The sequence below is a fragment of the Tenebrio molitor genome, chromosome 1 (genome assembly GCF_963966145.1).
Source record: "Tenebrio molitor chromosome 1, icTenMoli1.1, whole genome shotgun sequence".
Lineage (NCBI taxonomy): Eukaryota > Metazoa > Arthropoda > Insecta > Coleoptera > Tenebrionidae > Tenebrio > Tenebrio molitor.
In genome coordinates this window covers 20815986-21850469 of record NC_091046.1, presented here as the reverse complement: position 1 = coordinate 21850469, position 1034484 = coordinate 20815986, and the positions used below count along the sequence as shown (strand labels likewise).

At 35.4% G+C, this 1034484-nt stretch overlaps 15 protein-coding genes and 23 long non-coding RNA genes across 83 annotated transcripts; 21 read left to right on the top strand and 17 right to left on the bottom strand.

Annotated features, from left to right (window-relative positions):
• Positions 1-2003: 2003 nt before the first annotated feature.
• fidipidine (coiled-coil domain-containing protein 93) lies at positions 2004-42566 on the bottom strand. 9 transcript variants are annotated; one of them, XM_069062037.1, is made up of 12 exons: positions 42298-42562; positions 42052-42229; positions 41797-42005; positions 41624-41735; positions 36946-37221; positions 33139-33222; positions 32868-33085; positions 23562-23675; positions 13263-13433; positions 3131-3339; positions 2612-2732; positions 2004-2563 (listed from the first exon to the last, which is right to left on the bottom strand). In XM_069062037.1, exons 2-12 carry the CDS (start codon positions 42118-42120, stop codon positions 2320-2322), a joined length of 1827 nt encoding a protein of 608 aa, XP_068918138.1. In that variant the 5' UTR covers positions 42121-42229; positions 42298-42562; the 3' UTR covers positions 2004-2319. The 9 variants fall into 9 exon arrangements, with proteins under 9 accessions (XP_068918138.1, XP_068918137.1, XP_068918140.1 ...); XM_069062036.1 differs by having other exon boundaries at positions 42052-42562; XM_069062042.1 differs by having other exon boundaries at positions 2543-2563; positions 3297-3339; positions 42052-42566.
• Positions 42567-53400: 10834 nt separating this feature from the next.
• On the top strand, positions 53401-59160 carry LOC138141329 (uncharacterized). 2 transcript variants are annotated; one of them, XR_011163090.1, is made up of 5 exons: positions 53401-56117; positions 58362-58502; positions 58566-58706; positions 58767-58914; positions 58975-59160. It is a non-coding gene; the product is annotated as an uncharacterized lncRNA (long non-coding RNA). The 2 variants fall into 2 exon arrangements; XR_011163089.1 differs by lacking the exon at positions 53401-56117 and having other exon boundaries at positions 58339-58502; positions 58975-59115.
• Positions 59161-61564: 2404 nt separating this feature from the next.
• Positions 61565-62978, top strand: LOC138141317 (alpha-ketoglutarate-dependent dioxygenase alkB homolog 4). Its single transcript, XM_069062049.1, has one exon. The coding sequence runs from the start codon at positions 61982-61984 to the stop codon at positions 62921-62923; it is 942 nt and encodes a 313-aa protein (XP_068918150.1). The 5' UTR covers positions 61565-61981; the 3' UTR covers positions 62924-62978.
• A 4675-nt stretch (positions 62979-67653) lies between these two features.
• LOC138141314 (uncharacterized) lies at positions 67654-69204 on the bottom strand. Its single transcript, XM_069062047.1, has 3 exons — positions 69051-69204; positions 68138-68999; positions 67654-67982 (listed from the first exon to the last, which is right to left on the bottom strand). The coding sequence occupies exons 1-3, from the start codon at positions 69171-69173 to the stop codon at positions 67735-67737; spliced, it is 1233 nt and encodes a 410-aa protein (XP_068918148.1). The 5' UTR covers positions 69174-69204; the 3' UTR covers positions 67654-67734.
• A 38315-nt stretch (positions 69205-107519) lies between these two features.
• On the bottom strand, positions 107520-108430 carry LOC138139184 (uncharacterized). Its single transcript, XR_011162229.1, has 2 exons — positions 107746-108430; positions 107520-107686 (listed from the first exon to the last, which is right to left on the bottom strand). It is a non-coding gene; the product is annotated as an uncharacterized lncRNA (long non-coding RNA).
• A 690-nt stretch (positions 108431-109120) lies between these two features.
• On the top strand, positions 109121-110068 carry LOC138141256 (uncharacterized). The gene is made up of 2 exons (XR_011163054.1): positions 109121-109440; positions 109508-110068. It is a non-coding gene; the product is annotated as an uncharacterized lncRNA (long non-coding RNA).
• Positions 110069-135410: 25342 nt separating this feature from the next.
• On the top strand, positions 135411-138642 carry LOC138122154 (reticulocyte-binding protein homolog 1-like). The gene has a single exon (XM_069036305.1). The coding sequence runs from the start codon at positions 135487-135489 to the stop codon at positions 138640-138642; it is 3156 nt and encodes a 1051-aa protein (XP_068892406.1). The 5' UTR covers positions 135411-135486.
• Positions 138643-150078: 11436 nt separating this feature from the next.
• LOC138140654 (uncharacterized) lies at positions 150079-151615 on the bottom strand. Its single transcript, XR_011162693.1, has 3 exons — positions 151426-151615; positions 151272-151369; positions 150079-151221 (listed from the first exon to the last, which is right to left on the bottom strand). It is a non-coding gene; the product is annotated as an uncharacterized lncRNA (long non-coding RNA).
• Positions 151616-155263: 3648 nt separating this feature from the next.
• Positions 155264-156725, top strand: LOC138141326 (uncharacterized). 2 transcript variants are annotated; one of them, XR_011163084.1, is made up of 2 exons: positions 155264-155867; positions 155978-156725. It is a non-coding gene; the product is annotated as an uncharacterized lncRNA (long non-coding RNA). The 2 variants fall into 2 exon arrangements; XR_011163085.1 differs by having other exon boundaries at positions 155264-155872.
• LOC138141338 (uncharacterized) lies at positions 156011-267025 on the bottom strand. The gene is made up of 2 exons (XR_011163099.1): positions 266704-267025; positions 156011-157192 (listed from the first exon to the last, which is right to left on the bottom strand). It is a non-coding gene; the product is annotated as an uncharacterized lncRNA (long non-coding RNA).
• Positions 179798-217527, top strand: sxc (O-linked N-acetylglucosamine (GlcNAc) transferase sxc). Of its 2 annotated transcripts, XM_069062031.1 has the most exons (8): positions 179798-179964; positions 180511-180634; positions 180782-180992; positions 181055-181238; positions 184596-184664; positions 197953-198149; positions 212067-214280; positions 217104-217527. In XM_069062031.1, exons 2-8 carry the CDS (start codon positions 180601-180603, stop codon positions 217267-217269), a joined length of 3075 nt encoding a protein of 1024 aa, XP_068918132.1. In that variant the 5' UTR covers positions 179798-179964; positions 180511-180600; the 3' UTR covers positions 217270-217527. The 2 variants fall into 2 exon arrangements, with proteins under 2 accessions (XP_068918132.1, XP_068918131.1); XM_069062030.1 differs by lacking the exon at positions 179798-179964 and having other exon boundaries at positions 180246-180634.
• Positions 226497-227116, bottom strand: awd (nucleoside diphosphate kinase). The gene is made up of 2 exons (XM_069062050.1): positions 226943-227116; positions 226497-226876 (listed from the first exon to the last, which is right to left on the bottom strand). The coding sequence occupies exons 1-2, from the start codon at positions 227114-227116 to the stop codon at positions 226541-226543; spliced, it is 510 nt and encodes a 169-aa protein (XP_068918151.1). The 3' UTR covers positions 226497-226540.
• Positions 232918-233375, bottom strand: LOC138141335 (uncharacterized). Its single transcript, XR_011163095.1, has 3 exons — positions 233150-233375; positions 232996-233093; positions 232918-232949 (listed from the first exon to the last, which is right to left on the bottom strand). It is a non-coding gene; the product is annotated as an uncharacterized lncRNA (long non-coding RNA).
• Positions 234589-235374, bottom strand: LOC138141331 (uncharacterized). Its single transcript, XR_011163092.1, has 3 exons — positions 235315-235374; positions 235143-235257; positions 234589-235087 (listed from the first exon to the last, which is right to left on the bottom strand). It is a non-coding gene; the product is annotated as an uncharacterized lncRNA (long non-coding RNA).
• A 9360-nt stretch (positions 267026-276385) lies between the features above and the next one.
• On the bottom strand, positions 276386-278651 carry LOC138141247 (uncharacterized). The gene is made up of 3 exons (XR_011163047.1): positions 276882-278651; positions 276659-276829; positions 276386-276600 (listed from the first exon to the last, which is right to left on the bottom strand). It is a non-coding gene; the product is annotated as an uncharacterized lncRNA (long non-coding RNA).
• A 25843-nt stretch (positions 278652-304494) lies between these two features.
• Positions 304495-736038, bottom strand: Dscam2 (Down syndrome cell adhesion molecule 2). Of its 22 annotated transcripts, none has more exons than XM_069036617.1 (28): positions 735830-736038; positions 707388-707714; positions 680003-680164; positions 641102-641248; positions 629988-630105; positions 595288-595391; positions 567780-568121; positions 557143-557287; positions 539257-539408; positions 514935-515207; positions 509446-509730; positions 509087-509371; positions 508507-508626; positions 491817-491990; positions 491331-491762; positions 484865-485332; positions 462782-462937; positions 462560-462715; positions 373816-374112; positions 350856-351307; positions 350550-350799; positions 350344-350487; positions 350144-350284; positions 340551-340667; positions 334820-334992; positions 310188-310347; positions 305060-305150; positions 304495-305008 (listed from the first exon to the last, which is right to left on the bottom strand). In XM_069036617.1, the coding sequence occupies exons 1-28, from the start codon at positions 735861-735863 to the stop codon at positions 304768-304770; spliced, it is 5946 nt and encodes a 1981-aa protein (XP_068892718.1). In that variant the 5' UTR covers positions 735864-736038; the 3' UTR covers positions 304495-304767. The 22 variants fall into 22 exon arrangements, 15 of the variants coding, with proteins under 15 accessions (XP_068892718.1, XP_068892720.1, XP_068892719.1 ...); XM_069036619.1 differs by having other exon boundaries at positions 304495-305000; XM_069036618.1 differs by having other exon boundaries at positions 735834-736038.
• On the top strand, positions 345329-346205 carry LOC138122384 (uncharacterized). Its single transcript, XR_011156473.1, has 2 exons — positions 345329-345482; positions 345607-346205. It is a non-coding gene; the product is annotated as an uncharacterized lncRNA (long non-coding RNA).
• Positions 348484-349743, top strand: LOC138122381 (uncharacterized). 3 transcript variants are annotated; one of them, XR_011156469.1, is made up of 4 exons: positions 348484-348934; positions 348996-349136; positions 349200-349340; positions 349400-349743. It is a non-coding gene; the product is annotated as an uncharacterized lncRNA (long non-coding RNA). The 3 variants fall into 3 exon arrangements; XR_011156470.1 differs by lacking the exon at positions 348484-348934 and having other exon boundaries at positions 348953-349136; positions 349400-349547; positions 349608-349743; XR_011156468.1 differs by lacking the exon at positions 348484-348934 and having other exon boundaries at positions 348953-349136.
• LOC138122383 (uncharacterized) lies at positions 359405-361315 on the top strand. Its single transcript, XR_011156472.1, has 3 exons — positions 359405-360334; positions 360387-360528; positions 360588-361315. It is a non-coding gene; the product is annotated as an uncharacterized lncRNA (long non-coding RNA).
• On the bottom strand, positions 362046-363113 carry LOC138122389 (uncharacterized). The gene is made up of 2 exons (XR_011156479.1): positions 362656-363113; positions 362046-362572 (listed from the first exon to the last, which is right to left on the bottom strand). It is a non-coding gene; the product is annotated as an uncharacterized lncRNA (long non-coding RNA).
• Positions 460503-461155, top strand: LOC138122377 (uncharacterized). The gene is made up of 2 exons (XR_011156463.1): positions 460503-460729; positions 460781-461155. It is a non-coding gene; the product is annotated as an uncharacterized lncRNA (long non-coding RNA).
• LOC138122379 (uncharacterized) lies at positions 545716-546815 on the top strand. The gene is made up of 2 exons (XR_011156466.1): positions 545716-546152; positions 546206-546815. It is a non-coding gene; the product is annotated as an uncharacterized lncRNA (long non-coding RNA).
• On the top strand, positions 600217-601352 carry LOC138122387 (uncharacterized). Its single transcript, XR_011156477.1, has 3 exons — positions 600217-600554; positions 600681-601017; positions 601073-601352. It is a non-coding gene; the product is annotated as an uncharacterized lncRNA (long non-coding RNA).
• On the top strand, positions 605262-607445 carry LOC138122390 (uncharacterized). The gene is made up of 2 exons (XR_011156480.1): positions 605262-605629; positions 605685-607445. It is a non-coding gene; the product is annotated as an uncharacterized lncRNA (long non-coding RNA).
• On the top strand, positions 659372-662248 carry LOC138122388 (uncharacterized). Its single transcript, XR_011156478.1, has 3 exons — positions 659372-659687; positions 660173-660340; positions 660642-662248. It is a non-coding gene; the product is annotated as an uncharacterized lncRNA (long non-coding RNA).
• On the bottom strand, positions 665561-668476 carry LOC138122385 (uncharacterized). Of its 2 annotated transcripts, none has more exons than XR_011156475.1 (4): positions 666383-668476; positions 666182-666322; positions 665978-666118; positions 665561-665917 (listed from the first exon to the last, which is right to left on the bottom strand). It is a non-coding gene; the product is annotated as an uncharacterized lncRNA (long non-coding RNA). The 2 variants fall into 2 exon arrangements; XR_011156474.1 differs by having other exon boundaries at positions 665563-665914; positions 666383-667223.
• LOC138122386 (uncharacterized) lies at positions 672388-673754 on the bottom strand. The gene is made up of 2 exons (XR_011156476.1): positions 672779-673754; positions 672388-672728 (listed from the first exon to the last, which is right to left on the bottom strand). It is a non-coding gene; the product is annotated as an uncharacterized lncRNA (long non-coding RNA).
• Positions 712979-718019, top strand: LOC138137547 (uncharacterized). The gene is made up of 3 exons (XM_069057009.1): positions 712979-713572; positions 716324-717251; positions 717304-718019. The coding sequence occupies exons 1-2, from the start codon at positions 712979-712981 to the stop codon at positions 717200-717202; spliced, it is 1473 nt and encodes a 490-aa protein (XP_068913110.1). The 3' UTR covers positions 717203-717251; positions 717304-718019.
• A 23045-nt stretch (positions 736039-759083) lies between the features above and the next one.
• On the bottom strand, positions 759084-925504 carry Spn (Spinophilin). 8 transcript variants are annotated; one of them, XM_069036634.1, is made up of 15 exons: positions 925356-925504; positions 925114-925303; positions 895558-896829; positions 855657-856194; positions 829048-829068; positions 828618-828991; positions 828151-828561; positions 827792-828100; positions 815108-815223; positions 795536-796597; positions 772101-772242; positions 771807-772048; positions 761535-764463; positions 761352-761494; positions 759084-760264 (listed from the first exon to the last, which is right to left on the bottom strand). In XM_069036634.1, exons 3-13 carry the CDS (start codon positions 896816-896818, stop codon positions 764200-764202), a joined length of 4740 nt encoding a protein of 1579 aa, XP_068892735.1. In that variant the 5' UTR covers positions 896819-896829; positions 925114-925303; positions 925356-925504; the 3' UTR covers positions 759084-760264; positions 761352-761494; positions 761535-764199. The 8 variants fall into 8 exon arrangements, with proteins under 8 accessions (XP_068892735.1, XP_068892736.1, XP_068892739.1 ...); XM_069036635.1 differs by having other exon boundaries at positions 761541-764463; XM_069036638.1 differs by having other exon boundaries at positions 771807-772012.
• On the top strand, positions 818657-821304 carry LOC138122378 (uncharacterized). Of its 2 annotated transcripts, none has more exons than XR_011156465.1 (5): positions 818657-819667; positions 819728-820241; positions 820305-820445; positions 820506-820653; positions 820714-821304. It is a non-coding gene; the product is annotated as an uncharacterized lncRNA (long non-coding RNA). The 2 variants fall into 2 exon arrangements; XR_011156464.1 differs by having other exon boundaries at positions 818658-819667; positions 820509-820653; positions 820714-821303.
• Positions 834671-842629, bottom strand: LOC138122382 (uncharacterized). The gene is made up of 2 exons (XR_011156471.1): positions 835298-842629; positions 834671-835242 (listed from the first exon to the last, which is right to left on the bottom strand). It is a non-coding gene; the product is annotated as an uncharacterized lncRNA (long non-coding RNA).
• Positions 873031-874068, top strand: LOC138122380 (uncharacterized). Its single transcript, XR_011156467.1, has 3 exons — positions 873031-873159; positions 873215-873578; positions 873636-874068. It is a non-coding gene; the product is annotated as an uncharacterized lncRNA (long non-coding RNA).
• Positions 925505-928328: 2824 nt separating the features above from the next.
• Positions 928329-930406, bottom strand: Ythdc1 (YTH domain containing 1). 2 transcript variants are annotated; one of them, XM_069040362.1, is made up of 2 exons: positions 929927-930406; positions 928329-929710 (listed from the first exon to the last, which is right to left on the bottom strand). In XM_069040362.1, exons 1-2 carry the CDS (start codon positions 930201-930203, stop codon positions 928890-928892), a joined length of 1098 nt encoding a protein of 365 aa, XP_068896463.1. In that variant the 5' UTR covers positions 930204-930406; the 3' UTR covers positions 928329-928889. The 2 variants fall into 2 exon arrangements, with proteins under 2 accessions (XP_068896463.1, XP_068896455.1); XM_069040354.1 differs by having other exon boundaries at positions 928329-930186; positions 930243-930405.
• A 3558-nt stretch (positions 930407-933964) lies between these two features.
• Uba2 (Ubiquitin-like activating enzyme 2) lies at positions 933965-938660 on the top strand. The gene is made up of 8 exons (XM_069040342.1): positions 933965-934402; positions 934454-934608; positions 934656-934943; positions 936262-936470; positions 937382-937684; positions 937735-938099; positions 938157-938343; positions 938395-938660. The coding sequence occupies exons 1-8, from the start codon at positions 934253-934255 to the stop codon at positions 938589-938591; spliced, it is 1854 nt and encodes a 617-aa protein (XP_068896443.1). The 5' UTR covers positions 933965-934252; the 3' UTR covers positions 938592-938660.
• A 5342-nt stretch (positions 938661-944002) lies between these two features.
• Nhe1 (Na[+]/H[+] hydrogen exchanger 1) lies at positions 944003-952420 on the top strand. Of its 2 annotated transcripts, XM_069040453.1 has the most exons (4): positions 944003-944349; positions 944410-946311; positions 946575-946654; positions 951894-952420. In XM_069040453.1, the coding sequence occupies exons 2-4, from the start codon at positions 944485-944487 to the stop codon at positions 951898-951900; spliced, it is 1914 nt and encodes a 637-aa protein (XP_068896554.1). In that variant the 5' UTR covers positions 944003-944349; positions 944410-944484; the 3' UTR covers positions 951901-952420. The 2 variants fall into 2 exon arrangements, with proteins under 2 accessions (XP_068896554.1, XP_068896546.1); XM_069040445.1 differs by lacking the exon at positions 946575-946654 and having other exon boundaries at positions 944009-944349.
• Positions 952421-955294: 2874 nt separating this feature from the next.
• LOC138130787 (uncharacterized) lies at positions 955295-963674 on the top strand. The gene is made up of 2 exons (XM_069047436.1): positions 955295-955719; positions 962344-963674. Exon 2 carries the CDS (start codon positions 962550-962552, stop codon positions 963672-963674), a length of 1125 nt encoding a protein of 374 aa, XP_068903537.1. The 5' UTR covers positions 955295-955719; positions 962344-962549.
• A 40801-nt stretch (positions 963675-1004475) lies between these two features.
• On the top strand, positions 1004476-1007853 carry LOC138133702 (uncharacterized). The gene is made up of 3 exons (XM_069051649.1): positions 1004476-1004634; positions 1004710-1004745; positions 1006715-1007853. The coding sequence occupies exon 3, from the start codon at positions 1006837-1006839 to the stop codon at positions 1007758-1007760; it is 924 nt and encodes a 307-aa protein (XP_068907750.1). The 5' UTR covers positions 1004476-1004634; positions 1004710-1004745; positions 1006715-1006836; the 3' UTR covers positions 1007761-1007853.
• Positions 1007854-1017506: 9653 nt separating this feature from the next.
• On the bottom strand, positions 1017507-1018517 carry LOC138122135 (activity-regulated cytoskeleton associated protein 1-like). Its single transcript, XM_069036284.1, has one exon. It carries the CDS (start codon positions 1018515-1018517, stop codon positions 1017507-1017509), a length of 1011 nt encoding a protein of 336 aa, XP_068892385.1.
• Positions 1018518-1034484: the final 15967 nt, after the last annotated feature.

The window sequence follows — 1034484 nt, the reverse complement described above, 5'->3', positions numbered from 1 at the left end:
CGATCATCCCCGATCTACTCCCCGTTTGTATCAGGAAGGTGACCTCGTGCTTATTCGCATAAGCAGTACCCCGACGACCGGCTCCAGCCAAAAGTTACTGCCAAAATGGCGAGGACCGTTCCGAGTGGCCAAAGTTTTGGGGAACGATCGGTACGAGGTAAAGGACATCCCAGGGACTGGTAGGTCAAGGCTACGTTACAGTGGAGTAGCTGCAGTTGATAATATGAGGCCTTGGGTAAGATACGAGTGAGCTAGACCGTGGTTCAAGTCGAGAGGAGAGCGATGGACTTTGTTGCCTGGGACTCGCTCGCACTTGACCATAGGTTGATGTGAGTTGCCTGCCTTGGGTACACTGGATAGTGTTGGTTGATGGTAGTCACTGGGATGCTCAAATGTTCATGTTTCATTATCCATATAGGTTAAGTTCATTTAGTTTAGTATTCTTTAAGTTGTAGTTAAGTCTTTTATTTCCCCTCAATTATGTATTTTGTTTTGTCTCTTTATTAACGTACGACTTGGCCAAGCTCGTCTATCAATGTTCTCTTAGGTTAGGTCTACAATGAGCATGACAATTTGGTCCATCAACCGTCCGAGATAATTATTCTCCGAAGTGTCAAGGTGCTATTCTAATCTAAAGTTCTCTTGCAAGTTCCAGATAAAGGCGTTTTGTCGTCTGTCGAGTGAGGACACTCTTCGTGTCAGGAAGGGCCGTGTTAACATTCTGGGGTTCCCACGATCCGAGCCCCGCCGAGACCGCACGAAACAACAGACGCCACTGGGACGAAAGGCCGGAGTCAGCATCCGAGATACCGAGTGGAAATATTTGAACATTGCGTTGCTGAGATACGCCAGAATAACAATCTATCAATTTTTCAATCACAAATTGTAATAAAAGACAAGACTAATATATTTGTTGTATCATTTGTTGTGACTGGCGAGTTTCAATTTTAACAGTACACACTTCAAATTTGCTCGAATTGACAAGTCTGTCGAACAAGTTCGACGGACATAATCAGTAGTAATATGTATAACGAGTGACATGGACATTGCCGATTATATTTCGACTGAATTTTACGAGTTGCTATATTATTTTGGAAATATAACGAGTGCGAAGCGAAGCGTAGCACGAGTTGTACATATTTCCAAATATAGCAACGAGTTAAAATTCAGGAGAAATATAATCCGCACATGTCCATGTCAAGAGTTGTATTTTACATGAGAATTTAGCAAACCAGAACCACAGACATTTACGAAACGGTATTTATTAACATTAACATAGGTATTTATAACATTACTGATTAGCAGTACCATCTATTTGCTTCCATTTTTGCAATTTTTATAATGACAAATTTAAACTGTCAAAAGCGAATTTGTTGATTTGGTGACAACTGAAGAGTTAGATGCAGAATAATCACCTATTTATTTTGTACATACAGAATAATCAAAAAAGCTCGCTCGTAATTGGCTGTTATTCAGTCCAATTCTTAACGTTCATTGGTTCTTTGACATGTGCGTTGAATTCTCAGGGTTTATAAACCTGATAATTTTCCTCATTTTTGTTCGCGAGCAAAACCGACGGTTTTCCAGGCACACACTTCAGATTTGCATCGTTTTTGTTCGAACAGACTTGTTCATCGAACAAAAATGCAGAATGTGGGGCCCTTAATACATTGCACGTTGATTGATGCAAGGTCGTTGATAAAGAGCATTTATTTTGTTTCCTACGCCAACCTGTACATTTAATAAACCACAACTAGCCTCGCACAAGGAACCTTTTTTGTGAAATTTTAATAGTTTCCCATTTGAAAACAATTACAAATCTCGACATAGTTGTGCAGAGCAGAGCCGAGACGAAGAGGTCTTGAGAATGACACCAGTTGCACAATAAGTAAGTTAAAGTGAACCCCAATTACGGTGCAAAAACTTCCGAGCGCATTCCACGTTTTATTTGTTTTAGACAAATTGGGTAATTAGGCATAGAGTGACAAAAGCAACCACGCATAAGTACAAGGATGTAAAATCTATTTAAAAATCCAACTCCACATACCTAATGCACAGGACACAAATCTTTACTAAAATAAAAATTGTAATCACTCTCTATATACGATCTTATTTTGGTATTTACATTAACACTTTTGTTGCTTTAACTACACATTTGCAATAACAATTTTACATACCTATTAAACTTTAGTTGTCATGAGTAGTTTTAAAAAATTATCTTAACAAATAGTAATTCTAAGATATTTACGATATAAAAAATATTTCTAGTATAATCTAATCAAACATGTTGCCAAAACATAGGTATTTCATTATTTCACATTAAACTGTATGTCGATTTAACAAAATTTCATGTTTTTTACATTCAATACTTAGTTGGCGAACGGCAGTAACATATTTTCTCTGTTGTTCTATTAAAATTTGAAGTGAAGAACTTAATTGGTCACGTTTCCTTTTTTCGTCCAATAACTGTTTTTGTACTTTTTCCTTTGACTGCGTAACTCCTTCAATAATATTCTGAAACTGTTTCAAAAATTCTTCTTTCCCGTAACTTGATATTATTGCCCTGAAATTAAAAATTAACCTATTTTCTTTAAAATATATTCATTCTCACTCTGGGTAACTATCAGATATTGAGTTTAATAAAGATAATTCTTTCTTCATATACACTTTTGTGTCTTCCATTGTATTATAAAGTGTATAATACTGTTTCGTCTCTCTGTGTTTTGCAGACACTAAAATTTAAATCAATTATTAACATTACAAATTAACGTAGGTTAGTTAAATAATAAGTTTTCTTACATACATATAATATGTACACTATGTTTTACTATGTGTTATAATAGCCCAGTGAATTTCCAGTTAGAAAAAATTGAGAGTAAGATTGACCTTTTCGGTCAAAAAATTAATCGAATCAGGTTGCTGCCAAATTTGAATATTTAACCAATCACGATATATGAGTATAATAATTATACAGACTGATTTACATAACTTTCCGACCCTAACGAACTTTAAATGCAGCCATTCATGTTGCCAAAAACATTACATATTTTTTTCTCTAGGGTCACCGCCCAACGTGAAATGAACGGAAAATCAAGCAAAACAGCTTTTACTTGCAATATTTGAGATTAACCTTGACTATAGAGTTCTAAAAATCGTCGTTGATATTGTGCCAATTCTGGTCTGTTGGGAACATCATCTATTTGTCTATGTACAGCTGCTACTGTTCTATTTCTTTTTGCGACTTGCAACCGAAGCAACTTTACATCTGCTGACAATTCCTTAGACAGTTTACTTACTTCCTTGTTACTTTTAATAACTGGCTTCTTGTGTTTCGTTTCCCTGAAAAACAAAACAAAAGTAAGGTTTAAATGCCTTCCTAAATATTGATCCAAAGTTTCAAAACTTTTGCGGCGGTTTGCTAGATAAAATGCGTTTTGGTTTAGATTATACTGATATCATCAATACGGGGTATTTCACGAGTGATAATGAGCCCGACGGAATTGAAAATGCAAGCCACAATACATTTACAAAACTAACGTTTTTGTTTTTTCATTTAAAAAACGTTAAACATTGTTAATTGTGCAGTTTCGTAAATTTTGACATAATTGTCATATTCGTTTGGTTAAATGAAAAACCTGGAGATTATCCCAAACGAATTATCATATATATACAACTAGCGGATTGAAAACTCTCGATTATACGAGACGTGTTGCCCGGAAACATCACGAGATCGTAGATCGAGTGGTGTTTCCGGCAACACGTCGAGTAATCGAGAATTTTCCATCCTCGAGTTGTATACGGGTAGACTATATCATGAATAAAATAAATAAATAAATAAACAGGTTCCCGAAACCGACTGGGCGCATTCAGTAGCAGAGCGATTTAATGTGACGACTAGCGCAAACATTTTTGTAAGTTAAGGCGGCGAGCGAAAATACAAAGGTTGGTATATTCGAATATACAAAGGTTCGTATATTCGAAATCGCCCTGGTTACTACAATAACCGCTGTAATACATGGTAACTAAAGAAAATCAAAGATTCTTATTGGTTTATAAAGTAATGAATGATATAGTCACCATAACTGAATTTTGTCAATCCATTTCACCTGAGTGCTTGATAAATGTTTTTGAAAATATGAAGAGATGACTTCAACTCTGTCTGGACCACAATGAAGAACATTCTGAGCAGTTTTTGTGAAAACTTATTTTTGTCTTTAAATTTTTTAACGACTGCTATAGTTCATTTTTAATGTTGTAGAAAAAGTCAGGCAGCCCAATATACACTTTCAATAGTTCACTGGATTCCTATTTCAATTTTGTAAATTACTTCAATCCATGATGCCATATGCCACAATAATATCTAGTGACATTACATAACACGCTAGGGTCACAAACGCTAATTATGCCCGTGGTTCATACAAAATTTTATGTCCGGTCGAAGTTTTGAATTTTATAATAATTTAGGTAGATTCAATTTTAAAATAACGACACAAAAATCAGGAAGGTGGAATAAGCCAGTTATTGTTATTACTGTAGTAACGGCATAAACAAGGGCGGCAAAAACTTTTACAGCCCCGGGCTATAATACTGAATTATGCCCTAAAAACTAGTCCATAAGTAGGCAAAAATCGCCCGATCGGATATAAATGCATTAATATCAATTCGTGTCACTGTCAATTAGGTATTAATTTAAATACTAGTTTGGTCAAGAGTTTTTATACTTGATTATCGATGTGATGCACAGAACAAATTATGTTCAACGAAAAATAAATCGCCCTTATCCGTATTCGAAAACAACATGATTTTGAACATTTACAAACATGTCTGTGATGAACATGCGGTTAAACTAAAGAACAGCAGATGTGGGATTTGGATGTGTGAAGTGACTGTGGAACCACCGATTAATGATTATACACCTTGGAGAGTCTGAGGACGATTCGGAAGAATTCGAAAATAAGAGTTGATTTTTTTAAATCCATAATATGTCTGAGTTATCGTTAATTATTGTTTCTGTTTACTAACTTACTGTTTTTTTATTCATTAATTCTACCGGGTGATCAAGAAGGACTGTTTAAGTTGGCAGTACAATTAAGAAAAATTTTTCATTCGATTATTTATAACACTGCAACTGGATATGTTTTGTTGGTTTATTTTACAAATATCTGATATATGTATAGCATTAACAACGATAAGCCACCAACAACCGAAAGTTACTCCTGTTATACGATTTAAAATACGATCCAGTGTTACCAACTTAAACAGTCCTTCTTGATCACCCCGTACATGAAACACATAATTAAACACGTTTTCTCATTTCCATTAAAATTTATTATCAAATGTCCAAAACCTTGTCAGACTGAGAGAGATTTTGACAATAGTTATTTAAGTAACAAGAAATGTAAAGACTTGATAACATTTGAGGTAGCCATGTACTATGGCGGACAAAAAATTTTGAACGATCAAATTTTGGCATATCAAGAAATGTCAATGTAAGCTGCCCTTTACTGTTATTATGACGTTTATAAATTAAATCGAAAAATTGACGGTTTGAAGTAAACGTCTATCAAGTTTATAATAATAATTTGGTGATACAATGCCAGCCGTATCTGAATTTACTAAAGCCAAAATAGTAACCCTTCACCAGAGGGGTATGTCGTATGGGCAAATTTCGACGAATTTAGGGCTATCGAAGGGCACTATCCATGCCATTATGCGGAAGTGGGAAGACACTGGGACGGTGGTTCGGCGTCCAGGTTCTGGAAGAAGGCGGGTGTCTTCCGTGGAACAGAACGAGGCACCCCCGAACTATCACCGAAATCTGTGCCTGTCCATGAGGAATAGATTGCTCTTGGTTGTACAACAAAATGGAGCAATGATCAAATTAATATTGACTTCTTCAGTTTTAATTGTAAAGTTTTTTTTATTTTAAACTTTTAATTTTAAGTTTAATAAATAAATGTTATAATTTGTTAGTATTGTGGATTGATCTGTACTTTGAATTTTTTGATATTTGCGTACCAAAATACAACCTGTTGGGTCGTTCTGTCTTGACGTACTTAAATAGAACTAAATTTGGTTTCATCTATGATGAAGACATTCCTGATTTTGTGTTGATGCTAAACCTCTAAGAACTAGATAGGTACGTATCTACATTCTACACCACTCGATAGCCTAAGGGCTGCAGCGACTTTCGCAATTTCAACGGCAAAGACGAAACGATTAAGATTTATTCACGTTCACCATTCGTCAGCCGACATAGGCACACCAAAATTTTTGTGTTAATCTATGATTGACTGATCTGTCACTGGTGACATGACAAGAAAGGCAAACATAAAAAATGAGGTTAGTTGACCATAAAGCCAGTTTTACATTTACATGTCAAAGGAATAACAAGTCGTTCAAAATTTTTTGTCCGCCATAGTACAAGCCAAGGCGTAGCCGCGGCTTGTTGCCTACCGAGAAATATTATAGTCGATACATTCCGTGTTACAGTAGAGTCGCGATAAGGTGAACTAATTCAGGCAGACCCTTTTCACCTTATCGAGTTTGTTCACCTTATCAAGGTCAAAAAAATAAGGCAAAATATGATCGTGTAACTCTTTATTTAACACTTTAGATTTATTGGCCTTCAAAGTAATGCGATAATTTAGTTTTAGTTCGAGTAGACTGCAAATTTTTGCTACCAAGGGTATAGAATTTTTTTTTTGAAATTGTGAAGCCATCCTTGGCTGTTATTAAAATTTCTGTTTTCCTTTAAAATACCATTGAAATATTTTGGCTTTTTTTATCATTGCACCGGAACTGGCAAATGCCTACGTCGCATTTTCAAAAACCATGCCTATAATGCTGCCTCCATTTTCGAAAGTTGTTTTTTTACTCGTTTTTCATTATTTATACCCGAGAATTAATTTTTGAGAGCCACAAACTGTAGAATTAGTAACACCTTAATAGCGAAAAAGTGCAGTCACGCTAGACCCTTTATTAAATTTTAAAAACACTATAAGACTACGACTAATACGACAAAAATCTGAATTGAAATGAACATATGCAGACTTGCAGAAACGTAAAATCTAAGGAGGTGAGGGGCAGTAACTTAAAATTACAAAAAACGGTACAAGAAGCTTTTGGAAAATATAAAAATACAATTGCATTATGTGTAATAAAAAAGTGTTTGTTTTGTTCACCTTATCGAGGTTTCAGTTGTTCACCTTATAGAATTCTCTGTAGAAAATTTTGAGTGTTCATCTTACCGAGGTGTTCACCTTATAGGGTGTTCACCTTATCGCGACTCTACTGTATCTTATTATATTTTTTCCGCTGCCACCTCGAAATTTGCCCAAGTTTATTAAGAATGTGATTCAACTAGTGTAATATACTATTTTATCTACTTTGCACTAATTCCTGAAATTTGGTTGGGTTGGTAACAGATATTTTTCACAAAGATGTAAGGTTATTTTACTAAATTTACTTCATAGTTTCACTGGTTACCTTGACGCCTGACGTCAAACGGCTGATTTTGCCAATATAACAAAAGCTAAAAGTTACCAAAAGCAGTTTAAACACTAGTTAACATTTTGGGTCGTTTATGATGGTCTCATTACTAGGGGATTATTTACCTACCCTGTAACAAAAACTCTCGATGGTACCTGCGGATTAGTGAGGATCGGTTACACCACTTTTACGACGATCTTTGTTAGCGGGCAATAAACCACTGAAGGAAGCAAAAGGTCGTTCTAAAATATCGATAGACGCACTTTAAGAAGCATTTTATCGCACGCACGGTTTTAGAGCACGACGAGCGTAGCGAGGAGTGTCCTAAAGGAGTAAGTGCGATAAAATGCCTTATAATCGAGATGTCATACAGTATTTTTTCTACTTTGCCACTTTTTCAATGAAAAAAAAATAATTTAAAATTTAAAACCGTTAAAGTTGAAGGATTCCACCCAAGGTCACGTCTGCGGTCTGCCGCGACACCACAGTATCCGTAAAAATTAAAAAATTAAATTTCACTATTTTTAGTATTATTATTATATCACGCCTTTTCCTATTACGATACGCAAAACAGTATCGTAATAGCATCAGTACGAACGCAAAGTAGAAAAACAAAATTATTGAATGACATGAAAAGTGTTTGACATCGTGAAATTAAGAAATATAAGGGTAAACGAAATTAAAGAAGTCGCAAATATTGCCTCCACAAGTGCACTGCCGGAAAAATCGCGAAATCGATATGAGTGTACGTACGAATCATTTAAAGACTGGTGCGGCAGGAAAAATGTGTCCACTGTTATGCATAAGGTAATGCTTGCCTACATCCTGGGACGATCACAACTAAAATCACCGGCAAGCCTGTGGTGCGACTGGGGCGAGTATTCAAGGTACAGAATCCTTCGTTTTCTATTTCAAATAAACTTTTGAACTTTCATCTTCGTTGTCAAAATTATTATTTCCCTAGAACTTTCATGAAAATATTAAGTTCCGGCGTCCAGGGTAAATAAACAAATATAATCGTCAACTTACACGCCATGTTGCTATGACTATAAAACTGATTTACATGACAGGCAGCGGGAACTAGTATATTACATTACGAAGCATGAAAGTGAAACTTTGCAGACGAGGAGGCGTGTTGAAGAATACGAGGACGCAAAGCGTCCGGGTCCTTCTTTAAACCTCCGAGTCAAGCATAGACACTTTCATGCTGCGTAATGTATTACATTTTTTCTGAAATCGCTCGTTATAGTATATAACGGTATTAGGTTGATATGGGTTATGTAACAGACAAGGTTGAGATATTGTAAAATCGAGGCGGAGCCGAGATTTTATAATCAACCGAGTCTGTTATATCCATATCGGCCGTATGTTGTTTTATAGTTTTCTACCAATAATACTTAACATTTAACGATGATTTATTTGTAAGCCTGACATTTCTCTTTACTTCAAAAATTAAATTTAGTTGTCATTTGTGCCGTAACCGTAGCAACGGCAGCAAAAATAACGGCCTCGGTCTGATAATTTTGAATAACGACCTATAATTTTGAATAAAGGCCTAGACTGTTATATGTGTTATATCAATCAAGCATTGAGTACTGATAAATCCTAATAACAGTATGGTATAAAGAAAAACATTTAAAAATAAAATTCTATCGCATCAAGTCGGACGGTGAAGGTGACCAGTCACCTAGGTAACAATAACCATTATATTAAAATGACTATCTACTTGCAAAGTAAAAATGCCTCGGCAGGCAAAAATCTCAAAACTGACTAGGCTTGAAAAGTGACACTTTCAGGAAAACAGTATTTTTAGCGGCATCGTGGATCCATATCAATTATAAATTAATCTAAGGGATCTAGGCAACATTGATAACTGTATATTGGGCTGCCTGACTTTTTCTACAGCATTAAAAAATGAACTATAGAAAAGCTACGAGTAAGTTCTCAATGTTCTCAATCAACCAAAAACTAGACGAATAATAATTTTTGTATTTTTCTTACAGAAAACTACAAAACAAATATTTGTTAAAAATTATGTAGTGACCACAGACAATTAAACTATAGTAGGTACAAGACACTTCAATCCAATATAATAATGTTGGAATAGCTTCGACAGTGCTGCTCCGCACGTATTTGGCCAAAACACTCCGTCGTATTTATTCGTTAAATTTCGAGTTGTACCGTTGAATTTAAAACAGTCAAAAAATATTTGTCAAATGTGGCACTTTTTTCAAAAAAATAAAAATATAATAGAGATATGTCTTTCTAGGAATAAAAAGGTAGTGGCATTTATTAAATTATTAAGTAGTTATAATATCCAACGTTTTCAGTATTGAGAAGTTGTCAATAAGAAAACAATAACGAAAGGGAATAAATAAAAATTTTCAACTCTGGGCAATTTGTGAATCTGCTACGTAATTTAGAAAGGTAAAAACTTAAGTGGCGAAACTGACTTCTTAATAAAGTTATACTTTTAGTTTCAAGACAAAAAGAAACCAAACAATAGTGTGTGCCCCCGGTAACAAAAAGAGTACAAATATTTGCATACTATGGAGAAAGTTGTGAAGACGATGCAACTCATTATTTGGACCAATTGAGGCATTTTTTATCTGTCGGTAAATTAAAAGTGAAATCTAAAGTACAAGAAAATGAAAACGAATTATTATCTTGCAATATTTCTGTGGTGGAAAACAATATCACCTTCAACGATAAATTTGACTTGCAGCCAGTGTCATATGTAGGGGATATCTTAATTTCTAAATTTAAAAACAATTGTGGTGAATGCCAAAAATGCTTATTTGCAAAAAATACGGATATGGATATTCAACATATTTTTACTCTTTATAAAAAAAATTGAAACTCAAATATAGATATAACAGAAGAGTTGTGTGTTTCTGTTGCCAAAATTTGCGACCTAAGTGTATATCATTTGAATAAATTTGGAAAAGTAAATTATATTGGAAAAAATTACGTATCGCCTTAGAACAAAAAATTGTTGAATGCAGCAATCAATTTGATCATCAAAAACTGCAGGACGTAAAAGAGAATTTGAAAAAAAATCGTCAGACATGTTACGAAGAAAATGGAAATTTTTCAAAATATTTAATTTTAGTTGGTTTCAGATTTTAATTTAATTCATTTATTGTTTTTTTTTTTATTACACATAATTAATAAAACGTGTATTTTAATGACATTTTGCAGAATATAGCCTAAGGGAGTCCGTTTCGGCTCAGGGACGCGAGGGTCGCGGGTTCGATTCCGACCCAGGGCGAAATTTAAAATTAAAAAAAAAGGCTATATTCTGTCTCGTGATTTGGAAGTCACGTTAAGCCATTGGTCCCGGTCTATTGAGTTGGTCATCATGCCCCTCATAGAATTGTAAAACCAGTCCTAGACTGTGTAACAAATTTATTTTAAATGAGGAAAAATTATTAAGTTAAACAACTCCATCAAGCATGCCTATAAAATTAGTTCGGCCAAATGCTCGAGCCGCGCTGGAAACACGTTTTCAAAAATTCATATCATATTATAACCGGCCTGTTCAAAAGTGTACTTTGAGTGATCCCCGCAAAGCGCTAGTATACGGGCGCTTTTTGGGTTGTAAATCCATGGTTGTCACCGAGAATTTTTATCATTCAAATCACATTCGAATTTAAAATCAAAAATATAAAAATACCGTTGTATTCAGTATTGTATCAGAAAGAAAATATGAACTTAATGTACTTGATCTTAGCTCTAAAATCATGTCTAAACCTATTTTTCCGCATTTTTATTCTTTAGAAGCGCCCGGTGTGGCGTCCTCATCGGCGGAAATTGGCTCCTTCTCAGAAACATTTTCATAATGCATTTTTAATGAAATGAACAGGCCGGTTATAATACAGCAGATCGTGAATTGCTCCATTCAAAATCCGAGCTTTGTTACGACCGTAATAAGCGCAGCGCAGTTCAGATTTAGTAGGCCATGCTAGTACTTTCGTTTTGGCGCGCTCTCGTGGCGATACCGGGAATTAAAATTTTAAATTTTAAACTGGGTCACTACCACAGACAATTAAACTATAGTAAGACGTGTGGACGTTTCATTGCTACCATGGATTTATTAGTATAGTCCAATTTTTACCCTTTTGAGGTGACGTCACGATTTCCTTCGTCGCTTGCTCTTTATTGAAACGACAGAAACAGAAAAAAAAACAAAAAAAAGGCACGTTTATTTATTGATGGTCACTTTAAGGTTATTTTATGCTCGTGTCAATTTGACAATTTTTAATTTCTTTCACTTATTACATTGATTACAAACATAACCTTTCGAAGCAATTGTCAACAAATTTGACACATTTATAGTTATTTATGATCAATTCAAATTTGTTTCTGATTCTAGCTCAAACATACGTAAAGTTACTAGATAATGACGTCATCGCAAAAGGGTAAAAATTGGACTATACTGTATACGGTAATACTCTATAAACGTATGTCGACTTTGAAAAAACATCACAGACTTCGGTACCTTCCCCCATTTCATTCTAACCTGTATTAAAATATGTTTCTCTGTGTTATTACAATACGTATGTCGTTTTGATGTTTCGCAAATGTCAATTTTGAAATTAATTCAAGTCTGAAGTGTCATAAAACTTGATGTTTTCATTTCCAACATTATTCCTGCATTCGTAAAATAGAACAATTGCAATAATGAGAACGTGCAGAATTTGTTCTACTCCTTGTAGTTCTTCAAGGCAAGACTTATCTTTTCACCGGTATGTAAAATAAGCGATTCTTTACAAATACCTAAGACCTGCGTGAAAAAATGATTTCAGTTTTCCAAGAGAAACCTTCTTAAGAAACAAATGGATATCAACATGTTATGTACTCATAGTGTGGAAGAGACAATCAAAGTTTCAACATTTTCGGAATTCTGATTAGGATGAATGTAAAAAAACATGCAAAATTTTAAAGAAATTCCAGATCTTCACAATACCTGAATTTTCCTACCTCACCTAATGAGCCCTTTAATCTCAATTTCGCAGAAGAACATTGTAGTTGGTTCAACAAAGGTTTAGGGTATAAAACTTAAATATTTAATTTCTCTTCTACAGGGTTATTCTAAATGATTGTAGTCGAAGTAGGCCATGCCAATGTTATTACATTTTTGCCGCTTTCATGTGAACTGTCAGTTTTGTTGCTGTCACTGTCATTTTTTAGGTGATGAGATTTTTATTTATTTTTGTTAAATTAACGATTGAATTCAAAAATATTGAGTTGTTTTGCACCCAATTTAACTCCCGTGTGTTCTCACTTATTCACATCATTTTGATGTTTTTTTTATGTGGAGCGGCAACCATAAATTTTACATTCAGTTTTCACGCCTACTTCGACTACAATCACTTAGAATAACCCTGTATAACTTACGTATTTTTAAAAATTCTTCGAAAATTAAACGACGGTTACTCAATCAGCAGATGCTAAAATACATTGCAGATCTAACTGTAGATCATTTTAGTAGCCCTTGAAGAGCAAAACGACACGTAAATATGATCCAATATAGTTATGTAGGAGAGCAAAGGGAAATGTAAAAAAACTGCAAAAGCTGCGTCTTTTACACCAAAATTTAACCTTCACGAACTTCAAAAAAACAACACTAGTTCGGTCAATTTGTTATTATAGTACCTAAGAAGCGTTACCCGTTACCTATTAGTAGTTTGTCGACATTTTACGGTTTTATTGTGAGTACCCACTGGTAAATTGTGAGACGGAATGGCTGTGAGTTTCAATTGTCTCACTTGACACCTTTTGCTGTTGTGTAAAAAGCTATAATCATCAAAGCTTCACAAACTTGCCCAAAGGTATAAAATCGGTTGGTAGAAAGTGCTTTGTAACCTTCAATAAAAATATCTCCGAATTTAGCCCGAGTCCCTGGGTCTGCTTGCAAAAAATCGCAACATCTTGACCTGCTGCAAAGGGTTTTTAAACAGTTTATTATTAGGGATTGATACCCAACTCTTAAGGGCCAATAAAGCAATTGACTCTTTTCTCACTTATTTCTAGAAGCTCTTTAATAGGTTTTCCGATTTTTAAAACTTCCTGCTTGGTATTTTTTAGAGTTTTTATTGGGAAATACCATCATGGAAATAGTGCGGAAAAATGTCTTTGCTCACTAAATATCACACTGCGGCACGGAACAATAACACTTTGAGGTATAGTGTTCCCATTTATAATTTGGTTTTACTACCAACCCTGTTGTCAGGGAGTTAAATACCCCGACAATGGGCTACTACCGCCATAAATCATAGGACTGTAAAAGAAGGGTCGCAAACGAGTTCCTCCACGCGGTCAAATTTTTGAAGGGCTCTACCTTTTTGATCCTTATCGGCAAACGAATTCCTCCAAGTACCTGTAATCGGATTAGAGACCGGCGGCGGCGGTCCATCTGGACTGCCCATTAGCCACCAGTTAAGATTTAGTAAAATGTTTAATTTTTTCCAATATTTTCAATAAGGTAGGTACCCCTACCCACCCCACTTAAAATTAAGGGTAAGTATACAGGGTGTTAGGGAATGGTCTCCCAAGAATTTCAGGGTGAGTTTGTGAGGGATAGAATATTCTGGCGTTGTAAACTACCCTTGAAACTACGTATTGTTATCATTGCAGGCGACGGATAAAAGATAGATCAAGTCAAAGTGGAGACTTTGACAGTAGTAAATTTCAAATCGTTACCAAGCAATCATTTTTAAATCGAAACATGCAAGATTTTTTCGTGCACAAAGCAATATTTCAGCAGTCCCAAAACAACAGGGAACAATTTTATTTTCAGAAAACGGTTCAATTTATCTAAAAGCGGTAAAAAGGTTTTCGACCACATTTTCCCTGATAAACTCACCCTGAAATTCTTGGGAGACCATTCCCTAACACCCTGTATAACACTTAGTATCAATTTTTCTTGTGACAAGTTAACATTCTGTCTCTGCGAACAATGAATGTTCAAAAAGGTATATTATTATACTCATGTCACATCGTGAGGAAATTCCATTGACATTGACATTGACACAGAACATAAAACACAAAAAAGTCAAAATGTGGAGGCGAGACGCCGGTAATTATGTTGATAAGCACTGCACTATTACTTGATAGTATTATCCGTAATAGTGTATGTACTCCGGCAAAATTGCCGTGCCGCCGGGTGGAGGTGGGATACGAATTTTTACACTGAAAAAGGAAACCCTTTATTGGTTATTAATCACAGACAATTAAACATAGTACTGTAGTTTCAATTTGGTTGTAGGTCGTAAAATTTTATGGTACTTTAAGTTAAAGATCTTGCGGGGCTTATAAATCCTAGTTTACCACTAGCAGGTAATATTTTAAGCAGGGTTGTATTGTACATTTGGTATATTTGCATTGTACGGCAAACGGCACGCGCTGCTTCCCAACCTTTTCAAACCCAACCATTGTGCCCGTTAATCGCTCATAATATCCAATAAAATTTTACGACCTACAACCAAATTGAAACTACAATAAGACTGTCTAATCTATTCAAATTTCAGCGACGCGCGATACTAGCGACGCGCTAACGTAGGGCCGAACTAGATGTATAATAAGTTGCATATTCCTCAATTATTGCAATCGAATGTATAATTAGTTGCATACGGACATATTGTTTTGTTTTTATTTACCTATTTTCATATTATGGTTTTATTTAAAAAAAAAACAAAGACAAACAATTATCCAAACATTTTATTTCATTATTTTTAGAGTTTTCTTATAAAGTTTTTAATTTTGAAATTGTTTTTCGCTTATAACGATCCATGTAATAGATTATCTTTTCTCTGAGATTGAGTTCACAAATTTTGGTACGTTGAAATGTGCACGTTCTGGGACAACTTCAGGATCAGGAATCACAACTTCTGTAATTTACATTGTCATTAAAATCTTCGAATTGTCTGGAAAAACTGTTATTTTGTGACACTGTGAATTTGGAACGAAAAACTGATGGGAATGGCACGGCACACCTATAAAATCTAGTTTTTTGAGAACTTGTAAAATAATTTTCTGAAAAGTGGTCTTGCCAAATGAGTGAATTTTGTAATTTTGAAGTATTCCAGAAGTATCTAAAATTTTTATCCACCTTTTTTCAATTCTGAAAATAACATTTTTTGTAATAACTTTTTTTTCGAAAGTATTACTTACCGAATAAGAACTTTTTGGTCAAAAACTATTCAAACAAGTTAGTCAGGCTTCGACATCGCAGGTAGAAGAGGCTCGGGACAAGTACCAAAGTCGTTTTGGATTATTTTATAATTTTTATCATAACGAAATTGATTAGCAAATTTTTGACAATGATTAATAACGATTTTTGAAAAGAACAAATTTGATTTTTTGAATAAATCAAATTTCTCGCTGCCAACGTAAATAGCCGATTTATCATCGACTAAATACGGTTATTTAGTTCGGCCCTACGCTAGGGTTGCGCTAGCATCGTCCACGTCTCCTAGGTTTTATATGGACTTTAACAGTCTTAATTCGTTATTGGTCTGTGTTATTAATGGTGCAAAATTTTTTAAAGCTAGTGTGATGAACAGTGTCCGGACGAAATAGTACCGGACAAGTCGACCAGTACAACTTTGCGTAATCCCTCGCTCGCACATAAACACGATTCAGCTGGTTCCCTGTTATTGAAAACGAACCAACTGAATCGTGTTTATATGTGAGTGGGGTATTACGCAAAGTTGTACTGGTCGACTTGTCTGGTACTATTTCGTCCGGACACTGGTGATGAAAGATGGAAAAACACGCTGGAGGTGCACAGAAAAGTTTTGAGAAAGAATAAATACTTTGAAGTGTACCTGCTTTGCCATGTCATTTTCGTGAAATTAACCCGTCCCTGATAATCCTCTACATTTCGCTACCTGACCTTACATCCACCTTGGTACCTGCATTTGGAGGAACTCGTTTGCGCCGAAAAGAAGGTCCCTTCTCTGTTGTCTGACCAGGCTACAATATCTTCACGTCTATTGCCAAAACCACAACCCCAGCCCCTAATAATTACAATTGCACTGCGATAAAACCAAATTATAAATGGGAAAACTATACTCGTCATCACTTCATGCACAATTTATTATGAAAAACAAACGAATTTGGCTATTTTTAGGCGATTGAAATGTATTACGGCCAATACGTAAACATTTGTTTTCCCTATTTCGTTAGTTCAAAAATTACCACCAGACGTCAGCCACTTCGCTGATTTTCACCAATAACAAGTCGTGCCAATCGATCAAAACTCTGCGACTGGAAAAAAGGCAAAACATCGGTAGATGTCATAACCTCGCGCGTTATGCAAGGCCATCTGAATAAAAAAGCTACGCTTATAAGGCTGTTTCAATTGTCGATTTTTCCATATAAACTTTGTTTTTGTAACATTTCGGGCGGCAGAACTAAGGTACCTTAGGCAGAACCAAGGTTGGTACAACTGACTAATTTGTATAATAGGTTGCCTCGTTTCCATTTAAAGCAATAATCTGAATTTTTTCCCCCCGCAAAAGTTACTCGTGACGTCACAGTGTACTAAACTTTTACTACAGAGTCTGTCGATCATGCATTAGGTGTTCCTTCGCTAGAATAAATCCCAAAAAGCCACCCAATAAACTCCACGGAGCTTATAAACCTTAGGTTCTATTCGAACACCCAAAATTTCTGGGTTGATTTTACGTCACGAGTTACTTTCCCCCCCGCCCCGCAATTTTCAACGAGGCAACCTATTATACAAATTAGTCAGTTCTACCAACCTTGGGCAGAACCTTTTTGCGCTCCATCTACCGATTTCGAACGCAGTCGATTGAGACTTTTTCCACTTTTTACTTTGAGGTTAATGCTTAAAACATCAAGTAAAACATGAGTGCTATAAAATATCCAAGATCCCAGCTTATTTTGGATACATTCTGGACTAGCAAAATACTAATAAATCAGAATTGCAAAAAAACATGAAATCATAACACAAGGTAGGTTAGAACAATTTATAACTTTAATATTTTTCTGCAAAGTGGTTTGTTCTGTATTGCACATTTCTTCTTTAATAAAGCTGTTTTTTCTTGACAAATATGTATTATCTAAAACAGGTTTCAGCGTTGCAGTTATTATCAGCTCGCAGATCTGATTTTTATGTACCAGACAAGATGAAAGTATTGGATTTTCTAGCAAATGAGGGCCCATTATCTCAACCATTTGGTGGCGAATACTCCGTTGAAATACTATTTACTTGAATTGATTTGGATGTGATTGGAACGGTTGGAATTACGAAAGACAGGACTTTGGGATACAGGAATTTCAACCGAAGTTTCAGTGGCAAAGTCTAAAAAACAAAAACATTAATAAGATGACAGTAATTAATAACTGGAGGTCCCTGATTATGACTGTGAAAACTAATAAGCAATTGATCGAAAAATGAGAAGAGGAAGCTCAGTTTGTTTTTTCATATTTCGTGGTTGACTTCGCTTCGATGTATATTTCATGTATCAATAAACACCATAAGTCTGTTTTAATTATAGATACTTACAAAAATAGAAAGACAAGGAACAGCATCTTTACATAAGCCTCGTCTTTTGGGGGTTGTAATTACCTACATACAGTGTGGAAACTGCTTATGGAATAAATTCAGTAATTTCAAAACTAATGAAATGACATTTGTCGAAAACGCTGAAACAGGTCAATTTTTATTTCTCATAGTGCTTATTTTAAGTTGGTTCACTTGTTCATGACGTCATCCATTTTTGAGTTATTATGTCAACAGCAATTTTTTTAAATGACAATCCCCACTTTTTTCTTCTGTTTTTGATAGACCTTCCTATTACCTAAACGATAAATGAAAAAAATTATTGGCTTAAATAACAATTTTTTTGAGAAAACGACAAATTTTAATTCAAAAATTTAATTTAATTTTTGATGTAAAAATTTTAATTGACCTCAAATAAAAACAACAAAATATCTAGTTAACAATAAAATGTAACGCGAATGTTGAAATTGTCCCCCGCCAACCATTTGGCACTCATCGACACTTTGTACACTTCGCTCAATAATGCCACGGCTGATTTGTTCCATTTCAGCGCAAATTCTCTGCCTAAATCTTTTAAATTATTTGGTCTATTAAAATAAATCTTTTATTTTAAATAGACCCATTCAAAAGAATTTTTACATTAAAAATTATACATTAAATTTTTGAAGTAAAATTTGTTATTTAAAAAAAAAGATCTATCAGAAAGAGAAGAAAAAGTGGGAGTTGTCATTTAAAAACATTGGTGATGACGTCATACCTGAAAAATGGATGACGTCATGAACAAGTGAAGCAACTGAAAATAAGCACTATGAGAAATTAAAATTGACCTGTTTCAGTGTTTTTTACAAATGTCATTATTTTTGAAATTACTGAATTTATTCCATAAGTAGTTTCCACACTGTATAAAGTCTTGTTGAAAATGCTGTTCACAAATTTCTGAGTAATTTTTGTAGTCTTTTATATTACTAAAAGGTTGTCCTTATCATTGTCTGCATAAATTTGCTTACCGCAAAACGTTTCAACAGCTTCGAACCATTTTTATCTTTGTTTCATATTGCTCGGAATTTCAAATAAGCGAACATCTTTTGCCCCACAAATGAAATACGCTTTTACCATTTTATGTAAAATAGAAGGGCAATATTTTAAATTGCCGCTTTGATTCGTTAATCGGCCACCGAGGGCGCGCAATAAGGTTCTGTCATTTCTGTCATGGTTCTTCTTTTGTTTTCATGGCCACTCTGCAGAAACAATTATCATTTATTCGAATTGTCGAAATTTAAATGTCTAGCTGTTTCTAGCGAATACAAATTGATATCACAAAATGATTTGCATTATTATGATTGAAGTGCTTATTGTATTTATCACGACCTGCTCTATTATAACCGGCCTGTTCAAAAGTGTAATTTAAGTGATCCCCGCAGAGCGCTAGTGTACGGGCGCTTTTTGGGGATATTATTTATTTTAAGTTTTTGTCACCGAGAGTTTTTCTCGTTCAAATGACATTCGAATTTAAAATCAAAAATACAAAAATAAAATTGTATTCAGTATTGTTTTAAAAAGAAAATATGAACTTACTGTACTCAATCTTAACTCTAAAATCATGTCTAAACATATTTTTTTTATTCTTTAGAAGTGCCCGTACTGTGGCGGCAAAAATTGGCTCTTTCTCGGAAACATTTTCGCAATGCTTTTTTAATGAAATGAACAGGCCGGTTATTATATAGCAGGTCGTGGTATTTATATCATTTTGACCATCAATGACGAATTAACGGTTGATATTTATTCGAGTTTCAAACCCTTCCTATGTCTAGCTGTTTCTCGCGAACACAAATTAATATTACAAAATGATTTGCACCGATTATGATTGAAGTTCTTATTGTATTCATGTTATTTTGATAATAATCAATGACGAATTAACGGTTGCAATTTATTCTAGTTGTAAACCTTCGGTAGTTAATACATAGTTACATACTACGGTGTGGCCGGATTGCGGCCGCGGTCATACTTACCCTGTACATGGATGGCTGTTTTGCGGCGGATTTGAAATTGTACCTGAAAAGGTAGGGGCCGGATTGCGGCTGGTCGGCGAAAATACATTAAATACATCTCTTTATTTAATCCTAAAACGTCTATTACTTATCATAAAAGCCAGCTTTTCAAAACTATGGTTAGTCTTATTTATATCTGGTGTTTTTTTTAAATTTCACCTCACAGTAGGCGTTGAAGAGTCGATTGACGACGCACCACTCGTGTAAAACGTAAGATTTAAACAGTTAATCCGTGATCCGTAACCTGTAGAGTGCGTTCACAATCGACTCTTCAACGCCTACTATTAGGTGAAAAAAAAACGATATTAGTAAGTTAACCACACAAGTGGGGAAGTGAAGATGGAAGTGATATTTAGTAAACGTGGTGAAGAGTTCATTCTTTTAGTCTTTTAAATACATACTCTGAAAAAAGTACTACCAAACAAGGTGTGAACTGGTGTTGCATATTGAAGAGCTGCAATGTCAAAATCTATGTAAACGCAAGTCCAAAAGTTTTATCACTTTTTCAGGTGCATTTTAAACGGAAGATTTATAAGTCCATCGCCGCAATCCGGCCCTGCCCCTTTTTATCCGAATGCTATCACTGCCGCAATCCGGCCATCACCTTTACAGGTACATTTTAAACGGGAGATTTAAAAGTTGACCATCGCCGCAATCCGGCCCTGCCCACATACTACGTACACATGCAGCCATTAGTTCGGACTATGCTAACGTAGTTCACCGTATATACAGGTGTTTTCGAAATTGAGGCGTTCCTTTTAACATGTGATAGTATGCGTTGTTCTAAAGAATTTTAGCCAAAATCACCTTAGTAAAATGTGTACGGCAATGAAGATACAATAAGTTAATTTTTTTGAAATTTTTTAAACCGGTTCTGCTCAAATTTGCGCTGATTTGTTAGAAATTGAAATTGACAAAAAAAAATCAAATGAGCATGGACGTTAATCACAACTACTGTCAGAGTTGTCATCTAATTAGTCGAAATGGCTTTATTATTAGGAAAATAATGAGCTCACAGATATGTTGCAAATGCATGGGCAATGTTATCACGTTATCAGAATGCATCTGCAGCGTCCAGAGAGTATTGCAAAGCGATTTCCGGAAAGACACCATTCTGGGCCAGGTTGGTTATTAATCTAGTACAGCGGAGAAATGGACAGGACCGGACTTAAAATTTTAGAAAACAATAAAAATATACAATCAATTATCTCCGTTAATACAAACATTTTACTAAGAAGATTTACGCTAAAATTCTTAACAATAATGTGTAGTACCTCGTGTTACAAGGAACGCGTCAACTTCGAGAACACCCTGTATATGCACTCTTTAGTTCGGTTATAATGTTCTGGTAAAATTATGTTGCCAACTTACCACCACCAGTTTTTCTTCTGTGCTTTTTGTCAATAAGCTCAACAAAACAACAATAATAATACAGCACACGTGACGCTATTAATGCTAACCTCAAATTTCACAAGAGTAATTTTATCTTGCGTTAAAGTCGGCTTACCTGTCGCCATGTTGCTATAGAAACGACATAAATAAAACAACTCGTTTTGAAAAAAATTGTAGAAATGGAAGAAAATTACGATGTTTCATTTCCGTGTACTCATCCAAAGTTAAGAAATATTATAAATTGTGTAGTGGCTAATTTGATACCTGGAAATCTAAACGGCAGTATGAAAAATGTTACAGTGACTTTGAGACTGGTGTAACAAGAAGAATGTGAAAACCGTGTCTGATAATGTTGTATTCGCTTACCTACCGTGTGATTGGAAAAGGATGAGGACAAGTTGAATTTGGCGCCATAAATTATAGTGTATTTCATGTTTTGTGTGTGGCAGTTTTGCTTCAGAAGAGCATCGCTGTCAAGATTTATCCATAGGTTTCCGTCAAACCAGGGTCAAACCCATTGTTTTGATTTCGCTTGTCAATTGTCACCAATTTTGAATTCCCCAGTAGATATGCCCATGATCATAATTATCAAGCTTTATTTTTGCTGTCAATACTTGTTACCAACATGACAAATTATTCACTAGGCGCCAAATTCAAATTGTCCTCATTCTTTTTCAATCACACTGTATTTACTGGAATTTATTTATTGTGGAAGGTAAATGTTAAGTTTTGTTATGATAAGTTGTATCATCTGCTCCTTTTTAGGTTATTTTAATCGTGGGAATATCAGGAGCCGTTCGAAGAGACAAATTAACCAAAATGTCAGTTGATGAGATTTAGGATTCGGGATATGTTACTAGATAGACTACTTCTCTTTTTGATTGGTGAAAAATTAACCTAGTTTACACCTGTCGGTTGTAGGGTTGTAGATAGATCGATAATGGGGATATGGGGATCTCTTTGTGGCGGCCCCATTTGAAATTGGCGGGAATTTCAAACCGGATGAAAATTCTGTACATACTGGCCGTTCCTGGCACAAAAACTGGCATAAATCAAACTTTAACTGTAATAAATCCAGAATTTGTAAGATTACACCGCAAATATGCAGAGAGATTTGTTGTATGGTGATAATAAATTATAAATATTAAAATGACTTTTATTTTTACGGCCGTCGTCAAGGCAACGGCTGCGAAATTCAATTTCGCGGCATGTTATACGCACGCGAAGTGCTCATTTCGCGTACGGTTGCACACAAAATATTATTTTAACCTCCTTGGTTGTGGACGAAATTTTTTGTCCGCCAAAGTAGAGTAAGGCCGGCCTGAGATATGACATTTGGTGGCGGTGAGCGTAGACGGAAAACAGTCGGACGAGTCCATGGGTCATATGCATAAACCATTAGCAAATGCTTTTACTTATATTAGTAAGAGATAGAAATATATGGACTCTATTAGATAGAAAAAGACAAATATATAGTATAAGCAAATGCTTATTCTTATTCATACTACCGCATCTTTCGTAAAATAGGGGTGTTCAACAGATTAAAAGTCAGCTGATGGTTACTGTGACCGCTATTCTCTCCTGTGATCGGTTTTGCCACGCGACAGGGATATTTTGTCCGCGCAGATTTCCCCCACCAAATGTCATATCTCAGGCCGGCCTTACTCTACCAGTTTTCTTTAACCGTGATAGTACGAATGCTCTAATTTTGTTAATTCATGTCGGATTTTTGGAATATCTGAGCTTTAAAAAGTTTAAATTGATTGTCAGAATAACAATATGCATGTCCAAATGACAAGAATTGAAAGTGGGGTTACGGTTCCTAAAGATTTATTTACACTTTATGTAAATCTCAAGATAGTGACCGCTAAAAATTTTTGGCCGCTATAGTACCATCGCTGGCCAAAAAAAAAACTCGTACAGCCAAAATTTTAGCATTGTAAATCAAAGTCTACAACGTCAAAAGTTAGTGTCAGTGTTAAAGTCAATCATTTTTATGCTAAATAATGTTCAAAATGGCGGCACAGAAGTGTACATTAATCGGTAAAAATTATTGAAAATAAAGTGACCACAAAATACATAAAAAAAAAACTTACTCAATCAAATTCTGAAGTTTGACCAATTCCTTTTTGCAGTATTCTCTAAATTGGATTTCTTGTGTTCTTAAATTTTCGTTTAATTCGACTAACTCTTCTATTTCCTCCACATCCCTAAAATATGTAAAAATTTCTGATATTTTACCACCATTAAAACTGCAGCGTGATCAACAATGACCGAGTCTGTTGGCAATGAAAAAAAAAAAAAAATTAGGTTATGTCCGGTATATTTATGCTATTACAAAAATGACCCTTTGATGGTAAACGTAAAATTCGCCTGTCAACTCTGTCAAAGCTGACAACGGGAAATGCGTTTAGATTACAGTGATACCAAAATCATTCAAATTTTCATTGTTACCAACAGATTCAGTCATTCTTGATCACGTTGTACTACTTAAAATTTTCATAATTGTCTAATTTTATTTGAAGAATACAGTGTATTTCACAAATGATAGTGAGCCCGGCGGAATTGAAAATGTAACCCACAATACATTTCCAAAGTTAACGTCGATATTTTAATTATCATATTGTTTTAAAATGAAATTATGAATCCACGATGACTTTGCTTCCAATAATTTTATGTGTCACACACAATTGACATTTACGAAAAAATTAAAATACGACGATAAATGTATTCGAACGATGAAAAAACAGACATGATCCTGATTTATGGCGAATGTAATAAAAGGTGTTTATGCCGTTGTGTTTATGCAAACAATATATCGGGTGATCAAGAAGGACTGTTTAAGTTGGCAGTACAATTAAGAAAAAATTTTAATTGGGTTATTTATAACACTGCAACTGGATATGTTTTGTTGATTTATTTGACAAATATCTGATATAGGTATAGCATTAACAACGACAAGCCACCAACAACCGGAATTTACTCCTGTTATACGATTTAAAATACGATCCAGTGTTACCAACAGTCCTTCTTGATCACCCCGTAGTTATAATCCGTTCACGATTGTTTTAAACACGCATCAGGCCAAGATATTTTTTTGTTAGATTGGCGTCAGGTCCTGTCATATGACGTTTCGTTTTTAAACATTCGCATTGTTGTCAATTCCGTCATTAATTTAGTTAATAAGGATTTACCCAGAACTGCCCTATAAATATGTATGTTTCATTTCAATTAACCCTCCACCACCCGGCGGCACGGCAATTTTGCCGGAGTACATACACTATTATGGATATTACTATCAAGTAATAGTGCAGTGCTTATCAACATAATTACCAGCGTCTCGCCTCCGCATTTTGACTTTGTTGTGTATTATGTTCTCTGTGTCAATGTTAAGGAATTTCCTCACGATATGACATGAGTATAATAATATACCTTTTTGAATTTCAACTACCAATTTGTTCCCTAAATCCAGAATTTTTAAATTTTTAAAAAGAGATTGCGGTACTATTCCCGTTGCTGAAATTATAAGTGGTAAAATAGAAATTTTTTGTAAACTCAATTACAATTTTACGATTATTATAGTTCCCAATGCGTTCAATTACTTAAAAAATGTAACAACCTCGGAGCAGTGTTCGGTTGAATTATAACCTAAAATAGATTTATTATGACAAATCACAATACTGCCAACTAAAATGTCAGATTTTCATAGATAGTCCGAATTTGAAACAATCGGAATGGTATATATATGCCGTTCACGATTATTTTAAACACGCAGGAGGCCGCGATATTTTTTTGTTAGATTGGCGTCAGGTCCCGTCATATGACGTTTCGTTTTTAAATATTCGCATTGTTGTCAATTCCGTCATTAATTTAGTTAATAAGAATTTACCCAGAACTGCCCTACAAATATGTATGTTTCATTTCAATTACAATTTTACGATTATTGTTCCTAATGCGTTCAATTATTTAAAAAATGTAGCAACTTGGGAGCAGTGTTCGATTGAATTATAACCTAAAATAGATTTATTACGACAAATCACAGTACTGCCAACTAAAATGTCAGATTTTCATAGATAGTCCGAATTTGAAATAATCGTGAATGGTTTATATTTATGTATCAAGGGCATTATAATGTTTCAAAATCAAAAATCCACCACCTGTTGAATTATGTTGGCAGAAAAAAAGAAATCACTAGAATAAGATTCATTTTTTTGGGTTGGCCCAACCTCCCGCCAAAATTTGACGTTGAGTTTATTTACGTAACACAAAATAATTATTATGTACAAAAAGGTGGTAGCTACCATATCATACCTTTTGAGTAAAATAATAAATTGAGAATTAAAAAACACTTGCAGACACACTAAAAACAAAAGTTGGCGACGTTGTCGGTTGTATTTTCGAGGTGGAATGCAGATGTTTATGTTCGAGGGCAACCAATTTAAAAGGACGAGGCCCGCCAGGCCCGAAAGTTTTCAAGTTGCCCGAGAGCATAAACATCGAGTAATGCCCGTGGTGCATACAACTTTTTATATTTCACTGCATTTGAATTTGTGAACATTTAAAAAATTTATAAATATTGAACTTGATTTTGCTAAATTTCCTAGTTTGCGGTGGCTTGTATCTATGACGATTTGTTAGAGAGGGCATAAGAACCGGGCATTATGATTTATACGCCCTAGGGAATTATAGCCTACTTAATATACAGGGTGGTCCAACACTTACCATTTTTGCGATTACACGTTTAATAATTGTCCAAAAATTCTGAAACTCGGTAGGCAGAATCTACAATTAATATTCTATGATTGAGCATGATCAATTTTTTTCAATTAAATTTTTGTGATGGAGCTAACTTTATAGCGATTTAATATCAAATTGGTCCAAATATTGAAACCTTTTTTTTTGCTCTACTATTTACAGAACTCCTCACCTTTTTGATTGATCCACTTCCGCCTTTGAATTATAATTAGGTAATAGTGAAAATTGCGATCAAATATCAAGGTAAAGAAAGCTGGAATCCAAGACCGTTTATGGTAGAGCTGAATAGGACAGCTCGTAATGTGATGGCCCCCCAATAAATCTTTTTGACGCAGGGCTGTCGGCTCCCCCGAAACCATTTTTCAGGTCAGTACTGGTGAAATTCCAGTTTATGATAGAAACGATTCGCAGCAAGTAAAGGATTTTTCTTTAAATGAAAAATAGATATTTTAGAAAACTGAATATTGAATAATTTCAACTTCATTACGTAATTTATTTGAAAATTTCTTCAGAATGTTTGCCGAAATTGCTAGGCGTAAAATAGTCGAGTTCGGCCCTGACAGGCTAAGTACCTGCAGTTTGGCGATGGGGTATTGTAAATCTTACTTCTGGTTTGGTTTGTGATTAGGCACTTAGTGTAACTGCGTCATAAATTCCTGTCAGTTGTGCGACACCTTCTTTAATTTAATTGCAAATAAATCGGCAATGTGATGCGTTTTAATTTTTTTTATTTTCAGATTTCTGTTTTCTGTATTAGTTTGAACCTATTTAGATTAAAAATTTTTTTTTGAATTTTGATTAATTTCACTTTATCGCCTCTTGACGCGAAACCCAATTGATAATAAATAAAATAATGGGACAGGCTTATAGCTCCATAATGTGTGTCTCTTCCTAGCCAAGCGAAAAATTTTTTCGATAGTTAGAAACTGCGTAATCGCAAAAATGGTAAGTGTTGGACCACCCTGTATCTCATTGTCAAGGTATAAAAAACAAATAATGACTCAGTGAAATATAAAAGATTTTCCCAAAAACTCTTCGTTTTTTCACAATTTCATTTAACCAAGCGAATGACGTTTATGTTAAAATTTACGAAACTGCAGAGCGAACTATGTTTTATATTCTTTAAATCAAGAAACAAATATCCACGTTAACTTTGGAAATGTATTGTATCAAATTGTATCGGGTGTTTTTTTTAAATTTCACCTCGTAGTAGGCGTTGAAGAGTCGATTGTGAACGCACCACTCGTGTAAAACGTACGCTTTAAACAGCTGATTTGTGATCTGTACCTGTATAGTGCATTCACAATCGACTTTTCAACGCCTACTATGAGGTGAAATTTAAAAAACACCCGATATAACCTCCATCCATTTTCAATATACCGGGTGATCAAGAAGGACTGTTTAAGTTGGCAGTACAATTAAGAAAATTTTTTAATTCGGTTATTTATAACACTGCAACTGGATATGTTTTGTTGGTTTATTTTACAAATATCTGATATAGGTATAGCATTAACAACGACAAGCCACCAACAACCGGAAGTTACTCCTGTTATACGATTTAAAATAGGATCCAGTGTTACCAACTTAAACAGTCCTTCTTGATCACCCCGTACATTACTGTTAGGGAATTTTCTTTTTTTATATTGCAATGAAAGTGTTTTATTTTTTCTAATATTGAACATTCAAAGCGGGTGTTTTGAATTTGTCAAAAAATTTGACACTGTCAGATTATAGTTATTGAAAAAAATACGATTAAGTAGCGATATCATGGAGGCCACAGGCAGTGTTATAAAGAGAAAATACCTCACTTTAGACATAAAACAGTGTTCACCGGTGTTTTAAAAACATTTGGGAAGTAAATGGTCCAAATTTGGGGAGAATGCCAGTTTACCGAATGGTTGGGGAAATTTTTGCCGTAAGTTGATAAATCCACATTTAATTTAAATTGATCTATTTAAAATGTTCAGCTTCAATCTCTTACAGATATTTGAAGGAAAAGTACGGAGTAATTTCTGGATCGGGGGCACAGACACAGAACGGAAACGACGCACGATAGAACAAGGAAGAAATATTTGCGCCGTTGTGCGCTTTTTTTAATTACAAGACCGCCGGCCTTCAGGCTTGACCTGAGATGGTTTGCTCCTGAGCACTATTCATTTTGAATGTATCATGCTTCCACTCTGTGTCCTGCCCTGAAATCTTTTCATATATAATATATTAAAAGCCGTTTTGATTTCCGGAAATTATTTCGACCTGTCGAGTTCTTTTTGCGTATTAATCACCACGAACGCCAGTGAGTGGTGATTACGGTAAAAGAACGATACAGGGAGAAATAATAATTTCTGGAAATCAAAACGGCTCGAAATAGATTCAGCTAGAAAATCGCATAAATAAAATTATTTATAAGTGTGTATTGATGAATGAATGGCCGCGTGATATGATTTCCGAAAATCTCTCTAGAGTGATTTCCGGAAATCAGTGTGTTGTGTGATGTCCATGGTGATTTCCACTAAATCATCGTCTTATTGGTTGCTAAAGTAAAAATTACAAAATTTGATTGGTTATAATTTTATGAATGCGATTTTCGTTAAAATCTGTTTATGTTTATTAAGGTACACCTAGTTGCTGGTTTCAATACCGGTATTTAATATTAACTTGTAGATAGGTACCATATTTTAAGTAAACTATTCAAAACTAGTTTACTTTGCTTGATTGCGGGACTCGATTAGAGATTTGTCAAAAATGACAATAATCCTACTATGGCGGCCAAAAATTTTGGCCGTCACTTTCTGTCATTTCAAAAAAAAAGAAATGTAATCCATACTTTATTGTCATTATGATTACCGTCTTGATTATGATTGGATTTTTTGGGTGGTAAATTTCAAAATTCGAAATTATTTTGTCATTTTCTACTACACAGAAGGTTTACCTCAGATTATCTATGTACGACTGCTCTAATTTTGTTCATTCATGTCGGATTTTTGGAATATCTGAGCTTTAAACAGTTTAAATTGATTGGCCCAAATATAAAAAGTATGGATACAGCTAAATATTAGGATGTCCAGAAAGTTTTGAGCGTTTTTGTGGTATTCTGTTTCACGATATAAAATAAATGTAAAATCAATTGGTAATTTTTGTTAGTTTTTTAAAATATGAAGTACACTTGTCCATAAACAATTTGACGTTTCTGTTAAATAATTTTCAATAGGTTACATTCTGGTAATTGATTGTTTATCATGGAAAAAGAACGAAATCGTAATTTAATGTTATATGAGTTTAAATGTGGACATTCAGCGGCAGAAGCCACAAGAAATATATGCAGAATTGAAGGTGCGGGGACGGTAAAAGAGTCTACTTATCGGCGATGGTTTGCGAAATTTCTGAATGGGGAAGAAGGTCTTAAAGATAAGAATCGTGCGGGACGAAAGAGTCCATCTTCTATCGTCGTGGAATTGAGCTTTTGGGACAAAGATGGTTGGAAGTCATTGACAATAACGGCGAATATTTAGTTTAATTGTTGTTTAATTTTTTAAGTAATATATATTTATTTATTTTTATCTATTTTTCTAAAAAACGCTCAGAACTTTCTGGACATCCTAATATTTTGGTTTAGCAGAGCTCGTTGAAATTTGGCACAGAGTTAGAAATATTTAAATTCTATCATCTGAGATATTTTAATTTACTCACATCATTTATTTTAAGATAAAGCGGTTTTAATGAGTGAGGGGGTCATTCACGAAACTCGGTAAGGCCATGGCCAACTGTATCGATATGCACTAGACGTGTATACATGGCCGTTTCATTTTGCAATTTCTCCATAAGAGAAAAATTCCGATGAAACAATTGAAATTTCCCGTAAAGTAGCGACGCCATACGACTATAATTTTAACCAATCTTCAATCTACGAGTACGTCAACTTGTCAAATTTATATTCTTGGTTAGGTAACGGTTAGTTGTCGTATATTATTTGTCTATTAATTTGCTTGTCACTCGAAATTAATAAATTAAAATGAACACAACGAAACTAAACATGACAATCATCAACTGAACAATAAACGTTATAATTGACAATGAGCACAGAAAGGTAAGAAAATACTTCCAAAATCTGACGTTTGTGACGTTCAATTTGACAATTTCAAATTAAAAAAATTATTATGAAAGGATCCAACAGATGTCGCTACTTTACGGTAGTTCACATAGACAAAATAAGAACATATAGAACGCAAACTCCCTATACATTTTTTGGGCACAAAGCGTTTACCGCCATCTCTTATCCTGGTGAGGGTGCAAAATCACAGCCTACTGGATGAGTTTACTTTTCCTTTGATTTTTTTTATCATCGCAAATTTTCACAACAAATTAAAACGCCAGCAATACTTTCGATATTTTATTTTCAACCGTTTTTGATACAGTTCTGCTTCATTTTTATAAATATTATTCCTAAATGTTACCATTCTCGTATCCTACCACTTAAAATTAAATTTTACCCCTTAATGTAAATGTGGTTAAATGAATTATTTTACCAATAATTTCATCTTCAATTTTATTTTTAAGTGAACGAAAAATTAACATTAGGTACTGTTACGTTTTAAAAAATTCCTGATCACACCAAATTGAATAGTCCGCGCAAACCCAAGCATTAAAGAGGTACGCGAGTTTCGTCTAGCAAGCCGTGAATAAAGAGGGTGAAGGTTGGTGCGGTCAAATACGGGTGTCGTTTCCGGTGAAGTTCCAGTTAGGTAGGAACCACCCCGCTCGTCACGGACGGATTTAAGAGACCGCGCCGCCAGGAGGTTCCCTTGTGGGACAAATCGCTCGCTGCGGATAAAAATCACTCTCCCCTTTCTGCCTGGTAAGAAATTTGGCTCAACATTCTCTCCCCTTTCGGGTGCAAGCGGTACCTCAGATTAAAACACACGCGTACGAGTACAGGTCGACGGAAAACGATCGGTGGCAGCTCCACCCCCACAACGAATCTCCACCAGGTCGTCAGAAGCCTTCCGATTAAACAACTACGTGGTCCTCTGGCCGTTTCAAGTCCTCCCTCATCATTAGCAGCAGAACCCGTACGAGGGAGGTTTCTCAGTCGAAAGGACGTACTCGAGAGCAACCCCGTCCTGTCGTCTTCGCCGCCTCCAGAGGGACAGCATCCGCCAATAGAGAACCAACCATTTTTTTTCGATCTTATCTCGGCGAGGTCTCGGCCCGCGATAAGACCGTTCAGTCGGGTTTCTTTTACCATCTTTCGACATTTTTTTTATTGTTTGTTCAAGATTTGATTACATTTTAGTTTGAAAACTTTGCCATTACTATCAAGTAATATTTTCAATTGTAATTGTATTTTCATTTTTGTAAGTCAATATTTTTTTATTGTTAATAATTTTTATTTTTGTAAACTTTGAAAGATTTTTAATTTCATTATAGCGAGGTCTGGGGTAAGATTGGTATCATTCACCCTCTCCTTTTGTTTGTGTTCCAGCGGTGCCGTCTTCGGTCAAATTCCTGGTCACGACGCCAACACCTAAAGCGTTATTTTATTCGGCCATTGGACAAGATGAAAATATATAACGTAACAGTACTTATGTTTGAATTACCGTTAAAATTTTGCTTTTAATATTATCGGCCGAAATTATGTTACTGAATATAATTTTGAAAATACACTGCTCAAAAAAATTAGGGGAACACTTTTTTCAAAACCTGTAACTTTTTAAATATATGCCCTTAAAGCATACCAAATTTGATTTGCCTAGAACTATTATTTAAAAAGTTACATGTTTTGAAAAAAGTGTTCCCCTAATTTTTTTGAGCAGTGTATTATGAATCTTATTAACATTTTTTACAAACTCTAAAAAACTCACACTTGCCACTTTCTGCTAAATTTTAGTATACATCCAAAAATCCTTCCAATGTTTTCATTCATTTTTTTTATGGAAGGAAGTGCTGTTTTTTTAATCCAAAAAGTTTCGTGAATCTCCCCCTGAGTAAATATGAAGTCGTTACTTGAACTTCACGCTCCAATAAACACAGGTTAGATCTCGACATATCAATCGCAAAAGACATACGGATTCAAATCCATGGATGACTCGATTACAAATTAACTCGATCACTTGATACAAATTGCCAAAACCTGGTTTTATTATTTGGTACTACACCACTGGAAAAACCGACGTTTTTTAAAACTGTTTACCGCACACACTTCAGATTTGCTCGAATTGACAAGAATGTTGAACAAGTTCGATGGACACAATCTGGGTAAACCTGATGATTTTCATCATTTTTGTTCGCGAGCAAAAACGACCGTTTTTCAGACACACACTTCAGATTTGCATTGTTTTTGCTCGAACAGACTTGTTCGTTGAACAAAACCGTCAAACAAAAATGCAGTCTGTGGGGCCCTTTAAACCTTTGCCGCCTGTAATTTGACCAAAAAAATAAGTAAAAGGCTCTGCTAAACCGTTCTGAAAATATTTAGCTGTACCCATACTTTTTAGCGACCTTTATAGCAATATTGGTAAATTTTAAAACAGAATCGCACTGTCATCGCTGGATTTAGAATCTACTATTGGTAGATAGATCCATGGTAATTACCGTTCAAATAAAGTTACTTGAAGGTGAATAAACCGGGCCTTAGTCTAAAAAAAACTCACTCAATTTTGTCGGCTTTCCTTGACTTAAATTCGTTTAACTTTATTTGATTTTCGTGTTGTTTCTCTTTGATTTCTTGGAATTGTACACAACTATTCTTTAAGGACTCTTCTAATAAACATTTTTTCGAGTTAAGTTTTGAACAAAGTTCATCCAAATAATCCATCTGCTTCAGAAGTGCTAATATTTGTTTATCCTCCAAAATTTTAACGCTACCAATCTACATACATAAATTTCTTACTGGATCTTCAACAATATTTTGTTAATTCTTACTTTAAATTCCAATTGTAGCGATACGTAATGTTCCGTTAAATTTTGCAGATCTTCTCTGTTTAAATTTTCATGATCCATTGCTTCCTAAAATAAAATTCTTCACATAAATTTTGTATGATAGGTAGGTACTACCGAGTGACTATAAATGATTGAAGGAAAATAGTGGATTGGCAACACTGATGCAGTTGGTAGTGCAAGTCTTCTCGTGCATCATCTGTCAATCATTTCTATTTAGGTTAAGTTAAGTCACCAAGTACATTGTCGATTTAGATTTTTTTGACGTTTGTTTCAATTTTAAAAATTGCGTGTGTCATGCCAACGATGTTGCCAACTAAAGATTTCAAATGTGCCACCAACATAACAAAATAATTTTCAATCATTTATAGTCACTCGGTATTCCGGACATGGAATCTTGGCCACAACTGACATTTAACTGACAAATATGTGTGAACTGGTCTTTATTGAATATAACCCAACTTTTGACTCGATAATGCCATTTCCCTGCTTTTTTGATGTCACAAGAAAAACTTCGAAGTGATTTTTTAAATTGTCATTTATTAATGACATTAATGATTGGTTTACATCATTTCTTTTTAGAAATGTCAAAAAAATGTTAGCCCAGATTCCGTGTCCGGAATAGTACCGTGTGAACAACAATTACTGATTGAGTTGGCAATAAATTCTGGTGACTTTTGGTGACTTTTATGTCATGTTCCAACGAGAAATAGTAGTTTATTTGACGAGTTTGTATGTAAATTGGGCCTTTTTTGGCACGCGTGCGCCATTTTAAACCACGAGTGAAACGAGCGTTTTAAAGGCCCACGAGTGCCAAAAAAGGCCCAATTTACACACGAACGAGTTGAATACAACGTTTTTTTGTTCGACGAGCCCCTTAAAGGCTCCAAATCGCTTAAAACCTAAAAAATTAGCTTGACGTTTCGTTTTGACAAGTTGTGACATTTATCAAAATCCGTTCACATAGGAGAAAATTCTCAAATTCTGATAGTGTCGAACAAAAAACCATTTTATTAATAAAAGAATACAAAAACCAAGACGTTTAAATATGAAATGTATACCAGCTATCAATAGTGTCAATAAAACAAACCGAAATAGGTACAATTCAGTCTTGAAAATTTCATGTAAAATTTTTTATTGCCAACTGAAACAGTTATTGTGGCTCACCCTGTACATCTTTAAAAGAACGGTTTATTTTCAATTTCAACCCAGAAAAAATTAATTTAACCAAATGAAACTGGATTATGGCTGAAATCGTTGATGTTCACTGGACTGAATTCCTTATGTCCTTGTACTATGGCGGCCAAAAAATTTTAGCCGTCAATTTCTCACTTCAAAAAAAAAAAATTGTAAGCCGTACTTTATTCCTTCGTATCCCACCTCCACCCGGCGGCACGGCAATTTTGCCGGAGTACATACACTATTACGGATAATACTATCAAGTAATAGTGCAGTGCTTATCAACATAATTACCGGCGTCTCGCCTCCACATTTTGACTTTTTTGTGTTTTATGTTCTGTGTCAATGTTAAGGAATTTCCTCACGATGTGACATGAGTATAATAATATACCTTTTTGAATTTCAACCACCAATGTGTTCTCTAAGTCCAAAATTTTTAAATTTTTAAAAAGAGATTGCGGTACTATTCCTGTTGCTGAAATTATAAATGGTAAAATCGAAATTTTTTCTAAACACCAAAGATTTCTCATAGCAACGGATAGTTCTAAATATTTATTAATTTTTGTATTATATGTCTGTGTTATATTGTGTGAATTTGGAACAGCTATATCTAAAAGATATGCTTGCTTTTGTTGTTTATTTAAAATAATAATGTCTGGTCTGTTATGCTGAATGTGAATGTCAGTTAAAACTGTGCGATCAAAATATAATTTGTAATTGTCATTTTCTAAACAACTTTCTGGTTTATAAATGTAATGTGGTTGTGTATCCTTTAATAAATTGAATTTAACTGCTAAATTCATGTGTATAATTTTTGCGAATATATCATGACGTTTTTTATATTCGCTTTGAGCCAAAACGGTGCAAGAAGAAATGATGTGTTCAATGGTTTCCCCTTCAGTTCCGCAAATCCTACATTTATCGATGATCGATTGTAAACCGCATATGTGTTTTTTATAATTTCTTGTATTTATAACACGATCTTGTATTGCAAATATAAAACCCTCAGTCTCAGGATGAATATTTGATTTTTTAAGCCATTATGATTTAAGTCATAAGATTACCGTTCTGATTATGATTGGTATTTTTTGGGTGGTAAATTTCAAAATTCGAAATTATTTTATCATTTTCTATTACACACTACACAGACGTTTACCTCAGGTTATCTATGTACGACTGCTCTAATTTTGTTCATTCATGTCGGATTTTTGGAATATCTGAGCTTTAAACAGTTTAAATTGATTGGCTCAAATATAAAAAGTATGGATACAGCTAAATATTAGGATGTCCAGAAAGTTTTGAGCGTTTTTGTGGTATTCTGTTTCACGATATAAAATAAATGTAAAATCAATTGGTAATTTTTGTTAGTTTTTAAAATATGAAGTACACTTGTCCATAAACAATTTGACGTTTCTGTTAAATAATTTTCAATAGGTTACATTCTGGTAATTGATTGTTTACATGGAAAAAGAACGAAATCGTAATTTAATGTTATATGAGTTTAAATGTGGACATTCAGCGGCAGCAGCCACAAGAAATATATGCAGAATTGAAGGTGCGGGGACGGTAAAAGAGTCTACTTGTCGGCGATGGTTTGCGAAATTTCTGAATGGGGAAGAAGGTCTTAAAGATAAGAATCGTGCGGGACGAAAGAGTCCATCTTCTATCGTCGTGGAATTGAGCTTTTGGGACAAAGATGGTTGGAAGTCATTGACAATAATGGCGAATATTTAGTTTAATTGTTGTTTAATTTTTTAAGTAATATATATTTATTTATTTTTATCTATTTTTCTAAAAAACGCTCAGAACTTTCTGGACATCCTAATATTTTGGTTTAGCAGAGCTCGTTGAAATTTGGCACAGAGTTAGAAATATTTAAATTCTATCATCTGAGATATTTTAATTTTCTCACATCATTTATTTTAAGATAAAGCGGTTTTAATGAGTGAGGGGGTCATTCACGAAACTCGGTAAGGCCATGGCCAACTGTATCGATATGCACTAGACGTGTATACATGGCCATTTCATTTTGCAATTGTCAGAATAACAAGATGCATGTCAAAATGACAAGAATCGAAAGTGGGGTTACGGTTCCTAAGGGTTTATTTACACTTTACATGAATGTCAAGATAGTGACGGCTAAAAATTTTTGGCCGCCATAGTACAACCTGTAAAATACGAAAATAGGGAAAAACATTACTGTTCCCCAAAATTCTTTTTTAAGTCAACATAATGTAATAATAAGAATCAAACACAACACAGTTACAATTCATTATTCAATATAAAATTTAATGAAAAAGGACGCACTACACTAATGCACAATGATTTTTTTCTTTTTTGTTCGACACTGTCAGAATTTGAGAATTTTCTCCTGTGTGAATGGATTTTGATAAATGTCACACCTTGTCAAAACGAAACGTCAAGCTACTCGTAATTTTAAAGATTTTAAGAGATTTGGAGCCTTTAAGGAGCTCTTCGAACAAAAAAATGTTGTATTCAACTCGTTCGTGTGTAAATTGGGATAGTTTTGGCACTCGTGGGAGCCCAATTTACACACAAACTCGTTAAATAAACTACTATTTTTTAAATATACATATGTTCTACCATACTTACATTGGTCACTGTTTCAATGGTATGAGGAACACTTCCATACTCCATAAGAGTAACTTGAACTTGTGCATGTATGTCTGGTGGTGGTGCATTTTTTCTTTTATAATACCTACGTGGATCATAAATTTCAGAAACGGTAGCTATACTTTTTACCATATTAGGTTCTGAATTTGATAATATTGTGTTAATACCATAACATTTATTAAACTGATTTACAGCATAACATCTGACAAACTCAGACATTTCTTGCCTATATTCCATTGACCTCTTAACAAGCCACTAAAAATATTAAAAAGTACACTTCACTAGGTATTGGTGGATTTATTTTAACCAGCAACAAAACTCATCAAACTAAATATTACCTACAGAATTTCTTAGCCAGTTCAGTTTTGGCTTTCATTTGACCGTGCAGGTTGGATTGAGCATTGCTAAATCGCCTTATGTTGGTTAGCTGCATGTCACTATTTACAAAACCGTAGAGGGATATGGAGGGAGCACTGTTTAAAAAAGTGGTTACGACCGCGCTTTTCTGTAGACCTAATAAAAGGTCTTTAGATGAGCCGAGCGAATATTTCATCTTTCCAGTGGCGTCCCTTTTTTTCTGGGGACAATTTTTGTAGGAATTCTGGAATTGTAGGAAGACGACCGTAAATATTTAGTTCAAAATAAAAACAGATCAGAGTTATACAACTGAAAAAATACAAAGACAATTCACCAACCGGTTCACGTGTAAAAAACCAAATCCCAGTAAAATGACGGAACACCGACGCCTATGAAGCATCTGATGCCCAACGACCCTCGTCACGAAATTTACTACTGGCGGTCATTTTAAAAGGCGTCATAAAAGGTCTCCGCTCAGGTCTCGCGACGTGCCGCTTTCTTTACATTGGCAGCATAGGCAGTGCTCCCTCCACATCCCTCTACGTACAAAACATAATTAGAGCCAAAAAATTAAATTATTTGACCTTGAGAGGAAAATCCAACGTGAATGGACTTTAGGTTAGAATTATGGTAAATATTCAATGACATTTTTTTTTTAATTATTTGACAGGTATTGTCAAACAGACAATTAATTGACAAATAGATAAAACCAAATTTACATTAGCAAATTTTTCGTTTCCCGTTTTTTTTTGCAACCATTTGTAAAGTCCATTCATTTGTATTGAACTTTTCAAGGTCAAATAATTTTATTTTTTGGCTCTGTAATTATGTTTTGTAAATAATGACATGCAGGTAAACACCGTAAACGTTGAATTGAGCATTGCTAAATCACATTATGTTGGTTAGATGCATGTCACTATTTACAAAACATAATTAGAGCCAAAATTTAAATTTTTTGACCTTGAAAAGTTCAATACAAAATGAATGGACTTTACATATTGGATGATTCAAAATGATTGTGGCCAAGTATGGCAGCTATGTACGAAAATTTATGTGGCAACTGTGTGGGTAGGGTAGAGTTGATATTTCTTTGACAGTTCATAGTCGCGCAATTTTGAAAACTGTCAAATCAATGTGTAATGATATCAAAAAAATCAAATGCACGCTTATGAAATGTCATACAAATGACAACTCTACCTCATCCACACAATTGCCGAATAAATTTTCGTACATAGTTGCCATACTTGGCCACCATCATTTTGAATCACCCAATACTTGAGTGACATGAGTTGGCACAATTTGTATACAGTATGTTATCAAAACAAATTACTTTTCTATTTACCATTTTTTCGAAAAATCTTTCTAAACCCAGATAAAATTTTAATTAGTTTCATCGTAAATTCTAGTACCCGCCAATGTCTCCGTGCCTACATTAAAAGCGAAAGAAGATAAAAACTTAGATAGTCAAGCAAAAACCAATTCTTTATTCGTAGTAAGTGAGAGTGACATTGAAGTTACGCACCACACTTGATCAAGGGCACTAACCATTAAATTAAATGTTCGAAATGACGCCCTCCGTAATCGATGTACGTTCTTGTGTGCCCTTCGAGCCACAGAAGCTTGAGTTCTCATCAACATATCAGAAGTTTATCGAATTGTCTCGGTGTCAACTGGAGTCTCGTACACAATCTGTTTTAAATGGCCGCATAAAAAAAGTCACAAGGGTCCGGTGAACGAGCTGGCGATAAAACTGGTCAATTACGACCTATTGAAGAAGCCATTGACAAAATGCAATTCGACGTGGTGGATCTTCTGATTTTAAGTGTTGAACGTGTTGAAGATGATACGCATGTAATCCCTGTTCGGGCAGCGTTCTCCAAATTGTAAAACTGGAAATGTCAATTCCTAATGCAAGTCGTCGGCAACTAACCTTCCGTTCTTCGTCAACAGGACAGGACAGGATCCCTTAAATGCTGGACAGCATTCACAAAGGTACGTGGACAGGGAACTTGGCGACCGGGAAATCTCTTCATGTATAGTTCTCCCAGAGCTGCAGCGGTTTTATGGCAGGGTACCATTGTATAAACGTTAACAACACCGACAATAGGTTTAAACCGCAAGTACAACCCCTAATCGTAAATTCGTCCAAGTACTACCCTGTAAACTGACAGGTATAGAACGAAAATGATGATTGACAGGGGTCTGTTTATGTCGCGTATCGGCATCTCAACAGGCGTAACAATTACTATTGCCCTGCCATAAAACCGCTGCAGCTCTGGGAGAACTATACCTAAAGTTGACTCAAGTTGCAAAAAACCAATTTGGATTTGCAACAGCAATTTTATGGCATTAGTCGTTTGAAATTACTTTAAAACTGTACTTATATGGAAAATATTCAATCCAAACTATGATTTTCTGGTACCTTTGTGCCTTTATTTGGTTCAGAAATATTGAAAAAATGCCGTTGCAAATGACAAGTGGTTTTTTGCAACTTGAGTCGACTTTACATACAAACGCCTGGTTGCATCAGCATTTGATAAAGCTTCCCAGTAGATGAGCACCATGTCTATTAACTCCGGATTAGTGTACTTCACCATTTTTAACGATAATTACGGGAAATTCACTTTCTAATAAATTGTAAACACGGCCGCATGCAGGTGAAGGACATGACTAAATTGTGTCAGTAAGTTTTTGCAAGACCTATCCGCCTGGGTTTTTGCCGTATTTACTTTTTTTGCGTTAACGTTTTTCGTAGGAAGCCGTTGTTCTTTCACCGTCCCATCCATAAACGACTCGATGACACGGAATACGGTGAAAATAAATTCGAACATAAATTTGAGTTTTCGAAAAAATGGTAAATAGAAAAGTAATTTGCTTTGATGAGTTCTATCACCGTTTAAATTTTCTTAACGCATTTCAATAACACGCTGTATGTAGTTCACTCATTTTGAATATACACTACTATACTAAGAACAATAATTTCCACGGTTCTCTATTTGCTACTTTAATCCAAAAATAGTAGTCACAAGTCTGCCAGTTGTGGTAATGTAAGAGTGGAACTTGTCCTTTGTATTCACAAAATTTGAATTGATGGACTGAATGACTGTTTGGGAGATTATCAAAATGACAATAAGGATAAAAAAGCGAGGTGCTTAATGGTAGTTTACACTTTATGTCAGTGCCTTGAAAGTGACGGACGAATTTTTTGCCCGCCATTGTACGAGTTTTCCTACAAACAATTTCTGGATTGGCAAAACAAAAGAGGAATAAAATCGTCTTTTTCTGAAAATGTACTGATAGCTTACATTGGAGAGTTATCTGAAACTGTCAAATTACTAATATTTTTGCAATAAATAACTTTTTTTCAATGTCGTAGGAAGAATTGTGGAATAAACTCGCTGGAAAGTGTCTATCATTTGCTCATGAGATTCCGCACTTTCTCACTTGCATGATACGAGTATCACTCACTTTCTATTCTCGTTATGTAATTTACTATAATTCCACTTGTGCAAAACATATTACTACTTTCACTGTACTTTTTCCACTACCTCTACTTGTTTCATTTACTCAGTTTTATTACTCGTTAAAAATAAATTTCATATTTTTACAATGGCATGTACAGGGTTATTCTAAATGATTGTAGTCGAAGTAGACGTGAAAACTGAATGTAAAATTTATAGTTGCCGCTCCACATAAAAAACCATCAAAATGATGTGAATAAGTGAGTACACACACACGGGAGTTAAATTGGATGTAAAACAACTCAATATTTTTAAAATTGATTGCAAAACAACTCAATATTTCTGGATTTAATCGTTAATTTAACAAAAATAAATAAAAATCTCATCACCGCACATCACACCTAAAAAATGACAGTAATTGTTCACTTTAACTACTTCTGGAATTTTCGCGTTTTTTCTGGTTAGACACCCTCAGGGCGTCCTCCTACATCGTTTCCCACCATTCAAACCTTGTGCAAATGCCTTTTTTTTCCTCTCTTCTTGTCTTTCAAGGTCGCGCCAATGCCTTAGTATAACTAAATGGTAAGGAAAATTCATTTGCACAAGGTTTGAATGGTGGGAAACGATCTAGGACGCCCTGAAGCTGTCTAGCCAGAAAAAACGCGAAAATTCCAGAAGTAGTTAAAGTGAACAATTACCAAAATGACAGTGACAGCGACAAAACTGACAGTTCACATGAAAGCGGCAAAAATGCAATAACATGGGCGTGGCCTACTTCGACTACAATCATTTAGAATAACCCGGTATGTATAACAGAGTTTCTGTTATGGTTAACTTACTTGTATCACAGGAAATATATGAATAAAGTCCAACCCCTGTATTTGATGTGGTTCAATATTATGAGGACATTTCATCTTTGGCAATACCATCACAATTATTTCCGTTAAAGCTCTGTAACATACATATATATTTAAAAACCCTTGAAATCAATTAACGAAATATATATACCAACATTTTCTGACCAATTGTAGAATTTTCTTGAAATAGAAGATCAACATCCACATCTACATTACAAGATTCTATGCACCATGTCATTCCACCTACAACTTTATCAAAAGGTAAAAGTCCTTTAATCCGTGCTCTAAAATATCCAGCAGCAACCAGCAAATCAATGATTTCCTGAAGTTTCTTATGTTGTTCCTCATCTTCCCGAACCTCAACCTATAGTTTTTATGTTATTTCATTCAAAAATGTGTAATAGCCCAACCTCTAACATATGTTCATCTACTTGTGTGTGCAGCTTTTTTGTCAACTTATGAAAAACATTTGAATCCATGATTACTTAGGTTTGACTTTTTAAAATTACAAATTCTCAAAACCTAAGTTGTATTCGACCAAAACGACGATATGTAACTATGTTGATCTTGGACAATAAATCTTGTGGACTTCATAGATACATACAAAATTTCAACTAAGAAATGGATTTTTTTTACCAAAAAGACAAATTCACTACTTCGTATTTCGGAATCACTTCCAACAGCACAACCAGCACAACTCCAACTGTCAAAACCACAGTTAGTGAAACTGAAAAGTGTCAACAAAAGACACAGGCAGGAATGCAGGACCCGTGTGCAGGATACGGGAACGAGTGGAGCCTGAGTTAGCCTGAGTCGCGGATAATGCCTGAGCAGCACCGAGTGGCACCAGAGGTTCTGTCTTCTGCAGTCTTCTGTGAGCGTGACGTTTCTGTCAAAATGGCGCCTCCGAGAGTTGCCAACTGCGACTGGATTTAGTGTTATCTAAAATTCCCTATCAATAACCTAGCAACTGAAAAGTTACTGGGGAGTGGTCACAACAAAATGAATAGATTATACGGAGTCATTATAAATGGGTAATCCTGCAGATACGGGATCTCAGACGTTCTTTATCTAGGATCTCAGATGTAAACAGCGAGAATGCATTTAGCACATAGCCTAAGCACGCTCCGCCCCTAACTGTTTAAGAGCGGATTTTAAATATTAAAATTAAAACGCCGACTACACCTGACCTGACCTGACCTGAAAAATGATGTGACAGCGTCCTTATATCGAAAAGAACTATTATTTTGCGCGTTTGAACCTGATATCTGGGGCCGCCGCAATTTCTGATCACGCGCCGGCGCAGCTGTGCCAATGCTTTGGCTATGTGCTAAATGCAGAGATCCCGTATCTGCAGGATTACCTTATAAATGTTTGTCACAACTACAACGTGATCAAGAATGACTGAATCTGTTGGTAACAATGAAAATTTGAATGGTTTTGGTACCACTGTAATCTAAACGCATTTCCGGTTGTCAGCTTTGACAGAGTTGACAGGAAAACTTGACGTTTACTATCAAAGGGTCATTTTTGTAATAGCATAAACATACCCGACATAACCTAATTTTTTTTAAATGTCGTGTCAAGTTAAAACATCCGGGCAGTGCCAATTACGAAACAGAAAAACACCAATATTTTTCAATTGTTTCATTGCCAACAGACTCAGTCATTGTTGATCACGCTGTACTTAGTGGGCGTAGCGGCGCACCTAAAGCATAGCGCACAGCCACCTACGATGGGACAATCATTTATAATGACCCTGTACAAATAGTAATTGCAAGTCTTCAATTATGTCTAAAGGGCCCCACAGACTGCGTTTTTGTTCGACGGTTTTGTTCGACGAACAAGTCTGTTCGAACAAAAACGATGCAAATCTGAAGTGTATGTCTGGAAAACCGTCGTTTTTGCTCGCCAACAAAAATGAGGAAAATTATCAGGTTTACCCTGATTATGTCCGTCGAACTTGTTCGACAGACTTGTTAATTCGAGCAAATCTGAAGTGTGTGCGGTGAACAGTTTTAAAAAAAGTTGGTTTTTGCAGTGGTGTAGTACCCAATAATAAAACCAGATTTTGGCGATTTGTACTATCGCGGCCAAAATACTTTGGTCGTCACTTTTTGACACTTCAAATGTAAATCAAGTATTAATGTCAATATACATGGCAATTTCAAATTATTCTTGTCAAAAAAATGGCACCTTTAGTTTTTGATAAATATAGAATCGTCTTAATTGCTTCTGAAGGTTGTCTAAACCGCGATCATGTTGATCTTTTGCTTTTGAACCCTGTCTCCGCAGCTGGGATTTACCCCATCTGTATGACACTGATAGATTAAAATAATTTTGACAACAGTGAAAAATAAGGTTAAACACCCTAAAGCTTGCTTTACAATTGAATATCATTTATGTCACATTGACGACCAAAGTATTTTGGCCGCGATAGTATTTCGCGACAAATTATTGTTTGAAAATGACGGATTTTCGCCAGATTAACAGAAAGTTCTTACTGGAATTTATAGAACTCTTCGCAGTCTTCCGTATTTATGGAAAATATATGCTTTTATAGCTAATGCGGCCGCCACTGCATACAAATACAGGGCAAGTCACATAAGGGTTATTTCCGAATTTATTTTGTACGCAACCAAAAATACTAATGACGCTGACTACTTGATCCCATTTATAATGTGATTTAATTTAGTAATCAACGTATAATCTATTCATTTTGATTGTGACCACTCCGTAGTAACTTTTCAGTTGCTAGGTTATTGATAGGGAATTTTAGATAACACTAAATCCAGTCGCATTTGGCAACTCTCGGAGGCGCCATTTTGACAGAAACGTCACGCTCACAGAAGACAGAACGGAGAACGACTTGCGCAAACGTTTTTCAACGTACACTGTGCGCATATCTATAAAATTGAGTTTTGGTACAAAATTTTACAATTCAAAAAGAAAATGCCACGTCGTCTTCTCAAAGTTGGGACCAAACGGTTAATATTTACTTGTTTCGAGACATTTATTGAAGCCAACGGGAAAACAACTCACAAACAAACATCACCAATAAAGTTAACTCTATTTGTGCTTTTACTGCTTTTTTGTTGTACATTTTGGCTAGTAAGTGTTGTAGTTTGATATCTTCTGCCTTTTCATCCCCTGTAAATCATTTTTTTGAACTTTCTGTCTGATTAGTTTTTATCTGAAAATATTTGTATTAATCAATGCTAATTGAAAGTTCTGATTACCTTTATACCAGGCATTTTTCGCGTTTGTCTTACTGCCAAATTACCATTTCCTTCGTTCTTCATTAATATCGAGAGTTGCATGAGGTGATTTCGAAGTTTTTACGTTAAATAATCTGTACCTGGATATAACTCCACTTTTCAACAGACGTGATAACAGAATCAGACAGACGTTTTTAGTTTCTCCTACTTCAAATATTGATTTCCGTTATTAATATTGATAAATACATAAAAATCATTGCTTTACTACCATGGTCAAGTTTTGACAATTCTGACATTTTCCATCATGTTCACACCACACAAATATTTAGTGTAAAACGTATGCAGCACACAGCTAAACAGCACCTACTATGTTTTTCGTTGTGGTCACAATCAAAGTGAATAGATATACCGAGTGACTATAAATGATTGAAAGAAAATAGTGGATTGGCAACACTGATGCAGTTGGTAGTGCAAGTCTTCTCGTGCATCATCTGTCAGTAATTTCTATTTAGGTTAGGTTAAGTCACGAAGTACATTGTCGATTTAGACTTTTTTGACGTTTGTTTGAATTTTAAAAATTACGTGTGTCATGCCAATGATGTTGCCAACTAAAGATTTCAAATGTGTTACCAACATAACAAAATAATATTCAATCATTTATAGTCACTCGGTATTATCTATTCATTTTGATTGTGACCAGTCCCTAGTAACTTTTCAGTTGCTAGGTTATTGATAGGGAATTTTAGATAACACTAAGTCCAGCCGCAGTTGGCAACTCTCGGCGGCGCCATTTTGGCAGAAACGTCTCGCTGACATAACGACTTGTGCATAACTGCATACGTTTTTCGACGTACACTGTGCGCATAACTATAAAAATGAGTTTGGGTACGAAATTTCAGAATTCAAAAAGAAAATGCCACGTCCGTCGTCTTGTCAAAGTTGAGAACAAACGGTTAATATTGACTTGGTTCGAGATATTATTGAAGCCAACGGAAAACAACTCACAAACACGAACATCGCCAATAAAGTTAGCTCTATTTGTGATATTTTGTTGTCCAATTTGGCCAGCGTTGTAAGTAGTTTGATGCTTTTTGCCTTTTCATCCCCTATAAAACATTTTTATGAACTTTATGTTCCTTGCTGTATGATTAGTTTTTATCTAAAAATTAGTAATCCCCAAGTATTTTTCGCGTTTTTCTTACTGCCAAATGACCATTTCCTTGATTCTTCATTTACAGCGATAAATACATTGAGATCATTGCTTTACCACCATTGTTAAGTTTTGACAATTTTGACATTTTCACATCACGTTCACACCACACAAAAATTTAGTGGAAAACGTATTATCTATTCATTTTGATTGTGACCACAACGAAAAAACTAGTAGGCGCTGTTTAGCTGTGTGCTGCATACGTGGCCGTCGTGATTTTATCGTGCCAATTTTTCTCGTCTAATTGCTAAACAATATGTTTTCGTTGCAAAAAATATTTTTTTGTTCGACGCTGTCAAAATTTGAGAATTTTCTCCCATAGTTTGTCTCAATTCTAAATTTCCACCACCTGTTGAATTATGTTGGCAAAATAAAAATATTACTAAATTGGGGATTCTTATAACCAAAGTTGGCAATGTAATTATTTTATAAACATGATTCGACTCCTTGATTCGAAAACATTAAAATTAGTTTATAACTTTATTTTGCTTTTAGAATTTGATTTTCTACCTACTCGCTTGCTGCATTTTAAAAAAGGTTTTCGTTCTTTTCTTTATTCTAAAATTTTGAGTTGTAAAAACGGAAATTGACAGATTACACTGGTCTACAGTGAAAAAATATTCTGAATAATTTTAACTAATTTTTGCTTGTCTACCCATGCTGAATACGAGTTGATAAGTAAAAGTCATTTATTAGTTTAAGTTTTCACGATACCTGATATCAATGATATCTTCCAAATTTAACGATCCAAACCTCCTTGAGCTTGATAACACTGATATTTACGAGTTAGTTGGCATCAAATTTTGAAAATATTGTGTTTTAGTGCTCTGTTCTGTATTACTAAGTGATAAAAGTGTTAAAAGTTAAAAAAATAATTATATTTTATAGCAAAATGTCTCTTTTAACGCTCTTATCACTTAGTAATACAGAACAGAACAGTAAAACACAATATTTTCAACATTTGATGCCAACTAACTAAGTAAATATCAATATTATCAAGTTCAAGAAGGTTAGGATCCTTAAATTTGGAAGATATCAGGTATCGTGAAAACTTAAACTAATAAATGACTTTTACTTATCAACTCGTATTCAGCATGGGTAGACAAGCAAAAATTAGTTAAAATTATTCAGAATATTTTTCCACTGTAGACGAGTATTATTGCTGGACTGTTTGTCGAGATGTTACAGAAGTAGAATACAATATATACAGAATAATGTATAGAAGAACAGTATGATTTGTATTAATTTTTGCAAAAATCTTATAATTTTTTTTTTCTAGAAAACGGAAACTAATTTTAAGTATATATTATAAATTTTGTATTCAGCATATGAAGATTAATAAAAAAAAGTACTTTACGCGAAGAATACTTTTTTAAAGTCAAAATTTGTAGACTAGTGTTACCTAACAAAGACAATCTGACGCATTTTTCACCTAACAGTGTTGCCGGTTGTATTTCCAACGTAGAATACAGTGTTGGTGGAAATTTAGAATTGAGACAGATTATTTTTATGTGAACGGATTTTGATAAATGTCACAACTTGTCAAAACGAAACGTCACGCTAATTTTAAAGATTTTAAGCGATTTGGAGCCTTTAAGGGGCTCGTTGAACAAAAATTTTTTTTTTTAATTTCATAAATCAAGACCTATTTTAACTGTAATTTGTGCTTCCATTTTGGTCAAGTGCGGTGGCCGGTTGTGGTAACTAAGGAAACATTATATGTTTATTGTTTTAAAATTAATTTGTCAGTCTCAATAAGTACATTTACACGGCCCGCTAACGCCGGTGTTATTTAGAACCGGTGTTGTTAAAACTGGTTTAAAACGGGCGTTTACACAAGACGTGTTGTACAGGCGTTAAAATCTACATGGGTGTTTGCGTGGTGTGAGCTAAAACCACTTCGCAGTGTGACCAACCGAAATGCTTCGAGATTGGCGTTGGCGGTCGGCGCTTGTTGTTGAGCGGTTGCCAACGACAACTGTGCTTGTGTTGGCAGGCCTGCTTCAAAACCGGTGTTAACGTGGAGGGAGAAAAGATTGGAGATGGCACTAATTCAAATAAGTGTACCGGCCCGCGAAAACTACAGAGTCATAAAAGGTTTCTGAATATAGACGCTAGGCCAATGGCTTCCTTCGCCTTCCTTCCAGGCGCATTGTGCTTCTTATCTAGCCAATTGTGGACTGGGTAATAAAAGGTTGTTGCACGTGCTTTAGAGGGTTCGGATTTTTAACATGGGAAGCATAGGAAATGCCATCTCCAGTCTTTTCTCCCTCCACGGGTGTTGAGCAAAGGTGGCCATTTACACGTACATTTTACACCCGCTTAGTAACGTCACGCCTGTTGGTAAAGTGGTGTAGCGTTAGTAAACCGGTTTTAGTAAAACCGGCGTTGAATCCCATTTACACGTCAATTAACACCGGTGTTAAAGTGCGTCTATCGATATTCTGAAACGACTTTTTAAACACTAGTTAACATTTTGGGTCGTTTATGATGGTCTCATTACTAGGGCATTATTTACCTACCCTGTAACAAAAACTCTCGATGGTACCTGCGGATTATTGAGGATCGGTTTACTCACTACTTTTACGACAATCTTTGTTAGCCGGCAATAAACCACTGAACGAAGCAAAAGGTCGTTTGAAAATATCGATAGACGCACTTTAACACCGGTTTAAATAAAACCGGCGTTAGCGGTCCGTGTAAACGTACTCAATAAAGGTCAAAATGAGTGATTCAGATGAAGATCCTGAAATTACTAGTGGACTAAAGAAAGGTGGGTTTAATGTTACTAATTGTTCTAATCGTTATTTCAATTTTCATTTTGATAAATCACTTTTCTGTAGAATACGTAAAATAGGTATAGTCCATTCATTTTAAATCTTGGGTTTAGTAATAAAACTTGCCTGCTTTGACACTTGTCCGAAACTCAGTGAATCTAAAACTGTGTTCAATACCGAGTGTTAACTACCAAACCTGACCATAGGAATTTAACATGAAAAATAGTTTTTGCGTGATTTCAGGTACCTACTTCATTAAGAAATTGATTAAATTTAACATTTGTTAAATGGTCAAGTTATTAGAAACATTTTTATTCACATTTATCAAAATGTCGAAATATGTTTGTGTTTAAATTTACTACTAAAATCGCCCAATAATTTGATTATTAAAAATACCATCCCAAACATTAAATTTCTGAGGGCATTGCGTTCTTATAGTTAAATTTATCCGCGGATTTTCTTGAGACAAATATCGAGTGTTCTGGGTGGCTCATTATTTAACATACATTTGCATTCGTCAGTAAAACATCTGTTTTTAAGTACTATAAATATGTTCTGCTTACCTTATCTATACGACGGGTGCAGGTAATAATAAGACATCCCAAGCGTAGACAGAAAGTACATAATAATGGGGTTTTCCAGAATTTTAAAAATACAGGACCGGCCGGCCGTAAGCCACTAAACAATTATAGTCTTAGTTGTACCGTTCAAGAAATAACTTATGTTGTGTAAAGTGAATTCAGTGCGTTAATTTTACTCAATATGTCAATGGTTTGGGTCATTTGACTTATCAGTCTGAACAAATTATTCTTAATGTGCTGGAATATTTGTTGCCAATACTGGTGAATCATCTAGTGAATTTGATTCAGATGACGATTAATTTTCTATTTGTTTATGTAAGTATTTTATTGTGGTTCAGCTGTTACAAACTTGTATATTATTTTTATATGATATGTAAACTAAATTTTAAACAAATAAAAAACTTCTTCAAGTCCTGAGGTTTTGGCCACAGTTCCCAGAACACTAGCAGCATTTCCTCTTTGGATAGCAATACTTATTCTTTGCTGGAAATAGCTAGGGGACTCGGAAACACCAGATTTTTCAAGCAGCAACTTGCTTATATCTTTAAAAAGCTCTTTAGCATCTGGGCTCCATGGGCCAAAGGTTTCTAACGAAAATGCGACAAAATTATGATTTTCTTTAATTGTACAATATTTGCCGTGTTTTAATTTTTCGGCTGAAAGAGCAGCGGAACCTGATTTTCTTGAACAACCATCTAAATGTGTTGCAGCCAAGGTATCAACACATGTTACATCCCAAACAAGTGTTCTACCACGTTTCCAAGGAATTAAAGTAACCCCATCTGGTCTTTTACCATCTTCACGAAGCAATCCGTAAGGTTCAATAATACAAGGAATGTTGACTGAAGAGAAGGTACGCTTTAAAATATCATTTAAGGCACTGTGGCGTGGAATTCTACCAGCACTTTTTAAACACGAAAGACCATGATGACCCCATTTATCCACCTGAGAGCCACAAATGCAAATGTGTGGATGACAGATTTCAGATCCAATTCTAAGAGCAACAGCTATTTGAAGTGTTTGACGGTCCAATAAAGTACCAAGGTTAGAAGATGGTAGAGCTTTTAACCAGGCTCCAGATTCCAATTCAGAAACAGCTAGCAGTCTTGCTTTATTGCAATGATCAGAAGAATCCAAAATTTCATTAAACTTTTTGTTGATAATTGGAGCATCCCATAGTCTTTGCAAATTAGGTGAATCAGGTATCTCAATGCCGGGACAGAGGAGCTTCCAACAATCCAGAGCTTCTGACAAATATTTGATCTCAAATGTATTGTTTAAAGGAGAGAGTATACATCCGATGAGAGCAATTGAAGAATGTATTGAAGCAAGGAATGCAACTGAAGATAAATCAGTCACTGAACGGATACCTAGTCCACCAAAATCCAATGGAAGTGATGCTTGATTCCATGAGTTTGAAGATAATTTAATATTCAAAATTTTTTCCAAGGTTGATTGAATTTTTTCATCAAAAGCTTTACAATAATTTTTGAATTTCCAAAAAGGACAGCAACGAAGAAAATAATTAAGTTTCGGAATCCAAAGACAATGACGTAGCAGAAATAAAGCCATATGAGGTTTTATGTTTTCGATATTTTTCACTAACAAGTCGAATTTTTCCAAAATTGTTGAGAAAAAATTAGGCATTGCATCTTCAAATAACGGCGAACCAAGTAAAGATAAATCTTCTGCAGAGGTCTTTCTAATATCTGGAGAAAGAGATTCAAATTTCTTCAAAATGTCGATTTTGCGTTCTTCAGAAACATCAGGAGAGAGGAATAATTCACATTTAGAGTAATTCAATGATAACCCAATTTTTTCAAATTCAACTATAATGGTTTCCAGATCTTTTAAAACAGTTTCAGCTGAACCTCCTAAAGCGCCATCATCCAGATACCAAACATTAAGGTGCGACGAAAGTCTTTCAATGGTCGGGTGAATTGATAAGCTGAATATAGCAGGACCAAGGGGGTCGCCTTGTTGACAACCAACTTGGGAATAAATTAAATTTCCATTGTAAATCAGATATGAAGGAGAAGAGTAACATTGCCATAAATAAGGATAAATCAGGGGAATCTTGTTGTTAACCATTAACAGCAGTGAGTCACGTTCAACAGAATTAAAAGCATTTTTAACGTCAATCTTCAAAAAAACTTCGGCTGAATAGTTTGTTAAATATGATCTTACGGAATGCACAGCTGCTTCGCAACCACTTCTCGTACCGAAACCAAGTTGTTTTGGTTTAAGATAATTTGAAATCTCTCCAGAAAGATAATAACATCCTAATTTCGATGCAAGGCGTCTAAAAGTTGATCCAATAGCGATTGGGCGTATTCCACCATCTTTCTTAGACAGGGCGCATAAAGAAGCTCCATAGATAAAAGGTGTAAAATTCGAAATTATTTTCCCAGAGAACATAAAATTGCATAAACGTGTTATTTCAGACAGCAAACGTTGGCCAGCATCACATGAACTTTTACCAATTAAATCTTTTAGATGTTGTGGTCTTATGCCATCTAAACCAGCTGAAGAACCATTCGGAAAAGACATTATGGCTTTAAAAACTTTATCTTCAGAAACTGATAAATAATCAACATTTTCATTTGGTGCTTCAGGTAGATTAAGTGGTCTAGAAGGAGGAGGATGTTTTTCTTCTAATTGAGCAAAAGTATCTGAGTTGTTTGCTGCAAAAACATCTGACGAAGAAAGTAAACGAATAGCTCCACGGATGTCACCATCGCTAATTTTATTCTCTGCTGTTTTGTAAACGGAAAATTTTGAATTCTTTTTTTTAATAAATGTATTAGGAACTTCATAATGAGAGATGTTTTCCTTTACTTTTGAAGTCAAAGATTTATCCTTTAAATTTTTAGTTGAAATATTCAAAATCCTATAAGAAAATAGAAAAAGTTCTTCCCAAGCATTCATCGTATTAAGGTTAACACAAGCATTTATCACGGAAGATAGTTTGTTTGCAACTGAAATTCGTGCACCTTTAGGAATTCTTTTGAGTACGGGAACATTAGATTTAAAGTTAGCAATTCTTTCTTGAAAACTCTTACATTCTTCAACCGGTGATATATTAACAAAAGATTCTTTATGGCATCGGGAATTGTGAATTTTTAAACCATGAGCGTTAACAAAGGTTCTTGAATTTGGACAAATCTCACATTTATTATTAGAAGAACAAGTTGTTGTAACAATAGAGCTATTCGAGTGGCTTTTTCCAAGATGTATGTTTAATCCACGTTTTGATAAAAATTCTTTATGGCAAATGTCACATTTTAAACAAATTTTCTCACTTTTGTTAAAACTTTTGTCAAAAATCCAGGAAGATTGTGAAGATTGTTGTAAATCAAAAGAACTCGACGGACCTGCATCAATGATGTCTTGTGTAGACACTTTGAAATTACGTAAAGCATCCGAAGTTCCACTTCTCAAACGACTACTTCCAAGATATGTTTTTTTAACTGGAGAAAAATTTTCACAACTTGACACTGACATTAATTATTAATTACTTTAAAGTATACATGTAATGGATACTTTATTAATTACTCTTATTTCTTGATTTAGTAATCTTATTTCTCAAATACAAAATTTCCCAATACAAAATCAACAATCTCTTAACATTTTTTTGGTCACTGATCGCAAAATGTGTTTTAATTTTTTTTTATTTGCGGATACTTTAAGGTCTCTTTCTTTTGCTCGTCGATAAGATGGTGAAAGTACGACGTGGTACCAATTTTATGTGAACAGAGGGATTACTACTTTACAGTACCCACACAATGAAAACTTGCCGCTTTCGTAATTTACGGCGTTTTGAGTTTACAACTTTACCCAAGATTTAAAATGAATGGACTATAACGGGTGACTATTAAAATTTTCACTTAGGGTTGGCTATGGCTATTCTTTGTTTTCCGTTGCACCTTAGACACTGACAAGTTTGACATTTCAATAAATGTTTTTTCTTTTAACATTTGTCGTTCGTTCTTGCGTGTGTCTAAAGTAACAGAAAAAATAAAAACTCGTTCAAAGCCAACTCCAAGTGAAAATTTTAATAGTCACCCGTTATATCGTTCATTCATGGATTAAAACCAAGCAGTTAAAAAAGTTGCTGACATCATAACTTTTTTTCACTAAGTGATACTTCTAACACTAAAATCAATGAAAAATAGTCAACTTTTTTAAATGAAATTAAAAAAATTAAATTATTTTACCTTGAAAAGGAAAATCCAACGTGAATGGACTTTAACTACATGGTTATTATAAATGTTTGTAGTCGAAGTAGGCGTAAAAACTGAATGTAAAATTTATGGTTGCCGCTCCACATAGAAAACATCAAAATGATGTGAATAAGTGAGTACGGTGTGTACACATTTAACGATGTGTTCACACACAGGGATTAAATTGGGTGCAAAACAACTCAATATTTTTAGGATGGGTTGCAAAACAACTTAATTTTTTTGGATTCAATCGTTAATTAAAAAACCGCACCGCACTTTTCACCTAAAAAATGACAGACAGCGACAAAAATTGACAGTTCACATGAAAGCGGCAAAAATGTAATAACATGGGCATGGCCTGCTTCGGCTACAATCATTTATAATAACCCTGTACTATCTATATCCGACTAAATGAAACCTCTTGTGTAATTACAGTCCAATATTATTCGTCGCTAAAAAATGACTAAAGTATCGAAAGTGACAACGTTTGAAACGAGCGTCTAGCTGCAGGGATAAACCCTCCAATAGAAACGTGGGATGGTTGGAGCATTTAAAATTTGCCGCCAATTGACTGTGATAGGGTGTGTTTGCAGTAGTGTGGTACAGATACAGAGTGCATGAAGAATTGAAAAGTGGTATAGGGTGCAGGCTGCATGCATTTCGGTAGCTGGTGGTAGGCCGCTTTCCCTCTTCCGTTGAGTTTGTGATATTTATTGCGTCTGTGAATATAGTGCGGTACTGTTTAATGATTCTTAGCTATGCTGGCTAAACGTAACAATACCAGCAGGGCAATACGTACAGGGTACAGGGTTATTATTATTATAAACGATTGTAGTCCAAGTAGGCTTAAAAACTGGATAAAATCTATGGTTGCCGCTCCATATGTATAAAAAACATCAAAATGATGTAAATATTTAAGTGAGTACACACCGTTCATACCCAGGAATTAAATTAGGTGAAAAACAACTCAATATTTTTGGATTCAATCGGCAATTTAAAAAAATAAATAAAATCTCATCACCGTACTTTTCACCTAAAAATGAACTGACAGCGACAAAAATTGACAGTTCACATGAAAGCGGCAAAAAGTTCATAACATGGGCATGGCCTGCTTCGAATACAATCATTTATAATAATTACTCACCCTGTAGAAATGTTACTAAAACTTTGTTCATTGAAATTATCGGGTAAAATTTGTACTCGCGCATGCGCATTTTGTTCTAGATTTTCATTGGAGGGTTTATCCCTGCAGCTAGACGCTCGTAGGCTCGTACATTTGAAGAACATATGTTACGCATGATACGTTTTACTCTGGAGTGCGTTCATAAAAGAAAAAGCGGTGTGGAGTGCGCCCAGAGTGAACCCAAAGGTGCGCTTGGGCGTGACACATTTATGAACGGTTTTGCGGCGTTACTGAGTGCGTTTAGCTAATAGTATATATGCCGTTCACGATTATTTTAAACACGCAGTAGGCCGCGATATTTTTTTGTTAGATTGGCGTCAGGTCCTGTCATATGACGTTTCGTTTTTAAATATTCGCATTGTTGTCAATTCCGTCATTAATTTAGTTAATAAGAATTTACCCAGAACTGCCCTACAAATATGTATGTTTCATTTCAATTTCGTATCCCACCTCCACCCGGCGGCACGGCAATTTTGCCGGAGTACATACACTATTACGGATAATACTATCAAGTAATAGTGCAGTGCTTATCAACATAATTACCGGCGTCTCGCCTCCACATTTTGACTTTTTTGTGTTTTATGTTCTGTGTCAATGTTAAGGAATTTCCTCACGATGTGACACGAGTATAATAATATACCTTTTTGAATTTCAACCACCAATGTGTTCTCTAATGCGTTCAATTATTTAAAAAATGTAACAACTTGGGAGCAGTGTTCGGTTGATTTATAACCTAAAATAGATTTATTAAGACAAATCACAATACTGCCAACTAAAATGTCAGATTTTCATAGATAGTCCGAATTTGAAATAATCGTGAATGGTTTATATTAAGTATAAAGAACGGTAATGACAATGTACGGATCGAAGACAATTGTTTGGAGGAGGAGCTTGCGACGACTCCAATATTGTCTGAGATCCGTACATTGTCATTAACGTTCGTCATGCTTATGAGATTTTTTGCGCGATTGAATATTTATTACAAAACATTCCTAACTACATAGAATGCAATGCAATACGACGCCCTTCACATCGTGTTGCCACAATGTCGATTTTTGTATCGCGTTTCTAAGGCAATCTGCAAACAACTACCGCCATTGCAGTTTTTGTGCGCAAATATCGCCAGTTGTGTTGAAAAACAAGCAGTAAAATGAGTGATATTAGTGATTCCGAAAACGAAGTGGATATTGTAGAAGAAACTTTGAATGTGGGGTGCGTCACAAATAAAGAATTTTTGAAACTAACGACCTCAACGTGTAATTAAGAAGACAAGGAAAATGTGTGGTATGAAAATTTTGATAATAAAAAAAAAAAAAAAATGTTGTTACACAGTCTATGACTGGTGTACAAATCTATGAGGGGCGTGATGAGCAACTCAATAGACCGGGACCAATGGCTTAAGCCTGGATTATAGTGAACATAACAGAACCGTAGCCGGATCCGCTTTCCGTACCGTAAAGTTAAACTCTGTGCCAGGCAATGAAAGCTATTATAGTGACCGCAGACCGTGCCGCATCGTATTGTTACCGTCCGAAATTTCGCCAACTTTTTGAACGCAACAGAACCGTAGCCGCATCCGCTTTCCGTACCGTAAAGTTAAACTCTGTGCCAGGCAATGAAAGCTATTATAGTGGCCGCAGACCGTGCCGCATCGTATTGTTACCGTATGAAAGTTCGCCAACATTTATCTTATATGGGACGGGTACCTACGAAAATGGCCTTGAGCTGTAACAAATAGCCAATCAGAATGCAGAATGTGAGAGTGGAGTGGCAGTGCCTATGGCATATAATGAGTAATCTGTCCTATGGTGCCGACAGCACAGCCCACAGCCCGACAGTTGTTAAAGAAACAAAGGGTAAACTGTTTGACATCGGAAATTCCCGTCAAAATTTCTAACCTAGTAACCAGTAACCTATACCTATTAGTTATTTATTTAACGAGTTCGTGTGTAATTTTGGCTTTTTTTGGCATGAGTGGACCAGTTTAAAACTCGAGTGAAACGAGAGTTTTAAAGGTCCACGAGTGCCATAAAAAGCCAAAATTACACAAGAACGAGTTTAATACAACGTTTTTTTGTTCGACGAGCCCCTTAAAGGTTCCATATCGCTAAAAATCTTTAAAATTAGCTTGACGTTTCGTTTTGACAAGTTGTCAAATTTATCAAAATCCGTTCACACAGGAGAAAATTCTCAAATTCTGACAGTGTCGAACAAAAATAGTAGTTTATTTAATGAGTTCGCGCGTAAATTGGGCCTTTTTTGGCACGAGTGGGCCATTTTAAACCACGAGTGAAACGAGCGTTTTAAAGGCCCACGAGTGCCAAAAATGGCCCAATTTACACACGAACGAGTTGAATACAAGGTTTTTTGGTTCGACGAGCCTCTTAAAAGCTCCAAATCGCTTAAAATCTTTAAAATTAGCTTGACGTTTCGTTTTGACAAGTTGTGACATTTATCAAAATCCATTCACAAAGGAGAAAATTCTCAAATTCTGACAGTGTTGAACCAAAAAATTATTTTATTGCCACGAGGTATATTTGTGGCTATAACAAATAACTAAAAAAGCAGGTTACTTTAATTTAACATGAGTCGTGGTAAAATTGTGGCAATATTGTTAGAATCTATTATCTTATATTATTTACGTTTTTTTTTAACTTTTATAGAACAACCAAACCTGGGCACATTGATTAATCTAGTTGCGCTCGTTCCGAAATCTTGCCTTCTCTCAAAATAAAATCTTACTTTTAACACTTATATCACTAAACTAAACAATATTTTGTACCTAATTTAGAATTTATCATACTCTCGTCTCAAAAATGGATTACTCCCTAGGATTTAGGGATCCAATCAGCTTTAGTTAGGTTTTCATTTCCACCGGGCAATATGAAAATAACTAGTGATTTAACCAACCTAACAACTGCAATTTTGATTTTGACAGTCCAAATGTTTTTTGAATGGACTTTATGCGAGAACAGGCATGGGACGAAATAGGAAGGACCTTATCTACTGAATATAACATTTTAGTGGGAACGCCTCATCAGCAACAATGACATACGGCAATTCTATATCTGTTCCTGGAAGTTTTTCACTTCCCAACATTTTTATTTGCTTTGCTAAATCTGTCAAATATTTACTGGTATTAAATAGGTATTACATAAATTATTATTAATATTACTTTATGTCTTCTGGGATCTCTCTGGCTTCTCAACAAAATACCAGTTGGAATAGCATAACCTACAATATTTAACATGAAATCTGTCAATACCTTAGGTAGGGGTACGGCAACGTTACGGGTCACTATAACTAGCAACGCATTTTTGCGGGGACGTTGCGATTGCGGGGAAGGGCACGGTTCGGGATACGGAAGCGTTCCAGTCACTATAATCTAAGCTTTAACGTGACTTCCGAATCACGAGATAGAATATAGCCTTTTTTTTTCGCCCTGGGTCGGAATCGAACCCACGACCCTCGCGTCCCTGAGCCGAAACGGACTCCTTAGGCAAGTTCACTAATATTATTTCATTGCAGCGGCAAGGAATGCCGACCACAAGAGCCGTGTGAGTTTCCAGAAAGTGCTAACATCTTGTCTTCAACTTCTGTCTACATAAATCAAGAATTTTCGAAACCAGCGAACTCAATATGAAATCAAGAAGACAAGGAAAATTCGGGGTGTGAACATTTTGACAATTCTAATGTCGCGGCAAGTCTGTTACTAAAATTGTTTCATTGCAGCGGCAAGGTAGGCCGACTACAAGAGCCGTGTGAGTTTCCAAAAAGTGCTGACATCTTGTCTTCAACTTCCGTCTACATAAATGAAGAATTTTCGAAACCAACGATCTCAGTGTGTAATCAAGAAGACAAGGAAAATGCGGGGTATGAAAATTTTGACAATGCCAATGTGGCGGCAAGTTTGCTAATGCTATTTCATTGCAGCAACAAGGAAAGCCGACTACAAGAGCCGTGTGAGTTTCCAGAAAGTGCTAACATCTTGTCTTCAACTTCTGTCTACATAAATGAAGAATTATTTTCGAAACCAACAACCTCAATGTGTACCTAATCAAGAAGACAAGGAAAATGCGGGGTATGAAAATTTTGACAATGCCAATGTCGCGGCAAGTTTGCTAATGCTATTTCATTGCAGCGCCAAGGAAAGCCGACTACAAGAGCTTTATGAGTTTCCAGAAAGTGCCCCCACATCTTGTCTTCAACTTCCGTCTACATAAAAATTATTATAATAATCGATTAATTTTGAATAAACTTTACTTAACGTTCTAGAACACCAAAAATTACTTACCATCGAGTTTATCGTTAGCAACGAGTAAACAGAGCTTACCATCTTGTAAACAGACGTGGTAAACAACCAAATAGAGTACAATCGCGCAAAAAGTAACCTAACTTCGTAATTTTACCAGTAAAGTCCATTCACGTTGGATTTTCTCTGCCAAATTGTTGTCACGTTGCAAGCCTGCGCCTCCTTTCCTAGTAATTTTTACATTATCGTGTTTTATTCGTGATAGAGCGATTTGACGTCTTTAATTTTGAATGTTAGTTTGACGTGTGAAATAAAGTCACAGATTTTTTAATAAAATTCTATTCCTGGGTGATTTTACCATGGCGAAAAGAAAAAAGGTTAATTTTAAAATTGGGTTAACCTTCCACAACTGACGTAATGTGACGAAACCCGCAAGCTAATACGGACTCAAGAAAAAATAGCTTCAGTTCGAAAATTAATTAGTTAGAATCCTTTAATATTTAATGTATGTATTAACATGATTATAATCTATTTACGACCTGTATTGAGCAGTTTTAACAATACAACATTATTTTAAAGGTAATGTGTACATCGAAAAAACTTAAATTAGAAAAAAATCATTAAAAATCAAAACACACCTTTCTTTTGTGGTATGCAATTGTAACAATACATTCTTGAAACGTCACAACCACAATCAAAACGTATAAGTGTCTCTGAATAACTGAAATTTTATGGCCAAATTTGTTCCATCATTTAGATGCATTCCTTACTTCCATCGCTTCCAATGAAAGAAACTTCACACAATTTCCTATTGGGTTCATTTTCTATAACTTATTCGGGTTCCTCATCAGTCATCACTGTAGTCATTAAGGGTTTTTTCACTTAATCAACAACGCAAGCAGATACCGATTAACAACTGACACTATTTTTAGTGCAAATGATAACAAAATGGATGTATTATTACCTATTGTTAATATTGTTATTCTCTAAAAACAATATTTGAAAAATGACTGTTTCTTTGCTGACAGCGAATAACATAACCTCTACACTCTACGAATGACTTGGTTACTTTATCAGCCCGTATTGGTGACATACACAGCTAAAGCATTTTTGAAGTAAAAATCACACCGCCACAATATTGAATTATTTGACCTTGACTAGGAAAATCCAACGTGAATGGACTTTATATACTTGTCCGTTTTCAGTGAGATTATATTTTTGAATTGAATCATCAATTTTTAAAAAAATAATAGGCAGAACATAGCCTAAGGGAGTCCGTTTCGGCTCAGGGACGCGAGGGTCGCGGGTTCAATTCCGACCCAGGGCGAAAAAAAAAAGGCTATATTCTGTCTCGTGATTCGGAAGTCACGTTAAGCCATTGGTCCCGGTCTATTGAGTTGGTCATCATGCCCCTCATAGATTTGTAAACCAGTCCTAGACTGTGTAACACATTTTATTTTATTTTATTTTATTATTTATTGTATAAGTGTTTTAGATAGCATTTTATCCACGCAAGAATTTTTAATCGCGAGTGCGAACGCACGAGCGTTTAATATTCTTAAGTGGATAAAATGCGATTAAAACACGAATGCAATACAACGTTTTATCCACAATTACAGCGATTTAAAATCAGAATCGCCAAAATTTCATCTCATGTCATCAAAAAATGATTTGACATTACACTCTGACAGCGGATGTCACCTCAAAAATCATTGAAATTAACTAAAAAACATGGGAGGTGTTGAATAGTCGCTATTTATTTTTGATTGTTTATCGACTCCATTTGTACAAAACGCTGTGCCAGTTGGTGAAAATGGAAGAAAGTGATCCTGTTCGATTGATTTAAGATTGTATTTTTTCATTATTCCACTAGTGGAATAAAGTGATTTCATTATTCCACTAGTGGTTAAAGTGTTACTTTATACGGTTCATAAGTGTGGATAAAACTTCAATTATAAGGTAATTGTGGATAAATAAAATTTTCATCATCGCTCTTTTCACCTAAAAAATGACAGTGACACCGACAAAAATTAACAGTTCACATGAAAGGGGCAAAAATTTTATAACATGGACACGGCCTGCTTCGACTACAAATTACAATCATTTATAATAACTAGGGTTAGGCGGAAAATAGTTGGCGCTCCCCACCAGTCGGCTACAGCGTCGCACCGCTATCTTCAAGAGTTATCTATGGCTATCTTTTCGCTGCGAGCCTGAACCGTGGATCGTTTTATAATATTGATGGTGGGAGGTATTCTTGACGCGCTCACTATTTTTCGCCTAAGTCTAATAATAACCCTGTATTTGTAATTTGCAAATGCATGGATCAGTAGTGTTGCGTCATAAACTGCCACCACAGACTGCCACTGCGCATGTCGGGTAATCTTTACCCGGCTAAAGAGATGGTTGCAGCTATTTTATGAACGCTTTCAGTGACGTCGTCGGGCGGCACACGTCCAATTATGAACGCTCGTCAACTAACCTGAAAATATTTTCAAACTCGACTATAATTGTTGAACTATTATTTAATTAACATGTCTGAACAATACAAGTGTTGTTACAATTGTTGATTTCCACAAAAATTAATTACATTTAATTCTCTCGCCTACCCCAGCGTCATTTATGAACGCGCTCCTGGTTTTACGTTGACGTATTATGAATGACATAAGTGACCTTGTCGCCTTATATTATGATTATGTTTATGTATTCTGCAATTAGTAGGTACTCGTACAACATGTAGTTTTCGCTTTGATCATCAAAATTCAGCTGTCGTAATTCTACTCGTTGTATTTGATTGTTGACCGAACCTAAAAAATTCCATACGTGTAATGTGGTGTTGATTTGTTTTGTATGTACTTGCAGTGTAGATAAACCAGTGAAATTTTAAATTAAAGAGATGGATAAACCTCGCCCTTGTGGTTGTAAAGGATGTCGAACTTGTTTACTTTGTGAAAAAACATTTGGATTAATCCCAAAGAAATTTGAATTTTCTAAAGAAAATAGTTATGTTTATTGCCCATATTGCAACAAAGCATGGCCAGGATGGAATATGGATGATTATAAAAGTCATCCAAAACATGATGGTGAACCAATAGAATATCCTGGTGTTTACATTCATCTTAATTTCTTGACTATTAATGAAGAGCTTAAGTTGATCAATGGAATAGATGATATGCCATGGACCTTGTCACAAAGTGGCCGAAGAAAACAAAATTTAGGACCGAAATGTAATTTTAAAAGAAATAAGTTGAACTGTGGAAATTTTAATGGCTTCCCACAATTTTCGAAATTTGTACAAGAGAAGTTTTGTAATATACCAATTTTAAAAACTTTTCATTGTGTTGAACAATGTTCATTAGAGTATGATCCAAGTAGAGGGGCTTCAATCGATCCTCATATAGATGACTGTTGGATTTGGGGTGAACGCATTGTAACAGTTAATATGTTATCTGATTCTATGTTGACAATGACATACAATACAAAAGTTGATCATTATAATTTACAGCATGTTAAAAATTACAGAGCAGTTTTAAATGAAAAAGGACATGAAAATGTTACTGAAGAGTGTTATCAAATTAAACAACATGAAATCAATAAAGTATATCCAATTATAAGAATTCCCATGCCAAATAGATCACTCTTGGTATTATTTAATTCAGCTAGATATGATTGGGAACATCGGATATTAAGAGAAGATGTAACTACACGAAGGGTTTGTCTTGCTTATAGAGAATTTACACCATTTTATTTGCCAGAAGGGGAAAAATGGGAAGAAGGATCGGAAATATTATTAAGAGCTCAAAAATTTTGGGACTATTCTGTTGGTAATATAATGTAGAAGTTTTTTTTCTGTAATTAATAAATGTTAAATACATATGTAAATTATTATCAAAGATTGTTTCATTCAAGGACGTTAATACTGTCAAAATACTGATAACATATAAATAGTTCATTCACTAACTTTATAACACATGCTCTTGTGTTTTCGTCATTTTGCACAGAAAGTTATGCTTATTATGGTGAAGGCAAAGTGATTAAATATACTAAAATGTACCAGTTTGTCAAAGATGATTTGTGAAAAGTAGTGATAAATAAGAAGGTTAGTTATCATTTATCATCAAAAGAGATGGAGCGGAGGTGGTGCGCCTGTTATGCCAACGCTCAAAAAATAAGGGTTCATCTAAAATATTGAATTTACAATTGTGTGCAAATAACGTACTTAATTTTAAAACTCCAGCTAGGTGTGCTGTGTATAATTTCTTCGGATGGTGAATTCCATAAATCAGGGACACCGTTAATGCAAAAAAAACTACCTAATCCTGCTGTGACAATGTGGAATGTTGAAAATGTAAAGCTTCAAACGTGACAATAGCATCACCTTTTCTACATCCATCTGCCATTTCGGCATTTTCAGCCACTGTTGACAAACCAAACTATTGACGAATTTCAAAAAAGCTTCATAAGGCCTAACCACAGGCACACCAGTATTGTAAAATTCAGCTAATTTAGTTTAGTGTACAGTGTTGACACTTCCGTTGGGACCAATAAAATTTTATTGCGCTTAAAAGTTAAAAATGTTTGGGTAAACCAGTACCTAAGTAGGTACGGTAATTGTTTGCTTTAGTTAGGTACTTGAGGAATTTCGCGTTTTTTCTGGCCAGACACCCTTAGGGCGTCCTCCTACTTCGTTTCCCACCACTCAAACCTTGTGCAAATGCCCTTGTTTTTCTCTCTTGTTGTGTTTCAAGGTCGCATCAATGTCTAGTGTAACTAAAGGGCAAGGAAAATTCATTTGCATTTTGCACAAGCCATACTTAAATCATCAGATCAGTTTAACACAGGTCCGAACTCATCCGGACTTTCGGAACAGCTCTTACATTTATGTCGTTGTGTTGTGGAAGAAACAATTAATTTAAGCTGTTCCACGAATCCATTATTAGTTCAGAATTTAAAGAGGGATGTAAAATATACCGGGTGTATTATGAAAAATCTTTGGTGCTATAACTTCCTTATTTTTTATCCGATTTTAATAAATGATACGTCAAACGAAATCGTTTTGGAAACACTTTAACCCGACATGCTATGATTTTTTTTTGACATTATATTTTTTGACAAACCGCAGCTAACTTTGTTTTTTTAAGTTGCACTGTATATTTTTTTATCTTTATTCTGATAGATGTTTATCTTCTGAATACATAAACATAAAAATAAAAAAAAAAAAAAAATTAATAAAAAAATAGAATTTCCAAAAATCAAGTATTATCTGTTTCAAAATCAAAAATCCACCAACACTGCATTCTACCTCGAAAATACAACCGACAACGTCGCCAACTTTTGTTTTTAGTGTATCTGCAAGTATCAGAAAAAAGTGTGGTTATGAAAAAAAAACTGTTGATGTCGTTTTGATTGTAATTCATCGTGTTTTTATTCTCATTTTATTATTTCACTCAAAAGGTATGATATTGTAGTTACGACCTTTTTGTACATAAAGTCGACTCAAGTTGCAAAAAACCACTTGTCATTTGCAACGGCATTTTTTCAATATTTTTAAACCAAGTAAAGGCACAAAAAGGCCAGAAAATCATAGTTTGGATTGAATATTTTCCATATAAGTACAGTTTTAAAGTAATTTCAAACGACTAATGCCATAAAATTGCTGTTGCAAATCCAAATTGGTTTTTTGCAACTTGAGTCAACTTTATGTAATAATTATTTTGTGTTACGTAAATAAACTTAACAATTCAAATTTTAGCAGGAGTTTGGGCCAACCCAAAAAAAAATGAAGCTTATTCTAGGCATTTTTTTTCTGCCAACATAATTCAACAGGTGGTGGATTTTTGATTTTGAAACAGATTATAACCATAACTTTATACTATAAGTTGCAAATGTTTGAAATTACCTCCATTCTCTCTAAGGCACATTCGACACCTTCCACTTACGCCCTTTGCGGCGTTTAATAAAAATTCTGGTGGTATTTGTTCACATACTGCTACAATAATTCTTCTTATCTCTGTTATCGGCCGGAGTCAAATAGACATTGTCTTGAATGTCCATAGCTCTCTTAGTCAGTTTGCAAAATTAGAATCCACTTTTATACATTTATACATTATTTTTTAATTTCTTCTTTTTATTATTATGCATGAGCATGGTTGTTTACATTTTCATATTCAAAATAAAAGTCTATAAAACTGAGCAAAAAAAGTTAATAGTGCGATTTAAAAAAAAAAGTTGACTAGGTATCATCTGTCAAAAACAGAACTCAAGAACAAATATTGGATCAATTCAAATTGTAGCCCATTTAAAACGATTTTGTTTGACACATCATTTATTAAAATCGTATGAAAAATAAGGAAGTTACAGCACCAAAGATTTTTCATAATACACCCGGCATAATAGAAGTAATTGTTTAGTGAAGGTTTAGGCAGATAGGTAGTCCGAAAGGGATAATTAATGAGTTGTTCGTCAGAAATACAATTTTCGGGGATGGAAATGCTTGGCTTCTTCAGTTTGTTCTTAGCGTTCTCTAGCGAGTGTAGTGTGCTCTGTGTAGAATTTAGCTTGGTTTAATTAGTATTTTGTTTGAAATGGCTGTGTGGGGCCCGGAAAATTTTGACAGTAGGTATCTTAACGCAACAAGATAATTCTCAAGATAGGGACGAGGTATTGGTTATTTCGTCGGATTCTGAAAGAAAAGAAAATAATGTTCGCAGAAAAGAAAAAAAATTAAAACTTGGTAAGTACTACGCCGGCCAAAAAATTTTGGCCGTCATTGTGTCAATTCAAAAAAAAAATGTGTAATCCGTACTTTATTGTCATCATGATTATCGTCTTGATTATGAACGTTATTGTTTGGGTGGTAAATTTCATAACTCAAAATTATTTTGTCATTTCTACTACACAGAACGTTTACCTCAGGTTATCTATGTACGATTGCTCTAATTTTGTTTATGCACGATTATATTATAATTTGACAATTATGCACAAATTTTCTTGACATAAACGTCTCTTTATGGCCCACGGATCACTTTATGCCCGTGGGCCATAAAGATATGTCAAATAAAAGTCAAAAACATTTTTGGTGAAATTAGGAAAAAAATTGCCACTTAACTTAAATTATCTAATCCCGAATGGGGATTACTCGATACTGGACACTCATTTCTGTCGCTTTCTCATCCTCGTTTATCATTTCGTTAATGAATTTATAACCGAAAATTGAAATTGGGATAATGGCTACGGGTGTTTTCAAGCCTATTTTGCGAACAGCAGAATTGCTGCAACTGACTCTAGGGAAACCGTGAAGAAAGTTTTTTAGCGAGGCTTTGTCGAAAAAAATCCCTACAGTAAGGGAAAGGCACATTTGAAATGTGCTATTGTGTCAAAAATCTATAGATCCTACTCTAGAAGTTTTGTTCCTACAGTGTTGTCGATAATCAAAGAACTTGCAGAAGATGAAATTCAACTTCCATATAAGACAACTCACATAAGGTACCTACATTTGTGACTTAAACTGTTAGTGAATGTTATTAATTTTTTTTTTATTATAATAATTTCAGAACATTACTTCGCGATATGGGTTTTACCTTTAAAAAACTTCTTGGTGGGTGGTGATCTTTTATAGGGGTCGGTTGACGTCCCCTCGATGGTCTGGCGTCGGACAGGGGCGTTTTGGCCAATGGGGGTTGTGAGGGAGGGTAGTACCGCAAGGTATACATACTACGAGGGACACCATGAGGGTGGTAGCGGAGCGCATTTGTACTATACTTGGGCCAACCAACAGATATAGTAATAAAAAAAAGGGGATGTGGCCTAGTTGCGTAGAACGATATACGCCGAAGCCTGTTTCACAATGAAGCAGATTCTTTACCATTTGTCATTCTTATAAGTCTTGGAAAAAAACTATTTTGTAATACAAATCGAAAAATGCCAAGGAAAACAAACAAACATAAACACGTGGTCAAACTCCCGAAGCGAGGTTAAAACGAATGAGATGCCGGATGCCGTCAAGTAATTTTTGTGGATGTACACTGACGGCCATTAATTTGGAAACACCCACCTAATCTAGTTTACTGGATATTTCTAATATTTGATAGTGTAAGCGTTATGTCATGAACTCATGTCACTCATGTCATCGTTGAGCGCATTCAACAGACTGTCGCAGCCGAAATTGATATGTCAATAACATTGTCAAAGTGACAAACAATTTACAATAGAAAAATCTTGGTGTTTCCAAATTAATGGCCGCCACTGTACATCAGGCTTTCGAAAATCTGCGCACGTTTTGAATAAGCCAATTGGAAGCTGCTATTTAAAATACGCGGGCACTAGGGGGCGGTTTTATTACTATATCTGTTGGTTGGCCCAAGTATAGGTACCAATTCTGGGTAAGTAACGGGTTGGATTTGAATAGCCCTACAAAGTTAAATATCTGAATATAAAAAACTAGAATTTAAGGTGCTAGTGGTAGACTATTATACCCTGAGTGCCAAGACCCGAAGACTATAAACATAGTCTTCTCATTCTCTATCTTTCATATTAAAACAAACTTCAGATGATGTGTATTTCCTCCAATTAATTATTAGAAAATGTTACCTTTTTTATTGAAAGTTTTATTGTACAAGTAATAAGTGTAATCAACTTTATTATCTAGTTTTAATAACCGTCTCTCGGTGAGTTGTAAATTCTCTGAATCCCAACGTCTTCTGTAGTTAGAATTGGACTAGTAGGTAAATTCTCAAAACTTTCACTTGCTCCTCCAGATTCTTCTGTTTTGCCGGTTAACCAAATATCAGAGTTTGCTGCTTTTGAAGCGAATACGGTATGAGAATTTTCTACAGCTGCCATCGAAAACGTTTTTGTGTCAGTATTAGGTGAACCTATGCGACGGTCATCATTAGGACCTATATTAAAAATATGATTAGATCTAATATGTCATGTAATGCATTTGTATTAAAACACTTTTTCAAATTTTGGAGGATATGTTATTATTTTAATCAGCAAAATTTTTTAAGAATAACGTCATTCTAAGCGTGAGAGCTATTGCTAATTAAATTACCTAAAACGATGCTTTGGTCTGCCCCCTGAGTAAGAACTTGATCACTGTTAAGTGGATTTGCGGGTATTTCGGTTTTATCAGTTGCAACGCCAGTTTTTACATGCAAAACTGCATCTTGAGCTTCCTTCTGTGTTTTATATTTAATAAAGTAAACTTCGGGTTTTGACGGTGGTGTCGGTACAGGAGTTGGAATAATAATTTGTTGTCTTTCAGGTTTTTTCACTAAAACGTAAACAATTGTTTTTTCTTCATTTTGTGGTTGAACAGGAATTTGAACACGAGTAGAATCTTCAAACGAAGGTGCTTTAATGAATACAATATTCACATTCTTTTTTCGAGGTGTGGGAGGAAGGCTAATTCGGGAAGTTGGTTCATCTGGTTCCTCCGGAGCAGCAAAAAAGTAAAAATGTTTTTGCACTTCACTTCTTTGTGAATCCTGTGTTGGCAAATTTAATTTTGAATTTAGGAAAACATTCTCTACAGTTGGGTTACTACTTAGAGAATTAACTGAGTGACTAATTGTAGGAACTTCAGGAACGAATGCTGTCGGAGATGGTGTTTTAGTTGGTGAATAGGAATTTAAGGTTGTAGTTAATGTAGGTAATATTTTGTTGCCTAATATATCTTGATCGTCGGTAAAGGAAGTGTATTGATGTACAGGAGTTTTAAGTATAGGGGAAGGTATTGGTACACCAACATTTCCGTTTGAAAAATCATGGTCTTTAACATGATAATAGTGTCTGTCGTTGTTCAATATACCAACTGAACCAATTGGTACTTCATAACTTGAGACGGGCACCTTATGTTGATAACCAAGATGGACATCACAATTAATAAAATTAACAGCCACGAAAATTAGCAGCTAAAAAGTTTAATAGCTCTATAAAACATCGTTAAACCTAATGTTACTTACCACAAGAGTCTTCATCTTACGCAACACGTCTGATCCATAATAAATACATTTAAATATATTTATAATTGATTCTCCCCACTTTATGTCTGAAAACATCCTTATAACAAGGACACATATACTCATCAGAATGATAGGTTAACATCATTTAAATAAATAAATAAGAAACACACTAAAATTCTTAACCTTGTGTTTAGATATTAAATAAGCTAGCTATCACAAACGATTACCTCACAGTCGCAGATATTCTCTTAATTCACTAAATTCTACGTAGAGCAAGTAGTACCTAGCGCACGTAAAATTTGAAATACATCCTTCAAGCAGTAACATTTTTGCCCTGAAATTATGATCTAATTAATGTACCTATTCTAGTGCATTTTGCAGTGATCGGTTACAAGCCTATAATTTAAAATCTCCCAATCTCTCGCTGGACGAAGTTTAGTGCGTTTTTAAGTAGTCGTAAAATATTAGTTAAAAATGTTTAATAGAATCTATGTTCTTTTTTGTATTGTGCGTTCATGTAAATTTATCCTCAAAGTTGGCGTTGAAGAGTCGATTGTAAACGCACCACTCCTGTAAAACTAAAAACGTAATATTTAAACAGCTAATGCGTAATCCGTATAGTGCGTTCACAATCGACTCTTCAACGCTAACTTTGAGGATAAATTTAAATGAACACACGATATAAGATATAGACTTTCTTGTTACACGAACTGCGGCAATATTTAAAAACATTCTATTTATCTCAAAAATCTGCCAATATTTCTTTTTTTATCATTGGAAACAAGAAAGGACAATCAAGGCCATGCAGCCATATGTTAAATGAGGTAAAACCATCATAAAATCACTTCTTGGAAATGCTGGAAATAATGAAGTAAATAATTGCAAACCTGATCACAATCATTCAAAATCATTATACCACTGGCTAGTAAAAAACATAGTTAAAATCTTTTTTAATATTTAAAATAAATGAGATCAAAGCTGCACCCTTTAAGCTCCCATATCTTTAAATCTAAAGTACATATATATTATTTATTTATTATTTTATTTATTAACTTGAGTCAACGACATTGCTCCATTGAGTTGTTTCGTGAATTTTGGGGCACCCGGTATATACAGAGTGTATCTGAAATACGTGAGTTAATTTTAACCAGTGGAAGAAATCGCCAATTTAGGAAATATTTTTCTATAACATTTTGCACAGTTTGCAAACGTTTTCCAAGATTTTTAACTCCCAGTTTTTACCAAACGAGTAGTTTTATGTGATTCATTAGTTTCAATTTTTTTGTAACCATGAGATTTTTTTTTTGTTTAACAATGTAACTTTTTTGACAACGCTCCGTTTCAATCATGACAGAAAATTTTAACCCTTACTCAGAGGCGGTTATTCATTTTGTTGGCTAATTTATTCCAAATTTTAAATCCATTTGTAACGCCCTTTCGTAAAAAATTCAAATAGAAAAAACGTTTCGTTTAAGAAACTCTGTTTTAAAATTAACACGCTCATTTGAGATACAGCCTGTATACAAGTGTCCCCAAAAAAGAAGACGAGTCCTTATAACTCCCTTATTTATTGAAGTATTTAAATTAAATCGTCGTGAATAGGCTGCAAAAGGGCCTAATAAATTCACATATAGCCCCAAGAGCTTCAAGGCTAAACTGTCAAAATATAGTTAAAAAAACGCTACTATCGTCTACGCTCCAACTGCGCTCCATTTTGCGTTACATTTCTGCACAATCCCATATGCTATTATTTGTCATTTGTTTTTCCAGCTAACTTAATTTGGTTTTTACATTGTGCATTTTGATTTTTGATAAGTTCTCGCTTAGCGCTCGTCATTTGTTTCAAAAGGTAGTGTTACTTTTTTAAATTTTTTCTTATTTTAGTTTATACCGGGATATCAAAAATTATCTTGGTCAAAGGTGGTTGTGGATTTTCAAATAATTGTTGAAGCGCATTTGTGTTTGTATCAATCATTTTTTGAATGTCAAAATCTGTCAAATAGTTTTATTTTTTATTTTTTCCCACACTGCAGTAATGCCGAAGGATTTTTAAGCATGCCTTACAAATTGTGTTGGTGTGTTTCGTTCGTATAGAAATCGCCTCACGAAATAAATTCAGACGGACGTTTTCCAATCCATGAGCACCTTTGACCAGATAATTTTTGATATCCCAGTACTTGTGATACTTTGTTGTTTTCAGAATGAAAATCTCTTTCAAAATTACTAAAAAAAGTATGTGTCCGCATTTGAAAATAGTAATTTATAATACGAGTTTTATAAGACCCCATTTTGTCGCACGGCGAGCGCAGCGAGAGTGCTATACTTAAAGGAAACAAGTGTGACAAAATGGCTTATAAAACGACTGTAATACAATATTTTTTCTATTTTGCCCCTATTTTAAATTTTAAATTTAAAAAAAAGTTCAAAACAATGCTAGGAAAATTAATTTGGCGGATATAAAGGATTCGTAACACTGGTAACTAGACGAACAATTGCAAGTTTTGAATTTTAAGTGTCGTAAAGTGCAATGATCAGTTGATCACGTAGCAACTATTCACTGTGAGCCGCTACCATTACATTAAAAATGTAAGTAAATGTCTCTGAAACCGGTATCGAAAAGAACTCTTTTTCGAAACAAGTTTGAGTGTTATAATGACTGTGTTAAAGGTGCAAAATAAAATAAAAACATTGAAATTTAGTAGACCATTTAATGGCCGAATCACAACCATTTAATTTGGCGTATAGAGAATTAAAATCCTTCGATAAATAAGGGAGTTATGGACTCGTCTTTTTTTTGGGGCACCTGAAATTCAAAATATTCAGTGATCTTAAATTGTTGTTAAATGAAGTGCGATTTTGAAAGTTTTTATGTCATTCGAGGTTTTGTTTCATTTTTATCGTGTACATTTTTTGAGTTTCTCATTAATTGAGTTTCTCATTAATTTCAGCGAGATACACACAAATTATTCAGTTATATGACGTCACAGACGAATTCTCTTGAATATTTGTGTTGACAATTTAATTCATGTATAAAAAATCTCATAAGGCGCTGTGATTTTGTCACTTTGACAGCGGCTAAAAGTTTGCCCTAACTTTTACCCGGCAAAAACACTCGATTTATAGATTGACGTCCCTACGTACGACGCAACCGCTTACGCTGCCGCCGGGAACCATCGTAAACGAATTACACCGTTTATAAATTCACGTATGCGTTTTCCGTAAACGTTGTCCCGCAAGCGTACGCGAGAAAGTTGGTCATGTTTCAACTTTGGCGTCAACGTCTAACGTCAGCACTTCAATTTGACCAATTACAAGCCAGAAAATGCACACAGTTGGACTTGCGTAATCACAAACAGAAGTTGACAGATGACATAAGTGTTTTTTTTGCTCGTTGATCGTGTTTTGGGCGTTTTCCACCGCCTTATCCTACTTACGTTTGTTCCAGCACAATGAGCTGCATCTAATACCGTGACAATTATTTAGATCAAAGAAGGAGTTGGCCGTGTGTCGACAGGGATGGAAGTATTTCTGGTTGCGTGTACCCGTTACGATTTAAATTTCGACATTTTTTCCGAAACTCGGCCAAACAGGCAATAACGCTGTATGTTCATTCTTCGTTATTGAAAACACCATTACGAAAGTACGATTAATCTTTTATGTCCTGAAGTACAAATACAAAATTTGTGTCTTGGTCGACCATCACTGATTTTTTGACTTTTTCTTTTGCGCTTGCGTACCGAATGCGACAGGCCAATTTATAAAATGGTCTGTTGTCGACTATGACACGTCAACGTCAGCGGTACTGTCAACGTTTGCGTCATACGTACGGACGTCAATCTATAAATCGAGCTTAGGTAACTTATACCTACCTTTAGTTGCTATGCATCTAATACCTTTAATACCAAATAAAAAAATTAAATTTGTATTGCTCGTTCATTAAATTGTCTCGCCGAATTACACTCGAGGTTTCATTTAGTCAGGAAATAGTTATTTATGCAACAAGTGAGTAAAGTAATACTTACTTTTTTTTACGAGAAGGAAAAGTTGCCGCTCGAGCGAAGCGAGTGCGCAAATCCGCAGAATAAAAAAAAGATACTTTACTAACGAGTTGCATACAAAAATTTTTTGTCGCCTGTAAGTTTAGATAACAACTTTTTCGACACTCAAAATTTGAAAATTTTCTCCTGTGTGAACCCGTGGACCTTTAAAACGCTCGTTTTACTGGCGTTTTAAATTGGCCCAATCATGCCAAAAAACTCCCAATTTATATACAAACTCGTTAAAAAAACTACTAATTATGAATCAAGAATTTTATAATTGCGTTAAAAAATGATACGCTACGACACTTTTTTTAACGCAAAATGCGTGCAAAAATTAACCGCTATGGCACTTTTTTTAACGCTTCTTGACCGATTCAAAAATCACATATTTTATGAACACAAACGAATGGAAAAACTTGCACTTTTATATCAACGTTACAATTCATAAGTAAACAATGACTGCCGAAACACTTTCATCGTTAAACATAAAGCGAGGAGCTATAAAGCGCAAATTAACATTGGCTCAAAATGCTTTGCCAGATTTATCATGTTTAATGGAAATTCAAGAACGGTTAACAAAATTAAGACCGATTTATGATGAGTTTTTTGAAATTCAAATGCAGATTGAAGATATAGAAATCTCTCTTAATCAAACTTCTACTGCAGATCAAGGTACGACTTTTGATAAGGACTACCACAGTGTTTTGTCAAAATTACGCACTTTGGAAGCCCAACATAAACCACAAAGTCAACAAACAACAGTTGCAAATTCAAATTCAAATGAAGTAAATCAAAAATCAGTTCCAGTCAAATTACCAGAATTAACATTACCGTCCTTTGATGGTTCATATTCTGACTGGACCTCTTTTTACGACACTTTTTCAGCTCTAGTCGATCAAAACACGCAACTTTCAGAAATTCACAAATTTCACTATTTAAAGTCGTGCTTAAAGGGTAACGCAATTAAAACAATTGAATCGCTAAAGGTAACGGCTGAAAATTATTACATTGCCTGGAGTCTTCTACAAAATCGGTACAGCAATCAAAGATTAATTGTTCAAGAGCATATTTTTGGCATTTTAAATCACAACAATTTAAACAAACCATCGTATCAAGAATTGCGAAAGTTATTAGATACTGTATCAAGTCATTTAGAAGCTCTCAATGTACATGATATCACCCCACAAAAGTTCCGCGACGTTACTTTAGTTGCAATAATTTCGGAAAAATTAGATTTCGTGTCTAAAAGAGAATGGCAGTCTAAATTAACGGCTAATCTACCGACATGGGATCAACTAAAGGAATTTTTAGAAAAGCGATGCGAAACATTAGAAACATTACATCTAATGTCTAACAAATCCGTTAGTCATGACAATAATTCAAAAAAGGTGAACCCTAAAGTAGTCGCGAATGTGTCGACTAACAAAGGCAAAAAATTAAATTCCGACAACAACAAAATCCTCACTTGTCCGTGTTGTTCACAAAATCACAACTTATTTCATTGCGCACAATTTATCAATTTAACGGTAAAAGACAGGATCAATCTCGTTCATTCAAAAACCTTATGTAACAATTGTTTTCGCAATAATCATGTAGCATCCACTTGTAAATCGGAATATCGGTGTAAAATTTGCAAGGAATCGCACAACACTTTATTGCATGAAACTCTTTCACAGACAAATAATAATCAACAACCACCAACTGTTTTGAAAATAAATTCACATCAAGTGTATTTTAGCAACGTAATACTTCCCACGGCACAAGTCCAAGTTTTTGATTATTTTGGTAAAAAACACGTATTTAGGGCTCTTTTAGACAGCGGCTCTCAATTAAATTTTGTATCAGAACGAGTAGCAAAGTTATTAAAACTAAAATTACAACCCGTAGTTCTGTCAGTCGCTGGCATCAATCAGTCCCTAACAAATGCGTCAAACGTAACAGATACAGCCTCAATATTATGATTATCAAAGATTTGTCTGGCGCTTTGACGAAATTTCAGAAATTCAGACGTACAGACTTAAAACTGTAACTTTCGGTGTATCGTCAGCTCCCTATTTAGCGATACGCACATTGCATCAATTAGCAAGCGACGAAAGACATAATTTCCCAAATGCATACGATCACATCATGAAAAACATGTATGTCGACGATTTACTAAGCGGTAGCGACAGCACGGAAAATGCGTTAAAGCTCAAAACAGAAATCTCCGAATGTTTGGCACGAGGTACCTTTTCTTTACGCAAATGGGCATCAAATGACAAATCATTGTTACCAAATTCAGTTGTACATACCTCTGAAATTAATTTAGATAAGGAAGGAATCTCAAAAACATTAGGTATCATTTGGAACTGTAATTCGGATCACATTCAGTATCGTATCAAGTTAAGGGATGTTAATGTAGTCAAAACAAAAAGAGTCGTATTATCGTTAACAGCCCAATTATTCGACCCGTTGGGATTAATTGCACCAGTTGTTGTAACCGCGAAAATATTTCTTCAAAAGTTGTGGACAGCCAAATTAGAATGGGATGAAAAACTACCAAACTATTTAGAAAATCAGTGGGATAATTTTGTGAAAACGTTGTCAGATCTCAACGATGTAATAATCCGCGTTGTGTAATAGGTGTTCAAACCCCAGCTCAAGTAGAATTACACGGATTTTGCGATTCTTCACAGCTAGCATATGGAGCTTGTATATTTGTCAAGTCATGTGACAAAAACGGGGATATTCAAGTTCGGTTACTCACTGCTAAATCCAGAGTTGCTCCAATTAAAACTCAAACTCTACCTAGATTAGAGCTATGTGGTGCAGTCTTAGTATCAGAACTAATGACTGAGGTTAAGAAAAGTTTGAATTGCGAAATTGACAATGAATTTTACTACACCGATTCCACAATTGTTTTAAGCTGGTTAGCAGCGTCTCCAAACACTTGGACCACATTTGTCGCTAATCGAGTGTCAAAAATTCAAACACTCACCAACATTGAAAATTGGACACATGTGCCATCAAATTCAAATCCCGCTGACATTATTTCTCGTGGTTGTACTCCTAAACAATTGATTGACAATAAATTATGGTTAAATGGACCAAAATTTTTGTGGAAAAACGAAACCGATCATTCGGACAATATCAAAAATATCATTAATCCTTCCGAAACAGAAGAACGACGTCGAATTGTATGCACAAAAGCAGTAATTAACAACGAATCATCCGAATTGTTATTAAAATATTCATCTTTCAAAAAATTAATTAACGTCATTGCCCTCTGCTTTCGATTTTACAACAAAATTAAAGGTGAAAAAATAACCGGACCGTTGTCTGTTAAGGAAATAAGGTTTAGTCATAATGTTATTGTAAAATTAGTACAACAAGAAGCATTCCCCGATGAATACAACTGCCTCGTAAAAAATAAACCACTGCCCAAATCTAGTCCACTAATAACATTAAACCCATTTTTGGATGCAGAGTCAATTATCCGAGTAGGCGGCAGATTGGTAAATGCAAACATTTTTTACTACAAAAAATTTCCAATTGTCATACCAAAAAGGCATCACATAACAAATTTAATTGTAGAACGAGAACACCTGCGTCAATTACACGCGGGACCTCAAGCCACCTTAGCGGCAATTAGAGAATCTTATTGGCTCTTAGGCGGTCGCAATACCATCCGAAGAATACTACATAATTGTGTACTTTGTAGACGCGCATCCCCAATCACTTATGAGGAAATTATGGGAAATTTACCTGACGCCAGAGTAAATCTTATCAGACCGTTTCGCGATTGCGGTGTCGACTACGCCGGACCTATTTCTATAAGAGAAGGAAAAGGTCGTGGAAAGAGGTCTATAAAGGCATATGTTTGCTTATTCATATGTTTGGCTACCAAGGCAATTCATTTAGAGTTGGTTACCGACTGTACGTCATCATCATTTATCGGAGCATTTAAAAGGTTCATGTCCCGCAGAGGTAAACCGTCAAGAATGTACTCTGATAACGCAACCACCTTCAAAGGAAGCGATCGCGAATTAAGATTCATTCATCAGGAAATCATAAAATCAGAACTTTTCAAAAATTTTATTTCGAATTGTGCTGAGAACAATGTTGAGTGGCATTTTATACCTCCTCGTTCTCCGCATGTGGGCGGTATTTGGGAAGCAGGATTAAGTCCATGAAATTTCATTTCAAGAGAATTATAGGTCAGTCATTGTTTACATATGAAGAGATGTACACATGTCTCACATTAATTGAGGCATGCCTCAACTCGCGGCCTATAGTTATAACTCCCCTATCCTCAAATCCCGATGATTTATCCCCACTCACACCTGGCCACTTCCTAATTGGAACTGCACTCACCGCCCCGGCCGAACCTGACGTGACCGAGATCAACATCCATCGACTGGACCAATGGCAGAAAATCCAACAAGTACGCCAACATTTTTGGAAAAGGTGGTCTCGTGAATACATTGTCGAACTGCAACAACGCTCAAAATGGGCCACATCAACGCGCCCTGCAGCTGTAGGTGACATCGTCATCGTCCACGAGGACAACATACCCCCCTTGTGCTGGAGTCTCGGTCGCATCGAAGCAGTGCATCCTGGACGCGATGGAAAAGTGCGTACTGTGTCGGTCCGAACAAAAAGTGGTGTGGTGAAACGATCAGTGCACAAACTGAGCCCTTTACCGGTCTAGTGTTGTTGTCATCTGTGATTCAATGATTCAAAGATTTATGTATATATGTAAAGGGTGTTTTTTTAAATTTGGCGTCGAAGTAGGCGTTGGAGAGTCGATTGAGATCGCACCACTCGTGTAAAAGCGTAAGATTGAAACAGCTGATCCGTGATCCGTAACCTGTATAGTGCGTTCACAATTGACACTTCAACGCCTACTTCGACGCCAAATTTAAAAAAACACCCGTTATTGTAGGTTAATTAATTAAGGATTTCTTTATGTTTATAGTTTTAATCATTTTTGTACATATCAATTTAATTTAGGTCAATTAATCACATTGTTTTGAAATCAGAGCATTTCAACGGCGGGACCATGTTCAGTTTACCTGAACTTGGCTTGAGGCGTCGGCCATCTGCCACCCTACCCCCCGCGCTCGTGGTTATATAATAGTGGTAGTTTTAGAATAAGTTTTCACTTGCATTTCAGAGCTTGACATTGTGATGAACCAAGTGGGTAATTCAAATTTCCCACCAAGCGTCCATCTCATTTTTTTTTTTCTACCAACATACACAATGAAAAATAAAACCCGCGAAATTCAAAAAAAAACTGGCCAAGAGCGCGTGATCGTACTTAGTTAATTTCCCTACGTTGTGGTTTTTTTTTAAATACAAATTAAACATTACCAGATTCGTTCCAACAGGGTTTGTGAACCACACAGAAGAGTGCAAATAAAACAACACAATAATTAAAACCAGCTATTTATTCAAAGTTATCATTTTCGTTAACGCCTGGATTCATGAATAATAAAACGTCTCGGGAGAGGGCACCCAAGTCTCCTCAAATGTGAGAAGACTACTCATTTAGAACTCTAGGAAAATGGTGAGCTCTGGCCATCCTCCTAGAACCCCGAATGAGGCTCCGCTAAAAACCTCTCCTAAAAATACGAACAAGTCCGAAGTGACAACGTAGACGGGACAGTTAGTGAAAATTGAGCAAAACTGATTTCATAAACAACGCAATTCAAATTCAAAAGAAAACAGGAGGGTCATGTACATTACAAACAAAACAGTTACTTCGGACCGTTCGAGCGGGAGCGAGCACTAGACGAGAACCTTAGCATGTTTTCTCCTTTTCAAGTTAATTTACAATGTGCGGCAGATACGCTATAGAAGGAGCGAGCGGCCTTGGGTGGTCCGGTGGGTTGTGGCACCTATCCTTACGACTTTAACATTTCCCGCGTACCCGTGATTTAGTACTAAGGGAAAGGTCCTACCTGCTTTACGTAAGTCAACAAATTGAGGTACTCTAAGTTCATCGGTTGAAGTGAACATTACTTTTCCACAGCAAAAGAAAACACAACGCGCTTGTCAGGCTACACAGACTCAGGGAAAATAGACCTGATCACATTTCCGGAAGTGTGCCATGGAGCTCGAGTAAAACCCAGCATTCAACAAGTCCTGCCAAGCGTTAGGTTTTTGGGTCTCCCTTGGGGTGCAAATTTTATGAGGGCCGCGAGGTCGTGTTCAACGTTGGGAGGTTAGAGGAAAAACAAAACCCCTCAAACAGAGAGAGACCCTCGCGGTAAGGTCTAGAATTTACAGCTACAGCAAACTGGAAAAAAGCAAACAAAAGAAGAAACGCGACAAATATTTGTTGACAGAACTATCTAGAAACACTTTCAATTTGGGATGGAAAGGTGGTAACAACCATGAACACATACATAACAATAACAAAAAACACAGTCCAGTCGACCCTAGCCTATTAGAGCCGGATCATCGACAAGGGGGGGCGCCCTGAATAATATGGAGGGCGCCCCGGGACTAAATGTAGTAGATCCCTAACTAAGGAACAACCCACGGAGACACCTGAAATATAAACATTTGGTTGCTACCGGGATGGAAAGTGGAAACTTTGCAATTTTGATTAAAGTGTTGAACAATAACTAGATGCTTGCCACACCAAAAGCGTCACTCGGAATAATTAGAAGGGGATCAAAAATGAGGGAGTGCGCTTATAAAAAGTAAAAGCCACAGACCCACGCTACAACTTGGCGCCCTTTTCTTTTAGGAAAGTTAGTGAATTGTAAACCCAGATTTGACAACAAAAAAACGTGATCCGTGCAATTTTATAAAATTTACAAACCTAGAACCAGGCGGCCTTACTCTCCTTCACAAGCTTACAAATGTTAAAAGCGTGATACATGGGGATGGTCGAGATAATTGCGGATTTTATACAATATGGTGGGAACATCAACAACCCACGTGCGATCATCATGATAGTTAAAATACATTTCGCGCGAAACAGACATAATTTTAGTACCGCAAACATACCTAGTTCAAAACAGAAGCTGGACAACAACATTTAGCACAGTTCAATAAAAACAACTAAAATCGCACAATTAGCACACAGAAAAAATACACGGTACTTCTGTACTACTCTGCGGTCAAGAAAAAAGTGCCCTCCAAAAAAAAACATGGCCGTTCATCCCCTGTCGACTTTCACCCACGCCCCCAAGCGGTCGCCGACGGTACCGAACGCCGGTAATTCTATAGCTTCATTGGCGGTTAGTTTTGAATTCAAAAGCGGTTATCTCAACATTAGAGCAAGCGTAAGTCAATTTTGTATACATACTTGCAATTTAGAGCTTGACATCAGAGCAAGCGTAAGTCATTTTTGTACACTTATAATTCAAAGCTTGACAGTAGATCAAGTGTAAAGTGTAAGTCATTCATGTATGCGAGAGATCGGCAAACATCTAGTGTGTGTCTCAATAAATCATAGAATAATTATTCGCCTTTGATTCACGCGCAACAGGGTGTTTTTTTAAATTTCACTTCGTAGAAGGCGTTGAAGAGTCGATTGTGAACGCCCTACTCGTGTAAAACGTAAGATTTAAACAGCTGATCAATGATCCGTAACCAAACTAGTGCATTCACAATCGATACTTCAACGCCTACTATGATTTGAAATTTAAAAAAACACCCGATATAATTTATGCATTGGCATGGGGTCGAAATAATAATATAATATGACAGTTTCTCTCATAATCACAGCGTCTTTCGTATGTTCAACAGCTTACTGGAGATAATTATATTCTTGTTAAATATAAGATTTAGTTTCCAGTGGTGGTTATATTTTACCATTGATTTTCAGTGCATTAAAATTGTTATTTTCAGAATGTCTAAAGTAAAAGTGTACAAGTCAATAAATCCGTGAATGGATTTTACTGCTGACGGGAAAGTTATTGTTTGTCAAATATGTTCCAAACACAAAAAATATTTTATCTGACAGAAGACAAAATTTTACTCCAGAAAATTTAGAAAGGTATCTTGTTTGCCATTTTAATGGTAATTAAATCAACATTGTATTGTAATTGTATTATTTTTTAATTCATATAAGTTTTAAATTAAAAAAGCGTGCCTTTTTTGATTTTTTAAAGCATATTTAGCTCCATATTTTGCATACTAAAGTGCATATTTTGTAATCTCGGAAGCATATCTTGCATGCATATTTCGACGTTTTTAGTGCATATAAATCCGGCCCTTACTCATGACTCACACAATCATTTATAATAAGTAATAACTAATAACTCTGTATACAGGTTCGCGCATCGTATACACGCACGCGAGAAATCGCGACTTCTAATTAAATAAAATTGTCGAAATTTTGTATACCTATAATAACTAATATTCCTATACCGGGTATCAACCACCAAACCTGGCCATAGGCACATTACACATATATTAAAATAATATATGAGTTGCTATGAAACTAATCATTGTTTCGTCAAATTTGCCCAATAATTGAGCCTAATACTGCCCTGTGATCGTTCTTCCCTATTCCAAATTTCAAAAGTATTTCTACTTTTTACGTTACCTACATCAAAAATTTCCTGATGGCATTGTTTGTACGGATGATAATTATATCGGGCGTTCAAATGAAATCCTGGGCTGGGGAGGCGTTGGAAACCGTCAATTGTTGTGCTTTTTTAAAGCGTAGATTAATTGGAGCATGTTGACAGCTAACCTAAAATTTAGAGCCAAAAAAGAGTTTCTTTTTTTCTTTCTTTGCAATGTTTTACATTAAAAATAGAGTAACTTAACGATTCCTACTCTCGAAGCAAATATCTAAGGGCACCCTTTGCTGAAAACAGATATGTTCAATTATGTCCCGATTAAACATAATCAGATGTCATTCGTGTCAAACGGCGGGAAATTCAAACTTTACACTGTTCAGAACGGTTTAATTTTTCCAACGCCTACTCAGCCCAGGATTTCATTTGAACGCGCGATAGTTGTCAATATGACATTACACAATAATATATTTCATAGCAATTCATATATTGTTTTAATATGTGTAATGTGCCTATGGCCAGGTTTGGTGGTTGATACCCGGTATATATATATATTCGTATGAAGAAAAATACAATTAAAATTCGAAATTCACAAAATAATTATGGTAAATTATGGTAAATAATAATAACTAATACTTGATAAGGTATATTTGAGAATTAAAAAAAAATGTGTTAATAAATAAGGCCGCAACAGTTTTGTTAGTTTTCTAATATTAACTGTTAATTTACCTATAAAGTTTTTACAGTAAATGAATCTGTACCTGCTAGCGCATCAATCCCTGGTGGCACAATTACGAATTTTGACTTGGTTGGCTAAATAATTCGCTTTTTTATTTAAAGGCAAACCAGATCCGTGACTTATGGCCAAATTGTATAATTTGCCAACAAAAGGATCTTTCACTAGTAGCCGGCTGTTTTGAGCCTCTTACTTACAGCTTTGCCATAAAAATGACAGTTTCCATTGTCACCTAAATTTACGACAGCACATGTAGCAGGTCATAAATAAAAATTATTTTGAAAGTTGAAATCTAAAACTGCGTTTAATTCAAAATCTAACTGGTGTTTTTTCCGCTGATTTCGTAAATAATTATAGGAAGTGAATCTAGGTAGGTCAGTATAAAAATCAGAATTTGACTTTTTGGTTGAAATTTACATTTTTTTTCGGTTGTGTTTGTAAGTGAAAAATTATGAAATGTACAGTCGATGGACAAATAAAACTGGGACAAAAATGACAATCACATAAGTCAAAATTTACAAATTTGCATCGGTTAATTACGGCTTTATCACAAATAGGTTAACTTTGGTATGACATATTACGAGTATATAGACACTGACAAATATATTGACAATTCAATGGTCTGATTTACATAGATTAAATTTTAAGTGTCCCAGTTTTATTTGTCCACCGACCGTAGCTTACCAAGGCTAGGTAAGTGTAAAAAATTTCGGAAATTACTCGATGTACAAAGCTCAATTAGGCCTCAAATTGTAGTGAATTTAATCTAGTTTAAAAAAGGTAAGTTCAACTTTTTCTATGAGACTCATACCTTAGCAAAAACTGAAACTAGTGCGAACATTTTGCTGTTTTTTGGCTACCACTCAGCGCGCACAAACATAGATAAATGCTGTTCACATATTAAAGTTAATGCCAAATGTGTGCGATTTGCACCACTAATGTTCAATCCAACGTGAACAGGTATTAGCTTTTAACGTCAGCCCAACGAATTTCAAGTTCTGACAGAAAAATACCTGTTTCAACAAAATAGGAGTATGATTTAATAACAATAATAAGCAATTAAAAACTAGTTGTTATAATAGGAGATGGAAGACTTCGGCAGTGCGCCCCATCCACAAAAAGAATGACACATCGGAGATTACCAACTATAGGCCTATTGCCTTGATCAGTAACTTTCAGTGGCGGCTTGTCAGGTGAGGCAACTGAGGCCGGGCCTCATCCTCATTTAAGCATGAATTTAAATAAAAATTTATTTTTAAGAATTAGTATTTTGCAGATTTGTTTTTATATTATAACTAGCTGACCCGGCGAACTTCGTACCGCCTCAGAATCAATAAATGTTGTGTTAACTTATTAGGTGAATTAAATTAAGTTTTTTTATTAAGATAAAATGAATAATTAAAATGAATTTAAATTTAATGATTTAATGCATACACAAATTTAATACAGTTGGTTGCAAAAAAAAACGGGAAACGAACATTTTTCTAATGTAAATTTGGTTTTGTCAATTAATTGTCTACTCGACAATACCTATCAAATAATTTCTAAAATGTCTGAATTTTGACTCTAATTCTAACCTATCTCTCGTAAGAAGGTTTCACACTATGAAAAAATTGTAAAAATGTGTAAATTTTATTCTGACAGTTCCCGTTTTTTTTTGCAACCAACTGTACCTTAATTTAATGCTAAGCACTACGCCCTCCGACGGAGATTATTCATTCGTATTCACGTCACGTGATGTGCAATTTCTGCACGGATGTTGGCCTTCAGGTCTTGTAGGGTCCTTTGATGGTTGATATAAACGCGAGATTTCAAAAAAACCCATAAACAAAATCGCAAGGGGCCAAATCTGGCGAGCGATTCTCTACTACAAATTGCCCCTTATTGAAGTGAAACTCCAGTTCTTCGTCTTGTCGCACTCCCGTTTTTTCTGAACGTAGTGACCCATGTAACAATTGATTTCTGGTTTGGGACACGACCCAACATTGAAGCGATTTCGGAAGGGTTGCGATCACAGAATACCTATCATTTTGAAAAGTAGACCTCGACGGCAAACGCAGGGTCTCCATCTCCACTCTTCCAACCATGGAGGTAGTATTAACATGAGGGAGCATTCCCTATAGCCCTATACCGTCAATGCTTTAGATGCGGTATCAGTCGGCCACTCTCTGGTAGCACTTTATGACTCTTCTCAAACTACGCGCAAGCGTTAGTGACACTGCTGGCCCTCTGCTGGGATCTTTCCACATGGTGCGCTCTGCATTTAGTAATTTAGGACCACTTTATGGCAGTGCGCATTTACGCGGCATTTCCGCTTTTTTCAAATAGTCCTCCCTCCTGTTAATACTACCTCCATGCTTCCAACGCATGATGGCAGCTGACAGAGATAGGGAACAAATCTTTAAAACAACGGGACCACGGCTTCCGAATGAGACCACTCCCGCCCCATTACAGTCTGAATGTCGCGCATTTCAAAAAAGGAAGTTATGTTGTCGCACCCTGTACAATGCAAAAGTATGTAAGAGTAATACGTGTTGATCACCATTGATCACACTTGGTGTCAAAACTCAGCTGACGTTAAATCTCAATTAAGTTCAAATTGTCAATGACAGATGACATAACCTTTCAAAATGAATTTTCTTCATACATTTTTTTTTCGTTAGTTATTCGATGTTTTAACAATGTGTAACACAATAAAAATCATTGGTGTGAGCTCGTGACACATGTCGAGTACTTTTGAGGTTATATGAAATCACTGAATTAACTGAACGATCAAGTTATCCACCGGGGTTTAAATTATTGAATTACTAATATCGCTATTAAAAAATAGGGGTTGATGGTAGAAGGGTGAAAATTTAGGGTTGTATGTATTTTTTAATGCCACATCATAAAAAAATAAAAATAAACAATTTTGTCCAAATTTGGGGTGGACCACCCTTATCACTTAGGGGTATAAAAAATAGATAACAACCTATTCTCAGACCTACTGAATATACATATAAAATTTCATCAAAATCGGGCAAGCCGTTTCGGAGGAGTATGATAACTAAAACTGTGACACGAGAATTTTATATATTAGATTATTTTATAATTTAATATATTTTCAAAGTAGTAAATCCTAGCAAGAATATCAGGAGCAGTATCCAAAGCATTTATTTTGTTTTCTGTGTTCTACTGGAGAGCGATAAATTTTAAGTCCAGGGCTCCCAGTGCAACGGGAAATATTCAAATATTTATCGTCGCGCCGCATCCACTAGTGGCCGCGTCAATTACTACGAATCGAGGCCGATCTTACGTCACCATCACATACGTCACTTTGCGCATGCGTATTAGGGTCTAATTCCAGAGAAAAGGGACTCTCATTGAATGGTTTATCTGCTAGGTGGTATGAAATTTTCCGGGCCTCTCGGTGAGCATCGTGGACTCTCGTACTACAATTTTGGCTGCATGCATTGAGCTACACCATATTTTTTAACGCGCGCCTTTTAACCAATAGGAAATCATCCCCCAAAAATGACGTAAAGATCACGCCAGTTTATTACTCCAGCGGGTCGTCGCGACGCGGCGCCTTCGCGCCAACGAATACAATTCAGTAACAGTTTGAATAATAATTTGTTCTGTGCTGGTCACATTTGTGTCATTTTGCGTGGTTATTTTGATTTGGTTAAGTGCACATTTTTGTTTTTTGGTAAGGTAACATAGGTAGATCAACCATCAAACATGAATCCCCAATTTGATTTAGTTATGTCGTTAAATGTTCCAAAATATGCGCCTCACGCTTGGCCTCACCTCACCCAGAGTTCACGAGCCGCCACTGGTAACTTTGCGAAGGTCTTTGAGTATGTCCTATATAATTCTTCACTCCATTTTGTATCTCACAAGCTATCATCCAATCAGCATGGCTTTACAAAATCTCGGTCAACCGTGACGAACCTGGTGTCGATCGGTCAGTATTAATCTAATGTACTAGATAATCATTCCCAAGTTGATGTAGTTTACACGGATTTTTCTAAAGCCTTTGACAGGATTGATCATGGTCTTTTGTTGATTAAATTGGAGTCATTCGGTTTTTCGGATGATCTTGTGGAGTTAATAAGGTCTTATTTAAACGATCGATTTATGTACAATGAGGGACATGGAATCCTGGGCAGTCTGTTATTGTCATTTCAAAAAGTGTCATTGTAAATGCACCTTTACCGTCATTATGATTAATATTTTCAAAAAAACTGCCAAATTAACTTAAGCTTTCTTATGAGTAGCTAAGGTATGGTTTAGAAATTTTGACAACGGAATGACACATCTGCCCAGTTTTCCGTGTCCCCAATAGTACGTGAGAGTGAATGGGTATGAATCTAAATCTTTTAAGCAGGAGTGAGGTGTTCCGCAGGCTTCGGTTTTAGGTCCGCTGTTTTTTAATATCTTTATAAACGATCTTGTGGATGATCTGGACGTACCGCACCTCTTGTTTGCTGATGACATGAACATTTACCTTACGATAGACACGGTTGATGATGCTCTTCGACTTCAAGGCTGTATTAAGAAGATTTCTAGAAGGTGTAGGTTGAATAACCTTGTTCTCAACCATCATAAGTGTAGTATAGTCACATTCACAAGGAAGACCAAGCCTCTCCTATTTGACTATAAAGTCAACGGCTCCATTCTATCAAGACGAGAGTCAATTAAAGATCTGGGTGTCTTCTTCGACTCTAAACTATCTTTCGTCGAGCACATTCGGACCATTGCGGGGACTCCCTTTAGGGCCCTGGGTTTTGTTTTGCGCATTGGCAAGGAAATTCTCTGATGTCGAGACCTTGAAGCTTCTGTATGTCACCTATGTGAGATCCCGGCTCGAGTATGCTTCCCTTGTATGGTCGCCGATATACGATGTTCATTCTCCTCTGGAGCGAGTGCAACGCAGTTTCCTGAAGAATGCAGTTTTTACGTTGAATGGTGCATATCCCCCTCGTGGGTATCCGCAAGGTCTTCTGCTCGGTGAAGTTGGTCTGCAGTCTCTGCTCGAGAGACGCATGGAACACTCGGTGATCTTTTTGTTCAAAGTATTCAGAAGGCTGCAGGAATGTACTCTCGTTCTGGAGCGGATCAGTTTTAGGGTTAGCCGCACGGGTTCTCGAGTAAGGCCCAGTATTTCAGTGCAGGGTTAACTTTTAGGTTTACAAACCGCGGTTAAATTTTAACCCAATTTTTAAACTTGTATGCGTATTTCAGTGCTTAGTTACGGGTTAAAGTATCTAACCAACTTTTTCTTAATGTTGGTAGTGCTTTCGGCAGACATATTCGAAAAACTCGTAGCCAGTCGTAGCCTCGTAGCGGACAGGTGTAGAATGCCGCCGGTTTGCTATCAGCTGTGACAGTATTTAACCCACGTGTAGAGTTGTTTGGGTTAAAGAATAAAGAGTGAGGTGTTTTTATTTAAAAATACATACCTATTTTTTTATAATGGAATTTTACAACAGATACCGACTTTTGGATCAGATATGTATATTAAAAAACGAATAATATATAATTACAAGAAAATAATTTAAATACACTAGTCTACAAATTTTGACTTTAAAAAAGTATTCTTCGCGTAAAGTACTTTTTTTATTAATCTTCATATGCTGAATACAAAATTTATAATATATACTTAAAATTAGTTTCCATTTCTAAAAAAAAAAATACAAGATTTTTGCAAAAATTAACAGAAATCATACTGTTCTTCTATACATTATTCTGTATTTATTGTATTCTGCTTCTGTAACATCTCGACAAACAGTCCAGCAATAATACTCGTCTACAGTGGAAAAATATTCGGAATAATTTTAACTAATTTTTGCTTGTCTACCCACGCTGAATACGAGTTGATAAGTAAAAGTCATTTATTAGTTTAAGTTCTCACGATACCTGATATCTTCCAAATTTAACGATTCTAACCTTCTTGAACTTGATAATTTTGATATTTACTTAGTTAGTTGACATCAAATGTCGAAAATATTGTGTTTTAGTGCCCTGTTCTGTATTACTAAGTGATAAGAGTAAGAGAGATATTTTGCTATAAAATATAATTCTTTTTTTTACTTTTAACACTTTTATCACTTAGTAATACAGAACAGAGCACTAAAACACAATATTTTCAAAATTTAATGCCAACTAACTAGTAAATATCAGTATTATCAAGCTCAAGGAAGTTAGAATCGTTAAATTTGGAAGATATCATTGATATTAGGTATCGTGAAAACTTAAACTAATAAATGACTTTTACTTATCAACTCTTATTCAGCATGGGTAGACAAGCAAAAATTAGTTAAGACTAGTCAGAATATTTTTTCACTGTAGACCAGTGATATTAATGTAACAATAATAGTAGTTTATTTAACGAGTTTGTGTGTCAAAAAAGGCTCAGTTTACACAAGAACGAGTTGAATACAACGTTTTTTTGTTCGACGAGCCCCTTACAGGCTCCAAATCGCTTAAAATCTTTAAAATTAGCTTGACATTGTGTTTTGACAAGTTGTGACATTTATGAAAATCCGCTCACACAGGAGAAATTACTCAAATTCTGAGTGTTGAACAAAAAAAAAAAATCTTGTAGCTCTTTTTAATTCGGGAAAAATCAGAATTTATATAAAATTAATAAACCCTGAAACACAAGGTACTATGGCGGACAATAAATTTAGGTCGGCCTGTCATTGGCTTGACATCAAAATGTGAAGCTAGCATTATGTTCAAATAACCCCATTTTCGATTTTTGTCATTCTTTTCATCGTGACAGCGATAATCAAAATTAAAATTGGGAAAAGAAGCGTGCACCAGAGAGAAGTGCTTCTACAAATCAGTTATGCTAGTGCGTCATGATCTGTAAGTTACGAAAAGGGCGAAGGAAACGCCAAACAACTTGACAACCTTCAGTTTGTCAAACTGATACATCAGTCATAATGACAATAAATGGTCGCTTGCATTGACTTTTTTGAAATGTCAGAAATTTGCCGGCCTAAATTTATTGTCCGCCATAGTACGTACCCATCGGTGGACATTAAAAGCTGGGACATCCAAAAATTTTCAAACTTTCGCTTTGTCGCAAATTGTTAGATTAACTATTGTCACATTGACATCATCTAATTTGTCCGACGTTCAAAAACAAACTATTGCGCAACGTCTCCGTAGTTATGCGGGCTATTGCTCATGAATTGGGTATTAGCAAGAATACTGTCTTGCTAGCGAAAAGGCGAATTGAAGAATATGGAAGCATTCTAAGAAAACCAGGTTCAGGTCGTCCAAAAGTGGCAACTAACGTCCTTTCCAGACCGCAGTTACGGCTCGACTAGAAACCAATTTTTCTGGATTTTTCGACAAAGAATTCGAAATTCTGAGGTGCGAAATCGATCTGCGGCTAACAAAATTTCTTTAACCGCAGAGAATAAAGTACGGAGGGTCACCTTTGCGCAGCAATATGTTAATCGGGACAATGATACGTGGAATAATGTGATATTCTCAGATGAGAAAACTTTTCAGTCTTCGCATATGTCTCCGCGTATATAGACCGTCAGGAGCACGATATAATGACCGATATTGCAAGAAAAATGAAAGAAGTGGTCGCTTTTTTTCAAATGTATGGGGCTGGATCAGCAGCAGAGGCCCTAGAGTATGTGTTACCGTGGAAGAAAGATTAAATGCTGCTGTTTATCGAAGACTGTTGGAAGAAGTTATGCTTCCGTCAGTCTTACCTGTGTGTGGGCAAAACTTTATATTTCAAGATGTAATTTATTTATCATTTATTTTAATAGCTCAAAATTTTAGAATAACTGCCCTGTTCATCGAGCGAGGGTAGTTAGAAAATATTTAGAAGATCAGAGAATAGACGTTTTACCTTGGCCTTCCAAAAGCCCCGACTTAAATCCAAAGGAAAACGTTTGGGGATACATGTCAAAATTTATGTATAAACATGATTTCCGTCCCCAAAATGTGGAGCAACTACAACAAAAGATTGTTGAAGCCTGGCACGAAATAACGCCGGAAAATACCAGAAATTTAGTTTCTTCTATGCCTCGTCGATTACAAAGGCTAATCGACAGTAATGGGGTGATGCTGATGACCAGAGACCGGCGAAAAATGGTCAAACGTTAGCGAATAACTCCCACCACAATACCTTCAGTGTCGGCGCGCTCTGTTAGTGGAGTAAAATCGGACTGCAATTATGAATTAGTGATTCAAAGGATCAAAGGTATAACTAAATGAGACAATGAGACATATCCTATCTTGTAGAGGACATTTTGGGGCATAAGGAATGGTCATCTACAACTTTTTTTAATAGGACCGAACTTTGAAAACGGCTTTTATAACTACGTAGTTGAGGTGTAGTCCGAAAAACTACGTTTTTCGTAACATTTAACGCTGTGTTAATTCAACTACTTAAGCTATAATTTTGATTTTCTGTATATTTATACTAAAAAGTAGAGCGCTTCCAACAGTGAATTGAAAATTTCGCAAATGTCGATAGTTTTGAAAAAAATAATTAATGAATTTCGATTAATCAAAAATGCGCATCGTAAACTTTACTTTGCTGGGACCTATGTGAAATATTGAAAATTTCCATACACATGCAGCGAGTCAAATGTAACTACGATATTGGAAAAGTTTAAAAAAAAAGAATTAAGTCGATAGCCCGTGTACTTTTTGAGAAAATAATTTTTTTATTCGACGAGCAGAAATAACCCGGAACTTTGTATTTTTGCTAAAATTTACCTATTTTAAATGGTTTCTTCGTCATCCTCATTCTTATATAAACAAGAAACATTGTTCAATTCTGTGTTGACAAAATCAAAAATTGGTTTTACTCGTCCGAGATATAATTTTCGAATTCGCAATTGACACGCAAACAATTCATTTGGCGAACTCAAAGCTACCAAGCCACTGCACTAGAGTGGTGGGAGGCGAAAACCTTTTTCCGCCGGTCTCTGCTGATGACCAAAGATTAGTCATTTCTTTTTTTCGTTAATAGTTATTCCAATAAAGTTGAAATATTTCTTCACATCCATATCGTTATTATCTTTTTATAGTGTTAATGCGTGAAAACATCTTTGCAATCAATTCTTATCCCATCGAGTTACAATGTTTTTCTGTTTTTAACACCAAAAAATCGATTCTGTGAATAATTATCGACTATTTAATTGGGAAAACAAACAATATCATTCAATATGAAACAAATTGAACTTTAACTTGATGGTTTTGACAAATAAACGTCATTCACCCGTCATCATTTTTATAACCTTTTCGTAAAATGCCAAATTTAACCGATACAAATTTTGTAATTTTTGACGTTATATAATTGTCATCTTGTCCCAGCTTTTAATGTCCACCGATGGTACAATGGCCGGCAATAAAAACTAGCCATCACTTTTCTGTTACGTCAAAATCCAAATGTGTAATTAATGCTTTAATGACACTGACATTTAAATGATGGCTAATTTTTTTTGCCGGCCACTGTACTATTGCGGGCAAAAAAAGTGGGATATCAAATTTCTGTCAGTTTTGAAAAATTCGATGTAGTTTAAGCTTTATTGTCATTTTTTTTGGACACTATTCTAGCTGACAGTTTAAAAATTTATTTTATACTCCTATTTTCCTTTTCCAAATTCCCTCTTCTTTTGATAAAGGTAGATTTTGATTGGGACTTTGCATTAAATAAATATTCACTACGTGCTTACTTACAATCATTCCCTACAACCTACAATACTTAATGACAACGTCAATCAATTCGATGAAGGGTTAGAATCAGATAAGGGTTATTTCACATTAAAAATCAAGACAATGACGTTGATGTCCCACTTTTTTTGCCCGCACTGTTTTGTTGGTTGATTCATCTTTATGGAGTGACCATATTGTGTGATTATCTTTTGTTAGGCCTACTAGATTTTTGTATTGTCTTTTTAACGGAAAAATTGCACCAAATTTAGCGACTTTAGGATAGCACCCTAGATTTTCAGATTCGACTATACAAACCTTATATTGTTCAAAAGCTTGTCAAAAAAGCTTTCCACCAGTGCAATAATAAATACGGGGTGCCATTTGAAAAAAATGAGTTTTTGACATTTTTAGTTCGTTATGTTTAAAAAATCGCAGTAGGCATATGCGACTAAGCAGGTTATTGAGTAAACACTCAATAATTTTAATTTGTGTGCAACGATTTGGAAGGTACGAATTTTCGAAGGGACCCCTGCAATTCGAAATTCTGGTAAAAAAAGCACCACTGATCAAAAACGATGGCAGGTAAGTAAAAACCTGTATAAATTTGATTCATAATTTAGCATAGAGTTCAAAAATAAAATCAAACTGGGTAGTTTCCATTTAAAAAAACATAACTTTAGTGTTTTTATAATATTGGGACACTCTGTATATATACCGCAATAGTTTCCGAATATGCAGTAGAAGCGTAGCTATCATCTAGAATAAAGAAAAAGTTGATATCTTTAATAACAAACAAGTTATGGAGCTTTTTCGCAACTCTGGGACACCTGTATATAAATGAATCGCCGTTCGTTAGTCTCGCTAAAACTCAAAAACGGCTTGACCGATTTGAATATTTATTTTTTTACTTTGTTCGCTTTAATTCAGGGGTGGTTTAAAAAGAAAAAAAAATCGGAAAAGTTGCCCGGAAAATTGGAAAATTCGGGAAAAACTGAAAGTGCTTTTCTCTGTGGGAACGGCTGGAATGATTTGGCTAATTTTTCTTTTAAATATTCGTAATAATCCCTATGAGGTTTTTATGTAAAGAAAAACTGGAAAAGTTACCCGGAAAATTGGAAAATTGGGGAAAACTGAAAGTGCTTTTTTGTGATGGATATGCATTATTATTATTATTTTTTTGTTCGTTATAGTCGTGAAAAAGTTTTCAGAAAAAAAAATCGGGACAATTACAAAGGAAAGTCGAAAAATTCGGGCAAACTGCAAAAATTATAATTTTTGTATGCATTCTCGATCATAACTGACGATAGGAACGACATATTTGATTAATTCTTTTTTTTTTTTGTTCGATATGCCCCGGGATGGAAATAACTCAATTGAAAGTTTTTAATAGGGTTTTGGATAAGTTTTCGCAAAAAAAATTCGGGACAATTACAAAGGAAAGTCGGAAAATTCGGACAAATTAAAAAAAAAATTATAATTATTGTATGCACTCTCGATCATAACTGACAATAGGAGCTACATATTGGCTTGATGCTTTTTTTTTGTTTTCAATTGAAAAAAAACCTGGAAGATTTGAAGAAAAATTTGGAAAAACGCAATCCAGTAAATTAAAATAAAATTACATTTGCTTTGTGTTGTTACGCGATCTGTCCGACAAATGTAGTAGTTGTTTTATTTCTATTCCAATTTATTTGCCTACATGCACAAATGTCATGTGACAGCTGATTGTGAAATTGGGAATCAAACCAATCGGATTGTTTGCTTGAACATCGATCTTGCAATCGAAATCGAAATGTAAATATTGGGTGATTCAAAATAATTGTGGATAAATCTGGCAACTATGTACAAAAATTTATGTGGCACTGTGTGAGTGGGATAGAGTTGACATTTTTTTGACAGTTCATAGTCGCACAATTTTGAAAGTTGTCAAATCAATGTGTAATGAAATTTTAAAAATCAAATGCACGCTTATGAAATGTCATACAAATGTCAACTCTATCCCATTCACACAGTTGCCACATAAATTTTCGTACATAGTTACAATACTTATTCATAATCATTTTGAATCACCCAAGAAAACTGCTTGAGATTCATTGTGATTTCAAATTTAATGTAAGAAAATAAATAATTAGTTTGGACATGAAATTCTGACTTAATTAAATTCTGGAACAATTCCGCATGGTTCCAACTCGATCACATTCCAGGCATATCACACATTTCCAGTATTTCAGCAGTGTAGAATACTGCCGATATAATTCATCTCACATTTTTACTTTGTTTACACATTTCCAATAGCTTTTCACAAATTCACAAAACGATCACAAACAAATTTAGGTATTGAAATTTGGACAAGACAACGTCTGTCGGGTCAGCTAGTTTACTAATAAATGGATTTGGTCGATCCACAGAACGATCGAACGAAAGAGCGTTGCTGCGCATCTCCACCTAATGTCCCTTGCATCTCCACCTAATGTCCCTTCACTAATCGACTGGATTCTAAATGCTAGTGTTTTCCTCCAGAGCGTTAGGCCCTACCGCTTCGTGAAAGTATGCCACCGTATTATCGGAAGCGGCCGCTCTCTACGATGGGATATTGCTATAGATAGAGCATTCATTTTAAATGTTGGGTTTTGTAATAAAACTTGCCTGTTTTGACACTTGTCCGAAACTCATTGAATCTAAAACTGTGTTCAACATATTCGGGTCCAAAATTAAAGAATGGTGGGATCGAGATCAACTTTTAGAAGACCAAGTGGAACCATTAATACCTATTTGTTGGCAATACTAATGAATCATCTAGGGAATTTGATTGAGATGACGATTAATTTTTTATTTTTTTATTTATTTCTTACTTACTTTAAAATATACATGTAATGGATACTTTACTAATTACTCTTATTTCTTTATTTAGTAATATTATTTGTCAAATACATTATTTAAAATCAGCAATCTCTACATTTTTTTGGTCACTGATCACAAAATGTGTTTTAATTTTTTTTTACTTGTGGATATTTTAATGTCTCTTTCTTTTGCTCGTCGATAAGATGGTGAAAGTACGACGTGGTACCAGTTTTATATGAACAGATTCCTAGTTTACGGTACCGATACAATGAAAATTTGCCGCTTTCGAAATTTATGGTGTTTTGAGTTTACAACTTTACCCAACATTTAAAATGAATGCCCTATAGCACGTTTTTGTGCGGTGGTCCATTGCAGAAATTCTACTGTTTAGTACTGTTTTGCGTTGATAGAGGCATAAGATCATCCAAAGCAGCTTGATATGGAGCCAGCACTTTGGCTTCACGTAAAATATTGTGCAAAATACAAGCACATGTAATTAACTTATCAATTGTTTCGGGAGCAACAACAATAGGTAGGTTGAAAGAAAATGCGAAAATATGCACATAAGATGCCGAAGCTGTTTTCAGTTGTACGCCTTCCACGAGATAGACGATAATTTAATTATACACAGCTTTAGACTCATTATTCATAGATTGTAACTGGACAGCGGCCGTATTTTAATGCACCGTTCTCGTCGTTACTTTACAATAAAGTTCACCGTCAAAGCGGCCGTACTTTACTCCACCGATGACGACCGTCAAATTACGGCTGCTATTTTACGGTACCGCTTTGTAGGAAACCGAAGCTTATTATAAGGAATGTTTTCTACATCGGTCAATGCCACACGGCTCAGGTCACCTGTTACTCGAATGTTGCGTAATTATCAGAGCGTCGAAACCCAGATTGATATACCTATTTTGTTGCAGCATATTGCAGATCAAAAAATGCTTTTCGAGCTTATGAACCAGGGTGATCCTACTCAAACGAGTGCTCGGTAGTTGTAGCCTGGGTGTTAGGATGCTCTGTGTGTAATGGTTCTTGCGTTGTGATTGTGTTTTGGGCATCGTTCTCTTTTTGGCAGGGCTTGTAATTGGGCGTCTAGCCTGTTAGCCTTCAATATTAATAATAACTAGAGGTCGCCCAGTGGTCGAAATTCGACCGTTTTCATTAAATTTTTAAGTTTGAATGTTACTGAGGTTTTTTTTTTATCAAAGAGTATAATTATCGCATGTAAGTTTTTTGAATTTTGTTCTATTACGTCAGCTGCGAGCGTTTTTTTTTTCAAATGATCTAAATTTTTCAAATTATATAAAATTGAAATATAAAAAATTAATACCAAAAATGAAAAATGAAATAAAGAACACGTGTTTCGTAATTTTTATACCTATATTTTTTACTGAAACAAGAAAACCGGGCGGTTAAAAAAATAAAATTTTGTCCATTGAACTTAAAATAAAATTTCTTCGTTTGCTAAATGCCCTTGACCGTTATATTCGGAAATATAAAATCTCAAACCATTGAATGATCGAAATCCACTTGCTGCGACGTACAATTTAAAACTGGCTGCCTCAATAAAATTGTAATTTTTTCGAATGTTTGTTTTTGAGACTTATTTATTGTCAAATCATCCACTCCGCATTCGCTCCAAATTCACTCCGCATTTACTCCGCTAATTTTTTACAGTGTATGAACGTAAACAATGAATGTTTTGATATTTGTAACACACAGGTGTCCACAAAAAGAAGATATATGAGTCCATAACTCCTTTATTTATCGGGAGGATTTTAATTATTTATACACCAAATTAAATGGCTCTAAATAGGTTACAAAAAGCCTTAATAAATTCACATATAGGTCCAAGCACTTCAGGGCTAAACTGTAAAAAAAAAATCAAATACGAACACATTATTTATTTAACACTTCTGATAGAGATTTTTATTCTAAAAAGAACAGTGTATCACAAGTGTACACTTACCTACCCAAAATACAAAAAAAAGTTAAAAAATGTTACTATCGTCGATGTTTAAACTGCGCTCTGTACGTACAATCCCAAATGTTATTACATATTTGTCATTTGTTTTTCCAACTAACTTAATTTGGTTAATTTATTACTTTGTATCGCAATGAATTTTGATAGCTTCGCGCTTGGTGCTCGTCATTTGTTTCAAAATGTAGTGTTATTTTTTTAAATTTTTTTCTTATATGAGGTTACACATGTCATACTGTTATTTTCAGAATAAAAATCTCTATCAGAATTACTAAAAAAAAGTATGTGTCCGTGTTTGAAAAACATATTTTGACAGTTTAACCTTGAAACACTTTGGGTTTTACGTGAGTTTAGTACGCCATTTTGTAGCTTATTCACAACCATTTAATTTGGTGTATAGATAATTAAAATCCTTCGATAAATGAGGGAGCTATGAATTTGTCTCTTTTTTTGGAGACGCCCTGTATATTATACATAAATTTTATCTTTCTGCACTTCTTCTTCACATAAACTTTAACTATGCCAAATCTCACACTTCTCCGTGCGCGCAATTTGCTTAAAAAGGGGTACAAAAGTTTTCCTTCACGTATTAATACGGTGCGATCAATTAAAAAATAAATCGAGTCGGCGTGTTACCTATGGCAACCCATGCTATAGCGATAGCATAGGCCCCAAAGCAAACTCGATTTATTTTTTAAATGATCGCTCGGTATATAGATAATAATTAAAATCACAAAAATAATGGATCATCGTTCTAAAACATTTTCAAATACTAAATTTGAACGAAAAATGCAATGACAGATATACTGTTACAAACCCTCTTATTAAGAAGCCCGGGGTTTGTACGTGACGCTGTGTAATTCCGCAGGGGAGAAATGGTATTACACATATGCTTGATTTTAACTTGTATATTGGTCAACTGATTGGTATAGATAGTTCATACTGGGATCGCTGGGCTTCCGGTGCTGGGTCGCAGGTGGACAGCTCCGTGTTCGCCCGCTGCAGTCTCCGGCTAGGGTCGACGTCGGTGGCCTTGATCGTTGGTGGATGAGGGTATAGGTGGACCTGGGGAAGGAAACGGCGTCTCTCGTCCCCGGTGGTGGTACTGCCGTTACTTTCGGGGAGATAAGGAGTTTCAACTTACTGTTTCGGTCTGGTGACCCCTCTTGATCCGCTCAACGGTGATATACACTATGAGTGTCCCAGGATTGATCCGCACGACGGCGGTGACGCAAACCTTTTCCCCGGATTTGTTACGGGGGACACTAGTTCGCGGCGGGTCTACCGTTGGTGTTGCTTGTGCCGACAGTGTTCGAGTGACAAAAATCTCTCTCCCCCAAGCTGACTAGTCATTTGCCCTCTCCAATCGTCGTGCGGTCGTACATTAGACCTCGTAACAATACCTACCTTTCAAACTAATAGAATACTTACTTGGATTCCTGATTTAATTTTTAAATACCAAAACACAATGAATGCTTTGTAAAATGTATTGTGGGTTGCATTTTTACCTGGTCAGCTCGTCATCTTACGTGAATAACCCTGTATACCGGGTGGGGCATCGTATACGCGCACGCGAGAAATCGCGACTTCTAATTAAATAAAATTGTCGAAATTTTTCACACTTACCTGGCTAATGGTAAGGTACATTTCATAATTTTTTGATAATTTTTCACTTACAAACAAAGCCAAAAAAAATTAAAATGTAAATTTCAACCAAAAAGTCAAATTCTGATTTTTATACTAACCTACCCAGATTCACTTCCTATAATTATTTACGAAATCTACGGAAAAAAATACCAATTATATTTTGAATTAAAGGCAGTTTTACATTTCAACTTTCAAAATCATTTTTATTTATGACCTGCTACTTGTGCTGTCGTAAATTTAGGTGACAATGGAAACTGTCAATTTTATGGCAAAAAGGTTTAAAACGGTCGGCTATACCTTTGTTGGGAAATTATACCATTGTGCCGTAAATCACCCGTCTGGTTTACGTTTAAATAAAAAAGGGAATTATTTAGCTAACCAACTCAAAATTTGTAATTGTGCCACCAGGGTTTGATGGGCTAGCAAATACAGATTCATTTAGTGTAAAAACTTTATAGGTAAATTAACAGTTAATTTCAGAAAACTAATAAAACTGTTACGGCCTTATTTATTAACAAAAAAAAAATTTAAAAAATCTCAAATATACCTTATCAATAATTAGTCAGGTATATAAAATTTCGCCAATTTTATTTTAATTAGAAGTCGCGATTACTCGCGTGCGCGTATACGATGCCCCACCCGGTATGTTAACTTTCACGTCATTACATACACCCCATTCATCGATGCTATTTAAATCACTATTTTATTTATTATTATATTATTACAGCGTGATCAACAATGACTGAGTATTACTAAAAAATCCGATCGGTTACTAAACAACAACAAAAAATCTCTGATATCGCACAAATCAATAAAATGTTTGGGCAACTGGAATTTTGACGTTTTCCGATATAAAAATTCGTTGACGTTTATCTGTCATCAACATCAAGACTTGACAATTGTAAAAGATAATAACTTCGAAATAAAACAATAAAAATGGCGATTCTAAAAAGAACCATTTATTGAAACAGGTAATAATGTTAGAGCAGAAATTACCACCATTCATTTGTATGCGCAATTGTGCTCTACGTAACAAACTTCTTGTAGTAGCGTTAGTTATCATTTCTTCAGTAACTGAAACAAAAGCCTCCTGAATTCGAACTCTCAACGAACGTTTCTGCTAAAATAAGCAAGAGGTACAATTTTAAATAAATCAGGTAGCTCTGTGTCAATGAACTGAGCATATCTTGCCCCCGTTAATCTTGCGGGGAATTCAAACGGTCCAATCTAGAGCAGGAGATTCGGAATTTTAACAAATGGAAGGATCCACCACAGGTATACTTGTCAAACGATCGCCCAATAGCCCAGTCCACAAATTAACAGAAAACCTATGTTGAAAACCTCTGGGAAATAATTCTCTTGGATTTTCCTCTGCCCAGATATGAAGGTTGTGATAACTGGAACAACCTTCCCGGCAAAATAGCAACTCATCAGAAAACAGTATCCGTGACAAGAAGTGTGGGTCAGCATCGCTTTGGTTTATTAACCATAGACAAAATTCTCGCCTAATTGGATAATCCTCTGGCAGAAGATGTTGTACTCGTGTATAGTGGTACGGATACCTCCTGTTATCAGCTAGAACTCTCTGCACCGAACTCTTGGATAAACCCATTTCATGAGAAACTGTTCGAATACTCCGGGTGCCGTCTTCCTCAAAGACATTCAATACGGCTTCCTCGTGTTCGACAGTCCTTACATTTCTTGGAGCACCCCCAACTTCTCTTCAAACTGGCTGCATCTGACCCGTTTCTCGACTCCGAGCGATTAATTTCAGGATTGTTTTATGATCCGGATGATTTTGTCTTTGCGGAAATTGTTCACGGTACAACCTTACTGCTTCACGTGCATTGTTCCCACATCGTGCAAAAGTAAAAATCATATCTACGTACTCAGAGGAAGAATACATGTTAAATGATACACTTGAACTAAATATCGCAGCGAAATTGTATAACAAATGTCAAACTGACGTAAACAATCATTCTAATAAATGTAGTGGACCAAATCTAATGGACAGAATTATCGAGGTTTACGGATAAAAAGGAAACCTAGGCAACGCAAAATTGCGATTATTCCACCTTAATGGTGCTCAACTCGGATTGGTCAACTTCAGAATGTCTTTTCTCGGTTATCATTTGAGATAGGACTTTTTTTCTTCAAAATACACGTTAATATATCCGCCCTAAAGCTCCCTTTTTTCTCTGGGGAGCCAGTTCTGGGACACCTGTATATTATAATTCAGAATAAGTGGCATCGCGGTAGGCGTTGGAAATTCAAATTTACGTTGGCAGCAAGACCTTTGCTAATAATACCCTAGTTTCGATGCTGTTGGTAATCTTCGCTTTTAATTTGGCCTTGATATTATCATTAGGATCGTTTTGTGTTTATTTTCTTGTTATAAGTATTTGGAATTTCCTTGTTTCATTTATGAAAAGTGTATTATTTGTCTGGGTGTTATCTCTGCTGTGGGTGAAAACCATGTCAAAATTATGTAACGCATCACCTCAGAATAAAGTAATGACGGTTTCACATGTTTACTAAATTTTTTGACATAACATAAAGCTCACTTTAGAGAATCAACGCCTACCGCGATGCCACTTATTCTGAATTATACTATAGTTGCCATACTTATCCACAATCATTTTGAATCACCCAATATAATTACCTAACTATTAAGTGAAATACGTGTAATAAAACTGTAATCTTTGTCAACAAGGTTGTGCAAAACTTTACTGTGGAGGTCGTGCCATGAATGGAAATTAATATCATGAAATATTAATAGTAATATCTGTTCACGTTGGAATCAGTGGTACAAATGACCTGACCTGTTACTATGACAACTCATATGAAAGTTAATACCAAATCTGTGCGATTTGCACCACTGATGTTCAATCTAACGTGAACAGGATATAGTTTATTTAACGAGTTCGTGTGCAAATTGGCCTTTTTTTGGCATGTGTGGGCCAGTTTAAAACACGAGTGAAACGAGCGTTTTAAAGGCCCACGAGTGCCAAAAAAGGCCAGTTTACACAAGAACGAGTTGAATACAACGTTTTTTTGTTCGACGAGCCCATTAAAGGCTCCAAATCGCTTAAAATCTTTAAAATTAGCTTGACGTTTTGTTTTAACAAGTTGTGACATTTATCAAAATCCGTTTATACAGGAGAAAATTCTCAAATTCTAATATTGCCGAACAAAAATAGTATTATTATGATATAGTTTGTGCAACATAGACATCACTAAATTCTACGCAGAGAAAGTACTTAGTACTGTTACGTTATAAATTACGCTCCCGAAACTGGGCAACCCTGTTACCGGTTACAAATCCGGAATGTTCAGGGGTATAACGAACAAGTCGTGGCTTCGACTCGGTTTACAATGCGGAGAACGAGAAACGCCGACTGAAGCTGAAAATTTTGGTGAGAACAGCCCGGAGTACGGGAAATGATACACAATCTTCCAACTAATCGTTTATTCAGATGTCAACAATGAAAATAATGATATAAATGAAAAGAAAACAACGAAGCCTGACTAGCCTAATGGCGTGTACAAATTTAAATAACCCTAACTCTTCGGAGGTCCTCCGGGTCCCAGACGTTCAACAAACGAGTACCGGCGAAACAATAAAAAAAGTCCTTTCTTTAGCGAAGGAGGAAGGCCGACTGATCCTACGTAACGTCGCTATTCGGCTACGCCGCCCGCATAAGCGGAGAGGTCCTCCAAGTCTTTCTTCGCTCCAAAAAAAAAATTTGAAGTTCAGATGTTTTTCTTCGTGAAGAACCACGCGCAAAAAAATGTTCGGTGAGCGCGATACACAATTCCTGGCGAGGTCGCTCACGGATTGATAATCGTTCGTGAATATAAAAACCCGACGGACTTGATAAGGAAATTTTTTCTTAAGTTAGTAAAATTATTGAAATCACGCGCCTTATGACAAAACTGCAACTTTAACAGTCGAACAAATTATGAATCCTAAACGCGATATACAAGTTAAATGAGTTTGATGGAAACTATTCACCCGTCGAAATAATGAGTCGTGAGAATGGAAATTTTGACAATAGTTAATTACAAACGCTCAATTAGTTCGACGGAGTGACAAAATACAACCGAAAACTTTGAAAAGCCACGGCCTGCAGAAAATGGGGTGTCACCACTGCTCCGGACTTGCTGGTGGGTAGATCCGGCACCTTCCGGTGAGTCCGGGGACGACCTGGACTGACAGGACCCGACGAGATCCTGATCCGCAAAAGCGTTCGGTCTGGAACCTTCCGTAGTGAAGTCCGTGATCCGCTTGGCGATGTGGGCGGTGGTACTTAGACGAATCGTCTCCAACGGCCCTCGTGAACTCCACTACCTCGTCGCGTCGGCCCTGCAAATTCACTCGATCACTGTCCCTTGACTCTCCCCAGGCACTGACAACACCACCGGCAAAAGGTCGTGAAAAATCCCTCGTCCGTCTCTGGTTCCCCCGATTTATAGCTTCCACCCCCTCTATGCGCAGATTTTTCGGCGGAAGTCCGAGTACGTTTCCGTCGCGATGGATTCTAGAACATTCTAGAAAAATCGCGAAGATTTACAATCGCGCGGAGATTTAAATCGTAACAGTACCTAGCGTAAATTATTTCTTTATTTACCTTCAAGCTGTAATATTTTTTGCCCTGAAATTATGCTCTAATTAATGTATTCTAGTGCATTTTGTAGTGTTGGGTTACAAGTCTACAATTTAAAATCTCCCAATCTCTCGCTGGAAGGAGTAGGTATTGAAACATTTCCGTTTTCCTTGTCTTCTCCTCGATGAAACTTTCCTCTCTTATCTGGTGTATTGTTGGTTGCAGCATTCCCTCGGAGGGTATTTTTTGTGGAAAAATAGGAAATAAAAATAACGAGAAAAGAAATATTTATGGATCTTACGTTGTGTTTTATTTTTCATTTTGTTTAATTAGGTTCTAACGAGAGGCCGTGCCTTCGGAAGGTTTCTCAAAAAATTAAATTAAAACGATTGAGTCCACTTCACTTAAATTTTATATAACAAATAATCGAGCGTGGTGGCGTTTGGTCCCAACAAATGGTAGAAATAAATAAATGACTTTAATAACAGAAGTTGGTGAAAATTTGACCCAATGAGATTTAACTCGCGGTCCACGAATTGAGATCTGATTCATGAATAAATGACTAAGCTGGGCAAATACAGAAGTTTCTGGCGCGAACAGCATTATACGAGTTTGAGATGCGAACTATGTGATCCGATTTATATTTGACTTGTTTCCCCAATTAAATTGAACCCGACGCGATGCCTTGGAAACCTTCAGTCAAAGCCTGGTCTACTCCGGTGATTGAAAATAAAAGAGAAAAAGGTTCTAACAGACTTGTAGGGTACCTCTCTTCACGTGTCAGCTGGCCTAGTTTGGTCACTGTCCCGTTTACAGGTAACCCGGCTGTTTGTGCACTTACGCCGGACCACAGCTAATTGAGTGCGACGGACACTGGCGGTAGCTTCCCCGACGACGAAGTAATGAATAATTAATGAAGCTATTTTATAATAAGTTTGTAATAGATCGCCTTGGCGAGAACACGTTTCCCCAATCGGTAAATGCAAGAAGATCACATACTTCGCGATAAAGAATTTAATTCAAGATTCTAAAGAGTCACGTGATCGTCAAATGCTCAAAGAAAATAATATAATCTTTACTTTAGAACGATAAAGAACTAAATGCTGTTTGACTAATTAAATCGCGACTACAAATAATGTACAGTCGCGAGCAATACATTTTGGTCGTCAAGGTCATTCTTTGACGCAATAAAAAATGCTCCATTGTAAAACAGTCGTAAATATCATAACCTATCATCATGTTGTATGACATTAATTGTCATTTTTTTCTCAATTTTTTGACACATTGTTGACGTGGGGATAATCAGGGAGGGAATTTTTTTAAATTTGTCACATTCTAACCAAATTTTGAAATGACATTGACGACCAAAATGTATTGCTCGCGATAGTACACGAATTAGAGAAATAATTTACCTTGTAAATGTAAAGCACGTGGTCACAAAAATGGCTGCTGGAGGTACCGAACGTACGGTCGGTGGACAAATAAAACTGGGACACTTAAAATTTAATCTATGTAAATCAGACCATTGAATTGTCAATATATTTGTCAGTGTCTATATGATATGTCATACCAAAGTTAACCTATTTGTGATAAAGCCGTGATTAAACGATGCAAATTTGTAAATTTTGATTTATGTGATTGTCATTTTTGTCCCAGTTTTATTTGTCCATTGACTGTATCTATCAAAAAAGCCTCGTTTTTCGTTCCGCGTTCGGTTTTAGCATTTCTCGAGCACCCCACTTTCGCAACCCCTACTTGACCAAAGTGACCAATCAGCTCGGTACGACTCGGTACTTGTTCCCCCCGCCGCGCAGATCGCGACATCTTTTCAATATCTCTAGAACTTTTGAAAGTACAGTTTCCGTTTTCCACCATAATTTTAAATGTTTAAATTTAGACTTTTGTTAGGACCAGACCGAATGTACATAATTTGTTGTTGAATTAGAACTCTGAAAAAGGATACTAAATTACTGACTCTATGCAATAATAAACCTCAACATCCAGAAACAAACAGAATTAAAAATGGAACAAACAGAATTAAACAGGAACACTGAATTACTGACTCTATACAATAATAAAAATCAGCATCAAGAATTAAACAGAATTAAAATGAAAGAAACAGAATTAAAATGAAACAAATTAACATTATTTTGAAACTTAAATTGGGCTTGAAACGCTGTTACGTAAGTGTCATGTCATGCAACTAAATTCCGTTGATCTGTGTTCTAATTAATTAGTAATTTTCATTCTTATCTCTCACTCACACTTCTGATTTCTACGACTACCTGGCTTTACCATTACCCTGTTGTCCGTGTTTTCTACCGACTCCCTTTCTACTTTGCTTTGTTCTTTTTCTAACTAAAAATGCAAACGATTCTAGTTATTTTCTACGATAAAGCGCTCTGTTTCTAATTTGCATTCTCGCCCTTAATTACAAATATGCCACAAATTTGAGAATGCCAAAAAAGTAAATTAACCTAATGAACATTGATTTGGTGGTTCTCTCAATTTGAAACTTGCTAACATCAAATTCCTTAATTTAATTATCCCCTGATTTTTTAACTGGACTCCCCAAATTGTCGAACGAGTAAATTTTGCAATATTTCTTTTCCCATGAAAACTGTCACCTTTGTGTTGTGTTCGGACCGGACGCGTACCTGCATTTTCAAAGAAAGATTGGCAGATTTCACTTGAGGAATGTGGTACTATGTCAGCGAATAAATTTCGGACATCAACTTCATGTCATTGTCATTAGTTGAAAAACACCCTTTACATATTAATAACCCTATTTTTCACAGTTGTCACTTTGACGCAATTCAGATACTGATGGGATGTTCAGATTCAGTTAATCTGACGTTACTTTGATGTATTGAGAAAATAATTTTTCTCCCTACCGGTTAGAAATGTAGGCTGTGGATACCTCATTTGAGGTGAGAAAATTCAACTTTCTCGCTAAGGTAAGAAAGTTAATCATGAAATGTTTATGGTAAAACTGTACCAAAATACAAATGTCAAAAGTGAAATAAGTTATTGATAAATGAAAGCCAATTCAATGAAGTAAGTTGGTAGGTCAATCATATAATCTGGAAAATAAACAGATAAGCTAGGTAGGTAGATTACTTTACCCTGTTTATATCAAATTTTCGAACAAACCTCAAATCTTCAAATGCGATGACAAGTTAATTAAACAAATAACACAGCCTACTATTCAATTCTCAAAATTTTCGTTTTAATCACGAATATAACCATGTTTTTTGACTTTTTTCAACAAAGTTGTGCCGGTAGGGAAAAAAATTGTATTCAAACCTTGTTAAGAAAGTGTCCTTGCAGACCTTAGGCACTTACAAACCTCGTCTACGACTCGGTTTATAATCTTTGCCTGCGGTCTGCAAGAAACCACTTTCTTACCTTGGTTTGAAATATACTATTAATATGTCAGAAATTATGACAATAAAACCTAGACTACATTTCATTTTTCAAAATGACCACTCTTGCCGATAAAGGCATCAATAAAATTTACAACTGACCAGCATTTCCGTCGCAAATGAACGGTATTGAAAACATTTCGTTGAAATTATTTTAAAAATTAAAATTCTTGACTTATCGAACCTAAATCGAACCTATTCGGATCGTTACAGTATTAGTAAATTCGTTTTAATAAACAATTGTCAAAATGTTATCAAGTTGGTAGACTTGTCAAAAGGTCAAATCTAGTTATTTCATAAATCAATTTCTGAGTGTCAGCCATATTTCGTCCATTTGACATGCGCAGGACTTGTTTAAATTAAAAGATAAAGAATGGAGTATATTTCCTAGTTTTTCATTTTTCTAATATTAAACTACATAGTTTTTGCCTTTTATCTTTCAATCCACATTTTATTTAACCGTTCACATTTCCCGATTCATTGGATTTCAAGTAAATATTCCGCACAATTTCATTTCTTCTTGCTAAGTTTGAAGACGCAACTCACTTTTCAGATTCATTAAACATCATGACATTGCTTTTGATGTGCAAGGTCTTAACAGATAAACAATATGTATCATTTTTCTGTAGGTACTTTCGTACCGGTCGCTAGATATGACGATTTGTATAATTGTAAGGATAATTGCGATAGAAAAACGTCGAAGTGCAACATACAGGGTGCGACCTAAAAAACGCCGCAAGCCATATCTCCGTTATTTATGGCTTGATTTAATTAAAATAAAAACTGGAATAAAATCACTTTTTTCTAACACAAAATATCTTAAACTGTTTTTATAGTGCATTTGAGCTCACACGTTATGTTACCTATAAAATACGTTTTCTTTATAAAACACGTCGTCAGTAGTAACGTTTTTTATGAAATTATAAAACACGCCGTCAATAGCAACTTATTTTATAATTATAAGATTGTAAAATAGGCAGATGCACATTATTCAAGTAACATTTTATTCATCATTTTTACAGTAATTATTTCAAAATGAAAAGCACACTTATTGGATTGAAAACTCAGGCCTCTACTTCTTTAACTTCTGCTGTTTCATCCAATGCAAGCGTCCCACCACCGAAGACTTTTCTGGCAATCTTTACTTTCTCTTCAAAGGATTCTTGTCGTAATGTGAATTAACTTTTCAATAAAGTTCTGCACACTTACCTTCATATCAAGAAAAACCAAAATGACATCTTCGGTTACCTCCTTGATGCCTTTTTTATTCTTCCAGCCTTTCGTACGAAATTCTTTTCCCTTATTCTTATTTCTTCTGGAACGTTTTGGCACATTTTGTGTATTGTGACGCGCCTGGAATAATTTATGACATTTTAGAATAATTTCTGAATTTATTAAAATTTGTGATAAGATGTTAGCGTTAGAAAAAATGTTGAAGATAACACGTGTTTTATAGTTTAAAAATCTCGGTCTATTAAATCCTCACTCCCTGGGGTCGCTCTGATTTAAACTACGACCTCGATTTTTAAATCGTCTATAAAACACTAGTCATCTTAATAACTATAAAAGCACTATAAGCACAACATAGACTTTTTTTTTCAAAAAGTAATTCAAGGTCAGATGATAATCAACTTTGTTTTTTCAAATAGCTTGGTGTATTTTTTTATTCCGATTTTGAAAGAGATAATTTTTCTGAATCCAACGATATGCCGCATGTTAGAATGCGCTTATTAGTAACCGAGAAAATAAATAAAATAGCATTATTAAAAATGTTTTCCTCGAAAAAAGTCATCTTCCTATGGAAAAGAATCCTAAACGCAATATTTATTACACGTTCTGTCATATTATTTTGTGTTTCTGTTCTTCAGAAAGTATTATTATTGCGTTTAGGATTGTTTTCCATAGTATACCTTTATTTATTTATTTTCGCGGTAACTGTTAAGTGCATTTTAACATGCGGCATATCGTTGGATTCAGAAAAATAATCTCTTTCAAAATGGGCATAAAAAAATATACCAAGCTTTTTAAAAAAACAAAGTTGATTATCATCTGACCTTGAATTACTTTTTGAAAAAAAAAAAGTCTAAGTTGTGCTTATAGTGCTTTTAAAGTGATTTATTCCAGTTTTTGTTTTATTTAAATTAAGCCATAAATAACGGAGATATGGCGTGCGGCGTTTTTTAGGACGCACCTTGTATATAGGTGGTCCCGATATAACCTGCCAAAAAAATTCTGGGTCTTTAGAAGGATCTAACAAGTCCAAAAAACCCCTTTTCATTAGGTCCAAAATAATGGGGATAAATTAACCCCTATCCACACCCATTCGACGCTGCTGACCACAAAAATACGTACCTACTCAGGAATTAATTGTTGGTGTTTGTAAGGATGACAGTATCCAAGCAACATAGGTACCTGAATCGTTTATGACAAATCTCAAATGTGACAAACTCACGGCCTCCTTGATTTATAAGAGACTCGTCTCTTATCCGGCCTGTCGCATTCCATAAATGTCTGTTTTTGAAAATTCCCCATAGACAACACAGTAAACCTATAGAACGCAAACTCCCATAGTTTTTTGCATGGATTTATTAGTACTGGATACGGCAATACCCTATAAACGTATGTCGACTTTGAAAAAACATATCACAGACTTCGGTACCTTCCCCCATTTCATTCTAACCTATATTAAAATATGTTTCTCTCTGTTATTATAATACGTATGTCGTTTTGATGTTTCGCAAATGTCAATTTTGAAGTTTGAAATTAATTCAAAAGTCTGAACCTGTGGTCTGAACTGTCATAAAACTTCCTGCATTCGTAAAATAGAATAATTGCAATAATGAAAACCTGCAGAATTTGTTCTACTCCTTATAGTTCTTCAAGACAAGACTTATCTTTTCACTGGTATGTACCTACCTAAAATAGACAATTCTTTACAAATACCAAGACCTGGGTGAAAAAATGATTTCAGTTTTCCAAAAGAAACCTTCTTAAGAAACAAATGGATATCAGTGTGGAAGAGACAATCAAAGTAGCAAACGGTGCGGTTATTAGTTCAAAAAATTTTCGGAATTCTGATTAGGATGAATGTAAAAAACCATGCAAATTTTTAAAAAGGGTTTGTATAGGTATCTTCACAATACCTGAATTTTCCTACCACACCTAATGCCCCCTTTAATCTCAATTTCGCAGAAGAACATTGTAGTGGCAACAAAGGTAGAGCATATAAAACTTAAATATTTAATTTCTCTTTCATAACTTACTTACCTATTTTTAAATTGTTAGAAAATAAAACTACTCAATCAGTAGATTCGAGATATAATGCAGATGTAACAGTAGAGCATTTTAGCAGCTCTCGAAAAGCAAAACGACATGTAAATATGATCCAATATGTTGACGAGCAAAGGGAAATACACTACGAATGTAAGAAAACTGCGAAAGCTCTAAACAAAAACAAGATAAGAAGTAAACTTAACAAAGTTGTATTATTTAATAATGAATAAATATAAAAATCTGTTACGATTAATATTTATTTTGGTGTTTTTTTGTAAGTTTCATGGATACTTGTGAGTTTGAATTTACGCACAAATTAAAGTTAAGTGGTTCACAAAAGAATAGTTGTTGAAGGCAGACAATTCTTTTCACCTTTGTAGTCCAAACCTGGATTTCCTTTTGTGAAATCTTTACCAACAGCATTGTCAGTGTTTCACATTAGAGTGAATTAGTCATTTTTAATATGTTCAAGTTCTAAAACAATAATACTTGATAGAGTTAACGGTTCAAATACTCTCGAACTATACAAACTTCAGAGAAACAGATTAGAAAAAAGATGACACGAATGACAGGAGAGTAATAAATAATTGATAGATTGAGAATTTAAACCAATCAGAGTCGGGGGACTCGCTAAAGGATAGTGCTAATACCCAGATAATGCGTTGAGAGCGACAGAAATAGATGGTACGTCTTGTTCAACTATGATGGCTGTACACCGTATCCAGTACTAATAAATCCATGGTTTTTTCAAGGTTGGTAGAACTGACTAATTTGTATAATAGGTTGCCTCGTTGAAAATTGGGGGGAGGGAGGGAAAGTAACTCGTGACGTAAAATCCACCCAGAAATTTTGAGTGCTCGAATAGAACCCAAGGTTTATAAGCTCCGTAGAGTGTATTGGATGGCTTTTTGGGCTTTATTTTAACGAGGGAACACCTAAAGTATGATCTACAGACTCTGTTGTAAAATGTTAGTACATTGTGACGTCACGAGTAACTTTTGCGGGGGGAAAAAATTCAAACTATTGCTTTAAATAGCAACGAGGCAACCTACTATACAAATTAGTCAGTTCTACCAACCTTGGGTTTTTTGTGTCCCGACGCCATCTACTGGCTTGTGGTAGGTGCAAAATAAGACACAGCCAGCTGGATATCCTGGCTTTTTTATTTATTTTAATTTAAAGTAATTTATTTATGAAACTAAAAGACAACATTTATTTTGAAGTTTTTTTTTCAATCCTTTTCGATACATTTCCATTGCATTTTTGTAAATTTTGATTTGGTATTTCTTTTCCGCAATAGCGGCAAACAGAAATTTATCGCATCCTTGCCTTGCATTGCATTGCTCTTTATTTTGAGATCGAATTTTGCATGAAGTTTTATACGTTTTCGGTACATTGCAACCCGAATTTTGGATCGACATTCTGCCTTTTTATAATTTTGAATATGATGCTCAGCTTTTCTTATTTTCTTTTTGAAACTTTCACAAGAATTTATGGTAATTGTTCACTTTAACTACTTCTGGAATTTTCGCGTTTTTTCTGGCTAGACACCCTCAGGGCGTCCTCCTAGATCGTTTCCCACCATTCAAACCTTGTGCAAACGCCATTTTTTCTCTCTTGTTGTGTTTCAAGGTCGCGTCAAGGTCGCGCCAATGTCGTAGATCCGTAGATCGGATGAAAATTCTATAAAAAGTAGTTTTCAGTTAAAATATAATTATCAATATTTTTTTACTATTACTGGAAGTAAGTCTGGACTGGAAAAGGAGGGAAGTTGTTTCGAGGGTACGGCCATACTCGTTCGTGCCGAAGTCTTTGCTGGTAAAATGAAGTCCACACACAGTGCAGCTGTTATCAACGCTGTTATACCTACACTTTCATAGGCTCCAAAGTTGATAACTGCTTGTTACCCGTATTTTTAATCCATTCCATAAAACACCCAGGATATTTAATTGGATTTGGAAATCTATGGCGAGTTCCACATGGTTTATAATATCTTTGCAGGGGGCAAAGTCGCACAATAGTAAATTTATTACTTATGACTTGATATGTCAAAATATAATTTTTTAAATTTTGGCATAAGTTTCCGCGATTTTTATTTTTATCATAGACAACACAGTAAACCTATAGAACGCAAACTCCTATGCATTTTCCTCATTTTTTTTTGGAAACGCACCCACCACAAGCCGTCAGGGGACGCTGCCGTTTTATAAAAATAAAAATCGCGGAAACTTATGCCAAAATTTAAAAAAATATATTTTGACATATCAAGTCATAATTATTTTATTGATTTTTAGTGTTTTTAAGATAGCACCCTAGATTTTCACATTCGGCTATACAAACCCTATACAGTTGGAAAGCTTGTCAAAAAAGCTTTCGACCAGTGCAATAATAAATGCAGGGTGCCATTTGAAAAAAATGAGTTTTTGACTGTTTAAGTTGGCAGTACAATTAAGAAAATTTTTTAATTCGGTTATTTATAACACTGCAACTGGATATGTTTTGTTGGTTTATTTGACAAATATCTGATATAGGTATATTATTAACAATGACAAGCCACCAACAACCGGAAGTTACTCCTGTTATACGATTTAAAATACGATCCAGTGTTACCAACTTAAAGAGTCCTTCTTGATCACCTCGTATTTAAAAATCGCGGTAGGCATATGCGACTAAGCACGTTATTGAGTAAATACTTAACAGATGAGGCAATTATTCAGGAATCAAACAGCGTCAATTATTTTAATTTATGTGCAACGATTTGGATGGTACGAATTTTCGAAAGGACCCCTGCACTATCTAGGGTGCTATCTTAAAATCACTAAAGTAATGAAATGTTTAATTGTTAAACACTGTTTTGTTGGTTGATTCATCTTTATGGAGTGACCATATTGTGTGATTATCTTTTGTTAGGCCTACTAGATTTTTGTATTGTCTTTTTAACGGAAAAATTGCACCAAATTTAGCGATTTTAGGATAGCACCCTAGATTTTCAGATTCGACTATACAAACAAACCTTATATTGTTCAAACGCTTGTCAAAAAAGCTTTCGACCAGTGCAATAATAAATACGGGGTGCCATTTGAAAAAAATGAGTTTTTGACATTTTTAATTCGTTATGTTTAAAAAATCGCAGTAGGCATATGCGACTAAGCAGGTTGTTGAGTAAACACTCAGCAGATGCAGCAAACATTCAGAAATCAAACAGCGTCAATCATTTTAATTTATGTGCAACGATTTGGAAGGTACGAATTTTCGAAGGGACCCCTGAAATTCGAAATTCTGGTAAAAAAAGCACCACTGATTAAAAACGATGGCAGATAAGTAAAAACGACCTGTATAAATTTGATTCATAATTTCCATTTAAAAAAACATAACTTTAGTGTTTTTATAATATTGGGACACTCTGTATATATACCGCAATATTTTCCGAATATGCAGTAGAAGCGTAGCTATCATCTAGAAAAAAGAAAAAGTTGATATCTTTAATAACAAACAAGTTATGGAGCTTTTTCGCAACTCTGGGACACCCTGTAAATGCAGATGTAGCTCCACCATAGATAAAATACAATACTATAGAATGCAAAGTCCATGCGACATTTTATAGCCGAGGCCATCTATCGGCTTGTGGTAGGTGCAAAATTTCAGAGCCTGCTGTGATTTTTACCTCCTTCCCTAAATTCCATTCTATTTTATTATTCGTTTTAATTACAACACAAATAAAATACTCCCATTATTTTAGGTGTTTCTTTTATTTGTTTTATTTTCAACTTTTTTTACACATTGCTAAAGCTTGATTATAAACTTCATTTTTATATGAAACCACCCTTCTTGTACAATTCAACAATGACAAACAGGTGATTCCCCGTGCTTCTCTATCGTCGCCCCGGGGCCAACTGTGTGTGTGTCCACACGTGCGCATAGGAGGTGTGTACGTGAACCGCCTCCTAGGGCTCAGTGCTGGCAACTGCGCTTCGTAACAAGGCGCCAATTTCGAATTTGCCAAAGAAAGTCTAACAATAATAACCTTAGATGTCTTAAAATGGTCTTTATCTCTTTCGGAAACCTAAATATGGAGATATTAATTATTTTATTGATGATACTTACGTGTTCGGCAATTTTTAATTCTGGACTATCCATCTCGAAACCATGAAATTCGTTGATGTCGTAACCAACGTGCAGCATTATCGAGATTTCATCAAAAATTAAAGTAGGTACACAATTTGTCCCAATTCCTTAGTTTTGAAACAGAATTTTTAAAATTTTGTATACTATGAGGAATTTGTAAACTGGGTATGGCTTCCTTCGGAAACTTATTAGTTGCTAAAAACTTCTTATGTACTTTTAAAGTACAAACAACAAACCGTGCGAGGATCCAACATGAGTATTGCCCGTCTGCTTCAACATCTCATTGAAACGTTGAGCGTATTTAGAAGGATTTGGAAATCTCTGCCGCGTTGGATCTAAACGATAACAGATCTTAACACTGCAGACTCGCATCTTTATTTGTGAATTCAAAACTTTTTAACATAAAATGTCAAAAGTGACAAAATTGAAAACATTTGTTTTATTTAAATTCCGACTATATGCCCTCTGGTGGCTTGTGGTAGGTGCGCAAAAACATTTGCACAAAATTTGTAATGTGCTTTGCATTCTATAGTATTTTTATTTTATCTATGAGCTCCACAAAAGTACAACGGGACGGAAGGACTCCTTCAGGAAAACGCTCGCCGTATGGTGGCCTTGCCGGTCTTGGATGCACTATACGCGTTACGGATCACCGATCAGCTGTTTAAATCTGACGTTTTACACGAGTAGTGCGTCCACAGCGACTCTTCAACGCCTACTACGAGGTGAAATTTAAAAAACACCCGATACAAGTTTGTAAGGAAGCCTTTAAGCACGCGCGATGAGTAGAGCACGACGCGTAGCGCTACGCGTCGTGCTCTTTTAGGAATACAACAACCTGCGACAAGTCTAAAGGCTGGTTTATCAAACACGTTGTCGCTATCGCAGTCGCTATCAAACGCTGTAAAATTGTACATTGTACTAGGTTTATAAAGACACGCTTTGTGAAGAAGAAGTGAGAACAACGAACCTCACTTTTCGTGCAACAGTACTGCTATTATTAGTGAAAGGAAGCATTAATGAAAAGAAAACAAAACTGAGAAGGCGAAATGAGCGACGATTCAAAGTACGATTACGACTTCTAAATCGAGATCGGGCTAAAGCTGACTTTTATATCACTTATTTCTTAAAAATGAAGAGCATTGATCAGCCAATTTTTTAAATAGAGGCTGGTCCCGATATAACCTGCCAGAAGAAATCCAGTAATAGGTGACGATGAGTAGAACTCATACACAAAAAATGTTTCTAATAAAAGTCTTTTCGTTTTCGAGATAAAAATAATTGAAAATTTGGTCCAAATTTGCTGTACGCTAATGAGTTATGTATCTGTCACAATAGTCACAATGGTAATATTAGTGTTAGCCAGAATGTTAATCTTCAGAACATTGGTGAAACGTTCAACCGTTCACAATAATGGTGATGCTGATGTTAATGTTAGAAACGATGTTAAGAAATCCAGAAAATGTCTGGTTCTTTAACATCTACCAATCACGATCGAGAATTTCACGCACGCGCAGGCGCAGTGACAGTTCACACCACGTTGACAGCTGTAAGACTAACATTCAGTTAACATTATTGTGAACACTAGACTATAGTCCATTCATTTTAAATCTTGGGTAAAGTTGTAAACTCAAAACGCCGTAAATTACGAAAGCGGCAAGTTTTCATTGTGTGGGTACTGTAAAGTAGTAATCCCTCTGTTCACATAAAATTGGTACCACGTCGTACTTTCACCATCTTATCGACGAGCAAAAGAAAGAGACCTTAAAGTATCCGCAAATAAAAAAAAAATTAAACACATTTTGCGATCAGTGACCAAAAAAATGTTAAGAGATTGTTGATTTTGTATTGGGAAATTTTGTATTTGAGAAATAAGATTACTAAATAAAGAAATAAGAGTAATTAATAAAGTATCCATTACATGTATACTTTAAAGTAAATTAATAAATAAAATAATAAAATACTTACATAAACAAATAGAAAATTAATCGTCATCTGAATCAAATTCATTAGATGATTCACCAGTATTGGCAACAAATATTACATATTGAGTAAAATTAACGCACTGAATTCACTTTACACAACACAAGTTATTTCTTGAACGGTACAACTAAGACTGTAATTGTTTAGTGGCTTAGGGCCGGCCGGTCCTGTATTTTTAAAATTCGGGAAAACCCCATTATTATGTACTTTCTGTCTACGCTTGGGATGTCTTATTATTACCTGCACCAGTCGTATAGATAAGGTAAGCAGAACATATTTACAGTACCTAAAAACAGATGTTTTACCGACGAATGCATATGTATGTTAAATAATGAGCCACCCAGAACACTCGATATTTGTCTCAAGAAAATCCGCGGATACATTTAACTACAAGAACGCAATGCCCTCAGAAATTTAATGTTTGGGATGGTATTTTTAATAATCAAATTATTGGGCGATTTTAGTAGTAAATTTAAACACAAACATATTTCGACATTTTGATAAATGTGAATAAAAATGTTTCTAATAACTTGACCATTTAACAAATGTTAAATTTAATCAATTTCTTAATGAAGTAGGTACCTGAAATCACGCAAAAACTATTTTTCATGTTAAATTCCTATGGTCAGGTTTGGTAGTTGACACTCGGTATTGAACACAGTTTTAGATTCACTGAGTTTCGGACAAGTGTCAAAGCAGGCAAGTTTTATTACTAAACCCAAGATTTAAAATGAATGGACTATACTAACATCACCATTGCCATCTCCACTAACATTATAACATTACCACTAACATTAACACTATTGTGACAGACCCATTAATCGGGTTAAAAAAGGTAATTCTGGTTGCTTGGGTGCAATTTCTATAGCAACGGTACCTGTAACACCTGTGACATTTGTCAAATTTAATTTTAAATTTGCGAATCCTTCAAAAAGTTACGAAATTCACAAAACAAGAATACGCCGATTTGCATTTACTCTGTGGCGAAGCACGTGGTATAGAGCATTCATTTTAAATGTTGGGTTTTGTAACTTGCCTGCTTTAACACTTGTCGGAAACTCAGTGAATCTAAAACTGTGTTGAACATATTCGGGTCCAAAATTAAAGAATGGTGGGATCGAGATCAACTTTTAGGAGACCAAGTGGAACCATTAATATTTGTTGGCAATACTAGTGAATTATCTAATGAATTTGATTCAGATGACGATTAATTTTTTATTTGTTTACGTATTTTATTATTTATTTCTTACTTACTTTAAAATATGCATGTAATGGATACTTTACTAATTACTCTTATTTCTTTATTTAGTAATACTAGAGGTCGCCCAGCGGTCGAAATTCGACCGTTTTCATTAAATTTTTAAGTTTGAACGTTACTGAGGTTTTTTTTATCAAAGAGTATACCTGTATAATTATGGCATATAATTTTTTTGAATTTTGTTGTATTACGTCAGCTGCGAGCGTTTGCAAATACGTCATTATGCACTAATTTTAGAGTTATTTGAAAAATACGAACGATAGGAAAAATGAGGTAGAGTTTGGCTATGCCATATTTAAAAAACAATAACACGGTTTTGACATTTCCTTAGGTTTTTTATTGCTATACTGGACAGGTTTCGCCAAGGCTACACAGTTAATTTGCCTATCTTTTTCAAATTATGTATATAAAATTGAAATAAAAAATTAATACAAAAAACGAAAAATAAAATAAAGAACAGGTGTTTCGTATTTTTTATACCTATATTTTTTATTGAAACAAAAAAACCTGGCGGTTAAAAAATAAAATGTTGTCCATTTAAAATAAAATTTCATCGTTGTCTAAATGCCCTTGGCCGTTATATTCGGAAATATAAAATCTCAAACCATTGAATGATCGAACTCTACTTGCTGCGACGTACAATTGAAAACTGGCTGCCTCGATAAAATTGCAATTTTTTCGAATGTTTGTTGTTGAGACTTATTTATTGTCATCGCAAATGCAGCTATAATTGGAAATTGACTTCTTCGAAAATTAAATAGTAAAATAGTACCTGAATATGTTAAATTTATACGTGGAATCAAAATTCTCTTATTGCGTTCGGCTCCAGTTAAAACTTCGCAATCAATAGCATTGCGATGCATAAACTTGATGCATATTCTTGTTCCATAGACTTCCTTTGTATTTAAGTTTCTGATCAGTAAAACGTCGAATTAACTTTCAATACTAACTTATGTGGTGGCAAACCACTAATAGTCAAAGAATTTTGTATTTTACTCCGAAGAGTATTTTTTTATTAATAATCAAAATAAACTCCTTCTTGGAATGGATTTCACTGCGGGGGGGATTAAATCAGTTACAAATCATCCACTCCGCATTCGCTCCAAATTCACTCCGCATTTACTCCGCTAATTTTTTACAGTGTGTGAACGTAAACAATGAACGTTTTGATATAGGTATTTTGTAACACACAGGTGTCCCCGAAAAAGAAGATGAGTCCATAACTCCTTTATTTATCGGAGGATTTTAATTGTTTATACTTTATACACCAAATTAAATCGCTCTAAATAGGCTACAAAAAGCCCTAATAAATTCACATATTGGTCCAAGGGCTTCAGCGCTAAACTGTCAAAATATTTTTTTTCAAATGCAAAGACGTAATTTTTTTAACACTGCCGATAGAGATTTTTATTCTAAAAAGAACAGTGTATCACAAGTGTACACTTATCTACCCAAAATACAAAAAAAAAGTCAAAAATGCTACTATCGTCGATGCTTAAACTGCGCTCTGTACTATTCCGGACACGGAATCTTGGCCACGACTGATATTTAACTGACAAATATGTGTGAACTGGCCTTAGTGGCCTTTATTGAATATAACCCAACTTTTGACTCGATAATGCCATTTCCCTGCTTTTTTGATGTCACAAGAAAAACTTCGAAGTTATTTTTAATAATTGTCATTTATTAATGACACTAATGACTGGTTTACATAATTTTTTTAGAAATGTCTAAAAAAATGTTGGCCAAGATTCCGTGTCCGGAATAGTACCTGCAATCCCAAATGTTATTACATATTTGTCATTTGTTTTTCCAACTAACTTAATTTGGTTTGATTCATTACATTGTAAAGCAATGAATTTTGATAGCTTCTTGATGCTCGTCATTTGTTTCAAAATGTATTGTTTTTTTTTTCTTATATGAGGTTACACATGTCATACATTTTTGTTTTCAGAATAAAAATCTCTATGAGAATTACTAAAAAAAAGTATATGTCCGTATTTGAAAAAAATATTTTGACAGTTTAACCTTGAAGCACTTTGGGTTTTACGTGAATTTAGTACGCCATTTTGTAGCTTATTCACAACCATTTAATTTGGTGTATAAATAATTAAATCCTCCCATAAATAAGGGAGCCATGGATTTGTCTCTTTTTTTGGGGACGCCCTGTATATTATACATAAATTTTATCTTTCTGCACTCCTTCTCCACATAAACTTTAACTATGCCAAATCTCACACTCCTCCGTGCGCCCAATTTGTTTAAAAAGGGGTACAAAGGTTTTCCTTCACGTATTAATATACAGGCTGATTCACGTAGCCCGTTCATTAGAAACTTTCTGATTTCCCCAAATCATATTAATATGAAAATTGGTAGTTGACTATAATCGATTACTCCAAGTTCAAATGAAATATTTTCAAAATGGTGGCACTTCCGGAAATACCGGAAATCGACGCCATCTTTATTTTTTTTAATGTAAAGGCCTCATTTTGACTTCACATTTCGATTCTACGTTAAATTTTGAGTTTAGAGCGTCTTTTTGTCAACACTTATCTGTCATCGTTTTTGACCTATGTCATCTTTTTTGCAAAAAAGCGAGGTTGCAGGGCTTCATTAACAAATTTATAACTCTTGAACCATCTGAAATAAATAATAGATTTTTTTTAGTTGAATTCCTAAAGACCTGGACGATCTTTTCCGCCATTAGTGAAATTTTTTTAATGTTTCATACGCCTATTGAAATTTTTCAAAATTGCTAACCAAAAAATGTCAAAAACTTCATTTTTTTAATTGGCAACCACCATTTGTGACACTAGATATAAATGTAAAATTTAATTCTAAGCCTACTTTTATTAACATGGTGTATGCCTATTCCCAGCCGTTTTGGCGTAATTTCGATTTTTTGAGTAAAATATTGTTTTTTTTTTATTAAACAATTGTTTTATTTGAATTTTTATTCAAAAATCACATGCAATAAACAGTAAATAACAACGAAATAATAAAAAATAAGCAAATTAACAAAAAAATATTTTCAATGAATTCATTTTCATTAAAATATTTTTTTGTTAATTTGCTTATTTTTTATTGTTTTGTTGTTATCTAATATTTATTGCAATGCTATTTTTGTATAAAAATTCAAATAAAACAATTGATTATAAAAAATAATATTTTATTCAAAAAATTGAAATTACGCCTAAACGGCTGCAAATAGGCATACATAATGTTAATAAAAATGGCCTTAAAATTTAATTTTACATTTATATCTAGTATCAGAAATGGTAGTTGCCATTTAAAAAAATTAAGTTTTTAACATTTTTTGGTTAGCAATTTTGAAAAATTTCAGTAGGCGTATGAAACATTAAAAAAATTTCACTAATGGCGGAAAAGATCGGCCAGGTCTTTAGGAATTCAACTAAAAAAATCTATTATTTATTTCAGATGGTTCAAGAGTTATAAATTTGTTAATGAAGCCCTGCAACCTCGCTTTTTTTTATAATAATCAATATTTGTCAATTAATTCTCTACTTGACAGTCGGACCTATCAAATAATTTTTTTAAATGTCATTTTTTTGAGTTCAGCTGTATAGTATTTTTATCTTCCTAAGGAATTTTGGCTTAAGTCATAAATAAACCGAACAAAGACCCTACTTAAAGAAATTTATTGTGATATTGTACCTGTCAATCACTAGCCGGCCTCGGAGAAAAAAATTACCTGGGGTAGTACTCAAAATATTTGTCGGAGGCCGTCTAGTAATTGACAGGCACAATATGACAATAAATTTCTTTAAGTAGGGTCTTTGTTGGGTTTATTTAGGGTTTAAGTCAGAATTCCTTAGGAAGTTACAAGCACTATACAAGAATGGATATTGTAATCCTCTACGGTCCAACTGAATTAAGCACCGGCAGTTCAAATTCTCGTAACAGACATCCCATTAGTTCGAAAATTTTATAGTCAATGGGACAGGCACCGTCGCCGTCGTTGAGCGTTGTCGCTGAAGCTCAATTTCACTCATCTTTGGTCTACTGCAGCGACTGCGCCGACTTGCTAAGCTGAACGGACAGACACATTGAAATAGTAGGAATGAAACTTTGCGACAGCGCCGACTACAGCGTTTTTACTGCGACAACATGTTTGATAAACCAACCTTTAAATCTTTAATGAATACCCACCTTAAAACCTAACCGACATGACATGATGTGTTTGCTATTGGAAATTTAATAAGTTTTAACGAATTTATAAAATCACAGAGAGTGAATTTCTTATGAGCACATTTCAAAAATACGCTTCGAGCAATATTTGACCCCGAACGAACTGACTTGTGATGCGAAATTTAGTTGTTTAGAAATCATAAACCACTCTCCAGTCAAGGTTTTTCTAAAGACGCAGTTAATTTTTTGGGCCAGTAGTCAGTGGGGGCTTGGGTTAAAGGACACGGGAGCACGTGCCGCTACATCCCAAATTGTTGTATTAAAATTGGCGCATAATATTTACATTACATGATTCTGTTGAAATACATAGGTACAAGCAAAAATCTCTGGTAGAATTCTATTAATTTACTGTTAACCCTCTAGGTACTTACGGAGTTATTAACAGGCAACAAGTAAAATAAACATTCCAGTACTAATTTTATCCTTTTGATTATTGTGAAATTTAAACTGCAGATTTTAGACGGTGAAGAATAAAATCCCATTAATGGAATAACCCAAGTAATTTTTACATGCCTTTTTAAAATGTTGAATGCTCTAAGGAGAAACTCGTCCTTGAAAGACGTCTGTTTTGCAAGAAAAAAGAAAAAAACTGTGTTAAGCGTGGCTGCAGATGCAAAAACGTAGACGCGTACGAAACAAACGCGCATTGTCGCCGAATTTTGGTCACACCTCTTCGCACAAATGCAGGTGACATATTTAACGTTTATCTTTCTAACCTTACAAACACTTATAAAGTTAAAGACAACATTTGGACGTAATTTATTATACTGGATGCTTTAATTCTTCCATAAAGCACTAAAACAGGATTGGGATATTTTAGCAAGGTAATTTAGTTCACGTACACTTCCTGTGTCTTCAAATAAATTGACGGCTCGCTAACCTTAAATTTTGTAAAGCCTACATTTGGATAATGTTCCACGAGAAAACGAACTGTGTCACTGAAGTTCTTACGACACTCTCGATAGGCAAAAATTGTTTCCTTTTTCAACAATACAGCGTGTCCCAGAATTGGCGCCATATCCTTATATGGCAGATACAGAATCGTTAAAGAAACTCATATTTGTAAAAAAAAATGTCCAGGCTTCAAAGGTTTAAGAGTTAGAGACTATTAAAATTGACCAATGAGGAGACAATTTTTCAAATTGAACTTATTAAAGTCGTTGAAAGTGAGCCATGTAAAAAATCTAAATCCAAGTGTTAACGAAGTTTGAATGATTTTTTTTGACATTACTGACGTTTCTAAATGTCATAGATATTATCCGTTCACGATTGTTTCAAATTCGGACTGCCTATGAAAATCTGACATTTTAGTTGGCAATATTGTGATTTGGCATAATAAATCTATTTTAGGTTATAATTGAGTTACACTGAATCAATTAGGGAATTGACAACAAGACGAATATTTAATAACGAAACGTCTATGACGGGACCTGACGCCAATCTAACAAAAAAATATCGTGGCCTGCGTATTTAAAACAATCGTGAACGGCATATATAATCAATTCACTTTTGTAATGACGAACTAGAGTTACTAAATTTAGTAACTTTTGTCTTGTGAACACATCTTTTTACCGCGAATTTGGGCTTTTAAAAAGTTAGGTTATGGGTCACGTCATTTGTTCTGTTAAAACTGGTCCCAATCAAAGTATAGTGAAATTAAATTTGTTTAATTATTTTGAAAAAAAAGCAACGTTGCACTAAACAAATACGAAAAGGCAGTTGAACGTAACAATGAAATAATTTTGCATTTTGCTACTCATCCTCGTCATCGTCGATGTTTTCTAAGTCCAAATCGGAATCTTCAACCAAATTAACAATAATTGGGGATATGTCATGGATGCTAAAGTTTCCCATAAGCCTTGTTCTTGTTCTTCATTTAAAATTTTGTACATACTTCTGGGACTGAAGCCTGTACAGCACTTGGGAAGAGTTTTATTTTAGATTAGGATTTACCGAAAAAACATTCGCCACTGCTTCTACAATTTTGCACTTTACATATTTACGTTTCTCCATGAGGAATTTATTTTATTTTGTTGAAAGCCTTTAAAATGTGCTGCTTCGTCTGCTTGCTTATTGATGCTTTACTCCGTTTTGAAAATTCATTCATTTTGGCAGTGACAATAATATGACAATTTAAATCATTGCCAACTGTCGAATTTTCATTTATTTTGTAAAAAAATCCAACAAAAAAAAAGTTCCAGTTAGTTCGTCATTACAAAAATGAATGCATTATAGAGGTATTTTCATATTTGGTGGCGGAAACAAAAGACTGAGAAATGTCACAAAAATGTATTGTCAGTGTCAAATTTGTCATAAACGCCGTAAAAAGGAATGTCTAGGTAAATTTAAACTTTCGCTAAATTGATTGAAAAAATAAATTCTAAGGAAACCAATTTTTGTCAGTGGTTCAAAAGGAAAAGTTATTCTCATATAATCAAACGGATTACAAATTTTGTCTCTAATTCGATGACGAATAACTTTCTTATGGCCAATTTGCTGCATTTCTGTCGAAATCACGAACGTCTTTGAGAAATTTGACACTGACAATACAAATTTGTGACATTTCTCAGTCTTTTGTTTCCGCCATCAAATATGAAAATATCTCTAGATGGTTATTTTAAAGAAATTCCATGATCACAAAAAAAAACTATAAAAACCCTTATTAGAAACCATCGTATTTAATAACAATTAATTTCACATAAGATGTTCAAACTGCTTTCCACCCACTTCAATACACAGAGTTGCTCGTCGCAGCAAGTTATTTTGAACATTTCGTAACATCTCAGACGTCAAAGTCGCAATAGACTCCTGCAGTCTGTTTTTCAATTCTTCCAAAGTGTCCACTGACTCACGGTATATGTAGTCTTTATAAATTGATTCCACAGAAAAAAATCCACTCCTCGACTGATTCACCAATGCGGATACCATGTATTCAGTACTTGCTGGGTTAACCTTGAATTTTGGGGAGGGACACCGTCATGTTAAAACAATATTTGTCTCCTCAAGTTTAAATCGATGTCTTCTAATAATTCCGGAAGATTGTTTTCAAGAAAATCTGAATAATCTTCACCATTCAGACGTCGAGGAAGACGAAAAGGTCCTATCTAAAAATACAAACATTACAAATCTTAGATTAAAAGTGAAATCACTAAAGTTATTAGTATTATCAAGCAATCATCAATTATTCCAGCCCACACATTAGTACTAAATTTTTCTGGAAAACCTCTAACTCCAATAATATTTGGATTTTCATCCGCCCAGAAGTGCCAGTTGTGAGTGTTATACATCCCTTCTCTTGAAAATGAGCATTCCTCGGTAAAAAGAATATTCCGAGCGAAGTTTGGATTCAGCTCATTTTGCTACAACAGTCATCGGCAAAATCCTATTCCTCTAGGATAGTCTGCTTTTTGAAGCTGCTGAACTCTCGTATAATAATATTGAGAAGGATGTAACTGCTGCTCTTGAATAATGCTATGTGTAGTGGATTTCGAAGAACCAACCATACGCGCAATTACACGAACACTTCTTCTTGGGTCATCAAAGTCATCATCCACAGCAGTTCAAGAACTGTTTCTTCCACTTCTACTTCACGTGCCTGACGTGGAGCTCCAGCTACATCTTTTTTTACTGGCATTACACTACCCGTTTCTCTAATTCGACTGAGTAGTTTTAATATGAAATGATTGTCGGGATGACGCCGATCGGGAAAACGAATGGCATACTCACGAGCAGCTGCTGCTGCATTACGGTCACATTGGCCATAGAGGATGGCCATTTCTAAATATCCTTCATTAGAAAATGACACGACTGACAAAATTATGAAAAAACGTCAGTGTCAAAATAATTCATTCAAAATCATAATTTTTTTACATGGCACGCTTTGGAAATTGTTGTAGTCTTTTAGGAAAAATGCTTCCTCATTGGTCAACTTAAAAACTTAAACAATTCCTAGCTCTTTAATCCTTGAAGCCTGAACAATTTTTTTGCAAATTTGGATTTCTTTAGTGATCACGATTCTGCTATTCATCGGTATGGCGCCAATTCCGGGACACGCTGTATTGAAATTTCTGCCATTGTAGTCTATTTTAAGAGTATTTTCCATAAATTTACACAATTTGACTTTTCTAATAAAACGCGTCCACTTTTGACAGATGTTAAGGGGTGTACAAAATGTTGCTTGGCAACTTTTCATCAATTGTTTCAAAAGGTAACTGCTCAAATACCTTCAAAATTTAGATTAAATTTTTAACAACAAAATCTAATCTTTTCGTTGAATTAGACGAGTGATTTAGTTAATTGTTTGTGTAGATACCTATTTTTAATGTTTAACAATCTAATAATAATTGCGCTTAATTTTCAATAAAGGAAACACGTGTTAAAATTACATTTTTTAACTTGAGGTGATGTTATTATTACTAATTGAAGCATCCTGTATACATATTTAAACGCAATTTAAATAAATTTTAACTGTCGACATTAATAATTTACTGACATGCAGTACTGTAAATAAAGAAATATAAAAACACTGCAAGCAGGATATAACATTATATGGGGAAATAGATAATTAGGTGTACGCTATTTTTTTGAAATTAAGTGTACTATCGCTGGCCAAAAAAACTCGTAAACTCGGTACAGGTTGCAAAGACACACTTGTCATTTGCAACAGCACTTTTATGGCATTAGTCATTTGAAATTACTTTAAAACTGTACTTATATGGAAAATATTCAACCCAAACTATGATTTTCTGGTCCCTTTGTGCTTTTATTTGGTTCAGAAATATGAAAAAAATGCTGTTGCAAATGACAAGTGTGTCTTTGCAACCTGTACCGAGTTTACATAAAGTTGACTCAAGTTGCAAAAAAACACTTTGCCTTTGCAACAGCATTTTTATGGCATTAGTCGTTTGAAATTACTTTAAAACTGTACTTATATGGAAAATATTCAATCCAAATTATGATTTTCTGGTCTCTTTGTGCCTTTATTTGGTTCAAAAACATTGAAAAAATGCTGTTGCAAATGACAAATAGTTTTTTGCAACTTGAGTCAACTATAGATGACAGAACAACAGATCCAAAAATTGAAAATTTGAGTTGTGTAAACATCGTAAGTAAGTAAAGTTTATGTAAAGTCCATTCACGTTGGATTTTCCTAGTCAAGGTCAAATAATTCAATATTGTGGCGGTGTGATTTTTAGTTCAAAAATGCTTTAGCTGTGTATGTCACCAATACGGGCTGATAAAGTAACCAAGTCATTCGTAGACTGTAGAGGTTATGTTATTCCCTGTCAGCAAAGAAACAGTCATTTTTCAAATATTGTTATTAAACTTTTTAGAGGATAACAATAGGTAATAATACATCCATTTTGTTATCATTTGCACTAAAAATAGTGTCAGTTGTTAATCGGTATGATAGGATTAGGAACATACAATAGATACCTAACTCCTACCTACTGCTTGCGTTTTGATTAAGTGAAAAAACCCTTAATGACTACATTTACCTACTTAACCTTCTGCGACTAACATGATGAGTGATGAGGAACCAGAATAAGTTATAGAAATTGAACCCAATAGGAAATTGTGTGAAGTTTCTTTCATTGGAAGCGATGGAAGTACCTAAGGAATGCATCTAAATGATGGAACAAAGGAGGCAATAAAATTTCAGTTATTCAGAGACACTTATACGTTTTGATTGTGGTTGTGAGTGTTGCGACGTTTCAAGAATGTATTGTTACAATTGCATACCACAAAAGAAAGGTGTATTTTGATTTTTAATGGTATTTTTCTAATTTTCGATGTACATAATTATTACCTTTGAAATAATGTTGTATTGTTAAAACTGCTCAATACAGGTCGTAAATAGATTATAATCATGTTAATACATACATTAAATATTAAAGGATTCTAACTAATTAATTTTCGAACTGAAGCTATTTTTTCTTGAGTCCGTATTAGCTTGCGGGTTTCGTCACATTACGTCAGTTGTGGAAGGTTAACCCAATTTTAAAATTAACCTTTTTTCTTTTCCCCATGGTAAAATCACCCAGGAATAGAACTTTATTAAAAAATCTGTAACTTTATTTAACATTCAAACTTAAAGACGTCAAATCGCTCTCAATCGCTCTATCACGAATAAAACACGATAATGTAAAAATTACTAGGGAAGGAGTCGCAGGCTTGCAACGTGACAACAATTTGGCAGGGAAAATCCAACGTGAATGGACTTTATGCATAGGTTTGATTTTTTGTTTGGCCAATAAAACGGTACGTTCATTAACAATAACCTCAGCAGCCGAATCGAAATCTCTTAAACTTTGCGCTGTACTTAGTCTGTTTTTGAATTTCAGTTAAACCCATTTATTCGAATTGATTTTGACACTGACAATAACGTTTAACGTTGTAGACTTTGATTTACAATACTAAAATTTTGGCTGTACGAGATTTTTTTGGCTAGCGATAGTACAGTCCATTCACTTTTGTTTTAGACCAGAGTAGGCTATGCTATAGAAATTTGGCGAGTTGTATGGTAAGACTGTGGCTGAATGACAATATACATCATGTATAATATTTGAGGTTACACTTTCTTGTCAAAATTCATGACCATGTAGCCTAGCATTATCATTTTCCAATTAACTACATACTCTCGTGTCAAAAATAGATTACTTCCTAGAATTCGAACTTTTAGGGAAATAACCTTTTTCATGTTGTGTGTAACTAGAATTTTCAAAAGTTATTTTGAATGCTTAAGGTTGGTTACTTTGAATTGAGAGATTAAATCCAAATAAATATGCCGCCAGTAACCAAAATTGATTGTGAAACGAAAAATCATCTATCACTTAGCGAGAAATTAGTCATTTGCAACTGTTACAATTAATTTGCTGTCTTACATTTTTGGGATATCTTTTGTTTGTCACCAGAAATCACCTAACCAAATTTATGGCAACCTAGTAACGAATATCCCTAAATCCTAGGGAGTAATCCATTTTTGACACGAGAGTAGTTTCGAGGACTCAATAATGTGTGTATTTAGTGATAAATGTAAATATTGCACAAATTTAAAACTAATTTACCTTAATACTTAATAATAATGTCAAATTTGACACTGGCAGTTCGAACAATTTTGATTTTGTTATTTTGACATAGCCCCGATACCAATATTTAAAAAAATTAAAATAGCCTACTCTGGTCTAAAACAAAAATGAATGTATTATACTATGGCGGCCAAAAAATTTTAGCCGTCAATTTCTGTCACTTCAAAAAAAAATTGTAAGCCATACTTTATTGTCATTATGATTATCGTTTTGATTATGATATATTTTTTGGGTGATAAATTTCAAAACTCGAAATTATTTTATCCTTTTCTACTACACAGACGTTTACCTCAGGTTATCTATGTACGACTGCTCTAATTTTGTTCATTCATGTCGGATTTTTGGAATATCTGAGCTTTAAACAGTTCAAATTGATTGTCAGAATAACAATATGCATGTCAAAATGACAAGAATCGAAAGTGGGGTTACGGTTCCTAAAGGTTTATTTACACTTTAGATGAATGTCAAGATAGTGACGGCTAAAATTTTTTGGCCACCATAGTACTATTGGGAGCATGGAATTTCGGGCAGCAATTATTTTGTCATTTAAAAAAACCCTTTAAGCATACCTAAATGTCATAATAATTAATTTTGACTGAACTTCAAAATAAACTGTCACAATTATTTTACATTTTAGTTATTGATTTCGAGAGTTTAATCGAAGACTGTTTAGTTTTCGGAAAATCACATCAAAGCACTTGCAACTTTTCAGGATTGATGAATACAATTTGTCAAAATGATATGTGACAATAGTAGATAATAAAATGAGTTTATTAATACGTCTAGAACCTAAAGCCTATTTCACATCTTATATCAGCCAAATTTGAAGTCTCCCCGAAATTCCGTGCTCCCAGTAGTACAGCTACGGCCACAGAATTTCGTCAGTTATTTTACTTTCAATTCGAAAAAATTTGTGTAGCCTAAACTTTGTTGTCATTATGACTGACATTCAAAATTTTTGTGACAGAAATTCTGTCACGCACAATAAAAATGATTGACCAATTGACATCCATGTCAAAAATTCCAATGTGGGGTTAGAAATATATAAAACCTCTTTTGCACCTAATGTCAGTTGAATGACAACAACTGACGAAATTCCGTGACCGTAAATGTATGTAGTTTTTTTTTTTAGGAGCTGCAATCCTGATCACGGCACCAATGAAATGTTGCGACTTTCCGGGATCATCCGGGTCTGTGATCCGGGTCAAGGCACCAAGACGTTATGGGTTTATCCTGGTCATCGACTTTCACCTTGGATGATATTTTGGCGGAGAAATACGAAACAGAAAATTATGAGAAACGAAATACCTACTGATTGATCCTACGTTATTTTGTGTTACAACTATCCCACCTCCACCCGGCGGCACGGCAATTTTGCCGGAGTACATACACTATTACGGATATTACTATCAAGTAATAGTGCAGTGCTTATCAACATAATTACCGGCGTCTCGCCTCCGCATTATGACTTTGTTGTGTATTATGTTCTGTGTCAATGTTAAGGAACTTCCTCACGATGTGACATGAGTATAATAATATACCTTTTTGAATTTCAACTACCAATGTGTTATCTAAATCCAGAATTTTTAAATTTTTAAAAAGAGATTGCGGTACTATTCCCGTTGCTGAAATTACAAGTGGTAAAATCGAAATTTTTTCTAAACCAAAGATTTCTCATAGCAACGGACAGCTCTAAATATTTATTAATTTTTGTGTTATATGTCTGTGTTATATTATGTGAATTTGGAACAGCTATATCTAAAAGATATGCTTGCTTTTGTTGTTTATTTAAAATTATAATGTCTGGTCTGTTATGCTTAATATGAATGTCAGTTAAAATTGTTCTATCAAAATATAACTTGTAACTGTCATTTTCCAAACAACTTTCTGGTGTATAACTATAATGTGGTTGTGTATTCTTTAATAAATTGAATTTAACAGCTAAATTCATGTGTATAATTTTAGCGAATATATCGTGTCGTTTTTTATATTCGCTTTGAGCCAAAACGGTGCAAGAAGAAATAATGTGTTCAATTGTTTCCCCTTCAGTTCCGCAAATCCTACATTTATCAATTATCGATTGTAAACCGCATATGTGTTTTTTATAATTTCTTGTATTTATAACACAAAAATTTGTTACACAGTCTAGGACTGGTTTTACAAATCTATGAGGGGCATGATGACCAACTCAATAGACCGGGACCAATGGCTTAACGTGACTTCCGAATCACGTATTATTATTATTATTATTATTTTATTTAGGGTGATCAAGAAGGACTGGCAGCACAATTAAGAAATTTTTTTAACTCGGTTGATGTAGGTATAGTATTAACAACGACAAGCCATCAACAACCGAAAGTTACTCCTGTTATACGATTTAAAATACAATTCAGTGTTACCAACTTAAACAGTCCTTCTTGATCATCCCGTATTTAATTTACGTTCTACGGAGACCGTTTCCGTTGGAAGAGTTTAACATGAATTGAGCACACTCCACTTAAATTTTATTTAACAAAAACAAATCATCGTGTCTGGTGGTGTTTGGTCCCAACAAAATGTATAAATAAATCAGTGAATTTAATATCTAAATGACTTTCGGTGGACGTTTGTTTAAAGTTTGGGTGAATGAAATTTGACCCAAGTGACGTGGGAAATATATGTTATATCCCAGTGCAGTGCTAAGCTAGTTTCCCACAGTGCACCATCCCGGACGAAGTGATAACTAACCCTGACCCTAATAATTTAAGCTGATTTATTTCTTTGCTTTTAACGCAGATGTAACTTTTTACTGTAAAACTTTAGTTTTCCCACCAGTTATCTAAAAATTCAATATTTCGTTTGTATCATATTACTCATTTTCTACTCAGATTTGGTTCACACGCCCAATATTTCGTTTGTATCATATTACTACTTTGCCTACTCAGATTTGGTTCACATGTACTTTACTTTCTGTAAACGTGTGGATGTCACTTAGTCGTTAATCTTCTTTTTTTTTATCACTCCCTATATAAGACAAACGTAACGTCCACACGGGGGCATTTTTCTTACCATCTTTGTGCACGACACTGTCACTGTCGTATTCGTATCTAATTTTGTAACTTGTGTTTAATAAAGTTATTATTTAAAAAAAAAAAGTGTTTTCGGTCGAAACATAAAATTGGCGCAGTCGGTAGGATTCGCACGGATTAAATAAAAATTTAGTCTTGTGTTCTAATACTTTAGTGCGAATTAACGAATCTTTGCGAAACTAATTCCTGGGAAGAAGCGAGAAAACCTCTTGTACACTACTTGAAGAAGAATCGTCAAAGAAAATTTGAAGAAATCAAGAACAGCTAGTACCTGGGCTTTGGAAAGAAGAAACCACCCGGACAGCATCGATGAAAACGATTTCTCTTGTACTGTAAGTAGTACTTGTGTTACAATCTAACACTCAATTTGTCAGGATTCAAAAACAAAACTCAGACCTCTTAATAATTTACTATATTAAGGACTCTTGCAAATCAGTACAAGTTACCAGATCTTAGGTCAAAACAAGAGTGTCTAAAAACTAACTAAAATCGCATTTATACATCCCCTTTCTTACATCTGGCATCCATCTATCACCTCACTCACCCAACGCCCACACCAAATGCACAAACCACATGCACTCGCAAAAGACCACAACGGTCATATCAGTCCCAGCAAATTTACACACTAACCATAAAAAAACACATGTCAACTGTTTCTAACACCCATGGGAAACGCAGAGGGCTGTCTTTGATCTGTCGACAAGTGTGACTAATGGACATTTGCCCTCGTTTCGCATAAGTGAAAACTACCACGGTCCTAACAAAACAAAAAAAGGAACTTATGTCTAATTAATCCATTTTTCAACATCTATAACATTCGGCCTTTCCTGACCAGTTCTCGTCCTCGAGAACAAAGGGATACACCACATCATCCACACTACACAACACACACGCAATTGACAAAGTACATTCAATATTCTACACTAAATACAAGTTATTCTCTAAATCTAACACCCAATATCAACGACTCTATGAATTAATTATCCTAGGTCGGTAACACAACAACTTAAAACATGACTAAAAAAAGAACTCTCATATAACAAACCTACCCTAAACAATTATACTCTACAAACAGTTTACAATCTCAAACACGATCCACAACACAGATTGTTTTATGAGACCGAACACTTTGTTGCGCCACTGGCCCTCCCCTAGAGAGCGCACCATCCTGTCCTCGACCTGGTCTACCTCGTTGCCGTCTAGGACGACGGGGACGTCGCCGATTCCGTCTTTGATGCTGCCCAATCGAAGTCTTCACTTGTCGTAGTTGACCAGGAGCTTGAGGCGGTACCGCCCGTCGAATGAGAACCTCTTCCTCTTCGCGATGAACCCGACAACCATTGTCCACTTCACTAACGATGACCGGAACCGTATTCACTTTTCTGCATAAAGTACCCTCGACACAAGTCTCGCCACGTGCCATTTTACTATCTTCTTTCACAGTTACGTCTTTTCCACTTATATTTAACTCCGGAAGTACGGCTTCACCAATTTCATCGGTCTTCACAACACACCTCGAAACCAGACCACAGTCCAGACTAACAATTTGACGCACCCCGCCTTCTCCACATAGGTCGGTGTTGATCTTATTTGATCTTACGACCACATGGCCTAGAAAATTCTCAGGGATTACCGAAGCGTCCTTGGCCCATAAAACTACCTTCTCTGGAGTAGAATTCACGGTCTCTGTTGTGTCCTTTTCTACTCTGATTTCATCTTTCGTTTTGATTATCCTTATGTGCGGCTGTTCGGTGAACGGATGACCAACAAGTAAAGGGATCTTTTGCGTCTCCCTAGGTACCACATAAAAATTAACGTCAGCACCAACTCCATCTACCTCGAGGTGCACATTAGTTGTACCCAGGGTCATAGTGACCGCACCACTGTACCCGACTATTTTGCGCTTATCGGACCAATCGCACATCAAATTAAGTTTTGGCACCAGGTCGTCCCTCATGACACACACCGTACTGCCAAGATCAAGGTAACTCTTCACGACTTCACCATTGACAACAGCATCTTTGTAATATTTCAAGTTGGTGTCATTGGTGCTATACACATGCTGTATCACAAGTGGTTGCCTTCCTTGGGGACACTCTGGTGATTTATGCCCCGGCTGGTTACACGTAAAACACGTTGTCTGCGGTCTTGACGGACACGAATTTGCAAAGTGGCCCACTTCTTTGCAACGAAAACATGTCTTTGTCGACTGGAGTTGAGACGACGGCGATGGCGACGGCTTCGTCTCATGCTTCGGGTTCCCGGGATTTTCGGATCGATTTTGCACACCACGTTCACGCTCGCGATCACGTCTGTCCCGGTTACCGGCACTACATAGTCTTTCAAAATCCATAATGTCATGCAACAAATCATCACTGTCCACATGAAACTTCGCAAAAAGTCCTTGCACAATATTTCTATTAGCCAGTCCCGTAATAATTTGCTCTTTCGTTTCAGAAAAGGACAAATTTAACTTTTTGCACAACTTGTACTTTTCATGGAAGTACGCACTCACTGACTCGCCATTTTCCTGTTGTCGCTTCTCCATTGCCCGCCAACAGTCAGTCAAACTCGCACTTACACCGAAAGTCTTACTAAACTTGGTCACAAAGTCGGCTCAAGTCTTAATGTCTCCGCGATGAGCAATATACCAATTTTTAGCTGCACCCACCAGGTGACTCCTTGCTGTTTCAAGCCTAAACTCCTCTGGCCACAAATGTAACTCCGCCATGGAGATAATTGTATCTAGCCATCCCGTACCGTCTTTGATCTCGGCTTCTCCTTTATAGTACCCAATAGACTTTGTCAAATCCGGCATGATTTGATATTGAGTATGCCGTACCCTCATTTCTTCACTGCTGTCTCTTCTGGAATTACTTTCACTTCTGTTCGTTATCATTTGCAACATTTGAGCATTTTGTTGCATCAGCTGATTCATCGTGTTCAGCATTGCTCGAATCTCTGTTCCTGCAACACCTTGTCCTCCGGCACGATGTTCAGGTTCTACACTCGGAGAATCTAGTCGTCGTTCCAACCGCTGAATAAGGGGCTGATCATCATCACTATCGGACTCGTAATTTCTTCTCGACATGACGATTCAAAAAATTCGTACGCACAACTCGCACTCGACTTACCCGACTCAGTAACAACTACTTCGCTCACAACTCGGGACGCGAAATCACTTCACGCGACCCCACACAAGAAAATATGGTTGTGAAATCACTTCACACAACCACCACAATTAAACTGTGCCGATTACCCCACTGTAATCGTATACGCACCACTCAGATCGCGAAATCACTTCACACGACCCTACAGACTTCACTATACCTCAGAGTTCACTCAGGCAGAATCACACATACCTGAGTATCCCACTTCTGATAATAAAATTAATTGTTACAATCTAACACTCAATTTGTCAGGATTCAAAAACAAAACTCAGACCTCTTAATAATTTACTATATTAAGGACTCTTGCAAATCAGTACAAGTTACCAGATCTTAGGTCAAAACAAGAGTGTCTAAAAACTAACTAAAATCGCATTTATACATCCCCTTTCTTACATCTGGCATCCATCTATCACCTCACTCACCCAACGCCCACACCAAATGCACAAACCACATGCACTCGCAAAAGACCACAACGGTCATATCAGTCCCAGCAAATTTACACACTAACCATAAAAAAACACATGTCAACTGTTTCTAACACCCATGGGAAACGCAGAGGGCTGTCTTTGATCTGTCGACAAGTGTGACTAATGGACATTTGCCCTCGTTTCGCATAAGTGAAAACTACCACGGTCCTAACAAAACAAAAAAAGGAACTTATGTCTAATTAATCCATTTTTCAACATCTATAACACTTGTTTATTATTTTTGCTATATTGCAACATATTTTGACGTTTGTCTAATTGTAAGAAAATTGTATTTCCTAATTATAAACAATGGCCGGATTCAACTTAAAGGATTTAAGAGATATGATTCCCGAATACGACGGAGATCAGAGTACCTTATTCGATTTTATCGAAGCGGTTAATTTTGCAATTGAAAATGTTCCCGAAAATCAACAAAATGCAATCATTTTTATTATTAAAAGTAAGCTTGTCGGTAAAGCAAGAAAGTTTATTTCATCGAGACAACTTCGAGAATGGAACGACATCAAAGATTTACTAATTAGTCATTACGGTGATTGTCGTGACACGGAAGGGTTACTTTACGATTTGACCTCAACTTTTCAAAAATCTAACGAAACTCCTAGAGCATTTGCACAACGCATTGAGAACTTGTTGACAAAAATTAGAAGCAGCGTAGCTCTGAACAACGAATTAAATCAAGCAGCTCGAAACGCATTAAATTCGTCGCATGAAAAAATAGCGTTGAAAGCATTTTTAGCGGGTCTCAGCGATCCACTAGGTTCAATAATTCGTTGTCAAAAACCAAATACACTAGAACAAGCGGAACAATTTTTAATTGAGGAAGAAAACATTACTTATTTAAAGAATTTCAAAAGTTCAAAACCATCTCTTCATGATCAGGTCAATAATAAAATTGTCCCTAAGGAAAATTATCCATGTCATTCATACCACAAAATTTTAAACTTTGAAAATTCTCTTGAAAATTCTAAACTAGTTTACATTATAAGTAAAGATAACAACAAATTTTTAATCGATTCTGGTGCTGCAATTTCAATAATGAAACCATGTATAGTACCACAAAATATTAAAAAGCATAAAGAAGATTTTAAAATTCAAGGAATCTTAAACAAACATATAAAGATTAACGAAAGTTTCTACAAAAAATTCAATGATAGTGATACTTTGTTCAAAATTTATATTGCAGATCTTGATATTGAATTTGATGCAATTTTAGGATTAGATTTTCTTACTACCTTTGATTGTATAATAGATCTTAAACAAAACTTATTAAAAACAAATTTTAAAGATATCCCTTTACATTATCAATATAAAGGAGAAGATGAAGTTGAATTACCACCTTGTACCGTACAAACAATCAACATAAAAACAAATTCCCATTTAAATGAAAATTTTTGTCCTGAATTAAACCGTGATTCTCAAGAAAAAAATCCAAATTCTATCGTAACAAATAATAATGAAAAATTGGACACTACTATTGCAAATATTTCCACGGTAGAAAAGGAATTAATTATTCCTGTTGTAAACTTTGACCCGGTTGAAATCACAAGTAAAACTGCAGAGAATGTTTGCAACAACTTAGATATTTTTCTTAGACATGATACGACACCTAAACAAATTCATTCAGATTCAGGATTAGAATTTAATAACCAACATTATCAAAAATCACCTAATGATGATGGTTACAAATTCACTTACGAGTTTAGCTCAACAGCACAACCTCAATCGAATGGATCAATCGAAAGATTTTACTCTACGTTATCAGAATCCTTAAGATCTTATCATGATGATCACTCAAAGGAAAATGTTTTGAAAGGTTTAAATGTCGGTATTACATCCAATAATAATAATAGAAGTCAATCAACAAAATTCACTCCACAAGAATTAATTTTCGGACACATACGATCCGAAAACGAAATTATAACATCACAAGAAACACAAAATCAATTTGTACGCGATAAAAATAATTTAATCTCATATCGATATCCGGAAGTCGTTGCAAATCAACAAAGGAACAAAGAAAAATCAAGAACAAGATTTGACGCACACGTTAAAGCAAATAAGCCAAATTATTCTCTTAATCAACAAGATTATGTTAGAGAATCAGAAAAAGGAAATAAGATATTAGAAAAGGACGATAGGGAAATTCAAAATTTAATTAAGGAACAAATCCAAGTAACCACTTCAACTATTAAAAATTTTAATTATACCATACAAAAGTTGCAGATCGATGAACAAATTTTTAACGATGAATTTAAAATCATCGAAGATGAAATAAATAAAATCGAAGAGAATAATCATTATTTTAATAATCAGTTGAAATTAATTAATACTTGTGAACAGTTGTTAGAATCTCTAGTTCTTATCGAATCTCAGGTAAACAATATTATTGAGAGCATTACATTTGCAAAATTAAAGGTTTTGCATCCATCAATTATTATTAAACCGGAATATCTCTTGAACCAATTAAGAAGTCAAACATCACAAAATTTAGATCACAACAATTTTCCTTTGCATCCAAGTGTTTATGCACTTCCAGTTTTAACAAATTTAATAACTTTACAAGCATATCAAACAAACAAAAGAATTGTTTTTATTTTGAGAATTCCACTCATAGAAAAGGAAAAATATCCACTCTATCATTTGTATTCAATTCTAACAAAAGACTCTAAAACAAACTTGTTTCATACAATAATTCCTGAATCGAAATATGTTGCTCTATCTGACAATAATAGACAATACTTAAAAATTAACAGTATAGAGAAATGTAAAGATCTTCAAGAAGAAACTTTGTTATGTTCGGATTTAATTCCATTCCTTTATGAAAATCCACCCTGCGAAATCGAAGTCTTGACAAGATTGACAGCTAACAAAAAATGCTACCCAGTACTACTAGATATTCAAGATTACAACGTCCAGAAAGTCAAGACCAACAAATGGATTATCATCACTATCAAAAACCTGCCAATTACTTGTTCATCTGGAGGTCCAAAGGCTGAATTTATTAATCAAAACAGCATTCTAACTATGGCACCTAGATGCACCGCTTTCATTGGCTCAATCCAAGTTCACGCCCAAGAAGAAAAATTTTCAAATTATTCGGAAGCTGATGTTATTCCTTCAATATACTACGATTGTTGCGAAAATTTCACACCTCCACTTAATCAACGTCATCAACTGAAACCTTTGAAAATCAACACGTTAAACCTAGATGATTTGAAAACTGCCGAGTTCAAGTTAAATCAGTATAAGGATCAACTGGACAACCTTGGGAAAGAATCCTTTGCGCATCGACATCTCAGCACATTTGCTATCATCACTATTATCGTCGTAGTCGCAATTATTGGGTCACATTCTGACGATGGTCCCCCTCGTCCTGGCTCCTGTTGCCCGCAGATCTTCAATTATTGCAACATAAGGTCCAACACCGGACGAAGTGATAACTAACCCTGACCCTAATAATTTAAGCTGATTTATTTCTTTGCTTTTAACGCAGATGTAACTTTTTACTGTAAAACTTTAGTTTTCCCACCAGTTATCTAAAAATTCAATATTTCGTTTGTATCATATTACTCATTTTCTACTCAGATTTGGTTCACACGCCCAATATTTCGTTTGTATCATATTACTACTTTGCCTACTCAGATTTGGTTCACATGTCATTTCTTTTTTACTTTCTGTAAACGTGTGGATGTCACTTAGTCGTTAATCTTCTTTTTTTTTATCACTCCCTATATAAGACAAACGTAACGTCCACACGGGGGCATTTTTCTTACCATCTTTGTGCACGACACTGTCACTGTCGTATTCGTATCTAATTTTGTAACTTAATAATGTTTGATAAAGTTATTATTTAAAAAAAAAAAGTGTTTTCGGTCGAAACATAAAATATATACATAGAATAGACGGAGCATCACCATGTAAAGCGTTGATTCCTATAAAGGGTGTTTTTTAAAATTTGGCGTCGAAGTAGGCATTGGAGAGTCGATTGAGATCGCACCACTCGTGTGAAAGCGTAAGATTTAAACAGCTGATCCGTGATCCGTAACCTGTATAGTCCGTTCACAATCGACAGTTCAACGCCTACTTCGACTCCAAATTTTAAAAAACACCCGTTATGTAACATTATGAGTAAGGGCAAGTTATGCAGCAGTAATAGCAAATCTGTTCTGTATTTGCCTAACATTTATGTGGCAGTTGCGCGGGTTGCAGAGGTATCGTATCTGTTGTTTTTATATTAAGAAAACGGACCCATTTGTTTGCTTTCATATAATTATAAAACTCATACTTTTTGAAGATGACTAGCACGTGTTATGTTAAAAATTGCAAAAAAGAACGATAATCCTTCTATACATAATGGGCCGTATCACGACACCGTTATTAAAGTTGCCGTTAAATAAAATCGTGATTAAAGTAAACATAAAACGATATGGATTTATGTCATTATAACCTGTGAGAAAGAGATGAATTCGTCACCAAGGTAATTAGAGACATGATTAATTTAATAAGGGTGTCGTGATACGGCCCATTGTCATTACAAGGATCTGTAATGCTGTTTTTGCTACTTTACCCTCTAACTTATTTTCTCCTATAGATAGCCATATTTTAGATTTTGAAATTTTTTCGAAAAATCACAATTTTATATTAGTCAAACAAATAATTTTTAGTTATACCAAAATTAGACTTCATTACTTTAACAAACAATTCAACAAAAATTTAAAAGGTAAGTCTGTAAGACAGCTTTTAACAAAGGTTCTACTTTTTAAACATCAATAAATTGATTTGGCTTTTGTCTGTTTTTATTTAATGTATCTTGTGATGAACCGAGTGGGCAATTAAAAAATCCCACCAAGCGGCCATCTTTTTTTTCCTACAAACATACGCAATGAAAATAAAACCCGCAAAATTCAAAAATGGCCAAGAGCGCGTGATCGTACCTCGTTAATTTCCCTAAGTTGTTTTTTTTTTTTTTTTTAATACAAATGGAACTACCAGATTCGTTCCAACAGGGTTTGTGAACCACACAGAAAAGTGCAAATAAAACTACACAATAATTATAACCAGCTATTTATTCAATGTTATGATTTTTGTAACGCTGGGATTAATGAATAATAAACGTCTCTGATTTCATAAACAACACAATTCAAAATTCAGGAAAAACAGAAGGGTCATGTACATTACAAACAAAGCAGTTACTTCGGACTGTTCGAGCGAGAGCGAGCACTAGACGAGAACTTTAGCATCTCTTTTTTTTCTCAAGTTAATTTACAATGAGCGGCAGATTCGCTATAGAAGGAGTGAGTGGCTTTGTGTGGTCCGGTGGTCTGTGGCACCCTATCCTTACGACTTTAACATTTCCCGTCTACCGGTGATTGAGTGCTAAAGGAAAAGTCCTAGCTGCTTTACGTTAAGTTAACAAATTTAGCTACTCTAAGTTCAGCGGTTTAGTTGAATATGACAATTTCAAAGCAAAACAAACGACGCTTGTCAAGTACCACAAACTCAGAGAAAAGATTACAATTCCGGGAGTTTGTGCCAAGAAACTCGGATTCAACTTACACCATGAGCGACGTTCAGCAAGCCCCGCCAAACGTTAAGGTTTTCGGGTCTCTCTTGGGGCGCAAGTTGTTTACAACGAGGAGCCGCGAGGTCGTGTTCAACGTTTAGATGTTAGAGGAAACAAAAACCCCTCAAACAGAGAGAGACCCTCGATAAAGGAAGAATTGACATTTACAGCAACTGGAAAATGCAACAAAGCTTTGTTGACGGAGTTACCTAAGAACATTTTCAATTTGGGATGGAAAAGTGGTATACTCCGTACGGTGATAGATTGTACGTTTTTAAATTTTAGTTCCAAAACATAAAGCAGTGAAAAATACTAAACTCTCCAGTTCAATTGTTTCACGTTATGTAGAAAACCGTTGTATCCCTGCAGATTAATTCCCGCCACACTAGTCTCTGGGTCTGTCTTCTGTCAAAAAACGTACAATCTATCAGAGTACGGAGTATAACAACCAATAACACATACATAATACCGAGTGACTATAAATGATGAAATGATGAAAGAAAATAGTGGATTGGCAACACTGATGCAGTTGGTAATGCAAGTCTTCTCGTGCATCATCTGTCAATCATTTCTATTTAGGTTAGGTTGAGTCACGAAGTACAATCGCGGCCATCCAAAAGTGAACGATAGCTTGCGAAAATTTTCGTATTTTTCGTTAGATTAAATCAGGCTGTATTCATTGGCGTTCGTGCAGCAGGGGTTACTATTTTAATAATAAAAAGTTGTAATACATATTTTTTAATAAAAACGAGGTTGAGAAGTAATTAATACATTATTAATGTGAAAGTAAACTTTAGTAAAGGAATCTTTCCAACGCCTATTCGTATTGGCCTTGCAAGCCTGTTTTTTTGCCAACGCCTCTTTATATTGAAGATGCAAGTCTTATTGCAATGTAATTCTCTCGCCACAGAAGCCAACGACCAATTTTCTTCTAGCTTTGCAATAGCCCTAGCTGTCTGAATCGGAGTGAGATGTGCCATTTAAAAAAAAATAGTTTCAATAATTTTTTTAACGCTAGTGTCAAACTTTGACATTTTAGGTCGCCTATGATTTAAAGTAAAAATGAAACTATTAAAAAAACCGTTCACTTTTGGATGGCCGCGATAGTACATTGTCGATTTAGATTTTTTTGACGTTTGTTTCAATTTTAAAAATTACGTGTGTCATGCCAACGATGTTGCCAACTAAAGATTTCAAATGTGTTACCAACATAACAAAATAATTTTCAATCATTTATATAGTGAAATTTTTTTAATAAACAATTGTCAGTGTCAAAATGAAGTAAAAAACCATACTGTACCACCCTAAAATTTGGACATATGGACCAGCTGTATAACAATTTGACACCAAATCATGGTTAAGGTTATGTTCACTTCACTTCCCGTACCTTTCTTCCGTGAATTCATTTTCAAAACAAATTTAATGAGAAATCAGGAGAAACCTTTTCGAATTTGAAATAAACTCTCACTCGTTAGGGCGCAGGCTCAGTTACATAAAAAAATGTTGACACTCAATGTGATCAATCGTATTATCATGAAAATCACAGTTTGGCTCATACCAACAAGACAACGTTTTGACAATTGTTTATTAAAAAAATTCAACTATAGTCACTCGGTAGTTATTTATTTAACGAGTTCGTCGGTAATTTTGGCTTTTTTTGGCATGAGTGGACCAGTTTAAAACTCGAGTGAAACGAGAGTTTTAAAGGTCCACGAGTACCAAAAAAAGCCCAAATTACACAAGAACGAGTTGAATACAACGTTTTTTTGTTCGACGAGCCCCTTAAAGGCTCCAAATCGGTAAAAATCTTTAAAATTAGCTTGACGTTTCGTTTTGACAAGTTGACAAATTTATCAAAATCCGTTCACACAGGAGAAAATTCTCAAATTCTGACAGTGTCGAACAAAAAAATTTTTAAACCACAGTCCGGTCGACCCTAGCTCTTTGTTGAGCCGGTTCATGTATCTGTCACAATAGTGTTAATGGTAAGTTAATGTTAGTGTTAGCCAGAATGTTAATCTTCAGAACATTGGTGAAACGTTCAACCGTTCACAATAATGGTGATGGTGATGTTAATGTTAGAAACGATGTTAAGAGATCCAGAAAATGTCTGGTTCTTTAACATCTACCAATCACCATCGAGAATTTCACGCACGCGCAGGCGCAGTGACAGTTCACACCACGTTGACAGCTGTAAGACTAACATTCAGTTAACATTATTGTGAACACTGGACTACTAACATCACCATTGCCATCTCCACTAACATTATAACATTACCACTAACATTAACACTATTGTGACAGACCGTAGCCAACGTTAAATAACTAGCCGTGCTGAGAAAAAGGCAACGTCGCAATCGTTCAGACTGGCGGACCGGGTGAACCGCCGAACATCGAACACCTAACAAACATAAAGGCGCGTTTTTACACGTTCTCAATAAATTGACATTGTTTATTAGATGATTATTACAATTCCCATCTTACCCTCATGGAGTGAAGAGTTGATGAATGATGATATCTAATTTTACACTGTCCAGCAGTAGCGGCTCGTAACAAAATCAGAACGGGTAAACTCTGTCCACTCATAGATTGCTTGACATAAATGTTACTAAAAATGTTCACTTACGCTATAACAAATAGATCCGGCGCGAAATTTTAAAAAACGGAAAGAGCAGGTTTACACGTGATGTTTTATTATTATTCTGCATGTTTGCACTTCGGAAAGACGAAAGAAAACTTCAGTACAGTAGGAGTAATATATGTATTAGGTTTTATTAATACAGGTCATTTCACGAGTGATAATGTGGCCGACGGAATAAAAAATGCAACCCATAATACATTTTCGAATTTCCGAAAAAGCTGGCTATTGAAATTAAAATATCCAGCTTTTTTCGGAAATGGCTAAACACAAGCAAGAGATTATTTAATATGTACTCCTATTTAATGCATGAACAAAAATTACCTCTGTATCATTTTCGATGTTTGTAATGTCACTTAAAGTGTTCATAATGCTAGATTCTTGAGGCATGCACTCACTTCAAAAATTTAAAAAAATCCAAAAAAAATCGCAATGGAACAGATCAAAACGAATAACTTTTAAAACCAGAGAATCGCAAAACAAAGCTCTAAAGATGAAAAATCGCAAATCTAAATGCTTAAACCACTTGACAGAACTGACAATTTCAAATTTGAAATGTCATATAATTTATTTTTCGCGTGGGTTTCATAACAACCAATGAGAATCAGTGGCGCGAATGCTTCAAGATATTACCAACACAATCTATGATAATTTCTTAACATTTTTACTGTGGTTTACCCAGTAGGCCGAATCCACAATAAGAAAAATTCATCGTAAAAAGTAACTAAATAACTTGTGGAGTTAATTCTTCTCCTTTTATAAAAACTTATATACCAAATTCAACAATTCTATGTTCCCAGCCAATCAAATTAAGTTCGATTGCAAATGTTGTTATTAAATCATTAAAATTGTTTATTATATCTGCTTTCATAAAATTCTCTACTTCATCGTTTTGCCTTTTAGAAATTGTTTCACGCCTAAACTCTGGATCTGTTCTCTCTTTAATTGCTGGCTTTGATAGATAAGACGCTAAATTTGGAAACACGCTAGGAACAGCAGCATCTTTTAGTCTGGGGCTTTTTAAAAGCAATTGTTTACAGATTCCATCAGGTTGCAAATGTTTATCATATAAAATGATATCATCAGAACTAAAATGTAATTGACAGACCACACTTGAAGCTGAAGTTTTTTCGAGGGATTGCTTTTAACCATGCTTATTTGCGCTCTACATTTTTGGGAAATTTGAAAACACTTACCCCGCGATTGTTTTGTGCATTTCTTAAAGACGAGTAATTACTTTTACAGCCAGTTACACAACACCTACTAGGCATGTTTGAATAATATTTAAATTTTAAATACCTGTTTTAGAAGTTAGAACCAACGATATTTCGTTTAACACACAAAAGTTAGGTTAGGTTTGTCTCGGTTTAACTTCCATCAAGTTGTCGGCTTTAATTCCAGAAGAAAATGCCACAATTTCTTTCGCAAACTCTATACTAAATTCCCTTCAACTTTTAAACAACTTGGTAGCTTAAAATTTTGGAAATAAACACACTTTTCTGAAGTTAAAACGTTAAGATCACTGTCTACACACATGCAAATCTGCACAAACTGACTCGGTCCTAGGTCTGCGGGCATTGTTGCCAAATTTACTTGAGCACGGCTAGTTCATTTAACGTTGGCTACGGACAGACCCATCATTGACGTAAGGTGGCGCCCTGAATAATACCGGGCGATCAAGAAGGACTGTTTAAGTTGGCAATACAGTTAAGAACATTTTTTTATTCGGCTATTTACAACACTGCAACCGGATATGTTTTGTGGGTTTATTTGAGAAATATTTGACGTAGCATTAATAACGACAAAATGGTAGGTTATGAGAGTAAAAATTAACGGCAAAAAGAAATCAAAGTTGGAATTGGGAATAATAATCTAAAAATTAATTAAAGGAAATTCTCGAAGTGCTCCCCATTTTGCTTTAAACATAAATTAACTCTTCTCTCGAACGATTCACCAGCATGTTTAATTTAATTTGAAATGTCAAATTTGACTTGTCACTGATGCGGCTGTCAGTGTGAAGCCGTCAACAACCGGAAGTTACTCCAGTTGTACCATTTAAAAATAAAATTCAGCATTACCTACTTAAACAGTCCTTCTTGATCACCCTGTATGTAGGGCGCCCGGACCTAAACGGTGGAAATAACTAAATGTAGAAGATCCCTGGATAAGGAAAAAAACCCACGCAGATGCCTGAAATATAAACACAATTGGTTGCTACCGGGATGGAAAGTGGAACCTTTAACATTTTGATTAAACTGTTGAGCAATAAATAGGTACTTATTACACCAAAAGCGTCACTCGGAATAATTAAAAGGGGATCAAAAATGAAGGAGTGCGTTTATAAATCGTGAAAGCCACAGACCCACTCTAAAACTTGGTGCCCCCCCTTTTTTTTTAGGAACGTTAGTGGATTGTTACACCTGATTTTACAAAAAAAAACGTGATGCGTACGATTTTATAAATTTAGCCAAACTAGAATCAGGCTACCTTACTCTCCTTCGCAAGCTTACAAATGTTAAAAGCGTGATACATGGGGATGGTCGAGATAATTGCGGATTTTATACAATATGGTGGGAACATCACCAACTCACGTGCGACCTATTATGATAGTTAAAATACATTTCGCGCAAAACAGAAATAATTTTGGTACTGCAAACATACCTTGTTCAAACCAGAAGGGCTGGACAACAACAACGTCTAATGTAGTTCGGAAAGCACGAAAATCACACAGTTAGAGCACAAAAAAATCACACAGGCTGCCATCGTGATCATAAAAAACGACTACAGTTAACTTGGAACGCCACTGAGATTTTTTGAAAATTAGGCTGAGTGAACGTACTGAGATTTGTCAAAGTTTGTCAACCCCAATATTTCAAATTTTCAAATCCGTGAAAATAAACCCGCCCCCAACACAGTGCTAGTGCTAACACCCAGTTCGGCAGCAATGTTTCTAATGGTACCACCATCATGTATTCGGGTTTGCAGAATGGATTTTTTCAAAATCTGTTAATTACGGAATTTTTCAATTGTCATAATGACATTCATTCAAATTTACACAGCCAAATTTCTAGTGTAGTCGTTCTTTATGATCACGATGGTACCTCTGCACTCATCTACAGAGAAGGGAGAAGTGTCCCAAAAAAAAAACCATGGCCGTTCATCCCCTGTCGGCTTCCACCCCCGCCCTAGTGGTCGCTGGTGGTACCGACATCGGTACTATCCTGGCTTTTGTTGGCGGTTGGTTTGAATTCAAACTCGGCTATCTCAATCTTTTTATTGTATTAGGGTGTCCAGAAAGTTCTGAGCGTTTTTTAGAAAAATAGATAAAAATAAATAAATATCTATTACTTAAAAAATTAAACAACAATTAAACTAAATATTGGCCGTTATTGTCAATGACTTCCAACCATCTTAGTCCCAAAAACTCAATTCCAGAACGATAGAAGATGGGCTCTTTCGTCCCGAACGACTCTTATCTTTAAGACCTTCTTCCCCATTTAGAAATTTCGCAAACCATCACCGACAGATATACTCTTTTACCGTCCCCGCACCTTCAATTCTGCATATATTTCTTGTGGCTGCTGCCGCTGAATGTCCACATTTAAATTCATATAACATTAAATTACGATTTCGTTCTTTTTCGATGTAAACAATCAATTACCAGAATGTAATCAATTGAAAATTATTTAATTGAGACACGTCAAATTGTTTATGGACAAGTGTACAGTCGCGAGCAATAAATTTTGATCGTCAAGGTCATTCTTTGACGCAATCGAAAATGCTCCATTGTAAAACAGTCGTAAATATCATAACCTATCATCATGTTGTATGACATTAATTGTCATTTTTTTCTCAATTTTTTGACACTTTGTTGACGTGGGCATAATAAGGCAGGGAAATTTTTTAAATTTGTGACAATCTAATCAAATTTTGAAATGACATTGACGACCAAAATTTATTGCTCGCGACAGTAGGGGAACATGGGGGAATTCTGCGCACCTAAGGAAAAAATACTCAAAAAAATATTTATAGCTGAACACAAACTTTGATATTTGTACTGCTTAATCTCGAAGGTATCGGGCACTTATTTACCATAAAGAAATTGTCTAAAAAAGTACGATTTAAAATATACAGAGATATATTAAAATATTGTCTTTGCGCGGAATTTCCCCACGTATTGGGTAATACCGCGCGGACTATGGTGTAATTCTGCGCAGGGCTTAAAACAAACTCCAGAAGCTTGATATTTCTTATAAAGACTTTAATGCAGAAAAACATAATAATAACAAAAGATATCTTCCCCAAGATATTAAAAAAAAAAAACAGATTTTACATTCTGTTGGTTCATTTTTTTTGTATTTTGACACACATATCGCAGGTGTAACCAACTGGTGAATCCCAACCGCTACAATCTTCATGTGCCCATTTGGAACATATTACACAACGGTACCAAATTTCATTGTCCTGACCGAATTCCCCACACACCAAGCACAGCTCACTGTCTTCAGTTATATCTACATCATCCAATTCATCGTCATCACATAACTGACTCTCATCCCAACTTTCAGACTCAGAATCATCTAGATGCAAGTGTCTGATCTTTGACTTCTTACTTAAATAACGTTTTTTTGCTTTAGTAGATGCTTGCTCTACTTTTTGCGCCTTTCTCTTTCCGGGCTTGGCTCCAGATTTTTTCAAATTTTCATCTTGTTTTTTGCGGTTTCTTTTTTCTTCTCTTATTTCTAGTTCAGCTTTTAGTGGAGTGGATGTGTAAATTTCGGAGTGTTGTTTTGGACGTGATTTAGTAGCCTTGGTAACAGCTGGACCTGGCAGCGGAGCTAATTTTTCAATAGACACTTTGGATGAAAAGGAGGCCTGGTAAGGCACAGGTTCAGCACTTCTTGAAGTTCCAGGTTGTGGTTCAGCTCGCTGATTTGATTGTGATTCAGAATTTCTGGGAGGAGTTCTATGTCCGGCCTCAGTACATCTCGCAGATCCTGGTTCTTGTTCGGTCATTCCGTTTGATTTTTGCTTAGTATTGGTGGAATTAATTCATTGTTGCAGTCCTTAGATAAGCTTTATTAAAGAGCGAAGCAAGTTCATAATGGGTGATTTTTTCATGAGGATGACTTCTAAGATACAAATCGCATTCACGATTCAATGCATTTTTGAGAGGTCCAAAAAAAGTCAAATCGAGCGGCTGTAATTTATGTGAGGTATGCGGAGGAAGTGACACCATAACAATTCCGTGCCACCTGCAGTACATATAAATTTCCAAAGAAATGTGGCTCCCATGATTGTCTAATATCAGAAGAACTGGATCCTCCTCCGAAGATTTTACATGTTTTTGAAAATGTTTCAACCATTCAAAAAACAACACTTCGTTTATCCAGCCGTTCTTAGAACATCTGTATATCGCTCCAACTGGTCCGTCTCTCATTAATTGCGAATTCATACGTGCCCTTGGAAATATAAACATAGGGGAGATGAATTGTCCTACAGCACTAACTGCACATACTACAGTAACATTTTTTCCTCTTTCCCAAGATATTACTGATCCTACTTGTTTCTGCCCTTTTGGCGCTAAAATTTTTGCTGGTTTTTGAACCGTAGAGATGCCCGTTTCATCCACATTAAAGATTCGACTTTCAGGGAATTTGTTCTTTTCAATAACTGTGAGAAGATTGTTAAAAAATCTATCAACCTCTGTTTTATTGAATGCAGAAATACGGTTCTGGCTGGTACCTTCTGGCTTTCGGAGACTAATTCAGAAATTAGTCCCAGAGTGACGCTTTAAAAACAGTTCCAGCCAATCATGACCAGCCATGTTCAATTCTTTGTCGAAACGGTGTTTAATATTATTTGCTTCTGCAAACTGGTATGCCAAGCGTCGAAGTTCAATTGGTGTGATGCCGAAAAACATATTCACCAATTTAATAACATGACTTTTGATGACAGCCTCCTGCTCATTACTAAACACTGGCTTTCTTCCCAATTTTACTTTGGTATTAATATTGGTTTTTAGTTTATCACGTAAGGTGGCTTCTGGAATGTTGTAAGATCGACCTACTTCTCGAATTTTTCTCCCAGATTGTATGGCAGCGATTGCAGTTTTTAGGTCCTCTTCTGTCCATTTAGACTTTTCGGTCTTCCGAATATAAGTACGGGGCATTTTGAATTCTGAAAGGAACGGCAAATAAATTAGTAGCAAAGATTTTCTCACGGGGAAATACCGCGCAGCGCGAAATTACCCCGTCAAAACTGCGCGCTATTCCCCCAAATTCAATCAGCTGACATAAGTATTTCTTGGCTATGAACGACGTAGAATAATTAAATAACTATCTAAGGTAAATGACGTGCATATATGACGCAAAACGCTCATGCATTAGTTTTGCTGCAAGTTAGTAAATAGATGTACTTACCACCTTTTCAAGATTGCACAAAAACTACATGAACATGTGGAAAAACAAACAATGGCCTATCACGTCTAACTCAATGCTACCACTGTGCCACAGACAATTAAACTATAGTAAGACGTCGCATTGCTACCCAATTTTTGGAAACACGATTCCAGCGCGGCGCGAGCAGTTGGCCGAACTAATTTTATAAAGCATGCTTGATGGAGTTGTTTAACTTAATAATTTTGTCTTCATTTAATATTAATTTCAAATGTAAAATGTTTTTAAAATGCACAACGTTTTATTAATTATAAGAAAAATTAACAATAAATGAATTAAATTAAAAACTAGAACCAAAACTAAAATTAAATATTCTGAAAATCCCCATTTTCTTTGTAAGTAACATGTCTTTGACGATTTTTTTAAATTCTCTTCTTACGTCCTGCAGTTTTTTTTTATAAATGATCAAATTGATTGATGCATCCAACAATTTTGTTTTAATTTCCAGAAAATGGCTTTTACATATAAACCATGAAAATCAATTTTTCGTTCTAAGGCGATACGTAATTTCTTTCCAATACTTCTTTTATTCAAAAATGCACTTCGTAAATTTTGGCAACATAACACACAACTCTTCTGTTATACATATATACATAGTGGGCCGATATAAACAGTACCAATTTTGTACGCTCATATTTTTCTGAGTTATTATCTGTTTTTAAGGAGTAATATACCAGTGAAAAGCTCAATATTTATAGAAAAGATGAAGTCCTGTTGTTGTCCAGAACTCAAAAATTGTGCGTCACAACATGAAGACATGCAAAAATTCTCTCAATTATAAGTTTTACAGATATGGTTCAATATGCTCCCCATTTTTATTAGCTACCATTTGCAATCGTCTTCACTAGTGATAGACGGAGCAACATCAACATCGCACCGAGTGGCACAAACAATCATATACCTTGAGCTGAAGGCTCCTGAACTAATAACGGAATGCTGGAAACAGCTACCTCAGAGACAAATATGTAGCTTCTGCAATTGGGGACGGGCAAAGACGATTACAAATGATAGCTAATAAAAATGGAGGGCATATTGAACCATATCTGGAAACTAATAATTGAGATAGGTAATCTTCAAAACCAGAATTTTTGCATGTCTTTATATTATGACGCACAACTTTTGAGTTAGGACTATCTCTGCACTGCAAGAGGCCTTCATCTTTGCTATAAATATAGGGTTTTTCACTGGAATATTAATCATTTAAAAAACTTAATAACTCAGGAAGATATGAGCGAACAAAATTTGTACCGTTTTTTTCGGCCCACTGTGTATTTTAGTTTCAATTTTAACTTGTCATGCTCCTTAAAAGAATAGATACCGGGGGCACACACTATTGTTTGGTTTCTTTTTGTCTTGAATTGAAACTGAAAGTATAACTTTATTAAGAAGTCAGTTTCACCACTTAAGTTTTTACCTTTCTAAATTACGTAGCAGATTCACAAATTGCCCAAAAAGTAGAAAATGTTACTTTTTTCCTTTATTTATTGTTTTCTTATTGACAATTTCTCAATACTGAAAACGTTGGCTATTGTAATTACTTTCATTTAATAAATGACACTAATTCCTACCTTTTTATCTTTAATAAGTACATTTTTATTTTTTTCAGAAAAGTGTCACATTTGACAAATATTTTTTGACTGTTTTAAATACATACAACGGTAATAATCGAAATTTTACGAATAAATACGACGGAGTGTTTTGGCCAAATGCGTGCGGAGCAGCACCGTCGAAGCTATTCCAACATTATTATATGGGATTGAAGTGTCTTACTATATTTAATTGTCTGGGGGTCTATTCTTCAATTTCGATTAGTTTATGTCGCACACGACATATCTCGAACGGTTGTTGTCGCACACTACAAATATTTTCTATTCTTGAATACCAAGCGAAAAACATTTCTCGCATACGGAATATTGACGAGTAGTCTATGTGACAACATGGCAATTTATGAATTATTTTGACAAAATATTTCACAGAAACCTGTAATTTTATACTTTCATGCTCGCCCAACAAATGGAGCTTTTAAAAATTGAAGGCATATTGAAGGTCAATTGAAGATATGTATCTATTGAAGGCCATTTGAAGGCATGTTGAAAACGTGAATTTTGTTCCCACGTTGTCCTACAGAAACTCTAGTGGAATTCGACTTTGGTTGTAAATTTATGTTTGTCACTGGAAAAATAGAATTTTATGCTGCAGCAATAATCTTACTGATAAATGCTAACGGGGGTCGTCGGTTTGGGGTTCGCAATATTAGCTTCAAGGTTCCAGGTAGTGGTTGTGGTATTTATGACAAAGGTTATTACTTGATGATAAAATCTTATTCTTCGGTTGTTGTTGTTAAATTTACAACCAAAGTCTAATTCTACTAGAGTTTCTGCAGGAGTATACACGCGTTGTTAATTTTCTGTCTTCGATTTGTCTGTTTGCGATAGCAAAATAAAAAAAGAAGTCACAATATTTTAGCAATGCTCAAGAAAGTAAATTGGTAGAATTACTACAAAATGAACCTGATCTTTTATCAGGGAAATTCTCACCCAGGGCAAAAAAAAATGTCCATAGGCGAAGAGCGGGTTTGCGGTTTGTGGATACTTTGGTTAAACGAAAATGTTTTTGGAAACAATTTTCAGTTATACATATTTGTAAAAGGACTTTGCCCGTGATAAAACTGTCGCCGCTCTCTTTCAAAATCTTCAAAAAGTAGAAACATTTCTTCATCGTTTGCCATCAGCCAAAATTTGATTGTACAATACCTTGTCAGAAATATCAACAGAATCGTCATGTTGATTGGCAACGGGCAACATTGCGCATACGACTTGCAAAGTCGCACGCCGTTTATGCGCCCGACATGAACACGCATGGTTTTTGAGAGAGAATTGTCGCATACGAAATTCAAGAATACGAAAACCAAAATTTATACGAGAATTGACAAATGTCGCATGCGACATTTATCATTCGAAATTGAAGAATAGACCCCCTGTGCACTGTGCTCAAATTCAGAGCGGATGTTACCAAGACTACTACGAGAGGGCGCCTTATACTTATATCTTCATGGCCTACTAAATCTGAACTGCGCTGCGCTTATTACGGCCGTAACAAACTAGCTGAATGATTGATTCGGCTAACCTCAAAAAATCTACCCTTAACTAGCGCCACCTCTTTAAAGATATTAAACTACAAATCAACTAAATTGCCACAATAATTTAAATTTCCTTGAATTTCATCACGGTTGAAATACTAACAAGGGAAAATAGTGCGTTGCATACGGAGAAAATAACAACAGTTATTTTCAAATTCCCAGAACCTCCAAACCAAATCCGAAATTAATAAAATTATTAAAAAAATAAATGAAACATTTCACTGTGATACATGTCTCTTTATGATCTACAGCAACTCCAGGACCCTTGTTACGATTAGTTTGGCTTCAAGACCCTGGGGTCTGTAAATTTGTGGGGCTTTTAAAAAAAAAACTTTGTTAATATTACCACACAAATTTTATCATATTTAATTCCAAAAAATCCTTGTCAGCCACTGGTTACTACTTTGCATCCACATTTAATACAGAATTCCATATTTACCTGTGATAAACACAAAGATAAAATTTGTAAAGTAGTAATTATTTATTAAAATTTAACATAAAATAACATTTTTAATTTACAATGCGAAAATTTCCGATAATAATGCGGAATCTGGAAAAGTGCCCCGAATGATTGCAGCGTTTCCACGTTGAATGGCAAGGGAAATCCTCTCAAAAAGGAATTTCTTAGATTTTGAATCCCCTGATTCCGCGATAAGTCGGTCTCCGATGACATTAATGAAATCTATTGTTTCTTTGCAAAGTTATTATCCAATTATTAATGAAACCAATTTTAAACATTTGTTTATAAAAAAAAAAACAGATGACATAAAAACGAAATCCATTCAGAATAAAATCACAAGTAGGAAGGTTTTAAAATTATAAACTTACAAGAAAGGTATTGTCTTCCTGCAGATAGATAGTTTTACTTTTAATTTTTCTACTGTGCTCTATCCATTTTTAGATTTTGCAATTCCATTTTATATATAAATATTACGTTTCATAATTTGATTATTGTAATTATTAGGTATTCTTACGTTCATGAAACGTATTCGTGAAAATTTATTTTGCGTCAGAATGACAAAATAGAAAGTGTTAACCTAACAAAATAAACACGTTATGTGATTGTGATTGGATAATTTCAATTCAAATTACATTTTTCTTTTCCATTTGGCTAACAGATGGAGTTGGTTAAGGGTACATTTTTTGAGGTTAGCGGAATCAATTGCTCCATTGAAAATCCGAGCTTTGTTACGGCCGTAATAAGCGCAGCGCAGTTCAGATTTAGTAGGCCATGATATCTTGTGATAATTTACAGTGACTTTACAACAACAATGCGCAATATTACCCCGTGCGCGGAATTCCCCCGTCCTCCCCTTCTTCATATTTCAAAAAACTAACAAAAATTACCAATTGATTTTACTGGACACCCTAATATTTTGTTATCCCCATCATTATAAAACCTTATAATAATACATACAGAGTGATCAACAAGGACTGAAGCTGTTGGCAACAATGACAACATGATGAAAATTTCAGTGAAATTGGTAGCATTACATTTTCAGTTGTCAATTTTGACGGGCAAATTTAAACTTCAAAATCAAGTGTCATTTTTGTATCAATTTATTAATGAAAATGGTTTTTACACTACAGCAAGACATTTTTATTGGTATGGCGTACTTTCGGACTGGAAATTTTGATGCTGCTAACGGTTGGCAGTATTCCACGGAGCACGGACGATACATTGCACCAATTTCAACAAATGTTCCCCGAGCCAGTTGGTACTTTGGGCGGCGCGGTAGCTTAGTCGCGTTTAGGCAGCATTGCACGAGATTGGTGCAATGTTACCTACAAACAGGTGATGTGAAAAAAGCAAAACCTACTGGCAGAAGATGTAGTTGAGAATGTTCGAGGTAGAATGGAACAAAACCCTCGAAAGTCAGTGCGAAAGCTTTCACTCCAAACAGGCGTGATTCTTATGTAAAACACACGCATCCCAAGTTCTTTGTTGGGCACGTTTAATCCAGGGCCTAATAATCCTTACCATTAAAAATCCCGTCATTCCTTTTCCTTACTTTACAGGCTTGTCATATGGAACTTGCCTAACCATTTTAAAGAAGAAATTAAAGTTCCAACCTTATAAATTTTCCCGGATCTAATCCCTGCATCCCGCAGACTTTCAGCTCGAAAATAATAACGCATAAAACATGTTTCTGTTTCTCAGGAGGGGCATGCGGGCACGGCCTGTCGCTTTTATGAATATCGAAACAGTGGGCCATTATTAAGTACCGCTAATTACATTTTATACTGTTTTTGGTCGTTTTGTACAGTGGCGAGCACGGAATTTCGCACACATTGAACATTTCACTGACATAATTTTATTAAAATGAGATACTGGCGGCAGTTTCGTGACAGTTTAGGTGAAACATCAGTCATGATCACATATATCATGATTGATTATATTGACAATAAAGCTTAAACTAGATAGTTTTTTTTAATGACATACAAATTGGTGTGCGAAATTCCGTGCTCCCCACTGTACGTATCGTGTTTTAAAACTACCAACTCGTAATATAACCTAAATTTTTTGACATTCACAACTTGCAGCGGGTGCCAACACTGACGCACAAAAAATTTTCATACTTTGGGAATATTTTGCTGTCATTTGCTGCCAACAGCTTCAGTCCTTGTTGATCACGCTGTATATTATGTACAGGATTATTATAAATGTTTGTAGTCCAAGTAGGCCATGAATTTGTGCCGTCTTGTTTCTATTGTGCACTGTATCTAGTGGAATATTGGCATGAGTGAGCTCCTGACTGTCAGTCAAATCACTGATTACCGCATTTTTTTCCTTTGAATCAAAATAAGTCTTTAGTAAAAGTTAAGTGTGTTAAGACCACAGACGACGATGTGTATACAACAGTGATCAAGGTAAGGTTAGTAAAATTCTGTAAGTTTCAAGTAAATTTATTTTCAGGTTAACTGTTCTCTTCCAAATTCTCTCTTCTAATTATCAGTTTCTCCTAAACACATTTTTTTAGGATTGCAATGGGGTACACCGTGGAACAGACTACTTTCATTATTATTTCATTTTATTAAAATGGTGTACGAGATGAAAACAGAATGCAATCATGTAATCTCGCAAAGTTTCCTAATTTAAAGATAGAGGAACAATCTTTAATGACCCACATTCGATGGATTGTAAATAGACAAAACTAGAGATGTTTCAAAGGAAAAGTCATCGAGAAGACTTCAAGTTGGTGAAGTTTTGAGAGAGAGAATGGAACAAAATCCCAGAACATAATTGCACAGTCAAGTGTACCACTGAGCACATGTCAGAAAATTGTGAAGAAAAGATTAAATTTGCACCCTTATAAAATGTCATTGTTTCATGAACTGAAACCAGCAGATTATCCACGTCGTGTTGCATATTGCAGCTGGTTTTTAAACAACATGAATGATAACAGAACTTTGGATTTGTCATTCTTTTCAGACAAGGCATGGTCCTGCTGTAAGTTCATAACCTGATTGTAGTCAGGGAGATGTTAGAACTAATAAGTATACCTCCTCTTCCATATTTGTTGCTGATTTCGTTAATGACTATTCCAGATTGGATCAACGCATGCACGGAACCTGTCTGACGTCGCCCATCTTGTGTATCCTGCCCCTCCACATTATAACATTGGAAATCATTTAATGCACATCAACAACAATAAAACCTTGCTGGACAGTTAAAGAGCTTTAATTTGTTGCCATATAACACATAAATAAAATGTCTATTTACAATGATTTCATTGTCTCATTTTCCATCAACAGTTTTGGAATCTTGTGGTACCTAACATTGTTTCCCATTGAATAATTTAGCAGCAACAATTCAGTTCTACACACCTGTGGTTGAACACCAGTGGATAAGTTTACAAAATTGAAATAGAGAAAATTAAATTTTATTGTCTGTATGAGATGGATTGAACCATATGAACTTGAAAGTTCACTTTGATAACAAATCCCGTCTTGATGGATTTTAGTCACTGTTACTCACGGTATAAAACGTTGGAACAATCTCTTTAAACGAATCTTCACTGTTGTGGTTAATAATTCAAACAATTTTTTGAAGGTAAACATAACCTCCTAATGTCAAGAATAATAATCTACTTCGTATCATTTTCGTATTGAACTATGGAACGGCAAAAGAAAAAAATTCATTTGTTTTCATGGGCTCGTTGACTACAAACATTTATAATAACCCTGTATAATACCTATAATTATTTTGTACGCAACAGCAACCAGCAATACAATCTTGGTAAGGGCAAAAATGAAGAGGTGGGAATCAAAACAGTCTATCTTACTCTCCGCCTATTCTATTTCCCACGTCACTGCTGTTAGCCCAGCTCTAGTGAGGAAATGCGCTCAGTTATTCATGTCAGGTATACACAGTGACGTGGGAAATAGAATAGACGGAGAGTAAGATAGACTGTTTTGATTCTCACCTCTTCATTTTTGCCCTTACCAAGATGGCCGCCGATTGTATTGCTGGTTGCTGTTGCGAACAAAATAATTGTAGGTATTATACAGGGTGTTAGGGAATGGTCTCCCAAGAATTTCAGGGTGAGTTTGTGAGGGAAAATGTGGTCGAAAACCTTAATACCATTTTTTCCTAACATAAATGATTTTCTCAAAAATGAAAATTTTAAATGGTGCCCCAATATTTGGGAGCTTTTGCACCATTTTATTGTTGTGATAGAGATATTTTCATATTTGATGGCGGAAACAAAAGACTGAGAAATGTCACAAATTTGTATTGTCAATGTCAAATTTCTCAAAGACGTTCGTGATTTTGACAGAAATGCAGCAAATTGGCAATAAGAAAGTTATTCATCGTCGAACTAGAGAAATAATTTGCAATACGTTTGATTATATGAGAATAACTTTTCCTTTTGAAGCACTGACAAAAACTGGTTTCCTTAGAATTTGTTTTTTCAATCTATTTAGCGAAAATTTATTTACCTAGACATTCCTTTTTACGGCGTTCATGAGAAATTTGACACTGACAATACATTTCTGTGACATTTCTCAGTCTTTTGTTTCCGCCACCAAATCTGAAAATACCTCTAATTAAATAAATAGTTAACGTTTTGTAATGAAAGTCAATTGCTTAGCAACCAAAAACAACAATGCCCTATGTCAGATTTTATCGAGTACCTACTGTCACAATGACGTTTCGGTTTTAAATATGTCCCTTGGATAATATCATTAAAAACTACCAGGACTGCATTTTTTATTGACAAAATCAATAATTACATTCGAAATATTTATCTAGATTCACCACAACCTTAAGGTAAGTCCCCTTTTATTGCTGCAATGAACTGAAATTATTTCTGCAGCTTTATTTGTGATATAAAAAGATAGATCAAGTCAAAGTGTAGACTTTGACAGTAGTAAATTTCGAATCGTTACCAAGCAATCATTTTTAAATCGAAACATATAGTAAATTCGTTTTAATAAACAGTTGTCAAAATGTTGTCAAGTTGGTAGACTTGCCAAAATGTCAAACCTAGTTATTTCATAAATCAATCTTGGTATCTCTGAGTGTCAGCCAAATTTCATCTATTTGACATGCGCAGGTCTTGCTTAAATATAAAAGCATACAATTCAAAATTGACGAAGAATTTAAAGTTGAAGAATGGATTCATGTAAAAGGGGTACAGGTCAGTCGCTTCTTCAACGTAAAAAGATGGCAGTAGTTCGATACTGCAAAGAATTGGAGACGAAAAAACCATGAATATCGATGAAAGAAATTTGCGAGAAAGCTGCTCATATTTTTGATGTAACCTATTTCCTAGTTTTTTCATTTTTCTAATATTAAACTAGTTTTTGTCTTTTATCTTTCAATCCACATTTAATTTAACCGTTCACATTTCCCGATTTATTGGATTTCAAGTAAATATTTCGTAGAAACCTTCATTTTTTCTTGCTAAGTTTGAACCACGACCTGCTGTATTATAACCGGCCTGTTCAAAAGTATAATTTGAGTGATCCCCGCAGAGCGCTAGTGTACGAGCGCTTTTTGGGGATATTATTCATCTTAAGTTTTTGTCACCGAGAGTTTTTCTCGTTCAAATGACATTCGAATTTAAAATCAAAAACACAAAAATACAATTGTATTCAGTATTGTTTTAGAAAGAAAAGATGAACTTACTGTGCTCAGTCTTAACTCTAAAATCATGTCTAAACCTATTTTTCCGCATTTTTATTCTTCAGAAGCGCCCGTACTGTGGCGGCCTCATCGGCGAAAATTGGCTCTTTCTCGGAAACATTTTCGCAATGCTTTTTTAATGAAATGAACAGGCCGGTTATTATACAGCAGGTCGTGGTTTGAACACACAACTCACTTTTCAGAATCATTAAACATCATTACATTGCTTTTGATGTGCAAGGTCTTAACAGATATCATTTTTCTGTAGGTACTTTCGTACCGGTCGCTGGATATGACATTATTATTGTGATTTGTGTAATTGCGATAGAAAAACGTCAAAGTGCAACATATACAGTTGCGGCCGTTGAAATCTCAGACAGGGAAGATTTAAACACTCTGTATAAATTCCGAAATTTGATTAGCGTAAACAGGATTTTCATGAAGGATTATAAAGTCAGTGTCAGTATTTGATATATTAGGTCAGAATCGTGCTTACCTTTGGAAATGCCGCAATTATCTGAATTGCAAAAATGTGTTTGACTGAGGGACGGTGTGACTATAAGAGCCATTGCGAGAGAAATTAATGTGGATAATGTTTGAGTGACATTTTGAGAAACGTCACTTTCAATACCATTTACAAAGCTAAAAGTTTGGCGTTGTCAAAGTGTCTGTGTTTTCAACGGCCTAGTGTAAAAACCATTATACATCTGGTCTATTAATACGATATTCTGGGGAATCTGGGTTGGTACAGTCCAGTCTTTTAAGAAATTTTGACATTGACAATTGTTTATTAAAACGAATGGACTTTATAAGATTTTTTTGTGGAGAAAGCAATATTTCAGTAGTCCCAAAACAGCAGGGAACAGTTTTATTTTCAGAAAACGGTTCAATTTATCCAAAAACGGTATAAAAGTTTTCGGACACATTTTTCCTGATAAACTCACCCTGAAATTCTTGGGAGACCATTCCCTAACACCCTGTATATTATTATAAAGTTTTATAATGATGGGGATAACAAAATAAAATAAAAAGATACATTAAATAAAAACGGACAAAAGCCAAATCAATTTATTGATGTTTAAAAAGTAGAACCTTTGTTAAAAGCTGTCTTACCGACTTACCTTTTAAATTTTTGTTGAAGTCTAATTTTGGTATAACTAAAAATTATTTGTTTGATTAATATAAAATTATGATTTTTCGAAAAAAATTCAAAATCTAAAATATGGCTATCTATAGGAGAAAATAAGTTAGAGGGTAAAGTAGCAAAAACAACATTACAGATCCTTGTAATGACATTATCTATAGAAGAATTATAGTTCTTTTTTGCAATTTTTAACATAACACGTTGTAATGATCTGAATACATTACTTCTTTCCGCCAAATGTTCGAACCTGCGCAAAACGATAACAAATGTGGTCGTGATCGTCATCGAAGCGGAGGAGCCCTACGTTGTGTTTTTTCTTTTGGCGGAAAAAGGTTCGGAATGCAAACGATGAGGGTTCCGGTTGGAAGAGTACCGCAAATAAAACACACATGTGAGGGACGCAAAATACCTTTTATTAAAAATGCCTGTAATAACTTCGATAAAAAAAAGAAACGAATACAAAAGGACAGAAATTAAGTTTAACGGAGTACAAGAAATTAACTAGTTGAGTACAGTACAAAGATAAACGACAAGATGAATGCAGCAACATTCAAAACAACAGAAAACGGGTACATGACAGACAAAATGACAGGTTAAAGCTTGCAAAACAAGTAAACAACTTATAATGCAGTTATTACAGACAGGGACGGATGAAAAACTCTCTTCAAAAACCGTATCCCAGGTATTACTCATATTTTCAACTCGATTAATGACAAAAACAATGTTTAATTCGGAACTACGCGGTCAAGGTACGCCAACCGGAGCTTAGAGCTGGAGGTAACAAACTCTCGGCCGCGAATCTGAATCATCTTGAGATCAAGCGACGTTTATAGATATTCAGGTTACTAATGATTTAATGAACGTCAGACTATTTCACCGACCAAGCAAAAGTGACAGAGCGTCTCGGGGTCGTACGATTAGCATCCCTAAACCGCGTAAGCAAAGATCTAGGTCCGCCGTCCCCAACCAACCGTTTACCGACAAACCCCGAAGTCTCTATAACCTCGACGGGGGCTTCACGTCAACATCCCAAAGCCGCGTACTGCAGGACTTAGGTTCGCCTCCGCTAACGGCTCTACATAACCGTCGCCCCCACAGAAATTTGACTAAACAACCCCCCGACCTCCTGAATGTCACCCAGCCCCCATAGGATCGTACTTACAACATTTTAACTTTAACTCATCCGAAATCTAACGGTGCTTAGCAACAACGCAAAGAAAAACCCGAGTTTAATTCAATAGAACAAAGCGTAACATTAGACAATGATAAATTCAACAAAACAAAACGCAACATTAAACCATGATAAAATAAAAGAGAACAAAGCGCAACATTAAACACTGATCAAATAAAACAGAACAAAGAGCAAAGTTAAACAACGATAAAATTAAAACACTTGAAATGGCACAAATATCAGTAAGCAACATAAATAACGAATACGATAATCGCTGGCAATACTAAACGAAAAAAATGACGGGTCGAGTGCAGTTAGAAAATGTTAGCGAAAGAAAAACAAAATGAACGCACGTGATTCGGACGACGCGACGGCTACTAATTTTTGAAAGTACAGTCGCGAGCAATAAATTTTGATCGTCAAGGTCATTCTTTGACGCAATCGAAAATGTTCCATTGTAAAATAGTCGTAAATATCATAACCTATCATCACGTTGTATGACATTAATTGTCATTTTTTTCTAATTTTTTTGACACTGTTGACATGGACATAATCAGATAGGGAAATTTTTTAATTTTGTACAATCTAACCAAATTTTGAAATGACATTGACGACCAAAATTTATTGCTCGCGACAGTACCAATTGCCTGAAAAATGACCCTCCCGGGAGAAACTTAGGGATAACGCTTAAAATTAACAAATGGGCGCTTCTCGAAAGAAACAGCATGCAACAAAATGATAGCTACAACATACCACGTGGTCCTGGTCAAAAAAAAAGCAACGAACGTGGGATAAATTACCCGGGTGGATTAAAACACCGGATTCCTCACGGGGACACAAAATATCTACTCGGGACGGTAGTGTAATTGATTCAGATTTAACTTACAAATTTTGGAATATGGATCGCTCTTCGCACGGTGTGTTCGTTACGAAAAATCAAACAGAAGTGAACTACCCCCTTCAACCACACGCGCGAGAGATTGCCAACCCCATCCCTTAGTTCCTAGCCTAGCCGCTAGTACACTGGCGGCCATTAATTTGGAAACACCGGCCTAATCTAGTTTACAGGATATTTCTAATATTCGATAGTGTAAGCGTTATGTCATGTCAACAAAAGACTGAGAAATGTCACAAATTTGTATTGTCAGTGTTAAATTTCTCAAAGACGTTCGTGATTTCGACAGAAATGCAGCAAATTGGCCATAAGAAAGTTATTCATCGTCGAATTAGAGACAAAATTTGTAATCCGTTTGATTATATGAGAATAACTTTTCCTTTTGAACCACTGACAAAAATTGGTTTCCTTAGAATTAATTTTTTCAATCAATTTAGCGAAAGTTTAAATTTACCTAGACATTCCTTTTTACGGCGTTTATGACAAATTTGACACTGACAATACATTTTTGTGACATTTCTCAGTCTTTTGTTTCCGCCACCAAATATGAAAATACCTCTATTTTTCTATTGTACAAAAACTTTACACTTTTTTTTCTGGCTCTACAAAGCATTTGAAAGTACTAACAGGAGTTTATTTAACGAGTTCGTGTGTAAATTGGGCTTTTTTTGGCATGAGTGAGCCAGGCCCACGAATGCCAAAAAAAGGCCCAATTTACACACCAACGAGTTGAATACAACGTTTTTTTTGTTCGACGAGTCCCTTAAAGGCCGAAATCTTTAAAATTCGCTTGACGTTTCGTTTTGACAAGTTGTGACATTTATCAAAATCCGTTCACACATATTCTCAAATTCTGATAGTGTCGAACAAAAAATAGTGTTCTTACATTACTTATGTATATTTTTTTTTAATCACAATCGAAGGTTATTTTAAAGAAAAAACATTTAAGGGGCGGATTTCGAAGACTTGCATCATACTGGGAAAATCCACCACACGGCCCTGACGTTCTAGACCGGCCACACACTTTCCGGTCAAATTAGGTCCGGTTTATAGTTTGAGAATCCGGTAAATTTTTCAAACCCAAACTTCTTTGCAATATTACCCGACACGGGCATAATTTCCAGTCGGATTGACCGACGACGGACGCCCATGATTTTCAGACCGGGAACGGTTAAATTTAAGAATCGATGTGTACGGCTTATAATATGCTTATACAGTTCACGCGTTTTAGGATGGCGAGAGCCGGCGCACCACGATTGATGCTTCGGAACGGTTCGGTAAATAAGAGTCATTGCAGTGGCGTAACAACAAAGAAATAGATCGAATATCTAAGTTTCTTTTAAGCTGTTTGCATTTCCAGTTAACTGTCTACCTGTGTGTAAATGATAGGCCTTGCTTTTATGATTATCCGGCGTTAAATAATTCCTGGACATTTCTTGAAAGTGAGTCATAAACCGATAAGACTCCGCCACTGGGACTTTTCAAACCGCAGGCTGGCGCGCTTTCATTGCGCAACCCAGTCGCTCGCCATCTTAAAACGCGTGACCTGTGTCTATATTTACATTTCGCCACATAAGATGGCGAGATTTGGACATGAATGCTTGACGAAGATTCTGAATCTGAATGACAGCGATGACAGTTAATATTTTATTTACACCATTACACCATACAAAAATTCGGTGGAAAAAAGTTAAACTTACAAAGCTATACTCCGTACTCTGGTAGATTGCACGTTTTTTGACAGAAGACAGACACAGAAACCGGTTTGGCGGGAATTAATCTGCAGGGATACAATGGTTTTCTACATAACGTGAAACAATTGAGATGGAGAGTTTAGTATTTTTCACTGCTTTATGTTTTGGAACTAGAATTTAAAAACGTGCAATCTATCACCGTACGGAGTATACCCATGGCTTGCTTGATCGCATCGACCACTCACCAAGATAAAGAATGGAGTATGTAAAGTCTGTTTCAATTCTAAATTTCCACCAACACTGCACTCTACCCGTGGAGAGAGAATAGACTGGAGATGGCATTTCCTATGCTATCCATGTTAAAAATTCGAACCCTCTAAAAGCACGTGCAACAACCTTTTATGACTCAGTCCACAATGCGCTAGATAAAGAAGCACAATGCTCGTGGAAGGAAGGCAAAGGAAGCCATTGGCGTAGCGTCTATATTCAGAAACCTTTTATGGCTCTGTAGTTTTCGCGGGCAGGTACACGTATTTGAATTAGTGCCATCTCCAGTCTATTCTCCCTCCACGATTCTACCTTAGAAATACAACCGGCAACACTGTTTGGTGAAAAATGTGTCAGGTTGTATTTGTGAGGTTATCATTCTCTATGTCGTTTTTACAACTCAAGATTTTAGAATAAAGGAAAAGAACGGTGGCACCGTTTTTATCTCTTCGAAACATTTTAATAGAGCATTTTTCATTTTAGCGTTAAGTAAATTACATGGTTTTCGAATCATGTTTATAAAATCATTATAGGTTGTGATGAACCAAGTGGGCAATTCAAAAATCCCACCAAGCGGCCATCTTTTTTTTTTACCAACATACGCAGTGAAAATAAAACCCGCGAAATTCAAAAACGGCCAAGAGCGGGTGATCGTACCTCGTTAATTTCCATACGTTGGGTTTTTTTTTATAGAAATTAAACATTACCAGATTCGTTCCAACAGGGTTTGTGAACCACACAGAAGAGTGCAATAAAACAACACAATAATTAAAATCAGCTATTTATTCAATGTTATGATTTTTGTTAACACCGGGATTGATGAATAATAAACGTCTAGGGAGAGGGCACCCAAGTCTCCCCAAATGTGAAAAGACTACTCATTTAGAACTCTAGAAAAATGGTGAGCTCTGGCCATTCCCCTAGACCCCCGAATGAGGCTCCGCTAAAAACCTCTCCTGAAAATACGAACAAATCCGAAGTGACCACGTGAACGGGACAGTTATTGTAAGTTGAGCAAACCTAATTTCATAAAGAACACAATTCAAAATTCAGGAAAAACAGAAGGGTCATGTACATTACAAACAAAGCAGTTACTTCGGACCGTTAGAGCGAGAGCGGGCACTAGACGAGACCTTTAGCATCCTTTTTTTTCAAGTTAATTTACAATGTACTTACAACAGGTACGGTGTTTAACGATTGGATGTTAGGAGAAACTAAACCCCTCAAACAGAGGATAAGGAAGAATTGACATTTACAGCAACTGGAAAATGCAAACGAAACCGCGACAAAGCTTTGTTGACGGAGTAACCTAAGAACACTTTTCTTTTAGGAACGTTAGTGAATTGTTACACCCGAGTTTACAAAAAACGTGATCCGTACGATTTTATAAAATTTACAAAGCTAGAACCAAGCTGCCTTACGCTCCTTCGCAAGCTTATAAATGTTAAAAAACGTAATACATGGGGATGGTCGAGATAATTGTGGATTTTGTAAAACATGGTGGAAACATCGCAAACCCACGTGCGACCCATTTGTGTCTTATTATTCTTAAACTACATTTTGCGCGAAACAGAAATTATTTTAGTACCCAAAACACATACCTAGTGCAAAAACAGAAGCTGGACAGCAACATTTAGCACAGTTAAAAAAAAACAACTAAAATCGCACAATTAGAACACAGAAAAATACACAGTACTTCTGCACTACTCTGCAGTTAGGGACTTTACTGCAGTCAAGACCAAAGTGTCCCCTAGTGGTCGCTGATGGTACCGACATCGGTACTATCACGGCTGCTGTTGGCGGTTGGTTTGAATTCAAAAGCGGGCATCTCAAGGTATTGCCAACTTTGGTTATAATAACAATCCCCAATGGACCTTTACATTTATAAGTGCTTGTTCACAATGTACATAAGACATAAGAAATACATAAGAGATACCTAAGAATAATTTATAAATTTGGACAATTGGAAAATAATTTTTGTGTTCATATAACTCGAATATGATTCTCCATGCCTTTTTGTACACAACAATAATGTTCACTGAGGTCACTTCTCATAAGTTACGTAAAAATTAATAGTATTTTATTTACTCGTCGAAGTTATTTTAAAATTACAAGCAATTATGTGGATGAAAAGTTTGGAAAGTTTCCACAATGTTTCACTGCAAACATTACTATCCATTTACTAAACTCCCGCACTGTCAAAGTGTTTTGAAGTTGCCACACTGCCGTTCTGACACTAGTAATTTTTACTTTAACGTTGCCACAAAAATTTTAAATTTCAAATTTGAAGTTAAGTTTAATAAATTCGCTTTCTTTCATTCAAAGTATTACTTACACGAAATGACTGAACAAGAAAAAGATATGAAACGTAAAAAAATGCTGTTAACGGCCAGAGAAAAGTAGGGTATTGTTAATTATTGTTCAGAAAGGAGTTAATTCTCCTCCATTAACATAACCAAACTTTTCTTGTTGACGTTTTTATAACTAGATTTTGTGTACAGGCAACTGAAAAGGTATAATATGTCACCATAGGTACACTCAAAAAAAAAATCAAAAATTTTACGCTGACAGTGCGGGAGTTTAATAAACGGATAGTAGTTTCGTTTTATTACCTATATTCGTCTTACTATTCAAATTAATAAAATCATGATTTGTCATTTATATTTTGTTCACTCTTTTCCGTATCTAGTCGCTATCACCATCTTTGTTGTCTCATAGTCATAGGAGGCGCGCAGTGAAGTCACTGTGCGACAAAGAACATCCTTATTTGTAAAGGTCCATTTAGAAATAATTTTATTTTGCCAACATAATTCAACAGGTGGTGGAAATTTAGAATTGAGATACCCTATATATTATACTGTTTTATTTCTGTGTTGTATTACAAAACGTATATTGTTTATAATTTTTTTTTGTTCGACACTGTCAGAATTTGAGAATTTTGTCCTATGTGAACGGATTTTGATAAATGTCACCACTTGTCAAAACGAAACCTCAAGTTAATTTTAAAGATTTTAAGCGATTTGGAGCCTTTAAGGGGCTCGTCGAACAAACAAACGTTGTATTCAACTCGTTCGTATGTCGAGTGGACCTTTAAAACGCTCGTTTCACTCGCGTTTTAAACTGGCCCACTCGTGCCAAAAAAACCCAATTTACACAAGAACTCATCAAATAAACTATGTACTATTTTTTACTTTCACTACACATACTCTCGTGTCAAAAATGGATTACTCCCTAGAATGCGAACTTTTAGGGAAATAACGTTTTTCATGTTGTGTGTAACTAGAATTTTCGAAAGTTATTTTGAATGCCTAAGGTTGGTTACTTTGAATTGAGAGATTAAATCCAAATAAATATGCCGCCAGTAACCAAAATTGATTGTGAAACGAAAAATCATCTATCACTTGTGATGAACCAAGTGGGTAATTCAAAATTCCCACCAAGCGGCCATCTCATTTTTTTTCTACCAACATACGCAATGAAAATAAAACCCGCGAAATTCAAAAATGGCCAAGAGCGCGTGATCGTACCTAGTTAATTTCCCTACGTTGTGGTTTTTTTTTTACAAATTAAACATTACCAGATTCGTTCCAACAGGGTTTGTGAACCACACAGAAGAGTGCAAATAAAACGACACAATAATTAAAACCAGCTATTTATTCAAAGTTAATGATTTTCGTTAACGCCGGGATTAATGAATAATAAAACGTCTCGGGAGAGGGCACCCCAAGTCTCCCCAATTGTGGGAAGACTACTCTAGGAAAATGGTGAGCTCTGGCCATTCTCCTAGACCCCCGAATGAGCCTCCGCTAAAACCTCTACTGAAAATACGAACAAGCCCGAAGTGACAACGTAGACGGGGCAGTTAGTGAAAATTGAGAAAACTGATTTCATAAACAACACAATTCAAATTCAGAAAAAAACAGGAGGGTCACGTACATTACAAACAACACAGTTACTTCGGACCGTTCGAACGAGAGCGGGCACTAGGCGAGAACTTCAGCATGTCCTTTTTTCTCTTTTCCAAGTTAATTTACAAAATGCGGCAGATACGCTATAGAAGGAGTGAGTGGCCTTGGATGGTCCGGTGGTCTGTGGTACCTATCCTTACGACTTTAACATTTCCCGCCTACCCGTGATTTAGCGCTAAGGGAGAAGTCCTAACCGTTTTGCGTTAAGTCAACAAATTGAAGAACACATCGGTTGAGTTGAATGTGACTATTTCAAACAAAAACAAACGACGCTTGTCAAGTACCACAAACTTCGAGAACAGATTACCATTCCGGAAGTTCTGTGCCAAGGAACTCGGATTCAACTTACACCATGAGCGACGTTGCGGACCAGCATTCAGCAAGCCCCGCCAAGCGTTATGTTTTCCGGGCCTCTCTCGGGGCACAACATGTTAAACGAGGGGCCGCGGGGTCGTGTTCAACGATTGGATGTTACGAGAAACTAAACCCCTCGAACAGAGAGAGACCCCCGCGATAAGGAAGAATTGACATTTACAGCAACTGTAAAATGCAAACGAAACCGCGACAAAGCTTTGTTGACAGAGTAATCTAAGAACCCTTTCAGTTTGGGATGGAAAAGTGGTAACAACCAACAACACATACATAACCATAACAAAAAAAACACAGTCCAGTCGACCCTAGCTTAATTGAGCCGGTTTATCGACAAGGGGGCCCCCTGAAATAATACGGAGGGCGCCCCGGGACTAAACGATGAAAATATCTAAATGTAGAAGATCCCTGGATCAGGAAAAAGCCCGCGCAGATACCTGAAATATAAACCCAATTGGTTGCTACCGGGTGGAAAGTGGAATCTTTGAAATTTTGATTAACGTGTTGCGTCACCCGTAATAATTAAAAGGGATCAAAAATGAGGGAGTGCGCTTATAAAGTGAAAGCCACAGACCCACGCTAAAACTTGGCGCCCTTTTCTTTTTTTTTAGGAACGTTAGTGAATTGTTACACCCGATTTTATAAAAAAACGTGATCCGCACGATTTTATAAATTTTACAAACCTAGAACCAAGCGGCCTTACTCTCCTTCACAAGCTTACAAATGTTAAAAGCGTGATACATGGGGATGGTCGAGATAATTGCGGATTTTATACAATATGGTGGGAACATCAACAACCCACGTGCGACTCATCATGATAATAAAAATACATTTCGCGCGCAACAGACATCATTTTAGCACCGCAAACATACCTTGTTCAAACCAGAAGGGCTGGACAACAACAACAACGTCTAATATAGTTCGGAAAGCACCGAAAATCACACAGTTAGAGCACAAAAGGAAAATCACACAGGGTACCTCTGCACTCATCTACAGATCAGCGAGAAATGACGCAAAAAAAAAACATGGCCGTTCCTCCCCTGTCGGCTTCCACCCACGCCCCCAGTGGTGCCCACTCCGGTAATTTCCTGGCTTTTGTTGACGGTTGGTTTAAATTCAAACTCGGCTATCTCACACTTAGCCAGAAATTAGTCATTTGCAACTGTTACAATTAATTTACTGTCTTACATTTTTGGGATATCTTTTGTTTGTCACCAGAAACCACATAGCCTCCAATCTAACCAAATTTATGGCAACCTAATGACGAATATCCCTAAATCCTAGGGAGTAATCCATTTTTGACACGAGAGCACAGAGACAGAATAGATACCTACAATCAGAAGACAAACTCTCTTGGGCGGGAAAAGTCCGCGCATCTAAGCGGCGCAGATGAAGCGGCCATACGGTCAGAGTAGAAGTCAGTAGCGTATCATAACAGCGGTTGACGCAATTGGTTATCTACCAGTGGTGGCGATACATGAATAATATTAAGATGAGTTATAGGGAATTAATTATATTTTAAACGAAAGAAAACGTTAAACATCAAAATCAGCTCTTTATTATTTGGCGGTGTGTTACAGAATGCTTCCAAAAACTAAAACTAAACAGTTTTAAATGCAGAAGTGTGATAATTATGACATTTACGACCCAGCTGGGGCTCGATAGTTAATCACCCCAGCTGCATGCTCTTGACTTCGTCGGGGTTAAAATAAAATCCCACGCATTAACTCAAGTTCATAAAAATGTTGACGATATAAAAATTTAAATTCTAAACATTAACTTAAGCACATAAAATATTGTCGATAAATTATACAAAATTTAACAATTAATCCGAATACATGAAATTTTGACGACAGAGTAAGCGCAAAGGTGGCATGGTTTGTACGGCAAAAAAATGTGAAAACAAAGCCTACAACTGTAATTTGGCTTTCTTCACTTTTCCAAAAGAACACAATCGAGCAAGGTAAGAAAGTACTATTAGGTACTTTCATAAACTTTTGGACGTAATTTTTCTGTCACATAAAAAAAATACTCTAAATTATGCTTTACTGAAATTGTCACATATGGATGACAAAATTGTTGTCAAATTTATCTACAACTAGCTGACCCGGCGAACTTCGTACCGCCTCAGAATCAATAAATGTTGTGTTAACTTATTAGCTGAATTGAATTAAGTTTTTTTATTAAGATAAAATGAATAATCAAAATGAAGGAGATTATTGGTATTCACGTCACGTGATGTGCAAATGTGATTAACTCCGATGAATTTACGACAATTCATTGATAAGAGTACTGAAAAATTAAGTTTTTTCGGTAAATTCATTTGCAAGAAGTGAGAGTATAATGAGCAGTAGAGCAAATTGCTGTGTCCCGAGTTGTAACTAACTATACAGTGAATTTTTTATCAATGAACCATAGGAATTGACATGGTGTAAACTTTATTTCATGTCCGAAAAATAATTTTGAAATTAGCAATTGACGCGAAATAAAGTTTATACTTTATACCATGTAAATCTCTATGGTTCATTGATAAAAAAAATCACTGTATAAAAATAATCCAGAATTAACAATCACCATAAACGGATTGAATATTTTAATGAGTTTGGTTGGGATGCACAGTCAACATCTGACGGGAAGAAAATATGGAAAATTATATTAAAAATTGGAAAGAGAATTACTAAGCATATGCGTGTTTGTTGGAAACATTTTGTAGATGAAGATTTTGTTCCACTGGTTTGTTGGTTTGATGGTTTGGACGCACTGTTCACTTGTTTGATAGTTTCAAGGTTAGGTATGTCGCACAGCAATAAATGTTCAACCCTAAAACAGCTTCCCCCGTGACGTAGCATTACTTGGAGTAGCATTTAAATAATTACAGACAGTTGACGTACTTAAATGCATAATTAGTTATATACAGGTGCGATACACTGAATATGTGAATAAGCCCATTTCTAGCGTTAGCCATGACATAGCAGCGGGTATGTTCGCAATTTCTGCAGGGATGTTGGCCTTGTAAAAACACAAACAAAATTGCAAGGGGACAAATCGGGCGAGCGGGCTCTCTACTACAAATTGCCCCTTATTGAGGTGAGACTCCAGTTCTTCGTCTTGTCACACTCCCGGTTTGTCTGAAATCATGGTCTAAACGTAGTGACCCATGTAACAATTGATTTCTGGTTCGCGACACGACCCAACATTGAAGCGATTTCGGAACGGTTGCGATCACAGAAAATCAGTTTGAAAAGTAGACCTCAACGGCAAACGCAGGCTTTCCACTCTTCTAACGCATGATGGCAGCTGACAGGGGGATAGGGAACAAATCTTTAAAACCATGGCTTTCGAATGAGACCACCCTCGCCCCATTACGACCCCTACAGTCTGAATAGCGCGCATTTCAAAAAAAGAAGTTATGTTGTCGCACCCTGTACAATGCAAAAGTACGTGTTGTTGATCACCATTGATCACACTTGGTGTTAAAACTCAGCGGACGTTAAATCTCAATTAAGTTCAAATTGTCGATGCGCGCACAATGACAGATTGTGACAGATGACATAACCTTTCAAAATAAGTTTTCTTCATAATTTTTTTTTCGTTAGTTATTCCATGTTTTGATAGTTATTCTGCTAATCGGGGCGGAGACAAATCCAACAATATAAAGATCATAAAAATCTGTCCAGCCGTTCTTGAGTTATAAATAGCGTAACTAACCCGACTTTGTTTTATATATATAGAAGATATGTCAGTATGAACGATGACAAAATATTATGTTGTTAAGTATTATTTATTTATTTTCTATTTTTTTATTAATAATTAAAACCTCGTTCTATTCCATTTGCGTGATTCTTGATATTTCTTGAATTGAATTAATTACATATATTCATTTTCGACTCCGTACTTAGTAACATTTCTGGAAAAAGTTTTTTTTATAATTTGCCTCCATTTTGATTCTCTAATAGACATATTAACGAACGCGACGTCATCATCTGGGATGTCCTTATAGCCATTATTTCACGGAACATTTTACGAAAATTTTTAGGTTGGCAAAGCTTGATCCGTCATGCATGTCAGTTTAAATTACAAAATGTGCAAAGAATTATTTATCAGGATTTATCAGGCAACAAATTCGCGACCGTACTTTTGGCAATGTCACGTATTTCAGCGGGCGTACATGAAAGATTATCTTCCATATTCGTGTTTTGTGACAGAATTTGGATAAAACAAAAGGCGACTTTGAAGACTTGATCAAATTTTCACTTTTAAAATTAAGACATTACCAACCGCCACAAAAATCCCTAAATCGAGGAAAGTAAACATTTTTGTTTAAAAACGGCTTAAAAGGGGCAAATTACAAAAAATAGTATAAAAAACTCGTTTCATAAGACCTTAAAGCACTCATTTTTTAAAATAACTCGTGGCTACGCCACTCGTTTTTTAATCTTGAATTCGTGCTTCAAGACTAGTTTTATAAAACTTGTCTTTTAATATACATACTATTATAAGCGCCTATCACTATAGTCCAATTTTTACCCTTTTGTGATGACGTCATTATCTAGTAACTTTACGTACCTATGTTTGAGCTAGGATCAGAAACAATTTTGAATTGATCATAAATAACTATAAATGTGTCAAATTTGTTGACAATTGCTTCGAAAGGTTATGTTTGTAATCAATGTAATAAGTGAAAGAAATTAAAAATTGTTAAATTGACAGAAGCATAAAATAACCTCAAAGTGACCATCAATAAATAAACGTGCCTTTTTTTTGTTTTTTTCTGTTTCTGTCGTTTCAATAAAGAGAAAGCGAGGAAGGAAATCGTGACGTCACCTCAAAAGGGTAAAAATTGGACTGTATCACTAATAATATCCAGTGCATATCAAATTATGAGGCAATTTTACATGCACGGGAGGAATTTTGGCAGACTATTTCCTGAGAAAAATTTACATGGTAAGTACAAATAAACGTAATTTTGTGTGTCGTTGACAGTCATGAGCATGACATTTGCACTGAAAGGTAATTTCTTGACGACCGTTTTGCTCTAGTGCAAATTATCGCTGTAATTCGATGTACTTTTCGCACAAATAACTCAAAACAATTTATGCGAGTCCGGACCTGAACCTCGGGCTCACATGTTGTAAATGCGGACCTGATATTCTACGCTAAAGGCTTGCCCGATATCGATTGACGCGCCGCCAAGCGGCGGAGCGCGGCATTTTTCGGTTTGTAAACAAACAGTTTCGTATTTGACGATGTGTAAAATCGGCTTTTTGAAAGTAAGAAATTCAAATTATTTAGAAGAAAAAAAACAGAGTGATCAATCGGGGAGGTGTTTGCTGTGTTCCGGGTTTCAAAAATACCGAAAAAAAGAATCGGTAACTGAAATTTTTAGTGTTGTGAGGTCCGGTAATTGACTTAGTCAATGACCCATTTGACCGGTCAATAATTGTCAATGACTTGACGTATTTGACCAGTCATTTTTAAAATTTAAATTTCCCGCTTATAATATTGAAGATTATATGATATGATGACTGTTTGACTGATGAGATGAGGTTATGTTGGGTTGTCTGATTTCGTTCCCAGATAAAGAAGAGAATAGATTGGCCACTCTCTCAGGTTCAACTGGTAACCAAGGTTGGTAGAACTGACTAATTTGTATAATAGGTTGCCTCGTTTCCATTTAAAGCAATAGTCTGAATTTTTTCCCCCCGCAAAAGTTACTCGTGACGTCACAGTGTACTAAACTTTTACTACAGAGTCTGTCGATCATGCATTAGGTGTTCCTTCGCTAGAATAAATCCCAAAAAGCCACCCAATAAACTCCACGGAGCTTATAAACCTTAGGTTCTATTCGAACACCCAAAATTTCTGGGTTGATTTTACGTCACGAGTTACTTTCCACCCCGCCCCGCAATTTTCAACGAGGCAACCTATTATACAAATTAGTCAGTTCTACCAACCTTGTTGTGCCCAAAAAATGTATAGGGAGTTTGCGTTCTATATGTTCTTATTTTGTCTATGATGATAGAGATGAAGTGGCGATATCTAGTGAAATTTAGAATAACCACACATTTAAAAAGTTAAATATCAGGTTATGTTATATGGCATTTCATTGTCAAAAACTGTCAGTTTATACGTTTTCGTAGTGGAACTTGATCATTTCGGAGTAAAACGATGCAAGAATTACAGAATTCGAGGTTCTAAGACGATAACTTTCCTCTAAATACGTTTTTACACAGGCAAACATGAAGGATCACAGCAAACCCGCGCCGAATCGGCATTTCGTCGTGGAACTTGAACATTTCGGAGTAAAACGATGCAAGAATTACAGAAATCGAGGTTTTAAGACGCTAACTTTCCTCTAAATACGTTTTTACACACGCAAGTATGAAAGATCACAGCAAAACCGCTCCGAATGGGAATTTCGTCGTGGAACTTGATCATTTCGGAGTAAAACGATGCAAGAATTACAGAATTCGAGGTTCTAAGACGCTAACAAATTTTTCATGTTCCTGCCATAGTGTCATAAAAGCATAAACTGACAGTTTTTGACAATGAAATGGCATATAACATAACCTGATATTTAACTTTTTAAATGTGTGGTTATTCTAAATTTCACTAGGTATCGCCAATTCATCTCCATCACATGACCAACTTCATTAAACTATGTTAACGAATTTCTTTTCTAGTACCACAAATTTCCTGAAGAACCTCAAACGATTTAGCTCTAACTCCACTGTCGCTGGGAAATTGAAATAAAGGTTTTTCAGAATTGCCACAAATAATGCATTTAATGAGCATTTTCAGAGTTTTTTGATTGACAAAATTTCAAATTTGACGGCAATTTTACCTTAATGTCTAACAAACAGATGGCACCACTTCATCACTATCCCAAGGTTGGTAGAACTGACTAATTTGTATAATAGGTTGCCTCGTTTCCATTTAAAGCAATAGTCTGAATTTTTTCCCCCCGCAAAAGTTACTCGTGACGTCACAGTGTACTAAACTTTTACTACAGAGTCTGTCGATCATGCATTAGGTGTTCCTTCGCTAGAATAAATCCCAAAAAGCCACCCAATAAACTCCACGGAGCTTATAAACCTTAGGTTCTATTCGAACACCCAAAATTTCTGGGTTGATTTTACGTCACGAGTTACTTTCCCCCCCGCCCCGCAATTTTCAACGAGGCAACCTATTATACAAATTAGTCAGTTCTACCAACCTTGCACTATCCATGACATACTTCATACGAAGCCCATTTTAATGGAATTGGAATGGCCATAACATAGTTTAATGAAGTTGGTCATGACTATCCAATTTTCTCTATGACTATCCATAACATACTTCATACGAAGCCCATTTTAATGGAATTGGAATGGCCATAACATAGTTTAATGAAGTTGGTCATGCTAATAGAGTGCCCTACCCCTGATTTCGTTTACGTAGCTGCTCACAGACCATCAACAGAATTAAGACTTTCAAAACCCGTATAAAACATAGGAGACACTGACAACACTAGCGCTGCTCTAGCGTTAGGCCTAGGGATGTGTTGTTATTTAGCAACCTGTTATTTTACAACAGTTATTTAGTTGTAGCAGTTGCCACCTGTTATTCGTTTTTAGAAGTAACAGGTTAGAAAATAACAGTTTGATAAAAACATCCGCATCACACAGCAGAGAACAGAACACTACAATCACATCGGCACCAGTCGACACAAGTCGAGTCGCAGTTGAAATGTCGTAAACAGGTACTGAAGCAGAAAACCAGAGTATAAAAATAACAGGCAACGCAACAAAAGCAGAGAGCAGAGCTGCAGAGCAGACAACGTCTAGCCCAATAATCGACAATCGATTTGAATATTCGAAGCTGTGATTGGTTGAAAAACAATAGTTGTGGAAAATGACATAAGTGGTACCTATAATAATATGTATCTCATTTCTCATTGAATAGTGAATACTGGACTGTTACTGCGTGTTTGAGTGTGGCATTGCGGAATATTATAATCGCTCTGAAAATAAATTAAGCATTTCCAAATAAAAACGAAAAATAATATTTTATTAAGAAATATAAATGTAAATAAAAACAGAGCAGAGCGTTAGTAAACCAACTGTTATTTTGAACCTGTTAAAAATAACTGTTATTTTAAAATAACAGAAACAGATTGTACCTGTTACCAGAAAATAACAGTTTGGCCCATCCCTAGTTAGGCCAAACTAAATTACCGAATTTACTCGTTAATCCGATCGGGAATTTCCGTTTAAAAAGAAGGTTGATTTGAATATTAATTAATAATGTCATCAGTAATTTTGAATTTTCTAATTTCTGTCAAGGTTTAGTCAATAAATTTTATAAATTGTTCTACAAAATAAATTACTCCAAACCAGTATCTTCACATTATTTTTCGTTATGTTTTTATTTGGTAAGTTATCTTTTTCTTTTTGAAAAAGTACGAAATATGATTTTTCAGATCACAATTTTTATTTTATTTATTTGGATATGGGAAAAATTAAACTTAAATTATGCTTTGTAAACAACAAGATCGGCGATTTTAAATTTCCAAAATTAGAAGAACAAAGGAAACGAAGGTAAATGTTGCACCACCCTTCAAAACAGATAATGCCTTTATTTGCCAGAAACATTTTACCAACAATTTCTTTACTCAAAAAACAAAACACCATAAATACGCCCGGCCGTCAATTTTTCTTCGTGAAGACAAACAAACTTCAACAAACAATGTTAGACCAGCTGAACAAATTGAAAATTCTACGATTATTGAAATTCCCACTGTAGAGAATCTAATCCTTCCTGTTATGCCCAAGGCCCAAAATAGACACCCAACAAAATCTTCTAGTGTGTTGCAAGTACTTGAATGCAAGAAAGTTAGTAGTCTTACTTCAAAAGGTAGAAACATTTATTATATGGACCGATATCGGCGAAAAACAATTTCAAAATTAAAAAATCTTTTGCACGATTCTAAAATTATCTCCAGAAATTTTAAAAGTTAACGCAAAATCAAATTATTGAACTCGATCTACCCTTCAGTTCAGTTTCACTCGCCTTTTAAACTAGCCCACTCATGCCCAAAAAATCCCAATTTACACACAAACTCGTTTAATGAACTACTAATTTGTTGTATATGTTAGAATTTGTATTAAAATGTTTAATACTTAATTTGTCGTTTTTATTTTTTAAAAATAAGTATCAATTTAAATCAAATTGAAAAAAAAAAAATAGGCAACTAGGTATACAGAAACTAGTCAGATTTCAGATATGCAACTTGTTATAATACATTAGTTTGGCCTAACGCTCGGGCAGCGCCACTTGAGCGCGTCTCCGAAAATGTAATCCCACTTGACAGTCTTACTATAGTTTAATTGTCTGTGTAGCTGCTGACAATGAAGAAATCGATTATGACAGTAAATAACTAAATTATGACAATGAAACATCTAATACATTAATAAAGATCATTATCGATTAGGAAGAAGTGGTTTTTGTTTTTCAATCGTGTTCGTGTCTTCTTAGCGTGATATACTTACAATATATTTTTATTTTCATAAAATACCTACTTACCTACATTTTTAACTTCTAAACGAATGTTTAAGTATTTTAAAAGAAAGTAAAAAACTGAAAATACACACACACAATTGTGTTGAAAGTTTTAAAGCGTTTTAAATTAACAAAAAGTTCAAATTCAAGCAAATATGTTAAAGAAAAAACAAAGTATAACTTCAAACAATTCAAACTTAACCTCATTACACAATTTTAGAACAATAATTTATCGATCAATAAATCTTATAAAAAATGGAAATAAGAACCATTATTTGGTATTAAAATAATCCTTGACATTGAAAGAATCATTTTGTGATGTTTAACTAGTTCCTACTTTTTGACCAATAATGACTGGTAATTGACCGATCAAGGACCTGTCAACTTTGACCAAAAATAAATGACCGGTCATTTATCCATCACAAGAAATTTTAATAATGTATTTGGCATGCGTACTTGCCAACAACAAAGAACCTCTTATTCGTGAGAATTAAAAAACAACAATTAATTGTTACTTTTTATACAATAAATAAACAATAGACGCATAACGCAGTTAATTTCAATTGGATTAATCATTTACTTGATTAATGTAGTACTTACGTTAAATTTACTGGACAAAGTACATAAAGTAAAACCATTGAATGTTAGGAATTATTGTCATCAAAACATTTTTATTTCGTTGCACCTTAATATACACTTGATCTTTAGGAGAATAGACAAAAAGTCACAATTTTGTGCATGAAATTACTCTTTGGCGATGAGAATGTTCCAGATACTATTAAAATCTTTAAATATGTCTTTATATCGCTAAATCTCAAAAATCACACTAAAAACGTTTCGAATCGAAATTCTGTCGTTGAACTTGCTCATTTGTACATATTTAAAATATAGCAACAATTTCCGAATCGAAAATTTTACCTTTAGACAATTTTTTTCCCGTAAACAGGTCGTATCAATCGACTGAAAGCCGCAAGTTATTATTATTTGCATGATTTATTGTACACTTGAATGCGAAAATTTCAAAAATTCCTGTGTTTTTATGAGTGATATTCGTAGAGGCTGACTGAGATCAAAGGCGATTTTGCCGACTTTGCCTTCTGATTGTTTCTATTCTGTGACGAGAGTACTTACTACCTAAACGCTGTTCAAAAATCAAAAAACCATTGTGGTACAAATAACACACATTTTTCATGACATTTCTTTATCACTTATCACAGTGATAGATGTCATTTGCACCACAATGGTTTTTTGATTTTTGAATAGCGTTTACCTTGTCTAACGTGACTTGGTTATGCTCATTCATCATAATTTTTAATTGTAAGAATAAAATGTTAAGTAAATGGGAGTCTTGGTTCAGATTTTAGCCTTTGGGACTTTGACAGACCAAAGATTGACGTGTTGGTGTTGTTGTTGGATCCAGTAGCGGTAGCCTACAGTAGCCAGCAGAATAACTTAGCAGTAGCAATTAAAATTCCTAGTTAATGAAACAAAGATATCCAACAGTAAAACACCACTTTCATACATTTTGGATACTTAAATCGAAAAAAATCTATGAATTTTGTCTAATTTTATTGTCCTCTGCAGTTATTAAAATTTAAAATTCGCGCTGGTTTCAGATGATTTAAGATGGCGTTGGTTTGGTTCTGTTTAATCGTTCGTTGGATAGAGGTCATTAATTAGAAAATGTAAGGTTGATAATTATATCGTGAGCACACACATACTGCGAATACAATTACCTTCAGAAAAGCAAGATATGAAAAGGACAATTGTACATACAAAATAATAGGGTAAGAAATATCGAAACGAAAATTGACAAAAAGAGTAGTAATTTTAAATGCTGTGTTGTACGGGGCAAGTTTTTTTAAATAAATCATAGTAAGAGGATAACATAATGTTTCATCAACACGGTTAGACGCAAATAAGTATTACTTCATTACTTCAAGAAGTTTGTTACGGAATTTTTCCAATGTTTTAACCAATTGCAAGACGGTGTCAATAAAGTTCACCAATCACAAGGCATGTAACGCTGACATGACGCTTATAAAACTACTTGTCTCTCTTTACGTACTGAATTTTATTGTTCAATTGTGGTGTGGACTTGTGCAGTCCGTAGTCGTTTACACATTGACGCTGAGTTTTATTTTAGTGGTCGTGGGTACTCGCTTTATTGGTTTTTGCAACCCAATTAATTTTAACTTTGGTGATCAGTGTAATATTAAGTCGTGACTTGTGATTGATGGATAATTATCGTAATATAAAATACCGCTGCACATTGATCGTCCATATTCTGTGATTGTCATTACATATTTTGTTCTATTTTTCTGGCAATGCAGGATCAACAAATTTCAGTTAACAGCCAAAATCATATAAACTCGACAACTAATCACGGATTGCCGACAGCTGGTAATACAATTGTTTTAAAAATGAATGAAATTCCACAGTTGTCATCTTCAGTAGGTAAGTAATAATGATTATAACGGTTCTTGAAATATATGATTAATATTGCATAGATATGTATTTGTGTGAACACATAATATGAAGTTATTTAAAGACATTCTGAAAATTGATGTGTAGACATTCTGAAAATTGATGTGTTTTGTTCAGGTCTTCTTGAACTTGCTCATCGAGAGTATCAGGCAGGAGATTATGAAAATGCTGAAAGACATTGCATGCAACTATGGAGGCAGGATCAAACTAATACTGGAGTGTTATTACTATTATCTAGCATACATTTTCAATGTAGGCGTCTTGACAAATCAGCACATTTTAGCACATTGGCAATTAAACAGAATCCACTGTTGGCTGAAGCATATAGGTAATGAATTAACCTTGAGAAAAGTTTTATACTTCAAGATCACATAATAAATCTTTTTTTAGTAATTTGGGAAATGTGTATAAGGAAAGAGGGCAGCTGCAAGAAGCTTTAGATAACTACAGACATGCAGTTCGTCTTAAACCTGATTTTATTGATGGATACATCAACCTTGCTGCTGCTCTTGTGGCTGCAGGTGACATGGAACAGGCAGTTCAAGCTTATATAACAGCATTACAATATAACCCAGTAAGTATAAAATGCATGATTCTCTGTTGTAAATATGTTGCTTGCTATTATGTCACTTAGAAGTAATGCAGCATTTTCATATTAAATAGTTAGAATTAATGTCCTATCATAGTGTTGTGGAAAATAAGTAGGAGGTAAATATATAGCCCAGAAGTGCAGTTTTCTCAATATACTTGAATAAAATTTTACCACTATAGATGTCAATTTAGAGAAATTGTTAACTCTCATTATGGAAGTGTTAAAATTTCACATAAGGCATGTTTTAGTTTGGGAGGTTCTTGATGCCGGCTGGCAAATTTCTGACATTTCAAAAAAGTCAATGCAAGCGAACATTTATTGTCATTATGACTGGGGTGCATTCAGAAATCATACCCAGGTGCACCTACGTCGCCATGCGCCGTTCGTAAATTGCCGGTAAGGTACCTTACCGACGTAGGTGCACCTGGGTATGATTTTAGAAGGTAGCGCCATTCCGCTCCACAATTTTTCGCCTCGAAATTAAAAGAGATGGCATTATCGATAAATCCCGTGAGTGTGACAATCTAGCTAAAATTGTGCTCACTACTTCTACGCTTTTTTTTTAAATAGAAGTGTACACTGTGCGCATATCTATAAAATTGAGTTTTGGTACAAAATTTTAGAATTCAAAAAGAAAGTACCACTTCGTCTTCTCAAAGTTGGGACTAAACGGTTAATATTGATTTGTTTCGAGACATTTATTGAAGCCAACGGGAAAACAACTCACAAAGACAAACATCACCAATAAAGTTAACTCTATTTATGCTTTTTTGGTACATTTTGGCTAGTAAGTGTTGTAGTTTGATACCTTCTGCCTTTTCATCCCCTGTAAATCTTTTTTTTTTTAACTTTCTATCTGATTAGTTTTTATCTGAAAGTATTTGTATGTATTAATCAATGCTAATTGTCTGATTACCTTTAGTAATCCCCAGGCATTTTTCGCGTTTGTCTTACTGCCAAATGACCATTTCCTTCGTTCTTCATTAATATCGAGAATTGCATGAGGTGATTTCGAAGTTTTTACGTTAAATAATCTGTACCTGGATATAACCCCACTTTTCAACAGACGTGGTCACAGAATCAGACAGGCGTTTTTAGTTTCTCCTACTTCAAATATTGATTTCTGTTATTAATATTGATAAATACATTAAAATCATTGCTTTACTACCTACTATCATGGTCAAGTTTTTACAATTCTGACATTTTCACATCATGTTCACACCACACAAATATTTAGTGTAAAACGTATGCAGCACACAGCTAAACAGCGCTTACTATGTTTTTCGTTGTGGTCACAATCAAAGTGAATAGATATTATACGGTGCGATCAATTAAAAAATAAATCGAGTCGGCGTGTTACCTATGGCAACCCATGCTATAGCATAGGCTCCAAAGCAAACCCCGATTTATTTTTTAAATGATCGCTCGGTATTATCTGTTTAATTCTTTAACGTGATTTGTACAGGGTCATTATAAATGATTGTCCCATCGCAGTTGGCGTTGAAAACCCACACAAATTTGAGATGTGCCGCTAGCTTCGTAACGTTGGACAAACTAGTAGACAAATTTACACTACCGCCAGCAGCGCTACCTATCGGCGATGCTAGTCTCACTCATGTTTTAAAGCTTGCGGCACATTCAGCTACATCACCAACGCCTACTGCGATGAGAATCATTTATAATGACCCCGTATTAAAGATTAAAATTACACTTTAGTTATTTTCTTGCACTAAAGTACGGGGTGATCAAGAATCACTGAATCTATTGGTAACAATGAAATTTGGCAAATTTGAAATTTACCATGAAGGGTCCATTTTTGTAATAACATAAACATAACTGACATAACCAAAAATGTTTTTAATGTCATCTCAAGTTAAATCAAATCAACTATAGTTTATTTCTAAAATATATGCAGTAACGTCACGCCTGAATCAAGAAGACGACATGCCGTTCGTCCGTATTTGACATTTGACAGCAAAGCATAATTAGTTGATTATGTTACCGCCATTGTCAAGAAATTATAGTATTTTGTAGTGTTGGGCATAATCGATATATTTTGATAATCGAATAAATCGAAATAATCGCTTTGAATAATCCAAATATCCATTCGACTTTCCAATTATGGATGATGCGCATGCGCAGTTGTGTATTTATTTCGAATTTCGTTCCGATTGCAATAATAATAATAGTTTTGTTTTTGGGACACTTTTGTCATGATTTCCAAAGCTTTGGATAAATCGAATTACATTTTCGCCGTTTCTTCACATTTTGACGTTTGGTGGACATCTTACGCCGGGCCGAAGCCGACGCACGTCAATAGTTCTATGTTACTCTAATCGTAGGGTTTAGAATGAGATGCTAGAGCGACAATCTTAATAGCGAACGTAGCAGAAGCAACGAACTTGTTTGACATGTGTTGAAAGGAGATAGCTACATACACGTAGTTCGTGTTATAAACTGATACAATTGCATATAGTTTGGAAACAAACTATATATCACATTCTTGTAACAATGACAAAAGGCAAAGAACCTGCTTCATTGTGAAACAGGCTTGGGCGTATATCGTTCTGCGCAACTAGGCCACATCCCTTCTTTTTTTATTACCATATCTGTTCGTTGGCTGGACTTTAGTCTAGTGATAACTTAGCTTGTGTATACTTTATTAGTTACTTTTTATCTATGTATACAAGTTTGCATAATTTAACATTCTGTAACATGACAAACAGAAGCTTATTAACCATTTACCTGAAGTTCTGTTGAGCAAATACTTGTATGACAATAACGTCATGATTCCGTGTGGTTATGCTTTATAGGATTTTTCCTTATTGGCATATGCAATCTGAATTTAATTATTAACCATGTTTTTCTAGCCATTTCCATAATTTATTTTCCACGAACCGAAGGTCCTAATAATATAAAATTTATTTTTATGTTGACATAGATATTTTTTAAATTTCATCTGAACATTTGTTTATTGAAAATAAATATAGCAAATTTTTTATGAATTAATAAAAAGAGAAACTCTGCCATATCATTTACTTCACATATACACATTGAGGGCTGTATAAAATTTGCATATACATATTTAGTAAGTTAATAATCCCTAACAGTTATTGCAATAACATTTTTTTAGTGTAGATGGTGAGGCAGATTTTATATTTACATTTTTTTTTGTATTATTAGTGGCTCAATGACATCAAAAAGTAAAAAGTTACGGTCATTTCATTACAACAAAAATGTGTCAGTAGTAAATTAATAGTTAAAAAATAATTGGAAAATTGAAATTTAAGTTTACCCCGTCCGCGATGTTGATTTTTAATTATTTATTTTTATTTCCAGGATCTCTACTGTGTTCGTAGTGATTTGGGTAATCTTCTAAAAGCCTTGGGTCGTTTAGATGAGGCTAAGGTATGTTTAGTAATGTTAATAATTGTTAACATGAATCAATTTTATATAATATAGTTAAATAACACATCTTTCAAATGTCGTAGCAAGAAACATATTTTACAAAACAGCATAAATCTTTAGTTTATGCGGAATGACTGATATTTCTTTATTAATGCGCTTTGCGTAGGATATTTATTTGATGCGTATTAAAGATATGTTAAAATTTTACCGTCATAAGTAAAAAATTAACATATGAAGCAGTTGCGTAAATTGAACACACATTTGTTAATTATTCTTTAAGCTATTTGCGTTTTTTTTTAATTGTTCAGTTACCTATTTTTCTAAATTATGATTAACAGTTGTTAGTTTTAACGACATTTACAAAGCAAATCTTAATGCTAAAATTAATGACTGTTGACGTTTCGTATGCAATGCGTACTCATTTTGATTTTCTTACCATTTTCTTTCGATCATTGCAACAAGAAATACCAGTCAATGTTGTAAAAATATTAATATCTTGCAACAAACAAAATGCCAGTGTTACTAAAAATAAAATGTTGAACTATTTCATTAATATCAAAATTAAGTAAATGTGTTTTTCTGTTTACAGAAATCATCTTCCATTATAAAAAGTTAATACTGCTTTAATGTATCGTGCGTTCATTTAAATTTATCATCAAAGTAGGCGATTGTGAACGCACTGTACGGATAAATGATTACAGATCAGCTGTTTGACTACGCTTTTACACGAGTGGTGCGTTCTCAATCGACTCTCCAATTTTGAGGATAAATTTAAATGAACGCAGGATATAAGGTATACGATAAAAAACGAGCATTAGTCTTAGATAAATAATGAAATTGAAATTTTAGTAAACAAAGTTATTTAAATCAAGGAACAATTTTTAACAAGCATTCTTATTATTTTTTCGATCTAGTACCTCAATGAAAAGTAGATATTTTCTTCTTAGATTTAGGGTTTAAGTAAATTTTCCTGCACCGCTCTACTCTTTTTGAAGTAGCCATGTAGTTCTGTCAATAAATGTCATCAATCAAATTGACAATTATTACGATTTATTGGCTGATACTAATAAAGAGGTAGCATTTGCTTTTGCTAGCAATTTTTCTAGCCTTTTCTTGGACTACAATAATTTATAATAACCATGTATTATACAGGGTTATTATAAATGTTTCTAATATCGTAGGTTAAGGGGACCATTTTTTTCTTGGGCTTTCCGGGGACGCTGGACATCAGATTTTGATATACATTCAATGGCGGACAAAAAATTTCGTCCACAACTGTCGTTCCACCCAGGTATGCTGTAAAGCAGCCTCTAGGAACGAATAACCTCACTTCACATTTTGACATGTGTCAATCAAATTGTGTCTAATTTAAAATTTTTATATGCAAACGTCAATCATAATGACAATAAAGGTTAAACCGTCGTCTGCGCTGATCGTAATAACAAGTCGTGCGAATCGCTCAAAACTCTGCGTCCAGATTGGTCCAGAAAAAAGTCAAAATATCGGTAGATGTCACCACCTCGCGCGTTATGGGAAACTGTAATAGTATTACAGAAATTACAGAAGGAAATTTTTTTTCAAATTGTCAAAATTTAAATGTCTAGCTGTTTCTAGCGAATACAAATTGATATCACAAAATGATTTGTATTATTGTCATTGAAGTTCTTATTGTATTTGTTATTTTGACAATCAATGACAATTGCACGACCTGCTGTATTATAACCGGCCTGTTCAAAAGTGTAGTTTGAGTGATCCCCGCAAAGCGCTAGTATACGGGCGCTTTTTGGGGATATTATTCGTCTTAAGTTTTTGTGACCGAGAATTTTTATCATTCAAATGACATTCGAATTTAAAATCAAAAATATAAAAATACGATTGTATTCAGTATTGTATCAGAAAGAAAATATGAACTTAACGTACTCGATCTTAACGCTAAAATCATGTCTAAACCTATTTTTCCACATTTTTATTCTTTAGAAGCGCCCGATGTGTGGCGCCCTCATCGGCGGAAATTGGCTCTTTCTCAGAAACATTTTCATAATGCATTTTTAATGAAATGAACAGGCCGGTTATAATACAGCAGGTCGTGGACAATTGATACTTATTCGAGTTTCAAACCTTTCCTATGTCTAGCTGTTTCTCGCGAACACATTAATATTACAAAATGATTTGCACCGATTATGATTGAAGTTCTTATTGTATTTATTGTTATTTTGATAATCAATGACGAATTAACGGTTGATATTTATTCTAGTTGTAAACCTTCTGCACAGCTTCTGTAGTTATTACAGTTTCCATTCATTCGCGATCCAACTGATCCAAGTGCCTCTGGTGGCCATTTCACATCGAATGGCACGACTTGTTATTATTATCGGCGCGGACGACGGATTAAACTATTAGCCGTTCACGATTGTTTTAAACACGCAGCCAAGATATTTTTTTGTCAGATTGGCGTCAGGTCCTGTCGCATGACGTTTCGTTTTTCGCATTGTTGTCAATTTCGTCATTAATTTAGGGTTTTCGCTAGTAGAAACTTCAGTTTTAGTAAATAAATCGTTGCACCACTTTGCAAGGGGGCTGAGTGGTAACGAAAAAGCTGAAGCAAGTCGAAGAATTTCTGTAAGAAACCGTTAATTAGAACGATGTGTTATTGTGAGAGAGAGTTGTGAGAGAGTTATTAGTTATTACAATTAGATTTATATGCTTTACTTAATCCGGTATAATTGCATTTAAACGTTTATTTAACACATTTTGCCAGCGTTCTAATCCAAATTTAGATTTTCTACCCCAAACACAACGTACATCACAATTTAGATAGTTTGTTTTTCATTACCAATTTATTTGTTTTTTCTGTGGCCAAACATTGAAATAATATATTGGTTTTGACTTGCCGGAAAACTAATTTTGTCATGCATGGACAGTTTTACGTGGGCTGTATTACAGTAAATTTAAAGTATTTTAATTTGAACTGAAAATGAGGTTTACAAAGAAGCCTTTACATGAAAGTGGTAGTAAATCCAGTGGGCCGTATCACGACACCGTTATTAAAGTTGCCGATAACTAAAGTCGTGATTAAAATAAACATAAAACGATATAGATTTATGCAATTATAACGTAAAGTCCATTTTTTACCCTTTTGCGAAGACGTCATTATCTAGTAACTTTACGTATGTTTGAGCTAGGATCAGAAACAAATTTGAATTGATCATAAATAACTATAAATGTGTCAAATTTGTTGACAATTGCTTCGAAAGGTTATGTTTGTAATCAATGTAATAAGTGAAAGAAATTAAAAATTGTCAAATTGACAGGAGCATAAAATAACCTCAAAGTAACCATCAATAAATAAACGTGCCTTTTTTTTTGTTTTTTTCTGTTTCTGTCGTTTCGATAAAGAGAAAGCGAGGAAGGAAATCGTGACGTCACCTCAAAAGGGTAAAAATTGGACTATATCAGAAAGAGATGAATTCGTCACCATCGTAATTGGAGTCATGATTAAATTTAATAAGGGTGTCGTGATACGGCCCAGTGTTTTTAATCTTTGTAATTAATTATAAATGATTGTCCCATCGTAGGTGGCTGTGCGCTATGCTTTAGGTGCGCCGCTACGCCCACTAGTTACAAACATTTATAATGACCCCGTACAAGTGATAAACATTACTGCGCCCAGGCAAATTTCTATTTGTCCTGAATATCTATAAAGAGTACTGGACGGTAAAGAAAAATTCACCCGCGAGAAATCGGCTCAACAGCTAGTCATGAATAAAAGTCTAATGTATCGGAATATAACATTTTCGGTTGTAATATTTACCAGTTAGGTGTATCCAAAAGTTTTCAATTTGTAGAACCGACCCTTATACCCCTAAATACTATTGGTGATCCTGTGGTATTTATTGAAAGTGAAAACTGTTAAATCGTTTTTTATCGTATACCTATGAATAAATATTTATCTTAACATGATCACATAATGTGAATGTTTCCTACAAGTATTTCACCAATTCCATTCCCTTAAAAACACAGTATCTAAAGTTTGTTTTTTTTATAATCAATTGTCAGTGTTGTCAGGTTGGAATGAGCCACTGGTTATTTGATAGTAATTAGGTTGGCAACGTAAAATGTCAACTGTATGTCAGTTGTCAGTTATTGATGTGAATTGTGAAGGCGCTTGCGCTAGTGAAGCTGCAATTACATTTAAATAAAAATAAAAAGTTAAATGAGTTTCCGAAAGCAAGGATCTAACACAACGAGAAAAATTGGCTATGATTAGATTACGTGAAGAAATGCAGAGAGAAAAACCGACCATGCTAAATTGCAGTAAAGATGCACACATATTCGAGGTATTTTCTTTTATAATTTTAATATATGGGCCAATGGTGTTCGTCACTGCGAGGAACTGATTAGAGAGGACTGGAAATAATTGATGGGAAATCTACCAATTGAGGACATTCCAATAATAATTCAACTTTCCGCAGAATCATATTCGGAAGACGATTGGGGGTTAGATTCTAAAGATGAATCCTGTATATGTTCAGTTGCACTTTTCAGTGTCATTATGGTCTTTATTTCTTGTCTTTTGTGTAAAATTTGGTTGCACCTGAAACTTTTCTGAGGTGTTCCGAAATGAAAGGTTTTAGGGTGATACAGCCTGTTCTTTGAGGGAATTTTGACACTGACAATTGATTAAAAAAAAAGGACTTTATTTACTTTTCTTATTAAAAAAAAATTTTTTTTAATAAATAAATTATTAATAAAATTCATTATTTTAACACATTTTGAATTTCCACCAAAGATTTCAAATGCCAAAGTTGAAGTAACTGATGTATGCGTGATAAATTTTCAAAAACCATCAGATAACATTAGAAAAGTACAAAATTTAACATCGTTGGATTACGTTGTTTTAAAAAGTGGCGTACTTTAAAATTAATGGGTAACTTGAAACACAATTGTTAACGCAAAAAAAATTTGGAAATCGCGCTGTAATTATTTGAATTATTTAATCTCATGTTACAGAACTGCTGTGTTTTATACTAATTATTCTAGCCTTTTGTAATCTATAAAAGTAAGTTCATGTAAGTAATATGTCAAGTGTAGTAATATCAATTCATGAGTGTTACAAATTATCACACGTTGATAATACCTTCAATGAATATAAATCAAATGATCTGGATAAAAAAAAGGAAAAGTGGTTTGTCGTTGCTTTACGCCAGCAAAACATAAACTATCAAGTATGTTACGATGAGTGACTGTCTTCAAATTGTTGGATATATTTTTTGACTATTTGGAACTGGAAGTAATATTTGTTTGCATTATTTGCAAAAGTTATGAAATTTTGAAAAATACAATTGAAATAAGGTTAGTTTTTACATGCGGTGTCCATATTATATTCTTAGTACTCTGGTGTTCTTTAATTAGCGTTAAGGCAAGGTTAATTATCTATATCGTGCATCATTTCTATACATGAAAAAATTATCAACCTTAATAATCTGTGAGAACATACTGTATTAATCCCTCGTTGTCTGCAATAGTGAGGCTTTTTGAGGTAAACACCTTTAAAGTTTCCATTTTTATTAAAGCATAGCATTGAATTGCAATTTCCTTTTGCTATTTAGCGATCTAATCTTAACACATACGTGTGTCAGTCTTACTGCTGGAGAGAAGACTAGTGTGTCATTCCGATGCCATTATTGCAGCCTTTGAGCGATATATTCGGGAGATAGTGCAGATATTCTTCGGTAAACATTTACAAAGCTTCTCAATAAAGGATATTATAGAATTTCGGTGCGAAGAAAGAACGATAGAAAAATGAGGAGAAATTTGAAATTTGCCTTGGCACATTTAGGTAGTTATTTTAAGTTTCAATATATGTAGTTGTTAGTTGAAGAACCTGAGGTCAATACCTAATATTTTTACATCATTTAGGGCCGATTTCACCAACGTGAGTTAAATTTAACTACAGATTAAAATATACGAAAACATTGTTACAACAATACGTAACTAAGGTAACGAAGCATTTTAACCTACAGTTAAATTTAACTGTCGTTGGTGAAACCGGTCTTTAGACATTTAATAAAGGAAAAATAGGTACATGTTAATTCAGTGTATCTTTAAAGTAGAAAAGGTTTCAACTGATGATTAAGTTTATATTGGCCCATATTCACCAACGCCAGTTAACGTTAACTGTAGGTTAACATGCTTCGTTACTTAGATACCTATTGTTGTGACAATGCTTTCGTATAATTTAACCTACAGTTAACTTTAACTGGCGTTGGTGAATACGGCCGATTGCGAAGCAAATTTAATTTTACAACTTTTCTCCCGTATTTTTCTTATTGGAAAATTTTATCAGTATAGGGGTTGTAAATTAAATGTACAGAGAAGATGATACATTTCGTTTGTTTTTTGTTCCTGCGTAGTTAAACGAGAGTGTTCCTTTCCCTCTCCTTTGGTTTCAAAGTGAAGTAAAATGCCACACCTTGATTTTCGTAATTTAGTCATTAATCACTTTATTTTCTCCCTACTTTATAATATCTTTTATGCTTTTAATTTAATCAGCACAAAAATGAGTTTCACCAAATTAAAACGGAATAAATTAAACACTAACCAAAAGCTTATTTGCATAAAAAAAACTTTAACAAGTTGGAACTCGGTAAATATTTAGAATATATATGTTTAATATGGGTACCTAAAAGGAATTTTACATTAATTTTGTGAATATTCTTGGATGCCGTTTTTACTTTAGATTTTGAATTTTCATTGTATAGCTGAAACGGGCACGATTCATTTAAGTTCATGGAGTTATAATTAAAACCACCAAGTTTAACTACAGATTAAAATATACCAGAACATTGTTATAACAATAGGTAACTAAAGTAACGAAGCATTTTAACCCACAGTTAACTTTAACTGGCGTTGGTGCAACCGCCCCTAAATGTTGGACCAAATAAATTATCAGTTATTATGTAATATGTAACAAGAAAATAGATCATATAATTGGTTTAGGCCCGTATTCACCAAGGCCAGTTAAAGTTAACTGTAGGTTAAAATATACGAAAACATTGTTATAACAATAGGTAACTAAAGTAACGAAGTATTTTAACCTACAGTTAACGTTAACTGCCGTTGGTGAATACGGCCGTTAGGCTCGTATTCACCAACGCCAGTTAAAGTTAACTGTAGGTTAAAATGCTTCGTTACTTTAGTTACCCATTGTTGTAACAATGTTTTCGTATATTTTAACCTACAGTTAAATTTAACTGTCGTTGGTGAATACTGCCGTTAGGGCCGGTTTCACCAACCTGAGTTAAATTTAACTACAAATTAAAATATTCGAGTTAACTTCAATTGCCGTTGGTGAAACCGGCCCTTAGAGTCGTTCTGCTATGTGTATCTATGTAGGTAGGCTTCAAAAATCATCTACAGTACGATTTTGTTACATGTTTTATTCTGTATTTTTTTGTTTGTAACTGGTAATTGTCATTTTAAAGATTTTTCCGAAATTTTTGAAGAAATGTGGTTCAAAGGTTTATGAAGACAAAGTTTACGATTAAGCAATTAATTTTCTGATTAATTAAAAATTAAGACAAATATTTGGAAGATTAATAATACCAGGTGGTTATAAATGTTTGTGATTTTTTTTTAGGTTGGCAACATATTTAAATTTTTATGTTGGCATACTCTACTTTCAAATTCAAATGTTTCAAAGTCAAAAAGATTAAAGCTGTCATTACATTAACACAAACTTCAAAACGTAACCTAAAAACGAATCCAGGAATGACAATGACATCATGATGAGGGTTGCCAATTTTTCAGAGATGCCAACCCAGATATTTGCTTCAATCATTTATAGTCACCTTGTATATTTACCCAATAAATATATATGCCATTGACGATGTTTTGGCATAAGGGGAGGCCATGGAAAAAGTGCATTTAAGTTGGCAGTAAAGCTGTCTGTTGAATTTGGTGATGTTTTTCTAAGTTTGAGGTTATAAACTGCGTGATTGTCTAGTGCATTGTTGTCAGTTTTACTAGTTTGCAATATAAAATACTCACACATTTTTAATCCAATTTAACAAAACAGGAAACTGACTTGAACAGACACACCCATCATCTATGACAAAAAAGAACAAAACTATTCAACTTCCATAATTTCATTAGAAAATTCTGAATCATCATTACCTGCATCAAAATCCCAATCAAATTCCGAGTCAGATTCTCCTAATGAAATTATTAAAGGAAGAACGTTTTCAAATGAAAGATTTCACATTAATTTTGCCCAATCTTCCGAAATAAGTTCTTTACAATATCTACAAAAATATTGGCAAATTTCAGGAGTACATTTCAAAATAGACTCAAGCCATAAATTCACAACTCTATCGCGAAGTTGTAATAGGTCTTACAAAACCCCTGTGCCATTTCAATTGGGTCGTTGTTTCTTCCTTCACTATCCGTGCTACATATTTATCTTGTACTCACTTACGATTTAATTTATACACTAAAAAAAGTTGACTTCATTGTAACTTACTGAAAATATGTTCTGCAGTCTAATACAAACACTATCAAAACATTTTAAAGTCGCTTAATTATGATTACGGTAAATTCGGCAACATGTTACTTTCATTTTGATAGGTCCGCATGTCAGGCACTTTAGTGACAGTAGAGATGACAGAAATCAAACATGTATCCAACGTTAAAAAATGAAATCATAGCCTCCCCTTATGCCAAAACATCGTGAATGCAAGGTTGGTGGAACTGACTAATTTGTATAATAGGTTGCCTCGTTGAAAATTGGGGGGCGGGGGGGAAAGTAACTCGTGACGTAAAATCAACCCAGAAATTTTGGGTGTTCGAATAGAACCCAAGGTTTATAAGCTCCGTGGAGTTTATTGGGTGGCTTTTTGGGCTTTATTCTAGCGAGGGAACACCTAATACATGATCGACAGACTCTGTCGTAAAAGTTTAGTACACTGTGACGTCACGAGTAACTTTTGCGGGGGGAAAAAATTCAAACTATTGCTTTAAATGGCAACGAGGCAACCTATTATACAAATTAGTCAGTTCTACCAACCTTGCGTGAATGGTATATAAACTCCATCCATTTTCAATATACACAACTAAATCTAGTGATTTTAGTAACTTTTGTGGTGTAAAAGGATACAATTTTTTTCTATTGTAAATCCAATGTCACGGACAATAATTCAGGTTATGTGTATTTTGAAGAGGTTATAATGTACGATTATTGTCATTTTTGACAAATCTCTAATCGGGTCCCGCAATCAAGCAAAGTAAACTAGTTTTGAACATTTTACTTAAAATATGGTATCTACAGGTTACCTAATATTAAATACCGGCATTGAAACCAGCAAGTAGCTGTACCTTAATAAACATAAACAGATTTCAACGAAAAGAGTTCAGAGCAGGACACAGAGTGGAAGCATGATACATTCAAAATACTTAAATAGTGCTCAGGAACAAACCCTGTCAAGTCAAGCCTGGAGCCCGGTGGTCTTGTAATTTAAAAAAAAAAAAACGCACAACGGCGCAAATACTTCTTCACTGTCCCATCGTGCGTCGTTTCCATTCTGTGCCTGTGCCCCCGACCCAGAAATTACTCCATATTTTTCCTTCAGACATCTGTAGGAGATTGAAGCTAACATTTTAAATAGATCCATTTAAATTAAAAGTGGATTTATCAACTTACGGCAAAAATCTCCCCAACCATTCGGTAAATTAGCATCTTCCCCAAATTTGGACCATTTACTTCCCAATTGTTTTTAAACCCCGATGAACACTTTGTTTTGTCTCTAAAGTGAGGCATTTTGTCTTTATAACCCTGCCTGTGGCCTCCGTAATATCGCTACTTAATCGTATTTTTTTCAATAATTATAATCTGACTCAAATTATTTGACAAATTCAAAACGTCCGCTTTGAATGTTCAATATTAGAAAAAAAAAAAAACACTTTCATTGCAATACAAAAAAAGAAAATTCCCTAACAGTAATGTATATTGAAAATGGATGGAGTTTAAATTACGTTGTTAAGAGTGCATTTTGATTTTTCGACATTGCAGAAAATTGAAATAAGCGTAAAAAGTAACACAATGGTTTAACAGCATTATAAAGTCGGTTTTTGATATTGTTGCGAATAAGTCGTAAAACTGGGTTGTCATAAATCAATAATAATCACCGCTTAACACACGCATATGCAAATTTCTTTTGTCGGGAAGATACTGCGCTCGGCTTACGTTAACCAACTGGCCATCCTGGTTCTGAAAGCTGTGTGCGGGCGTGAGAGTGAGTAAACATGATGTTTGGAAGATGCTAGGGAAGGGATATTACTTTAGAGCAGGAAATCCAAAAAGTTCATCTTCTTAGAAATATTAATTCTTCTGCTAATAATTAATTATTCATGAAATGTTTTGGACGCACTGGAATCTGTCAGCGCTTCGGTCGTTTTATGGCTTAGCTGCATCGGCCTCACAAACAGAGTATACCTAATGTTCACATGACATCACAGTACATTATGAGTATGTCTTTCCAATTATGTACAAATATAACCCAGATCTTCATTTACAATGTTTAGTTCTTCAAACTTACAACTTCAGTAATAGGTTTGTGGCCATTTTTTGGATAAAAACATGGGATAATCATGCACTAAAGCGACGGCATATAGGTGTTAAGCCACATGCTATATTCACCGAATCCCGAGCAACCAATGTGTATCAATTTGTCACTCGGCAAATACGCAGTAGTGTGGACGATTCACTTATAGTGAATCTTTGATATTCACAAAATTCCGGATAATTATTAGTCAATGTTGGTAAATTGTCAGGAATTAAAGTAGATGAATGTTCACCTTATCCCAAACAGTCGCTTCGATTCACACAATCATATAGATTTGCGTAGTCGATTGTGGTTGGAACCGATTATGTTTCAATCATACAATGTGATTACTTAATGTGACCTGACATCCGTAACTCATGTTTCTCACTTACAAAATTGAATGAAAATCCATTAACAAAACATTTTTGACGAAACCTAAATTTACATAAATGCTTGTAGAATAACCATTTTCAAATAAATCAAAATTTCTGTTTTGTGCAATAATTGTACTATTGCGGGCATAAAAAGTGGGACATCAAATTTCTGTCAGTTCTGACATTCGATGTAGTTCAAGCTTTATTGTCATTTTGCCTTTGATTATTGCTATACACAGTATACACTATTTTAACTGACAGTTTAAAAAATTATTTTATACTCCTATTTTCCTTTTCCAAATGCCTTCTTCTTTTGATAAAGATATATTTTTATTGGGACTTTGCATTAAATAAATATTCACTACGTGCTTACTTACACTCATTCCCTACAACCTACAATACTTAATGACAACGTCAATCAATTCAAAGTAGGGTTAGAAACAGATAAGGGTCATTTCACATTAAATGTCAAGACAGTGATGTTGATGACCCACTTTTTTTTGCTTCCAATAGTACAATGGCCGGCAATAAAAACTAGCGTTCACTTTTGTGTTACATCAAAATCCAAATGTGTAATTAATGCTTTTTTGACACTGACATTCAAATGATGGCTAGTTTTTTTTCCCGGCCATTGTACAGTTGCGGCCAAATGAAAGCGACTACTAAATTAACATTTTATGTCATCTTTATAAATTTTGGTAATTCAGGCTTTTAAAATGAAAGTTTCTCTGGTAACCAGATACCCATACCTGTGGCACCACATAACAGTGACGGATGATGTCAATTTGAAAAATAGTTTTTTATGTTATCTCCTAGGTGATGATTTTTCAGGTGATTTATTATTTAATTCCGATTTACAATAGAAAAAACTGCTGCCCACTTTTATTTAGCCGCAACTGTACAACAAAAAAATATAAGGAAAAAAAAATTAACGATTCTGAGTTTTCTGTTAAATTCTTGACACAGAATTTTAACAAATAGACGCATGTGTGTAGCTATGTGCTTGCCATTCGATAAGCAGTTTGGCAAATAGTGCAGTTGTGGCACCGGCTTTACACTATTGTTTATGTAAAGCATGATCAAAAAGGACTGTTTAAATTGGTAATGCTAAGTTTTATTTTTAAATGGTACAATTGGAGTAACTTCCGGTTATTGACTGACAGCCGCATCCGTATCATGAACTTGTATACATTTGACATTTCAAATTAACGCGCTGGATATTTCAAATTAATTTATTTAAAATTGTTTTTAGGTTACAACACGCTATTTTCTTTGAAATGTCATATTTTCGATCTAATTATTGGTTGGAAGTACAGTATAGTTTTTTTTTTGCCGTTAATTTGTACTCTCGTAACCTACCATCTTTGTGCTGATAATGTTACACCAGATATTTGTTAAATAAACCAACAAAACATATACGATTGCAGTGTTGCAAATAACCGAATAAAAAATGGGTTATGGGAGTAAAAATGAACGGTAAAAAGAAATTAAGCTTGAAATACAGAATAATGTTAATTTGAAATATCAAGCGCTCTGTCAAATGTTACTTGTCAATGTCAAGCCGTCAACAACCGGCAATTGCTCTAGTTGTATAGTCCATGTAATACCCCAAGTCAGTAGAATTTTTATGTTAGACAAGGATATTTTACTGCCTTGGGGTGTTACATGGACTTGACCATTTAAAAATAAAATTCAGTATTACCAACTCAAAGAGTCATTTCAGTCAATAATGTAAATAAGCTATGGTTTGTTTGAGACTAGGGGTATGGTCAATTTGGCAGTTCCATATGTGGTTATCTGGAAAATATTCCAATTGCTTTGGTGATTTTCTGTTTGTGGCGTCGAACACTGAAAATGAGAATACTGACTAATGGTATTACCCTTGCTGTACAATAATACAGGTATGTGGCTGATGTCTCAAGTTCGTCCATGGACTCACAGTGGTAAACATTGGGCGTAGACTCAGGTAATGTACGCAAGCGAAGCACATGTTTCTTTGTTTTTAGGTATTGGAGTGAGGCCTCTCAGTGCGTCAGTTGCTGGCGTAATTTTTTTTATTATATATCCACATCGGTGGTTTATCATATCTGAACCTGAGCAGAGCTTAGCTTCGGCGTAGTTGTATTTTTAAAAAGCGTTGGCGTATATTTTTATCGTGTTTTTCATGTCGATTGAATAAAGGCGTTTGCGTTAATATGCGTTTGGCGATTTTATACTTCATTTATCCGAACCTGTTCGAGAGGCCTCGAGATTGTGGATGCTCGCGATTTGTTATTGTTCTTTGTTCATTCAACTAACTTTGTTTTTGTTGTTTAGGCATGTTATTTGAAAGCTATAGAAACAAGGCCCGATTTTGCGGTGGCCTGGAGCAATCTTGGATGTGTTTTTAACGCTCAGGGTGAAATTTGGCTCGCTATACACCATTTCGAAAAAGCTGTTGGATTGGATCCAAACTTTTTAGATGCTTACATCAATCTAGGAAATGTTTTGAAAGAAGCCAGAATATTTGATAGGTGAGTTATTTAATGAGTTCGTGTGTAAATTGGTTTTTTTGGCACGAGTGGGCCAATTTACACACGAACGAGTTGATACATTTTTTTGTTCGACGAGCCCCTTGAAGGCTCCAAATCACTTAAAATCTTTAAAATTAGCTTGACGTTTCGTTTTGACATGTTGTGACATTTATCAAAATCCGTTCACACAGGAGAAAATTCTCAAATTCTGATAGTGTTGAACGGAAAACAGTAATTTGTAACATGCCTAATGTTATAATAAGAAAGTGGTGTTAAACTCTGCATTTGCTATTTTAAAATTTGAAAACTGAAAATAGGCCGAAAAACGAAAAGACACAATACTCGTGTGCTTACCAAAATTTATAAATGACAATTTAATTCATATACTAAAAATCCCATAAGCAGCGGTGTTTTTGTCACTATGACAGCGAAAGCAAAAAACTGCCAGAAAAAATTACTCGTCCTACGGACTCGTAATTTTTTCAGAGGCAGTTTTTTTCGTTAAATTGCCAGGCAACAAAATTCTCATTGAAATGTCAAGTTTACTTCGACAAAAAAAAGCTCTCGTGTAATTATAAGTGACAATTTAATTCATACACTAAAAATCCCATAAGCAGCGGTGTTTTTGTCATTACAGTTGAAAACGGGAACTGAAATTTGACCTAATGTGAATTGGAAATTTAATTTGTCAATTTGTGGCTGTTTGACAGTAGTATTTCTGACACATAAGTGCAGTTTTTTAACCTAAATTATAAAAAGCCGTTTCAAACTATAAAAATTTAATAAAATCTGACAGAACTTTTTCTGACAGTTCCCGTTTTTTTTTTGAAGCCAACCGTATGACAGCGAAAAAAGTTTGCCCTAACTTCTCCAGCGACAAAACGGAACCTAACTTTTGAAAGCGTCTGATTCTAGTAAGTCTGCATTAGTGATTTACGTATTCATTAAATTGTCTTACCGAATTACGCTCAAGCTTTTTTTTGGGTCGAAGTAAACTTGACATTTATAATTAGAGTTTTTTTGTGTGGCAATTAAACTCAAAAAACTGCCAGAAAAAATTGCTCGTCCTACGGACTCGTAATTTTTTCAGAGGGAGTTTTTTTTCGTGAAATTGATTCTGTTAAGAGTGTTTTTTCTGATTGTGTGGCATAAAAAAAACTATTCCCTTTGATAACAAAATTTCCGAGAAAAAAAAGGAAAAAATGTTGCATTAAAATTAGATTTTGTTGCGAGTTTGTTGATTTGGTGACAATGGAACCTTAGATGCAGAATAATCGCCTATTTATTTTGTACCTACAGAATAATCAAAAAAGCTCGCTAGTAATTGACCGGTTGTTCAGTTCAGTTCTTATGTTCATTGGTTCTTTGACACGTGCGTTGAATTATCTTTAAATAACAGGCTCTAGGGCGTTACAAGTTCTTTGTTGCTTAGTTACGACCAGGTTTAATATATTTGCAAACGACTTTTGACTGATCGGTATAAATTAATCAATCCAAAAATACACAAAACTAGTCGGACATTAAACGTTGAAGGCACCTCGGGTGTTGATATTATAATATTGTGGAGTTGATGTAACAATGGTTGCTAATGAAGTGAACAAATTCGGACAAATTTTCCCTATTCATAGACGTTGGAAATACAAGGATATAGGGTAATTTCCATCCTTTTGATTTCGCCTCCAAAAGCCATTTACGCAGAATTCTTTTGTGTCAAGGATACTCCACATTTTTTTTCCAAACTTATTTCAGAATCACCCTGTATACCTTATCAAAAATTAGTTAGGTATATAAAATTTTGATAATTTTATTTAATTATTGTGATCCCGGGACCAGATTTTTTTTCCGAGGTCCCGGGACTGTCCTGGTACCGAATACCGGGACTGGAAACACTACCTGGATGTCAAAAAAATTATTAATAATTTTTAATTATTACATAAAAACCAAGCTATCATTAGAAAAAAAATATATACAGTACGTCCCCGGATTGAATTCACAAGAGGAAAAAAATATTTTTATTGTTTTCAACTGTCATAAATTCTTATTTTTCTCCTTTGTAAACTGCCTCTTAACTGCCCTAAAGCAAAATGAGCAGGTAACGAACCGTTGCCCTAGACAACACATTCAACGTCACATTTCTGACAGGTCTTGAAAAATTTGTCAAAACTGTCAAAAGCAAATGCGAAACCATTTTTAAAAGATTTGGAAGCTTCAGGGAGGTCGTTTCAAACAATAAAATTTTGCATGCAACTCGTTTCTGGGTAAATCGGGCTTTTCTGATTGCCGTTGAGGCCGTAAAACCCTCACTACGCTCGTGTTTTAATCTTGTCCCTCGGGCAATTAGAAGAGCCCAATTTACACAGAAACTCGTTGCATAAATAACTATTAATTTTACGCAAACACTTCAGAGGAATAACATTTTTTTGTGTTGGTTTCCCGAGATACATAACATACGCGTACATAACGTGAAAAGTAAATTTTATTACAAGGTAGTTTTCATGACAATTTATATTTGGAGGAACTCATAAAATACACCGATTGCTCCTCATGTTGGTTTATGGTTTGTCCGTAAAGATGTAAATAACACCGGATATCGGTCACATCGGCACGCCCCAACGTTTGCAGCTTGATGGTCCGTACTCGAAATCGAAACAATTTGTAAAGAGAGTTTAAATGTTTACATACAACGTTTTTCCACTAAAATCCCATTATGTTAAAAATTTACTGTTTTTTAATTTCAAATGTCACAAGCAAGTGACAGGTACTCTTTTTTTTAATCTGAAACTTCTATGATTCTTAATTTTTTTGTAATTTACGTTGTAAGCTCTTATTGGTCAACTTTAAATCTTACCAATTGCTGTAAGAGGAGGAGTAACAAATTATACAGAGTGTCTATAAAAGAACATATATCAAGAGTCCTGTGGAACTCGAATACATTTGATTTTTGCCGCTTTGTAGCATATTGTGGTACCAAATAGAAAAACGGAGGTTATGTAACTTCATTAATGACAGGTTCTTTGATTTTTACAATAAAAGCAATTAAACGCCTTCGTGAGGCAGCAATCCGTACTTCAACCTTTATAGGTTGCAATCAGGTTTCTACAAATGCATGTGGATTTTCTGACCTCCATATTCTATAGTTCAAAAACCAATTGCAGTATTCTAAGCGCCTCTCAGATTCACCTGGTCGAAGTTCTTGAAGTGTTGTGATTTTGTGCGAATAGAAGTTCAGGTTTTTTCTAACGGTACATCAGCCTGAAGTGATAACTTCCTGAGGAATTTTTTGAGCTTTGTTTCATTCGTTGGAGTAAATCTTCAACAATTTCTTCATTCACTGGCGCTCTTCCTACACTTTTACCTTTTTCAACAGTGGCCACAAATCTATCCACATTCCTTCTAATGTGTGGAATTAATTTACTTTCACGATGTTGTCATTTGGAAATTTTGCGAAAAATTCTTCCTTGCAAGCGTCTATAGAATAAACCCACTCTCCATTCTGCAGGGTACCGGGTACCATTTCGGTAATACGACATCACAATGAAGGTGTTTTGCTCTAGCGATAAAACCATTGCGGTTTACTAAAAAGATTGCTTATTACTTACTGTAAACATACGAAAATAAATGTCTTACCTTCGCTACTTCGTAACTTGTTTTTGGTATTCACAGTTCACACTTATGCAGAAAAACGTTTTACTCTTGATAAAGACTGTTGAAGAAAATCACAAGCAAAACAACTAAGACGCCGAACTCACAAACTGACGCTAAGATTTAATTATTAAATTTGACATTTGTCTCTTGACATCTAATTTGCCAGCTTCAACGACTCGACATAGTTCGGCCAAAAAAAATATAGAGCCGCACAATTCCACTCTTGATATATGTTCTTTTATAGACACTTTGTATAAGGCATTCACGATCTTTTTGGGACCGAGTTGGCTATGACCATCTAGTGATTTTGTTGGCAGTACATCGGTGATAACTAAATTCCCTATAGGAAATTGTCACTTTTTGTTAGGTTGCTTTCAGTTTAGGGTTATATTTTCTGAATAGGTACATTGTTGCCGGATCTCTTAAATCTGGTCTGTCCTTTTTAAATTAAATTAAATCGTTTAATAGAAATTGTTTGTCGTAATGAAATTATTTTGGCAATTTTGACTGTTCTTTTGACGGAGCTTTAAATTATTTTTACTTAATAAATCATTTGTACAGGGTGTCTCAGCTAACACTTTCGAGCCTAATATCTCGGTTATTTGCCAACGGATTTTTATGAAATTTAAAATACAGATATTTTAGACGGTGAAGGTTCAATTAGTAATAATAAAAAAACCTCAAGTTAAAAAATGTAATATTAACACATGTTTTCTTTATTGAAAATTAGGCGCGATTATTATTAGATTGTTAAACATTAAAAAATAGGGGTCTACACAAACGATTAAATAAATCACTCGTCTGATTCAACGAAAAGATTAGATTTTGTTGTTAAAAATTTAATGTAAAATTTGAAGGTATTTGAGCAGTTTAAATCTTAAGTGATTCAACATTTTAAAAAGGCATGTAAAAATTACGTTTTTAAGACTTGGGTAATTGCATTAATGGGATTTTATTCTTCACCGTATAAAATATCTGCATTTTAAATTTCACAAAAATCCTTTGGAAAATAACCGAGTTATTAGACTGGAAAATCTTAGCTGAGACACCCTGTATAGTTTCTTACGAATATTAAAATAATAAATCTGGCAATGCGGTGGCAAGAAAATGTCGAACAGACACTGACAGAAAAAAATTGCATCCATTGCATTACTGACTCAGTTAGTCCAACATGAAAAGAAAAAATCATAGCCAACTCGGTCCCAAAAAGATCGTGAATGCCTAATATGTATAGTATTAGTATTATCGTTGCAGAGGTACTATACATAACAGCCTGTATATGGACTACATATACAGGGTGTCTCGAAATCGCGAATTCCAAATTCAGAGCGTTGTAGGGGATCACTTCAGCAGTCCAAATATGGAAATAAAAAAAAATCGGGACTCCCCTCCACAAAGATACATTGGTCTAAAGGTGCACTCTTTGAAGTGCGTTTTCTTCAAATACAGGCTGAAAAGTTCAGTGTTTATTGTTATTTATGGTGTAGATGATTGTGGAAAATAATAACGTAAAACAATTTTTTCTATTTTGCACATATAAAACAGTCAAACACTCAAACGGGTTTCGAAAAGGAAGTCTTTTCGATACGCGTTTCAGGAACATTTACTTCAATTTTTAATGTTGGCAGTGACTGATAGTGAGTTGTTGCTACGTGATCGCTGCACTTCATGACACTTTCAATTCAAAACTTACAATCGTTCGTCTATTTACCAGCGTTACCAACCCTTACATTTGCCAAATATAATTTTCCTAACATTATGTTTTGAACTTTTTTTAAATTTAAGGGGCAAAATAGAAAAAATATTGTATTATACTCGTTTTATAAGCCATTTTGTCGCACTTGTTTGCTTTATAGCACTCAATAAGTCCAATAGAATTTTTTTTAACATTTTTCTGACGTTTACGGTAATCTCTTCTACACCGTAGTGCACCGTTAGTACGCCATTTTTGGGACACCTGTATACAGGGTGTTAGATAAACGTCCGGCCAAACTTTAACCGCGAGCTACTGGCCTCATGTAGAAAATATTTAAAAAATTCTGTCAAAAAATAAATTGACATTTAATTTTTGAGGAAAAATTTTTTTAAACTGCTTTTAGTCTTCTATGTTGTCCCATAACCTCGTAGGTAAAATTTAGGCATATTTTAAAAATACACCCGGTATATCATATTTTATAAAACGTACACCAATGCGGTTTCCTTGTTCTAAAGCATATTTCCTAGACGTTACTTCGCATTGGCGTACGTTTTATAAAATATGATATACAGTCAGGTCACAACACAACGTACAATGAAAATTAAAAATTGCTTGTGCTGCGAACGATTTTACCGTGTTGCATGAAACTAATTCACTGCCCGGGAATAAAATGTATGTGGTGCGCCTAAAGAAGTTTTCACTTCAAAAATCTAAAATGTTTGTCATTTTTCTTAAAAAAATGGAAAGGCAACGTAGCTAGAATAGTATTTTGTCACTGTGGATATGAACGCTGCTATGTATTGGACAAAATTAAAGTGCTTATATCTTCTTCAGGAAGAGCGAATTTTTTTTTCAAAGTATTTTTCGAGCTCCACTGGGTCCTTCCCTATCACGCTATGAATTCGAAATTCGCAAATTTTAAGACACCTGTATGTGAACATCATTTATAGTTTATAAATAACACAGTATCCGTATTAAATATCCACATGTAGGTCAAATTATATTAATCAGTTGAGTTATGGCAATAATCCAAATAAAGGGAAAGAGTCATCTAATAATAACATTTTAAATTATTCACTATTTGAAAACTATAAGTAAAATAGGATTTTAGTAAAACGCAAGTGGTCACAAATGTTTAATAAAATGAGGTCGCGGACGAACAGAATAGAATACATAATTATTACAAAATATTACCAGTAATTTCCAGCAATCTATAATATTCTGTCAATAGATTTTACATATACAGTGTGGAAATTACTTATAGAATAAATTCAGTAATTTCAAAACTAATCACATTTGTCGAAAACGCTGAAACAGGTCAATTTCTGTTTTTTATTATGCTTATTCTAAGTTGCTCCACTTGTTCATGACGTCATCCATTTTTGAGCTATGACGTTATCACCAATCTTTTTTAAATGACAACCCCCACTTTTTTTTGCTCTTTCTGATAGACCTTCCTACTGCCTAAACGATGAATGAAAAAAAATTGGTACCTTACATAGCATTTTTTTTTTTTTTTGAGAGAATGACAAATTTTACCTACTTCAAAAATTTAATTTAATTTTTAATGTAAAAATTGACCTCAAACAAAAACAAACATCTAAGGGTAACAATAAAATGTAACGCAAATGTTGAAATTGCATCCCCCATAAAATTTGGCACTCACACTGTACACCGCGCTCAATAATGTCAGGGCCGATTTGTTCCATTTCAGCGCGAATTCTCGGGGGTAAATCTTCTAAATTGTCTGGTCTATTAAAGTAAACCCTCGATTTTAAATAACCACATTGAAATTACTGAATTTATTCCATATTCCACACTGTAGTTCCCTTGTATAGTCATGAATGTTTTCAGAATTAGAGATAGAAACTCATATACGTTATGTATGCATAACCTGCTGCAATAATATAAAATCAATAATGTGTATTTTGAAGTTGACTCGTGAGGTAAGCCGTATTTTTACTTGGGTTTTTAAATAACTTAATATTTTGTTTTGATTCATGTTCCTCAACGTAGAAATACATGAGGTGAATATCTGCCCAGAAATGTCCATACCTTCAGAAATTTAATTGTAATATAAACTCCATCCGAATAGCGCAGCCTCCGAGTCGCGTAGCAACCGCCGTACTTGTCCCAGAGTTTTCCTGGGCCGAAAATCGGTTTCAGTTGCAAACACTCACTGCTTTAGTGCCTATAGAATAGCTTAGTGCCTCCCACTTTCTTCTCTTGTCTTTTATTGACAAATAAACTCAAATGAAATCATTAATTTTTAGTGAGTTAATGGGCATTGTGAAACTTTTTCCAGACTATGAATTCCCCAAAGTCTTGTTTACAATTCAAGTAACATTTCTTCATAGTGCATACTGTATTAAATTTATGGCTTTTCATCAGATGTATACGAAACGACAATAAAAATAGCCTAACTTTATAACTCGCACTTCTTTTATATTCATTCTGAAAATCTACTCGAATATATTTGCCAAATGAGTTGCATATTTTATGGCCAGAATTTTTAAGCTCATTTTTGCCGTCCATTAACTGATTTGGAAACTCATTGGAAATAAACTACAAAGCGGTGAAATCCGGTAAGTGCGACGTATTCGTCGCGGTCGGATCGCGAATGAAATAGTTACAGAACCAGCGGCAATGTGTGTGCTATGGAGCTTCAGTGCGTGGTCGTGTACACCGTCATCGATATTCCGGAATTCAAACCGCTACCGGAGACTTGTTCAGAATCGTCCAATGGTTGTCTTGCCTGGGTTAAAGGTCAAATCAAAAGGTGCCGTAATATTAACCTATCAGTTCCAATCTTGCAAACACGTATAACGTTAAATACTGTTTACCTGTTGCGTTTCGTCCATCAAGTATATATGGTTGATGTGACAATTTGATCTTTACTATTTCATAACTCAATCGCTAATCGTTAAATGTTTGAGTTATAAAAATTTAATTTGTTGAAGTTCTTTATTGTTTATACAAGTAGAAGCTTCTAAACGGGTATATATAATTTATTTCCTTTATATTTTTTATCGATATGATTTGAAGTTAATCAAAATTATAACAGCAACGCTTAATTCTGTTTGGATAGATTCCAAAAATCAAAGGTCAAAAATATTTGAAGGAAGCAGTTTCTTAAAATATTTACAATTTCACAAAGTAAAAGAATGAAGAATAGTTTTTTTTAATCCTTAATAAAAGATAATGAAGCTGAATGTTTCAATTATAAATAGTATTACGGACACTCTTGAAAAATCCTTAGATCTGTCTTGTCCTTTATATTCCTCTCTTTTTCATGTATAAAAAAATTGCATAAGTATTTTGATGTGTTTTTAGCTGACAATTGGAAAAATGAATAAAAGAGAAAATCAGCAAGCAGGTACTTTGTATAAAAAATGAAATTATTACAAAAAAACGTTTGTTTTCTTTAAAATTTCTTTAACTAATTTCGTACAGACATTAATTACTCTGTTAAATTAGAAAATATTCCTTCTCGTCGCTAGTAATATCCAACATGTACAGAGTGGCCACGAAAATTCGATTTACTTTTCCACAGTTGCCCAAAAGATGGAAGTACAAGAAAAAATTTAATGGAATTGCTGGCAACATGTTTTTTTTTATGTGACTATGCTTTAAAAAAATGTAACAAAATGTTGGTTGTAGCCGATTAGGATATGTTGTACGCCAATGATCCTGCACTTTTACAGCTGCTGTTCAACCAGAGTCACCTTCTTTATCATGATAATACCATGTTATATTTATTCTCTGACAATTGTTAAAAATAGTGACAATTGCACGAAATATTTAATTCGATGTTGCCATTTTTAATTTAATATATTTGTTTGATCCTTTCATTTTTTTGTAAAAACAGCGACATCTCTTGGCAATGTGAAGAAAAGTGACTCCAATTTTCGTAGCCACTTTAGATTTAGAATTTTTTCGGTCAAAGCAAAACAAAAACTATGTAATAAACACTATCGTCAGTATGGATTGCATTTTATTAACGTTTTTTCGATCGCTAAAGTGTAAATGATAACGTTAAGTCTTTTCATCTTTATTAACTATTTAGTTGGCCAACATTGAAAGTTTAACACTATACCGGGTATCCCATCACTTGTGTCAAGTACGAAAATGACTTTAAAACCAAATTATATTTATATGAAGGCATTATAGATGCATATACTATTCACCGCCACAAAAATTGGGTATTACTTTTTTGTTAAAATTAATTACATACCTAGATACAGCAGGCAAAAAACCATCACTTTAAAAATTAAATTTTGTTCGATACAGTTCAAATTTAGTATCTACGAAAAAATGATAGAGAAATAAAATCCGTGATTAGAATTTAATTAAAATGTTTTAATGCAAAGATATTTGGTTAAATTAATTTGGGCCGTTCTATTTTATGAAAATTTATGGCACTTTGTCTGATGCCGTAACACGGGCAGGTACCGCTGGAACCCTCTTGAATGGTCTTCGTACCATAAATTGCGGACAAGAGTAATAATCACAAACTTAACTTCGTCTGCTATAAATTTTCATAAAGTAGAAGGGCCCAAATTAAATTAACCAAATATCTTTACATCAAAACATTTTAATTAAATTCTAATCACGGATTTTATTTCTCTATCATTTTTTCATAACGTATATGTACTAAATTTGAACTGCATCGAACAAAATTTAATTTTTAAGGTGATGGTTTTTTGCCTGCTGTACTATGCCGGCCAAAAAATTTTGGCCGTCATTGTCTGTCAATTCAAAAAAAAAAACAAATTTGTAATCCGTACTTTATTGTCATCATGATTACCGTCTTGATTATGAACGTTATTTTTTTGGGTGGTAATTTTCAAAATTCAAAATTATTTTGTCATTTCTACTACACAGAACGTTTACCTCAGGTTATCTATGTACGATTGCTCTAATTTTGCTTATTCATGTCGGATTTTTGGAATATCTGAGCCTCAAACAGTTTAAATTGATTGTCAAAATGACAAGAATCGGAAGTGGGGTTACGATTCCTAAAGGTTTATTTACACTTTACTTGGGCCAACCAACAGATATAGTAATAAAACCGCCCCCTAGTGCCCGCGTATTTTAAATAGCAGCTTCCAATTGGCTTATTCAAAACGTGCGCAGATTTTCGAAAGCCTGATATACATCCACAAAAATAACTTGACGACATCCAGCATCTCATTCGTTTTAACCTCGCTTCGGGAGTTTGACCACGTGTTTATGTTTGTTTGTTTTCCTTGGCATTTTTCGATTTGTATTACAAAATAGTTTTTTTTCAAGACTTTTGGTTCTCTATTTGTTAAGGCTGTATGACACGATGCTAAATTTTGTAGAAAATTTGTTAGAAAATGAGAGAGGACCAATGAACGATCAGGATCTGACAAAGACAGACTATGATCCTGATCGTTCATTGGTCCTGATCGAGGGTCTCTCTCATTTGCTAACAAATTTTCTACAAAATTTAGCATCGTGTCAAACAAGCTTTAGAAAGAACCTGTATCATTGTGAAACAGGCTTCGGCGTATATCGTTCTACGCAACTAGGCCACATCCCCCTTTTTTTATTACTATATCTGTTGGTTGGCCCAAGTATAGGTATACGTATAGTTTGGGAACGAGAAATTTAGCTTCTTCACTTGCAATGGGTTTAGGGTAGGTTGTAAAGATTATAATATGGAAGATTTATGACAGTGGTCAGTTTTTGCCTGCCGACGTGCTAGTGTAGTATAACTAGGTAGTTATTAAAATGGGAAGCCGAATATCGGCAAAATGCAGATTGTTTGTGCCTCCTGGAATGAAGTGTTCATTGTCGTAAATCTCCATTATTATAATCTTTACAACCTACCCTAAACCTATTGGAAGTGAAGAAGCTAAAGTTCCAATTTCTCGTTCCCAAACTATAATTAGTTTTAACAAAAAAGTAATACCAAATTTTTGTGGTGGTGAACAGTATTTATGCATCTATAATACCTTCATATAAATATAATTTAGTTTTAAAGTCATTTTCCTACTTGACACAAGTGATGGAACACCCGGTACAGTGTGATTCATCTTTCACCGCCGGTGGCAAAATTGACCTTAAAAATTATGATTTCGTTTTCATATTTTGCAGACCTAATTTATTAATTTATTTGTTTCACAGTTTAAAACCAGTCCTAGACTGTTAAACAAATTTTTTCATAAGGCACATAATATCAAAAAATGAAATTTAAAAGTTAATTAGGTCAAATTTTGCCATTTTCTCAATTATTAGTTGTTTACTTTATTCAACCTTGTGGCATATACACATTCAGGTATTTTCACACAATTTTACCATGTTAAATTAATTTTAGCATATGGTATTATTGAAATAAACGCATTTTGATATTCAAATTTGTATTTGCTTCATGATTTACGACATAATGTCCCAATATTTTAACAATAAGATCTATTAGGGGATCTTTATTGCCACATTTATCAACTTTATTCATAAAGATTTACAAAACCACAAGCCAGTAATAGTTATTTATTTAGCGAGTTCGTGTGTAAATTGGGCTTTTTTTTTGCATGAGTGAGCAAGCTTAAAACGCGAGTGAAACGAGCGTTTTAAAGGCCCACGAGTGCAAAAAAAAAGTCCAATTTACACAAGAACAAGTTGAATACAAGGTTTTTTTGTTCGACGAGACACTTAAAGGCTCAAAATCGCTTAAAATCTTTAAAATTAGCTTAACGTTTTGTTTTGACAAGTTGTCACATTCATCAAAATCCGTTCACACAGGAGAAATTTCTCAAATTCTGACAGTGTCGAACAAAAAAAGCGATTTTTCCATTAAAATCGATTTGATCCAAAAACTATCATAGTTATTTTCATATGAGTAGCGCTATATCTTTTGAATGCTCATTGAAAGAGCTATCCAACGGTATATCGAAATGCAGGGTGTTCCATTTAAAAAAAAATGACTAAAGAGTTTGCGTTTGAAGCGCCCTCTACGTAATTAAGTAAAAAGCTTAATGTTTTTCAACAAGGCAATAAAATTGACGATATTTACAATGTTCTAAAAAACCTAATCTAAATAATTATCATTTGTTATATTTTTTACAAATTTTCAAAGTTTGGTTTGTCCGGACACAAAAGACTAAAAGAGCGAATAGTTTACTAACATTATTCAAATGTGGTATCTTCCTCTTTGTTTTGACGAGAGCTTTCCCAAAACGCAAAAAAATACTGGGTGTTCCATTTAAAAAAAATATAAGTTTGTGTTGCCACCGATACACCAAACACCCTGTATAATCTAAAATATTTTTAAACCGTGCTCATAACTTGTATAGTCCATGTAATACCCCAAGTCAGTAAAATGAAAGCTTATATTTTTAATTATAAAATTCATGTGCATGAAATTATGTTATGCATGATATTCTATAAAACAACAGGATTTAATTAATCAACAGAGATACGTTTTTTGCTGTAGCTGTCCGTTTTATCCAAAATTTTTATGTTAGAAAAGGATATTTTACTGACTTGGGGTATTACATGGACTTTATGTATAACATGAAATAATAACATTTTTCAAAGAACTTATATTAACTTAGTAAATCTACTTTGCCAAACCGTTGGAACACCCGGTATAACCGGGAAAGTTTATATATTTAGTTATATGTATACCACTTTCCCGGTTATGTATCTCAGGAAACAAACACGAAAAACATTTTTCGGATTGCAGATATTGATTTTATACGCCATTAGCCATATTCTGATGCAAAAATTTAAACATGAAATAAAAAAAAAAAAAACTGAATATCTGCTCATAAAGGTCATTTTGCCACCGGCGGTAAAAGATGAATCACCCTGTATTGTGGGTGGCGCTATAGCTATTTACGCAACGAGTTGCAAAATGAGCGTCTTTTTTGCACTAGACATGACAATTGGACCACGAGTGTCAACGAGTGGTCCAACATGTCGTGTGCGAAAAAATAGCCATTTTGCTACGAGTTTCATACAAGATTTTTTCTAATTTAGTTACGAAAAGCACACATTCTGATTAAAATCCTGTTTAAATAATTTTCCGGGATAATACTACTAATATCTCTAATGTCACTTTTTAACACTAGTGATAAAATAATGTCACTTTTTAACACTAGTGATAATATAATGTCACTTTTTAACACTAGTGATAATATAATGTCACCCGAACAAGGACCCTACTTAAAGAAATTTATTGTGATATTGTACCTGTCAATCACGGCGGTCTCGGAGAAAAAAATTACCTGGGGTAGTACTCAAAATATTTGTCGGATAAATTTATTTTCATTATTCATTGTAATACATACTACAAAATTTTAATTGTTCTATTGATAAAAGATTTTTATAATGAAAAACTTCTTGCATAAATTCATTCCGGCTAATGTAAATGTTCCAACACAACGAATCCGATCGGTTAATATGATAACCAAACATAATCTAGTTTGAACTGTTCCACTCTGAAAACTGATCAATTTATAGTATTCAAACTATAAATTATTTCATTAATTATTTAATTTTCAGCTTTATTATCTAATTTTTTTTTGCATTGTTTATTATTTTTTCAGGGCGGTAGCGGCATATTTAAGAGCATTAAATCTTTCCCCAAACAATGCCGTTGTACACGGCAATTTGGCTTGCGTATATTACGAACAGGGTCTTATCGATTTGGCAATCGATACGTATAGGAGGGCCATTGAGTTGCAGCCCAATTTTCCCGATGCCTATTGCAATTTGGCTAACGCTCTTAAGGAAAAAGGTCAAGTTGCGGAAGCAGAAGAATGTTATAATACGGCACTGCGACTGTGTCCATCACATGCAGATTCACTTAATAATTTGGCAAACATAAAAAGAGAACAAGGATACATCGAAGAAGCAACACGACTTTATCTCAAGGCACTAGAAGTTTTTCCCGAATTTGCTGCAGCACATAGTAATCTTGCTTCAGTGTTACAACAACAGGGTAAATTGAATGAAGCTCTCATGCATTATAAAGAAGCTATACGTATCCAACCGACATTTGCGGACGCTTACTCTAATATGGGTAATACTTTGAAAGAAATGCAAGATGTATCAGGAGCTTTACAATGTTATACAAGAGCTATACAGATCAATCCTGCCTTTGCTGATGCTCACAGCAATTTAGCCAGTATTCATAAAGACTCGGGAAACATTCCAGAAGCTATACAGTCTTACAGAACAGCTCTAAAATTAAAACCTGACTTTCCCGATGCATATTGCAATTTAGCACATTGTCTACAAATAGTATGTGATTGGACAGACTATGACACTCGTATGAAAAAGTTGGTTAATATTGTAGCAGATCAGTTGGAAAAAAACAGACTTCCATCTGTTCATCCTCATCATTCTATGCTATACCCATTATCACATGAATTTCGTAAAGCAATAGCAGCCCGTCATGCAAATTTGTGTTTAGAAAAAATTCATGTTCTTCATAAGCACCCCTATAAATTTAGCCAAGAACTAAAAGGTCGTTTGAGAATTGGTTACGTCAGCAGCGATTTTGGAAACCATCCGACATCTCATTTAATGCAGTCTGTACCAGGTCTGCACGATCGCAACCGCGTGGAAGTATTTTGTTACGCTTTAAGTCAAGATGATGGCACAACATTTAGAAGTAAAATTTCACGAGAAACCGAACATTTTATTGATCTTTCACAGATTCCGTGCAACGGTAAAGCTGCCGACAGAATTTATGCAGATGGCATACATATTTTAGTTAATATGAACGGTTATACCAAAGGTGCGAGAAATGAAATTTTCGCTTTAAAGCCAGCACCAATTCAAGTAATGTGGTTAGGTTATCCTGGGACAAGTGGGGCAAGTTTTATGGATTATTTAATAACAGATGCTGTTACATCACCCATAGAAGTAGCTAGTCAGTATAGTGAAAAACTAGCTTACATGCCTTGCACATATTTTGTTGGTGACCATAAGCAAATGTTTCCACATCTTAAAGAAAGATTAATCGTTAGTGACAGAAATAACAGCACCGGTGCGAATTTGGCAGATAATGTCGCGATTATTAATGCAACAGATTTATCACCTCTTGTTGAAAGTACTGAAGTGAAAGAAATTAAAGAAGTAGTGAAGGCTGCTAAGTTTGTTGAAATAAGTTTAAAGGTAGCTGAACTTCCTACTACAACTCCAATTGAAAACATGATTGCCTCAGGGCAAGTACAAACTTCTCTTAATGGTGTGGTGGTTCAAAACGGTTTAGCTACAACGCAAACTAATAATAAAGCTGCTACTGGCGAAGAAGTACCCCAAAATATTGTTATCACAACCAGACAGCAATATGGTCTTCCAGATGATGCTGTTGTGTATTGCAACTTTAATCAGTTATATAAAATTGACCCCATGACGTTGCATATGTGGGTGAACATATTGAAAGCTGTGCCTAACTCAGTTTTGTGGTTATTAAGATTTCCTGCGGTTGGAGAACCAAACTTACAAGCGACGGCTCAACAACTTGGTCTTCCACCGGGTAGAATATTATTTAGCAATGTTGCTGCTAAAGAAGAGCATGTCAGACGAGGACAGCTGGCCGATGTGTGCCTTGATACACCATTATGTAATGGTCATACAACCAGCATGGATGTTTTGTGGACAGGTACTCCTGTTGTAACACTTCCTGGTGAAACCTTGGCATCACGTGTAGCCGCCAGTCAATTGGCAACTCTTGGATGTCCTGAACTTATTGCACGTTCACGACAAGAATATCAAGAAATAGCCATTAAGTTAGGAACCGATAAAGAATAGTGAGTATCTCACATGCTTCTTTCACTGTATTTTACCTGTGCAAACAATTGAGTTGATAAAGTGATTATTTCGATATGTTGACAATTTGTTTCTAACATGATAATAACGTACAAATTGTCACTAGTAATATCCCGAGTGCATGCCAAATTGTCGATAATTTAATTTTCTCGAGTGAGCGAAGCGCACGAGAGGAAATTATGAGACAATTTGACATGCACGAGAGGATATTTTGCCAGACTATTTACTGAGAAAAATTTACATCGTAAATACAAATAAACGTAATTCTGTGTTTAAAAATTGGTTTTTCTGTCAATTTTTATGAGGTCATTGACGGTCATGATATTTGCACTGAGTTGGTAAAGTTTGTCCAGCGAGAGATTGGTTGACATAAAAATCACTAAATTCTACGTAGAGAAAATTATCTAGCGCAAGTAAAATTTGAAATACAGTCGCGGACAGAAAAAAGTAGGACAATGTTTTTTCGCTAAGGTAAGTCTTCTGTTTAAGCCCGGTTTACTCAACTCAATTTTAGCTAAATTTCTTAATAAGACTTGTCCTACTGTTTTTTGTCCGCGACTGTATATCCTTCAACCGGTAACATTTTTCCCCTGAAATTATTCTCTAATTAATGTATTCTAATGCATTTTGTAGTGTTGGGTTAATTTAATACAATTTAAAATCTCCCAATCTCTAGCTGGACGGAGTATATCTAAGGGATTTATTGACAACAGTTTTGCTCTAGTGCAAATTATCGGTTGTAATTCCACAAGAGCTCTGAAAAGATCGATTTTTAACACGAAAGCTCTCCTAGGTAACAACGAGTGTCACTTTGACAGTATTAATTATATCAAAGTGACACGAGTGGTTACCTTTTAGGAAGCTTGAATCACTCAATATGTTATGCTATAATAATTGTGGGGAGTGTATTACAGCTTTTTGATTGGCTTAAATTTTTCGAAGGAAATAGTCTATATTATTTCATATTTTTAAGACTCCTGTTTCACTTTTTTACAAAATTAATAAATGGACGAAAGTAAAAAAAAGACAAACTCATTTTGCAGTAGTTCTAAGGTCGTTGTACAAATTTATCTGTGTAGAATTCTAAGCAGTTTTTATCGAAGCATGATCAATTAATCAATTAATTCATTTGATATTATGTATTCATTTTCTAAATGCATGAGGGTTGGCCATAACTTTGTTAGAGTATTCACTCTGTATAAACAGTATAAAATGTCATTTGGGAGTAAAAATGTCAGTGTGAAAGCACAAACGACAAACAAAATAGATTCAAACTTGATGAAATAAAATGTTTTTATTTTCTGAAGAACCATGTATGTATTTAATTATATAAAAATTGTAAATTACAATCGTAAAGTCTTACTTCTCTTTGATTATTTTAAACTAAACTTAACTTTCGGCATTATCCTTTCTTGCAGGTTTCCTGGTTTTTCTGTTTTAACATCGTTAATTAGACGTCTAACCTACAGATCGAAATTACTAATTTATTTCTCAAGACTATTAAGGATTAGTTACGTTTACGTTCAAAATATCTGTTAGGTGTTAGCTTTGTTACCAGATGATCATAACTCAAATCAGGCCTATCTCGCTTCATGTTTTCATAGCATTTCAAGATACTGCACTTGGTATCTTGAGACACAACTTTCGACATCGTGTTGAAGAAAATTTTTACTTGATATCTGACAGTTGATGACAGTTTATATTGTCAAATTTACTATACTGTGTGAAATGTGTCAAAAAATCATGTCCAACCCTCATGAGTTTGGAAAATGAATACATTATAAAGTCTGTCTCAATTGTAAATTTCCACCAACACTCCATTCTACCTTAGAAGTACAACCGGCAACACTGTTTGGTAAAAAATGTCAAAATGTGTCTGATTGTATTTGTGAGGTTGTCATTCTCTCTGTCGTTTTTACAACTCAAGATTTTAAAATAAAAGAAAAGAACGGTGCCAACCTTTTTATCTCTTGGAAACATTTTACTAGAGCTTTTGTCATTTTAGCGTCAAGTAAATTACGTTGTTTTCGAATTATGTTTATAAAATAATTATATTGCCAACTCTGGTTATAACAATCTCCAATTTAGAAATATTTTTATTTTACCAACATAATTCAACAGGTGGTGGAAATTGAGACAGATTATATGTACAGGGTGTTTGGTGTTTAAGGTAACAAACTTTGAGATGCACAGCTAGGTTAAATGAAAAAAATTTCTTAGTGACATTTTTTTCAATTTGCTTTTTTTATTACGCTAAACTAAACTCTATTTCCACTGTTTGAGAGCCACTGTTCGTGTCTATAAACACGTAATTATTAATACCAACCTAATACAGGTTTGTAAAGGAAAGTGCCTTAGCTGCCGCCTTTATAATTTTAGAATTTCGGTGAACCTCAAACAGTGGTTCCTCAAATTGAAAAAATGATTACTAGAAAAGTATAACACGCTGGTCCATATGTGCACATTTTAGGGTGGTAGGGTGTTTTTTTTTTATTTAATTTTGACACTGAAAATTGTTTATTAAAAAAATTCGCTTTGGAGAGTACGTATAGGCCGTGCAAAACCCAAATAACCACCACCTGTTGAATTAAGTTGGTGAAAACAAAATTACACTAATATGTATAACGGCAATTTTGATATTACTAAAATGCTAGACCAATCAAATCAAAGTACACAACGTTGCCGGTTGATTTTCTTGGTAGAATGCAGTGTTGGTGGTTATTTGGTTTTGGCAAAGACTATAGTACCTATATTAGTGTACAAATTTTGAGGTACATACTATTATTTGGTGTTTTTTTTTACAGTTTGAAAGCAATGAGACACAAGGTGTGGGCAGCTCGCACTACATCTCCCCTATTTGACTGTAAGCACTATGCACAAGGTTTGGAATTGTTGTATTCAAAAATGTGGGAAAGATTTGTAGCTGGTTTAAAACCAGATCATATAACTGACACGACTGCAAAGAAGTAGATTTCGCCATGAATTGTGAAAGAATTACGGTCTTGTGGTTAATAGGTTAAAAAGTTATCCAAAGTATTTTTTAAATATATAGATTACACGGAGACAAACTTTTTTACTAGAAAAATCAGGACCGAGTTATTCAAAGCTTTTATTGATAATTTGTGTATACTTTAGTTTTTAATAATTATGTACATGTGCAAAATATGAAGTTATTGAAATGTGACATGATTGCTGTGCTGTATTATAATATATTTCAGTAAGTTAAAAGTGTTGTTTTATTCACGTCTAACAATGGTTATGTACTCTCGGTTGCTACAGAGTGACTGTAAAGTAAGGAAGTATATTATACTACGTGACAAAGAAAGGTAAACACCTCTTTATTGATCAAGATCAGAGAATCAAGTTCTGTTGTCACTCTACGACGTCCGGTGCCCCTAGTCCTTTGTTCACGGCCTTCTTGAGTCCATGCCTGATAACATCTTAAAATGGTGGGTACAAATCTGCCAATTCTTCTGGCAATTTCTCTAACTGACAAACCTGCTTCTCATAAGCCTACAATCCGCCCTCTTTCAAAGTCACTAAGCTGAGGAATGTGACCAAGTCTACGCACTCGCGGCATGTCTCGCCTTACAAAAACACTTTTCAACAAGTTTTCTAAAATTTGAAATTCAAATTTTTCAATGTAGACAAAATTTCCCTACAGTTGCAATACCCAGCAGGACAAAAGGCAAAATACTGCATACTGCTCGTCAAATGTTAGATGGCCGCTGAGATTCGGATGCGCAATGGTAATGGTAGGAGTGGGGACCTCACTTGTTCGAGCGTCACAGCAGTGGAAACACTGGTACACTCCAAACTATGGCTTTTAAAAGCACAGTGAAACATATTTATCGCGGAATCAGGCGATTCAAAATCAAAGAAATTCCTTTTCGAGAGGATTTCCCTTGCCATTCAACGTGGAAACGCTGCAACCATTCGAGGCACTTTTCCAGATTCCGCAATATTACCGGAAATTTTTGTATTAAATATAAAACAAAAATGTTATGTAATTATGTTTTTCTACTGGAGTTTGGAAAACTTTAACATTGTAATACTAATTTGAGTTAGGAAAAGTGAAAAATTTCCTACTAAGGGCGGAAATAATATTTCAACACTAAAAGTTCAATTTTGGTCGTTTCCTGGGATACGTAACGTAAAAAGTGGTATTTAATTGAGAGAAAAGCTTAAACGCCTTCACAATTTTTCATTACTAAATTGTTTCTCTATGGTAACGAAAGCAGAACAATTTTGATTTTTAATTTAGAAAGAATTAATAGAACATTAAAAATATCCAAATTTTATGTATTTTCCAAACTCCAGTAGAAAAAATCATGTGTGCAATACGTAGGAAATCCATTTTTTCCGTAGAGTCCGCACACTTTAAGGAGAACACGTTGAGTCATCCAAATCTGTCCGTGAAGTTTTGTCCAGTGGCGTATCACTTGCCTTCAGAAATGGGGGCATACGTTTTTATTTGAATGATTGTGATACCGCTTTAATGTCATGTTTCAACGAACAGTAAAAATTATTTAGTTCTGAAAAGAACTGATTTTAATGCAAAACAACCCTGAAATCACGAAACAACGAAACGAACACTGGCAAAGCAGATCACGAATGAACATGAACGTACGCCTCTGACGCCGCATGGCCGGTAAGCGGTTCTACCTTCCCCCCCTAGAAATTGAAAAATGGACTCGACCAACGTAGTTACGTCTGCCGCGCATCTTTATTGGTGTGTTCTCCTTAAAGTGTTGGCACTCTACACGGCATGTTTTTGATCTCGACTAACGTCTCGATCAAAAATCCCATGCCTAATACGGAAAAAAATTACATTTCCTAACTTATTGCACAAATAGCTATATTAATATTTTAAATTTAAACGATTAATATGACATTATGAATTAGGTATATGGAATAATGTCTTTGATTTCGTAATACATAACAGTTTATTAAGATAATGAATAATTCTTTGTGCCTCATCTTACCGTATTCGAATTCTGGGAAATTGCTTACGGCATTATGTAAAAGTGGCTGAAGCGCTGCGAATAACGAACATCCCTTTGTAATTGTAATTTAAGCGAACGGTTCAATCGACTCGTCCACCGACAAAATAGCAAGAACAAGTACTTCAATAAAAGTGCTTTATCATTTTGAAATTTAAGGAGACATAATTATCAAAATGTACAACGTGTGTTAACAATAAGAGCAACTTTATGGGTGTCATTTTCTAAAAAGGAGAAATGTAAAAATTACAATGCCGTCGGAAATTTAGTGGGAAAGGTACCTATTTATTATTATTTAGGTAATAAAAATTGCAGATCACAAATACGTTGAAGACTCGCAATACGTCAGTAGATTACAGCTACAGGATTAAAATCTCGTCGACAACGCGGAGTTAGAACAAGTCGATTTCTGTATCTGAGTGTACTTTTCAGAATTATACCCCACTTTACCGCTTCACCTTGTCGCATCTCGGTTTCACATCTTGCATCGCACTCTCTCTTCTGCGCATCTTTAGCGGCCATCTAAGATTTGACAAGCAGTAGATAGGGCTGCAAATTTAATCATTTCTTATCGGACCCAAAACACATTTGCCCGCAAAAATTTATTGAAATAAAACTATAAGTACTGGGTGTTTACCTCTCTTTGTCATGTAGTATATTACATGAGCAATTAAAGATTTTTATCTTACAGGTATAGTCCATTCATTTTAAATCTTGGGTTTAGTAATAAAACTTGCCTGCTTTGACACTTGTCCGAAACTCAGTGAATCTAAAACTGTGTTCAATACCGAGTGTCAACTACCAAACCTGACCATAGGAATTTAACATGAAAAATAGTTTTTGCGTGATTTCAGGTACCTACTTCATTATGAAATTGATTAAATTTAACATTTGTTAAATGGTCAAGTTATTAGAAACATTTTTATTCACATTTATCAAAATGTCGAAATATGTTTGTGTTTACTACTAAAATCGCCCAATAATTTGATTATTAAAAATACCATCCCAAACATTAAATTTCTGAGGGCATTGCGTTCTTGTAGTTAAATTTATCCGCGGATTTTCTTGAGACAAATATGTATCGAGTGTTCTGGGTGGCTCATTATTTAACATACATTTGCATTCGTCAGTAAAACATCTGTTTTTAGGTACTATAAATATGTTCTGCTTACCTTATCTATACGACGGGTGCAGGTAATAATAAGACATCCCAAGCGTAGACAGAAAGTACATAATAATGGGGTTTTCCAGAATTTTAAAAATACAGGACCGGCCGGCCGTAAGCCACTAAACAATTATAGTCTTAGTTGTACCGTTCAAGAAATAACTTGTGTTGTGTAAAGTGAATTCAGTACGTTAATTTTACTCAATATGTCAGGTGGTTTGGGTCATTTGACTTATGAGTCTGAACAAATTATTCTTAATGTGCTGGAATATTTGTTGCCAATACTGGTGAATCATCTAGTGAATTTGATTCAGATGACGATTAATTTTCTATTTGTTTATGTAAGGATTTTATTATTTTATTTATTAATTTACTTTAAAGTATACATGTAATGGATACTTTATTAATTACTCTTATTTCTTTATTTAGTAATCTTATTTCTCAAATACAAAATTTCCCAATACAAAATCAACAATCTCTTAACATTTTTTTGGTCACTGATCGCAAAATGTGTTTTAATTTTTTTTTTATTTGCGGATACTTTAAGGTCTCTTTCTTTTGCTCGTCGATAAGATGGTGAAAGTACGACGTGGTACCAATTTTATGTGAACAGAGGGATTACTACTTTACAGTACCCACACAATGAAAACTTGCCGCTTTCGTAATTTACGGCGTTTTGAGTTTACAATTTTACCCAAGATTTAAAATGAATGGACTATAGAGTTTTTGAGCTACCTTAGACCATTGTTTTCGGTGACAAAAGTCAAATTTTAATCACAAGTGAGATAAAGTACCTATTCACTAGTGAGTAAATTTGACAGCTGCCATTTAACTTGACATAAACTACTCACAAGCAAGGCACCTAAACTATATAGGTCTGCTTGACTTGTACAACGCAGCACATGGGGAAAGGGAGAGCGCGGTGGTTGCGGCGATTGCTTACGTCACTGGTGGAAGCTCAGAGCTCACTCAGTTAGGAAAGTATAGGTTGACCAGAACAGCTTGGCCAGTGACGCAGTGGACTGAAATCCCTCCCACTAGCGGAGCGCACTTGTCTGTTGGGTCTGGAAGTGTTTAGATCGTGAACAAACGGGCGAAAATAAGCGCTTCAAGCTTCAAGTGAACAGCATGTCCGGGCTGTTTTGAGCAGATTTGCTTCATTGAGTGTACCGTACCTACAACCATAGCCATATCCTTGTCTTACAGAGACTCGCTCGTTTCCTCTTGTGCGCATCTCAGACGCCAAGCTATTCTGGTCAAGCTGTATCACTTTATAACTGAGAGAGATGTTGTTTTTAGTACTTTGGTACTAAATCTAGTACTTTTCGGTGTCATTTAGTACCCTAGTACTTCCCAAACGATTTTAGTACCCAAAAAAAAAAAGTTATTTTTGTATTAAGTGCGCAAAATGATTGTTTTTTTGTTGGCGCATGAGAATGAGTTTTTGGTCGAGACCGGTCAGGTTGACACTTCAAACTCATTCGAATGCGCCGACAAAATAATCACCTTTCGCATGAAATACAAACACTGAAACACTATTTTTTCTACAACGTTAAAAAAAGAATTTGAATTTTGAAGGCAAATTAGATGAAGAAAATCAAAGTATCAAGTATTGTGACACGTCATTGTAATTTAGGAAACGGGCAAATGAAGACTACATTTTTTCACATGTGTTAAGTTAAAATCAACCCATCCAGAACTAGGTCACTATACGTATGTGGAGGAGAATAAGAATGGACATCCTTACTGTCGGAATCATTTTACAGGAATTTGACAAATAAACGTGAAATTATTGCAGAAACTTTCTAAAAAATGTACAGTTGATGACGTTAGACAACGTATTTTTATCAAAATATAGTACTGTAGTTTCAATTTGGTTGTAGGTCGTAAAATTTTATTGGATATTATGAGCGATTAACGGGCACAATGGTTGGGTTTGAAAAGGTTGGGAAGCGGCGCGTGGCGTTTGCCGTACAATGCAAATATACCAAATGTACAATACAACCCTGCTTAAAATATTACCTGCTAGTGGTAAACTAGGATTTATAAGCCCCGCAGATCTTTAACTTAAAGTACCATAAAATTTTACGACCTACAACCAAATTGAAACTACAGTAGTTTATTTGACGAGTTTGTGTGTAAATTGGGTTTCGATTAAGGTAGCCATATACGAGTGAGATTTCCTCAAGGTTCGACCTGAACGGTCCAAGCCTTGAGGAATTCCTCAACGTGTGTGGCGGCGTGCTTGAGGCCGCGTGGGTGGGAAAGACACAAAAATCCCAAACAAAATTTCCTCCCTGAGGCTGGATTTTCCCAGTCTCTTGCTGCTTATATGTGTTGTCATTATCGTATCTTCTTTAGCGACAAAAGGGGTGACCAATAAAAGAAGCTGATGTAAATATGTATCGTGGTGCACTGCAATCACACAACCGAAAGCCGCTGAAATTTATCATCCATTGATACCACGATGAAAACAATTTACAAAACCAACAACCACCACCAGTCAGCGCAGAACTAGTGTGTTGATCTGGGGCCTGTTTCATAAAAATTACAATTTACAATTTAACAAATGACAATTATAATTGCACAATTGACAAATTTGACAAATATACGTTTCATAAAAATATTTGTCAATTTTGTCAATTGTAGAATTTTTTACAAATGTCACAAATGTCAGTAAAACAAACTGTTTATGAATAACATTTATTTTTTGTCGCTTTCCATCATCATTCGCAAAATGGCATCTAAAATTGATGCAAGTGTCTTTATTGAGAGAAATTAATCTCAAAAAATATTCCATACATATTTCCTACTGCACGATATTGCCCTCCATTATCTAACCAATGTAGGGCTATCAGAAATTGCTGTTGTGGAACTAAAGCTTTATTCCTCTTTGTTGGGTGCTGTACACTTTCCCCAACTTCATTTAAAATCATTTCTATATTTTCAGCTCTTAAGCCATTCACGAGCGGGATTTCGCCAAGAAAAAGCCTCGTGGTTTTCCTTGAGGATTTCCTTTACCAAATCCTAGCCCACACACGGAGAGGATTTTCCTCAAGGAAAAAACTGCGGAGATTTTCTCCAGGTTCAACTCCAGATCAACTCACTAGTTCTGTGCTGACTGGTGGTGGTTGTTGGTTGTTCTCGTGGTTTTGTAAATTGTTTTCATCATAGTATCAATGGATGACAATATTTTAGCGGCTGTCGGTTGTGTGATTGCAGTGCACCACGATACATATTTACATCAGCTTCTTTTATTGGTCACCCCTTTTGTCGCTAAAGAAGATACGATAATGACAACACATATACGCAGCAAGAGACTGGGAAAATCCAGCCTCAGGGAGGAAATCAATGAAAATCCTGATCAGTGCGACCTGTTTTTATAATATCGCAAAAATTGCAGAGCACAAATGCGTTGAAGACCCCCTGTCATAAATGACGGCCCAAAGCAATGGACTGACCGAACCCTCGGTCATAAAAGTATTAGTGCGTTATAAGGACCTGCGTAAGTCGCTCTCACTAGCCATAAACTATGTTCGAGCGGCAAGGGCCGCGTCGTCTCAAGTACTTTTGGTTGCCTATTTTCGGATTTATTTTTTATAAATAACAAAAAAACTACGACAGTAAACGAAAAAAGAAAATGTCATCGACCTCCGTATTTTAATTATCTATCAAATGAGTGTTTACTTACCGCGAAAAAACGTTCCAGGACAAAAAAATCCGAAAAAAATGATTTCGCGTTTTTATTTAATTACAAATTAATTATTATACTTTTTTTTTTAAATAATATGTCATCGACCTCCGTTTAGGTGCCTACTAACCAACCAAAAGTCAAGCATTGCTTCAAAGTTGATTTTGTAGAAAAATTCCGAAAAAAATAACTCCATGTATTTAGTATAGGCGCTACGTGAGGGATCGTGGAGCCTTAAGTTGTACTTACCGTGAAATGTCTACCATTAGTCACATCTTCAAGATGACTTACTCAAACGCAGTCGATCTCGATGGTGTCATGAGAATAAATTAGATCTAAATCTGAACAAGTGTACCTACTGTAATGTCCATTACGCACAAAATCAACATCATTGAGTTTGAACATAGAATTAATAACGTGAAATTAGCAAGAGTTTAATCGGTTGTTGATTTAGGTAAGTATTACGTTTGATATAAACGTTGTCGTTACAAAAGCATTTCAGGCACTTGGCTTTATAAGGTGTTCTACGCACTTCAGAAATATCGACACCTTAAAACTCTTATATTGTGCGTAAGATCAAAACTTGAGTATGGCAGCATCATTTGGGATCCAAGTTATCAGAGATGTATGGATAAAATTGAAACTATTCAGCGTCGTTTTCTCAAATTTTTAGCATTCTGATGGTGTCTATCCTGAGAGAGGTTATTCTCAACAGAATTTAGGTAAGTACTCAAAAGGTTTGGTTTTCTAGACCTTCAGACCAGAAGAAATTTTTCAATGAATTTAAAAAAAAAATGATCAAATACAAAATTGACTGTCCTGACTTGCTAAGTCATATTTCTGTTCATGTGTCTAACAAAGGAACTCGCCAGTCGAGAACTTTTTACATATCTATACCCAGAACGAATGTTTTGAAGTTTTCACCTTTACACCAAATGTGCATTTATAATGAGTCGCAAGACAATGATATTTTCAGGTGAGTGCTGAACGCCGTAAAGTTTCCTGCCCCGTAATTGTATTCCTCTGTCGCGTAGTGTATAATAATAATCACTCAATACATTACCAGCATAGGGCGCCTTCCCTCCTCTTATTTTAACCTTGAAATCGAATAATATTAGCCTGATCTACGATGTGCAACACCAGAACAAACTGGTTTTACTGGTTGCCTATTGCCTAGCTTGACAAAATTAATACAAAAAAAAAAATAAATAAAATTAAATTAATGAAATGCATTATTGATAGGTCCCAACACTCAACAAATTACGTATTTATTAAACACTTAAGAAGAAGGTAAATAACATCAGTGAGTCAGTTAAAAAAGTAACAATGAAAATTTAAAAAATGGCTTAAAGTGTCCTCCATTTTGCTCTGAACATCTCACTTTCTTGTTTTCAAAAATATTTTCTAACATCTGTTGATTGATGTTACGACAACAGTTGGTAATCTCATCTAAATCATTTAAAATGAAGTGTATGAACGACAAATTAATATTTGTCGTTCATACACTTCATTTTTCAAGTAGCCGAATACAGAAAGGTGAACAGATTCAGAAACCAATTACAATAATTTATGTGGCTTTCAGGATCATTAGAGAGGAGCTATTGTACAGTTGTTACTTTGTATGGATATAAATGCTCTAACAATTTTATGACATGTACTGCAGTTTGAAGAGACACCGTTGCAGTAATAAGACATTACAAAGGAACTTATTTTGTTCAAGTGTGAAGACCATTCTAGCAATTACTTCTAAAATATTTGAGAGGTTATAAAATTAAAATTATTCTGATTTTCAATATAAAAACAGACAATACCTTTGTAACACCACTGGAAATTATCTAGCTTTGGAAGATGCTTTTCTTTTAACAATAAAATGGCCAGGAACGCAAGAAACAACTAAGCAGTACTTCGAAAGCGGAAATGAGGTTAAGTTGACTTTTTGTGAATATTTAACAATCTGCAAATGCAAATTCCAAAGCCCTCTGCCATCCCACATTCTTTTATAGACAGTGTAAAGTTGACTCAAGTTGCAAAAAACCACTTGGCATTTGCAACAGCACTTTTATGGCATTAGTCATTTGAAATTACTTTAAAACTGTACTTATATGGAAAATATCCAACCCAAACTATGATTTTCTGGTCCCATTATTTGGTTCAAAAATATGAAAAAAATGCTGTTGCAAATGATGTTTTTTTGCAACTTGAGTCAACTTTATGTACATTAAATGAGAAAAATATTGTACATAGTAAAAATCCCGTTTACTTCCACAATTAATGGATGATCTAGCTTTTCTTGATAAGAGGGGTTATTTATTTATAGACTGTACAAAAAGACAATGCACTAGTTGAATTTTTTAATTATTCAAAACAGATTTCTTATGAAATTCAATCTTCATATATCCAACCTTCATTAGCAGGTTTCCAATTAATCAATTCTTTTTCTCCAAACCAGAGAGCAATTTCTTTTTTTGCAGATTCAACAGCATCTGAACCATGAATAATGTTACGTCCAACTTGAATGCAAAGATCTCCACGAATTGTTCCTGGAGCACTATCTGCAGGATTTGTAGCACCTAACATTACACGTCCTGTTTTGACAACATTCAATCCTTCCCACACCATAGGAACAACTGGTCCACTGCTCATATATTTTACTAAGCCTGGGAAGAATGGTCTCGATGCCAGATCAGCATAATGTTGTTTGAGAAGCTCCTCACTGGGCTGTAAAATAAAGGTTAATGTTCATGCTTGACCAATGAAAACAAGAATACTGTAACAATTACTAACCCACACAAATTTTAAGGCAACTAATTTAAAGCCTTTTTCTTCAAATCTCTGAATAATTTTTCCTACAAGGCCTCTCTGAACACCATCTGGCTTAACCATGATAAAAGTTCTTTCACGTGCTTCTGCCATTGCTCTTGAAAATAAAGAAAATATTGACAGGAGCGTACAGATCATACAATTCTCAAAAAATTATTCAAGAAAATGAACTTCTCCTTTCACAATTGGAAAAATAACGAATTAAAATGACGGTGACTTTCCACACAAATTCCGTGTCGAACCGATTACAACACACGTCAAACGATAGACGAATGAGACGAATTCAGGGACGAATTCTTTATACCGTACGACTGCGCAAGGCACAAGCGCATCCCGGCCATAGATATGGGATGGAAGTGATGTTGGCGCGTGGTGGCCCCACAGAGATATATAAAGTAAATAGGGCCATCTATAAAAAGTATGATTAACTAAATATGTGTTTCTCGCTGTTTCATATGAAGTGCCAACCCCCTGAAATAGAGGATCAAAGCAATGCTTGAAATTTGTGATTAATAGCAACTGCGCAGGAGGGAACAAAGTTTGCGCAATGAGTCAAAGCAGGACCGAATTCTTCAAATTTTATACTTTGAACAGGTCCGAACCCTACAATTTTTGGCCCTTCCAATATTATTTTTTTGCAATTTGAGTAATTATTACTTCGTGTCAATAAACAGAAATGTCCAAGCGGCCGATTTTTTTGACATCTTCTCAAATTGTCACCACTTTGAGTTTTTCTAATTTTTTCTTCCCACCATATTAGGTGCAAAAATCATCTGGAGAACCAATTTTTACAGTTTAAACGTGATCTAGAGCGTTTTTCTCAAATTCCTATCTTAATCGTGGGAAACCACATTTTGGTCATCTCATTAATTTAGACCTACCGCTAAATGTTAATTACTCCTAATTAATGTTTTAAAAAATTATCAATTTATTATTTAGTTACATAATAATTATTATAAAACTAATTGTTAAACTAATACATTCATATCATAACTGATAAATTGTACTTACGTTGATTTTATTAAAACATTTAAATTCAATGGATTAACTTTATTTTAGTTTTCAAAAAAAAAAATCCGCAATAGTTATTGCTGCTCATTAGCTCATTTATTTCTTTTCCTTATTGTATCATATGTATATCGTTGTGGAACAAAAATGTTAAGTAGGTAATGTTAAAATAACAATGAAAAAAGTGGATGACTCATTTCACTAACTGAAAAATAGCAGTTTGGCCCACCACTAGTTTGTTGTTTGTGGTTATTTAGTTAGATCACTGACGTCTATGGTGTACCATAGAGATCAGTGGGTTGTGTTCTCTGGTAAGATGGTGGTGTTGTATATAAATAAAGCGCATGCGTCGTTCCATCCCATATACCTCCATGGACGCCTTAATTTTGTTCGCGCAGCTCCGTATGTATTGCCCATATATCTAAATTATCTAATACTCCTATATGGAGCATTTGCTTTCAATTCGTGGACAGAGGAAGGTAGACGAAGATATGTTCTATCCTTTCGTGCCGCTTCGTGAAAATGCGCATGCACCGAAGTGCCGCCAACCTAAAGCTAGGGAGTTTCCTGTCTCCATTGGCATTTTTTTGACTTTTGCATTCGCTCGGCAAATTTTGCTCATCAAAAAAATGCCACTTTTAATCCTAATAAAACAATAATACTCGTAATGTGCTAATTTACACATCGGAGATCGATTGCTGCAAATGTTCAGTTTCAAGACTCATTTTATCTGCGTATTGACAAGAATAACATCAAAAGTTTTTGATGATGATTTTGTCTGAACCGGTTCGGAGTTTTTTTATTCAAACATCCAATTTCAAGACTGAGGAATTATTACAACTATTACAATAGTAAGTTACCTAATACGTAATACATATATTGAACAAAATGAGACGTCATATAATTAAAAATTCCCCTTAAATAAATGTAAAAACGCTTAACTGGTAAAATTTTTCATTTAAAAATTAATTTTGTTGCAAACTTTTCCTTTTCGTATTTCAAAATTAATTACTTATTTGATTGTGTGAATTTTGGCACCGTAAAGTTGCGCTTGCGCATTTGATCCAAATAATCCGTAAGATGCAACTTATGCACACATCAATATGTCTGTTTCCCTTGCTCTGTCCACGAACCGTCCATGCAGTAAAATAGGGAATGCTCCATATAGGAGTATTAGATATATGATATTGCCCCTCTATTTACTTTATATATCTCTGTGGGTGGCGCATACTATATAGGCAGCGTTGCCAACAGTTGGAACTTGGAATAAGCCCTAGATAAAGAAGAGAATAGATTGGCCACTCTCTCATATTCAACGGATAACAAGTTTCAGCGCCATCTATAGTGGCCGCAAAAAAGTTTTACGAAGAGTCGGTAAAAAGTTGATTGGAGGCCTGTAATCGTGCTAAGGCGGCAAAATTGAATCCTGTATTATGCACTGCTTCCAAAAAATTTTTTAGGGTGATAATTCAACACAAGGTCAAATAAAATGTTACAATATTTATTATAAAACAAGTAAGAATACAAAAATTAATATACGAGCAAAGCGAATGCATAAAACAAGGCGTTTCTACATATACACATAAGTACGTACAAAGGCCGGCAAAAAAAAACTAGCCATCATTTAAATGTCAGTGTCAAAAAAGCATTAATTACACATTTGGATTTTGACGTAACACAAAAGTGATGTCTGGTTTTAATTGTATGTATTTCAATTTAAAAAAAAAAAAACGGGAAATGTCAAAAAAACCCGACACGTTTCTTTTCATGTTTGTCAGTTTGAAAATAGCTTTTTAGAAATAGATTACAATATTTTGACGGTATGTCAGTTTATAAATAAATAATTCAATGATATAAAGTGTTTAAAAATTATTTGATAGGTACTGTCGAGTAGACAATTAATTGACAAATATTTAAAACCCAAATTACATTACGAAATATGTCATTTCCCGTTTTTTCAAATTCACCTACATTTTGAATAATAATAATAATAAATACCTATTATACACATTTATACACAATTTTTAATAAATAAATATACGAACGAACAAAACAACAATTGACCATTTCTATCTCAACAATTAATGACACAGATTACTTCGGAAATTTTTGTATTATAAAACAAAAATGTTTATGTAATTATGTTATTAATATAAGCTCTTCGGAAAAGGTATTTGAATTTACTTTTTTTGTTATATTTTTCAGATTGTAGTGCAAGTATAATAAAAAATAGCGTATAATACACGTTTTAAGGGTCTTTAAAGCACTTGCGACGTTAAAAGCACTCCGCTACGCGTCGTGTTTTAAAGGCTTCTTTATAAACAATATTGTACAATGAGGGACATGGAATCCTGGCAGTCTGTTATTGTCATTTCAAAAAGTGTCAATGTAAATGCACCTTTACCGTCATTATGATTGATATTTTCAAAAAAACTGTCAAATTAAGGTAAAGCTTGGTTATGAGTAGCTAAGGTATGGTTTAGAAATGTTGACAATGAATGACACATCTGCCCAGTTTTCCGTGTCCCCAATAGTAAAACAATACTCGTAAAAAAATAAAATAAATACAAATTCCAATATTTTTTTAAAGATAATTGGATTCATCTCTTACTTTGAGTGGGAGTGGTAAACAAAGAAGTCCTCACCATCTTGGTCTGTGGTAAGTAAAGTGCGATCAAATTAATTTGTAATCGAGTCATCCATGGATTTGAATCCGTATGTCTTTTAGATTGATATGTCCAGATCTAACCTGTGTTTTTTGTTCAAGAAACGACATACGATTTCGGATTCAGGGATAACTCGATTACAAATTAATTTGATCGCTGGATATGTCTTTTCTGGCTCTTCCACAGACCAGGATTCAGGAGAATGCCCAATGATGGTAGGAGGTAAAGCTCGAAGCGCATCTAAATTAAAATAAGTATCAATTAGGTATTTGAACTATAACATAAAAACAGACCTACCTTTTATTTTTTCAGGAGTAACATACATATTTATATTCTTCCTGAAGGTGACTGAACCAGTCTTCTGTCTTGGAAGATTCCTTAACGCCTGAGAAACAAACATAATATAAATAATTAAATATAAATTTTGATTTTTCGTAAACATTGATTGATTATTATTATCAAAGTTTAAAAATTTAATTTTTACAGCCTACCTGCGATTTGGAATATTTTCACATCCGGGTACACAACACGGCTTCATTTTTTTTACGAATTGTCCAAAAGTACTTAAAAATTGAACACAAAAACACAAAATCTACATGTATTTTTCCACTTTCCACTAAATTGCGTCATGCCTCGCAACACTTTTCTGGGAATTACTAGGAAAGTGAATGCGATTGGGGATTTATCCAGGATGACCAACCATAGGAATTACTAAATTGTGTTGGTAGTAGCAAATTTTTTAATTTTTTTTGATCTGAGCGCCATCTGTAGTTGCCGCAAAATATTAAACTTGATTCAAGGTCGTCTATTAGAGTGCCCTACCCCTGGAATAAGCACACAGACAATTAAACTATAGTAAGACGTCGCATTGCTACCCAATTTTTGGAAACCAAAGCCAGTAGATACATATAAAGTACCGACACGGGTGACATTTAGTGACACTGACAGCACCAGTGGCGATGGGTCCGTCAACAGATGTCGCTACTTAAGCTATTTTTCAAGGTTGGTAGAACTGACTAATTTGTATAATAGGTTGCCTCGTTGCCATTTAAAGCAATAGTCTGAATTTTTTCCCCCCGCAAAAGTTACTCGTGACGTCACAGTGTACTAAACTTTTACAACAGAGGCTGTCGATCATGCATTAGGTGTTCCATCGCTAGAATAAAGCCCAAAAAGCCACCCAATAAACTCCACGGAGCTTATAAACCTTGGGTTCTATTCGAACACCCAAAATTTCTGGGTTGATTTTACGTCACGAGTTACTTTCCCCCCCGCCCCGCAATTTTCAACGAGGCAACCTATTATACAAATTAGTCAGTTCTACCAACCTTGCTATTTTTAAATTTTGCCTTTGATTTTCACGGAGTATTTTAATGTCTTTTTGTTGCAAAACGGAACGATGATTGAAAAAGACAGATTCACATATTAAAAAAATACATATGTTGGAATCGCATTGCATCTCAGCACCTTTTTGTCAGATCTCCCTTCAAACTGATCAGGTGTAAAATGTTTCTAAATAGACGAAATTTATTAAACTATGTATGTATGTACGAAATTTAAATATATGAATGCACTAACTTCGCAAAGTCGAACGTTTTCAGACAATTTTCTTCGTCCAGTATTTAGAATCCAAGCCTTATATCGGCTCTTATCCGATATAGGCAAACGGCAAAAGCTTACTCCAGAAAAGCTTCGGCAATTAAGGGCACAACAAGACGGCATTATTGCCGAATAATTTTCAAATGAACTTTTTAAGTTTCGAGCGTCAATGTGACAAATTCGCGATCGTAGCGCCTCGAGCGGAATTCTAATCGTTAGTGGTGCTGTCATCCGAAGCTGTCACCCGTGTCGGTACTTTATATGTATCTACTGGCTTTGTTGGAAACACGATTCCAGCGCGGCGCGAGCAGTTCGCCGAACTAATTTTATAAAGCATGCTTGATGGAGTTGTTTAAATTAATAATTTTGTCCTCATTTAATATTAATTTCAAATGTAAAATGTCTTTAAAATGCACAACGTTTTATTAATTAAAAGAAAAATTAACAATAAATGAATTAAATTAAAAACTAGAACCAAAACTAAAATTAAATATTCAGAAAATCCCCATTTTCTTCGTAAGTAACATGTCTTTGACGATTTTTTTTTAAATTCTCTTCTTACGTCCTGCAGTTTTTTTTTTTTATAAATGATCAAATTGATTGATGCATCCAACAATTTTGTTTTAATTTCCAGAAAATGGCTTTTACAAATAAACCATGAAAATTATTGTTTGGTTTCTTTTTGTCTTGAATTGAAACTGAAAGTATAACTTTATTAAGAAGTTTCATCACTTAAGTTTTTACCTTTATAAATTACGTAGCAGATTCACAAATTGCCCAAAAAGTAGAAAATGTTATTTTTTTCCTTTCTTTATTGTTTTCTTATTGACAATTTCTCAATACTGAAAACGTTGGCTATTATAATTACTTTCATTTAATAAATGGCACTAATTCCTACCTTTTTATTCACAGAAAGTCTTATATCTTTAAAAAGTACATTTTTATTTTTCTCAGAAAAGTGTCACATTTGACAAATATTTTTTGACTGTTTTAAATACAACGGTAATAGTCGAAATTTTACGAATAAATACGACGGAGTGTTTTGGCCAACTGCGTGCGGAGCAGCACCGTCGAAGCTATTCCAACATTATTATATGGGATTGAAGTGTCTTACTATAGTTTAATTGTCTGTGAATAAGCATTCCACTAGATTTAAAATGCACAATTGAGAATGACGAGCGTCTAGCTGCAGGGATAAACCCTCCAATGAAAATCTAGAACAAAATGCGCATGCGCTAGTACAAATTTTACGCGATAACTTCAATGATATGAACAAAGTTTTAGCAACGTTTCTACAGGGTGAGTAATTATTATAAATGATTGTAGTCGAAGCAGGCCATGCCCATGTTATGAAATTTTTGCCGCTTTCATGTGAACTGTCAATTTTTGTCGCTGTCAGTGTCATTTTTAGGTGAAAAGTACGGTGATGAGTATTTTATTATTATCTTTTTTTAATTATCGATTGAATCCAAAAATATTGAGTTGTTTTTCACCTAATTTAACTCCTGAGTGTGAACGGTGTGTACTCACTTGAATATTTACATTATTTTGATGTTTTTATACATATGGAGCGGCAACCATAAACGGAAGAGGGAAAGCGGCCTACCACCAGCTACCGAAATGCATGCAGCCTGCACCCTACACTACTCTTCAATCTTCATGCACTCTGTATCTGTACCACAGTACCGCACTACTGCAAACGCACCCTATCACAGTCAATTGGCGGCAAATTTTAAATGCTCCAACCAACCCACGTTTCTATTGGAGGGTTTATCCCTGCAGCTAGACGCTCGTATTGAGAATATTTGGTATGCAACCAATTTAGACATTTGCAACAGCATTTTTTCAATGTTTTTCAGCCAAACAAAGGCACAAAGAGACCAGAAAATCATAATTTGGATTGAATATTTTCCATATATTTCATTTTGTATTGAACTTTTCAAGGTCAAATAATTTTATTTTTTGGCTCTGTAATTATGTTTTGTAAATAGTGACATGCAGCTAACCAACATAATGCGATTTAGCAATGCTCAATCCAACGTGAACGGTGTTTACCTGCATGTCACTATTTACAAAACATAATTAAGTATAGAGCCAAAAAATAAAATTATTTGACCTTGAAAAGTTCAATACAAAATGAATAGACTTATACTACATTTGTTTAGCAGGAAGAAACCAGGTTTACACAGCAAAAATTATAAATCGGGTAGCAGGATTGCAGGAGAAAAATGGCGCGAATATTTGAAAATGCCGAATATAAATCTCAATTAAATTATAATCGCAGAATGTTATTCAATTAAAAAAATTGCATTATGTAGTAATTTAAAAGAGGTAAAGCCTGTTTATATAAAAATTTTATTATAAATTCATATTCAAAATGTTGAGAGGTCTAGAAAAAATAACAAATACAAACAAAATATGTATAATAATAAAAATGCGGAGGCGAGACGCCGGTAATTATGTTGATAAGCACTGCACTATTACTTGATAGTAATATCCGTAAGAGTGTATGTACTCCGGCAAAATTGCCATGCCGCCGGGTCAGTATAATAAGAATATAATTGTCTTTGAAAAAATTGTAATTCTTTCAGCACTTTATGCAATTTTGATCGGCCCATCTTAGGAATTTCAGGATTAAGTTTAGTCTCCTCAAGTACAGCATTAATTGTTGGCGGAATTTGTTTAAAAAAAAAATCATGCACAGTTTTCCTAATTAGATAGTTTGCATGATCATCTAATATTATTCTTTCTTCATGCTTCGCTTTATTTGCTGGGCTGACATGTCCAGTTGAGTGTACTTCACCCAGAAGAGTATAAATTGTAGACAAAGAGAAACCTGTGAATAATTATATGTTAAAGAATTTTTGTTTTTAGCAAAATCACAGTAATACCAGTATATGAAGCTGTCTTCTTTTTCTGTTCAGTTGCTCCAATATCTGAGAAGTCCTTTACAATGTTTTGGTGAACATTATGTATGACAGTTTTTTTCTCGAAGAGTCAAATGACCTATATGGAACAAAATTAATCATAACATGCAATTTTCATCACTATAATTAATTATACCTGTTGGTAATTTTCGTCTTCTGGCATTTACTGTAGCAGAATTTGCAGCTGGTGTCTCCAGATACGAGGAAATAGGTCCACAAGACTGGTTCTTCGAAATCTTGAAATATATATCATTTTGTTTTCTCATTGATACAACTTACCACGAAAACTGTAAACACAGCAAGGATTAGTTCTGACAAGAACTGGTTTTTAATAGACAAATAAAACGAACACAGGAACGCATGAACGCATGAAGAGTTTTATCCATTTCGATGTGAACAATTATATAATTTTTCCTATAGGCTTTGCCATTTCTATTGAAACACCACCTGTTGATTGACAGTTTGGCAACGCTGCAAATATGTTTAGTAATTTTTTGACTATTATTGCCAATCTTGATTTTTGTTGAATGTCATGTCATATTTGACTCAACGCGTCTTTCATTCAATTATAACCCAATGATTATCAAGAATTTATTGTTTTTTCGCGAAAATAGAGCAAAATAGAAAAAAAAAACACTCCTTATGGGTGCTGACATAAAGAGAACTCTTATTAAATTATATGATAAACTGCATTTAAGTTAGCCAATGTGGTCAATCGAAAAAATGTGTTGAAATTTCAGAAATCTTTTCCGTAAGTTAAAAAAGGTGTTTTTCTATCATTCTAAAAAGCGTCAGCGTCTTCAGCTTAGAACGTATTTACATTTGCTAACAATGCTAACATTTAGGTATAACATCAAAATTAAATCCCGCACTTTTTATCACACGCCACTTGGCACATGCGCCTTGAGGGGACACCTTAAATTATTGTTCTAAATTGGAATTAATTGTAACTTTGATTTTCATCTCTTCAGCTAAACTTTAAGTGCAGTTTTATTTATTATTAATTATTATAACTCATTTAACTTTAACAGCAGAAAAGTGAGGTTACGTGTTAGTTTCGTCGATCCTCTGTGGTTTCAGTATAAGAAATATTCAATAAAAAAAAGCATTTCAGCAAGTGTAGTTTATTAAAATACTTAATACATATAAGTACATTGAAATAAACCAAAATTAATTATTTTTTTACTTAAACTTTTCCCCAATTCATTCAATTATGAGTTCCTCAAACTCCAGATTTTTTTTTAATCCTTACAATCTTATCCCACATTGCCTATATACCCCCATTATACCAATTTCTTTTTCCAGATAGGTATCTGATATTACCGTCTACAGAATTATCCAATCACACCTGAGAGGCGAAATTCTTCAAAATTCCAAACCTGGCGCCAATCCTTTGATTTTGTAATTTCCTTGTTCATTGATTAAAATTCTTTGAGTTTCCCTTGGGTTTTACCTTCCATGTTCCAGCAGGAACACTAACCACGACAGATAACCACGCTAAAAACCACTCACTCACATTTGTAGTGGTAGGGCTCGCAGGCGTAAAATTTTTAGATTTCCATTGACATTTATATTAAATTAATTAAGAATGCACGATGCGTCGACGAGATAAATAATTGCTAAATGTGTAGTTAGATCATTGATTTATCAATTTATCATACTTATTTTGACAGTGATTTGCTTTGACGTTTTAGGAACTAGAAAATGTCAAAATTTCAAATTTCTCACTAAAAGCCGTTTTACAACCAACCAAACCTGTTACACATTGCTAAATTTAAAAAAAATCCAACAGGTGGTGTTTCAATAGAAATGGCAGAGCCTTTACTTTACACGAACACAATCTGGCAACAACGCTTAAAATCTCATTTTATGCGATTTTATTAAAAATATCTCAAAATTTTTGAAACTGTAGATACCTACCAATTCCATTAAGCTTTAAGAACATTACATTATAGTTTCTTTTTTTTTCAGTCATAATTTAGAAGTTTTTATTTTAGATCATGAACCCTAAACTTTGCTCGTGTAAACGCGCCTCGCTGTTAGCTAATCAAATTTAAATACTCCCTACCACGATTTCCATCTAACAAGAGGATATAAGTACTATAGTCGTTTTTTAGCGACGAATATGTTTGAAACATATTATCACCAGTCTTCCGTCAAAATTCAAACATTTAAAATTTCAAACTAAACCCGCAAACTTGAACAACTTGATACTGTGGCCATGTCGTGATCGTCATCGAAGCGGTAAAACCTCTACGTTGTGTGTTTTGTACAAAATGGCGGCAGACTAGCTCGGGATGCAAATGGCGGACCTGGAGGGAGGACAAACTTCGAAATAAAAATCCATAAATCGCTGGGAGGACGCCTGCATTTATTTTATGCATTCATCAATGAATACATTCTCGTTTTCATTTACAGTGTTATTGAATCTGGGACAAGATCACTTAATAAATTGAACAATTTCGCGGTGCGAATTTACATGACACAACGAGAAATACATAACAACACAATAAATTTGTCTAACCGCCTTTTGAGGAGGGTAAAAAAAGCAGTTCTCCCTTGGGTCCGAACCAAAATATACAGCGTGTCCCAGAACTCGTGGATCAAATTTAGAGTGCGTTTTCCTTGATGGTAATGAAGGTAAAAAATGTTTATAAAAATGTTCAGGCTGCAACAGCTTTTTAGTTATGAATTAATCAAATTGACCAATAGAAATAGAATTCGATCTAATTTTCCCTTTACGAGAAAATTGAGTACCTTCCCTCAATTGCCAAGCAACGTGTAATTCGTATGAATAATAAAATTATTTTCAATATATATCTGGTCGACTTGTCGAAACAGACGTCAAAAGTGACAGCTACTTTTGAAATAACCAAAAATGGGATAATTTCGCCAAAGGCAGGCGAACAAATGTATAGAATCTTCATCAGGGAATGCAAGAAGTTTCTTCTTCCGGCAAACCGGCAATGAATGAAATATTGTTTGTTATGAGTGAAAATTTCCAGAGCAATTGTAACCTTGTGGGGTATGGGAAATTGACGGGAGGGATATGATGGTAAAATGGCGACGTAGCGTCAAGTGAGTAATATTACTACCTTAAAAATCTAAGTAAAAAGTGAAATATGCAGGGCCTGTGAAGTAAATCGGAATCGCAAGAAATGTATCCTGACTCCTGTGCATACACCCTGCATCTGCAATGTATTAGCGCAGCTACACGAGCGGGACCCGTCGTCGTCGAAATGAAAGAAAAGACTTTTAGGAACATTCTTGACATTGCAAAAAGCTGAAGTTACACGTAGGTTTTGAACAACAGATCAAGCACAGTGGCAGTTCTGAAAGAAAGAAGACAAAACTGAGTTGAACTAACCTATTTATTTTAGCATCATTATTAGTTAAAATTTAAGCCTAAATTTTATAACTTAAACGATTGTAGAATGCAACAAATGAAATAAAAAGAATAATTTATAACAAGTGTTCAAAATGACCACCCTTCATCTGAAGGAATAGGCGAGCTCGTCTTATTGAATTTTCCCTTGCCAGTCTAAGCATATTAGGAATAACAGTAGCCAGTGCTTCGTGAATTTGGTTATTAAGTTCTTCTAAAGTATTGATAGGTTCGCGGTAAATACAGTTCTTCAAATAAACTTCTATCGTCGTCATCAAAGGACTGAAGAACAGCATCTTCAGTCTCTGGCGTTCTAACGTCTCGCGGGGGACCACCCATTTCTAGTCATGTAGGCACCAAGGACCCAGTGTCTCCAGCACGATCCACCAACCGTAGAAATACGTTATGGCAAACGTCGTGGAAAACGTATTGCATATTCTCTTGCATCCTCACGTGCATTGTGCCCGCACAATCCATAAAGTATGAGCATTTCGGCTTACTCTGCAGCTGTATACATGATTTCAATACAAAGTTTGACAATTTCGAATTAAATTATAACTTGACGTTGTCAAAATCTTTACAGTTGCCCAAACATTTACTAGAAATTCCATTTAATTTCGTATCCCACCTCCACCCGGCGGCACGGCAATTTTGCCGGAGTACATACACTATTACGGATATTACTATCAAGTAATAGTGCAGTGCTTATCAACATAATTACCGGCGTCTTGCCTCCGCATTTTGACTTTGTTGTGTATTATGTTCTGTGTCAATGTTAAGGAACTTCCTCACGATGTGACATGAGTATAATAATATACCTTTTTGAATTTCAACTACCAATGTGTTATCTAAATCCAGAATTTTTAAGTTTTTAAAAAGAGATTGCGGTACTATTACCCGTTGCTGAAATTACAAGTGGTAAAATTGAAATTTTTTCTAAACACCAAAGATTTCTCATAGCAACGGACAGCTCTAAATATTTATTAATTTTTGTGTTATATGTCTGTGTTATATTATGTGAATTTGGAACAGCTATATCTAAAAGATATGCTTGCTTTTGTTTTTTATTTAAAATTATAATGTCTGGTCTGTTATGCTTAATATGAATGTCAGTTAAAATTGTTCTATCAAAATATAACTTGTAACTGTCATTTTCCAAACAACTTTCTGGTGTATAACTATAATGTGGTTGTGTATTCTTTAATAAATTGAATTTAACACCTAAATTCATGTGTATAATTTTAGCGAATATATCGTGACGTTTTTTATATTCGCTTTGAGCCAAAACGGTGCAAGAAGAAATGATGTGTTCAATTGTTTCCCCTTCAGTTCCGCAAATCCTACATTTATCAATTATCGATTGTAAACCGCATATGTGTTTTTTATAATTTCTTGTATTTATAACACGATCTTGTATTAAAACCCTCCGTCTCGGGGTGAATATTTGATTTCTTAAGCCATGCATGAGAGGCCTGAATATTAACTTCTGGTTGTTCCAGTTCTTTAAAGTATCTCCCATGTAAAGACTTCTGTTTTATATTTGCAATTGTGTCAGGTATATTTGGCTTAATAATGTCTGAAATTATATTATCACTTAAATTTAAAGGTGTGTAGCCTTTATCGGCTGAAACCAAAACATTGAAAAAGGTGTTATCACGAGCTCTATTGAGGAAATAATTTTATAGTGAAGCAATTTGATTTTTTAGCAGTATTTCTAGATTTGAAAAACCCCTACCACCGTTTTCGCGTGGTAAATTAAATCTTTCAATAGCAGATTTAGGATGGTGTTTACTAAATTTGGTAAAAAGAACTCTAGTTTTAATGTTTATGTTCTGTAAATTAGTTTTGGACCATTTTATAACACCGAAAGAATAGGTCAGTAATGGAACAGCATATGTATTAACTGCTTTAATTAAATTATTACCGTTTAATTTTGATTTTAAAATAGATTTAATTCTTAAATAAAATTGCTTTTCTAAATTTTCTTTTATAATTGAGTGTTGAATATGATTTGATTGATTAATACCTAAATATTTATAAAATTCTCCTTTATTTAAATTTTTAATGATTTCTCCTTCTTGAGTTATATATTCTAAATGTTCGTAATGACCGCGACATATTGATTGCATTTTACACTTATCAATACCAAAACTCATCCCACTATCATTCTTACTAGAATTATGTTGCTAGGCAATTCAAACTGTTGGTTAAATTTACCTGAAATTCAAATTAACAGCGTCCTTCTGATTGGTCAACTTTAATTATTCATTACAAATAATCCATTATACCCTGTACTTTTTTTTAAACGCTATTGCTTTCAGTTATCACCAAGGAAAACGCACTCTAAGTTTGATCCGCGAGTTCTGGGACATTCTGTATAACTAATAAATAACAACAACGGCCGCCCAAAATCTAACCTGAAATACAAGATCAAAGCGGCACCGTGAAACAAATGATAATTATGCTATTAGGAATAGACACTGTAAATGGGATGAGTAAAACCCCCAAAAATCATCCACAAATTATGGCGCACCATAATCTCTTCAATCTCTAAAGTTACACCACATGTTACCTCAGATTGCGCAACAAGGCTCAAGACTACAATGACAGACAATCTAATTCCCTAAATGCATATTGCGCACCTCGGGCTCTTAGCTCTTCGTGCTAGCACGTGGTTTCCGATCGCGGAATAGACCTAGTTCTCGCCCCCCAGTCTCTTAATTTCTACCCTAGCGACGTCGGGTAGTCCAAGTCCCTGCGACACCTAACTTGTTATGGGTGCAGTGCCCTCCTCTTGACCGCTTGTGTCCTCCGAAACACTCATGCAGGTCCTCACATCAGATGAACCGGAGGCCTTCCACCGAGGGCGGTCGAGAAGCTACACGGCCAAGGTCACACGTCATGAAAAAGCCTCGCAGATCCTCACGCCGGCAATCTCACGTCGGCCCTTTTGATGTGTTCTCGTTTTTCATTGCAACGTGGAAAATCTGCTCCACGCGTCGACACCTAACTTCGGCCAAACACTTACTCACGTTTTTCCTTGTGGCAAATGGATGGCCGTTCCCTAAATGGACTCCCGTTTTCCCTATTTAAATCGCTGACACAATATCATCGGTTAACTGTTCCTCCCTTCCTAACCCAAACTTTAAAAATGGACTCGTCCAACGGATTTTGACTACCGGATAACTTTATTGCAACGTTCCCCCAAGGATTTCCCCACACTCTCAATTCTTACTTCTCCCGAGCTTATCGGAATAACAAAACGAAATATCATACATGCTAGACACCTCTTGTTGTCGGTAAGATCATACTACCTGAATTACAACGCGCAAACTGTCGGCGACACATGAGGTTCGCACCTGTCCACCTGTAATCAACCAACACGTGTCTCCTCCGCGATTAGTGAATGTTTACGGAGCACGGCCCTGATTACATTGACAATACACAAGAAAAATGCACGACTCGGGATTCGTAACAGCGAAAATTACATTTTCAACTCAAACAATGAAAGCGACCGGTTGACCAAACACCACCGTTCACTTCGAGGGCTGATAGTAGTAGTAGTAGAGTGCCCTCGCCCTGCGTTTCTGATACCAACAGTACACCATCCAAGGTACCCAACAGTACCTACACAATAAAAGATCCAAATAGTTCCTCTTGCGTTTGTTTCGGCGGCGGCAATTTGAATTCAAACTGGAGTATTACATGACTAATGCCATAAAAATGCTGTTGCAAACGCAGTGTTTTTTTGCAACTTGAGTCAACTATCCTGTCGGAACCAAGGAGGTTAAAATAAGAGTTTCCCACCACTCAAACCTTGTGCAAATGAGTTTTACTTGCCCTTTAGTTATACTAGACCAGGGGTTCCCAAACTGTGCGCCGCGGCGCCCTGGGGCGCCGTGGAGAGTAATCAGGGGCGCCGCGAGGCGCTCCTATTTTCTCTTCTCCGGAAACTCAACTTACTTGTATCCGCAATAAACAATTCAAATCATGAAAATTCCAGATACTTTGCCGAAGCAGACTTTTTGCTGAAACTAGCCATTTGTGCGATATATTTGACTGACTGAATGCCTTGAAATGGTCTATGCAAGGCAATACCATGCACATCTTGAATGGTTTGCAAAATACTTTGCGAAAGGCAATGTCGAAAAATTTCCGTGGATCCAAGATCCTTTCCATTCTCAAGCTCCACCAGAATTCACTTCGCAAGAAGAAGAGAGTCTCATTGAACTCTCTTGTGACAACAACCTTCAAACAAAATTCGCTTGTTCCGATTTAGTGGAGTTTTGGATAACGATCAGAAATGAATATCCAACTCTTAGTTTAAAAGCTATGAGGATTTTCATTCCCTTTGCAACATCCTATTTATGCGAAGCCGGATTTTCAGCTATAGCTGTACTAAAGAGCAAATATCTCTCAAAAATCAATGTAGAACAAGAAATGAGAGTGGCAGTGTCAAGCCTTATTCCGCAATTGGTTTTTATTTTTTAACACGTAAGCTTCGAAAATATTCAGGAAACAAATAGTGCGTTATTTTCTTTGCGAAGTGGCATACCCTTCTATTTGAAAAAAAAAAGTTAGGGGTGGTTGCGAACTTCCGGGAGCAGAAATGCAAAAACCATATGCGCCAAAATATGGGCAAGGAAAAACAAAAATCGATTTGTTTCGGGATTTTTTGCAAAAATCATCTATGTCCAAGTTATGAATTTTATTCCGGTTAAAGTTTCCACCCTACGTGAGTCCCAGATTGTGGTTGTTTTCATTTCTGTGCCTAGTGTCACCAAAATTAAAATTGTCATTGTACTGTATTGTATTGTATTTCGACTGGGGCGCCGTGAGAAAATACTAAACCTGTAAGTGCGCCGCGAACTGAAAAAGTTTGGGAACCCCTGTACTAGACATTGATGCAACCTTGACGCGACCTTGAAACACAACAAGAGGGAAAAACAAGGGCATTTGCACAAGGTTTGAGTGGTGGGAAACGATGTAGGAGGACGCCCTATGGGTAGAAAAAACGCGAAAATTCCACAAGTAGGTTAAGTCAACAATTACCAATAAGAGGAGGGAAGGTCAGTTTGAAAACGTGATGCCACCCACCAAATCGTGGAAAGCCATAAAAGGTTGCTAAACAAGGGTGGTTGGTGGGGATGTTACCAGTGGTGTATCGTCCACTGTAAAAGACTGAGACATTTATTGTAATTGGTAACATAAAGTACAGGGTTATTCTAAATGATTGCAGTCGAAGTAGGCCATGCCCATGTTATTACATTTTTGCCGCTTTCATGTGAACTGTCAGTTTTGTCGCTGTCACTATCATTTTTTAGGTGATGAGATTTTTATTTATTTTCGTTAAATTAACGATTAAATCCAGAAATATTGAGTTGTTTTGTACCCAATTCGACTCCTGTGTGTGAACGGTGTGTACTCACTTATTCACATCATTTTGATGTTTTTTTTTTTAATGTGGAGGGTGTTTTCTTGATCTTCTCCACCTACTAGCAACTTGCAGATCTTATTTTTATTCTCTAAAGAATCAGCTACATTTGAGGATTTCCAGGCTCCATGTCTTTTTATAACCGACATATCAGCTACTGCATTAGCTATACTAAGGACAACGTAACATTTTATCTGCCCCGCCCATTTCATTTTCTTAGTTACCAATCAAATAGGTTGTTAAGACGATCTGATTTACACAGTAAAAATTTCTGACATTCGAATTGTCTTAATGACATTTTATTTTTTAGAACCTAAAACAATAATTGTGGACTTGACAGCAAAATTCTAACCTTAACTTTTTTACGTGGCAAATGTGATGAAAAGTTATACAGATTGAATCTGGCTTTGATTCTGATTGGTCAATTTTAGTGGGCGGAGCAGATAAAAAGTTATAACGGCAATACTATAATAAAGACGCTGAAGTTCTTCTAAAGCAATGTCCAGTATATTCTTTTGCTCTTGGGAGTTCCAAAAAATTTGCAATTTTACTTGGGAGACCACCGAAGGTATTGATGCCCACTGCTTGCACGGTACATCTTCCTTTTTTATAATTTATAAAAAATCTAGCATGAGGAGTATGAGATGGGCGCAGTGTTGCATATTTGCGAACCATATCCACCAAGTTTAGGTCTTTCAAATGTCCTTTTGTTACTGTGAACTCACGAGGCACTTTTGTTTTAGTGATCGGCAACATAATATTTCATAAATTCTCCTAAATCTTCTATATCATTTACTTTTAAATTGAGTAATTCTTGCCTCCGACAAGCTCCCGTAATTCCTATTATTAAAACCACCTGAAAACAAAACATAAATAGTAACCAAACTTATACGACAAAAAAAACTCTTACTTTTTGCATTAAGTAATCTTCGTCATTTGCTGTTGTAAGAAATTTTTCAATATTTTCCTTACTGAAGCTTTTGGATTTCTTGGCGCGATATCCTTCACTTTGTCGTTTCAAAAATGCGATCAAATTTTGTGTATTTACTCAAATCAAGGTTTTTGTTGATTGAAATCATGGTTCTTAACATGGAATATACACTCCACAACGTTGAGGGCTTCACAATTTTTGATTTTTCAAGGAAGTACGCCAACGTCACTTTCTCATTAATGCAATTTACTTTTTGTTTAGACCTCCATTCTTCGAAACGGCTGTATGTTGTCTCGTAAGCGACGCGGGATTTCTGGGGGATTAAATTTGAGACGGCCTCTTGTGCAGCAGCTTCAATACGCTCTAGAACGTTGTCTTCTTCTGAATCACTCATTTTTTTTCCAAAAACAGTTAAATAATCGCAAACTTTTAAAAATGCGACAATCTTCAGATCGTTTTCGTTGTTTATTATAAAAATGACAGTAACCAACCAAATATTTTCAGCTTCTTTTAAATTCAATTTATTCGCGGTAAAAATTAATTAATATTTTACTTAAATTTTGGCAAAATTGTAAAAAGCCTTGTAGACAACTCGTTGCAATACTTCGCTTTTTTCGCACACGACGTGTTCTCACACGTCTAGTGCGAAAAAAGCCTTCGTATTGCAACTAGTTGTATAAAAAGCTATTATAACGCTGCTGCCGTTGGAAAATTAAAGTTTTAAAACATATCCAATATTTTTATTTTATTCTATGTTCATCATAAGAGGGTTGCCTTTATCTCAAAAACTAGAGTCAATTCGGCAGATATGGTAGACTTTTCGTATTCACAAGATTAAAATTACCCAATATCGACTTTCAAACTCCACGCCGCAGAATCAGTGTTCTCCTGTGTTATCAATCGAAAAACGTCCCTAGGAACCAGGATGGAGCCAACTCTATTTAATATACTAACTTTAATAAAAGGTTGCTGGAGAAGGAACGATTGGCATCACTTTCAATGCATTACCAGCATAGGGCGCCTTCCCTCCTCTTATTTCAACCTTCTTGGTCGGAACGTTACAGATGTGAATTGGGGACTTGTCGTTAGGTTGGCACTACCAGCAAAAGTAACTAGGCGCGCCAATATGGTACTTGGAATTTATGACAGATCTCACTAACGTACGGGCAAAAAAAGTGGGACATCAACGTCATTGTCTTGACTTTTAATGTGAAATAACCTTTATCTGATTCTTACCCTACTTTGAATTGATTGACGTTGTCATTAAGTATTGTAGGTTGTAAGGGAATGATTGTAAGTAAGCACGTAGTGAATATTTATTTAATGCAAAGTTCCAATCAAAATAAGAGTATAAAATACATTTTTAAACTGTCAGCTGGAATAGTGTCACAAAAAAATGACAATAAAGCTTGAACTACATCGAATTTTTCAAAACTGACAGAAATTTGATGTCCCACTTTTTTTGCCCGCAATAGTACTATTGAGGACACGGAAAACTGGGCAGATGTGTCATTCAGTTGTCAACATTTCTAAACCATACCTTAGCTACTCATAACTAAGTTGACAGTTTTTTTGAAAATATCAATTATAATGACGGTAAAGGTGCATTTACAGTGACACTTTTTGAAATGACAATAACAGATTGCCCAGGATTCCATGTCCCTGATTGTACAATCATAAGTTTTAAGCGACCTTGACTCCTTGAGTTTGACAATTCACATCCAAAACGTTTTTACTTTACTCGACGCATCCGTGGTTGTTAAATTTTGAAATAATGTTTTTGTATACTTCGTCCAGCGAGAGATTGGGAGATTTTAAACTGTAGACTTGTAACCCAACATTACAAAATGCACTAGAGCATAATTTCAGGGCACAAAATGTTACTGCTTGAAGGTAAATAAATAAATAATTTACGCTAGGTACCTATTGGGGATTGTGGATAGGTATGGCAACTATGTACAATCACGGCCACGAAATTTCGTCAGTAGTTGTCATTCAACTGACATTAGTTTGGAATTTTTGACATGGATGTCAATTTGTCAATCAAAAACGTTACTGGTGGCATTTTGATTTTTATTGTGCATGTCAGTCATAATGTGAGTGTCAGTCATAATGACAATAAAGTTTATAGGCCACACAAGTTTTTTTGAATTGACAGTAAAATAACTAACGAAATTCCGTGGCCGTAACTGTACTAAAATTTATGTGGCAACTGTGTGGGTAGGACAGAGTTGACATTTCTTTGACAGTTCATAGTCATGCAATTTTTAAAATGGTCAAGTCAACGTGCAATGATATAAAAAAATCAAATGCACGCTTATGAAATGTCATACAAATGTGAAATGTCAGCTCTACCCCACCCACACAGTTGCCACATACATTTTCGTACATATACTCAATTTCATATAAATGTGCATCTAAGGAAGCCATGAAAATCTGATTTTCTGTTGGTATTAAAGCTAAAGCTAGTGACTTTGACTTTCAAAGTTGCTTGCTCTGCGCGAACCCGATTTGACTAATTTTTCAGTTTTTGTCCATTTTTAACATTGCTGATGTCAAAAGTAATGTTACGTCTTTTTACTGATTAAATTAAAGTAATTATTATTTGTTTTTGTCTTTGTATTTTTAGCAAGTAAAGATTTATTGGACATGACCTTCATAAATGTGGCTTTTGTAATGTAACTAAATTAAAGGTGCTTTTACAAATGCACAGCTCACTTGATGAACATTTATATGAAATCAATTATAGGTAGTTGGCATACTTATCCACAATCATTTTAAATCACCCAATACTATTGGGAGCAAAAAAAGTGAGACATCAACATCACTGTCTTGACTTTGAATGTGAAATGACCATTATCTGTTTCTAACCCTATTTTGAATTGACTGACGTTGTCATTAAGTATTGTAGGTTGTAGGCAATGAGTGTAAAATTTAGGAACGGACGCTTTGTTCCGTTAATCTGCTACCTAGTTGACGCGCAAGTGCGCTGGATTTTTATAAAACAACTTGTGTAAAAAAATTGTGAAGGGCTAGCTACTACGCGTGATTGTTCGCTCGGACCAGTCAAATATTTTTGTAGTAAATCAACGCCCTGTACGACACGTGGCCACGCGCTCCAATATAGGACAATTTCTCGGGTCAAAAACCGAATTAAATTTAATTTTTACTTTTAAATGGTAGCGGCTTGCTAAATTAACTCAATTTTATTTTTACAACTCCAATTACAAATCAAAGTACTTTTTTCATGTTCATTTTTCCATTTTTTATCAATACACGTTTTTTTAATGCGTTTGTATCATTGAGTTGCCGGAATTTTCCTCTGAGGTTTTCGGATTTGGACCCAGAGTCAAAATTTTAAAACTTTTTTTTCAACCAAATCCGTGGCGCCCTATTTTTGTCGAAAAGGAACCCCCCAATACAAGAATTGCTCTGCGACTGATGCCGAGGCAGTGGACCATCCCCTCAGGTAGGTTACACTACACTCTATATATTTTTTTATTCGTTCTTATAAAGAATCTTCTTCTGAATATTCGTACATTAAAAGAAAAAACAAAAAATGTATTTTAATTGAAAAAAGTTGAAAATCAAAAAACAAGTAAAAATTTTCGAGGTTTTTCCTGACATACTCGCACTTTTTCTTAACTCTTTTTGGGTACCTGGTAGGGTCAAATAAACATTGTCTCGAAAATTTCGAATGAATATATAGAAATCCAATGGATTTAAATCTGGGGATCTAGCGGGTCATCGAATAAATGATTTAGTTTCTTACGAATATTAAAATAATAAATATGGCAATGCGGTGGCAAGAAAATGTCGAACAGACACTGACAGGAAAAAAAATTGCATCCGTTGCATTACTGAGTCAGTTAGTCTAACATGAAAAGAAAAAATCATAGCCAACTCGGTCCCAAAAAGATCGTGAATGCCTAATAGCTGATATACCTACCTGTATTTTCGATAAATTATTAGAAGATCGTTTGAAATTTGGAAACATCATAGTCTGAATAAAACAAAAATATAAAATGTCAATCAGCTGAATGCCTATTGGGGGGAACGTCGTCAGTTAGTCGATTCAAAATACCGCGCGCCGTTTAGATTTATGAGCTCAACGATACTTTGTTACTCCAGCTGACGGTCTTTCCCCCATTATACATGTAGCTGACGATTACTATCATACTTCTATATGTCTCAGAAGTCATGTAAAAAAATTTCATTTGGTCTGAAATAATTTTGTTTTGTTAATTTTTTTACAAGTTCCCACGAGCAGCTGACGTGCAAACCCCCCTCCACGACTCAGCTGACTATTATTTTTCGACACTACCTGTCATCAATAATTGATATTACAAAATTCAGTTTGCCTAAAATAACTAAAAAAACCATTTTTTTAAACAAGTTTCACGGCAACCCCCAGCAACCCCCACCGCTATTGGGGCAGCTGACTGTCGTTTTCGGTATTATCCACGTAAAATATATTATGACTCTTAAAATCAGCCGGCATGAAATGATTAGATCAAAAAGACCCCTGCCTCTCGGACTATAAGGTTGTTCTACATCGAGACACTCTGTTGCATGTTTATGAATGTCTGATATTGTTATATGTTCATTTTTCTTAATTTTGGCGAACATAAAATAATTTAATTCTTGTTTAAAAGAAAATTCAATGACTACTATTCTTCCTGACTTTAATGCAGGTTGATATGGTTTTCCAGATTTCTTTTCTGCTAAAACTTTTTGAACAGTTCGAACACTAACCTAAAAAAATATTATTTAGTATATAATACATTCATTTTTGTTTTAGACCAGAGTAGGCTATTTTAATTTTTTTAAATGTTGGTATCGGGGCTGTGTCAAAATAACAAAATCAAAATCGTTCGAGCTGCCAGTGTCAAATTTAACTTTTTTTTTCCGTGGTTTGTGTTCCAAATGCCGAAGCTTCAATTTTATATCTGCTATGCCATACCTAACGCCCCCCAGCATGAACTCATAGCAAGGATTAGAGATACATATATTTTAAGTAAGTGCCTCACCTGTTTTATAATGATTATGTCCCAATTAATTCTTGATATAGATAGACAAACCGCGTTGACTATAATATCAAAAGAACACCCCGAACTGGAAACGTTACAGTGCAGCAACCGCGACAAGACAATCAGCAGGTTATTGAAGCGACAATTATATATTAATCAATTACAATAAACTTTTGAATGATTCACAAATCAGATAAGTTCCTTTTCAGTTAAAATAAATTGCCGTATTAAGGTAGGTAATTTATTTTTAAATTTGTGCAATATTTACATTTATCAATAAATACATTATTGAGTCCTGGAAACTATGTAATTAATTGAAAAATGATCATTCTTGGCTACATGCTCATGAATTTTGACAAGAAAGCCTAACCTCTAATATTTTACATGATGTATATTGTCATTCAGCCACAGTCTTACCATACAACTCGCCAAATTTCCAAAGCCTACTCTGGTCTAAAATAAAAGTGAATGCACGTAGGTAACAAGTAAATATAAATAATAAATATTAATTTTACCTGGAATATTAAAGCCACTCTATTAAGGCTTGCTGCTGAAACGTTAGAATTCTTCATAAGCTCATTATGGCAACGAAAAATTACTTCAAATTCTCGTGCAGTTAAATCAGCCATTCCTTTGTATGAAAAATACTGTTTTTTTTTAAGTGTCACGTATGCAAACGGAACTTTGAAATCAGAAGAAAACCACAAGAAAACTCAGAAACTCACAAAGAACAACAACTTTCAGATACGATGATAACTACGAAGTCTGATGAAGTTTTGAAAAAACGCTGAACGGTTGGCCGTTGGCGCGTTGACATTGTTGGCAACCATAACAAAATAAAGCACTAGATGCGGGCCTTTAGCCAGGGTCGCCAAACTAAAATCAGCTTTCCATAGCCGCCTACGATGCACATTTATAATAAATGGAGTATAAGTATCATGGGTTCAAATCAAAAGCTGGGCTGAGTTGGCGTTGAAAAAAGTAAACCATTTGGAACAGTGTAATGTTTGAATTTCCCGCCGTTTGACACGAACATCATTTGTTTATGTCGTAGAGGGATATAGAGGGAGCACTGCCTATGCTGGCAATGTAAAGGAAGCGGCACGTCGCGAGACCTGTGCGGAGACCTTTTATGACGCCTTTTAAAATGACCGCCAGTACTTCGTGAAATTTCGTGACGAGGGTCGTTGGGCATCAGATGCTTCATAGGCGTCGGTGTTCCGTCATTTTACTGGGATTTGTTTTTTTACACGTGAACCGGTTGGTGAATTGTCTTTGTATTTTTTCAGTTGTACAGCGTGATCAACAAGAACTGAAGCTGTTGGCAGCAAATGACAGCAAAATATTCCCAAAATATGAAATTTTTTTGTGCGTCAGTGTTGGCACCCGCTGCAAGTTGTGAATGTCAAAAAATTTAGGTTATGTTACGAGTTGGTAGCAAGGAGTATAGAATAATAGGGAGGGGACATAAGCTAGCTTCTGGGCGCGGTAAATTGATGCGGTGAGGGACAAGGAAACGGGCGCAATTTTATGCAACCCGTGAGGTACGCCCCAGTTAACACTATTTGAGATGTTGGGAATTAACAATAAAACTGCAGGAAATTAAAACACTATAATTTTTTTTTGCATCACAAATGTATTCAGAGTATGAGAAAGTAGAAAACCACATTAAATATAACAACGCAACTGATTTTATTCACTTTCTTGGGGCGTACTAATAGCAGACATGCGCATTAAGGCGGCTTCACTCGACCGGCCGTATGTCCCCTCCCTATTATTCTATACTCCTTGGTTGGTAGTTTTAAAACACGATACGTACAAAACGACCAAAAACAGTATAAAATGTAATTAGCGGTACTTAATAATAGCCCACTGTTTCGATATTCATAAAAGCGACAGGCCGTGCCCGCATGCCCCTCCTGAGAAACAGAAACATGTTTTATGCGTTATTATTTTCGAGCTGAAAGTCTGCGGGATGCAGGGATTAGATCCGGGAAAATTTGTAAGGTTGGAATTTCTTCTTTAAAATGGTTAGGCAACTTGCATATGACAAGCCTGTAAAGTAAGGAAAAGGAATGACGGGATTTTTAATGGATTATTAGGCCCTGCATTAAACGTGCCCAACAAAGAACTTTGGATGCGTGTGTTTTACATAAGAATCACGCCTGTTTGGAGTGAAAGCTTTTGCACTGACTTTCGAGGGTTTTGTTCCATTCTACCTCGAACATTCTCAACTACATCTTCTGCCAGTAGGTTTTGCCTTTTTCACATCACCTGTTTGTAAGTAACGTTGCACCAATCTCGTGCAATGCTGCCTAAACGCGACTAAGCTGGACCAAAGCCAGTAGATACATATAAAGTACCGACACGGGTGACAGCTTCGGATGACAGCACCACTAACGATTAGAATTCCGCTCGAGGCGCTACGATCGCGAATTTAAAAAGTCCATTTGAAAATTATTCAGCAATAATGCCGTCTTGCTGTGCCCTTAATTGCCGAAGCTTTTCTGGAGTAAGCTTTTACCGTTTGCCTATATCGAATAAAAGCCGATATAAGGCTTGGATTCTAAATATTGGACGAAGAAAATTATCCGAAAATGTTCGACTTTGCGAAGTTAGTATTTTCATACAAGAGCATCCATATCTTTAAATTTCGTACATACATAGTTTAATACATTTCGCCTACTTTTAGAAACATTTTACACCTGATCAGTTTGAAGGGAGATCTGACAAAAAGGTGCTGAGATGGAATGCGATTCCAACATATGTATTTTTTTAATATGTGAATCTATCTTTTTCAATCATGGTTCCGTTTTGCAACAAAAAGACATTAAAATACTCCGTGAAAGTCAAAGGCAAATTTTAAAAATATAAAAATAGCAAGGTTGGTAGAACTGACGAATTTGTATAGTAGGTTGCCTCGTTGAAAATTGCGGGGCGGGGGGGAAAGTAACTCGTGACGTAAAATCAACCCAGAAATTTTGGGTGTTCGAATAGAACCCAAGGTTTATAAGCCCCGTGGAGTTTATTGGGGGGCTTTTTGGGCTTTATTCTAGCGAGGAAATACCTAATGCATGATCCACAGACTCTGTCGTAAAAGTTTAGTACACTGTGACGTCACGAGTAACTTTTGCGGGGGAGAAAAATTCAAACTATTGCTTTAAATGGCAACGAGGCAACCTACTATACAAATTAGTCAGTTCTACCAACCTTGAAAAATAGCTTAAATAGCGACATCTGTTGACGGACCCATCGCTACTGGTGCTGTCAGTGTCACTAAATGTCACCCGTGTCGGTACTTTATATGTATCTACTGGCTTTGAGCTGGACTAAGCTACCGCGCCGCCCAAAGTACCAACTGGCTCGGGGAACATTTGTTGAAATTGGTGCAATGTATCGTCCGTGCTCCGTGGAATACTGCCAACTGTTAGCAGCATCAAAATTTCCAGCCTGAAAGTACGCCATACCAATAAAAATGTCTTGCTCTAGTGTAAAAACCATTTTCATTAATAAATTTATACAAAAATGACACTTGATTTTGAAGTTTAAATTTGCCCGTCAAAATTGACAACTGAAAATGTAATGCTACCAACTTCACTGAAATTTTCATCATGTTGTCATTGTTGCCAACAGCTTCAGTCCTTGTTGATCATTCTGTATAACTCTGATCTGTTTTTATTTTGAACTGAATATTTACGGTCGTCTTCCTACAAAAATTGTCCGCAGAAAAAAGTTAAAGGGACGCCACTGGAAAGATGAAATATCTGCGTTAACTTCGGTTTCGCTCGGCTCATCTGGAGACCTTTTATTAGGTCTACAGAAAAGCGCGGTCGTATCCACTTTTTTGAAGAGTGCTCCCTCCATATCCCTCTATGGTTTATGTTCACATAATTGAATATGTTTGTTTTTAGCAAATGGTGCTCTTAGATATTTGTTTCGAGAATAGGAACCGTTTGTTATTCTATTTTTAATGTAAAACATTGCAAGGAAAAGAAAACGAAGATTTTTTGTTTATACAATTTAGGTTAGCTAATTACAACTGTCAATTTACACTTTAAAAAAGCAAAACAATTAATGGTTTCCAACGTCTTCCCAGCCCAGAATTTTATTTGACCACCCGATGTTATAATGTATATACCATTCACGTTGTTTTGGAATAAGGGGAGGGTATGGAAAACGCTGTGACTAGCCTCCCGGCTCCGGTATTCATACGAATCCCGGTTTTGTTACGACATCATGCAAGTGACGTCATCGATGACCGGGATTATTTAAATCCCGGCTGGGAACGTCTAGACGGGATGGGCAATCCTACTCGCCTATATAGTGTGAACATAAAGTTTGGAACAAAATTCATAGTAGCGTTATGTGATGTTTTTTGGAAAATCGGCTCGGACAGGTCGATTTTATTTTGAAAAATGCCATCCTGTGACGTACAACTTGTTTAAATGACGTCATTGGTTTTTGCGCAATGACGTGATCACCAATTTTTTTTTAAATGACAACCCCCACTTTTTTCTTCTCTTTTTGATAGACCCTTCTACTACCTAAACGATGAATGAAAAAAAAATTGGTACCTAACATAACAATTTTTTTGAGAAAATGGCAATTTTTATTTCAAAAATTTAATTTAATTTTTAATGTAATTTTTTTTTTTTGTATGGGTTTATTTAAAGCAGAAGGTTTATTTTAATCGACCAAACAATTTAGAAGATTTACTGCAGCGAATTCGCTCTAAAATGGAACGCAAAGCCCTGACAGTGTACAAAGTGTCGGTAAGTGTCAAATGGTTGGCAGGGAATAATTTCAACATTTGCGTTAAAATTTATTGTTAACCTTAGATGGTTGTTCGTATCGGGTGTTGATTTAATATTCTGGTAGCATTACCTATGGAAATATTTTGTTTCTGTGAAGGCATGTCGTCGTTTGAACTTCCCGTTAGTAAAATTAAAGTAGAACTGTCAATTTTGACATTTGCGTTCAGACAAGTTTACTGTCTGCTGGTGTTCACGTTAGAGCAGAAAACGTTTTGATTGAAAGTTATTTTCGCAATCGCAATGGTTTGAAAGTGAATGGGTTCATGGATCTACTCCGTACAAAACTGCTTAGATTAGAAGAGTTTATCGCCGAATTTCCCAATGTTATTGTTGACGGAAAACCTTCGAAGATAACCTGGGCCGGTGTGTAAAGTTGTTTCGTGAAACTGGAGACGTTTACCGAAGAAAAACCACAGGTCAGCCGCTAAAACGCACTGCTGCAGTTAGTGCAGTTATTGAAATTGCAAGAGAAATAATGCAAAATGCTCCCCACACTTCAGTGCGTCAGTTATCGCAACGTAACAGAACAGACCGAACCACAGAGATATATAAAGTAAATAGAGGGGCAATACATACGGAGCTGCGCGAACAAAATTGAGGCGTCCATGGAGGTATATGGGATGGAACGACGCATGCGCTTTATTTATATACAACACCACCATCTTACCAGAGAACACAACCCACTGATCTCTATGGTACACCATAGACGTCAGTGATCTAACTAAATAACCACAAACAACAAACTAGTGGTGGGCCAAGCTGCTATTTTTCAGTTACTGAAATGAGTCATCCACTTTTTTCGTTGTTATTTTAACATTACCTACTTAACATTTTTGTTCCACAACGATATACATATGACACAATAAGGAAAAGAAATGAATGAGCTAATGAGCAGTTATTTTGCAATCTGCTAAAAAACAATAACTATTGAGGATTTTTTTTTTAAACTAAAATAATGTTAATTTATTGAATTTAAATGTTTTAATAAAATCAACGTAAGTACTTATCAATTTATCAGTTATGATATGAATGTATTAGTTTAACAATTAGTTTTATAATAATTATTATGTAACTAAATAATAAATTGATAATTTTTTAAAACATTAATTAGGAGTAATTAACATTTAGCGGTAGGTCTAAATTAGTGAGATGACCAAAATGTGGTTTCCCACGATTAAGATAGGAATTTGAGAAAAACGCTCTAGATCACGTTTAAACTGTAAAAATTGGTTCTCCAGATGATTTTTGCACCTAATATGGTGGGAAGAAAAAATTAGAAAAACTCAAAGTGGTGACAATTTGAGAAGATGTTAAAAAAAATCGGCCGCTTGGACATTTGGCACGAAGTAATATTTACTCAAATTGCAAAAAAATAATATTGGAAGGGCCAAAAATTGTAGGGTTCGGACCTGTTCAAAGTATAAAATTTGAAGAATTCGGTCCTGCTTTGATTAATTGCGCAAACTCTGTTCCCTCCTGCGCAGTTGCTATTAATCACAAATTTCAAGCATTGCTTTGATCCTCTATTTACTTTATATATCTCTGTGGACCGAACCTTATGTAGGAAAGCAGGAACGTGCCTAGATAAAGAAGAGAATAGATTGGCCACTCTCTCAGATTCAACTGGTAACAAGTTTCAGCGCCATCTATAGTTTTACGGAGAGTCGGTAAAAAGTTGATTGGAGGCCTGTAATCGTGCTAAGGCGGCAAAATTGAATCCTGTACTACGCACTGCTTCCAAAAAAATTTTTAGGGTGAGAATTCAAAACAAAGTCAAATAAAATGTTACAATATTTATTATAAAACAAGTAAGAATACAAAAATTGATATACGAGCAAAGCGAATGCATAAAACAAGGCGTTTCTACATATACACATATGTATGTACTATTGCGGGCAAAAAAAGTGGGACATCAAATTTCTGTCAGTTTTGAAAAATTCGATGTAGTTTAAGCTTTATTGTCATTTTTTTGACACTATTCCAGATGACAGTTTAAAAATTTATTTTATACTCCTATTTTCCTTTTCCAAATGCTCTCTCCTTTTGATAAAGATAGATTTTGATTGGGACTTTGCCTTAAATAAATCTTCACTACGTGCTTACTTACAATCATTCCCTACAACCTACAATACTTAATGACAACGTCAATCAATTCAAAGTAGGGTTAGAATAAGATAAGGGTTATTTCACATTAAAAGTCAAGACAATGACGTTGATGTCCCACTTTTTTTGCCCGCAATAGTACGTACAAAGGCCGGCAAAAAAAAACTAGCCATCATTTAAATGTCAGTGTCGAAAAAGCATTAATTACACATTTGGATTTTGACGTAACACAAAAGTGATGTCTAGTTTTTATTGCCGGCCATTGTATGTAATTAAAAACAAAAACGGGAAATGTCAAAAAAAACCGACACGTTTCTTTTCATGTTTGTCATTGTTTGAAAATAGCTTTTTAGAAATAGATTACAATTTTTTGACGGTATGTCAGTTTATAAATAAATAATTCAATGACATTATGTGTTTAAAAATTATTTCATAGGTACTGTCGAGTAGACAATTAATTGACAAATATTTAAAACCAAATTTACATTACGAAATATGTCATTTCCCGTTTTTTCATTCACCTACATTTTGAATAATAATAATAATAAATACCTACACATTTATACACAATTTTTAACAAATATACAAGAGAACGAAACAACAACAATTGACCATTTCTATCTCAACAATTAATGACACAGATTACTTCGGAAAAGGTACCTATTTCAATTTACTTTTTTTGTTATATTTTTCAGATTGTAGTGCAAGTATAATAAAAAATAGGGTATAATACACGTTTTAAGGGTCTTTAAAGCACTTGCGACGTTAAAAGCACTCCGCCACGCGTCGTGTTTTAAAGGCTTCCTTATGTAAAACAAAACTCGTAAAAAAATAAAATAAATACAAATTCCAAATTTTTTTTAAAGATAATTGGATTCATCTCTTACTTTGAGTGGGAGTGGTAAACAAAGAAGTCCTCACCATCTTGGTCTGTGGTAAGTAAAGAGCGATCAAATTAATTTGTAATCGAGTCATGCATGGATTTGAATCCGTATGTCTTTTAGATTGATATGCCCAGATCTAACCTGTGTTTTTTGTTCAAGAAACGACATACGATTTCGGATTCATGGATAACTCGATTACAAATTAATTTGATCGCTCGATATGTCTTTTCTGGCTCTTCCACAGACCAGGATTCAGGAGAATGCCCAATGATGGTAGGAGGTAAAGCTCGAAGCGCATCTAAATTAAAACAAGTATCAATTAGGTATTTGAACTATCACATAGAAACAGACCTACCTTTTATTTTTTCAGGAGTAACATATTTATATTCTTCCTGAAGGTGACTGAAGCAGTCTTCTGTCTTGGAAGATTCCTTAAAGCCTGAGAAACAAACATAATATAAATAATTAAATATAAATTTTGATTTTTCGGAAACATTGATTGATTATTATCAAAGTTTAAAAATTTAATTTTTACAGCCTACCTGCGATTCATTTTTTTACAAATTGTCCAAAAGTACTTAAAAATTGAACACAAAAACACAAAATCTACATGTATTTTTCCACTTTCCACTAAATTGCGTCATGCGTCGCAACACTTTTCTGGAAATTACTAGGAAAGTGAATGCGATTGGGGATTTATCTAGGATGACCAACCATAGGAATTACTAAATCGTGTTGGTAGTAGCAAATTTTTTATTTTTTTTCTGATCTGAGCGCCATCTGTAGTGGCCGCAAAATATTAAACTTGATTCAAGGTCGTCTAATAGAGTGCCCTACCCCTGGAACGTGCCACAAATTGTTACGAAAAGAAGAAGGTAGACATTTCCAGCACCTCATTTAATAAATTGATTCATTTGTGCGTAAATTGTAATTGAGTTAGGTACTTTTTTTATTATAATTCGTGTCATGCTGTTATTTTTTTGTGAGGTTATGTCGTATTTTAACGCTGCGACATCCGTTTTTCAAAACAAAAGATTTTCATAGGTGATGCTACCAGAATATTAAATGAACACCCTTTATTTGTTTGAGGTCAATTAAAATTTTTACATTAAAAATGAAATATTTTTTTTAAATAAAATTTTCCATTTTCTCAAAAAAAATTGTTATGTAAGGACCAATGTTTTTCATTCATCGTTTAGGTAGGAGGAAGCTCTATCAGAAAGAGATGAAAAAAGTGGAGGTTGCCATTTAAAAAAATTGGTGATGACGTCATTTCCCAAACAAAACGCTACTATGAATTTTGTTCCAAACTTTATGTTCACATTGTATAGGCGAGTAGGATTGCCCATCCCGTCTAGACGTTCCCAGCCGGGATTTAAATAATCCCGGTCATCGATGACGTCACTTGCATGATGTCGTAACAAAACCGGGATTCGTATGAATACCGGAGCCGGGGGGCTAGTCACAGCGTTTTCCATACCCTCCCCTTATTCCAAAACAACGTGAATGGTGTATATGTTATACATTATAACATCGGGTGGTCAAATAAAATTCTGGGCTGGGAATTGTTTTGCTTTTTTAAAGTGTAAATTGACAGTTGTAATTAGCTAACCTAAATTGTATAAACAAAAAATCTTCGTTTTCTTTTCCTTGCAATGTTTTACATTAAAAATAGAATAACAAACGGTTCCTATTCTCGAAGCAAATATCTAAGAGCACCATTTGCTAAAAACAAACATATTCAATTATGTGAACATAAACCATAGAGGGGTATGGAGGGAGCACTCTTCAAAAAAGTGGATACGACCGCGCTTTTCTGTAGACCTAATAAAAGGTCTCCAGATGAGCCGAGCGAAACCGAAGTTCACGCAGATATTTCATCTTTCCAGTGGCGTCCCTTTAACTTACATAACGCTACTATGAATTTTGTTCCAAACTTTATGTTCACACTGTATACGAATCTCGGCCCAGTGAAGTTCAAATATGCAGAGTAGAGGTGATAACATTAACAACAACAGTTGCAGTAATAGTAATAGTACAGGTGTCCCATCTAAGAATTTCGAGCTTAAAATCTCGGTTATTTGCAATGGATTTTTATGAAATTTAAAATCTAGATATGTTCGATGGTAAAGATTCAATTAGTGATAATAAAAGTTAAAAAATATAATTTTAACACATGTTTCCTTATTGAAAATGAGCGAAATATTATTAAATTGTTAAACATTAAAAAATACGTGTCTACACAAACAAAACTAAATCGTTCGTCTGATTCAACCAAAAAATTAGATTTTGTTCTTAAAAATTTGATCTAAGTTTTGAAGATATTTGAGCAGTTATCTTTAGAAATAATTGATGAAACATTGCCAAGCAACATTTTGTACAACTGTACAAATTGTATAATGTATTTTTTTGTTCGACACTGTCAGAATTTGAGAATTTTCTCCTGTGTGAACGGATTTTGATGAATTTGACAACTTGTCAAAACGAAACGTCAAGCTAATTTTAAAGATTTTCAGCCATCTGAAGCCTTTGAACAAGAAAACGTTGTATTCAACTCGTTCTTGTGTAATTTGCGCTTTTTTGGCATTCGTGGACCAAGCCCAAATTACACACGAACTCGTTAAATAAATAACTATTATTTCATACTGGAAGTCTCTTGTGCATAGTGATTTGAGCTTGAAATATTTTATTTGTAATATGACAAATTTCATCGTAAATACACGTAATATTACACATGGAAATTACATTACATTATGTTGGGGATTATTTGCCCAAAGCATGGCCGTAACATTATGCCAATTTTCATTGTTGAAATTGATTCTACTAACCTCAAAAAATCGTTTGGTAACTAGCCCCAACTAGTGGAGAAAAATATTAATAACAATGATTGATGTATCTTTTCAAAGTGTCATGAAGTTTCAAAAAGATATGAAAACCAAACGAAAATATGTAATAGTCTTGTAAAACTGGAAAATATATAACTATATTTAATACATGATTTACATAAAACAATGGAAAAGGAACAAAACTCGAAAGTAACTTAATTTTAAACAGCATAAAGGAGTGATAACTAAGGAACATACCTAGGTAGGTAGGTATGTAGGTATGTAGGGTCCGGCAGCACTTCTAGTACAGAACGTCACCACGACGGAGGTGAATTTCGAACCCACCTGGAAAGAAGTGTGTGCCAGGTACACCAACATACGTCTGCTTGCTCATGCACATCTGCAGAAGTTGTTCGACCTGCCTCTGGTGTCGAAGTGCTCGCACTCCGACATGCGTCATCTCCTCGATCGCACCAAGGAGGAAGTTGCCGACATTCCAGCAATTGGAAATATTCCTAGAATCTCGAATCCGAGCACTCGAGATGTCTTCTCCAGAGGCGAAGTCGCAGTCATTCGTCACTCCTACCAAGAAGGTGCAACTCAAGGCACAGGTTCACGCCATAGGCGCTTCTTCTCATTCATTTTCTTATGGTAACACAATCATATGTGCTTTCTGTGGTGCAGCTCATACAAACTTCTCATGTGAGACGTTCCGTAATCGCAGTCCGATAGAACGACGACAGGATGTACTGCGTCTCAAGTTGTGTTTCAACTGTCTAGGTCATCACCTGATGAAGGAGTGTAAATCTACCAGAACTTGCCGTACCTGCGGCCGCAAACACAACACTCTTCTTCACGACACGGCTTCTTCAGAACCAGGTTCAGCTGCCAGTGTACATCTAGCTCGTCCCCTGCAGCAACGTCGCATCGTCCTGCTCGCTACAGCTCAGGTAATCGTGCGATCGCCCTCGGGGCTTCAGCTCCCGCGTATACGTGCGTCGGTCCGTATTTGCGGTATCGGAGCTACTGAGTCTACAACGGCGCGCTATCAAGTGAACCTCGTCGTTCAGTCTCAGTTGTTTCCCGAGGCTCAATATTCTCTCTCAGCGGTCGTTCTTCCTAAGTTGACCGGTCGTGCTCCACCACAACTGATTAAGGCAGTCGAACAAATTCAAATCGACCCTGCTCATCTTGCCGATCCCCAGTATTTCCGCGAGGCAAAAATCGGTCTTATCCTGGGTGCCGACGTGTACGGCAGTCTTCTTCGTCAAGGACTTTATCGTGCTCCCGGTAGCCAAGTGGTCGCGCAAGACACTACCCTCGGTTGGGTTATAACCGGTTCGGTGTCAGTTCCGGAACCCAGCGCAGCAACTGCTTCAGTGTTTCATTGTTCGGTCCAAGACGACCCAGTGTCTGAACTTCGTTGTTTTTGGGAACTCGAGGAGGTCTCTTCTCCTGAACAGTCTCTATCGCCCGAGGACGCGCTCTGTGAGAAACATTTTAGTGAAACCTACAGTCGCGACTCCGAAGGACGATTCGTAGTGCGTCTTCCTCGTCGTCCGAACGTTCCTCTCGTCGGAGACAATAATAGGTTCGCGTGCGATCGATCGTTGCGTGCTCTCGAACGTTGGTTAGACCGTGACCATGTGTTGAAAGAGAAGTACGATCGTTTTCTTCATCAATATGAGGAGTTGGGTCATATGTCCGTCGTTTCACCTCAAGTATCAAGTATGTCTCAAGTGCTGAGAACCCGGCTGATGTCGCCTCCCGAGGAACCGACCCGGAGCTCCTCCGTGATTCGGCCCTCTGGTGGCAAGGACCCCCCATGGCTCCTCATGAGGGAAGACTGCTGGCCGACCAGGGTGCCCAAGCCCCCTTCTTCACCTGGTGAAGAGGCTCCACGAAAGCTCCATACTTACGTCGCTCAAGCCGACGAAGGTCCATGGGATCTGATCACCAGGTACTCCTCTCTCTCTAAACTGCTCCGCGTCACCGCGCTGTGCATTCGCTTTTATCGACGCTGCCGGTCGGACGATGCGTCCGATATCTCGCGCGTGGATGAGCTCCGCGATGCCAAGCTCCGCTTGATTCGGTATGAACAGTCCCGATATTACTCCGAGGAGCTTTCCGCTATCGCTCGACGTGTTCCGCTACCTCGACACTCGTCCTTGCTGCCGCTTCATCCGTTGGTCAGTCCCGACGGTACCATCAGAGTAGGCGGGCGCCTCGAGAACTCTTGTGTCCCTGTTAATGAACGGCACCCTCCAATTCTTCATAAGACATCTCCGCTTGTTCCGCTCTTTACCGCGAGTGCTCACGCGTCGGTGCTACACGCCGGCGCTAGCCTGACTACAAGTTTCCTACTGCGCCAAGTGTGGATCCCTAGTGCGCGTTCTTTTGTGAAGAAATTTGTTCGTGCCTGTGTACATTGTTTTAGTTTTCGACCGCGTCATGGTGGGCAGTTGATGGATCAATTGCCTTCCTCTCGTGTGACCCCGTCGCGTCCTTTCTCTCGGACAGGACTAGACTACGCCGGTCCCATTCTGTGCCGTACCACATCCGGTCGCGGTCACAAATCCTTCAAAGCCTACATCGTCTTGTTCGTGTGGATGGCCACGAAAGCCATCCACCTGGAGGTCGGCAGTGACCTCACTTCTTCAGCATTTCTTGCAGCTTACCGTCGGTTTGTCTCCCGTCGAGGTCTGTGTGCTGAGCTCTTCTCCGACAACGGTACAACGTTCGTTGGTGCTGATGCCGAGCTGCGTTGTATGTTTCGAGCAGCATCCGAGTTCTACAAGGACGTCTCCCCCCAGTTCATTCAAGATGGAACCTCGTGGTCGTTCATCCCTCCATATGCGCCCCATTTCGGCGGCCTGTGGGAGGCTGGAGTTAAGTCGGTGAAGTCTCTCTTGTTAAGGGCTGTCGGCTCCCACACTCTGACGTTCGAGGAACTAACCACTGTTTTAGCGCAGGTCGAGGCTTGCCTCAATTCGAGACCCTTGAGGCCACTCTCCTCCGATGCATCAGATCTCTCCGTGCTGACGCCATCTCATTTCCTGATTGGATCGACTCTCGTAGTGGTTCCTGAGCTACCCATAGACGAGGATCCTTCTCGCATTATCTCTCGATGGCGGTTGGTCCAGGAGGCGCAGCAGCAGTTCTGGCGCGCGGTACCTGAATCATCTCCAGCAACGTTCCCGCTCGCGCGGTGAGACGCAGAACTTCGCCGTCGGCCAGCTGGTGTTGGTCCATGACTTGCGACGTCCTCCTGCCAAGTGGTCTCTCGGTCGAGTCACTGCGACCCATCCAGGCGCCGATGGTCACGTTCGAGTGGTCACAGTCCGCTCCCGCTCGCTCCTGAGACGACGCCCGATGGTGGGCAGTCGCCCACGCCACCCGTCTGAGGACTCATCGTGGGATTCTTCCCTTCCGCGGTCGCGAGATTGTTCCGATCGCCCTCTTCCATATTTGTATATTTATTCTAGTTTTAGTTTTGTTCACTCATTCGATACAGTCCACTCACTCAGTATAAATTTCTCATCTTCATTCGAAGGTGGGCAGTATGTTGGGGATTATTTGCCCAAAGTGAACCGCCGCTCTCTCTATGGGCGGTGGTACGAGTTGTGTTCTATTTCTTGGGCGAATATCCTGACCTGCTCTCAGCAAGCGTTACCTGCGTAGCGTCACCTGCGCTGTAACTTCACTACGCTTCGAGATTTCAGCTAGTCACGACGCCGGTCGTTTTTCTCTTGCATTTTCTCAATGTTACAAAAATCAAAGTGTCGTAAATTCAAGTGTTTTATCCTCCGTTTATTGTTATTGTTAATCTAAATAAGTTTGTTAAATCACCGGGTGTGAGTTTTCGTTTGTTCATTAAAGTTATCTGTTGACGTTACAACCTCGTTTCTTCTTCACCTCGCGACGCATTTCCATCTCCGCAATTTCGGTCGCGCAAACCGAAACACATTTCATCAAATTACAATGAAATATTAACGTAATTTTTCTTGTAAAATTAGATATAAATTACAGGACATTATAAACCAACTAAAACCAGAATCCACTGCATTGGGACGTCGATTGGTGAATTCTGGGAATCACTGACTCGCTGAGACTTGCATGAATTCTTAGTTTCTTACGTCCCGTCATCGTTAGTGATTCTTATAAGGGTATTCACGAGTTGCTTTCGTAAGTACGTAAAATTACACAAAAAAATACGAAATCAGAAACTTGTGAACGCTGTCATGGCATAAAAAATACACAATATTATTAGAAGTGATTTGTGGTTGTTTTTGTGTTGCTGTTGACTGTCGTGAGGCTATTTTAAAAATTTTAAATTCATGAACAAGAAGAGCAATGTAAAACAGAGGTTAATACCGTTGATAATTAAAAATGCTGTTCCAGAAGTTTAAGACATACCGGGTGTCCACTCTCAAAGTCGAACATAGGCAATTAACACTGTGCATTCAGTTTATAGATATTATGCCATTATTTCGATACATCAATAATATTAAAGAATTAAATTGTAATATTAAAGTAATTAACAGTTTAAGCAGTTTTTATTATAAATTATTTGAAAAAATTACAATGCAGTTCCTACCTTAGTTAACAATAAATCTAAATAATTTGCTGAATTTAAATTTCCCTTTATTTCAAATGTTATTAAAAATCCCAGCCTAGATATGAATGTTTTGAGGATACCGAGTTCTAGTAGGAATATTTACTCGAGAGTTTTCTTGAGCCCAATATCGCGTGTTTTGAACATTTGGTTCGTTATTTAGTGTAAAAGTAGATTCGTCTGTGAAGCAAATTGTCGACAGAAAGCGACAATCATATTAGCACGCTCCTGTATTTCATAACAGGTTTCACTCTTACTTTCTTCATCAACAGCAAAAATCTGTTGATGACACTGTGTCTTGTAGGGATGATATTTGTACTTCCTGGGGATATTCAGTATCCGCGATTTGTCTTAATCTGTATGGAGTAACTATTCATTTTTCCGTAAATAATTTTGACAATAATTTATCAAAATTCGCTGACTTACGACCGTATTCACCAACGCCAGTTAACGTTAACTGTAGGTTAAAATACTTCGTTACTTTAGTTACCTATTGTTATAACAATGTTTTCGTATATTTTAACCTACAGTTAACTTTAACTGGCGTTGGTGAATACGGGCCTGTACCCAACAAATTTCTTAATTTTTTGACAAATGCTGTTCAATTTGAAAATCATGGCATGTCATATTTAAAAATCGCCAAGTTTTAAATTAGTATTTTAAAATAAAATTAGCACCTTTAATCTTATCTTCGTATCCCACCTCCACCCGGCGGCACGGCAATTTTGCCGGAGTACATACACTATTACGGATAATACTATCAAGTAATAGTGCAGTGCTTATCAACATAATTACTGGCGTCTCGCCTCCACATTTTGACTTTTTTGTGTTTTATGTTCTGTGTCAATGTTAAGGAATTTCCTCACGATGTGACATGAGTATAATAATATACCTTTTTGAATTTCAACCACCAATGTGTTCTCTAAGTCCAAAATTTTTAAATTTTTAAAAAGAGATTGCGGTACTATTCCTGTTGCTGAAATTATAAATGGTAAAATCGAAATTTTTTCTAAACACCAAAGATTTCTCATAGCAACGGATAGTTCTAAATATTTATTAATTTTTGTATTATATGTTTGTGTTATTTTGTGTGAATTTGGAACAGCTATATCTAAAAGATATGCTTGCTTTTGTTGTTTATTTAAAATAATAATGTCTGGTCTGTTATGCTGAATGCGAATGTCAGTTAAAACTGTGCGATCAAAATATAATTTGTAATTGTCATTTTCTAAACAACTTTCTGGTTTATAAATGTAATGTGGTTGTGTATCCTTTAATAAATTGAATTTAACTGCTAAATTCATGTGTATAATTTTTGCGAATATATCATGACGTTTTTTATATTCGCTTTGAGCCAAAACGGTGCAAGAAGAAATGATGTGTTCAATGGTTTCCCCTTCAGTTCCGCAAATCCTACATTTATCGATGATCGATTGTAAACCGCATATGTGTTTTTTATAATTTCTTGTATTTATAACACGATCTTGTATTGCAAATATAAAACCCTCAGTCTCAGGATGAATATTTGATTTTTTAAGCCATGCATGAGAAGCTTGAATATTAATTTCTGGCTGTTCTAGCTCTTTAAAATATCTCCCATGTAAAGACTTTTGTTTTATATTTGCAAATTAGTATCATTTCAAGCGCAATAATTTTATCTTTCTATTGATACCATTACCTTACCTGTAAGTTCAATTGGCGAGCGGGAATCAACAAAAACGTTCAATACAATGTTAATTGCCTGTGTTCGAGTTTGAGAATGCACAGACTGTATAATTCAGGTTTCTTTTTAAATGAAACACATAAACACTAAAAAAAAATTTTAGTTATATGTAGAGGTTATTTGGACGCAGGACGCACGTTGGGAGTTCGGATTCAACTTCAAATGTGAATACTCAAATACAAGGCGATTTTCGCACCAAAAAGTGGACATAAAAATACGAACACTACCTATCGTGGCTAGCTAATTAGATTCTTAAGATTAATTCTCTACAAATTTGGTCTTAAGAAATATTTGATACATTTAACCCTTCTTGACATAGAGCGCTAAGAGTGGGGAGCGTTAAGCCGTATGATGATAACGCTAGGTAACTATGGACTCCAATACATAGTACGATTTATAAAGTTAATTACTTACTAAAAATATTATAATATGAAGAAACCTTAATTATTTACTAATTAATATAGGTATTATATTAATAGATACCTATGTATTATTCATAAAAATCAGACATCCTTTTAATAATATTTAGGTACATACTTAATTTATATTAATATGAAATAGTTTAAATAGGTACATTTTAATTATATTTTTATCTATCATAGTTATATTTTAAGTAGCAAAGAAATTAAGTATTTTTTCTTTGTAATGTGTAAACTCTTGAATACCTAGGTATATTACTATCAATTATTAAAATGTTTGAAAAACATTCCAATTTGGATCAATCACCTCACGTATTTCAGCAAGAAAACTGTCCTCTAGAAACATTTTTGAAAATGGGGTACGTGTCTTTTTAGCAATGTATAATGCTCCAAAATCAGAACACAATATTGACAATTTTCGATATACGCAATTCATCAAATCAACAAGACTCAACAAACCGATGCAGTTATCATCTCTTCCACCTACAAATGCAGCAGCTCAATTATGTCATCAGGAATGGGGGTGGATATTGCAAAATGACATCCTGGAACCGACAACAACATTATTACCACCAGCACCAGAAGAACTGCTCTATAGGATATCTTGCAATTGCAAGAAAGGCTGTGGTTCGAGTTGCGGATGTAGAAAATTAGGCTTGCAATGCTCCTCACTTTGTGGTCAGTGTAATGAACAAGCATGCCTAAATGCTTCATCGTATCCAGATGAGCTTAAAGATGAAAGTGAATATACCAGAATATAACAAACAACGAGAATGATGATAATGAATTGGAAATTCAAGTTGAGCGACCAGAAGAGGAAGACGGTGACGAACAAGAGGAATATTAAGCTGTATGCTTGCTATTAATAATAAAAATAACAGAAAAAATTCCTCTCACATTCAAACTTGAATCGTAATAGATTTACGCTAATCTGTTGGTAAATAAAAAATACATATAATTAAAATGTAGTTAAACTATTTCATTGTAATATCTTATTATTAATATAAATGAAGTCAATAGGTATTACTAAGCAGATTTATGAATAATACCATTAATATCTAGAAATATGATATATTAATTAGTAAATAACTAAGGTTTCTTCATAATTATAATATTTTTAGTAAATAATTAGCTTCACAAATCGTAGTATCTAATATGTATTGACGCCTAGCGTTATCACACATATGGGTAAACGCTCCCCACTCTTTGCGCTCTATCTCAAGAACGGTTAAATGTATAAAATATTGCTTAAGACCAAATTTGTAGATAATTTCATGCTCTACAACTTTTCTAATAACTCTAAATGTTATTTAGAGTGAAGGAAACGAGATATTTACAAAAAACCGATTTTTGCGACCTTTGACCTTCAATATCTTGACTCGCGTACACGAGATTCTATGAGACTTTTGAGCCAACTTATAAAATGTCAAAACAAAGGTTTATACAAATTTGCAGCTTATTATTATCTCTCATTCCGAGGTTGAATCCCTATTTGGCTGGACTATTAGTTAACATTGTGTCAGCTAACAACGCGTCAAGTCGGAAATCCGCCCATTTGATTGGCTGATTCAAATAAAATGTTAAATATCCTCCAATCAGGTCGCTTGACATTATGTTAACTTTAACAACGACTTGACATCGCTTTATACAACCGGGCCTACGTCTTGACTTTTAATGTGAAATAACCATATATATATTACTACTATATGGCGTGATGCTAACAAAAGCTCCTATCTCGGAGCTCGCCAACTAAGGTAGACGCTCTTATGTGATTTTGAAATGAGATAGACAGAGTTAACACTACCGAGGTAAATGATAGGAAACACGCATGCGTCAATTTGACGAAAACAACCAAACCAAGCGAACGGGAGTGGAGGCAGAGGCAGTCAGATCAGACAAAAGAACAAAAGACTAACATAAAACTGCAGTTTTTAACGGTATATTTCAATCATTGTTACTACATTAAGCGATCGAATTAATTTGTAATCGAGAATTCCATGAATCTGAAATCGTATGTCGTTACTTGAACTCCACGCTCCAATAAACACAGCTTTAAAAACAGGTTAGATCTCGTCATATCAATCGCAAAAGACATATGGATTCAAATCCATGGATGACTCGATTACAAATTAATTTGATGGCTCGATATATTGCTAACACATTTTCCCTGATCCCTAGATGAAAGATACTGTCGACACCCAGATGTCCTAGTCGGTAAATTCTTTGACATCTTCCCAAATTGCAGCCATTCTGAGTTTTACCATTTTTTTCCACCACTTTGTACATTTTTTTTACCAAGCTTTAGGTAATGATAATAGCCCATACAACTTCATTGAAAAATAATAGTTTAAAGAATGCGAAAGCGGCAAAACCAATTGAATATCTTGTAGCCATGCGCAGTTATGACCATTTACCTAACATGGCATCCTTTTCTAAATGCTGGCGAGTGCTTCTCTCTTGCATCCAGCAATATACTAGTATAGTCCATTCATTTTAAATCTTGGGTAAAGTTGTAAACTCAAAACGCCGTAAATTACGAAAGCGGCAAGTTTTCATTGTGTGGGTACTGTAAAGTAGTAATCCCTCTGTTCACATAAAATTGGTACCACGTCGTACTTTCACCATCTTATCGACGAGCAAAAGAAAGAGACCTTAAAGTATCCGCAAATAAAAAAAAATTAAAACACATTTTGCGATCAGTGACCAAAAAAATATTAAGAGATTGTTGATTTTGTATTGGGAAATTTTGTATTTGAGAAATAAGATTACTAAATAAAGAAATAAGAGTAATTAATAAAGTATCCATTACATGTATACTTTAAAGTAAATTAATAAATAAAATAATAAAATACTTACATAAACAAATAGAAAATTAATCGTCATCTGAATCAAATTCACTAGATGATTCACCAGTATTGGCAACAAATATTCCAGCACATTAAGAATAATTTGTTCAGACTGATAAGTCAAATGACCCAAACCACCTGACATATTGAGTAAAATTAACGCACTGAATTCACTTTACACAACACAAGTTATTTCTTGAACGGTACAACTAAGACTATAATTGTTTAGTGGCTTACGGCCGGCCGGTCCTGTATTTTTAAAATTCTGGAAAACCCCATTATTATGTACTTTCTGTCTACGCTTGGGATGTCTTATTATTACCTGCACCCGTCGTATAGATAAGGTAAGCAGAACATATTTATAGTACCTAAAAACAGATGTTTTACTGACGAATGGAAATGTATGTTAAATAATGAGCCACCCAGAACACTCGATATTTGTCTCAAGAAAATCCGCGGATAAATTTAACTACAAGAACGCAATGCCCTCAGAAATTTAATGTTTGGGATGGTATTTTTAATAATCAAATTATTGGGCGATTTTAGTAGTAAATTTAAACACAAACATATTTCGACATTTTGATAAATGTGAATAAAAATGTTTCTAATAACTTGACCATTTAACAAATGTTAAATTTAATCAATTTCTTAATGAAGTAGGTACCTGAAATCACGCAAAAACTATTTTTCATGTTAAATTCCTATGGTCAGGTTTGGTAGTTGACACTCGGTATTGAACACAGTTTTAGATTCACTGAGTTTCGGACAAGTGTCAAAGCAGGCAAGTTTTATTACTAAACCCATGATTTAAAATGAATGGACTATAATATATATATATGGAAATAACCCTTATCCGATTCTAACCCTACTTTGAATTAATTGACGTTGTCATTAAGTATTGGAGATTGTAGGGAATAAGTGTAAGTAAGCATGTAGTGAATATTTATTTGATGCAAAGTCCCAATCAAAATCTACCTTCATCAAAAGAATAACATTTTAAACTGTCAGCTAGAATAGTGTCAAATTTCTATGACAATAATCAAAGGCAAAATGACAATAAAGCTTGAACTACATACCTATATCGAATTTTTCAAAACTGACAGAAGTTTGATGTCCCACTTTTTTTGCTCGCAATAGTACCTCTAGAGAAGGCATAAAGCACGCATAATGCAATCAGATTGATTTATGGTAATTTCTGAATTGCACACAACACACAGCCATTTGTTTTGTTGCCTTTTCATTAAGACTAGAGGTCGCCCAGCGGTCGAAATTCGACCGTTTTCATTAAATTTTTAAGTTTGATCGTTACTAAGATTTTTTTTATCAAAGAGTATATGTACCTCTATAATAATCGCATATAATTTTTTTGAATTTTGTTCTATTATGTCAGCTGCGACCGTTTACAAATACGTCATTATGCACTAATTTTCGAGTTATTTGAAAAATACGAACGATAGGAAAAATGAGGTATAGTTTGGCTATGCCATATTTAAAAACAATAACGCGTTTTTTGACATTTCCTTAGGTTTTTTATTGCTATACCGGCCAGGTTTCGCCAAGGCTGCACAGTTAATCTTTTTCTTATCTTATCTTTTTCAAATTATATAAAATTGAAATAAAAAATTAATACAAAAAATGAAATAAAGAACACGTGTTTCGTATTTTTTATACCTATATTTTTTATTGAAACAAAAAAATCGGGCGGTTAAAAAATTAAATGTTTTCCATTAAACTTAAAATAAAATTTCATCGTTTGCTAAATGCCTTTGGCCGTTACATTCGGAAATATAAAATCTCAAACCATTGAATGATCGAACTCTACTTGCTGCGACGTACAATTGAAAACTGGCTGCCTCAATAAAATTGCAATTTTTACGAATGTTTGTTTTTAAGACTTATTTATTATCATCGCAAATGCAGCTATAATTAGAAATTGACTTCTTTGAATCAAAATTCTCTTATTGCGTTCGGTTCCAGTCAAAAACTTCGCAATCAATAGCATTGCCATGCATAAACTTGATGCCTATTCTTGTTCCATAGACTAATGCTTCCTTTGTATTTAAGTTTCTGATCAGTAAAACGTGCAATTAACTTTCAATACTAACTTATGTGGTGGCACACCACTAATAGTCAAAGAATTTTGTATTTCACTCCGAAGAGTTTTTTTTTTATGACAATTCAACTCACATTCTCTGGACCAATCAGATTTACGAAATTGGTCAGTACGGACCAATCACGCTTGTTTTAAAAAAATTGCCGCGGAAATTTTCACTAGTGAAAATTGCCGCCGGAAATTTTTTGACATTTTCACTATTTATTGACGAATTGTATAATAACAATCTTTTTTAAATCACGAAGGACTATTCAAGTATTTCTTTCATAGAATTTTTCAATCTTCGCTCAGTGAATTGTCATGCCGAATACAAACTCGTGGGTACGAAATTGTCGGAAATTTTCTCCTCAGACCACTCGTATTTGTTTCTTAAGACAATTTTCACTCGTTCGCTTCGCTCATTCGTGAAAATTGTCTTAAGAAACAAATACTCGTATCTGAGATCGAAAATTTCCGGCAATTTCGTACCCACTCGTTGTATTACTATTGAATAATCTAAATAAACTCCCTCTTGGAGTGGATTTCACTGCGGGGGGATTAAATCAATTACAAATCATCCACTCCGCATTCGCTCCAAATTCACTCCGCATTTACTTCACTAATTTGTTACAGTGTATGAACGTAAACAATGAATGTTTTGATATTTGTAACACACAGGTGTCCCCGAAAAAGAAGATGAGTCCATAACTCCGTTATTTATCGAAGGATTTTAATGATTTATGCACCATATTAAATGGCTCTAAATAGCCTATAAAAAGCCCTAATAAATTCACATATAGGTCCAAGGGCTTCAGGGCTAAACTGTCAAAATATTTTTTTCAAATGCTAACACATAATTTTTTTAACACTTCTGATAGAGATTTTTATTCTAAAAAGAACATTGTATCACAAGTGTACACTTACCTACCCAAAATACAAAAAAAAGTTTAAAAATGCTACTGTCGTTGATGCTTAAACTGCGCTCTGTACGTGCAATCCCAAATGTTATTAGTTATTACATATTTGTCATTTGTTTTTCCAACTAACTTAATTTGGTTAATTTATTACATTGTAACGCAATGAATTTTGATAGCTTCTCGTGCTCGTCATTTTTTCAAAATGTAGTGTTATTTTTTTAAGTTTTTTCTTATATGAGGTTACACATGTCATACATTGTTGTTTTTAGAATAAAAATCTCTATCAGAATTACTAAAAAAAAAGTATGTGTCCGTATTTAAAAAAAAATATTTTGACAGTTTCACCTTGAAGCACTTTGGGTTTTATGTGAATTTAGTACGCCATTTTGTAGCTTATTAACAACCATTTAATTTGGTGTTTAGATAGTTAAAATCGTCCGATAAATAAGGGAGCTATGGATTTGTCTCTTTTTTTGAGGACGCCCTGTATATTATAAATAAATTTTATCTTTCTGCACTCCTTCTCCGCATAAACTTTAACTGTGCCAAATCTCACACTCCTCCGTGCGCGCAATTTGCTTAAAAAGGGGTACAAAGGTTTTCCTTCACGTATTAATATAGATTTTGGACAACTTGCCAGGTAGCATCAGAGAAAAGGGTACTGAAATATTAAGTAATAATTGTTATCATTAAATTGTCTTAGAAATCAATTAGGTATTTATTCTTACCTAATCGCATGAGGAATGATTTCCGATCTAGTTTCAACAGACAATTACGTGAAAACATACACTGCGTCGCCAGCCGGGATACCGGTCGTCAATGACGTCACTTGCCGGGAAGCTAGTCACAGCGTATGGAAAATTGGCATTTTAGTAAAGCTGTCTGTTGAATTATGTTAAAGTCCACTCACGTTGGATTTTCCTCTCAAGGTCAAATAATTAAATTTTTTGGCTCTGTAATTAAAAATCCATTCAAAAATCAAAAAACCACCAACGTCGCATTTTCCTCGATAATTACTATCGGCAACGCTGTTTAGTGTAAAATTTGGTGAGAATTGTCATTTTGAAGTTAAGTGTTTATTAAATGTCGTGTTTTTCTGGATATTGAGATACCCGCTTTTGAATTCAAACCAACCGCCAACAAAAGCCATGATAGTACCGCTTTCGGTACCGTCAGCGACCGCTAGGGGCGGGGGTGAAAGTCGACAGGGGATGAACGGCCATGTTTTTTTTGGAGACACTTTTGTCTTGACTGCAGAGTAGTGCAGAAGTACGGTGTATTCTTCTGTGTTCAAATTGTGCGTTTTTAGTTGTTTTTTTTTTATTATTGAACTGTGCTAAATGTTGCTGTCTAGCTTCTGTTTTTGAACTAGGTATAAATTCTGCTTCGCGCGAAATGTAGTTTAACAATAATAAGACACAAATGGGTCGCACGCGGGGTTCCACCATGTTTTACAAAATCCACAATTATCTCGACCATCCCCATGTATTACGCTTTTAACATTTATAAGCTTGCGAAGGAGCGTAAGGCAGCTTGGTTCTAGTTTTGCTAAATTTATAAAATTGTACGGATCACGTTTTCCTTTTGTTGTCAAAGCAGGCTTTACAATTCACTAATTTTCCTAAAAGAAAAGGACACCAAGTTTTAGCGTGGGTCTGTAGCTTTCACTTTTTATAAGCGCACTCCCTCATTTTTGATCCCCTTTTTAATTATTCCGAGTGACGCTTTTGGTGTAACAAGTATCTATTTATTGCTTAACACTTTAATTAAAATTTTAAAGTTTCCACTTTCCATCCCGGTAGCAACCAATTGGGTTTATATTTCAGGTATCTGCGCGGGCTTTTCCTTATTCAGGGATCTTCTACATTTAGGTATTTCCATCGTTTAGTCCCGGGGCGCCCTCCATATTATTCAGGGGGGGCCCCTTGTCGATAAACCGGCTCAACTAAGCTAGGGTCGACCGGACTGTGTTTTTTATTTTTATGTATGTGTCATTGGTTGTATTACCACTTTTCCATCCCAAACTGAAAGTGTCCTTAGATTACTCCGTCAACAAAGCTTTGTCGCGGTTTCGTTTGCATTTTCCAGTTGCTGTAAATGTCAATTCTTCCTTATCGCGAGGGCCTCTCTCTCTCTGTTTGAGGGGTTTAGTTTCTCCTAACATCCAATCGTTGAACACGACCCCGCGGCCTCTCGTGTAACATGTTGTGCCCCAAGAGAGACCCGAAAACCATAACGCTTGGCGGGGCTTGCTGAATGCTGGTCCGCAACGTCGCTCATGGTGTAAGTTGAATCCGAGTTCCTTGGCACAGAACTTCCGGAATGGTACGATCACGAGTTCTTGGCCATTTTTGAATTTCGCGGGTTTTATTTTCATTGCGTATGTTGGTAGAAAAAAAAATGAGATGGCCGCTTGGTGGGAATTTTGAATTACCCACTTGGTTCATCACAATATGTTTAAGTAAAAATAATAAGAATCAATAATAGATATTTATGCATTAAGGGAGATATGAACATGATTTTTCCCTAAGGTTGACGTGGTTATAATCCCAGGGCCTTTGGCCCGAGGAATTATAAGTCAACCGAGGGGAAAATCATGAATATCTCCCGTGGTGCATACAATATTTTATTTTTTAGTCTCTCTAACGTGCCTTCAAATAAATTTATATTTAGAGCAACCTATGAAAGTTCAATTGTTTGCAACATTTTTACAGCGTAGAAAATGACACAAGAATCGTCTGGTCTGACATTTAACAAAATAAAATTAGGTTAGAAAATATTTTTAATTTTTGTAGTGCATTCATCTCAGATTATTGAAATTCACATTAATAAATAATCCAAACATTATTCCAATCACAAATTATTTGCTAACTAATGGCTTTTCGCCAATATACGGAAGATGATGTTTCAGCTTTCGAAATCTTTGTGAGGCATTGCTGCAAATTTTAGTTAATCTTCAGGAGAAAAATCCCAAATTCGAATGGAAAGTCGAATAAGATCGCAAAAGTTCAAAAGCACCAAAGTCAAGTAACTGTTAACATAAAGGGAACAAGTAAATGGGATGTTACACGGTTAGTTCATATTCTCCATTCAGTTTCAGTATTTATATTGAATGAAAACTCAAACTGAACATGGAACTAAACAGACAGTCTGAAAGTACCCACCTTAAGCAAAGTGACAAATAGTTAGTCGTATCAATTCATTTATTTCTTTAAACCATAAAAGAGAACATAACATTAACATTGCTGTGAACACTAATAAGAATTGTAAATTAAGTATTGCACATAACCTCACACAATAGGAGATAACAATTTTATACATAATTTAGAGTAAGTGTTGAAAATGTGCACCCTGTTCTTGTAAACACAACCTAGTCCTTCACCTAATTGCATTAGTTACATTTTCTAAAACAATAGAATTATTATTAATTTCATTAATTTTCTGTGTTATCCTATTTCGTACTTCTGCCAAATCATTTATGGGTGTTGTGTAAATTGAATTTTTGATGTGTGGCAACAAGAAGAAATCACATGATCTAGGGGGCCAGTTGTTTGGTGTATTACGGCTTATAATTCTGTTGTTATAAAAATGGAGTCAAAATTTCATTTCTGTATCTTGCAGCATTGATATTTCCTAAAAAACATTGATTATTATTTAATTACTAAAACATTATTACAATTGTTACCTTCAAGAAAGATTGGACCAATAATTCTGTGTTGGCTAATAGCAGTCCAAACGCCTACTTTCTGGGGGTACCCTGGGGTGTTTCAATGAAAAAATGTGGATTTTCTGAACTCCACATTCTTGTATTTTGAGAATTGACATATCCACTAAGATGGAAGTAGGCTTCATCAGTGTAAAAGGTTTTATCAAGGTAAACATCTAAAGTATTCAGAAACCATTGACAATATTCTAATCTTTGGGGGAGATTAACTGGATGTAATTCTTGAACAGATGTGAGACGGTAGGGAAATAGGTGAAGATCTTTTTTCACAATTGAATGACAGGTACCAACAGACACACCAAGTTGTTGTGATAAATGCTCAATTGAAGTGCCTAGGGCTTCTTCCATTGCTTGTCTCGCCTCTTCAATCACTTCTGGAGTTCTTTTCTTTGGCCTGCCGCTTCCAGGTTTTCATCCCACAGATCCATTTTCTTGAAAATTCTTTAAGGAAATGTTTAAAGTTTGTCGAAACTGCGTATATTCCACTGCAATGTCTAGGAATTCTTCTCCAAACTCTTCCATACATAACGCAAGGGAATACTGCCAAACTCCATCGATTTTCACACCATTTCGAAAGTAAGATATTACCATGAAGACTTTATGTTGTTCAGTGAAAGCCATTGTTCACAAAAATGTCGGAAAACAGTAAAACACTGACGCAGATTTCGTTTTAGTTCTGACAAGAACTGATTTTTTGTACGCAAGACGAGGAATAAAACGAATAAAATCACAAACACAACTCAATTTTTGAAAACGGGAAAGAGAACGAATGTCAAATGTCAAAATTTTAATATGAAATTGGGACAAAACTTACTATGCAACCTGTGTAACTCCGGAGAATAATTGATTGCCTACGAAATTATCTACACTGTTAACAGAATTAAAACGTAGTCAACGCCTACTCTAAATATAATTATTTTTGAAGACACGTTACTTAAAAGTTAAAATTTTATTAAAAATATTTAGCAGGGAAGATTTCGTGAATATGTGGTTGCTATAGTTTCGTTCTCATGAGTTTGTTGCCAACAATGTGGAGGGCGAAAAAAATTGACAAATCCCAAGGGAGATATGAGTTGTTTTTCACAATCTGTATCTATGACGAAAAGAAACAATATCGGGTTACTAAAAAATAAATAAATGAAACGTGCTGCTAATAAAACAATATGAACGGAATTCAAAGCAATTGAATTTTATTTTGAAACAAATAAATGTCATAATTTATAGTTAGCAACATAGTATGAAAAAATATCTACCTAGCGTTTTTTAAATTTTACCAATCTAAAGCAACAGGTGGTGGTTTTTTGATTTTTGAATGGACTTTATGTTTTGTAAATAGTGACATGCAGGTCAACACCGTACAGGTTGGATTAAGCATTGCTAAATTGCATTATGTTGGTTAGCTGCATGTCACAAAACATAATTACAGAGCCAAAAAATTAAATTATTTTACCTTGAGAGGAAAATCCAACGTGAATGGACTTTATGTTTTTCTAAGTTTGAGGTTATAAACTGCGTCATTGTCTAGTGTCTAGTGCATTGTTGTCAGTTTTACTAGTTTGCAATAGAACAATATTCACACATTTTTAATCCAATTTAATAAAGCAAGAAACTGACTTGACTACACTACAAAAGAGTAGGGACCGGGACCGAAAGACGAAGTGGCTGCTGTTGGTTTATGCCTATGTTTATGTCTATTTTTTAATCAAAAAACCACGACCTGTTGATTTAATGATATCTATTGGCTATACCAGCCAACGTCTGTCATTTTTAATGTCCTTGAAAGTACGCGAAATTAAACTCTGACATTAGTTATTAACTTTATTAACATGCTGCGCCACTAATATCTTTAATAACCCCAATTTTTATACCGGGTGATCAAGAAGGACTGTTTAAGTTGGCAATGCAATTAAGAACATTTTTTTGTGGGTTTATTTATTTGACAGATATTTGACGTAGCATTAATAACGACAAAATGGTAGGTTATGAGAGTAACAATTAACGGCAAAAAGAAAGCAAAGTTGGAATTCGGAATAATAATCTAAAAATTAATTAAAGGAAATTCTCGAAGTGCTCCTCATTTTGCTCTAAACTTAAATTAACTCTTCTCTCGAATGATTCACCAGCATGTTTAATTTAATTTGAAATGTCAAATTTCACTTATCACTGATGCGGCTGTCAGTGTGAAGACATCAACAACCGGAACTTACTCCAGTTGAACCATTTAAAAATAAAATTCAGCATTACCAACGTAAACAGTCCTTCTTGATCTTGTATGATGAGATTTTTCACCCTATGTCAAAAGTGTACAATGTTGTCAGCTCTATTTTGGATGAAATTGCGGTGTTGTGGTTGTTTGATTAAAAAATAGACTATATATCGTCCACCTACACAGTATCTTAACCAACCAGCTTGTAACTTGTCAGTAAATTTCTGATTTTAACCAAACCATTCCTAGAATTAGATCGTATAAAATCTTTTTGGCCTCCTGTGATGGAAACTTTGCAAATACGCACTGTTCACGTCACATGAAACTTTGTTTTTACGGCTACTGTGCGACGGTGAATTTTTCCCACATACTATGCGGCAAAGTAAATAATCCTTGTTTTTAAACTTTAGAAACGTAGAAGAAATACACAATTTTAAATTAATAAAGTTCAGTTTCAGGAGAACAATATGTATAGGTACATGGCCAACTTCATCTACTCGTAGCTTCCCCTGCGCTCCATACGGCCGTAACATTATGCCAATTTTCATTCTTGAAATTGATTCTACTAACCTCAAAAAATCGTTTGCTAACTAGCCCCAACTAGCGGAGAAAAATGTTAATAACAATGGTTGACGTTTCTTTTCAAAAGTGTCATGAAGTTTCAAAAAGATATGAAAATCAAACGAAAATATGTAATAGTCTTGTAAAACTGGAAAATATATAACTATTGTTAAATGAAAGCCTCTGACAAATTAAAACGAATTTATTTTGGGTAGATAACCAGCATAACTGCATGTGAGCTTGATTACTACTCTCTCCGATCTTGCTGTTTCTTGATCCGAGCAGAGCGGTGTTTCCCCCGCTGCCTCTGGACCACTGGCCTCGCCGTCTGGCGGGACATTTGAAATTTCATCTAACATTCGGCTGTCCTGACGTAGGAGCGTCCTCGCGACGGCTGTCCTGACGTAGGAGCGTCCTCGCGACTGCTATCCATGTCCATCTATAGTCTGTTTTTCCATCAAAGAACCACCAACACCGCAATTTACACCTAAATCAACAGGTTCCTTGACTAAAAAACAGACCATATGACGATTTCTGCACTACTTTTGGTACACTTGACCAAATCTTAAGAAAGTCCACTTGACTTAATTATGCTGTCGATTCACGAGACCTTGAAGGGCGGTACACAAGACCTTGAAGGGCGGTACACGGGACCTTGGGTGCACTGGACCGTCTTGCGAGAAAGTACACTGGACTGAATCGCTGATCTACTAGGCTAAATACATCAAACTTTGAGTGGTACACTGGCCTACACCTCACTTGGGAATCTAATTGGCATTCTAAACCCCGCAACATGCTCCGTTGCGAACTTTCAATGGCACACTGGACCTTACTTCGCCTGACAGTCTCATAGACGTTCTAAGTCCCACAACATACTAAGTTGCAAACTGTCAGTGGTACACTAGACCTTACTTTGCCTAGGGAGTCTCATTCTCTCCCTAAGCCCCACAACGTACTGAGTTGTGCCTCCGATTGGCCAGATCGGTCTACTTTTGGTACACTAGACCGAGTCTACTTTTGGTACACTAGACCGAGTCTACTTTTGGTACACTAGACCGACTAAACGAGCGCTCGAGCACCTTCTTACACAAAATTTTAAACAAAACAAACATAGTATCTGCCAAGTACTAATCGTTACTAACAGTATATATCAACTACATCGGTGAACTAATTAAACACTAAACTATTTAAAATATGTACTGCATTAGACATTTCTTTAACACCTCACGTCGGCCTACCAAGCACTGTGAGTTACTCAATTTTCGCATCTTGGGGTATAGTTCTCCCAGAGCTGCAGCGGTTTTATGGCAGGGTACCATTGTATAAACGTTAACAACACCGACAATAGGTTTAAACCGCAAGTACAACCCCTAATCGTAAATTCGTCCAAGTACTACCCTGTAAACTGACAGGTATAGAACGAAAATGATGATTGACAGGGGTCTGTTTATGTCGCGTATCGGCATCTCAACAGGCGTATTAATTACTATTGCCCTGCCATAAAACCGCTGCAGCTCTGGGAGAACTTTAGATACTGTTACGATTTAAATCGCCGCGCGATTGTAAATCTTCGCGATATTTTTAGAATGTTCTAGAATCCATCGCGACGGAAACGTACTCGGACTTCCGCCGAAAAATCTGCGCATAGAGGGGGTGGAAACTATAAATCGGGAAAACCAGACACGGAACGGGGATTTTTCACGATTTTGCCCGCAGTGTTGTCAGTGCCTGGGAAGAGTCAAGGGGACAGTGATCGAGTGAATTTGCAGGGCCGACGAGACGACGTAGTGGAGTTCACGAGGGCCGTTGGAGACGATTCGTCTAAGTACCACCGCCCACATCGCCAAGCGGATCACGGACTTCACTACGGAAGGTTCCAGACCGAACGCTTTTGCGGATCCGGATCTCGTCGGGTCCTGTCAGTCCAGGTCGTCCCCGGACTCACCGGAAGGTGCCGGATCTACCCTCCAGCAAGTCAGAAGCAGTGGTGACACCCCATTTTCCACCGGCCGTGGCTTCCCAAAGTTTTGGTTGTATAATTTGTCACTCCGTCGAACTAATTGAGCGTTTGTATTTAATTATTTTGTCAAATTTCCCTTGTCAATTCATTATTTCGACGGGTGAATAGTTTCCGTCAGTTGCATTTAATTTGTATATCGCGTTTAGGATTTATAATTTGTTCGACTGTTAAAGTTCCAGTTTTGTCATAAGGCGCGTGATTTCAATAATTGTACTAACTTAAGAAAAAATTTCCTTATCAAGTCCGTCGGGTTTTTTTTATATTCACGAACGATTATCAATCCGTGAGCGACCTCGCCAGGAATTGTGTATCGCGCTCACCGAACATTTTTTTGTGCGTGGTTCTTCACGAAGAAAAACATCTTGACTTCAAATTTTTTTTTTTGGAGCGAAGAAAGACTTAGAGGACCTCTCCGCTTATGCGGGCGGCGTAGCCGAATAGCGACGTTACGTAGGATCAGTCGGCCTTCCTCCTTCGCTAAAGAAAGGATTTTTTTATTGTTTTGCCGGTACTCGTTTGTTGAACGTCTGGGACCCGGAGCACCCTCCGAGGAGTTAGGTTATTGAAATTTGTACACGCCATTAGGCTAGTCAGGCTTCGTTGTTTCCTTTTTCATTTATATCATTATTTTCATTGTGAAATCTGAATAAACTGTTACACATAATTTTTCTTCTCTGTCCCACTTCTGAAATTGTTGGAAATATTTTTCCTTGAATTTACACTTTTGATTAAACTGTATGTAGCAAATATTTTTCCTTCTGCTTTTGCTACTTGTCAGGATATTATTAAAATTCAAACACTGAATTAAAACAATAACTTTAATAAAATAACGAATAATTTCAATACATTCCAACTACAACTCTCAATTCTCTATTCTGTAACTGCTTAACTCTTAGCTCTTTACTTTCTAACTTCTAACTCTTGACTCCTGACTAGCTTACCCCTTTCTTACTTTTATATTCGCACTTCCACATTTCATTCAACCACTCACATTCATTCTAGCTTCAACGACCAAATTCACTAATCCAATAACAATCAAATGTTTAAACCTAAAAACAATCCGTTGAAGTCAACCGACTTTCCTAACCGACAACTTTTCTGTTAAAACTAATTCGTTCCGATCATTCTATTAGCATTCACTCATAACCAAATACACTTCTACATTTCCTTATGAGTCTTATGACTAACGGATTTTAACGAATTTACATCGACGGTTGAAAAATTACAACATGTAGCAATATTTTCTTCTTTGCTCTTGTCAGGATGTTTAATCAATTTCGAACACTGAATTAAAACACTAGCTTTATTATGAACGATGATTTATTATTTCCATACACTCGAATGACTCTTAACTCTAATTCTTAAGTCTACTCAGTCTTAGATTCACAATTTCTCTCCTCAACTTACTGTAACTCTCTTACTTTTATACTCATACATCCCCATTTCATTCAACCACTCACATTCATTCTAGCTCCAACGGCTAAAATTACTAATCCAATAATAATCGAATGTTTAAACTTAGAAACAATCCGTTGAAACCAACTGACTCTCCTAACCGACAATTTTTCTGTTAAATCTAATTCGTTCCGAACAATCTATTAGCATTCACTCATAACCAAATACACTTCTACATTTCCTTATGACTAACGGATTTTAACGAACTTCTATCGATGGTCTAAAAATTACAACAAAACGATAAGTTGGAAGATTGTGTATCATTTCCCGTACTCCGGGCTGTTCTCACCAATTTTTCAGCTTCAGTCGGTGTTTCTCGTGGTTCGCATTGTAAACCGAGTCGAAGCCACGACTTGTTCGTTATACCCCTGAACATTCCGGATTTGTAACCGGTAACAGGGTTGCCCAGTTTCGGGAGCGTAATTTATAACGTAACAGTACCTACGAACAATTTCAACCGGTCACTAGCCACTACGCCTTTGAACCGTCTGCGGTCCTTGGATAACGACGCTACCCTGTGACGATCGTCGCCTAAGATGGTTTTCACTGGTTCAATATTTTGGTACTAGTTTACCACTGCTTAACCCCTTAACCAAGAGTGTTCTTTCCACAAGGACTATATCTCCCTCCTTGTATCTAACTGCCTCCTTTCTGTTCTCATCATATCTTTCTTTCATCTTTCGAGCACGTGTCTTTGTCTATTCTCATTTCAAGGCCACTAACATTAAAAATCCTTAAAGTTCAAATGCCCTCATAAATTTGAAGTTTATTTACTGGTACGATTACGCCATCACCGGTCCGATACGATTCGGAGAATTTAGAGAATAATGTTCCGTTCTTTATGTTTGTTTTGACTGAAATTAAATCAACACACGGCTTCACTATTGTGCGGTCAGCAAAAATAATTTCGAACTTGTCCTCGCTAAACATCGCATCAGTTCCAGGCAATTATTCGAATTAATTTTTCTGGGTTAACTTCGATGAATCGGAAGTTTCGTAAACAAATACACCTTCTTGACCTTCTTGCCCAGTAACAGGCTTATCTACGAGAATATCTACCGTTTGTAACGTGTCCGGTACTACAGAGAAATTTGTCACTGTTTCGATTTCGTCTATTTCTACTTCAGTTTTTACGATACCGATGGGATTTACCATCGCGCCACCGTAACCTTCGATCACGACATTAGTTTCGTCCGGCTTAATTTCTAGTTTAAGTTTACGAGCAGTTTCAATTTTCATGGTATTGCACCCACTACCGAAATCAACATATGCGGAAATAATTTTATTTGCGACTGGCGCCTACTTATGGAACTTTTTGTTTACTTCATCCGTTCTAACGCACTTGGTTCAAGATCACCCCTTTTCTTCTTAAAACACTCATCTTCGACATGTCCCTTTATTTTGCATTGATTGCAGGTTTTATCGGATTTATACTTAAAACAGTCAACCTTTTTGTGTCCCTCGCGTCCGCACAAATATCATCTCAACACTTTCGAGTCTTTTGCAACAGAAACAGGAGACCGTTTGCCCAATCTGTCTTTCACAGATCCACTACCGGGTTCTTGTTGCTCCACATTTGCAATTAGAAACTGTAATAAATGTTTAGTACTTACGCACCCTGCTGCTTGAGCCCCAGATTTGAGGAAAGGGTCGTTAATGGTGTTAGTAATGATGTCCACTATTATGTGGTCGTCCAACTTGCACGCATGACCTAGCGCTAATTTACGATAGTAGAAATCCACCAAACTCTGATGTTCTTCCCGTTGCACATTGACCAATTCTTTCAGCTTGTCGAACACACCTTGCTGGGGAGGGAACGCTTCGATCAGTTTTGTCTTCCATTGTTTCCAGGAAAGATTGAGGTTGTCCTGATTGTTGTACCATGATTTTGCATTGCCTCGTAATTTATTCGCCATGCAAAATATACGAGCCTTATCATCCCAACCAAATACATCTCCAGTAGCGTTGATGGTGTGTATCCATTGCTGCACGTTCATTTCTTCGAAACCACCACCGAACATTGGTACATTGTCTATTTTACCTTCATATCGGTTTGACTTTGCACTTAACTTCCTCTTTAGTTTTCGCACTTTTCTCTTTAGATGCCGTTTTTCCTGTGAACTATCACTTGAACCACTGTCTGAAGTACTGGTATTGTCAGCACTGTCACTCGAAACACTCGAACTTGAACTCGACGATGATGGTGATTGTTTTCGATGTCGCTTGTTCTTAGGCATTGTTATTATAATTTATCGCGTATCGATCTATTTTTGGGAAACACTATGCCGAAAAGCACATAGGCCATTCCCACTTCTGATTTGTTAAATGAAAGCCTGTGCAGGCAAGTTGGTGGTGCACAATTTGAACATTTACTTTGAAAATTTGCTTTTCGTGTAATATTGTTTCCGTTTTCTGTTAAATGTCAAACTGACAGAATTTAATAAAAGTTGTCCAAACAATTCATCACAGTTTTTTAGCAGCAACATCTAAAGTCATTTCCTCGGAAACGCATACATTTTGTAAAATTACCTTCAGGAAGGCGTGTGTGATTGGTTATCTTAAAATCGTTTTCATTTCAAAACTAATATGCCTTTGACGGTTTTTGTTGTAGAATCCTTGTCGGATTAAATATTAAAATTCGCAGTTAACGGCTGACGCGCGAGTTCTGGGACACCCTGTATATGTAGAGTAAGGCCGCCCTGAGATATGACATTTGGTGGGGGAAATCTGCGCGGACAAAATATTCCAGTGGCGTGGCAAAACCAGTCACAGCAGAGAACAGCGGTCACAGTAACAATGTTGAACACTCCTATTTTACGAAAGATGGACTCGTCCGACTGTTTCCGTCTACACACACCCCCACCAAATGTCATATCTTAGGCCGACCTTACTCTACCTATTCATTTTCTAAACGCATAAGGGTTGGCCATGATTTTTTGACACATTTCACACAGTATACTAAAATTAACAATATAAACTGTCATCAACTGTCAGGTATCAAGTAAAAATTTTCTTCAACACGAGGCCGAAAGTTGTGTTCCAAGAAACTAAGTGCAGCATCTTGAAATGCTATAAACACATAAAGCAAGATAGGAGTGAGTAGTTAAGTGAGGCGGATCCTGGTTCACTCAAGCCCGCGAAAGTTTGAATTGTGTGTTGATCTGGAAAAGTGGTGGCCGATCCTGGCTCACTCAAGATTTCTAAAATGTGAATTTTGTATTAGGGTCTTGAAAAGAATTTTCCGATCCTAGCTCACTCGAGCTTGCGAAAATGTGAATGATGTATAGGGGTCTTGAAAACTAATGGCCGATTCTGGTTCACTTCTCTTAGTGTGAATGTGAATTATTATTTTGGTTCTGTTGTTTCATATATTCTTGATGCGATATGTGTTGGTGGGTGAAATGTAAGGATTGGGTGTGAGATGAAATTAAAGCAGAATTTGTATGCGAAATATTATGTATTATAGAATGGGTGTGTACAATTTATTGCAGTAATATATGATTAGTGATACTGTGATAGTTCTATATGATATTGTTTTCAACAATCCAAGCGTTGTGACTTTCATCGAAGCCTAACTATTTCACGTAGAGCTTCTTTCCTTTCTTCTTCAAAACTTTTTCAACTAAGTAGTGAAACGTTTCGACTTCCTTGACTTTTCCTCGATGAAACTTTCCTCCCTTATTTGGTGTATTGTTGGTGATCGCAATCCCTCGGATGAATTTTTGCGGAAAAAATACGAAACAAAGTTAATGAGAAAAAGAATTATTTATTTGTATTGTTGTTGTATTGTATTGTATTGTATTTTGTTTATCACTTAGCTTAATTAGGTTCTAACGAGAGGCCGTACCTTCGGAAGGTTTTCAAAAATGAAATTAAAACGACTGAACACACTTCACTTAAATTTTATTTAACAAATAATCGTGTATGGTGGTGCTTGGTCCCAACAAATGGTAGAAATAAATAAATGAACAGAAGTTGATTGACATTTGACTCAAGTAGTTTTGAGTTTTGACTCGCGGCCCGCGAATTGAGATCTGACTCATGAATAAATGACTAAGCAAGGCAAATACAGAAGTATTTGGAAACCTTCAGTCAAAGTCTGGTCTACTCCGGTGATTGAAAATAAAAGGGAAAAAGGTTCGAACAGGCTTATAGGGTGCCTCTCTTCACGTGTCAGCTGGTCTAGTTTGGTCACTGTCCCGTTTACGGGTGAAGCGGCTGTTTGTGCACTTACCCTGGACCACAGCTAATTGAGTGCGACGGACACTGGCGGTAGCTTCCCCGACGGCGAAGGCTCCCAAGCAACGAATAATTAATGAAGATATTTTATAATAATTTTATAATAGATCGCCTTGGCTAGAACACGCTTTCCCAATCGGTAAATGCAAGCAGATCACATACTTCACGATATAGAGTTTATGTAATTCAAGATTCTAAAAAGCCACATGGTCACCAAATGCTCAAAGAAAATAATATAATCTTTACTTTAGCACGATAAAGAACTAAATGCTGTTTGACTAATTAAATCGCCACTACAAATAATGTACCATCGGTGGACATTAAAACCTGGAACATCCAAAAATGTTTCATTGTGTATCAAACTTTCGCTTTGTCCCAAATTGGTAGATTAACTATTGTCACATTGACATCACTCTTTGCAATCAACTCTTACCCCGTCGAGTTTCAATGTTTTTTTGTTACCTACCTGATCTGACCACCAAAAAACCCATTCTGTGAATAATTACCAACTATTTAATTGAGAAAACAAACAATATCATTCAATATGAAACAAACTGAACTTTAACTTGATGGTTTTGACAAATAAACGTCATTCACCCCGTCATAATTTTTATAACCTTTTCGTAAAAAAACAAATTTAACCGATACAAATTTTGTAATTTTTGAATTTACACAACTGTCATCTTGTCCCAGCTTTTAATGTCCACCGATGGTACAAGAATTAGAGAAATAATTTACCTTGTAATTGTAAAACACGTGGTCACAGAAATAACTGCAGGAAGTACCGAACGTACCTCCGGCTACTTTGGAGATCAAACCCCGAGTGAATCAAAAAAGCCTCGTTTCCCGTCCCGCATTCGGTTTTATCATTTTTGGCGCACCCCACTTTTGCAACCCCTACTTGACCAAAGTGACCAATCAGCTCGGTTCTACTTTACTTGTTATTTACGCCGATTGCGACACCTTTGGATATCTCTAGAACTTTTGAAATAACAGTTTCCGGTTGCCACCGTAATTTTAAATGTTTAAATTTAGACTTATTAGGACCAGACCGAATGTACCGGGTGATTTTAAATTATTGTGACTTTTTTTCTTAAGTTGGGGACATTTTTAATAAATTATTTTGGCAAACTTGATACCTTGATCAACACATTGGCGTACGTACGTCATTTTGACATTTTATGTATTAATAAATTGTGTCAAATAGGCGAGGACGTCTATGTTTATGTCAAGTATCACATTAAAAAGCAGAGTAACCAACAATAATATTACCAATCTATGAAAAAAAGTCACATTCATCTGAAATCACCCGGTACATAATTTGTTGTTGAATTAGAACACTAAATTACTGACTAAATTACTAAATTACTAACTCTATACAATAATAACAATCAGCATCAAGAAACAAACAGAAATAAACATGAAACAAATTAACATTATTTTGAAACCTAAATTGGGCTTGAAACGGTTTACGCAAGTGCCATGTCATGCAACTAAATTCCGTTGATCTGCTACTTCTAAAAATTGTTCTACATCGGCTTGATAACCCAAAATTGTTCTAATTAATTAGTAATTTTCATTCGCTCTCTCTCAGTCCACCTCTGATTTCTACGACTACATGGCTTTACCGTTACCCTGTTGTCTGTGTTTTCTAGCGACTCCTTTTCTACTTTGCTTTGTTACTTTTGTAACTACAAGTGCAAACGATTCTAGTTATTTTCTCTGTTTATAATTTGCCCTTTAATTACAAATATGCCACAAATTTGAGAATGCTAAATAGCTATTTATGCACCAAGGGCTTTACAACGATGATTACGCCCGGAGAACGATGAATCCAACTCGAGGGCTTTAGCCCGAGAGATGGATATCGTTCGATGGGCGTAATCATCCGGTGACGCCGTGGTGCATACAAGATTTTATTTTTCACTACGTGTTCTTTAAGAAAAAAAAATTGCCATCTTTGCAATTATGAATTGATGAGGGCGTTATGAATTCATTACGACCGCTTATTCTTATTACGCCCTGTATTATGCCCCGGTTGTTATGGACATGTTTACGTATTTCGTATCCTAGGAGTTTTCATGCAATTATACTAAAGTGAAAAATAAAAAAGTAAATTAACCTAATGAACATTGATTTGGTGGTTCTCTCAATTTGAAACCTGCTAACATCAAATTTATTAATTCAATTATCCCCTGATTTTAACTGGACTCTCCAAATTGTCCTACGAATAATTTTTTGCTATTGTTTCTTTTCCCATGAAAATCCGTTACTTTTGTGTTGCGTTTGGACCGGACGCGTACCTGCATTTTCAAAGAAAGGCCAGCAGATTTCACTTGAGGAATATGGTACCACTTTTGCCGACAAAAATTTTAAAACTGACTAGCATTTGCACCCCAAAATGAACGGCTTTTAAAATGTTTCGTTGAAATGATTTTAAAAATTAAAATTCTTAATTTAGCGAACCTATTCGGACCGTCACAGTAGAAGTCAGGATGCTTCTCTTTTTGCAACTCCATTTCATAGAATCCACCTAAAATATCTTTTCCGTTCATATCCTTTAGCAGATAAGTAGTTGGGTTGGTTAATTTAACTTTCCTTATGAGAAAAATTTCATTTGACCAGTTCCAATACTTCCCTGTGTTTGCTGATTCGAACATGATCTCCAACTGCATATTTGTTATTTTTACTGGCAATTTTTACATATGTATAAATGGTCTTCAAAATTGATTTTTCATTTCTTTTATTTATCATTGATGGTTTAGTTTTGATCGTTCTGTGATAACTGTTGTTATATTGCTTTGTAATGTCAGCTAGTACTTTTATCCATTTATAATTACCCTACAAACTGAATTGTTTCCACATTAAATTTTTTAGAGTACGGTTAACGCGTTCAACTATGGATGCTTTCTTTGTACTGAATGTACTGTAATGGTTCATTTTATATTTGCTCATCAAAGCTTTAAATATACTGTTATAAAATTCGGATCCTTTATCAGTCTGGACATTATTTGGTAAATGTATAATTTGCGATAGAATTTTTTCCATTGCTTCTGTTACATGTTTTGAATCTTTTGCTTTCACAGGAACAGTCCATGTACGAGTATACTTTGAAAAACAGTCAATTACTACAAGTATACAGTGTGGAAACCACTTATGGAATAAATTCAGTAATTTCAAAACTAATGACATTTGTCAAAAACGCTGAAACAGGTCGATTTTTATTTCTCATTGTGCTTATTCTAAGTTGTTTCACTTGTTCATGACGTCATCCATTTTTGAGCTATGACGTCATCACCATTTTTTTTAAATGACAACACTGACTTTTTTCTTCTTTTTCTGATAGACCTTACTACTACCTAAACGATTAATGAAAAAAATTGGTACCTTAGATAACAGTTTTTTTGAGAAAATGACAAATTTTATTTCAAAAATTTAATTTAATTTTTAATGTAAAAATTTTAATTGACCTTAAACAGAAACAAACAAACATCTAAGGTTAACAATAAAATGTAACGCAAATGTTGAAATTATCCCCCGCCAACTTTTGGCACTGTACACCGCGCTCAATAATGTCAGGGCTGATTTGTTCCATTTCAGCGTGAATTCTCTGTCATAAATCTTCTAAATTGTTTGGTCTATTAAAGTAAACCCTCGATTTTAAATAACCACATAGAAAAAATAATAAGTACATTAAAAATTAAATTAAATTTTTGAAAGAAAATTTGTTATTTTCTCAAAAAAATTGTCATGTAAGGTACCAATTTTTTTCATTCATCGTTTAGGTAGTAGGAAGGTCTATCAGAAAGAGAAGAAAAAAATGCGGGTTGTCATTTAAAAAAATTGGTAATGACGTCATAACTCAAAAATGGATGATGTCATGAACAAGTGAAGTTACTTAAAATAAGCATTATTAAAAACAAAAATCGACCTGTTTCAGCGTTTTCGTCAAATGTCATTAGTTTTGAAATTACTGAATTTATTCCATAAGTAATTTCCACACTGTATTTAAATTGTTTATTTTGCTTGGCATACGGAATCATTTCAACAAGATCAGCTTGCAATGTTTCATTAATACCTTTTATAATAACACGACGTCTTTTAAAATTGATTCTTGAAGGCTTATGTAATTCTGAAACCAAATCTCTTTTAACTGAAGTTGGCTTTGGTGGGACCATTTTAATGTCTTATTCGATTATGTTAGCTTCACGCAACTCTTCAACAACAGAAACAATTTCGTTAGAGTGACTTGTATGACCTGCTGACTGAGATGCAACTAATAATTTCAATCTATTAACTAACTTATTTGGATCATTCCAGTAAACGTAGTCAATTGGCTTATTGGAGACTTCTTTAAACATTCCTTTCCCCAATGTTTTCTTTCCTACTGTTTTCGGTGTCTTATAAATTGCTTGCTGTTCAAAATATAAAGGAGCGATTATCGATCTATATTTCTTTGATCTTGATCCCTGCTTTTGTCCGCTAGGATGAAAGTTAAGTTTGCAGGTATTACCTACTACTGTCTAAAATTGTCTTATAGGTGTATAAATCTTCTTGGGTATAATTTTTTGGGTTGTTTTTAAACAATAATTGATATAGTCCCGGTGTGGTTTTATAGAATGCATCATTGACCGTTATATCAGATCCTACAAATTTTACTTCTGAAGCTCCAACAAAAAACTTCTCTTCAATATCCTGGGCTATGATCAAATTGTCTTTTTCTATCTCGAATCATAGCGTCAATGTACTCTCTCGGTACTTCATCAAAAGTTTATAAGTATTGCTCATAAGCATCAGTGTCAAGAACTTTTCCTTGTTTTCCTCTATTTTCTTCCACTGATTCATTCATTAAATCATCTAATGTGTAATCCACTCTTTTAGAAGGTTTTCATATCCTCATTGGGTTTCAGCAAGTTTTCTCAATATTGATATTTTGGTTGAAAAAGAGATTTTGAATTTTCAAATCCTAAACCGTTAGAATGTTCTATTAAACTGATCATGGTATTGGTATGATATTTCCACAATTAGATGGTCCCACAAGAAGACAACGAATTGTTGATGGTAATAATTCACCGTTAAGTTTCAGAATGTTTTTAGTCATAATTTGTGACCGTGAGTGTGATCCGTTGTTGTACTATTCGCATTTAGATAGAAATTAAACTGAAGTTTTTATCTTGGTTTTGGACATATAAAGATAATCATATTTGAAGAATTAAGTTAGTTTGATTCTTGCAGCAGGGGTGTGAAGAAAAAGCTATAAATGTTGCTGAGGAGACCAAATGTGAACAGTCCAAAAAAGACTATCAATAAGAGATATCGCGATGAGGGTTTTGTGAATTCTCTCATTAATAAATTGCCTTTCGAAATTCATATTCCTTGATACAACTATTGCGGTTCCGGAACAAAACTATCGAAGCGACTAGCAAGAGGAGATCAGAGTGTAAATAAGCTAGACGAAGCTCGTAAACAACACGATATAGCATATAATAACCACCCGGATTTGCAAGACAGACACAAAGCTGATAGTGTTTTATTGGAAAAGGCAAAAGAGAGGTTGCATTCTTTGAACGCTTCATTGGGAGAAAAAGCGGCAGCATTAGGTGTGGCCACCATCATGAAAGCCAAAGTGAAACTTGGTAAACTTAAAATTCAAAAACGAAAAAGTCCAAACTTTGAAACGTGGCAAAGGATTGCGTTTTAACGATCAGCATTGAAGGGGAAGAAATTTAAAAATTCTAGTGATGCTATAAATGTTGCAGTAAAAGCTATAATAGTTATTTACTTTATTAGTGGGATAGAAGCATTATTACTCTACAAGTGTGAATGATTGCAAATGACGAGGGCGTTAGCCCGAGCTTCATTTGTAATCACACGAGTTACTGTAATATGCTCTAGCCCACGTGTGATGTACAAAACTTTATCTACATCTGCCTAATTCAAGAAACTCTAAAAAAATCTAAATCTATAATTTTCATTCAAAATAAAAATCAAGGAAACTTTCGGAGTGTTATTATGGCAACCGTTCAAATTTGTTACAAACAATTTTTTAAATGTCAACAATTTTTTGTACACATTGTGCATCAATATTGTAATTCCATAATAATGAATGATTCAGAAACGGAAAATCTGCCCTTGGAAATTGAAGAAGCTGCTGCAAATGTTGTCTCTTCACTTTTACCAGATAAGTCACAAGCGAAGTATGAACATTTTTATAAACGGTTCACTGATTGGTGTACGTCCAAGAAAATTAAGAATGAAGCAAAAGAAAAAGTAGTACTGGCATTTTTTGAAGAATTATCGAAGAAGTATAAGTGCTCCAGTCTTTGGGCTTTCTATTCAATGCTGCGAGCTACAATCTCAATGAAGCAAAATGTTGATATTAGTAAATTTAATCATTTAATTGCTTTTTTGAAAAAGCAATCAGTGGGACACAGGCCAAAGAAATCCAGAGTATTAACAAAAGAGGAAGTTTCAAAATTTTTAAAAGAAGCTGGAGATAAAGAATTTCTGTTAATAAAGGTAAAAACGTTTTGAATCTTTGATATAATGAAACCAATAACTTCATATTTAAGGTTGCCTTGATAAATGGACTAGGAGGTGCTTGCAGAGTAGATGAACTAACTAACCTGCAATTAGAAAATGTGAAAAAAGAGGGACAGCTTTTTCATATCTTCATACCAAATACAAAGACCAAAGTATCCCGAGAATTCTTTGTTACTGTCGGAGGCATCGAAGGAGTGAACATGGTTGAAGTAATACAAAAATTCCTTGCGCTGCGTCCTAATCATGCTGTTCATGGAAGATTTTTCGTCGGTTACACAGGTGGTAATTGCATAAAGCTTCCCGTTGGGATAAACACATTTAGTGCAATGCCAAAGAAGATTGCCAACTTTCTTAATTTACCACAAGCTCAAGAATACACAGGGCATTGTTTTCGAAGATCGTCCACTTCACTATTAGCAAATACCGGAGCAGATCCATTAACAATAAAGCGTCATGGTGGTTGGCGATCAAATGCTGTATGTGAGGGTTACATTGATACTTCAGTTGAAAACAAGAAAAAAATAGCCACAAAAATTCTTGGAGGAGAGATGACTGACAATGAAAATCATGCAATGTATTTCGATAGCTTTGTAAATTTACAACCTCCACTAGAATTAACTGAATATTGTTTTAAATTGATCATCATAAGAATATTTAAAATAATATGCTATGCTACACGCTGTAGGTATGCTGTATGCTTTTGATATGGTGTGCTTCTAGTCTCATATGACATGTTTTTCTCGACAACTTTCTCCAAAATACTCTCTAAGTCTGCATAGATAACAAATGGAACTTTTTCCTGATAACGATGATTTTTAAAAGACAAATATTTTTCCGTTTCCTTTAGTAACGTTACGCAATATTTATTAACATTAATACATAAACCTTTATGTTTTTCAAGCAAATTTTCTGTTCTAAAGTAATTTAGGTAAATATCGTTCACAATGTTTTGTGACCACGTGCCGACAACAACTGTCTGGACAATAGAGCCGACATATTTTTTCTCCACGTGAAATGAAATAGTAGTTCCGTATCGGACAAACTATATGGATTAGTACCCGTATTCGAGTTACATTTTAACGGTAACATAAGCAAATTTTTTGTCTTAAGGCCGATTTATAGTTCCGTAACGTGTACGTATGGCATAACATATCAAAATTGAATCCTATTGAATCAAATGTAACGGGTGACTATTAAAATATTCACTTAGGCTATGGATCATTCTTTGTTTTCCGTTGCACCTTAGACACTGACAAGTTTGACATTTTAAAACTATGTTTCAATTGTACTGACTGACATTTGTCGTTCGTTCTTGCGTGTGTCTAAAGTAACAGAAAAAATAAAAACTCATTCAAAGCCAACTCCAAGTGAAAATTTCAATAGTCACCCGTTATTTATTTATAGATCCGTTAACGTAACATAAGTCCGTATCCGTTTACATATGAATTGGCCAATTTCAATTATTATGTTATGTACCATGAAAGTTACGGAATTTTAATATTTTTCCATAGAAACGGTTACGTGTAGGTACGCTATCAATAAATTCAATTTAAAAACATTATTGAAAAGGTGGAAAAAATGAAGAAAATTGTAATCGTACAGTGTGTTGAAAGGTTCAAGGCACTGTACGATAAGTCTTCCAAAGACTTTGAGGACGGTGTGACGAAGGAAATGATTTGGAGTAACTGATTTATCCATGTTTTTGTAACGCGTTTTTTTTCGTGGTTTCTTCCTTCTTTCTTTATTACGACCTATCTCGTGTAAGACCACAGCCCAGGAAACAGCTTCTAAAACCACGTTTTCACAAAACATATTTGACAATTAGTTTGACACTTAAAAAGTCAACAATCATATCACGTTTTGTCATGAACTATAAATTGAATTTAAAAAGTTATGTTATGTTTATGATTTTTGACTAGGTTATGCTATATGTATACGGAACTATAAATCTTGCTTTAGCGTTCCTTTCAACATTGGAGCTAAGAGAGCAAGGTAAAATTTTTTTGTTTTCAATGCAATACAGATTGATAATTAATTTGTTGAGTTTTTCAAATTTTCTAATGTCTTTTATTGTAATGGGAAACTGAAGATCATCATCATATGTCAAGACATCTTTAAAGTGGGGATACGAGGACTTTCTCTTAGCATTTTTATTAGCCGGATATAAGGCAGACACTACTGCCCAAAGAAAACAATATTCATCCTCATTGCAAACATTGATGACGGCATGTTTTTTCTTTATACAATTCGGAACTGAGACAAAAGTAGAATAGTCTATTTTCAGCGGATCATATTTGTTAATATTGACTTTCAGACCCAAGAGTTGATGCAAAGCCCATCCTGAATGAATTTATCTGTTACCTTATCTTGTTACCATCGCTTTAGATCAGTAGTAGAATCGACAGGGGAGTTTTTAGTGCTAAAACTTTTTAAATTAACTACCCTTGTTTGAGGTTTTATAAAATTAGCAGATAAAATTACACTACATTTAACCATAGATTCTTGGAGAATATTCTTAATTTTTAATAGAAAATATGTGGATGATTTCTTCATTGTAGTTTATTTGACGAATTCTTGTATAAATTGGTTTTTTTTTTCATGAGTGGGCCAGTTTAAAACACTCGTTTCACTCACGTTTTAAAGGCCCACGAGTGCCAAAAAAGCCTAATTTACACACGAACGAAGTTGAATACAAGGTTTTTTTGTTCGACGAGCTCCTTAAAGGTTCCAAATCGCCTAAAATCTTTAAAATTAGCTGGACGTTTCGTTTTAACAAGTGCTGACATTTATCAAAATCCGTTCACATAGGAGAAATTTCTCAAATTCTGACAGTGTCGTACAAAAAAAAAAATTAAAGGATCCTTTGTGTTTACTGTTGATATAAAACCAGTAGGTACGAATTCTGTTGTTAAAAGATGACTCAATATTTTCCCATTTTACACTGCACGCTTGTCTTTTTACACATGTAGATACACCTTCACCTGACTTTATTGTCAATTTCTTGAGTTGTTTGACTTTCAATCGATAATATTTAATCTAGCTTCCAAAGAAAATGGTGACTCTAAACAATTGTCTTCATAAATTTAATGTTAATCGCTTTGCGAACAATTTGTATTGTACGGTTAATATAAGTTTGAAGTTTATTAATTTTTGCCAATCATTTTATTTAACTTATGTAAGTGCGTATCACTTTCACAGAACGTTTGCACAAACATGTGACACTGTCCATTCTGTAAAAATTTCGTTATTAACTAATGCGTAAAACGGAGACTACGGAAATAATCGCTAAATTGTGTGAGTGTGCCTACATACAGGTGTCCCAGACACGTCTCTGCTAAGAAGTTCAGCTTTGTGTAAAAGATTTTCAATTGTAATGATAGTTTTTTCAATAGTGTATTTGAAGCCTTGGTCAAAGATTGGAAAGTCTAAAAGAAATAAACTTCCTCGGTCACAAATTTTAATACCTGGTGCTAAATTTTGAAATTCCTTTATGGGCCGGTTTCACCAACGTCAGTTAAATTTAACTACAGATTAAAATATACGAAGACATTGTTATAACAATATAGGTAACTAAAGTAACGAAGCATTTTAATCTACAGTTAACTTTGACTGGAGTTGGTGAAACCGGCCCTATGACTTTTAAATCTGTCTCTCCAGAATAGCAAAAGATTTCGCATTTGTTAAAGTTTAATTCAAGACCAATTTTCTTGAATAAATTGAGAATTGAGTTGAGAATTCAAAGATAAAATAAATTGGTTGAATGGCAAGACTAAAAATCATGGGACCGCCAGGCTCTCCTTGCTGGGCTCCAACAGAAGAAGAAATTAAATGATTACCGAAAAATAAAGTTGAAGGATTTCTATAGCATTTATAAAGATAAGGGTAAAGAAGTGGGGTTTGACATTGCACTTCTTTTAGAATACAAGGCCGTTCAACTGAGTAAAAGGCGTTTTTGAAATCTAATTTAAGAACAACTTTGCCACGGTTTGTTCGTTATTCACAAAGGTTCGTGTGGTATGAATTGCTGCTTCGCAACCTAGTTTAGTTGCCACTCCAAGTTGGTGTGGAGATAAATAAAAATTTACAATACTACGACTTTGAAAACAGGCTAGCTTTGAAACCAATCATCGTAAACAGTTTCCGATAGCGATCGGTCTAATTTTAAAACCTTTCTACTTATGGGTTTATTGGCAATTGATTTTCTTTTTATGGAATAATGTTTTTTGAACAACTATTATTTAAAAGTGGTTTCAGTAATAGCTTTACAAATTTTGCCTTTATGTGTATTACAGATAAAAAGGGAATTACGAATTAAATGTGGATGTAAAATTGTTAGGAGTTGTTTGCAAATATTTTCTTGGGCCAAATATGGTAAAATTTCTGTGGTAATATCTGCCAATTCTTTTAAAAGACTTACAAACTGATAATTTGGATAAGTCAAACCGCCACGATTTTGAAGATTAATTAAACGTAAAAGATGCCCAGGGGTTCAAGAAGATAATATAGGAGAGAGAAAACAGTCGCAGTGAAATTTTTCATTTAATTTTTTTACAATATACCCTGCTATGAAAGCAACAGAAGCTGCATATATGGTGTTACTGCGATTGGTTTACTTAAGTTTCGAATTTTCTCTAACAGTCGAAAGGGTAGTATCAAGTCCGGTTTACATTTTTCCGCCAAACAAATTTTCATATATTTTTGAAACTTCTGTACATTTGAAAAGATACGTCAATCATTGTTATTAACAATTTTCTCCGCAAGTTGGAGCTAGTTACCAAACAATTTTTTTTAGGTATACGGAAGCAACTTTATACCCTTATTGGGACGGCCGTATGGAGCGCAGCGGAAGCTAGATGAAGTTGGCTATGATTATTTTTGTCGTAAAAACAGCGACATCTCTTGGCAATATGAAGAAAACTGACTCCAATTTTCGTAGCCACTCTGTATACAGGCTGTTTGATGAAAAACGCCTCAACCCATAGCTTTGTTATTTATTACCCGATTTCAATGAACAAAAAAATCAAAGATATGGTTTTTCAAGCGCTACAAAACAGCCATAAAATGTTTTTTTTGGCGTTATCTTCAATAGCTAACGATAGTCAACTTTTTTTTTAAATGGACACATGTAGTTTTTAAGACTTTGTCTGGTAAGGTTTTTTTTTTCTGGATCTAATGATGTATTGAAAGTTATCATTTGGTTCATAGCTAACTGAAAAAAAAAACTTTTTTTTGTAGTTCAGCTAATTATAAAATTTTTAAGAGTGCCGTGAAAAACAATCGGAATACAAAGTACGATAAATGTCATCTAAACGTCAGCTTAGAAGTTTTCATCTGCTTTTTTAAACTTTTTTTATTTAAGTATAAAATAACATTGTCAGTCATGCAGGATAGCAGTCATTTGACTCTTATTTTATGTTCGAGTGTAATAAAAATCGTAATTAGTCAAAAACAAAATGTTAATAGAAAAAATAATAATAATTATTTATGTTTTCCAAGAAAATAATAATAAAACTCTTCAAGTTTGCACCTGAAAATTTTCAAACTCACATTTGACATTTGTTGCTATTTGTATTCCAATTGTTTTTCACGGTACACTTAAAAATTTCATAATAAACTGAACCACAATTAAAAATTGTTTTTTTTTAAGCGAGCTATGGACCAAACGATAACTTTTGATACATCATTAGATTCAGAAAAAAAAACTTTATCAGACTGAGCCTAAAAAACTACATGTGTCCATTTAAAAAAAAATGGACTGTCGTAAGCTACTGAAAATAACGGCAAAAAAAAATTATTTTATGGCTGCTTCGTAGCGCATGAAAAACCATATCTTCGGTTTTTTTGTTCATTGAAATCGGATAATAAATAAAAAAGTTATGGGTTGAGGCGTTTTTTATCAAACAGCCTGTATACCGCAATATTTTCCGAATATGCAGTAGAAGCGTAGTTGTCATCTAGAAAAAAGAAAAACTTGATGTCTTTAATAACAAACAAGTTATGGAGCTTTTCCGCGCAACTCTGGTTATACGAGTACTTTAATCAAGAACTATTTTTTCATACCAAAACATAATTTTTTATTAAGAACAACTCTATTTTGGAAATTTTCTAATTAAGTTAATTCAATTGATTCTTCTCTAAAGTCTTCTTTAGAAAGAATACGTAATTTACGTTTAAGTGATTTACAATGGTGTCAGTCCACTTTACCGATCAGATATGGTGGACTGGAAATTCCTCGCATTTCCGCTATTTGCCTCCCTGCTTTCCTATCTTCAATTCATGGTGGTAAAAAGCTTGTTTCTCTATTACTAAATTCAAAGGATAATGAGCTTATTATTCATCATTATGATGAAGCTTCGGCAGTCTGGGATATAGAAAATGAGAACGAAAGACCAACAACTTCACAAGAATTGGGATAATATCAATATCAAACGAATAATTGCCAATGACTTAATCTTCACATCACCTAAAGACTTGACTCGTTTTAAGGCTTTGCGATGCGGAGAATCAGGATCTTGGTTACATGTAATACCTTCTTCTGATATTGGTACTCTCTTAAGGTGCAAATCCACGATGAGATATTTTCATGCAATTTTGGTCTCATGATACAAAAATTTCACGAACAACTTGCAGGAGACAATATCTTGTGCTATATGTTTCAGTGTTTCATGTCTCTCACGAGTGTTTCCACAATGAAATTTAGTTGTTCGTGTAATTTTTGTATCATGAGACCAAAATTGCATGAAAATATCTCATCGTGGATTTGCACCTTTAGAGCCGTTTGACACGAGACTTATTTCAGTACTGAATTCAGTACAATTGTTGCGCGCGCTGGTTCAGTTTAAAATTTAGTACTGAATGCCGGATTGCTGTATGACACGTAAGTTCGTAAAATACGTACACGCACATGCGCTTTCAATGTAAACAATCTGTCAAGTGTCAATACTACGTAAGTTTGCGGCACCGTTGAAAGTGAACAATAATATCAATATGGATCGGCGCGGCGTAGACAACTACTGCTAGCAGCAGCCACGGAGATAATGATGATACAGCGTGATCAACAATGACTGAGTCTGTTGGCAATGAAATAGTTGAAAAGTGCTGGTGTTTTTTGTCTCGTAATTCGCGCTGACTGAATTTTTTAACTTGAGACCACATTAATAGTAGAGTATTTGACGAGTTTGTGTGTAAATTGGGCCTTTTTTGGCACGCGTGGGCCATTTTAAAGGCCCACGAGTGCCAAGAAAGGCCCAATTTACACACGAACGAGTTGAATACAACGTTTTTTTTGTTCGACGAGCCCCTTAAAGGCTCCAAATCGCTTAAAACCTTTAAAATTAGCTTGACGTTTCGTTTTGACAAGTTGTGACATTTATCAAAATCCGTTCACATAGGAGAAAATTCTCAAATTCTGACAGTGTCGAACAAAAAACATTTTCGGTTATGCCGGTTATGTTTATGCTATTACAAAAATGAACCTTTGATGGTAAATTTTAAATTTGCCAAATTTCATTGTTACCAACAGACTCAGTCATTCTTGATCACACCGTATTAATCATGGTAGAAAAAAAAGCAATGCAAAAAAGCGTCCTAAAAAAATTAGGGTATTATTATTTGGTCGTTTCAGTACGGTACAGGACAAGACTCACTTGTAGGAGTCGAACAAGCTATAAAAAATGGGCCCGGGACATAAAGAACATCATTTTCAGAATGGCAAATAAAAACACATTTTTTATTTACACGTCTAATTAACGTTTCGAACTCCAATGTAAATAGATAGATAGCTTTAAATAGAAGTATGGTTAATTATTCGAAAGCTGTGAACGAATCATTAAAAAAATGAATCAAATGAATTGATTCACTGAAAGGAATCGAACTTGCCACCTCTAAAAACAGGCACAGTTGCACGACAGCGGTACCGCAACCATGTCGCTAATGCGCAGGTTTACATCCAAGAAATTAGAACATGTTCTGTAGTGGAACTATGTAACTCGGATAGAAAGAAATTTCCTATCTTTCCTGTCTATTCTCCACAACGCTACCATGTAACTAGAATCGTGCATCACCGGACGAGCCGATGCAGAGTTCGGGCGTAGAAAACTAGAAAGACCCTCACTAGTCTTTCCAAGTTATCGTTCTTTGTCGTGTGCACGCTACGTGTATAGTGCGGTTCGTGTCACTAAACTGACTACCGGACGCGGACTACCTAATGCAACAATGAAACATGGAGTTTATGCATGATGCAATTTATAGATGCGGCTCTACGTTTGTATTTGCCGATTTCCGGTAAAACTGCACCACAGAAAATCTTGAAAAATATTTGATTTGCAATTCTAACAGTGATAAATTAATATATGTAATATGTTTTGTATATTTTATGTAATTATGTTTACTCTGTTGATTACGTAGGTACAATAAAAAATATAAAGTATAATATAATACAGGGTTATTCTAAATGATTGTAGTCTAAGTAGGCCATGCCCATGTTATTAAATGTTTGCCGCTTTCATGTGAACTGTTAATTTTGTCGCTGTCACTGTCATTTTTTAGGTGAAAAGTGCGGTGATGAGAATTTTATTTATTTTTGTTAAATTAAGGACTGAATTCAGAAATATTGAGTTGTTTTACAACCAATTCTGTAATATTGAGTTGTTTTGCACATACTTTAACTCCGGTGTGTACTCACTTATTCACATAATTTTGATGTTTTTTTTATGTGGAGCGGCAACCATAAATTTTACAATCAATTTTCACGCCTACTTCGACTACAATAATTTAGAATAACCCTGTACGTACGGTCGGTGGACAAATAAAACTGGGACACTTAAAATTTAATCTATGTAAATCAGACCATTGAATTGTCAATATATCTGTCAGTGTCTATATAATATGTCATACCAAAGTTAACCTATTTGTCATAAAGCCGTAATTAAACCATGCAAATTTGTAAATTTTGACTTATGTGATTGTCATTTTTGTCCCAGTTTTATTTGTCCATCGACTGTACCTATACATTAGGTATATTGTACATTTTCTGTAATTGATATGCTTATGGAAAATGAGGACTGTTCACTTTCTGGCAAGATTTGTTATTATTGTGATTTTTTCTTAAATTCCCACCGGAAGCTTCCATCGATTTAACAATGTTATTGGAAATTTGCATTTTATTCTAACTAAAGTCATAAAAGTAGCCTCTGTATGTGTACGGTTTCAGACGCTTTTAGCTTTTAGCAATGTGATATCAATTATTTTCAAGTGTAGTAATGTTTTTTAGACACTCTTCATATCAGAACAATTTTAAAAATCAAATCGGATTCATATTTATATCGTATTCAATCCACAGTGTTATATAAACTCAAACTTAAAACAAACCACGAAATTCGAAATTACGTTTGACAGGCGCGCCAGGCGAAAAGTCACCATGAATAAAATAATATTCCTCTAAAAATATCCACGAAAGCGAACGTTTTCAGCTCAAATTGTCACGATAGTATGACACTTCTTTCCAGACCCGAACGTTTCCGACGCGTCATAGAAACATCGCTACATAGTCGCACTAGGAAATTTCCTCTCTTTCTTGTTTCTTTCTTTCCTTTCTTTCTTCCGAGTTACATAGTTCCACTACTGTTTTCTTGCATCCAAGCTCACTGAATCAGCGCGCGCAACAATTGTACTGAATTCAGTACTGAAATAAGTCTCGTGTCAAACGGCTCTTAGGTAACACTTCCTTTCAAGTTTGTATAGGTTTAAGATTGGGTTGCAATCTTTGTACACCTCATATTTGCAAATGCAATGCGAAAGTTGCCGAATATGTTAAGTTGTTCCAAAAGCAGTGGTAGATTTTGCAGACACACTGAAATTAATTCTACTATCAACCGGTCTTTGACTTCTCTTCATGTTAATTCAACTTTAGAACCAAACAGACTGTCTCGGGATGATGGAAAACGCCCAGATGGGATGACTTTAGTACCATGGATTAAAGGTCAACCTTTAGTTTAAGACGTTATTGTTGTAGATACACTTGCAGACAGTTACGTTTTGAAAACATCTGAAGTTTCAGGTTTTGATGCTGAAATGGCGTGCAAACGCAAACACAGCAAATATAGTTAGTTTCGTCAAATTACATGTTTAAAGGTTTAACCTTTGAAACCTTAGACCCTTGGTGCAAAGAAGCCATGGATTTCATTATTCATTAATGTCATCGGAAACCGACTTATTGCGAAATCAGGCGATTCAAAATCAAAGAAATTCCTTTTCGAGAGGATTTCCCTTGCCATTCACCGTGGAAATGCTGCAAGCATTCGGCGCACTTTTCCAGATTCCGTATTATTGTCGGAAATGTTTGTAAAGAGCGATCAAATTAATTTGTAATCGAGTCGATTACAAATTAATTTGATCGCTCGATATTATAAAATAAAAATATTTTGTACTTCATGCATTAGCTAAAAAATCAATATTCATTAATAATTAAACTTAATAAGATATATTATATTCCTCAGTTTTTCTCAGTTAAGATTTTTTGGAAAAATATGAATTGTATATTTATTGGATTTGGAAATAATATTTATTTATGTTTAAAAAAAATTAAATATATCGTTTATACGTACTACTAAAGAAGAGAATACTTTTGTGTCAGATAATTATTGTGTTTGTTTACATCTATTAAAAGAGAAGACATTGTAAACTACATTCCTATTCTATTAATTCAATTCATTTACAAAATGTTTCCAAAATTTCAAATAGATTTATCACAAACTTAATAATACTAGAATTTTATATAAAATTTTACCATAATTTTGATATGAAACATTTTAATTCCTACGTTTTTAAACTGCAATCGAATAGTCCGTAGCTTGCCCTGAACCATTTGGTTTAGACCAAAGAGAAGATTTTAATCCTAATTTTAATTTTTTTAATGTATCGATGTCACATTCAGCTTCACTTAGTTCAAGACGATCTGATGTGTTTTGTTCGATTTGTGACCTTGTTTCCGTGAAAGTAGTTTCTGCTACTGACAAGTGTGGCAGCATTTGTCTTTGTGACGGACTTCTTCCTTGTGCTAATAGTCTGTAAAATGGCAAGAATTTGTATAAATTTAATGGTAACGTTTTAACATACCTCGATCTATTTCTTCTTGGGAGTGATTTTTGGTCGGACATTGGAGAAACATCAGATGAAGTGTTTGATAGAGCTCCGTGATATATAACATCTGTAATAAAGTGTGTAAGATGCAATGCTTTTTCAAAGTACGATTCATGTATTGCATCATGCTTGATGTATTACATAAAGAAGTTTTTTTCATTCTAAAGTTAAATGCTGTACAAATAAACTTGAATTTCAACTTTTGTATACATGTGAACAAAAATCTTTCTAACACACCTTTATTAACATTGGAACGAAAATATCTAAAATATTATTTTTTCCAACATCGATTATTGATGAAAATGATACTTTCATCACTCAATTTAGTGAGGAAAGTAGGGGTTTGCATCACTAGTGAGGAAAATGGAGAAAGTAAACTCACTAGTGAGGAAAATTTATTTAACAATCTACTACATTAACAATCTACGACCTACTTATTAATATAAAAATTTAAAACACTGTTATTTGCATTAGGAATTGAAACTCCAGATCCGGAAAATTCAAAAAATAGGTGTTACAGATGTTGAAAAATGGATTAATTAGACATAAGTTCCTTTTTTTTTGTTTTGTTAGGACCGTGGTAGTTTTCATTTATGCGAAACGAGGGCAAATGTCCATTAGTCACACTTGCTGACAGATCTAAGACAGCCCTCTGCGTTTCCCATGTGTGTTAGAAATAGTTGACATGTTTTATGGTTATTGTGTAAATTTGCTAGGACTGATATGACCGTTGTGGTCTTTTGCGGGTGCATGTGGTTTGTGCATTTAGTGTGGGCGTTGAGTGAGTGAGGTGATAGATAGATGCCAGATGTAAGAAAGGGGATGTATAAATGAGATTTTACTTAGTTTTTAGACACTCTTGTTTTGACCTAAGATCTGGTAACTTGTACTGATTTGCAAGAGTCCTTAATATAGTGAATTATTAAGAGGTCTGAGTTTGTTTTTTTTGAATCCTGACAAATTGAGTGTTAGATTGTAACAATTAATTTTATTATCAGAAGTGGGATACTCAGGTATGTGTGATTCTGCCTGAGTGAACTCTGAGGTATAGTGAAGTCTGTAGGGTCGTGTGAAGTGATTTCGCGATCTGAGTGGTGCGTATACGATTACAGTGGGGTAATCGGCACAGTTTAATTGTGGTGGTTGTGTGAAGTGATTTCACAACCATATTTTCTTGTGTGGGGTCGCGTGAAGTGATTTCGCGTCCCGAGTTGTGAGCGAAGTAGTTGTTACTGAGTCGGGTAAGTCGAGTGCGAGTTGTGCGTACGAATTTTTTGAATCGTCATGTCGAGAAGAAATTACGAGTCCGATAGTGATGATGATCAGCCCCTTATTCAGCGGTTGGAACGACGACTAGATTCTCCGAGTGTAGAACCTGAACATCGTGCCGGAGGACAAGGTGTTGCAGGAACAGAGATTGGAGCAATGCTGAACACGATGAATCAGCTGATGCAACAAAATGCTCAAATGTTGCAAATGATAACGAACAGAAGTGAAAGTAATTCCAGAAGAGACAGCAGTGAAGAAATGAGGGTACGGCATACTCAATATCAAATCATGCCGGATTTGACAAAGTCTATTGGGTACTATAAAGGAGAAGCCGAGATCGAAGACGGTACGGGATGGCTAGATACAATTATCTCCATGGCGGAGTTACATTTGTGGCCAGAGGAGTTTAGGCTTGAAACAGCAAGGAGTCACCTGGTGGGTGCAGCTAAAAATTGGTATATTGCTCATCGCGGAGACATTAAGACTTGGGCCGACTTTGTGACCAAGTTTAGTAAGACTTTCGGTGTAAGTGCGAGTTTGACTGACTGTTGGCGGGCAATGGAGAAGCGACAACAGGAAAATGGCGAGTCAGTGAGTGCGTACTTCCATGAAAAGTACAAGTTGTGCAAAAAGTTAAATTTGTCCTTTTCTGAAACGAAAGAGCAAATTATTACGGGACTGGCTAATAGAAATATTGTGCAAGGACTTTTTGCGAAGTTTCATGTGGACAGTGATGATTTGTTGCATGACATTATGGATTTTGAAAGACTATGTAGTGCCGGTAACCGGGACAGACGTGATCGCGAGCGTGAACGTGGTGTGCAAAATCGATCCGAAAATCCCGGGAACCCGAAGCATGAGACGAAGCCGTCGCCATCGCCGTCGTCTCAACTCCAGTCGACAAAGACATGTTTTCGTTGCAAAGAAGTGGGCCACTTTGCAAATTCGTGTCCGTCAAGACCGCAGACAACGTGTTTTACGTGTAACCAGCCGGGGCATAAATCACCAGAGTGTCCCCAAGGAAGGCAACCACTTGTGATACAGCATGTGTATAGCACCAATGACACCAACTTGAAATATTACAAAGATGCTGTTGTCAATGGTGAAGTCGTGAAGAGTTACCTTGATCTTGGCAGTACGGTGTGTGTCATGAGGGACGACCTGGTGCCAAAACTTAATTTGATGTGCGATTGGTCCGATAAGCGCAAAATAGTCGGGTACAGTGGTGCGGTCACTATGACCCTGGGTACAACTAATGTGCACCTCGAGGTAGATGGAGTTGGTGCTGACGTTAATTTTTATGTGGTACCTAGGGAGACGCAAAAGATCCCTTTACTTGTTGGTCATCCGTTCACCGAACAGCCGCACATAAGGATAATCAAAACGAAAGATGAAATCAGAGTAGAAAAGGACACAACAGAGACCGTGAATTCTACTCCAGAGAAGGTAGTTTTATGGGCCAAGGACGCTTCGGTAATCCCTGAGAATTTTCTAGGCCATGTGGTCGTAAGATCAAATAAGATCAACACCGACCTATGTGGAGAAGGCGGGGTGCGTCAAATTGTTAGTCTGGACTGTGGTCTGGTTTCGAGGTGTGTTGTGAAGACCGATGAAATTGGTGAAGCCGTACTTCCGGAGTTAAATATAAGTGGAAAAGACGTAACTGTGAAAGAAGATAGTAAAATGGCACGTGGCGAGACTTGTGTCGAGGGTACTTTATGCAGAAAAGTGAATACGGTTCCGGTCATCGTTAGTGAAGTGGACAATGGTTGTCGGGTTCATCGCGAAGAGGAAGAGGTTCTCATTCGACGGGCGGTACCGCCTCAAGCTCCTGGTCAACTACGACAAGTGAAGACTTCGATTGGGCAGCATCAAAGACGGAATCGGCGACGTCCCCGTCGTCCTAGACGGCAACGAGGTAGACCAGGTCGAGGACAGGATGGTGCGCTCTCTAGGGGAGGGCCAGTGGCGCAACAAAGTGTTCGGTCTCATAAAACAATCTGTGTTGTGGATCGTGTTTGAGATTGTAAACTGTTTGTAGAGTATAATTGTTTAGGGTAGGTTTGTTATATGAGAGTTCTTTTTTTAGTCATGTTTTAAGTTGTTGTGTTACCGACCTAGGATAATTAATTCATATTGGATGTTAGATTTAGATAATAACTTGTATTTCGTATAGAATATTGAATGTACTTTGTCTATTGCGTGTGTGTTGTGTAGTTTGGATGGTGTGATGTGTCCCTTTGTTCTCGAGGACGAGAACTGGTCAGGAAAGGCCGAATGTTACAGATGTTGAAAAATGGATTAATTAGACATAAGTTCCTTTTTTTTTGTTTTGTTAGGACCGTGGTAGTTTTCATTTATGCGAAACGAGGGCAAATGTCCATTAGTCACACTTGCTGACAGATCTAAGACAGCCCTCTGCGTTTCCCATGTGTGTTAGAAATAGTTGACATGTTTTATGGTTATTGTGTAAATTTGCTAGGACTGATATGACCGTTGTGGTCTTTTGCGGGTGCATGTGGTTTGTGCATTTAGTGTGGGCGTTGAGTGAGTGAGGTGATAGATAGATGCCAGATGTAAGAAAGGGGATGTATAAATGAGATTTTACTTAGTTTTTAGACACTCTTGTTTTGACCTAAGATCTGGTAACTTGTACTGATTTGCAAGAGTCCTTAATATAGTGAATTATTAAGAGGTCTGAGTTTGTTTTTTTTGAATCCTGACAAATTGAGTGTTAGATTGTAACAATTAATTTTATAGGGGAGTGAAATAATTATAAAGAAATTTAAAATTGAGACTCATTTTCATAAGCGATGTTGGAAAAAATAGTATACACAATTCGTGATCAAAGTGCGATTTTTCAACTCGCAATACTATCCTCACTCCCTGGCGCTCGAGAGTAGGTATATCATGTATTGCTCCTTGAAAAATTAGGCACTTTCATCACTAATAGTGTAATATACTATTGTAGTGTAGTCCTCGTCAACTGGAATACACTTGCACCAACGTCCTGAAAGCTTGTGGTTGTACTTTGAAGGAAGTTTATTTTTTGTTTGTCCACTTAATAATTGGTTTAAGCTTAGTAAGCTCTAATATGAGAAAACGGATACTCGGACAAGAAAAAAAGTATAGAACTTTTTTCGTGGACAATTTTCTAAGGTAGATACATATTTCATAGTAACTGCTTCAATTATATGAGCAATAAGGAAATATTTATTGAAATATCATTTTACACTTTTCATGCGATGTAATTTTCCCCACTTGAGTTGCGTCACTTCACATTTTAGTGCTTTTTTGAATGTAGTCAGCGGACTACACGAGGTTTAGATCTATTAAGCTGTAATGGGCGAAAATGGTTGCTTGTACGAAGAAAATATTGGTCCTTTCTCATAGGAAATTTCCTAATTTATAAATTTGATGATAACTGATTTAAATGAAATTTAATGGACCACCTGGTGTTCACGACTGTAACACTTTATTGGTTCCTTTACACCAAACACACTTTATTACTAAACTAAAGCTGACGCAAGTTTCAAGAGCAAAACTGTCATCATTAGAGTAACGAAGTCTTAAAAAGTTTTGTTTTCCATTGCTGCTCCTTATCTCTTTTTTTTTTGTTGATTATATTGTATATTTTCTATGGTTTTGATTAAACTAATTTTCTGTACTGAAATAATGGACTTTATTGTAGGTATTTAAAACACAAGCGCGACAGTATGGTGGTTTGCAAATGTGTCTTTTGCAAATAAAATGTCCAAACTTGAATAACTGACAACTGATACAGAATTAGGTACTAAATTTTTATTACCTTATTTTTTATATAACTTCCACTTACTTTGTTTCCGTTTGATTTCCAACTGATTATGAGTAGAAGATTCTGATCTTCCAGCGGCGGCGGTTAATTGGTCAAGATCTGAGTCACTTTCTTCGCTATCTGCATCATTTTTTCTGTTAGAACGTCTTCTTCCATGACCTTTTGTACTCTGAAATTTTTGCTACACGGCAGTATATTAGTATAATAAACTAGGCAAAAATGAATAGGGAATTTTTCCTTTTTTGATTTTTTATAAATACAGTTTAAAATTTGTAATGAAATGTGTTAGAAATATACCGAGTGGAACAAAAGAATCAAATAATCGTTGTAACTTTTTAATTTGAAAAATTATGAAAAAATGTTTAATATAAAAATTGTTTGGTTTATTATCATGCATGACGTTCAACAAAAATTGTCAACATTCTTGATATTGCATTTTATTACTTAGTAAGTTAATTTTGTCACCTTTGTTTTTTTTTTAATTTTATTCTTTTTCCCCATAATGGCAAAACTATATTTATGAATACAGAAAGATACGCTTGTTTGAAAATCACACAAAAAATGTATGGGTGCTACTTAAAAAAACCAAAGTTGGTTGCCATAGCAGCGAAACAAAAGAAGATAGGAACAAACTAGAAAGACCAGATGATGCAGGATAATACACCAATCAACTTTTATATTCAACATTTTTTCATAAATTGTCAAATTAAAAAGTTACAGCCAATATTTGATACTTTTGTTCCACCCTGTATAAATATGTAAGTATATACATTAAATGTAATGTTTCAAGTACAGTTGCGGAACTAAAATTTCGGGCACTATTTTTCTGTCACTTCAACAAAATCTTTGTAAAGCACCTTCTACTGTCATCATGACTGACATTCAAAAATTAAACTTTTCTGTGTCAGTCACCCAATCAATTTTGAATTTTGAGATTTCAGTTAGTTGCACTGAGTGTAATTAAATCATCGCTTTGACATGTTGCCTATCCGTTATTATGCTATAAATGACAATTTTTGAATGCCAAAAAACAAAAACATGACAAGAGTAAAAAATAAGGTTATTAACGTAAAGGTTGTTTTAGAGTTTATATCATGACATTGACAATACTGCCCGAAATTTTAATTCCGCAACTGTACATACCTGTAACATTTTAAATTTATCTAGTGTTTAAGAATACGTGGAAGGATTGGGGCAATTACTTTGCTTTCCAAGAAAAATTGTGGAATTCCCTATTCATTTTTGCCTGGTTTATTTGTTACAATACAGTGAATTTTTTTTATCAATAAACCATGGTATAAACTTTATTTCGTGTTAATCCTTTTTTTACTGCTATTTTCAAAATTATTTTATCTTCAAGTGGTCGAAAATGACGTTTTGTGTATCTCCATCGAAATGGTTAAAATGGATTTTTTTTTCTGAGCGGAGTAGAAATACTTCAAATCCTAGAAATAGAAGTATCCACCGACGGCTCGACCGAGTCAAATGAGGTTATTTGAAGGATTTGTCACGATTTATTTATCAATTACACGAAATATTTAATATTAAATAAAGCCTCTAAAAAAGTGAGATACTTAACGAAATTATTACCCAATATTTAACTGGTTCCACTGTGGTGGATATCAAATGTCAAAAATAGCGCAAGTTGGCCCTTCAGTGTTAAAAAGAAAACAGTTGTAAGTTGTTATATTTAGTGAATATCTGAAGTACATATGTCCGATGCCACTGAAAACGAAATGCATTGCACGGTTCCAGAATTGACGCAGATCGCGACAAACTGTATACCACCAGTCCCGGGCGACAAGTGTATGATTTCGACATAATTACTCTTGAAGAAAAGTATCTAGTTACATAGGTAAAATTTTTGAGTTCCCTAGAGGAATAATTATAAATTATTATTGTAGGTTATGTACAGGGTGTCCCAAAAATGGCGTACAAACTACTTACTACCTTATCGAGGATGCTTAAATGTACATGAAAAAAATATGGAAAAAACGTTTCCGACAAAAAAATATATTATTTTTATTATTATTATTAACGATAATCCAATGTAAACAATGATATATTCATACATCATTACCTTGCAATGTTACCGTAGGGGATTTAAAATAATTTTTTCGATTTCCAAAACTTCAAAATTCTCTATTATGCAGGATTAGATATTGATAGTGAGTGATCTTGTACTTTGTGGTAATATGTACGATTAGACGTAGCTGTCATGACAATTTCATACATATATTTCAAAATAATTGACCTGTTAAGTGTCACATTTAAAGACCGCCAAATCAGAAAATAAGTCCAATAGAATTTTTTTAACATTTTTCTGGCGTTTACGGTAATCTCTTCCATACCGTAGTGCACCGTTAGTACGCCATTTTTTGGGACACCTGTATATAAATACTAGGTGTGACCGGCACTTCTCCATGCATGAAATCACCAATTTGACAATGGGAGATATCGAAGATTTGGGCTCTGCTATCTAAGTAGTAAAAGTTCAGGGTACTGAAAATTACAAATCCCGATCATTCATTTTGGGAAAGTTTTACCTGGAAATTTGCTGAAAGTAGATCGGATAATTTAGATAGTGTTGTAGACATTACAACTTTATGGAAACTTAAAGTAGGTATCAATAATATTACCAGAGAAGTAGGAATTACTGGTGCCTTAAAATTTGAAAATTGTAGTGTTAATGTAGGTACCTAACTGCAGGAAAAAAATTATTATGTTCATGTCCGATTTTTTTTTTGTGATGGGTTTGAAGATAATAGTTATTTGTATCACAAGGCCAGAAACTGCACGTTTGCGAGCATGAGTACGGTTTGCAGTACGAGTCGATAGACAAGTATTGCAAGTACGAATGCTCGCAAAATATTTTCTGGACGTGTGATACACAATATTTTTTGTGTCGTCTTTTACGGATTTTTGTTAAATGGAAGTTAAAGCACTTGTTTTAATAATTGGTATTAAGTACTTTTTTTGTGTTGGCAACACTTAAATTTAAACATTGTTTCCTGACATTTATTAGATTTAATTAATTTGTTTTGTTTTTGACATTTTCCTGAAACATTTGGTGTAATGGATACACCAGCCCATATTCAAAAAGTGGCTCAAAACGTAATTTTAATTAATTAATTTTAGTTAAATATTGCTTCTTTGTAGTTTGTACATTATTATAAATAGAAAAGCATTTTTAACGAGCCATCCACAGAACAAACATTGACGCTTGACAGAATTCTGATAACACATGCCAACCGAAACCGATCACAACTCAAAATCCCTACGTTTTACCGGACTAGGTCGGCAACGCTTGTGTTTCTCAACGATTTCGAGGTCTACAAACTACTGAATTGCGGCCGGAGCGGAGGCACGAAAAATAGTATACAGGGCCATATCTCCGTTATTTATGGCGCGATTTAAAAAAGCGAAAACTGGAATAAATCACCTTAAAAACACTATAACCACTACATCGATTAATTTTTTCTTCAAAAAGTCATTCAAGGTCAGATGATAGTTAACTTTGTTTTTTCAAATAACTTGGTATATTTTTTTAATTTTGGTTTTGGAAAAGATTATTTTTTTGAATCCCACGATAGGCCACATATTAGAATGCATTTAATAATAACCCTAAAAATAAATAAATAGCATTATTGAAAATTTTTTCTTCGAATAAAATCAGGTATACCTACTATGGAAAACAAGTGCAATATTTATTACACGTTCTGTCATATTATTTTTTCTTTCTGATCGTTTTTTCATATACAGGGTGTCCCCAAAAAAAAAGACGAGTCCATAGCTCTCTTATTTATCGGAGGATTTTAATTATCTATACACCAAATCAAATGGTTGTTAGTAGGCTACAAAACGGCTTAATAAATTTACGTATAGCTACAAGGGCTTCAAGACTAAACTGTCAAGACATTTTTTTTCAAATGGGATTACATACTTTTTTTAGTAATTCTGATTGAGATTTTAATTCTGAAAACAACAATGTATCACAAGTATAACTTCACATAAAAAAAAATAACACTAACTTTTGAAACAAATGACGAGCACCAAGCGAAAAGCTATCAAAATGCATTGCGTTACAATGTAATAACCAAATTAAGGTAGCTGGAAAAACAAATGACAAATAATAACATGTGGGATTGCGCAATATGCCGCCAATGTTTAGCGCAAAACATAGAACATAGACGATAGTAGCGTTTTTTAAATTTTTTTTTGTGAATTTTTGGTATTTAAGTGTATATTTGTGATACATTGTTGTTTTCAGAATAAAAATCTCTATCAGAATTACTAAAAAAAAATATGTAATCCCATTTGAAAAAAAATATTTTGACAGTTTACCTTTGAAGTCCATGGAGCTATACTTGAATTTATTAGGCCATTTTGTAGCCTATTAACAACCATTTAATTTGGTGTACAGATAATTAAAATCTTCCGATAAATAACGGAGTTATGGACTCGTCTTCTTTTTTGGGGACACCCTGTATAATACAATAAGTGGTCTAATTTTTTCCGACAAAATTTGTCATTTAAGACATGAGTAGCTTTTGCAACGCAAAGCAAAAGCTACGAATGCCTTAAATGACAAATTTTGCAGAAAAAATTAGACCACGAATTGTGTTCGACTTGACAATCCACCGAGAAAAATTTTATCGAGTTGACCTAATCAATTTGACATTTTATTTTGACATAAATTTTTTCGCTGAAAAACCACTAGTTGTTTTTTCACTCAGCTGGTTGTTTTTTCACTCTGCTCGGTGTTTTTTCACTATAAATCAAGTTGATTGGTCCAAATTTGAAAAATGCTGCAATTCGATTGGTTAAAAATTTTCGAGTTGGATTGTCTTTGAAAAATATAACTATGAATAACAGTGTGTTAACAGATATGTTACAAGTCTACTTTCAATGTAATAAAAATAGCTATGAAGCAGTTCGAATTTACAATGCTAGATTTCCGAACAAAGAAACCCCAGATGCTCGCAAATTTAGCCGTCTCGAAATAAATTTAAGAAAGTACGGAGCCTTTAAAAACGGCAAGCACCCAAATTTAATGATATCATGGAATTGGACATTCTATTGTGTGTTCAAGAAAATCCAGGAACGTCCACAAGAGAAGAAGAACGTCACAAGTTGCTCGTGACATTGAAACATCAGAAAAAACGGTACTGTCGGTATTGAAGAAACATAAGTTTTTTCCCTAAAAACCCTAAAAAGTTCAAGCTCTTGAAGAAAATGATTCTGCACGAACACGAAGACAACAATTGCGCCATTTTTATTTCAATTGCGCCCCATCCACCAGCGAAATATCTGTCACATCTGATACATGGCGAGCCAAATTCGTAAAGATATCGGTTCGTTAATGGTTAACCACAAGTCAAGTATGGTGCGATACGAATTTCATACAAATCCAATCTGCAAGTTTGACCACGACTGACATTTAACTGACAAATATGTGTGAACTGGCCTTTATTGAATATAACCCAACTTTTGACTCGATAATGCCATTTCCCTGCTTTTTTGATGTCACAAGAAAAACTTCACAGTGATTTTTAATAATTGTCATTTATTAATGACACTAATGACTGGTTTACATAATTTTTTTTAGAAATGTCTAAAAAATGTTGGCCAAGATTACGTGTCCGGAATAGCACCTTATATTGAGTGGTACCTAAACCTCCACTCAACTTCCACTTTGGAAAACGTTATGTCAAATCTGACAGTTTGAAATGTCATTATAAATTTATAAAATTGTTCTGGAGAATTTAAGAAGTGTGTTAACTGCTCACTTTTGCAGACTATGGTTCTCCTTTGTCATTTTCATTCAAAAAACTCATTAATTATATGTTATATCAGTCATTAGAACACAGGAATTTTTGAAATTGTCGCATTCAAGTGTACAATAAATCATGCAAAAAATAATAACTTGCGGCTTTCAGTTGATTGATACGAACTGTTTACGGAAAAAAACTTGTCTAAAGGTAAAATTTTCGATTCGGAATTTAGAGAAATATTGGCGCCTCAAAACAGCAATCTCTATAAATTGTTGCTATATTTTAAATACAAATGAGCAAGTTCAACGACAAAATTTCGATTCGGAACGTTATTAGTGTGATTTTTGAGATTTGGCGATTAAAAACATATTTAAAGAGGAACTAGCGCGATTTTAATAGTACTTATTTGGAATATTCTCATTGCCAAAGAGCAATTTCATGCACAAAATTGCGATTTTTTGTCTATTCTCCTAAAGATCAAATGCATATTAAGATGCAACGAAATAAAAATGTTTTGATGATAATAATGCTAGGTTTACATCTGACACTTATTGTATGATATTTATGTCGGACAGTAGCTATAGCTTAATGTAAACGGGGTAGAATTTCTGTCCGGTACATTTGTGGCGTATGTCTGCAATATCTACCGACACTTCTAGAGGTATAGGTGGAAACGGGTATTTTTTGCAGACATATGAATATCGGCGATAAGTTCTTAAAGTTGATTAGCGGTCTATTTTTCTGTCGACTGTCGAGCAATAAGTACTGAGTGCATTTCACTGCAATTTGTGAATAATTTTTATTTTCATTGCTGCTATTGTATATTATTTATCTGAAATGAGTGAAAAAAAAGAGTGGCTAAAAACAGAAATAGACGAACTAATTGACTTGTACCACAATAAGCCTGTACTGTGGGACGTAGAAGATAAAGTCTATAAGGATAGAATTAAAAAAAGGGATGCTTTGGTCGAGATGGCGGAGATATTTTCGATGTCAACCGAAGAATATACCTATAATAATCAATAATCATACTTGCAGCAATTTTCCGCTTTGATAGTTTCATAACTCTTATGACAAAATTACAGTATCAGTGTAAATATGTACAATAAAAATGTTTTTATTATACCTGAATCAGAATCCCTCTTTTTGACACTAAAATGCGTGCGAAAAAGGGGCCTTAAAACACTAAAGCTTTAAGGTCGCTTAGGTAACAACAAATTCACCTACATTTTGAACAATGGTAAATAGACATTTATACACAATTTATGATAGCAACGAAACAACAACAATTGACCATTTCTATATCAACGATTAATGACACAGATGACTTCGGAAAAGGTATTTCAATTTGCTTTTTTTTGTTATAATTTTCAGATTGTAGTGCAGGTATAATAAAAAATAGCGTATGATACACGTTTATAAGGGCCTTTAAAGCACTTGCGACGGTAAAAGCACTCCGCTACGCGTCGTGCTCTTAAACTCGTCGCGCGTGCTTTAAAGGCTTCCTTATAAACTTGTATCATAATATACTATTTTTGTTCGACACTGTCAGAATTTGAGAATTTTCTCCTATGTGAACGGATTTTGATAAATGTGACAACTTGTCAAAAAGAAACGTCAAGTTAATTTTAAAGATTTTAAGCGATTTGGAGCCTTAAGGTGGTCGTCGAACAAAAAAACGTTGTATTCAACTCGTTCTTGTGTAAATTGAACTTTTTTGGGACTCATGGACCTTTAATCTGACCCACTCATATCAAAAAAAGCTCTTATGCTTGTTGCTGACATTTATGTCATGTAATTTATATCGTTTATTTCACCTAATGTAAACTGTTCTTGAAATTGTGTGTCCGACACTGGACACAAATGTCCGGATACAAATGTCAGATCTAAACGTACCATAATTCCTAACATTCAATGGTTTTACTTCAAATACTTTGTCCAGTATACCGGGACATTTTTTTTACATTGAACATAGCCCATACTTATTCCCTATGTTCAGTTTTAAAAAACACAGGTCAATGCATGTATGTAATCACGTAACCAAGGTAACGAAAATAAGTACTTGACAGTTTAACAAAATGGTCAAGTTGTTTGAAGAAGAAATACACATAATGCAGTTATTCTATGCCAATCAGAGCATTAGAAATGTGCGTGACATTTACAATGCAACACATGTTAGACCAATTCCATCAATCGGAACAATTTTTAACATTATTTCAAAATCTCTGATGTTCGGTATAGTTGGTTGCATAACAACTCACAATGCATTGACCTGTGTTTTTTCAAATTGAACTTAGGGAATAAGTATGGACTATGTTCAGAGTTAAAAAAATGTCCCGGTATTTAACGCACTACATTAATCATGTAAATTATTAATGCAATTGAAATTAACTGCGTTATGCATCAACTGTTTATTTATTGTATAAAAAGTAACAATTAATTGTTGTTTTTTAATTCTCACGAATAAGAGGTTCTTTTTTGTTAGCAAGTACGCATGCCAAATACATGATTAAAATTTCAATTACCGATTCTTTTTTTCGGTATTTTGTAAACCCGGAACACAGCAAACACCTCCCCGATTGATCATTCTTTTCTTTTTTCTATATAATTTGAATTTCTTACTTTCAAAAAGTCGATTTTACACATCGTCAAATACGAAACTGTTTGTTTACAAACTGAAAAACGCCGCGCTCCGTCGCTTGGCGTCGCGTCAACCGATGTCGGGCAAGCCTATTGGTCATTTAAATGTGCGCTCGCTGTTTACTTCATTTAACGAATTCACTAATATTATACTCCGTAATGATCTTGATATAGTGGCAGTCTCTGAGACGTGGTTGTCATATGACATCTGTTCTGATATTGTCAAAATTACTGATATAAGTTATACAGGCGTGATCGATTTAGATGTGGCGGTGGTGTTGGCATTTTCCAACTGAAGTAGTGCTGGAAGAATTTCTTGACATTGACGCATTTGAACATTTATGGATTAGAGTTCGAGTTTGAGTTTTATAAAACTTATACAGAGTGTCCCCAAAAAAAAAGACGAGTCCATAACTCCCTTATTTATCGGAGGATTTTAATTATATATACACCAAATTAAATGGTTTTTAATAGGCTACAAAACGGCTTAATAAATTGACGTATAGTTCCAAGGGCTTCAAGACTAAACTGTCAAAATATTTTTTTTCAAATGGGATTAGATACTTTTTTTTAGTAATTCTGATAGAGATTTTAATTCTAAAAACAACAATGTATCACAAGTATAACTTGACATAAAAAAAAATTACACTAACTTTTGAAACAAATGACGAGCACCAAGCGAAAAGCTATCAAAATGCATTGCGTTACAATGTAATAACCAAATTAAGGTAGCTAGAAAAACAAATGACAAATAATAATATGTGGGATTGCGCAGATATGCCCCCAATGTTTAGCGCAAAATGGAACATAGACGATAGTAGCGTTTTTTTACATTTTTTTTTGTGAATTTTTGGCATTTAAGTGTATACTTGTGATACACTGTTATTTTCAGAATAAAAATCTCTATCAGAATTACTAAAAAAAAATATGTAATCCCATTTGAAAATTTTTTTTTTGACAGTTTACCCTTGAAGTTCATGGGGCTATACTTGAATTTATTAGGCCATTTTGTAGCCTATTAGCAATCATTTAATTTGGTGTACAGATAATTAAAATCTTCCGATAAATAAGGGAGTTATGGACTCGTCTTCTTTTTTGGGGACACCCTGTATTAAGACACGAGTCAGATTTGCAGCACGACTGCTGCAAGCAGGAGTGCCTGTAAATGACGAGTGCACTTAAGTTTTATAAAACGAATTTTTTATGCTATTTTTTCTAATTTGCATATTAAATACATGTTTTTTTACAAATAAAATCAATTTTGGTAATTTAGGGAATTTTGTGACAGTTGTGTTGCTGACATGGTGACACATTTATTTCATGGTTAACATTTAAAGTAAAATTCTAAATTTGAATTTAGACTAAACATAATTGTCATTTTTCGCAAGTGAAATTGCCATTAAAGATGAATTATCCAGAACTGCGGCAAATAGCAGAGAATACCAGAGTCAATTTGCTGCCGGCAATGTGTGTTACCAACTGAAAATAGTTCCTAGATTTCGGATGTGTTAATAGCTTATTAACGCATTCAAAACGAATGCGTTAACAACTTTGTTAAAACAGCAAATTATAAAAAAGAAATTTAGTTATCGGTGTCATATACAGACCACCTTCTAGTAATGTTAATTCTAGGTTACATTACTTTGAAGACATTTTGCCTCAATCTGATGATATAATTATTCTAGATTTTAACATAGACCACTCACTTAGCAATAAAATGGAAGAATCCTTTTCAGCTTATGATTTCAAACAGATGATTTCTGAACCTACTCGTGTTACGTTAACGTCTCAAAAAATCATAGATGTTATTTATACCAATAACAAAGATGCGGTGCTTACATCTGGAGTAATATGTTGTTATATAATATCAGTATTTTGTAAGTTTAACTTCTGTAGTAATCGTATCCCACCTAAAGTAGTGACATATAGGGATTTAAATTTTTTTTCTGTAGCTGGTTTTACAATGGATTTGAAAAGTGTTCGTTGGGATAATATTTTGTATTTAAACAATATTGATGACAATATAATTCATGTATCACGTGATCATGAATGATCCAATGAAAACGCGTAAAGTTCTTAGTTGCATGGCTATCACAGCGATAATAAATAAAAAACAAAAAAATTATTATCTTATTTACTTTCGTCGTTACGATTTTTGATTGAAATAAATTTGTCAGTTTGACAAATAAATGAATAATTTTGTATTTCACTCATTATATTGTCTCGTCGAATATAACACGTGGAATGATTAATCATCGATGATATTAAATTCGTGAAATTGAAGCAGCACATTTCACTCATTATATCATCGATAATAATCATACCACTAGTTATATTATAGCTGATAATAGCATACGCTATTTTTTATTATACCTGCACTACAATCTGAAAATTATAACAAAAAAAGTAAATTGAAATACCTTTTTCGAAGTAATCGTTGATATAGAAATGGTCAATTGTTGTTGTTTCGTTGCGATTATAAATTGTGTAAACTCTGTCCACTCATAGATTGCTTGACATAAATGTTACTAAAAATGTTCACTCTACGCTACAACAAATAGATCCGGCGCGAAATTTTAAAAAATGGAAAGAGCAGGTTTACACGTGATGTTTTATTATTATTCTGCATGACGAAAGGCGAAAGAAAACTTCAGTACAGTAGGAGTAATATATTAGGTTTTATTAATACAGGGTATTTCACGAGTAATAATGTGCCCGACGGAATAAAAAATGCAACCCACAATACATTTTCGAATTTCCGAAAAAGCTGGCTATTGAAATTAAAATATCCAGCTTTTTTCGGAAATGGCTAAACACAAGCAAAAGATTATTTAATATGTACTCCTATTTAATGCATGAACAAAAATTACCTCTGTATCATTTTCGATGTTTGTAATTAGATTTTTGAGGCACGCACTCACTTCACAAATTTAAAAAAATCAACAAAAAATCGCAACGGAACAGATCAAAACAGCAACACGATCAAAACTAATAACTTTTAAAACCAGAGAATCGCAAAACAAAGCTCTAAAGATGAAAAATCGCAAATCTAAATGTTTAAACCACTTTGACAGAACTGACAATTTCAAATTTGAAATGTCATATAATTTATTTTTCGCGTGGGTTTCATAACAACCAATGAGAATCAGTGGCGCGAATGCTTCTTAATATTTTAATGTTATGGTTTGGGGATTTTGTTATCTAAGGAATAATAAAAAAAAAGGCATTCTATCAGTGGACGCAGTCTATTAATGTATATGTATTTACCATTGTTCAAAATATCTATAGGTGAATTTGTTATTACCTAAGCGACCTTAAAGCTTTAGTGTTTTAAGGACCCTTTTTCGCACGCATTTTAGCGTCAAAATAGCATATTAAAGAACGAGTTTTATAAGGGTTGATTTGGTGCACGAGTCCCAGGTGTAGAAAACGACCCGTAGGGTAGTTTTCTATGGGACGAGTGCGCCAATACCCTTATAAAACCAGTTTTTTATGTTATTTTTTAGAATTTGCACCCTTGTTTTAATTTTTAAATAAAAAAAATAAATTTTCAAATTCTAGGGAATTTCGTATTAATTGGTGATTCAACGAAACGGATGCAACTACATCTGCAACAGATGTTAAAAAGTAGAGTTTGAACATTAATATTGGAAGTTTTTTGGTGTAATACACTGAAACATTGATAAAAATTTCATTAAAATATAGTGTACTTTTATAAAGCCATAAACGACTCCTACTCACTGACGTTTATAGACGTATTATAAACACAAATTCTAAAAACAGGGATTATGATTCAGGTATGATAAAAAATTGATTTTTTATCGTCTCATATTATCAAATTATTTGATTTGCACGCTCCTATAAAGACTTCGCTTATTTAAAAAAAAATATGCTCCGTGGCTTACGCCAAATGTACAACTCGTCATGAAAGAATTCAAAAAAACGAAGAGCCTTCGACACACTCGATCACCCGTTCTTGTGTGGAAAGTCATTGTGTTACGGGTTTGATCCTAACTCAGTATCATTTTTTCGTCAATATCTTAGTAATCGTGGTCAACATGTTCTGATAAATAATTCAATTTCACAGTATGGTGACATTAGTTCAGGTGTACCACAGGGTTCTATTTTAGGTCCCATTTTATTTCTTATTTACACGGCTGATCTATTTAAAATAACAAAATTCGTTAAAAATCGAAGTTTTGCTGATGACACTCAAGTATACTATCATTTTGCAGCTCATGAAATTAATGACGCTTGTAAGTACTTACATTAATACTGATCTCGCGGCAATTGCCAGATATTCTGAAGATAATAATTTAAAACTTAATATTGATAAATGTGCCGTCATCTGTTTTTCCGGTAGAAAATGTACGGAGTTTGTAAATCAGAATGCACAAATAATAATAAATGACAAGATTCTTCAAACCCACAACAGTGTAAAAAATCTTGGTTTGATTATTGATAATGATTGAAGATTTAAAGCCCACGTCAATTTTGTTGTAAAAGATGTTATACGGCCCTAAAGTTGTTTTATTCCAACTATCATATTCTAAACTTTAAAATGAGAAGAAAGCTATGTGAGTCCCTTGTGGTCTCACATCTTAACTACTGCTTAATTATTTACTATCCTTGCTTAGATCAAAAAAACAAATCGAGGTTACAGAAAATTCAAAACTACTGTTGTAGATTTATCTTAAAACTTAGAAAATACGATCACATTTCTACAAAAATAAATGAACTCAGGTGGCTGCGTGTGGAGAACATCTTTCAGTATCAGCTGTCCGTGTTTGCTTTTAAAATCAACCAACATATCTTAGACGAAAATTTAAATTTCGCAGAAGCCTACATGACGTTAACCTTCGGCATGTTTATAACTTGTCAATGCCGAAATATCGTACTGCAATTTTCAAAAGATCATTTACGTATCACGTCGTCAGATTATTCAACACCGTTGAATTATTCAGAACTTGCAAAGTAGTAAACAGCTTCCGTGCAAAAGCAAAGCAATTCTTTCTTCTGAATGATATTTGATATTTGATGGAGGAGAGCAGTACCTAGTTGGAGAAAGAAATTAGAAAAAAAAGTCTTTCTTTTATTTTTATATTACATATAATTAAAGCTGGGATTCTATGCAAATTGCATATTTGTTTCTATGGCGTATATAGACAAAATTTTGGATTTTCTGGGCATATTAACAAATTTTGAATGAAATTACGTCGTTTCAAAAATGCATATTTTGCATATTTGAAGCACCTTGAGCATATTTTGGCGAAAAATGCATATTAGTGCATATTTCTGCAATTTTCCGGATTTTTTTTGTTAATTTATTGAACCCTTGCAAGTCTACATGGTGCAGATAGAGGGACATCAGAAAATATCCGCTTGCTTTGAAAACATAGGACTTCTTGGTAAAGCGTAATTCCAGAAAAATAAGACCATAAATTTAACAATGGAATGAACAGATCTCCTGTTCCTAAAACTTCCTGCTAAGGATGTCGACCCTTTCTTTCGAAGAATTTTAATCGCTATACGTGAATTTGCATTTTGCAACATTCAATCACAAACGGTCGTAACGAAAAGAGCCTTTAAAAACAATATGCCGAAAATATTTGAATCAATTTTTGCTTGGATGTAACAATATCCGGAATTATTATTCGAAGAAAGTTCAGGGAAAGTGTTTTGCAAGGCCTTGCAGCAAGCACTTGAGTATTTGAGTGTGAATACACACGTATCTGAAATACATGTGTTACTTTTAACTCGCCAATTTATAAAACTTGTCTCTATAACATTTTGCAAAATTCGCAAAAGTATTCAAAGATGAGAATTTAAATTTTAATTATATAATTAATTATATAATTTTTTCCATAAAAATGTAACTTTTTAACATGGCTCCAGTTGGTTGCAAAAAAAAAAAATGGAAATTGCCAGAATAAAATTGACACATTTTTACAATTATTTCATAGTGTGAAACCTTCTTACGATAGATAGGTTAGAATTATGGTCAAAATTCAATGACATTTTTGATAGGCATTGTCATTGTCAAGTAGACAATTAATTGACAAATGGTTAACACCAAATTTACATTAGAAAAATTTTCGTTTCCCGTTTTTTTTTTGCAACCAACTATAAGATTTAAACAGATAATCCGTGATCCGTAAGCTGTATAGTGCGTTCACAATCGACACTTCAACGCCAGTAGGCGTTTTTTTTTTTTTAAAACACCCGATATAATGCCTATAAATACTGGTAATTGGTGATGGTGAGTTAAAGTCATCGGCAAAAAAAAATTTTAATAAAAGTCCTCTAGTTTTCGAGATAAAAATTACTAAAAATTGGGTTAAAATTGTTAGTACCATTGTTAGTTTCCAAAATCTTGCAAAAAAATATTTATTTTTCATATTGTTGTATAGTCCTTTATTATCACGCTTGGTTACCAAGGTTTAAAAAATACTGCCCCGCCTGAGGCGTAAAATATGCTGGGATTGGGTTACTTTATCCCTTTTGTTTAAAAAAATTAAAAATTGGTTTTTTGGATTTCTTAGGGCTTCTAGATGCCACAGTTTTTTTTGTACTAGCAATTTTCAAACACCCTGTATTTTCAGTTTTGTTTTTATATTAATAAATTTTGCATAAATAGATTAATTCTGCGAAATTTGTCTTTTTTGTAAAAGTGATAAAGCATATTATAGTATATTTATGATATAAAAAGTGTGCATATGCAGGTGTCCCAAAATAGAGGGGACTAACGGTGCACTACGGTGTAGAAGAGACTACCGTAAACGTCAGAAAAATGTTTAAAACATTCTATTCGACTTATTTACTGATTGGGCGGTCCTTGACAGTGGCACTTAACAGTAAAATTATTTTGAAATATATGTATTAAATTATCATGACACCTACCTCTAATCGTACATATTATCACAAAGTACAGGATTACTCACTACCAATATCTAATCCTGCACAATAGTGAATTTAGAAGCTTTGGAAATCGAAAAAAATATTTTAAATCCACTACGGTAATATTGCAAGGTAATGATGTACGAGTACATCTTTGTTTACATTGTATTACCGTTAATAATAAAAATAATAATAATTTATTTTTTTGTCAGAAAAATTTTTTCCATATTTTTTTCGTGTACATTTAAACATCCTGGATACGGTAGTAAGTAGTTAGTACGCTATTTTTGGGACAGCCTGTATATGCACATATTTTTTTCATTTTTCAGTGCATATAATCCGAGCTTTACATATAATTATTTTTTGTTGTATTAATTTCTTCAGTTTATATTGTCTTAGTTGTCTTCTTTTACTGTAAGCATTATTTTTGTGAATTGACTTTTTTTGTTAAATCTTACTCTAAATATATTTTCTTTATTTGTATACACATAGGATTTTTTCTTCTTTTGTATATTAGTAATCTAACTTTCTTATTCCCCTTTTACTTTTGATTTTGATTGCTTTTTTTTTTCTTTTCTTTGAGGTTAAGTAGAATAACTGTTGCTAGACTTCGGCCCATCTTTGTATTTTGTTTGTCTAAATTTTTATATTGTATTTTTTTATACTGGGTGCCCCAAAATTCGCGGAACAACTCAACGAGGCAATGTCAATTCATGTTAGAAAATAACGAGAAAAATAATTAAAAAATTCTATACCTCTTAGATTTGAAGATATGGGGGCCCAAAAGGTGCAGCTTTGATCTCATTTATTTTATATAATAAAAAAGATTTTGACTACTTGTCTTTTACTAGCCAGTGGCCTAATAATTTTGAACGATTGTGATCAGGTTTGCAATTATTTTCTTCATTATTTCCAGCATTTCCAAGTAGTAGTTTTATGTTCATTTTACCTCAAATAGCGTACGGCAACACGGCTTTGATTTTTCCCTCTTATTTCCATGGATACAACAAAAATGAAATATTTGCAGACTATTGGGATGCATAGAATGTTTTTAAATGTTGCCACATTTAGTGTAACGAATAGGTCCCTATCTCCTACAAAAAAGAAGATTGATTTTTTTAAACATTTTTTCCTGATCTCTTAATGGCTACTTAACATCATACTACTACGTTGTTCCGCGAATTTTGGGGCACCCAGTATATTGTCTTGTATGCTTCTTTTTTTTTCTCTCTTTAATAAAGTCCTTATTATTATAATCCAAAACCTTCAAAATAAAGAAACAAATATGAATTTAATAATGGATGTGGAACTGTTTGACGATTTGGAATAAATAGAACTATAATTGAATTTGGTATTCCCCGAAATATTAATAATATCAGAGCAGATCAACTTTAATAGCTTACCAAACAAAGTGTGATGAAAATTTTGCTTTTGCTGGAAAATCAACTGGAGTTTCCTTTGGACATGTACTATGCCGGCCAAAAAATTTCCTCCACCCTTTTCCTGTCATTTCACAAAAATTGGGTGTAGTTTAACCTTTATTGTCATTATTATTGACGTTTGCAAATTAAAATTTGAAATTTATTACTGTCACCCTTAAGAATATACAGGGTGTTACGGAATGGTCTCCCAAGAATTTCAGGGTGAGTTTGTGAGGGAAAATGTGGTTGAAAACCTTAATATCATTTTTTCCTAAGCCCCACTGTTTGGGAGCTTTTGCACCATTTTATTGTTGTGATAATTAAATAAATAGTTTTCCTGGGTCCTTTTTTTACCTTTCGAATTGGGAATTCTTTTAATAATAGGGATTAAAATTTTTGCTTTTCAGTTTTAGAGCTTCGTAATTAATTTCAATGTCAGTGGACACAGTCTACATTAATGAAATTTAAAAATGGGTTAAAATTGTTAAATTATTTTGTTAATTATATTTAACAAACTATCAGAACTTGTAAAAAATTAAGCAAGCTAAAAGTGTGCGAAAAATAATTTTGAAATTGGCAGTAGAAAAACCATTAACGCGAAATAAAGTTTTTCTACTCCTATGTTTAAAACGTCATTTATCGCATATGTTTCCATGACGCCAAGTGATCTTTTAAATAGACCTTGACAAGCTGTGAGTTTGGCGTTTTAGTCACGAGGTGAAGTTTTTAAAATAAAAGTTCAATCTGTTGAGGAGTTAAAATGTTACAGTCTTGATATATATATTTTTTTTAAAAGACTTTAGAGATACATTTTTTGTCCTTCACTGATGGTTAATGTATTCATGCGATTTTCTTGCTGAATATCCCTCTGCATAGATTCATATCCTGAAATAGCTATTTGTGTATTAGGAGCGCAAAGTGATACATTGTCGATTGAGACAATGTACATTTGCGCTCGCAACACACACAAGATTTTTTCTACAATCGCAACTATGACTACTACATATTATTTTATTTGGACCAAATGAATGTAATACCTTCTTAAAATCAGAAACTAATTATTCACAATATTGACATTAAAAGTACAATAATTCCGGTTTTTGAAAAGTAATCCATGCTCTGGAAGTGTGCATTCTGGTTCTTTTGCTGCACTTACAATTTCGGGAGGTGTACACGAAAACGCTTCCTCAACAGTTTCCCTTCCTTCTACAGGCTTTTGAGCAATGTTTTTTGTAAAAACACAAAGAACACCGACACAAACTGACACAACAATTCTTTCTGTTTATTCGTTGTCACTAGTTACAATAATCACTGGACATCTGATTTTAACAAAAAATTCGAAGAGCGAGCGTTTTGTACTCGTACATTTTTTCGCGCGTGAGCGACAAAGTGACAGTCCTCGGAAAACGTCAACTTTGCGTTGTCAAATGCAAGCGCAAAGACCTACTTTCTACATCGATTGTAGAAAAATTTTATTTTCGTGCATTACTGACAAAGCAATGATAACTTTGTTAGCAATGTACTCAAAAAAAATCTCGGATAGAATCTATGTATCGGGATATTATAAGTGAAAATTTACTAGTAAATTTTTCAGAAAATTGCATGACACTATGGAAGAACCAATCAGAATTTAGAGTTTTTTCTTGAAATAGTGATGTCGTGCAATTTTCTTACCGACTACCACTCGTATGTTGATTGAATCCGCACGGTACTACCGTGCGATCGAAAATAAAAAAAATCGAGATGACCATGATTAATACACTTCAGTTGGCAGCACGTAAAAATTTAATTCAAATGTCATCAGATGTCATTAATTACAATAGTAACTTTCAAGGCACTTACCAGCAACTTGCCTTGATTATTTTGTTTTTCCATACCTGAAAAACAACGTGTTCAAAAACAAGCCTGGCACAGTTCCCGAATTAATTCAAGTAATTACTGATAACTGCAATTTAATTGATGTCCCGACTTTGCGAAGGTCATTTGAAAGCGAAGAGAGTAGCATTATGTTTGGAAGCTGAAGGCAGACATTTCGAACATTTACTCTAGTTTGTAAATACGATTAAATATGATTCTTTTACAACCGATAGGTTGTATGAAAATCAAGATTTCAACGTTCTCAAAATTACTAACCTAACTTTTAAGACTGACGTCTGATAATTGAAATTTTAACGAATTGCCAACTGAAATTTTTGGTTACAGCCAACTCTAATTTTTTTTTCGATCTCACGGTATTTCGTGTTTGTTTCCCGAGATACATACACTCCCCACAAAAATTATCGCACCACCCTGAAATATCTGTGTTTTTCCAAAACGAATATGCATGAAGGCAACATACTAGGTCTACATCATGTAGAAACAGTTTTTATTTACTTATTTGCAAGCACCAACACCGATAAGGATTTTGTTGGCAACTTTTCTTTTAATTTGTGATAAAGCTGACTATATCAATCATTACTTTATAAACCAATAAGAATCTTTGATTTTCTTTAGTTACCATGTATTACAGCGGTTATTGTAGTAACCAGGGCGATTTCGAATATACGAACCTTTGTATATTCGAATATACCAACCTTTGTATTTTCGCTCGCCGCCTTAACTTACAAAATTTTTTGCGCTAGCCGTCACATTAACGTCACATTAAATCGCTCTGCTACTGAATGCGCCCAGTCGGTTTCGGGAACCTGTTTATTTATTTATTTATTTATTTTATTCATGATACCCGTATACAACTCGAGGATGGAAAATTCTCGATTACTCGACGTGTTGCCGGAAACACCACTCGATCTACGATCTCGTGGTGTTTCCGGCCAACACGTCTCGTATAACCGAGAATTTTCAATCCTCTAGTTGTATAATACAGAGTGATCAACAAGGACTGAAGCTGCTGGCAACAATGACAACATGATGAAAATTTCAGTGAAGTTGGTAGCATTACATTTTCATTGGTCAATTTTGACGGGCAAATTTAAACTTCAAAATCAAGTGTCATTTTTGTATCAATTTATTAATGAAAATGGTTTTCACACTAGAGCAAGACATTTTTATTGGTATGGCGTACTTTCGGATTGGAAATTTTGATGCTGCTAATGGTTGGCAGTATTCCACGGAGCACGGACGATACATTGCACTAATTTCAACAAATATTCCTCGAGCCAGTTGGTACTCGTACCTTGGGCGGCCCGGTACCTTAGTCGCGTTTAGGCAGCATTGCATGAGATTGGTGCAACGTTACCTACAAACAGGTGATGTGAAAAAGGCAAAACCTATCGGTAGAACATCTACACTTACAGAAGATGTAGTTGAGAATGTTCGAGGTAGAATGGAACAAAACCCTCGAAAGTCAGTGCGAAAGCTTTCACTCCAAACAGGCGTGATTCTTATGTAAAACACACGCATCCAAAGTTCTTTGTTGGGCACGTTTAATGCAGGGCCTAATAATCCTTACCATTAAAAATCCCGTCATTCCTTTTCCTTACTTTACAGGCTTGTCATATGGAAGTTGCCTAACCATTTTAAAGAAGAAATTAAAGTTCCACCCTTACAAATTTTCCCGGATCTAATCCCTGCATCCCGCAGACTTTCAGCTCGAAAATAATAACACATAAAACATGTTTCTGTTTCTCAGGAGGGGCATGCGGGCACGGCCTGTCGCTTTTATGAATATCGAAACAGTGGGCCATTATTAAGTACCGCTAATTACATTTTATACTGTTTTTGGTCGTTTTGTACGTATCGTGTTTTAAAACTACCAACTCATAACATAACCTAAATTTTTTGACATTCACAACTTGCAGCGGGTGCCAACACTGACGCACAAAAAAATTTCATACTTTGGGAATATTTTGCTGTCATTTGCTGCCAACAGCTTCAGTCCTTATTGATCACGCTGTATATGAATATACCCATTTCTTCCAGTTTATTTGTAGTCGCCTTGTTTATAGAATGTGTCATTTGTGTAATATAAATTTGACATGATGAATGTTCCTCAACGTGTTAGCTACCATCTGACCCACGAAGAAGCTGTCCAAGCACTTGCTTTGCTACAGGATGGTCGTAGGCAACGTTACGTGGCGAGAGTCCTCGGTGTTAACCATTCTACCATTGTCAGGCTGGCACAAAGGCACCAAGAAACTGAGAGTGTTGACAGAAGGCCAGGACAAGGTCGTCGAAGGATGACATCGGTCCGAGATTATCGCTTCCGTACTAGGCATTGTAGTGCTTGATTGCTTCAAAGTGAGATGTTAGCTGCTAGAGATGTGGAAATTTCGCTGCAAACTGTAAGAAACCGTCTTCGGGAAGACAATATTCGGGCTCGTGTTCCCGCAAGAGCACCGCAACTCACCAGACAACATCGTGTAACTCGTCTAGCGTTTGCTAGGGAACATGTGAATTGGGATATTGGAGATTGGCAGAATTTTATGTTCTCTGACGAATCACGATTTTGTCTTTATGCAAATAACAGACGAATGCCGGTGTATAGGAGACCTGGAGAGCGATATCTTCAATGTAACTTTGTTCCCAATGTGAACTATGGTGGAGGTTCGGTAATGGTTTTGGGTGCTACCTCTGTGCAAGGTCGTACAGAATTAGTGTCTTTGCGTGGGGCTCGTATGACGGCTGTACGTTACATTACTGACATTTTGGACCCACATGTTATTCCGTACGGCCCATTTATTGGTCAAAATTTTGTGTATATGCACGATAATGCTCGACCACACACAGCTCGGATAGTTCAAGAATACCTTAGAGACACTGAGACACCTGTTATGGAGTGGCCAGCTCGAAGCCCTGATTTAAATCCAATAGAGCATGTATAGGACACCCTTCAACAGCGTGTATTAGAGCGCAGAATGGTTTTTAGAACTCTCCAACAGTTGGAAGCAGTTCTTGTGGAAGAATGGCATAACATACCGCAGAATACATTGTAAACCTTTACGAAAGCATGCTTCACAGAATGGAAGCTGTCATTCAAGCCAGGGGTGGAAGCACTCGTTGTTAATTTAGTTATACAGAGCGCCCAGAAATGTGGTAGCAAGTTTTTCAATTGGTCCCGCAAGATGACACTTTTTTACAGAGACCTTTTTTATGCATGGCAACGCCGCTATCTAAATTGAGATATATAAATGTCAAGAATTGTCAAATGTAAAACATTCAAATTTAAATTTTATTGAAAATGTTCAAATTGACCACCATTATACTCAATGCATAACTGAACCCTGCGAGCAACATCTCGACAAATTTTAGTGCACAAATCGGGGGTAAAAATTGTTCGGAAAACCTTTTTAACATATTCTTTTGAAAAAATTAAAAAATTAAATGTTGCAAGATTGAACAAATTTGGCTTTTCGAAAGTGCCATCTTGTGACACTTTGTGTAAAAGTTGCTACCACATTCCTGGGCGCACTGTAGTGCATAATTAATTTATTATATTGTTATAAATCCGTTAAAGAATCTTTCAAAACGTAGATTTTTTTGTTTTTATTTATTCTTTTGTATTATCTTACACCCTTTTATCACAACAATGGAGATCGTAGCGGTACATTGTTTGGTTTACCACAACTGTGGGTAGTGCAATAAAAATTGAAATTTAAAATTTGGAGTTAAGTTTAATAAATTCGCTTTCTTTCATTCAAAGTATTACTTACACGAAATGGCTGAACAAGAAGAAGATATGAAACGTAAAAGTCGGTGCACCCGAACTGCGGTCAGCGGTCAGAAGCCCAATAATCCGACACCTGAATTGCAGTCAAAGAATTTTAACTTACCTGGTCGTCTCTAATCTTATCTCGAACTGCGGTCAAGAAAATTTAACTTATTAGGCAATCACGAACTTTTTGGGACCGAGTTGGGTATGATCATTTAGTGGTTTTGTTGGATGTATTTCGGTGATAACTAAAATGTATGTACTATTCCGGACATGGAATCTTGGCCACAACTGACATTTAACTGACAAATATGTGTGAACTGGCCTTTATTGAATATAACCCAACTTTTGTCTCGATAATGCCATTTCCCTGCTTTTTTGATGTCACAAGAAAAACTTCAAAGGGATTTTTAATAATTGTCATTTATTGATGACACTAATGATTGGTTTACATCATTTTTTTAGAAATGTCAAAAAAATGTTGGCCAAGATTCCGTGTCCGGAATAGTACCTGTTGGCTTCCCCCACCATGCCATGAATTGCAATTAAATTTTATTATATTTTAATTCAAAACTTTGGAAACAAACATTTATTTACAAAACAGTATTATAAAACTTGTGAGACACGCATTTAACATAATCATACTAATGTTTTGGTATTAAGGTGTTCAATCTTAGAGTTAATAAAATTCTGTTTTCGCGATAGTCAAATGTTCCATCAACAAAGAATATTTGTTGATTACACATAAACTGCATGTTACTTTCACAAGAAAATATTATGTGAGATTATGTGCTGATAAAAAAATTTCACCTCTCCAGATCTTGACCGTACTTGGACCGTAGTTCGAGTGCGCCCGTAAAAGAATACTGTCAACGGCCAGAGAGAAGCAGGGTATTGTTAATTATTGTTTGGAAAGAAGTGAATTCACTCCATTACATAACCAAACTTTTCTTATAATTAGATTTTGTGTACAGGCAACTGAAAATATATGTCACCATAGGTACAGTTGCGGCCGTTGAAATCTCAGACAGGAAAGATTTAAATACTCTGTATAAATTCCGAAATTTGATTAGCGTAAACAGGATTTTCATCAAGGATTATAAAGTCAGTGTCAGTATTTGACATATTAGGTCAGAATCGCGCGTAACTTTTGAAATGCCGCAATTATCTGATTTGCAAAAATGTGTTAGACTAAGGGACGGTGTGAGTATAAGAGCCATTGCGAGAGAAATTAATGTGGATAATGTTTGAGTGACATTTTGAGAAACGTCACTTTCAATACCATTTACAAACCCAAAAGTTTGGAGTTGTCAAAGTGTCTGCGTTTTCAACGGCCGCAACTGTACAGTCCAAAGAAAAGTCAAAAATTTGACACTGACAGTGCGGGAGTTTAATAAACGGATAGTAACATGAAAAGTGGTATAGTGCTTTTATTTTTATAAGGAATTTTGAATTAAGCTATAAATAGAGACCGCCTACACTATATTTTTTCTTGGTAGGCGGTTGCGCGCGCCACTTATAAAATTGTCCAACGAAATGGAATGGTTAGTGGAATAGAGTAACCAATAAGGAGGTCACATTTCGTTGCAGGATTCTGTAAATGGCACGCACAACCGCCTGCCAGGAATAGCAGTTTATTTAACGAGTTCCTGTGTAATTTGGGTTTTTATTGGCACTCGTGGACCTTTAAAACTCTCGTTTCACTCGAGTTTTAAACTGGTCCACTCATGCCAAAAAAGCCCAAATTACACAAGAACGAGTTGAATACGACGAGCCCCCGAAAGGCTCCAAATCGCTGAAAATCTTTAAAATTAGCTTGACGTTTCGTTTTGACAAGTTATCAAATTGATCAAAATCCGTTCGCACAGGAGAAAATTCTGAGTGTCGAACAAAAAAAAAATACTATAGTTTTTTATTTGTCTGTACCTCAGTGCCTCAGTAAATTTCATGTATTAAAATAAATATGCAATTTAGAAAAACGTATAATTCATTATCTTTAATGTAAGAGTAAGTTGTAAATTATCTACGTCAGATTAGAAATTTTGCTACATATTTAATTAATCCTAAAACTATGGACATGTTAAACAGGAATAACAAAATGAACTAACTGTTGACTGGTGTCACCTGCACTCGGCACAGATAAACAGATAAATTAAAACACAGGTAAATTTTATGATTTCCTGTTTTTAAAATCAAAACATTATAATAAATTTCTTGCTAATTACAGCTTTAAAAATATCTAAAAAATAAAAGTATGCGTGTATTGGTACTTACAATGTTGTAATAAGGTGAAGTTCGAGGAACTGATGAACTGGGTGGTGGTGAAGCACAACCTTCGGTCATTGGATGTTCATGATACATGAAGCTATGTAACATAGTGTTTTGAGGTAAAGTACTTGGTTCTGACAATTGAAATGTTGCATAAGGTGATATGTCCTCTGATGTTTCTGGAAAAAAAAAATAAAAAGACCATGTCTAGATCTAAAGTATATACCTAAATACGTAAATGAAACGGAAACACATAATATACTAAATGACAAAAAAAAAACAACTAAACACATACAAGGAGTTTGATTTTTGAGATGAAATTTGACAGATAGCTGACGGGTCTAACAAGCAACAAACAATGAAAATTTGAACGAAATTCGACAAGAGGTAAACATTTTTTGCAATTTTTTTCTTCTGCTCTCTTGATTACAAATTAATTATTTCTGGTAGTTTTTGAAACGTTATCAAACTGCAGAAAGTTGTATCGCGTGTAAAGAACGACAAAGTATGCCCCAAGTTAGAAGACGTAATAAATTTCACCAATTAAGTTCTTTTGAACGAGGGCGCATAATTTGTCTACGAGAAGCAGAATTTTCGTACCGATAAATTGCAGCTCAGGTTAACGGAAATGTGAGCACTGTGTTGCCCTGTTGTCAGGCATGGTTTGAAGAAGGAAGAGAAGCTCGTGTTCCCGGGTCAGATCGACAAAGAAGCACTACAGTAGCTCAAGACCGATATTTAACAATAATGGCATTAAGAAACCATCACAATTCCACACGTCGAGTAGGAGATGAGTGGTTTGGTGTTAACGGTCGGCCGATACACATGCGATCCATACAGTGTGGAAACTACAACGTGATCAAGAATGACTGAGTCTGTTGGTAGCAATGAAAATTTGAATGATTTTGGTACCACTGTAATCTAAACCCATTTCCGGTTGTCAGCTTTGACAGAGTTGACAGGAGAATTTGACGTTTACCATCAAAGGGTCATTTTTGTAATAGCATAAACATACCCGACATAACCAAATTTTTTTTAAATGTCGTGTCAAGTTAAAACATCCGGTCAGTGCCAATTACGAAACAGAAAAACACCAATATTTTTCAATTGTTTCATTGCCAACAGACTCAGTCATTGTTGATCACGCTGTACTTATGGAATAAATTCAGTAATGTCGAAACTAATGACATTTGTAGAAAACGCTGAAACCGGTCAATTTCATTTCTCATAGTGCTTATTTTAAGTTGCTTTACTTGTTCATGACATCATCCATTTTTGAGTTATGACGTCATCACCAATTTTTTTAAATGGGAACCCCCACTTTTTTCTTCTGTTTCTGATAAACCCTTCTACTACCTAAACGATGAATGAGAAAAATTGGTATCTTACATAACATTTTTTTTGAGAAAATGACAAATTTTACTTCAAAAATTTGATTTAAATTTTGATGTAAAAATTTTAACTGAACTCAAACAAAAACAAACAAACATCTAAGCTTAACAATAAAATGTAACGCAAATGTTGAAATTGTCCCCCGCGAACTATTTGGCACTCACCGACACTTTGTACACTGCGGTCAATAATGTTAGGGCTGATTTGTTCCATTTCAGCGGAAATTCTCTGCCGTAAATCTTCTAAATTGTTTGGTCTATTCAAATAAATCTTCTATTTTAAATAAACCCATATAAAAGAATTTTTAAAATGAAAATTAAATTAAATTTTTGAAGTAAAATTTTGTCATTTTCTCAAAAAAATTGTTATGTAAGGTACCAATTTTTTTCATTCATCGTTTAGCTAGTATGAAGTTCTATCAGAAAGAGAAGAAAAAAGTAGGGGTTGTCATTTAAAAAAAAATGAGTATGACGTCAGAGCTGAAAAATGGATAACGTCATGAACAAGTGAAGCTACTTAAAATAAGCATTATGAGAAATAAAAATTGACCTGTTTCAACGTTTTCGACAAATGTCATTAGTTTTGAAATTACTGAATTTATTCCATAAGTAGTTTCCACACTGTATATCGTTTCAATAGGTCGTTTGGACCTCAATCGTACAAAGGGACCAGAAAATCATAGTTTGGATTGAATATTTTCCATATAAGTACAGTTTTAAAGTGATTTCAAATGACTAATGCCATAAAAGTGCTGTTGCAAATGCAAAGTGGTTTTTTGCAACTTGAGTCAACTTTATGTTTATCTATTAGAATTTGGAAAACTAACATATTTGAATACTAATTTGAGTTACGAAAAGTGGAATATTTCTCAACACTAAAAGTTCAATTTTGATCGTTTCCTGAGATACCTAATTTTAAATCTATCAAAGATAACCTCAAAAAACTAATAATAGTAATTTATTATACAAGTTTTATAAGACATCATTTTGTTGCACCCGTTTTTTAGAGCACAAGGAGCGCAGCGAAGAGTGATGTAAAGCAAAAAAGTGCGACAAAATGGTTTATAAAACGAGTGTAATACAATATTTTTTCTATCTTATTCCAATTTTAAATTAGAAAAAGTTCAAAACACAATGCTAGGAAAATTATATTTGGCAAGTATAAAGGGTTGGTAACACTAACTAATCGAACAATTGCAAGTTTTGAAATTAAAGTATCGTGAATTGCAGTGATCACTTAGCAACTATAGGGCATCCCAAATAAATATGACGGTTTATAGTAAAATGTTTCGGCCATAAATCTTAGTAGGTAAGGGTTTCTATTCTTCAGAGTGGTACCGCAACAAAATTACATTTCCTAACTTATTGCACAAATAGCTATTTACACATACAGTTCCCATTAAAATAGATGTGTACATGTGCAGGCTGATTCACGAAGTACTATGGTGGCCAAAACATTTTAGCCGTCACTGTCTTGACATTCACGTAAAGTGTAAATAAACCTTTAGGAACCGTAACCCCACTTTCGATTCTTGTCATTTTGACATGCATATTGTTATTCTGCGAATCAATGTAAACTGCTTAAAGCTGAAATATGTATTCCAAAAATCTGACATGAATGAACAAAATTAGAGCAGTCGTACATAGGATAACCTGAGGTAAGCGTTCTGTGTAGTGGAAAATGACAAAATAATTTCAAGATTTGAAATATACCACCCAAAAAATGCCAATCATAATCATAATGACAATAAAGCATAGATTACATTTTTTTTTTGAAATGACAGAAAATGACGCCGCCGTAGGATAGTCCTACAGAAACACTAGTGGAATTCGACTTTGGTTGTAAATTTATGTTTATCACTTTAAATGCTCGTCAGTTTCGGGTTCGCAACGTTAGCTTCAGGCAGGGATGTTACAGGTAGTGGTATTTATGACAAAGTTTATTACTTGATGATAAAATCTTATTCTTCCGTTGTTGTTGTTAAATTTACAACCAAAGTCGAATTCCACTAGAGTTTGTGTAGGACTATACATATAGTAGAAATTTGAACCGGCGATGTGTCCGCATGCACAGATTACGTAAAAAAAATTACGAGTCTAAATGAGAAATTGATGCAGTTATTTTAATTTTATAAATTCCTTCAAAACCGTTTTATAGCTGCTGCAGTAGAAACTTTACTTAACTGGAAATAAACGTTGTCATCATGAGCACTCGTCAAAATAGTTATTTGTATGTCAAGGATGCGAAATCGTTCTTTGACGTACCGAGAAAAAAATTGTCGCCGAGGTCGTTTAGGCCGAGGCAACACAATCTCAAGGTCGTCAAAGGATTTCGCAGCCACGGTGTATACAACATTTTGTTTGTGTGCAACCGAAAATTTGTAATTATAAAATGAACACGTAAAATTTCCTTCGCTGTCAATAAAAATAGAGTCGGCTCACATGTCGCCACGTCGCTATAGAAACAACATAAATAAAACAATTCATTTTGAAAAAATTTGGAGAAATGTCGGAAGAAAATTACGATGTTTCAGTTCCGTGTACCCACTTATCCAGATTTAAAGAATATTATAAATTGTGCTGTGTCGCATTTGAAACCTGAAAAATCGAAGCGGCAATATGAAAAACGTTACAGTGACTTTAGTCGTTTAGAGACTGGTGTAACAAGAAGAATGTGAAAACGGTGTCGGAAAACGTTGTATTGGCTTACTTACTGGTATTTATTTATTGTGGAAGGTAAATGTTAAGTTATGCTATGACAAGTTGCATCATCTGCCCTCCCTCACAGCCCCCATTGGTCAACCGTTCCCGCCGACACCACACCATCGAGAGAACGCCAACCGACGCCAACAAAAGATCAACACCCAGCCAGCATTTACAAGAAATTTTACTTTCGCAGGGACTCAGCTCCTCTAACCTTTCTCCTAGATACACTGCTTACTTTTTGTGACTTGTATTTAGTTAGTTAGTTTGCTAGAAATAAACATCGATTATATTGAACCCCACAGGCTTACTTTTACGGCCGTCGTCAAGGCAACGGCTGCGAAATTGAATTTCGCAGCCTGTTCTCGGAACGCGAAGTGTTCATTTCGCGTACAGTTGCACACAAAATGTTTTTGCTTCTAGTTTTTCAGGCAGCTTCACTAACTTTTTACATGTAATTAATACAGGGTTATTCTAAATGATTGTAGTCGAAGTAGGCTTGAAAACTGAATGTAAAATTTATGGTTGTCGCTCCACATAAAAAAACATCAAAATGATGTGAATAAGTGAGTACACACCGTTCACACACGGGAGTTAAATTGGGTGCAAAGCAACTCAATATTTTTAAAATTAATTGCAAAACAACTCAATATTTCTGGATTCAATCGTTAATTTACCAAAAATAAATAAAAATCTCATCACCGCACTTTTCAGCTAAAAAATGACAGTGACAGCGACAAAACTGACAGTTCACATGAAAGCGGCAAAAATGTAACATGGGCATGGCCTACTTCGACTACAATCATTTAGAATAACCCTGTAGTATGCACCGAGTACTTGGTAAAAATGCCAGATTATTCGTTTATTGAAAAAGCGGACATGGTGTACATCTATGGTGCAGCTGGCGGTAATGCATCCCAGGAAAGTCTTTATTGGGAGTGGTCTCAAGATCGGCAGGTTCTTGACACGTGAATGTTTTCCGCAACGTTTTAACATCTTCGAGACTAAGGCTCTTTTAATGTGCATATGGCGGCTATAGGGCCTACACAAAGTGATCGTACGCTAGAAGCAGAGGAAGATGTGTAGGATGCTGTTGGACAAACTCCAGGAATAAGCACGAGGTGACTCTCCATTCAACAGGGTTTATCACAGTCAATGGTACGGTGAATTTTACATGACCAAGGCCCATATCATGTCCAACGTCTACAAGCTTTAAAACTGAAGATTTTCCCCGGCGAGTACATTGTTGCGAATGGTTACTTCATCAACAAAATAATGAATTTATCAAATTAGTGATGGAAACTGACGAAGCTGGCTTTAGTCGTGAAGGTGTACATAACAGGCGCAATACCTATTTTTGGAGTGACAAAACTTCGCATGCAATTCGAGAATATCGATCTCAAAACCAATGTTAGATAAATTGTGGTGGGAATAACTTGCATGTTCTTTCGCAAAGATTACCAGGTTCAGATTATTTGGAGTTTTTGAGGAATACGCTGTTCTTTTAGAGGATGATGGTTTTTACTGGACTGCGCTTCCCTATATTTTGCAGTTATTGGAGGAATTGGTTAGATGAGAATTCGGGATTTCAATATCTACTATACTTCGTGAATCAGTCTGTAAAAAAGTTAATTTAATTTTACCTGGAATTTTATCTCCCGGTTGTAATGCTGCTTTATGTATTGTCGCATAGTATCGTTCTCGTTGAGCTTCGGCATTTTGTTGATTGTCCAATTGTTCTTTAGCGAGATCACTTTGACCTAAAAGTATAGTATAAAGAATCAATTTTCTATACTGAAAATAATAAATACAAATACAGGGTTATTCTAAATGATTGTAGTCGAAGTAGGCGTGAAAACTGAATGTAAAATTTATGGTTGCCGCTCCACATAAAAAAACATTAAAATGATGTGAATAGTGAGTACACACCGTTCACACACGGGAGTCAAATTGGGTGCAAAACAACTCAATATATCTGGATTCAGTCGTTAATTTAACAAAAATAAATAAAGATCTCATCACCGCACTTTTCACCTAAACAATGACAGTGACAGCGACAAAACTGACAGTTCACATGAAAGCGGCAAAAATGTAATAACATGGGCATGGCCTACTTCGACTACAATCATTTAGAATAACCCTGTACTTAGCAATCAAATAAAATGATTTAATGTTTGAATGGTAAAGAGACTTATGGACCATATTGGAGCTTTAAAATGATTTATTTGCACACCCAATCATAAATACGAGTAGGTGACTGATATGATGATGTTTGTAAAATTGTAGTAGGTAACCTTAAAGCTTTCCAGTAATAAAGACTTATGTAAACATACAATGAGCGGCAAAAGTATGGAATAAATTAATTAAGAATTAAACAATTTTTTCTTCAAAAAAATCTTTGGACGGGTCAATTTTATTTTATAAAAATACATATTTTAATACCAAATAAAATTCCAAGCAGTTATTTGTATTTGTTTTCGAGTGATGACGTCATCGATATTTTTTTGAAATGGAAACCCCGTATTTTTTTCTCGATTCTGATAGCCCTTTTAATCGTCTAAACGACTGTAATAGTAAGTAACGTTATAAGTCCGGGAACTCATAGTTTACAGTACGAGTGAGACGTTTAAGGACGAGGCGACGAAGGAGCCGAGTCTTGAAACTCGAAACGAGTACTGTAAAAAGAGTTCACGGATGAATGTCGTTATATATTTTATTTCATCCTGCCTCAAATTTCGTTTGAAAGAAACATTAAAATTAATTTCAAAATAATTCAACAAATGCTCCAAATCTAGTCACATTTTTGGAACATGATTAGCAACGGCTGTTTGGCAATTGTTTATTTTGTTGATTTTGTTGAAATAATTTGGTGCGTCAAAGTGACTTCTAAAGCAAATCCTCCAGAAATTGTAAGAAAATCTGCAGAAGCCTGTGCTGAATTAATACCTAGCAAGAGTAGCAAGTCTGGTGAAAGGTATCAAAAACAATTCAGCCATTTTTGTAAATGGAAATCAGAAAATAATGTGAAGAAAATTACGGAAGAGGTTATGCTGGCTGGCCTATTTTTTAGATTTGGTTTAAATGGTTGTATTATTTTATTTGTGAACTAACGTTTTTACTGTGAGAAAGTAAGTGAATCTTCTTTGTGGCCGAAATAGTTAAATTGTTAATTTGTATTTAGCAACACTTAACTGGCGTCCGGCCGTTTTTTGCGTTTTCCCAGATTCAAACTGATGACGTAAAGTATTGAAATTTGACGTGACCACTCGAAAACAAATGACTGCTTGGAATTTTATTTGGTATTAAGATATGTATTTTTATTTTTCACTTTAGTATAATTGCATGATAACTCCTAGGATACGAAATACGTAAACATGTCCATAACAACCGGGGCATAATACAGGGCGTAATAAGAATAAGCGGGCGTAATGAATTCATAACGCCCTCATCAATTCATAATTGCAAAGATGCCGGTTTTTTTTCTTTTTTTTTAAAGAACACGTAGTGAAAAATAAAATCTTGTATGCACCACGGCGTCACCGAATGATTACGCCCATCGAACGATATCCATCTCTCGGGCTAAAGCCCTCGAGTTGGATTCATCGTTCTCCGGGCGTAATCATCGTTGTAACGCCCTTGGTGCATGAATAGCTATTATAAACAATAAGGGTATAAAGTTGATTCCGCTAACCTAAAAAAATTGTTTGGTAACTAACCCCATCTGTTGTAAAAATTTTAAAATAAATATTTTTGGGTTGATGTGGAAACCGTGTTTTTTTGTCAGTTTGGCGGCAAAATATTTAAAACATAAATATTACAAATGGGCAAAAAGTGTTTTATTTGTGGAGCAAAGGATTTTTTTTTGAAATTCCGAGTAACATTCAACTGCGCGAAAAATGGATTGAAGCAATTTATAAAGTTTGTGGTAATTATGTTGTCATATATTTAACGATAAAAACGTTAATTAGGGATTAAAGTAATGTAAATCCTTACCTGCTAATTTGAATGATTCAAAATACAAGGATTAATTCTGAAAGAATTAAATCTTTAAGTTCGTTTTAATCCCATATTAAGTACTTAATTCTGATCTCAGCTAATATTATACGTTTACTTTACTCGACATCACGAAACTTCAAGACAGCAGTGTAATTTGCCAAAAACATTTCGACGAGAACTGCATCAATACTTATGGTAAAAGAAATCGATTAACTAAACGAGCAATACCTTCTAAATTTGTACGTAAAATACGTTTCATTGACTATCTATTATATTTAATTAAGATTTTAGGATTTTCCTGGTTCTAATACTAATAACACTCTACATATATTTGAAGGTAACACTGTCGATGTAGGAAATAATTCAAAATTTATTCAAGTTGATTTAATTAACAAAAAAGAATTAGATGATCTGAAATATCATCATACAGTTTTGAATTTAAAGTTAAAAAGAATGACGGACAAATTGCTTGGCCAAATTAAAATATCTCGAGATTGAAGAAAAAAAAATCTAAAAATTTGAAATTATTGAGTAACAATTTCCAAGATGCAGAAAATAATGATGAAAAGGCTGTATTTCTTTTGGACGTTATCAAAAATTATAGGTCGAAAGTTCCTCGCTGGAGATTTTGTTCTGCGAAAGGTTACGAATTTTGCAGAAGACACTTAGTAAAATTACCATCAAAAACGACAATATCACGATACTTGGGGCCTTTCAATAGTAGGGACGAGTTAATTAAAGAACGAAATTTGAATCTTGAAAAATCCAATTGAAAGAATGTGTTCTTTAATAATTGATGACATGGCTATAAGAGAAAAAATGTTTTATAGCCGATCCGAGGATTGTATATACGGTTTAAGCACTAGTGAAACCCATATTGTGGGTGAAAAACCTAATATAGCAAATAAAATGCTATGTTATGTAATTCATGGGTTAAGTACCAAATATACTATCCCCGTAGGCTATTTCTTTCATGGGACTTTATCTTCAGACACTTATTTCATGAATATTTTGGAACTTCTTACTTCTTGTGGGTTTATTGTACTGAGAATCGTAACCGATAATTTTTCAGCAAATGTTAAACTTTTCAAAATTCTTTGTAATGGTTCTCTCACAAATTTCATTCCTCATCCTTTTTTGGCTCCAATGCCACCGCGAAAGTTGTCTCTCTCCTATATTATCTTCTTCAACCCCTGGTCCTCTTTTACGTTTAATTAATCTTCAAAATCATGGTGGTTTGACTTATCCAAATTATCAGTTTGTAAGTCTTTTAAAAGAATTAGCAGATATTGCCACAGAAATTTTACCATATTTGGCGCAAGAAAATATTTGCAAACTCGTAACAATTTTACATCCACATTTAATTCGTAATTCCCTCTTTATCTGTAATACACATAAAGACAAAATTTGTAAATTTATTATTGCATTATTAATGAAACCACTTTTAAATAATAGTTGTTCACAAAAAACTGATTCCATAAAAAGAAAATCAATTGCCAATAAACCCATAAGTAGAAAGGTTTCAAAATTATAATACTACGTACCTACCAAAGAAGTACCTACCAATCCACCCATTTATGTTCTTTAGTTATGTTATTTAAAATTAAGTTCCTTTCGAGTTTTGTTCCTTTTCCATTTTTTTAATGTAAATAATGTATTAAATATAGTTATATATTTTTCAGTTTTACAAGACTATTGTTTTCTTTTGATTTTCATATCTTTGTGAAACTTCTGGAAGCTTTTGGAAAGATACGTCAATCATTGTTATTAACAGTTTTCTCCGCTAGTTGGAGCTAGTTACCAAACGATTTTTTGAGGTTAGTAGAATCAATTTCAACAATGAAAATTGGTATAATGTTACGGCCGTATGGAGCGCAGCGGAAGCTAGATGAAGTTGGCCATGAGAACAGCAAGGCCATCTGAATCAAAAAGCTACGCTTATAAGGCCGTTTCAATTTTCGATTTTTCCATATAAACTTTGTTTCTGTGACATTTCGGGCGGCAGAACCTTTTTGCGCTCCATCTACCGATTTCGAACGCAATTGATTGAGACTTTTTCACGGCTTCCTAGATTAATAAGAGTCGAAGCCTCTAATACGGCTGGTCGAGTTCATCAGTTGCAAGCATTTTTTCTGTTCCTGAGAGGGCGCCACTATACATTTGTGTATTTGGCTGCTTAACCGCGTACAAATCTCATTTTAAAAAGAATCGTAATTTGTATGTTACATAAACTACTTCAAAAAGTAGATTATTGATAGAAAAAAAAACATTAATACGATTTTTCATTCATTTAATTAAAAAAATATTCGTTTTTTGGTAGAGGGCGCTACTATACTTTTGGCTTTTGAAGGAACAGACAGTTCAAGGAACTCGACCAGCCGTATTAGAGGCTTCGACTCTTATTAATCTAGGAAGCCGTGGACTTTTTCCACTTTTTCTTTGAGGTTAAGTGCTTAAAACGTCAATTAAAACATGAATGCAATAAAATATCTAAGATCCGAGCTTTTTTTGGACACATTCTGGGCTAGCAAAATACTAACAAATTAGAATTGCAAAAAACCATGAAATCATAACACAAGGTAGGTTAGAACAATTTATAACTTTAACATTTTTCTGCAAAGGAGTTTGTTCTGGATTGCACATTTCTTCTTTAATAAATCTGTTTTTTCTTGACAAATATGTATTATCTAAAACTGGTTTCAGCGTTGCAGTTATTATCAGCTCGCAGATCTGATTTTTATGTACCAGACAAGATGAAAGTATTGGATTTTCTAGCAAATGAGGGCCCATTATCTCAACCATTTGGTGGAATATACTGCCCAGAAATACTATTTACTTGAATTGATTTGGATGTCATTGGAACAGTTGGATTGATGAAAGACTCTACAGGATTTTGGGGTACAGGAATTTCAACTGGAGTTTCAGTGGGAAAAGCCTAAAAAACAAAAACACTAATAAGATGATAGTAATTAATACCTGGAGGTTCCTGATTAGGACTTTGAAAAGTAATAAGTAATTAATCGAAAAATGAAAAGAGGAAGCTCATTTTGTTTTCTCATATGTCGTGGTTGACTTCGCTTCTATGTATATTTCATGTAGCAATAAACACCACAAGTCTTTTTTAATTATAGATACTTACAAAAATAGAAGGACAAGGAACAGCATCTTTACATAAGCGTCGTCTTTTGGGGGTTGTAATGTAATTATAGAGACTTGTTGAAAATGCTGCTCACAAATTTCTGAGTAATCCGTAATTTTTGTAGTCTTTTATATTACAAATACAAATTAAAAGGTTGTGCTTATCATTGTCTCCATAAATTTGTTTACCGCAAAATGTTTCAAAAGCTTCGAACCATTTTTGTCTTTGTTTCATATTGTTGCGAATTTCAAATAAGCGAACATCTTTTGCCCCACAAATGAAACACGCTTTTACCATTTCATGTAAAATAGAAGGGTAAAATTTTAAATTGCCGCCAATATTGTAGCTTTGATTCGTTGATAGGCCACCGAGGGCGCGCAATAAGGTTCTGTCTTCTTTTGTTTTATGGCCACTCTGCAGAAACAATTATTATGTACATTGAAACGGCCTTATAAGCGTAGCTTTTTGATTCAGATGGCCTTGGAGAACAGCTACTGGTGGCGACATGTAGCGCTACTATTGCAAGAGTAGAATTTTTAACTCACCGATTAAATAGGTTTAAAACTCGAATAAATGTCATTCTCAAGGTTGGTAGAACTGACTAATTTGTATAGTAAGGTTGCCTCGTTAAAAATTGGGGGGCGGGAGGGAAAAGTAAAAGTAAGTAAAATCAACCCAGAAATTTTGAGTGTTCGAATAGAACCCAAGGTTGATAAGCTTCGTGGGGTTTGTTGGGTGGTTTTTTGGGTTTGTTCTAGTGAGGCAACACCTAATGCGTGATCGACATACTCTGTAGTAAAATTTTAGTGCATTATGACGTCACGAGTAACTTTTGCGGGGGGAAAAATTCAAACTATTGTTTTAAATGGCAACGAGGCAATCTTCTATACAAATTAGTCAGTTCTACCAACCTTGCTCATTCTATTACAAGTAATGGAATAATTTTCTGTAACAGTTCTAGAGTGTGGGTCATTCCGTATCTAAAACCACATCAGAATGTTTATATTCTAAAATAGGCGTTCAAAAAGCAAGTACCTATATTTACGAATGAAGACCAATTACGATTTAATTAACCGGCTGAGAAATAAAAACAAGTTATTGAGAATAAAATAACAAATAGAGTGGCCAACAAAGAAAAGGTGTTTTAAAAAATAATTGTTGGGAATGTAAAAATCTGTGTAAAAAATTCTACTTGTAGGGTGCCGCATGGGTCGAGTATCGCAGGCATTTAATTCATCTGCTTCTCAGTTCCGATCAGTGGGTCCGTTCCACTCGAAATACGCTAATTTAAAAACAAAAGCGAGGAAAGTGGTGGGGGAGAACCGCAGGTAGAGACGAAAAACAGGCGGAGGAGGTACCAGTACAGACAAATTTTACGCGGTTATACAGGGTCATTATAAATTATTGTCCCATCGTAGTAGGCGTTGGCGGCTAAGTTGAATGTGCCGCAAGCTTGATATCATGAGTGAGACTAGCATTGCCGATAGGTGGCGTTACTGGCGGTAGTGGAAATCTGTTTACTAGTTTGTCTAACATTGCGAAGCAGGCGGCACATCCAAAATTTGTGTGGGTTTCCAACGCCAACTGCGATTGGACAATCATTTATAATGACCCTGTAGAAGCCGTGCTACGAACTATAAACATAAAAACAGTCGTAAGATTTGCAAATAGTGTTGATAGTGTTATTTTACTTTTGACAGAATATAAATAAATATCGGGCGATCAAATTAATTTGTAATCAAGTCATCCATGGATTTGAATCCGCATGTCTTTTGCGATTGATATGTCTAACCTGTGTTTCAAGCTGTATTTAATGGAGCGTGGAGTTTAAGTAGGGACATACGATTTCGGATTCATGTATAACTCGATTACAAATTAATTTAATCGCTCTTTACAATTGTGAACCCGCCATTTTTTTAGGATCATTTTGCAACATTTGTTTCAGAGGAAAAGACTACCTTCGCTGCGGACAATCCTGTGGTAATAGAATCATAGGTGCTTAATTAGAGTATTATCCTTATTACCTATGGACAAAAACAAACTTCTTCATTTTCTGACGATCAATTTAATAAATTAACTTCTATAACTCGTTTCTTTAAAACAATTGTCAAACAATAAAGCAATTAGTAAAGAAGATAATAATAGGATTTAGTTCAAAAGTATCGCAATAATTTACCATTGTCAACACAGCCACAAAAACAACTGTCAAATTTTGACAATTTGGTATACAATTTAAAGACGTCCATTGGTTAAAAATTTTAGGCATGTCGCCAACCTAACAATTCTGTGCCAACGTTTTGTTAAAGCTGACTTTATGTAAAGCGCCTTAAATATAATACGGTGTGATCAAGAATGATTGAATCTGTTGGTAACAATAAAATTTGACAAATTTGAAATTTGCCACGTAATAGCATAAACATAACTGACATAATCAATAGTATATTAAGTATAAAGAACGGTAATGACAATGTACGGATCGAAGACAATTGTTTGGAGGAGGAGCTTGCGACGACTCCAATATTGTCTGAGATCTGTACATTGTCTTTAACGTTCGTCATGCTTATGAGATTTTTTGCGCGATTGAATATTTATTACAAAATATTCCTAACTAGAATGCAATGCGATACGACGCCCTTCACATCGTATTGCCGCAATGTCGATTTTTGTATCGCGTTTCTAAGGCAATCTGCAAACAACTACCGCCATTGCAGTTTTTGTGCGCAAATATCGCCAGTTGTGTTGAAAAACAAGCAGTAAAATGAGTGATATTAGTGATTCCGAAAACGAAGTGGATATTGTAGAAGAAACTTTGAATGTGGGCTGCGTCACAAATAAAGAATTTTTGAAAGTAACGACCTCAACGTGTAATTAAGAAGACAAGGAAAATTTGTGGTATGAAAATTTTGATAATATATAATGTCGCGGCAAGTTCACTAATATTATTTCATTGCAGCGGCAAGGAATGCCGACCACAAGAGCCGTGTGAGTTTCCAGAAAGTGCTAACATCTTGTCTTCAACTTCTGTCTACATAAATCAAGAATTTTCGAAACCAGCGAACTCAATATGAAATCAAGAAGACAAGGAAAATCCGGGGTATGAACATTTTGACAATTCTAATGTCGCGGCAAGTCTGTTATTAAAATTGTTTCATTGCAGCGGCAAGGTAGGCCGACTACAAGAGCCGTGTGAGTTTTCAGAAAGTGCTAACATCTTGTCTTCAACTTCCGTCTACATAAATGAAGAATTTTCGAAACCAACGATCTCAGTGTGTAATCAAGAAGACAAGGAAAATGCGGGGTATGAAAATTTTGACAATGCCAATGTCGCGGCAAGTTGCTAATGCTATTTCATTGCAGCAACAAGGAAAGCCGACTACAAGAGCCGTGTGAGTTTCCAGAAAGTGCTAACATCTTGTCTTCAACTTCTGTCTACATAGATGAAGAATTATTTTCGAAACCAACAACCTCAATGTGTACCTAATCAAGAAGACAGGGAAAATGCGGGGTATGAAAATTTTGACAATGCCAATGTCGCGGCAAGTTTGCTAATGCTATTTCATTGCAGCGCCAAGGAAAGCCGACTACAAGAGCTTTATGAGTTTCCAGAAAGTGCCCCCACATCTTGTCTTCAACTTCCGTCTACATAAAAATTATTATAATAATCGATTAATTTTGAATAAACTTTACTTACCGTTCTAGAACACCAAAAATTACTTACCATCGAGTTTATCGTTAGCAACGAGTAAACAGAGCTTACCATCTTGGAAACAGACGTGGTAAACAACCAAATAGAGTACAATCGCGCAAAAAAGTGTTTTTAATGTTGCCTCAAGTTAAAAAATCCTGTCAATGCCAATTACGAGACAAAAAACACCAGTACTTTTCAATTTTTTCATTGCCAACAGACTCAGTCATTGTTGATCACGCTGTATTTTTTAAACATACTTTAAAGGCGACTTTTTTTTTAATGAGGCTGTGGATAAAGGGAGCTTTAACAGCTCATTTATGGAACTGACTCGACTGTAAAAGTTATATTTCGAAATCGATTTTTTTATTATTAAAGTATGTGTATAAATTTTAGAAATTGATTAAAATACTTACGGTGTCTTAAACACAAAACAGCTCCTACTATCAAAATTATAACTGTAGTTATTAAAGCCAGTAACGTAATTATAAATCGAATATCAGAGTAATGAAACGAATGATCATGTCCTTGCTTCATAAGATTTGGTGGAGGAACATCTAAAAATTTTATTGAGTGAACATAACATAATATATTCATACATAAAGTGAAATCTTACCACCATCTTTTGTTAATGTCATGAAAACAAATTCTTCTGTGGAAAATCCCGCAATATTATGAGCTTCCAGTTTAACTACGTACTGTGTTGCAGGACTTAATCCAGTAATCGAAGTTCGCTTTTGCGGTTTCAGAGCATTTGACACTATTATTTTATAAAATGTATAGACCAAAACCTGGTAATTTGTAAATATGTATCTATCTTACCTAAGTTCCACTGTGAATTGGAAGCCTTTCGATATTGCAATATAAAATATAAAATTGGGCACCCGTTATCGGGCCAAACATGCAAGCGAAGTAACACTGATGTTGAATTGGGTGAGAGAAATGCAGCTGCAGATGGAACTCCTGGGGGATGTCCTTGTGTTCGAGCTTGCAACGGTTGACTTGCAGGACTGCTACCGATTATATTATGAGCAGTTAAATACAAATTATATGTTGTTCCGCATAAAAGTCTCTAGAACAATTAATTGTATTAATTACAGGCAAAATATTTACTTTTATAATAAAAACCTTCAATTCGTAACTTGTTGCGTGCCTGGATAAATGCACTTCATCTAAATTTCCATGTTCTTTTCTGTAATTTAAGGTAAAACCACTTATCTGTGCTCCCCCATTATTGCCCACTTTCCAGTGTAACAATATACTGCTACTAGTAGCGCTTGTTACATACAGCAAAGGTGCAGAAGGGGGTACTTGAACAAGTAGATTATATGTAATTTTATCAGAACCTTGATTATTATCAACTTGGCATGTGTAATTACCCACATCGATCAACTGTAGATTTGATAATATTAATTCACCAGTATCTAAGATTTGTTGATTTTGGTTTGTAACCCCTTTAAGTATCTTTTCATTGCACAACCACTCTCGTTTCGGCGATCCTACAGCCTCGCATGGAAAAGCTACAGAGCTTTTCCAAGGCCTAACAATTGTCCCACCAAATGAAACTATTCTAGCAGGAACTACAATAAAATTAATAACAGTAATATTAGAATGTTCAATTGTGACAAAAATGTTATTGTTAAATTTAAAAAATAATTTATTTAAAAATGTATAAATCTAGGTTTCTTTTCATTTTCAAACAATTGGAATGTACAATCTTTTCAAACGTTCAAAATAAATTTAAAATCAAATATTATTATAATTATTTTCTATCCAATCCTATGACCCACCCGATAACTATGGACCCTTACAGATACCATAAGTAATTAAAAAATGATAAAACTTTAGAAACCGAATGTAAATAGAAATACATATTACAAATGCCATCAGCCTTGTCATGTACCGCATTAAATGTTTTTTTTTTTTAATGTTGGTCACAATGAGGGCACAAGACACAATTATTTTTAATTCGTCGGGACTTGGTTCACGGGTGGATCGTATAAGAGTGCGTACAGACTACGCGAGTCGAGCCTGTAATGTACAGTTTGGATATTCTAAGTTGGCTAAAGCAATTGTTGCGCACTGGTTCGATTGTGCAAATTCATAGAATAATAATTTGTCCAAAATTATATATGTAATAATTATATTCAAAACTGTACAAAACTTAAAATATGTAACAATATATATATATATATATACTTCGCAGCTAAACTCCGGTTACAGGTCTTCCTCGCCTGATTTTCACTCTACATTACTAAATTCTTTTAAATATTACGCCACTGGCTGTTGCGTTTCTGTATCCAGCTATGACGATGACGACTAGACACGAAGCTCCATTCGGTATGCACCGGAATTTGCCGACTAAGAATGTCCCAACTGTAGCATGCAACATGTAATGTCCATGTCCAATCTGGACGTGGCCGCCAGCCCCGAACGAGCACACTACAAGCGCCCTGCAAACGGTTTGGGCCGATTCGTTCGCTGTCGGTTTTTTGACAAACACCAAGACATTCGTTGATCATTTTTATTGAGATCTAACATGTTAATTTCGGTGCAATATGCAATAGATACAAAATATTATTTAATATTAAATTGAGTTTCTTTAAAACATTTCATTCATTTTTACAAATGCTGCAGATTGTGCCTTGTTGTTATTGCCTACTTGCTTATTTTATTACAAACGTTCAATCATTCTTTTTAGGTGTTGGTCCGAGACGAAAACGTAAATGTAGTAAATTTTTTTGGGATGTTTTAAAGACGAGTTATAACAGAAGCATGGGGCGAAATTATAACTATAAATTTGAAAAATGTTTCTTGAAACATTTTGTTAAATTGTTAAATTACTGGCGGCATAATATTTCAGAGATGATCCGAAATTTGTCAGACTCAATAAATTTTTAAAAGAGGGTAGTCGAGTAGTAAACAAGAGCAATAATTGGAATAGACACTGTAGTCCACTCAATATAAACATAAAAAAGGGTCCGACCTTGCAAAAGGTCATGTAGTTCTGATTTTTTAATATGTTGTTTGGATCTCAGCCAAGAGTAAAACACCAAATTTGCAACTTCGAAAGACTTGTGCGCGCTGCGTGGTAGCCAAAGAACAGCAAAATTTTTGCACTATTTTCAGTTTTTGCTCAATATCTCCTAAGACATGAGTCTCACAGAAAAAGTTGAAGTTATCCTTTTTAAACTAGATTTAATTTGCTACAGTTTGAGGTCCAAGCGAACTTTGTGCATGCAGCAGTTTCTGAGATAGCGCTCTTCAAAAATTGGGTATTTTTTCCAAGAAGTGAAAGTTTTTTGTTTACGTCTCTTATTTTATTAAATATCGTCAAAAATACTCGCCCCATGAGAAAAGTCATGGGTAATGAACTTGAAGTCTATTTATTTAGCTTTAAATTGAGATCTGACAGGCAGCTGCAGGTCCAATACTTCTCTCAAAAGTGGCATATAACCGAAAACCTCGAAAGATGGAATTTGGGATAAATAAATGAAAACAAGTTTTCAGCGCATCAAACATCACGTATAGGGCCTAAACCGATCAAATAAGTTATTTTAACGTAATTTAGTATGTGTGGTTAACAACTTGAAGAGAGTCTGTGAAGTTGGTGGAGAAATACTGCCCTCAGCGCCAGACTTGTTCTGGTTCTGATTGTATGGAAAATCATCGAACACCCCAAGTATGCTCGTTTGGAACGGGTTTATGGAGCAGGTGACAAGTGGTCTTGATTTTGATCGACCAAGAATTATTTTCCTCTCATTCATTGGCGCGCTTTAATTTGAGCTCCGCCGGGTACATGTCCTGGCGTATACAAGTATGTTTATCATGAACCCCATTTTTACGGTACACTGTATTAGCTCACTGCTGGAGATTCCACGCACATGTGTCAATCCACATTAGCTTTTCATAAACCACATCAGCAATCAAATCTAACCATAGGCCGGGCCAAAATTTATCGGATCGGCGGATTGTAAAATTTTGTTCTATGAATATCTTATACTCAGTTGGATCCATCCGCTGTTCTAGAGCCATCATATCTTGCAAATATAAGTGGGCACTCTTTGTGAAGAAATAGTGACCAACTGAATGAAAACAAGGTAGCATTTTATCGATAGTATACAGGTGAAGGTTCTTAATCACCCTAACGCTCTGCCTGGATGAATAGTTTTACGGGATTAGACGTGTGAAAATATTGGTCCCACAGCTTTGATTACCTTCCAAATTATGCAATGCAGTTTTGAATTTGGCTCTTAGGCTTTGGTAAGTCCTATTTTCCTTTACAAACAAGATGAGAGACCTCTCACTCTCACGTAGCTTATTCTCAGTTTCGGCTCTTTCTTTCCCAATCAAGTCTACCTCATCCAAAATAATGCCAGCCAATATCAGATTAGTCAAAATCTGTGCTCGTACAGCTCGTGAATAGGCATGACCATTCAGCATCTTGTCCAGGCCTGTGACCTGTATAAATAGTAATAAATAGCGCGTTTAAGCAACTCCCTGCCATTATTGCACCGATACAACCCATGAATGACATGAGGAGATGGAACTCTCCAAGCCTCACAACCACGCAGCTTAACTCAGAATGTTGGCCACCCTCAACAGTATCTCTGGCCTTAAAGAACAGTGGTTGATCAAAAGTAACGAAGCAGGTTTTTTGAAAATGACCTTTGCTTCTCTCACTGGCTTCAAAAGGTGATATGAACACTGTATCGTAATCAGTAGGTGGGGTGCGGATAAATGAGAGGAAAATAATTTTTGAGGCATAAAACTCAAGACCACTTGTCACCTGCTTAATGAACCCGTTCCAAAGGAGCATACTTGGGGTAGTTGATGATTTTCCATACAATCAGAACAAGTCTGGCGCTGAGGGCAGTATTTCTACACCGACTTCACAGACTTCCTTCAAGTTGTTAACCACACATACTAAATTACGTTAAAATAACTTATTTTTCGAGGTTTTCGGTTATATGCCACTTTTTAGAGAAGCATTGGACCTGCAGCTGCCCATCAGATCTCAGTTTAAAGCTAAATAAATACGCTTCAAGTTCATTGCCCTTGACTTTTCTCATGGGGCGAGTATTTTTGACGATATTTAATAAAAAAGAGAAATAAACAAAAAAAAATCACTTCTTGGAAAAAATACCCAATTTTTGAAGAGCTGTATCTCGGAAACTGCTGGACGCACAAAGTTTGCTTAGGCCTCAAACTAAAGCGAATTTAATCTAGTTTAAAAAAGATAACTTCAACTTTTTCTGTTAGACTCATATCTTAAGAGATATTGAGCAAAAACTGAAAATAGTGCAAACATTTTGCTGTTCTTCGGCTACCACGCAGCGCGCACAAGTCTTTCGAAGTTGCAAATTTGGTTTTTTACTCTTCGCTGAGGTTCAAAGAACATATTAAAAAATCAGAACTACATGACCTTTTGCAAGGTCGAATGTTTATATTGACTGGACTACTGCAATGAAGCGGAAAAATGCTAAAACCTCAAGAACAGCTCCGATTTTGATGATTTTTTTTTAAATGTTTGTTTGTATACAGGCTAATAGGTGACGATGAGTAGAACTAATACACAAAAAATGTTTCTAATAAAAGTCTTTTCGTTTTCGAGATAAAAATAATTGAAAATTTGGTCGAAATTTGCTGTACGCTAATGAGTTAATCGGGTTTAAAAAGGAAATTCTGGTTGCTTGGCTGCAATTTCTTTAGCAACAGTTTAATTTTAAATTTGCGAATCCTACAAAAAGTTATGAAGTTCACAAAACAAGAATACGCCGATTTTCAGGACGGACGCCAACTCGGCACTTTACGAGTATTATACCTAGGTAAAATTTGCAATAAAGTACAACAGGCCATCTCGGCACCGGTAGCCGATGGATAACCGGCCAACTCGGCACCGTCGTCAAGCCAACTCGGCACTGTACTGGGACGGTACCTCTTTAATATCGCAGCCAGTGACTAGAGTTCTTGCAGGAATATATCAGGGATTATAAAATGAGATGAGGAAATACTTTTTTTTATAATATACAAATATAATGTTACTTTTATAGGTCATTTACAATTAAATATTAATTACAAGACTACTAATTAATTATTAATCTTATATTTATATGAAATAGATTTTACATAATCATATTCTGATATTTGACAATTATCATATTCAAATATTTTCTGAGATACAAATTTCTCCGCTTCTTTTACTTTTTTGGTTTTTACAATTATTTGCGTTCTAATACTCTGAAATTTTATGTACATAAAACATTGATACTCAAGAAGAGTTTTTACAAAAATATTAATATTTGGGTGCGTATGGTAGAAGGATTTGGCAAAATGCGAATGAAACGATTCACATGGATTGGTAGTTAAATATAAATGACTTGATTTAGAGGCCCAGAAAGAAGGGGGAAATGTGGAATGTGGAAGCTACCTGCGGTTATAGGGGTGTTATAAGCAATGGTTGATGCGGAAAAAACGCCTGCCCTTCAGGAAATACCCTCTACTAGGGGGCATCATATAGACAGGTAGTGAGTGGGCGCTTAGTGTTGAGTTGGCCTATCTCTTGGGGTGTCTTTGAAAACTACCTGCTTTTTTTGGTGTCGAGTTGGCCGGTCAATGCTTATTGCTTCTAAGGTTTGGTGTCGAGTTGGCCTAGACCCGATTTTCATTTACTCTATGGCGAAGCACGTGGTAATTCAAGCGCGGCATGGCACGGGGAGTCAAATTTAATATTTGTGAAAGGAGTATTTTTTGTGAATACAGTAATGCAACACATGTCCACATCGCCGCCATTTTGAAAATCTTTTTAGCATTAAAAATTATGTATTATCGCGTTTAAACTTTTTTTCTATTAAAATGTTTTCTGTTTCAGTTAATAGTTATTTATTTAACGAGTTCGTGTGTAAATTGGTCTTTTTTTGGTATGAGTGGGCCAGTTTAAAACGCTCGTTTCACTCGCGTTTTAAACTGGCCCACTCATACCAAAAATAGCACAATTTACACAAGAACGAGTTGAATACAACGTTTTTTTGTTCGACGAGTCTCTTAAGGGCTCAAAATCGCCTAAAACCTTTAAAATGACTTGACGTTTCGTTTTGACAAGTTGTGACATTTATCAAAATCCGTTTACACAGGAGAAAATTCTCAAATTTTGACAGTGTCGAACAAAAAATATTTTTTTTGTACGACACTGTCAGAATTTGAGAATTTTCCCCTGTGTGAACGGATTTTGATAAATTTGACAATTTGTCAAAACGAAACGTCAACTAATTTTAAAGATTTTTAGCGATTTGGAGCCTTTAAGGGGCTCGTCGAACAAAAAAACGTTGTATTCAACTCGTTCTTGTGTAATTTGGGCTTTTTTTGGCACTCGTGGACCTTTAAAACTCTCGTTTCACTCGAGTTTTAAACTGGTCCACTCATGCCAAAAAAAGCCAAAATTACACACGAACTCGTTAAATAAATAACTATATTTTTACACTTATTATTGACTGTATTTATTTTTTGGTCAAAATATAGGCGGCAAAGAACTGACTATAGCTAAAGACCACATTTCCAAGACTAACTAAATTTTACATTTTTTCAAATTTTTTAATTCGATCATTTTATATAATGTTTAGATTAAAATAAGATCCATGTGTTACATCACTAAATCCACAAAAAAAAACTATTTTTAAAGATATTAAATTTGACCCCCATCCAATTTAAAACAATCAAATTAACTTTGTATCTTCAAAATAAACGATGTTAGAAAACTGAAAAAAAATTCAGATGATAGAATTTAAACATTTCTAACTATGTGCCAAATTTCAACGAGTTCTGCTAAACCATTCTGAAAATATTTCGCTGTGTCCATACTTTTTATCGACCCTGTATGTATCTACATTCTAGAGCCGAAAATATTGCACTAAAAAAAAGATCCAAAACATTCCCTTTCCAAAGTTGTGCCGAAACCGACGACGATGACCATACGCTTCCCCGATATCGTTTTCTGACGACTGCCGCGCCGCCTCGCGGAGGCAGTGCGCAGCTTTCAGTTAGTGTTTTCAAAATTCCGCCTGTCTTGATATGTAATATCACTCATAAAAACAGAGGAATTTTTTAAATTTTCGCATTCAAGTGTACAATAAGGGCCGGTTGCACCAACGCCAGTTAAAGTTAACTGTAGGTTAAAATGTTTCGTTACTTTAGTTACCTATTGTTATAACAATGTTTTCGAATATTTTAATCTATAGTTAAATTTAACTTACGTTGGTGCAACCGGCCCTAAATCATTCAAATAATAATAACTTGCGGCTTTCAGTCGATTGATACGAGCTGTTTACGGAAAAAAAATTGTCTAAAGGTAAAATTTTCGATTCGGAAATTGTTGCTACATTTTAAATACAAATCAGCAAGTTCAACGACAGAATTTCGATTCGGAACGAAACATATTTAAAGAGGAATTAGCGCGATTTTAATAGTATCTGGAACATTCTCATTGCCAAAGAGCAATTTCATGCACAAAATTGCGACTTTTTGTCTATTTTCCTAAAGATCAAGTGCATATTAAGGTGCAACGAAATAAAAATGTTTTGGATGACAATAATTCCTAACATTCAATGGTTTTACTTTATGTACTTTGTCCAGTAAATTTAACGTAAGTACTACACTAATCATGTAAATTATTAATCCAATCGAAATTAACTGCGTTATGCGTCTGTTGTTTATTTATTGTATAAAAAGTAACAATTAATTGTTGTTTTTTAATTCTCACGAATAAGAGGTTCTTTGTTGTTGGCAAGTACGCATGCCAAATACATTATTAAAATTTCAGTTACCGATTCTTTTTTTCGGTATTTTTGAAACCCCGAACACAGCAAACACCTCCCCGATTGAGCATCTCTGGTTTTTTTTCTAAATAATTTGAATTTCTTACTTTGAAAAAGTCGATTTTACACGTCGTCAAATACGAAACTGTTTGTTTACAAACTGAAAAACGCCGCGCTCCGCCGCTTGGCGGCGGGTCAATCGATACCGGGCAAGCCTATTGTCGGTCATAAATCTACCCTAATTTATTTTATGATATCCAACCCATCTGGGACTTTTCTCTTGCTGACGCGTTGTTGTCGATTTCCATAGCAAATTATTTATATGATTTATAATTTGTTTTAAAAGCACGATCGGCCGGGCGCCCCTTTTCTCCTGGCGCCCCTAGGCAATTGCCTATGATGCCTAGTGGTAAAACCAGCACTGGTAGGATCGATCATGGCCAACTTCATCTAGCTTCCGCTGCGCTCCATACGGCCGTCCCAATATGCCAATTTTCATTGTTGAAATTGATTCTGCTAACCTCAAAAAATCGTTTGGTAACTAGCCCCAACTAGCGGAGAAAAATGTTAATAACAATGATTGACGTATCTTTTCAAGTGTCATGAAGTTTCAAAAAGATATGAAAACCAAACGAAAATATGTAATAGTCTTGTAAAACTGGAAAATATATAACTATATTTAATACATTATTTACATAAAACAATGGAAAAGGAACAAAACTCGAAAGTAACGTAATTTTAAACAGCATAAAGGAGTGATAACTAAAGAACATACCTAAATGGGTGGATAGGTAGGTAGGTACGTAGGTACCTGTTTGGTAGATACGTAGTGTTATAATTTTAAAACCTTTCCACTTATCGGTTTATTAGCAATTGATTTTCTTTTTATGGAATCAGTTTTTTGTGAACAACTATTATTTAAAAGTGGTTTCATCAATAATTCTATAATAACTTTACAAATTTTGTCTTTATGTGTGTTACAGATAAAGAGGGAATTACGAATTAAATGTGGAAGTAAAATTGTTACGAGTTGTTTGCAAATATTTGGGCCAAATATGATAAAATTTCTGTGGTGGCAATATCTGCCAATTCTTTAAAAAAAACTTACAAACTGATAATTTGGATAAGTCAAACCGCCACGATTTTGAAGATTAATTGAACGTAAAAGAGGACCAGGGGTTGAAAAAGGCAATATAGGAGAGAGACAACTGTCGCAGTGAAATATTTCATTTCATTTTTTTACAATATACCCTGCTATGAAAGCAACAGAAGCTGCATATTTGGTGTTACTGCGATTAAAAATAATAATTGGTTTACTTAAATTTCGAATTTTCTCTAACGGTCGAAAGGGTAGTATCAAGTCCGGTTCACATTTTTCCGCCAAACTGACAAAAAAACACGGTTTCCCCATCAACCCATAAAGATTTATGTTAAAAATGTTGCAACAGATGGGGCTAGTTACCAAACGATTTTTTTAGGTTAGCAGAATCAACTTTAGACCACAGACCATCAACAGAATTAAGACTTTCAAAACCCGTATAAAACATGGGAGACACTGACAACACTAGCGCTGCTCTAGCGTTAGGCCAAACTAAATTACCGAATTTACTCGTTAATCCGATCGGGAATTTCCGTTTAAAAAGAAGGTTGATTTGAATATTAATTAATAATGTCATCAGTAATTTTGAATTTTCTAATTTCTGTCAAGGTTTAGTCAATAAATTTTATAAATTGTTCTACAAAATAAATTACTCCAAACCAGTATCTTGAGATAATTTTTCGTTATCTTTTTATTTGGTAAGTTATCTTTTTCTTTTTGAAAAAGTACGAAATAAGTATGGTTTTTCAGATCGCAATTTTTATTTTATTTATTTGGATATGGAAAAAATTAAACATAAATGCTTTGTAAACAACAAGATCGGCGATAAAAAATAAACATTTTAAATATCCAAAATTAGAAGAACAAAGGAAACGATGGATAGAAGCTTTAGGTAAATGTTGCACCACCCTTCAAAACAGACAATGCCTTTATTTGCGAGAAATATTTTAGCAACAATTTCTTTACTCAAAAAACAAAACTCCATAAATACGCCCTGCCGTCGATTTTTCTTCGTGAAGACAAACAAATTTCAATAAACAATGTTAGACCAGCTGAACAAATTGAAAATTTTACGATTACTGAAAATCCCACTGTAGAGAATCTAATCCTTCCTGTTATGCCCAAGGCCCAAAATAGACACCCAACAAAATCTTCTAGTGTGTTGCAAGTACTTGAATGCAAGAAAGTTAGTAGTCGTACTTCAAAAGGTAGAAACATTTATTATATGGACCGATATCAGCGAAAAACAATTTCAAAATTAAAAAATCTTTTGCACGATTTTAAAATTATCTCCAGAAATTTTAGAAGTTAACGCAAAATCAAATTATTGAACTAGATCTACCCTTCAATTCAGTTTCACTCGCCTTAAACTAGCCCACTCATGCCCAAAAAATCCCAATTTACACACAAACTTGTTTAATGAACTACTAATTTGTTGTATATGTTAGAATTTGTATTAAAATGTTTAAAACTTATTTAGTCGTTTCTATTTTTTTTAAATAAGTGTCAATTTAAATCAAATTGAAAAAAAAATAGGCAACTGGGTATACAGAAAGTCAGATATGCAACTTGTTATACATTAGTTTGGCCTAACGCTCGGGCAGCGCCACTTGAGCGCGTCCCCGAAAATGTAATCCCACTTGACAGTCTTACTATAGTTTAATTGTCTGTGCTTTAGACCTTTAGACCCTTATTGGGACGGCCGTATGGAGCGCAGCGGAAGCTAGATGAAGTTGGCCATGGATCGATTTATAAACAAACAAGCGACGTGCGCGTGCTCCGTGCTCACCGTTGACGTTAAATACAGGTGCGGGAGTTTTAAATCTCATTGTTTCATTGCACTAGCTGAGGAAATTCTTTTACAACCGACAGCATGGCCAACTGTATCAAAACGCTAAGCGCTTATTATGGCCGTCCCACTCGATGATTTCTCCATAAGAAATATTGTTCTTGACATTTAAAAAAATCGTACGTGCAGTAGAGACTTCAAGTGACGATTATTTGAATTAAAAGACAACGGATGACAGAAACGTCTCTTTTTTCTGTAATTGGTTATGTCCTATTCTTGGTTATGTCCATGTTAAATATTTATAAATTAACTGCAAGTGTTAATTGCATGCAGTAACAAAATAATAAAAATAGTAAAAGTGTAAAATAAGAAACATATAATAGGTAAGGTGTTGTGTCAATAGCTTAAAAACCATAAAAAAAAGAAACTTCAATTGCTTCAAAATATCAGACATAACCTCAAATTGTTTTAATTCGAATTTAGTATTTTTCAGAATACATTGTGTTGTTGGATAATGTGACTCGTGTCAGCATTAGAATAAGTGAGCACATCCAAAAGATTGTCATCTATGAAAAAAATTCAACAGGATGAGATCCTAAATTTGTAATAAAAGCTTTAAAAATGTATCGACACGTTTATTTACCTTTAAATGTACACTTTTCTATGAAAATAAAAAGATTTTTCAGTATTAAAATGGTGTTTGGAAATAGCGACCTACGGTTATAACGACCGAATTTCACCGGTCCCTTCCACATCGTTATAAACGATATAATATACTGTATATGGTTTGGATAATACCAAATCTAAAACCATTGGTGAAAGACCTCGCACAGCCAACAAAATGCTCTGCTATGTTATCCACGGGTTATCAACTAGATACACAATTGCTGCAGGGTACTTTTTCCATTCAACATTAACAACGGCACAATTTTCACAGATTATGGTTTCATTGTTCTTTAGCTTGTTACTGACAATCATGCATCAAATGTAGCTTAATTTAAAAAAATTTGCAGCGGAACGTTAAAAATCATATTGACCTTTTTTTCCACTATTTCTAAGTTTTGATTAGGTACTAGGTGCGTTCGGATACTACCTCGGAGATGCAAGCACAAATTTAATAGACTTGAACAGCTGATTGGAGATCAATCTGAAATAAACGAACGAAAATAGGGTAGATAATTGTTCACTTTAGCTCCCGGTCGAATTTTCGCGTTTTTTCTGGCCAGATACCTTTAGGGCGTCCTCCTACATCGTTTCCCACCACTCAAACCTTGTGCAAATGCCCTTGTTTTTCTCTCTTGTTCCATATACCACATAAACATAACCAGATAATAACCCTACTATTGTGACAGGCGCCAAAATCTCAACATCCTCGGTCCAAAAACCCCTAGCAAATCGAGCTTCCTCTAATGACTCTGACGTCTAATATCCGAACGATTTAGATTTACATCAATTTGCTCATTTTATAATAACCGAACGATTTTGACGTAAATTAGCATAAAAATGATATAAACGAACGCAGCTACTGTCAATACTGTCATTGTGACGAATTTCGTTTTCAAATCAGTTCCTAATGTTAATTTAGGGGGCGCCACTGTACGTACGCTCCAGGGCCTACTCGACGGGAACACTTTTTCAAACCAAGTGGGACGGCCATAATAAGCGCCTAGCGTTTTGATACAGTTGGCCATGCCGACAGGTCACACAAAAATCTTTATGAAAATCAAAATCACTAACCTAACCAAGGTTGGTAGAACTGACTAATTTGTATAATAGGTTGCCTCGTTGAAAATTGCGGGGGGGGGGGGAAAGTAACTCGTGACGTAAAATCAACCCAGAAATTTTGGGTGTTCGAATAGAACCTAAGGTTTATAAGCTCCGTGGAGTTTATTGGGTGGCTTTTTGGGATTTATTCTAGCGAAGGAACACCTAATGCATGATCGACAGACTCTGTAGTAAAAGTTTAGTACACTGTGACGTCACGAGTAACTTTTGCGGGGGGAAAAAATTCAGACTATTGCTTTAAATGGAAACGAGGCAACCTATTATACAAATTAGTCAGTTCTACCAACCTTGAACCTAACTTTTAAGACTGACATCTATTAATTGAAATCTCACGAATTGCCAACTGAAATGTTTGGTCAGCGCCTGCTCTAATTTTTGCCCTTTTGAAATTTGAGCGTCATATTTTTTAGGTTAGGTAAGTTTGACAACATAAAATGTCGCTGATATTTTAGAACACCATAATATTGTCTCGTATTTTGGCTGTTTAACAACAATTAAGACGATGTTCTCATTATACAGTTCTTTTGCATATATTGAGTGATTCAAAATGATTGTGGCCATTACACATTGATTTCATAACTTATAAAATTGCGCGACTATCAACTGTCAAGGAAATGTCAATTCTACCCTACCCACACAGTTGCCTCATAAATTTTCGTACATAGTTGCCATACTTGGCCACAATCATTTTGAATCACCCAATAGTAGCTCTACATTTATTTACACTTTGAGCAACACCACTTTATTTATTATTGACTAGCTGACCCGACAGACGTTGTCTTGTCCAAATTTCAATACCTAAATTTGTTTGTCATCGTTTTGTGAATTTGTGAAAAGCTATTGTAAATTTGTAAACAAAGTAAAAATGAGGAATTTTACATGGGAGATGAATTCTACACTGCTGAAATGCTGGAAATGTTGATGTACCTGGAATGTGATCGAGTTGGAACCATGCGGTTTTGTGAAATCATAGCCTCCGCTTATGCCAAAACATCGTGAATGGTATATTATAATTCAGAATAAGTGGCATCGCGATAGGCGTTGGAAATTCAAATTTACGTTGGCAGCAAGACCCTTGCTAATAATACCCTAGTTTCAATGCTGTTGGTAACCTTCGTTTTTAATTTGGCCTTGATAATATCAATGGAATCGTTTTGTGTTTATTTTCTTGTTATAATATTTGGAATTTCCTTCTTTCATTTATGAAAAGTGTATTATTTTTCTGGGGGTACAGCTGGTTTCAAAAAAATCGGGAAATGAAAATTTTCCAAAATGTAAATTTGGTTCAACTTGACAATTAATTGAGTTGACAACACCTATCAAAAATGTCATAAAATTATTTTTACATCATTGTCATAAAATTCAGATTGACTTTTGAAATGCCTCACTTAAGCGACATAGATAAAGCTAGGGTAGTTTCTCACCTAGAAAACGGTAGACCAATTACCAATTTAGCGGCAGAATTTGGTGTGGGAAAAAGCAGTATTTATAGAATTAAAAATAAATGGGAAATTGAGAGAAGTGTAAGACGAAAAGCAGGTTCAGGTCGCCCTAAAGCCTCAAATGAACAGCAAGATGAGGAATTATTAAACTTTTTAAGAGAAAGGCCTATGTCAAATGCTGTAGAAGCAATCCATCAAACTAATTTTCCAGCTTCTCGAAGCACTGCATGTCGTCGAATTCGTTCATCTGAATTGGGCAACTATTGGGCAGTTAAGAAGCCATTTCTGACGAATCTTCATAAAGAGCAAAGAGTAGGATTTGCTTTTGAGTTCCTACAAGAAGAAAATTTCTGGAATGCAGTAGTATTCTCTGATGAAAAAACGTTTAAATTACATAAAGACGGCAGAGTACAAGTATACAGAATGTCCCAGAACTGGCTCCCCAGAGAAAACAGGCATGTGCCGACAACAAAAGAGACTCTAAATTGACTAAAATAAATTTTCTGCTAGCTCAAATTACCGAGTTATAAAGTTTTTAATTTCACCAATCCCGGAAGCTCGTCCTCAGGTATTACTAAAAAATCCGATCGGTTGCTAAACAACAACAAAAAATCTCTGATATCGCTCAAATCAATAAAATGTTTGGGCAACTGGAATTTTGACGTTTTCCGATATAAAAATTCGTTGACGTTTATCTGTCATCAACATCAAGACTTGACAGTTCTAAAGATAACTTCGAAATAAAACAATAAAAATGGCGATTCTAAAAAGAACCATTTATTTAAATAGGTAATAATGTTAAAGCAGATGTTCGAAATGACCACAATTCATTTGTATGCACAATTGTGCTCTACGTAACAAACTTCTTGTAGTAGCGTTAGTTATAATTTCTTTAGTAACTGAAACAAAAGCCTCCTGAATTCGAACTCAGATCAGCCTCTGAATTTATGGGCCGACGATAAATGATAGATTTCAAATGATTCAGATTCAGATCTGCAGACCTGGCAGGCCAATGATGCGATCCTCCTCGACCGATCCAGCGCTGTGGATATTGGTTATCCAAAATTTCCTGAACGTTTCTTCTAAAATGTGGTGGAGCACCATCATGTTGGAACCAGTCATTTATGCGATAAGCAAGAGGTACAATTTCAAGTAGATCAGGTAGCTCCGTGCCAATGAACTGAGCATATCTTGCCCCCGTTAATCTTGCGGGGAATTCAAACGGTCCAATCTAGAGCGGGAGATTTGGGATTTTAACAAATGGGAAATAATTCTCTTGAATTTTCCTCTGCCCAGATATGAAGGTTGTGATAATTGGAAGAACCTTACCGGCAAAATAGCGACTCATCAGAAAACCGTATCCGTGACAAGAAGTGTGGAGCCTAATTGGATAATCCTCTGGCAGAAGATGTTGTACTCGTGTATAGTGGTACGGATGCCTCCTATTATCAGCTAGAACTCTCTGCACCGAACTCTTGGATAAACCCATTTCACGAGAAACTGTTCGAATACTCCGGGTGCCGTCTTCCTCAAAGACATTCAATACGGCTTCCTCGTGTTCGACAGTCCTTACATTTCTTGGAGCACCCCCAACTTCTCTTCGAACTGGCTGCATCTGACCCGTTTCTCGACTCCGAGCGATTAATTTCAGGATTGTTTTATGATCCGAATGACTTTGTCTTTGCGGAAATTCTTCACGGTACAACTTTACTGCTTCACGTGCATTGTTCCCACATTGTGCAAAAGTAAGAATCATATCTACGTACTCAGAGGAAGAATACATGTTAAATGATACACTTGAATTAAATATCGCAGCGAAATTGTATAACAAATGTCAAACTGACGTAAACAATCATTCTAATAAATGCAGTGGACCAAATCTAATGGACAGAATTATAGAGGTTTACGGATAAAAAGGAAACCTAGACAACGCAAAATTGCGATTATTCCACCTTAATGGTGCTCAACTCTGATTGGTCAACTTCAGAATGTCTTTTCTCGGTTATCATTTGAGATAGGACTTTTTTTCTTCAAAACACACGTTAATATATTCGCCCTAAGGCTCCCTTTTTTCTCTGGGGAGCCAGTTCTGGGACACCCTGTATAGACCAAGAAATACACGTTTCGAACAAAGCTATACGCAGCAGGTTAATCCTAACCGTTTTTCTGTTAATGTTTGGGGTTGTATCAGTGTCCGAGGTCCAGGAGTGTTGTGTGTTGTGGAGCAAAGACTGAATGCAAACGTTTATGTCAACATTCTTGAACAAGTTATGCTACCATTTGTTGCCCAAGCCTTTCCGGACAATTTTACATTTCAACAGGACAATTGTCCAATACATACGTCAGCAATAGCACAAAACTGGTTCAGAGATAACGATATTAATGTCTTGCCGTGGCCTTCTAGAAGCCCAGATATCAACCCAATAGAAAATATATGGGGCATATGCGGCGAAGAAATATTCGTCCCCAAAACAGGCAGGACCTTATAAATGCCATAAATGTAGAATGGCACAATTTGACGCCAGAATTTTGTCAGCACTTAATTTCGTCCATGCCTAGACGATTAAATTCCGTGATAGAGAAGAACGGGGCTGCAATTAAGTATTAAGTTGTTGTGTTCTTTAAATGAATAAAAATAATTGTATTTATAGTACCTTCGTTGGTACTAGGTACTGTTCTTCGTTATTTCTATTGCTGTTATTCTGCTTTTATTCCTACAAGGTCTGCTTGGTGAATTTAAGTTCTTTAAAGTTTTCTTCTGAATCTGTTACCAAAATGAAATCTAACCTATTTATTTATAAACTGACGTAACTTCAAATGATCCTAACCTATTTTTAAGAAACCATTTTCACACTATCAAAAAAATGGAAGAAACGTTGTCATTTGGATTTGACATTTCCCGATTTTTTTGCAACCAGCTGTATCTCTGCTGTGGGCGAAAACCATGTCAAAATTATGTAACGCATAACCTCAGAATAAAGTAATGACGGTTTCACATGTCTGCAAAATTTTTTGACATAACATAAAGCTCGCTTTAGAGAATCAACACCTACCGCGATGCCACTTATTCTGAATTATACTATATACTGGCTGTCCCAGAACTGCCGCATGATATTTTAATAGCGTATTCTGGAGTGAAAATCAAGACTAAAATTGAAAGAAAAAATGTCGAGGGTCTATAGTATCTATACTGTAAGCGATTTTCGCTGACCAATCATAAGACCTTTGTTAATTTCTTTATTAGGTAAGCTCATTACTTTGTTTCATTTCCATGGATTTTCATAATACGATAAAATTCTTTGAATTATTTGGTCCGCTGTAATCGAATAATAAATTACATTGTGACATTTCTTAACGTCATTTTGACAGTAATATTTTTTCATAAAATCAAAAAATGAACAGTTTTGAAAATGTTTACCGCTGCAGAGTACTATGATATGCTCATAGTATATGGAGCATGTGGTGAAAATGCTTACGCAGCCGTAGAAGCTTACGCTGCACGTTTTCCTGCAAATGTATTTTTGCGTTTGGTGAATCGCGCTAGGAATACGGAGAATTTAGTACCTCAAACTAAAGGAGTTGGTGGTGTTACACGAGAGGCTCGCACTCCAAAAAATGAAGAGGCTGTTTTTCAGACTTTTGAGGAAGACGGAACGTTAAGTATTAGAAGCGTCGCTAGTATGTTTGACATTTCAAAAAGCACAACACAGCGGATTCTAAAGGATAATCGACAACACGCTTATCATTATACGCGTGTACAGAATCTCTTGCCTGAAGATCTTCCTCTCAGAGTGCAGTTCTGTGAATGCTTACTGCAACAACATGAAGCAAATCCCAACTTTGTAAAAAGTATTTTATTTACGGATGAATGTTTTTTCTCAAGAAACGGAACATTTAACATTCATAATTATCATGTATGGGCAGACGAAAATCCACATGCGTTTCATGTTAATGCATTTCAACATTGGTTTAGCATCAATCTGTGGGCTGGGATTTTAGGAGATTCATTGGCAGGTGTTGATAAACAAACGATTATCAGATAAAATATCGACTGTAGAGTTTTAGGTTGGTCCGTTTGAATTTCCTCCAAGATTAAATGGTGAAGTCTATGACAATTTTCTTAATGATGAATTGCCTGATCTTCTAGACGATGTGCCATTGCAATTCTTGGCACATCCCTGGTTTCAACACGATGGTGTTCCAGTGCATTATATAACTCAAGCTTAACAAGTCCTTGATAGAAGATATCCTGATTCTTGGATAGGACGTGGCGGGTCAATAAATTGGCCGGCTAGGTCGCCTGTCCTCACACCTTTAGACTATTTTTTGTGGGGTTACATGAAAAACTATGTTTATCGTGAACCGGTGAACTCTTTAGAACAACTGGATGATAGATTGCATGAAGCTTTGGCAACAATTACACCTCAAATGATTCAAGACGCCCAAGCAAGCTTAATAAGACGAGCACGCCTTGGTATTCAAATTGGTGGAGGTCATTTTGAGCAATTATTATAAGAGTATCTACGAATTGTTAACTGTTATGGTTTTTGATTGCTTATTAAACTTTTTTTTAATTCTAAAAAATCAAAACAATATTGCTTTTCTATTTTACCCTGCTTAAAAACCAGCTTATGTTATGGTATTATTCCAATCAAACATGAACATCAATATTTTTCCCTAGTTTCAACGAGTGTATTAACGTTTGTCAGCTCAACATTTACGCTTTCATCTTAGGGTGACGTGCCTCAACGCAGCTATTATAAAAATAATGTCACATTGACACTTCATTTCTGTCAAGTACAGTGGACCAGCTAAATTTATAAGAATTTTGAAAAATGTAAATGTAAGTTGTTTCCTAGCAACTAGTCGGATTACTTAATATACTGCATATAACGGGTGTTTTTTTTAAATTTGGCGTCGAAATAGGCGTTGAACTGTCGATTGTGAACGCACCATACAGGTTACGGATCACGGATCAGCTGTTTAAATCTTACACTTTACACGAGTGGTGCGATCTCAATCGACTCTCCAACGCCTACTTCGACGCCAAATTTAAAAAAACACCTTTTATACTGCAACGGGCTAAAGCGCCCCATTTTTGACAAAAAATCCCAAAGTCGTGATTTTTGTGTTGAGGGTTCCTTTGCGCTACGTGCTGAAAAACAGTTTTGACTCTGCCTCAGAAACAATTGTTTAAAATACTCATTTCCGGTAATTCGATGGATACTTGATATAATCACACCATCAACCTCTTTCATTTCCGCATTTTTTTCTTAAAGTCCCTCATCTTCATCGCCCTGTGGTGAAGGGCTGAAGAATATCGCCACCCTTTGTGATTTAGGGGAAGTAGGAGTCTTCCGAAAGTCAGAACAAAATTTTACAGTCACCTACGGAAACAGCTTTACTAGCAGGGTAGTTTAGCCACCTGGTTCCTTTCAACTTTACCCTGGGGGCCCACGCTCGGGCACCGTGAGCCTCAATTTGAGTGCCTTCGTTCCTTCGTGCCGCGAACTAGTCCGTGGGCGAAACTAGTTCAATTTTAATGCCCATTGTCCTCTACGTGTGACTCAGCGAGCAAAGGTTTGCTGATTTCTCCATTTTTCATCAATTTCATTTAACTAAACCTCACTTCTTTGTTTATTTTGGTCTGTCAACTGTCTTCTCTCATAAAAATCCAACACCCCACTTTTCCTGCGACCGCAGCATACGGCAGTACACCATTGGCCCACTCAATTCCACGTCGAATTAACAAAAACACCGAGTTAATAAAAGGGAGAGATAAGAGATTTTAGCTCTCTTCCCGTTTTGCGTGTACACCAAGCTTGTTTACGTGGTGAACGTACCGTGAAATTACCGTCAAGTGCCGCAAAAGGGAAGAAGCTGCTACAATCTCGCAGTCGCAGTCGAGAAATCCACGACTGGACATCTCGCAGAACAATTTCCCGAAAGGCCAGAGTAAAAGCTCAGGTGAGACCTCCAATCTTCTTATCGTCGACCTTCCGTCTTTTTTTCTTCAGCTGGGTAATTTTCTATTGTCTTCCCCAGGCTTTTTTTTCTTATCTCGTCATTCTCGCATATTATCTTCGATCTACCGCAAAATAACGCCTTCGTGTCCCGGACTCTCCAGAGGCAAGTCCGTGCTCCCACAGGAGCTACCGCCGGATCCTTGAGGCGAGCTACTCACAATGCTCCGCGCAGGCGCATCCATCCCCGCCAAAAGCCACCCTCACCGGAGTCCCGGAGTCCAGCTTCCGGCAGCGACCAGCACCGCAGCAACTACGGTCAGAGCTTTTCATTCTTAGCGGAAATTTGCCATCAGGAACGGACGCTTTGTTCCGTTAATCTGCTACCTAGTTGACGCGCTAGTGCGCTGAATTTTAATAAAACAACTTGCGATAAAAATTGTGAAGGGCTACCTACTACGCGTGATTGTTCGCTCGTATCAGTCAAATATTTTTCAAGTAAATCAACGCCCTGTACGACACGTGGCCACGTGCTCCAATATAGGACAAATTCCCGGGTCAAAAACCGAATTGAATTTAATTTTTACATTTAAATGGTAGCGGCTTGCTAAATTAATTCAGTTTTATTTTTACAACTCCAATTATCAATCCAAATACTTTTTTCATGTTCATTTTTTATATTTTTTATCAATACACGTTTTTTTCAATGCGCTTGTATCATTGAGTTGCCGGAATTTTCCTCTGAGGTTTTCGGATTTGGACCCAGAGTCAAATTTTTAAACCTTTTTTTCAACCAAATCCGTGGCGCCCTATTTTTGTCGAAAAGGAACCCCCCAATACAAAAATAGCTCTACGACTGATGCCGAGGCAGTGGACCATCCTTTCAGGTAGGTTACAATACCTTAAAACAGGTTGAAAAAAGCTTCACACGATTGGTTAATTTCAATAGTTTACCATTTAAATACCCTACGGCCCTCGACATTTATTCTTTCAAATTTAGTCTTAATTTTCACTCCGGAATACGTTATTAAAATATCATGCGGCAGTTCTGGGACACCCGGTATAGTTTATAATAAATATACATAGCAACGAAACAAAAACTATTGACCATTTCTATATCGACGATTAATGATACAGATTACTATCGCGGCCAAAATACTTTGGTCGTCACTTTTTGACACTTCAAATGTAAATAAAGTATTAATATCAATATACGTGACAATTTCAAATTATTCCGGTTGCCCGGAAAATTTGAAATTTCGGGAAAAACTGAAAGTGCTTTTTTCTGTGGGAACGGCTGGAACGATTTGGCAAATTTTTTTTTTAATGTTCGTAATAATCCGTATGAGGTTTTTATGTAAAGAAAAACTGGAAAAGTTGCCCGGAAAATTGGAAAATAGGGGAAAAACTGAAAGTGCTTTTTTGTGATGGATATGCATTATTATTTTTTTTTGTTTTGTTCGTTATAGTCGTGAAAAACTTTTCAGAAAAAAAAAATCGGGACAATTACAAAGGAAAGTCGAAAAATTCGGGCAAACTGCAAAAATTATAATTTTTGTATGCATTCTCGATCATAACTGACGATAGGAACGACATATTTGATTAATTCTTTCTTTTTTGTTCGATATGCCCCGGGATGGAAATAACTCAATTGAAAGTTTTTAATAGAAAAAAAAATCTGGAAGATTTGGAGAAAAATCTGGAAAAACTAAATTAAAATAATTCGGGGAAAACTGAAAGTGCTTTTTTGTATGAACTTAAGACCATAACTCAGGATTCAAACGATGGCTATGCGTAATTCTTTTTTGGTTGTGTTTGTTAGGGTTTTGGATAAGTTTTCGGAAAAAAAAATTCGGGACAATTACAAAGAAAGTCGGAAAAATCGGACAAATTTGAAAAATTATAATTTTTGAATGCACTCTCGATCATAACTGACAATAGGAGCTAAATATTTGCTTGATGCTTTTTTTTTCAATTGAAAAAAAACCTGGAAGATTTGAAGGAAAATCTGAAAAACGCAATCCAGTAAATTAAAATAAAATTACATATTTTTTTTACTTTTGTGTTGTTACGCGATCTGTCCGACAAATGTAGTAGTTGTTTTATTTCTATTCCAATTTATTTGCCTACATGCACAAATGTCATGTGACAGCTGATTGTGAAATTGGGAATCAAACCAATCGGATTGTTTGCTTGAACATCGATCTTGCAATCGAAATGTAAATATTGGGTGTTTCAAAATAATTGTGGATAAATCTGGCAAGTATGTACAAAAATTTATGTGGCAACTGTGTGGGTGGGATAGAGTTGACATTTTTTTGACAGTTCATAGTCGCGCAATTTTGAAAATTGTCAAATCAATGTGTAATGTCAACTCTATCCCATTCACACAGTTGCCACATAAATGTTCGTACATAGTTGCAATACTTATTCATAATCATTTTGAATCACCCAAGAAAACTGCTTGAGATTCATTGTGATTTCAAATTTAATGGAAGAAAATAAATATGTAATTAGTTTGGACATGAAATTCTGACTTAATTAAATTGTGACTTAAATTCTGGAACAAAACCGCATGGTTCCAACTCGATCACATTCCAGGCACATCACACATTTCCAACATTTCAGCAGTGTAGAATACTGCCGATAGAATTCATCTCACATGTAAAATTCCTCATTTTTACTTTGTTTACACATTTCCAATAGCTTTTCACAAATTGACAAAACGATCACAAACAAATTTAGGTATTGAAATTTGGACAAGACAACGTCGGTCGAGTCAGCTCTTCGCGATGTTATAATATTGGGTTACCCTTCGCATCGACCACTCTTCTTCTAATTTGGAAAGAATGATACCACGTAAACGCCAAATTCGCCTGTCAACTCTGTCAAAGCTGACAACCGGAAATCAGAAATGCGTTTAGATCACAGTGGTACCAATTGTATTTATATTTCATGTACATAAAAGACATCAAATTCATTGGAATTGTAAACAACCGTATAAGATATAGCCAGTACTATTGATCTCAATGAATTGAAGTTGGAAGGTTGATTAGGATTGATTATGGCTAATCAAAATGTTACAAAAAAAAAATATTCAAATCGGTGAAGCCGTTTTTGAGTTTTAACGAGACTAACGAACAGCGATTGTAGGTGATACGAAGTTCACCGGATCAGCTAGTATCTAATAATATACCTACCTCGAGAACTCGCCACTTGTGATACTACTCTTGAACTCTGTCCTTCTCCTATTCTGGTTGAAGCGGTCACCCAAAATTGATATTCAATATGAGCTTGTATTGTCTTAATTTCATAACTTGTGTGCTGACTGGAAATGGTTTGTTTTGCGTGATCTACTTCTTGTCTTCCATTCATGCTTCTTTTATATAAATTATATTTTGTTATGATACCATTTGGTTCTAAGGGAGGTAGCCAGGAGAGTTTAAGAGATTGTAATGAATTTACTACGACTTTGATGTCAGCTGGACTTCCAGGTACTGTAACAAAAATTATTATTAGATATGACGATAACATGCTAAAAGGTTAACGTTGTCATTACACTTTATTTTTGACATACATATTTAGCTGCAGATTACGATTAATACATTTAGGTATGGAATTTTAGTTTATTAAAGTTTTAATTGCAAGGCAGTTACAGTGCAACAATTGTTGTGGTAATAGACATAGGGAGTTATGGCAGTCAACGGATAACTTATCCTCTAGAAAAAATTGAAATCGCCGATTCGCCGGTAATGCAAAAAAAAATCACAATGATTAGTAATTATACACCAAGGTAGAGAAGACATTTTTTTTAAACCGAGGTAGTTTATATTAAAGAAGCGAGGGTTAAAATTGTCTTCTCTAGCGTGGTGTACATATTATTTTTTTCACTACTAGATATGTTAAAACCCTTTCTAATAATAATTAAATTTGTTTGTTCGTTGCGACGATCCGAGTTCTCATTTTTCAACGGTTGCTATGAAAATTGAAAATCGTCTGTCTACGTTAACCAATAAAATCAAAGAAAATCTCTCGTTCCTAGGTGACGGCTGTCATTATTAACTAGTAGGAGAGAAATTCTACTTCTGGGTTCAGTTCGAGACTCAATAATGACGTCTTCTAAGACTAGTAATGAAAAAAAATATTTATAGAACTATGGAGAGAACCATACGGTCGGCTATTAATCTAGAGCGCGGAGAAAATGCGGGAATCGCATCTCGCACTCATAGACGTCGAATCGAGGCATGCGTTCGCCCGCTAATTGTGTTCTATCTGAATATTCTGAATTCACAATCCGAACTCATTATTGTCTTGGTCTTCGCTGTGACAATACGTGCACCTGCGACGCATTTATTAAGTACCCTTACATTTATCATCCCTTAGTTTTCGTTTCTAGAATATTGTTTATTTTATTGCAATTCTGTCGGAATTATAATTTGTTGTTGTTATATTGTTGGAATAATTATTCCTTGCCATTTTCATTTTATATTTTAATCAGCATTTGTTAAATTAGACAAGTTGTTTAAGTTCATTCTTTTTGTTCATTTTTCTTAACCCTCCACCACCCGGCGGCACGGCAATTTTGCCGGAGTACATACACTATTACGGATACTACTATCAAGTAATACTGCAGTGCTAATCAACATAATTTTCGGCGTCTCGCCTCCACATTTTGACTTTGTTGTGTTTTATTATGTTCTGTGTCAATGTTAAGGAACTTCCTCACGATATGACATGAGTATAATAATATACGAGTACCTTTTTGAATTTCAACTACCAATGTGTTACCTAAATCCAAAATTTTTAAATTTTTAAAAAGAAATTGCGGTACTATTCCCGTTGCTGAAATTATAAGTGGTAAAATCGAAATTTTTTTTAAACACCAAAGATTTCTCATAGCAAATATTTATTAATGTTTGTGTTATATGTCTGTGTTATATTATGTGAATTTGGAACAGCTATATCTAAAAGATATGCTTGCTTTTGTCGCTTATCGTTTATTTAAAATAATAATGTCTGGTCTGTTATGCTAATATGAATGTCAGTTGAAACTGTTCCAAACAACTTTCTGGTGTATAACTATAATATGGTTGTGTATTCTTTAATAAATTGAATTTAACAGCTAAATTCATGTGTATAATTTTAGCGAATATATCATGACGTTTCTTATATTCGCTTGGAGCCAAAACGGTGCAAGAAGAAATGATGTGTTCAATAATTGTTTCCCCTTCAGTTCCGCAAATCCTACATTGATCAATTAATTGATTGCAAACCGCATATGTGTTTTTTATAATTTCATTTACAAATATGGATCCATTTATTGGAGATTTTGAATGTTTCACCTATACAGTGCCTTTTTTTTAACGCTGGCCATGGGGATTTACATGACAAAAAGTTTGGATCGTGTTAATAAGCTTTTTAGTAGGAATTTTTAAGTAAAATTTGGCAGAATATTAGATAAGTATTTTCTAAATCAATTTAAGTTTATCTTATACTACTGAATAAAATAATTACGGAATTAATTAAAAAAAAGTATTTTTAATTTATTACATTATTTTTTGCCCACAAGGTTTTATAATCGTTAGACAGTTACAAAATGTTCGACAAAATTTTTATGATCGTCTTGGTTAGTGTCTTGCAGCCTATGGAAGACAGTTAGAACAATTTATGAAACGAAAATTCAAAAATAATTAAAATAGTTTTTCTTCAAACGTCCGTAAATTATGACATTATCCTGCTGCATTGATAATGCTAAAGTGTCACTTCATTGTCATGGCATCTAACGAGCTGACGAGCGGCAGATAAAGTTATTATCTCCGCTGAGAGCGGCAGATAAAGTTATTATCTCCGCTGAGGGCGTCCGTGAAGTTATTATCTCCGCTGATGAGCGGCAGTAAAGTAAACTAGCTAAATCATTTGAAATTCCTACCTGGTCTCTTAACATGTCTTAAATAATTTGTTATGAAGGTTTGAAGAAAAAATAGTATATCTTATTCGGAGCAAAAATGGTTTTATGTGCTTTGGCTGGTTTGTCTGCTTCACTGCGTTCGGCAGCCAATCTACCAGCCGCAGCACATAAAACTTCATTTTTGCTCCTCATAACATAATATACTATTAATATTGTTGAAGTAGAATTTTATTTATTTTGATGATTTCCTATGTTTTATGAAATAAAACTGCATAGTTTTCAAAGTCTATCCCATTCAATCACTTCTTTATTTGAAAAGGTGTCCATTGCAAATGATTACTGTTTGACGTTTGTTGAGGTTACATTACGTCAGCCTATTTGGCAAGCCACGTGGTAAATTTAATAAACCTATTTTTGCTCTAATTCCGTGATTATTTTGTTTTGTACGATGGGCCGAACTGAAATTGGTTTATAAAATATTAATCTAATATCCTACCACATTTCACTTAAAAATTCGTACTAAAAAGCACATTAACAGACCCTAAACTTTTTAGCATGTAAATCCCTATGGCCAGCGTTAAAAAAAAAGGCACTGTATGAGTTGTAACTGTAATGTAAATTAATTTTAGGAACAAGCAGTGTTTGAAACGACACTTGACAGCTAACAACCATATCCAAAATTTAACAGGGACTTCAAATCACAGTTTTTACGAAGATTTATGCGAATCATTTATTTCCGCAAATATTCCCTTAAAAAATCGAAATAATCCATCGCTGCGTAAGTTTTTAGCAAAATATACCAAACAAAATATTCCGGATGAGTCCACCATCAGAAAGTATTATATTCCAAAGCAATATGAAAAAGTAATGATGACAATAAAATCGCAAATTAAAGACAAATATAAACGTTTGATTCACTGTCGATAAAACTACTGATATTCAGGGTAAATGTTGTTGGCACATTATTCTCACAACAACCTTCATAGCAATTTTTAATTTCTATTACGTTCCATAATACCGTAAATGCCGAAAAACTTTGCGAAAAAATAATAAAAACTTTGCAACATAATTATGAATGTGACGTTTCTAAAGTTTTATTGTTCGTTTCAGATGCAGCTAGTGTAATGCTGAAAACAAGAAAACTATTAAAGAATTATTTTCCTAATATGCTGCATCTGACTTGTTTTGCACATGAACTGCATCGAATTTGTGAACTTATTCGTGATAGTTTTCCCGACATAAATTCTTTGATAAGTTTGTTTAAAAAAATGTTGTTAAAATCACCCAGTGGAATATCGTTGTATAGGGAAATGTGTCCGAATACTCCATTGCCTCCACAACCAATAGTTACACGGTGGGGCACGTGGCTAGAAGCTGCATTTTTTTTTCAAAGCATTTTGACTTATTAAAATTATTTATTAACATGTTAAAAGATGATATTGTCAGTGTTAAAGAGTGTAAGTCTCTGTTAATTAATAAAGATTTACACTCAATTAAATATTATTCACAACAATTTTGCACAATGCCGGAAGGCATTAAATTTTTGGAAACTCAAAATTTAAAGCAATCGACAAGTTTGAAGCTTTATTAGTACTACTTAAAAATATAACCTGGCCTTTATAAAATAAATACCGGGTATCAACCACCAAACCTGGCCATAGGCACATTACACATATTAAAATAATATATGAGTTGCTATGAAATATATTACATATTGTGTAATTTCATATTGACAGCTATAATTATCATCCGTACAAACAATGCCATCAGGAAACTTTTGATGTAGGTAACGTAGAAAGTAGAAATACTTTTGAAATTTGGAAAAGGGAAGAGAGAACACAGAGCAGTATTATGCTCAATTATTGCGCAAATTTGACGAAACAATAATATGTTTCATAGCAACTCATATATTATTTTAATATGTCTAATGTGCCTAGGGCCAGGTTTGGTGGTTGATACCCGGTATAGTATGATCAAAAAGTCTTTGAATCAGAGTAGCCGTGGAATTAACAGACTATCTAGGAAATTATTTATTTTAATGATTTTTGACATTTATTTGCAACTTTCAAGTTAGCAGGTTAGAATTCAAAATGTTTCAAAGAGAACATACAATTTTTATTATTAAATCATACTACAGTATTGGAAATCGTGGTGAAAATGGTGATTGGATTTATTCGCTTCGTTTATGTTTAAACGAGTTCCGTGAGAGATTAGCACTACTTTGAAGTACACATAAAAACTACGGTCAGTAGAAGTAAATAATTCTGTAGATGGTTTTTACATTTAATGGCTACCGCGATCCAAAGACTTTTTGATCATACGATAGATTTAAACAAAAAATTGATGCCGTGATAGCTAGAAATCCGGATTTTACAATTGTAAAACAAATAACTTGCGATCTTTTACGGACGATGTAACGTTGTTAAAATATTTCGACCTTGTTCGTTATTTTATGTTTGCTCCAGTAACAAGTTGCGATGTGGAAAGATCCTTTTCTAAATTTAAAGATATTTTGACTTCCAAGCGATTTTCCTTTACTGCGGAAAATTTAGAAAAATATATAGTTATACAAACGTATTATTCAAATACAGTCTTAAACAGTGGTACGCAAGTGTGAAATACAAGTTTTAAATTCACTTCACACAAAAATTATCGCATCATCTCATTTTCGGCTCTATAGCAACAGGTCATTAGTATTTGTTTGCAAAAACAATAAAGGTCGTTTTATCAGAAGGTTTTTACTCTATTCTGAGATAAAAATGTGTAATCTTTAATTTTTTTGGGGGTGTGCTGGAACACAGTTGTGCGGAGTGTATTAAACGCCAGGCTATAGGGCATCCATTTTAAATGTTGGGTAAAGTTGTAAACTCAAAACACCATAAATTACGAAAGCGGCAAATTTTCATTGTATCGGTACCGTAAAGTAGGAATCTCTCTGTTCATATAAAACTGGTACCACGTCGTACTTTCACCATCTTATCGACGAGCAAAAGAAAGAGACGTTAAAATATCCACAAGTAAAAAAAAATTGAAACACATTTTGTGATCACTTGATCAGTGACCAAAAAATGTAAAGAGATTGTTGATTTTAAATAATGTATTTAACAAATAAGATTACTAAATAAAGAAATAAGAGTTTTTTTTCGTATCCCACCTCCACCCGGCGGCACGGCAATTTTGCCGGAGTACATACACTATTACGGATAATACTATCAAGTAATGGTGCAGTGCTTATCAACATAATTACCGGCGTCTCGCCTCCACATTTTGACTTTTGTACAAAATAATGTAATTTTGAACATTATTGTTAGAAACAGGTACTGTAGCAGGTAGTCCTGCCTACTTTCTTTGTGAGAGGGGTGAAATCACCCACCCTTATTTTAAGTCGGGATATAGCGGTAAATACAAGAGTCTACCACTATCCTTGGTACTTGTACATCAACATTTTGTCATACAATAAAGTTTTTAAGTAGTTATACAAAGACGACTATATCATTTGAACGGCTAATATCACCACCCAACAGTGATTAATCGTTCATAATTTTGGTCCTTCGAGCCGGATGATTAAATCCATATCACACGACGGTCGTCTAGTGTAATAACAAGTGTAATACAACAACAATTCAAGAAGCAGTTTCGACACCCAGAGGGCAGCAACGATTTCGTCACCTTCAGCAAGGGCAAAAGGGCAACACGAATAGTCACCGAATTGGGTAGCAGCGAAGCGATCATCACTCAAGACATCAACAAAGGTTAGTGGCTCTCAATCCATTCGATTTCCCTTCCAAACTACATTCCTACGTACGACCTTTTCTATTGTTCTTAATTTCGCAAATTTTCATCTCGATCACGTAAATCAAATCAATCATTATGGCCGAGACATCCTTATTAGATGAATCAATTGCCAAATTAGAGGCTCTAAAAAGGAAAAGAACCTCATTAAAAGCTAGAATTACGCGTATTCAGAACTTTGTGTCTAATTTTCAATCAAATGATAATGATGTGTCTCCACTAGAAACTAGAAAAACATTCATCGAACAAATATTCAAAGAATATGACGAGGTACAGACTGAAATTGAATCACTCGATCTTTCATCAGAGGCGATTGAGACACAGACTCAGGACCGTGACGAAATTGATTTAAAGTATCTCGATGTATTATCATCAATTCAAACAAAAATTAGACAAACGACGCCTCCACGGCACACTGCGGCCACAGCGAATCCTAACGGTAGTTGTTCCAGCGCTAATTCACATTGCTCTAATCGTGATCAATCAATCAAATTGAATCTGCCAACTTTAAATTTAAAATCTTTCACTGGTTGCTATAAGGAATGGTTGTCATTTCAAAATTCATTTAAATCCATTATTGAAGACGAAAACAACATGCTAAACAACTGTCAACGTTTCCAATATTTGCGATCATGTTTATCTGGTGAAGCCTTGCGAGCAGTCGAGTCATTAACGGTGTCATCAGAAAATTATAATATAGCGTGGGATATCTTAAAGAAACAGTTCTGCAACAAACGGCTGATCGTTCACGATCACATAATAGCCATCACAAAGGCACCCCAAGTAATTAAAGCCTCGCATTCGTCACTTAGGTGTTTTTTAGATACGCTGAATTCAAATGTTGCCGCGTTAAGACAGCTAGAAGTACCGATTGATACTTGGCACGCTCTTCTAGTCGTAATAATTGTGGACAAATTAGACGACAATCTTGCAAGAGAATGGCAGGCTACATTAACCGACGAGGTTCCAACTTACGGTCAAACGATCGAATTTTTAGAAAGGAAATGTCAGTTGTTGGAATCCTTAAATCTGTTGCACCCCAAATCGAACGTCAATCCGAATCACAATAATGCAAAAAACAATATGTCACAAAAACGAAGCACTACGTCTTATGTTGCCACAAACAAACTACATTGTACATTTTGTAAAAATGACGATCATACAATCTTCCAATGCAATGAATTTACAAAATTAAATGTAGAGGAAAGAAACGCTCAAGCTCGGAACCTGAAGTTATGTCTTAATTGTCTAAGAACCAATCATTTTGTTAACAACTGTCAGTCCAAATTCAAATGCCGTAAATGCAATCAAAGCCACAATACGCTGCTTCACAAAGAAAGACAAATCACGCAAACCAATGAAACACCAGCACAGGTAGAAAGTTTAAACGCTCATTCTATGAGGTCCCAATCATCAATTATCTTGTTATCAACCGCGATCGTTCTCATAGAAGATCGTAATAATAAGTCACATAAATGTAGAGCTCTCCTGGATGCAGGGTCCATGAACAGTTATATTACGTCATCATTTTCCAAAAAATTACGTCTACAGCAGAAAGCCGTAAATATAACCGTTGGCGGAATTGGTCAAATTTCGACGAACATCAAACAGGCCGTCCAGGTAAACATCAAGTCTCAGTACAATAAATTTTCGGCGAACTTAAGTTGTTTTATTCTGGAAAAAATAACCGAAAATCTTCCCCTGGTGACCATAAACATGTCTGCAATAAATATTCCAAAGGAATTACAGCTAGCCGATCCGAAATTCTTAGAAACTGCACCAGTAGACTTACTTATCGGGGCTGATTTGTTTTGGAACCTTTTATGTCAAGACCGCAAAGAAATAACACTGAAGAACCATAACAAACTAATGCTGCAAAATACCCATTTAGGTTTCATTGCGGGTGGGTCAGTAAGTATGAACAATAACAATAGCTCAAGCACCTGCTCGACATTTTAGAGAACCAGGTGCAAAAATTCTTCGAACTAGAACAATGCAGCAACCCTTCCGAACAAAAATGCTTTTCAAATGAAGAGATTATGTGCGAGCAACATTTTATTCAAAATACGTGCAGACAAACAAACGGAAAGTTTCTTGTTAAACTGCCATTAAAGAATGATCCTCCAATTCTCAAGTCAAACCGCGATAGTGCTGTAAAGTTTTTTAACAATCTGGAACGAAACCTAAACAAAAGGCCTACACTAAAATCAGATTATGTGCAATTCATGCGGGATTACATCTCTTTGGGTCACATGGAGGAAGTTCCGGGTTGCGAATTAAATAAACCGAACTGTACATATTTGCCTCATCACGCGGTACTCAAGGATTCTACATCGACCAAGTTAAGAGTTGTTTTTAACGCGTCATTTCGCTCAGCTGATGCATTAAGTCTAAATGACAATCTCATGGCGGGACCTACAATCCAGCCAGAGCTTTTTGCAATTTTGTTGAGATTCAGAACTTTTAAATACGTCGTAAACGGGGACATAGCCAAAATGTACCGCATGATAGAAATACATCCCGATCACAGTGACTATCAACGAATTGTTTGGCGCGAGAACACCGAAGATCCGCTAAAAACGTATAGATTAACCACTCTAACCTACGGTACAAAACCGGCCAGTTTTATAGCAACAAGATGTCTTAAAGAACTAGCTCTTCAAAACGTAAATCAGTACCCGGAAGCCGCTAAAGCAATTCAACAGGATTTTTACGTAGACGATCTTCTGACGGGAGGAGACTCACATGAAAACCTAATCGCTTTACGAGATCAAATAATTCAAATTTTAGCTCATGGTGGTTTCTTATTACGTAAATGGGCCGCCAATCATCCGGCATTAATTCCAGATAGTCACGAGCCTAATCTCAACGTCAGTTTCGATAAGGATGCTTACACTAAAACGTTAGGGCTTTTTTGGAATCCTAATCACGATTCGTTACGGTATCAGGTAAAACAGTGCGACACTCCGAAACGACTAACAAAACGCGAAATCCTGTCTAAAACTGCCCAGGTATTCGATCCATTGGGTCTTGTGGCGCCAGTAGTAGTAAAAGCAAAAATAATCCTTCAACAATGCTGGAGTTTGAAAATTGGATGGGACGATCTATTACCTGAAAGTATTTATTGTGCATGGGTTAAGATCTTGCAAGAACTCGCTCACTTAAACGAAATCGAAATTCCCAGAAACATAATAAAATCAAATCCCGTACAGGTGCAACTACATGGTTTTGGTGACGCATCACAAATCGCATATGGCGCTGCTGTCTATCTAAGAACAACCGATCATAGTGGCAATCATCAAGTTCATTTAATTTGCGCTAAATCTCGTGTGGCTCCTCTTCGAGCTATTACGTTACCACGCTTAGAGCTGTGTGCCGCCTTAACGTTGTCGCGATTATTTAATACAGTTTTACGAACGATAAATGTCAAAATTGATCAGCAATTTCTCTGGACAGATTCCACAGTCGTTCTGGCATGGATAAACTCTACATCTTCAAACTTACAAACATTTGTAGGAAATCGAGTTTCCGAAATTCAAACGCTAACGGATGCGAAAGATTGGTATCATGTCAAAAGCGAAAGTAACCCTGCGGATGTACTAAGCCGAGGTGCTTTACCTGGTCAACTCAAAACTAATAAACTGTGGTGGAACGGTCCTGATTGGCTGTCAGAAAACAACGACACTTGGCCCATATCTAACATAAATCTTTCGGATATTGAAATTCCAGAACGGCGAACTGCCACTCTGACCAATATTCATTCTCGCGAAAGACAACTACCGCTTCTTACAAAATTTTCAAATTACAAAAAAACTGAACGCGTAATGTCATGGGTATTACGGTTCATCAACAATTGTAGGAAGCCAAACCAAAGGCAAATCTCTAGTTCTTTAACATGTGAAGAATTAAAAGATTCCATGAAGGCCATTATGCGTTTAATTCAAGAAATTGCATTCAACGATGAATTAGCTTGTCTTAAACAAAACAAATCGATTAACAAGAAATCACGTTTACTGTGCTTAAATATTTTTCTCGACAAGAATGATAATTTAATTCGCGCGGGAGGTAGGTTGCAAAACTCATCCTTAACTTACGATGTCAAACATCCCATCGTGCTACCAAACGATCACCATTTGATTAAGGCATTAGTCAAACACGTGCACATTGAGCAACTGCACGCTGGTGTTCAGGGAACTTTAGCCGCGTTACGTCAAAATTTTTGGATAATTTCTCCACGCAGTGTGGTACGCAAGATTTTGCACCAGTGTTTGCAATGTTTTAAAGTCAAACCAAGCGTTATGTATCCTATTATGGGTAATTTGCCCAAATCCCGTGTCGAACCAACCAGACCATTTTCAATCAGTGGCGTAGATTATGCCGGGCCTATTTACATCAAGGAATGTCGTGGTCGCAGTAAGCGTACTGTGAAGGCATATATTTGCGTCTTTGTCTGTTTTTCAACTAAAGCCGTTCATTTAGAACTAGTTGGTGACTTAACGACTCAAACCTTTTTGAATGCGCTAAAACGCTTCATATCAAGACGTGGTCATGTGTACCATCTTTATTCGGACAATGCTACAAATTTCGTTGGCGCCAATAGAGAATTACTGGAACTAAGAACATTTCTAAAGTCAGCTTCATTTAGTCAAATTACAGAAAATCTGGCTAATAAGGGTATCTCGTGGCATTTCATTCCCCCCAGATCCCCGCACATGGGCGGTATTTGGGAAATAAACGTAAAATCCATTAAAGGTCATTTAAAGTGAACAATTGGAGAAGTCGTGCTTTCCTACGAAGAATTGTATACCCTGTTAACAAGAATTGAAGCAGTCCTAAACTCCAGACCTTTGTGTCCCCTGAGCAACGATCCTAATGACCTTAATCCCATAACCCCTGGTCACTTCCTCATCGGAGAGCCATTAACTTCTATGAGTGAAAGAGATCTTACGACGACGAGGATCAACCGATTGACGCAATGGCAAAGAGTGGAACAGATGAGGCAGCACTTTTGGCACCGCTGGCAAAGGGAGTACCTTGTTCAAAACATCAATCGTTCCAAGCAGCTCCGTGGTTCCGGTTCCAGACCGTCCACCCCCGCCTTGGAAGTTGGTTCCATGGTGATTCTAGTTGAGGACAACACGCCGCCACTACAATGAAAATTGGGACGCATCGTAGAACTTCATCCCGGAAGTGACGGTGTTGTGCGCGTAGTGTCCGTAAAGACTGTCAATGGCATCTTCAAAAGAGCCATGCGAAAGGTGTGCGTTCTGCCAGCGAATGAATAGACTATGTTTGTATCGTGTAAATATTTGTTATAATTATGTATTAACCCTTTTTTTACAATTGACTTCAATGTTTGTATTTTTAATGTTTTTTTGTCATGTTTATTATGTAACAATCATTTTTCTAATAACCATGTTCGATCTTTGTTAATTCCAATATTTTTGAAGTCCGTGCCTTCAAGGGGGGCGGTATATGTACAAAATAATGTAATTTTGAACATTATTGTTAGAAACAGCTACTGTAGCAGGTAGTCCTGCCTTCTTTCTTTGTGAGAGGGGTGAAATCACCCACCCTTATTTTAAGTCGGGATATAGCGGTAAATACAAGAGTCTACCACTATCCTTGGTACTTAACACTTGTACATCAACATTTTGTCATACAATAAAGTTTTTAAGTAGTTATACAAAGACGACTATATCATTTGAACGGCTAATATCACCACCCAACAGTGATTAATCGTTCAACTTTTTTGTGTTTTATGTTCTGTGTCAATGTTAAGGAATTTCCTCACGATGTGACATGAGTATAATAATATACCTTTTTGAATTTCAACCACCAATGTGTTCTCTAAGTCCAAAATTTTTAAATTTTTAAAAAGAGATTGCGGTACTATTCCTGTTGCTGAAATTATAAATGGTAAAATCGAAATTTTTTCTAAACACCAAAGATTTCTCATAGCAACGGATAGTTCTAAATATTTATTAATTTTTGTATTATATGTCTGTATTATATTGTGTGAATTTGGAACAGCTATATCTAAAAGATATGCTTGCTTTTGTTGTTTATTTAAAATAATAATGTCTGGTCTGTTATGCTGAATGTGAATGTCAGTTTTTTATATGACATTCACACAGTTTTCTGTGCGATCAAAATATAATTTGTAATTGTCATTTTCTAAACAACTTTCTGGTTTATAAATGTGGTTGTGTATCCTTTAATAAATTGAATTAGTAAAGTATCCATTACATGTATATTTTAAAGTAGGTAAGAAATAAATAATAAAATACGTAAACAAATAAAAAATTAATCGTCATCTGAATCAAATTCACTAGATGATTCACCAGTATTGGCAACAAACATTAATGGTTCCACTTGGTCTTCTAAAAGTTGATCGCGATCCCACCATTCTTTAAATTTGGACCCGAATATATTGAACACAGTTTTAGATTCACTGAGTTTCGGACAAGTGTCAAAGCAGGCAAGTTTTATTACAAAACCCAACATTTAAAATGAATGCCCTATAGTACGGCGCGAGACTGAACTCGGTAAAGTGGACCGCCGTACGCTGAATTACTTGGAAATCCCGCATTTTGTCCGCGCTCTGATTATTACGCCAGGCTAGTAAAATCATTTAAATCCACCTTAAAGCTTTGAAAAAATAAATGACATGATTCGTTCTCAAAAATCAAGAGTTATGTTGTTGGTTGACAATGTGATGCAACAAATAAAAAGCTATTAAAATGAATTGTTGTTCTTTTAGGCCTTAGAGCGCAAAAGGCATGATTTACGCCCGTAAATTACTGCATAAATGACTTCATTTTGATACGATTTTACAAAAAATGAAAAATGCTCTAGTAAAATGTTTCGAATCTGCTAATTCTGAAGGGTAAATTTGAGTGGAAACCGGAATGCGAAAAAGCCTTCAAGAAAATAAAAGAGATACTCGTGTCAGACGCATGTTTAGTACATTTCGATCAGAAATTACCAATCACCTTGACAACGGATGCGTCGAACGAAGGAATTTCTGCAGTCCTGAATCACATCATAGATGGAGAAGAGAAGATGGTAGGGTGTGTACTATGGAGTAACAAAATTTCACCAATACTTATGGGGACAAAAGTGGATTCTGAAGACGGATCATAAACCACTTTTAGCACTTTTCGGAGAAAACAAAGCAACACCCATAATGCAAGCGAACAGGTTAGAGAGATGGGCAACCTATCTATCAGGATTCATTTATCGAATTCAGTACATAAGAGGGAAGCAAAATCCCGTAGCTGATTGTTTATCTCGTGTTCCTAGAAATGTAACCACGATATCAAACGAGTACAAAGAAGAAGGAAAATACATTAATTTTTCAGCGACATCCAACAGATTACCAATCGACATGGAGACCATAGCGACAGCAACAAAAGAGGATAAGGAACTACTCCAAATAATTAGATATGTCACAGGAAAATGGCCACACGAAGTAGAAACTACTATCAAACCTTACTTTCATAGGAGAAATGAAATATCCTACGAAAAAGGAGTCCTATTATGGGGTTATCGAATAATAATTCCAAAGACATTGAGAGAACAGCTACTGAATGAATTGCATTCAGCACCCTTCGGAATGTCAAGAATGAAAGCACAAGCTAGAACGTGGCTGTGGTGGCCATCGTTAGATTCTAGTATAGAGCAGTACTGTAAATCATGTTTACCTTGGTTACAGACGAGACAAGATCCTCCCAGGGCAAACCCGACTCCATGGCCAGAAGCCAAGACACCATATGAAAGAGTACACATAGATTATTTAGGTCCCATCAGACATAAGATGTACTTGATAATCACATGTGCTTATTCCAAATGGCCTGAAGTTTACCAAGTTAACTCGTTGAGAGCGGACGAATTAGAGGAAAAGTTACGAGATTGTTTCGCCAGATGGGGTATATCAAAACTACTTGTAGCGGACAATGGAAGATCGTTAGTAGCGACCCCTACAGAAGAATTTCTGAGGAGAAACAAGATAGAGCACAGAACAAGCCCTCCATTCCATCCTCAAAGCAACGGAGCGGCGGAAAACTCTGTGAAGACTTTTAAAAACAAGATAAAAGCATTACTCTTGGACGAAAAATGCAACAGAGAGAACATCAACACTCTGATTTCCAGATTTCTGATCTCATATCGAAGCGCCAAACATGCTATCACCAAAGAGACTTCTGCAAAAGTGCTAATCTAATAGGTACAGACCTACGGACAAGGCTATCTTTTCTAAAAGAAGGCAAGGACGATCAAAGAGAGATAGAGAGAGTGAAGTCCGAAAATGCACAGAAGCGCACAGAAGATTCAAGGTGGGAGATGTGGTAATGGCCAGAGATTGCAGAACAATAAACAAAAGGACTTGGACGGAAGCGAAAATAATAAAACAACTGGGAAGAACTACATACATCTGTAGAACAAAATCAGGTGAAGATTGGAAGAGACACGCAAATCAACTGATTCACACGACACTGAAAGCTGATATTCCAGAAGTCACAGAAACCAAGAGCAGTCCCAGTAGAATAACTACGAGTAAGATCGCACGGAATTCCGTGACGCCAAGTACATTCCAAGTCCAAGAACAACCCTTCCTTACTCCTGATCCCCAACCGACAGAACCGTCGATTCACGAGTCACCATCGCCTAGACCAGTCAGAGTTAGGAAACCTCCGCCTAGATTAAATATCACGTCCAATAAGTAGTAAAAACTTGTCGCACATAGGTTAGTTAAATGTGAATGTACCTACGCATTTCTTGTGATTGTTTAAATGTGTGCATTTCTTTCGATCATTTAAGTGTATACATTTCTTTATTTATTTAAGTGTATAACATTTCTTTAATTGTTTAAGTGTAAAATTTCTTTTGAATGTTAAGTGATAAGTTTAAGGCTAAGTGTAGGGGTGTGGTATCGGTGCCTGCAGTTATCTGTAGGATAAAAAGGTGACCTGCGTCCTCTCGCGGAGAACCAGGGAGTGGGAATTCACCGGTGAACTCTGGCACGATCCACTCTGTTATGTGTTATGTGTAAAATGTAAAAGTTAGTAAAGTCTCCCAGTAATGTGTATGTTTCAATGAAGAACCCAAAAACACGACACTCACAAATACAAGATGACGCATTTTTAACCAAATAGTGTTGCCGGTTGTATTTCTAACGTAGAATGCAGTGTTGGTGGAAATTTAGAATTGAGACAGACTATTTTTATATACACCATTCACATGTTTGATTTCTGTCATCTCTGCTGTCACTAAAGTGCCTGACATGCAGACCTATCAAGATGAACGTAACCAAGGACGTAACATGTTGCCGGATTTCCCGGAGTCATAATTAAGCGACTTTAAAACGTATTGATGGTGTTTGTATTAGACTGCAGAACATATTTTACAAGTTACAATGAAGTCAAGTTATTTTTGTGTATAAATTGAATCGTAGCTGAGTATAAGAAGATAAATACCTATGTAGTACGGATAGCGAAGGAAGAAACAACGATCCAATAGACCTTTAGTGCTTGTTCACAGTGGACATAAGCTTGACCTAAGACATAAGAAATTTATGATACATGCAATGTATATACTATTAATTTTTACGTAACTTATGAGAAGTGACTTCAGTGAACATTATTCAAATTCAAATTCATTTATTTAACGGTTATCACCTTTCACAAAGACCTTTACAAAACAATAACCAAACAAGAAAAAAGAGAAACGAAATACAAACCACAGAGCACAAAGAATATATAACAAAATTAGCAATGTAATAGTTATTTACATAATTAGTGGGATAAAAGCAATATTACAGGACTCGAGTGCGAAGATTGCAGATGACGAGGGCGTTAGCCCGAGTTCATCTGTAACACACGAGTTTCCTATAACATGCTTTAGCCCACGTGTTATGTACAACATTTTATCTACGGCTGCGAATTATTAATTAAAAAAATCAATTTTTGGCAAAAACGTCAAATTAGACATTTACAAAAATATATTTTGATAATTGTTAAATGTCAGTTTCAATCGTTTTAATTCAAAATCAAAGCAAGAAGATTGAAACAATTTGCTCAATACCAGGACAACCAGCTAATTCTGTTTGTAAACAACGCGTTGTTTTAAATTTTTCATAATTGAGAACCGGGTCGTTTACGTCTTATCGCGGCTCTCGGAAGTGAAGTGACTTCGAAAAATGTACATTGGGGTTACCCCGACGTCAAGTGAGAAAAGTACCAGAACCAGGAATAGAAACGTGTGTGATCCTATTTCGAAGACGACCTGGAGTGCAAGAGACGAGCGTCTCTGGAGGTGTCACTGCAGTTTGCGTCGTTTTTCCAGTATGACGAGTATTACAAAGTGGTCTCTTGTGCGAGTAACCCAAAAGAGAGTAGTAGATGATATCATTAAAAGTGGAAGTGAATCTTTTTGTGCCAAGCCCAGATTGAAGACCGAAACGAAGTCGATGCCGGCTACTGGACGAACAAAATGCAATGACTGTGTTATGTATTTATAATAAGTACCTAGTTTTTCTTTTGTATTGTTCTATTTCAATAAATTTTGTCTGTTTGCTTCTAAATAAAAATGCGTTACGTAATGAAACCAGTGCGGTAAATGAAATACATTACGCAACTCAAATGGCTGTAAATGAGTGTGGTAATAACGACTTATCCAAGCAGCCGTAGATAAAATTATTTTAATATTCCGCCGGAATATCGAGTAAGAATGAAACCTAAATAAATCGATTGAATCTGCATACATATTACAAACGCAAAATAAGCTACTTAAATAGGAATACAACATATAATTAGTTCTGCAATATTGAAGTTTGAAAGTGGGAACATTTCTAGCAGGGAATTGTGGTACATAAAAGTTTAGTAACTCTGTCAGATCTATAACATCAATTAGATTATGAATAATTTTAAAAATAAAACACAGTGCAAAATATTTTCGTCTTACATCTAGTGTGGTTAGACCGAGATAGCACTGAGTTAAACTATAGCTATACGAAATTTGTAAAGGAAGCTTTCATCTTATAAATTTAAAAAACCTGTATTTTACAGGTCATTATAAATGATTGTCTCATCGTAGGTGGCTGTGCGCTATGCTTTAGGTGCGCCGCTACGCCCACTAATTGTGACAAACATTTATAATGACCCCGTACTTTTTCCAGTCTGTCAACATGTGTCTTATAATAAGGTGTCCAAATGACTGAACCATATTCTAAAGTAGATCTCACTAATGACATAAATAATGTTGTTAAGGTAGATAAGTTGGAAAAATATTTGGCATAACGTTTCACACAACCCAATGTTCTGTTCGCTTTGCAGATAATTGTGTCGTAATGTAACGTAATATTCCCAAATCTCTGATTACGGATTTCAATGGAATGGGACAATTGTTTAGTATGTAAATGGAAATGGTTGGGGAAATTTTGCGACTAAAATTTATGACCTGACATTTGGCTGCATTTAGAATCATGTCATTATCTTCACATCAAGTATTTAAAATCATTAAGATCTAACTGAGGTAGTAGTTATGTATAGTTTTAAGTCATCAGCAAATAAGCAATGAAGGCTTCTAAAATTTAATCCAATGTCATTTATAAAGATAGAAAACAACAGCGGGCCTAAGACGGAGCCTTGAGGGACGCCTGATGGCACATCCCGAACAGAAGAAAAACAGTTTCCTATCTTTACTTGTTGTGTTATATGGGTGGGATAAAAAGCAAACCATAATAACATAGTGCCAGTTACTCCATAAGCTGATAACTTTTGAATTAAAATTGAATGATTTACTTTGTCGAAAGCCTTACTGAAATCCATATACACTGAATGTACCTCCAAGCCGTCACCTAAGGCATTTTAAATGAGATTGACATAAGAAAATAAGTTTGTTACGGTGGATCGGTTCTGAAAAAAGCCGTGCTGATGACAGGATAATACATTTTTGAAGACTGAGAAATTTTTTTTGCTTAGAATAGATTCACAAAGTTTGCTTGCAGTTGACAAGATGGAAATTGGGCGATAGTTTTCAATATTGGATAATAAACCGGTTTTATGAACAGGAACAATATAAGCATGCTTCCAAGAGCTGGAAGAAACACCCTCGTTAAGAGAAAGATTGAAAAGAATGAAGAACGGTAGCAACAGGGAATCAACAATTTTTATAAATTGTGGGAGGTATTCCATCTGGACCGGATCCTTTATTCACATCGAGATTTTTGATAGCACTCTCAATTTCTTGTACACTTATACAGGGTGTCCCAAAATTGGCGTACAAACTATTTACTACCTTATCGAGGATGTTTAAATGTACATGAAAAAAATATGGAAAAAATGTTTCCGACAAAAAAATCAATTATTTTTATTATTATTATTATTAACAGTAATACAATGTAAACAAAGATATATTCGTACTTACATCATTACCTTGCAATGTTACCGTAGTGGATTTAAAATAAATTTTTTGATTTCCAAAGTTTCTAAATTCTCTATTATGCAGGATTATATATTGGTAGTGAGTGATCTTGTACTTTGTGATAATTTATGTACAATTAGAGGTAGCTGTCATGACAATTTCATACATATATTTCAAAATAATTGACCTGTTAAGTGCCACTTTCACAGACCGCCAAATCAGCAAATAAGTCCAATAGAATTTTTTTAACATTTTTCTGACGTTTACGGTAATCTCTTCTACACCGTAATGCACCGTTAGTACGCCATTTTTGGGACACTCTGTATAAATATGGTTTAAGTTAACTTTCGAGCTTGAGACAAAATTAGATTTAATGTAACCGCTACTGTTAAACACGGAAGAAAAGTATATGTTAAATTCATTACAAACGTCTTTTGTATCTGATAAGATAACGTCGCCATGTTTCATGGGAAGTGTAAAATTATGATTTGAGGAATTGTTGTGAATAAATTTCCAAAAGTTTTTTGGTTTCGCAGGTAAATCACTTTCTACTCCCGCCAAATAGTTGTCATACGCTTCACTAATTGCTAGTTTACACCTACTACGAAGTTCACTAAATTTTCTATAATTACTATCATAGCGATTTCGCTTATATAATTTATGGGCAGATTTTTTAGCTTTGAGTAGACCGATAACATCATTGTTAAACCATTTAGGATATGTGGTAGAACACTTACATTTAAGGGGAACAAATATATCTCGTGCTGAATATAGGTAGAAATAGAAGTTGTTTGTCGCCTCTTCTACAGAGGAGCAATTTACGAAGTCTAACCAATTAACATTTGACAAAAAGGTGTTGATGTAATCGGCATGATTGAAATCGTATATGCATTCTCTGTTATTATAATCAAAATTGTCTCCGCAGGTGTCTATTATTGTTGTGTACGAAAGGGCATGGAGTTATATGAACACATAAATTATTTTCCAATTGCCTAAATTTATAAATTATTCTTAGGTATTCTTATGTATTTCTTATATCTTAGGTCCATTGTGAACAAGCACTTACACACTTACATTTATAAGAGATGGAAAATATGCGCAGGAGATCAGCACATTGTGAGAGAACAGTAGACCGCTACACTTATTTCCATTGGTTTGTGTTAGTTTAATTCGTGGAAATTATTTTACCTATAATCTATTTCAAAATCAAAAATCCACCACCTGTTGAATTATGTTGGCAGAAAAAAAGAAATCCCTAGAATAAGTTTCATTTTTTTGGGTTGGCCCAACCTCCCGCCAAAATTTGACATTGAACTGTTGAGTTTATTTACCTAACACAAAATCATTATTATGTGCAAAAAGCTACCATATCATACCTTTTGAGTAAAATAATAAAATGAGAATAAAAAAAACACGATGAACTACGACCAAAACTAAGGTACTAAATATATCTTTAGAAGGTAGCGCCATTCCGCTCCACAATTTTTCGCCTCGAAATTAAAAGAGATGGCATTATCGATAAATCCTGTGAGTGTGACAAAAATAGAATCTGTTTGACTTGTGTATACTTCTATCTTCGTCACACTCACGGGATTTATCGATAATGTCCTCTCTTTTAATTTCGAGGCGAAAAATTGTGTCGGAATGGCGCTACCTTCTAAAGATATAGTACCTTAACCAAAACGACTCTCAACAGTTTTCTTTCATAACCCTACTTTTTTTCTGACACATGCAGACACTAAAAACACGACGTAGCAGTTTTATTTTCGAGGTAGAATGCAGTGTTGGTGGATTTTTGATTTTGAAACAGATTATAAGTGTCAACATCTTTGTTGTCTCATAGGACGCAGAATTCCTTTGCGCAGTGACGTCACTGTGCGACAAAGAGTATCCTTATTTGTAAAGCTCCATTGAAATGGCACAGGGGTTTTGTAAGAACTATTATAATTTCGCGACCCTCGTCTAATAGTCTAAGATCCCACTGCATGATTTCTACGTTCATCTGTTTTTTAATCAAAATACCATTATTATAGATAATTATGAATAGAGAAATATGTTTCTGCAGGGTTGCCTATCAAAATATGGCCGCAAGTATTTTTTAATTAAATTTTAATTAAATTAAATTAATTAATTTTTTCCAAACAGTTTCGTTCACTTGTTTTTTTACATAAATTATAATTCATTTCAAATAGAGATGTGTAAAGAACTTGAAAAGTTTGGGTTGCCATTTCTCAGTTGGCCGCAACCCCTTGGCAACCGGGTGTAAACATGTACCTCTCTGTTGTTAATTTTGTGTTTCCAATAGCAACACTTAACCGGTGTAAGGCCGTTTTTTGCGTTTTCCCGGACTCAAACTGATGACGTAAAGTATTGGAATTTGACACAGGATGAAATAAATAAAAATTACAACTTATAAATTAGAAAAAATTGATAACATACACTGCTCCCAGAAATTAACGCATCACTTTGGAAAATGTGAAAATAGTTGATAGTTGTAAAGAAATCACAACAAATCAGTTCTTATTCGGTAGTGTTTTAAATGCAATAAAAGTTTTATAAAAAAATAAAATTAAATCCATTCAATAATTAAAAAAAAAGAAAAATTGTCACAACTGCCTCGACAAAATAAACTAGAGAAAATGGCTCAGTAGCGTATATTTCCACCTCTAGCATGAATGACGGCTTCACACCGTCTACCCGTGCTGTTTTAATAGGGGACAGGACATCTGCTTGGTCCTGATTGTCTCAAATAGCGATTATCTGCTCACCAAGTTTACCTAGTCTAGCTGGAGGTGGCTGAAGAGCCCAGACTCGTCGCCCCATCATGTCCCAAACAGTTTCTATCCGGTTAAGGGCCGGAGAACTTGCTGGCCACTGCATAGAAGCAATACCGACTTCGTCCAGGTACTCGGACACAATTCTGGCACTGTGCAGTCTTGCATTATCATGCTGGAAGATGAAATTATCCCCGATAAATAGGGCCAATGGTACCATATATTGTTCCAGAATATCTATTACATAAACTGTGCTATTCATTGTCCCTCTGGGAAAAACATGCAAATCGGTACGAGCCGTAGAACATACACCACCCCAAACCATAACCAAGCCACCTCCGTAAGGCTGCCTTCCAAAAATGTTGCAATGAATCGTCGAATTACTCTTACAGGTCTGTCAGATGACTTCAAGCAAAATCTGGACTCATCTGAGAAGAGTACTCGTGCCCATACAGTATCATTCCGTCTGGTATGATTTTCGGCAAACTGCAGACGTACTTGCCGATGAGCTGCTGTTAATAAGAGTCCAGTAGCAGGGCGTCGAATGTGCAAGACATTGGCGAATGGTTTCGAGGCCAATTCCAACGTTAGTTCCTCGGACTAGCTGCATTTGCAGAAGTAGGGTATTGGTGAAGTGTTCTCTGACAGCGAGCAATCTCAGATATATGTCCTGTGCTGGTGTTGTGGCCCGATGTCTTCCTTGTCCAGGACGCCTAACATGGTCTCCAATCTCTCTGTAACGTTGCATGACCCGAGAAATGGTAGATTGCGAAGCATCAAACCTTTACATCAGCGCAGGATGGGAATATCCTTCGCCCGCTAATGTAGCTACTTCAACGCACTCATTACGGCTTAAATTGCGAAAAACTTGGTTTATTATGACCAAAACTTGTGATTTTTTACAAATCGCTAGCAAGACAGTACAAATTATGATACAGTTCGATCAAAAAGACAACCGTTTGCTGTACGTGTTAATACCTTATCTTGTAGTATGACTTTTTTTAACAATAAATAAGCAAAGGCAAGCTATCTAGGAGTATTTTAGTTTTTGCACGTAGTATTTTAACAAATCATAGCATCCATGTTAGGAAATTTTTGTAAACTTTTCGATTATTACAGAAAATGTTAGTAATGCATTAATTTCTAAGAGCAGTGTATTTAAATGTAGTGTATTTTCAATTTGGTTGTAGGCCGTAAAATGTTATGGTAGTTTAAGTTAAAGATCTTACGTGACTTTTAAATCCTAGTTTACCACTAGCAGGTAATATTTTAAGCACCGCTGTATTGTACATTTTGTACCGGGTGGGGCATCGTATACGCGCACGCGAGAAATCGCGACTTCTAATTAAATAAAATTGTCGAAATTTTTCAGACTTACCTGGCTATTGGTACGGTACATTTCATAATTTTTTGATAATTTTTCACTTACAAACAAAGCCAAAAAAAATTAAAATGTAAATTTCAACCAAAAAGTCAAATTCTGATTTTTATACTAACCAACCCAGATTCACTTCCTATAATTATTTACGAAATCTACAGAAAAAATACCAATTAGATTTTGAATTAAACGCAGTTTTACATTTCAACTTTCAAAATCATTTTTATTTATGACCTGCTACTTGTGCTGTCGTAAATTTAGGTGACAATGGAAACTGTCAATTTTATGGCAAAAAGGTTTAAAACGGTCGGCTATACCTTTGTTGGGAAATTATACCATTGTGCCGTAAATCACCCGTCTGGTTTACTTTTAAATAAAAAAGCGAATTATTTAGCTAACTAAGTAAAGTAACGCTTAAGGTATAAGATTATATGGCAGCACTAAAATTATCCGAATAATGGAAACCAATATTGGCGTTGAGATGGTTGTCTCGGCTCGTGCAGCTGCATCCCTTTTCCTTGGTTCAGGGCAGGGATTAAAAATTTGTGATAGAACATGTTTTTGATGTTTATTGTAAATTTTGCGATGGTAACGAAATTCCCTTTAGTACTTTGTGTCTTGAAAACAGTAAAGATGATTTGTAATAGTATTGTAATATATAATAAATAAATATAATTTCATCGGTACGCTTTTGTTTTGAGGCCGGCTCTGGAATTCACAACAGAGAATTGCTTGAAGCATGATTTATGGTTGGGCTGACCGCCTACTGCAATTGCGACAAAAGGGACGTTTATCTCCGGTCAAATACTTTTAAAGGGCTATATAATCTTATACCTTAAGCGTTACTTTAAAAATTTGTAATTCTGCCACCAGGGTTTGATGGGCTAGCAGATACAAATTCATTTAGTGTAAAAACTTTATAGGTAAATTAACAGTTAATTTCAGAAAACTAATAAAACTGTTACGGCCTTATTTATTAACAAAAAAAATTTAAAAAATTCTCAAATATACCTTATCAATAATTAGTGAGATATATAAAATTTCGCCAATTTTATTTAATTAGAAGTCGCGATTTCTGGCGTGCGCGTATACGATGCCCCACCCGGTATATTTGCATTGTACGGCAAATGGCTCGCACCGCTTCCCAACCTTTTGAAACCCAACCATTGTGATTGAAGAGCGAGACGAAGTCGAGTTCGTGACTGGGTGAAGCACAAAAAGACCTTTTACTTTAAATCATATACAGGGTCATTATAAATGATTGTCCCATCGCAGTTGGCGTTGAAAACAATGAAAATCCACACAAATTTTCGATGTGCCGCCAGCCTCGCAACGTTAGACAAACTAGTATACTAGCGGACACAATATTCGGACATCCAATAAACCCAAGCCAAGTGCTCATGATTAGACTGAAAATAGGTCAGTTGGTTGTAAATCAGTGGAACCCTCACAGGTTGCTGATTTTGGCTATGGTTACTGCTTATTGTTAACATAATTGTGGGCACTTGGCCTTCTTGGCAATGGGTTTATTGGGTGTCCGAATATTGTGTCCGCTAGTATAGACAGATTTCCACTACCGACGGTAGCGCCACCTATCGACGATACTAGTCTCACTCATGTTATCAGGCTTCCGGCACATTCAACTACGTCAGCAACGCCTACTGCGATGGGCCAATCATTTATTGTCCTGTATATTAAAGTAGACTCAGAAATATAGTGATTTTATGAGGGATGGAGTCAAGGAGGTTAAAATAAGAGAAGGGAAGGCGCGCTATGCAGCATCTATGCTGGTAATGTATTGAAAGTGATGCTAATCGTTCCTTCTGCAGCAACCTTTTATGACCGTGAACGTCCTGGAACGGCCCATCGAGTATCGCATCGCTTTGGCACCAGTGGCGTTCTTTAACCCCCACAACAAGGTGTTAATCGTTTTTATGTTACAACAAATGCACCAGTGCGCCCCGTCATGTACGTATAGTTTTCTCTGAATTATAAATTTACTTCTTTTATTTTTGTTAAATTTTACTTTATGTTACAAATTACAATAAATGCATCTGTGCGCCCCGTCTTTTACAGTGGACGATACGTCACTGGTAACATCCCCACCAACCACCTATAGTTGGAAGCAGTGGCGGCTCGTGACCTCTGGGTGAGGTGAGGCCAAGCGTGAGGCACATATTTTGGAACATTTAACAACGACATAACTAAATCAAATTGGGGATTCATGTTTGATGGTTGATCAACCTATGTTACCTTATCAAAAATGTGCACTTAACCAAATCAAAATAACCACGGAAAATGACACAAAGGTGACCAGCACAGAACAAATTATTATTCAAACTGTTACTGAATTATACAGGCTGTTTGATAAAAAACGCCTCAACCATAACTTTTTTATTTATTATCCGATTTCAATGAACAAAAAAACCGAAGATATGGTTTTTCATGCGCTACGAAGCAGCCATAAAATATTTTTTTTTTGGCGTTATTTTCAGTACTTACGATAGTCAACTTTTTTTTTTAATGGACACATGTAGTTTTTTAGGCTCAGTCTGATAAAGTTTTTTTTTCTGAATCTAACTATGTATTAAAAGTTATCGTTTGGTCCATAGCTGACTGAAAAAAAAATAAAACAATTTTTAATTATGGTTCAGTTTATTATGAAATTTTCAAGTGTGCCGTGAAAAACAATTGGAATACAAATAGCAACAAATGTCAAGTGTGAGTTTGAAAATTGTCAGGTGCAATCTTGAGGAGTTTTATTATTATTTTCTTGGAAAACATAAATAATAATAATAATTTTTTTTTCTATTAACTTTTTGTTTTTGACTAATTACGATTTTTATTACACTCGAACATAAAATAATAGTCAAATGACTGCTATCCTAAATGACTGACAATGTTATTTTATACTTAAATAAAAAAAGTTTAAAAAAGCAGATGAAAAAAAGCTGACGTTTAGATGACATTTATCGTACTTTGTATTCCGATTGTTTTTCAGGGCACTCTTAAAAATTTTATAATAAGCTGAACCACAAAAAAATGTTTTATTTTTTTTCAGTTAGCTATGAACCAAATAATAACTTTCAATACATCATTAGATCCAGAAAAAAAAACCTTACCAGACCAAGACTAAAAAACTACATGTGTCCATTAAAAAAAAAAAGTTGACTATCGTTAGCTATTGAAGATAACGCCAAAAAAACCATTTTATGGCTGTTTTGTAGCGCTTGAAAAACCATATCTTTGATTTTTTTGTTCATTCAAATCGGGTAATAAATAAAAAAGTTATGGGTTGAGGCGTTTTTCATCAAACAGCCTGTATTAGTTGGCGCGAAGGCGCCGCGTCGCGACGGCCCGCTGGAGTAATAAACTGGCGTGATCTTTACGTCATTTTTGGGGTTTGATTTCCTATTGGTTAAAAGGCGCGCGTTAAAAAATATGGTGTAGCTCAAAGCATGCTGCCAAAATTGTAGTACGAGAGTCCACGATGCTCACCGGGAGGCCCCGAAAATTTCATACCACCTAGCAGATAAACCATTCAATGGAAGTCTTTTTTTGTCTGGAATTAGACCATAATACGCATGCGCAAAGTGGCGTAAGTGATGGTGACGTAAGATCGGCCTCGATTCGTAGTAACTGACGCGGCCACTAGTGGATGCGGCGCGACGATAAATATTTGAATATTTCCCGTTGCACTGGGAGCCCTGGATTTAAAATTTATCGCTCTCCAGTAGAACACAAAAAACAAAATAAATGCTTTGGATACTACTCCTGATATTCTTGCTAGGATTTACTATAGTTTGAAAATATATTAAATTATAAAATAATTATAATATAAAAACAAATCTGCAAAATACTAATTCTTAAAAATAAATTTTTATTTAAATTCATGCTTAAATGAGGATGAGGCCCGGCCTCAGTTGCCTCACCTGACAAGCCGCCACTGGTTGGAAGACGAGCTTTTCTAAACGCATTATAAAATAACCCGATTGCCCCTTAAATGGTTTACGGCATGTCCGTAAAGATGTCGTAAATAATACCGGATATCTGCAAATCTGGAAATTTTGTAATGTGTAGAGACCGACCGCACAGTGAGTCATGTGAATGTGCGTAACGTACGCACTTCACTTCAAATAAATTAACTGGTATATTGATACATTACCTCAGTAAAGAACACTGTGAGAATAACTAATTTTATAAAAAACACTAAAAAGATTCAGGAACAAAACACGAAATCATCAATACGCTAGGCAAATTCGAAAAGAATCTGGAATCGCCGAAACAAGACAGTTCAGCACGGGTGCCACTGCACAGGTAGAGGTAATTTGAATAGAGAAGGACCTGTAACGTGATATGCGTAAGAGTCGAAATTTGGTCGGACTCCAGCGGACTAGTCCATTTCTTTCTGTAGGGGGAGGTGGCGAGTCAGGTGCCCACTTGCGCAGGTGTGGTGTCATTTAATTTCAGCTAACAGGTCCTGAAATAGGTATTGTTATGTCTAATAATGTCTGTTAAAGTGACATACGCAAACTATTAAAATGTATTCAACAATTTTTAGTATCAATAAATATTATCACATATTAAATCAAACTGTGTCGAACGTCAAACAGCTGGGAAAAAACAATTTGCTACGCCACTGCACTCGGTATCCCTTCCACTTCAACGCGCAGCAAAGATCACCTGACAGGTTCTTCTCTATTCAAATTACCTCTAGAATTTATTTTGTACGCAACCAAAAATACTAATTACGCTGACCACTTGATACCGTTTATAATCTGTTTTAATTTAGTAATCAAAGTAGATATATGTAATTTGGCTAAAAATGTCAAAATGGCAGTTGATGAATTTAATTTTTAATTTCATTAGAGAGTTTTCGCGTTACGTTTTTCAGATAACTGTGTACGCTAACGCCGGGGTTGCTAGGCAATAGCGTAACCGATTCATTACCGCCCGTTGTTTGAATACGCGATTACGGTGATTGCTCGCGAATAGCGTACCGGTTATTTTAACGGAACGTAACGCGAAAACTCTCTATTAATCAGAGCAGGAAAACGTCACAAAAAATGTGTTGAAGACCCCCAGTAAGAAATGTTTTAATACGGCCCATTTCTGAACCTTCAATAATTTGAGTTATTTATGACGGCCGACAGCAACGGGATCTCCTAAATGTTGGAGGCCTCATAAAAGTATTAGTGGGTTACAAAGACCTCCATAAGATGTGTCAAATATCACGTCGTCCAACTACACCTCATCTCCAATGGTCCATTTTCAGGACCGTACTGACACCGTGTCCTGTTTGCAAAGGTAATAGTTATTCATGTGACGAGCTTAGTAAACTGATCTTTACGGGCGCGCTGGCACTTGTTGGACGAGTGACTTAAGGAACGAGTCTCCATAAGCCAGTAAGCCCAGTAAAGATTAATTGCTAAGCGAGTTGCATACAAACTTTTATTTCCACCTTTAGCCTTTAAATTTCGTTTTTTAATTGTTATATATGTATGTTTACAAACATTTTGTAATGAAAGGCGGTAGAGCAATTATACCTACGTCGTCATGGTGTTGAGATAAACAACAAAAATACTGAAATGCAAGAAAATAACCACGGAATTACCAACGCTGCAAGTGCGGTTCTCTACTGATTCGATCCCAGGAGCGATATGAAAGTGCATTATTAACGTATGTAATGGCAACAATTGATAGTTAAATTTGTTTGTGTTTGTAATAAACTTAAAAAAAAATCATTTAATTAATTTGGATTATTTATTTGTTGATGAGCCTTGTAAAGTCTTTACGTGCCTGTTAAATATTACAGGGCTCTGCCTGTAATTGCCCATTTACTTAGTTACCACAAATGCCTATAAAGTGTCATTACTTAGAAGGTGGAAATAAAAGATTTATAACTCTCTTCAAGTTGATAATAAAAGTTACCCCAAAATTGTAATAGTAGATTACATACTGAGGTGGAAAGTGTTTCATTCCTGTCGAGAGCTAAGTTAGTTTACCAAGGCGTAGCCGAGGTGAACTAATGCTCGAGACAGGAAGGAAACACCTTCCCACCGAGGTTTGTATACTATTTTATTCGGAATCGTATTGTATATGTACATTTCTAACCTTATACGAGGGCGGAAAGTTAACCATTCTTTTTTATCTTTACTTCCCTCTCTTGGTCAGTAATAAGCCACTTTCCGCCCTGTTATGACGTTTTTCCAGTGGCGTACACGAATTGTCGAAAAACGGTAGAATTGAAATTGCATCAAATTAATTGTTTATTTGTAAAAAATGTAATGATTCCGAATAAAATAGTATACAAACCTCGGTGGGAAGGTGTTTCCTTCCTGTCTCGAGCATTAGTTCACCTCGGCTACGCCTTGGTAAACTATCTTAGCTCCCGACAGGAATGAAACACTTTCCACCTCAGTATTATTCTCTACTATTATTCGGAATCATTACATTTTTAGCAAATAAACAATTAATTTGGTGCAAATTCATTTGTACCGTTTTTCGACAATTCGTGTACGCCACTGGAAAAACGTCATAACAGGGCGGAAAGTGGCCTATTACTGACCAAGAGAGGGAAGAAATGATAAAAAGAAATGGTTAACTTTCCGCCCTCGAATAAGGTTAGGAATGCGCATATTATAACACTATTCCGAATAAAAGAAATTATTATCGACGAAAGTCCATAAAATTACTATATCTTTTGGTGAACTATTACGAGTATTTTATCTTCAAGCCGATAACCAAGAAAAACTCGGACAAGAACTTCTTTATTTTCTTTTGCTGCAGTTACAGTAAATTGATAATTTTCATACTCACAATTTTCAAATTTTAAGGCACCAGTAATTCCTAGTTCTCTTGATACCATATTATTAGTACTTGAAGATTCAATAATATTAGTAAAGTCTACTAAAGTCAAAAGTTTACTTTTTAATGTTGAACGGCCAACTTGCTATTTTTGATTTTGTCATCTGTAATCCATGCACATGGGCGACTCGTGTTACACCACAGTGGCACGGGTTAAATATTGGGTAATAATTTCGTTACGTATTTCGCTTTTTTAGAGCCTTTTTTAAAATTTAATTTAATTATTAAATATTTGGTGTAATTATCGATAAATAAATCATGAGAAATGTTTCAAATCACCTTACTTTTGACTTGGTGGAACCGCCTGTGGACATTTCAACTCCTGGGACTTGAAGTGTTTCAAGTCTGATTAGAAAAAAAGCCACTTCAACCTTTTCTATGAGATACACAAAGGCGTGATTTTCGACCGCTTGAAAATAATTAAATATAGTTATATGAGCCGGAAAGAGATAAAGTTTGCTTGCTGCAAATTAAAAAAAAATATATACTGGGTGCCCCAAAATTCGCAGAACAACGTAGTAGTACGTTGTTAAGTAGTCATAATATCAGGTAAAAATGTTTGAAAAAAAATCTTCTTTTTTGTAGAAGATATGGACCTATTCGTTACACTAAATGTGGCAACATTTAAGAACATTCTATGCATCCAATAGTCTGCAAATATTTCATTTTTGTTGTATCCATGGAAATGAGAGGAAAAAATCAAAGCCATGTTGCCGCACGCTATTTGAGGTAAAACGACTACTTGGAAATGCTGGAAATGATGAAGAAAATAATTGCAAACCTGATCACAATCGTTCAGAATTATTAGGTCACTGGCTATTAAAAGACAAATTGTCAAAATCTTTTTTAATCTTTAAAATAAATGAGTTCAAAGCTGCACCTTTTGAGCCCCCATATCTTCAAATCTAAGAAGTATATAATTTTTTAATTATTTTTCTCATTATTTTCTAACATGAGTTGACATTGCCTCATTGAGTTGTTCCGCGAATTTTGGGGCACCCAGTATAAAAAAACGTTAATCGTTTCTACTGCAACATAATAAGCTGAGAGTTAGAAATACTTACACTAACTTCATGTTAAACAACAGAAAGATCTCTGTCAGCTTTGTCAGGTTTGTATTCTCAGTGGAAACACAGTGTTGAGTTTCTTTCAGGAAACAAGGTCCTGTGATCAGAAAATATTGTTCTGCAAAAAACTTTGAAAAACAATAAAAAAAACTCCATCAGTAATTAATTTGTTAGTGATGATATTATTTCTATTTTGATTGTTGCAATTAATGATATGGCATGATCGTATAACGAGTTTTACATTACAAAATTATTGTTATGAGTAGAAAATAAAATTTCAATAAATTATACACATTTTTAATGTTTATAATTGATTTCATATAAATGTTCATCAAGTGAGCTGTGCATTTGTAAAAGCACCTTTAATTTAGTTACATTACAAAAGTCACTTTTATGAAGGTCATGTCCAATAAATCTTTACTTGGTAAAAATACAGACAAAAACAAATAAGAATTACTTTAATTTAATCAGTAAAAAGACATAACATTGCTTTTGAAATGTTAAAATGGACAAAAACTGAAAAATTAGTCAAATCGGGTTCGCGCAGAGCAAGCAACTTTGAAAGTCAAAGTCACTAGCTTTAGCTTTAATACCAACAGAAAATCAGATTTTCATGGCTTGCTTAGATGCACATTTATATGAAATTGAGTATAGTTATAATAATTGATTTCAATGCATTATTTATTTTTTTTTGTTCGACTGTCAGAATTTGACAATATTCTTCTGTATGAACGGAGTTTGATAAATGTCACAACTTGTCAAAATTTTAAAGATTTTAAGGCGATTTGGAGCCTTAAGGGGCTCGTCAAACAAAAAAACTTTGTATTTAACTCGTTCTTGTGTAAATTGGGTTTTTTTTTGGCACTCGTGGGTGTTTAAAACGCTCGTTTCACACGCGTTTTAAACTAGCCCACTCATGCCAAAAAAGCCCAATTTACACACGAACTCGTTAAATAAATAACTCTTACTACGTTTCATATGATTTTGCACAAAATAATGATAAAATGAAAGTAAATTCTTATGAAACGTTAAAAAAATAAAAATATGTTGTTATTAATATTACTTTACGTGGAACTCTTGGGTAGATACCACGTAGATACTGTCGAATTCATGAAAAACTAGTACAACAAAATTTTGTTGGAGTAAATTGGGCTACATGAAAATGTCTAATATAAACGTCTGTCATTATGACAGTTCGAATTTAGCAATGATCAATCCAACGTCAAAAGTATTTAGGTTATCTACTTGACACGTTGGACCGTTGGACATTAGTAACCAGTTAACATAAAGTACGTAGAAACGTTACACTACAACATTTTTGAAAAGTTGACATAACTGCGACGTTTTGCTGTCCTAGTTTTTCATGAATTCGATAGTACATTCTCGTCATGTCCAATGCATACTGCTAACTATGGAATGATATGTTAGAACCTGACCATAACACAGAGAAGGAAGGGCGCAGAAAATTTAATAGACATTTTTCAAACGTGATCTTAATTACGATTTTATCAAAAAAACTACAAACTTTGATGTTACAATCAAAACAAAAAAAGAATAAATACAATTTCACATAATAACACAGAGTATATCATTCATTACTTTTAATTATAAACCAATAAGAATCTTTGATTTTCTTTAGTTGCCATGAATTACAGCGGTTATTGTAGTAACCAGGGCGATTTCGAATATACGAACCTTTGTATATTCGACAATATAATTCATGTATCACGTGATCATGAATGATCCAATGAAAACGCGTAAAGTCCTTAGTTGCATGGCTATCACAGCGATAATAAAAAACAAAAAAATTATATTCTTATTTACTTTGGTCGTTACGATTTTTGATTGAAATAAATTTGTCAGTTTGACAAATAAATGAATAATTTTGTATTTCATTCATTATATTGTCTCATCGAATATAACACGTGGTATGATTAATCATCGATGATATTAAATTCGTGAAATTGAAGCAGGACATTTCACTCGTCCTTCGGACTCGTGAAATCTCCAGCACAATGTCACTCATAATATCATCGATAATAATCATACCACTTGTTATATTATAGCTGAATATACCAACCTCCGTATTTTCGCTCGTCGCCTTAACTTACAATAGTATATTTCAAACCAAGGTAAGAAAGTGGTTTCTTGCAGACTGCAGGCAAAGATTATAAACCGAGTCGTAGACGAGGTTTGTAAGTGCCTAAGGTCTGCAAGGACACTTTCTTAACAAGGTTTGAATACAATTTTTTTCCCTACCGGCACAACTTTGTTGAAAAAAGTCAAAAAAGATGGTTATATTCGAGATTAAAACGAAAATTTTGAGAATTGAATAGTAGGCTGTGTTATTTGTTTAATTAACTTGTCATCGCATTTGAAGATTTGAGGTTTGTTCGAAAATTTGATATAAATAGGGTAAAGTAATCTACCTACCTAGCTTATCTGTTTATTTTCCAGATTATATGATTGACCTACCAACTTACTTCATTGAATTGGCTTTCATTTATCAATAACTTATTTCACTTTTGACACTTTTGACATTTGTATTTTGGTACAGTTTTACCATAAACATTTCATGATTAACTTTCTTACCTTAGCGAGAAAGTTGAATTTTCTCACCTCAAATGAGGTATCCACAGCCTACATTTCTAACCGGTAGGGAGAAAAATTTTTTGCTCTAGCCGTCACATTAAATCGCTCTGCTACTGACTGCGCCCAGTCGGTTTCGTGAACCTGTTTATTTATTTTATTCATGATCCGTATACAACTCGAGGATGGAAAATTCTTGATTACTCGACGTGTTGCCGGAAACACCACTCGATCTACGATCTCGTGGTGTTTCCGGGCAACACGTCTCGTATAATCGAGAATTTTCAATCCTCTAGTAGTCTAGGTGTATAATCAGTAGTAATATAACGAGTGACGAGTTAAAATTCAGGAGAAATATATTCGGCACATGTCAATGTCAAGAGTTGTATTTTACATGAGAATTTAACAAACCAGAACCACAGACATTTACGAAACATTTTAATTACACTGGTCTACAGTGAAAAAATATTCTGAATTTTAACGATCCTAACTTCCTTGAGCTTGATAATACTGATATTTACTAGTTAGTTGGCATCAAATTTTTAAAATATTGTGTTTTAGTGCTCTGTTCTGTATTACTAAGTGATAAAAGTGTTAAAAGTAAAAAGAAATAATTATATTTTATAGCAAAATGTCTCTTTTAACACTCTTATCACTTAGTAATACAGAACAGAGCACTAAAACACAATATTTTCGACATTTGATGTCAACTAACTTTAAGTAAATATCAATATTATCAAGTTCAAGAAGGTTAGGATCGTTAAATTTGGAAGATATCAGGTAGGTATCGTGAAAACTTAAACTAATAAATGACTTTTACTTATCCACTCGTATTCAGCATGGGTAGACAAGCAAAAATTAGTTAAAATTATTCCGAATATTTTTCCACTGTAGACGAGTATTATTGCTGGACTGTTTGTCGAGATGTTACAGAAGCAGAATACAATATATACAGAATAATGTATAGAAGAACAGTATGATTTCTGTTAATTTTTGCAAAAATCTTGTAATTTTTTTTTCTAGAAAACGGAAACTAATTTTAAGTATTTATTATAAATTTTGTATTCAGCATATGAAGATTAATAAAAAAAAGTACTTTACGCGGAGAATACTTTTTTAAAGTCAAAATTTGTAGGCTAGTGTTATTAATTATATCAACAATGGTAATTTCTGCCACTGAAGTAGACCCCCATCTATTTGCTTGCATAATGACAGATTTAAACTGTCAAAAGCGAATTTGTTGATTTGGTGACAATTGAAGAGTTAGATGCAGAATAATCGCCTATTTATTTTGTACCTACAGAATAATCAAAAAAGCTCGCTCGTAAATTGGCTGTTATTCAGTCCAATTCTTAACGTTCATTGATTCTTTGACGCGTGCGTTGAATTCTCAGTCAGGACAGGATAGTCCCGGACAAGTCGACCAGTACAACTTTGCGTAATACCCCGCTCACATATAAACACGATTCAGCTGGTTCGCTTTAAATAACAGGGAACCAGCTGAATCGTGTTTATATGCGAGCGAGGGATTACGCAAAGGTGTACTGGTCGACTGTCCGGTACTATTTTGTCCTAACATTGTGTATAATACATGACAATTAAACTATAGTTTAATTGTCTGTGCGTAATAAGCAAGTATAGGTACTATTCCGGACACGGAATCTTGGCCAACATTTTTTAGACATTTCTAAAAAAACTGATGTAAACCAATCATTATACTAAGGACAACGTAACATTTTATCTGCCCCGCCCATTTCATTTTCTTAGTTACCAATCAAATAGGTTGTTAAGACGATCTGATTTACACAGTAAAAATTTCTGACATTCGAATTGTCTTTTAATGACATTTTATTTTTTAGAACCTAAAACAATAATTGTGGACTTGCAAAATTCTAACCTTAACTTTTTTACGTGGCAAATGTGTCGAGCTGTTGAGGATCTGCTAAATACTGGTGGATCGAAAGGTGGCTGGAAGTTTTAATTTTTTCTTGTTGATGGAACACAGTTTTTTTGATGTCTTTATTTAATCACTAGGTACTATGGCGGCCAAAAATTTTGGCCGTCACTTTCTTGACATTCAAGTAAAGTGTAAATAAACCTTTAGGAATCGTAACCCCACTTTCGATTCTTGTCATTTTGACAATCAATTTAAACTGTTTGAAGCTCAGATATTCCAAAAATCAGACATGAATAAACAAAATTAAAGCAATCGTACATAGATAACCTGAGGTAAACGTTCTGTATAGTAGAAATGACAAAATAATTTTGAGTTTTGAAATTTACCACCCAAAAAATAACGTTCATAATCAAGACGGTAATCATGATGACAATAAAGTACGGATTACAATTTTTTTTTTGAATTGACAGACAATGACGGCTAAAATTTTTTGGCCGGCATAGTACTCTATTTACACTGTTTACACTCATTCTTATTTGCCTACTGTATGATGATTTGCTTTTAAAACTACTGATGATGGTGATTGACTATAATTACAGCTTTGTATGATGTTTTTTCTGATGATTTTTTCTTCATCGATCAGTGTGTAGGTCGATCACAGACCATCAACAGAATTAAGACTTTTAAAACCCGTATAAAACATGGGAGACACTGACAACACTGGCGCTGGTCTAGCGTTAGGCCAAACTAAATTACCGAATTTACTCGTTAATCCGATTGGGAATTTCCGTTTAAAAAGAAGGTTGATTTGAATATTAATTAATAATGTCATTAGTAATTTAGAATTTTCTAATTTCTGTCAAGGTTTAGTCAATTGTTCTACAATAGTTATTTATGATGTAAGTGTTAAAAGTGATATTTTATTTTGTAAGTGGGGTAGATTGGGAAACGAGCGCAGCGAGTTGACCAACCCCACGAACAAAATAAAATCACTTTTAACACGTCCATCATACTACTATTTTTTATACAACTGGTTTGCATTGCATTAAAAAACGCAGTCGTATTTTTGATGTTTATTTTAATTTCTGCGGCAAAAATCAGGTAGCTAGTCTTGTATTGACATTTGTTTATTAGAAACGTCAAAAGAGTTTTCATTCGTTTTGTAAAACACTTTTAATTCCACATTATTGCATTCGTAAACATGGAATGCAAAGAAAATGACGTTAACGATGCCGATATCGACGACAGATTTCCCGCAGATATTGAAGAAGCGGCAAATAGAGCCACTTTAACATCTGTAAATAAATAAAAAATAACTAGTGTTAAAAGTTTTTTTTTACTAGTGTTAAAAATACTTTTTACACGGTAAGTTATAAAGAGCAATTTTTAATCAAATTAGCTTCCACTAAAAAAGTCACTTTTAATGTCAGTTGTAGAAAAAAATAAATTTTCAGATCGCAATTTTTATTTTATTTATTTAGATATGGGAAAAATTAAACATAAATGCTTTGTAAACAACAAGATCGGCGATAAAAAATAAACATTTTAAATTTCCAAAATTAGAAGAACAAAGGAAACGATGGATAGAAGCTTTAGGTAAATGTTGCACCACCCTTCAAAACATATATCTAATGGATTTATTTGCGAGAAACATTTTAGCAACAATTTCTTTACTCAAAAAACAAAACTCAATAAATACGCCCTGCCGTCGATTTTTCTTCGTGAAGACAAACAAACTTCAATAAATAATGTTAGACCAGCTGAACAAATTGAAACTTTTACGATTACTGAAAATCCCACTGTACAGAATCTAATCCTTCCTGTTATGCACAAGGCCCAAAATAGACACCCAACAAAATCTTCTAGTGTGTTGCAAGTACCTACTTGAATGCAAGAAAGTAGTCTTACTTCAAAAGGTAGAAACATTTATTACATGGACCGAAATCAGCGAAAAAAAATTTCAAAATTAAAAAATCTTTTGCACGATTCTAAAAATATCTCCAGAAAATTTAAAAGTTAACGCAAAATCAAATTATTAAATTAGATCTATCCTTCAATTCAGTTTCACTCGCCTTCTAAACTAGCCCACTCATGCCCAAAAAATCCCAATTTACACACAAACTATGTAGTTTAATGAACTACTAATTTGTTGTATATGTTAGTAGTCCAGTCAATATAAACATAAAAAAGGGTCCGACCTTGCAAAAGGTCAAGTAGTTCTGATTTTTTAATATGTTGTTTGGATCTCAGCCAAGAGTAAAACACCAAATTTGCAACTTCCAAAGACTTGTGCGCGCTGCGTGGTAGCCAAAGAACAGCAAAATTTTTGCACTATTTTCAGTTTTTGCTCAATATCTCCTAAGATATGAGTCTCACAGAAAAAGTTGAAGTTACCTTTTTTAAACTAGATTAAATTCGCTACAGTTTGAGGCCCAAGCGAACTTTGTGCATGCAGCAGTTTCCGAAATAGAGCTCTTCAAAAATTGGGTATTTTTTCCAAGAAGTGAAATTTTTTTATTTACATCTCTTATTTTATTAAATATCGTCAAAAATACTCGCCCCATGAGAAAAGTCATGGGCAATGAACTTGAAGTGTATTTATTTAGCTTTAAATTGAGATCTGACGGGCAACTGCAGGTCCAATGCTTCTCTAAAAAGTGGCATACAACCGAAAACCTCTAAAGATGGAATTTGGGAAAAATAAATGAAAACAAGTTTTCAGCGCATCAAACATCACGTATAGGGCCTAAACCGATCAAATAAGTTATTGTAACGTAATTTAATATGTGTGGTTAACAACTTGAAGAGAGTCTGTGAAGTTGGTGGAGAAATACTACCCTCAGCGCCAGACTTGTTCTGGTTCTGATTGTATGGAAAATCATCGAACACCCCAAGTATGCTCATTTGGAACGGGTTCATGGAGCAGGTGACAAGTGGTCTTGATTTTGATCGACCAAGAATTATTTTCCTCTCATTCATTGGCGCGCTTTAATGTGAGCTCCGGCGGGTAGATGTCCTGGCATATACAAGTATGCATGGCCTACTAAATCTGAACTGCGCTGCGCTTATTACGGCCGTAACAAACTAGCTGAATGATTGATTCGGCTAACCTCAAAAAATCTACCCTTAACTAGCGCCATCTCTTTAAAGATATTAAACTACAAATCAACTAAATTGTCACAATAATTTAAATTTCCTTGAATTTCATCAAGGTTGAAGTACTAACATGGGAAAATAGTGCGTTGCATGTGGAGAAAATAACAACAGTTATTTTCAAATTCCCAGCAACCTCCAAACCAAATCCAAAATTGATAAAATTATAAAAAAAAAACTAAATGAAACATTTCACTGTAATACATGTTTCTTCTTTATTATCTACAGCAACTCCAGGACCCTTGTTACGATTAGTTTGGCTTCAAGACCGTGGGGTCTTTTAAAAGACTTGGCTAATATTGCCACACAAGTTTTATCATATTTAATTCCAAAAAATCCTTGTCAACCACTGGTTACTACTTTGCATCCACATTTAATACAGAATTCCATATTTACCTGTGATAAACACAAAGATAAAATTTGTAAAGTTATTATCCAATTAGTAATGAAACGGAAAACGCCCAGATGGGATGACTTTAGTACCGTGGATTAAAGGTCAACCTTTGGTTTGGGACGTTACTGTTGTAGATACACTTGCAGACAGTTACGTATTGAAATCATCTGAAGTCTCAGGTTTTGCCGCTGAAATGGCTTGCAAACGCAAACATAGCAAATATAGTTCAATCATTTCGTCAAACTACGTGTTTAAAGGTTTAGCATTTGAAACCTTAGGCCCTTGGTCCAAAGAAGCCATCGATTTCATTAATGTCATCGGAAACCGACTTATCGCGTAATCAGGCGATTCAAAATCAAAGAAATTCCTTTTCGAGAGGATTTCCCTTGCCATTCAACGTGGAAACGTTGCAAGCATTCGGGGCACTTTTCCAGATTCCGCAATATTATCGGAAATTTTTGTATTATAAAACAAAAATGTTTATGTAATTATGTTATTAATATAATGTAATGAAACCAATTTTAAACATTTGTTTATAAAAAAAACCAGATTACATAAAAACGAAATCCATTCAGAATAAACTCACAAGTAGGAAGGTTCTAAAATTATAAACTTACGAGAAAGGTATTGTCTTCCTGCAGATAGATAGTTTTACTTTTAATTTTTCTACTGTGCTCTATCCATTTTCAGATTTTGCAATTCCATTTTATATATAAATATTATGTTTCATAATTTGATCATTGTAATTATTAGGTATTCTTACGTTCATGAAACGTATTCGTGAAAATTTATTTCGCGTCAAAATGACAAAATAGAAAGTGTTAACCTAACAAAATAAACACGTTACGTGATTGTGATTGGATAATTTCAATTCAAATTACATTTTTCTTTTCTATTTCGCTAACAGATGGAGTTGGTTAAGGGTGAATTTTTTGAGGTTAGCGGAATCAATTGCTCCATTGAAAATCCGAGCTTTGTTACGGCCGTAATAAGCGCAGCGTAGTTCAGATTTAGTAGGCCATGAAGTATGTTTATCATGAACCCCATTTTTACGGTCCACTGTGCTAGCTCACTGCTGGAGATTCCACGCACATGTGCCAATCCACCGTAGCTTTTCATAGACCACATCAGCAATCAAATCTGACCATAGGCCGGGCCAAAATTTATCGTATCGGCGGATTGTAAAATTTTGTTCTATGTTTATCTTAAACTCAGGCGGATCCATCCGCTGTTCTAGAGCCATCATATGTTGCAAATATAAGTGGGCACTCTTTGTGAAGAAATAGTGACCAACTGAATGAAAACAAGGTAGCATTTTATCGATAGCATACAGGTGAAGGTTCTTAATCACCCTGATGCTCTGCCTGGATGAATAGTTTTACGGGAGTAGACGTGTGAAAATATTGGTCCCACAGCTTTGATTACCTTCCAAATTATGCAATGCAGTTTTGAATTTGGCTCTTAGGCTTTGGTTAGTCCTATTTTCCTTTACAAACAAGATGAGAGACCTCTCACTCTCACGTAGCTTATTCTCCAGTTTCGGCTCTTTCTTTCCCAGTCAAGTCTACCTCATCCAAAATAATGCCAGCCAATATCAGATTAGTCAAAATGTGTGCTCGTACAGCTCGTGAATAGGCATGACCATTCAGCATCTTGTCCCGGCCTGTGATCTGTATAGTCATAAATAGCGCCTTCAAGCAACTCCCTGTCATTATTGCACCGATACAACCCATGAATGAGATGAGGAGATGGAACTCTCCAAGCCTCACAACCACGCAGCTTAACTCAGAATGTTGGCCACCCTCAACAATATCTCTGGCCTTAAAGAACAGTGGTTGATCAAAAGTAACGAAGCAGGTTTTTTGAAAATGACCTTTACTTCTCTCACTGGCTTCAAAAGGTGATATGAACACTGCATCGTAATCAGTAGGTGGGGTGCGGATAAATGCCGGGAAAATAATTTTTGAGCCATAAAAATCAAGACCACTTGTCACCTGCTTAATGAACCCGTTCCAAAGGAGCATACTTAGGGTAGTTGATGATTTTCCATACAATCAGAACAAGTCTGGCGCTGAGGGCAATATTTCTCCACCGACTTCACAGACTCCCTTCAAGTTGTTAACCACACATACTAAATTACGTTAAAATAACTTATTTGATCGGTTTAGGCCCTATACGTGATGTTTGATGCTCTGAAAACTTGTTTTCATTTATTTTTCCCAAATTCCCTTTTTCGAGGTTTTCGGTTATATGCCACTTTTTAGAGAAGCATTGACCTGCAGCTGCCCATCAGATTTCAGTTTAAAGCTAAATAAATACGCTTCAAGTTCATTGCCCTTGACTTTTCTCATGGGGCGAGTATTTTTTACGATATTTAATATAAAAAGAGAAATAAACAAAAAAAATTCACTTCTTGGAAAAAATACCCAATTTTTGAAGAGCTGTATCTCGGAAACTGCTGGACACACAAAGTTTGATTAGGCCTCAAACTGAAGTGAATTTAATCTAATTTAAAAAAGATAACTTCAACTTTTTCTGTTAGACTCATATCTTAAGAGATATTGAGCAAAAACTGAAAATAGTGCGAAAATTTTGCTGTTCTTCGGCTACCACGCAGCGCGCACAAATCTTTCGAAGTTGCAAATTTGGTTTTTTACTCTTGGCTGAGGTCCAAAGAACATATTAAAAAATCAGAACTACATGACCTTTTGCAAGGTCGAATGTTTATATTGACTGGACTATAGAATTTGTATTAAAATGTTTAATATTAATTAGTCGTTTTTATTTTTTTTTTAAATAAGTACATATCAATTTAAATCAAATTGAAAAAATAGGCAACTAGGTATACAGAAACTAGTCAGAAATGCAACTTGTTATACATTAGTTTGGCCTAACGCTCGGGCAGCGCCACTTGAGTGCGTCCCCAAAAATGTAATCCCACTTGACAGTCTTACTATGGTTTAATTGTCTGTGAGGTGGATCACAGACCATCAACAGAATTAAGACTTTCAAAACCCGTATAAAACATGGGAGACACTGACAACACTAGCGCTGCTCTAGCGTTAGGCCAAACTAAATTACCGAATTTACTCGTTAATCCGATCGGGAAGTTCCGTTTAAAAAGAAGGTTGATTTGAATATTAATTAATAATGTCATCACTCATCAGTAATTTTGAATTTTCTAATTTCTGTCAAGGTTTAGTCAATAAATTTTATAAATTGTTCTACAAAATAAGTTACTCCAAAGCAGTATCTTGAGATAATTTTTCGTTATCTTTTTATTTGGTTTGTTATCTTTTTCTTTTTGAAAAAGTACGAAATATGGTTTTTCAGATCGCAATTTTTATTTTATTTATTTGGATATGGGAATAATTAAACATAAATGCTTTGTAAACAAGATCGGCGATAAAAAATAAACATTTTAAATTTCAAAAATTAGAAGAACAAAGGAAACGATGGATAGAAGCTTTAGGTAAATGTTGCACCACCCTTCAAAACAGATAATGCTTTTATTTGCGAGAAACATTTTAACAACAATTTCTTTACTCAAAAAGCAAAACTCCATAAATACGTTCTGCCGTCGATTTTTCTTCATGAAGACAAACAAACTTCCGTAAACAATGTTAGATCAGCTGAACAAATTGAAAAATCTACGATTACTGAAAATCCCACTGTAGAGAATCTAATCCTTCTTGTTATGCCCAAGGCCCAAAATAGACACCCAACAAAATCTTCTAGTGTGTTGCAAGTACTTGAATGCAAGAAAGTTAGTAGTCTTACTTCAAAAGGTAGAAACATTTATTATATGGACCGATATCAGCAAAAAACAATTTCAAAATTAAAAAATCTTTTGCACGATTCTAAAATTATCTCCAGAAATTTTAAAAGTTAACGCAAAATCGAATTATTGAAATAATTCTACCCTTCAATTCATTTTCACTCGCCTTTTAAACTAGGCCACTCATGCCCAAAAAATCCCAATTTACACACAAACTCGTTTAATGAACTACTAATTTGTTGTATATGTTAGAATTTGTATTAAAATGTTTAATACTTAATTAGTCGATTTTATTTTTTTAGATAAGTATCAATTTAAATCAAATTGAAAAAAAAATAGGCAACTATAGGTATACAAAAACTAGTCAGATATGCAACTTGTTATACATTAGTTTGGCCTAACGCTCGGGCAGCGCCACTTGGGCGCGTCACCAAAAATGTAATCCCTTTTGACAATCTTACTATAGTTTAATTGTCTGTGAGGTGGATCACAGACCATCAACAGAATTAAGACTTTCAAAACCCGTATAAAACATGGGAGACACTGACAACACTAGCGCTGCTCTAGCGTTAGGCCAAACTAAATTACCGAATTTACTTGTTAATCCGATCGGGAATTTCCGTTTAAAAAGAAGGTTGATTTGAATATTAATTAATAATGTCATCAGTAATTTTGAATTTTCTAATTTCTGTCAAGGTTTAGTCAATAAATTTTATAAATTGTTCTACAAAATAAATTACTGCAAACCAGTATCTTGAGATAATTTTTCGCTATCTTTTTATTTGGTAAGTTATCTTTTTCTTTTTCAAAAATTACGAAATACGGTTTTTCAGATCGCAATTTTTATTTTATTTATTTGGATATGGGAAAAATTAAACATAAATGCTTTGTAAACAACAAGATCGGAGATAAAGAATAAACATTTTAAATTTCCAAAATTAGAAGAACAAAGGAAACGATGGATAGAAGCTAAAGTAAATGTTGCACCACCCTTCAAAACAGATAATGCCTTTATTTGCGAGAAACATTTTAGCAACAATTTCTTTACTCAAAATACAAAACACCATAAATACGCCCTACCGTCGATTTTTCTTCGTGAAGACAAACTAACTTCAATAAATAATGTTAGACCAGCTGAACAAATTGAAAATTCTACGATTACTGAAAATCCCACTGTAGAGAATCTAATCCTTCCTGTTATGCCCAAGGCCCAAAATAGACACCCAACAAAATCTTCTAGTGTGTTGCAAGTACTTGAATGCAAGAAAGTTAGTAGTCTTACTTCAAAAGGTAGAAACATTTATTATATGGACCGATATCAGCGAAAAACAATTTCAAAATTAAAAAAATCTTTTACACGATTCTAAAATTATCTCCAGAAATTTTAAAAGTTAACGCAAAATCAAATTATTGAACTAGATCTACCCTTCAATTCACTTTCACTCGCGTTTTAAACTAGCCCACTCATGCCCAAAAAATCCCAATTTACACACAAACTCGTTTAATGAACTACTAATTTGTTGTATATGTTAGAATTTGTATTAAAATGTTTAATACTTATTTAGTCGTTTTTATTTTTTTTAAATAAGTATCAATTTAAATCAAATTGAAAAAAAATAAGCAACTAGGTATATAGAAACTAGTCAGATATGCAACTTGTTATACATTAGTTTGGCCTAACGCTCGGGCAGCGCCACTTGAGCGCGTCCCCGAAAATGTTATCCCACTTGACAGTCTTACTATAGTTTAATTGTCTGTGAGGTGGATAATGATAATGGTACCTGTTTTACCGACGCCGTCTCATAAGCCCGCGTCATTTGAAATTAGCGGGAATTTCAAACATTCTCCCCGGGTTTAGGGAATGAATTGCAGCACCGCAGCTATAAGACGTCTAGTTCTTCTTAATGAACTTGTAAGTTTTATGAAACAGGCCCCAGGTCTCTGTTCTAGGTTGTCGTGGAGATTTTCTGGGGATATCTTCGATGGCCAGAATTCTGGCGGTTGAGACAGCCACGCAGGTCCTGTCCACCATAATGGATGATGAATGATTTTAGATTAATGAGACTCTGTTGCCGACGATTTCTTTCCGACGCATTGGATTGCTCTTGATCCATGCAAGAGTTGGTGATGAATCTGTCCATGTGAATACGGGGACTTCTTGCAGCTCTAGAGTGACCTGGGCTCGTTTCACGAGTTTTGCAAGTAATGCTGCAGCTGATAATTCCAGCCGAGGAATCGTGAGACGTTTCAGAGGCCTTCGTCTTCGAGCATACTAATGTCACGATGGATGAGGAATCTTGATTTGTTACCCTGATGTATACTACTGCAGCCATTGCCAGTTGAGATGCGTCTGAGAAGCCATGAAGTTGTGCTGATGAATGCAATTTCAGCCAGCGGGGTATCTGAAGTTGAGAGAGTCGTTGTAGATCTTGGCGAAGTTCTTGCCATTTTTTCCCAGTTCACCTTCTCGAGCCATAACTGTTGCATGAGGATCTTTGCTTGGATAACAACAAGTGAGATGAGACCGAGAGGATCGAACAGTTGAGCAATTTCCGAGAGCATGGCTCTTTTGGTACAGGTGTTGTGTGTGTTGAAGTTGGCTTTGAATGTGAATGTGTCTGGTTTGCATTGCCATGAGATCTTCAAATGAGTGAGACTGTTCTGATGAGGGTTCTGAGAATGTCATGATGAAGTCTGGGTGATTGCTCTTCCACTTTGCAAGTGGTAAGCACGCTATTTGACACATCGCTGTCAGCTCTTTGGCGATTGCATTGAGTTGTTCCAGTGAGTCTGCCCCCCCGCCGATGTCATCGACATACGAGGGCAACTAGAAAAGAAATCTACCTAGCTATGAAACAAAAGACGTACGATTTTTTTGATCATTGAATTTTTTAATATAATCCACCCCTACACCGGTGCACTTGCTCTATTCCTCCTCCCTTATAAAAAAAATCTTTCAGCTTGACTCTAAAAAAAGTCGTCGATGGCTGCTTTAAGGTCATCATCAGAGTGAAAACGGCGCCCTCGGAGGTTTTTCTTTAGTAACCTGAAGAGGTAAAAGTCAGTCCGGACTGCAGGGGGAATGGTCCATCTCCAAAAAGCTGCATTCTTCCACAATTGGCCTAATTTATGCACGGTGGCATTGTCATGCAGCAGAAACACTTCTCGATTGAAAAAATCAGGTCTTTTCTGGTCAATTGCTTTACGAAGCTACTCCAACGTATTGGCATAGACGTTTGCATTTATTGAGGTCCCTTTTGACATATATTCAATGACAAGGATGCCCCTCACGTCTCAAAATACGGTTGCCATCAATTTTTTGGCAGAGGGTTGGGTCCGGTGCCTTTTTGCGGGTGGGGACCCTTTATGAACCGACTGCTTTAATTCTGATTTTGTCTCAGGATCCCAGTGGTGCACCCAAGTCTCGTCGCCTGTCACAATCGTTGGCTAAAGTTTCCAAATGACTTTCGGAAATTTGCAACCTGCAATCCTCCAATGTTAACTTACTCATTTTTACTCGCAATGCACTTTATAAAATGGAAACTAATTACCACAATTAACTCAACTTTTGCAACTAAGGTCAGAATACACTATTTGACAAATAATACTCGTGCGTTTCAATTGTTTATTTCATGGGTAGGTAGATTTCTTTTCTAGTCGCCCTCGTAGTACTATGGCGGCCAAAAAATTTCGGCCGTCATTTTTCCGTCATTTCAAAAAAATCGGTGTAGTCCATTCTTTATTGTCATTATGATTGATGTTTTTACTTGTCACTTTTGAAAGTCAAGCAAAATGCTATCGGTATCAAATTTTAATAAAATCAAAATAGTAACTCTTGCACAAAGAGGAATGTCCCAAGCTCAGATTTCGATGGACCTTCGTATACCTAAAAGTACAATTTCGTCAATTCTTCAGAAATGGAGACAAAATGGAATGGAACTATTGAAAGACGCCAAGGCTCAGGGAGGCCTAGCACATTTACTGCAGAAGAAGATAATATGCTTCTCAATAGATTACGCAATAGCCCTTTTATGACGGCTGTTGAAGGGGTAAATTCAAGCAAATAGATACAACGGAAAGGAGCGGTCGATTTTCGGCAAACATATGGGTATGGATTTTAGTAGATAGACCTGGGCTAATGTTGTCTCTAGAAGATCGGCTCAACAGTGATGTTTATGTTAGGATTCTTGAAGACGTGATGATGCCTTTAGTTTCAAGAATTTTTCCGAATTTTAACTTCATATTTCAACAAGACAATTGTTCAATGCATTCAGCACATAGGGTAGCAGAATGGTAGCATAAACGTTCTTGATTGGCCAAGTCGCAGTGCAGATTTTTGGTTCGTAATTTGCAACAACGACAAGTGATTCGGAATAGGGCAGAACTTTTGACTGCGATTACTAATGCATGGCAATCATTACATAGGAATTATCACAGAGGTTTATGCCTCTCCATCTAGCGTCGTGTAAGGCGAGTTATTGACGCCAATGGAGCAATGACCAAGTATTGATTTTAAACTTCATTCATTTTATCTTTTGATTTAGCTAAGTACTTAAACAAAAATAAATGTTTCATTTCCTTGTCTTTGCCTTAATGTTTTTCGTTTGATTTTTTAAAAACTACGGCATACTCGTGTAATTTCCACGGTTCTCTGTTTGGTACTTTAATCCAAAAATAGCCGCAAGTCTGCCTCTAGTCTCTAGTGCCACTAGCGACTAGCGGTCGTGTGGTAATTGTGTATGAGTAGAACTTGTCCTTTGTATTCACAAAATTTGAACTGATGGACTGAATGACAGATTGTCAAAATGACAATAACGATAACAAAGCGAGGTTATTGGTGCTTAAGGGTAGTTTACACTTCATGTCAGGGCCTTGAAAGTGACGGACGAAATTTTTTGGCCGCAATAGTACCTTTCATCGACATAGTACCTCTCTTGAGAAGTTCTGCTGCTTGAGGAAATCTCTCGCCTTCATCTGTTGCGAGTTGCTTGAGAACTCGGCCTGATGGAGCTAAGCGGGTTCCGTAAGTAACTGTTGTCAGTTCAAAAACTTGCTCTTGACCTACCTACCTACCAAAAGGCTGTGGGTAAAATGGCTGTCGGTAAATCGGCTGTCGGTCAAACGGCCTGTCGGTAAAATGAATTGTCGGTAAAAAGGCTGTCGATAGAATGGCTGTCGGTAAAATGACCTACACCCCTTGAGTGTGTTCTGATGAAATGATCTTCACATGCGGCTTCAGCTTGTGTGAGGTTTTCTTGTGACGAGGTTGGAACTCCTTCTTGGATCCAGAATTTGGAGAGGGACTCTTGGAGATTGTCATTGCTGACCACATGGAGTGATTGCTGTGATGACTGTTGAGATGGACTTGATACTTTGCCAAAAAGTACACAGCCAAATACTGTGTGAAGTCCTACAGGTTCTGAAAGATCGCCAATGAGTGCTCTTGGTGATAAGATTACCGCTGCACATGAGTCAGCACCGATGAGTAAGTCAATTGGACCTGGTTGATTGAAATCTGGATCTGCCAAGTTCAGATTTTTCAGATCTCTCCACTGTTGCCTTGGGATTGCCACTGAGGGAATTTGCGCTGTGAGTTGCGACAGGACATGTGCATCTACATGTACTTGCACTTCTGAGTGTGTTGACCTGAGTTGACATGAGACGATACCGGTTGTGCGACCGGATGAGACGCTACCAACCTCAATAATAGGGATTTTTGAAGATTTTCGCTGAAGATGTAGCTTGTTCACGAGTTGTTCAGGCAATGAGTGCTACTTCCGACGCTGGGTCTTATCCTATGAGTTGCTCCGCTAGGAGAATAGATATCTGCCTGGCTAGTCGCCAAAATGACTGCGGGTCTAGTTGCTGTCGCATTGTGAGATGATCTGATTTGACTTGAAGGAACCACCGCTGGTTGAGATGTCTTGATCCGAGCAATGTCCAAGTCCGTTTGAGTCGATGCATTGATTTTGAGTATGCGTCTTTGTGAGTGATGAGAGAATTCCTGCTGACTAGTCATTACGTTTGAGCTGGAGAACTACGAGGTGACCTTCTCGCGGTATTAAATGGTAAGTTCTGCAACATCGTGTAGTCCTTTTCGTTGCACTTCTTGCACAAGTGTGGAGATTGACACTTGTAAGCGTTGTGGGGACCGAGACAATTGAAACATAAATGCTGCTGAATTACCCAATCGAGACGTTCTTTCGAGTCATACTATCTGAAGATAGGACAGAACACGATAAAGTGAGGTTTTGAGCAGCATGAACAGTTCTTCTTTGGGTCAGCTGAGACGACAGGAGACCCATCGGGAGATGGCGATGAGTTAGATGAGCTGGCTGATTCCGAATTTTGTTGTTGAGCAACGTGAACGTGTGCAGGTTTTCCCATTTGATGAGACGACTGGGTTGGTGTACCGTGAGTGGGTTTCCATGATGGTTTTCGTGGGGTTGCGTAAGCCTCGATGCTTTCCTGTGCCCTTGCACAGGCTGATAGGTATTGTGCGAGCTGCTCGTACGACGCGAAGTCAGAATTTGTGCCAAGGCTGAATTCCCAATCTTCACATGTCCGTATGTCCAGTTTCTGGACCAGGAGATGGAATAATGGTTGATCCTATTGATCCACTGGTCAGTCAAGGGCTCGCAGTGCATTTCACTGCTTCACTGGTTGTATTCAGGAGATCGTTCAGTTCCTTTGCCGATTCTCTTGAGTGAAAACAGCTTGTCGAGTTGAGCAGTTATGAGAAAACGCTTATTTTCGTAGCGTTTCGTGAGTAGAACCCATGCTGTTTTAAATGAGACGCCACAAACTGGTAAGTTCCCTATGAAGCGCGCAGCATTGCCTATCAGAGTGGATGTGAGGTGACGCATTTTCTCGACGTTCGAGAGTGTAGGACTTTCTCCGACTAAGCAGTCAAACAAGTTTTGGAAAGGGCGCCAGTCCCGAATGTCACCAGAAAATGGTTCGATATTTATCCCGGGGAGTGTTGGCCTGGCTTGAGTCGGTGCTAGTAGACTTGAGTTGGTTAACTTAGCCCCAGCTGGAGGATGGTGAGCTGATTCTAGGTCTGCGATACGAGTTCTGAGCGCAGCCTTGCCCGATACGTAGACATGCATTATTGTCTGGTATGCGTCATTCTTGAAGTAATCTAGGTCTTTTGAGACGTCTGTTTTCGATGTTAAGAGCTTTTGGTGCTCGGGTTCAAATTTTTCCCAACTTTCATTGAGCATTTATAATTTGGATTGGGCAGCCTGCAAGTTGAGTGCGTGCACCTATACTTCCAGCATCGTTCTCAGCATCGACGCTCCTGACAAAAGCCATCCTGCTGACCTGGAGAGTGATCCGATTGTTGACAGACGCCATCTTGTTGAGAAGTTCGATGAGATGTGGATGAGATGCCGATGAATGTGTTGAGACTGAAACTACCACAAGATGAGGTTGAGGTTCTGAACTAAGCACACTTCCCACAAGATTTAATTCGCACCCGGAGTATCCTTTAAATTTTGTTCAATGACGCAGCACGACGTTCTGCGTGCTGTGCAATGCGTCAAGGTCAAGGGTGAAGCAATCACACAACTGATGAGATTCACTTTTTCGTGGTTTTTGGTTTAATTAAGACCAGCCACCAGCCTCATCCGGCTCGAAGGACCAAATGATGTTGAGGATCTACTAAATACTGCCTTGTATGATGATTTTTCTGATGGTTTTTTCTTCTTCGATCAATGTGTAGGTCGACAATGATAATGGTAACCTGTTTTACAGACGCCGTCTCATGAGCCCGCACCATTTGAAATTAGCGGGAATTTCAAACACCAGCAGATACGCATGGCTGGAGTCTGGGGGTAAATTTCTCCAATTGTCAAACTAACTCATGATAAGATATGGTAAATCTTCTTCCAATTTTCTCGAGAAGATTAGTAAGATTCGCAAGAGAAACATTTAAGCATATTTGGATTGATTCAAAATTTTAAATAAAAACACTTAATGTGGTTATTTATTTTCGACAGTTTAGCCTTGAAGCCCTTGGGGCTATACGTCATTTTATTAGGACATTTTGTAGCCTATTCACAACCATTTAATTTGGTGTATACATAGATAATTAAAATCCGCCGATAAATAAGGGAGCTATGGACTCGCCCTTTTTTGGGGACCCTTATATGGCTGATTCACGAACTATGTAAATATTTGAAACTATTTATAGACCTGTGAAAAAATACGAAATACGAATAAATTAAAAGAAAATTCACGAATTAGCCGTACACAAAAGAAAAAGAGTTTTTTCCATGATCATTGGATTGAACTGAAAATAGTTAGCAAAGATGGCAATCGAATCACTAGTGAGGAAATAATATTTTCTCACTAGTGAGCAAAGTGAATGTTTTGAGAGTTTGTGGATAGAGGGCGCCAAATATGTTGTACTATCGCGGCCAAAATACTTTGGTCGTCAATGTGACATAAATGACATTCAATTGTAAAGCAAACTTTAGGATGTTTAACCTTATTTTTTACTACTGTCAAAATTATTTTAATCTATCAGTGTCATACGGGTGGGGTAAATCCCAGCTGCGGAGGCAGGGTTCAAAAGCAAAAGATCAACATGGTCGCGGTTTAGACAACCTTCAGAAGCAAGTAAGACGATTCTACATTTATCAAAAACTGAAAGTGCCATATTTTTGACAAGAATAATTTGAAATTGTCATGTATATTGACATTAATACTTGATTTACATTTGAAGTGTCAAAAAGTGACGACCAAAGTATTTTGGCCGCGATAGTACTGAAAGTTTTTTAATCTGTTTTTAAAATCCTTCGCGGCCGCGGTGATGGTGAGAGTCGGCGGGCAGGATGCAGGGTTGAAGCCAAACTAGCGCTTCTTACTACTTGTCTCCATCTCAGTAACGCATTGTATTCCTTTCCGTAGCGTGCTCGAGATTTTATAGGTAATAACTCCAAAGATACCTAGTTCGTTGCTTCTTTAATTTCTGTATTCTGTATTCTGTATACACAACATGACTGCAATAATTTTTGTCTGTCAACAAACTGTCAACAATAACCATTTGATTTAATAACAAAACAAACAGTCCGAAACGCAGCGGCACCTACACACAGTTAGATATAACTTTCTGCAGAAATCTATATCTGTTGATAATTTTAAAATAAAAATGTACTTATATTAGATTTTATTAAGCAGGTTATTTTATAAAAAGAATACGGCTTTTGTTTGAACCAAAAAAGTTACCTAAAATCGTAAAAATCTTTTTTTTTTGTAAATATTATTGCAGCGCCCTCTATTGAAAAAAGTAAAAAAAAAATTACTGCCTAGCCATTTGTGTTTTTTTTTGCAAGGCTAGCTGTAGAAACACCTACTTTCTCGTCCCTATGGAGATGGTAAAATTCAACTTTACAATAGTGTAGGAAGAAAAATAATAAATTGATAATACCTATGCAAGATAAACAGAAAGCTCTTGACGTTGGAAAAAATAGTATGTTATATACGTAAGGAAAGGTCCATTGCTAAACTTGAATGATTAGATCAACTCGCTATCGCTCGTGATCCAATTGTCATTCCCGTTTAGCAATGCATCCCTTTCCTCACTTATATAACAATATACTATTATTAAGAACAATTCCATTTTGGAAATTTTCTAATTATGTTAATTCCATCGATTCTTCTTTAAAGTCTTCTTTCGAAAAAATACTTAATTTACGTTTAACTGATTTACAATGGTGTCAGTCCACTTTACCGATTAGATTTGGTGGACTGGGAATTCGCCGCATTTCCGATATTTGCCTTCCTGCTTTCTTATCTTCAATTCATGGTGTTAAAAAGCTTGTTTTTCAATTACTTAATTCAAAGGATAATGAGCTTATTATTCACCATTATGATGAAGCTTTGGCAGTCTGGGATGTAGAAAATGAGAACGAAAGACCAACAATTTCACAATTTCAGAAGAATTGGGATAATATCAATATCAAACGAATAATTGCCAATGACTTAATCTTTAATTCATCTAGGGACTTGGCTCGTTTTAAGGCTTTGTAATGCAGAGAATCAGGATCTTGGTTACACGCAATACCTTCTCCTAATATTGGTACTCTTTTAGATCTTTGTACACCTCATATTTGCAAATGCTATGCGAAAGTTGACGAAATTGGCATTCACGGTCTAAGTTGTTCCAAAAGCAGTGGTAGATTTTCAAGACACACTGAAATTAATTCTATTATCAACCGGTCTTTGACTTCTATTCATGTTAATTCAACGTTAGAACCAAACGGACTCTCTCAAAATGACGGAAAACGCCCTGATGGGATGACTTTAGTACCGTGGATTAAAGGTCAACCTTTGGTTTGGGACGTTACTGTTGTAGATACACTTGCAGACAGTTACGTATTGAAAACATCTGAAGTCTCAGGTTTTGCCGCTGAAATGGCTTGCAAACGCAAACATAGCAAATATAATTCAATTATTTTGCATTGTAAATTAAAAATGTTATGTAATTATGTTATGTTAAATGTAATAATATTTTTAATGTTTTGTATAAGTACTGTATGAAAATAATATGTATAATCTATTCATTTTGATTGTGACCACTCCCTAGTAACTTTTCAGTTGCTAGGTTATTGATAGGGAATTGTAGATAACACTAAATCCAGTCGCAGTTAGCAACTCTCGGAGGCGCCATTTTGACAGAAACGTCACGCTCACAGAAGACAGAACGGAGAACGACTTGCGCAAACGTTTTTCGACGTACACTTCTATTCAGAAAAAAAGCGTACAAGTCGTGAGCACAATTTTGGCTAGATTGCCATATCGTAAACCTATCTTTCAATTGTTGTTACTTAGAAACCTGTAACAAAACCCGTGATGATCGCTGGATTTGATCGATGTATTTTTCAGAGATTTTAATGTGTATAAATGCTTTGCTTTATTTATTAGGCATGTATTACCAATTACTACAAACACAATTCAAGCTTTTATTCACAAATTTATGGAAAAAGGCAACTCTCAACAATCTAACAATTTAAAAATTTATAAAAAACAGTGTTCACACATTTGACATACATACAAAATGTCAGTAATACGTTTTCTTGGAAACGATTAATTAATTTTATCCCCATTTACAGTAGCTCTTAATACGTGTACGCTTTTTTTTTTGAATAGAAGTGTACACTGTGCGCATATCTATAAAATTGAGTTTTGGTACAAAATTTTAGAATTCAAATAGAAAATGCCACGTCGTCTTCTCAAAGTTGGGACCAAACGGCTAATATTGACTTGTTTCGAGACAGTAGTAAGTGTTGTAGTTTGATACCTTCTGCCTTTTCATCCCCTGTAAATCATTTTTTTGAACTTTATGTCTGATTAGTTTTTATCTGAAAATATTTGTATTAATCAACGCTAATTGAAAGTTTGGATTACCTTTAGTAGGTAATCCCCAGGCATTTTTCGCCTTTGTCGTACTGCCAAATGACCATTTCCTTCGTTCTTCATTAATATCGAGAATTGCATGAGGTTATTTCGAAGTTTTTACGTAAAATACCTAATCTGTACCTGGATATAACCACACTTTTCAACAGACGTGATCACAAAATCAGACACGTTTTTAGTTTCTCCTACTTCAAATATTAATTTCCGTTATTAATATTGATAAATACATTAAAATCATTGCTTTACTACCATGGTCAAGTTTTGACAATTCTGACATTTTCACATCATGTTCACACCACACAAATATTTAGTGTAAAACGTATGCAGCACACAGCTAAACAGCGGCTACTATGTTTTTCGTTGTGGTCACAATCAAAGTGAATAGATATTAAGTAACAAATTTTCCGGATACGTTTATTACGTTTTAAACATTAAGGTTTGTCATTGTACTTTTGGGAGTCTAAAACTTTAATAAATCGGCATTCTAAATCTAACACTGACGTTTGAATTGTTTGGTTTCTTTTCTTTATCTAATCCCGTGTGGATAAATGATACTTATCCCACTAATTTTGAGTGGGATAAGAACTTCATTACCTCACGCATTGGGATAAATGAGTTTCATTACGTCACTCAGTGGGAAAAGTAAATTCTTATCCCACTGAGTGCGGAAATGAAACTCAATTATTTCACTGGCGAAAATCAATAGATAAGATTTATTTTTCTAATTTGGGGCGGTCTTAGATAAAATTTTGTACATAACACGTGGGCTAAAGCATATTACAGGAAACTCGTGTGATTACATTATTGTACTCATATTCTCGTTCCCTAAAGCAAAATCCAAATACATCTTGTTAAGACACATAAAATACAATAAATAACTGTTTTTATTTTTACTGTTAGGACCTAGCACAACATGAGAACAATAATTCACAATTTTCTTTCTACCTTAATTTTGATATATGATATTGATATATGATGATGATATTGTTTTAGAAGACATAGCATTTTACATGGAAAAATAAGGAGTTTCAATTAATTGCTGTCCTAAAAATTTTACGGCAAAATAGTTAAGATAAAAGTTAGAGAGAATTAAAATTACTGTCTAATTTGAGTCTTAGTTTTTCTAACATCTTGTGGTACTGAAAAAAAGGCAAGAAGGAGTTAAGACAAAAATACTAAAATGTAGTACACTTATTAGCCATGAAATTTGACTTCTAAAATTATTCGTCAGATCATTTCACTATTAAGACTATTATTTAATTTTTGATTTGCCCTTCAAATGAACTGGTACAGGACTACAGGACGAATGAAAAAGTACCTATCTTTCATTAATTGTTCAAACTTCTTTTCGAATTGTTTCTATGGCTGGAATTGGTCGGTCTGCGAGACCTGAGGCAAATGTTGCTTGGAAGTTTCTTAAAGAAGATTATCCATAATACCATTTAATGAAAGATGCCTGTTCATTCCTCCTGTTCAAGTTCATTTGAAAGGCAAATCAAAAGAAAATTAAATTAAATAATAGTGAAACCATCTGACAAATAATTTTACAAATCAAATTTCATAGCTAGTACTATTTTTATATTCGTTCGTATAGAAAATTTTCTGCTGAATATCCGTACATTAATAGTTATTTAATAAACTAGTTTGTTAATGAAGGCGATTAATAATCGAAACTCTTTAAAGCACGAACGAGTGTAGCGAGTGAGTGCCTTTAATAGTTGAGATTATTAATCGCCCATTAACAAACGAGTTGATTAAAAACATTTTTCGTTGACCGCAAACTTTTTTTTTGTGACAAAATTTCAAATTGAAGCCAAATCAAAACCAATTTCATCTTTTTCGATAAAGATGAGACTATAAAATACCTTCATCCTTTTTTTGTCCTCAGGGTAGGCCATTTTTAAATTTCTCAACACTTTCTATTCACTTTTCCACAAAGAGTGTCAGAAGACGTCAACTGCATTCACATTCAATTTCACATAAAAATCACGGTTGCTAAGAAAACCTAGTTACCTTTGAAAAATTTGACGTGCGAATTATAACCAAAAACGTTTTGGAAAAGTGAATTCGTAATTATGCAGTTATGGAGCTATAAAATATAGAAAACCCTGCTGCAGTGTTGGTAAGTGCAAACAATGCATGTTCGAGGTTGTTTATGTAGTTCAATTTTTTTTTAAATCAATTGCCAATGTCAAAATTCCCTCAAAGACCAGGCTGTACCACCCTAAAACCTTTCGTTTCGGGACACCTCTATCGTAAAATCTCCCTAGATCAGGTTTGAGGTTATATCAGTAATTTTCAAAAGTCAGAAAAGTTTCAGGTGTAACCAAATTTTATACCAAAAGACAAGAAATAAAGACGATAATCACACTAAAAAGTGCAACTTAACATATACAGAAAAATGGGAATTTATTTAATGGGTTATATAAGCAGTTTACCTATTCATTTTCAGAATCTAACCTCCAATCGTCTTCCGAATATGATTCTGCGGAAGAGGAATGTCCTCAATTGGTAGATTTCCCATCAATTTTTTCCCGTCCTCTAATCAGTTCCTCGCAGTGACGAACCCATATATTAAAAGAAAATACCTCGAATATGATGTGTGCATCTTTACTACAATTTAGCATGGTCGGTTTTTCTGTCTGCATTTCTTCACGTAATCTAATCATAGCCAATTTTTCTAGTTGTGTTAGATCCTTGTTTTCGGAAACTCATTTAACTTGTATTTTTATTTAAATGTAATTGCACCTTCAATAGCGCAAGCGCCTTTACATCAAAATGACTGACATACAGTTGACATTTTACGTTGCCAATCTAATAACTATCAAATAACCAGTGGCATATACCAACATGACAACACTTTGACAATTAATTATAAAAAAAATTGGAGTATACATCAAAATATCATCAAAACGTCAAAATCGCACAAATCGTTAATTAATGAAAAATAGTGTATTAATGAGGTCCATTAATACACTATATTTTAGACAAAATAATTCATTAATATTGAAATTAACAAGCGGTCAACGGAAAAATTTGTAAACAATACAAAATATATTCTAATTGTTCAAAAAATTGCCTTCATGCTGTTCCAGACAATGGGCAGTATTAATAAAAGGTAGCAAATGCTTTTGCTAGCTATTTTATAAGCAATTGCTTTAAGTGATATTAATAAAAGTGTAGTAAATGCTAGTGAGACCTGGCTAGCAAATGCTTTTTCGTGCCGCCGGCCGGAATTTGGTAAATTACAGATCTCGAAATCGTCCAGAAACACATGCATTGCCGGCCTAGTACGGCTAAAAGTAGGGATTTTGAGTTGTCATCGGTTTCGGTTGGCATTTGTTATCAGAATTCTATCAAACGTCAATGTTTGTTCTGTGGATGGCTCCTTAAAAATGTTTTTCTATTTATAACAACGTACAAACTACAAAGAAGCAATATTTAACTAAAATTAATTAATTAAAATTACGTTTCGAGCCACTTCTTGAATATGGGCTGGTGTATTTATTACAACAAATGTTTCAGGAAAATGTCAAAAACAAAACAAATTAATTAAATTCAATAAATGTCAGGAAACAAGAGCGATGTTGATTTTAAAATTTAAATGTTTAAATGTAAGTGTTGCCAACACAAAAAAAGTCCCTAATACCAATTATTAAAACAAGTGCTTTAACTTCCATTTAACAAAAATCCGCAGAAGTCGGCACGAAAAATTTTGTGTATCACACGTCCAGAAACTGTTTTGCGAGCATTCGTACTTACAATACTCGCCTATCGACTCGTATTGCAAACCGCACTCATGCTCGCAAACGTGCAGTTTCTGGCCTTGTGATACAAATAACTATTGCTCGTTTTAGAAAGCATTTGCTTGACGATATTAGGATTTGCAGCTTTTATTATTAATAAAGTTTAGCATTTGCTTGAAATAGTAAGCAATTGCTACGATAAATGACATTCTCCTTCGTGTCGTACTAGTAGTTATAAATCGGCTGTTAAAACACCATAAAAGTATATTCCAAGTGCAAAGAAAGATATTTTCGGTATATTGTTTTTAAATGCACTTTTCGTGACGACTAGGACTAGCAGACCGTTTGTGATTGAATGTTCCAAAATGCAAATTCACGTATAGCGATTAAAATTCTTGGAAAGAAAGGGTCGACATCGTTAGCGGGAAGTTTTAGAAACAGGAGATCTGTTCATTCCATTGTTAAATTTATGGTCTTATTTCTCTGGAAGTACGCTCTACCAAGAAGTCTTATGTTTTTAAAACAAGCGGATATTTTCTGATGTCCCTCTATCTGCACCATGTAGACTTGCAAGGATTCAATAAATGAACAAACAAAAATCTGGAAGATTCCAAAAATATGCACTAATATGCATTTTTCGCCAAAATATGCTCAAGGTGCTTCAAATAGGCAAAATATGCATTTTTGAAACGACGTAATTTCATTAAAAATTTGTTAATATGCCCAGAAAATCCAAAATTTTGTCTACAGTGTGGAAACCACTTATGGAATAAATTCAGTAATTTCAAAACTAATGACATTTGTCAAAAACGCTGAAACAGGTCGATTTTTAACTTACCCGACCGAAGGTAGGTAAGTTATTGTGATCGGTCCAAAATTTCGAGTTGCTAATTTCATCAGATCTTTACGTTTTGAGGTCCTCTGAACACGTTTATGAAGTTTTTAGAATTATGTCTGTCTGTGCGTCTGTCTGTGCGTCTGTCTTTCCCACTTTTCGTTCTCCCACGATTACTCAAAAACGCTTTGACCGATTGCTTTCAAATTTGACTAACACAAACTTACCCGTGGTCTCTCGAGTTGAAAAGCTTTTGGTGTCAATCGGACCACGGGGGGTGGAAGAGGGTGGGGGTAGGTCGAAAAAATTATAAGGGAACATGGAAATTTGACTTTACCGTTTGAAAGGGCATGTGTTTTTATGTCGGAAACGATGTTTACTATTTGCGGATTTTTCCAATATGGCGGACTTATGAAGTAATTTACGTCTTCATAGATCGACGGCGATAACTGCTGAAACTTTTAACAAAAAAATCTCGGATCTTGCCATTGGAAATAACTCTGTAATAGTGACCACCGAATAGAGTTTGGTGTCAATCCGACTACGAGGGGTGGAAGAGGGTGGGGGTTGCTCGAAAAAATAATGAGGTGACATGGAAATTTGACATTACCAGTTGAAAGGGCATGTGTTTTTATGTTGGAAATGATATTTACTATTTGCGAGAATTAGAAGACGACTTATGTGGGTTAACACGGACAAGGTAGGTATTTCGGGTCAATTCAGATTGGTTTAAATTGATGTCGGGTAAGTTACTAGGCCGGGTCTTCGACTCGGCTCCATCCCAATTTTTATTTCTCATGATGCTTATTTTAAGTTGCTTCACGTGTTCATGACGTCATCCATTTTTGAGCTATGACGTCATCACTATTTTTTTTTTAATGACAACACTGACTTTTTTCTTCTTTTTCTGATAGACCTTACTACTACCTAAACGATTAACGAAAAAAAGTGGTACCTTAGATAACAATTTTTTTGAGAAAATGACAAATTTTACTTCAAAAATGTAATTTAATTTTTAATGTAAAAATTTTGATTGACCTTAAACAGAAACAAACAAACATCTAAGGTTAACAATAAAATGTAACGCAAATGTTGAAATCACCCCCCGCCAACTTTTGGCACTGTACACCGCGCTCAATAATGTCAGGGCTGATTTGTTCGTTTTCAGGGAGAATTCTCTGTCATAAATCCTCTAAATTGTTTGGTCTGTTAAAGTAAACCCTCGATTTTAAATAACCATATAGAAAAAAAAAATAAATACATTAAAAATTAAATTAAATTTTTGAATTAAAATTTGTTATTTTCTCAAAAAAATTGTTATGTAAGGTACCAATTTTTTTCATTCATCGTTTAGCTAGTAGGAAGGTCTATCAGAAAGAGAAGAAAAAAGTAGGGGTTGTTATTTAAAAAAATTGGTGATGACGTCATAGCTCAAAAATGGATGACGTCATGAAAAAGTGAAGTAACTTAAAAAAAGCATTAAAAACAAAAATTGACCTGTTTCACCGTTTTCGGAAAATGTCATTAGTTTTGAAATTACTGAATTTATTCCATAAGTAATTTCCACACTGTATATACGCCATAGAAACAAATATGCAATTTGCATAGAATCCGAGCTTTAGTGATGAAAATAAAAATATTGTTGTGATATTTGTGATATAAATTTTTTTTATTTTTCTTCGGATATGGTGATGAACTGATGAAGAAGTGCAAAAAGCGAAACATTTTTTCATAATTAAAATTTCTTTGTTACGGTTGTGGACGGTTACAAAGCTGTTTATCTCACGAGATTGCAAATTTTCAGGCTCATTAAATCAAGTTTAACTGAAACTCTGAACGTTATTATAATCACCATTTTGGATCCGCCATTTTTTTTTTGAAGTGAAAACTTCTTTAGGCACGCCACATACATTTTATTCCCGGGCAGTTAATTAGTTTCATGCGACACGGTAAAATCGTTTGCAGCACAAGCAAAAATCGTTCGCAGCTCTGCGAAAATCGTTCGCAGCACGACACGGCAAGCTAAAATCAAGGGAGTCGAGTTTTTTAGCGGAGCGAACGAAAAACAATCAACTGTGCGTCACTTGTCAATTTTAAATTTTCATTGTACGTTGTGTTGTGACCTGACTGACCTCAGTGCAGAGCTGCAGGAATAACTGTATACAGGGTCTCCTAGAACTGGCGGACCAAAATAATACGGTGAATTCATCATCTTCTGGGAATAATAAGAAAAATGTTCAAAAAAATCTATCTTAAATAGTGATTAGGAAAGAAGCAATTTAAACTGACCAATGCTGTTGTTGATGTTAAGTTACCTATTAATTAGTTTTCCTGCTTTATTTGTAACTATGGATACATTTCAAATGATGCATATGCATTGTTGGGTATCCGCATTGTTTGTGCAATGACGGACGTTTTTAGGTTATGTATTTTTCAGGTTATAGTATTTCTGCTAGGATGTTCCCTATTGGGAAAACGAACTGCGTACTCCTGAGGAGCAACTGTGGCACTCTCATCACACTGTCCATATAAGACAAGCATATCAAAATATTCTGAAGCGGTAAACATTACGCGTTTTTAATGACTTGTCAGAATTGTCAGAAATAATTTATTATGACATAATATTCAATTATAATGTCTTTGCAACAATCAAATTTGTTTCGATAGTTACCAATATAATTTTTTAAGGTAATTTTATATCTACACGCAATTGGTCAATTAAAAACGTTCTTATTTTAAAATCCAATGAGGATGGATTTTTTTAAATATTTTTCCTATTATTGCCAGAAGATAATGATTTCACCGTGTTATTATGGTCCGCCAGTTCTGGGAGACCCTGTATACAGGTGTCCCAGAGTTGCGAAAAAGCTTCATAACTTGTTTGCTGTTAAAGATATCAACTTTTTCTGTTTTCTAGATGATAACTATGCTTCTACTGCATATTCGGAAAATATTGCGGTATATATACAGGATGTCCCAATATTATAAAAACACTAAAGTTATGTTTTTTTAAATGGAACCTACCCAATTTGATTTCATTTTTGGATTCTATGCTAAATTGTGAATCAAATCTACACAGGTCTTGTTTACTGATCTGCCATCGTTTTTGATCAGAGGCGCTTTTTTTACCAGAATTCCGAATTGCAGGGGTCCCTTCGAAAATTCGTACCTTCCAAATAGTTGCACATAAATTAAAATGATTGACGCTGTGTGATTTCTGAATGTTTGCCGCATCTGTTAAGTGTTTACTCAATAACGTGCTTTGTCGCATATGCCTACTGCGATTTTTTAAATATAACAAACTAAAAATGTCAAAAACTCATTTTTTTCAAATGGCACCCCCCATTTATTATTGCACTGGTCGAAAGCTTTTTTGACAGGCTTTCCAACGGTATAGGGTTTGTATAGACGAATGTGAAAATTTAGGGTGCTATCTTAAAATCACTGAAAATCACTAAAATAATTAAATGTTTTGTTTTGTTGGTTGATTCATCTTTATGGAGTAACTATATTGTGTGATTCTCTTTTGTTCGGCCTACTAGATTTTTGTATTGTCTTTTTAACGGAAAAATTGCACCAAAGTTAGCGATTTTAGGATAGCACCCTAGATTTTCAGATTCGACTATACAAAACTTATATTGTTCAAAAGCTTGTCAAAAAAGCTCTCGACCAGTGCAATTATAAATACGGGGTGCCATTTGAAAAAAATGAGTTTTTGACATTTTTAGTTCGTTATGTTTAAAAAATGTTGAGGGAGAAAGAGGCATCCATAGACTATGACAACAAAGGAATACAAGATGTTTGGCAGCATTGCAAGGACGCATTCTTGGAAACTAGCAAGCAAGTACTCGGGTATAAATCAAGCAAGAAAAGAGAATGGATGAGCCAAGACACTTGGAATAAAATTAAAGAGAGAAGAGAATTAAAGAAAAGAGGACTATCAGCAAAAACGAGAGAGAACTACGACCAGATACAAAAAGAATATTCAAAAGTGGCAGCTGATATTAAAAAGAAGATAAAAAGAGACAAGAGAGCACACATGGAGAGCATAGCACAAGAAGCACAAAAGGCAGCTGAGAGGGGAGACACAAGAACACTATTTAATAATGTCCGAAGAATAAGTGGAACCAAAAGATCACAAAAATTAATTAAGGATAAAAATGGTAAAGTTTTAACTACAACCGAAGAACAATTACAAAGGTGGACAGAATATTTTAAAGAAACTTTGAACATGGCGAGAACTAATAGAGACGCTCTAACAACAGCGAAACAACCAGACCTGCAAATAAATACAGAACCACCAACTATTGAGGAATTAAAGGAAGCAATACAAAGCTGTAAGAATGGAAAGGCACCAGGGATTGACCAAATCAGAAGTGAAATGCTTAAAGTCGACACAGACACCACTGCAAAAATGTTGTTACCACTGTTTAGAAGAGTATGGATAGAGGAAGTATTCCCTGACGAATGGAAGACCGGAGTGGTTGTAAAACTACCAAAGAAAGGTGATTTAAAACTCTGCAGCAGTTGGAGAGGTATAACACTACTCAGCATTGTTAGCAAGACCTTCAACAAGATAATATTAAATAGAATAGTAAAATTATTAGATAAAGAATTACGGAAAGAACAGAGTGGTTTCAGGTCGGGAAAAGCATGTAGAGATATGATTGTTTCGTTGAGGATAATAGTAGAACAATCGATGGAGTATCAATCTCCCCTATACCTTCTCTTTGTAGACTATGAAAGGGCCTTCGATTCCATAGACCGAAAATGTATGTGGGCAGCACTTACGAATAAAGGCCTTCCCCAGAAGTTTGTCAATCTTATTAAAGAGGGATATAATGGCTACAAATGTAGGATATTGCATGAGGGTACACTATCCGAAGAGTTCGAGACCAGTACAGGGGTCCGCCAGGGCTGCATCCTTTCGCCACTTTTGTTTTTAGTGGTTATTGACGAAGTCCTAAAAACAACAGTCCAAGATAAGAAAAGGGGATTAATGTGGACCTTTGAGGAGAACCTAGAAGATCTCGATTTTGCCGACGACATATGCCTACTCTCCCAGAATGGGAAACAACTACAAGAAAAAATTGATCACCTAAGTAGAACGTCTGAAAAAGCGGGTCTAAAAATTAATAAAATCAAGACGAAGATCATGCGCTTGAACACAAAGGCAGCAACAAGTATAGAAGTAGGCTCTGAAATCATAGAAGAGGTGGAGGATTTCACATATCTTGGAAGTATAATATCAGGGGAGGAAGGAGTCCTGAAGGATGTAACTTCACGTGTTTCAAAAGCACGTAGTGTATTTGTAAGACTAAGCAAAATTTGGCGATCCAGCAGTACTACTACAGAAACAAAGCTCAAAATTTTCTCGTCAATGGTGAAACCTGTTCTATTATATGGATGTGAGTCCTGGACAGTGACAGAAGGCATAAAACATAAACTCCAAGTATTCATAAACAGATGCTTAAGAACTGTATTGAAAATTTGGTGGCCCCGCACTATAACCAATGAAGAATTATGGATGAAGACCGGACAAGTAGAAATAGCACACGAAATTAGGAAAAGGAAACTGGGATGGATGGGGCACACGTTAAGAAAAGACGACAAAGAGATATGTAAAAGAGCACTCTACTGGAACCCAATAGGGAGAAGGAAGATCGGACGACCAAAAGAAACTTGGAAGAGATCCACGCTGAGGGAGACCAATAAATCTGTGGCAGAGATGGGGTATATTGCGAGAGACAGAAACGAATGGAGAAAATTTGTTTCTTCCCTATGTCCCAGCCGGGAATAAAGGGCTTAATATATATATATATATGTTTAAAAAATCGCAGTAGGCATATACGACTGAGCAGGTTGTTGAATAAACACTCAGCAGATGCTGCAAACATTCAGAAATCAAAAAGCGTCAATCATTTTAATTTATGTGCAACGAATTGGAAGGTACGAATTTTCGAAGGGACCCCTGCAATTCGAAATTCTGCTAAAAAAAAGCGCCACATCAAAAACGATGGCAGATAAGTAAAAACGACCTGTAAAAATTTGATTCATAATTTAGCATAGAATTCAAAAATAAAATCAAACTGGGTAGGTTCCGTTTAAAAAAACATAACTTTAGTGTTTTTATAATAGTGAGACACTATATATACCGCAATATTTTCCGAATGTGCAGTAGAAGCGTAGCTAACTAAAAGTTGATGTCTTTAATAACAAATAAGTTATGGAGCTTTTTCGCAACTCTAGGACAGCCTGTACATACAGGATATTTCATGAGTGATAATGAGCCTGACGTAATTTAAAATGCAACCAATACTATATTTCCTAAAAAAGCTGACTACTGAAATTAAAATGTTCGGCTTTTTTTGAAACTGTATTGTGGGTTTAATTTATTATTCCGTCAGGCTCATTACCACTCGTGAAATACCCTGTATAGTTTTATATAATATAAAGGATAAAGACACGACAAATATTGTAAGTTTACAGATGAATGTAGGATTTAATACGTAATTCTCAATTATATGGTTTCAACAATTCATCTATTGGAAAAATTTGTGTAGCAAAATGTGAAGAGGAAAATGGACAAATTATTATCATAATACAGGGTATTGGTATTGCTATGAAAACTTGTGTTGTGTTCAATATCATCGTCAAGAAAATAAAACTTAAACATTCAAACCTAACCTCACAAATTTTGCCAGAGTGTACTTCTAAAAGCGGACGTATTTGCAGTTTCTATTGAAGTACTATCATTCATAATGATATATTTTTTATAGAATAGGTACTATTCCGGACACGGAATCTTGGCCACGACTGACATTTAACTGACAAATATGTGTGAACTGGCCTTTATTGAATATAACCCAACTTTTGACTCGATAATGCCATTTCCCTGCTTTTTTGATGTCACAAGAAAAACTTCACAGTGATTTTTAATAATTGTCATTTATTAATGACACTAATGGCTAGTTTACATCATTTTTTTAGAAATGTCTAAAGAATGTTGGCCAAGATTCCGTGTCCGGAATAGTACATATTACTTAAAATCAGTAACGAGCATCATAGAAGTTTTCACTTCTGTCGTGCGGTCATAAGCACACACTCTTTTTTTTTGTTGGAAAGACTAATACCAAATTGTAATCAGTGACCGAAAAACAGCCCCATTACTAAATTTCATTAAAATTGATAAACTTGGTAATATTTCGAATCGCCATTTTGTTTTTGGAAAAACTAATAACAAAGTCGTAATCAGCGATCTCGAAAATCCCTATTTCTCAATTTTCAATAAGTTATTTTGATTCTTTCGACTTTTGGCCAGCTTCTCGGTAATTTTTCCCACTGTGCGGCGTAGCCGACCAGCGGCGTAAACAGGACTCTGGTGACCTTCCTCTTCATCCCTTTAGGACCCTTCGATTGATTTATTTTGAAATTTTTTTGGCAGTCTGGTCGGGGCCCGGAGCAAGACTCATTCGCAACGTAAGAAAATTCATTTTAATTTATTGTTCACGCCTTCAGCGACCCAAGAAATTGTAAATTCTTTAGTTCACGGTTCAGGTTTTTATATCCTGTGTGTTGTACAACTCCAAAGTCGAGGTTGATTTGTATTCTGTAAGGGCCATCAACGGCCGATTAGGCTCCATGAATCCTCATTTCGTTATTCGTTTGTGACTAGAGCCCGATTTCAAGTCAGCGCAAATGTGTAGCTATCTTTGTCCTACACATTAATTACTAATATGCGTCATCTTTCTCAAACTTGCAATTTTGTGCCGTTACCATGACAATACAAGTTGCAAGTCAATTTGAAATTGGCCAGAGAGTAATAAACTATTGTACAAGTATTTTTGAGTTTTTCTCCCGATCTTCGGGCAAGTCCAAGCAAGTTCAGCACTATCGAGGTGACGACAGTGACATTCGACAGAAGGCCAATCATTCTAAGAAATCGTTATTGTTTCGATTTAAAGAATAAAACAGTAACGTAACAGTACCTATTCATCGATCACCAAACTGATTATATGCAGGTGTCCCAAAAAAAAGTCCATAGCTCCCTTATTTATAGAAGGATTTTAATTACCTATACACCAAATTAAATGATTGTGAATAGGCTACAAAATGGCCTATTAAATTCACGTATAGCTCCAAGGGCTTGAAGGCTAAACTGTCAAAATATACAATAATGTATCACAAGTATAACTTCACATAAAAAACACTAACTTTTGAAAAAAAAGACGAATACCAAGCGAGAAGCTATCAAAATGCATTGCATTACAATGTAATAAAATAACCAAATTAAGTTAGCAGGAAAAACAAATGACAAACAATAACATATGGGATTGCGCAGATATGCGGCGAATGATTAGCGCAAAATGGAGTATAGACGATAGTAGCGTTTTTTTACAATTTTTTTTTGTATTTTTGGTATGTAAGTGTATACTTGTGATAGATTGTTGTTTTCATATACATATAATATACCAAGGGACAGATATATTGCCGGAAATTTTTTCGAGCAGTCCTGACACACGAGTGTTTGTAGCAAGAAAATTACACAAGGGCGCCAGCCCGAGGGTAATTTTGAGCGACAAACACGAGTATTGGACTGCAAGAAAAAATTTCTGGAGATATAGCGAGTGACTATAAATGATTGAAAATTATTTTGTTATGTTGGTAACACATTTGAAATCTTTAGTTGGCAACATCGTTGGCATGACACACGCAATTTTTAAAATTGAAACAAACGTCAAAAAAATCTAAATCGACAATGTACTTCGTGACTTAGATATATGGACTTAACCTAACCTAAATAGAAATGATTGACAGATGATGCACGAGAAGAGTTCCACTACCAACTGCATCAGTGTTGCCAATCCACTATTTTCCCTCAATCAAACTTTTCCCTAGGTAAATTTTAAATTAGTATATTAAAGAGAGTTGGCTCCATCCTGGTTCCCAGGGGCGTTTTTCGATTGATAATTCAGACAATTGGCTGCACTTTTATTGTCAAAATTGTCGTTATCTGCGTTTAAATAAAATTGTTAATTAACAAAATGTTTCTGGAGTGAAAATAAAATATAAATATTATGTTAACTATTTAGATTTGCTTGCATTGACTTCATAAATTTTGTGAAAACCAGGCTGCCAACTCAAATATAACTCTCAAACACTCCCCTAGGAACCAGGATCGAGCCTACTTCCTCTTATATACCACTCTAGGTAAATTATATCGGAAATTTTCGCTAGGGAAAATTTCCGCTTAATTAAATTGTGATTGGTTGCTATTCAAACAATTCGGAGTTGTGATTTGTCAATATAATTTATGTGACATTTGAGGGTGATTCTCATATATAATATACCAAGGGACAGATATATTGCCGGAAATTTTTTCGAGCAGTCCTGACAGACGAGTGTTTGCCGCAAGAAAATTACACGAGGGCTTCAGCCCGAGGGTAATTTTGAGCGACAAACACGAGTGTTGGACTGCAAGAAAAAATTTCCGGCGATATATATCTGTCCCGAGGTATATTCGGAAGAGAATCGCCCGAAAAAAATTTTCCCTAGGGCAATTATTATATATTTTCCCTAGGGCAATTATTATATATTTTCCCTAGGGAAAATTTCCGCTTAATTAAATTGTGATTGGTTGCTATTCAAACAATTCGGAGTTGTGATTTGTCAATATGAATCATGTGACATTTGAGGGCGATTCTCAGAATAAAAATCTCTATTAGAATTACTTCAAAAATTTTTTTTTGACAGTTTAGCCTTGGGAATTTATTAGGCCTTTTTGTAGCCCATTCATAACCATTTAATTTGGTGTGTAAATAAGAGACTTATGGACTCGTCTTTTTTTTGGGGATACGTGTATAAAAATACAACATTCATGCGTGCAGTATTTGGTGTGGCGCCGTCCTGATGAAATACGACTCTGTTCAACACTGCTAATTTTCATTCAGAAAGTTGGTTATTTCGTTTGGTAATAATAGTACATTTATTAAAGAACGAGCCATAGGGGAGTTTTCTATGGGACGAGTGCGCCAATGCCCTTATAAAACGAGTTTTTTATGTTATTTTTTAGAATTTGCACCCTTGTTTTAATTTTTAAATAAAACATTAAATTTTCAAATTCTAGGAAATTTTGTATTACTTAATTGGTAATTTAAGGTAACGCATGCAACTACATCTGCAACAGATGTTAAAAAGTAGAGTTTGAACATTAATATTGGAAGTTTTTTGGTGTAAATGACAATAATACAGTGAAATATTGATAAAAATTTTCTTAGAGTGCTTTAATAGATAGTCATAAACGACTCAAAATTGAATACAAAAATAGACCTATTAGAGACGCAAATTCTAAAAATAATATACTTTGTTTAATTAAGACTGCCATAAATAAAAACGGGACCCACTAGTCCAATTTATCTCCAAAAATGCTACACCACACGTTAACACTAAATCGTTTTTGGAAATTTTCTTCTAAAATAACATGATTATTATTATTGTTATCAAACTGTTTTGACAAATAACGTGACTGACAGATATCTAGAGCTTACTGTCATTTCGAGCATTTAGAACAAACTTTTCTCTCGTTTACTTTGGTCACTTGATTTTTAAAATTTGTACATTAACTCTTTAATTTTTGACTTTGGTTTTTAATGAACGGGTATAGTTCTTTGCATTTTTATATTCAGAAAACAAATCTCTGCGATACTGAATAAAAAAAAATGTACAGTGCCATTTGTCAAAAACTTGACGCAAGAAAATTTTTTAATTTAATTGGAAGTGTTTTCAAAATTATTTCATTTGATGTGTCATTTATTCAAATCGGATAAAAAATAAGCAAGATACAGCATCAAAGGTTTTTCGTCAGTCATCCTGTATACAGTGAGCGGCAAAAGTATGGAATAAATTCATCAAAAATTAAACAAAATTTTTTTCAAAAAAATCTTTGAACAGGTCAATTTTAGTTTATAAAAATACATGTTTTAGTATCAAAGAAAATTCCAAGCAGTCATTTGTTTTCGAGTTATCACGTCATCGATAGTTTTTTTAAATGGTAACCCCCTATTTTTTTTCTTGATTCTGATAGCCCTTTTAATTGTCTAAATGACAGTATAAAAATTTTGTTATCTTACATAAGAAAATTTTTGAGAAAAAAAATACTAAAGTTGGAAAAAATAAATTTTATAACGAACAAAAACAAGTCAAAAAATCAAGTAGGTAAATCAAACAGTCAAATGTTATTGTCAATTTCATTCGTATGTGTTATTTGTTTTACAAAACGTTTTCGAAAATGACTCATTTAACAGAAACACAACGTATAGAAATTTTAATTTTGATTGGGTGGGGGGATAAAACTAGATAAAACTAAAACAGGGGGAATTTCTTCATAAACTTGCTTATTGTCAACAAGCTGCGGGATGGCAAATCGAACATTTAATTCCATAATTTTAAATACGTACTAACACAGTTTTTGACTTGTTTTTGTTCGTTATAAAATTTATTTTTTCCAAATTTATTATTTTTTTTCACAAAAATTTCCTTGTGTAAGGTAACAAAATTTTTATACTGGCGTTTAGACAATTAAAAGGGCTATCAGAATCAAGAAAAAAAAATAGGGGGTTTCCATTTAAAAAAAACTATCGATGACGTCATAACTCGAAAACAAATGACTGTTTAGAATTTTATTTTGCATTAAAATATGTATTTTTATAAACTAAAATTGACCTGTCCAAAGATTTTTTTGAAAAAAATTTTGTTTAATTTTTAATGAATTTATTCCATACTTTTGCCGCTCACTGTATACAGGCTGTCTTAAAAAAAACGGCCCACGCTGTTGATGACCCAAATGAAAAAAATTATACAGGAAACGAAATGACTCTAAAAACACTACAAACCTAAGTGAGCATATAATTTTTATACCATCTACCCATTTATGGGTAATGGGCAACTTTTATCCTTCAAATGGTAACCTTAATTTTTTTATTGTTTCTTTTAGAGTTTTTTTTTAATTGTTATGGCAAATAAAAACTATACCCTTTGATAACAAAATTTCCGAGAAAAAAAGGAAAATAATATGTTGCACCAAAATTAGATTTATTGTCATAGATATTAATGAAAAAATCAAGTTAACCGACCTCCATTATTCAATAATTTTTATGAATTATAATTAAATAATAGTTATATTTTGCATATCGTAAAGAAAGTGGCACAGTTTTTTACACGCAAAATCGTAGTGAAACTAGTACTTTTTTGCAAGAAAAATCGTGGAATTAGTACTTTTTTGCAGCATTTTATTCCATTTCCTTGGAGATGATTGTCAAAGCATCCTTTTTTTTTTGTTGTAATTTTTCATAAATCCTTTTGAACCAAATTTCTCAACTTACATGGATATGCAAAAAAATAGTGTGTACAACACGTTATGAAAGTCTCTTTTTTTGTTCCACACTGTCAGAATTTGAGAATTTTCTCCTCTGTGAACGGATTTTGATAAATTTGACAACTTGTCAAAACGAAACGTCAAACTAATTTTAAACATTTTCAGCGATTTGGGGCCTCGTCGAATAAAAAAACGTTGTATGGCTTTTTTTGGCATAAGTGGGCCAATTTAAAACTCGAGTGAAACGAGTCCAAATTACACACGAACTCGTTGAATAAACTACTATTTTTCACTTATTTGCTTGATTAACTATTTGTACAACTAGTTATGAAAGTCATACTATTTTAATGAATTTGCAGATTGATTAACGAAGGCGTAGCCATTGCCATCTAGAACACCAGGCCTTAAGCCAGACAGCGTGTGACGTCACGAGGAAGGCCAAACGTCAAAATTTGTTTACATTTTCAGAAAGTATCAAATACGGTGTTTTAATCATTCTTATGGAAGATTGAAAAGCTTTACTTTGTGAATCATTTAAATAACACCAAATCACAACAAATGCTTTGACAAATTACTTTGGTCGTCAAAGTCAGTTGACTGACATAAAGTTGTAAAGCAAGCATTAGGACGGTTAACCTTATTTTTTACTACTGTCAACCACTGTCACTGTCAAACTTATCATTGCAAAATGTTAAATACCGAAAAATGGACTACTGAAGGAGATATTCCAAGAAGGAAAAATTGAAAAGGTTTCCACAAGGCAGTTTGACCCATGGACAATCCCCCAGAATCAAGGAAGATGATTCTAAATTTTTGAATGGTGGATGGTGCCATATTTTTGACAAGACAAAAGTCAATAATTTGAAATTATCATCACTATTGACTTGACGCTAATGCTTGGTTTACATTAATTTGTTTTGAAGTGACAGAAAAATGACGACCAAAGTATTTTGTCCCCAATAGTACCTACAACGACTTACAATCACGAAAATGTTGATAGAGTATAAAATTACTTCCCAGGTTTCAACGTCTTTTGCGACGGTCGATGAACAGTAGGTACGAGTAAATACCCTGGTATCAACTGAAATTACTATAGGTACAGCTTGTGCATTCTCAAACTTGTACTATTGCGGGCAAAAAAAGTGGGACATCAACGTCATTGTCTTGACTTTTAATGTGAAATAACCTTTATCTGATTCTAACCCTACTTTGAATTGATTGACGTTGTCATTAGATAATTATGTGAGAATGCATTTAACACATAGCCAAAGCACTGGCACAGCGCGCGCCGCTGCGTGATCAGAAATTGCGGGATTGCGGCGGCCCCAGATATCAGGTTCAAACGTGCAAAATAATAGTTCTTTTCGATATAAGGACGCTGTCAGGTCAAGTAAAGTCGGCGTTTTTATTTTCAATATTTAAAATTCGCGCTTAAACAGTTAGGGGCGGAGCATGCTTAGGCTATGTGCTAAATGCATTCTCGCAATAATTATAGGTTGTAGGGTATGAGTTTAAGTAGAGCTGGTGCGTTATCTCTTGACACGCGAGTTAAAGTTGCGCAGAAAGCCAAATTCAGACGACTAGTCACAACGGCTCCCACCCGTTCTAAAAAATCGCCGTTGTTGAATTGTTGCTGAACCGATCTTTGCCGATAGTTCTCCTTTTCCCTGCTAAACTCCTCCCACCGCGCACCTCGCGTGTCAAAAGATAATGCACTAGCTATAAGCACGTAGTGAATACATATTTAATGCAAAATCCAGATGGAAGGACGAATAAATAAAAGACCTGGAAAAAATTGGGAGCACAAATTGGAAAAAGAAAACAGAATAAAAAAGTATGGAAAAAAATTGCCACAAAAGCTAATTTACATAAATAATAAGTAGATAACAAATTTAACAAAAACATTAATAATCAATATTTCGTAAAGCCCCCGTTCGCATCGATTACTTTGTTGAGTCTGTTGCGCATTGATAGGCACAGATTAACGTGGTAGTTTTGAGGTAATGAATGCCAAGCTTCAGTGATGGCCGCCAAGAGCTCATCCCTATTGTGAAAAACCACTTCTGGTCGTTGTAAAAATTTAATCAAAATTCCCCACATATTTTCAATAGGGTTGAGATCTGGGCTGCAACTAGGCCAGTCCAGGACATTTATATTATGGTTCTCGCACCATTCTACCACCCTGCGCGCTGTATGAACAGCACAGTTGTCGTGCTGGAAGATGAAATTCCAATTGGGATTAACAGCCTGCACAGAAGGAAGCATGATGTTTTCGAGAACCCTAATGTAAACATCGCTAGTCAGCCTCTCTTCCACATGGATCATTACCCCAGGACTAGCAGCGGAAATCCATGCCCACATGTTGACGGAAAAACGACCGCTACGTTGGATAGTCTGGACATAGGGTTCTTCAAACCGACTGTTCCTGGGTCTATAAACTTTTAAGCGGCCATTTGGGCAAGATTGAAAGACCTTTTCATCAGAAAAAACAATCTGTCTCCAAAATTCTTCGTCCTGGGCAACATACTGAAGGGCAAACCCCATCCTTATTTCTCGATGCAATGGGGTAAGCCTTGGCTTTCTTGCTGCAACGCGGCTACGTAGTCCAATTTCTCTTAGACGACGGCGTACCGTCCAAACCGACGCAGGGAAGTTGAGTTCCCGCATTATCTGTCCAGCGGTGGTGAAAGGCCTCTCTTGTGCAAAGGTTTGTACTTGCTCATCATCAAGATGTGTGGAAATTCGTCGTCGCCCTGACCCTGCACGACGTTCTAACTGATGGTCATTCCTCCAGTTTCTAACGGTTCTACAAACTGTACTCTTTGATATACCCAATTGTTCAGCAACGTCCCGATAAGACATTCCATTATTTATCATTGTTATTATTCTACCTTTATCAAAAGAAGAGGGCATTTGGAAAAGGAAAATAGGAGTATGAAATAAATTATAAACTGTCAGTTAGAATAGTGTCAAATTTCTATGACAATAATCAAAGTCAAAATGACAGTAAAGCTTGAACTACATCGAATTTTTCAAAACTGACAGAAGTTTGATGTCCCACTTTTTTTGCCCGCAATAGTACATAGTCAATTAACATTGGATTGAACATTTTTGCTCACCAACTGAACTTACAGGTAAAGCAATGGTATCAATAGAAAGATAAAATTATTGCGCTTGAAATGATACTAATAAATAAGATTAAAGGTTCTATTTTTATTTTAAAATTCTAATTTAAAACTTTGCGATTTTTAAATATGACATGCCATGATTTTCAAATTGGACAGCATTTGTCAAAAAATTTAGTAATTTGTTGGGTTAAGTTTGCGAATTTCCGTAAATTACTGTCAAAATTATTTACGGAAAAATGAAGAGTTACTCTTAAGACAAATTTTTCTTGAAGTAGGTTTATGTAAATCGCGGATACTGAATATCCTCAGGAAGTACAAATATCATCCCTACAAGACACAGTGTCATCAACAGATTTTTGCTGTTGATGATGAAAGTAAGAGTGAAATCTGTTATGAAGTGCAGGAGCGTGCTAATGATCGTCGCTTTCCGTCGACAATTTGCTTCACAGACGAATCTACTTTTACACTAAATACCGAACCAAATGTCCAAAACACTTCGAGTAAATATTCCTACTAGAACTGAGTATCCTCAAAAAATTCAGATCTGGGCTGGGATTAATAACAATATGGTCTATTTGAAATAAACGGAAATTTAAATTCAGCAAATTATTTAGATTTATTATTAACTAAGGTAGGAACTGCATTAAAGAATTTGTAATAAAAACTGCTTAAACTGTTAATTAGGTACTTTAATATTATTGATGTATCCAAATAATGGCATAATATCTTTAAACTGAATGCAGTGTTAATCACAGGTGTTAATTGCCTATGTTCGACTTTGAGAGTGGACATCCGGTATACACTTGCCATCAAGCTTTTGCTTATCTCACAATTTTCAATCTTCCATAAGAATGATTAAAACACCGTATGTATTTGATACTTTCTGAAAATGTAAACAAATTTGACGTTTGGCCTTCCTTGTCACGTCACACGCTGTCTGGTGTTCTAGATGGCAATGGCTACGTCCTCGTTAATCAATCTGCAAATTCATGAAAAAAAGTATGACTTTCATAACTAGTTGTACAAATACAGCGTGATCAACAATGACTGTCTGTCTGTCTGTCTGTCTGTTGGCAATGAAACAATTGAAAATACTGGTGATTTTTGTCTAGTAATTGGCACTGACCACGCACTGACCGGATTTTTTAACATGAGATGACATTAAAAACATTCTTGGTTATGCAGGTTATGTTTATACTATTACAAAAATTAACCTTCGTTGGTAAATTTTAAATTTGCCAAATTTCATTCTTACCAACAGATTTGATTACTCCGTAGTTAATCAACCAAATTAGTAAAAAAAAGAGACTTTCATAACGTGTTGTACACACTATTTTTTTGCATATCCATGTAAGTTGAGAAATTTGGTTTAATAGTTATTTGGATTACTAGTCCAGAAAATGATATTTTGCGAGTGTGAGTGGTATTGTGTAGCCAAGGAGCCTAGCCGCGGCGAGCAATACGAGCACTCGCAAAACATTTTCTGGACGTGTAATCCACAAAATTTTTCATGCCGACAAATTTAAATCATTTTTAAAAAGAAAAAAAATGTTTTCACAGTCGGAATAGAACCCGCAACCCTCGCGTCCCTGAGCCGAAACGGACACCAATTCCAATTTAGCACGTCTTTATTCATTTTAAATACATACATTAAATTTTTTTGCCCTTAGGCTACAAATTTTTATAGTTGTTTTATTCGATTCTTCTCTCCACGGGGACTATCAGAGATTATGGTTTGTTTGTGATGCTAACATTTAGCATTTCAGATAATTATGATGTGATTTGTTGTTTGATTATTTTTTTGTCTTGTTTGTCCGTTGAGGCGCGAAGCCACGCCCGCGGGCGAACCCCATTGTTTGCCCGCGCTCGCGCTCGATCCCCCACGGTAGTATGTTTTCTCCGGGTCTCCAGTAGTTCGGGTCTTCCGGTTTGGATGGCTATAATTGACTTTTCTTCCTTTTCTTATTCTTACCCTTGCTATTCTACATAGTACTATATACAGACTATTTACATATGTACATTTTTGTTTTGTTTTGATTTGTGGTGTTGTCGATGTTTTGATCTTGTTACTTTGTGGCGAATTTATGTGTTTTTCTTATTCCTGCTCCTCGAATATTTTGAGCCTCATGTATGGTAGCTTGTGTCTTATGTGTACTTGGGCGTTGTGTCTTCTTATTTTTGTTAGGTTTTGGGTTAATCTGCTGTGTTGCAGCCGATACTTGTAGAAGTTGTATGATAGTTTCTCTAGGTGCTCACGCAGCATTTCCGTTTCTGTCTCATTGTGCAAGTTGGATATTTTGGTGTATGGGCTAGAGTTAGTTGCAAGCTTCAGACATTTATTTTGCAGTGTTTGTAGGCAATGTAGGGCAGTGTCGCTTACTCCGCACCATACTGGAGCAGCATATGTAATTATTGGTCGTATTATCGTTTTGTATATTCTGGTTTTATTTTCCACATTGAGCTTACTTCTTCTTGCCATTAATGGGTAGAGTGTTTTGAGTGCAGCTTCAGCTTTGGCTTTAGTTTTTCTCAGATGTTGCTTAAAGTTTAGCCTTGAGTCTAGGTGGACCCCAAGGTATTTGACTGTGGGCTGCGGATCTATCTTTTCTCCTTTAACTCTCAGCTTAGTTATTATTTTGTTATTTGTGAATTTCCTTGTAAATATGATTGATTCGGTCTTGTTAGCGTTTATATTGATGAGCCATTCACTGTAGTATTTTTCTATTTTGTCCATGTGAATTTGGACTTGTTTGTTGGCGACATCTGCGTAGTAGGATCTCGCGTAGATCGCTGTGTCATCCGCATAGAGTGCTAGGTTCGTCTTTTCGAACTTTGGAATGTCATGTATATATAATGTAAATAATTTTGGTCCGAGGACGGATCCTTGCGGGCCACCTGCTTTGATTGGTTTGATATGCGAAATGGCGTTTTCCACTTTGACTTGCAGGGTTCTGTTTGTGAGGTACGATAGCAAGAGTTTTATTAAATTTATTGGGAGTTTAGTTTTCATAAGTTTTGCAATCAGCCCCTGCACCCAGACTCTGTCAAAGGCCTTTTGTATGTCTAATATCGTCATTTGTGTTACGTTGTCCTTGTTGTAGTTGTTGATTACTTCGGTCACAATCCTGCTTATCTGTTGCGTCGTATCATGTTCCGATCTGAACCCGAATTGCTCGTCCTGCGTAATCCGTAGCTTGCTGTCGTATTTTTGTATCCGGTTGTTTATTATTTTTTCGGCTACTTTGCTTAATCCTGATAGGAGGCTTATCGGTCGGAAGTTTTCGGGGGCCGCTGTGTTTTTGTTTGGCTTGCGTATCGGAATTACGAGGGCCCTTTTCCAGGGAGACGGAAAGTGTTGCAGCTTGATTGTTGCATTTATAATATAGTGCAGTTGGACGACCGTTTTGTGCGTTACATTTTTTACCATGCGGTTCGTAATATTGTCGAGTCCTGGGGCCTTATTGTTGGGCAGTTTTTTGATGACCATTTTGACTTCGTTCGGGCTGGTTAGGTTTCGTCTGCAGTATTTCTCGTCGAGCTCGGGTGTTGAATTCGTTAGTTTTTCCGTGAGGTCGATTATTTCTTTTTGTCTATCGGTCAAGGCTCTGTTTTCAAGATCAAGGTCGTGTACGCTGCTATAGTAGTTGGCTAGTAGGTCGGCTTTTTCCTTATCGGTCATGGCAGTGGTATTTTCGTATTCAATTTCTCCCAGCGGTTTTCGTTTTTTACGTAGGATTTTAGTTATTTTGTACAGCGCATTTTCTCCGGGTTCGATCTTTTCGAGTCTGCTTCTCCACTTGTCGTTTTTCTCGCGTGAGATTTGCTCGCGTATTTGCCTGCTTAATTCGGTCATGTTTGCTTTGTATAATTTGTCCTGTGTCCTTTGCCATATTCTCCTGAATCTGTTCTTCTTGTTAATTAGATCCCTCACTTTTTCACTGATGGCATTGGTGTGGCTGTTTGTTTTGATTTTTACTGTGCTTTTGTCGTGCGCGGTTTTTATGTCTTGTGTCAGTTTTTCTACTTCTTCATCCAGCTCTTCGACCGTTTTTATTTGGTGGTTTATTTTGATCATTTTGTCTAACAGATTTTTATATTTTTTCCAGTCCGTTTTGTATTGTTTCGTTGCTTGTCTTGTTCGTGTTTGTCTCTGCTGGAAGGGTATTTGGACGGTAACTGGGTTGTGATCCGAGTCGAGGTCTGCTGTTGCAAACGGTCCGTCTGTGATGGTTACGTTTTTGGCCAGGTAGAGATCAATCGTCGTCGGCGTCATTACGTTGTCTGGGTAGTGTGTAGGTTGATTGGGGAAGTTTATTATTATGTCATTTTCGTCCGCGTATGCTTTGAGTACAGTGCCGCTTGGGTTTGACCTTGCACAATTCCAATCGGGGTGTTTGGCATTGAAGTCACCCCCGATTAGCACTTTGTTAGCGGACCCACATAATTTGTCTAGGTCCGGCTTGAACAGCTTGTTTGGGTATGGCCTGTTGTAGATCGAGAAGATGTGCAAGTTGTTTTTTAGTTTTACGCCTATTTGTTCGATCTGGGTTGTTTTGATCTTGGTCGTGGCGTGTGGTATATCCTCCTTTATAATTAGGGCGACTCCACCTGATGCACGTTCCGCGTTTGTCCTGTCGTTCCTGTGGACTTTGTAGCCGCCGATTTCGATTTTGTCTGTTGGCTTGAGACAAGTTTCGCTGATCATGATTAGGTCAATTTTCTCCCTAGTTAGGTATTCTTTAAGTATTCCCGTTTTTTGCTGAAGGGAGTTTGCGTTCCAGATGACTATTTTAAGATTAAATGTTATAGCTGGCTACATTTTGAGTAAACTGTAGTACAGTCATAAAACGCTCCTCCGAGGTGGTTGTTTTTCTGAGTAGTTTGTTTAAGTCAGTGAGGGCTCTAATTAGGTTGTTTATGTTGCACAGGTTATTTAGTTCTTTGATTTGAGTGAGTAGGTTCATGGTGTTACTTTGCTGTGCTTGAGGGTTGTCTCCTATTGTGGTGTCTGTGGTTCGGTTGTGTGTGGGGGTTGCTTCGTGTCCGGTGGTACTTGTTCTTTTTTCCCAGGCGTTTCTCGCTGGCGGCGGCGCAGGGACTAGTTTGGATTTATCGCTGATGTTATTTCTCCTTGTTCTTTTTTCCTGTGCGGCGTCGAGTTTTTGAATGTATACCGGGCATTCAATGTTGTTCGCAGTGTGGTTGCCGCTGCAGTTTGCACATCTTGGGGTGTCTGTTCTGTCAATGGGACATTCTCGTGTCAGGTGTTCCTCGGCGCATTTGAGGCACCTTGGCCTTGCGTGACAGTTAGCTGTTGCGTGCCCCCATTTCTGACAGCGATGGCACTGCACAAACACCTTGCTGTTCATGTGCCGGTGCCATGTTATTTTCGTATTGAGCACATATTTTATGTTATCCAGCTTTGCCATCGTTATTGTGTTATCAGTTACCACTAGGTACGCTGGTCTATTTGTGGCCCTCATGTTGTATATATTTATGATGGCGATTTGTTCTGTCTTCAAGGCCTCGGCGATATCTTCCAGCTCAGGTTTTTGGTCCAAGCCCCTTAGTACGAACGCATGTGTTTTGTTGTCCTTGTGCGTGTACGTGTGGAACTCTATATTATCGTGTTTTAGTATCTCTTGCACTTTTACCCAGTCTTTTTTGTTCTTTGTGTGAATGTTTGTGTTGAACTTTGTAAATTTTACCGTGTAGTGCTTCCCTATTTCACCCTGCAGTCTCGCTGTGAACCTAGCGTGTTTTTTGAAAAAGCCGTGCACAATTATCGGGGGCGGCATTTTTTCTTTCGTTACATCATTGTTAGATGCCCTTACGACATTGCTGTTGGGCTCCGCTGTCGCGGTGTCCATTTACTCTAGTTCACTCGTGCTGGCCAGCGGTTCAAATGAGTTCCTTAGTCTCAGCGGGGGGTAGTTTTTCTCAAGTAGTCGTTGCGATTTGAGTCCGGATACGGGGCCCTCCCATTCAGATTCATTGCAGTTTGTTAGTGTGGATGCTTGAGAATTCATTGTCTCTTTTTCGGCAGTTTCACCGTCGCCGGTGCTGTTTTTAGTAGCAGAAGACGGTTGAGGATTTATTTTGCCCCTGTTAAGGATCACTCTTATTTCTCGGCGTGGGCCGTAGGCCATGGGCCTTGGGCATCTAGGTGTTACTACGGTGTTCTTTTTTGGTCTCGCTGTTTTCTCTTTTGGCTTTCTAATTGTTTCTGTGGGTCAATCGGTTTTTCAGCGTTCACTGTATACACTGCTCTGATCACACTCGTCGGCACGTCGTATTTGCCCGACAGGTCGGAGCAGACTGGGAAACGGACACCGTTAGACTATATTCTACCGGGTGATCAAGAAGGACTGTTTAAGTTGGCAGTACAATTGAGAACATTTTTTAATTCGGTTATTTATAACAGTGCAACTGGATATGTTTTGTTGGTTTATTTGACAAATATCTGAATATACAGGCTGTTTGATGAAAAACGCCTCAACCCATAACTTTTTTATTTATTACCCGATTTCAATGAACAAAAAAATCGAAGATATGGTTTTTCAAGTGCTACAAAACAGCCATAAGTAATTTTTTTTTTGGCGTTATCTTCAATAGCTAACGATAGTCAACTTTTTTTTTAAATGGACACATGTTTTTTTTCTGAATCTAATGATGTATTGAAAGTTATCATTTGGTTCATAGCTAACTGAAAAAAAAATAAAACAATTTTTTGTGGTTCAGCTTATTATAAAATTTTTAAGAGTGCCGTGAAAAACAATCGGAATACAAAGTACGATAAATGTCATCTAAACGTCAGCTTAGAAATTTTCATCTACATTTTTAAACTTTTTTTATTTAAGTATAAAATAACAACATTGTCAGTCATGCAGGATAGCAGTCATTTGACTATTATTTTATGTTCGAGTGTAATAAAAATCATAATCAGTCAGTTTTTTTTTTTAAATAATTATTATTCATGTTTTCCAAGAAAATAATATTAAAACTCTTTCTCCTGAAAATTTTCAAACTCACACTTGACATTTGTTGCTATTTCTATTCCAATTGTTTTTCACGGCACACTCGAAAATTTCATAATAAGCTGAACCACAATTAAAAATTGTTTTATTTTTTTTCAGTCAGCTATGGACCAAACGATAACTTTTAATACATCATTAGATTCAGAAAAAAAATACTTTACCAGACTAAGCCTAAAAAACTACATGTGTCCATTAAAAAAAAAAAAAGTTGACTATCGTTAGCTACTGAAAATAACGCCAAAAATTTTTTTTATGGCTGCTTCGTAGCGCATGAAAAACCATATCTTTGGTTTTTTTGTTCATTGAAATCGCATAATAAATAAAAAAGTTATGGGTTGAGGCGTTTTTTATCAAACAGCCTGTAGGTATAGCATTAACAACGACAAGCCACCAACAACCGGAAGTTACTCTTGTTATACGATTTAAAATACGATCCAGTGTTACCAACTTAAACAGTCCTTCTTGATCACCCCGTATATTAATTAATTCAATCAAAGTAGCTTCTATGTCAAACTTTGTTGACATTTAAGAATCAATGCTGCCTGCCATTCTCTAGCGAATTTTTAACCAAGGTCACTTTTGTAAGTACTAGGCCGACGGATTTTGATTCATGCAAAACCGTCGATAACGGCCGGCGGCATGAAAAAGGATTTATGAAAAATTACAACAAAAAAAATAAGTATGCTTTGACAATCATCTCCAAGAAAATGATGTAAAAAGTGCTACTTTCACTACGATTTTTCGTGTAAAAAAGTGCCACTTTCATTACGATATGCTAAAAATGAAATTTGCAACATGAAACGTGCGTAGAATTGACATTTAAGTGAAGTCCAGATAAATATAATTTTTCTACAACCCTCAAAAAAACGTGACATTTATGCATCGTTATCAAGTCGCAAAGTAGGTATGTAATTTTTGATATTGAAAAAATATTAGTCAAAAAGTTTCCTTGGATGCTAAAACAGTATATTATATACCAAGGTGGAGAAGTTCATGATTATAGCCAGAGCGCCAAGATTAGAGCCCGAGGCGCGCCGAGGGTTGTAAGGCGCGAAGGCTATAAGGGACTTCTTCACCGTGGTTTATATACTATTTTTTTCACTACTAGATACGTTAAAACCCCTTCTGATAATAATTATTAATCAAATTATTTTGTTGGATGCGACGGGTCCGAGTTGTCACTTCTTGACAGTTGGTATGAACATCGTCTACGTTAACCAATGAAATAGACGACAATCTTTCGTTGCTAGGTGACGGTTGTTCCATTATTCACCACTGGTTAATAATGAAAAATTATTTACCTGTCACTGGGCCAACGTAGAAAAACGAAACTTCTCAGTGTTCTATGACAACCGATAACGGTAGACTTTATTACTAGTAGTGAAAAATAGTTATATTTTAGTATCCAAGGAAACTTTTTCACAAATATTTTAGCATCCAAGGAAAATTTTACAAAAATTTAAAAATTCAAAAATTTTAAAATGCGGTTGTAGAAAAAGTAGTGTTTGTATTTCGTGCGCAAGATGATTGTTTTGTTGGCGCATTCGAATGAGTTTGAAGTCTCGACCTGACGATCTCGACCAAAAACTCATTCTCATCCGCCAACAAGAAACAATCATTTTGCGCACTTAATACAAAAGTACAATAACTGTATCCTGTCAGGGGCGGCTTCTCCGGGTAGGCAGGTGAGGCAGTGCCTCACCAAATACTTTACTAACCAAAATCTTTTTTAATAGATAATTTTTGATTTTTTTTAGTATAAAAGTATTTTTATGTTTGTATATATTTATTTTGTACCTACATTGAATTAATTATTATCGAAGAATAACTGTTGCATGTGTTAATTTGATTATGTATTTTGTATTTGGCGCGTTTTGCATTCGGTCCCTTCGCTTCGGACTGCAGAGCCCAGAGCGTAGATTTATTCAGAGCGTTCAGCGTACCGTAGAGGCACCGTAGAATATGCCACTTCATTTTTCCGCCTAAGCTGTGTGGTTGGTGAAATAAAGAACTGAATACCATCAACCCGTCATACACTGTTATTGGTTACTGCGTGTTAGCAAAGTGCAACTCGAGGCAATGCCTCTGTAGTTTTGCCATTTTCATTGTAGTCGTAAAATTTTATTTTATATTAGGATTATTGTGACTATGAGCGATTAACGGACACAATGGTTGTGTCGAAAAGGTTGGGAAGCGGCGCGGGCGTGAATCATGCGTTCCTTCAGCTCGACCTCGAACAGAAGTTGAAATTTAATGTTGTTGTTGTTAAACATTGCGGTTTATTTAGGTTATGCAGAGTAGTGATGGTAAGTAGGTAAGTAGCAATTTAATAAAAATGATCTCAATGGCAAGTACCAGTAAAGAACAAGAGGCGGTTGTCGTTCCTGTTAACGTCGATCTCGATTTTTTGATAAATAAATGCCGATGTTGAAAACTTTCCTACGAAGATAAGTTTTATGTAGATTAAACAGTTATAGAGACCCTGTCCTGATGTAACTGATCTAAGTAAAACTTTGGCAACTACTGGTAAACAGAATAGTGCATTTACTAATTCATGGTAGGTACGGAAAATATGATTGGCTTGTTGGCAGTAAATTACTTAAAAAACTTTTTTTTTAATCTGTTCGTGACTAATAATGAGACAGTGTGGACAAAAACGGGGTATTCTGATTTGAACGATTTAGGGCGTGCATTAGAGAAGCACAGTAAGAGTAAAGAGCATATTGCTTTTGCTTGTAAATTCGTTCTTTTTCGTTTTTTTAGAAAAGTTTAGATAAGAATAGCGTACGGGAAAATCGTGAAATTATCAAGTCTAATTTATATTGCAATTTTTTTGTGCCAGCAAGAGTTGTCGTTTATTTTCCATAATAAACCCAATGCATGATTTTCTTAATGTTACTGTCATTTTCAAAACGTCCAGGTTAGGGAAAAGTGGAACATCTTGAAATTACGTCTCGCCTTTATAATAATAAGCATTATATCCATCACCACCGTTGAACTGGTGCAAGGTCAAAAAAAAAAATAACGCGAAAAAACTGACCAAGTGACTGACCAAAAAAATTGCTGGTGCCTACCCGGTTTTGATCTTGACGAGCCGCTACTGTATCCTGTTCAGGTTGGATTGAACATCAGTGGTGCAAATCGCACACATTTGGCATTAACTTTCATATGAGTTGTCATAGTAACAGGTCAGGTCATTTGCACCACTGATGTTCATTCCAACGTGAGCAGATATTATTTGATGCAACACAATTTCCTTTTTTTTCGGAAATTTTGTTATCAAAGGGTATAGTTTTTTTTATGCCATTACAATCAGAAAAAAAAACTCTAACAGAATCAATAATAGTTATTTATGAATGATATAAGTGTTAAAAGTAAGATTTTATTTTGAGAGAAGGGAAGATTTCGGAACGAGCGCAGCGAGTGCAGAAACCCTTCTAACAAAATAAAATCACTTTTAACACGAATATCATACACATATTTTTTCTACAAACAGTACCATTAAAAGCACTTAAAAAATGAGGTTATGTTAAAAATATAATTGAAAGCAGGACGCAGAACAGCATTGAGTCATGGAGTGTTACCTGTTTCAACACCGTCCCTCGATTGTAGGTAGGTATGTTGACTCAAGTTGCAAAAAACCAATTTGGATTTGCAACAGCATTTTTATGGCATTAGTCGTTTGAAATTACTTTAAAACTGTACTTATATGGGAAATATTCAATCCAAACAATGATTTTTAGGTCCCTTTGTGCCTTTATTTGATTCAAAAATATTGAAAAAATGCTGTTGCCAATGACAAGTGGTTTTTTGCAACTTGAGTCGACTATAGAGCTTATTATTCTGGTATTCATGGGTCTTTCTGTGCTGCTCTGTCAAAACGTCATTGTGACAAACGACTTATCGTTACTTTTAACACTAGTGGAAAAAACTTAATTTTTATGCATGTATGCCGTGTTAAAAATTGACTTTTACTGTTTGTGTTTGATATTCATAAGATTCAAAGCTACATACAATATACCGGACTGCTTGGACTCGAACGATATTGCGTCAGGGCATACAGTACAGGTTTGTGTTTTCTGGTGTATTCTTGGTTGCTGAAGATCGATCGTATGTTTGACGTATTGATTATTTCACTGTGATCGTTGACGCGGAGAGATTGCGGTAGGTTTTTATACATTTTTTGCTAATTTTATTTAGTTGTGAATTATGATTTGTTTTTTTTATTTGAGTTTTTAATGCAACAACATTTTCGAATTTAAATATTCACAAAGTAAAATGTTGCCCGCCCCAGAGGCGTTGATGGGCATACGGCGCGTGTACGAATATGTAAGTTTATATTAATTTTAGAAATATAATGGAAGGAGAACCGGGACCATCTAAACGAGTAAAATATAGCACCTCTCAAAAGAAGCCTCTTACAGACGAGGAACTGCTGGCTAGTTTAGTGTTTGTAGAAAAAAAAATATAGATTACCATTTGAAAAATAAAAGTTGCCCATTGCAAATAAATGGGTAGATGGTATAAAAATTAAATGCTCATTCAGGTTTGTAGTGTTTTTAGAGCCATTTCGTTTTCTGTAGGTATATTTTTTTATTTTTCACTTTACTATAATTGAATGATAACTCCTAGGATACGAAATACGTAAAAATGTTCATAACAACCGGGGCATAATAAGAGGGCGTAATAAGAATAAGCGGGCGGAATGAATTCATAACGCCCTCATCAATTCATAATTGTAACACAAAAGAAAATTTGACAATTATAAATAAACAATTTGTTTTTGTTTCATAGGCTACCAAATGTTGTATTTATGTAGGTAAAGTGTACACAAAGATGCCAGTTCTTTGTCTTTTTTTTTAAAAAAGCCCTCGAGCTGGATTCATCGTTCTCCGGGCGTAATCATCGTTGTAACGCCCTCGGTGCATAAATAGCTATTTTCATTTGGGTTATCAATAGCAAAGTTATAGCGTGGGCCGTTTTTTAAAGACAGCCTGTATATACAGGTGTCCCGAAAATGGCGCACTCACTACCTACTTACTACCTTATCGAGGATGTTTAAATGTACACTTGATTTCAAAAAAAATGCGTACAAGTGCTAAAAGCGATTTTTGTAATATTTTCCTAATGTAAATGGCCCGCTTTAAAGTGTTTCTAGGTAACATGAATTTCATCCGCTAACTTCCTTCTTGCTTATTGATGATTTGGGCTTTTGTCACTTTAATGTTACCATAGAAACAAAGCTATTTTTTTGAAATCAAGTATACATGAAAAAAAAATTCAAAAAAAAAATCAATTATTGCAAAAACGATAGTACAATGTAAACAAAGATATATACCATTCACGATGTTTTGGCATAAGGGGAGGCTATGATTTCATTTTTTAACGTTGGATACATGTTTGATTTCTGTCATCTCTGCTGTCACTAAAGTGCCTGACATGCGGACCTATCAAAATGAACGTAACATGTTGCCGAATTTACCGTAATCATAATTAAGCGACTTTAAAACGTATTGATGGTGTTTGTATTAGACTGCAGGATATATTTTCAGTAAGTTACAATGAAGTCAAGTTTTTTTTTTGTGTATAAATTGAATCGTAGGTGAGTACAAGATAAATATGTAGCAGGAAGAAACAACGACCCAATTGAAATGGCACAGGGTTTTTGTAACACCTATTATAACTTCGCGATAGAGTTGTGAATTTATGGCTTGATCCTGTGATTGATATTGTGAAGAACTTATTTCGGAAGATTGGGCAAAATTAATGTGAAATCTTTCATTTGAAAACGTTCTTCCTTTAATAATTTCATTAGGAGAATCTGACTCGGAATTTGATTGGGATTTTGATGCAGGTAATGATTCAGAATTTACTAATGAAATTATGGAAGTTGAATAGTTTTGTTCTTTTTTGTCATAGACAATGGGTGTGTAAATATTTTGCAGAAAGATTCGAATAAAGTAAGGCTTAATAAGTAGGTACAAGATTTTATACAATCTAGTTTTAGGAATGTTTTGGTTAAAATGAAAAATTCATCGAGAAGTTACTAACTGGTTGGTTAAGACACTGTATAGGTGGGTTATCTAAGTGGTGCATAAATTAACAGGAGCCACTTCGTCTTTCGGTCCCGGTCCCTACTATTCTGTAGTATGTTCAAGTCAGTTTCCTGTTTTGTAAAATTGGATTAAAAATGTGTGAGTATTGTTCTATTGCAAACTAGTAAAACTGACAACAATGCACTAGACAATGACGCAGTTTATAACCTCAAATTTAGAAAACCATAACCAAATTCAACAGACAGGCTTTACTGCCAACTTAAATGCACTTTTTCCACGGCCTCCCCTTATGCCAAAACATCGTGAATGGCATATATACTCGTACATCATTACCTTGCTGTGTTGCCGTAGTGGATTTAAGATAATTTTTACGATTTCCTAAACTTCTAAATTCTCTATTATGCAGGATCGGATGTTGGTAGTGAGTGATCTTGTACTTTGTGATAATATATACGATTAGAGGTCATTTTCATGACAATTTTATTTATTTCGAAATAATTGACCTGTTAAGTGCCACTTTCAAAGACCGCCAAATGAGCAAATAAGTCCAATATAATATTTTTAAAACATTTTTTCCACATTTACGGTAATCTTTTCTACACCGTAGTGCACCGGTAGTGCGCCATTTTCGGGATAGCCTGTATGTATACAGGGTGAAATTGAAATGCATCATAATATGTAAACCATAGAATCTTCAACAAATGAATAAACCGAAAATGTGTTTACAAATTAAATTCATTAAGTCCAGTTTAACTTAATTTCATCCCCAACAAGACGTTTCTGTAAGCCCTAATAAACCGAAACATGAATATCCTCAAAAACGCTTTAAAAACAGAGAGTCACAAAACCTTACTATGAATGAAATAGCCGAAAAGCACTTTAAATACACCGAGCCACAAAAACGTGAAAGAATACTCTGAATGAAAACGTGCTACTAGTACCCGCGATAACGAAACTTTTTGCTGTTTTTTACACGTTACACTCGATAACTTTTTAATCTTATTCCTAACGTAATATCAGTGACGTACTCAACTTTTGGGCTTATCTTGTACATCGAATTTCTGCCCTCATGCGAATGTATAGCGTAAAATTAAATGCACGTGATTTTCACAAATGGTCTGAAGATTCTAGGGTTTTAATATTCTGATGTATATCAATTTCACTCTGTATATATAATAAATGATATATGTACATGAAAAACACAAAGAAAATGAAATAAGTAAAAAAATATATCTTGAGGCAAAAATTTTTAGTTATAGAAACTGTGAAAATAATTAGTTGCTAATTATCAGCTGATAGCGATTAGATAAATATTATTTACTTACCATCCTCCTCTGTTTGACAGTATGTTGGTAGAGCAAAGACTCCTTCGCCAACTTTTGTAAACGCCAATACTTGCAAGCTGTAGTTGGTAAATTTTCTCAGACCAGTGATTACTGTCGTTAAAGCGGTCGTTTTTCTAGTTTCAACTTCATCATTATCTGTACAAAAATGTTACATAACATGAAAAATGTATAATGCAATTATTATATTCTGGTATGTTATACCTCTCCAATTATTATTGTCTAAAACTGGTTCATAAGTTAGTTTGTATCCTTGTAAAAGTCCATTACAATGTTCAGTTGGTGGGGGCTGCCAACTAACTTGTAAAGATTGTGAAGTTAAGGCGGCACATCTTACATCTTCAGGCGGCATACTGGGCACTAAAATTAAAATACAACATACAATTATTTAATAAATTTTGGTCGTGTACATAGCTAACGGTCTTTCAAAGTTTTTATTTGCAATTAAAAATTGTAATATAATGTAAAGCCTGGCGATAATTGAAGCAGCATGTAACAAAACATTATTGCAAAACATTTGGGACCAGCCTAATACAGTTTTGAGTTAGAATTTAAATTCGACTATGAAGAAGAACTTTAAGGCGCGTACAGACTATGCTAGCCGACCTGTAAGGGACTCTACAGACTATGTGAGCCGGGCCGAGCTCATACAGAGTACGCGAGCCGAGCCTGTAATGTAACATGTAATGTTAAAACGCACCAGCGAACCTCCCGCGAATGGGGGTCGTTTTTCTTAAGAATCTTCAATTCGTGACGTAACATGGACAATCTTTCGGAATAATGTGATTTGTAATTAATTGAAAGTTATAAAAATGATAGTATACAGGGTGTTATGGAAGTCCACGTAATAAATTTCATCACTCTTTCAAACAAACATTTTTTAAACATTAATTTTTTTTCATCGAATATTTTTGAAGTGAAAACTTCTTTAGGCGCACTACATACATTTTATTCCTGGGCAGTGAATTAGTTTCATGCGATACGGTAAAATCGTTCGCAGCACAAGCGAAAATCGTTCGCAGCACGACACGGCAAGCTAAAATCTCGGGAGTCGAGATTTTTTGCGGAACGAGCGAAAAACAATCAACTGTGCGTCACTTGTCACTTTTCAGTGTTCATTGTGTTGTGACCTGACTGACCTCAGTGCAGAGCTGCAGGAGTAGCTGTATACACTGCGTTTTTTATTTCGCTGAACATACAATGTAAAATGGCTATGTTCAGTTCTAAAATGGACAAGTCAATTCATTTGAAATAGGTAACCAAACTTACAGATCCCTGAATCCTATGTTCAGTAAAATAAAATAACTCACGGTATAATATACCTGGTTATATATAAACCATAAAGACACGACAAATATTGTAAGTTTACAGGTGGACGTAGGATTTAATACGTAATTCTCAATTATATGGCTTCAACAATTCAACTATTGGAAAAATTTGTGTTGCAAAATGTGAAGAGGAAAATGGACAAATTATCATAATACAGGGTATTGCTATGAAACCTTGTGTTGTGTTCAATATAATAAACCATCGTCAAGAAAATAAAACTGAAACATCGAAACTTATCCTCACAAATTTTGCCAGTCTGTTTACCTCTAAAAGCGGACGTATTGGCAGTTTCTATTGAAAAATACAGAGTTTTGATGTTTATTAGGGGCTATTCTGTATCGAATACGTTAAAAGATCGAATATTAACAGGTCTTTAAATCTGGGAGACAAATTTGCTGTTCTCTAACTTCAGAATAACGGACACCGATAAAATGGTAAAATTTAATTGTTGTGAATTGTTGATTGTGAACAAGATATCTAAAATTATATCTTGATTGTTAACGAGTCCTAGCCCTTGCGGACAGCATTAAAGTTCATATTTGACAGTGTTAGTATTTAATATAAGTGAGGTTAATGTAAACAAGATTAAATGTTGACAAGACAGCAATAATTGTGGAAGGCAAGTATTTGGATTTATTTTTAAAATTTTTGCCTCCTATGTCTGTCACATGCTGTGATCACGTCTGTTGAAAAGTGGTCCAGGTACAGATTATTCAATGTCAAAAACTCAAATTCACCTCATGCAATTATCAATAGTGTAGTGACCCAGTTTAAAATTTAAATTTTAATTCCCGGTACCGCCACGAGAGCGCGCCAAATGTGAAGGTACTCAAGGTTGGTAGAACTGACTAATTTGTATAATAGGTTGCCTCGTTGAAAATTGCGGGGCGGGGGGGAAAGTAACTCGTGACGTAAAATCAACCCAGAAATTTTGGGTGTTCGAATAGAACCTAAGGTTTATAAGCTCCGTGGAGTTTATTGTGTGGCTTTTTGGGCTTTATTCTACCGAGGGAACACCTAATGCATGATCGACAGACTCTGTCGAAAAAGTTTAGTACACTGTGACGTCACGAGTAACTTTTGCGGGGGGAAAAAATTCAAACTATTGCTTTAAATGGCAACGAGGCAACCTATTATACAAATTAGTCAGTTCTACCAACCTTGAAGGTACTATAGTATATCCTCTTGTTAGATGGAAATCGTGGTAGGGAGTATTTAAATTTGATTGGCTAACAGCGAGACGCGTTTATACGAGCAAAGTTTAGGGTTCATGATTTAAAATAAAAACTTCTAAATTATGACTGAAAAAAAAGAAACTATAATGTAATGTTCTTAAAGCTTAATGGAATTGGTAGGCTGGTATCTACAGTTTAAAAAATTTTGAGATATTTTTAATAATAAAATCGCATAAAATGAGAATTTAAGCGTTATTGCCAGATTGTGTTCGTGTAAAGTAGGAAAAATTATATAATTGTTCACATCGAAATGGATAAAACTCTTCATGCGTTCATGCGTTCACCAAACTTAGTAAGTATTATATTTTACTAAGTTAATATTTGTTTTACCCATTATAAATAATATTATCCGCAGGATTTTGCAGGATATGAAACTGACAACAGTGCAGAGGGAATCATTTGAGCATTTGACACTTGACAACTGTCATTGGTATTCGTTTTTGAGATTGGCGTATGGTTTGGTTATCTTTTGGTTCTCCTGTGTTCGTTTTATTTGTCTATTAAAAACCAGTTCTTGTCAGAACTAATCCTTGCTGTGTTTACAGTTTTCGTGGTAAGTTGTATGATGTATGAATGAGAAAACAAAATGATATACTGTTGTATAATAATAATAATAATAATAATAATTTTTATTCAGAAAATACCCATAAATACACAGGTTTAACTTCGTCCATAAAAATACTAATTTTTGTTAACTACATACTTATAAAGTTAAATGTTTACTAACGCTAAAAAATTCATTGTAATTATATAATGGGTTGTTTATTAGAAAATTTTTAACAATCGCTAAAAATACTTTGGTTGGCTGCTCTCTTACTGTTCTTTCGATGGCGTTATAAAATTTAGGTGATAGATACTCAAAGTGCTTTATGGATTTTGTAAGTCTGTGACATGGTAAGTATAAGTTTGTTTTGTGACGGGTATCATGCTGATTAACATCCTGTGCCCTATCAACAGATGACCTTTTTTGCACTACATATTCTAGACACCTATACACGTACAATGAAGACAGAGAGAGTATCTTCAGTTGTATGAACAGCGGTTTGCAGGAATCCCTTTTCTTTGCCCTGGCTAGTAACCGGATGACTTTCTTCTGGAGTCGAAAAAGTCGTTAACACCCACTACTATGTCCCCACAGAATGATACCGTAGTTCATGATTGACTGAAAGTGAGCGTAATACACACACTTTAAAGTTTCATTTGACACGATTTGATTCAAACTTCTGAATAAATATATTTGTCTAGAGAGTTTATTTGCAACTTCACTTATGTGTTCATTCCATGTTAATTTTGAATCTATGACGACGCCCAGAAACTTTTCATGATTAGTCGCATCGTTGCATGTGAAAGATTTCAACGTGAAACGTAGTTGTGCAGTTTTTTCTTCATTTAATGTCATTTTATTCATTAAGAACCACTGTTTTGCTTCACTGTAACTTTACTGAGATTGAGTCTCTACAGCGGCAGGATTGGAATTTACAGATACCAAGGTGGTACCATCTGCATAAAGATATGGAGTTGCTGTTGTTATGTTTGATTCAAAGTCGTTTGCATAGATGATGAATAGTAGAGGACCCAGTATTGACCCCTGTGGAACTCCGATATTAAGCATAACACTGCCAGAGGTCTGAGAGTTATAGAATACTTCTTGTGAGCGGTCATGTAGGTAATTACTGATGAGCTGTAAAGCTTGACTTCTTACACCATAATGTTGAAGTTTCTCTAAAAGTATTTCATGATTTATGCAATCGAATGCTTTGGACAAATCTAGAAATGTAGCCGATAAAATGCTTCCATCTTCATATGTTTGTATTATCCTGTTGACTACTTCCAGTAGAGCTGTTATGGTGGATCTACTTTTTCTGTATCCATATTGCCTTTCAGAGAAGGTATCCTGGCTGACGAACATTATCATCCTTATCACTATGTTAAACTGCAAGCTCTTCGTCCAGGTGATTATCCCCTCAGAGTAGAATTTTGTGAATGGCTACTTGGACGTCACAGAATCGATCCTAGGTTTATTCAAAACATTTTATGGACAGATGAATCATATTTTTCTCAAGACGGCATTTTTAATCAACATAATAATCATATCTGGGCAACTGAAAATCCTTTCGCTGTGCATCCTCGTGCACATCAGCACCGCTTCGGAATTAATTTGTGGGCTGGGGTCATTGATAATAACCTCGTAGGACCTTTTACGCTACCTGCCAGAGTGAATGCAGAAAATTTTCTACAATTTTTACAAAATGACTTTCAAGTTTTGCTTGAAGATTTGCCTCTTGCAATTTTGAGGCAAATGTGGCTACAAATGGATGGTGCCCCTCCACATTTTGGTAGGATAGTACGGGATTGGTGTGACGAGACTTATCCAAATAGATGGATTGGTAGAGGTGGAGCGATTGCTTGGCCCCCCCGATCACCTGACCTTAATCCTTGTGATTTCTTCCTCTGGGGTCACCTCCAAAATTTTGTATATGCTACGCCGATTGCTAACTTAGAGGAATTAACAGAAAGAATCAACGCAGCAGTTAATACCATAAATGTTCCTATGCTTCAAAGGGTTCAAGAGAACATTGTTCGAAGAGCAGCATTGTGCATTGAAGTTGGTGGGAGAAATTTCGAACAGCTATTATAAGATTTAATTGAAACATTTAACTTTTTGTTCAATTTATTGTAAATTAAAATTTTGTTTCATATCCACATGACAGCTTTATTTTTATGCAGGTGACAGAATCTGGCATCAGCATTGGTTTCTTAGATACGGCGAAGTACGTGAATATAATATTTTTTAGAAAAAAAGTGCAATATTGCCAATTTGTACTGTTAGGAAAGCTGTTTAATTTTTAAAAGAATGTTTTTAGACCATTTTTGTGTTGATTTTCACAATACTTCGACAGAAAAGGACATTTAAGTTTCAGTCGTGGGCACTTTTTTTTCATCACCCTGTAGTTCTTCAAATATACTTCTTCTACCGTCGTCATCAAAGGACTGAGGAACAGCATCTTCAGTCTCTGGCGTTCTAACTTCTCGCGGGGGACCACCAATTTCTTGTCAGGTAGGCACCAAGGACGCAGTGTCTCGAGCAGGGTACACCAACCGTAGAAATACGTTATAATTTGGATGAGGCAAACGTCGTGGAAAACGTATTGCATCCTCACGTGCATTGCGCCGGCACTCTCCATAAATTATGAGCATTTCGGCATACTCTGCAGCTGTATACATGATTTCAATACGAAGTTTGACAATTTCGAATGAAATTATAACTTGACGTTGTCAAAATCTTCACAGTTGCCCAAACGTTTACTTGAAATTTCATACCATTCTTACTAGAATTATGTTGCTAGGCAATTCAAACCGTTGGTAAAATTTACGTGAAATTCAAATTAACAGCGTTCTTCTGATTGGTCAACTTTAATTATTCATTACAAAAAATCGATTATATCCTGTCTTTTTTTTAAACGCTATTGCTTTCAGTTATCACCAAGGAAAACGCACTGTAAATTTGATCCGCGAGTTCTGGGACACCCTGTATGATATACAGGATGTATTTTAAAAATATGCCGAAATTTTACCTACGAGGTTGTGGGACAACGTAGAAGACTAAAAGCAGTTTACCTCAAGAATTAAATGTCAATTTATTTTTTGACGGAATTTTTTTTCCGAGTTCTACATGAAGCCAGTAACTCGCGGTCAAAGTTTGGCAGGACATTTACTTAACACCCTGTATACATCCGACCTTGGAAAAGGTCATGTAGTTCTAATTTTTTAATATGTTGTTTGGACTTCAGCCAACAGTAAAAAATCAAATTTGCAATTTCGAAATACAGCGTGATCAGCAATGACTGAGTCTGTTGGCAATGAAACAATTGAAAATACTGGTGATTTTTGTCTAGTAATTGGCACTGACCACGCACTGACCGGATTTTTTAACTTGAGATGACATTAAAAACATTCTTGGTTATGCAGGTTATGTTTATACTATTACAAAAATGAACCTTCGTTGGTAAATTTTAAATTTGCCAAATTTCATTGTTACCAACAGACTCAGTCATTCTTGATCACCCCGTACATGTGCACCCTGCGTGGTAGTCAAAAAACAGTGAAATTTTCGCACTATTTTCAGTTTTTGCTCAATATCTCCTAAGGTATGAGAAAAAGTTGAACTTACCTTTTTTAAACTAGATTAAATTTACTACAATTTGAGGCCTAAGTGAGCTCTGTGCGTCCAGTAGTTTCAAAAATTGGGTCTTTTTTTCAAAAAGTGAAAAAGTTTTGTTTAGGTCTCTTATTTTGTTGAATATCGTCAAAAATACTCCTCCCACGAGAAAAGTAATGAACTCTCCAATTTATGAAATTTTTCTTTGTACTTAACATTTTTACGAAATTTTTACGTAATTCAGATACACCCTGTATGTTTAGCTAGAGTTTGAGCTCCGACGGGCACCTGACCTCGCATATGTTTACCATGAACACCATTCCTACGGTCCACCGTGCTAGCACAGCGCTGGAGATTCCATGGCAATGTGTCAATCCACTGTAGGTTTTCGTAAACCCCATTAGCTCCTGCTTAATTGTCAAGTCTGACCCCAGGCCGGACCAAAACTTATTCGATTGGCGAATTGTAAAATCTCCTTCTGTGAAGACCTTAAACTCAGTTGGGTCCATCCGCTGTTCTAGAGCCATCATATCTTGCAGATATAAGTGAACAGAAATAGTGACCAGCTGAATGAAAAAAAGGTAGCATTTTATATATTATAGAGGTGAAGGTTCCAATCACCCGCACGTTCTACCTGGATGAATAGTTTTACGAGAGTAGGCATGGGAAAATATTGGATCCATAGCTTTGATGTTGGACCATTATAAACTAGGCAAAAATGAATAGGGAATTTTTCCATTTTTAAATTTTTTATAAATACCGTTTAAAATTTGTAATGAAATGTGTTACAAATATATTAATCGTGGGAGGATTGGGGCAATTATTTTGCTTTCCAAGTAAAATTGTGGAATTCCCTATTCATTTTTGTCTAGTTTATTCCAATTTATGCAATTTGGGTCTTAGTCTGATTTTCCTTTGCAAACAGTATAAGAGACCTCTCACTCTTAGGTAGCTTATTCTCAGTTTCGGCTCTTTCCTTTCCAGTCAAGTCTACCTCATCCAAAATAATGCTAGCAAACATTAGGTTAGTAAAAATATGTGCTCGTACACCCCGTGAATAGGGATGATCATTCAGCATTTTGTCCACGCTGTGATCTGGATAAATAGTCATAAGTAGCGCCTTCAAGCAAGTATTGCGCCAATACAACCCATGAATGACATCAGGAGATGGAACCATCCAAGCCTCACAACTACACAGCTTAATTCAGAATGTCGGCCACCCTCAACAATATCATCTCTGGCTTTAATGAACAGTGGTTGATCAAAAGTAACGAAGCAGGTTTTTTGAGAATGACCTTTGCTTCTTTCATTGGCTTCAAAAAGTGACGTGAACACTGGATCGTAATCAGTAGGTGGGGCCTGGATGAATGAGAGGTAAATAATTCTTGACGATCAAAATCAAGACCACTTGTCACCTGTTCAATGAACCTATTCCAACCAGGCCTACTTGGGGTGTTCGCCGATTTTCCATACAATCAGAACAAGTCTGGCGCTGGGGGTAGTATTTTCATAGACTGCCTTTAAGTTGTTAACCATATATATTAAATTAACTTAAAATAACTTATTTGATCGGTATACGATATACGTGATGTTTGAGGTGCTCAAAACTTGTTTTCATTTATTTTTTCCAAATTCCTTTTTTCGAGGTTTTTGGTTATATGCCACTTTTGAGAGAAGCATTGGACCTTCAGGTGACGGTCAGAGCTCAATTTAAAGCTAAGTAAATATAGTTCAAGTTCATTACCCATGACTTTTCTCATGGGAGGAGTATTTTTGACGACATTTAATAAAATAAGTCGTAAAAAACTTTTTCACTTCTTGGAAAAAATACCCAATTTTTGAAGAGCAATACCTCAGAAATTACTGGACGCACCAAGCTCAATTAGGCCTTAGATTGTAGCAAATGTAATCTAGTTTAAGAAAGGTAAGTCCTTCAAAGTTGCAAATTTGGTTTTTTACTCTTGGCTGAGGTCCAAACAACATATCCAAAAATCAAAACTACATGACCTTTTACAAGGTCGGACCCATTTTTATGTCTACAATTATAATTGAGTTTCATCAAGAATCTTTGATGAAATTTGTAAAGTGATGATAAAATACTGCCTGCAACTGATTCAGGAGTCAACAAGGGCTTAAACCAACAAAGTAAAAATACTGTAATTATGTGTAAAAGAATGAAATGAAACATCGAAGAAGTTGCTCGAAATGCCTGCGATCGCTTGCAATGCAAGCTTCAGTACGACGTATCCAAGAAAGCCGAACTCGATTCAGAATTCACAAATTTCCTGAGCGGCGTTTTAAACATAATGAGGAGGTGCACCACTCATGAAAGTACCACATTTTTCGTCAAATTGCTAGAGGAATTTCCTCGATTAATTGGGGCAAAACTTCGTTTAAAAATTGAAGGTAACCGTCTGCATTCAAACGGCGAGGTAAAACTGAGGTGATTTTCAATAATCCCAACCCACACTTTAATTAAAATGATTCCTGGAAGCGACGCTCTTGGATTTCAGGAGGAATGTCTTTTTCTGCAGCTAAAATGCGATCTTCTCGTTGGCGGTGAAGATCACGCTTATTCATTTCGAAATGCCCGAAATGGCGAAGATGCCGCACAATGTTTACAAAGGTTTGTGCATTGGGAAATATCAATATTTATACTGGGTGCCCCAAAATTCGCGGAACAACGTAGTAGTACGTTGTTAAGTAGTCATTAAGAGATCAGGTAAAAATGTTTAAAAAAATCAATCTTCTTTTTTGTAGAAGATATGGACCTATTCGTTACACTAAATGTGGCAACATTTAAAAACATTCTATGCATCCCAATAGTCTGCAAATATTTCATTTTAGTTGTATCTATGGAAATGAGAGGGAAAAATCAAAGCCGTGTTGCCGTACGCTATTTGAGGTAAAAAGAACATAAAATTACTACTTGGAAATGCTGGCAATAATGAAGAAAATAATTGCAAACCTGATCACAATCGTTCAAAATTATTAGGCCACTGGCTAGTAAAAGACAAATAGTCAAAAAAAAATTTAATATTTAAAATAAATGATATCAAAGCTGCACCTTTTGGGCCACCATATCTTCAATCCTAAGAGGTATAGAATTTTTTAATTATTTTTCTCGTTATTTTCTAACATGAATTGACATTGCCTCATTGAGTTGTTCCGCGAATTTTGGGGCACCCAGTATAAGGCATTATTGGCTCAACCGTTGCTTTTTGTGGGGTTCTAGCACAGGTTCAAATATCTGCACAACCTTCAAAGTCACCTTGTATACTGTAATGATCCGAATAGGTCCGTCAAATTAAGAACTTGTAATTTTTTTTATTTTTAAATTTTAAAATCAGTTCAACCAAACTTTCTTAGAACCGTTTATTTTTGGACGGAAATGCTGGTCAGTTGTAAATTTTATTTTCTGGGTGCCTTTGTCGGCAAGAGTGGTACCACAGCCCTCAAGTGAAATCTGCTGGCCTTTCTTTGAAAATATAGATACGCGGCCGGGGCAAACCATAGCCCAAGGGGAACAAGTGTTCAGGGGAAAAGAAACGTTGCAATCAATTACATGTTCGACAATTTGGGTGGTCCAGTTAAAATCAGGGGATAATTGAATTAATGAATTTGAAGTTAGCAGGTTTCAAATTGAGAGAACCACACAATCAATGTTCATTAGGTTAATTTACTTTTTTAGCATTCTCAAATTTGTGACATATTTGTAATTAAAGGGCGAGAATTGCAAATTAGCAAATTTTTAGTTAGAACAGTAACAAAGCAAAGTAGAAAGCAAGGTAGAAAACACAGATAACAGAGTAACGGTAAAGCCAGGTAGTCGTACCGTATGTTTCAAAAAATTTCTGGTCAAGTAGGTTCTGAAAAATAAAAGCATTAAAAACGTATGGCTTAGCTTCTCAAATAATAATTGAACTGTCAAAAACGTCATTAATCGCCATAATAATTTTGTTCCCAAAATTTTATCTATGAAAATGTTTTTCACTCCTGAACAACAGATATTCATGATTGAACCTTATTTTCGCAATGGTTACACACTTCACACATTTCGAGAAAGTGGCAGTGTTCAGCGGAAGTGCTCGACCTAAAGTTCGTACTGAGGAAAATATTGAGACTGTCGAAGGTCAAATGGAAGACGAACCCCAATTATCTCTCAGGCAACTGTCGCAGCAGACTCAGTTATCAGTGTCAACTTGTCAAAGAATTGTTCGAAAGGATCTTGATTCTTGATGATTCAGTAAAAGCTGAAAGGTACCGAAACAAGATTCTTGATGTTTTCATCACTCAACTCCAACTCGCTCAGGGGTATTTCAATAAGACGGGGGGACGGGGCTACAGCACGGGAGACTCTTCGTTATTTATGGCAATTTTTTGACGATAGGTTGATCCATCGAGATCTCTGGCCTGCACTTTCAATGTGCATCGAAGCTTAAGACTATCACTTTCAACACTTGCTCCAGAGTAATTTAAAACACATTATTGGGTAATCGTGTAGTTTACGTCGCCCAAACTGTGCATCACTTCGCGCATCGGGCTAAATGTGTACAGCGTTGCCAGACTTCTTTATTTGTATCGAATAAGAGAAAATTCACAATTAAGATCACGTGACGGTGATTTTAATTATACAATTATACTCTGTGCAGGAGCCCCTCCACCATCCATTGTTTCAAAACAAAGTTAAAAAAAAGCACACTAAACCAGGGAAACAGATCAATTAACAAACGCATTGGAGTCGTCCACTTCCAACTAAAAGACGCGCTCAATTCTAATTAACATCTGGCAACAATGCAGAGTCTATGGGGCTGCGCGTATGAGATGCGCTGTTTGGGCGACGTAAACTACAAGATTAGAAGATTACCCATTATTGTTAATTGTTGTTTATTTATTTATTGCTATTACATTCCTGTTTACACATATTGCGCGGTTTTATTTATTTTTGTTGATCTGCATTCATAACCTAACTTTAACCCAGGTCCCAGAGAGACTTTAACTCCTTTAACCTGTTTACCTGTTACACAAAGGTCGAAGACCGTTCGTGGCGGCAAAATTAAATATTCAGCCAACGCAAATTCTCGTAGAATCGTAAGAAAATAACCGTTCTCAAGCATTTCCTGAAATTGTCATTTTATAACAGTTCGTTCCAAACAATTATTGTGATAAACACATTTACGCCTGGATTATTCAAGTTACGCCATACGTTTTTAATGCTTTTGTTTTTCAGAACCTACTTGATCAGAAATTTTTTGAAACATACGGTAGAAATCAGAGGTGTGAGTGACACACACACAGAGAGAGAGAGAATGAAAATTACGAATTAATTTGAACAGTTTTGGGGAATCAAACCAATGTACTTAAAACAATTTTTAGAAGTAGTAGACCAACGGAATTTACCTGCATGACATGACATTTGCGTAACAGCGTTTCAAGCCCAATTTAGATTTCAAAATAATGTTGTATAGAGTCAGTGTTCCTGTTTAATTCTGTTTGTTTCTTGATGTTGAGGTTTATTATTGTATAGAGTCAGTAATTTAGTGTTCTTTTTCAGAGTTCTAATTCAACAACAAATTATGTACATTCGGTTTGGTCCTAACAAATGTCTAAATTTAAACATTTAAAATAATGGTGGAAAACGGAAACTGTAACTTCAAAAGTTCTAGAGATATCGAAAAGGTGTCGCGATCGGTGTAAAGTCGTACCGAGCTGATTGGTCACTTTGGTCAAGTAGGGGTTGCCAAAGTGGAGTGCTCGAGAAATTATAAAACCGAATGCGGAACGAAAAAGAGGTCTTTTTTGATTCACTCGGGTTTTGAATTCCAAAGTAGCGAAAAGTACGTTCAGTACCGCCAGCAATTAATTGGTGACCACGTGTTCTACATTTACAAGGTAAATTAATTTTTTCTAATTCTTGTACTTGCTCTGGAGTCGCGGTTTAACTATTCACACAACATTAGTTCCTTATCGTGTTAAAATAAAGATCCTATTATTTTCTTCGAGCATTTGATAACCACATGACGATTTTGAATCTTGAATTAATTTCTTTATCGCAAAGTATGTGATCTTCTTGCATTTACCGAACTAGTATACACTCATTATAAAACATTTCCATTCATTACTTATATCTTGGAGTCTCGAATTCGGGAAGCTACCGCCAGTGTTCGTCGCACTCAATTAGCTGTGGTCCGGCGTAAGAGCACAAAATTAGCCGCGTCACCCACAAGGGGGCCAACGACCAAACTAGGCCAGCTGACACGTGAAGAGAGGTATCCTTTGGCCCTGTCAGAACCTTTTTCCCTTTTATTTTCGACCACCGGAATAGACCAGGGTGATCTATGAGATTCCAGGGCATCGGGTCGGGTTCAATTAAATTGTGAGGTAACTTAAATCTACCTCGGATCACATAGTTCGCATCTCAAACTCGTGTAATGCTATTCGCGCCAGAAACTTCTGTATTTGCCCAGCGTAGTGATTTATTCATGAGTCAAATCTCAATTTGCGAGCCGCGAATCAAATCTACCTGAGTCAAATGTCCACTAACTTCTGTAATTAAATTCATTTATTTATTCCTATCATTTGTTGGCACCAAACACCACCATACACGATTATTTGTTAAATAAAATTTAAGTGAAGTGTGCTCAATCGTTTTAATTCCATTTTTGAAAAATCTTCCGAAGATATGATCCCTCGTTAGAACCTAATTAAACCAAATGAAAATAAACACAACGTAGGATCAGTAGTCAATTATTCACACACATTTTTCGTTATTTGCAAGTTCCGCCACCAACAATACACCGATTAGGGGCAAAAGGTTACAATACTGACTGTCCCAAAATTCGCGGAACAACTCAATTAGGCATTGTCAACTCAAGTTAGAAAACAATGAGAAAAATAATTAAAAAATTCTATACCTCTTAGATTTGAAGATATGGGCGCTCAAAAGTTGCAGCTTTGATGTAATTTATTTTAAATATTAGGGTGTCCAGAAAGTTCTGAGCGTTTTTGTGGTATTCATTTTTTAAATGCACATAATTTTAACACTTTTTCTATATTTATTCCATTTTTTAGATTGAGTGTCTTCTTGATCATTGAAAATTGGCAAAATATACTAGTAAAATACTTTCCGAATAGGATTTGATTTGTTTTTAATTGGACCATATCAAAAAAGGTTGTAAGCGAACTCATAAATTTCCCGTGACTTTCCTGATAATAGGTTTGAAACAACTTCTTGTGCAGTTTGAGCCACGTCCGGTGGTGTACTGTGTACTGGATAATTCTTCAAACATTTTTGTTCAGGGTAAATTTTTACTTGCTTGCAACAGTTTGACGTTGATTTGAAAAAAACAACTAAACACGTAAACAAAACAAAAGCCAAAATTGACTCTTTGGTTACACGAATATTTCAATAAAACGCTGGCTTTATTTAAATATGCCTATGAGTTTCTCACTTCTCATGATACGGGTCCTTTACTTGGTTGGAGAAAAAATAGTATGTGTTATTCGGATTAAAAGTGACTTTTTTTGACTTGCAATTATTGCAGTGGCTCGGCTACACTTCGCTTCGCCTCGCTATGCAAACAAATTGCTCGTCAAAAAAGTACCACTTTTAATCCTTATAACACAATATACTATTGACTATTTGTCTTTTACTAGCTAGGGGTACAGTTGGCTTAAAAAAAAACGGGAAATGAAATTTGACTTAATGTGAATTGGAAATTTAACTTGTCAATTTATGTCAATTTGTGTCTGTATGACAGTATTTGTACTGTATTTGCATAACTGACATTTCTGACACATAAGTGCAGTTTTTTAACCTAAATTCGAAAAGGCCGTTTCAAACTATAAAAATTTAATAAAATCTGACAGAACTTTTTCTGACAGTTCCCGTTTTTTTTGAAGCCAACCGTATAATAATTCTGAACAATTGTGATCAGGTTGCAATTACTTTCTTCATTGCTTCCAGCATTTCCAAGTAGTAATTTTATGTCCGTTTTGCCTCAAATAGCGTATGGCAACATGGTTTTGATTTTTCTCTCTCATTTCATGGATACAACAAAAATGAATTATTTGCAGACTATTGGGATATGATTGGGACACATAGAATGTTTTTAAATGTTGCCACATTTAGTGTAACGAATAGGTCCAAAAAGAAGATTGATTTTTTTAAACATTTTTACCTGATATTTTAATGACTACTTAAAACGTACTGCTAAGTTGTTCCGGGAATTTTGGGGCACCCAGTATTGACTGGACTATAATGTGTGGGCTGGAATAATTGATGACCGCTTGGTAATAACTTTAGTTTTAGATAAAACCTTTCCTTCCGGAATTATTAGAAGACATCGATCTAAAATTGAAGAGACAAATATGGTTTCAGCATGACGGTGCCCCTTCACACAATTCAAGGTTAACCCAGCAAGTACTGAATACATGGTATTCGCATAGGTGAATCGGTCGAAGAGGTCCTGTAGCTTGGCCTCCAAGATTTCCAGATCTCACGTCAGTGGATTTTTTTCTGTGGAACCAATTTAAAGACTTCATATACCGTGAGCCAGTGGCCACTTTGGAAGAATTGGAAAACAGACTCTGACACCTGAGATGTTACGAAATGTTTAAAATAACTTGCTGCGACGAGCACTTCTGTATATTGGAGTAGATGAAAGGCAGTTTGAACATCTTATGTGAAATTAATTGTTATTGAATACCTACGATGGTTTCTAATAATGGTAATAGTTTTCTTTTGTGATTTAGGAACGTCAGTATTGTGAAAAAAATCATTCAAACTTCATTAACAGATTTTTAGATTTTTTACATGGCGCACTTTCAACGTCCTTAAGTTCAATAAATTGAAAAATTGTCTCCTCATTGGTCAATTTTAATAGTCTCTAACTCTAACTCTTAAACCGTTGAAGCCTGGACATTTTTTTTACAAATATGAGTTTCTTTAACGATCTGTATCTGCCCTACAATGGTATGACACTAATTCTGGGATACTCAGTATACAGGGGGTATTACACGAGTTATAATGTGCCCGACGGAATTGAAAATGCAACCCACAATACATTTGCAAAATAAACGTGGATATTTGTTTTTTGGCATACTGTGGAGTTTCGTAAATTTTGACATATTTAAGTATCATTCGCTTGGTTAAATGAAATTGTGAAAAAACAAAGAGTTTTTGGGAAAACGTTTATTGTCTGCATAAACGCGCCACCGCAGAAGCATTTTTATTACATTCGCCATAAATCAGGATCATGTCTGTTTTCTTATCGTTCGAATACATTTTAATCGTCGTATTTTAACTTTTTCGTAAATGTTAATTGTGACAAATAAAATAATTGGAAGCAAAGCCATCCCATGGATTCATAATTTCATTTTAAAACAATACGATATTTAAAATAGCCACGTTACTTTTGGAAATGTATTCACGAGTGTGAGATACTTTCCATAGTGATAATATCGAGCGATTAAATTAATTTCTAATCGAGTCATCCGTGAATTTAAATCCGTATGTCTTTTGCGATTGATATGTCGAGATCTAACCTGTGTTTCAAGCCGAGTTTATTGGAAGTGTGGAGTATAAATAACGACATACGATTTCGGAGTCATGGATAACTCGATTACAAATTAATTTGATCACTCTTTATAAAAACGAGATTAGGAATGTTTAAAAAAAACAAATTCGCACCGCAGATGGGAACTCCTGCGAACAATACAGGATGATTCACGAGGAATAATGAGGCTGACCAAATTCTCGATACAACCTGTAATCTGATTTTAAAAGTTGTGCAGCTATTTTAACAAGAGATAGTACGTGTTAAAAGAAGGCAAATAACCCAACTTGCCTTAACGGTGCAATCAACAATTACTTAGATAAGGGGCGGCTACTTGGTATAAATATTTCGAAGGTATTGCGCATACACGAGCCGAGTTCTGTGAGTGCAGAACGAGTTTTCATGTGTTATTCGCATTGGTTAAGCTTACAGAGTTCGTCGATTTTCTTGAAAACCTGTGTTTCTTAATTTTAAAATGCGTTGTACAGTGTATGGATGTTGTACTGACAATCAGGCTAAGAGCTTTAGTAACGATATTGAATTCTTTTCCTTTCCAAAAGACAATGTAGTAAGAAAATTGTAGGTTATTTCTTGTTATCGTCGTGACTTTTTTAATGCAAATAATGCAATGCAAGGGTATATACAAAACATTTCTCCGAAGAAGATTATGAAAGAAACTTGTAATATGAATTGCTCAATTAGGTATTTGCATAAAAGAGGACGGAAGTTAAAATTTCGGCGCAAATGAGTTCCTCCAAATTCAGGTACCAAGGTAGCCGTCAGGTCAGGTAGCGAAATGTAGAGGATTAGGTTTCAGGGACGGGCTAATTACACGAAAATGACACGGCAAAGCGGGCGTAGACCAATTGGGCCAACGCTACGGGCCGTCCCTAATGTCAGAGTCGGAGTTGGGCCAAATATGCCCAGCCAGGGGATTAAGAACCCTGTCACCGACTTAGACAATTATAGGAAAAGATGAGCCCTTATAACGAAGGTTGTCGTAAAAGTAGTAAGTAACCGAACCCCAATGATCCGCAGGTAGTACAAGTCTTGAATCGTCTTGAACTGAATCAAGAAACAGAGTCGTAATTCCAATTTTGCTTCCTTTTAACATTAGTCGTCGGTGAAGTTTTTTTCTTTGACAATTTCTTCATTTTTCAGTTATTTGTACGGTAACAGAAATGCAATGAAATAGTACAGGGTGCCCATTTTATCTCTTCCCGCCTTACGGTTTAGCAATAGGCAACACATAATACATTGCACAGATATCTTGGTGAAAATGATTTATTTTTATAATAAGAAACATAGTTAGCCAAAGTGAAACATTTAATATGCCACAAAGTGACTTAACGCATAACCTAATAGCTTAAACAAGAGTTCCTCTATTAAACAGCAAAAGAGTAATTTAGAGCAACTTCGTTCTCCATTGTAGTAACTGTTCGACGCTTAGCTCTTTTTTTCTTGAATTTCCCATGTTCTCTTAACGTTATTTCAAGATTCCTGAAGACGTGATTTCTAGGAGTTCTTCTGTTGGGATAGCGTCTAGCGTAAAGTCGGATTGCTGCTTCATAATTCCCCAGAGATTCTCCTAGTATGAGCAACATATCCACTTTTTCGGAATTAGAGGACATTTTTTTAGAATTTATAACTCATACAACTATTTCCAAATTTTTTAAGTATTTGATGACTGATGTCATCCATGACGGTAATATTCAATGCAACCTTTTGAAAATTTTCAAAAACATTTTTTTTAAATATAGCAATCTACGAAAAGTAAATTGTGTTGCCTATTTTGTAGTTTTAAGGCGGGAACCGATAAAATGGGCACAGTGTATATTGTATATCAAGAGTTGAAAATGAAAGAATTTTCAACGCGTGGTAACACGATATTTTTCCGACCACAAAAAAAAAACGCTAATATACCCCATATAATTTTTGTTACACCACTTTCAAAGAAATTAGGAATTAAACATTTTTATTAAGAACAACTAATTACCTACAAGCTTGGCCCAGTAGGCCCATGGGATTAAGTTGACCGTTTACTTGACATTACTCGACGCAGGTAGGTTGGCCCAACTGGCCGACTCCGGGCAAAACAGGTACTCTTCAAAGTATTTATTCTTTTTCAAAATGAAACACAAAATGTTCAAATATGTTTATTGAATATACAAATTAAATTTTATTATAATACAAAACTGCTTTCATATAGCGTGTTTTTCCATCTTGCATTACACTAGCTTTAAAAAAAATTGCACAATTAATAATCAATAAGGGGTTTCCTTTTTCAGTGTAAATAACTTTTTGATCTTTCATTGTACGCAGAGACAGAATGTTAACTTCTCATCAGAAAAATTGATACTAAGTGTTGTATACTTAGTGGTACCTACCTTATTGAAAATCTTGGAAAAAATACTTAATTTACTGAATTTTAACTGGTGGCTAATGACCAGTCCGGATGGACCGCCGCCGCCGGTCTCTAATCCGATTACAGGTACTTGGAGGAATTCGTTTGCTGATAAGGATCAGTCGACATCGACACGTCGACAATACGTCATCAATGTCATCAATGTCATCAAATGTCATCATCATCAATGTCGACAATGTCGATAAAACGTCGACACTGCGTCAACAATATCGACAATGTCGGAAATTGTAATAATGTGAGGTTATGTATGACTTAAATCTCACATGCACTGTCGTATATATGTATGCCAACAGTTTATTGTAAAACATTCGCAATTATTTCAAATTCGAAATGTCTATGAAAATCTGACATTTTAGTTGGCAATCAATCTTGTGATTTGGCATAATAAATCTATTTTAGGTTATAATTGAATTGTACTAAATCAATTACGGAATTGAGAACAAGACGAATATTTAATAACGAAAAGTCATATGCCGAGACCTGACGCCAAACTAACAAAAAAATATCTTGGCCTGCTGCGTGTTTAAATCAATCGTGAACAGCTAATACAATTGCTCCTACTCGTACTTCATATTAGCTGTGCTAATTGAGCTGTAATTTTAAATGTTAGCGATAAGTGTCATAGGTAGACAGGCAACTATGTAAATACGGAAGCTTTGTGCGGGTGCCGGGTGGCATCAGAAAACAACTAGTTGAAAGCCGTCAAAGGGTCTGCAAATTGTTTTCTTGGCATTGCATCAAAATTTAAAACGTAAATTTGCAAACATCTTTTAGGATATTTATGTGACTCTGAAGGCCAGACTAATAAACCGATGGGACACCAGATGAAGATGTTGGTACCGATCGTTTCATTGTAATTTTACCCTAAAAATGTTTTACCATGGGTCATTTTTGTCTCATTCATAATTCTTGTCAAATCAGGTAGAAACTCCCAACGAACAGTCATTTCCACAATTACAGGGATCGTTCTTAGTAAATTCAGTTTAATTGTAATACTTTGGGAAATACACCTACACAATGCCGCTCCCTATATGTGGTGAATATTATAGTTTTATTAGATCGGCCTTCAGAGTCAGATAAATATCCTATATTTTGAAAGTGTGCAGCATATCTGCTGCACTGCTAAACATTGGATACAAAGTGTCATACTCGGCATTGAAATGTTTATTAAAGGCCTTGTTTGGGTGGGTGCTGTTTACAACAATTTGGAGCGTTAAAGGGTGCAATTTTTTGAAGCTGCCAGATGTTCGGTTTTGCCTTGAAATTTTCTACCTAACTCGGTCCCGACCAGCCGCAGTCCCGTAGCGAAAACTTTTCTAATATGTAATATAATTTTAAAACATAACGGTAAAAATTAATTTCGTATTTGGTTTCATAAATGATAGGTAATTGTATAAATTTGGCGCATATAAATGATCGTTGAGGGAGTCATCTGATGTCATAGAGGCCGATTTCAAGTTGAGTTGCAACTTGTATTGTCATGGTAACGGCACAAAATTGCAAGTTTGAGAAAGATGACGCATATTAGTAATTAATGTGTAGGACAAAGATAGCTACACATTTGCGCTGCACCACCTATTTGTCACCCTGACTTGAAATCGGGCTCCAAGTCAATAAAGGTGATTTTTGCAAATCAAGGTAGTGTGGCTTCTCGTTGTTCTCTTGTTTATTTAGCGATATTATAGCTGAGAGCAATCCTCCTTATTGACCAACCGTACTTAGCTTTAGCATTATTTCCAACTTAAACAAATTGTTAATGCGGACCATGTTCGATTTGATTGTTTTGGATTTTTTTTTTGACAAGTGTCAAATTTAAAACTACATTTACAACCGGTTGCAATAAATTAAATATTAAATATGTATTAGCGAAAATCTGCAGCAAGACTTGTCCCACTTTATTTTAAATTTTATCCAAACTGTATGCGTTGATAATAATCAGACATTCCTATTTATCGCAAAAAGGCTTCTACAAAGTAGTTGATGTTCGTTAACATGACATAACCTAACTATATTTTTCAGAATTGAATTTACATGTTTTGAAATTCTGAATGCAATTAAAACTTTAATTATCGGAATCTCGACATTGTTGACATTGTCGACATTGTTGACAGCTTCCAATTTCTCGACATCTAGCTAATTGTCGACGCGTCGACAATGACATAGTCGACACAGCCATTGCCATCTAGAACACAAAGCCTTAAGGCAGCAATTGTTTTTGATCGTGACGTCACAGTAAAGGCTTCATCGAAAAACGCATTAAACCTCCAGAATTTAATAAAAACAGTAAAATTTTTGGTTAGAACTCTTTTTTTTAGTAGAACGATGTGTTTAGGCTTTACAATTACTGCCTCGTGGAGTTAAATGCCATTAATGACGCGAAAATTGTCATTTACAAGTGAGGTTAAGTTTGTGTATTTATTGTTTTTTCGTAATTTTTACTTTGTGAATCATTTAAATAACACCAAATCACAACAAATGCTTCATACATCTTAATTATATGTGTAGCAAATATAGTTTCAACTAAATTGCCCTTACAACGACTTGTAATCACGAAAATGTTGATAGGGTATAAAAATACTTCCCAGGTTTCAACGTCTCTTGCGACGTTCGATGAACAGTAAATACCCTGGTATCAACTGAAACTATTATATACACTTGCCACCAAGCTTTTGCTTATCTCACAATTTTCCATAAGAATGATTAAAACACCGTATTTGATACTTTCTGAAAATGTAAACAAATGTCAAATTTTGACGTTTGGCCTTCCTCGTGACGTCACACGCTGTCTGGCTTAAGGCCTGGAGTTCGAGATGGCAATGACACAGCCCATCCCTGATAAGGATCAAAAAGATAGAGACCTGCAAAAATTTGACCGCGTGGAGGAACTCATTTGTCACCTAAAATCTGTACCCGCTTTTCTTCTTCCAAAAGGCAAAACGTAAAAAAGTGAAAATAATTCAAGAGAAGGAAGAACTAAAAAGAGAGAGTCGAGAAAGAGAGTTAAAGAAATTATTGAAATGGACGAGTAAGTATCAGGTGTTTTTTTAAATTTCAGCTCATAGTAGGCGTTGAAAAGTCGATTGTGCGTAACGCACCGCTAAGCGACCGTTCGCAATACCATTCGCATGTTGCTGATTTGCGCACACGCAACTTTGCGAATGACCTCAAATAAAGCCCCCCAGAATGGGTAAACCCAACATAAAACTTTGAACTATTATTTTCTTTATCTAGAAAGACATGAAAGAATCGGTAGCTTGTTGTAAGGGGTTGATGGGCCCTAAATCAGAAAAAGGATCATTTTGTGGTTGAATGTAATACAAAAGCTATTGTTGTGACATCTATTGAAGACTGGTAGTACTTTAGGCTGAAGAAATAATTTTTCAAAAATTATACAAATCGTCGTAAATGTTAGGAAATGATACACTAACGCCTCACACGGAAATTTTAGTAATTACTACCTAGTTTCAAAGTTTCGTTCTTGAAATTAAACTGAAAATCGAAATTCATCTAATTCAGAAAAATTGAGCGGGTTTACTGCCAATTACATATGTACATTTAAATCTGTTATCTAAAACTACTTACCATCTTCCATAGTTTGGATAGGAACAGTTTCTGACAGCGGTCCAGTACCGACTTCGTTAAAAGCTTGAACAACAATTGTATACCTCGTATATTTTTCAAGACCACCTAATAAAAGTTCTCCACCATCTTCTCCATCTCCCATTACTGTGGTAAAATTAAAAGCTCCCATGGTAGCTGTGCGGTACCCCACATTAAAACCCTGAATTTCCCCGTGACGCAATTCAGGAGATGGTGGTATCCAGGTAACAATAACCTCTGTCGAAGAAAGTGAACGAACAGACAGATTTAAAGGTGCGCCAGCTGGTCTTTGTGGTTCGGTCCTTATTATAAGTTCTGAACTTGGTGGACTTTTACCAGCAGGTCCGACAGCAATCACACGAAATGTATACTTTGTAGCAGGATTTAAGTCTTCTATCAAAGCAGCGAGGGACATTGGTGATTCAGTTAAATCAACTTGATTCCAGTTACCTAAAACAAACGTTAAATACAAAGAAAATGGATATAATATATTTTTCAAATTCTACTGATCTTTTGTATTCAACACTGGTGAGATTATTTGCGCACAGAGAACTTGATAATACGGTGGATCCCTATTTTGCCGGTTCGATATTTTGCGTGATATTGTGTAATAACTAATAACAGAGTTGGGCGTTAATCATTTTAAGTTAATTGATTCACAACTAATTAAAATAAATTGAAATTAAATTCAATTGTTGTACCTAAGTTAAGCCAAGCCAATTGAAAAGATGTAATCTTCTTGGATAATCTGCTGGCTTCAATTCCTGCACTACTGTGACACGTAAGGGATAAAGATTAAATTTTTGTGTAACATTGTGTGCGTTGTTCCAACAGAGAGGTTAATTTGCTGACTCAATTGTCGGATAGATGTGTTTGGTGCATTTTCCATTGTATCTTGAGCATTAGCAACAATTTCGTTTGTACTCAACTCAAAAAAGACGTTACAGTCGCTAAACACAACTAACATCTGCCAAGGAAAACATCATCCCTTTTTCTCTTCATGTTCTTTCATCAAAAAGTCATAGTCAACTGGATAAACTTTTCATTTGAACACTCGTCATTTGTTACGTAAGTCCACGTATAAGTACCAAGCGACTCAAAAGTCTTTCTATCAAGTGAGCCATGACATTATTATAATTACACCATAAAATAAAAAAATGTGAAATTAAAAATATCAAAGGATACGGACAGACTAATAAAACATATTTTTAATTTTTATTTAAATATGCGCCAAATATGCTGCACCTCAACGGCATTCGTTTCCACTGTGATGACTGACGACCCACTTGCTAGAAAGACTTTTGGATCGCACGGTACTACGGCGGACAAAAAATTATAGCCGTCAATTTCTCTCAATTCAAAATAGTTATTTTTATATTAAGTGCGTGAAGAGAATGTTTTTTGTGCATGAAAAGATCTTTTACGCCGAGACGCAGGTCGAGGCAGTATAAGCCTTTGAATGCACAAAAACATCTTCACGCACGAAATTGAAATTAAAAATTCAAATTTTTGAAGGAACTCTGAAGTTTCAATGCAGTGACCATGTTGCTAGGTAACTAATAAAAAACAGTGCGTGAAGTAAAAAACAGAAATAGTCGTGTGCGTGAAATCTAATTTCACACACTGTTTTGTATGGTTTCTATGGTTTCGATCTTACTAACAATGTAAAAAAAAAATACACGTAAGAAAGTGACCCACTTCATGCACAGATAACTATGCGTGAATGTCAATTTTTTGAATCAATTATAGAAAAAAAAAATTTTGTAAGCCGTACTTTATTGTTACTATGATTTGACATGGCCAACTTCATCTAGCTTCCGCTGCGCTACATACGGCCGTCCCAATACGGGTCTAAAGTTGATTCAGCTAACTTAAAAAAATCGTTTGGTAACTAACCCTATCTGTTGTAAAAATTTTAAAATAAATATTTTTGGGTTGATGTGGAAACCGTGGTTTTTTGTCAGTTTGGGGGAAAAATGTGAACCGGACTTGATACTAGCCTTTCGACTGTTAGAGAAAATTCGAAATTTAAGTAAACCAATTATTATTTTTAATCGCATTAACACCATATATGCAGCTTCTGTTGCTTTCATAGCAGGGTATATTGTAAAAAAATTAAATGAAATATTTCCCTGCGACAATTGTCTCTCTCCTATATGGCCTTTTGCAACCCCTGGTCCACTTTTACGTTCAATTAATCTTCAAAATCGTGGCGGTTTGACTTATCCAAATTATCAGTTTGTAAGTTTTTTTTAAAGAATTGGCAGATATTGCCACCACAGAAATTTTATCATATTTGGCCCAAGAAAATATTTGCAAACAACTCGTAACAATTTTACTTCCACATTTAATTCGTAATTCCCTCTTTATCTGTAACACACATAAAGACAAAATTTGTAAAGTTATTACAGAATTATTGATGAAACAACTTTTAAACAATAGTTGTTCATAAAAAACTGATTCCATAAAAAGAAAATCAATTGCTAATAAACCCATACCTAAGTGGAAAGGTTTTAAAATTATAATACTACGTATCTACCAAAGAGGTACCTACGTACCTACCTACCTATCCACCCATTTAGGTATGTTCTTTAGTTATCACTCCTTTATGCTGTTTAGAATTACCTAAGTTACTTTCGAGTTTTGTTCCTTTTCCATTGTTTTATGTAAATCATGTATTAAATTTAGTTAGGTATATATTTTCCAGTTTTACAAGACTAGAGGTAAGTATTTTCATATTTGGTGGCGGAAACAAAAGATTGAGAAATGTCACAAAAATGTATTGTCAGTGTCAAATTTGTCATAAACGCCGTAAAAAGGAATGTCTAGGTAAATTTAAACTTTCGCGAAATTGATTGAAAAAATAAATTCTAAGGAAACCAATTTTTGTCAGTGGTTCAAAAGGAAAAGTTATTCTCGTATAATCAAACGGATTACAAATTTTGTCTCTAATCCGACGATGAATAACTTTCTTATTGCCAATTTGCTGCATTTCTGTCGAAATCACGAACGTCTTTGAGAAATTTGACACTGACAATACAAATTTGTGACATTTCTCAGTCTCTTGTTTCCGCCATCAAATATGAAAATATCTCTATTACATATTTTCGTTTGGTTTTCATATCTTTTTGAAACTTCATGACACTTGGATAGATACGTCAATCATTGTTATTAACATTTTTCTCCGCTAGTTGGGGCTAGTTACCAAACGATTTTTTGAGGTTAATAGAATCAATTTCAACAATGAAAATTGGCATAATGTTACGGCCGTATGGAGTGCAGCGGAAGCTAGATGAAGTTGGCCATGGATTTGATTACCGTCTTGATTATTATTTTGTCATTTTCTACTACACAGACGTTTACCTCAAGTTATCTATGTACGACTACTCTAATTGAAAGTGGGATACTGTTCCTAAAGATTTATTTACACTTTAAATGAATGTCAAGATAGTGACGGCTATTATTTTTTGGCCGCCATAGTACATGTTAATCACCGGCACAAATCGTAGTGAATAACGCAATTTTTTTTTTTTTTAAATTCTTAGAAACGACTTTTTTTTCATTTCTCCAACCCCTAATTTGACACAATCAGATGGAATATTCTTTTTTTAAAATGCACGGGAAAGTTAAATGTTCGTATGCGATAAAAACTTTACACATTTTTCTCGCAAAAACTGTCAGTTGATTACGATATCACAGTTTTAAAGTTATAAGCAATATAACTTATAACGCAGAGTAAGATCTTTGTGTTCGTTTTGCGAGTTAAAATAATTGTTAGGTAATTTTGATTTTTGTTAAAACTGTGAACTTCACTAATCCAGATTCACATACATTTATGGTTACTTCATATGTACCTAATAATAAGGAAATTTAATTTTTCAATTCAAAATTTTTGAAACTTTGGAAGGTATTGAAAATTGTCTTCGAAACATGTTGAATAACCTTTTGGAAAATGTGATTTTGGCCATGCGACGTGATGTGTTGTATTTAGGTACACGATGGAGCTTAACTATATTGTGCAAGCGCCGTCATAATTTTATTTGATAACAATTTTGAAGTAAAATAGATCGGTGGCTACGAATGCACTTTGCGGTCAGCTTAGTCACGGATTTAAATCTGAGTAATTTCTTTTGTGGAGACATGTAAAACAGTGTACGCATCTCCGGATAATGCCATCGAAGAACTGACTACTTATGTGACGCAAGTGGCCGTAAGTATTCGTGAAAATCCGAATTCAAATTTACAACGTTAAAAACAAACAACCCATCCGAAATTTTCATGCGAACACCCTATATCTAACTTAAATTTTGCTTAAAATTTTATTTCTCTGTAACTGTCCTGTTCTGAAAATTGTTCTGTAAAATTAGGATTTCACTATCACCCTGTTGTCACATTTAAAAATTGATATGTCAAGAACTATCAGTCCAACATTCATACATGGTATATGGATAGAAAATTGATAATCTAATATAGGTACTATTGTTTTCATCATAAAATTCGAATTGTATTCTGATATTTTATTGTTTAGGACCGAATACAAAATAATGGATAATTATTATTATTAAAATTCGTACTAAAGTAGGAATGAGTTTAGGGTTCTAATTCTTGTATTCTTAATTAATCTTAATTTTGAGAAGTATTTTAACCAATAATACAAGTAGCTCTTGAATTGATTTATTGTTGTCATAAAGTCTAAGCCAAATAACTACAGGGTCATTGTAAATGATTGTCCCATCGCAGTTGGCGTTGAAAACCCACACAAATTTTGGATGTGCCCGCCCGCCTTGCAACGTTAGACAAACTACACTGCGCCAAAAAAGTTAGGGATATTGTCGAATTTTTTGAGATATTAAGAAAAATTAAAAAAAAATCACAACAACGTCGTCATGGTAGTTTTCTGTACCAAATCTGCGTAAAAGAACTTCTTTTTTTGTTACACTTTTTACTGAATTCTTTTTCGATGAAATGTTGATCTCAACAGAATAATCATTTATCTCACTTTGTGTGTACTGTACGGTTGTACCGTATTGTTTTTGCCAAATATGAAAAGAAGACCACATCTAAGTGAATTTGAAGTGAATAGGGCTATTGGAATGCTTGAAGGCGGTCCCGCCAAGTAGAAGTAGCCCAAAATTTTTGGGTTAGCCAGAGTATTGTAAGTAAACTGTGGAATCGGTTTGCTGAGACAAATTCTGGTAGATAACGGCCCAGAAGTGGAAGACTGCGAAGTACAACAGCTCGACACGATCGTTATCTGCTTCTAACAAGAGAAGGCACCCTTTCTATCGAGCGTTACAAGCATGAAATGCTGGTGGACCAACAGTTCACGTTCAAACAGTAAGAAATCGATTTAAAGCATTTGGTTTAGACAGTTTTTATCCATACATAGCACCTCTATTAACACCAGCTGATCATGCAGCGTGTTTAGAGTGGACAAGAAAACATAAAAATTGGGTAGTGGAATGGGACTTTGTTCTGGTTGGGGATGAATCACGATTTGGTCTTCATAGCGATAGTGGTCATGTACGAGGTTGGGGGAGATCAAATGAATAGTATTTACAACGATTTATGGAAACTAGAGCACCTTTTCGGGATAAGTCTCTTATGGTGTATGGAGGCGTCTGTGTTGGAGGGCGCATTGATCTCTATGTTTGCCGAAGGACTATGACGGAACACATGTATTGTAATGATATTGTTGACAATATTTTGCCACAATTTCAACCTGCTATTCGTAAAAACTTCGTATATGTGGACGATAACGCTCGTCCGCACAGAACACAATAGGTTTTGGAAACGATAGATTTGCACGGAATTCAATATTTTTAGCTACCTGCAAGATCTCCAGACCTCAACCCCATTGAACACGCCTTGGGATCTTCTTGAAAACGGTCTGACCGACCATTTGCTTTATCCAGAGAATATTCGGGAATTGGGTGAGTTGCTCCCTATTTTGTGGCAACAGATCCCCAGAAGATTGAGAACTTAATTCGAAGTATCTCACGTCGTGTTCGATAAGCTATACGGGTACAAAGACGAAGTACCCGTTATTAGAAATTAGGTATAACAAAAATTATTTAATTTAATTTAATTTAAATTTTATTTAATTTCAAAAATTTGACTTTTTTTTGGTTTCATTCTGTATTGATTTGGCTAAAAATGAATGGAATTAAACATTTGTATTGATTATGTTCCCTTTTCTTCATTTGCTGGTCACATACAACAATATCCTTAATTTTTTTGGCGAAGTGTAGTTGACAGATTTCCACTACCGCCGGTAGCGCCGTCTATCGACGATACTAGTCTCACTCATGTTATGAGGCTTGCGGCACATTCAACTACGTTACCAACGCCTACTGCGATGGGACAATCATTTATAATGACCCTGTACTTATATCTACACTGACACAGGAATTCAATAAAATTTTAACAAAAGCCGAAGGGAACTTACCATCTGTTTCACGAAATTCTATAATGAATTTGAAAACTTCATCGGAATCTCCAGAGTTATGTTGCCATTTTAGATGAACACTAGTACTACTAATCATAACAGCTTCAAGATTCTGTGGACTCATAGGTGGTTCTTGAACTAACAGCTGAACAAGTTGTTGATCTTTACCATACATGTTACTCGCTTGGCAAAAATATGTTCCACTGTCCGTCGCCTGTGTATTAACAATTTGTAATTCAGCTGCTACACCATCTGGTGTTACATCTTGTTTAACGCTTGCTCTATAATTTGACGACGGATTAAGTTCGCTTTTGCCACCGCGTAACCAAATCACACTTATTGGTTTATCCCCATTTACGTCACATTTCAAGAAGGCCGTATCACCTTTTCTAATGGTTACTAGACGAGATGGTGCTGCAAAATATGGTGGTGCTGTAAAATAAATCTTGTTTTATTAATAATTTTACCAACAATTATATTTCATACAATTAACTCTCAGCTGAATAACTTTTCCTATAACAGGACCTATTCCATTTTCAGCTTGACACAAATAATATCCTTCACGATCCTCTTTTACGTGCTGAAGAATTAAAGTACCATTTCCTAATAACCGTGTATACATATGGTCTTTCACTTCTTCATAATCTCCTGATTTAGCAGCTACACAGATACAGAATAAGAAAGACACTATGAAAATATTTTTTTTCTTGACATTGTACATGCATTAACAATCAACTTTAAAAATCATCATATTTTATTGCACGCAGTGCGAGTGGCTTTGTTTTTACGAGTGACTTATGACCGAGAACACACGAGTTCCATACATAATTTTATCCAACGAATCAATTTAACTATTTCTGTTAACAAATTAATTGAATTGATGCTGCTCATAATTCGAAAATCAAATCATTTTATGAGAAGGCCAAGATTCATGTTGCCATAGAAAATTATTAATTTTGTTGTAAATAGTTACACGAAAGAAAAAATCGAAATGGAAGAAACTGATTGATAGTGACTTATGACCTTAACTTACTAGTGGGTTATAATTATAAATCACTAGTGAGTTATAGGGCACTTTACTAGTTTCAAATGATATCAATTATGGCTCAATAACTATTATGAGTTGGATAAAATTATAAATCTCTATGTATCTAGCATCATATTACTTCTCTAGTCCAACTACCTACGAGTATATACTTTAAAATTTCACCTACAGAGAGAGTTAAATTCTACTTGATTGGTTGCCACAGTATTGAAATAGTACCTATAGTCTTTGACAAAACCAAATAACCACCAACACTGCATTCTACCCAGAAAATCAACCGGCATCGTTGTGTACTTAGATTTGATTGGTCTAGCATCCTAGTAATATCAAAATTGCCATTACACATTAGTGTAATTTTGTTTTCCGACGACCACTATGAAAAATGCGTAAATTCGCACAAATAACTATTATTGAAAGTTGGCTATTGCATGCAAATAGCGAACCCGTGTGCAATGAAACTGGTTAGCCAATCAGATACCTTCTAGCCTGTGCGCAATGAAATCATTGCACACAGTTGTAGTAACCATGGCCACCAATGTATGTTTTGTCCGCAGCTCTGTCGAATAATATTTGAAGTTTGAAGGAATACCGAATATTAGCGTTTTTTTTGTGGTCGTCGGAAAAATATCGTGTATACCACGTGTTGAAAATTCGATTACACACTCGTTTGCTTAAGCCACGCGCCTACGGCTTGTGGCTCAATTCTGCAAACTCGTGTGAAATCTTTCATTTTCAACTCTTGATATACAATATACTATTTCATCAACTGAATTCAACAGGTGGTGATTATTTGCGTTTGGCACGGCCTATACCAAAAATCTATCACAAATACAAATTTATGCTTACACCAACTACAGTACCCACCAAAAGTGAAAAAACTTAATATTACTGAATAGTCCAATCAATAGGGAGTTTTACCTTGCAAAAGGTACAGAAAAGTTTATACTTGGCAGGCATCTTCTATCAAGCATATTATTAATATTGTTGAGTTTGCGACCTTGGGGGGTTGCCGCTCGCCCCGCCATACTGGAGAATAGGGGTGCAAAATCACATTTTTGCGATTATTTCATTATCCGTGCGAGATGCCTCTATCTAAGTTATTATAGGAAATGTAGAGCATGTAATTCTCTACATTTTTTGTTCTTTATGTTTTTTTGTCAGATCAATAGTTTCGTAGTTACAGCGTGTAGAAATCGAGAATTTCTTTTATTTTTGTACTTTTTATTCTGTTCCACACCACCACAGAGGTACAGCAATAGGGTGCGTTTTTTTTGACGTGGTGTCCTCAGTGGGCATAGTCCACGATGCAGTAGAAATTTACTGTTTTACTCTTTTTGATCTCTTCGTAACGTAGGCGGACCCGAATGATCTAGATCGAACGGTATAGATGAGCTGAATTCATCAGAGTTTATGAATTCGGGAATTCCTCTTGAGAATTTTCCTCTTGTTCCTCAGGGTCATCATCATCATCATCAAGATCATCTGGCGTTTGCCAAAATAGAAATTCATTGATTTCAGGTATTTGTTCGTCTTGATCTTCAGATTCTGGAACGTCTGTGATTATTTCATTATCCGTGCGAGATACGTATATCTAACTACTTACAAAAAATGTAAAACATACAATTCTCTACAATTTTTGTTCTTTACGTTTTTTTTTGTCAGATCAATAGTTTCGTAGTTACAGCCTGTAGAAATCGAGCATTTATTGTTTGTCCGTCTACGGGCATATCGGACTCCAACGTGTATACTAATGAAACAGGTAAACGCCAAATGATCCTGATGATGATGATGATGACCCTGAGAAACAAGAGGAAAATTCTCAAGAGGAATTCCCGAATTCATAAACTCTGATGAATTCAGCTCATCTATACCGATCGATCCAGATCATTTGGATCCGTCTACGTTACAAATAGATCAAAAAGAGTAAAACAGTAAATTTCTACTGCATCGTGGACTATGCCCACCGGGGACACTACGTAAAAAAAACGCACCCTATTGCTCTACCTCTGTAGTGGTGTGGAATAGTATTTTACAGTAGAAGTCCGTTAGGATAGCCTTTACTGCCGAGCCAGAAATTTTGTGAGACGAGCTCGCAGAGCGAGTCGAATAATACTGGCAAGGCTGTAAAGGCCCTAACGGACGTGTATTGTACAATAGTTTTTGTAATATCTCTACGATTCGTTCACAATTATTTTTTTAAAATACATTTTTTTCAACGCCATCGAAAAAACTGAATGATTAATAAGTGTGCGGACGACGTCGTCATGTCGACCGTTGTTTGTGAAAAAAAATTGTTTCAATGTTGTTTGTCAGATTTGTTCAACGCTTAACTTTCCGTTGAAAATAAGTGAATGAAATCAATAAAAAACCGCAAGCAAGATATTCCCGATGTCCTGAAGTGAGGTCACCGTTATTGCCTGCAAAATCGCGCTTGTGTTAGTGAAGCATCATCTTCGATCTTGTCTCCATTTGCTGCTGTTTGTCAGACTTGTTCAACACTTAACTTTCCGTTGAAAATAAACGACTGAAATCAATAAAAAATCGCGATCGAGATATTCCCGATGTCCGGATGGCCGCAGAGCAAGTGAGGTCATCGTTATTCCCTGCAAAATCGCGCTTGTGTCGGTATTAAAATTCTGAAGCATCATCTTCGATCTCGTCTACAGCTGCTAGTGACTTACGGATTTCGATTAATTCAAGGTGTGTCCCATAACATTAAACATTAATCATTGTACCAATTGTAAAAAAGTTGAAAAATAAAGTTTAGATCTACGTTGCTATAGTTATTTGGTCATTCATAACGGCCGCTCCCGCTCATAACGGACACCCTTAACGGACTCCGGCCGTTATGAGGTTGTTTACATGGTGACAAACAGTCCGGATATCCACCTTTAACAACTAGATATTACAAAAAAGAATAAAAAGTACAAAAAGAATAGAAATTCTCGATTTCTACACGCTGTAACTACGAAACTATTGATTTGACAAAAAAAACATAAACAACAAAAAATGTAGAGAATTATACGCTCTACATTTTCTACTTAGATAGACGTATCTCGCACGGATAATGAAATAATCGCAGAAATGTGATTTTCCACCCCTATTCTCCAGTATGGCGGGGCGAGCGGCAACCCCCCAAGGTCGCAAACTCGGCAATATTAATAATATGCCTAATAGAAGATACCTGCCAAGTATAAACTTTTCTGTACTTTTTGCAAGGTGGAGCCATTTTTATGTCTCTATTGACAGGACTAGAATACATATACAACACTTTGCGCATATACTTATACAAATAAGATGTAGGAAGACATAAAGAAATGATTGAAATAACCATAACTACTATTGTTAACTCATAACTGCTGCTTGTGTCTGTTTCAAAATACTCAATACAATAAATTAAGTACATTTTAGAACTTATTACTTTATTATTAATTACTTATTAACTTATTTAATTTTTCAAACATTCGTTTCGTAATTAACTTTTTTTTTGTTTTAATAAATTTTCTACAGCCTTGGGCAAGCCATTTGAAAAGAGACATTTGTTTTGGCTTAGAAACTTTTATAAACTTAGCTTTATGCTTGATATCACAATCCTACTAAACTTTCAATGGTATTTTACAATTTATCTTGTTTTAGGAGACGTCTAACTGTTTTATATTTTCAGTTTGATTAAAATTGTCAGGGATAATATAATAAGTGGTGCGCTTATTATCGATATTTTTTTTTTATGTTACGAATGCCAGTCCCAACGACGAAAATATAACGAGTGCGAAGCACGAGTTGTATTTTCCAAAGAATGGAGCTGGCATGAGTTGACATTTGTAAACAAATTATCGATTCTTAAGCGTACCACGAATTATATTTAGGAAGAGAATACAGGGTCTATCAGAACTGGCGGACCAAAATAATACGGTGAATTCATCATCTTCTGGGAATAATAGGAAAAATGTTCAAAAAATCTTAAATCTTAAATAGTGATTAGGAAAGAAGCAATTTAAACTGAATAATCGTGTTGTTGATGTTAAGTTACCTATAAATTAGTTTTCCTGCTTTATTTGTAACTATGGATGCATTTCAAATGATGCATATGCATTGTTGGGTATCCGCATTGTTTGTGCAATGACGGACGTTTTTAGGTTATAGTATTTCTGCTAGGACGTTCCCTATTGGGAAAACGAACTGCGTACTCTTGAGCAGCAACTGTGGCACTCTCATTACACTGTCCATATAAGACAAGCATATCAAAATATTCTGAAGAAGTAAACATAAAGCGTCTTTAATGACTTTTGTAATTGTCAGAAATAATTTATCATGACGGTAGCTCGGTGGCCGCATGGCTGTCGGAGACAGTGCTCCGAGGTCGCGGTCCCGGCGCTAGTGGGTTCGAATCCCACCGAAGGGGGAGGATTTTTTCGAAGGAAGGAAACTCCGCCGGGCCATGGATGTGTGTGTATGTCTAGTAGGGGCTGACGGTAGGGTGGTGGAAGGAAGAGCGACACTCTCCCGACACCACCGCGAGGTCAGCAGGGTTCAAATCCCAGGCCGGATGGCCTCCCATGGATGTTGTGTGTTGTGATATTCGTGTTGTGTCGTCCAGAAAAAGGAGAGGAGAGAGGGTGGGCGTAGGTAGCCGGGGAAAGTACCCCGGAGCCCCGCCGCACCACAAAGGAAAAAAGAAACCAAGCCGACCGTAAAAGGTACCTGATAGGCCTGTTAGGTGAAAGGGGAAAGGCAAAAAAAAAAAAATAATTTATCATGACATAATATTCAATTATTGTCTTTGCAACAATCAAATTTCTTTCGATAGTTACTAATATAATTTTTTAAGGTAATTTTATATCTACACGCGATTGGTCAATTAAAAACGTTCTTATTTTAAAATCCAATAAAGATGGATTTTTAAAAATATTATTCCTATTATTCCCAGAAGATGATGATTTTACCGTATTATTTTGGTCCGCCAGTTCTGAAAGACCCTGTATAATAAATTGAAATAAGGACCATAAATGCACATTAATTTAAGCAAAAAAGCTTTATGTAATTTATTGTTTATTGCAGAATTAATGCCACTCATTGATGTTTCACCCCAACGAGTCATTATATACTTTTTCTTTCTGGAAATGCTCGTAACACACTTAAAAAATGTATCTGACGTTTGTCTGATTTTTCTAAATTATCTTATTTGACAAGTGAAACAAACGCAAGTTAGCTAATACCTAATCGATAATATAGTTAGTCGCTTATTGTCACTACGGTACAAGGTCCTATTGGTCAATATTTTAAATTTAAGAAGCAAGGATTGACTCAATATTCAATGTATTATATTCTCTAGATAATCAATTATTATGACTGATTAATTATTCTGATTAAGCGAATTTACACCTCGAATTATTATTGTACATTATCCTCTCTCTTCACGTGATTAAATGATAATACGGGGTCATTATAAATGTCTGTAACAACTAGTAGGCGTAGCGGCGCACCTAAAGCATAGCGCACAGCCACCTACGCTTTAACTTCCGTCTTTATTTTGTTTATTAGTTTCTGAGGCGATCCATAAGCAAAAAATATAAAAATTAATTAAATTTAATTAAATTAAAAAATTAAAAATTTAAAAGTGTTGTAAAAAAACACCCCCTTAAAACTACCCCGAGCATCTGAGATTTATTTCATTATTTTTTCCGGATTTCATGATGAATTTGTAGGTCATTGAAACAAAAATCAGAATTTTGGCCACTTTTTTTTATTTTCGGACCACTGTGCTACGATGGGACAATCATTTATAATGACCCTGTACAAAATAATCAATATAATGTTATGAAGAAGAAAACTTCTGAAAATATATGGCGTAGCTTTTTTCATAATGAACGATGATGAAGAGAGGTTTTTCTGAAAGAGGATTTTGTCATAAATAGTTTGTTCTCGAATGGAATAGTACATTCTTCAACGAGCGTATAAGGATGGCTATTATTTGATACAATTTATCGCAAATTTGTCTGACGCTGCCGATATTGTACAGTAAAATATTTTATCCAATTTTACCTTATAAAGTCATGTTTAAATACTTAGATACAGGGGATAAAAGCACTTGTTTAATGAATAATCGAATAAAATTTTAATTGCTCTAGCAATTTATTTCGCTAGCGGTTTAAAAATGTCAAGTAAATGTCAAAGAAAATAAATAAAAATGTATTAAACAATAATTATACATACATTACAGGTATTGGGAAGCAATTGTTCATAATTGTATCATCCATTTTCTAGATTTTCACCTTCTACACGTGTATACGCCGTAAATACCTAATTTTATTAGAAGTAATATTGGATAAAATAATTCACTGTCACACCGATTTTTTTTTTCATGTCAATAAAGCCATGGCAACAAAAAATCACACTCAGCGACTCGACAGTCATAGATGATTAGTGACACAAGCTTCGGACTTGATTTAAAAAAAATTACACTCAAATTGGAGAGGTTTATTAGTGTAAAATTGGATAAACAGTTGTATTATACTCACGGGCTAAATGAATGTTTAACTTGCGATGTTAACGCGCTTGCGGCTTCGCCGCTCGCGCTGTTAAACGCATCGCTCGTTAAACATTCATTTAGCCCGCTCGTATAATAAATAACTATTATCCGGTCAAATCAATCTGAAGGTAAATCTAACCGTATATGTATGGTACCCTTTTTCCCACAAATTTTTGTGTTATCCACATTAGAATAGGTATTCTGTGATAGTTGCGCCCTGCTTATTCGATGGAATTTCGTGGAGAGATTTACTGATACTCGTACTTCTTTCTCATAGGGTCGGTTTCACGAACGCCAGTTAAAGCTAACTGTAGGTTAAAATGCTTCCTTACTTTAGTTACCTATTGTTATAACAATGTTTTCGTATATTTTAATCTGTAGTTAAATTTAACTCACGTTGGTGAAACCGGCCCTTAGGTACTCTAATTGTTATGGTTACCCAGCACATTTTTAGAAATTACTTTTTTATTTCTCATTGCCGCTGCTTATTTCATGTTTTTTATTGATCATATTATTCACGAGTAATAATGGGCTTAACAACGTCGCGAAGCAACCAACTAAACATATTTCTCAAACGAGTAGATCCCAATTGATCTTTTTATTTTTAAAGAAATCCAAGACTGCTTTCATTAAATTAAAAATTGTCAAATCAATGTGCAATGGAATAAAAAAAATCAAATGCACGCTTATGAAATGTCATACAAATGTCAACTCTACCCCACCCACACAGTTGCCACATAAATTTTCGTACATAGTTGCCATACTTATCCACACTCATTTCGAATCGCCCAATATTTGTAGATAAGTACCATCGGTGGCCATTAAAAGCTGGGACATTCAAAAATTTTTTATTGTGTATAAAACTTTCGCTTTGTCACAAATTGTCAGATTAACTATTGTCACCTATTGTTACCTACCTGTTTTGCCGACCAAAAAACCGATTCTGTAAATAATTACCAACTATTTAATTGGGAAAAAAACAATATCATTCAATATGAAACAAACTGAACTTAAACTTGATGGTTTTGACAACTGAACGTCATTCACCCCGTCATAATTTTTATAACCTTGTTTGTAAAAAGCCAAATTTACCCAATGTATATTTCTGATTTTTGACTTTATACAATTGTAACGTTTGTCCCAGGTTTTTATGTCCACCGATAGTACATAGATTTTAATAAAATTTAACAGTTAGATAATTTAAAGAATGGAGATTAATCTCGCGTTACTCAAGTAGGTACTTCCAGTTCTAAAAACGTCATTTTTGCCTCTTTTTCTAGTAGTAGCCAAAAAATTTCGTCCACCCTTTTCCTGTCATTTCACAAAAATTGCGTGTAGTTTAAACTTTGTCATTATAATTGACGTTTGCTACGAATAACTTATTTCAGTAAAGTTAGGATAATAACTCTTGCGCAGAATGGTATGTCCCAGAGGCAAATTTCGGCAACCTTAGGAATACTAAGAAGCATGATTGATGTTATAACACATGGACGCAGGTAAATTGCGCACGTGGTTAAAATTGTTCAGAGGTTTTGACCAGGTAGCTGCAACCAAGGGATTAGCATCGTTCAAGTGTTGCTCGCATTTCCAACGTATCTTTAACTTTGTAAATGTTCTAAATAAAAATTAGAAGCGCCAATGTTGAGAAAAAAACTACGTGGCAAAATAATAAAGAAGCAGTTGTTCTTAGAGGAATGCATTAATTTATATAAGAATAATTCTACTTCTTAATCACATAGATTCAATTATGTAAAGATTATAAGTTACCTCAATTCACCTACAGAACCCTAAGATGTACCAAATAATGTCAAAAAAATGTTTTCTTTAAGTCCGATATATTTATTTCGGAGTGTTAAAGCCCAAGTGGTTAAAAGAAGATCATTATCTAGTCCTGAACAAGAATTATTATGACTGAACGCCCGTCGTCACTACTGGTGCACAGTTTAGGTACCTGTATTTTAAAGGACCCTCTGGGTTCCTGAATGTTAAATTTGACCAGTGTGCGCAATTTACCATATCACTAACACATAGACACAATTTGATTGACACATGTCAACATGTGAAGTGAGGTTATTCGTCCCTAAAGGCTGTTTACAGCATACGTGAGTGGAATGACAGTTGTGGTCGAAAATTTTTGTCCGCCATTGTACCATGCCGGCCAAAAAGTTTTAGCCGACATTTTCTGTCATTTCAAAAAAAAATTGTACTATCGCGGCCAAAATACATTGGTGGTCAATGCGACATTAATGATATTCAATTGTAAAGCAAGCTTTAGGATGGTTAACCTTATTTTTTACTGTTGTCAAAATTTCTACTAAACCCGTTCTTCGCTGCTTATTAACAACATACGTAAACGTAACAACACTTTTTCCTATACCCATTATTTCTGCAATTTGCCCCATAGACAACCCTTCAGAAGCAAGTAAGACGATTCCTTATTTATCAAAAACTGAAGGTGCCATATTTTTGACAAGAATAATTTGAAATTATCATGTACAGTGAAGGCCATTTATTTGGAAACACCGGCTTAATCTAGTTTACTGTATATTTCTAATATTTGATAGTGTAAGCGTTATGTCATGATCATGAACTCATGTCACCCATGTCATCGTTGAGCGCATTCAACAGACTGTCGTAGCCGAAATTGATATGTCAATAACATTGTCAAAGTGACAAACAATTTACAATAGAAAAATCTTGGTGTTTCCAAATTAATGGCCGCCACTGTACATTGACATTAATACTTGATTTACATTTGAAGTGTCAAAAAGTGACGACCAATGTATTTTGGTCGCGATAGTAATCCATACTTTATTGTCATTATGATTACCGTCTTGATTATTTTTTGGTTGGTAAATTTCAAAACTCGCAATTATTTTGTGAATTTCTACTACACATTACGTTTACCTGAGGTTACCTTATGTACTATCGCGACCAAAATACTTTGGTCGTCACTTTTTAACATTTCAGTGTAAATAAAATCTATTAATGTCAATATACTATTCCGGACACGGAATCTTGGCCACAAATGACATTTAACTGACAAATAGGTGTGAATTGGCCTTATTGAATATAACCCAACTTTTGACTCGATAATGCAATTTCCCTGCTTTTTTGATGTCACAAGAAAAACTTCAAAGTGATTTTTAATAATTGTCATTTATTAATGACACTAATGCTTGGTTTACAACATATTTTTTAGAAATGTCTAAAAAATGTTGGCCAAAATTCCGTGGCCGGAATAGTACATGACAATTTCAAATTATTCTTGTCAAAAATATGGCATCTTCAGTTTTTGATAAATATACAGGGTGATTCATCTTTTATCGCCGGTGGCAAAATGATCCTTAAGGATTGAGAAAAATTTATGAAATTTACAGATTTGATTTGTCGAAAAATTTACTTTTGGTCGGTATAATTTATTTCAAAAAAAGTTTTTTTTATGAGCAGATATTTATAAAAAACTGTTTTTTAAAAAATTTTCATACTTAAATTTTTACATCAGAATGTAGCTAATGGCGTATAAAATCAATAACTGCAATCCGTTTCGAAAAATGTTTGATAGTTTTTGAATTAAATCGATTTTAATGGAAAAATTGCTTTTATTGGTACTCGTTGACTTTTAGTGTTGTAAATTTTCTTTAACAATGACTACCCTGTAAAACTGACCTGCGTAGGCGAATTTGTTCGATTTTACGAATAGAGTTGTAAAGGACCTACTGCGATGGCAATAGATCTTATTGTTAAGATATTGGGACATTATGTCATAAATCATCAAGCAAATACAAATTTGAATAAAAAAATGCGTTTATTTCAATAATACCATATGCTAAAAGTCATTTAACATGGTAAAATTGTGTGAAAATACCTGAGTGTGCATATGCCACAAGGTTGAATAAATTAAACAACTAATAATTGAGAAAATGCCAAAATTTGAACTAATTAACTTATAAATTTCATTTTTCGATATTATGTGCCTTATGAATAATAAATTAGGTCTGCAAAATATGAAAACGGAATTCTAATTTTTAAGGTCAATTTTGCCACCGGCGGTAAAAGATGAATCACCCTGTAGAATCGTGTTACTTGCTTCTGAAAGTTGTCTAAACCACGACCATGTTGATCTTTTGTTTTGAACCCTGCCTCCGCAGCTGGGATTTACCCCACCCGTATGACACTGATGGATTTTGACAACAATAAAAAATAAGGTTAAACATCCTAAAGCTTGCTTTACAATTGAATATCATTTATGCCACATTGACGACCAAAGTATTTTGGCAGCGACTGTACGACTGCTCTAATTTTGTTCATTCATGTCGGATTTTAGAAATATCTGAGCTTTAAACAGTTTAAATTGATTGGCAGAATAACAATATGCATGTCAAAATGACAAGAATCGAAAGTGGGGTTACGGTTCCTAAAGGTTTATTTAAACTTTACGTGAATGTCAAGATAGACGGCTAAAATTCTTTGGCCGCCATAGTACGACTGCCTTTAGGAGACGAATTTTTGAGGAAGTCATTGTTTATTGTTGTTCTACGGTTTAGTATAAACCTTAAACGATTTAATTCACAAATAAATAGAATTAAAATGGCGTTTTTAAAACTAGAGGTACGTACCTACTTGAGTAACGCGAGATTAATTTCCACCCTTTAAATTATTATACACTTTCCACAACAATTATCGCATAACATATGTTTATACTGTCGCGAGCAAAAAAAACTGGTCCTCAAAATCATGCTTTGGAAAATGCTCCATTGTAAAACGATCGTAAATATTAGGATGTCCAGAAAGTTCTGAGCGTTTTTGTGGTATTCTGTTTCACGATATAAAATAAATATAAAATCAATTGGTAATTTTTGTTAGTTCTTTTAAATATGAAGTACACTTGTCCATAAACAATTTGACGTTTCTCAGTTAAATAATTTTCAATTGGTTACATCCTCGTAATTGATTGTTTACATGGAAAAAGAACGAAATCGTAATTTAATATTATATGAATTTAAATGTGGACATTCAGCGGCAGCAGCCACAAGAAATACATGCAGAATTGAAGATGCGGGGACGGTAAAGGAGTCTACTTGTCGGCGATGGTTTGCGAAATTTCTGAATGGGGAAGAAGGTCTTAAAGATAAGAATCGTTCGGGACGAAAGAGTCCATCTTCTATCGTCGTGGCATTGAGATTTTGGGACAAAGATGGTTGGAAGTCATTGACAATAACGGCAAATATTTAGTTTAATTGTTGTTTACAACGAAAAGGCATATTAGTGCCAAGGCTGAATTCTCAGTCTTCACGTGTGCGTATGTCCAGTTTCTGGACCAGAAGATGGACTAATAAATTGATCCAATTGATCCACTGGTGATTCAAGGGCTCGCAGTGCATTCACTGCTTTACTGGTTGTATTGAGGAGATGGTTCAGTTCCTTTGCCGATCTGTTCTCAATTCTCTTGAGTAAAAACAGCTTGTCGAGTTGAGTAATGATGAATAAATGCTTATTTTCGTAGCGTTTGGTGAGTAGATCCCATGCCGCCTTAAATGAGTCGCTGCATACTGGTAAATTCACACACAGCATTGCCTCTCAGACTTGATGCGCGGTAACGCATTTTCTCGACGTCCGAGATTGTGGGACTTTCTCCGTTTACGGAGACAAACAAGTCTTCGAAAGGGTGCTAGTCCCGAATGTCACCGAAAAATGGCTCGATATTTATCACGGGGAGTGCGGGCCTGGCGTGAGTCGATGCTAGAAGACTTGATTTGGCTAACTTAGCCCCAGTTGGAGGATGGTGAGCTGATTGTAAATCTGCGATACGCGTTCTGAGCGCAGCTTTACCAGATACGTGCATTGTTGTCTGGTACACGACACGTCGTTCTTGAAATTGGGTACATATCAACTCTTCTTAATATTCCACTGATAATTTAATTCATGTATAAAAAATCCCATAAGCCGCGATGCATTTGTCACTTTGACATCGGATAAAGTTAGCCCTAATTTTGCATCTGGATAAAATGTGCTTAAACTTCCATGGCAAACTTTTTCGAACCTGATTATTGTTTGTTGTTATGATAACGAACCAACAATCTTAAACATTGACACAGCTGGTAAATTGAAGTGCAAAATGGCCAATTCAATTTTTCATAATTAGGTACCTACCTATTATTTTTTATTATTCATTAAATTATCTGATCGAATTACGCTCGAGGTTTTTTTCGTCCAGGATAAAATTTCATTTTTTAAACTCTAATTTGGTCCGAGTCCGACGGGTTTTTTTATCTGGTGGTTTGTGGAGTAACCAAATTATCGTAAAAAAATTCAATTTTAACTGGACAAAAAAGACCTCTTGTGTAATTACAGTCGACAATCCAACTCGAAAATTTTTAACCAATCAAATTGCAGCATTTTTCAAATTTGGACCAATCAAATTGATTTATAGTGAAAAAATACCGAGCAGTGTTTTTTCGCAGTGAAAAAACAACGGGTAGTGTTTTTCCGCGAAAAAATTAATGTCAAAATGAAACGTCAAATTTATTAGGTCAAAATGAAATGTCAAATTTATATTAAATTAATATTAAATCGGTAGACACGTGTAACAAACAAGGTCCTAAATATATGATTAGTTTTACATTCAACATTATTCATTACTAAAGGGTGTTTTTTTAAATTTGGCGTTGGAAAGTCGATTGAGAGCGTACCACTCGTGTAAAAACGTAAGCTTTATACAGCTGATCCGTGATCTGTAACCTGTATAGTGCGTTCATAATCGACAGTTCAACGCCTACTTCGACGCCAAATTTTAAAAAACACCCGTTATAATAATCGCTGTGACTAGCCTCCCGGCTCCGGTATTCATACGAATCCCGGTTTTATGCAAGTGACGTCATCGACGACCGGTATCTCGGCTGGCGACGCAGTCTAGCGTCTACGTCTACGTACACCAATCTTGCGGAGCTTCGCGTCTGGGTGGATGCGTTTTTCGCGTTTTTTCTGGCTAGACACCCTCAGGGCGTCCTCCTAGATCGTGTCCCACCATTCAAACCTTGTGCAAATGAAAATTTTTCTTACCCTTTAGTTATAAGTACTAAGACTTGGCGCGACCTTGAAACACAACAAGAGAGAAAAAAAAAGGCATTTGCACAAGGTTTGAATGGTGGGACACGATCTAGGAGGACGCCCTGAGCGTGTCTAGCCAGAAAAAACGCATCCACGCAGACGCGAAGCTCCGCAAGATTGGTGTACGTAGACGCTTGTGGCGACTCAGTGCTTGTTTTCACGCAATTGTCTGTTGAAAGTAGATCGGCAAACGCAAGTGACATTTGACGTTGATTGTTACGTTTTATTGTTATTTATTTATTGCAAGGTTTGTTTCCTTTTCCAAAGATATTGAAATTTATACAATTTTACTTTTCTAATAAAGCGCGCCCACTTTTTACAGATTTTAAGTGTACAAAATGTTGCTCATCAATTATTTCAAAAGATGACTGCTCAAATACCTTCAAAATTTAGATCAAATTTTTAACAAAATCTAATTTTTTGGTTGGATCAGAGGAGCGATTTAGTTAATTGTTTGTATTTTTTGATGTTTAACAATTTAATAATAATCCGCTTAATTTTCAATAAAGAAACATGTGTTAAAATTACATTTTTTAACTTTTATTATCACTAATTGAATCTTTACCGTCTGACATATCTAGATTTTAAATTTCATGAAAATCTATTGGCAAATAACCGAGATGTTAGGCTCGAAATTCTTAGATGGGACACCTATACTACTACTGCAACTGTTGTTATACCTTGCATATTTGAACTTCACTGGGCCGAGATCCGTATATAGGCGAGTATTGCCCATCCCGTCTAGATGCAAATATTACGTTCCCAGCCGGGATTTAAATAATCCCGGTCATCGATGACGTCACTTGCATGATGTCGTAACAAAACCGGGATTCGTATGAATACCGGAGCCGGGAGGCTAGTCACAGCGTATAATAATTGCTGAAACAAATGGTTGCGTATATGCGTCAACTCGATAAAAATTTTCTCGGTGGATTGTCAAGTCGAATACAATTCGTGGTCTATTTTTTTCTGCAAAATTTGTCATTTAAGACATTCTTAACTTTTGCTTTTGGAAAATTACACCCGTCTCCTTCGTCGACTCGTGTAATTTTCATATACAGGTGTCCCCAAAAAAAAAGACGAGTCCATAGCTCCCTTATTTATCGGAGGATTTTAATTATCTATACACCAAATTAGAGGGTTATTAATAGGCTACAAAACGGCTTAATAAATTCACGTATAGCTCCAAGGGCTTCAAGACTAAACTGTCAAAATTTTTTTTTCCAAATGGCATTACATACTTTTTTTTAGTAATTCTGATAGAGATTTTAATTCTGAAAACAACAATGTATCACAAGTATAACTTCACATAAAAAAAAATAACACTAACTTTTGAAACAAATGACGAGCACCAAGCGAAAAGATATCAAAATGGATTGCGTTACAATGTAATAACCAAATTAAGGTAGCTGGAAAAACAAATGACAAATAATAACATGTGGGATTGCGCAGATATGCCGCCAATGTTTAGCGCAAAATGGAATATAGACGATAGTAGCCTTTTTCTACATTTTTTTTTGTGAATTTTTGGTATTTAAATGTATACTTGTGATACACTGTTATTTTCAGAATAAAAACCTCTATCAGAATTACTAAAAAAAATATGTAATCCCATTAAAAAAAAAATATTTTGACAGTTTACCCTTGAAACCCATGGGGCTATACTTGAATTTATTAGGCCATTGTGTAGCCTATTAACAACCATTTAATTTGGTGTAATGATAATTAAAATCTTCCGATAAATAACGGAGTTATGGACTCGTCTTCTTTTTTGGGGACACTCTGTATAATATACCAAGGGACAGATATATTGCCGGAAATTTTTTTGAGCAGTCCTGACACACGAGTGTTTATAGCAAGAAAATTACACGAGGGCGCCAGCCCGAGGGTAATTTTGAGCGACAAACACGAGTGTTGGACTGCAAGAAAAAATTTGTGGCGATATATATCTGTCCCGAGGTATATTCGGAAGAGAATCGCCCGAAATTTTTTTTCCCTAGGTCAATTAAATTGTGATTGGTTGCTGTTCAAACAATTCGGAGTTGTGATTTGTCAGTATAAATCATGTGACATTTGAGGGCGATTTTCGTTGCAAAAGCTACTCACGTCTTAAATGGCAAATTTTGTTGGAAAAAATTAGACCTTATTGTGTTGTTCTTGAAAAAAATTGATAACATTAATAAAGAAAATGTTAATGCTACCAAATAGTGAAAGTTATATGATTGATATGTTTCATTAATCAAGAAATTAAGTAACTTTAAAATTACATTTGCAACTTCCATTAAAAACATAAAAAAGTTCTCATAATCAATTGTACATTATAACAAGTTTTTCATTTTTCCTACAAATCATTCAAGTTAAATTAAGTTTTGTTAAAAAATAATAATTTTATTAAGTACTAATTTGTCGGAAGATTCTTGCAGCATGCAGTAGGTATACAAAATACGATCTTATAGTAACCAACATGCTTAACATAATAAATTATAAGAAACCTATGGCTTTCTTCCAAGTCACAGTAGGAGTGGGTACACCTTTAGCTTGACAATGAATAGAGACTTGATGGTTTCGTTCCACACTAACATCAACGGGCTCTATTTCCCAACGAGGTGGTACTGAAACAATTTGAACAGTTAATGTAGGTACCACTTAAATTATTTTATATACACATTTATGTTGCAATTTGTGCCGTAGGTTGAAACACTGACCACACTCTACACGGTTTATGGAGGGGTGGCTAATTTACTGGTTTTGCTGCAATAAGCAAGTACTCGTGAAGGGGCTTATATCTTCTTAATTTGGCGGTGGTAGTGGTGGTGATGGTGGTGGTGTTATATTAAGCAACTGGTACGAACGGCACTTTGAAACTACTAACTCTCATAAAACTACTGAAAGTAAACAGCATGCTTAGTGAACAGTACAATAATAACAACACAATTCTACTTAGTGAATATAAAAAAGAACAAAAAAGGTGCAACAGTACCTTGACCTGAGGGTTCCAGTTGACGCATGTGCCAAAGCAACGGAAGGTGTAGTGAGGAGTGATGGGTGGAAGGAGACAGGCTGGGTGGTTACCTTTGACCTGTAGCTTGGCGGTGTACCTGACCTCGGCTGCTGGGTTGCTGGCTACACAAGTGAAGTCTCCAGAATGCCGAGAGTCAAGGCTAGAAATGCTGAGGAGACTAGAATAGGGATCAAGGGCCGACACGTTGACGCCCAGCGAAGGCGTCAGCGGTTGCCCGTCCTTGAGCCAGGAGACCACCAGTGGCGGATCCCCAGAACTCACGCCGCAGACGGTACGAGTTCGCATGCCTTCCGACAGCCCGTCTTGAAAGGAAAAGGGCTCAATAATAGGAGGAACTGAGAGAGAAGAGAAACAAACATCAGAGATAGAAAAGAAATATTAAAACGCGCGACACGGCACGCCCAATTACCGTTCACTACCAACTGGTGTGTATGTGATACCTCGGCCGCCAAGTTGCGAACCACGCATGAATAGTTGCCGTTGTGCTCTGGAGATAATTTTTCTATGACTAGAATACTAGTAAATTGGTCCACTTGGGTGATGGATACCATATGAGCAGGTTGAACGTTGCGACCATCCTTTAGCCAAGAAATCGTCAAAGGTAAATCACCTTTGGTTACAGAACATGTTAAACTGGCACGGTCACCAATATGTAAGGTATCCTCCACGTAGAAGGGGCTAACTTTAGGAGGAACTGAAAGAAAATACGTGTCAAATAAAAGACTTAAAATACAAAAACTTTGAAGAAACGGTTGCCATCATGATCCTTGATCCTGGTAAGACATGCTGCAAGATCTAATCCATAACTTCACATCAAATGTCGCATCATCTACTACAGGGTTATTATAAATAATTGTAGTCGAAGCAGGCCATGCCCATGTTATGGAAATTTTTGCCGCTTTCATGTGAACTATCAATTTTTGTCGCTGTCACTGTCATTTTTTAGGTGAAAAGTGCGGTGAAGAGGATTTTATTTTTTGTTTTTTAATTAACGATTGAATCCAAAAATATTGAATTGTTTTGCACCCCATTTAACTCATGTGTGTGAACGGTGCGCACTCACTTATTCACATATTTTGATGTTTTTTATACAGGGCCTTTCACAACTCGTGCCCTAGAGAAAAAGGGCACCTGTTGACGACAATAAGTTGTCAAAAAATAGAAACAAAGAATTTACTACTGCCGTCATAACTGAGTTACAAGACTTGTAATTCTACCAATCCCAAAAGGGCATCTCGAGGTGTGATATTTTGTGTACAGGCAACTGAAAAATCCATTACGAGCGTCATCGAAGTTTTCGCTTTTGTCGTGCGGTCTTAAGCACACACTTTTTTTTTAAATTTACGTTTGCCAACATCTATTTACCTTACAATTTGCAGTGTCAAAATTTAATCAAGTTATAAGACAAAAATTTAAACCTCAGTAAAATCATACAGATGCATAAAAAAAACGTTCGATTACGATTTCGCTTTGATGTTGATATGGGAAATTGCTGTGTAACTTTTTTTGGCCATAATTTTAGAACACCTGTATATTATAACTTGGTATATTTTAGGAACGAGAAATTGGAACTTTAGCTTCTTGACTTGCAATGGGTTTAGGGTAAGTTCTAAAGTTTATAATAATGAAGATTTACGATAGTGGTCAGTTTTCGCCTGCCGACGTGCTAGTCTAGTATGGGCGTCCATAAATTGGAGCATAAAAATTTCGTAAATCCCCACTGAAGAAAATATACCTGTTGGGGATGTCATAAATTCCACGCTGCTAATCCGGGTCTCCGGTAACCCTTGCCATGAATTCAACGCTCTCGTCTCGCTCTCCATTGCTACCTATCATGGAACTTAGGTAATAATTCTTTTTCCTTATTTTATTTACAAGTTCATACATAAAAATTTTGGATTTATTTTTTATGGCGTGTTTATAAAAGAGTTGTATACAGGGTGTTGGTAAATGATCTGCCCAAATTTAAACAGTTTATCAGGCAAAATTTGGTAGATTTTTCCTCTGCTATTTTTTATTTGGATTAAGAAAAAGTTTCGTTTCCACGGATATTAGGTACTTAAATTTTTTGCGGTAGTAGTGATTGCAATAATACTATTTTCAGTGGTTCTCAACGAGTTGGTGTACTTTGTTGAGGACTTTTTGTATCTGATCAGCATTCTGATACTCTCTTTAAAGTTTGACATGACATTTACCTAACACCCTGTATAGTGCATATTTTATAATTTAATTATTTCTTTATTTACATTAGAATATAAATCAGCTACACATTTTACAAAGCGCAATCTTGTAATTTCACCTAAATTAAAACGGTATAATGTTGATACGTAACAGTTCTGTACGTTAGTTAAACTTTGAAGTTTTACAGGAGTTTCTTCCCAAGTCTGATATGAAATTTTCCAAATATTTACTTATCATTATGGAAAAAATAAACAAGTCAAATTATATTAATCCTCTGTGGGGCGTTCAGTTTAAGGGTAGGATTAATCAGAGTCAGGTAGCCAGCGTCCAATTTATGCCCGCCGTCTAGTATACCTGCTAGTTATTAAAAAGGGATGCCGAATATGGGCAAAATGCAGATTGTTTGTGCCTCCTGGAATAGGGTGCTCATAGACTTAGTCATAGTCATAAATCTCCGTTATTATAATCTTTACAACCTACCCTAAACCGTAGAGGGATATGGAGGGAGCACTGCCTATGCTGGCAATGTAAAGGCAGCGGCACGTCGCGAGACCTGTGCGGAGACCTTTTATGACCCCTTTTAAAATGACCGCCAGTACTTCGTGAAATTTCGTGACGAGGGTCGTTGGGCATCAGATGCTTCATAGGCGTCGGTGTTCCGTCATTGTACTGAGATTTAGTTTTTTACACGTGAACCGGTTGGTGAATTGTTTTTGTATTTTTTCAGCTGTATAACTCAGATCTGTTTTTATTTTGAACTAAATATTTACGGTCGTCTTCCTACAATTCCTACAAAAATTGTCCCCAGAAAAAAAGTTAAAAGGACGCCACTGGAAAGACGAAATATCTGCGTTAACTTCGGTTTCGCTCGGCTCATCTGGAGACCTTTTATTAGGTCTACAGAAAAGCGCGGTCGTAGCCACTTTTTTGAACAGTGCTCCCTCCATATCCCTCTACGCCCTAAACCCATTGCACACTTACAATGGGTTAGTTCCAATTTCTCGTTCCCAAAGTATAGGTACTAAATGCTAATATACGGGTGTCCCAAAATTCGCGGAACAGCTCAATGTGGCAATGTCAAAAATAATAAATAAATTCTATATCTTTTAGATTTGAAGATACGGAGGCTCAAAAGGTGAAGCTTATTTTAAATTTAAAAAAAGATTTTATCCAATTTTGCCTTATAAAGTCATGTTTAAATACTTAGATACAGGGGATAAAAGCACTTCTTTAATGAATAATCGAATAAAATTTTAATTGCTCTAGCGGTTTAAAATTTTTATTTCGCTAGCGGTTTAAAAATGTCAAGTAAATGTCAAAGAAAATAAATAAAAATGTATTAAACAATAATTATACATACATTACAGGTATTGGGAAGCAATTGTTCATAATTGTATCATCCATTTTCTAGATTTTCACCTTCTACACGTGTGTACGCCATAAATACCTAATTTTATTAGAAGTAATATTGGATAAAATAATTCACTGTCACACCGATTTTTTTTTCTCATGTCAATAAAGCCATGGCAACAAAAAATCACACTCAGCGACTCGACAATCATAGGTGATTAGTGACACAAGCTTCGGACTTGATTTAAAAAAAATTACACTCAAATTGGAGAGGTTTATTAGTGCAAAATTGGATAAACAGTTGTATTATACTCACGGGCTAAATGAATGTTTAACTTGCGATGTTAACGCGCTTGCGGCTTCGCCGCTCGCGCTGTTAAACGCATCGCTCGTTAAACATTCATTTAGCCCGCTCGTATAATAAATAACTATTATGTATTTTTTTTACTAGCCAGTGGTATGATAACTTTTTCTCATCAGGTTTGCAATTATTTACTTTATCTACCTTGCGTTACAAATGGGCTCATTAATACAGAGTGATCACAAAAAAACGCCCCAGCTTATATCTTTCTTATTTGACATCCGATTTCAACGAGTAATATATCACATTAAAGAATTCAAAAAGTACTATAAACTGGATTTAAAATATTGCCCTTAGCAATCCTCCCTTTCAAGGGTTAAGGGTCAACTTTATTTTTCTTAATGGCAACATCCATTTTTTTTGGTACAGTTAGATTCATTATGTTTTTCTGAGTTCAAAAATATAGTACACCCTGTATATTTAAATGTCATTCTAATTTCTAATTCTAATAGGAATAGTAGAACTTTATTCGTAACAGGCCATGAATTACTTATGAACACATTTTTGTAGTCATGGAAACAATATTTATTAAGTAATACAAACAATAAAATAACAATAATTTTTTTTTTCAACTGATCTGTTCAAATTGAGCACCATTTTGTTGGAGACACTTCGCGTGGCATTCAGAAGGCTTTCAGGTGGGGTTTCTCTGCAAGTAGTAATTTCTATTATTTCCGAAATATGCTTGCAACATATCCACAATTTCATTATTGTTCATTTTATTTCACAACAGTAAATTGGAGAAACAAAATTAAACAAAAATTACGACAAATAAAGTTTATTTTCAAAATAAAAGTTTATTTTTTTGTGTTTCCATGGCTACAAGAATATCTTAAGTAATTCATGGCCTGTTACGAATAAAGTTCTACTTATTCCTAATGATTTGTAATTGAATTTTATTTATTTCTTATGTTACAATAACATTTAAATATACGGGGTGTGCTATATTTTTTAACTTAGAAAAACGTAATGAATCTAACTGTACCAAAAAAAAATATATGTTGCTATTTAAAAAATTTAAGTTGACCCGTGACCCTTGTAAGATAGGGTTGCTAAGGGAACATTTTATATCCAGTTTATAGTACATCATGAAGCCTTTAATTTGATGTACCGCTCGTTGAAATCGAATTTCAAATAAGAAAGATATAAGCTGGGGCGTTTTTTTGTGATCACTCTGTATATCGAAAACAGTTTAATAATGAACCATATTTTCGTTTCATTAAAGCATTTCTCGCTATGCTCGTCGTGCTTTAAACACACTCATGTAAGAATAAAGCGTCTTATTAAACTCGTATAATAATATACGAGCAGCATTTCAAAGAAGTGATTTTATGTCGGTTTTATCTCAAATAACCTATCCTGGCAACATGACCTTGATTCTTCTTATTTCTTTTATTTCCGTGGATACAATAATATTTGAAGACAATTGGGTAACATAGAAGGTTTTTAAATGTTGCCACATTTATTGTAATAAATAGGTCCATATCTTCTACAAAAAGAAGATACACTTTTACCTGATGTTATAATGACTACTTAACAACGGACTGCTAATCGGTTCCGCGTGTTTTGGGACATTCGGTATTCCAAAAATCAACTGGTTGTGAGAATATTCCTAAGTATCATCTGTAATTATTGGACTAGGTCCAAATAAAATAAACAGCAATAAATTTTGGTCGTCAATGTCACAATGGGCTTATAACTTATAAGTTATAATATGTTCTATGACAGTAATTGCCATTACACTGGGCATAATCAAGGTAGGAAAATTTTTAATTTGTGGCATCAAAAAAATTTAAAAAAGTTGTAGGTGTGAAAACAGAAGACTGTCGAAAAACGACAATTATTACCTGTGACATAAAATTAATCTAAGTAGAACCTGTAAATATGTACACTTAAACAACATTTAAAAGTAAAATGTTAATTTTAATATGGTTAGTATAGGACTATTTTGCTTTTTAAAAATAAAAATTTTAAATGTGTTTAGTAAGATAATAAAAAAATCTGACCTATGACATTCACTTCTCCACTTCTTCTTGCGCTATGGCCCTGCTTATTTCGAGCCCAACAAGTGTACACTCCAGAATCCGCCTTCTTTTCAACAGGACTTATTACCAGTGTACCTTCTTTTAAAACTTTCTGCCTCAAATCATCTGGAAGTTCTCGTCCACCACGTTCCCAATGGATTTCTTCGATTGGATATCCCGCAACTGGACATTTCAGTTGTAACGCTTCTCCGGCTACTGCTGTTACTTTAGGAATCAGTCGTATGTAAGGCATCCCTGTTAACAAAAAACTTTCATTTTTTTTATCATACGCGTAAATACAGGGTTATTATAAATGATTGTAGTCGAAGCCGGCCATGTCCATGTTACGAAATTTTTGTCGCTGTCACTGTCATTTTTTAGATGAAAAATGCGGTGATGAGAATTTTATTTATTTTTTAGGGAAATGAGAATCTATAGGAACCACAACAGTGGCGCATCATGCAATGGGAAATTTTCACCGTAGAATAAAACATTTGAGCAGCTTGTGATGGTGTGATATAATCAGTAGTAATATAACGAGTGACATGGACATTGCCGATTGTATTTCGACTGAATTTTACGAGTTGCTATGATTTTGGAAATATAACGAGTGCGAAGCGAAGCGTAGCACGAATTGTATTTCCAAATATCATAGCAACGAGTTAAAATTCAGGATAAATATAATCCGCACATGTCCATGTCAAGAGTTGTATTTTACATGAGAATTTAACAAACCAGAACCACAGACATTTACGAAACGGTATTTATTAACATTAACATAGGTATTTATAACATTACGTATTAGCAGTACCATCTATTTGCTTCCATTTTTGCAATTTTTATAATGACATATTTAAACAGTCAAAAGTGAATTTGTTGATTTGGTGACAATTGAACGGTTGGATGTAGAATAATCGCTTATTTATTTTGTACCTACAGAATTAACAAAAAAAGCTCGCTCGTAATTGGCTGTTATTCAGTCCAGTTCTTAACGTTCATTGGTTCTTTGACACGTGCGTTGAATTCTCAGTAGTAATATAACGAGTGATATGGACATTGCCGATTATTTATTTCAACTGAATTTTACGAGTTGCTATGATTTTGGAAATATAACGAGTGCGAAGCGAAGCGTAGAAAATACAGAAGATTACAAATGAATCAAACTCAACTTCTTATTTGAGCCAAAGAATAAGCATTGCAGTACAACGGGGTAATGCAGCGTCAGTCCTTGGAACAATAGAAGATTCAAGCAGTGACAAATTAGAAGAAATATTTTATATTTTATAAAATTTTACATAATTGTGTAATCTAACTACATTGTTATTACTGTAGACATATTTTCATTGTTGAAATGTGCCAAAACGTTCCAGAAGAAATAAGAAAAAAGGGGCAATTTGTTACCAATGAAGTCTAAAAGTAGGTACATAGAAAAGGTGTATGTTTCGTTTCAAGGCCGGAACAATAAAAAAAGCATCACGGAGGTAACGGAAGGTGTCATTTGGCTTTTCTTGATATGGGGTAAGTGTGTAGAACTTCATTAAAAGTTAATTCATATTACGGCAGAAATTAAAGAAGAAGTTGTTAGGAACAAGAGCACGAAGCTAATGTGGCAGTTCCAATTCAATAATTGTACTTTTCACTTTTGTGATAATGAGGCCTATTCTGTAACTTTTGTGTTAAAATTGACAGGGATGTTAAAAATTTAATCATAACAGAACTGTTAAAATTGTAACATGGATGTGTATTCTGTAAAGTAATTTTTAAAGCAACTGTTATAGATTATTTTTTTTAACACGCATGTTAACACTGACAACGTTGTCATATCATACAAATACGTTTCTCCTTTACTATCTCATAGTATCTCTCCTTGTTCTGATATTTAATTTTGACGTCTGTCATCATATTTTTCAATTTCATCATTAAAAGATTCAAAAAATGAGCGTGCGTTCATGACTACGCATTACAACACGGCAACTGGAAGCTCTTGTTGCCCTCTTGGAGAACAATAAGGAGAATTTGGCGGAAAACAGAAAGCTGTTACAAAATTAAGCTGGGATAGTAGAAAGCAAATGAATAAATTTAAAAGCAATATTAAATAATGATCTTGAAGGTCCAAAGCGCTCAGTAGAAGAGTGGAAACGTGTATTTTACTACTTATTCGTCTTGAAGAATTATACAGACAAAATAGTATCAACAAAAATATGCTTTTAAGGTCTTTGGAGATCTAAAAGCAAATACCAGAAGAAGAAATGCTGGTGGGTCAGTCAAGGAGAAACCTCTGACTGATATCGAAGAACCAATTTTAAGCATACTACATACGTAGTATTGTTGTAATTGACGATGCACCAAACGTTTCTGAACCTGGACTTAACATAGGCGGAGATATAATAAACCTTGTGGGAGACATAGAAGCAGAAGGAAGTGATAATGAAGATGTTCAAACATACTATTAAATTATCTAAATAACAGAACCAGAGCCAATAACAATGGATGCACGTAATATGACACAACAGCTATCAGAGAGACAAAGAAAACGGAAATTGCCTCAAGTGTCGCTGCAAGACAATTTTAATCCAGTTGGTCTTATAAAAAACCAAGAAACATTGGCTTCATCCACGAAAAGTTTAGCTAAAGCCATCAGTGACTTGGTCGAAGCTATAAAATATGCCGTCGACAAATTGTAAATCAATGTTAACTCATTTTTCATCGTATACCTATTAATAATGTTTATTTATTTTTCTTCTTTTCAATGAAACCATGTATCTGTAAACGCATCTCTTTTCCTTTGCCCTTGAAGAAAATAATTATGTTGAGCATTATTTATCATAATTGTTTGCCAAGTTATAATTTCCACCATTTTCTTATTCATTTATGTGAGGATCGGGCGAAGGAACTCGAGAATGTTGACACATGTTATGAAGCACTCCGCAACTGTAAATTATTTTGGCTGCTTAATGTATCAACCTAATATAAAAAGTAATGTAAAGTTTTGTCTTTCAGAGACATCTAAATCTTTCTTTTAGTCGACCAGATAATAATTTATAACATGATGTTAAATTTTAAAGGCACATAAGGAGAAGTGGTTATAGCTATTAAGACAACAAGTGTTTTATAGACGATTTAAAAATCGAGATCGTAGTTTAAATCAGAGCGACGCAGGGGGCGAGAATTTAATAGATCGAGATTTTTAAACTATAAAACACGCGTTGTCTTCAATATTTTTTCTAACACTAACATCTTATCAGAAATTTTAATAAATTCAGAAATTATTGTTATGAAGTCTAAAAGTGCATACGAAAAGGTGTATGTTTCGTTTCAAGGCCGGAAGATGTCATTTTGGCTTTTCTTGATATGGGGTAAGTGTGTAGAACTTCATTAAAAGTTAATTCACACTACGGCAAGAATCATTTGAAGAAAATGTAAAGATTGGCAGTTTTCGATGGCCGGGCACTTGCATTGGATGAAACAGCAGAAGTTGAAGAAGAAGAAGATGTTAGGAACAAGAGCACGAAGCTAATATGGCAGTTCCAATTCAATAATTGTACTTTTCACTTTTGTGATAATTACTGTAAAAATGATGAATAAAATGTTACTTGAATAATATGTGTGAGTGTATTTTATGACTCTATAAGATACGTTGCTATTGACGACGTGTCTTATAGAGAAAAGCGTATTTTATGGGAAACATAAGGTGTGAGCTCAAATGCACCATGGAATAGTATTTAACATTAGTAGCATGGTAAAAAGGGTTTTTACTGGCGACAGAAGGATATAACCTTCTGAAGCCAGTAAAAACCGTTACCATGCGTGTATTGTTGAATATTTTATTTGTTCCTCACTTGTAATCACTTATACAAACTATTAAAAATTCCGGAATTTGAAAAAAAAAATCGTATGAGCTTTACACGTATTGCTCTGGAAACGCACATCACTCATATGAGCACGGGTGTAAAATTTTACTGGCTAGCCAGTACACGCTTGCTAGTATAATTTTACATGCTAGCCAGTTAAGAGACATTTTCAAGGTGAATACAGTGACTTCATAAACTGATGTTTACAAGTAGGGAACAAATAATAGCTATTAAGACAACAAGTGTTTTATAGACGATTTAAAAATCGAGATCGTAGTTTAAATCAGAGCGACCGCAAGGAGCGAGGATTTAATAGATCGAGATTTTTAAACTATAAAACACGCGTTGTCTTCAAGATTTTTTCTAACACTAACATCTTATCAGAAATTTTAATAAATTCAGAAATTATTCGAGGCCAGTCACAATACACAAAATACGGAGGTTGCCATGGGTACTATAGTAATAATATCAACAAATTTTGAAAAAAACAATTTTCATCGTTGAAATGTGCCAAAACGTTCCAGAAGAAATAAGAAAAAAGCGGCAATTTGTTACCAATGAAGTCTAAAAGTGCATACGAAAAGGTGTATGTTTCGTTTCAAGGCCGGAACAATAAAAAAAAGCATCACGGAGGTAACGGAAGATGTCATTTTGGCTTTTCTTGATATGGGGTAAGTGTGTAGAACTTCATTAAAAGTTAATTCACACTACGGCAAAAATCATTTGAAGAAAATGTAAAGATTGCCAGTTTTCGATGGCCGAGCACTTGCATTGGATGAAACAGCAGAAGTTAAAGAAGAAGATGTTACGAACAAGAGCACGAAGCTAATGTGGCAGTTCCAATTCAATAATTGTACTTTTCACTTTTGTGATAATTACTGTAAAAATGATGAATAAAATGTTACTTGAATAATATGTGTGAGCGTATTTTATGACTCTATAAGATACGTTGCTATTGACGACGTGTCTTATAGAGAGAAGCGTATTTTATGGGAAACATAAGGTGTGAGCTCAAATGCACCATGGAAACAGTATAAGATATTAGTGTTAGAAAAACATTATAAGATATTAGTGTTAGAAAAATTTTTTTTACGTGTATTTCAAACGCGTTTAAACATAAACGAGGCGAATAAATCCAACCACCATTTTCACCACGATTTCCATTATGATTTAATAATAAAAATTGTATGTTCTCTTTGAAACATTTTGAATTATAACTTGCTAACTTGAAAGTTGTCAAATAAATGTCAAAAATCATTGAAATAAATAATTTCCTAGATAGCTTGTTAATTCCACGGCTACTCTGATCCAAAGACTTTTTGATCGTACTATACAGTATGTCCCCGGATTGAGTTTACAAGAGGGGAATAAAAATTATTTTTGATTTTACGCAAAAACTTCAGAGGAATAACATTTTTTGCTTCATTTGAAACTCCCATTTCTGTTATTAAAAAGTCTTTTTCAACACAGAGGAAGACTTAACATTAAAATCAAAGAAAATGAAGAAAAAATATTTTCCTTTTTTTTGAAAAAATCAAATGATAATTGAATATAAAACTATTCTATTAACTATGCGCCGTTTTCTGTACATAATTCAACCCTGTATCGAAGTTGAAGCTTCTGAACACCCATGCCTGATGCATAACTGTTGGGAAATTTTTCATTAAATTTTGTAATTATGTGACAAAAACCGGTCCAACATTAGATTAAATGAATTCTTTGTTCTAAACACAACATTTTGAAACAGTAATAATTTGTTTGTCAAAAAACCAGGCCAATTGTAATAAAATTTATAACGTAAAAATTAATTCCAAATTTTAACAAAAAATGTTAATTTAAGTAAAATCAAAAATAAAAATGTTTTTCCTCTTGTAAACTCAATCCGGGGACATACTGTATATTAATCATGTAAATTATTAATGCAATTGAAATTAACTGCGTTAAGCGTCAACTGTTTATTTATTGTATAAAAAGTAACAATTAATTGTTGTTTTTTAATTGTTACGAATAAGAGGTTCTTTGTTGTTGAACTTCGTCCAGCGAGAGATTGGGAGATTTTAAATTGTATTAAATTAACCCAACACTACAAAATGCACTAGAATAGATTAATTAGAGCATAATTTCAGGGCAAAAATGTTCTCTGGTTGAAGGATATATTTCAAAATTTACGTGAGTTAGCTACTCCTTTCTCTACGTAGAATTTAGTGACTTTTATGTCAACCAATCTCTCGCTGGACAAACTATAGCAAGTACGCATGTCAAATACATTATTAAAATTTCAATTACCGATTCTTTTTTTCGGTATTTTTGCAACCCGGAACCCAGCAAACATCTCCCCGATTGCTCACTTTTTTTTCCAAATAATTTCAGTTTCTTACTTTGAAAAAGCCGATTTTACACGTTGTCAAATACGAAACTGTTTGTTTACCAACACACAATTTATGCATGCAGAATTGTGGATAAAAGTATTATAGGTAAAATCATCTTTTAGTAATAGTGTTCGGTTGGGTGTTGTGTAAACTTGGTGAGCGTAAAAAGCAAAGTCGTAAATAAAGTAGCACTACATGAAGATTTAAACAACTCTCTGACAAATCTCCTCCATTTACTGTCGAATGGACTCGTCTACAAAAATTAGTTTTGCGCGCAGATCCCGTGACCGTCCCTTTACACTTTACGGCAAGTCTACGTATCGTATACGACGAAGACGAACGGCGGGATAGAAGGATAGAATGGCGCGGCGGGACGCGGGAGTATGGGTGTTGGTCAGTAGCGCGCCGCGGTCAGTTTACCCTTTGCTAGAAATTTGATGGCCCCAAAAGGTACCGGACACTTGCGCGCAAATGAGGGATTAAGATAATAAAATACACTTATACCGTTAAACAGGTGGGACTACTTATTGCCCTTTGCAATGCACATGTTTCTTTTCATCTTGCCATTCTTAGTAAAATCTGTAGGTAAAGTCGGGTTGTTTTGTGGAATTCTGAAATTTGAGAAAATCTTCAAGGGGTGGATAAATACAATAAATAAAATTCGAAATATAGGAAGCCTTACAAATATGTAACCAATTTAATTAAGTTCTACATGTAAGAATAATGCTATCACCCGATTTGATTTTGTAAAAAGTGTTTGTTACCAATATAGCAAGAAATAATATAAATATTTCCCTTAACATTTCAGTGTTTTATATAAATCTGTTACCTAGGTGTGATTCGCAGGTAAACTGACCGCCGCGCGCTACTGGCCAAAAGCATATTACTACTTGGCGCGCTGTAGGATTAAGCCCACTCGTAGATTTTTCCGACCGCGGCGCGCAAGTGACCTATGTCCGGGAGTATTATACACGGATGTCTAACGTCAATTTTCGTAGAATCATAGGAAAAGAACCATTGTCAAGCTTTTCCTGAAATTGTCATTTTATGTCTTATGTATAAAACAATTATAGTGACTATATCGTTCATTACCTTATAAATCAATGAGAATCTTTGATTTCCTTTAGTTACCATGTATAACAGCGAGTAGTCAAAGATTGTCGAATATTTTTGCGGTGGCAGCACGAATGGTGTTCGCAAGCGTAATGAGTAATGACCATGAGTGACACCATCGGAAAAATATTCTACTATCTTTGACTACGAATTGTATTCAACAGACTATTCAATGAACAAAACAATGATTAAAATAAAAAATATTTCAAAAGCTAGCTCGCAAATCTGCGTTACACATGATTTCATTGTTCAGTTAACTTTGTAAGAAAGTAATAATTTCCTTGAATAAAAATAATAAGTAAGTTAGTTTAAAATATTCACTGCAACTAGTGGAATACTCAGTAGTAATATAACGAGTGACATGGACATTGCCGATTAGATTTCGACTGAATTTTACGAGTTGCTATGATTTTGGAAATATAACGAGTGCGAAGCGAAGCGTAGCACGAGTGAAATATTCAGATTGCGTGCACGAGGGATATAAAGGGCCCCATAGACACCGTTCTTTTTCGACCGTTTTAACCGACAGGTAAGTCGGTTGGAACGATAAACGAAGCCGGACGATGCACACACACATCAGTTTAGTTCTCAACACTTTACCGTGATGAACCGCACGTATTTGTTGGCAGTGGCGGCGGCTTTGGCTCTAAAGCAAAATTGTATTGTTTGGATGCATGCACGAACACAGTATCAACTAGCGAGCCGACGCCACTGAAAAAACACGACGGTTTTAGCCCATACACATCGTGTTTACCCGACCGCATGGCGGGAAACCGGACAGAAATCAAACTGATTTGATATTTTGGAACGACGGTTAATCACGACGGTTTTCGCACATATACATCACTTTTATTGTCCGTTCGTTCCAACCGACTTACCCGTCGGTTAAAATGGTCGAAAAAGAACGATGTTTATGGGGCCCTTAAGGAAGATTAATTCCCACATACCTAAGTCAAACGTGCGTGTTCAGACAATCAGAGCGCTTGCTTTCATCCAATCAAAAATGTTTATCGCGGATAAATCATCCTCCTAGTCTGTCTTCTGTCAAAAGCGAATAAAATTTCATGTTACTCCTGTCAGATTCCCAAATTGTTTTTAATAATTGTGTTTTTAATAACTATTATAAATAAATAATTAACGTTAAAGTTTGTATTCTGGAATTAATCTTGCCAAAAATAACGCGACCTAATTTTTTAACATTTTTGCTTTAGACAATTGTCAAAGCAAAGTTTTCGTAAAATTGAAAAATTATCCGAAAAAAAAATTAGGGGCCAGTTTATAGAAAGGGAATTATAGTATATTATATACCAAGGTGAAGAAGTTCATGATTATAACCAGAGCGCCAAGATTAGAGCCCGAGGCGCGCCGAGGGTTGTAAGGCGCGAAGGCTATAAGGGACTTCTCCACCGTGGTTTATATACTATTTTTTTCACTACTAGATACGTTAAAACCCTTTCTGATAATAATTATTAATAAAATTATTTTGTCGGATGCGACGGGTCCGAGTTGTCATTTCTTGACAGTTGGTATGAAAATCGTCTACGTTAACCAATGAAATAGACGACAATCTTTCGTTGCTAGGTGACGGCTGTTCCATTATTCACCACTGGTTAATAATGAAAAATTATTTACCTGTCACTAGGCCAACGTAGAAAAACGAAACTTCTCAGTGTTCTATGACAACCGATAACGCTAGACTTTATTACTAGTAGTGAAAAAAATATTTTATTCACAATCGGTTAGTAACGTACAGCTTTTCTAACCTCTTAAAGGTTAGAAAGTGAGTGATTACTCGTGTACACATCAACCGGTCAGTAATGGTGAAAAAAGGAGTCAGTAATGAGTAAGCGGTTAGTAATGAAACCCATAACTGACCTGTGGTGGCGCTACTGTCGCGCCAATCGCGAAAATCTCTGTACGTTTTTTCTGGTATCGTAATTTGCTTTTCTCAGGTAAAAGATTGAGTGTTAATTTGTGTGCGGATTCCCGCAATTCTGGGGAGGGTACACTCTATTTTACTATCGCACACTTTGTTTGTTAAAAAATGTGAGCAAATGTCAATTTGGTTTGACTTTTGTGAACTAAAATTTAATACAATCTCGATCGTGCGCGCCTACTAAGTTTTAATATTTTGCCGAAATAAACGATAATATTACGGAGGTTGGTTTTTATTTATTTTTTATTATTATAATGTTGCTTGTTTTATTAAATGATTGATTGTGAATAAAATAGTATACAAACCTCGGCGAAAGTCCATTCCTGTGTCTCGAGAACTAGTTCACCTCGAGGGTAAGCCTCTCGGTAAACTATTGTTCTCTCGACAGGAATGGAGCACTTTCCTCCTCGGTATGTAATATACTATAATTCGAATTAAATTTTAATCCGCGATTAACTCATGAATCCGAAAGTTCGATTGGTTCAATGTGATCACGTGTTCAGTTAATCTTGCATCTGATTACGATTAATTTAATTTCGCTTTTGTAAACTGGCCCTAGGGCTTGTTATTTTACCTTCGACTATTGCCCGAAGAAAATTTCACATGAAGATAAGCAGTTATTTAAAAACTGAATCATGAACATCACCAAAAAATTTTTGGATTCGCGGATATTGCACTAGAGCAGAATATTCACTGATATTCGTCCGTTGCTAGGTTATTTCTTTAATATGCATTAATATGATTGGTTTAAATTTTCTGAGGGCAATAGTCAGTTATATTTTCGCTAGTGGAATATTTGCTCGAATTTGCCGTTGCTAGGCTACGAAAGTAAATATCTGCTATTTTATTGGAAGTAGGCGTGAAAACTGAATGTAAAATTTATGGTTGCCGCTCCACATAAAAAAACATCAAAATGATGTGAATAAGTGAGTCCACACCGTTCACACAGGAGAGTTAAACTGGATGCAAAACAACTCAATATTTTTAAAATTTATTGCAAAACAACTCAATATTTCTAGATTCAATCGTTAATTTAACAAAAATAAATAAAAATCTCATCACCGCACTTTTCACATAAAAAATGTCAGGGACAGCAAGAAAACTGACAGTTCACATGAAAGCGGCAAAAATGTAATAACATGGGCATGGCCTACTTCAACTACAATTATTTAGAATAACCCTGTATTATACAACTAGAGCATTGAAAATTCTCGATTATACGAGACACGAGATCATAGATCGAGTGGTGTTTCAGGTAACACGCCGAGCATTATCGAGAATTTTCCATCCTCGAGTTGTATACAGGTAGACTATATCATGAATAATAAATTTAAAAAATAAATAAACAGGTCCCCGAAACCGAAACAGATTGGGCGCATTCAGTAGCAGAGCGATTTGATGTGACGGCTAGCGCAATTAGTTATTTACATTAGAGTACGGGAGGTGAATTTTCCGGCGCGACAACTGGTTTCGGCCACGATGGCGCAGCCGAGTGCCTGATTAGTTGGAGCGCCGGAAAATACCTCCAGTACGACATTTGTACCGTATGTTTCAAAAAATTTCTGGTCAAGTAGGTCCTGCAAAACAAAAGCATTAAAAACGTATGGCGCAGCTTGTCAAATAATAACTGAACTGTCAAAAACGTCATTAATTGCCGTAATAATTTTGTTCGCAAAATGTTATCTATGAGAATGATTTTCACTCCTGAACAACAGATATTCATGATTGAACCTTATTTTTCCAATGGTCACACACTTCACACATTTCGAGAAAATGACAGTGTTCAGCAGAAGTGCTCGACCCAAAGTTCGTACTGAGGAAAATATTGAGACTGTCAAACGTGAAAGACGAACCCCAATTATCTCTCAGGCAACTGTCGCAGCAGACTGAGTTATCAGTGTCAATTTGTCAAAGGATTGTTCGAAAGGATCTTGAAGATTCAGTAACAGCTGAAAGATACCGGAACAACATTCTTGATGTTTTCACAATCAACTCCAACTGGCTCAAGGGTATTTTCAATAAGACGGGGCTACAGCACGCGAGACTCTTCGTTATTTGTGGCAATTTTTTGCTCCTATGCTGCTTGATAAAGAGGTGTCTTCCAATGTGCATCGAAGCTCAAGGCTATCATTTTTAACACTTGCTCTAGAGTAATTTAAAACACATGATTGTTAATTATTGTTTATTTATTTATTTATTGTTGTTACATTACTTGTTTACACATATTGCCCGGGTTTATTGGCTTTTGTTGATATTGTTGTTGCGCGGCCGTGCCGGGTAGATAACCTAACCACAGTATACCTAACTTTAATCCGAAGCAAATAAGCGATCGTCTGCGCCTCCGCGGTACTGCAATATGAAATCTTGGCGCCAACGCCAACGGCCAACCCCAATTCTCGTAGAATCGTAGGGGAAAAGAACCGTTCTCAAGCTTTTTTTGAAATTGCCATTTTATGACAGTTCATTCAAAACAATTATTGTGATAAACACATTTCCACCTGAATATTCAAGTTACGCCATACGTTTTTAATGCTTTTGTTTTTCAGAACCTACTTGACCAGAAATTTTTTGAAACATACGGTATTAGACTTTTCGGCTGACCAAAATATTAAATTTTTTAAAAATCAAGACTAATTTTATTGTAGAATTTGATATCGTCAATAAAGAATCGAATGCTGTGGAATCAATTCCTTGACCACGGTGACCGCTCATTTGTTTTTTTCCTAACAAATTATTTGCTGTGATTATTAGGTTAAATTTTCATTGTTAGTGCTTGAAAATTTAATTCTCGTGTGTTAATCGACTGAAAAAATGTCTAGTTCAGAAAGTGAATTAAATGTGACACCAGAAGCAGCACGATTAGTGGCAGGACTAAATTCTGAACTATTACCACAAAATCGAAAGAACGTTACATAAGACAATTTCTTCTCATGAAAGTATGTAATAACTATTCTTTAATTCACAAATTTTTAATAAGCCATAATTTATTACAGAGTTTTATTAATAGGTGTTTTTGGTGCCTGCCTCCGAAAGGAGTTATACAGGTGTCTCTGAAATACGTGTGTTAATTTTAACCAGTGGAAGAACGCGTCAAATCATGGAAATTTTCTCTATTACATTTTTACGAAAAAGCAATACAAATTGATTTACAATTTGGAATAAATTAAGTGTATACCCGCCTGTGGGTAAGGGCGAAAATTTTCTGTTGTGATAGAATCAGAGCTTTATTAAAAAGTTCCATTGTTATAGAAAAAAATAATCAAAATTTAGATTCTCATGGTTACAAAAAATAGAAACTAGTTAATCACACAAAACGACTTTGGTAAAAATTGTGGGGCAAAATTTTACAAAATGTTATAGAGAAAAGTTCCATAAAATTAACACACGTATTTCAGAAACACCCTGTATACTCTGAAAATGGAAAATGTCAAGAGAAGATATTATATTGATAACTGACACAAAAACCAATATTTGTAGATCATTTGCCATTACCAATCCAAACTGGGTTGCAACTGTGAAGAAATATATGGAAGTCAGGTTAAAAAATAAAACGATTCGTGATGACTGATGGCCTTCCTACAACATCAAAAACAAAATGTACTGTGTTGCAGCTACAGCTCAAACAATGGTGAGTTGTGTCACAAACTTCGATACAGTGCTTTAATCTAGGTACTTAAATTTTTAGCAGTTGCTTCCAATATAACCACTAGCATTGACAATTCCATCACCAGTACCGTAAGAGGAGCACCAGTACAACATATTGACATTCAACCCAGAAGTAATAAAGCTGAAAGCTGACAGTAACCAAATAATTTCTGCATTGTTCTCTCAAGTGGAGAATTGTAACAATAATGTTTACAATAACTGTAATTTTACAAAATAAATTATGTTAATAATGTTGCAAATTATTAAAATGTCTTGTACTTAACCACTACTTCCTGGTAAAAACGAATCATCTTTCTTCAGGTGAATACAAGATTTTGAGGTTAGAATGTTTAGTATACAGGGTGCGTCTACTAAACTTTATATCCGAATATCTTTTTTAATTATCAATTAAGGTAAACAATATTTAGCAATATTATATATCTCAATGGCCTCTTGACATGTGCTTAACAAAAGTTAACGAAACCTGCAAGGATACAGAGCTATTTGAAAAATAACCGCAGTAAATTTTATTTCTTTTTGGCTTTTTCTCAGATTACGGAGTATAACATATTCAGCTGTGGCCTCTGTATCTCCCTGTATTGTTTTTATTACACTTTTACTGATGACTACGCAATAAATTAGTGTTAAAAAGAACTAATTTTCCAGCTGTGTTCAAAACAGAGTTTATGCGTAAAAAGTTGTTACGAATTTGTTTCACAGATTACTCATTTTTCAGCAAATAATTTAGATACGTCAATTTGACGGGGCATTGTTATCTTATTTAAAATTCTTTTATTTCTGAACGATTCGGTAAAATACAATAAAAATTCAAATGGGTATGTATGTACAAACCCCGGTGTAGGTACGTCTGTATCCTAGGGATCAGTCTTCTCTGGAAAAATTTACTTAAACTATTTTAAAGTAAGTTTTCAATAAAACGAATTTAAATGTTATTAATTTTATTTTTTAAACAATGAATCATGGGGTACCCGGTATCCTCCTAATTTTTTTTTGTTTTTATTTATAAAAGTGGCTATCATGGAAGTGGGTGCGTCAAGCTTAAAGAGGGGGTGAAGGTGAATAAATAATTTAAGCACATCCTAAATAATAACAATTAAAATATCTGCAATAAATTCAACAATGTAACACAATTAGCACCAAAGAAAATTTAAAAAATGTACTCAAAATAATTATAACTAAATAAGATGCTCAAAATTTATTTCGACCATTAAGTTCCACACACCTTTCAATTCTGGAATAAAAACTCCGTGAAGTTGCAGTTGCAGGATCATTTCATATGGATGAAATTTCAAAGACTTTAAAGTTCTAATAATCGTGCTTTGTGAGACATTCAGTGTAGCCGCTACTGCTCTTGTGCTTGTGTGTGGATTTTCAGTTACCTAATCAACAACGGCATTTTGAAAGTTAATATTTTTGGGGAGTGCATCCCTTACTCGTGGCAATTCTTTAACACTGCCAGTATCTTCAAACAGCTTTACAATTCATCTGATATTCATTTCGAAAAATTTATAATTTTCTTGACGGGCCTGAAGAACTCTTGCTGCGACTCGATAGCACCTGTGACACTCTCCATACGTAAAAATAATATTAATTTTCTCTTGCTGTGAGAACAACATCTTGTATAAAAGATTATTTCAAAGATTTCACAAACTTTTTTACTTTGACGTTGTCAAATAATAAATTAATTGTTTTTTTTTTTGTAAATCAGTAAGCCGTGAAGTACTTTTTTACGTAAATACACACTGGTGAATGAAGTCTGGAAATTGTCTTTATTTAACATTAATGTATTGGTCAATAATAAGCACTAGGATGATTATTAGGCAGAAAATCTACACAGAAACATTTGATATGCATGTTAAAAGTTATAATGTTAGAAAATGCTGAAAATAAATTTTTTTCATTAATTTTTTTCTTTTTTTCTCTTCTGTCCAGATCCTTGTTAATTTTTGTAGTGCCTATGTAAAGAGGGCAATGCAGCCTTTATTAAGACTAAATATCATTGAGCAGTCATTTAAAATAACGAAGATATTCAAATATAAAGTTTAAGCAGACGCACCCTGTATTTTTATTTTCCAGTTGCACTTTAGCACTAACAGATAGTACTGGATAAAGTAGGTACACAAAACCATGTATCAACTTCTGTGGTTTTGTTTTATTGTGCTATTTTGCATATTTATGAAATAACAATTGTCAAACTTTTTGACATATACAGCTGCCAACCCAATAGGTTGCATTTTCCCTGTTACGATTATGATTCTTTATTGGTCGATATAAATTAAACAAACACATTTATCGGAAACATTATACAGGGAAATCTGGTTTTTTTTACAATAAATTAAAGTAACGTATGGACACTTTAATTTTAAAGTAACTGTGAAAAGAATAAATTAACGGTGTCCGCACATTTTTCCCGCACTCCACCAGATTTTTCCCACACTCCACTAGAAATTTTTGACATTGTTCGGGAAATCGCAGCTCCCTTGACCTAAAGTGTAAGGTAACACTATATTTCCCAGATTGGGAGGCCGAAAAAAAAATTGTAAGTTAAGGCGGCAAGCGAAAATACAAAGGCTTTGCATATTCGAATGTACAAAGGTTCGTATTGTAGTGACCCAGTTTAAAATTTAAATTTTAAGTTTCCGGTACCGCCACAACAGCGCGCCAAATGTGAAGGTACTAGCGGCTAGACTGGGAACTACTAGCGGAAATATAGCGGGGAGGAGACGGGCTCGCGCGGGTGGTTGAAGGGGGTAGGTCACTTTTGTTTGGTTTTTCGAAACGAACAGACCTTGCGAAGAGCGATCCAATATTCCAAAAATCTGTAAGTTACATCTGAACCGATTACACTACCGTTCCGAGTAGATATTTTGTGTCCCCGTAAAGAATTCAACGTTTTTAATTCACCTGGGTAATTTATCCCACTTTCGTTGCCTTTTTTTTGTGTTTTGTTTTGGGGCCAGGACCACGTGGTAAGGGTATGTTGTAGATTTCATTTTGTTGCATGCTGTTGCTTTAAGAAGCGCCCATTCGTTAATTTTAAGCGTTATCTTTCTCCCGGGAGGTTCTTTTTTTTTGTAATCTTGTAATTTCGGAAATTAGGAGCCGTCGTCCGAACCGCGAGCGTCCATTTTGTTTTCTTTTTTTCTTCACTAACATTTTATTTTAACGGCACTCGACCCGCCATCCTTTTTGTTTAACATTAACCAGCGATTATTGTATTCGTGATTTATGTTGTTTACTGATATTTGAGCCATTCAAAGTGGTTCTATTCTATCGTTATTTAACTTCACATTTTGTTCTCTTTTATTTCCTCGTTGTTTAATGTTGCGGTTTGTTTTGCTTATGTTATCCTTGTTTAATGTTGCGTTATGTTTTGTGTATTTTATCATTGTTTCATGTTGCGCTTTGTTTTGTTGAATTTTCTCATCGTTTAATGTTACGCTTTGTTCGATCGAATTAAACTCTGGTTATTCCTTCGTGCTGTTGCTAGATTTCGGAAAAGTTAAAGTAAAATGTTGTAAGTGCGCCCTGTGGGAGCTAGGTGACAATCAGGAAGTCGTGGGGTTTTTTTTTGTAAATTGCTGTGGAAGCTACGGTTATTTAGAGCCGTTAGCGGGGACGGACCTTAGTCTTTGCGGGAGCGGCGTCGGGATGTTTTCGTGAAGCTTCCGTCGACGGTTATAGGGACTTAGGGGTTTTGTCCGGAAACGGTTGGTTGGGGACGGCGGACCTAGGTCTTTGCGGCTGCGGTCTAGGAATGCTACTCGTACGACCCCGAAACGCTCTGTCACTCTTGCTGGGTCGGTGAAATAGTCCGACGTTCATTAATACCCCGAATATCTATAAACGTCGCTTGATTTCAAGATGATTCAGATAATTCTTCTGAGTCCCCTCGCGACCGAAAGTTTGTTACCTCCAGCTCTAAGTTCCCGTTGGCGTACCTTGACCGCGTAGTTCCGAGTTAAACATTGTTTTTGTCATTAATCGAATTGTAAAATATGAGTAATACCTGGGATACGGTTTTTGAAGAGGGTTTTTCATCCGTCCCTGTCTGTAATAACTGCCTTATAATTTGTTTACTTGGTTTGCAAGCTTTAAACTGTCATTTTGTCTGTCATGTGCCCGTTTTTCTGTTATTTTAAATATTGTTGCATTCATCTTGTCGTTTATCTTTGTGATGTACTCAACTAGTTAATTTCTTGTACTTCGTTAAACTTAATTTCTGTCCTTTGTATTCGTTCCAATTTCTTTTTCATCAAAGTTATTACAGACATTTTTAATAAAAGGTATTTTGCGTCCCTCACATGTGTGTTTTATTTGCGGCACTCTTCCAACTGGAACCCTCACCGTTTGCATTCCGAACCTTTTCCGCCAAAAGAAAATCACAACGTAGGGCTCCTCCGATTCGATGACGATCACGACCACATTTGTTACCGTTTTGCGCAGGTTCAAATATTTGGCGGAAAAAGTAATGTATTCAAATCATTACAGTATATTCAAAATCGCCGTGGTTGCTACAATTATCGTTGTATTATAACTGACTATTCAACTCACATCAAATTCTCCAATAAAAATGCACGATTTGTCATTTCTGGACCAATCAGAACGAAATTTCCTAATTATTCATCATATGTGAAAATTATCGGTTATTTTCACTAGTGATGATTATCAGGAATATTATGCACCGAGGGAGTGAAGTGCATGATTTTTACCCGAGGTGCAGTTTGTAGCCCGAGGGTTCTACAAAACACTGAGGGTAAAAATCATTCACTCCCAAGGTACAGTCGCGAGCAATAAATATTGGTCGTCAAGGTCATTTTGAAATTTCCCGCTACTGTCACAAATTAAAAATTTTGCCGGCTTAATTAGGGCCAATGTCAATAAAACGCCAATTAAAAAAATGTCAAAGTTTTATTATAAACATTCAAAATTATGGCCCAATGTCGTATTTTAATAGAGTAAAAATTATTTCGCTGATGAGACTCAGAAGCTAGGGTGGCAACCCAGTTGAGATTTCCAAAAAGTTGACAAAATAAGATAAATAGAATTTATTAGAGTCATCGATTTTCATAGAACAAAGCCAAAAATTTGTTAATTATCACTAACTGTCAAGCTAAATTGAAGTGTCATGTTGACAGTTAATCATTATTTTGAAACGTTTGACTTATTTCAATTAAAATTGTTGGGTCGTGAAAAAAACAGCATAAGCGCTTCGGAAATGCATGCTTGTTACGCTCGGTACTCTGTAGGACCCTCAGGCTTTCACCTTCGGGCTACAAACTGCACCTCGAGTAAGAAAAAAAATTAATTCGAAATAAATATGTATTATAAAAGGTTGAGTTGCCTTGGTTTTTTGCCCAAGGGGAAAAAAGATGCCTAAAAGCTTGAGTTGGCTATGGTTTTTTGCCCAAGGGGAAAAAAGACCCACTTTACTCCATACAATCGAGAGAAAGTTGCTCATTATAGAGGGTGTCTCAGCTAAGACTTTCGAGCTTAATATCTCGGTTATTTGCCAACGGATTTTTATGAAATTTAAAATGCAGATATGTTAGACGGTGAAGATTCAATATAATAAAATTACCTCAAGTTAAAAAATGTAATTTTAACACGTTTCTTTTATTTTATTGAAAATTAAGCGTACCTAATTATTATTAAATTGTTAAACATTAAAAAATAGGTGTCTGCACAAACAATTAACTAAATCGCTCTTCTGATTCAACGAAAAAGCTAGATTTAGTTGTTAAAAATTTGATCTAAATTTTGAAGGCATTTGAAACAATTGATGAAAAGTTGCCAAGCAACATTTTGTGCACCCCTTAAATTCTGTCAAAAGTTGGCGCGCTTTATTAGAAAAGTCAAAAGTGGACAACCATGGCAGAAATTTCACTATTGTTGAGAAAGGAAATATTTTTTACCTATGGAGAGTGTCGTAAGAACTTAAACGACACAGTTCGACTTCTTGTGGAACGCTATTCAAATGAAGACTTCACAAAATTTAAGGTACAGAGAGTGGTCAATTTATTTGAAGACACAGGGAGCGTAAGTGAATTAAATCGGGTAAGGACAAAACACGTCACTGGGAACGAAGAAATAAGAATAATTCAAGCTTTTGAAGAGCATCCAACCAGCAGTGTGCGAAATATTTCCCAACTCCTGAACGTTGAAGTGTCTAGAGCTTCAATACATCGCATTTTAAAAGCCAAAAAGTATCATCCATTTAATAGTAGATTACATACCCAGGTGGGAAGTGTTTCATTCCTGTCGAGAGTTAAGATAGTTTGCCAAGGCGTAGCCGAGGTGAACTAATGCTCGAGACAGGAATGAAACACATTCCCACCGAGGTTTGTACACTATTTTATTCGGAATCATTACATTTTTAGCAAATAAACAATTAATTTGATGCAGTTTCATTTCTACTGTTTTTCGACTTTCAGTAAGTACGCCACTGGAAAAACCTTATAATAGGGCGGAAAGTGGCCTATTACTGACCAAGAGAGAGAAGTAAAGATAAAAAGGAATGGTTAACTTTCCGCCCTCGTATAAGGTTAGGAATGTGCATATTACAATACGATTCCGAATAAAAGTAGATTACATACCGACGTGGAGAGTGTTTCATTCCTGTCGAAAGCTAAGATAGTTTACCAAGGCGTAGCCGAGGTGAACTAATGCTCGAGACAGGAATGAAACACATTCCCATCGAGGTTTGTATACTATTTTATTCGGAATCATTACATTTTTAGCAAATAAACAATTAATTTGATGCAGTTTCATTTCTCCTATTTTTCGATTTTGAATAAGTACGCCACTGGAAAAACCTTACAATAGGGCGGAAAGTGGTCTATTAGACCAAGAGAGGGAAGTAAATATAAAAAGGAATGGTTAACTTTCCGCCCTCCTATAAGGTTAGGAATGTGCATATTACAATACGATTCCGATTAAAATTAGTTTTTTCCCTACCGGTTACAAATGTAGGCTGTGGATACCTCATTTGAGGTGAGAAAATTCAACTTTCTCGCTAAGGTAAGAAAGTTAATCATGAAATGTTTATGGGAAAACTGTACCAAAATACAAATGTCAAAAGTGTCAAAAGTGAAATAAGTTATTGATAAATGAAAGCCAATTCAATAAAGCAAGTTGGTAGAGCAATCAGATAATCTGGAAAATAAACAGATAAGCTAGGTAGGTAGATTACTTTTTTTTTTGTTATAACCTTTCCCCTTTCACCGTACTGGTCTATCAGGTACCTTGCGGTCGGCTTGTTTTTTCCTCTCTTTTTTTTCCCTTACGTGCGGCGGGGCTCCGGGGTACTTTCCCCGGCCACCCACGCCCACCCTCTCTTCTCCTTTTTCCTTTCTGGACAACACAACACCAAATACAACACAAACATCCATGGGAGGCCCATGCGGCCTGGGATTTAAACCCTGCTGACCTCGCGGTGGTGTCGGAAGAGTGTCGCTCTTCCTTCCACCACCCTACCGTCAGCCCCTGAAAGACATACACACACATCCATGGCCCGGCGGAGGTTCCTTCCTTGGAATAAATCCTCCCCCTTCGGTGAGATTCGAACCCTCTAGCGCCGGGACCGCGACCTCGGAGCACTGTCTCCGACAGACATGCGGCCACCGAGCTACCCAGTAGGTAGATTACTTTAACCTGTTTATATCAAATTTAAAACAAACGTCAAATCTTCAAATGCGATGACAAGTTAATTAAACAAATAACCCAGCCTACTATTCAATTCTCAAAATTTTCGTTTTAATCAGGAATATAACCATCCAAACCTCATTGGATTAGGCATGTTGATAACCAGCGTGTTTAGTCTCTTAATGTTTGGGGCGCAGTGATCGGGGATCATGTTGTAGGACTCCACTTTTTTGATGGACATTTGAACGGTGAAATATACCTGCAATTTTTGCAAAATGAGTTGGACAATTTGACAGAACATCTTCCCTTAAACCTATTACGTGATATGACTCTTATGCAAGATGGTTGCCCTGCACACTTTGCTAGACCAGTACGTGCTTACTTAAATAGGACGTTTAGAGAACGCTGGATTGGAAAAGAAGGCCCAATACCTTGGTCTCCACGATCACCAGATCTCACACGTTTTCTGTTTGATATTTCTTTTGTCTGAAGGTGTAACTTCTAAATAGGCTTTCTGGGAAAGTTGTTAATTCCAAATTTTTAAAAATATTTTTTTAAAACATTGCTGTCAAATCAAGAAAGTACCTACCTACTTACCTAAATTCTTAACATTGAAAATCAAGTAATGCTGCAACAATAATTAGATGTTGTAATTTGTGGCTGTTCTGCTCCCCAAAAAAAAAAAAAAATACAAGAGACTAGTGTTTATAGTTTTGCTGTTTTGTAGTGTTTTTGTTTTTGTAGTGTTTTTGTTTTTGTAGTTTTGTCCATTGAAGTTCGAATAGAATATTCCCTATTTATTTAGTCCCATCCAATAAGAGTTGGAACTTGTTCCAGGGCATAACATCAGCCGAGCCTGTTAGCAGGTAAATGTTATCCGACGCTCCACGCTGCGATAGTGTACACTTTAGTGGGAAAAACTCAATTATTATTATAATAGTGGTGGTAAAATTACCTTACTAAAAATATTCCGAGCATTCTTTATTTTCAGCTATTATTATTATTCCGTGTTTTGGTCCTTTATGGTAGAATTAAAGCATCCAGTATGATAAATTATGTCCACTTGTTGTCTTTGACTTTGTAAGTGTTTGTAAGGTTAGAAAGATAAACGTCAAATATGTCACCCGCACACCTGCGTCTGTGCGAAGAGGGGTGACCAAAATTCGGCGATAGTGCGCGTTTGTTTCATACGCGTCTAGGTTTTTGCATTAGCAGCCACGTTTAACACAGTTTTTTCTTTTTTCTTGCAAACCAGATGTCTTTCAAGGACAAGTTTCTCCTAGCAGCATTTTTTCTTGACAATCAATTTTTTGATATAAATCTTAAGTGATTCAACATTTTAAAAACGCATGTAAAAAAAATTACGTTTTTAAGACTTGAGTTATTGTATTCATGGAATTTTATTCTTCACTGTCTAAAATATCTTCATTTTAAATTTCACAAAAATCCGTTGGAAAATAATCAAAATATTTTAGGCTCGAAAGTCTTAGCTGAGACACCCTGTATAGAAGTCGTGCAAAAAATGTATTATAAATTTGGTTCGTTGAATAGTCCCTCGAATACCACTCTTAGCCAAAGTTAAGTAGACTATTTTTGTGGTGTTCTGACTCATGTCCCCCACGTGGTATTCAGATTCAAGCGTGGATGAGACATTCGTGACAGCACCACAAAAATAATCGACATAACTTTGCTTACTCGTGTTATTATAAGTGATAATTACATTATTACTCAATTATTATTCAAGTTACGCCATAAGTTTTTAATACTTTTGTTTTTCAAAGCCTACTTGGCCTGCTTATACATATTAGTTTTAACACATGAATTTTGTAAAAAAAGCAACTAAACGATCGCCGGGTGCGCGGCGCTATGTTAGAACATGCCTGCTTGATTTACCGGCAACAGTTTCCTCGCAAAATAGGATGTGTTTTTAGTTGCTTCGATTTAAAAATCGCCCGTGCAGGAGTTTGCATTTAGTTAAGTGTGTTCAATTTCTGTCATTGAATAGTTGCTTCGCAAAAGTTTCTAGTGCGTGGGAGCTCTAATATCGTACGTTCATTTAAATTTATCCCCAAAGTTGGCGTTGAAGAGTCGATTGTGAACACAATATACGGATTACGGATCACGGATCAGCTGTTTAATAGTGCTATTTTCTAAAATTTCACTACATAATGTAAAAAGTTACAGTATGTAGCTAACAGAGCAATGTAAGAAACGTCCTTACAGAGATACATAAAATTCGTATTCTCTAAATACCTCTGTAAGCATTTACCTCACAGCTATTTAATACATTTGAAAATTAGTGGAGCAAGCTCTTCCCAAGTGAACAATGCAAATTTCGCACCTTTCAAAAATGGAAAGTGTCAAAATGAACAATTACAAAACGAAAAAGGTGTCAAAATACAATTTCCGAGCAGTACGAAGAATATTCGAACTTAATGGAAACGAATGATATTTTTCGTTCTGGCGAATTAAATCCAAACATTTCCTCAAATTACATTTGGAAGTTGTTCAGGCCGTTAGCCCTACCAATGGTGGGGGTTACCACCCCCCCAATTCAAACTCAAACTAGTTGTTAGTTATAGACTATACTCTACGGCACTTGTAATCGAGAAATAAACGAGAAGCATCCCGCAAAGAAGTCCTTACCAATTTTAGAAGCGCAAAATGATATCGCAATAAATCTGGTCCTTTGAGATAACGTGAACAGAAGTCTTGGTATCAAGTTGTCCAAGAAATTAAATGCAATTGGTACTGGTCCCGTTTTATCGCCAAAAGAATGGGCGTTGTTCGTGTTTATCTTTGTGATAGTGAGTCTGTATAATCGGTAGAACCAGGCACAATTAACATGAAATCAAACGTCAAGATTACATGTACTGACATTTATGATGAATTGATGACTTACAGAGGCTTTACAGTGCTTATGGTGACGATTTGTCTCACCATAAATTTACAGCGACTGTAAGCTATAGAATGTATGTTACAGAGACAATTTCCCTTAGAGAATACCATTTTGTGTTACACACTGTAGCTTATAGAGTTAGAGTGGGCGACTTTTGCTTAGAGAATACCACCATAAATCTTACGTTTTTACACGAGTGGTGCGTTCACAATCGACTCTTCAACGCCAACTTTGATACATAGAAAAATGCTAAAATAAATATGAGATTCTGAAAAAATGGCACATAAAATCATTGTTGTTGTTCTTGATGAGTTCTGGGAGACTTTGTATGTTTATTATTATTCAATTGTTTTCGAGATTTTGACATGAACTTAAGTGACTTAATTTTTATGTATAACAGTATTTTAATTTCCTTGCCTCAAATATGCTTTATTATTAAACTAAAGCTGAAAACGTACAAACTCCAACAAAGTAATGTATGGTAAATCCGTTGACCATAGTGTTATTTTTTTTTGCAAAAGTTATCGTGAAAGAAACAAATTGTAGAAAATCGCTAATACATATTTCCGAACAACCAAAACCCACTGGTGCATTTTTGTGGAAATTATAGTGAATGAACGAAAATTTCACAAACAGACAGACGAACGCACATTCGCCATGCACAAAACCACTTTTTTCGTTTTTATCATAAGACTATCAAAATTTGATCTTATATCGGACACGATTTTTCGACTTTAGTACTTACATACTTACGGTACATGGAAGTAATAAAAATAAACATGCTTTTAATTGTTTTTGTTATGTTAATGATATAATACAAACTTACCGTAAACATTTAAACGAGCTGAATGTGAACTTTTGCCGGCTCGGTTTTCTGCGGTACATGTATATTCACCTCCATCCTCCACCATAACGTGACTTATATTGACATGGCTTATAACGTCACCATGCACGGTAACGTATTGCCCTATTACAAATCTGAAACAATAATTTGTTTATTTTGTTAAAACTTTTAAAACAGAATGGACATCACATAAAAATAGTTAAATCAACACAACATATTGGAATAGTTATTGTACAACTAGTTATGAAAGTCATACTTTTTTTCACGAATTTGCAGATATAAAGCAAATAAGTGAAAAAAAAGAGACTTTCATAACGTGTTGTACACACTATTGTAAGTTGAGAAATTTGGTCCAAAAGAATTTATGCAAAATTACAAAAAAAAAGGTACGCTTTGACAATCATCTCCAAGGAAATGGAATAAAATGATGCAAAAAAGTACAACTTTCACTACGATTTTTTGTGTAAAAAAGTGCCACTTTCATTACGATACGCAAAAAAATTATGTATCAAAACTATATGCATCTTCTAACTCAAATTTACAGTCGAAAATTATTTGATATTTTAGACACCTTTTGTTTGTTGACATTGAACTATTAACGCCCATTGGACGAAAGACCATAGAAAGTAGCAGGACTAACTATCATTACAACTTAATACATGCTTCTGTTCTTCTGCTAAGGGTTGTCCTATAAATACGTTCAGACTTCATTTTCCTGAAGATCAAATAAAATCAGAAATATAGTTATCGATAGACAAGCAAGAATTGATTGATTTATAATAAGAATAATAAAAATATAATACAAAAAATGAGAACAGATAAGAACAAAGTGCCTCTAACAGAACATAATATATCAAGACTCCTGTGGAATTTGAATATATGTATTTGATTTTTGCCGCTCTTTAGTACAGCGTGATCAAAAAGGACTGTTTAAGTTGGCAGTATTGATTTTTACTTTCAAATGGTATAACTGGAGTAACTTCCGGTTGTTGACGACTTCACACTGACATTGACAGTTCAAGTTGTTTCTTTGTACCGTGGATTTTTATACATACATAACTTACAATTTTGTCGCTGTTGATTTCACGTAAAATATCTGTCAAAAGATGGATCCGGTTGCAGTATTACAAACAGCCGAACAACAAAATGCTCTTAATTGTATTGCCAACTTAAACAGTCCTTTTTGATCACCCGGTATATTGTGGTACCAAATAGAAAAACAGAGGTTATGAGCACGGAATTTCTGGCAGCAATTTTAGATGTCATTTACAAAAACCAATGTAGTCTAAGCTTTATTGACATAAAAATTAATTTTGGCTGAACTTCAAAATAAACTGTTAAAATTATGCACAATTATTTTACATTTTAGTTACTGATTTCCAAAGTTTAGTAAGGCTCGGTTGTATAAAGCTTAGTTAACATCGTGTCAGCTAACAACGCGTCAAGTCGGAAATCCGCCTATTCAAATCCAATCTAAATATCCTCCAATCAGATCGCTTGACATTATGTTAACTTTAACGACGAACTTGACAGAGCTTTATACAACCGGGCCTAAAAGATTATTCAGTTTTCGGAAAATCACATCTAAGCACTTGCAATTTTTCAGAATTGATGAATGCAATTTGTCAAAATGACATGTGACAATGGTAGATATTAAGATGAGGTTATTAATACGTCTGGCACCTAAAGCCTATTTCACATCTGATATCAGTCAAATGTCAAGTCTGCCCGAAATGCCGTGCTCGCAATAGTACTGTCGCCAGCAAAAAAAAAAAAACTGGTCAAAATCATGATTTGACACAATGGAAAATGCTTCATTGTAAAGCGGTCTTAAATATCATAACCTATCATCATGTTATGATATTAATTGACATTAGTTATAATAATTAATTTTTTTGACATTTTGTTGACATGGGCATAATCAGGCACTCAGGCAGGGAAATTTTTTAAATTTGTGACAGTCTGACCAAATTTTGAAATGATATTGACGACCAGATTTTTTTGTTCGCGACACTAATGCCCGGTTTCTGGAACGACCCGATAACTTAACGGCCGGTTAATTCAAGCGTTGCTATAGAAACGCTAGAAAGTCACCAATCACATTACATGATTTTTGTATTTATCGGAGAGTTAACTAACTGTTCAAATAAAATTGTTTCCAGAAACCGGGCCTAAGTCCATTAGTGACAAGTTTTTAATAAAGACCGTTGTAACATAAAAAGATACAAGAGATACAAACTCAAGAATATCACAAGTAAAACAAGTAAGACGTCGATTTCATAGCTGACGTTAAGATTTAATAATTTAACATTTGACTGTTAACATCTGATTTGACAGCTTCAACGGCTCGTCATAGTTCGACACAAACAAATCATAGAGCCGCACAATTCCAGAGGACTCTTGATATACGTACTTTTAGAGACACTTTGTTCTTTATCGTACTATGAAATCCATGTGTATAATTGGTGCGGTCCTGTTTTAAAATTTACCAATATTGCTATATAACAATGTTGTAGTTGCTATGATATGAAGCTGTTGATTGGTTGCATCTATACAAAATCAATGTTGTTCAATTACAATATTGCTAAGTTTTGAAACAGAATCACACTAATTATCTTGACGCATTTCTTGCAAAAAATTTAAGCTTAGATTTAGATGTATCCAGGTAATCGACGATGACGTTGTTTTTCTCGTTTTTCACACAAAAATGACCCCGTTGTCTTTGAAGTAAATGGGAAACTCTCTCCTCTCATGTATTGGGTAGGTACAAAGTTATTATAAATGATTGTAGTCCAAGTTGACGTAAAAACCGAATATAAAAAATTATGAATAAGTGAATACACACCGTTCACAGACAGGAGTTAAATTGGTTGCAAAACAACTCAATATTTTTAGATTCAATCATTAATTTGGAAAGAAATTCTCATCGCCGCACTTTTCAGCTAAAAAATGACACTAACAGTGACAAAAATTGACAGTTCAGAGTGAGGTGGCAAAAATTTCGTAATATAGGCATGGCTTGCTTCGACTACAATCATTTATAATGATCCTGTATACAGTGTTTAAGTTAACTTGAATCCACAACCCTAGTATGTAAACCCTAAACAAGATCCTTTAGAGATCTTTCGAGAAGTCACTTTGATCAGCAATGGCACAGTAGGTACCATAGATTTTTTGATGATCATTGGATAATAATTGGAAGTGAATTTGATGAAAGTTTTCAAAACCATCATAAAAAACTGCATCCGATAAATCACCTCCTGTTATTTCCCCAAGAAAATTTATGATTCGGATAAAAATAAATGGTGACTATGAAAAGATCAGAAAAACACTGACACTTCGCGAATTCTTTATTCTGCACATTAGGTATTTATAGGATTTGCATCGCATGTGGCTCCATAAAAAGAAATCACATGGATTTAAACCTGGAGAAGAAGAGGGCCATAACACAGGACCATTGGGACGGTCTATTCAACGATCATGAAAATTATTGTTTAAAAAATGGCATGTCTAACTTGTAACTTGAACGGCATAATGCGGCGGTGCTCCATCTTGTAACAACCCCATATCCTGGCGTATTGCCATTGGTACACCATCGACTAATTCAGGATAATTACGTTTTAAGAACTGCAATATTTACACCATTTAAGGTAATAGAGGTAAAAATCAAATAATTTGTCCATAATAAATAAATTTCGGGCCAAACTTTTACACCAACTTCTTGTTTGTAATGATACTCACGAACTAGGTGCGGATTTCCATCATACCAAAACACAGTATTGTGGGCATTGTGAGCACTACCTCACGTAAATGCGTAAAACGCACTCTCGCGGAAGCTCTATAGATTTAAGGACTTGCACGGGATGAACATGATTGGAATGCAGCCCTTGGTCACTTAGAGTTCGGCGTACGATATAGTGGGACACACACCAACTTGTTCACGTACTTGCACGAAGATGGGCGTCCAAAAAAAAATTTTCCGCTTCAAATACACAAGATGGCAGCTAGTTGTTACATGAGCATGACCAACTTCATTAAACTATGTTATGGCCATCCCAAATGTCGAAAAAAAGTAAACCAAATGACAAGTCGATGATGGACATAGACAACACAGTAAACCTATAGAACGCAAACTCCTATGCATTTTATCGGTTTTTTTGGAAACGCACCCACCACAAGCCGCCAGGGGACGCTGCCGTTTTATAAAAATAAAAATCGCGGAAACTTATGCCAAAATTAAAAAAATATATATATTTTGACATTTAAGTCATAAACAATAAGTCTACTGTTACGAGAATTTGCAGAGTGCAAAGGTATTTAAACCATGTGGAACTCGCCATAGATTTTCAAATTCAATTAAATATCCTGGGCATTTTATGGAATGGATTAAAAACACGGGTAACAAGCAGTCATCAACTTTGTAGCCTATGAAAGTGTAGGTATAACAGCTACACTGTGTGTGGACTTCATTTTACCAGCAAATAATACTTCGGCACGAACGTTTTCGTCGTCATAAAAGTATAAACTGACAGTTTTTGGCAATGAAATGGCATATAACATAACCTGATATTTAACTTTTTAAATGTGTGGTTATTCTAAATTTCACTAGATATCGCCACTTCATCTCGATCACATGACCAACTTCATTAAACTATGTTAACAAATTTCTTTTCTAGTACCACAAATTTCCCGAAGAACCTCAAACCATTCAGCTCTAACTCCACTGCCGCTGGGAAATTGAAATAAAGGTTTTTCAGAATTGCCACAAATAATGCATTTAATGAGCATTTTCAGAGTTTTTTGATTGACAAAATTTCAAATTTGACGGCAATTTTACCTTGATGTCTAACAAACAGATGACACCACTTCATCACTATCCCAAGGTTGGTAGAACTGACTAATTTGTATAATAGGTTGCCTCGTTGAAAATTGCGGGGCGGGGGGGAAAGTAACTCGTGACGTAAAATCAACCCAGAAATTTTGGGTGTTCGAATAGAACCTACGGTTTATAAGCTCCGTGGAGTTTTTTCGGTGGCTTTTTGGGATTTATTCTAGCGAAGGAACACCTAATGCATGATCGACAGACTCTGTAGTAAAAGTTTGGTACACTGTGACGTCACGAGTAACTTTTGCGGGGGGAAAAAATTCAGACTATTGCTTTAAATGGAAACGAGGCAACCTATTATACAAATTAGTCAGTTCTACCAACCTTGCACTATCCACCATAGACAACACAGTAAACCTATAGAACGCAAACTCCCATAGTTTTTTGTGCCCCGACGCCATCTACTGGCTTGTGGTAGGTGCAAAATAAGACACAGCTAGCTGGATATCCTGGCTTTTTTATTTATTTTAATTTAAAGTAAATTATTTATGAAACTAAAAGACTACATTTATTTTGAGGTTTTTATTTTTAATCTTTTTCGATACATTTCCGTTGCATTTTTATAAATTTTGGTTTGGTATTTCTTGCATCCTCACCCAAAATTTTGCTGTTTATTTTCATCGAATTTTGCATGAAGTTTTATACGTTTTCGGTTCATTACAGTCCGAATTTTGGATCGACATTTTGCCTTTTTAAAATTGAATTGAATTGAAGTTGAATATGCTGAGCTTTTCTTATTTTCTTTTTGAAACTTTCACATCATAAGAATTTATATCTTCTACTTCATTACTACATAAAACAGGAGTTACACAATTATAGTGTCTTCAGTAGATGTCGTAGATCAGTAGATCGGATGAAAATTCTATAAAAAGTAGTTTTCAGTTAAAATATAATTATCAATATTTTTTTACAATTACTGGAAGTAAATCTGGACTGGAAAAGGAGGGAAGTTGTATCGAGGGTACGGCCACATTCGTTCGTGCCGAAGTCTTTGCTGGTAAAATGAAATCCACACACAGTGTAGCTGTTATACCAACACTTTCATAGGCTCCAAAGATGATAACTGCTTGTTACCAGTCTTTTTAATACATTCCATAAAACGCCCAGGATATTTAATTGGATTTGGAAATCTATGGCGAGTTCTACATGGTTTATAATACCTTTGCCCGGTGCAAAGTCTCACAATAGTAAACTTATTACTTATGACCCTTATGACTTGATATGTCAAAATATAATTTTTTTAAATTTTGGCATAAGTTTCCGCGATTTTTATTTTTATAAAACCGCAGCGTCCCCTGGCGGCTTGTGGTGGGTGCGTTTCCAAAAAAACAGGGAAAATGCATAGGAGTTTGCGTTCTATAGGTTTACTGTGTTGTCTATGACTATCCACATAGAGAAAATAAAGTACTATAGAATGAAAAGTCCCTAATAAATTTTTGGAAAATCGTTTAGCGCACCCTCACCACACCGCAAGAGGGCGCAAATGTTTTAAAAAGTCAAAAATTTAAAATCAAAGTAATCTCAATAATCTAAAAATCAGTCAAAGCAGTGTCAATCTTTATGTCACTATCTTGTAATTCAAAATGAGACTGTGTCACGTTCACAAATAATGTAGTACCGCTGCTAAGATTGCTAAATTTGTTGTTGAGAGAATCAAGCAAAATTTATATAGAAAACAATCAACAAATTGAAAGAAAAATAATACTTCAAGACCAAGAGATTACACCATTATTTGATACACCTCATCTTATTAAAGGAATTAGAAATTATCGGATAACAAAAGATTTGGTTTGGGAAGTAAACGAAGAAATTTTAAGTATGAAATTGGACCATATTGTGAAGGTTTATCTTTATGATTCAGCGTGGGGCGAATTAAGATCCCTCCACAAAATTACGGACATGCAGATAAGATCCAAAAGATGTCCTATGCAACTCAAGTTTTGAGTCGTCATAATCATGATTAATTCAACTATCATGCTATTAGTTAACTGTGGTAATTTCTAATAACATTGTTGTTAATAATCTAATATATATTTTAACTAACAGGTAGAACAAACCTAAATGATGAAGACTTGGGAACTGCAAAAACAATAACTTTTTTGACAAACTCTTTGATAATAATCTGGAGGGAGGAACATGTCGTCCACGTTGCGAGAAACCTCTTGCTTGTGGAGTTTAGAAAAATCCGGGGCACACAAAATTTTGGCAGGAAGCAGTCCTACACTTACGCAATATGTACCTACTTTGGAAAAAAAAAATGTGGATTAAAAAATAGCACATTGGAAGGATTTTTGGATTTATACTAAAATTTAGCAGAAAGTGGCAAGTGTGAGTTTTTTAGAGTTTGTAAAAAATGTTAATAAGATTCATAATATTTTCAAAATTATATTGAGTAACATAACTTCGACCGATAATATTAAAAGCAAAATTTCAACGGTAATTCAAACATAAGTACCTAATGTTAATTTTTCGTTCACTTAAAAATAAAATTGGAGATGAAATTATTGGTAAAATAATTCATTTAACCACATTTACATTAAGGGGTAAAATTTAATTTTAAATGGTAGGATACGAGAACGATAGCATTTAGGAATAATATTTATAAAAATAAAGCAGAACTGTATCAAAGACGGTTGAAAATAAAATATCGAAAGTACCTATTGTTGGCGTTTTAATTTGTTGTGAAAATTTTCAATGATAAAAAATCAAAGGAAAGGTAAACGTATCCAGTAGGCTGTGATTTTGCACCGTCACCAGGATAAGAGATGGCGGTAAACGCTTTATGCCCAAAAAATGTATAGGGAGTTTGCGTTCTATATGTTCTTATTTTGTCTATGACTATCCATAACATACTTCATACGAAGCGCATTTTAATGGAATTGGAATGGCCATAACATAGTTTAATGAAGTTGGTCATGACATGAGCATTTCTTTTAAAACAGCGATGATCATGGAGATGTCAAAAACTTGTATAAACGTACGAAGATATGCAGATTGCCGGTTTGGAAATCGCTTTCAATAACGAGCACGAGCTAATTGAACTGAAAACAACCTAACCTAACACACAAAGTGTCAATTTCCTTTAGGGAATTTAGTTATCACCGAGGTACTGCCAACAAAATCACTAGATGGTCATAGTCAACTCGGTCGGCAACACTGTTTGGTGAAAAATGCGTCAGATTGTATTTGTTAGGTTATCTGTCAATTTCCGTTTTTGAAACTCAAAATTTTAGAATAAAAAAAAAAGAACGAAAATCTTTTTAAAATGCAGCAAGTAAGTAGGTAGAAAATCAAATTCTAAAAGCAAAATAAACTTATGAACTAATTTTAATGTTTTCGAATCACGAGACAAACTATAACGGGTGTTTTTTTTTTTAATTTGGCGTCGAAGTAGGCGTTGAACTGTCAATTGTGAACGGACTATACATGTTACGGATCACGGATCAACCGTTTAAATCTTACGCTTTTACACGAGTGCACTCGTGTAAAAACGTAAGATTTAACTCGAGTGGTGCGACTTCAATCGACTTTCCAACGCCTACTTCGACGCCAAATTTAAAAAAAAAAAAACCTTTATGTACCCCAATAGTCTGCAAATATTTAATTTTTGTTGTATCCATGGAAATGAGGGAGAAAAATCAAAGCCATGTTGCCATACGTTATTTGAGGTAAAACGAACATAAAATTACTACTTGGAAATGCTGGAAATAATGAAGAAAATAATTGCAAACCTGATCACAATCGCTCAGAATTATTATGCCACTGGCTAGTACAAGACAAATTGTGAAAATCTTTTTTAATATTTAAAATAAACGAGCCCCCATATCTTCAAATCTAAGAGGTATAGAATTTTTTTATTATTTTTCTCATTATCTTCTAACATGAGTTTTGGGGCACCCAGTAGATAAAAATAGTACTCGTATACAGTGCCTTTTTTTTAACGCTGGCCATAGGAATTTACATGACAAAAACTTTGGATCGTGTTAATAAGCTTTTTAGCAGGAATTTTTAAGTGAAATTTAGCAAAATATTAGATTAGTATTTTATAAATCAATTTAAGTTTATTTTATATTACAGAATAAAATAATTACGGAATTAATAAAAAAAAAGTACTTTTAATTTATTACATTATTTCTTGCCCAGAAGGTTTTATAATCGTTAGACAGTTACAAAATGCTTGAGAAAATTTTTGTGATCGTCTTGGTTAGTGTCTGCATCATTTCTTTATTTGAAAAGCTGTCCATTGAGAATTGTTACTGTTTGACGTTTGTTGAGTTTACATTACGTCAGCCTACTTGGCAAGCCAGATGGTAAATTTAATAAACTTCTTTTTGCTCTAATTCCGTGATTATTTTGTTTTGTACGATGGGCCAAACTGAAATTGATTCATAAAATACTAATCTAATATCCTACCAAATTTCACTTGAAAATTCCTACTGAAAAGGTCATTAACAGACCCTAAATTTTTTAGCATGTAAATCCATATGGCCAGCGATAAAAAAAAGGCACTGTATAAGTACATAATATAGGTCTTTGTGGACAAGCCCTATAGTTTATGGCAATTACATACAAAGCTTTATGTTCGATTGTGAAGTTAAGCTTCTTTTAGATACAAAATTAATAGATTTTAAAAATTACGATAATTTCGAAGTGTTCTGTTTTTGTTGCTGCGGTTACGAAGTTGTTTATTACTATTTATTTGAAAACGAACAGTGTTTGTGTTTGAAATACGAGCTGAAATTGTCTTTATTTCTACAGCGTGATCAACAATGACTGAGTCTGTTGGCAATGAAACAATTGAAAATACTGGTGATTTTTGTCCAGTAATTGGCACTGACCACGCACTGACCGGGTTTTTTAACTTGAGATGACATTAAAAACATTCTTGGTTATGCAGGTTATGTTTATACTATTACAAAAATTAACCTTCGTTGGTAAATTTTAAATTTGCCAAATTTCATTGTCACCAACAGACTCAGTCATTCTTGATCACTCCGTAGTTGCAATAAAGAACAAAGTAAGTGAAATTACGGCAAAAGCCAAAGAATCTTTACTGCAAAGTTTTCTATTAATTTTATTCTTTCCTGATTTAAATAAAATTATGAAATTTAGTTGTTTTGACGTTTATTTTGAAGTAACACCCGAAATTGACAAGCGTCCGCTTTACTTTATCATTGCGGATGAGTCCCTAAAGAGGTAGTTTATGGAGGACAAACGATATCATAAATCATGAATTATAATACACTGGAACGTAAAATTATTAGTACTCTGATAAATTAAAAACATTCCTTGACAACCGTGAAAATGTATGTAGACAACTCTGTTTATGGTAAAATAAAGATGTTGACGATTTTTCTGTAGAAGAACATGGAGATATTACAGAAGCTGCAATTGCTGCAGTTTCAGTTTTGAAATCATAACTTACTTTGTAAATTAATCGCTCACTTTTTACGATTTACAATTAATTGGTACCGTTCTGCGTTTAGTTTCATGCGATTTGAATGGATTGAATGTGAAAACTATGAATTTTTAAAATCTAAGAAAAACCGGCATCGTTCTGGTTCATGAAGAAGGGCGAGGTTATATTTTTTGAATACGTACTGTAACGGTCCGAATAGCTTCGGTAAATTAAGAATTTTAATTTTTAAAATAATTTCAACGAAATGTTTTAAATACCGTTCATTTGCGACGGAAATGCTGGTCAGTTGTAAATTTTATTGATCTTTGTCGGAAAGAGTGGTACCACATTCCTCATGTGAAATCTGCGAACCTTTCTTTGAAAAGGCAGGGACCGAACACAACACAAAGATAACAGTTTTCATGGGAAAAGAAACATTGCAAAATTTACTCGTTCGACAATTTGGGGAGTCCAGTTAAAATCAGGGGATAATTGAATTAATGAATTTGATGTTAGCAGGTTTCAAATTGAGAGAACCACAAAATTAATGTTCTCAAATTTGTGGCATATTCGTAATTAAAGGGCGAGAATTGCAAATTAGAAACACAGCGCTTTATTGTAGAAAATAACTAGAATCGTTTGCACTTTTAGTTAGAAAAGTAACAAAGCAAAGTAGAAAACGAGTCGGTAGAAAACACAGATAACAGAGTAACGATAAAGCCAGGTAGTCGTAGAAACCAGAGGTGTGAGTGAGAGAGAGAGAATGAAAATTACGAATTAATTAGAACAGTTTTGGGGAATCAAACCAATGTAGAACAATTTTTAGAAGTAGCAGATCAACGGAATTTAGTTGCATAACATAGCACTTGCGTAACAGAGTTTCAAGCCCAATTTACGTTTCAAAATAATGTTAATTTGTCCCATTTAAATTCTGTCTGCTACATTTTAATTCTGTTTGTTCATTTTTAATTGTGTTTGTTTCTTGATGTTGAGGTTTATTATTGTATAGAGTCAGTAATTTAATGTTCTTTTTCAGAGTTCTAATTCAACAACAAATTATATACATTCGGTCTGGTCCTAACAAAAGTCTAAATTTAAACATTTAAAATTATGGTGGAAAACGGAAACTGTAATTTCAAAAGTTCTAGAGATATCGAAAAGGTGTCGCGATCGGCGTAAGGTAGAACCGAGCGGATTGGTCACTTTGGTCAAGTAGGGGTTGCGAAAGTGGGGTGCGCCAGAAATGATAAAACCGAATGCGGGACGGGAAAGAAGGCTTTTTTTGATTCACTCGGGGTTTAATTTCCAAAGTAGCCGGAGGTACGTTCGGTACCTCCAGCAGCCATTTTGTGGCCACGTGCTTTACATTTACAAGGTAAATTATTTGTCTAATTCTTGTACTTAAATTGTAGTCGCGGTTTATTCATACAACATTAGTTCACTATCGTGTTAAAATAAAAATTATATTATTTTCTTTGAGCATTTGATAACCACGCCAAGATTAGAGCCCGAGGCGTGCCGAGGGTTCTAAGGCACGAAGGCTATAAGGGACTTCTTCACCGTGGTTTATATACTATTTTTTTCACTATTAGATATGTTAAAACCCTTTCTGGTAATAATTAATAATTAAATTATTTTGTCCGATGCGACGATCCGACTTCTAATTTTTCAACGGTTGCTATGAAAATCGTCTACGTTAACCAATGAAATCAACGAAAATCTTTCGTTGCTAAGTAACGGCTGTTCATTATTGACCTTGGTTAATAATAAAAAATTATTAACCGTGGTTAATAAAAAGGGTATATTCTGTCTCGTGATTCGGAAGTCACGTTAAGCCATTGGTCCCGGTCTGTTGAGTTGCCCCTCATAGATTTGTAAACCAGTCCTAGACTGTGTAACAAATTTTTTATAATAATAATAATAATCTATCAACTTTTTCTACTTCTTCTTCAACCGATTCAATAACAAAATTGCTAATTAATTTGAAACTTCAGTTACCAACTATTAGAAGAATTCCAAAAGCTTGCAGACATTTAGCTGCAGATAAATTAAGTTCCATTATTAATAATTGTCTTTCGACCAAATCATTATCATCCTTTGAGAATCTTTTGCTTTTTTCGTATAGAGCTTTCAATGTAGCAGAGAAATTTGATAAGTCGTTGAATAAGCATATAAAAGAAAATCTTTCTAATTTTGAAGTACCTCAAATACGAACTGGTTCTAAGAAACGTACAAATTTATCATTAGCTAAGAAAGTAGAAGCAAAAGTAGCCGATTTTGATATCAGAGGAGCTGTTAAATTATTGTCCTCGGGTGACTCATTAGCTTCATTCAACGAAGATGTTGCTGAAGAACTTAAAAAAAAACATCCTTCACCATCTCGCGAACTTTTTTTCCCAGACCCTTTCAAACCAGGAGACATTAGTTTAATAGTCAATGAGCAAAACGTTCGAGAAGCTATCAATTCATTTCCTGCCGGTTCTTCACCAGGTTTAGATGGCATGAGACCACAATACTTGAAAGATATCATATCTTTGTCAGCGGGTGAAGCAGGTCAGAAGGCACTAAGAGCTTTAACCAAACTGTGCAATTTTTTATTATCTGGGCAACTTCCTTCAGAAATCTGCCATTTATTGTATGGTGCGTCTTTATGTGCCCTTAACAAAAAAGATGGAGGAATTAGACCGATCGCTATCGGAAACTGTTTGCGAAGATTGACCTCAAAGCTAGCCTGTTTTCAAAGTCGAAATATTGTAAATTCGTATTTATCTCCACACCAACTTGGAGTTGCAACTAAACTAGGATGCGAAGCAGCAATTCATACCACACGAACCTTTGTTAATAACGATCAAAACCGTGGCAAAGTTCTTCTTAAATTAGATTTCAAAAATGCCTTTAACTCAGTCGAACGGGATTGTATTCTGAAAGAAGTCCAATGTCATACCCCACTTCTGTACCCTTATCTTTATCAATGCTATAGAAATCCTTCAACTTTATTTTTCGGTAATCATTTAATTTCTTCTTCTGTTGGAGCTCAGCAAGGAGATCCCTGCGGTCCCATGATTTTTAGTCTTGCCATTCAACCAATTATTTTATCTTTGGATTCTCAAATGAATATATGGTATTTAGATGATGGAACCTTAGCTGATTACCCAGAAGTAGTTTTATCCGACTTTAAGAAAGTTATAAATTTATCTCAGGAAATTGGCCTTGAATTAAACTTTAACAAATGCGAGATCTTTTGCTGTTCTGGAGACACAGATTTAAAAGTCATAAAGGAATTTCAAAATTTAGCACCAGGCATTAAAATCTGTGACCGAGAAAGTTTATCTCTTTTAGGCTCTCCAATCTTTGACCAAGGTTTCAAAAACACCGTCGAAAAAACTATAATTACAGTTGAAAATCTTTTAAACAAAGCTGAACTCCTTAACAGACACGTGGCTTATACTTTAATCAAAAACTGTCTTTTCATACCAAAATTTAATTTTTTATTAAGAACAACTCCATTTTGGAAATTTTCTAAGTATGTTAATTCAATTGATTCTTCTTTAAAGTCTTGTTTAGAGAGAATACTTAATTTACGTTTAACTGATTTACAATGGCGTCAGTCCACTTTACCGATTAGATTTGGTGGTCTGGGAATTCGTCGCATTTCCGATATTTGCCTCCCTGCTTTCCTATCTTCAATTAATGGGGTTAAAAAGCTTGTTTCTTTATTACTAAACTCAAAGGATAATGAGTTTAATATTCACCATTATGATGAAGCTTTAGCAGCCTGGGGTGTAGCAAATGAGAACGAAATACCAACAATTCCACAATTTCAGAAGAATTGGGATAATATTAATATCAAAGGAATAATTGCCAATGACTTAATCTTTAATTCACCTAGAGACTTGGCTCGTTTTAAAGCTTTGCAATGCAGAGAATCAGGATCTTGGTTACATGCAATACCTTCTCCTAATATTGGTACTCTTTTAGATAACACTTCCTTCCAAGTTTGTATTGGTTTAAGATTGGGTTGTAATCTTTGTACACCTCATATTTGCAAATGCAATGCGAAAGTTGACGAAATTGGCACCCACGGTCTAAGTTGTTTCAAAAGCAGTGGTAGATTTTCAAGACACACTGAAATTAATTCCATTATCAATCGGTCTTTAACTTCAATTCATGTGAATTCAACTTTAGAACCAAACGGACTGTCTCGGGATGACGGAAAACGCCCAGATGGGATGACTTTAGTACCGTGGATTAAAGGTCAACTTTTGGTTTGGGACGTTACTGTTGTAGATACACTTGCAGACAGTTACGTATTGAAATCATCTGAAGTCTCAGGTTTTGCCGCTGAAATGGCTTGCAAACGCAAACATAGCAAATATAGTTCAATCATTTCGTCAAACTACGTGTTTAAAGGTTTAGCATTTGAAACCTTAGGCCCTTGGTGCAAAGAAGCCATCGATTTCATTAATGTCATCGGAAACCGACTTATCGCGGAATCAGGCGATTCAAAATCAAAGAAATTCCTTTTCGAGAGGATTTCCCTTGCCATTCAAGGTGGAAACGCTGCAAGCATTCGGGGCACTTTTCCAGATTCCGCAATATTATCGGAAATTTTTGTATTATAAAACAAAAATGTTTATGTAATTATGTTATAATATAATTTTTAAAATGAAAAAAAGTAATAATTTAAAATTTTTTTTTTTTTTTTAATTATTAACCGTGGGAGAGAAATTCAAATTCTGGGTTCGCTTCGAGAGTCAATAAGGGCGCCTTCTGAGATTAGTAGTGAAAAAAATAGTATATATCATTCAGAGTAGCTCTCTTCGTGATTCGCTCAGTTGTTGGCCTCAACTGCGTTTCGGCCTTCAATCTCTGGGCTAACCACAAAAAGACTCACTTCAACTCTTAATGATATAATATACTATTTTAAGGATGCCCCATTTAACCCATGTTCCCATTAAAAAAAAAATCATGTAGTCTTTGTATTTTGAGAACTTAAAAATTTATATTTCGTGGAACACCAACAACAAACAAAATGATGTAAAACATGGTTAAACTAATGGGTAAGTTATCATGGGAATCCGAATCAGACTACATATTTTCTTTGATTTATCGGAAATGATACGAGTAGATAATAATAATTTGAGTTTGTCAATTTACTCCGTCAAGGTAAATTGCCAAATTGGAAATTCAAAATTAGTAAACTAAAACAGCAAGTGATGCCAGCATGTCATTGAAAACGACTATAATTATTTATTATTCAATATGTATGTACATTGTGTATTTTCGCTGTAATACATGGTAACTAAAGAAAATCAAAGATTCTTGTTGGTTTATAAAGTAATGAATGATATAGTCAAGTACATATTTTCCATATTGAAATCTATATATTAATACGTGAAGGAAAACCTTTGTACCCCTTTTTAAGCAAATTGCGCGCACGGAGGGTTGTGAGATTTGGCATAGTTAAAGTTTATGTGGAAAAGGAGTGCAGAAAGATAAAATGTATGTATAATATACAGGTCGTCCCCAAAAAAAGAGACAAATCCATAGCTCCCTTATTTATCAGAGGATTTTAATTATCTATACACCAAATTAAATGGTTGTGAATAATCTATACACCAAATTAAATGGTTGTGAATAATCTATAAAATGGCATACTAAGTTCACGTAAAACCCAAAGTGCTTCAAGGTTAAACTGTCAAAATATTTTTTTCAAATACGGACACATACTTTTTTTTACTAATTCTGATAGAGATTTTTATTCTGAAAACAACAATGTATGACATGTGTAACCTGATATAAGAAAATTAAAAAAAAAATAACACTACATTTTGAAAGAAATGACGAGCACCAAGCGAGAAGCTATCAAAATTCATTGCGTTACAATGTAATAAATTAACCAAATTAAACAAACAAATGACAAATAATGTAATAACATTTGGGATTGCATGTACAGAGCGCAGTTTAAGCATCGATGATAGTAGGTAGCATTTTTTAACTTTTTTTTGGTTTTTGGGTAAGTAAGTGTACACTTGTGATACACTGTTCTTTTTAGAATAAAAAATCTCCATCAGAAGTGTTAAAAAAAATTATGTGTTCGCATAAAAAAAAAATATTTTGACAGCTGAAGTCCTTGGACCTATATGTGAATTTATTAGGGCTTTTTGTAGCCTATTTAGGGCCATTTAATTCGGTGCATAAATAATTAAAATCCTCTGATAAATAAAGGAGTTATGGACTCAAATTGGAGCGAATGCGGAGTGGGTGATTTGTAATTGATTTAATCCCACCGCAGTGAAATCCACTCCAAGAGGGAGTTTATATAGATTATTCATTAAAAAATACAAAAATACAAAATTCTTTGACCACATATTAGTGGTTTGCCACCACATAAGTTAGTATTGAAAATTAATTGCACGTTTTACAGTATCAGAAACTTGAATACAAAGGAAGCATTAGTCTATGGAACTACAATGCGCATCAAGTTTATGCATCGCAATGCTATTGATTGCGAAGTTTTAACTGGAACCGAACGCAATAAGAGAATTTTGATTCCACGTATAAATTTAACATATTCAGGTACTATTTTACCATTTAATTTTCAAAGAAGTCAATTTCCAATTATAGCTGCATTTGCGATGACAATAAATAAGTCTCAAAAACAAACATTCGAAAAAATTGCAATTTTATTGAGGCAGCCAGTTTTCAAATGTACGTCGCAGCAAGTAGCGTTCGATCATCATTCAATGGTTTTGAGATTTTATATTTCCGAATATAACGGCCAAGGGCATTTAGCAAACGATGGAATTTTATTTTAAGTTCAATGGACAACATTTTATTTTTTTAACCACCCGTTTTTTTTTGTTTCAGTAAAAAATATAGGTATGAAAAATACGAAACACGTGTTCTTTATTTCGTTTTTCATTTTTTGTATTAATTTTTTATTTCAATTTTATATTATATAATTTGAAAAAGATAGGCAAATTAACTGTGTAGCCTTGGCGAAACCCGGCCAGTATAGCAAATAAAAAACTTTACAAAATGTCAAAAAACGCGTTATTGTTTTTTAAATATGGCATAGCCAAAACCTCATTTTTCCTATCGTTCGTATTTTTCAAATAACTCGAAAATTAGTGCATAATGACGTATTTGTAAACGCTCGCAGCTGACGTAATAGAACAAAATTCAAAAAAATTATATGCGATAATTATAGAGGTATACTCTTTGATAAAAAAAAACTCAGTAACATTCAAACTTCAAAATTTAATGAAACGGTCGAATTTCGACCGCTGGGCGACCTCTAGTTATTTTAAATGTGTGCATTCAGCAGAAAAAGCTGCTCCGTAGCTGTTGAGTAAATTTCTGTTGAACGCATGCGCCAACAACCGCTACCACTGAACATGTTGTGGAGCGGACATCATTTTATGTAGCGTAAAAGTTTTGTGCTACTTCGTAAACTCAACGGAGCGGCTTTTTCTGCTGAATGCACACAATGCATAAACAAGCGTTTCACCGAAACTTCCGTTGTTCGTATTAGATATACATATGTATATATATTTATAAAAAACTAAGTGTAAGAGCTAACCTTCCATGACTTGGCAAAGAAAATCCGTCGAGAGTCCATGATATCTGAGGTGTAGGATTGCCAGATGCGCTACACTTTAGGGATACGGCAGGGCCAGGTTGAAGTGTTTGTTCTATGAAACTGTATAATAGTATAGGTGGTGCATCTGAAAGAAACAATAGACTAGTAAGGTTAAAATAAATAATATTTTGAAAAGTCATATACATACTAAATTATGATTGATTAGCATCAACAGCTTGTGACGATATTTAAAAAATTGATTGTGAGTAAAACTAAAAACTCATTTGGTGCTAAATGGGTAGGTACGGTCGGTAGACAAATAAAACTGGGACACTTAAAATTTAATCTATGTAAATCAGACCATTGAATTGTCAATATATTTGTCGGTGTCTATATAATATGCCAAAGTTAACCTATTTGTGATAAAACCGTAATTAAACGATGCAAATTTGTAAATTTTGACTTATGTGATTGTCATTTTTGTCCCAGTTTTATTTCTCCATCGACTGTACAAGTTAGTTAACAACACCTTCCAGTATCCAAAGCTTCTGTAAATAGGTTATAACTTATAACCAAGTATTTATTATGAATATCCTAAAAACTAAGTTTTAATATTCTGTAACATTAAGGCTCGTATTCACCAACGCCAGTTAAAGTTAACTGTAGGTTAAAATATACGACAACATTGTTATAACAATAGGTAACTAATGTAACGAAGTATTTTAACCTACAGTTAACTTTAACTGGCGTTGGTGAATATGGGCTTAAGGGCCGGTTTCACCAACGCCAGTTAAAGTTAACTGTAGGTTAAAATATACGAAAACATTGTTATAACAATAGGTAACTAAAGTAACGAAGTATTTTAACCTACAGTTAACTTTAACTGGCGTTGGTGAATATGGGCTTAAGGGCCGGTATCACCAACGCCAGTTAAAGTTAACTGTAGGTTAAAATGTTTCGTTACTTTACTTAATATCTGTTCACCTTGGAATGAACATCACTGGTGCAAAATGACCTGACCTGTTACTATGACAACTCATATAAAATTTAATGCCAAATGTGTGCGATTTACACCACTGATGTTCAATCCAACGTGAACAGGATATACTTATGATGGGTCTAGGCCAACTCGACACCAAACCTTAGAAGCAATAAACATTGACCGGCCAACTCGACACCAAAAAAAGCAGGTAGTTTTCAAAGACACCCCAAGAGATAGGCCAACTCGACACTAAGCGCCCACTCACAACCTGTCTATATGATGCCCCCTAGTAGAGGTAATACATATTTTTGTAAAAACTCTTCGTGAGTATCAATTTTGTATATACCAAAAAATTCAGAGTATTAGAACGCAAATAATTGTAAAAACCAAAAAAGTAAAAGAAGCGAAGAAATTTGTATCTCAGAAAATATTTGAATTTGATAATTGTCAAATATCAGAATATGATTATATAAAATCTATTTCATATTGATATAAGATTAATAAATTAATTAGTAGTCTTGTAGTTAATATTTAATTGTAAATGTCCTATAAATAGTAGATTACATACCGAGGTGGGAAGTGTTTCATTCCTGTCGAGAGCTAAGATAGTTTACCAAGGCGTAGCCGAGGTGAACTAATGCTCGAGACAGGAGTGAAACACATTCCCACCGAGGTTTGTATACTATTTTATTCGGAATCATTACATTTTTAGCAAATAAACAATTAATTTGATGCAGTTTCATTTCTACTGTTTTTCGACTTTCAGTAAGTACGCTACTGGGAAAACCTTATAACAGGGTGGAAAGTGGTCTATTACTGACCAAGAGAGGGAAGTAAAGATAAAAAGGAATGGTTAACTTTCCGCCCTCGTATAAGGTTAGGAATGTGCATATTACAATACGATTCCGAATAAAATAACATTATATTTGTATATTATAAAAAAAAGTATTTCCTCATCTCATTTTATAATCACATATTATATCCCAAGTGCAAAATTTTTTTGCTAATGAACGAAAACATCCATAAATGAGGTCAGAGGACCAATTATTAGCAAATAAGAGCACGAGACAAAGTCGAGGGCTTTTATTTGATAATAATTGGTCTTCTAACCGAATTATTTATGAATGTTTGAGTTCATTAGCAAAAAAATTGCCGATATTAAAATTTTGCACGAGGGGTATGCGGCTGATTATTTCCTGAATAGAATGAAACCAAACGCATTAACCAAACGCATTATTTCCATTCCTTTTTATTCAAAATAATTTATTTAAAAAAAAATCAGGTACCGACATTTTTTATCAGATTATTGCACAGTGTGCATTTTAGAGAAATTTTATCGGGTTATTTTTTGTTTTCTCGTTTTGATTGGTCAATATTTGTCACGCAATTGGTTGCTAGACACATGAAGGAAATAATCCCTGATATATTCCCGCAAGAACTCTAGTCACTGGCTGGGATATTAAAGAGGGACCGTCCCAGGTAGACAGTGCCGAGTTGGCTTGATCGCGGTGCCGTGTTGGCTTGACCGCGGTGCCGAGTTGGCCGGTTATCCATGGGCTACCGGTGCCGAGATGGCCTGTTGTACTTTATTGCAAACTTTACCTAGGTATAATAAAGTGCCAAGTTGGCGTCTGCCCAAACTTATTGTTATAACAATGTTTTCGTATATTTTAACCTACAGCTAAGTTTAACTGGCGTTGGTATTTACCAAATTTGAGATACACATTTCAGCTACTGAACATAGTGTACGAAAAAAAAAATTTGTTATGAATTTTTTTGTGCTAAATTAATGTAAAAGATAAACCAGGTACAATATACGCTAAATGATTTTTGTTCTTATTATTACAGTGTCAGTGAAATTTGAAATTGTCAGTTCTGTCAAGTGGTTTAAGCATTTAGATTTGCGATTTTTCATCTTTAGAGCTTTGTTTTGCAATTCTCTGGTTTTAAAAGTTATTAGTTTTGATCGTGTTGCTGTAATGATCTGTTCCGTTGCAATTTTTTGTTGATTTTTTTAAATTTGTGAAGTGAGTGCGTGCCTCAAGAATCTAATTAGTAATTACAAACATCGAAAATGATACAGAGGTAATTTTTGTTCATGCATTAAATAGGAGTAGATATTAGATAATCTCTTACATGTGTTTAGCCATTTCCGAAAAAAGCTGGATATTTTAATTTCAGTAGCCAGCTTTTTCGGAAATTCGAAAATGTATTGTGGGTTGCATTTTTTTATTCCGTCGGGCACATTATCACTCGTGAAATACCCTGTATTAATGAAACCTAATATATTACTCCTACTGTACTGAAGTTTTCTTTCATCTTTCCTAAGTGCAAACGTGCAGCATAATAATAAAACATCACGTGTAAACCTGCTCTTTCCATTTTTTAAAATTTCGCGCCGGATCTATTTGTTGTAGCGTAGAGTGAACATTTTTAGTAACATTTATGTCAAGCAATCTATGAGTGGACAGAGTTTACCAATTTTGATAATATCTGTTCATGTTGGATTGAACATTAGTGGTGCAAATCGCACACATTTGGCATTAACTTTCATATGAGTTGTCATTGTAACAGGTCAGTCATTTGCACCACAGCTGTTCTTCCCAACGTGAACAGGTATTATTTGTAATTGGTGTATTAAAAGGTCTAGAGATAATTTCAAATTTCATGGCGAAAAAAACACTGTTAAAAAAACTTCACCTAACATTGTCAGTTTTTCCAGAGACGTTCGTTTTAAAAATGTCAGATTATAAGTATTGGGAATAAAAGGATTATTAAAGCTCATGCCCGAGAAATGGTTCACCATACTTGGGAATACATGAGAGGAATATTTCCCCACGAAAGCAAAGCAATGATAAAGGAACGTGTTTTTGACTGTACGAAAGTGTCGATACAAACGATCGAAAGAATTCAGAGACAAAGGGCGGACATTGCTAAAATTAATGGTCGAATTTCCAGAATAACTTCACCAAAGAAAGGTCACAGAAAATGCACAGTTATTAATTTGGACGATGTTGATTTATATGATATCAGGAACATTATCTACAATTTTCATTTCACTGAAGGATGGTGATTGTTGAGCATTTAAGTAGTTATTTACATTACCAGATGCGTAAGTAAACTTTTTTTGGCAAGGAGGTAGTTCAAGACCCGAGACGGTAGTCGAGGGCCGTGAAACCTCCGAGCTTAAAGAAGCAACTTACGATCGTGTAATGTATTAAATTTTTCCTACTACGAAGCACCAACATTTTATAATGTTAAAAAAATATCAAAAATCGTGCCGTATCGCGACCGTCCTTGGATCTTGGAAGCAAAAACCATAGCAACAGCTTTTACAAACATTTTATTGTTCGTCTTCGAACGGCGTGAATTGTGTAAGTGCGTGTAATCCGTAATAATGTTAGTGTGATAGTTTGCGGTTATTGGTATTTATGCAACAAGCCTTACCGCAAAATATGTAATGTGACGGAATTGAAAGAGCCGCTGGAATTACGTTAGGCTCATTGTCGCCTGTCAAGTCGGGTGAGGGATATAACCTAATTTTCCAACAATTCATAAATCACAATAAATGTGAATAAGTAGATTAATTTTCCTTTGTTGTATTCAATTGGACTAATTAAACTACATATTATTATAAAATGTGTTGCTGTTTTCCATTTGATGATTTGGGTACCTCAATCGAAATTGTCACAAAATAAAATAAAATCTCCTCGTCCCGTAAGGAATCTCCTAGTCGCGGAAGTATTTTACCTTCGTAGCTAGCAACCACACGCAAGATAGGATTCACTTTCGATTACAAGTCTGTTGCTAGGGCAGTAGATGAAACTTTCTAGATACGTAGTAGGAAAAATTAATTTGAAAAATGATCTTGGATAGGAAGGAAGTACGTCGTTACTTAAGAAGGGTTTTGACCAAAATACGCTTCAAATGGCGCACCACTCCAATTAATAGAATTGTTCTGGTTGAAACCATTGCGACAAAATTATTATGACTTACTTATTTAGAAAAATAAAAGAGTACAGACGTGAAGGACAACATACAGGGGTATTCACGGGTAATAACGGGCCTAACAACGTACCGATGCAACCAAATAAACATACTTCTCAAATAAGTAGATATAGTCTATTTTTTAATCAAGGAACCACGACCTGTTGATTTAGGTTTGTAAATATAAATTAATTAAGAGTGCCATGCGTCTGTCAACATCATTTGATAATTCTCTTGAAGAAAGTAATAGTTATCTTGAGTTTAAATATCCTCAAGACACAAGATTTCGTCTACGAACAACAGATTGGAAAATAAGTGATCAAGATTTAACTGATGCAGGTCCTTCGAACGCTAATCTTGAACATAAATTCGGAAACGTCAAAAAGTGTCATAAAATTTCTGGAGAAAAATTAGTTTTTCGATGTGAAGACTGCAACAGAGATTTCAAAAAGGAAAAGGGCCTTAAAATTCATAGATCAAGGATTCATGGACTAATGAGCCAATCGTTTTCGTCAAAATCATTCTCTTCAGAAATTAATAAAACAAGAAGGAAAACTGAAGAAATTAATAACACTTCATTTAATTGCACGGATTATGAGAAGCAATTCGGATCTCAAGATAATCATTCTAGTGGACAACAAAGATTAAATTGTAATTTGTGTCCTGGAAAATCTTTTAAGGATAATACCAGATTGAAAATTCACGTAGATAAGTATCATACAAATAGTAACCTACCAACTTCTTCTAATTTCTCTTCAACGGTTTCTATCACAAAATTGCTTATTAATTTAAAACAGCAGCTACCAACTATTAGAAGATTGCCTAAAGCTTGTAGACATTTAGCTGCTGATAAATTAAGTTCAATTATTAATAATTGTCTTTCGTCCAAATCAATCTCTTCATTTGAGGATCTTTTGCTATTCTCTTATAGAGCTTTCAATGTAGCCGAGAAATCTGATAAATCATTGAATAAGCTTATAAAAGAAAATCTTTCTAATTTTGAAGTACCTCAAATACGAACATCTTCTAAGAGACGAACACATTTATCACTAGCTAAGAAAGTGGAAGCAAAAGTAGCCGATTTTGATATCAAAGGAGCTGTTAAATTATTGTCCTCGGACGACTCATTAGCTTCATTCAATGAAGATGTTGCTGAAGAATTAAAAAAAAAGCATCCTTCACCATCTCGCGAACTTTTTTTTCCAGACGCTTTCAAAACGGGAGACTTTTCTTTAATAGTTAATGAGCAAAACGTTCGAGAAGCTATCAATTCCTTTCCTGCCGGTTCTTCACCAGGTTTAGATGGCATGAGACCACAATATTTAAAAGATATTATATCTTTATCAGCGGGCGAAGCAGGTCAGCGGGCACTAAGAGCTTTAACAAAACTGTGCAATTTTTTATTGTCTGGCCAACTTCCTTCAGAAATTTGTCATTTATTATATGGTGCGTCTTTATGCGCCCTTCATAAGAAAGATGGAGGAATTAGACCGATCGCTATAGGAAACTGTTTACGAAGATTGACTTCAAAGCTTGCTTGTTTTCAAAGTCGTAATATTGTAAATTCGTATTTATCTCCACACCAACTTGGAGTGGCAACTAAGCTAGGATGCGAAGCAGCAATTCATACTACACGTACCTTTGTGAATAACGACCAAAACCGTAGCAAAGTTGTTCTTAAATTAGATTTCAAAAACGCATTTAACTCAGTCGAACGAGATTGTATTCTAAAAGAAGTCCAATGTCATACCCCACTTCTTTACCCTTATCTTTATCAATGCTATAGGAATCCTTCAACTTTATTTTTTGGTGATCATTTAATTTCTTCTTCTGTTGGAGCTCAACAAGGAGATCCTTGTGGTCCTATGATTTTTAGTCTTGCCATTCAACCAATTATTTTATCTTTGAATTCTGAACTGAATATTTGGTATTTAGATGATGGAACCCTAGCTGATTACCCAGAAGTAGTTTTGTCCGACTTTAAGAAAGTTATCAATTTGTCCAGAAAAATTGGCCTTGAATTAAACTTTAACAAATGCGAGATCTTTAGCTGTTCTGGAGACACAGATTTAAAAGTCATAAAGGAATTTCAAAATTTAGCACCAGGTATTAAAATTTGTGACCGAGGAAGTTTATCTCTTTTAGGCTCTCCAATCTTTGACCAAGGCTTCAAAAACACTGTCGAAAAAACTATTATTACAGTTGAAAATCTTTTAAATAAAGCTGAATTTCTTAGCAGACACGTGGCTTATACCTTAATCAAGAACTGTCATACCAAAATTTAATTTTTTATTAAGAACAACTCCTTTTTGGAAATTTTCTAATTACGTTAATTCCATTGATTCTTCTTTAAAGTCTTCTTTAGAAAAAATACTTAATTTACGTTTAACTGATTTACAATGGTGTCAGTCCACTTTACCGATTAGATTTGGTGGACTGGGAATTCGCCGCATTTCCGATATTTGCCTCCCTGCTTTCCTATCTTCAGTTCATGGTGTTAAAAAGCTTGTTTCTCAATTACTAAATTCAAAGGATAATGAGCTTATTATTCACCATTATGATGAAGCTTTAGCAGTCTGGGATGTAGAAAATGAGAACGAAAGACCAACAATTCCACAATTTCAGAAGAATTGGGATAATATCAATATCAAAAGAATAATTGACAATGACTTAATCTTTAATTCATCTAGGGACTTGGCTCGTTTTAAGGCTTTGCAATGCAGAGAATCAGGATCTTGGTTACATGCAATACCTTCTCCTAATATTGGTACTCTTTTAGATAACACTTCCTTCCAAGTTTGTATTGGTTTAAGATTGGGTTGTAATCTTTGTACACCTCATATTTGCAAATGCAATGCGAAAGTTGATGAAATTGGTATTCACGGTCTAAGTTGTTCCAAAAGCAGTGGTAGATTTTCAAGACACACTGAAATTAATTCTATTATCAACCGGTCTTTGACTTCTATTCATGTTAATTCAACTTTAGAACCAAACGGACTATCTCGTGATGACGGAAAACGCCCTGATGGGATGACTTTAGTACCGTGGAATAAAGGTCAACCTTTGGTTTGGGACGTTACTGTCGTAGATACACTTGCAGACAGTTACGTATTGAAAACATCTGAAGTCTCAGGTTTTGCCGCTGAAATGGCTTGCAAACGCAAACATAACAAATATCGTTCAATTATTTCGTCAAACTACATATTTAAAGGTTTAGCCTTTGAAACCTTAGGCCCTTGGTGCAAAGAAACAATAGATTTCATTAATGTCATCGGAGACCGACTTATCGCGGAATCAGGGGATTCAAAATCTAAGAAATTCCTTTTTGAGAGGATTTCCCTTGCCATTCAACGTGGAAACGCTGCAAGCATTCGGGGCACTTTTCCAGATTCCGCATTATTATCGGAAATTTTCACATTGTAAATTAAAAATGTTATTTTATGTTAAATTTTAATAAATAACTTCCGAATTAATTAAGTAATTTTTTTTTTTTTGGCTTTTTCCTGAAACATTTGGTATAATGGATACATCAGCCCATATTCAAGAAGTCGCTCAAAACGTAATTTTCATTAATTAATTTTAGTTAAATATTGCTTCTTTGTAGTTTGACTAGTTTGTAGGTAAAGTTAATTTCTAAATTATCGAGTACACCTCAAGAATCAAGAAGTCGATTTATTACAGTTTTTCCACATGTAAATATACCTTTTTGAAATTTGAGCGTCGTATTTTTAATATAGGTTAGGTAAGTTTGACAACATAAAATGTCGCTGATATTTTGGAACACCATAATATTATCTGTTTTATCCTCTGCACAGTGCTCTTCGCGATGTTATAGTCCTGGGCTACCCTCCAGATCGACCACCATTCTTCTAATTTGGAAAGAATGAGCACTTTCGCGTTTTCGGTTAGATTAGGCATTTTGTTTGTCAAAATTGACATTGATCATTGACCAAAAAATGTGCATTTCACACTGTAGAAAATTAGGTGTACACTATAATTTTGAAATTAACTGTACGTTATTGTAAATAGAAAAACATATTTAACAAGCCATGGCACAGAATTGACATTGACGCTTGACAGGATCCCGATAACACATGCCAACCGAAACCGATAACTCAAAATCCCTACTTTACTTTTTGTTGGACTAGGCCGGCAAGACATGTGTTTCTGGACGATTTCGAGATCTACAAACTACCAAATTCCAGCCAGAGGCACGAAAACATTTTAACTGACCTCAAACAAAAACAAATAAACATTTAAGGTTAACAATAAAATTGAATGCAAATGTTCAAATTGCCTCCCGCGAACGATTTGGCACTCATCGACACGAGTGTAAACACTTTGTACACTCCACTCCATAATATCAGGGCTGATTTGTTTCATTTCAGCGCGAATTCTCTGCCCTAAATCTTCTAAATTGTTTGGTCTATTAAAATAAAAGCTAGATTTTGAATAACCCCAACCTACATTAAAAACTTTGTCATTTTCTCAAAAAAATTGTTATGTAAGGTATTATTCCGGCCACGGAATCTTGGCCAACATTTTTTAGACATTTCTAAAAAAAAAATGATGTAAACCAGTCATTAGTGTCATTAATAAATGACAATTATTTAAAATCACTTTGAAGTTTTTCTTGTGACATCAAAAAAGCAGGGAAATGGCATTATCGAGTCAAAAGTTGGGTTATATTCAATAAAGGCCAGTTCACACATATTTGTCAGTTAAATGTCCGTCGTGGTCAAGATTCCGTGTCCGGAATAGTACCAAATTTTTTAAATCGTTTAGGTTTTAGGTAGTATAGTCTTTGCCAAAGCCAAATAACCACCAACAATGCATTCTACCCACAAAATCAATCGGCAACGTGGTACACTTTGATTTGATTGGCCTACATCCTAGTAATATCAAAATTACCATTATACACTTAGTGTAATTTTATTTTCACCAACATAATTCAACAGGTGGTGATTATTTGGGTTTGGCACAGTCTATAGGAAAGAAAAGAAAAAAGTGATGGCTGTCACTAAAAAAAAATTGGTAATGATGACAGTATTGCGCCAAATCCGACGACATTATTTAAATGAATTGCACGTTACAGGATAAAAATTTTTAAAATAAAATCGACCTGTATGAGCAAAAATGTCACATAACGCTATTCTGAATTTTGTTCCAAGTTTTACGTTCACACTGTAAAGGATACTACAACGATTTATTGTAGCAAGGGATTTAATTGAAAATTATTATCAAAAAGCCCGTAGAACCCATATATCTCTCTTTCTTTTAAAAAATTGAGAGATAAATTTTATGCATGACACAAAGCTAATAAACCATATCATTATCGGCCATATTCACCAACGCCAGTTAACGTTAACTGTAGGTTAAAATACTTCGTTACTTTAGTTACCTATTGTTATAACAATGTTTTCGTATATTTTAACCTACAGTTAAATTTAACTGGCGTTGGTGAATACGGGCCTATACAAATTAAGTCTACATTTAAAATATGAGAGCAAGAAAATTAAAGTGTATCCTTATCAGCCCTTCAGGTTTGTTGTTTCATGTTTCATGTGAATAAAAAACATTCAAAGTTCTGTGCTGTTTATATACCATCTAGATTTGTAAAAATTATTTTTTTCTTGACTGAGCAACAAAAACCAAAAACGTTATTTACCTCCAAGTTGTAGTTCTGCCGCGGCTTGAGCGGTGTCACCTTCAGCTCTTCTTACTATACACTGGTACATTCCCCTGTCTTCTCTTCCAACGTTATTAACAACTAATGTTTCACTAGAACCTCTACCTGTACTCGGAAGTTGTCGACCATCTTTGTACCATGTGACAAGGTGAGGGCCATCTCCCGGGGCTGAGACAATACATCTGAATTCGGCACTGCCGCCCATATGCACGTTTAACATAGCAGGAGAAATTTCAACGTGCAGTGCTGTAGAAACCACCAAACGCAGTTCTGCACTGGCTTCACCGCCTGCGTTGGACGCTGTACACCTGTATATACCTCCTGTAAAATAAAATGGATTAAATAAATCTAATGATTTGTTGATGTCTTTTTTTTTAATTTGCAATTCAAGAACGTCCTGTGTTTTCATTATTTTATTATTATGTTATGAAACAAATTTTTCTCTGAAAGATGTCTAATAATAATTTACAACAACAACAAGATAAAGCAGTAATTACTTGTTATTAGATACACGGCCATTTTGAAAGTTGTGCAGATATTTTAACCAGAGGTATAGTAACGGGTGTTTTTTTAAATTTGGCGTCGAAGTAGGCGTTGAACTGTCGATTGTGAACGCACTATACAGGTTACGGATCACGGATCAGCTGTTTAAATCTTACGCTTTTACACGAGTGGTGCGCTCTCAATCGACTCTCCAACGCCTACTTCGACGCCAAATTAAAAAAAAAAACACCCTTTATATTTATCCCTAATAGAAATATTGACTTAAATCATAAGTCGTACTTACTTACAGTCTGCCCCGAATTGCTTTACCTGGTTTCTTTGACAACTAGCTGGATAGAGTTCAAAGATATTAAAAATATGTATTTGTCTGAGGTTATTTAACACCGTGCCATAAACTACCGTGGTGGAGTACTTCAAGATCTGTTTCTTTGTTGGTGTGATTAATGATTTTTGGCAATATTTAGAGATATTAGACATAAATATACTATAGTACGTGTTAAAAGAAGGAAAGATAACCCAACTTGTCTTATTACTTACAAATGTTAATGATTTACACGAGAATCAAAGGAATCAGTTTGTTTGGAAACTGCTGAAAAATTTCAAATTTGGCGGGCAGTTTTGACAAACAACCAACCTAAAAAGTTAAGTTTTTATGTTATTCGAGGTTATGTTTGATTTTGATCGTTTAATTTTTTTGAGTTTCATCATAACTTTTTGATAAAACTTGTGAAGTGATGATAAAATAGTGCTTGTAACTTAATTAGAAAAGGCTTAAACAACAAACTAAAAAGACTGTAATTGTGAGTAAAAGCATAAAATGAAACATCAAAGAAGTTGCTCAAAATGATTGCCAACATTTGGAATGTAGGTAAGCTTCAGCACGACGTGTCCATGAGAGCTGAACTCGATTTGGAATGCGGTTTTCATGAATTTCTTTTACGATGTTTTGAATGTAATGAGGTGTAGGTACACTGCTATGCAGAACAATCGCGTACCTACGCTTAAAAAATGAAACAATCAAGTTTTCGAGTATTTTGTGTTTTGTTAATGTTGGTGGCAAAAAAACGGGAAAACAAAATTTTCCTAATGTAAATTTGGTTTTGTCCATTAGTCAATTAATTGTCCACTTGACAATACCTATCAAATAATGTTTAAATGTCATTGAATTTTGACTATAATTCTAACCTATCTCCCTTAAGAAGGTTTCAGACTATGAATAAATTGTAAAAATGTGTCAATTTTATTCTGACAGTTCCCGTTTATTTTGCAACCAACTGTAAATAGTGTAATAGTGAGATTGTCACTATTTCATTTGTTATTAGGAAAATTAAACAGTTGCGACACTGACAAATAAAAAGTCAAAACCAATCTAACTTTAACACGGCCAAAAATAGATGTACGCGATTTTTCTGCACAGCAGTGAACTACATATCTTGAAGAATTGCGAGAGGAATTTCCTCAAGTAATTTCCCGGGCACAACTTCGTTTAAAAATTGAAGATATCTAACCATCTCCATTCAAACGACGAGATAAGACATAGGGAAATACGAGGTGATTTTCAACAATCCCAACCCACACGGCGTTCCTCTAAATTTCGGCCAATCTTTGCAAGTGGACATTCGACACATTCAAATAAGTTTGTGGTATTATACAGGGTCATTATAAATTAGTGTCCCATCGCAGTTGGCGTTGGTGACGTAGTTGAATGTGCCGTAAGCCTTATAACATGAGTGAGACTAGTATCGCCGATAGGTGGCGCTTCTGGCGGTAGTGGAAATCTGTCTACTAGTTTGTCTAACGTTGCAAAGCTGGCGGCACATCCAAAATTTTTGGAGGTTTTCAACGCCAACTGCGATGGGACAATTATTTGTAATGACCCTGTAGTAAAAATAATGTAAAACGACCCGCGGCAAAAATGCGAACTAATGAATGTTTTTAAGGTAATGAGCAAAAATTTTTAAAGTACATTCACAACAATAAATATACATTTAAGACGTCATTCATTTCAATAATTCAAACCAATTTAAACTCTAAATTTTCATTTTTGCAGGATGTTGAAAAGGTAAGAAACTTTAAAAATTTATACAGGGTGGTCCCGATATAACCTGCCAGAAGACGTCTAGTAATAGGTGACAATGAGTAGAACTCATACACAAAAAATGTTTCTAATAAAAGTCTTTTCGTTTTCGAGATAAAAATAATTGAAAATTTGGTCAAAATTTGCTGTACGCTAATGAGTTAATCGGTTTTAAAAAGGTAATTCTGGTTGCTTGGCTGCAATTTCTTTAGCAACGGTACCTGTAACACCTATGACATTTGTCAAGTTTAATTTTAAATTTGCGAATCCTTCAAAAGTTATGAAACTCACAAAACAAGAATACGCCGATTTGCATTTACTCTATGACGAAGCACGTGGTAATTCAAGAGCGGCAAGGTGACTATACGGCGAGCGTTTTCCTGAAGGAGTCCTTCCGTCCCGTTGTACTTTTGTGGAGCTACATCTCCATTTATGTAAGGCTGGTGCTGACTGATTCCAATACGATGGCGTTCCCGATCCTCCATTTAACCCCTCTGGATTTTAATTTTTGGGGCCACACGAACGATTTGGTATACGAAGTTGAAATAAATACAAAAGGCCAACTCCAGAAACGCGTAACAGACGCCGCGAGCTAGATTCGTAAAAACCCAGAAATGCTGAATTCTGTTTATAAAAATTGGTAGTGGCGCGGCGTACTCAAATGTGCATGAATGCCAACAGAAGGCACACAGAACATTTATTATAAAATAATTTTTCTAGTCTAGTTTACCTTTCAATAGTTAGTAGATATTCTCAGTTAGAGTTGAAAGTACGAATATGTAAAGTGTAAATAAATTTATCTAATCCCGTGGGATAAATGACACTTATCCCACTCATTTGAGTGGAATAAAGAACTTCATTATCGGACGCATTTCATTACTCCACTCAGTGGGATAAGTGAGCTTCATTACCCCACTCAGTGGGATAAATAAGTTGTTATTCCACTGAGTGGTGTAATGAAACTGGCGGAAATAAATAAGATTTACCTTTTTTTTTTAATTCGAGGCGGTCTTAGATAAAATGTTGTACATAACACGTGGGCTAAAGCATATTACGGGAAACTCGTGTGATTACAGATGAACTCGGGCTAACACCCTCGTTATCTGCAATCTTCACACTCGAATCCTGTAATATTGCTTTTAACTCAAGGTCGCTTAAAACTTATGATTGAACTGTACATTAGTGAGATCTGTCATAAATTCCAATAACCTTATTGGCGCGGCTAGTTACTTTTGCTGGTAGTGCCAACTTAACGACAAGTCCCCAATCCACATCCATAACGTTCCGATTGTACTTATTCATCTCAGTCTACAAAATCAGCTTTTGTACCTAAATAAGCCGGTGAATTAACGCACACAGTGTACAGCGTTTTCAATAAATGTCATTAATTTGATTTAGTTTGCCAGATTTGAAATTTGTCATAAACGATTCAGGTACCTATGTTGCTTAGATACTGTCATCCTTGCAAACACGAACAATTAATTCCTGAGTAGGTACGTATTTTTGTGGTCAGCAGCGTCGAATGGGTGTGGATAGGGGTTAATTTATCCCCATTATTTTGGACCTAATGAAAAGGGGTTTTTTGGACTTGTTAGATCCTTCTAATGACCCAGATTTTTTTTGGCAGGTTATATCGGGACCACTCTGTATATCCAAAATAAATATTACTTAATGTGCAAAAAAACAGCCACGCAATTTACTATAAAATTAATTTTTTTTTCAGTGTACCTATTTATAGAAATATTAGCGCCACTGTCAAATTTGACATGGGACTTCTTAGGTATATTATTTTTACTATAGTTAAATTATTGATCACTGATTCATTGTGAGTTGTGAGTCATCGTACAATTGCGGTCACGGAATTTTGGCCGTCACTTTCATGTCAAAAAAAAATGGATGTAGTCCATGCTTTATTGTCATAATGATTGACTTTTGGAATTGACGTCCAAAAATTTGTCAATGTCATACTTCATTCATAGTTGCGAACATGCTACCAATACTCTATTTCAATAAAGTGCGGATAGTATCCCTGTTCCAAAATTGCAAAAAATGAGGAAGCGCGTTTCTTGCAAGTCAGTCAGCATCAAAATGACAAGTCTTGCAATAGTAGAAAGTGAGGTTACGAATAAGTAAGGGCCACTTTACATCTCATGTCAATGGAATGACAAGTGACGGCCAAAATTCCGTGGCCGTAATTGTACAGCGTGATCAACAATGACTGAGTCTGTTGGCAATGAAACAATTGAAAAATATTGGTGTTTTGCTGTTTCGTAATTGGCACTGACCGGATGTTTTAACTTGACACGACATTAAAAAAAAATAGGTTGATTCAGTCATTCTTGATCACGTTGTACAGTCGTTGATCAAAATAAAATAGGACAAAGTGTTACCTTAGACAGTTTCACAATTCAAAGATTTGTGTAGTGTAACTGAGGCGTATGTGTCTCATATTACAACTTGATTTGACTTGACGATTGATTTACAAAAAGTTAGGTTGTGATTTTTCACTTGTCATCTCGTCACTGTCACTTTGTTCAATTGAATGATTGTGAGTTTTTGAAATATTGTCGAATGATGACACTTATCAGAATTGTTTTTTTATTTTTGACACTTTTGTTTCCTAAGAGATGGATTTCGCAAAAATATCGAATTACATAATCGAAATTTACTTTGTCCTATTTTATTTTGGTCAACGACTGTACGTACAGTCGTTGACCAAAATAAAATAGGACAAAGTGTTACCTTAGACAGTTTTACAATTCAAAGATTTGTGTAGCGTAACTGAGGCGTATGTGTCTCAGATTACAACTTGATTTGACTTGACGATTGATTTACAAAAAGTTAGGTTGTGTTTTTTCACTTGTCATCTCGTCACTGTCACTATTAGTTCAATTGAATGATTGTGAGTTTTTGAAATATTGTCGAATGATGACACAGAATAGTTTTTTTTTTAATTTTTGACACTTTTGTTTCCTAAGAGATGGATTTCGCAAAAATATCGAATTATACAATCGAAATTTACTTTGTCCTATTTTATTTTGGTCAACGACTGTACATATTGTAAGATAAACTCTGCAAATAAAGTTTGTCCAGCGAGAGATTGGTTGACATAAAAATCACTAAATTCTACGCAGAGAAAATACTACCTAGCGTAAATTATTTATTTATTTACCTTCAAGCGGTAACATTTTTTGCCCTGAAATTATGCTCTAATTAATGTATTCTAGTGCATTTTGTAGTGTTGGGTTACAAGTCTACAATTTAAAATCTCCCAATCTCTCGCTGGACGGAGTTATACCAGTTTTTGAACCGTTGTGTAAAATCACTGCAAAAATTATACCTAATTCGTTTTGTAGTGACCCAGTTTAAAATATAAAACTTTAACTCCCGGTACCGTCACAATAGGGCGCCAAATGTGAAGGTACTAGCGGCTAGGCTAGGAACTAAGGGATGAGGTTGGCGATCCTGGGGAGTTGGCAACTCTGAGGGAGAGGGGGTGAAGCGGTTCGCGCGCGATGGTCGAAAGGATAGTTCACTTCTGTTTGGTTTTTCAAAACGAACACACCGTGCGAAGAGCGATGCATATTTCAAAATTTGGAAGTTAAATCTGAATCAATTGCACTACCGTCCCGAGTATATATTTTGTGTCCCCGTGAGGAATCCGACGTTTTAATCCATCCCGGGTAATTTATCCCCGTTCGTTGTCTTTTTTTCTTGGACCAGGACCACGTGGTAAGGGTATGTTGTAGATTTCATTTTGTTGCATGCTGTTTCTTTTGAGAAGCGCCCATTTGTTAATTTTAAGCGTTATCCCTTAAGTTTCTCCCGGAAGAGGTAAATTTCAGGCAATCCGTTAATTTCGAAAATTAGTAGCCGTCGTCCGAATCACGTGCGCCCATTTTGTTTTCCTTTCGCTAACATTTTCTAACGGCACTTGATCCGCCGTTTTTCGTTTGCATTGCCAGCGATTATCGTATTAGTTATTTATGTTGCTTACTTAAATTTGTAACATTTAATGCGTTTTTGTTTTGTTTTGTTAAACGTTGCGCTTTGTTCTCTTTTAATTTTATCATTGTTTAATTTTACGCTTTGTTCTATTGAATTAAGCTCGAGTTTACTTTGTATTGTTGCTAAGCACCGCTAGATTTCGGATGAGTTGAAGTTAAAATGTTGTGAGTACGATCCTATGGGGGCTAGGTGACATTCAGGAGGTCGGGGGGTTGTTTAGTCAAATTTCTGTGGAGGCGATGGTTATGTAGGGCCGTTAGCGGAGGCGAACCTAAGTCCTGCTGTACGCGGCTCTGGGATGTTCACGTGAAGCCCCCGTCGCAGTTATAGGGACCTCGGGATTTTGTCGGTAAACGGTTGGTTGGGGAAGGTGGAACAGGCCTGGCTCTACGCGACTCTGAGAAGCTCATCGTACAACCCCGATACCCCGAGTACCTATAAATGTCGCTTGTTTTCAAGACGATTCAGATTATTTTTCTGAGTCCCCTCGCGGCCGAGAGTTTGTTACCTCCAGCTCTAAGCTCCTGTCGGCGTACGTTGACCGCGTAGTTACTAATTAAACTTGGAATTGTCATAACTCGAATTGTAAAATATGAGTAATACCTGGGATACGGTTTTGGAGAGGGTTTTTATCCGTCCCTCTCTGTGATAACGGCATTATAAATTTGTTACTGTTTTTTTTTTCAACCTTTAACTTGTCATTTTTGTTGTTATGTGCCCGTTCTGTTTGTTTTAAATGTTGCTGTATTAATATTGTTGTTTTTTCTTGCAATGGCCTAGTTAACTTACTTTACTCTGTTATACTTGGTTCCCGTTAAATTTGGCTTCGTTTAATTTGTTCGCCGAAAATCAAGATTACCACAGGCATTTTTATTAAAAGGTATTTTGCGTCCCTCACATGTGTGTTTTATTTTGCGGTACTCTTCCAACTGGAACCTTCATCGTTTGCATTCCGTACCTTTTCCGCCAAAAGAAAATCACAACGTAGGGCCCCTCCGCTTCGATGACGATCACGACCACATTTGTTTCAGTTTGCGCAGGTTCGAATATTTGGCGGAAAGAAGTAATGTAGTTAGATCATTACAGTATCCATTTCATGTTTTATCCACTACACATCATAATCAATTCGTGTTTTGAGGAAGGGTATTTTCCCGAGCAACTGAAGAAAAGTAAAATCGTGCCAATTTACAAAAAAGGAAATAAGGAAGAAGTGCAGAACTACAGGCCAATAGCAATTGCACCTGCATTGTCAAAAATCTTTGAATTATCAATTAAAATTAGATTAACAGATTATTTCGATAAACAGGATTTCTTGTCTAAAAGACAATATGGATACAGAAAAAGTTGATCCACCATAACAGCTCTACTGGAAGCAGTTAACAGGATAACACAAACATATGAAGATGGAAGCATTTTATCGGCTACATTTCTAGATTTGTGCAAAGCATTCGATTGTATAAATCATGAAATACTCTTAGAGAAATTTCAACATTATGGTGTAAGAAGTCAAGCTTTACAGCTCATCAGTAATTACCTACATGACCGCTCACAAGAAGTATTCTATAACTCCCAGACTTCAGGCAGTGTTATGCTTAATATCGGAGTTCCACAGGGGTCAATACTGGGCCCTCTACTATTAATTATTTATGCAAACGACTTTGATTCAAACAACAACAGCAACTCCATATCTTTATGCAGATGATACCACCTTGGTATCTATAAATTCCATTCCTGACGCTGTAGAGACTCAATCTCAGCAAAGTTATAGTGAAGCAAAACAGTGGTTCTTAAAGAATAAAATGACATTAAATGAAGAAAAAACTGCACAACTACATCTTTCACATGCAACGATGCGACTAATCATGAAAAGTTTCTGGGCGTCGTCATAGATTCAAAATTAACATGGAATGAACACATAAGTGAAGTAGCAAATAAATTCTCCAGACAAATATATTGTAACGGTCCGAATAGGTTCGATAAATTAATAATTTTAATTTTTAAAAATGATTTCAACGAAATATTTTAAATACCGTTCATTTGCGACGGAAATGCTGGTCAATTGTAAATTTTATTGTTGCTTTGTTCACAAGAGTGGCACCACACTCCTCAAGTGAAATCTGCCAACCTTTCTTTGAAAAATGCAGGTACGCGTCCGGGGCAAAACATAGCCCAAGGGGAACAAGTGTTCAGGGGAAAGGAAGCGTTGCAATAAATTGATTGTAATTACATGTTCGACAATTTGGGTGGTCCAGTTAAAATCAGGGGATAATTGAATTAATGAATTTGATGTTAGCAGGTTTCAAATTGAGAGAACAACAAAATTAATGTTCATTAGGTTAATTTACTTTTTTTAGCATTCTCAAATTTGTGGCATATTTGTAATTAAAGGGCGAGAATTGCAAATTAAAAACAGAGCGCTTTATCGTAGAAAAGAACTAGAATCGTTTGCACTTTTAGTTAGAAAAGTAACAAAGCAAGGTAGAAAGGGATCGGTAGAAAACACAGAGGACCGGGTAACGGTAAAGCCAGGTAGTCGTAGAAATCAGACGTGTGAGTGAGAGAGAGAGAATGAAATTTACGAAGTAATCATTAATTAGAACGGTTTTGGGGAATCAAACAAATGTAGAACAATTTTTAGAAGTAGCAGAACAACGGAACTTAGTTGCATGAAATGGCACTTGCGTAACAGCGTTTCAAGCCCAATTTAGGTTTCAAAATAAGGTTAATTTGTTTCATTTTAATTATGTTTGTTTCATTTTAATTGTGTTTGTTTTATTTTAATTATGTTTGTTGCATTTTAATTATGTTTGTTCCATTTAAATTCTGTTTAATTCTTGGTGCTGATTTTTATTATTGTATAGAGTCGGTAATTCAGTGTTCCTGTTAATTCGGTTTGTCCCATTTTAATTGTGTTTGGTTCTTGATGCTTATTTTTATTATTGTATAGAGTCAGTAATTTAGTGTTCCTTTTCAGAGTTCTAATTCAACAACAAATTATGTATATACGGTCTGGTCCTAACAAAAGTCTAAATTTAAACATTTAAAATAATGGTGGAAAAACGGAAACTGTAATTTCAAAAGTTTTAGAGATTTCGAAAAGGCGTCGCGATCGGCGTAAAGTAGAACCGAGCTGATTGGTCACGTTGGTCAAGTAGGGGTTGCGAAAGTGGGGTGCGCCAGAAATGATAAAACCGATTGCGGGACGGGAAACAAGGCTTTTTTGATTCACTCGGGGTTTGATCTCCAAAGTAGCCGGAGGTACGTTCAGTACTTCCAGCAGCCATTTTGTGACCACGTTCTTTACATTTACAAGGTAAATTATTCCTCTAATTTTTGTACATTATTTGTAGCCGCGATTTAATTAGCCCAACAGCATTTAGTTCTTTATCGTTCTAACGTAAAGATGATATTATTTTCTTGAAGCTTTTGATGACCACGTGACTCTTTAGAATCTTGAATTAAATTCCTTATAGCGAGGTATGTGATCTTCTTGCATTTACCGATTGGGGAAACGTGCTCTTGTCAAGGGGAACCATTATGCAATCATTATAAAACATTTCCATTCATTATTTATGTCTTGGATTCTCGAGTTCGGGAAGCTACCGCCAGTGTCCGTCGCACTCAATTAGCTGTGGTCCGGCATAAGTGCACAAACCGCCATGTCACCCGTAAACGGGACAGTGACCAAACTAGGCCAGCTGACACGTGAAGAGAGGTACCCTTTGGCCCTGTTAGAACCCTTTTTTCCCTTTTATTTTCGACCACCGGAGTAGACCGGGGTGATCTATGAGATTCCAGGGCATCGCGTCGGGTTCAATTTAATTGGGGTAATTGAAATCTAAATCGGATCACATAGTTCCCATCTCCAACTCGTATAATGCTGTTCGCGCCATAAACTCCTATATTTGCCCAGCTTAGTCATTTATTCATGAGTCAGATCTCAATTCGAGGGCCGCGAGTCAAATCTCATTGGGTCAAATTTCCGCCAACTTCTGTTATTAAAGTCATTTATTTATTTCTATCATTTGTTGGGACCAAACGCCACCATACTCGATTATTTGTTAAATAAAATTTAAGTGAAGTGTGCGCAATCGTTTTAATTTCATCTTTGAAAACCGTCCAAAGGTACGGCCTCTCATTAGAGCCTAATTAAAGAAAAATGGAAAATAATACACAACGTAGGATCCATAAATATTTCTTTCTCATTGTTTTTGTTTCGTATTTTTCCGCAAAATTTCATCTGAGGGAATGCGGCAACCAACAATACACCAAACGAGGGAGAAAAAAAAATCATCGAGGAAAAGTCAAGGAAGTCGAAAGGTTACAATATTTATTCAGAAGATTAAATCAAATCGTGTCAAATGAAACTTCTTTAAAGTGTGTGTATTACGCTCACTTTCAGACAATCATGAACTACGGTATCATTCTGTGGAGACATAGTAGTGGGTGTCAACGACTTTTTCGACTAAAAAAGAAAGTCATCCGGTTACTGGCCAGCGCAAAGAAAAGGGATTGCTGCAAACCGCTGTTCATACAACTGAAGATACTCTCTCTGTCTTCATTCTACGTGTATAGGTGTTTAGAATATGTAATGCACAAGAGGTCGTCTGTTGATAGGGCACAGGATGTTCGTCAGCATGACACCCGTCACAAAGCAGATCTGTACTTACCATGTCACAGACTTACAAAATCCATAAAGCACTTTGAATATCTATCACTTAAATTTTATAACGCCATCGAGAGAACAGTAACAGAGTAGCCAACCAAAGTATTTTTAGCGATTGTTAAAAATTTTCTAATAAACAACCCATTATATGATTACAATGAATTTTTCAGCATTAGTAAACATTTAGTAGTTAACAAAAATTAGTATTTTTATGGACGAAGTTAAACACCTGTGCATTTTTCTGAAAAAAAAAATGTGTTACCCAGTCTAGGACTGGTTTACAAATCTATGAGGGGCATGATGACCAACTCAATAGACCGGGACCAATGGCTTAACGTGACTTCCGAATCACGAGACAGAATATAACTTTTTTTTTTAAATTTTAATTTCGCCCTGGGTCGGAATCGAACCCGCGACCCTCGCGTCCCTGAGCCGAAACGGACTCCCTTAGGCTATATTCTAAACACCTATACACGTAGAATGAAGACAGAGAGAGTATCTTATTATTATTACAAATGGCCTCGTTTTTTGACAAACAACTTATTATTTTTTTCAAAATGTCTTTAGAACAAAGAATTTATTTAATCCAGTGTTGGACCAGTTTTCGTCACATAATTACAAAACTTGTTGAATTTTTCAACACTCATGTATCACACATGGGCGTTCAGAAGCTTAAACTTCGATGTAGGGTTGAATTATGTGCAGAAAACGGCGAAGAGTTTATAGAATACTTTTATATTCAATTATTTTTTCTGCATTTTCTTTTATTTTAATGTTAAGTCTTCCTCTGTGTTGAAATAGTTATTTACATTAGAGTACGGGAGCTGAATTTTCCGACACGACAACTAGTTTTGGGCACGATGGCGCAGCCGAGTACCTGATTAGTTGGAGGGCCGGAAAATACCTCCCGTACGACATTTGTATTAGACTTTTCCGCTGACCAAAATATTAATTTTTTAAAAAATCTAAACTAACTTTTTGTATAAATTTGACATCGTCAATAAAGAATCGAATGCTGTGGAATCAATTCCTTGGCGACGGTAACCGCTCATTTGCTTTTTTCCAAACAAATTATTTACTGTGTTTATTAGGTTACATTTTCACTGTTAGTGCTTGAAAATTTGATTTTGGTGTGTTAATTAAGTGAAAAAATATCTAGTTCAGAGAGTGAGTTAAATGTGACACCAGAAGCAGTACGACAGGTGGCAGAAGGACTAAATTCTGAATGATTGCAACAAAAATCGAAAGAACGTTACATAGGACAATTTCTTCTCGTGAAAGTATATACCTAATAACTATTCTTTAATTCACAAAATTTTTAATAATAGTATATTATACACCAAGGTGGAGAAGTTCATGATTATAGCCAGAGCGCCAAGATTAGATCCCGAGGTGCGCCGAGGGATGGAAGGAGCGAAGGCGAAGGGACTTCTCCACCGTGGTTTATATACTATTTTTTTCACTACTAGATACATTAAAACCCTTTCTGGTAATAATTAATAATTAAATTATTTTGACCGATGCGACGATCCGAGTTCTAATTTTTCAACGGTTGCTATGAAAATCGTCTACGTTAACCAGTGAAATCAACGAAAATCTTTCGTTGCTAGGTGACGGCTGTTCATTATTGACCTTGGTTAATAATAAAAATATATTAACCTGGATGAGAGAAATTCTACTTCTGGGTTCGGTTCGAGAGTCAATAATGACGCCTTCTGAGACTAGTGGTGAAAAAAACATATTTTATTACAGACAGTTTTAATAATAAATAGCACGGTGGCTAGAAGTTTTCGGCAGTGGTGGAAGGTTATGTGGAACATTCACTGAAGAGGAAGATTGATGACGGTCCTTCAACATCAAAACAAATGCCCTATGTAGCAGCCACAGCTCAAACAGTTGGTGAGTTGTGTCACAAACTACAACACAGTGCTTTAACCTACTTGAATTTTTAGCAGTTGCTTCCAATTTAACCACCAACATTGACTCTCTCATCAGCAGTACTGTCAAGAATGTTACCTTAACAGAAGGACCAGTACAACATATTGACGTCCAACTCGGAAGTAGGTACTATTGGGAGCAAAAAAAGTGGGACCTCAACATCATTGTCTTGACTTTTAACGTGAAATGAGCCTTATCTGTTTCTAATCTTACTATGAATTGGTTAACGTTGTCATTAAGTATTGTAGGTTGTAGCGAATGAGTGTAAATAAGCACGTAGTGAATATTTATTTAATGCAAAGTCCCAATCAAAATCTGCCTTTATCAAAAGAAGAGGGCATTTGGAAAAAGGAACATAGGAGTATAATAGTTATTTATGCAACATGTGAGTAAAGTACTTAATACCTTTTTTTACGAGAAGGAAAATTTGCCGTTCCAGCGAAGCGAGTGCTAACGAGTTACTAACGAGTTGCAACAAAAAAATTTTCGCGCCCGTAAGTTTAGATAACAATTTTTTCGACACTCAAAATTTGAAAATTTTCTCCTGTGTGAACCCGTCGTTTTACTAGCGTTTTAAATTGGCTCACTCATGCCAAAAAAATCCCAATTTACATACGAACTCGTTAAAAATTAGTATATTAAAGTATAAGTGGATATTAAGGTCTTTAAAACACGCGCGATTTTTCGAGCACGACGGCGCAGCCGGAGTGTTCGAAATAGAGCAAGTGTTTTAAAGACCAGTTATTCAAGAATACTTTACGATATTTTTTTTTAAATGTTAAATGAGTTAACATTTAGACGTTTCTCCGGTCCTCTCGGGTTTGGTGATGTTTCCATGGAAAACGCGCGATGTTGCCATGGAAAAGAGCGTTTTTTAAAGTTCGATTTAAACACGCCCAGGCGTGTTTTACATGAGCAAAATTGGTTACCAATAAAAAAAACTACTAATCATGACTGAAAAAATTTATAATTGCGTTAAAAAATGGCATGCTACGGCACTTTCTTTAACGCAAAATGCGTGGAAAAATGAACCACTTCTTGACCGATTCAAAAATCACATATTTTATGAACTCAAACGAATGAAAAACTTGCACTTTTTTTGACGGACGTTAAAAAAATAAATTTTTAAACAGTTAGAATAGTGTCAAATTTTTATGAAAATCGCACGACACTTAAAAATAGCCAATAGAAAAACAGAATTCGGTGTCGTTTCTATAACAATATAGAGATTTAATATCGGCAATTTTTTTGCTAATGAACTCAAACATCCATAAATTATTCGGTCAGAAGACCAATTTATCAATTAAAAGCCCTCGACTTCGTCTCGTGCTCTTATTTGCTAATAATTGGTCTTCTGACCTCATTTATGGATGTTTTCGTTCATTAGCAAAAAAATTTCCGATAAAAAATTTTGCACTTGGGATATAATATGTGACAATAATCAGTGAATAACACAGGCCTGCAAAACAAAACTTTTTAATCGATGTTTTTATTTTGATAACTGATTTTGTATAACATTGGAGCCCTGATTACAAAAATACAATTCATTTTTTTGTATCACGTCAGGTTTTTTCACAATTAACAAAAAAAAATTAAGCAATTTATTTAGGAAAATAAGATGTTTATAATAATTCTTGGTTAATAATCTAACTAATTTTTTTATTCGTTATGAGAATGGCATCTTTAACGCTTTGTGAGGAAACTTCTTTTAATTGATTGCCTGCTGTATATTTTTTTTGGGTACATCGCGCTGTAACATCCAGCAAAAGTCTACCATCATTGATACGCTCCATCTTCCTTGATATCACCTCTCCATTTGTTTTATATCTTGGTCAAGACGTTCCCCTTGTTCCTCTCTGACAGCACCAAGATTTTTAGGAAAAAGATTTAAGTGCGAAAAGAAGAAATTCACTTTCAAATTCATATTACATCCCAAGATGTGAAAATTTTTAAACATGATTCTTACAATATTTTCGTAGTCTTCATCTTTGTGATTTCCAAACAATTTTTCTATGACGTTCTTAAATGCCGTCCAGGCATTCCTTTCAACAACATTCATACAATTTTGAAAATCATTACCTTTGTACAAAGATCTTATTTGAGGTCCTAACCTCTTTTAATTTGGCATTGGAGAGATCTGGTAACTTTGTACATTAATACTTGAAACATTGTCCATTTTTATCAAGAGGCTTTACAAATTGCTTCATCAAACAAAGTTTGATATGCATTGGTGGTACCTAATACTACTTTTTTAGGATACAACTAAATTATTTTTTACTATTGCTTCCCGGTACAAGTCTAGTTCTTAAAGGCCACTTCTTTTGAGTCCAATGCTTGTCTCCTGCCCGGCAGTCCCACTCGCAAATAAAACAAGGAAATTTCGAATATCCATATTGTTGTCCGATATTACAATATCGAAATTTTGAAATAATTCATTCATTCTAGGTGAACATTTCAATTTTAAGAAAAAACGATTTGTGAAAAAACTAGACGTGATAGCGCAAAACCAAAATCATTTTCGTAATCAGGCGGTCGAAATTGTTCAAAAACTGTCAATTTTATGCAAACATCGAAATCAGTGCAGGATTGTGTAATCAAAGGCAAAATGACAATAAAGAATAAAAAAATAACTACATCGAATTTTTCAAAACTGACAGAAATTTGATGTCCCACTTTTTATGCCCCCAATAGTATCGGGCCTTCAAATAAATATATATTTAGAGTAGGCGTAAGCAACATTCTAATTCTGTTAACAGTGTAAAGTAATTTTTGTAGGTAACCAATTATTCTCCGGAGTTACACAGGTTACATTGTAAGCTTTTTCCCAATTTCATATTGTCATATTCCGTGGAGGGGGAATAGGGAGAATGCACTACAAAAATTAAAAATATTTTCTAACCTAATTTTATTTCGTTAAAATGTCAGACGTTTTTTGTGTCATTTTCTACGCTGGAAAAATGTTGCAAACAATTGCATTTCCATAGGTTGCTCTAAATATAAATTTATTTGAAGGCCCGTTACTAAAGCTGACAGTAACCAAATAATTCTTGCATTGTTCTCTAAAGTGGAGAATTGTAACATTAATGTTTACAATAATTGTAATTTTACAAAATAAATTATGTTAATAATGTTGCAAATTATTAAAATGTCTTGTACTTAACCACTACTTCCTGGTAAAATCGAATCATCTTTCTGCAAGTGAATACAAGAGTTGAGGTTAGAATCATCATTATATTTTCCAATTGCACTTTAGCACTAACTGCCAGTACCTACGAGTACCACATAAAATAGGTACTATTCCGTATACGGAATCTTGGCCAACATTTTTAGACATTTCTCAAAAAATGATGTAAAGCAGTCATTAGTGTCATTAATAAATGACAATTATTAAAAATCACTTTGAAGTTTTTCTTGTGACATCAAAAAAGCAGGGAAATGGCATTATCGAGTCAAAAGTTGGGTTATATTCAATAAAGGCCAGTTCACACACATTTTTCAGTTAAATGCCAGTCGTGGCCAAGATTCCGTGTCCGGAATAGTACTCGTACATAAACGTTTTTCAGACCGTTGATCAACTTATGTGGTTTTGTTTTATTATGCAATTTTGCAGATTTTTACGAAATAACAGTTGTCAAACTTTTTGACATATACAGCTGTCAACCCCATAGGTTATTTTTCCCTGTTACGATTATGATTATTTATTGGTCGATATAAATTAAACAAACACATTTATCGGAAAAATTATACAGGGAAATGTGATTTTTTACACTACATAATTTATAGTAACGTATGAATTAAAAAATTGTTTATTTTGGTAGTTAAATTTATTACGTGGACTTCCATAATACGCGGTATATACTGCGTGATTCTTAAATAAGTTTGGAAAAAAAAACGGTAATTGGTGATGATGAAGAAGTCATAGACAAAAACATTTTCTTATGGAAGTTTTTTCGTTTACGAGATACAAATGATTGAAAATTTGTAGCCCGGGCAACGAACACATTCGAGGTTACTATAATTCGCATAGAGCTGAAAATTTGTACGAATGTTGGGAACATCATTATAAAAGAAATGTAAAAAGTCCCCATCGCTCCCACATCTGCAAAAAAAGTTATTCAAGGTCAAAGGTCGCGAAAATGAGCATGTAATTCTCTATAAAAAATGTTCTTATACTTTTTTTCCTAAGAATAACCATTTCTGAGATATAGCGATTCAAAAAGTGGTGTTCTTCATAATATGCTCACGTTTCCACGCCACCTGTGACGTAGTGTAGGTACTTGGCGCATTTTTTTAACGTGGTTTCCCCGGTAGGCCTCTTCCACGATCTATTGTGGTTCTGTTTCATTAAAAAATATTGTATCAAATGAAAAATGGTACTATTGGAGATGATAAAAGCAATGTAAATTATGAGTAAAAGGGGAAAATTATTCGTCTGATTGATAGTTATCTGATGGTACTTCAAGTGTACTGTCTTCTTCGTCTTCTTCTTTTTCTTCTACTTCTTCTTCTTCATCTTCCTGCTGGATACAAGTAAATTGTTCTAAGAGCGATGAATCAGATGTCTCCTCGTACTCCTCGCAGATATCGTAAGCATCCTCTCCTAATGGCGACTCAACATTGGAGCATGATTGGCCTTGACAACTGGTACATGCTAATGAACAAAACAATCCAACTTTTTTGCAGCCACATTTAGCATTACACCCCTTTTTGCAATTGCAAAAAATTGTATTGAGGAGTTTTTCCGGTGCAGGTGGGAGTAAAGTCTGAATTTGTTCCAATGTATTATCAACTAATTTCCAACTCCAGTCTTCTGGGGCCAGTTTATTACCAAGCCACACTTGAACTTGATAATATACCCGAAATAGATGTTGTTGAGCGGAAGCAGAGGTTGGGGGAAGACATGCCAATTGCACATCGAAACTTATCTAAGCAGGTAAGTTTTTTGGAGCTCCGTACACAGAAAGAAGGGAGCGAATTCCGTTGGTGATTACAGCTTGTGGAGTAGAATTACTATTTTGAAAAACTTCAGCACAATTTTGTCTTGTTTTTCAAATCATTTAACACAACTTTTTCAGCTTTTGGAATCGCTATATCTCAGAAATGGTTATTCTTAGGAAAAAAAGTATAAGAACATTTTTCATAGAGAATTGCATGCTCTACAATTTTTGTCTGATCTATTTTTATGATAAAATTTACCGTTTGGCTGAAAAATGCGAAAAACCCATTTTCCCGACATTTTACCTTGAATAACTTTTTTTGCAGATGTGGGAGCGATGGGACTTTTTACATTTCTTTTATAATGGCGTGTCCAACATTCGTACCAATTTTCAGCTCTATGCGAATTATAGTAACCTTACCCTTATTTTTTAAGCTAACTTGCCCGGGCTATTGGTCAAAATTGCTAGTACGCTGCTGAGTTAAAGATGATTAATTGATTGTTCTGGTGGTTTAGCAACAATAATAATTAAAGGTAAAAGGTGCCCGTCAGTCACAAACGTGACATTACTCCTTTAAATCATTTTCATAGAAACATTTACAAACCAATGTATGCTTGCACCTACGACTTTATTGTTGAGTTGATGTAACAATGTTTGTGAATGAAATGAACAAATTCGGACAAATTTTTCCTATTCATAGGCGTCGAAAATACAAGGATATGGGTTAATTTCCATTCTATTAATTTCACTCCCAAAAGTCATTTACGCAGAATTATTTCGTGTCAAGGATATTCCATATTTTTTCTGAAACTTATTTCAGAATCACCCAGTATACTAAAAATATATACAAGGTATATCTGAAATACCTGCGTGCGTTAATTTTAACCGCTAGAAGAACTCGCCAATTTATTAAACTTTTCTCTATAACATACATATTGCAAAGTTCGCAAAAGTTTTCCAAGATTTTTTGCCACCCAATTTTTACCAAACTTGTGATTAACTATTCTCTATTTTTTTTTGTAACAATGTAACATATGATGGCAAATTTATTACAAATTTTAAGTCAATTTTTAACGCTTTTTCGTAAATAAATCAAATATTCAATTGGGCGTCCAGCCTGTTAGCCGTCAATAAAATTCAATTAAATTAAACGGGGAATTTATCAAGGAGATTCTTTAAGTCCTTTATGGTTTTGTCTAGCCATTAATCCTTTGACAAATCTATCAAATAGCACTGGATATGGTTTCAATATTAGACTTAATAATACCACACTCTCCAAATTAAATCACCTTCTTTAAATGGATGACATAAAAGTTTATGCATCTAAAAGAATCACATTTTATCTTTACTAACAATAATAGTCCAGTCAATAGAGACATAAAAATGGCTCCACCTTGCAAAAGGTACAGAAAAGTTTATACTTGGCAGGTATCTTCTATCAGGCATATTATTAATATAGCCGAGTTTGCGACCTTGAGGGGTTGTCTCTCGCCCCGCCATACTGGAGAATAGGGGAAAATCACATTTCTGCGATTATTTCATTATCCGTGCGAGATACGTCCATCTAAGTTATTATGAAAAATGTAGAGTGTACAATTCTCTACATTTTTTGTTTTTTATGTATTTTTGTCAGATCAATAGTTTCGTAGTTACAGCGTGTAGAAATCGAGAATTTCTATTATGTTTGTACTTTTTATTCTTTTCCACACCACCACAGAGGTAGCGCAACAGGGTGCAATTTTTTTTTACATAGTATCCCCGGTGGGCATAGTCTACGATGCAGTAGAAATTTACTGTTTTACTCTTTTTGATCTCTTTGTAACGTAGACGGATCCAAATGATCTGGATCGATCGGTTTAGATGAGCTGAATTCATCAGAGTTTATGAATTCGAGAATTCCTCTTGAAAATTTTTCTCTTGTTCCTCAGGGTCATCATCATCAGGTCATCATTTGGCGTTAACCTGTTTCATTAGTATACACGTTGCAGTCCGATATTCCCGTAGACGGACAAACAATAAATGCTCGATTTCTACAGGCTGTAACTACGAAACTATTTATCTGACAAAAAAAACGTAAAGAACAAAAATTGTATGTTCTACATTTTTTGTAATTAGTTAGATATACGTATCTCGCACGGATAATGAAATAATCACAGACGTTCCAGAATCTGAAGATCAAGACGAACAAATACCTGAAATCAATGAATTTCTATTTTGGCAAATGCCAGATGATGTTGATGATGATGATGATGACCCTGAGGAACAAGAGGAAAATTCTCAAGAGGAATTCCCGAATGCATAAACTCTAATGAATTCAGCTCATCTATACCGTTCGATCCAGATCATTACGGTCTGTCTACGCTACAAAGAGATCAAAAAGAGTAAAACAGTAAACTTCTACTGCATCGTGGACTATGCCCACTGGGGACACCACATCAAAAAAAAAAAACGCACCCTATTGCTCTACCTCTGTGGTGGTGTGGAAAAGAATAAAAAATACAAAAATAAAAGAAATTCTCGATTTCTACACGCTGTAACTACGAAACTATTGATCTGTGAAATAATCGCAAAAATGTGATTTTGCACCCCTATTCTCCAGTATGGCGGGACGAGCGGCAACTCCCCAAGGTCGCAAACTCAACAACAATAATAATATGCCTGATAGAAGATACCTGCCAAGTATAAACTTTTCTGTACCTTTTGCAAGGTAAAACTCCCTATTGATTGGACTATAACTGAAAATTTCTCAAATGATATTGGCATGAGTTTTGGTATTGATAAGTGTAAAACGCAATCAATATGTCGCGGTCATTACGAAAATTTAGAATATACAGTGAGTTTTTTTTAAGACTGACCAAAAGGGTTTTACATGCTAATTTTTCAACCCCCTGTTAACTTTTGTCCCGATGAAAATATTCAAACCATTTTTGGAATAAAGTTGGAAGATTTTTTAAACTATCAGATAGATTACAATTCAATATCCCAAACTGTCGAAAAAGTTGTGAAAAAAAATATTTTCAGGGCGCCGAAATAATAGTACGTCGAGCGGCCGCCAGAGTAGCGCCATTGTCGGCTCAACCAGCACCTGACGATCTCCACTTTTGGACGCTTTCGGCGCGCTAAAAAATATTTTTTTCACAACTTTTTCGACAGTTTGGGATATTGAATTGTAATCTATCCGATAGTTTGAAAAATCTTTCAACTTTGTTCCAAAAATGGTTTGAATATTTTCATCAGAACAAAAGTTAACAGGGGGTTGAAAAATTAGCATGTAAAACCCTATGGCCAGTCTTTAAAAAAACTCACTGTATGTATAACTAAACAAGGAGAAATCATTAAAAATTTAAATAAAGGAGAATTTTATAAATATTTAGGTATTAATCAATCAAATCATATTCAACATTCAATTATAAAAGAAAATTTAGAAAAACAATTTTATTTAAGAATTAAATCTATTTTAAAATCAAAATTAAACGGTAATAATTTAATTAAAGCAGTTAATACATATGCTGTTCCATTGTTGACCTATTCTTTTGGTGTTATAAAATGGTCCAAAACTAATTTACAGAATATAAACATTCAAACTAGAGTTCTCTTTAGAAAATTTTGTAAACATCACCCCAAATCTGCTATTGAAAGGTTTAATTTACCACGCGAAAATGGTGGTAGGGGTTTTTCACATCTAGTAATTCTACAACACAATCACATTGCTTCATTAAAAAATTATTTTCTCAATAGAGCTCGTGATAACACTTTTTTTAATGCTTTGGTTTCAGCGGATAAAGGTTACACACCTTTAAATTTAAGTGACTATCGGCCGTATTCACCAACGCCAGTTAACGTTAACTGTAGGTTAAAATGTTTCGTTACCTTAGTTACCTATTGTTACAACAATATTTTCGTATATTTTAACCTACAGTTAACTTTAACTGGCGTTGGTGAATATGGGCCTATATCATTCATTACTTTATAAACCAATAAGAATCTTTGATTTTCTTTAGTTACCATGTATTACAGCGGTTATTGTAGTAACCAGGGCGATTTCGAATATACGAACCTTTGTATATTCGAATATACCAACCTTTGTATTTTCGCTCGCCGCCTTAACTTACAAAATTTTTTGCGCTAGCCGTCACATTAACGTCACCTTAAATCGCTCTGCTACTGAATGCGCCCAGTCGGTTTCGGGAACCTGTTTATTTATTTATTTATTTATTTATTTATTTAATTCATGATATAGTCTACCCGTATACAACTCGAGGATGGAAAATTCTCGATTACTCGACGTGTTGCCGGAAATACCACTCGATCTACGATCTCGTGGTGTTTCCGGGCAACACGTCTCGTATAATCGAGAATTTTCAATCCTCTAGTTGTATAATATATGAAAATCGTACGACACTCATTAATGACCAATAGAAAAATTAGTTCACGAGCCATAACCATGGCAACAAAAAAATGTCTTGGAAATTTTTTGTAGGTAGACCAACCTAACTGTGATTAATAAGTGGAAATTTTTTCAGCCAATCAAAATCATTTATTTTGTTGTCTTGGTTATGGCTCGTGAACTAATTTTTCTATTGGTCTTTAATGAGTGTCGTACGATTTAAAAATTTATAATTGAAGAAGCTTAATGTCCGTGTCGTTGCGATTTTCTTACCGAATATGCCCTCGTGCATTGATTAATATCCGGAAATTTTTTCGAATGCATTTCTAAAACGTATTAATTAGCCCTCGTGTTATATTATTATAAGGATATTATAAGTGATAATATAATTTCAGAAATTGTTGAGCCAAATATACCTGACACTATAGCAAATATAAAACAGAAGTCTTTATATGGGAGATATTGTAAAGAACTAGAACAACCAGAAATTAATATTCAAGCTTCTCATGCATGGCTTGAAAAATCAAATATTCATCTTGAAACTGAGGGTTTTATATTTGCAATACAAGATCGTGTTATAAATACAAGAAATTATAAAAAACACATATGCGGTTTGCAATCGATCATTGATAAATGTAGGATTTGCGGAACAGAAGGGGAAATCATTGAACACATCATTTCTTCTTGCACCGTTTTGGCTCAAAGCGAATATAAAAAACGTCATGATATATTCGCAAAAATTATACACCTGAATTTAGCAGTTAAATTCAAATTATTAAAGGATACACAACCACATTATATTTATAAACCAGAAAGTTGTTTGGAAAATGACAATTACAAATTATATTTGGATCGTACATTCATATTCAGCATAACAGACCAGACATTATTATTTTAAACTAGCTGACCCGACAGACGTTGTCTTGTCCAAATTTCAATACCTAATTTTTTTTGTGAATTTGTGAAAAACTATTGAAAATGTGCAAGCAAAGTAAAAATGAGGAATTTTACATGGGAGATGAATTCTATCGGCGGTATTTCTACACTGCTGGAAATGAGTGATGTGCCTGGAATTGGGAGTTGGAACCTTGCGGTTTTGTCTATCAACTGTCTATGAACTGTCAAAGAAATGTCATCTCTATTTTACCTACACAGTTGCCACATTAATTTTCGTACATAGTTGCCAGATTTATCCACAATTATTTTGAATCACCCAATATTTACATTTCGATTTCGATTGCAAGATCGATGTTCAAGTAAACAATCCGATTGGTTTGATTCCCAATTTCATAATCAGCTGTCAAATAACATTTGTGCATGTAGGCAAATAAATTGGAATAGAAATAAAACAACTATGTACTACATTTGTTGGACAGATCGCGAAACAACACAAAAGTAAAAGCAAATGTATTTTTATTTTAATTTACTGGATTGCGTTTTTCCAGGTTTTTCTTCAAATATTCCAGATTTTTTTTTCAATTGAAAACAAAAAAAAAGCATCAAGCAAATATGTAGCTCCTATTGTCAGTTATGATCGAGAGGGCATACAAAAATTATAATTTTTGAAATTTGTCCGAATTTTCCGACTTTCCTTTGTAATTGTCCCGAATTTTTTTTTCCTAAAACTTATCCAAAACCCTAACAAACAAAACCAAAAAAGAATTACGCATAGCCATCGTTCGAATCCTGAGTTATGGTCTTGAGTTCATACAAAAAAACACTTTCAGGTTTCCCCGAATTATTTTAATTTAGTTTTTGCAGATTTTTTTTCTATTGAAAACATTTAATTGAGTTATTTCCATCCCGGGGCATATCGAACAAAAAAAAAAGTAATTAATTAAATATGTCGTTCCTATCCGTCAGCTATGATCGAAAATGCATACAAAAATCATAATTTTTGCAGTTTGCCCCAATTTTTCGATTTTCCTTTGTAATTGTTCCGATTTTTTTTTTCCTGAAAACTTTTTCACGACTATAACGAACAAAACAAAAAAAAAAAGAATTATGTATATCCACCACAAAAAAGCACTTTTAGTTTTTCACGAATTTTCCTATTTTCCGGGTAACTTTTCCAATTTTTCTTTACATAAAAACCTCATACGGATTATTACGAACATTAAAAAAAAATTAGCCAAATCGTTCCAGCCATTCCCACAGAAAAAAGCACTTTCAGTTTTTCCCGAATTTTCCAATTTTCCGGGCAACTTTTCCGATTTTTTTTTTCTTTTTAAACCACCCCTGAAGTAAAGCGAACAAAATAAAAAAATAAATATTGAAATCGGTCAAGCCGTTTTTGAGTTTTAGCGAGACTAACGAACGGCGATTCATTTTTATATATACAGGGTCTTTCACAACTCGCGCCCTAGAGAAAAAGAGGAAACAAGAAATTGCTTTTGGATGTGTAATTTTGAAGAAAAAAAAATCTAGCTTAAAAGATATTCGCGAAAAGACAACTTAAAGTTAACCAATCAGAGATCTATACCTCCAAGGTGTGTGGACTATGCCCACTGGGGACACCACATCAAAAAAAAAAAACGCACCCTATTGCTCTACCTCTGTGGTGGTGTGGAAAAGAATAAAAAATACAAAAATAATATATATACAGGGTCTTTCACAACTCGCGCCCTAGAGAAAAAGAGGAAACAAGAAATTGCTTTTGGATGTGTAATTTTGAAGAAAAAAAAATCTAGCTTAAAAGATATTCGCGAAAAGACAACTTAAAGTTAACCAATCAGAGATCTATACCTCCAAGGTGTGTTTGCCGTAATTTTACGTTGCTAGGACTTCATTTAAGAAAAAACATCTTTAAAATATTTGGGCGATTGGAGTTGTTTTTGAAAGATGTCACTGTCAAATTAAATTTGTAATAAAAAAAGCCAAAACCTTTATTTATTTGGTTACAATCATGTATTCAGCCGCTGATTATTTAGGGATGTGAACGTAACGCCAGGGAGGTAGCAAGAGTCTTCGAAGAACGTTTTCCGGGCAGAAATGACAATTATTTTTTCGTTTGCAACACATTTTTTTTACTTTTGTTACAATACGCTGTAACAATTGAAATGACCTAGAATGCCATTTAATTGCGACTATCAAGCATCAACCACTACCCCACGAGTCCGAGGGCCGCGGCACGTCCAGGACAAAACTTGAGAGCGCAGCCGACCTGGTCATATCAGCCAAAAATCATCGGTGGGTTTTGCGCATCAGAGCCTCTGTAACCGATTTGTTGTCAGATCCGACACTGATGGCTCAGCTCAGGTCCGTGGAGTCGCTACACTCCAAGCATCTCCTAGAATCGCCCATAGGGTTTGCTTAAGCAGTAGACATCTGAACTTGCAATGTAATGACAGCTCTAACATTTCAGATTTTTAACCTAAATTTGTTGAGAATGAAAAGTCAAATCTAATAGTGTCAAAATTACAGTAAACCAAACATTTTTTGTAGCTGATGGTATTATTTTTGAAACCTAGCAACTGGCTTTATTTGGTTGAAATAACATCACAACTCGGGATGCCCTTCTGGGATTGGTAGAATTACGAGTCTTGTAACTCCGTTATGAAAGCAGTAGTCAATTCTTTGTTTCTATTTTTTGACAACTTATTGTCGTCGGCAGGTGCCCTTTTTCTCTAGGGCGCGAGTTGTGAAAGACCCTGTATAGATAAACAGCAACGGGAATAGTATCGGAATCTCTTTTTTAGAATCTGCGTCTCTAAAAGGTTTATTATTGTATTCAATTTGGAGTCGTTTATGGCTATCTCTTAAAGCACTCGTGGTTTAGTAGATCTCTAAGAAAATTTTTATCAATGTTTCAATGTATTATTGTCATTTACACCAAAAAACTTCCAATATTAATGTTCAAACTCTACTTTTTAACATATGTTGCAGATGTAGTTGCATCTGTTACCTTGAATTACCAATTAATACAAAATTTCCTAGAATTTTAAAATTTAATTTAATTTTATTTAAAAATTAAAAGGGTGCAAATTCTAAAAAATAACATAAAAAACTCGTTTTATAAGGGCATTGGCGCACTCGCCCCATACAAAACTCCCCTACGAGTCGTTTTTTACACTTGGGGCTCGTGCGCCAAATCAACCCTTATAAAACTCGTTCTTTAATATACTATTTAAAAATGTAAAAATTTTGGACTTGGTAGTTGAAATTCAAAAAGGTATATTATTATACTTATGTCATATCGTGAGGAAGTTCCTTAACATTGACACAGAACATAATAAAACACAACAAAGTCAAAATGTGGAGGTGAGACGCCGGTAAGGGTGCACTATTTACTTGATAGTAATATCCGTAATAGTGTATGTACTCCGGCAAAATTGCCGTGCCGTCGGGTGGTGGAGGGAAAATAAATAGAAAAGACGTTTCATTTAACAACCTCTGTTACGTGTTAAAATTAACACACGCACTTTAGATACACCCTGTATACTATATATACAGGGTGTCCCAAAAATGGCGTACTAACGGTGCACTACGGTGTAGAGGAGATTACCGTAAACGCCAGAAAAATGTTAAAAAAATTCTATTGGACTTATTTGCTGATTTGGCGGTCTTTTAAAGTAGCACTTAACAGGTTAATTATTTTGAAATATACTCGTATGTATGAAATTGTCATGACAGCTACGTCTAATCGTACCTATTATCACAAAGTACAAGATCACTCACTATCAATATCTAATCCTGCATAATAGAGAATTTAGAAGCTTTGGAAATCGAAAAAATTATTTTAAATCCTCTGCGGTAACATTGCAAGGTAATGATGTATGAATATATCTTTGTTTACATTGTATTATCGTTAATAATAATAATAAAAATAATTAATTTTTTTGTCGGAAACATTTTTTCAATATTTTTTTCATGTACATTTAAACATTCTCGATAAGGTTGTAAGTAGTTTGTACCCCATTTTTGGGACACCCTGTATATACCACTATGTACTAATAAACTATTTTACATACCATCGTCTAAGGTGACAGCTTCGATTGCAAGCACAGAAGCTAACTGCCTTATTCTTGGTCCAGACACCATTAAATTAGTTTCGAGTCCTGATACTGAATGCCACCTGCATAGAAGAATTAAAGCATCAATGAAATGTTTATAATTAGTTAATAGACAAAGTAGATTTTAATTTTTAAGTTCCACCTTCTTGTTCAATATTATTTTTTTAATTTAATACACAACATAAACGTAATCTAGGCCAATTTGTAGCTAAACTCTTAATTTTATCTTCATAATTTAATGGAACAGAAATTATGTAATAGTCATTTGTATATCAAGGCCGCGAAAATAGATTTTACTACCAGCCCTATTGTGAGGGAGTTGAATATCCCGATAATAGGCAACTACCACCATAAATATTAGGGTGTCCAGAAAGTTCTGAGCGTTTTTTAGAAAAATAAATAAATATCTATTACTTAAAAAATGAAACAACAATTAAACCAAATATTCGCTGTTATAATTCGATATAATGACTTCCAACCATCTTTGTCCCAAAAGCTCAATTCCACAACGATGGGCTCTTTCGTCCCGAACGATTCTTATCTTTAAGACCTTCTTTCCCATTCTGAAATTTCGCAAACCATCGCCGACAAGTAGACTCTTTTACCGTCCCCGCACCTTCAATTCTACATATATTTCTTGTGGCTACTGCCCCTGAATGTCCATATTTAAATTCATATAACATTAAATTACGATTTCGTTCTTTTTCCATGCAAACAATCAATTACTAGAATGTAACCAACTGAAAATTATTTAACTGGGAAACGTCAAATTGTTTATGGACAAGTGTACTGCATATTTTTAAAAACTAACAAAAATTAACAATTGATTATACATTTATTTTATATCGAGAAACAGAACACCACAAAAAACGCTCAGAACTTTCTGGACAGCCTAATACTAGGACTCTAAAAGAAGATCTGTTGTCCCGAACGCGTGCCCACAGGAACGTTTTCAGTTGATGTATGTCTAGAATTTTGTTGTTTATTCTTTTGGATAATTAATTAGCAAACGTAATCAACATTGAATCAAATATTCAAATATTATGGTCTTTTTCAATCATTAGGTAAATACAAGAATATAAATTTATTCAGTTATTTATTGCATGCACCAACATCACTTTTCCGGTGCACACGAGTTCCCGTCAGCATAATATTTTATATCTGGGCTTCGACATAGGCCCTTTAATCCTGCACACGAATTCCCGCCAAGGTAAAAATGCACCCGAAATTCTAGACTCGAATTCCCGTCAGAAAAAAAACTTTTTTATTGAAAGCACTGTTACGAAAGTAAGATTCAATGATGAATCTTCTATGTTCTGAAATAAAAACCATTTTTGCGTTAAAATTCGGTTAATAGTAACAGTTGTTTGACGTTTATTAGCTGACTTAGCAAAGATACGAAAAATCTGACACTGTCAAAGTCACAGCCGCCCCTTATCTAAGTATATATGTAATTGTTGATCACACGGTATTTGTAACTTTTTAAAATTTTAAACATTTTTTTTTGGTCCACGTAATGGTAAACAATAATGGTACCTGGCAACGGCTAGAGGGGTAGGTAAGTAAGGGATTGAAGCGCTCTTTTACCCTTGACGGGAACTCGAGTTATGGATTATATCAATTGATAATTACCTGACGGGAATTCTTGCCTTACTTTATGACAAGAAATAAGTCAGACGGGAATTCGAGTGCGCCCTACTTTTCTCATGCTTTACGAAACAGACGAGACGGCCCTGGAGGTAATGTTTGTCCAGCGAGAGATTGGTTCACATAAAAATCACTAAATTCTACGTAGAGAAAGTAGTACCTAACGCACTATTCCGGACACGGAATCTTGGCCACAACTGACATTTAACTGACAAATATGTGTGAACTGGCCTTTATTGAATATAACCCAACTTTTGACTCGATAATGCCATTTCCCTGCTTTTTTGATGTCATAAGAAAAACTTCAAAGTGATTTTTAATAACTGTCATTTATTAATGACACTAAAGATTGGTTTACATATTTTTTTTTAAATGTTTTAAAATGTTGGGCAAGATTCCGTGCCCGGAATAGCACGTACAATTTGAAATACGAGTATATCCTTCAAGCAGTAACATTTTTGCCCTGAAATTATGCTCTACTCGTAATTAATGTATTCTAGTGCATTTTGTAGTGTTCGGCTAATTTAATAATATTTAAAACCTTCCAATCTCTCGCTGGACGAAGTTTACCTGAACAGGCTACAAAATCTTCATGCCTGTTCCCAAAATCACAAGCCCAGCCCCGAATAAATACAATAATAATTGAACTGCCATAAAATCAAATTTGAAATGGGAAAATAATACCGAGAGAAAAATTGTCGCCGTAAGACAATCTCGATGATGTTAAAGTCGGCATGTCCTTATAGAAATGACATAAATAAAACATTCCATTTTGAAAAAAATAGCAAAAATGTCGGAAGAAAATTACGATGTTTTATATACAAGTTGGAGGACAAAATATTGGACAGGTCTTTATTACAGTGGCTTTAATAAGACAGTGGCGACACTAGCATGTATCATTTTTGATTGGTCACGAGGTCACGAGGCCATTAAGAGGCAAATTGTGGTTTGATGTTTTTAATCAATTTAAGTCAATTGTGTTCACCTGTTCCTGTGTAAATAGTTTTATCTAAGTAGTACGTATACCTCATTTATATACCCATTCATAGTTTGGTTAAGAAGCATGTAAGTTTGAAGAAATGTTTTCCACAATTGTATCATTAACGTAATTTGTTTAGTTATTCGTTTACAATGCCGGGTTGTGCAGCAGTAGGCTGTAGCAATTCAGCTAAAAAAGGTTTCATAATGAAAAAGTTTCCAAAAGATCCTGCCCGAAGAAAAGAATGGTTAAACGTTGTTCACGTTGAGTTGAACATTTCAAGGTCAAATTATTTATTTTTTTGGCTCTGTAATTATGTTTTGTAAATAGTGACATGCAGCTAACCAATATAATGCGATTTAGCAATGCTCAATCCAACGTGAACGGTGTTTACCTGCACTATTAACCGGGTGATTAAGAAGGACTGTTTAAGTTGGCAATACAATTAAGAACATTTTTTTATTCGGATATTTACAACACTGCAACCGGATATGTTTTGTGGGTTTATTTGACAGATATCTGACGTAGACGTAGCATTAATAACGACAAAATAGTAGATTATGGGAGTAAAAATTAACGGCAAAAAGAAATCAAAGTTGGAATTCGAAATAATAATCTAAAAATTAACTAAAGGAAATTCTCGAAGTGCTCTCCATTTTGCTCTAAACATAAATTAACTCTTCTCTCGAACGATTCACCAGCATGTTTAATTTAATTTGAAATGTTAAATTTGACTTGTCACTGATGCGGCTGTCAGTGTGAAGCCGTCAACAACCGGAAGTTACTCCAGTTGTACCATTTAAAAATAAAATTCAGCATTACCAACTTAAACAGTCCTTCTTGATCACCCCGTACAAAGCATAATTACAGAGCGAAAAAATTAAATTATTTGACTTTGAAATTTTCAACTCAACGTGAACAACATATACTCGTAATTAAAATGAAACGGGATAAATGGAATGGAAACCTACAGATTATTCCTGTTTATGTGAGATTAGTATTTACAGTCGTACTTATACAGGGTGACTTTGAAGGTTGTGCAGATATTTGACCCTGTGAGAGAATCCCACAAAAAGTAACGATTGAGCCAATAATGCTTTATACAAACATTGATATTTTTTGAGAAAAAAGGGTTCAAATTTTTTCGAAAAAAGTTTGGGAGCCACTGAATTTTATGAAAAAATAAGTCAAAAACAAACAGTAGACATTTTTGTTGTCATTTAATTCAAAATTAAGTCACTTTGACAAAAATCAATTTTACCCTCAATTTAAATCACAAATGTCTTTCACCAACCTGAAGAAAACCGATATGGTTGATCAATGGCGATGGCGAAGCCAGTGGACATTCAGAGCTAGCACGGCAAATCTACGGTTAAAGTTTGCCTCAAAGGATACTTCCCAATTCACAAACCTTGGTAAACGTTGTGCGGCATCTTCGCCATTTCGGGCGTTTCGAAATGAATAAGCGTGATGTTGACCGCCAACGAGAAGATTAGTTGCAGAAAAAGACATTCCTCGTGAAATCCAAAAGCGTCACTTCCAGGAGTAATTTAAATTAACGTGTGGGTTGGGATTGTTGAAAATCACCTCGTCGGTCCCTATGTTTTACCTTGCCGTTTGAATGTACGAGTAGACGGTTATCTTCAATTTTTAAACGAAGTTTTGCCCGAATTACTCGAGGAAATTCCTCTAGCAATTCGATGAAAAATGTGGTACCTTCATGAATAGTGCCACTCATTGTGAATTCTGAATCAAGTTCGGCTTTCTTGCACACGTCGTACTGAAGGCAAGGCAAGCGATGGCAGGCATTTCGAGCAACTTTTTCGATGTTTCATTTCATTCTTTTACTCACAATTAGAGTATTTTTCCTTCGTTGGTTTAAGCCTTTGTTGAGTTCTGAATCAGTTGCTGGTACTATTTTATCATCACTTTACTAATTTTATCAAAGATTCATGATGAAACTCAAAAAATATAAACGATAAAATTCAAACATAACCTCGAGTAACATAAAAACTTGACTTTTTAGATTGTTCGTGCGTCAAAACTGCCCGCCAAATTTGAAAATTTTCAGCGTTTCCCAAACAAAGAGATTCCTTTGATTTTCTTGTAAACCATTAACATTTGTATAAGGCAAGTTGGGTTATTTTCCCTTCTTTAAACACGTACCGCCTCAGGTTAAAATATCTGCACAACCTTCAAACTCAGGCTGTATATTTCTTTTGTGTAATTGTTAAGAATGAAATTTTTAACAATGTCTAATTTTTAATAACATCTGTACAAGTATCTAATCAAATAGTTTGATTTACTAAACAAGAGTTTGACTGTGTTATTTCCTCACGTTTCATATAATTTTAGGTACATTTTGCCATAGAAATGTGGGAAAAAACTCGTGAAGATGGATCTCTAAAGTTAAAAATTAACGCTGTCCCTACAATATTGGCCTTTTCTCATCCACTAAAAACTAGGAAACAACCAAAAACAAGAGGAAACATAGTTAAAGTTCAACCACAAACTTTGGCAAGTAGTGAAGTGGATCCACAACCATCTACTTCACATGTTGAAACTCAGGGTGAAACTCAAGACAGTTTAAGTGTTCTGGGTAAGACTATTTTTAAAACAAAAATGTGAATTCAAAAAAATCATTCTATGCATTGTTACAATTAATGTTACAATTAATTCTTCTATGAGTTATAAGTAATTTTTGTTGATTGATGATTGTTTACAGATATAGAACAAGATGTGAGTCTTACAGGAAGTGAGTCAGCAGTCACTGTCAATATGGCTGTGCATGACAAATTGCCAGGTATAAACGCTAATTGAGAAATACCCTAATTAAGCTTAAAAAACAAACTGAAATGAACCAAAAGGTAGACCAGGCAGGATTATTAAAACAGTTGTTTAATGAAGACCAGGTAACAATGCTAAAGCGTAGAAGTGAGGAGAAATCATATAAATTTTTAAAATGGTCGAATAAAACTATAGTCAACGCGTTAAGATTAAAATTTAGTTGTAGTGGAAGTGGATATGAAGAATTATTACGACAAAAGTTGCCATTACCATCTGTACGTACACTTCAAAGAAAACTGCAAAATTTAAACTTTGATAGTGATATTTTAGATGAGGTTTTGAAATTTTTACATATCAAGATACAAACATTTGCCCCTAGTGAAAGAGACTGTGCCTTAGTTTTGCATGAAATGGCCATAACATCAGCTTCTGTCTACGACATTTTCTTAAATAAATTCTTGGACAAAGTTACGTTACCAGATCACACTGGAGTTGCTACTCATGTTCTGGTGTTTATGCTTGCTGGTATAAAAGCACGCTGGAAACAAGTAATGGGGTACTATTTTAGTGAAAATTCTATCAAAGGTGTGATTATTATCAATGACATAATTGAAAAAGCGGAGCCATTAGGTTTAAATGTTCTAAGTGTCACCTCAGATATGGGAGCTAGTAGCCAAGCTTTATGGAAAGTCTGGGGAATTACTGCTGGACGCCACTCAGATATAAAATCTAAGACTTCTCATCCGACAGTGAACCCAAAAATATATGATGACTCTATTGAGTATTTTATGGATATCTTCAGAAGAATGGAAGTAGGACACAAGAGAACTTGGAAACCGTCCCAAACTGGTGTGTTGATGTCAACAGAATCGCTTTTGGGATTGCAAGCGGAGTTGTTGGAAAATCGAGGCTATGACTTTATCCTAACAAGTCGATTTTCCAAGATTGTTTGGAAAATCTTTTTTGTTCATTAAGAGCGAAACAAATTGTGCCCATCGCACTTCAAGTTAAGAACAATTTAAAATTAATTGCTGTTTCTCAATATCTAAAAAATACTAATTAAACAGTTATGAGGAAGATGACCACGATTTTCCATCAGGTTTTTTAGAGACCTTACATGAACAAAAACCTCTGCATGAAATGCCAGATATTCCGGAAAATCTTCGGACATCAATTTTAAATTTAAATACAAGCGAGTTAAATTCACTGTACAATATTTGTTGATACATTTTGAGTAGGTAGCATAAAAAAGACTTCAAAAACTTGCCAAACATGTTTGGATGCCGCAGGATCGTAAAAACCTCTGCATAAAACCAAATTTACAAACTTAAAAAAAATTGGAGAAGGCGCTTTTTTTTTGTTTTTAGAAAATTCATACCTCATTATAAGTACTGTGATGAACGCGGTATTTATAAACTTTATTTTATTCCCATCGCGGAAAATATCCATCTTCAATTCAACAAATTCAGATTTGTCTTAACGACCTCCAAATTGTTTCTGTGCAATTTATGAATTCCATTTATTTCCATTTTTAAATACACACATGTCTTGGAAATGTCAGAATGTTGAGAAAAACAGAGCCGTTCCCACGAAGGGTTTCCTAGAATTTAAGACCGTTTCAAATCGCAAAATTAACTTCTTTAGTTCCTTGCAAAAGGCCATCTGGTATTTCTCCAAGTTGTCAGGGTGGCGAGACGCCTTCCACACTCGACCAGTCGACCAAGCAAGGCATTCATTTGCATACGAAAAGATAAATAATATAATTGTTGTTCAAAATTTGATGAAAATAGAGATATAACGATAAATAAATTAATACATCCGTTTAGAAAGGAGTCGCCGTGTATTTTGAGTGACAAAAACAAAATTTAACTAGAATTAACAATGTTGATAATAATTCAATTCGTCTGAGTTTGGTCGTAAGTGATGTTTCATTTAAATTTCTCATAAGATGTTTACATTAAATAGGAAGCTTTGTTCGGGGTTGCTAAATCCATATAGTAAAATTTGTTAATTAGTTTAAATCCTTGTAAATCGGTCGAATCGTTTAAAATATTCACAAATGAATTGGTCCACTAGAATTTGGTGTCTGTAATTTAATAATAATAATAATAATAGACTTGTTCCCACCAAGGGCGCACTATCACAGCGAGAAGCGCTGGATACCATTGACCCGCAAACGGGCTCGGCCGATGTTTTGCCGTGGAACAAGTTCCGAATCCAACAGGTGTAGACCCAATTATTGGATCGGAACAAAAAGAAGCAAAAATTTAAAAAGAACAGAACAAAACACAAAACTAAAATAAGACAGAACAGACAATTAACAGACAATCACTCTCGTGCAAACTGCTTGACAGAGCTCACTCCAGACATACAACCACCGCCTCAGTGACCTCCTTTATAGAGCACTTGAAGAGATCCACCTCATCCTCCAGCAAATTACCCAGTTTTAAAATTCTGTTTACTGGTGAACCAGCCAAAACATTTGTCCTTGCCCGCGGAACAATAAAACTTGCCTTGATTCTTAAATTCGGCCTGGGAACACGAAACGGAATTTTTTCCAGTAGTTCTGGACAATCCAGCTGACCGCGAATCAGCTTTACCAGGAATCTCGCATCAGCTATGTCTCGTCTACATTGTAAGTGAATAAAACAATATTTCTCAAGTAAAACAGCATGATCTAGACCCCTGGGCGGAAAATGTCCTTCAGCAATATGAAAAAGATGTTTCAGAAAGCGCCGCTGCACCCTTTCCAAACCAGCTTTCATGTAAATGTAATATGGTGCGCAAGCTGTAGTAGCGTATTCCAGGCCAGACCTCACCAATGAAAAATATAATGTTTTAAGAACCTCAACCGACTTAAAACTCCTGCTGTTACGTAGCACGAATCCTAGCATTTTATAGCCACGATCTATACTACGCTGCACGTGATTCTCAAAGGACAGTTTGACGTCAAATGTGACTCCAAGATCTTTCTGGGAAGAACTGCGTGGCAAAATTATTTTGCCGCAAGTGTATTCATAGATAATAGTACCAGCTTTACGAGAGTACGAAACTACAGTGCATTTATCAATGTTCAGACTGAAGTGGTTTCGCGTGCACCACTCGTTAACTTTTATCAAATCATCCTGCAGCTTGATACAATCTTCCATACTCGATATTTGTCTGTAAATTTTCAGATCATCTGCGAACAGCAGGGCGCGACATTCTAAGTCAGCAACAATATCATTAATATAGATGTTGAAAAGTAATGGACCCAAAACTGAACCTTGGGGAACACCCGACATCTGAATATATTCTCTTGAGGAAAAACCATTATACGAAACGAATTGCTTTCTTTCAGTGAGGTAAGACAAAAACCAGTCCAGGAGAAACCCGTGCACCCCGATCTCTGAAAGTTTGTACAGCAATATATGGTAATCCACACTGTCGAACGCTTTGGCGACGTCTGTATATATAACATCAACTTGACCCCTTCTGTCTAAACTATCAGAAATGAATTGAGTCACACAAACCACGTTCGTTACTGTAGATCGGCCCCTCATAAAGCCGTGCTGAGAAGGTGTCAGTATATTTTTCAAAACCGGAGATAGAAAGTTGAATATGGCAATTTCAAAAATTTTAGAAAAAGTGGATAGCAAAACTATCGGGCGATAATTTTTTATTTCAGCCGAGTTACCTGCTTTATGAACTGGTAAGACTTTCGTGCTTTTCCAAACATTTGGAAAGGTGCCTTGCTCCAGGGACAAATTGAAAATATGCACCAACGGTTCCAGAAATACACTTCTGCAATCTTTCACCAGAAAAGCGGGTATGTTATCGCTTCCATACGAGATCTTCGGTTTAAGTTGTGCAAACGCTTTTTCGATGTCCGATTTGTCAAATTTTTTTAGAGTTAGGCACGGCCAGAAGCTATTACTATACGACTGTGGTTTAATGTTGCCCGGAACAGAAGACGTGGAATACACACTCATAAAATAGTCAGCAAAAGAGTTGACGATATCTTGCGGTCGATCGCAGGAGACGTCACTGTAGGTCATTTTAGCCGGAATCCTAGTTACGCTATTTCTATCATGCACGTAAGACCAAAACATTTTGGGGTCCATCCGCAGGGAGTTCTCAACTTGGGACACGTAGGTGTTGTAATCGCGTAAGATCCTGGTCTTCACTAACCTTCTCAATGTCACGTATTCCCACGGTCACTCTCCTTTTTAAACTTCTTATATTTTCTATAACATCGTTCTTTTGAACGGATATTATATTACATTTTAGTTCATGAGTATACCATCGGGGATAATGTCGACGATTGTGAGTATAACACAATTTAGATTTTAAACCCAGCGTCGTCAGCCAAGGGTGGTCCGATGAGTTAAGGGGGCGACAGACGCGTTACAGATCGAGACTTTAAGTAAGATATCAGATTATACTTGCACGTGTGGTCAGTCGTGGGAAAATTTAGCAAAATTAATAAATTCTTGTTTAAACAAAGTCAAGTTACAAACCCACTATTTTAGAAAGACGCGCTGTATTTTTCTGAACATTTTGATATCCAAATTAACCCTAATTTAAGCTGGAGTAATCGTAATTCTGATGTACAAACCAATTTTCTTTATTTAATCATTGTAAGCAAATCTTGCACCGTACGATTACTGCCCATTTACTAACATAGTTTTACAAGGGAAGTAGGTAGAAAGTCCTCTAAGAAAAACGTAGAAAATCGTGAAAATGTAAAAATAGTACCGCTGTACATGGCCTAAGTAAATCTGAACTGCGCTACGCTTATTACGGCCGTAACAAAGCTCGGATTTTCAATGGAGCAATTGATTCCGCTAACCTCAAAAAATGTACCCTTAACCAACTCCATCTGTTAGCCAAATGGAAAAGAAAAATGTAATTTGATGTGAAATTATCCAATCACAATCACATAACGTGTTTATTTTGTTAGGTTAACACTTTCTATTTTGTCATTTTGACGCAAAATAAATTTTCACGAATACGTTTCATGAACGTAAGAATACCTAATAATTACAATAATCAAATTATGAAACGTAATATTTATATATTAAATGGAATTGCAAAATCTGAAAATGGATAGAGCACAGTAGAAAAATTAAAAGTAAAACTATCTATCTGCAGGAAGACAATACCTTTCTTGTAAGTTTATAATTTTAAAACCTTCCTACTTGTGATTTTATTCTAAATGGATTTCGTTTTTATGTAATCTGTTTTTTTTTTTTTATAAACAAATGTTTAAAATTGGTTTAATTAATAATTGGATAATAACTATACAAATTTTATCTTTGTGTTTATCACAGGTAAATATGGAATTCTGTATTAAATGTGGATGCAAAGTAGTAACCAGTGGCTGACAAGGATTTTTTTGGAATTAAATATGATAATATTTGTGTGGCAATATTAGCAAAATTTTTTAAAAGCCCCACAAATTTACAGATCCCACGGTCTTGAAGCCAAACTAATCGTAACAAGGGTCCTGGAGTTGCTGTAGATAATAAAGAAGAGACATGTATCACAGTGAAATGTTTCATTTATTTTTTTTTTATAATTTTATTAATTTCGGATTTGGTTTGGAGGTTGCTGGGAATTTGAAAATAACTGTTGCTATTTTCTCCGCATGTAACGCACTATTTTCCCTTGTTTGTACTTCAACCGTGATGAAATTCAAGGAAATTTAAATTATTGTGGCAATTTAGTTGATTTGTAGTTTAATATCTTTAAAGAGATGGCGCTAGTTAAGGGTAGATTTTTTGAGGTTAGCCGAATCAATCATTCAGCTAGTTTGTTACGGCCGTAATAAGCGCAGCGCAGTTCAGATTTAGTAGGCCATGCGCTGTAGTACTGGGGGCGACATCTAACAGGGGGTAGTACTACGAAATTTACAGTTTTCTTACGTCTTTCTTCCAGATGCTTTCCGTAAAATTTAAACAAACAAAATTTGTTGTTACATTCATTAACCACCTTCAGTTCAACAATTAGTTGCAGACAGAACAACAACCAATTTTGGAGTTTAATTTCTCTTTCAGCGTAATTGGGGTGATTCACTATCGTTACTGTGTTGTATTATATTGTCCAATGGACTAACAAATTGTATGTTAAATAATGTTGATATTGCGAATCGAAAAACCACTCTAACTAGGAAATAATAATAATTTTTAAGCGAGTTAAACGAGGTTTGATCGAATGCCAATGCGTCGTAAGAGTCAAATTTGCATAATTCCACACATGTGGATAATGAGTAACAAGGGAAGGGGGGTAGGCGAGTTAGCGTCCCCTATTTAAAGTTTTGGCACATTTGTTTTGAGGAATTCGGTTTTGACTGTCTTTATAGCTAGTCGATATCCGTGTGTCTGCCTTTGCGATTTTGTTTAAATTTTCCAAATTTAAACTACTTTTTTGATTAAATCACTTTAGCTTCGTTACGAGTACCGAGTGCTAATAAATAAGTTAGTGCCAGTTCCAACAACAGGTGCCCACGATCAACCAGGGTGTTAAACTTTCTAAGTAAGCCCGAGAAAGGGTTATATTATTTTGATTAATTAACTTTATGTCAAAATTTACTTGTTTTTCCTTGAACTTATTTTATCAGTCATTCCCTATGAGATTTTCAATTTCAATTTATTCAACAATTTGGAATAACCAAAATCAAAATTTAAAATAATTTTCCCAGTTTCGAGGTAGTTGAAGTAAATGCTTAAAGCTAGACGTAGCCAGCAACAAATGATTCTATTTCCGATGGAAAGGGGCCGCAACGCTTTGGTTGTCGGATTACCTAAATTACAAATCTAACTTATCTGATCCTTGTATTCGACATTTTTTTAATATTAAATTCTTTACTCCAAATTTGAGTGTAACCACCAGTCAGGGATTTTGAAACTTAACAGTCCATTACTAATTTATAACTAAATCGTTCCTGAATTTTCTCAACTGGTGCCCTCCAATCAGATCGAAATTTCTAGTTATAAACTTTAGGGAGATAGAATAATTGGTTGCATATTCAATATAGGGTAGAGTAGGGCTATTTTTCTCCCGCGTCGCGTTTAGGCGATCAAAGCAAAATTATTGTTTTGCACCAATTGCACCTGAAATTATAGGCGCGTTTGTCGGCCACCAACGATGAGGAGAGTCGTGGTTCCCGGGAACCCTCTTCTCCAACTTTACTAGGTCTAAGACACGGTGTCAGGTCGTAGTTTCCGACCGTGGACTTAGAATGGGCGTCGTAATTCCCGCTCCAACGACATGTACTATGTATGTGTGGGCTACCACGAGGACAAACGAGACAAAATAACCATCCCGGTTACCTGTAATAAACTGGTGTCGCGTACGACAAAGTTCTGTACAAGTCTCTGTCGAAGCTCGTGGACGAAAATTTGTGAGAGAAATGACGCCTACAGTCATTCAGATTAATTTGCGAGGACTTGTGTATCCGGGTTTTGTTCGGAAGTTGTGATTGGTGTTTAAGCACCGGACTTTTACCGGAAGAGGTATTTCGGCACTAGGGCGTAATAGTTAAATGCGATTAACATGCCGCGAGCATGTTACCTTCCGACTTTGGTAAAAGTGTAACTTAGTAAACGCGATATTAAATGTTGCTTGGGTGATATAAGTTCGAACAAGTTACCTGAAGGTTAGGGTAGATTTGCCGTACGTAAATAGGGTTGCATAAAAATGGGGGTTACAGCAAAATCAAACTTTTTCAAATCTAAATTGGATAACATAAAATAGCATCAGGTGAAGACTGACGCCTCAATCATTTGTTTAAATTCACGATCACAATTACCAAGAAAGTCTCTTACGAATTTGATTACAAACATAACCTCAACAATAATTTTAACACAGTGTAAAATTTGATCAAACCCGCAGAACTCATCCATTTTGTAAACAAGGCTTCAAAATAATTTTGTAATAAAATAATTGTGGGGAAACTTGTGTTTAAATCCCTTCCTCCATGCGTTTTGACACTACTTTGTCTCCGAATTTGTGTTACGACTACTGAGTATTGCCTAATAGGCCTTAAGATAAAACATCATCATCACTATAAAGGTGACTATCGACAAAAAATAAACACAACTTAGGTAAGTGAAAATAATAAGTATAAAGGGTTGCTAGACGAGCCAAATAGATTAGTATATCAAATTGAGAGTTTAAAAGATAGATTAATAGTTAAAAATGCAAAAATTTACGACATCATCACGATCAAAATGGACGGTCTCACTACAGTACTGAAAAATTATGTAAACTGCAAAGATTTTTTTACCAAAAAAATGAATGAGGTGGAATGCAATTTTTTGCCTAATTGTCAAAATTTGAACCGAAAAATAATAGCTAGATATTGTAATGGTCTGAATAGGTTCCATAAATTAAGAATTTTTATTTTTAAAATAATTTCAACGAAATCTTTTAAATACCGTTCATTTGCAAGGGATATGCTGGTCAGTTGTAAATTTTATTGATCTTTGTCGGAAAGAGTGGTACCACATTCCTCAAGTGAAATCTGCCAACCTTTTTTTGAAAATGCAGGTACGCGCCCGGTCCGAACACAACACAAAGATAACAGTTTTCATGGGAACAGAAACATTGCAAAATTTACTCGTTAGACAATTTGGGGGAGTCCAGTTAAAATCAGGGGATAATTGAATTAATGAATTTGATGTTAGCAGGTTTCAAATTGAGAGAACCACCAAATGAATGTTCATTAGGTTGATTTACTTTTTTTAGCAATCTCAAATTTGTGGCAAATTTGTAATTAAAGGGCGAGAATTGCAAATTAGAAACAGAGCGCTTTATCGTAGAAAATAACTAGAATCCTTTGCACATTTAGTTGGAAAAGTAACAAGGCAAAGTAGAAAGGGGGTCGGTAGAAAACACAGAGGACAGGGTAACGGTAAAGCCAGGTAGTCGTAGAAATCAGAGGTGTAAGTGAGAGAGAGAGAGAGAGAGAGAGAATGAAAATTACGAATTAATTAGAACAGTTTTGGGGAATCAAACCAATGTAGAACAATTTTTAGAAGTAGCAGATCAACGGAATTTAGTTGCATGACATGACACTTACGCAACAGCGTTTCAAGCCCAATTTAGGTTTCAAAATAATGTTAATTTGTTTCATTTTAATTCTGTTTGTTTCATTTTAATTCTGTTTAATTCTTGGTGCTGATTTTTATTATTGTATAGAATCAGTAATTCAGTGTTCCTGTTTAATTCGGTTTGATCCGTTTTTAATTGTGTTTGTTTCTTGATGTTGAGGTTTATTATTGTACAGAGTCAGTAATTTAGTGTTCTTTTTCAGAGTTCTAATTCAACAACAAATTATGTACATTCGTTCTGGTCCTAACAAAAGTCTAAACTTAAACATTTAAAATAATGGTGGAAAACGGAAACTGTAATTTCAAAAGTTCTAGAGATATCGAAAAGATGTCGCGATCGGCGTAAAGTAAAACCGAACTGATTGGTCACTTTGGTCAAGTAGTGGTTGCGAAAGTGGGGTGCGTCAGAAATGATAAAACCGAATGCGGGACGGGAAACAGGGCTTTTTTTATTCACTCGGGGTTTGATCTCCAAAGTAGCCGGAGGTACGTTTGTTACCTCCAGCAGCCATTTTGTGACCACGTGCTTTACATTTACAAGGTAAATTATTTTTCTAATTCTTGTACTTAAATTGTAATTGCGATTTAATTATTCACACAACATTAGTTCACTATCGTGTTAAAATAAAAATTATATTATTTTCTTTGAGCATTTGATGACCACATGACTTGAATTAATTTATTTATCGCGAAGTATGTGATCTTCTTGCATTTACCGATTGGGGAAACGTGCTCTCGACAAGGCGATCTAGTTTAAATTATTATAAAAAGGGGACATCTTAATTCATTATTCGTCGCTTTGAGACTTTCTCTCGGTCGGGGGAAGCTACCGCCAGTGTCCATCGTTCTCAATTAGCTGTTGGTCCGGCGTAGAGCACAAAGAGCCATCGCCAAATGTAGGTGGATAGTGACCCTTTAGGTACAGCTGACACGTGAAGAGAGGTACCCTTGTAATTCTGTTAGAATCTTTACCCCCTTTATTTTACCCTTTGTTAGACCAGGCTAGACTGAAAGGTTCCAGGGCATCGCGTGTTATTGAAATGCGTTAAGAAAATTTAAACGGTGATAGAACTCATCAAAACAAATTACTTTTCTATTTACAATTTTTTCGAAAACTCAAATTTATGTTCGAATTTATTTTCACCGTATTCCATGTCATCGAGTCGTTTATGGGTGGGACGGTGAAAGAACAACGGCTTCCTACGAAAAACGTTAACGCAAAAAAAGTAAATACGGCAAAAACCCAGGCGGATAGGTCTTGCAAAAACTTATTGACACAATTTAGTCACGTCCTTCACCTGCATGCGGCCGTGTTTACAATTTATTAGAAAGTGAATTTCCCCTAATTATCGTTAAAAATGGTGAAGTACACTAATCCGGAGTTAACAGACATGATGCTCATCTACTGGGAAGCTTTATCAAATGCTGATGCAACCAGGCGTTTGTATGTAGGTACATGAAGAGATTTCCCGGTCGCCAAGTTCCCTGTCCACGTTCCTTTGTGAATGCTGTCCAGCATTTAAGGGATCCTGTCCTGTCCTGTTGACGAAGAACCGAAGGTTTGTTGCCGACGACTTGCATTAGGAATTGACACTTCCAGTTTTACAATTTGGAGAACGCTGCCCGAACAGGGATTACATCCGTATCATCTTCAACACGTTCAACACTTAAAATCAGAAGATCCACCACGTCGAATTGCATTTTGTCAATGGCTTCTTCAATAGGTCGTAATTGACCAGGTTTATCGTCTGCTCGTTCACCGGACTTAAACCCTTGTGACTTTGTTATGGGGCCATTTAAAACAGATTGTGTATGAGACTCCAGTTGACACCGAGACAATTCGATAAACTTCTGACATGTTGATGAGAACTCAAGCTCCTGTGGCTCGAAGGGCACACAAGAACGTACATCGATTACGGAGGGCGTCATTTCGAACATTTAATTTAAAGGTTAGTGCCCTTGATCAAGTGTGGTGCTTAACTTCAATGTCATTCTCACTTACTAGGAATAAAGAATTGGTTTTTGCTTGACTATCTAAGTTTTTATCTTCTTTCGCTTTTAATGTAGGCACGGAGACATTGGCGGGTACTAGAATTTACGATCAAACTAATTAAAATTTTATCTAGGTTTAGAAAGATTTTTCGAAAAAATGGTAAATAGAAAAGTAATTTGTTTTGATGAGTTCTATCACCGTTTAAATTTTCTTAACTCATTTCAATATCATACTGTATTGTCTAACATGCGATCTTAAAGTAGGAGAGCAGTGAGAAACCCTTCTCTAATGCTTATTGATCTTAAGTATTGGTCCTGGTGAGGTGTTGTGATTCGTTTTCGTCCTTGTCCAGGCCTCCTTGTGTGTCGTCGAGTCTCCCGATTTCTTCTTAGAACGTTAGATACGATAGATTGGTTCGAATCAAAGCGATATGCTATAGTCCTCTGACTCTTCTCATTCTGAGCTAACAAAAGCACTTGCACGGACTTTTTAAATACTAAGTTATTCCTAACATCACCCATGTTAAAAGTAAATTAAGATTTGTGTCAATACTGATTAAATTTTTCAACTGCTACTAAAAAATTATTTTCTAGTAAATTTCAAAATTGAACAAAAACGATATTTTTGCTCATTTTTGTAAACAGTGGCTGAAAATTTTAATTACATTTGTAGCATAATCTATGCTTTTCCTCTATTTTCAGTGTGTATAACAATTTTTTGCTTTAAAGTAAAACTTTTCAAAAAAACCGTAAAAATTCAAGTGATGCGTTAATTTTGGAGTTCAGTGTAATACAACAAACGTTATCAAAACGTAAATAGCAAACAATTACAACTTACAACTGTTTACCTATTAACAATGAAGGGCAATCTTGCGCTATTTTTGACATTTGTTTGACATCTGATCTGACATCCACGGACAGTTGGACACGACCACAAGTCTCACAATGGGCGGCTCGTCTTTAATCACAGTCGAATCGGTTAAATATTGGATAGTAATGTCTTTGTTAGTTATAAATTATAAATAAATAATGAGTTTATATACAGGCTGTCTCAGCTAAAACTTTTGAGACTAATATCTCGGTTATTTTCCAACGGATTTTTGTGAAATTTAAAATGCAGATATTTTAGACGGTGAAGAGTAAAACCCCATTAATGCAATAACCCAAGTCTTAAACACGTAATTTTAAATGTCTTTTTAAAATGTTGAATCAATTAAGATTTATATCAAAAAACTGATCGTCAATAAAAAATGCTGTAAGGAGAAACTCGTCCTTGAAAGACGTCTGGTTTGCAAGAAAATAGAAAAAAACTGTGTCAAACGTGGCTGCAGATGCAAAAACGTAGACGCGTATGAAACAAACGCGCAATATCGCCGAATTTTGGTCACCCCTCTTCGCACAAACGCATTGACATATTTGACGTTTATCTTTCTAAACTTACAAATATTTACAAAGTTAAAGACGTAATTTATTATACTGGATGCTTTAATTCTTCCATAAAGGACTAAAACACGATCGGGATATTGTAGCAAGGTAATGTAGTTCACGTTCGCTTCCTGTGTCCTTCCTAAATTGACGACTGTCTGAATCTTAAATTTTGTACAGCCTACATTTGGATAGTGTTCCACGAGAAAACGAACTGTGTCGTTGAAATTCTTACAACACTCTCCATAGGCAAAATTCTTTCCTTTTTCAACAATATTGAAATTTCTGCCATTATAGTCTATTTTTAGAGTATTTTCAATAAATTTACACAATTTGACATTTCTAATAAAGCGCGCCCACTTTTGACAGATTTTAAGAGATGTACAAAATGTTGCCTGGCAACTTTTCATCAATTGTTTCAAAACTGCTCAAATACCTTCAAAATTTAGATTAAATTTTCAATAAAGGAAACATGTGTAAAAATTACATTTTTTAACTTGAGGTAATTATTTTATTACTAATTGAACCCTCACCGTCTAAAATATCTATTTCATAAGAATCCGTTGGCAAATAACCGAGATATTAGGCTCGAAAGTCTTAGCTGAGACACCCTGTATATTTTTACTTTCTATCATTATTAGAAATAAATAACTATATGATATTTTAATGTTTTGTTTCATTTAGGGGAACGAAGTGAAAGAAAGAGAGGGAGAGAGAGAGAGAGAGAGATTGTACCCATATATCGGGTGTTTTTTTAAATGTCACCTCATAGTAGGCGTTGGAGAGTAGTTTGTGAAAGCACTATACGGATCACGGATCAGCTGTTTAAATTTTACGTTTTTACACGAGTGGTGCGTTCACAATCAACTTTTCAACGCCTGCGAGGTGAAACTTAAAACAAAATCGATACATTTATACAGTAAAGCCTAAGAAGGTTCGCTTCTGTCGTGCGTCGAGTCACCGACACACACCCATTTTTTTGCTTTTTAAGAGGATTTATCATAATGGGGATAATCCTTGGGATAATTTATTAATTAAACTAGCTGACCCGGCGAACTTCGTACCGCCTCAGAATCAATAAATGTTGTGTTAACTTATTAGCTGAATTGAATTAAGTTTTTTTTTTATTAAGATAAAATGAATAATCAAAATGAATTGAAACTTAATGCTTACACATATTTAAATTTAATGCTAAGCACTACGCCCTCTGACGGAGATTATTGGTATTCACGTCACGTGATGTGCAAATGTGATTAACTCCCATGAATTTACGCCAATTCATTGATGAGTACTGAAAAATTAAGTTTTTTCGGTAAATTCATTTGCAAGAAGTGAGAGTATAATGAGTAGTAGAGCAAATTGCTGTGTCCCGAGTTGTAACTAACTATGCAGTGAATTTTTAACTTACCCGACCAAAGGTAGGTAAGTTATTGTGATCAGTCCAAAATTTCGAATTGCTAATTTCATCAGATCTTAACGTTTTGAGGTCCTCTGAACACGTTTATGAAGTTTTTAGAATGATGTCTGTCCGTGCGTCTGTCTGTGCGTCTGTCTGTCCCACTTTTCGTTCTCCCACGATTACTCAAAAACGCTTTGACCGATTGCTTTCAAATTTGACCAACACAAACTTACCCGTGGTCTCTCGAGTTGAAAAGCTTTAGGTGTCAATCGGACCACGGGGGGTGGAAGAGGGTGGGGGTAGGTCGAAAAAATTATAAGGGAACATGGAAATTTGACTTTACCGTTTGAAAGGGCATGTGTTTTTATGTCGGAAACGATGTTTACCATTTGCGGATTTTTCCAATATGGCGGACTTATGAAGTAATTTACGTCTTCATAGGTCGACGGCGATAACTGCTGAAACTTTTAACAAAAAAATCTCGGATCTTGCCATTGGAAATAACTCTGTAGTAGTGACCACCGAATAGAGTTTGGTGTCAATCCGACTACGAGGGGTGGAAGAGGGTGGGGGTTGCTCGAAAAAATTATAAGGGAACATGGAAATTTGACTTTACCGTTTGAAAGGGCATGTGTTTTTATGTCGGAAACGATGTTTACCATTTGCGGATTTTTCCAATATGGCGGACTTATGAAGTAATTTACGTCTTCATAGGTCGACGGCGATAACTGCTGAAACTTTTAACAAAAAAATCTCGGATCTTGCCATTGGAAATAACTCTGTAATAGTGACCACCGAATAGTTTGGTGTCAATCCGACTACGAGGGGTGGAAGAGGGTGGGGGTTGCTCGAAAAAATGCTGAGGTGACATGGAAATTTGACATTACCAGTTGAAAGGGCATGTGTTTTTATGTTGGAAATGATATTTACTATTTGCGAGAATTAGAAGACGACTTATGTGGGTTAACACGGACAAGGTAGGTATTTCGGGTCAATTCAGATTGGTTTAAATTGATGTCGGGTAAGTTACTAGGCCGGGTCTTCGACTCGGCTCCGTCCCTCATTTTTTATCAATGAACCATAGGGATTGACATGGTGTAAACTTTATTTCAGGTCCGAAAAATATTTTTTAAATTAGCAATAGAAATACCATTGACTTTATACCATGTAAATCTCTATGGTTCATTGATAAAAAAATTCACTGTATAAAAATAATCCGGAATTAACAATCACCATAAATGGAGTATGGATTGAATATTTTAATGAGTTTGGTTGGGATGCAGTCAACATCTGACGGGAAGAAAATATGGAAAATTAAATTGAAAATTGGAAAGAGAATTACATACTAAGCATATGCGTGTTTGTTGGAAACATTTTGTAGATGAAGATTTTGTGCCACTGGTTTGTTGGTTTGATGGTTTGTTGGACGCACTGTTCACTTGTTTTTGTTTGATAGTTTCGAGGTTATGTATGCCGCACAGCAATAAATGTTCAACCCTAAAACAGCTTCCCCCGCGACGTAGCATTACTTGGGGTAGGATTTAAATAATTACAGACAGTTGACGTACTTAAATGCATAATTAGTTAAATACAGGTGCGATACGCTGAATAAGTGAATAAGCCCATTTCTAGCGTTAGCCATGACATAGGAGCGAGTATGTTTCTGCACGGATGTTGGCCTTGTAGGGTCCTTTGATGGTTGATATAAACGCGAGATTTCAAAAAAAAAACACAAACAAAATTGCAAGGGGACAAATTCGGCGAGCGGGCTCTCTACTACAAATTGCCCCTTATTGAGGTGACTCCAGTTCTTCGTCTTGTCGCACTCTCGGTTTGTCTGAAATCATGGTCTGGACGTAGTGACCCATGTAACAATTGATCTCTGGTTCGGGACACGACCCAACATTGAAGCAATTTCGGAAGGGTTGCGATCACAGAAAATCAGTTTGAAAAGTAGACCTCGACGGCAAACGCAGGCTTTCCACTCTTCCAACGCATGATGGCAGCTGACACTGCTGACAGGGATAGGGAACAAATCTTGAAAACCACGGCTTCCAAATGAGACCACTCCCGTCCTATTACGACCCCTACAGCCTGAATAGCGCGCATTTCAAAAAAGGAAATTATGTTGTCGCACCCTGTACAATGCAAAAGTAGGTGTTGCTGAACACCATTGATCACACTTGGTGTTAAAACTCAGCTGACGTTAAATCTCAATTAAGTTCAAATTGTCGATGCGCGCACAATGACAGATTGTGACAGATGACATAACCTTTCAAAATGAATTTTCTTCATAATTTTTTTTTCGTTAGTTATTCGATGTTTTAATAGTTATTCTGCTAATCGGGGCGGAGACAAATCCAACAATATAAAGATCATAAAAATCTGTCCAGCCGTTCTTGAGTTATAAATAGCGTAACTAACCCGACTTTGTTTTATATATACGGGGTGATCAAATAGGACTGTTTAAGTTGGTAACACTGAATTGTATTTTAAATCGTATAACAGGAGTAACTTTCGGTTGGTTGATGGCTTGTCGTTGTTAATGCTATACCTACATCAGATATTTGTCAAATAAACCAACAAAACATATCCGGTTGCAGTGTTATAAATAACTGAATTAAAAAATTTTCTTAATTGTACTGCCAACTTAAACAGTCCTTCTTGATCACCCGGTATAAAGTTCATTCACGTTGGATTTTCCCTGTCAAATTGTTGTCATGTTGCAAACCTGCACCTCCTTTTCTAGTAATTTTCTCATTATCGTGTTAGAGCGATTTGACGTTTTTAATTTTGAATGTTAGTTTGACGTGTGAAATAAAGTTACAGATTTCTTCATAAAATTCTATTCCTCTCCTATTCCTGGTTAATTTTACCATGGCGGAAAGAAAAATGAAGGTTTTATTAACAGGTAATTTGAAAATTGCGTTTATTAAATGTAGTTAAGAACTGAAATATGCCTATCCCAACCTAACCTCTGCAGTTGACGCATGACATAGTTACTTTATCAGCCCGTTTTGGCGACATACACAGCTAACATATTATTGAAGTAAAAATCACACTGCCAAAAAATTAAATAATTTGACCTTGACGAGGAAAATCCAACGTGAATGAACTTTATATATATTTATTATGTATTTCGTGTAATTTATAGCTGTAATTGATAAATAAATCGTGACAAATACTTCAAATGACCTTACATTAGATCCGGTTGAGCCGCCTGTGGGACACTTCTACTCCTAGGACTTGAAGTACCTACTATGGCGGCCAAAAAATTTTAGCCGGCAAGTTCTGTCACTTTAAAAAAATTGTAAGCCATACTTTATTGTCACACTAACCCTCCACCACCCGCCGGCACGACAATTTTGCCGGAGTACATACACTATTACGGATATTACTATCAAGTAATAGTGCAGTGCTTATCAACATAATTACCGGCGTCTCGCCTCCGCATTTTGACTTTGTTGTGTATTACGTTCTGTGTCAATGTTAAGGAATTTCCTCACGATATGACATGAATATAATAATATAGCTTTTTGAATTTCAACTACCAATGTGTTCGCTAAATCCAGAATTTTTAAATTTTTAAAAAGAGATTGCGGTACTATTCCCGCTGCCGAAATTATAAGTGGTAAAATCGATTTTTTTTCTAAACACCAAAGATTTCTCATAGCAACGGAGAGCTCTAAATATTTATTAATTTTCGTGTTATACAGGGTGACTGACGACAAACCTTTGACGCTGTATCTTACTTATTCTTCATCCGATTTGAATAAATGACACATCAAATGAAATAGTTCGAAAAGCACTTCATTATTATCCTATTCGATATTTTTTTCGACATCTATTTTTTGACAGACGATAGCCAACTTTTTTTTTCAAATTACACTCTATATATTTTTTTATTCGTTCTTATAAAGAATCTCCTTCTGAATATTCGTGCATTAAAAGAAAAAACAAAAAATGTATTTTAATTGAAAAAATTGAAAATCAAAAATCAAGTAATCAAATTTGTAAACAATACAAAATCTATTCTAGTTGCTCAAAATTTCCTCAATGCTGTTGCAGACACTGTCGATGCCTTCTAGGAATACCCACCTCTGCATTCAGTAAAACATTTTGGGGTTTTTCCTGACATACTCGCACTATCCATTTTCTTAACTCTTTTTGGGTACCTGGTGGGGTCAAATAAACATTGTCTCAAAAGTTTCGAATGAAGATAAAGAAATCCAATGGATTCAAATCTGGGGATGTAGCGGGCCATCGAATAGCTCCATAAGCACCCATTCGTCGTTCACCAAAATGATTTTAATGATTTAAAAATACAAAGTTCATGCGTGCACTATGTGGTATGGCGCCCTCCTGATGAAACACGACTCTATTCAACACTGCTAATGGTATCTCATCCAGAAAGTTGCTTATTTCGTTTGATAATAAATAATATGATATTTTGTTTGATCGACGCTATCAATAAAAAATGGACCCACTAGTCCATTCTATCTCCAAAAATGCCACACCAGACGTTCACACTAAATCGTCTTTGGAAATTTTCTTCCACAGCAACATTATTATTATTATTATTATTATTATCATCAAACTGTTTTGACAAATGAATATTCAGAGCTTACTTAGTCATTTCGAGCATTTAGAACAAACTTCTCTCTTGTTTATTTTGGTCACTTGATTTTTAAATCTTATACATTTACTCTTTAATTTCTCGACTTTTGTTTAATGAATGGGTATAGTATAGTTCTTTGCATTTTTATATTCAGAAGACAAATCTCTATAATACTGAATAGAAAAAAATGTACAATGCTATTTGAAAAAAAGAAGCTTATGTTCATCTGTCAAAAACTGGATGCAAGATTTTTTTTTTATTAAGTTGGTATTGAAGTGTTTTCAAAATTATTTCATTTGACGTGCCATTTATTCAAATCGGATAAAAAATAAGCAAGATACAGCATCAAAGGTTTTTCGTCAGTCACCCTGTATGTCTGTGTTATATTATATGAATTTGGAACAGCTATATCTAAAACGTATGCTTGCTTTTGTTGTTTATTTAAAATAATACTGTCTGGTCTGTTATGCTTAATATGAATGTCAGTTAAAACTGTTCGATCAAAATATAATTTGTAATTCTCATTTTCCAAACAACTTTCTGGTGTATAACTATAATGTGGTTGTGTATTCTTTAATAAATTGAATTTAACAGCTAAATTCATGTGTATCTATAATTTTAGTGAATATATCATGACGGTTCTTATATTCGCTTTGAGCCAAAACGGTGCAAGAAGAAATGACGTGTTCAATTGTTTCCCCTTCAGTTCCGCAAATCCTACATTTATCAATTATTATCGATTGCAAACCGCATATGTGTTTTTTGTAGTTTCTTGTATTTATAACACGATCTGGTATTGCAAATATAAAACCCTCCGTCTCAGGGTGAATATTTGATTTCTTAAGCCATGCATGAGAAGCCTGAATATTAATTTCTGGTTGTTCCAGTTCTTTAAAGTATCTCCCATGTAACTATGATTATCGTTTTGATTATGATTGGTAATTTTTGGGTGGTAAATTATTTTGTTATTTTCTACTACACGTTTACTTCAGGTTATTTATGTACGACTACTCTAATTTTGTTCTTTCATGTCGGATTTTTGAAATATCTGAGCTTTAAACAGTTTAAATTGATTGTCAGAATAACAATATGCATGTCAATATGACAAAAATCGAAAGTGAAGTTACGGTTCCTAAAGGTCTATTTACACTTTACATGAATGTGAAGATAGTGACGGCTAACATTTTTTGGCCGCCATAGTACTTCTACTCCGCCCAGAAAAAAAAGACAGTTTAACCGTCTCTACGGAGATATACAAAGGCGCAATTTTCGACCGTTTGAAGATAAAGTAAGTGGTATTTTTTTCAATAATAACTATAATCTGACAGTGTCAAATTTTTTGACAAATTCGAAACGCCCGTTTTGAATGTTCAATATTAGAAAAAAGTAAAACACTGTTATTGCAATACAAAAAAAATATCCCTAACAGTAATGTACAATGTGAACATAAATTTTGGAACAAAATTCATAGTAGCGTTATGTGATGTTTTTTGGAAAATCGCTCGGAAAGGTCGATTTCATTTTGAAAAATGCCATCCTGTAACGTACAACTTGTTTAAATGACGTCATTGGTTTTTGCGCAATGACGTAATCGCCAATTTTTTTTATATGGGTTTGTATGGGTTTATTTAAAAAAGAAGGTTTATTTTAATCGACCAAACAATTTAGAAGATTAAGGCCCGGTTTCTGGAACTTAACGGCCGGTAAAATCAAGCGTTGCTATAGAAACGCTAGAAAGTGACCAATCACATTACATGATTTTTGTACAGTGTGGAATAAAATGATTTACATCTAGTTACCTTTGGAATTTTTGCACATGTAAATTTTCCTGTACCGCTCTACTTTTTTTTTCGAAGTGCCGAACTATTAGTTCTGTCAATAAATGTCATCAATCGAATTGACTATTGTTACAATTTAGTAAATTGAATTAACAAACGTTGGTGGCCACTTTCAACACTAGCTGTGACTTGTTTTGTTAACTCCTTTTTAATTTCAATCTCAACTTTACATTCATATCATCCCTTCGCAATAAATCACATTTGGAATTTGGATATATATTTTGAGGTTAGGCTTTCTTTTTTTTGTAGAGCGGCATTTAGTATTTTTACAAGGGTAATGCAAAGCTAACTAGATGTAAATCATTTTATTCCACACTGTATTTATCGGAGAGTTAACTAACTGGCCAAATAAAATGTTTCCAGAAACCGGGCCTTATTGCAGCGAATTCGCTCTAAAATGGAACGAAAAGCCCTGACATTATTGAGCGCAGTGTACAAAGTGTCGGTAAGTGCCAAATGGTTGGCAGGGAATAATTTCAACATTTGCGTTAAACTTTATTGTTAACCTTAGATGGTTGGTTGTATTTGTTTGAGGTCAATTAAAATTTTTACATTAAAAATCAAATTAATTTTTTAAAATAAAATTTGCAAATTTCTCAAAAAAAATTGTTATGTAAAGTAGCAATTTTTTTCGTTTATCGTTTAGGTAGTAGGAAGGTCTATCAGAAAGAGATGAAAAAAGTGGGGGTTGCCATTTAAAAAAATTGGTGATGACGTCATTGCGCAAAAACCAATGACGTCATTTAAACAAGTTGTACGTCACAGGATGGCATTTTTCAAAATAAAATTGACCTGTCCGAGCGATTTTCCAAAAAACATCACATAATGGTACTATGAATTTTGTTCCCAACTTTATGTTCACACTGTATATTGAAAATGGATGAACTGTATTGAGTAATTCAAAATGATTATGGATAAGTATGGCAACTATGGACGAAAATTTATGTGGCAACTGTGTGGGTGGGGTAAAGTTGACATTTGTATGACATTTCATAAGAGTGCATTTGATTTTTTTATACCATTGCACATTGATTTGACAATTTTCAAAATTGCGCTACTATGAACTGTCAAAGAAATGTCAACTCCAGCCTACCCGCACAGTTGCCACATACATTTTCGTACCTAATTGCCATACTTATCCACAATCATATTGAATCACCCAATATATTCTAAAATGTTTTGCGTTGATTTTACAATAGTATACACGGTGTCCCAGAACTCGCGCCCCAGAGAAAAAAGGAGAAATTCTCATCAAAAGACAAATAAAAATTCCCAAAGAAAAAAATTTGTAGCTTGAACAGTATTCAAAATAAGAACATTTTTATTCCACAAATCAGAACGTTGTAAGCCATCCAGCTGTAGCTCTCAACATTGTTGCTAGGTGATTGGTTTTATTACGTTTTCAATAAACTGGTCGGCTATGAAACTTTTGGGAAACGTCAGTGTCAAGATTTCGTTCGAATGTGGACGAAATGCTAGACCAGCGGCAAGGATGTATGCCCAACGCTTTCCTAACAGGAATCATCCTACAAAGTGATTCTGAGTGTTATCGCACGAACCATCGAGACACATTTTACCAAATAGGAAGGAAACTGGTGGGACTCCCCGGACTGTACGCACTGTTGAAAATGAAGAGGCTATTTTAGATACCTTTGAAGAAGGTACCGAAAGCATTAGAGAAGTTGCACAGGAATTGAATATTTAGAAAACTTCTGTACCTTGAGTGATGAAGACTGAAAGGCGACATCCGTATCATTATACGCGTGTGCAACATTTGCAGCCAGAAGATTACCTTGCCAGATGGGAATTCTGTACATGGCTTTTAAATCTATAAGAAAACACCCCAAATTTTGTTTCTCGGATTTTGTTTTCTGATGAATCGACTTTCGGCAGACAAGGATGCTTCAATGTGCATATAGTAGGCCCAGAAATATAGTGATTTTATGGACTTAAGCCGATAATTTTTTTTACAATTTTGGAGTCACTTTTATTACCAACTTGAAGAGTTATAAATCTTCTATAACAGATGTTTTTGAGCCGTCTGAAAATGGACCATCGGAGACAAAGGTAGGTAGAGCCCAGTCGCGCGACGGGTGCCAGAAGCTTATTGCCCTACCATAACTGACCTCCTCAAGTTAATGTACTCCATCCCTCATAAAATCACTATATTTCTGGGTCTACTATAATTGGCACATCTGGGCGGAAGAAAATCCACATGCTCTATTTCCAAGAGCATTTTAAGAAAGATTTTTCATAAATTTGTGGGCTGGTCTATTTGGGAATCGTGTGGTATGTCTGCAATAGAAATTAGTTTACATGTCATCGAACTTCGCTTTTTAGGTAGGACCTTTTGAATTTCCTGCACGGTTAACGGGAGACATTTATGCAGATTTTTTGGACGCAGAACTTCCAAATTTGCTTGAAGACATTCCACTTGTTTTCCGTATTAACGACTGATTTCAACACAATGGTGCACCACCACATTTCAATCGAAGAGCTAGAGAAATTTTGGATCAACAGTATCCTGGGGGGCTTTATTTGAAGTCATTCGCAAAGTTGCATGTGCGCAAATCAGCAACATGCGAATGGTATTGGGAACGGTCGCTTAGCGATATGCGCAATACCATTCGCATGTTGCTGATTTGCGCACACGCAACTTTGCGAATGACTTCAAATAAAACCCCCCAGATCGATGGATATAGGTCGTGGCGGTCCACGAAACTGGCCTGCACGGTCCCCCGATTTAAATCCTCTGGATTTTTTTCTTTGGGGCCACGTTAAAAGTGTTGTGTACAGGCACCTTATTGATACAGAAGAACAACTCAGGGGTCACATTCAGGAAGCTTTTGCTACAATTACTCCTGAAACGGTTAAAAATTCTAAACGGAGTCTATTGCGGCGGGCACGGTTATGCTTGCAAATGAATGGGGGCCACTTTGAGCACTTGCTCTGATTGTATTTATTTTTCGTTTCGTGATTCCTTTTGGCTATGTTGTTTCTGTTATTATTATGTTATTATACCATTTCTCCTGTTTTTTTAACATAAGTTCACGCGTTATAATACACGGTTCTTTTCAGAACCGCCATTTGTTGTTTTATTTAGGTAACAAACTAAAAGTTGATTAAGATGATGGCGAGTGTGACATCTTGAATAACATCTGCCTTAACCTAACATGTTGATGTTGGCACTTTAGCGGACATGTCATTCTGACATTATTTAATTGTAACAATTTATAAACTTAGCAACCGATTTTATTCACATTAACACCTCAGAGTTCCCTTTCTGGAATTGGTGGATCTTAGATGTCTCACAACTCTCTTATGCAAGCCATTAATTGTTCTTCGTTTGCATTTGTAGAATCGAGATTGTCGTCAGCATTTGTCTGTTTTCTCCGGGGCGCGAGTTCTGGGATACTGTGTATTGTTATACGAGTTGCACAAGAGAGTCTATTGTCGAACGACAGGGTTTAGAGGACGACTAACGCAATGAGGAGTGCTCTAAAGGCACGAGTTCGACAACATGTCTTGTGAAACGAATGTAACATGCTATTTTTTCTACTTCGGCTTCATAATTTAATTTTTTATCTACGATCGCGTAAAAAGTAGGCACTTTTTGCACTAAAAATCGTTGTCAAAGTTGACGTTTAGAGAAACTGACGGAATCGTTCTCTAAAACGACGTGGTTCTCAAACGACTTTGGTTATTCATGAAATATTGAACCAATGATAATTATTTTATACAAATTTATGTTGAAACCGGTGTAATGATCTCACGATCGTAGATAAAATGCTGTAAGACATACATGTAAAAAGTTCCTTTGTTGCACTCACATCTTTTAAAATACTCCCTCGTACTATGGCGGACAATAAATTTAGGCCGGCAAATTTCTGACATTTCAAAAAAGTCAATGCAAGCGACCATTTATTGTCATTATGACTGATGTGTCAGTTTGTCAAACTGAAGGTTTTCAAGCTGTTTGGCGTTTCCTTCGCCTTTTTCGTAACTTACAGATCATGACGCACTTGCATAACTGATTTGTAGTAGCACTTCTCTCTGATGCACGCTTCTTTTCCCAATTTTAATTTTGATTATCGCTGTCACGATGACAAGAATGACAAAAATCGAAAATGGGGTTAGTTGAACATAATGCCAGCTTCACATTTTGATGTCAACTCAATGACAGGCCGGCCTAAATTTATTGTCCGCCATAGTACCTTGGTCGTATTTTAAACCCGTTCGTGCAATAAAGGATAACTTTTTACACTTATATCTTAATATAAAATAATTATCTAGTGACTTTTACTTCAATGGAATTGAGTTGGTATTTCTCATTAAATTTGAAATTGTCTCCCAAATGTTGTTACAATAATCTACCCCCTTAATAGTTTATTTTGATCCAAAACATGGATTCAAGTTCAAATGACATCGCATTTAACACTGAGATTGCTCATTGTGACACCGAAGTAGAAAAAAAAAGTACCGTGCGATCGAAAACAAAAAAAATCGAGATAACCATGATTAATACACATCAGCTGGCAGCATGTAAAAAATTAATTCAAATGTCATTACAATGGTAATTGTCATTATTAATTATTGACTGTTAAAATTTGCTATTACAATATATTCACTTTAGAGCAACAAATTTTCACTATCCAATGTTTCTTCAGCAATAGAGAAAGGCTTGGTCCTATTCGACACCTGGACTTTTTGAGGAATTTCAACAAAAGTTTCCGGACTTTCTAGGCACTTAATCAACAACTTGCCCAGAAAGTCTACAAATGGGTGAACATGTTTTTGGAAACAGGTAGTGTTCTGCGCAAAAAAAGGCAGTAGACGACCGACAAAAAGATCAGCTGAAAATATTGAAGAGGGTGAACAAAGAATTATTGCAAAGATTATCCCAAGAAACTAACCATTCATTTGGTACAGTTCAGCTTATCCTTAAAAAAGATATGCACTTTTTTCTCTATCGTGTGTCTGTTGTGCATGAAAATAGTCCTTGACAATAAGAGCCCCCACAATCGACAACAACCTCTCTGGATAATATTGATTGATCGATGATCGTTGGATCTTGGATCGATTTATAAACAAGGGCCGTGCGCGTACTCCGTGCTCACCGTTGACGTTAAATAATAGGTAAAGGTGCGGAAGTTTTAAATCTCATTGTTTCATTGCACTAGCTGAGGAAATTCTTTTACAACCGACAGGTCATACAAAATTCTTTATGAAAATCAAGATTTCAACATTCTCAAAATCACTAACCTAGCTTTTAAGACTGACTGACATCTATTAATTGAAATCTCACGAATTGCCAACTGAAATGTTTGGTCAGCGCCTACTGTAATTTTTTTTTTTCGATCTCACGGTATTATTCCACGACCACTGTCATTGGGTCAAATAGTCCCCGTGGGACCACTCCCACCACTAACCATATAAATAGCCCAACACGGAACAGACCAAACTAGTTTATTTACAAGCTCCGAAGAAGATAGCAGCATGGCTATTGAAACGTCAGCTACCCAGCAATCCAGACGACCGCGGCACAACCCGGAAAACAATAACCCTAGATGAACATCAGTTTCTTTTTTTCAAATAGCACTGTACATTTTTTTTTATTCAGTATTGTAGAGATTTGTCTTCTGAATATAAAAATGCAAAGAACTGTACCCATTCATTAAACAAAAGTCAAGAAATTAAAGAGTAAATGTACAAAATTTAAAAATCAAGTGACCAAAATCAACAAGAGAGAAGTTTGTTCTAAATGCTCAAAATGACTAAGTTAGCTCTGAATATTCATTTGTCAAAACAGTTTGATGATAATAATAATAATAATGTTGCTGTGGAAGAAAATTTCCAAAGACGATTTAGTGTTAACGTATGGTGTGGCATTTTTGGAGATAGACTGGACTAGTGGGTGCCTTTTTTATTGATAGCAGTCTCAATCAAACAAAATGTCATATTATTTATTATCAAACGAAATAAGCAACTTTCTGGATGAGATACCATTAGCAGTGTTGAATAGAGTCGTGTTTCATCAGGACGGCGCCATACCACATAAGGCACGCATGAATTTTGTATTTTTAAATCATTTAAATTATGTTGGTGAACGATGAATGAGTGCTCATGGAGCTATTCGATGGCCCGCTAGATCCCCAGATTTGAATCCACTGGATTTGTTTATATTCATTGGAAACTTTCGAGACAATGTTTATTTGATCCCACCAGGTACCCAAAAAGAGTTAAAAAAAAGAGTAGTGCGAGTATGTCAGGAAAAATCCCGAAATTTTTTACTGAATGCAAAAGTGGGCATTTCTAGAAGGTATCGACAGTGTCTTCAACAGCATTGAGGAAATTTTGAGCAACCAGAATAGATTTTGTATTGTTTACAAATTTGATTACATACTTGATTTTTGATTTTCAATTTTTTTCAATTAAAATAATTTTTTTGTTTTTTCTTTTAATGTACGAATATTCAGAAGAAGATTCTTTATAAGAACGAATAAAAAAATATATAGAGTGTAATTTGAAAAAAAAAGTTGGCTATCGTCTGTCAAAAAATAGATGTCGAAAAAAATATCGAATAGGATAATAATGAAGTGTTTTTCAAACTATTTCATTTGATGTGTCATTTATCCAAATCGCATAAAAAATAAGTAAGCTACAGCGTCAAAGGTTTTTCGTCAGTCACCCTGTAGAAATAGTCAATTGTTGTTGTTTCGTTGCTATCATAAATTGTGTATAAATGTCTATTTATCATTGTTTAAAATGTAGGTGACTTTGTTGTTACCTAAGGAACCCTTAAAGCTTTAGTGTTTTAATGGTATATTAAAGAACGAGTTTTATAAGGGTTGATTTGGCGCACGAGTCCCAAGTGTAGAAAACGACCCGTAGGGGAGTTTTGTATAGGACGAGTGCGCCAGTGCCCTTATAAAACGAGTTTTTTATGTTATTTTTTACAATTTGCACCCTTGTTTTAATTTTTAAATAAAAAAAATAAATTTTCAAATTCTAAGGAATTTTGTATTAATTGGTAATTCAAGGTAACGGATGCAACTACATCTGCAACATATGTTAAAAAGTAGAGTTTGAACATTAATATTGGAAGTTTTTTGGTGTAAATGACAATAATACACTGAAATATTGATAAAAATTTTCTTAGAGATCTATTAAATCACGAGTGCTTTAAGAGATAGCCATAAACGACTCCAAATTGAATACAATAATAGACCTAATAGAGACGCAGATTCTAAAAAGGCCCTTTTTCGCACGCATTTTAGTGTCAAAAACAGGGATTATGATTCAGGTATAATAAAAACAAATTGTTGTTCTTGACAAAAACTATCACTGGTTAAAATTATTAATGTACTTATTTCTGAGACATGTTGTATAATTAAAGTAACGTTTCAGAAATTAACATTAATTTAAAAAACAAAGAAATGATGTACAAGTTAGCTACACATCATTAACTAGAAATTAAAATACAATAAGGCCCGGTTTATTCACCTTCAAGTAACTTTATTTGAACGGTAATTACCATGGATCTACCAATAGCAGATTCTAAATCATAGCAACTACTGGCCAGATAAATTTACTTGAAGGTACATAAACCGGGCCTAAATCGCAAAAACCCTAGAGCAATTGTTATCTACTTTTTTGTTAAGCTGATCAGTTCCCGAAGTTATTATGTACTTACTACTTTTTAATAAATTATTAAAAATAGGTACAATAAATTACAATGTCATTTTTTAAATGTACTACTACTTTACTTTATTTTACCCTACGGGCTTTAAAAGATTCCTATACTTTACAGTTCTAAATAAACTTACAATTCCAAAATCATTCTTTTTTCTTTTTTAAATTAACCTACATTTTCTTTTATTCCCCACCCCTCTCCTTCTCTATCCTTTCCCTCCTCTTCCATACCTCTTTCATCCATCCTATCTCTCTTCCGTCTTCGTTCAGTATTTCTCCCCGTTCCTTTTCCTCCCTTTCTCTCATTTCACCGCATCCTCTCCACATGTGCTCGATCGTCTCTCTCTCCTCACGGCACATCCTGCACATTCTTTCCTCCTCCTCCATCCAGTACTTATTTTCTCTCTCTTCGTTCCCACATCTAAATCTCGCCATCATTTTCCTTTCTTTCGTGCTCTCTCTCCCCAGATACACCGGAACATCCTCTGTCACGCACCTTTCATACTCCCTGTTGTACCTCGCTTCTCTGATTCTCTCCCTTCTCTCCTGCTTGTCCGTATCTCTGTCCCTCTCGCTCAGCTCCGCACACATCCATCTTCCTTCCGCTCTCATTCTTTCCACTTCCTCTCTGGCATACCCGTTCCTCCTACAGTACTTCTCTCTCTCCTTCTCATCCGCGTTCTTTTTCTTTTCTCTATAGCACTCAGTCAGTATCCTGCATTCTTCCCTTCCGCCCATTCTGTCCTCGAACTTTGCCGCTCTCTTTCCCGCTTTTACTCTCAGCTTGCTCCTCTTGCACTCTTCCCTCACTATGTACCCTGGTGTTTCTCTGTCCACTCCTAGCACCCATCTCAAATATTTCTCTTGCACCCTCTCCACCTCCTCCCGTTCCTTCCATCCCCATATCTCTGCTCCGTACATCAGCACGCTCTCCACCATGCTCTCGAACATCATCATTCTCCTCCCGAACTCGCCTCCCCACATTCTCTCTCCTATTCCCCACACACATCCAACTACCTTGTTCGCCTTCCTCACTACCTCTCTCACTTGCATTTTTTAAATGTAATATCTATTTAATTGATTAGTTAATATTTTGTATATTTTTCCTTTTTTTTATCTTATTATCTAATCATGGTGTAAATGGGCTTCAAACACTATAAAATGATAATAATATTATACAAATTACCTGTACTCTGGCGGTGGACATCCATGAGCTATACAAATTAAAGCTGCACCCTCATCTTGTGAAACAACAACCGTTCCTGAATTTTCTAATATTATTGGAGATATGATTCCTCGATTCTCTGAAAAATAACCCAATTAAATAAATGTACTGTTTATAACTTTGACGAAAATTAAAGAACTATAGCAAAGAATAATTAATATAGACTATTGCTTGCCATTTATTGGAAAATAAGTTTATAACTCCTTCTCCGTGACCGACGTTGTTTTCTAAATATACTGCTGCTATTTGATTTAGAATTTGCACTATTGTAGCATAAATCACGGATGTAGTACCAAAGCGCCCCGTACTACCCCTTTCGAAGCGCTACCGTCGCCAGCGAGAATCAACTCGCTGGGTCCCTACCATTCCATCAGCTGCGCGCCGACGGAGCGTGCGGGACCATCTCCAGTCAGGCTATAAAAGGGATGCACGCATGGGCAATAATTCATTATTATTCACTTAATCATCCGAGCTCCCTCAAGAGTCTCACAGCAAACCTTGTTAACTTTGTTTACCTTAATGTAAATAAACTATTTACAACACAAACACTGTTAAAAGTGACTCCACAACGTGGGGCCCAATGTTAAACTATAAAATACATGATTTAATAGTTACTTGTATCACAAGGCTAGAAAATGCCATTTTGCAAGTGCAAGCACGGCTTGTGGGGCAGAGGCGTCAGCCGAGGCCCACAAGTGCGAGCACTTGCGAAACATTTTCTAGCCGTGTAATACACAAAAATTTTTCGGCCGACAATTTATTTAAAGCAAAATATAATCATTTTTGTTAAAAAATTACCAGATAGGGAATTTATTTTTCTTCCATTGGCAACATAAAGGATTCAAGAAGCGACTATCACGACAAAAATCAACCAATTCCTCAAATATTCAAAAGCGTCGTCGTCGTTTCTGTTACTCCTAACCTATCGCTTGATACCCCCCTCGGCCCCTACTGCTATACACAATGTACAGCTTGTGATAAAGGATACAAATTTGCCCGACATCAATATTTTACACTTAAAAAATTGTATAAAAATGCCGCATGACACTGACATTTTATGCTGCCAACCTAAAATCTTTTATTAAAAATTCTTGTGTCGATTTTCTTGCCTAGGCAGGGAAATGTTAGTTTCCAGACGATTTAGACGAATGAAAAATCAGTGTTTCTAGACGGAGGCCGAAAAAAGCTTTTATGTTTCGTGTGTAAAGATGTTTTTTATGCATTCAAAGGCTTTTACTGCCTCGACTTGCATCTCGGCTTAAAAGACCTTTTCATGCACAAAAAATACCTCTTCATGCATTTAATATAAAAATAACTTATTTTCTACTGGAGTTTGGAATAATAAATTAAATTTGGATATTTTTAATCTGCAGTATGAGTCAATTGTGGTGTATTTCTGTAATTTTCTTAGATGCAACCAAAAATACAAATTCCACTTACCACTTGATCCTGTGTTTAATTTAAATAATAAATTGAATCAAAATTGGGTTTTTGACTACAAACGTCAAAATGACAATGTAGGAAATTTAATCAACAAAATGACAACTTAAAAAGAAAACTAACGTAAAAACTATTCAACATGCATTTCATTTTGGAGTAAACACGCTTCAACCCTGTTTAAAAAGAACCTTTGAACGTGGCGTACCTAATGTCTCTGGCGTTATGGCCATATACGCATCACGAGTTCTTTGAGGTCTTTAATCGTAAGGACGGGTATTTGGTAGACTCTTTCTTTTAACACGCCCCACAAGAAAAAATCTAAATGCGACTTCGGTGTGGCCAAAGGTTATTTGAACCTCGCCCTATACAAATGTTTGTAAAATTCTCATCTAAATATTGTCTAACATTTCTATGAAAATGGGGTGGGGCCCCATCTTGCTAGAACCACATACAGGGTGTCCCAAAAATGGCGTACAAACTACTTACAACCTTATCGAGGATGTTTAAATGTACATGAAAAAAATATGGAAAAAATGTTTCCGACAAAAAAATCAATTATTTTTGTTATTATTATTAACGGTAATACAATGTAAACAAAGATATATTTGTACATCATTACCTTGAAATGTTACCGTAGTGGATTTAAAATAATTTTTTCGATTTCAAAAGCTTCTAAATTCTCTATTATGCAAGATTAGATATTGGTAGTGACTGATCTTGTATTTTGTGATAATATGTACGATTAGACGTAGCTGTCATGACAATTTCATACATATGTTTCAAAATAATTGACCTGTTAAGTGCCACTTTCAAAGACCGCCAAATCAGCAAATAAGTCCAATAGAATTTTTTAAACATTTTTCTGACGTTTACGGTAATCTCTTCTACACCGTAGTGCACCGTTAGTACGCCATTTTTGGGACAACCTGTATGTACGTTGTTGTCTTGTTCATCTATTCAGATCCAACTCTTTCAACAACAAAGGCATTGTAAAAAAAATTTTTGTTCGACACTGTCAGAATTTGAGAAATTTCTCCTGTGTGAGCGGATTTTGATAAATGTCACAATCTATCAAAACGAAACTTCAAGCTAATTTTAAAGATTTTAAGCGATTTGGAGCCTTTAAGAGGCTCGTCGAACAAAAAAACGTTGTATTCAACTCGTTCTTGTTAAATAAACTATGTACTATAAATAAATACAGATCTAGTGAATGCTGCAATTAGTATTTTTAGTTGCATCAAATACCATTTCAGAAATAAACCATAATTGAGTCATACTGTATATAAATAAAAGTGAATGTCTGTTTGTTTGTTTGATTGATTATTTGTTTGTTTTGTATGCAAATGTACGATCTTGATGAAAATTTGCACATTTGACCTTCAAAACAAGAAGAAAATTACCATCGCGGCTTCATCCTCACTCCTTCGGCTGAGTATATCCTCACCTTCGCCATTTCACCCCCACAAAAACCAACCCTGTTAAGTACAACAATTTAAAAATACCCCGGGTAAAAGCCAGTATTCTATAAATTCATTCTAAATTTAAAGGGCCCTATACACCTAGCGTTTTGTTTGCAGGATTTGCTTGCGCATGCAAGTACGTGATACAAGTTTATCAGAAACACACACTTTCTGGCATGTTTGTCAAACTTGTTTTCGTAAATTCGTATGAGATACAAGTCTTGTCCACACACGAATGAAAATTTGTAGGACAGCACACGGTTTGCTCAAACAAAATTTAGTAAAATCACAGTGAGTGACCAATTTTTGTCGGCCGTGATGGATGTTCATACAAGTATAAGTCTATCAAACGTGTTTGATATTTTTGCGGTGTGGCTTAACTTTGGGTGTGTGGTCGAGATTTTAATAATAAAAAATCTAGTTGTCTTTCCATACAAAATAATGTATACAAGAACATATATTAGCCACACACTTGACAGCATGCATGAATAGAATGTTAGTAGTACACATGTGTTTTATCAAATCCTGTAGTATGTAATCATCATATGTATTGGAAAAATGAATGCGCATACAAGTACTGCAAACAAAACGCTAGGTGTATAGGGCCCTTAAAAGGGGAATTATGATTGTTCTGGTTTCGTTACTATAGTACAGAAACAATGGACCTTTGCATGTAGGTATACCTAAAGGGGGGAACACACGATCAAACATGTCTTTCATACATGTACGCGCGTACATGTTTGTCAAACATGAACGTCCATGTGTTGGCCCGAAAACGCCTCAAACATGTACGCGCATACAAAAAGTCCGTCAAACTTCTCAACCTGGCTTTGTCTGAAAACAAGTCCGTGCGTTGATGTATGCACGTACAGTCGTTGACCAAAATAAAATAGGACAAAGTGTTACCTTAAGGCCCCTATACACCTAGCGTTTTGTTTGCAGGACTTGCTTGCGCATGCAAGTATGTGATACAAGTTTGTCAGAAACACACACTTTCTGGCATGTTTATCAAACTTGATTGCGTAAATTCGTATGAGGTACAAGTCTTGTCCACACACGAATGAAAATTTGTATGACAGCACACGGTTTGCTCAAACAAAATTTAGTAAAATCACAGTGAGTGACCGATTTTTGTCTGCCGTAATGTATGTTCATACAAGTATAAGTCTATCAAACGTGTCTGATATTTTTGCGGTGTGGCCTAACTTCGGGTTCAGTCGTTGAACATCGCTATAGTTTCAGTATTCAATAAATGGCTCTGCACGTTTCGGGAAGAATTTTGGCAAGCGCCTGTGGAGAAATTATTGCAGAAAATGTAAGATCTTCATATGATCGTCCAATGGCCAAAAAACGAATTGTTATTGCTAACCGTTCTTCAGCTGTAATAGCTGTCCGCAGAACTGTATCCTCTTTTTCGATAAGGGGTCTAATTTTTTCCAACAAACTTATAACGTTATCTTCAGACATCCTCAAGTAGTTGCAATAATCTTTAGACGAACTTCGTAGTTCTTCCATTAATTGTATATTATATGATATTCTACTTCTCTTTTCTTCTTTTTCGACTTTTTCGAGTGTTGATCAGTTAATTCTGCTAAAGTTTGTCCAGCGAGAGATTGGTTGACATAAATACAATTTAAAATCTCTCAATCTCCCTCTGGACAAAGTATATAATTATAGCAATACAAGCGAGCTTGACGTTCTCGTCACACATGTTCGCTGAAAGTGACAGCTCCTGGGTGTGTGGTCGAGTTTTTAATATTAAAAAATCCACTTGTCTTTCCATACAAAATAAAGTATACAAGAACATATATTAGCCACACACTTGACATCATGCATGAATACAATGTTAGTGTTTTATCAAATCCTGTAGTATGTGATCATCATATGTATTGGAAACATGAATGCGCATACAAGTACTGCAAACAAAACGCTAGGTGTATAGGGCCCTTTAGACAGTTTCACGATTCAAAGATTTGTGTAGTGTAGTGTAAACGCCATTCAAAAATCAAAAAACCACCACCTGTTGCTTTAGGTTGGTAAAATTTAAAAAAACCCTGGGTAGTTATTTTTTCATACTATGTTGGTAACTGTAAATTATGACATTTATTTGATTCAAAATAAAATTCAATTGCTTTGAATTTCGTTCAAATTGTTTAATTATTGTTCAGCATGTGTCATTTATTAATTCTTATTATTTTTACTTAAACATGCCCAGAAACACAAGACACTTAATAAACACTTAACCTCAAAGTTACGATTCTCACCAAATTTTACACCAGACAGCGTTGCCGATAGTAATTATCGAGGAAAATGCGACGTTGGTGGTTTTTTGATTTTTGAATGGACTTTAACTGAGACGTATGTGTCTCAGATTACAACTTGATTTGACTTGACAATTGATTTACAAAAAGTTAGGTTGTGTTTTTTCACTTGTCATCTCGTCACTGTCACTATGTTCAATTGAATGATTGTGAGTTGTTGAAATATTGTCGAATGATGACACTTATCAGAATTGTTTTTTTATTTTTGACACTTTCGTTTCCTAAAAGATGGATTTCGTAAAAATATTGAATTACACAATCGAAATTTACTTTGTCCTATTTTATTTTGGTCAACGACTGTACATGATTGACCGTGTGTTTTCCAAACGCACTTGTTTGCCACAGACTTATTCAGGGCAGTACGTCGTACCGCTTACACACTGCTATTAGTGGAGTAACGTTAGGTTTTTATTTCAGAACCGGTAGCAAGAGCTCGGATTTGAACGAAATTTTTTTAATGTGTTATAAATAAAACATATTAAAACCTTTATAGGTTAAAAATTGCCGCTCATTGTTTGTTTCATTAATTTATTGTTTATTTATAAGAACTGAAATTTTCCAGTTAGAAATCGTTATTTTCGCAAGAAAAATACTAGACAACAATATAGAATGACTTTGGGACGAGTATATTGTTATATTGAAACTTGTTTAGAATTAATTGTATGTGGAAAAAGAAGAACAATAGGCAGATGTTCGGTAGCCCGGTGTTGACCGGCTCAGATAGAAACACGTTCAGTTTGTCTTCTAGAGTCGTATAGTCAGGGCCGAGCCGTGCCGGGGGTGCAAGGGGTGCACAGCACCCGGGCGGCAACCTACTAGGGGCGGCAAAATAAAATAAGTAAAGCTAAAATTATTTATACTGGTGTACAAAACTTACTCTTTGATTTATATTTTTTTTTCAACGGTGAAGGGCTCTTCTTTTTCTTTAAAGACAAGTGGGCAAGTATTCAATAATTCATTTTACTTATTCAGAGCGTTGTAGGAGATCACTTCAGTAGTAAAAATATGAAAATAAAAAAAAAGTCGGGACTCCCCCCACAAAGATACATTGGTCTGAAGGTGCGTTTTCTTCAAATACAGGCTGAAAAGTTCAGTGTTTATTGTTATTTATGTTGTAGAATGTAGATGATTGTGGAAAATAATAACGTAAAACAATTTTTGAAGAATAGCTTTACTTTGCAGTAAAAAAATCTTAAATGTTTCTAATTTTTCTTAAAAATGGAACGGCAACATAGCTAGAGTAGTATTTTGTCACTGTGGATATGAAGGATGCTATGTATTGAACAAAATTAAAGTGCTTATATCTTCTTCACGAAGAGCGAATTTTTTTTTGGAGCTCCACTGGGTCCATCCGTACCACGCTCTGAATTCGGAATTCGCGGATTTTGAGACACCCTGTATATAATTTATTTTTATCTAAACTACTAGCAGTTGTACAAAATACAGTGAGAAGAACGTACAAAAATTGAAATAACATTTTTCCCCAGCTTCAATTAAAAGTTACAGGGTGTTGAAGTTAGAAATTTTGAACCAAAAATGTTTTTGAAAAAAAAAATTTTTTGTTCCAATTATATTAAACGGAGTATTAATTCAATTGCGATAACATTCACTAATTAAATTATTTTTTTTAGTCCATTTGCTTTTCCTCTAACTCTACTTTATACTTTTACAAGTAGTTGGTGCGGTCATTTTGATACACCCTGTATAGGGGCGGCAAATTATTTCTTGCACTTCTTGAAAATATATAATTATGTATTTTTAATAGTTTTTGACAAAAAAGTGTTTAGTAATACCAGGCGATCGAAAATAAAAAAATCCAGAGGTCCGTGAGTAATACGCTTCAGTTGGCAACACGTAAAAATGTAATTCAAATGTCATCAGATGTCATTACAATAGAGAACTGTCATTATTAATTATTGACTATTAAAATTGCTATTGCAATATGTTCACTTCAGAGCAAAAAATTTTTATTGTGCAGTGTTACTTCAGAAACGGCGAATCGTCCTATTCAACACCTCTAGTTTTCGAGGAATTTCAACAAAAGTTTCCGGACTTTCAAGGCACTTACAGTGGAGAGTAAAAAAAACCAGACATAATTTTTGACATAACAGTCGTAAGTGTGAAACCGCCCTTCCTACATTTAAACTTATTTAGACTGATTGTGACAGTTTAGTTAATAACTGTGCTACAATCGTGTCAAAAATAAATTACTCTCTAGGATTTAGGGATATTCGATACCAGGTTGCCATAAATTTGGTTAGGTTGGGGGCTATGTGATTTCTGGTGGCTGACAAAAGATATGTCAAAAATGTAAGGCTGTGGCTAATTCCTTCTCACAGTTGCAAATTAATGACTAATGCCTCGCAAAGTGATACATGATTTTTCGTTTCACAATCAATTTTGGTTTCTGTCGGCATATTTAATTGAACTTAATCCCTCAATTCATAGTAACCAACCTTAGGCATTCAAAATTACTTCTGAAAATTCTAGTTACACAACATGAAAAACGTTATTTCTCTAAAAGTTCGAAATATAACGAGTAATTTATTTTAACAAGGTAGTAGGTACAGTTGCGGCCGTTGAAAACTCAGACACTTTGACAACGCCAAACTTTTAGCTTTGTAAATGGTATTGAAAGTGACGTTTCTCAAAATGTCTCAAACATTATCCACATTAATTTCTCTCGCAATGGCTCTTATACTCCCTCAGTCAAACACGTTTTTGCAAATCAGATAATTGCGGCATTTCAAAAGTTACGCGCGATTCTGACCTAATATGTGAAATACTGACACTGACTTTATAATCCTTGATGAAAATCCTGTTTACGCTAATCAAATTTCGGAATTTATACAGAGTGTTTAAATCTTTCCTGTCTGAGATTTCAACGGCCGCAACTGTACGTCTGATCAATTCTTCAAATGTTCCAGTTGTCATAAACTGTCACATTGACAATAAAAGAATGGGTTATATTGAATTTTTGAAAATGTCACAATTTTGATGTCCGTTTTTTTTTACTTTTACTCCCAACTGTACCAACATTCCTGAAAAACAACGTGTTCAAAAATAGGCCACTGTAATTGCCCACCATCAACAATTTTAGATGAAAATGACATAGAAGAGGATGAAACCGGGGAAAATATTTAATTTTTATAATACACTCTTAATAAATTTTTCCTTTCAGCATCTCTTGTACATTTTTTACCAATACCCGTCACAATGATCGTTTGAAGAGTTCCACTCACTTTGAATTTTAAGTAATTCATTGTCTTAGAATTTTTTTTGGTATCTTGTTGTATTGGTAGGTGCTATTTAAGTTATTCTTTGCCAAAGAATATCCGACAAACAAAACATTAAACACAGGAAATAAGATTTTAATGAAAAATGATAAAAGTTATTTTTTAGAAAAATTGTATGTTATAAAAAATTGTCAAAATTTGAACAGTATTTTGAATTAGTATCTCGTATTGTCAAATTAAAAATTTTAACACGTAAAACAACCGACAAAAACACAACATGGAAGTAGCGCAAACTTTTCAATAATTTATTTAAACAAAACAATCGGTTGCCATGGTGACCATAGCATTCCCGATCTTTGAAAATATCCCAATTTAACTATTATAAAAAAAAATAAGCACAAATATAATTTCAAGATTATTTATTAAAGAAATCATAATGAGTCGCTTTTTGTGCCGGTGAGTGTATTTACAACTATGAGCGTCAATTTTTAACCTATAAAGGTTTTAGTATTTTGTATTCATGACATTAAAAAAAATAAACTAATTACAATCGGAACTCTTGCTACCGGTTCCGAAATAACGCCGTATTTTTGTCTATCGTTACTCCACTATATAGAGGTTCCTGATTTTAGATGGTGTAATGAGGCAAGTCTTAACTCTTCCAGTAGGTTTCCATGAGATAATTGTTCGTGTTTTAAAAGCCAATCCTTATACCATTTTTTACGACGGTTTTTATTTTTCCAGTATTTTTGTTTAACTATGGTAATAGCGCACGCCACTGCCATCAAACACAACTCTTCGGACATCGTTTTACTCGGCAGCAAAGAAAACGTGTGAACAGGTTGATTAATATCTAGACTATGATGTATTAAGACATGTTTGATCATGTGTAGGTCGGTAGTGTTTGACGCTGATTTTGACAAACATGTACGCGCGTACATGTATGAAAGACATGTTTGCTCGTGTGTTCCCCCCTTAAGAGATGGAAAATATATGCAGGAAAACTGCGCATTCTGAGAGAACAGTTGACCGCTAAATTTATTTCCATTGATTTGTGTTGCTTTAAACTCGTCGAAGTTATTTTACCTAACTATCAACATCTTTGTTGTCTCATAGGACGCAGAATTCCTTTGCGCAGTGACGTCACTGTGGGACAAAGAGCATCTTTATTCATAAAGGTCCATTTTGTTTATAAAAGAACAAAGTTTGTAAAGGCATTTAAGTTCTTCGCTCGAGCAAATTTACGGAAATTCTATTAAAATGTCTAATCCATTGAATCGTTTGATATTGAAGAATATGCAAAACAGGCCGAGTACTTGAAAAGTAAGAGCGCACGAATATTGAACAATGTTTTTCGTATTAGTTTAAGGAAAGTCTTAAAAAAACATTAAATTTTGAGGTTATCGTTGACAAATTTCAAGTTACGTATCTCAGGAAACGATCAAAATTGAACTTTTAGTGTTGAAATATTATTTCCGCACTTTTGTTAGGAAATATTCCACTTTTCCTCTCAACTCAAATTGGTATTCAAATATGTTACCCCTTGTTTCCAATCACTTAAGAAATTATAATTGTAAATTACATATATGTACTTAGAAAATTATACTTTACACAAATGTTTTAATTTTTTGCTGTTCACAATCATAATAATTAATAACAATTGCAGACCAATGAAAAACTAGAGAAAATTTGCAGAACAACTGTCACTAGTTTTGAAGGTAAGCATAAAAGATATTGAAACCACTTGCCGCCAATTTTTCATCGAATGCGAATTTGACAAAAAACCTACTTGACAAATTTGAATTTTTTAAGACAGCTAATCTGATTGGTCAAATTATCTAATTATACGTAAAAACCTTGGAGTTTGCAAGAATTTGATCATTATAAGTGAAACACAAATGAAGCACAATTTGTTAAGTATAATTTTATTGTGCACAACGTCATTCACAACTATGGACCAAATTTTGTTAGTTATAATATAATTCGTAATTATAATTTATAAGTGATTGGAAACGAGGGGTTAATTTTCCAAACTCTATGAAAAATGTTTTTTCATCATGAAATAATAGTATATTATGTTATGAGGAACAGAAATGAAGTTTTATGTGCTGCGGCTCGTACCAGTCAAAGCACATAAACCCATTTTTGCTCCGAATAATATATACTATTTTTTCTTCAAACCTTCATAACAAATTATTTAAGACATGTTAAGAAACCAGGTAGGAATTTCAAATGATTTAGCTAGTTTACTTTACTGGCGCTCATCAGCGGAGATAATAACTTCACGGACGCCCTCAGCGGAGATAATAACTTTATCTGCCGCTCGTCAGCTCGTTAGATGCCATGACAATGAAGCGACATTTTAGCATTATCAATGCAGCAGGATAATGTCATAATTTACGGACGTTTGAAGAAAAAAATTTTTTTCGAAATTAGATGTGTTGCGACAATTTTTTGTATTTGGTAGAAGATTGAATTTTATCATATTTGAAAATACCTAACCAAAAGTTAAAAAAAAAGAAGAAATTACAAACAATATTTATAATATTTGGCAGACAATGAGTTAATTATTTCTGTACTTATAAAGTGGAATAGAAAAACAAAATGTCTTTACTTACCTATTATCCTTACATTTGCTGGATTGCTTACGATAATTTGTCGACTTAAACGATGCATTGTTCTACAACGGTACGTTGGAAACTGATCACTAAATTCTAAATTGTGTATGAGCAGTTCTCCTGAAGGTAATTGATGAAATTTTCCATCTGTAAATAAAATAATAATTATCTGTTATGTTGTTATAATTTTCAGTAATTTTTATAATGAATCACATAAGCTTGTGCAGTTAATAACATGAAATGATCTTGATTAATTAGATAGACCAAGAAGTGCAAGAAGGACGTACAGAAACAAATAACCTACGTTCAGAAACAAATTCGTTTGGTGTGTTCTGTGCAATTTTGAACGTATGTACTCATACAGTGTGATTCACGTAGCCTGTTCGTTAGAAACTTTCTGATTTCCCAAAATCATATTAATATGAAAATTGGGAGCGCCAAAAGCGGGGTTGCAGGGCATTAGAAATAAATAATAGATTTTTTTTTATTAAATTCCTGAAGGCTAAGCCGATTTTCTACGCCATTAGGTGAGATTTTTTTTATGTTTCATACGCCTACTGCAATTTTTAAAATATATTGACAAGATCTTTTATCCGTCGGATTTGGACCAATCAAATTTAGAGATTGCAGTAACTGCAGCAACCTAACTAAATATAAGAACGTAACCATGGTAACAAAAGGAACATTAAAATTTAAAAATTTCAAAGTATTGAACTAAGATTTTGTTTTATTATTTTTTTGTATATTTGATCGTAGATAAAGTATAGTATTATACTCGCAAGTATAGGTTTTCATATACTTAAATGATTACAGCACGCGCCTGCCGCTTGTACTGCAACCTTCATTTTCGTGGATAAAAACCTTGTTTACTTGCTCATGTAATAATATACTGTAGTGACACAGTTTTTAATTCAAATCCCCGGTACCGCCACACTAGCGCACCAAAAACAAAAGTACTACCGGATAGGCTAGAAACTGAAGGACGGGGTTGGCAAGCCTGGGAAGAGCGAAAGAAGAGCGGGGATGAAGCGGCCGCTCGCGCGCGTGTGTAGTAAGGGACTAAGGGTGGTTAGTTACTGTTGGAGTTTTCTAAAACAACCGACAGTGCTGAGAGCGATCCATTTTTTTGAAACCGTGAGTTGAACGAGAAATCAATCCCGCTACCGTCCCGTGTAGATATTTTGTGCCCCCTTGGAAAATTAAACTTTTCAGTCTGCCCACAGAAGGACTATGTGGTAGAGGGTATTGTAACGGTCCGAATAGGTTCGATAAATTAAGAATTTTAATTTTAAAACAATTTCAACGAAATATTTTAAATACCGTTCATTTGCGACGGAAATGCTGGTCAGTTGTAAATTTTATTGAAGTCGTGTCGGCACCACATTCCTCAAGTGAAATCTGCCAACCTTTCTTTGAAAATGCAGGTACACGTCCTGTCCGAACACAACACAAAGATAACAGTTTTTATTGGAAAAGAAACACTGCATAATTTACTCGTTCGACAATTTGGGGAGTCCAGTTAAAATCAGGGGATAATTGAATTAATGAATTTGATGTTAACAGGTTTCAAATTGAGAGAACAACAAAATTAATGTTCATTAGGTTAATTTACCTTTTTTAGCATTCTCAAATTTGTGGCAAATTTGTAATTAAAGGGCGAGCATTGCAAATTAGAAACAGAGCGCTTTATCGTAGAAAATAACTAGAATCGTTTGCACTTTTAGTTAGAAAAGTAACAAAGCAAAGTAGAAAGGGAGTCGGTAGAAAACACAGTGGACCGGGTAACGGTAAAGCCAGGTAGTCGTAGAAATCAGAGGTGTGAGTGAGAGAGAGAGAATGAAAATTACGAATTAATTATTAATTAGAACGGTTTTGGGGAATCAAACCAATGTAAAACAATTTTTAGAAGTAGCAGATCAACGGTATTTAGTTGCATGACATGACAATTACGTAACAGCGTTTCCAGCCCAATTTAGGTTTCAAAATAAGGTTAATTTGGTTCATTTTAATGTTGTTACACAGTCTAGGACTGGTTTACAAATCTATGAGGAGCGTGATGACCAACTCAATAGACCGGGACCAATGGCTTAACGTGACTTCCGAATCACGAGATAGAATATAGCCTTTTTTTTCCGCCCTGGGTCGGAATTGAACCCGCGACCCTCGCGTCCCTGAGCCGAAACTTAGGCTATATTCTGCCTTTCATTTTAATTCTGTTTGTTTCATTTTAATTATGTTTGATTCATTTTAATTATGTTTGTTTCATTTTAATTATGTTTCGCTCATTTTAATTATGTCTATTTCATTTTAATTATGTTTGATTCATTTTAATTATGTTGATTCATTTTAATTCTGTTTGTTTCATTTTAATTCTGTTTGTTTCATTTTAATTTTGTTTGTTTCATTTAATTCTGTTTGTTTCATTTTAATTCTGTTTAATTCTTGGTGCTGATTTTTTATATTGTATAGAGTCGGTAATTCAGTGTTCCTGTTAATTCTATTTGTTCCATTTTTAATTGTGTTTGTTTCTTGATGTTGAGGTTTATTATTGTATAGAGTCAGTAATTTAGTGTTCTTTTTCAGAGTTCTAATGCAACAACAAATTATGTACATTCGGTACATTTAAATTAATGGTGGAAAACGGAAACTGTAATTTCAAAAGTTCTAGAGATATCGAAAGGGTGTCGCGGTCGGCGTAAAGTAGAACCGAGCTGATTGGTCACTTTGGTCAAGTAGGGGTTGCGAAAGTAGGGTGCGCCAGAAATGATAAAACCGATTGCGGGATGGGAAACAAGGCTTTTTTGATTCACTCGGGGTTTGATCTCCAAAGTAGCCGGAGGTACGTTCAGTACTTCCAACAGCCATTTTGTGACCACGTTCTTTACATTCACAAGGTAAATTATTTCTCTAATTCTTGTACATTATTTGTAGTCGCGATTTAATTAGTCAAACAGCATTTAGTTCTTTATCGTTCTAAAGTAAAGATTATATTATTTTCTTTGAGCTTTTGATGACCACGTGACTCTTTAGAATCTTATATTAATTTCTTTATCGCGAAGTATGTGACCTTCTTGCATTTACCAATTGGGGAAACGTGCTCTTGTCAAGGGGAACCAGTATGCAATTATTATAAAACATTTCCATTCATTATTCTCGAGTTCGGGAAGCTACCGCCAGTGTCCGTCGCACTCAATAAGCTGTGGTCCGGCGTAAGAGCACAAAATTAGCCGCGTCACCCCCAAGGGGGCCAGCGACCAAACTAGGCCAGCTGACACGTGAAGAGAGGTACCCTTTGGCCCTGTTAGAACCTTTTTTCCCTTTTATTTTCGACCACCGGAGTAGACCGGGGTGATCTATGAGATTCCAGGGCATCGCGTCGGGTTCAATTTAATTGGGGAAACAAGTCAAATCTAAATCGGATCACATAGTTCGCATCTCAAACTCGTATAATGCTGCTCGCGCCATAAACTCCTTTATTTGCCCAGCTTAGTCATTTATTCATGAGTCAGATCTCAATTCGTGGGCTGCGAGTCAAATCTCATTGGGTCAAATTTCCACCAAATTCTGTTATTAAATTCATTTATTTATTTCTTCATTTGTTGGGACCAAACTCCACCACACTCGATTATTTGTTAAATAAAATTTAAGTGAAGTGTGCGCAATCGTTTTAATTTCATCTTTGAAAACCTTCCAAAGGTACGGCCTCTCGTTAGAGCCTAATTAAACAAAATGAAAAATAAAACACAACGTAGGATCCATAAATATTTCTTTTCTCATTATTTTTGTACCGTATTTTTCCGCAAAATTTCATTCGAGGGAATGCGGCAACCAACAATACACCAAATGAGGGAGAAAAAAAAATCATCGAGGAAAAGTCAAGGAAGTCGAAAAGTTACAGTATGTTTGTAGATATTAGTTTGTTACATTCGGTTTCTCTCGAGAAGCACCCAGTTGTTAATTTTTAAGTCGTATCCCCAAAGTTTCTTCCGGAAGATGCAATTTTCAGGCAATTAGTTAGTTTCGCAAATTAGTAGCCATCGTCTGACTCAAGTGCGTCCATCTTTGCCGTTAATTTCTAGAGGCAATTTACCCGCCATTTTTCGTTTAGCCCAACCCATTATTGTAGCATTCGTAGTCACGCCGAGAAGGTGGCGTTACATACCTCTGTTGTTACTTATATTATACAGGGTGTTTTCGAAGTTGAGGTGTTCCTTGTAACAGGAGGTACTATACATTATTCTTAAGAATTTCAGCCTAAATCGTCTTAGTAGAATGTTTGTATTAACGGAGATAATTGATTGCATATTTTTATAGTTTTCTAAAATTTTGAGTCCGGTCCTGTCTATTTCTCCGCTGTACTAGATTAATAAACTGACGTGGCCCAGGATGGAATCTTTCCGAAAATCGCTCTGCGTACTCTCTGGACGCCGCAGTTATATTCTGATAGCATTGCCCATACTTTAACAACATATCTGTGAGCTCGTTATTTTCGTAATGATAACCCATTCCGACTAATTAGATGACAATTCTGACAGTATTTTTGATTAACGTCCATGTTCATTTGATTTTTTTTTGTCAATTTTAGTTGCTAACAAATCAGCGCAAAATTAAACAGGACCGGTTTCAAAAATTTCAAAAAAATTAACTTATTATCTTCATTGCTGTACACATTTTACTAAGGTGATTTTGGCTAAAACTCTTTAGAACAACGCATGTTAAAAGAAACGCCTCAACTTCGAAAACACCCTGTATTTGTGATATTGGGCCAGTTGCACCAACGCCAGTTAAAGTTAACTGTAGGTTAAAATGCTTCGTTACTTTAGTTACCTATTGTTATAACAATGTTTTCGTATATTTTAGTCTGTATACCTAAATCAAGTATAAAAAGCGTTGACCAAACTAGCCTTTAAATTAATACGTAATTGACAGTGACACGAATTGACATTAATGCGTTTATTGTGGCATATGGCATTATGAATTGAAGTAATTTACAAAATTGAAATAGGCATCTAGTGAACTATTGAAAGTGTATATTTAGCTGCCTGACTTTTTCTATAGCATAAAAAAATAAACTATAGTCTGTTCTACCATATGCAACCCCAGAACAAGCTAGTTTTACTGGTTGCCTATTGCCTAGCTTGACAAATTTAATACTTACAAAAAAATTAAATAATGAAATGCATTATTGATAGGTCCCAACACTCTCAACAAATTACGTATTTATTAAACACTTAAGAAGAAGGTAATTAACATCAGTGATTCAGTTAAAAAAGTAACAATGAAAATTAAACAAATGCCTCCATTTTGCTCTGAACATCTTCTCACTCTCACTTTCTTGTTTTCAAAAATTATTTTGTAACATCAACATCTGTTCATTGATGTTACGACAACAGTTGGTAATCTCTTCTATTAACTCATTTAAATTATTAATTTGTCGTTTACCTATACACTTCGTTTTTCAAGTATTAGGCTACTTGAAAAACGAAGTGTATGAACGACATCTCATTTGTTTTAACCTCGCTTCGGGAGTTTGACCACGTGTTTATGTTTGTTTGTTTTCCTTGGCATTTTTCGATTTGTATTACAAAATAGTTTTTTTTCAAGATTTATAAGAATTACAAATGGCAAAGAACCTGCTTCATTGTGAAACAGGCTTCGGCGTATATCGTTCTACACAACAGGCGTCTATAAATTGGACGCTAAGAATTTCGTTAATCCCTACTGAAGAAAATGTACCTGTTAGGGATGTCCTAAATACGACGCTACTAATCCAGGTCTCCGGTAATCCTTGCCAGTGGCGGCTCGTGACTTTAGGACTTGGCAGTGCTGCAGAGCCCAAGTCCAAGTGTAATAATAAATAAAATAAAACGAATACAAACTATAGTAACTATACAAGGTGTTAGTAAATGGTTGGGAATAAATTTCAGGATAAACTCCTTATGAAAAATGTGGCTTAAAACCTAAATAAAGTTTTTCGTTAAAAGAGTAGTTTTCTCAAAAAATAAAATGTAGTCCACTGTTGGAGAATTTCTCTAATTAGTTCATTTGTCTGCCTAAAATTGCATTGGTTTTGAATTTTAAAAAATTCAACTTTCCACGTTTAAATTTTTTCTTTAAACCATTATTAAATCGTAGTATTTCAAAAAAAATACGGATATGCCTGAATACGTTTATTTTTGTTTTTTTCTTTTTTTGAGAAAACTACTCATTTTAACGAAAAACTTTATTTAGGTTTTAAGCCACATTTTTCGTAAGGATTTCACCCTGAAATTTATTCCCAACCATTTACTAACACCTTGTATAGGTATTAAAATAGGTAGGTACAGTCGGGACATTTTTAGTTGGCAGATTCCAGCGTATACCGAATGGAGCTTCTTGTCTAGTCGTCATAGCTGGATACAGAAACGCAAGAGCCAGTGGCGTAACATTTAAAAGACGTTAGTCGCGTAGAATGAAAATCAGGCGAGAAGGACCTGTGGGCGGAACTTAGCTTTGGCTTTCTCACTTAAATGCACTAAGTCATTAATACCACTATTTGTCCAATGTAAATCACCCCCATAAAGTATGCAAGTAAAGCAAAATACGCGATTTTTAATTTCACAGCCACACATCCATTTGTATTTGCTGTAGATGTTCATGTTAAACTTTCGAACGTAAGTTTTTCCGCGACTTTTTGAGGAGCATTCGATAATTAACTCAGGTTTAGGACCTCCATTTCGTTTTATTTCCAGTTTTTCGTCAATACTTAGACGGGAAAAGTTTTGATATTTAGATGAAATATCCATTTTTATTATTTTATGTTAAACAACAATCCACTGAAAATTAGGAAGCGGCGGGCACGTGACGCAAAATCAATCCTAAATAAACGAGCCGTTGACTTGTTCATGTACTAATTGGCGTCACACTATCTGGCTACACGACTTGCAGCTCCGAGCCCATGCAAAACATGCATATAATACTTGGCGTTCATTGGTCAACTCAAGGCCAAGTATGATATTCAGGCTCTGAAATGCATTGAAATGACGATTTTGACGTTTGTAGGTCGGCTGCAACGACTAGTTGACGTCTCGAGGCAGGAGACGGAGTAACGAATGTATTGTGGATTGCCGATATAATACAAAATAGTGAATGTTGATAGATTGCAGCCGAGTCTGACGAGTGAATGAAAAATGCTCGGAAAAATGCAGATATTATTTCCTTTTGGCAAATCTTGAATTAAAAAATACAATAATAACATAAATTATTTTTTCTGCAGCTCTGCAGCCCTTATTGAAAAACCGCCACTGATCCTTGCCATGAATTCAAGGCTCTCGTCTCGCTCTCCATTGCTACCTATCATGGAACTTAGGAAATAATTCTTTTTCCTTATTTTATTTCCAAGTCCATACATAAAGATAAAGGTAACTTTTTAAATATTTATTTTTTATGGCATGTTTATAAAAGAGTTGTATACAGGATGTTAGGTAAATGATCTGCCCCAATTGCCCAAAACAGTTCATTATCAGGCAAAATTGGGTAGATTTTTCCTCTGCCATTTTTAATTTGGATTAAGAAAAAGTTTCGTTTTCAAGGATATTACTTAAATTTTTTACGGTAGTACCTAGTGATTGCAATAATATAATTTCAGTGGTTCTCAACGAGTTGAGGACTTTTTGATCTGATCAACATTCTGATACTCTCTTTAAAGTTTGGCAGGACATTTACCTAACACCCTGTATAGTGCATATTTTATAATTTAATTATTTCTTTATTTACATTAGAATCTCATTCAGCTACACATTTTACAAAGCGCAATCTTGTACGTAACAGTTCTGTACGTTAGTTAAACTTTGAAGTTTTACAGAAGTTTCTTCCCAAGTCTAATATGAAATTTTCGAAATATCTACTTATCATTGTGGAAAAAAAGAAACAAGTAAAATTATGTTAATCCTCTGTGCGCCGTCCAGTTTAAGAGTAGGATTAAACAGAGCAGGTAGCCAGCGTTCAATTTATGCCCGCCGCTACGCAACTAGGCCACATTCCCTTTTTTTTTTATTACTCCATATATACAGGGTGACTGACGAAAAACCTTTGACGCTGTATCTTACTTATTCTTTATCCGATTTGAATAAATGACACATCAAATGAAACAGTTCGAAAAACACTTCATTACTATCCTATTCGATATTTTTTTCGACATCTATTTCTTGACAGACGATAGCCAACTTTTTTTTTTCAAATTACACTCTATATATTTTTTATTCGTTCTTATAAAGAATCTTCTTCTGAATATTCCTACATTAAAAGAAAAAACAAAAAATGTATTTTAATTGAAAAAAATTGAAAATTAAAAATCAAGTAATCAAATTTGTAAACAATACAAAATCTATTCTAGTTGCTTAAAAGTTCCTCAATGCTGTTGCAGACACTGTCGATACCTTCTAGAAATGCCCACCTTTGCATTCAGTAAAAAATTTCGGGGTTTTTCCTCACATACTCGCACTATCCATTTTCTTAACTCTTTTTGGGTACCTGGTGGGGTCAAATAAATATTGTCTCGAAAGTTTGTAATGAATATAAAGAAATTCAATGGATTCAAATCTGGGGATGTACTGGGCCATCGAATAGCTCCATGAGCACCCATCGAATAGCTCCATGAGCACCTATTCATCGTTCACCAAAATGATTTCAATTATTTAAAAATACAAAATTCATGCGTGCATTATGTGGTATGGCGCCGTCCTGATGAAACACGACTCTATTCAACACTGCTAATGGTATCTCATCCAGAAAGTTGCTTATTTCATTTGATAATAAATAATATGATATTTTGTTTGATTGAGGCTACTATCAATAAAAAGACACCCACTAGTCCATTCTATCTCCAGAAATGCCACACCACACGTTAACACTAAATCGTCTTTGGAAATTTTCTTCCACAGCAACATTATTATTATTATTATTATCATCAAACTGTTTTGACAAATGAATATTCAGAGCTTACTTAGTCATTTCGAGCATTTAGAACAAACTTCTCTCTTGTTTATTTTGGTCACTTGATTTTTAAATTTTGTACATTTACTCTTTAATTTCTTGACTTTTGTTTAATGAATGGGTATAGTTCTTTGCATTTTTATATTCAGAAGACAGATCTCTACAATACTGAATAGAAAAAAATGTACAGTGCTATTTGAAAAAAAGAAGCTGATGTTCATCTGTCAAAAACTGGACGCAAGAATTTTTTTTTATTAAGTTGGTATTGAAGTGTTTTCAAAATTATTTCATTTGATGTGTCATTTATTCAAATCGGATAAAAAATAAGCAAGATACAGCATCAAAGGTTTTTCGTCAGTCACCCTGTATCTGTTGGTTGGCCCAAGTATAGTTCTTACGTTCCGCATGGCTTATTATGTTTTTCCCACTAGCAGAAGTCAATATCCTGCAAAATATTCAAAGTTTCCTTGCGAAATGCTAGTTCGTAAACTCAGAAAATTGAAATGTCTAAAGAAATCGCGAATGCCTGGTTCTCATGTGTGCAGGCACATTTTGTTTTCATAAACAAATAAAAATTTCAAAAGCTGTTACGTGTAGTGCTCTACGGTGAAAAGAAGATGGATATTGAAGAAATTGCGAACGCTGCTTGTGAGAATTTAATACCCCCCAAATCTCAAAAGCGTTATGAAGATACATACACTTGCTTCAAATACTGGATGCGAAGAAAAAAAGCAACAGAGGTGACGGAAAATGTATGTAATTTATTGTTCATCTTTATTATTTTCTGCTTAAACTTTATATTTGAATATCTTCGTTATTTTAAATTACCGCTCAATGCTATTTAGTCTTAATAAAGGCTGCATTACCATCTTCACATAGGCACTACAAAAATTAACAAGGACAGAAGAGGAATATTCAAGAAAAAAATTAATGAAATTTTTTTATTTTTCTATTTTGCGTTTAGAATAAGTCTATTCTCTAGCACCCAAATGACGTCATTTGAGTGCTTTAATATAGTAAATTCAAAATTAAATTTTAAATAAAATGGTTGTTTTGACTGTACTTGGGTATACAAATTTTCCGCTAGAGTGTACCGACATCAAAATCTAGTTACAAAATATATTTAGGTTATGTTTTCATTTTTAATTATTAAACTAAAAATGTTTTGAATCATTCGTTGCTTCGAACACTTGAAGTGAAATGCAGCAACTAAATGAATTGGAGCAATTTAATAAAGTTTATAAAAAACACACGACAAACTGAAATCAGGTAACAAATTAAACAACAACCAAAATAATCCAAAATAAACTAATCTGTTTCATTTATTCAGAATCGGAAGAATAGTTATTTACGAACCAAGTGTGGGAAGACGATATTCCCGCATGAGCGCATTTTTTAAAGCACGAGCGACGAAGGAGCGAGTGCCTTTAATTAAAGCGCGAATCAACGGAAGATGTCTTCACGCAAGTGGTTCGTACAATATTTTTTGTACGAAAATTAAATTAAAATTTTTTGCTTTAATACATTAAACATAAACGAACATAAAACTAAGTAGGCAGTGATCTTTGGTTATTGGAAATAATTGCTTCACTTGATATTTCAATTTTTGCAATAATTTATGAATTTTGTAGGAACAATTTTCAACGATTATAAATTTTTCCGTATTTTTTTAATGGAGGAAAACCCTGGGAAGTTGTATTTTATGAACTAAATTTTATAATTATCAAGACAGATTTTTTTTTTAATGCCTCAAAGGGCCAGTGTTTTTTGCAATTTTTACATTCGAGTCGACCGGGAAGCACTCGTTTCGGAGCGAGCGTTGGATGTTGGAAGCGTTGCTTTCAAGGCTATGAGTACAAAAAATTATTTAAGGATGAACTGGAGTAACATTGAAAAATGGCGAAATTTGCTTAAAATTGGTACAATAGTCCTTTCATCCATTCTAAAGTACTGTGCCAAATTTAAAAAAATTTGGTCGAGGAATTTTAAAGTTATTACCTTTTAAAGTTTCGGGATATTTTACACGTGTTCTTATGAGAAATGAAGCAATGGTCGCATAAAAATTGATAAAAAACATATTTCAAAAAGGCCAATTTTTCTTAAATTTTTCACACATCAAGTATCGATATCGTAGAATTTTCTAATGAATTTACAAATAAAGTTGGTCGAGGATTTTCCTTGTAATCGCTAATTACATGTGGAAAAACACGGTTTTTGAGGTTATGTATCTGTTTTAATTTTAATAAAAGTGAACAAAATGCATATAATTGACGTCGGTATGCAACATGACACTCATATCGCACGTTTTACTGCAGTTACGTTAAGAAGTTTAACAGAAATCAATGAAAATTGAAATTCAGTGTGCTTTTGTTTACTTTCACGTACAGTCTTAGTCAAAAGATTGTAAAATCACATGTACCTAAGTAATTATCTAAATATCAAGAAAATAAACACAAAATTTACTTGCAACTCATTACAATTCGTTTCCAAAAATTAAAAACTATTTTTTCAAATATTCACTTCTCGTAATAAACGTTTCATAGCATTATAAGAATTCCCCAACTTTTTGCTGAGATTGTTACTCCAGTTCATCCTTAACATTTTTTTAACACTTATCTGCCAAATTTTGATTTGTGAATCACAAGAACGAACACCAATTATTAGTTAACAATACTGGATCGGCTTTGGCACAAATTTGTAATTTCTTCCCGTTATTATCACTTTTTTGTTTGTTCCTCATAATAATAATTTCTTATGGCCCTCTTCCCTCGCGCCAATAGAACCACCCTAGTTCGTTTTGAACTTTACATTTTAACCTTTTTACAAAATACACTTAGGCCCGGTTGTATAAAGCTTAGTTAACATCGTGTCAGCTAACAACGCGTCAAGTCGGAAATCCGCCCATTTGATTGGTTGATTCAAATAAAATCTTAAATATCCCCCAATCAGATCGCTTGACATTATGTTAATTTTAACAACGACTTGACATCGCTTTATGCAACTGGGCCTTAAATAATTTTGCAATTTATTTGACAATGTCAATTTAAACAAATGAATAGTTTGAAAAATTAAAAAATCATAGATGACAACTGGGCAATATGAAAATAACTAGTGATTTAACCAACTTAACAACTGGAATTTTGATTTTGACAATCCAGATGTTTTTTGAATGGACTTTTAAGTCGTTGGCGTGTTAGAATAGACTAGTAAAATTTACTGTATTGATGTTGGTAGCGTGCAATGTCAACTGACAGACGTCAAAAAATAAATCTCGCAGAAAGCAAAGCAAATTGATAAATAACAATGAACAAAACGTTTAATTTTCATTCTGGGATTTGGACTCCTCCGGCAGTAAATTTTCTAACGCCTTTTGTGCAATTTCCCTAATTTGCGGCGGCGCCGGCGTTAGTGATAAACTTTCTTCAGCATCCATTTTCAAACATCAAATGCGAAAATAAAAAAAATCTGACGTTTTAAATTAATTTTCTTCACAGCCGGCTAAAATTATGCCACATAAAAATAGTATAAAAGATTCGTTGCAGAAGGTTTTCGGAATTTCAAATTCGTGCTTGAATAGATGCCTTCTGCAACTTATATTTTAATATACCTACTATTTCAGCATTTTGTAACATTATAAGTTACATTGCAGACATATCGAAAATAAACGATCCCTCTTCTATTTGCAGACAACATTTTGAATCAAAATTATTACAAGTTCAAGCGTACTCTTGTGTCAAAAATAAATTACTCCCTAGAATTCGAACTTTTAGGGAAATAACGTTTTTATGTTGTGTGTAACTAGAATTTTCAAAAGTTATTTTGAATGCCTAAGGTTGGTTACTTTGAATTGAGAGATTAAGTCCAAATAAATATGCCGCCAATGATTGTGAAACAAAAAATCATCTATCACTTAGCGAGAAATTTTTCTATTGAGGAATTAAAACAAAAAGTTGATATGAGGGAAGATAGTGACGAAAAAAATAATTACATTGATAGTGATTTTAAAGATGTTCAAAATTTTATGTTTATATTGTTGGAAACAATACAATCTTCAAACTTGCGAAATAGATTACTCTGCAAAAATATATGTATGCGGATATGGAGCACATTCCATCTCAAAGAAAATCAGATGTTCCGAGTGTATTTCTCTAATTAGGGCACAAAAAGGAGAATGTGTAGACGACATATATTTTGATAATTTATAAAGAAATGGTCTGTCTACTGCAACTGAATCTGAATCTATTTGCAGACAACATTTTGAATCAAAATTATTACAAGTTCAAGCGTACTCTTGTGTCAAAAATAAATTACTCCCTAGAATTCGAACTTTTAGGGAAATAACGTTTTTATGTTGTGTGTAACTAGAATTTTCAAAAGTTATTTTGAATGCCTAAGGTTGGTTACTTTGAATTGAGAGATTAAGTCCAAATAAATATGCCGCCAATGATTGTGAAACAAAAAATCATCTATCACTTAGCGAGAAATTAGTCATTTGCAACTGCTACAATTAATTTACTGTCTTACATTTTTGGGATATCTTTTGTTTGTCACCAGAAACCACATAGCCTCCAACCTAACTAAATTTATGGCAACCTATTAACGAATATCCCTAAATCCTAGGGAGTAATTTATTGTTGACACGAGTGTAGCCAACGTTAAATGAACTAGCCGTGCTCAAGTAAATTTGGCAACAATGCCCGCAAACCTAGGACCATTAGGACCAAGTCAGTTTGTACAGATTTGCATGTGTGTACACGGTGATCTTAACGTTTGAACTTCAGAAAACTGTGTTTATTTCCAAAATTTTAAGCGACCAAGTTGTGAAATAAATTGTGGCATTTTCTTCTGGAATTAAAGCCGTCAACTTGGTGGAAGTTAAACCGAGACAAACCTAACCTAACTTTTGTTAATAAACGAAATATCGTTGGTTCTAACAGGTATTTAAAACTTAAATATTATTCAAACATGCCTAGTTGGTGTTGTGTAACAGGCAGTAAAAGTAATTACGACTCGTCTTTAAGAAATGCACAAAACAATCGCGGTGTAAGTGTTAAATTTCCCAAAAATGAAGAGTGCAAACAAGCATGGTTAAAAGCAATCCCTCGAAAAAACTTTATACCTTCAGCTTCAAGTGTGGTCTGTCAGTTTTTATAAAAGGAGAAGAATTAACTCCACAAGACTTAAAATGGATTTTGCCTTTTGATTTGAAAATTTATAGATGGTCCCAATTGATAAATTTGTTAGCCCATATAAAGATTCAAGCGATAGCTATATTCCACCAGTTTTAAGTATGTTAAAAAGAAGTTTGGAAGTTTGTCTTTATTAATAACCGCCCGAGAACAAGCAAAAGAACAACATTTTGAACAAATAAAACAATTAGAAATTATTGTTGATCAGGTGCGACAAATTGTAAATAAGAAACCTAAATATGCTGCTTCCACTGTAGCCTAATGGCTTTTATTTTGTATTCTCAGTCACCTACTTGTTATGAATTAATTAGACTATTCAATTCACCTGTTATTTTTCAAATATTAACCAATAAAATAGCAGATATTTACTTTCGTAGGTAGCCTAGCAACAGAAAATTCCAGCGAATATTCCACTAGTGAAAATATAACTGAGAATTTAATTCATGTATAAAAAATCCCGTAAGCCGCGATGCGTTTGTCACTTTGACATCGGATAAAGTTAGCCCTAACTTTGCATCTGGATAAAATGTGCTTAAACTTCCATGGCAAACTTTTTCGAACCTGATTATTGTTTGTTGTTATGATAACGAACCAACAATCTTAAACATTGACACAGCTTGTAATAAATTGAAGTGCAAAATGGCCTATTCAATTTTTCATAATTACCTACCTATTATTATTTATTAAATTATCTCATCGAATTACGCTCGAGGTTTTTTCGTCCAGAATAAAATTTCATATTTTAAACTATAATTTGGTTTCTTTTTGGTAAATTGACTCCACAAACAATAAATACAAAATAAATAAGTGAGTGAGTGAGTGAGTGAGTGAGTGAGTGAGTGAGTGAGTGAGTGAGTGAGTGAGTGAGTGAGTGAGTGAGTGAGTGAGTGAGTGAGTGAGTGAGTGAGTGAGTGAGTGAGTGAGTGAGTGAGTGAGTGAGTGAGTGAGTGAGTGAGTGAGTGAGTGAGTGAGTGAGTGAGTGAGTGAGTGAGTGAGTGAGTGAGTGAGTGAGTGAGTGAGTGAGTGAGTGAGTGAGTGAGTGAGTGAGTGAGTGAGTGAGTGAGTGAGTGAGTGAGTGAGTGAGTGAGTGAGTGAGTGAGTGAGTGAGTGAGTGAGTGAGTGAGTGAGTGAGTGAGTGAGTGAGTGAGTGAGTGAGTGAGTGAGTGAGTGAGTGAGTGAGTGAGTGAGTGAGTGAGTGAGTGAGTGAGTAAATAAATAAATAAATAAATAAATAAACAGGTTCCCGAAACCGACTGCGCGCATTCAGTAGCAGAGCGATTTAATGTGACGTTAATGTAATGGTTAGCGCAAAAAATTTTGTAAGTTAAGGCGGCCAGCGAAAATACAAAGGTTGGTATATTCGAATATACAAAGGTTCGTATATGCGAAGTCGCCCTGGTTACTACAATAACCGCTGTAATACATGGTAACTAAAGAAAATCAAAGATTCTTATTGGTTTATAAAGTAATTAATGCTATAGTCTGTTGAATACCTACAACTCGTAGTCAAAGATAGTGGGATATTTTTCCGATGGTATCACTCATGGTCATTACGCTTTCGAACACCATTCGTGTAAAGCGAATGACCATTCGTGGTACCACCACAAAAATATTCGACAATCTTTGACTACTCGTGGTATTATAACTGACAATTTTTTATTTTACCTCACAAAAGATACTTACAGTCAATATCTTCCTCACTTCAAATTTCCCCAAATTCTTTAACTGCTTTAGAACGGGTCGTACTACTGTTGGTAGACGAAATTTATATTACTGCTCGGTTACATTATTATAGATCTAAAAGTATAGTAGGTTGTGCTTCAAATAAAACTTCTAATCAACTAGCGAAAACTGTTTTAACTTATATGATTAGCTCAGCATTTGGAAACACAAAAGAAGTTGTTAAATTATTACCAGTACAAAATATTAAAGGAACAGAGGTTGCTGAAATAACTAACAAAATAATACATTTTGTTCAAGAGTGTGGTTTTGAAGTTCTTTGCGTTATAACAGATAATAATCATTCCATTAATAGACTCATGTTTAAAAGTCTTTCACAATCATTCGAATTCCCAATTCCAAAAAATGTTGAAAAAAAACTTTTTTTTGCTTATGATACTGTGCACATTTTTTAGAATATTTGGAAGAATTGGCTTAATTTAAAGAATTTAGAGCAGACCTTTGTTTTCTATGATTGGGATGATTTAGAGACATCAAAAAATGCTAAATTTAAAAATATTAGGGATATTTATTACGAAGAACAAAATTCTCTTATTAAGCAGGCTTTTAAACTTTGCTACAAATCGGTTTACCTAACAGTTTTTGAAAGACAAAAAGTTATTTTAGCTGATAATATTTTTCATCAATCAATTATCTACAATTTCTTGTTTAAAATGTAAGGGAATGAATGACACAGCCCAATTTACTGAAATTATTAGAAAGTGGTGGGATATAGTCAATAACTCGTCTGTCATTAAAGGAAAAATCAAAAGAAATGAATGGTGCACACCTTTTGAAAAACCACTTGAGTCTAATTTAGGGAATGATGTTGAACTAGAGTTTTAAAAAAAAAAATGTTGTTTGGCTAGACAAGTGGCACGGTTTAAATAATATGAACGGAAAATTAACCAATGAAACGTACCATGCTTTACGTCAAAGTACTTTAGTTTTAATATCGGTAATTGATTATTGCTTTAAAACATACATTGATTTACAATATATATTAGCTGGAATATTTAGTACTGATAATTTGGAAAAACGATTTGGATTATATCGTTCTCTCTCAGGATGTAATTACAATGTATCTTATGACGACTTACTGGGAGCTGAGAAGAAAATTAGAGTTAAAAAAATATTTAAAAAACATGAAGGAAATTTTTCTATTGAGGAATTAAAACAAAAAGTTGATATGAGGGAAGATAGTGACGAAAAAAATAATTACATTGATAGTGATTTTAAAGATGTTCAAAATTTTATGTTTATATTGTTGGAAACAATACAATCTTCAAACTTGCGAAATAGATTACTCTGCAAAAATATATGTATGCGGATATGGAGCACATTCCATCTCAAAGAAAATCAGATGTTCCGAGTGTATTTCTCTAATTAGGGCACAAAAAGGAGAATGTGTAGACGACATATATTTTGATAATTTATAAAGAAATGGTCTGTCTACTGCAACTGAATCAGTGATGTTTTTGTTTGTACATAGTTATGTGCGCAATTTTAGAATATATTTTGAATGACGAGACGTGTTTGTCAAAATTTTTACATCGCGTTGAACAAAAACAAATTTTATGCAGTTAGACAATGCTTAGTATTGAGTCAGACTCTGTGGTCAGACTATTATTATTATCGAGAATTTATGGAAACTTGTAATTGCGGTGAAAATTATAAAGACATACTAAATTCTCTTCTGTTCATTTTCGCAAATATATGTCTAAACAACTACGTCAAAACTAAAAACAACGAAACAGCTTCCAAAGAAAAGAAGAACATCTGTGAGACGGAAAAAAAATCAAAAACAAGAAAACTTAACACCTTCAAGTTACATTTTTTTAAATTAAACGCAAAAGAGGTATATTTTTAAATTTAGATATTTTTTTATTTCTGTGGCGGTCGTGAAAAAGTAGGTAAGTCGAAAATGTTAATTTTTCAGGGCAACGATTCAAAATTCCACATCATCCTGTAATTAAATAGAAACTTCTTTCTACCTGTACTTGCTTTCAATATAAGTAAATTTTAAACTGTGAAAATCTGAATTATTTAATTCCATGGTTTATTATTAAGGTGTAAACATCGTTAACTCATTTTTGAAATTATTTGACTTACCTACTTTTTCACGACCGCCACAGATTTAGTTAGTTGTTATTGTTATTGTATTGTGGATTAGTCCTACCGGGGAAACCACATTTAAAAAAACGCAACTTGCACTCTACCTCTAGGGTGAGAGGAAAAGTGTGTAGCACAGCACCTTTGTTATAAATATCTATTCTCTCTGTAAAAAAAAGTTTGCTCCCCCTTCTGATTTTGTTACGAGCCGCTACTGTTGGACAGTGTAAAATTAGATATCATCAATTCGGCGGCAGCGGAGTTCCTCCCGGCCGTCAGAAATTTTCAGGTCTTGTGCAGGTCGACCAGAACAGCTTGGCTAGTGACGCAGTGGACTGAAGTCCCGCCCACTAGCGGAGCGCACTTGTTTGTTGTGTCTGGAAGTGTTCAGATCGTGTACAATCGGGCTAAAATCAGCGCTTCAAGCTTCAAGTGAACAGCATGTCCGGGCTGTTTTGAGCAGATTTGCTTCGTTTAGTGTACCGCACCTACAACCGTAGCCAAATCCTTGTCTTACAGACACTCGCTCGTTTCCTGGTCGGCGCATCTCAGGCGCCAAGCTATTCTGGTCAAGCTGTAACAGGTAGTGAACGGTAAGGGATTAGCACTGGTGATAAGAATGATGCGGTATTTAGAAATTGCATTGCCCTTTCTAAAATATTAAATTAAATATTTCTTTATAAGAAGACATACTTCTTGCGACCAATGATTAAAACCATCTCTTTTTTGGTGGGATGCAGGGTGAATCTCACTTATAAAAAGTAAAATGTTTAGTTTAATTATTTCTTTAAAAGCGTCACCATGGAAACTGAGTGAAAAAGGCAAATTTGTAGTGAATGGTGCAAAATTTCGTCAAGCCAGAAAGTTATGATTGTAATAAGTTATGATTGTAATAAATGATAACCGTATACGTTGGAGATGTAAAACCCTATGGCCAGTCTTAAAAAAAAATTCACTGTATACTCATATCATGTACATAAATAGAGTACAATTTGTAAATGCCGTATGTCATTTTAATTTACCCTTGTAAATAAAATTGTTTCTCCCTCTCATCAGTGTATTTATTGCCAATTTCAAGCAAACTACTCGTCATGATAATCTAGTCCGGCTACCACCCGTCGACTACCTATGGCAGTAATCCACGACAAGCTCGGGAGGAACTCGTCCGTTAAAAAGGGTTATGCAGGTAAAGAAGTGACCACCGGGAGGAACTCGGATATGCCCATCAATTCTTCACTCCATGAGGGTAAGATGGAAATTGTAATAATCATCTAATACAGTTTGTCCAGCGACAGATTGGTTGACATAAACATCACTAAATTCTACTTAGAGAAAGTATGTAGTACCTAGCGCACGTAAAATTTGAAATATATCCTTCAAGCAGTAACATTTTTGCCCTGAAACTATGCTCTAATTAATGTATTCTAGTGCATTTTGTAGTGTTGGGTTAATTTAATACAATTTAAACCTCCCAATCAATCGCTGGACGAAGTATAAACAATGTCAATTTATTGAGAACGTGTAAAAACGCGCCTTGATGTTTGTAGGCGTTCGATGTTCGGCGGTTCACCCGGTCCGCAAGTCTGAACGATTGCGACGTTGCCTTTTTCTCAGCACGGCTAGTTATTTAACGTTGGCTACGGTTCAAGCAAACAATAAATACCGACTTATTAAGGGAGCCATTCGTAGCATATTTTTTGTAAGTGTCATTAGAAACAAAGCTGTAATATCACATATGTGGTTTACAATCGATCATCGATAAATGTAGGATTTGCGGAACTGAAGGGGAAACACATAATTTCTTCTTGCACCGTTTTGGCTCAAAGCGAATATAAAAAACGTCATGATATATTCGCTAAAATTATACACATGAATTTAGCAGTTAAATTCAATTTATTAAAGGATACACAACCACATTACATTTATAAACCAGAAAGTTGTTTAGAAAATGACAATTACAAATTATATTTTGATCGCACAGTTTTAACTGACATTCACATTCAGCATAACAGACCAGACATTATTATTTTAAATAAACAACAAAAGCAAGCATATCTTTTAGATATAGCTGTTCCAAATTCACACAATATAACACAAACATATAATACAAAAATTAATAAATATTTAGAACTATCCGTTGCTATGAGAAATCTTTGGTGTTTAGAAAAAATTTCGATTTTACCATTTATAATTTCAGCAACAGGAATAGTACCGCAATCTCTTTTTAAAAATTTAAAAATTTTGGACTTAGAGAACACATTGGTGGTTGAAATTCAAAAAGGTATATTATTATACTCATGTCACATCGTGAGGAAATTCCTTAACATTGACACAGAACATAAAACACAAAAAAGTCAAAATGAGGAGGCGAGACGCCGGTAATTATGTTGATAAGCACTGCACTATTACTTGATAGTATTATCCGTAATAGTGTATGTACTCCGGCAAAATTGCCGTGCCGCCGGGTGGAGGTGGGATACGAACAATTTTCGATTTATAGCATCGCCCATCCTCTTCCCAAATTTCAAGTTATCCTTTTGAGTCCTCTTCAATACGAAATTCTAAGTGTATTCAAGTAGATATGATTTCTTTTCAGGAAATTACAAATTTACACTATTATGTGAAATGAAAACAGTTGAATAACAAACATAAAAGATCTTTGGAAAAAATGAAACGTTTAGGAGAAAATAACAAGCTGAACAAGGATAATCACTAGTCTACAGTGAAAAAATATTCTGAATAATTTTAACTAATTTTTGCTTGTCTACCCATGCTGAATACGAGTTGATAAGTAAAAGTCATTTATTAGTTTAAGTTTTCACGATACCTGATATCAATGATATCTTCCAAATTTAACGATCCAAACCTCCTTGAGCTTGATAATACTGATATTTACGAGTTAGTTGGCATCAAATTTTGAAAATATTGTGTTATAGTGCTCTGTTCTGTATTACTAAGTGATAAAAGTGTTAAAAGTTAAAAAAATAATTATATTTTATAGCAAAATGTCTCTTTTAACACTCTTATCACTTAGTAATACAGAACAGAGCACTAAAACACAATATTTTCAACATTTGATGCCAACTAACTAAGTAAATATCAATATTATCAAGTTCAAGAAGGTTAGGATCCTTAAATTTGGAAGATATTAGGTATCGTGAAAACAAACTAATAAATTACTTTTACTTATCAACTCGTATTCAGCATGGGTAGACAAGCAAAAATTAGTTGAAATTATTCCGAATATTTTTCCACTGTAGACGAGTATTACCTATTGCTGGACTGTTTGTCGAGATGTTACAGAAGCAGAATACAATATATACAGAATAATGTATAGAAGAACAGTATGATTTCTGTTAATTTTTGCAAAATCTTGTAATTTTTTTTTCTAGAAAACGGAAACTAATTTTAAGTATATATTATAAATTTTGTATTCAGCATATGAAGGTTAATAAAAAAAAGTACTTCACGCGAAGAATACTTTTTTAAAGTCAAAATTTGTAGACTAGTGAATTTGAATTGAATTTATAAAGTAGTTGAAGGAGTGAATCATTGTGACGAAAAAGCTACGTTTTTAATGGATTTAATTAAAAATTATCCTAAAAAAATTCCTCTATGGTCAGAAAGTTCTATTCGTATGTGTACCGTGTGGAGGTTTTGTTCCCCTAACGGATATGAACATTGTCGGAGCCATTTAGTGAAGTTGCCCTCTAAAACGACCATTCCGAGGTACCTACTTAGGTGAATTCCATGGGCCAAAGGAAGTAATAAAAAGGCGCTTAGAAGCAGAAATGTCGGCACTAAAAATTCCCATTGAAAGAATATGTTCTTTAATTGTTGACGACATGTCGATAAAACAAAAGATGTCATACAGTCGATCGGAAGACACTATTTATGGCCTTGACAATACCAAAGAAAACACTATTGGAAGCAAATCTGAAATAGCAAATAAAATGCTTTGCTATATTATCCATGGCCTCTCAACTAGATATACCATACCTGCGAGATATTTTTTCCATTCTACAATGACAACAGAAATATTTTATTGTTTGACTATGAAAGTTCTAAATTTGGTTACTGACAGTGGATTTATCATATTGCATCTTGTAACCGATAATCATGCATCCAACGTATCTCTCTTCAAAGAGTTATATGCAGGAAATTTACAAAATTATATTCCTCATCCAGTGTTGAATTATATACCATTATTTTTAAGTTTTGATTACTGTCACGCAATTAAAAATTCTCGTAATTTATTTTTGGACCATAACATGTACTTCCGACAGCGTCATTTCATCTTCATATAAGAAAAAATTATATCATCTTCAAAAAGGAATGCCATAAAACCTACCTGTTCAATATTTAACCAAGAAACATCTATATCCTAACAATTTTGAGAAGATGAATGTATTAAGAGCCGTTCAGATATTCTCCACTACTGTAACAGCGTCTATTAAATTTCTTAAAGAAGCTGGAGATCAGGATTTTCAAGAAGTTGGTCCTACCATAACGTTCATGGAAAATATGTATAAGTTCTTCCAAATTCACAATGTATCCAGTAAAACTCAGTAAGTACATTCGTTCTTTAGACAGCAACATAGCACCATACGTGGATATTTCAGATGAACGTTTATTTTGGCTACATGTTACCTTTCCAAATTACGTTGACGAGATTCAGAATAGCTTTAATAATGCAGGTATGCGTGGCTGGTCAAAGAAAACTGCATATGCTTTGAAATTTACTTCTAATAGCACATACCGCTGCGTCAAATTCTTTTATCTCAAGTTGGATTCTATTATGTATTAACCAGATCTTTTAGTTCTGATGCAGTAGAAGCTACTTTTTCCCATGTAAGACTGAAGGGTGGATCCAACGATATGACAGATTCTAGAACAGCCGAATATGCATTGAGACAAATTTTACGTTGTGGAATTGTAAAAGCCTCAAAATCCTCAAATATTTCACAAAATACTGATTACACTATTCTTCCAAATTGCAGTAAAACAAATGTTAACCACGAGGATCTAATTTTGCCATTCCAACTTCGCATTCAAATTGAAAATTTAAGTAGACCCTTCGCAGATCCAGATCCAAACATTTCGTCTGCCCCTGTAGCATTTTTGACAGGATATATTATTAAAAAACTGAATGATAAAAATTTCTGTAATGAATGCCTTTCACCGTTGGTTTCTACTGTTCTTCCCTGACCTTTACTGAGGCTTATAGCTCTACAGGACCGTGGAGGATTAACATATCCTAATGGCACTTTCGTCGGACTAGTAAAACAAATATCTGAGATTGCTGTTAAAACTCTTCCACACCTGAAATACGATAATGTTTGGGAAGAGTTAACAAAATTTTTGTATCCGTTCCTAATACAAAATCCTATTTTTAAGTGTTTAGACCATAAAAACAAAGCGTATGATTTTATTACTAGAACCATTGTAAAACCAGTTTTAGATAATGTAAGTTTAGAATCATTAGATCTGGTAAAAAAAAACGTTATCATTAAATCGCAAACCAATAAGTGGGAAAGTTTTGAAGCTATAATTTTTGGCTAATATGTATAGGTAGGTGTTCTCTTGTTGTTGTTAATTGTATTCTTTATGTTTAAACATAATACATTTTTATTTTGTTGTGCATCCAATTTTTATACTTAGTGTTGGGTGACGATCAAAGCATAACTGGATGGAAATTTGCAAAATGCTACATGCATAAACTGCAATACAAAATTTGCTAGTGACTATGACAGCTAGTTTACTTAATTTTATTAAATAATACTTATTTCATTTATCTTCCATGTTTTTTTTTTTTAATTGATGAACCATCATTGTTTACGACAACCGACAATGAAAATTAAAAGAAAACACCTTTCCAAGGTATACTAATATTATAGCCTACTAAATCTGAACTGCGCTGCGCTTATTACGGCCGTAACAAAGCTCGGATTTTCAATGGAGCAATTGATTCCGCTAACCTCGAAAAAATTACCTTTAATCAACTCCATCTGTTAGCAAAATGGAAAAGAAAAATGTAATTTGAATTGAAATTATCCAATCACAATCACATAACGTATTTATTTTGTTAGGTTAACACTTTCTATTTTGTCATTTTGACGCAAAATAAATTTTCACGAATAAGTTTCATGAACGTAAGAATAATAATTACAACAATCAAATTATGAAACATAATATTTATATATAAAATGGAATTGCAAAATCTGAAAATGAATAGAGCACAGTAGAAAAATTAAAGTAAAACTATCTATCTGCAGGAAGACAATACCTTTCTCGTAAGTTTATAATTTTAAAACCTTCCTACTTGTGTGTTTATTCTGAATGGATTTCTTTTTTATGTAGGTAAAATGTTTTTTTGCGCGATTGTACTTTATTTGGTTGTTTACCACGTCTGTTTCCAAGATGGTAAGCTCTGTTTACTCGTTGCTAACGATGAACTCGATGGCAAGTAATTTTTGGTGTTCTAGAACGGTAAGTAAAGTTTATTCAAAATTAATCGATTATTATAATAATTTTTATGTAGACAGAAGTTGAAGACAAGATGTGGGGGCACTTTCTGGAAACTCAAAAAGCTCTTGTAGTCGGCTTTCCTTGGCGCTGCAATGAAATAGCATTAGCAAACTTGCCGCGACATTGGCATTGTCAAAATTTTCATACCCCGCATTTTCCTTGTCTTCTTGATTAGGTACACATTGAGGTTGTCGGTTTCGAAAATAATTCTTCATTTATGTAGACAGAAGTTGAAGACAAGATGTTAGCACTTTCTGGAAACTCACACGGCTCTTGTAGTCGGCTTTCCTTGCTGCTGCAATGAAATAGCATTAGCAAACTTGCCGCGACATTGGCATTGTCAAAATTTTCATACCCCGCATTTTCCTTGTCTTCTTGATTACACACTGAGATCGTTGGTTTCGAAAATTATTCATTTATGTAGACGGAAGTTGAAGACAAGATGTTAGCACTTCCTGGAAACTCACACGGCTCTTGTAGTCGGCCTACCTTGCCGCTGCAATGAAACAATTTTAGTAACAGACTTGCCGCGACATTAGAATTGTCAAAATGTTCATACCCCGGATTTTCCTTGTCTTCTTGATTTCATATTGAGTTCGCTGGTTTCGAAAATTCTTGATTTATGTAGACAGAAGTTGAAGACAAGATGTTAGCACTTTCTGGAAACTCACACGGCTCTTGTGGTCGGCATTCCTTGCCGCTGCAATCAAATAATATTAGCAAACTTGCCGCGACATTAGTATTATCAAAATTTTCATACCACAAATTTTTCTTGTCTTCTTAATTACACGTTGAGGTCGTTAGTTTCAAAAATTCTTTATTTGTGACGCACCCCACATTCAAAGTTTCTTCTACAATATCCACTTCGTTTTCAGAATCACTAATATCACTCATTTTACTGCTTGTTTTTCAACACAACTGGCGATATTTGCGCACAAAAAACTGCAATGGCGGTAGTTGTTTGCAGATTGCCTTAGAAACGCGATACAAAAATCGACATTGTGGCAACACGATGTGAAGGGCGTCGTATCGCATTGCATTCTAGTGAGGAATGTTTTGTAATAAATATTCAATCGCGCAAAAAATCTCATAAGCATCACGAACGTTAATGACAATGTACGGATCTCAGACAATATTGGAGTCGTCGCAAGCTCCTCCTCCCATCCTCCCAACAATTGTCGTCGATCCGTACATTGTCATTACCGTTCTTTATACTTAATATACTATTTTATAAACAAGTGTTTAAAATTGGTTTCATTACTAATTGGATAATAACTTTACAAATGTTATCTTTGTGTTCAGCGCAGGTTAATATGGAATTCTGTATTAAATGTGGATGCAAAGTAGTAACCAGTGGTTGACAAGGACTTTTTGGAATTAGATATGATAAAATTTGTGTGGCAATATTAGCCAACGCTTTTAAAAGCCCCACAAATTTACATCAGACCCCACTGTCTTGAAGCCAAACTAATCGTAACAAGGGTCCTGGAGTTGCTGTAGATAATAAAGAAGAGACATGTATCACAGTGAAATGTTTCATTTAGTTTTTTTTTTTAATAATTACCACAAAATTTTATAATAGCTTTTATTTTTGATTTTATCAATTTTGGATTTGGTTTGGAGGTTGCTGGGAATTTGAAAATAACTGTTGTTATTTTTTCCACATGCAACGCACTATTTTCCCATGTTAGTAATATCTATTCACTTTGATTGTGACCACAACGAAAAACATAGTAGGCGCTGTTTAGCTGTGTGCTCCATACGTTTTACACTAAATATTTGTGTGGTGTGAACATGATGTGAAAATGTCAGAATTGTCAAAACTTGATCATGGTAGTAAAGCAATGATTTTAATGTATTTATCAATATTAATAACGGAAATCAATATATGAAGTAGGAGAAACTAAAAACGTCTGTCTGATTCTGTCAAACGTCTGTTGAAAAGTGGGGTTATATCCAGGTACAGATTATTTAACGTGAAAACTTTGAAATCATCTCATGCAATTCTCGATATTAATGAAGAACGAAGGAAGTAGTCATTTGGCAGTAAGACAAACGCGAAAAATGCCTAGGGATTACCCACTAAAGGTAATCAGAACTTTCAATTAGCATTGATTAATACAAATATTTTCAGATAAAAACTAATCAGACAGAAAGTTCAAAAAAATGATTTACAAGGGATGAAAAGGCAGAAGTTAACTTTATTGGTGATGTTCGTCTTTGTGAGTTGTTTTCCCGTTGGCTTCAATAAATGTCTCGAAACAAGTCAATATTACCCGTTTGGTCCCAACTTTGAGAAGACGACGTGGCATTTTCTTTTTGAATTCTAAAACTTTCGTACCAAAACTCAATTTTATAGATATGCGCACAGTGTACGTCGAAAAACTTTTGCGCAAGTCGTTCTCCGTTCTGTCTTCTGTGAGCGTGACGTTTCTGTCAAAATGGCGCCTCCGAGAGTTGCTAACTGCGACTGGATTTAGTGTTATCTAAAATTCCCTATTTACTAGTTACTAGGGAGTGGTCACAATGAAAATGAATAGATTATAGGTATTTCAACTTTGATGAAATTCAAAGAAATTTAAATTATTGTGGCAATTTAGTTGATTTGTAGTTTAATATCATTAAAGAGATGGCGCTAGTTAAGGGTAGATTTTTTGCGGTTAGCCGAATCAATCATTCAGCTAGTTTGTTACGGCCGTAATAAGCGAAGCGCAGCTCAGATTTAGTAAGCCATGCTAATATTTGAGTTAATTTATGTTTTACTTGCAATAATTTTGAATAGATGTCGTTAGTTGATCTACATCAAATAAATGTCATTAGGGTTATTTTTTTTCTGTCAATTGGAATGGCCATGACCATAGCGGTATCATATGTTAGTATAAATGGACTTTATTTATAGTTTTTTTGAAGGTCCTTGAAAGCTTAAAATATTTTACACACTCCGTGCGAGTTTAAATGACAGATAGTTTGATTAGTCTGTAAAAATCAAGATACCGCTGCTGTTCAAAATGTGTAAACATGTCATTTAGAGTTGAGGAGGCCAAAAAAGTCTTTCTATCAAGTGGACCATGACAGTGGAAACGAATGTCGTTGGGCTGCAGCATATTTGGAGCATATTTAAATAAAAATTAAAAGTATGTTTTATTAGCCTGTCCGTATCCTTTGATTTTTTTAATTTGACATTATTTTATTTTATGGTGTAATGTTGTTCCTCGTTTTCAATTTCTGTCGTGATTTTGCGATGTATTGTTTAAAGGTTAGAGATGAATCCAGAGTTACACCTAGATACGTCGGGGAATAATTATGTTTAATGTAGATATTGCAAATGAAAGACGTGATGATTTAAAAAGTTATTTCAGCTACAAATGTAGGTTCTGTTTGCGGCTTAGTAGTGAACCCGATACCGATTCTTCCGATGTTAATAAATCGGCAGTATGTGGAATTGTTGCGATGGGTGCGGGTTTTACTCAATTTTCCCATTTATCCGCAGCATTAGATATACCCTGCATGAGTACGACCACATATTAATTTGCTGCATAAAATGAAGTATTAAACAGTGTTAAAGGAAGTCTCAATGAAATAAATGATTGATGCATGGCAAGAAGAATTTAGAGTAGCGCTAGAAGCGGCAGAAGTGGATTCAAATGAAGTAGCCATAATTACAGTCATTGTTGACGGAACATCGAGTAAACGGTCTTATAAAACGAACTAAAATGCATTTTCCGGAGTATCTTCTACAGGGTGGAACAAAATGATTTTAATCTAGTCACAAAAAAAGAAGGAACTATCCTAACCTCAAAATATACATCAAATTCCACATTGCGAAAGGATGATGTGAATGAAAAGTTGAGATTGAAATTGAAAAGGAAGGCTACAAAAGCAAGTCACAGCAAGTGTTGAAAGTGGCCACCATTTTGCTACATACATAAAACTACACGACGTTTCATGTTATTTAAAATGTGCTGCAATATATCCGGTGTTATCTCGTTGCATTTCAACGTGATCCGTGTCATCAGTTTTTGCAAATTGGTGATGTTTTCTTTGAATACCTCAGTTTTAAGAAAATCAAATATGGAGAAGTCTAACGGGGTGAGTGAGGTCTGGTGATCTTGCTGGCCAAGTTCTCATGCTTACAACTCAACCAGGGAAAAACTCCTCAACAAATTCCAAATTTTCTCCACTAGCTGTTGCTCCGTCTTGCTGAAAGTAATCATTTTCAAATTTATGAGGATGCACCTGGTCTAAAAATGGGGCCAACAATTGTTCCCTATAACGCTGACGATTGATTGTATCGTGGAAGAATATTGACCCTATGATTCTACGGCGCGATACAGCTAACCATATTCCTATCTTCACAGAATGTAAAGTAACCACAGGCGAATTTGAAGGATTGACAACAGACCACGTTCGGTAATTTTGTTTGTTGACATAACCACTTAAGTGGAATCAAGATTCGTCCGTAAAGATCGAGAACGTCGTCGTTGTTTAAGTTTTGTTGAAAAAAGTTTCCACACTGTATTCGACTGTTATGATCACATTTGTTTGAGCAGATATACGACGTGTCGAAGAATGAGGATTTTCTGCAACGAGTTCTTCCACTTGATCGACAACATTTTGATCAGTTTGCGGTCTTCCTCTTCATCACACTTCCCATTGTGAGAAATATCTCGACAGTTTGGCGAACGTGATGGTACAATGCAGTTTCTTCAACAATGTTATTCGGAAACATAAGTTGAAACTGTGCTTTGCATTCAGGCATAGAATATTGCCATTCCCCATTTACTATGCGTCTAAATCGGAAATATGCCTCAATAATGAAAGTGTTTTCTTGCATCGTATACATTTTAATCGTTTGTTAATTCAATTTTTTAAATTGTAACAATAATTGTCAATTTGCTTGAGGACATTTATTGACAGAACTACATAGCTACTACTTCAAAAACAGTAGAGCGGTACAGGAAAATGTATATATGTTACGGACAAAGACGATAATTCGGCCAATAACGTTATTGGCCGGTCAATGACGATAATGGCCAGTCAAGTTGGACATTAACCATAATGACCGGCCAATAACGTTAATGTCCATGCAATTTGGGCAATGTTGATAATTCATAACATAACATAATACAAGCGCGCTGCACAAAAAAAATTGCAATTCGAAGTACCATGGATCACTCTCATGCCACAACAAAAATGAATAATTTTGACTACTCTATACCTATTATTTGAAAAAATAGTGTTTTTCACTTTGTTCTGGTAATTTTTTTAGTTTTTTTATTTACTTACGTTACCAAGTAAAATTTAATAAGTGTGAATAATATTTTTTCACATAGTACCTAATTCAAAACAATATATTGTATACATACTCGTAGTTTCAATAATAATCATGTAACCTATATTAACATTCTCCAGCCGTTTTTGGCCATTATCATTAATGACCGGGCAATGATATTAACGTTAGAATAAAAATGACATTTTTAATAACATTGCCCACCCGCCACGGGCCATAACGTCAATATCCGGTCATTATCGATAACCGCCAGGAAAAATGGACATTCACGTCATTGTCCGGCCGTTATCGTCAATGTCCATTTATCGTCTTTGTCCGTAACATATACATATGCAAAAATTCCTAAGCTAACTAGATGACAATGATTTTGTTCCACCCTGTATAATTGGCTCAATCAAAAAAGTATTATATGTAGGTGTTAAAAATAAGTACTGTGAAGTATGTGAAAAATTTGCTAAATTGAAAAAAAAAACACCATCTCATAAATATTTTAGAAATTGGAAAAATACATCAACATCGATGGAAACCGCTATTATTTTAGAAGGTTTTCAAAATTCTGTTGCTATGCATAATTTATAATAATCATAGGAGATATATGCCATTCACGATGTTTTGGCATAAGGGGAGGCCATGGAAAAAGTGCATTTAAGTTGGCAGTAAAGCTATCGGTTGAATTAGGTTATGTTTTTCTAAGTTTGAGGTTATAAACTGCGTCATTGTCTAGTGCATTGTTGTCAGTTTTACTAATTTGCAATAGAACAATACTCACACATTTTTAATCCAATTTAACAAAACAGGAAACTGACTTGAACAGACTACAGAATACCTAGTAGGGACCGGGACCGAAAGACGAAGTGGCTCCTGTTAATTTATGCACCACTTAAATAACCCACCTATAGGTACAGTTAATTTCAAAATTATAGAGTACACCTAATTTTTTACAGTGTGAAATGTACTTACATTTTTTTGTCAATGATCAATGTCAATTTTGACAAATAAAATGCCTAATCTAACCGAAAACGCGAAAGTGCTCATTCTTTCCAAATTAGAAGAAGGGTGGTCGATCCGGAGGGTAGCCCAGGACTATAACATCGCGAAGAGCACTGTGCAGAGGATAAAATAGACGATATTATAGTGTACCTACTAAAATATCAGCGACATTTTATGTTGTCAAACTTACTAACCTATATAAAAAATTTGACGCACAAATTTCAAAAAGCCATCTTTACATGCGGAAAAAACTGTAATAAATCGACTTCTTGATATTTGAGGTGTACTCGATAATTTTGAAATTAACTGTACAGTGTCTTAACCAACCAGTTAGTAATTTCTCAATGAATTTTTCATTTTAACCAAAACATTCCTAGAACTAGATTGTATAAAATCTTGTACCTACTTATTAAGCCTTACTTTATTCGAATCTTTCTGCAAAATATTTACACACCCATCGTCTATGACACAAAAGAACAAAACTATTCAACTTCCATAATTTTATTAGAAAATTCTGAATCATTATTACCTGCTTCAAAATCCCAATCAAATTCCGAGTCAGACTCTCCTAATGAAATTATTAAAGGAAAAACGTTTTCAAATTAAAGATTTCACATTAATTTTGCCCAATCTTCCGAAATAAGTTCTTCACAATATCTACAAAATTATTGGCAAATTTCAGAAGTACATTTCAAAATAGACTCAAGCCATAAATTCACAACTCTATCGCGAAGTTATAATAGGTCTTACAAAACCCCTGTGCCATTTCAATTGGGTCGTTGTTTCTTCCTTCGCTATCCGTGTTACATTTTTTTCTTGTACTCGCCTACGATTCAATTTATACACAAAAAATAACTTGACTTCATTGTAATTTACTGAAAATATGTTCTGCAGTCTAATACAAACACCATCAATACGTCTTAAAGCCGCTTAATTATGATTACGGTAAATGCGGCAACATGTTACGTTCATTTTGATAGGTCCGCATGTCAGGCACTTTACTGACAGCAGAGATGACAGAAATCAAACATGTATCCAACGTTAAAAAATGAAATCATAGCCTCCCCTTATGCCAAAACATCGTGAATGGTATATAATACGGGGTCATTATAAATGATTGTACCATCGGTACCATAGGTGGCTGTGCGCTATGCTTTAGGTGTGTCGCTACGCCCACTAGTTGTTACAAACATTTATAATGACCCCGTAGTGGTGTTTACAAAAAAATAAAAGAATCGATACCTTACGGTCTTCATTGTTTCATAGAAAAAATCGAATGCAGAAATCATAATGCGAAATTACTGTAATAAAATAAGAAATAAGAAAAATGCATAACAATATTTTAAAGTTTAGAACTGCTGTTATACAGGCTGTTTGAAAATTGCTAGTACAAAAAAAACCTGGTAATTGGTGATGGTGAGTTGAAGTCATCGGCAAAAAAAAATTCTAATAAAAATCCTCTAGTTTTCGAGATAAAAATTACTAAAAATTGGGTTAAAATTGTTAGTGCACCACTGAGTTAAGGTATTTTAAAAAGACACTTCACGTTGTTAAGCAATAACGAAATAAAAAATTTGATGTTCTTAAACTGTCAATCTGTGGTTGCCAAGATCTTGCAAAAAAATATAAATTTTTCATATTGTTGTATAGTCCTTCATTATCACTACGATCATCACGCTTGGTTACCAAGGTTTAAAAAATATTGCCCCGCCTGAGGCGTAGAATATGCAGGAATAGGGTTACTTTATCCCTTTTGTTTTAAAAAATTAAAAATTGGTTTCTTGGATTTCTTAGGGCTTCCAGATGCCACAGTTTTTTTTTGTACTAGCAATTTTCAAACACCCTGTATAAGATAAGTGCTATTAAATTGCGTAAATTGAGTATATTTTCTGGGATCATTCAAATTGTGCATCATATTTTTGTAAGAAGGCTGGATAACTGAGTGTTATGTTGTATTAATTGTTGTGTTAATTCATCTTTATTCGAACCGTTTGTACGCTGTCTTAACAGAGTAGCCAGTCTTTCTTCAAGCCTTTTATTTGATGTTGATAATAATGCTTCAGAATGACAGTTCAATAGTGCTGGGAGTTATACAGCAGTCGGCCAAGGAGCCTGCTCTAAAGTAAAACATCTGTTATCCACCAGTAATGAAGTACCTACCTGTCGCTCATTATTGCTCGTTTACCTGCAAAGGACCATCGGCTTGTAAAATATAATCCTACTTGTCATAAATCAATCCTTTTTGGGCAGGTAGTTCAGAACGGTGTGTCCGAGTTGGGCCCGCGCGTTAATGCCCTGTAATCCGATGTCCGAGTTGGGCCCGGCTACCTGTAATAATCCTCCGCCGCGCCGCGCCGCGCCGTCTTGACGGCATCGGAGTTCAGTACCTACCTACTTGAGGTAATCCTTTGACAATTCTATCCATTTATGGTTATACCATAGAAAAAGAATGTTTCCAAATTAACATTTTTATTTCAGAAAGATTTACATTATTTTACATAAGAATGTACAAAAAACATTAGATAGATACTCGTAGATACAAACAAATAAGTCAATTATTATTTCTTAATTACTGTTAAAGCGTATTATAACAAACAGCATAACGAAATCTAACCAGGATATAGAATTATTCGCTTCAAGTTGAGTTTTTGGGAGAGGAAGTTGGACAGATCTTCTGGCTTGCCACAGATTCTTCAGCGCACGATCCACGTCATAAGTGAAAATCTGATCCAAAAAAACATTTTGTCGCAATTCTTGACGCAATAGTTTTGCAGGTTTGTGTGTTAAATTGTCTAGAGCTTTTCTGTTGACGCCATTACTCAGTGCTTGCTTCTCTATATTTTCTTCTTCCGGGTGATTATGAATAAGATCACTGCTGATCACATTCGTTGGTTCGGAACCGAAGGTTTACACTTTTGCAAGGCAGTTTGATTTTTTGTTGACACAACCCCACCGAATTTCATCGTCGTTTAACTTCCTTGCCACACAAAACTTAAAATTATTCACTACAAGCAACTGTTTCTGTTATTTACAGATTCACTAGCAAATATTCAAATGGAACTAAAATTAAGATTCATTTTTATAATTAGTTGTTGGCCGGATGACCCGACTCCTTATCGGATTAGGCGGTGCCCCCATTGGGGATACTTGGGGGCCGATAATTTTGAGGGAGGATTATCTCAGGTACCGGGCCCAACTCGGATACGCCCGTTCAGAAGTACCTATAGTGGGCTGCCTAATAAATAACCGAATTTTATCTTTTGTTTATTTTTTTTCCAGTCTAATTTGTTTTTCCAAAAACTGTGGCAGTGGCCCAATGAGATACGTTCTTATGAATCCAATGCACTTTTAGATAGAATTAAAAATTGAGCAAAAATAACGTAACTTAGTGAAAAAAGTTATTAATTTTTTTTAAAGAATAAAGCGATTTTTAAAAAACTGAGCCGGTCGCTCCATGAGATACATTAATGTTTAACAAAAAATATAGTCAGCATAGCTTCAAACATAAAACTGTGGAAAAGTAACGGAAGCCCGTTTAGCGATCTTTACCACTACTTAGCCAACCACATGATTCGACGAATTTTGATTTTATGCGCATTGTTATTACTTGTTTCTTTGGGGTCAGTCTACCTTGTAGTAATTTGTCTCGAAAAACGGTCAATGTAGATTTCATTGTCAGTGCTTGAAAATTTAATTCTGGTGTGTTAATCGACTGAAAAAATTTCTAGTTCAGAAAGTGAGTTAAATGTGACACCAGAAGCAGCATGATTAGTGGCAGGACTAAATCCTGAATTATGACCATAAAATCAAAAGAACGTTACATAAGACAATTTCTTCTCATGAAAGTATGTAATAACTATTCTTTAACTAACAAATTTTTTATAAACCATATTTTATTACACACAGTTTTATTAATAGGTGTTTGTGGTGCCTGTCTCCGAAAGGAGTTATACAGGGTGTTTCTGAAATACGTGTGTTAATTTTAACCAGTGGAAGAACGCGTCAAATCATGGAACTTTTTTCTATAACATTTTTACGAGAAAGCAATACAAATGGATTTAAAATTTGGAATAAATTAACCATCACTTACCTATGGGTAAGGGCGAAAATTTTCTGTTGTGATAGAAAAAGAGCTTTGTTAAAAAGTTCCCTTGTTATAGAAAAAAATAAATATGTAATCAAAATTTAGATTCTCATGGTTACAAAAAATAGAAACTAGTTAATCACACAAAACGACTCGTTTGGTAAAAATTGTGGGGCAAAAAATCTTGGAATACTTTTACGAATTTTACAAAATGTTATAGAGAAAAGTTTCATAAATTGGCGAGTTCTTTCAGTGGTTAAAATTAACACACGTATTTCAGAAACACCCTGTATACTCTGAAAATGGAAAATGTCAAGAGAAGATATTATATTGATAACTAACACAAAAACCAATATTTGTAGATCATTTGCCATTATCAATCCAAACTGGGTTAAAACTGTGAAGAAATATATGGAAGTCAGGTTAAAGTTGTCAGGAAATCGAAAAAAAAATTTCATGAGGCACGAAAAAATTTGATGTATTGTAGAGTGATTAGTTTTTGTATGTGGTTTTATCAAGAGTTTTTGTATTATTATTTCAACAGTATGTAAATAGATGTTATTCTGGGCGGTTGTGTTTCTCTGAATGCTCTACCTTTTTTCAAGACGAAGTTAGTTATTTGGGGTACAGAATTAACAAGGTTGGGTTGCATCCTTCGCGAGATAAAGTCGTTGCAATTAATCAAGCATCAATACCTGCTAATATCACTCAGTTAAAATCAGTTTTAGGTATGATTAATTATTATGGGAAGTTTGTACCAAATTTATCCACAATTTTAGCTCCGTTATATGAGTTATTAAAAAAAGGGAACGACTTGGAAGTGGACCAAGGAGTGCGACATTGCGTTTAAAAAAAAATTAAGGAGATACTAACGTCGGCGCAAGTGTTGACTCATTATAACCCAGACTATGACATTAAATTGTCCGTTGATGCGAGTCCCTACGGTTTAGGGGGAGTAATTTCGCACGTGATGCCAAACGGTAGTGAAAGACCCATAGCGTATGCATCTCGAACTCTATCTAGTAGTGAAAAAAATTGGAGTCAGATTGAACGAGAAGCATGTGCTATTATTTTCGCTTTAAAAAAATTTCACCAATATTTATATTGTAGACCATTTACGTTGGTAACGGATAATAAACCGCTGATAGCAATTTTTCACCCAACTAACGGTATTCCACAATATTCGGCGAATCGGTTAAGGCGCTGGGCGATTATTCTTTCGAATTACCAATACAAAATTGAATATGTCAGATCAGATAGGAATTCGGCCGATTTTTTGTCACGCGCATTACCAACGAAGGGCGATGTCGATGACTATGATTCGGTGGAAACTGTCGAGGGAGCAGTAAACCACATAAGTGCGAATGTTGATTTAGACGAAATTAAAAGATCAATGAGTTTAGATAATACCTTAACAAAGGTGGTTAACTTGGTCAAGAAGGGTTGGCCCGGCTCGGTTAAGAAAGATTCGCAGTTGTGGTCTTATTTCAACATTAGACACCAGTTATCTCTGGATAAGAACTTATTGTGGTGGAATAATAGAATAGTAATTCCGTCCGGGTTAAGAAAAAAATTACTTTTAAGTCTGCATGAGTCGCATTTGGGCGTAGTCAAAATGAAACAGATTGCAAGATCTTATTTTTTTTGGCCGGGGATTAATCGCAATGTTGAGCGTGTAGTTGACGCTTGCGAGGGTTGTGGGCAAAATCAACAACACCCCGCAAAGACCATATTGCATAACTGGAAGTGGCCTAAAGAAGTATTCAGTCGTATTCATATCGATTACTTAGGACCTTTTTTAAATAAACATTTCCTAGTAATTTTAGATGCTCATTCGAAGTGGGTAGAAGTTTTTCCCACTACGAATATCACAACGAGTTTCACAATTTCAGCGTTATATAGTGTTATAGCAAGATTTGGTATTCCTAGGTTAATTGTCTCCGATAACGCTACAAATCTCGCTACAAGTTCTCAATTTCAAGATTTTTTAAAGGCATTTAACATTAAACAAATCACATCTGCCCCATATTTTCCCCAAAGTAATGGTGCGGCCGAAAATGCCGTCAAAACAGTAAAGAACGCGTTAAAGAAGGCTTTCGCAGTTGTTAAAAATAGTAGTTTTAATGTGAATGAGGTACTTAATTAGTTTTTATTCGATTATCGAAATTGTGCACATGCAACTACGGGGTTTTCTCCTGCATTTCTGATGTTTGGTCGGAATATTCGCACACGTTTTGATATAATCTGCGATGAAAACGTTGAGCTTGCGGTTAAAAAGAAGCAAGGTATTCAGGAATTTCATTTTGGGGGCGACAGAGGGCAGAGTTGCGAGTTGGTGACAAAGTAATGACGCGGGATTACAGGGGAGACAAGGGAACCAAAGTTTGGACGAAGGCGATTATTAAAAAAATTATAGGAAAATGTACGTTTTTGTGCCAAGTAATTGAGACAGGGGCTATCTGGAAAAGGCACACAAACCAGATCAGAAAACTGAGACTGGAAGGTAGTTTGCCAGTTTCCGCACCTCCAGTTGAACCTGGAAGCGTGGAGTCGGCTCCGGGAAAACGGGAAGCTACGTCTCCAGCAGGGGTGTTTTCGCCTGTTAGGAAGCGTCTTAGACGGGAAGTGCGCCCACCTCAGAGACTTATGTATTTTTGAGACTTATGTATTCTGAGTTGAAAAGTGTATTTGGAATGGGATGATTTCCGATTTTAATATCGTAATATTGTAAATAGTATTTTTTCAATTAGCAGGGGAGAGTTGTAGAGTGATTAGTTTTTGTATGTGGTTTTATCAAGAGTTTTTGTATTATTATTTCAACAGTATGTAAATAGATGTTATTCTGGGCGGTTGTGTTTCTCTGAATGCTCTACCACCCACGGCCTATATATTAGCAATTAGCAAGGAGTAAAATATCCTACATGTATAAACTCACCAATTGGTATTAATACAATTAAAACAATCTCAAATAAAATTGACAAATATTTGAACCTTGATTGCCTTATGGACACAAGATTGAAGTTCCTAAAACGATTCGTGATGACTGATGGCCTTCCTTCAACATCAAAAACAAAATGTACTGTGTTGCAGCTACAGCTCAAACAAAGGTGAGTTGTGTCATAAACTTCGATACAGTGCTTTAATCTACTTGAATTTTTAGCAGTTGCTTCCAATATAACCACTAACATTGACAATTCCATCACCAGTACCGTAAGAGAAGCACCAGTACAACATATTGACATTCAACCCAGAAGTAATAAAGCTGAAAGCTGACAGTAACCAAATAATTTCTGCATTGTTCTCTAAAGTGGAGAATTCTAACAATAATGTTTACAATAACTGTAATTTTACAAAATAAATTATGTTAATAATGTTGCAAATTATTAAAATGTCTTGTACTTAACCACTACTTTCTGGTAAAAACGAATCATCTTTCTGCAGGTGAATACAAAATTTTGAGGTTAGAATGTTTAGTATATTTTTATTTTCAAGTTGCACTTTAGCGCTAACAGCTAGTACTGGATAAAGTAGGTACACAAAACCATGTATCAACTTCTGTGGTTTTGCTTTATTGTGCAATTTTGCAGATTTATGAAACAACAATTGTCAAACTTTTTGACATATACAGCTGCCAACCCAATAGGTTGCATTTTCCACAGGGAAACAGTACCATTATAATTCTTTATTGGTCGATTTAAATTAAACAAACACATTTATCTGAAAAATTATACAGGGAAATGTGTTTTTTTACACTAAATTAAAGTAACGTATGGACACTTTAATTTTAAAGTAACTGTGAAAAGAATAAATTAACGGTGTCCGCACATTTTTCCCGTACTCCACCAGATTTTTCCCACACTCCACTATAAATATTTGACATTGTTCGGGAAATCGCAGCTCCCTTGACCTAACGTGTAAGGTAACGCTATATTTCCCAGATTGAGAGGCCGAAAATAAATGTTGTAGAATTGTTGACGAATAAGTATCTAAAGAAAAAAACTTAATGTTACACATACCTCCTTGTAATGAAGGGTAGATAAAAAATGTTGGTTCCTGTATCCACGAAATAATGCGCACCAAGTCTTTCACAAATGGTGGTACTATACATTTTAACACAGCAGTACATCCTCTTGCTGCCCCAGATACTTCTACATCTACTCTGAATGCTTGAGTTACCACTGAAACAAACAAAAATTATACATTGTGATTACCTATGAGCGATACAAAGTAATAAGTAGGTAATTCTACCAATAAAAGTCACGGTCTATAGTATTGCCGTTATAACTTGTTATCTGCTCCGCCCACTAAAATTGACCAATCAGAATCAAAGCCAGATTCAATCTGTACAACTTTTCATCACATTTGCCACGTAAAAAAGTTAAGGTTAGAATTTTGCTGTCAAGTCCACAATTATTGTTTTAGGTTCTAAAAAATAAAATGTCATTAAGACAATTCGAATGTCAGAAATTTTTACTGTGTAAATCAGATCGTCTTAACAACCTATTTGATTGGTAACTAAGAAAATGAAATGGGCTGGGCAGATAAAATGTTACGTTGTCCTTAGTATAATACAATAAATAAAGTCGAAAGAAAATTTCACGCAATTTTGATACATACTCGTTGTTGGGTTTTTTAAATAGTTAATTTTAGTCGTTTTATTTTTGTTTGGTTTTGTTCGGTTTAGTTTTAGCGTTTAGTTTAAGTTAGTTTTTAAAAATTCACTTCAAAAATAGTTGCACCCTCTTTCATTGGTTATTGCGCGTTAACCGATTCACAATGTCGTGCAAAATCGGGGTTGACGAAACCTTCCCCGCCGGTGAGGGATATTTCTGGAAGAAAAAGAGACTTCGAATTTGACCGTAGTAGTGAAAATACCTAGTTTCGTAATCATCGTCTCGTGTCGTGACACCCACTTAATTGAAGTGGCACCGAAGCCCAAAATTGTCGTTGAATTCCACTCATGCCAATCGGTCCATGGTCTCTCCGCGGTCCTCATTAAAAGGTAAGTCAATTTTGATTTAACGAATTGTGGATCACGGGGAAAATCGAACAAAGCTCTTCGTTTAGGTAGGCTTAAGTCAACTAAAACTGACTTAAGTGCCCTGGAGACAAACACTCCTAGTAGGAATTTCACGATAGAAATAATTAAAAAAATATACTTTTGGATGCATTACAAAAACCGAGATTGTAATGTATATTATGATACAAGTTTATAAGGAAGCCTTTAAAGCACGCGCGACGAGTTTCAGAGCACGACGCGTAGCGTTTGTGTCGTTTACTGTTAAGACTAACCATAATTTTGAAAAACTGGATATTTATAACAGGTAGGTAATAGACATTTTAGGATTAAATATCCCTTCCCTAATGATGTCCAGTAATTTCGCCTCTACCTTTACAGGTACAATTTCAATTCCGCCACAATACGGCCCTCCACGTACAGGTAAAGTATGACCACGGCCGCAATCCGGCCACACCGGTTTCGTCTGAACCCTCCACCACCCGGCGGCACGGCAATTTTGCCGGAGTACATACACTATAACGGATATTACTATCAAGTAATAGTGCAGTGCTTATCAACATAATTACCGGTGTCTCGCCTCCACATTTTGACTTTGTTGTGTTTTATTATGTTCTGTGTCAATGTTAAAAAACTTCCTTACGATGTGACATGAGTATAATAATATACCTTTTTGAATTTCAACTACCAATGTTTTACCTAAATCCAGAATTTTTAAATTTTTAAAAAGAGATTGCGGTACTATTCCCGTTGCTGAAATTATAAGTGGTAAAATCGAAATTTTTTCTAAACACCAAAGATTTCTCATAGCAACGGAGAGCTCTAAATATTTATTAATTTTTGTGTTATATGTCTGTGTTATATTATGTGAATTTGGAACAGCTATATCTAAAACATATGCTTGCTTTTGTTGTTTATTTAAAATAATAATGTCTGGTCTGTTATGCTTAATATGAATGTCAGTTAAAATTGTTCGATCAAAATATAATTTGTAATTATCATTTTCCAAACAACTTTCTGGTGTGTAACTATAATGTGGTTGTGTATTCTTTAATAAATTGAATTTAACAGCTAAATTCATGTGTATAATTTTAGCGAATATATCATGACGTTTCTTATATTCGCTTTGAGCCAAAACGGTGTAAGAAGAAATGATGCGTTCAATTGTTTCCCCTTCAGTTCCGCAAATCCTACATTTATCAATATTGCAAACCGCATATGTGTTTTTTATAATTTCTTGTATTTATAACACGATCTTGTATTGCAAATATAAAACCCTCCGTCTCAAGGTGAATATTTGATTTCTTAAGCCATGCATGAGAAGCCTGAATATTAATTTCTGGCTGTTCCAGTTCTTTAAAATATCTCCCATTTAAAGACTTCTGTTTTATAATTGCTATAGTGTCAGGTATATTTGGCTCAACAATATCTGAAATTATATTATCATATATTATACAACTAGAGGATTGAAAATTCTCGATTATACGAGACGTGTTGCCCGGAAACACCACGAGATCGTAGATCGAGTGGTATTTCCGGCAACACGTCGAGTAATCGAGAATTTTCCATCCTCGAGTTGTATACGGGTAGACTATATCATGAATTAAATAAATAAATAAATAAATAAATAAACAGGTTCCCGAAACCGACTGGGCGCATTCAGTATCAGAGCGATTTAATGTGACGTTAATGTGACGGCTAGCGCAAAAAAATTTGTAAGTTAAGGCGGCGAGCGAAAATACAAAGGTGTTTTCTCTCTTGATATACAATAGGTATACTATTTCAGACGACCACTGTGAAATATGGCACATTTCACACGGTTTTTCCTTAGTGAAAATTTAAAATTGCAAACGATTTCAACACGAACACGAACGAACAATGAAATGTACAATGAAAAATTTGAGAAATCTGATTGGCCGACAGCTGTGTGTTTTTATATTGTACACGGGCCGATGATTAACGATATCTATCTCCGCGCAACGGCATAATTATTTTGTCCGCAGCTCTGCCGAATGATATTTGAAGTTTGAAGGGATGCCGAATATTAGCGGGTTTTTTTGTGGTCGTCGGAAAAATATCGTGTATACCACGTGTTGAAAATTCGATTTCACACTCGTTTGCTTAAGCCACGCGCCTACGGCTTGTGGCTCAATTCTGCAAACTCGTATGAAATCTTTCATTTTCAACTCTTGATATACAATATACTATATCACGAGCTCTATTGAAGAAATAATTTTTTAGTGAAGCAATTTGATTGTGTTGCAGTATTTCTAGATTTGAAAAACCCCTACCACCGTTTTCGCGTGGTAAATTAAATCTTTCAATAGCAGATTTAGGGTGATGTTTACTAAATTTGTTTTAATAAGTTTTAATGTTTATATTCTGTAAATTATTTTTGGACCATTTTATAACACCAAAAGAATAGGTCAGTAATGGAAGATCCCTGCCTGAAGCTAACGTTGCAAACCCCAAACTCATTAGCATTTATCAGTAGGATTATTGCTGCAGCATAAAATTCTATTTTTCAAGTGACAAACATAAATTTACAACTAAAGTCGAGCTCCACTAGAGTTTCTGTAGTACTATACGGTAGTTGTGGTTTTTGCTTTGACTGTTCCTGTCACTTGGTTTTCACTCTTAATGTTACACGTTTTTGCGGCTGTGTGTTTAAAGTGTTTTTCGGCTATTTCATTCGAAACAAGGTTTTGTCACTCTCGGTTTTAAATCGTTTTTGCGGACATTCATGTTTCGATTTATTAGAACTTTCAGAAGCGTCTCGTTCGGGATGGAATTAAGTTAAATTGGACTTTATAAATTTAAAATGTTTAACCAGATTTTCGGTTTATTCACTTCCTGAAGATCCTGGGGTTTTAAGATTGTGACGTATTTCGAATTCACCCTGTATGTAAGGTTATGAGGAGAAATATTGGAAGAAGTCAACGTTAGACAAAAACTTTAGAAATAAACCTATTTGGGTAACTTTGGGAGTAAACATGTGCATTTTTAGGGCGCTCACCCAAGATTAGAATCATGCCTGTTTTTTCATCGTTTGAATACATGATAAAATCATGTCAGACTTTAAAATGATCGACAATGATGCCATCATGGATTATAAATTATTTAAAATCAAATCGAGGTGCTGCTTTAAACTGTATTTTGTGTTGCATAACGTTAATGCCCGTTTGCATCAACCTCGGTTATATTACTAAACCTGATTAAATTTGTAAACGCCGCGCCGGTTAAAGATTTACACCATGCGCTTAATCACGATTAAATACAAATATGTACATCCTTTTAGCAATGTCACATATAGTCCGGACAAAATAAATGTGAATCCTGACTTTATTAAGTCAAATTATTTAACAGCATGTTCAAATAAAAATGTAAAGATGACAATCGTAAAGATTTATGATGGTGAACAGATGGTTACCTACCACCAAAGTTGTAGGTAGCATTTCGAAAACTGCTGTATTTATACACCTGCTTCTTTTCGAGAACGAGCTACCATAAATTTTTATTATCGTTATCATGTTGTTAAATAATTTGACTTAATAAAATCAAGATTCACATTTATTTTGTCCGGACTTCTATCGAGGCAATTCAAAGATTTTTAACCTATTTGCATTTCAAAGTATTTGGTGTACAGTAGAGCATCGATAATCCGAACTAATTTGGACCGAAGAGGGTTCGGATTATCAAAATGTTCAGATTATCAAACATTGCTACTAAATAGTAGTTCCAAATACAGGGTGATTCTGAAATAAGTTTGGAAAAAAACCGGTAATTGGTGATAATGAGAAGAAGTTATAGACAAAAAATTTTCTTATAAAAGTTTTTTCGTTTTCGAGATACAAATGATTGAAAATTTGGTCAAAATTGCTATACTTCGTCCAGCGAGAGATTGGGAGATTTTAAATTGTAGGCTTGTAACCCAACACTACAAAATGCAGTAGAATACATCAATTAGAACATGATTTCAGGGCAAAAATGTTACTGCTTGAAGGATATATTTCAAATTTTACGTGCGCTAGGTACGAGTACTACTTTCTCTACTTAGAATTTAGTGATTTTTATGTCAACCAATCTCTCGCTGGACAAACTATAGTACGCTGCTGAGTTAAAGGTAATTACCTGCTTATCTTGATAGTTTAGCAACAACAATAATAATCAGAATATAGCCTAAGGGAGTCCGTTTCGGCTCAGGGACGCGAGGGTCGCGGGTTCGATTCCGACCCAGGGCGGAAAAAAAAAGGCTATATTCTATCTCGTGATTCGGAAGTCACGTTAAGCCATTGGTCCCGGTCTATTGAGTTGGTCATCACGCCCCTCATAGATTTGTAAACCAGTCCTAGACTGTGTAACAACATTTTTAGGCAGAATATAGCCTAAGGAAGTCTTTTTCGGCTCAGGGACGCGAGGGTCGCGGGTTCGATTCCGACCCAGGGCGAAATTTAAAATAATAAAAAAAAAGGCTATATTCTGTCTCGTGATTCGGAAGTCACGTTAAGCCATTGGTCCCGGTCTATTGAGTTGGTCATCATGCCCCTCATAGATTTGTAAACCAGTCCTAGACTGTGTAACAATTTTTTTTTTATCAAAGGTAAAAGGTGCCCGTCAGTCACAAACACCTCTCGACCATTTCCATAGAAACATTGAAGTACAAAACACTGTGCTTGTACATACGACTTTATTGTGGAGTTGATGTAACAATGGTTGCCAATGAAGTGAACAAACTCGGACAAATTTTCCCTATTCATAGGCGTTGAAAATACAAGAATATAGGGTAATTTCCATCCTTTTGATTTCACCTCCAAAAGTCATTTACGCAGAATTAATTTGTGTGAAGGATACTCCACTTTTTTTCCAAACTTACTTCAGAATCACCCTATATGTACACTTCTATTAAAAAAAAAAGCGTACACGTATTGAGGGCTACTGTAAATGGGAATAAAATTAATTAATCGTTTCCAAGACAACGTATTACTGACATTTTGTATGTATGTCAAATGTGTGAATACTGTTTTTTTTATAAATTGTTAAATTGTTGTTAGATTGTTGAGAGTTGCCTTTTTCCATAAATTTGTGGATAAAAGTTTGGATTGTGTTTGTAGTAATTGGTAATACTTGCCTAATAAATAAGGCAAACTATTTATGCACATTAAACTCTCTGAAGAATACATCGATCAAATCCAGCTATCATCACGGGTTTTGTTACAGGTTTCTAAGTAACAACAATTAAAAGATAGGTTTACGATATGCCAATCTAGCCAAAATTGTGCTCACTACTTGTACGCTTTTTTTTTAATAGAAGTGTACATGCGAATACTGGATATAAAAATAAAACATCTGCATACTATAACTCAAAAGCATATAAACTTCATTTCACGAGAGAATTCTGTTAGAAGAACAAACAATAGGTTGGAAGAAGAGATTTTTGAAAATGCACGTCGACTAACCCAAATATAGGCAATGATGTAATGGATTTTTTCGCGAGAAGAAGTATACATGTGTAGGTATTTATACAGGGTTATTCACGTAAGATGAGGAGCCTGACCAGGTAAAAAATACCACCCAAAATACACTTTACAAAGCATTCGTTGTGTTTTGATATTTAAAAATTAAATCAGGAATCCAAGTAGATTTTCTATTAATTTGAAAGGTACATCTGTTATTGCATTTTTCGGTCATATTTAGTATTTGAAAAGGTTTTCGAACGATGACAGAACCGATATGATCCTACTTACCCATTATTTTTGCGATTTCAATTACTTGTTATTGTTATTAAATACTATTTTGCTGAGAGAGGTATTTTTGTGTCAGAACTTGACATTCATTAGACTGACGTTTGTTACCAGTAAGCGAGACGCTAGGCACCGATCAAGTAGCACGCGGTCGCTGTCAAGTTGACTTTACTTTACTTTTTCTTCGTTACTGAATTCTCTCAAAGCCGGGTCGGTGACAATTTTGGCGCCCAACGTGGGGCCACCAAGTTTTCCGAACGGAAAACACCCAACACCCTGAAGAAAGAACCTGAGCTAACCAGGGGCAACATGTCCGGAACACCGAAACAGATGGTCGAACTCGAGACAATCAAGACCGCCTTGAAGAAACTCAACTACCCAATTCCAGCGGAACTAACAAACATGTTACGGGATCAGATGATCGACATCGAGACGTTCGAAACTCTCTGGAAACGACTTAGCCCTCCCACGGTGGAGGAGGCATGTTCGTTACCAACTTTCGCAAGCCTCGACCACGAGGACCCAAAGAAATTCATCACCGAATGCAAAAACATCCTCGCCAACTCCAACCCCGCGTATTGGCGAGACCAAATCGCGGCCCAGTTCCGGCTCGAACCAGCTCGATGGTGGAGCTACGAAGCGCCGTACGCACCATCACTCCACGACCTGGAGCAGTCCCTCATCGAAAGGTACGAGAATTTCGAGATCCTAACGAAGCTCCGGATGAAATTCTACGAAATCCCACAGGCCGTCGGCGAGTCAGCCGACGTCTTCATCACAAAAAAAAAACCGCTCGCAACACGAATCGCACCGCATATCACGAAGGCAGAATTCAACGGGTTTTGCCGAATGTGGTTGAGAGACGGCCACCATCTCCTCGAAGAACCACGTCATGCCGCAAATGACGTGGTGCCATCAGCGCCGTTCGTCGGTGAGCCGGCCCCGCGCCATCACGAACGACCACATCAACAACGAGACCAGCAGCCAGTCGAACACCTAACCCGTTTCAACGAAGAAGACGCAGCCGGAGTTCCTCCCCAAGAAGCCGGAGGCCCGCGCCACGCTCAGGACGTACACCGTGACCGGTGTACACAACCCCTCCTCGAACACGAACGTAGAGAAGCAACGACCGCAGTCGGCCGACCAGAAGACGTACGTACAGAGCTGATCGACCAGAAACGCGACGGTGATCTTGAGACTCCAAACGCTGTACAACACCCACAACAAGAACTACCGCAACCACGCCACCTTGTTGACCACCACGTGCCCTTCGCCGGTGGGCCGAACCAGGGCCACCATCAGCGACCACAACACCCACCAGATCCAGTCCCAGAACGAGCCCAAGGGCCAGCTGATCGCCAAGCTCCAGGTGGAGCTTACCTTGACGAAAATGATGCTGCCAATGATATGACAGCTGGTGACGCAGCAGAGGAATTCCCTCCTCAAAAGACTGGAGACCTGCTACACTCTCAAGAACTCATCGAGGACCGAGAACCCGATCTTCAAACTGGTCGAAACGTCGAACACGCTGGCCAAGTTGACATCGAACCCATCGGCGACCGAGAATCTTATCAACGTGCACAACCTCCACTCAAGCCTGAACGTGAAGAAATGACAACTGTAGGTCCGCCACAAGGAGATGCACCTGCAGTTTCAGCTGAACGATTTGGTAAGAAACTCGACGATGATCTTCAACTTCCACCCGCCGAAACGACCGCTGAAAAACACCGGCAACGGCAAGGGAAACTCGCGCTTTCGGCCGCTCTCCCATCAGAACCAGGTCCCGTTTCGGACCAACTACCGAAAGTCGTAGCTGTGATCTCGACGCGACCTCACCGAGCAGACCGTCAACAGCACCTCGACCACCACAACCACAATACGACCCACCACCTCGACGGTGTCAACCACGACTCCTAACACTAGGTGCACAACACGCGCAAGAAAAGCCACCACGAGAACAACCTCCTGATGCAGAACGTCGACATCAGCTCCGACTGCCGCTGCCACAACAGGACTCAGCTGTTCAACAACGTCAACCACGACCCGCAGGACCTGCGTCAACTGTGGCGTTCGCCGCAACCACAACATGATGCAGTCCCTCAAATAGGTCAACGACCACCCCCAGAACCTGGTGTTCGTCAATCTCCAGAACACCAGGTCGTCTTCCGCATCGGTTACGCCTACCTGGTGGAGACCGAGGACGGACGGGGGAAGCCATTACGTTGACCGCCTGAGGCCGGATAATAACCAACCACCAACAACCCCTTCTGGAGGAGGGTATAAACACAAAACTAAAATTCAGGATGGCGATTTCGTTTGCGCGACGCGATTCCGTAATTTAATTTCGAACCGCGGTTACGGGGTCGTTCGGATTAGCGAACGTTCAGATTACCGAGGTTCGGATTATTGACGCTCTACTGTATTTCCCAGTAGCGGCTCGTCAAGATCAAAACCGGGTAGGCACCAGCAATTTTTTTGGTCAGTCACTTGGTCAGTTTTTTCGCGTTATTTTTTTTTTTGACCTTGCACCAGTTCAACGGTGGTGATGGATATAATGCTTATTATTATAAAGGCGAGACGTAATTTCAAGATGTTCCACTTTTCCCTAACCTGGACGTTTTGAAAATGACAGTAACATTAAGAAAATCATGCATTGGGTTTATTATGGAAAATAAACGACAACTCTTGCTGGCACAAAAAAATTGCAATATAAATTAGACTTGATAATTTCACGATTTTCCCGTACGCTATTCTTATCTAAACTTTTCTAAAAAAACGAAAAAGAACGAATTTACAAGCAAAAGCAATATGCTCTTTACTCTTACTGTGCTTCTCTAATGCACGCCCTAAATCGTTCAAATCAGAATACCCCGTTTTTGTCCACACTGTCTCATTATTAGTCACGAACAGATTAAAAAAAAAGTTTTTTAAGTAATTTACTGCCAACAAGCCAATCATATTTTCCGTACCTACCACGAATTAGTAAATGCACTATTCTGTTTACCAGTAGTTACCAAAGTTTTACTTAGATCAGTTACATCAGGACAGGGTCTCTATAACTGTTTAATCTACATAAAACTTATCTTCGTAGGAAAGTTTTCAAGATCGGCATTTATTTATCAAAAAATCGAGATCGACGTTAACAGGAACGACAACCGCCTCTTGTTCTTTACTGGTACTTGCCATTGAGATCATTTTTATTAAATTGCTACTTACCTACTTACCATCACTACTCTGCATAACCTAAATAAACCGCAATGTTTAACAACAACAACATTAAATTTCAACTTCTGTTCGAGGTCGAGCTGAAGGAACGCATGATTCACGCCCGCGCCGCTTCCCAACCTTTTCGACACAACCATTGTGTCCGTTAATCGCTCATAGTCACAATAATCCTAATATAAAATAAAATTTTACGACTACAATGAAAATGGCAAAACTACAGAGGCATTGCCTCGAGTTGCACTTTGCTAACACGCAGTAACCAATAACAGTGTATGACGGGTTGATGGTATTCAGTTCTTTATTTCACCAACCACACAGCTTAGGCGGAAAAATGAAGTGGCATATTCTACGGTGCCTCTACGGTACGCTGAACGCTCTGAATAAGTCTACGCTCTGGGCTCTGCAGTCCGAAGCGAAGGGACCGAATGCAAAACGCGCCAAATACAAAATACATAATCAAATTAACACATGCAACAGTTATTCTTCGATAATAATTAATTCAATGTAGGTACAAAATAAATATATACAAACATAAAAATACTTTTATACTAAAAAAAATCTAAAATTATCTATTAAAAAAGATTTTGGTTAGTAAAGTATTTGGTGAGGCACTGCCTCCCCTGCCTACCCGGAGAAGCCGCCCCTGGTATTTCCTCGGGTAGGTACTGTTACGATTTAAATCGCCGCGCGCTTGTTAATCTTCGCGAGTTCACTAGAACGTCCTAGAACCCATCGCGACAAAAACGTACACCTAGTTCCGCCGAAAAATCCGCGCAGAGAGGGGGCGAAAGGTATAAATCGTGGGAACCAGCGAAAAAAGGGAAGTTCACGGCTGATTTGCAGTGTAGGTAGAGCCTCGGGAAAGTCAAGGGGATAGTGATCCAGTGATTTCAGCAGGGCTGACGTGGTGACTTAGGGGAGTCCAAAAAGGGGCCGTTGGAGACGATTCGTCCAGGCACCACCGTCCCAATCGCCAAGCGGATCAGCGACTCCACTACGACAGGTCTCAGGACCGAACGCTCAGTGGATCAAGTCCACGTCGGACCCTGTCAGTCAAGGTCGTACAGGAAGGTCCCGGATTTAAACTACAGCCAAGTCTAGGCCATGGCTTCCACACAATCATTTCATATTTTCCATACTGTTTCAGTATTCTCACATTTACTAAATATTTAATGACCGTAAATTGATGCCCTTGCGACGGTTTTTCACTAGGTAAACAAATTTCGCCATTGTTGATCAGAAAAATCAAAAGCTGAAGGAAAGGAGGAAGAGTCAGACGTCCTCATCCTACCCCTCACCGGAGGGCGGTGTAATTGTCTTGCTTCCGTAAAAATGGTTGGTCTTCCTCCCCCTCAATTTTCTTGGTGAAACGCCTAAATCGCGCGACCCGGTGAGGAACCCGGAGTTTCAAGGATTTGCCCGCATATGCTCATGCCGGAACAGGGAAGTCTTGTCGAGTAGATCAGGTTATATTTTGTTATGTTTTTCTATTTCAAAATAAGGGAAGTCAGGTTATTTTGTTGAGTTTGACCAGGTCAGAACAGGGAAGGTTACATTTTGTTAAGTTGTACTAGGTCAGAATTATGTTAAGTTAGTTTCCATTTTGAAATATTCCTTGTCTTGTACGACACCAACTTGTGAATAAAACCTTGTGGCCCAAAATGGGTCAGTGACTGCTCCGGGCTCTCAGGAGGTTTTTCGGGGCAAAGGGGTGGGTTCGTATGTGGGCGGCAGGCAACTATTCGGGAGCCTTGATACCTTGTCCAGCTACCGGGACAAGCGCTCTAGTCTTTAACGTCGGAAGACAAATGAAAAATTTAATTTCGTTTGAAATCAAATAATTTCGTTTATTCTGGTTGTTAAACAGTGATCAAATTAACAAGTTCTCAGGTGTTGTGCACTGGTTCATCGAACTAAAGATGATTTTTGTAAATGATTGAAAATGATATAAACTGAACCAGTTCACAGGAAATCTTAGAAATTAACGCTTATTCTGGTCTTTTAGAAAAGCTTTTCCTTACAGGGACCTTGTAACTTATAATATAACTCTGTTTTGAATAAACTTAATAACTTAATACTTACACCTTACATGTTTCCGAACGTAAAAACAAGGTCTATAAAATTGACTTTTCCGAAATGAAAATGATGTTCAACACGGTGTGTTGAATGATTCTTTAAATGAATTGCAAATTCTGATAAATGATTTGAAAATAACTGAAAATCTTAACACATTGGTAGCAAGGTGTTACCTTGCTCCGACTGCAAGCACCTTGACAATGAAACAATAAGAAAATATGGAAATGATGAAATCGGAAAAATTCCGAGAATCTGAACTATAAATGTTGCGTATATGTGAATATAAAAATATATGAGAATTTACAAATTGTAATATGTGACTATGAAATGCGAAAAATGATATAAAACATGAAAAATGACAAAATGTGAGAATGTTCAAAAAATGAGAAGCGGGAAATTCGAGGCGTCTCGCTCTATTAAAGCCGCGTCATACTAAACGATAACGAAATGAAATTTGGCGACTTATCTGGAGACTTGGGGTCGAATCCTCGAAGGGTGTGTCCTACGGGTCTTTTGCGGCGTGCGGCGACGAACTCAGTTGGGGTCGTCGGGCGATAATTCTTTAATCGGCAGGTGACGATAGCATTGATCTGGACTTGGCGACGTATCCGAAGACAGGCGCAACGATAATCGTGGTTACTCCACGATACGGTACTGGTCTCGACGAAATTGGTCTTACGATATCAAACGTAACATCACAGCGCGTGACCTTGACGTGGCCTCACAAAAAAGGACCAAAAATGAAAGAACGGGAACAAACAACCCCTTTCCGCTGAAAGGGGCGACTTGGCGATAATCTTGAGGAAGGACTTTCCGGTACTCCCTCACGGTACGGTACGGTATTCGAACTGGATCGAACCACCCCTAAAGTGCCCCACATACTGCGTTTTTATTCGACGGTTTTGTTCGACGAACAAGTCTGTTCGAACAAAAACGACGAACACGAGTTGCACACACACTTCAGGTTTATTAAAGGTTTTAATCAGTGAATAAATATCAAGTTGTATTTGTATGCAGTGGATATATTTTCCATAAACACGGAAGACTGCGCAGAGTTCTATAAATTCCAGTAAGAACTTTCTGTTAATGTGGCGAAAATCCGTCATTTTCAAACAATAATTTGTCGCGAAATACGATCGCCAAAATCTGGTTTTATTATTTGGTACTACACCACTGCAAAAACCGACGTTTTTTAAAACCGTTCACCGCACACACTTCAGATTTGCTCGAACTGACAAGTCTGTCGAACAAGTCGACGGACATAATCAGGGTAAACCTAATAATTTTCCTCATTTTTGTTCGCGAGCAAAAACGACAGTTTTCCAGGCACACACTTCAGGTTTGCATCGTTTTTGTTCGAACAGACTTGTTCGTCGAACAAAACCGTCGAACAAAAACGCAGTCTGTGGGGCCCTTAAGGTTACAACTGTAATAAACGGTATTAGTGACGTGAATTCGCTAAAATGCGGTAATTACCTCTCTAGATGCGAGGGGTCACTCGACCACGAAACGACAAAAATTCGCAGGCGCCTCGGCGGCTCTCGAGATTTGGCAGCGCCAAACGGTACACAAAATGGGATCGGCAATCCGCTCTCTTCGATGATCGCGGATTCCGATCACCTCACCCTAAAATTCGCCTTGACGCGACGTGCGGCACAGCCGCCCGCTCGGCGGTCGCCGACCGAGTCCCCGAAAAATTCGTCTTCCGCTGACGATACGTTTTTTGCGATACCCCCGCGTCTAGTAGTTGCGCGACACGAAATGACTGGACCTTATTTTCCGCTACGATAAGGCGTCCCGATGTACGCACGAACAGCGCATCAAAATGACCATTTCCGGCGGTACCTACTACACGTGCGCTCTAAAGTGACAGATGGACGATCATGGCGCCGGTTTGTTTATATTTGATTTCACCGACCGGGAAATTCCAGGATGTTGTTGCGGTAAAGTGTCGGTGAGTCCGCGCGTATTTCACGTTAGATGGTAACAGCCATTTTCCGCAGGATCTCAAAGGTTGGACACACAAGAACAAAGGGAAGAAGGTCGGGGAAAGGAAGAGAAGAAGATAACGTTCCGGCAAGTCACGGGAATGAAAGGGAAGAGGAACTAACTTTGCCGTACGGTTACCTGAGCTGTGAAGAAGAAAAGAGGAATTGGAGGAAAAAGGAAAGAGAAAGAAGAAAAAGGGGAACTATAAATAGATAGGCCGCAACTAAACAGCCCAGAGGCGTGAAGCCACCTCAGCTCTAAATTTTGGGGCCAACGCGTGTTGTTCCAGCCGCCCCGAATGGCTGGCACAGTAACTCTGAAATGAAACCGCAAAAGATTCAACAAAAGAAAACCGAAAGTGAAACGATAAACAAAAAAACTGAAAGCTGAAACAAACAAACAAAACTGAAAGATCTCAAAACGAACGTCCCGAAAAATGTGACGGAAGGTGGGCGCGTCGCGTGGCCATGTGACGTTGTCATCTCTGTCTCTTGCGCTTTCTCTGCTAGCTCCAGGTGTTTGAGCAGCGATGTGATATTCCCGCGAGCAATAGTAGGATCACTTGGGCCTCCTACACCGGCCAAAAAAATTTGTGGCATTTTGACATGCTACAACCGGGCAGTTCTCACCATTTTCAGCCTCAGTCGACGATACTCGTGGTTCCCACTGTAAACCGACGCGAAGCCCACGACAGTCCGGATTTGTTAGCGGTAAAAGGGTTGCCCAGTTTCGGGAGAATAATTTATAACGTAACAGTACTCATAATCATATTCTTCGCGAGCAATTTAACTTTTTGTCATTAGCTAATAGGAGAAAAATTATTATCTTAGTATTCCTTCATAAACTGATTCATTATACGGCGTGATCAAGAATGACTGAATCTGTTGGTAACAATGAAATTTGGCAAATTTGAAATTTACAATCAAAAGTTCATTGTTGTAATAGCATAAACATAACCGTCATAAACAAAAATATTTTTAATGTCGTTTTAAGTTAAAAAAAAACCGGTTAGTGCCAATTACGAAACACCAATACTTTTAAATTGTTTCATTGCCAACAGACTCAGTCATTGTTGATCACACTGTAGAATTGATTATGTTGATCTACTTCAAAGATTATGTTTTTGTATTCCTAAAATTAATAATAGAAACGTTCTGCCTTGGTATAATGCAGTTTGTAATGACACAAGAAATAGTAATTAACGTTATAAGTCCGGGAACTCATAGTTTACAGTAGGAGTGAGACGTTTAAGGACGAAGGAGCCGAGTCTTGAAACTCGAAACGAGTACTGTAGAAAGAGTTCACGGACGAATGTCGTTGCAACGAAGTTACTAGGAAACGCTCCCGGTGGCGGAAAAATTCGGTTCTTTCTCCGAGCCGGGCCAGAAAATTAGCGCGGAGCCGACTACCTCAACCGTGTCCACCGAATCCGCCCCGGAACCCGTGTTTCTTCCGGCCCACAATACCCGGACTCCGCGCTGAACAGAGCTCCCCCTCTCCGCCGCAGCCGCGAGTCGACGGCCGCGCGCAGCCACTGAGTCAACAAAAATACCGCGCAGAGCCTGCAGAAGTGCAGAGCTCATTCCGATTCCGACTCCAAATCCGATTCTCCTAGCACCAGCTCCGAACCAGCTCCAGATACAACCTCCTCTAGTGAGCGAACCAGGTCATCCCGCTCATCCCCTGTTTCCGACCCGTTCGCTCCCCTAGTGAGCAAACCAGGTTATCCCGCTCATCCCCTGTTCCCGGTCCGTTCGCTCCCCTAGTGAGCGAACCAGGCCTACCCTATTCTTCCCGGATCCCGTTACACCCCCGCAACCCCGTTGCACCCCGATCCGCTCTCTCTCTCTTTCTCTCTTTCTCTCTCTCTCTACGCCGCCAAGAGGAAGTGATGTTTCAGGGCCGACCGACGTAAGTACGAACACCCCCTTATCCACCTCGCCGTCGAAGACGTCCCCCAGGTCACGGACACCATCCCCGGAGGATTTCGCCTCCACCAGGTGGTCCCCCTTGTAAATAGTGTAAATAAAGGTTTTGCGACGACTGTTTGTTTGTTTCCCCCCTTACCCCGCACCCTGACAGCTGACCCCTGGACGCCGTCACTCCGCAGAGCTACCCCGACCGTGTGGCGTCCCACCACAGCCGAAAAAAGGGACTGGCGCTCAAGGCATACGGCGACCAACCGGCGTCAAATCCAATCCCGTGACGTCACCACCGGAAGTGATCGTCACATCGTTACGTAGGTATTTTATTTCATCCTCCATCAAATTTCATTTTAAAGAAATATTAAAATCAATTTCAAAATAATTTAACAAATGCTCCAAATCAAGTTACATTTTCGGAACATGAGTAGCAACGGCTGTTTAGCAATTGTTTAATTTGTTGATTTTGTTGAAATAATTTGGTGCGTCAAAATGACATCTCATGCAAATCCTCCAGAAATTGTAAGAAAATTTGAAGAAGCGTGTGTTTAATACCTAGTAAGTCTGGTGAAAGGAATCAAAAACAATTCAGCCTTTTTTGTGAATGGAAAGCAGAAAATAATGTGAAGAAAATTACGGAGGAGGTTATGCTGGCTGGTCTATTTTTTATATGTGGTTTAAATGGTTATATTATTTCATTTGTGAACTAACGTTTTTAGTCTGCGAAAGTAAGTGCCTTTTCTTTGCGGCTGAAATATTAATATTTAAGTTTAATTCTTAATTTGTATTTAGATGTGGTTTTGAATAAAACATTTCTTAAACCTGAATAATTGTTATAGCGATTGTTAATTTTGTGTTTCCAATAGCAACACTTAACCGGCGTAAGACCGTTTTTTGCGTTTTCCCGCACTCAAACTGATGTCGTAAAGTATTGGAATTTGACACAGGATAAAATAATAGTATATTAAAACATAAGTTTTATAAAACTTATATTAAGACACGAGTCAGATTTGCAGCAAGACTGCCGCAGGCAGGAGTACCTGTAAATGACGAGTGCTCTTATGTTTATAAAACGAGTTTTTTATGCTATTTTTTCCAATTTGCGTATTAAATACATGTTTTTTACAAATAAAATGAATTTTGGTAATTTAGGGAATTTTGTGACAGTTGGTGACACATTTCTTTCATGGTTAACATTTAAAGTTGTAGTGACCCAGTTTAAAATTTAAATTTAAATTCCCGGTACCGCTAAGGTCACTAAATCAACACACGACGTGTTAAGGTAGCGCCATTAGTGATTTTATATATCTATCCTTGTCGCACAATAAACTCAATCTGGGGATAAACAAAACAGAGTCACGTTTGAAAACTTTGAAGTGTCACTAAAGAATGTTGTCATTTTGCCAAACTAAATTCCCTGAAACTGATGTCTTCCTCGTCGCACTTACGACATTTGCATTTATTATCTTTGTTCCTCAATAAACTCACGCCAGGAATGTAATAGCGCTACCTTAACACGTAGTGTGTTGATTTAGTGACCTTAGGTACCGCGGCCAAAGCGCGCCAAAGGTGAAGGTACTAGCGGCTAGGCTAGGAACTAAGGGATGGGGTTGACAATCCTGGGGAGAGCGGGGGTGAAGCGGTCTCTCGCGCGCGTGGGTGAAGCGGGTAGTTCACTTCTGTTTGGTTTTTCAAAAAGAATACACCGTGCGAAGAGCGACCCATATTTCGAAATTTGTAAGTTAAACCTGAATCAATTACACTACCGTCCGGAGTAGATATTTTGTGTCCCCATGAGGAATCCGACGTGTTAATCCTCCCCGGGTAATATATCCCACGTTCGTTGTTTTTTGGGACCAGGACCACGTAGTAAGGGTATGTTATGGATATCATTTTGTTGCATACTATTTCTTGCGAGCAGCGCCCATTTGTTCATTTTAAGCGTTATCCCTTAAGTTTCTCCCGGAAGAAGTAATTTTCAGGCAATCCGATAATTTTGAAAATTAGTAGCCGTTGTCCGAATCACGTGCGTCCATTTTTGGTTTTTTTTCTTTCGTTAACATTTTCTAACGGCACTTGATCCGCCATTTTTCGTTTAGCATTGCCAGCGATTATCGTATTCGTTATTTATGTTGCTTACTTATATTTGTGACATTTAAATCGTTTTTTTATCGTTGTTTAACGTTGCGCTTTGTTCTCTTTTATTTTATCATTGTTTAATGTTGCGTTTTGTTTTGTTGAATTTATCATTGTTTAATGTTAAACTTTGTTCTGTTGAATTTTTTTCATCGTTTAATGTTACGCTTTGTTCTATTGAATAAACTCGGGTTTTCTTTGTGTTGTTGCTAAGCACCGCTAGATTTCGGATGAGTTAAAGTTAAAATGTTGTAAATACGATCCTATGGGGGCTAGGTGACATTCAGGAGGTCGGGGGGTTGTTTAGTCAAATTTCTGTAGGGGCGACGGTTATGTAGGGCCGTTAGCGGCTCTGGGATGTTGACGTGAAGCCCCCGTCGCATTTATAGGGATCTCGGGGTTTTGTTAACGGTTGGTTGGGGAAGGTGGAACAGGTCTAGCTCTACGCGACTCTGAGCAGCTCATCGTACAACCCCGCTTATATCACTCGGAATTGGTCGGTAAACAGTAGTCCGACACGCGATACCCCGAGTATCTATAAATGTCGCTTGTTTTCAAGACGATTCAGATTATTCTTTTTCTGAGTCCCTTCGCCGCCGAGAGTTTCTTACCTCCAGCTCTAAGCTCCTGTCGGTGTATCTTAACCGCGTAGTTACTAATTAAACTTGGAATTGTTATAACTCGAATTGTAAAATATGAGTAATACCTGGGATACGGTTTTGGAGAGGATTTTTATCCGTCCCTTTTTGTGATAAACTGCATTATAAATTTGTTACTTGTTTTTTTTGCAACCTTTAACTTGTCATTTTTGTTGTCATACCAGTTCTGTTTGTTTTAAATGTTGCTGTATTAATATTGTTGTTTGTTTTTGTAATGGCCTCAGCTAGTTAATTTATGCTGCTTTTGTGCAATTTATTTAATTTGCGGCGGCGTTAGTGATAAATTTTCTTCAGCATTCATTTTCAAACATCAAAAGCGAAAATAAAAAAATCTGACGTTTTGAATTAATTTTTTTCACAGCCGGCTAAAATTATGCCACATCAAAAATGTCACCAACCACCGCAAAATTCCCTACATTTAACAATTTTATGTTTTATTTGTAAAATGGTATAAAGCGGCAAAATAGAAAAAATAGTATAAAAGATTCGTTGCAGAAGGTCCTTCAAGCACTAATTTCAAATTGGTGCTTGAATAGATGCCTTCTGCAACTTATACAGGGTGTTAGGTAAACGTCCGGCCAAACTTTAACCGCGAGCTACATGTAGAACTCGGAAAAAATATTTAAAAAATTCTATGTCAAAAAATAAATTGACATTTAATTTTTGAGGTACAATTTTTTTTAACTGCTTTTAGTCTTCTACGTTGTCCCACAACCTCGTAGGTAAAATTTCGGCATATTTTAAAAATACACCCTGTATATCATATTTTATAAAACGTACGGCAATGCGAAGTAACCTCTAGGAAATATGCTTTAAAACAAGGAAACCGCATTGGTGTATGTATTATAAAATATGATATATGTACATACAGTGTGTATTTTTAAAATATGCCGAAATTTTACCTACGAGGTTATGGGACAACGTAGAAGACTAAAAGCAGTTAAACAAAATTTTTCCTCAAAAATTAAATGTCAATTTATTTTTTGACAGAATTTTTTAAATATTTTTTCCGAGTTCTACATGAAGCCAGTAGCTCGCGGTTAAAGTTTGGCCGGACGTTTACCTAACACCCTGTATTTTAATATACTGTTCTACTTCGGTGCCACAACGAACATTTTGTGACACCGAAAACGGTTTCACAATGATCAATTTTATAACATCGTTTCTAGTGATTATTGAATGTGGGGTTGGTATTGATAGTAAATTTCAGTGTTAAATGTAATGTCATTTGAACCTGAATCCATGTTTTGGATCAAAATAAACGTTTAAGGGGGTAGATTATACTGTAACAACATTTGGGAGACAATTTCAAATTTAATTTTCATATACCGGGTGTAGAAGGTAGCTCGGTGGCCGCATGGCTGTCGGAGACAGTGCTCCGAGGTCGCGGTCCCGGCGCTAGTGGGTTCGAATCCCACCGAAGGGGGAGGATTTTTTCGAAGGAAGGAACCTCCGCCGGGCCATGGATGTGTGTGTATGTCTATTAGGGGCTGACGGTAGGGTGGTGGAAGGAAGAGCGACACTCTTTCGACCACCACCGCGAGGTCAGCACGGGTTCGAGTCCCGTCGGGAAAAGGCGCCCATGGGTGTATAAGTGTTGTGTATGTCTGTGAATGTGAGGTGGAATGGGCGTGGGTGGCCGGGGAAAGTGCCCCGGAGCCCCGTCGCACCACCTGAAGGGAGGATAGGATAGGCAAAAAGGAATTGAAAGTGAAAAACGGCCGACCGAAAAGGTACCGTAAAAGCCGTGTGGCAAGAAACGGGAAGGCATTAATAAAAAAAATATATATATATACCGGGTGTAGAATTGGTTTACGAGACATAGGATTTTACATGTAAAAATAAAGAGTTTCAATTATTGGCTCCCCTAATAATTTTATGCCAAAATAGTTAAAATGAAAGTTAGAGAAAATTAAAAATACTGGATAATTCCACTCTTTGTTTTTTTCTAACATCTTGTGGTACTGAAAGAAAAGCAAGAAAGGAGTTAACACAAAAATACTAAAAAGTAGCACTAGCCATGAAATTTGACTTTTAACACTTTGGCTACTAGGGGGGTATTTTGAAAAATGTCTGTAATTTTTTTTTCGAAATGCTTCACCAATCTTTACTCACAAACGACGACTATCGAGAATCCCCTTGTAAACTACGAAAATCGTATCCGTACAGGGTTCACAGTGAATCTAATTGAGTCGTGAAATGTGTACCAAATCTGACCACATAGTTTGCATGTAAAGGTCGAGTGTGTACCAAAAATGGTACCTACACATAGTAGCCAAAGTGCTAAAATACTATGTATTTGTCGGATGGTTTCTCTATTATTTAATTGTCTTTTAATTTGCCCTTCAAATGAAATCGTACAAGACTACAGGATAAATGAAAAGGTATCTTCCATTAAATGCTCAAACTTCTCTACAATTCTTCCAATTGTTTCTGTGGCAGGAATTGATCGGTCTGGGAAACCTGAAGCAAATGTTGCTTGGAAGTTGCTTACAAATGATCCTCCATAATAACATTTAAAGAAAGAAATACAATTTCATGCTTAGTAGTACTTTTTACTGTTTTTGTGTCAACTTCTTTCTTGCCTTTCTTTCAGTACCACAAGATGTTAGAAAAAAACTAAGACTGAAATTAGACATTAATTTTAACTAGAGGTCGTCCAGCAGTCGAAATTCGACCGTTTTCATTAAATTTTTAAGTTTGAACGTTACTGAGGTTTTTTTTATCAAAGAGTATACCTCTATAATTATGTCATATAATTTTTTTGAATTTTGTTCTATTATGTCAGCTGCGAGCGTTTACAAATACGTCATTATGTACTAATTTTCGAGTTACATATTTGAAAAATACGAACGATAGGAAAAATGAGGTATAGTTTGGCTACGCCATATTTAAAAAACAATAACGCGTTTTTTGACATTTCCTTGGTTTTTTTTTTAATTTGCCTATTTTTTCAAATTATACAGGTGTCCCAGAACTCGCGGATCAAATTGAAACTGTATATTCCTTGATGGTAATGAAGGTAAAAAACGTTTAGAAAAATATTCAGGGTGCAACAGCTTTTTAGTTATGAATTAATCAAATTGACCAATAGAGCTCGATCTAATTTTCCCTTTATGAGAAAATTGAGTACCTTCCCTCAATTGCTAAGCAACGTATAATTCGATGAATAATAAAATTATTTTCAATATTTGTCTGGTCAACTTGTCGAAACAGACGTCAAAAGTGACAGCTACTTTTGAAATAATCAAAAATGGGAAATTTCGCCAAAGGCAGGGAACAAATGTATAGAATCTAAATCAGGGAACGCAAGAAGTTTCTTTTTCCGGCAATGAATGAGTACACCTCAAAAATCAAGAAGTCGATTTATTACAGTTTTTTCCACATGTAAAGATGCCTTTTTGAAATTTGAGTCTCATATTTTTTATATAGGTTAAGTAAGTTTGACAACATAAAATGTCGCTGATATTTTAGAACACCATAACAGTGTCTGTTTTATCCTCTGCACGGTGCTTCGCGATGTTATAATAGTGGGCTACCCTTCGGATCGACCACCCTTCTTCTAATTTGGAAAGAATGAGCACTTTCGCGTTTTCGGTTAGATCAGGCATTTTGTTTGTCAAAATTGACATTGATCATTGACAAAAAATATAAGTGCATTTCACACTGTAGAAAATTAGGTGTACTCTATAATTTTGAAATTAACTGTAACCTTGAGGGGTATGGGAAATTGACGGGAGGGATATGATGAATTGAACCTTTGTTAATGGAAGGTAAAATGGCGACGTAGCGTCAAGTGAGTAATATTACTACCTTAAAAATCTTAGTAAAAAGTGAAATATGCAGGGCTTGTGAAGTGAATCGGAATCACAAGAAATTTATCCTGACTCCTGTGCATACACTCTGCATCTCCATTATTAGTAAAAATTTAAAGTCAAATTTTATAACTAAATGATGTAGAATGCAACAAATGAAATAAGAAACATGCAAAATAAAAAGAATAATTTATAACAAGTGTTCAAAATGACCACCATTCATCTGAAGGAATAGGCGAGCGTTTTATTAAATTTTCCCTTGCCAGTCTAAGCATATTAGGAATAACAGTAGCCAGTGTTTCGTGAATTTGGTCATTTAGTTCTTCTAAAATATTGATAGGTTCGCGGTAAATATAGTTCTTCAAATATACTTCTTCTACCGTCGTCATCAAAGGACTGAGGAACAGCATCTTCAGTCTCTGGCGTTCTAACTTCTCGCGGGGGACCACCAATTGCTTGTTAGGTAGGCACCAAGGACCCAGTGTCTCGAGCACGGTACACCAACCATAGAAATACGTTATAATTTGGATGTGGCAAACGTCGTGGAAAACGTATTGCATATTCCCTTGCATCCTCACTTGCATTGCGCCGGCACTCTCCATAAATTATGAGCATTTCCGCATACTCTGCAGCTGAATACATGATTTCAATACGAAGTTTGACAATTTCGAATCAAATTATAACTTGACGTTGTCAAAATCTTCACAGTTGCCCAAACATTTACTTAAAATTCCATACCATTCTTACTAGAATTATGTTGCTAGGCAATTCAAACCGTTGGTTAAATTTACGTGAAATTCAAATTAACAGCGTCCTTCTGATTGGTCAACTTTAATTATTCATTACAAAAAATCGGTTATACCCTGTCCTTTTTTTTAAACGCTATTGCTTTCAGTTATCACCAAGGAAAACGCACTGTAAGTTTGATCCGCGAGTTCTGGGACACCCTGTATAAAATTGAAATAAAAAATTAATACTTACAAAAAATGAAAAATAAAATAAAGAACACGTGTTTCGTATTTTTTATACCTATATTTTTTATTGAAACAAAAAAACCTGGCGGTTAAAAAATAAAATGTTGTCCATTGAACTTAAAATAAAATTTCATGGTTTGCTAAATGCGCTTGGCCGTTATATTCGGAAATATAAAATCTCAAACCATTGAATGATCGAACTCTACTTGCTGCGACGTACAATTGAAAACTGGCTGCCTCAATAAAATTGCAATTTTTTCGAATGTTTGTTTTTGAGACTTATTTATTGTCATCGCAAATGCAGCTATAATTGGAAATTGACTTCTTTGAAAATTAAATAGTAAAATAGTACCTGAATATGTTAAATTTATACGTGGAATAAAAATTCTCTTATTGCGTTCGGTTCCAGTTAAAACTTCGCAATCAACAGCATTGCGATGCATAAACTTGATGTGTATCCTTGTTGCATAGACTAAAGCTTCCTTCGTATTTAAGTTTCTGATCAGTAAAACGTCCAATTAACTTTCAATACTAACTTATGTGGTGGCAAATCACTAATAGTCAAAGAATTTTGTATTTCACTCCGAAGAGTTTTTTTTTTTTATTAATAATCTAAATAAACTCCCTCTTAGAGTGGATTTCACTGCGGGAGGGATTAAATCAATTACAAATCATCCACTCCGCATTCGCTCCAAATTCACTCCGCATTTACTCCGCTAATTTTTTACAGTGTATGAACGTAAACAATGAATGTTTTGATATATTTTGTATGTCCCCGAAAAAATTAGATGAGTCCATAACTCCTTTATTTATCGAATGATTTTAATTATTTATACACCAAATTAAATGCCTCTAATAAATTCACATATAGGTCCAAGGGCTTCAGGGCTAAACCGTCAAAATATTTTTTTTCAAATGCAAACACATAATTTTTTTAACACTTCCGATAGAGATTTTTATTCTAAAAAGAACAGTGTATCACAAGTGTACACTTACCTACCCAAAATACAAAAAAAGTAAAAAAATGCTACTATCGTCGATGCTTAAACTGCGCTCTGTACGTGCAATCCCAAATGTTATTAACTTAATTTGGTTAATTTATTACATTGTAACGCAATGAATTTTGATAGCTTCTCGCTTGATGCTCGTCATTTGTTTCAAAATGTAGTGTTTTTTTTTCTTATATGAGGTTACACATGTCATACATTGTTGTTTTCAGAATATAAATCTCTATCAGAATTACAAAAAAAAAGTATGTGTCCGTATTTGAAAAAAATATTTTGACAGTTTAACCTTGAAGCACTTTGGGTTTTATGTAAATTTAGTACGCCATTTTGAAGCTTGTTCACAACCATTTAATTTGGTGTATAAATAATTAAAATCGTCCAATAAATAAGGGAGCTATGGATTTGTCTCTTTTTTTGGGGACGCCCTGTATATTATACATAAATTTTATCTTTCTGCACTCCTTCTCCACATAAACTTTAACTATGCCAAATCTCACACTCCTCTGTGCGCGCAATTTGCTTAAAAAGGGGTACAAAGGTTTTCCTTCACGTATTAATATACAGGGTGGAACAAAAGAATTAAATATTGGCTGTAACTTTTTAATTTGACAATTTATGAAAAAATGTTTAATATAAAAGTTGATTGGTGTATTATCCTGCATCATCTGGTCTTTCTAGTTTGTTCCTATCTTCTTTTGTTTCGCTGCTATGGCAACCAACTTTGGTTTTTTAAATAGCACCCATACATTTTTTTGTGTGATTTTCAAACAAGCGTATCTTTCTGTATTCATAAATACAGTTTTGCCATTATGGGGAAAAAGAATAAAATTTAAAAAAAAAAACAAAGGTGATAAAATTAACTTACTAAGTAATAAATAATAAATAATAAATTTGACAATTTTTGTTGAACGTCATGCATGATAATAAACCAAACAATTTTTGTATTAAACATTTTTTCATAATTTTTCAAATTAAATATAAAAATTGTTTGGTTTATTATCATGCATGACGTTCAACAAAAATTGTCAAATTTTCATGGCATTCTTGATATTGCATTTTATTACTTAGTAAGTTAATTTTATCACCTTTTTTTTTTTTTTTTATTCTTTTTCCCCATAATGGCAAAACTGTATCTATGAATACAGAAAGATACGCTTGTTTGAAAATCACACAAAAAATGTATGGGTGCTATTTAAAAAACCAAAGTTGGTTGCCATAGCAGCGAAACAAAAGAAGATAGGAACAAACTAGAAAGACCAGATGATGCAGGATAATACACCAATCAACTTTTATACTAAACATTTTTTTATAAATTGTCAAATTAAAAAGTTACAGTCAATATTTGATACTTTTGTTCCAGCCTGTATGTATAGATTCTCTCCAACTTTCATTTTAACTATTTTGCCGTAAAATTATTAGGGGAGCCAATAATTGAAACTCTTTATTTTTACATGTAAAATCCTATGTCTCGTAAACCAATTCTACACCCGGTATAATATACCAAGGGACAGATATATTGCCGGAAATTTTTTCGAGCAGTCCTGAGGCACGAGTGTTTGTAGCAAGAAAATTACACGAGGGCGCTAGCCCGAGGGTAATTTTGAGCGACAAACACGAGTGTTGGACTGCAAGAAAAAATTTCTGTCGATATACAGGGTGTTTCTGAAATAAGTACATTAATTTTAACTGGTAATAGAACTCATCAAAAGGAACAACTTTTCTCTCTGCCATTTTGGCGATAAACGTTGCGTAGTGGCTTAAAAAAATAGGAAAGATTTTTTTAGAAAGATTATACTATACGTGTTATATTTACATTGTTCATTTGGTCGTAAAAAAATTATGGTATGCAAATCGTTTATAACAGGACCTTCTAAATAGTCGAGACTCTTGGCTCTCTCCGGCCTGTTCATTTGCCAGTTTTCGGCGTTCGCCGTTTGGCGCTACTTTGCAGGCGCCGAAATTGGCGCGAAACGTTAAATGTCGAAAAGATAACATGTAAAATGCTATTGGGACGCGTGTAAGGATTATAAAAAGACAAAAACATTCAATGAATTGGCTTCAGAAAGTTTAAATATTTGCCCAGGTAGGGATTTCAAAAATCTTTTAATCAGTAATAGACTTGCAATAATTTAAAATGTATTTTAAAAATATTCTTCACTAACATAATGTTGTAGGCAAGCCTTTCCAATAGTGCTGCTAATGTACCGATCCCGACTGAAATATTCTCTGTCACCGCAAACACTCCTTTGCCTGCTTAAATCTTCATTTTCTTTTCCTTCGTCTACTTCTAATGTTGTCGGTATTATAGCAAGTACTGAATTTCGTGAAATAATTAAATTCATACTCACATCTCCATAAATTTCGTTGTGTTGTATTTAAGAATATGTATATTAGAAACGATTATTATCTATGCAATTAATATGCTTAATTAACCGAAAATTTCGATTAAAATGCCTTTATCCGACAAAGTGACAACACAATGACAGAAAGCCAAGTTTCAAACCGCGTGGTTCCGAACTGAAATCCCCCGTTCGCTAGCGCCAAACGGCTTACAAGTGCATAATGGTATTTTGTTCAAGTGAACAGGCCGGAGAGAGCCAAGTGTCTCGACTATTTAGAAGGTCGTGGTTTATAAACTCCTCTAGACACTCATTTATTAAACACTCGCTCCGCTCGTGCCTAATAAAACTCGTGTCTAAAGTGCCGTTTATAAATCTTGTTGCATAATATACTATAATAGGCATTTAGTGGAATAACCAAAATTAAAAGAAGAAATTACTGTTGCGAATTTGCTTACCAATCTTATTCAAAAGCTTTACAAAATCTTTACAAAAACTTACCAGCTCTAACTTGAACGTCCCTGCTGATAATACGACCAACAGAATTTGATCCAACACATCTATATACCGTACTATGGATATCTTGACGGTATGCCGCCGCTGCAAATGGCTGAAGAAATAAAGTTCCATTTCTTAATACTTTTCTTATTCCAACTACATCTCCAACGGAAGTGCCATCGACAGAAAGCCAGTCAATGGAGGGCTGCGGGTTTCCTGACGCTGAACAATCAAGCCATCCTCCACTAGAATTAGAGAATTCAAGTCTTGGTGGTGGTTCCATTACAAACGATGGGCCACGAAGATGAGAGTCAAAGCTTTTAGCACATCCTGAAAATATTGTTAAGGTAATCATTTAAACCTAAAAATCTTATTAAGTTAGTTAATAAAGTCTGTTTAATCTGTTGAACACAACATATACCTCTCGATTTTAATTGATAGTCATATACGAGTAGAATATGTCTAAAGATTAATTTTTAAAAACAGAATATTTGTATTTTATTGTGTAAAACTACTTAAATCTTTCAAAAATGATTGATTTTCTTATTTAAGAGTTCTAACCAAAATCATGCTACAATAAAAACACAAAAATATGTTTCAATGAGTTTCTCCGTAATTCATTCTGCATACTATGCTACGGAAATATACGTGTAAATTTTAACAAACAACCGGTACATCAGGGCATAGAAGAGTATTAAAAGAGCAGATCACTTCGCAAAAATGTGGTCTAACAGTTCTACCAGGACTAGAAGCCACTTGTTGAATACCGTATAAGGATCCCTCCACCGAAGCAATGGCAGAGGTTCATTGAGAACGTGTCCAAGAAAAAAACGGAATAAATCCTGTAACTTAACAGATCAAAAATCAGGGCGGCAACAGGACTAATGACAGGACATTAACGCTGTTCGCGTTTTCTCGAAGGACCAGATTTGCGATATCGTTTGGCGCTTTTAAAATTGGTGAAACAAAAGACTTGTTGAATGATGTTTCTGGTTTTATTTTTCAATTGCAAGTGCGATACAGAACTAACAAGGGTTTGCGTTAGGGGGGTGGTAACCCCCACCAGTGGTAGGGCTAACGGCCTGAACATGCCACCCCCCTTGAAGTTTATGACTTCAACAACATTATATTATAACAATTACAAAAAAAAAAAAATACATGTACAGTTGCGGCCGTTGAAATCTCAGACAGGAAAGATTTAAACACTCTGTATAAATACCGAAATTTGATTAGCGTAAACAGGATTTTCATCAAAGATTATAAAGTCAGTGTCAGTATTTGACATATTAGGTCAGAATCGCGCGTATCTTTTGAAATGCCGCGATCATCTGATTTGCAAAAATGTGTTTGACTGAGGGACGGTGTGAGTATAAGAGCCATTGCGAGAGAAATTAATGTGGATAATGTTTGAGTGACATTTTGAGAAACGTCACTTTCAATACCATTTACAAAGCTAAAAGTTTGGCGTTGTCAAAGTGTCTGAGTTTTCAACGGCCGCAACTGTACATACATACATAAAAAAGAACTAAAAAAAAATACTTATACAAATTGTGGATGTCACAAAGCATGAAAAAACAAGGAAAGATAAAAAAGAAAAAAAAAATGATTTGAAATGAAAAATTATTTTAAGCCGCTTCGGTTTCGTAGGGAGCCGTGAGTGGTGCTCCGATTAAAAAATGACCAGGGGTCAACGCTTCCAGGTCGTTGGGATCTTGGGATAGTGGGTTAAGGGACGCGAATTTAAACAAGTTTCTATTCGCGTAAGCAAGGTATAAAATTCTTCGTAAGTGATTGAGGTGCCACCGAGTATCCTACGCAAGTGATGTTTGACCCTTTGAACACATCGTTCCCAAAGTCCTCCAAAATGCGGAGATCTTGCCGGTATAAAGTTAAACTTAGTACAGGTGTTCAGAAATTCGTTTGAAATTTTTTGTTTGAATTTCTCTGATCTCAAAAATTCGCGCTCGGCTCCAATAAAATTGGTACCGTTGTCAGAAAATATTTCGCTAATATGACCTCTGCGCGATGTAAACCGTTTAAACGCCGCTAAAAAGCTTTCAGTGGTCAAGTCACCGACTAACTCTAGGTGGACCGCTTTTGTTGAGAGGCAGACAAAGAGCGCAATGTAGGACTTGACCTTTTTCGCGTTGCGCAATTTGTTTGACTTTATTAAATACGGCCCTGCATAATCTACCCCGGAGGTGGAAAATGGCCGCGAGGGCTGCAGTCGCTCTTTCGGTAAATCACCCATTTTTTGAGATATTGGCTTTGGATTTGCGCGATTACACTTTACGCATGAATGTATGATTTTGCGAACAATATTTCTTCCCGATATTGGCCAGTATCTTTGACGCACGGCAGCTAGAGTGGCTTCGTTGCCAGCGTGTAGTTCATCTTCGTGGGTTTCTCGGATGATCCACCTGGTTATATGATTTTTTTCCGGTAGTAAAATTGGAAACTTGCTCTCGTAAGCTAAGAGTGAGTGTTTTAATCGTCCACCTACCCTAAGTAGCCCATTTTCGTCAATGAATGGGTCTAATTTAGCTAACCGATGGAATTTGAGTTTCTTGGATTTTTGTATGCACCGAATTTCGTCCGCGAATTCTCTAGATTGAATGTATTTGAGAACAACTAGACGGACATGTTCGAGCTCTTCGACGGACAACGCCTTTTGGTTTTTTGTTTAATTTTTTAAATTATTTACAGATCGTAAAATATATGCGATTACTCTACATAATTTTTTTACCGACGAAAACTTTTGCAGCACCGGCAACTCGGGCTCTGTGTTTATTATGTTAACCGGTTTACTAAGTTTTCTTTCGGGAAACAAATGATCTTCCTTATTACGAGGGTTTTACCAACTTGGTGGCCCCTTGCTCGCATCGGATTTTAACCATTGTGGCCCATGCCACCACAGTTCTGATTGCCTTAATTGCCGCGGAAGCATACCGCGCGGGACAATATCGGCCGGGTTGTCATTCGATTTGACATGGTGCCACTCTGAAATATCGCTACACCTTTGAATTTGATTCCTATGTCCGACATACGTCGACCAATAAAATTTGGCGTTGATTTTAAATTTAGGCTCTCATTGATTTTGCTCATTAATGCACATAGCACCACCGCGGCATTAAGCTCCAAACGTGGAAGAGTGACCTTTGTTATGGGCGCGACTCTGCTTTTCGCGCATAACAACGTTACGGAAAAATTTCCTGCTAAACTCTGCCCACTCATAGATTGCTTGACATAAATGTTACTTAAAATGTTCACTCTACGCTACAAGAAATAGATCCGGCGCGAAATTTAAAAAAATGGAAAGAGCAGGTTTACACGTGATGTTTTATTATTATTCTGCATGTTTGCACTTAGGAAAGACGAAAGAAAACTTCAGTTCAGTACAGTAGGAGTAATATATTAGGTTTTATTAATACAGGGTATTTCACGAGTAATAATGTGCCCGACGGAATAAATATGGTAAATTGCGCACACTGGTCAAATTTAACATTCAGGAATCCAAAGGGTCCTTTAAAATACAGGTAAATTGCGCACCAGTGGTGACGACGGGCGTTCAGTCATAATAATTCTCGTTCAGGACTAGATAATGATCTTCTTTTAACCACTTGGGCTTTTACACTCCGGAATAAATATATCAGACTTAAAGAAAAAATTCTGTAGCTAAATTGCGGTAACTTACTATGTGATTCAGAAGTGGAATTATTCTTATCATGGATTCTTATACATACAAATTAATGCTCTAAGAACAACTGCTTCTTTATTATTTTGCCACGTATCGTGTGTTCCAATAAAAACTCACTCGCAGTAAGCCATGACTATAGAGATAGATAGACTGGTCATGTCTATTTTAGGATCACTGGAAGTAGTTCATTTGTTACTTACAAATTTTCATCATATTGTGAGTGACAGATAACCTATAAATTTACTTTAGTAGTTCATTTCACATCTGGTACTAAGCCATACTTCACTTTTGTCATGGATTGCTGCGAGTGAGTTTTTTGTGGAACACACGATAGTTTTTTTCTCAACATTGGCGCTTCTAATTTTTATTTAGACGGTAGTCTGAAATGTAATAAGAACATTTAGGTACAAAATTAAAGATATTTGGATGCGCCGAGTAAACGTGAAACTGAAGTGACAGAATAAAATGACACATACGTTGGAAATGCGAGCAACACTTGAACGATGCTAATCCCTTGGTTGCAGCTACCTGGTCAAAACCCCTGAACAATTTTAACCATGTGCGCAATTTACCTGCGTCCAAAAAATGTAACCCACAATACATTTTCGAATTTCCAAAAAAGCTGGCTACTGAAATTAAAATATCCAGCTTTTTTCGGAAATGGCTAAACAAAAGCAAGAGATTATTTAATATGTACTCCTATTTAATGCATGAACAAAAATTACCTCTGTATCATTTTCGATGTTTGTAATTAGATTCTTGAGGCACGCACACGCACCTCATTTGAAAGGCCACTTGGCAAGGAATACAACGCACTATTTGTTTCCTGAATGTTTTCAAAGTTGAATACTATTTAATGCAACACATGTTCAAAATGGGCACCGTTTCTTTCTTGGCAAATTGCAAATCGATAGTAACATGCATCCATTACGTTTTGTAACATTTCCGATGTAATTTGCCTAAATCATGCCTAATACGTTGCTTGAGGCCCTCAGTATTGTTCGGTTTTGTTACATAGACCTTATTCTTGAAATATCCTCATAAAAAAAGTCAAGTCGAGTAAGATCCGGAGATCTTGCCGGCCATTCAATTTGACCTCTCCTTCCAATCCATCGATCTACGGCATAATAGAGTGGAGCTCCGTTCTGTTGATACCATGTTCTTTCATCAGCTAAATCTGGATCCACCGGATTTGGAAGGAAGACCGCTAACGCTGGCATGAGATCCTCTTGAAGCAACGTAAGATATGTTGCTCAATTACCATCCAAGAATACTGGCTCCAATATTCGATTGATTCCAGCCCATACATTGAGTTTTTGCGGGAACTCAGTATGAGTTTCTCGCATCCAATGAGGGTTATGGTCAGCTTAATAACAATAACAGCCCAATTCATCAGGTTCATCATTTGCTCGCAAAATTGGATACGGCGGTCCGAATCATCAAGGAGGAAACAAATAGTGTCACTTGACATACTCTTATATTTGAAAAAAAAAGTTAGAGATGGCTGCGCATTTTCGGGAGCAGATATGCAAAAACCATATGCGCCAAAATATGGACAACAAAAAACAAAAATTGACCTGTTTCGCGATTTTTTACAAAAATTGCATATGTCCAAATTACGAATTTTATTTCAGTTAAAGTTTCCACACTGTATAGACCTATCACCTGTGGACTGGATGTACTGTTGTGTGTCATGTGTACAAAATTATTAACGTTCATAAGTAATGTGTGCGTTAATATAAATCACAACAGTGGCGACGAGGAAAACCATTAAAACGTAAGGAAGCAATTGACGGGCAGAAACTTTCCACCACTAGGGATAAAAACTGACGACAGAACGGTAACAACGAAATGGCGGTCATAATAGGACGCGTCGAAGATTTTAACGCCAGCACAGATGACTGGACAATTTACCAAGAAACGTTGGATTAGTACCTACTTTGCAATCAACAAGATTACCTACCGAGGAAAAAATGCAGGTAGCTTGGTGGGTGCACCGACTTACAAGTTGCTAAGAGATTTATGCTACTCTGATCTTACTAAAAGTAAGAGGTATGCAGAGTTGTGCCGCCAGTTGTTAACAAAACAATACAGCTCTCAAGTTTCGGAACGGCGGGAACGCATCAAATTTTATGACCTTCAACAGCAAGTCAGCAAATCAATAAGCGAGTGGTACGCTCGGATAAGGAGTGCATCAATATACTGCAACTTTGACACCCAACTGACCGAAGAACAAAAAAATAAGTTTGTGGTGGGCTTACGGAAGGGTAAAGTCTTAGACCAGATATGTGAAGAGGCAATAACCGAGGAGTTGTCAACATTAGTCTCCACAACCCAGAAAAAAGACTCAACTGCAGAAGGAAAGATGAGGAGAATTATCCAAAAGAAACATCCCCACTCGCAGTTGTCAAGTAGCCCCAATCCAAAACCGAATAACGGCAGACAGCATCCGCAAATTGGGGATTCCATGTTGTGTCGTGGTACCGTGCAGGTGCGCGTTGCTCTACGGATAACATAACCCAAATTGCATTGTGTGCACGGCAGTCGAGTGCTCGTATAGCGCGTTCAAACAAAATCCTGAGGAGTAGGCGTTAATAGTTATTTGTTCGATACCTCCCTAGAAAGTGGGTCTGTATCCATGGTTACCAGTGGGCGAAGGTTTCACTTTCGCTCATTCTCTTTCGCTCACGCACTTTCGCTTACGGACTTTCGCTCACGCATAATTGAAATTCGATCATCAATACAACTTTCTGAAGGATCCACTTTTGGTCCGCTGCTTCCAGTAAAAACTTGCAAACATCGTTTTTTGAAAAAGTTGCATCTTTTTTCGGCTAATAGTTTCTACATTTTGTTTTCAAAAAAGAGGTGAGACTGTTGAACCTGTACCATTTATTATATTAAAACGACTAATAGCTTATTAAAAAACCTCTTAACTGTAGATGTCAACGTTTTGAAATACAAACAGTGTACTCTTCAACATTGAATATCACGACCACGCTGATGCTGCTTCTATATTTTTAAAATATGCTATCACGTTTTCATCTTTTCCCTTGATCCGTTTCTCGGTCTGCCATTGTGTAAATATTTCCAATTCTTTCTGGTATCGTAATTTTGATTTCGTAGGCACCATTTGGTACTTCGCGGCACTTGCCTCTTCCAGGACGTCATCAGGAACATAGAATTCTTCAACATTCATTTCCACAACGTATACACAATCACTTTATTAACTTTATAAAACTTTGTTTATTTTGAATTTAATTTTTTTCCATAGCAACAGGTCTCTCCGAAAATATGATTTTTTTTATTTAATTTAAAATTTTGAATGTAAAGTTACAGACTCATTTTCCAAGGAGGTATCTAAGGTATCGAACAAAACCACATACAGCACTCGAGAGTAAGGCCGCTTTTATTCACTTCACTCACGCTGCGCGTCGTGACCGAACGTGCAATTCGCGTGAACAAAAGCTTTACCTTCCTCTCTCGTAGGGTAAATAACTATTAAGCTCGATTTATAGATTGACGTCCGTACGTATGACGCAAACGTTGACGGTACCGCTGACGTTGACGTGTCATAGTCGACGACAGACCATTTTATAAATTGGCCTGTCGCATTCGGTACAGTTGGTTGCAAAAAAATCGGGAAACGAAAATTTTCCTAATGTAAATTTGATTTTTTCCATTTGTCAATTAATTGTTTCCTTGATAATACCTATCAAATAATTTTAAAAAATGTCATTGAATTTTAACGTTAATTCTAACCTATCTCTCGTAAGAAGGTTTCACACTATGGAAAAATTGTAAAAATGTGTCAATTTTATTCTGACAGTTCCCGTTTTTTTTGCAACCAACTGTACGCAAGCGCAAAAGTAAAAGTCAAAAAATCAGTGATAGCCGACCAAGACACAAATTTGTTATTTATTATTAATTAATTACCAGCTAACCCGACAGACGTTGTCTTGTCCAAATTTCAATACATAAATTTTTTTGTGAATTTGTGAAAAGCTATTGGAAATGTGCAAACATGTAAAAATGAGGAATTTTACATGGGAGATGAATTCTATCGGCAGTATTCTACACTGCTGAAATGCTGGAAATGTGTGATGTGCCTGGAATTGAGAGTTGGAACCATGCGGTTTTGTCTATCAACTGTCTATGAACTGTCAAAGAAATGTCATCTCTATTCGTACATTCGTACATAGTTGCCAGATTTATCCACAATTATTTTGAATCACCCAATATTTACATTTCGATTTCGATCGTAAGATCGATGTTCAAGTAAACAATCCGATTAGTTTGATTCCCAATTTCACAATCAGCTGTCAAATAACATTTGTTGCTGTAGGCAAATAAATTGGAATAGAAATAAAACAATTAAAGTCTGTTTTTTAATCAAAGAATCACGACCTGTTGATTTAGGTTTGCAAATATAAAACATTTCTAAATTTAGGGAATTTAATGATATCTATTGGCTATTTCTGCCAACGCCTGTCATTTTTAATGTCCTTGAAAGTACGCAAACTCGCAGCTAAAATTTGAACGTGTTATTAAAAATGTCTCGCAAAGTAAGACATTTATAAAACTCTCAAATTGGTTGTTGTTAGTTGTTATTAACTTTATTAAATTGCTGCGCTACTAATATCTCTAATAACCTCAATTTTTATATGATGAGATTTTTCACCCTGGTTCAAAAGTGTACACTGTTGTCAGCTCTATTTTGGGTGCAAATTGCGGTGTTGTGGTTCTTTGATTAAAAAATAGACTATATGTACTACATTTGTTGGACAGATCGCGAAACAACACAAAAGTAAAAGCAAATGTAATTTTATTTTAATTTACTGGATTGCGTTCTTCCAGGTTTTTCTTCAAATCTTCCAGATTTTTTTTCAATTGAAAACAAAAAAAAGCATCAAGCCATCGTTCGAATCCTGAGTTATGGTCTTGAGTTCATACAAAAAAGCACTTTCAGTTTTCGCCGAATTATTTTAATTTAGTTTTTCCAGATTTTTCTCCAAAGCTTCCAGATTTTTTTTTCTACTTAGTTATTTCCATCCCGGGGCATATCGAACAAAAAAAAAGAATTAATCAAATATGTCGTTCCTGTGGTCAGTTATGATCGAGAATGCATACAAAAATTATAATTTTTGTAGTTTGCCCGAATTTTTCGACTTTCCTTTGTAATTGTCGCGATTTTTTTTTCTGAAAACTTTTTCACGACTATAACGAACAAGAAAAAAAGAATTAGGCATATCCATCACAAAAAAGCACTCCTCGCCTCCGACCGCCAGAAGAGATCCGTTGCTACGGGTGCAACGCTCCCGGGGTAGTCCGAAAAAACTGCCTCCAATGTAATCGAGACACTGGGTTCACGAACGTCCACGTCAACAATGTAGGGTTCTGCGCCACCAGGCTCAAACCACGTTTAAGATCGGCCGTAACTATCGAGGTAGCAGGTACAACAGGGACTGCGTTTCTCGACACCGCCGCAGGTTCTAGCGTTGCCAGCGTGAGCCTATTTCAGCGACTGCGAGAAACAAGTCACCCGGTGCACTACAAAACCGTCGACGCCACTTTTGCCGATGGTAGCATCAAGACGATGAAGGTGCCAACGATTCGTACCAACATCGCTCTCCATGGAAGGGTGATCGCGGCCACCTTTGTGACGTTATCCGAAAACGCCGCCACCAAAACGTTATTGGGCGCTGACTTCATCGAAGGCGCTGGGCTAATTCTGGATTTAGGCGCGAAACGCTTTCATTTCAGGGACGACGCCGACGTCACTTATCCGATGACGCCAAAGGACGGTGTCATCGAGATTACATCCCAGCAACCAAACGATCTCAGACTCGCTGCTGCAGAAACAGCACCCCGTCCAACGACTGTCCACTCGGAGCCGATGGAAGCAGAGAACTACGGCCCTCCGATTCCAGGTGCATCAGTCGCTGTCCAACCCCCAGGGGTTTGGAACATCTACCAGGCACCCGGCGCTTTTGAATACATGTGGGCCGCCGCCGACAGCGCCACTGACATGTTCATGGACGCAACCGATTACGCCACACCGCTCGAATTCTCCTCGCTTCATTTGAAAACCCAAGAAAACGCTGACTACACCCCGAACGAATGAGCAGCTCTTCTTCAGAGGGAGGGAAAAGACGAGAAACCGATAGAGTACTGTGAGTACGCCAGCCGTCTATTCACCCGGTCTTATCTCACGTTCGCCCGCAGTTGGAACCGTTGACGATGTTACCCATGATGCACGGAGCATCGTCATCTCTGAAAACTTTTTAGCTGAAGCCACTCCAAAGCTCATGCAAATGGGCGACGCCACGAACGACGCCAGAGAACAACACGAGATCGAACAGATCAGTTACGAGCTGGACTCCTTGGATACACCGCCCCGCGCCGTTGGCATCTACCACCCAGCCCTATCATGGACCAACCGAGATTCCACCCGCGCCGGTCGCCCCCATCCGAAGACGAGGATGACCCCGCAAGAACCCGGTGATTCAGCCCCAATGGCGAGTCGCTACATTGGGTCTGAGGGGGAAACTGTAGGGAAATTCAAATACTACTCGTTACACCGAATTGGTAGTACAAATGCGCCCCGCTACTACCCTCGTGGTGTCGCTAGTAGTACCTTGCGGCACTACGCTCCGTCACCGCCCCATTGGTCAAACGTTCCCGCCGACGCCATATCATCAACTGTCGTCAAAACGGCGCCAATCGACGCCTATAAAAGATCGACACCCAGCCGGAATTCACAAGATGTTTTGCTTCCGCTGGGACTCAACTTCTCTAACCTCTCTCCTAGATACACTGCTTACTTTTGTGACTTGTATTTAGTTCTTTGTTAAATAAAGAACGATTATATTAAACCCCACACTAATAAATAAATTAAAACAATAATATAATTACGAGTACCAAGTACATAACATTTTTGTTTTACAATAAAAAAAATTCCGATAATAATGCGGAATCCGGAAAAGTGCCCCGAATGCTTGCAGCGTTTCCACGTTGAATGGCAAGAGAAATCCCGTCAAAAAGGAATTTCTTTGATTTTGAATCGCCTGATTCCGCCATAAGTCGGTTTCCGTAACATTAATGAAATCAATGGCTTCTTTGCACCAAAGACCTAAGGTTTCAAAGGCTAAACCTTTAAATACGTATTTTGACGAAATAATTGAACTGTATTTGCTATGTTTGCATTTGCCAGCCATTTCAGCGGCAAAACCTGAAACTTCACAAGTTTTCAAAACGTAGGTAACTGTTTACAATAGTAATGTCCCAAACTAAAGGTTGACCTTTAATCCATGGTACTAAAGTCATCCCATCTGGGTGTTTTCCATTATCCCGAGACAGTCCGTTTGGTTCTAAAGTTGAATTAACATGAATAGAAGTCAAAGACCGGTTGATAATAGAATTAATTTCAGTGTGTCTGGAAAATCTACCACTGCTTTTTGAACAACTTAGACCGTAGATGCCAATTTCGTCAACTTTCGCATTGCATATAATTATGTCGCCTACATGACCACCCTTATAGTCCGACAGATGTCTACGTGACCACCCCACAATATGTCTTATTTTACGAGGTATTTATATGTTTAGTTTATCTATCATTTGCCATTTGCACCATGTCAATTTATTCACCAAATGTGTACCTACATGTCTGCACTGATTATCAATATCATCTATACTTTAGGGTATACAGGGTGTAACAGAAATAGGTGCATTAATTTTAACTGGTAATAGAACTCGTCAAAAGGAACAACTTCTCTATCTACCATTTTGCCGAAAAATGATGTTTAATTCCAAAAAATAATTGGAGAGATTTTTCACTAAAATAGCCCTACGCTACTGAATACTGCAATGGCAAATTGAGATCAGCGCTAATATGAAAAAAACGTCCATTTTTTTCCAGAAAACGTGTTTTAACGCCGAAATCGAAATTCAAACAAATCTACCCATATAGCAAAAAAAGCCACTTCGTAAGAATCTGGTTGTTTCACGTTTTTAGGTAGCTTAGTTTTGGAGATATGAACGGTTTTAGGAAAATCTACTTTTTAAGCCATTACGTAACTTGTTTCGCCAAAATGGCAGAGAAAAAGTTGTTCCTTTTGATGAGTTCTATTATCAGTTAAAATTAATGCACTTATTTCTGTTACACCTTGTATAAGGAAATTGTAGTGACACAGTTCAGTTCTTATTAGTACCATGTATTAGAGAGCTCGTAGTTTTTAATAAATATATTTTTATTCGGTTGTGTCCGAACTTAATTATATGCAAATATGAGGTGTACAAAGATTACAACCCAATTTTACACCATACAAACTTGGAAGGAAGTGTTATCTAAAAGAGTACCAATATTAGGAGAAGGTATTGCATGTAACCAAGATTCTGATTCTCTGCATTGCAAAGCCTTAAAACGAGCCAAGTCTCTAGGTGAATTAAAGATTAAATCATTGGCAATTATTCGTTTGATATTGATATTATCCCAATTCTTCTGAAATTGTGGAATTGTTGGTCTTTCGTTCTCATATTCTACATCCCAGACTGCTAAAGCTCCATCATAAGCTCATTATCCTTTGAATTTAATACTAGAGAATAGTATACTGGGTGCCCCAAAATTCGCGGAACAACTTAGCACTACGTTGTTAAGTAGTAACTAAAATATCAGGTAAAAATGTTTAAAAAAGTTAATTTTGTTTTTTGTAGAAGATATGGACCTCTTTGTTACACTAAATGTGGCAACATTTAAAAACATTCTATGTATCCCAATAGTCTGCAAATACTTCATTTTTGTTGTATCCATGGAAATGAGAACGAAAACTAAAAGCCATGTTGCCGTACATTATTTGAGGTAAAATGGGCATAAAATTACTATTTGGAAATGCTGGAAGTAATGAAGAAAATAATTGCAAACTTGATCACAATCGTTCAGAATTATTATGCCACTGGCTAGTAAAAGATAAATAGTCAAAATCTTTTTTAATATTTAAAATAAATGAGATCAAAACTGCCCCCATATCTTGAAATTTAACAGGTATAAAAATTTTAAATTATTTTTCTCATTATCTTCTAACATGAGTTGACATTGCCCCATTGAGTTGTTCTGCGAATTCTGGGGCACCCAGTATTATACATCAAGGTGAAGAAGTTCATGATTATAGCCAGAGCGCCAAGATTAGAGCCCGAGGCGTACCGAGGGTTCTAAGGTGCGAAGACTATAAGGAACTTCTTGACCGTGGTTTATATACTATTTTTTTCACTACTAGATACGTTAAAACCCTTTCTGGTAATAATTATTAATCAAATTATTTTGTCTGATGCGACGATCCGAGTTCTCATTTTTCAACGGTTGCTATGAAAATCGTCTACATTAACCAATGAAATCAACGAAAATTTTTACTTGCTAGGTGACGGCTGTTCATTATTCACCTAGGTTAATAATGAAAATTATTATTAACCTTGGGAGAGAAATTCAACTTCTGGGGTCGGTTCGAGAGTCAATAATGAAGCCTTCTGAGACTAGTAGTGGAAAAACAAGTTTTTTAACACCATGAATTGAAGATAGGATAGCAGGGAGGCAAATATCGGAAATGCGGCGAATTCCCAGTGCACCAAATCTAATCGCTAAAGTGGACTGACACCATTGTAAATCAGTTAAACGTAAATTAAGTATTCTTTCTAAAGAAGGCTTTAAAGAAGAATCAATTGAATTAACATAATTAGAAAATTTCCAAAATGAAGTTGTTCTTAATAAAAAAATAAATTTTGGTATGAAAAGACAGTTCTTGATTAAAGTATAAGCTACGTGTCTGCTAATAAGTTCAGCTTTGTTTAAAAGATTTTTCAACTGTAATTATAGTTTTTTCGACAGTGTTTTTGAAACCTTGGTCAAAGAATGGAGAGCTTAAAAGAGATAAACTTCCTCGTTCACAAATTTTAATACCTGGTGCTAAATTTTGAAATTCCTTTATGACTTTTAAATCTGTGTCTCGAGAACAGCAAAAGATCTCGCATTTGTTAAAGTTTAATTCAAGACTAATTTTTCTGGATAAATTGATAACTTTCTTCAGTCGGACAAAACTACTTCTGGGTAATCAGCTAAGGTTCCATCATCTAAATACCAAATATTCATTTGAAAATCCAAAGAAAAAATAATTGGTTGAATAGCAAGACTAAAAATCATAGGACCGCAAGGATCTCCTTACTGGGCTCCAACAGAAGAAGAAATTAAATGAATCGAAAAATAAAGTTGAAGGATTCCTATAGCAGTGATAAAGATAAGGGCAAAGAAGTGAGGTATGACATTACACTTCTTTTAGAATACAATCCCGTTCAACTGAGTTAAAGGCGTTTTTCAAAACTTAATTTAAGAAGAACTTTGCCACGGTTTTGGTCGTTATTCACAAAGGTTCGTGTGGTATGAATTGCTGGCTTACTTGCCACTCCAAGTTGGTGTGGACTGTGGAGATAAATACGAATTTACAATATTACGACTTTGAAAACAGGCTAGCTTTGAAGTCAATCTTCGTAAACAGTTTCCGATAGCGATCGGTCTAATTCCTCCATCTTTCTTATGAAGGGTGCATTAACCCTTAACCACTGAACGTATGCGGACGAACATATTTACTGAACCAGGGTCAAAGTGACCCTGTCATTGGAGTAATTTGTTATAAATATATAAAACCGTTATTTATCAATTGAAACCATTCTATAACGCTAAGTAATATCTTTTACAACTTTATCACACACGACTTTGTTTAAATTAATTTGAATCAATATTTTGCAACAAAAAATGTTAAAAGCGTAATGTTTCTGCAGAGCCTAATTAAAAAAATACAAAAATCAAATTAAAACATTTTAATAACCATTTCTTTGGTAACATAGGATAAATAAACAATGAAGGGATATAATCAATAATCAAAAAATTAAAAATTATCATCACAAAAGAAACCTGCAATGGCTGCACTGAAGTCGCAAAAATTAAATTAATCCTGACAACATCTGCAGATATGCTTTCTTTACTCACTGCAAACGGGCTTTTTGCAATTTATACATAAAAATGAAGTTTTGCTGTCACGTGCATATGGACATAAAGCACATCTTACTCTTTTAGTTAGTTTAGTAAAAATATTCGGTGGTGCTTCTTCCCTTGCAATCGCAGCAACACGAGCCATAGTATCCTTCAATTGCCGTTGTATACTTGGATTATTATGTCGCCTAATAATTTGTGGTAGAACTAATGCTTTTGCAAGTTGTTTTATGAATTGAAACCTGGTCCGTGAAGAACCAACCATATTACTTTCGATAGATGCCCTAAAGAAAAAAAAACGTATTTACCGTACCAGGGTCAATATGACCCTATTACACTCATTTCCGATATTTTCAAATAAAATGGAACACCAAACTACACGTTCAACATCTACTTATCAACAGACGTGAAGGTGCTGAGACGGCCAAATGAAAAAAACGCACACGTGGCATACAGTCAGCAAATGAAAATCATGCAGGGTCAAAATGACCCTGGTTCAGCAACTAAGGGTTAAGACGCACCATAATAATAAATGACAAATTTCTGAAGGAAGTTGGCCAGACAATAAAAAATTGCACAGTTTTGTTAAAGCTCTTAGTGCCTGCTGACCTGCTTCACCCACTGACAAAGATATATCTTTCAAATAAATTAAACAATACTTTAAACCAAGAATTTAATCTAAAAACTGTTGATTATTATTAAGAATCCCCAGTTTAGAAATATTTTTATTTTGCCAACATAATTCAACAGGTGATGGAAATTTAGAATTAAGACAAACTATAGGAAAGTAGGAACGTGTCACAAATTATTATGAAAAGAAGAAGGTAGACATATACAGCACCTCATTTAATAAAATGATTAATTTGTGCGTGAATTGTAATTGTGTTACTTTTTTTATCATAATTCGTGTCCGTTTTTCAAAACAAAAGATTTCCATAGGTGATGCTACCAGAATATTAAATGAACATCTTTATGTACAATACAGGCTGTTTGATAAAAAATGCCTCAACCCATAACTTTTTTATTTGTTATCCGATTTCAATGAACAAAAAAACCAAAGATATGGTTTTTGATGCGCTACGAAGCAGCCATAAAATATATTTTTTTGGTGATATTTTCAATAGCTAACGATAGTCAACTTTTTTTTTTAAATGGACACATGTAGTTTTCTGGCGCAGCCTGACAAACCCGACGGTATGTAGCTACCGTCCCGCTGAAATTTTGAGGAAAAAGGCACGGCTCCAGCTGCCTCTTCAGCTGGACCAAACGTAAAAACGAAGAGAAACCGACAAGGAAAACTCAAAGAGAAGGCAAGGTAGAAAGGATTAACGACAACAACAAGCGAACGGGATGTAGAGGTATCGGGAAAAAGGGACACGAACAAAACAGTCGCGGTCTAACTGTGAACGAGAGTTTACTCAATAGGTTACTTTTGAGGTCACTTTCGAGGTGTTCGAGTAACGATGGTGCATCCCCAAGCATTAGTGGAACCCATGGGTCTTTCACTTCGGCCAAATCCGCAAAAACGAGGAAATGAACGGAACAGGATTTTCGAACCGTAACACCCTGTATAATGTAAAATAGTGTGGATTCCATAAAGAAGCAGTAATAACTGGGCACTGGCAGTTATAAGTTATCTAAGGTAATCATGGAACATGAAGAATTTTTTTTTTTGCTTTTGGCCTTTCGTTACGCGCAAGAGCTTTTGGAAGTTACAACTGAACTACCTGTAAAACTAAATGATCCCACATCAATATGTGGGAACATAATTATTATATATGTCAACTTTCAAAAGTGCCCTCGACAGATAGCCAAAAATTCCTTTCAGGAATATGTTTGAAATCCGTTTCTTCTTCAGTGTTAAAATGATGAAATTTGGTGTGGGGGAGTGGTTTTCAAACGCGGCAACATTGCTAACATACCATAGCAACGAAAAAACAATAGTCATTTTCCGACGACCACTATGAAAAATGCGTAAATTCGCACAAATAACAACTATTATTGAAAGTTGGCTATTGCATGCAAATAGCGAACCCGTGTGCAATGAAACTGGTTAGCCAATCAGATACCTTCTAGCCTGTGCGCAATGAAATGATTGCACACAGTTGTAGTAACCATGGCCACCAATGTATGTTTTGTCCGCAGCTCTGTGGAATAATATTTGAAGTTTGAAGGAATGCCGAATATTAGCGTTTTTTTTTGTGGTCGTCGGAAAAATATCGTGTATACCACGTGTTGAAAATTCGATTTCACACTCGTTTGCTTAAGCCACGCGCCTACGGCTTGTGGCTCAATTCTGCAAACTCGTGTGAAATCTTTCATTTTCAACTCTTGATATACAATATACTATTATATTACAAGCTGCGAAAGCTTACTTTTAGGTGCGAGGTGTTTTTGAATGGCCGACGCGAAGCGTAAGCGTAGCCGAGGTTATTTAAAAACTCAGAGCACCTGACAGAGCTTCGCAGGGTGTAATGTATTAAACTTTTCATTCTCCGCTCGACATTTAATTTCCTTCGAAAAATTTAAGCCAATCAAAAAGCTGTAATATTTGATTTTTAGTCAATAGCGATTGAATTACAGCGATAATCTGCACTAGTGCAATTATCGATAATTTGCCCTAGAGCAAAACTGTTGTCAATAAATTACCTTAGATACTAACTCAGTGCAAATGTCATGACCGTCAACGACCGCATAAAAATTGACAGAAACACCAATTTTTAAACACAGAATTACGTTTATTTGTATTTACCATTTAAATTTTTCTCAGGAAATAGTCTGCCAAAATATCCTCTCGTGTATGTCAAATTATCGACAATTTGACATGCACTGAGGATATTACTAGTGAATACTTGGTCATAATTTAGTTTAAAAGTTTAAAATGAATTTCATTGAAGAATCTGCGTATATTGGTTACAGAACTGTGTTGCCGGCCAAATTCAAAAACCGCTACCAGCAAGCTTATGAAAATTTCATTAAATGGTGTGCAACAAATGATATTTTTAACATTTTTACTTTTTTGTCGTCCATGCACGAAAGGTTTTCATACTATTGGGGACACGGAAAACTGGGCAGATGTGTCATTTAGTTGTCAAAATTTCTAAACCATACCTTAGCTACTCATAACTAAGCTTAAGTTAATTTAACTTTTTTTTTTTTAAATATCAATCAAAATAACAGTAAAGGTGCATTTACATTGACATTTTTTGAAATGACAATAGCAGACTGCCCAGGATTCCATGTCCCTCATTGTACCAAGCTTTCAATTCGCTCTCAATTGCCTTATCAAAATAGAAAGTTAAGGGGAGAATAAAAAGACCTTTAAAAAATAAATGTCAAATTGTTTTCAAAATGTGTTTTACCTACTATCGCTGGCCAAAAAAAAAAACTCGTACAGACAAAATTTTAGTATTGTAAATCAAAGTATACAATGTCAAACGTTACTGTCAATGTCAAAGTCAATGCGAAAAAATGTGTTTACAATAACTGAAATTCAAAAACAGACTATTCGCAGGGTGCGAAGTACAATCGCGGCCATCCAAAAGTGAACGATATCTTGCGAAAATTTTCGTATTTTTCGTTAGATTAAATCAGGCTGTATTCATTGGCGTTCGTGCAGAAGGCGTTACTATTTTAATAATAAAAAGTTGTAATAAATAATTTTTAATAAAAATGAGGCTGAGAAGTAATTAATACATACACATTAATACAATAAAGTGAGAATCGCCCTCAAATGTCACATGATTTATATTGACAAATCACAACTCCGAATTGTTTGAATAGCAACCAATCACAATTTAATTAAGCGGAAATTTTCCCTAGGGAAAATTTCCGATATAATTGACCTAGGGAAAAAACTTTTCGGGCGATTCTCTTCCGAATATACTTCGGGACAGATATATATCGCCGGAAATTTTTTCTTGCAGTCCAACACTCGTGTTTGTCGCTCAAAATTACCCTCGGGCTGGCGCCCTCGTGTAATTTTCTTGCTACAAACACTCGTGTGTGAGGACTGCTCGAAAAAATTTCCGGCAATATATCTGTCCCTTGGTATATTATAAACTGCTCGACAATTGAAATGGAACACTCATATAAAAATTAAAATGTTTCCATCTATGAGCAACTTTTAAGTCGCAATTTTTTTAAAATGATTTGAATGATAAATTAGTCGTTGCTAGGCCACGATTTTCTGTAAAAAACGCATCAAGTAGCCATGTGTCAAAAAATTACGTATTCTTTACCAATTACATTGTTTTGCTCCGTAATTGTTTGGTGCATAAAAAAAATTGATGCTAAAGTTAAGTTAAAAGCATTTTTAGATTAAATAAGTATCACAAAATGGTTTACAATCGTTTAAGCATTGACAATTTGAATGTTGCCCGGCGAATGGTAGAAGATGGTGTCTCGCAAAGAAGAGTGGCAAGATTTTTTAATGTCTCCCCCAGCGTGATTAATAGAGCCTTACAAAGGTTAAGAATTTCCGATAGCGTCGACTTTCGGCATGGAGGAGGTCGTCAAAGACATACAACTCCTGCACAAACGCAATATGTGAGACTGCTAGCTAGGCGGAACCCTACACACAATGCTTCAAGAATTAATAATGCGTTCAGAGCAGCCACGGGAGTTGTGATTTCGTCAAGAACGGTTGTCAGAAGGCTGCATGAATATAATCTACGGGCTAGAAGACGTGCAAAATGTCCACTATTAACACGGACTCAACGCGCTGCTCGTAGAGCTTGGGCACAAGAACACATGAATTGGACAATTGAAGAATGGCAGAATTGTCTGTTTACAGATGAATCAAAATTTAATCTACACCATTCGGATGGAAGAATTTTTGTTTGGAGAAGACCTGGGGAGCGATACCATGAACGTAACATGGCTCCACAAGTGGCTTATGGAGGAGCGGGTATAATTGTTTGGGGTGGGATCATTTTGAATGGCCGCACTGAGCTTATCTGTTTGAGAAGGGAAACTATGAATGGGGAAAGATACATTCAAAGATGTCTTCTACCGGTTGTTATCCCATTTGCACAAGATTTTGGCGATGGTTTTATTTTTATGGACGATAATGCTCGTCCACATAGAGCAAGAATCGTAAACGACCTTCTTGAAGCTCAGAACATTCGAAGAATGGTTTGGCCTGCAAACTCACCAGACTCCAATCCTATAGAGCATGTGTGGGATCGTATGCAGCGTCAGTTGTCAGAACGATTATACTACCCTGACACACTAGATGAGCTTGAAATTGCTCTCAGAGAAGAATGGAAACGTATTCCTAGAGAATATATTAATAATTTAATCAGAAGTATGCCCCGAAGAGTTTTGGCTGTGCACAGAGCACGTGGAGGGCCTACAAGATATTAAGACAAGTTTTTTTTTTAATTTTTTTGTGAATTTTGTAAAAAATATTTATTTTTTTTGTTAAGTGTAGTTTCACATTAATGTTAAAGTTTTTGAATTCTATATATTTCTTGTCTTTTTTGAAGAAGTAGATTTGAAAATGTTGTTTCACGTGAACCGTGAAATAACATAGTATCAAACATAAAAACTTTTATCTTAAACTTTTGTTTCAAAAATATTTTGCAGCTATTTTTTTAAGCGTTCCATTTCAATTGTCGAGCAGTTTATATGAAAGTAAACTGTAGTAAAGAAACCTTTCCAACACCTATTCGTATTGGCCTTGCAAGCCTGTTTTTTTGCCAACGCCTCTTTATATTGAAGATGCAAGTCTTATTACAATGTAATTCTCTCGCCACAGAAGGCAACGACCAATTTTCTTCTAGCTTTGCAATAGCCCTAGCTGTCTGAATCGGAATGAGATGTGGCATTTAAAAAAAATAGTTTCAATAATTTTTTTAACGCTAGTGTCAAACTTTGACATTTTAGGACGCCTATGATTTAAAGTAAAAATCAAACTATTAAAAAAAAACGTTCACTTTTGGGTGGCCGCGATAGTACATGGCCCGGGGAAACGAATTCGATCGCAGCGCACGAGGTGTCGAAAAAACACACTTAGGGCGGACGAACTGTGATTGTCACTCAGTGAAACCTGTGTTTTTTTAATAAATAACACGAAAAGTATGCTTCCTTCACGTTTCCTTTTTAATAAAATGAAATTCTACCGCTATATTCATAATAACTGTCCTACCATTTTGGGAGACTATTCTATCTTTATGTATTTCGCTGAAATGAGACATTGAAAAAGTCGGTGTAAATTGGTTGAAACTTTGTTGATAAGTACTGTCAAGTAGACAATTAATTGACAAATACTTAAAACCAAATTTACGTTAAGAAAAATTTTATTCCCCGGTTTTTTTTTAATTCAGCTGTACTATGGGGACCAAAAAATTTTAGCCGTCAATTTCTGTCACTTCAAAAAAAAAAATTGTAAGCCATACTTTATGGTCACTACGATTACCGTCTTGATTATGATTAAACCTCAGGTTATTTATGTACGACTGCTCTAATTTTGTTCGTTCATGTCGGATTTTTGGAATATCTGAGCTTTACACAGTTTACATTGATTGTCATATATAATCTATTAAGAGCCGTTTTCTTTTTGCGTATTAATCTAATTACGCTAAAAGAACGAGACAGGGAGAAATAATATTTTCTGGAAATCAAAACGGCTCGAAATTGATTCAGCTAGAAAATCGCATAAATAATAGTAGTTTATTTAACGAGTGGGCCTTTAAAACGCTCGTTTCACTCGCGTTTTAAACTGGCCCACTCATGCCAAAAAAGGCCCAATTTACACACGAACGAGTTGAATACAACGTTTTTTTGTTCGACGAGCCCCTTAAAGGGTCCAAAACGCTTAAAATCTTTAAAATTAGCTTGACGTTTCGTTTTAGTTTTAGTTTCGTTTTAGTTTTTTTTTGTAACATTTATCAAAATCCGTTCACACAGGAGGAAATTCTCAAATTCTGACAGTGTCGAACAAAAAAATTATTTATAAGTGTGTATTGATGAATGAATGGCCGCGTGATATGATTTCCGAAAATCTCTCTAGAGTGATTTCCGGAAATCAGTGTGTTGTGTGATGTCCATGGTGATTTCCACTAAATCATCGTCTTATTGGTTGCTAAAGCAAAAATTACAAAATTTGATTGGTTATAATTTTATGCATGCGATTTTCAAAATAACGATATGCATGTCAAAATGACAAGAATCGAAAGTGGGGTTACGGTTTCTAAAGGTTTATTTACACTTTACATGAATGTCAAGATAGTGACGGTTAAAATTTTTTGGCCGCCATAGTACGCTGTGGCATCCCAGTGTGAATGTTATTAGGCGTCTTGATTGGCCAACGACTGAGAGAAAAAAAATGTAACCATGACAACTACATAGTTTTTAGAGATTGATTCAAACCAGAACAGGACAAGAGCGGAGCTTAAGATGCGCGCCGTTAAAGTGACCAGTGGTGTATCAAACAATTACTATTTACGGATTAAAAATTAAATAATAAACATTACGAAATGAACGGGCAAAACTGATTTGAATTTTTAACACGGTTTTTTTATTTTACGCAACACAAGTAGTACCCAAGCACAAGTGATAGACAACAATAACCGTAAAAACGGGAAAAGTTTTACTTTTTAACGCTGCCACTGTCATACACGTCCTTCCCTTACGGCCGGTTTCATAATCCGACCCTAAAGTCTTCTTTAATAACAGTTGTTAATGTTGATAGGGCAAGAGGAACCAGGCAAAAGAAGCCGGCTCCAATTGCCCTGTTTTGCCCGTTATAGGTTGTAACGTAGGTAGTATTCATTATTTTGTACATATTCTGTATTTAAAAAAAATGGTGTTCAAGTACAAACCCAAAACTAATAGAGCCCAAGGATGCACAGAAGAAGTAATGTCTCGTGCAATAAATGAAAGGGAAAATTCAATACAAAGGGCCGCTGTATGATTTGGAATTCCATCCATATCCAACTTTAAGAAAACATGTACCTAATAAAACAATGTTTGTGTTACACCAATTACCTTTACCAAAAGCAGTACAGCCGTTAAAGAAGCATTGAGAACTCAGAAAGCAAAAACAAACCAAAAAGTGCCAAAAACTAAATTACCTGATAAAATGACAAATTCAAAAACAATAAAAAACCAAATCTAACTAAGTCGAAGAAATGACCGAAATGACGTTTCAGTACCCCAAAGAATCCATAAAAGAAATAGATCCTAATGAAGAAAAAGTACCCTGCCTTGTTTGCAATTACACATGAGGAAACTCTAAATCTTGCGAACCGTGGATTGAGTGTAATATTAATGTGTGTCAGAAATGGGCACAGTTATGTGCAGATAATAACACTGGCATCTGCATCTGCGATAACTGCAAATCTTCGGTGTTAAGCATACTAAAATAAGAGTATTGATTGCAAATGTCGCATGAAATACTATGCGGTTTCTTATGCCCAAAGGGATTTTATATTAAGGATACTTTTGCCTGAGGCAATGGTTCCTAATGCCCATGGGTCTGGGCAAAAAGAACCAAATGTAACATTTTGTTCTCGTTCTCGTTCTTGTTCTCGTTTCACTCGAGTTTTAAACTGGTCCACTCATGCCAAAAAAAACCTAAATTACACAAGAACGAGTTGAATACAACGTTTTTTTGTTAGACGAGCCCTTTAAAGGCTCCAAATCGCTAAAAATCTTTAAAATTAGCTTGACGTTTCGTTTTGACAAGTTGTCAAATTTATCAAAATCCGTTCACACGGGAGAAAATTCTTAAATTCTGACAGTGTCGAACAAAAAACTTTATTTTCCCGGCTTTCTAGAAATAAACAATGTCACCAGAGTCTTTCACAAGCGTGCGCTTCTTCTGGCCCGAGTCTCCCTTAACCATGACAACTACATATGGTAGTTTTTATACTAAGGACAACGTAACATTTTATCTGCCCCGCCCATTTCATTTTCTTAGTTACCAATCAAATAGGTTGTTAAGACGATCTGATTTAGACAGTAAAAATTTCTGACATTCGAATTGTCTTAATGACATTTCATTTTTTAGAACCTAAAACAATAATTGTGGACTTGACAGCAAAATTCTAACCTTAAATTTTTTACGTGGCAAATGTGATGAAAAGTTGTACAGATTGAATCTGGCTTTGATTCTGATTGGTCAATTTTAGTGGGCGGAGCAGATAAAAAGTTATAACGGCAATACTATAATTAGCTATTGCGTTGCTGCCATTTTCATTTTCACTTTCTGAGAGTTTTTTCTGTAACCGAAAGCAGCAGTCAGTGTCAAATTTTTTTTTTTTTTTTTTGAGTTTACCTATGGTGACATGCCTTTTCAGTTGCCTGTACACAAAATCTAGTTATAAAAACGTTAACAAGAAAAGTTTGGTTATGTTAATGAAGTTAATTCTCTTCTTTCCAAACAATAATTAACAATACCCTGCTTCTCTCTGGCCGTTAACAGTATTTTTTTACGTTTCGTATCTTCTTCTTGTTCAGCCTTTCGTGTAAGAAATACTTTGAATGAAAGAAAGTGAATTTATTAAACTTAACTTCAAATTTGAAATTTCAAAATTTTGCGCCAACGTTAAAGTAAAAATTACTAGTCTCAGAACGGCAGTGCGGCAACCTGCAAATACTTTGACAGTGCGGGAGTTTAAAAAACGGATAGTATACCACTAAAACACATGTCCGTCCTTTTTGACACACCCGATATATTTAAGGAAATTTTTGTGCAGTTTTTTTTAGGGAGGCACTGCCTCCCCTGACGAGCCGCCACTGCATTTCATGTCAATGCAATGACAAGTGACGGCCAAAATTCCGGAACTGCACATTTTGGTAAGTCAGCATCTCAGGCACTTTAGTGACCGAAATCAAACAGAATGTCCAACATTAAAAAATGAAATCTTATGCCAAAACAACGTGAACGGTTTATACACTTAAGAGGAAGAATTCAAACTCTAAATTTTCATTATTCCAGGATGTCGAAAAGGAAAGAAATTTTAAAAATGTATATGTTCAACTTAGACATTCCGTTAGTAGAGAAAAACCTATATCAATTTACTATTTATAAAATTAAAATTTTTGTTTTGCGTGTACTTTTGAGAAACATTAGCGTCACTGTCAAATTTGACATGGGACTTTTTAAATCTCATTGGCAATTTATAATCTATTTACAAATATAATGTGAAAATCCACATTTCTTGATTTTTGAAGTGTACACGATTTATCTGCACAGCAGTGTACAGTTAATTTCAAAATTATAGAGTACACCTAATTTTCTAGTGTAAAATGCACTTACATTTTTTGTCAATGATCAATGTCAATTTTGACAAACAAAATGTCTAATCTAACCGAAAACGCGAAAGTGCTCATTCTTTCCAAATTAGAAGAAGGGTGGTCGATCCGGAGGGTAGAGATCATTTTATCTAAGAAGTACACAATGCGCACGAACACGTTGTCGTCGGACGAGTTCATGTTCAAATTTTTAGGGGAGGTTTGAGTCCATCAACCATCTGGAATCCATGCGCTCATTGTTATTTCTAACTTAACCCCGTTAGCGTTCAGAAGTGTTTTGTTTTTGTTATTTCTTTCTCTGTGTATCATACTATGACATTCATTATTGAATTATTAATTTGGTAGAATTTTAATCATATAAATTAATTGAACCATATCGACTCCTTAGCTAATCGAATGTTTCTACGCCACTGATCGTCAGCTGACTAGCGTCCTACGGTCAGATTTCGATGAGTCATCATGTACTTCTTAGATGAAATGGTCTCTAGCCCACTACTACCGTGTGAGCAACAATTACTGATTGAGTTGGCAATAAATTCTGGTGACTTTTGGTGACTTTTATGTCATGTTCCAACGAGAAAACCATTTTATTAATAAAAGAATACAAAAACCAAGATGTTTAAATATGAAATGTATACCAGCTGTCAATAGTGTCAATAAAACAAACCGAAATAGGTACAATTCACAGTCTTGAAGATGTCATGTAAATTTTTTTTTTGCCAACTGAAACAGTTATTGTTGCTCACCCTGTATAACATCGCCAAGAGCACCGTGCAGAGAATAAATCAGACACTATTATGATGTTCTAAATTATCTAAAATAAAACTTACCTAACCTACATAAAAAATATGACACTCAAATTTCAAAAAGGCATCTTTACATGTGGAAAAAACTGTAATAAATCGACTTATTGATTTTTGAGGTGTACTCGATAATTTTGAAATTAATTGTTAAACCTAGGTACCTTGGATAACATTTTTTTTTTTTGAGAAAATAACAAATTTTACTTCAAACGTAACAAATAATGTTAAAATTTAGAAACTAATAAAAAAATCGAACTCAACCAACAATGGGGAAACACGTGTTAAGATTTAATTAAAAATAAATAAATAAAACCAAGGCTTCATATTTTGTTAACTCAATTGACTTTTAATTAAAAAAAAAAAGAAAGACAGATGGATAATGTCAAAAAAGCATACCTACGCAATAAAAATTATTCTTCTATAAATGTAAAAATATTTCATCAAAATGCTTGCAGGGTTGTTCACAGTAGGATTCCCGCGAAAATTGAATGTTATACCAAAAGCTCAAATTGCTAGAGACTATGTTAAACGTTTTACAAATAAGGAATCAAAGTAGTTTCATTTAAAAATAAAAATGATAATTTGTGCTCTATGTAAAGTTATAAGAAGAAATATTGGAAGAAATCAACGTTAGACAGAAACTTTAGAAATAGGTCTATTTGGGTATCTTTGAGAGCAAACACGTACTATTCCGGACACGAAATTTTGGCCACAACTGACATTTAACTGACAAATATGTGTGAACTGGCCTTTATTGAATATAACCCAACTTTTGACTCAATAATGCCATTTCCCTGCTTTTTTGATGTCACAAGAAAAACTTCAAAGTGATTTTTAATAATGGTCATTTATTAATGACACTAATGACTGGTTTACATCATATTTTTTAGAAATGTCTAAAAAATGTTGGCCAAGATTCTGTGTCCGGAATAGTACATTGTAACGGGTGTTTTTTTTTAATTTGACGTCGAAGTAGGCGCCGAACTATCGATTGTAAACGCACTATACAGGTTACGGATCACGGATCAGCTGTTTAAATCTTACGCTTTTACACGAGTGGTGCGCTCTCAATCGACTCTCCAACGCCTACTTCGACGCCAAATTTAAAAAAAACACCCTTTACATAGTATAGTGGGAAGCACGGAATTTCGCACACCAATTTGTATGTCATTAAAAAAAACTATCTAGTCTAAGCTTTATTGTCATTATAATCAATCATGATATATGTGATCATGACTGATGTTTCACATAAACTGTCACGAAACTGCCGCCAGTATCTCATTTTAATAAAATTATGTCAGTGAAATGTCCAATGTGTGCGAAATTCCGTGCTCGCCACTGTACATTGTTCGTTATAAAATTTATTTTTTCCAACTTTTTTTTTTCTCAAAAATTTCCTTATGTAAGGTAACAAAATTTTTATACTGTCATTTAGACAATTAAAAGAGATATCAGAATCAAGAAAAAAAATTGGGGGTTTCCATTTAAAAAAAGTATCAATGACGTCATCACTCGAAAACAAATGACTACTTGGAATTTTCTTTGGTACTAAAACATGTATTTTTATAAACTAAAATTGACCTATCCAAAGATTTTTTTTTTAATTTAGTTTAATTTTTAAGGAATTTATTCCATACTTTTGCCGCTAACTGTATAATTCACCGTTACCAAAAAGAACAATTTCAACCTTTAAAATGTAAAATTTACTTGTTTGTAATACTTATCAAGAGGTAAACTTCGTCCAGCGAGAGATTGGGAGATTTTAAATTGTATTAAATTAACCCAACACTACAAAATGCACTAGAATACATTCATTAGAGCATAATTTCATGGCAAAAGTGTTACTGCTTGAATGATATATTTCAAATTTTACGTGCGCTAGCTACTCCTTGCTCTACGTAGAATTTAATGACTTTTATGTCAACCAATCTCTCGCTGGACAAACTATACACAATGTTAAAAATTATGTCAAAATAAATACATAAGAAAACAATTTATTTTTACTAAAAGGCGAATAATTAGTTTTTTAATATGTAATTAAAAAATATCAATGAAAAGAGTAGTTCAGCAACGACTGACTATGACGTTGTTGTAGATCCTAGAAACTACATTGTGTTTACTGGCTGTTTTTAAATGAAAATCAGCACTGCTTTGGAAACTTGCATTTAAATTAAAAAAAGACCTTTCAATTCACTATTAAAAATTGTAAAAATCGAATTTAACCATTTTGCTTAGTAGTCTTACATAAAACAAGTGCGTTAATTATTATCAGAATTATATAAATATAATTATATATTATAGTAATATTATTCAATTTAAACATTCTACCAACAACAAGCTTTTCCCAAGACAAAGTCGAAAAATTAGCTTTAAACACAATTTTAAAAGAATTTACTCGTTTTATTCTAAAAAAATTATAATAAACAATAAGACTTGTCATTGTTATAACTTTTTTATTGTTGTAAATCTGAATATTAAGAGCATCCCCTTTGTCGTTTTAACATCTTAATTTGAAACTAATTCAATACTTGACTATTTTAAAATTGTAATGCGTTTACAACCTATTATTGAGGATAAACAAAACTGTTGTTATCAAACACTAAGAAAAAAATGTAAATATTTATAGACAATAAGTCAATATGTCGCCTACCTACAAGAGTCCCCACTATCAGGAACAACAACATGCTTCACTTCACGAACACATTAAAACTCAATCCTTCAAAATTATTAGACATAACACTCAAGAACGCGTTGTTACTATTATCAGCGTCAAGCATTTAATTTCTAGTCATTTCCTTAATCGCAAAAAGTTTATGCCATGTCCACTGTCATGTCCGTCACCGCGATATCACATCAACTTGCAGCCACTGGAACACAAAGCGTCGCGATGCCGGGCGTGCGCTTCTCGCAAATCTAGCGGGGCGGTGTCTCATTTACAGCATTCGCACAACACAATTAGATCACAATTTTCTGAATCAATGCAGTCGACAATATGGTTTCAACTACACCGTGCTGTTAAATTTCTTTCTATATTTTAGAAACAAAATTACATATGAGAAAACGTATGTATCAAAATTAGCAAAAAATAATACCCTAGTTCTAAGCTCAATTACTTTGCATTAGAGATTTTATGGTCCATTAATATCCACGAAAAGAGTCACTTTAACAAATGCAAATTTCTATTAAGTATTCTGATAAATAAAAGTTGCAAAATATGATTTTTATGCACCTACAGAGCTGCTACTTACTTATTATGACAGATACATAATTTCAAAGGTATTGTTTAAAATCGTATTGTATCTTTGTTGTCGTGTTAGTTCTTCTACCGAATTTATCGGCTGGCTATAAACTAGCTGTTTTAAATGCCCCCTACAAGGACTTAAATCCGGAGATCTTGGCAGCCAAAGTGAATCCTGTACCATGGGTAAATAAAATAACCCGTAAGTAAAAATTCTACTATTTCTACATATTTTGCCAGCAGTTGTTCGTCGCCGCATGTCACCTCCTGGCTTTGTAATTTGTACCTACTTTTTGTACGTGGTAAGGATGAAGGCCTTGTTCTTTTAAAGTACGTCATACTACTCCTAGCTGGAGTAGTAGCTCTGGTGTACCTACTTGTTTCAGGATTTGTTTGGACTGCTTCTAAAATCTGGTCTCTGCCATGATCTTCCGTTACTACGCTACTGATCAATACCCTCGCGTACTTGCTCTAAGGTTTGCTTCGACTGCTTCTAAAATATGTGGCTCAACATCCAGTACCCGCTGGGAACGATTGTTGACACAATCTTCCGTTTTTGGATGGAACTTTCCGGTGTCTCTCAACCGTTGCGCCGTTGAAGTAAAGTAAACGTTTTTGAATTAGATATAACCCTGTCTAGAAAATGTTCCTGGTATAGTACTGTCAGATCATTTAAATTTATAATTAAAGTAGGCTACGACTTTTAAATTAGATTGGCAATACCATTGACAACTTGATTTGAATTGTCAAAGTGACGCTTCAAAATTCAATACAAGATATGAAACGCCGAGTAAACAGTTGTATCCAAGTCGGGGGAGAATTCTTTGAACATTTTCTATGATTGTCAATAAAACTGGTGCTTCATTACTTTTAAATTAAAACGATTGACCTGAGAACCCTAAACGTCAAAATGTTTACATAACCTCTAATTTACACAGCAATTACAATTGGCAGGATCCGCAATCATAGAAAAAACTCACTCTACTTTAATTATAAATTTAAATGATCACACGGTACCGCCGCACTGTACGCGACCACCATATCCGTTAATTCCACGTTAGTAAAATTTGGCATTTTATAGTTATTTATTTAACGAGTTGGTGTGTAATTTTGGCTTTTTTTGGCATAAGTGGACCAGTTTAAAACTCGAGTGAAACGAGAGTTTTAAAGGTCCACGAGTGTCAAAAAATCCCAAATTACACAAGAACGAGTTGAATACAACGTTTCTTTGTTCGACGAAAGGCTCCAATTCTCTAAAAATCTTTAAAATTAGCTTGACGTTTCGTTTTGACAAGTTGTCATATTTATCAAAATCCGTTCACACAGGCGAAAATTCTTAAATTCTGACAGTGTCGAACAAAAAAACAATTTAACAACAAATGCGCGATTATTAATACACTGCTACACTGCACCGTTTGTTTAGCTGCAACAAATAACTGACCTACGCCAACCCAACCTATGCTAAAAAGATCCTTTTGTTGTCATTCACACTATCGCTTTTTCTTTACTATTGCTTTTTTGATTTCTACTACTGGGTGCCCCAAAATGCGCGGAACAACTCAATGTTGGAAGATAATAAGAAAAATAATATAATAATATTTTACCGCATTCATAGACTACAAAGAAGCCTGTGATTCAGTACCACATCCATGGTTACTTAAAATTCTTAAAATTTATAAAATTAACTTGGATTTGATTAACTTTTTATCCCATGTTATGACATTTTGGAGAACTATTTTAAATTTATCAATAAACAATACTAAATTAAAATCCGAGCATTAAACGGGGAATTTATCAAGAAGATTCTTTAAGTCCTTTATGGTTTTGTCTAGCCATTAATCCTTTGACAAATCTATTAAATAGCACTGGATATGGTTTCAATATTAGACTTAATAATACAACACTATCCAAATTAAATCAGCTTCTTTACATGGATGATATAAAACTCTATGCATCTAAAAAGAATCACATTTTATCTTTACTAACAATAACTGAACATTTCTCAAATGATTTTGGCATGAGTTTTGGTATTGATAAGTGTAAAACACAATCAATATGTCGCGGTCATTACGAAAATTTAGAATATATAACTAAAGAAGGAGAAATCATTAAAATTTTAAATAAAGGAGAATTTTATAAATATTTAGGTATTAAATCAATCAAATCATATTCAACACTCAAGAATAAAAGAAAATTTATTTAAGAATTAATCTTTTAAAATCAAAATTAAACGGTAATAATTTAATTAAAGCAGTTAATACATAGGCTGTTCCATTACTGACCTATTCTTTTGGTGTTATAAAATGGTCCAAAACTAATTTACAGAATATAAACATTAAAACCAGAGTTCTTTTTACCAAATTTAGTTAACATCACCCTAAATCTGCTATTGAAAGATTTAATTTACCACGCGAAAATGGTGGTAGGGGTTTTTCAAATCTAGAAATACTGCAACACAATCAAATTGCTTGACTAAAGAATTATTTCCTCAATAGAGCTCGTGATAACACCTTTTTTAATGCTTTGGTTTCAGCCAATAAAGATTGCACACCTTTAAATTTAAGTGATAATATAATTTCAGATATTGTTAAGCCAAATATACTTGACACTATAGCAAATATAAATCAGAAGTCTTTACATGGGAGATACTTTACAGGGCTTAAGAAATCAAATATTCACCCTGAGAGGGAGGGTTTTATATTTGCAATACAAGATCGTGTTATAAATACAAGAAATTATAAAAAACACATATGCGGTTTGCAATCGATCATTGATAAATGTAGGATTTGCGGAACTGAAGGGGTAACAATTGAACATATTGTAACCTAAAAAAAATCGGTCTTCCTTTCGGCAGCTGTTCGCCGGCGAGCTCGGTGGTCTAGCTAAGGGGATAACAAATACTGTTGGGCGCCACCACAGTCAAAAGAAAATAGGAACGACTTCCTGACTGGGAAGAAAGTCTAAAAGAATCGAATAATAAATAATATATTACAAAAAAAAATAATTTAAATTCATAACACAAAAGATTAATTAACACGAAATTAATACTAACAAATCCGGTTAAAGGATGTATACCAAAGCTTTGGCTGACAAAATTTAACTTAATTTATAAACGATCAAACGAAAACTAAACTATAAACCTTATTTAAATTCAACGGCAAACGTGCACAGAAACAAAACAGGAACAGAACAGGAACGGAACAGGAACGGAGCAGGAACGGAACAGGAACAGAACAGGAACGGAACAGTCACGGAACAGGAACGGGACAGGAACGGAACAAATTGGAGTTTTTCGCTCAATTTATCAAAAACCCTGGATAAATAATTTAATGAACGTAAAAAAAACAACTACTTAAATTATCTTTTACCTCAATTGGGGTTTGGTGCACACAATTATTTATATTTGTTCGGTACGACATTTGTCTTGTCAAATTAATGTTTTTTTTTTTTTTAAACCCACTTCAGAGGCGACAAAATTAATTGTCATTAGCAAACTTGAACATGTAACAAACTAGATGTTACAACATCATTTCTTCTTGCACCGTTTTGGCTCAAAGCGAATATAAGAACCGTCATGATATCTTCGCTAAAATTATACACATGAATTTAGCTGTTAAATTCAATTTATTAAAGAATACACAACCACATTTTAGTTATACACCAGAAAGTTGTTTGGAAAATGACAATTACAAATTATATTTTGATCGAACAGTTTTAACTAACATTCATATTCAGCATAACAGATCAGACATTATTATTTTAAATAAACAACAAAAGCAAGCATATCTTTTAGATATAGCTGTTCCAAATTCACATAATATAACACAAAAATTAATAAATATTTAGAGGTCTCCGTTGCTATGAGAAATCTTTGGTGTTTAGAAAAAAAATCGATTTTACCACTTATAATTTCAGCAACGGGAATAGTACCGAAATCTTTTTAAAAATTTAAAAAATCTGGATTTAGGTAAGACATTGGTAGTTGAAATTCAAAAAGGTATATTATTATATTATACTCATGTCACATCGTGAGGAAGTTCCTTAACATTGACACAGAACATAATAAAACACAACAAAGTCAAAATTTGGAGGCGAGACCCCGGTAATTATGTTGATTAGCACTGCACTATTGCTTAATAGTAATATCCGTAATAGTGTATGTACTCCGGCAAAATTGCCGTGCCGCCGGGTGGTTAAGAAATAAAAAAATTCTATACCTCTTAGATTTGAAGATATGGGGGCTCAAAAGGTGCAGCTTTGATCTCGTTTAGTTTAAATATTAAAAAAGATTTTGACTATTTATCTTTTACTAGCCAGTGGCATAATAATTCTGAACGATTGTGAACTGGTTTGCAATTATTTTCTTCATTATTTCGAGTACCTATTTCCAACTATAATCGTGTCAAAAAGAAATTACTCCCTAGAATTCGAACTTTTAGGGAAATAACGTTTTTCATATTCAATAATAATTTTGAATGCCTAAGGTTGGTTACTATGAATCAAGAGATTAAGTCCAACTAAATATGCCGCCAGAAACCAAAATTGATAGTGAAACGAAAAAATATCTATCGCTGAGCGAGAAATAAAGGGTGTTTTTTTTTAATTTGGCATCGAAGTAGGCGATGGAAAGTCGATTGAGACCGCACCACTCGTGTAAAAGCGTAAGATTTAAACAGCTGATCCGTGGTCCGTAACCTGTATAGTGCGTTCACAATCGACAGTTCAACGCCTACTTCGACGCCAAATTTAAAAAAAACACCCGTTAGAGCCATATGCAACTGTTACAAGGAATTCGGTGGTTTACGGTTACGATAGGTATCTTTTGTTTGTCACCAGAAACCACATAGCCTCCAACCTAAGTAGATAAATTTATGGCAACCTAGTAACGAATATCCCTAAATCCTAGGGAGTTATTTATTTTTGACACAATTATAGGTAGTAATTTTATGTTCGTTTTACCTCAAATAACGTATGGCAACATTTCCATGGACACAACAAAAATGAAAAATTTGCAGACTATTGGGATACATATAGTCATTTTCAAGGACATCCGTGCTGTGAATATGACAGTATGTTGGCTTCACTTGCTCTTTCAATTTAGTAATTTTTAATTTCCTAATTTGGCAATTTTGACGCGGCAAATTGATAAATTCAAATTATTATCTATCATTTTCGACAAATCAAAGAAAATATGTAGTCTGATTCGGATTCCGAGGATGACTTAGTTTAACCATGTTTTATACCATGTTGAAGATTGGGTTCTTTTTTGTTGTCGATGTTTCACGAAATACAAATTTTCTTTTACCATAACCTCAATTTCTTGTTTGACATTTTTTTAACTAGGATTTGCTTATACTGTTGGGGACACAGAAAACTGGGCAGATGTGTGATTCAGTTGTCAAAATTTCTAAACCATACCTTAGCTACTCATAACCAAGTTGACAGTTTTTTTGAAAATATCAATCATAATGACGGTAAAGGTGCATTTACATTGACACTTTTTGAAATGACAATAACAGACTGCCCAGGATTCCATGTCCCTCATTGTACATACTATGAATATACTAGTTATGAATTTGTGTGTACAATCTGCACCAACATATTAAAAATAATACTGACAGCACGGATGTCATTGAAAACGACTATAGAATGTTTTTAAATGTTGCCACATTTAGTGTAACGAATAGGTCCCTATCTTCTACAAAAAAGAAGATTGATTTTTTTAAACATTTTTACCTGATATTTTAATGCCTACTTAAAAACGTACAGTAACGGCCGCGGAATTTCGTCAGTTATTTTACTGTCAATTCAAAAAAACTTGTGTAGCCTAGGCTTTATTGTCATTATGATTGACATTCAAAGTTTTCGTGACAGAAATTCTGTCACGCATAATAAAAACCAAAATGCCACCAGTAACGTTTTTGACATCCATATCAAAAATTCCAATGTGGGATTAGAAATATATAAAACCTGTTTTACAGCTAATGTCAGTTGAATGACAATGACTGACGAAATTCCGTGGCCGTGATTGTACTATTAAGCTGTTCCGCGAATTTTGGGGCACCCAGTATAAAACCAAGACAGTGGCGTATCCACAATTTATTGTGTAAATTGCCACGCTATTTGTTCCTAATTTTTCCAAAAAAAAGCATATTTTTCCGTTGATGCGGGAGTATTCAGTACTTTCGGGTTTTAAATATCTCAGTGCATTTTGATTACAGATTACAGGCTGTATGTATGGACATATGATCGAATTATGCTTCTATTACCTATAAGGGGAAACTACCTAATATTTGAGTATCTGCTTCCAGCAAGAGTAGCAAGGACAGAAATGTAATTGTTTTTTATAGGCGTAGGTATAATAAATAAATCCTAATGACGTTGATGTCTGATGTGTTTGCTTGAAAGTTTGCCTTCTAAAGCTCAGAATATGTCAAAAGGCTTTTACGGAAGTTCTGACTCTTACCAAGGGTATGGCAGTAATATCTCTTTCTCTCTCTCTCTGTGTGTGTGTGTCCTTTCACGTCTAATGGAGTAGGTATAGCGTTTCTTGGCCAATGATTATACCTGGGCCAACCAACAGATATAGTAATAAAAAAAAGGGGATGTGGCCTAGTTGCGTAGAACGATATACGATATACGATATACGATATAGCAGGTTCTTTGCCATTTGTCATTCTTATAAGTCTTGAAAAAAAACTATTTTGTAATACAAATCGAAAAATGCCAAGGAAAACAAACAAACATAAACACGTGGTCAAACTCCCGAAGCGATGTTGAAACGAATGAGATGCCGGATGCCGTCAAGTAATTTTTGTGGATGTACATCAGGCTTTCGAAAATCTGCGCACGTTTTGAATAAGCCAATTGGAAGCTGCTATTTAAAATACGCGGGCACTAGGGGGCGGTTTTATTACTATATCTGTTGGTTGGCCCCAAGGAGGTTAAAGTAAGAGGAGGGAAAGCGCCCTATGCTGGTGATGCATTGAAAGTGATGCCAATCCTTCCTTCTCCAGCAACCTTTTATGACCGCGAACGTCCTTGAACGGCCCACCGGGTATCGCATCGCTTTGGCGCCAGTGGCGTTCCTTTAACCCCCGCAACAATGCTCCAGTGCGCCCCGTCATGTACTTATAGTTTTTTCTGAATTATAAATTTACTTCTTTTATTTTTGTTAATTTTTTTCATGTACTTTATGTTACAAATTACAATAAATGCATCTGTGCGCCCCGTCTTTTATACGCCACTGGTACCATCCCCACCAACCACCCTTGTTTAGCAACCTTTTATGGCTCTGCACGCTTTGGCGGGTGGCATCACTTTTTCAAACTTGCTTTCCCTCCTCTTACTTTAACCTCCTTGGTTGGCCCAAGTATAGTGTGGTTGCAGTGGCGGATGGTCATGACCACAACCTTTTTGGACGGTCGACAATCGTCAAATCGAGTAAATTCTTATTTTACCCGGTCTGTTTTTACGTCTAAATCAAATAATTTTCTTCGGAAACGCCGGGTCCTTGGGAGAACACCAACGAAGCCAGTCACAACCGATCAGCAGACACTTGTGCTGTATTGTACTATCATCATTAGGGGATAGATTTATTATCTGGGCGTTCCCGGCTTCTCTTTTCAGCGTAAAACTAGAAACATGTGTTTTTAAAACAGCTTTGAAAATGTAAGAGATAAAAGAACAGTCGCAGCGTTGCCAGATCTACCGAATTTTCGGTAGATCTACCGAACTCGCATAAAATCTACCGAAAAATCACTCAAAAATTTTTCATAATCTATCCAACATTTTGCAAAAACGTCCACACAAAAAACTAAATCTCGAATATACTTTAATGTTTCAATCTATGACATTGATGAGATCATCGATATACAGGGTGTTTTCGAAGTTGAGCCATTCCTTGTAACACGAGGTACAGTTGCGGCCGTTGAAATCTCAGACAGGAAAGACTTAAACACTCTGTATAAATTCCGAAATTTGATTAGTGTAAACAGGATTTTCATTAAGGATTATAAAGTCAGTGTCAGTATTTGACATATTAGGTCAGAATCGCGCGTAACTTTTGAAATGCCGCAATTATCTGATTTGCAAAAATGTGTTTGACTGAGGGACGGTGTGAGTATAAGAGCCATTGCGAGAGAAATTAATGTGGATAATGTTTGAGTGACATTTTGAGAAACGTCACTTTCAATACCATTTACAAAGCTAAAAGTTTGGCGTTGTCAAAGTGTCTGAGTTTTCAACGGCCGCAACTGTACTATACATTATTCTTAAGAATTTTAGCCTAAATCTTCTTAGTAAAATGTTTGTATTAACGGAGATAACTGATTGTATATTTTTATTGTTTTCTAAAATTTTGAGTCCGGTCCTGTCTATTTCTCCGCTGTACTAGATTAATACTGACGTGGCCCAGGATGGTGTCTTTCTGGAAATCGCTCAGCGTACCTACTCTGCATTCTGATAACGTGATAACATTGCCCATACATGAGCAACATATCTGAGAGCTCATTATTTTCATAATGATAAAGCCATTCCGACTAATTAGATGCTAACTCTGACAGTGTTTTTGATTAACGTCCATGCTCATTTGATTTTTTTGTCAATTCTAATTTCTAACAAATCAGCGCAAATTTGAGCAGGACCGGTTTCAAAAATTTCGGAAAAATTAACTTATTGTATCTTCATTGCCGTACACATTTTACTAAGGTGATTTTGTTAAAAGGAACGCCTCAACTTCGCCAACACCCTGTATTTGCGAAAAAGAAAAGAAAAATCGAATTCGTAATTTAAATAAATATAGTAGTAGTTAATGTAATGTCTTAGGTTTTCGCATTGAAATAAAACGGATTATGTGGCGGATTAAAAAAAAAAGAGAGTGTGTCGTAAAGACGCACGATAGAAGTGAAACTTTTGTATTACAGGGAAGAGGGAAATCAGAATATTGTAAATTATCACTGATAGGTGCAAGAGGAGGTGGCTGAGCCGAGGTGCTAGTTGCTGGTTCATTGTCTTTATTATTTACACCGTTTTTTTCACATTCTGAACTGTCACTTCACTCGTACGTTTTCTCTCAGGCCACGCTCTTGTTCTTTCTGCGCCTGACTTAGGCATATTTACAACAAAATTATTCAGGCTGATTCAAGTAGCTCGTTCATTAGAAACTTTTTGATTTCCCAAAATCATATTAATAATGAAAATTGGTAGTTCACTATAATCGACTACTTCAAGTTCAAATGAAATATTTTCAAAATGGTGGCACTTCCGGAAATACCGGAAATCGACGCCACCTTTATTTTTTTAAATGGGAAGGCCTCATTTTGACTTCACATTTCGATTCTACGTTAAATTTTGAGTTTAGTACGTCTTTTTATCAGTACTTATCTGTCATCGTTTTTAACCTATGTCATCTTTTTTGCAAAAAAGTGAGGTTGCAGGGCTGCATTAAAAAATTTTTAATTCCTGAACCATCAGAAATAAATAATTTGTTTTTGCTTTACTGACTTGCCAAAGATTTGGCCGTTTTTTTGCGCTATCAACGACGTTTTTTTATGTTTCATATGCCTACTGCAATTTTTTAATATTGATAATTAAAAAATGTCGAAAACTTCATTTTTTTAAATGGCAACTACCGTTTCTGATACTAGATGTAAATGTAAAATCAAATTTTAAGGCCACTTTTATTAACATTATGTATGCCTATTTGCAGCCGTTTAGTTTAGTTTTTATTTGAATTTTTATTCAAAAATAGCATTGCAATAAATATTACAGGGTCTCTATAAATGATTGTCTGGTCAAGCCAGCCTTGGAAAAAAAATTTACTGTTCCGCTTTTTTGAAACCGATGCCAAATTCTAGTTCGTTTTCACGGTCACTTCTGACATTAATGAGGTTTTGTTTGCGCTTGTCAGTCGAGTTTTCGTTCAGTTAATCACAGTTAATAAACACCAAAACACTGTATTTTTCAATAAAAATTGCAAGTACCTACGTCCGCTTTTAGAGGTAAACAGACTGGACTGGCAAAATTTGTGAGGTTATGTTTTAATGTTTTATGTTTTATTTTAGCTTTATTTTCTTAACAAAGGTTTTATTCTGTTGAACAGAACATGTTCATTGTTGTTTTTTACTTTCGAAATGGAAGGTTTATTAATGGGGAATTATCTGTTTGTAAAAATGAATTCCAGTGAACAGATTTTTAACAATCCGAACAATTAGCAAGGGTAAATCATCAGGACGACCACCAGCATCTGATGAAATAGTCGAGGATTTGAAACAAATGGTGAAAAAGACTCTACAGATATCCGGGGACAAGGTGTTCTCAATATTTATCTGTTTGGATTTGTTCTCATACCAATTTCTGTACACTGTGTGGTGACACGATGGGGGCAATAATTGTTCCCCTGTGGGAACATTACATTAATGTTAGCAGGAGTAAAGCACAGTTGAAACTTGTCTGGTTAAAAGCCAACAACCTAACCTGAAAATGTGACATTCATTATTTGCCGAACAAAGCGGCACATTCAAAATTTGACAAGTTTCCATGGCTGGCTGGACCCGACAATCATTTATAGAGACCCTGTAGATAACAACACAACAATAAAAAATAAGCAAATTAACAAAAAAATATTTTAATGTAAAAGATTTCATTGAAAATATTTTTTTGTTAATTTGCTTATTTTTTATTATTTCGTTGTTATCTACTGTTTATTGCATGTGATTTTTGAATAAAAACTCAAATAAAACAATTGTTTCATAAAAAAAAAGAATATTTTACTCAAAAAATCGAAATTACGCCAAAACGGCTGGGAATAGGCATACACAATGTTAATAAAAGTAGGCTTAGAATTAAATTTTACATTTATATCTAGTGTCACAAATGGTGGTTGCCATTTAAAAAAATGTGGTTTTTGACATTTTTTGATTAGCAATTTTGAAAAATTTCAGTAGGCGTATGAAACAAAAAAAAAATTCACTAATGGGGCAAAGAATTCAAGTAAAAAAAAAATCAATTATTTATTTCCGATGGTTCAAAAGTTATAAATTTGTTAATGAAGCCCTGCAACCTCGCTTTTTTGCAAAAAAGATGACATAGGTCAAAAACAATGACATATAAGTGTTGACAAAAAGACGTTCTAAACGCAAAATTTAACGTAGAATCGAAATGTGAAGTCAAAATGAGGCCTTTCCATTTAAAAATGTCGATTTCCGGTATTTCCGGAAGTGCCACCATTTTGAAAATATTTCATTTGAATTTGGAGTAGTCGATTATAATGAACTACCAATTTTCATATTAATATGATTTGGGGAAATCAGAAATTTTCTAATGAACGGGCTACGTGAATCAGCCTGTATATTTGAACGATAACACTTAACAATATCGAAATGCGTAACTCATTGTTCATTTTTAAGCTTCCAAATTAAAACAGAGGAAGTATACACAATTTTAAAAGATGTTTATGTCTGATCGGGCAATTTTTGCCTACTTATGGACTAGTTTTTAGGGCGTAATTCAGTATATTATAGCCCCGGGCTGTAATAGTATATTTCAAACCAAGGTAAGAAAGTGGTTTCTTGCAGACCGCAGGCAAAGATTATAAACCGAGTCGTAGACGAGGTTTGTAAGTGCCTAAGGTCTGCAAGGACACTTTCTTAACAAGGTTTGAATACAATTTTTTTCCCTACCGGCACAACTTTGTTGAAAAAAGTCAAAAAAGATGGTTATATTCGTGATTAAAACGAAAATTTTGAGAATTGAATAGTAGCCTGTGTTATTTGTTTAATTAACTTGTCATCGCATTTGAAGATTTGAGGTTTGTTCGAAAATTTGATATAAACAGGGTAAAGTAATCTACCTACCTAGCTTATCTGTTTATTTTCCAGATTATATGATTGACCTACCAACTTACTTCATTGAATTGGCTTTCATTTATCAATAACTTATTTCACTTTTGACACTTTTGACATTTGTATTTTGGTACAGTTTTACCATAAACATTTCATGATTAACTTTCTTACCTTAGCGAGAAAGTTGAATTTTCTCACCTCAAATGAGGTATCCACAGCCTACATTTCTAACCGGTAGGGAGAAAAAGTTTTTGCCGCCCTTGTTTATGCTGTTACTACAGTAATAACAATAACTGGCTTATTCCACCTTCCTGATTTTTGTGTCGTTATTTTAAAATTGAATCTACCTAAATTATTATAAAATTCAAAACTTCGACCGGACATAAAATTTTGTATGTACCACGGGCATAATTAGCGTTTGTGACCCTAGCGTGTTATGGCTCTCGACTGACGTCTCGAGCCCCAATGTCACGCCGCGGGCCACAAACGCCTTCATTACGCCCTTAAAACATAAATAACTATTGTATCGTGTCAAACAGATTAACTTACATAGACTCCAAATTAAGTGAGATGGAAATATTGGCGCAACCGTTGTGCGAGACAGTGTTTACCCCCACCACTTTTCGTCACACAAAAAGGTTGCCGATCAGAATTTCAAACCCCTCCCATAAAAAGTTTCACTTCAAAAAGTAAATAACTGTATAAATATATTTCTTTTATTTTTTATTAGATTGTCATGCTTTTTAATGTTGTCTTTAGAGAGTTGAGATAATTATTATTAGGTTCTAATCTTCTTTCTTTTATACTGGGTGCCCCAAAATTCGCGGAACAACTCAATGAGGCAATGTCAACTCATGTTAGAAAATATACTATACCTCTTAGATTTGAAGATATGGGGGCTCAAAAGGTGCAGCTTTGATCTCATTTATTTTAAATATTAAAAAAGATTTTGACTATTTGTCTTTTACTAGCCTAATAATTCTGAACGATTGTGATCAGGTTTGCTTCGTATCCCACCTCCACCCGGCGGCACGGCAATTTTGCCGGAGTACATACAGTATTACGGATAATACTATCAAGTAATAGTGCAGTCCTTATCAACATAATTACCGGCGTCTCGCCTCCACATTTTGACTTTTTTGTGTTTTATGTTCTGTGTCAATGTTAAGGAATTTCCTCACGATGTGACATGAGTATAATAATATACCTTTTTGAATTTCAACCACCAATGTGTTCTCTAAGTCCAAAATTTTTAAATTTTTAAAAAGAGATTGCGGTACTATTCCTGTTGCTGAAATTATAAATGGTAAAATCGAATTTTTTTCTAAACACCAAAGATTTCTCATAGCAACGGAGAGTTCTAAATATTTATTCATTTTTGTATTATATGTCTGTGTTATATTGTGTGAATTTGGAACAGCTATATCTAAAAGGGGATATGGTAAATTGCGCACACTGGTCAAATTTAAAATTCTGGAACCTGAAGTGTCCTTTCAAATACAGGTAAATTGCGCACCAGTGGTAAGGACGGGCGTTCGGTCATAATAATTCTCGTTCAGGACTAGATAATGATATTATTTTAACCACTTGGGCTTTAACACTCCGAAATAAATATATAAATATATCAGACTTATAGGAAAAAATATTTTTTGCCATTAGGCGTTGCATCTCAGGGTTCTGTAGGTAAATTGCGGTAACTTACAGTTTTTACATAATTGAATGTAATTCAGAAGTAGAATTGTTCTTATATAAATTAATGCGTTCCTCTAAGAACAACTGCTTCTTTATGATTTTGCTACGTAGTTTTTTTCTCAACATTGGCGCTTCTAATTTTAATTTAGACGTTAGTCTGAAATGTAATAAGAACATTGACAAAATTAAAGATATTTGGATGCGCCGAATAAAAGTTTTTACTGAAGTGATAGAATTAAATGATTGACATGCGTTGGAAATGCGAGCGACACTTGAACGATGCTAATCCCTTGGTTGCAGCTACCTGGTCAAAACCCCTGAACAATTTTGACCATGTGCGCAATTTACCTGTGTCCATCTAAAAGATATGCTTGCTTTTGTTGTTTATTTAAAATAATAATGTCTGGTCTGTTATACTGAATGTGAATGTCAGTTAAAACTGTGCGATCAAAATATAATTTGTAATTGTCATTTTCTAAACAACTTTCTGGTTTATAAATGTAATGTGGTTGTGTATCCTTTAATAAATTAATTTAACTGCTAAATTCATGTGTATAATTTTTGCGAATATATCATGACGTTTTTTATATTCGCTTTGAGCCAAAACGGTGCAAGAAGAAATGATGTGTTCAATGGTTTCCCCTTCAGTTCATTTAGTGTAACGAATAGGTCCACATCTTCTACAAAAAAAAAAAACGATTGATTTTTTTAAACATTTTTACCTGATATCTTAATGACTAGGTACTTAAGAACATACTACTACGTTGTTCCGCGAATTTTGGGGCACCCAGTATAGTTTTGTTTTAATGTAATATATAGTGTATTATGTACCGTTACGTTATTATTTTCCACAATCATCTACACCATAAATAACAATAAATACTGAACTTTTCCGCCTGTATTTAAAGAAAACGCAGTTCAAAGAGTGCACCTTCAGACCAATGTATCTTTATGGGGGAGTCCCGATTTGTTTTTATTTCCATATTTGGACTACTGAAGTGATCCCCTACAACGCTCTGAATTCGGAATTCGCGAATTTTGAGACAGCCTGTATATTTATTTACTATTATTAATTCATTTGCCGCGTGACTGTAGAGGTATCTTGAAGTTCTGCGGTGTAGGTATGTACAGATAGGTTACCCTACCTATAGGTGCCTGTGATCAGCTGTGACCACAACCTAATTTGAAGGCTGGATCCGCGCCTGTGTGGTTGAGTGGCTAGTCCAACGTAGGTACCCATGCAGTGATATACTTATAATAAAATTAATTAATTGGTGCGATTCTGTTTTAAAATTTACCAATATTGCTACAGGTGTCCCAAAAATGGCGTACTAACGGTGCACTACGGTGTAGAAGAGATTACCGTAAACGTCAGAAAAATGTTAAAAAAATTCTATTGTACTTATTTGCTGATTTAGCGGTCTTTGAAAGTGGCACTTAACAGGTCAATTATTTTGAAATATATGTATGAAATTGTCATGACAGCCACCTCTAATTGTACATATTATCACAAAGTACAAGATCACTCACTATCAATATCTAATCCTGCATAATAGAGAATTTAGAAGCTTTGGAAATCGAATTTTTTTTTTAAATCCACTACGGTAACATTGCAAGGTAATGATGTACGAATATATCTTTGTTTACATTGTATTACCGTTAATAATAATAATAAAAATAATTGATTTTTTGTCGGAAACATTTTTTCTATATTTTTTTCATGTACATTTGTATTTTCATTTGATGTTTTCTTGAAGTAGAAACGGTTAATTTGTGTAGATACATGTTTTCCAACAAATAACAAACGGACAGTAGTTTTGTATAGATTCAAATAAAGGAAAATGTTTTAAAATGACATTTTTTATTAATCGGACAATTTTTTACCAGTAATATGTTCTTCATTCACTAGAATACCTATCTTCCGAACTTCACAAAAATCGGTTCATAAATACGGTGTAATAAATGACTGAATTGTCATTTGCAACAGGCTTTTTTTCATATTTTTGAACCAAATAAAGCCACAAAGGGACCATAAAATCATAGTTTAGATTGAATATTTTCCATATAAGTACAATTTTAAAGTAATTTCAAATGACTAATGCCATAAAAGTGCTGTTGCAAATGCAAAGTGGTTTTTTGCAACTTGAGTCAACAATAACTCTTATCTGATTCTAACCCCTCTTTGAATTGACTGACGTTGTCATTAAGTATTGTAGGTTGTAGCGAATGATTGTAAGTTAGCACGTAGTGAATATTTATTTAATGCCAAGTTCCAATCAAAATCTACCTTTACCAAAAGGCACTTGCAAAAGGAAAATAGGAGTATAAAACTATTTTTTTTTTCTTTATACCATACTGTTATTACGATTTATCAGTACTCAATGCTTGATTGATATGACACCTATAACAGTCTAGGAAGGTCGTTATTCAAAATTATCCGATCGAGGCCGTTATTTTTGCTGCCGTTGTTACGGTTACGGCACAAATGACAACTAAATTTAATTTTTGAAGTAAAGAGAAATGTCAGTCTTACAAATAAATCATCGTTAAGGCTGTTGCCTAGTGGTTGGCCAAGCAATGGTAAAGCGCGCTAAACGGATTCTAATTATTTTTCCACAGTTTTATGTTTGAAGCTATGGTGACTATATTTTTTGTTAAACATTAACGTATCTCACGGGGCTACTGTCTCAGTTTTTTGAAAAATCGCTTCATTCTTTTAAAAAAAATTAATAACGTTTTTCAGTAATTCTCCTTATTTTTGCTCAATTTTTCATTTGGAGACTATTTAAAAAGTGCACTGGATTCAGAAGAACGTATCTCATGGGGCTACTGTCTCAGTTTTTGGAAAAACAAATTAGATTGGAAGCAAAAAAATAAACAAAAGCCTCAACAAAACGCGTCCACTATACTTCTCAACTACCTGCAGCCCCTGGAGGTCGTAAACTCAGGTTTACATAATCACTACTTAACGCCCGCAATGCAACTTTTGTTGGGAAGATACTTGCACTGAGCTCACGGGAACACCCTCGGGGCAGGCCCGGCGTACCGCGATGGTCAACTTATGAATCCCATTTTTAAAATATACCTGAAAGGAGATGGCCGGATTGCCGCGGTGCGGTATCATAACCTTTTTATCTTTTTAACAAAGTAAACCAATCACTAATTCTAATAATACCGAGTAATTAAAATACCTAATACCTACACATAACACTTTTTTTGATCGAGCATCAATTATACAGGTGTCCCAAAAAAAAAGACGAGTCCATAGCTCCCTTATTTATCGGACGATTTTAATTATGTATACACCAAATTAATTTGTTGTGAGTAGGCTACAAAATGGCCTACTAAATTCACGTAAAGCCCTAACGACTTCAAGGTTAAATTAAACTGTCAAATATTTTTTGTCTTTTTCACTTTTCAATATCAGATTTGATGTATAAAAATAAAACAGCCCGTTGGGTGTTGCTTAGTGACACTTTCCGGCTCTGATATTGTTATTATAACTTACTTACCGGACTCAAATTGATGATGCAATTGAACATCTACCGGATAGTATGAAATAAAAATTTAAACTATGTACCGGGTGTCCCATCACTTATGACAAGCACGAAAATGACTTTAAAACTAAATTATATTTATATGAAAGTATTATAGATGCATAAATACTGTTCACCGCCACAAAAATTGGGTATTACTTTTTTGTTAAAATTAATTACCTAGGTAGGTACAGCAGTCAAAAAACTATCACTTTAAAAATTCAATTTTGTTCGATGCAGTTCAAACTTGGTACACGTTATGAAACCATGATACATACATAGAGAAATAAAATCCGTGATTAGAATTTAATGAAAATGTTTTGACGTAAAGATATTTGGTTTATTTAATTTAGGGCGTTTTACTTTATGAAAATAGATTGAAAAAAATTAAATTAAGAAACCTAAGTTAAAATAGGTATATCATCTAATCTAAAACTAAATAATCTCAGAATGTGACACTCAAACTTTTCTGTTCCCATCCATTCCAATATCGAACCCGGTAGCGGTCGTTTGGGCCAAACTACCTGCGTCTAGTAACGTCGAGTAAACGGCCAAGCTGTAGGTAATTAGTTGTTCTCAGTAACGATTAAATATACTTAGAATATTAAAACCTCTACTAATTTATACAGAAACTATAATTTTTTCCAATAAATGTCTAAATGATTCTGACAGAGTTCTAAGTATAGTATTTTTCTGCAATTGGAGAAAAGTTGTAAGTATTATCCGATAACAGGTTTTTTTTAATGGAAATGATTTGTACATACAGGTAATGAAAACGGGCGCTATTGTAATCCTACCTTTCTTACGCTAAATAATCCCTAGGATTACGAAAATAAGATTCATTCTCTGAACTCTGAAGTTATGGTCCAATTTTTACCCTTTTGGGATGACGTCACGATTTCCTTTCTCGCTTTCTCTTTATTGAAACAACAGGAACAAACAAAAAAATGCGATGCGTTTATTTATTATTGATTACTTGTGGTTATTTTATGCTCTTATCAATTTGACATTTTTTTATTTTTCATTTATTAGTTATGTTATTAGATACATTAATTACCATCGTAAACTTTCGAAGCAATTGTCAACAAAATTGAAATTTAATAGTTATTTTTGATAAATCCAAATTTATTTCTGATCCTAGAGTCCAATTATTACCCATTTGCGATGACGTCATTATTTAGTAACTTCACGTATGTTTGAGCTAGGATCAGAAACTAATTTGAATTGATCATAAATAACTATAAGGTTAGGTATTAAAACGATTGTAGTCGAAGCAAGCCATACCCATGTTATGAAATTTTCTGACAATTGCTTCGAAAGGTTATGTTTGTAATCAATGTAATAAGTGAAAGAAATTAAATGTGCATCTAAGCATGCCATGAAAATCTGATTTTCAGTTGGTAGTAAAGCTAAAGGTAGTGACTTTAACTTTCAAAGTTGCTTGCTCTGCGTGAACCCGATTTGACTAATTTTTTAGTTTTTGTCCATTTTAACATTGCTGATTTCAAAAGCAATGTTACGTCTCTTTACTGATTGAATTAAAGTAATTCTTATTTGTTTTTGTCTTTGTATTTTTACCAAGTAAAGATTTATTGGACATGACCTTCATAAATGTGACTTTTGTAATGTAACTAAATTAAAGGTGCTTTTACAAATGCACAGCTCACTTGATGAACATTTATATTAAATCAATTATAAAGATAGCAGAGATACGAAAAATCTGACACTGTCAAAGTCATAACCTTTACATTTGTATTAATCATTGTCCGTTATTTTCTTCAAAAGAATTTTCTGCAAGTAAAAGATTCTATCACTAAAGTGCACAGATAAATACATCCAAACTAAAAGAAATAAGAAAATCTAAAATTTGCCAACAAATTTGTTCACAATACGAAGATTTAATGCTCTTGTAAAATGCTAATTTTATGACTGACGGGTCTCGAGAGGGTACCTGCTGCAGTGTTTGACCGATCCAAGAATTCTGAATACTTCTGCAACTTGAACTACACCTCACCCAAAAGTTTTATTACTGTGCAACAGCCTTAAATGTTAACGGCCGGTTTCATAATCCGACCCTAAAGTCTCCTTTAATAAAATGCGCCTTTAAGGTAAATCCGACTTTAAAGCTAAAATAAAGGAGACTGCATTTCATAAACGCGGACTATCGAAACATTAGTTAAAATTTGCATTAGTTCGAAAACGAATCATCCACCGTGTTTAATACGTAGTCATTTTCCTAGGGAATTCTAGGGAATTTTACAGTAAACGTTTGAAAGTTTTGGTAACTCGCAACTGTTTTCCTGGGACTTTGAAATGTATTTCGAGTATTTAAATTTTTGTTTACATTCTGCATTTTACATTTTGCTAGTGGAGCAGCGCCAAATTAAAACATCCGATTAATAAAAGATTGCGACCAAAAAAGCCAAATCCAACTTTTCAAGTGAAGGAATAATTTTATAAATCTAAAACAAAACTTGTGTAAAATAACATCCTACACTTGAAGAGAAAAGAGGAAAGAGAAGAACATGAAAGAAAAAAACTGTTATTATTAGACTTACAGATTGAATTAGCAAGAAAACAATTGAGCAATAAAAACTAATGAATTCATGGAATATCTTTATTTTCTAAATACCTATAAGTTTCCGAAATGTTGATTTATAATCAATTGAATTATTGAGTACCTACTAATTCACAAAAAAAGCAGCAATTTGTTGCAATGTACTAGCGAAATGTCACTTGTCATGTAATTGAGGTTATGTTCCCCATTTAAATCCACCTTTAACGAGATAAAAGGCCGACAACGAGCTTTTAAAGTTAAAGGGGGTTTTAAGGAGTTAAAAGACACATTTTATGAATATGAAACACAATTTTTAGTTAAAGGTAGTTTTAAATTTAAAACCGCTTTTAAAATACATTATGAAACCGGCCGTAAGTATTATTGGTATAAAGAAAACTATAAAACAACATACGGCCGATGTGGATATAACAGACTCGGTTGATTATAAAATCTCGGCTCCGCCTCGATTTTACAATAGGTATCTCAACCTCGTCTGTTATAACCCATATCGACCTAATACCGTTATATACTCGTACCACAGAATAGAATCAATCAGAAGACAAACTCTCTTGGGCGGGAAAAGTCCGCGCATCTAAGCCGCGCAGATGAAGCGGCCATAAGGTCAGAGTAGAAGTCCGTAGCACCGTAGCGTAGCGTATCATAACAGCGGTTGACGCAATTGGTTTTCTACCAGTGGTGGCGATACATGAATAATATTAAGATGAGTAAGCTCAAAGGTGGCATGGTTTGTACGGCAAAAAAATGTGAAAACAAAGCCTACAACTGTAATTTGGCTTTCTTCACTTTTCCAAAAGAACATAATCGAGCAAGGTAAGAAACTACTATTATGTAGGTACTTTCATTAACTTTTGAACGTAATTTTTCTGTCACATAAAAAAATACTCTAAATTATGCTTTACTGAAATTGTCACATATGGATGACAAAATTGTTGTCAAATTTATCTACAATTTGTCAGCATGAGCGATGACAAAATATTACGTTGTTAAGTATTATTTATTTATTTTCTATTTTTTATTAATAATTAAAACCTCGTTCTATTCCATTTGTGTGATTCTTGATACTTCTTGAATTGAATTAATTATATTCATATTCGACTCCGTACTTTGTAACATTTCTGGAAAAACTTTTTTATAAGCGCCTATCACTAAGTAATAATATTCCGAGTGCATGTCAAATTGTCGATAATTTAATTTTCTCGAGTGCGCGAAGCGAGAGGAATTTTGGCAGACTATTTCCTGAGAAAAAGTTACATGATAAGTACAAATAAACGTAATTTTGTGTGTCGTTGACAGTCATGACATTTGCACTGAACTGGTATAATTTCTTGACGACCGTTTTGCTCTAGTGCAAATTATCGCTGTAATTCGATCGCTATTGAGGGTGACCAGACGTCCGGATAAAGCCGGACATGTCTTCCTTTTTGACCAAAATGAAAACGTCCGGCCGGCTTTTGAAAACAAAATTTTTGTCTCTCAATCAAACTCAAAATTTAAGTCTTTACTTGACTATTTTTACTTAAATTTTAATGGAGATAGGGCTATTGGCGAGGCCTCCATAAGAGCCAACGCATCAATTAGGTTACCTCTGAGGTGATGTGGAAAACCGTTGTGAACTTATTTTATCATAATTATGTACTTTTCGCACAAATAACTCAAAACAATTTATGCGAGTCCGGACCTGAACCTCGGGCTCACATGTTGTAAATGCGGACCTGATATTCTACGCAATACAGGTTGTTCTCGAAGTTGACGCGTTCTTTGTAACATGAGGTACTACACATTATTCTTAAGAATTTTAGCCTAAATCTTCTCCGGTCCTGTCCATTTCGCTTTGCAATACTCTCTGGACGCTGCAGATGCATTCTGATAACGTGATAACATTGCCCATGCATTTGCAACATATCTGTGAGCTCATTATTTTCCTAATAATAAAGCCATTTCGACTAATTAGATGACAACTCTGACAGTAGTTTTGATTAACGTCCATGCTCATTTGATTTTTTTTTTGTCAATTCCAATTTCTAAAAAATCAGCGCAAATTTGAGCAGGACCGGTTTCAAAAATTTCAAAAAATTTAACTTATTGTATCTTCATTGCCGTACACATTTTACTAAGGTGATTTTGGCTAAAATTCTTTAGAACAACGCATACTATCACATGTTAAAAGGAACGCCTCAACTTCGAAAACACCCTGTATTAATGGCTGCCGCTGGCTGACTGAGATCAAAGGCGATTTTGCCGACTTTGCCTTCTGATTATTTCTATTCTGTGCTCGTACTATAGTATCTGCGTCTTTAATAGGTCTATTATTGTATTCAATTTGGAGTCGTTTATGGCTATCTCTTAAGGCACTCGTAGTTTAATAGATTTATAAGAAAATTTTTATCAATTTTTATCAGTGTATTATTGTCATTTACACCAAAAAACTTCCAAAATTAATGTTCAAACTCTACTTTTTAACATATGTTGCAGATGTAGTTGCATCCGTTACCTTGAATTACTTACCAATTAATACAAAATTCCCTAGAATTTAAAAATTTAATTTTATTTATTTAAGGGTGCAAATTCTAAAAAATAACATAAAAAACTCGTTTTATAAGGGCATTGGCGTACTCGTCCCATACAAAACTCCCCTACGGGTCGTTTTCTACACTTGGGACTCGTGCGCCAAATCAACCCTTATAAAACTCGTTCTTTAATATACTATTTACACTGTCAGCTAGAATAGTGTCCAAAAAAAAAAATGACAATAAAGCTTGAACTACATCGAATTTTTCAAAACTGACAGAAATTTGATGTCCCACTTTTTATGCTCCCAATAGTACCTAACCAAAATCTAATCATTGCCGAGACATTTGCCCAAGAAATGTATGATCTTTGGGTTATAAATAAAACTCAGATTAAACCTAATTTTGTACCCCTTTGCTATAAATTATGCTTACCATTGTTTGTTCAGTTTAGCATTGTGGGTATTTTTGGTTTTGGCCCGCGGTTATTGCAAGTGAAAAGAACACTCATGGTTTTCAAACTTTTTATTTACAACAAACGGTAAAAAGACTTTACAAACATGTTTATAACATGGCACAACAAAACCACGTTTCACAGAGGTAGCTCCCAACCCAACTGTTAGGCGTCGAAAGGAAAAGAGAGTTTGTTTTTTTTCTCCTCCGGTTCTGAATTGCGCCAGTTTAACAAATTCAAAGATGCTGATAAAATAAACTGTCAATTTCTACTAATTCTAATTTACAAACTTCAAGATACGTTCATTGAGTGAAGTAGCAGTTGCAAGGGCTGTCGTTCTTTTTAAGGATGGGCGTTGGATGCGTTTTGTTGTAAATAGTCTCAACACGAGCCCATCTGTTATCTGCAGACTTTAGCATAGATACCAAATAACGGGTAGCTACTCCAGGAGGGCTGGACAAGGCCGCAAAAGAGAACAACCCCCCAGAACGACAGGTATATTGTTACATCTTCCCTTCGCCGACGTACAGCAACTGCTCGAGAGCTACAAAACCTTCTGCGTAATGCGACCGGCGTGAATATTTCTGATCAAACAGTCAGAAGTCGACTAGGGGAAGCTAATCTGACACCACGTAGACCTGTGCATGCCCTTCGTCTACAACTGGACCACAAAGTTGCCCGTCTAAGGTTTGCTCGCGAACATATACGCTGGCAGCTTCGATATTGGAGGACTGTGCTCTGTACCGATGAGTCGCGGTTTTGTCTTACTCGTTGCTATGGACATGTATGTACGAGTATACAGACGTCCTGGTGAGAGATACACTGCAGCCACCATACAGGAAGTGGACAGATACGGAGGCCGTTCGATAATGGTATGGGGTGGCATCAGTAAAGACGGGCGCACCGAGTTAGTTATGGTTCCTGAACGTCTCAACGCACAAATTTACGTTGAGACAATTCTTCAAGAACATGTTGTGCCATTTGCAAACAATTTTGGCGATGATTTTATCCTACAACAGGACAACTCCAGAGTTCACACTGCAAATTTAACGGTGAACTTTCTACAAGACCAAGAAATTCAGGTGATGGAGTGGCCGGCCATGAGTCCAGATCTCAATCGGAATGAGCACGTCTGGGATATGCTTCATAGGCGAATTAGGAAGCGTCCTGCTGCAGCGTTAACTTTACAAAAGCTGGCTGAGAAGTGTTGTTCGAAGCCTCCCTCGACGGTGTCAGGCTGTAATCAATACACGTTATATTGGTTCGATGGTGCAGCGTCTTTATAACTAGTGCATACTGCAAGTTTTTGGTCACATTTTGTTTTTGGTACTGTTCTCAATCTTTTAGTAACATTTAAAATAACTGTTAAAATAAAGTTTTTTTCTTGTTAAGTAATGTTGAAAGAATAAGTCGTAGTGATTAGGTACCTACTTACATACCTATATCGTTTATTTAGAATATAGCACATGATGAAATAAATGTTCCCCTAATTCCTTTGAGCAGTGTATATGAAGTTTTTTTTTCAGTTTTAACTTACCTACCTACTTGAAAGTTGTACACGTCTGATGCTGTACCACACAAATCCATTAGAAAGCTCGCATACTCTACCAGTGTCATCAGTATCGTATATAAAATTATAAATATAAACGTAAAAACGTAATAAAGAAAAAATAAAAAAAGTAAAACGTTGCCGCAATTTTCAATAATGTTTTAAAGACAATGCCCTTTTCAGATTACAAATTTTTCGCTTGGTTTAGCTAAAAACAGCTAAGCAAGGTTGGTAGAATTGACTAATTTGTATAGAAGGTTGCCTCGTTGAAAATTGGGGGGAGGGGGGAAAAGTAACTCGTGACGTAAAATCAACCCAGAAATTTTGAGTGTTCGAATAGAACCCAAGGTTTATAGGCTCCCTGAAGGTTGTTGGGGGGCTTTTTGGGCTCTATTCTAGCGAGGGAACACCTAGTACCTAGTACATGATCGACAGACTCTGTCGTAAAATTTTAGTACATTGTGACGTCACGAGTAACTTTTGCGGGGGGGAAAAAATTCAAACTATTGTTTTAAATGGCATCGAGGCAACCTTCTATACAAATTAGTCAGTTGTACCAACCTTGCAGCTAAGTAAATCCCGCGCCATCTGTTGACCGAGAATCTCACTAAAACCTCATCCCGATTCGCCTTAAATGGGATCTAGTGCTTTATCGACGTGCGTTAAGGCCACTACTCACGCTCCAATGTCGCTATTCGCTTGTATTATTTCATTTAAAAAAGTGTTTGATAACAGCGTTATCGTAACTGTGTCATAACAACAACAATACACCTACCAAAATGATTTCCAAATAAACCATTTAAAATTCCCAAATTTATCTGTTTTTCAAATGAAATCCTGGGCTGGGTAGGCGTTGGAAACCGTCAATTGTTGTGCTTTTTTAAAGCGTAGATTAATTGGAGCATGTTGACAGCTAACCTAAAATTTAGAGCCAAAAAACTTTCTTTGCAATGAGTACATTTACACGGGCCGCTAACGCCGGTGTTATTTAAAATCGGTGTTGTTCTGGTTTAAAACGGGCGTTTACACAAGAGGTGTTGTACAGGCGTTAAAATCTACATCGGTGTTGGCCACGGTGTGTTAGCTAAAACCTCTTCGCAGTGTGACCAACCGAAATGCTTCGAAAGTTCGAAATCGGCGTTGGCGGTCGGCGCTTGTTGTTGAGCGGTTGCCAACGACAACTGTGATTGTGTTGGCAGGCCTGCTTCAAAACCGGTGTTAAGCAAAGGTGGCCATTTAGATGTAGATTTTACACCCGCTTAGTGACGTCACGCCTGTTGGTAAAGTGGTGTAGCGTTAGTAAACCGGTTTTAGTAAAACCGGCGTTGAATCCCATTTACACGTCAATTAACACCGGTGTTAACAACACCGGTTTAAATAAAACCGGCGTTAGCGGCCCGTGTAAACGTACTCAATGTTTTACATTAAAAATAGAATAACTTAACGATTTCTATTATCGAAGCAAATATCTAAGGGCACCCTTTACTGAAAACAAACATGTTCAATTATGTCCCAATTAAACATAAAAGAATGTCATTCGTATCAAACGGCGAGAAATTCAAACTTTACACTGTTCTAAACGGTTAATTTTTCCAACGCCTACTCAGCCCAGGATTTCATTTGCACGCCCGATATGTACCTGCCATACTGAATTTTGCGCATTACATTTCAGAACCATCTTCGTTTCTTGCAATGTCTTTTTTTCCAATCTTCGTTATACAAACTGCGAGAGCTGTAAAGAAGATATTTTCGCCCTACATTTTAACTCCACATACGCAAACATATGCCGACTCAGCTGATGATTTTCAAAATCGTACTGCCACGTTGAGATGTACAATCGCGGCCATCCAAAAGTGAATGTTAGCTTGTGAAAATTTCCGTATTTTTCGCTGGATTAAATTAGGCTGTATTCATTGGCGTTCGTGCAGCCTGTTTTCTTGCCAACGCCTCTTTATACGACGTGTTATTATTGAAATGCATTAAGAAAATTTGAACGATGATAGAACTCAACAAAACAAATTATTCTATTTAGCATTTTTTTCGAAAACTCAAATTTATAAGTATTCAAATTTTTTTTCACCGTATTCCGTGTCATCGAGTGGTTTATGGATCGGACGGTGAAAGAACAACGGCTTCGTACGAAAAATGTTAACGCAAAAAAAGTAAATACCAACTTACGGCAAAAACCCAGGCGGGTAGGTCTTGCAAAAACTTACTGACACGTCCTTCACCTGCATGGGGCCGTGTTTACAATTTATTAGAAAGTGAGTGGAGAGATTTCCCGGTCGCCAAGTTCCCTGTCCACGTACTTTTGTGAATGCTGTCCAGCATTTAAGGGATTATGGTACTTTTAGTCCTATCAACCGAGATCGAGGCCGTTCAAAATCTGGCCGTGTCTTGGACTTGGAGCCTGAAATTCTGCAAGCTGTTGAGGCAGAACCGAATGTTAGTTGCCGACGACTTGCACCAACAGGGATTACATCCTTGTCATCTTCAACGTGTCCAACACTTAAAACCAGAAGATCCACCACGTCGAATTGCATTTCGTCAAAATCCACAACAAATCCGAGAACGTGGTTTCCAACAAAGATTTTCGATTAATCGTTTGATTGGGCCACACGTCGTACCTCAATATTTCAATTGTGAAGAATATTTCAATTTTTTACAAAATGTGCGAAGTGACCCTTTGGATGACATGCCGTTGCCAGTTGGGAGGGATGAGGGATACATGACGGAGCGCCCGTTCACAATGCACGGGATGTCAAAAATTGCCACAGCAACCAACGACCAATTTTCTTCTGGCTTTTAAAAAAAATACCTTCAATAATTTTTTTAACGCTAGTGTCAAACTGTGACATTTTAGGACGCCAATGATTTAAAGTAAAAATCAAACTATTTAAAAAAATGTTCACTTTTGAATGGCCGCGATTGTATCTACATGGCGGGCTTTACATTTCGTCTTCATGTTCCGTTGCAAAGTATATGATTATAATTATTTCAAATAATTATGGTGCTATTTATAACATAGACATTTAATTGCTAAAAATCGTGTCTGAAGATTAACATGCGTAAGTGACGAAATTATTGCACTTGATTCACACGATTTTATCGTATATATTGAATGATAAAGATGTAGCCAACTTTCTTGCATATTTTTTAAATTACAGTTTTATTAAAACATTTTTAATTTTATAAAAAAAAGTATATACATATTCAGGAAAACAAATATTTTTTTAAATTATTACAATTTGGTTAATTTTAATATTAAAATTCCATTTTAAATGCTTGTATTTTTTAATACAACATTGTAAATAATTATAAAACAACTAAAATAAAAAGATTAGGAACAATAAAAAACACACTATCACATAAATAATATTTAAAAAAAAATGTACGATTTTCGGCAATCTTATAATATTTTCTACGTTAACAAAAAACATTAATCATCGGTTAAAAAAATTAAATAACGATACATTTACAGCAATAAATAATACACCATTCACAGTGGTCCTCTACTCATGAACACTTGGTACTTATCCTTTCATTAACTACTAAAATTTCATCTACTACTAATTTATTTTTAACATCCTAGGCCGGCGTTTGTTGATGTTTCAGTTTCAAAACTACTTTTTTTTACCAGCTTTTTCGGCCTTACGAAGAAGTTTTTCTTTTTCTTTGCGACTCTTCTCCATTTGTTTGCGTTCCTTTTCAGTTTGCACTTTAAGTTCTTTTATTTTGCGTTTTAAATGGCTTTTATCGTCGCTTGTAATTCCTAAAATTTTAAAATCCGCCGACGTGAGTAATAAGAGGGCACTGCCGTTGACTTGCAGTTCCACGAACTTTTGAATATGATTTTCCAATCCAATTGAAAGTAACCACTGACAAACCTAGAATCAGGCATATTGTAATTTAATACATACTAGATTTGTGCTTTGTGCTTTGAAATTACATTAAATGACAAAATATGCTATTATCGGTTTCAACTGTAATTGTCATTTCGAAAAGTGTCTTGTCAGTCATCGAAGTAACTCCATAAAATGTAGAAATGTGCTGCTATAACGTGATCAAGAATGACTGAATCTGTTGGTAACAATGAAAATTTGAATGGTTTTGGTACCACTGTAATCTAAACGCATTTCCGGTTGTCAGCTTTGACAGAGTTGACAGGAAAACTTGACGTTTACTATCAAAGGGTCATTTTTGTAATAGCATAAACATACCCGACATAACCTAATTTTTTTTAAATGTCGTGTCAAGTTAAAACATCCGGGCAGTGCCAATTACGAAACAGAAAAACACCAATATTTTTCAATTGTTTCATTGCCAACAGACTCAGTCATTGTTGATCACGCTGTAGTATCCGAATCAGTGGTAATTCTGACAATGAAATCAAGTAGCTGTCCCTAATTATAGTAAAAATAATGTAAGAAGTCCTGCGGCAAACATGCGAACTAATTAATGTTTCTGGGGTAATGAGCAAAAATTTTGAAAGTACATTCAAAACAATAAATCCACGTTTAAGACGTTGTCATTCATTTGAACAATTCACTACTGAAGATTTAATGTACTATCGAATTCATGAAAAACTAGGACAGCAAAACGTCGTAGTTATGTCAACTTTTCAAAAATGTTGTAGTGTAACGTTTCTACGTACTTTATTTTAACTGGTTAGTGGTTAGTGGTTACTATGTTACTATAATGTCCAACATGTGAAGTAGATAACATATATGCCGTTCACGATTATTTTAAACACGCAGGAGGCCGCGATATTTTTTTGTTAGATTGGCGTCAGGTCCTGTCATATGACGTTTCGTTTTTAAATATTCGCATTGTTGTCAATTCCGTCATTAATTTAGTTAATACGAATTTACCCAGAACTGCCCTACAAATATGTATGTTTCATTTCAATTATAATTTTACGATTATTATTCAATTATTTAAAAAATGTAACAACTTGGGAGCAGTGTTCGGTTGAATTATAACCTAAAATAGATTTATTAAGACAAATCACAATACTGCCAACTAAAATGTCAGATTTTCATAGATAGTCCGAATTTGAAATAATCGTGAATGGTTTATAGATACATTTGACGTTGGATTGAACATTGCTAAATTTGAACTGTCATAATGACAGACGTTGACATTTGACATTTTCATGTAGCCTTACTCTAACAAAATTTTGTTGTAGTAGGTTTTCATGAATTCGATAGTACCTGTTAGGGATGTCATAAATTCGACGCTACTAATCTAGGTCTCCGGTAACCCTTGCCATGAATTCAACGCTTTCGTCTCGCTCTCCATTAGGAGAGAATAATTCTATTTCCTTATTTTATTTACAAATCCATACATAAAGATTTTGGTAACTTTTTAAATTTTTATTTTTTATGGCGTGTTTATAAAAGAGTTGTATACAGGGTGTTAGGTAAATGATCTGCCCAAAAGTATACCGTCCATTATCAGGCAAAATTGGGTAGATTTTTCCTCTGCAATTTTTTATTTGGATTAAGAAAAAGTTTCGTTTCCAAGGATATTACTTAAATTGTTTACGGTAGTAGTGATTGCAATAATACAATTTTCAGTGGTTTTCAACGAGTTGGTGAATCTGATCAGCATTTTGATACTCTCTTTAAAGTTTGGCAGGACATTTCTTCCCAAGTCTGATATGAAATTTACGAAATATCTACTTATCATTATGGAAAAAAAGAAACAAGTACAATTACGAGTATATTAATCCTCTGTGCGGCGTCCAGTTTAAGGGTAGGATTAAACAGTCAGGCAGCCAGCGTCCAATTTATGCCCGCCGACATAGGCATTATTTAATGTTCAAAAAACAGCCACACAATTTACTATAACATTAAAATTTTTATTTTGAGTGTAGTTACAGAAAATTGGCGCCACTGTCAAATTGGACCAAGGCCGTCTGAATCAAAAAGCTACGCTTATAAGGCCGTTTCAATTTTCGATTTTTACATATAAACTTTGTTTCTGTGACATTTCGGGCGGCAGAACCTTTTTGCGGTCCATCTACCGATGTGGAACGCAATCGATTGAGACTTTTTCCACTTCTTACTTTGAGGTTAAGTGCTTAAAACGTCAATTAAAACCATATATCTATTAACTACTATATGGGTAACGTCGTATCTTTACTTTGCTCGAGAGTGAAGCAAACATTGCCATGGGTGGGAGCAGTATAGAAACATCTTCTCAACTACTTTGTTAAGAGCAAGTATAATGTGCGCATGGCAGGAATTTAAATATAGGATGTTGCTACTGCGCGCTGCGGATTGTGGGAAAAACAGCTCCACCCTCCACCAATCAGTTGCTCCAGATAACGAGCCTGCGCATAAGTGGACTGCGTTTTGTATCGAGATCTTTGCTTCACTCTCGTATCCACGTTACCTATATAGTCTATATATATAAAAATGAATCGCCGTTCGTTAGTCTCGCTAAAACTCAAAAACGGCTCGACCGATTTGAATAATTATTTTTTTATTTTGTTCGTTTTACTTCAGGGGTGGTTTAAAAAGAAAAAAAAAATCGGAAAAGTTGCCCGGAAAATTGGAAAATTCGGGAAAAACTGAAAGTGCTTTTTTCTGTGGGAACGGCTGGAACGATTTGGCAATTTTTTTTTTAATGTTCGTAATAATTCGTATGAGGTTTTTATGTAAAGAAAAACTGGAAAAGTTGCCCGGAAAATTGGAAAATTCGAGAAAAACTGAAAGTCCTTTTTTGTGATGGATATGCATTATTATTTTTTTTTGTTTTATTTGTTATAGTCGTGAAAAAGTTTTCAGGAAAAAAAAATCGGGACAATTACAAAGGAAAGTCGAAAAACTCGGGCAAACTGCAAAAATTATAATTTTTGTATGCATTCTCGATCACAACTGACGATAGGAACGACATTTATTTGATTAATTCTTTTTTTTGTTCGATATGCCCCGGGATGGAAATAACTCAATTGAAATTTTTTAATAAAAAAAAAATCTGGAAGATCTGGAGAAAAATCTGGAAAAACTAAATTAAAATAATTCGGGGAAAACTGAATTATGTTTGTTAGGGTTTTGGTTAAGTTTTCGGAAAAAAAATTCGGGACAATTACAAAGAAAAGTCGGCAAATTCCTACAAATTTAAAAAATTATAATTTTTGTATGCACTCTCGATCATAACTGACAATAGGAGCTACATATTTGCTTGATGCTTTTTTTTTGTTTTCAATGGAAAAAAACCTGGAAGATTTGAAGAAAAATCTGGAAAACGCAATCCAGTAAATTAAAATAAAATTACATTTGCTTTTACTTTTGCGTTGTTACGCGATCTGTCCGACAAATGTAGTAGTTGTTTTATTTCTATTCCAATTTATTTGCCTACATGCACAAATGTCATGTGACAGCTGATTGTGAAATTGGAAATCAAACCAATCGGATTGTTTGCTTTGAACATCGATCTTGCAATCGAAATCGAAATGTAAATATTGGGTGATTCAAAATAATTGTGGATAAATCTGGCAACTATGTACAAAAATTGATGTGGCAACTGTGTGGGTGGGATAGAGTTGACATTTTTTTGACAGTTCATAGTCGCGCAATTTTGAAAGTTGTCAAATCAATGTGTAATGAAATTTAAAAATCAAATGCACGCTTATGAAATTTCATACAAATGTCAACTCTATCCCATTCACACAGTTGCCACGTACATTTTCGTACATAGTTGCAATACTTATTCATAATCATTTTGAATCACCCAAGAAAACTGCTTGAGATTCATTGTGATTTCAAATTTAATGGAAGAAAATAAATAATTAGTTTGGACATGAAATTCTGACTGAATTAAATTGTGACTTAAATTCTGGAACAAAACCGCATGGTTCCAACTCGATCACATTCCAGGCACATCACACATTTCCAGCATTTCAGCAGTGTAGAATACTGCCGATATAATTATCTCCCATGTAAAATTCCTCATTTTTACTTTGTTTACACATTTCCAATAGCTTTTCACAAATTCACAAAACGACCACAAACAAATTTAGATATTGAAATATGAACAAGACAACGTCGGTCGAGTCAGCTCTTCGCGATGTTATAATATTGGGTTACTCTCCGCATCGACCACTCTTCTTCTAATTTGGAAAGAATGATACCTCGTAAACGTCAAATTCGCCTGTCAACTCTGTCAAAGCTGACAACCGGAAATCAGAAATGCGTTTAGATCACAGTGGTACCAATTGTATTTATATTTCATGTACATAAAAGACATCAAATTCATTGGAATTGTAAACAAGTTTCATTTAATAACCGAACGAAATTCAAACCGTATAAGATATAGCCAGTACTATTGATCTCAATGAATTGAAGTTGGAAGGTTGATTAGGATTGATTATGGCCAATCAAAATGTTACAAAAAAAAATATTCAAATCGGTGAAGCCGTTTTTGAGTTTTAACGAGACTAACGAACAGCGATTGTAGGTGATACGAAGTTCACCGGGTCAGCTAGTAGTTAATAGATATATGATTAAAACATGAATGCAATAAAATATCCAAGATCCCAGCTTATTTTGAATACATTCTGGACTAACAAAATACTAATAAATTAGAATTGCAAAAAAACATGAAATCATAACACAAGGTAGGTTAGAACAATTTATAACTTTAATATTTTTCTGCAAAGGAGTTTGTTCTGGATTGCACATTTCTTCTTTAATAAATCTGTTTTTTTCTTGACAAATTTGTATTATCTAACACTGGTTTCAGCGTTGCAGTTATTATCAGGTCGCAGATCTGATTTTTATGTAGCAGACAAGATGAAAGTATTGGATTTTCTAGCAAATGAGGGCCCATTATCTCAACCATTTGGTGGCATATACTCCCCAGAAATACTATTTACTTGAATTGATTTGGATGTTATTGGAACGGTTGGAATGACGAAAGACTCTACAGGATTTTGGGGTACAGAAATTTCAACCGGAGTTTCAGTGAGAAAAGTCTAAAAAACAACAACATTAATAAGATGACAGTAATTAATAACTGGAGGTCCCTGATTATGACTGTGAAAACTAATAAGTAATTAATCGGAAAATGAGAAGAGGAAGCTCATTTTGTTTTCTCATATTTCGTGGTTGACTTCGCTTCAATGTATATTTCATGTAGCAATAAACACCACAACTCTTTTTTAATTATATGTAGATACATACAAAAATAGAAGAACAAGGAACAGCATCTTTACATAAGCGTCGTCTTTTGGGGGTTGTAATTATAAAGTCTTGTTGAAAATGCTGCTCACAAATTTCTGAGTAATCCGTAATTTTTGTAGTCTTTTATATTACAAATACAAATTAAAAAGTTGTGCTTATCATTGTCTCCATAAATTTGCTTACCGCAAAACGTTTCAAAAGCTTCGAACCATTTTTGTCTTTGTTTCATATTGCTGCGAATTTCAAATAAGCGAACATCTTTTGCCCCACAAATGAAACACGCTTTTACCATTTCATGTAAAATAGATGGGTAATATTTTAAATTGCCGCCAATATTGTAGCTTTGATTCGTTAATCGGCCACCGAGGGCGCGCAATCAGGTTCTGCCTTCTTTTGTTTTATGGCCACTCTGCAGAAACAATTATCATGTACATTGAAACGGCCTTATAAGCGTAGCTTTTTGATTCAGATGGCCTTGATTTGACATGGGACTTCTTACATTATTTTTTTTCGACTCTGTCAGAATTTGAGAATTTTCTCCTGTGTGAACGGATTTTGATAAATGTCACAACTTGTCAAAACGAAACGTCAAGCTAATTTTAAAAGATTTTAGGCGGTTTGGAGCCTTTAACGGGTTCGTCGAACAAAAAAACGTTGTATTCAACTCGTTCGTGTGTAAATTGGGCCTTTTTTGGCACTCGTGGGCCTTTAAAACGCTCGTTTCACACGCGCTTTTTGAAATGGCCCACTTGTGCAAAAAAGGCCCAATTTACACACGAACTCATTAAATAAAGTACACTTTGTCGTCTTGTTTTAATTATGTAATACCTCCTAACATAACCCTGTAGGGTTATCACAGAATCCTAAAAAAAAACGTACATACAATGAGAAATTAACGATTGAATTCAGCAATATTAAGTTGTTTTGCAATCAATTTTAAAAATATTGAGTTGTTTTGCACGCAACTCCCCTGTGTGAACGGTGTGTACTCAGTACTCACTTATTCGCATCATTTTGATGTTTTTTTAAGTTGAGCGGCAACCATAAATTTTACATTCAGTTTTCATGCCTACTTCGACTACAATCATTTAGAATAACCCTGTAGTATTGCCGTTATAACTTTTTATCTGCTCCGTCCACTAAAATTGACCAATCAGAATCAAAGCCAGATTCAATCTGTACAACTTTTCATCACATTTGCCACGTAAAAAAGTTAAGGTTAGAATTTTGCTGTCAAGTCCACAATTATTGTTTTAGGTTCTAAAAAATAAAATGTCATTAAGACAATAATTCGAATGTCAGAAATTTTTACTGTGTAAATCAGATCGTCTTAACAACCTATTTGATTGGTAACTAAGAAAATGAAATGGGCAGGACAGATAAAATGTTACGTTGTCCTTAGTAACGGGTGTTTTTTTAAATTTGGTGTCGAAGCAGGCGTTGAACTGTCGATTGTGAACGCACTATACAGGTTACGGATCACGGATCAGCTGTTTAAATCTTACGCTTTACACGAGTGGTGCGATCTCAATCGACTCTCCAACGCCTACTTCGACGCCAAATTTAAAAAAAAACACCTTTATAATAAATCATTTACTTTCTTACGAATATTAAAGTAATAAATCTGGCAATGCGGATGCAACAAAATGTTGAATAGATACTGACAGAAAAAAAAAGTTGCATCCGTTGCATCACTGAGAATCAGTTAGTCCAACATGAAAAGAAAAAAAATCATAGCCAACTCGGTCCCAAAAAGATCGCGAATGACTAATATGTTATTCGTTTATTAGAAATTTTTGAAATAAGGAATCAATTCTTGTCATCCGTTGAGGTTTGTTGTAACTGGAGCCGGACTGTATTTTGCTTGATGTAATTGTTGTTCAGAGAACAGTTGCAATTATAATGTGCGAGAAACGGCAGATTTTTGTGAAACTAGAATTTGAACGCGTACTGAAGGCAAGGACGAAATACTAGGTTTTTTATCCCCTCTTCGTGGTCTCCTTAACTTCATTTTATATTGTTATTTAAAATTTATGTACCTGCTCTTTGTTCCACTCATTTACAGGTGTTGCGTGCCAGAAATGAGAGCTTCGTTTGTCGCTACTAATACTACAAGATGATAAACTGAGATCCGTTGTCACCCAGGAGGTATCATGTTTTGACGGTGACATTGAGCCAGATGATAAACTGGAAGGAGACGGCGGAGTGGGCGATATACTTCCTTGATGCTGCCATGGCGTACTACCTGGGGGGGATAATGCAACAGGGACAACTTTCTTTACTAAAAAAATTATCAACATAGAAAAAAATAAAAGTATGTAATTGACTCTCACCTTTGGCGTTTGCTTCGTTAACTGCTTGGCGTATCTCTTCCAGTAAATGCTGAGCTGGACAATGCTTTGACTTTTCACTTAATTCATCAGTTGAACTATTTAAACTATCTGTACTCAGTCGTTTTTCTCGTTCTGCAAGAACCTAAAAATTCATATTTTTAGATATTGATTTTAGTTGGTCTTGGGCACGTATGTTCACAATTACAATTACGAGCAAGCTTAATTCGTGTTCTTCTTTATATCAGGAGTAAGATAAATTATACTGCAACCAAGAAAGTACTATCGCGGCCAAAATACTTTGGTCGTCACTTTTTGACACTTCAAATGTAAATCAAGTATTAATGTCAATATACATGACAATTTCAAATTATTCTTGTCAAAAATATGGCACCTTCAGATTTGGATAAATATAGAATCGTCTTACTTGCTTCTGCAGGTTGTCTAAACCGTGACCATGTTGATCTTTTGCTTTTGAACCCTGCCTCCGCAGCTGGGATTTACCCCACCTGTATGACACTGATAGATTAAAATAATTTTGACAACAGTAAAAAATAAGGTTAAACATCCTAAAGCTCGCTTTACAATTGAATATCATTTATGTCACATTGACGACCAAAGTATTTTGGCCGCGATAGTACCTACCAACTAACTAAATACATTGATTAAAATATCCTACAAAAAGATATCATGGATCAGGTTGACACAATTTTATATTATGAATCATTTTTAAGCTCAAAATAATTTAACCAAATTGTGTTTCTCTCTCGTTTCAAACTGGGTCACTCATGTCAAAAAAAGCCCAATTTACACAATAATTCGTTCCGTTCACCTGACATCCGCACTGTCACACTCTCAGTGTGATTTTTTATCCAAATTGGTGGAATGTAATGTACTATTGCGGCCAAAAAATTTCGTCCGTCACTTTCAAGGCCTCGACATAAAGTGTAAACTACCCTTAAGCACCAATAACCTCGCTTTTTTATCGTTATTGTCATTTTGACAATGTCATTCAGTCAATCAGTTCAAATTTTGTGAATACAAAGGACAAGTTCCATTCTTACACAATTACCACACGACCGCTAGTGGCACTACGGGCAGACTTGCGGCTATTTTTGGAGTAAAGCACCAGAGAACCGTGGAAATTATACGAGTTTTAAAAAAATCAAACGAAAAACATTAAGGCAAAGACAAGGAAATGAAACATTTATTTTTGTTTAACTATGTACTTAGCTAAATCAAAAGATAAAATGAATGAAGTTTAAAATCAATACTTGGTCATCGCTCCATTGGCGTCAATAACTCGCCTTACACGACGCGACATGGGGAGGCATAAATCTCTGTGATAATTCCTAGGTATTGCCATGCATTAGTAATCGCAATCAAAAGTTCTGCCCTATTCTGAATCACTTGTCGTTATTGCAAATTACGAACCAAAAGTCCCTACATGTTTTCTTTAGGGTTCAAATCAGGACTGCGACTCGGCCAATCAAGAACGTTTATGCTATTATTCCTGAACCATTCTGCTACCCTATGTGCTGTATGCACTGAACAATTGTCTTGTTGAAATATGAAGTTAAAATTCGGAAAAATTCTTGAAACTGAAGGCATTATCACGTCTTCAAGAATCATAACATAAACATCTCTGTTGAGCTGATCTTCTAGATCTATCTATCTACTACACTAGTTTACAAAATTTCACTTTTTGTCTGTTGCCGCAAATTTAATGGCTGAATATGAGAGCTTTTTAGGCTCTTTTTTTATATCTGCCGTCAGAATCTTATCAACAGCTCTAGTTTTTGTGATTTTTTCGAATATTACTTCACGTAATGTTTCGGTATATTTTGATCACTGATCACTATGTACGACTATGAACGGAACTGCAGTTAGAATGAGTTCTTCAAGAAGGTTTTGCTTCAACGATCCGCAACATTTCTGCTACTGCTTACTTTTTGTACTTTGCCATGCCTTTGGATAAAAATAACAAGTCGTAGGCTCCTAATTGTGTATGTAAATCGTGTGTCGAATACTTAAGACTGTGGAACAGAGGTAAAAGAAGTACCTTTAAATTTGGAATTCCAGCAATATGGCGAGAACCCAAAAATCATCTAGATGATTGTTATTTTTGCAGTTTCAATGTGAAGGGTATAAATCAAAAAAATTGCCATAAATGGGAATATCGAAGTGCTCCTACGTCTGTAAAGCTTCCCACACAACATTCAGATGATGTTTCAGTTCCGCCGATTCCTTTCACTGCTGAGCAAATTTTACAAACTTCAGTAGATGACGATTTTTCAGAAACAAGATCAGAAAACGATTCTAAATTTGACTATTCAGTATTCACCATCAACACCTCAACGATTTTCATAAAAGGAGTTCGATGATTGTTAGGACTGTAACCCCTTTGTTTTGTGTAGGGTTGTTGCGACAGAATTGGACTGTTAGGACTGTAACCCCTTTGTTTTGTGTTGTGTTGTTGCGACAGAATTGGACGTTTTGTGGTAGACGTCTTTATTCTTGTCTTGTTGCGAGAGAAAAAATTACTATCACTTTTGTTGAGCGCCTTATTTGTCTCTTACTGGTTTCTAATCTAAATCTTCTAACTAAGTCTAAGTTTCTACTATTTACAAATTTTACATCTTATATACTACCTAGTTCTACGAAAAATGAGGGTGGGGGTGTAAGCACCCGTCCAGCCCTTCGTGGGTACAGTTGGATGTAACAGAAATGCAACAATGATCTCCCAAGAGATTTGAACCTCTCAAAACAAGTTTCTGAATCGTTAGCTTCACGATTGAAAGAGAAAAATCTGCTTGCACCAACAAAAGTATGGGTTATGTGTAACTCAAAAACTAGAGCTGGTAGAAAAAAACTAGAGGCATTTTCGGCAACAGCAGACAAAAATTACTCGGAAACGGCAAAAAAATATGAGGCAACAGATACTGTGTAAACTAGTGCTATCTACTGAAATCCATGCCCATATGTTTGCCGAAAATCGACCGCTCCTTTCCGTTGTACGGGGTCATTATAAATGTTTGACACAACTAATGGGCGTAGCGGCGCACCTAAAGCATAGCGCACAACCACCTACGATGGAACAATCATTTATATTGACCCTGTACTTGCTTGTATTTACCGCTTCAACAGCCGTCATAAAAGGGCTATTGCGTAATCTACAGGGTGTTTTCGAAGTTGAGGCGTTTCTTTTAACATGTGATAGTATGCGTTGTTCTAAAGAGTTTTAGCCAAAATCACCTTAGTAAAATGTGTACGGCAATGAAGATACAATAAGTTAATTTTTTTGAAATTTTTGGAACCGGTCCTGTTTAATTTTGCGTTGATTTGTTAGCAACTAAAATTGACAAAAAAAAATCTAATGAGCATGGACGTTAATCAAAAATACTGTCAGAATTGTCATCTAATTAGTCGGAATGGGTTATCATTACGAAAATAACGAGCTCACAGATATGTTGCTAAAGTATGGGCAATGCTATCAGAATATACCTGCGGCGTCCAGAGAGTACGCAGAGCGATTTTCGGAAAGATTCCATCCTGGGCCACGTCAGTTTATTAATCTAGTACAGCGGAGAAATAGACAGGACCGGACTCAAAATTTTAGAAAACTATAAAAATTTGCAATCAATTATCTCCGTTAATACAAACATTTTACTAAGACGATTTAGGCTGAAATTCTTAAGAATAATGTATAGTACCTCCTGTTACAAGGAACACCTCAACTTCGAAAACACCCTGTATTGAGAAGCATATTATCTTCTTCTGCAGTAGATGTGCTAGGCCTCCCAGAGCCTTGGCGTCTTTCAATAGTTTCATTTTGTCTCCATCGAAGGTCCATCGAAATCTCAGCTTGGGACATTTCTCTTTGTGCAAGAGTTACTATTTTAATATTATTAAAATTTGATACCGATGACTTTCAAAAGTGACAAGTAAAAACATCAATCATAATGACACTAAGGAATGGACTAAATCGATTTTTTTGAAATGACGGACGAAATTTTTACCATTGCGGTCATAGAAAAGTGCGCCAGTATGTTACTGTAGACACTTCCAAAACTGAAGTGGAAGTATCTACAGTAACATACTGTCGCACTTTTCTTTGACCGCGATAGTAACGGATGTTTTTACACGAGTGGTGCGATCTTAATCGACTCTTCAACGCCTACTACTTCGACGCCAAATTTAAAAAAAGACTCTTTACATAAATTATTATCAAGGAGGTTAAAATGAGAGGAGGGAAGGTCAGTTTGAAAAAGTGATGCCACCCGCCAAATCGTGGAGAGCCATAAAAGGTTGCTAAACAAGGGTGGTTGGTGGGGAAGTTACCAGTGGCGTATCGTCCACTGTAAAAGACAGATGCATTTATTGTAGGTAATTTGTAACATAAAGTACATGAAAAAATTTAACAAAAATAAAAGAAGTAAATGTATAATGTGTTTAGAAAAAATTTCGATTTTACCATTTATAATTTCAGCAACAGGAATAGTACCGCAATCTCTTTTTAAAAATTTAAAAATTTTGGACTTAGAGAACACATTGGTGGTTGAAATTCAAAAAGGTATATTATTATACTCATGTCATATCGTGAGGAAATTCCTTAACATTGACACAGAACATAAAACACAAAAAAGTCAAAATGTGGAGGCGAGACGCCGGTAATTATGTTGATAAGCACTGCACTATTACTTGATAGTATTATCCGTAATAGTGTATGTACTCCGGCAAAATTGCCGTGCCGCCGGGTGGAGCAGGGATACGAGAGATTCAGAAAAAACTAAGTACTATGGCGAGCATGGAATTTCGGGCAGCAATTTACATGTCATTTAAAAAAACCCAATGTAGTCTACGCTTTATTGTCATAAATGTCATAATAATTAATTTTGACGGAACTTCAAAATAAACTGTCACAATTATGCACAATTATTTTACATTTTAGTTATTGATTTCCAAAGTTTAATAAAAAAGACGGTTTAGTTCTCAGAAAATCACATCTAAGCACTTGCAGCTTTTCAGAATTGATGAATGCAATTTGCAAAATGATATGAGACAATAGTTGATATTAAAATTAGGTTATTAATACGTCTAGCACCTAAAGCCTATTTCACATTTTATCGGGCCTATTCTGTAACTCGTCTGTTAATTTTAACCATCCGCTAATAAATTAATTTTTAACAACCGGTTATCTACAAATAACCAAAATTCTATTCTGTAGACCAACTATTAACGGGTAGGTTAAAAAGCATTATTTTAGCGGCTAGGTTATTTTGAAGAATGAAGTCAGGCACGGAAGCGTACAAATATATATGGCAACGTCGCAAATCACTGTCAGCTGGAGGAACAACAGTGATAATTATTTGCAAAATTATACCTAACCTCAACTAATAGTTGCAGACTACATTGGTATGGGCACAGACTACTCAAGAACGTGAAATTGAAATTAAAAATCCACCGGTTTTTGTTCTTTTCTCAAAACTCAACAGTTTATGATTTATCGAATTGTTGCATTACTTTTGCCCCTCACTGTATAAATGAAAGTAATTGGTAATTGGTACCACTTGTATACGACAACCCTCGTTAAGCGGCAATAAACCACTCAAGGAATCAAAAGGTCGTTTTAAATATCGATAGATGCACTTTAGGTATCAACTCAAATATGTTACAGCTTGCCCATTGTAGCTTGAGCTGTGAGGGATGCGCAGAGTTGAATAAAAAGGTCAGATAAAGAGGTCCTGGAAGCGGCAAAGAAATGCGACAAAATTAGTGAAGGGGCTGTAAGACCACTGCGCATCCGGTTCTTACAGCTCAAGCTACAATGAGAAAGCTGTACAGGATGATTCCTTTTACCGCCGGTGGCAAAATTACCCTTAAGAATTGAGAAAAATTTATGGAATTGACAGATTTGATTTGTCGAAAAATTTACTTACGAGTACATTTGTCGCCTTCATTCCAGTTCATGCACCAAAAGAATATTCATTGCGAATGCCATTATAATTTGGGACCGTTTTGACGTAAGTTAATTTTTAACGGCTGGGTATGACCACCCGCAAAAAATTAGCAATTTGAGTTAAATTTTAACAACTTTTGGTTAAAATTTTGGCTTAGAGAATAGCGCAATGGGTTAAAATATTTTAACCGTTGTTTTAACGTTTAACTTTTAACCAAGTGTCTTACAGAATAGGCCTGTATATCAGTCAAATTTTAAGTCTGCCCGAAATTCCGTGCTCCCAATAGTACATTCATACATGAAAAATTATTCTTCTCAAACGCTTAACACTAAGACCTTGTTGCTGGGGTTAAAGGAACGCCTCTGGCGCGATACCCGATGGGCCGTTCAAGGACGTTCACGGTCATAAAACGTTGCTGCAGAAGGAATGATTGGCATCACTTTCAATGCATTTCAAACTGGTCACGAATTAATTGTGCTTGGGAATGAATCCACGAGTGCGTCAGCATTTTATGATTTTCTCCTATTCTACCCACAAAATTTGAGCAATGACATGACCAACTTCATTAAACTATGTTATGGCCATTCCAATTCCATTAATGCGCTTCGTATGAAGTATGTTATGGATAGTCATGGCCTACTAAATCTGAACTGCGCTGCGCTTATTACGGCCGTAACAAAGCTCGGATTTTCAATGGAGCAATTGATTCCGCTAACCTCAAAAAATTCACCCAAGGTTGGTAGAACTGACTAATTTGTATAATAGGTTGCCTCGTTGCCATTTAAAGCAATAGTCTGAATTTTTTCCCCCCGCAAAAGTTACTCGTGACGTCACAGTGTACTAAACTTTTACGACAGAGTCTGTCGATCATGCATTAGGTGTTCGCTCGCTAGAATAAAGCCCAAAAAGCCACCCAATAAACTCCACGGAGCTTATGAACCTTGGGTTCTATTCGAACACCCAAAATTTCTGGGTTGATTTTACGTCACGAGTTACTTTCCCCCCCCGCCCCGAAATTTTCAACGAGGCAACCTATTATACAAATTAGTCAGTTCTACCAACCTTGAATTCACCCTTAACCAACTCCATCTGTTAGCGAAATAGAAAAGAAAAATGTAATTTGAATTGAAATTATCCAATCACAATCACGTAACGTGTTTATTTTGTTAGGTTAACACTTTCTATTTTGTCATTTTGACGCGAAATAAATTTTCACGAATACGTTTCATGAACGTAAGAATACCTAATAATTACAATAATCAAATTATGAAACATAATATTTATATATAAAATGGAATTGCAAAATCTGAAAATGGATAGAGCACAGTAGAAAAATTAAAAGTAAAACTATCTATCTGCAGGAAGACAATACCTTTCTCGTAAGTTTATAATTTTAGAACCTTCCTACTTGTGAGTTTATTCTGAATGGATTTCGTTTTATGTAATCTGTTTTTTTTTATAAACAAATGTTTAAAATTGGTTTAATTACTAATTGGATAATAACTTTACAAATTTTATCTTTGTGTTTATCACAGGTAAATATGGAATTCTGTATTAAATGTGGATGCAAAGTAGTAACCAGTGGTTGACAAGGATTTTTTGGAATTAAATATGATAAAACTTGTGTGGCAATATTAGCCAAGTCTTTTAAAAGCCCCACAAATTTACAGACCCCACGGTCTTGAAGCCAAACTAATCGTAACAAGGGTCCTGGAGTTGCTGTAGATAATAAAGAAGAAACATGTATTACAGTGAAATGTTTCATTTAGTTTTTTTTAAATAATTTTATCAATTTTGGATTTGGTTTGGAGGTTGCTGGGCATTTGAAAATAACTGTTGTTATTTTCTCCACATGCAACGCACTATTTTCCCATGTTAGTACTTCAACCTTGATGAAATTCAAGGAAATTTAAATTATTGTGGCAATTTAGTTGATTTGTAGTTTAATATCTTTAAAGAGATGGCGCTAGTTAAGGGTAGATTTTTTGAGGTTAGCCGAATCAATCATTCAGCTAGTTTGTTATGGCCGTAATAAGCGCAGCGCAGTTCAGATTTAGTAGGCCATGGGATAGTGATGAAGTGGTGCCATCTGTTTGTTAGACATCAAGGTAAAATTGCCGTCAAATTTGAATTTTTGTCAATCAAAAAACTGAAAATGCTCATTAAATGCGTTATTTGTGGCAATTCTGAAAAACCTTTGTTTCAATTTCTCAGCGACAGTGGAGTTAGAGCTGAATGGTTTGAGGTTCTTCGGGAAATTTGTGGTACTAGAAAAGAAATTCGTTAACATAGTTTAATGAAATTGATCATGTGATGGAGATGAAGTGGCGATATCTAGTGAAATTTAGAATTGTAGTCTTTATTTCTAGCTTTTTGTAATTAATACAACTTTTGTCATAACAAACTGTGGTTGCTAAGGCAACTTTAAACATATAACTTGATTGGAGTTTGCATATTTCCAACACTCCCCCTCAAACTGCATCTTGTGTCTTTCTTCATGTGCACATGCACTTATTCTGCTTTGGCGATGACAATCCATTTGTCAGAACATCGGCTGGCATTTGATCAGTGGGAAGGTACTCCACCTTGATGTCTCCTCTCTCCACGGCTTCTCGTATGAAGTGGTGACGAATATCTACGTGTTTCGTACGGTTATGAAACACGTGATTTTTGCTTAACTGTCCGGCTCCTTGATTTTCATTAAAAATGATCGTCGTTGACGGCTGATCTAGGACTTCAGACAGGAAACGCCTTAAATGAATAGCTTCCTTCGTCGATTCAGAAAGAGCCATGTATTCAGCTTCCGTACTGGACATTGCAACCGTTCTTTGTTTTCGTGATTCCCAACTGACAGCGGCGTTAGCGAAATTGAAAACATATCCTGTGTACGATCTTCTATCATCTATACTTGCACCCCAGTCTGCATCGGCATAACCTACAAGTTCTTGTCCAGACTTTTTGAACATTAAGCCTAGATTTTCTGTGTTCTTCAGATACCGCAGTACTCGTTTCGCAGCTCTCCAGTGTTGTTCCCCAAAGTTTGTGTTGAATTGGCTGAGCATGCTGACGGCGTGTGCGATGTCTGGTCGAGTTGAAACAGCCAAATACATTAGAGAACCAACGAGGCTCTGATATGGTAACTTTTCAACTGCTTTCTTCTCCTCTTCGGTTTTCGAGCACATTTCCTTCGACAGTTTTTCATTCGGGTTAATCGGGGTTGTTACACCTTTACAATTTTCCATGTTGAAACGACTTAAGGTTTCCTTGATGTACTTTGATTGTGACATGGTAATTGTTTGTTTCTCAACATTTTGTGTGAATTCTATGCCAAGACAAAAACTCAACGGACCTAAATCTTTCATCTCAAAGGACTTCGATAGTTCTGATTTTAATCGTTGCAGTTTTCTCGGGTTGTCCGATGCGACCATGAGGTCGTCAACATAGATCACGACTATAACGATGTTTCCGTCTTCTTTATTGATATAAACACAGAGATCGGAGTTCAATGGTTTCAGTTTTTGTTGTTTTAATTTTTCGTCTAGTTTCTTGTACCACTGCCTGCCTGATTGTTTCAGGCCATAAAGTGCCTTTCTAATCAACCACGCTTTGTTTCCTCTGAATTTTCGTGACTCCTTTTCATTTAGTATGTCGTAGAAATCACTTGGAACCTCCATAAACACTTCTTCTTCGATTTCGCCATTTAAATAGGCACTTGTGAAATCCAGTTGGTGTACTTGGAGACCTAATTCGACTGCTATTGCCATGAACAAACGAATTGATCCGAGTCTTGCCACGGGGGCAAACGTTTCGTTGAAATCAATACCAGGTTTTTGAGTAAAACCTTTCGCCACGAGTCTGGCTTTGCGACGATCGACTGATCCGTCCTTCTTGAATTTTGTTCGTAGAACCCACCTCGATTCAACGGTTTTCTTTCCCTGGGGACGATCTACAATTATCCAAGTTTGATTTTTTTCAGAGCTTCGTATTCTGCGTTCATTGCCTTTTTCCAGTCGGCAGCTTCTGGACTAGATAGAGCTTCTGAAACTGTCTGCGGGTCGCCAAACTCGATCAGACCAGCAATTCATCATGCAATTCTTCGTTCTCGTGGTTTTCTTCTTCTTCGGGTTCTACCTCCTCTTCGTTGACTTCTACCATGTTGAACAGTTTTCGCGGTCTCCCCCGCTTGCCGGTAAGAACCTTCTTTGGTCGTCCTAGAACTCTCTTCATTATCACGGGAATTTCTTCTCCGTTTTCTTCTTCTACGAGAGTTTCTCCATCTGCTTCTAGATCGCAGGCTTCTGTTTGTTTATCTTCCTTTTGTGTTTCGGGTACGTTGAATTCAATGACGTTTTCTGGGTTTTTCTTGAAAATTTCTTCGTCGATGAAATCAGTGAAATCATTTTCTGCTTGATTACGTCCTGTGAACGTAACGTCTCTGCTTCGAATAACTTTTCTTGCTTCTGGATCCCAAAGTCTATATGCCTTTGATTGTACCGAGTATCCGATAAAAATGCATTTTTTCGATCTTGAATCAAATTTTCCCTTTCCAGGCGTTTTATCAAGTGCAAAGGCTGTTGTCCCAAACTTTCGGAAATAGCTGACAATTGGGGTTCTTCTCGTCCACATTTTAAATGGAATTTCACCTCCCAGGCTTCGAGAAGGACACCTGTTCCTGATGTGATTTGCAGTTAAAATCGCTTCAGCCCAAAAACTTGCGGAGAGGCCCGATTGGATCATCAGGCACCTCGCCGTCTCCACCAAGCTTCTGTTTTTCCTTTCGGCTACTCCATTTTGTTGTGGCGTGTATTCTACAGTGAGTTCGTGTCTGATGCCTTCTTGTTTCAGGAAATCTTCCAAGTAGTGACTTGTGTACTCGGTTCCGTTGTCAGATCGGACTGTTTTAATTTTTCGTTCCGTTTTCTTCTCAACCAAACATTTGTACTCCTTGAACTTCTCGATAACTTCACTTTTCTTTTTCATGAAATATACTTCGCACCATCTTGACTTGTCATCTATGAAAGTGACGAAATATCTTGAACCAGCGAGAGAGTTCACGCGCATGGATCCACAAACGTCTGTGTGCACTAAAAGTTCTGTAGATTGAGATACCGACCTTGTGAATGGCTTCCGTGTCTGCTTGCCCTTCACACACGTTTCACAAACGGGTAAAGCTTCGTCGGCCTTAATGTCAATTCCATCAACTTTCTGCTTGCGTATAATGTTCTTCAAATCCTTTTCGTTGAGGTGGCCAAAACGTTCATGCCATTCTTGTAATGACATAGATATCTGCGACACTCTGCTTTCTTCGGACAACTCGTCGATGTAGTACATATCTTTATCTCGACGTGCTACTATTACATTTTCTCCGGTGTCGGGATTCGTTACGATGGCTTCGTTTCTTCTGAAGATAACTTCAAAACCGTGTTCGGTCATCTTCGCGACTGACAAGAGATTCGATCGTAGGTCAGGAACGTACAGAGTTTCGTCTAGTCTCACAGTGAGATTTTCTTCCACACTCAGTTGTACAGTACCGCTTCCTACAATTTTCGTTGAGCAGCTGTTGGCCAAATTCAGGGTCTGTACTTTCGGGGTTTTCATTTCTTGGAATTTTGCCTTTTCAGAACACATATGTGAAGACGCACCTGAGTCTAAACACCATCGTTTATCGTTTCGACGTGAAGTTTCATAACGACTTCTGCCTTTCGGGTTGATTCTGTGGGTTTCGTTTTTGGATTTTTTGGTTTGAAGAGTTTCGATCTGCAATCCTTGGCCATGTGGCCAATTTTTCCACATGTGTGACAAGCGAATTTGAAACGTTCAGTTTTAGAATCTTCAGATTTCTTGGGTTGACTTGACCTACCGTGATTTTTATTAATAAACATGGCATCTGAAACGTTTTCCTTTGAATTTCGTTTTTGAGCTTCATACTCTTCCAGGAGTTTTATCTTCAGTGCTTCTAATTGTGGTAATTTCTCTTGAGTTTCAATAGCAATTCGAAAAGTTTCGTACTCGTCGGGAATGCTGTAGAGCAGAAGGATGGCAAGAAGGTCATTGATGATACAAAGTTCCATCCCTTCGAGTTTGTCCACGACGTCGAAGAAGTTCCGGATGTGATCCCTCATATCCTCACCGTTTTTCATTTTCAGCAAAATTAATGTTTTCAGGAGCATCGCTTTTCGAGCAGATCCTTGGGACTGGTAGACGCTGTGTAATTTGTTCCATATGTCTTTTGACGTAGGATAATTCTTGATCTGTTTAAGTTCTGATGGGCAGATTGTTAAAATTAAATCTGACCTGGCTTTCGCATCGTTTGATTCCCACGTGGTTACGGCTTCTGGTGGTTCTTTTGGTTTCGGAATTGTTCCGTTCACGTATTTCCAAGAATCATTCTTAATGAGCAAAGCTTCGATTTGAATTTTCCAAGTATCGAAATTTTCTTTTCCAAGAGGTTCGATTTTCACGCTTGTGTAGCTCATTTTTCGTTTTTGTAGTACTCACAAATAGCTTCAAGTTACTTTTTCGTTGCGGAATTCGTACAATTTCTTATTTTTCAGCGCAGTGGGTCCATAACCTGTAGAGTCTTTATTTCTAGCTTTTTGTAATTAATACAACTTTTGTCATAACAAACTGTGGTTTTGCTAAGGCAACTTTAAACATATAACTTGATTGGAGTTTGCATATTTCCAACAAGAATAACCACACATTTAAAAAGTTAAATATCAGGTTATGTTATATGCCATTTCATTGTCAAAAACTGTCAGTTTATACTTTTATGACGACGAAAACGTATGATAAATGTAGGATTTGCGGAACTGAAGGGGAAACCATTGAACACATCATTTCTTCTTGCACCGTTTTGGTTCAAAGCGAATATAAAAAACGTCATGATATATTCGCAAAAATTATACACATGAATTTAGCAGTTAATTTCAACTTATTAAAGGATACACAACCACATTATATTTATAATCCCGAAAGTTGTTTGGAAAATGACAATTACAAATTATATTTTGATCGTACAGTTTTAACCGACATTGATATTCAGCATAACAGACCAGACATTATTATTTTAAATAAACAACAAAAGCAAGCATATCTTTTAGATATAGCTGTTCCAAATTCACACAATATAACACAGACATATAATACAAAAATTAATAAATATTTAGAACTCTCCGTTGCTATGAGAAATCTTTGGTGTTTAGAAAAAATTTCGATTTTACCATTTATAATTTCAGCAACAGGAATAGTACCGCAATCTCTTTTTTAAAATTTAAAAATTTTGGACTTAGACAACAAATTGGTGGTTGAAATTCAAAAAGGTATATTATTATACTCATGTCATATCGTGAGGAAATTCCTTAACATTGACACAGAACATAAAACACAAAAAAGTCAAAATGTGGAGGCGAGACGCCGGTAATTATGTTGATAAGCACTGCACTATTACTTGATAGTATTATCCGTAATAGTGTATGTACTCCGGCAAAATTGCCGTGCCGCCGGGTGGAGGTGGGATACGAGAATAATTATATTTTAACTGAAAACTATTTTTTATAGAATTTTCATCCGATCTACTGATCTACGATATTTCTACTGAAGACGCTATAAGTAAATTGTGTAAATCCTGTTTTATGTAGTAATGAAGATATAAATTCTTGTGGAAGTTTCAAAAAGAAAATGAGAAAAGCTGAGCATATTTAAAATTATAAAAAGGCAGAATGTTAATCCAAAATTCGGGCTGCAACTAGGGGCTGCAATGTACCGAAAACGTTACATGCAAAATTCGATGTCAAAATAAAGAGCAAAATTTTGAAGGTGAGGAAGCCATAAATCTCTGTTTGTCGCAATTGAGGAAAAGAAATACCAAACCAAAATTTATAAAAATGCAATGAAAATGTATCGAAAAAATTTGAAAATAAAAACTTCAAAATAAATGTAGGTACTCGTAGTCTTTTAATTTCATAAATAAATTATTTGAAAATTAAAATAAATAAAAAAGCCAGGATATCCAGCTGGCTGTGTCTTATTTTGCACCTACCACAAGCCAGTAGATGGCGTCGGGACACAAAAAACTATGGGAGTTTGCGTTCTATAGGTTTACTGTGTTGTCTATGTCCATCATCGACTTGTCATTTGGTTTACTTTTTTTCGACATTTGGGATGGCCATAACATAGTTTAATGAAGTTGGTCATGACTATCCATAACATACTTCATACGAAGCGCATTTTAATGGAATTGGAATGGCCATAACATAGTTTAATGAAGTTGGTCATGGCAATGATTGTTATTACCGCGATCTATCATCAACATCGTTATTTAACGAGCGTCGCGCATGCGCAGTTTGGTTTGGACATTGCTCAAGTCAAACGTCAAATTGAATGTGAATGGAGTTGACGTCTTCTGACACTCTTTGTGGAAAAGTGACTGGCAAGTGTTGAAAAATTTAAATTTAAAAATGGCCTACCCTGAGGACAAAAAAAGAATAAAGGTATTCTCCGGAGTTACACAGTAAGCTTTTTCCCAATTTCATATTCTCATATTCCGTGGAGGGGGAATAGGGAGAATGCACTACAAAAATTAAAAATATTTTCTAACCTAATTTTATTTCGTTAAAATGTCAGACGTTTCTTGTGTCATTTTCTACGCTGGAAAAATGTTGCAAACAATTGAATAGGTTGCTTTAAATATAAATTTATTGGAAGGCCCGTTATAAGTATGGTCGTAGAAATAGTATATTTCAAACCAAGGTAAGAAAGTGGTTTCTTGCAGACCGCAGGCAAAGATTATAAACCGAGTCGTAGACGAGGTTTGTAAGTGCCTAAGGTCTGCAAGGACACTTTCTTAACAAGGTTTGAATACAATTTTTTTCCTTACCGGCACAACTTTGTTGAAAAAAGTCAAAAAAGATGGTTATATTCGTGATTAAAACGAAAATTTTGAGAATTGAATAGTAGGCTGTGTTATTTGTTTAATTAACTTGTCATCGCATTTGAAGATTTGAGGTTTGTTCGAAAATTTGATATAAACAGGGTAAAGTAATCTACCTACCTAGCTTATCTGTTTATTTTCCAGATTATATGATTGACCTACCAACTTACTTCATTGAATTGGCTTTCATTTATCAATAACTTATTTCACTTTTGACACTTTTGACATTTGTATTTTGGTACAGTTTTACCATAAACATTTCATGATTAACTTTCTTACCTTAGCGAGAAAGTTGAATTTTCTCACCTCAAATGAGGTATCCACAGCCTACATTTCTAACCGGTAGGGAGAAAAATGGTTTTTTAGAAATTTTCTGGGGATCATTCCGGTCGTACAAAAAGTCTAGTACGGATCGTAGAAAAAGTATAGTACATTACTCGAGTAGTAACGAGATTACGTACAGTCGCGGCCGTTGAAAACTCAGACACTTTGACAACGCCAAACTTTTGGCTTTGTAAATGGTATTGAAAGTGACGTTTCTCAAAATGTCACTCAAACATTATCCACATTAATTTCTCTCGCAATGGCTCTTATACTCACACCGTCCCTCAGTCTAACAAATTTTTGCAAATCAGATAATTGTGGCATTTCAAAAGTTACGCTGTATTCTGACCTAATATGTCAAAAACTGACACTGACTTTATAATCCTTGATGAAAATCCTGTCTACGCTAATCAAATTTCGGAATTTATACAGAGTATTTAAATCTTTCCTGTCTGAGATTTCAACGGCCGCACACTCGCTCCTTCATCGCTCGTAATGTAATATACAAGGAGGTTAAAGTAAGAGGAGGGAAAGCCAGTTTGAAAAAGTGATGCCACCCGCCAAATCGTGCAGAGCCATAAAAGGTTGCTAAACAAGGGTGGTTGGTGGGGATGGTACCAGTGGCGTATAAAAGACGGGACGCAGAGATGCATTTATTGTAATTTGTAACATAAAGTACATGAAAAAAATTAACAAAAATAAAAGAAGTAAATTTATAATTCAGAAAAAACTATACAGTGAGTTTTTTTTAAGACTGGCCATAGGGTTTTACATGATAATTTTTCAACCCCCTGTTAACTTTTGTTCTGATGAAAATATTCAAACCATTTTTGGAACAAAGTTGAAAGATTTTTCAAACTATCGGATAGATTGCAATTCAATATCCCAAACTGTCGAAAAAGTTGTGAAAAAAATATTTTTTAGCGCGCTGAAAGCGTCCAAAAGTGGAGATCGTCAGGTGCTGGTTGAGCCTAAAGTCCCTAGATATATATCTAGGGACTTTAGTTGAGCCGACAAGGGCGCTACTCTGGCGGCCGCTCGACGTACTATTATTTCGGCGCCCTGAAAATATTTTTTTCACAACTTTTTCGACAGTTTGGGATATTGAATGGTAATCTATCTGATAGTTTCAAAAATCTTCCAACTTTATTCCAAAAATGGTTTGAATATTTTCATCGGAACAAAAGTTAACAGGGGGTTGAAAAATTAGCATGTAAAACCCTATGGCCAGTCTTTAAAAAAAACTCACTGTATGTACATGACGGGGCGCACTAGAGCATTTGTTGTAACATAAAAACGATTAACACCTTGTTGCGGGGGTTAAAGGAACGCCACTGGCGCCAAAGCGATGCGGTACCCAGTGGGCCGTTCAAGGACGTTCGCGGTCATAAAAGGTTGCTGGAGAAGGAACGATTGGCATCACTTTCAACGCATTACCAGCATAGGGCGCTTTCCCTCTTCTTACTTTAACCTCCTTGGTATAATACCGGGTGTAGAATTGGTTTACGAGACATAGGATTTTACATGTAAAAATAAAAAGATCCAATTATTGGCTCCCCTAATAATTTTATGGTAAAATGGTTAAAATGAAAGTTAGAGAGAATTAAAAGTGTTGCCTAATTCTACTCTTTGTTTTTTTCTAACATCTTATGGTACTGAAAGAAAAGCAAGAAAGGAGTTAAGACAAAAATACTAAAAAGCAGTACATACTAGGAATGAAATTTGACTTCTAAAATTATTTGTCGGGTGGTTTCACTATTATTTAATTTTCTTTTGATCTGACCTTCAAATGAACTCGTACAGGATGAATGAAAAGGTATCTTCCATTAACTGTTCAAACTTCTCTCCAATTCTTCGAATTGTTTCTATGGCTGAAATTGGTCGGTCTGGGAAACCTGAAGCAAATGTTGCTTGGAAGGTTCTTAAAGAAGATCCTCCATAATACCATTTAAAGAAAGAAATAAAATTTCATGCCTAGTAGTACTTTTTCGTATTTTTGTGTTAACTCTTTTCTTGCCTTTCTTTCAGTACCACAAGATGTTAGAATAAAACTAAGATTGAAATTAGACAGTAATTTTAATTCTCTCTAACTTTCATTTTAACTATTTTGCCATAAAATTGTTAGGGGAGCCAATAATTGAAACTCTTTATTTTTACATGTAAAATCCTATGTCTTGTAAACTAATTCTACACCCGGTATATGATATACTATTTTGCCACGAGTTGGGATTGGAAACCCACTGCACTGCAACTTAAGATTATTGTGCACCACCAGCGTTACTTGGTCCATCAGCACTGTACCTTCCACAAAGCGGAGTACATCTCCGATGGGCACATTTACTATTTCTTCGGATTCCGGGAACGATTCAAGTTTTATCGCCCGCACGATTAAGCCTATTAAAAAATTAGTAAAAATTACGAAACTTTAGGGTTATATTCCCTTCATATAAGGCTACAAACGTGTGCAATCAAATTTCCCGTATCACTTCATTCAGAGCCATTAAATTAATAGTATATTATATCATTAAGAGTAGAAGTGAGTCTTTTTGTGGCTAGCCCAGAGATTGAAGACCGAAACGCAGTCGCAGTCGAGGTCGGCAACTGGGCGAGGCACAAAAAGACCTTCTACTCTGAATGATATACAGTGAGTTTTTTAAAACTGGCCATAGGGTTTTACATGCTAATTTTTCAACCCCTTGTTAACTTTTGTCCTCATGAAAATATTCAACCCAGTTTTGTAGTAAAGTTGTGGGATATGATAATGTACTGAAGCAATTTCAATTTAATAACCAGAAGCAAGGAATAAGCTAGCAAAAATACGTTTTTTGAATTCCGTTTGGTTCAATTTAAAATTTTCAGTAGTAATTTCACCTGACATTTGTAATTTTAATATGTAATTGATTGTGTAATTGCTTAACTGCCTATGGAGGCGATTTTGAACATTTCATTTAATTTTTGTTGAACTAAAGAACCTTGTTATTACATAAATAATGAATCTATCCTTATTAAAGTAATACGAGTATTCAGACTATTTTGTTTGTAAATTGTCTATTACAACCATTTAAGTATCACGAAATGAAGTAAATGAGTAGATAATATTATTGTTTAATCCAAAAACAGCGCTAGGCTTTTGATCACAGTCGAATCGGTTCATTATTGGATAACCATTTCGTTATTTCGCTTTTTTAGAGGCTTTTAGACAAATACTTGAAATGACCTTACATTTGACCCGGTCGAGCCGCCTGTGGGACACTTCTACTCCTAGGACTTGAAGTACTTCACAAAGGCGTTATTTTCGACCGCTTGAAGATAAAAAAAATGATTTTGAGTAATTTTTTTTTTACGTGTACGCTCACAATTCACAATTAATTCAAACATATTTATGAAATTCGCATCAAAAGAAAAGGATTAGTTTTTGAATTATTCCAGTTTTAACATTAACAGCGAAAAATGGTCAAGATTTTCAACTGCAGTATCATAAATAAATACCTCATTGTTGGGAAACATCTATTGCGAACTTTTCTATTAATTCCTTAGTCCCAAAAGGGTACCACAAATAACCCATGTCAACCTCTTTTGTGGAAGTGACCGCCCAATTTAATAAATAATAAATCATAGATAAATTGTGCACTTTAATATCGAATTCCATTTATTTACTTAAAAAACCGGTGATGTTTTCATGATTTCAATGGCATCAAATTTTCCCTAGATGTTAGAAAGGACTCTAAGTGAAAAATTATGTAAATTAATGTAGCGATTATTGAATTAAAACGAAATAAATACTTACACGTTTCATTAAAATTTGAAATTTTTACAGAATGTTCTACAGGGATACACAATCATTCCTGAATTTTTTGAGAATTTAAAATAGATTAGAAGTGGGTATTTTCGCTCGGCGGTAAAACTTGAATCACCCTGTACAGGTGTTTTTTTCCACCTATAGTTCATTTTTCTGACTCTAAAGGCCCGACTAATAAACCGATAATGTTCAATTGTCCACCGAAGGGACACCAAATGAAGATGGTGGCACCGACCGTTTCATTGTAATTTTACCTTAAAAATATTTTACCATAAGGGTCATTTTTGTCTCATTCATAATTCTTGTCAAATCAGGTAGAAACTCCGAACAAATATTCATTTCCTCATCTGCAGGGAACGTTCTTAGAGACCATTTCATCTAAGAAGTAAAGTAACGCTTAAGGTATAAGATTATATGGCAGCACTAAAATTATCCCAATAATGGAAACCAATATTGGAGTTGAGATGGTTGTAAACAATTTACCTCGGCTGGTGCAGCTGCATCCCCTTTCCTTCGTTCAGGGCCGGGATTAAAAATTTGTAATAGGACATATTTTTGATGTTTATTGTAAATTTTGTTATTGTAGCGAAATTCCCTTTAGTACTTTGTGTCTTGAAAACAATAAAGATGATTTGTAATAATATTGTATATTTAATAAATAAATATAATTTCGTCGGTACGCATTTGTTTTGAGGCCGGCTCTGGAATTCACAACAGAGAATTGCTTGAAGCATGATTTATGGTTGGGCTGACCGCCTACTGCAATTGCGACAAAAGGGACGTTTATCTCCGGTCAAATACTTTTAAAGGGCCATATAATCTTATACCTTAAGCGTTACTTTACATACATGATGACTCATCGAAATCTGACCGTAGGACGCTAGTCAGCTGATGATCAGTGGCGTAGAAACATTCGATTAGCTAAGGAGTCGATATGGTTCAATTAATTTATATGATTAAAATTCTACCAAATTAATAATTCAATAATGAATGTCATAGTATGATACACAGAGGAAGAAATAACAAAAACAAAACACTTCTGAACGCTAACGGGGTTAAGTTAGAAATAACAATGAGCGCATGGATTCCAGATGGTTGATGGACTCAAACCTCCCCTAAAAATTTGAACATGAACTCGTCCGACGACAACGTGTTCGTGCGCATTATGTACTTCTTAGATGAAATGATCTCTAGTAAATGCAGATTAAATTGTAGTCATGGAGGTAGTATTAACAGGAGGGAGCACTATTTGAAAAAAGCGGAAATGCCGCGTAAATGCGTAGTGCTATAAAGTGGTACTGAATACAGAGCGCACCATGTGCCTTTCCAGTGGCGTGGTAAAATTGGTATTTTTCGCTCTCTTTGCAATTCTTCTGAATTACAAAAAGTTCAAAAATAATAACAAAAACAATAAAACAACACCCAAACACGAAGAAAATTCATACCAAAACCACTCACACGTAAAGCCGAAAGTACACTGCGCCGCAAAATTAACGCATAATTTCAAAACTCGTGTTTTTGAGCCAAATTTATTTCCAGTTACAACATTTCGAACTGTAAAGTATTGAAGAAGTAGATTTATAAAAGTAAACACTACAATAATCAGAACACAACAAAGAAATCAAGAAAACAAAAAAATAAAAAAATTCAAATTCGGAGAAAACAAAGAAATTTAACATTTAATAGTGCGTGTTGGCACACCGTGCCTTTGTTACAGCTGCACAACATTGTCTCATGCTTAAAATGAGGTTTTGTATAACTCTTTGCTTAATTTCTTCTCAAACTTGAGTTAGACCCAAAGACAGCTGATGAAGAGTTGTTGGTGGATTTGGTAACCTTCTAACTCTTTTATCTGTAGGATCCCACAATTACTCGATGAGGTTTAGATCTGAACTCCTTGCTGGCCATTGCATTTGCCCAATTTCGACCTCACGGAAATAATGCTGCACTATTCCCGCAACGTGCGGTCGACCATTATCATGCATAAAAATAAAGTCATCCCAATAAATGGTCGGAATAGGACAATATGAGGTTCCAGAATATTGTTAATATACGTCGCCGCATTTTGGTTTCCTCTTTCTAGCACCACCAACTCTGTGCGAGCGTCGAAAGTGACACCTGCTCAAACCATAACGGAACCTCTTCCAAAATTGACTTTCGGGATAATGTTACATTTAGCATATCGCTCTCCTGAGCATCGGTTCACCCGGACACGTCTGTCACTTTGATCCAGGCAAAATCTGGACTCGTCAGAGAACATTACTAACCTCCATTGATACAATTCCCAATCAACGTGATTTTGGGTAAACAGCAATCGTACCCTTCGGTGAGCCGCTGTTAACTGTGGGCCCCTTGCTGGTATCCTGGGCCTTAAATCGTGTTCAGCAAGTCTTCTTCTAACAGTATTTGCACTAATTTGGAATTGATATCTTCCTAAAGTCATAACTTGCAAAGCTGGAGCAGTTAGAGTCCTGTGTCTCAACGACTGTAAAAGCAGAAAACGATCCCGTTGAGCTGTTGTTGTTCGTCTGCGTCCTTGTCCAGGTCTTCTAGAGTATTCTCCTGTTTCGTGGAAAGGACGCAAAACTCTAGATACCGTTGACTGGTGCAGATCAAGACCATTTGCAATATCTTGTTGATTAATACCGTCTTCGGCTAGTACAACAATTTGTGCACATTGTTCGGCTGTTGTATGTCAACTTAAACGTTCGTAGGGATTCATTTTCGAAATTTATGACTGAAGGAACCAAAACTTCTTACTAACCGTCTCTCAAATCCACAATCAAAATGCTTTACGAAATTGACCAATAACACTAATACAAACTTTTCATAATAAACAACTTTAGAAGTTATCAACATGGCGATCTTTGCTACTAAACAAAAGAAATACGATAAAATAAGAAATTCAGCATAAGGAAATCGCAGAAGAAGTAAAATACAAAAAACTACGGTTCATTTTTACTTTATGCGATAATTTTGCGGCGCAGTGTAAAATAACTGAAATGCCCAAATTCCCCAAATTACTCTTGTTGAGCCCGCCACTGAAAAGATTCGTGTCAATAGTGTCATTAACGCTGGCGGCTACTTTTAAGAAGAGTCATAAAGCGGTACTAGAGACTGGCCGACTGGTACCGCATCTAAAGCATTGACGGTATAGGGAATGCTCCCTCCTGTTAATACTACCTCCATGATCGTAGTACTTTGGAGAATACAACTACACAATGCCGCTCCCTGTATCTGTATTTGGTGAATATTATAGTTTTATTAGTCCGGCCTTCAGAGTCAGAAAAATCAACTATAGGTTGGGGCACTCGCATAGAATGTGATAGGGAGTTTCGTTCTCATCATCACACAGTCTACTGCTTCTCTATGACCCCGACCATGTTGAGGTGCTTCCTAAATCAGCAGCGTTCTGTCAGCAATCCAGTTGCCTTCTGATCTGGTGAGTTGCAGAATTTCTTTCGTTTTCTTCGTACAACGAATTGGTGGGTACTTTTTATATACTATTTACAATTACTAAATGAAGGTATATACGAAAATTCAGCTATAGCTATAGCTGCGAAAAAATCCTTAACTGCAGCGTCTTGTTAATATACCTAATGACAATATGGTCAATTGAAACGTGCAGTTTAGATTTAAAAAAATTTATCTTTATTTGGACAAAGTGCCGGAACACATCCAGCATGTTCTTGAAATAACCAATTGTACAATTATTAGTACAACAAATAATATTAAAATGTTCACTACATATCAAATGAACTTGAACTTGTGAAACCAGAGAACCAGATTTGAATTCAAACTAACATTTTGTCTTATAAATAACATCTTAGGTTTAGTTTGGTGTTATAAGGAACAACCAAATTACGTACTTTTATATTTAAGGTAATTAGTCCTACATAAATCGTTTTTTTTTTTAACTTTCTTAACCCCTGATGGTTTCCGTGTTCTTATACATATATTAATAATATAGGTACAGGGCGTTTCTAAAACGTGTGTGTTCATTTTAACACGTAGCAGAGCTTGTTAAATGAAACGTTTTTTCTATTTGAATTTTTTACGAAAAAGTGTCACAAATTAATTTAAAATTTGTAAAAAATTAGCCTATGGGTAAGGGCGAACATTTTCTATTGTTATAATAGAAACGGAGCCTTGCCAAAAAAGTGACACTGTTGTAGAAAAAATTAAGTAATTAAAATTAAAATTCTCATGGTTACAAAAAATATAAACTTATAGTTAATCACACAAAACAAATCGTTGGGTAAAAATTGGGGGGCAAAAAATCTCGAAAAAAATTTTGCAAAATGTTATAAAGAAAAGTTTCGTAAATTAGCGAGTTCTTCCAGTGGTTAAAATTAACACACGTGTTTCAGATACACTCTGCATATTATGCCTTGTTAATTATGGCTAGAACTTTTGAACTTACCTGTTTTAACTGTTCTGCAAGAGAAGCCGGAGGTCCTATTCCTGAGGCAATTCCTGTTTTAGACATTCCGGAAGTCATCCACGAATCACGATTTTCATTCACCAATTGACTAGAATCTTTTTGCACTTTTGCATACAACGCTGTTGGATGAATTCGATTATTCTGCGATGCAGAACTAGGTTTTTGTACTTGAGTAGACTGTACACTGTACTGAGAATTTTGTACATTAGATTGTAACTGGTACCTTGTATATTGTGAATATAAAGAATTTGGTTTTGAATTTTTTTCTTTGGAGAACTGACAATCATTTTGTTGTGGCGTGTGACCTAAGCCATTTACTTCATCTCCTGAATTGCAGCTGTCGTCTAATCCGTAATCAGAACTACTGCTATTACTTAAAGAACCTTTTTTAGAAGTGGGTAATTGTCTGTTGGCTAGAGCACCTCTATTAGCCAATTCTGCTTTGCTTTTATTTGCCGAAATATCAAGTAATTCATGTTGTGGGACAACTCGATCTAATTCTTCTTTGAGTGGAAGTTTTCTTTCAACTGTTGCTGTCTTATCGTCATCTGGACTTGGATCTGATATTTCAGTATCTGATAAATCAGCTTCTAAAAGATGGAAAGGAGGTTTCGGTGGATTCCGTCTCGTTATTGGAGGTGTCAATTGCTTTAAATTTAAATTATCATAGGGGAGAATAGCAGGTAAACCAGCCCTACGCCTGGTTTCCAATAAATCTTCTTCCAAAATTATTATTCGATCTTTCAAGTTTTTTACCAAAGCATTGTATTCTGTATCTTTTTCTTGTAATAGCTGCTGATAAAAATCTTCTCTATGAATCATATCCAATTCACGTTGTTGAAATTCTCTAAGCAACTGTTTCGCTCTAGCGTACTTCTTTTCCATAGCTGCGTACTGAGTTTGAGACTGTTCTAGCATATTCTGATAGGTTCGAATTTCTTTTTTTGTTGTTACCAGGATTCTTTCTGTATCTTTCAATTTCTGATTTGCTTGTTCCAATTTTTCAGAGTCATCTGGTTTAATACCATTTTGTTCGATCAACTAAAAATAATGTGTTAGAATAAGTAAAATAAAAAAACTCAAATATCAAAAAATGACAAGTAATGTTGATAGTGGTACAGGGTTATTCTAAATGATTGTAGTCGAAATAGGCCATGCCATGTTATGAAATTTTTGCGACTTTCATGTCAACTGTCAATTTTTGTCGCTGTCACTGTCATTTTTTTAGGTAAAAAGTACGGTGATGAGTATTTTGTTTATTTATTTTTTATTAATCAACGATTGAATCCAAAAATATTGAGTTGTTTTGAATCTAATTTATCTCGTGTGTGTGAACCGTAGACGGTATGTGAACGGTGTGTAACTTATTCATATAATTTTTAGTTTTTTATATGGAGCGCCAACCATAAATTTTACATTCAGCTTTTACGCCTACTTAGAATACAATAATTTATAATAACCCTGTATAATTTATTCTTTTTTTTAAACGCATGACGGTTGGCCATGATTTTTTGACACATTTCACACAGTATAGTAAATTTGACAATATAAACTGTCATCAACTGTCAGGTATTAAGTATAAATTTTCTTCAACACGATGTCGAAAGTTGTGTCTCAAGAAACCAAGGGCAGCATCTTGAAATGCTATGAAAACATGAAGCAAAATAGGCCTGATTTGAACTATGATGATCTGGTAACAAGGCTAACAGATATTTTTACCGTACCTAACTAGTGCTTAATAGTCGTGAGAAATAAATTAGTAATTTTGATCTGTGCTATGGCGGCCAAAAAATTTTGGCCGTCACTTTCTTGACATTCAAGTAAAGTGTAAATAAACCTTTAGGAATCGTAACCCCATTTTCGATTCTTGTCAGTTTGACAATCAATTTAAACTGTTTGAAGCTCAGATATTCCAAAAATCCGACATGAATGAACAAAATTAGAACAATCGTACATAGGTAACCTGAGGTAAACGTTCTGTGTAGTAGAAATGACAAAATAATTTTGAGTTTTGAAATTTAACACCCAAAAAATAACGATCATAATCAAGACGGTAATCATGATGACAATAAAGTACATACGGATTACAATTTTTTTTGAAGTGAAACTTTTTATGGGAGGGTCTTGAAATTCTGATCGGCAACCTTTTTGTGTGACGAAAAGTGGTGGGGGTAAACACTCGGGTCGAGTGGGAGCAGTGTCTCGCACAACGGTTGCGCCAATATTTCCATCTCACTTAAATGTAAGTTAATCTGTTTGACACGATACAAACATCCCTTAAAATTGTGTATACTTCTGTCTTTGTCACACTCACGGCATTTATCGATGATGTCCTCTCATTAATTTGGAGGCTTACAAATGAACAATGAGTTACGCATTTCGATATTGTTTAGTGTTATCGTTGTTTATAATTGATTGTCTTCATTAAAATATACAATTTTGTTGTGAATATGCTATTAAAAAGTGATTGATGAATAATTACAATGTTTCCCTGTAATACAAAAGTTTCACTTCTATCGTGCGTCTTTACGACACATTCTGTTTTTTTTTGAATTGACAGATAATGACGGCCAAAATTTTTTGGCCGGCATAGTACGTTGGACGTTGTCTAATTAACGATGTTATAACAGAAAAACCAGGAAGCCTGCAAGAAAGCATAATGTCGAAAAGTTAAGTTTAGTTTAAAATAATGCTCTTAAAATCAAAGAGAAGTACCTACCTAAGACTTACGTTTGTAATTTACAAATTTTATACAGGTGGTCCTAAAAAACAAGACGAATCCGCAGCTCCCTTATTTATCGGACGATTTTAATTATCTATGTACCAAATTAAATGGTTGTGAATAGGCTACAAAATGGCCTACTAAATTCACGTATAGCTCTAAGGGCTTCAAGGTTAAACACTCAAAAAAAAAAAAATTCAAATGGGCACACATACTTTTTTAAAGAAATTCTGATAGAGATTTTTATTCTGAAAACAACAATGTATCACAAAAGTAAAAAGGAGTGTTTACACTATGAGATTTTTCTTATGATTTGCTTAAGATAACCCTTAGGAAATCTCTTAACGCAAGATTTGTGTGTTTACACCTTATGACTTTTCTTAAGATAGGCACTCATAAGCAAACCTTAACCATAACCTTAAGCAAACATAGACACTCTCAAGGAATAGGGGATGACCTATTTCTTATGAGTCGTTAAGAGTGTTTTACGAGATTTTCCGTCTGTCTCTGACACAATGTGTGATATACCGTATGTTCCCGGATTGAGTTCACAAGAGGGATTTTTTTTTTTATTTTACGCAAAAACTTCAAAGGAATAACAAATTTTGCTTCATTTGAAACAACCATTTCCGTTACTAAAATCTCCATATTGATATACTGCATTCTTAAATTAACATTTTCTGTTAAAATTTGGACTTGGAATTTAATTTTGTTATAATTTTTATTACAATTGGCCTTGTTTTTTGACAAACTACTTATTACTGTTTCAAAATGTTGTCTTTAGAACAAAGAATTTATTTAATCCAGTGTCCCAATCACGCATGGGTGTTCAGAAACTTAAACTTCGATACGTTTATATTCAATTATCGCGTGATTAAAAAAAAAAAGTAAAATATTTTTTCTGCATTTTCTTTTATTTTAATGTTAAGTCTTCCTCTTTGTTGAAGAAGACTTTTTAAAAACAGAAATGGGTGTTTGAAATGATGCAAAAAATGTTATTCTTCTGAATTTTTTTAGTAAAATCAAAATTTTTTTTTTTTCGTCTTGTGAACTCAATTCGGGTTTATACGGCAGATGGTACTGAACTTCTGAAGCCATAATGTAAGCTCTGAAAGGTTTCTCATGTGGCAAGATATCTAAGTGTTAGCAATAATCAAGTTCTGGGTGAAATACCTACATCCTTTAAACTAAAGGTTGTGTTTTGTCTACAGATTTTTGGGCCCACTTTAGCTAGCAAGTCGTCAAAAGTTCTTGTTGACATTCTTGTAAAATTTTTGAAACTCTCTTATCCTCCACGGCCAGTTCCTCGACAATATCATTCATTACTTTATCAACCAATAAGAATCTTTGATTTTCTTTAGTTACCGTGTATTACAACGGTTATTTTAGTAACCAGGGCGATTTCGAATATACGAACCTTTGTATATTCGAATATACCAACCTTTGTATTTTCGCTCGCCGCCTTAACTTACAAAATTTTTTGCGCTAGCCGTCAAATCAACGTCACATCAAATCGCTCTGCTACTGAATGCGCCAAGCCGGTTTCGGCAACCTGTTTTTGTTTATTTTTTTTTTATTCATGATATAGTCTACCCGTATACAAATCGAGGATGGAAAATTCTCGATTATACTCGACGTGTTACCGGAAACACCACTCGATCTACTATCTCGTGGTGTTTCCGGGCAACACGTCTCGTATAATCGAGAATTTTCAATCCTCTAGTTGTATAATATATGAAAATTAAACTTGTTAATCCACGTCCAAAATATCGCCTCTCCAGCCATTTACGAGTCCAAAATCATCTTGTGCTTCTTTTTTTTTAAGTAATTTGTGCAAGTTAAGCAGTAGTAGTAATAGGTTAAGTAAGTCGCCCGCCAACATTCCATATTTTTGTTTTTTTGTCATTCTCCGTGAATGTATTTTATCCATTCGGCACAATTAGATCACAACGACGTGCAGTAATTACACCCGAGAAGATTACATTTTACACTTTCCGCGACTTTCTAGGTTAGTTTTGTTGTCTCGTCTGTCAACATTCAACAACGCCAAACATCAACGAACAATCTTAAGGAAACTCATAACGACTCATAACAATGTCAAATTTGTCATCTCGTAAGTATTCCTAAGCCTTTCTTATGATTTTTGTCTGTGAAAAATCATAAGTAAAATCGTATAATGTAAACACGCTTTAAACTCGCATAAAAAATAACACTAACTTTTGAAACAAATGACGAGCAGCAAGCGAGAAGCTATCAAAATGCATTACGTTACAGTGTAATAACCGATGTGACCAATGTTTAGGGCAAAATGGAGCGCATAAACGATAGTAGGTTTTTTTTAACTTTTTTAAAAATATTTTTGTTATGTAAGTGTATACTTGTTGTACATTGTTGTTTCAGAATAAAATCTCTATCAGAATTACTAAAAAAAAGTATGTGTGCGCATCTGAACATTTTTTTTGACAGTTTATCATTGAACCCCTTGGGGATATACATGAATTTATTAGGTCTTTTTGTGCCTATTCACAACCATTTAATTTAGTGTACTTATAGATAATTAAAATCCACCGATAAATAAGGGAGTTATGGTCTTTTTTTTAGGGACACCTGTATAAACGATAAAGACATGACAAATATTGTTAAGTTCACAGATGGATGTAGGATTTAATAAGTAATTCTCAATTATATGGCTTCAACAATTCATCTATTGGAAAAATTTGTGTAGCAAAATGTGAAGAGGAAAATGGACAAATTATCATAATACAGGGTGGTATCTATAAATTATTGGTCCCGGTTACTATGAAAACTTGTGTTCTGTTCAATACAACAAATCATCGTCAAGAAAATAAAACCAAAATACCTAAAACTTTAAAACTTATACATCAAAACCTAACCTCACAAATTTTGCCAGTTTGTTTACCTCTAAAAACGGGCGAAAAATACAGATTTTTGGTGTTTATTTAAAACCAGCATTGGATTTAAATAATATTAATTATTTATGCCTTGCTCCTGATTCCTCCAAATACTATCATCCACAATAATATAATTTATACAGGGTGACTGACGATAAACCTTTGATGCTGTATCTTGCTTATTTTTTATCCGATTTGAATAAATGACACATCAAATGAAATAATTTTGAAAACACTTCAATACACTTAAGCACACACTCTTTTTTTTAATTATTTTTCTCATTATTTTATAAGATGAGTACATGAGTTGACATTGCTCCATTGAGTTGTTCCGCGAATTTTGGGGCACCCAGTAGAATTGTTCCAACGGTAATAGTATATTACATAACGAGAATGGAAAGTCAGTGATATCGTGCGAGTGGACGCGGAAATCTGACGAGCAAACGATACACACTTTCCAGCGAGTTTTGTACACTATTTTTTATACTAGAGTTTGGAAAACTAACATATTTGAATACTAATTTGAGTTAGGAAAAGTGGAATATTTCCTAACAAGTGCGAAAATAATACTTCAACGCTAAAATTTCGATTTTGATCGCTTGCTGAGATATGTAACTTGAAATCTGTCAGACAACCTCAAAATTTACAACTAATGTTTTTTTAAGACTTTCCTTAAACTAACACGAACAACGTTGTTCATTATTCATGCGCTGTTACTTTTTAGGTATTCGGCCTGTCTTGCATATTCTTCAATATCAAACGATAGCAGACATTTTAACAGCATTTCCGTAAATTTACTCGAACGCCTTCACAAACTGTTTTGTTTTTTATAAATAAAATTATTTCTCTATAGTAACGAAAACAAAACAATTTTGATCCACTTTTTAATTTATAAATAAATATAGAAAATTGAAAATATCCAAATTTAAAATGTGTTTTTCCAAACTCAAAATAATGTGTGGAATACCTATGAAATCCATTTTTTTCCGTACACGGCATCTCAGGCCTAATACAGAAAAAAAAAATACATTTCCTAACTTATCGCACAAAAAATAGCTATTTCCTACGAGACTGAAAAAAGTCATTTATTGCAAAAATATTATTTACTTTTTCGATTTGTATCCATCTGATTTACGCTTTAGCAGTGCTCTTAATTTCAAATATTTCTTTATATCTACGTTATGATGAACGCAAAGGGTACAGGTAATTTCAAAATTACAGAGGTACACCTGAAAAATCAAGAAGTCGATTTATTACAGTTTTTCCATATGTAAACATGCCTTTCTGAAATTTGAACGTGATATTTTTTATATAGGTTAGGTAAGTTTGACAACATAAAACGTCGCAGATATTTTAGAACACCATAATATTGTTTCTTATATCCTCTACACGGTGCTATAATTTTGAAATTAACTGTATGTACACTGCTGTGCAGAAAAATCGCGTACACTTTAAAAATCAAGCAATCAAGTTTTCGAGTATTTTTTGTTTTGTAAATGTGGATTTTAACATTATTAAACTAGGCAAAAATGAATAGGAAATTTTTCTTTTTTGAATTTTTTATAAATACCCTTTAAAATTTGTAATGAAATGTGTTACAAATATATTAATCTACACATTAAATGTAATGTTTCAAGTACTTGTAACATTTTAAATTTATCGTGTGTTTAAGAATACGTGGGAGGATTGGGGGAATTATTTTGCTTTCCAAGAAAAATTGTGGAATTCCCTATTCACTTTTGCCTAGTTTATTTGTAAATACGTTATAAATTGTCTGTGAGATTGTCACTATTTGATTTGTTATTAGGAAAATGAAACAGTTGTTTGACACAAAGAAATAAAAAGTCAGCACCAATCTAGACCAACTTAACACAGCGAAAAATAGATGTACGCGATTTTTCTGCAAAGCAGTGTACTTCGAAGCATAGAATGCTGAGTCCACAAATAATTGGGTTTAAGTTTTTCAGATAATTCTCCAATGTAAGCTATAAGTACATTTTCAGAAAAAGACGATTTTATTCCTTTTTTGTTTTGCCAATCCATAAATTGTTTATAGGAAAACTCGTATAGTACAATTTTTAGCCTTTTGAGGTGACGTCACGATTTCCTTCCTCACTTTCTCTCTATTGAAACGACAGAAACAGAAAAAAAAAAGCGGCATGTTTATTTATTGTTGGTTACTTGGTGGTTATTTTATGCTCCTGTCAATTTGACAATTTTTAATTTCTTTCACTTATTACACTGATTACAAACATAACCTTTCGAAGCAATTGTCAACAAATTTGAAATCTAAATAGTTATGATCAATTCAAATTTGTTTCTGATCCTAGCTCAAACATACGTGAAGTTACTAGATAATGACGTCATCACAAAAGGGTAAAAATTGGATTCTACCTGTCCCTGGATTTAGGTGGTAATAGGTTGAGAAAATTATTTTTTGCGGCTTCAAGTAAGTACTTCTGGTGGTATTTTGACACTTCAAATGTAAATCAAGTATTAAAGTCAATGTACATGACAATTTCAAATTATTCTTGTCAAAAATATGGCACCTTCAGCTTTTGATAAATATAGAATCGTCTTACTTGCTAGTTGTTGCGTTACTTTTGCCCCTCACTGTATATCAAGAGTCCTGTGGAATTGTGCGGCTCTATATTTTTTTTTTTTTGCCGAACTATGTCGAGCCGTTGAGGCCGGCAAATTAGATGTCAAATTATTAATTAAATCCACGATATAGACAAAGTCTCTTCAAGAGACTTAGGCCGGTATTTATAGTCCAAACTTAAATTAGACTCAATCTGGAGAGAGACTTGAGCATTGATGAGTACTCAAGTTTGACTCAAGCCCAAGTTAGGGGTTAGGCAGACTCAAGTCTTGCTTACATGAGTTTAGAGGCCTAAAATTGTCTCTATATTGTCTGGCAGCTGCTGTTTTTCGTTCGTTTCAATTATGTGGATAGGTACTAATGTTCAAATTTGAATTTTAAGTCTTGATAAAAACTGTTAAAGAAAATCACAAGCAAAACAGCTAAGACGCCGAACTAACAACTGACGCTAAGATTTAATCACGATATACTCCTTGATCGAAAGAGACTAAGGCCGGTATTTATAGTCGGCAACTTAAGTCCAACTTGGGTAAGTTATACTCGAGTCCTGAGTTTTGCTCAAGTCTATAGTTGCAAAAAACCACTTATCATTTGCAACAGCATTTTTTCAATATTTTTGAACTAAATAAAGGCACACGATGTTAAAACGTTACTGTTAACGTTAGATCTAATTACATGTATTTTAGTATTTTTTTAAAATTATTTCCGTTGGCTAATGTTAGAATGTAACGTTAAGAATCCAGAACATTTCTGGGTCTAACGTTAACGCTAACAATATCATGTAACATTAGAGAGTTTTCGCGTTACGTTTTTCAGATAACCGTGTACGCTAACGCTGGTGTTGCTAGGCGATAGCGTAACCGATTCATTAGAGAGTTTTCGCGTTACGTTCCGTTAAAATAACCGGTACGCTATTCGCGAGAAATTACCGTAATCGCTTATTAGAGAGTTTTCGCGTTACGTTCCGTTAAAATAACCGGTACGCTATTCGCGAAAAATTACCGTAATCGATTATTGTAATAATGAATCGGTTACGCTATTGCCTAGCAACACCGGCGTTAGCGTACACGGTTATCTGAAAAACGTAACGCGAAAACTCTCTATTGTAATAATGAATCGGTTACGCTATTGCCTAGCAACACCGGCGTTAGCGTACACGGTTATCTGAAAAACGTAACGCGAAAACTCTATATTACAGCCCTTTCACAATGGCGTTAACGTTACGTCGATGTTAAAACGTTAATGTTAACGTTAGATCTAATTACATGTATTTCAGTACTTTTTATAAATTATTTCCGTTGGCTAATGTTAGAATGTAACGTTAAGAATCCAGAAAATTTCTAGAATTAACGTTAACGCTAACAATATCATTAATCATTAATTTTCATCATAACGTCATTGTGAACGGTCCACAATGAAATACATGTTATTTTGAATTTCTAGATCTAACGTTAACATTAACGTTTTAACATCGACGTAACGTTAACTCCATTGTGTATGGGCCTTTAGAGAGTTTTCGCGTGTACGCTAATGCCGGTGTTGCTAGGCAATAGCGTAACCGATTCATTATTACAATAAGCGATTACGGTAATTTCTCGCGAATAGCGTACCGATTATTTTAACGGAACGTAACGCGAAAACTCTCTATTATTACAATAAGCGATTACGGTAATTGCTCGCGAATAGCGTACCGGTTATTTTAACGGAACGTAACGCGAAAACTCTCTATTAACTTTCATCATAACCATTGTGAACGGTCCACACTGAAATACATGTAATTTTGAATTTCTAGATCTAACATTAACATTAACGTTTTAACATCGATGTAACGTTAACGCCATTGTGAATGGGCGTTTACACACCGGCTCAGGTTTTCTTCGAAGGTTTTCCGGTCAACAATAGCATCGGGAAATTTGGCGATAAACTCTTCTAGCATTTTTGTACGGAGTAGATCCATGAACCATTCACTTTCAAACCCTTGCGAAAATAACTTTCGATCAAAAACGTTTTCTGCTCTAACGTGAATACCAGCCGACAGTAAACCTCTCTGAACGCAAATGTAAAAATATCACAGTTCTACTCTAATTTTACTAACCGGGAGTTCAAACGACATGCCTTAACAAAAACAAAATATTTCCATAGGTAACGCTACCAGAATATTAAATGATAACTCGATACTATTCAAGTATTTCTTTCATAGAATTTTTCAATCTTCGCTCGGTGAATTGTCATGCCGAATACAAACTCGTGGGTACGAAATTGCCAGAAATGTTCTCCCTAAGACCACTCCTATTTGTTTCTAGAGACACATTTTTATACGAAAACCGAAAGCGTCCAAAAACGGAGATCGTCAGGTGCTGCTTGAGCCGACAATGGCGCTACTCTGGCGGCCGCTCGACGTACTACTATTTCGGCGCCCTAAAAAATTTTTTTTTTACAACTTTTTCGACGGTTTGGGATATTAAATTGTAATCTATCCGATAGTTTAAAAAATCTTCCAACTTTGTTCCAAAAATGGTTTTAATATTTTTATCGGAACAAAAGTTAACAGGGGGTTGAAAAATTAACATGTAAAACCCTATGGCCAGTCTTAAAAAAACTCACTGTATAGATAGATGTGTTAGAAATATAAGGGTGTTTTTTTTTTAATTTGGCGTTGAAGAGGCGATTGTGAATGCACAGCTGTTTAAATCTCACGTTTTTACACGGGTGGTGCGCTCTCAATCGACTCTCCAACGCCAACTTCGACGCCAGATTAAAAAAAAACCGCTTTATACACATACACATTAAATGTAATGTTTCAAATACCTGGAACATTTAAAATTTATCTAGTGTTTAAGAATACGTGAGAGGATTGGGGAAATGATTTTGCTTTCCAAGAAAAATTGTGGAATTCCCTATTCATTTTTGCCTATTTTAATTCACTGCAGATATAAAGATCTCAATCGGAATTAATCAAGAATTGGCCTCATTTACTATAACCATTCACCATCATTTTGAACGTCATTTTGGAAATAGAAATCAAGCTATCTTGTAAACATTTTAGCACACAATTTTACTGTTTAGTGTTTAAAATAAAATACCAAATGACATTTGACACTGACAATGACAATTCAACTAAGAGCTAAAACACTGACTTGTTTTTCTTAGGTAACTTTGAGGGCATTTTCTTTTATCATAGGTTAAACTACACTGGCCGGCACAAAAACGGACTCATTATGATTTCTTTAATAAATGATCTTGATTTGTGCTTATTTTTCTTTATTATAGTTAAATTGGGATATTTTCAATGAGCGGGAGTGCTATGGTCACCATGGCAACCGAATTGTTTTGTTTAAATAAATTATTAGAAAATCTTCGATACTTCCATGTTGTGTTTTTGTCGGTTGATTTACGTGTTAAAAGATTTAATTTGAGAATACGAGATACAAATTCAAAATGCTGTTCAAATTTTGACAATTTTTCATTTTTCTAAAAAATTACTTTTTTTCTTTCATTAAAATTTTATTTGCTGTGTTTAATGTTTTGTTTTCTTTGGCAAAGAATAACTTAAATAACACTTATCAATACAACTAGTCCAGTCAATATAAACATAAAAAAGGGTCCGACCTTGCAAAAGGTCATGTAGTTCTGATTTAATATGTTGTTTGGATCTCAGCCAAGAGTTAGTTGTATGTATATTTAATACCTATACAGGTTTATAAATTATCCGATTTTCGACATTTCCCACTAACTCAATAAAATACAATAAAATATAATATAATAACTAAAACTAACTAACTAAATAATTCAAAACAATAACAAATTAGCAGCTTTCCAAATACAATTATCCCTCCCCACATATTGTCCCTCTTCTCCACTCAACCTTCTTCATCCATTCGATCCCTCTTCCGTCCTCATTCAACATTTCTTCTCTACTTTCCTCTCTCTCTCTCAATTCTACGCATTCATTCAACATATGTTCTATCGTCTCCTTTTTTTCTCCACACATCCTGCACACTCTAATCCTATCCTCATTCCAATATTTATTCTCTCTCTCCTCATTTCCACACCTAAATCTTGCTATTATCACTCTCTCCTTTCTACTCTCTCTTCCTAGGTACTTTGGTAGTTCTTCCGTTATTATTTTTTCATACTTCCCATTGTACCTAGATTCCCTAATTCTCGTTCTTCTTTCCTGCACTTGCACATCTCTGTCTCTCTGCACCAATTCATATGTCATTGCTCTGCCTCCCTCTCGCATTCTTTCTATCTCCGCTCCTGCATAACCATTTCTTTCGAAATATGCCTCCCTCTCTTTCCATACCCCTTTTCCTATTTCTTTCCTTTTTTCTTTCAGACACTCTTGCAAAATTCTACACTCTCCTCTCTCTATCAACCTCTCCTCAAATCTTATTGCTCTCTTTCCTGCTTCTATTCTTATTCCATCCCTTTTTGTTTCCTCCATCACTATATAGCCCGGTGTCTCTCTATCTACTCCTAGCACCCATTTCAAATATTTTCCTTGCACCCCTTCCAACCCTTCTTGCTCTCTCCATCCCCATATTTCCGCTCCATACATCATCACGCTTTTCACCAGACTATCAAACATCATTATTCTCCTTCTAAAGTCATGTCCAAATTTTCTCTCTCCTATCCCCCATACCGCTCCTATTATCTTATTCGCTTTTTTCACTAACTCTCTCACATGTGCTGCTGCTGTGTTTCTTTCATTCATCACATAACCTAAATACTTAAATTCTTTCACTTCTTCAATTTTATCCTTTTCCCATCTCCACTCATTTATTTTTCTCCTACCACCCCCCTTTCTAAACACCATCATCTTGGATTTCTCTACATTCACCGTCAACTTTTTCCTCCTCATATATTTCTCCATATTTCCCAACATTTCTTTCATACCTTTCTCCTCTCTCGCTAGCACCACCAAATCATCCGCGTATGCCAAAGACCACACTTTTTCTTTGCCCACCACGACCCCCCCTGCCTGCCCCTTCCTGAACATCTCCTCTATATCTCCTATAAACGCTGCAAACAGGCTGGGGCTTAGTGGACAACCTTGTCTTACTCCCTTATACGTCTTGAAACATTCACTCACTCTTCCATCCACTCTCACTCTACTTATCGTCTCTTCATATATCTCTTCTATTTTTGTTACCAGATGCTCATTTATCCCTTTCTTTCTCAAGTATTCCCACAGTAAGTCTCTTTCCACATTATCAAAAGCCGCCTTCAGGTCTACAAAAAATGCATATATCTTGCTACCCCTCTTTTTTATCTCATTTCCTATTATATGATTCAAGATATATACGTTGTCCATAGTCCCTCTACCTTTCCTAAATCCCGCCTGCCCGTCTGGTAACGCACCCCGCTCATTCATTTCCTTCATCAGTCTTTCTTCCACAATCATCGCGTATACCTTATATGCCGTATTAAGGAGCGTGATCCCCCTGTAATTGCTGGCTGTATCCTTTTCTCCTTTCTTATATATGGGGCATATTATCCCCTCCTTCCACTCCTGGGGGAAGCCCTCTCCCTTCCACACTCCATTCATTATCTCTAACAACCTATCAACTTCCCTTTCAGTTCCATACATCCACGATTCGTTCTGTATACCGTCCCTCCCCGGTGCCTTTTTCCTTTTCAGTTTTCTTAGTTGTTGCTCTAATTCTTCTCTTGTTATCTCTTCTATTTCTCCCACTCTGTGTTGTCTCTTTTCCTTTTCTTGTCTGTTTTCCTCACCCCCCAACAACTCACTGAAGTACTTTCTCCATTCCTCCATAGTAATTCTATCACTCACTATTTCTCCTTTTTTCTTTCTTTCCCTATTTATGTATCTCCACACCTCTTCTTCCGTCTTTATACCTTTCATCTTCATTTCTTCTTCCATCCGTTTCTTTTCCTTCTTCTCTTTGCATACTAATTTGTACCTCTTGCGTGCTCTCTTGTACTCTTCCTTCGTTGCTTTTTCTTTTTTCCAATTTCTGAGTTTCTTTCTTGCTGCTTGCTTCCCTTCCCTGCATTCTTTATCCCACCACTCGTTTTTCCACAGCCCCATCTTCTCTCTTATCTCTATCTCTTTTTTTTCTGTTGCATTTTTTACGTTCTCGCTCAGCTCCCTCACTTTTTCGTTTATTTCTCCTTCTTCGTATTTTGCCTCCCTAAGTCTTGCTCTATACTTTTCTTTTCCTTCTTCCGTCCAAATATTCTTCACAATTTTTCTTTTAACATCCTTCATACTTCTCTCTTTCTCTCTTCCTTTTGTCCTCACTTCCAATGGCATATGATCCGACTCCACTCTTTCTCCCACCTTAAATTCTTCTATTTTATCCCATGCTTCTTCATTCACCATAACATAATCAATAACTGTCTCCCCTCTCGATCCAATATACGTGTACTCCCCTTTCTCGTCTCCTATGCAGTTTCCATTAAGTACGTCCCATCCTCTTTCTTCTACTAAGCTAACCAGTTCTCTCCCTTCTGCGTTTTCTATTCCATCTTTTGTTGGTCTTCTTTCTATTGTTGCTTGTTGTTCTTCCATCCGCCTTCCTTTTCCCCCAATTCTTGCATTAAAATCCCCCCCAATCACCAGAGTTCCTTCTTCCTGCTCTTTTACTCGCTCTTCTATTATTCTCTTCGTTTCTTTCATACTTCTGCTGTATATTGTTACAATTCTCCATTTTCTCTGTTTTCTTTTTACCGTTCTTTCCATAAACCCTCTTTCTTCTTTTACTCCAGATCCGTTTTCTTCTTCCAGTCCCTTTTTCACACCCATTATTATCCCACCTTTCGCTCTCCCTTTCTTGCTTTCCCTCTCTGCATATTGACACTTCCACTCAAACTCTCTCGGCATTCTCTTTTCCAATCTTTCCCAGCCTTTTTCTTCCACCCACGTTTCTACCAATCCCACTACGTCAAATTCTCCCAAATACTTCCAAAACTCATTCTCTTTATTTTTTATTCCCGCTACATTCCAGAATACTATTGTTATTTGCTCGTTTTCTCCTTTATTCCTCTCCATGTTCGTTTTCCCTTTTCTGCCCTGTCGTCTTTTTCTTACGCTCTTATTCAAAAATTTGCTGTATGTAACTTCCCGTTTTCTTCATCCCACCTAAAACCTTTTCCCTCTATCCATATCTTTTTATAACCCACTTTCACCCGCAGTCCTTTTTCTCGCTCTTCTTTGGCTAGCGTTCTTAATTTCTTCTGTGTGTCTCTCTCCTTTTTTGTCATATCATCTTCTATGTACACTCTCTTTCCTTTTTTTTCTCTTAGTTTCCTTTTATTTTCCATAACTTTCCGTTTTTCCCCCCAGCTCTCAAGTTCTGCCACAATCATTTTTCCTCCATTTATTTTATACATCTCTTTCACCCTTACTTCAACCTCTAATTCTGCCTTCATCCATTTTTCCAGTTTCTTCTCGTTCTCACATTCCTCTTCATCCAGTCCCGTTACGACAATATTCTTTTTTCTCACTCTTTTTTCCTGCTCTTCCATTTTCTCCTCCAATTTTGTCATTTTTTCTTTTAATTCCATCTTTTCTCTTTCCCATTTTTCTTCCTTTTCACGCATCATACTTTTCAGTTGTTCCAATTCCCGGCTCATCTTCCGATTCTCTTCCTTTATCTCCCCTACATCCTCCATAATTTTTTCCAACATCTTTTTCATTTCCTGATCCATTGCCTTTTTAACAGGTGATCTTTCCACTTTTTTACTTTTCCGAAATGGGTTAATCCTCTCTTCTGATTCTCGTCCTTCTTCTCTTTTCCTTTTGTGATCTTCGTCTCTCTCGCTTTCACTATCACTTTTTTTCATTCTACCTCGTTTTTACTTGCCGCTTATCTTATCGCGCGCCGTAAAACAGGTCCGCTCGCTTCGACTGCTCGAATCGGACCGATCTCAGCCAAGAGTAAAACACCAAATTTGCAACTTCGAAAGACTTGTGCGCGCTGCGTGTGTTTGCACTATTTTCAGTTTTTGCTCAATATCTCCTAAGACATGAGTCTCACAGAAAAAGTTGAAGTTACCTTTTTTAAACTAGATTAAATTTGCTATAGTTAGAGGCCCAAGTGAACTTTGTGCATGCAGTAGTTTCCGAGATAGAGCTCTTCAAATATTGGGTATTTTTTCCAAGAAGTGAAAATTTTTTGTTTACGTCTCTTATTTTATTAAATATCGTCAAAAATACTCGCCCCATGAGAAAAGTCATAGGCAATGAACTTGAAGTGTATTTATTTAGCTTTAAATTGAGATCTGGCGGGCAGCTGCAGGTCCAATGCTTCTCTCAAAAGTGGCATATAACCCAAAACCTCGAAAAATGGAATTTGGAAAAAATAAATGAAAACAAGTTTTCAGCGCATCAAACATCACGTATAGCGCCTAAACCGATCAAATAAGTTATTTTAACGTAATTTAGTATGTGTGGTTAACAACTTGAAAGAGTCTGTGAAGTTGGTGGAGAAATACTGCCCTCAGCGCCAGACTTGTTCTGGTTCTGATTGTATGGAAAATCATCGAACACCCCAAGTATGCTCGTTTGGAACGGGTTCATGGAGCAGGTGACAAGTGGTCTTGATTTTGATCGACCAAGAATTATTTTCCTCTCATTCATTGGCGCGCTTTAATATGAGCTCCGGCGGGTACATGTCCTGGCATATATATACAAGTATGTTTATCATGAACCCCATTTTTACGGTCCACTGTGCTAGCTCACTGCTGAAGATTCTACGCACATGTGCCAATCCACCGTAGTTTTTCATAAACCGCATCAGCAATCAAATCTGACCATAGGCCGGGCCAAAATTTATCGAATCGGCGGATTGTAAAATTTTGTTCTATCAATATCTTAAACTCAGTTGGATCCATCCGCTGTTCTAGAGCCATCATATCTTGCAAATAGAAGTGGGCACTCTTTGTGAAGAAATAGTGACCAACTGAATGAAAACAAGGTAGCATTTTATCGATAGTATACAGATGAAGGTTCTTAATCACCCTGACGCTCTGCGTGGATGAATAGTTTTACGGGAGTAGACGTGTGAAAATACTGGTCCCACAGCTTTGATTATCTTCCAAATTATGCAATGCAGTTTTGAATTTGGCTCTTAGGCTTTGGTAAGTCCTATTTTCCTTTACAAACAAGATGAGAGACCTCTCACTCTCACGTAGCTTATTCTCAGTTTCGGCTCTTTCTTTCCCAGTCAAGTCTACCTCATCCAAAATAGTGCCAGCCAATATCAGATTAGTCAAAATGTGTGCTCGTACTGCTCATGAATAGGCATGACCATTCAGCATCTTGTCCAGGCCTGTGATCTGTATAAATAGTCATAAATAGCGCCTTCAAGCAACTCCATGCCATTATTGCACCGATACAACCCATGAATGTCATGAGGAGATGGAAGTCTCCAAGCCTCACAACCACGCAGCTTAACTCAGAATGTTGGCCACCCTCAACAATATCTCTCGCCTTAAAGAACAGTGGTTGATCAAAAGTAACGAAGCAGGTTTTTTGAAAATGACCTTTACTTCTCTCACTGGCTTCAAAAAGTGATATAAATACTGTATCGTAATCAGTAGGTGGGGTGCGGGTAAATGAGCCATAAAAATCAAGACAACTTGTCACCTGCTTAATGAACCCGTTCCAAAGGAGCATATTTGGGGTAGTTGATGATTTTCCATACAATCAGAACAAGTCTGGCGCTGAGGGCAGTATTTCTCCACCGACTTCACAGACTCCCTTCAAGTTGTTAACCACACATACTAAATTACGTTAAAATAACGTATTTGATCGGTTTAGGCCCTATACGTGATGTTTGATGCGCTGAAAACTTGTTTTCATTTATTTTTCCCAAATTCCCCTTTTTCGAGGTTTTGGGTTATATGCCACTTTTTAGAGAAGCATTGGACCTGCAGCTGCCCATCAGATCTCAGTTTAAAGCTAAATAAATACGCTTCAAGTTCATTGCCCTTGACTTTTCTCATGGGGCGAGTATTTTTGACGATATTTAATAAAAAAAGAGAAATAAACAAAAAAATTTCACTTCTTGGAAAAAATACCCAATATTTGAAGAGATGTATGTCGGAAACTGCTGGGCGCACAAAGTTTGCTTAGGCCTCAAATTGAATTGAATTTAATCTAGTTTAAAAAAGATAACTTCAACTTTTTCTGTTAGACTCATATCTTAAGAGATATTGAGCAAAAACTGAAAATAGTGCGAAAATTTTGCTGTTCTTCGACTACCACGCAGCGCGCACAAGTCTTTCGAAGTTGCAAATTTGGTTTTTTACTCTTGGCTGAAGTCCAAAGAACATATTAAAAAATCAGAACTACATGACCTTTTGCAAGGTCGAATGTTTATATTGACTGAACTAAACATGATATCAAAAAAAAAATCTAAGACAATGAATTACTTAATTATATTAATAAAATTCAAAGTGAGTCGTTTTTTGTGCTGGTCAGTGTACGATTAAAATGTACACTGCTGTGCTGAAAAATCGCGTACACCTATTTTTCGCTGTGTCGGTCTACATTAGTTTAGACTTATTATTTTTCAGTGTCAAACAACTGCTTCATTTTCCTAATAACAAATGATATAGTGACAATAGGTCGTATGATTTCCCATTCGTTAAGCCTTTCATTAGCTAAATAATAATAATAATCATACGGTCCAATCTCACCAACAGTTTTAACCTACATATTTACAAATATAATGTTAAAATCCACATACAGGGTGATTTTGAAATAAGTTTGGAAAAAAATGTGGAGTATCATTGGCACGAAATAATTTTGCGTAAATGACTTCTGGGAGTGAAATTAAAAGGATGGAAACTACCCCCATCTCCTTGTATTTTCGATGCCTATGAACATGGGAAAATTTGTTCGAATTTGTTCACTTCAGTAGCAACCACTGTTACATCAACTCCACAATAAAGTCGTAGGTGCAAGCGCACTGCTTTCTAAATGTTTCAATGCAAATGATCTAAATGAGTAATATCACGTTTGTGACTGACGGGCATCCTTTACCTTTGATTATTATTGTTGCTAAACTACCAGGACAATCAATTAATCATCTTTAACTTGCAGCGTACTAGCAATTTTGACCAAACTTTCAATCATTTGTATCTCGAAAACGAAAAAACTTCAATAGGAATTACCGGTTTTTTTTAAACTTATTTTAGAATGACCCTGTATACAAATCACAAATTGCTCGAAAACTTGATTGATTGATTTTTGAAGTGTACGCGATCTTTCTGCACAGCAGTGTACAAATTAAAAAGCGTCATTTATTAATGCCTATACATACTTAAAGAACTGCACTTACTTCTTGCAAGAGCGTTTTCAATGATTCTATGTCGGCATTTTGATCTATGTCCATCATTTTTTCGGTATTCACTACTGGGCTAGTAGGACCATCGGACACACTTGTATTTGCAGAACCTACAAAAGTAACAATAATCGTTTACACTTACACCATTAATTTTCCAGTACAAAAACAATACCGATGTAAAGGCGTAGTATATGTATGTACAGTTGGTTGCAAAAAAAACGGTAACTGTGAAAATACAATTGACACATTTTTACAATTTTTTCATAGTGTGAAACCTTCTTACGAGAGATAGGTTAGAATTATGGTAAAAATTCAATGACATTTTTAAAAATTATTTGATAGTATTGTCAAGTAGACAATTAATTGACAAATGGACGAAACCAAATTTACATTAGGAAAATTTTCTTTTCCCGTTTTTTTCGCAACCAACTGTACAGTCATGTTCAGATAAAAATTCAATGACATTTTTAAAAATTATTTGATAGTATTGTCAAGTAGACAATTAATTGACAAATGGACGAAACCAAATTTACATTAGGAACATTTTCTTTTCCCGTTTTTTTCGCAACCAACTGTACAGTCATGTTCAGATAAATATGGGACAATTTTAAATAGTTGGATAAAATCGGAATTGTCAGACGAGTCAACCTTCTTGTTTAAAGGTACATCTTTAAGATCACTGTCATTATTCGATCATTTTTGTTTCGCACTATAACGTCTTCGACAGTTTTTTTTTTTAATGCCGCGCCACACTTTTTCCTCGTATTTGATTTGAACAAAGTTTGGAATTCTGAATGCGGTCATAAGACATCAATGTATGACACTGACATTTACAGTTTGAAGTAACAAAAGATATACAAGAAAAATTACATCGGTAGAATTTTGATGGTCCTATAGCTTCGAAACGATTTCCACTTGATAATAGTGTTAGCGCCAATTTCAAATTTGAATCTGGCGCACCTGAAATAAGAAAGACGAAGGAGAGACGCCACTACCTGTCCTTCCCGATTGCTTGAGATGAGAAGCGCGACTTAATTTTTTTTTTTTCACTACTAGTCTCAGAAGGCGTTATTATTGACTCTCGAAGCGACCCCAGAAGTAGAATTTCTCTCCCTAGGTTAATAATAATTTTCATTATTAACCAAGGTCAATAATGAACAGCCGTCACTTAGCAACGAAAGATTTTCGTTGATTTCATTGGTTAACGTAGACGATTTTCACAGCAACCCTTGAAAAATGAGAACTCGGATCGTCGCATCAGACAAAATAATTTGATTAATAATTATTATCAGAAAGGGTTTTAACGTATCTAGTAGTGAAAAAAATAGTATATAAACCACGGTGAAGAAGTCCCTTATAGCCTTCGCGTTTTAGAACCCTCGGCACGCCTCGGGCTTTAATCTTGGCACTCTGGCTATAATCATGAACTTCTTCACCTTGGTGTATAATATACTATTATCTACTTTGAGTTACAAATAGGCTCATTATTATACCGAAAACAGTTTAATAATGAAGCATATTATTAAACTATTTTTGGTAACTTTTAGCTTAAATTGTTATATCGGTAACATCAGCCGTTTGACGTCAGGCGTCAAAGTAACGAATGAAGCTATAGTCGTTTTCAACGACATCCGTGCTGTCAGTGTCATTTTTAATATGTTGTTGCAGATTGTACACACAAATCCATAACCAGAATTCAGAGTATAAGCAAATTCTAGTTGAAAAAATGTCAAACAAGAAATCTAGGTTATGGTAAAAGAAAATTTATATTTCGTGAAACATCTACAACAAACAAGAACTAAATCTTCAACATGGTGTAAAACATGGTTATTAAACTAAGTCATGCTCGGAATCCGAATCAGACCACATATTTTCTTTGATTTGTCGGAAATAATTTGAATTTGTCAATTTGCCCCGTCAAGGTAAATTGCCAAATTAGGAAATTCAAAATTATTAAACTGAAACAGCCAGTGATGCCAACATACTGTCATATTGACAGCACGGATGTCATTGAAAACGACTATACGAGGTAAATTTAGTAAATATAACCTTACATTTTTGTGAAAAATGTCTATTCCCAACCCACGAGAAAGTCCCTAGTCTAATATGAAAGCTTGGGCAGCCGAAATTTCAGAGATTAGTAAAGCAAAGTAGATAAAATAGTATATTATACTATTTGTTAATCAGATTCAGATAAAGTAAACAAATAGTTGATTTTTAATTTATTTTATTTTACATTAGATATTCAAAATGATGACCTTCCTGTTCGATGCAGTCGCAAGCGTCTCTTAAAATTTGCTTGAACGGTACCCGCAACATTCAGATCAATAAATTCGCGGAAGGCAGCAATTAGTCTTTCCTTCATATTATCTCTTGTTGTTGGTCTCTCCCGGAAAACACGTTCTTTGATGGCAGCCCATACGAAAAAATCTGGTGGTGCAAGATCAGGTGATCTCGCTGGCCAAGGTATAGGTCCGCCCCTACCAATCAATTTTCTCCAAACTGGAGCTTTAATTCTTCCCGGGCTATTCGACTAGAATGTGAAGGTACTCCATCTTGTTGGAACCACAACCGAAACCTTTCATTTACTGGGACAATTGCATCTAGCAAATCATTTAGCTCGTCTTGCAAAAAGGTGGTGTATCTCTCACCATTCAATGGACCCACAATCCTATTGTTGACAATACCTCCCCAGACATTAAGGGACCAAGATTTTGGATGTCTTGTTCTGTCATCCAATGCGGATTTTGTATTGCCCAATAGTGTAAATTGTGTTTATTCACCGCACCATTATTTTTCACACAACATTCGTCGGTAAACACAACTCTTTCCTCTGCCCATTCGCAAAAAGCCACTCGATTTGCAAAATCTTGACCATGCAACTCTTGGTGAAGTTCCACGTGTTTTTTTTTTTAAATTCGAAGCACACTAGTTTTGCTGACTCCAATTTGTGAGCTAATCTCTCTGCTACCAATTTTGGGATTATTTTCAACTAAATTTAACACTCTGGCTTGTTTGACATCGTGGGTAACAGTTGGATTGATAAACGACTTTGTATTTTGTTGAAAAGTTCCTCTTTCACGTAAAGAAGACACTAATTATTTAAAAATTTGATGATTTGGAGCGCGATTTTGCGGAAACCTCGCGGCGTAAACGTGTCCATAACAACCGGGGACTAATACAGGACGTAATAAGAATATACGGGCGTAATAAGAATAAGCGGGCGTAATGAATTCATAACATCCTCATCAATTCAAAATTGCAAAGATGCCAATTTTTTTTTTTTTTTTTAAGAACACGTACAGTGAAAAATAAAATCTTGTATGCACCACGGCGTCACCGAATGATTACGCCCATCGAACGATATCCATCTCTCGGGCTAAAGCCCTCGAGCTGGATTAATCGTTCTCCGGGCGTAATCATCGTTGTAACGCCCTTGGTGCATAAATAGCTATTTCGTTGGGTGATGGGCACCCTTAACAAAAACTCAAAAGCATGCCCAGACTGTTGGAAGTTCAAGACTAAACTAAACATTTTGTTACAATCAGGTCAATTCTTGAAATAAAAGCAGGCAAGTAAATTTTCAAATTAATCCTTTTTCTTAGTACATACTTAACAAATCTAATAAACCGAGAAAATACGCTTCAGTAGATAGGATTTAAATAGTCGCTTGTTTTTACCTGGATTTCAATAAGTGGGTAAAATAACTACACTGAACTCCAACATTAACGCATCACTTGAATTTTTTCGGTTTTTTTGAAGAGTTTTACTTTAAAGCAAAAAAATTGTTATACACACTGAAAATAGAGGAGAAGCATAGATAATGCTACAATAGTACCGAGTGACTATAAATGATTGAAGGAAAATAGTGGATTGACAACACTGATGCAGTTGGTAGTGCAAGTCTTCTCGTGGTTCATCTGTCAATCATTTCTACTTAGGTTAGGTTACGTCACGAAGTACATTGTCGATTTAGATTTTTTTGACGTTTGTTTCAATTTTAAAAATTACGTGTGTCATGCCAACGATGTTGCCAACTAAAGATTTCAAATGTGTTACCAACATAACAAAATAATTTTCAATCATTTATAGTCACTCGGTATATTAAGTATAAAGAACGGTAATGACAATGTACGGATCGAAGACAATTGTTTGGAGGAGGAGCTTGCGACGACTCCAATATTGTCTGAGATCCGTACATTGTCATTAACGTTCGTCATGCTTATGAGATTTTTTGCGCGATTGAATATTTATTACAAAACATTCCTAACTAGAATGCAATGCGATACGACGCCCTTCACATCGTGTTGCCACAATGTCGATTTTTGTATCGCGTATCTAAGGCAATCTGCAAACAACTACCGCCATTGCAGTTTTTGTGCGCAAATATCGCCAGTTGTGTTGAAAAACAAGCAGTAAAATGAGTGATATTAGTGATTCCGAAAACGAAGTGGATATTGTAGAAGAAACTTTGAATGTGGGGTGCGTCACAAATAAAGAATTTTTGAAACTAACGACCTCAACGTGTAATTAAGAAGACAAAGAAAATTTGTGGTATGAAAATTTTGATAATACTAATGTCGCGGCAAGTTCGCTAATATTATTTCATTGCAGCGGCAGGGAATGCCGACCACAAGAGCCGTGTGAGTTTCCAGAAAGTGCTAGAGATATTTTCATATTTGATGGCGGAAACAAACGACTGAGAAATGTCACAAATTTGTATTGTCAGTGTCAAATTTCTCAAAGACGTCCGTGATTTCGACAGAAATGCAGCAAATTGGCAATAAGAAAGTTATTCATCGTCGAACTAGAGAAATAATTTGTAATACGTTTGATTATATGAGAATAACTTTTCCTTTTGAAGCACTGACAAAAAGTGGTTTCCTTAGAATTTGTTTTTTCAATCTATTTAGCGAAAATTTAAATTTACCTAGAAATTCCTTTTTGCGGCGTTTATGAGAAATTTGAGACTGACAATACATTTTTGTGACATTTCTCAGTCTTTTGTTTCCGCCACCAAACATGAAAATACCTCTAACATCTTGTCCTCAACTTCTGTCTACATAAATCAAGAATTTTCGAAACCAGCGAACTCAATATGAAATCAAGAAGACAAGGAAAATCCGGGGTATGAACATTTTGACAATTCTAATGTCTCGGCAAGTCTGTTATTAAAATTGTTTCATTGCAGCGGTAAGGTAGGCCGACTACAAGAGCCGTGTGAGTTTCCAGAAAGTGCTAACATCTTGTCTTCAACTTCCGTCTACATAAATGAAGAATTTTCGAAACCAACGATCTCAATTTGTAATCAAGAAGACAAGGAAAATGCGGGGTATGAAAATTTTGACAATGCCAATGTCACGGCAAGTTTGCTAATGCTATTTCATTGCAGCAGCAAGGAAAGCCGACTACAAGAGCCGTGTGAGTTTCTAGAAAGTGCTAACATCTTGTCTTCAACTTCTGTCTACATAAATGAAGTATTATTTTCGAAACTAACAGCCTCAATGTGTACCTAATCAAGAAGACAAGGAAAATGCGGGGTATGAAAATTTTGACAATGCCAATGTCGCGGCAAGTTTGCTAATGCTATTTCATTGCAGCGCCAAGGAAAGCCGACTACAAGAGCTTTATGAGTTTCCAGAAAGTGCCCCCACATCTTGTCTTCAACTTCTGTCTACATAAAAATTATTATAATAATCGATTAATTTTGAATAAACTTTACTTACCGTTCTAGAACACCAAAAATTACTTACCATCGAGTTTATCGTTAGCAACGAGTAAACAGAGCTTACCATCTTGGTAACAGACGTGGTAAACAACCAAATAGAGTACAATCGCGCAAAAATGTAATTAAACTTTTCAGCCACTGTTTACAAAAATGAGCAAAAATATCGTTTGTTAAATTTTGAAATTTACTAGAAAATAATTTTTTGGTTCGACACTGTCAGAATTTGAGAATTTTCTCCTATGTGAACGGATTTTGATAAATGTCACAACTTGTCAAAACGAAACGTCAAGCTAATTTTAAAGATTTTAAACGATTTGGAGCTTTTAAGGGGCTCGTCGAACCAAAAAACGTTGTATTCAACTCGTTCGTGTGTAAATTCGGCCTTTTTTGGCACTCGTGAGCCTTTAAAACGCTCGTTTCACTCGCGTTTTAAAATGGCCCACGCGTGCCAAAAAAGGCCTAATTTACACACAAACTTGTCAAATAAACTACTATTTTAATAGCAGTTGAAAAATTGAATCAGTATTGAAACAAATCTTAATTTACTTTTAACATGGGTGATGTTAGGAACAACTTAGCATTTAAAAAGGCCGTGCAAGTGCTTTTGTTAGATAAGAGTGAAAAGAGTCAGAGGACTATAAGCATATCGCTTTGATTGGAACCAATCTATCGTATCTAAGAAGACGTCGAGAGACTGGACGGCACACAAGGAGGCCTGGACAAGGCCGAAAACGAATCACAACACCTCACCAGGACCAATACTTAAGATTAATAAGCATTAGAAAAGGGTTTCTCACTGCTCTCCTATTTTTTAAGATCGCATGTTAGACAATATGCACTCCGGCTGAGTGAAAATACGGTTAGAAAACGACTAAAGGAGGATCAGATACATCCGAGGAGGATCAGATACATCCGAGAAGACCAGCTACTGGACCCAAGTTAACTGCAGCCCTTCGGAGGGGCTGCTTAAAGCATTAGAACGTCAATTGGGTCGAACAAGATTGGCGCAGAGATTTGGTCTTCGATGAATCCAGGTTCTGTCTATACGAGTCTGACGGACAGGTAATAGTATATTAAAGAACGAGTTTTATAAGGGTTGATTTGGCGTACGAGTTCCAGGTGTAGAAAACGACCCGTAGGGGAGTTTTGTATGGAACGAGTGCGCCAATGCCCTTATAAAACAAGTTTTTTATGTTATTTTTTAGAATTTGCACCCTTGTTTTAATTTTTAAATAAAAAAATTAAATTTTCAAATTCTAGGGAATTTTGTATTAATTGGTAATTCAAAGTAACGGATGCAACTACATCTGCAACATATGTTAAAAAGTAGAGTTGGAACATTAATATTGGAAGTTTTTTGGTGTAAAATAGTGTATAGACGACCTGGTGACCAATTTGCGCAATGTAATTTCGTTACTAAAGAGAGTTTTGGAGGAGGGTCAATAATGGTATGGATAGGAATATCTTTAGACGTAGCTACAGAGCTGGTGGTTTTAGATAGACGCAATTTAAATGCACATCGATGTATCACGAACATCTTGGAACCTGTTGTTGTACCATTTGCCCCATTCGTAGGGCAAGACTTCATTTATATGCAGAATAATGGACGGCCACATATTGCAAGGGTAGTTTCCGACTAATTTGGGAATATTAAAAATTCAGTTATGGAGTGGTCAGCACGTAACCCTGACCTCAACCCAACTCACCACTTATGGAATAATATGAAAAAACGGTTATGCGCAATGGAAGGGCATCCAAATCACCTCAGTCAGCTAACAAGAGCACTTCTGGATATTTGGGAAAATATAGGCCAAAACCATAACAGAAACCTCATTAACATGCCAGAACGTTATCGAGCTGTAATTAACGCTAGAGGAGACAATACAAGATTTCAGGAAATAATCTTTAAATTTAGATGGTTTTTTCGATTTCTCATTTTTACTCGTGATGTTACCTTTTCGAATTTTTGTATTTTTTTTTACATTTATGTGCTTTTTTTGTAAGAAAATGTGTTGAAAATATTTCCCATGGTTCAGCTGTTATTGTTGTTAATATATTTTTTTAATGTTTCAAAACTTGCTTTTTTAATTAAAAAAATCAAAGTGATGCGTTAATTTTGGAGTTCAGTGTAGATAAATGTAATATGTCTTGCTTAATTCAATGCTTAGCATTGAATGAGTATGCAAAGCTGTTTTAACAATGTTACTTTTAAAAATTTAAATTAGCGAGTTTTAAATTCCATAGAAGATTTAAGTACGGGCCTGGATCTCATTACTCATAGCGTCATAGCTCGTGTCGATTGTACCTCAGAACCAATTTTACTGGGGACAGTTGTAAATCAGCCTGACACCAGATAACGAGGGTTGTCATTTAAGAATTCGATTTATTCAATCACTATACCAATCTAAATTCCGTTTTGCATATCATCATAATGTATTACGTAGATGTAGTGGAACAAAAAAAAACTGATAGCTTTAATAATCACATCAATTTTGTTTTCAAAAAAATTATTATGCCATGAAGATCATTTCCTCCATTTTCCCTCTTTTTTTACCATTTTAAATAGGTTAAATTTAAAAAATGCCATACGATGGTCCACTCTGTATCTACCTACTGATAACAAAAACAAATACTCGATTAAAATACTCGAATTAAAAACAGTGAAGACTGTTAGTATTAGAACAGCAGTCGTTCTTTCTTCAAAAAAACTGAAAAGTTTTTATCGCAGGTAAAATAACTAAGTTTCAAGTTGTGACGGTCGCACTTGTTGTAATGGTAACGGCGCAAGAGAGAAAGATGACGCATATTGGTAATTGATGTGTAGGACAAAGATAGCTACACATTTGCGCTGCAACATCTATTTGCCACCATGACTTGAAGTCGGGTCCTACGGCTGGGAATCGTATTCGACTATTCGAATAACTATTCGACGAGTAGTCAATGTTATGCCGATTATGAGTAACACCACCGCAAAAATGATCTGCATAACATTGACTACGAGTCGTATTTGGAGGACTATTTAGGAGGTCCGGTTGTATAAAGCGATGTCAAGTATTAAGTTAAAGTTAACATAATGTCAGTTTAAAACAGACCCACGAGCCTCTTAAAGGCTCCAAATCGCTTAAAATCTTTAAGATTAACTTGACGTTTCGTTTTGACAAGTTGTGACATTAATCAAAATCCGTTCACACAGGAGAAAATTCTCAAATTCTGTCAGGATCGAACAAAAAAAAATGTTTATTTTAAATAGTGTTTTTTGAAGTGAAACTTTTTATGGGACGGGTTTGAAATTCTGATCGGCAACCTTTTTGTGTGACGAAAAGTGGTGGGGGTAAACGCACAACGCACAACGCACAACGTTTGCGTCAATATTTCCATCTCACTTAATTTGGAGTCTATGTAAGTTAATCTGTTTGACACGATACAATAGTTATTTATGTTTTAAGGGCGTAATGAAGGCGTTTGTGGCCCCCTTAAAATTGTGTATACTTCTGTGTTTGTCACACTCACGGCATTTACCGATAATGTCCTCTCTTTTAATTAAAAATGAACAATGAGTTACGCATTTCGATATTGTTTAGTGTTATCGTTAAAATATACAATTTTGTTGTAAATATGCTTAAGTCAGGCGCAGAAAAAACAAGAGCGTGGCGTGAGAGAAAACGTACGAGTGAAGTGACAGTTCAGAATGTGAAAAAAACGGTGTAAATAATAAAGACAATGAACCAGCAACTAGCACCTCGGCTCAGCCACCTCCTGTTGCACCTATCAGTGATAATTTACAATATTCTGATTTCCCTGTAATACAAAAGTTTCACTTCTCTCGTGCGTCTTTACGACACACTCTCTTTTTTTTATTTAATATGTAGGATTGGTGGACAAAATAAACTGGGACACTCAAAATTTCTTACATTTGTATCAAGCTTTTAATAGTCAAGATAAAGTCAAAATAAAACTGACTTTTACCATCACTGTTGACAGTTATCTGGTCAGCTGTAACCCCGAATCTAACTGAATTCCAAAAACATCTAGTTAGACAACGCCTTGGGGAGGGTATACGAGCAATTGCTAACGAGTTAAACGTTAACAAAAATACTGTTTTGTGGAATTTTAGTCTTATGTCATCATACCATAGTTAACCTATTTGTTACCAAGCCTGAATTAAACAATGCAAATTTGAATTTGAACAGTTGTCATTTTTGCCCCAGTTTTTTTTTTGTCCACCGAAAGTACCTATCAGCGTTTTTTCTTTTTTAATTTATGACCCAAAATGGGCCAATGACAGCACCGGGCTCTCAGGGGGTTTTTCGGAGCAAGGGTATGGGTTCAAAATGGGCGCCAGGTAACTTACTTTTTCTGAGCTGGTGTTTGTCTTGCCCAGTTACCGGGACAAGTGCTCATTTCTTATTTGTCGGAGGGTTCAAAAACAAATGAGTTTTGAGTTAAAAAGATTTGTTTATTCGGTCTCTCTCAAAACTTCTGACACTTAAACTGGTTTCATTAATCTGGTACTGGTTCGCACGACAACGAAAATGGTTCGTTTGTAATTTGTGGATTAAAAAAAAAGACTTGTGGAACCAGTACACTTAGATGGCCTTAAATTTAATTTGGTCGTTACCAGAAAAGCTTTTCTTTCCATGGACCGAAAACTTAAATTATTACAATGGGTTCTCCGAACAAAATAAAATTGTTTCTATTTAAAAAAAACTTTCCGAACTTAAAATTCTATAACGACTGAATAAATGGATGAAATGAAATTATATTCAAGGTTGATGTCTGGCTATGACCTTGACGAAAATGAATGATTGAATTCTAATAAAGAAAAGTTAAATTCGGGAAGGTTCCGATAATTTTGATTTCTACAAATTTCTAAATGAGAACGATAATGAGATTTTGAAACTAAACATGTGAGAATGAAGTTAAACTTTATGTGAAAATTTGAATGCAAAACAATATAAATAAATCTTACAAAATGCGAGGTCTCAATAAATTATGAATGTACATGGAACTATAAACTTGAGAAGCGGGAAATTCGAGGCGTTTCTTAATTAAACAATGCCGAAATAAAAAATGGCGACTTATCTTTATAGCCGAGTCTGTTGTTCCCTCGAATGAGTGTCCTTATTGACTTGCGGTACGGTACGGCTCCGATGCGAAGGTGTCACGGCGTGACCTTGAAGTGTTTCCTTAAGTTCTGGGCCGGAAACGATATGATGCTGACGGTACTAAAGGCGATATTGACTTGCGGTACGGTACGTCCGACCTAACGAACGATCAACCTAGCGAACGATTCCACTGGAAGAGCGGCCTAGCGAGCGATATTACGTCTGGATGAACGACGATACTGAAGATATTCGCAGATGATCCCGATGCGCTACAGGACTCGCCGAGATACGACTACGCTTGCGACACCAGGCGCGGCATCACAGCGTGATCCTGACGTGTCCTCACAAAATGGACCATAAGCGAAATGACGATACTGAACTGGAGGAACGACGCCTTTCCGCTGAAAGGGGGTGCTCCACGATAAATTGAAGGAGGACTTTCCGGTACTCCCTCACGGTACGGTACGGTAACTGGATCGAACTACCCCTCTATCTCTCTGGATGGCGAGGGGTCTCTCGATATCGGTATTCGGTAATCGGTAACGGTAGCGGTAAACTCTTCGGGCTCCTCGACGGCGCCGAAGCCTGGCAGCGCCGGACGATAAGCACCATGGCGATCGGCAATCCGCTCTCGGGGATGATTGCGGATCCCGATCCCACGCACGTAATTCGCTTTCCGCGACTTGCGGCACAGCGGCCCGCTCGGCGGTCGCCGACCGAGTCCCCTTATTTCCGCTCACGATAGGTTTTTTTCGCTACCCCCGAATCTAGGAGAGCGCAATACGAAATAGCTGGACCTTATTCTCCGCTGTAATAAGGCGTCCCGATAATTGCACGAACAGCGCATCTTAATGAGCATTTCCGGCGGTACTACACGTGCGCGCTAAAATGGCAGATGGACGATCATGGCGCCGGTTTGTTTACGTTGGATATCACCCACCGGGAAATTCACGGATGTTGTTGCGGCAATGTGTCGGTGAGTCCGCGCGTATCTCACGATAGATGGTAACAGCCATTTTCCGCAGGATCTTATAGGTTTGGACACACTCGAACAAAAGGAAGAAGGTTGGAAAAAAAAGAGAAGAAGATAATTTTCCGGCAAGTCACGGGAACAAAAGGGAAACGGAACTGACTTTGCCGTACGGTTACCGAAGCTGAGAAGAAGAAGAGAGGAATTGAAGGAAAAGGAAAGGAGAAATAAGAAAAAAGAGAACGATAAAAAGATAGGCCGCAGCTAGACAGCCTAGAGGCGTAAAGCCACCTCAGCCTTAAATTTTGGGGCCAACGTGTGTTGTTCCAGCCGCCCCGAAATGGCTGGCACAGTCTCTACAAGAGAAAACCACGAAAGAAAACTAAAAGTGAAACCGAAAGCGAAACGATAAACAAAAAAATGAACTGACTGACGAAACAAACAAACAAAACTGAATGATCTCGAAATGAGCGTCCCGAAAAAGGTTACGGCAGGGTGGGCGTCATGTGCCGTGCGTTATCTGCTAGCTCCAGGTATTCGAGCAGCGATCTGATTTTCCCGCGAGCAATAGTAGGATCTCTTAGGCCTCCTACACCGGCCAAAAGAATAGTGGCATTTTGACATGCTACAAATTAAACAATTTCAATTTTATCGAATAAGTTCTAGACTTTACAATTGCGCTGTATTTATAAGGTGTTATTCAAGGAACGAATCACGATATTATCATTTTATTCATGTTATTATAATGACTGAATATCAAATTGAAACTAAATACAGTAAAATAAACTTCATTCAAACGAAAAACCAATAGTTCTAATAATATAAAAAAAGTGTTTTCAAGTTAAGTACGAGTAGATAAACGAAAAAGTACTGACCTGTTAATTGAACAGTGCTGGCATCGCTTTGTTGCTCGGTCTCCAAAGCTTTCTGTCGTCTCTCTTCTCTTTCTTTATCTGCTTGTAAAGATTGTCGTATCAGTTGTGCCACTTCACTGTTTTCTGGATCACGTTCTCGACCGATACTAAACTTTACCAATCCGGAAGTATTTCTTAAAACACTAGCCGCATATGCTTGAGTTACCCCAACTAAACTTTTTCCATCTACTTCGATAATTTGATCGTTAACTTGAATTCTTCCATCTTTTGCAGCGGCACCATTTGCGGTTATAGTTTTTACAAATATACCTGCAAAAACAAGATATATTCACCGTGTAAAAACATTCATATATTTCTACCCAATTTTTCTAAACCTGCATCAGCTCCAACCCCCATTCCTATGATACTTAGGCCAAGTCCTTCTGACCCTTTAACCAATTCCACTGGAAAAACGTCCATTTTTTCAACACGTTTCTCTAATTCGTATTCTGCAGATGCTGCTACAGGATCTACATCTTCGTTACGTCGATCATACTCTGTTATGCTGAAAGTAGAATATACTTTCATAGGTTCCGTAGAAAATGAGATTTTACTAGGTTTAGATATGTAAGAAAAATAATTTGATTCATCTTCTTCCTCTTCTTCAGGAAGTAATCCCGGTACTTCCATCCAAAAATGTCCGTCTTCATAGTAGTGCACACCATCTTCAACTCCCACAATTTGTATTGTTTTAGGAACGTAATCTTTCATTTCATTCATATCTAAGTCACCTAAAAAAAAGTAATCAATTAATACTCGCCTTGAGTAAATCTTATCCAAGTTTTACCACTTGCGTCTGCAATCTGACAAGTAACATCAGATTTAGAATGTCCTTCCAATTCGTCTGGTACTGATGTAGCAGTACTTGAGGTAGAATCATAACACTGTGATGATAATATTTCATCGTGAATGTGTTCATTTTGAGTAATTATATTTTCATTGTATTGATCTAGTGGCTCTGTTACACATTCTTCTTGTAAAGAAGGAGGTCCTAAACTATCATTTAAAGACACTGGACCAGATGAATTACCCAAACTAACTGTTGTCGAATCAAGTATTAAGTAAGAAGATGAATCCGCCACCCACGTATTTATTGTAGTGTCTTTTGAATTTAACAGTCTTGTTACTTCTTGAGCTTCTTCATCCGACAAAAGATCGTGCCTGTCCATCATGAATAATATTTTAATTTTAGTTAGTAACAAATATGTTATACATACCTCAATCGTTTCTCCAATATTCTAGTCCCAAAACAAATATGAAAAATACATATTAGATGAAAATAAAATGCACTCGAATGATAATAATGGATAATTATCTCTGTTGAGGTAATTATATTACTAAGGCCTGGTTTATTCACTTTCAAGTAAATTTATCTGGCCAGTAGTTGCTATGATTTAGAATCTGCTATTGGTAGATCCATGGTAATTACCGTTCAAATAAAGTTACTTGAAGGTGAATAAAATAAATGTAATTTGTTTGAGTGTATCAATGTTACAGCCCTTTCACAATGGCGTTAACGTTACGTCGATGTTAAAACGTTAATGTTAACGTTAGATCTTATTACATGTATTTCACTACTTTTTATAAATTATTTCCGTTGGCTAATGTTAGAATGTAACGTTAAGAATCCAGAACATTTCTAGAATTAACGTTAACCTTAACAATATCATGCAACATTAATTTTCATCATAACGTCATTGTGAACAGTCCACAATGAAATACATGTAATCTTGAATTTCTAGATCTAATGTTAACATTAACGTTTTAACATCGACGTAACGTTAACGCCATTGTGTATGGGCCTTTTTTCATTCGAAGATACTTTTAGGTCTTTATTATGTGTACAATTTTTTTTTCAAATATCTGTGTTTTATGTATGTTTTACATACATGTTCCACCTTACATTATGAGGGACTCTACTTAAAGTACATACAAGTATACAGGCTGTTTGATAAAAAACGCCTCAACCCGTAACTTTTTTAGTTATTATCCGATTTCAATGAACAAAAAAACCAAGGATATGGTTTTTCATGCGCTACGAAGCAGCCATAAAAAATTTTTTTGGCGTTATTTTCAGTAGCTAACGATAGTCAACTTTTTTTTTTTAAATGGACAAATGTAGTTTTTTAGGCATAGTCTGGTAAAGTATTTTTTTTTTAATCTAATGATGTATTAAAAGTTATCGTTTGGTCCATAGCTGACTGAAAAAAAATAAAACAATTTTTAATTGTGGTTCAGCTTATTATGAAATTTTCGAGTGTGCCGTGAAAAACAATTGGAATACTAACAGCAACAAATGTCAAGTGTGAGTTTGAAAAATTTCAGGTCCAATCTTGAAAAGTTTTATTATTATTTTCTTGGAAAACATGAATAATAATAATAAATATTATTATTTTTTCTATTAAATTTTTGTTTTTGACTAATTACGATTTTTATTACACTCGAGCATAAAATAATAGTCAAATGACTGCTATTCTGCATGACTGACAATGTTGTTATTTTATACTTAAATAAAAAAAGTTTAAAAAAGCAGATGAAAAGTTCTAAGTTGACGTTTAGATGACATTTATCGTACTTGGTATTCCGATTGTTTTTCACGGCACTCTTAAAAATTTTATAATAAGCTGAACCACAATTTTTTTTAAATTTTTTTTTCAGTTATCTATGAACCAAATGATAACTTTCAATACATCATTAGATTCAGAAAAAAATACCTTACCAGACCAAGCTTAAAAAACTACATGTGTCCATTTAAAAAAAAAGTTGACTATCGTTAGCTATTGAAGATAACGCCAAAAAAAATATATTTTGTGGCTGTTTTGTAGCGCTTGCAAAACCATATCTTTGATTTTTTCGTTCATTGAAATCGGGTAATAAATAAAAAAGTTATGGGTTGAGGCGTTTTTTATCAAACAGCCTGTATAGGTTTCGGACACATTTCTAAAAAAATGATGTAAACATTGTAAACCAACCATTAGTGTCATTAATAAATGACAATTATTAAAAATCACTTTGAAGTTTTTCTTGTGACATCAAAAAGGCATGGAAATGGCATTATCGAGTCAAAAGTTGGGTTATATTTAATAAACACCAGTTCACACATATTTGTCAGTTAAATGTCAGTTGTGGCCAAGATTCCGTGTCCGGAATAGTACCGTGTGAACAACAATTACTGATTGAGTTGGCAATAAATTCTGGTGACTTTTAAGTTCCAACGAGAAAACCATTTTATTAATAAAATAATACAAAAACCAAGACGTCTAAATATGAAATGTATACCAGCTGTCAATAGTGTCAATAAAACAAACCGAAATGGGTACAATTCACAGTCTTGAAAATTTCATGTAAAATTTTTTATTGCCAACTGAAACAGTTATTGTTGCTCACCCTGTACTATTGGGAGCACGGAATTTCGGGCAGACTTGAAATTTGACTGATATAAAATGTGAAATAGACTTTAGATGCTTAGATGTGATTTTCTGAAAACTAAACCGTCTTTTTTATTAAACTTTGGAAATCAATAACTAAAATGTAAAATAATTGTGCATAATTGTGACAGTTTATTTTGAAGTTCCTTCAAAATTAATTATTATGACATTTATGACATGTAAATTGCTGCCCGAAATTCCATGCTCGCAATAGTACATATAGACTACGTCCACTGATAGAATGCATTTTTTTAAATATCCTTAGATAACAAAATCCCCAAACCGTAACATTAAAATATTAAGAAAGTATCATAGATTGTGTTGGTAATATCTTGAAGCATTCGCGCCACTGATTCTCATAGGTTGTTATAAAACCCACGCGAAAAATAAATTATATGACATTTCAAATTTGAAATTGTCAGTTCTGTCAAGTGGTTTAAGCATTTACATCTGCGATATTTCATCTTTAGAGCTTTGTTTTGCGATTTACTGGTTTTAAAAGTTATTCGTTTTGATCGTGTTGCTGTTTTGATCTGTTCCGTTGTGATTTTTTGTTGATTTTTTTAAATTTGTGAAGTCAGCGCTTGCCTCAAGAATCTAGCATTATGAACACTTTAAGTGACATTACAAACATCGAAAATGATACAGAGGTAATTTTTGTTCATGCGTTAAATAGGAGCACATATTAAATAATCTCTTGCTTGTTTGTTTAGCCATTTCCGAAAAAAGCTGGATATTTTAATTTCAATAGCCAGCTTTTTCGGAAATTTGAAAATGTATTGTGGATTGCATTTTTTTTTCGTCGGGCACATTATTACTCGTGAAATACCCTGTATTAATAAAACTTAATATATTCCTCCTACTGTACTGAAGTTTTCTTTCGTCTTTCCTAAGTGCAAACATGCAGAATAATAATAAAACATCACGTGTAAACCTGCTCTTTCCATTTTTTTTTTATTTCGCGCCGGATCTATTTGTTGTAGCGTAAGTGAACATTTTTAGAAACATTTATGTCAAGCAATCCATGAGTGGACAGAGTTTAGTTCTCCAATTTCAAGAATGTGCAGATACAAAAGTATTGAGTTTGCAGGTGGCAGTTTTAATTGTTTTAAATATACGCACTCAGGTCTCTGTTACATATGTCGATTCTTTTTTTAATTTTTTTAGCATGTAAAGTAATAATAATTAATTAATAAACCAAAACTATATATTTTAACTGTGATATTAGGTATAATTAACATCAATAACATCGATGACAACGAAACCGTCTGAAATTTACGTTATTATAACAAACTTTATAATAAACTATGGTGTAAGTTGTGTTTGCCATAAAATCTAATTAGGGTTGCAATACAATTAAATGTGTTAGGCATGAAAAATCTCAAAAAATTAAATCATGTGTAAATATGAAGTCAGAAGAATGTTTTATATCTATAAAAATTACACCGAATTAAAGCATATAAAAGTAATTGTAGTAACTATCAAGCCTACAAAAAATTGGTTACCACTGTCACAAATTTAGAACAACGAAATTCAACTATTAATGCAAACCTCATCAAAATATGTTACGAGTATTTAACGTTTATAGTGCGTTCACAATCGACTCTTCAACACCGACGAGGTGAAATTTAAAAAAACACCCGATACACACAGGGGTATTCACGAGTAATAATGGGCCTAAAAACGTCCCGCTTATATTAAGACAATTTCCAGTTGTCATTACGTGACATCTATCAAACCTAAAACGTATTTGTGCTTAAATAAAAATAATCTACACAATTTACATTAATTTAGATTTCAATCCATATCAAATTAAAAAAAACAATCAAACCAACTAATGTTTATTATTATGATTTATTTATTTTTTAATAAATATAAAAGATCCACGAAGGCGATGAAAATGTATAACTGGTTGCGTTTCAATGTTTGTAAGGCCCATTATTACTCGTGAATAACCCTTCATAAGTCCATTCACGATGTTTTGGCATAAGGAGAGGCTATGATTTCATTTTTTAACGTTGTCACTAAAGTGCCTGACATGCGAACCTATCAAAATGAACGTAACATGTTGCCGAATTTCCCATAATCATATCACTGGTCTACAGTGAAAAAATATTCTGAATAATTTTAACTAATTTTTGCTTGTCTACCCATGCTGAATACGAGTTGATAAATAAAAGTCATTTATTAGTTTAAGTTTTCACGATACCTGATATCAATGATATCTTCCAAATTTAACGATCCAAACCTGCTTGAGCTATTATTAAAGTAACGCTTAAGGTATAAGATTATATGGCCCTTTAAAAGTATTTGGCCGGAGATAAACGTTCCTTTTGTGACAATTGCAGTAGGCGGTCAGCCCAACCATAAATCATGCTTGAAGCAATTCTCTGTTGTGAATTCCAGAGCCGGCCTCAAAACAAATGCGTACCGACGAAATTATATTTATTTATTAAATATACAATACTATTACAAATCATCTTTACTGTTTTCAAGACACAAAATACTAAAGGGAATTTCGTTACAATAACAAAATTTACAATAAACATCAAAAACAAGTTCATTCACAAATTTTTAAGCCCTGCCCTGAACGAAGGAAAAGGGATGCAGCTGCACGAGCCGAGACAACCATCTTAACGCCAATATTGGTTTCCATTATTGGGATAATTTTAGTGCTGCCATATAATCTTATACCTTAAGCGTTACTTTATATCAGTATTGATATTTACGAGTTAGTTGGCATCAAATTTTGAAAATATTGTGTTTTAGTGCTCTGTTCTGTATTACTAAGTGATAAAAGTGTTAAAAGTTTAAAAAATAATTATATTTTATAGCAAAATGTCTCTTTTAACAGTCTTATCACTTAGTAATACAGAACAGAGCACTAAAACACAATATTTTCAACATTTGATGCCAACTAACTAAGTAAATATCAATATTATCAAGTTCAAGAAGGTTAGGATCCTTAAATTTGGAAGATAATATCAGGTATCGTGAAAACTTAAACTAATAAATTACATTTACTTATCAACTCGTATTCAGCATGGGTTCACAAGCAAAAATTAGTTAAAATTATTCCGAATATTTTTCCACTGTAGACGAGTATTATTGCTGGACTGTTTGTTAAGATGTTACAGAAGCAGTATGATTTCTGTTAATTTTTGCAAAAATCTTGTAATTTTTTTTTCTAGAAAACGGAAACTAATTTTAAGTACAGAGTGATCAACAAGAAACCAAATCAAGAGTGCTACCTCATCTTTTGTTTTATCGAAACGTATTTCTATCATGGATCAGCCGCTTTTATTTACTTGCTGTGGACACTCGTTTTGTTGGTTACCTACCTCTCAAAAATCTATCATTAATTGCCTTTATAAATTTTTTGTAATTCATGAATAATAGACTTGAAAGCAAGTTATAATTAATTATTATTTATTATTGATTAAGGAAAAAACACACAGTTACACAAAATTCCTTCATAAGGCACAATCTTGAGTTACAAAATTTTAAAAATAATTATTTTTCACAATTCTTTGTTTTGTTGTTTTCGGCAAGAAAAGTGTAAAATTATTATTCACTAATTTTTGGGTAATTGAGAACTTACTCGTATCTTTTCTAGCAGTGTTTAAAATATTTAATTACTCCAAGGTCAAAAAATAAGTTTTCACAAAAACTGCTCAAAATGTTCTCCATTGTGGTCTAGACAGAATCAAACTCGCCTCTCATAATTTCAAAAACCCTTATGAAGCTGTCAATTTGTTTAGGGTAATGTGTGGGTTTTATTTCTTGCAACACACAAAGGGAAACAAATTAATATCCTTCTTAAAAAAATTCTGATAAGTGCCATAACACAATTTAACTTGTTGTCTTAAACGCCTTATGGAAGTTGAGGGATGTTCCTTGATAATTTGTTGAACATTTTGCACCATTTCTAAAATTCGAACTAAGGACTGACCTGACTTCTTCTTAATGATGGGTTATGATTTGCTAAAATTAGGCACTATAATTTTAAGACATTGATAAACTTGTTGATAACCAATACCATCAGGTTCGGACATCTGGCTTAAAATTCTTCGGTGTAAGGGGGTACAAAGTAAGGCCAGTCTTCATTTTCTTGTTTCACCCTCTTTCGAAAATAATCTAATAAAAATGCCTTCTCTTTAATGGTAAAACCCATTTTACAACTTATTCTGGGATAATTATTGCTTACAACTTCAATAAACGTCTGTAAACTTTGCCGAAATCGAAGATTTGTTTTCTAGGTTAAATCACTTAAATTGTCAACAACAACAACAACCTTGAATTTTGAAATGTGACATTTCAACGAAGCATCTCCGTACCAGTAGCGTCGCGTTTGGCAATAAAGATGATAATTTACTTACTCTTACAAATGTAAAATGTTGCTCTTGTTAATCTTATAAATTGTTTCCCTTATCTTATAATAATAATAAAATGCACAATTATAATTCCAACGTCTAAAATTCATTAAGTATCATTTTTTATTAAGTAGCGTTTGAGACCATAAATTGTCTACGCCCATGTTTTGACCGCTTATGTGCATATGATTTTGCTACGACGTGACCTATAATTTGCAACGCTTGCTCTGATTTGGATTCTTGTTGATCACTCTGTATATATTATAAATTTTGTATTCAGCATATGAAGATTAATAAAAAAAAGTACTTTACGCGAAGAATACTTTTTTAAAGTAAAAATTTGTAGACTAGTGTATTTAAGCGATTTTAAAACGTATTGATGGTGTTTGTATCATGGCCAACTGTATCGCTATACAGTATGTTATTGAGAACAACGCATACTATCACATGCTAAAAGGAACGCCTCAACTTCGAAAACACCCTGTATAATCATATACAGGGTGTTAGGGAATGGTCTCCCAAGAATGTCAGGGTTTCTGAGGGAGAATATGATCGAAAACCTTAATACCATTTTTTCCCAACATGAATGGTTTTCTCAAAGATAAAAATTTAAAATGGTGCCCCACTGTTTGGGAGTTTTGCACCATTTTATTATTGTAATAATTAAATAAATAGTTAAAGGATACACAACCACATTACATTTATAAACCAGAAAGTTGTTTAGAAAATGACAATTACAAATTATATTTTGATCGCACAGTTTTAACTGACATTCACATTCAGCATAACAGACCAGACATTATTATTTTAAATAAACAACAAAAGCAAGCATATCTTTTAGATATAGCTGTTCCAAATTGACACAATATAACACAGACATATAATACAAAAATTAATAAATATTTAGAACTATCCGTTGCTATGAGAAATCTTTGGTGTTTAGAAAAAATTTCGATTTTACCATTTATAATTTCAGCAACAGGAATAGTACCGCAATCTCTTTTTAAAAATTCAAAAATTTTGGACTTAGAGAACACATTGGTGGTTGAAATTCAAAAAGGTATATTATTATACTCATGTCACATCGTGAGGAAATTCCTTAACATTGACACAGAACATAAAACACAAAAAAGTCAAAATGTGGAGGCGAGACGCCGGTAATTATGTTGATAAGCACTGCACTATTACTTGATAGTATTATCCGTAATAGTGTATGTACTCCGGCAAAATTGCCGTGCCGCCGGGTGGAGGTGGGATACGAAAAAAGCTCTGAAATGAAAGTTAATTGCTTAGCAACTAAAAGACAACAATGCCAATGCCAATGCCAATGTTAGATTTTATGGAGGACCTACTGTCACAATGACAGTTTTGGTTTTGAATACTTCGCTTGGATAATATCTCATCAAAAACTACCAGGATTGCATTTTTTTAAGGTTAAAATCAATAATTCATTCGAAATATTTATCTAGATTCACCGCCACCTTGAAGTAAGTGAAACCACATCTCGATCAACCTCTAAAGGGATTTGAAATCGAGCACTAACCAGTTAATGCTACTAATAACTAGTAAGATTCGTTAACTTTTGTGTAACTTTATTTATTTGTATTGAAAAAAATCATAATAAATGTTCAAAATATCCTCCGTTTGCCCTAATACAAGCATTAGCATACCCATAGACAACACAGTAAACCTATAGAACGCAAACTCCCATAGTTTTTTGTGCCCCGACGCTGGATATCCTGGCTTTTTTATTTATTTTAATTTAAAATAATTTATTTATAAAACTAAAAGACAACATGTATTTTGGAGTTTTTGAAGTGAAACTTTTTATGGGATGGTCTTGAAATTCTGATCGGCAACCTTTTTGTGTGACGAAAAGTGGTGGGGCTAAACACTATCGGGTCGAGTGGGAGCAGTGTCTCGCCCAACGGTTGCGCCAATTTTTCCATCTCACTTAAATAAATTGTGTATACTTCTGTCTTTGTCACACTCACGGCATTCATCGATAATGTCCTCTCTTTAATTTGGAGGCTTAAAAATGAACATTGAATTACGCATTTCGATATTGTTTAGTGTTATCGTTGTTTATAATTTATTTTTTTGTTCGACACTGTCAGAATTTGAGAATTTTCTCCTGTGTGAACGGATTTTGATAAATGTCACAACTTGTCAAAACGAAAGGTTAAGCTAATTTTAAAGATTTTAAGCGATTTGGGGCCTTTAAGGGGCTCGTCGAACAAAAAAAACGTTGTATTCAACTCGTTCGTGTGTAATTTGGGCCTTTTTTGGCACTCGTGGGCCTTTAAAACGCTCGTTTCACTCGTGCCAAAAAAGACCCAATTTACGCACGAACTTACTATTTAAAAGTGATTGATGAATAATTACAATGTTTCCCTGTAATACAAAAGTTTCACTTCTATCCTGCGTCTTTACGACACATTCTGTTTTTTATTTTCAATCTTTTTCGATACATTTCCATTGCATTTTTATAAATTTTGGTTTGGTATTTCTTTTCCTCAATTGCGGCAAATAGAAATTTATCGCATCCTTGCATTGCTCTTTATTTTGACATCGAATTTTGCATGAAGTTTTATATGTTTTCGGTACATTGCAACCCGAATTTTGGATCGACATTCTGCCTTTTTATAATTTTGAATATGCTCAGCTTTTCTTATTTTTTTTTTAAACTTTCACAAGAATTTATATCTTCATTACTACATAAAACAGGATTTACACAATTAACTTATAGCGTCTTCAGTAGAAATATCGTAGATCAGTAGATCGGATGAAAATTCTATAAAAAATAGTTTTCAGTTAAAATATAATTATCAATATTTTTTTACTACGAGTATTACTGGAAGTAAGTCTGGACTGGAAAAGCAGGGAAGTTGTATCGAGGGTATCTACGGCCATATTCGTTCGTGCCGAAGTCTTTGCTGGTAAAATGAAGTCCACACACAGTGTAGCTGTTACTTATACCTACACTTTCATAGGCTCCAAAGTTGATAACTGCTTGTTACCCGTCTTTTTAATCCATTCCATAAAACGCCCAGGATATTTAATTGGATTTGGAAATCTATGGCGAGTTGCACATGGTTTATAATTCCTTTGCAGGGTGCAAAGTCGCACAATAGTAAATTTATTACTTATGACTTGATATGTCAAAATATAATTTTTTAAATTTTGGCATAAGTTTCCACGATTTTTATTTTTATAAAACGGCAGCGTCCCCTGACGGCTTGTGGTGGGTGCGTTTCCAAAAAAATGGGGAAAATGCATAGGAGTTTGCGTTCTATAGGTTTACTGTGTTGTCTATGAGCATACCTTCGGGCGGCAGCAGCCTTTCCGCTATATTCCCCATACACAAAAAACATATCTGCACACTCCTCGATAGAATATTCGGGCATTATAAACGATTGTACTCTTCGCGGGCGACTGATAAAAGATAGATAAAATTAAAATGTAAACTTTGACAGTAGTAAATTTCGAATCGTTACCAAGCAATCATTTTTAAGTCAAAACATATAAGATTTTTTCCTGCACAAAGCAATATTTCAGCAGTCCCAAAACAGCAGGGAACAAGTTTATTTTCAGAAAACGGTTTAATTTATCCAAAAACGGTATAAAGGTTTTAGACCACATTTTCCCTGATATCTGCGCAATCCCACATATTATTATTTGTCATTTGTTTTTCCAGCTACCTTAATTGGGTTATTACATTGTATAGTTTTCCCATTTATAATTTGGTTTTACTACCAGCCCTGTTATCAGGGAGTTAAATACCCCGACAATAGGCAACTACCGCCATAAATCCTAGGACTGTAAAAGAAGGTCGGTTGTCTGTTGTCTGACTAGGCTACAATATCTTCACGTCTATTGCCAAAACCACAACCCCAGCCCCTAATAATTACAATTGCACTGCTGTAAAACCAAATTATAAATGGGAAAACTATAACGCAATGCATTTTGATAGCTTTTCGCTTGGTGCTCGTCATTTGTTTCACAAGTTAGTGTTATTTTTTTTTATGTGAAGTTATACTTTTGATACATTGTTGCTTTCAGAATTAAAATCTCAATCAGATTTACTAAAAAAAAGTATGTAATCCCATTTGAAAAAAAATATTTTGTAGCCTATTATAATTGTCCGTTTACTCTAAGGTTATATTGGGGCCGTAAAAGTAGTTACCTCCTAATAAGCTGCCCCTTTGTGTGGGTTTCAGAAGCCACGCGCCCCTGCAATAAATCAAATTTTAAAAGCTGTTGGGTGGATGTACAAGGTCCGGTTTAAGGGAGCATCTTTAGTTTTATTATTTTCTGAACCGAAGTACATATATGGTACCCTGATTAATTCACTGGTCTCCTTAATAGGATTAGAACACCCCTTGTGACTAGACCTTCATAGCTTATTTTTCAACATAATCTCCAAAAACGAAAATTTATAAATTGCAATTCATATTTCGACAAATTTGCCTCGGTCCCACTCTGAACGAAACAACCAGCCGGGTTTACCTGCTGTTTACAATCACAAAATGTTTTCTATTGTAGACAAATCAACTTTTACACAATGGAATAATTCTACGGCCCCAATATAACCTTAGAGTAAACGGACAATTATAACAACCATTTAATTTCATGTAAAGATAATTAAAATCCTCCGATAAATAAGGGAGCAATGGACTCGTCTTTTTTTTTGGGACACCTGTAGGCCGAAGTTACGTTACTCAATATAATTTTGAAAATATTATGAATCTTATTAACATTTTTTACAAACTCACACTTGCCACTTTCTGGTAAATTTTAGTATAAATTCAAAAATCCTTCCAATGTTTTAATTCAATTTTTTTTATGGAAGGAGGTGCTGTTTTTTTAATCCAAAAATTTTTCCAAAGTACGTAGGTACACTTGATTTCAAAACTTTCGCGTACACCAATTTATCGCTGTATTAAATCAGGGTTGTAATTAATCAACTCTGACATTTAAACTTTTGAAAAGTCAAAATGCCTCGACTGACAGAGCAAGATAAAGTTTTGATGGTTTCCAAATTAGAAAATGAGTGGTCCATAAGAAGGGTTGCTACTCATAAGTCATAATAGGCTAAATAAAAGCACTGTTCTACAAGTAATAAGGAAAGAAGAGGTGGGAACAAGAAGGGACCGTAAGTAGAAGACCGATCATAATTTTTTTAAATTGCTGTCAATGTCGTCTTTAACCTAATCTCAAAATTACCCGTTCACACTGCTTAAATTTTGCAAAATCGTTGTTACTTGATTTTGAATGTGTACGCGAAAGTTTTGAAAGCAAGTGTACTATCGCGGCCATCCAAAAGTGAACGTTTTTTTTTTTATAGTTTGATTTTTACTTTAAATCATAGGCGTCCTAAAATGTCATCACTAGCGATAAAAAAATTATTGAAACTATTTTTTTTAAATGCCACATCTCAGTCCGATGCAGACAGCTAGGGCTATTGCAAAGCCAGAAGAAAATCGGTCATTGGCTGCTGTGGCGAGAGAATTACATTGCAGTAAGACTTGCATCTTCAATATAAAGAGGGGTTGGCAAGAAAACAGGCTTGAGAGGCCCATGCGAATAGGTGTTGGAAAGGTTTCTTTACTAAAGTTTACTTTCACTTTAATAATGTATTAATTATTTCTCAGTCTCATTTTTATTATTACAACTTTTTATCATTAAAATAGTAACGCCTGCTGCACGAACGCCAATGAATACAGCCTGATTTAATCTAACGAAAAATACGTAAATTTTCGCAAGCTATCGTTCACTTTTGGATGGCCGCGATTGTACATATTGTGTAAGTGTAGGACTGCTTCCTGCCAAAATTGTGTGTGCCCCGGATTTTTGTAAACTTCACAAGTAAGAGGTGGACGAATTGTCTTTCCCTCCAGATTATCAAAGAGTTTGTCAAAAAAGTTATTGTTTTTGCAGTTCCCAAGTCTTCATCATTTAGGTTGGTTCTACCTGTTAGTTAAAATATACAGCGCCTTTTTTTAACGCTGGCCGTAGGAATTTACATGACAAAAACTTTGGATCATGTTAATAAGCTTTTTATGAGGAATTTTTAAGTGAAATTTTGCAGAATATTAGATTAGTATTTTATAAATCAATTTAAGTTTATTTTATACTACAGAATAAAATAATTACGGAATTAATTAAAAAAAAGTACTTTTAATTTATTACTTTATTTCTTGCCCAGAATGTTTTATAATTGTTAGACAGTTACAAAATGTTCGACAACATTTTTATGATCGTGTTTTACGTGTCTTGTAGACTATGGAAGACAATTTGAACAATTTATGAAATGAAAATTCAAAAATAATTAAAGTAGTTTAATATCGTTAAGAAGAATTTTATTTATTTTGATGTAATTATGATTTGCTATACAACGTGTAACAGAAATAAGTACATTAATTTTAACTGGTAATAAAACTCATCAAGAACAACAACTTTTCTTAATAAAATTTTTTTGTAAACGTTCTTGTTAATGAGTTAAAATTGTTTAAAATTTTTGACGAATTTCGCTACCTGCCATTGGAGACCACGCTACCTGCCATTGGAGACCACGCTACCTGGTCGCTGTGCTTAGAAGGTTTATAATCCTTTCATTTTTGTAATGAGGAACTAAAGTTATAGTTTTCCCATTTATAATTTGGTTTTATGGCAGTGCAATTGTAATTATTAGGGGCTGGGGTTGTGGTTTTGGCGATAGTGAAGATATTGTAACCTGGTCAGACAACAGACCTTCTTTTACAGTCCTAGGATTTATGGCGGTAGTTGCCTATTGTCGGGGTATTTAACACCCTTACAACAGGGCTGGTAGTAAAACCAAATTATAAATGGGAAAACTATACTATAGTCTTTTTCCTGGTAGGCGCGTGCGTGCGCATTTACAAAATCCTGCAACGAAATGCGACTTTCCTATTGGTTACTTTATTTTTCTACTTACACTAGAGAAATGTGCAATATTGCAAGCATACAGTGTTCTGTACTGTCAATCAGGTCCAAGCTGCCATTTTTGTTTCATCGTGTTTTAGTTTTCCTTTCGTGTTTTGTGTCTGTTTTGTGTTTGTTTTGTGTTGTGTCCGTTTATTTATTAAAAAAACAGTTCTTAGTGATTCTTAGAGGTTAAGAAGTTTTTATATGTCAACAAGATGTCTCAATTTCGATCACCAAATAAACGGCGTAAGTTGGATTTATGCTAACGTTAAAGTAATCGTTAAAGTATTTCGTGGGATCTCCAAGGATTTTGCCGAGTTAACCAAGACGGCTCAAATGGAAAAAACTGCAGATTATACTGGTATTGATTTCTCAGTGTTTTTTTTTTTTTTGTTTTATCACAGCTTAATTACTTTGTGTTGAAGGTTGTGGATTTAGAACCATTCAACGATACTTGGCGAAAGCAAAGAAGTGTGGGCAATTACAGGCACCGAAGAAACCTGATAGGAAATGTATGATTGATTCAATTGGATGAACATCAAAAATATCTCATTCGAAAAACAGTGCACTCATATGTATAAAATTAAGCCTTTTCCTTTTCTCTTGGAAGATACATGGTTATTTATTATCGTAGAGGAATATGGAGGGAGCACTCTTCAAAAAAGTGGATACGACCGCGCTTTTCTGTAGATCTAATAAAAGGTCTCCAGGATGAGCCGAGCGAAACCGAAGTTAACGCAGATATTTCATCTTTCCAGTGGCGTCCCTTTAACTTTTTTCTGGGGACAATTTTTGTAGGAATTGTAGGAAGACGACCGTAAATATTTAGTTCTAAATAAAAACAGATCAGAGTTATACAACTGAAAAAATACAAAGACAATTCACCAACCGGTTCACGTGTAAAAAACCAAATCCCAGTAAAATGACGGAACACCGACGCCTATGAAGCATCTGATGCTCAACGACCCTCGTCACGAAATTTCACGAAGTACTGGCGGTCATTTTAAAAGGCGTCATAAAAGGTCTCCGCACAGGTCTCGCGACGTGCCGCTTCCTTTACATTGCCAGCATAGGCAGTAAGGCAGTGCTCCCTCCATATCCCTCTACGGTTATTATAAATTATTGTAGTCGATGCAGGCCACGTCCATGTTATGAAATTTTTGCCGCTTTCATGTGAACTGTCAATTTTTGTCGATGTCACTGTAATTTTGTTTTGTGAAAAGTGCGGTGGTGATTATTTTATTTTATTTTTGTTTAAATTAACGATTGAATCCAAAAGTATCGAGTTGTTTTGTACCCAATTTAACTCCTGTATGTATAAAATAAAAATAAAAAATGTTGTACATATAATATTTGTTACCTATCAATTTTTCCACGAGTTTATTCATAAACTTTTTTGTTTACATTTTACAAATTATACAAAAATTCAATCATGAACATGAGTTTTAATGTGCAACCACAAATACTGATCCCCCTAGATAATATGCAACCAAAAATACTAACAATTCCTGCATCCTGCTAAAAATCTTAGCTATGTGATTCTACCTTTCGGAGATGCGCACGCACGCGCCTACCAGGAAAAAATAGACTTTAAATTTAGTTACTTTTGTCTTAAATTTGTTTAGTTATGTATTTTGAAAAAAAGCAAAGTTGCACTAAACAAATACGAAAAGGCAGTTGAACGTAACAATGAAATAATTTTGAATTTTGCTACTCATCCTGGTCATCGTCGCTGTTTTCTAAGTCCGAATCGGAATCTTCAACCAAATTAACAATACCTAATTGGGGATATGTCATGGATGCTAAAGTTTCCCATAAGCCTTGTCCTTGTCCTTCATCTAAAATTTTGTACATACTTCTGGGACTGAAGCCTGTACAGCACTTAGGAAAAGTTTTATTTTAGATTAGAATTTACCGAAAAAACATCCGCCGCAGCTTCTACAATTTTGTACTTTTCGTACTTGCGTTTCCATTACCTCCATGAGTAATTTCTTTTATTTTGTTGAAAGCCTTTAAAATGTGCTGGTTTGTCTGCTTGCTTATTGATGCTTCACTCCGTTTTGGAAATTCATTCATTTTGGCAGTGACACAGCCATCTCTACTTACAAGCCGTGAAGTTAAAATTGGCAACACCGCTTAGTCGCCTTCAAGTGGGTCTACGCGCCAGGCCGCTCAAAGCGCCTTATCTAGTTAATTCGTTTTTTGGTAGGTAAATTTTTTTTAAATTTAATATAGTAATGTAATGAATAAAGGATGGATAAAAGGGAAACGTATAAAAATAGTAGTTTATTTAACGAGTTTGCGTGTAAATTGGACCTTTTTTGGCACGAATGGGCCAGTTTAAAACGCGAGTGAAACGCGTTTTAAAGAGCCACGAGTCCCAAAAAAGGCCAAATTTACACACAAACGAGTTGAATACAACGTTTTTTTGTTCGACTAGCCTCTTAAAGGCTCAAAATTCGCTTAAAATCTGTAAAATTAGCTTGAAGTTTCGTTTTGGCAAGTTGTGACATTTATCAAAATCCGTTCACACAAGAGAAAATTCTCAAATTCTGACAGTGTCGAACAAAAAACATTATTAAGATTTCAACGATTTTAATACTTAGTACGGTCGGTGGACAAATAAAACTGGGACACTTAAAATTGAATCTAAGTAAATCTGACCATTGAATAGTCAATATATTTGTCAGTGTCTATATAATATGTCATACCAAAGTTAACCTATTTGTAATAAAGCCGTAATTAAACGATGCAAATTTGTAAATTTTGACTTATGTGATTGTCATTTTTGCCCCAGTTTTATTTGTCCATCGACTGTACATATTCGCTAATTATTCAAAGTGGTAAGTTTTTTCTTTGTACTACGTTTTTCATGTTGACAAGCATTCTTTTTATTTTTACTATAATTATTGAAGACTATATTGCTCATAATTAATGCCGCAAGGACGTATATTTTTTCACATGGTGTTCCACATTCGCATACAACACTAAAATCAACATAAAGGTTATCTGATTTTATACTTTTAATTGCTAATGTGGTTAATACTCGTACTTTTTGATGATTCTTTTTGCTCAAGAATTGTTAAATACTTCTTCAGCACCAATTTATCTCACTGTTTTTGATTCAAACTCACAAAAACACTATCTAACAAACGTGGACTGATGAAGGAATAGACCCACACGCGACGTTGCCAGATTTCTAACTTCACGGCTTGTAAGTAGAGATGGCTGTGGCAGTGACAATTATATGACAATTTAAATCATTGCCAGCTGTCTAATTTTCATTTATTTTGTAAAAAAATCTAACAAAAAAAAAGTTCCAGTTAGTTCGTCATTACAAAAATGAATGCATTATACGTATTAGGCATTCACGATCTTTTTGGGACCGAGTTGGCTATGATTTTTTCTTTTCATGTTGGACTTACTGACTCAGTAATGCAACGGATGCAATTTTTTTTTTGTGTCAGTGTCTGTTGGACATTTTCTTGCCACCGCATTGCCAGATTTACTATTTTAATATTCGTAAGGAACGAAATGATTTATTAAATGTGTAAAAATAATTTAAATTTCCGTCAAAGGAACAGTCAAAATTGCCAAAATAGTTTTATTACAATAAAAAATTCTATTAAACGATTTCATTTAATTTAAGAAGAACAGACCAGATTTAAGAGATCCGGCAACAAGGTACCTATTCAAAAAATATAACCCTAAACTGAAAACAACCTAACCTAACACAAAAAGTGTCAATTTCCTTTAGGGAATTGCCAACAAAATCACTAGATGGTCATAGCCAACTCGGTCCCAAAAAGATCGTGAATGGCTTATACGTGGCTGAACGGCTCGTTAATTTATGGGGGGGAGGGGGAAATGTTAAAAAAAATTGCCGATTTCGAAAAGGTGGTACATAGAAAAATTGTTCATCATGACGAGTTCTGTTACCGGTTAAAATTAATGTACTTATTTCTGTTACACGTTGTATATACAGGCTGTTTGATAAAAAACGCCTCAACCTATAACTTTTTTATTTATTACCCGATTTCAATGAACAAAAAAACCAAACATATGGTTTTTTATGCGCTACAAAACAGCCATAAAATATATTTTTTTGGTGTTATCTTCAATAGCTAGCGATAGCCAACTTTTTTTTTTTAATGGGCACATGTAATTTTTTTGGCTCAGTCTGGTAAGGTTTTTTTTTCTCCATCTAATGATGTATTGAAAGTTATCATTTGGTCCATAGATAACTGAAAAAAAATTTAAAAAATTTTTTGTTGTTCAGCTTATTATGAAATTTTTAAGAGTCCCGTGAAAAAGAATCGGAATACAAAGTGCGGTAAATGTCATCCAAACGTCAACTTAGAAATTTTCATCTGCTTTTTAAAACTTTTTTTATTTAAGTATAAAATAACAACATTGCCAGTCATGCAGGATAGCAGTCATTTGACTAGTATTTTATATTCGAGTGTAATAAAAATTGCAATTAGTCAAAAATTTAATGGAAAAATAATAATAATTCGTTTTAAATTATAATTTTTTTTATAATTCATATTTTCCAAGAAAATAATAATAAAACACCTCAAGATTGCACCTGAAAATTTTCAAACTGACACTTGACATTTGTTGCTATTTATTTATTTTTTTTCCCATAATGGCAAAACTGTATTTATGAATACAGAAAGATACGCTTGTTTGAAAATCACACAAAAAATGTATGGGTGCTATTTAAAAAACCAAACTTAGTTGCCATAGCAGCGAAACAAAAGAAGATAGGAACAAACTAGAAAGACCAGATGATGCAGGATAATACACCAATCAACTTTTATATTAAACATTTTTTCATAAATTGTCAAATTAAAAAGTTACAGCCAATATTTGATACTTTTGTTCCACTCTGTAACTGATAACCCATAACTTTTTTATTTGTTATCCGATTTCAATGAACAAACCAAAGATATGGTTTTTCATGGGCTACGAAGCAGCTATAAATTTTTTTTCGGCGTTATTTTCAATGGCTAACGATAGTCAACTTTTTTTTTTAATTGACACATGTAGTTTTTTAGGCTCAGTCTGGTAGTTTTTTTTTCTGAATCTAATGATGTATTAAAAGTTATCATGTGGTCCCTAGCTAATTGAAAAAAAATTAAACAATTTTTAATTGTGGTTCAGCTTATTATAAAATTTTCAAGCCGTGAAAAACAAAATCCAAAATTCATGTGTATAATTTTTGCGAATATATCATGACGTTTTTTATATTCGCTTTGAGCCAAAACGGTGCAAGAAGAAATGATGTGGTCAATGGTTTCCCCTTTCAGTTCCGCAAATCCTACATTTATCAATGATCGATTGTAAACCGCATATGTGTTTTTTATAATTTCTTGTATTTATAACACGATCTTGTATTGCAAATATAAAACCCTCAGTCTCAGGATGAATAATATTTGATTTAATATAATTAAGTAATTCATTGCCTTAGAAAAAAAAAATTATATCATGTTGTATTGATATAAACCATTCACAATTATTTCAAATTCGGACTATCTATGAAAATCTGACATTTTAGCTGGCAATATTGTGATTTGTCTTAATAAATCTATTTTAGGTTATAATTCAACCGAACACTGCTCCCAAGTTGTTACATTTTTTAAATAATTGAACGCATTAGGAACAATAATCGTAAAATTGTAATTGAAATGAAACATATATTATAATTCAGAATAAGTGGCATCGCGGTAGGCGTTGGAAATTCAAATTTACGTTGGCAGCAAGACCCGTGCTAATAATACCCTAGTTTGGATGCTGTTGGTAACCTTCGCTTTTAATTTGGCCTTGATATTATCATTGGAATCGTTTTGTGTTTATTTTCTTGTTATAAGTATTTGGGATTTCCTTGTTTCATTTATGAAAAGTGTATTATTTGTCTGGGGGTTATCTCTGCTGTGGGTGAAAACCATGTCAAAATTATGTAACGCATAACCTCAGAATAAAGTAATGACGGTTTCACATGTTTACTAAATTTTTTGACATAACATAAAGCTCACTTTAGAGAATCAACGCCTACCGCGATGCCACTTATTCTGAATTATACTATACATATTTGTAGGGCAGTTCTGGGTAAATTCTTATTAACTAAATTAATGACGGAATTGACAACAATGCGAATATTTAAAAACGAAACGTCATATGACAGGGCCTGACGCCAATCTAACAAAAAAATATCGCGGCCTCCTGCGTGTTTAAAATAATCGTGAACGGCATATAAGTGTTATTTAAGTTATTCTTTGCCAAAGAATATCCGACAAACAAAACATTAAACACAGTAAATAAAATTTTAATGAAAAAAAAAAAAAAGTAATTTTTCAGAAAAAAATTTATGTTATGAAAAATTGCCAAAATTTGAACAGCATTTTGAATTAGTATCTCGTATTGTCACATTAAATCTTTTAACACGTAAATCAACCGAAAAAACACAACGTGGAAGTGACGCAAATTTTCTAATCATTTATTTAAACAAAACAATTCGGGTGCCATGGTGACCATAGCACTCACTATCATTGAAAATATCCCAATTTAACTATAATAAAGAAAAATAAGCACAAATTTAATTTCAAGATCATTTATTAAAGAAATCATAATGAATCGTTTTTTGTGCCGGTGAGTGTATTTCAAAAGTGCAATCTTATATAGATTACTGTATAATCTTATGGGGACATAGCGGGGCATCTCAAAGACTATTCAGGTTGCAACGTAGAGCAATTAGATTTATAGCAAACCTTTCATATCGGGAGGACTGTAGAAGCCATTTTAAAAAATTCAAGGTTCTCACACTACCAAGTTTATACATACCTATATCGGTGTCTTCAGTATATATTTAACCACAAGGAGACGTTTAATACTTTAAGTTCATTTCATAATTATACAACTAGAAATCATGATATTTGCATACCAAGTTTGAGGCTATCTAGATCAAGACAGGGAGCGAATTATTTTTGCATCAAGTTTTACAATGTCCTTCCAATATCGATACGAGTTCAATCGTCTAAATATGCTTTAAGTAAAATTAAACTATATTTGATAAACAAAAACTTTTACTCCCTTGAGGAATATTTGAACAACAATTTTAATGATTTATGTGTTCTTTAGCAGTTAAGCCATATTTTTAGTTTGTGTTGGACGAGTGTATAATACTTTGTATTTTTTAACACAATAAACTCTATCTATCTATCTAAAAAAAAAAAAATTTACGTGCGCTAGGTACAGTTAATTTCAAAATTATCGAGTACACCGCAAAAATCAAGAAGTCGATTTATTACAGTTTTCTCCACATGTAAAGATGCCTTTTTGAAATTGGAGTGTCACATTTTTTTATAGGTTAGGTAAGTTTGACAACATAAAATGTCGTTGATATTTTAGAACACCATAATAGTGTCTGTTTTATCCTCTGCACGGTGCTCTTGGCGATGTTATAATAGTGGGCTACCCTCCGGATCAACTACCCTTCTTCTAATTTGGAAAGAATGACCACTTTCGCGTTTTCCGTTAGATTAGATATTTTGTTTGTCAAAATTGACATTGATCATTGACCAAAAATGTAAGTGCATTGTACACTATAGAAAATGAGGTGTACTCTATAATTTTGAAATTAACTGTACAATGGCCGGCAATAAAAACTAGCCATGACTTTTCTGTCACGTCAAAATCCAAATGTGTAATTAATGCTTTAATGACACTGACATTTAAATGATGGCTAACTTTTTTTGCCGTACTACTTTCTCTACGTAGAATTTAGTGATTTTTATGTCAACCAATCTCTCACTGGACAAACTATACCAACTTAAATGCACTTTTTCCATGGCCTCCCTTATGCCAAAACATCGTGAATGGTGTATATCGAGCGATCAAATTAATTTGTAATCAAGTCATCCATAGATTTGAAGCCGTATGTCTTTTGCGATTGATATGTCGGATCTAACCTGTGTTTCAAGCTGTGTTTACTGAAGCGTGGAGTTCAAGTAACGACATACCATTTCTTATTCATGGATAACTCGATTACAAATTAATTTGATAAGCTCTTTATTATGAGGCTTGCCTACTAAACAAGTGGAACGATTCATTCATACGCGCTTAACTGCAGTACACATCATTTTGATCGATTAATAAAAAACAAACAAATCAACATGCTGCATTTCATTTCATATGTTAGAGTTGTACTATTGGGGGCAAAATACCTTGGTCATCATTTTTTTAGGTTTATATTGGGAGTCTCGAAAATTTGATGTTTCCGTTTGTGCAAATCGCGTACCCAAATAACACTTTTTTGCACGACCTGTATATAATGAGCAACTTTACTCCCTGATTGTATAAAGTAAACCGGGTCTTTTTTCCCCTTGGGCAATAAACCATAGCCAACTCAAGCTTTTAGTCATCTTTTTTCCCCTTGGGCAAAAAACCATAGCCAATTCAACCTTTTATGATACATATTTATTTCGAATTAATTTGTTTTTTCACTCGAGGTGCAGTTTGTAGCCCGCAAGCGAAGCCCGATGGTCCTATAAAGCACCGACGGTAGCAATCATACAGTTCCGAGGTGCAGATACTATTATTTGCACGAACCAAAAATTTTAATTGAAAAAAGCTGAAAGGTTAAAATAGAGTGGTCTAACATGTCGTGTGCACAAAATAGCCATTTTGCTGCGTGTTTCATATTAGTAGTTTATTTGACGAGTTTGTGTGTAAATTGGGCCTATTTTGGCACGCGTGGGCCGTTTTAAAACGCGAGTGAAACGAACGTTTTAAAGGCCCACGCGGGCCAAAAAAGGCCCAATCTACACAAGAACGAGTTGAATACAACGTTTTTTTGTTCGACGAACCCCTTAAAGGCTCCAAATCTTTAAACCTTTAAAATTAGCTTGACGTTTCGTTTTGACAAGTTGTGACATTTATCAAAATCCGTTCACATGGGAGAAAATTCTCAAATTCTGACAGTGTCGAACGAAAAAAGATTTTTTCTAATTTAGTTACGAAAAACACACATTCTGATTAAAATGTTCGGCTTTTTTCTGTTGAAATCGGTGAGTCTTGCAAAAAATACAGTGCTTTGTAGAACCCTCGGGCTACAAACTGCACCTCGGGTAAAAATCATCCACTTCACTCCCTGGGTGCATAATATACTATTACTTTTCAGCAAACAATTGCTCGGTTCCCACTGAGGCGATTCGAAACTCCGCATGGATGCAGGTAAAGGGATTAAAGGTGCATGAATCTCCGTACGTTCCAAAAATTTGTCCTCTTTGGATGCACTAAACTCCGCACGAAAGATAGGTAATGTGAAAATTTTCCCGAAGAGAATATTCTTTCATTTCCTTTACAACAGTAAGTATAAACGCTTTGCAGGTTTTATTTATGCGATTCACTTGAACCAAGCACATGGTGGAAACTAAACATGTAATTTTCACACACAATTTGACTATTTGAGTTTTACCTCGTTGACTAATAGTTTCACGTATGGAATACATCTTTTAAAACAAACGGCTCACTTAAAACTAAGGAAGAAGTTTAAAATAGTTCAAAAACGTTTAATAAACTTAAAATCTTATCATTTTTCCAAAAACCCTTCCAAGGATTATCTACCGGGCGCGGGCGCCGCACCGCGCCGCCCATCCAGATTACCTGTGCCCGACCGGTGCGGAGTTTCGTTTTAGGATTATTAACCATAATTTTATGACACCCCGCTGGTTACGGACCTGTGCGGAGTTTCATGCCGCCCTCACACTGCACGTAGAGTAAGAGGATGGTTTGATAATAATCATTACATAAACGTCCTTGATTGGCCGAGTCGCAGTCCTGATCTAAACCCCATTGAAAACATGTGAAAACAAATCGAATACGATATCTGATGCATGATGCATAGTATTCATTATCACATTATCCCGAATGCATGCCAAATACGCGAATATTTTTACGAGTGCACGAAATGCACGAGTGAAAATGTTCAAGAATGGCATGCAAGAGGGATATATCGAGGACTATTTCCTGAAGAAAATGATTAATTTATTTAATATTAATTACAGGAATATATGCCTGTTCATGTCCTCCAGGCTACGCAAAGATTTGGATGTTAATTGTGCCATTACCAAATATGTATTAACATTTTATTTATTTATTTTTTATTTATTAAGTTATGATTTATTAAAGCATGTTACTACTGCCTTGTGGAAACCTTTTCAATTTTTCCTCCTTGGAATGTCTCATTCAGTGGTCCATTTTTCGGTATTTAACATTTTGCAATGATGGGTCTGACAGTGATAATGGTTGATAGTAGTAAAAAATAAGGTTAACCATCCTAATGTTTTATGTCACTCAAATGGCTTTGATGACCAAAGTAATTTGTCCCCAATATAGTCCAGTCAATAGAGACATAAAAATGGCTCCACCTTGCAAAAGGTTATACTTGACAGGTATCTTCTATTAGGCATATTATTACTATTGCCGAGTTTGCGACCTTGGGGGGTTGTCGCTCGCCCCGCCATACTGGAGAAGAGGGGTGGAAAATCACATTTCTGCGATTATTTCATTATCCGTGCGAGATACGTCTATCTAAGTTATTATAAAAAATGTAGAGCGTACAATTCTCTACATTTTTTGTACTTTATATTTTTTTGTCAGATCAATAGTTTCGTAGTTACAGCGTGTAGAAATCGAAAATTTCTATTATTTTTGTACTTTTTATTCTTTTCCACACCACCACAGAGGTAGAGCAATTGGGTGCATTTTTTTTTTACGTAGTGTCCCCGGTGGGCATAGTCTACGATGCAGTAGAAATTTACTGTTTTACTCTTTTTGATCTCTTTGTAACGTAGACGGATCCAAATGATCTGGATCGATCGGTTTAGATGAGCTGAATTCATCAAAGTTTATGTAATTTTTGTAATTAGCTAGATATACGTATCTCGCACGGATAATGAAATAATCACAGACTTTCCAGAATCTGAAGATCAAGACGAACAAATACCTGAAATCAATTAATTTCTATTTTGGCAAACGCCAGATGATCTTGATGATGAGGAACAAGAGGAAAATTCTCAAGAGGAATTCTCGAATTCATAAACTCTGATGAATTCAGCTCATCTATACCGTTCGATCTAGAGATTATTAGGGTCCGTCTACGCTACAAAGAGATCAAAAAGAGTAAAACAGTAAACTTCTACTGCATCGTGGACTATGCCCACTGGGGACACCACATCAAAAAAAAAACGCACCCAATTGCTCTACCTCTGTGGTGGTGTGGAAAAGAATAAAGAGTACAAAAATAATAGAAATTTTCGATTTCTACACGCTATAACTACGAAACTATTGATCTGACAAAAAAACATAAAGAACAAAAAATGTAGAGAATTGCATGCAACTTAGATAGAGGTATCTCGCACGGATAATGAAATAATCGCAAAAATGTGATTTTGCACCCCTATTCTCCAGTATGGCGGGGCGAGCGGCAACCCCCCAAGGTCGCAAACTCAACAACATTAATAATATGCCTGATAGAAGATACCTGCCAAGTATAAACTTTTCTGTATCTTTTGCAAGGTAAAACTCCCTATTGATTGGACTAATAGTACTACTGCAATCATTAAATGTTGGACATCATCAGAACATCACATAAAAAAATTACTCTAAATCATGCTTTATTGAAATTGACAAAAATGTCAAATGACAAAATACGGGGTGATCAAGAAGGACTGTTTAAGTTGGTAACACTGGATCGTATTTTAAATCGTATAACAGGAGTAACTTCCGGTTGTTGGTGGCTTGTCGTTGTTAATGCTATACCTATATCAGATATTTGTCAAATAAACCAACAAAACATATCCAGTTGCAGTGTTATAAATAACCGAATTAAAAAATTTTCTTAATTGTACTGCCAACTTAAACAGTCCTTCTTGATCACCCGATATTATGTTTTTAAATTTTGTTTATTTATTTTATACTTTTTATTAATTAAAACCTCGTTCTGTTCCATTTGTCTGATTTTAAAACTTCTTGAATGTTTTGTCGGTAAATCTGACATTCACATTTTCAAAATTGACACAACAATCAAAATTGAGGTTATAAATCAATAAAGGCCGTTTTAGAATGTATGGCAACATGATGACACTAGCGTCCAAGATTTATTGATCGCGACCATACAGTGGGGAGCATGGAATTTCGGGCAGCAACTTATGTCATTAAAAAAAAAACAATGTGGTTTAAGCTTTATTGTCATAAACGTTATAATAATTACTTTTGACTGAACTTCAAAATAAACTGTCACAATTATGCACAATTATTTTACATTTTCGTTATTGATTTCCAAAGTTTAATAAAATTCTGTTCAGTTTTCGGAAAATCACGTCTAAGGACTTGCAACTTTTCATGATTGATGAATGCAATTTGCGAAAATGACATGTGACAATTAATAGTAAAGAGCGATCAAATTTATTTGTAATTGAGTTATCCATGAATCCGAAATCGTATGTCGTTACTTCAACTCCACGCTCCAATAAACACAGCTGGAATCACAGGTTATATCTCGACATATCAATCGCAAAAGACACAGGGATTCAAATCCATGGATGACTCGATTACAACTTAATTTGACCGCTCGATAGATATAAAATAAGGGTATTAATACGTCTAACACCTAAAGCCTGTTTCACATCAAATTTCAAGTCGGCCCGAAATTCCGTGCTCGCAATAGTACCATCGGTGGACATTAAACGCTGGGACATCCAAAAACGTTTCATTGTGTATCAAACTTTCGCTTTGTCACAAATTGTCAGATTAACTATTGTCACATTGACATCACTCTTTTATAAAAGCGACTGTGAAAAACAAAAGCATCAGAAACGTGTGGTGCAGCTTTATACGATTACGCATCATCTAACTTTGACGGCGTTACGAACTTCATGAAGTTAAACCATACATTTTTAAAACTCTTGTTTTCACACCAGCTCGTGAGCAATTTTTTTTTAAGATACGGTATGCAGGTATAGGTATATTTGGTTTTAGGTTTAAGAAATTATATTTTAGAATAAGATAACTTACTTGGTGCTCAATAAATGTTCTGCTTCCGTTGTGGTCATCGATTCTGCCTCCTCAGATATGTTACTGCCGAGATGAAAATCGAACGCTTCGTCCCCTTTGCCATCAAGTAACGAAGTATTTACATTATTTAAATTTTGCACTGTAACTTCTTCAAACTTCATATTACACTCTTTTTCGTTCTTAATATGATTACGTATATTTGCAAAATTATCTTCTGATTCTGTTTCTAATTCTTCTTCACATTTCTGCTTATTTGGTGCTGGTTGCACACTATTAGAATTAAACAAAATCTCACGATTTTTTTGGCTGTTTTTGGAAAGTTTACATGGAACAGCATACAGAGATTCTATATCTGTACAAGTTGATTTCACGTCCAAAACCTTCTCGGAAAGATTATCAGTTAAGTTTTCGTCTTTTGAAAAAGCATCAGATACATCTTGCGATCTTCTTCCAATTTCATCCTTGTAATTAACATCAACTTTATCGCTGCTGGATGGCTTACTAAGTGTTGTATTTTCAACAATAATCGCTGCCTTATCTGCAACAGGCAAAATGATCGATTAGGTTTTTTTAAACTTTTATGAAAACATTCATTATAAGTAATTATTTTATTTGAAAATAAGGTACCTTTAAAAATATAAAAAATAGATGATGGCATCATTACTTTGACAAAGAACACCCTGTATAAAAAAATGTTACGTCGATAAACGTGAAATTGAAATTAAAAATGGACCTGTTTTTGTTCTTTTTTCAAAGCTCAGCAGTTTATGATTTATTGAATTTTTGCTTTTTGCCTCTCACTTTATATCAAGAGTCCTGTGGAGTTGTGTGGCTCTATATTTTTTTTGGCCGAACTATGTCGAGCCGTGGAAGCCGGCAAATTAGACGTCAAATTAAATCCACGATATAGAGCATGGCCTCCTAGATCGAAAGAGACAAAGTCTTTGCTTTTTGTGATAGTTTTTGTGCGAGGATGTCCGTAAATTGAAGCACTTTTACAGATCCAAATAACAGGGGAGTAATTTTTTTGTTAAAGAAGGAAAATCTTGATTTGTCATCAAATTGTACAATCCTTGATGCATCCTACTGGACAAATGTCCGAAGAATCTCAAGAGTTGTGAAATAAGAATATTAAGAGATTCCGCGAAGATTTTACAAGAAAATGTGATGTCAAAAAAAAAACATTGATGACGTTTTCCGTAGATTATTAATATCATGGGATCCAATCATTTCTACTTTGCGAAAAACTCCTGGGAAAAACTTACAATAATTGTCCCTACACACAACAGAGCTGCTAGAGAGCTAGACCCACTTTCAATTGCAACAGCAAGCTCTCATTTCAATGTACAGTTAATTTCAAAATCATAGAGTACACCTAATTTTCTACAGTGTGAAATGCACTTACATTTTTTTGTCAATAATCAATGTCAATTTTGACAAACAAAATGCCTAATCTAACCGAAAACGCGAAAGTGCTCATTCTTTCCAAATTAGAAGAAGGGTGGTCGATCCGGAGGGTAGCCCAGGACTATAACATCGCGAAGAGCACTGTGCATAGGATGAAACAGACAATATTATGGGGTTCCAAAGTATAAGCGACATTTTATGTTGTCAAACTTACCTAACCTACTATAAAAAATATGACGCTCAAATTTCAAAATAGTATATTAAAAGACAAGTTTCATAAGACCAGTCTTGAAGCACGAATTCAAGATTAAAAAACGAGTGGGTAGCCACGAGTTATTTGAAGGAATGAGTGCTTCAAGGTCTTATGAAACGAGTTTTTTTATACTATTTTTTGTAATTTGCCCTTTTTAAGCCGTTTTTAAACAAAAATGTTTACTTTCCTCGATTTAGGGATTTTTGTGGCGGTTGGTAATGTCTTAATTTTAAAAGTGAAAATTTGATCCAAGTCTTCAAAATCGCCTTTTGATTTATCCAAATTCTGTCACAAAACACGAATATGGAAGATAATCTTTCATGTACGCCGCTGAAATACGTGACATTGCCAAAAGTACGGTCGCGAATTTGTTGCCTGATAAATCCTGATAAATAATACTTTGCACATTTTGTAATTTAAACTGACAAGCATGACGGATCAAGCTTTGCCAACCTAAAAATTTTCGTAAAATGTTCCCTGAAATAATGGCTATAAGGACATCCCAGATGATGACGTCGCGTTCGTTAATATGTCTATTAGAGAATCAAAATGGAGGCAAATTACAAAAAGGCATCTTTACATCTGGAAAAAACTGTAATAAATCGACCTCTTGATTTTTGAGGTGTACTCGATAATTTTGAAATTAACTGTAAATGTTGATAGTGATGATGACAATGATGTACCTATACGATTCCAATAGCTATTAAGCACTATGTAAAAGTGAATATTGTATATTATTTAAATTAATATTGAAGCTTTTTGGCACATTTTTTGGACGTTTTGTAGCCGCCATTTTCGGCGTTTCAGCCCACTGTGCGGCGCGTTCGCTTCAAGATGTCATGGTATAGCAACTCGACGCCATTTTACCGTTCAAAACCGAGGCCAGTTCGCCAGATGTCGCTATAGTACCGAAGGACTGTCAAACTGACAGCATTGTGATAATTTCGTTGGTGTTCGCGTTCTTGCAGCTAATCCAATTTTAAATTTAAATTTTCAAAAATAAAGAAGTGTGTCATTTGTGGGCATGTTATAAACTCCTAAATAGGGATGCATCTTTATTTCGCGTTCCATCGGTAAAACATCATTAAATCGCTGATTACTGATTTTATTTAAAATTGATAGACAACACCAAGCCATTTTTTTATCCTTTGCAGAACTTAGAAAAGCTCCAAGTGTGGAGTAAAGCGTGTGGAACTACATTAGGGTCAAAAGATTTTATCTGCATGCGACATTTTTGTGACCGATACATTAATGCTACATTTGAAAATGAAATTTTAATTCGAAGAACCTTAGCACCCAATGCCTATGAGTACATTTACACCGACCGCTAACGCCAGTGTGACCAACTGAAATGCTTCCGAGATTGGCATTGTTGTTGGAGCGGTTCCCAACGACAACTGTGCTTGTGTTGGCAGGCCTGCTTCAAAACCGGTGTTAAGCAAAGGTAGCCATTTACACGTACATTTTACACCCGCTTACTAACGTCATGCCTGTTGGTAAAGTGGTGTAGCGTTAGTAAACCGGTTCTAGTAAAGTCGGCGTTAAATCCTATTTACACGTCAATTAACACCAGTGTTAACAACACCGGTTTAAGTAACACCGGCGTTAGCGGTCCGTGTAATTGTAATTGTACTCATTCCTACGCTCCATTTGGGTTCGGGTCCTTCCACAGAAAACATCCCGTTATTTTCACATACCAGATCCCTGTAAACCTCATCCCTATGTGTCCTGCTAGGGCTGTATGCACTAAAGTACCTATAGGCCGTGCCAAACCCAAATAACCACCACCTGTTGAACAGTTTATAGAAAGAGAATTAAATATTTAATTCGAATTAAATTTGAATGCGCGATTAACCCGTGAATCCGAAACTTCGATTGGTTCAATCTGATCACGTGTTCAGTTAATCTCGCATTTGATTACAATTAACTTAATTTCGCTTCTGTAAACTGGCCCTAAGTGTACAGTGAATTTTTTTTAACTGTTGCCATAGGGAATTGCATGGTAAAACGTATACCTCCTGTTAACTTTTGTTCTGATGAAAATATTCAAACCATTTTTGGAATAAAGTTGGAAGATTTTTTAAACTATCGGATAGATTATTATGTTGTTCACGTTGAGTTGACAATTTCAAGGTCAAATAATTTTATTTTTTGGTTCTGTAATTATGTTTTGTAAATAGTGACATGCAGATAAACACCGTTCACGTTGAAGTGAACATTGCTAAATTGCATTATGTTGGTTAGCTGCATGTCACTAGGTATTTACAAAACATAATTACAGAACCAAAAAATTAAATTATTTGACCTTAAAATTGTCAACTCAACGTGAACAACGTTTACAATGCAATATCCTAAACTGTCGAAAAAGTTGTAAAAAAAATATTTTCTAGCGCGCCGGAATTATAGTACGTCGAGCGGCCACCAGAATAGCGTCGCTGTCGGCTCAACCAGCTAAGGTTCTCGATTATAAAAGGTAACGACAACGGTTGCGCCAATATTTCCATCTCACTTAATTTGGAGTCTATGCAAGTTAATCTGTTCGACACGATACAAACATCCCGTAAATTGTGTATACTTCTGTCTTTGTCACACTCACGGCATTTGTCGATAATGTCCTCTCTTTTAATTTGGAGTCTCAAAAATGAACAATGAGTTGTCGCTACCTTATTTATCATCGAGAACCTTAAACCAGCACCTGACCATCTCCACTTTTGACGTTTGTCACTTTCATTTAAAAAATAAATAGCGAGATTTCCTAGAGGCTATGATGAAAATAAGTAATAAATTAAAATATAAAACCTAATTCCCGATATCGCCTATTACGTTTTTGTCAAATTATTTACGTTCATTAATTTCAACTTTGAAGAGTATGCATTACGTAGTCTGCAGTGGATCATAAGTCAACAGAGGGTATAATTTTTACCATGCATTTCCCTATGGCAACAGTTAAAAAAAAATGCATAAGAGGTCAACCAGAAACTGTGGAGGAATTAAGGTTAAGGGCAAGAATAACTGAAGCAGTTGAAGGAAAACACTTTGAACAATTCCTTGACAATTTCTGTTAATTGGTTGAGTTATTTTGTGCATTAACCTTTTTACGTTTTGATTTTTTGATGAAAGTGACAAAAGTCAAAAGTGGAGATGGTCAGGTGCTGGTTGAGTAAGGTACGGCTGAATAGAGTCACTGTACGGCTGAGTCGACAGGGACGCTATTCTGGCGGATTTTGAATCATGCAAAACCGTCGATAACGGCCGGCGGCATGAAAAAGTTTCAATGGGACCTTGTAATTCGACAAATCGACAGACTCTAATAATAAATAAAAAGTTTAAAGTACAGAAACATTTATTAAAAAAATTACAATGTTCAAAATGACCACCTTGGCGTTCGAAACGATTATGAAAACCTTGCACAGCATTTACAACACAGCCAAGTTTAAATAATGCATCTGTAAGTTTGGTTGCCTATCTTAAATGAATTACGAGCGGCTAGAAATCCGACGATGATCTTATACCGGGTGATCAAAAAGGACTGTTTAAGTTGGCAGTACAATTAAGAAAATTTTATATTTCGGTTATTTATAACACTGCAACCGGGTATGTTTTGTTGGTTTATTTGACAAATATCTGATGTAGGTATAGCATTAACAACGACAAGCCATCAACAACCGAAAGTTACTCCTGTTATACAATTTAAAATACAATTCAGTGTTACCAACTTAAACAGTCCTATTTGATCACCCCGTAGTTTATTTTTTTAAGAACGAAGCGATGCGGGAGATAGGGACTAAAATTGACAAATCAGATTACTCTATTTTGCACCACGTGACAAGCCTTATTTACATTGAACTATAATTATCAAATTATTTTAAAAAATATCTAATCTTTGACATTATTTTTGAAATATGTCATAATTTTTGCGTCACCGTCAAATTCTCGTGCACAAAGTTAAAGTGTCGTTTGTTGGTGCACGATTTCAGCATTTTGGTGTAGCAAAATGACAGAACAACAACCTGGTTCTGTTGTAAAAAAAATCGAGGGGAAAGCCAATTAGTAGTGGTCAGAAAATAATGATACATAATATCTACGCGAAATTTAGAGAGCAGAATGAAGCGCTCTCCAAAACAGAAATGGTAAAAAGGGTGTCTGAAGCAGCGGCAATTGGTCTGACATTAGTTTGGCAAACCATTAAGGAAATGGAAGAAACTCATGCAGTGAAATCGCCACCAAGGAAAAGGAATCGCAAAATACTTTTTGATGAAGGTCTGGCAGAGGTAGGTAACAGCCCAAAAGTGGCAAAATTGCATAGGTCATAATAGGTCATGTAGATACTTCGTCAAGAAGAGGACATGTATCAATTAGATAATATTGCAGGCGAAATGGAATTGGAATTTACCGTCAACACAGGCTCGAGTGACGAATCAGATGATCTTGAGTGGGAATTAGAAACAGGAGATGTTTCGACCGAGAACGATGTCCTTACTGATTACGTAGGTAATTCAACTTGATGGTGTATTTTTTCACTGAATAAGTTGTGGATTATTATCTTCGACCACTTCTAATGAATGCAAGTTTTCACTGCATTTGTAACAAAGGATTAGGTTGTTGTTTAGTTTACTATGTTTGTATTCTAAAAGAAAATTTAAGAGTCCTTTTTTATGTTCTTGTTTTATTTTCAAGTAAACGTAAGATTCATCGAATGTTGTTCTTGTTCTTAATTGAATTTGTAGACAATAATTTATAATAAAATGCCAAAAAACAAATAACATTGAAATTTTCTTCGTTTTTAAAATTACCCCTCTACTATAGGCAACCAATTTTACACAATTCTAAGAATTGTATTGTGTAAATGGGGCGGCCGATGGTGCTGCCAACTACTTCGTTCTTTAAAAAAACACACTATAGGTATGCGCATGCGCGGTCAATTTTCCAATGTTGCCAAATAGAGGTATCTGTCACTGTCTCAATACAAATACTGGATGACTGTTAATGATTGAGACAAATTTGTTTGATTAGTGTGTAAAAATCAAGATACCGTAGCTGTTCAAAATGTGTATACCCATGATGGTCAAAAATATCGGCACTTTGCAATTTGAAAATAATCCAAATTGTAGTTTATTTAACGAGTTCAGGGCCTTAAAACGCTCGTTTCACTCGCGTTTCAAACTGGCCCACTCATGCCATAGAGAGCCCAACTTACACACGAACGAGTTGAATACAACATTTTTTTGTTCGACGAGCCCCTTAAAGGCTGCAAACCGCTTAAAATCTTTAAAATTAGCTTGACGTTTCGTTTTGACAAGTTGTCACATTTATCAAAATCCGTTCACACAGGAGAAAATTCTCAAATTCTGACAGTGTCGAACAAAAAAACCTCTTTTGAAACATTTAAATCACCACAAGAAAAATAGCAAAAAGAGAGATTAGAATTTCTAACCTCTTTTCCCCACTGCAAACAATACGTTCTGCAAATACGACTCTCAAATCTCGAACCTGGCAACGTTGCAAATCGCGCATGCGCATACCTAAGATCATCGTCGGATTTCTAGCCGCTCCTAATGAATTGACTTGTTCACTTTAGAACTGAACATAACTATTTTACATTGTATGTTCAGTGAAATAAAAAACTCACTGTATACAGGGTGTTAGGAATGGTCTCCCAAGAATTTCAAGGTGAGTTTGTGGGGAAAAATGTGGTCGAAAACCTTAATACGATTTTTTCCTAACATGAATGATTTTCTCAAAAATAAAAATTTAAAGTGGTGCCCCACTGTTGGGGAGCTTTCGCACCATTTTATTGTTGTGATAATTAAATAAATAGTTAACCTTTTGTAATGAAAGTCAATTGCTTAGCAACCAAGAACAACAATGCCCTATGCCAGATTTTATAGAGTACCTACTGTCACAATGACGTTTCGGTTTCAAATATTTCCATTGGATAATATCGCATTAAAAACTACCAGGACTGCATTTTTTATTGACAAAATCAATAATTATATTCGAAATATTTATCTAGATTCACCACAACCTTGAGGTAAGTCCCCTTTTGTTGCTGCAATGAACTGAAATTATTTCTGCAGCTTTACTTGTGATACCACATCTCGATCAACCTCTAAAGGGATTTGAAATCAAGCCCTGACCCTAATCAGATTCGTTAATTTCTGTGTAACTTTATTTATTTGTATTTGTGTTGGAAAAAATTCATAATAAATGCTCAAAATATCCTATATTATTAAATTTTGCATTTTATTTTTACCTTATAACCTACTATATGCGGCAACGTGTATTAGACGCAATATACAGGCTGTTTGATGAAAAATGCCTCAACCCATAACTTTTTTATTTATTACCCGATTTCAATTAACAAAAAAATCAAGGATATGGTTTTTCAAGCGCTACAAAACAGCCATAAAATGGGTTTTTTTTTGACGTTATCTTCAATAGCTAACGATAGTCAACTTTTTTTTTTTAAATGGACACATGTAGTTTTTTGGGCTCGGTCTGGTAAGGTTTTTTTTTCTGGATCTAATGATGTATTATTGAAAGTTATCATTTGGTTCATAGCTAACTGAAAAAAAAAAAAACATTTTTTTGTGGTTCAGCTTATTATAAAAATTTTTAAGAGTGCCGTGAAAAACAATTCATCAATGACAATCTACATAATATATTGAAGAATAAAAACGTACATTTAGAATGAAAAAAAACTGTCATCAGAGGTTTTTTAAATGGCAATGTCGCATTTTTACTACTGTTTTTAATAGATCTTTTAATTGCCTACCCGACGGTCAAAAAATTGTCAATTTACATAAGAAATTTCCTAAAAAAACCTAATTTTTTTAAATAACATATAACTTTTTCAAGATCATCGCATAGACCAAAAAGAAAATATCAGCAGAAATCTTTTTTAAAACACTAATTGACCTGTCTTTAGATTTTTTCAAAAATTATGCGTTACGTTTTCATTTGGGTGTTTCCAGACTTTTTGGACACACTGTATGTATTTGTAAATTATTTTATGCGGGTTTAAAATATGTGATAATTTTTGTTTGTTTTCGTCTAATTTGGATTATTCACATTCGTTTTCATCGTCCTCATGATTATTGTTTAAAATTTCTTGGATTATTTGTTCATCTGTTAAATCACAATCGACATTATCATTTTCACTGAGTGCCCATTCCTTTTTTTTATTATTGAAACTTGTCAACAGTTGCACAATATTGTCATCTTCATGTGATATTATGTAGTTTAGCAAATCTTTTTCGGTAAGAAACCTTAATGTTTTGATTTGTCCGAATTATGGAGGTAAAAATTGCAAAGTGTCCGAAACGTGGAAGGCGCCAAATTATTGGAGTGTCCGATGTAACGTGTGTCCGGATTATCGAAGTTGTACTGTATTTGTATTCCAATTGTTTTCCACGGCACACTTGAAAATTTCATAATAAACTGAACCACAATTAAAAATTGTTTAATTTTTTTTTCAGTCAGCTATGGACCAAACGATAACTTTTAATACATCGTTAGATTCAGAAAAAAAAACTTTATCAGACTGAGCCTAAAAAACTACATGTGTCCATTAAAAAAAAAAAAGTTGTCTATCGTAAGCTACTGAAAAATATTATACTGGGTGCCCCAAAATTCGCGGAACAACTCAATCAGATAATGTCAATTCATGTTAGAAAAAAAGCAGTGGTAGATTTTCAAGACACACTGAAATTAATTCCATTATCAACCGGTCTTTAACTTCAATTCATGTGAATTCAACTTTAGAACCAAACGGACTGTCTCGGGATGACGGAAAACGCCCAGATGGGATGACTTTAGTACCGTGGATTAAAGGTCAACCTTTGGTTTGGGACGTTACTGTTGTAGATACACTTGCAGACAGTTACGTATTGAAATCATCTGAAGTCTCAGGTTTTGCCGCTGAAATGGCTTGCAAACGCAAACATAGCAAATATAGTTCAATCATTTCGTCAAACTACGTGTTTAAAGGTTTAGCATTTGAAACCTTAGGCCCTTGGTGCAAAGAAGCCATCGATTTCATTAATGTCATCGGAAACCGACTTATCGCGGAATCAGGCGATTCAAAATCAAAGAAATTCCTTTTCGAGAGGATTTCCCTTGCCATTCAACGTGGAAACGCTGCAAGCATTCGGGGCACTTTTCCAGATTCCGCAATATTATCGGAAATTTTTGTATTATAAAACAAAAATGTTTATGTAATTATGTTATTAATATAGGAGAAAAATAATTAAAAAATTCTATACCTCTTAGATTTGAAGATATGTGGGCCCGAAAAGTGCAGCTTTGATCTCATTTATTTTAAATAATAGAAAGATTTTGACTATTTGTCTTTTACTAGCCAGTGGCCTAATAATAATTTTGAACGATTGTGATTAGGTTTGCAATTATTTTCTCCATTATTTCCAGCATTTTCAAGTAGTAATTTTTTGTTCGTTTTACCCCAAATAGCGTACGGCAACAAGGCTTTGATTTTTCCCTCTCATTTCCAAGGATACAACAAAAATGAAATATTTGCAGACTATTGGGACGCATAGAATGTTTTTAAATGTTGCCACATTTAGTGTAACGAATAGGTCCATATCTTCTACAAAAAAGAAGATTGATTTTTTAAACATTTTTACCTGATCTCTTAATGACTACTTAACAACGTACTACTACGTTGTTCCGCGAATTTTGGGGCACCCAGTATAGCTGCTTCGTAGCGCATGAAAAACCATATCTTCTGTTTTTTTGTTCAATGAAATCGGATAATAAATAAAAAAGTTATGGGTTGAGGCGTTTTTTATCAAACAGCCTGTATCTACCCAATCTACCAATTTGAAATTTTCTTAAGCTACAGGGTTATTATAAATGTTTGTAGTCCAAGTAGGCCATGAATTTGTGCCGCCTTGTTTCGATTCTGCACTGTATCTAGTGGAATATTGGCATGAGTGAGCTTCTGATCAACTGAAACTGTAAAAGTCACTGTCAATGTCAAATCACTGATTACCGCATTTTATTCCTTCGAATCAAAATAAGTCTTTAGTAAAAGTTAAGAGTGTTAAGACCACAGACGACCATAGCAGACGACGATGAGTATACAACAGTGATCAAGGTTAGGTTAGTACAATTCTGTAAGTTTCAAGTAAATTTATTTTCAGGTTAACTGTTCTCTTCCAATTATCAGTTTCTCCTAAACACATTTTTTTTAGGATTGCAATGGGGTACACCGTGGAACAGACTACTTTCATTATTATTTCATTTTATTAAAATGGTGTACAAGATGAAAACAGAATGTAAGGATCAATATCTCGCAAAGTTTCCTAATTTAGAGATAGAGGAACAATCTTTAATGACCCACATTCGATGGATTGTGAATAGACAAAACTAGAGATGTTTCAAAGGAAAAGTCATCGAGAAGCCTTCAAGTTGATGAAGTTTTGAGAGAGAAAATGGAACAAAATTCCAGAACATCATTGCTGAGACTGCTGTCAGCACAGTCAGGTGTAGCACTGAGCACATGTCAGAAAATTGTGAAGAAAAGATTAAATTTGCACCCTTATAAAATGTCATTGTTTCAAGAACTGAAACCAGCAGATTATCCACGTCGTGTTGCATATTGCAGCTGGTTTTTAAACAACATGAATGATAACAGAACTTTGGATTTGTCATTCTTTTCAGACAAGGCATGGTCCTGCTGTAAGTTCATAACCTGATTGTAGTCAGGGAGACGTTAGAACTAATAAGTATACCTCCTCTTCCATATTTGTTGCTGATTTCGTTAATGACTATTTCAGATTGGATCAACGCATGCACGGAACCTATCTGACGTCGCCCATCTTGTGTATCCTGCCCCTGCACATTATAACATTGGAAATCATTTAATATATATATATATATATTCGTATGAAGAAAATTACAATTAAAATTCGAAATTCATAAAATAATTATGGTAAATTATATGTTTTTAATTTGTTGTAGCCAATTTAGGGCGTCTTCGGTAAGTAGATGTAGTTTGGAGAAACCTTGCTGGAATTTAGTAAGGGGACATTCTTCCACAATGTGTTGGATGGTTTCTTTTTCTGCACCGCATTCACAAGAAGGGTTTTCACGAATGTTCCAGTGAAACAACATATTATTATATTTAATGCACATCAACAACAATAAAACCTTGCTGGACAGTTAAATAGCTTTAATTTGTTGCCATATAACACATAAATAAAATGTGTAATTGTCTATTTACAATGATTTAATTGTCTCATTTTCCATCAACAGTTTTGGAATCTTGTGGTACCTAACATTGTTTTCTCGAAACTTTTAAAACAAAAATGATTCAGTACCCATTGAATAATTTAGCAGCAACAATTCAGTTCTACACACCTGTGGTTGAACACCAGTGGATAAGTTTACAAAACTGAAATAGAGAAAATTAAATCCGTATGAGATGGATTGAACCATATGAACTTTAAAGTTCACTTTGATAACAAATCCCGTCTTGATGGATTTTAGTCACTGTTACTCACGGTATTAAAACGTTGAAACAATCTCTTTAAACGAATCTTCACTGTTGTGGTTAATAATTCAAAGAATTTTTTGAAGGTAAACATAACCTCCTAATGTCAAGAATAATAATCTACTTCGTATCATTTTCGTATTGAACTATGGAACGGCAAAAGAAAAAAAATCATTTGTTTTCATGGGCTCGTTGACTACAAACATTTATAATAACCCTGTATTAATTATAAATAATTATTAATCCAATCTGGGTATATTTTTTTGAGGAAGATAAACTTGATATAATTACTGCTCTAAAATTTACGTGTCATGTGATATTGTTTAAAGTCACGATCAGTGTTGCTTTGTCTTATAAATTTAAAACATGTTCCACTCAAATTCAATTATCTGATTGAGTGATGGGGTCATGAGAACTATGCGGCCCTATATTTACTTTGAACTGTAGCACACGACACGAACAAAAATGCAAAGCCGCTTTGTAAAATAAAACTTTATTCTTAAGGAAAAAACGAATAACAATTATTTATGTAATTTTATATAATTATTTTTTGGAAATTATTTTGAAATATAATTAAAATAAGGTGTAATAAGAAAATTGTTAAGAATATCAACCAAATGTAACACAGTAAATATATATAGATGTCCCAAAAAAAAGGCGTGTCCATAGCTCCCTTATTTATCGGAGGATTTTAATTATTATCAATGCACCAAATTAAATGGTTGTGCATAGGCTACAAATTGGCCTACTAAATTCAGGTAAAGCCCCAAGGGCTTTAACCCTAAACTGTCAAAATATTTTTTTTTTATGCGAACGCCTATACTTTTTTGTTTTTATAGTAATTCTGACAGAGATTTTTATTCTGAAAATATAATCTCAAATAAGAAAAACTTAAAAAAAATAACACTACCTTTTGACACAAATGAGCACCAAGCGATAAGCTATCAAAATACATTGCGTTACAATGTAATAACGAAATTAAGTTAGCTGGAAAAACAAATGCCGTGCCGCCGGGTGGAGGTGGGATACGATTAATAACATATAGATTGCGCAGAGATGCCGCCAATGTTTAGCGCAAACATGACCAACTTCATTAAACTATGTTATGGCCATTCCAAATGTCGAAAAAAAGTAAACCAAATGACAAGTCCATGATGGAGATGAAGTGGCGATATCTAGTGAAATTTAGAATAACCACACATTTAAAAAGTTAAATATCAGGTTATGTTATATGCCATTTCATTGTCAAAAACTGTCAGTTTATACGTTTTCGTAGTGGAACTTGATCATTTCGGAGTAAAACGATGCAAGAATTACAGAATTCGAGGTTCTAAGACGATAACTTTCCTCTAAATACGTTTTTACACAGGCAAATATGAAGGATCATAGCAAAACCGCTCCGAATGGGAATTTCGTCGTGGAACTTGATCATTTCGGAGTAAAACGATGCAAGAATTACAGAATTCGAGGTTCTAAGACGCTAACAAATTTTTCATGTTCCTGCCATAGTGTCATAAAAGCATAAACTGACAGTTTTTGACAATGAAATGGCATATAACATAACCTGATATTTAACTTTTTAAATGTGTGGTTATTCTAAATTTCACTAGATATCGCCAATTCATCTCCATCACATGACCAACTTCATTAAACTATGTTAACGAATTTCTTTTCTAGTACCACAAATTTCCCGAAGAACCTCAAATGATTTAGCTCTAACTCCACTGTCGCTGGGAAACTGAAATAAAGGTTTTTCAGAATTGCCACAAATAATGCATTTAATGAGCATTTTCAGAGTTTTTTCATTGACAAAATTTCAAATTTGACGGCAATTTTACCTTGATGTCTAACAAACAGATGGCACCACTTCATCACTATCCATGACATACTTCATACGAAGCCCATTTTAATGGAATTGGAATGGCCATAACATAGTTTAATGAAGTTGGTCATGGCGCAAAATGGAGCGCAATTTAACCATAGACGATAGTAGGTACCGTTTTTTCCTTTTTTTTGTATTTTTGGTATGTAAGTGCATAGTCGTGATACATTGTTGTTTTCAGAATAAAAATCTCTATCGCAGTTACTAAAAAAATTATGCGCTCGTATGAGTGAATTTATTACGCCTTTTAGTAGCCTATTCACAATCATTTAATTTGGTGAATAAATAATTGAAATCCTCCGACAAATAACGGACACTTTATAAGAATTAATTTTATCCAGTACTTAATAGACTTTTTTCTATAATTTATTCAAAACATTGAAATTCACGCATACTCATAGTTATTCGTGCATGAAGTGGGTAATTTTTTACGTGTATTTTTTTTTGCATTGTTAGTAAGATCGAAAACATAGAAACCATACAAAACAGTGTGTGGAATGCGATTTCACGCACACGACTTTTTCTGTTTTTCACTTCACGCACTGTTTTTATTAGTTACCTAGCAACATGGTCACTGCATTGAAACTTAAGAGTTCCTTCAAAAATTTAATTTTTAATTACTATTTTTTGAATCAATTAATTAGCATTTGAAACCTTAGGCCCTTGGTGGAAAGAAGCCATCGATTTCATTAATGTCATCGGAAACCGACTTATCGCGCGATTCAAAATCAAAGAAATTCCTTTTCGAGAGGATTTCCCTTGCCATTCAACGTGGAAACGCTGCAAGCATTCGGGGCACTTTTCCAGATTCCGCAATATTATCCGAAATTTTTGTATTATAAAACAAAAATGTTTATGTAATTATGTTATTAATATAAGCTCTTTATTATAGAAAAAAGATTATATTTCGTGCGTGAAGATGTTTTTGTGCATTCAAAGGCTTATCCTGCCTGGACCTTCGTCTCGGCGTAAAAGACCTTTTCATGCGCAAAAACACTCTCTTCATGCACTTAATATAAAAATAACTATTATCTACGGCTGCTTGGAAAAGACCTTATAACCATATTCATTTACAGTCATTTGAGTTGCGTAATGTAGTGCATTACCGCACTGGTTTCATTACGTAATAACGCATTTTTATTTAGAAGCAAACAGACAAAATTTATTGAAAGACAACAATACAAAAGGAAAGATACGTATTGTAAATACGTGTTAATCACACAGTTCTTGCATTTTGTTCGCCCAGTTGCCGACATCGACTTCGTTTCGGTCTTCAATCTCTGGGCTTGGCAAAAAAAGACCCACTTCCACTTTTAATGATATCATCTATGATATCATCTCGTACTATTTTCGTTTTCGTTGCTCGCACAAGAAACCACTTTGTAATACACGTCATACTGGAAAAACAACGCAAACTGCAGTAACACCTCCAGAGACGCTTGTCTCTTGCCCGTCGGGGTAACCCCAATGTACATTTGCCATAACACAGGCATTAGCATACCTTCGGACAGCAGCATTTCCGCCAGATTCCCCACACAGAAAATGCATAACTGCATACTACTCCTCGATAGAATATTCTGGCATTGTAAACGATTGTAATCTTTGCAGGCGATAGATCAAGTCAAAGTGTAGACTTTGACAGTAGTAAATTTCCAATTGTTACCAAGCAATCATTTTTAAATCGAAACATATTAGCTATTTATGCACCAAGGGCGTTATAACGATGATTACGCCCGGAGAACGATGAATCCAGCTCGAGGGCTTTAGCCCGAGAGATGGATATCGTTCGATGGGCGTAATCATTCGGTGACGCCGTGATGCATACAAAATTTTATTTTTCACTATACGTGTTCTTTAAAAAAAAAAAAAATTGGCATCTTTGCAATTATCAATTGATAAGGGCGTTATGAATTCATTACGCCCGCTTATTCTTATTACGCCCTGTTTTATTCCCCGGTTGTTATGGACATGTTTACGTATTTCGTATCCTGGGAGTTATCATGCAATTATACTAAAGTGAAAAATAAAAGATTTTTTCGTGCAGAAAGCAATATTTCAGCAGTCCCAAAACAGCAGGGAAAAATTTTATTTTCAGAAAACGGTTCAATTTATCCAAAAACGCTATAAAGATTTCGGCCATATTTTTCCTGATAAACTCACCCTGAAATTCTTGGGAGACCATTCCCTAACACCCTGTATAGTCTGTCTCAATTCTAAATTTCCACCAGTTGTTGAATTATGTTGGCAAAATAATAGTTATTTAAGATATAAGTGTAAAAAGTTATCCTTTATTGCACGAACGGGTTTAAAATACGACCGAGGTACGAGGGAGTATTTTAAAGAATGTGAGTGCAACAAAGGAACTTTTTACACGTATGTCTTACAACATTTTATCTACGATCATAACCTTTTACTTTTAGTAATTATTTTATTTGTGATTTTTTAAATTGTGACAATGTGACAACTACATCAGCGTGCGTTGATCGCCACGTGCTATAGTCTATTTCTAAAATATATGCAGTTGTATCAATTTATAACACGAACTACGTGTATGCAGCTATCTCCTTTCAACACATGTCAAACAAGTTCATTGGTTCTGCTACGTGCGCTATTAAGATGGTCGCTCTATGTATCTCACTTCCAACCGTACGATTTGAGTAACATAGAACTATTGACGTGCGTCTGACTCGACGCGGCGTAAGAAATTCGAAATAAATGCACAACACTGTGCATGCGCATCATCCATAATAGGATAGTCGAATGATATTTTGATTATTAAAAGCGATTATTTCGATTTATTCGATTATCAAAATATATCGATTATGCCCAACACTAGAAAATACTATAATTTCTTGACAATGGCGGTAACATAAACAACTCATTATGTCTTGCTGTCAAATGTCAAATACGGACGAACGGCATGTCGATTTCTTGATTCAAACGTGACGTCACTGCATATATTTCTTAAATGCGTTGTTTAGCACCCAGTTTGTAAACAAAGTGTACGAATTTAAGACGCCATTTGTAAAGTGGAAACAAATTTTTGAAAAAATGTGTGAAAACAATGAAGAAAATATTCCCCCGGAAGTATTTGAAGCTGCACGTAAAGCTACTTTAAATTTACTACCCCAAAAGTCTCGCCAACAGTACGAACTGGTGTTCAAGAAGGAACAAGGTCGAAATGAATGTAACGGAAAATGTGTGTCTAGCTTATTTTGCTGACAGGGCTAAACATGTAAAACCATCAAGTCTTTGGTCGGAATACTCTATGGTAAAGTCTTCGCTGCTGATAAAAAAAAACATCGACCTTAAACATTTTTTTAAATTAACTGCGTTTATGAAACGGCAATCGGCAGGCTATCAATGTAAGAAGTCTAAAGTATTCAGCAAGGACCAAATTTACAAATTTATTAATGGAGCACCAGACGAAACATACTTGATGATGAAGGTAAATAACTTCATTGTAATTATTTTCAATTAATTATAATATTCTAAAACTGCAGGTCGTGTCTATTTTTGGAATTGCAGGCGCGTGTAGAAGGGAAGAGTTTCTCAAGATGAGCACTAAAGATATAGAAGACACTGGTTCTATCTTAGTAGTGAAAATACCTGACACGAAAACCAATAAACCCCGAACTTTTGTCATTGATGGAAGAGATCATGACATCAAAAATATGGTTGAAATTTATAGACTTTAGACCTTAGACCTTCACATACAAAACATGAGCGATTATTTGTTTTTTATCGAAATGGAAAATGTTCCACCCAACCAGTCGGGATTAATACCTTTGGAAAAATACCTAGTGACATTGCTAAATATCTTGGCTTGACAAATCCACATGAGTATAGTGGTCACACTTTTAGAAGGTAATTATTATAAACTCGTATATTATACACTCATATATTATTTACTATTATCATTAGATCCTCTGCCACCATCCTTGTCAATGCTGGAGGAGACATATTATCTCTAAAGAGGCATGGAGGATGGAGGAGTACAACCGTGGCAGAGTCGTATGTGGAGGAATCCATAGCAAATAAGATTTCCATTTCCAATAAAATTTTGGGGATAGGAGAAAATCAGCCTAGTACTTCTTCTACTAGTCGTGCGGAAAATGAAATGGGTACATCTTCTCAACTGCCAAGCACTGCCAAATCCTCACAGCCTCAAGTACCAAACTCTTTACCGAAGATTATTGTTAAAAAATGCACCAACTGTAAAGTGGATGTACATATAGGGAAGAATTAATTCTTTTAATAGTAAATATGTATCTATGTTTTGTTAATACCAACACTCTGTATATTAAATCACTGACCTCTAGAGGTCAGTGATATTAAATAAATATAAAAATCGTTATTACAGATTTCTTCTTTTTTGACATAATCGTGCACTAAAAATTTTATAACACAATTTTTTTGTTTGACATAATCGTGGACTAAAAGTTTTATGGCACGATTCCGTCAATTCACTAAACGTCAACTTTGGCAACGATTTTTAGTGCAAAAAGTGCCTACTTTTTACATGATCGTAGATAAAAATATTTCTAAACTGGGGACTGTTATAACAACTAAAGTTGGCAGTATAATTATTTTATAAACATGATTCGAAAACAACGTAATTTACTTGACGCTAAAATGAAAAATGCTCCAGTAAAATGTTTCGAAGAGATAAAACGGTTAGCACGTTCTTTTCCTTTATTCTAAAATCTTGAGTAGTAAAAACGGACACAGAATGATAACCTCACAAATACAAAATGACGCATTTTTCACCAAACAGTGTTGCCGGTTGTATTTCTACGTAGAATGCAGTATTGGTAGAAATTTAGAATTGAGACACACTATAGATTTAATTTTGACAGTCCAGGAGATTTTTGGATTTACTATACTTTGGGTTGGGTGAAAAGTGCGGTGCGGTTTTTTAATTAACGATTGAATCCAAAAATTTTAAGTTGTTTTGCAACCAATCTTAAAAATATTGAGTTGTTTTGCACCCAATTTAATTCCTGTGTGTGAACACACCGTTAAATGTGTACACACCGTACTCACTTATTCACATCATTTTGATGTTTTCTATGTGGAGCGGCAAACATAAATTTTACATTCAGTTTTTACGCCTACTTCGACTACAAACATTTATAATAACCCTGTATTATAGTATTGCCGTTATAACTTTTTATCAGCTCCGCCCACTAAAATTGACCAATCAGAATCAAAGCCCGGTTCAATCTGTACAACTTTTCATCACATTTGCCATGTAAAAAAGTTAAGGTTAGAATTTTGCTGTCAAGTCCACAATTATTGCTTTAGGTTCTAAAAAATAAAATGTCATTAAGACAATTCGAATGTCAGAAATTTTTACTGTGTAAATCAGATCGTCTTAACAACCTATTTGATTGGTAACTAAGAAAATGAAATGGGCAGGGCAGATAAAATGTTACGTTGTCCTTAGTATAGGTAGATTGCACGATGAGTCAACGAGATAAATAACTGCAAAATATGTACTTAGATAACTGATTTATGTGACATACTTATTTTGACAGTGATTTGCTTTGACGTTTCAGACACCAGAAAATGTCAAAATTTCAAATTTCTCACTAAAAACCGTTTTAGAATCAACCGAGTCTGTTACTGATCGCTAAAAAATCAACAGGTGTCTGAGCCTATACTTAGATTCCTGATTTAATTTTTAAATACCAAAACATAATGGTTTGTAAAATGTATTTTGGTTTGCATTTTTACCAGGTTTGGACTCGTCATTTTACATGAATAATCCTGTATACAGATGAACATAAAGTTCGAAAAATGAAATCCTGTGACGTACAGTTAATTTCAAAATTATAGAGTACATCTGAAAAATCAAGAAGTTGATTTATTACAGTTTTTTTCCACTTGTAAAGATACCTTTTTAAAATTTGAACGTCATATTTTAAATAGGTTAGGTGAGTTTGACAACATAAAACGTCGCAGATATTTTAGAACACCATAATATTGTCTGTTTTATCTTCTGCACGGTGCTATTCGCGATATTATAATACTGGGTTACCCTTCGGATCAACCACCCTTCTTTTAATTTGGAAAGAATGAGCACTTTCGCGTTTTCGGTTAGATTAAGCATTTTATTTGTCAAAATTGGCGTTGATCATTATACTAAGGACAACGTAACATTTATTTGCCCCGCCCATTACATTTTCTTAGTTATCATAACAACAAACAATAATCACTAATCAGGTTCGAAAAAGTTTGCCATGGAAGTTTAAGCACATTTTATCCAGATGCAAAGTTAGGGCTAACTTTATCCGATGTCAAAGTGACAAATGCATCGCGGCTTATGGGATTTTTTATACATGAATTAAATTATCGAGAAAAAAGTTGGGTTATATTCAATAAAGGCCAGTTCACACATCCGTTAAATGTCAGTTGTGGTCAAGATTCCGTGTCCGCAATAGTACTCTATAATTTTGAAATTAACTGTACAATTTGTTTAAGAGGAGTTCTCACCCTACCAGTCTTATGGGGTTTTCAATGTATAGTTCCGGCATTAGTTATTTTTCAATTTTTCCGAATCAAATTTATATTTTTGGAATCCTTGCACTTTTTTCTACAAACTGATCGTATGGATTTTCAAAATACCAATTTTAAGGGCCAAAAACCTTACATTCATACATGAGTGTTTATAGGAATCTGAAAATCAGGCATATCTTAACTCAAAGTACGTATTTTAACAAATCATCCCGTCAAATTTTAGATTATTTAGTTTTACATCGTTCAAAAAAAATCCCATTGAAATCCGACTATTCATCTATCTGTAATTTTGCCGGAACGATTTGTCTCTAAATTTGTATTCAAAAGCACACTATCCTTTTCTTGCTACCCTTCTTATCTTACTCATTGCCGTTTTCACAGAAACTTCGTTCGGCTGTGGGTCGAGGGATGGTCGAGGGTAGATTTATTACTCTATTATTCGCCTAATGCAAAAGATCCCTAAGTATAGTTCTCCCAGAGCTGCAGCGATTTTATGGCAGGGTACCATTGTATAAACGTTAACAACACCGACAATAGGTTTAAACCGCAAGTACAACCCCTAATCGTAAATTCGTCCAAGTACTACCCTGTAAACTGACAGGTATAGAACGAAAATGATGATTGACAGGGGTCTGTTTATGTCGCTTATCGGCATCTCAACAGGCGTAATAATTACTATTGCCCTGCCATAAAATCGCTGCAGCTCTGGGAGAACTATAAACGTTTATATGGTAAAGATGTATTAAAATTTGAAAGTGGATTCATTTCATAATGAAAAAATTTGAAAAAATGTAAAATTTAGTTAGTCTTGGAAATGCTGTTTTTTTAGCTGTCGTTAGTTCTTTGCCGTCTGTACTTTGACCAAAAAATAAAGTCAATAATAAGTGTAAAAATAAGACATTTAACTGAAACAGGATACATTTTAATAGAAACAAAAACTAAAAGTTTAAACGACAAACACAAAAATTTTATGTTAAAAAGACGTTCAAAATGACGGCGATGTGGGCATGTGTTACATCACTGAATTCACAAAAAATACTCTTTTTAAAAATATTAAATTTGACTCCCCGTGCCATTTAAAAAAAATCAAGTTAGCCTCGCATCTTCAAAATAAATATTATAAAATTGAAAAAAAAATCTCAGATGATAGAATTTTAACACTTCTAATTGTGTGCCAAATTTCAACAAGCTCTGCTAAATCGTTCTGAAAATATTTAGCTGTGTCCATACTTTTTAGCGACCTTGTAAAAATAAGTAATCAAATTAATAATGAACTATGCAGTATGTACAGTCGCGGCCGTTGAAAACTCGCGACAAACTTTTAGCTTTGTAAATGGTACCGAAAGTGACGTTTCTCAAGATGTCCGTCCCTCAGTCTAACACATTTTTGCAAATCAGATAATTGCGGCATTTCAAAAGTTACGCTCGATTCTGATCTAATATGTCAAAAACTGACACTGACTTTATAATCCTTGATGAAAATCCTGTTTACGCTAATCAAATTTCGGAATTTATACAGAGTGTTTAAATCTTTCCTGTCTGAGATTTCAACGGCCGCGACTGTACCTATTACTCTTTAATTAATACGCTACAAAGAATAAAAATTTTAAAAAATTCATATGCAACGAGGTGCACTGCAGCGATGGTGTCCCATAACACTAAATTGGTCCATACAAAATATGAGAGCGTAGCAAACAAGCAAACCAATTTCCATAAATGAAATTATTCGGCGAGTGGAACTCAAAGACTGGCTAAAAAAAAGTAAAAGCTACATGCAAAAGAAAATTTTAAAAAGCTCCCAAGATAAAGATTACGGAAATGACTGTCAAAAAGCAGATATGGAAAAAACAGATTAAGACGAAGCAGTTGAATGTTTATCTTCAATAAAAAGAACCGAAGAAGAGGCTAAAGAGTTGGAAAAAGAAACGCGTTTTCAATCCGAAAATGGGAAGTGGCTTGAAGAACGACGAAAATTGTTGACGGCCCCTAATTTTGCAAAAATCTGCAAACATCGAAAAAATAGTCAAAAACAGTTAAAAATTTATTATATTCTACAATTTTGGACAACGTGAAATCCATAAAGCATGACAAAATGTTGTAACCTAAAAAAATCGGTCTTCCTTTCGGCAACTGTTCGCCGGCGGGCTCGGTGGTCTAGCTAAAGGGGATAACAAATACAGTTGGGCGCCACCACAGTCAAAAGAAAATAGGAACGACTTCCTGACTGGGAAGAAAGTCTAAAAGAATCGAATAATAAATAATATTTTAAAAAAAAAAAAAAAATTAATTCATAACACAAAAAATTAATTAACACGAAATTAATACTAACAAATCCGGTTAAAGGATGTACTCGTATACCAAAGCTTTGGCTGACAAAATTTAACTTAATTTATAAACTATCAAACGAAAACTAAACTACAGAGTGTCCCCAAAAAAGAAGACGAGTCCATAACTCCGTTATTTATCGGAAGATTTTAATTATCTGTACACCAAATTAAATGGCTGTTAATAGGCTACAAAATGGTCTAATAAATTCAAGTATAGCCTCATGGGCTTCAAGGGTAAACTGTCAAAATATTTTTTTTCAAATGGGATTACATATATTTTTTTAATAATTCTGATAGAGATTTTTATTCTGAAAACAACAATGTATCACAAGTATACACTTAAATACCTAACATTCACCAAAAAAAATGTAAAAAAACGCTACTATCGTCTATGTTCCATTTTGCGCTAAACATTGGCGGCATATCTGCGCAATCCCACATGTTTATTATTTGTCATTTGTTTTTCCAGCTACCTTAATTTGGTTATTATATTGTAACACAATGCATTTTGATAGCTTCTCGCTTGGTGTTCGTCATTTGTTTCAAAAGTTAGTGTTATTTTTTTTTATGTGAAGTTATACTTGTGATACATTGTTGCTTTCAGAATTAAAATCTCTATCAGAATTACTAAAAAAAAGTATGTAATCCCATTTGAAAAAAAATATTTTGACAATTTAGTCTTGAAGCCCTTGGAGCTATACGTGAATTTATTGAGCCGTTCTGTAGCCTATTAACAACCATTTAATTTGGTGTATAGATAATTAAAATCCTCCGATAAATAAGGGAGCTATGGACTCGTCTTCTTTTTTGGGGACACTCTGTATAAACCTTATTAAATTCAACGCCAAACGTGAACAGGAACAAAACAGGAACAAAACAGGAACAAAACAGGAACAAAACAGGAACAAAACAGGAACAGAACAGGAACAGAACAGGAACAGAACAGGAACGGAACAGGAACGGAGCAGGAACGGAACTGGAACAGAACAGGAACGGAACAGTCACGGAACAGGAACGGAACAAATTGGAGTTTTCCGCCCAATTTATCAAAAACCCTGGATAAATAATTTAATGAACGTCAAAAAAAACTACTTAAATTATCTTTTACCTCAATTGGGGTTTGGTGCACACAATTATTTATATTTGTTCGGTACGATATTTGTCTTGTCAAATTAATGTTTTTTTTTTAAACGAAAATCGCAACTAAGGATACCGTTTTTTTTTTAAACCCACTTCAGAGGCGACAATAGTATATTTCAAACCAAGGTAAGAAAGTGGTTTCTTGCAGACCGCAGGCAAAGATTATAAACCGAGTCGTAGACGAGGTTTGTAAGTGCCTAAGGTCTGCAAGGACACTTTCTTCACAAGGTTTGAATACAATTTTTTTCCCTACCGGCACAACTTTGTTGAAAAAAGTCAAAAAAGATGGTTATATTCATGATTAAAACGAAAATTTTGAGAATTGAATAGTAGGCTGTGTTATTTGTTTAATTAACTTGTCATCGCATTTGAAGATTTGAGGTTTGTTCGAAAATTTGATATAAACAGGGTAAAGTAATCTACCTACCTAGCTTATCTGTTTATTTTCCAGATTATATGATTGAGCTACCAACTTACTTCATTGAATTGGCTTTCATTTATCAATAACTTATTTCACTTTTGACATTTGTATTTTGGTACAGTTTTACCATAAACATTTCATGATTTAACTTTCTTACCTTAGCGAGAAAGTTGAATTTTCTCACCTCAAATGAGGTATCCACAGCCTACATTTCTAACCGGTAGGGAGAAAAATTAATTGTCATTAGCAAACTTGAACATGTAACAAACTAGATGTTAGTATGAAGATGACGCTCGGAAAGAACTCGAAATAAGAGAAAAAATTAACATCAATCGTTGCGGTCTTTTTGAGGAAAAAGAAAGTTATTACTTAGGGACTTTCCCCGATGGAATTGTTGAAGACGATCATATCGTAGAGATAAAATGTCCATATACAGCTTATATAAAAATAAATGACTCGAAACGACGCTATTGAACAAATAGTAATTATACACCAAGGTAGAGAAGACATTTTTTAATTGTTTTTCACGGCACACTCGAAAATTTCATAATAAGTTGAACCACAATTAAAAATTGTTTTATTTTTTTTTTTTAGTCAGCCATGGACCAAGGATAACTTTCAATACATCATTAGATTCAGAAAAAAATACTTTACCAGACTAAGCCTAAAAAACTACATGTGTCCATTAAAAAAAAAAAAAAAAGTTGACTATCGGTAGCTACTGAAAATAACGCAAAAAAAAAAATTATTATTATCTTTGGTTTTTTTGTTCATTGAAATCGGATAATAAATTAAAAAGTTATGGGTTGAGGCGTTTTTTATCAAACAGCCTGTATATTATTTTTTTCACTACTAGATACGTTAAAACCCTTTCTAATAATAATTTATTAATTAAATTATTTTTTCTTCAAACGTCCGTAAATTATGACATTATCCTGCTGCATTGATGATGCTAAAGTGACACTTCATTGTCATGCCATTTAACGAGCTGACGAGCGGCAGATAAAGTTATTATCTCCGCTGAGAGCGGCAGATAAAGTTATTATCTCCGCTGAGGGCGTCCGTGAAGTTATTATCTCCGCTGATGAGCGGCAGTAAAGTAAACTAGCTAAATCATTTGAAATTCCTACCTGGTTTCTTAACATGTGTTAAATAATTTGTTATGAAGGTTTGAAGAAAAAATAGTACATATATGTTATTCGGAGCAAAAATGGTTTTATGTGCTTTGGCTGGTTTGTCTGCCTCACAGCGTTCGGCAGCCAATCTACCAGCCGCAGCACATAAAACTTCATTTTTACTCCTCATAACATAATACATATACCGAGCGATCATTTAAAAAATAAATCGAGTTTGCTTTGGAGCCTATGCTAAAGCATGGGTTGCCATAGGTAATACGCCGACTCGATTTATTTTTTAATTGATCGCACCGTACTATGGTCCGATGCGACGATCTGAGTTCTCATTTTTCAACGGTTGCTATGAAAATTGAAAATCGTTGTCTACGTTAACCAATGAAATCAAAGAAAATCTTTCGTTGCTAGGTGACGGCTGTTCATTATTAACCACTGGTTAATAAAATGAAAAATTATTAACTAGTAGGAGAGAAATTCTACTTCTGGGTTCAGTTCAAGAGTCAATAATGATGTCTTCTAAGACTAGTAGTGAAAAAAAATTATTAAAGCTTGGAAACAAAATAAATAGCAGCGGCGAAATTGTTTTAAACAAAAATCATGATTGGTATACTCCGTACGGTGATAGATTGTACGTTTTTAAATTCTAGTTCCAAAACATAAAGCAGTGAAAAATACTAAACTTTCCATCTCAATTGTTTCACGTTATGTAGAAAACCGTTGTATGTATCCCTCCAGATTAATTCCCACCACACTACTCTCTGGGTCTGTCTTCTGTCAAAAAACGTGCAGTCTATCAGAGTATATGCGGTGTATACTACCAAATTCAAGGGCAACTTCATATCACCGGCAAGAAAACGTGCATATTAGGTGTGTGGACTGGCCACGGGGCGATAAAAATTGAACATATAAACAAAGATGATAATTTTTGGAAGCAGAAAATGGAAAATGCTTGCTTCCCGAAATTGTTGATCCTAGACAGTCAAGAAACTTATCTATTAGAACAATAATTTTGTAATTTAATAGTTAATAATTGTTTTTAGTATTTAGTATTTTAATACTTCACTAAGATATTTAAATTAAAATTTTCTAGCTCCAAATTGTGTGTTATATACAGGCTGTCCCAAAAATGGCGTACTAACGGTGCACTACGGTGTAGAAGAGACTACCGTAAACGTCAGAAAAATGTTTAAAAACTTCTATTGGACTTATTTGCTGATTTGGCGGTCCTTGAAAGTGGCACTTAACAGGAAAATTATTTTGAAATATATGTATTAAATTGTCATGACAGGTACAGTTAATTTCAAAATTATAGAGTACACCTAATTTTCTACAGTGTGAAATGCACTTACAATTTTTGTCAATGATCATTGTCAATTTTGACAAACTAATTCCGAATCTAACCGAAAACGCGAAAGTGCTCATTCTTTCCAAATTAGAAGAAGATCCGGAGGGTAGCTCAGTATTATAACATTGCGAAGAGCACCATGCAGAGGATAAAACAGTCAATATTATGGTGTTCTAAAATATCAGCGACATTTTATGTTGTCAAACTTACCTAACCTATATAAAAAATATGACGCTCAAATTTCAAAAAGGCATCTTTACATGTGGAAAAATCTGTAATAAATCGACTTCTTGAGTTTTGAGGTGTACTCGATAATTTTGAAATTAACTGTACCTCTAATCGTACATATTATCACAAAGTACACTCACTACCAATATCTAATCCTGCACAATAGTGAATTTAGAAGCTTTGGAAATCGAAAAAAATATTTTAAATCCACTACGGTAACATTGCAAGGTAATGATGTACGAGTACTATGGCGGTCAAAAAATTTTGGACATCAAACTTCTGTCACATTAAAAAAATTACTCTAAATCATGCTTTATTGAAACTGTCACATGAAAGATGAAATTGTTGTCAATTTGACACCGGTTTAAAATATAATTTTTTTAATATGCGAGTACATTTGAGTATTTGTTTTATATTTTTTATTAATTAAAACCTCGTTCTATTTGTCTGATTTTTACAACTTTTTGAATATTTTCTCGGTAAATCTGACATTCACATTTTCAAAATTGACACAATCAAAATTGAGGTTATTAATACATAAGGGTTGTTTTAGAATGTATGACAGCACGATGACATTAGTGTCCAAAATTTTTTGATCGCAATAGTACATCTTTGTTTACATTGTATTACCGTTAATAATAAAAATAATAATAATTAATTTTTTTGTCTGAAAAATTTTTTCCATATTTTTTTCGTGTACATTTAAACATCCTGGATACAGTAGTAAGTAGTTAGTACGCCATTTTTGGGACACCCTGTATATATGTTATATTATATACTTGTCCGGTGTTATCACTACCAAGACGCAGGTAGCAAAATCGTCACTCTCTAGTCTGCCGTCATTATTCCCTTGTCGTACAGCCGCCCGCAAAAGAATCGAGCCGACCCTCTGCAAGGAAATAATCACCAATCCATATTTCGACAAAGGGACCTGACCACTGTCGTAAACTCATAAATCTAATCTGCAACATTTTCAGGCATTTCGATATACGAGGACAGTACCATTAGTTTTTGTCCTTTATTTAAACGGTGTTGACCGACAAATGAAAAACTGTAGAGTTTTTATTGTGCATTTCAACGTTTAATGACGAATATAATTCGGTTGCATTTTTTTTAAATTGTTATACAATGATGTTTATTGGTTAAAAAATGGTATGATTACGAATAACAAATAAACAAAAATTAATACGCTAAAAAGATTTTCACTTATAATCTCCCAAGTGAGTAGATTTATTATCGAAAAAAAAATCCAGTTATTAATCTACTCACAAGGGTTGATTCGATAAGAAAATCGCACGACACAAAGAAAAATTTAAAGAAAAACCGTATAATTTTCCTTATATCATGTTAGAGTTTGGCAATTTTACCCTTTGGTGTTGCCATGTGTTGTGTTTTGTAGTAGGCATATAATAACAAACAATTGTACTTTTGAGTTGTCACAACATAATAAAGAATTTCGTGTTCGCTGATCCTGTATTGCTGATTCATTGAAACTCTCACAGGTTATGGGCCCAGTACAAACAGGTTCACGATTAATTGAAATTTGAAGACTGCTATCGCGCAAAATCTAACGCAATTTAATGGAAATGAGTTTCACAAATTCGACAAGATTTGAAATGTTGAATAAAAGCAATTATGATACATGGAAGATCCAGGTAGAAGCCCTTCTTATCAGGAATGATACTTGGTCGTATGTATCCGGCGAAAAGCCTAAACCCGAAATTACCGGTGAAGGTGAAGCTCGTGCTGTCACGGAAGAGGAGCAAAAGAAATGGATCGCCGCCGATCGCAAGGCAAAATCAGACTTAATCCTCGCCATGAACGCATCGGAACTTAGGCAGATTCGCAGTTGTGAGACTTCGCGGGAGATATGGATGAAACTAGAATCCATATATGAATCCAAAGGACCGGCACGCAAGGCAACGTTATTAAAACAATTGACACAACACAAGATGCGCGAAGATGACGACGTTCGTGAACACGTAGCAAAATTTATGGACACAGTCGATAAATTACAAGGAATGAACATCGAGATAAATGGTGATCTGTTGTCCATCATGTTGCTATATAGTTTACCTAGTAGTTTTGAGAATTTTCGATGCGCTATCGAGTCCAGAGATAGCTTACCTAACGTGGAAAATTTAAAGGTGAAGATTGTCGAGGAGAATGACGCACGGAATCAGAAACTTGAAGGAAGTTCAACCGGCGGTGTCATGTTCTCCAAACACTTCTCAAGGGATTCGAACACATCAAAAGACAACTACAAGAAAACAAGACGAAAGATCTTCGAAACCAAAAATTACCTACAAGTGTAATTACTGCGGTAAACGTGGTCACAAGGCTGCTGATTGCTTCAAAAACAAGAGAGAAGAAAACCAAAAGGCTGGACTTGTTCATGAAGCTTATTTTTCGGGGAAAACTAACAATAAATGGTGTTTGGACAGCGGATGTACAATTGCGAGCATTAAATTTTGGTAGGCAATGTCATTTTGAAACTTCATCTCTTTGTCAAAAAACAAAAAGTTTCTCTGTGTAATTTTGTCTTGTCAACGTTCTTTCAAAAATAAATATAAATGTCAAAACACCACGCCAAAAACTAATTTATTTAATTTTTAAACAAATATTCTATTATGGCGCCAGTCTCTTATTTCAACAAAGTGAAAATAATTACCATGCTGGAGAGAGGATTTTCTGAAGTTAGGATAGCTGATCAGTTGGGGCTCGTAAGAAGTTCCGTCAATTTCATAAGTCGAAAATGGAGAGAAACGGGGTCGTTAGATAGAAAAGTAGGTTCCCGACGTCCTCGAGCCACAACAGAGCAAAATGACCGGGCACTGATTGAAGAAATTGAAAATAATCCTTTTACAACAGCCGTAGAGGCGCGAAACTTAACTAATTTTCCCGCTTCTGTCCACACCGCTCGTCGTCGCATAAGAGAGACAAGGTTAAAAAATTTTTCAGCTGCCACTAAAATACGACTTACACCTAGACATAAAGAGGCAAGACTGGCATTTGCGCTAGAATACATGTTACGAGGAAACGATTTTTGGGAAAACGTAATATTTAGCGACGAAAAAGTTTTTCAGTCAGCTTCGAATGGACGAATGCGCGTTTATAGACCGAGGAATCAAAGGTACAACCCGAAATATGTGCACAAAAATGATAATAGTGGTAGATTCTCGGTAAATATGTGGGCTTGGGTTTCCGCAAAGAGTCCTGGGGTAATCGTACACATTGAAGAACGCCTTACAAGTCACATTTATACCAGGATTTTGGAAGAAATTATGGTGCCTTCAGTAAGGGTTGTCTATCCGGAAGATAACTTTGTCTTCCAGCAAGATAACTGTCCGGTGCATACCGCTCACAGGGTCTCAGAATGGTTTCAAAACCATGGTATCAACGTTCTTGACTGGCCGAGTTTGAGCCCTGACTTAAACCCGATCGAAAATATGTGGGCTGCAGTAGTTAAAAGCATGAAAAGGCGCCGAGTGAGATTTGAAAACAAAGATCAACTCTTGACTGCAATTAGTGAGGCATGGCATGATTTACCCCGGCATTATTTTACAAATTTATGTCTGTCCATGCCCAACCGACTACTTAAAGTTTACGAGGCCAACGGAGAAATGACTAAATACTAATTTCATAGTTTTGATGTTGTTTGCGTTATAATAAATATTTGCTAAATTGTTACTTTAACTTATTTTCATGAGAATGCTCTTACAAGTGGCTCGAAGTTAACAGAAAACACTGACGTGAATGTCATAAACAAGACAGCTATTTGACATCCACACGTTCGTTTCACAAGAGAGCATCTTAGGCAATGACATTGACTACCAAAATTTTATGCTCGCAATTGTACATCACACATTTGCAACGACAAGGAGTTGTTCATCAATTCAGAAAAAGCTCAATGCCAGCTGAAATTGGCAAGTAACGCAACAACTCAGGCAATTGCGAAAGGAAGCGTGAACATACTAACCTCCGTCGGAAATCAAGCAAAGAAGATTGAATTGAAAAATACTCTGTATGCTCCTGATTTCAGAACAAATTTGTTGTCAATTGCGAAGATCGTGGACAAGAATCGTGAAGTTCTTTTTACGAAGAATCGGGCATTCATCCAAGATCGTCGTGGACGTGTCAAGATGATAGCAGATCGAGATGGAGACCTATTCTATCTTCGAGAAAACCACCAAGAAGCGTGTACTACATCTGTCACTATGACATGTGACATTTTTAGCAATTGGCATCGACGTTTTGGTCATTTAAATTTCAAAGATTTGGAAGTAATGATGAAGGAAAATCTCGTTACTGGTGCGAAATTAAAAGGCGCTGTGAGTACCAATAACCCATGCAAAATTTGTATCGCTGGCAAGTTTGCTACCGCCCCGTTTCCAAGACGCCCTAATCGATCCTCAAACTTGCTGGACATCGTACATACAGATGTATGCGGGCCTATGAGAATTGAGTCCAAGGGTGGTGCTCGTTATTTTGTTACTTTTACAGACGATTACAGTCGCTGGACTCAAACGTATCTGATTCGGAAGAAATCCGAAGTAGCATCAAAATTCAGAGAGTACAAGAACTTTGTGGAAACACAATTGGAAAGAAAAATCAAAGCAGTTCAATCAGATAATGGAAAAGAATATTGCAACAAGGAAATGGACAAGTTTTTCCGAGACTTTGGTATTCAACGTCGTTTGACTACGGTCTACAGTCCTCAACAGAACGGTTTGGCAGAACGGAAGAATAGAACGCTGGTAGAAGCTGCCAGATGTATGTTATTAGAATCTGGTCTTCCTGCATCATTTTGGGGAGAAGCCATAATGACAGCAAATCACGTTCGAAACAGATGCATCTCCAAAAGTATTGACGGAGATATTCCCTATGAACGTTGGACTGGGAAGTCTCCAGATGTTAGTCATCTACAAATATTTGGTTGCAAAGCTTATGTTTTGGATAAATCAACTAATCGAGGGAAGTTTGACTCGAAAACTGTTGAAGGAATATTTGTTGGTTATTCAGATTATCCAAAAGGGTATCGAGTGTGGATACCGTCAGAGCAAAAAATTCGAATTTCAAGAGATGTCAAATTCTTCGAAGAATTCGAAAGCAATGAGTACGAAGATATAATCTCAAGCGAAACTTTAAATGGAAGGTTTAAGCTCTCCGATGTATTGGGCAATATGGATCCTAGCGGAAGAGTTGATATTGACATTTGTGGGGGGGAAAACAGTCCAGAAGAGACAAAGGCTCCAACTGTCAATATGCAAGAAATTCCATTGATGCAAGAAAATTTCGAAGAAGACGAAATCGCAGGTGAGATAGTCACTCCAGACGAAGAGATCGAGAAAATGGATGACGCAATCAAAACCAAGAGGGGTCCGGGAAGACCTCGCAAGATTTTAACTGGAAAAGTTGGAAGACCGAAGAAACAGTATCACATGATCTATAATCAAAATCTTCCTGTTGTAGTCGACAGATCGAACATTGAACCAACTTCGAATGAAGATCCGCGATACGAAGAGATAGACTTTGTCATGGCAGCATCTGAAATTCCTTTTTCAGAAGCTATCCACGGTGCAGATAAGGACGAATGGAAGGATGCTATCCTATCTGAGATTAAGAGTCTAGTCATCAACGACACATGGGATGTCGTCGACAAGCCAGATCACGCCAAAGTAGTGGGTTGCAGGACAGTTCTCCGCAACAAGTATGCAGCTGATGGAACCTTAGACCGACGTAAGGCGAGAGTAGTGGCTAAGGGATTTACTCAGAGACCCGGGATTGACTTCCATGACACGTTTGCGCCAGTTGCTCGTTTAAGCTCATTGAGGTTGTTGGTGGCCCTAGCAGCTAAATACAATTTGAAAATATCGCAGCTAGATGTAACAAGCGCATATTTAAACGGTAAAATAGACACGGAAGTTTTTATGGAAAAACCCGCATTGCTCAAAGAAATGCTCCAACGAATCATCGATGAAGAAGAAGATGATCATACACTTGTGAAAAAAGCTAGAGTTATGTTGAGAGATCTTCAAGGTGAAAATAAAATTTGCAAACTTCGTAAGGCTCTGTACGGGTTGCGACAAGCAGGTCGACAATGGAACTACGAAATAGATAAAACGATGAAAAGAGCAGGACTTGTTCCAACAAATGCAGATCCGTGTGTGTACGTTGACAAAAACACGAGAACATTTGTTTTGATCTACGTGGACGATATATTAATTATCTCCGGAAATCAGGAAAGAGAAAGGCAAATCAAAGACGTTCTTTCCAAAACTTTTCGTATCAAAGATTTTGGTTTAGCAAAATACTGTTTGGGCATTCAAATAGAGCAAAATGAAAATGAAATATGCCTGTCTCAAGCAGGATATATCCGGGAAATCTTGAAGAGATATCGCATGGAAGATTGTAAGCCCGTTTTGACACCGCTTGCTTGATCTAAACTTTCTGAACTTCATTCTGAAGATGACAACGAAGATACAAATTTTCCTTTTAGAGAGCTAATAGGAGCGCTTATGTATGTTGCAGTGGGGACTCGTCCAGATGTATCACATGCTGTGAGCGTCCTGAGTCAATTCAGCAATTGTTACCGCAAGAAACATTGCACAGCGGCTAAGAGAGTTCTTAGATATCTGAAAGGAACCATCAACAAGAAACTCATCTACAGGAAGAATCAGGATAATTTAACCTGCTACGTAGACGCAGACTGGGCGAACTGCGAGATTGACAGAAGATCTTACACGGGATCAACTTTCATACTCTCCGGCGCTGCTTTCTCCTGGGAATCCAGAAAGCAACGAACCGTCGCATTATCGTCTACCGAAGCCGAATATATGGCACTCAGTGATGCATCCAAGGAAGCAGTTTTTCTAATTGGTTACCTCAAGGAATTGGGATTTCAATCACTAGCAAACGTTGTGGTTTTTAACGATAATCAAGGTGCTGGAAAATTAACCGAAAATTCCGTCTATCATGCAAGATCGAAACATATTGATGTTAGATACCATTTTATTCGCGACGCAGTGAACAAACATCCCATCAAGATCCTGTACCTACCGACCGAGAAAATGATAGCAGATGTACTAACGAAAGCCTTATCCAAAGACAATCATGCCAGATGTATTCTTGGATTGGGACTTCAATCCGACAACACCTCAGCTGTAACTTGAGGGGGGGTGTTAGAGTTTGGCAATTTTACCCTTTGGTGTTGCCATGTGTTGTGTTTTGTAGTAGGCATATAATAACAAACAATTGTACTTTTGAGTTGTCACAACATAATAAAGAATTTCGTGTTCGCTGATCCTGTATTGCTGATTCATTGAAACTCTCACATACCAAAATCCCAAATTTTCTATAGTCGTCTTTGGAATGCGTTCTGTCAACCGCATAAATAAAAAATTATAAAATGTGTCATTCAGGTTTTGGAGAAATACAGTGTTTAAAAATTATCGGGTGTTCCGATCCGTAATCCGTAGTGCGTTCACAATCGACTCTTCTACGACAAATTTGACAGGAAATTTAAATGAAGATAGATGAAATTCAAACAAAAAATACAAAACGAAGCAAGGCCAATGTGTGGTGCCAGTTTCAACTTTCAACAGTTCTTAAAAGAGCGCAACGTCAAGTTGGATAGTTCCTTGATTCTACTATGCTGTTGAAGGGGTGGACTGGAAACATGAAACGCAAAAATGGGGACAATTATTAAAAAGCTGTTATAAAACTAATGTGGAAATCCACACCGAAACTGTTAAAAGAAAAATTATCAAAAAATTAACGCTTATTAATTTTGCTTGGGTGTATGTAATATGTAACATGTAAAATATCAGAAAATTTTTGAGTTGCTAGGCAGTTATTAAAAGTTCTAATTCATTCATTGGCTGATTTTGAGTGCCGTGCGATATTCTATTGAAATCTTAAAATAAAGAAACTCCAGTTAGATTGCGAACTATGACATTAAACTTGAGTTTTTTTTTAAAGTAATAAAGAAATTTGCTATAAATAAACCTATGTACAAAAAAGTAAAAATTAAATTAGATTACCACCAAAATAAACAGTAATACATAGTAGATATTAACAGCAAACTAAACATTCTTCCTGGTGAAATCTAATACAAATATCCATTTTACCCAAGACTGTAAAATCTTGCCTGGCTGAACCGGGGATTTCCGTTAGGGACAAATAATGGTTGTCTTGTTAAAATTACCTGTATTCTGTATTCTAAAAATCTCGATTTTCAAAAATTTAATTTTTTGTTCGACACTGTCAGAATTTGAGAAATTTCTCCTGTACGAGGGGATTTTGATAAATGTCACAACTTGTCAAAACAAAATGTCAAGCTAATTTTAAAGATTTTAAGCGATTTTGAGCCTTTAAGGGGCTCGTCGAACAAAAAAACGTTGTATTAAACTACTATTTTACATTATACCGGGTGCCCCAAAATTCGCGGAACAACTTAGCAGTACGTTGTTAAGTAGTCATTAAAATACATATCAGGTAGAAATGTTTAAAAAAAATCAATCTTTTTTCCAAGAAGAAATGGACCTATTCGTTACAGTAAATGTGGCAATATTTTTTAATATGTAGTATGTAGTTTATTTAACGAGTTCGTGTGTAAATTGGGCTTTTTTTGGCATGGTGGGTCCACAATTGAAAAGTTGTGACATTTATCAAAATCCGTTCACACAGGAGAAAATAATTCTCAAACAAAAAAAAAATTCTATGTATCCCAATAGTCTGCAAATATTTCATTTATGTTGTATCCATGGCTATGAGAGAGAAAAATCAAAGCCATGTTTCCATACGTTATTTGAGGTAAAACGAAAAAAAAATTACTACTTGAAAATGCTGGAAATAATAAAGAAAATAATTGTAAACCTGATTACAGTCGTTCAGAATTATTGCCACTTGATAGTAAAAGACAAATATGTAGTCGGAATCTTTTTTAATATTTAAAATAAACAATGGGATGTAACATACAGAATAGAAACCGAGAGGACTAATTCATTTCTATTTATTTTATTCGAATAACTTAACAACCACACCTTTCAGCTGAAGAACAAGAAAACAAACAATATCAAAAACAAAACAGCAATAAAACAAACAAAAAAGAATCATGACACAATTAAATCCATGTGATTTCAATTGAATAAATGATTTGTTATCTAACTGCATTTATATTTATTTCATTCATACATAACCAAATTTAGCAATAGCCAAGCATTGCCCGGTGCTAGTAATTTATAAAAAATACCTAGAGACCAGGCCCGCGCTAAAGGGCAAATGGATGATTTTCGGTAAGGAAAATTTTTCTGCCTGGGAATTCCATTCCATTATAAAACAACTTGTACAGGTAGTTCGGGGAAGGGTTTAGTTACCTACATATTTACAAATTGTTTCTTGTAGTAATTTTAGCTCAGTTCAGTGTGGTTTGCTTTGTTGAATAAAATTATGTTTTAAAATCCGCTTTTGGTGCTTTTATTTTCGCTAATAAGAACACAAGTAGTGTAAGATACAAATAAGTTTCATTAAAAATTAAATGGCACAATTGTTCACTATTTCTGTTGCGTTTCTTTAATATTGATCTTAATCAATTTTAGATCGTTACACATGAATTATCATTACATGGGATAAAATACTCGTAGTTAAAAAATAAATAAGACTTAGATAAAAGCAGACATTCACTATTTTGTAATCGGTATACCAAAATTTACAACTGTGTCATAAAACCCTCGATGGTATGAAAGCAAGACTCACCGTTTACGGCACCTAACACCCAGAACTTGTTCAAACAGTAAAAGAAACATAAGCCCTGATTAATTTATTATACCTGACGATTATTTCACGATTATTGAGATTCTTATTTACGGCTGAAAATTTTATTTAAAATATGTTGGGCCATTTTAACCTCCCCGCCCCAATGTTGTTTTAGTTTTGTTTAATAAAGATACTTTACCTCTGCAAATTTACCCAGAATTTTCTTACCTATTGTAACGACCTATTTTATTACGTTCATTATTACAATCATTTTGATTTTAGTTACATAATTACATATTTATTTTTTCTATTAAGCACACCGGTTATTTCGATTGTGTATCATTTTATTGAAGATTCAACTCATCATATTAAAATCAAAAATTTCGTTAACGTCTATCCATCACTGTAACTCTTTCTCTAAAATAAATTGGTGATTATTTTTGAAAGCAAACTCTTTATAGTAACTAATAAATACGTTTCACATTTTTTAAAATCATGCGAATTGTGTCAATTTGTTGTAAAAATGCATAAATCGGGATTGGGAATGGCATCACCTTTGCAAATCAATGCGATGTTCAAGTCAATTGTTATAGGTATTACTACTTACTGATAATTATTTTATTTTATTGGCTCTATAATTCAATTTTTTTGGAGACATGGTTTCTACCGGGTGATCAAGAGGGACTGTTTAAGTTGGCAGTACAATTAAGAAAATTCTTTAATTCGGTTATTTATAACACTGCAACTGGATATGTTTTGTTGGTTTATTTGACAAATATCTGATATAGGTATAGCATTAACAACGACAAGCCACCAACAACCGGAAATTACTCCTGTTATACGATTTAAAATACGATCCAGTGTTACCAACTTAAACAGTCCTTTTTGATCACTCCGTATTATCCGTTACAAAACTAAAAAAAAAACACCAACGCTGGATTCTATCTAGAAAATACAACCGACAACGTTGTATGCTTATAGTTGATTTTTGACATAAGGGAAATAGAAATGTTTGGTTACGGTGATGTCAATGATACCTTATGAAAACTATAAATAAAAATTCGATTTGTTGTAATCTTGTGTTATTTAAAAGATTTCATTATTTTTACGGCACTCACTTTTTGACATAATAAAGAGATCCATCAAAAGGTCTAGCTGGCATCCTAGTAATATAAAAGTTATCATTTGGACATTTAGGCCCGGTTTATTCACCTTCAAGTAAATTTATCTGGCGAGTAGTTGCTATGATTTAGAATCTGCTATTGGTAGATCCACGGTAATTATCAAATAAAGTAACTTGAAGGTGAATAAACTGGGCCTTAGTGTAATTTTAATTTTACCAACTTAATTCAACAGGTGGTAGTTTTTAAATTTTAGCAGGGTTAATACACATATATTTTTATAGTTTTACTAAACGTCGGCCGTTACAAATCACATTTATTGCAATCGAATTAAATCAATAATTTTTAAATATAAAGACAGACAAACTCTAGGGATATCTAAGAAAAGAAACATTTTTAATTCAGAAGCGTCTAAGTAATGACCAAAAATTAATGAAACAACCCTCGTATACCAAACTGTCCGAAATAGTTGCAGGCTAGATTTACGAGTTTATGAGAGGTGATTATTCCCTTGCAGCCGGGTAGGCTCGATTCTTTTGCGGGCGGCTGTACCACGGTACCACTTCCCAAGCAAATATTTCAGTGCATATTCGTTCATAATGGGGGCTGTATAAAATGTTGTTTCACAGTCTCGGACTGGTTTACAAATCTATGAGGGGCATGATGACCAACTCAATTGACCGGGACCAATGGCTTAACGTGACTTCCGAATCACGAGATAGATATGGATAGAATGCGCAGACTTGCACTAATCCTGTGCAAAAATTTGTTTTCGGACAGAATCAGTTGAATGCAAAGGTTAGTTTGTGTTTATACATGTTCCATTTAGTACGCAAGCCATGAAAAGTTATACAGTGTGAACATAAAGTTTGGAACAAAATACATAATAGCGTTATGTGATGTTTTTAAGAAAATCGCTAGGACACGTCGATTTTATTTTAAAAAATGCCATCCTGTGACGCGTAATTTATTTAAATGACGTCATTGGTTTTTGCGCAATGACGTCATCACCAATTTTTTTTTTAATGAAAACCCCCATTTTTTCTTCTCTTTCTAACAGACTTTCCTACTTACCTAAAGGCTGAATGAAAAAAATTGGTATCTTACATAACAATTTTTTTGACAAAATGACAACTTTTACTTCAAAAATTTAATTTAATTTTTAACGTAAAAATTTTAATTGACTTCAAACAAGAACAAATAAACATCTAATGTTAACAATAAAATTTAATGCAAATGTTGAAATTGTCCCCCGCCAACCATTTGGCACTCACTGACACCTTGTACACTGCGCTCAATAATGTCGAGGCTTATTTGTTCCATTTTAAAATAAATCTTCCATTTTAAATACACACAAAAAAAATTACATTAAAAATAAAATTAAAATTTTGAAAGTAAAATTTGATATTTTGTCAAAAAAATTCTTATTTAAGGTACCAACTTTTTCCATGCGTCGTTTAGGTAATAGAAGGGTCTATCAGAAAAACTTAATGTTCATACTGTATACGACACGTTTGCCATCCAAATCAAACATTTCACGTGATTTAGATAGATTCGACGCAATTCGGCAACGTAAGTCTTGACGTACCTTTAAGCTAAGTCCAGATCAAGAACGCCGAACTACACGAAATGTTAATGTCGTTGTGTTTGGACGACAAACAGTGCGCAAACGCGCCTGATTGTGCAAGATTTCGCACAAAAGATCACGATCCATGGAATGCAGAGATATTAAAGAAAATAGCACATTTATGTCCCTTACACCTAGGAACTTCTTGAAACCAGCTGATCTTGAGCGAAAACAAAATTTTAGTTGTGTCATGTAGTTATACAAAATTAAATAAACTATCACTTACTGTCTTCTAGCTTTTCGTTTCTTTCTTCTTCCTGTTTCTCAATTTCAGATTTTAATTTTCCTGGACTACTGGGCGGACTAAGAGAAGATAAGCTGCCCGACGTTGCCGACAAACTCTCCTTGTTAACTTCATTCTCGTCAAACGCACTGCTAATTTGAGAAGAAAACAAATAATGACTCTGAACTGTCTGATCACCAGATTTATTTTTCCTTTTTTCTTTGTTGTCCACATTTGGGGAAGTGTTGGGGATACATTTCTCTTCGGAAGCAGTATTTGTTTGCACTCTAGAATTTTCCATATCGTTAGAACTGGAAGCCACCAATATCAAGCTCGTTGCTTTTTCTTTTCTATTAGCTATATCTTTTGAGGGTAATCTTCTCGTGGGACTCACGATAGGACTAACCTGATTATTCTTTAGATTTGTACAAACGGTAGGAATCACCGACGCAGGACGTTCTTTTCTGTTAACGTTAATTCTTCGAAAATTCTCCACTTGCACGGGCAAAGAAGACGGTAAACTTCGATGATTGAAAGACGCGCTTCTACCCGCTATTTTATGATCGCATGTTTTGTCTATGTCACCATTGTTCACAACCAGTTTCACTTCAGTTTTATTGGGATCACTATTGTAACGCATTGTTCTTGATTTTGAAAAATGCGATGTCCAGTTACGTTGTTTCTCGATCAACTCTCTGCTGCTAAACTTTCGCTCCGGTTTTTCTGGTTTTTCAGGTTTCACTGTTAGACTAGGTTTAGTTCGTTGTTGTTCTGTTTTAATTACATTTTCATCTACACTAACTGATATAACACCACCACTTTTACATTTATCGTCACTTAAAACTGTTGTAGTATTAAAGGATTCAAACAATTTTTTTTTATTTGGAGATGGTGATCTAGAGTCATGTTGAAAAACATCGTAGCTCTCGTCACTCTTTGAATCAATTCTAGATTTGGACTCGCAGATATTAGAAAGATTTTTGGTAGACTGATTGGTTGAAACTTTTTCTCGATTACTACGGTTTTCTTCACCTAATTTTTCAAAAAGTGCTCGTGCGTTGTTAAACCTAGTTACGTGAGATTCTGTTCTCATTACAGTTACACTTGGCGGATCACCCAATAATTCATGAGAACCAGAAGAAACTTTCTGTTTAGTTTTTATTGGTGTTATGGCTTCATCATTTGAAGGTACCTTTGCTTGAAATCTATTTGCAATTTCTGATACTTTAGAGCCACCAAATCGAGGACCTTTTTTCTCATCCATAACGGCACCACCTGGAAATATAAACAGACAAATAAAATATTCTTCTTTATTATTTCCAAGTTTTTAGAAGATTTAATACAAAATTATACAGTGAGGAAACTACTTATGGAATAAATTCTGTAATTTCCAAACTAATGACATTTTGTTGAAAACGCTGAAGCAGGTCAATTTTTACTTCTCATAATGTTTATTTTAAGTTGCTTCACTTGTTCATGACATCATCACCAATTTTTTTAAATGACAATCCCCACTTTTTTCTTCTCTTTCTGATAAACCTTCCTACTATGTAGGTAAACGGTGAATGAAAAATTTGGTACCTTACATAACAATTTTTTTTTGAAAAAATGACAAATTTTACTTCAAAAATGTTATTTAATTTTTTTCAAACTATTGCCCCTACAACTACGTTATGGTACCGACTAGAGTGGTATACGCTTGCCCGATATCGTTTTCTGACGACTGCCGCGCCGCCTCGCGGAGGCAGCGCGCAGCTTTCAGTTAGTGTTTTCAAAATTCCGCCTGTCTTGATATGTAATATCACTCATTAAAACACAGGAGTTTTTGAAATTTTCGCATTCAAGTGTACAATAAATCATGCAAATAATAACTTGCGGCTTTCAGTCGATTGATTCGAGCTGTTCACGGAAAAAAACTTGTCTAAAGGTAAAATTTTCGATTCGGAATTTAGAGAAATACTGGCGCCTCAAAACACCAATCTCTATAAATTGTTGCTATATCTTCTATACGGTCTGTCCATTCTCAAACTCGAACATAGGCAATTAACATTGTATTGAACGTTTTTGCTGATTCCTGCTCGCCAATTGAACTTACAGGTAAGGTAATGGTATCAATAGAAAGATAAAATTATTGCACTTGAAATGATACTACTAATAAGATTAAAGGTGCTATTTTTATTTTAAAATACTAATTTAAAACTTGGCGATTTTTAAATATGACATGCCATGATTTTCAAATTGGACAGCATTTGTCAAAAAATTTAGTAATTTGTTGGGTTAAGTCAGCGAATTTTGGTAAATTACTCTCAAAATTATTCACGGAAAAATGAATAGTTACTCCATACAAATTAAGACAAATTTCTCTTGAAGTAAGTTTATGTAAATCGCGGATACTGAATATCTTCAGGAAGTATAAATATCATCCCTACAAGACACAGTGTCATCAACAGATTTTTGCTGTTGATGAAGAAAGTAAGAGTGAAACCTGTTATGAAAAACAGGAGTGTGCTAGTGATCGTCGTTTTCTGTCGACAATTTGATTCACACACGAATCTACTTTTACGCTAAATAACGAACCAAATGTTCAAAACACGCGATATTGGGCTCAAGAAAACCCTCGAGTAAATATTCCTACTAGAACTCGGTATCGGTATCGGATTTTTAATAACATTTGAAATAAAGGGAAATTTAAATTCAGCAAATTATTTAGATTTATTATTAGCTAAGGTAGGAACTGCATTGTAATTTTTTCAAAGAATTTATAATAAAAGCTGCTTCAACTGTTAATTACTTTAATATCATAATTTAATTCTTGATGTATCGAAATAATGGCATAATATCTATAAACTGAATGCACAGTGTTAATTGCCTATGTTCGACTTTGAGAGTGGACACCCGGTATATATAAAACAAAGTCGGGTTAGTTACGCTATTTATAACTCAAGAACGGCTGGACAGATTTTTATGATCTTTATATTGTTGGATTTGTCTCCGCCCCGATTAGCAGAATAACTATTAAAACATCGAATAACTAACGAAAAAAAAATTATGAAGAAAATTCATTTTGAAAGGTTATGTCATCTGTCACAATCTGTCATTGTGCGCGCATCGACAATTTGAACTTAATTGAGATTTAACGTCAGCTGGAGCGCGTTCATAAATACTCTGGGTAGGTATAAAGGTTACCCGTGGGTCACCCAAACGCCGTTCACAAATTAAAGTTGGGGGAATAATCACGCTACCCCAGATCGTTCACAAATGTTTAGAGTGACACAAGGAGTGTGCCCATGTTACCGATGTCTAGCGGTGCGGGAGAAATTACCCATACGTCAGATTTGACGTCTGTCAAATATCTGACGGCAGTGAAGCGGCGGCTGCGTGAAAAAAATATGTTCCCAAGGGCCCGTTGCACAATATTTAAGAATTTACAAGTTACAAAATACAAGTTACAAGTTATTAGTTATTAGTACCAATAGATTGTGTTGCACAATTATTTTAGTTACAGTTGTAAATTCTGCTAAATTTTGTTAGAAAAAAAAATGAAATTACTAGTGTAGTCAGCTTTGATTTATTTTTACTTGTCACAATCTAATGTTGCGCCTGTCACGTTAAATTTTTGTAATTTAATTTGTTATTTCCATAAATCACAAACCAAAATTATAAATGGGGGTAAACGCGATGACCAACGCAAGTTGTTATTATGCATTTTAACCAAAAAAAAAATAAATAAAATGCTGCATCAGTTCTCGGGACAATTCCCCAATCACCCGATTTGGAAGAAATTTTTAATATTTTAAAATAAAACTATTATGTATAAATAAAATATGTAATATCATCTACAACCCCACATCGTGAAGAAAATTAGCAATTCAATAAAACTTTCTAATTTCCTCTTGAATATTTTCTGGGTACTGTTATTTTTTCACCCCATGCCTATCAGAAATGGTGTGATATTGGCTACTATTCCAAACCAGTGAAGAGCTATATGTAGGTACATTATTACTGTTTAGCAGTAATAGCTAATAGCCCCACTTCTTCAACTATTACTATTATGTTGAATCCTGTAACCTATTTGTTCTAACAATTTCATTTTTTCTGCGGGCATTCTAAATTGCTCCAAAAACTCTATTCTTAATTCAAATGAAAAATTAATTCAAGGGTGAAAAATTTTACCCCTATGCTACCTTATTCGATTTGGAAATGCTTCGTCTTCACTGTCTGATTCATAGAATAAGTCATCTATCATTTTGAAGAAAATTATTTCAACTTGTAAATTCGGATATCAATATTTATTAGCGACGTTTTGCTTGTGAAAATTTGACATTAAAAACTACAAGACTAATATATTAATTGATATGTGTCTGCTATTGTGCAACAGCTACTAGTAAAATCAGTGTAAAATACACTAATATTTTTCATTTTACAACTTGTAACTTGAAATTACTAGAGATGAGATTGTGCAACATAATTTTACTAGTTACAAGTTACAAGACTAATATTATTACTAATAAAATGATTGTGCAACGCGGCCCTGGTGTTTTTATACATTTTTTAATTATGTTTTCAATTATGGAGACAAAATTTTCGAAACTGGAACGGCTGACTCTGAAATGCATTTGAAATTGTCTGTTGGTTAACCCCGGTACAATCCGTTCAACATATCCAACAATTCTTCAAGGTATTCCTTGTGCAACCACACTTATATTCTTTTCTTCCCTTTCCTGTATTGAATCCGGTGATAACTAATTTACACGGGAAAAACGTTTTTTTGCCCCAGAAATAATTAATTTTCTTTTTCTTTCGTCAAATTGCATTTTTAATCTCTTGTTCTTTATTTAAGCAGGTGGTTAAATAGATGACAATTAAATGTGAGTTGACAATGTTGACTTTTAGAAAAACAAAAAACACGCGTTTACCCGGTTCCGTCCGTTCATAATGCCGGAGTGACACTGCAGTCACGTGATATTCCCCACACTCTACCTTCGCCCATATTTTATGAACGCGCTCCTGAGTTTTAACACAAAGTGTGATCAATGGTGTTCAACAACACCTACTTTTGCATTGTACAGGGTGCGACAACATAACTTCCTTTTTTTAAATGCGCGCTATTCAGACTGTAGGGGTCGTAATGGGACGGGAGTGGTCTCATTCGGAAGCCGTGGTTTTCAAGATTTGTTCCCTATCCCTGTCAGCTGTTCACTTTTCAAACTGATTTTCTATGATCGCAACGCTTCCGAAATTGCTTCAATGTTGGGTCGTGTCCCGAACCAGAAATCAATTGTTACATGGGTCACTACGTTCAGACCATGATTTCAGACAAACCGGGAGTGCGACAAGACGAAGAACTGGAATCACCTCAATAAGGGGCAATTTGTAGTAGAGAGCCCGCTCGACGGATTTGTCCCCTTGCAATTTTGTTTGTGTTTTTTTTTTTTAATTTCGCGTTTATATCAACCATCAAAGGACCCTACAAGGCCAACATCCGTGCAGGAACATACCCGCTGCTATGTCATGGCTAACGCTAGAAATGGGCTTATTCACTTATTCAGTATATCGCACCTGTATCTAACTAATTATGCATTTAAGTACGTCAACTGTCTGTAATTATTTAAATGCTACCCCAAGTAATGCTACGTCGCGGGGGAAGCTGTTTTAGGGTTGAACATTTATTGCTGTGCGGCATACCTAACCTCGAAACTATCAAACAAAAACAAATGAACAGTGTGTCGAAACCATCAAACCAACAAACCAGTGGAACAAAATATTCATCTACAAAGTGTTTCCAACAAACACGCATATGCTTAGTAATTCTCTTCCCAATTTTTAATTTAATTTTCCACATTTTTTCCCGTCAGATGTTGACTGCATCCCAACCAAACTCATTAAAATATTCAATCCGTTTATGGTGGTTGTTAATTCCGGATTATTTTTATACAGTGAATTTTTTTATCAATGAATCATAAAGATTTACATGGTATAAAGTATAAACTTTATTTCGCGTCAATGGTGTTTCTATTGCTAATTTCAAAATTATTTTTCGGATATGAAATAAAGTTTACACCATGTCAATCCCTATGGTTCATTGATAAAAAATTCACTGCATAGTTACAACTCGGGAGGCAGCAATTTGCTCTACTACTCATTATACAGAGTGATCAACAAGAAACCAAATCAAGAGTGCTACCTCATCTTTTGTTTTATCGAAACGTATTTCTAACGAGGATCAGCCGCTTTTATTTACTTGCTGTGCACTCGTTTTGTTGGTTGCCTACCTCTCAAAAATCTATTATTAATTGCCTTTATAAATTTTTTGTAATTCATGAATATGTATTATTCATTTAAAAGCAAGTTATAATTAATTATTATTTATTATTGATTAAGGAAAAAACACACAGTTACACAAAATTCCTTCATAAGGCACAATCTTGAGTTACAAAATTTTAAAAATAATTATTTTTCACAATTCTTTGTTTTGCTGTTTTCTGTAAGAAAAGTGTAAAAGTTATTTATTATTCTCTAATTTTTGGGTAATTGAGAACTTACTCGTATCTTTTCTAGCAGTGTTTAAAACATTTAAATTACTCCAAGGTCAAAAAATAAGTTTACACAAAAACTGCTCAAAATGTTCTCCATTGTGGTCCAGACAGAATCAAACTCGCCTCTCATAATTTCAAAAACCCTTATGAAGCTGTTAATTTGTTTAGGGTAATGTGTGGGTTTTATTTCTTGCAACACACAAAGGGAAACAAATTAATATCCTTCTTAAAAATTTTCTGATAAGTGCCATAACACAATTTAACTTGTTGTCTTAAACGCCTTATGGAAGTTGAGGGATGTTCCTTGATAATTTGTTGAACATTTTGCACCATTTCTAAAATTTGAACTAAGGACTGACCTGACTTCTTCTTAATGATGGGTTATGATTTGCTAAAATTAGGCACTATAATTTTAAGACATTGATAAACTTGTTGATAACCAATACCATCAGGTTTGGATATCTGGCTTGAAATTCTTCGGTGTAAGGGGGTACAAAGTAAGGCCAGTCTTCATTTTCTTGTTTCACCCTCTTTCGAAAATAATCTAATAAAAATGCCTTCTCTTTAATGGTAAAACCCATTTTACAACTTATTCTGGGATAATTATTGCTTACAACTTAAATAAACGTCTGTAAACTTTGCCGAAATCGAAGATTTGTTTTCTAGGTTAAATCACTTAAATTGTCAACAACAACAACCTTGAATTTTGAAATGTGACATTTCAACGAAGCATCCCCGTACCAGTAGCGTCGCGTTTGGCAATAAAGATGATAATTTACTTACTCTTACATCTTACAAATGTAAAATGTTGCTCTTGTTAATCTTATAAATTGTTTTCCTTATGTTATAATAATAATAAAATGCACAATTATAATTCCAACGTCTAAAATTCATAAGGTATCATTTTTTATTAAGTAGCGTTTGAGACCATAAATTGTCTACGCCCATGTTTTGACCGCTTATGTGCATATGATTTTGCTACGACGTGACCGATAATTTGCAACGCTTGCTCTGATTTGGATTCTTGTTGATCACTCTGTACTCTCACTTCTTGCAAATGAATTTACCGAAAAAACTTAATTTTTCAGTACTCATCAATGAATTGTCGTAAATTCATGGGAGTTAATTAAGGTACATACTATATCGTTAATCACATTTGCACATCACGTGACGTGAATCAATAATCTCCGTCAGAGGGCGTAGTGCTTAGCATTAAATTTAAATATGTGTAAGCATTAAATCATTAAATTTCAATTCATTTTGATTATTCATTTTATCTTAATAAAAAAACTTGATTCAATTGAGCTAATAAGTTAACACAACATTTATTGACTCTGAGGCGGTACGAAGTTCGCCGGGTCAGCTAGTTTTAAATACAAATGAGTAAGTTCAACGATAAAATTTCGATTGGGAACGTTTTTAGTGTAATTTTTGAGATTTGGCGATTAAAAACATTGATGTCCCTTTCATTAAAGTTAAAGAACGTCGTTAAATTGTTTTGTCTTTGTCTAACATAGTGCTTGGCATATACTTTCACTTTGTCTAATCAATTATTTAGCTAATGAAAGGCTTAACGAATGGGAAATCATACGACCCATAGGTATTTAAAGAGGAACTAGCCCGGTTTTAACAGTACTTATTTGGAACATTCTTATTGCCAAAGAGCAATTTCATGCACAAAATTGCGATTTTTTGTCTATTCTCCTAAAGATCAAGTGCATATTAAGATGCAACGAAATAAAAATGTTTTGAGAACAATAATTCCTAACATTCAATGGTTTTACTTCAAGTACTTTGTCGCTTATTTAACGCACTACATTAATCGTGTAAATTATTAATGCAATTGAAATTAACTGTGTTATGCGTCAACTGTTTATTTATTGTATAAAAAGTAACAATTAATTGTTGCTTTTTAATTCTCACGAATAAGAGGTTCTTTGTTGTTAGCAAGTACGCATGCCAAATACATGATTAAAATTTCAATTACCGATTCTTTTTTTCGGTATTTTGGAAACCCGGAACACAGCAAACACCTCCCCGATTGATCATTCTTTTCTTTTTTCTAAATAATTTGAATTTCTTACTTTCAAAAAGTCGATTTTACACGTCGTCAAATACGAAACTGTTTGTTTACAAACTGAAAAACGCCGCGCTCCGCCGCTTGGCGTCGCGTCAATCGATGTCGGGCAAGCGTATATAAGAGAAAGTAGGCTCGATCCTAATTCCTAGGGGAGTGTTTGAGAGTTAGATTTGAGTTGGCAGCCTGGTTTTCACAAAATTTGTGAACCTAATGCAAGCAAATCTAAATGGTTAACATAATATTTATACATATTTTATTTTAACTCCAGAAACATGTTGTTAACTAGCATTTTTATTTAAACGCAGATAACCACAATTCTGACAATAAAAGTGCAGCCAATTGTCTGAATTATCAATCGAAAAACGCCCCTAGGAACCAAGATGGAACGAGATTTTAATTAATAAAAAATATAAAACAAATACCCAAATGTACTCGCATATTAAAAAAATTATATTTTAAACCGGTGTCAAATTGACAACAATTTCATCTTTCATGTGACAGTTTCAATAAAGCATGATTTAGAGTAATTTTTTTAATGTGACAGAAGTTTGATGTCCAAAATTTTATGATCGTAATAGTACATACCGGGTGTAGAATTGGTTTAGGAGACATAGGCAAAATTGTTTAAATGAAAGTTAGAGAGAATTAAAAGTACTGTCTAATTCCACTCTTTGTTTTTTTCTAACATCTTGTGGTACTGAAAGAAAAGCAAGAAAGGAGTTAAGACAAAAATACTAAAAAGCAGTACATACTAGCAATGAAATTTGAATTCTAAAATTATTTGTCGGGTGGTTTCACTATTATTTAATTATCTTTTGATCTGCCCTTCAAATGAACTCGTACAGGACTACAGGACGAATGATAAGGTACATATCTTCCATTAAATGTTCAAACTTCTCTCCAATTCTTCGAATTGTTTCTACGGCTGAAATTGGTCGGTCTGGGAAATCTGAAGCAAATGTTGCTTGGAAGTTTCTTAAAGAAGATCCCTTTAAAGAAAGAAAGAAAATTTCATGCCTAGTAGTACTTTTTAGTATTTTTATGTTAACTCTTTTCTTGCCTTTCTTTCAGTACCACAAGATGTTAGAATAAAACTAAGATTGAAATTAGACAGTAATTTTAATTCTCTCTAACTTTCATTTTAACTATTTTGCCATAAAATTGTTAGGGGAGCCAATAATTGAAACTCTATTTTTACATGTAAAATCCTATGTCTCGTAAACCAATTCTACACCCGGTATTTATTTCAAATTAATTTTTTTTCACTCGAGGTGCAGTTTGTAGCCCGAAGGCGAAGCCCGAGGGTCCTACAAAGCAACGACGGTAACAATCATGCATTCCCTAGGTGCAGATACTATTATTTCGATTCAAAAATTTTAGTTGAAAAAAGCCGAAAGGTTAAAAATTATTTTTAACTGTCAACATGGCACTTCAATTTAGCTTGACAGTTAATGATAATTTACAAATTTTCGGCTTTTTTCTATTAAAATCGGTGAGTCGTGCAAAAAATAGTATATGGACCTCGGGAGTGAATGATTTTTACCCTCAGTGCTTTGTAGAACCCTCGGATAAAAATCATCCACTTCACTCCCTCGGTGCATAATATACTATTTAAGACTAGTAAAAAAAAAACTTTTAACACTAGTTATTTTTTATTTATTTATAAATGTTAAAGTGGGATATCTGTGGGAAATCTGTCGTCGATATCGGCATCGTTAACGTCGTTTTCTTTGCATTCCATGTTTACGAATGCAATAATGTGGAATTGAAAGTGTTTTACAAAACGTAATGAAAACTTTTTTGACGTTTCTAATAAACAAATGTCAATACAAGACTAGACTAGCTACCTGATTTTTGCCGCAGAAATTGAAATAAACATCAAAAATACGACTGCGCTTTTTAATGCAATGCAAACCAGATGTATGGTGGACGTGTTAAAAGTGATTTTATTTTGTTCGCTGCGCTCGTTTCCCAATCTACCCCACATACAAAATAAAATCTCACTTTTAACACTTACTATTCCGGACACGGAATACATAGTAACATTTTTTAGACATTTCTAAAAAAAATGATGTAAACCAACCATTAGTGTCATTAATAAATGACAATTATTAAAAATCACTTTGAAGTTTTTCTTGTGAAATCAAAAAAGCAGGGAAATGGCATTGTCGAGTCAAAAGTTGGGTTATATTCAATAAAGGCCAGTTCACACATATTTGTCAGTTAAATGTCAGTTGTGGCCAAGATTCCCTGTCCGGAATAGTACTATGGCGGCCAGAAAATTTTGGCCGTCACTTTCTTGACATTCAAGTAAAGTGTAAATAAACCTTTAGGAAACGTAAACCCACTTTCGATTCTTGTCATTTTGACAATGAATTTAAACTGTTTGAAGCTCAGATATTCAAAAATCCGACATGAATAAACAAAATTAGAGCAATCGTACATAGATAACCTGAGGTAAATGTTCTGTGTAGTAGAAATGACAAAATAATTTTGAGTTTTGAAATTTACCACCCAAAAAATAACGTTCATAATCAAGACGGTAATCATGATGACAATAAAGTACGGATTACAATTTTTTTTTTTTGAATTGACAGACAACGACGGCCAAAATTTTTTGGCCGGCATAGTACATCATAAATAACTATTTTTCTACAACCGTCAAAAAAACGTGACATTTATGCATCGTTATCAAGTCGCAAAGTATGTCATTTTTGACAAATATTTTAGCATCCAAGGAAAATTTTACAAAAATTTAAAAATTCAAAGATTGTAAAATGCGGTTGTAGAAAAAATAGTGTTTGTATTTCGTACGAAAGATGATTGTTTTGTTGGCGCATTCGACTGAGTTTGAAGTCTCGACCTGACGGTCTCGACCAAAAACTCATTCTCATGCCCCAACAAAAAACAATCATTTTGCGCACTTAATACAAAAATAACTATTTTTTAACGCACATATACAGGGTGGTCCCGATATAACCTGCCAGAAGAAATCCAGTAATAGGTGACGAGTAGAACCAAGGCGGTCTAAAGTTACAGGCCAGGACACTGGCTGTGTTGCGACATTCCCTAATAGGCCATTCCATGACCTACGGTGTTCCAAAAATTTTGAAACGAATTCGACATTTAAATAAATTTTGACAAGTTCTTGGTCAAATTCGTCAAACTGAAATAAAAATGTCATTTAAGTGTTGCGTACCAAATTGCGTCTTCTTCTTCAAATTACGTAGGTAGCTAAATACTTTTATTTAAGTTTCCATCAAATGAGGAAACGAAGCCAATTTGGAAAGAGATTTGAAAAATCGAAGAGTGAAGAATTCACAAAAGTAGCCATGCTTGTGCTAAACATTTTGGCGAAACAGTTATCAATGGGGACAAAATGAAGCGACTTACGCCAAACGCGGTGCCAAGAACTTCTAATTACGAAGAAATTATACTTTGGGAAGAAATAACAAAATTAGTAATGACGACACAATCACTGGAGAAAATCTTTTGGTTTTAAGAACGAATATTGAAATGACAAGCAAGTTACAAGAAATGGGATGGGATTTAGGCAATGGGGAGAACAAATTGTTATATTTAAGTTGGAAATGCCCACCTCGCGTTAGTTTATAATCAAACAGTTTCAATAGTCCGGAACACAGCAGAGCATCTGAAATGTTATCACTTATCAGTAATGAGCACCCTTATTTTTCTGTCCCTAAGGTGGTTTTAAACTACTTATATGTTACAATGGGATTACGCATTTTTGAACTGTCGTAAAATTAGATCACTCACATTTGATAAATGTAAATACAATGACAGGTTTAGTGGATTTCGATTTTTTTCACTAAATGTTGGTGAAGCAATGTTGTCAGACTGTGGTAGGCCATTCCATAGCACACTGTCTTTGGTCAGTGTCATGGCTTGGTAGAACTCATCATAGGAACTCATATACAGGTCGCTACAAAGTATGGCAACAGTTAAATATCTCGAGAATGGTTTCTCGGAAATCCTTGAGATTTGGTAAGCAGTTAAGAGCATTTAAATTCTATTCTTTCCAATTTTTTCAGTTTTATACCTTCATTTGTTTTCGAGATACAAGGCTAACTTGAATTTTTTTAAATGGCAACAGGGGTTAATTTTATGATTTTTGAAAAGAGTTTTTTTTTCTGAATTCAACGATGTATCACATGTAATAATAGTTTACATAAGAATGGTCAAAAAATTTTTTTTTTATTTTAATTCAAAAATAAATAAACAGGTATCTTTGAAAACAGTTTCTATTATTAATTTATTTATTACTTATTTATTTATTATAAAAATGCCTTATTTAAGTGAAACCGAGCGGATAGAAGTTCTAATGATGATTGGATATGGTGATAGGAAACGAAGCTGTGCTGAAGTGATGACACTTTTGATGACACACAAAAAATGTAACGGTCATTATGTGATACAGTGTTGAATTAAAAAAAACACTCTTTATCATGAAATTAACCCCTGTTGCCATTTAAAAAAATTCAAGTTAGCTTTGTATCTCGAAAACAAATGAAGGTATTTCGGAATCCCCCCCCCCCATAAATTAACGAGCTGTCTATTTACTCGGATTTTCTAGTTATTTGATTCAATGACAATGACCGTGAAATAATACTTTTTGTAAAATCAATGCAAAACATTGTGATTTTAGAATACAGTTTTTCCGCTCTGCGGCCAAGGTGTAGTTTTTAGTTAGTTTTGTCCGACTGTTTACGTGCTGATTCTGTGATTTAAGATAAAATTTTGTGAAAATGGCGACTTTATGTTCCGGTAGTGAATACATAGATATTGTGTTGGTGTTTGGTGAAGCGGGAGTGCTCCTCGAGTCTAGAGAATTTCAGTGCTACTTCTTGTGGGGGTACATGAACGACTTGGTATATTCGATCCCAATTGACACAATTGACGTTTTAAGAAAAAGGGTGGAAAATGCTGTCACAATAATTCGCAATAACAGAGGAATGCTGAAACGAGTGGAAGAATCATTTCGTCGGCGCCTTCATTATTGTATTGACAATAACGGAGGTCACTTTGAACACTTCTTGTAATGGTTAGTGATTACTGATTAATCTAATTACTTCATGAGAATTTTTACGGATTAATACACTCATTTCAAGACACATTTTGTCCTTATTTGGGTATGGGCGATTCATTAGGGTCAGTTTAAAATATTTATTATTAAAATTGTTTTCATTTAATATCTACCATATTCTTCTCTTTTTTCTCTTCCACCCTTATCATTATGGGTTAGAGCAACGGGCGTAGCAATTAGCCGCTGTACTTAAGTTCCCAAGAAACAAGTGAAAGTTTTCTTGCATTTGTTTTTTGTTTTTCGCTTATCGGCATCGGCGAAGCAAGTAATCCCCATAGGCTAGTAACGAAATTTGAGACAAATCTTTCAATAATTTTAATTGGGTAACTATAAGGTGTAAAATATAATTATAATAATTAAAATATATGTACATACAGGCTGTCCCAAAAATGGCGTACTAACGGTGCACTACGGTGTAGAAGAGACTACCGTAAACGTCAGAAAAATGTTTAAAAAATTCTATTGGACTTAATTGCTGATTTGACGGTCCTTGAAAGTGGCACTTAACAGGAAAATTATTTTGAAATACAGAGTTATTCTAAATGATTGTAGTCGAAGTAGGCGTGAAAACTGAATGTAAAATTTATGGTTGCCGCTCCACAAAAATCATCAAAATGATGTGTTAAATTGGGTGCAAAACAACTCAATATTTTTAAAATTGATTGTAGAACAACTCAATATTTCTGGATTCAATCGTTAATTTAACAAAAATAAATAAAATCCTCATCACTGCACTTTTCACCTAAAAAATGACAGTGGCAGCGACACAACTGACAGTTCACATGAAAGCGGCAAAAACGTAATAACATGGGCATGACCTACTTCGACTACAATCATTTAGAATAACCCTGTATAAGTATTAAATTGTCATGACAGCTACCTCTAATCGTACATATTATCACAAAGTACAAGATTACTCACTACCAATATCTAATCCTACACAATAGTGAATTTAGAAGCTTTGGAAATCGAAAAAAATATTTTAAATCCACTACGGTAACATTGCAAGGTAATGATGTACGAGTACATCTTTGTTTACATTGTATTACCGTTAATAATAAAAATAATAATTAATTTTTTTGTCTGAAAAATTTTTTCCATATTTTTTTCGTGTACATTTAAACATCCTGGATACGGTAGTAAGTAGTTAGTACGCCATTTTTGGGACCTCTGTACATATTTATAGCTATTAAGACAACAAGAGTTTTATAGACGATTTAAAAATCGAGATCGTAGTTTAAATCAGAGCGACCGCAGGGAGCGAGGATTTAATAGATCGAGATTTTTAAACTATAAAACACGCGTTGTCTTCAAGATTTTTTCTAACACTAACATCTTATCAGAAATTTTAATAAATTCAGAAATTATTCGAGGCGCGTCACAATACACAAAATGCGGAGGTTGCCGTGGGTACTATGGTAATAATATCAACAAATTTGGAAAAAAACAATTTTCATCGTTGAAATGTGCCAAAACGTTCCAGAAGAAATAAGAAAAAAGGGGCAATTTGTTACCAATGAAGTCTAAAAGTGCATACGAAACGGTGTATGTTTCGTTTCAAGGCCGGAACAATAAAAAAAAGCATCACGGAGGTGACGGAAGATGTCATTTTGGCTTTTCTTGATATGGGGTAAGTGTGTAGAATTTCATTAAAAGTTAATTCACACTACGGCAAGAATTATTTGAAGAAAATGTAAAGATTTCCAGTTTTCGATGGCCGGGCACTTGCATTGGATGAAACAGCAGAAGTTAAAGAAGATGTTAGGAACAAGAGCACGAAGCTAATGTGGCAGTTCCAATTCAATAATTGTACTTTTCACTTTTGTGATAATTACTGTAAAAATGATGAATAAAATGTTACTTGAATAATATGTGTGAGCGTATTTTATGACTCTATAAGATACGTTGCTATTGACGACGTGTCTTATAGAGAAGAGCGTATTTTATGGGAAACATAAGGTGTGAGCTCAAATGCACCATGGAAACAGTATAAGATATTAGTGTTAGAAAAAATATATTGTTGCTATTAACGAGTTCTATTACCAATTAAAATTAATGTACACTTGATCTCAAAACTTTCGCGTACACATTCAAAATCAAGTAACAACGATTTTGCAAAATTTAAGCAGTGTGAACGGGTAATTTTGAGATTAGGTTAAAGGTGACATTGACAGCAATTAAAAAAAATTAAGATCGGTTTTGTACTCACGGCCCCTTCTTGTTCCCACCTCTTCTTTACTTATTATCTGTAGCTTTTATTTAGCCTATTATGTGTAGCAACTTATGGACCACTCCTCTTCTAATTTGGAAAGCATCAAAACTTTATCTTGCTCTGTCTGTTGAGGCATTTTGACTTTTCAAAAGTTTAAATGTCAGAATTGATTAATTACAACCCTGATTTAAAACAGCGAAAAATAGGTGTACGCGAAAGTTTTGAAAGCAAGTGTATAGTCCATTCGCGTTGGATTTTCCCTGCCAAATTGTTGTCACGTTGCAAGCCAGCACCTCCTTTTCTAGTAATTTTTACATTATCGTGTTTTATTCGTGATAGAGCGATTTGACGTCTTTAATTTTGAATGTTAGTTTGACGTGTGAAATAAAGTCACAGATTTTTTAATAAAATTCCATTCCTGGGTGATTTTACCATGGCGAAAAGAAAAAAAGGTTAATTTTAAAATTGCGTTAACCTTCCACAACTGACGTAATGTGACGAAACCCGCAAGCTAATACGGACTCAAGAAAAAATAGCTTCAGTTCGAAAATTAATTAGTTAGAATCCTTTAATATTTAATGTATTGTATGTATTAACATGATTATAATCTATTTACGATCTTTATTGAGCAGTTTTAACAATACAACGTTATTTTAAAGGTAATATAGGGTGTTTTCGAAGTTGAGGCGTTTCTTTTAACATGTGATAGTATACGTTGTTCTAAAGAGTTTTAGCCAAAATCACCTTAGTAAAATGTGTACGGCAATGAAGATACAATAAGTTAATTCTTTTAAAATTTTTGAAACCGGTCCTGTTTAATTTTGCGCTGATTTGTTAGCAACTAAAATTGACAAAAAAAAACACAAATGAGCATGGACGTTAATCAAAAATGCTGTCAGAATTGTCATCTAATTAGTCGGAATGGGTTATCATTACGAAAATAACGAGCTCACAGATATGTTGCTAAAGTATGGGCAATGCTATCAGAATATAGCTGCGGCGTCCAGAGAGTACGCAAAGCGATTTTCGGAAAGATTCCATCCTGGGCCACGTCGGTTTATTAATCTAGTACAGCGGAGAAATAGACAGGACCGGACTCAAAATTTTAGAAAACTATAAAAATATGCAATCAATTATCTCCGTTAATACAAACATTTTACTAAGACGATTTAGGCTGAAATTCTTACGAATAATGTATAGTACCTCCTGTTACAAGGAACACCTCAACTTCGAAAACACCTGTATGTACAATCGCGGCCATCCAAAAGTGAACGATAGCTCGCGAAAATTTCCGTATTTTTCGTTAGATTAAATCAGGCTGTATTCATTGGCGTTCGTGCAGCAAGTGTTACTATTTTATTAATAAAAAGTTGTAATAATAAAAATGAGACTGAAAAGTAATTAATACATTATTAAAGTGAAAGTAAACTTTAGTAAAGAAACCTTTCCAACACCTATTCGCATTGGCCTCTCAAGCCTGTTTTCTTGCCAACCCCTCTTTTATTGAAGATGCAAGTCTTACTGCAATGTAATTATCTCGCCACAGCAGCCAACGACCAATTTTCTTCTAGCTTTGCAATAGCCCTAGCTGTCTGCATCGGAGTGAGATGTGGCATTTAAAAAAAATAGTTTCAATAATTTTTTTATCATTAGTGTCAAACTTTGACATTTTAGGACGCCCATGATTTAAAGTAAAAATCAAACTATAAAAAAAAACGTTCACTTTTGGATGGCCGCGATAGTACATCGAAAAAACTTAAATTAGAAAAAAATCATAAAAAATCAAAATACACCTTTCTTTTGTGGTATGCAATTGGAACAATACATTCTTGAAACGTCACAACCACAATCAAAACGTATAAGTGTCTCTGAATAAGTGAAATTTTATTGCCAAATTTGTTCCATCATTTAGATGCATTCCTTACTTCCATCGCTTCCAATGAAAGAAACTTCACACAATTTCCTATTGTGTTCACTTTCTATAACTTATTCTGGTTCCTCATCACTCATCATGTTAGTCGCAGAAGGTTAAATAAATCTAGTCATTAAGGGTTTTTTCACGTAATCAACAACGCAAGCAGAAAAATACAACACCAGTAAGTAGGAGTTAGGTACTATCGCGGCCATCCAAAAGTGAACGTTTTTTTTAATAGTTTGATTTTTACTTTAAATCATAGGCGTCCTAAAATGTCAAAGTTTGACACTAGCGTTAAAAAATTATTGAAACTATTTTTTTTAAATGCCACATCTCACTCCGATTCAGACAGCTAGGGCTATTGCAAAGCTAGAAGAAAATTGGTCGTTGGCTGCTGTGGCGAGAAAATTACATTGCAGTAAGACTTGCATCTTCAATATAAAGAGGCGTTGGCAAGAAAACAGGCTTGAGAGGCCAATACGAATAGGTGTTGGAAAGGTTTCTTTACTAAAGTTTACTTTCATTTTAATAATGTATTATTTACTTCTCAGCCTCATTTTTATGAAAAATTATTTATTACAACTTTTTATTATTAAAATACTAACGCCGGCTGCACGAACGCCAATGAATACAGTTTGATTTAATCTAACGAAAAATACGGAAATTTTCGCAAGCTATCGTTCACTTTTGGATGGCCGCGATTGTATGTACCTACCCATTGTATGTTCCTAATACCGATTAACAACTGACACTATTTTTAGTGCAAATGATAACAAAATGGATCTATTATTACCTATTGTTATCCTATAAAAAGTTTAATAACAATATTTGAAAAATGACTGTTTCTTTGCTGACAGCGAATAACATAACCTCTACAGTCTACGAATGACGTGGTTACTTTATCAGCCCGTATTGGTGACATACACAGCTAAAGCATTTTTGAACTAAAAATCACACCGCCACAATATTGAATTATTTGACCTTGACTAGGAAAATCCAACGTGAATGGACTTTACTTATTTCTGAGACACGTTGTATACAGTCTGATTCACGTATCCCGTTCGTTAGAATCTTCCTGATTTCCCAAAATCGTATAACATATTATAAAAATTGGTAGCCGACTATAATGGACTGCTCCAAGTTCAAATAAAATATTTACAATATGGCGACTCTTCCGGAAATACCGGAAATGAACCCCAACTTTGTTTTTTTAAACGGAAAACGCCCCATTTTGATTTCAAATTTCAATTCTACGTTAAATTTTGAGTTTAGAACGTCCTTTTGCCAACACTTATCTGTCATCGTTTTTGACCTATATCTTCTTTTTCGCAAAAAAGCGGGGTTGCAGGGGCTTCATTAAAAAATGTATAACTCCTGAACCATTATTGTAACTAAAAACTCTTTTTTTTTATTGGGTTCCTAAAGGTTTGGCCAATCTTTTACGCCACTAGTGACATTTTTGTGTGTTTCATGTGCCTACTGCAATCTTTCAAAGTTGATAATCAAAAAATGTCGAAAACTTCATTTTTTTTAAATAAATAAACTTTTATTAACATTGTGCATGCCTATTTATTTGAACTTATATTCAAAAATCGCATTGCAATAAATAGTAAATATTTAACAACAAAATAATAAAAAATAAGCAAAATAACAAAAGAATACATTTTTTGTTGATTTGCTTATTTTTTGTTATTTTGTTATTACCACGACCTGCTGTATAATAACTGTTCATTTCATTAAAAAAGCATTGCGAAAATGTTTCCGGGAAAGAGCCAATTTTCGCCGATGAGGGCGCCACAGTACGGGCGCTTCTAAAGAATAAAAATCCGGAAAAATATCTTTAGACATGATTTTAGAGTTAAGATTGAGTACAGTAAGTTCATATTTTCTTTCTAAAACAATATTAAATACAACTGTATGTATTTTTGTATTTTTGATTTTAAATTCGAATGTCATTTGAACCAAAAAAGCTCTCGGTGACAAAAACTTAAGATGAATAACATCCCCAAAAAGCGCCCGTACACTAGTGCTCTGCGGGGATCACTCAAATTACGCTTTTGAACAGGCCGGTTTTAATACAGCAGGACGTGGTTATTACAGTCCTTTTTTTTTAAATCAGCTGTCAAAGTGTTGTCAAGTTTCCGTAAATACTTTTCTAAAATAGATACGTTGGACGTCTGCAATCATATGTGATGGCTTTAAAACGACAAAATGTATTCAACCCCGAAAAAATTAATGTTTTCTTCATTGTTTAAACTGCAACTGTATTTCATTATAAAAAATCATTGTGTTCCAAAGTCCACTTCAATACACCTAAACGAAAGTACCTAAAGTTGAGTCAAGTTGCAAAAAACCACTTTGCATTTGCAACAGCATTTTTATGGCATTAGTCATTTGAAATTACTTTAAAACTGTACTTATATGGAAAATATTCAACCCAAACTATGATTTTCTGGTCCCTTTCTGCCCTTATCTGGTTCAAAAATATGAAAAAAATGCTGTTGCAAATGACAAGTGGTTGCAACTTGAGTCAACATTACATGCTCTACAAAATACTCTTTAAATACAAGTATGTACTATGGCGGACAAAAAATTTTGAACGATCAAATTTTGGCATATCAAAAAATGTCAATGTAAGCTGCCCTTTACTGTCATTATGACGTTTATAAATTAAATCGAAAAATTGACGGTTTGAAGTAAACGTCTCTCAAGTTTATAATAATAATTTAGTGATACAATGCCAGCCGTATCTGAATTTACTAAAGCCAAAATAGTAATCTTTCACCAGAGGGGTATGTCGTATGGGCAAATTTCGACGAATTTAGGGTTATCGAAAGGCACTATCCAAGCCATTATGCGGACGTGGGAACACACTGGGACGGTGGTTCGGCGTCCAGGTTCTGGAAGAAGACATTCCTGATTTTGTGTTGATGCTAAACCTCTAAGAACTAAACTAACTATAGATAGGTATAGTATCATTCAGAATAAGTGGCATCGCGGTAGGCGTTGATTCTCTAAAGTGAGCTTTATGTTGTGTCAAAAAATTTAGTAAACATGTGAAACCGTCATTACTTTATTCTGAGGTTATGCGTTACATAATTTTGACATGGTTTTCACCCACAGCAGAGATAACCCCCAGACAAATAATACACTTTTCATAAATGAAACAAGGAAATTCCAAATACTTATAACAAGAAAATAAACACAAAACGATTCCAATGATAATATCAAGGCGAAGGTTACCAACAGCATCGAAACTAGGGTATTATTAGCAAGGGTCTTGCTGCCAACGTAAATCTGAATTTCCAACGCCTACCGCGATGCCACTTATTCTGAATTATAATATACGTATCTACATTCTACACCACTCGATAGCCTAGAGGCTGCAGCGACTTTCCCAATTTCGACGGCAAAGACGAAACGATTAAGATTCATCCACGTTCACCATTCGTGAGCCGACATAGGCACACCAAAATTTTTGTGTTAATCTATGATTGACTAATCTGTCACTGGTGACATGACAAGAAAGGCAAAAATAAAAAATGAGGTTAGTTGACCATAAAGCCAGTTTTACATTTATATGTCAAAGGAATAACAAGTCGTTGAAAATTTTTTGTCCGCCAAAGTACCTACATAAACCTACATTTCATTGGCACTGACTACGTTCGACATTTCAATTATGTTAGACAGACATAACCTCAATTTTGACGTGGGGGGAATTGTTATAGAGTTGGTCGGAAAGTACAGGTTTTAGGGTAACACAGTCTGGTCTTTTACGGATTTTTTTGTTTTTCCAGCTAACTTAATTTGGTTATTACATTGTAACGTAATGCATTTTGATAGCTTTTCGCTTGATGCTCATAAAAGCTAGTGTTATTTTTTTACGCGAGGCTAAATACTGTTTTAGTATATTGGGATATAAGGTTAGTAAAGTGCATTATAACAAAATCGAGAAAGTTTGAAAAATCGAGACGAAGTCGAGATTTTTCAACTTCCGAGATTCTGTTATGGCACTTAAGTACTAACCGTATATCCCACAACGTTTTTCGCACAATCGCTTATACGAAAAAAATGGCTTCGAAGTAATTTTTGAAGACATTAATCTCATTAATGACTTACCTTAGTAGGTATCGGTGTCGTTATTTACTTACAGCATAAGGGTTGTTAAGTTCAACTTTCAAATTGTGTCAACAACAATAATTGTAAGTAGCTACAGGTGTCCCAAAATTGGCGTACTAACTACTTACTACCTTATCGAGGATGTTTAAATGTACATGAAAAAAATATGGAAAAAAAATTTCGGACAAAAAAAAATCAATTATTATTATTATTAAGGATGAACTGAACTGATGAAAATTGGTAAACTCCGTCCAGCGAGAGATTGGGTGAGTTTAAATTGTAGGCTTGTAACCCAACACTACAAAATGCACTAGAATACAATACAAAAAAATTTAATAAAATAAATTATTGTGGTGGTACCATTGAAATAATTTCGCGGGCATTGTAATCCTACCCCAATTTATGCTGTCACAGCAAATTGTCAAATTTCATCTGTTGTCGTTGCCGCTGTCATTTTGAATCGTCAACACCGTGTGTGGTTTATTTGCTCTTTCGTCTTCAAGTGAGGCATTTTGTTGTGTTTAAAGCTTCTTAATTATCTGGGATAAGTTAGTTTGTTCGTTTGTATTGACTAAGTTCTGTATTGTTAACCTCCGAGTAATGCGTGTTTTGTTGGTTATTTCTTGCTTAACTATTTTTAGTGATATCACGACAATATCTAGACTGATGCAAAGGTAGGAAGATAATATTTTTAATTTAATTATATTGCTTTAAAACTGTTTTGTAGGCAACCCGAAGCTATTTGACTGTAGCTGGCAACAGTGGCAACCCAGTAGCCCAGAGGATGATGCAAGTGCTTATTCATTTTTCATAAATGAAAAACTTACAACTGAAAGTTCACTGGAGGTTGCTTTTCATACCTTATAACACAAAATAGTATTATATCATAATTTTATTGACATCATTAATTAGGTCAGATTAGTCAAGGGTTAAAAGTATTTTTCTTAAAGGTCACTGCGAGATGCTTAGGGGTTAGCAAAAACACAGTGTCAAAGTGTAAAGGTGGTCCACCTAAAACATCATCAAGAAAGTTGACGAGGCAGCGTCGCAGAAGAGTTACAGCAGACTTGCATTGCAAATTGCAATATTAAGCAAGAAGTTCATCTTGTACTCAATGATATGGTGCAGAGCAGTAAGACAATGGTTGTGTACTGTAAAGCTAGTTTTTTTTCAATGAAATATATTTTTTTTAATTTCCAGTCTTCTACCGCCACAGGCTCTTCTGGTGTTTATTCAATAAGTAAAGTTAATATTGTACAATATATTTTAATAAGTCAAATTGAATTCGGACTGGCGCACGATAGTCGGTCATTCAGACAAACGTCAGGAAGTCTCAGGATTTAATTTAACCTTGACGATCTCGTTGTCCATTTTTGTTTTATGTTTATATTACGTATTATGTCTTAAGGATACTCGAGCAGCACTGTCCATAATTTTGTGTAAGTCAGAAATTTAATTTGAAATTAAACAGTTACTGCAGGTGAAAACAACGTATTTGATTTTATTTATTTGAAAAATTAAATACAGGCGTCCTTCAACCCAATACATTGTTTTATTTTAACTCCTAGCCCCCTGAGAAGTTCCCCATATTTTGCTTCACGAACTGACCTTCCGCTATTTTGAACACAACAATTTCGTAGACATTTCACGACCAGCAAAATTAAGTCGTTTGATTTCGCATTGGTATAAATTTTTTATATACACGATCTTGTTGGTTGAGGTTTTACTTTTAAATATTCTTGACGCAAGTAGTTATTCAAGAGTACACGTCTTCGTTTAAAATACTGCAAATGTAATATTTTCATTCATTTTATCTCTTATTCGTTAAGGTACTTCATTAATTAGAACATAATTTCAGGGCACAAAATGTTACTGCTTGAAGGATATATTTCAAATTTTACGCGCGCTAGGTACTACTTTCTCTGCGTAGAATTTAGTGATTTTTATGTCAACCAATCTCTCGCTGGACAAACTATACAATAGTCCTTCTATCCATGCTAAAGTGCTGTGCCAAATTAAAAAAAAAAAAGATCGAGGAATTTTCAAATTATTAGTGGCTTATTACCAGGCCCTGGACATCTTTATGGGAAAATTTAAACGCTGGTCAGGTGACAAAATGTTTTGGAGATACGTTCGCAGCACGGAATTCTTAAAATAAACTGGAAAGCCGACAACCGAGCAAGAAACGTAACCTAACGATCGACGCCATTACCGGGTCAACTACCGCGAAATTTGAATATCCATCATCCAGTATGCTTTCCTTTCGAGCGAAACCACCTCACGATCACGAGCGTACAAGTCTGCGTTTCCCTTCAAATTCAAAAGTAGACTTTAAGCCTTGGTGGTAAATTTTACCACCAATTTGCCAATTTGCCGATAAAATGCATAGGAGTTTGCGTTCTATAGGTTTACTGTGTTGTCTATGTCTACGATCATAGACAACACAGTAAACCTTAAACCTATAGAACGCAAACTCCTATGCATTTTCCCCATTTTTTTGGAAACGCACCCACCACAAGCCGTCAGGGCACGCTGCCGTTTTATAAAAATAAAAATCGCGGAAACTTATGCCAAAATTTAAAAAATTATATTTTGACATATTAAGTCATAAGTAATAAATTTACTATTGTGCGACTTTGCACCCTGCAAAGGAATTATAAACCATGTGGAACTCGCCATAGATTTCCAAATCCAATTAAATATCCTGGGCGTTTTATGGAATGGATTAAAAAGACGAGTAACAAGCAGTTATCAACTTTGGAGCCTATGAAAGTGTAGGTATAACAGCTACACTGTGTGTGGACTTCATTTTACCAGCAAAGACTTCGACACGAACGAATATGGCCGTACCCTCGATACAACTTCCCTCGTTTTCCAGTCCAGACTTACTTCCAGTAATAGTAAAAAAATATTTTAACTGAAAACTACTTTTTATAGAATTTTCATCCGATCTACTGATCTACGACATTTGTACTGAAGACACTATAATTGTGTAACTCCTGTTTTATGTAGTAATGAAAATATAAATTCTTGTGAAAGAAAAAAAAAATAAGAAAAGCTGAGCATATTCATAATTATAAAAAGGCAGAATGTCGATTCAAAATTCGGGTTGCAAAGTACCGAAAACGTATAAAACTTCATGCAAAATTCGATGTCAAAATAAAGAGCAATTCAATGCAAGGCAAGGATGCGATAAATTTCTATTTGCCGCAATTGAGGAAAAGAAATACCAAACCAAAATTTATAAAAATGCAATGGAAATGTATCGAAAAAGATTGAAAATAAAACTTCAAAATAAATGTTGTCTTTTAGTTTCATAAATAAATTACTTTAAATTAAAATAAATATAAAAGCCAGGATATCCAGCTGGCTGTGTCTAATTTTGCACCTACCACAAGCCAGTAGATGGCGTCGGGGCACAAAAAACTATGGGAGTTTGCGTTCTATAGGTTTACTGTGTTGTCTATGTCTACGATTTTAGCATGGGCACATGGGCTTGTACCTTCTTGTCTTGGTATATTCTTTGCTTATTACCTTTTAAAATTTCGGGATATTTTACACGCGTTCTTATGAGCAATCGATCAATGCTCGTATATAAATTGATAAAAAACATATTTCAAAATGGCCAATTTTTCTTAAATTTTTCTCACATAAAGTATCTATATTGTACAATTTTCTAATGAATTTACAAAAAGAGTTGGTCGAGGATTTTCCATGTAATCGCTAATTATATGTGGAAAAACACGGTTTTTGAGGTTATGTACCTGTTTTAATGTCAATAAAAAGAGGTAGCTCGGTGGCCGCATGGCTGTCGCAGACAGTGCTCCGAGGTGGGTTCGAATCCCACCGAAGGGGGAGGATGTTTTCGAAGGAAGGAACCTCCGGCGGGGCATGGATGTGTGTGTATCTCTATCAGGGGCGACGGTAGGGTGGTGGAAGGAAGTGCGCTACTCTTCCGACACCACCGCGAGGTCAGCAGGGTTCGAATCCCAGGCCGGATGGGCCTCCCATGGATGTTGTGTGTTGTTGTATTCGTGTTGTGTCGTCCAGAAAAAGGAGAAAGGAGAAGAGAGGGTGGGCGTGGGTGGCCGGGGAAAATACCCCGGAGCCCCGCCGCACCACATAAGGAAAAAGAGAAAAACAAGCCGACCGCAAAGGTACCTGATAGACCAAGTGGTTAAAGGGGAAAGGCTATAAAAAAAATTAAAAAAAAATCAATAAAAAGTAAACAAAATGCATATAATTGACGTCGGTATACTATTATACACTCATATCGCACGTTTTACTCCAGTTACGTTAAGAACTTTAACAGAAATACAATGAAAATTGAATTCAGTGTGCTTCTGTTTACTTTTACGTACAGTCTTAGTCAAAAAATTGTAAAATCACATGTAAGTAATTATCTAAATATCAAGAAAATAAACACAAAATTTATTTGCAACTGATTACAATTCGTTTCCAAAAATGAAAAACTTTTTTCAAATATTGATTCCTCGTAATAAACGTTTCATAGCATTATAAGAATTCCGCAACTTTTTGCTGAGATTGTTACTCCAGTTCATCCTTAACGGTAATACAATGTCAACAAAGATATACTCGTACATCATTACCTTGCAATGTTACCGTAGTGGATTTAATAGTATATTATGCACGATTATATTATAATTTGACAATTATGCACAAATTTTCTTGACATAAACGTCTCTTTATGGCCCACGGATCACTTTATGCCCGTGGGCCATAAAGATATGTCAAATAAAAGTCAAAAACATTTTTGGTGAAATTAGGAAAAAAAATTGCCACTGAACTTAAATTACCTAATCTTGAACGGGGATTACTCGATACTGGACACTCATTTCTGCCGTTTTCTCATCCTCGTTTATCATTTCGTTAATGAGTTTATAACCGAAAATTGCAATTGGCATAATGGCTACGGGTGTTTTCACTGTTTCCAAGGTTACGCGCAAAACTAAAAATTTGACGGGAGCACTACGCGATGCAAACATCCCATGGTGTGGGCAGACATTTATTTATTAATTTTTGTTAAATGTTAGGGTTTTAGGTCTTAATCGTGCATAAAATAGTGTATGTACTGCGGGCGTGAACTGGCTTTTATGGCCTTCAGCGTGTTTTTAGCCCTCGTTATCACTCGGGCTCAAAATCACACCTCAGGCCATAAAAGCCCTCTTACGCCCTTAATACATAAATAACTATTATACACCAAGGTGAAGAAGTTCATGATTATAGCCAGAGCGCCAAGATTAGAGCTCGAGGCGTGCCGAGGGTTCTAAGGCGCGAAGACTATAAGAGACTTCTTCACCGTGGTTTATACACAATTTTTTCCAGTACTATACGTTAAAACCCTTTCGGATAATAATTATTAATAAAATTATTTTGTCGGATGCGACGATCCGAGTTCTCATTTTTCAACGGTTGCTATGAAAATCGTCTACGTTAACCAATGAAATCAACGAAAATCTTTCGTTGCTAGGTGACGGCTGTTCATTGTTCACCTAGGTTAATAATGAAAATTTAATTAATTTAATTTAACCTTGGAAGAGAAATTCTACTTCTGGGGTCGGTTCGATAGTCAATAATGAAGCCTTCTGAGACTAGTAGTGGAAAAAATCATTTTTTCGGATTCCAAAGCTTTTAAATTCTTTATTAAAAATTTAAAAAGAAATAAATACGATTCTCATCATCGCACTTTTCACCTAAAAATGACAATGACCGTGACAAAAACTGACAGTTCACAGTGAGGCGGCAAAAATTTCATAACATGGACATGGCTTGCTTCGACTACAATCATTTAGAATAACCCTGTACTTTGGTCGTCATTTTTTGACACTTCAAATGTAAATCAAGTATTAATGTCAATATTTACAATATTTATGTACATGACAATGTCAAATTATTGTTGTCAAAAATATGGCACCTTCAATTTTTGACAAATATAGAATCGCCTTACTTGCTTATGAAGGGTTGGCTAAACCGCGACCATGTTGATCTTTTGCTTTTGAAGCCTGCCTCCGCAGCTGGGATTTACCCCACCCGTATGACACTGACAGATTAAAATAATTTTGACAACAGTAAAAAATAAGGCTAACCATCTTGCTTTACAATTGAATATCATTTATGTCACACTGACGACCAATGTACTGTCGCGAGCAAAAAATTCTGGTCGTCAATGTCATTTCAAAATTTGGTTAGATTGTCACAAATTTAAAAAATTTCCCTGCCTGATTACGCCCATGTCAACAAAGTATCAAAAAAAATGAGAAAAAATGACAATCAATGTCATACAACATGATGATAGGTCACGACCGTTTTACAATGGAGTATTTTTTGTTTTGTTGTGTCAAACATATATCTATTAACTTAATAGATATATGGTGTCAAAGCAGGATTTTGACGACCAGTTTTTTTTGCTCGCGACAGTATTTTGGCCGCGATAGTATATGCAACCAGGAATACTTCTATGCATTCCAGAGCACGGTATTAATGTCTAATAAATAACACAGATCCTTATGAGCACTGTAGGCTCATTTGCAGTGAGTTTCTTAAAAAAAAGTGACTCGTTCAAAAAAAATCTTGGATAAGTGCATAATAGAAATTAAACTCAAATTTTTTAGACAAACATGTTATACATAAGACTTTTGTAAAATTGGAGTTTTCTTGTTATAAAGTAAATTTTACAAACGAAAAAGTTTCATTAAAAAATCGAAAAAAAATCAGGCGGGACTGCTTTTATTGTGAGTCAATAAGCTGCTGACACCAGTTAGTAGTTGGTCAGTTTTATTAGAATGAGTCTTCCAATATTATCATATCAACATCTTCAACGTCTGTCTGATTCCTCTCCATTGTAACATTAAAGTAATGGCTCTGACTTGATCCTAGGAAGAACTGAGCCTGCAATATGTAAAAAAAAAGCCAAAAACATACATCCTACATGGTGAACTAAGCTTCAGCACTAAGTTAAATCTAAAAATGTCTATTATTTACTTATAAAGGCAGAATATAGCCTAAGGGAGTCCATTTCGGCTCAGGGACGCGAGGGTATTTATTATTAACTTGTTATTTATTATGCTAACTGTAATAATAATAAATTTCTGGAATACCGTGATTCTTGTAACCTCAACTACTAACCTTGCATGTACCTACGTACTCTAACAATATTTTTCTTAATCCCCAGCTCTGGCTATTGTTTTATGTTTATACTCAAATAATTACACTGCAGTAAAAATGCAGTCACTAAATGATAAGAAAGAAGAACATCTCTTATGTTTAAATTTACAGTTTTTTACATAAAATGTTTCATTCTTCAGCAACAAAACTCTTGAAATTGGTGGTTTTTAAATTTTTTGTCATCAATTGTGAGTAGTAAGTATTCTCAGCTTTCTTAAAAGGTACAAAGTATTCCAAACTGATAATTCTCAGAAGTTCTTGAATGAGCAATACTTTCATGATTTTTCTTTAAACGTATTTTGATTATTTTTCAAAACATTCTAGTTAGGAGTTGGCACAATATTATCAAACAACATACACAAATCACTTGGATATTTAAAAAAAAATTACAAATTACACAAAACTCACCTGTTTAGTACAGAAAAATAATTATCTCAAGCCATCCTTTGAATCATAAATAATGTAGTACATCGTTTTTATTACTCCGTTAATGTATCGGTTTTTGGAAAACGACGCCCAAATGACACCATCCAGCCCATGTTTATTAACAGATAAGACTTTAAATCGTCTCAGTTCAATTCGGACTTCAATGCAAAAACTGATTATAAAAGACAAAATTAATATTTTACAAAATATAGACAATACCATACCTTTTATCAATTGTCGGTGTAATTTGCATACACTCGGAACATCAACCCGACACTTGACACGACTTTGATTATTTTGGTTTGCGCAAGATCCCAAGCTTCACGCCCGATCCGCATGAGCCAATGATAAGCAAGTACTGTGGCGCTAATGATTGAACCATCGTAGGCTTATTTACATTACAAACTTTAACACAAAGAAAGCTGAGTTAGTGTTAGAGTTAGTAGATGTCTAAACACATCAGTATGTTGACACATATTGTCATAAATTTTATTGACGGTACATTTTTGGAGAGCAATAATAATTATAGTATTCGAAATTAAAAATAATCCAAAAACAGTGTTCAGAGTGAGACATTCCAATTGCAATAATTCCGAAAAACTATAACAATTTAGTGCACCATAACATGAAATATATTTCAATGAAAAGTATGCCATAGCTTTATGAAGTAAAAAATGGATTGGTATACCTACTGTTGGGGATGATTTTATACCAAATGAATCTATAGACGAAATATTCCTCTATGTTCTACAATTTCCTGGAAGTCGATCACCCAACAAATTCACCTGAACTTATTAAATATCTATCGGGGTCGTTAATTCTCTTCTTCTTTTACAAGAATTCATCATTTGTCGTTTCATTTAATGCTTAAATTGTAAATGGTCCAGTCAACTTCACAGAGAATACACAACGAAAATTAATCACAACTATCTACGTTCGTACCAGCTTCATAATTATCATAGTTTATCATATTTAGTTACCTATGAAGGTAATTTGTGAAGTCGAAGGAGAGAATGTAGTCAATAGGCGGAGGCTGGCCTAGGAGTGGAAGACCATCTGTTGTCGATCCTCAATAACTAGGTAAACGTGTGTTGCGTTGAAGGAGCAGCCACGAACAATAGGAGCAGCCCTATGCTTGTCAGCTACCCTCGGACCTTTTTAACGGACTCTCAATCCGTCAACCGTCATTTGCATCGGCATCAGATTGATTTCAGGTACAAACCTCCTAGGGAGGATCCTCACGAACCGTTCACGAACTGACCAATGAACAAGCTCAGCGACGAGTGGATATCTGTACAACACTCCTTCAAAATCCCACTGATGATCGCTTTTGGCATCGTATTGTACTTAACATGTGACGAAAAGTGGATCTTTTTTGTTAATCCTAACAGAAAAACCCAATAGGTTCCTAGAGATAGAAAGCCATAACCACGAATTCGTCATGATCGTTTAGGAAAAAAAATTATATGTTGAGTGTTTGGTGGAATTTTGAAGGAGTGCTGCATTTCGAGATGGTCCCAGAAGGTCGTAGTGTAAATGCTGACCTTTACTGTCAACAGCTGGATAAGGTGTGCTGTCCAAACACAGTTCAAACTACAGGAAATGTATGGAGTTGAAATTTTACCACATCCTACCTATAGCCCCGACATTGCTTCTTCGGATTATGGATTATTCCAACCGATGGAGCATTTTTTCGAGGGAAAAAATTTGAAAATGTAGATGCAGCATAAATCGCATACCGCAACTTCTTTGCATCCAAGAACAAGGACTGGTACCGTGACCAGATCCGGAAATTATCGGGTCGATGGAGAAAAGTCATCGATCTGCTGGTTTATATTACTTTCATTATATGATCTATCTCGATTATTTTATTTTTTTATAAAATTCTGTTATTCAATAGTGGCGAAAACTTTTGACTCAACCTATTAAAAAACACAAAAAGTAAATATCGATTTCAATTTAATAAAAGTAACAAAAGAACCTTCTCCATACTATTAACCTTTTCATTATGACAACACTTCACGAATCAAGAAGCTTCCAATTGTTGATCAATGATCACTCTGAGACAAAATGGCGAGTCTGACAATGTTCGCAAAAAATATCGTCAAGAGCTACATGTGGTCATACCACCAAATCAGTGAGCTAAGGAAATTATGGATTTTGAGAACGATTTGCTCCCTCCAAGTTCTTGTTCCTTCAGCGATGTTTGTCGGAATATTTAAAACGGTATACTCAATCAAAACGAAAAATACAAAAAAAAAATCTACATATTATACTTCGAATGGGCATTAGCTATTTATGGTCTTGGATAAGAGAATTACATAACTTCCGAAACGAAAGAGGGTGAGCCCTGTGACCTCGAAAAGGCTAAACTTCAAGCCAAGATCGTTTAAGTGATAATGATACCGAAGTTATTTACTTTAGAACACGGAGTCAGGGCAATACGGCTGTCACAAAATTTCGTTTATTCTTAAATACAGCCTGTCCCAGAACTGCCTCCCCATAGAAAACAGACATGTGCCGACAGCAAAAGAGACCTCAAAATGACTAAAATAAATTTAAAGTTTTCAATTTCATCAATCCCAGAAGCTCGTCCTCGGGTATTACTAACAAATTGGACAGGTTGCAAGACAGCAAAAATAATTGTTGATATCGCAACAATCAGCGAAAAGTTTACTTGGAATTTTGTCTTCCAAACCCCGGCGACGCAAAATTGCGCTCATCCTACTTTGATCGTGCACTCAACTCTGATTGGTCAATTTTAGGATGTCTTTTCTCGATTATCGCTTGAGATAGGACTTTTTTTCTTTAAAATTGAGATGATCACATTTACCCAAATATGTAGGTACTCCCTTTTTTCTCTGGGGAGGCAGTTCTAGGATACCTGTACAATAGATGTTTGCATCAACACTAAATTTAATATCTACGTTATATACGATTTTTCATAAAAAAAATTTAACTGCGAACTACGGGCAAGATTTTTAACAACTTAAAAAAAAACCATAACGTTGAATTGAGTGCGAGGACCTATGAAATTTGAAAAAAGTTCGGAAATGATCTTGGCTAAAATATAAGCTGTTTGCTTTGGCATTTCTTACAAGGTCTGTGAGACAGAAAAAAAAATCGAGAGTAGATATTGTTTAGTTAATAACTTCACTTCACGTGAAGCACATCATATACCCAATTAAACAAAAAAATGTTTAGTATACAATTTATATTTCCTTGCATCAGTGCTTTTAAAGTTCAAGTACAAGCATTTGTAACCAACCCCTTTTCAACAAAACAATAAATTATTACTGTACATCATCTCCATGGTGGTGTCTTTTGAGTCACAATTTGACCCTTAACAAATTAAAAACCAGTTCACCAAAAATTTCTATGTGAACATGAAGTACCTGACAAAAAAATAAAGTCCTTATTCTCACACAAAAATAAATTAAAAGTGATATTTTTTACTGATTATCATTTAATTGTTAGAAGAGAATGTATGCAATATACAAATTATGACCATTACTACTAAAAAACAACTAAGTCTATAACTTAAAATACATTACATTAAAGTAATAATCCACAATTATGGATATTTCATATTACATCACATAGTAATAGCTTGAGCTAAATTTCTGCATTAAAAAAAAAGAACATGAAGACAAGAGTATGCAAATACATAAATAGATTTCAAGAAACAACATAATATCTACTGTCCAAAAATTAACAAAATAAGTGTGTAAATTCGCAACATTTTCATCCAAAGATATTCACCGTCTATCTCTATAACGATGGCGACTTTCTCGGTCCCTGTCTCTTGAACGATCACTTGTCCTCCACAAAAATTCATCTACAGATCGATCGTAAGATCTTTTATCTGAATACGAACTAATTCTTGTTGATGGATAATCAGGTAACGGTAGTCCATCATAATACCTAGGTGGCGGTAAGTTTTCATATGTTGAACTTGAGTAAAGTCCTGGAGGTGGTGCATATGGTAATGGTGGAAGCTGATGTTGCATGGTACGCATGTAATCAGCAACATATGCTTCTGCAGCAGCAGCTGTGTATGGGCGTGGAGAGTCTCGATCATAAAATAGTGAAAATCGATCTCTCGGTCTTGGAGGTGAAGTAGAACGTCTATATGAACTTGAAGTTAAACCACGAGTTGACAGAAAATACTTCCTTCTTGAATATGATGAACCTCGACTTCGATAATTAAATGATACTCTTGCAGCAATTGGCATCCGCGTTTTAGGATGACGATGACCTCGTGAATTATTTTTTTTAGCTGCTTCCTTAGCTAAACGTAAAATAGGTGTCACTTCAATACCATCATCTTCAGGAAACAAGCGACACAGTTCTTCAGCTACTCTTGGTTCAATTTCTTGTCCATCACGTCCAATTTTGACAGGTTTTCCATCATTCCAAGGATTATATAAATGCATCGTATTTGAGAATGGTAGTTCTTTGCGACATATCCAATCTACTTTAAAAACTCCTCCCAAAGCTTTGGCTGACAGACCTGGAGGTAACACCCAGGATATTGCTGGTACGTCATGTCGTGATTCACTATGTAATCTAGCAAAACCTGCAAATTTTCCACTTTCTTTTACAGAAAAAATTAGCAATACGTTTCTGGACTCCCTGTATGCTTTGTTTAAGTTGGCTTCATTTTGAGGAAGTGTAGACCATACTCCTTTGGCCTTTGATAATGTAATATTTTCAGCATTATTTGATTTTATGACAAAAAAACGGGCGTCACGAAACAAATAATTTAATTTGGTCATGTAATCGTATGATTTACCTTTAGCATCCTTCGAACGTGCCCGTTTAATTGTGGGTGTAGGGCTCTTGTCTTTTGAACGACCTCTTTTGTGTCTTGATACACGTCCTTTTGTTGATGATGTGCTGCTAACTGAACTTATGCTCGGTGCACTTGAGCTCTCTGAACTACTGGAAGACACATCGCTTTCATAGTTTACTTCGTCTAATTTCATATCATCCCCCATGTCTAAGCTCAGATTTAGGTTTTCAGCATCAACACTGCCATTCTTACTTGGATTTCTGGAGTCCATTATCATAACAACACTCCTTTTAATAACTTAATGTAACTACTTTACATTTATATAAACTATTGATTTTTGAATGCAAAAATAAATTGTATTTTCGAAAAACGCAGATTATATTTTTTAAACGGAACAAATCGAATCAAGTTCTTTGAATCAAAACATCACTCCACCATGTAAATCTGATTAGATATTTTGATCATCCTATGTTGGTAAAGTATTGCTTCTTTTGACAAGACATGGCGCTACTTTTAAATAAAATCATGGCCAGCTTCTCTAGAAAGTTGTGGCAATTTCACTTCACCGAAAAACTAATCCTATGACATTGATGCAAGAGTAGATTAGGCAGAGGATCAGGTAACAACATCTCGTAACAATTATTTTCATGAAAAAATATTTAGAAACCGTAGAGGAGAAACGCAAATATCAATTTAATATCTGAAAACGTCAATTTTAGTGGTGAAATAATAGGTGTCCACGTGAAAAGTACGAACACAAGTTTGTTATAGGTAAATAAAATGCTTTTTCAGTATTTAGCCTCTCCCACTTGTCATTATTGCGTTGCCCCATTGTTAAAATTGGAATTGATGCAGAATATAATCTTCAGTGGTTTCTAAGCCAGCTCTAATTACTGGCAATATCTGGATTCATACGACCATAATGGGCCCTATTAAAATCCTTGAAGATTATCAATATTTTTCTTGTAAATAGTCAAATATCTTCTTAGTGCACAGTACAAAATGCAAAACTTGACGAACAATGGGAAATGTTTTTTTTTACCTACCTACAATATGAAAGATGCAAGTAATTAGACTAATATGTGAAACGACTGTTCCAACTATTTCCCAAAAGTATTCAGGTAAACAAAAGGTAGAGAATATCCACAGTACCTATCTAAATGAATTGAATTAATTTTAAAATATTAACAATGCAAAATTATAACAATTTTTTTAGCATTTGGCTGACCTCTTTGCTGTTTAGGATCCACTAATTCCGGAAGTAAAATCCCAAAATAAAATGTATCTAAGTGATTTTCCATTTCCAATTTTTCAATTTCATACCAGAATCTATTGTCTCTTTTAATTACCTATGCAATATTTTAAATCAGAATTGATTTTCTCTTTCGTAGGAGTATAAACAACGAAGTAACAACAATATCACGTTGGTGATGTGTAGGTAATTGTTGCACCTAAGAAATAATAAAGGTGGGATGTTTTTAATTTTATATGGTTTTCATGATCCATCGTAAATAATCAATAATCTTATTTTTGATACCTTCTTCACGTGGGGAATATGTGCATTTTCTTTCACGAATTTTACGGTATTCCGAAATAATGGTTTACGGGTTTGTTGGCCCGTGGCCGTCGGTATTTTTACCTGACAGAAAATGCATTTTGTGACCATAACTTGCGCCAAGAGGATCCCGGCAAATTGATTGACAGCCGTCAACATCTACAGAATATACAACCCACATTCCTCGAAACTTGAATTTTATTTTATAAAACTCATGTTTTAATATTGCGCGTTCAAATGAAATCCTGGGCTGAGTAGGCGTTGGAAAAATTAATTTAGAACGGTCAACAGTGTAAAGTTTGAATTTCCCGCCGTTTGACACGAATGACATTTGTTTATGTTTAATCGGGACATAATTGAACATGTTTATTTTCAGCAAAGGGTCTCCTTAGATATTTGCTTCGAGAATAGGAATCGTTGAGTTATTCTATTTTTAATGTAAAACATTGCAAAGAAAGAAAAAAAAAATTTTTTTGGCTCTAAATTTTAGGTTAGCTGTCAACATGCTCCAATTAATCTACGCTTTAAAAAAGCACAACAATTGAGGGTTTCCAACGCCTTCCCAGCCCAGGATTTCATTTGAACGCGCGAGGCGCGACATGCAGGTTATTCACGAGTGATAATGGGCCTTACAAACATTGAAACGCAACCAGTTATACATTTTCATCATTATATTTATTTTAAAAAAATTAAAATATAGGTAAAAAAAAAACTCCGTACGGTGATAGAGTGCACGTTTTTAAATTCTAGTTCCAAAACATAAAGCAGTGAAAAATACTAAACTCTCCATCTCAATTGTTTCACGTTATGTAGAAAACCGTTGTATCCCTGCAGATTAATTCCCGCCAAACCAGTTTCTGTGTCTGTCTTCTGTCAAAAAAGTGCAATCTATCAGAGTACGGAGTATAGTTGGTTTTAGTTTTTTTTTTTTTTTTTTAAATTTGACATGAACTTGACATCTAAATTAATGTATATTTTTACTTAAACACAAATACAGTTTAAAAGGTTTGATAGATGTCACGTAACAACAACTGAAAATTGTCTTTATAAAACCAGTCTGGATTCATTAAAAAATAGAAAGTTCAATTGGTATCTACTCGTTTATGTTTATTTGGTTGCGTGGGGACCTTGTTAGGCCCATTATTATTACTCGTGAATCAGAGTAGGCGAAAATGGTGGTTTGAACCAATCAAATTATCAGAATAGCACAATCCAGGTAACTCGATTTTTTTTTGAATTGATCGCACGTTACTATTACTCCTCTGAAGCCTTGAGTTGAGTAAACCGGGCTTACTATCGACTTACATTAGCGAAAAAACAGTGTCCTACTTTTTTCTGTCCGCGACTGTATGTCTTGTAAATAGTGACATGCAGCATGCAGGAAACCACCATAATGCGAATTTAACGGAATTTAGCAAAGCCACGAAGCAAAGCTCCATCGCTCATCGCATCAAAGCTCAATCCCTAGGCTCAATCCAACGTACAATCAAGTAGGTATAATATATTTGTTTTTTCAGTTTTATCCATATTCAGTTAGCTAGAGATTGGCCTTTTTTGTCCACCCACCATGAATGTATAAATATGTACGGGGTGATCAAGAAGGACTGTTTAAGTTGGTAACACTGAATTGTATTTTAAATCGTATAACAGGAGTAACTTTCGGTTGTTGATGGTTTGTTTTATATTACATATAAAGTCCATTCACGTTGGATTTTCCTAGTCAAGGTCAAATAATTCAATATTGTGGCGGTGTGATTTTTAGTTCAAAAATGCTTTAGCTGTGTATGTCACCAATTGATAAAGTAACCAAGTACCAAGTCATTCGTAGACTGTAGAGGTTATGTTATTCGCTGTCAGCCGTGGAGGTTGAAAAGACTGGAGCTTCCGTGGAGGGAGAAAAGACTGGAGATGGCATTTCCTATGCTTCCCATGTTAAAAATCCGAACCCTCTAAAAGCACGTGCAACAACCTTTTATGACCCAGTCTACAATGCGCTAGATAAAGAAGCACAATGCGCCTGGAAGGAAGGCGAAGGAAGCCATTGGCCTAGCGTCTATATTCAGAAACCTTTTATGACTCTGTAGTTTTCGCGGGCGGTACACTTATTTGAATTAGTGCCATCTCCAGTCTTTTCTCCCTCCACGCTGTCAGCAAAGAAACAGTCATTTTTCAAATATTGTTATTAAACTTTTTAGAGGATAACAATAGGTAATAATACATTACGTCAGTTGTGGAAGGTTAACGCAATTTTAAAATTAACCTTTTTTTCTTTTCGCCATGGTAAAATCACCCAGGAATAGACTTTTATTAAAAAATCTGTGACTTTATTTCACACGTCAAACTAATATTCAAAATTAAAGACGTCATCACGCTCTCAATTGCTCTATCACGAATAAAACACGATAATGTAAAAATTACTAGGAAAGGAGGCGCAGGCTTGCAACGTGACAACAATTTGGCAGGGAAAATCCAACGTGAATGGACTTTATTTAAATTATGTAAAAAAAAGATATCTCGTGGAATATTGTTCATATTAATGTATAGTAATTTTGAAATGTTGTGGAATCTGGTCAATGTTCTAGTGTTTTTAGGTTTTTCTTGTTGGTGTTTAAATACTTTGAATTGTGGGAAGTGGAATTAGCCGATTAGCGTCTCTCGGTGGGTTTAGCGGTATAATTCTGTTTTAGTGTGTTTACGTTATATCTCTTAAATTTTGAAGTACATTAACAAAACAAACGTAAATGAATATTCAATGTTAGTAGTATACTAACATGTCCAACCGAACTTCTGCAGTGTGTGCTCAAAAAGAAAATACGATGTTCTCAGTTTCAAAGTCAAAAATATTGGTGGTAGGAGCAGGAGGAATAGGATGTGAGATATTGAAAAATTTAGCCCTTTCAGGCATCCAGGATATTGAAATTGTAAAGTTATTGCAATATTGTTTTTAATGTTTGTAAAAAATCATTTTTTAGATCGATTTGGACACCATTGATGTCAGTAATTTAAACAGACAGTTTCTATTTCGAAAGGAACATGTTGGAAAGTCTAAAGCAGTTGTGGCTAGAGAAAGTATATTATCTTTCAACTCAAATATTAGCATTAAAGCATATCATGATAGCATCTTTAAGTAAGAAATTTTAATTGGTAAATTAGTGTTTTATAGATGTTTTTTAGTCAGGAGTATGGAATAAACTTTTTCAAAAGATTCAATTTAGTTTTGAATGCATTGGATAATCGTGCTGCTCGCAATCATGTGAATCGTATGTGCCTAGCTGCTGATGTTGCTCTGATTGAATCTGGAACTGCTGGATATTCAGGTCAGGTAGAACTGATCAAAAAAGGACTTACACAGTGTTATGAATGCCAACCAAAACCACAACAGAGAACATTTCCTGGTTGTACAATTCGAAATACACCATCTGAGCCAGTTCACTGTATTGTTTGGGCTAAGCATTTATTTAAGTAAGTTGTTTTATCATAATTGCTAAATTTTGCTTTACAGACAGAAATATTTATCAGATCAGCCACAAAATGACTTGTGTTCAACAGATCTAGGTAACACTTATTGGACCATGATAATAATGTAGCAAAAACAATAATTTTTTTTAAACCTAGTGTGTAGAATGGGGTGGTTTAAATAATTAACTCAGAAGTTAACTTTTTCCTCAAGGTTAATTGTAATAACATCAAATTGTATTAAATTGTCAATTATACAGGGTTATTATATTATAAATGTTTGTAGTCGAAGCAAGCCATGCCCATGTTATGAGATTTTTGCTGCCTCACTGTGGACTGTCAATTTTTGTTACTGTCAGTGTCATTTTTTAGGAGAAAAGTGCAGTGATTAGAATTCTATTTATTTATTTCTAAATTAACAATTGAATCTAAGAATATTGAGTTGTTTTACAACCAATTTAACTCCTGTGTGTGAACGGTGTACATTCACTTATTCTTCATTTTTTATATGGAGCGGCCATCATAAATTTTACATTCAGTTTTTATGCCAACTTGGACTACAATCATTTTTAATGACCCTGTATATTATACCGTGAGATCATTTAAATTTGTAATTAAAGTTGGCTATGACTTTAAAATTAGATTAGATTGGCAAAACCATTGACATCTTGATTTGGTTTGTTGAAGTGGCGCTTCAAAATTCAATACAGAATATTAAACTGGGAGTTAACAGTTGTATCAAATACTTGGCTTGGATACAACTGTTAACTCGCCGTTTCGTATTTTGTATTGAATTTTAAAGCGTCATTTTGGTAATTCAAATCCAGGTGTCATCGGTGTTGCCAATATAATTTTAAAGTCATAGCTTCCTTTAATTATAAATTTAAATGATCTCACGATACTTATTGAATTGTAATAAAAAAAAATTCATACATGTTAGGTCAGCATATGTTAAAGGAACAGCATAGACAAAGATGCTTTAATTTATCAGTAATGGTTATTAAAATTGAAGTACATATTAGATTATAACAGTCATAAACCCATTAAACATACTTTTTTTTTGCTTTATTACTTACATGGTTGCCTATGATGATATGGAATACATTGTAAACAAAACCAGTATCTTGTACTGATTTTGCAATTTAAACTAAATGTTATTTAAATTAAATATACAATCTGAGTCTGATATATTTCTATATAAAATATGCTACTCTAGTAGCAAATAGATTATGTTATGGACTAAAAGATATTGCATAATTACAAAGTCTCTTGATATCGATGTTTTATAATTATCAAACAATTGCAATAAATTTCATGTTTGTAGCCAGTTATTTGGTGAAGAAGATCCAGATCAAGATGTTTCGCCAGATACAGAGGATCCAGAACTAAAGAAAGATGGTGTATTTTCTGAAACAGAATCTGGTGATGTCAAAAGAAAATCCACACGACAGTGGGCACAGGAAGTTGATTATGATGCTGAAAAACTCTTTAATAAATTTTTCAAGGATGATATTAATTATTTGTTATCAATGGGTATGTGATCTTTTATGCAATGCATGTACAATTATTTTTTCACGACCGAAAATAGCACTCAAATTCTAAGGGTGTATACAGACTTCACAAGCTGAGCCTGTAATGTAACATTTAATGTATGCTCGTCGAAAAATTGGTGCAACACACACGCCACGAGCCTTCGATGATACCCCTGTGAATGGAGAACGAGAGAAATAGGGCCTCTTTTAGAGTAATGGTACATTTGGTTTATGCTTTTTTTAAAGTAAGTAGTACAATAAATAACGAAATTTTTCCATGTTACGCCATAACTTGAAGATTCTTGGTAAAAATGATCCACGTTCGCGACAGGCTCGTTGGTGCTTTTTTAAAAGACGTCCACACTTAAAGGGCGAATTCCTTTGAGTTCGTCAGAAAACCGACAGCGAACGGAACGGCTTGAATCGTTCGCAGGGTGGTTGTAGCGTATTCGTTCTGGGTTCACAGACCTATCCAGACTAGATGAATGCTTACATTACAGGCTCGGCTTGCGTAGTCTGTACGCACCCTAAGATACTAAAATCAGGACAAAAATTTAAAAAAAAAAATGGATTTTCATTATATAAAAATCAAATATCTTAAGAAATGTGACATGTTTATTAAAGTTACCATTTCCAACTTAAAACTCTAGCATTTACTACTTCAGTAATTTGTTCCAAGTTCTTTTATAGAGAAGGCGACGTCTATGTTTTATCATAAACAAATTTGTCTGCATAAATTTCCACTGCTAATGTTTTAAATCACTTTCAATTTTAATTCGACTTTGGTTGTGAAAAAGATCATACATAGACCTCTTTGCTTTGTAGCCAGAGGGCGAACTCTCCGAAAAAGTTGTGCATTTCTCTCCCTAGATTTATTATCTATGTACAATTATTTTTTCTTTCTTGTAACAGAAAATTTATGGAAAAGTCGCAAATCTCCTGTTCCATTATCTTGGAATGAGGCTGTGAAATGTGTGAACAATGTTTCTGAAGAGGAAGAAGCTTCCAAATCACTTGAAATGCAAATCTTGTCCATAAGTAAATGTGCAAAAATTTTTGAAGAAACAGTGACGATTTTAAAAAGTGACCTTTCAAATAAGAAATTTTTGGTTTGGGATAAAGATGATAAACCTGGTATGGATTTTGTTACTGCTTGTGCCAATATTCGTGCTCATATATTTTCAATACCACAGAAGTCAAGATTTGCCGTAAAGTGTATGTTTTTGTCGTTTAAATTTTCAAGAAAATGATGATTATAATTTTAGCTATCGCTGGTAACATAATTCCAGCAATTGCTACAGCAAATGCGTTAATAGCTGGGGTTGTTGTTTTGTATGCCTTTAGAGTTTTACAAAATGAATTTGAAAAATGCCCTACAATATATTTACGACAAAAATCTGTTCATTCAAAAGTTCTTATGGCGGCAGATAACAATGTGCAAACACCAAATCCTAGTTGTTACGTTTGTTCCACTAAACCTGTAGTAAATGTTTTTGTAAATGTAAATAAAATGAGTGTGAGTGAATTTGAAAATGAAATATTGAAAAATACACTTAATATGGTGGCTCCAGATGCAATGCTTGATGGAAAAGGAATTGTGGTCATTTCATCTGAGGAAGGAGAAACACAGGTAAAATATTGTTATTTGATAATTTGCTTAATTTCAATATGACAACGTATTTTTAAGGTTAATAATGATAAAAAGTTGAGTGACGTGGGAATTGTCGATGGAAGTATATTAAAGGTTGATGATTTTCTACAAAATTATGAATTAACTGTAAACATTAATCATTACGAGGCAAAAGATAAAGAAGATCCTCCATTTAAATTTATTGCTAATCCAGCAGATCTAAAGACTAAACAGGAAGGAGATGGTAATTTTTTTATTATTATTTTTTTTATTTCTGATTTTGTAACGGTTTTAGGTATTAAAAATGGTATTTCTGTAAACACGAGTACAGCTGTTGAAAAACAACAAATTTACAATAAGGAAGATGATGATGATTTGGTAATTTGTCCTAATGACAATGATGACTTCAAAGCGTCTTCAAGCAAACGACGCAAACTAAATCCAGTGGATGAAGATGACGACATCATGGTGGTAGAAGATGTAGTTGAGTAATTTTTATAAACAATATTTTTCAAACCACTGTAAGTCATTTCCTAATAAAAAGTAGCTTATTTCAATGAAGTACATAATTGTTTTTTAAGTAGCTCTAAGTTTAAAATAACTGGCTTCAAACTTGAAAAGACGGACGAAAGTTGTTATCAAAATTGTTACCTTTTAATAACAACTTTTAGAAGTGGAAAACTATGAAAATCTAAAAGAGACTTAAGCAAGTCCGACACGATACTAAATTTCACAGAAAATTCTGTAAAAATAACAAAGACAGACTATGATCCTGATCGAGGGTCTCTCTCATTTTGTAACAAATTTTCTACAAAATTTAGCATCGTGTCAAACAGCCTTTACGTTCCAAACTTCCTGAGAATGTATTGGAAATGTTGATTGAATATATTTTTATTTGACAGTATAACATAAATATTTTACATGAACAATTATATGCATATTAGAGAATTCATAGAGAATAAGCAAGTAATAATTCATTTAAAAAAAAAAAAAAAAAAAAAACAGAAAACGCGAGTGAGGTTAATAACAGTGAAAAAAGAAGGTGAAATTAAAATGTGTAGGCAAATAATAGTGGAGTAACGTTAGATTTTTATTTCGGAACCGGTAGCAAGAGCTCGGATTTGAACGAGATTTTTTTTGTGTTATAAATAATAGTTATTTAATAAACTAGTTTGTTAATGAAGGCGATTAATAATCGAAACTGTTTAAAGCAGGAACGAGTGTAGCGCGTGAGTGCCTTTAATAGTTGAGATTATTAATCGCCCATTAACAAACGAGGTGATTACAAATTTTTTTCGTTGACCAAAACTTTTTTTTGTGACAAAATTTCAAATTAAAGCCAAATCAAAACCAATTTCATCTTTTTCGATAAAGATGAGACCTTATAAAATACCTTCATCCTTTTTTTGTTCTCAGTGTAGGCCATTTTAAAATTTTTCAACACTTTCTATTCACTTTTCAACAATGAGTGTCAGAAGACGTCAACTCCATTCGCATTCAATTTCACGTAAAAATCACGGTTGCTAAGAAAACCTAGTTACCTTTGAAAAATATGACATGCGAATTATAACCAAAAAGGTCGGCTTTTGAAAAAGTGAATTCTTAATTGTGCAGTTATGGATCTATAAAATATAGAAAACTCTGCTACACTACCTGCTGCAGTGTTGGTAAGTGTAAACAATGCATGTTCGAGGTTGTTTATACATCAAAATATCATCAAAACGTCAAAATCGCAAAAATCGTTGATTAATGAAATAGTATATTTCAAACCAAGGTAAGAAAGTGCTTTCTTGCAGACCGCAGGCAAAGATTATAAACCGAGCCGTAAGTGCCTAAGGTCTGCAAGGGCACTTTCTTAACAAGGTTTGAATACAATTTTTTTCCCTACCGGCACAACTTCGTTGAAAAAAGTCAAAAAAAGAAGGTTATATTACTGATTAAAACGAAAATTTTGAGAATTGAATAGTAGGCTGTCATCTGTCAAAAACAGTACTCAAAAACAAATATTGGATCAATTCAAATTGTAACCCATTTAAAACGATTTTGTTTGAGACATCATTTATCAAAATCGTTTGAAAAATAAGCAAGTTACAGCACAGCAACCAAGATTTTTCATAATACAACGTTGTTGCGAATCATTTGTGAAAGCCCTGTATATAGTATTTTAAATCACACCAACAAAGAAACAGTTTACAATCCACTTACAGGTACTTACATTTACAGGTAAGAAACCGGTAGGTAATTTTTGCCCGTTGGGTGTCACCAAACCAAATATTTAACACCCCACCATAAATTTTAAATTACCGGATGGGGTGCTTTAAGATCTGTTTCTTTGTCGGTGTGATTTATGATTTTAGTCAATATTTATATACTATACAGGGTGGTCCAACACTTACCATTTTTGCGATTACGCGGTTTCTAATTATCGAAAAAAATTTACGCTTGGCTAGGAAGAGACACACATGATGGAGCTATAAGCCTGTCCCATTATTTTATTTATTATCAATTGAGTTTCGCGTCAAGAGGCGATAAAGTGAAATTAATCAAAATTCAAAAAAAAATTTTTTAATCTAAATAGGTTCAAATTAATACAGAAAACAGAAATCTGAAAATAAAAAAAATTAAAACGCATCACATTGCCGATTTATTTGCAATTAAAGAAGGTGCCGCACAACTGACAGGAATTTATGACGCAGTTACACTAAGTGCCTAATCACAAACCAAACCAGAAGTAAGATTTACAATACCCCATCGCCAAACTGCAGGTACTTACCCTGTCAGGGCCGAACTCGACTATTTTACGCTTAGCAATTTCGGCAAACATTCTGAAGAAATTTTCAAATAAATTACGTAATGAAGTTGAAATTATTCAATATTCAGTTTTCTAAAATATCTATTTTTCATTTAGAGAAAAATCCTTTACTTGCTGCGAATCGTTTCTATCATAAACTGGAATTTCACCAGTACTGACCTGAAGAATGGTTTCGGGGGAGCCGACAGCCCCGCGTCAAAAAGATTTATTGGGGGGCCATCACATTACGAGCTGTCCTATTCAGCTCAACCATAAACGGTCTTGGATTCCAGCTTTCTTTAACTTGATATTTGATCGCAATTTTCACTATTACCTACTTAATTATACAGTATGAGTCAATTGTGGGGTATTTCTGAAATTTTCTTAGAAGCAACCAAAAATACTAATTCCACTTACCGCTTGATACTGTGTTTAACATAAATAATAAATTGAATCAAAATTGTGTTTTTGGCTACAAACGTCAAAATGACAATTGGGAAATCTAATCAGCAAAATGACAACGTAAAAAGAAAACTAACGTAAAAATTGTTCAACATTCATTCCATTTTGGAGTAAACACGCGTCAACCCTGTTTAAAAAGGACCTTTGAACGTTGTGTAATGTCTCTGGCGTTATGGTCATGCACTCATCACGAATTCTTTGAGTTCATCAATCGTAAGTACAGGTGTTTGGTAGACTCTTTCCCAAAAGAAAAAAATCTAAAGGCGCTGCTAGAACCCCTTTACATTGTTGTCTTGTTCATTTATTCACATCTGACTGTTCCAACAATAAGGGCTAACTCATTTTGTAAAAAATAAAAATGTGACTGCAATTTGGATACTTCTGTAGATACAGATCTGCAGCAACCATGGCATTTTTACGACATGCGTACCCCGTACATGAGAAACCATGTCCACTTTCTCATTGTTTGAGTCATAAGAGTTCATAACCATGTTTTAGCAAAACTGTCAAGACAAAGTTGACAATTCTCAAAGCAATGCAATCATGGATTAATGTTTTAATTTTTTTTAAATTACAGATCTAGTGAATGCTGGAATTAGTATTTTTGGTTGCATCAAAGACCATTTCAGAAATACCCCACAATTGACTCATACTGTAATTCAAAGTCGGAAGTGGATCAATCAAAAACGTGAGGAGTTCTGTAACTAGTAGAGCAAAAAAAAGCTTTCAATATTTGGACCAATTTGATATTAAATCGCTATAAAGTCAGCTCCATCACAAAAATTTAATTGAAAAAAATTGATCATGCTCAATCATAGAATATTAATTGTAGATTGTGCCTACCGAGTTTCAGAATTTTTGGACAATTATTAAACGTGTAATCGCAAAAATGGTAAGTGTTGGACCACCTGTATAGTCCAATTTTTACCTTTTGAGGTGACGTCACGATTTCCTTCCTCGCTTTCTTTATTGAAACGACAGAAACAGAAAAAAAAAAAACAAAAAAAAGGCACGTTTATTTAAGGTCACTAAATCAACCAAATAAAGGCATTTGGTTCAGAAATATTGAAAAAATGCTGTTGCAAATGACAAGTGTGTCTTTGCAACCTGTACCCACTTAAGTTATTTATGATCAATTCAAATTTGTTTCTGATCCTAGCTCAAACATACGTGAAGTTACTAGATAATGACGTCATCGCAAAAGGGTACAAATTGGACTATACCTACCTATATAGGGTGTTAGGGAATGGTCTCCCAAGAATTTCAGGGGGAGTTTGTGAGGGAAAATGTGGTCGAAAACCTTAATACCATTTTTTCCTAACATGAATGGTTTTCTTAAAAATAAAAATTTTAAATAGTGCCCCACTGTTTAGGAACTTTTGCACCATTTTATTGTTGTGATAATTAAATAAATAGTTAACATTTTGTAATGAAAGTCAATTGCTTAGCAATTAAAAACAACAATGCCTCATGTCAAATTTTATCGAGTACCTACTGTCACAATGACGTTTCGGTTTTAAATATTTCCCTTGGACAATAGATCATCAAAAACTACCAGGACTGCATTTTTTATTGACAAAATTAATAATTATATTCGAAATATTTATCTAAGTCCCCTTTTATTGATGCAATGAACTGAAATTATTTGTGCAGCTTCATTTGTGATACCACATCTCGATCAACCTCTAAAGTGATTTCAAATCGAGCACTGACCCTAATAAGATTCGTTAATTTCTCTGTAACTTTATTCTTTATTTATTTGTATTTGTATTGAAAACATTCATAATAAATGTTTAAAATATCCTCTGTTTGCCATTACATAAGCATTCCTTCGGACAGCAGCATTGGCATTTCCCCTACATTACCCATACATATACAAAATGCATATCTGCATACTCCTCGATAGAATATTCTGGCGTTGTAAACTATTGTAATCTTTGCAGAATTGCAGACGACGGATAAAAGATAGATCAAGTCAAAGTGTACACTTTGACAGTAGTAAATTTCAAATGGTTACCAAGCAATCATTTTTAAATCGAAATATACAAGATTTTTTCGTACTATTTCAGCAGTCCCAAAACAACTGGGAACAATTTTATTTTCAGAAAACGGTTCAATTTATCCAAAAGCGGTATGAAGGTTTTCGACCACATTTTGGTAATTGTTCACTTTAACTACTTCTGGAATTTTCGCGTTTTTTTTGGCTAGACAGCCTCAGGACGTCCTCCTGTAGGAAACGATGTAGTTTCCCACCAGTCAAACCTTGTGCAAATGAAAATTTTCCTTACCCTTTAGTTATACTAAGACTTGGCGCGACCTTGACGGGACCTTGAAACACAACAAGAGAGAAAAAAAAAGGCATTTGCACAAGGTTTGAATGGTGGGACACGATCTAGGAGGACGCCCTGAGGCTGTCTAGCCAGAAAAAACGCGAAAATTCCGGAAGTAGTTAAAGTGAACAATTACCCACATTCACCCTGAAATTCTTGGGAGACCATTCCCTAACACCCTGTATATTTGTACATTTATGTAAACTAATTAAAAAAAATTAGTTTATGTGTCTCAACGTTAACAAAGAGCATAGCATTCTAAATTTAGGTAATACTAATTTCTTTGAATTGTTACCGTAAATAGTAAAAAAAAAGCTGCGCAGTATGATAAAAAGCAAGATTAAATTTTTAGGTTAAGTTAAAATCAAAAGTAGTAGAATTGGAGTTACACTTGACTATCAAAATGTTTTGTATGTGGGCACTTGAGTCTCCCCCATAGTTCCCTTGTGTCCGACGGTTTTATCATCTCGTCTCACCGCCATTGAAGATTCTCCATTTGTTATGAAATGTTATGTCAGTTGTCAATGTCAAATGTCAGGTCAGATGGTCGGCTTAGTTATGAATTTGTGGTGACATATGTAATTCGATAATTAAATTTTGAGTTATTTCTACTGCTCGTAAGTAATATCTGAGATGGTAATAGAAAATTATTGGAGACCAAATTAAAGTGTGTTACATTATTAGATTTACGATGATAAAAATGTAGTTATGTATTTTATTATTTTAGTGATTTATTAGGAAATACCTACCATGAGAAATATCACTTACGTATAGAAAAACCCTTTCAGTATTGGCGTAGAAGATGAAGGTTATTGTTGGAATTTTGTGTTTCTCAATACTATTCAGTACTGTTCATTTGCAAAGTGACAGTTCTTTGAAACCAGCAAACATTACGAAAAGTGTAACAAGTGCTACAACTCCAAATTATGGAAAAACTGGAACTGGCATGTGGACTACTCATTTGCCAACCGGCGCTGTTTCAATATCTCCAGTAATCAGTGCAACACCTTCCATAGTGAATGCAACAACAAATGTTTCTATGGTCACTGCAAATAAAGAAGTAAAGGCAGTTGTTAACATAGGCCTTAAGAATGTAACACATCTGAATTCTACTTTGCTTGATCCAGTATTACCAGATAAAGGAGCAGCTGAAGATGAACATAATAGTTCAATGGCAATTTTTTTTGTGCTTTGTGTTTTGGCATTAGGTATTTTATTAATTCATTTGATGTTGCAAACAGGTTTTCAATATGTTCCTGAGAGTGTAGTTATAGTATTTTTAGGAGCTTTGATAGGTCTTACAATGAATGCCTTATCAAACAGAAATATTAGTAATTGGAGAAAAGAGGAGGCTTTTTCACCAACAGCATTCTTTTTAATTCTCTTACCACCAATTATTTTTGAATCAGGTTATAATTTACATAAAGGAAATTTTTTTCAAAATATAGGCTCAATTTTAGTTTTTGCTATTGTTGGAACAACAATTTCAGCATTTATCATTGGTTTTGGCATATATTTTCTCGGTTTAGCTGATGTGGTTTACAAATTAAGTTTTGTAGAGTCATTTGCATTTGGATCCTTAATTTCAGCTGTAGATCCTGTAGCAACTGTTGCTATATTTCATGCATTAAATGTTGATCCTGTGCTTAATATGTTGGTTTTTGGTGAAAGTATTTTAAATGATGCAATTGCTATTGTTCTGACAACAGCAGCATTAGAATCAAATAATCCTATTATGTCCACAGGAGAGGCAATTGTTATGGGCATAGAGAGATTCTGTTTAATGTTTTTTGCCTCGGCTGGTATTGGGGTACTATTTGCCCTAGTAAGTGCTTTACTTTTGAAACATGTTGATCTTAGAAAAAATCCGTCATTAGAATTTGGAATGATGTTAGTATTTACCTATGCCCCTTATGTACTAGCTGAAGGCATTCATCTCAGTGGAATAATGGCCATACTGTTTTGTGGAATAGTAATGTCACATTATACGCATTTTAATTTGTCCACAGTCACTCAAATTACTATGCAACAAACTTTGAGAACACTTGCTTTTATTGCAGAAACATGTGTTTTTGCCTATCTAGGCTTAGCCTTGTTTAGTTTTAAACATCGCGTTAAACCAGCACTGATTGTATGGAGTATTATTTTATGTTTGATAGGTCGCGCATGTAACATTTTTCCTTTGGCAATTTTAGTTAATAGATTTCGAGAACATCAAATCACAAAAAAGATGATGTTTATAATGTGGTTCAGTGGCCTTCGGGGAGCTATTTCTTACGCTTTGTCACTTCATTTGAATTTCAGCGATGAAACACGCCACGTGATTATCACAACCACATTAATTATTGTATTAGTAACAACATTGTTTTTTGGGGGTTCCACTATGCCCCTGTTAAAACTTATGCAAGCAACGAAAAATCCGTCCAGACGTTTGAAGCGACGAAGAAAGGATAGAGAAGTTACACTGAGTAAAACGAGAGAATGGGGTCAGGCTCTAGACTCGGAACATTTGTCTGAAACCACTGAAGGGGAAATGGAAGTGTCATTTGTCTCAGATCGAATCAAAGGATTTGCCAAATATGATTTAAAATATTTTATACCGTTCTTCACAAGAAGATTTACGCAGCAGGTAATTATTTCTACTATTTATCTTTAGCCTTAATCGTCAAATTTAATTTTATTGTTTGTAAACGAATGAGATTTATTAAGAAAACAAATTAGTAAGTACATACTTAATTAAAGATAGTTGCTGACGATTTGTTAACTTAAATGAAGTTATTTTTTATGAAGCATAGATACCTACACAGCTTGACAAACGTAAACTGTGAGGATAAGATGCGCTGATGCGAATAAAATTCTAAATATTTCATTTTTTTCCTTTATCTATTCTAGCATAGTTCGTCTTTGTGTAACAGCTACTTTCTCTTTTTCCCATCTGCACGTTGGACCAGCTACGCTAAGTTTGTCAAGCTGTACGTATGTATTTTACTTTTCAAATAGTGACCACATCTGTTATTTTGTAAAAAAAAAATTTTTAATTCTATGTCCGGTAGTTAGATTTTAGTTACACAAGAATAAGTGTTATTTCATACAGTGAGTTTTTTTAAAGACTGGCCATAGGGTTTTACATGCTAATTTTTCAACCCCCTGTTAACTTTTGTTCTGATGAAAATATTCAAACCATTTTTGGAACAAAGTTGGAAGATTTTTTAAACTATCGGATAGATTACAATTCAATATCCCAAACTGTCGAAAAAGTTGTGAAAAAAATATTTTTTAGCGCGCCGAAAGCGTCCAAAAGTGGATATCGTCAGGTGCTGGTTGAGCCGACAATGGCGCTACTCTGGCGGCCGCTCGACGTACTATTATTTCGGCGCCCTCCTCAAAATTACAAGTCTCACCAAATTTTACAATAGACAGTGTTGCCGATAGTAATTATCGAGGAAAATGCGACGTTGCTGGTTTTTTGATTTTTGAATGGACTTTATGTACGGACATTTATGTGGCAACTTTGTGGGTGGGATAGAGTTGACATTTGTATGACATTTCCTAAGCGTGCATTTCATTTTTTCTATATCATTGCACATTGATTTGACAATTTTCAAAATTGCACGACTGAACTGTCAAAGAAATGTCAACTCTATCCTATCCACACAGTTGCCATATAAATTTTCGTGCATAGTTGCCATACCTAATATTAAGTGTGCATTAACAAAGTTTATGTAATTTAATTGTTAATCTTGAAAAGTTTTTATTCTTCCTTTCTACTAATTGATGTAGGACTTTTTCGCATTACTTTAAATATGCTGGAGTCATTAACCGTGGCAACTTTTCTATCAACCTGGTTTCAAATTTGGACAGATTATTCTAAATTTGTTAGTAATTATTGTTGCTAAATACTCATAGTTGCAATTTCAAAAAGTTTCTTAGAGCCCGATTTCAAGTCAGGGTGACAAATAGATGGTGCAGCGCGAATGTGTAGCTATCTTTGTCCTACACATTAATTACTAATATGCGTCATCTTTCTCAAACTTGCAATTTTGTGCCGTTACCATGACAATACAAGTTGCAAGTCAACTTGAAATCGGCCTCTTTTACCGCTTATAGACTGCAATAGTGGCACAACTGAAAATAATAGATTATATCATTAAGAGTAGAAGTGAGTCTTTTTGTGCTAAGCCCAGAGATTGAAGGCCGAGACGAAGTTGAGGTCGACAACTGGGCGAGGCTCAAAAAAACGTTCTACCCTGAATGATATATTAGTATGTATATTATTCAATGGGCGGATAATAATGGGTATTACTCGTGAGGATGATTTTGTGTCACGAGCCGCAGGCGAATGGCGTAATTCATCCGAGCGAGTAGTAGTCATTATCCGCGAATAGAATACTATACTTTTTCTACGACTATGAAGAGAAATTGATAAATAAGTTTCATTATTAGACAAACTGAAACTGACGTTTTATAGTTATTTGTATCACAAGGCCAGAAACTGCACGTTTGCGAGCATGAGTACGGTTTGCTGTAAGAGTCGCAGACGATTATTGCAAGTACGAATGCTCCCAAAATAGTTTTTCGGCCTCCGTCTAGAAACACTGATGTTTCATGCGTCTAAATCGTCTGGAAACTAGCATTTCCCTGCCTAGGCAAGAAAATCGAAACAGGAATTTTTAATGAAAGATTTTAGGTTGGCAGCACAAAATGTCAATAATATGTGGAATTTTTGTACAATTTTTTAAGTGTAAAATATTGATGTCGGACAAATTTGTATGCTTTATCGCAAGCTATACGTTGTGTATAGCAGTAGAGGCCGAGGGGGTACCAAGCGGCGTCTTAGTAGTAACAGAGAGGACGACGACGGTTTTGAATATTTGAGGAATTGATTGACTTTGGTCGTGACTGTCGCTTCTTGGATCCTTTATGTTGCCAATGAAAGAAAAATAAATTCCCCATTCGGTAATTTTTTAACAAAAATTATTATATTTTGCTTTAAATAAATTGTCGGCCGAAAAAATTTTGTGTATTACACGGCTAGAAAATGTTTTGCAAGTACTCGCACTAGTGCCGCCTCTGCTCCACAAACCGTGCTTGCACTTGCAAAATAGCATTTTCTAGCCTTGTGATACAAATAACTATTCTGGATGTGTGATACACAAATTTTTTTTGTGCCGACTTCTGCAGATTTTTGTGAAATAAAAGTTAAGCACTTATTTTAATAATTGGTATTAGGGACATTTAAAATGTAAAATCAATATCGGTCTTGTTTCTTGAAATTCATTAAATTTAATTAATTTGTTTTTTTTTTTTGACATTTTCCTGAAAGATTTGGTGTAAATGGATACCCCAGCCCATATTCAAGAAATGACTCAAAACAATCAAAACACTTAAAACGTAATTTTAATTAATGAATTAGATGTCTATCGTTTTTGTTTGAGCTCAATTAAAACTTTTAAATTAAATTTTTGAAGTAAAATTTGCGATTTTCTCAAAAAATTATTATGTAAGGTACCAATTTTTTTCATTCATCGTTTAGGTAGTAGCAAGGTCTGTTAGAAAGAAAAGAAAAAAGTGGGGATCGTCATTTAAAGAAGCTGGTGATGACGTCATAGGTCAAAACTGGATGACGTCATGAACAAGTGAAGTAACTTAAAATAAGCATCATGAGAAATAAAAATTGACCTGTTTCAGCGTTTTCGACAAATGTCATTAGTTTTGAAATTACTGAATTTATTCCATAAGTAGTTTCCACACTGTATAATGATGGCTATTCTTCAAGGAGATGAAAATTCCAACGCGAGCCGCAGGCGAGTGGTGAATCGTCCGAGTGAATAATAGCCATCATACGCGAGTTGAAGACTATATAATCGTGTCAAAAATAAATTACTCCCTAGAATTCGAACTTTTAGGTAAATGACGTTTTGCATGTTGTGTGTAACTTGAATTTTCAGAAGTAATTTTGAATGCCTAAGGTTGGTTACTATAAATTGAGAGATTAAGTCCAACTAAATATGCCGTCAGAAGCCAAAATTGATTGTTACGGTTCGATATCTTTTGTTTGTCACTAGAAACCACATAGCCGCCAACCTAACCAAGTTTATTATACTTTCTCTACGATTATACCAAGAAAAAACAGTTTTTGAAAATTGAATTTCATGTGATTTTTATTATTTGACAATTGAAATTGTACCTTGTTCGCTGTTTGCTACGCGATGCGCGACTTATTGTTTACAAACGCATCCGATTGACGATCTGCCCGTGATGGAATGAAAATACGAGAGATGTGATTGGCCGACAACTGTGGATTTCAGTATAATCTATCACGGGGTGTGGAATTGATATCATTCTTTCATTGAATATCCAACACCTGTTTATAATGAAGCCATAATAATGCCGATTTTGAATATATTATGAGGTCTATAAAACACTAGTGGACTTATGAACCCATAATTAAACTTGTTTTTATAATTAAACAGTTTATTGAACATAAAAAAATGTAATACATCAAATTAGAATTATATGAAACATGAATCTCAGATGAAATCATTTGTTGAGGCTTACGTTAACATTTATACAGTGTCTCCGAATAGGTAAAACGACTCTTGTAAAAGATAAAAAATCTCGATTTAAATTTTCATTTGCTGTGGTTTAGCCCTGCTTGGTTAAAGACTAATTTCTAACATAATTTTAGTTTTGAAAAATCAAGTATGCCTTGGAAATTTTCAAAAATTTTCCAGTAGAGTAAAATGCCTTTTATGTGACAAAAAGTTATTAAGAAAAGTTGTTTATAAATAACATCTAGGCCCCTACACCAAATTTCAAAATCATCGGCCAACTATGAGTTTTCATTTTTTTAATGTTTATTTAACAAATCAAAGAATTTTATTTTTAACAGTTCTCTCATTATGAGTAAAAAAATTCACACTTAGATTATTACTACAAGTTACTTAACACCAATAAGTTATAATGAAATAAAAGTAAATTAAAACTTTAGATTAAATGGGAAAAAAATGAAAAATCATAGTTGGCCGATGATTTTGAAATTTGGTGTAGGGGCCTAGATGTTATTTATAAACAACTTTTCTTAATAACTTTTTGATTTGAGGCCTAAATGTTGATTCTAATAGTTATATATGTATTAAGGGCATAATCAAGGACCAGAAAATGTTCATAATGTTCAAAACGAATTTTTTTGAATTATTTTGAACATTTAATTTAATTAATAGTATATTATGATACAAGTTTATAAGAAAGCCTTTAAAGCACGCGAGACGAGTTTAACGTCGCAAGTGCTTTAAAGGCCCTTGTAAACGTGTATCATACGCTATTTTTTATTATACCTGCACTATAATCGGAAAATTATAACAAAAAAATTAAATTGAAATACCTTTTCCGAAGTAATCTGTGTCATTAATCGTTGATATAGAAATGGTCAATTGTTGTTGTTTCGTTGCTATTATAAATTGTGTATTTACCATTGTTCAAAATATAGGTGAATTTGTTGTTACCTAAGCGACCCTTAAAGCTTTAGTGTTTTAAAGGCCCTTTTTCGCACGCATTTTAGTGTCAAAAACCGGGATTATGATTCAGGTATAATAAAAAACATTTTATTTATTTATCACCTAATTTTTTTGAAATTGTAAAAAAACATTTGAATTTTTTTTTTGTGTTATCGCATAGTGAAACATATTTCTGTCCTCTTTAATCATAGAGTTCTTTGTTTTCATTACTCTAACGGGTCCAAGTTGATTTTCAAGATCAATGAAAATATTCATTTTTCATATTTACTTCAAAGTCAAATCTCTCAAACCTAACCTATTTCTTTTTTATTAAAGTGTACTAATACGGTGCGATCAATTAAAAAATAAATCGAGTCGGCGTATTACCTATGGCAACCCATGCTATAGCATAGGCTCCAAAGCAAACTCGATTTATTTTTTAAATGATCGCTCGGTAGAATGCTCTCAAAAATGTAGAGTCATTTGAAATGTTGAAGTGGGAATGACTGAGGAGCCTTGGGGGGTTTAGAAATGACACCATCACTGTATTGATTTACGCCCGCCAATGCATTGACTCACATCTTTAAATTTCAAATTTGTAACGTTAAACACATTAAAGACCCAAATTTTTCGCGCGGGCACCCGGTATATTATATTTATGTAATAATATTTTTGAATAATGTTTGCTTTCAAAATTAAGAAATGAAATTTGTAGGAACTAAAGGACTGCAAGAGTCAAATGACGGATTTAACTAACCAGTGGTATCAAGCTATTAGAATATCACCGGATCAGTCTGATGATGAGAATGGAACGTTCACTCCAAGATCGAGTATATCGAGTATTGTTCATTAATAGTCAAATACATTATGGAATTTGTACTTAGTTTCAAATTTCCCATTACATTTGTAATATATTTTATTTAGTATTGTATTATAAACACATGAAAACTTAGTTCACCAAAACCGCTTTTTAAAATTCAATTTTAAAAATTATTGTAACATTTGCTTGACAAAATATTTGTTGGACCAAGTTGATATATGTTTTAATAAAAAGTGAATTTAGCTTATGTAATTGTGGGAGATATACTTGCTCAATTCACTTTTGGCTTAACTTATTTCTTTATGTTAAATTTGATTTATTAGTACGCACAATTATTATCTGTAAATATATAGAATTCTGCCACCTGCATTGTGATTTAGTTTTGTCAACAAAAATATTTAAATAAAGTAAACAAATTGTAACTACGCATTTCTGTCTTTTATACAGTGTCCCTAAAAAAGAAGACGAGTCCATAACTCCGTTATTTATCAGAAGATTTTAATTATCTGTACACCAAATTAAATAGTTAATAGGTTACAAAATGGCCTAATAAATTCAAGTAAATACATATAGCCCCATGGGCTTCAAGGGTAAACTGTCAAAATATTTTTTTTCAAATGGGATTACATATTTTTTTTAGTAATTCTGATAGAGATTTTTATTTTGAAAACAACAATGTATCACAAGTATACACTTAAATACCAAAAATTCACAAAAAAAATGTAAAAAAACGCTACTGTCGTCTATGTTCCATTTTTCGCTAAACATTGGCGGCATATCTGCGCAATCCCACATGTTATTATTTGTCATTTGTTTTTCCAGCTACCTTAATTTGGTTATTACATTGTAACGCAACGCATTTTCATAGCTTTTCCACTGGTGCTCGTCATTTGTTTTAAAAGTTAGTGTTAATTTTTTTCATGTGAAGTTATACTTGTGATGCATTGTTGTTTTCAGAATTAAAATCTCTATCAGAATGATTAAAAAAAGTATGTAATCCCATTTGAAAAAATATATTTTGACAGTTTAGTCTTGAAGCCCTTGGAGCTATACATGAATTTATTAAGCCGTTTTGTAGCCTATTAACAACCATTTAATTTGGTGTATAGATAAATAAGGGAGCTATGGACTCGTCTTTTTTTTTGGGGGGGGACACCTGTATTTGATGTTTTATTATGCTTAAAATACACAGTGAAAGGAATCAAACAATGATGAAAACTTTGGTTACTTTATGTCATGCTATTCTGGATGCCCCAAAATTCGCGGAACAAATCAGTGGGGCAATGTCAATTCATCTTAGAAAATGATGAGAAAAATAATAAAAAAATTCTATGTTTTAGATCTGAAGATATGGACGCTCAAAAGGTGCAACTTTGATCTCGTTTATTTTAAATACACTGATCAAAAAAATTAGCGGAACACTATTTTGACGGTTTCTAATTTTTTAAATAAAGAGCAGATGTACCCCCAATTTCATAATCAGCCTAAAGTTACTTTAACATTAAAGTTTACCATTTACCATAAAAACATATTGTTGAAACCACGGCTTCCTAGATTAATAAGAGTCGAAGCCTCTAATACGGCTGGTCGAGTTCCTTGAACTGTCTGTTCCTTCAAAAGCCAAAAGTATAGTAGCGCCCTCTACCAAAAAACGAATATTTTTTAAATTAAATGAATGAAAAATCGTATTAATGTTTTTTTTTCTATCAATAATCTACTTTTTGAAGTAGTGTATGTAACATACAAATTCCGATTCTTTTTAAAATGAGATTTGTACGCGGTTAAGCAGCCAAATAAATACACAAATGTATAGTGGCGCCCTCTCAGGAACAGTAAAAATGCTTGCAACTGATGAACTCGACCAGCCGTATTAGAGGCTTCGACTCTTATTAATCTAGGAAGCCGTGGTTGAAACAATCCATTAAAGGCACTGTACGGTCGTACTGTATATTCGAGTTCTGGAACTATATTATTGTCTACCAGAGCTTACCTGGAACCAGGCATAAGGGACGAGGGACACTTGTTCCTATAGCAACTTGAATGGGAAACACTTAAATGAACAGTTAATATAAAGCAGTTGTACCCAGAACTATAGTTCATTTTTTAATGCTGTAGAAAAAGTCAGGCAGCCAAATATACACTTTCAATAATTCACTAGATTCCTATTTCAATTTTGTAAATTGCTTCAATCCATGATGCCATATGCCACAATAAATGCATTAATGTCAATTTGTGTCAATGTGTCATAGGTATTAATTTAAAGGCTAAACTCCCGCATTGTCAAAGTGTTTGCAAATTGCCGCACTGCCGTTTTGAGAGTAGTAATTTTCATTTTAACGTTGGCGCAAAAATTTGAAACTTCAAATTTGAAGTTAACTTTAATAAATTCGTATTCTTTCATTCAAAGAATTACTTACACGAAATGACTGAACAAGAAAAAGATATGAAACATAAAAGAATACTGTTAACGACCAGAGAGGAGCACGGTATTGTTAATTATTGTTTGGAAAGAAGAGAATTAAGTCCATTAACATAACCAAACTTTTCTTGTTGACGTTTTTATAACTAGATTTTGTGTACAGGCAACTGAAACTGTATGTCACCATAGGTACACTCCAAAAAAAATCAAAAATTTGACATTGACAGTGCGGGAGTTTAATAAACGGATAGTAGTTTGGTCAAAGGTTTTTATACTTGATTATCGATGGGCTGCACAGAACAAATTATGTTCAACGAAAAAGTAAGTCGGCCTTATCTGTATTCGAAAAAACATGATTTTGAACATTTACAAACATGGCTATGATGAACATGCGGAACTTAAGGTTGGGGATACGGTTAAACTAAAGAAGAGCAGATGTGGGAATTGGATGTGCGTGGAACAACTGATTATACACCTTGGAGCTTGGAGAGTCTGATGACGATTCAGATTAACCGGAAGAATTCCAAGATGAGAGTTGATTTTTTAAATCCAAAATATGTCTGAGTTATCGTTAATTATGGTTTCTATTTACTAACTTAATGCTTTTTTATTCATGAATTCTAGATTAAACACATTATTAAACACGTTTTCTCATTTCAATTAAAGTTTTTACCGAATGCCAAAACCTTGTCAGACTGACGGAGATTTTGACAAACAGAATTTTTAGCGGCATCGTGGATCCATTTCAATTAAAAATGAATTTAAGGTATCTAGGCAGCCTTGATGACTGTATATTGGGTTGCCTGACTTTTTCTACTGCATTAAAAAATGAACTATAGTCGTTATTTATTTATCAGTAACAATCCGCAAACCCTGGATTAACAGTCACGTTACGATAAAGTCGACTTTAAGTTTATTATGAAACTGGCCTTAAGTGTTTTATTATGGTGTGCTATTCTTTAGACATTCAATAGCAAACAGTAAGCAAAATTTCTATTTTTCTTCTACACACTTTCTTTGTGAAAGCCAAAATGTAAAAAAAGTCATAATAACAGTGTCGCTGGATTATTTAAGAAATTCAAACATGTTTCAAAGTGTACTCTGATAAAATGAAGTGAAGTGAAGTAGAAGTTGCAAGGGCTGTCGCTCTTCTTGAGGATGGGCGTTTAATGCGTTTTGTTGCAAATAGTCTCAACACGAGCCCATCTGTTATCTGCAGACTTTAGCATAGATACCAAATAACGGGTACTCCAGGAGGGCTGGACAAGGCCGCAAAAGAAAAGCAAACCCCCAGAACGACAGGTAGGTATATATCTTGCCTTCGCCGACGTACAGTAACTGCTCGATAGCTACAAAACCTTCTGCGTAATGCGACCGGCGTCGATATTTCTGATCAAATAGTCAGAAGTCGACTAAGTAAGCTAATCTGACACCACGTAGACCTGTGCGTACCCTTCATCTACAATGGGACCACACAGTTGCCCGTCTAAGTTTTGTTCGCGAACATACTCTACTCTGGCAACTTCTACATTGGAGGTCTGTGGTCTTTAGGTACCGAGTCACGATTTTGTCTTACTCGTTGCCCTGGACATGTACGAGTATACAGTCACCCTGATGGGGGATGGGACGTTACGCCGCAGCCGTTTCGCCGCGGCCGTTTCGCCGCCAGCCCTTTCGCCACGGGGACGTTTCGCCGCGGCCGTTTCGCCGCCATTTGAATCTCATCACAGCTGTCATGATAGATTCAATATTTACAGAGTATGCAACCCACATTTTTAAAAACTTGCATTTTATTTTAGACCACTAGAGTGTATACCCGTCATTTTATTTATACATATATTATATTTAACTCCGAACATTGCCCATACTTAGTCCTTACGTTAAAAAAAACAGGTCGTTGAATGTTACATCAAAATATCTACTTGACATTAAAAAAAATCTCAAGTTGTTTGAATTATTACTGTGATAAAATAAATTTTAAAATATATTCAACAGTAATATCCCAAGTGCATGAAAATAACCGATTAAAATTTGACGTTTTGTCAAAAGGTTTTGCTTAGAAATATGTCGTAGCACGAGGGATTTTGGGTGGAAAATTTACGAGAAATATTTATTTAAGCAAAACGTTGCAACAAAAAACGTCAAAATTTAATCAGGTTATTTACATGCAAGCGGGGTATTCGGAATGAATTATTATGAACAAATAGATTTTATAACGAATTATTTGCAACATCTTTGACAATGATTGTAAAAAATTCAGAAGCGAGTAAATTTTGACACATAGATATTTACCCGGCTAAATTTTGAAGTTTCAAATTTAACCGATATAAAAGCCAGAAAAACCATAGCAACTACGGCTTTTTATATGTATGAAGGAAATAATAAACGGAAGAAAAAATACACAATGCATTTATTTTATATTATGTCAATCAGAGAATCAGAGCACTGAATCATCTTTTTAATAAGAAAAATGGGAGTTTCAAATGAAGCAAAAAGTGTTATTCCTCTGAAGTTTTTGCGTAAAATCAAAAATATTTTTTTTTCCCTTTTGTAGGTAAACTCAATCCCGGGACATACTGTATATCTGACCCTGAAAGCCCGCCCAATAAAACTATAATATTCACCAAATACAGAGAGCGGCATTGTGTAGTTGTATTTCCTCAAGTGTTACTTAAATGCTGCTACCCTCTGCCCTGTTTCTAAATCCCGAGCCGCTTTACGAAATTTCCGTCGGATTCCCCAGAATATGATTTAAATTTATAAGTAGGAAAATAAAAATTTTGAAATTATAAATCAGTTTATTTTCATAATTAAATAAATATACATTATTTTTGGCTCTGTAATTATGTTTTGTAAATATGTAGTGACATGCAGGTGAACACCGTACTTTACATTACGAGTTCCAAAACAACACAGTAAAAAATACTAAACTTTCCATCTCAATTGTTTCACGTTTAGGCAGCCTTGCAGATTAATTCCCGCCAGTAGTAATCTTACGCATATGATGTTGTTGCTTGCCCTGTGCGAACCTTGATTATAATTTTTTAGTTTTGTTGTCCGTTTCGGCATTGTTGATTTCAAAAGCACTGTTACGTTTTTTTACTGCTTAAATTAAAGTAATTAACTAATTCTTATTTGCTTTTGTCTTTGTACAGCGTGATCAACAATGACTGAGTCTGTTGGCAATGAAACAATTGAAAAGTACTGTTTTTTTTTGTCTCGTAATTCGCACTGGCTGAATTTTTTTAACTTGAGACGACATTAAAAACATTTTTGGTTATGCTGGTTATGTTTATGCTCTGATAAAAATGAACCTTTGATGGTAAATTTCAAATTTGCCAAATTTCATTGTTACCAACAGACTCAGTCATTCTTGATCACACCGTATTTTCATCAAGTAAAGATTTATTGGAGATAACCTATAATGGATCAGGGATCTATCATAAATGTTACTTTTGTAATGTAACTAAATACAAGAACAAGCGGCACCGTGAAACAAATGTTAATTATGGCTCCACGATCCCTCACGTAGCGCCTATACTAAATACATGGAGTTATTTTTTTCGGAATTTTTCTACAAAATCAACATTGAAGCAATGCTTGACTTTTGGTTGGTTAGTAGGCATCTAAACGGAGGTCGGTGACATATTATTTAAAAAAAAAGTATAATAATTAATTTGTAATTAAATAAAAACGCGAAATCATTTTTTTCGGATTTTTTGGTCCTGGAACGTTTTTTCGCGGTAAGTAAACACTCATTTGATAGATAATTAAAATACGGAGGTTGATGACATTTTCTTTTTTCGTTTACTGTCGTAGTTTTTTTGTTATTTATAAAAAATAAATCCGAAAATAGGCAACCAAAAGTACTTGAGACGACGCGGCCCTTGCCTCTTGAACATAGTTTATGGCTAATGAGAGCGACTTACGCAGGTCCTTATAACTCACTAATATGTACTTTTATGACCGAGGGTTCGGTCAGTCCATTGCTTTGGGCCGTCATTTATTACAGGGGGTCTTCAACGCATTTGTACTCTACAATTTTTGCGATATTATAAAAACAGGTCGCACTGATCAGGATTTTCATTGATTCGCGTGCCATAAATATTATGCGCCATTTTTGATGAAAGAATGAGTGAACATGTTTTTGTGCGAGAAATATACAGTGAATTTTTGTATCAATGAACCATAGGGAACAATTTTATTTAATGAAACATTTATAATCTAAATTATAAATTTTAAAGTAAAGAGGTTGACAAATATTTTAGTATTTTAAATGCTCAAACGCCTCAAACTCTTTACCAAAAGCCGCTAAATATTTAGTAACCTAATCGGTCTCCAAATCCGGCGAATAATAATATTTATAACATTATTACACTGTTTTTCTTTTGATTTTACTCTTTTGTCAACTATAATTGGTTGCAAAAAAAAAACGGAAACTGTCAGAATAAAATTGGCACATTTTTATGGTGTGAAACCTTGCGAGAGAGAGGTTAGAATTATGATCAAAATTCAATGACAATTTTAGAAATTATTTGATAGGTATTGTCAAGTAGACAATTGTGTAATTGACAAATGGACAAAACCAAATTGTACCAACTGTATTTCACTATTTCTCAAAACTATTTCCTATCTCTATTAAATGTCAAAGTGAGGTAAATATGAAACAGTTTTGAGAAATAGTGAAATACCATTGACAAAAAAGGAAAACCAAAAGAAAAACACTGTTATATTATAATAAATTAAAATGGTCCAATAATATGAACTCCCAAAATTCATTCAGTTTTGTTACTTTCACTTTGAGATAGATAGGAATGTAGGTACTGTTATTTTTTTTTTTTAAATTTTAAACCTATCTCTTTTCACCGTTATTACCGTACCGTACAGTTACTTGGGGATGATTAGTGGTCCTAGGTAAGTATACCTAGAAGGACCGGGAAAATCCAATAATCCATTTGTTATCGAAAGAGTCAAAATTCCTGGTACACATTATAAAATTTCCAGTACGGACTATCAAGCTGCAAACGTTTAGAACCATCGAAATCAGGTATTATTTACGACATTTGTGTTGGTTCTTGCTGTTATTAAATAAAAACTTTATTGATTATGATTGAATCGTTGTTTGGTCAGAGAATTCAATTTTTTATAGGTAGGTACTATCGCGGCCATCCAAAAGTTAACGTTTTTTTTTTTATAGTTTGATATTTACTTTAAATCATAGGCGTCCTAAAATGTCAAAGTTTGACACTAGCGATAAAAAGTTTATTGAAACATTTTTTTTTAAATGCTACATCTCTCTCCGATGCAGACAGCTAGGGCTATTGCAAAGCTAGAAGAAAATTGGTCGTTGGCTGCTGTGGCGAGAGAATTACATTGCAGTAAGACTTGCATCTTCAATATAAAGAGGGGTTGAGGGGCCAATGCGAATAGGTGTTGGAAAGGTTTCTTTACTAAAGTTTACTTTCACTTTAATAATGTATTAATTACTTCTCAGTCTCATTTTTATTATTACAACTTTTTATTATTAAAATAGTAACGCCTGCTGCACGAACGCCAATGAATACAGCCTGATTGAATCAAACGAAAAATACGGAAATTTTCGCAAGCTATCGTTCACTTTTGGATGGCCGCGATTGTAGTGATTGTACATAGTTATGAGTGTTATGACTTATAATAAATTGTTAGGCTTTTTTTAAGATGCTTCTTATAGGTAAATTTCGGCTACTTCTCGAGTCAGTTATTTCGGGCAACATTCCATTCAAATATGTAACATACTCGTATTTCTAAAGTATCTATCATTTTACCGTACCAGTATTTAGAATCATCTTCTTCAATAACACAATACATATTTTAAGTCACATTGTGTAGGTACAATAAAATAACATTTTTGGAGATAAGCAGTAGACCTTGAACCTGGTACAGTTAATTTCAAAATTATCGAGTACACGTCAAAAATCAAGAAGTCGATTTATTACAGATTTTTCCACATGTAAAGATGCCTTTTTGAAATTTGAGCGTCATATTTTTTATATAGGTTAGGTAAGTTTGACAACATAAAATGTCGCTGATATTTTAGAACACCATAATATTGACTGTTTTATCCTCTGCATGGTGCTCTTCGCAATGTTATAATACTGAGCTACCCTCCGGATCTTCTTCTAATTTGGAAAGAATGAGCACTTTCGCGTTTTCGGTTAGATTCGGAATTAGTTTGTCAAAATTGACAATGATCATTGACAAAAATTGTAAGTGCATTTCACACTGTAGAAAATTAGGTGTACTCTATAATTTTGAAATTAACTGTACATATAATTATCATTTTCTTTTAATAATATTTTATTATCATCCCTGGATTCATTTCTAAATATTTAATTTTTTTTTCTATTGCCATTTTGATGTCGGTGTTTCGAGCAGCAAATGGACATTTGATTTCAACAATTGAGTCCAAATCAACCAATCCATCTGGTGATGCACCCAAAAATGTTTTCTCAATGTCTACAAATAAATCGCACGAACCCGTTATTTCTTCCAATTTTTGTTTTGCTTTTTCTTCGTTGTCAATACCCCATTGCAGTGATTCAGGTAATTTTTTAAATTTTGATTTTTCGAGGCGACATAAAATATCTTTTATCGTATTTGCAGTGTCCGTGGTAATTTACATATTTATTATTCTTCCAAAGTTACTAGCAGTTAACCTATTATTTCTTAGCCTCTCTCACTCGTCATTATTGCATTGCCCCATTGTTAAAATTGGAATTGATTCAGAATATAATCTCCAGTAGTTTCTAAGCCAGCCGATTACTGGCAATATCTGGATTCATACGACCATAATGGGCCCTATTAAAATCCTCGAAGATTATGAATATTTTTCTTGTAAATATTCAAGTAACTTCTTAGTGCACAGGACAAAATGCAAAACTTCACGAACAATTGGTAAATGTTTTTTTTTTTACCTACAATATGAAAGATGCAGGTATAATAAGTGAAACGACCCTTCCAAATGTTTACCAAAAATATTGCAGGTAAACAAGAAGGTAGAGAATATCGACATCGACATAGTGTTATATTATATTACTTACTACAATTTTTTCAGATAACCAACTTATCAACTTTCATGAATTAATTTCTTTTTATTATTTTAATAAAAATAAAAAAATAGATTTTTAACGCCTTATCTAAATGGATAAAAATTCGAATTGAGTTAATTTTAAAATATTAACAATGCAAAATTATAACTATTTTTTTAGTATTTGGCTGACCTCTTTGATGTCTAGGATCCACTAATTCTGGAAGAAAGTCCCAAAATAAAATGTTTCTAAGTGATTTTCAATTTCCAATTTATCAATTTCATGCCAGAATCTATCGTCCTTTTTAATTATGCAATATTTTAAATCAGAATTGATTTTCTCTTTCGTAGCCGTATATAAACAACGAAGTAACAAATATCACGATTGGTGATATTTGTGGTACTCGTACCTAATTATAATAAGGATGCGATGTTTTTAATTTTATACGGTTTTCATGATCCATCGTTAAATAAATCAATTGTTAATTCACGTGTGGAATATGGTCACTTTATTACAAGAATTGCATCCGAATTTATTAATCCATCTCTTTGCTAAAAATGCTTTATATTTATCAATTATACAACTTTTAACATTCAATCCGATAAGATGCTCCAATTTTTCTGTCGCTTTGTTTTGTCACAGAAGTTCGAATGAATGATTTTTCTGAATACAAAATTTCTTTTACCGTATTTGTAGTGTCAGTATTCCGAAATAATGGTTTATGGGGATAACGGGAACGGGTTTATTGGCCGTCGTCTGTGTCGGCATTTCTACCTGACAGAAATGCATGCATTTTGTGACCATAACTTCTGCTCGAAGGCCCCCCGGCAAATTGATTGACACCCGTCAAAATTTACAGAGTATACAACCCACATTCCCCGAAACTGGAATTTTATTTTACTCCACTGGAGCCTTAAGTGCAGAGCGAGCATGTCCGCTGCTCGAAGCTCGGCGCGCGGCCGAAAGGGTGCAGAGCCCCCCGAAAAAGTTACCTCCAAGATGCAGTCGTGAGAGATCTCATCTCCGCCTCCAGCCACTGCTGCGTCAACCCCATCCACCAGGTCCATGACGTTGGCAAAAAAATCCGGTGAGTCGAAAACCTTACCATCTATAATCGAAAACACCCCAACCCCCGAGCTCTCCCCCTCTAACTCGAGAGTCTCGTCGCCGACCCCAACAGCAACCCATTCGACGCTACCTTCTTCCGCAAACCAACCGCTCCCCGACTTCAAGTACACGGTGAGAGATATTCCCGCCAACCTCGCCACCCAGAAGGCATTTTATAATCTTCTGGTCGTCACTCTCGGCTTGAAATCCATTCAGCTGAGGGTGAACTATAACAAAACCGCGTTGGTCATCACCAAAGCCCCTCTCGCCCCCAACTTCGTAAAGACCCTTCAGGTCGCCGCGAACAGCCCAACGATCACCATCGCCCCCATAAATCGGAAAGCGCCCGGACCTGCGTCTGCCCCCAAAAAACCCACCTTCTCGGTGGTCGTCCGCGACGTCCCCCAAGATATCTCCGCCGAGGAGATCGCCGCCCTCTGCCCTCCACTGTCGATAGTGAAGGCCTGGAGAATCGTCTCCTGGAAATCTAATCGCCCCACCTCATTCATCCGCGTTCTGTCGACCGACAAGCTTACCGTTGATTACATGCTAATCAACGGTATCGTTCTTTACGGCCGCACCTTCGAGTGCGAGACCTCACACCCCCCCACCCCCACACCCTTGCAGTGCCCCAGGTGTTTTCAGTTCGGCCACGGTCAGGCCGAATGCACCAACAAAGCCATCTACCCCAAATGCCCCGAAAGCCACCCGCCAAACCGATGCCCCGCGAAAGAGCCCTCTTGCTCCTCTTGCAACGGCCCCCACCCTGCATGGTCGCGCGCGTGCCCGAGTTTCAAACAGATCCTAGTGACTGATGAAACTCCCGTTCTCCTCGTCAAAATCATCGATCACCCGACCGCGATCGCCGAACCGACCGACTCCGATTCGGACCTCGAAAACGACACCACCATCACCATCATCAAGAGCTTGATCACCTTCATGACCAAGACTCTGTTCGACCTCTTCCCCATGCAGCGGTCGAAAATTCAAACCATCCTCGAAAACACTTCCAAATCGGTTTTCAACGTCGTGACCAAAGTGTCCCACTCCGGACACAAAATCCACCTCACTTTCGACCAGTGAAGTGGCCCCCAAGCCCCCCCCTTTTTTCAACTGTCACGCATAGATGGCTCCGATACAAATGGGATGCATAAATATCTGCGGCATAAATCGTAAATTCAATCCCTTTAAAAATTTTCTCGCGCAGGATAACATTTCAATTCTGGCCATCTCGGAAACCCACACGGTAAAATCAATCGTCGTTCCAAAATTTCACTGCTATCAACGGAACTCTGAAATTAATCCCACCCGCAGCGGCGGCGTCGCCCTCCTCGTCGCTCAAAACCTCGCCTCCACTCCCCACACACTACCTAACCACCTCAACCACCTAGCAGCCGTCGCAGCCAATCTCCATCTCCAAAACATGTCCATCCTAATCATCTCTTACTACAACCGCCCCCAAGACAGAGTTTCCGCTGATCTGCTTCGCTACGCGGCCCAACATAACTTTGCAATCGTTTTCGGAGATTTTAACGCTCGTCACACAGACTTCGGTGACACCCAAACGAACCCCAACGGCGGGTCACTGAACTCCCTTATAATCACTCTTCCGCTGTGCCGTCTGCACAACACCGATCCCACTTTTTTAAGTCACACGGGTTGTTCCATCTCAGATCACATCCTCTCAACAGAAAACTTCGTCCCCTTCTTGTACCCCCATTGCAGCATAGGAACAACCGTCACTTCCGATCACGTCCCATTAAAAACACACCTCCTTTTAGATGACCTCCTGACTGTCGACCGTCAAGTCGCGCAATTCACCGAAGTCCTCAAAACAGCCCAATCGCAATCAATTCCGCGTAAATTCATCCCCATCAACAAATGTCCGATTCCCGCTCGAATCCTAGCATTGATCCGCGAAAAACGCCGCGCTTACCGCAGCTTCATTCAAACTAGAGACCCCGCGTTAAAAACCATCTTCAACAGACTCAATGCGCAAGTCAGAAGAGACCTGAACCGTTTCCGTGAGGAGCAGTGGATCGACTCTTGTCGACTCCTCGACTACCGGAACGGGAAGAAGTTCTGGACTCAATTCCAAACTCTGACAGTACAGAAAACCACCACTGTCCACCACCTCGTTCGGAACAACGCAATCATAAACACCCCCCTTGAAAAAGCAAGTTGCTTCGCCGAAACCCTTGAACAAATCCAACGACCCCCACTTCGACGACGCTTTTTTCGCGCAAGTGATAAGAAGCGTCAACAACTTCCGTCGCAACCCCCCCAACCATCCCCTCCGCCTCCTCCCGGAAGACGACTCTCTCGTCGTCGAGGTTCTTCCGGACGAGGTGGAAGCGCACATCAGGCAGTTGAAGAGCAAAAAGGCCCCGGGGCCCGACGAACTTAAAGCCCCCATATTTAAAAACCTCCCTCGGATTGCCATTGTTGTCCTGACAGTTATCTTTAATAATTGCATGCGCGCCCACCATTTCCCCCCGGCCTGGAAACATGCCACCACGGTCATGATCCCCAAACCGGGAAAAGACCCAACCAACCCCCTTTCATACCGCCCCATTTCCCCCCTGAACATTGCAGGGAAGGTTTTTGAGAAAATCCTCTCAACCCGCCTAAAAAATTTCCTAGAGATCAACAACCTCCTCTCACCGGAGCAGTTCGGATTTCGTTCCGAACGCTCCACCATCAACCCCATCCTTGAGTTTCACACGGACACCACTCGACATGCCAATCCAAAGGAGCACACTCTTGACGTCTTTTTGGACATAGAGAGGGCCTTCGACCGGGTCTGGCACGATGGGCTGGTTCAGAAACTCATAAAATCCCAATACCAATCCCCAACTTCATCCAACTCATCGACTCCTTTCTCTCAAATTGTACCTGCAGCGTCAAAATCCAAAACATTAAGTCCCGCCCAATCGCTCTTCAAGCAGGGGTCCCTCAGGGCTCCATCCTTTCCTCCTTCTCTACATTGTATACTGCAGAGATTTTCCTGTTACAGATGCCCCCCGGACGAAGACCAGACTCTTCGCCGACGACACCACCGTGTGGACAAGCCAGAGAAACCCCCCGATCGCCGCCAGGATCCTACAGGGCCACCTGAACAACATCACCACCTGGACAAACACCTGGAGAATCAAGCCAAACCCGCTCAAATCCCAGTCCATCTTAATGTCCTACTCCGGAGCCAGGTCCCGCCACCAAGCCCCCCATCTCCTACTCAACAACCATGCCATCCCCAAACTTCAACACATCCGCTACCTCGGCGTCACCTTTTCCAAAAATTGCACCCTCAACCAGGACGTCAAAGAAACCCTCAAAAAATCCCGCAACCGAGCCAACCTCCTGTACAGGATTCGAGGGCGCATCCGTGGGTGCGATTCGAAAACCCTGTACCACACCTACAAATCCTACATCCGTCCCGTCATCGAATACCGCGCCCCCATCTACGCCACCCTATACCCGGCCCTCCTCCACCAAATCTCCGCCTGCGAGAGAAGAATGCTCCGCAGGATCTTTCGGCTCCCCGACAGGTTCCCCTCCGAAAACCTCCACCAGGAAACCAACACAATCCCGATACAATCCCGCCTCAAAGAACTCCAGAGCCGTTACGTGACACGCACCCTAAACTCCAACAACGCCCTCGCCATCCAAACCCTGTCCACCTCGTTTAAATACCCGTCACGAGAAGGCCGCCTCCTCAACAGAGTCCCTAAAATTCCAAAGCGCAAGCTAAAACACCCCCCAACAGCTCTCCTCTCACCAGCCTACACCGACCTACCAGATGACCTCCAGGAGCTTGTGGACTCAACCCCCTTGACCATGCGGTAGCCGTCGACGACGCCAGGACTACCGGGACTCAGGACATCTACCCCGGTAAGCCCTTCTAACCCCCCTTGTTCTTTTTCTGCTCTTCTTTCTCCATTCCAGATACTGAACAACAGGACCCAGAAGATAAAAAGAACAATCCAGTAGCAGAACCATCCACCCACAGGAACCTCAAGGACGCCCAGGACACCATCTGTACCCCCCAGCCCCATCTGCCTCACCTAGTATATAAGTTTTTGTTTCACCTAGCATAAGTTCACTGTTACCATCAAACATTATTTAACTTCCATTGTATTCAGCTTTGTTTTTTTTTCTCCGTTCTATTGTATCATTATTGTATTATAACCATATCATTGTCTAACATTAAGTATAACATTGTAATTAGAATAATCCCAGCGCTGAAAAGGCCTTGAGCCTCAGCAGCGCCCCCCTGTAAAAAAATTGCCATAGCCCTAAGAACGAATGAAATGTAATAAATAAGCAAGGAAATAAATGAAGTTGAATCTGAATCTGGGATTTAACCAATTGTTTGAGAATTGTATGTACCGAAAGTAGGAATTATTGGAATTATTGAAAGCAGCATCATAAACCAAATTGGACAAGCCGCCCCAACAACATTTTCAATTTCCAAAAATAATTTAACTATCATCGGGGACAGGTTATCTCGCCCGTTGAGTAAAATCCCATCGGTAATTTCGCCACCAATATTTTTCAATACATTTTTATTGATGGTCATACCCAATAAGGGTGGATTTAAGTAACTACCACAAATTTGGGCCGAAAACTCTGCATGCATTACACGCACTACAAATGCATGTGAATCATTTCATCATAATTTTAATGACTCTATGTATAAAGCACATCCAAATTTATTTGTGTTTTTAGAACTGAAAGAATTTCAAATAAGACACTTATGTGAAAATACAAAGTCTGCATTTGGTAGCAAAAATTCATAATAAGCATGTCAGAGACAGACAAAAATTTATAAATAATACACTGACCGGTACGACGATTTCTTTATTAAATGATCTTGTGCTTATTTTTCTTTATTATAGTTAAATTGGGATATTTTCAATGATCGGGAGTGCTATGGTCACCATGGCAACTGAATTGTTTTGTTTAAATAAATTATTAGAAAATTTGCGCTACTTCCGTGTTGTGTTTTTATCGGTTGATTTACGTATTAAAAGATTTAATTTGACAATACGAGATATAATTCAAAATGCTGTTCAAATTTTGGCAATTTTTCATATCATAAATTTTTTTCTAAAAAATTACTTTTATTTTTGTTTCATCAAAATTTTATTTGCTGTGTTTAATGTTTTGTTTGTCGGATATTCTTTGGCAAAGAATAACTTAAATAACATATATCAATGCAACATGATATCAAAAAAAATGTCTAAGACAATGAATTACTTAATTACGTATATTAATAAAATTCAAAGTGAGTCGTTTTTTGTGCCGGTGAGTGTATGATAAAACGACATAATAATAAAGAATTAACCCCCAATTTCATAATCAGCCTAAAGTTACTTTAATTGAGTCTTACGATGTTTGTTTCTTTACATTTCCGTATCAATTAACTTAAAATCTAACAAATGAATAAAAATGAATGGATATACCCTCTCAAGGGGTGGGTTTTGCCAAGTTATCGGATTTTCCCAGTTGTTTGAAAGCCCACCACTACCGTACCAACAGTAGGTACTTGTCGGCTGAATTATTGGAAGTGCACCATAAATTAAATTGGATGGGCCGCTCCAAGTACGTCTACCACCCTCAATGGAAGCTGCAATCTACAATTACTACAGATGGGTTCGCTCAATATGCTTAAATTATGGTTTAAAAATATAACTAATAGGGGATGGACAGCAATGTACCTATAAAAAAAAATTCGAAAAGCTAGACCATACCGACCAAGTTATTTTATAGATAAAATTGAATGTCGTAATTACATACATATTGGGTGATTCAAAATGATTGTGGCCAAGTATGGCAACTGTGTACGAAAATTCATCTGGCAACTGTGTAGGTAGGGTAGAGTTGATGTTTTTTTGACAGTTCATAGTCGCGCAATTTTGAAAACTGTCAAATCAATGTGTAATGATATCAAAAAAATCAAATGCACGCTTATGAAATGTCACACAAATGACAACTCTACCTCATCCACACAGTTGCCACATAAATTTTCGTACATAGTTGCCATACTTGGCCACAATCATTTTGAATCACCCAATATGTATTACGAAATTTCTGCAATAAAATCAGAGAAATTGCAAAAATTCCTCGTTTTGACATCGAAATAAGAAATTTTTTGAAAACTTATTACATGAAATTTAGAAGTTCTAATGTTTGCGCAATCAAATTTAAAAAAAAACGACCAAACCTCTTTTCAAAAAAAAAATGACATTTTAAATGCAACCGCACAATTTTTGACGATCATTCGAAGTGTGCCTCATATTTTTGTAAAAAGGTTGATCAAGTTACAAATGTAGTACTTAGCATATTCTGAATTTTTAAATAGATAGTTCTTTATTTGAGTAGTAAGTATATCATTTATTCATGCTCTAAAGAGAAAATTGAAAAAATTTCGTGACGCCGACGAGAGAATTCTAAAAATTGTGCGTGATTTTGGTATTAGAAGTAATATAGAGTTCTTACGTTCAATAGCACACAATTACCTATCAATTTTACCAATAAAAACTTGTCTAAGATTGAAATGTGTTTTTTTTCGGCGGCGAACTGGGCTATAATAGTTAGAATCTAAAGATACGGTGCGATCAACAATTACTTAAATAGGAGGCGGGTATGACTTTGACAGTGTTGGATTTTTCGTATCTTTGCTAATTCAGCTGATAAATGTCAAACAACTGTCATTATTAATCAACTTTTAACGCAAAAATGATTTAACCTTCAGAACATAAAAGGTTCATAATCGAATCTTACATTCGTAATGGTGTTTTGAATAACGGTCAAATTTCAACAAAAAATTTCAAATTTAAATTGAAACAGGTACAGTCGTTAACCAAAATAAAATAGGACAAAGTGTTACCTTAGACAGTTTCACAATTCAAAAATTTGTGTAGTGTAACTGACACAATCGAAATTTACTTTGTCCTATTTTATTTTGGTCAACGACTGTACATACACTCACCGCAAAAAAAACCGAAACACTAATTAGTCAACAACAAATGTATTCCCATAATACCTATTTTGATGTATTTTGACCAGGAGGCGGCGATATATTTTTAAATAATAATGGTGTTCCGCTTTTTCTGCCGGTGGGTGTATATGCAACCAAAAATACTTCCATGCATTCGAGAGCAATGTGAAGGTCTAAACTTCAGACTTCGACAGACGTCCAAAATCTCAAACGCTTCTTTGATCTAAATAATTGTTGATCGCACAGTATAATGTTAACGTTTAAATATCATTAACTCATTGCGGTGTTGCGGTGGATAATTAATAAATAAATAATGCCACTAACAAGAAACGTTCAAAATCTTACTTTTAGAAAGATTGATAAAAAATTATTATAACAGGTGGCCAAAAAATGACCAGCGGCGCAACGGCTGACGGCGAAACGGCCGCGGCGAACTGGCCCAGCGGCGAAACGGCTCGCGGCGAAACGGCCGCGACGAAATGTCATAGACCCTGTATAAAATGCCAATGTACAAACAAGTGTAAAGCAAAGGATCGTGGTAGACTCTGGTCTCCACCCAACCAACTTCATTTATTTCCTTGTTTATGTGTTACATTACATTTGTTCCTAGGGCTATGGCAAAATTTTTACAAGGGGGTGCTGCTGAGGCTTAAGGCCTTTTCAGCGCTGGGATTATTCTAATTACAATATTATACTTAATGATACACAATGATTTGAATACAGTGGAAGTTAAATATTTGGATGGTAACAATGAACTTATATGCTAAGTGAAACAAAAACTTATATACTAGGTGGGGCAGATGGGGCTGGGGGGTAAAGATGGTGTCTTGGGCGTCCTTGGAGGTCCTGTGGATGGATGGTCCTGCTGCCGAGTTGTTCTTTTTAGCTTCTGGGTCCTGTTGTTCAGGTTATTGAAATAGAGAAAGAAGAGCAGGAATCCCGGGGGGGGGGGGGAGGGCCATCTAAAAGAAAGTGTGTTTTTAATGGGACGTGATCTGAAGTGACGTTCTGCAATGGGGGTACAAGAAGGGGACGAAGTTTTCTGTTGAGAGGATGTGATCTGTGATGGAACAACCTGAGTGACGGTTCAGGTCTCTTCTGACTTGCGCATTGAGTCTGTTGAAGATGGTTTTTAACGCGGGGTCTCTAGTTTGAATGAAGCTGCGGTAAGCGCGGCGTTTTTAGCGGATCAATGCTAGGATTCGAGCGGGAATCGGACATTTGTTGATGGGGATGAATTTACGCGGAATTGATTGCGATTGGGCTGTTTTGAGGACTTCGGTGAGTTGCGCGACTTGACGGTCGACAGTCAGGAGGCCATCTAAAAGGAGGTGTGTTTTTAATGGGACGTGATCGGAAGTGATGGTTGTTCCTATGCTGCAATGGGGGTACAAGAAGGGGACGAAGTTTTCTGTTGAGAGGATGTGATCTGAGATGGAACAACCCGTGTGACTTAAAAAAGTGGGATCGGTGTTGTGCAGACGGCACAGCGGGAGAGTGGTTAAAAGGGAGTTCAGTGACCTGCCGTTGGGGTTCGTTTGGGTGTCACCGAAGTCTGTGTGACGGGCATTAAAATCTCCGAGGACGATTGCAAACTTATGTTGGGCCGCGTAGCGAAGCAGATCAGCAGAAACTCTGTGTTGAGGGCGGTTGTAGTAGGAGATGATTAGGATGGACATATTTTGTAGGTGGAGGTTGACTGCGACGGCTTCTAGGTGGTTGGGGTGGTTAGGGAGTGTGTGGGGAGTGGAGGCGAGGTTATGGGCGAGGAGGAGGGCGACGCCGCCGCTGCGCGTGGAATTAATTTCAGAGTTCCGCTGATAGCAGTGAAATCTTGGAACAACGATTGATTTTGCCGTGTGAGTTTCCGAGATGGCCAGAATTGAAATTTTATCTTGCGCGAGAAAATTTTTAAAGGGATTGAATTTACGATTTATGCCGCAGATATTTATGCATCCCATTTGTATCGGAGCTATCTATGCATGACAGTTGAAAAAATGGGGGGACGTGGGGGCCACTTCACTGGTGGAAAGTGAGGTGGATTTTGTGTCCGGAGTGGGACACTTTTGTCACAACGTTGAAAACCGATTTGGAGGTGTTTTCGAGGATGGTTTGAATTTTCGACCGCTGCATGGGGAAGAGGTCGAACAGAGTCTTGGTCATGAAGGTGATCAAGCTCTTGATGATGGTGATGGTGGTGTCGTTTTCGAGGTCCGAATCGGAGTCGGTCGGTTCGGCGATCGCGGTCGGGTGATCGATGATTTTGACGGGGAGAACGGGAGTTTCATCAGTCACTAGGATCTGTTTGAAACTCTGGCACGCGCGCGACCATGCAGGGTGGGGGGGGGCTGTTGCAAGAGGAGCAAGAGGGCTCTTTCGCGGGGCATCGGTTTGGCGGGTGGCTTTCGGGGCATATGGCTTTATTGGTGCATTCGGCCTGACCGCGGCCGAACTGGAAACACCTGGGGCACTGCAAGGGTGTGGGGGTGGGGGGGTATGAGGTCTCGCATTCGAAGGTGCGGCCGTAAAGAATGATACCATTGATGAGCATGTGATCAACGGTAAGCTTATCGGTCGTCAGAACACGGATGAAGGAGGTGGGGCGATTAGATTTCCTGGAGACGATTCTCCAGGCCTTCACTAACGACAGTGAAGGACAGAGGGTGGCGATCTCCTCGGCGGAGATATCTTGGGGGACGTCGCGAACGACCACCGAGAAAGTGGGTTTTTTGGGGGCAGACGCGGGTCCGGGCGTTTTCCGATTTATCGGGGCGATGGTGATCGTTGGGCTGTTCGCGGCGACCTGAAGGGTCTTTACAAAGTTGGGGGCGAGAGGGGCTTTGGTGATGACCAACGCGATTTTGTTGTAGTTCACCCTTAGCTGAATGGATTTCAAGCCGAGAGTGACGACCAGAAGGTTATAAAATGCCTTCTGGGTTCCGAGGTTAGCGGGAATTTCCCTGACTGTGTACTTAAATTCAGGGGCCGGTTGGTGTGCGGGAGAAGGTGGCGTCGAAGCGGTTGCTGATGGGGTCGGCGACGAGACTCTCGAGTTAGAGGGGGAGAGCTCGGGAGTTGGGGTGCGTTCGACTATAGATGGTAAGGTTTTCGACTCACCGGTTTTTTTGCCAACGTCATGAATCTGGTGGATGGGGTTGACGCAGCAGCGGCTGAAGGCAGAGATGGGGTCACTCTCGACAGCATCTTGGAGGTGCTGACTTTTTCGGAGGGTCCTTCACCCTTTCGGTCGCGCGCCGAGCTTCGAGCGGGCATGCTCGCTCTGCACTTAACACCGAAAGTTGGAACTAAACACTCAGATCACTGCAGACACGTCCGAACGGTTCGGCGGCATAGAATAGAATGTGGTCTCCACCGCTATGTAATATCTTAAATAAGGGTGGGTGATTTCACCCCTCCTACCCATGATACTCTCCCACCAGAGAAAGTAGGCCAGGCCACCTGCTACAGTAACTGTTTCTAACAATAACGTTCAAAGACTATAGTACTTTAACGTGACTCTGGCGGGTCAAGCAATAAAAACATAAAATTCAAATTAAGAAGTCTTGGGGCACTCCAATGTGTAATATCGTATTGCAAATACATCTCTAAGTTATCGCAACATAAGGGCTATTTCTCTTTAAGATTTATTCTTATGGCCTTTTTGTATCTGCTACCTTTGAAGCGAAAATTATTTTAGTGATCAGAGCGTTAAGATCTATTTTAGGATACAGGGTATCCCGACTTACTCGATTACCGTTCGGTTTCTTATTCACGAAGCGGCTTTAGTAAAATGGGAATTTTGCCGTATTACTCAATACAAAGTAAAGCGAAATAGCCGCTTCGGTGATTTTGTGATTAGTACTCTTTAATAACGCTACCCGCCAGAGTCACGTTAAAATACTATACCTTATATTTTCCTATATTGTAAGAAATACTCCCTAAATTTCCAAAACTAGCGTTTATTCACACAACGTACAAATCGTTCGACTACTCTCAATCGACTGACTTCTCTACCCTTCACCTGATTACGTCTCACTTTTTGCTACGCATGCAAAACATATCGATACTAAAAACTATAAAGTGTTCATATTCCTCGGACCAGGGTCATTTATGTGTCATCATCCACTTTTTCTCACACTCGGCCATCCTGTTCGGCGGTCTGTCCTCAGGCCGCAACTTCCACTCCAAGCCTAGAACTGGGCAAACCTCGCCCGCGTGGCAACTACCACCTCATAAACCAAGATGGTACTCGGTATCTACCAAACAATCGTATCTAGTGGCTACAATCACTCCACACTAGGGGAAAAAGCTGGACCAACGAGATCCGTGTGGCTACTGCCACTGCTTAAACTTAACTATTACCAGGACATCAGGTCCATGTGGCTACAACCACTTCGTCAACTTAATCGTTACCTGGACATCGGGTCCGTGTGGCTACAACCACTGCATCGACTTAATCATTACCTGGACATCGGGTCCGTGTGGCTACAACCACTGCATCAACTTAATCATTACCTGGACATCGGGTCCGTGTGGCTACAACCACTGCATCAACTTAATCATTACCTGGACATCGGGTCCGTGTGGCTACAACCACTGCATCAACTTAATCATTACCTGGACATCAGGTCCGTGTGGCTACAACCACTGCATCAACTTAATCATTACCTGGACATCGGGTCCGTGTGGCTACAACCACTGCTCGCCGTGTTTATCGACTGGACTGACTGTCCGTGTGGCGGCAACCACTACTTGATCATGCAGATTGTAGATTAAACTTGGGCAGATGTCCAGGGCCGTAACTTTTCAACTGCTACAACAGTCCTCGATTTGTAACGCCCTTCACGCAGATCTTCCACCACGTAGCGATCATTAAACAAAGCCGCTACTACTCTGAACGGTCCCCGAAACTTGGGAAGGAGTTTCTTGCTTGAACCGGAATTCTGTGTACTGGTAATCAGCACCAGGACCAAATCATCCTTGCTGTATTTGTCGGCTTCCTTGCGGTGTTTATCGTAATACTGTTTTTGTCGAGGTTGGTCAATAGTGATGTGCTCTTGTATTTCGGCTCGCAGTTCGGCCAGGTTGGGGTGTTCAAGGTCTACCTCAATTTCTGCCAACAACTGTGCTTGTGCTGCAGGCCTCGGTTGGTAACCCATCAATGCTTCCGAAGGGGTCTGTTATAGCGTTCACACTGCCCGTTGGCTCTCGGCGTCGCGACGGCATTTAACACGTGTCTAATATTGTACGTTTCGCAGAACAACTTAAAAGAGTGCGAAGTGAAAGCACTTCCCCTGTCACTAATAATTCGCGTCGGAACCCCGAACAAGCACATAACTTGCTGAAACACCCGCACGACAGGTTGGGTCTTCTGCGACTTCACAGCTTCCATGATAACGAATTTGGTGAAGGCATCAACAATCACTAATATAAACTTGTTTCCTTGGGCACTAGTCTCGAAGGGCCCCACGTGGTCTACGTGAACCGTGTGAAACGGTAGACTCACTTTCTCAATGGGGTGTAACTTCCCCTGCTTCTTCCTAGTACATTGCTTGTAATACGCGCAATTCAAACAGGCTCGGACATATTTCGTCACGAAACTACGCATCCTCGCAAACCAATAATGTTTCTGCATCCTTTTCAACGTATTCTCTATTCCCGTGTGACCCGCCTGGTCATGGCATAACCGGCAAACTTGCCACCGGACATCTTTCGGCACCACCCAAGACGTTTTACCATTCTCCAATTTTCTGTAAACACGGTCATTCTTTAAGACATAGTCGTCGAAATAGCTCTTGGTGTCACGACTCTTTTCTTCACTGCTCAGGATCGTTCGAATCCGGACAATCTGCTCGTCCTGCAGTTGAGCAGCTAATATCCAATCTCCCTCGGTTAAATCGGCTTGGTTAACTTCTGGTTCCTCCAAGGGCTGCCTACTAAGGGTATCAACGTGACTCATCTTGGCTCCGGCCCTGTAGGTAATCTCGAAGGTATAATCTTGTACCTCGAGCCACCATCTTGCCACGCGCGGTAGCAAGTCCTTTTTTGCGAAAGTCGTTCCCAAGGCACTACAGTCTGTCACTACCCGAAATTTGATACCAATCAAATACACCCGAAAGTATCTGAGAGCGGACACAACGGCCAATGTCTCTAACTCGTAGGAATGATAGTACTTCTGTTCACGTGTACTTTGTTTGCTGTAGTACGCCACTACACGGAAAAGTTCTCCCCGTCGTTGCATCAGAATCGCGCCATACCCTAATGAGCTGACATCGGTGTGTAACTCTGTCTCTAACTCAGGGTCGAAAACGGCCAGTACTGGTCTTTCCGTTAGAATCGTCTTGATATTGTCAAAGGCACTTTGTTGCTCTGACCCCCAACACCACGGCGTATCTTTTCGTAATAAACGTGTCAACGGTTCCACGATCCTGGCATAGTTCTCTACGTGTCGACGGAAATAGCCCGACAAACCCAAGAACTGTCGTACTCCCTTTATGTTCTGGGGTTCCTTCATTTCTCGAACAGCTTGTACCTTTCGGCCACCTGGTTTCACCCCTTCAGCGGTAACTTCTCTTCCTAAGTACTCAATGTTTTTTTAGGTTTTGTCCAGGCATCGCCTCGTACGTCGCAGCGTCGAGCAGCAACTTCGCAAATGGGAGTGGTTTTCGAAACTGCTTCACCAGTACCAACTTAAGTTTGCGCCATTCCACATTCAGGTGTTGTTGACTGTCATACCACCGTCTCGCCATTCCTCGGAGTCGATTTGCGACAATTCTGGCTACCACCTTGCCGCTCCAGTTGTACGTCTTTGCCAAATCGTCCACTCGCGACACCCAAGCTTCAATAGTTAAATCGTCCTTTTGGGGGTCGAATATCGGTATAAGCGCCTCATCATTCGGGCCCGGTCCACTAAACCTTGGTGCACGCTCGATTGTCGCTAAACGCCTTTTTAGTTTCTTCAATTGACGCTTCGCATCGCCAGACGAACTCGAAGACGTACTTGTAGATGACGAACTCGACGATGAGCTTGAAGATTGCTTCCGCCGACGCTTTGTGCCCGCACGATGGGTTTCATCACTTTTCCCCGATCGATTCATGATTAATTAAAAGTGTAGTAGTTTTTGCGGCGTAAACTACACGTTCGCTTCGCAGCGGTTCGGTCTTTTTCAAATCGCGTAACACTACTCGTTACACAGGAATTCAAACACCAACTTCACAGGTAACGCAGAGAGCGCGAGTAATCCCACTCCTGAATTTTGTAAGAAATACTCCCTAAATTTCCAAAACTAGCGTTTATTCACACAACGTACAAATCGTTCGACTACTCTCAATCGACTGACTTCTCTACCCTTCACCTGATTACGTCTCACTTTTTGCCACGCATGCAAAACATATCGATACTAAAAACTATAAAGTGTTCATATTCCTCGGACCAGGGTCATTTATGTGTCATCATCCACTTTTTCTCACACTATACAGTGAGTTTTTTTTAAGACTGGCCATAGGGTTTTACATGCTAATTTTTCAACCTCCTGTTAACTTTTGTTCCGATGAAAATATTCAAACCATTTTTGGAACAAAGTTGGAAGATTTTTTAAACTATCGAATAGATTACAATTCAATATCCCAAACTGTCGAAAAAGTTGTGAAATAGTTATTTTTATATTAAGTGTGCGAAGAGAGTGTTTTTTGTGCATGAAAAGGCCTTTTACGCCGAGACGAAGGTCGAGGCAGTATAAGCCTTCGAATGCACAAAAACATCTTCGCGCACGAAAAGTAAACAATATTTTTTCTATAATTGATTCAAAAAATTGAAATTAAAAATTCAAATTTTTGAAGGAACACTGAAGTTTCAATGCAGTGACCATGTTGCTAGGTAACTTATAAAAATCAGTGCGTGAAATGAAAAACAGAAATAGTCGTATGCGTGAAATTGCATTTCACACACTGTTTTGTATGGTTTCTATGGTTTCCATCTTACTAACAATGTAAAAAGAAAGACACGTAAGAAAATGACCCACTTCATGCACAGATAACTATGCGTGAATTTCAATTTTTTGAATCAATTATATAAAAAAATATTTTTTAGCGCGCCGAAAGCGTCCAAAATTGGAGATCGTCAGGTGCTGGTTGAGCCGACAATGGCGCTACTCTGGCGGCCGCTCGACGTACTATTATTTCGGCGCCCTAAAAAATATTTTTTTCACAACTTTTTCGACGGTTTGGGATATTAAATTGTAATCTATCCGATAGTTTAAAAAATCTTCCAACTTTGTTCCAAAAATGGTTTGAATATTTTCATCGGAACAAAAGTTAACAGGGGGTTGAAAAATTAGCATGAAAAACCCTATGGCCAGTCTTAAAAAAAACTCACTGTATACCGCCCCCCTTCAAGGCACGGACTTCAAAGAACATTAAACAATGAAAATGGTTATGAGAAAAAATGTTGTTACATAATAAGGATAATAAATAATAATACTATTATTTGACGAGTTTGTGTGTAAATTGGGCCTTTTTTGGCACGCGTGGGCCTTTTTTGGCACTCGTGGGCGTTTAAAACGCTCGTGGGCCCAATTTACACACGAACGAGTTGAATACAACGTTTTTTTGTTCGACGAGCCCCTTAAAGGCTTCAAATCGCTTAAAACCTTTAAAATTAGCTTGACGTTTCGTTTTGACAAGTTGTGACACTTATCAAAATCCGTTCACATAGGAGATAATTCTCAAATTCTGACAGCGTTGAACAAAAAAACATTTTAATTAAATGGTGATCGTTTGGATTTGGAAGCACGATGGGATGTTTAACATCGTAAATTAAGGATGAGTTTTGTAACCTACCTCTCACGCGAATTAAATTATCATTCTTGTCAAAAAAAATATTTAAGCATAATATCTATTCACTTTGATTGTGACCACAACGAAAAACATAGTAGGCGCTGTTTAGCTGTGTGCTGCATAGGTACGTTTTACACTAAATATTTGTGTGGTGTAACATGATGTGAAAATGTCAGAATTGTCAAAACTTGACCACGGTAGTAAAGCAATGATTTTAATGTACGAGTATTTATCAAAATGGAAATCAATCTTTGAAGTAGGAGAAACTAAAAACGTCTGTCTGATTCTGTGATCACATCTGTTGAAAAGTGAGGTTATATCCAGGTACAGGGTATTTAACGTAAAAACTTCGAAATCACCTCATGCAATTCTCGATATTATGAAGAACGAAGGAAATGGTCATTTGGCAGTAAGACAAACGCGAAAAATGCCTGGGGATTACTAATCAATTAGCATTGATTAATACAAATATTTTCAGATAAAAACTAATCAGACAGAAAGTTCAAAAAAATGATTTACAGGGGATGAAAAGGCAGAAGGTATCAAACTACAACACTTACTAGCCAAAATATACAACAAAAAAGCACAAATAGAGTTAACTTTATTGGTGATGTTCGTCTTTGTGAGTTGTTTTCCCGTTGGCTTCAATAAATGTCTCGAAACAAGTCAATATTAACCGTTTGGTCCCAACTTTGAGAAGACGACGTGGCATTTTCTTTTTGAATTCTAAAATTTTGTACCAAAACTCAATTTTATAGATATGCGCACAGTGTACGTCGAAAAACGTTTGCGCAAGTCGTGCTCCATTCTGTCTTCTGTGAGCGTGACGTTTCTGTCAAAATGGCGCCTCCGAGAGTTGCCAACTGCGACTGGATTTAGTGTTATCTAAAATTCCCTATAAATAACCTAGCAACTGAAAAGTTACTAGGGAGTGGTCACAATCAAAATGAATAGATTATAGTAAATGTGATTTCTTGTTAATAGGTTTGTTTTGTTTAAGACAAGCTAATTCATCGTTAAAGGCAATTTCTTGAATTAATCGCATAATGACATTCATGGAATCTTTTAATTCTTCACATGTTAAAAAATTTGCTTTTGATTTAGCTTCCTACAATTGTTGATGAATCGTGATACCCATGATATTACGCGTTCAGTTTTTTGTAATTTGAAAATTTTGTAAGAAGCGGTAGTTGTTTTTCACGTGAATGATTGGTAGTCAGAGTGACAGTTCGACGTTTTGGAACTTCAATATTCGAAAGATTTATGTTAGATACAGGCCAAGTGTCGTTGTTTGGTGAAAGCCAATCAGGACCGTTCCACCACAGTTTATTAGTTTTTAGTTGGCCAGGTAAAGCACCTCGACTTTAGTATATACATCCGCAGGGTTAAACGGCCAACACACGTTACGATCTGTCGTACTACAGGTCGTACTACACATCTGTCAAATTATCGTTCCAACAGTCGTCCGGCTGTTTTGCCTCCACACGTGCCGGTGAAATCGTTCAGATTTTAGTTTACCATCCAGCATTTTACGAAGAACATGACACCTCCGAAGAAGATTGTTCTCTCACTTGTGGCCTTATTAATATTAGGCAATAAGGAAAAACAGGAAAACGTAAAGAAGAAAAAACGGTGCAAAATATGTAGTATATTAAAATACATATAAGTTGCAGAAGGCATCTTTTCAAGCACGAATTTGAAATTGAGTGCTTGAAGGATCTTTCAAGAACGTCTTTCAAGGACGAGTTTCTCCTTACAGGATTTTTAATTGACGATCAATTTTTTGATATAAATCGTAAGTGATTCAACGTTTTAAAAAGGCTTGTAAAAATTACGTTTTTACGATTTGGGTTATTGCATTAATGGGATTTTACTCTTCACCGTCTAAAATATCTGCATTTTAAATTTCACAAAAATCCGTTGGAAAATAACCGAGATATTAGGCTCGAAAATCTTGGCTGGGACACCTGTATAAATCCCAATTTATTTATTTTTTTAATAAATTGAGCTTATGAGTGGGCCAGTCTAAAAGCCCACGAGTTCACACAGGAGAAAATTCTCAAATTCTGACAGTGTCAAAAAAGAGTTATTTAAACTTACGAACGCCAAAAAATTTTTGTTTGCAACTCGTTAGTAAAGTATCTTTTTTTTACTCAGCGGATTTGCGCAGTCGCTTCGCTCGAATGGCAATTTCCTTCTCGTAAAAAAGTATTGCTTTACTCACTTGTTACGTAAATAACTATTTGAGTACTTCTGGTTGAATTGCGTAATTTGTTTAACAGTGATACCTAGCTCGCGGGTCTTTTGTGTTTGTTTGCATAATCTTGGGATTTGACTTATCACAAAGACAGCTGCTCGTGATGGATTTCGATGAATTCTTCTAAAAACATCTTACAATCCATTACAGACGAGTTTTACCGATTAATTCACTGACTTTTTTGTATTATCGCCTTGAATATCGTACGACGCGTTTGAAGCCCGCCTACACACGTTCCAACTTGTCAGTCGTCCAACCTGTAGTACGACAGATTTTATTGCAAGCCAAACTACCATCCAATCCAACCCCGTCGTTCTACAGGTCGTACGACAGGCCTACACACGATCCAACCATCGTTCCAACCGTAGCTTCAAACGTTGTTGAACGATCTGTAGTACGACAGATCGTATCATGTGTAGGCCGTTTTACTTTCGCTTTTGATGACATGATACCAATCTTTCGCATCCGTTAGCGTTTGAATTTCGAAAACTCGATTTCCTACAAATGTTTGTAAATTTGCAGATGTGGAGTTTATCCATGCCAGAACGTCCGTGGAATCTGTCCAAAGAAATTGCTGATCAATTTTGACATGTTTATCGTTTGCAAAACTGTATTAAATAATCGCAACAAAATTAAGGCGGCACACAACTCCAAACGTGGTAAGGTAACAGCTCAAAGAGGAGCTACACGAGATTTAGCGCAAATTAAATGAACTTGATGATTGCCACTATAGTCGGTTCTTCTTAGATAGCAGATATGTGATTTGTGATGCGTCACCAAAACCATGTAACTGTACATTAACAGGACTTGATTTTATTATGTTTCTGGGAATTTCGATTTCGTTTAAGTGAGCAAGTTTCTTGCAAGATCCTACCCCATGCACAATAAATACTTTAAGGTAATAAATCGGCCCATCCTATTTTCAAACTCCAGCATTGTTGAACGATTATTTTTGCCTTTACTATTACTGGGAGCACAAGGCCCAGTGGATCGAATACCTGGGCAGTTTTAGACAGGATTTCGCGTTTTGTTAGTTTTTTTCCATTAAAAAAAACCTAACGTTTTAGTGTAAGCATTCTTATCGAAACTGACGTTGAGATTAGGTTCATGACTATTTGGAATTAATGCAGGATGATTGGCGGCCCATTTACGTAGGTAACAAGAAACCACCATGAGCTAAAATTTGAATTATTTGATTTCGTAAAATGATTAACTTTTCAACTGAGTCCCCTCGCGTGAGAAGATCGTTTACATAAAAATCCCGTTGAATCGCTTTAGCGGCTTTCGGGTACTGACTTTCGTTTTGAAGAGCTAGTTCCTTGAGACATCTCGTTGCTATAAAACTCGCCGGTTTTGTACCGTAAGTTAGAGCGGTTAATCAATACGTTTCTAGCGGATCTTCGGTGTTCTCGCGCCAAACAATTCGTTGATTGTCAATGTGTGCATTCAGCAGAAAAAGCCGCTCCGTAGCTGTTGAGTAAATTTCTGTTGAACGCATGCGCCAACAACCGCTACCACTCAACATGTTGGGAGCGGACGCCATTTTATGTAGCGTAAAAATTTTGTGCTACTTTGTAAACATGTTAAGCCGTTGAGCTATTAAGAGGTAAAAGAGAGGGAAATGGACTACCAGAACAGGGAAATTCAAAACACCACTGAGTACCACGTTTACCACGTTCAATAATGTCAAAATATTTAGGTTAAGATCAACTGACAACTGACAATACAAAACAGCAGAACACTGAGTGCTACATTGTAGCGTAGCGGTAGCGCGTTTTCTGCTGAATGCCACCAATATGATCATTGATCAGTATGTATTTGGGTTATGGGGTACATTTTAGCTATGTCCCCATTCAAGACGTATTTAAAAGTTCTGAATCTTAACAAAATTGCAAAAAGCCCTAGCTGGATTGTAGGTCCTGCCATGAGATTGTCATTTAGACTCAATGCATCAACTGCGCGAAATGACGCGTTAAAAACAACTTGGTCGATGTAGAATCCTTGAGTACCGCGTGGTGAGGCAAATATGTACAATTTGGCTTATCTAATTCGCTGCCAGGAACTTCTTCCATGTGACCTAAAGAGATGTAATCCCGCATGAATTGCACGTAATCTGATTTGAGTGTAGGCCTTTTATTTAGGTTTCGTTCCAGATTATTAAAAAACCTTACAGCACTGTCACGGTTTGACTGGAGAGTTGTAGGATTAGTTTTTAATGGCAATTTAACAATACATTTTCCGTTTGTTTGTCTACAAGTATTTTGAACAAAATGTTGCTCGCACATGATCTCTTCATTTGAAAAACATCTTTACTCAAGGGTTACTGCATTGTTCTACTTCAAAGAATTTTTGCACCTGCTTTTCCAGAATGACGTTTACCGATGTTAGAGAAAGTGAGCAGGTGCTTGAGCTATTTCTTCTTAACCCTCCACTATCCGGCGGCACGGCAATTTTGCCGGAGTACATACACTATTACGGATATTACTATCAAGTAATAGTGCAGTGCTAATCAACATAATTACCGGCGTTTCGCCTCCACATATTGACTTTGTTGTGTTTTATTATGTTCTGTGTCAATATTAAGGAACTTCCTGACGATATGACATGAGTATAATAATACACTTTTTTGAATTTCAACTACCAATGTGTTACCTAAATCCAGAATTTTTAAATTTTTGAAAAGAGATTGCGGTAGTATTCCCGTCGCTGAAATTACAAGTGGTAAAATCGAATTTTTTTCTAAACACCAAAGATTTCTCATAGCAACGGAGAGCTCTAAATAGTTATTAATTTTTCTGTTATATGTCTGTGTTATATTATGTGAATTTGGAACAGCTATATCTAAAAGATATGCTTGCTTTTGTTGTTTATTTAAAATAATAATGTCTGGTCTGTTATGCTTAATATGAATGTCAGTTAAAACTGTTCGATCAAAATATAATTTGTAATTATCATTTTCCAAACAACTTTCTGGTGTATAACTATAATGTGGTTGTGTATTCTTTAATAAATCGAATTTAACAGCTAAATTCATGTGTATAATTTTAGCGAATAATGATGTTTCTTATATTCACTTTGAGCCAAAACGGTGCAAGAAGAAACGATGTGTTCAATTGTTTCCCCTTCAGTTCCGCAAATCCTACATTTATCAATGATCGATTGCAAACCACATATGTGTTTTTTATAATTTCTTGTATTTATAACACGATCTTATATCGCAAATATAAAACCCTCCGTCTCAGGGTGAATATTTGATCTCTTAAGCTATTGTTATTATTCATATTTAATGAGTTAATGACGCACCTGCATTAAAACCTAAATGGGTATTTTGCAGCATTAGTTTGTTATGGTTCTTAAGCGTTATTTCTCTACGGTCTTGACATACCTAAAAGGTTCCAAAACAAGTCAGTCCCGATGCTAAATTTTGTAGTAGTCCAGTCAATTGAGACATAAAAATGGCTCCACCTTGCAAAAGGTACAGAAAAGTTTATACTTGGCAGGTATTTTCTATTAGGCATATTATTAATATTGCCGAGTTTGCGACCTTGGGGGGTTGCCGGTCGCCCCGCCATACTGGAGAATAGGGGTGGAAAATCACATTTCTGTGATTATTTCATTATTCGTGCGAGATACGTACGTTATTATAGTGGAGCGTACAATTCTCTACATTTTTTGTTTTTTATGTTTTTTTTTGTCAGATCAATAGTTTCGTAGTTACAGCGTGTAGAAACAAGGCGGTCTAAAGTTAAATGAAGATCGCCTTGGTATAAATCGAGAATTTCTTTTATTTTTGTACTTTTTATACTTTTCCACACCACCACAGAGGTAGAGCAATAGGGTCGGTTTTTTTTTTGACGTGGTGTCCCCAGTGGGCATAGTCCACGATACAGTAGAAGTTTACTGTTTTACTCTTTTTGATCTCTTTGTAACGTAGACGGATCCAAATGATCTGGATCGATCGGTATAGATGAGCTGAATTCATCAGAATTTATGAATTCGGGAATTCCTCTTGAGAATTTTCCTCTTGTTCCTCGGGGTCATCATCATCATCATCAGGATCATTTGGCGTTTACCTGTTTCATTAGTATACACGTTGGAGTCCGATATGCCCGTAGACGGACAAACAATAAATGCTCGATTTCTACAGGCTGTAACTACGAAACTATTGATCTGACAAAAAAAAAACGTAAAGAACAAAAATTGTAGAGAATTGTATGTTTTACATTTTTTGTAAGTAGTTAGATATACGTATCTCGCACGGATAATGAAATAATCACAGACGTTCCAGAATCTGAAGATCAAGACGGACAAATACCTGAAATCAATGAATTTCTATTTTGGCAAACGCCAGATGATCTTGATGATGATGATGATGACCCTGAGGAATAAGAGGAAACTTCTCAGGAGGAATTCCCGAATTCATAAACTCTGATGAATTCAGCTCATCTATACCGTTCGATCCAGATCATTCGGGTCTGTCTACGTTACAAAGAGATCAAAAAGAGTAAAACAGTAAACTTCTACTGCATCGTGGACTATGTCCACTGGGGACACCACGTCAAAAAAAAAACCCACCCTATTGCTCTACCTCTGTGGTGGTGTGAAAAAGAATAAAAAGTACAAAAATAAAAGAAACTCTCGATTTCTACATGCTGTAACTACAAAACTATTATCTTAGATAGAGGTATCTCGCACGAATAATGAAATAATCGCAAAAATGTGATTTTGCACCCCTATTCTCCAGTATGGCGGGGCGAGCGGCAACCCCCCAAGATCGCAAACTCAACAATATTAATAACATGCCTGATAGAAGATACCTGCCAAGTATAAACTTTTCTGTACCTTTTGCAAGGTAACACTCCCTATTGATTGGACTATAGAAAATTTGTTAGAAAATGAGAGAGACCCTCGATCAGGACCAATGAACGATCAGGATCATAGTCTGTCTTTGTCATTTTTACAGAATTTTCTGTGAAATTTAGTATCGTGTCGCATTATTAGCTTAAGTCTGCTGGTGCAGTTTCTAAGAAGTTGGGATCGGATGGCTGTAATTCCTTTGGAATATTTATTGCAGACATATTTATGGTCACCAAGGGAAGATCTTCGGTTATTTTATCCAAAACAAAACAACTCAAGTTCACCGAAAACTTATTGTACTGAGATTTGATCTTTATCTGGACGGAATGTTTGATGTTCGCCGAAATTTGACCAATTTTAGTTTGCAATTAATTTATCTAATAAGGATGTCTAGGGCATAATGATTGATTTGGTTTACGTGGTTGAGATGAAAAGTCGTACGTAGGAATGTAGTTTGGAAGAAAAATGAATGATTGGATTGAGAGAGCCACTAACCTTTGTTGATGTCTTGGATGATGATCTCTTCGCTGCAACCCTGGAAACCAATTCGGTGACTATTCGTGGTGCCCTTTTTCCAAGGTGACGAAATCGTGCTGCCCTCTGGGTGTTGAACCTCTTTGTTGATTTGTTGATGAACTTGATGCATACACTTCCTTTTACACATTTAAAAAATTAGATGTTATTAGCGCCAGCAAAAAGTGTTTTTTGTTAAGTTGTTCTGGTGAGTTTTGTTAACCGTGTATTATTTGATGCACTTAAATGTGTCAATGTTCTACTAGAGATTGATGACGATTAGGGTTAAGGGTGCACGTCAATAAATGTGTAGGTTGGAAACGTTGGTGAAAACTTAATTATTGGTCCTAATGTTTCACATTAACAGTTGACTGATACCGAGACTGTGGGGCTTCGTCGTGGTAGCATGGGGTTCATGTTCAGGGCGCAGAACCCATTGAGAGCGCTGGTTCCGGAGTCGGTTACGTTGCAGGTTGGACAATTTTCCAGTGGATACCAGGACGTTGGCATTCATAGCACCAAACCTGTGTTGCACCAGCGGCGACCGGCGTCGTCGTCGGTCCAAGTCCCAGTCCAAGTCGAGTCATCCACTGCTGGAACATTTGGATGGCCATGGCGTCGTTCAGTCGCGGACTGCGACGTTGCAAAGGGACGGGCTTTTGGTGGCGATCGTTTTTGGATTGGTAGAGTAAGACCGGTTGGACCGTCGTCAGTGCCTTTCAGTGCTTAAACTCTGTCGTTCAATTTTGGACGATGGAGACTCTTAGAGTAAGACCGGGTGGACTGTCTTCAGTGCCTGTCAGTGCTTAAACTCTGTGTTTAGCCGTGGATTTTTAATTTTTAGAGTAAGGACTGTATGACACGATGCTAAATTTTGTAGAAAATTTGTTAGAAAATGAGAGAGGACCAATGAACGATCAGGATCTGACAAAGACAGACTATGATCCTGATCGTTCATTGGTCCTGATCGAGGGTCTCTCTCATTTTCTAACAAATTTTCTACAAAATTTAACACCGTGTCAAACAAGCTTAAGACCGTGATCAGTGCTTGAACTCTGTTGGATTTTTGGATTTTCAGAGTAAGACCGTGCTCAGTGCTTGAACTCTGTTGGTGGGTCGTGGATTTTTGGCCCGGAGTTGGGTGTCACTTTTAACAGCATGCCCCACGTTGTGGCGCCACTTTTAACATTGTTTGTGTTGTAAATTTTTTATTTACATAAAGGTAAACAAAGTTAATAAAGGTTTGTTGAGAGACTCTTGAGGGAGTTCGAATTGATCGGATGATCAAATAATAATGATTTGTCCATGCGTGCATCCCTTTTATAGCCTGGTTGGGAATGATGCGGCTCGCTCCGACGGTGCGATGATTGTAGGGGCCCAGCGATTAGATTCTCGCTGGTGACGGTAGCGCTTTCGTAAACAGGTAAATTCATGTGTATAAATTTAGCGAATAGATCATGACGTTTCTTATATTCGCTTTGAGCCAAAACGGTGCAAGAAGAAATGATGTGTTTTATTGTTTCCCCTTCAGTTCCGCAAATCCTACATTTATCAGTCATCATTCATAGATTGTAACTGGACAGCGGCCGTATTTTACTGCACCGTTCTCGTCGTTACTTTACAATAAAGTTCACCGTCAAAGCGGCCGTACTTTACTCCACCGATGACGGCCGTCAAATTACGGCCGCTATTTTACGGTACCGCTTTGTAGGAAACCGAAGCTTTATCCCAACTTTCCCAAAAAATAGGCGGCGCCGGCCGAGAAAAGTCAAGTTGGTTTTTACACTCAAAAAAGTGTGTGTCATTTCACTCCTCTCCCCAAAAATCGAGAGTGCGGCTCTTTTCAGAGCCTGGCTCCGGTAAAAGTGAGCTGGGCTACAAGAAGGCGATCTCCTTTAACGGAAGAACGCTTCGAGAGGCGGGACGAATCGGTTCTTGTGAGGGTCATTCCGACGAAGCAGAGGCATCGGCCAACAAAACGACACCGGTCCCGATCACACTTCGAGGGCCGGTGGTAACATTGATTATTACAATTTTTACATTTTGCAATCAGTTTTATTTTATCATTTTCATCTATAGGAAGCAGTTGATAACTACCTTGACTAAGAAGGTTACCTATATAATTTTCTTTTGTATTTGGAATTATATTTATATCCTTCTTTTTATTTTTTTCATAAATGTTTCTCAATTTTAAAATCCATCTTAGAATAGCTATTTACGTTACAAGACCCGTAGTAACGTTTTTATGGACGAGCTAGTGAATTACAGGTTGAGCCCGATAGGGCGAGACTTGTAAACTAGCGAGGCCATAATGCGTCTACCGGTCGTGTGACGTACAAGATTTTTTAGAATAGTGAGACAATTATTTAAAAGAAAATAAATTTAAATAAAAAAAAATTGGCTTTGAAAAAGATTGCTATGGCTTGTTACTATGATATCAAACGATTCATCAAAATTCAGTCTGTCGAAGTTTTTCATGTGGTTTCTTTCATTTGCGTTAACTTCCTTTAATAAAATGAATTCTCACAACCTAACCGAAGCAGAAGTCAAGTTTTCTTCCCAGACCACCTTTTGGAGAAGGTAGATAGTGCGCGATCAAACTTATTGCTCCAAAAATAATCGGGAAGATATTTGACAGAGTACAAGTTGTTCTACAATTGGAGAATACGAAATAAAGTTGTTTGGATAGATGAAAGGGTAATGCTTGGCTTTAGAAAACCATTTCAATGATATAAGTAATTGTACATTTAATTTTTATATAAATAAAATCCAATAAATCTGACAAATTATTTGACATTTCCTACCGGCCGCCGTGGAAAGTAAAACGGACTAGACCATAAACATGTGTCTACCGGACTCGTCGTCAAGGCAGTAGACACCTACTAAAGTCCTCGTCAAAAAATAGTCAATTTTGACTTAAATTGTAAATCATTTTACAATAGGAGAGAAAATCGTCTTATAACTACCATAAATAATTCCATAAATAAATAGGGGCTGTTACTTTACCTGATGTTTGCTCTTCCTTGAGTCGGCACTGCACAACAAAGGGGCAATAAAGTTAGAGGGTATTATGGTAGTTATAAGAGGGTTTGCTGTCCTATTGTAAAATGATTTACAATTTAAGTCAAAATTGACTATTTCTAGACGAGGACTTTACCAGCACAGTATACTAAAAATAATTTTCATACCGCCGGACGTTATCGACGTTTTTGCATGATTCAAAATCCGCCGGGAACGTAAAATTCCTGGCCTAGTACTTACAAAAGTGACCTTGACTAAAAATTCGCTAGAGAATAAGCAGGCAGCATTGAATATAGCCAACGGACTCTGTTTCGGCTGAGGGACGCGAGGGTCGCGGGTTCGATTCCGCTTGTGAAACAAATTTTTTACTTTTTAAAAATGATTTAAATTTGTCGGCATGAAAAATTTTGTGGATTACACGTCCAGAAAATGTTTTGCGAGTGCTCGTGTTGCTTCGCCTCGGCTAAACCGCCTCGGCTACGCAATATCACTCACACTCGCAAAATATCATTTTCTGGACTTGTGATCCAAATAACTATTGAATCGTATTTTTTGTACTCATAGCCTTGAAAGCAACGCTTCCAACATCCAACGCTCGCTCCGAAACGAGTGCTTCCCGGCCGACTCGAATGTAAAAATTGCAAACAACACTGGCCCTTTGAGGCATTCAAGAAATTTTTTTTTGTCTTGATAATAATAAAATTTAGTTCATAAAATACAACTTCCCTGGGTTTTCCTCCATTAAAAAATTACGGAAAGATTTATAATCGTTGAAAATTGATCCTACAAAATTCACAAATTATTGCAAAAATTGAAATATCAAGTGAAGCAGTTATTTCCAATAACCAAAGATCACTGCCTACTTGGTTTTATGTTCGTTTATGTTTAATGTATTAAAACAAAAAAATTTAACCACTTGCGTTAAGACATCTTCCGTTTATTCGCGCATTAATTAAAGGCACTCGCTCCTTCGTCGGTCGTGCTTTAAAAAATGCGCTCATGCGGGAACATCCTCTTCCCGCACTTTGTTCGTAAATAACTATTAGATTATGAATACATTATGTGAACAAACTTTGGTAAATTTAAATTTAAATTACATTTATTACAAGCAGCTCCTTGATATTAACCTGTACAATGATCATGATCTCTAACTTTATTATCTTTTTCAAGTTCACTATTACATACATACCTGGTGTCCCAGAACCCGCGGATCAAATTGAGAGTGCGTTTTCCTTGATGGTAATGAAGGTAAAAAATGGTTAGAAAAATATTCAGGGTTCAACAGCTTTTTAGTTATGAACAAGCTGACCCGACAGACGTTGTCTTGTCCAAATTTCAATACCTAAATTTGTTTGTGATCATTTTGTGAATTTGTGAAAAGCTATTGGAAATGTGTAAACAAAGTAAAAATTTTACATGGGAGATGAATTATATCGGAAATATTCTACACTGCGGAAATGCTGGAAATGTGCGATTTTGTCCCAGAATTTAAGTCACAATTTAATTAAGTCAGAAAAAATTATTTATTTTCTTCCATTAAATTTGAAATCACAATTAATCTCAAGCAGTTTTATTGGGTGATTCAAAATGATTGTGATTACCTAAGTACGATATGTACTAAAATGTATGTGGCAACTGTGTGAATGGGATAGAGTTGACATTTGTATGACATTTCATAAGCGTGCATTTAATTTTTTTCCGTTTACCGCTTGTCAATTTCAATATTAATGAATTCTTTTGTCTAAATTATAGTGTATTAATGGACCTCATTAATACACTCTTTTTCATTAATCAACGATTTTTGCGATTTTGACGTTTTGATTAAATTTTGATGTAGGTACTGTCGTGAGCAATAAATTTTGGTCGTCAATGTCACTTCAAAATTTGGTTAGATTGTCACACATTAAAACATTTTCCCTGTCTGATTATGCCCATGTCAACAAAGTGTCAAAAAAATGAGAAAAAAAATGACAGTTAATGTCATACAACTTGATGGTAGGTTATGAATGTTATATTTACGACTGTTTTACAATGGAGCCTTTTCGAATGCGTCAAAGAATGACCTTGACGATCAAAATTTATTGCTCGCGACTGTACATATAAACAACCTCGAACATGCATTGTTTGCGCTTACCAACACTGCAGGAGGTAGTGCAGCAGCGTTTTCTCTATTTTATAGCTCCATAACTGCACAATTAGAGACTAGGTATTTCATCTAAGAAGTACATAATGCGCACGAACGCGTTTTCATCGGACGAGTACATGTTCAAATTTTTAGGGGAGGTTTGAGTCCAGCGGCGTGCAGACCTATCAACCACGTGGAATCCATGCGCTCGTTGTTATTTCTAATTTAACCCCGTTAGCGTTCAGAAGTGTTTTGTTTTTGTTATTCCTTTCGCTGTGTATCGTTCTATGGTATTCATTGTTCAATTATTGATTTGTTAGAATTTCAATCATATAAATTAATTGAACTATAGTGACTCCTCAGCTAATCGAATGTTTCTACGGCACTGATCATCAGCTGACTAGCGTCGTACGGTCAGATTTCGATGAGTCATCATGTACAATCGCGGCCATCCAAAAGTGAACGATAGCTTGCGAAAATTTCCTTATTTTTCGTTAGATTAAATCAGGCTGTATTCATTGGCGTTCGTGCAGCAGGCGTTACTATTTTAATAATAAAAAGTTGTAATAATAAAAATGAGACTGAGAAGTAATTAATACATTATTAAAGTGAAAGTAAACTTTAGTAAAGAAACATTTCCAACACCTATTCGCATTGGCCTCTCAAGTCTGTTTTCTTGCCAACCCCTCTTTATATTGATGATGCAAGTCTTACTGCAATGTAATTCTCTCGCCACAGCAGCCAACGACCAATTTTCTTTTAGCTTTGCAATAGACCTAGCCGTCTTCATCGGAGTGAGATGTGGCTGATGGAGCATTTAAAAAAAATAGTTTCAATAATTTTTTTATCGCTAGTGTCAAACTTTGACATTTTAGGACGCCTATGATTTAAAGTAAAAATCAAACTATAAAAAAAAACGTTCACTTTTGGATGGCCGCGATAGTACTTCTTAGATGAAAAGGTCTCTACAAATTCACTTTTTCAAAAACCGACATTTTTGGTTAAGTATAATTCGCATGTCATATTTTTCAAAGGTAACTAGGTTTCCGTAGCAACCGTGATTTTTACGTGAAATTGAATGTGAATGGAGTTGACGTCTTCTGACACTCTTTGTGGAAAAGTGAATAGAAAGTGTTGAAAAATTTAAAAATGGCCTACGCTGAGGACAAAAAAAGAATGAAGGTATTTATAAGGTCTCATCTTTCTGGAAAAAGATGAAATTGGTTTTGATTTGGCTTTAATTTCAAAATTTGTCACCAAAAAAAAAGTTTGCGGTCAACGAAAAAATGTAATCAACTCTTTTGTTAATGGGCGATTAATAATCTCAACTATTAAAGCCACTCACTCGCTACACTGGTTCGTGCTTTAAACAGTTTCGATTATTAATCGCCTTCATTAACAAACTAGTTTATTAAATAACTATTAAAATGTATAGTTCTCCCAGAGCTGCAGCGATTTTATGGCAGGGTAATAGTAATTATTAGGCCTGTTGAGATGCCGATAAGCGACATAAACAGACCCCTGTCAATCATCATTTTCATTCTATACCTGTCAGTTTACAGGGTAGTACTTGGACGAATTTACGATTAGGGGTTGTACTTGCGGTTTAAACCTATTGTCGGTATTGTTAACGTTTATACAATGGTACCCTACCATAAAATCGCTGCAGCTCTGGGAGAACTATAGCAAACCGGCAGCAATGTTCGGTTCAATTATAACCTAAAATAGATTTATTATGACAAAGCACAATACTGCCAACTAAAATGTCAGATTTTCATAGACAGTCGGAATTTGAAATAATCGTGAATGGTATACAGTGCATTTTTTTTAACTGTTGCCGTAGGGAATTGCATGGTAAAACTCATACCCCCGTTAACTTTTGTTCTGATGAAAATATTCAAACCATTTTTGGAACAAAGTTGGAAGATTTTTTAAACTATCGGATAGATTAAAATTCAATATCCTAAACTGTCGAAAAAGTTGTGAAAAAATATTTCTAGCGCGTCGGAATAATAGTACGTCGAGCGGCCGCCAGAATAGCGTCCCTGTCGGCTCAACTAGCACCTGAGATCTGATCATCTCCACTTTTAACTTTTGTCACTTTCATTTAAAAATGAAGTGCAACTTTTTTTCATAAGTGTGGAAGTTTATTAAACGAGTCGTAGACGAGTTAAATAATCCACACGCATGAAAAAAAAGCACGCTAACACTCGACTAAATAACTATTAATGTAAATGATTTCATTGAAAATATTTTTTTGTTAATTTGCTTGTTTTTTATTATTTCGTTGTTATCTACTGTTTATTGAATGTGATTTTTGAATAAAAATTCAAATAAAACAATTGTTTGATAAAAAAAAGAATATTTTACTCAAAAAATCGAAATTACGCCAAAGCGGCTGGGAATAGGTATACACAATGTTAATAAAAGTAGGCTTAGAATTAAATTTTACATTTATATCTAGTGTCATAAATGGTGGTTGCCATTTAAAAAAATAAAGTTTTTGACATTTTTTGATTAGCAATTTTGAAAAATTTCAGTAGGCGTATGAAACACAAAAAAAAGTCACTAATGGCGGAAAAGATCGGCCAGGTCTTTAGGAATTCAACTAAAAAAGAATCAATTATTTATTTCCGATGGTTCAAGCGTTATAAATTTGTTAATGAAGCCCTGCAACCTCGCTTTTTTGCAAATAAGCTGACATAGGTCAAAAACGATGACAGATAAGTGTTGACAAAAAGACGTTCTTAACTCAAAATTTAACGTAGAATCGAAATGTGAAGTCAAAATGAGGCCTTTATACTAAAAAAAATAAAGATGGCGTCGATTTCCGGTATTTCAGGAAGTGCCACCATTTTGAAAATATTTCTCTTGAACTTGGAGTAGTCGATTATAGTCAATTACCAATTTTCATATTAATTTGATTTGGGGAAATCAGAAAATTTTTAATGAACGGGCTACGTGAATCAGCCTGTATCTACATATTTTATTTTAGATTTTAGAACATATACATAATATATTTTTTTGTTCGACACTGTCAGAATTTGAGAATTTTTTCCTGTGTGAACGGATTTTGATAAATTTGTCAACTTGTCAAAACGAAACGTCAACCTAATTTTAAAGATTTTCAGCGATTTGGAGCCTTTGGGGGGGTCGTGAAACAAAAAAACGTTGTATTCAACTCGTTCTGGTGTAATTTAGGCTTTTTTGGCACTCGTGGACCTTTAAAACACTCGTTCCACTCGAGTTTTAAACTGGCCCACTCATGCTAAAAAAGCCCAAATTACACACGAACTCGTTAAATAAACTACTATTTTATATCTACAACTGACATTAAAAGTGACGTTTTTAGTGGAAACTAATTTGATTAAAAATTGCTCTTTATAATTTACCGTGTTAAAAGTATTTTTAACACTAGTAAAAAAAAACTTCTAACACTAGTTATTTTTTATTTATTTATAAATGTTAAAGTGGCTTTATTTGCCGCTTTTTCAATATATGCGGGAAATCTGTCGTCGATATCGGCTTCGTTAACGTCGTTTTCTTTGCATTCCATGTTTACGAATGCAATACTGTGGAATTGAAAGCGTTTTACAAAACGTAATGAAAACTTTTTTGACGTTTCTAATAAACAAATGTCAATACAAGACTAGCTACCTGATTTTTGCCGCAGAAATTAAAATAAACATGAAAAATACGACTGCGTTTTTTAATGCAATGCAAACCAGTTGTATGATGGACGTGTTAAAAGTGATTTTATTTTGTAAGTGGGGTAGATTGGGAAACGAGCGCAGCGAGTTGACCAACCATCATAAATAACTATTTATTTTAAAATCTAAAAAATTTCTTCCAAATCGGGTGATTGGGGAACTGATGCAGCATTACCCCGTTGAATTGCCAAACTTATTCTTTGTGTAAGATATAATGTCGATTTATTGCCATTTGACATGCTGCTGATTTTCTTCCCTAACAATGTAAAAAAATTTTTTTTTTTACGACAAGATAGTCCATGATGACCAAATTTATCTGCAGGGTCGCCGCAAATACAGGTATGAGGTTCGCACACATGTTGACCCGTTCGTAATGCAACGGCTATACGAAAAGATGAGTCATCCAGAAGAGTTCCAAGAGATGATGAAGGTAAGCAATTCAACCAGGCACCAGATTCTTTTTGTTGAGTAGCAAGTAAACGTGCTTTATCTCGAAAATTTTCTGTATTAGACGTTAAAGTGTCCAAATTCGAAGACAAATTTGCATATCCCAGTCATGTTGTGAAACGCTATTAATTGGTTCCTTCTTACTTAATTTTGACCAATGACATAAAGCTTTAACAAGGACTATATCTGACGATTGAGGGATATATAGGCAGGTAAAATTGTAAGCAGTAATTTTGCAACTCCATGTATGGAGCCTAGAAAAGAAGAGTAACATAAAGATGTCAACTTGCGGAATCCTAAACCTCCCAAAGATACTGGAAGAGTAGATTGAGACCAAGAATTTTCATTGAAACTACAATTACAAATATCTTTCAAAGTGTCTTTTAAAAAAGTGCCATATTCAATAAGATCGTCATTAGATCTCCAGTAAGGGGAACAACGTAATAAGTAAGTCATTCGAGGTACCTATTGATAAAGAATTTTTTAAAAGAAAATAAGCTGAATGAGAAGGTACAAATTTTTTTGTTCGACACTGTCAGAATTTGAGAATTTTCTCCTGTGCGACCGGATTTTGATAAATTTGACAACTTGTCAAAACGAAACGTCAAGCTAATTTTAAAGATTTTTAGCGATTTGGAGCCTTTAAGGGTCTCGTCGAACAAAAAAACGTTGTATTCAACTTGTTCTTGTGTAATTTTGGCTTTTTTTGGCATGAGTGGACCAGTTTAAAACTCGAGTGAAACGAGAAAATTACACACGAACTCGTTAAATAAATAACTATTAAACCATTAGAAAAACGTTTGAAGGTGTTAATTTTTTCTTTAATTGATTTACTGATACCACCATTCGTTAAAGGACAACCCAAAAGAGAAATATTGTCAAACTCTTGAAGTGAAATTCCAGGGGCTATATTACTGAAATCCTTTAATAAAATCGACTTTATTGTGGTATTATCAGAAATTATTAGAAGTTCACATTTCTTATAATTAAGTGATAAACCTATTTTTGAAGATAACTCAATAATTTTTTGAAAATCATTAAAAACAATACTACATAGGATCATCTGCTAAAACTCCATCATCCAAATACCAAACATTAAATTCTGATTTTAAAGATTTCATCACAGGATGAAGCGCAAGACAAAAGAGGACGGGACCCAAAGGATCTCCCTGTTGAACACCTGTTTCAGAAAGTATTATTTTGTCTCCAAATGACAAAATTGTTGGACCAAAATAACATTGAGTAAGATAAGGCAGAAAAGCAGGAATTAGCTCACTTGCTCTGTATAGAACAGCTGTACGAGAAATCGTATTAAAAGCATTGAAAAAATTAATTTTTAAAAAAGCTTTCACTGAAGAATAGCAGTATGATAAATAGTTTCTTGCTGAATGAGCTCCTGCTTCTGCTCCATATTTTGTGCCAAAACCTAATTGTAAGGGATTTAGAAAATTTCCCATCTGTTTAGAAATCCGCGTGCAAACAATTTTATACTTATACCGGGTGTATTATGAAAAACCTATAACTTCCTTATTTTTTATCCGATTTTAATAAGTGATATGTCAAACAAAATCCGTTTTAAATGGGCTACAATTTAAATTGATCCAATATTTGTTCTTGAGTCCTGTTTTGGACAAATGATAGTCAACTTTTTTTTTTCAAATGGCACTGTTAACTTTTTTTGCTCAGTTTTATAGAGATTTTTATTTTAAATATGAAAATGTAAACAACCATGCTCATGCATAGAAACAAAAAGAAGAAATCAAAAAATGATATATTTTTTTTTAATCAAGCAGCCACATTAAACAGTAATAAAAGTGCATTCTAATTTTGCAAAGTGATTAAGACAGCTATGGACATTCAAGACAATGTCTATTTGACTCCGGCCGATAATTTAATAAAAAGAATCGTAGCAGTATGTGAACAAATACCACCAGAATTTTTATTTAACGCCGCAATGGGCGTCAGTAAAAGGTGTCGAATGTGCCTTAGAGAGAATGGAGGTAATTTCAAACATTTGCTATAGTGAAGTTATGGTTACTTGATTTTTGGAAATTCTATTTTTTTATTAAAAACAAATTTTTGATTTTTTATTTTAATGTTTGTATATTCAGAAGGTAAACATCTATCAGAAAAAAGATAAAAAAATATACCGTGCAACTTAAAAAAACAAAGTTAGCTGCGGCTGTCAAAAAATATAATGTTAAAAAAAAATCATAGCATGTCGGGCTATAGTGTTTCTAAAACGACTTTGTTTGACGTATCATTTGTTAAATTCGGATTTAAAATAAGGAAGTTATAGCACCAAAGGTTTTTCATAATACACCCGGTATATACTTTAGCAGCTAATCTTCGTAATGTACAACCCACAGCTATTGGACGGATTCCTCCATCTTTTTTACTAAGAGCACAAAGTGAGGCTCCATAAAGAATCTGACTAATTTCGAAAGGTATTGAAACATTTCGACTTCCTTGATTTTTCCTCGATGAAATTTTCCTCCCTCATTTGATGTATTGTTGGTTGCCGCATTTCCTCGGATGAAATTTTTGCGGAAAATACGAAACAAAAATAATGAGAAAAGAAATATTTATGGATCCTACGTTGTGTTTTATTTTTCAATTTGTTTAATTAGGTTTTAACGAGAGGCCGTACCTTCAGAAGATTTTTCCAAATAGAATTAAAACGATTGAGCACACTTCACTTAAATTTTATTTAACAAATAATCGAGTGTGGTGGTGTTTGGTCCCAACAAATTATAGAAATAAATAGATGAATTTAATATCAGAAGTTGGTGGAAATTTGACTGGCGGCCCAGGAATTGAGATCTGACTCATGAATAAATGACTAAGCTGGGCAAATACAGAAGTTTCTGGCGCGAATAGCATTATACGACGCGATGCCCTGGAATCTCATAGATCACCCTGGTCTACTCCGGTGGTCGAAAATAAAAGGGAAAAAAGGTTCTAGCAGTGCCAAAGGGTATCTCTCTTCACGTGTCAGCTGGCCTAGTTTGGTCGCTGGCCCCCTTGGCTAATTTTGTGCTCTTACGCCGGACCACAGCTAATTGAGTGCGACGGACACTGGCGGTAGCTTCCCGAACTCGAGACTCCAAGACATAAATAATGAATGGAAATGTTTTATAATAATTCTATACTAGTTCCCTTTGACAAGAGCACGTTTCCCCAATCGGTAAATGCAAGAAGATCACATACTTCGTGATAAAGAAATTAATTCAAGATTCTAAAGAGCCACGTGGTCATCAAAAGCTCAAAGAAAATAAAATAATTTTTATTTTTAACACGATAGTGAACTAATGTTGGGTGAATAATTAAACCGCGACTACAATTAAAGTACAGAAATTAGAAAAATAATTTATCTTGTAAATGTAAAGCACGTGGTCACAAAATGGCTGCTGGAGGTGCCGAACGTATCTCCGGCTACTTTGGAGATCAAACCCCGAGTGAATCAAAAAAGCCCTCTTTCCCGTTCCGCATTCGGTTTGATCATTTCTGGCGCACCCTACTTTCGCAATCCCTCCTTGACCAAAGTGACCAATCAGCTCGATTCTACTTTACGCCGATCGCGACACCTTTTCGATATCTCTAGGACTTTTGAAATTACAGTTTCCGTTTTCCACCATAATTTTAAATGTTTAAATTTAGACTTTTGTTAGGACCAGACCGAATGTACATAATTTGTTGCTGAATTAGAACTCTAAAAAAGAACACTAAATTACTGACTCTATACAATAATAAACCTCAACATCAAGAAACAAACACAATTAAAAATGGAACAAACAGAATTAAACAGGAACACTGAATTACCGACTCTATACAATAATAAAAATCACCACCAAAAATTAAACAGAATTAAAATGAAACAAACAGAATTAAAATGAAACAAATTAACATTATTTTGAAACCTAAATTGGGCTTGAAACGCTGTTACGTAAGTGTCATGTCATGCAACTAAATTCCGTTGTTCTGCTACTTCTAAAATTGTTCTACATTGGTTTGATTCCCCAAAACTGTTCTAATTAATAATTAATTCGTAATTTTCATTCTCTCTCTCTCTCACTCACACTTCTGATTTCTACGACTACCTGGTTTTACCGTTACGGGGTCCTCTGTGTTTTCTACCGACTTCCTTTCTACTTTGCCTTGTTACTTTTCTAGCTAAAAGTGCAAACGATCCTAGTTATTTTCTACGATAAAGCGCTCTGTTTCTAATTTGCAATTCTCGCCCTTTAATTACAAATATGCCACAAATTTGAGAATGCTAAAAAAGTAAATTAACCTAATGAACATTAATTTGGTGGTTCTCTCAATTTGCAACCTGCTAACATCAAATTCATTAATTCAATTATGCCCTAATTTTAACTGGACTCCCCAAATTGTCGAACGAGTAAATTTTGCAATGTTTCTTTTCCCATGAAAACTGTTATCTTTGTGTTGTGTTCGGACGGGGCGCGTACCTGCCTTTTCAAAGAAAGGTTAGCAGATTTCACTTCAGGAATGTGGTACCACTCTTGTGGACAAAGACATCAATAAAATTTACAACTGACCAGCATTTCTGTCGCAAATGAACGGTTGTTAAAACATTTCGTTGAAATTATTTTAAAAATTAAAATTCTAAATCTATGGAACCTATTCGGACCGTTACAATATTAAACCAAGAAACATTAAATCAATAATTTTAACCAACGAAGAAAGAAGATTCGAAGATAATAAACCAAGTTTATCCGAAATTAAATTTTTTAAATGTTAAGGTTTCAAGTAGTCTAAACCACCAGCTGAACCGGGGGAAAAAGACTTAATAGCATTGTAAACTTCATCTGAAGTAACAGAAGAACAATTATATTAGGTTTAATTGTTTTTTCTTGAGGGTTCGGATGTTTTTCTTGTAGTTTTAAAAAAGTTGTGTCATCATTTGGAGCTAGAGTTCTGGGAACATAAAAGACGAATTGCTCCTCTTAAATCACCATCAGACAATTTTGATTCAATTTTTTAATAAATATTATTAATTCCTGTTTTTTTTTTTATTAATTTTTGTTGGTTTTGATTTTGATAAGTAAATATTAAATAACGATTGAGATGATACATCTTTGTTACGTTTCCAAAATTCAAGATTTATTTTAACTGCAGATGATAAAGATTGTGTTTTCTTTAAAGATTTTTCAGTAATACGTAGAACACAACATGGGAAAATCAATAAAAGAAGCCATTTGACTAAAGAATTGTCATTTATACACGAAATTAAAATATTTGAAAGCTAAGCAATACAAGCATCTTTAGGAATTCGATTCAAAATTGGTATAGAAGTGCGTAATTTAGAAATTAAGCCAACTATAGTTGAAGGATCAGAACAGTCTACAGATGGATTCAGATGGACCTTCGAGTGCGAAGTGTATATGCGTGTATACGTGTATGTGTACGCTCTGCAAGTTTCATGGTTTTTAAAGGGATCAATAGTGTTTTTGGTTCCTGTTCTGTTGAAATAGTGTGGACTAATCGTACGTTACCTAATTTCAGGTTTTTTTTATACCTTTTTATTTTTGTGTTTTTTTTCTTGTGCTGGATTGACTTTTACGGTTATCGAGTGGGTGAGTTGTTTTTACCACTGCTGATAGTACGTGCTATCGCAGTGGCATCACTTCTTTTGCCGCCATAAAAATGGGACGAAAATGCATGAATTGTAACAAAACTATCGCTCGTTCTGATGATTATTTAAGATGCAGTAAAGACTGTGCGCGTGTTTTTCACTTGGCATGTGTCCGAGTTTCAAAGGCTTTATTTGCAGTTATGAAAACTGAGGACAAAGTTCGCAGTTGGGTATGTGTAGGTTGCTCTTCAGACGTAACCTCACCTATTCCTAATATAGAGCAGTCTGTTGACAATATGTTTAACCTTACTTCTACCGTTTTGTCTGATACTGCTGGTAATACAATAAAAACTGACGTCTTACTACCACCTTTCCTGCCTGACAGTAACACTTTAAACAATGTTCCTGACGCCTTCAAAAATGTTTTCAGTGAATTCTCTGGAACTATTTATAAATATTTTGAAATTTTCGGTGCATATATGAGGAATCATTTTAATTCTCTAAACGGACAACTTGCGGATCTAAGAAAAGAGAATTTTCTACTACGAACTGAAATTCAGAAACTAACTGATAAATTATCCCAGAAGGAATTGCTGCAGAATAAATCTCAAGATTTACCCTTATCCAACGTATTATCTTATGCTGACACTATTAAGCGATGTGCATCTGTGGTTGTCATGCCAAAAGAATCTTCTCAAGCAGTCTCTAAAACCAAATCTGACATATTAACAAAATTGATCCTTCTAAATCAAATGTTGATATATCGGGTGTACGTTCAACGAAAAATGGCGGTCTTATTCTGAAATGCCATGATCCTTCCGAGTTCAAAAAATTTGCTTTGGATAATAAATTACTGGACTCGTACGAAATTAAAGACTTAAAAATCATTTCGCCTAGATTACGCATTTCAGGGGTTTCTAGTGATTTAGGAAAAGAACATATTATATCATTTTTGGTAAAGCAGAATAGCTCTGTATTTAGTAATCCTTCTCAGCTGAAAATCCTTAAATATTTTCCCACTAAGAAGAAACCTGATGTTTTTCAGTTCATCTTGCAACTTGACGTCAATACTTATATTAAAGCTTTAAATTCGAAACATTGTTTGATTGGATTAGACAACTGTTATATATTTGATGCTATTGATGTAATTCCCTGTTATCGCTGCAACGGCTATCACCACTCTCATACTTTTTGCAAACGTAATCTTAGTTGTCCTAGATGTGGTGAATCCCATGAGGTAAAGGAGTGCAAATCTACTGTTTTAAGATGCATAAACTGTGTATCCCTCAATTCAAAGACCAATCTGACTAGTGTAAACGCTGCTCATGCATGTTGGGACACTAACGAATGTCAGTATTATTTAAATCTAATAGCTAATATAAAGAAAGATTTATTTGGTGATGCTACTTTACCTTCATAGCAACTAAATTCGGATTCACTATTATATCAAGAGGCAGTTAATATTGAATCGTTGTCTTTGTTTGTTGATAGTAATATCACCCTAACTGGAGGTGACCGTCTGATAAGTCCTTTAGACCTTGGCTCCTCTGTTGCGTCTGCCTCCAATAGTGTACGTAAGCCTGAGCAGATCTCATTCTTGGTTCAGTACCTAAATGCCGGTGGTATGAATACTAAGATATCTGATTTTTTTGAATCAACTGGTGGTTCTCAGAGTGACGTCATTGCCGTGTCCGAGACTTGGCTATCTGATAATGTGTCATCCTTGGAAATTGCTGATAATAGCATTTACGACATCTACAGAAAGGACAGAAACTTTACTGATCTTGGCCTCGTGCGTGGTGGTGGCGTTTTGCTGCTAATTCACAAATCTTATCGGGTCTTTCAACTGAATCTTGACCATATTATTGATATAATAGGTTGTAAAGTTGTATTGAATTCCCAATCTTTTGTGTTCGTTTTTGTTATTTATATACCACCTCAAACCTCTGTTGATGACTTTGCCACCCTGATGGAGTTTTTGGAGGTCTTGGATTACTTGTATGAACACGATGTACTGTTTATTGGTGATTTTAATGTGCCTAATTATATCAATAATAATGGTTGCAGAATAGACTCTAAAAACGAACTTTTACTTAATTTTTGTAGTATTTTAAATCTTAAACAATTCAATTATATTACGAATTGTGATAATCGTTGTTTAGATCTAATACTATCAAGTTTTGATTGCAGTGTTATGCTCCCCTGTTAATTGGAAGTGCGCTTCATCCTCCTTTATTTTGTATTTGTTCTCTGAAGTCGCCTTGTCGCAAGTTTTTCAAAAGTTCCAAAAGTTGCCGCGGGGAAGAACGATTTAATTTCCGTAAAGCTAACCTGTTGGGTCTCTACGATTGTATTGCGAATTGTGACTGGAGTTTTCTGCATGCTGTGAACGATGTGAATGTGGCAGTCGGTTTATTTTATGAAAAGTTATATGACATGTTTCGGCAGTTTGTACCGCTGAACAGAGCGAATTCTTCACATCATCCGGTCTGGTATACAACCGACATTATCAGGAAATTAAAACACAAGTTTAAGGTTTTTAAAAGATACAAAAAAACTAAGTCACGCTCTACATTAATTGAATTTAGGACCTTGAGACGTGATGTTAAGATCAGCATTAATGCAGCATACCATGAGTATATTTCTACGGTTGAACAGCAACTAACTCACGACCCTCGTTGTTTTTGGTCATTTGTGAACCATAAAAGAAAATCTAGTACTATTCCTTCAGTTATGCAATTAGATGATGTCGAGTACTCCACCCCGCATACTATCGCTAACGCCTTTCTATCCTACTTCGAAAAGAATTTTTCGTCACCATCAATGACGGATTTTCAGTTTAATAATCCTTGTAACAACAATTACATTCATTTGCCAAGTATTTCTACTGATGATATCCTAAGGCATCTTTTAAAACTGAAGCCGTCTTCTGCCAGCGGTGATGATGCCCTTCCTGGTTTTATCCTTAAGGATTGTGCTCAAATACTGGTTACGCCTTTGCATTTTTTATACGATTTAATTTTAACAACCTCAGTTTATCCTTGCTTATGGAAGGTTGGTAAGATATGTCCTATATTCAAGTCGGGTAAGAAGAATATTATCTCAAATTATAGACCTGTCACCATTCTACCGCATATTTCCAAGGTATTTGAGTCTATTATTTACTCTTATATATATACTAATGTACAAAATGTTATCTCTGAACATCAGCATGGATTTTTTAGGGGTAGGTCTACGTCCACCAATTTATCTTGCATCTCGCATTTCATTTCAGCTGCGTTGGATAAAAATACTCAGGTTGATGTCATCTACACCGACTTTTCAAAAGCATTTGATCGCATCGATCATAACATCTTATTAAATAAACTCAGACACTTCGGGTTCAGTGACTCTCTTTTAAATCTATTTGAGTCTTATTTATCGGATCGTTTTTGTTACGTAAATGTTTTAGGTTTCTATTCTGCTCGGCTAGTTGTAAATTCAGGTGTTCCCCAAGGGTCTAATTTAGGTCCTGAGATAGCCGAGTTTGAATTTAAACCAACCGCCAGCAAAAGCCAGGAAATTACCGGAGTGGGCACCACCAGCGACCACTGGGGGCGTGGGTGGAAGCCGACAGGGGATGAACGGCATGTTTTTTTTTGGGACACTTCTCCCTTGTCTGTAGATGAGTGCAGAGGTACCCTGTGTGATTTTCTGTTTTTTTGTGTGTGCTCTAACTGTGAGATTTTCGGTGTTTTCCGAACTACATTAGACGTTGTTGTTGTCCAGTCCTTCTGGTTTGAACTAGGTATGTTTGCGGTACTAAAATTATGTCTGTTTCGCACGGAATGTATTTTTAACGATTATAATTGTTCGCACGTGGTTTGTTGATGTGGCCACCATATTGTATAAAATCCGCAATTATCTCGACCATCCCCATGTATCACGCTTTTTAACGATTGTAAGCTTGCGAAGGAGAGTAGGCAGCCTAGTTCTAGTTTTGCTAAATTTATAAAATCGTACGGATCACGTTTTTTTTGTAAAATCAGGTGTAACAATTCACTAACGTTCCTAAAAAGAAAAGAAAAGGACGCCAAGTTTTTAGAATGGGTCTGTGGTTTTCATTTTTTGTTATAAGCGCGCTCCCTCATTTTTGATCCCTTTTTTTTTACTATTCCGAGTGACGCTTTTGGTGTAACAAGTATCTATTTATTGCTTAACATTTTTAATCAAAATTTGAAAGTTTCCATTTTCCATCCCGGTAGCAACCAATTGGGTTTATATTTCAGATCATATCAGATCATATATTTCAGGGATCTTCTACATTTAGGTATTTTCATCGGTTAGTCCCGGGGCGCCCTCCATATTATTCAAGGGGGGCCCCTTGTCGATGATCCGGCTCTAATATGCTAGGGTCGACTGGACTGTGGGTTTTTTTGTTTTATTGTTATGTATGTGTTATTGGTTGTTACCATTTTTCCATCCCAAACTGAAAGTGTTCTTAGATTACTCTGTCAACAAAGTTTTGTCGCGGTTTCGTTTGCATTTTCCAGTTGCTGTAAATGTCAATTCTTCCTTATCGCGAGGGTCTCTCTCTGTTTGAGGGGTTTAGTTTCTCCTAACATCCAACCGTTGAACACGACCCACGGCCCCTCGTTTAACATGTTGTGCCCCAAGAGAGACCCGAAAACCATAACGCTTGGCGGGGCTTGCTGAATGCTGGTCCGCAACGTCGCTCATGGTGTAAGTTGAATCCGAGTTCCTTGGCACAGAACTTCCGGAATGATAATCTGTTCCCGAAGTTTGTGGTACTTGACAAGCGTCGTTTGTTTTTTTTCTTTGAAATAGTCATATTCAATTCAACCGATGAACTTAAAGTACCTCACTTTGTTGACTTAACGTAAAGCAGTTAGGATTTTTCCCCTTAGCACTAAATCACGGGTAGGCGGGAAATGATAAAGTCGTAAGGATAGGTATCACAGACCACCGGACCACCCAAAGCCACTCACTCCTTCTATAGCGTATCTGCCGCATTTTGTAAATTAACGTGGAAAAAAAAAAGGGACATGCTGAAGTTCTCGCCTAGTGCCCGCTCTCGCTCGAACAGTCCGGAGTAATTGTTTTGTTTGTAATGTACACGACCCTCCTTTTTTTTTCTGAATTTGAATCGTGTTGTTTATGAAATCAGTTTTGCTCAATTTTCACTAACTGTCCCGTCCACGTTGTCACTTCGGGCTTGTTCGTATTTTCAGGAGAGGTTTTAGCGGAGCCTCATTTGGGGGTCTAAGGGAATGGCCAGAGCTCACCATTTTTCCTAGAGTTCTAAATGAGTAGTCTTCTCACATTTGGGGAGACTTGGGTGCCCTCTCCCGAGACGCTTTATTATTCATTAATCCCGGCGTTAACGAAAATAAAAACTTTGAATAAATAGCTGGTCCTAATTATGGTGTTGTTTTATTTGCACTCTTCTGTGTGGTCCACAAACCCTGTTGGAACGAATCTGGTAATGTTTAAATTGTATTTAAAAAAAAAACACAACGTAGGGAAATTAACGAGGTACGATCACGCGCTCTCGGCCATTTTTTTTGAATTTCGCGGGTTTTATTTTCATTGCGTATGTTGGTAGAACTAAAATGAGATGACCGCTTGGTGGGATTTTTGAATTACCCACTGGGTTCATCACAGAATTTGGTGCCGTGACCAGGATAACAGATTGTGAACCTTGTTAGAGTGCAAATTGTTAATAACAATAATCTGCTGTTTATGGTTTGAACTAGGTATGGATCGAGAAATGAGTAATCCGAGGAAAGTACCACGGAAGAAGCAAAGACCGCTGTCAAACACGGTGATGTCTGAGCGGGAAAAGAAGCTCGCGGTGCTTCTGTAGAAGAAGCGTCAAATGGACTTGGAGATCGAAGCGCTCCAAGGGGAGCGACCAGAGACCGAGTCCGATCCAGGCCCATCCACCGTTGAAGAGTCGGCCGAAGAAGTGGAAGACCCGGCGAACAGGGACTGGAGGAAGATCGCCTTGGCCCTCGCCGAAAGGGAGAGACCGGCGCCCGTGGCTGTCGCTACGATACAGCTTCCCTCGCTGGAGAAACCTAAGTTTTCGGCAGGACCGCGCGACAACCCCGTCCTGTTCTTGGAGAGGTTCGAGAGCTACTACGCCCAGGTCAGGGAGTATCGCCCTGACAAGTTGGACGAGGTGATCTCGTGCCTCTCTCGAGAGGCCGAGGACTTTGCGTTCGCCCATCGGCATATTTTAACGGATTTTCCGAGTTTCAGGGAGGAGTTCCTTAGGTTCTTCTGGTCGAAGGCCAAGCGCACGCAGCTCCGGAAGGAACTATTGGCGGAGCAATACGATCCGGCGCGGGGAACTTCGATGGTGCAGTTCTTCACGCGGCAGTACGGCCGGTTGAAGATGCTGTTCCCAGAGCAGGAGGAGGAAGAAGCGATCGACGACCTGATGGATGCGCTCCCGATGGCCGTGAAAGATGCCTGGACCGCGGTCCCGACGGAAGGGATCAATCTCCGGAGGACGCTCGAGTTCCTCACCAAACATTCGCGGTTACGTCCGGCAAAACGGAGTAGCGGATGGGAACCACCAGCGAAGCGGAGTGGCGGTTGGGAATCGTCGGCGAAGAGGAGCAGCAGGTCTGACCCTCGGGACAGGCAAGCGCAGATGGCGTCCTCTTCTGGGCAGGCGCAAGGGTCGCGGTCGTCTGGCCCACCGCCAAAAGTCTCGGTGCCGCAGATTGGAATCAACCCTTTTTCGTTTCCGCCACCGAATTTCAATTCGGGAAACGGGAGACGAGCATGCTAGGAAGGCAAGCATGTTCATCCAGTTATTCAAGACCTTCAAAGATAACCTGTCCCCTCATTTTGTTTGTGCCTGCTGGGTTTGAATCCTCCGATTCGAATCATGGTAGTTATTGTTCACTTTTCAGTGGTCCGTTCTGGAGGATTGGTCAGTTGTCCCGCTTATCCAGGAGAGCTCTGAAGCAGTCGTACGACAGAGGTTTCCGTCAGATCCGAGGCATGGGCTGGAATGGCCGCGGGCTTGGAGTTCCAGGTGACGGACCGCGTGAGCCCCTGGGCGTGATCCTCCGACCGGGGATTCCAGTGTTGCGGCGGGAGCTTCTTCTTGGCGACAGCCGAGACCTAGATGTCACCATCCTTCGCCAGCAACCTCCCGAGTGCGTGACGACCGCAAACAGGTTTTCCATTCTGCCCCAGCTCTCCATTTCAGTCTGCGGCCAGGAGTTTCTTGCTTTACTGGATTCGGGTAGCGAAGTCACGTGTATCAGCGAGGATGATTTCAAGGTCTTGCCCGCGGAGTCGAGAATCCCCACGTTGCCCGTGTCGTCAACCCACCTTCGAGGAGTTACAGGTCAGAGCCCTCGAATCAAAATGCAGGCTTTCTTGCAGTTTGCGATTGGAAAGGCTATCAACTCGTCGGCGATTTTCTTGGTCGTGAAAAACCTCGTCAGACCGGTTATCCTGGGTATGGACTGGCTGTTGAGCGTCAACGCTTCTTTGGATCTTCACCAAAGTCTGCTGTCTCTCGACAGCAACGGTGCCCAATTTTCGATACCATTTCACGTTGACGCTGTCGTGTGTGACCCGGAGGCCTCGGCACATGTGACGTGTTCTGCGCTGTCTGTGCGAGGACTTCCAATCCAATTGGCTAAATCCGTCACACCTCTGTCTGTTTTGAAGGAGAACGTCGAAGCCATCTCATCATTGACCGATTCCCAAAGGCAAGATTTGTTCCGGGTTTTGTCCAACCACCAGGTCGTTTTCAACGAACTCCCCGGTCGCACCGACAAGTATGTGCATGTCATCAAAATGCACGACACCACCCCGTTCCTGACAAAGGGCTACCCCATTGCGTTCAGTCTGCGCCCCGAGGTCGAGGCTGTCATCGAACAGATGCTAGCGCTGGGAGTGATCAAACGTGAGGCTTCCCCGTTTGCGTCACCCTTGACGGTGGTGCGAAAGAAGGATTGTTCCGTAAGAATCTGTTTGGATGCCCGTGGGGTGAATCAGCGGATGGTGGCCGATTGTGAGACCCCTAGACCGCCAGAAGATCTTCTTCAATCGTTCCAAAGCGTCCGTTTCATGTCAACGATTGACCTTCGCTCGTCTTATTGGCAAATTCCCCTGAGCCCGGAGAGCACCCAGTACACTGCTTTCTTGTTCAACGGTCAATCGTACACCTACCAGGTGCTGCCTTTCGGGTTGAAAACGGCTGTTGGCTCTTTCAGTCGCGCGATGAACGTCATCTTGGGTCCAGAGGTGCGGGAATTCACCGTAAATTACATCGATGATTTGTTGATCGTGTCGGATTCTTTCGAGCAGCATCTCCAGCACCTGGATAAGGTTTTGTCTCGTCTCCAAGACGCCAAAATGACCATTAATCTGGAAAAATCTTCTTTCTTACAAGAGGAAGTCCGATTTTTGGGACATATTTTGTCGTCGAACGGGGTTGGCACGGATCCAGACAAGGTAAGGGCCATCCAGGAATTCCCTGTGCTAAAAACGCCGAAACATCTCCGAGCATTTTTGGGTTTGTGTGAATACTATAGACGGTTCAGTGACCGCTATAGCGATGCCGTCGTTCCTCTCACCAGGTTGCTGCGGAAGGACACCAGATGGCAGTGGACCGCTGTTGAGCAGGGGGCGTTTGACCAGACCAGGGAACTCTTCTTAGACACCGTCTTGTTGAAATTCCCGGATTTTAGCAAAACTTTCTATTTACAGACAGACGGTTCCGGGGTCGCTTTAGGTGTCGAACTTTATCAGCTTCTGGATGACGGAGAACACGGTGTGATTGGGTTTGCAAGTCGTATTCTGAGGGGACCAGAACTTTTGTACACCGTGACAGAGAAGGAACTTTTGGCGATCATTTTTGGGCTCCAAAAGTACCGTACCATTCTGTTGGGTCACAGGCTAGTCATCCGAACGGATCATTATGCCCTCAAGTTCCTCAAGCAGTGTCGTCTTCTAAACGATCGTCTCACGCGGTGGTCGTTGCTGCTAAACGAATTCGATTATGACGTTGAGCATATTCCAGGGAAACAAAATGTCGTGGCGGACACGCTTTCCCGGTACCCGCCGGGGTCTAGTGGCCTGGCCGGGCGTTCCCAAAATTGCCCCGTTGTTGCTCCGGTTCTGACATCTGGGGGCGAGGCCATTTCGGCCGTCTTCGAAGCTTCCGGTTTGCGAGAACTGGGTGATCATTTCACCAATTTGAGACAGCTCCAACTGGACGATATTTTTCTCGGACCCATGTTCCGGGCGAAGTTGGGCGAAGGGGTCGCCGTAGAGGGAAACCGATTCGATGACAAGTTGAGGGTCCATCAAGGCATTCTCATTTTTGTACGGCCGGATGACAGCACTCCCAGACTTGCCCTTCCCCAGGTGCTGACCGAGGAAGTCATCCAAGCTTTTCATGAACAGTATGGCCATTTTGGAGTTTCGAAAGTCTATTCCATGGTAAGGCGTTATTTCTTTTTCCAAAACATGCGGCGCCGAATCGAACGCTTGGTGAAATCTTGTGATCTTTGTCAAAAGACCAAGTATCCGAACCGCGGCCTGTGTGGCGAGATGAATGCCATCATTGCAGGAAATCCTGGTGACTTGGTGACTGTGGATTATTACGGACCCCTTCCTCCAAGCCGATCCCGGGTTTCGTATATTCTGGTCGTCATTGATGCTTTCTCCAAGTTTGTCAAGCTGTACCCGCTCCGTCGGGCACAGGCAAGGATCTCGGTGAGAAGGGTCGTGGAAGATTTTCATCGTGTTGTTCCCATCAAGGTTATTTTGAGTGATCATGGGACTCAATTTCAGTCTCAACTCTGGCAGGACACCTTACGCCAGTGGGGCATCACACCCACGATGTCGTCTATTCGCCATCCTCAGTCGAACCCCACGGAACGGGTGATGAAAGAGTTAGGTCGTCTTTTCCGGGCTTATTGCCATAATGCACATGCTAATTGGGCCTCGGTTTTGTCTAGCATTGAGCTACTCTTCAACACCACAACCCATTCCAGCACGGGGTTTTCACCCTACGAGGTCATCTTTGGAAGGAATCCGACCAATCCCTTGTCCAGATTAATCGAGCCTTTACTTCCAGCTGTATACGATTTAATTTTAACAACCTCAGTTTATCCTTGCTTATGGAAGGTTGGTAAGATATGTCCTATATTCAAGTCGGGTAAGAAGAATATTATCTCAAATTATAGACCTGTCACCATTCTACCGCATATTTCCAAGGTATTTGAGTCTATTATTTACTCTTATATATATACTAATGTACAAAATGTTATCTCTGAACATCAGCATGGATTTTTTAGGGGTAGGTCTACGTCCACCAATTTATCTTGCATCTCGCATTTCATTTCAGCTGCGTTGGATAAAAATACTCAGGTTGATGTCATCTACACCGACTTTTCAAAAGCATTTAATCGCATCGATCATAACATCTTATTAAATAAACTCAGACACTTCGGGTTCAGTGACTCTCTTTTAAATCTATTTGAGTCTTATTTATCGGATCGTTTTTGTTACGTAAATGTTTTAGGTTTCTATTCTGCTCGGCTAGTTGTAAATTCAGGTGTTCCCCAAGGGTCTAATTTAGGTCCTGAGATAGCCGAGTTTGAATTTAAACCAACCGCCAGCAAAAGCCAGGAAATTACCGGAGTGGGCACCACCAGCGACCACTGGGGGCGTGGGTGGAAGCCGACAGGGGATGAACGGCATGTTTGTTTTTGGGACACTTCTCCCTTGTCTGTAGATGAGTGCAGAGGTACCCTGTGTGATTTTCTGTTTTTTTTTGTGTGCTCTAACTGTGAGATTTTCGGTGTTTTCCGAACTACATTAGACGTTGTTGTTGTCTAGTCCTTCTGGTTTGAACTAGGTATGTTTGCGGTACTAAAATTATGTCTGTTTCGCACGGAATGTATTTTTAACGATTATAATTGTTCGCACGTGGTTTGTTGATGTGGCCACCATATTGTATAAAATCCGCAATTATCTCGACCATCCATGTATCACGCTTTTTAACGATTGTAAGCTTGCGAAGGAGAGTAAGGCAGCCTAGTTCTAGTTTTGCTAAATTTATAAAATCGTACGGATCACGTTTTTTTTGTAAAATCAGGTGTAACAATTCACTAACGTTCCTAAAAAGAAAAGAAAAGGACGCCAAGTTTTTAGAATGGGTCTGTGGTTTTCATTTTTTGTTATAAGCGCGCTCCCTCATTTTTGATCCCTTTTTTTTACTATTCCGAGTGACGCTTTTGGTGTAACAAGTATCTATTTATTGCTTAACATTTTTAATCAAAATTTGAAAGTCCTTTTTTTTCTGAATTTGAATCGTGTTGTTTATGAAATCAGTTTTGCTCTTCGGGCTTGTTCGTATTTTCAGGAGAGGTTTTAGCGGAGCCTCATTTGGGGGTCTAGGGGAATGGCCAGAGCTCACCATTTTTCCTAGAGTTCTAAATGAGTAGTCTTCTCACATTTGGGGAGACTTGGGTGCCCTCTCCCGAGACGCTTTATTATTCATTAATCCCGGCGTTAACGAAAATAAAAACTTTGAATAAATAGCTGGTCCTAATTATGGTGTTGTTTTATTTGCACTCTTCTGTGTGGTCCACAAACCCTGTTGGAACGAATCTGGTAATGTTTAAATTGTATTTAAAAAAAAAACACAACGTAGGGAAATTAACGAGGTACGATCACGCGCTCTCGGCCATTTTTTTTTTAATTTCGCGGGTTTTATTTTCATTGCGTATGTTGGTAGAACTAAAATGAGATGGCCGCTTGGTGGGATTTTTGAATTACCCACTGGGTTCATCACAGTCCCTTGCTTTTCCTTTTGTTTATTAACGATATCGTTGAAATATTTAGTTTAAATGTTTAAATGTGCTTTTGTTTGCTGATGATGTTAAGCTGTATTCTACTATTAGAGATATTTCTGACTGTATGCGTTTGCAATCAAATGTTGATGTGCTTTATGGTTGGTGTCGCAGTAATGGTCTCCCCTTGAATCGTGACAAATGCTACATTCTCTCGTTCTCTCGTAAGACCAAGCCGCTTATGTTCGATTATAGAATTGGGAATGCTTTATTGACTAGGTGTTTCACTTTCAAGGATTTAGGCGTTACATTTGATGCTCAATTCACCTTCAATGAACATGTTGATATTATTGTGGCATCATCAGTCAAAACTTTAGGTTTCATCTTTCGATCGTGCAAACGATTCAGGTCTGAGAGTTGCTTAAGGGCACTTTATTTTACCTTGGTCAGATCTAAATTGGAGTACTGTTCAATTGTATGGTCGCCGATCTATCGAAGAGGTGTTGATGCTTTGGAGTCGGTTCAGAGGAAGTTTGCCAAGTATCTTCTGTTCAAGTTAATTGCGGAATTTCCTCCAAGAGGTACTCCTAATTCTGTTCTTTATATGGGCAAATCTGCGTTCTCTCTGAGACGTAATGAGAGCTTTCTGATATTTCTATATAAGATCATACACGGCATTATTAATTCTCCCTTCTTGTTATCCCAAATTTATTTCAATGTGCCTCGGGCAAATCTTAGATCTGGTCGTTTTTTTTATGTTCCGCGAGCAGTTACTAATATACTGCATCGTTCCCCTCTTTATACTGCCTGCACATTATTCAATAGCAACTGTAGTGAGTGCGATATTTTTGTGATTAGTCTTGGACAATTTAAGAGATTGATAACCTGCATTTTAGAGGTTTAATTGAGCGTTTCCCGTAACGGGTACACAGTCGCTTTTTGAGCTGTTGTATTGTATAACGCTGTTTACTGTTGGTTTTTGTTTGGGTGTACAACCTGTTAACCAACATACCAAATAATAATAAAAAATAATAAAAATTACTAAACTCTGTCCACTCATAGATTGCTTGACATAAATGTTACTAAAAATGTTAGCTCTACGCTACAACAAATAGTTCCGGCGCGAAATTTAAAAAAATGGAAAGAGCAGGTTTACATGTGATGTTTTATTATTATTCTGCATGTTTGCACTTAGGAAAGACGAAAGAAAACTTCAGTATAGTAGTAGTAATTTTCGAATTTCCGAAAAAAGCTGGCTACTGAAATTAAAATATCCAGTTTTTTTTTGGAACTGGCTAAACACAAACAAAAGATTGTGAGGGGATGTTTTCTTCCCCTAAGGTCGGGAGGGGTTTGTTCCGCGGATCACCGAAATTTAACATGGGCTTTATTGTGGAAAAATACACTAATAATTCGGAATACTGTGCTCGGACTGTGACTTTACACGTCTCTGTTTTCGTGCCGACTGCCTCGTCTCGGCCTCAAGGGCGATGACCAAAAGGTGGTGTGCTTGGCGAGGTGTTACAGACTCCCCCTCTGGAGTCGACGGGTTGTACTGAGGCGGCTCCAGGAAACTTTTTGGGTCGTCCTCTGGGTCGGACGAGTCGTGTGGGCTGAGGGACTTCTCCACTTGGATCGGGTCTAAACAGAGTAAGATCAGAAACGTGGTATTTTCCGAGTGGGACCTCTGGATTGGTGAGGGAAGCAATTTCGCAGGAAACGGGCGAGGTTCTTTTCGTTACTAGGTAGGGGCCGTCTCCCTTGGGATAAAACTTCGACGTCTTGCCGGCAGCAGCGTTGCTCAGAAAATGTGTCTTAACCAGGACCATGTCCCCTTCCTTGTATTCATGATGAGGTCTCCTTTTCCTGTCGGCTTGTTCTTTGGTTCTGTCTTGGGAATTCTGGAGGGTCTCTCGAGCATCTTCCAAAACCTGGGCGACTTTTAACAAATACGGCGTGACTTCTGGGACGAAATTTTCGTTCTGGACCACGGCACGTAAATCTCTTCGAACTTCTCCCTCAGCGCGCAGCTCTCGGGCAAAGGTCAGATAAGCGGGGGTGAAACCGGTAGAAATCGATCTTGCAGAGTTCATTGCGAATCGAATCGACGGAAGTTTATCGACCCACAGATCATGGTGATCCTCTACCAACATGGCTAACTGAGTCTTCAAATCTTTATTCTTGCGTTCAACTGGGTTCGCTTCGGGATGGTAGACTGGAATGACGCTTTGGCTGACTCCGAAGCACTCAGCGACGTACTGCATTACACCACTGACGAATTGAGTTCCGTTGTCGGAAATCATCTTGCGGGGGAAACCATATCGCAGGAACACTTCGTCAATCAACTTTCGAGCGCATGCGACAGAGGTGGCTTCTTTCAGCGGAAATGGCTCAATCCACTTGCTTGCTACGTCTTCTACCATCAGTATCCATCTATACCCTTCAGGTGACTGAGGTAACGGGCCAAATAAATCAACGGCAAGGGTCTCGAATCTTTGATAGGGCGGCGGAGTCCTCAACAAACCTTCGGGCTTTAGGTTGCTGCTCTTGTAACGCTGACACTTCAGGCAACCTTTGACATACTTGGATATGTCATGCCTCATACCAGGCCAATAATACTTCGCGGCGATCTTCTGGACCGTCTTCTCTACTCCGTAGTGACCGGCATCGGGACTGTCATGGTTTTCCTTGAAAATTGTCATTCTTTCACGCTCTGGAATGACCAATTGGGCATTCGTTTGGTCGTCGTCAGGGTCATAGCGGTATAAGATTCCGTTGTTCATTATGAATCCACGATCCATCCAATTTGAACAATTCACTTCATCTCTTCCTTCGAGGCTGTCGATGATCTTCCTAACCTCGGCATCATCATACTGCATCTTCCTCATGTCTCGGGCTGCAAGACGTGGATACTCAATCTCGACGGGACACAGCTCGCAGGATTGATCGGTTTCATCGGGAATGGTAGGACGGGAAAGGATATCCGCTAGAACGTTTGATCTGCCAGGAATGTAGTTTACTTTGATGTCGTAAGGCTGCAACGAAAGAGCCCACCGGGCCAATCTTCCCGTTGGTGACTGGAGAGACATCAACCACCTGAGAGGCTGATGATCGGAGGAGACGATGACTTCGTTGCCTTCTATGTAACCACGGAACTTCAATTGGTTTCTCCTCAGGGCCCTCCCCCTGGAGCAAAACAGCTCCCAACGCGTAGTTGCTAGCATCCGTCCGAATCTTGAAGGGCAGCGTTTCGTCAGCTTGTCGCAAAACTGGGGCGGTTGTAAGGAACTTCTTCAAATCGTCAAAGGCGGCTTGTTGTCGGGTCGACCAATTCCATGTGGCATTTTTTTTCAAGAGATCCGTCAGTGGTCGAGCAACGTCAGAAAAATCTGGTACAAACCTGCGAAACCAAGAACACATCTGAATGAATGATTTCAGTTTTTTGACATCTTCACGATGGCCTCCACTTTGAGCGGGTTCACTCGGATTCCGTCTTTGGTTATCACGTGGCCAAGATAGTTTATACTCTCGCGAACAAAACAGCATCTACTTCGATTAGCGCGTAAACCGAAATGTTTTAGCCTTTCGAACACTTGTTTAAGATCACTGATGTGCTTCTGAAAAGATGGCGACACGATGATTAGATCATCTAAGTAGGCCAAAATGGCAATGTCATTCAGTCCGTTCCGGAAGCGATCGATGAGTCTTTGGAACGTCGCACCAGAGTTCTTCAGTCCAAATGGCATTCGTTTGAATCGGAATGTTCCAAACGGTGAGGTGAAGCACGTTTTATCGCGATCGGATTCGCGCACTGAAATCTGCCAATAACCTGACTTCAAGTCGATCGTGGTCATGTACAGCGTTTGTTTGGCCAGATGCAGTAACTCTTCGATTCGCGGTAGTGGGTACTTGTCAGCTTTGGTCACTGAGTTTAGTTTCCTGTAATCGATACACACTCTCCAGCTGTTGTCGTTTTTGGGAACTAACACTACAGGTGATGCCCATGGTGATTCGCACGGTTCGATTACGTCATCTTTCAACATTTTCTCTATTTCATTTTTCAGAATCTCTTTCCTTTGCTTTGTCATTTGATATGCAGGCATGGCAATGGGTGCACTTCGTCCAGTATCAATTTTGTGTTCAGCGAAAGGCGTTGGAACTTGACTTGGTCCGAAAATTTCGTCGTATTCGCTTAACAGTCGGTTGAGAGTTCCCTTCTCTTCTTGACTCAGTGTGGTGCCTTCGTTATTTCGGAGAGGTTCGACAGAGAAAACTTTGAGATTTCTTTCTATCTTTTCCTTGAACGAGTTCTCGAATTTCAGATCGTAAGCCTTTTCAAGATCGTCGGAAAATTGCCATTTTTTGTTCGGTACATCGATGATGATTTTTGCATCTTCGACGAAGTCGACGCCTAATAATGTGTCGTTGTCCTTGGCATCGGGAAACACGATGAAGGTGATCGGTATGTGACGACTTTCGACCTTGACCGTTATCGTGGTGTAGAGTACTTCTTTTGACTTTGCAACACCATCAGCTAATGTGACCTTCATTGTCGTTGACAAAAATTCTTGTTTGATCGATTTCATTTTCTGGTACAGACGGTATCCTGCGACACTTTGTTTCGCACATGTATCTACGTAGGCATACCCGTCAAAGTTGCATATGTTGACTAAGAGCAATGGTCTTTCTCTGGGTCGCACTGGACGCATATTCAACTCTGGTTCAACAGAAAAGATATCGAGTGATTGTGCTGGGATTTCGCTCTGCAGTTTGCATAATTGCTTTTTATGACACCTGGTGCACCACATCCGTAACATGAAATTGTAGGCTTGTCGTCAGACGCTTCGGCCTTCACTTTCTGGTCATCGGAGACTTTCTGGGAATTTTGCACGTCAGAGTCTCGTTTCCATTTTCGGCATTCTTTCTTTTCATGTCCAAACTTTTTGCAATATAAGCATCGTGGTCTCTCGGGACGTTTTTGTTTATCATCCGTTTGCGGTGTGTGGCTTGTCTTCACTTCAAGTCTTTCTCGTTCTTCTTCTTCGAAGGTTTCTTCGGCTTCTCTTGCTTTTTGGAGCAATTCATCGAATGTGCGGATCGAGTTGCGCGCGAGTCGCTTTCGAATTTTGAGCGACAATAATCCAAAGATCATGTCAATTTGCATTTCATCGGAAATTCGGTACGGCAGTTGTGCGAAAAGGGACCGAGTCTCGCAAATGAATATGTCTGTTTTCTTGGCATTCTGTTCCGTCGCGAAAATTTCACGGAAAATCTGGTGTGCTGGTTTCTTTCTTCCGAAAGCATTACGTAAACGGTTAACGGCGTCATCGAAAGTTTCTATACTATGTTTGATTCCGTTCCACCACGTGGCGGCCAAATCGGTTAGTAGTATCGCGAAACCTTTTAATGCGTTCGCGTCGGAAACGTTTGCGCAATCTTTAAACACTAGAATGCAGTTGATAAAAGCTTCTACGTCGGCGGAGGGGCTTCCGTCAAAGCGATGGCTGCAATTTGTGAACGAGCCTACCTGATGTGTGGAGCTACCTTGGAACGTTTCGTTGTGGTTCTCGGAATTCTGGTGAGTCGCAGCTGCAGTTGCTGATGTCGTGACTGCTTCGAGTAATTCTCGGAACTGGGCGTTGGTCAAGGTAATGTTGCTTACTGCAGGGGCCGTTTCTTCTGCACTCCTTGCGGAATCCAATCCGTGTCCTCCGTTCGGCATGGTGAATTTGGAATTTTCACTTGAAACTGGGCACAACGTTGGGCGTCAATTTGTGAGGGGATGTTTTCTTCCCCTAAGGTCGGGAGGGGTTTGTTCCGCGGATCAGCGGCGAAAATTCACTTTAAACACTGACCGAAATTTAACATGGGCTTTATTGTGGAAAAATACACTAATAATTCGGAATACTGTGCTCGGACTGTGACTTTACACGTCTTTGTTTTCGTGCCGACTGCCTCGTCTCGGCCTCAAGCGCGATGACCAAGGTGGTGTGCTTGGCGAGGTGTTACAAGATTATTTAATATTTAATGCATGAACAAAAATTATCTCTGTATCATTTTCGATGTTTATAATGTCACTTAAAATGTTCATTATGCTAATGTGCCTTCAAATAAATTTATATTTAGAGCAACCTATGGAAATTCAATTGTTTGCAACATTTTTACAGCGTAGAAAATGACACAAGAATCGTCTGGTCTGACATTTAACGAAATTAAATTAGGTTAGAATAGTTATTTACACTACGAGAGAGGAAGGTAAAGCTTTTGTTCACGCGAATTGAATGTTCGGCCACGACGCGCAGCGGAGTGGTCGATGCAATTCAAGTGAACAAAAGCGGCCTTACTCTCGAGTGCTGTATTTGATTTTGTTCGATACCAGACAAACTCCTTAGAAAATGAGTCTGTAACTTTATATTCAAAATTTTAAATAAAATTAAAATAAAACAAATAAATCACATTTTCGGAGAGATCTGTTGCTATGGAAAAAAATAAAATACAAAATAAACAAAGTTTTGCAAAGTCACTAAAGTGATTGTGCACACCACGTTGTGGAAATGGGTGACGAAGAATTCTGTGTTCCTGATGACCTCCTGGAAGAGACAAGTGCCGCGAAGTACCAAATGGTGCCTACGAAATCAAAATTACGATACCAGAAAGAATTGGAAATATTTACACAATGGCAGACCGAGATCAAGGGAAAAGACGAAAGCAGCATCAGCGCGGTTATTCAATGTTGAAGAGTACACTGTTTGTATTTCAAAACGTTTATATCTCCAGGCATCCAGGTAAGAGGTTTTTTTAATAAGCTATTAGTTGTTTTAATATAATAAATTGTACAGGTTCAACAGTCTCACCTCCTTTTTGAAAACAAAATGTAGAAACTATCAGCCGAAAAAAGCTACAACTTCTTCAAGAAACGATGTTTGCAAGTTTTTACTGGAAGCGGCGGACCAAGAGTGGATCCTTCAGAAAGTTGTACTGATGATGGGCATATTCGGTGGCCGTCGTGATTAATTATGTAAAGTGATGAATTGTTATACAGTGAGTTTTTTTTAAGACTGGCCATAGGGTTTTACAAGCTACATTTTTCAACCCCCTGTTAACTTTTGTCCTCATGAAAATATTCAACCCAGTTTTGTAGTAAAGTTGTGGGATATGATAATGTATTGAAACAATTTCAATTTAATAACCAGAATCAAGGAATAAGTTATAGCAAAAAGACATTTTTTGAATTCCGTTTGCTCTAATTTTAAATTTTCAGTAGGCTAAAGTTTCACCTGACATTTGTAATTTTGATATGTACGGGGTGATCAAATAGGACTGTTTAAGTTGGTAACACTGAATTGTATTTTAAATCGTATAACAGGAGTAACTTTCGGTTGTTGATGGCTTGTCGTTGTTAATGCTATACCTACATCAGATATTTGTCAAATAAACCAACAAAACATATCCGGTTGTAGTGTTATAAATAACCGAATTAAAAAATTTTCTTAATTGTACTGCCAACTTAAACAGTCCTTCTTGATCACCCGGTAATTGCTTATGTGATTACTTAACTGCCTCTGGAGGCCATTTTGAACATTTCATTTAATTTTTATTAAAGTAAAGAAACTTGTTATAACATAAATAATGAATCTATCGTTATAAAATGTAAAATATTAATGTTCACACTATTTTTTGCAAATAACATTTTATTTGTAAATTGTCTATTACAACCATTTAGGTATTACAAATACAGGAGGTTGAAAAATTAGCATGTAAAACCCTCTGGCCAGTCTTAAGAAAACGCACTGTATACGTTATTCACGTTGAATTGAACATTTCAAGGTCAAATAATTTAGCAAACAGTGACATGCAGGTAAATACCGTTCACGATGGATTGAGCATTGCTAAATTCGCATTATGTTGGTTAGCTGCATGTCACTATTTACAAAACACTATTACAGAGCCAAAAAAATATTTTTAATTTTTGTAGTGCATTCATCTCAGATTATTGAAATTCACATTAATAAATAATCCAAACATTATTCCAATCACAAATTATTTGCTAACTAATGGCTTTTCGCCAATATACGGAAGATGATGTTTCAGCTTTCGAAATTTTTGTGAGACATTGCTGCAAATTTTAGTTAATCTTCTGGAGAAAAATACCCCAAATTCGAATGGAAAGTCGAATAAGATCGCAAAATTTCAAAAGCACCAAAGTCAAGTAACTGTTAACATAAAGAGAACAAGTAAATGGGATGTTACACGGTTAGTTCATATTCTCCATTCGGTTTCAGTATTTATATTGAATGAAAACTGAAACTGAACATGGAACTAAACAGACAGTCTGAAAGTACCCACCTTAAGCAAATTGACAAATAGTTAGTCGTATCAATTCATTTATTACTTTAAACCATAAAAAAAACATAACATTAACATTGCTGTGAACACTAATAAGAATTGTAAATTAAGTATTGCACATAACCTCACACAATAAGAGATAACAATTTTATACATAATTTAGAGTAAGTGTTGAAAATGTGCACCCTGTTCTTGTAAACACAACCTAGTCCTTCGTCTAATTGCATTAGTTACATTTTCTAAAACAATAGGATTATTATTAATTTCATTAATTTTCTGTGTTATCCTATTTCGTAGTTCTGCCAAATCATTTATGGGTGTTGTGTAAATTGAATTTTTGATGTGTGGCCACAAGAAGAAATCACAAGGAGTGAGATCACATGATCTAGGCGACCAGTTGTTTGGTGTATTACGACTTATAATTCTGTTGTCGTAAATTTCGGTCAAAAAATCTATTGTAGCCCTTGTGGTATGAGCTGTAGCACCATCCTGCTGAAAGTAGCCATAAACTAACTCATCATCATGTAGCTGAGTTAAAAATGGAGTCAAAATTTCATTTCTGTATCTTGCAACATTGATATTTCCTAAAAAATATTGATAATTATTTAATTACTAAAATATTATTACAATTGTTGTTCACTTGTGTCGAAGGACCAAAATTGATAGTCGTGTATTGGGTAACTAACAATTTATTGAATAATATAAAACAAGAAAGTGTTTGTATTCAGACGTGTCTTGTCTGGAGTCTTGAGTCGATCTCGAGTCGTTCTGTTGTTCAGGGTTGATGTCCCCACCCCTTCGACAGAGGGGGTGTTGCAAAAGTGGTTGGACGAAGTTCCAACATCCTCCGCCCCTGAAAATGAGTTAGTGGACAATAGGTAAGGGGCACACCTTGTGCACCGCCCGTTTAATGATGCCCCTGGCAGTCTTGATGGTGACGACCCGAACTGCACCGTCGCCTCCTGGGTGTAGGTCGTGGATGCGTCCCAGCCTCCACAGTAGGGGCGGCACATTTTCTTCCTTTATGACGACCATTTTGCCAGGTCTGATGTCCGACGACTTGGACCTCCACTTGGCTCTTGATTGGAGCTGGTGCAAGTATTCGTGGCACCATCGGCTCCACCACTGTTGTCGTAATCGCTCCACGAGTTCCCATCTTGACAAGCGGTTGGATTGGGTTTCTTCTAAGTTAGGCTCCAGTGGCGCCGTCAGGGGGGCCCCGATCAGGAAATGACCGGGTGTGAGTGCCTCCAGGTCATGTGGGTCGTTACTCATAGGGGTAATTGGTCGGGAATTCAAACAGGATTCGATGAGCGTTAACAGTGTGTACAGCTCCTCGTATCGTAATAAAGCGTTTTCTACGATGCGTTTAAAATGATGTTTACAGGATTTGACCCCAGCCTCCCAGATTCCTCCCATATGAGGCGAATGTGGGGGGATAAAGTGCCAATTGATACTCCTGTCAGCCAAGAAACATTTAATCGAATCAACTTTATCCTGTTGTAGTAGAAAGTACGTTTCCTTTAGTTCCCTGTCAATTCCTACAAAATTGGTACCATTATCTGAGTACAAGTTGGCGACTATTCCTCTCCGGGCCATCATACGTTTTAGACAATTTTTGAATGATTTGGCGGTGTGATCGCCGACCAATTCGAGATGGATTGCTTTCGTTGCCAAACAAACGAATAGTGCCACGTAAGCTTTCACGGTTTTGAAAACATCTTTGCTACAGTTCCATGTAAGACCCAATGTTGTTGTTTCCGCATTCGCATCTAACCTGACAGTTGTCGCGTTACCTCCGCGGTTTGGTTTTGGTAGTACTGCAACACAGTTCGAGGCCCATTTACAAAGTTCAAACCCCCCTTGAGCTAAAATGTTGATTAAATCGTCGCGTAAGATAGTTTGTTATTGCGTCACAAGCGCGAGGTTTGCTGTTTGCGAATTGGTGGGCTAGTTCGTGCAAACATCGCATCGCGAGAAAAGGCGCACAGTTTAGACCGTAGGTAACCGTTTTCAATCTATAAGTTTTGATGGAAGTATTCGGGTTATCTCGATAAACAATACGCAGGTAGTCTCGGTCCTGTGCACTAAAATTTGCCTGAACATCTTGGTAATATCTGCCGACAAAAGGATTTTATGAACCCTGCATTTTAGTAGTAGCGAAAATATATCGTTTTGCAAATTTGGGCCTGTGAAAAGATTGTCGTTTAGTGAAAGTTCGTCTCCACCTGCTTTAAAACTTGCATTGAATACAACCCTAGTTTTGGTGGTGAGACTCGATTGTTTTATGATGGGGTGGTGAGGCAGGTAGTAGGCGGCCAATGTAAAGAGTTCGTCACTGCCGACTATTTCCATGTGCTTAAGTTGTAAATATTCTTTTATGAAGTTGTCATATTCTAAGTGCAATTGTTCGTTGGCGGCGAATCTTGTTTCTAGCCGCTTAAATTGTTTTATTGCCATGGGCCTTGTTGGACCGACGCTTGGCGGATTATTTTTGAAAGGTAATTTGACGACGAACCGACCTTCCGGGGTTCTTTCGTGCGTTTCGCGGAAAAGTGTTTCGCAGATGTCTTGAGATTCGAGTTGTTTATTGTCTGGGAATTCCTCGATCTGCCAAAATTGAGCTACCTGTCGTTCTAAATCCGAAGTGGCGTGACAAGCAATAAAATTTTGACAAGACAAGTTTATGATAAATGGACCGCCTATTAGCCACCCTAGACAACTATTCTGAACAAATGTTTGATTGTTGTTTAATTTGATTTTCCCGTCTTTCAACAAATCGTAAAAAAGGGCTGATCCGAGTAGCAAATCAATTGGTGACGTGATGTACCACCCGGGGTCCGCTAATTTTATGTTTTCCGGGATGATTATGTTTGAAAGATCCAATGTTTGTGGCGGCAGGTTACTCGTAATTTCTGGCATTACTAAGCAATGTATGGTTTTGGTGAAACTGTTGTCATATATAATATACCAAGGGACAGATATATTGCCGGAAATTTTTTCGAGCAGTCCTGACAGACGAGTGTTTGCCGCAAGAAAATTACACGAGGGCTTCAGCCCGAGGGTAATTTTGAGCGACAAACACGAGTGTTGGACTGCAAGAAAAAATTTCTGGCGATATATATCTGTCCCGAGGTATATTCGGAAGAGAATCGCCCGAAAAAATTTTTCCCTAGGGCAATTATATCGGAAATTTTCCCTAGGGAAAATTTCCGCTTAATTAAATTGTGATTGGTTGCTATTCAAACAATTCGGAGTTGTGATTTGTCAATATAAATCATGTGACATTTGACGGCGATTCTCGACCGAATTAAAACGAATCTCTGCTGATTGAGTTGTCTGATTGGTCACCGAACCTATACCACGGATTTTTGTTGAATGTGGAACTAAGCTGATGCCTAATTTTTTACAAAGGTCTTCCCTAATAAAATTTTGTTGTGAACCATTGTCCAAAAGTGCTCTGGCTTTGTGAAGTTGCCCGCTATTATCTCTAACTTTGATAACGGCAGTGGTAAGTAAAACTGTGGTTCCCGTTGACTCACAATGATTATTTACATTAGATCCAGAGGCTGTTTCGCGTTTGGGAAAATGAAGTGTCGTATGGTGCCGTTTGCCACACGTTTTGCATGCTCTCGATTGGCAGGCCTTTGCGTCATGACCACCTTTGAGACAATTAACGCACAGTTTGAAGTTTCTTACGTCGTCGTATCTCGCGTTTGGGTTGAGTTGTAGGAACTCCGGACACTGATGTAAAAAGTGGGATTCGTTACATTTGATACACAAACTACTCGCGGTGTTAAATCGCTTTGGCGCTTCCGTAGGTTTGGTTTTTGTTGTGTGGACATATTGTGGTGTCGAGGATGTCGCGAACTCGATTGACTCTAGCGTTTGGCATTTTTGAATCAAAAACGACTTCATGTCCTGCAGACTTGGCAATTCATTTGATGTTAATTTGGTCTCCCATTCCCCCTTTGTTTGCGTATCGAATTTAGACGCGATTAAGTATATGATCATTGCGTTCCACTTTTCTACTTCTAAATTCTGCGATTTGAGCGATTCCAAATGTGCGTTCAATTTGTCTGTTAAATTGCGTAACGAACTCGGAGAAGGTTTTGTTATTTGGGGTAGATTGAAAAGCCCGTGAATGTGATGCTGCACAATTAAACGTTTATTTTGATAGCGCTCTTTGAGAAGACGCCACGCGGTATCGTAACTGTCGGCGGAGACCGCGAGGGTGTCTATTGTCCGTCTAGCTTCTGCCCCCAGGCACGACCTGAGGTAGTGCAATTTTTGGATTTTTTCAAGATTGTTGTTTTCGTGAATTAGCGAACGAAAGCTTTCATAGAATGGGGTCCAGTCAGTATAGCTACCGTTAAAATTCGGCAAATTAATCGTCGGCAACTTAATGTCAGTGGCATTACTGCTAGATTGCATGGTTCCGCGCTCGAGGATTTCTTCGGCGCGTGCTATCGCGTCATAGTATTCCGATTCAAACGCGTCCCATAAAGCTTCGTCCTCTTCATTATTCTTTAGATCAATCTCGAATTGTACTTTGTTGAATTTATCGAGCACGGGTCGGAAATCGGCCAATCTTGTACTCAGATTTCTGATGTTATTTGTATTATTGAAATTTTTTACAAATTTAATGAAGCGACTGGCTGAAGATTGAATCAAATGGCGCTCTTTGATCAAATCGTCGATCACCTGTTTGTGTTCTGATTCTGGCATTTTTGGTTTTTGAAAACAAGTCAAACAGCGCTGATACACACCGTAACGGGGATTACATGTAGGATGGCGGAAAATTTGAGTAACTACCCACTAACCTGTTGTGGTTGATGCCTGGCTCTGGGGATGACTTCTGTTGTCGGCTGGGAGCTTTTCACCGTCGTCGCTGCTGGGCTCTGGTGATGGCTTTGATTGAGGGCTGGGAGCTTTTCACCGTCGTCGCGCTGCTGGGCTCTGGTGATGTCTTCAATTGTGTGAATTTTGACCGTCGTCGCGCTGTTGGCTCGGGTGCTGGATTATTGTGGAAATTTTGACCGTCGTCGCGCTGTTGGCTCTGGTGCTGGATTTTTCCTTTTGCTGGTGTCGATCCGGCTCGAATGGACCAATGTTCTCTTGTGTCGAAGGACCAAAATTGATAGTCGTATGTTGGATAACACTAACAATTTATTGAATAATGTACAGTACAAAGAAATAAGTATAGAGACGAGTCTTGTCTCGAGAGTCTTGAGTCGATCTCTCGTTGTTCTGGTCGAGGGTTGATGTCCCCACCCCTTCGACAGAGGGGGTGTTGCAAAAGTGGTTGGACGAAGTTCCAACAATTGTTACCTTCAAAAAAGATTGGACCAATAATTCTGCGTTGGCTAATAGCAGCTCAAACGCCTACTTTCTGGGGGTACTGGGGTGTTTCAATGAAAAAAATGTGGATTTTCTGAACTCCACATTCTTGTATTTTGAGAGTTGACATATCCACTAAGATGGAAGTAGGCTTCATCAGTGTAAAAGGTTTTATCAAGGTGAACATCTAAAGTATTCAGAAACCATTGACAATATTCTAATCTTTGAGGGAGATCAGCTGGATGTAATTCTTGAACAGATGTGAGACGGTAGGGAAATAGGTGAAGATCTTTTTTCACAATTGAATGACAGGTACCAAAAGACACACCAAGTTGTTGTGATAAATGCTCAATTGAAATGCGTGGGGCTTCTTCCATTGCTTGTCTCGCCTCTTCAATCATTTCTGGAGTTCTTTTCTTTGGCCTGTCGGTTCCAGGTTTTCGTCCCACAGATCCATTTTCTTGGAAATTCTTTAAGAAATGTTTAAAGTTTGTCTAAACTGCGTATATTCCACTGCAATGTCTGGGAATTCTTCTCCAAACTCTTCCATACATAACGCAAGGGAATACTGCCAAACTCTATCGATTTTCAAACCATTTCGAAAATAAGATACATATTACCATGAAGACTTTATGTTGTTCAGTGAAAGCCATTGTTCACAAAAATGTCGGAAAACAGTAAAACACTGACGCAGATTTCGTTTTAGTTCTGACAAGAACTGATTCTTTGTACGCAAGACGAGGAATAAAACGAATAAAATCACAAACACAACTCAATACTCAATTTGAAAACGGGAAAGAGAACGAATATCAAATGTCAAAATTTTAATATGAAATTGGGACAATTGGTTGCCTACGAAAATATCTACACTGTTAACAGAATTAAAACGTCGTCAACGCCTACTCTAAATTATTTGAAGGCACGTTAGATTCTTCAGGCACGCATTCACTTCACAAATTCAAAAAAATCAACAAAAAATCGCAACGGAACAGATCAAAACACTAACACAATTAAAACTAATAATTTTTAAAACCAGAAAAACGCAAAACAAAGCTCTAAAGATGAAAAACCGCAAATCTAAATGTTTAAACTACTTGACAGCACTGACAATTTCAAATTTGAAATGTCATATCATTTATTTTTCGTGTGGGTTTCATAACAACCAATGAGGTTGTTATGGTTTGGGGATTTTGTTATCTAAGGATATTTAAAAAACGGCATTCTATCAGTGGACGTAGTCGTGTGGTGCTTTAAACCATTTGTACCACGAAAAAATTTATAACAAATCAGACATAGGAGTCCTTTCCATAATTTGGGTTAGCAGCGTTATTAAAAGTAATAGCATGGCCAACTGTATCAAAACGCTAAGCGCTTATTATGGCCGTCCCACTCGATGATTTCTCCGTAAGAAAAATTGTTCTTGACATTTAAAAAAATCGTACGTACAGTAGAGACTTCAAGTGACGATTATTTGAATTAAAAGGCAACGGATGACAGAAACGTCTTTTTTTTCTGTAATTGGTTATGTCCTATTCTTGGTTATGTCCATGTTAAATATTTATAAGTAAATAAATTAACTGCAAGTGTAACAAAATAATAAAAATAGTAAAAGTGTAAAATAAGAAACATATAATAGGTAAGGTGTGTCAAAAACGATAAAAAAAAAAACGAACTTCAATTGCTTCAAAATATCAGACATAACCTAAATTGTTTTAATTCGAATTTAGTATTTTTCTGTGTGTTGTTGGATAATGTGACTCGTGTCAGCATTAGAATAAGTGAGCACATCAAAAAGATTGTCACCTATGAAAAAAATTCAACAAGACAATGGTACCTAAATTTCCTAGAATGGAACAAAATTTTCATGGTTGCAGAGTTTAACCCAAATGGACTTAATAAATACAAAGATTGGCCGACCCAGCTAGCAAATAAGTTACCAGGAGCCAACAAGTCGTTTACCAAAAAGAAACATTCAGTTTAAACTAAAGGAAAATGCATATGGGAGGAACACACAGGATGGGATCCTAAATTTGTAATAAAAGCTTTAAAAATGTATCAACACGTTTATTTGCCTTTAAATGTACACTTTTCTATGAAAATAAAAAGATTTTTTAGTATTAAAATGGTGTTTGGAAATAGCGACCTACGGTTATAACGACCGAATTTCACCGGTCCCTTCCAAGTCGTTATAAACGATATACAGTGCCTTTTTTTTAACGCTGGCCATAGGGATTTACATGACAAAAACTTTGGATCGTGTTAATAAGCTTATTAGCAGTAATTTTTAAGTGAAATTTGGCAGAATATTAGATTACTATTTTATAAATCAATTTAAGTTTATTTACTACATACGGGGTGATCAAGAAGGACTGTTTAAGTTGGTAACACTGAATTATATTTAAAATCGTATAACAGGAGTAACTTTCGGTTGTTGATGGCTTCTCGTTGTTAATGCTATACCTACATCAGATATTTCTCAAATAAACCAACAAACCATATCCGGTTGCAGTGTTATCAATAACCGAATTTAAAAAATTTCTTAATTGTACTGCCAACTTAAACAGTCCTTCTTGATCACCCGGTATAATGAATTAATAACATAATTACATAAACATTTTTGTTTTATAATACAAAAATTTCCGATAATATTGCGGAATCTGGAAAAGTGCCCCGAATGCTTGCAGCGTTTCCACGTTGAATGGCAAGGGAAATCCTCTCGAAAAGGAATTTCTTTGATTTTGAATCGCCTGATTCCGCGATAAGTCGGTTTCCGATGACATTAATGAAATCGATGGCTTCTTTGCACCAAGGGCCTAAGGTTTCAAATGCTAAACCTTTAAACACGTAGTTTGACGAAATGATTGAACTATATTTGCTATGTTTGCGTTTGCAAGCCATTTCAGCGGCAGAACCTGAGACTTCAGATGATTTCAATACGTAACTGTCTGCAAGTGTATCTACAACAGTAACGTCCCAAACCAAAGGTTGACCTTTAATCCACGGTAGTAAAGTCATCCCATCTGGGCGTTTTCCGTCATCCCGAGACAGTCCGTTTGGTTCTAAAGTTGAATTCACATGAATTGAAGTTAAAGACCGGTTGATAATGGAATTAATTTCAGTGTGTCTTGAAAATCTACCACTGCTTTTGAAACAACTTAGACCGTGGGTGCCAATTTCGTCAACTTTCGCATTGCATTTGCAAATATGAGGTGTACAAAGATTACAACCCAATCTTAAACCAATACAAACTTGGAAGGAAGTGTTATCTAAAAGAGTACCAATATTAGGAGAAGGTATTGCATGTAACCAAGATCCTGATTCTCTGCATTGCAAAGCCTTAAAACGAGCCAAGTCTCTAGGTGAATTAAAGATTAAGTCATTGGCAATTATTCCTTTGATATTAATATTATCCCAATTCTTCTGAAATTGTGGGATTGTTGGTATTTCGTTCTCATTTGCTACACCCCAGACTGCTAAAGCTTCATCATAATGGTGAATATTAAGCTCATTATCCTTTGAGTTTAGTAATAAAGAAACAAGCTTTTTAACCCCATTAATTGAAGATAGGAAAGCAGGGAAGCAAATATCGGAAATGCGACGAATTCCCAGACCACCAAATCTAATCGGTAAAGTGGACTGACGCCATTGTAAATCAGTTAAACGTAAATTAAGTATTCTCTCTAAACAAGACTTTAAAGAAGAATCAATTGAATTAACATAATTAGAAAATTTCCAAAATGGAGTTGTTCTTAATAAAAAATTAAATTTTGGTATAAAAAGACAGTTTTTGATTAAAGTATAAGCCACGTGTCTGTTAAGGAGTTCAGCTTTGTTTAAAAGATTTTCAACGGTAATTATAGTTTTTTCGACGGTATTTTTGAAACCTTGGTCAAAGATTGGAGAGCCTAAAAGAGATAAACTTTCTCGGTCACAAATTTTAATGCCTGGTGCTAAATTTTGAAATTCCTTTATGACTTTTAAATCTGTGTCTCCAGAACAGCAAAAGATCTCGCATTTGTTAAAGTTTAATTCAAGGCCAATTTCCTGAGATAAATTGATAACTTTCTTAAAGTCTGATAAAACTACTTCCGGGTAATCAGCTAAGGTTCCATCATCTAAATACCATATATTCATTTGAGAATCCAAAGATAAAATAATTGGTTGAATGGCAAGACTAAAAATCATGGGACCGCAGGGATCTCCTTGCTGGGCTCCAACAGAAGAAGAAATTAAATGATTACCGAAAAATAAAGTTGAAGGATTTCTATAGCATTGATAAAGATAAGGGTACAGAAGTGGGGTATGACATTGGACTTCTTTCAGAATACAATCCCGTTCGACTGAGTTAAAGGCATTTTTGAAATCTAATTTAAGAAGAACTTTGACACGGTTTTGATCGTTATTAACAAAGGTTCGTGTGGTATGAATTGCTGCTTCACATCCTAGTTTAGTTGCAACTCCGAGTTGGTGTGGAGATAAATACGAATTTACAATATTTCGACTTTGAAAACAGGCTAGCTTTGAGGTCAATCTTCGCAAACAGTTTCCGATAGCGATCGGTCTAAGTCCTCCATCTTTCTTGTTAAGGGCACATAAAGACGCACCATACAATAAATGGCAGATTTCTGAAGGAAGTTGCCCAGATAATAAAAAATTGCACAGTTTGGTTAAAGCTCTTAGTGCCCTCTGACCTGCTTCACCCGCTGACAAAGATATGATGTCTTTCAAGTATTGTGGTCTCATGCCATCTAAACCTGGTGAAGAACCGGCAGGAAATGAATTGATAGCTTCTCGAACGTTTTGCTCATTGACTATTAAACTAATGTCTCCTGGTTTGGAAGGGTCTGGGAAAAAAAGTTCGCGAGATGGTGAAGGATGTTTTTTTTTAAGTTCTTCGGCAACATCTTCGTTGAATGAAGCTAATGAGTCATCCGAGGACAATAATTTAACAGCTCCTCTGATTATTTTATTATTTTATTATTTTATACTACAGAATAAAATAATTACGGAATTAATTTAAAAAAAGTACTTTTAATTTATTACATTAGATATTTCTTGCCCAGAAGTTTTTATAATCGTTAGACAGTTACAAAATGTTCGACAAAATTTTTATGATCGTTTTGGTTAGTGTCTTGCAGCCTAGGGAAGACAGTTTGAACAATTTATGAAATGAAAATTCAAAAATAATTAAAATAGTTTAATATTGTTGTAGAATTTTATTAATTTTGATGTAATTATGATTTCCTATGTTTTATGTTTATGAAATAAAACTGCACATTTTTCAAAGTCTCTCCCATTCAATCATTTCTTTATTTGAAAAGGTGTCCATTGAGTTTGTTGAGTTTACATTACGTCAGCCTACTTGGCAAGCCACGTGGTAAATTTAATAAACCTATTTTTACTCTAATTCCGTGATTATTTTGTTTTGTAGGATGGGCCGAACTGAAATTGATTTATAAAATACTAATCTAATATCCTACCAAATTTCACTTAAAAATTCCTACTCAAAAGCTCATTAACAGACCCTAAACTTTTTAGTGTGTAAATCCCTATGGCCAGCGTTAAAAAAAAGGCACTGTATACTGTATATGGTTTGGATAATACCAAATCTGAAACCATTGGTGAAAGACCTTGCACAGCCAACAAAATGCTCTGCTATGTTATCCACGGGTTATCAACTAGATACACAATTGCTGCAGGGTACTTTTTCCATTCAACATTAACAACGGCACAATTTTCACAGAATATGGTTTCATTGTTCTTTAGCTTGTTACTGACAATCATGCATCAAATGTAGCTTAATTTAAAAATCTTTGCAGCGGAACGTTAAAAAATCATATTGACCTTTTTTTCCACTATTTCTAAATTTTGATTAGGTACTAGGTGCTTTCGGATACTACCTCGGAGATGCAAACACAAATTTAATAGACTTGAACAGCTGATTGGAGATCAATCTGAAATAAACGAACGAAAATAAGGTAGGTAATTGTTCACTTTAGCTCCCGGTCGAATTTTCGCGTTTTTTCTGGCCAGACATCCTTAGGGCGTCCTCCTACATCGTTTCCCACCACTCAAACCTTGTGCAAATGCCCGTTTTTCTCTCTTGTTCCACATACCACATAAACATAACCAGATATAACCCTACTATTGTGACAGGCGCCAAAATCTCAACATCCTCGGTCGAAATACTCCTAGCAAATCGAGCTTCCTCTAATGACTCTGACGTCTAATATCCCGACGATTTAGATTTACATCAATTTGCTTATTTTACAATAACCGAACGATTTTGACGTAAATTACCATAAAAATGATATAAACGAACGCAGCTACTGTCAATACTGTCATTGTGACGAATTTCGTTTTCAAATCAGTTCCTAATGTTAATTTAGGAGGCTCCAGGGCCTACTCGACGGGAACACTTTTTCAAAACAAGTGGGACGGCCATAATAAGCGCCTAGCGTTTTGATACAGTTGGCCATGGTAATAGGAATAATATCCAAACTTGGATCTTGAGAAGAGACTATGGTATGGTATGAGGGACATGGAATCCTGGGCAGTCTGCTAATGTCGTTTCAAAAAGTGTCAATGTAAATGCACCTTTACTGTCATTATGATTGATATTTTCAAAAAAACTGTCAAATTAACTTAAGCTTGGTTATGAGTAGCTAAGGTATGGTTCAGAAATTTTGACAACTGAATGACACATCTGCCCAGTTTTCTGTGTTCCCAATAGTATCACAAAAATTTTCTAAATTATTTTTACATCAGAATTAATTATGGAATTATTCGCATTAGATGGGCCTGCGTCTTGAAGATCTTCTTTACATATTCCAATTATGTATTATATTTCTAGATTTGCCACTATATGGATATTTTGATGGTAAATATTCTTCATTTGAGGCATATTCTGTAGACATAAAAATTACAACTTCCTTTCAAATTGAAATTAAATAAAACTAATTGATTTTCAGTTTTAGTAGTCTAACTTTTTAACCTTTTATGCCTAGTTTTCTTAGTCATTTTCCTATTTTCTATGCATTTTTTACAACAAAAACCACAGATTCAGTTGTTACGTCTGGCCCACATTTTTTAATAAATCATAAAAAACAGGGTAGTTTTTCTTATTTTTAGTATAAAAATCTGGCTCACATTTTTAAAAAGACTATAAAAAACAGAGTAGTTTCCATAAAAAATCGATGTTTTAATGGATAAATTTTAACTTAAAAACAGGTCATTTTTCTCAATTTTTGTTTTTTTAAAAAAGCCTCAAAGGCTGTTTTTCAGATTCCACAAAACTCAACGACTAAAACGAGAAAACCAAGTCATTTTTCTAAAAAATTGATGTTTTTAGGAAAATCTGAGTTAGAAAAAAAGGGTTAAAAATTAGAGTAAAAAGTCAAATTCAACGTTGTTTTTTGATGTTTTAGTAGAAATACAGGATTTTGTTGAAAAAAATGCATAGAAAATAGGAAAATGACTAAGAAAATTAAGCATAAAGATCTGCGTTAAAAAGTTACACATATTAGACTACTCATTATGAACGTTATGTAGATATGAACGTTATGTAATGTACTGAAGGCCCCGCCCTTCGGTGCGGGGGTTGTGAAGGCGCTCTTGGGTTGACTGACCCGGGGAAGAAGCAAACCCGCCTTCCCGGCGTCGGTCACTCCAAACCTGGACTTTTCCCGTGAGGGGTCCCCTAATCTGCCGCAGCGCTAGGCGTCGATCCACCCAGGACACACGACTCTACTTCCGGGACCCCAGCACGCCTTCGCACCTTCACACTGGAACGGTCCGTCCACCACTCTTTCCTTTCCTTTTTCCACCACGACGGTCGTGCCCTCAAGGTGCTCCGGAAGGCGCCAGTGTCTACAGCGAGATGGTGTTGGCGGGAAAGTTTTGCATGGCCAACTGTATCAAAACGCTAAGCGCTTATTATGGCCGTCCCACTCGATGATTCCTCCGTAAGAAAAATTGTTCTTGACTTTTAAAAAAATCGTACG

What these genes read in the sequence shown, in the direction of transcription:
- LOC138141317 (XM_069062049.1), top strand. Translation starts at nt 61,982, where the DNA reads ATGGATAAACCTCGCCCTTGTGGTTGTAAAGGATGTCGAACTTGTTTA.
- LOC138141314 (XM_069062047.1), bottom strand. Translation starts at nt 69,173, where the DNA reads ATGAGTATATGTGTCCTTGTTATAAGGATGTTTTCAGACATAAAGTGG. An exon ending in GTAAGATGAAGACTCTTGTG is followed by an intron (nt 69,000 to 69,050) that starts GTAAGTAACATT and finishes TAAACTTTTTAG; the next exon opens with CTGCTAATTTTCGTGGCTGT. An exon ending in AGACCAAAGCATCGTTTTAG is followed by an intron (nt 67,983 to 68,137) that starts GTAATTTAATTA and finishes TTTTTAATATAG; the next exon opens with GTCCTAATGATGACCGTCGC.
- LOC138130787 (XM_069047436.1), top strand. Translation starts at nt 962,550, where the DNA reads ATGACGTTGGCAAAAAAATCCGGTGAGTCGAAAACCTTACCATCTATA.
- LOC138122135 (XM_069036284.1), bottom strand. Translation starts at nt 1,018,517, where the DNA reads ATGCCGAACGGAGGACACGGATTGGATTCCGCAAGGAGTGCAGAAGAA.
- LOC138133702 (XM_069051649.1), top strand. Translation starts at nt 1,006,837, where the DNA reads ATGGACTTGGAGATCGAAGCGCTCCAAGGGGAGCGACCAGAGACCGAG.
- LOC138137547 (XM_069057009.1), top strand. Translation starts at nt 712,979, where the DNA reads ATGACTGGACAATTTACCAAGAAACGTTGGATTAGTACCTACTTTGCA. An exon ending in TGTGTCGTGGTACCGTGCAG is followed by an intron (nt 713,573 to 716,323) that starts GTGCGCGTTGCT and finishes AAAAAGAATTAG; the next exon opens with GCATATCCATCACAAAAAAG.
- Dscam2 (XM_069036617.1), bottom strand. Translation starts at nt 735,863, where the DNA reads ATGTTGTTGTTCCTGATAGTGGGGACTCTTGTAG. An exon ending in CTACCCTTCATTACAAGGAG is followed by an intron (nt 641,249 to 680,002) that starts GTATGTGTAACA and finishes TTTTATTTACAG; the next exon opens with ATGGAAAATTTCATCAATTA. An exon ending in ACAAGTGGCGAGTTCTCGAG is followed by an intron (nt 351,308 to 373,815) that starts GTAGGTATATTA and finishes ATTTTATTGTAG; the next exon opens with TTCCTGCTAGAATAGTTTCA.
- awd (XM_069062050.1), bottom strand. Translation starts at nt 227,116, where the DNA reads ATGATCTGTACGCTCCTGTCAATATTTTCTTTATTTTCAAGAGCAATG. An exon ending in TTGCCTTAAAATTTGTGTGG is followed by an intron (nt 226,877 to 226,942) that starts GTTAGTAATTGT and finishes TTTATTTTACAG; the next exon opens with CCCAGTGAGGAGCTTCTCAA.
- Ythdc1 (XM_069040354.1), bottom strand. Translation starts at nt 930,131, where the DNA reads ATGGGGGATGATATGAAATTAGACGAAGTAAACTATGAAAGCGATGTG.
- LOC138122154 (XM_069036305.1), top strand. Translation starts at nt 135,487, where the DNA reads ATGGCCGGATTCAACTTAAAGGATTTAAGAGATATGATTCCCGAATAC.
- Nhe1 (XM_069040445.1), top strand. Translation starts at nt 944,485, where the DNA reads ATGAAGGTTATTGTTGGAATTTTGTGTTTCTCAATACTATTCAGTACT. An exon ending in CAAGAAGATTTACGCAGCAG is followed by an intron (nt 946,312 to 951,893) that starts GTAATTATTTCT and finishes TGAAATTTGTAG; the next exon opens with GAACTAAAGGACTGCAAGAG.
- Uba2 (XM_069040342.1), top strand. Translation starts at nt 934,253, where the DNA reads ATGTCCAACCGAACTTCTGCAGTGTGTGCTCAAAAAGAAAATACGATG. An exon ending in TGGGCTAAGCATTTATTTAA is followed by an intron (nt 934,944 to 936,261) that starts GTAAGTTGTTTT and finishes TCATGTTTGTAG; the next exon opens with CCAGTTATTTGGTGAAGAAG. An exon ending in CTGAGGAAGGAGAAACACAG is followed by an intron (nt 938,100 to 938,156) that starts GTAAAATATTGT and finishes CGTATTTTTAAG; the next exon opens with GTTAATAATGATAAAAAGTT.
- sxc (XM_069062030.1), top strand. Translation starts at nt 180,505, where the DNA reads ATGCAGGATCAACAAATTTCAGTTAACAGCCAAAATCATATAAACTCG. An exon ending in CTGTTGGCTGAAGCATATAG is followed by an intron (nt 180,993 to 181,054) that starts GTAATGAATTAA and finishes ATCTTTTTTTAG; the next exon opens with TAATTTGGGAAATGTGTATA. An exon ending in GTCGTTTAGATGAGGCTAAG is followed by an intron (nt 184,665 to 197,952) that starts GTATGTTTAGTA and finishes TTTGTTGTTTAG; the next exon opens with GCATGTTATTTGAAAGCTAT.
- fidipidine (XM_069062036.1), bottom strand. Translation starts at nt 42,120, where the DNA reads ATGGATTCAAATGTTTTTCATAAGTTGACAAAAAAGCTGCACACACAA. An exon ending in ATATATTTCCTGTGATACAA is followed by an intron (nt 37,222 to 41,623) that starts GTAAGTTAACCA and finishes TAATATTTTTAG; the next exon opens with TGGCTTGTTAAGAGGTCAAT. An exon ending in TTTAGAACTCTATAGTCAAG is followed by an intron (nt 2,733 to 3,130) that starts GTTAATCTCAAA and finishes TTTAAATTTTAG; the next exon opens with TGTCTGCAAAACACAGAGAG.
- Spn (XM_069036634.1), bottom strand. Translation starts at nt 896,818, where the DNA reads ATGGATGAGAAAAAAGGTCCTCGATTTGGTGGCTCTAAAGTATCAGAA. An exon ending in ATATTGGAGAAACGATTGAG is followed by an intron (nt 828,992 to 829,047) that starts GTATGTATAACA and finishes CATGATGGACAG; the next exon opens with GCACGATCTTTTGTCGGATG. An exon ending in TAACGAAGCAAACGCCAAAG is followed by an intron (nt 772,049 to 772,100) that starts GTGAGAGTCAAT and finishes TAATTTTTTTAG; the next exon opens with TAAAGAAAGTTGTCCCTGTT.